This window comes from Choloepus didactylus, chromosome 21 (genome assembly GCF_015220235.1).
Source record: "Choloepus didactylus isolate mChoDid1 chromosome 21, mChoDid1.pri, whole genome shotgun sequence".
NCBI lineage: Eukaryota > Metazoa > Chordata > Mammalia > Pilosa > Megalonychidae > Choloepus > Choloepus didactylus.
This window is the reverse complement of record NC_051327.1, coordinates 11,568,866-12,722,298: the sequence shown is the minus strand read 5'-3', so window position 1 is coordinate 12,722,298 and position 1,153,433 is coordinate 11,568,866. Positions and strand designations below refer to the sequence as shown.

The 1,153,433-nt window shown below is 42.5% G+C and overlaps 3 protein-coding genes, 1 non-coding gene and 4 pseudogenes across 10 annotated transcripts in view; 6 read left to right on the top strand and 2 right to left on the bottom strand.

Moving 5' to 3' along the window:
- AUTS2 (activator of transcription and developmental regulator AUTS2) overlaps positions 1-10,836 on the top strand; it is a 1,176,422-nt gene extending 1,165,586 nt beyond the window's left edge. For both annotated transcript variants that reach the window (XM_037814365.1, XM_037814366.1), the window contains exons 16-19: positions 2,902-2,979; positions 3,836-3,919; positions 5,078-5,300; positions 7,629-10,836. In XM_037814365.1, coding sequence (XP_037670293.1) covers positions 2,902-2,979; positions 3,836-3,919; positions 5,078-5,300; positions 7,629-8,877 — 1,634 coding nt within the window. In that variant the 3' untranslated portion in view covers positions 8,878-10,836. The remainder of the gene's footprint in view (positions 1-2,901; positions 2,980-3,835; positions 3,920-5,077; positions 5,301-7,628) is intronic.
- Positions 10,837-16,792: 5,956 nt separating this feature from the next.
- Positions 16,793-35,734, top strand: LOC119518139 (annotated as a pseudogene).
- A 25,834-nt stretch (positions 35,735-61,568) lies between these two features.
- LOC119518138 lies at positions 61,569-202,419 on the bottom strand (annotated as a pseudogene).
- Positions 202,420-213,863: 11,444 nt separating this feature from the next.
- On the top strand, positions 213,864-656,631 carry GALNT17 (polypeptide N-acetylgalactosaminyltransferase 17). Of its 2 annotated transcripts, none has more exons than XM_037814336.1 (11): positions 213,864-215,646; positions 367,168-367,351; positions 412,067-412,233; positions 436,127-436,301; positions 441,976-442,173; positions 547,702-547,819; positions 619,509-619,694; positions 622,689-622,749; positions 628,729-628,824; positions 654,221-654,388; positions 655,003-655,139. In XM_037814336.1, the coding sequence occupies exons 1-10, from the start codon at positions 215,409-215,411 to the stop codon at positions 654,343-654,345; spliced, it is 1,548 nt and encodes a 515-aa protein (XP_037670264.1). In that variant the 5' UTR covers positions 213,864-215,408; the 3' UTR covers positions 654,346-654,388; positions 655,003-655,139. The 2 variants fall into 2 exon arrangements, with proteins under 2 accessions (XP_037670264.1, XP_037670263.1); XM_037814335.1 differs by having other exon boundaries at positions 213,870-215,646; positions 622,689-622,826; positions 655,003-656,631.
- CALN1 (calneuron 1) lies at positions 621,971-1,116,501 on the bottom strand. Of its 5 annotated transcripts, none has more exons than XM_037814338.1 (7): positions 1,116,122-1,116,501; positions 1,074,436-1,074,560; positions 930,214-930,357; positions 870,207-870,319; positions 723,528-723,684; positions 629,947-630,057; positions 621,971-622,188 (listed from the first exon to the last, which is right to left on the bottom strand). In XM_037814338.1, the coding sequence occupies exons 1-7, from the start codon at positions 1,116,313-1,116,315 to the stop codon at positions 622,175-622,177; spliced, it is 858 nt and encodes a 285-aa protein (XP_037670266.1). In that variant the 5' UTR covers positions 1,116,316-1,116,501; the 3' UTR covers positions 621,971-622,174. The 5 variants fall into 5 exon arrangements, with proteins under 5 accessions (XP_037670266.1, XP_037670268.1, XP_037670267.1 ...); XM_037814340.1 differs by lacking the exons at positions 621,971-622,188; positions 629,947-630,057 and adding exons at positions 700,039-700,476; positions 703,468-703,615; XM_037814339.1 differs by lacking the exons at positions 621,971-622,188; positions 629,947-630,057 and adding an exon at positions 702,948-703,615.
- On the top strand, positions 640,360-640,464 carry LOC119518333. The gene has a single exon (XR_005213723.1). It is a non-coding gene; the product is annotated as a U6 spliceosomal RNA (small nuclear RNA).
- Positions 958,920-979,283, top strand: LOC119517999 (annotated as a pseudogene).
- LOC119517998 lies at positions 1,059,683-1,060,189 on the top strand (annotated as a pseudogene).
- Positions 1,116,502-1,153,433: the final 36,932 nt, after the last annotated feature.

Below are 1,153,433 nucleotides of genomic sequence, written 5' to 3'. Positions count from 1 at the left end.
CCTTCTTCGCTGATATGCCCTCTTTTAATTAAAGAAGGCAGGAAAGATCATATTTCCCTTTTGGGGGCTCGTTGATTCAGCTCACGATCTTTTTCTGTATGAAACCAGTATAGCACACAAGCGTGTCAGATGCTGTTGAGAAAGATCCGAAAGCTTACTGCTGGTGCCCACACAGCACTCAGGAATTGTGCAGGAGAATACTCAGTCATGCTGTGTGTGAGAGTCCGAGGATAAGGAAACAGAATTAGGATAGTTGTGGCATGGTCTGTGATAAGGAGGGCAAACGAGTCAGTTGCTGATTTTCTCTGTTGCAGAACTTAATATTATTGCATGGTTGGTTATAGTGACACAGGAAACAGGGGACAGGGTTTTAAACCACCCAAAAGGCCTGTTAACTAGATGAGTGATTCTTAAGCTTTGAGAACAAACACTTCAAATTTCTTGGACATGCCAAAGTGGGGAGTCGGGGGAGAACTGCCACATCAGATAACAGGGTCCATTTCGGCTCTGGGTGCATGTAAAGCAAGATTGGCGTAAAGAGTATTTGGTAGAAGAGAACCACTATCCTGGTAGCAAGTTCCTTGGCATGCCGTCTTTTCTAAAGCTGTTTTTGGTGCACGGTTCCTGGCACAGAGCTCCCTCGGTGACCACTTGTGAACGGTGGCATTGAGCTCGTTCACGTTTCCAAAGGAACGAGTCCCATAATTTCACACCCTCTGGGTTAAGTAGAATTTATTCTTTTAGACAGAAATCCTCAAGGGGCTTGCTGTTTCTAGTCCTCAGGGAATAAATTTCACATCCATTTTTCCTACTGCCTTTCCAGGCTTTTATTATCCAAGACTCATTTTTGGTGGAACTAAGGTTCCTCCATTCAGGAAGAAAAAACACCACATTGCAAGAAATAATCATTATAATGGGCCTTGTTGCCAAAGCCAGTGAATCACCCTTGAGGTTAGATGAAATTTAATAAGGTCTCGGGTTTTTCTGTGACAGTTCTGTCCAGGGACATATTTGAAGGCTCTGTTACCATGGCATCTGGGCTCTGAGACAGGGCTAACACATTAAGAGCAATTTTTGGAGAGAAATAGAGAGATTTCTCCCTGGCTTCCATTTGAGCCAAGCGGATGAATTGGCTTCGTTTGCTTCAATAATTCTGGAACTGCAAGGCACCCCTCGGGGCCCTGGGCTGAAGCAAAACTCCAGTCTTCATTGAAGCATTAATTAGCTTGTACTACACAGATGGTATGCAGCCAACATTTTTATTTATGTAGCAACACTACTGATGCCTAATGAATTTGCTTTGTGGAGATGGGGTGTCATTTTTGCACTTCCCGTGTGGAAGGGTAAGTCTCCATCTAGTGCTGAGTGGTAGATAACCTCTCAGGTGCCTTCCAGTTCTGAGATGCCGTGACTCTGTAACAGATGATCCTGTGCTGAGTTCCCCCGCAAACCCAGGCACAGAAAGCCCTTGCGTTCCAGAGAACTGCAATCTAAAAGATAAATTGAGTTTTAATAGGATGTAGAGAAGGGCAGCACACCCTCCTACATCTGATCTGTTTTCTTGAGGGAATTTATATTTGTTTATAGGACCTTTGCCAAAATGCAAGGGATTATAGAACAGTTATTAGTAAATTCATTAATTCAGGCTCTGTTCATACATCTATTCAGGAATGTAATCTTTTTTAGCATAAGCAATGTTGGATTTTGCCCCCAAATGGTTATTTGGTGAAACTTTTAACTGGTATGTATAATTTGCACATACTTGTTAAATTGTACCACTTTCCTCTTGCTATTGGGTACTAATGCCTGAAATAGACTAGAGAGGTTTCTTCAGATGACCTCCACAGATCTCTTGACCAGAGCAAAGCCTGCCTCCTGGAGAGCTGCCCCTCATCTGTTAGCCACGTGTTAGCAGACCAGCTTGATGCCCTAAGCTTTTCGAAATGTTGCCCCTCCCTTAGTCACATACACATATGCACAAGCTTCTTGCTTGCTTTTCCTCTTTCCTTCCTTTCCCAACTTCCTGCAAGAAAAGGATTCGAGGCATTTTAAAGAATTAGTTATTTAAGGCAAAACATAAAGCAGAGGAGGAAATGCAGGCATAACGGGAAAAACAAGGGGAAAATGACCACTAAATTAGACCTGAGTTCCCTGGCCAGGAGAATAAAAATTAATACAGTCAATGACAAGATTTTGGTGTCCAAGCAAATATGAATCAACTTTTCCTGGCAGGGAAAATTGAGAGAAATCAAAGGACTTCATCTCCCACAACTTAAAAGTAACTCACCTTTGATGGGTTTCATAGGGCTATGGTTTATAATATCCTCCAAAGTGGGTCCAAAAGAGCTGACACGTTCTTCAGGAAAAGGGATTCTGCAGGGGCCCAAGCATGCAGCTTCCTGACAGCCACTCCTGTGTTTCTCCAAGTAAAGATTTGTCCCATGAGATGCTCTATCAAGAAAGTATTCCATGGTCAGTTTTTCTGGAACGTCCCAGAGAATGAGTGGGTATGCTAGCATATTAATGGCTCCAAGAAGTCCTTCAGTAGAGAACCTTACTTGACACCTTTTAACCCAGTATTTCCCCAAACTTACTTGGTTATAGAAACTTCCGTCCCCTCTCCCGACAATTATCTCGATGTCCTGGCTTCTTAAAAAAATAGCAAGTCTTTTTGATGATGGCCAGCCCAGCTTGGAAAGGGGAAAGGGGGTGATTTGTTTTCTGCTTCCTAACAAGAACATTTTTTATTACCCTGTGTGTTGCCTGCAGGGGCCTGGATGGACTTTAGCCATGTCCTTCCTTTACCGTGTTTTCTCGGGGGGGCTTAAATAGCTAGGAGCTGGCTGCATTACAGAAGTTGGCTTCTTGTGAGCTCTGACTTGGTTCTGTTTGACTTAATAGGTGCTGCACACCCGACTGGGACCCCTTTTGGGCCCCCTCCTCACCACAGCAACTTTCTAAACCCTGCTGCTCACCTAGGTGAGTTGCCCGTTGATGACAGTCATGGACATGGGTATTTTAGAAAACTGTTGTTTACTGTGTGTGCTTCAGCTGTGTACTTCCTGGCAAGCTGGCGAAGGTCCAAACCACCTCACCTACCACTTGGGGACGTGAGCATCTCCTGTGCCACGTTCTTTCAGTAGTGGCTCTGTCCACAGTAATGGTTTGGTGTGAAGTTACTGATGGTGCGTGGGTGACAGCTATGCCTCAGTTCTTCTGGGAATCCAGGTTTACGACAGCCTGTCCCTGGCCCCATATCCAAGGTCACCTCTAGGAGGTAGAATGCCAAGACGATGTTATGAAGACACATTATCCATGTTTTTTATTACTTCACATTTTACTGCCCTGTCAATTTATCTCTTCTTCAGAAAGTTGCCTACTTTTTGCAGCCTTTGTCTATTTGATTTCTGCTAAGTGTACAAGCAGATAGATACAGGCAATGCTGTGCTCAATGACAGCATATAGAACACGTGCGCATTCAGAATTTCCTCGTGGAAAGCTTTGTTTTAAGAGACAGACCACATTCCTCGAGAGGGGAGACTGGGCAGGGAGGTAGCTTAGGACAGTGTGGCTTGATCAGTGTTTCCCACTGGTCAAAGGAAGGAAGGTGCAAAATGCACAGTTCTGGAAAAATAGCCCTCATAAATATTTTCGTAACCCTGTGCCTAAATCCAAATGCAATAAAAGCCTTGTATAAAAACTGCACTGGGAGAAGTGGGAAAGTTCAAGCCTGGATATAGAGAGGCTTGACTTGCCCAGCAACGAGGAAGCTCTTCTCTGTGCCTTACTCTGTAGACTCTGGTAACCCTCTCCCCCTTCCCAATCTTGTGCACAGAGCCTTTTAATCGGCCGTCTACATTCACGGGCCTAGCAGCAGTTGGTGGCAATGCCTTCGGTGGACTTGGAAATCCTTCAGTTAGTGAGTACCTCTAGCTTTTTAAAATCTGCCTTGGACTGTCTGTCCCCTCTGATCTGTATATGGCTCAGACCTTTCTAGACTGTGAGCATAGAAAACTATGCTCTTGGCAAACAAATTTAGATTACACTGTTGCAGAAGCAGGCCTAAACAACAGAGCTAAGTGTAAGGGTGCATTTACAACTAAACGATGATTTTAATTAAGTACAGCCCACCGTTAATTTATGTGGTTGATTGACCGCCAGAAAGTTTATTTCAGTTCCTAGTTTCATCCATATTCCATCTCTACTCTCCCAGTACAGCACCCATTTAGAAGTGAAGACAGTTTTTAAATTTCAGCTTGACTTTGGCATTACTGGGATTGAAAACAAAAAATCAGTGAGGAATAGCAGGAAAAATTTACCAGGCTCGGGATAGTCAAGAGTTGACAACACTTTGTAATTTTATTGTATACTTAGGGGGGATGGGAGTGGTTTTTTCTGTAATCTGTGAGGATGATATGGTGTTCTACCATTAAAATTTTAGCTAAAAGAGGAAGAGACTTACAGCAACTGTTTGTGTTCTAAACATTGTTTTGGTCACTGACTGTTAAACTTACCTTCTTTCATGCTATATATCATATTGTGGTACAAGAGACATAAAATACAGCTCTAAGCATACCATCATGATGCATAATTTATTTAAAATATAAAGGGAAAACCTTATGCAACTGTCTACATCATCGGACCTGTCAGATCTCTGGCGTGTGTTTTACTTTGCTAAAGTTGTGAAAGAGTAGCCCTCTTAGTAACAGAGTTGTCTGGGGAGAAGATAACCGTGAATTACACTCTGAATTAATCCAAGTCACACCATCAAAATACACCCTTCTGCATGCTTGGAACTTCTGCATGTCCAGATGTGTTTGAGTAGGCTTTACTTGTCATTCCCCTCCCCCCTTTGCCTTGGATAAGGGGGGAGAAAAAAAGCTGTGTGAGCTGCCTTGCCAGAGTAGGACAAGAGTTCCTCTAATGAATTTGTTAATCTCCTTTCCTTTTCCAGCTCCCAATAATATGTATTCATTTTAACTCTGAATGCTGTTAAAAGTTTTTTGGTAAGTACCTTCATTACAGCAGATTATATAATTTCTCTTAAACCTTTTTGTTCTCCACTTCACCATTTCAGCACCCAACTCAATGTTCGGCCACAAGGATGGCCCCAGTGTGCAGAACTTTAGCAACCCTCACGAGCCCTGGAACCGGCTGCACCGAACGCCTCCGTCGTTCCCGACCCCTCCGCCCTGGCTGAAGCCAGGGGAGCTGGAGCGCAGCGCGTCCGCTGCAGCTCCTGACAGAGATAGAGATGTAGATAAACGAGACTCATCCGTTAGTAAAGATGACAAAGAAAGGTACGCAAAGACCCCGCTCTCGAGTCCCAATGGGGGAGCCCGCTCTGTGCCAAGTACCAGTGTGACCGGCCGTCCACCCTCCCTGTCCCAGCCTTGCACTCCCAGGGAGCCCGGAGCCCTCGCTCCTGCACCTGTAGGGCTAGCAGGTCCCCGCAGTTCTCGAATGGCCACCCTAGGGCCCTGTACTCTATAGTGACCACAGATGACAGTTAGAGTCCTCACCTAGAAGCAGCTCTACATTAAGAGCACCCAGAGTTCCTTTGCGCAGTAGCATATCCAGATAGAAATCTTTCTCCAAAAGATAGTGAGTTGGAGCTTCGGACGAAACACAACACAGCATGACTCAGTGCCATATTTGCTTTCAAGTTTGTGCAGTCCATTCAATCATCCATAGGTTTTTCTCTCTCTCTCTCGCTTTCTTTTTGTTTTCTTTTAGAAAGTCATGTTTGCATTGCCTCATCATATTTTTTCTCAAGTTTTGTTCAAACTGAAATCCTGGTGCTCACAGATGACTAATATAATCTTGCTAACCTAGATTTAGAAAAATATCAACATGCAGTTGTTTTGGGTTTCGTTGTTGGTTGTTTGGTTGTTGTTTTTGCTGTTTTAAACCAGTGGATAATTATTACTAACAATTTTTTATCTCCGTACACCCCTGCCTGAAAAAGAAGTAGCCTTAAAGATTAAAAACGTGTTATAGAATTTTTTCTGAAGAATGTCATAAGCATTCTTGACAAAGGTACTTTTTTTTTTCTTTCTTTAGGCTATTTTCATTTTGAATGAATTGATAATCAAGAAATGCACAAGATATGCTTAACAGAAAAATACCAAATAACAATTTCTCTTGGTACTTACTTTTGGTACTTACAACTCAAACTTGATGCAAATTTTCTTTAATTTTTCTTCTGTACATCATGTGTGTGTGTCTCCTAGTAATTTAAAGAAATTCAACTCTGCAGGCTGTATACGTGGCAGGTTAGTAGATACTCATCATAGTGCATCATGCTAACTGATTTCTTATAAAAGAAAAAGACCAGATTTTCCTTGAAGGCATTACAATACAAAACCTCTTAACCAATGGGAGGATCATTTCCAAAATTGGGCTTTTAGGTTCTATTTGCCAAAACGAGGCTTGCCTCGGGCAGACAAACCCTAGACCATGTGCTCTCTTGAGACGTTCTCTCACTAAAGGGAGAACAGCAAAACCTTTCACCTTTTTCTTGAGGGGGTCAAAATGGCCTCTTAGATAAAAGTCAGGAAACTTAAATAAAATGCACTCCCCTTCTATTCTTATCTTTTGAACAGCTGTTTCTTCTCAGCCTTTGCATGTTGCCTGGAAACAAAATCTGAGGGGGTGGGGGGTCCTGCTGTCTCACCACAGCCATCCTTGTCATCCGGCGCTGGCCGTTACTGACACGACACCCTCTTCTCCTCACCCTCACCAGCTCTCTCAGGCTGTCCCCAAGGCTTGCCTGACTCTTATTCCAAACTCTCCAAGTTGCACCTTATTTCTGTTCTGCTGCTTTGCATTTTCTGTCCCCATCCAAGACAGGTCTCCCAAATTCTCGTTTCGCATTTTCGTTCATAGATGCACTTTGACATTGTCCTCGATTTCCCCCGTGAGGTTTTCTGTTTAGGGACCTGCTTTTCCTACTGGCTTTTCCCCATCTTGTCATCAGATTTTGACTTTCTTTCCCTTCCTAATGCAAAAGTAGCTGTTGCAACTCCGAAGTCCTGAAACTGCACTTTCCTTTCAAACCTCCCTCCTGGACTGTGTCTTGGAGATGGCTCTTTATTCTGAAACAAGTCATCTGGCATGAATGTCAAGTGCAAGAGGTGCTTGTAATATTTACTTGAAACTCTTTCTTCCACTGGCCGTGTGTTGCCACAGTTGGAAAAAAAGTCATATTTGCGTTGGGGCTTGCCAACGAAATAATGCTGAGAGTCTAGACAGACAGACAGCATCGCTCCATCCTTCGCTTAGTGACTAGCATGGGTCCATCTCCAGTCTGGCTCTCTGCCAGCCCTTCCTCTGTGATCTTGATCGAGGCATATGACTCTTAAATACAGAGAGAACTCTTTCCCCGCCTCGGACACTCCACCCACCCTCTTCCCTAGTACTTCACCCTCATAAAACTTCCTCTAAAATACAGGTAAGTCAGGCCAGGGTGGCTGGTTTTGCCCTAGAAAGGGCATGTCTGGAGGCCTTGGTGGCAGTGGGAACTAGACCCGAGCCAGTCCTCTTCACACCACCATTTCATTGGCATCCCCTTGCCAGGCCAACAAGCCCATTTCACGTGCTTTCTTGTCTGCCTCTTTCTTCCTTAGGGAAAGCGTTGAGAAAAGACACTCCAGCCATCCTTCACCAGCACCTCTCCTCCCGGTGAATGCCCTGGGACACACCCGCAGCTCCACTGAACAGATCAGGGGTCATCTGAACACTGAGGCTCGCGAGAAAGACAAATCCAAAGAGAGGGAGCGAGACCACTCGGAATCCCGAAAGGACCTGACTGCCGATGAGCACAAGGCAAAGGAGGCCCACCTGCCTGAGAAGGATGGGCACGGCCACGAGGGGCGGGCCGTGGGCGAAGAGGCCAAGCAGCTGGCCCGTGGGCCATCCCCCTACGTCCGGACCCCTGTCGTGGAGAGTACCAGGCCCAATAGCACCTCGAGCCGGGAGGCTGAGCAGCGCAAGAGCGAGCCAGCCTACGAGAACCCCAAGAAGAGCTCCGAGGTCAAGGTGAAGGAGGAACGCAAGGAAGACCACGACCTGCCCCTGGAGGCCCCGCAGACCCACCGGTCCTCAGAGCCGCCGCCCCCGAGCTCCTCGTCCGGCGTGCACCCAGGGCCCCTGGCCTCGATGCCCATGACGGTGGGGGTCGCGGGCCTCCATCCCATGAACAGCATCAGCGGCCTGGACCGGACGCGCATGATGACGCCGTTCATGGGCATCAGCCCCATCCCGGGCGGAGAGCGGTTCCCGTACCCTTCTTTCCACTGGGACCCCATACGGGACCCCCTGCGGGACCCGTACCGGGAACTGGACATCCACCGGAGAGACCCGCTGGGCAGGGACTTTCTGCTAAGGAACGACCCCCTCCACCGGCTCTCAACCCCCCGGCTGTACGAGGCTGAGCGCTCCTTCCGGGACAGGGAGCCGCACGACTACAACCACCACCACCACCACCACCACCACCCCCTGGCCGTGGACCCTCGGCGGGAGCATGAGCGCACCGGCCACCTGGACGAGCGGGAGCGCCTGCACATGCTGCGGGAAGACTACGAGCACGGCCGCCTCCACTCTGTGCACCCCGCCTCGCTCGAGGGACATCTCCCCCACCCCGGCCTCCTCACCCCGGGGCTCCCCAGCATGCACTACCCCCGAATCAGCCCCACCTCGGGACACCAGAACGGGCTTCTCAACAAGACCCCTCCCGCGGCGGCACTGAGTGCGCCCCCCCCTCTCATTTCCACCCTGGGGGGCCGCCCGGTCTCTCCCAGAAGGACGACTCCGCTGTCGGCAGAGATCAGGGAGAGACCCCCTTCCCACACGCTGAAGGATATTGAGGCGCGATAAGGAGAGAGGCACGCGGAAGAGGGAGAGGGGACGCCCACAAACACAAGGCAGGACTTGACGCAGAAGAGACCGAGAGTACTCCTGCATCAGTGACACAGACTGTGGGGGTGGAAAGCCCCCAACTCTCCCCCTTGTAAAAAATGTACAGACTCAAGTGCAGATTTTGAAATGTTTTTGTATATTATATGTTGAAATTTTTCAGATCTTTTAGCCAAGTCACCTTGTTCTCATGTCTCCTACTCTTTTTTTGTTTCCCGTATGAAACTTTTTGATTTGAACCAAAACAGCGAAGACGACAACACACACCAATTTGATGAGGATTGGGGGAAAAAAAAACAAAAAACGAGTCCACACGCTCCCGTCTTGCAAAGCTCTTTCAGACGAGAAGGGAAGGCCGTGTACATAGTTATGTAAAAAAAAAAAAAAAGAAAAAAAAAGATTGCTTCATGAGCTAATGGTTCATATATGCAAAAGGGTAAGATGAAAGCTTTACTTTGTACAAATGTAAATAGATAAAGATTAAGTAACATAATACATTAATACTTCTTAAAATGTGCTATTTGCAGACTTAATATCAGTGAACACAGTCCACGAAGGCTGTGTTCCCATATATTGTTATAGTCAGCTAAACCCTTCAACTATGCAACGAATGTTAGGGCTTTTCAGAAAAGCCCGCCTAACTCAAAGGAGCCTTTTCAAATCCATTTACAACCTACTTAAGGTCATATTTTCCCTGAACAAGCGCTTACGTCATATGACTCTGTTTTCCTTGCTTGTTTTTTCAAGTGGAGACGCATCCTCTTGCAGATTGGCCCCCAGGCTGGAACTTTGCATGTGAAGTTGCTGCTTGTGGGCTTTGGTGGGGGGTGGGGGGTGGGGGGCAGGCAGCCCCAGAAAGCTAACTGAGGGCATGAGCAGCCAGTGCCGGGGAGGATGGGATTTGTCAGACGCCAAAATCAGGGGACGGGTGGTGGCGTCCGTCAGAGATAAACAAGCCGCCAGAATCTCATCACCACCAGTCAAGTGATTCCGTACACACCTCGTGGTCGCCATGCCTTTTTTTAGTGTGTCCTGTTTCATACCTGTACACACTTCTTTGTTCTGTATTACGATTTAATTACACCCAAACAGATCCTGAAAGAAAGCATCACGTTTTCTCAGATGATGGATATGTTTTCACGGTTTTCAATAACTGATGAATTTAAGGTACAGATTTCCTGATGTGACTCATTGTGTTCCAGTTGGTAATAAAGCCCAAGAAAAGGGATAACAGGTCAGCCTTGTGGGAGCCATCGAGAGTTACAGAGGGCAAAAAGTGGCAGAGAAAAGTCTAGTGTGTGCGTGTGTTTTTAAGTTTGCATCAATCTTAATGTCTCTTCATAATACTTTTATAATACATTAAACCTCTTGTCTACATATTTGGAGAGAATATGACTTTACTAGCAGAGAAATACAATATATCTTGTCTACTGGACTGTAAAATATATGTATGAAATAAAATTAGTTCCATTTGGTCTTCTAGTATATTAAAGTGCTATCTGACGTTGTTATCCTGTTTTTGCAAAAAAAAAAAAAAAGTTAACTACAGACCATTGTTTCTAATAAGCAGAGAGATCTATTTTAGTAGTAAATGGAAGGTTTAGTTGTGAGCTTCAGATTTTGTGAACTCCAGATGTTGTGCGGTGTTTTTTTTTTTTTTTGGTTTTTTTTTTTTTTCTTAAGACAACAACTAAAAAAATCCAAGGAATATGTACACTGGAACAGTAGTGGTAGCTTTCAGTATTGTAAAGAGATTGTTCTATACAGACCTTTTTGCTGTTTATCCTGTATGTAATAAAGTCCTTTCTAGATCCTATGTGAAAAGAAAAGTGAAGCGACTGAATCTTCAGCATGTTCTCATCGGCGGAGACTTCTTGTGTCATGTAAACTGTGCCATGTTATTAAAAAATGTGAACAAAGCTTCCAGCTGCTTGTTTCTGTGAGATGGCCCATCCTTACAAGTAGGGAAGAAGCTGTGCTTGTACCAGGCTCTTGAAAACAAACACCCAGAACCCAGCCTGGGTGAGGACAGAAGGTCGACACAGTGGCTGGCTCCTGCCTAACTCATTTACCCGCCTACCAGTTAGTTTCTGTAAATGTCTGCACCCCACATGGCCAGTCGTGGGGGGTTTTGGTGGGGTTTTTTTGTTTTGTTTTGTTTTGGGTTTTTGTTGTTTTTATGTTCTAAAAACACTGTAAACATCATGGGAAACTACTTTTGGATTTTGGAGATGAATGTACATGTTATCCCAGTTAGCAAGTGCTGTTGGTGTCTCGAGCCTACTTCAAAACCCAGCATTTGCTTTATTTGCATTGATGAGAAATCTGATTCAGGGCCTCTGACAAGTCTTAGCTTGGTTTGTTCTTTTGCATTTCAACTGTGGAATTTGTTAGCTGTATGTTATTTCAGACCTCTATTTTTTTTTCCTGTCTCTGCTTTTTCTGTGTCTTGTGGAAATTCCGTGGCAAATCCTTGTCAGTTTGCAGACTTCTCTCTGTCTTCTCAAATCTGTTTTGTTTTTTCAAGATGTAAACAATTGTTAAATTTTCTTGTGTCAGCCTGATGAAACTGCTGTTTGTATGAGATGGAATAGGTGTGCGTATATTACTGAAAAAAAAAAAAAAAAAAACCTTCCTTTGTTCTCAGAAGTCCAGGTCAGCAGGACGTGGCTACCTGCTGAGTGGAAACTAGAAGTGGAAGTGAACAGAAAGCGGGGGGGGGGGCTCAGGGTCGCTGATGGGAGATTGCTGTGGGGCTCCCGTTGCACCGCAGGGCTGTTTGGAAAGTCCTGGCACCCTTGAAAAAGATTGTTCTGGCTGGGGAAATGGGCTTGCAGGTTTAAAAAGCTAATAGAGGGGCAGTGACTCCTCGAGCAAAGGCTCATGTTCATTCTGCACTATGTTTATATGTTAATAAGTGACTCCCAGACTGGAGGAAAATGACTTGAAGAAAAACTAGCGGATTGGAAAACATGGTAAACATGGTGTTGTTCCCAATCCGAGCAATTTTGCCTTCTTGGGACCTTACAGACACCAACTATCAGTGGTGTCTGGATTTGCTGTTTTGTCAGATCTCACTGCTTTCTGTTGTACACCTATTTTCTTGTCGCCATCTGCAATGTCAGAAACGTAGAAGAGTCAAACTCAAATCAGCCACGGTATTTAATCCCTGGGGCTCTATTCATCTCAACCTTTGCATATTTTCTAATTATATTCAGCTCCTTGGCATTGATGGGTACCAGCGCCAATTCGATTTCCTGCTAACCTATAGATGCGCTAATTATCTCCACTATCTTTGACTGACAATGATCTTGTTACCTGCTAATGGTACACGACAAGTAAAATAGCGAAAATAATGATGCAATAATTACCATTTCGGATGGGTATTTGCAGCAGCATTTGCTGTTTATCCTTTTTCTGCCTCAATCAAGGTGGATAAGAGGAAATAAGATGTTATTGTAGGTGTTCTAAATATATATATATATATATATAAATGTAGCATAAAAAGCATTTGGCAGAGCAATTAGCCGTCCCATTCTGGGACACTTAAGACCCTCTTGCGTATTTATATCCATCCTGATAAACAAGTCAGTTGAAGGAAAGGACAGGAAAAGTGACATGGGCCTTTTCATATGTATGTACTTGGACTTTTAATGTGTGCAGTCCCAGGGTCTATGGAAATTGTAGACTGGGTAAAGGCGATCCCAATTGCCAAACTCAATCCCAATTACAGGGTTATGAAGGTTCTTGCCAAAGGTTTGTTGAAATATTTGGCAGGACCGAAGGCCATGGGTTGGTGGTCCCAGGATTTCTAACTCGCAATCCTGGTTCCAGACCTCAGCGTTTTCTCACATGGTTGGGGGAGCACGGTACAATGAGAGCAGGGTCTAGTTAGAGCACCCGGGCTGGTGTCACTATCCGGTATCCGGGTCTCCACCTACTCTCCTACCTGTAACCTCCAGTGGCTCCCCGACACACACAAAGTGACATTTCACCATCCAAGACAGTATCTGAGGCTCTCCCCAGTGTGGCCTGGAAAGAGCACTGGACCAGAGCTGTCACCAGCCTGTGTTAGTGTCTTAGCGAAGGCATGCAGGAAATGAGCCTCAGCTTCCTTTTCTATAACTTGAATTTATTGGCCAATGTTTAAGGCATCTTGCAACTCTGTTTTTGTAGCTCTGTTGGGCCTCAGATTACTTTTTAACCTTACTTACTTTCTCACAGCCTCCAGCAAGGCAGGTTGAACCACCCCTGAAGGCCTCATTTCCCCAGGTAATTCCTCCCTCTGGAACCTTCCTAGGGCTTCATCATTCAGTTACTCCTTCCTGCTCTAGGGTCCTGCTCCATTGCCAGATGTTCAGCCCCTCGGCGTGTGCCCCAGGCATGGCCCTTGCAGATGATCCAGGAGGTAGAGGCCACACCGAGACTGGTTAAGTGACCTGGAAGACTGCACAGTGCCCTGGATTTCAAACCTTTCTGACTAACCTACAGTAGCAAATATATCACTATCCAATACACACACACGCACACACCTGCAAACCTGAAACAACTGATGAAACTACACTTAACCCTTGTAACATGCAGTGGACTCTGATTTGTTATTCAATCGACTAATTCCATTTTTTAAATGCTGATTGCAACCCACTGCTTAACTTCCGGACCTTTGCAAATCACGTGTCTCAAGCCCCAGTATCTTGGAAGAAATCCTCCAGGTTTTAAAAGAGGGCAAGACCTGCCCAGGCTGAGGATGAAGACCTCATCCCACAGCTGCTCCCCCATTTTACTCACCAGCTAACCCAGCAGATCTCACCTTGTCTCTTTCCTTAACAGCACTTTATGCTGCTGCCAGTTCTCTTCACTTTTCTCCCAGTTTCCAGAACCATCCTCATCTTCAGGAGGTCCCCAGACTTGAGCCAAGACTGCTCATCTGGCCTTCGAGGCCCTGCATCTTTGTCATCCTCATGCCATTTCCCATACCTACCAGCCACCCACACACCTCTGTGTCTTTGCTCCCTCTGCTACCCATTCTCCACCTGGCAAACTCTTACTCGTGCTTTGAGGCTCACCTCTAAATACTCCACCTCCATGAAGCCTCCCTGACTGTCCCTCATCCCAGACAGTTAATTGCTTAAATCAAGTTATCGGCTGCTGGGAACTTGCTAGAAAGGTAAATTCTCAGGCCCCACGCCAGGCCTACTGAACCAGAAACTCTGAAGTTGGAGCCCAGCAGTCTGTGTCTTAAGCCCTCCAGCTGGTTCTGAGGCACCATCAAGTTAGAGAACCACTATTTAAACCACACATAAAGGTCGAGGGAAAGTTCTGGCCAAAAAGTGCAAAAAGGATCTTCAGGTAACAGAAAATGCCCCCTGGAAGAGAAGTTTTCTCTTTGGCTTTCCAGCCTGCTCCTTCACCTGCTGGATCGTAAAGAGGTTATAACCTTGTTTGAGTCAGAATGGTATTTTCTGCTCCAGGTCTATCCTAATTCCTTCCTAGCATATCCTTGCTAAATCCGTGCATCATCGACAGTATAAAATGGGCAGAAGTCTGGATAATGAGAGTTGTCAATGTTAAATGAGAGCTTTTTGCATGCCAGATGCGGTTCTAAGGGCTTAACGTGGATTATCTCCCTTAATGCTCTCAAAGACCATACAAAGTAGGTACAAGTGTAACCTTTATTCGACAAGTGTGAAAAATGCCCAGAACGGTGAAGTTGCCCATGTTCACATGCATAACCTGGATCCAAACCTGGGCAGTCTCCCTCTGGAGCCTGCACCATAACCCTGGCCCTGTACTACCACAGAGAAGAGGCTTGCTGAGCAAACCATATAGACAGCTATTCCAGGGGTATGACTTGCCCACTTAACACACACTTGTAATTAGCACCATATAAGGAGGCTGCAAATTGGTGGCCTGGAATGAATGAATGAATGAATGAATGAATGAAATAAGAGGGTTGTGCATGGCCAATGATGAGAGCTGTGAACCAAGGATTATGACTAATCCAAGTGTATACATCTAAGGTTTATTTTTTTTAAAATTAGTAGCCCACACATGAGGTCCAAAAAAACCCATAAACATGTTTGGTTTGGCCCCGAGTATTTTTAGACTCTTCTGTAGGAAAACCAGGAGCCCCGAGTGCAGGTTCCTATGGATTGGCCACATGCCCTGAGTTGCCCGCAGTCCCCACCACTCCCAGCTGGCCCACACTAGCCCCTTCCAAGCAGTTTCCTTACATGTGAGGCATCTGTAAGCAGCTGAGTCTGTGACCGTGGAGATGAGCAAATGGTTAATATGAAACTTCTTGAAAAACGTGTATTCTCGAAACTAATTATTAAAGTAGAACTAAAGAAATCCCAGGTGAGAAAGTGACAGTCCTTGGAGGTAAAAAACCAGCATTCCTCCATACCTTGAAATTTTCATCCATTCAGGCGGATCGTCACCCTGCTGGGCCTGTAATAATGCGACCAAGATGACGCTACAAGCCCTAACGGCAGCAAAATTTCATCAGGATGTTAGTGGGTGTGGAATAAACGGATATTCATCTATTTGACAAGCATTGAGGTTTCCTGTTGGGCTATAGGCCCTCCCTCCCTAGTGGGCTAACATACCAAGGGGAAAGACAGACAATAAAGTAACGTATTAACCGGGGCAATTACAGGTAGGGATAAATGTTACATAAAACAAAGAGGGTGGGGTGAGAGAGCCTCTGAGAGAGGCCACCTCTCAGAAGCCGTAATCAGCAAGGCATTTGCAAAGAAGTTGTTAAATTAATGAAACCCGTGGTGCAAAGGCACGTTTTGCAGCATCCTCTATTTCCTGCACTCCTGGGCTTCCAGAAACTTCCCTTCAGCCTCAGGAGGCCCATGAGATATGGTGTCTGCCCCTGGGAGCTTCTAATTGGTAGGGGATGAGTTGTGATCTTCTTCCTGTTTCTATCACCTTACAGTCCTGCTAAAGGCTGAAATCCCTTCTCACCTGTGCTGAGGGCAGAGGAGAAAACAGGAGCCCGTGATGGATTCCACCTGGACAGTCACTGCTGCTCTACAGACCTCGGTTTCCCCATATAGAGGAAGATGGCACGAGACCGGACTTTGACAGCTGACTTCTAACTTCTCTTTCCATCAGTTCAAACCAGTTTTGTTTATGTGGATGGGTTAGATTTTACTTGTCAATGTCCAATGGAGAAAAGAAATGCCAAGATTTAAAAAAAAACGATAGTGCGAGCAATGTTTGAGAGATGGAGAGGAGCCCCTGAGGGATTCTGAGAGCCCAGTGCAGCAAAGTCTTTTGGGGCCAGGTAATGGGCAGCCTGCCTGCAAGGACTTCAAGCTTCATCCTGTGAGCAAGTGGAAACTACCAAGGGATCTGGAAGTAAGGTTGCAGGGAGAGTCATCTGGTGCCAGAGGGTGGATTCCCCTCAGGGTGAAGGCAGGCTCTGACAGAGCCAGGGGTTCCCTGAGGCTGACCCGAATCCCTCTTGTTTCCTGGTCAGCAGTGACCCCAGCTTCAGCCCGACGTGGCCTCCCTGCACCGCGGAGCAGAGCAGCTCTCAGCCTGCCGCCTCCATGCAACTCTCCAAGGGTCAGCGGAGCGCCCCCATGTGAGCAAAGCCCCTCGCTGCACCTGGGGACGCCCCCTCTGCAGGCTCCCGTCATCAGGGGAGCCCTGTGTTTGGATCCAGTCTCCACCTGCGGGGGTCAAGAGGAAACACCAAAAGTCTCCGGGCTGGGCTCCATGGAGGGGCCGCAGGAGGGCTCCGGCGGCCCAGGCCAGCGGCCGCGCTCACCGGGGCTAGGAGGCCCGGGCGGGGGTCGCAGGCCCTCGGAGTGCAGGAGGCCCCGCCGCCGGCCGCTCAACGACAGCGCCCTGGTGGAGGATGGAGGAGCGGAAGGAGGAGGGCGAGGCCGAGATCCAGGAGCACGACCCCGAGCACTGGTTCTCCAAGGGGGAGCGGCAGGGACGGGCCCAGGCAGAGCAGCTGCCCCCCGGGCTGCAGGGAGACGCGATGGCTGCAAGCAGCAGGAGCTGTGGCCCCTTTTCCAGAACACGGCCACCTCCAGGGTCCAGCTCTGCAAAGACCGAGTGTGTCAGCAGCCGGGACTTTCTGTGGGTCCCTTTCCAAAATGCAGCCACCCCCCCCCCCCCCCCGTCACCAATGTCTACAAAGAAAGCATTGGATATTCGTCAGTGAGGTTTTGATATTGGAATTCAGATTGGCTATCAGCAAGGCAATGAGGATGTGTTGGCTTGAATTAGAAAAAGCAGAAGAACTGTAGGAAAAGACTTGATCTGCTTCCTGTGTGGAAAAGTCCCTTCACCTCGAAACTCTCGAGCTCCCCCAAGACTGACTTTAGGGTCCCCTAACCCAGCTACTTCAATGGAAACTAGCTCATCTGTAGAGACTGGTTTGCAACCCTTCCGGAAAGCCATAGCTCTGCATGGTAAAGCCGTTTAAACATATTTCTTTGGAAGAAAGGTTAAGAGTGTGCCTGTAGACCCATTTTCACGTTTAGAGTTAGGTACAGATATATTCCCTGGTTTTTGTCCATTATAGGTGAACACACTTGCTCTAGAAATATTTAAATAGATTGTAAACAAGCACTTAAATGGGCAATTTTGGAACTGTCAGCTAGCCCATCCTAAATTTTATGTTTTTAAGAAAGTTAGTTTGAGCTTATTGATGTTACACTTAACAGAATCCTTCTGCAACATTGTTTAGAGTTTGTTGCTTTGCATTTATATATTGTACGTGTTTCTTTAGTCATTCTGAGTTAAATAGGATGCTCTTGTGTCTTAGGAATTCTGTTACATTTATAATTATTTGGAGCGCCTGGCTGGTGACCAGCAAGTCAGAATTGGGTTCGTTCTCCTGGGAGCTCCCTTGAGGCCCTTAAGGATCTAAAGTGCCTGTCAAGGGTGAGCATCAATGACCTCAGAAGGTGAGCATGGAGGTAAGAAGACTCTTTATGTCTGCTGCTTTATGCCTGTTGTCCCTTAGGTGTGGCTTGCATTGGTAATGACTGTCAGAGATGCAGTCAGGGACAGGGTCCCTCATCACTTTCCCAGGTGAGACCTGTCCTCAACAGGCAGTACCACCAAGGGATTTGAGTGTGAGCTGGAGAAGCCAGTTCGCTGGAGTCAGTGATAAGTCTGTCGTCGCTTGTTGCTCTCCAATGTAGACTTCCAAAGCGGACGGGGAGCATTACCTTCTGTGTGACAACTTTCAAACTGACGGAAACATAATAAAACAACCGTGAAATAAGACTTGGTTGAAACCAAGGTGAAAACATGGATCAAGCAAGGGACCAACCAGATAGAAGCAATCAGTGAGTTAGTTCTGAGTACTGTTCAAAGTTGACATTTGTGGGGCTCAGTGTAGGGTCTGTAAGTCTTCTAAAACAAAATAACCTGGTTATCAAAGTGGTGGGGCATATATAAAGGGCTTCTAGATCATTGAAGCTTTACTGCTTCAAAGGTTCTTACTCTCCTTGGCAAACCTTGATTCCTAAAACCACAATCAGAACATGGGGTTGGAAACAGTGATTTTCTTTTTTCTGACTTGCGACAAATTAAAACAAACAAAAACCTTTTGTTGCAAGAAAATCCCCGATGTGTGGATGTAGTATTCAAGACTGCACACTGTTTATACAGTGGAAAAAATTACGCCATCACAACTTTTGAAACTCCTGCAAAAAAGAGCTTGACCTGCTACTATTGGATTACAATTGCATGATATTGTTCTCCCATAAGCTTGGAAAAACTATTATCGGAAATGTATATAGTTGTCAGATCACTTTTTTTTAATAATTCAATTTTTTTGAGATATATTCACATACCATGCGGTCATACAAAGCATATAATCAATTGTTCACGGTACCACCATGTAGTTGTGCATCCATCACCAAAATTAATTTTTGAACGTTTTCATTACCACACACACAAAAGTAATAAGAATAAAAATTGAAGTGAAAAAGAACAATTACAGTAAAAAAGTACACTGGGTGCCCCCATTTTTCTACTCATCCATCCATATACTGGGCAAAGGGGAGTGTGATCCACATGGCTTTCTGAATCATATTGTCACCCCTCATAAACTACATTTTTATACAATCGTCTTCAAGATGCACGGGTTCTGGGTTGTAGTTTGCTGATTTCAGGTATTTACTGCTAGCTATTACAATTCATTAGAACCTAAAAAGGGTTGTCTATATTGTGTGTAAGAGTGCCCATCAGAGTGACCTCTCGGCTCCTTTTGGAATCTCTCAGCCACTGAAACTTATTTCATTTCATTTCACTTCCCCCTTTTGGTCAAGAAGATATTCTCCATCCCATGATGCCGGGTCCAGATTTCTCCCCAGGAGTCATATTCCATGTTGCCAGGGGTATTTCCACCCCTGGGTGTCAGATCCCATGTAAGGGAAGGGCAGTGATTTCATCTGCCAAGTTGGCTTAGCTAGAGAGAGAGGGCCACATCTGAGCAACAAAGAGGCATTCAGGAGGAGGCTCTTAGGCATAATTACAGGCAGGACTAGCCTCTCCTTTGCAGTAAAAGTCTTCCCAAGGCAAATCCCATAATTGAGGGCTCAACCCATCAAACCACCAGTCCCCAATGTCTGTGAGCACATCAGCAACCATCCAGATGGGGAAACCCAACAACCCTGCATTCTCCCCCAGCAATGTCCACATTAACGGTAGCATATAATATTTCTCTTTTTCTGCCTGGCACATTAAGACTACAACGAGATATCATCTCACACCAATTAGAATGGCTGCCATTGAACAAACAGGAAACTACAAATGCTGGAGAGGATGTGGAGAAATTGGAACTCTTATTCATTGTTGGTGGGACTGTATAATGGTTCAGCCACTCTGGAAGTCAGTCTGGCAGTTCCTTAGAAAACTATATATAGAGTTACCCTTCGATCCAGCAATTACACTTCTCAGTATATACCTGGAAGATCTGACAGCAGTGACGCGAACAGATATCTGCACACTAATGTTCATAGCAGCGTTATTCACAATTGCCAAGAGATGGAAACAACCCAAATGTCCTTTAACAGATGAGTGGATAAATAAAATGTACTATATACACACAATAGAATACTATGCAGCAGTAAGAAGGAACAATGTTGTGAAATACATCACAACTTGGATGAACCTTGAAGACATAATGCTGAGCGAAATGTCAGATTACTTTTAGTGCATGGTAGAATTTTTTTTTTTTTTTTTTTTTTGGAGGGACAATCCGCAACATTTTATTCAAGTTAATCCATTTCATTCAATAACCTGCCATGTAGTTCATGACACTATGAATATTACTACCATTATGGTTTCTCCTTGGAAAGAACCATGGTTTTAAAAAGTCTGGGCTGCGTTTCTATGTATAACCTTTACCAAAAAACAACCCCTTCATCACAAGAGAAGCAGAGGGAACACTGAGATTTATTTGTAGAAATTTATCTCTACTCAAATTTCATAGCTCATAATCTTTCAGGGTTGTATTTTTACTTGGGGGCCTTTTTGGGGGGGAAGGTGGTGATTGCTTCTCACAAATCTTTACTACAAACATCTTGCCCCACTGTACTATGGAAGAGAAATGAGGACTAGTTCCTGGAGAACAAGCAGGTGGTCCTTCGGGAAAGGAGCCCCACTGGCTCCTATGGGTGACAGTCATCCTACCAGGTGAGAGGACAGAATCAGTAACCCCTTCCCTTGTCAGTAGTAGTAACTACTACCAGTCGGTAGTAAAAAGGTACAACCAGGTGAACAGCAGAGGTAGTAACTAGCTGGACAACCTGTGGGTTAGAATCTCTAAAACAGGGATGTGTGAGTGTTTGAGGAAGCCAGAGCTGGGGGCAGACACCTACAGAGTCAGGAGAATGTGAAAGAGGAGAGAAATGTGTGAATAAGAAATACAGGTTTCCCAACAGGGGACCCACAGAAAGGTGGGATTACCAGTCAAGGGTAATCTTGGACTTTTCTTTGAAATGAGTGTGCTTGGATAGGTTCTGTGGTTTTCACATGAAAATTGGAATGGTAGAGAACAAATGGAAAGGGAGCTCAGCTGCACCTGATTGCTCAGGAAGCACAGATAGAGCCCCTGTGTGCAAGCCCGTGGGACAGGTGCTGAGGAGAGCAAATAAAGCCGTCTGGGCCGTGGGCCTGGAAGGCAGGACCAAGCTGGCCGTGGGCATCAGATCCCAGGGACACCACAGAGCATCATGTCCAGGGCCTGGGGAGGGAAGGACCAACAGAAGCAGCCCCCGGTCCTCCCCATGACTCAGGTTGCCCCATTCCAGGCACTTGCCTGTCTTACCTTTCTCTGTAATTTGAGAGACAGACGTGTGAGAAGGTGAGATCTTTTCTTTCAGGGGCCTAATAAATGTGTGTGTGGAATTGATGTTTGTGAAAGGGCTGCTCTGTTTTGTTCCAGAAAGGTGGGGAAATTGGGGGGCAAGGAGAGCTAAGAAGGTGTGTGTAAGGTATTCCAATCAGAAGGCAGGAGCAAGCTAGGCCAGCAGGCAAATTCAGTTTGCCTGGGGACCAGCAGGGAGTCTAGATGCACTAGAAAGCAGAGCTTTGCTTGGATATAGCGGGGCGGATAAAGTTGAAAAATTAAGGTCGTGTCACTGGAGTATCAGGTTAAAGTGTCTGAATTTTATTTTATAAGCAAGAAGGAAATCTGAGGGCAAGGAAATGACCTGCTTTAAGCATGACTTCGGAAAGATTAATTTTGTGACACAGCAAAGGGCAGAAATTAGAGGGCAGCTGCCATGTTCCGGGGAGTGAGAAGGGCCTCGGACAAGAGTGGCTGCAGTGGGAGAGGGAAGGGTGTCCTGCAGCGCCAAAGAACTTGGTCACTGATGGACAGAAGAGTCAGCCCCAGACAACGGCTGGGTTTCTAATCCAGATGACGGAGAGAGCCCCAACACAGTCAAGGCCTTGAAAAGGTAGTTGGAGGCCCTCTGCCAAGTAGATTAGTCTGATGAATTAAAAAGCTAAATTCATTTCCTATTTCTCTCTTTAGAAGCAATTGGTCTGCTCAGGCTCACCCAGAGCATATGAAAGAATAATGAAAAACAGAGGGTATTAAGTAGCATTGAGGGACAGAAGATGATAAGTAAACAGAGCACCCACCACAAAAGGTGGGGTTGAATGTCAAGGTGTAGAGAAAGCTTTTGGATATTTTCTTTAAGTTTGATTTTGGTGTTCTGATCAGTAAGCAATCAAAAGGGAGAGAGATGCTGTTCCAAAGAAGAAAGTCTGTAAGAGCCAGCGTGGCTGAGCCCAGCTGTTCAGGAAACTCCTAGACTTGCACAATCCTATGATAGATGAGGAGCCCCCCCCCAGAGTGAGTCAGCCAAGCAAGCCAAAACCGACTGCAGGGGATGGTGTGGTGGTCCACCAGGCATGACTGAAGGGGCCCAGGGGTCCAAGGCTCTTATGGGGGGAACTCTGAGGCCAGAACACAGCCGACATGTAGCAGCCCATGGAGAGGGTGATGGCTGTGAGCCACAACAGACTGGCGCTCTGGATGGGCCACTTTGCTTGCTGCTGTCCCCGTCGTGTGACTCCTTCTGCCCTGTGCCACGTGGCAGAACTTTATATAGTTGTCTCTCCTTAAGCATCCTGATTTTCTTCCTTTATCAAGTGGATTTATGATTCATTCCATATTTAAAGCAGCATTTTCTTACTATATTATTATACTTTAGAAGATAGTTTCAAGAAATTAAAAAGTCATGCTTGTTTTAAATCTTAAAAAAAAAAAAAAAAGAGGTAACCCCAAACTCTGCATCTCCATGACGTTCTCCTGCCCTCTCTCTCAGGACCTCAGGATCAATTTTATCATGTCCCTTTTCCCTGGTCTTAAGTCCTTAGGTTTCTCTTATGCTTCTCTGCATCCCCTTTGCTTGGCTCCATTTTCCACCCTCCTGTGTCCCTGAAACCGGGCTCTCTTCAATCTGCTCTTCTTTCCATGTTCCCTTGGCCTTCCCGCCCTTCCCCTCCATGCTCTGGAATAGGGGCCGTCTCCTCTCCCACATCCTTGTCATTGCAGCTGGGAAGCAGGCAGACGTCCCCTTGCTCTCTCTGCTGCTCCAGAGCCTTCTCCCTGCCTAGCTGCATCATCCACGGACCGCTCCCCGCTTCATCACTGCCGCTCTCTCCAACCTCACTCCTGCCAGTTCCCGGTGATTCTCATGCCCACCCTGAGCCTCTCGGTTCCTTGATCTCAGTTTCAAATGCTGCACCTTCTGACCCCATGTGTTTCCATTCACTCCATCTAGAACCCCCAACACCCCAAAAATCCTTTGATGCCTCTGTCCCCAAAAGAATTCCACCCCCTTTGCCCTGCTCCCCATTTCCCTTTTCTCACTTCCCTTCTCCCCACAGTTTCAGTTCCACGGTGGATTATTATCATCACCCCCCTGAAACTACCTTCAACTTCTTCACTCCTCTCTTGCCTAGTTGAACCACATACCACATGCACTAAACCCCAGTTCTGTCTGTCCCATGCCTGGGCTGCCACAGTTAGAGGTGGCAAGAGAATAACACAAAAAGAGGCTGCCTGTTGCACTGTGCTTACAACAATTAACTTCAAGGGGGTCCTCAGTGCATCCTGGAAATCAGACCTCTCCCCCTCACCCCCTGGATGGCTGTCAGACCCTAGACGCAGCTCCAGAAAATGAATTGGCCTCCTGTGAAGCTCCAAAAAAACCAGCTGTGATCCAGTGCTTAAAGCCATCGATCTGGAAAACTGCAAGAGATGGACTTCTGCCCCATCTCACCCAGTGAGGACTGAGGCTCCCCATCTCAAATCAGGAATGCTCAGCAGGAAAAGGCTGGAGCCCAGACTGCCACATCATATTGCTATTATATCCTGGCCCCGGATGGCACCACAGAAGGAGCTGGTGCTCTCCAAATTATGCAACTCAAAAGCCCCATTGCCCAAGGATTGGGGTCTCTCCCTAGAGGCTGACCCAGCACCACTGTTAGACTTGGGCAAGGAGGAACTTTCTCCAGGACCCCAGGCTTTGGAAGACCCCACATAACACAGACACACACACACCCAATGACCAAAGAACTTGGTCACCTCGGCCACACGGGCTATCTCTTCCCTAAACTTCCTCTCTTAGGACTGACCCCTTCCAGGCTCCAGGGAACCACGCCTCCATCTCTTGCCCTATGTGCTCCAGACAAAAGGCATCTGCAGACAGGCACCATAAAGGTTGGTGGGTTGTGTCAGAGTCAGCATTGGAGATGGATTCAGCTTCAGACTGCTGGGAGGATTTGAGTAGTGGGAGCATTAGATAAAAGGAAAAACTGTTTAATTAACTTGTCAAATCCTTCCTCTCCACATTGCAGTAATACAATAGATTCTTGCATAATGCAGTATTGTTTCCCAGTGTTAAACTTCCCATTTATCTCTTCTCTTCCTATTCTAATTCCTTGTTCCTGATGTACTCATGAATTAGCACAGTATTCTCAACATTTGCATGTGGCAACAGAGGAACATTTTACAGTGATAAACAATTGTTATTACTCTTAAATTGCTATATCTGTAGGACCAGGTGTAACAAGTGTGAAGCATGATATGGATTCTTTTCACTGATACCAAACACTAGGATTGCTAATAGTTACATTTTATAAAAAATATTCAATAATATTTAAATTTTCAAAAAAATAAATAGAAAAAAAATTCCATTCACAATAGTAACTAAAAAAATCAAGTACCTAGGAATAAACTTAACCAAGGATGTAAAAGATCTCTACAGAAAATTACAAAACTTTACAAAAGAAATAAAAAGGAACTAAATAGGTGGGAAAATATTCTGTGCTAAACATCATTAAGATGTCAATTTTACCCAAACTGATGAACAGATTCAATGCAATTCCAATCAAAGTTCCAACAACCCACTTTGCAGACTTGGAAAAGCTAGTTATCAAATTTATTTGGAAGGGAAAAGGGCCTCAAATTGACAAAAACATCCTAAAAAAGGAGAACAAAGTGGGAGGACTTATACTTTGAAGACTATTATAAAGCCACAGTGGTCAAAACAGCATGGTATTGGCACAAAGATAGACATACTGATCAATGGAATAGAATTGAGAATTTGGAAATTGATCCCCAGATAAATGGTTGGCTGATTTTTGATAAGACCCCCAAATCCACTGAACTGGGACAGAACAGTCTCTTCAACAAACAGGGCTGGGAGAACTGGATAGCCATAACCAAAAGAATGAAAGAGGACCCCTACCTCATGCCCTATACAAAAATTAACTCAAAGTGGGTCAAAGACCTCAATATAAGAGACAACTCAATATAAGAGACAGTATATCTCAATATAAGAGATAGAAAGAGATGGAAAGACACAGTCATAAGGTATAGATCATGCCACCTGTAAGATGACAGCTATTGGATCCCCAAATTGGCCACTCATTGGTGACCCCATTATGGCCCCATGTATGCTCCTGAAATGCAGCCAAAAGCCTATGTCAGCAGGTTAACTGATGAGCTACAGCATTAATGCCCCTGCACCCATCTGTTAGATTAAGAGTGCATTTTGGTCCCGGCCCCTCCTGTTTCTTGGGCCCTGTGGTGGTTTGAAGGTGTAATGTACCCCAGAAAAGTCCATGTTCTTTTAATCCATTCCTGTGGTGCAGACTTATTGTTGGTTGTACCTTTTGATTAGGTTATTTCAATTGAGATGCAACCCACCTCATTCAAGGTGGGTCTTGATCCCCTTACTGGAGTCCTTTATAAGAGGATAAAACACATATGGAAGCTAAGAGATGAAGTTAAGAGAAGCTCACAGAGAAAAGCCCCAGAGAAGCTAAGAGAGGATCCACAGAAGCTTCAGAGAGGAAGCCACTGGAACCAGAAGCTGAAAGCAACTAAAGCTGGGAGAGAAGGACCAGCAGATGTCAGCCATGTGCCTCCCCAGGTGATAGAGGTATCCCAGATGCCAGCAACCTGTCTTGAGTTGGACATTTTCACAGCCTATGAATGTAAATTGTAAGTTAATAAATCCTCATTTTAAAAGCCATCTCATTTCTGGTATATTGCATTTTGTCAGCTTTAGCAAACCAAAATAGGCCCCTTTGCTGAAACCATGACTCTGGTCCTTGTAGGCACCTCACCAGTGGGGAAGCCTGATGCAGGAGAAAGAGAGAAAAGAGGAGAGAGAGAGAGACAGAGAGAGAGAGAGAGACTGAGAAAGATAGATAAAGAGAGAGGACATACGACCTACGAGTATTGCATAACCCCAGGATTCAGGTGTGTGGACTTTCTACATGGTTTGTACCTTATCCTAAGTGTGTTACCCCATCTTCTTCCCCTTGCTTTTTGCTGTGAATTTTAAATTTATTTGATACATCAAGTGATCTGAGCATTGTATTTCGGTCTGTGAACATTTCTGTTCCATGGCCCCTGGGAGAGCTATCCAAGTAGTGAATGTGAAGGTTATCATTGCATCAAGGTAATTTCTCACAACACATGATCAAAAATAAAGGTGGTGTAGAAGACCTAAATAACAAGGTCAATAAGGTAGATTCCAGATAATGGAGAAAATGCCTTCTCAAGTGCATAGGGAGCAGTCACAAAATGGACCATTTATCAGGTCACGAAACAAGCATCAATAGTTTCTGCAAGGTAGAAATAATGTGAATAACACTCTTTGATCACAATACAATAAAACCAGAAATTAGTAATAAAAACAAATCTTTAAACTCTCTATGAAGAGACCTTGGGTTGTAGGGAAAATACAAACTCAAATATATAATTCTAATAATAATAATTAGAATCAGAATTTATGGGATATATTTAAAGGAATAATCAAAGAAAAATTTATAATCTTTAGTGTTTATATCAATATAAATGAAAGAATGAAAATAAGTGAATTGAATTTCCAATTCAAAGGACAGAAAAAGAATACAAAGCAAGCAAAGAGCATAAGGAAATAATGATGAAGAAAAAACAGGAGAAAAACTGAAAATAAATAAATAAAAATGCTAATTATTTCCCAAAACTAACAAAATAGTTTAACTCATCAAGAAAGAAAAGGGGAAGTGTAGATATACAAAATAATAAATGAAAAGGGGAATAGACAATGAAACGAAGGAAATTTAAAAAAATCATGGACTATTTTGCACAACTCTATAAAAATAAATTGAAAGCCTTGATAAAATAGAGACCCCCAATAGAAACAGAAAGCTTAAATAGAGAAAGAGAGAATGTTATCAAGGAAATACCTCACAAAAAAAGCCCCAGGCCCAGAAGGTTTTACAGGGGAGTTTTACTAAACCTTTAAGGACCATAGTAACATTGCTATAACAATTGGAAATGAAGAAAAAGTTTCAAATATTTTTTTGAACAAGTGCAACATTGATATCTAAAAAGCTATAAAGGACATTATTGAAACCATTGAGGAAACGTGAATATGGGTGCATGTTCCATATTGGTATCTTATCATTGTTACCGTTCTTGAAGATAATAACTGTGTTGTATAGCAGAATGTCCCTACTCTTAAGAGAATCATGCTGAAGTTTTAAGGGGCAAAGTGTCATAATATCTGCTGCCAATTCTCAAATAATAAAGCAAAATATATGTATATGTGCACACACATATATGCACAAACACAGAACTAAGGAAAGCTGAAGTGACAAAATCTTCACAATTGGTGTATCTAAGTGAACAAGGTGATGGGTACTCATTGTGCTATTCATTCAAATTTATTGCAAGTGATTTCTGCATTAAAATTCTAAAAGAATGCAAGTGTACAATGGAAAAAATCAACAAAGCCAGCAATTCATTCTTTGAGGACACTAATAAGATCAACATATTCTTGCCTCAGGGCCCTCACACTTGCTGCTCCCTCCATCTTAACCTCCCTCAGGTATGTGCACGACTCTCCCTGCCTCACCTCCTGCACATCTTTACTAAAATGTCTCCTTCTTAGTGGGATTTCCCTGGGCACCCTAACTAAAAGAGTCCTTCTGCTTTCCCCTTCCCTGTTTTCCTCTTCCCCTTAGCACTTACAACCATTTAACATCCCGCATGTTTTGTGTATTGATCTCATTCATTGTCTGATTTCCCTCTCTAAATTTGAGCTCCTCAAGAGCAGAGTTTCCCCCAACCCCCATGCTCATGTCCCCAATATCTATCATAGCACCTGGCACAAAGTAAGTGCTCAAAAACTTTTGTCAAATTAATCATCTTAAACCAGATTGTGAAATGCTTGAAAACTTTGAACTTATACATAAAACTCCTTCTTAATATTGATGCCATGAATCCTTACCAACTCTTTTTTTGTTTTTAATTCAATTTTATTGAGATGTATTTACATACCATACAATCATCCAAAGTGTACAATCAGTTGTTCACAGTACCATCATATACTTGTGCATTCATCACCACAATTTCTGAACATTTTCATCACTCCAAAAAATAAAAATAAGAATAAAAATAAAAAAAGAACATCCAAAACATCCCATTCCTCCATCCTCCCTTATTATTCATTTAATTTTTGTTCCCATTTTTCTACTCATTTTTCTATACACTGGATAAAGGGAGTGTGAGCCACAAAGTTTTCACAATCACATGGTCACACTGTATAAGCTATTTGGTTATACAATCCTCTTCAAGAATCAAGAATTGGGTTGCAGTTCAACAGTTCCAGGCATTTCCTTCTAGTTATTCCAATATACTAAAAACTAAATAAGGATATTTATATAATGCATAAGAATAACCTCCAGAATGACCTCTCAACTCCATTTGAAATCCCTCAACCACTGAAACTTTATTTTGTTTCATTTCTCTTCCCCCTTTTAGTCAAGAAGATTTTCTCAACCCCATGATGCTGGGTCCTGGCTCATCCCTGGGAGCCATGACAGATGTTGCCAGGAAGATTTACACCCCTAGGAGACATGTCCCCTGTAGTGCGGAGGGCAGTGAGTTTACCTGCCAAGTGGGCTTAGAGAGAGAGGGGCCACATCTGAGCAACAAAAGAGGTTCTCTTGTTGGGTTTGGTTTTTCATTTCAGCCTGTCAAACCCTTTGGAGAGTGATCAGGTTATTAATATTACTATAGGTAATATTACTATAGGTAGGTTTAGCCTCTCCTGCAGTAACAAGCTTCATAAGGGCAAGTCCCAAATTCAAGTGTTCAGCCTTCTAAATTGGTAGTCCCCAATGCTTGTAAGAATATCTAAAATTTAATAATTCCACATTTTTCTCCAATCCCTCAAGGGGGCTTTGCAAATACATTTTTATTCTCTGCCCAAATTACTCTTGGATGTATCGGGGCTTCACACTAACCTGTACAAACCAACAAATCTCACTCTCTAATCAAAGTTCCATTAATTATGGCCTTACCAACTCTTTTGCAAACATTTTATTAGGACTTAGCCTTACATGGTGGAAGACATTAGGATCAGGCTCAAATTCCAGTTCCACCATTTATGACCTGCTCCCTGGGCTCAACTTTCTGATCTGTGCAATGGGCAAACCTTACAAAAACTGTAGGGATTAAGGTTAATGCGTGTAAACCCCTGGCATTTGATAATCAGGTATTATCTTACTGGATTCCTGATTCTGAGACTATGGTCTGAAGGGTAATGATCTAATAAAACTAGCCCAGCTAAGAGCTTCCTCCCGAATGCCTCTTTGTTGCTCAGATGTGGCCCTCTCTCTCTAGCTAAGCCAACCTGAAAGGTGAAATCACTGCCCTCCCCTCTAAGTGGGATCAGACACCCAGGGGAGTGAATCTACCTGGCAACGTGGAATATGACTCCCGGGGAGGAATGTAGACCTGGCATTGTGGGACAGAGAACATCTTCTTGACCAAAAGGGGGATGTGAAAGGAAATGAAATAAGCTTCAGTGGCAGAGAGATTCCAAAAGGAGTCAAGAGGTCACTCTGGTGGGCACTCCTACGCACAATTTAGACAACCCTTTTTAGGTTCTAAAGAATTGGGGTAGCTGGTGGTGGATACCTGAAACTATCAAACTACAACCCAGAACCCATGAATCTCGAAGACAATTGTATAAAAATGTAGCTTATGAGGGGTGACAATGGGATTGGGAAAGCCGTAAGGACCACACTCCACTTTGTCTAGTTTATGGATGGATGAGTAGAAAAATAGGGGAAGGAAACAAACAAACAGACAGACAAAGGTACCCAGTGTTCTTTTTTACTTCAATTGCTTCTTTTCACTTTAATTATTATTATTGTTATTTTTGTGTGTGTGCTAATGAAGGTGTCAGGGATTGATTTAGGTGATGAATGTACAACTATGTAATGGTACTGTGAACAATCGAATGTATGATTTGTTATGTATGACTGCGTGGTATGTGAATATATCTCAATAAAATGAAGATTAAAAAAAAAAAAAAAAAAAAAAAAAACTAGCCCGGGACCTGGCCTTTACTCCCAGCACACGGGGGCCAAGGTGCTGTTTATTCCTGCTGGGTTCTCCAGAGACCAAGCTCCTAGTTTCAGAGGAACTGCAGGGCTTTCTGTTATTGCATGGTCTGGGCACCAGAGGGCGCAGTAAGAACACAGATTTCAGTAGGGTTTGTGGGCCAACCGTGGCCCTGTTAGGATGGGATGTGGTCTGAGGAAACTGCTGGCCAAAATCCTGCTTCTGTTCGAGGTGAACAGCAGTGCTCTGAAGATAATGATGCATCTGGGGATAGCTGGCAAATAATCAGGCCACCTTGGTATAAATGCCCCCACTCAAGTCTGGGTTAGAAACCCCTCCCTCCCTTCTTAGTGTGAATAAGTGCTGCTCTAATTTGGCTGTTTCTCTAAGTTTGAATAGTTGACTACACTTTTTTCTTAAAGTAGGGTTGTTGTGAAATGCACCTTAAAACACCTGAGTTAATTTCCCCTTAATAGCCACATAAAAACCAAATTGCTGCATCTGTTTGCACTCGGATGAAGTAGTGTGGGCTCTTGTTAAAAGTAACCCTGGGCTTAGCGTGCTCATTTGCAAAATGGGAGTGAGCTTGTCCAGAATGCATGGGCTGCACACCCCTTCTCTTCAAGGGTGGGAAACTGATCAACCCATTTTCCGTCTAGCTGTGGGTGCCAGGTCAACGGTTGGCTATTCATCTGAGGATCTATGCCTGACCCCAACTCTAACATTTTGGGATTCTGTGTTGGGAATGGGACAGAGCAGTGCCAATCTCTCTGGCCTCAGCTGGGCACTATTAGCCCCTTGTCAATTTGCCTGCTCTGCTCTGGCTAATCCCCTCCCTAGCCAGTCCCCGCAGCAGCTGTTTCCCACGTCGGATTTCCCCAATTCTGCCCAATTCCTTTCCCGTCTACTTTGCAGGAGGGTCAAGGCCATGGAAACGTTATCATCTCCTATCACCTCTGTGTAGGATTTCCCATCTCCCTGGACTTTGGGAAGGAGCAGGATAAACTGTGGCCAGACATTATTTTGCCCAGGTTATACGGAAGATGAATTTTAGGGAAACACCCAAGAGATTCAAGATGGGCCGCAAAACCAAACTGTGTTTCAAGTCAACCAGCAGGTGGAGCCAGAGCAGAATCTAGGTCCCTTTCAGAAAAGTTTGCCCCGGAGCCCGTGGGAGCAGAAGGTTGCAGTGGAATTTGACCTTAGGGTTTATTAATTCCGTATTTCTAGAATATTGTTGCTAGTGGTTTATTAGGTCCAAATCCCCAAATTTTCTAGATGAGAAAATGGGGGCTCAGGAGAGGGGCTGTGACTTGGCCTTGAAACATCCTTAGGAGGTGCTGGATCTGGGCTGGACCCCGAAACCAGTGACGGAGCCCGAGGAGTCAAGGTCCCCAGCCCTTCCCCGACGCTCCGATGTCCGGCCTCCTGTTGGGGTGAGCTGGTTATATGTGTGACTGCAGGCAGAGGTGTGGAGGAGGGGCCTGGGGACGAGACTGGGCTGGAATCGGGCCCACCATGGCCAGACCCCTTAGGAGGCTCCCCGAGGATGCCCCAGAAGCAAAATGGGCACTTGATGTTCCTGCAAACGACAGTTCAGTAAAGAAATTTGGAATGAAAGGTGCATAACAGGATGTTAAAAGGTGCATAACAGGACGTTAAATAGGACTTTCTGTCTCAGTTTTGGTTGAGGGTGTAAGACAAGAACTGGCAGGTTCCACCATATTCCAAAGTGAGGAGCAGCTCTCCTATGGGGACTTGCCAGGAAGGGCCAGGAAGGGTTTGCAGGCCCCACGTGACCCCCACCTGCAGCAGTAAAAGAGGCCATGAGTAGCTGGTAATTGAAGATGCTGTCTTTTGAGACAGTTGTTGGCATGTTTTGAGAAGTTCCCTCTGCTCCCCTGTGGCAGGAAGAGGAGCACCCCCTCTTCCGTAAGCCCTAGCTGTGGGGGGGGGGGGGCACCTCGAGGAGACCATGTGAAGAATTTGACATGTGTCCCTGCAGCCAGGGACCTCCTGTTCCTGGGCCAGTGGGCTGGGGTCTGTCTTTTTGTGTTGTTGTTCTTCACTATTTGATATAATTTTATTGTTTTTGTAATGATTTCATTTTAAGTACTAGCTACATTATCCTGTTTTAAAAATTGAGATATAATTCATATATCATAAAATCCACCATTTTAGTATATTTCACAAAGTTGTGCAACCGTCACCCACTATCTAGTTCCAGAACATTTTCTTCAACTCAGAAGGAAATCCTGTTCCCACTCCCCTCTCCCCCTCCCCCAGCCTCTGGCGATCACTAATCTACTTTCTGTTTATGGATTTTCCTAGGCTAGACATTTTATATAAAATGAATCATATAATATGTGGTCTTTGGGGACTGGCTTCTCTCACTTAGCCTCATGTTTCCAAGGTTCATCCGTATTGTAGCATGTATCATAATGTCACCCTTTTCATGGCTGAGTAATATTCCACCTCTAATTTACTCATTCATCAGTTGATGGACATTTGATTTGCTTTCGCTTTTCAGCTATTACGAATAATGCTGCTATGAACATTCATGTACAGAGTTTTTGTGGACTTACGTTTTCAATTCTCTTGGGTATATACATTTAGGAGTGGAATCGCTGAGTCAGATAGTAACTCTATGTTTAACTTTTTGAGGAACTGCCAAACTATTTTCCACCAGTGATGGATGAGGGTTCTGATTGCTCCACATTTTTGCTAACACTTATTATTGTCTGTTTTTAAATTAAAGCCATTCCAGTGGCTGTGAAGTGGTATCTCATTGTGACTTTGATTTGCATTTCCAGATGACGAGTGATGTTGAGCTCTTTTTGTGTGTGCATTGGCCATTTGTAAATCTTTGGAGAAACATCTATTCAAGTCCCTTGTCCATTTTTAAATTGGGTTGTGCTTTTATTGCTGAGTTGTAAGAGTGCTTTATATGTTCTGGATACTAGGCCCCTATCCAATTTACAACTTTTTCCCCATTCTCTGGGTTATCTTTCCACTTACTTGACTGAATCCTTTGAAGCATAAAAGTTTTAAATTTTGAAGAAGTCCAGTTATTTCTTTTTTCTTTCGTTGCTTGTGTCTTTGGTGCCATACCTAAGAAACCATGACCAAATCCAAGGTTATGAAGATTTACCCCTATGTTTTCTTCTAAAGAGTTTTATGGCTTTAGCTGTTACACTTGGAGCGTTCCTCCATTTTGCATTAATTTTTGCATATGGTGTGAGGTAGGGGTCCATCTGCATTCTTTAGCATGTGGAGCTCCAGCTGAGAAGGTGGTGTCCGACTTTACCTCACACAGTGGAAGAGCAGGAGGCTGCTGGCACACCTCATGGCCAAAGCATGGAAGGCAGCAGAGTGAGAAGCATGAGGCTGGGCCTGAGTGTCCAGGTGTGGCTCAGGTATGAGGGAGAGCTGGCTTGGAGCCATCTTAAAGGGACTTTGCCAGGACTTCCCTGAGGGTCCATGGGCCCCCACAGAGAGTGGGGGGCAGCCCCCGAGAACCAAGGGCTGAAGGGGTGCCAGTGCCAGTCTCCAGGTGCATCACCCAGGGTGGGACTGCACAGAGGGAGACCCCAGACATGGAGAGGGAGGAGGAGGGGTGTGAGGACCCTCAAAATGTCACCCAAACAGATTCAAGAGAGGCGCCTGAACACCTGTAGGCCCAAAGCACCCCAGAAGCAGCAAGGAAGGCTTTCCTGCCCCTTCCCTCTCCCAGGAGCCTGGTGAGCCCAAGGGGCAGGAAGCGGGGGTGCAGGCAGGTGAGAAGGAAGAGACCCCCCCACCCCAGGTCCTGCTGGGAGAAGCTCTGCCTTGGCACAAAGCAGGGAGCTTCCTTCCTTATGTTGGATGGCTTCAAACTGAAATCCTTTGAGGGGCTGCACCCCAGGGCTGCCTGGGGTTCATCCAGGAGCACCGGAGCAGAAGCTCAGGGCTTTTGTGAGACAAACGCAGGGCCTCTTGGCTGGCTGCTGCGGGCCCCAGCTCGGCCGGTGGGGGCTGCCTCACGGACCGCGGCTCCCCTAGGCACCGCCAGCCCGACCCCCGCTGCGGCCACCAGGGACCCCTGAGCTGTACGCCGGGACCAGGTGGGCAGGGAAACACACCGGCCAGAAACAAACGGATTTTGAGCCACTGTGTGCACGATATTCTTTCATTTATTGAGCAAATATGAATTGGGAGCCGTTTCTTCCCTGTGCCGGACCCAGGATTCAAAGGTAAGTCAGCTGTGCCCCTGCGCAGCTCCCGGGCAGATGGAGACCCTTGTCAGCCACGCCGGAGCCCTGGGCAGAGGGTGGGGACAGCAGAGGAGGCCTCCGATGCAGTCCCACCCAGCCCTGGGAGTGTGGTTCTCAAAGTGGGGTGCAGGGGCCCAGCACCACAGCACACCCTGGGAAAACCATTAGAAATGCAGATTCTCAGGCCACCCGCCCCTGCTGGATCAGAAATATTATGGGCATCCGGTGATCTGCTTATTTTTAAATTGAGGTAAAATTCACAGAACACAAAACGAACCATTTTAAAGTGTACAATTCAGTGGCACAATTTGTGCAGCCATCACCACTGTCTTGATTCAGAACATTTTCATCTCCCAGAAGGAAACCTGTCAAGCAGCCACTCCCCATCCCCTCCTTCCCCCAGCTCCTGGCAACCTCTAAGCTGCTTTCTCTCTCTGTGGATTTGCCTATTCTGGAGATCTCATATAAATGGAATCACACACATTTTTGCAACTGGTTTGTTTTTAGCACGTTTTCACGTTTCAACCATGTTATGGCGAGTACTAGGATTTCACTCCTTGTTATGGCTGAATAATATTGCATTGGATGGATAGACCACACTTTATTGTTCATCTGATGGGCATTTGGCTTTTTTCTGCCTCTTGGCAGTTGTGAATTATGCTGCTGTGAGCATTCATGTACAGGTCTTTGTTTGAACACCTGTTTTCAATTTGGGGGGGGGTGGCGGCTGAGGTATCTACCTAAGAGTAAAATTGGTTTGCCACATTCTATGTTCAACTTTTTGGGAACTGCGAAGCCCACTGATCTGTTTTAAAAAGTCCCCCAAGAGATGTTGATGCATAATCAAATTTGAGAACCACTGTCTTCTAGCCACTCTAAGTCCCATTTTATAGATGAGGCACAGCTGAGCCTTAGGATCTTTCCTAAGGTCCAATAGCTCCTAAAGGTTCAGCCAAGACAACCCAGGTCTGCCTTAGGCCCCAGCCTACGCTCACCACCCTGCCCTCTATCCTGAGCCATTGGGAGGTTCTTCCTCTAGGGTTGGTAGGAGCTCGATCCCAAGCCTCACCCGGCGCTGTGATGTCTGAACTCCAGCGATAGCTCGATGGTGAATCTCTCCTGACCCTGGCCCTCTCCCTCCAGATGACCCTTCTCTGAAGGAGAAGGCAGAGACCTTAGCTCTGGCCCATCCCTTCTCCATGCTGGAGCTTGGAGGAGCCCAGGAAGGTCCCACAGCAACCTGGGTCCTGCTGACCCATGGCTGGCTGCCAGCATCCTCCCTTCTGCTTCTGCCTCCTGGGGCCTTGGTTGGTGTCTCACCAACTGAGCTGCTCTCATCTGGAAAAAATGAGCCCACCCAGAGCCCACCCAGAGCCCACCATGCACAGCCACGGCCTTCCCACCTCATTGCTGGGTGGAAAGGGGCACACCCACTAGGCTCTTCAAGCTCAATGGACCCACAGGCCCAAGGCCTGGAGCTGCTGATAGCCCTGTGAAAATGAGCTGAGAAGAAACTTGCAAAGCTGAAACGTAATCAGATGCCTATAATGTCAACCTCATTAGCTAAGTATTCTATTCACATATATCTCACTGCTGTTGGAAAACAATTTTTAGGTTAAATTTTTCTCACTTTACAAAAATTCCTGCCTGTACCTGGTGGAACTGTGGAGAAATTCTGGTTTTCAAAAATGCACAACAAAACCTACGTTTAAGGTTAGATGCACGTGCTTTCGATTATGTTCGGATGTTGGATGATGGGACCTCCAGAAGTCTGAGTGGCCAGAACCTTGGAATTTCTAAACACACCTGCCCAAGTGGGGACAGCTGCGGCAGGCCCAGGATGGAGCTGCAGGGGGTGGTGCAGGCAAGAACTCAGGGCTCAGCAGGTTGCATTTTTCAGAAGGACGGAAGTGCTGCCTAAGGGAGGGAGCCCTGTGAGCTCCAGTTGCTGTCTCCAGAGCCTGCAGCTATTGACAGAGGGCCACTTTGAGGAGACCCAAGTCTTATTTTTAGCATCTCTGGTTGCCTCAGGCTCATGCTTTATATGTTTCAAATTTCTAGTTCAGGTCCACAAGCTTTTACAAAGTGCCTAATTGGTACTTGGTTTTATGGCAGGCTCCGGGGATTCAGAGCCCATGGTTTGAGGGGTCCCTGTAAGTTCATGGCAAGTGGTAAGTGGTGGGATGGAGGGGTTTCTCCAAGAGATCTGAGGGAGCACCCTGACAGGTTTACATGGCGGGTACCTGGGATGGAAGTGCCTATTTTAGTTTCCCAGCTATGAAAACAAATACCATGCAATGGGTTGGCTTAACAGGAATTTGTTGACTCATGGTTTCAGAAGCTACAAGTCTTGCTTCCTCTGGGGTTGGTGTCTTCCTGCTGGCTGGTGATCTTCGGAATTCCTTGGCTTTTCCATCACACAACAATGCACATGGTGGCAACTTTTTTGTATTCTGAGTTCCAATTACTTCCAGCTCTGTCTATACCCCATGGCCTCTTCTTCCATGTCCAATTTCCTTGGCTTATAAAGGACTTCATTTTGGGTGCACCTTAACTAATAACATTTTCAAAGATCCTATTTACAAATGGGTTCACAGCACCAGGGGTTGGGAACGGAACATGCATTTTCTTTTGGGTGGGAGGGGAGGGAATGATTCAACAGTGGCCAAGAGAAGGAGTAGAGGACTCTGCAGGCTGGACAGCATCTTGAGCAAATGTCTGGAGGTGTCCCAGGCATTATTGGCCCTTATAGCATCAGGGACAAGACTGGGCAGTAGGCAGGGTCAGGGCACATTTGCACTTTGGAGGGATCACTCCGTCCCTGGTGCTGAAGATGAATCAACCAGCCTGGAGTCAGGTAGTGAGTCAGAAATCTGGTATGACAGTCCATGTGGATATAGAAAGGGTAGCAAGGAAAGGGGGAGGGGCAAGAGTTCACTGGGTGGTGGGGATGGCGGTTGCCAGCCACTGAGATGGGCATACACAAGGGAAGATGAGGATGGATTCCATTTTGGATGTGTTGGCGTCTCAGTGACCCCTGGAGCATCAGGGGAAGAAGTCTTGGAGGCAATTAGGTATATGGCCCAGAGTTTAGAGGATGGGGTCAGGCTGGAAATGAACATTCTGGACTCATGTGCATCTCGGTAGGTGGTGGTTGAAACCATGTGAGGTTTCAATTCACATAAAGCAGCAGAAGTGAGAAAAGCAGAACAAGGGCAGTGCAGTGGGAGCACAGAACTTTAAGGGTGAGCAGAAAAGAAGATAACGTATAAAAGACAGAGAAGCAAGGGCTAGAGAGGTAGGAAGACAGTCTGGAGGGTGGCGTGGTCCTGGAAGCAAAGGGAGGGGAATTTTCAAGCACGAGAGGGCCAAATGCAACCGCAGAAATGCTCGCTATGGTAAGGACTGAATGGTGTCGGGGAATTCCAGACTGTGGAGTCCACCGGCTGCTTTTTTTCTGAGCAATTTCAGTGCAATGGGGGTGGGAGAAACCAGAAGACTGACCTTGAGGAAATGAGTGGGGGGAGTGTCTGCAGGCAGCCTGAAGGACCTGTGCTGTTATAAAGCTCACCTGGGGCATGGAGAGAACACCATAGCCGGAGGAATGCAAGAGGTTCACAGGAAGGAAAGAAAAGATTCCCTAAAACCATCCTGGAGTGATTGGCAAGAACCCAGAGAGAGAGGAGCTGGTCTCCTGCCACCAGGGGGTGCCCTGCACCAGTCCATCTGAAAAATTTCTGGAGGGAGATGGAGAAACTTGATCCACACACTGAAGTTTTCTCCGTGTACCTTTCCTATAACGAGAGAGAGGTGTGTGTACAATAAACAAAACTGGGGAGTTGGGTTATTAACTCAGATGTGTTATACGGAGGATTTATTATAGAAAAACTGCTCAAATCTCATCTCTTTTAGGAGATCCAGTGATCTCTAGATGATAAGATAAGTTGGTGATGGGGAGGGGTAGAGCAGAGAATTTTAGGCTAGTCTGGGAAGAAATTCTTAGAGGGGCAGGCATGCAGGCAAAATGCTGCTTCCCTTTGGTAAAATGTAAGGATGTTTTGAATCCTAACAAGATGGTGAACTAACATAGACAACTGGCTTCCTCCAATCCTTGGAGATGTCACAGAAGCAAGAAGGAGGACGACAGATCCCAGAATCTAACATAAAAGCAGCAAGAAACCCTTTGGGAGCCAGAGTGGAGGCAAGGGCAGCCAGAGATTATCTTGGAGGGAGGCATTTTACTTGTGCCTTTCCTCTCTCCCAAATAGCTTTAGGCATATCACTCAGGGTAGAAAAACAGCAGAGCCCACATCCCCCGTGACGACTGGAATGGCAACGGCAGGGATGAAGATGGCAGAGTCACCATCAGCCTGTGTCTCCGAATGACTCTTTTAGCAGAGACACCCAACCTTAACCCCCGTTGCTGACATGGAGCTATCCTGGACTGTGATGTGAAAAAGAAATAAACTTCCCTTGTGTTGAGTCATTTGTTACATGTTTGAATCTCTTTGACACGCAGGCAAGTCTACCCTAACTAATATAAGTCTCCAAGTCGTAAGTCAAAATTAAGAATTTCTATTTAACAAAGGACCCATAGACAGAGTTAAAAGATGGGAGACAAATTGGGAAGAGATATCTGTAACATCTAAAACCTACAAGGGATTGGTAGGTATTCTAGATAAGAAATTCCTAACAAGTAACAACAACAACAACAGCAACTTAGAAATCCACTTGAGAAGTGGGCAAAGGATCAGAATTCGTTGAGGTAGCAATTCAAACGGCTAATGTGGTCGGCTGAATCATGTACCCCAGGAGGACATGTTCTTAATATTAATCCATGTTCCTGTGGGTGTGAAACCATTTGTAAATATTACATTTGAATATGTTAAGGTGAGTCAGAGTGTGGATTCATTTGTGAATAGGGTCTTCAAAGATCCTACTTAGGTATGTCTCAATGGAATCAGGGTGGGTCTTAATCCATATGACTGGAAGTTTTATAAAGAGAAGAAATTGGAAACCAGACATTGGAGAAGTCCATACAGGAAGAAGGCAGAAGTCAGTAGAAACCAGAAGAGCAGACTCAAGCAGAGAGAGTTTGTCATGTGATGGGAGGCAGAGCTGCAAGCCAAGGAACCCCAAGGATCATAGTGAGCCAGCACCAGAACGCCACAGATGTCAGGGAGGAAGCATCGCCTTGCTGATGCCTGGATTTTGGACTTCCAGCCTCCAAAACCATAAACCAATAAATTCCTGTTGCTTAAGCCAACCAGTGGTGGTATTTGTCATAGCACTCTGGCAAACTAAGACAGCCAACATGAACAGGAAGATACTCAATGTCATAGGCAACCAGAGAAATTAAAATTGTAACATGAATGAGACACCACTAATGCCAATCAAATTTGGCAAATTTAGGAAAGTGGAAAGGCAAAGAGTTGGTGAGGATGGAGGAAATGGCACCTGCCACGCCCCTACCCCGAAACCCCCTGCTAGGACATGGTGGAATTACTGGTGTGCAGATGTCGCAGCCTGCAGCCATCTCATGGTGACCCTCACATGGATGGGGAAGGGGCCATCACAGCCTCATTAGTTGGAGCAGGGAGCTGGAGAGGGCCACCTGCCTCAGCCAGGTTAACATGCAGCATGGAAACAATAAAACTGGAGTCCATAACGCAACAAGGAAAGATCCCAAAAGCAGTGTTGTGCGAATTGTAACAAGAAACAAAACATGACACATAGCACAGCACCGTTGACATGAGCTGAAGACGAATAAGCAAAACAGCACTATTTAGGATAAGTACATATCTGAGCAAATATTAAACCCCTAAGAATGGTGCCTCTGGGGTGGAGGCTGAGGGTGGGGTGGGGAGAGGAGAGGAAGAGATCCTTCCATGGGCATCAGAACGATTGGACACTATGAGCTGTAGGTTAAGATGCACTGTTTTCTGCACCCAAGTTCCCAAGACAAGGGGGATCTCTCTAAGGGGGGTGTTATCTGCTGTGCCTGGTCCTTGCCTGCTGACTCTTTGCCCAATGCTACTGAGTGGGTAGAGAGTTTACTTCATCCTTCCGACTTAGTGATTCAGTAGAGATTCGACAATCAAAGCTCAATTAACTCCCTTTTAATTGAAGTCACCTTTGCCGTCATGGTGTTTGTGCACGGGACAATTCTGCTTGGCCTCCGTTGCTTCGTTACAAGCCCCAATTTCCAATTTGGCCATTAAGCACCCCGAAGTCTGAGTAATCAGACAAGGCTCCAGACTCTAGGGGTTTTATGGCTTGAATCAGGGTATTCTGATCTCAAGAACAGTGGTCGGCTGAAGACAGACCCCTGGGGAGTGTGGGTGTTTAAAGATTGCACAGATCAGGGGCTCCTACAGAGGAGTATTTGGGGAGGTCATTAGGACTCATTTTGGGGATGAGGGTGACAAGCACAGTGACCAACTAACCTCATAGTAGCAGTCTACCTTCCCTGGGTGGGGAATTGTCATTTGATGAGGTTAGGAGGTCATTCTTTTCTTCTTCTTGTCTTCCAAATGTAAGATGGGCCTCTTGGTTAAGTTTGCCTTCAGAACAGCACTGATCTCAAAAGGAGAACATATTCTTGGCGGAGAGATCAGCCTGGGGAGAGGTAAAGAAGCACTCATATTTCAGGACAAGTTCAAGGGCTGAAGTGTGTCCCCCCCAAAAGATATATTCCAGTCCTAACTCCTGGCACCTGGGAATGTGACCTTATTTAGAAATAGGGACTTTGCAGATGAGGTTAGGTAAGAATGAGGTCATACTGGATTACGGTGGGCCCTAATCTGGTAGGACTGGGAAGAAGGAGACAGAAGAAGGGGGAAGATGGTTGTGTGACAATGGAGGCAGAGATTGGATTTATGCTGTCACAAGCCAAGGAAAACCAGGGACCACCAGCAACCTCCAGAAGTTAGGAAGAGGCAAGGAAGGATCCCCTCTTAGACTCTTCAGAAGGAGCATGGCCCCACTGGCAACTTGATTTCATACTTCTAGCCTCCAGAACTGTGAGAGAATACACTTCCATTGTTTTAAGCCCCCAGTTTGTGCTACTTTGTTAGGGTAGCCCTGGGGAATGCAGCAAATCATTCTATAAGAATATAACACAGGGAAGTAGTTGGAGACGAGTTGGCAAATAAGATAATGGTTACGCCAATCCTTTGTTCACTCTGCTGTCAGAGACCATGAGCAGGAATTCCAGTTAGCAGTTATGGCAGACGTCATTCTCCAAAAGTTGCTGCAACAGGTTTCCCATCCCATGTGCTCTTTTAACAATGTGGCTTTGACACTTCTCCCATCAAGAGTTGGGGTCTAGGTTCCCTCCCCTGAGATGTTGGGTATTCCAATGACTCAGGTGGGAGTGACTCTGTGACTTCCGAGTCTAGGTCATCAGAGGTGTCACAGTTTCTGCCCTGCTCATCTGGGATGCTCATGCCCAGAAACCAACAGCCATGTTGTAAGGAAGCTCAAGCAGATACATGGGGAGGCAACATTCAGGTGCCCTGGAGGCCCTGCCAAGGCCCCAGCCGCCAGCCAGCATCGCTGGCCATCCCGGGAGTGAACAGGCCCTGGGATGAGGCTGGTCCCCCACCACTGGCCAGTCCAGCTGAAGACACAGACATGGTGGAGCAGAGACAAGCCAGGCCTGCTGTGCCCTGTCCAAGGTCCTGACCCACAGAGTCGGGAGCACAGTAAAAGATGGGTTTCATATCACCAAGTTTGGAGATGATTGTTATGTGGTGATGGATAACAGAACAGGAGGTTATTGGAATAGTATATGAGAGGCATACAGAGGGCAGAGGCAGTCTTGATGAAGGACTGCAGGGGCAGAGCCAACTAGTTGATGTGAGGAGGTGGGGGGTTAAGATGACCGAATGGCAGGGAAGATGGCATGTCCTTAATGGAAGTAAGAAACCCGTGACGGGGGGCAGGAAAGATAGAAATGCATATGCCAGTTGTTAGGTGGTGGCTAGATGTGTTCACTGGCAGACCGGCGGGTTTTGGAAATGATGTAGTTTGGAGGGTCTTCAGCAGAGTGATGTATTTAGGGCCCTGGGAGGGAGTAGAAACATCAGTGATTGGAAGAGGAGAGGATTCAGCATAAGCTTTGTGGAGCACTCACACCAAAGAGGCAGGGAGAGGAGAAGGGAGAGCCAACAAAACAGTCAGAGAAGGTCGGTGGGAAGCAAGAGAGGGGCTGACAGGGTCTTAGGTGGCAAGAGGAGCAGAGAGGACCAGGGAGAAACTGGCTTGATTTTGACAACAGGGAGCATCAACTGGACTTTAAGTTCTTTAACATCATCTCAGGTTTGAATCATAAAGCTGCAATTCTCTTAATTACCATTGTTTTCCTCCAGATGAACATCAGGAACTGCTCTAGGAGCCCTACCTGTGATATTTTATTTTATTTTATTTTTAATGCAATTTTATTGAAATATATTCACATGCCATACAAGCCATCCAAAGTATATAATCACTGGCTCACAATCTCATCACATAGTTGTGCATATATCCCCATGACCAACTGCAGTATTTTATTTTATTCTCACAACAGTCCTATGACATTGGACATCGCACAAATCAGTGGTGGAGTGAGGATTCGAACCCAGCTCCTCCTGGTGTCACAGCTCTCCTAATTCTCCCTCCTCCCTGCTTCTCCTCCCTCTCCTTTCCTATACTTGGAATCTCTAGCACACACATATTATCCAGCATGCTGGGTATAAGTGGGAGTGGATGGATTTTGTTGTGAAATTCAAGGAAAGAGAAGTTTCTGCTTCTCAAGGCCAGTGCGAACGATGATGGCCTTTCAATTTTGGAGGCTGGGTCTTGTGACCTGGCTCGATGGAGGGAGCATTGCTTTGAGTGGTTTATCTCACTGTTGTGCTGGGAATGAGAAGCCGATGGTGCATCCTGGACTGTAACATCCCAAAGCCCTGGGGAGTGAGAACCCAAAGGAAAGTCTCAGCCAGCATCTCCTGGAGGGTTGGCAGATGGAAGGCTGAGTAGTAAGCACCAGACTGAGAGTCCCTTTGATTTTCATTGCTGATACAGGAGGGGGCCTGCAAAAAGGCCAGTGAAATGCCTGTAGAGAGCCCAGAATAACTAGCATGTCCTCTGGAATGACTATGTGCCCAGGCACTGCTCTGTGCTTTACATAGATTAACACTAAAAAATAGCTTTACTGAGATATAATTCATGTATCATTCAATGCCCCCATTTAAAGCATGCGATTCAACAGTTTTTAGTATATTCACAATGGTACGACCATCACCACAATCAATTTTAAAACACCCCTTATTTCTTCCTCTCTGCAGTGCTAGGGAACTGCGAATTTACTTTCTGTCTATGGATTTGCCTATTCTGGATGTTTCTATTAATACCATTTATATTTGTCCTTTTGTGTCTTTTTGTGTCTGGCTTCTTTCACTTAGCATGTCTTCAAGGTTCAACCATGTTGCGGCATGTATCAGCACTCCATTCCTTTTTATGGCTGAATAATTTTCCATTGTATGGATGTGCCACATTTTGTTTAACCATTGGTTGATGGACACTTGGGTTGTTTCCACCTTTTGGCTACTGTGAATAATGTGTTGTGAACATTCATTTACAGGTTTTTGTTTGAACACATGTTTTCATTTCTCCTGGGTATATACTTAGCAGTGTCATTGCTGGGTTAACCATTTGAGGAATTGCCAGCTGTTTTCCAAAGCGCTGCACCATTTTACATTCCCATCAGCAGTGTATGAGTGTTCCAATTTTTCCATATCCTTGCCAACACTTGTTATTATCTATCTTTTGGACCACAGCCATCCTAGTGGATGCGAAGTGATATCATATTGCGGTTTTAACTTGCATAATGATGTGGAACTTCTTTTCATGTGCTTATTGGCCATTTCTCTATCTTCTTTTCTTTAGAAACTTTGCCCATTTTTAAAATAGGTCACTTGTCTTTTTACTGTTGAGTTGTAAAACAAAAAGTAAAAACTCTCTTTTTACTGTTGAGTTGTAAAACAAAAAGTAAAAACTCTCTACATGACCCTAATCAGATACATGACCCTAATCAGATATATGATTCACAAATATCTCCCATCCTGTGGGTTGTTTTTTCACTTTCTTAATGGTATCCTCTGAAGTACAAACATTTTAAATTTTTGATGAAGTACTATTTAATTAGCTTATTGTTTTGTTGTTGGTGCTTTTGGTGTATATCTAAGAAGGCTTCGCCTAACCCAAGGACACAAAGACTTGCTCCTGTATTTTCTTCTAAGAGTTTTATACTTTTAGCTCTTAAATTTAGGTCTGTGATCTATTCTGAATTACTTTTTTTGTGTATGATGTGAGGTAGAGATCTGTCTTCATTCTTCTGCATGTGGATATCCAGTTGTCTCAGTACCATTTGTATTAACAATTTTAGTTCTCACATCCACCCTTAGGATGTAGGTACTATTATTATCCCCATTGAGCAGATGGGTAAACTGAGGTGTAGAGAGGTGAAATAAATGGCCCAAGGTCTCTCTCTTCAGCCAGTGAGTGGCAGAAACTGGATTTGAGTCAGGGGTCTGGAGTTGAGTCAGCGGGTCTGGATTTGAGTTGGGGGTCCGGATCCAGAGCCATGCTTATGGCCTCTCAATGCCTCTTTAGCTGTGGGGGCCAGTGGGGGGCAGTGAAGGGAGCCATCTTGTGACATCCTGGCTTATAGCAGGAACTCGGAAGCAACAGCTGCAGCCCCATCCCATGAGGCTTGGGGGGCCAGGAAGCCAGGGTGGGCAGCTGGCCGCAGCCTGACTGACCCAGGTGTTGCTGAGGGGATGCACATCCTCTAGGAAGGTGACTGCGTGGATTCTATGGCCTGAGGGAATGAGGGACGGGGTGGCTCTATCTTTGAATTCACCCATACACTAAAACTTGTTTGTAACCCCAAAATCAGTACTGGAGTTGGGGTTGCTGAGGAGGCCCAGAGCTCTACAGGGTGAACCCAAACATGGGGTCTTCTGAAAGGGAGGCTCTTTCCCTGTGACAAGCTGTCCAGACAGCAAAGGGACACTACGAGGAGCAAAGCCCAATTTGAGCCAGAGGAGAAATTGAACAAATGGGCCCTGTGAGTCAGGAGACAGAGCCCTGGTCTCAGGCTCAGGCAAGGGTGCTTGGCTTGTGTCTCCCTGGCTTTGCTGTCCTGATCAGGCTGTTGTGAAACTGTCCAGGAAGCAGGGAAAAGGATTAATTATCCAGAGTCAATCCTGTGTGTGCCTGCCTCGGAGATGTCCGGCTTGCTCCGTTGGTCATCAGTGGCCAGCTAAGCGGCCCTGGCCCATGGGCTGGAAGCTACCAGAAGGCCCAGCCCCCAGGGACCAGGCTCCTGGTGTGGCTTGTACCCAGGGTGGCCAGAGGCCAGTGCATGTCATCCCCAAATCTCCCCGAGAGACCTGCCAGGTTTCCTTCCTGTTGGAAACTTCCATGCACGAAGTGGGCGGCAGGGGTCTCGGGGGCCTCAACGAGGGTCCCGTGCTGTGGTGTCCCTACAACATACGATCTGCCCTCGTGCTCCTTTGTCCCAGCCCCACCCTTTACTGGCTTTGTGACCCTCATCTGCAAAATGGGAAAGATAATCATATGGACCTCACAGGGTGGTCATTTGGATAAAATTAGGAGATGCGTGTAAAGCCCTCAACCCAGTCCCCGACATGGGGCATGTGTTCAATACATGTTAGCTGTTGCTACTGCAGTTATGATTTCTAACAACAGCCTCCTCTCTCTGGGCTGGGGGTGCCAGGAGAGAACTGGCTCAGTGTTCACTCCTGCAGTTAACCTCGGGTCTCTCTGCAGGCTCCGTGCAATCTTTCCTTTTGCAGCAAATGGTTTTGCTCTTTTCCAGATTTGTCTATGGGGTTCTTTCATAAATGGATTCCTGGGCCCATTTGGCCTCATTCATGAGGCACTTGACTCTGGCTGCCCAGGAAAATCCACCTGCTTGAGGTGCGAGCCACGGCGGCTGCAAGGAACTCTGAGGTGTCACAGCTGGGCTTGGTGAGTGGTTTGCTCCTTGTTCCATCTGTGGCTTTGACACGACAAGAGAAATTTTTATGAAAACGCCTCCCCCATTGCCCAGCACTGTGTAGGAGGTAGCCTGTCATCTCCTTGGAGAAGTCCCACTGGCCCTCTCCACCCCTCCCAGCCCCCCTGGGGCTCCCTCAAAGACCATTACTGGTTCCTATTATACTTTACTCTTCCTCATAACCATCCTGAATAGATTACAGCATTTAAAAATTTCCACCTTGTTTCTGGTTGATTTCACTAAACATGTTATTAGTTTCTAGTTTTCTTGCATTGTTATCAGAGAAAAGAATATGCACCACTGTTTTTTTGTTTTTTTTTTTTCATACTAAGGATCTCAGCTTTATTTGGTAAGAATTAAATGTTTTTGTAAAACCATTTTTACAAAGTACAAATACTTTTGTCAGGATTGGGAAATTGTTTTTTTTTTTAAAGAAGTAGTTTTACAGAAAGATCATGCAGAAAATACAGAGTTCCCATATACCCACACCCATTTTATATTTTTAAACCCCATTTTATATTTTTAACATTTTGTATTAGTGTAACATTTGCATTTGTTGCAATTGATGAGAGGATGTTATTGTAATTGCACTATTAACTATAGTCCATAGATTACATAAGGGTTCACTGTGTTGTACATCCTACGTTGTTTTGTTTTGTTTTTAAACTTTATAAAAAAAATATAAAAAAATTTCAAACAAAACAAAGCAAAGGAATAAGAAAAACAAATATCCTAAAATAACTACATTGTTTCTAATATGGTAGGAGCATATTGGAAGCAATGTTTTGTTTTTAAATTTTTTGTTCTAGCAACATATATTCTACCTAAAATTTCTTTTAACCACATTCCGCTGTATAATTCAGTGGTGTTAATTACATTCATGGTGTTATGTTACCATCACCGCTATACATTACCAAAACTTTTAGGATTGGGAAGGTTTAAGAGACATTTTGGAGTGTCTTCTCTCTTTCCTAAATTTAGATTCATTCCAAAGAATGGGGGGATGCTGATATTTGAGTGCCACCCTCCTGTGTTGCAAAGAGCAACCCTCATACCTTTTTTTTCTAGTTTGCATTGATTGTTTTCCTCCCATCCCGCCCTATTTTTAACACGTTGCAATGTTGACATTCATTTGTTCTATCTCATGTAAAAACATATTTGTAACTTTTATTACAATCGTTGAGTACCCTAGGTTTCACTGAGTTATACAGTCCCAGTCTTTATCCTTCATCTTTTGTTCTGGTGTCCCACATGGTCCCAACCTTCCTCTTTCAACCGTACTCACAGTCATCTTTGTTCAGTGTACTTACATTGCTGTGCCACCATCACCCAAAATTGTTTTCCAAACCTCTCACTCCTGTCTTTTCCTTTCTGTCTGCAGTGCTTCCTTTAATGTTTCCTGTAGAGTAGGTATCTTGTTCACAAACTCTGTTATTGTCTGTTTGTCAGAGACTATTTTAAGCTCTCCCTCATATTTGGAGGATAGTTTTGCTAGATATAGGATTCTTGGTTGGTGGTTTTTTCTTTCAGTATCTTAAATATATCACCCCACTTCCTTCTTGCCTCCATGGTTTCTATTGAGAAATCTGCACATAGTCTTATCAAGCTTCCTTTGTATGTGACGGATTGCTTTTCTCTTGCTGCTTTCTGGATTCTCTATCTTTGATGTTTGATAATCTGATTATTAAGTGTCTAGGTGTAGGCCTGTTCAGATCTATTCTGTTTGGGGTATGCTGGGCTTCTTGGATCCATAATTTTATGTCTTCCATAAGAGATGGGACATTTTCATTGATTATTTCCTCTATTATTACTTCTGCCCCTTTTCTCTTCTCTTCTCCTTCTGGGACACCAATGACACATACATTCTTGCTTTTCATTTTGTCCTTAAGCTCCCGGAGACGTTGCTCATATTTTTCCATTCTTGTCTCTATCTGTTCTTTTGTGTGTAGGCTTTCAGGTGCCTTGTTTTCCAGTTCCTGAGTGTTTTCTTCTGCCTCTTGAGATCTGCTGTTATATGCTTCCATTGTGTCTTTCATCTCTTGTGTTGTGCCTTTCATTTCCATAGATTCTGCCAGTTGGTTTTTCGAACTTTCAATTTCAACCTTATGTACGCCCAGTGTTTTCATTATACGGTTCATCTCTTTTGCCATATCTTCCCTAAACTTTTTGAATTGACTTATTATTAGTTGTTTCAGTTCCTGTATCTCACTTGAGGTGTAAGTCTGTTCCTTTGACTGGACCATAACTTCATTTTTCTTAGTGTAGGTTGTAGTTTTCTGTTGCCTAGGCATCTGGTTTCCTTGTTTACCCCAATCAGTTTTTCCCAGACCAGAACAGGCTCCAGTCCCAGAAGGGGGCAATATTCAGTATCAGGTTTCCCTGAGGTTGTGTCTTAGAAAATTGGTACACCCTCTGATGCCTCTGGTCACTGTGCTTTTCTGCCCAGCAGGTGGTGCCTGTCAGCTTGTAATTCCAGACTGTTGTAAAGAGGTGTGGCCCATGACTGTTTTCCCCCAGGCTCTGGGGTCTGGTTCTGAATGGAAGGTGGGTAGTAGAGCTGGGCCCCACCCCTTTCCTCTTAGGGAAGATACACCCCCTAGGGAGAGGACATTAGCATTTCAATGGTCTCTCTCTACCTGTGCTCTCTCCATGCTTGTCTGGGTCAGAGTGCTGGGAACTGAAAATGGCTGAAGCTTTCTCCACTGAGATGAAAAAGGTACAGAAAGTCCCCTTCAGGGCCAGTCTGCTTCCACACTCCAGCTTTCCAAGGTCAGTTGTCACCCAAAGCCTCTGTCTGCTTGTTGGGGATTTGTATTGAGCTGTCCACACTTGTTAATTAAAATCCCAGTTGGAGCTCAGCTGAGCTATATTCACTTGCTGGGAGAGAGCTTCTCTCTAGCACCACAAAGCTTTGCATCTCGGGCTATTAGGGGAGGGCTCTCCTGGCTTGGATCTGCAGTTTTTACTTACAGATTTTATGCTGTGATCTTGGGCATTCTGCCCAATTCAGGTTCTTATAAGATGAGTCGATGGTCACGTTTGTCCCCCTGCAGTTATTCCGGATTATTTACTAGTTGTTCCTGGTTGTTTATTAGTTGTTCCAGGGGGACTAACTAGCCTCCACTCATCTCTATGCCACCATCTTAGATCCCCTCTCCCCCATACCTTTTTAATCTTCAACACAAAACCCCTCAGTTGAATGGTAGTAGTCCCTTTTTACAGGTGAAAAAAAAAGTGAGACTCAAGGCATTAATTTGAAAGTTAAGTATCTGACCACAAAGTATGATTTCTTCTCCATGAAGTGACTTTCTTGCATAAGAAGGCCTTTTGCCTACCTTACCTCCTCTAGCAAAGTCCTTCCTTCCTTCTTTTCTTCCAACAGATATTGGAAAATTTAGGAGGGTCCCTTAAAAGTTGTTAGGGATAAGACGGCGTTTATGCTGGTGAGACTCTGGCAAGGAGTGGCCAGGTGACTTAAAGGTCACTTTCATCCTTGGGCAGCTGCACCACTGTTTTTTTAAATTGAGATGTGTTTCAATTGTTTTTAAAAGGTTTTAAACCTACATTGAGATTATCATTGAAAAACCATGATTTAATCTTTGTCAACTCCCATAAATTCTTCCCAAGTGCTACAGCCACCCACCACCCTTCTATTTCTCCAACCCCTCAGTCCCATCAGGAAGTTACCTGGAAGTTGGGAGGTAGAGTGGGAATGAAGGTTGGTAACTGGAGAGGCAGGACTGTAGAGTGGTTAAGAGCTTTCTAGTTGGAAAAATCTGAGTTTGATTCCTGGATCTGCCATCACTAGTTATGTGACTCTGCACAGTTTTCTCCAATCTCTGAGTCTGTTTCTCTATCTGTGTAATGAGGGTAATAATATAATTGATTCTTGTTATTTGCAGTAGTCGTGCTCTATAAAGTCACTGCAAACACTGCAGTAGTGAATTCTGAACCCTTGCTCCTGGGGAAATACAGGGTTGGGTGCCTGTGAGCCTCTAGTCATAACATTTTCATCAACCAATCAATGCATAACCTTGTTTTATGTGTGTTTCTGTTTAAAGATGCCTTATTTAATATATATTGTTGATTCATTAACATCGAACTCATGGCCAACAGCACAATGACTCAGGACTGAATGAAGCTTAACTGACACACATATTTTCTCTGTAAGGCACATCATAGCTTTCTTGTGCTCAGGACCACTAGATAGCACTTCAGCACTACACTTTGGGGCCATCTGAAACAGCAAAATCACTAAGAAAAAGCAGAAAAATGTGGCATGAAACATATTGTGAAAAGGACACTTGTTTACAGTATGAAAGCTGAAACCAGAGGTAAGACCCTGCCTTGTTCAACCTCAGCTGGGAACGTGCTGTTCTGCACATGTCCACAAATGACCGCAAAAGCACCGTGAGTATTGATTTTTGGGTTACAAACAAAGTTTAGTGAATAGGTGAATTTGCAAATAGAGAACCCATGAATAATGAGGATTAACTGTACTTGTGTTAGAGGTTCATGTATATATGCAATGAGCCAGTGTCTAAAACAGTGTCTGGCATAGACCAAGTGCTCAATAAATGGTAGCTGCCAGACAACTGGGCCTGGCTGTCAGTTTTTAAAAAGAAGTGAAAATCTTTTATTTTCTTTAGCATGTTGCATAATTGAACTTGTATGGTCAGTTTATTCAAACACCGTAATTATGTGGAACCTTGAATAGGGGGTGAGATTTGGTTTGTTTGTACAGGTTAGTGTGAAGCCCTGATACATCCAAGAGTAATTTGGGCAGAGGATAAAGAAGAACTTGAAAAGCCCCCTTGAGAGACTGGGGAAAATGTGGAAATATTAAATTTACCCACCTGGGGAATTCCTTATATTCACGCAAATGTTGGGGACTACCAATTTAGTAGGTCAAGCCCTCGATCTTGGGGCTTGCCCTCAGGAAGCCTATTACTGTAAAGAGAGGCTAAGCTACTTATAATTGTGCCTAATAGTCACCCCCTGAGGACCTCTTTTGTTTCTCAGATGTGACCTCTCTCTCTAAGCCAACAGGCAGGTAGATTCGCTGCCCTCCCCTCTATGTGGGACATGACTCCCAGAGGTGTAAATCTCCCTGGCAATGTGCGACATGACTCTTGGGGATGAGTCTGGACCTGGCATCACGGGATTGAGAAAGCCTTCTTGACTAAAAGGGGAAAGAGAAATGAAACAAAATAAAGTTTCAGTGGCTGAGAGATCTCAAATAGAGTCTAGAGGTCTTTCTGGAGGTTATTCTTATGCATTGTATAGATATCCCCTTTTAGTTTTTAGTGTATTGAAACGGCCAAAAGGAAATACCTGAAACTGTTGAACTGCAACCCAGTAGCCTTGTTTCTTGAAGATGAGTGTGTAAGTATATAGCTTATATGGTGTGACAGGGTGATTGTAGAAAACCTGGTGGCTCACACTCCATTTATCCAGTGTATGGACAGATGAGTAGAAAAATGGGGACAAAAAAGTAAATGAATAATAGGGGGAATGGGGGAAAGGGGTTTTTTGGGGTGTTCCTTTTTACTTTTATTTTTATTTTTATTTTTTTGGAGTAATGAAAATGTTCAAAAATTGAATGTGGTGATGAATGCACAACTATATGATGATACTGGGAACAACTGATTGTGCACTTTGGGTGATTGTAGGATATGTGACTATATCCCAATAAAATTGCAAGAAAAAAAAAAAGAAGTGAAGACATGTAAAGTGGTGCAGCTGCTGTGGAAAAGTTGGGCAATTCCTCAGAAAGTTAAACATAGAATTACCATATGACCTGGCAATTCCACTTCTAAATATATACCCCAAAGAACTGAAAGCAGGGACTCAAACAGATACTTGTAAACCAATGTTTGCAGCAGCATGATTCACAATAGCCAAAAGGTGGAAGCAATCCAAATCTCTAGATCTAGAAGAATGGATCAGCAAAATGTGGTCTATCTATACAATGCAATATTATTCAGCTGTAAAAAGGAGTGAAGTTCTGATACGTACTACAACATGGATGAAACTTGAAGACGTCAGGGTGACTGAAAGGACAAATATTGTGTGATTACACTTATATGAAATATCTAAAATATGCAAAGTCATAGAGACAGAAAGTAGACTACAGGTTACCAGGGACACAGGAGGGGAAATGAGGAGTGAAGGCTTAAAGGGTGCAGGGTTTCTGCTTGGGATGATGGAACAGTTTTGGTAATGGATGGTGGTGACGGTGGTACAACATTGTGAATGGAATCAATGCCACTGAACTGTATACTTGAAAGTGGGTAAAATGGGAAAGTTATGTGGTGTATACATCACCACAATTAAAAAAACCGTAGAGCAGAGGCACAGACGGATGCTGCCCTCTTTCACGCGGCTGTCTGCTCTTTGTGTTGCTGCACCTGCACCTGTGCCCACACACTGTGGACCCACCTCGGAGCTGACGGAAAGGCAAGAGACAAATCCGGAAGAAAAGCCAAAGGAGGGGTCAGAATGGGTCCCTTCAGAGCCCCGTTCACCCAGGGAGCCACCCTGCCCTGCTGTTCCAATCTGAGTGGGTCTCAGGGAGGGGCAGAGGACACCTATTTGGCTGACCCTTGGCTAACTGTCCTAGCAGTGTCCTCCGCTGTTGTCACCCCACAAGAGCTCCTCTTTCTTTCCATTTTTAGTGCCTGGCCTCTGAACCGCCACAGGCTCTCTGACAGACACTGGAAGAGACCAGAAGTGTGAGCTCCACAGAACAGTGTTGAGTCCGGTCTATTAGGCCAAAAGTAAGGACTAGAACTGGGGGGCATCTGGAAGACCCTGGAAGGCTTGCCGAACCCTGGGTGCTGCTCAGATCTGCATTTACTCAACAGGAAGCCAAATCGAGCCCTGGCTTCAGGTTGGGTCAAGCCCTCAATTAAAGTTCTCAAATTTTGAAAAGTAGCTCAGTCCTTCTAACATGACTACCTCCCTCCCCACTCCAAATCATGTCTCACGGGTCTTGAGTCTTTTGTAGAAAGACCCAGAAGGGGGAGGCAATGGGGAAGGAAAGAGACTTGGTCCAGTGGGCACACCCTTGACCAAGGTGACAAGTTGCGTCATCCCTGTGGCTCTTGGCTTCATCAGGACAATGTTATCTTTGAAGTGACTGCCAACCAGGTTGGTTTTTATCTTCTGAAAAGTTATATCAGGGCCCCAAGGACCACAAGAAAAGGAACTCCTGGCAACAGTAACATAATTCAATTCACAGGCATTCCTTGAACTTCTATACAGTAACACTTGCAAGGGTATGGGGGTGCCACCAAAGCGAAGAGATGGTGCAGGCATCCTAGTCCTTCCTGGTGCACGTGGGGAGTGGGAAACTTCCCCCGGTCAGCCAGGTATGCAGCCTTGAAGACTGCTCCTTGGCCAGGCATCCAGGTGCTTCCAGAACTGACTGCATATATTTTCCCAAAGATGCCTCCTGCCTGAGACCTACAGGACCCTTCAGGCCAGGAAAACTGCACAGATTCAGGGATTGCAGAACCCACTGCAATCTCACTCTTCCGTCCTCTGCCCCATTAACTTCTGGTTCCACTCCCAGTAGCCACAAGAGATGTCCCTTTGAATATACCCCTGGCCCTTTCTCCTTGTGCTGGTTTGGATGTATTATGTCCCCCAAAATGCCATGTTCTTTAATGCAGTCTTGTGGGGGCAGACATATTAGTGTTGATTAGGTTGGAATCTTTAGATTAGGTAGTTTCCATGGAGATGTGACCCACCCAACTGTGGGTAATACCTTTGATTAGATTATTTCCATGGAGATGTGGCCCCACCCATTCAGCCTGAGTCTTGATTAGTTTACTGGAGTACTTTAAAAAGAGACACACAGGCTCAGACTCTTGCTGCAGCTTAGAGAGACATTTTGGAAATGGCCATTGAAAGCAGACTTTTGCTGATGCTTTGGAGATACTAGCCTAGAGTTTGCCCTGAGAAGCTAAGCCTAGAGACATTTTGGAGAATGCCGTTTTGAAACACAGCTTGGGAGCAAGCGGATGCCAGCCACGTGCCTTCCCAGGTAACAGAGGTTTTCCAGATGCCATCAGTGTTCATCAGTGAAGGTACCCTACTGTTGGATTCCTTTGTTTGGACATTTTCATGGCCATAAGACTGTAGCTTTGTAACCAAATAAACCACCTTTATAAAAGCCAATCCATTTTTGGTATTTTGCAAATGGCAGCATTAGCAAACTGGAACACTCCTCATCTTACATTTGGATTTGTAGATTAATTTTCTAAACCTTTCCTTGAAGCTTTCTGCATTAATGGATAAATTTTATTTTTAAGGTGGTTTCCTCTAGTTTCCCTTTTGCTTATTGTCATCTTCTCCATCCATGTGTTTAGAAGACTACTGTGTCAGTTTGGATGTATTATGTCCCCCAAAATTCCATTATCTTTGAAGCAATCTTGTGTCGGCAGATGTATTAGTGTTGTTAGATTGTAATTCTTTGATTGAGTGTTTCCATGGAGTGTGACCCACCCAACTGTAGGTAATAACTCTGATTGGATAATTTCCATGGAGTTGGTTCTGCCCATTCAGCATGGGCCTTGATTAGTTTACTAGAGCACTATATAAGATCAGACAGAAGGAGCAAGCTTGCTACAGCCAAGAGGGACACTCTGAAGAATGCACAGGAGCTGAGAGAGTAGCTGCAGATGAGAGACAGTTTGAAGACAGATGTTGAAAGCAGACTGTTGCTCCAGAGAAGCTAAGAGAGGACAAACATCCTAAGAGCAGCTGAGAGTGACATTTTGAAGAGGAGCTGTGGTCTAGAAAGGAGTGTCCTGGGAGAAAGCCATTTTGAAACCAGAACTTGGAGCAGATGCCAGCCACGTGCCTTCCCAGCTAACAGAGGTTTTCCGGATGCCATTGGCCATCCTCCAGTGAAGGCACCCGATTGTTGATGTGTTACCTTGGACGTTTTATGGCCTTAAGACTGTAACTGCGTAACCAAATAAACCCCCTTTATAAAAGCCAATCCATTTCTGGTTTGCATTCTAGCAGCATTAGCAAACCAGAACAGATTTTGGTACCAGAGAAGTGGGGTGCTGCTGAGTTTGCAAATACCAAACATGTTGGCACGGCTTTTTAAATGGTTAAGGGGAAGATTGTGGAAGAACTGTGAGGAGCTTGTTAGAAAAGGCCTAAACTGCTATGAAGAGACTGTTTGTGGAAATATGGACTCTAAAGATACTTTTGATGAGGCCTTGAACAGAAATGATGAAAGTGTTGCAAACTGGAAGAAAGGTGATCCTTGTTTTAAAGTGGCAGAGAATTTGGCAAAATTGAGTCCTGGTGTCGGATGGGAGACAGAATTTGAGAGCGACAAGCTGGAATACTTGGCTGATGAGATTTTTTTTTTTTTTTCATTTTTATTGAGATTGTTCAGATACCATACAATTATCCAAAGATCCAAAGTGTACAATCACTTGCCCCTGGGTACCCTCATACAGCTGTGCATCCATCACACTTAATTTTTGTTCAATTTTTAGAAACTTTTCATTACTCCAGACAAGAAATAAAGTGAAAGATGAAAAAAGAAAAAAAGAAAAGGAAACTCTAATCCTCCCCTATCCCTAACCAACCCCCCTCAATTGTTGACTCCTAGTATTGATATAGTACATTTGTTACTGTTTATGAAAATATGTTGAAATACTACTAACTGTAGTATATAGTTTGTAATAGGTATATAGTTCTTCCCTATATGCCCCTCTATTATTAACTTCTAATTGTATTGTCATACATTTGTTCTGGTTCATGAAGTGATTTCTAGTATTTGTACAGTTGATCATGGACATTACCCACCATAGGATTCAGTTTTATACATTTCCATCTTTTGACCTCCAACTTTCCTTCTGGTGACATATATGACTCTGAGCTTCCCCTTTCCACCTCATTCACACACCATTCGGCACTGTTAGTTATTCTCACATCTTGCTACCAACACCCCTGTTCATTTCCAAACATTTAAGTTCATCCTAATTGAACATTCTGCTCATACTAAGCAACCACTCCCCATTCTTAAGCCTCGTCCTATATTTTGGTACCTTATATTTCATGTCTATGAGTTTACATATTGTAATTAGTTCCTATCAGTGAGACCCTGCAATAATTGTCCTAATGTGTCTGGCTTATTTCACTCAGTATATTGCCCTCGAGGTTTTGTCATCAACCCATTTTTTTTTAATATGGTTTTGTTCACTCACCATACATTCCATCCCAAGTAAATAATCGATGGTTCTCTGCATGGTCATACATTTATGTGTTCACCACCTTCACCACTATCTATATAAGAGCATCTACATTTCTTCCACAAGGCAGGAGGGAGAGTCAAAGAAGGTAGAGAGGCAAAAGAAAGAGGAAAAAAAAATGACAGCTAGGAAGCAGCAAAAGGAAAAATAAACTTAAATCAAAGTAGAATAAAGAATCAGACAATACCACCAACGTCAAGTGTCTAACATGCCTCCCCTATCCCCCCTCTTATCTGCATTCACCTTGGTATATCACCTTTGTTACATTAAAGGAAGCATAATACAATGATTCTATTAGTTACAGTCTCTAGTTTATGCTGATTGCATCCCTCCCCCAATGCCTCCCCATTTTTAACACCTTGCAAGGTTGACATTTGCTTGTTCTCCCTCGTAAAAGAACATATTTGTACATTTTATCACAATTGTTGAATACTCTAGATTTCACCAAGTTACACAGTCCCAGTCGTTATCTTTCCTCCTTTCTTGTGGTGTCTCACATGCTCCCCATCTTCCTCTCTCAACCGTATTCATAGCTACGTTTGTTCAGTGTACTTACATTGTTGTGCTACCATCTCCCAAAATTGTGTTCCAAACCACACACTCCTGTCTTCTATCACCCTGTAGTGCTCCCTTTAGTATTTCCTGTAGGGCAGGTGTCTTGTTCACAAAGTCTCTCATTGTCTGTTTGTCAGAAAATATTTTGAGCTCTCCCTCATATTTGAAGGACAGCTTTGCTGGATACAGGATTCTTGGTTGGTGGTTTTTCTCTTTCAGTATCTTAAATATATCACACCACTTCCTTCTTGCCTCCATGGTTTCTGCTGAGAGATCCACACATAGTCTTATTAAGCTTCCTTTGTATGTAATGGATTGCTTTTCTCTTGCTGCTTTCAGGATTCTCTCTTTGTCTTTGACATTTGATAATCTGATTATTAAGTGTCTTGGCGTAGGCCTATTCATATCTCTTCTGTTTGGAGTACGCTGCACTTCTTGGATCTGTAATTTTATGTCTTTCCTAAGAGATGGGAAATTTTCATTGATTATTTCCTCTATTATTGCTTCTGCCCCCTTTCCCTTCTCTTCTCCTTCTGGGACACCAATGTACGTACATTATTGTACTTTGTTTCATCCTTGAGTTCCCGGAGACGTTGCTCATATTTTTTCATTCTTTTCTCCATCTGCTCCTTTGCATGTAGGCTTTCAGGTGTTTTGTTCTCCAGTTCCTGAGTGTTTTCTTCTGCGTCTTGAGATCTGCTGTTGTATGTTTCCATTGTGTCTTTCATCTCTTGTGTTGTGCCTTTCATTTCCATAGAATCTACTAGTAGTTTTTTTGAACTTTTGATTTCTGCCGTATACATGCCCAGTGCTTCCTTTACAGCCTCTATCTCTTTTGCAATATCTTCTCTAAACTTTTTGAATTGATTTAGCATTAGTTGTTTAAATTCCTGTATCTCAGTTGAAGTGTCCGTTTGTTCCTTTGACTGGGCCATAACTTTGTTTTTCTTAGTGTAGGTTATAATTTTCTGTTGTCTAGGCATGGTTTCCTTGGTTATCCAAATCAGGTTTTCCCAGACCAGAACAGGCTCAGGTCCCAGAGGGAAGAAGTATTCAGTATCTGGTTTCCCTGCGGGTGTGTCTTAGAAAATTGCTCCACCCTTTGATGCCTCAGGTCACTGTGCTTTTCTGCCCAGCAGGTGACGCCTGTTAGCCTATAATTCTTGACTGGTGTGAGGAGGTATGGCCGTGTTCCCCCAGGCTCTGGGGTCTGGTTCTGAATGGAAAGGGCCCCACCCCTTTCCTCCTAGAGAAGACAGACCCCTCAGGTGGAGGTCATTAGCATTTCAATGGTCTCACTCTCTGCTTGTGGTGTCTCCACCCTTCCCAGAGTCACAGCCCTGGAAACGGAAAATGACTGGGGCTATCTCCACTGAGCCAAAAAAGAAACAGATAGTCCCCTTCAGACCCAGTCCAAGGCGACCCTCCGGCTCTCCCAGGTCAGTCGTCACCCAAAGCCTCTGTTTTTTGGGGCTGCGTACCTGTAGTGAGCAGTTCACACTCGCTACTTAAAACCCCAGTTGGAGCTCAGCTGAGCTGTATTTGCTTGCTGGGAGAGAGCTTCTCTGTGGCACCACGCGGCTCCGCAGCTCGGGCTATGGGGGAGGGGGTCTCCCGACCTGGTTCCGCAGGTTTTACTTACAGATATTATGCTGTGTTCTTGGGCGTTCCTCCCAATTCAGGTTGGTGTATGATGAGTGGATGGTCTCGTTTGTCCCCCCGCAGTTGTTCTGGATTATTTACTAGTTGTTTCTGGTTTTTTGTAGTTGTTCCAGGGGGACTACTTAGCTTCCACTCCTCTCTATGCCGCCATCTTGCCCGAGTCGGCTGATGAGATTTTGAAACTAAAAATTGTGGATATAGAATGGCCTCTCCTTGCAGCTTATAGTAAAATGCAGGTGGAGAGAGATAAACTTAGAACTGAGCTCTTGGGTTCAAAGAAACCAGAAACTAATGGTTTGAAAAATTCCGGGCTTCCAGGGGGTGGAACCCCAGAAGCTACAGGCCCACGTGAGGATTTAACCAAACATGGAACCCGACTGCCATTTCAGTATAAGCCAAGATTGGAGATGGAGTTATCTAGGAATGATTTATGGAAAGTCCTATTGTCTGATGGCTTTGACCCCTGTGTGCTTCATGCGAAGCCAACAGAATTTTTGCAAGCTCTTTATAGATGGAGCTACTGCTGGTTTGGAGTGGAGGAGACAGACAAGGAACAAATTGAAGGAAAAACTTCTTCAAAGATGGAGCCATGGAGATTGAGGTCTGGAGTCAAGAGGTCTTGGGCTGGGAGAGCAGAGTGGCCCACACACATGGTAAGAGTGAGTTTGCCCCAGAGGTCAAGTGGGCTTTCCGCCTTGATGTTCAGGAATAGTGCTCTCACCCCAGGCTTCAGAGAGAGTGGAGCACATTCCCAGGGAATTGGGGAGAGCCTGGTCGCCACCCCACCGTTCTGAAGGGGTGAGCATGTGCCCCAGAGATGGAAGAAAATCCAGATACTGCCCCAATGTTTGAGGAGGGTGGGGCTGAGAAGGTGGTCTCCCCAATATGTGGATATGTTGGAGCACTCACCCCAGAATTTGGAGAGAAAAGGGCTGCCACGTAGGCCCTTGGAAAGTGTGGGAAAGCCGCTCTCTCAAGCCCCAAGGATACATCTTTCTGTTAATTACTCTTAGACTTTGAAATCTAATGGAGTTTGCCCTGTGGGTTTTAGGAACTGTTTTGGTCCTGTTCACCCTGTTTTCCTTTCAGTTTTTCATTATAGCAATGGGAATGTTTATCCTGTGAATGTCCCTCCTTTGTACTTTGGAAGCAGATAACTTGTTCTAAGTTTCACAGGTACAGAGCCAGAGGGGAATTTTGCATTAGGACAGATCTTACCTGTAACTTATTTAATGGGATCTTGTATTTAACTATTGTTACTGAAATGATTTAAGTTTTTGTGATACTGTGATGGGATGAATGTATTTTGTATAAGGAAAGATCATGTCATTTTGGGGTCCAGGGGCTGGAATGTGTTGTTTGAATGTGTTATGTCCCCCAAAACACCATTATCTTTGATGCTGTCTTGTGTGCACAGGACACATATTGGTATTGATTGGGTTGGAGACTTTTGATTGGATGTTTCTGAGGAGATGTAATGACACTGTGGGTGAAATCTTTCATTGGATAGTTTCCATGGAGGTGTGGCCCTGCCCATTCAGCATGGGCCTTGATTAGTTTACTAGAGCACTATATAAGCTCAGACAGAAGGATCGGGCTTGCTACAGCCAAGAGGGACACTTTGAAGAATGCACAGGAGCTAACAGAGTAGCTACAGGTGAGAGACAGTTTGAAGACAGCCATTGAAAGCAGACTCTTGCTCCGGAGAAGCTAAGAGAGGACAAACACCCCAAGAGCAACTAAGAGTGACATGTTGAAGAGGAGCTGCAGCTTAGAGAGGAACGTCCTGGGAGAAAGCCATTTTGAAACCAGAACTTGGAGCAGACGCCAGCCACATGCCTTCCCAGCTAACAGAGGTTTTCCGGACGCCATTGGCCATCCTCCCGTGAAGGTACCCAATTGCTGATGTGTTACCTTGGACACTTTATGACCTTAAGACTGAAACTGTGTAACCAAATAAACCCCCTGTATAAAAGCCAATCCATTTCTGGTGTTTTGCATTCTGGCTGCATTAGCAAACTAGAACAGCTATCAAGCATTTGGGCAATCACAACCAGAGTAACCCACTGGGCATGTGTCCTTGGTTTGAGGACAACATTCTTCCTTCATTTATTCACTCCTCAAATGACTGCCATGTGCTAGGTTCTAGGGCTGCACGGACAAAGGACAAGGATGGATTGGCCCCTACTACCAAGGCTTGTAGTCTAGTAAACTTCTTAGAGAAATTCTAGTAATGATAGCATTGATTGATGACTTCTAGGTGCCTATATTGGGCAGAGCCCTTTATATTCATTAATTTAATCCTTTAACATCCCTCTGAGATACATACTATGTTAGCCCCCATTTTTTTCTAGTAAAATTATTTAGTGCTAATACCCATATCCAATAGCTTAAAATAAAAATTGATAGGGTCTTCAATTGAATTGTATGTCACTTTCTTTTAGAATGTCCCTCTTTTCATTGAAATAATTTCTAAACCACTCCATGTGTTCAAGCTTCTGTTTAATACCCAGATATGGGTTTTTGGAAAAGCTCCATGAAGTGGCAAACTGGAACTTGTTTTGGAAAATCCTCTAAATAATTATCCAGAAATATGTGTTTGTGAAACTCTGAACCATCATGACTAAAACCTGCGTCATTGTTAATTGGGGACTCCCACAGTTTCCCCTCTTTTGTCCACTGGATCATCTCTTCAAAACCATTCTGAAAGGGCTGTTGATTTATTCTAGCTAACTGCGTAGCAAATTCCACATCCCAAAGTGAAGGTGATGCCTCTGTTTCCAGTGCCTCCTTAGTAACTGCCTTAATAAAAAAAAATTAAGTCTCTTCCTCTTGAATATATTTTTCTTAAAGCTTTTTCTTTTTTTATCTTCATTTTATTGAGATATATTCACATACCACGCAGTCATACAAAAAGCAAATCGTACATTCGATTGTTCACAGTACCATTACATAGTTGTACATTCATCACCTAAATCAATCCCTGACACCTTCATTAGCACACACACAAAAATAACAAGAATAATAATTAAAGTGAAAAGGAGCAATTGAAGTAAAAAAGAACACTGGGTACCTTTGTCTGTTTGTTTCCTTCCCCTATTTTTCTACTCATCCATCCATAAACTAGACAAAGTGGAGTGTGGTCCTTATGGTTTTCCCAATCCCATTGTCACCCCTCATAAGCTACATTTTTATACAATTGTCTTCGAGATTCATGGGTTCTGGGTTGTAGTTTGATAGTTTCAGGTATCCACCACCAGCTACCCCAATCCTTTAGAACCTAAAAAGGGTTGTCTAAAGTGTGCGTAAGAGTGCCCACCAGAGTGACCTCTCGGCTCCTTTTGGAATCTCTCTGCCACTGAAGCTTATTTCATTTCCTTTCACATCCCCCTTTTGGTCAAGAAGATGTTCTCCGTCCCACGATGCCAGGTCTACACTACTCCCCGGGAGTCATATTCCATGTTGCCAGGGAAATTCACTCCCCTGGGTGTCTGATCGCACGTAGTGGGGAGGGCAGTGATTTCACCTTTCAGGTTGGCTTAGCTAGAGAGAGAGGGCCATATCTGAGCAACAAAGAGGCATTCGGGAGGAGGCTCTTAGGCACAATTATAGGGAGGCCTAGCCTCTCCTTTGCAGCAACCGTCTTCCCAAGGGTAAAACCTATGGTAGAGGGCTCAACCCATCAAACCACCAGTCCCCTATGTCTGTGGTCATGTTATTAAAGCTTTTTTCTAAGATCAGCAGTCTTTTCCTCATCAACATAATTTTCTGATCCTTTGTCAAATTGAACCTGATGCTCTAGTCTTGTCCTAACTCTAGCTGTAGCAGATCTTGCAACTGTTATATCTGATATTACGTTACTGAAACTAACTTTCCATCTTTCTGTGCCTCGTGCTGCTGTAGCTGCCTGGGCAGCTCTGACTTGGTCACCTGCTTGTCAAAAGGGAGGACTCTACAACAGCAGGTGCAGCTGCCACTCACGCAGGACTCAGAGACTCATTTCTCTTCTTTGCAGTATCTTCTGTGGCTTTCTGAAGACTTCTAATCATAGCCTCCAAACTTTTACGTGGTCTTCTATTGGGTAGCTTGGTTGGTTGTACGTTTAGCGTGCTTAGTTCAACTTTCATGCCCTTAATATTTAACAAGTCTTTTTTTCATGTCCTCTTTTGCATTGTCTTGGCTCTTTCATGATTCCTTGGAAATCTCATTGGTTGCAACAGACTGTTCATCATTCTTACTATAGATCATGCTGTCAGTGCCAAAATATCTTTGGATATTATTTTTTGTCCCGGCTGTTCCCTGATGAGCAGCGAGTACTTAACCCCCATTCTTCAGATGAGGAAACTGAGGCACAGAGAGTTGTAGTAACTCTCCCGGAGTCACACAGGTCGTAAGTGGTGGAGCCAGAATTCACATGTGTTATGGGTTGAATTGTGTCCCCCAAAAAGTAAGTTCAAGTCCTCATCCCTGTTCCCATGCATGCAACCTTATTTGACCACAGGGTGTTTGAAGATGTGATCAGTTAAGATGAGACCAAAGTGTCTGAGATTGGCCCTGATCCAATATGACAGTGTCCTTATAAGAAGAGGAGATTTGGACACAGAGACAGACAAGGGAGAATGCCACATGATGATGGCGGCAGAGGTTCAGGTTCTGCAGCTGCAAGCCAAGGGACGCCAAGGTTTGCCAGCAACCGCCCAAAAATAGGAAGAGGCAAGGAAGGACTTTCCCCTGCAGATTTCAGAGGAAGCACAGCCCTGTCTACTCCTTGATTTGAGACTTCTGGCATCCAGTACTGTGTGACAATAAATTTCTGTTGTTTTAAGCCACCCAGTGGGTGGTAATTTGTTACAGCAGCTCTGGGAAACTAAGCCACCACACATGCAGCCTGCTCTAGAGTCTTCACCATCCCTCAAAAGGGACACGTCCGGCTTTCTCCAGTGGGCACTTGGCCAAATGGAACGTCATGGGCTCAGCCTCACAGCCCTTGTTTCTTCTGGTGATGTTCAGGGACATCTGCTAATGTTCCTTCAAGTAACAGCAAGAACACCTTAGTCGTTTATTCTCTGGTTTCCACCAGCTGGTTCCTGGGAGGCTTTCTGACTCCCTTCATGGGAGGAGGACACGTAGAAGGATTTCTAAGACGAAACCAAATGACAACTGCACACTCGAACACCCTTCAGAGACCTCAGCTTTCTTTTCTTGTAATCTTGTAATCTTGGAAGTGTATTGATTTGATAACCTTGGCAAAGGACTCTGAAAAAAATCTGTGCAAAGGTATCTTTGTGGGCCACAGAGTCACCTCATCTTAATCACCTTGTGCTTCCAACAGTGGGGGTGACCCTTGTACCTTCTATGTCATTCTAGACACCTTGAGGTCTGTATTTGGATGCTGTGACCTACACTTTTGAGAACTGAAGCCATGAAATATGTTTTGTCTAACTAGGAGTTCGACTGTGCTAGGCTCCAGTCTAGCTTTGACACTTGCCAGGTTTGTGTCCTTTATATAATCTCTCTGAAAACTGAAACCGTCTGAAACTCTTATCTGTGACAATGCATATGGTAATCACTGCTCCTTTGAGTCCCAGGGTTTTATGCATAGAAGTGCTTTGAAAACTAGACCCTTCAATGGCTGAGGGAGATTTTGGGAGTCATTATTCACATCACACACTGCATGTGCTCTTTGTTAACCACGGTTTTCACCTTTGAAACCCCTAAACTAGCTTCAGGCTGTGAGAGCACTGGGGGGAAATGAGGGAATACAAACTAAAAGCAAAAAATCATTTTGGGTGGAATTAGCATTGTTCTGGGCAACATTCTTTGTTGTGTCATCTCCAGGCACGCGTCATGTCTGGGCTACAACTTTTTTCCACTTTAAAGTGGTTGGTTTAGATGATGTCTAAACTTGTTGTCTAAAAGATCTAGAAATGGCTGTATCATTTCTGAGGTTTATATTAGGAGAGGAGCATAAGCTCCAAGGACCCCGGGTCAACCCTGAAGAGTAACGGTGGGCTTCCAAGATACTCACTAGTGGAAACTGCATTTGGGGAGCTTTCCATGGAGATTGCTCCAGGCTAATGTGCCTCAACCTTTAAGGTGTCTTATTTTGCCAAGTCTGCTATTTACCAATGATACAAATTGGTTGGCTTAAACAATAGGAATTTATTGGCTCAGTTTTGGAGGCCAGGAGCCCCAAATGAAGGTGTTGGTAAGGCTATGCTTTCTCTGTATTCTGTAGTGTCCTGATGGTGGCTTGTGGCTATCAATCTCTTCCACTGTCACACGGTGATCTGTTTCCTCTCTTCCTCTGGCTTCTACTCCTCCTCCTCAGTTACCTGATTTACATATACAAATTTCTTTTGCTTATAAAGACTCCAGCCACCGTGATTCAATTTGGCCTCATCTTAATAGAATCTTTGAAGGCTCTGTTTACAAATGAATTCACGCCCACAGGACTTGGGGTATGGACTTGAACATATCTTGTGGGGGACATGGTTCAATCCCCAACTATATATATATATATATATTTATTTATTTATATTTATATCTAGCCTGGAGATCTTGTTAAAATGCAGATCCTAATTCTGTAGTTCTGGGTGGGGCTTGGAATTCTAGATTTCTAATAAACTTTCAGGCAAGGCTGCTACTACTACTTCTTAGGCCACACTTTGAAAAGCAAGATTATAGAATGCTGACACTAGAAAATTAAAAGTATTGGTTGCTGTTGTTAAAAGTGTATTATGTGTGTGCTGGGGTTAGGGTTGGACAAAATAGGAAAGAATGCAATTACTCTGATTGGATTTTATTCAAGAGACACAGTCAGGAAGGAGCCAAAATAAAAGTGGAAAGCCCAGCTGAAAAGAAGAAAGGCCCTGGGACATGCTTACCAGCTGAAGTCTGTCTGTCTGTCCAGGAGTGCACACACAGCTGAAAAATCTAACCCTGCCTCGGAATTGGACAAACAAGGGACACACCAAGACCACACAGGATGCATGGACTTGTTAGGAAGGACAGACAACTAGTGGGGCCTGTACATCTCAACAGCAAATTCACATCTCCCCGTCACATATATTTACCTGGCTGTGCACACTGCAACTGTTGTGTAATTCTCTTCCTCCCACCACCCTGGAAACTGGGACAGTTCTTGGATGTTTTGCCTTCAACATCAAATTATGGAAACATTGATTCTGCGTTCTCTGTCCTCTCTCTCAATCCGTTCATCACTTAGGCATCTGTCAGGACAGATGATGGGGCTGGTTGGAAGTTGGACCAGCTGAAGTTACTAGAAAACTATCTTTGCAGATTGTTTCAAAGAACGTCTGTTTGTGATTCTTAATTACAAATCTTGCCAAGATGGATTCTTTGGCCTGTGTTAACTAATAAGTAAGCATTAATGAATGAAGTAATTCCCCAAGTATTTGTTATCTACCATTTGCTAGTCGCTCTGCCAGGTTCTAGAAGCACAGCAGGGAGCAAAACAGATGTGACCCCTGAAGTTTGTCATCTAAAGCGAGAGGCAGGCGTTCAGTGAACATTTGCACAAATAAATATGTAGTTAGAATTGTGCTAAGTGCTATGAAGGAAAAAGACAGGCTCTCATGGAGTGGGGAGTGGGGCTTGGTTAGCAAAAGTCCCCACGATCAGGGGTCATTATAGGGCCTACAGAGTGAGATGGGGGTTTAGCCGGGGAAGTAGAAACCCTGCCTTTATCATTTCAGCCACTCACAAACTTGGGCAAAGATAACACACTGCAAGTTTCATGGTGCAAAATGTGTTTAATCGAAGTGGTTATTCTGTTAGCAGCTCCCCCCACCCTGACCCAGATTTACACATCCACTGTGTTTACATGTTAGGAAAAAGGGCTTTTTGTTTTTAAAAAATTTTATTATTTTTATTTCTCCTAAGCACACGGCTTCGTGGTGTGGTGGAGGGGGTACTAGAACTCCCAGGTCCCTCAGAAGCAACGCTGTGGCTTGTGACCTTAAACAAGTCACTTAAGCCCCTGGGGTTCTGCTCCCCCTCCCCCTCAACATGAATTTAAAGCCAAATCAGTGTTAGTTTGCTTTAGCAATCCAACGTTACTTTTTTTTTTAATTTTATTTTTCTAATAACATGGTGTATGTGGTGGTTTGAAGCTGTATGTACCCCAGAAAAAAAACCTGTTCTTAAATGGGGGTGTGAACCCATGGTCAGTAGGACCTTTTGATGAGGCCACTTCAGTTAAGGTGTGGCCCACCTCAGTCAGGGTGGGTCTTCATCCTTTTACTAGAGTCCTTTGTAAGAGAATGAAATTCAGAAAGGAGAGAGAAAGCCAAGGAAGCAAGAAGCTGAAAGCAAGGAAACCCAAAAGAGAAGGGAGAGACCAGCAAATGCCGTCATGTGCCTTGTCATGTGACAGAAGAGCCAAGGATTTCCAGCCGCCAGTCCCAGAACGCCACAGTCTTTGGGGAGAAAGCATCGCTTCCATGATGCCTTAATTTGGACTTGTTTTAGCCTTAAAACCATAAGCTAATACATTCCCATTGTTTAAGCCATCCCATTTCATTTGAGTAGCCTAGGAAACAGAAACAGTCTACATCTGATGATCTTGCCTCTCCAGCATTGTTCCCCCTTCGTTGGGAAAGAGCCCCCTGCTTTTTCCTCCAGGGAGCCACTCTCACGCTAGGATGCCCAGGTGGTGCTTGCAGTTCACTGCACAGCCAGGAGGGGCAGCAGACCCAGAACTGGCCAATTCTTCTCCTCCTGGCGATTGGTTCAAAGATGGACACATGACCCATGTCAGCCAATCAGAGCTTAGCCTGGGGCTGTTGCTGCAGAGCTTGGGAAAGAGGACCGGGAACTGTGAGCCTGGACCCCGGCGGCCATTTTGCCACCTGTGGCTGAGCTGAGAGGTGGAGCCACAAGATTAGGGCTGGGAAGTTGCAGCCCCTGGATCCCGTAGGCTGCTTCATTTTCATGGAATGATGACTATCCGCCCCAGCCTACCCCCAACCCACATTTTTTCTTCCTTTTTTTCCAAAATCAGTTTGAGTTGGAGTTCTGCATTTGTGACCAGAAGAATCCTTATCCATCACAAAAGTTAGTGCAAAGAAACCTGGACCAAAATTCAGGAAGGCCTCAACAGATAAAAGCAATGTGAAGACAGTCATGCAGCTCAAAAGCTCAGTTATGCAAATATAGGATGGAGTGATTAATCTTGGCAATGATTAATATGAAAAAAAAAAAGCAGGGGCTCGGGCTGACCCTCACCTGCTTGATGAGCACCAAGTAGCATGATCTGAGCTGTTGCACTTTGCACCGTGCTGATAGTCCTGCTAAATATCACTGATTTTAGCGTTGGAGTCAATGGTTCTAATCTCGACACTGCCACTAAGCAGCTGTCTGAACTGAGCAAAGTCACTTAAACTACTTAGGAACTGAGATCTAAAGAAGAATGGAGGGGCTCAGCGCATGGTTGCAGAAAATAAGGGGATATATTTTGCAGCCTAAAGCAGTCGTTCTAAGTGCATGAGGGCACATCAGCATTACCTGGAAGGCTTGTGAAAATACAGATGGTGGGCTCCACCCCTGAGTTTTTTATTCAGCAGGTTGAAGGTGAGGCCTGAAAATGGGCATTTCTAACATGTTCCTAGGTGATGCTGATGCCACTGGTCCTGGGACCACACTTGAGAGCCACTGTGTTGACCTTGGTCCACAGACTTCTTTAATCTCCTGTGAGATGGCCCCAGGCCTGGGATGAGGGAGGAAGTGGTAGAGAGCTCTTCCTTCCCAGAGTGATATGGTGACGGAGAGTCTGGGCACCACTGAGGAAGAAATGACTTAATTATCCGGGGCAAGGTCAGAGAAGGCTGAGTGGGGCTGGGGTTGGGGAACCTCCCCTTCCACCCAGGATGAGAAAGCTCAAACTGGTTTGGCCGCCTTTACTCAGGAGAGAAAAGGAGCAGTGGACTGGAAGGAAGTCACTTTGGGGGAGGGTCGCTCAGGGTTTGTGGCACAGCCACCATACCCTTCTCTTGCCCCTCCCTCCTTATTCTGTGGAGGATGGGGATTCATCTTGGGATCTCTTGTACGATTGGGGGAAGCTGAATCTGTCCCTGCCTGCTCCATGGTGGTGTCTGTGTGAAAGCTCTTTGCTGCTGGGGCAGAGAGAAAGGAACTGGATAGAGAGGGGGAGGAGCTGAGTAAGGGAGGGGTCCAGGTGGGCCTGTATTCCCACCATTTGGCATGGCGCGGAGATAGAAGGGAATTGGCGGAAGGTTTTGCAGGTGATCGCTCTCCCCAACACTCCGCAGTCACCCAAAATGTCAGCACCTGGGAAAGGGAACTTGGGAGTGAGAAGCTGTGAGGTGGCTCCTGGATGACAGGCAGAGGCTGAGAGTGGAGCCTGAGTCAGATGCAGACGTGGGGGAGCCAGTGGGGAAGCAGCGACCACCGTGTCAGAGGATGGCGTCTGTAGTCCTGCCATGCCTCCCCTCCCCAGCAAGCAGCAGGCAAGAGCAATGGAGGGATTGGGTAAGGGGGCACAGGGCCACCCCATCCCCATAGCTGGCACCTGTGCTGGGGACAGTGAGGGGTGCGGAGAACACATGGTTAAGGTTTTTTAATAGAATATGAAATTGCAGTCTGAAGTCTTATAAAGCAAAATGAACCTCTTCCAATAACTCAAATAACATAGAGAACCAAACTGTCATTAAGAGAATCTGGCAGATAAGGGGGAGCTCCAGGGCATAGATCTGGGGAAAATGAAACCTTTACTTCTTAGTAATTACTGTCACTCATCTGGGCCATGTTACCTGGGGTCTTGTTTTTGTTGAACCATCCAAAAGTGATACTGGGCTAGCTCTGTGCTGAAGCAAATGTGTTGTTCCAAGTTAGAAGAGTGCCCCATTTTTAGCCATAGTTGGTTCAAAATACCCTTTGTCTTGCAGGCTGCCCTCTTAATCCTCTAATATTCCTCTCCTTCTGGACTCTTCCTGGAGACTTTGGTTGTCCTAAGTAAGTTGTCCTGACCTTGGGGTCGCTTCCTTCTAGAGCCTTGTCCACTTTTTTTTTTTCAATTCAGTTTTATTGAGATACATTCACATACCCTACAATCATCCACAGTGTACAATCAGCTGTTCACCGTTCCATCATTTAATTGTACATTCATCACCACAATCAATTTTTGAACCTTTTCATTACTCCAAAAAAAATTAAATTAAGAATAAAAATACAGGAATGCCCATTATTCATTTAATTTTTGTCCCCATTTTTCTACTCATCTGTCCATACACTGGATAAAGGGAGTGTGAGCCACAAGGTTTTCACAATCACACAGTCCTTGTCCACTTTTTACCTCAAATTCCTTAGCATTAAAGTCAGTTACACAGTAAATATAGTATTAAAATGCAAGAACTTATATTTTCATAGGAAAATGAAATTTGCAGTATCCATGGGAACAATTATCATCAAATACTTAATGGCTTTATAAAAAGAAAATGTACCAATGCATATATAGAAGAAGGTGCAGTATTAAATTAGCTACCAGGATGGCTACAGGTTCAAGCACATAAGGCAAGACCTTCACTGAGCAGCAATTCTAACTGGGATGTCTTTATTAATTGGGAGTTATATTTCAGTCCTCAACTTTTGGGAGAAAAGATAAATAATATGAAATCAAGTTCAAATAAAAATTTATTCCAGAAAGCAATTTCCAGGAGCTATCTTGAGGTGCAACCAAATTTTTTCTTTGTTTTGCAAGTAAGGATTAGTGAGGGATCTTACTACTGTACAGTGGAAAGAGCAGTCGCTTGAAGAACTGAGGGCTAACTTCTGGTGCTTTGTCACATGATCTGTGGCAAATGTCTACCTGATCTGCTCCCCTCCAGCCTCAGTTTATCCCATCTGTAAAATGGGGGGTGGGGTGGGTGGAGCAGGTGGTGTCTAAGGAATCTTCCCATATAATATTCTACAATTTCAAGGTGACAGCTACAAGGTTGAAAAATGCTAACCCCTTGGAGAAATGGTTCATTCTAGGACTGGGGCATGAAACATACAAGATGAGCCTGGAGCATCTTGTAGTGCCAGAAAACCACAAGGTGCAAAAACAAACAAAACAAAACTCATGACAGTGGAGTATTGTTTTGGGTTGCTAAAGCTTCTGGAATGCAGTATACCAGAAATGGACTGGCTTTTACAATGGGAGTTTAATAGTTCACAAACATACAGTTCTAAGGCCATGAAAATGCCCAAATTAAGGCATCAAGAGGTAGATACCTTCTCTGAGGAAAGGCCAATGGCATCTGGGCTTCCTCTGTCACATGGGAAGGCACATGGCTGGCTCTGCTAAAACTTCTTTCCTGGGTTTAGCTTCTGGTTTTAGTGGCTTTCTCCAAAATGTCTCTGGGCTTCTATCTCAGCTCCTCTGGGTCCTTGTTTGCTTCTCCTGGGGCATTTAAGTCTCTCTTGAAGGACTCCAGTAAAAGATTAAGACCCATCTTGAATGGGTTGGGTCACATCTCCATGGAAACAACCTAATCAAAAGGTCCCACCCACAATAGGTCTGCCCACCACAAGACTGGACTAAAAGAACATAGTCTTTTCTTGGATATATAACAGATCCAAACCAGCTCAAGTATATCAAAGGGACACAGGAGCCAAATGAAAGAGCTCCCCGTGACCAAAGCTGAATTAACTTGAATAACAAAGTTGAATCCAATTATAGTCCAAAGCATAAAATAAATATCTGAGTCTATAAATAAATGATTGAATAAATAAATATATGGGATGAAAGAGACAAATCCCCCATGTGGAAGAATTCCAAGTGTTTTATGTAGATACTCTACCCTTAAGGAGAGTGTAACTCCCTACTCCTTGGGTGTGGGCTGCACCTATCCCTTCCTTCCAAGGAGGACAGTGTGGAAAGGGGTGGGGTGGGAGAGTAATTTTGCGGTGGAGAAACCTGACAAGCACGACCTCAGCCAGGAGATCAAGGTCAACATCAATAGTGATGTGTCACGTTGATAGTATGTACCCTGATATGATGTGATGAGAATGACACTTTTCCTCTGTGATCCTTCTGAAAACCATAACCCTAGTTTAATAGTGAGATAAAGCATCAGACAAATGTTCCAAATTGAGGGACATTCTACAAAATACCTGACTGCTCAAGGTCATCAAAAGCAAGGAGGTGAGAAATGTCACAGCCACAGACAGCCTAAGGAGACTTGATGACTAAAGGTGATGTGGTATTCTAGATGCGATCCTGGGGCAGATAAAAGGGCATTAGGTAGTGCCCCCTTGAGGAGCCTGTGGAGAATGCAGGGGTATTCGCCTACCCCACCTCCATGGTTGCTAACATGACCACAGACATAGGGGACTGGTGGTTTGATGGGTTGAGCCCTCTACCATAAGTTTTACCCTTGGGAAGACGGTTGCTGCAAAGGAGAGGCTAGGCCTCCCTGTATTTGTGCCTAAGAGTCTCCTCCTGAATGCCTCTTTGTTGCTCAGATGTGGCCCTCTCTCTCTGGCTAAGCCAACTTGAAAGGTGAAATCACTGCCCTCCCCGCTACGTGGGATCAGACACCCAGGGAAGTGAATCTCCCTGGCAACGTGGAATATGACTCCCCGGGAGGAATGTAGACCCGGCATCGTGGGATGGAGAACATCTTCTTCACCAAAAGGGGGATGTGAAAGGAAATGAAATAAGCTTCAGTGGCAGAGAGATTCCAAAACGAGCCGAGAGATCACTCTGGTGGGCACTCTTACGCACACTTTAGACAACCTTTTTTAGGTTCTAAAGAATTGGGGTAGCTGGTGGTGGATACCTGAAACTATTAAACTACAACCCAGAACCCATGAATCTCGAAGACAGTTGTATAAAAATGTAGCTTATGAGGGGTGACAGTGGGATTGGGAATGCCATAAGGACCAAACTCCACTTTGTCTAGTTTATGGATGGATGTGTAGAAAAGTAGGGGAAGCAAACAAACAGACAAAGGTACCCAGTGTTCTTTTTTACTTCAATTGCTCTTTTTCACTCTAATTATTATTCTTGTTATTTTTGTGTGTGTGCTAATGAAGGTGTCAGGGATTGATTTAGGTGATGAATGTACAACTATGTAATGGTACTGTAAACAATCGAAAGTACAATTTGTTTTGTATGACTGCGTGGTATGTGAATATATCTCAATAAAATGATGATTAAAAAAAAAAAAGGGCATTAGGTAAAAACTAAGACAATCTGAATAAACCATGGATTTTAGTTAATAATAACATATCAATATTGATTCTTTAATTGTAACAAATGAACCATACTGATGTAAGATGTTAATAAGGGTTGTTACTGGGAGTGAGGTATATGGGACTCTGTAGTATCTTCACAATTTTTCTGTAAATCTAAAATATTTTCAAAATAAAATTTTATTAAAAAAAAAAAGATAGTCCTGAGAGCTGGCAAGGCTTGCAGAAAAGATAGAATTATGGTTCACTGACTGGATTGAGGAGGCAGAATTGACAGAGAATTTCCAATAAAGGGTAAAAATAATGGAGTTTAATTCATCAGAAATCCTCTTTCCCCTGGGTTTACCAGTAGATGATAAAGGTCAACTCAGCAGACCTGGGTTGCCCAAACTCTCCACATTCCACACATCTTCAGCAGTGCCCCTGTCCAGTTCCTGGGGGATTACCTCTAAGCTCTTAGAATGTCCTGCCTGATACGAATGTCTTGTAGACTTGGAGCCCTGGGTGGAGGCTGAGTAGCTAAGGTCAGTCAAGTGGGCACTTCATGTAAAAAGCCTGGACACCAATGCCTGGGTGACTTCCCTGGCTGGAAACACTTTATACATGTTGTCACATATGGTTGCTGGGAGAATTAAGCCCTGTCCCCAATCAGGATAGGACATCTGGAAACTTGATCTGGTTTCTCTTAGACGCCACCGTATGCTCCTTTCACCTTTGCTGATTTTAATCTGTATCCTGTCATGTAATAAACTGTAACAATGAGTCCAACAGCTTTTCTGGGTCCTATGAGCTCTTTTAGTGAATCATCACACTTGAGGGTGGTGTTGAGGACCCCTGACATACCGGGTACACAGGCTGGGATCTCTAGCCCCCCACATCTCGGCTTAACCAGGGGACACGACCATGTTCAGCTGGGAGCCTTCTTAACCTGGTTTGAGATTAAAAATTACCTGATCAATTAGCCAATTATCCATTTCCTTCCATTAGTCCCCAGTCAATACCTCAGAATTTAGAAAAGCGCATATTTGATTTCCTCTCCCTTCCAGCTCCCAACAGCCATCATAATTTGGAGGTGATTTTGCCCCGTTTTAAAAAACACACATGTACACACACCCCAACTCCACTGCATTTCTGCCTGATGAGCCTCCACTCTACCGGGGGACACAGTCACTCACTGCTCTCATTCCAGCACCCCCTGTGCATGGCACTGCCCTGAAAATGGCGCCTGGCTCAGTGGGAGGCAGGTCATGAAGAGCCCTCTTCTGGTACCAAAACTTCAAAAAGGGGAGAGAAAATCTGCTGAGATTGAGAGGAAGGAGCTGTTGCAGGACCACAAAGCCATGTTCAAGTCCTCACCCCTGTTCCTATGGATGTGAACCCATCTGAAAATAGGATCCTTGAAAGTGTAATCAGGTAAGGTGAGGCCACGCGGAATCAGGGTGGGCCCTAATCCAATATAACTGGAGTCCTCATAAGCAGAGGAAATTGGGACATGGCAAGGGGAGACAGAAGGGAGAGAGACAGCCATGGGATGGAGACAGATTGAGTTACGCATGGCCGGCAAGCCACCACCAGGACGCTGCAGGTATGGGAGACAGCATAGTCCTGCTGACACCTTGGTTTTGGACTTCTAGTCTCCAAAACTATGAGACAATAAGTTTCTGTTGTTTAAGCCAACCCATCTGTGGTATTTGTTATAGAAGCCCTGGCAGACTAAGGCAGGAGCTGAGTGAGGGACTCCTGTACTTGAGGTGTTCACTGGAAATCACTGGAAAATGCTTTGGTCAGCTCCTCCAGCACTTGGTAACAAGGAAACTGCTCTGGAGGCAGCTTCAGCTTCACCTGAGGAAGCCGCGTGGTGTGAGCTTGTCTTATGATGGTCTGATCTTAGGTATGGTTGCAAGTTCTCTGGATGGTGGGATGCAACACAAAGGCACTCTCATAGATGAAAAACAGACATCTTTGTAAATTACAGCTCCGAACAAGAGAAGTTTACCAAACTATGGAAGGCAGCTTAAGGATGGCACATAAGGATGGATTAGCTGTATTTCTCAGGCTCCCTGTAGATTGGCTAATTGAAATAATTTCCAGGGCTCAGGGCATAGGACCTGCCCCTAATTGTTTGGTACCTGGCCCTGGGTTAATTAGGGCAGGTGTAGAATGTGGGAGCCTGATAAGGGTGGTGTTTGGGGTGTGAACTTAGGGGAACTGACAGGCCTCAAAACTGTGTCAAGATAGCATTTCAAAGAAAACTCTACTATAGGACCTAAGAGGCTGGGAAAGCTGGGGTCCTGCAAGGAAACTGAGTCTGGGCAGTGGGTAGAGTATCTGAGCCACATCCTTTCCTTTGGGCTGGGGCAGCCACTCCACTGCTGACCTGACATGGCCCCTTCTTGGCCAGCTGGAGGACGTGGCAGGTGCACAAGTTGGTTGGCCTGGGGTGGCCCAGGCTGCTAGTCTTAGGGGGAAAGGGGCAGCCCCTGGCTCCCAACAGCCAACGAGCCTTCAGTTGAAAAGTACCCAAGTCCAAAGGCCTGTAACTTGACTTAGAGATGAAAACATGGTACCAGCAGCTGTGGTGTCCACTTGCCCATGGGGAGGGAGAATGTGGTTGCTCTATACTCAGCTGCCTGTACAACCCTGTCATGTAAACATGAGGATTACAAATGTGCCTTCTTCTTGGTTTGGCCCATTGGTCCATTAGGCCACCTGCAGAGAAAGCTCCCCAGCAGGGAGACCTTTGGAGCAGGGCTGTCCAGTTGGCCTGGGGGGGCATCTGGCTCTGCTGAGACATACCTTGGTGTCTTCCTGCTTCTCTTTGGCCCCCCAGCCCACCAAGGCTGGGGCCAGTTGGAGATTTCCAATTCCAGTTTCTGCCTTGGTAGTGAAGAGCCACACTTACAGTGAAATTTAAACACATTACTTCCCAAGTTGACTTTGGCTCTCCTGCTATTTAAAAACCCTATTTGGTAAAAGCACTCCATCAAGCAATAACTCTGAAAGAGAAAGATTACTTTTCCATTAGCTGGGCTTAGCAGAATGCATTGTTACCCAAAGGCCGCCAAAGGGAATTTAAGTGGATGTGGATTTCAGAGTCTAGGTGGGAACCCAGTCTACCGGAAGTACCAGACTATACCCCCTTCCCAGGGAAGTGAGGACCTGGTGGGTTCCCTGTCAACTGTGCTGCTTAAACCCATCTCACCCTCAGGGCTTGTTGGGCAGTGGAGTAAGCAGGAAATTGACATCACCAGGAAGCCACGTGCGTGCTGCCCACCCGGCCTTGGGACCAGAATGAGGGCAGTGAGGCAAGAAAGGAGACCAAGCTTCTGCCCACTGAGGGATGGGGCTGGAGCCAGGCAACAGTGACCCACCTAAGGGTCTCGGTTGTGGTTGAGCTACAGCCCTTGGAGCCCTCTGTGGGGTGACCCAGGCAATGCCCAGCCTCCTTCTGCCTGGGTCTTGCTCTGTTCCCTGGTCCATGGGGCCAGCTCGTCCCCATCCCTCTCTTCTAGGGCCATGTAAGATTTTTCTGGATGATTCGGCTCTGCCTGAAACTGCCCATTGCTGCAGCTTCTGGAGAATTACCTCAGAATGCACCCTCCCTGGCATTAATGTCGAATGGGGGGTTTTTGTTTTGTTTTTGTGGGGGGATGGTAATAGGTGGCAGGGAAGGGGTACTTAAACATGCTAGTGACAAGTTTTAATATTCTATCTTTGGAAAAAGTTTTTTTTTTTTTTTTTACACTGTCATAGAGCAAACAGAACTGTGATATGTTTCGTAATTTATGTGGAGGATATGTCATGTACTTTTGACAGTTCCAGCATTTTTACTAATTACAGGGTTTTCTTTCTGAGTAGAAACCTCCTCTCTCACCACCTCCCCAGCTCTGGGTGGTTTTTGACCATCAGCTCCCACCCATGTTTGCCGTGTCCCAGGTGGTTCAGCTTGGCCATCCACCTCCTTCTTTCCCTTGCCTCCCTCTGCTCCAGGAGGTGGCTCAGCATGGAGTCTGATAATCCCTTTCTGGGAAAGATGACCTTGACTGGCCAGTGGCCCCTACCTGTCTTCCTCTTCCCTCTCCTTTTAACAAACTACTGAGCCTCTGCTGTGTTGCACTGGGGCCAGGGCAGGGTTAGCACTGACATAAGGCAGGGTTTCTGCTTTCAGGACTAGCAGCCAGTAGCCAACTGATATACCCAACGCTATGGAAACACACATGGGAAATGAATCAAACCCAGCCTGTGGGAGGATGGGCCGGGGAAGACTGTCTTGAGGACATGGCGTCTCTGCATCCTGAAGCATGTGGAGAATTTGGCTGGGTTAAGGGAGGGTAAGGAGTGGGGGGTAGTAAGGGGAAGAGAGAAAAAGGGCAGGTATGGTGGACATTGGCCACTGTTCAAGAGCACACAGCATCAGAAGCCCCCTTCCCATCCCTGGGGAGCTCTCTATCTTGTGACTCTTGGTCAGTAGCAAGACCACCATGTGAAAGACAAAAATGCCAGATATTCTTGTTCTCAGCCTCCCTTTCAGCTCAAATAGACCCACGGCCCTGGCTTCTCCAGTCTGTGCATCTGTACCAACTTTGACTTGGGAGCTGGTGATGCAAAGAAGCAGGACTGAGTAAGGTTGAGTCTGCAAGTGGGCAGATGCTTCAGTGTCCAGGACTCAGTCTCAGTGGTCAGCAGTGCAAGCTGAGGGCCCTGGGCCCAGCCTTCACAAGGGTTCTGTAGCTTGACTTTAGACCTGATCCTTACTTTGGAACCTCCAAGTCTGGTTTTCCAATACTGGACAGTGTGCAAGTTCCCCACTGTCTTTTTAAAAAAAAAATTAATTAAAATTTTTATTTTGTGATAATTGTAGAGTCACATGCAGTTGTAAAAAAAAAATAGTACCAACAGATCTTGTTTACCCTTTACCCAGTTTCCCCCAATGGTAATACCTCGTAAAAGCATAGTACAACATCACAACCGGATGTTGACGTTGATACAATCAAGACACAGACACAAGGATCCCTCCAGTTGCCCTTTTATAGCCACATTCACTTTGGTCTCACCCCCTTCTTAACCACAGGCAACTTCTAATTATTCAACATTTCTACAATTTTGTCATTTCAAGAATGTTACATAAATGGAAGCATATAATATGTAACTTTTGGGATTTTTTTCCCCCACTCAGCTTAATTCTCTAGAGATTCATTTAGATTGTTGTGTGTATCAGTAGTTCACTCCCTTTTATTGCTGAGTAGAATTCCTTGGGAAATATGTACCACAGTTTGTTTAACCATTCACCAATTGAAGTAAATCTGTATTGTTTCCAGTTTTGGGGTATTATGAATAAAACTGCTGTAAATATTTGTGCACAAGTTTGTGTTGAATATAAGTCTCATTTCCCTGGAATGCATGTCCATAAGTACAAATGCTGGGTTATATGGTAGCTGCATATATAGTTTTTTAAGAAACTGACAAACTGTTTTTGAGAGTGGTTGTACCATTTAACATTTCCACTGGCAATGTATTATATATCTAATTTCTCTGCATCTTTTCCAGAATTTGATGTCACTTTTTAATTTTAGCTATTCTGATAGGTGATTAGTGATATTTTCTGTGATTTTAATTTGCATTTCCCTAATGGCTAATGATAGTGCACATCTTTTTATGTGCTTATTTGACATCTGTATATCCTCTTCGGTGAAATGTCTCTTGACATCTTTTGCCTATTTTCTAATTGGATTGTTTGATTTTTTACTTTTGAGTTTTCAGAGTTCTTAATATATTCTGGATACAAGTCCATTGTTAGGAATGTGGTTTGAAAATATTTTCTCCCAATCTGTAGCTTCCCTTTTCATCCTCTTACCAGGGTCTTTTGCAGAGTAAATTTTTTAGTTTTGATGTAGTTCAATTTATCAGTTTTTCCTTTTATAGATTGTGCTTCTGGTATCAAGTCTCAGATATTTTGTTTAACCCTAGATCATGAAGTTTTTCTCCTCTGCTTTTCTTTTTCCTAAAGGTTTTTAGTTTTATACTTCATGGTTAAGTCTGTGATCCATTTTGAAATAATTTGTATACAAGGTGTGAGATTAGGTTGAGGGCCTTTTTTTTTCCCTCTACAGATAAAGAATTCCTCCAGCACCATTTGTTGAAAGGTGGTCTTTTCTCCATTGAAATTGCTTTTGCAACTTTTAAAAAAGTCGGATGGGCATGTTTGTGTGGATCTGTTTCTGGCTTCTTTTTTCCTTCCATTGATCTATCTATCTATCCCTCCATCAATATCACACAGACTTGAATCCTATAGTTATATAATAAGTCTTGGAACCATATAGTGATTTGTCACAAATTATTCTTATTTTTCAAAATTATTTTAGTTATTCTAGTTTCTGACCCTTTCCATGTAAATTTTAGAATAATCTTGTCTATATCCATAAATAATCTTTCTGAGTTTGATAGGAATTTTGTTAAACCTGTATATCAGAATGGGAAGAATTGATTATCTTTACTATGTGTAGTCTTCCAATCCATAAGCATGGTATGTCCCTCCATTTATTTAGCTTTTTAAAAATTTCTTTTATCATCATATTCTGATTTCAGCTAACAAGTCCCAAGCATATTTTGTTAGATTTATGCATAAGCATTTCCTTGTTTTTGACTGATTGTAAGCAGTATTGAATTCTTCATTTTGGTTTCCACACATTCATTGCTAGTATATAGAAATATAATGTTTTTTTGTATGTTTATCTTGTATCTTGCGACCTTGCTTTTGCAGCTCTGTTGTTTGACACATATATATTCACGATTGCTGTATCTTCTTGAATTGACTCTTTTTTCCCTTATACAGTGTCACTTTCTGCCTGTCTCTGGTAATTTTCTTTGCTTTGAAGCCTACTTTTTCTGATATTAATATAGCCAATTACTTTCCTTAGATTAATATTTGCATGTCTTTTTCCACTCTTTTACTTTCAGCTTGCCTGTATCTTTATATTTGGAATGAATTTCCTCTAGACAGTATATAGTTGGGTCATGTTTTTAAAATCTACTCTGCCAATCTCTGTATTTTAACTGGTGTATATCTTAGTTTCCTAGGTCTACCATAACAAAGTGCCACATATTAGATTGTTTAACACAACAGGAATTTGTGTCTCCAAGTTCTGTAGGCTAGAAGTCTGAAATCTGAAGGGGAGAATCCTTCCTTGTCTTTTTCTAGCTTCTATGGTTTGCTGGATATCCTTGGGCTTCAGTCTCTTCCACCATAATTGCATGACATTATCCTCTGTGTCCATCTTTCAGTGTCCAATTCTATCCTTCTTGTAAGGATGCCAGCTATTTTGTATTAGGGCCCATCATAGTCTAGTTTGGCCTCATCTTTAATAACATCTTCAAGGATCCTATTTCCAAAAAAGGTCACATTTGCAGGAGTGGGAGTTAGAATTTGAACATGTCTTTTTGGGGGACCCAATTCAACTAATAACAGTATTTTTAGACCATTTACATTTACTCTAATTATTCATATGTTAGGGCTTAAGTCTGCTATTTTACTTTTTGTTCTCTGTTTTTTCTGTTTTTCATTTCTCTTTTTTCTTTTTCCTGCCTTAATGTGGGTGACATGACTTAAGCATTTCCTTGAGTTCCATTTTGACCTGTCTGTAGTGTTTTTCTGTGTATATCTTTGTATACCTTTTTAATTCGTGCTCTAAGTATTACATTATATAACATAATTTCTTATAGTCAACTGGTGGTGCCATTTTAACAGTGTGAGTGAAGTATGGAAATACTTTATGTCCCTTTATCCTCCCATTTATAATATAATGGTCTTAAATATTTCCTTTACATATATATTTAGAATCACATCAAACTGTTATAATTCTTGTTCAACCGTCAAGCATAATTCAGAAAACTCAAGAGGAAAAGGAAATTTATTATATTTACCCATATTTGCTTCCTATATTTTTTCTTACCTGTTGATGTTCTAAGGTTCCTTCTTTGATTGTTTATTTCTGTTTACAGAAATTTCTTTAGATGTGTATATATATGTAAGGATAGAACTGCTGATGATAAATTGTTTTAGTTTTCCTTCATCTGAGAACATCTTGATTTTCCCATCATTTATGAAGAATATTTTTACTGGGTATAGGATTCTGGGTTAATAGTTCTTTTCTCTCTGCAGTTGAAAAATATTGTACTACTACTTTCTGATCTCATGGTTTCTGATGAGACATCCCTGTCATTTTAATGGTTATATGGGATACCCTATAGGCAAGGTGCCATTTTTCTCTGACTGCTTTCAAGATTTTCTTTTAGTTTTTAGAAATTTAATTATGATGTATCTTGTCATGGATTTCTATGGACTTATCCTGTTTGAGATTCACTCAGCTTCCTGAATCTACAGGTTTATACCTTTAACCAAATCTAGGAAGTTTTCAGTCATTAGTTCTTTGAGTACTTTTTTAGTCCCACTTTTTTTCTCTTCTCCTTTCAGGACGCCATTGACACAAATGTTAGATCTCTTTAATAGACCCAGAAGTCCCTTCATCTTTTTTCAGTCTATTATCTCTGTTTTTCAAATTGCATAATTTCTATTGTTCTATCTTTCAGTTCATTGATTCTTTCCTTTGTCACCTCCACGCTGCTGTTGAACGCATCCACTGAGCTTTTTATTTCATTTATTGTATTTTTCAATTCTAAACTTTTCAATTGGTCCTCCTTTATATCTTGTTTTTTTTCCTCTTCTCTCTCTCTCTCTCTCTCCCTCTCCCCCCCCCCCTTGCCAAGACTTTCCATTTCTTTTCTGAGGCTTTCTACTTTTCATTTGTTTCAAGCTTGTTGTAGTATTTTTTTTATCATGGCTACTTTAAAAACATTGTCACATAATTCTAACATCTTTGTCATACTGGTATTGGCATCTGTTGATTGTGTTTTCCCATTCAGTTTGAGATCTTGCTGGTTCTTGGGATGATGAGTGATTTTGTCCTTTTCATACTATTGGACATTTTCATATTATGTTATAATATTCTGGATCATATTTAAATCCTCTGTGTTAATCCACCTCATTACTGCTAGGTGGAGTTATAAGTCCAGGTTCTCCACTCAGCCTTCACTGGCACCCAAGTTGGGGAGGGGATGCTCATTCCTGATGGGTGGGAGTAGGAGATCTGATTCTCCATGTGATCTTCCCTGACACTGCAGTGGGGTGGCCTCATTACCACTGGGTGATGGCGAAAGTCTTGACTCTCCAGCAGACCTCCTCTGATACTACTTTAGTGAAAAGGTAAGAGGATGCCTTTTAACTGCTGGTTAGTGGTGGAAGTCTGGGCTCTCAACAAAGCCTCCACTTTTACTGGAGGGGTAGGTAAGGTGGGTGGAAGCTCATTACCACCCATAGGAGATGAATGTTCCTGCTCTCTGCTTGGTCTTCTCTGGCCCCACCCTGGCAGGGGTGTTGGGATGTTTTAATTCAGTCTTGCAAGGGTAGAAGTCTAAGCTCCCCACTTGACCTTTGCTGATGTGAATCTGGATGGGGTTATAGTTTTTTTTTCTACAGTGTTTCAATGTAGTTCAATGTTCTTTTGTCTAAAAGCTTTTTATTTTGTAGATTGCCCTTTTTCTCATCCCTTATGGGCCTTTTGTCTGTACCTTTTGGTATTTTTGGGTTGCTGGCTTCTTCAACTCCCAATGTAGGATACATGAGGCAAAAAGAAACTGAGGGAACCCCCCACCATTTTGTTCCTTAGGCTTTGAGTTGTCTAGCTGGTCTGCCTTCTTCTCTCCTCCTTTCAGAGACTTCTTATGCTTGTTTTACAGAGGGACAGGGAGAAGTATGTGTACTCCATCTTCTCGGAAGAGGAAGTCTCCCCATTCATTATTATTAAATATATTAGTTTTCTCCTTAAATCAGCCAGAGTTGGTTCCTGTGGCTGGATCTCAGAATCTTGGTCTTGCTCAGGGCCAGGGCATTCTGGGCAGAGGGGACCATGCAGGTGAAGGCCCACAGATGAGAAAGGCTATGGCTGGTTTGGGAATGGTGAGTAGTTACTGAGTAACCTGCAATGCTCAGGTAACCCTGGCCAAAAGAGACTCTTAGGTTGGTTCTCTGCCCCCAGAGAATGTTCCTGGAAGTTCCAGTAACAGACTGGCTGCCAAGCAAGGTCTGACATTAGTGTGCTATAGATCTCTGCCACTCAAAGTGTAGTCCATCACTTAGGAGCTAGTTAGAAATGCAGAATCTCAGGTTCCTCCCTAGATTTGCAGCATTGGAATCTGCATTTTAACAAGATCTCAAGGTGATTCCTAATACTAAATCCAAGAAAGACCTTACAGAGATGCCCCAAGGCCCAAGGAGCTCTGGAGTTGGCAGAGCAGTGCAAGGCGAGCTGAGTGTCACCTGAAACCTGGGCTGGTGACCCATCTACCATTTATTTGTTCCACAAAGTGCTCAGTTTGCATTTTTCTCCAACCCAAATCCTCAATTAATTAGTAAAGCCTCTCCAGAGCTCCCAAATTAAAAGGTTCTCTTCTTGGGAAAGGTTCAATATTTGTCCATTCAAATTAACACAGCTACAGTCTTCCATTGAAACATCTGTCCAAAGTTAACTCCATCATCACTTTTCTTAAACAAGTTTTAAAATTCGCTACAAAAGGATCCCTTTTCTCCTGGACAACCAATTGGGAGAATTTATTCTTCCTCACCTGAGAAAGTTTGAATTACTTGCATTTGGGATTCCAAGGCTGTCTCAGCAATACAATTAATTTCAATCAGGGGGTCTGAGTTTGTCATTCAATCCAGTTATTCTCAGTTAAATGATTGTGTATTTCACTTCATTATCATTGATTGTGATTACTTATTATCAAGTAAACTCAATATGTTTATGATGATTTCATTAATTAGACAATGCCTGCTGTTCAAAAGCCAAGGTTTTCTTCAGCGGCCCATAATCATGGCATCTTGAAATGTGGAGCAGCAATGAACCCACAGATATTTATCAAACTCCTGCCTGACCTGCACTGTACCTGGAGCAGTGGGGTAAAGGAAGATATACAAGTGCTGTTTTCAGGGTCCTTACATGTAGCTGAGGTGGGAGGTGTGTGTGACTGAGTGTCATGGCTTGTCAGAGGGGTGGTACAGACAAAAGGTGCTGGAGGGTGGACAAGGACTTGGGAAAGCTTCGTGGCAGAAGCAGAACTTGGGGCTTTGAGAGGCCGTGAAGCACCTAGCACGTTAGGTGAGGCTTGATGACCACTGACATTAAGCGTATCTGGGGAGCTTGTTTGGTGTACACATCTCCAGGTCCCACTCCAGACTTACTGAGTTGAGCTCTCTGAGGCATGGGCCCAGTAATCTGATTTTTAATAAGATGTCTAGGGGATTTGTATGCACAGGAATGAATGAGAACGACAGGTACAGTGGCTTAAGGAAAGGTGTCCCACTATGAAACCTGGTATGACACTCCTGGCTCTCCACTCACAGGCTTGAGGACCTCAGGGAAGTTACCAGTCTCTCGGAATCTCAGTTTTCTCATCTTTAAAACAAGAGTAAAATGCTTACTTCACAAGCCTGTTGTAAGAACCGAATTAGGCAGCTTAGCAGGGTGCCTGGACATAGCAGGTCGTTAAAAATGGAGGCTCAAGGAATGCAAAGAAAGGAATGGAGCAAAGAGAACATGCCACATGGGTGTAGAGTGAACTAGGAAGCAGGGGAGGTTTCAGAGGGCCAGGAACTAACTCATGTGATGCCCAAGACTGAGGGGTTTCCTGGGGTATGGGACTTCCAGAGCTGAAACCAGGAGAGCCCCTGGGAAACCAGGACAGTTGGTCATGTAGCAAGGGAGCAGAACTCACACCGGGGAGAAGTGTGAAGTGGAGGACATTGGGGCCAGTTGTGTAGGGCTTTAAGCCAGCCCAGCAAGTCTGTCCTGGTTATGTGTGAAGTCTGACTTCATATTTCGTAGGCAACCACATGCATGTTCTATTGCAAGCTGATGAGAAGGCCCTGTCATTCACTTGGAGTTTCCAGTTGTTTCTCAGCCCTGTTCCAGGTGGGGCTTAGCTCAAGTCGAAGCCACATTGTCCCCTCAACCCAGAACACTGGAGGAAAGGGCAGGAAAATGCTCCTTTTAATGGTAGCAGACACAACTGGTGCCTATCCAAAGCCATCTCCAACTCTTCTGTCTTGCCTACTCCCAATTCCCAACTACCAAGTCCCTTTTGCAGTTGAGGTGACCACATGTACCAGTTCTGTCCAATGCAATGTAAGATGATATCTGTTGGTGGGCTTCTGGGCAGAACTTTTCTCTGATGAAAGAATTATTGAGTCATGTGAGCAGAGTTCTTCTTCCTACCTCCGTGGCTTCTCCCTGCTTCCTGCCTTTGGAAATGGTCATGTGAGGATATGATGCCTGGAGCTGTGGCAGCTATGTTGCAGCCATAAGGAGAAGGTCAATAGGGTGGCAGATGCTGACCGAGTACCCTGACATCATGAAGTTATTCAACCAAATGAAAGTGCCTCCTTGCAGGCTTTTTGTGAAGTTAAACAACTGCAACTATGGTTTAATTCTCTGTTAATCATGGATTCTGTTATTTGCAGCCCAATGCATTCCTAAATGGTTCATTAACTCATGCATATGAAGTCCTGCACTACCACAGATTGCTCCAGTTTGCTTGCTGTGGTCTGCCCTGAGCATTCGAAGCCTGATCACTGGACTCTGCAGCCTCCATCTGCCTAAACCTGGATCAGGGGAGGTCCAGGCAGAGGAGCTAGACCTCCTGTCTGCTCATGGAGGGAAGGGTCTGAAAGGCAAGCTGTCTCTGGACACAGGTAGCATGCAGTCTCCTCATCCAACCCCACTGGGCTGGGCTGGCTGGTTCCCACTCTCCTCTCAGGCAAGTGGAACTTAACCATGGGCTGGAGGTCAGCCCTTCTCCAAGGCTGGCCTAATTCTGGTTCTTCCTCATGGGGCCTTGCTCAGACATCCTGAATTGAGAACCACTACTGTACAGAATTCTTGCTATTGCACCTTGCCCACCCCTACAGACCTAATGATTCCCACATTCACTCTCACCAACTTGCTTTTTCCTGTTCTGCATACTCCCCCCATCCCAACACTATCCCCCACAGGGACAAACATGCCTGACACATACGTCTTCTTCAAGACTCAGTATAACTGTCACCTCCTCCCTAAATCTTCCGGGTTTCTGAGGACTGGGGAGGATAGCTTTGTTTGGGGATACCCAGCCCTCCTTAGCCTTCTTCTGTTCTGAGCCTCACCCCTTCTTCTGGGAAAGTGTGCTGCCCATCCCTATCCAGTCATGTGATTCTCCAAGACCAATCACAGGTATAGACCTCTGCCCATCCTGGCCAATCAGAGCCTTCCCTGGTAGTTTTATACTGATGTGAGGAGGGATAGTGAAGGCATGTTGTCTGTGGGAACAAAGCTCACCTGCAGCAGAGGCCAATGGGGCAGACACCCATGGACAGGCAGAAATAGATACGGAGTGAGAGAATCTAAAGGTTCCATCAGCATCTTCGGATCTGGTCCTGCCCAATGTGGGCATCATCCCTGCTCTTCTAAGCTATGTGAGTCAGTAAATGCCCCTTTCTGCCTAAACTCAGTTGAACTGTGTTTTGGCAATTTGCAATAGAAAAAGTTCTGACCAATACATTTCTGTCATAGTGTGTATCCCTCATTTCCTTGTCTGTCCTTTCAAATGTACTAAATTCCCACAGATCAGAGGCTGGTACACATGGATGCTCAGTAAATGTCTGTTGAATGAATGGATGGATGGATGGATGAGTGGATGAATGAAGAAGTGACCTAGAATTGAATTTGCCTCCTGCACCTTGGACTTGTGCTATTAGAAGTAATTGATCAGCATTCCTTCTGGGACCAGCCCAGCCCCCTTGTCTGTCTTTTCTCCAGCCCCTGACTTTGACCCCAATTCACCCACAGGAGTTCCCAGCATGCTTTACAGTCAAGGCTGAATTATTTAAAACAATGTATCATCCTATACTGTTTATGCCTCTAAGCTCTGAGGAAAGGCCTTAAAAATCAAAATTAAAAAAACTCAACCACTTGACAAATGGTCTTGGCTTTTCCACAATATCCTGGGATTGCACATCTTTAGTGACAGGAGGTTCACCACCTTCTGAGGCAGTTTTTCCCATCTTAGGAAGATTTCTTGCTATTGAAACATTCTTCCTGATATTGAGCTGAAAACTGCCTCCTAGCGACTAATTTCCCACTTTGGTCCCACTTCTCTCATTGGGTCACAGAGAACAGCTTTTTCATATTTGAAAAACAATGCCCTTCCCTTGCTCTTCTAGGCTAAATACCCTCAGGCTTTCACCAGGTGTGCTGGTTTGAATGTATTATGTCCCCTACAAAAGCCCTGTTCTTTAATGCAATCTTGTGGGGGCAGACTTATTAGTCTTTTGATTAGTGTGGAACCTTTGATTATTTCCATGGAGATGTGACTCACTCAACTGTAGGTGAAACCTTTTGCTTAGATAATGTCCATGGAGGTGTGACCCTGCCCATTCTGGGTGGGTCTTAATTAGATCACTGGAGTCCTTTAAGAAGGCTCATAGAGAGAAGCAGCTCAGAGAAGCCAAGAGAGACATGTTGGAGAGAAGCTAAGATATGTAATCCAGAGTTTGCCCCTGGGAGAAGCTAAGAGCTGACACTGATGCTTGGAGACTCTGGGAGATGCAGATGGAAGGACGTTTGGAGATGCTAAACTAAGAGATGAAGCCCAGAGTTTGCCTTGGAGAAGCTAAGAGAGGACCCCCAGACCACTTAGAGAGAAACTCCCTGGAAGAAAGAAGCGAGGATGCACAGGAGCTGAGAGAGAGAAGCTAAGAGAGACGGAAGCCCAGAGACATTTTAGAGAAAGGCATTTTGACATGCAACTCGGGAACAAAGGACCAGCAGATACCAGCCACGTGCCTTCCCAGCTGACAGAGGTGTTCCCGACGCCATAAGCCTTCTTTTAGTGAAGCTATACTCTTGCTGATGCTTTAGTTTGGACATTTTCATGGCCTTAGAACTATAACTTTGTAATCTAATAAATACCCTTTATAAAAGCCAGTGCATTTCTGGTATTTTGCATAATGGCAGCTTTAGCAAACCAGAACACCAGGCCTCAGGGGATTTGAAGTCTGCCTTACCCTGAATGTGCTTTTCTTTGCTACATCCTTCTTTAAATGAGGCACACATTTGCCATGACTCCTGTCTTAGCCCAAGCTTCCACCATTTATGGTGGGATATAATTTTGCTGTAGGATTTCTTTTTAGTTGGTATTTTCCATAATCCTGTGACTGTTTTCCATGAAGGCAGCCAGATAAGAAGCCACTTTTACCTCAAGTGAAGATTGTCACAGAGAACAGATACAATACAATACTCTGTGAGAGGAATCAAAAGTGCAGACTTTAAGTATAGGATTTACCTCCCTCATTCTGGAATCTATGTTTCTGCTAATACAATCTCAGATCAGTTCAGTTTTTGCCTTAGTTTCTCCATTTTGCAGACGTCCTTCAATGTGAAGGAATGCATGGAGGACAAGAAGGAGATGGAGGAGGAAGAGGAAGAGAAGGCTGTGCTACAGAAGAAGAGGAGGGGTGGAGGAGGGGAGCATGACAGGGATGCATCCTTTAAAATGAGCATGACACGTAGCCCTCCACGGGCAATGTTTGTGAATGCTTTCTTCATTTCTGAACCCGGATTTTCTAACACGGACTGACAGGCTTCTTAATGGCAGCTCATGGCAATAACTTGAGTAACGGGAATTTGACAGCAAGCAGATAGCCCAGAGTAAGACTTGATTTCTAGTGACAGACTTAGAGTTACTGGAGAGAACCTTCAGGAGGGGAAAAAAATTCAGGAAAAAGCCATTCATCTGCCTTCCAATGAGTCTCAGTCTCATCGTAGGAGGTCTCCTTGGCATCTCTCTCACCCGTCTCCAAGCTATGCCTCTCTGCCTCTTTTAGACCTTTATCCCATATTGCCCCCTCCGCAGGCCAAGCCACATCATCTTGCCATCATTTCCTACTATCCTGTGACCTGCACCAACATGACCTCCACTGTCTCGACAGAAGATTTTCACGATGGAAATCAGAGAACGAAAGAGTGAAGATCTTGGTGTTGGAGCTGGTGTGAGACACACAGAATTAGAAGAATGCATGTGACAGTTTTCCTCCAGAACAGAAGGAAGAGAAAGAATGAGGGAAGGGGAAGGGGTCCTCGAGCAAGGGAGGGTGGATGGGTTCAGGATGACGGGACAGGTCACGGTCCGCATCCAGAGACAGCCCTGTCTTGGCAGGGGCGTGGGAGCCATCTTTCCCCGGAGCCCAGGAGCCATGCTGGCCACTCTGCCTATTTGGGCCACAGACAATTAGCATGTCATTTGTAGACGGTTAGAACAGCTTCTTCCAACTGATGAGCCATCTCCATCTGCCACCCATGAGTTTGAAGTGCAGGGTGAGCCCATCACATTTAGAGGAGGGCGTCTGGAAAGCCATTCATCTGAATGGAACCAACTCGAGATCATCTCCCTAGCTGGACTCTTCAAACACAACCTCATTACTATTTCTTACCTAGAGGACTGCTGGTTGTCTATTTACAGTTCTGGCTATTTATACTCATCCACCGGTTTTATCTCTTGTTCATCCTTTCACCAGGCTGCAACCTGAGAGGTCTTTAAAAAGCACAACTCATATCATGTCACTCCTATGCTTAAAACTTTTCCATTGCTCCCCATTTCCTGGAGGCAACAGTCCTAACTCCTGTACTGGGAGAAGGATGGCCGATCTCTGTGGCCCATGCTCTTACCACTCTCTTGCCAATAATTGGGTTTTTCATCCAGGCTGAACTGGAGCTAGCCACCCTGGCCCTGTTCTCTAGACATTTGCTTATGCTTGTTCTGAAGCCTGCCCTAGTTGTCTATCACTGCATAACAACCACCCAAAATGTAGCTGCTTAAAACAACAGCAATCACTTATTTTGCTCAAGAACCTGCAATTTGAGAATTCAGCAGGAATGGTTCATCTCTGCTTCATGGGCATCCACTGGGGCAGCTCAACTGGGGACTGGAGGCTCACTTTCAAGATGGCGCACTCACATGGCTGACTGTTGGCTGGGAGCTCAGCCACGGCTAAGGGCTGGGGGTCTCCCCTTCACCGGGGGCTGTTCAGGCTCCCTCACAACATGGTGGCTGAATTCCAAGAGTAATGGTCCCAGAAGAACCAGGCAAAAGCTGTATCATGCTTTGTGGTCTAGCCTGAGAAGTCACATTGCATCACTTTAACCACAGTTCGAGGCCAGCCAGATTCCTGGGGCGTGAACACAGACCAATCTCTCAAAGGGAACAGTGTCAAAGACACATGGTAAGAAGCGAATGTGGGATGGGAGATGATGTTGGAGCCACCTTGGAAAATAAAATCTATTTCTCTCTCTATTCCTCTAGCTACGCTCACCCTCAGGTTTCAGCATGAACACATCTTTCTCAGGAAGGCCTGTGATTGCCTAAACAGAGTGGGGTTGACCTTGTTATCTGACATCTTGATATCCTGTACTTCACCTATTATGATAATCTTCATGCTCTTGGAATATCATTTAATGTCTGTCTTCCCCACTAGAATGCCCATCCAGTCTGGTTCTCACTTCCCCTCATGGTTTACAAAAGGAAATCCATTTATTAGACATTTCCATGTACCAAACATTGTGCTAAATAATTAGTTATTCCCATTATTTTATACACCAGCAGAGACTCAGAAGTTTGAGACTTGTCAAAGGATACACAGTTGGGAAATTGGCAGAGCTCAATTCAAACCCAGGTTCATCTAGATGTGAAAGCCTGTGTTAATTCCACTATAAATTCTTGCCTCTTTTGTGGGGGATAAATTTTGGAGGGGTTACTAATTGAGGTTGCATATTTTCCCAGATTTTTGAAACAGTTATATTTCCTTTGATAGGAATTCTTTGCTCATGTCTTTTGCCCATTTACCTTTTCCTTATTTATTGGTAAGAGTTCCATATGGCGCAAATTGTTTTCACTGTTGTATTTGCAATTATTATTTGTTCTATTTTGATACTTACCTTTTGGTTTTATTCATTTTTAGACACATGAAAATTTTATATTTTCATGTGGTCAAATGCAAATCTTCCCTTTTGTGAGTTCTTTCACCAATTTTCAAAGGCTTTTTTTTTTCTTTTCCGATGACAAAGATGATACATGCTCATTAAAGGAAACTCAAAAAAGTATAATGATGAAAAAACAACCACCCACAAGTTTACCCTGAGACCACTTTCATTAACAACATGCTGTATTTCCATCCCTTTTTAAAAAGGTACCATATCTTTAAAAAGTATGTATGCAATGTATGCATCCATTTTAAAGAATATCAATAAAATGAGCTCTCATGCATTATAAACGATGCGGCTGTGAACTTTCTTACACCCCTCTCCTGATGTACATATCCAAAAGTATCCCCAAAGTATGTATTGCTACCACCCAGATTAAGAAATAGAACGTTCCCAGCACATTAGGAGCCCCCGATTGCTTTCTCAATGACATTGCCCACCCCCAACCCTGTTTCCTGGAAGCAATTGTGATCCTAAATTTGTGTTCATCATTCCTTTGGTTTAACTACCTAATAGTTTAACCTTCCAGCCGTCTTTCTCTATTAAACAATATATTGCTTAGCTTTGGCTATTTTTGAGCTTTATTTCTGATATTTGCCTCTTTCACTTGAAATTATGTTTTTGAGGTTGTCTCATGTAGCTGAGAAGGAGAGGGATAGTTCATGCATTTTGTTATTGTGTAGTATTCCAGCACATAAATATGCCATGGTTTAGCTATTCTGCTGATGGGCATTTGTGGGCTAGTCCCAGCTTTTGGCTATTATGAAAAATGCTGCTATGAACTTCCTAATAGACATCTCCTGGTGCTGACGTATGAAAGTATCCCTAAAGCATGTATTCTGGGAGTGGGTAGCTGTGTCATCAGGGTAGGCATGTGTTTACCTTTCTAACTAAGGCCAAATTCTTTTCCAAAGCGATTGCAGCAATTTACACTCCTGCTAATAGCAAATCTTCTGCCATCACTGCACTTCCTTACCAATACTTGGTATTGTCTACTTAAAACTTATTTGCAGTCTGGTTGGTGTGAAAAAAATGTTATTTTGTTACTATGTGAAAATTGTATAAATTTTTCTACATATTACTGATGTTTTATGAATTACTGAAAAAATTGTGTTAAAGTATTCCTCTATAATGGTGAATTTGTTCATTTCTCCTTCTAGGGCTTTTTGTGTTTTTTTCTTTGAGTATTTTGAGACTCTTAGGTGCATAAAAGTTTGGGATTTGTTTCACATGGGTGAATTAAGCCTTTTGTTATTATACAGTGATCCCTTTGTGTCTATTAATGATTTAGCCTAAAAACCTGTTTTAAATGATATTAGTGAAGCTACTTTTGCTTCCCTTTGGTTACTATTTGCCTGATATGTCCTTAAAAAAAATCTTTTGAGTGTCATCCTTTCTATGTCCTTACATTTTAAGCATGTTTCTTATAAACAGTATTTTCATGGTCAGCATCCAGTCTCCAGTTCACACCCTGTATGGTACCCTCCCACGGTGCATAAGGGATGTCTGTGTGATGATAACATATGATAGTAATACCTTCACCTCTGTGTATCTTGTACCTGACACGTGGTCAGGGGCTGGAAGTGTTTGATGAATGAATGAGTGAGCATACAGTGCGCACGAAGCAGCACAGATAAATGCAAGATGGAAAAGGATCCCCTTCTTGATAAAGATGTTCAGTTGTCACAGAAGTTTTATTTCCCCAAAGCAAATTGATGTACAGGGTTTCCTTTAAAATAAACATTGTTATTTACCATACATCTATAGTCAAAGACATGCCATAGGGCATCTGTTTTCCTGGCAGAGCCAACCAGACCCACCCCTCACCCCTCTTCCCGTGACAGTCAGTGATCATTCTTGCAAGTCCTCAGGCTCTTTTGTTTGTGTTTGAGTGTGGGGAGTTGGGGACATTTGTCAGGCACATCTGAGGTAAGGCAAGGAAACCAGGGTTCCTGGAGGGTTCTGGCTGCCTGCTGGCAATCCACCAAGTGTGAGGAACTTACTCACCCCAGGGCTTATCCGTTGGCTCTGAGAATTGACCTGGGTGACCCGGTGAGGACCCAGGCCTCCAGGCCCTGACATCCACTCTGGGATGAACTTTCACCTTTCTGGATGCCCTTGGGAAAGTCACTCACCTTCTCTGAGTCTCTGGACAACAAGACGGTTGGACTTGGAGCTTTGTGCTCTCTGTCCCTGAAATACCTGCCTTCTAAACACTCAGTTTCAGAAGACAGTGGGCTGAAGGAGGAGTGAAGGCGCTTTGGTGGTGCCAGCTGTGGCAGGTTTAACCATAGCCTTAATCTTTTCCCGCATCCCTAGGGGTGAAAACTCATTGTAAATAGGACCTCCTGAGAGGTTATTTTAGTTAGGGTGTGGCCCAGCTGAATGAGGGTGGATCTTCATCCACATGACTGGGGGCCCTATAAGGAGAAGAAGCCGGAAGCCAGAGATAAGCCGGAAGTCGGAAGTTGTGGAAACCAGAAGAGCGGGTGAAAGGAGAGGACATTGCCAGGTGATAGGAGGCAGAGCTGCAAACCAAGGAACCCCAAATGTTTCTGGCAGGCGGCTCGAGAACATACAGACTCCAGGGGAGAAGGCCAGCCTTGCTGAGAGCCTTGAACCCGTGAGTTGATAAATTCCTATTCCAAAACCAGTTTGTGGTATTTGTGATGGTCGCTCTGGCAAATTAACGTAGCCCATTCTTGGCTGAAAGTTTATGTAGCAGGATCTAGAAAGCCCTTGGGGAGGAAAGTGGCTGCCATAGCATATGAATTACCTCTTCCCAAGGCCACCAGCTCCTCCCTGCCCTCCGGAGTTCGAGTTCAGCTGCTACACACCATAAACCTCTTCTTGGTTTCTCTTATGGTCTCAATTTCCTGTTACACCCCAGAGGCACTCCTGGAGCCAAAGAGCCTCTGGACCTTTCCCCTTTGTTGCTTCACAGCCCCAAGCCTGGGTGTCTCATGCACATGCTCTGTGGAGTAAGGAGGCCGGGCTGTGCTGTTGAATCTGTATCTTGAGTTTTGATGAAAGACAGGTCCCCGAGTAGGGATATTGCAGAATCAGCTCAACAGTCTAGCCTTTCTGGGTTGTTAAAAACTGGTAAAGAACCCTTAAAGCCAAGGCGATAGGGCAGGAAGGAGCCGATCAAGGAGGTCCTCTCTTCAGTGGCCGGCCTCCCCGCTGAGGTCGGAACCCCAGGGCCTCCTGAAATCACCGCAGAAGTGGCATAATTGAAGCTTCCCTTCTTTTCTGGCTTCTGGGACCCCCACTTTGGTTTCTTCTCACCTCCCTGGCTGCTCCTCCTCACTGCCTGCTGATGGCTTCTGCAGGAAAGGCCTTCCGAGGTTGGTGCCTTCAGGGCTCAGATCTGGGCACTCTCCTCTGCTCTTGTGCTTTCTTCTCTCCCAGTGATTACATCCTTTCCTGGGGTTAAATGCCATTTAGAGGTCCGTGACTCCCAAATATATGCTTCCAGGCTCAACCTGGAGCTCTGGGCTTCCCACTTGACCTCTCCACTGGGGCAATATCTCAAATCTAGTAAGTCTGAAGAGGAATTCTTAGCATCCACCCACACCTGCCTTCTCTATCCCTTGCTTTCCCTGTTTCTGTGGGTAGCACCATTATCCACCCAGGTGCTCAAGCCAGAACTCCACTTCCTTCTCTCCCTCACCCCTGACCATTTACCAGAATTCAAAGTCACCCTCTCTTCTCCATACTCACCCCACTCCTCCCTCCTGTGAGCCTGTGTCAGCCTCTCAGCTGGTCTCCCAGCTCCCACTCAACCTTCTGTTCATTCTCTGCACAGAAGCCAGAGTGACTTGAAAGTCTAGATTGGAATGTGAGGTTCCCTACTTAAAACCCTTCAGTGGTTTTCCCATTGCAGGCCCAGCTGATGACAACCATGTGTTGTCTCTACTTAGAGCAGGATGGGATGTGGGGACAAGGTCCCGCCCTTTAGGTTCAGGTTCTGACAAGGGCTAAGGAGGATTTCACACCCCAGTCAAGTAGACTGAGATTCACAGCAGGACCATTTTAAGAAGAGCCACAGTGCTGCTGGGGCCATTGCTTCTCTTTGCCCATCATCTCTTCCTCTTTGCTCTCTTGGAGGCAGACCCCGCTTCCTGATGCACTGTGGTCCATCCCTGAATGTAACAGTGGACACCAACTGGGGCTTTACTTCCAAATCCTCTCTGCAGCAGCCATATGGAATTTTCCAAGGGGAGATCTCTACCAGTCCAATTCTCTCTCCTAGGAATTTGAACTTGAGCAGAGACACATATTGATGGAAAGATGTGTCAGGAGTCATTTTATGGGAGTGTCTGAGAGAGAGTCTGTGAATTCCTGCTGCTGAGGTTCCCAGAGTTGTTCTACTTTCTGTGATTGACAAGAATTTGTTTTTCTGCACTTCTTTCAATGGGATGTGCCACCCTGCCATCCTCCCCAAGGAACCCCATTTCTGCTCCATTTAGTCAGGGTTGAATTCTGCTGCTTATGGGGGTTGCAAATGGCGACCTGCAGTCTGCAGTGTGCTGTACCCCAGCTTCGCAGCACATGCCACAGAACCCAGGGGTACAGAAAGGCTGGGCTTGAACCCTATCACCCCCACCTATCCCTGGAGCACCCAACAAAAGAGACGCTTGTTCTCCCAGGCACCCTGGATTCCCTGCCTGGTGCCAAAGACCAAAGAAAGGAGTAGCTTTGTTTCTGACACCCTTACCCACAAGTAACAGAAGATTGGATTAATGTTGGTTAAATGACAAGGGCATTTAACACGACTTCACACAACGCAATAAAAGTCAGTAAGTTGTCTGGATCAGTATCTCAAAAATGTCAGGCTGCTGAGCCTGAATCTCTGTGATTCTCATAGCTTTTCATGATTGTTACATGGAGGTAGCAGTTCTGGGCATCTTTTACAAAGAATGGAAGAAAAGGGTGGTAGCCAAGATGCTAAAAGAAAGAGCTATTCTCATGAGGTTTCCCAGAAGTCTCCTGGCTTATTTCCCCTTCTATCTCATTGGCTGCAGGTACGTTACGTGGCCTCTTTTAGCTCCCTGGGCAGCTGGGAATACAGGTAGCTGGACCCGATTGAGTCTTAGAGACGTCAGGATTCATCCCCTGAGGTTGGCACGCTGCAGCTGCTGCCTGAACCAATGTGTGGTCAGCCAAGGAGGGAGGGGAGCTTGTTGGGTGGGTCACAACTATGTCCCCCAGTGACCACGTCAGATTCTCAACTCTATTGCCAGGAAATAGATGAATAACTATTGCCTCCCTCAAAAACTTAATCCAAGGCCAGTGGGTGGAGATCTTTCCAAAGCTGCCAGTGTGGATGACCAAATATTCTAAGAAGGAGAGGCACATCCTTCCCATGGCTGATCCAAGGTCTGATGAACTTTCTCAAGTCTCTTGGCTTCCAGGATCAGCATCAGGGAGGAATTGCAAAAAACAGCTACACCGTGTTGTATCTAGGAACATGGCTTAGTTTATACCAACACCATTGCTGGGGATTTCTAGCAAAGAAATTAGTGTAGAACTCATCCTGACTAGTGAAAGCCCTGGGGACCAGATGGGAGGAAATATAAAAATGCTTTTTACAGACTTACCCACAGTCCAAAGTGCATAGAACGTTATAGAAAAGATAGCCCTCCTTCCCCACCAAAGATGAAATAATAACAAAATGACAACTCAAAAAGGAAGAGTCATGGAAATGAATGCATTGACTTTCCAAGAACTAGAAATGGAAGAACAATCTAGGAAATACTATTTATTAGATACATTTCAAATTGTTAGATTGAATGGAGATAAAAGGAGGACTGGGAAACACAGTGAAATCATGTATGTTTATTAAGGGATCCAATAGAACTTCTGGGAGAAATATTCACTCAAATTAAAAGTTACTTTTGTGTGCTCAGATCCATCAGATATGAATGATATCAGGGTGAGGCTGGCCAAATGATGTCATCTCAGGGCCCCTTGTAAGGAATGGAATATGTCTGTGAGCTGGGTGGTGGGGAAAAGAGGTCTAACCTGAGCATGGGAACAGAATGATTTCCTGTGCAGGAATCAGACTCTCAAACTTGGCCTCAAGAACTTTGGGTTATGGTTATATAATGGGTTTAGGAATTATTAATATTTAAATTTTTCCCTTGTTTGTGCTGTTCCCCCACCCTGCCCTATAAGGAGAATATAGTCTTTGACCCATTCAATGTCCAAACCCCCTAGGTGATTCAAGGTTAATCAGATGACTTCCTGCAATTTAAAAAAAATGCAGAGTGTAGGGTGAGCAAGAGAGGGGCCAACTGGGGAGATGAGATGAGGAGGGCAAGGGCTTGGTGAGAGGCCAGGCTGTACCACTGATAAGGAGTTGATGAGATTGGGGACCGAGAAAGGAAGAAAAAGCCACTGAGGTAGGGAATAATACTTGGAGAGGGGGGAGAGACGTTTCTCTGAATGTGGGGAGGGAGGTATGTTGGTGATGAGGATCTGAGGCTCTGTAGAACACAAGAGAACTAGCAAGGAGAGAAAAAGAGCAGAGGACATGCAATAGTGTGGTTAGGGTTTGGAGCCTCTTCAATGTTTCTCGAGAGATGCTGGCTGAAGATGGGAATTGCTGTCTATTCATTTATTATTTGGGGGCTGTCTTGCTTTGTTAGAATTCTGGGGCTATTTGCACAATTCCCTGAATGCAATTCTATATACGGACTGGTGTCGTGAGGTTTCCAGGTCTAACCTTTGCACAGCTCTCTCAGTCTGAAGCATTGAGTGATCAACATTTCACAGATTTGGAAAGAATTTGTACAAACCCAGGTGCACCCCTGCTGCTCCTTTGCCTTCATCCAGGTTACTCAGTTTCTCTTTAGGAGACAGAGCCCTTCCTGTGTGATAGAAAAAGTGGGGGTGACTGCTGATTGTGGATTTTTTTTTTTTTTTTTGTATTTCAAGTTTTCAGATCAACACATTGTAAAATTGAACCAACCCCCCCACCCCCACCCCAACCCCAGTGTAAGTTATTTGAGTACATATGCAACTATCATTACAATTAGGATATGGAACAATTCTATCACTCCAAGAAACTCCCTCCTGCTACTTGTTCGTCATCACACCTTCCCCCCATCCCCTGGCAATCTTCACTATAGCTTTGTCTTTTCAAGAATACCCTATAAATGGAACCATATGGTATATACTCTTTTGAGACTGGCTCCTTTTATTCAGCCTTTGAGATTTATCCATGTTGTTGGGTATATTAGCTAGGGTTCTCTAGGGAAACAGACTCAACAAGAGATATCTGTAAATATAAGATTTTATAAAAGTGTCTCATGCAACTGTGGGAATGTATGAGTCCAAATTCCATAGGGCAGGCAGCGAACCGGCAACTCCGATAAAGGTGTTCAATGAACTCCTCAGGAAATGCTTTGCTGGCTAGCCGAAGAAGTAGTGTCTCTGTCTCTCTTCCTTAAAAGTCTTCAACTGATTGGATTAAATCCAGCTGATTGAATTCTCTCATTGTGTTTGACACGCTCTTCACTGATGTAATCAGTCACAGTTGCAGCCAATTGACTGATGATTTAATAAACTAGCCTTCTGGTTTATTAACCAGCCAAAATGTCCTTGCAGTAATGGTTACACTAGTGCTTACTTAACCAGACACCTGGACACCATCACCTGGCACATGACTGGTGTCCGCTTGCTCCCAGCTTGTGTTTCAAAATGGCGTTCTCCAAAATGTTGCTCTTGGGGCGTTCTGTCCTCTCTTAGCTGCAGCTCTCTGTTCTTTCTGTTTGTCAGCTCTTTTATATGGCTCCAGGGATTTAATTCAGACCCACCCTGAATGGGTGGGGTAACACCTCCATGGAAATTATCCAATCAAAGGTCTTGCCCACATTTGATTGAGTCACATCTTCATGGAAACACTCAATGAATAGGTTCCAACCCAATCAACACTAATACATTTGCCCCACAAGATTGCATCAAAGAACATGACATTTTCGGGGATCTAATACATCTAAACTGGCACATTGGGTGTATTAATAGTTCATTCCTTTTGATTGCTAAATAATATTCCAGTGCATGGATACACCACAGTATATTTATCCACTCAACTTTAATTCACCTTGGGAATTTGGGATCCTTCCAGTTTTGGGTGGTAATGAATAGAGCTGCCATAGACACTCATGTTCAGGTTTTTGTGTGATCTTAAGTTTTCGTTGGTGAGAGTAAATACCCAGAAGTAGGATTTATAAGAAACTGCCAAATTTTCAAGAGTGGCTGCATCATATGCATGAGAGGTTGTACCAACAATGCATGTGAGTTCCAGTTCCAGTTGCTCTGAATCCCCATCAACACGTGTTTATTTGTTTATTTTTTTTCTCTTTTTTAGCCATTCTAGGAGGTAGGCAATGGTATTTTCTCATGGTTTTAATTTGTATTCCTCTAATGACAAATGATATTGCACATAGTTTCAGATGCTTATTTTGCCTTCTCCATATCCTCTTTGATAATGGTCTCTTCAAGTCCTTTGTCCATTTTTATATTGGATTGTTGGTTTCTCACTGTTGAGAATTAAGAGTTCTTCATATGTTTTATAGATGTCATCTGATGGTTATGTGATTTGCAATTATTTTATCCTCATCTATAGTTTGTCATTTTATTTTCTTAATAATGTCTTTTGTGGAGCAAAGTTTTTAAATTTTGATGAAGTCCATTTATCAGTTTTTCTTATCTGCATCATGCTTTCGGTATTGTGTCAAAGAACTTCCTGTCTTTCATATTTTCTTCAAATAGTTCAATGGTTTTATGTTTTACAGTTAGACTTGTGATCCATTTTGGGTTTATTTTGTATAAGATGTGAGGTTAGGTTGAGGTTTATTTCTTTCATATGAATGTCTAACCAGTCAATACCATTTATTGAAAAATCTATCCTTTCTCCATTGATTTCCTTTTCATTTTGGTCAAAAATCAAGTGGCTATATTTGCATGGGGCTAGTTTTAGATTCTCTATTCAGTTCTATTGATCTGCATGTCTATCACTTTACCAATACCACACTATCTTGATTATTGTAGTATATAGTAAATCTTAACATTGGGTAGTGAGATTCCTCCAACATTACTCTTCTTTTTCAAAATTGATATGGCTAGTCTAATTCTTTTGCATTAATTTACATATATGTATATATCTGTATATATTTATAAAATAAATGAAATTATATATAATTATATATATTTATGTGTGTGTGTATACTCTTGAGGCAGTTTTGATTTATTGGAATTGCACTGAATACATGATCAATGTGGGGGATAAATGACATGTTTACTATGCTGAGTCTTCCAATCCATGAACACAGTATATCTCTCCATTTATTTAAGTCTTCTTTGATTTCTCTCATCAGCATTTTATAGTTTTTGACTAGCAGATTCTGTAGGTGTTTTGTTAGATTTATACCTAAGCATTTAATTTCTTGGAGCTGTTGTAAATGGTATTGATTTTTAAGTTTTTGATATCTGTTCATTGCTGTTGTATACAGCTGATGCTTGTGGTTGATCTTGTATCCTGAGACACTGCAAAATGTATTTATTAGTTCTAGGGGTTCCTTTTGTGGATTCCTTAGGACATTTCATGTCATCTGTGAATAAAAATAGTTTTATTTTTTCCTTTCTAATCTGTATGCCTTTTGTTCCTTTTTCTTGCCTTCTTTCACTGGCTAGGATTTTCATTGTGATGTGGCCTAAGACTGGTATGACTTGTTACTGATTTTAGGGGGAAAGCATTCAGTCTTCCACCATTAAGTGTGATGCTAGCAGTGGGTTTTCTGTAGACAGTCTTTATCAGCTTGAGGAATTTGAATTCCTAGTTTGCAGACAATTTTACAACAAAATCATGCATGGATGTTAAATTTTGCCAAACGCCTTTTTGCATCAGTTGATATGATCATGTAGTTTTTCTTCTTTAGACTGTACTCTGACCCATGTTTGGGTGGATGTAGTGAAGGGCAAGGGACATGAGGAATGACAAGAAGGAAAGAAAGAATTCAGAAGAAGTAGGAATTTGGAGCAGGAAATAGCTAAGAGAAATGTAAGATCACCCCCTCCACTGAAGAATTCTGATATATTGGGAAGATCCTGGGCTTTTCACTATACATGGGATGAGACACAACTGTTTTTATGAGAGCCTATTGAATAAGATGACCCCAGCAGTTTGGGGCTACTGACCTCTGGGGAAATATGTCTCTCTATCTTTGCTGGGGCCTCTTGCATGCAAGCCCATCCATGCATTTGATAAGGGTTCCAAGTTGTCATCCAGTGCAGTGCCTGGCTAGGGAAGGTGCTTTATACAAACTTGCTGAATGAATGAATGAATGAATGAATGAATAAAATGGCATCGACCAGACAGTGTGATGTTGTGAAGGGCATGAGGTGTGGAGCCAGCTGCCTGGGTTGGAACCCTGGCTCTCCCACTGTAGAGGCTGAACTGTAGCAGGCTCCTAAAGCATTTTGTGCCTTAGTTTCCTCATCTCTAATATGGCCATAATAAAGTTACCTCCTACATAGTCTTACTGTGAAAATTGAGTTAGTCTATTTAAAGGGCTTAGAAAAGTGCCTGGCCCATAGTGAATGTTGAGTATTTCTATTGTTCTTTTTTTTTTATTATTATTATTCTTTATACTTTATCTTGGGATTGGACCCTTGCTTTTACTTTTTCATTACATCGCCACCATTTCCTTAAAAAAAAAAAAAAAAAAAAAGATAAAACTTAAGGTAGCTTCTGCTAACTTCATAGACTTGGAAACAGCTTTAAGGATGACCTAATTCAAACTCCTCATTTTCTGTGTGAGGAAGCAGAGGCTTGGAGAAACCACGTGACCCACCCAAAGTCAAACCGGGTGTCTTTGCAGAACCAGGGTTGAGTTCATTTCTCCCCTGGTCACAGATTGGCTGCAGTTCAAGACCCTCAGAACAGCCCCTATATCTGCTCTGTTGGAAACTGCAGGACGGGAGGCCAGTCAGGACGAGGTGTGGGTCTCCTGGGCCCTTTTCGGTGTATGAGAAGGTGGGAGGGCAGATAAAGGGCAGGGGGCCCTGCCAGCCCCCAAACCTGCCCAGGCCCCGCAGGAGAGGGAGCCTGTTGTGGGATCTCCGGGAAGCCGGATCACACGCACCCGGGGCTGCCTTAGGTGCTGCCGTCCCTTCTCTCCACCAAACCCATCTAGTTGCCTCTCCTGCAAAGGACAGAGGCAGCGGCCTTGCAAATCGCTGCCGCCCGCCTTGCCCTGCCCAGAATGCGCTCTGCGATCGTGCCCATAAATATTTCAGCCCGTGCTGCTTAGTTATTAATGGAGCGAAATGAAAGAGAATTATTTAGCCTCCCTTTCCCCTTCTCCACAGATTGAAAATGAGAGCTGGGGTTTAAGGCGCTGGAGTGACAGGCGACGGGGGGCTTTGGACGCTGGCGGGGAGCTGAGGATGCGCTTGCTCCAAGAAGCTCCTGGAACAAGATCGTTCCCTGTTCCTCTCGGACTGGGAAGACTGGGGAGACTGGGGATGGGGGATTGTCTTGTGCCCTCTGCCCTGCACGGAGCAGACGCTCCACGTGAGCGAGTGGAATGGAGGCGCCCGCTATGGCCGCCTGCTGGGGAGAGAGCGCCCCCTGGCGAGTCCCCCGTCGGCCCCGGAAAGGCTGGTTGCCGCGTGGGTGGGCGTCTGGCTTCCCGCCCTGCCCTGCTTCCTCCTTCAGAGTGAAAGAAGCATTTCCCGGATGATCCTGGGTGCCCGCTTCTCCATCGTTCACACCCCCTGTGGGCTGGCGGGAGCGAGGAAGACTCGGCTTTTTCTGGGAGAGGAAATGGAGGCAATGGTTTGTCTTGCTGTTCCTTTTCATTTGGAACACAACACACCCCGGAATGCTTAGACCCCACGCTGTAGAAACCAATTACATTTCACAGCACTTTTAATGCTCCGAGTTTCCCAGCAGAGGAAATAGGTGAGACATTGTCGTCATGGTAGCTGATCGTCTCTTAAAATAGTACCCTCGTTTCGTAAGAAGGGGCTCGAAGCTTCATGGCTGGCGGTAAAGACGTCCATGCGCCAGGCACGCCTTCATGGAACCGCCCCCTCTCCTGGCTCTGGGAGGCCTTTCCTTTGGGGCTCAACTCCCCAGGGGGAGGGCCAGAAGGCCCCCAGCCCCAGCCACAAGTAAAGGGATTTAGGCCCAGAGATTCCTGCTCTTCTCTCTTAAATTCTTTCAAAAATCCTTGTGGAGCAGGTAGGGAGGTGGGGGTGGGGTGGGGGGTGGAGGGCAGGCGTAGTGGCCAAGATGTCAGCCAGACTAGCAACCTCATGGGGTTTAGGTTCTAGTGCTGATGACGGATACTCCACAGGATGCAAAGAGATGATTTCAGATCACAAAGATGAACTAGAGATGAGTGTGGGGGTGTGGTTTATGGGTCAGCAGTGGCCTCTCTGAGACCTGAAACATGAGAATAAGCTGGGCAGTTGGGGAATAAGCTGGGCACCACCCTCCTGGCGTCTCTTTGCTCTTTCCTCACTCCATCCAGGGCAGGTGGAGGGACTGATCTGGTAGGTAGAGCTTGGAAGAGTCAACCAGATGCCTCACACTTCCCCCAGGGTCCCTGCCTCTTCCCTGTTGGGGACAGGCTGCCCAGAGGTAGGTGTTCCCCTCTGCTTCTCCAAGTTCTGTCTTGTCTTGGTGGGGCCTGCCTGTGTGGGGAGGTTTGGGTCTAGGTGGAAAGGTTGCCCCAGTTTTGGGGTGCGGTTTGCCGGTCATTTGGCTTTCACATTAAGCTACACCCCCAACGTGACCTTTATTAGTAATAAATGGGTGACGTGTATTTGGTGGGGGGATGACAGGGCGGCCTCAGCCCAGGCATAAGGGCTGGGGGAGCTTCCTGGGGAAGTGCTGAGCTGTCTCCCCCATGTTTGGTGACCCTTTTACTGTTTCCCCCTTCCCGGAGGGACCCTGGGACTGGATCTTGCCCAACTGGAGCTGCCCCTTCCAGCTTCTTTTCACCTCTTGGGAGGGTGATTAGTGAAGCAACCTCCTTCAGCGTCCATTGGGGAAGAAATAATTAATGTCAAGCATAAAAGGCTATGTTTCACAGACATTGTAGAGCCATTCATGGCATCTGGATAATGAGTTTGCTTTTGCACACATTTTTAGGCAGCATGTCTTCAGAAAAGGGCAGCAAAAGAATTCCCTGGTCTTTGAGCACAGGTAGCTCTACATGCTTCCAGCAGTGTGGCCCTGAGACTGAATGTCTGATTTGTAAAGTGGTATAACTATCCATGCCTGCTCACCTGAGGTTATCAAACAAAATAATGGACATGAAACTGCTTTATAAACTGCCCCTTTCTGCTCTATCCTTGATTGGGCCTCACTTGGCTAATCCCCTTTTGCAGTGTGAAGAGCTTGTCTTGTCTCTCTTTTGCCTGAAGCCAGGGCTCCCTTATAACCATCATGTGGTTTATAATTGTGACCTGCTCAGTAACTCCAAAGGAGGCCTTAGACAGTGAGGCCAAGGCTATCAGAAGGGCTCACTTAGGTCTTGGACTTGGAATTGATGTTCAAAAGGAATGTCAGGAAGACTCTGTGACCTTCTCCAGTGCTCCTGGACCCCTTCTCTTCCCTCCTTTCCTTTTGAATCTGCAGGACAGAGGGAGATTGTTGGGTCCTGCTTTGTCCAAGTGAGTAGATGGGGCAGGGGAAACAGGGACAACTGACGGCTCAAAGACAGGTTTGGGAGGGCATGAAGGCAGGCAGAGGAGAACCTGGCACCTCGTGGATGTACTTAGGTACATCCAAGTGACAGCCAACTGCTCGGGGGCCACAGTATCCCCACTCCCCAAGATTCCTATCCTGGAGGGACCACTTTCGTTCTACAGAGACTTGGCCCAGAGAGCCTCTCTTGGGGCCCTGGCCTGTTCCTGGATGGGGTGGGGGAGGGAAAGTCTTGCACTGAGAATGTGAACAACAAGGTAGGAGACAAGGGTTTGTTCAGTCTTGTACCCTGAAGGGGTGGGCTGTGTGTGTTTGGGCCACAATGAATGTCTCCTCAAGTCATTCAGTCATTTGTTCAATAAACTCGTAGTGCTTGTCTTCCACACTTGCTACCTTGCTGACTTTTGACCACCTAGGATTAGGCCACCCACTCCATTTACTACTAATGACACTGAGGCTCAGGGAGGCTCAGAACTTTCCCAGGAAAGCTTTAGGATTGGGACAAGAACCTAGCTCTTCTGACTCAAAGTTGACTGTACTAACATAAAAATTGCCATTCTCCTGTGTCCCTGCTTTGTGTCAGAGCTTGGGCTAGGTTTTATACATATCTCATTTAATCCCCACCTTTTGAGGTGTGCAGGTGGACAATATTTGCCTGGATTTACAGATGAGGCGATTGAGGCCCAGAGGGGTTAAGTGACTAGCCCAAGGTCACTCAGCAGGTAAGTGGTCAAACTGGCATTTGGCTCTCATCCTTCTGAAGGGAAGTCCATCTCTGGGCTGCCAGCGTATGCTGCCACTCCTGCTCATGATGAACTTTAAAAGTATTCAGCTTTATTGAGTTGTAATTCACATACCCTATCATGAGTGTAATTCACTCATTTAAAGTATACGAGTCAGTGTTTTTCAGTATATTCATAGAGTTGAGCATTTATCTCCACAGTCAACTTTAGAACATTTTCATCACCCCCAAAAGAAATTTGGCTCCCCTTAGCTGTCACCCCCAGCCCTTCTATCCCTCCCACCCACCTCCCAGCCCCTGGCAGTTACTGATCTCCTTTCTGTCTCTGAATTTGCCTATTCTGGACATTTCCTGTAATGGCCTTTTGTCTCTGTGTTTTAGTTTTCCAGCTGCTAAAACAAATACCATACAATAGGTTGGCTTAAACAATGGGGAATTTTTGGCTCATGGTTTTGAGAGGAGGAGAATTCTGTGGCATTCTGGGGCTGGCTGCCAGGCAACCCTTGATCCTTGCTTGGCTTTCCCCTCACATGGCAGTGCACATGGCCGCGTCTTTTCCTTTCTCTTCTGGGTTGCAGCTCCTGGCTGCTCCCTATGGCTTCTCTTTTCGTATCCAATTTCCTTTGCTTATAATGACTTCAGCCCTATTAGATTAAGGCCCACCGTCTTTCAGTTTGGTCACGCCTTCACGAATAACTTCTTCAAAGGTTCTGTTTACAAATGGTTTCATACCCACAGGACTAGGTGTTGGGACCTGAACGTACCTTTTGTGGGGAACTTGATTCAATTCCCAATAGTTTGATTGTTTTCCCACTTAGTAATGCTTTCAAGGTTGCTGTGTGTTATAGCATGCATCAGTGCCTCAGTCCTTTTGATGACTAATATTCCATTGTGTAGTTATAGCACATTTTGTTTATCCGTTTATCTGTTGATAAACTTTGGGTTGTTTCCATTTTTTTGGCTATTGTGGATAATGCTCACAACACAGTTTTAGAAGAGAAGAGAGAAAATCCAGAAGATAGCAAACACCCAAGGCCCAGGCTGCCCACACTGTCTGCCTTGAAAGTTACCCCAACGCTGGGCTGCCCTGAGGGCGGCCATGGCAGGGACACAGGACAGGCGAAGCTTTTATTTGCTCCGAGTCTTCACCCCAGGCTTACAGGACCTCCTCTAGGGGAGGTGTCTTTGAAGTACCCACGCCTCTGGTCACTGGTCAGCTCTGGTTGGAAGGACCTCTGAGGGCCTGAGGAAACTGCCATTCTCTCTTGCTCTCCCTCCCTCCCCAGCGAGCTGCAGGCTGTGCGGAGGCTGTAGGTTCCTGCCTGCATTACCTGGAAGCTATTGCTCCCACTGTTTGGGGCAAAGCCAGCTGCGGGGCATTTTCTCAGCCCTCAGCCCCCAGCCTCCTGCCCTTCCTGACTCAGACGCACACCTCAACTTCAACTCAATTTGACTCTGGCCAGGGAGCAATTTAGCAGGTTCATGAGGTCTCTGGTGCTCGACTGGAAAGGAAACTCATTTGCAGGGTAATTTTAAAAGCCTTTTACATAAATGAACACTTTGTGTCCTCAAAGAAGAAAAGGTAAAATTTGAAAGGCATTGATTACTTTTCCTATGAAATGGGCAAAATGTAAATTCTGGCTTGGGGGCCAGGGGGAGATGTTCTGGCTCTCCAATGCTGCCGCCCTGGAAAACACCAGAAATGGACTGGCTTCCAGAAAGGGGCCTACCTGGTCACAAAGTCACAGTCTCAAGGCCATAAAAGTGTCCAAGCCAAGGCGTCAACAGTAGGGCACCTTCAAAGAAGAATGGCCAGTGGCACCCAGAACACCTCTGTTGTCTGGGAAGGCACGTGGCTGGCGTCTTCTTCCTTTGCTCCCAGGTTATGTTTCAAAATAGTGTTCTCCAAAATGTCTCCTTTAGCCGCAGCTATCTCCAAAATGTCACTCTCAGCCGCTCCGAGTTCCCTCTGTTTGCCAGCTCCCATACATGGCTCCAGTGATCCAATTCATACCCACCCTGAATGGGTAGGTGTTGTAGCCCAGGGGGGCCATGCCAGTCCAGAGGCCAGAGAAGACAACAAGCATTTTCCGATACATGAACTTTTATTCAGGGCTTACTTACAGGGTGAGAAGTCATGGAGAGATCATGAGGGCTCTCTCAGGCCAGGCAGGAATCGCATTCACAGGGAAGTTGACAGTGCAATGCAAAAAGGACAGCAAGCCATTTATAAGCGTTTAAGACAAAGGCCTTCCTAAGGGTGGGGGGAGCATAGATGCAGGAACAGGTCACTCTGACCTGAGGGGTGGGGCAGGAAGGACTAGAATAACTCTTGAACAATTACATTTTGCTCTTTTTGTGAGACTAAGAGCCTCTCACCTCCTGCCTGCTTCCCATAAAGTTACATTTTAAGGTCAATTTATCCTTTTTCTCTTTACTGGCTTACAAAGACAATAGGTTAAACCTTAGCTGCCTAGGTCACGCAGACTGCTGTGCACCAAAGATGTGCAGACCTGTTTTGCTCAGGCCCCGGGTTGCCACAGTGGGGCAACATCTCCATGGGAATTATCCAATCAAAGGTCCCACCCACAGTTGTTTGAGTCATATCTCCATGGAAACAATCAATAGGTTCCAACCTAACTAACACTAATACGTCTGCCCCCACAAGATTGCATCAGAGAACATGGTGTTTTGAGGAACAGAATACATCCAAACCAGCACAGGGGAAATAGGAGGACAGATTGTTGGCACATCAAAGACCCAACCTTCTCCCCTCACCCTTTCCATGGCTGAGAGGAGTCAAGTTTTTGTAGGAAGGTGTGTGTGAACACAGACTCCAAGTGGACACATTGCTCATGAATAGCTGGTTCTCACATTTGTTTTCTAAGCCCAGACACCTCCCAGTCCAACAGTCGCACAGTCCCCTGGCCATGCCAGCAACAGAGGACACTGGAGTGGTGTACTTAGACTCTTCTCTGACCTTTTGGGCAGGGCAGACCAGGTGGGAGGAAGAGGTGAGAAACCACATGCTTGTCCGTAGATGTTTGGACTGCAGGTAGGAAACCAGGGATTGATAGCAGTGGCATCTGGGGAGGTGCTATTCCAGGTGGCCAGGTGGGATGCCAATAGCTTGGAGAGAGGGAATCCCCTGAGCTTATTGTCTACTGATGGCCTGTTGGTGTCAGCCACGAAATGGGGTTAGGTGGTATGGAGCTGAGACAGGTACTGACAGGTGCTAGGGTAGTGATATCTGTGGGAGAAAGTGCCAGGAGCAGGAGCTACTATGGAATGGGATATTCTGGACTGAATCATGGGCCCCATGTCTACAGAATGATTTAGAAGGTGTTAAGGTGGCCCAGCTATCCTGCTGACTGGGTCATAGGACATTAACTGTGAAGGGACTATGTGTGGAGGAGGGCAAGCTCTGAATTTGTCTTAATTTCCAGGTTGCTATGAAAAATACCACACAATAGGTTGGTTTAACAACAGGAATTTATTGGCTCATGGTTGCAGAGGCTAGAAGACATGCTTCTTCTTGGGGCTGCTAAAATTTGGGCTGAATGGCCATCCTTGGGTTCCTTGGCTTTCCTGTCACATGGCGATGTTTCTCTCCTTTCTCTTCTAGGTTCTGTTGACTTTCAGCTTTTGCTTCCTCCCATGGATTTCTCTTGATAAGGCCTCCAGTAATAGAATTAAGGCCCATCTTGATTCAGTTGGCCGTACCTTAACAGAAAATGACATCCTCAAAAGGTTCTGTTTCCAATGGGTCCATACCCACAGACATGGGGTTAAGATTAAGAAAGTGCTTTTTTTTTTCTCTCCTGAGGTACGTTATTCAATCTGCTACAGAATTGGAGGGTGCCAAAGCTCAATCCGAAGTGGGAAATGGACTGGAAATCAGGAACTGAGAATTTCTGGGCCAGAAGGTTGCAGAATCTGTTTACTTGGAAGAAGTGGGTCACCAAACTAAGTGGTCATGGAAGCATGGGGCAAGTCAGAACATGAGATAACAGAGGTTGCCCTGGTACCACCTTTAGGAGGGCAGAGATGACTCGGAGTCTTTGAGATGGGGTAAATGAGGAGTGACTTCTGTTTGCAGCATGCAGAGCAGGACTGGACTGGCAAAGGGCATAGACATCCTCAGAACTTCCTGGACCGCCCCTTCATTCTGACACAGGCACCTAGAGGGTCAAAAAGCCTGGGTTACTCCAGTATGCATGCTTTGGTCCACAGGGTGGAGACCCCAGGGAGAGACTGAGTGTGATGAAGGGGGTCTGTCCTCTCCTGGAGCCATTCCTGGGACTCCTGGGGACCTCTACTTGCCTCAGGCAGGACATGGGTGGGTTGCTAAATAGAGGGAGTTGTGATGGAGTCTTGGGTCAGCAATGGGGTAAATGAATGATGAGTGCTGAGAGGTTGGCTTGGAGAAATCCAGAAGCTGGGGGATTGAGGAAAGAATCAAGAGTCATGGGAATCTTCAGGTAGAATTTTGGGGAATGAGTCCTGGGAGCTCCCCATTGAGGTAGGACTGGGATTCCTCTCAGGGGCTCCCTTTGCTTCTGGGTCACAACTAACTGAGAAGGAGAGCTGCTCTCCAGGTGACCTGGGTCCATTGAGGTGTGGAATCAGAGCATGGCACTCAGAGCTGGGAGCCACCTCGACAGTGAGGTCTTTGGGTTTTAAACTGATTCTAGAACATTAGGAGTATTCAAAAGGAGTTTCTGGGGACACTAGGGTGGGAAGGAGGCTGACCACCAGCTGGTTTACATGGAGCCTCTGTGCAAATGAGAAACAGCAGCCCCCTTTGGGCAGATGTATCCCTGTGGGCACATTCTTTCCATCAGAGAGGGTCTTTTTATGAAGGAAAAGGTAAGAGATTTGGCAATTGGACTTCAGGTTAGATTTTCAGTGCCTTTGTACAGTGTATAGCCTGCACAACTGAATGTGACTTGTGGTTGGCTGAATAACAATGCCCCCACCCCATCCACACTTAATCCTCTGAGCTTGTGAATGTTACCTTATATGGCAAATGGGGGCTTACAGAGGTGATTCACTTAAGGATCTTGAGATAGGGAGATTATCCTGGATTATCTGAGTGAGCCTAAATGTAATCACAAGGGTCCTTGTAAGAGGAAGGCAAGAAGCTCAAAGGATGAAGAGATGTGACGACAGAAGAAGGGGTTGGAGCCCTGTGAGGAAGGGGTCATGAGCCAAGGAATGTGAACAGCTTCCAGAAGCTAGAAAGGCAAGAAAATGGATCTCCCCTGGAGCCTTCAGAAGGAACCTGCCATGCCAATACCTCGACTTTAGCCCAGAAAGACAGATTTAGGACATATGACTTCCAGATATGCAGGGTAATAAATTTGTGCTTTTTAAAGCCAAGAAATTTGTGGTAATTAGTTACAGCAGCAATAGGAAATGAATATGTAGCTCTTCCATCACCTCCTTCTTTTATTTTCATCTTTGATATACATTGGGATTCCAGTGTATAAGATTTTATTTAAAGGAGGGTTACTGCTGCTGAAAATGTTTTAAAAACACAGCTCTGGATGGTGATGAGTTAAAAGCATTATTTCAATGTTGAATGTACTGAAGTTGATAACTGCACTGTAGGTATATAAGAGAATATCTTTATTCTTAGGAAATACAAATAGAAGCATTTAATATGATGTATGCAACTTACTCTCAAATGCTTCAGAAAAAATGTGTATATATATGGGAAAAGGGCAACTGGGGAAATTTTTTCGTAATAGATAAATCAAGCAAGGTAAAGAATGATATGTGGCAGACTGAATTATGTACTCCAAAAAAAAAAAAAAAACCATGTTCTTAATTTTAATCTGCTTCCATGGGTGTCACCCCATCATAAATAGGACCTTTTGATGAAGTTATTTTTAGTTAGGTTGTGCCCAACTGAATCAGGATGGTTCTGAATCCTGTTTTTGGAGGCCTGAGAGAGAAGCCACAGGAAGAGACCAGAAGTCCATGAACACCACAGTCTTTGGGGAGAAAAGATCGCCTTACTGATGCCTCACGTTTCGACTTCTCCTAGTCTCAAAACCATGAACCCCAAATTCCCATCTTTTAAGTCAACTGTATTAGTCAGGGTTCTCTAGGAAACAGAACCAACAGGAAATATCTGTAAATATGAGATTTTATAAAAGTGTACCCCACAAATATGGGGATGCACAAGTCCAATTCCATAGGGCAAGCTGCAAGTTGGCAACTCTGATGAAGGTTTTCGATGAATTCCCCAGTACAGGCTGGTTGGTTGAAGTAGAGATAAAAATTCTCTCTTCTGGCTGCTGAAGTCATCACCTCTCTTTTTAAAGACTTCAACTGATTGGATTAAATGTCTCTCATTGTGGAAGACACTCCCCTTAGTTGATTGTAGATGTAATCAGCCATAGATGCAATCAACTTACTGATGATTTAAGTCCATGAAATGTCCTTGCAGTAAGTTAGGCCAGTGCTTGCTTGTCCAGACAACTGGGCACCAACACCTGGCCAAGTTGACATATGAACCTAACCATCGCATCAACCAACTGTGTGGTATTTGTTTTTAGCAGCTGGGAAACTAAGACAAAATATCTGTGGGTATTCTATATATTCTTCTTGCAACTTTTTTTTATATGTTTGAAATTAGTTCCAAATAACAAGGTAAAAAGTACTGCTCTGAGCCAATACCTCTCAGGGTGTGGATTGGAACATAGAGATAGTGAGGTGCTTGGACGGGGCTGCAAAAATAGTTCATTGCCAAGCCAACACAAGCTGGCTTCCTATCTTAATGATGCTCTTTGAGGCAAATACTACTGAGGAGTCATATTGCATTAAACTAGTTCATGTTCATGTATTGACGACTTCCTTGGACTTTCTCCTGATCTTGGGACCTTCTTTGCCTGAAAACTTAGTGACTCTCTAGGTGGAGGCAGTGGAGTGATATGGAAAGGCGGAAAAAGACCCAGAAAGTTGACAGTTTTTCCAGGACCAGTCATCTTGGAATCCCATTATTACATTATTTGCCCCTATCCTGAATGTGGGAAAGTATTGGAATTAGCTGGATATACTTCAACTAGGTCTTAGGGAAGGCTCTTTTCATTTACTCAATCATTCATTCCATCTGTCAACAAATATTTATTGAAAACATGCTGTGTGGTCAAATTCTGTTATTAGTGCTGATCATACAGATAGCACAACATGAACAAGAGAGGCATATCTTGCATGGAGTTTACTTCTAGTAGAAAGAAAGTTGATAAACAAAAGAAAAATGTTGTCTAGTGGTAAGTGATAAGATAATCAAATAGGATATTTTAGTAGAACACCAGTTTCCAGCTTTTTTGATTGCATACCTCTATCAAAAATGTTTGAGCACATGCCATATGCACGTACCCACACATTTAGGCATACACATTTTTATATATACACACACACACACACACATATATATAAATATAATTATTTATAAATTATGTGCATGTACCACTCTATTAAAGTATTATAAAACATAAGCAAAATAGGAATGTGATAAAAATGGAGTGAAAATTAATAGAAATGAAAATTCTAATTTTTTTTTCTGGTACTTCATTGTAACATCTTTGGCACCCTAGGGTGTGTGCCCCACTCTGGGGACCACTGAGGGAGAGAGAGAGCAGGGCAAGGGGCTACTCTAGACAGCATGTTCAGGGAAGGTCTCTCTAAGAAGGTGTCTTTTATGCTGAGGCCCAGTCTTAGTTTGCTAGAGCTGCTATGACGTATACCACACAACATGTTGCCTTAAACAAGAATTTATTTGCTTCCAGTTTTAGAGGCCAGAAGTCCCAAATCAAGGCATTGGCAAAGCTGTGCTTTCTCTTGGAGACTTCAGTGTTCTGGTGATGGCTTGCTGTAATTTGGGGGCGGGGGCATGACTTGCATCTCTGCCTCCGTCACATGACAATGGCCTTAGTTTCCTCCTGTGGCTTTCTCTGACTTCTGGCTTCTCTTTATAAATCCTTCAGTAATACAGATTAAGACCTACCCTGATTCAGTTGCTCACATGTAAATAGGATCTTGGAAGATCCTATTCACAAATGAGTCCACATCCTGACTCACCTGAACATATTCGAAGATACTATTTCCAACTGGGTTCTCACCCACAGGAGTTTGGGTTAAGATTAAGAACCTGATTTTTGTGAGGTACATGATTCAATCCCCAACAGACCTAATGGTGAGGAGCCGCTGAGAGATCTGGGGCTGGGGTGGGGTGGGGGTGCGGAGAGCCTTCTAGATAGATGCTACCAGGCCCTGAGGAGGGAGTGGGTTTGACATTTCTGAAGAAGACACAGAGGGTCAGGGTGTCTGGAGGGGGAGTGGAGGGCAGAACGTTTGGAGAGCGGTCCAAGAGGAAGGTGGAGGATAGATCCAGAAGACCTGCTCCTGGGAGTGTGCATTTTATCTTAATATCATGAGAAGCCAGTGGGGGGTTTTCAGCAGGAATCACGTGTGCATTTTAATTGCATGTACATTTTAAAAATCACACTGGCTGCTCTGCAAGATCAGAAGTAGGAGGTAAGAGATCAGGTTGGAGATTCTTGCAATTGTCCAGGTGAGCGATGACAATGATTTGGGTTGGGGTGGTGACCAAGGAGTGAGCAGAAAGTGGATGGATTGGGATGTATTTTGGAGGAAGAGTTGGCCAGATTGGGTCAGGCATAGGGAGCAGAGAGGTGAGGGGAAGAGGCAAGGCTGAGCCCTGGGTTTTTGGCCTGAATACCTGGCTGAAGAGGGGTGCTGTTTACTGACATGGTGAAGTCAGGGTGGGGACAGTCCTGCTCCGGATGGTAGGTGCGAGTCTGTTTAATATAGAAGTCTATATATGCACATGGAAGGTTAGGAATGAGGTTGTAAATTTGGGAGTCCTTGGGGAAATGGGGGAGGCATTCTCGGAAGGCTGGCCTGCGGGTGGTATCAGAGGGCAGCAAGGGGCAGCACCCAAGCCCACGCTGGGAAAAGGCTGCAGAAATGAAGCAGAAAATCATTAAAGAGAAACTGCACCCTCATCTGAGTTTTGCCCAGGAAGGCAGTTTCTTACCCTGATTCAGCCTAAATTGCTGTCACACTGTGAAGTGAGGCAGTTTTGTTGCAGCAGCAGCAGCAGAAGCAGGAACAGGCCTGGAAGACTGGCAGCTTGGAGGCTCTGAGCCCCTTTGCAATAGAAGGATGCCAAGTTCTGACCCCTGGCACCAAGCAGATGGGTTGGAAGATTTTGTACACAAGAGCCCTCACTCACACCTGAGGAGGGCCCAAGAAGACTTGTGCACCCAGCCTTGAGGCCTTCCCAACACCCCACTTCCTCTGCATTGCAGCTGGTATCCCAGAGCCTGGAGCTTATGACATTTTGACAAATGATGCAACTTGGCAAAACAAATCACTATTCTCACCAGAGAGCTACGGCTTCCCTAGGAGGGTCCAATGGGTTTCTGTGAATTTGCCCATGTAGCAGGTTTGAATCTCAGCAGCAAATTCGTACTGTGAGAAATAGCATTTTACTTTCTTACAACTGAATTTAATTTCTCTTTGAAGTTCCCACTCCATCAAATGGCAGAAAATTTTGTTGCTTGTGTTCCCTGGCATCCTTGGGGTGTGTCCAGGTGCCACAACCAAAAGCTCCTACAGGTTGGAGGTGTCAGGAGGTTGGGGTCGGGGAGGACTGCTGGGTCCTGGCATTATTGTCTGTCAGCCTGTGTGTGCTGAGACATACGTGTGTCCCTTCTGTCTTCCATCATCTTTCCTCTCGGGCCTCTGCTGCATCCTCCTCTATAGTGGCAAGGCCCCAAGGGGCCTCCAACTCTCGCCGCCATCCTTGGGTTTGTGGGAGACGTTTGGTTGCACCCCACTCTCCGGGCTCAGGGAAACTGCCTCCGTTTCCTCTCAGTCCTGTGGATTCACTGTAACATGGCACCTGGAACTTACCACCTTGTCATGGCCCATCTGCCCCGTTATGTCCTGGCCCCTCACCACACTGGGGTGGGTTGAATTATGTACCCCAACAAATGCACATTCTTAATCTTAATCTGCATCATTGTGGGTGTGAACCCAGTGAAAATATGACCTTTTGAAGATGTTATTTTTAGTTAAGATCCAGGGTGGGTCTTAACCCCAATTGCTGGAGGCCTTATAAAGGGAAGCTGGAAGTCACAGAAGCAAGAAAGGAGAGGACATCACCACATGATGGGAGGCAGAGATAAGCCAAGGGAACCCAAGGATTGCCTGCTGCCAGCTCCAGAACATACACACTCAGGGAGAAAGCAAATCTTGTTGATATCTCAATTTTGGACATCTTCTGGCCTTAAGACCCTAATCCAATAAATTCCCTTTGTTTCAGCCAAAACCACTTTGTGGTATTGTGATAGCACCTCCGGCAAATAAGGCAGGCTGCCTCCTTAGGTTCTGCCCAGGGAGGGGGGCAGAGGCCTCTTCTTCTATTTGAGGCTGACACTTATCTAGAAGTTTTATTACAACCCAAGGAACAGGATGGAAGGGCTCCTTCACTCTTTGCTTCCTCTTGATTCATCTTCCCCAACCACCGCCCCCTCAGCTGGGGAATATTCATCCAGACTCATGGATGGGCAGATTTTCTCTGCCTTTCTATTCCTGTGTTCTTTAGTTTTGGTCTTAGGCCCAGCCCTAGCTTCTTGAAATAGAAAATCCAAAATTTGCCTCACTTTTTCTGATTTCTGCTGTATCTTCCTTCCGTGGGATAATGAAGGCAGGATGCTTAAGTGCCTAGGAATGTGGAAGGTGAGATAATAGGAAACACTAGAGGGGAAACATATATTATTAGTTCAAAATGGTATCTAAAATAGTACCTGAGCATCTAAAGACCCAACACAGAGGGTGCCCTGTTCCCAGAAGCAGCCTAAAGACAACTTTCATTTTCCTTTTGAATAGAAACAGGCCACCCAGAGGGTTTGCAGAGCTGGACTCTGGGATAGGAGCAGAGCAAGGGAATGGATTAGGAAGGAGCGAGTGGAGAAATGCCTGGCATCTTTCCAAATCATGTGACCTTCAGAAAATGGCATTCAGAGGAGCAGCCTGGGAGTTATGGTCCCACTGGGCCCATCTAGCCATGAGTTGATTTTCAGTCTGGAAGCCATGTCTGATGGGACATCCTCCATCTTAAGCTGGAGACCTGTGTCCTCTGGGCAGTCATAGCTGAGCACTAATGGAGGGTAGTTGTCTGCCTCTTTTCAGCCCCTATGCTGGTTTGGATGTATTATGTCCCCCAAAATGTCATGTTCTTTGATGCAATCTTGTGGGGGCAGATGTATTAGTGTTGATTAGATTGGAACCTATTGGTTCAGTGTTTCCATGGAGATGTGACTCAATCAACAAAGGTCTCTGTGGGTGAGACCTTTCATTGTATTACTTCTATGGAGGTGTTTCTCCACTCATTCAGGGTGGGTCTTTATTGGATCACTGGAGTACTTTAAAAAGAGCCACACAGGCCTAGATGCAGTTGCAGCCATGAGGGACACTTTGAAGAATGCACAGGAGCTGAGAGAGGAGCTGAAATGCAACCTAGGAGCATGCAGATGCCAGCCACATGCCTTCCCAGCTAACAGAGGTTTTCAGGATTCCAGTAGCCTTTCTCTGGTGAAGGTACCTGATTGTTGATGCCTTACCTTGGATACTTTATGGCCTTAAGACTGTAACTGTGTAACCAAATAAACCCCCTTTATAAAAGCCAATCCATTTCTGGTGTTTTGCAAAATGGCAGCATTAGCAGACTGAAACAGCCCCCAAGGAGACTCCTATTCTGTTTGTAAAGGAAACTGATTGGGGCAATCTGACTGGACCATGATTGCTTTATGAAATTCTGAGAGGAAATCCTGGTATAACCTATTAGCCCCACTCCAGGGAGCCTGGGCATTCACAGAGCCGTGCCTGAGTGGCTGATAGGAATATACTGACTCCTTCACTCAATAAATACTTATTGATAAATGGAAGGCTGCCTTATATTGGGCATAGACCTCTGAACCTCTCGTTCAATGCATCCTCTGAGGGTCACAGCAGAAGGCTGTTTCATGGGTGGCTCCAAGAAAACTGTTCCTCTTTAGGGCATCCAAAACATGTTGTGGAACGAACCATGCTGGTGGACTGTCCATGGGAGCAGCTCTTTGGGAAAATCAGTCTTGCAGATGGAGCATGGTATTCCCCCTGGGAAGGAGCTGGTTGATCTTCAAGTGACCTGTGTATGCCTGCTTGTCTAAGAGGAGCCTCAGCTGCCAGAGTCCATTCCAGTTACCAAGACTTGTCCCCTACAACCTCAAGTGGCCCAGCAATTTGGCATCATATTCTGCAGGGAGGAGAGATTGGCCATGCATGCAGGGGGCTGTTGGATCAGTTCCCACCCCCATTGTCCCTTGGGAAAAGCCTCTGTAGAATTCAAGTCTGTCTTTGCATCCTGGAGCTTCCACCTCTACCCTATGGACATGCTGCCTGGGATGGTCCCTGTCACCCGGGGCTCAGGACCATCGTTGACCCCAGTCACTGCATCCACGTGGATGTGCACTATTCCCTGGCTCTCCAGCCTGCCCAGTGCCCATTACTCCCCTTTCAGTAACCTCTTGAAGCCTCATCTTGACATCAGGGACTGCTTGATCTTTCTCTTCCTGCCCTCCAGCATGAGGCTGAGAATGTAATAAATAATTCATGTTTACTGAGAGTATTACTCTCCCCATTTACGGCCAAAGAAGCAAGTCTGTCCTGAGCTGAAAGGTTGCCACTCCTGCTAAGACAGCGCCTGGGAGAAGCGGGGGCGTTCTGTGTATAACCTGGCAGCTCCTTCATATTCATCCTTCTTGCCCCATTCCCACCACCGCCCATGCCCAGCACCTGCCTAGGAATGGTGGTGGTTTTGGCTGGACCTGTCTGGGGTGAGGTGCCATGAGGTTGTCACAAGTACCCTGAGGAAATTGCTGGGTCCCTAAGGACACCATCTTTGTTTTCACATCAGTCAATATACCAGATGTCTCCTGAGAAGTGTGTTCTCCAGGTGTCCAGGGGCATTTGTAGCCAAATGATGAAAATAGGCTGGTCAGTTTCTTTAGATTTTCCTTAAATTTTACAGGTATTGAGATAGTAGGAGCATGGAGTTTCAAAAAAAAACTGAAGCTTCACACCCGTTAGGATGGCTGTTGTTAAAAGAATGGAAAATAACGAATGTTGGTGAGGATATGGAGAAATTGGAACCCTCTTGCATTATTGGTAGAAAAATACAACGGTGTAGCTGCTGTGGAAAACAGTGACCAAAGACCAAGTCCAGGGGGCCAGGCTGCAAGCATGAGTAACCAAACTGTAATGGATTTAAAATCAGGCAAAGTGCTGTACAGGACCATTGTAGGGTCTGGGGCCAAGGTGTCGTTTGCTGTTTCACAGTCAGGTGGGTCAGAGCTGGGTCAGGCTGAGCTAAGGCCCTAAGGTTGGGGCAGGGTCATTATCATGTACCCCCCTTAAGCTCAAGAAAGAAGGCAGAAGGTGGTTCTGCGGGTTGCCAAAGACGGAGTCCCATCTCCCATCAATTGGGGTGAGGACCAGCTTGGGCCCTGTGGTTTCTGGCCTCTATGGAGTAATGGCTTTTGTCCTGCTGACCCTGCCCTGGGTTCTGACCTTTTGTATCCCATCCCCTACCCTGCCCTGGTTGCTGATGAACTCTTAGAGGCTCAGCACTGCCAGCCTGCTCTTCTCTGGCTCAACCTCTTTGCCTGTCCACCTCCCCCCACCCCCCACTCAGCTCTTGACAGAGGTAAATATGTAAGATGGATGAGATGGAGACTTGCTGTTCAAGGGAATATCACTAGAGAACCTGTTCAGCCACCAACTGTTACCTAACTGCTTTTTGGGTTCAAGTTGGGCTCTGTTAAGGCAGAAATCTCACCTTCTTTCAATGTTGGCTGCTTGGACTTAGTTTAAACAACTCCACTGGTGTGCTTCACTTTTCAGGGGTTGGGTTGGAGTAATTTAAGTGTGTCAGTGAGCTGGGTCAGATGATGCCTACCTACCCAGTTTCTGAGTGAACTTTAGTCTAACAAGAGGAATATTCTTGTTTGTTGTTGCTTTTTTTTTTTAATGTATTTTATGTCCGTAAAACCAGCAGAGCAGTGACAACTTTAATCCAACATAATTCATTGCTGTACAAAGCCTTAGAAGATGCAACATGCTTTATTATTTGCATCTTCATTTGGGGGTCATAAACACCCCAAGAGACAGGCAGGATGCATATTAGGCAGGATCCCATCTTACCAAGGACAGAAAGTACTGGGTCAAGGACTTGGATCTCCTGCCTCTGCTCCAGCACACTTTCAATTTCTCACTGTTTGATTTCCATGAATAATACCTTCCTACTGAAATGCCTGGTTTTACAATAGCTACTCTCATGAGAAATAGCCATCCTGACCCACTCTTTGGCCAGCTGTAGACACAGCCTGGGATGCACGGTTACCCTCCCATGTTCTGCAGCTGGGGGACAATTCTGTCATGCTGCTGCCTCCATTCAGGGAGATGAGAAAAGGATTCGTGCACTCAATGGCTTAGTCAGTGATTGTCATCTTCACGTGCATCAGAATCACCTGGGAGCTTAAAAAAACACCGTATTATGTCTGGGCCCCACCCCAGAGATTTGGTTTTGATTGGTCTGGGATGATTTCCAGGAGTTATTCATGTCATTTTAAAGCATTCCAGGTGATTCTTACATGCAGCTAGGGTTTAGTACCAATGGGTTGAGTCATGACCCATTTGACATTTGGTCACTAGTTAAGGAAGCATCCCCTCTCCAAGCATCATTTCTCTGCAGTGACAGCATTGGCTGCTTCTGGTCTGTAACCTTCTCCTCTGTGGGTCTCCTGCAGTGCACCTGGTTTCCCCATGGGTGAAAGGATGTCATTTGCTCTCATTTAAGGAGAGCTGAGCATCACTCTATAGGCAAGACTGGGCTGTAGTTTGAGAGGACACAGTCTATCTGCGTCAGAGGAACAAAGAGGACTTGGTTGATGACTGCACAAAGATTGCCTATAAAACCATCCCTGCAGGGTCCCACCTGAAGTCTCAGGACTTGGCCTTGTATGGAAGAGCCAGAAGAGGCAAGTTCAGCTGCTGACCTTTGCCCGAGAGGATAATCCACTCTCCAGCCCCATGACTGCTTTCAGGCATGGTGGCTTTTCTTAGTTGGTCAGGTTGCGTTGACACAATGGCTTGGCTTAAACAACACGGATTTATTGGCTCAAGGTTTTGGAGGTTAGGAAGCTTTGCTATCTCCTGGTAGCATTCTGGATGGCTGGCAATCCTTAAGTTCCTTGACTTTCCCTGCCACATGGCTATATGGTCTCCTTTCTCTTCCTGGTTCCTGCTGACTTCCAACTTCTAGCTCCTTCCCAGAACTTTTTTCTCTGTCTGGATTTCATCTTCTTATAAAGGAGTCCTGTAATTCAGGTTAAGGTTCAGCCTCATTCAGTTGAGCCACATCTTAACTAAAATAACGGAATATGGATTAAGATGGAGAACATGTCTAAACTGAGGTACAGAATTCATTCTACCACTTGGCCACTCCCTGAGGCCCTGGCCTGGTGTCAGGTGACACAGGAAGAAGTCAAGCACTGAGCCTGATACCGGCTTGGAAGTCTTCTCAGAGGAAGTAACATTTGAGCTGGGCCTTAGAGGATGGGCAGGAGATTGCAGAGGTTAAGGAGGGTGTAAACAAGGCCAAAGGCAAGCAATTTCTTTTTCCACACTTATGTGTCATTGGGTCAGTTGAGTGATTCGGAGGCGTGTAAAAGGGTTGGGAGGAGGTTTTGTTTCCTCGAGGCCCTGTGCAGCTGTGGCCATGGACACCTGGGGGCTCTAGCAGTTGCAGATACTATAGGTAGGGCCTGGGGCACCCATGGGGACTCAAGAGCTCACTCCTGGCCCTGTGGGGACCTTGGTGGCACATCATCTTCCATATCACATAAGAAGAACTTGGTGCTTTAGGGCGTTCAAGGGTGCACATCGTCTCAGTCCTGGAACGAGAACAGAGCAGGGTCATGGTTTCCATTTGAGAGATGCAGAAGCTGAGGCTCACAGGGGTAAAATGACATGCTAATGAATAACCGAACAGGGCCTGGAACCTGATTCGGGGCTCCGCTGTATGACATCAAGGGCTTGCAGGGTTCTTCTTAGGCCTCAGGCAAATTTGCAAACTGGGCTAAATGGCTTTCTGTGACATTCTCACCCACATAATTATACCTGGCCCTGTGGCTCACTGACAATAGCATTTTGTCTTTTTAAAATTGTTATTGTGGTAATATATGTACATCACAAAATTTCCCTTTTTAACTACTTCCATGTGTACAGTTCAGTGGCCCAAATTGTATCCACAATTTTGTGTGCCTATCACTACTGTCCATTATCAAAACTTTTTCATCACTCCAAACAGAAACTCTGTACCCGTTAAGCAATAATTTCCAGTCCCCCTATCCCCCATCCCAACCCCTGGTAACTTGTAATTTACTTTCTGTCTCTATGAAATAATTTGCTTATTCTAGGCATTTTATATGAGTGGAATCAGACAATATGTGTTCTCTTATGTCTGGCTTATTTCACTCAACATGATGTCTTCAAGGTTCATCCATGTAGCTGTGTGTATCAGAACTTCATTTCTTTTTATGACTGAATAATATTTAATTGTATGGATAGATCACATTTTGTTTATCCATTCATTGGTTGATGGGCACTTGGGTTGTTTCTGCCTCTTGGCAATTGTGAATAATGCTGCTATGAACGTTGGTGTACAAATGTCTTTCAGTTCTTTTGGGTATATACCTACAAGTGGGATTACCGGGTCATATGGTAGTTCTATGTTTCATTTTTTTTTTTTTTGAGAATCCACCAAACTGTTTTCCATAGTGGCTGCACCATTTTACCTTCCAACCAAAAAATGTATGAGGGTACCTACTTCTCTGCATCCTTGCCAACAGGCAAGGACATTTTAATTGAACATTTCCTTTATGCTGCTCTAAACATCTTGCTCTATTAACTCATTAATCTTCACATCAATAGCTACATTTTACAGAAGAGGAAACTTAGGGGTTAAGTAACTAGCCGAAGGCCCAGCCCCTGCTCTTAACCAGGAGGCCCCGCTGTCCTCACAAAGACAGGAGTGAGCAGGGGCTTGGAGTCGGACGCGTGTGGATATGGATCCGGTGCAGCATCTTGTTCACCGCGGGTCCACAGGCAGTGACTTACCCCTTCTGAGCCTTCATGCCCATACCTGTAGGCCAGGTGACACTCACCCTGCTGGGTTGTTGTAAAGGCAAAATGAAGTCACCTTTGCAAAGTGCCCAGCATGGCACTGGGTCCCTGGTACTGCCCACCTGCATTAGGGGAATTTGACTCTGCAAGTAATGTCAGGCTTAGGGGGCAGCTGGGAAGGGACGGGAGTGTGCGGGAGTGGTCAATTGGGACTCAGATGATCACACCCCACTTTCGGGTGTGCAGTGCCCACTCAGAGTGCTGCAAAAGCTGCCCCTCTGCCAAAGCAGAACATCAAAACTGGAACTGGAAATGTGGCATTAAAAAATGGCCACAGTGAACAAGCAGCAGCTGGGGAATCCAGGCTGCAATAAATTAAACCATGCTCCCAGCTTATGTGGCTTGCCTGTGGCCTTCCAGGAACACATTTCAATATAAATAATTTACCTGGTAAAGGGATATTGAGCCTGCCATCAGGAGCTGCAGGGATAATAAAAAAACTCCTTTTTTTTTTTTTTGTGAATCAAAGAGAGGCATCCCATGGTAGACTGGGAGTCCGCAGGCCTGGCCTGACCACTGAGCGGCAAGTCTGCTGCACTGGGAGGCCTTGGGCAAGTCTCCTCCCTTCCTTGGGCCTCCCCGTCATCCCCGCAGGGTGGCCTGCTCAGAACAGAAGACCCCAGGAGTATTTTCCTCGTCCTTCTCTGGCCTCTGTCTAGCTTTTCCATATACGTTGAGCACATTGGCAGGTCAGACCCACTGCAGGTGGTTGGAGGGGCATTTTACACGTATACACAAACAATATCTCAAAGAAAAAGCCCTTCTCCCAAGTGTTACTTTGAAGAGATGAAAAGTAATTCAAGTGATTTTTCAAGTCAGTGGAGGCCAGGAAGCAAGTGGGCAAGAAGGCAAAGTAGAAATTATAATTGCTAGAGACCTCGTGTTGGAAATGTTAACTCTCGTGTTGTAAAGTCTCAGGGAGAGAAGGCAGCTACTTGATGATGACAGGAGTTGGGATTCCTCCTTGCTGGTGCCTCTCCAAACCTCCCTCCTTTTGTTTCAGGCCAGGTTTGCTTCCTGGGGTTTCCCAGGCCTGGAGATTGTCTTCTCCTCTTTGATTAGGACAGCTCTGCTAGCTGTGAACAGAAATCTTGCTGTCAAATCACGTCGCCAGACCCAGCGACGTCTGTCCCTGGCTCTCCTCTTTGGATTCCAGGCCCAGCCCACTGCTCCCAGCACTGGCTCAGTGTTGGGGTTATCTTTTGCTCTTCAGAAGCTGTTTTCATTATCATCACTTGATGGAGCTGAGCCTTGGTCAGGAGCTGAGTGCTGGAGCCAAGTAGAGCTATCCAGTCCAGCCCAGCTCCACCAGGAGACCAACAGCCAAAGAAGTAAAAACTAGTCCGCTCCAGATTAGAACCAAAAAATACTTCAAAATCTAGCCATACCTCTATTTCAGAAGAGAATATGTTCCATAACACACTTTTTGGTCAGAAACAGGTAGGGGTGGCATAGAAAATCATTTCAGGCAATAAGATAAGAGTTTCTCTCTCTCTCTCTCCCTTCTGGGGTAAAAAAAATATATATATATATATATATATATATATATATATATATATATATATGTATGTATGTATGTATATATATATAACATTTTTTTTTAATTGAAACTCCTTAGGGATACAGTGTGCCAAAATAGGAACAGAGGATCCAAATGAAGAGGCCACAGTGGGAGAGTAAATCCTTTGTTTAAAGGGAAAACTTTTCCTGGAAGACATTTAGAATTTGTGTTAATTTTTTTTGGTTCTCCCCACTTAGCCAAATGTAGAAGGTGTAATGGTGTTGAGTTGTTCACTCTGAATTTGCAGATTTTTTTTTCAATAATGGTAGTTGTATTGCTGTATGAAGTTGACTTTCATATGCCATTTACTATAATTCAAATAATCCCAGAAATGGAGACTCAAACATAAACCTACACTTATGTCGTGTATTATGTCAATATTTCATAGTATTTCTGTTTTTAGTTGCTTTTTCATGAAATCATTCTTGAGAATGTTTGGGTCTGTTACCATTTCTCTTGGAAGCCTTGGTCTAAGCCAGTGGTGGGCTCCACTTTGATGTGTGGGAGGGTTCCAAAGGCAGTTGGAATGGAAATATCTTTTGAGCATCTGCTACAAGGAAGAAACTCGTAGGGAAACAAAGAGGGTGGGACAGAAACACAGCCTATGCTTCCCAGGGGAGACACAAGAATGTTAGACCATTTCAAAGCAGTGCATTGTGCTATAATAGAGGAAAACACAGGATGCCAGGAGGCACAAAGAAGGGGGACGTTGTTCAACTGTGAAATGGACAAAGGAGCACAGTCAGCAGAGCTTTCTACAGGAAGAGACACTTGAACTGAGCTACAAGAACAAGGTAGGGCATAGAAAGCGTCCCAGACAGACAATGCACAAAGCAGTGAGCCAGAGAGAACAGTGCCTGCAGCCAAATACAGCAAGATCAGCAAGGCGAGGGCTCACCCTGCAACCTGCTGTGCATCTGAAATGAGATTGGCGGCGTCATGGGCCATAGGACCCTGCTCAGATTGGAACTTTATCCGAAGTCTCTTTGTAGTGGCATCTATCAGGGACCAGTCAGGAAAACAACAGAATCCCAGTAGGTATTTCAAAGGAGAGGATTTGATAGAGGAGATTAGTTGTGCTGGAGAGCTGTTGATGTATAAAAGAATGGAGGAAACCCAAAGATAGCTTCAGAAAAGGGTAACCACATCTGGGACTGTTGGGGAATGAAGGGAAGAGGTTGGTTCATGAGGCTCAGAGGAGGGGCACGCAGAGTGGGTGCTCAGACCTTTGGGAGGGACGTGCTGCCCAGCTGGGGCTGGTCTGGAGTGTCAAGAAGCTGGAGGCTGCACCCATCTGCTGCTGCTGGGATGCAGTGGCTTTGCTTGGGTGAAGCTGATAGAAACCACAGGCACACAGGAAGGGGCAAGGCCTTTTCCTCATGCAGAAGATAACAGAAGCCACCTGGCGAAGCAGAAATGTGGTGCTCAGGGTCCCAGCCCTAGCATTACAAAGCAGAGTCTAGAAAGATGGGTTGGGAGCTGAGAAATAACAGTGAAGGGTCGACACAAGAAGGATCTGAAATGGATCTGTGTTTTGGAAAAGCCGTTTTGGCTGCAGTATGGGGAATGAGTTGGATGGAGAGGGAAGCCAGTGAAGAGACAGTTTCCTTACTCTAGGGAGGAGATGATGAGAACCTGGAGCAGGCTGGGGAGGAAGAGATGGAGATGAGGTGACTGAACTGTGAGATCAAACCACCCAATGGGTGCTTCATAGGAGAGATGAGAATCAAGGATGAGCCCCCGGCTCCTACTGAGGCAGGAGGGGTGGTGGTGGCATTGCACCCAGCATAAGGCACATAGAAGGAGGAGGAAGAAGAGGAAAAAGGGAAGGAGAAAGAAAGGAGAGAGGAAAACAAAGCCATTCTATCTCTACTTGTTGACTTTTAAGAACAGGAAGCCCTCTGCTTAGCAAGACATCATTCCATTGTTAGCTATAATGGTTAGCAACTTTCTTTTTTCATGGAAAAAAGAATTGCTTTCCCATAATTACAACACTCAGGTCTTAAAGCTGCTCTCTAGAGCTACACAGAAAGTTTAATTTATCTTCTACCAGACAAATATTTGAAGACAATAGTTAGCCAAAAGAATGAATAAGAGATGCAAAAGGGGTTGTAATTCCACATAAGATGCCCAGGATGTTTGTTTTTTGCCCCAAAGCAGCACTAGTTACACATGTGTTAATAGCAGGCTGGTGGCTTGAGGTCAAGGGAGGACCTGACAGATGTCTCAGATTCTAGAAGGAGCTTTTCAGGGAGGAGAGTGAGCCTCTGGACAGAATGGAGGAAATGCTTCAGGAAGAAAAGTGGAGTGTCTTAGTTTACCATGTCTGCTATGACAAATATCACAAAATGGGTTGACTCAAACAACAGGAATTTATTGTCTCCCATTTTGGGAGGCTAGAAGGCCAACATCAGGGTATCCCCAGGCCATGCTTTCTTCTCGAGTCTGTAGTGTTCTGGTGCTGGATTGCTGCTAATTCTTGGCATTCCTTGGCTCACATCTCTGCCTCCATCACATGGTGGTCTGTCTCATTATGTGGTTTCTCCTAATTGACTTCTGGCTTCTATGGAGACTGATTGCATCTGACTTTCCTCCATTTATAAGGACTCCAGTCATATGGATAAAGGCTAAACCTGATTCAGTTGGGCATCATCTACACAGGGTCTTTGGAGATCCTATTCATGAGTGAGTCACACATTAATAACACCTTCAAAGAACCTATTTACAAAAGGGCTCCCACCCATAGAGTGGGGGTTAGGACTTGAGCATGTCTTTTGTGGGGAACATGGTTTAGTCCCCAACATGGAGCCGTGTGACCCAGGAGGAAAAACCGGAGACCATGGAGTAAGACACCAGTCCCTAAGATGCTCAATGATCAGGAGGATTCCCAAGCAGCATCAGTCAAAAGGCACTTGTTGAGAGACTGAAGGACATGGATTAGCACAGGGAATAACACTGGTGACTCTTTGTTAAACAACAGAGGAAAGAACAGAGGCCTGGTATGGTCTCCAGGGAAACCCACCTTCTCACGGAAAGGGACAGAGACCAGAAGGAGACATAACTCCCACCCACTGCCACCACGCATGGACAGGTGAGAGGCCCAGAGCAGACCTGGGAAACATCTCTGGAAGCTGGTTGGCTTGGAAAAATATCTACCCATTTACCCGTGGCCACAGATGATGCAACTCTAGAGAATTCAGAAGGCTATGGGGAATGACAGTGATAAAAAACAAATAAGATTTCTGATAACCCCCTTGAAGGCAGGGACCATGTCCTATATATTTTTTAATTTCTTTTTTATAGCTTATTCTTGGGTTTCAGACATATATACTCATGTTAACTGACTAGAGAAAAGGTCAAAAGCATTCTTTACTTGTTCTTGATCTGATGACTCATGGTCACTCTTTCAGGACCCACACATCCTACCAGTCTCCACCTAAAAATACAACTTAAGTTAACAATGCTTTCTACAAAATATTTATGAATGAAATATATCAAAACCCTGAAATTAATTAATGTCATTTCCATATTTAGAATGGTAATTTTTTTTCCTGGAAGCATAGTTAGATTTTTATTTTTGGTCTAATGGGAGGTAGATTTTAAGATTCTTTAGGAGGAAAAGTTAATAATTCAATATGATGTATCATGGGCCCATCCATACTAATGTATACTCATCAATATTTGAAGAGTTTGAGTGAAGGAAGTGAGGTGTATCACTTTAGCTATTGAGCCCTCCAGAGAAGGCAAAGGGAACTGTTGGAGTTTCCTCTAAACTTTTCAGAAGCATGAATACTCAAGATAGATATCTTTATATGTTCCCTCTTGGATGTTTTCATCTTAAATAGGCAAGAATGCTAGTTTGTTATTTTGGTGGACATATAAAATATACCTTGAAGCTTGCTGTTGTATCCAAATATAAAATATGAATTTTAAATCTCACATGGCTTTACAAACCAAATTCATCAGAAACTTATTAATTCAGACTTGCCTTACAGCTTTGGATTGCCAGTTTTTAGATGATTAGAGTTTTGTTCTACATGCCCACTGAAGAGCCCTCAGATTATTAAAATAATGGCTAATGTTTATAAAGTTCTACTCTGAGACAAGAATTCTGCTATGTGCTCTACCTTGCATCACCTCATTTAATTGTCACAGTCAATCTATGAGGGAAGGATGATTATTATCAACATATTCCCAAAGCTTAGAGAGCTCACATAACCTGTCCAAGTTCTCTTAGCTAGAAAGTGTTGGAGCTGAGATTCCAAACCTCATCAGTCAGCCGCCAGAGCCTGCCTACACCACCAGGTGGATGGGGAGTGGAGGGGTTCATAATGGCGGTTAGGAATCCCTATTCCATCAACAGATATTTACTGCATATATTAAGGGTAGACACTGTGCTAGATACTATTTTTACAAAAATGGAAAAGAAATGGCCTCTGCCTTACAGAAGCCCTGAGCCTACAATGGGAAGGCAGATGCGGACAGGGTAGATTAGTCCACAAAATGGTAAGTGCTGTAGCAAGAGGGGCACGAAGAGGTGTGTGAGCACAGACAACCACACAACTAACTCTGCCAGGAAAGTGGGTGGAGGCATCCAAGAAGAGGTTGGTGACATTGGCCTAGGTTTAGAGGTAGGAACAGGTCCTTGCTAGGTAAAAGAGGGTGGTAGAAGACATGAAAGATGGAGGGGCCGGAGTTGTGAAAGGGCCTGGTTGGTTTGTGGAACAGTGAGAATTTCTGTGTGAGTGGCGGAGAATGGCTCTGAGATTACCAGCTCGGGGGGCTTGGTGGAGGATGATGTTAACTGGAACCAGGGAGGAGGGGAAATATGCTGAGTCTAGCCATGGAGCGGAGAGTTTCTGGGGCCTGGGGTACTTACCAGGGAGAGATCAGGAATAAGGATGGGATGGAGGCATGGATTTGGGCATAATTAGTATCAAGAGAGGGGTTGAAGTCAAAGAAGTTGATAAGCTCATCCAGGGAAGCATCTAGAGCAAGAAGAGAAGGGAAGCAACGGTGGAGCCCTGGGGAAGAGCAAAATCCAGAGGAAGGTAAAATGGGTGGAACTGCAATTGAAAGACCATTGTCAAAGTGTAAGAGGAAAACCAGGGAAGGGTTTGAGACAGGAACGGTCAGCAGTGTTAAATGCTTCATAGAAGCCATTGAGAGAGATTCGCAATAGTCCATTGACCGTTGACTCAGCAAAATGATCAGATTGAAGAAGGAAGAGAGTAACTGTGGGGAGACTTGAATAGGTTGGTGAGTTGGGGGGATGGAGCCAAAGAGGTGGAGTTGAGGGGGGTTAATGAGTGGAACAAAGTGCAGGAAGAGGTGGGCAGGGCTGAGACCCTGTGTGGTCTAGAGGACTGTGCCTTGGGTGGAGGTGACCAATGTGTTTCTTGGAGGCTAGAGAGGATGGGTACCTCCACAGAGATGGAAAGGAGAGAAGCAAGTGAAGTCAAAGGAATTCCTGGAAATTCTGTTTGCCCTGGGAAGATGGGAGAAGCTCACCGGTGAAGAGTTGGGTGAGGGTGGGGGCAGGTAGGGATGTAATGGCCTGATCATGGAGAATGGTGAAGATGAGTAAAAGCTAATAGGGACAGAGGGTCAGGGCTGCATTAGGGACAGACACTTGGGTTCGGAAACCAACTATACACGTGTCGTCTTATGATCCAGATATTTATGTAATTTTCCTCTGCAGCACTTGGGCCATTTTGAAGGAAGATAAAAGAAAATGGACAGTTGCACTGACCCTGACCTGGAGATTTACAAACAGGGTGATGGGACGACAAGGGGCTGAGGGACGTGCAAGTCTAGACAGCAGAATCACCGAGAGTGTCCACCCAAGGTCAGGCTGGATGGGATAGCCTGTGGAGCCAGAGGAGGGCTGAAAGCCTGAAAGAATGGAGGCTAGAACTCTAGATGAGATTTAAAAAAAAAAAAAAAAAAAAAAAAAAGTCCAGTGGGAAAATAAGTGGGTTGGAGCATTACAACTTCTGAGAAAGAACAGCTGGGTAATGGCAGGGCCGAGGAGGGGAAGGGACGATCAGGTGTGGAGCAGACACCTCGCTGAGCTACTTCCTTTCCCCAGTAACAGACATTTTGTCTGTACTGTGCCTGGCTCAGCTTCTGGGTTTCTCTCCCAGTAGGAGTTGGAGGTGCTGATCAAGGGGGGGACAAGCAACGTCTGTGTGGCCCTCCTGACCCTGCAGGGGTGCGGGTTGTCATGCCCAGTGCAGGCCTCTACCCCACCCCTCTGGGCCCAGCTCAACACACGGACTCTACCCAGATGGATGGCAGCGGCTGCTGAACTGCCCTTCTCCCATCTCTGGATTTTTCTGGGGTTACCTAGTTAGATCTAGTTAGATGTAAGATAGGTAGTTTTTTTTTTTTTTTTAAACTAAACGTGACCAGACTAGATGACTCCATGGAAAGAGATTTAGCGCTATGTTATGATGAGATCACTGTGTTGGAAATCAGGTGCCTAACCAGGTTGTAACCCCAGGCTGTGCCTCTCTGGGTTCCCCGGGATGTCCATGCCCAAGTTTCCCTCAGTGTCTGGGGAGGCCAGCACCCCTGGGCTGCCTTTTGACCCTGATGGAAGGGAGGCAGGCACATGAGGACCAGCCTCTGACAGGATGCCACAGCTCCCTCACCCCATCCGGCTGCCACATCGATTAGTCCACCCCAGCCCCACACCTGCCAATAGCCCGAGCCACTCTCTGCAGGCTGCAAATGCCAGATGAGCTGGTCACGGGGCTCCTGGATGTCAGGGATGTCTTCCCAGCAGTCCCAGCCCTGAATCAATGAGTTCCACTGCAGAATATGGAATGTGCCGGAGGACAGAGGGTCAGGGGACAGGAAGTTGTTGCTTGTGGCTGGTCAAAGGCCTCTGGCTGGGAGCATTAGGGGATTTTCTTTTTCTCCAAAGACTCTCTGTGAATGATACAGAAAGCTGACCATGGAGAAGCATTCAGCACTCCTTTGCTTGATAAGGCTGGAATGCATTTGCTTTCTCCCGGTGGACTGTGGCCAGGACTGAAAACAGATCTGCGCCCACTTTTCCCGCCCCTAAATTTGGATCATGGTTTACATCTGCACTGAGGCATCCGGGCAACTGGACCAGAGTTTTCTGGTTTCTTCCTGCTCTGTGATTCTTTGTCTAAAAGGTAACATCCTAGAAACAATTGAACATGCAGTATTGGATTTTTCCTTCTCTGAGCAAGTGAAAGTGCAATGGATGTAGAAAGTGCTATTAGCTCTCTCAATTACAACCTTCACTCCAAAAATGACTGCAGCTTGGCAAGAGATTCCAAATATAAAGCCTAAAGTGATGCCTTCCTGTACTTTCATGATGGCAGAGTGTCTGCGCACTGTGACTGTTGTAAACGCCATTGTTCTTAAAAAAATTCACTTACCTCCCAAAAAGCAAAGTTTCTCTGCTTGTTGTCATTTGGTAGACAGCCAATGGTAGAGAGTGGTAATGTGGCAAGCCAACAGTGAACTTCTGTGTCAAAGACACATGGCCTGTTGCTTTGGGGATTCCAGACCCTGTTGGTTCGTTGGACTCAGTTAGTTAAGCTGGGATTGTGCCTGGAGATTTTCCAGGCTTCCCTGACGTGGGTGCTTACAGGACAGGGTGACTCTCCTACTGGAGATTAAGATCTATCACTTACAAAGCTCCATTGAAAACTAATCGCCAACAACCGAGTTAACCAGTTATCACAAATACGGACACAACTAAACTGTCACTTTTCCGGCACTCAGAAGACAAATAAACCTTTCCCCAGATCTGCAGCTACAATGAAACAGTAAGGTGTTTTGCTGAGTGCCCAAGAAGCAGCAATTATCAGTTAAAAGCAATTTGATGCTCTCTCGGTGACATTCTGTATTAATTTAAAAGCATTCTTATTTTGCAATACGTTTATTGTTAAAGCAATACTATAACAACACTAAGGTATGAAAAACAGAAAGTCGATCTGAAATATCATCTGAACAACTGTTATAAATAAGACACATCCATCTTAGTTATAAATCTTTGTCCACTTTTCTGATTATTTCCTGAGAACATATCCCTAGAGGAAGGATTATTGGATCTAAGAGCATGGGCATTTTTTTAGGACTATTGATACATTTTGCTGGGTAGCTTTCCAGAATTAGTATTTACTACTTCATTGTTCTTTATTTTTGCTAAACCCTCAGTCCTAGACCCCTCCTGGCACACAGGCAAGTTCATCACGTATCTGCGGAATGAGTGAATAAAAGCCTTTCCATGGTCTCTGATGCATAAAGAGCTCCACAAATGTTATACATATTATCATCATAATTATGAACATCCTCGTTATTATTAACGTATGTAAAGCTGTTTTGTCTAGAAAAATAAGTAGGAAAATGTAGAGAGCCGCCTTTACTATCAACATGTACTGTTCAATTTCATCGCACAGCACAGAGAAGATTGGCAACTGAGGAGGCATCTGAATAAAACAATGGTTTGATGGCAAGAGAGGGTATATGGGTTCTTTCCTGAATGCTGTTTCCCCATGGGTTATTGCACGGCCTCCTTGCGTTGTTATCTCATTTACATTTATTTAAATATTAATGATGTGAACATCTCTTTAAATATTTATTAGACATTTATTTATCTTCCTACAAGTTATCTGTTTATTTCCTTTAACACTATCCACTGGGGTCTTTATATTGCTTCAGTCAATTTGTTTGAGCTCTTTATTTATTAAGGCTATCACATTTGTTGCAAAAATTTTCCTATTTGTCTTTTAATTGTGTCAGTGTTTTGATATATCAAAATTTAACATTTTTTGTATTCATATTATTCAACTAGCCCTTATTTTTTCCTGAATAATGTTTATCATTTTTTCAGCATCTCTTCTGGTTTGCTAGTGCTGACAGAATGCGAAACACCTGAAATGGATTGGCTTTTATAAAGAGGGTTTTTTTGGTTACACAGTTACAGTCTTAAGGACATGTGTCCAAGGTAATGCATCAACAATAGGGTACCTTCACTGGAGGCTGGCCAATGGCATCCGGAAAACCTCTCTTAGCTGGGAAGGCACGTGGCTGGCATCTGCTCCCGAGTTCTGGTTTCAAAATGGCGTTCTCCCAGCACGTTCCTCCCTAGACTTCAGCTCCTCAAAAAAAAATGTCACTCTTAGTTGCTCTTGGGGTGTTTGTCCTCTCTTAGCTTCGCCGGATCCAAAGTCTGCTTTCAAAGGCCATCTCCAAAATGTCTCTGTAAGCTGAAACTCCTCTCTCAGCTCCTGTGTGTTCTTCAAAGTGTCCCTTTTGGCTGTAGCAAGCTCGCTCCTTCTGTCTGAGCTTATATAGAGCTCCAGTAAACTAATCAAGGCCCACCCTGAATGGGCGGGGCCACATCTCTATGGAAATTATCTAATCAGATTTATCACCTACAGTGGGGTGGGTCACATCACCATGGAAACACTCAAAGAATTACAGTCTATTTCAACACTAGTACCTCTGCCCACACAAGATTGCATCAAAGATAATTGTGTTTTGGGGGACATAATACATTCAAACTGACACAGCATCTATTATGCGCTTTATAATTGTGATCGTTATGTCATCGCAGGATAAGGGTGATTGTATGCTCATTATATCAATGAGAATAGAACAATAATGAAATAACGTAGTAATAACAATAAGATAACTAACATTGAGCAATTACCCTACTCCAGGTATTGTTATACACTATTTAAATGTATTATTAGCTCATTTAATCCTTAAAACAACCCCTCAAGTTCAATATTATTATCATTCTCATTTTATGGATGAGAAAACTGAGGACAAAGGAGTTAAGCCCAGGGAAACAGCTGAAAGTGGCAGAGGTAGGCAGACTAGAAGAGGTGAAGGAACTTGCTGTTTGTCTTTTTTTGATTAGAGAAGTTGTAGGTTTACAGAAAAAAACGTGCATAACATACAGAGTTCCCATATATCACCCTGTTTTTAACACCTTGCATTAGTGGGTTACATTTGTTACAATTCATGGAAGAACATTTTTATAATTGTACTGTTAACTATAGTCCATCCTTTACAATAGGGTTCAACTGTCTTGTATGGCCCTGTTGTTTTAAAAAAAAATTATTCTAGTAACATATATACAACCTAAAATTTTCCCTGTTAACCACATTCACATATATGATTCAGAGCTGTTAGTTATGTTCACAATGTTGTGCTGTCACTGCTATTTACTACCAAAACGTTACCGTCAACCCAAATAGGAACTATGTACAATTTAAGCATGTAATAGCTGTTTTAAAATTTTTTTTAATTTTAAATATTTATTAGAGAAGTTGCAGGTTTACAGAAAAATGCAGAACATACAGAGTTCCCAAATATACAGTTTTCCTTATTATTAAGAGTTTCATTAGTGTGGTACCTTTGTCACAATTGATTAAACAATATTGTTATAATAATTATACTATAAACTGTAGTCCATTGTTTGCATTAAGGTTCACTGTTTGTGCTGGACCTTCCTATGGTTGTATTGATTTTTTTATTCCAGTAACATACATACAACCTAAAATTTCCCGTTTTAATGACATTCAAATATGTAATTCAGTGGTGTTAATTACATTCACAATCTGTTACCAAACCACCATCCATTACCAAACCAACACAATCATCCATTACCAAAACTTTTCCATCACCCCAAATAGAAACTCTGTTGTCAATTAGGCATTAACTCCCAGTTCCCACCCCCCTCTCCCAACTCCCGCCCCTGGTAACCTGTATTCAAGCAAACTCTATATATTTGCTTGTTCTAATTTTTTCATATCAGTGTCTTCATACAATATTTGTCCTTTTGTGTCTGGCTTATTTCACACAACATGATGTCTTCAAGGTTCTTCCATGTTGTTGCATCCTTTTAACAGCTGAATTGTGTGTGTGTGTGTATGTATGTGTATGTGTGTGTGTGTGTATATATATATATCACCACATTTGGTTTATCCATTTGTTGGTTCATTGGTTCATTGGTTAATGGACACTTGGGTTGCTTCCATCTTTTGGCCATTGTGAATAGTAGTGCTATGAACATTGATGGGCAAATATCTGTTTGAGTCCCTGCTTTCAATTCTTTTGGGTGTGTACCTAGAAATGAGATTGCCAGGTCATATAGTAATTCTGTAGCTTTCTGAGGAACAAACAAACTGTTTTCCACAAAGGCTTCATTGTTTCACATTCTCACCAACAATGAAAAAGTGTTCCTATTTCTCCATATTCTTCCCCAAACTTGTTGTTTTCCATTTTCTTAATAGTAGCCATTCTACTGGGTGTGAGATGGTATCTCATTGTGGTTTTTATTTACATTTCCTTAATGGCTAATGATGTTGAGCATCTTTTCATGCTCTTTTTTGACAGCTGTATATCTCCTTTGGAGAAAGGTCTATTCAAGTCTTTTGTCCATTTTCTAATACACACACACACACACACACACACACACACACACATATATTGAGATTGTTCACATACCATACAACTATCCAAAGATCCAAAGTGTACAATCAATTGCCCATGGTACCATTGTACAGCTGTGCATCCATCAACACAATTAATTTTTTTTTTCAATTTTTAGAACATTTTCATTGCTTCAGAAAAGAAATAAAGACAAAAAAAAAAAAAAAAGGAATCTCATATCCTCCCATACTCATAAACATGCCCCACTCCATTACTGATTCATAGTTTTGGTATAGTACAGTTGTTACTGTTGATGAAAGAATGTTAAAATGCTACTAACTGTAGTATATAGTTTGCAATAGGTGTGTATTTTTTCCCTATATGCCTCTCTATTATTAACTTCTAGTTATAGTGTCATACATTTGTTCTAGTTTATGAGAGAGATTTCTAATATTTGTGTAGTTAATCATGGACATTGTCCACCACAAGAGTCACTGTTTCATACAATCCCATCTTTTAACCTCCAGCTTTCCTTCTGGTGGCATGCATGACTCTGAGCTTACCCTTTCCACCACCTTCACACACCTTTCAGCACTGTTCGTTATTCTCACAACATGCTGCCATCACCGCTGTCCATTTCCAAACATTTAAGTTCACCCTAGTTGAACATTCTGCTCATAATAAGCAACCGCTGCCCATTCTTTAGCGTCATTCTATATCCTGGTAACTTATATTTCATGTCTCTGAGTTTACATATTATAATTAGTTCATATCAGTGAGACCCCGCAATATTTGCCTTTATGTCTGTCTTATTTCACTCAATATAGTGCGCTCAAGTTTTCTTCATCAACCCATTTCTTTTAAGATGGTTTTGTTCACACACCATACATTCCGTCCTAAGTAAACAATCATTAGTTCCCTGTACAGTCATGTATTTATGTATTGAGCACCATCGCCACTCTCTATATAAGAACATCTTCACTTCTTCCACAAAGATGGAGGAAGAGTCAAAGAAGGCAGAGAGACAAAAGAAAAAGAAAAACAAGCAAACAAGCAAACAAACAAACAAAAACAAAATTTGATAGGTAGAAAGCGATGAAAGGAAAGATAGCATTAACCCAAAGTAGAATAAAGAGGCAGACAACATCACCGATGCCAGGAGTCCCATACCCTTCCCCTATGTCCCCCACCACATGTGCATTTAGCTTTGGTATATTGCCTTTGTTATATTAAAGGAAGCATAATACAATGTTTCTGTTAATTATAGTCTCTAGTTTGCATTTATTGTATTTTCCCCCCAATACCACCCTATTTTTAACACCTTGCTTGACTTGTTTTATTCCTTTAAAGAGCATTGGGTTTGGGGAAGGCATTTAAGTTACTTATGGGTCACTTTAGTCCCTTTCAGCTTTGCTATGGTGAGTCTAGGATAGCCATCATTCCAAGGATACTTGAGTACTGTCACTAAAGTGAGGGTCTCTGTAGTCTCTACTTGTGACCCAGTGATCAGTGAGGACTCATCACTCTGACTTGTTGGTTCTTAAATGTCACCCCATCTTTTATCAGCCCTGGGAATTGTTCAGCTGACAACTCTCAAGTCATTCTTTGTATGGCCTAGTGTAGTTTTATTCTTTGCATGCACAACCTAATGCACAGAAAAGAAACAAGGGGACCCATATGCAATTAATGCAAGTATTTTCTTGTACAGAGTCCTCCTTCCAAAACTCCACCCTGAAATTCCAGCTGCCTCAGCCTCCTCCAGCTTCGAGCTAAAATCTTTTTAACTAAAACAAGTTCTGTTAGGTTTCTCTTCCTGTTTCTGCAGTCTGGATAGAAAGCTGGGCAATTGTAGGGCTCACCTCATTTGTTTCTCTTCTCTCAAACTTCTCAGTTCTTTGCTAGCTATAGTCCAAAGTCTGAAAACACGTGTTTCATAGCCCAATGTCTGAACATAGTTTGTCAAGCTTTCTAGTTTTTATAGAGGGGGTGAAGTCCAATTCTTACTACTTCAAAAGAGGTGGACAAGAGTGAGAACAATTCAAGTATTAAGGGCCATTCCCCTGATGAGTGTCAGGTTGCTGTGTGTAAAGGTAGGTGTGAATCTCCCACTCCTCAATTATTCTTGGGCCCCTCAGGCTACTTAGAATATGGGCATCTTTTTGGGCTGAGTGTTCATCTTGGGTTTAGAAATATGTACTTTTCATACAATATGGACCCCAATTGCAAGTCAATTATTTCATCTGGTGCTTGTTCCAAAAACAAAGATCTTTCTAACAGGAGGAAAGCTACCTAGTTGAACTTACTAAGATAGAGTATTTTAGTTTCCAACCCAGAAGAATTTTCAAGGGCTTTTTTTTTTTTTACACTACTGTTCCAGTTTGCTAATGTTGCCATTAAGCAAAATACTAGAAATGGATTGGCTTTTTATAAAGGGGGTTTATTTGGTTACACAGTTACAGCCTTAATGCCATAAAGTGTCCAAGGTAAGGCATTAACAATTGGGTACCGTTATTAGAAGATGGCCAATGTCATCTAGAAAACTTCTGTTATCTGGGAAGGCATGTGGCTGGTGTCTGCTCCGGAGTTCTGGTTTCAAAATGGCTTTCTCCCAGGACGTTCCTCTCTAGGCTGCAGCTTCTCTCCAAAATGTCACTCTCAGTTGCTCTTGGGGCATTTGTCCTCTCTTAGCTTCTCTGGAGCAAAAGTCTGCTTTCAAAGGCTGTCTCCAAAATGTCTCTGTAAACTGCAGCTCCTCTCTCAGCTCCTGTGCATTCTTCAAAGAGTCCCTTTTGGCTGTAGCAAGCTTGCTCCTTTGTCTGCGCTTGTATAGTGCTCTAGTAAACTAATCAAGGCCCAGGCTGAATAGGCAGGGCCACACCTCCATGGAAATTATCTAATCAGAGTTATCACTTACAGTTGGGTGGGTTGCATCTTCATGGAAACAATCAAAGAATTACAGTCTAATCAATACTGGTAAGTCTGTCCACACAAGATTGCATCAAAGATAATGGCATTTTAGGGGACATAATACATTCAAAGTGGCACACAACTACATAATTCTTACCTTATGGGCTGACTTAGAACCCATCCCCTCCTAACACACAACTTCGCAGTACTTAGGTAAACTCACAGAGGTTGGGTGAACTTGCTTTTTCTCATAGGAGATCTGAGTGAGGTGTTTATTCTTGACATGGTACCAATTTCTTCTCTTCTCTTTATTTGGAGTTCTCAGAATGCTCTGCCACCAACAATGTGCCATTTATGAACACTTTGTTCCTATTTTAACCCAGACCCTTCTTCTACTTAACTAATACTTACTAACTGCCTTTAATAGAAGAATCAGGGTATTATAAATCCAGGAAGGCTTGGCATTAAATTTTCACTTTTCCTTTTGCAGTCATAACTTCCTTACCATTCTGAGCCTTGATTTCCTGATTTGTAAGATTGTTAATGATTTCCCACCTTGAAGGGTGGTTGGGGAAATTAAATGAGTTCATGACCATTTATTTTTCAGTTCTCTGATATGACTTCCATACTCACTTCTCTATGGAAACTGTTCCTGTCAAAGTCACCAACATCTGCCATGTTGCCCCAAATCCCAAAGACGCTTCTGTGTCCTCATTTTACTATATTACTCAGCAGTATTTGTTATTGTAATCACAACCCTTTCCTTGAAACACTTTTTAAAAACTGCATGACATCCCATTCTACTAGCTTTTCCCCTGCCTCTCTGGTCACCCTTGGCTAGTTCTAATCTTCCACCCCAACCACAAAATCAGTGATCTACCAATTTATATTCATTTTTTATTTCAGTCACTTTTAATTAAAAAAATCTTTCTCTGAAAATTTTGTTTGCATATGGCTGTGTAAGTTTTATAGTAAACAAAATAGTTGAACACAATAGCACATATGCATAATTATAAATAAATATTTCAGAAACTTTTTGAAGGATAACTACTCTAAATGTTGGAATTCCTCGGTACTTGATGTTGGAACTTCTCTTCTCTTACACTTCTCCTTAGGTTATTACATCCATTTCAATTTATGTCAATAACTCCTAAATTTATATGTCCATCCAGACCTGTCTTTCAAACCCCAACTCATGTATTCAATTGTTTACTTAACAATTGCTGTTTTTCACAGACTTCCAAAACCAAGATCCCCCAAACTAAACTCTTAATCTCATCTAAATATGCTCGGCTTCCATGCTTTTCTCTCTCAGTTAATATCATATTCATCTGTGAATTCCTTAATATGTGAAGTTGTTTCTGATGGCCTTGACCTCATCCCCATTGTCCCCTCATTCTCTGAAGTTTGCCTGCATATTTCCTAAACATCCTTCGAGGGTCAATTGAAAGATCATTTCCCCAAAGTGTCACTTCATCTGTTGTTCTCACCTGTCCAGCATCTCTTCCTTTTTCTTTTGGTACCAGTAGTTGTATTTCCTTGGGGAGGCAGTAGTCTTCAGGGCAGACTGTCAAGGTGTCCAAGTCTCCCAGTCCATTCCCACCAGCCCCCTAAGGAGTTGGCACATGTCCCAAGCTAAGCCAACTAGACTCCCTCTCCCAGAAATTTGAATCTTGGGGAAGATGGATCCAAGGGTGTAAATTAGTGAGGACGTATTTCTTCTGATGGAGTTGCCCTGAAAAGTTTGTCTATTGGTTCCTGCTCCCAGATCCCAGAACTTCCCTGGTTTCTGAACTTCCCAAGGCTTAGTTGTTCAGGATTTACTTCGATTGTCTGGGCTATGCCATTTGCCTCTTTTTTTGATTTTTAACATATGTAAGTCAGTGTATCTTTCTGTTGCTGACCCTCAAAGGAGCCTGACTGAAACACATCCCAATCTAAATCAGACCCCACCTGCTATTCTAGCTTATATAGCACTTTATTTTCTCTTTCGTAGCACTTTCACTATTTGTGTTTATATTTTTATTTGTGAATTTGTTTAAAGTTCGTCTCCCCTACTAGTCTATGAGAAAAAACAAACAAACAAACAAAAAAACAACAAAAGCTTTTAGCATCACCACTTTCTACCCCATATCTAGCACAGTCCCTGACATAATTATGATGTCATATAGAGCACCTAGCTAATACCTGTCACATTAAAAGCCCCAACAAATGATAACTCATTTTTATTCTTTAGAGAATTGTTGGAATGTTTTACATTGTAAGTATCTTGTGATAATCTATTATATTCTGTACATATTCAAGGGACAAGGTAAGACGGTGGGGCTGAAGTGCCCAAGGGGCATGTGTATTGTTCTTTAAATATTGGGTCATGTTTGGCTAAGGAACAGAATGGCCCTGCCTGGTTCTTGTCATGTGTCTCTCAGGAGATCCCATTGTGATGCTGTCGTGCACAGGCAGCCACCGGGCTGTCTGGATGAGTGTCTGCATCCCTGCCAGTGTCCATCCTTTACCGCTGTCATCCATTTCCCACTGGCAGGGTTTGCTTTCTCTGGCCCAGGGATGGAATATGAATCAGGCAGTCCCTGGTATCCAGAATTAATCATTTCTCCTTCAAATTGATTGTGTACACTCAGAGCCATTGTGTTGGGCCAAAAGCTCTGGAATCTGTTTTCCTAAAACATTTTTCCAACTTGGCAAAAATGTTTCTGCTGGTGAGGGGGGAATAAGTGAGTTAGGGAGGAGATTGTTAATGCTTTGAAATAAGGGAAATTGGATCTATTATATAATAGGAAGATGGCCAGGCAGTATCAGGAGGATGCATGTCCCTGGCGGTCCCATCAACCTCCCTGTATCAACACTCCCCACCTCCTACCCCCCACCTCCAGGGGTAGGTTTTTGCCAAATGAGATGTCATGGGCTATAGGACAGGGGATGTTAGTCTTGAAATGGAAGGAGCTGAAGAAAGGCAGAGGATTAGAGGGAGAAATGAAAGGGTCAAAGGAAAAGAAGTCTCAAGATAGCCAAGGAAAGGGTATAGGGGTTCTACTGGACAAAAATAGACTTCCTTAAGTCTCACCTGGATTAATAGAAAATCCAGGAACTGAACCCCCAGTCTGATGTCAGCTTGTGCACATATCATATAAAGTATTTAATCATAGATTTAGAGGTAAGTTAAAAATCAGAGTGGTAAATTTCCCCCTGAAGGGAGAGAGGTTATAGTATAGAGTAAAAGAGTTTAAGAAGTGCAGTTGTCCAGGGTGAAAAGGACAGAAGACTGTTGGCATGAGTGGCTGAAATGGATTGGAGGTAGAAATCACTGGAATTGAGGTGATTAAGAACCATGAGATGAACGTAGCAGTGAATGAGACTCTTCCCTCAATATCAATCTCTCAACCATCCCTAGTGTGATTTCAGCCCATTACCCCACTGAAACAGTTCTCTTCAAGGTCAACAAGGGTCTCCTGTTGCCAAATCTAATGGTCAAGTCTCATCACACTTCACCTGTCGGCAGCACAAGACAAGTTGACCACTTCCTCTTCCTTGAAACGCTTTCTTTACATGGATACCACAATCTCGTGGTGTCCATCTCTCCTGGACCTTCTGTCCACTCCACCAGCCCCGCTTTGTCTCCTTTGCTGGCTCCTCTTTCAGACTTCCTAATGTTGAAGGGCCCAGACTTCATCTTTACCCTTCTTCTCTACACTCTTGCCCTAGACAATCCCATGCAGTACTATGAATTTAAATGCTATCCATACCTTGATGGGTCCCAACTTAAACTTCCTAGACCCTCCTTCTCCGATGGACTCCAAGCACTTCCATTTGAGTGTCTAATTGGCACCTCAAATTTAACATGTCAAAAAAAGAAGACACAACTCCTCATCTTAGGAAATGACAACTCCATCCTTCCAGTTCCTCAAATTTGAGGCAGGATAGTTAGCTTGTTTGTGTTTCTATTTTCTTATGTAGAAAACAGAATGAATGAATGATGGTACTTACCTATATAAGGCTGTTGTAAGGACATTAAATTGCATCGAAAGCTCTTAGCTCTGTGTCCCAGCTCAGAGAAAATGTTTCATAGTTGTTAGCTATATTATTACTATTAATATATATGTAAAATCCTGACTCTGCATTGCCTGCAGCTAACTGATAATGAGCTCCCAATAATGTAACTGCCTTAAAATGGAATTGTTCTTGCTTAAAACCTATAAAGTCTGGCTAAAGAAGAAAGAGTTCAAGATCAGTGCAAGCATGTGGGATTGGAGGAGCCAAAGAATTCCCCACTGCTTACTTTAATTTTGTTTTGGTATCTGAAACATCTGGCTAAAAATGAACATTTCTACCTCCAGACATTCTGAGCATATGAAGCCAAATTCCTGCTCTTTGGCAACCTTGGGAAAACCCACTCCCCAGGCAGGCCATGCATTGCTGGGGCCCCAGCAGGGTTGCGTGGGCAGAGGCCCAGGCTGCAGTGGGCGATGGTGAGAGCTCCCTGGAAAACCTTTGTTCCAGGGTCTATAATTTCAATTATCCAAATGTTTCCTAGCAAACATATGTTTAACATCACATAACATGACAATAATCAGCTAAATTTTCCATGCAGCCAATAGAAAAGTGAAAAACAATCATCTGTCTCTCCTGGAGTGTGGCTACAAAGGTTTTTCGGCTGGGAAAACTGCACCTTCTGCTGACCCTTCTCTAAACCCTTTTGCATGTTCTGCTGCTGTGAGAGGAGATGATATAAGAGGGCCTCTGACAGTTGCCCTTCCACTTAGCCATCTTGGTCACGCCAGTCCTCTTGTGAATGGATCTGGAATTGAGGGAAGTATCCTTCTTATTTCCTTGATTGTAGAATGCCCTTATTTATGTGGGAAGACCGTTCTCCTCCAGCAAGTTCTAGCATTGGAAGGATGTCAATGAAGAGGTGAAGAGAACTGGGAGCCACCCTCCTGGGCAATCTGATAGGCGGCCTCATCCCAATGGAATAATGGGTGTCTTTACCATGTCCCTACACCTCCATGATGGAATTTATAGCAACTCTGAAGAGCAGGATTTAAATTTGGGGGAAAAAATCAATAAACAAAGATCTGCTAAATTTAAACTGTTAAGAAGAAAGGAAATATAGAATCTTGAAAGAGAAAAAAAGAAATAAATGAAGAGATGTATACCTCCATAGAGACTCTATGGACAGCTTCTCTGAGTGCCTGAAGTGAGTGTTTAGAGTCATGAATATTCTTGCCCAGAAATGTTGTCATCGAAATAGAGAAGAATAGAGAAGCCTGGAGAAGGTGGAGGAGATGGAGGTTGTCTCTGCGCATGTGCCTACAAATGGCCCATCAAGAAAGAAACTATTTGGTGAAGCATACTGGTATTTTAAGTGCATTACATGCAAAAATTACCAATTTAATTTTCAACTTACCTCTAAGTTATGATTAAATCTTGATATGATATGTGCATAACTTGACATCCGACTGGGGTTTCAGTTCCTGGATTTTCCATTAATCCAGTCAAGACTTCAGAGAAGTGGGTTTTTCTCCAGTAGAACCTGTGACAAATCCTTTCACTGGATTCTACTGGCCAGCAAAAGATGTAGGAAGATTCTGTTTGTTTTACAGCTCCCTGGGCGATTTTTGTTTGTTTTTTAAAATGTGATTTTATTGAGATATGTTCACACACCATACAATCCCTCCAAAGTATATCATCAGTGGCTCCCAGTGTCATCACATAGTTGTGCAATCATCACCACAATCAATTTTAGAACATTTTCATTACTCCAAGAAAAATAATAATCCTAAGATAAAATAAAAATATCAAAGAAAACCCAAAATGTCCCATATTCTTTATTCCCCCTATTATTGACCCCTCGTATTGATGTGGTACATTTGTTACTGTTGATGAGAGAATATTAAGATATTACTGTTAATTATAGTTAATAGTTTGCAATAGGTACATTTTCTCCCAAACACCCCTCTATTGTTAACTCTTTGTAATAGTGTTGTAGGTTTGATCTAGTTCATAAGAGAACTTTTTAATATTTTTACTGTTAATCACAGTCATCGTTCACCAAAAGAAGCTTCACTGTGATATACATTCTCATGTTTTCACCTGTAGCTTTCCTTCTGGGGACATACATGACTCTAAACTACCCCTTTCAACCACATTCACTCACAATTCAGCACTATTAATTATATTCAGAATAATGTGCTACTGTCATCTCAATCCATTTCCAAACTGTTGAAGAACAACCTAGTTCCTAGGTGATTTTGATGCACAGATTAGAGAATCGTGGATTGAGATCTTTGCATCAGTGAAACCTTCACACGATTCAGGACAGATTTAAATTTCACTCCCATCAAAAGACCTCCTTGACCATCTACCCAATGAGTCCCCAGCCCATACTCCACAGATAATCTTGATTTTTCTGTTTTATTTTCTTTAAGGTTCACCATGTCACTCTTTCTCCCTGTCTTCCTTTTCTTATTATTCCCTCTCTGGTCTTTAGTTCTGAGGACCCCTGATTATTGTAGTGTGTGTGTGTGTGTAATTAATTGTGTTTATTACAATTCCAGCCTGGAGAGACCAAATGGGAAAGTTCTGGTACCTTCTCTGGCCTCTCCTATTTGATGCAGCAGTAGACAGGGACCCCACTCTCCAGGCCTGCAGTGTTTCCATGATCACCCCTCCCCAAGGCAGCCTGCTCAGCACCTTGGACCAATTCTCACCGATTTGGGGGATGTTATAAGAATTCCCAAGGGTTCGTTGACTGACGACTCGCATTCTTTCCCTGTCACCTCTCTGGGTGATGGCTGCCAGGTTAGAACGCACTGAGCCATCTTCACCAGAATCGACCCTGGTCACCAGCTTGCAAAGTGTAAGCCAGGAAACTGTGCCCTGGTTTGTTCCTGGGGCATTTGGGGGCTGTTTTCCCCTTTTGATTATTTTTATTGTCACTGGTTCATTTTGTTAGCCTTAGGAAGGTGAAGAATCACTGAGCCCACTTCATTCCACCATCTTTATCAGTAAGTCAGCAAAGAGTTTTTAATAATGTAGTAAAATGCTAACATTACTGTGTTCATTTAAAAAAAAAAACAGGCACCAATATGTGTATGATGTGTATGTAGTAGTATATAGACTATTTCTAATATTATTAGGGAGGCAGAAATACACCAAAATTATAATAATAATGCTGTTTTTCTGTAGGGCTTATAAAAGAGGTTGATTTTAAACTCTTGATTAATTCTTAAGTTTTCCACAATATTCTTGTTTCAATTTTATACTGATAAAAAGCACCTTAAAAAACTAAAGTCCCCGAAGCGGTCCTCTTTGGAGACTGTACGCTTTATCAAATAGTTCTGTCATTGTTGATCTCCTCTCTCAGAATTGTCTCAGATTCTGTGGTCTACTCTTATGACTATCCTAATGGAAGCTCATCTTCATTCAAAGTCTTGGTCCAAGTTTGGTCAATAGATGAGTGATCAGCTGGGAAATCAAATTTGATTGTTTAAAAAATGGTGACTTAGCGTTTGGCTTTGAGGTCTTTTCCCAAGGAAGATTCCAGAGATGCTTTGCACCCCAAAAACAGCTAAAATTTCTCAAGTGTAGACCATGAGCACTTTATAGATTTAAACACGCTTATATACAGGATGACCCTATATGTTCAGTACTATTTCTATCCCAATTTTGTAGATGAGACAATCGAGGTTAAGTAACTTGATCAAGATTATTCAGCAAGTGGCAGAACTTGAATCTGAACTCCTGAGCCCACATTTTCAACCACTCTTTTGTCCTTATAGCAAGAAGGCAACATTGTTGGAAAGATTTGAAGCAATAACCCAGGGAATAGCTTGAAAAGGGCAACAGAAAACTCATATGAGTGTGAAAGACCTGATATTATTGTTCTAAGTTGATTGGTTAACTGTGGAGTGATAGTGTATGGGTGTGGGGTGGGGGCAATGGAGAAGTTGAGTGTTATCCATTGTGGGTACCAATTTGTCCCCAAGCACAAGAACCATGACTCATATCAGGGCCCTGCAAGGCTAATCCCTACAGCTGAAAGCTCTACAAGACTCAGGCAGCTCTCTTGCTGGGGGTGCCAAGATTGAGCACCAAGCATTGATCCTCTTGTCCCCTCAGATTCAACAGCATCTTCATAAAGACCCTCCCCTGCCATTCTGTCTCAAGAGGGGAAATTGGGCAAGTGGGGCAGTGTTTAGGTCATGGTCTCATCTGTGCCCTCAGGACGTGTCATCTCCTTGCAAGATGCACTTGCACACACTCCCCTTTTCCATGGTGAGCACAGATTGATGGGCACTGGATACTTGGCATGCTTGGAAGATAAGGAAAGGGCTCCGTTGCTTCCCCTGAGGTATGTGGAGCATGTGACGTGAAAAGATTCTTGTTTCTCTTGCATTCCCATCTTCTTCTTTCTGATTATTTTCCCTCTTCCCCTTATCCTCTCTGGCATGCCTTCCCTTCCCCTTTCTTTACTCACCCCCCTTTGAACTGTGTTTTAAACATTTTGAGAGATCACAGATACCTTTGAGAATCTTTGGAAAAGAAAGAATAATAAACAATGCACAGACACACACACACACACAAATTCACGTGTGTGTGTGAGTGAGACTGAACAGGTAAAGCCCATCCATGAACCCAGGGGAGGGTCTCTCTGTAGGAAGAAGTTTTTCTTTATCCATTCTACATGGACTTTATGGCTAATGTCTTCTCTGCAGATTCGAGTGTGGACGTGGATGTAGCAGATCCCATCTCTCCTCTCCTCTCAGGCCCTTCCCACAGAAAAGCCCTTGATAAACTTTTTATCCTGAACCATGTAAGCAAGAAGACAATGGAATAACACATTTAAAGTGTTAAGAGAAAAAAAAAAAAACCCTGTCAATATAGAATTCTATATTCAGTGAAAATATCCTTCAAAAGTAAAGAGGAAATAAAGACTTTTCTCAAACAAAAACTGATGTAATTTGTTGCCAGCAGACCACTTTATAGGATATGTTAAAGGAAGGTCTTTAGACAGATGGAATATTGTTAGAGTAAGACACTTAAATCTATACAAAGAAACAAAGAGCATTGGACTGGAATAAATAAAGATACAATATAATTTTTATTATTTTCAAGTGCTCTAAAAATAACTGACTTATGAAGTGAAAACAGTAACAATGTGTTTTAGTAATGGAAGGTGGTGATGGCAGCATTCATCTCAAGTGAAAATGGAATATTAAGTTAGACCATATTTTAAGTCATAAACAAAATGTATGGCCACAATGATACAAGGAATAGGAGGAGGGAACTGGCAGTATTCTGTTAAAAGTTCCTTTTACTACATGTGAAGGGGTATAATGGGATAAAATATTGTTATGATGAAAGATGGACTCAGATTATTTAAAAACGTATATTGTAACCCCAGGGAAACCAGTAACAAAGTTAAAAAGAAGTACAAACAATAAGTTAATAGAAACGATAAAATAGAGTCATAAAAATGCTCAATTAAAGCAGAGGAGGCAGAATAAGGGAAAACAAGAAACAAAGAACAAATACAATGAATAGAAAACAGTTAGCAAGATGACATATATTTAATCCAAATATATCAGTAATCACTTTAAATGTGAATGGTCTAAACACACCAATTAGAGGACAAGGATTGTCAGAGTGAATAAAAAAATCGAGATAACTATATTCTGTCAACAATAAACCAATTTTTTTGTTTCAATATGCATATTTATTACAAGTATTCTGAATAAACCTAATTTTAATATAAAGACTTAGACTAAAAGAAAAGGGATGGAGAAAAATATGGTCTGCAACCATTAACTGAAAGAAAGCTGGATGTTTTAGTAATGCAAGGTGGTGTTGGTAGCATTCATCTCTAGCGTAAATGGAATATTGTTAGACCATATTTTGAGTCATAAAACAAACTTTAAATTTAAAAGCATAGAAATCATACAATGTGCATTCTAGGACTATATTGTAATTAAACTAGAAATCAATAACAGAAAGGTATCTGGAAAAAGCCCAACTATTTGGAAATTAAGCAATGTATTTCTGAATAACTCATGTATCAAAGAGGAAGCCTCAAGGGGATTTAAAAATCATTTTGAACTAGATGAAACTATGACATATCAAAATTTGTGGGATGCAGCTAACACAATGATTAGAGGGAAATTTATAGCACTGAATGCCTGTATTAAAAAGGAAGAAAGATCTCAAATACATGACCTAAGTTTCCACTTTAGGGACCTAATGAAAGAAGAGGAAATTAAACCTAAAGCAAGTAGAAGGAAGGGAAAAATAAAAATTCAAGTATAAATCTATGAAATTGAAAACAGAAAGACAATAAAGAAAATCAAAGAACCCCAAGCTGTTTCTTTGAAAGTGTATCTCTGGAATAAAGCCCTAGGAGTGAATGTGATGTTTCAAAAGGCATGTGCATTTTAAATCCAGAACAGTAGCACCAAATTGTTCTCTACAAAGTCAGCCTCAATTTACACTTCCACCACAGTGTGTGAGAGCCCCATTTTCCACATTTCCCTATTGCCTACAGTCTATATGGTTTATATACTGTATAAGAATAAACATTTTTCTTCTTTGCCAAACTGATAGGTAGAAAACGGTTTCATTACAAATTGTTTTTTGCATTTCTTTTCATGTGTTCCTAAGTTATTTGTGGTATTTTCTTCATTTTCTTTGCCCACCCATCTTTCTGTTGATTTGTTGATATTTTTCTTATTGATTTAAAAGAGCAGTTTATAGGTTAACGAAATTAACCATTTCCCACACATGAATAACTTCCCCCAGTTTGTCCTCTGTATTTTGAGTTCGTTTATTGCATTTGCTGCCATCAAATTTATTAGCCTTCTTTTTTATGGCTTCTGGTTTTTGTGAGTTGCTCAGATCACTTACCCACTCTAAGATTATAGGAGAAATTTTTCCATGTTTTCTTCTCTTTCTTTTATTATGTCATTTTTTCCCGTCTAAATTTTTGATCCATCTGCAGTTCATTTAGGTATAAAGAATGATGCAAGCCATCGCATTTTAAGGTTCTTGTAGAATATTTGAAAAGCAGTTTTTGCCTTTTTTCCCTAAAGCTTGTATTTTTTTTCACAAGTAATTTGTGTTCATTGAGAAAAATCTGAAAATAGAGATAAAAAATAAAAATCATTTGCAATCTTAACCACACAGAGATGTCTGTTTTTATATAACATTTTGTTACGAAAGTATTTTTGAATATATCACTTAAAAAAAGAAATGGAATTGCAATATGCATCCTGTTTTACCGTCTGTGTTTTCAATTCACAATATATTGTGACTCCCTTTCTAAGTGCATAGTTTGGTTGAGTCCTGGGTTGAAACCAGGATTTTGAGGGCCTAGGAGTAAGAAGAAGGTGAGGGAGAGTTGGCACTTGCACTGTCTCCTCTTCTGCTGAGTTCGATGATGACAGGAAGGAGAAATTCAGGGCAGCATCTTAAGGACCAGCTGGGTTGAAGAGTCATGGTTTCAGGAAAACCTCCTGTGGACCAAGGATCAGAAACAACTGGGAAAATGAGAGGGGAGTAATGGGAGGAGGTAGGATGGAGGTGGGAGGGTGGAGAAAAATGGGTGAGGAGACAGAAAAACTCTGATGCAGAAGGGATGGAATTTAAAGGAGTTTACTCTGTGAGCTTCCAGGCTCCCTGAAGCCAATGAGGTCATTGGCCAAAAGCAGTTCGGGGGCCTGGGGGAAGTGGGAACATTTGGACCAGAGGCTCTGGGAAATTCAGCAGGAAGCCAACAAGAGGAGCAGTGAGAGGCCACTTAGGGGAACGGTCAGAGAAGCCCCACGGCTCTCAAAGTGTGGGAAGGAGAGGAAGGAGGGTGGGGCATGGCCAGTTGGAGATGGTGACAGCAGAGCCCCTGGACAAATGCAAGAAAAGGTCGACTTTTGTAAGCACTGTGCCCTGCCCTCTGCTCAGGGTTCTTTGCATCCTTGGTTAACTTTTTTCCTGCATATTTGATTCTTTTAGTTGCTATTGCAAATGGAAATTTTTTTTCTTGATTTCTTTTTCAGACTGTTCGTTACTAGTGTACAGAAACGCTGCTGATTTTTGTGTGTTGATCTTGTACCCTGTCACTTTGCTGAATTTCTTTTTTTAGCTCTAGTGGCTTTGTTTGGAAGTTTTAGGATTTTCTACATATAGCATCATGTTATCTGCAAAGAAGTTAAGTTTTATTTCTTCCTTTCCAGTTTGGATGCCTTTTATTATTTTTTCTTGCCTGATTGCTCTGGGTAGAAGTCCCAGTAAAATGTTGAATAAAGTGGTGACAGTGGGCATCCTTGTATTGTTCCTGATCTTAGAGGGAAAGCTTTGAGTTTTTCACCATTAAGGAAGATGTTAGCTGTGGCTTTTTCACATATTCTGTTTATCATGTTGGGGAAACTTCCTTCTAGTCCTAGTTTTCTAAGTGTTTTTATCAAGAAGAAGTGCTGAATTTTGTCAAATGCCTTTTTTTTTTTTTGCATCAGTTGAGATGAGCATGTGTTTTTTTTCCTTTTGTTCTACTGATGTGATGTAGTATATTATTTTTTTCATTTTCTCATGCTGAACCACCCTTGCATATTTGGGATAAATCCCACTTGATCATGATGTATATGTCTTTTAATGTGCTGTTGGATTCAGTTTGCTAGAATTTTGTTGAGGATTTTTTCATCTACATTCAGAAGAGATATTGGTCCATAGTTTTCTTTTCTTGTGGTGACTTCTCTGGCTTTGGTATTAGGGTGATGTTGGCCTCATAGAATGAGTTTAGGTAGTGTTCCCTCCTATACAATTTTTTGGAAGTGTTTGAGCAGGATTCTTGTTAATTCTCCTTGGAATGTTTGGTAGAATTCATCAGTGAAGTCATGTAGTCCTGGGCCTTTCTTTGTTGGGAAGTTTTTGACGACTGATTCAATCTCCTTACTTGTTATTGATCTGTTGAGATCTTTTGTTTCTTCTTGAGTCAGTGTAGGTAGTTTGTGTGTTTCTAGGAATCCGTCCATTTCATCCAGGTTATCTCATTTGTTGGCAGACAGCTTGCCTTTGCCCAAGAATGTTCACATGGCCTTCCTTTGCCCCTGGATCTTGCCCTCATGACCGTTTGAATCAACGTTTCTTGAGCATCTTGTTGGCATCAGGCTCTGTGCTGTGCATGAGGGGTTCAGAGATGGATCAAATGAAGCCACTTCTCGAAGGAAGCTCAGGTAGGTAACAAACAGGCGTGACCTATACCTCATCCAGGCAAATAATCCCAATAGGGTGGGGCATGCCTCACCGCAGAGTCTGCATGATGCCCTCAACCCTGACCTAGGGGAGCCCTAAAGGACTAGCAGGAGGAGGTGGGGGAAGGGCATGCCCGGCAGAAGGAACCACATATGCCAAAGCTCAGAGTCAAGAAGAGCCTGGAATGTGGGGTCATGTGCTGGATGTGCTGGGTCCCCCGTTGGTATTGTAGGGCCCTGAGACTAGAAGAGCAGCCTCTTGTGTGCCTGGTCAGGAGGAGGGGTTTAGTTCCATGGTTGCTAAGCTGTGACCAAGCCTGGGCTCCATGTGGCCTCAGATACAGGCCTTGTTCCTGGGGCTGTCCAGCCATGCAGGCCCTGAGCCTCCAGTGTGGGCATTTTCTGCTACTGTCTGTCTCTGAGCTGTACCTCTACATGCAAAAAATGACTCCTCTTTTTTGACACTGCAATTCCTGCCAAGGTCTAGGAAGTGTGGAGTGACACTGGTAACGCTTGATTCCGTGAGTTTCAAGCCAAGTCACCTCCTGCCTCTTGGTCTCAGTTTCTTCATCCATGATGGGCAGGGGAAGCCTGGAGAAGGTCTAAAATCTCTTTAGGTGCCCAGTTGATGGGTCTGCGAGCACGGCTTGCCCTCTCTCACCTTTTCTCTTTTCCTTTATGGTGCACAATACCTCCAACCCTGCTGAAGCTGCGATTTATTCTAATCCTCTCCAACAGGATACACTGTGTACCATAGTTCATTATATGCTAATAACGTAATTATGCGGTTATAGGATCAGGTCAGTAGAAAGCCGGCCAGGATGGGAAATAAATCAAAGCCAGCATTTCAGGGAGAAGGTCCAAATGTCTCTTCAGCAAGGCCTCTCTGGGCTCCCGGCCCGGGGTTCCTGGCCTCCTAGCGTGCCCGGGAACAGAACATGATGCAGCTGCAGGGCTGGGCGATGGTGGAGGGTCCAGCAGGGGGAGGGACAGAGCTCCCGGGACCAGCAGCCCCGCAGCCCAGCCGCCTCCCACTCGGAAAAATGCAGTCGGCCTCCAAATGCCACTTAACAGGTTTCTGGAACTTTCTCCTTTCCAAAGGCAGCCCATGTTCTTTGTCTAGTGTGATCCTCACAGCTGTATTGAAAGAGAGCAGAGCTGCTGCGAGAGGCACATTAACTTGCTAGTCGAGCAGATAACTAGCTCCTTAGGGCTTGGTGAGGCTAGAACCTCATTCTTCTGACCTCAGAGAGAAGTGGTTTCCATTGAACTCAGTGCCTCCCCAAGTGCTTGTCCGTTACTCTGCTTCCCTGAGGGTAGGGGAGGCCTGGGTGTACACACTGCGACAATTGCAGGTTGCTCCCTTTGGGTACACATGTGTCCCTCTCTATCACGTGTGTTATAGAGACAGCACTTTAATTCTCACAACAGCACTTTTAAGCAGATACTGTTCTTCCAATTTTAATCGTGAGGAAAGTGAAGTTTGGAGAGGTTGAATAAGTAGTGACACTGGCTACCTGCAAAAGGGGTGGATGCTGGGCTCTCACCTGGGAGGGGCCATTTAGGACCAAGTTGCGGGGGCCCCAGCAGTGGGGAGGGAGGGCTTTGTGGCACTGGGCTCGTCATTATTGGAGCAGGGTGGCTGAACCCCTTCCCTTCGCGTCCTGCCCCTGGCTTGTGTGGGCACACGGGGAAGCTCTCCGTCTTCACTGCAGGAAGGATTTGTTTGTGGAAAGCAATAGTAGCACAGTGTTTGAAGCTTCCCAAAGTGAGAAGTAGGGCTTCAAAGAAATAGTTCTTATGGGGCTGTCTAAAAAAAGTGAAGGTTGGCTATAAGAAAAAGAAGAAGGAAAAGAATTCTAAGTGCTAAGGAGGAGCAAGGGGGGCAGTTTCCATGGAGAGTTAACGAGGCTGGCTGCAAGTCCCTTGCCATCTATTTCTGGACACTCTTCCCACTCCCAGGAGCCCCTTCTACAAGCCTCCCAGGCCCTGAATTTCATTAAATGCCAGTGAGATGAAACATGTTTTAATTGTTTACGAGACATGAACTCTTTTTTTAAAAATTCAATTTTATTGAAATATATTCATATACCATACAGTCATCCACAGTGTACAATCAATTGTTCACAGTACCATTATATAGCTGTGCATTCATCACCACAATTTTTGAACATTTTCATTACCCCACATGAAAAAGAATAAAAATAAACGTTAAAGTGAAAAAGAACACCCAAAACATCCCATCCCCCATCCCACCCTACCATTAATTTACTTTTTGTCCTCATTTTTCTATTCCTCTGTCCATACACTTTATAAAGGGAGTGGGAGCCACAAAGTCTTCACAATCACATGGTTGCACAGTGAAAGCTGCAAAGTTATACAGTCGTCTCCAAGAATCAAGGATACTGGGTCGCAGTTCAACAGTTTCAGGTATTTCCTTTTGGTTATTTCAATACACAAAAACTAAAAAGGGATATCTATATAATGCATAAGAATAACCTCCAGAATGACCTCTTTACTCTATTTGAGATCTCCCAGCCACTGAAAGTTTATTTTGTTTCATTTCACTTCCCCCTTTTGGTCCAAGGCGGCTTTCTCAATCCCACAAGACGTGAACCCTTGAAGGCCTACATTAATGGTTCTCAAAGTTGCACCCCTGGTCTAGCAGCGTCAGGGTCACCTGACAGGTTGTTGGAAATGCAAACGTAGATAAATGCAACATCAGTAGCTGGGGTTGGAAAGCATCTCTCCTCCCCAGCAGTTATCCTCAGTCTGCCAATGCCCAGATAAGGTGCCCTTATCCTCGAGAAGCTGGGACAGAACCAACACTCACCGAGCAGCTCACAAGGACCAGGCATGGCAGTCAACACCTCACACAACACCTGCCATTACACAGGAAGAAACGGAAGTTCAGAGAAGTTCAATGATTGACACAAGATTGCACAGCTAGGAGGTAGCAGGGCTGGGGTTTGAACACACGTGCACACACACGCAAACTCTCCCCCACCCCCTAAGCCCTAAGGTTCTCATTGAGTCTCAGGACCTCAAAAAGCCTTTGTTTTATGTGGGTTAAACCTAGTGACAATTAATATATGAGAAATTAAAACTGAGAACTTGTTAAAATGTTTACTAATTCATTTCAAACAACAGTAAACTCACTACACATGAACATAGGCTCTTTAGGGAAATAATCATTTTTCACAACAACAAAAAAATAGTGAGAAGAATGGCATTGTTTCACATTTTTGCAAATGTCTTTAATGCCTGGCTTAATAAAAGACATCTGGATTCTCATATCTGCATTTAATCTGTTGCAGTAGCCCATGACATGTAGCCTCTGGGAAACTCCACTGTACACTTGTGAGAGAATGAGAATGGAAAAGGCCACAAACATCTTGGATTGTAGTTTTGACCTTGCAAATCACCTGAACGGTTCTTGGGGAGCCCTGAGGTCACTGGATCACACTTTGAGAACTGTTGGGGTGTAGCGGGGCTGAGGAATCATCTCCTTCACTCAAGTGCTTTTAGGTGCCCGTTTTTATACGGGGTCTAGGCTGGCTCCTGCCAGGTTTTCATTCGGAGACTGCTAGGTGGGCTGGGGGCAAGGGACAGGGGAGGCAGTGGTGGGATCAAAATGGGCTCCTGGAATTCTGAGCTATGTCCCTCTGATCCCCGCTCACATAGAGCAGCTTGCTGGTGGCTTGCTTAGGATTGTCCTGGGCCTTTGTCAGGGGCGCCGTAGGAGACAGCAGGACACCCAGCCCAGCCCTGCTGCCTGCAAGCTGCCCTGGGCTAGCACAGCCCACACTCAGCACTGGCCTAATACCTACCATGGGGTGTGCATGTGAGAGTGGAATCACAACCTCTAGAGTATCTGAGCTGGGTGAGACCTGCTCATGGGGAAACTGAGGCCCAGAGAGAGTGACCTACCCAAGGTCACGTGGTGCTGCTCTGGGGAGAGCTGAGCTGAGAATATGGCTCTGCTCCACCTGCTGACCTCCTGGACTTGGTGTCCCAGCTTGGCGCGCCCCCCCAGGGGAAAACTGCTTCTCTAGGGGAAACTATGTTCAGAGGAGAGGGCAGTGCTAGCCAGGGACTATACTGAATATGTATATGCTGTGAATTGAGGCAACCTGTTGTGTAATGCTGTTTTCCTTTCCTTGATTTATATTTTCATGGAGCCTCTGGGAACAGAATGTCACTTCTATACCCAACCATGCCAGCATATCATAGGGACTGTGGCGTTTGGGCTGGATGTTGTCAGGGTAAAAGGAGAAAGAAACTTTCCGGCCCTCACACCCTCCCCTGCTCACCCACCCTGGCTCTCCTTCCTCCCTGCTCCTTCCACCCACACAGTCTCCAAACCATGTGCAGATCAGGGGCCCTTCCTTCCTGCTTCCACCAAACATTTGCAATGTCCCTTCCACCAGGGGTGGGGCTTACTACTGAGGACAGTGATAAGCAACTCACAATCCCTGCCCTTGAAAAGCCCTTGAACCACTGGAGAGATGAGAGGCAGGGGCCCACGGCACAGGGGGATGAATACTACCCAGGGATGGGCAAAGAGTGTAAGGGGAGGAACCGATGTCAGCTACGTAACCTGGGAGTGGGGTCAGGGAGGCCAGGAATGGCTTCCTGGGGGTCACATCCCATGTCCGACCACCACGGAGCATTGGAGCCAGCCAGGTTGGGGTGAAGGCTGATGGGGACAGAAGAGGTCCAGGCAGAGAGAAGGGTTTGTACCAAGACCTGGCTCAAAGAAAGAGCTCAGGGCATTGGGAATCTGCACAGTCCAGGATGTGGAGACAAAAATGCTGGTGGTGGTGGTGGTTGTGGTGTATGGGAAGGTTCTGGCCTGGGGGCTGGAACAATAAGTCGTATGCAGTCGCCCTCATGGCTGCTGGGGTTGCTATGCTGGTTTGGAAGTATTGTGTCCCCCCAAATGCCATGTTCTTTGATGCAATCTTGTGGGGGCAGGTGTTGATTAGGTTGGAATCCTTTGATTGAGTGTTTCCATGGAGATGTGACTCAATCAACTGTGACTGAAATGTATGAGTGGATACTTTCTACAGAGAGATGGACCCTGCCCACTCAGGGTGGGTCTTGATTTAATCACTGGAGTCCTTTAAAAGAACTCACAGACAGAAGGACCTCAGAGCAGCTCAGAGAGACATTTTTGGAGAGCAACTCAGAGAGGCATTTTGGAGACGGCCGCTGAAAGCAGACTTTTGCTGACACTTTGGGGATGCTAGCCCAGTGTTTGCTCCGAAGAAGCTAAGAGAGGACAAAACGCCCCAAGAGCAACATTTTAAAGAATGCACAGGAGCTGAGAGAGGAGCTGGAACATTACCCGGGATCAGCGGATGCCAGCCACGTGTCTTCCCAGCTAAGAGGTTTCCCGGATGCCATTGGCCTTCCTTCGGTGAAGGTATACTCGTGTTGATGCCTTAATTTGGACATTTTTATGGCCTTCAGACTGTAAATTTGTAACCAGATAAACTCCCTTTATAAAAGCCAATCCATTTCTGGTATTTTGCATGATGGCAGCATTAGCAAACCAGAACACCTGCCTGGGGTTGTAGGAGTATAAAATCTGGAGCAGAAGAATTATATGTGGCTGGCTTGGATTTTGAGCAGCCCCAGAGTTCTGCCTCTCATTCCTGGTGATATAGAGCTGCTCCTGGGACTGCACAGGGCTCAGTGGGGAGTCCAGTTTCAGGCAAGAGGAGAGAAGGGGAGAGATGAGCTCCAGAGGGAGGCAGCCCACATCCTGGAGGAGACCAAGCCCAGCCGGGCTGTGCAACTGTCTCCCAGTTAATTAGCAACTTGGGACTTGTTATTGTGTCTGGGTGGCATCCCCTCCTCCCTGGGGACCTGAATTGAGGCCTCCCTCGGGGAGTTCAGAGCCAGGGTAGGACGGTGGACCCCCACCTGGGTGTCCCTCAGCTCTTCCTTGCAGCGGAGACACCTCCCATCTCCCTCCCTTCAGGCAGGTGGCAGAAGCCCCTGGCCACTTGGGACTGAGCCTTCTCTGTCAGAGGGCTTTGGCTCAGCTGTTTTTAGATGTTAGCCTCTTAGCCTCTAGGAACTTTTGATTAAACAACAACAACAATGTGTAAAGCTGCAAGTTAAACATACTTAGGTTTACCCTGTTTTGAAAATCCTCCTCGTGTTAAGATGATCACAGATTAAATGTGTTGGAGAATAAATGCCCTCCTGCAATCCCACTGCACCAGAACTGAAATTCAAGGGTAGGCTGAGGCTGCAGGTGAATGTGCTGGGAGGATCTGAGCATGGCTCACAGATCAGGAATGAGCAGAGCTAGGAGGTGAGTTAGAGTCTGTGTCCATCAGTTGCCCCATCTTATTGATAAAAAAATGAGATCCAGGGGGGTTAAGAAGTGGTCCGAGAGCTGCTTGAGAGTTTATGGCAGGACTCAAAGTGGGCTGAGAGCAGAGTGATATCCGAAGGCCTTTTGCCTTTCAAATTTGCTGGGGTTGGGAGTGAGAGGGGAGCTGATGGCTGGATGCTCTAGGCAAGGAGATACATTTGGGCTTCAGTGCAGCTCTGATTCTAGAAGAGGCAGCTCCAGCCTGAGGACTGTGTCCACCAGCCTCTTACTAGAAAGAGAACATCATCTCATCACCCCAACAGCACCTGTCTGCAGTATTAATAATGACAAGTGTTGTCCACTGATGTCCACTGTGCTCACGACGCCATTATAAACCATCTCTAAACACTTTACACACACTGTCACATTTAATTCTTACAGCAACCCCATTTTGCTGCTTTGGAAACTGAGGCATGAAGTGGCTACAAGACTCACCAAAGATGGCACATCTATCAAGGGCAGAGTTGGAGTTTGAGTCCAGGTTTCACCCAAAGCTCTGCTTCTAAAACCTGCTGGAACCCCTCTCCTGGAGACTAGGCAGACTCTCCAGGGTGCCCAGGCCCTCCCTACCTGGTATTGGAGCTGTGGGGCCCTTACAGGCTTTCATACCATAGCAGCCTCATCGGACGGGTGCTTCCAAGAAGCAGACACCAAAACAGGGTTAGACATGCAGGAGACTGATTGGGGAAAATGCATGTGAAGGAAAATGAGGGGTGGGAATTGCAACAGGCTGAGGGATGCGTTAGACCAGGATGTGAGTCTGGTGCCCCATGAAGCAAGGAGGGAAGGAAGGGAAGAAGGGAGGAAAGGAGGATGGAAGGACGGATTGAAATTGCAGTGCAGTCCTCAAACTGTTTCTGCAAGGCTGGTGGGAAGTCCTTGAGCCAAAGTCACCTGTGAGAGGAGCCACATGTTTTGCAGGAATGGGCCCGCCTCAGTGTCCCTGCGGCGCTCACTCAGCTGGGAAACGTGGCTTCCATGCGAAGGAGTGATGGATATCGGAGGCGAAGATCCGCAGCAGATCTGGGAGGTGTGCTATTGTGGCTGCCACAAAGCCCCCCACAGGGCACCACCTGAACTGGTCAAGACCACAGACCTTCAGAACTTGTCTTGCTAAGACCATGGCCCTGAGCTGGGCTGGGAAACCACCACCACAGCTGCTCCTGAAACCCAAAGCAGACGTTCCGCTGAGCACACACCCGTGTGCACATGCGTACACACCCCTTTCCCTGCATCGAATCTCACCTTCAAGACCTCTGTTTCCCTTTTACTTTAAACATTTTTCTTGTGTTTAAACATGTACACAGTGGAGAACTTACGAGTGAAATGATGCAACACCTGAAATTGGCTTTCAAATGACTCATGCTCCCCCAAACTTGGAGGCACGCATATGTGAAACAAGAAGTGCAAAATACGTGTAACTGTTGCAGCTGGGGTTTATTATACTATCATCTCTATTTTGAAAATTCCCCTAATAAAAAGTCAAATAATAAAAATAAATAAATAAAGCATATGTATACAGGTAAACAAATAATTATGAAGCAGATACCTCCATCACTACCACCCAGATCAAAAAATAGAAAACTGCCAGTTCCCCAAAGCCACTCTATCTCCATCCTGATTAGAATCTTCCCACACTCTCACTCCGACATGCCCGTTAGCCTAGCTTTCACAATCATTTCTTTATAGTCTCCTTACCTGTGTAAACATTCCTAAACAATGTAGCTTAGTTTTGCCTGTTTCTGAGCTATGTAAATGGAAGCATATGGGTTGTATTCTTTTGTGACGAGAGGGAGAAAGATATGGAATTTGCCAGGAGACTATGGCTGAGCTGGGGAGAGTTTTGGTCGCCATTCTTGCGTGAATGGGGAAGGCGAGGCCTACAGAGATGGAGCACCTGCCCAAGGCCCCAGGGAAGCAGCCAGACACGTTCTCAACCATCAGGGCAGGGCTATTCTGTTTATGCAACAGTTTTGTTCAAGGTCATCCAATCAGCAGCAGAACCACCCCAAAGAGCTCACGTGAACTTCACCAGGACTGCAGTGGATTTACACATGACATGGGTTGCTCCAAGGTAGATCCAGCTCAAGGTGGCTTAGTTTGTGGAGGATCAAAATAATTTCCCTGCTAGATGGAGTCCTACACACAGCCCTGTGGGAGCAACGTCAAGGCAGAGTCAAAAGAAGGAAGCCTAGTGTTTTACTTTGTGGACATTCATGTGGTACGTTACCCATGACGCTGTGACAGACTGAATAATGGACCCCAAGACGTCCACATCCTAATCCCTGGAGCCTGAGAATGTTACCTTGTGTGGCAAAGTCCTCCCCGATGTGTTTAGGGACCAGAAGATTATCTGGATTGTCCAGGTGGGCCCTAAATGCAGTCACAAGTGTCCTTATAAGCAAGGCGCAGAGGAAGATTACACACAGAAGACAAGTCCATGTGAAGACAGACACAAGATTCAGTGATGCAGCCACAAGCCAAAGAATGCTGGCAGCCACTGGAAGCTGGAAGGGGCAAGGAACGGATTCTCCCATCCAGCCCCCAGGAGGAGGGGTCCCTGCCTTGATCTCACCTTGATTTGAGTCCAGCAAGACTGACTTGGGACTTTTAATCTGCAGACTAGCAAGAATATAAATTTCTGTTGTTTGAAGCCACCAAGGTTGTGGCAATTTGTTACAAAGGAAACTAAGACAGATGCATTTACAGAGAAACTACAGTTCTGAGCACCTGTGATAAAAGAATAGGTAAGAACTAGTTCCTGAGGGAGTCTAAATAGTCTAATGGAGGGAGGGGTTATGTCAAAGAAGGCTTTTTGGAGGAGTAATGCTTAAGCCCCATCTAAAAGAATGAGTAAGAGTTAGATGGCAAAGAGACAGATGTACATGCCCAAAAGAGGAGGAACTGTGATACAAAGCGGGGAGCGCGTAGAAGCTCTGGAAGGGCCTGAGAACCATGCTCAGGGGGTATGGGGGCAGGAATGACAGCCAAGCTTATGCTGTCCAGCTGGCTTCCTGGACACACACTGCCACCGTGTGATGCCTTCCCTACCCTGCCATCCTGGGAACTGCTGGGATAATTCCCACCCGTGACTCAGGAACCCAGACTCTGGTGCCACTGCCACTGGCTGCAGAATGACCCTACGTGAGCCCCACTTCTTTACATCTCCTACTTCTGATGTGAAGTCCAGGGAAGGGGCACCTGATCAGCCAAGTCAGGGCATGTGTCCATGCCTCGTGGCAAGGGAGGCTGGAAAAAATGGGCTTCTGTATTAGAGTGGGTTTTCTCTCAGACAATATTAAGAGGGTTTGGATGCTAGGCAGCCGGAAAGAATGGAAATGAGGGGATGGATTCAAATGACTTTATAGACTTCCTCAGAGAGAAAGCGCCTCAACCACTAAAGGAAATTGTGAAACCCTGATGCCTGACAATTAGGATTTTATTGACTCCCAAGGAGAGCTCTTCGCTGCTTCAATGACGCTTTGGTGCCACCGACTGAAAGCAGCGCCTCTGCAGTTGCATATTGTTTTATGATCAGTTGCATATTGCTAAGGACACGGATGCCGTCTATTACAGAAACAGCAGGTGTTTCGATTGCTGTATCTCTGATCAGCCCAGTTTGACATTGCAAGTACTTTGTTTCAACCCAGAAGGTGATTGTGGATGTCTTTATCCTAAGCATTGCAGGAGGCTGAAGAAATGATTCTGGGCATGACTTCATGCCTTACAGCGCCAGGCTCAGGAGCCTCCTGGGTCTTGGGTTACTCAGCCTTTCTCAGAGGTCTAGTCCTCTCAGAGAATATATCTCCACCTGGGGCAGAATCTCCTCTTGTTTCTCCCTCTGTGGGGATTTCCTCAAATCCAGGTACTGGAGAAAGAGTCCCATTTCTCTGGAAAACTTGAACTTGCTCATCATCCTCTTTGTTCTTATAGTAAATATCCTTTGCTTGCTAGGCATGGATCATAGATTTCCTTCACTACATGCCACAGCAGCCTTTTGAAGGCATACCTTATAATTCATTTTTTCCAAGCAAGGAAACTGAGATGCTGGGCAACTGAGTAATTCATCCCTGTTTAGGTAGTGATGGAGCCAGAACTCGAACCAGCTAGAGTGTGTTCCTGTCTCTTGAGAGATGGATCCCATATTTAACCTCAGCTTTGGTCACTCTCAGGAGAGGTATGAGGGCTTCACGGTGATGTAAAGAAAAGCTCTGGGGAGTGGTGAAGAAATGTAAGGATTTGCAGCAATGGAAGATTCTGGTTTGGCCCTGAGCCAAATTCACCAAGAAATAAGAGCATCTAGTGGGTTATGGAGTGTTTTGGTTTGCTAAAGCTGCTTAAATGCAATATACCAGAAATCAGTTGGCTTTTACAGTGAGGTTTATTAACTTACAATTTACAGCTCTTATGCCACGAAAATGTCCAACTCAAGGCATCGACAGGATGATACCTGGACTCTGAAGATGGGCTTCTGGCATCTGGGGCTCCTTTGTCACATGGGAAGGCACATGGCCAGTGTCTGCTGGTCCTTCTCTCCTGGGTTTCATTGCTTCCAGCTTCTGGCTTCTGTGGCTTCTTCTCAGCTTCTCTGGGGCTTTATCTGTGAGCTTCTTTTTCTCTATTTATTTGCTTCTGCATGTGTTTTATGCTCTTTTAAAGGAATTCAGTAAGAGGATTAAGACCCACCTTGAAGGAGGTGGGTCACATTTCAATTGAAATAACCTAACGAAATGGTCCTACTCACAATAGGTCTACACCCACAGGAATGGATTAAAGGACCATGACCTTTTTTGGGGTACATAACAGCTTCAAACTACCACATGGAGAAATAAGCAAAGTTCTATGCCCTGCTTGAGACTTGGGACACAACAGCATCCCCTAGGGCCTGAGTGGCAGTAGCAGCCATGGCCGGAGAAGCTGACCCCTGGAGAGCAGGCTATGGTCAGCAGAGGTGCAGCCAGGGGCAGGGGCAGTAGCCCCAACAGTGACAGGAGGGCATGTGAGGTGCCCTCAGCCCCGAGGACTTTCACAGTCAAGCTGGAGGGGGCCCAGCACCATTGCCCTTGAGCAGGAACATGTTCGGAGGTGACTGGGGGGCATTCAGGTTACATCTGTTCTCCTCTCCCAGCTCTGCCTCTACCAACTTGGGCTACATTTCCGCCGTGTCACCTGCATTTATCTTGGCATCTCTCCCTCCATGCTGATCACACTTGACCCCTCTCAGACATAAACACTAATGCTGTGGGGAGTGGTTATTAATAGCTCAGAATTGTCACATGTCTAATTTAGGGGAGATAAATGGCTTTGCAGTTTTCCTCTTCCCCACATGAGAAAGAAAGGGGAAAAATTACTGGTACCAAAATAGATATTTCTGGATAGCAGCTTCTAGAACATGCGAATGATGCTGAGATTTCCCATTTATTTTATGTGTGCTACAAAGTCAAATCATTTACAGGCAAAAATAAACACATTACCAATTTTTTTTTAGTAAGTGTATTTTAAAATGCTAACTCTTGGTATGTATCTGGCAAAAGTAATTGGAATGAAAGAATGTGGGGGGAAGCACAGTGATTGCTGCATTTCAGAAGATGCTGGTCTTGAAGTCGGGGGTGGGTGTGTGTGTGGGCTCCATTGGTTCTGGAATGAGGCCCATATCACTGCGTCATTCCCAATTCTTAGTGTGCTCCAGCCAGTCACCTGCCACAAGCTGGGCATGAAGGAATATGTCAGGATTTAAGAGTTTAACATGTGGGAGGGACCCCTGATCCAGTACCTGCTCTTGCATGACTCTAGGCTTGTCATTTGACCTCTGTGTGCTTGCGTTGCCAATGGGAAGAATATTATTTCCTTTACAGAGATACGTCCCTGTGCAGGTGCTGTGCAAACTGGTAAGTCCCCCCACAGAATTGGTTATTTCCATTTGGAGTAGTAGCCTTCCTGTTCTTTCTGTTCACAGCTTGCTTCATAGACACCGAGGACCACTGAATCTACCTGCTCCCATTTGCTTCCTAGGAAAAGAAATTCATTCATCAAAACTTTCTGTGATGAAAGTAAAGATGGACATGCTCAAATTCTAAACCCAAGCAGTGTCGCTGGGTCAGGAGATGGAAAAAACAATGGTTTCATTACTTTGTGCTCTTCCTGGATGAATGTGATGTGTTTCAGGGGACTCAATTTAAAGAGGAGCCTTTGAAGGACTTTTGTGGACACATAGGTTTTGTGGGCACCCTGTGATCTGTGCCATGTGCAAAACCCATGCACAGACTGCATGGCTGCCGCTCAGTAATCACTTCTCTAGGGTCTTAGCTGAAAGTCTAGACATGCCCAGTTCCATGAGCCAATCCCACCAGAATGGATTAAAGGCATGAATGATAGAACAAATCTCTTCCCCTATTAAAGCAATCTTATCCTTGGCCTTTTGAAGATGACACTGCTAAGCCGCAGCCACCAGTGTGGAAACTCGAAGTTGTTTCCCCAGGAGTAGAGAGGGATTTGTCCTCTTCCGTCCCCACGTTCTGGCCTGCTGCTTTTGCAGGGATTGTCAGGCACCTGGCCAAGGTTGGGAGAAGTGCCTGGGCCCCAGACACTGGGATTCAGCAAACTGGCAGGAGAAGGAAGCGATGAGCCAGGCAGTTTCATCAAACGACAGAGGTGGAGGCAAAGGTGTGGAAGAGGATGGAAATGCCACCTAGGTTTGCTTCATTATGGACCTCTCGTTACCATGCATTTAATCACAGCACTTTCCATGTAGTTTTAAACCAGTGGCCCCAACGTTCCATTTAATAACATCCTCAGCACCTTCTTTAGTGAGAACCATTGTACTACTTAATATGTGTATTTCTCAAGAAATGTAAGTAGGTAGGTAAATAAATAAACAAACACACTTGCCTATACACATGCACAGACATATCATGCCTCATTCTACAAAGGCTCAGAGATGGCTTCCAAGAATATAAACAACATGACAAATAAAAGAAGAACTTTTAAATTGTGGCATTGGGAAAATATAGATATGATAGAGGGATGTGTCTGGTGGAAACCCAAGAGTTATACATGGTTCAACAAGGCAAAAAGATAGCTACTAATACTAAAATTGGGGTGTATGTGTGTCCTGGCCACCTAAATAAAATCAGAAATATGATTGATTATGAGAATTCATTGTTTTTGCCCTCCCTCCCCAAAGTATACCAGTTCTTGAGGAGAAACCAAAATTTTCTGGATCATTGGGTCTAAAAGTTTTTGTCACATGGGGCTTCATATAGGGGACAGAGCAACAGCTTCAACATCATCTCTGCAATAATGCAGAAATGGGTTTGCACAGCAGTTTCTTACAGCATTCCTTGGTGTGGTAGGTTGAATTATGTATTTTTAATCTTAATCCACTACCCTGTGGGTGTGAACCCATTTTAAACAGGGCCTTTTAAAAATGAAATTTTTAGTTAAGGTGTGGCCAACTGAACCAGGATTAATGGGTGATTTATAAAGAGAATCAGGAAGTCACAGAAGCAAGAAAGGAGAGGACATTTGCCATGTGACAGGAAGCAGAGATAAGCCAAGAAGCCCCAAGGACCGCCTGCAGCCAGCAACAGAATGCCGGTCTTTGGGGACAAAGCAAGCCTTGCTGATATCTTGATTTTGGATTTCTTCCAGTCTCAAAACCGTGAAATAAATTCCCATAGTTTAAGCCAGCTCACTATGTGTATTTGTCTTTGCAGCTCTGGCCAACTAAGACATTCAGGGTGAGCATAGGAGCCTTTAGGAAAGGCTCTTCTGCTGCAGAGCCCAACCATGTCGTACAAACATGGAGCCCTCCAATGTTTAAGTCAAATGGTGTTCAAGCTTTGGTGAGGATCAGAATTATCCAGGGAACTTGTCATCTAAAAATATAGATGCTTAGGCCCCTCACAATAGAATCAGATTCAGTGAATTGGGGTGGGTACCTGAATTTTTAATAATTCCCCTAAGTGATCCTGCCAAAATTGGAAACTATTGTTGGGTTCTGGTGCAGGAACACCATAAGCCTTGCCTCTTAGCCTTACTGCTGTGCCTACTTCCTACCCCTGCCATGCCCCTGGTTCCACCACCAGGGTCCTTCTCTAGGTCTTTCTTTTAGATTTGCTTAACATCTTAAGATACTTTAGGTAATTGCTTGCAGTGACACCCTACTGGTCTGCCCCAAGTCAATAATCTCCAGACATTTAAAGTTTTACTTTTATATACCAGATCAGCAAGTGCAAATAGACCTGCCCTATGTCTTGGGTTTTAGCAGATTTAAACTATATCGCATGAATTAAAGTTGTATTCATTAAACACCAGGAAGGTAATTATGTTTGGGAAGATGTAAGTGCTTTCCCCTGTGGATAGGAAGAAAGACAGATTAGAATCTCTACTGGATTCATTTCCCTTTCTCATTAAAACTTTGCCCTTTCCAGGATGCTTTGTTTGTATCTACATGGGGCTCCCAGTTCAGCAATTTGGCTGAAATGGCCAGTTGAAAATTGGTCAATTTGGTTAATAAAAAGTTAATTAAATTAAGTTGCTTATTGAATAAATAAGTAGCACTTCTGTTTAACAAAAATTGGCTTCAAAATCCTACAAAATTATTTGCACCAAAACTATTAAATTCATGTATTAGCAAAAATACATTTAAATGTCGAATGGGAGGTGGTTAAATTATGTTACATCCACATGATGAACTACTATGCAGTCATTAAAAACACTATTCTTTATAAAAAGGAATGAAGTACTGATATATGCTAGGTACTTCAAAGATAGGTGAAAGGAACAGAAACAAAAGGTCACGCAGCATTTGAGTCCATTTATATGAAATGTCTAGAATAGGCAAATCCGTAGAGACAGAAAGTAGATTAGTGGTTGCCCAGGGCTGGGGGAAGAGGAGGATGGGGAATGGCTGCTTAATGGGTATGGGGTTTCTTTTTGGGGTGGTGAAAATGTCTTAAAATCATGTGGAGGTGATGGTTGAACAATATCATGAATGTACTGAATGCCACTGAATTGTATACTTTAAAATTGTTAATTTTATGTTGTATAAATTTTACCTCAACAAAAAAGAAGTAATCCATTCATTTCATTTAACAAATATTAACTGAGGATCTATTAGGTACTAAGCACTGGGCTTGCTATGAGAGTTTGCGAAAAAGACAGAGATGGCCCTATCCCAAATGAACTGACATGGAAACACCTTTAAGTTATGAGCGAACCAAAGCAGATCAGTTGAGGTCCCTCTGGGACCTGCCTTCTGCTGGGAGAAAGACCTGCTGACATAAAATATAATCTTGAGCAGAGTAGCTCGAGACACAAGTTTCTCTTCTTTGTGCTCTGTATCCCTGTGCTTCTCTTAGGACACATAACATTTGCTTATTGTTTGAATAACTGTCTTTCTTTTTCCCTTACTGTGGGCCCTGAGAGGGAAGAGGCTGGTTTATCTGATTTCTTATTCTAGCCCCAGCATATTTCATGGCACATAATAGATGCGTAATACATATTTCTTGAATAAATGAATGAGTGATCTCCTTCAATACTTCTCCAGGTTTGGCTTTGGGTTTGGAGCCCCAAAATTCATGACTTTGACTATTCCTCCTCCCACCCAAATAATAATAAACAAATGACTAAACCCATTTTTTGAGTTGAGTATTTTGCCAGGCACTGTGTTGGGTCACTGTAAGGGTGAGAGATAGTGTCTTTCAACCAGGTCTCAAGAACCTGATTTTACAACATAAGATACCAAGACCCAAATTTGAAGAGTAACTCCAACACTTAATTTTTGTGGAGAGGTTGGGTGGCAAAGTATCTGGCTGAGTCAAACACAAGGCATTCCAGGGAAACCGTGTCTCTGTGACATCCAACAGCTGGCTCTTCCCACAGATTCCAGGACAAACCCACAATGGCATTATTCATGACCAGCAATGGGAAACCAGCTAAGTAGTTGCCTCCTATTTGTCTTTTTTTGGTGTCATCTAGACACAGACTTAAATTCCTCTGGGACATAGATTCCATAGCTTCTCCCCTAGCATCCTTCAGCATACTGAAATACCATCATCACCTGTCAAGCTCTTCTCCCCAGTTTCTGTTCCAAAGCCTGGGAAGATCATCTTAAAGGCAGGATCTTCACAATTGCTCTCAAAGCAGAGAAGAGCCTCAAAAATACTTCCCTCATTTTCTTTTAAATTTTATGAACATATGTTCCATATCCACCAAACGTACAGTCCCCCTTCTCCATCCCCCATTCTCTAATAACTTCTAATCCACTTTCTGTCTCTGCAAATTTGCTATTTCTAGACATATCTTATAAGTGATAGTATATATTTGTCCTCGTGTGTCTTGCTTATTTTACTGAGCGTAATGTTTTCAAGCTTCTTCCATGTTGCAACATGTCTCAGAACTTCTTTCTTATGGCCGAATAATATTCCATTGTGTGTATGTACCAAACTTTGTTTATCCATTCCTTTGTTGGTGGACACTTGGGTTGTTTCCACCTTTTGGCTATTGTGAATAATGCGGCTATGAACATTCATGTACAAGTATCTGTCTGAGAACCAGTTTTCACTCTCTTGGGAATATACCTAGAAGTAGACTTGCCAGATCTTATGGTCAATCTATATTTAACTGTTTGAGAAATTGCCGTGTTGCTTTCCTTAGCATCTGTGCCATTTTATATCCCTATAACCAATATAGCAGAGTTCCAATTTTTCTGTGTCTTCTCCAACACTTGTTATTTTCTGTTTTTTTTTTTTTGTTTGTTTGTTTTTTAAGAAAATAATAGTCATCTTTGTGGTTGGGAAGTGGTATCCCATTGTAGTTTTGATTTTTGTTTCCCTAATGGCTGATGATATTGAGCTTTCTTTCATGTGCCTATTGGCCATTTGCATATCTTTGGAAAAATGATATTCAAGTCCTTTGCCCATTTTTTAATTGGGTTGTTTGCCTTTTTGTTGTATTGTAAAATTTTTTAAATATATTTTCTGTCTTTATTCTTAAAGATAATCTAGACTTGAAAAAGATATAAAGAGCTGAGCTCACTGTACAGGAAAGAGCACTGGTTGGAGAGTCAGGGAGCCTGGGGACTGGATCTGTGAGTTGACCTTGGAAAATCAATAAGCCACTCCAGGCCTTAGTTTCCTTTTTTTAAAATTTTGTAAAATGATAAGGTTGAGATAAATGATCTGTAAAATTTGCTCTTCCCAGAGCCATCATTCTGTGATTCTGCTTCTAACTCCAGTGTCCGGAGCATCTTGCTGACCTTGACCCTGACTCTGTCCCCTTGCCCCTTTCCTACATCCTGTGTCGTTTGGTGGGTGGACACCTGTAACAACTGGGCTATGCTGCATCTGCTTGTTCTCCTGGGCAAGCTGGCCTTTGTTCTTTAAGTGTATCTGTGAGAGGAGACCAGTCCGTTATTTCATCAGACAGCATTTGCTCTGCCAACTCAAAACCTGCTGCTCGGAAAATCACAGGTAAAGCCTCTGACAGCATTAGCGTGAGTCAGCAGAGGGTTGTTCAGACCCAGCTTTAATTCAGGGAGTGAAGGGTGCAGTTTGCTGGAAAAAAATACACTCTCCTGTGGAATAATTACTTTGCAACCCACACACTTTTGGGGGTCCAGAATTCATATTGAACCAAGCACAGCCTTTGTTGTCATCTTCTGTCTGAAGAAAGCTGCTCCGCAGCCAGGAGTGGAAGGATGAAAAAGTAGTGGAAAAACAGATGATGCCAGCAGGCAGGGTGTTTTTGCATCATTTGCTGCTCAAAGGCTTCTTTTCCCTTTGGGATGAGTCGACATCCACATGCCTCATTGTTTCAGACTTTGATGCAAGACAAAGAGGACACCTTAGCTTCCAAGCAAGTCAGTTTAGAAAGGACTGTGCCAAAGGTTCCTGTCACCACCTGGTGTGTTACCACCTCTGCTCTATATATTTTCTGGAAGAAATACATAAGGAGCTGAATTCATCACAGAGCAATGAGCACTGGATGGAGAGTCAGAGGGTCTGGGGTCTGGATTTGAGAGTTGACCTTGGAAAATCAATTAGCGACTCCAGGCTCCTTGGTATCCTTTTTTTCTTCTTTTTTTGGTAAAATTATAAGGTTGGAATAAATGATCTGTAAAATTTGCTCTTCCCAGAGCCAACATTCTGTGATTCTGCTTCTAACTCCACTTCCCAGAGTGTCTTGCTGACCCTGACCCTAACTCTGTCTTCTTGTCTCTTTCCTACACCCAATATGGTTGAGAGGACTGGACATTTGAAGGCATGAGAACATACCACTATTGAAGACATACTGCTGTGGGTTCATTGATTCCGGACAATCAACATACAAATACAAAAAAATACCAGCCAAGTTAAATCATGATCATTATGCTTTCTTTACTAATTATATAGTAATGAATATTGAGCTTCTACCTTGGGCCTCTTGGCATTAGGCACTGTGGGATGCATTGAAGAAGACGGTGACGTGGCCCCTGCCCACACGGAGTTAGTTGAAGGTTCACTTGAAGATATTCAACCTTTATAAAATAAGGAGGGCATAATTGTGCATTCGTATGTGGGATGACACATGGGAATAAAAGAACTTCAACGAAGGGGAATATGCATGTGGGCAGAAGTGGTGAGAAGGATTTGGGAGAAGGTGGGGCTGAGGCTGGGGCTTAAAGGATGGGTGGGATATGGATAGACAGAAAGAATTGTAGGAAGAGAGAGGGGAGAAGAAAACCCTGGTGTTGAGGGGGAAGCGAACATTCTATGTTACCTGGAGCAGAGAGAACGTGTTGGAAACAAGGAAAAGTAATATGGGATGATTATAACCATTCAAATATAGCACTTTGCTAATTAAAGAACTCTTATCTGAGTTATTGTATTTAATTCTTGTAACATCCCTTTGAGTAGATTGCGTCATTCTATTTTCTAATGTAGAAACCATGACTCAGAAAACTTGCGTGACTTGCCAATAGTCACAGAGCTCCTGAAAGTGGTAGGAGAAGCTGATGGCTTCTGAATTGAAGCCCTTTTACTCTGCAGGATTTGAGAGCCAGGTTACAGTGGGCTTTAAATGCCAGGCCAGCCATCAGGGAGAAGGGTCCCAGACTCTAGATCACCAAGGTTATCAGCATAAATTCCATTTTCTTAAGTGTCCCAGAAATTCTTACCCAATTCCCTGACAACGTAGATTCATTGGATTCTGAATGGAGCTTTGTGGAGGGGAATACAGGGCAGAACACACCTGAAAAATGATGCATCAATCTAGCAAAGACTTTTGAGGTATGTTGGAGCAATAGGGGAGGGGGAGAACTCAGCTAGAGGAAGTTAATTCACGGAGAACTTACTTCCTTGAGGCTCTTTCCACATAGCAGATATTTTTTGGGGTGCTTGATATGTGTTAAACCCTGTGCCAGGTGGAAATTGTTCTTCTGCAGTGTCATGGTCAGCCATGCCAGCAGTGACCTCACCAGCATCCTACTGCATTTTCCCTCTTTGCCCTACACTGTGCTAACCTTCAGTTGGAGATTCATCCCGATAATATATTTTGAGCATCTATAATATAATAGGCCCAGTGCTAGGATTAGAGGAAAGACACACACAAAAGATATTCTTCCAGCTTCTGGTGCAGGAATTAAAAAATTAAATAATGGAATAGAGTCGAAATCAAAGACCCTGAAATAGACACAAAGTAGATATTGCAACTTGATATGTAATTGGAATGGCTTTTAAAATCAATGGATGGTGCTGAGACAATTAGTAAACAATTTGGATGGCGTTAGACTTGGATACCTACTTGACCAATAAATAGATAGATTCTAGAATGATCGAACAGTTAAGTATAAAAAAGGAAACTGTAAGAAAAAATTTTAATTTAATGTTTCTGTTCTTTTAAGATGAAAGAGACTTTTCTAAGCATAAAAGCAAGGGAAGAAATCATATAAAAATATCAATAGATCTAACTTCACAGTTTTTAAAAAAAAAATGTCCACACAAAGAAAACTATCACAAATAATATTGATGGAGGCCTTCCAGGGCAATTGGATGCTGTGAGCTCACACTTGAATGATGTTCTTTGTTTGAAACTCAGCAATGATGGATAAAACATAAAAGGAGAAGCTAAAAGATAGATGGAGGCTCCAAACAAGAAAAACGTCTTAATGGATTGGATACAGTGGAGACACAAGCTGAAGTCATGGGTTTGCTGGACAAGGGTCTAGACTATGGCTGGGGGTGGGAAGTAAGCTAGACTCACTGCTTGCAGGTAGGGACTGAAGAGATACTCACTGAACATACTTGTGAAGGAGGCTGAAAATAATGTTTCAAAATGCTGCCTAAGGAAAATATTTTCCGGCCATTTATCTGATAAGTGACTTGTATCCTGAATATATAAAGGACTCTTACAACTCAAGAACAGAAAGACAAATAACCCAATCAAAAAATGGGCAAAAGATTTGAATAGACATTTCTCCAAAGAAGCCCTACCAACAGTCTATAAGCATATGATAAGATGCTCAACATAATTAGTCATTAAAGGAATGCAAATAAAAGCCACAAGGAGACACTATTTCACACCCACTAGGATGGCTATTATAAAAAAGATGAACAATAATAAGTGTTGGTGAGGATGTGGAGAAAACGGAACCCTCATACACGACTGGTGGGATTGTAAAATGGTGCAGCACTTTAGAAAACAGTTTGGCAATTCCCTGAAAAGTTAAACCTGGAGTTACCATATGACCCAGCACTTCCACTCCTAAGTATGTACCCCAAAGAACTGAAAATGTATGCCCATGCAAAAACTTGTACATAAAATATTCATAGCAGCATTGTTCATAATGGTCAAAAAATTGGGAAACATCCTAAATGTCTGTAAATTGATGAATGGATAAATAAAATGTGGCATGTCCATACAATGAAATATTATTCAACTATAAAAAGGAATAGAGTTCTGTTACCTGCTACAACATGGGTGAACCGTGAAAGCATTATGCTATGAAAGAAGCCAAACACAAAAGGCCACATATTGTATGATTCCACTTGCATGAAACATCCAGAATAGGCAAATCTGTAGAGACGGAAAGTAGTTTCATGGTTTCCAGGTACTGAATGTAGGGGAAAATGCAAAGTGACTGCTAATGGGTATGGATGGGTTTTTTTGGAATTTAATTTTGATAAAAATGTTCTGGAATTAGACAGTAGTGATGCTTGCACAACTTTGTAGTATACCAAAAACTACTGAACTGTACACCTTAACAGTGTGAGTTTTATGGTCATTATTGAAAAAGTGCTCAATAAAGCTATTATTTAAAATGTGCTGCCGAGGGCCGCAGTTCCTGGAAAGCTGCAGGCCTGGGGAGGAAGGTCGACACAGACCTGGCCTCCAGGGCAGGAGCCCTTCCAGGCCTTTCACCAGCTTGGTGACCAGCCATGTGGTGGCCCCAATATCAGCAGCAGGCATGGCCCTGGATTGCCATCCTGTGGGACCAGGTGGAGCAACTGCAGATCACGATGCAGAGAAGGACGAATCAATGAAAGTAAACAAAATGAAAATGAAACAAAAGCAAAGCCTACAGAAAATTAGACTATAAATCAAAATTTCAAAATATAAGAAAAAAGTATTTTATGGAAGATAATGATATCAGCATTCAGAACAGAACATAAATTTTACTCGTGAAATCAAATTTAAAGAACAGTCTGACAAAACTTTAAAAAATATATGATTAGGGTGCTCAAATAGAAAAATGAAGATGTGATTTCCATTTAAAAAAAATAAATTACTAATTAAAATAAGAAGAGCTTAAAAAGAACAAGCAGATATGAAAAGAATCAATTGAAACAATACAATACCAGAAAAGAAAAATCATGTCATTGGAATTTTGCAAAATGGAAACAAAAGGAGGATTAATTAATTGGAAGATAGAATTTAGACATTCACAGAGTCTGCATCATGGAAAGACACAGAGGCAAAACATGAAAGAGCAGTTAGGAGACATAGCGGATAAGTTGAAGCATTCCAACATTCAACTGGTAGGAATTCTAGGAGTCCCAGGATAAAAGAATGGCAAGAGTGATGGAGAATATGTTTTATAGAGGTGATTCATGAGACTATTCTAGAATTGGAAACAAATAGTCTTCATTTTGGAAATGCACTCCAAGTATTGAACAGAATTGAACTGCCTAGAAAAACTCAGGAACTTATCCTTGCTTATATGGAAATTTCTCATATGACAGAGGTGGCATCATAAATTAATGCAGAAAGAACTATTGCTGTAGAAGTTGTTTACCTATATGGAAAATAATATGTTCATACTGCATACTGTAAACAAAAATAAATTTTGTGGACTAAAAACCTAAATTTCAAAGGCAAAACTTCAAAACATTTTAGAAGAAAATATAGAAGAATATTTTTTTGATCTCAATAGGGAGGAAATTCTTTAAAACAAAGTCCAAAATATAAAGGAAAAGATTGATAAATTGTATTACATTAAAATATAAAACTTCTGCACCATAAAGATAGAAAACATAAAAGTAAAAGACAAACCACACACTGAGAGGAGCTATGTACAACGTACAAAACAAATAATTATTTACAGAACATTTAAATAACTTCTATGACCAATAATAAAAAGAGAACCCAAAAGAAATATAGGCAAATAATATGAACAGGCAATTTACAGAAGAGGAAACCTGAATGATTATACCAAATATATGAAAGGATTCACAACCTCACAAGTAATAGTGGGAATGCAAATTAAAACAACAATGCATGCCAATTCACATCCAACCTTTTGGCAAAAATTATCCCAGGGTAGGTGAAAATAAGGAGAAATGGAAATTCTCTTTCACAGTGGGAGTGCAAATTGATGTAGCACTTTTGGGGATCAATTTGGTTATAACTGGAGAAACTGGAATAACCTACCACTTAGAAAGGAAAATCTCAAATAAGGGCTAAAGGAGACATATTTAGGAATACCATTGCAAAATTGTTTGTAAGGACAAAAAAATGGAAACAATATGAGTTCTCATTCACAGAAGAATGGATAAGTAATCTGTGGCATGTTAATATGTGTGCCAGTTTGAATGTGTTATGTCCCCCCAAATGCCGTTATCTTTGATGTAATCTTGTGTGGGCAGACCTATCAGTGTTAATTAGATTGTAATTCTTTGGGCCCCACCCAACTGTGGGTGATGACTCTGATTGGATAATTTCCATGGAAGTGTTGGCCTGCCCATTCAGGGTGGGTCTGAATTAAATTACTGGAGCACTATATAAGATCAGACAGAAGGAGCAAGCTGCTACTGCCAAGAGGGACACTTTGAAGAAAGCACAGGAGCTGCAGATGAGAGACATTTTGAAGATGGCCATTAAAAGCAGACTCTTGCTCCAGAGAAGCTAAGAGAGGACAAACACCCCAAGAGCAACTAAGAGTGACATTTAAGAAGAACTGTGGCCTAGAGGGGGACGTCCTGGGAGAAAGTCCTTTTGAAACCAGAACTTGGAGCAGACGCCAGCCACGTGCCTTCCCAGCTAACAGAGGTTTTTCCGGACACCACTGGCCATCCTCCAGTGAAGGTACCTGATTGTTGATGTGTTACCTTGGACACTTAACGGCCTTAAGATTGTAACTGTGTAACCAAATAAACCCCCTTTATAAAAGCCAATCCATTTCTGGTGTTTTGCATTCCGGCAGCAGCAGCAAACTAGAACAATATCGTACAGTGTGTCACAGCTAAAATGAATGAATTACAGCTACATGTATCGACACTGAAAAATGTTGGAAGCAACGTTGAATGAAAAGAGAAAGGTGCAGAGGGTTTTACACCAAATTTGCACTATATGTGCATTATAGCATTTAAAAACCATAGATAACAGTATTATTGGAAGCCTGTGGATACCTTAATTTGTAGCAAATATATGGAATGAAATAATCAAATTCACGACAGTGGTTAACTAAATGGGGAAGTAGGGAAGGATTTGGGATTAGGGAGGGGATATGGAGACCTCAAGTTCATCTGCAAAATTTTATTTCCTTAAAACAATTCTGATCTAAATATGGAATACTGTTAAAATTTGTAAAGCAAAGTAGTGGGTACATGGATGTTTATTGTTCTCTATTTTTGCTATATGTTTTAAATGTTTAATGATAAAAATATAAAAAATCCAAACCCACCAGTTTTAACAGACAAAATATAAATTGGGAAAGAATGACTGCAACATATGTCAGACAAATGATTAAGGTTCGTGTGATATAAACCCTTCTTATTAGGCAATGAGAATGAATGAGCACATTTCAGGAAGGTCATCAACAGAGAATAAACAAAAGAAGAAATCAAAATGACCCATGAATTCATGAAAGGAAGTTTGATATCACTGCAACAAGAAGTATTGAAGCAGCAACAAAATGCAATTTTTTTAATCTACCAAATTCTAGGAATTTACCCTTAGGAAAGGTCCAGGAATTCTTAAAAAACTTTATTTTCAGGATGTTCTTCAGGGCTAATTGTAGTGGTGAAAAAAATATCCTATAATAGAGTATGCACATCTGTCCAGGGCCACAGTCTAGGTGAAATCCTTGGTTCATTCCCTCCTTTTATTTTCTGTCATCAAAAACTGACAGTTCTGCTTCCTAAATTCGATGCCACAAATTTTTTTCTTCGTGTTTTAGCCTCTCTGAAATTGGTATGTGTCTTATAGTCACTGCTAGCCAGATGGCAGTCATGATGTAGTTGTCACTGGCTACACAAGCTCCTCAGAATTTGCAGAAAAGGTGGCACATCTTCTCAAAAGCATCATAAATACTATATAAACCTCATATGTGCACACAAGCTCTGAAATGCACATTCATCTCAAAAGTCCCATCTCAGTGCAAGTTCGTGCAAATTAACCTGAATCTAAGCAGCTCTAGTGAAAACAAGGTCAAAATCATGCATTCATGTCTCAGGTGACTTCCTAAGGTGACATAGAGCAAATCCAAATGAATCTAAGAATATTTGAAAACAAGCAGAAAACAATACTTTTCACCTAAATTAAACATCTTATTGTGTCTTAGAGTAAGTTTAGATGAATGTAAGAAGTTTATGTCAAAGAAGCTCAGAATTTGTCATTCTTCCTCAAACTAATTTCTTAGAGGTACTAGAGCAAGTCCAGTTGTTACTAGGCAGTTTATATGAAATTAAGCTTAAAATCACTCATTCACCTCAAACTTCTTATTGTTCATTAGAGTGGTGAATATGTAACTAAACAGTTAATATTTTAAAAAGTGCAGACTCAAACATTCTTCTCAAAAATGAGTTATGACATATCTAGTTGAAACTAAGCAGTATCTATAAAATAAGCTCGAAATTACTAATTATTTTCAAACAAAACCTATGAACTTCATAGATTTCATGTGTGCGAAGAAGACAGAAGAAATATTCCTTGCCTTAGTTGTCAAGGGGTCACTGGATTTTTACAGGCCATTTCTTGTCCATACCTCTTAGGGTCAAGTTTGGGGTGCTTTGAGTGGAAAGGGTAATCTTAGCAGTTTCTTTGGGAAAGCATTTTAGGGACACACTGAGGAGGATTTGTAGCTGTTCTGCAGGAGTGTGAAAACAATGATGAGGGACAAAGAGTTAATATTCTCATTGTGTAAAGAGCCTATAAAAATCTATATAAAAAACCTTGAGACTCCAATAGATCCATGAACAGGGAGTTTCACAAAGGAGGAAATATAGTCAAGAAACATTTGAAACATCTGTAACCTCAGTGACAATCAGAGAAATGCAGACTAAGACAGGGTAGTTATATTTTGCTATCAAATTACCAAAGATTTAGAAGAGAAAGTATCCATTGACGGGTGTGTACAGTAAAACAGGAACTATCTGGTGGGAGTGTTAATTGAAGCAACCTTTCTGGAAAATAATTTGTCAAGATATAAAAAGAGTCTTCAAAATATCCATACCTTGCTCATTTGTGGTAAAGAAATATAGGAAGAATAAACCAAAATCAGTCTTCTATGTGAGGGGAGGTTTGTAAAGAAGGGGGAATGGGATATGGTAATTGGGATGAGGAGGAAGTGACGCTTCTCTGGGTATACCTTTTAGATGGCCATGACTTTTGGAAGCATAACAATGTTTCACATACTCCCCAAGAATAAATGAACAATTAAAATCCACTAGGATGTCGGGGAAATCCCAAATGGAGTGCAGACAGTAACATATGAACCTAATTGTATTACAAGTGATTAACTACACTGAAGGTAGAGGGGAAGAAAGAACTAACCCAAGTAATTTTGGAAAAGGGCATTTTGACTGGCTAGGACAAGACTAACTACATAAAGATCTGTACACAAATACTGTTCTCAAATTAGTAGATGTGTTTCTTACAGAGGTTTGGGTTAACACTTCTGAAACTACTTCCTGTGTATACTGGGATTGAGTCAATAAATAAATGCATGATGGACAATTTCTGCAGGTTGGAGTTACAAATGAGGAAAGGGAAGGCTCAAATGAACCTACAGTGTTGGATTGCCATCAGTGGTATCAGTATGAGCTCATAGGTCTAAATATATTTGCAAATAGAAAAATCAAGAAATAAATGTAACGGTGTTTGCATGTGTGGGTTAGTCTATGTACATATATTGTCTAGCTCTGTCTGCTTAGAGGATCCAGTAACAATGAGGATAAACCTTCTGTTGGTTTCTAGATTCCATTTCCAATAGAAGGAACAGGTACTCCTTGGGGAGGTGATTGGTTCCAAAGCTGGGAGCAGAGGAAATACAAGGCGAGCCAGGAGCATCTTGTGATGCCAGAAATTAAGGAAGTGTTAAAAAAAAAAAATGATGTGGGCATGTGAAAGGACTCAGGACCCAACACAGAAGGAGCTCCCAATAGCCAAAGCTAGAACAATCTGAGTAGTGAAATAACTATAGATTGGATTACAACCCATAGATTAAAAGAGCAATCCATTAGCTCATCTTACTACAAATGTGCAGTTGAATAAATCAGTAAATGGGGGCAAAGGGATAGTTCTTTACAGAAGCATTCCAATTAATTAATTAATTAATTAGTTAGTTAACAAACCACCACTACACAAACACCATAGTAATAATTGTTGTAAGCAAATTCCATGCACGGATGCTAAAATTAGTTGTCAAAACGTTGAGAAAAACAAGATATTTTCATAGTATCAACGTATCCCTCTCCCAGTGTTTATTAATTACAAAGAAAAAAATAGTAACTTTACAGAGGAGAAATCTGGCAGGCACCAGATACCACCTTAACCAAGTGATCAAAATCAACATTACCAAAATAAGACCTCTCAACATTATGTACTGCCTCAAAAAATGCACTAAAGGCATGTCACCACTGTGATTTAAAAGAGAAACACCACCTCAATCCAATCATAAGAAACCATCAGCCAAACCCACATTTAGGGACGTGCTACACAATACCTGATCAGTACTCTTCAAAAGCCTCAAAGACAAAGAAAGACAGATTGTCACAGATTGGAGGAGACTAAGGAGATGTGACAACTAAATACAATGTGTGATCCTGGGATTGGATTCTGAGCCAGAAAAAGGATGTTAGTGGGGGAAAAAAAAACTGTTGAAATTTGAATAAAGCTTGTAGTTAGTTAATGGCATTCTAGCAATTTTTTAATTTTGATAATTGTACTATGGTTATGAAAAATGTAAATATTGGATGGAAGATTTATAAGAATTCTGTACTATTTTTGCAACTTTTCTGTAACCGTAAAATTATTTCAAAAATACAAAGTTGAAAAATATCCATGTATTTTTTCTCCTCAGGAGTTCCATTTCCAACAATCTTTCCTAAGGAAATAATCTGACACACCAAAGTGTTTATATAAAAAATGTTTATCACATCACTATTTGTAATAATAAAACAACCAGAAACAACCTATAAGTTCATGAACAGGATGATGCTTAAATTAAGTAGGACCTCTTCTGGGTGCTTGGCTTTAAGTACAATGTGCAGGCTGACATAAGTCTGCATCTGACCTCCTTCCTGGGCTCCTGACTTACATGGTTGACTGCTGGCTTCACTTACTGACTCAGAGGTAACCCAGGCACGTTAGTGTCTGAATTATTATGGCTAAAAGAGAGTTCTTGACTCCATCCTTCCTGTCGCTCAGGGGGACATCTAGAAGTCATCTTGACTCCTCTCATTTCCTTGTCTTCCACACTTGCTCTATAAGCCAGTCCCTTCAGCTCTCCCTCCAAAACGTAACCTTGGTGCACTTACTTCTGTCCAGCACCACAGCTTCCCCCCATCCAAGCCACTGTTGTCTCTCCTGGACCACTGGGCAGCCTCCCAATTGGTCTCCTTGTTTTCTCCATTGTCTTCTATATCATTCTCCACCCAGAGTGATTTTTTAAAAGAACATACATCAGTCCATGCTTCCTTTGTCCAACATCCCCCAGGAGTTCCCCATTGCACTTAAAGTCCAACTTGCTCATCACGTCTGTCTGAGAGCTGCCTGAGCTGGTCTGGCCTTCCTCTCAACCATATTCCCTCCTCTTCTCCCCTCTTCCGTCCTGTGCCCTGGCCACAGTGGCCTGCTCTGATTCTTGACCAGGGGAGCTCCTTTTGTCCTCAGGGCTTTGATGTTCCCTCTGCCCAGAAAGTTCTGAGCCCAGATTTTCCTATGGCCGTTTCCTTCCTGTCATTCAACTGGAATCAGTGGTCCCCTCCTCAGAAGAGCCTGAAGTGAGTCCGAAGCATAAAGCATCCTCCGCTCCACCCCGCCGTCACTTTCTACACCAACCACGTCTTGTCCTGCCTTCTGAGCACCTGTAATAAAAATCAGAAATTATTTTGTTCATGCATTTGTTTGATAGTTAACATCTCTCCCCTCTCTAAAATGTAATCTCCATGTGAATATTTTTTGTTAATTTTGTTTTGAAAGTGTCAAACCTACAGAAAGTTGTAAGAATCGTACCATGAATGGTACAATGAACTTCACTTAATTTCATCAGATTAACAACATTTTCTTTATCTTTATCACATAATTAAATCACATTTTCTTTCTCTCTCTTTATACACGCATACCTTTTTTCTTAACCATTTGAAATAAATTGCAGACACCTAAATACTTCCTCGTGCATTTCCCAAGAGTAACATTTCCCTACATAGCATCAGTACCATCATCACATTTCAGAAAATTAACAATTCCATAATGACACCTAATATATGGTCCAAATCCCCCCAACTGTCCTGCAAATGTCTTTTATGTCAGTTCTATTTTTTTTCCCCTGATTTAGGATCCACTCAAGTTTCAAGCCTTATGTTTGGTGGTTATGTATCTTTGGTCTCTTCTACTCTTCTTGCCTTTTAAAATTTTTCACAACATTGACTCTTCTGAGGAGTCCAGGCCATCTGTGTCATAGAATGTACTGCATTCTGGATTTGTCTGACGGTTTCCATATGGTGTCACTTGACTGTATCTTCTGTATCTTTCTGCCAGAAATCAGTTCCAGAACTGCCATGTCCAACATGGTAACCACTTGTCATTGTGCAGCCATTGAGTACTTGAAATATGGCTCGTGTGAAAGAAGAACTGGACTTTTTCTTTTATTTAATTTAAATTAATATATATTTAAAATTTTAAAAACTGATACTCTTCATTTATTGGAAACCTCTTAAGTATGTTTGAAATAACTTGTGTACGTGAATCTACTTTATTAGCCATATGTTTTAGGAAATCTGTCAGGTTTGAGATCTGCATGTGTAAAGTACAAATTGTATTTTGAAAACAGAATAAAAAAAGGTTCATCCATCCATCCAACCATCGTCAGAATCTGAATTTAAGCCATGGTTCAAAAAATGTAACAACACATACATACACACACACACACAGACACACACACAACTGAGAAAGTCAGAGAGGAGCCACAAGCCAGGGCATGCTGAAAAGGATTCACCAGGCTATAAGTTTTACAAGGTGGGAACCATGTGTCTCTTGCTCGCTAATGTATCCCCATTGCCTACATAATACTTGACACATAGTCGATGTCTAATAGATACTTCAGGGATGGCTAAATGGATGAACATGTGAGTGACCAAACGGCCAAGCCTTTGAGAAAGGAAGAATAGCTTTGGTCCAGTTGCTGAGGGAACCCTTTCCTGCAGTCCAGCAAGCACTAATAGGCAAACAGTGGTACCTGATATTAAAGAAAAAAATGACTAGAGAGAGCCAGGGGCAGGACAGCTTGTGAAGACCTGGCTAAAAGCCAGCTCAGCATTCAGAGTTCCTGCAACTGACTCTGCAGGTGCAGCGGGGGCTGCTGAGACTAGCAAAACTGAATGAAAACTGGATGAAACAGAGCCTGGATCTTGCCCCTTTTTGGGCATTCTTTGCATGGGCCTGTTTTGGCTAAAGCGCCCCCTGTGGGTCTGACTTGAGCTTCCCTCTTGCACACGGCTCCTGGCAAGCAGGAATTTCAATGGTGATCCCTGCTTTGCTTAGTGGCATGGCGGTGTGACAAGCCCCAGGCAGCTGCATCTGGCCTCTCTGGGCCCTGAACAAGCAAATGCACAGTTCTGCAGCAGGCACTGGTCCTTCTATCTTTCCAGGGCACGACATTTGTCTTTCCTTTGTAACAGAGGAATTGGTTCATTTCCTGAATGGAGTCCATTCGGTCTCTATAGTTTACTGTGCCAAGTACTTTCCAAATACTATTTTAATCTTGCTGACAACTTTACAAGATTTCCTCAGTTTAGCCATGAAGGAACTTGGTTTCAGATAGGATGGATAACTTACCTAAGGTGACGTCATAACTCAGGGTCTGGGATGAGATCTGAAGAACAGCAGGGTTGCAAGCTTATACTACTCAATGCTCTTCCTTTCTTCATATTAAGCAGCTCAGGATTACTTTTATACAGCTGTGGAATTTGCAATCTGTACTCTTTTACAATAACTGTACCTTTTTAAATTCAATTTTATTGAGATATATTCACATACCATGCAGTCGTACAAAGCGTACATTCAATTGTTCACAGTACCATTATATAGTTATGCATCCATCACCAAAATTAATTTTTGAACATTTTGATTACCACACACACAAAAATAATAAGAATAAAAATTAAAGTGAAAAAGAACAATTTAAAGTAAAAAAGAACACTGTGTACCTTTTTTTTTTTTTTTCCCCCATTTTTCTACTCATCCATCCATACACTGGACAAAGAAAGGGAGTGTGGTCCATATGGCTTTCCCAATCACATTGTCACCCCTCATAAGCTACATTTTTATACAATCGTCTTCAAGATTCAAGGGTTCTGAGTTGTAATTTGATAGTTTCAGGTATTTACTGCTAGCTATTCCAATTCATTAGAACCTAAAAAGGGTTACTTGTATTATGCTTAAGAGTGCCCACCAGAGTGACCTCTTGGCTCCTTTTGGCTAAAGCACCAAAGCTTCTCTGTCACTGAAGCTCATTTCATTTCATTTCATATCCCCCTTTTGGTCAAGAAGATGTTTTCCATCCCATGATGCCGGGTCTAGATTCCTCCTCCGGAGTCATATTCCATGAATAACTGTATCTTATTCAGTTGTGTTGTCCTAGAGGTGTACATGCCACTTTGTGCATTTACATAGAGATATCACTATTACACGCACACACACACATATATATAATAAATAATGGTAACATTTTCCTAATTATTTTATAGGAATAAAGTCTCACCACCCAAATTTCTGATGCTTATGATCAAAAGCTTGAGGGGAAAGCTATTAAATTATAATTCAATCAGCACAAATTTATTACTCATAAAAACAGTTTTTCATATTTGGATCAGAACTGACCCCTGAAACAGCACAAAATCTGTCTCCTTGCAAGACCAGCATTCCCAAGCAGTGTCAGAGCTTATTGTTTGCTCTAAAATTGTAGCCTCAGCTAAAACCAAACCCAGGTTAGGGGAAACACAATGCCTGTCTAAAGTGCTTTCATCTGAGCATTTTTGTTTTCATCAGAAAGGGCTCCAATTTTATAAAGACCAGAAAGGAGGAGTTCAAGACTTTGGTTCCCCAACTGGAGAGTGTTATGCTATGGAGAGCATTTGAAAAATACTGAACAACCAAACCCACTTTAGAACTACAAATAAACTGTATGCAATGGGGCCTGGGAAAACTGTATTTCTCGAAAGCTCTTCAGGGCTCCTGGGTTAAAATGTGGATTGAACGTAAGCATTTATTTTTACTTCCTTCCTAAATCCCACTATGACTACAGTAAAGAGATTTTTAAAAAGATATAAACACAAAAGTGTGAGAAGAAGAGAGAAGAGAGCAACACAATTTTGGAGTATAGAAGCAGTTGGATGTGTGGTAACTGACATAGGAGACCCAATAAAGCTAAATAAATCCTAAGCCACCAGTGGGTAGAGCTGAGAACTATTCTGCTATACCCTGCAGAATCCTGAAATGGTTCAGGAATTGGTATCTCTGGAACTAGGGTGGAGGAAGGGGCTAGAATGCGGAAAACAGGGTCAAACAGTGAATTTAGTTCCCTGCATCTCCCCTTCCCCAGTTCCAGGGTCCGAGCTGTCTGCATCTCCGTTATCCTGGCAGAAGACTTGCAATTTATTCCTGGGGAGGGTTTTGGACTGGGCAGTGACCAGGGCCAGTAAAGTGAGAGTCAATAATAATATATTGAGATGGTAGCACAATATGTGAGTGTAATGAATGGCATTGAATTATGTGTGTGATTGTGGTTAGAAGGGGAGGTTTATCATAGAGTATGCCACTAGAAGGAGAGCTAGAGGATAAAACTGGGGACTGTATAACACAGTCAACCCTGTGGTGGACGATAACTGTGATTAATAGTACAAATATAAAAATATTCTTTGGTGAACTAGGACAAATGTAGGGGTATATGGGGGAAAACTATGAATTATAGTTAACAGTAATATTTTACTATTCTTTTATCGACAGTAACAAATATACCACACCAATGGAGGGTATAAGGGGTATGAGATGTGTTTGGTTTTTTTTTGTTTGTTTGTTTGTTTTTTGTTTTTTGAGTAATGAAAATGTTTTAAAATTGATTATGGTGATGAATGCACAACTATGTGATGATACTATGAACCATTGATTGTATATTTTGGATGGATTGTATGATATGTGAATATATTTCAGTAAAATCACTTAATAATTACATGTTGAATACTGAATTCTGACAGTCCCAGAGCTCCACATCCCCACCTCAGAATGCTGGGAGCAAGATTTTATCCCCCTAGCAGGATTATTTTAACTCCATTTGATGGAAAATCTGACCAGCTTAAGAAAAATCAATAGATACTGATACCAGATACTTCACCAGCAAATAACCCACCCAGGCATGCTTGAATTAAAGTCAACAAAAGCCACCCACATGCTGAGAACTTCCAATGATATTCTCATTTCCCAACTCTTAATCATCATCAGACAACCAAAGATGACCATATATCTCAGGAAAGTTTCTAACATGGAATATAGAGACCAAAACAGAAAACAAATGAACAAAAGCATTTTTTTTTGAAGCAGTAGAAACCATACAAGGAGAAGAAAACATTTAACAAATCAAATTGTCATCAATGTTTTTAGAAATGTAGGAGAAAATATAGCATCCATGAAGCAGAAACAGAAAATATAAAAAATACATTCAAAGAACAAAAAATAGAACTCTTGGAAATTAAGAACATGACAGGAGATATGAAAAATTAAATAGAAGGTTTGGAAGATAAATATGAAGAAACGACCCAGAAAGTAGAGCAAAAAGACACATAGTTGGAAGGAAGCCAAAGAGAAAAGTTAAAAAATAAAATAAAGGGCAAATGCAGAAGATCCAACATCCAAATAATAGGAGTTTCAGAAGAAGCGGGCAGAAGAAATCAGAAAGAATATAATTCAAGAACGTTTCTAAGACCTAAAGGACATATGTTCCTAGCTTAGAAGAGTCCTCATGTATCTTAAGAGGAATTAAATAGATAATATCTAGAATTGATGGATCAATTAGAATCACAGGGATGTGTGAATGCCAGAAGAAACTATCTTTGGGGAAAGAGAATGAGGGACGGGGGATGTTGTGGAGCAGGTAACCGCTTTATTTACTATCATTTCACACTTTATTGTAACAAAATAAAAATTGATTCTAAAATAGAATAACTTAAAAAGGCTCCCCATGTGATTCTGATGATTTGTAACCTTCAGGAGCCATTTAACTTGCCAAAGACCAATTTAAATATCAGCACTGTGCTAGGTAAGGAGAAAGGGAGCTGGATATAAAAAGCATAGGTTTGATTTTGTTTTCTAGGAGTTCACAGGTTAGGAGAAGAGACCAATAACTTATTCAGACAATAATCATATGAGTTGATAGGTAAAATGATAGAGATGCTCAGAGTCTTATAGAAGCAGAAAAGAGGGGTAGGGTAGGGTGGAGCTGGTTTGGGAACACTTGCTGATTGGTATGTCAACCAAGCTGAGTCTCAAAGAACTTGCGGGTTTAGAAGTCAAAGGAGGGGAAGTGGGGTTTTTCCAGGGGGAGATAATGCCTGATCAAGGGGCAAAGGCAAGAGGCAGCATGCAGAGTTTGAAAGAAATAAGCAGTTCGTTGTTTCTAGAGTGTACTGTGGGAGGTGAGAAATGAGGCTAGAGAATTATGAGCTTCTGAGCATAAAGTACCTGGAGGGTCTAGTTCAGAAGCTTGGACTGCATCCTAATGGAATGGCAAACCAAATATGGCTGTTAAGCAGGGGCATGATGGGTTCAACTTTGTCTTTTAAAAAGATCACTAATATGAAAAATGGTTTGGTACAGCATGAGGTGGAAGGCAGGAAGACAGTGGCTGTGATTATCTAGGTCAGGGATGATGGTGGTGGTAGGGATGGAGAGGAAGCAACCCCTTTTATAAATTTGAGAGGTAAAATTGGCAGGACCTTTGGTGGATTTGATGATGGGGATGCAGGAAATAGGGTGGGTGACAAAAAAGGAGGAGTCTAGGGAGACTCTTGAGATTTTGGGCAATTAAATGGATGGAAATAGGGAAAATTGGAGATGGAAGAGCTCTGGAGGGAGGGAGGTAGAAAAGACGTAACCTGTGACCTACTTCCACGTGTATGTGGGGTCCAAGCCCCTGAAAGGGAGGGACCAAGAGAAGCTTTCTGGGTGCTTCTCCCAGTAGCTCTCTGTTCCAGTTTGCTAATGCTGCCATTATGCAAAATACCAGAAATGGATTGGCTTTTATGAAGGGTGTTTATTTGGTTACAAATTTACAGGCTGAAGGCCATGAAAATGTCCAAATTAAGGCATCAACTCCAGTATACCTTCACTGAAGAACAGCCAATGGTGTCCGGAAAATCGCTGTTACCTAGGAAGGCATGTGGCTGGCGTCTGATAATTCTTTGCTCTAATGTTCTGGCTTCAAGATGGCTTTCTCCAAAGTGTCTCTGGGTTTCTCTTGGCTTAGCATCTCCAAACATCCTTCTGTCTGCATCTCAAAGAATCTCTAAGCATCAGCAAGCATCACTTGGGGCATTTTTTCCTCTCTTAGCTTTTCCAGAGCACACTTGGGGCTAGAATCTCAAAGCATCAGCAAGCAACTATCAGCTTCCAAGTGTCTAACGTCTGTATGTCCTAGCTTAGAATATCCTGGGGCATTTTCCTCCTGTTCTCTGTGTGAGCTCCCTTTAAAGGACTCCAGTAAACTAATCAAAACCTAGCCTGAATGGGTGGGGTCAAATCTCCATGGAAACATTCAATCAAGAGGTCACACCCTAATCAGAAAGATTAATAAGTCTACCTCCACAAGACTGAATTAAAAGATCATGGCTTTGTGGGGGACATAATATATCCAAACCAGCACACTCTCTAAAATCAAACACACCAAGTTAAAATTAATGTCGAAAAGCAACTTTGAATTAAAAACAACCGCTTGAAGGTTAAATATAATGGGAATTTGTAGATTAATTATATGTGTACAAAAATTAGGACTTTTTTTTTACTCCATTGAACTGAATCTTCTTTTGCTCATTTGTGCACCACCTGATGGTAGGAGGTGGCAGGTTTCTAACAATAGTGCCTCTCGGTACTGAGCTCCTAATTTCCTAGAGAGCTAAAAGACGGCTCCTTCCAAGGGCTCACACAGCCTCTAACATAAATACCATCAGCTCCCTAGGATTTTCTACCTACCACCAACTGCTACAAACACTTTTGAGTCATACATTTCTGAAACTCATCAAGAATTATTTTTTACAAATACACTGAAATGTCTTTGTCTTGGCTTGGAGGCTTCATTTTCGGATATCTGAATTCAATTACTGGGCAGATAGAGTCAACTGCCTTTGTGCCAGTACCAAAGTTATTTTAAAACTGCATTGAAATAATTTTTGTGACAGGCGTGAGTAGCAAATAGACAGCTTAGTGTAGCACAGAATTTTTCAAGTTTAAGTATAAAATCTCCTTTGAAGGAAAAAAAGAATCTCTCATATATCTCTGGCCTTGACTCCAATTATTTATTTATTACTTAGACAATGTTTAATGCAAACATTAAACAAAACATACATTCCTTACGCTATGGCTCTTAAACTCTAAAACTAAAACAGATTGCAATTAAACGGAATTAAATGGAATTTAACAAAGGATTATGGGTACTGAATCTCTATATAATTTGTTTAAATTTAAACAAAACACAGCAAAGAACAATAACTTTTGAATTGATTAAACTGAGCTCCTCTATATTATTAGTTATTAAAAACCTATAGTTTAATGACTAGAAAATAACTGGATAAAGTGAAATTTCGTATACTTTTAAAGACATCAGAGAGAGATGGCTGCAAATAAATTTAAAGGAATAAATTCCAGGGGCATTTGCAGAGATTCAGGCTTGTCTGAACTGAAGCCTGTGAGAGAAAGAGAAATCATTGTGATTTTTAATGGCCTTGTAGGCTGGTATGAAGAATTGGAAGTTGCTTTTACCTAGCTGACAGTTTTCTGTCACAAGACTTTTTTTTTTCACTGTAGAATATAACATATGTACATAAAAGTGATAACTTTGCAAGTGTAATTTAACAAGTAGTTAGAGAGCAAATTTCAAAGAATGTTATGGGTTACAGTTCCACAATCTCAGTTATTTCTTTATTGTGAAATATAACATATATGCAAAAAGGTAATATCTTTCAAAGTATGACTTAACAAGTAAATATGTAGGTAATTTCCAAAAACGTTATGAGTTACAGTACCATATTTTCAGTTATTTCCTTATTGTGAAATAGAACGGATATACGACGAGGTGATAACTTTCAAATTACAATTTAACAAGTAGCTATAGAACAAATTTCAAAGGATGCTATGGGTTACTGTTCCACCATTTCAATTCATTCCTTCTAGCTATTCTAGTACCCTAGCCACTAAGAAAAAGAAAATTATATAGAGATTCAGTACTCATAATCCTTTGTTAAATTCCATCTTGTCTGTTGCTACCCTTCCTCTAGTTTAATCACTTGCCCAATCTTCAGGGATGTCTAGGCAGTGACCACCCTAACCTGTTCCTGTTGAAAAGGGGTTTCAACTTTATGAGCAAAGGGGACATATCTAGTTGATGTTCTTGAAGAGGCTATTGCTTCTGAGTTTGAGGACTTAGCTGTCATAGGAGCTCTCTGGAGGATTTAAGTTTCTGAAGAACAAACTGAGTGAGTGAAACTCCTATAGAGCCTCAGATAGGGATCCGTGTATTCTTTAGGGTTTCTGGGACTGCTGTTGACTTGGGCTTATCATACTGCGGTCATTTGGCATATCTAGCTGAAGCTTGCTTAGGAGTAACCTCTAGGACAGCCTCTTGATCTGCCACAAGACTTTTACTGCTTGTTGGGGTAGTGATAAAGACAAAAGCTACTCTGGAAAGGCAGAGAGCAAGCCCTGGCCGTCTTGCAGCACTTGGGGAGCATAGCCACTGGAGGGGGGCTCTGCAATAGATACAAAGCCAGAAAACCCCCCTTGACATGCTTGAAATGAGAGAGAGAGAGAGAGAGAGTGAGAGAAAGAAGAGAGAGGGAGAGAGAGATTTTAGAATAAGCCGAGAATGGTTTTTAAATGACCATTATGGATATTTTTTTAAAAAAAATCAATTAAATGGATGAAAATATTAAAAATTTCAACAAAAAATAGAATCTATATAAAGAACCATTCTGGAACTTAAAACAAAAATGTGAAAGGAAGAATGCATGGTGGGAGCCAGACTTCCAAATTGGTAGAATGAGAAAATCAGCAAATCCTCTCCCTACCAACAACTCTAAAACCAAGGAAAATTATAATATATAATCTAGGACTCTGGAAATTGACCAAAGGCATACAAAAACATGAGTGGCATTTATTGAGAAAAACTCCTGGACCTCAGATAAGAAAAGTGAGTGCCTTGGTATTTTGGCCTGAGGCTGAAATTAATTTCTCTGCTCCCCTCTCCAGCTCTGTTGGGGCAAGCCATGAAAACTAGAAACCTTGCTGCCAGAGGGGACTGCTTGGTTTGTTGCTGAGCACAGGAAAACTCATGTCCAGGGTGTTGAAAATTGTAGTGTTCTTGGTAGCAAACAATCAGAGCAGGCCAACATCCCAGCTAGCTCATTGTTGGAGCAAGCAGAAGACTGGCAGATTAGTCAGAAATTTAACAGGAGATCCAGGGACTGAAATAGCCAATGGCCTTGAGAAGCTCCTGTATATCCCTGGTGACTTGGAAGGCTGTTTGTACACTCAAGGCCACTCATATCATTCCTGACACCTTCTTATACAGGATAAACAGCTTCTCCCTCTCCTCCCTGCATCCTATCTAGGTTTGCACCTCTGCAAAAGTCAAATGCAAACTTCCCAGTCGTCACCCTTGCTTGACCAAGTGCTGGAATCCCCACGCCCCATAACACTCTGAAGTCCCCAGGTCTACCAGGCACCTCTTGCTCCCTGACTCCTTGCCTGATTGATGGTTAAGTTCATGTGTCAACTTGGGCAGGTTATGGAGTCCAGTTATTTGGTCAAGCAAGTGCTGGCCTAATTGCTACTGTGAAGATATTTCATGGATTTAAATCCTCAGTAAGTTGATTGCATCTACGGCCAATGACATCTACAATCGATGAGGAGATTGCCTTCAACAGTGAGACAAGTCCAATCCAATCAGTTGAAGGCCTTAAAAGGAAAAGGGATGATTTCAGCAGTCAGAAAAGAGAATTTCCATCCCTACTTCAGCCAGCCAGCTTCACCTGGGGAATTCATCAAAAACCATTGGAGTTCCCAGCTTGTGGCCTGCCCTATGGAACTTGGACTTGCGCATGCCCATAGTTGCATGAGCCAATTCCTATAAAAAATTTACATACATAACATATAATATTTACATACATAAACATATACATATATATATACACCTCTCCTATTTATTCTGTTTCCCTAGAGAACCCTGACTAATACAGTTGAGCCAATGCTCCTGACGTGTTCCCCCATGTGACTCTGTGAGGCGTGCCATTCCTCTCTGTTTTAGGACCTGAAGGACTAATAAACTTTTCTCTCAAGCCTCTCTGGTGTCACCTGTCCTTGCTGCACTTGACTATCTAAAGAAACTTTCAATATATTTGAGAATAGTCAGTTGTGCTCTAGATGAAAGAAAACAAATAGGAAGGATGAAAATTGTAAGATGTGTTAAATATACATAATGAGGATTCTATTAGCTTGTGAGATATAAGCAGAATTCTTAACATTGTTAACTTTTGATAGTAATTAAGTGGGTCATCTGAAAGACATTTTATATGATGAAAAAGATGGAACAAACAAGAGTGTTGCCTTTAGATAGAAAGTGATGGAAAGACTTCAGGTCCAGATCACGTCCCCACTAGGATGCGAGCAATGTCACACCTAAGTGAGCCACTCATGGCGACTTCCATTCAGATCTCATTCGGGCCACACATGTGCTCTGCCCTGGAAATGCAGGTAAAATCTGTTGCTGTTCTCCGGACTCATTGGTGCCTTGGCTGTAGATGGGCATACTTGCCCCTGAGTCTTTCTCATATAGCAGATGTGTTTTACTGGCCTTAGGCTCCTTGCATCCCCTTGGTCATCTTGACAACCTTTTCATTCTCTTAATGGTGTTTTTCCTTGAATAGGAGTTCTTCTTAATGCAATTTCATCTCTTCTGTGTTATCAACAAGGAAGACAAAGAAGACTGATGCAGGGGAGAGGGATGGGGAGGGAGAGGGAGAAAGAGAGAGGGCGAGGGACACACATGGATACGATGGAATTCAAGTTGAGTTGTGTAGCTCTTCCATCTGCTCACACCATCTCTTTTTCCTGGTTTCTTTCTGCATGTTTTAAGTGGATATAATAAGCCTTGCAATCCAACATCTTATTTTCTTCTGTGAGCCTTTCTGTTCTGCGACCCCTGGATGAGCATGACAGATTGTGTAGTTGGAGGTTATCATTGCATCAAGTTCATTTTCTGCATGAAACAATTGTTGTCTACCTCAAACTAGAAAAAGATCTAGAGTTCTTTAGAATCACTTATTTTAGCAACTCAAGATAATATTGAGGAAGTTAAGAAATGACTGGGTTTCCCAGAACATTTGAAACTCAAAGAAGCCAATTTATTCCTAGTTCCCAAAAGTAAAATAATGAATGGCCTCTGCTGAAAAATGGTCTCATTCATTTGTTTATGGTTTTCATGCATTTTACTGCTCTTAGTCTCATTCGTGGTTATATTTTTAAAACCAAGCAATGTACTATGGTTGGAATTAGTTTAAATGGTACAATGTAGCCACCACATTATGTTTCAAATATCATATTAGACCCATATTGCGAGTACTAAGAAGATTAATTTAAAATTCAAGACTTTTTGTCTTCTTCGCTTCCCCTCCTCTTCCCTCCCCTCCCTTCCACTCCCCAACAACTGGCCTTGAGTCATGAGGTGGGAGCAGAACAAGAGTTCAGTGCACGGTGGGACCCACAGCGGCTCAGAGGGGGTCATCAGAACCATGACAGGATGGTCACTTCAAATGAAAAGTCCGATTCCAGGCTGACTAAAGCTAAATGTAAGAGACAAAACAAAGCTTTTAGAAAATAATGCAGGAGAGTATGTTGTGACCCTGGGGTAGGAAAATATTTCTTAAACAAGACCATGAAAAACACTAACACAAAAGAGATGAAATTGCATTAAGAAGAACTTTTGTTCAAGGAAAAACACCATTAAGAGAATGAAAAGGCAATCTGTAGAGTGGAGGAAGATATTTGCAATACATACTACCAACAAAAGGGTTTGTGAAAGAACAAATAACTTGTACAAATCAGTAAGAAAAAAATGGAGAACAGAAAATAAAAATGGACAAGAGACTTGAACAAAGACTTCAAAAAAGTACATATTCAAAAGCCCATAATCATATGATACGATATTTGTGATAGTTAAGTTCATGTGTCAACTTGGCCAGGTGTTGGTGTCCAGGTGTCCGGTCAAGCAAGCCCTGGCCTAACCATTACTGCAAGGACATTTGTGGATGGTTAATAAACCAGAAGGCTGGTTTATTAAATTATCAGCTAACTGATTATACCTGTAGCTGATTACATCAATGAAGGGTGTGCCTTCTGCAATGAGAGAATTCAATCAGCTGGATGTAATCCAATCAGTTGAAGACTTTTAAGGGAGAATAGAGAGAACTTTCATTTCTTCTTCAACCAGCCAGCCTCTCCTGGGGGAGTTCATTGAAGACCTTCATTGGAGTTGACTGACCTATGGAATTTGGACCTGTGCATCCCTACAGTTGCATGAGACAATTTTGTACAGTCTCATCAGATATCTCCTATTGGTTCTGTTTCCCTAGAGAACCTTAACTAATACAATATTAAACTTCATTAGTAATCATGAACATGCAAATTAAAAAACAAAGTTATACTATGCACCCACCAGCAAGACTAAAATGTGAAAGTCTGGTGATAATAAGTGCGGACAAAGACATGGAGCAAGGGAAAATCTCCTATACTACCTATGGGAGTGTAAATTGTTAAAACTACTTTGGAAAATAGTTTATTTTTATATACTAAATTTAAAGATATAAATAACCAAAAAATTTCACTTCTCAAAATTCTGCTCTATATAAATGCATCCTTATGTGTGCTGAAACACACAGATAAAAATGTTAACAGCATTAGTCAATATATTTCACTAATAAAGGATTATGATTATGAAAACAAACTATATATGAACAACAAAACTCCTACAAACTACTAAGAAATTAATCAACAGAAATATGGGCTTAAAATATAAACAATCATTTTACAAAAGAAGATACCTAAGTGAGCAATCAAAATATGAAAAGGAGCTAACCTCATTAGTCATCAGGGAAATGCACACTAAACCACTATTCAAGATCACTCTTTTTCTGCCTGAATAGTTAAAAACAAACAAATACACTGGACAATTTTAATGGTTTGCAAAGGTGTAGATTAATTAGAACTCCTAGACATTGCTAGTGGGAGGGTAAAATTTAGGAGCACGGTTTGGCTGTTTCGCCTAAAGTTAAACACACCTGACAGAAATTACAGACACATGCTCCAATGTATGTTCATGATAACATCACTAATTGTCCCTAAATGAGCCGACCCAAGTCCATAGATAAACTGATTGTGAAATATTTATTCAGGGGAATAATCTACACAGTTCAGGGATGTGGTTACACAAGCGGTAGCTTTGTGTTGATTTGGTTTTTATCTGAAATCATTCCTGTAGCTGTATGACAGTTCACAATTGTTTAAAAGGGTTAAAAATAAAAGTAACTGGCTCTCCTGCTCACCTGGGGCCTGCGCTCTACCTGCTGACTGTGAACATGGACACAGGTGCTGCTCAGCATTAGCTTCAGGATAAAAGCTGTGTGGGCTTGGGTATTGGTGATGGGATTCATTGTAGGAGGAGCACATATTTTTACATATTAGTAGTGGTTTGAGAAGTCACTCATATTAGATTTTAAACTTTGATATTAAAAGTTTCTGCATGTTTATGATTCTATCCCATGTTGAATTGAGTGTATTATAGCATAGGAAACTCATAGAGAGGAATCAGGGTAAATCTTGGGATTTTGAAGGCTCTTATGTCTTGTGGTTGCTTTTTGTTAGGGTGATTGTTGAATTTGTAATAATGTGCCAGGCCTAAGTGATTTACATATATATTATTAATTCAATCCTCAAAATAAATCTATTATAGGTTATTATAGACAATGAAACTGAGGGTGAGAGACAGACACTAATAGCCTGCGGTTGGACAGCCAGTAAGAGGTAAAGCTGGGCCTTGAACCTGTGGCCTGACCTCAAAGTCCACGTTCTTAACCACCATGCTACATCACCTTGTAAATGGTAAATGAATGATTTGGCTGCACATGACAATGGCAATAATATTGTGTTCGGCCATTTGAAACATACATAGAATCAAAATGAATTTCAAAAACGGCATGACAACTGAGAAGGAGTGTTGTGTAAATGTTGTAAAATTGTCATAAAGTGACTTGAGAAATGATTGCAAACCGAAAGCAGATTTCACACAACTCCAGTTTGGATGCTCAGCGTAATGTCTTTGCTTGCTTAATCGCAAGCTGCTAGTACAACCAGTGTGCAATAACCAGGTCAAGGTGGAGAACACCAGGGTCTCTCAAGTCCATTGGCCTGAGAGCTGACACAGGGCAGGTGGGTCCTTTCAACGAGGGGTCTCAGGAGTTAGCCTGGTGCGGGGTCAGTGGAGGGGCTGAAGCTGTTTGTGGGAGGTGCTGGTTGTGGTGAGGTGGTGAGGGCGGCTGCAAGCTTTGCAGCACAGCACGGGCCCTGGAGCTGGGAATCAGAGTGGCCAGGTGCCAACCAGCCTCTACATGATGCCCACTGGGGTGGCATCTGCACTGGGTTTTTATGATTCAGAGGTCTGGTAGCCAGTGTCCTTATAGAGAGATAGTGTCCCTCCAGCAGCCATCAAGCCAGTCCATATCATATCCTGGCACGAAAGCCTGGTTATCACTTGTTACAAAAACATGTTTTCCTCAATCCGTTTACATTCTAATAGTTGTCAACATGTTGACAATGTTTTAGGGATTCAAGACCATTAATATTATTTCAATATACAACCAGAAGTGGTTCTATCATTTAAAGGGAAAATCACCATCAGCATAAGCAAAATAGGTTTTTGAATCAATAACTTTATTGATTATACCTTTACCCATGTGAGCACATGATCACAGCCATTACTTAACTATTTCCACCAGTCTGCCCTCAAGTTTAACTAGTATTGTCAATTGAACCCACTGTAAGAATTCTTGGGCATCACATCCAAGTTTTCCCCTCTGCTGGGAGTTAGCCTGCTTATTTCTTTCTCTCTGCACCCCAACTCTTTCCAAACTTCTTGCCAGCATTCATCCCCCCTCCCCATTTTCTTCCAAGGCCAGTCCTGTCCTCGGCCCCAAACAATGAACAAACTTTGGAAGAAATTTCCAAGAACAGGCTTGGAATTTACTTCTGGGATATGGAAGGCCTCGGGGCCTTTAGAGATGAGGCCTTGCTAGGTTTGGTTCTGCAAAGAAGACCTATTCTGACTTTCAAAAGCCCTGTTGTAACTGTGAGATTCTGCAGTTTCCTGATGAGACAGAATGAAAGATGTGGCCCTGGCACTTACCCATTAAAGCAATGAGGAGTAGGTCTAATTTGTGGTCTTTCTAACTGATAGTTTGCAGTTTAAGGTTAAGATATTTTATTGCTTCCAGATGGTCAGCTAACTTCCAGCCAGAGAAGCATTACTGCAGAGTTTAAGAATAGCTATGATGCAAAGAGAGATTTTAATTATCATGTAGAGGATCTAATTAAAAAGACATACAGTAGTCGGCGTTTCACATGCTCAAGCCTATAAAAATCAGTAGTTAAAAAAATTACCTTAAGGAGGAAATTGCAAAATTATTCAATTTGTAGCAGAGACACTTGAGGAATTTCTCAAATTAGAGAACCAGAATTAGGTTAACTGCTTGTTCTTAGGTGCCTTGATTTCCACATCCTTCCATCCTATTTACAGATTCATGAAGTTTCCTCAAACCTTTTTGTGTCTTTGTTATTTTCTTTCTGGAATAAGGTAGATTCTCTTCAATCAAGCAAGCAAGCAATTGATTTCTTGGCTTCTGAACTTTGACTCCCCATGTTTGGATCACAATTCCTCTACTTAGAGGGGGGCCTACGGCAAAGTACATAATCTCTCGAAGCTTCTGCTTCCTGAACTATTAAAAGCTAAGCTTTCTCCAGAGGATCTCTGGAATATGTCATGAGACACTGGAAAGGTAGCTACTGGCATCTGCAGAGTTTTAGAATGTGTGCTTATTCATAGATGAAGCTAGGACTTTGTGGGAGCTGGTGAATTCTGCAGCACAGACACACACAAGTGTGCCTTCTCTGTAACTTCCTCTCGTCCCTGAGCTCTGCAGCACAGAGGAACATTTCACAAGGGGACCACAGTTGTTTGTAGGACAGATAGGACAAAGAGTGCTGCTGGAGGCAAACTGGGCTCTTCAGACTTAATGATTTGGAACCAGGACCTGCTGATGTGTGGTACAGCAGCCTTGAATAGAGATGCCATCTTCCCATTTCGGTGCATGATATCATCCAGAGCTCCAACCTCCCCTCCCCATTTTCTCTGTTTGGCACCTTGGGATAGTTTTAGTACAAAAGGCTGAAAATAACCAGCACGACTCGATTTAAAGTATGTCTCAATCCCACTCTTTCCCTCTGTGGCCCCCATCTTCTTTGAAGCGTCCCTTCCTTTCCCTTTCTCATCTGAATTTGCTCCAGGGGATTAATTTAATTTTGAGTAAACCTGAAGTCTCCAGATGTGCTGATCCACTCATGGAGGCTGATGTTTCTAGAGCCCAGTCTCCTTTACAGCTTTGCTGAGTGCAATGAGGCATGGCCAGATGATATGAAAGAGGAAAAACGTCCTTCCTCTCGCTGTTGCTTCAGGTTGGGAATCCAAATTTATTTGGCATCAAGGCTGTTCCCCTTGGTAAGCATTCGCCAACCCTACAGTTGACCCAATACTTGTGGGATCTTTAAACTTCTGTTTTATACTTTCAGTTGTTGCACACGCTATTTGATTAAGGTGAGGCAGATGAAACCTGGGGCTTCCTTATGAATGAAGCCGTCTCCTTTCCTGCAGATCAGTTGGTGACAGCAAAGACACTTCATTATGTGGACTCAGTAGGATCAAAGGCAAGAAGTGGGCCCAGGTCAAGGGTAATTTGTTATCTGCGTGGCTGTAATAGACTTGCCTGGGTCCTGATGGGAGTTATAGGGGCTAATAACTCCCTGGAATAGTCTTTTCTTTCTTCCTCCCTTCCTCCCACTCTTCCTTCCTTCCTGCCATTTTCAGAGCTTGTCCAGATTTAAGGAGTAGGAAGGAGATTTCCATACCACACCTCTCTTTCCCCAGAAACAAAGCACCAAATGCTCCCTAGTACAGCTGATGTCAGCCACACCCAGAAGCCCAGGCTATTTGACATAACTATCATGGACAATAAGCTTCTGATCATTAGGTTAACTCGTTCTGACAACTAGGTTCAGAAAACTAGGATAGGCCAAGTCACTCCCTTCTGCCAGGCTAATAGCAGGGTGGGATGTGTGTACAGAATATACACAGAACTCTCACAAATCAGTAAAATAGTAAACAATATATTAAAAAATGAGGAAAATATTTGGACAAACATTTCAAGATATGTGAGTGACCTATAAGCATAAAAAAACTTGTTTATTATCATTCATCACCCAGGAAATGCAAATTAAAACTACAATGCATTTGATACCCACTAAAATGGTTAAAATAAAAAGACTGGTCATACCAAGTGTTGGCGAGGTTGTAGAGGAACTGATCTCTCATGCCGTGCTGGTGGGAATGGAAGATGGTTGAGCCACTCTAGAAACCAATTTGCAGTTTCTTACGAAGTTAAACATACATTAAACATATCTTCCAGTAATCTGACTCCTACCTATTTACCCAAGAGAAATGGAAACATTTGTTCAAATGAAAACCTCTATATTAATGTTCATAGTAGTTGTCTTCATAATAGCCCCAAACTAGAAACAACCCAAGTGTCCATCAACAGGTGAATGGATAAACAAATTGCAATATATCCATACATTGGAATATTATGCAGTTAGAAAAAAAGAATGAGCTATTCTATGTGCTACAACATTGATGAATCTCAAAATATCTATGCCAGATGAGAGAAGCCAGACAAAAGGAGTACATATTGTGTAATTGAATTTATACAGAAAGTAAATCAGGATTGGCCAGGAGTCGAGTTGGAAAGGATTGACCACAGAGTCATGAGAGAATTTTTGGGGTGTGATATTCTCTATCTTGAAAGTGGTGGTTTTATATAAGTGAATATGTTTGTTAAAAACTCATTGAAATAAGCGCTTAAAACAGTTACATTTTATTATATGATAATTTCACCTAGATAAAATTGATGAAAAAAAGAATGGGAAAACAGTAAACCAAAACATACAACCAAAAATCTTCCAAAAGACTTCTGAATGGGCTGAGGAGTTATTGTTGGGGAGAAGTAACCAAAACTCATAGCAAGAAGACAAATCAGCCACGCAAAACCAGAAATTGTTGTATTTCTCAGTAAGAAATTTTTTTTTTCAGGGTAAACCCCTGCTATAGTAGTTTGCATACAACTGTGTTTCTCCTGCTAAAACAGTGGTTTGGCTGATGAAAGTTGAAGGACTGATAATGGTTAGGTGGTTTTATATAAAATCATGTTTATCGTGCTGAGAGTAAATCCAAGTTTACTTGTAAGTGGCAGATATTGGGAAATCAGGGGTTTCTGAACTCAGAAAATGTCAGTTAACATGCTTTTATAGGTCTGCATTGAAACACGAATATTCTAAGCTTAGTGGAGCTATTGTGAATCTGGAAGGCAGAGGGCAGATGTTTTGATGTTGGCTTTATGGACACTCATAAAGAAATTCTCCTGTGCATTGGACGCAAATAGGCTTTTACCTCCTATCAGATTCAAAAGTCTCCTTTATTCACATTTGTAGGAATAAAAGCCTATACGTACAATGGCAAACACAAATCAAATTCCAGGGTAAATAATCCATCATCCAGGCTGAAGAACACAAATGAGGGTCTTTGTGGGTCAAACATATGATCCATCCAGGCCAGAGGTTGTTCATTCATTTCTTCAACTCATTCATTCACTCACTTATTCAGGCAATGTTCAGTGTGAAGCTAATATATGTTCAGTGGTGAAGATTTAACACATGGTCTCTGACTTCAGGGCTCTCACAGTCTACTTGGTGACAGAAATGTGAGCAAATAATTACAATGTAATAACATGATTGAGGGAGGTGTTTGCAAAGCTATGGGAATACACATGAGGGAGGACCTACCTCAGTTTAGGGAATTAGGGAATATTTTGCACACACACACTCTCATACATAAATTTGCACATTTGCACACTCACACAGATCTGTGTACTCATCTGTATACCCATCTGATACAGAGATGCCATGAGCCAGTTGGTGAGAGATCCCTGATCTTCAACATTTTCCCCAAAAATCTACGCTGAGTATGTCACCTATGGATTTCTTTAAACCCACATAAATAACAGAAAAATGAGTAAAAGAGGAAAGTTGCTTCCAGTGTCCCTAGTTCTGGGATGGAGAGGATGGACAATCTTCCTTCCTTCCTTCTACTAAAGTGTAAACCATCTTCTGAGTGTAAAGAATAAAATAGTACTTTGGTATAATTTATTGATTCATCTTATTTATTAATGTGTGTGGATGTATTGGTTGATTGCCATTTTCAATTGCACATGTACATTTTACCCTAATCCATAAGATACTTGGATTTGGGTAAATCATTCTGGATTTCCATTCTTTGTTCTGGCTCTTCTTCCTCCTTTTTAAAATTTGAGATACTCACAACCTACTTGTCCTCCTAGGCAAAAAGATCAATACAAAAAAAAAATGTCACTTGCAAATTTTGTAATGACATTCTGAAAATGCAGTTTATTAATAGAGCACTGTGGGGTTGACTGTGTAATGGGAGAAGGAGGCTATATTTCTGCTCACTGATTTGAATCCAAACCAGGTTGATGTCTGAAAGTCATTGCCATCTTAGGACTTGTGGGGTCAGGTTCTGCCTGCTGCTTGCCCCTACAGAGATCCTCTCTTCCTGGTTGAGATCCTGGCTGTCTGCCTGCAGGCTCAGCCCCATTTGGTCTGGGAGCCAGCCTGGCCTTGAGCTTAGTCATGAGATCGCAGTGCTCAAGAACTCAGCATCTGGTGGATCAAGCTGCTGACCCATTGTTGACTGCATGACCCAAGGTCAAGGCCTCTCCTTGCACCTTCCCTGTGTCTGAGCCCGTGGCCATTAGTTCAGATGCCTATCTTTTTCCAGGGCAGTCACTTCTCCCACAGAGGTAGTCCTGCCTGAGCCCCCAACTTGTGGCCAGGGCTCTATGACCTGATGACAGATCCATCTGGGTGGACCAGATCTCTGGATGTTTCCTGCCCACAAGTGATCTGAAACTCAGTTCTCTATTGCAGGACATCTCACCTGTTCTTTTTCATTGGCTACCATGTTCTACCTGCCCGTCTGGGCCTCCTCTATCACCTGCTATTGGTTCTCTCTCCAGGGCCTGTTGTTCCACTTTGTCTCCTTCACCGCCCCGTGAATGCCACCCAGCCCCCATCAACCAACTAAGCTGCCCTCAGTCTATCTCATCTCTCTCTGAGTGGTTCCTCTGTGTATAGTGACAATGACAAATAGTTGTTTGCAAGACTTTCTTCAGTTTGTGGTAGTTGCTCAGGGAAGTGTTTGCTGAAGTGTGGTATCCATATCTCTGGTAGAATCTGAGATAAATCACGTGGTCTGTGAATGGACACGTTTTTTTGTGAAAACAATTGCTTAATGAGAAAATTACATTACATGGAAATATAGCTTTCAAAATAAACTCATGAGGAAAGCCTACAGCATGTAGTGGTTCAGAGCATAAATTTTAGAGCCAGACCTACCTGGTTCAAACCCTGGGTCTTCCACTTACCAGCTCTGTGACCTTGGCAAAGTTACTAAATGTGTCTGTGCCTCAGTTTCCTCACTTGTTAAATGGGCATGATAATTACAGCATCTACCTTATAGGATGCTTATAAATATTAAAATGAGTTAAAGCATGTAAAACATTAACTAAGTTAAAACATGCATGCATGTTAAATGCACAGCACAATGTAAGTACCCAATAAATTTTGCTTTATTATTTTGTGGCTATTATCGCCTAAAGTCTAGCTAATTGCAAAAAGAACTGAATTGGTTTAAATAAAAAATTACTTAAATAATAATAAAATTGGTGTTTCTGGTAGACTAAATAATGCCTCTGATGATATTCATGTCCTAATTCCTGGAACCCAGAAATGCTACTTTATATGGCAAAAGGGACTTTGCGGATGTGACTACGTTAGGGATTCTGAGATGAAGTTATCCTGAATCATCCTGGTGGGCTCTGAAAGCATCACAAGTGTCCTTATAAGAGGTTGATGGAGGGAGATTTGTCACAGAAGAGGTGAAATATAAGATGTGACAATGGAAGCAAAAGGTTGGAGTGATGTGAGGAAGGGGCCCTGAGCCAAGGAATGCAGACAGCCTCTGGAAGCTCCAAAAGGTAAGGAAGGAGATTCTTCCCTATAGCCTTGTGATGGCTAATGTCTTATGTTAGCTTGGCTAGGTTGTGGTATCCAGTTGTTTGTGCAAGCAAGTGCTGGCATGATTGTTACTATGAGGGTATTTTGTAGATGGATTTAAATCATTGGTCAGCTAATTGCATCTACTGCTGATAGCATCTACAATTAACAAGGGAGATTGCCTTCGGCAATGCGAGGAGTCTCCTCATCCAATCAGCTGGAGGCCTTAAAGTGAAAACTGAGAATTTCAGCAGTCACAAAGAGGATTTTTTATTCTACTCCAGACAATCTGCTTCTCCTGGGGAATTCAACACCACCTTGGTTGGCGTTTCCAACTTGTGGCTTGCTCTACGGAATATGGACTTGCCATTCCTAATGATTGCATGAGTCAAACCTTATATTAAATTCCTTAATACTCATGTATAGATCCTGTTGATTCTGTTTCTTTGGAGAATGGTGGCTAATTCAAGTCCAGAAAGAAACAGCCCTGCTGATATGTTGTCCTTAGCCCATTGAAACTGATTTTGGCTTTTTGGCCTCCAGAACTGTTGAAGAATAAATGTGTGATGTTTTAAGCCACTAGGTCTGTGACAATTTGTTACAGCAACAACAGGAAACTAATACAGAGCTTAAACATTAAGAGAAAAGTAAATATGTCAGTTAGGGTAGACTAAGGTACTGTAACAAAGAGATCCCACAGATTTAGTAGCTTAATATAGAAGATTATTCTTTTTCTTACTTAATATAGGATCAGTGTTTCAGGTTATCAGGTGGTTTTACTCCCTATGCTATTTCAGGGCCCCAGGACCCTTTCATCTTGAGGCTCTTCTTACCCCTAGAGTCTCAGCGTCATGTGCACAGTCAAGGCTGGTTGCTGCCTTTAGGTTTTAACCCAAAGATGAAGGTGAAAACCAGAGCATGAAAGAGGCACACAGCTGTCTCAAAGTCTTATATCACTTCATCTCACATTCCATTGGCTAGTCTCATGTTCACATCTGATACAAGGAGACTGGGAAAAGGAGCCTGACTGTGTCCCTAGGGTAAAGGGAGAACGGGTTTTGATGGATAAGTAGCTGTCTCTGCCACCAAATGTAAATGACTGAAGTTTGGGAAATTCTGCCCTTGGGGTTGGTGGCAAAATTCCTCTTAGGGGCAGGTCCAAGGAGCAAGATGGCTGTGACAGGGAAGGGGGCCAATGAACTTTAGGTTAAACATGGTTAGGTAACTTTAGGTTAACTTTAAGTTAAAGATGGCCACTGAAAATTAACACTGAGTTTACTTTTCCTGGTTCTCTGTTGTCATCCCCACCATATAGCCTGCTCTCGTGTACAATTTGTTGCATGAAACTGCCTCCTGTTGGAGGTGCCTGGGGCATGAAGGAAGGGACTTTGTAGGAAGCATAGCTATTCCAAAGATTTCCTTTCTCTAATGCCCAGAGCCTGTGATCATGTTACCTTATGTGGCAAAAGGAAATTTGCAGATGTGATTAAGGTTAAAGATCTCAAAATGGGGAGATTATGGAAGATTATCTGGATGGATGCAGTGTAATCATATGAGGCCTCATAAATGAAGAGAGCCTTTCCCAGATGTGTCAGCAAACCACAGAGATGACAGCCCAACATTGATGGCTTTGAAGATGGAAGAAGGCACAAGCCAAGGAAAGTGGGTGACCTCTAGAAGTCAGAAAAGGAAAGGAAGCGGATTCCCCAGAGCCCCTAGAAAAGAATGTACCCTGCTGACACCTTGTTCTTAGCCTGGGGAGACCCATGTCAGACTTCTGATCTACAGAACTGTAGGATAATAAATATGTGCTGTTTTAAGCCACTAAGCTTGTGGTAATTTTTCACTGCAGCAACAGAAACCTAATACAGGAACCTAAGTCCATGGTTGAGAACTGATGCAGAGGGAGGATAGTGACATGGAAGACTATTGACCAGGCAACTGAGGGTTATGGAGCACAAGGTGACAAGGACAATCAGGTGAAAGTAAGCAATCCCAGAGATTCTTATCCTCAGAGGTAGTTGGGGAGGGCATTGGACTTCCTGCAGCAACTGAGATGGGGGATATTAAAGGAAAGAGTAGCAAAGGAGTCTGGGGAACTTGGGAGCGTTCAGGTTACAAGTCCTTGGTGTGAAGTAAGTTCAAGATGCCCAAGGCAAAATCCTGTAAACTTCTATTCATCCCAGAAATTCTTTCTGCACAATGGAAGTCTGGTAGCCTTGTTCTTTTCCAAAGTACTTGTAGAGTGTTTTGGGCTCTTCAAGAGAACTATCAAGAGGATGCTTTCCTGGGTGCTATCCCCAAATGGGTCCTTGAAATCAGCGAAACAACCCAGGAAGCTGTCGTTTTGAAGGTCCCCGCCAGAGGCTTTGTGAAATCACCAGCATAGCTAGTCTGGAGCCCAAGCCACCACTCACAATAGCGAGGTGGTTTTTCCTTATAGACTGGCACAAATACAATGGGAGAGACATGTGGGGTATATGAACAAATGTTCAGTATGCCTCTGGTGCCAAGGTTATTGGATATCAGTTTGTAGACAAAGCAAATTGTGTCTAAAACATGCAGAAGCAAAGTTCTAGTTCTTCAAAAAGGGAATGGGATCATCAGCACAAGCAAATGGTTCCGGCTTGCCCGTCTCTGATGCTGAGCACCCATGTTTGCTTTAGTTAGCTGGGAGCAGGAGTTGCCAGGTATGAAGCTGGTGTGGGGACGGAGCAGAGCCAGCGAACAGAGCTGAGGCATCGTGGGGTAGAGGGCCTTCGGTTAGCGTCCCTCTGGTGAACAGTGTTCCTTCCTGGTTCAAGCCCCTGGTCCACCCCTTTCCTGGCTGCCTCATCCACTCAGGCCACAGTCCTGTTGACCAGTGTCAGCACCACACAGCATCTGTGCAGCCTGTGATAGAGAAAGCCCAGTCTCTTGGCTTCTCCTCAACACGCATCCCCAAGCAAGCACTGATTTTGTAAGGGAGTTTGTGCATGGTACAACAGGCAATGAACAGTGTTCTGAACAGACAGCTGCTTCCTATGCACCTTCTCCCAGTTTCTGATTTTTTTTTTTTCCTCACTTAGAATCTGTAAGGATTCTTTTGGTCACTACAAACATTTCTTAAATCAAGAAAAGATGAATACATAAATAAAATATTGGATTATACATTGAAAGGGCCACAGTGATTTTCATCTGTATTTCAGAAGAATGTTTCCATACCCAGACATTTCCAGGCGTGTGATCCTTGGAAGGAGTGTGGTGGATGCTGAGGTGAAAAATGGGATAAGAGTTCATGGGAAGAGAAGTAGAGGAGATGGCCTCAGGCAATGAGGAGATTAGAGGCATTCCCCATAGTAGCTGATCCCCCCGAGGTGCTGTGACTTTCAAATAACAGGGCAAGGCAGAATAGGACCAGACAACCCACTCCCCCAAATTTAGCCACACTGTTGGTCATAACTACAATTTAGTAATAATGTTGGTATTATTATTTGTTTACTGTCTACCTCTCCTGCTAAACAGCAAGTCTCACTAGGCCACGGAACAAGTTTCTGTTGTTCCCTGTATCTGCAATGACTTGCACAAAATTGCCCATTGCAAGCACTCTATAAATGTTTAATTAATGAATAAGTGAATGAAATAATTGAAGGCAGTCAAATAATTTGTAGATAATAAGCTACACACAAAACCAATGGTCAAAGAAGGAAAAACAAGGGAAATTAGAAAATACATTGAGTTGTATGAAATAGAACATATTAAATTTGTGGAATGCAGCAAAGGCAGTGCTTAGAGGAAAATTTATAGCTGTAATGCCTATGTTAAAAAGAAAAAGATCTCAAATCAATAACCTAACTCTACACCTTAAGAAACTAGAAAAAGAACAAACTAAACCCAAAGCTATGAGAAAGAAATAATAACGATTAGAAAGAAACAAAATAGGGACTAGAAAAACAATGGAGAAAAATCACTTAAATAAAAAGTTGGTTTTCTGAAAAGATTAATAAAATTGACAAACTTTTAGCTAGAACAACTAAGAAGGAAAAGGAAGAAAACTGATATTACTAAAATCAGAAATGAAAGTGGAGACATTAATTTTAACCTTAAACAAAAAAGGATTATAAGTAAATATTATGAGAAATTGTATGGCAAAAAATTAGATAACCTAGAAGAAATGGCCAAATTTCTATAAACCAACTATCAAAACTGACTCAAGAAGAAATAGGAAATCTGAATAGACATAAAGAAATTGAATCAGTCATCAAAAACCTCCCAATAAAGGAAAGCCTAGAACCAGATGGCTACACTGGTGAATTCTACGAAGCATTTAAAGAAGAATGACCACCGCTCTTTCTCAAGCTTTCCCAGAAAAATAGAAGAGGAGGAGACACTTCCTAATTTATTCTACGATACCAGCATAACCCTGATACCAAATAAAGACAGCACATAAAAAGAAAACTTCAGACCAATATCTTTTATGATAATATTTGTAAAAATATTCAACAAAACACTAGCAAACCAAATCCAACAGCATATTAAAAGATTTAAACACCATGACCAACTGGGATTTATCCCAGGAATGCAAGGGTGGTTCAATATAGGAAAATCAAATGATGTAATACACTGTATTAATAGAATGAAGGGAAAATAATACATGGTCATCTCAATTGATGCAGAAAAAGCATGTGACAAAATCCCACACCGTTTCTTGATAAAAATTCTCAGAAAACTAGGAATATAAGGGAACATTCTCAACATGGTAAAGGACATGTATGAAAAACCCATAGCTAGTATCATACTCATTGATAAACGATTGAAAGATTTCCCCATAATATCAGGAACAAGACAAGGACACCTACATTTATCACTGCTATTTAACATTGCACTAGAAGTTCTAATCAGAGAAAATAGGCAAGACAAAGAAATAAAAGGCATCCGTATTGGAAAGGAAGAAATAAAACTGTCTATATTTGTACAAAGTTGACCCCTTACCGTATACAATAGTTCAATCATAATGGATGAAGACCTAAATATAAGAGCCATTGCATTGTTAATAATTAATGATGTTGAGCATCTTTTCATGTACTTGTTGGTTATTGGTATATCTTCTTTAGAAGAAAAACGGGTAAATCTTCATGAACTTCAATTTGGCAATGGTTTCTTAGATATGACAACCAAAGCACAAGCAATGAAAGAAGAAAAGATAGACTGCACTTCATAAAAAGTAAAAAAATTTTGTGCACTGAAGTACACAATCAGCAGAGTGAAAAGACAACTCACAGAATGGGAGAAAATTTCCATTTCCAAAGGGTCTGGTATCCAGAATATATGAAGTAGCCTTATACCTTTGATAATAAAAAGACAAAAATACAGCAAAAGACTTGACTAGACATTTCTCTAAAGAAGATATACCAATAGCCAACAAGTACATGAAAAGATGCTCAACATCATTAATTATTAACAATGCAAATCAAAATTACAATCTGATATCACTTCACACTCACTAGGAACATCAAAATTAAAAAAAAATTGGAAAATAACTAGTGTTGGGGAGGATATGGAGAAATTGGTGGGAATGTAAAATGATGCAGCCACTGTGGAAAAGTTTCTCAAAATGCTAAACATAGAATTAACATATAACCCAGCAAGCCCACTCCCAGTTATACACTCCCAAAGAATTAAAAACAGGAATTCGAACACTTGTACATGAATGTTCACAGCTACACTATTCACAACAGTCAAAAAGTGGAAACAACTGAAATGCCCAACTGATGAATGGATAAACAAAATGTGGCTTATCTATTAAAAATTAATTCATTATTCAGCCATTAAAAGGAATGTTCTGATACATTCAACATGTATGAACTTTGAAAACATTATGCTAAATTAAAGAAGCCAGACACAAGAGGCCATATATTGTATATGAAATGTCCAGAACAGGCAGAGCTATGGATTTGAAAAGAGGTTAGTGGTTGCCTAGGGGCTGGGAAAGGGAGAATGGGGAGTGACTGCTGAGTGGATATGGGGTTCCTGATTGGGGGTGATGACAAAATTCTGGAACTAAATAATAGTGATGGTTGTACATCATTGTGAATGTACTTAATGCTACTGAATTGTATACTTTAAAATGGTTAAAATAGTAAATTTTACGTTGTATATTTTACCACACTCATGCACACGCGCACACACACACACACACACACACAGCTGTACACATTGGAAGCTCTCTGATAGGGCTTCATGGATGGCATGCTAAGCTAGGCGTTAATATTTGAGTTTCAGAGGGAATCCAATAGTAGACAGGAAGCATTTTAGTGCAAATGCAACCCCACAACTGCCATGCAACTTGGTTGGTAGGTTCCAATTGGCTTTTCATCACAGATCCTGTCAGGATAACATATGAACCATGCATACCTGATACATGTATATTTATTTGGAAACTTTATGCATGTGTGACCATCATTCCATATATTAAATGTCAGTAAAATTTAATTTTTTGGATGACAGTTAATAGAAGTTCTAATTTGTCCTTCTGTACTCCAGTGAGTTGCCTTGTGCCCCACTAGCCCTTGCTGCTGGCTGCGGATCATGAGTGAGGAGGTCGGTAGGGAGCCAGAGGCTTAAGCCTGAAGACAGGTGGATCTGGTTTTGATTCTTGTTTCCACCACTTACTATCCTTTCTCAGTTCTAGTGATTTTTAATGGTAACAGTAATGACCACTATACTCACTATATGCCTAGCACTGTGCTAAATGATTTATACATATTAACTTATTTACCCTTGCTACAACTTCATGAGGTAGCATTATGGATGTTATTCTTGTTTAATCCCTGGGAAACAGCTGATGCCCAGAGAAGTTAAGACACTTGCCCAAAGTGACACAGCTAATAAGTGGCAAGGCTAGGCTAATGCACGTAAAATCCTTGGCAGACACTCAGCACACTCAGCAAGCTTGGGCTCTCACTGCTTCCTCATCTCCTCCTCCCCTAAAAGTTCTTACAGGGGGAGGGGTGGAGTTCTATGTCTTTTTTTTTTTTTTCTGTTTTAAAATCTCCAGAATCTGACACAATGCTCAGAAAGAGAAGGCTCTACATGGGTATATGGATTGGAGAAGCTTCCGTAGAGCCATAAACTATATTGTGGCTCATTGAACCCCCACTTTTTTTGTTGTGATAAAATTATATATAGCATAAAGTTTGCCATTTAAAATCATTTCAAATGTACAATTCCATGGTATTAATTACATTCACAATGTTGTGCAATCATCACCACTGCCTATTTCCCAAATTTTTCTTCACCCCAAAAGAAACTCTATACCCATTAAGCAATAACTCCCCCTTTCTTTCTCCATCTTCCTCCACATGCCCCAGTTCCTGGGAACCTATACTCTACTTTGTCTATTCTGGATAACTCATATAATGGAATAAATCACACAATATCTGTTCATTTGTATTGGGCTTCTTTCACCTAGCATAATGTTTTCACATTTCATCAATGTTGGGTATGTATCAGAACTCTGTTCCTTTTCATGGCTGAGTAATATTCCATCAAATGGAAACTCCATGTTTTATTTATCCATTCATCAGTTGATGGACATTTGGATTGTTTCCACTTTGAGGCTATTATGAATAATGCTGATTTGAACATTACTTGCAAGTCTTTGTGTGGACATGTTTTCTTTTATCTTGGATATATACCTTGGAGTGAATTGCTGGGTCATATGATATCTCTATATTTAATTGTCTCAGAAATTGCCAGATCAGGTTCCAAAGTGGCTGCACCATTTTATATTCCCACCATCAATGTATGGGTGGACTTATATTAAATAAGTTGATATGTATAAGTCATTTAGCAAGAATTTCCAACTTTTGGCCTGGATCAGGGTGAGATGCGAGAGAGTAACAGGAAAGCAAAGATCAGAGTCAAGTCTTAGCTACGTGTCATATGTACCATGTTGATGAGTGAAAAATGTCACTTGAAATCAAACTCCTTCATGCCCTATACAGAAATACATCAGTCTCCTTCCTTTCAATTTGCTTAACTAGCCTCCATTAAAATGCTTCTGTAGTTTTACTGAATTTTATGACTGGGAAAGATTTTTGGAGCCATCCAAGATAAAATTCTTTTCTTCCTTTAAGGTCAAGAACTGATCTGTTCCTTGCTGACAGAAACGGGATTAAGATCTAGATCCCCTGGTGACTAGGCCACATGGCCACCAAGGTGTGGTTTTGTTGGTTTTATTAGCTGGATTGGGGCAAATGGTGTGGAGACAGATGGGAGACATCGGCTGAGGGAAGTCGCTCATCTCTCAGGGTCCTCTGGGTACATGGCAATGGATGACTCTAGCAGGGTTTTTAATCTCTGTGTATGTGGCTGCAGTGGTTAGATGTGTTCCTTCTGGGCCTGAGCATTTACTCAGAAGGCAGAATCTATTCAATTCTGATCCCTCATATCAGTTCCTCCTTCAGTCACATAAGCATGCTGGCCTGAATCCAAAACTGAGTTCTCCTACCAAGACTTGGCAGCAAGCTGAGGGATGCAAGTGGGGTGCCTCAGTCACCCTGATTCATAGGCAGCTAGCATACAATAAAATTTTGGCTGCTTATGTTTTTGCATATCTAATATGTGCCAGGCAAGTCCTTAAATCTTCAGGGTCATTGACCACTTTGAGAATCTGATGATGGTTATGGGTCCTTTCCTTAGAAAAAATGCCCATAGGGACATATCCATACATTTTTGTATCTGTTGGAGGGATGTTTGTGGACTCCTGAAGGCATTCCTAGGCATCTCTGGGGAAAGGAGCTGATTAGGAACACAGGAAGAGTGTTTTTGAGCAGAGTGGAGTACCTTGCTAAAGCCGGACCCCAGGGGTGGTTAATATTGCCATGGCGCTGGGATGATGTGGTTTACCCTGGAAAGCACTCCCCAGCCTCAGCACATGGGTGGAGAAAGTAGATGGCAGGATTGATTCAGAGTTGGGAAATGGCAGGCTGGGGGCATGCGGGAACATTTATCTGAGTGTGTGTGAATTGTGGATGCTATCAGGAACTCCAGGCGGTGTAGAGAAGGAACTCAAGGGGAGATACAAAGATTTGGACAGTTGGGAGGGAGAGAAGGGCTGGCTGGCTATGGGCTGTAGGTGGTTGGAGAATATATTGGTTGGGAGTTGAGAGTGGGAGGGTTAAAAAGCTAGGGAGCACTATTCACAGATAGGATTTTGGTGCAGCATTGCAGGAGTGGAGCAGTTCTATGTGATGATAAGGTTCAGGGTCTGATTACGACAGTGGTCACTCATTGAGCCTAGAGGGTTGAATAGGTCACTTAAGACTGCAGAAGCTGCCCCGGATGCAGGTGGAAGCTGAAGGAGAGGAGCCTTTAAGACACATGATGAAGTATAAAGTCATCAGTTAATTTGGGCAAGGAACCTCTTGGGCTTTAGAAGGAGAAAAGAAAACTCTGTGGAGTTGAATCTTGCCTGGAAACATCTTCCCATGACTCCGAAGCCCTTTCCTCTACTTTGCATCCTGACTCTAACTCCCAAATATGCACATACATGGGAGTCAGGCCCACCTGGGTTCACAGCCAGTTACTGGCTGGCTCTCCAACTTCAGCTTCTGGGGCTGAGCGCACCTTCCAAAATGATTTTTGCAAAAGCTTTCATTGACTGCTGGCTTCTGTCTGTTTCATGGTTATGATACATAACTCAACTGAGTATTCTTTGAGATAATATGGGCACCACACTTGGCTCAGTAACCCAGGTTTCTTCCCTTCAAATCCCTTTTGCCCAACAGATGTGGTTAAAAATGGTCTCTTGTGGCTTTTGATGTGGAGTTTTATTTAACTGTTTTGCATTCACTTTCTTGTAGATTATACAAAATAAACACCGCAAGGATTCCATTGAACACAGGACCAGAGTTCTAGGGGAATGAAATCAAAAGATTATTTTTCATGTACTTTTCCATATTAAAAATCGATACGTATAATAAGTAAGCAACCCCCCTCCCACAAAATGCAAAAAAAACCCCACAAAAACCCAACAGTAAAAAGAAAAAAAATACTTTAATGAGATTGAAATGGCGAGGTGGAGACTATCAGACTCATTTGGTTTTACCGTCTAATTTTTAATAGATAACAGTCTGGTTTCTTTTTTAGGCCCAAGGAACTCTATAGAACAAAGGGGGAGTTTGAATTCCAGTATTTCGAGCTCCTGGTTTTTGGGGAGAGGAAGAGGTTGTGGAAATCCAGTTGCCAAATATGCCTTCTTATAATAAAAATGCGTGTAGAGATGTGGGCGGACACATGAACAGTGACTTGCAAGGTCAGTCTTTTCACGCGGAGAGAACCTACTCAGCTCTTCAACGCTCAACATTGCTCCCAAAGTAACCGAATCCGAGTCTCCAGGCCAGATTTTCCCTCCAGCCATTCGCGGCCACGCAAAGCGGAGCTGGGAGCACACAGAAAGGGATGTCTTCATCGCCAGCCAGGATGGAACAAACACGCCCGCTTGGGGAGTGCTGAGAACCAAAGGGTCGCCCCAACCCCAGCCACGGCCAACATGACTTGACTCCCCCATCCCTCCGGGTCCCTACTCTCCAGCCGCCCCCATCGGTTCCGGGTGCGCGCGCGCGAGCCGGCGAGGCGAGCAGGGGAGGTGTGAGCCCGGCAGCTTGCGGGTGGTGGCGGCGGCCGACTGGCTCGCGGGGAGAAGGGTCACCAGGGGCGGCGGAGGGAGAAGCTGGCGCTACAGCCGGTTCCCTCCGGCCGCACCCCGCCTACCGCCGCTACCAGAGCGTCCCCTCCGGGCTCGTTAGCCCCGGGACTGTGCGGGCTTTTGGTGCCGCAGCGGTCGTATCACTCGGCGTTTGGCTCCTTGGGGCGCGGGATGAGCCGCGCGGCCGGTTCTGGCGAGCTGAGGGTGCGCCGGCGCGCGTCCCTCCCTGCCACGCTCCCCGCGACGTTTTTGGAGGAGGGTAGAGAACTGCTTTGACTTTTGAGGTCCGACTCCTCCTTCCGGCCAGCCTCCTGACGCGCGAGCTTGGAGAGAGGCCACTGTGACCGGCAGGCCCCGAAGACTCGCTGCGTGGTGTTGGGACTTGGAACGTGTCCGGGTGCCGGCGGCGCTGTGCGCGCTGGTGAGTTTGGAGGCGGGGTGGGGTGTCCCCTGGCGCGAGGGGCGGAGAGGACGTCGCGATCTGCCCCTTCGTCCGCCCCTTAGTGCTGCTCCCACTTTGGAGAGTAATTGAGACTTGAGCGTGACTGAGGAGACGCGAGGATGCGGGCGCCGGGCGCGGGCTTTCCCTCTGCCCAGCGTTATGGAGCGGGTCTGTGAGCGGAACAAAGGCGCTCGCCCGGGGGAGCTGGTCCTCGGCTGAAGAGCGCGGGCTGCACGCCGCGACGGCCGCCTGCGGGCCAGGTTGGTGGCTGTGCGGCCCGAGGCGCGGCGCGGTCCGCCGCGGGCGGACGGCGAGCCCTGAGCCGGGCACCTGCGCGCCGCTCCCGCCGCGGCTCCCGGGCAGCCCCGCCCGCCGGCCCCGGGGTTCCGCTGCGCTCTCAGCCCGGCTCCCGGCGGCCAGAGGTCTAGAGGCGAGCCGCTAGCGGCGGCAGAGGCGAGACCCGGCCTTTCGCCGAGAAGCCGAGGCTGCTGGAACGGAGCGCGCGCTGGGGACTGAACAGGCATCTCGGGGAGCACTTCTGAAAACGGAGATTTCCATGTGAGAGATTTCGCTCTTCCCCCAACCAATCCATCTTCCTGACCGTCTCCGCTGCCTGGGCGAGCCCGCTCGGTGGGGCCGGGAGTGGCCAAGTCTCCTCGCCGGCCGGCCGGAGTGTGAGGTTCGCACAGCCCCCCGCTGCCCCGCGCCTCGCAGGAGCCCGAGGGGGCGCGGGTCCGGGGCGAGGGCCGGCCGGGCGTGTTTGATGGCTTCACTGAGAAGAGTTAAAGTGCTGCTGGTGTTGAACTTGATTGCCGTGGCCGGCTTCGTGCTCTTCCTGGCCAAGTGCCGGCCCATCGCCGTGCGCAGCGGAGACGCCTTCCACGAGATCCGGCCGCGCGCCGAGGCGGCCAACCTCAGCGCGCACAGCGCCAGCCCCATCCAGGATGCGGTCCTGAAGCGCCTTTCGCTGCTCGAGGACATCGTTTACCGGCAGCTGAATGGTAAGGACGCGCGGGTCGGCGCCCATTGGGCTCGGCGGGGCGGGCCGGGCACCCGGTAAGCCCCAGAGCCCTGCGCGCGGGGCCCGGGAGCCGGCCGGGCGCTGGAGGGGCTGCGCCGCGCCGGCACCTCGGGCTCCGGTGCGCTCACTCTGCCGCTCCCTGTGGGCTCTCGGGCAGGAGGCTGCTCAAAAGACCTACCTGTTTCTTTTACGTACCCCAGCCCTAAGTTTGGTTTTATGGTGGAAACCTGTCAGGACTGTTGGTTCCCTGTCCCAGTGTGCCGCGCACGAAATAATTTCCGTGCCACTCCAGTTCCAGCGGCCAAATGGGACTGGAGCACAGGCCGGGTCGAGGTCGCAAATAGCTTTGCCGCTTAGCGTTTGGTGGGGGTTGTGGGGATGTGGGGGTGTAGGGGTTGGGGGGGGTAGGGCGGACGCGGAGCGGGGATTGACGGACTTAAATGCAGACAAATTCAAGATTCAGGGCCCCCAGGTCGTGGAGCTAATGCGCTTCTGTAGTAAGTTGAATGATTATGTTATCTGTTTATGAGGCGGGCTGCTCAGCTAATAATTAGGATTCCTCCCTTCTCGCTACCTTGGCGGAGCAGCTGTTAAAAACACTCTCGGTTGCTCCCTGGAGCTGCAGCCGGGCGATTGTTAAAGTTCGCGGTGGGCTGGGCTAGCAGGTTTTTACTGAGTGTAGCAAAGTGAGATGTGACATTCAATTAGTGACGGTGGTGAGCACCTGTCCCATCTGAAATACTTTCCTCAGTTGCTCGTTGCTGCAGAAGGATACTTACTGTGCCCTGGTCACAGGGGGTCTAGAAACAGATGGGTCATAGGACACTCGCTGTCCCCAAGGTCAGGGTGGGGGTTCCCTCCTGGAGTACAGTCAGCTCTGCAGGGTCCACATGGCGTTTCTCCAAGACGGATACAGTCCTTAGGTACAGAATGCCTCCCTGCTTCCTGAGCTGCCGATGCACATTCTCACACAGCAGCTCCAGAACTGCAGATAATCAGCCTAGAGCTAATGCTAATAAGTAATGGAATTCTCAGCATATGCCAGTTACTGTACAGGAAGTCACAAGTACAGTATCTCGTTCACATTAATCCGGGGAGGTTCTATGCCATCCCCACATTAAAAATGAGGAAAGGAGACTTGGAGAGGTTAACCAAGTTGCCCAGTGTCCTGCCAATAAGTAAGTGCTAGAGTCTGGAGTCAGGAACCCCTTGTCAGCTTGTGCTCTGTTCTGTTAGGCACAAACATCTATATGTGGCCTTCTCCTAATTCTAAGGAGTATTAAGTTTGGTGAAGAAATTAATATGTGGCGCTATAGACCCATGTCATGATTCTGTATTAGGAGGAATGGACTCTCCTGCCCTCACTGCAGTTAAGAGTGTAGACCAGCCTGGTGGCAGGGAGAAGAACAACAGCCAGACTCTTCCTGCTCTCTGGTGATCCCTTCTGGGTAATTCCTGGTGGGATGAGGTCAGATTTCCGAGTACCTTCGGAAAGGAACCCTGATCTTCCTGACAGCATTGGACAAGCGTCTGTGGGATGCCTTGAACGACTACATCTGCAGGGGAAAGCTGCAGTCCTTGTGACCCTTGCAGACCATGTAGCCTGGCTGCAGCTGTCACCCTGAGTGCTGAAAAACCAAGGTACAACATGAAACAAAGACCCATAGTTCATTTCTGCAGGGATAAAAAGCTTATGGGGGTGGACTTTATTATTCTGCAAGTTTCCTGCCTTAGACATAGCCGTGGCACCCAAAAGAGAGCGAGCCAGGAAAGCCTGGGTTACCCCACTGTTAGATGGCACTCAGGGACACAAGGTCACTTTAATATTAGTTTCAAATAGGACAATCAAATGTGATACATCCACATCCTAATTCACTCAAATAGTAATAATAAAAATATATATGGTGTTTACTAAGTGCCAGGCATGTTATTAATATCTTTAGTCTTTACAGCAGCCCTTTGAGATCAGTAACTCGTCCATGGTCCCTTGGCTAGTGTGTGTTAGAAATGAACTTGGACAATCTGGCTCCAGAGTCGACTGCACCACCTTTTCTCAGTCTTAGCGTGCATCGTAATCACCTGGAGGGCTTGTTGAAACACAGATTTCAGGGACCCACCCCTAGAATCTCTGATTCAATAGGTCTGGGGTGGGTCTCTAGGATTTGCTTCTCTAACAAGCTTGTGGCTGGGGATCTGCTGCCCTGTGCTATATTGCTTACACCAAGCAAAGCAAAAGCAGAAAACCCACTTGACGTCCAAAGCCAGTTGCATGGAAGGGTGTGAGAAACTTCTGAGAAGCAGGGAGATTGCTTCAGATGGGTTCGGGGGTCTAGCTGTGTTCCGTATGTCCTTCTGCCATGCAAGTGATTCCCTGGGGGTTGTACTGTGGGGTGGGAAGGCTGAGTTTTCCCAACTTGCAGCCTCTGTGGAGGAGCTGGCAGGAAGACCCACTTGAAAACTTTTCCCAGATGAGCCAGGAATTCAAGCTGCAGCCAGGCAGATGTTATCTCCCTGGCTGCCGAGTATAATTTGTAGTGACATGAAGCCTGGAGGAAGAGAGCAGAAGAAAGTCCTGATGTGGAAAGACCCCTCCCTTCTCTTCTCCCCCCACCTCCAAGCCCTCCATCCTTTGCCTGCGCTCGTTTCAGGCAATGAGTCTCTCATCTATTGATGACCTGCTGGGGTTAGGGGGAGAGAGGTCTTCCAGGGCCTGGGGAGATGGGATATGGACTCCCTGGGACTTCTTGCTCTTTCAGTCTTTCTATTAGGTACCACCGGCAACTCCACGATGCCGGTCCTGATTTCCTCCACCTGGACTCTGTAGCTGTCCCTTTTAACCGAGTTCCCTGACCCTGTCCTCATCCTGCCATTCCACAAAGCAAGAATGGCTTGAGTTATCTGAGTGGAAAGCACTGCTTCCAAAGGGCTCAGAATTCTCCAGTGGCTTTCTGTTATCTAAGGAATGATGGTCAAGCATGGATGGAGGCTGGCTGCCAGGGCCTGCCGCAGCCGACTTGCTGGCGTTTCCAAGTCCTCACTCTTGCCCAGTGAGGTCCACCTCCTCCAGCTGCTGGAGTCTACTTGCTGAAAGATCCCACATGTGCCTTAGGAATTTTGGCCCCCATGTCCAGCCTGTCTATGAGAAGTGCTAGTTGTCCTGGTCTGCTCTCCCTTCTGTCTGCATTTTGTCCATCCTTCAAGGCATGGCCCAAGGTCACCTCCTGTGGACTGGAAGCTTGTGTCAGGCCATGGGGTCTGAGCTCTTTCTGCTTTGAGGTGCTTGAGGCTTTGTACTCATTCTTTGCACTCTTGAGCCTCCATGGGTCTATTTTTTGAGTCCAGAATTGGACTGTAGGCTTCTTAAGGGTTAGAATCTTATTTTGGACTCTTAAATAACACCTCCAGGCCTCAGCATCTGCACTGAGCCTGGTACACAATGAGGGCACTTATTGGTTATTGATTAATTGGATGGGAGCTAGTTTTAGGAGGTAGATGATAGCCAGAGGTGAAATAACCCTGAGAAAGCATGACTCTAAAGCTGGGTTTGGAGGGTGTGTGAGGGGGTAGGGGCTAGAAAAACTTAGCTGGGGAGATCTAGCGTGAGGAACCCATCTTGCCTGCGCCATCTTGAAACTGCTCTGGTTCTTCACCCTCTTAATTGAAGTAGTGGCCCAAGTTAGGGATCAGCAAATTTTAGTTTGTTTCTCTTTGAATGTGTGATTTTATAAAAATATTATATTCTTTTTTTGTTGAATAAAATTAATTCATATTTATTGTAGAAAATTTGGAAAGTTTTGAAAAAATTATAAAGAAGAAAATAATAGTGTGTTTAAAATATATATATATTTATTTAAAAAAATGGTGGCATAGTGGTTTTGTGCCAGCACCAGGAAAATGGACCTAGAAACAGATGGATTTTTTGGTTAGAATTCAGGGCTTTCTATCGCCTTCTGAGGGAGTTATTTATTTCTCCCATTTTAGAGATGAGAAAGGTGAGAAACAGATGGTGACATGACTTAGCCAGATGACACAGCCGATGAGGGTCAGAGCCAAAAATAACAAACACCCTGTTCTCTCCCCGAGTCCAGCACCCTCCTGGGAAGAAGGGCTGAGACAGTGGGGTGCTGTGGGGTTTCACTTGCCCATGCAAACTCCGAGCCCGGCTGGTGTCCGTGCCCCCCGTGAGAACCCCTTTACAATGAATCAGGGAATGGAAAGGGCACATGCTGGACCCCATCCAGGAAGCCCAGGGCAGCTCTGTCATAAGAGGAAATGCAATCGATTCAGGTTAGGTTCCAACTTTAGATTTCAGAAGGATATCGAATAGAGGCAGAGTTGCTTGAAGAAATTGAAAATCTTTGCGGGAACAGAGAGAAGCCAGAACTGTCTCTCCCAGTCCTGCCTCCCAAGCAAAGCTGCTGGATGACACTGGAGCTGGAGCTGCAGGAATCCAAAACGTTCCTAAATAATCCAAGTGCAGACCCCCAGCTTGTCTTCAGCCTGGCCCATAAGTCAGACTCGATATACAGGAAAAAAGTGAGTTGGCACCAAAGGACAGAGGCAGAGTTCTGCTCTCCCAGGCCTCCAGGGCGGAGTCAGAAAATGGGGCACCCCCTGGGCTTTGAAAGCATCTTCATGGATGCCCAGAACTGTCCAGTGTGCCTTCCCCTCCATTGCTGGGATACAGGTGAGCTTGGATAGACCATGGATGCTGGGTGGTACCAGCATGTCCTGTGGAAAGGAGGTAGGGGGTGGGAGGAGAAGGCAGAATTTCCATATGCAAATCAGTCACAGTGAGGGTCAGAAGGAAACCCCGGGCTGTACGTGTTGTCACCTGCTGCCTGTGGAAGTTCCCTGGGGCTCCGGGCAGGCAGGGCCTGGGGTGTGAGGATGGCTTGGTCAGTGCGGCCAGGGCCCGGCTGCTGGAGGGAGGCTCTTTTCCTTCACCTCCCATGACTGCTATGGCATCTGGTTGCTGTGAGCCCCTCCTGGAGAAGTGGGGAGCCCCGTTCTTGGATGGCCCTCGGAGGCAGGCCCATCTGTGTTTGGCCAGCGCGTGTGGCAGGCCGCCTGCCAGCGGGGGCAGCTGCTGTCCGCCCAGCCTGGAGGAAGAGGCTGAGAGGCAGCCAGTGCCATTTCTTGGGCAAGAAATCAACCCCCCTGACCTTTGCTTTTGCCAAATCAGAGGCGTCCTTTGTGGACAGGAAGACGATTCGATAATGAGAGCGAAGAAAGTGACACCAGGAAGAAGGAGTGTGGGTACCCCGAGGCTTGAGTAGATGAAGACGCAAACTAAGATAGACAAGCTACAAATGTTTATGAATGTAGTCTTACAGGAAAGATTGTGCATTTGGGAGATAGACTGGGCTTGATTCACAGTTCTGTCCCTCACTAGCTTGACCTTGGGCAAGTCACTTTGCCTCTCAACTGGAAAATGGGGTTGTCCTAAATAAGGATGATCTCAGATTCAAAATGTACAGCCCTGGCACGGTGCCAACACATGGTGGACCCTTAAAAATGGCAGCTAATGTTATTGTGAATGCAATTAATATCACTGGAGCGTGTGCATGAACGTCGTCTACAATGGGAAACTTTGTGTTGTGTATATGTCAACACAATTTTTAAAAATGCAACTGTAAGAATATTGTAAACTCCTTGAAGGAAGGGGCCTTGATTGCCTGCTCACCACCATATGTTTAGAATGCACAGGCTTGTCCTGACCCATAGTAGGTGCTTAGCAAATATTTCCTGAGTGAATTTGTGCACAATTAGTGATGCTGTATAGGAGAGGGTGGTCGTTGTTACCTGTAAATCTCAAAAGAGGAGGTTCTTTCCACTCTAATGTATTTGGACTCTTTGGACTAATGTGTGAGCCTTCTGCCTTCCGTGTGTTTATCTTTCATGCTTTGTGTCCTCCTTCCTTCCTCTCCCCTCCCCCTTACTTATAATAAGCGTGCCTTTGGGTTGTCACTTTCGAGGCCCAGGAGAATTGGCAACACACGTCTAATCCCATTATGGAACATGTTGGTTGGTTCTAGCTCTCTGTCGGCTATATGTCACCCTCGCTGCTGGGCGGGGATTTAAAGAGGTACAGACATGGTCCCTACCTGGGTGTTTGCGGTCTAGTTGGAAAGAGCTGTCTATAGCTTTATCAGAATTATGCCAGGTCCCAAAAGAATACTGAGATGAGTATGGAAGTGGGGACGCTTGAACCAGCACATAGTAGGTGCTTCATCAATGAGTGTTGCATTTAAACCTCAGAACTGAGATGTTTTGACCCATGGTCCCCTGGACACCTGTAGCGAGAAGACCTGGGAATCTGATGTGGGGGCAAATCACAGAGAAAGGAGGCTTCTGAGAGAGGGTTGGGACCCCCAGTGGGGAACTGTGCTCCTGTAGGGATCTGCAGCAGGGCCACCAGCTAGGGGGAAAAGGCATCAAGGTGGGAAGGTGGGAGGGGGTGGGGAGGGGATGTGGCAGAGTGGAGACAGTGCGCTGGCAGAGTGGAGCTTGTTTGAAGGACCAGGTGGAGGCTGGACTGGGCACGGCTTTGATCCCCAGGCTGAGTGTATTCAATTCCATAGACAGTGGGGAGTCGCCAGGTGCCAGGTGACTATGGCGACTTAAGGGGATGGGTAGAGTGTGCTGGGGTTTAGTGGATGTGGGATTGGACAGGAAGTGGGTCAGAATACATCAGGGCTCACGATGTGCTGGCCCTCCGAGGACGGGACACGACCAACCCTCTCAACCCAGGAGTCTTTCCACCAGCTGATTCCAGGTGCAGCACCTGGGATGGTTCCGTTTGGCAACTCCTACTCAGCTCTCGGGCATTCTGGCCTGGCTGCCCACCCTCGGCTGCTCTCGCCCTCACTCCTGCTGCTCCTTAACGCCACTGAGGCCAGCCCCCAACCCCTTCCCTTGCCTCCGTTCCTCTCCATCCTGTCTCCGCAGCCCCTGCCGTGGGACCCTTTATGAATTCTCCAGGGTCCTCACCACTGCATCCTCTGCTGCACCCACCCGGTAACCCCCCAATCCCCAGTCACTTTATTCCCGAGGAAAGCTGCAGTCTGACTGGCCTTGGTGCTGTTAGGATTTGTGCTGGGCCCTCAGGCTGCCTGGCACCCGATGATAATTCTCCTTTTCTGCTCTGCGCTCCCTCCCGAGCCATAGAGCAAGTGGAGGGGTGCTGAGTGAGGCTGTGTGAGGGGCTGGGGAGGATTTGCCTGGCTCCAAACCAGACGCAGTCTCGTGCCATCCCGGTCCCCACTGCTGCTGCCGCATGATCTCAGCGGCCGCTGCCCCACCAGCTTCCGGCCGGCTTTGTCCCTCCTGTGGCTGCTGTGTCCCACCTGTGGCTGCTGCAGCACCTCAGTGGACACACTGCCCGGGCCACCTCCTGGCATCTGGGTCCTCCTTCCCTTCCCGGAGTCAGACAGAGGGCTGTGCTGCAGGGGCTGGAGCTGGCTTCCTCGGCCGCCGCCGAGAGGACCAGAAGATGCAGCCCAGAAGCGCAGGGAGCCAACTCCCCAGGGGGTGGCCTAGGGCCTGGGGGTGGGGTGGGGCTCAGGAGAAAGGAGTGAACCAGCAGGTACATTGCTTCCCCTCGGCTGGGCAGTCTGGAGATGCAGCACCCCATCTAGCCTCAGGGAAGAAGTCCGGGGAGACCCAGCACCCAGCACCCAGCTGCCACTTGGGTGGGACCAGCCCCGGATGCATTCTCTTGTGTTGGCTTCTCCTCCTGGCTCACCTCACTCCTCTTCCTCTGTTTCTCTGTGGGGCTCCCCCAGTAAAGTGCTAGCCTGCACACTCTGCCCCAAGCTCTGTGCTCCTGGGAACCTGGGTGGCAGCACTACTCATTTCATGTTTTGGTTCTGCGGCCTCATGGAGTCGCAATGATTAGAGGAGAAGGCGGCGAAGCACTCTCAGTGCTTGGTCTGTGGGAGGGGTCTCCATCGAGGAGGCTGATAGGTAAAAAATGGGAGGGGGCTGTAAGAGCACCCAGAGCCTGATGTGGAAGGAAGGGGGCCCAGGAAAAGGATGCCAATCTGGCATCATCCCGAAATTTAACCAGCATCAACCAGCTGCCTGGGTCCTTTGGCTTATGGAGTTTGTCTATTTTCTAAATACAAAACTTTTGCCAGCAATCCATGAAATACTCAAAAAGTGTAGATAAAGCCGAGGTGCTTTTGGTCTCCCTGTCCCACGTCTACCTCGTCAGCACTGCCATCAATTTTGGGTGTATCCTTTCTACAGCTTTTATACTTTTGCTGCCTTCGTTCCCTTCCTCCCTCTCTTTTCCCTGCCTCCCTTCTTTTCTCGGAATGCCTGTAGCACTTAAAATAAATTCAGGACTCACATGGTTGAAAGGCCTGCCACTGCCTGAGTGATTTTTGTTCACAGGTTTTTAGACTGTTCTGACATGTGGATGACAATCGGCTTAGCCACTGATAGAGAAATTTTCCTTTTTAATAATGTCCCTGTCACTGCTAACTGCAGAGCCTCAGCCCCGCCATGCATGAGTAATAAACTGCTGCTGTAATTACAGGTGGTGACGTTCACACACCAACATGCTAGCGTGCTGACAGGTAATAGGGAGCAGGGTTCCACGAGAGCTTCCTTCCATCCGAGCCTCAGACACAATGGCTCATTGTGTGATTAGTGTCTACTGAGGGGTGTCTTTTGGTTATGCATGGCTCGTTAAGTGCTGTACCTTCGTGGTAGAAAGACAGCTTAACTAAGGGTCAGAGATCAGGGTTCTAGTTCTACTTGGTTTCTAGGGACCAAGTTTATGTACTTGTAAAATGAGAACTACTTGACTCTAGGGTCACGAATAGTATGCTTCCCCATCCACCTTCTTATTAAAATCTCCTGCGTTCTCCAGGGGCTTTATTCTCTGAAGCTTTCCCTGACTGTCTGCTTCTACCTTGTGTTATAATGAATCGTTTACAGGGCCAATTCCAATAGTTTGCAAGAGAATAGGTTTTATTCATTTAAAACATCCCTCTTTGTGTCATTTGGCAATTAATTTATCAACAAGAAATGGAGAGCCCAATGAACGGTTGTTTTAAACTTGCTCATTTAACATCATGATGTCATAACTCATGTCATTTTATTTCTCAGTCTTTTCTTCATTGTTGCAAGATGGCTGCTGTAGTTCCTGCCATTGCATCTTTGTACAGGTAGGAAGTACTGTACCATTTGGCCACATCTACCCCTGTTGTTTAATCAGGAAAGCAAAAGCTTTTCCAGAAGTCTCCCTGGCAGAAATGGTCGCCTTGATTCAGGGGAATAGTTGCTTTCTAGAGAAAGTAAGTATGGTGGTGGCAAGAGAGGAGAGCAGTAATGGCATTTGTATCATGAATCCACAATGTTTACCACCTCTCCTCTACTCCCTTCACATTGTTGTTGAATAGTAAAATGAAGAGAGACTCTGTTAACTAGAAATTCAATTAACTAGAATACTCAAGTCCTCGGGCATTCCGATCAACTTAGATTTGACTTGAAGAGATCTCATAGATTAAAATTGCCATATACATTGATGTTTCATCAATCCTAAGATGTACCTTATTACATTCTGAAATTGGGACTCATCTTACAATCAATGGTGTATCAATTTAATTGGCAGCATCTTTTTTTTAAGTATTGTTCATCTTATAGTTGATGCATCTTAGATTTGTTGAAATACAATATGTTATTTGTATATATTTGTGTTAATGCCATGGTTTACCATACACAGCTATTTTTATTGCATATCTAATATGTATCAAGTGTTTTGTGTTACTTAATTCTACTTCAAACCTCCTTGTACTATGATACCCATTTTACTTTTGAGTAAGTGAAACACAGTAATAAGTTGTCCAAAGACACCCTCAGCTGCCCCCATGTCTTCCTTTGTGCAGTTGGCAGATGCTCTCTCATAGGTTATGGGGCAGATGACCTCAGCGTCAGGGACTCAGAGAGGAGCATGCTGGGAATAAGTACAGGGGCACATGCCACTGATGACAGGGTGGTGGCAGGGAACCTTACTTCATTCAAACTTAGTAGCTACTAGTGTGTAAAGTTGTAAACCTCTTAATCCTGGAGCTCTAAATTTATGCTGCATGAGCTTTAAATCCAGCCCATGATTAGGACAAAACATGAGGAAAGTGAAACTGATACACCAAGTTAATTAAAATGCCTTGCTTATACTTGCAATGAAATTAGCACCACAAAACAAGGGTGCTTTCATTGATAATCCCGTCTTCATTTGGGCAACTCTGAGCAGGCCTCAGGCAAGCCTTGTTCCTTGGCTTCTGCCCCATTCCCTCCCTGCAGTTGCATATCCGTCTTAGTGGTCCCATGGAGGTTTTAACTGGGCAAGATCCAATGGATACCAAGCCTCAAAGAGAGGTCACACTGTCCACCTGAGGGCCCAAACCCCAGAGGTGATTGTGGGGGTCTTCAGAGGTTGTGCATCATCGTGTGGGCACCTGCTTCTCGGAAGCTGATGTGGGTGGCTGATGCAGTACCCTAGAACGTAAGCTCTTTGGTGCCAGTGAGCCTTCATCCTACTTCTGGTTTGTGGTTCCTAGAAGTCAGGGAGCTGTTTTTTATTTTTTTTTTTATGGTAGTCTTCCTAAGAGAGCAGGTCTGGATTAGGGAGGCTGACGTCAGGCAGCCTAGAACATACCTAGGGGTTGTGGCAGAGGAGCTGCCATGTTTACTAAGCCACTTTTCTCTTCCTCCTGGCCACCAAGCTAATCTCCACCCTCACCTGCAGTTAGGAGAGTGACCCATGACCAGTGGAAGATGGGTGGAAGTGATGTTTGCTGCTGCTAGGCCTGGCCCACAGAGACCCCTGTGGAGACCTTCATATCTTTTCTCTTTACCTTTCAGTGGTGACCTTGGAGTCTATTTCCTGACAGCATGCAAGATGGAAGGCCCCCAGTCCCCAAATGACTGTGGAGCAGAGCACTGTCATCCTCAACTCTCTCTTTCTATGTATTGGACCCTTGGGTTAAGCCGCTGAGATTTTGGGGCTTATTTGTTACAGCAGCTAGTATTGCTTATCCTGACTTACTCAGTTAGGTAGGGCAGGAACACTCATATCCCTAAGTGACAGGCCAGTGTATTCACTCTTTGTCTCTGTCCTTGATTAATTTGACCAGCAAATACCAACTGAGCTGAAACAAGTAGGATGGGTTAAGGAGGTGGCATTGAAAGTCACCTACTTCTAAGCCAGGGTCTGCGTCTGATCTGCTGTTGGCTTTAAGAAAATTATCTATTTCTCAGTATCCCCGTGTTCTATTTACAGAATGATGGAATGATTATAATCAAGTCCTAGTTATGCTCCACGCTGGAGCTGAGGGAGAAGTATTGAAATATAGCTAAGTTGTTTGCAATTATAAACAACTAAATAATATATGCATTGTCTGTATTACAGCTTCTGCTGATAGGAGCTGGCATTTTTCAAGATGTGACAAACTGAAAAGGTTAGTTTAAGAATTAGCAATTAAAAAAATCATGATCTTTGCTGCCACTGCATTTTAAATCATGCAAACATTTATGTTTGTGCCAAAGTTCCACAATTTCCTTTAGAGCAATTACTGAATGCATTCACAAGATAAAAATGGAGTTCAGGGAAGAATATTTAAGAGCTCTTTAATGATGTTAAAACCTTCACTAATTTGCCAAGTTGTTCTAAAATCCACTTTGATTTTTTTTTCTGCCTACCCTTCTTCCTGCAATTGAACTGACTCCAGAGAGATTTCAAAAACAGGGCTGAAACTAATATTAAGATACACAAATCTCATGAAATATCTTTTCAGCGGCTTCTTCTCTTCCCTCATTAGCTGAAGGTGAACACTCAGGAAGATATAAGAACCCTTGGGCTGTGTTTACTTGTACAAAGCAGTTAGGGGAGAAAACAAAAGCTAAACAGTGATTAGTAATGGGTGAATTGAGTTAAACTCTTTGCTTTCGTGGCTCCTGAGGAGCTTGCGTAAGTAGACCTTTGGGGAAGGGGGAGACTGTTATTAGTTTCTTTGTCCCCATCCTTACTCAGATCTTGGCTTGGCAAAACTGTGCAGCCTGGAAAGGATCTGGGACCTTCCAGCACCCAGTAACTGTGCACATTGCCTTTCTGTCTGCACGTGGCTAGCTCGGGCTTCCTCCCAGCATGGTGGCCTTGGGTAGCTGGTCCTTCCAAAACCATTACTGGGCGCTCCAGCTCCTGCTTCGGGACTCCTGCTTTGGGCCCGAGGCACCCCTGGGTACCCTGACCTGTCCTTCTTCTTCCCCTCAAGAAAGGATCTGGTGTTAACGGTTCATATGTTCATTGGTGTGCAAGTTCACGGACACCTGCCAGGGAGGATGCTGTTGAAAACCCAGTCTTCAGTAGAGAAGGTTATGTGGCATCGCGTTCCAGACAAGAGCCAGAGATGTGACCCTGCCCCACCAGCTCCTTCCCTAACCAGTATCCTCGAGGAAGTGTCCTACAGTAGACTAAGGACAGGTTGAGAGTTAGCCGGATGTAATGTGTGTGTGTGTGTGTGTGTGTGTGTTTATTAAAGAAGTTGTGGGTTTACAGAACAATCATGCATAAAATTCAAGATTCCCATAAACCGCCCTAGTATTATTAATGTGTTGCATTGGCATGATAACATTAGTACAATTGATGAAAGCACATTTTAATAATTGTGCTATTAACTGTAGTCCATGGTTTAACTTACGGTTCACTGTGTTGTGCAGCTCCATGGATTTTTAAAAAATTTTATTCTAGTACCATGTTTGCCTAATATTTTTCCCTTTAACCATGTTCTCACACACACACACACACACACACACACACACACACACATCAGTGCTGTTAATTGTGTTCCTGATGTCGTGCTATCATCACCACCATCCGTTACCAAAATATTTCCATTGTGTCAAATAGAAACTCTATGCATTTTAAGCCTCAACTTTCTATTCTGTAACCTCACCCTGTTCCCTGGTAATAAAAATCATATCTAATTATAAATTACATTGTTTGGCTACTTAAATCCAAGTCAAAGTTTGGGCTTTGGGCAGATCGTGTAACAGCAATTGCTGAGTCCTGGTTTGCCCATCTGAATAACCACATTCGCCCCTATAAGTATGATAAAGACAGTAAAATGCCTTGAAGAGCACCGTACTATAGGAGAATGCTGATGAATGATATTATTACAATTGCAGCAGTGGACGTTACTTCCATCCCTGCTCTTGGGAACAAGACATGTAGCTCCTTTGGGACTCACTTTTCTGTCCTGTAAAATGATCTCAAGTATGTTCAGGTTCTGGAATTTTATGGATCGGTAAGGTAGAGTGGATTTTCATGTAAACAGCAGATGGTAGGATTGGTCAGATTCACATCTTTTGACAGCAGTAAAGAGTTCAATCCAAGGAAGGAGAAATGATTTTCCTAAGTGTGGTACAAATTCTTTGATGCTCTTCCCATGGAAAGGTGGTGTTTAATTCCCATCTTGCTGAATATGGACTGGCCTCTGTGACTTGTTTGTAGTGAATGGAATTCAATGGAAGTGATATTGTACACCTTCTGAGGCTGGGTCCTGAAGGGTGATTCAGCTTCTGCCTGGCTCTCTCTCTGGGGACGTGGGTCTTTGAATTCTTGAGCCACCATGGGAGAAGTTTGAGAGAGCTGCCCAAAGGAGCTCCAGCTGTTACAGCCCCCAGCTGTTTGTGTCTTCCCAGCACCCGTGCCAGACAAGTACATGGGAGAGCCTTCAGTTGATTCTGGCTTCTGACCTCCAAGACTCCCCAGCTGATGCCAAGTGGAGTGGAGAAAAGCTGTGTCCACTTCCAAACCCTGCCCAAATGGAAGATTCTTGAGCCAACCAAATATAGTTGGTTTAAAGCTATTGAGTTTTGTGGCGGGAGTGGGGTGTGTGTTGTTATGCAGCGATAAATAACTGAAACACTAGGCTGGTATCTTTGTGCTAAATAAGTTGTTTCTGTGTCCTCACCATAAGACACAGGATACTCTTGATGGTGTTGATGATAACAGTGCTCACAGTGAGAAATTCAACAGTAGTTAACATTTATTGAGCACTTACTTAAAGTACCAGCCACCGTGCTAAAGACTTTACATGGATATGAAAATGGGTAATGAATTTTTTTTGGAGGTGGGGTGTAAATCTTGGATTCACATGACACCAATTGACCAGACAACAGCCCAGCTGCTGCGGAGGGGGTTAGGAAGGCCAAGTTTCAGGCATCTTTCAGCCAAGTGTCTGATAGTTGATCTAGACCACTTGCTCTTGCTAGTGTTTGGGATTAGATGCGAGAAGGCAGAGTAGCTGGTCTCTGATGGCTGTCATTTAGCTAACATAGTCTTCTGGACTCCACAGCCTTTCCTGTCTCACCCTGTTTCAGATCTGCTAGCAGAGGCAAGAACACATTTTATAGATTTTTGTACTTTCTGTACAACCTGGAGAATTTGGTGCTTCTACAAATATTACACACTGCAAACTTACAGAGCGCTTTATTTTCAGAAGTTTAAATGAATCCTGCCAACTTTTTGTTCTAATTAAGTAGAGTGGGAAATATGGGGCTTGTCTGAATTATGGTGTTATGACAGAGCAAACAAATTTATAGTCCTCAATTGTCCTAGAGTGCCGCCGATTTATTTCACTCTTAACTTGGACACACACGATGCCAATAACTTTGACACATTAAGGATTTGGGAGTGCGGTAGGACAGTGCTTTCCGTGCCTGACTGAGTGTTACATTTACTTGGGGAACATTGGAGAAAAATATCAGTGTCCAGATCGCTCAACCTGGAGATTTACGTTCTGTAGGTATGAGGTAGGAATTGACTTGGGAATCCTTATTTTTCAGAAGCTGCGTGGGTGATTCTGATGCGAAGCTGGGTTGAGAACTACTGAGTTGGGTGGGTTGACTTCTGTGTTGTGAAGTACTTTCCACTTCTTTTCTCACGGCGGAAGCTTCAAAGTCTTCACATCGGTGAACTACTTGTTGGCGGGAAGATACTTTGTTTAGCTCCCTTGAGAATCCCCAGTGTCCAGGGCAGGGCTGGACACACCTGGTGGACTGAATAGTGCCCAAGAGAGAACAACCCCATGCAGCTTTAGAAAAAGGTTGAATGTCTCCCAGCCTGGACTTGATGAGTTGGAATAGCTAGCAGTAAATACCTGAAACTATCAAACTACAACCCAGAACCCATGAATCTTGAAGACGATTGTAGAAAAATGTAGCTTATGAGGGGTGACAATGTGATTGGGAAAGCCATATGGACCACACTCCCCTTTGTCTAGTTTATGGATGGACGAGTAGAAAAATGGGGGAAGGAAAAAAAAGGCACCCAGTGTTCTTTTTTACTTTAATTGTTCTTTTTCACTTTAACTTTTCTTCTTATTTTTGTGTGTGTGGTAATGAAAATGTCAAAAATTAATTTTGGTGATGAATGCACAACTATATAATGGTACTGTAAACAATTGAATGTATGCTTTTGTTTTGTATGACTGCATGGTATGTGGATATATCTCAATAAAATGTAAAAAAACAAAAAACAAAAATACCCACCAAGGGACAAAAACCCAAACAAATCAACATCGGCTTCCAAGACGGTGTCTTTGGGGAAACTCTCCATGTTGCAGGATTGGAGTCTAAAGCAAGAAACAGCTAGAGAGGTGGAGATTCTCTTCAGCGTGAGGCAGTTGGTTTGTATTGGCTCAAGGAGCCCACAGTGCTTTGTGGAATTATTATTTAATCAATAATGCCTCATGGAAGACTGTGAGGTTTAAGTTCAGGGTAAAGAGCTTCATCCGTAGCTGGTGGGGCACATTGCCGTATGTGGGTGTGGTGGGCCACCTCCGTCAGTAAGGGCTGTTGAACCTTGAATTCTCCTAATTCAGACATAAAAGAAACAAACCTTCACAACAGTCCTGTGAGGGCAAATCCTATTATTACTCCCATTTTACAGGTGAGGAAACTGAGGCTTAGAGAGGTTAGGTAAGTTGCCGAGAGATGGATCAGGGCTCGAACTCGGGGCTGTGTTTGCCACAGTCTGTGTCGTCCGCCACAGGGCTCTCCCATCTCCCTTGGTCAGTGGCTTGATGGGTTCCTTCCGGATTCCTTCTATCCAGACTCCTAAGAAGGTGGTTGCTAAGGAAAGATATTATGTTTAAAGCTATAATTGCCAGACTGAGTGGACGGCGGTGCCTTTGCTCCTCTTCTGAAACTCTACTTGAGAAACCAAATGTTTTTCAAGATAGAGTCAAAGCAAGGGGAGTTGGAGCTGGTCTCGGTGGTGGTTGTCCCTGGGCTGGGGTGTCCTTTTGCCTCCATCTTCCCTAGCTTAGGGTTTTCAGCCCTGTCAGACCCAATGCTCCAACCCCACCCCTCTGCGGCTTTATTGGGGTATAATTGACATAAAATAAACTGCACATATTTAAAGATACACCTTGACGAGTTTTGACATTTGTATATGCCCATGAAACCATTCCCACAGTCAAGACAATCTCCTCGTGCCCCTTGGTAATCCATTCCCCCCACCCCTCTCTGACCCACGCCCCCTGTCCCCAGGCAACCACCGATGTACTCTCTGCCACTATATATTCATTTTCATTTTCTAGAATTTTATATAAATCCAGTGCCCTTTAAAAAAACCGAACATTTGTAACACTCTCTTTACTCTCCTGAAATAAGAAGAAATTCGTTGACAACCGGAAGTGCCCCAGTGAATTTCCACAGTGTCCTTTAGGGGGCAGATCTGCCCCCATTTGAGAGCCCCTGAGGTGGTCCTGGGGCCAGAGGTTGGGCCTCTTTCCTGGGGACAATGGTGGGAAACCACTGACAAAATTCTTTATTTTCCAACTTTTTTTTTTTAATTCTGCTTTTCAGTCTTAAAGCTTCTCCCCTTCCAGTATTACCTCAAGCTGAATATCCCCACCCCCCCCCAAATAGTTACATTATAGGTTTAATATAGCTCCCTAAAATCTAAGAGAGGCATCTCAATATCAGAAACTGTCAGGTTTATACTCCTTCTTTTAGGATGGGTCACTCTGGAGACTGTTATCCACCATGGGGTTTGAGTTTTTTAATCCTAATTATGGGGTTTGAGTTTTTTAATCCTAATTCAGAGTGACTTTTTTTTTTTTAATCTTGGCTTGTTATTCATGGATTTGGCATCTTGCCCTCTGATTTACTCATGCTGTTGGCTTCCTTTGTGGCCATGCTCATGGGCTCATTGACATAATACAGTAAAGGGAACCACGTCCACATCCAGAAATCCCCTCACCTGCCCGGCATGTACTGAGCGCGCTCTGTGTATCCAGGTCTTCATCAGGGAGGCGGCCTTTGAAGAGCTCATAGGCTGGTCAGGGAGACATGTGCAAACCACTTGGGAGGTAAATGCTTCTGTGGGAGGGAAGAGGACGCCCCAGGAACTGTGGAGGAAGGGATGACTTCTGGGCTGGAGGCAGTGAAGTCTCCTTCCCACAGGAGGTGGTATTTGAGGTGGCCTTGTTGGAGGATGAGTGGGACTTTGAAGGAAGGGGCATTTGAGTTGAGGAAATGGTAGCCTTCCTTTTCCCGAGAGGTTCCTGCTACCCCTAAAATTTCCTCTGATCCAGATGCGCGTTGTGTGTGTGTGTGTGTGTGTGTGTGTGTGTGTGTGTGTGTGTTTGTGTTGTTCCAGTTTGCTAATGCTGCCATTCTGAAAAACACCAGAAATGGATTGGCTTTTATAAAGGGGGTTTATTTGGTTACAAAGTTACAGACTTAAGCCGTAAAGTGTCCAAGGTAAGGCATTAACAAAGGGTACCTTCACTGGAGAAAGGCTGTTGGCATCCGGAAAACCTCTGTTAGCTGGGAAGGCATGTGGCTGGCGTTCAAAATGGCATTCTATAAAATGTCAGCTTCCAACGGCTTCAAAATGTGTCTCTCAGCTGCAGCTCCTCCTTCTGTCTGTGAACACTTTTATAGTGTTCAATAGATTCAATTAAGACCCACCCTGAATGGGTGGGGTAATACCATCATGGAAATTATCCAATCAAAAGTCTCTCCCACATTTGATTGGGTCACATCTCCATAGAAACACTCAATCAATAGGTTCTAACCTAATCAACACTAATATGTCTGTCCCCACAATATTGAATCAACGAATGTGGCATTTTGGGGGACATAAATCCAAACCAGCACATGTGTTCACAGGTGTGTTCATGTGAGTTGTCTCTGCACCTGCGTGCACACAGATACTGATAAAGCTCTGAGCCTGTGCTGGGTCTGCTCTGGGCTGAGCCTCTCCTCACACTGAATTGTCACAAAGCCCTCTGAGGGTAGAGCTTATTTTTATCCCCATTTGACAGAGGAGAAACTCTGGCTTAGAGAGGTTAAATAAGTTGCCCAAAGCTATGGGTAGACTATGGCCAAGGACTTGAACTCAAGCCAGTTTTGCCATGCTCCACCATGGGGGTTCCTCCTCCCGGGATACAGGACATCTAGACCTGGGCGTGGCTCTGTTCCTTGGTAATGTCGTGCATTCGTACCAGTTCTAAAAATGCATGTCCCGTTTAAAGGAACCCTGCAAAGACTCCTCTAAAGTTAAAGACTCACCTCCCAACTCAGCCATCTTGTGTGTTTGGGTCTTATTTTGAAGGGGAGCACATCTGCCTCATCAAAGAAAAGGTGCTTTTTGGAGAAAAGAATCTGTTCATTTGACACTGCAGAGCAGCCAGTGGTAACAGGGTCTCTACATTCTTCATTTCGGTGCTGCCCTATAGGAAGGAACTTTTGGCGGTCCAACTTGGGGGGAACCACACAACTTCTCTATGCTCTGAATGGGTTGATTGCTACTGCATCTTAGGCTCCTGCTCATTCTTTGATGCAGTTCCTCATTAATTTCTCTTCCATGGCTCCCACCTCCCCATGGTTGCTTAAATCAGTGGTTTTCAAAGTGAGGTCCCCAGATGCCAGCATTGGCATCACCTGGGAACTTGTTAGAAGCTCTGGGGGTGCGTCCAGGAAGCTGGGTTTTAGCAAACCAGATGGTCCTACTGCACCATCAAGGTGGAGAGCCACTCTCTTAAACTAGCTCCTCTTGCATTCCTCATTCTGCATGCATCTGTGTGGGGGCCGCCCCTGGCTGTTTGCGGAGGCAAGTCTGGCCAGAGTGTGAGAACCAGCTGAGAAAACAGATGCAGAAGCTCAGACTCCAAGGATCTTTGTTCCTAGTCCAGGGTCCTTAACCCACTGAGGCAGGAAGTGACATGTCTCAGATCATGGTTTATTGTTTACTCTTGTTTGTTCTTTTCTTTATCCCTTTATTACTGGTGCTATATATTGTTTTTTGGTAGGATTCCTATAATGGATTTGAAAATCAGTTGACCGAATTGGCAGGACAATGTGGTGCAGTGCGAGGAACTTGGGCTTTGGAATCTAACTGCCTTGGGTTAGAAACAGAACCTGGCCATTTACTAGATTTGTGATTGATAAGTCAGCCAATCGCCCTGAGTTTCCATATTTGCATCTATAAAACAGTCATATTCCTATTTCATAAGGCTGTTGGGGGAACTGAATGGATTTACTTATATGGGATGTCTGACACATTGCTACTAGCTTTTAGTAGATTTTTAAATTTAAGTTTTCTTTTTTAATTTTTAATTTTGGAATACTTTCACACTTACAGGACAGTTGCAGGAATACTAAAAGCCCCATATAGAGAACTCCAACATACTACCCCCCAAACTAGATGTCCCAATCCACCAACATTTTTAATTTGCTGTATCATTCATTCTTTCTCCCTCTATCATCTATTTTCTGAATATTTGAGAGTAGGTTGTATTCATCCTGGTCCTTGAACTCTTAATATTTCCATGTAGATTTACTAAGAACAGGGACATTCACTTATGTATCCACTTTGAGTGTAGCTATCAAGTTCAAGAAATTTAACATTGATATAAAGCTTATAGTCTATATTTTTTATAAGTCCCAATAATGTCCTTCTGGGCATTTTCTCTTCTGTTATTCGATCTAGTCCGGGATCATGTGTTTCATTTTGTTGTTATTACCTCTTTAGTTGCTCTTTCTTTTTTTGGAATTGTGGAAACATACACAACATCAACTTTCCCCATCTCCACCACTCCCAGGCATGCCATTCGGGGGGATTCATCACACTCATGATGTGTACCACCCTCACCACCTTCTGTTGCCAGAGCTTTTCCATCACCCCAAATCTGGTAGGTTCTGGATCAGCGGGAGGTGGGTGACGTTGCCCTTTGGGGCTACCTGAGTGTCCCTGAGCGTCGTCACTGTCTGGCTGCACCTGGCCTTCATGCCATCAGGACTGCCTCTTTGTTTGGAAAGCTGAATCTGTGGGCATATATTTCATTCTGTTTGCTGTGAGTACAGATTTTACATTTTTATGTACAACCTGCTCCTCCTGTGGTGTTTCCTAAAACAGTTTATTTCTCTACTGATCTCCTGGTTTTAGAAGTGAATATCCTCAGTGGCTCTTCTCAGACCTAGCTGAGTCTGAGGAACCCCCGTCTCCTCTATTCTGTTGCTGTGTTCCACTGTCCTAGGCACAGCCCCTCATGTCTTACCTGGGACTTGGGGACTGACTCAGCCCTGGTGTCCGCCTCCAGCCTCTCTCTTTCCCACCAGTGTTCTCTTCTGAACACCCAGTTTGGATCCTGCCACTCACTCCCCCATGCATGCTGTCCCCTTCATCTGGATTCCGCTTCTCCTCTCCTTCATCTCTTGAAATGTTTCCCATCCTTGAGCTCATCCTTTCGTGCCTTCCCTTGAGCAAGTGACGTGGCATTATCAGCGTTCCTAGCAGTGACGGAGAGCTTGGCTGGACATGGTCTCCTGGACTTCTGGAAGGCAGATTTGCTGCGCAGCATGCGGAAACCATCTAGAGTTTCTGATTTTTCCCCAGTTTTTAATGGATGTCTTGCCCGTCTGGTAGTATCCTGTTTTTTTTCCTCTCTAGCTTTCCAAAGCTTTCACCATGGTTTTCACTGAAACAGTAACCTTCTTTCTTTTCTCACTCTGAATGTCATCAATTTATGTAATTTAATAGAATTATGTAATTATAATAACAAGCACAGCTGGCATGAACAGGTTTGGGGAGGAAACGAGGAACTGTTGGCAGGTATTCAGCTCAACTGTAGAGCAGAACTGGGAAGGCAGGCTAGAAGTGGCCCAGCCATGGACGACAGCTGTCACTATTGCAGAGAAGTGGAGGGTGGCCGCTAATCTGGCAAGTTAGTCAAGAGAGGATCTGTTATTATTAGCATGCCCCTTGTGATAAATCGGAAAAACAGAGAAAAAAATAGAAATAAGAAAATAAAACTATTTTAATTCTACACAAAAAATGACAACACTTTGCTTTTTCCTCTGTAAACATTTTTCTTTGTTTAGGGTCATATTCATATGTAAACGTGTGCATTTCTGCTCTTTCATTTACATTTTTATATCATTGTTTCCCCAGATTGTTAAATGCCTTATAATGCCTTAGAAACATTAATTTTGATCATTGATATTATTTTCATGTAAAGGCTTTGTCATAAGTTATTTTACCACTTCCCGGATACGTGGGTGACTTTCAAATTTTAATTATAAAATATGATGTGGTAAATGTCTTTGTATATAGAGCTTTCTATCTAACTTCAGATATGAATTGTCTCGTGTGGAATTACTGGGCCAAAAGGTATGGGCATTTTTAAGCCATTTGATGCATTTTGTCAAACTGCTTTCCATTATTCTTCTATTAGTTTATACTTTGACCAGCAATGGACAAAAGTCCTTGTGTTACCTTATTCTCTTCCACAATGAATAGATATTATAATTATTAAAACCTTGCTAAGTTGATAGATTAAAAAAATCACATCCAATTCTACTCCTAGGTGTATACCCTAAAGAATTGAAAACAGGCATTAAAGCACACATACTTACACACGTGTTCCTAGCAGCACCATTCACAATAGCCAAATCGAAAACAGCCTAAATGTCCGTCAGTGGATGAATGGATGAACCAATTGTGATATATACATACCATGAAATATTATTCAGCCATTAAAATAATTGAGTACTGATACATGCTACATCATGAATGGACCTTGAAAACATTGTGGTAAGTGAAATAAGCCAGACACAAAAGGACTAATATTGTATGATTCCACTTATATGAAATATCCAGAATAGGCAAATTATTAGAGACAGTAAGCAGGTTGGTGGTTGCCAGAGGCTGAGGGCAAGGCAGACTGGGGAGAAGCGGCTCAATGGGTGCAGGATTTTACTTAAGAGAGATGGGAAAATTTGGAACTAGATAGAGTGGTGGTTGACCAACGCTGCGAGTACACTAAATGGCACTGAGTTGTGTACTTCAAATTGGTTAATTCTATGTTCTGTGAACTTCACCTCAATAAATTTTAAAAAACCACATCTTGTTTTAGCTGGTATTCTCTTATTGATAGTGAGATTGGATATTTTTCCAAGTGTTAATTATTTGTATTTACATTTTTATAAATGTTTAGGTCCTGATTTACCTGTTAAAAGCAGGATTTCCTGTTGATAAATCCTGTCATTGATTTGCATGCATTTTTTTTTTTTTAGTGAATGCATTATATTTCCCTTCATTGTTTATTATGAATATGCTTTCCAAACTCATTGTTTCCCATTTAATTTTGATAATCTTTTTGGGTGGGATGTAAAGGTTTTATAATTTTGTAGAGCATTTAAGCTTACAGAGTTCTCTTTCATTCAGTGTTTGAAAAGATGTTCACTTTTTAAAATGGTTTTTTACTAAAAGATTTTAACAGCTCAATTTTTAACATGTAACTTTTTTAATACTTGGGAATTGAGGCTATAAATTGGTCTTTTCCACTTAATTTTAGAGATTTCAGTCCCATTTGGTGAGTAATGCTGCCCTTCCCTGCTGATTTGTGAGCTTCCTTTATCAGGCTCTCAATTTTATATACACAAAGAGGAATAATTTTCTGAGATATCTATTGTGTTCCAATGTTTTATCTATACTTGAGTCATTACCATGCTGTATTAGTCATGTAATCCTATTTGTCCCCATCATTTCTCTTCTCTTCTCCCCCCTCCTACCTTTTTTGAGTTTTTGGTTGACAACTTCCACATTCTGGAATTCTTCATTTTGTTCGTCTTTCAGAGATCATCAACATTCCCAAAGGAAAGTACGTGGGTGATGTATTTTTAGAAATCTTGTTTTACGTTTCTCCTTTGCTTTTGAATATGTGTACCTTGGCTAACTATAGAATTCCTTTGTCAGACTTTTTCCCCTGAAGCTCTGACATTATATTCTGACATTTAGTATTCTTATGCAGAAGCCGAAGTATTCTAATCCATCTGTCTGTCCATCCATCTGTCTAGGACCATCTACATGATTTGTGGGGCCCAGTGTAAAATGAAAACATGGGGCCCCTTTTTTCAACCATTATTAACAATTTCAAGATGATGACAGCAGAGCATTAAACAAAGATCAGGACCCTGTGTGACTGCACAGGTCACATGCCCAGGAAATCAGCCCTGGGCATGTGACCCGTGCACATCAGCCATCCATTGCATGCACACTTCTGGAGCACCCACTATGTGTTGTGTGCTTTGAGGGAGGGAGCCCTCCAAATGCACACAGTCCAGTGGAAGGCACAGGCAAGACAGCTGCAGCACTGTAAGTACCTGATAGAAGTCTGCACAGGACACTGTGGTCACGCAGACGAGAGAGACCTCCGCTGGACCCAGCTGCCAAAGAATGTCTTCTGAAAGAGACAGGGCTTGTGCTGACATTCAAAAGACTTGGGCTTTTGCTCTGAGTGATGCAGAGAGCCTTTGGAGGGTTTTGAGCTCGAAGGAGTCACATGCTTCAATTTAAACATTTTCAAAGGATCATTTTTGCTGTGTGGAAAACATACCATAGAGGACAAGGGTGGAAGCAAGGAGACCAGTTAGGAGGCTATTGCAACAGTATGTGCAAGAGAAGATGGTGACTTGGACCCATTTGGTAGCAGTGGAGGTGTTGAGATGTGGTCAGATCCTGGATGTACCTTAACATATATATCTTACCAAATGTTAAGATTCATTGATGAAATAGAGATGAAGTGTGAGAGAGGGTGACTCCAAGGTTGTTTATCTGCTCAATTGAAGGGATGCCGTTGTCATTCACTGAGATGGGCAAGACTTGCAGGGGAGCAAGTATGGGGGGAGATGAAACATTCAGCTTTGGGCACATTGAGTTTGAGATGCCTGTGAAATATCCAGGAGGAGATATCGAGTATAGGCAACTGGATGTACAATTCTGGATTTGGCCTTGGTCTAAGAGGGCAAAGAAGAAGGAGGGAAGAGGCTTTGCCAGTGAGGTTGCTGGATAAGAGTCGGTAAGAAAGATACTGCTAATAAAGTTTAAAACATTCTTGGTGACTGATTGGATATGGAGAATGAGAAGACAGGTTTGGAAAATGAAACTGATCAGCCTTTAGGGCTCTTTTTCTCATCATTAGTCAAATGGGTTTTGGACTTTGGTATCATATTTCTTGATTTTGGGAAAGGGCTAGTCTTGCAAGTATTTCTTATAGTTCAAATTCCTGTGGGAGATGGTGAAGGTAATTTCTTGGTATTTATTTATTATGAAGAGAGAATGTGATGGCACTTAAATGTTGAATTATTAATGACTTAGGAGGAAATGACTTCTTTCAGAAGCACCAATTCTGAAGGCCCATTAGAGAGAGGCCAGGTAATAAATTATCTCTGAGTGTCAGGCCTAAAGAGTTGATGCAGCTCAAAAGGGGATGTGGTGATTGCCTCTTGTGGGTAGGGTTCAGGTGGTCGTGATTTTGGAAGCAAGTCTAGTATCAATTTGTTGATGACATTCAGCACTTTTTAGAAACTCATATTTGCTCACAGAATTAATTACTTCCATCCCTTTTTAGTAGCAGGAATTGGTAGGCACTATGGAGACCATCTGACATTTATGGTGGGGAGAAAGTTGGGTGCTCTAGAACCGGCAGATTTGGTACTGGAACGAAACATTGCCAGGACTGGGGAAGCACTGGATAGGTCCCCGGTCATTCTGATCTGACCTTGTGCAACAATTCTGCAAGTGTCTGGCTGTCCATTCCCAGGAATGGTGGTAAATTATGCAGGGAAAAGTGCACATGATTGCCTCCTTTCAAAATTCAGAGGATACCTGGTGTGTGTGTATGTGTGTGTGTGTGTGTGTGTGTGTGAAGGTATTTATTTTATCATCATCTCAGTCATTCATTCACTTTTAAAGAAGAGGTTGCATTAGCTAAGGACATTTGTATGCTCTGAAATGGATTAAAACCCATCCTTATTTCCAGTGAGTGATTTAAATATTGTATAGCTCATTTATAATTGAATAAAAATGTGGTGGCTCTTTACAGATTTTGAAGGCATTCTCTTCAAAAGGGCTGTTTTGTTTTCTCTTTTAAAAATAAACATGCATTTGCATAAGAAATAAGGAGCCTGTGAAAGAAATCAATAAAATTAACTAGAATTGGATTCCGCACTTAGAATGCGTTGCATGTTCCTATCAGGGGAGATGTGGAGAAATACGGAATCAGTTCAAAGAGAAGCAGACTCATAAAAGAGTGACCTGCTTCAAGAAGATGAATATTTAAAATAAGAAAAGCTTTAAAAATATAATTTGCTTTACACCGATGGACCAGTGCTGCAAATAACAGAGAAGCCTAAAAAAAGGAGACAGGTTTTTCGGAATTGGAAAGGGCTGGGCTGGCACTGTGCTGAGGGTAGCACTAGATGTCCTGGACAGAGTGCTAGACTTGGAGTCCAAAGAGCTGGCTTCTAGGTCTGGCACCACTACTTAGTTTATATGAAATGTATGTTTTAGTTTTGACCCTAAAATAAGAAAAATACCTTCCTTTGTTTTGCAAATGATATATGCTTCGCTTGACTTTATTGTTGAAATTAAACCTGTAATATCTTTAGGTACACAAACAAAATAAGAATTTAGGAGTTGAGCAGCTGAGCATGTGGAGTACATGACTCTATGTGGAAGTTGACCTCAAAAGCTTCTTGGCTAGGTGTGACAGTCCCCTCTCTGGAGTCAGTGTACAGGTCATCAACGAAAGGTGTTAGTCTTCCCCACCTAAAACTCTCCTTACCTCTTGTAAGTGGGGGTCATGTACCGCACAATAAATATTCAGGGAGGGGCTTGCTGCATGTCCTTCTGAAGAGTTGGCATTTTGCAGAATACCAGATCAATATACCAAAAAAAAAAAAAATGTGTTTCTGCATACTAGCAATGAACAATCATAAATTTGAACTTGTTAAATTACTTATTTTAGTAGCTTTTTTGGGTACATGAAATCAGAATCAGATTTTCCCCACCCAGTGAATCAAGTCACCTGTGAATAAAAACAGTTTTATATCTTCCCTTTCAATCTTTCTTGTCTTATTGCATGGGCTGGAACCGCCAATGCAATGTTGAATGGATGTGGTGAGAGCAGACACCCTTGTCTTATTCCTGATTTTAGGGGTTAAGCATTGAGTCTTTCACCCTAAGAATGATGTTATCACTAGGTTTTTTATAGTTGCCCTTTAGCAGATTGAGGAAATTTCCTTCTATTCTTAGTTTGCTGAGGGTTTGTTTTTTTTTTTTAAATCAGAAATGGATATTAGATCTTTGTACATCTATTGGGTTTATGATGTGTTTTTTCACTTTTAGCTTGTTAGTATGGTGAGTTTAATTGATTGATTTTTGAATTTTAACCAATTTGGAATTCCTGGGATAAACTCCCCTTGTCACAATGCTTTATCTTTTAGATTTATTATTGAATTTGACTTGCTAAAATTCTGTTTAGAATTTCTGCATCCATGTCTTTGGTGCTATAGACACTATTCCTGGCCTGTGTACCTCTCTCCTCTCTGCAACTCTGTCCTGCAAATTCTAGCTGCCTTGGTCTCCTGGGAGTCTGCTGGGCTTTGTCTGGGTTTTTTTTCCCTGCACTGTGATTGGAAACTCTCCCATGGTTGGTGGCTCACCTCGTTTGTGTCCTTTCTCTCAGGGATCACGGTGCTTTGTTGCCTGATATCCTGAGTTTTGAAAACTGTTGTTTTATATAATTTGTTATTGTGGTTGTTTCGGTTGGGACAGTAAATGAGGTCCCTGTTACTCCATCTTGGTTGGAAGAGGAAGTCCCTTACTTGGATTTTACAAAATGGTTTCTTATCGAGTTTGGGATACTTTTTAGGTGAATATTGCCTTAGCCAGGCCATCTAACCTTTTGTATGTGAGTGCAAGTCCTGTCCATTCCAGAATCCCCTTCCTTTGGCTTAACTCCTGTTGTATGTATAATTATATTTTAAATTGTCTCTTCCACTTCAGTGTTGTCTCCTTGAGGATTATGGTGAGATCTTTCTTACATTCTTGCCCTGATAGGAAGTGTTTGTGGAATGAATGAATGAATGAGTGAGTGAAGGTGAATGGAATTTTCTATTTCCTTAAGAATATATAGGATGCTACTCCCACCCCCCCACAAGAAGCATATCCAAAAGGGATCTGTTCTGTTGAAGGAAGAGGCGTTATTTAAAAATACAGCTTATTGTGAATTTTGAGCATGTGTTCATGTACATGGATTTGTGTAATAGTGATGGGGTTCTTGGTGTTTTAATATTGGTAAAGGAATGGCTAATTGGGAATTAAATTGTCCCCCAAATAATTCCACTACATGGTATGTCTCTGGGACCATATGGTCCTGGGTTTTGCCTTTTGATGACAGTTTATTAGACGAATGCCGTTATGCTTTGTAACTATTTTAAATAGTTTGTGCTGTTTAGCTCTTGTTTCCTTTTTCATTTTCTTTGCTAGTTGGGGCAGAGGCAAAGTTGCCCAAATATGCAATTAATAGAAAGCCTCTGTGAGAATTTTCTGCCTTTAAGGTGCTTATGAGTTTGAAGGAGGGACAGCCCTAGAGAAAAAAATGGGGAGGGGAGAAGGGTTCTCTCTGTGAATAATTACCTTAGGAAGAGAATTTAACTCTCATTAAAAATATTCTCACTAGAAATTTTTGAATTCCAATTACTTGCAAGTTACTCATTTGGGGAGGTGAATTTGCAGTGTACTTTGCTCAGTTCTCTGTGATTTGTGCTTGTAGCTGTCACAGAATGTGAAGTGTAAAATGAATGCAGGCTGAGTTTTAAATCTGTTTGAACAATTTGGAAACTTGCATCCCCCTGTAATGGAATTTACTGCATAGTGCCAAAGGATTTTTTGATTCTGAAGTTTTTGTGCTATCTATTCTATTTTTGTTGTATTTGAAAAAGATTCTGGGTTGTCGCCAAAGACAACTGGGAATTGCTTGTAACTATTAGAAATAAATGTGATGTAGTTGAATAAGGAAGTGCAGCTGCATGTGTTATAAATCAGTTCTCGAGTTGTTGCTGGGTGTGGTAATGGTTTTTCTTTAATTTTTGTGATCACATTCCTAAAGAGGCAGGCAGTGTTGTGATGAATGTGGGATTAGAGGAATTTTTCAGCTAGAACAACTTGAGAGAACGGTGCCTCACCACAGCTCGTAGAATATTTTCCTCGATTCGTTTTGATTTTCCATTTGGTTTAGCTTTACTTTCAGGAAAGGATCACTCCACCCCCACCCTCACCCCCTTACATCTTTCTGATCATCTTCTGTGACTCTTGTCAGCTATTGGATATGCAAATATGGGAAAGAGGTTATGGAAGAGAATTAAGGAATAGATGGGAGAAAACCACACCGGACAGAAGGAAACAAGATACAGGAAATATATGGTTAGAGGGCAAAGAAGAAAAAAGACGTGAAAGGTGTCTTTGTACATCAGAACTATTGATGAAGTTAGCCAGGTTTAGGAATGGATTCTAAGAACTGTGAAGTCATCCTTTTCTGTCTCTGGTCTGATCTAAGCTGTTTGGTTGTCCCCCTGCCAAGCAATGACTAGACACCATCTTGGGCTACCTGTCAGTACTGAAGACCCCATAAGGACCTCACCTCTAGAGTGAAATCTACTAGAGGACAAGACTGTGTCACCATCTCCTCAGTTCCCACCATGCTTAATGCATAATAGTAACTTAATAAATATTTCCTGAGTAAGTAAAAGTTGCCTAGCCTTGGAATTGCACTCAAATGCAGGACTTCTTAATGAACGGAGTAAGTTGATTACTGAGATAATCAGTCTGAGGTGGCTTTGCAATGGCCTGGCACTTCCTGTTTGGTTTGACTTGGGGGATTGAGATAAGGTTGTTCTGTCCTAAAGGTGAGGAGAGGAGGGATGATGGAGGAATTGACAGCAGAGCAAGGAAAACGGGGGGAAGAAGATGAGGCCAGGAAAAAGTATAGATTCTAGAATAGGATTTGGGTTTTGTGGCCCTGCAAAGTTACTGTTTATTTCTTGTTGTGGTGATTATAATTGCTCTGTGCAAAGAGGCTAGAAGTCTTTTGTTTCTGTCTGTCTGTCACAACACCGTGCATTGTATTGCTGCTGGACAAGGATCAGACTGACATTCTCAGGCCCAATTCTGGAGAGCCTGAAGGCTGTGCTGTCATTTGGCTGTTTCTACAAGCCTCAGATTTGGTGGTGCATGTGGGGCCCTCAGTGGCCCTCGGGACTGGACAGAAAGGTTCTCAGTGCGGGTCCCGGTGTCCTCAGCCATATCCGTGGAAAGCAAGATAGTGGGCCTGGGTTCCAGGATTGCGCAGTGGCTGCAGGCTTCAGCTCCTGGCCAGTGTGTTTTGATAAGGTGATGGGTTTTATTGCTTCTTGCAGGGAGGGAGTGTTTAATCTAAAGACATAACTCCTAATACTATCTTTCTTACTCAACGCAAGCTACAAGAGGTCAGGGATTTTTGTCTGTTTTATTCACATTATATCCTCAACACCTAGAACAGGTGTTGGTTGAATGACTGAATTTGTAAGAATGCATAACTGCAACGAATGGGGGCTCAGGAGAGGGAAGGAGAAGGAGAGGAGGACTGAATGCATGTCTGTCTGGTAGCAGTCTTTTGTCTGAGACAACCTGAAAGACTTCCCAGTGCTTGCTGAGTCCCAGTGTGGTGCTGGGTGCTGACCTGTAGATGGGTGAGGCTGAGCCCTGCCTTCGCGGTGCTGACTCAGGTAGGAGAGGAAGGTGGTAAGTGATCGGAGTGCTACTGTGAGGGCTGCCTCATATGGTTCCGGAATCCTGGTGGGATCTCCAGGGTCGGGGTGGGGGTCTCCCAGAGGAGGTGACATCTGAGCTGAGCTGACACCTTCCTAGGAGGTTGGCAGAGAAAGAAACTGGGTGGCAAGTGGGGGAGGTTCTTCTAAGCAGAGGCAGTGACAGCCCTGGTGTGGAGCTGTGTGACTTCGGACCCATCAGGGGTCTGCACGTGCTTGGGTATGTCCGGAGCTCTAGGGGCTTGGGTGGTGGTGGTGGTCCAGGCGTGGGACCAGGGCATCGGCAGAAGCTAGATTGAGAAAGGGCTGCTGTGCTGTGCTTAGGAATTTGAATATCCATCTGTGGGAAACCACTGGAGGTTTTTTTTTCATTAAATTTGTTTTAAATGAAAAATTCCAAACACAAATAAAATTAGAAATGATAGTACGTGGTACCCATATACTGAACACCTAGGTTCTACAGTTGCTAATATTTTACCATGTTTGCTTCATCCATCTTTCTATAGCTTTTTATCTCTATCTGTCTGTCATCTATCAACTCTGTCTCTATCATCTATCTGTCTGTCTCTCTTTTCTGTCTACTGTCTGTCTATAGGACGTTAAGCAGGAAAGTGATTTGTATTCTAGAACTTTCCCCTGTGAGCGGAGTAGAGGATGAGTTAGAGATGGAAGAGAATGGAGTTCTGGAAGACTCACTGAGCGTCTGTTAGAACTGTCGGGGTGATAGGTGATGGTGGCTTAAGCTAAGTTGGAGAGGGCAGAGCTCCGAGTTATTTACGGCCCTATTCCAGGGATGATGGCTCTGTAACAAATTATCCCAAAACTTGGTGGCTTAAGATAGTGCCAATATTTATTTTGCTTACAAATCTGCCATTTGGGCAGAGTTTGGCAGGGATAGTTTGTCTCTGCTTGACTAAGTGTCATCTGGAGTGGCTCAAAGGCTGGGGGCTGGAGACTTCTGAGGTTTTAGTCACTTACATAGCATCGTTTGGTGGTGGCTGTCAGCCAAGATCTTAGTAGGGCACCTGTGTGTGGCCTGCCCGTGTGGCCTGCATGTCTCGCAGCATGGTGCCTGGATTAGAACAGTGAGGACTGAAAGAGCGGGAATGAGGGGTGAGAGAGCAAGAGCACCAAGTGGAACGAGAGAGAATTTCATGATGTTTCCCACAAAGTTGCGTACTATCACTTTTGTCGCTTTCTGTTCATCGAGGCAGTCACAAAGTCCTGCCCAAGTTCAAGAGGAGGGAAATGATCTTCACCTCTTGATGAAGAGTGGCAAGATTCTGGAAGAAGTAATTCTATTTTTGGAAAATACAGTCTGCTGAGGGGCTAGAAGTCAACAATGAGATTTTTTTTTACAGCTTTATTGAGGTGTAATTGACATCTAATAAACTGCACATATTTAAAGTGTACGTTTTGATATGTTTGATTTGGGTTTATACCCTTGAAACCATCATTACAATCATGATAACAGTGACTTTTTGAGTTTTATCAAGAAGTCATATGAGTTTGAGTTGTGAGAATAAGTCTCTTCCATGTGTATGCACTGCTTTATTTCTTACAGATTGCTTTCAAATGCATTCTCTCATTTTGATCTTCTCAATATCTCAGCCGCTAGGAAATAGGTAGAGTGGCTCTTAATATTGTCCTTTTGCAGGTGAAAAACTGAGGGGATCCTGCTAGGTGGCTTGCCCTTTGTATGGCCCCCATCTTGTTTCCTTGGGCCACTAAAATCCTGGGAGATGCACACGTTATGGTTTTTGCCTTCAGGAATTGCATTTTATTTCCACTAGGGAGAGGAACGGGCAGGTGGGATCAGATGCAGGTGCAGTGGGGAGCTGCTGTCCGGCTTGAGCAGAGGAGAGCTGTGACAAGTGGGGCAGCGGCGTGTGCTGGAAGGAAGGGCTCTGGGAGGAGCAGCGGCAAGGAGCCAAGTTTGGGAAGCAGGGGCATCAGCCAGGTGTGATGCGATGAGCATGGTTTTTGCGGGGATGGAAAGGGAAAGAGAGGTCGGTGCCTTCTCAAAGGAAGAACAGAGAAGAAACAGGAGACTGGGTGCAAGAGACAAAAGGACAGGCAGGTTCCAGGGTGGCTCCTTTGTGAATTCTTGACACGATGCTTAGCAGGTGCTCAGTGAATGTTAGGTGAGTTGAATTGAATGGCGATGGGGAGAAGGGTGAGGAGGCAAGCTTGCTCATCCCCCAATCAATAATTAGTGCTTCTCCAACTTGAGGGTCCACCAGAATCACTCAGAGGGCGATTGCTGGTCTCCCCCTCTGTTCTAGTTTGCTAATGCTGCCAGAATGCAAAACACCAGAAATGGATCGGCTTCTTATAAAGGGGGTTTATTTGGTTACAAAGTTACGGTCTTAAGGCCATAGAGTGTCCAAGGTAACACATCAACAATTGGGTACCTTCACTGGAGGATGGCCCATGGCATCTGGTAAACCTCTGTTAGCAGGGAAGGCACATGGCTTGTGTCTGCTCCAAAGTTCTGGTTTCAAAATGGCTTTCTCCCAGGCACTCCTCTCTAGGCTTCAGTTTCTCAAAAATGTCACTCTTAGTTGCTCTTGGGGTGTTTGTCCTCTCTTAGCTTCTCTGGAGCAAGTGTCTGCTTTCAATAGCCATCTTCAAACTGTCTCTCATCTGCAGCTACTCTCTCAGCTTCTGTGCATTCTTCAAAGTGTCCCTCTTTGCTATAGCTCCTCTTCGCGATGTCACTCTCAGCTGCACTGAGTTCCTTCTGTTTGTCAGCAACTTTATATGGCTCGAGTGATTTAATTTAGACCTACCCTGAATGGGTATGGTAACACCTCCATGGAAATTATCCAGAGTTATCACCTACAGTTGGGTGGGGCGCATTTCCATGCAAACAACCTAATCCAGACGTTCCAACTTAATCCCCACTAATACATCTGCCCCACAAGATTGCATCAAAGAATATGACTTTTTCTGGGGGACATAATACATTCAAACCAACATACCCTCCCCCAGAGTTGCTGAATCAGAAGGTCGGGGTGGGTCCAAAAAGGTACATTTCTAACAAGTACTACTGATGTGACTGGCCCGGGGCCATACTTTGAAAACCTTTATGAATTCCTTTAGGAATTGTCTGCCCTTGAGGCTTCAGAGCTGACTGTATAGGAACGTTTTTCTCCCTCTTGTCTACTGGAATCAGCAGCCAGAGAGGTATCTTTTGGGATCATTAATCATCATTTTACATTTGTAAGAAATGAACTTCATTACTTCCCTTAAACTCAGGATCCCAGAGACTTGTTTCTTGGGCCTCTTGGGTAACATTTTGATGAAACTGCATGATCTGATGCAAATTCTCCATCAACAAACGTGACAGCAAATGCTTTCCAAATGTTACAGAGGGTCCTGTGTCCTGGGGAGGGCAGAGCCGAACGGCTCCAGTGCAGACAGATTGAGGAGGTGCTCATGTGATTATGTTATGCTCATTAGCTAACTTACGGACTTGTGACGTCACGTGTCATCACGTAAGGCCTCCTGGACACCTTGCCAATTTGTCGGGGATCTTCTTGGGATGCTGTTTGGATAGCAAAGAAAAAACTATCTCTGTGTTAATGAACCACTTAATGTTTTTGGGCTTTTCAAACCGGACCTTTGGATGTGGAGGGTAATTGTTTCTTAGAACAAACCACGTGGATTTCATGCCGGTGGACCTCAGGGCTGTTGAGGCATCGTGCGCCTTGCAGAACATTCTGATTCTTTTATGATTTTGTCAGCCAGATGTGCAGAGTGAGAGGGGTAAGCTTTTTCCCATTTAATGTCCTTTCAAGGCAGGCACTGCCCCTGAGAGGGTGGCCGTGACCTTGACCGCCTTTGTCTTTTCTCCAGGAGCTGACCTGAGCATTTGGCACATTCACCCTCTAGCAGGAAATTCAACCATTTCACCCATCCCATACTATGCAGCTGATGTCTTTGATAGCCTCATAAAATTCTTCCCGATGTAGGTCTCAAAGAAAGGAGTAAATACCCCACTGGCCTGGAACAGTGGTGTTTCCCACCCATTCTTGCCTCTCCACTCTGACAGCATGGGGGGTTTCCCAGAGGCCCCCACTCCCACATTTTTGAGGTCTGAAGGATCTCCTGAGGATATTGCATTCCTCCCAAGGAGTTTTCCCTTCCAGGTGGTTGCCGCCAGGTGAGAGTTGATTCTGAGTATCGCTTGCCAAGTGGTCTGATCCTTTCAGGAATAAGCCTCACCTCCTCCCCACCACCACCCTAGAGTCCAGTATTTGCTGCTTATCTGTAAAAACAAAGCATTAGCCACAGCAACCTTAGACCGTCGCTGAGAATGATCATATGGTGCCCTGGTGATGAAGGGACCTGGAGACTTTAATCGCAGGATGATTTGCTCTCCTCTGGTAGCTTGGGTGCTGGGGTCAGATTATATTGGCTCCCCCAGCTCTGTTCCTCAAACCTATGTACAAAGCTTATACTCTGTGCAGCCCATGTGCTGCATGTTGTCTTCTCCAACCCACATCTCAGCCCAAATATCCAGGAGACTCACCCTCTTCAGATAAATTCTGCTGCACTAGACTATCGTCTGTAACTAAGATTGCCACCTCTCTTGCCCAGCTGTCAGACTCCCCTTCCCTCTCGCAGGACAGGAAAAGAGAGGCAGTTACTTTAAAAGGACCATGTGTTTATTTCCCTTCTTGGTTTCCCTGTATGACAGGTATTATTACAGATCCATTTTCCATTATACTGTGATGAACAAACAAAGCATGTGTAGCCACATCTGCAAGTGCTGAGTCAGTTTGCCATTAGCTGGAATCCTCAATTAACTGTTAGAGCAGCCCTAAAAGCAGTGCGGGCATGCAGAACTGGAGTCAGCCTGCCACACAAGCTGTGGGACCTGGGGTGTATCTAATCTTCCACCTCAGTTTCCTTATCTGCAAAATGAGAGTAATAACTGAAATCATCATACGGTGGTTGTGAAGTTCAGAGATACTCTAGATGAAGCACAGGTGAACAGTCAGCAAAGATGAATTAATTATTAGGATTATTGCTTGCATTATAAAGACCCCAGGATAAGTCACGGTTCCCATGTGCCCTCTGAATCAACAGAGAGATGTTAAATAATGGTGGTCATAATCTTGCCATTGGGTGTAATTTACTGCAGGTTCTCAGAAAATGGTAATCTAAGTAAAGAAGCTGTGTGCTCAACCCCAGTTTTTAAACAAATAGAAATATACTTTTCTGTGGGCTGTAAGTCCTTAAATATACATTTTCTGGCTAATTTCCTTTTGCTATTCAGAACCACCAGTTAAAATGGCATCCCACCTCTTCCCCCTTGCTCATTGCCAGGAGGAAGGAATTCTGATCTATTTAGAATGTCAGCATGTAGGACACAGATGGCCTTACTTTGTGGAAACGTCACGCACACAAGTAGGGGCCTCTTCTGCGTCCTCTCCCCCAGGCTGCAGCCCTAACGTGAGCTAGGCCCAGCCTCCTTGGTCGGGCCCAACCCTCTCCCTCTCTCTGCCCTTCTCTTGTGGACACTCCTTGGCCATATGGGTGCTGGAAGAGTTTTGGGTTTGGGCTTCCTAGGCGTGAGAGGCCCTTAAAAGTTGATCCTAAACCACGTGTTCCAAAGCAGATTGCGTTCCCCCTTGCCATTTCTCTTTGGGTGCTGATCACTTGGGGCCGTGATGGAGAGCAGGGGTGTTTGGCACGATGGGAGTATTTGGCCTAATGCCACCAAAGCTCCAAACTCAACTCCCTAACAGAAGTTTGCATAGGTGTTATCTCCCTAGTCAGTCCCAAAATGAAAGTGGAATTTGGGCCTGTACAAACAAGCTCAGTAACCTGGTTGGGTATGTCAGGACTGATGCTTTAATGGGAAAATAAATATTTTCCCTAAGGCAAGGATGATGGGTCTTACTGTACCTTGGCAACTCCTTCCCTTGGGACAGAGCTTGTGTTTCTCTCATTTTCTCTTTATATCCCCAAAGGTAAACACACACAGGCAGAGAGCCTCCCCACTTGCACCATTGTTGTCTCTGGATTTTGTATTTGAAAGCAAAGCTTAAACTCTGACATATGGACCCAGCTGATGTGAGAAGGAGCTAACTGCCAAAAAAAAAAAAAAAAAAAAAAAGGAAGATATCTCCAAGCCTTTGTAGATACCTTAAATTATTACCTCAATAAGAAGGTCTGGGATAAAGACATGGAGAAACCCAAGAGGGACAGGCAGAAATCTCTCCTGAGTTCACACCCACTTCTGTCTGCTTTATTTATGTCATCGTTGTTCGCTCTGCTCAGTAGTTTTGTTTTCACAGAAGCCATCAAATAAATTGTTTCCTACTATTTGTTTTGTTTTTCCTCCCTGTCCATTTTTCCATTGTGGAATCCTTTGTTTTTTTGAGAGCACAGTTTGTGCTTAAAAATGAGTAGGTGCTGAAAATGTGCATTTAGGGGACAGTCATTGCCATCTGCCTTTGGAAATGGCTGGAGACAGTGCTTCCCAGTGACAATCAAGCCACTTTCTATCTTAAAACATCTGCAGCAAAGGCTTTGGCCACATCCCTGGGTCACTGGGTGCAGATGTACCTCACAAGCAGTGGGGCCGGGGGAGAGGGAGAGGATTGGAAAGGGCCTTTCTGCAAGGACTTCAGCTGTGTCAATGTAAAATATACCTTAGTATATCAAGTATGTGTGTTTTGATTCATGCTCTACAGCCGTTGGAGAAGAAGAAAAGCAGGTTTTGAACCAATAGGGAAAGACTGCACAAAAAGTGTTTGTTGCTCCTTGGAAGTCAGGCTTCCTTCAGTGACTCCTTTGTGCAGAAGTCGTTTCTTCCCATCTAGGCCGTGGCATGCTGAGATGTAGGTACCAGGGGGCCTGAGGAGACCCGGGGACTGGCTGGCCAGAGGGATAAAGGCAGGGCGGCCTTGGCCGTGAGGGCGGACTAGCAGGGTGGTGCAGTGGTTAGTGCAGGCAGCCGGCAGCCCTGTGCGGTCTCTGATGCTGTGTGCACGCTCAGAGGTGGCCTACAAAGGCTGTCCTTGGGGGAGAGGGGTCTGGAGAAGGGGTGGCCAGGATCACACCTCTGCCTCAACCAGGGCATCTTTGCTTTGAGCTTTTTGTACGTTGGGCATGTCCGGTAAGACTGTTTTGAAATAAGGTTAAAAACCACATCTTCTGAGGAGTCCCAGGGGGCCTAAAGCTTGGTGGTTAGGAGCAGCTCGTCATTAAGAAAAATCAGCTGCCCGAGATGGGCTTGAACTTGCATTTCAGATGTGAAGCTAAGAGTGCACAGGGTTCAAGGAAGGAGATGGAGGGGATAGAGGGCCCAGTTCAGTGCTAAGATCCAGCCCTTGTGTATCTTGAAAATTTTCTTCTAGTATTTTTAAATTGAGGTATAATTTATATCTAGAATGAAATGCACAAATCTATGGTGTGCACATACATTGATATAACCCACATCCCACCAATATATAGAACAGTATATAGAACAATTCCATCACCCCAGAAAATTCTCTTTTATCCCTTCCCACTCAGTCTTCCACAACCACCAGAAGCAACTGCTATGCTGACTTTTTTCACCATAGATTAGTTTTGCATGTTCTAGAATTTCATAGCAATGAAATTGTGCAGTAAATGCTCTTTGTTTCTAATTTTTTTTTTCCCACTTAGCATAATGTTTTTGAGCTTTTCTATATTAGGGACTGCAAACATTTTTCTAAAGAATCCAATAGTAAACATTTTAGGCTTGTCTGCCACAATGTCCCTAAAGCAACTACTCAACTCTGCTATTTTAGGGGGATAAACAGCTATACCAATATATAAACATTGTAATGAGTATGGCTGTGTTTGAATAAAATTTTATTTATAAAAGCAGATGACTGGTATGTGGGAGTAATTTACTGACCTGTGATTATTGTGTTTATCAGTAGTTGTGTTTCTTTGTGCTGATGAGTAGTATTCCATGTATGGCTGTATAATGATCTATTTATTCATTCACCTGTTGATGGGTACCCAGTCCATTTGCAGTTTTGGGCTATTATGAATAAAGCTGCCATGAACATTTCTGTACAAGAGTTTTGTGCACATGCATTTTCATTTTTCTTGGATAAATACCTAGGAATGGAATGACTGTGTCGTAAGATAGGCATATGTTTAACTTTTAAAGAAACTGTCAAACTGTTTTATAAGGTCATTTTACCATTTTATGCCTCTGCCAACAGTGTTTTAAAGTTCTGGTTGCTTTACATCCTTGTCACCATTTGGTGCTGTCAGTGTCTTTCACGTTAGCCATTCTGGTGTGTGTGTGGTAGTATCTCAGTGTGCTCTGAATTCTTCTGGATTCATTCCAGCACTGTTTTTATTTCTGAGCTGTTGACATATTAGCCAGAAAGACTAAGACCCTTATCATTCCCAGCCATTTGGTGGCCTCTCTTTACACAGAGCCTGGATAAGTAAGTGGTGTGTGTAGATGCAGAGACTTTGACAGAATGTACTTTGCTCTTTAGACACCATCTACTTTGATTATTGACCTGAATCCTATTTTATGCCACTACCCCATTTGCCAACTTTCTTCTCTCCAGTTGAGGAGTCTGGCTTGATTGGTGGAATCAGGTTGGAAGAAGGATGTCAACAGGGACATCATTTCTGGTTTTGCCAGGGCTGGGGTTCTTTCTCCTTCAGAGCTCTGAGACCTGGCTGGCCCCCATTTATTGCAAAACCCAGTCAGCTCCTTCCTGCCATATGGTTGATTTTCCCTCCGGGGGTGGGGGGTGGGGTGGGGGGTGGGGTAGACTGAGAAAATAGACCCATATGTTGTCAGTTATTCTGTTTGTGTTTGGATGTGGAGTTTAATTTGTGTTAGAAAATAGGCTATTCTTATTTCATTGATTTTGTTTTTGCTTCTTTTATAAAAGGAAGTAATGAAAGCTGGGAAATTAGTTACAGAAATAGCAAGTAAATAGAAAAATAATGTGCTGCTGGTCCATGTGTGATTGAAAAAGGGAATAATATTTTACCATCTTTTTGTCTGTATTGACAAAAACCATACTGCTATCTTGTATCAATGTGGTGTTTTAGATATGTGAGGCATTCTTATATCCGCTCTCTTATTCAGTAGTAAAAATAACCCTGTGAAGTAGTTTTAATCAGGTATTGTGCCCATTTCACAAATGGACAATCTGAAGGTCACAGGGGTTTAGTAACTTGCCCAAGGTCATTTAGCTTGGACTGTGATCCTAGACATTGAGCATCTCTTGGTTTGTCCCAAGATACTTCAGTGAAGGCTTTTTTCCCACCTAGGAAAAGGAGATATTAGATCTTTAACAAAAAAAGTATTTGGAATCTCATGGTCAAATGATACTACTTCCAAGAAGGTACGATATTGGAATTAGGAGAGGGAAGATAGGCTTTTGGAAGAAGAACTCTCCGTAGTGATTCACTTATATAGTGAAACAGAGCCTGTCCCCAGTGTTGGCACTTACTCATGGGACAGGAGGTGAGAGAGGTGACAGCCTGGGCTTTGTGGAGGAGTTCTGACTGACTGGGAGTCCCTGGCTAAGTCATTTAATCCCTCTGCACCTCTGCTTTCCCATTTGTAAAACTGAGTTCTGGGATGCGATCTTCTCTCTCCCTTCTGGCTCTTAACTTAACTCATTGCCTAAAGCAACTTCAGCATCCTGCACTGCACTTACGTCCTTGGTTAAAGAGTGTTACCTTGGTAGCATTAGGCAGCTGCTGGTCTTGCCAGATTTCTTTGGCTCATGGGATCAAGGTCCTTAAGGAATTAAATGGATCAAGAGATGGGTAATAGCTGTCTGTCCCTGTATGTGGAGGCATTGTGATGGCCTCCAAACACAGCTTCTGAGTGTTACATCTGTCTGTCTTTAGGTCCCAGGGATATGAGTTGATGTAGAAATGTGTGTGCCTGGTTCTGCTGAGGTTGAAGGGTAAACGGAGAGGCAGTCACAGCTAACATTTATTGAGCATGTATTCTGTGCCTGACACCTGCTCTGAACTGTACATATATCACCTTATTATATCCTCATAACAACTCCTTGGGGTGGGTAACACAATTAACACCATTTTACAGATGAAAGCTCCCTAACACGTTTAAATAACACATCAAAAGGCTACAGAGTTGGGATTTTAACCTAAGTTGTCTAACTTGAGAGCCTGGGATCTTAACCATTATTTCATGAGTGGCTACAAATAATAATAAGTGGCGTTTCTTGCCACTTACTTTTGGACAGGCCCAGTGTTGAGCACTGGGCACGTATCAAGATGTCGTGTGTATAAGTGGCATGAAGGAAGGCTGTTGGACAGGCAGACCAGGATAAGGTCAGGGGCACCTGATGGGCTGGACAAATTTTGCCGACCAAAGGCTGATTCTGAAAGGAAATCTGGAAATGGGGGTATGGAATCATTGACTCTGGGGCAGGTGTAAATTGAAAAGTTGCCCAAGAGAACCATAGGATTTGAGAGAGTTGTCCAAGGAACGAGTTTATGTCCAGCATGGCAGTGGGAAGAGAAGATGGGACTCTGGAATTTTGATACGTGGTGGGCAGAAGATGCCTCTGTGAGCAGCCCCAATGCAAACCCCAGGCTCGGAGCTTCTAATGAGCTTCCCTGATAGACACCATTTCTCAGGTGTTCAGAGCATCCTGTGTTACTCCGCTGGGAGAGGACTTGTGACAGTTTGAAGCTGTATGGACCCCAGAAAAGATCTTCTTCTTAAATTTAACTCATTCCTGTGGGTGTGGACTCATTGTAAGTAGGATCTTTTGGTGAGGAGGTTCTCAAGTCGAGATGTGACTCACTTCATTCAGGGTGGGTCTTAATCCTCTTACCGGAGTCCTTTATAAGAGGATAAAAAATAGAGAGAAAACACAGAAAAAAGCCACAGAGAAACTCAGAGAGAAAAAGCCAGAGAAGCTGAGAGAGGACGCACAGGAAACGGAGAGGAAGCCACTAAAGCCTGAAGCTGGAAGCAATGAAACTGGGAGAGAAGGGAGAGACCAGCAGATGCACCCTGTGCCTTCCCAAGTGACAGAGAAGCTGAGGATGCTGGCAGTCCGTCTTCAGAGTCCAGGTGTCATCCTGTGCATGCCTCGATTTGGATATTTTCACATCCTCAGGATTGTAAACTTGTAAGTTAATAAATGCCCGTTGGAAAAGCCAACCCATTTCTGGTACATTGCATTTCATCAGCTTTAGCAAACTAAAATAGGACTCGTGGAAGCTTGAGCCTGGTTTCCTCCTTTCTTTGCCCCACATGCCTTTTCCCTTTGCTAATTTTGCTTTCTACCCATTCCTTGTAATAAATGAAAGCCGTGCGTATTTCTGTGTGCTGAGTCCTATGAGTCCTCCTAGCAAATCGCTGAACCGGGGCATGGTCTTGGGGACCCTCAACCCACATGCGTTTAAAGCCTGGCTGTGCTACTTCCTAGTCATGTGGCCTTGAGACTATGGTGTGACTTATTTGAACCTTATTTCTCATCTGTAAAAGGGGATGAAAATACCAACTTCAAATAGATATGGTCCGGAGTAAATGAGAAATAATGCACATAGTGTAACCCTCAGCAAATGTTAGCTCTTTTCTGCTCTCCCGTCCAAAAGCAGCAACTAACAAAAATGAGTGTGGGAGTCCATGTGTATTGCTGCAAGAAAGGAAAGACCCTCAGAGTCCTGTTATCATTTCCTTAATCCACTGAAGTATAATCTGTGCTGGAGGTGCTCTCTGTCGATCTTGAACATACCTGCTAAACTTGGCCCCTGTACCGGAGAGATTGCGAGGAAGCCAAGGGACGTGGAACATCCAGAATTCTTTCTGGGGTTCTGGACTAGCAGAAAGTGGCAGAGGCCACCCTGATGCCAACACAGGACTCTCTGATAACTAAGAACCTCTCGATTAGCTGTAGTCTAGTTTATGTATCTTGGGAAGACGTTTACCTAAGATTGGCAAACAAACCACTTTGGTCCTAGTGGCTGCAGGTGGAGGGGCTGAAAATTGCAGTCTCAAAGGAATTTTAATGCCTGGCTTTCATCCAGAAGGTCTCTGTGTTTTCCTTCAAAGAAACTTCATTTTTGCTCTCCCCACAAAAAGAAAAAAAAAAAAAAGAAAAAAAAAAGGGGTTAAAAACAAAACAGAGAGTTTCCTTAATTTGTGTGCTGGTGAAGTAGTTTTCAAACTTGAGCTGGTTCGGAATCACCTGGAGAGGTTGTTAAAACCCAGCTTCCTGGGCCCCTGCTCTAGAGTTTCTGATTTATTAGGTCTGGGCGGGATCTGAGAGTTTGCATTTTCGTGAGTTCCCTGTTGATACTGCTGGCCCAGGGACCACACTTTGGGAACCACCGTGCTAGCCTGCAGGCCCTAGTTCGATGATGTACCTGGCTCTGGCTGAGATAGTCTTTCTTCTTTGTCCAGAGCGACTCATTAAGTACTTTTCTATGCTGCTCAGACCCGGGCTAGATGCCAAGGGGTTTAGGTTTAACTTACAAGGAAAGAAGTCCTAGATTTTTTTCATTGAAATATCTCGCAAATAACCTATTTTATTTTCTATTGGATGACTCTTCAGATCTTTTGTTTGCCCTCTTTTCTGACTTGTGTTCAGACCGCCACTGACTGGTTCTACCAGTTCCTACCTTTGTAACCCTGGTAACCCACTGGTGTATTTAGTGGTTTGAGCAGACCGTGTGGAGTAGGATTGCTAATCAACCATCCATCCATCCATCCATCCATCCAATATAATGTGCTGGTAGGCAGTAGAAATATAAAGAAACATAAGAGTATGTCCCTGTTCTCAAGGGGTTATGATACTATAATACAAGCACCTCATCTTTGTCTTCCTTAAATAAAATGTGCACTTCTTACTTTCTAGTATGGAGACAATAGATGGATCCATTGGATTAATGTTGACCCTTCTCATGTAAATGCTCATTTCCTGAGAAAATGTTTTGGGAAAGCTATCGGCTTCTTAAAGTAAAGGAATGAATGAATGTCTTTAACCCAATACCTTGAAAAGCAATTCCTTGCAAAGAAGCTTCCCATAGCCTCTGTGTGGTGAGGACAGGAAGGTTTTCTCTGAATAAACATGCCAATCTTTAGCATCCTCTGCCATGTTATCAAGTTACCTTGAAAGACCCTTATGGATTTCTGTATGCCTGTTTGGTGACTCTGAGCAAGATGTTTGTGGAAGGCATCTTTGCAATGATGGATCTTCCCAGCTGAGTCTGTCTATAATGTGTATTCACAACCATTGGTGACAAATCCTGTGAATAATTCAAAAGCACCTTCCTCGTAACCCTTTGACCAGGCACCATTTTGGCCTTCACTGCTAGGTGAGGTAATGGTTTGGGTTCCCTCATGTCCAGTTGTGTGTGCTGCTTTAATGGTTCCTAGAGGCTGGCTCTGAAGGATTTTAAATAGTTTAATTTCTCGGAGTGTTCCTTTATCCTGTATGTGTTTAAAATTCGTGTTACAAACTTTTATTAAAATACCCAAATTATTTCCATCTCTCCTTATCCTTGTCCCATCTTTATTTAAACACATGCAGCTTTTTACATGGTTGTAGCTGTTATGGATACTCAATTTTTTTTCTACTTTTCTTGCTTAACATTATTTGGTAAATGTTCTTTCTGGCTTGTACATAGTTGTAATGACTCTGTAATAGTCCAGGGATTTAATATACCATTATTTCTTTTCCATTTCTCCATTGCTGAATATTAGGTCATTTCTATTTTAAAAAAATAACTAATGTTCTATACCTAGCTTCTATACACAGAACAAAACAAAACAAAGCAACCATCCAAACCTTTTTTCTTATTTTAAATTATTTACATTCCTTTATATGATTGGGGTTGTTATTCTTGCTATATTTTATATTCTTCATACAACTGGTCAGGCTTTCTTCCTGAAGAATTGAGCCAGTTTGTATCTCCCTGTTCTCCAGCCTGCCAAAATTGGGCTTAGTAATTTTTTCTTAGTTTTTCCAATTTAAGAAGTTTTAAAGAGTTTCCTACTGTGTTTTTTTATTTCCTGTACCACCACTTTTATTTTTATTTTTTACAGGGCTCATTTTTAAATTACATTTTGTAGGTCACATATGTTACATATATCATTCTATATGTATTATGAATCTTATATAGATACATTTTCACTGTTTCACTGTGCAGTTCTTTAATTATTTGCACTATTAAGCTCATCCTCAGCTATTGGTTTGCTCACAGCGTATCCTGTGTGAATGACCTGCTCACAGATTCACCTGCCTGTTAGAGAAGAGTGGAATGTTATTCCTTGGTATGAAATCTTTCTATACTATTTGTATGTGTATTAATGATATTTATGTCTGGAATTCTCTAATGCTATTATTTTCCTTTTCATTTGCTTTTACTGGGCTTCATAGAGGTTGATAATTTAAAAAAAAATTACATCCAGCACATATTGTCTTCCACCTGGTAGGAACTTAGTATTTATTGAATGAATGTGTACCTTTTCTTTGAAATCTTTTCTATTGCAATAGTTAAAAAAAAAAAAACAACTATTTGGGAGGAGAATATAATTTTGTTTCTTTATAGTTTTTCCTGTGGTTTGATTTATATAGGATTTTTTAATCACTAAATTTAGATCAGGTGTGAATTCAATCTATTTTTTTCTGTTTTGTTTTCTGGTTTCTGTTATAATTTAGGAAATGTTATTTGTTTTACTTTGGTACTTGTTGAATTCTTATAAAATTGGGATATACTGCCAGATAGACTCAGTGATCTGTGACTTAGTTTTTAAGCCATTATTATTGATTAAGATATGTTTGTTTTAAACATATTCTAATATTTGATTGAGAAAAATCCTCTTTTGTTCATCCTTTCCCCCCAACTATTAATATTCTTGCTTAGTTTTATAATTGTTTTTAAATTACATTTTACATAGAGCAGTATAAATGAGTAATGAAAAGTTTTATAGAGCAAAAGGAAATGTAAAGAGCAGCCCTCAATCCCTCATTTCCAGTAAAATATAGAGAAGTTTTAATTATTTTTTTAAAATATTAATCATACAGACCACTTTACAACAATAGCAAAGAAAATAGTGAAAAATTCACCCATAGGCATGTATAATATTTTTGTTCAATGTATACATAATTCAGTTTAAATGTATATGAAGTTCTACACAGTTTTAATTCTAGCTTAACTTTAATTCCATATTTTTAATTTTTCCATTTTACTTCATAGTATAAAGATTTCTCTACATTAACTATGTTTTCAATAATTGTTGTTTTGCATGACTATTCCATTAAGTGAGTGTTTAATAATTTACCTGACCAGTTCCTTTTGTTAAATAAATTGGTTGTTTCTAACATTCTGCTACTACAGATAATACAGTGGCAGATTTTGCAATCAAGTATAGTATGTATGGCTTTTTCATGTTAAAAATGATTTTTTAGGACATGCCATTGCAATAGGGCCTCTGGGCCAAAAATATATAGACATATGGGTGTTTATACAAATCGTAAAGTTGCTTTCCCAACTTGAGAATTTGTATAAATTGTATAATGTAAACTTATATAAATACAAATGTCTGAATTTTACCACAGCCTTGCTCTTTCATCAATTTTACACACACACACACACAGACACACCTTATTTCCCTAATTCATGAATAACTCTAATTTCAGTAATACAAGGTCACCATATAATTTCAATATGTATTTCTTTAATTACTGGCAAGGTTGAGCCCTCCTCCATTCGTTCATTTGTTTTAGTACTCCTTGCATGAGTTTTGTTCCCTGTTCAATTGATCCTTTCAATAGAGCTTTATTGAGCACCCCCTGAGGGCTGGGCCCCGTGCCAGAGACTGCTCAAAGCAACAGTGGGCATCCCTGCCCATCTTGGGGGAGGGAAGGTGGACAATTCAACAAGTGCAGTGAGGACCACGTTGGGAATTGAAGGTTGATTGGCAGCACGTGGGAGGGCACCTAACGCCATGTAGATTTCCTGGAGGGAGACAGTGATGTTTGAACTGAGAAGCAAGGATAGGCGGGATGTAACCAGGCAAGGAGGAAGGGTGTTACAGCCAGAGAAACAGCCAACGCAGCTAATGCTCCAGAGATAAGAGAGCAGCCTGGGAGTTTGGGAGCACCAAAAACCAAAAACCAAAAAACAAAAACTTGGCATGCATCAGAGTCACGTGGGGTGTGCTGAGAGATGGGCTAGAACAGTGTTCTCTGGAGAATATCTAGAACTCAAACTAACAGTATTAATGAATTCTACAATATTATTTTGTTAAAACGAATTTGCTAATGTTAGATTTAATATGGAAAGGTGTATTTTTGTTTGTTGTCTTTTTATTTCTCATCTGTGAAAGTGATTCTTTCGGTTTGAGCATATTGAACCATTATTTGCACTGTTATCGTCACTGCTTATCTTTTCCTTTATTACGATGAACTTATTTTTAATCATCAGACTTATAAACATTGACTGTATTTACCTATGTTGACCTATGTTTATAGGTCAATCATCTAATGTAATAATATACCCTCCCAAGTATACTACTGACTGCGATGCTTATCAATAGTAAAATGGTTCACATCTCTTAGGTTTTGAGGACACAGTTCACATGGGACAGACACACCCAACTTTGACAATGACACATTCTGTTGTCTGAATCCCCAGTTCTTTGGCTCCACTGTTCTTATGTGCCACGTAAAGTAAGAGCCCAATTTTCCCACTTATGTTCTCTATTTGAACTTTTATTGAAACCTTCGTATGGTATGATCAAAATCATAAACACAAGTACGAGGAGGCACTGTGGAGAGAAAGCTTAGCCATCTAAAATAGGCTTATATTAAATTTTCAAGATTACCATTGAGGTGAAAAAATAAAATTAAAGAAAAAAAAGCACTGGCTGCAGACTCTGAGGGGCTCCTGTTTGAGGAACTGGTAAATGCCAAGTCATAAAGGGCTTGGTAAGCCTCTGTAAGAAAGTCATACAGGATTTTTTTAAAATTCAGTTTTATTGAGATATATTTACATATCATGCAGTCATCCGTGGTGTACAATCAACTGTTAACAGTGCCATCATATTGTGCATTCATCACCCCAATCTATTTTTTGAACATTTTCCTTATACCAGAAAAAGTAAAAATAAGAATAAAAAAATAAAAGTAAAAAAGAACACCCAAATCATGCCCCCCCACCCTATTTTTCATTTAGTTTTTGTCCCATTTTTCTACTCATCCGTCCATATACTGGATAAAGGGAGTGCGATCCACAAGGTTTTCACAATCACATTGTCACCCCTTGTAATCTACATTGTTATACATCGTCTTCAAAAGTTAAGGCTACTGGGTTGCAGTTTGACAGTTTCAGGTATTTACTTCTAGCTATTCCAATACATTAAAACCTAAAAATTGTTATCTATATAGTGCATAAGAATGTCCACCAGAGTGACCTCTTGATTCCGTTTGAAATCTCTCAGCCACTGATGCTTTATTTTGTTTCATTTAGCATCCCCCTTTTGGTCAAGAAGATGTTCTCAATCCCATGATGTCAGGTTCAGATTCATCCTCATGAGTCATGTTCTGCATTGCCAGGGAGATTTACACCCCTGGGAGTCAGGTCCTACGTAGCGGGGAGGGCAGTGAGTTCACCTGCTAAGTTGGCTTAGCTAGAGAGAGAGAGAGGGCCACATCTGAGCAACAAAGAGGTACTGGGGGTGGGGGTGGGGGGTGCAGATCTCTTTTTAAGGGCAATGATAAGTGGTTTGAAGGGTTATGAGAAGTGTGCATATGTTGAGGGTGGTGACATGGTCAGATTTATGCTTCCTTATTCTTGTTATTGTTGTCTAGAGATTTAATTTGTTCTTTTTTAGATAAAAATTTCTTCTTCTGATGATATTTTACTATCATTGGTTAATTATTACATTGATCACCTTTGATTAATTTTCACTCTCCCCAGTATTTCTTCATTCTGTTACTTCCTTTAGGTTCACTTTTATTCTAAAAGATGAATATCCTTAGAAGTCCTTTCAAGTCAAGTTGGATGGTTAATAAAAAGTCTTAGTCTTTGAATATGAGAAAGTATGTTTATTTCAAATTCTCTCTCTGGTAGTTTTAAGATTTTCTTTTTATCTTTGATTTTTCCCAGATGCCCGCTGCAGACTTAATCTTAGTTTTCTTGCTCTGTGCTTAATGTTCTGTACTTCTGAGCTGAGCACACATCTCTTTCCTCTACTGTTTCCCTGTAGAATGTGGCTTCTATAGCTCTCCCTTGGCCCTTCTTTTCTGGATCTATAACGAGAGCTTCACAATCTACCCCTTATATGTTGTGACAGCTCTGTATTTAAAAAAAAAAATCTTTTTGTCCCTCTCTGCTGTGGGCTGGGTGGAATTTTGCAGCATTACGTTTACTTCCTCTGATTCTCACACTCAGGGAAAGTTTATCTTATCTGTTCCATTTTAAATTTCCAGGACTATATATTTTACTTCCAAAATTCTCATCTATTCTTTTTCGTTTCCACCTGTTCTTGTTTCACTTATGCTTGATCATAATTTATCCTTTTTCTAATGGTTGCTCTTCTTCTGTTTATTTGAGTATTCTATAAATATTCATTTGAAAGTCTTTGTAATCAAGTTCTATTATTTTTCTGTTGCCCGGAGTGAATGGATGTTCTGACTATTGATTTTGTTGTCTGCCTTTTGTGGTTTCTTTATCCAGCAGCTGCAGGTCCTTCCAGAAATGCCGTCTGAGGTGAACTTGCTGGTCACTGCTCCAGGACCACTGACCTCTGCAGCGTGGGTCTATTGAGCTGTTACCAGGGGCCTTTTTGAAACAGAAGAGCAAACTGAAGAAGTGTTTTTAGGCTCCGTTCTTGCTTGACGTTTGTCATAGACATACTTCTGATCCACAGCTGTACTTCCTGCCAAAGAGATGGACATGTGGCTGTGGTTTTGGTGTAGATGTGATGGCCCCTAGAAGAACATTAGATGTCTGTTCCTACAGGGAGGAGGAGCCCCCCATCCACAGATCACAATAGGCCAGGCCTGTTGGTGCAGAAAAATTCCCCCAAAGAAATGCTTATGAATCTGCTTGCATGTCGGGTTTGTTTTAATGTAATAAGTGCGTATAAAAACATTTATATTTGCATTTCTTTTTTTTCTCATGTAAGCAGTTTTGGGATTTTTATGGTGTAATGTGGGGTTACCAGGAATGGAATCTCCATTTATAACGTTGAACTCACAGGAAACAGATAATTGATTTATAATTTCTTGACTTGCTGCCTTTGTCCAGTAATCGATTAGTTCAGGGGCTGGCAAACTTCTGTAAAGGACCAGATAGTAAATATTTTCGGCTTTCCAGGCCATCTGGCGTCTGTCACAGCTACTCAACTGTGCCCCTGTAGTGTGAATGCAGTCCCAGACTTTACATAAACAAATGAGCAGGGCCATGTTCCAATAAAACTTTATTTTTGGACACCCAGATTTGAATTTCATGTCATTTTCATGTGTCATGAAATATCCTTTTTTGAAATTGTTTTCAACCTTTTAAAAATGTAAAACCACTCCTAGCCTGCAGGTTGCATAGAAACAGGCAGCAGGCTGGATTTAGCTGGTAGGCCATAGTTTGCCAACTTAGCTTCCCCTGGCTTACGTTCTAATTGAGAGTTGTCTGTATAGCTATGATTTATTTTGCACCTTCTGTGTGGAAGGCGCTGTGTTATGTGCCTTTCATATATCAGTTTATGTCATTCTCATGAAAACTCTGGATTTTTTTTTTTACAGTTGGGGAAACCGAGGCTTACTGAAATGAAGTCACTTGCCCAATGGCAGGTAGTGGTGAACCAAGGTCTGCCTGATTGCTGAGTTTTGTTTTTACAATAAATTCCCTGTTCTTGAGGAGTTTAAGAGTTACGGGAAGACAGTGGGGTAATTAAAAAATTTTGTCATTGTAATAGAATGCAATTGTAATTCAGTGGCTAAGTAAGTTCCCTAGATACAACATGTTAATAAAGCCTAGGATGTGATTAACTCTTGGGTGCTTCGTCACTGGTAATGACAGTGCAATGCTGAGGAGAGAAAGCAGACCTGGGTTTGGTTCTAGCTCTTTCACTTGCAAATTACTTAGCCTTTCTCTGCCTCAGTTTCCCCGTGATGGTTAGGTTCATGTGTCAGTTGCTCATGGAATTCTCCGGTCTTACCATGTTCCCCATCATCCAGAGGTAGCTGGGTTGATAGAACGGTGGAATGGCTTTTTGAAGACTCAATTATGGCGCTAGTTAGGTGGCAATACCTTGCAGGGCTGGGGCAGTGTTCTCCAGGAGGCTGTGTGTGCTCTGAAGCAGCGTCCACTCTATGGTGCTGTTTCTCCCATAGCCAGGTATTCCAGTTTGCTAATGCTGCCATTAAACAAAATACCAGAAATGGATTGGCTTTTATAAAGGGGTTTATTTGGTTAGAAAGTTACAGACCTAAGGCCATAAAAGTGTCCAAACTACAGCATAAACAATAGGTAACCTTTACTGAACAGTGGCTGTTGGCATCCAGAACACCTCTGTCAGCTGGGAGGGCACGTTGCTGGCATCTGCTTGCTCCCAGGTTGCATTTCAAAATGGCATCCTCCAAAATGTCTAAGTGTCAGCGTCAGGGGTCCGCAACTCCAAGCGTCTCTGAGCTAAGCTGGCAAACATCTGGGTCTGTGCCAGTGTTTTTAAAGGACTCCAGTAAACTATCTTATCAAGACCCAAGCAGAATGGGCGGGGCCACGCCTCCATGGAAATAATCTAATCAAAAATTTCACTACAGTTGGGTGAGTCACAGCACCATGGAAACAGCCTAATCCCAATATCCCACAAGATTGGATTAATGATCATGGCTTTTATGGGGGACATAATATATCCAAACTGGCACACCAGGATTTACGGGTCCAGGAATCAAGGTGTGGAAATGGGAGTGGCACAACTCACTGTCACTCCTAGTGATCCACTAGGAAAATTTTTGCTTCCTGTCCCTGCAATCTTAAGCTCGGCTGGTCTACAAGTCTTAGTTCTGAAAGGAGGAGTGCTCCCACCAGGAGACACAATAATAATTCCATTGAACTGAAAGTTGAGACTGCCACGTGGCCATTTTGGGCTTCTCTTGCCTCTGAATCAACAGGCAAGGAAGGAGATTATTGTACTAGCTGGGGTGATTGATCCTATCAAGGGGAAATAGCACTGCAACTACACAATGGAGTTAAAGCAGAGTTTTCCTGGAATACAGGAGATCCCCTAGGGCATCTCTTACTACTACCATGCCCTGTGATTAAAGTCAATGGAAAACTGCAACAACCCAATCCAGGCAGGACTACCAAGGGCCAAGAAACTTCAGGAATGAAGGTTTGGGTCACCCCACCAGGCAAAGAACCACGGCCAGCCGAAGTGCTTGCTGAGGGTAAAGGGAACATGGAATGGGTAGTGGAAGAAGGTCGTGATAAATATGAACAACAACCATGTGACCAGTTACAGAAACAAGGATTATGATGTCATGAATATTTCCTCCTTGATTTGTTATGAGTATGTTTGTATTTGTCCATAAAGCTAATATCTGTTTTCTTCTCTATCTTATCCCCTTATCATATGAGACAAGTTGTATTGTTCACTTCATAGTAATTAAGTTATGGGATATCTAGTTTAAGAGTGAATGTTACCCAAGGACTTGCACTCTATTCTGGAGAGATTTAGTTATGTAGGACAGCTGAGTATTGTTAGGCGAAACTTATGTCTGATATTGTGTTCTATTTAGAGATTAAGTATGGTTTAAGGAGATGTGTATAGCTGCTATAGCTGCAGGTTGACAAGGGTGGACTTTTATGGTTAGATTCATGTGTCAACTTGGTCAGGTGATGGTGTCCAAGTGTCTGGTCAAGCAAGCACTGGCCTGACCATTACTGCAAGGACATTTGTCGCTGGTTAATAAGCCAGAAGGCTGGTTTATTAAATTATCAGTCAATTGATTGCATCTGTGGCTGATTACATCAATTGAAGGCTTTTAAGGGAGAAGAGAGAGCTTTGACTTCTTCAACCAGCCAGCCAGCCTCTCCTGGGAAGTTCATCGAAGACCTTCATTGGAGTTGCCAGCTTGCTGCCTATCCTATGGAATTTGGACTCATGCATCTTGCCCTACAAAATTTGGACTTGTGCATCCTGCCCTATAGAATTTGGACTCATGCATCCCCACAGTTGCATGAGACACTTGTATAAAATTTCATATTTACAGATATCTCCTGTTGGTTCTGTTTCCCTAGAGAACCCTAACTAATACATTCCCCATTTGTAAAAAGGAAGTACAGTGGTGTTTACCTTATAGGGTTGTTGGGAGGATTATGTGGGACAGGTGGCCCATCTCATATAATAGTGTCCCATAGAGCATGTGCTTAGTTAACACGAACTGTTGTTACTTTTTTGAACTTGGAGTCAAACCGAACCCTTAATTAAGGCTATGTTTGAACCTCAGGCTGTGGCTGTATCTCCACTCCCCCTTCTGTATTTGTGAATGTGCTTTTGGAAAAAAAGTTTCTATTTCGTGGACTAGTATAGTGTTCAGTATATTTTCTCTATGTTGAAAGATGAAATTGCAGAACAATTTCTTTTTTTTTCAAATAACTTACTAACCTTTTTTGGCTACAGAATGATGTCTTTCAGGATGAAGTATAAAACATCCCTTCTTTTCCTATGTGTGGGATTACTTTGCAGTGCTTAGCAAAATCCTTAAATTGATTAAAATTCATTGTTGATCTTTTTATATCCAGGAGGGATTTGTGAATATATAAATATATGTCTAAATGGGTGTAGTTTTTTTCCTATTGATAATTGCTTGTTTTTCCCCATTATTGATTTTATCAAATTTTATATTTTTCATTGGCTTGATACTTTAAACTTTTATAGAAAATCATAAATTAACCTCAGATTAACCAGTGTAGCAGTATGTAACTGTGTATAGCATTCTCAATTGACTTTTTCTCTGTTTTGTACAACTGTTTTCCTCATATCTAATGTGCTTTTGTGTTTTCTCTGTTTCTCAAGTACAGTTTATCTCAGGATTTTCTTTTTTGTTAGGTTTTTGGAAGGAATAGATCTTAATTTTATTTATTACTCCCCGGAGGTTTTTATCTTCTAATGTTTTAAATTTTGCCTTTACTTTTATTATCTTCTTTTCACTGTTTTCCATTTTGATATTACTTTTGGTGTTTTCTATTGATGTATTGTATATTTGTTGTTTGCAGGATTTCTTGTTTTCTTTCTTAATTAGAATGCCATTTAAGCTAATGGGATTTTTTGACGCACATTATTTGAAACATTTTTTTCTAGTAACATAATATACAACCTAAAATTTCCCCTTTTAACCACATTCAAAGCTATAATTCAGTGCTGCTAATTAACATTCACAGTGTTGTGCTGCTGTCACTACCATCCATTACCAAAACTTTTCAATAGTTCCAAATATTAATGTATGTTTTTTTCAGAGAACTTGACTTCTGTAATAATTATTTTTCTATACTTAATGGCACCTAGTATATTATAAATTATTATTCTAGTCCGTTTCTTTTAAAAAGGAAAACATTATGTTTTCATTTAATGTGTTCTAATTCTTCATTAATTCAGTCTTCTTAATTATATTCTGCAAATCATTGTCTTAGCTTTTTAATGTTCTGGATTATAAATTCTAACAGCCTAGTTTTATGGAATCCAACAGCAATTCTAGCAAGTTCTCTTTATATTGGTTATCAGTTTTTATTTATGTGTTTTATTGACGCTTATTATTTGAGAAGTATATATTCAATGTTTTTGGTTTTCAGTTCTTATATTCTTTTTATCACTTTATAATGACCATATATATTTGTTAAGTGAATTTTGACTTAAACATTCACTAACCTAAACATTTTTTTTTAAAAAACAAACAAATCCCTGTCTATATCCTTTCATATTCACTTTTCATTCATGAGTAACAGATTTTGTTTACGAATTCAGTTGGGAACTCGTTTTCTCTTATGGGATAGTAATTAAGTTCTTTTATATTGGGGTGTTACATTTGGATCATCTTCTGTCATCCTAATTTTATTTTCATTTTTATATTTCTTCTGACATTTATTGCCAATTATGACTACCAAATCCTGGCCATCATTTATTTTACCATCAGAATAAATGCATCCTACTGTAGGATTACCTAAGCAAATTGATCAGCAAGTTCTCTCTGCTTGCATATGTTTATATTTTTAACCACGTAAGCGAGCAGCATTGGATCCTCTCCGTGGTGCCCTCTCCTGGTCCCCAGCCCCTCACTTTCCTCACAGCTGAAACTTTAAGAGACACAGGTACAGTTTTTCTTTCCTTAGTAGCTGTTTGTCTTTGATGGCACACACACAGTTTTCATTGATCTGTGATCATAACGATTTTTGCTCTTCACAAACAGCAGTCCTTCTCGTTAGTGCCCTTTATTTATCTTTTGGAGTTGGCATTTAAACTCAGTTGCTTCTCTGAAATGATTTCAGAAGTGAAATTTGTCATTAAGGGATGTGAGCAATAAATAGTTCCTTCAGGCATTGGCCACATTTGGGTTCTTCTGTTGCAGATGCTCTTAAGTAGCAGCTTCGTGGTCAGAGAACACCTGACACATTCTCTGCTTTTATTTCTTAGGGTTTATGCATATTGCTAAGAGACATCTAAGGTGAAGATTCTGAGAAAATGCTCCGTTTCTTTAAATGCAACCTGTTCTTTCCTGTTTTGATGCATTAAGATGGCATTTCACGCATATAGGAATGGGCATCTTCCCTTTTGTTTCTGGAATCTGGAAGGGACCCTACGGGTCTTTTTCATTTTCAGGCTGTGTTTAAGCGATCTAGGAAAATTGTTTCCTTCCAGTCTGCTTTTTCTTCTATATCTTGATTCAGCTTTTACAGGAGACCTTTTTATTTATCTTGAAGGTTAGATTCCCTGTTGGATATCTAGTTTTCCTCCCCTGCATTTGTTTAGCTCTTGTCTGTTCTCCATAATATTGTTTCATAGATGTGATGTTTTGCAGAATCAATTCTGCATTTGACTGCTTTCTGGGATTTCTTAATTGTGCATTATCATTGTGTGGTAGTCTTTTAAATTCCAGTTTAATCTTGATATATTTTTGTAACCACACCTGTTATCTTTTTGAGAATAGTTGTCAACTGTTTTCTGAATTCTGTTTTTGATTCTGGTAGTTGCTCCATTTTGGTGGTTACCAAAGTGCAGTTCCCGTCCCACTCCCCATACCCAACTTCCTAGTGAGCTACTGACACACAATATATTTTCATCCAACCTTGGGTTATTATTTTAATTTTTATCTTGATGATTTCTTTTCTGTTTTGATAAAATTATTCCCCTGGCTATTTTATTGATATTTTTAATGGAGGAGCCTGTTTTGCCATCTTTAATTTTTGGACAGTGTTTTCATTATCATTATTTTTCAAAATGATCTATTAATTGTATTTTACATTTCTCCCTGAGATAACTATTACTCTAAACAATTGAGACTTTTATTGCATTTGTTTTTATCTTTGTTTTATTTTGACGATAAAATTAAAAATTGTACTCAAAAGTAGAGACGACTGTGGAACGCATCCCCAGGTACCCATTGCTGGGCTCCACGAATGATCATTATTTTCACTCTTGTTTTGTTCTCACCCCAGAGACCCCCTTATTTGTCCTGGAGTATGTTAACTCAAATCTTAGATGTGATGTCATTTCACCTATAAATGTCAGCTTTAGTTTCCTGAGCTTGGCTGATGCTTTCTTGTGGTGTCTATCATTTAACTTGCTCCTCTAGACCCCGCATTTCCTGTAAACTGATAGCTTGAATAAGGTAGGGGTTATCAAACTCCTCAGCTTCTTGACCTCTTTACCACCTTACAAATTATGGAGGGCCACAAAATGCTTTCATTTATGTGGGTTATATCTACTGATTTTTTTTTAGCATATTAGAAATTAAAACTGGGAAATTTGTTAAACGCAAGAATACACAAGCTCACATTCCATTATCAGAGAGATAATACATCACGTGTCGCATCACCTCTGGAAAACTCCTTTACGCTTGGGAGAGAATGAAACTGAGAAAGGCAAATAATTCAGATATATTAAGAAAATAGTTTTGATCTTGTGGATTCTATAAAATGGTCCCAGGGGACCCCCAGAGGTCCCAGATCACACTTTGAGAACTGCGGATCTGGAGGCTTCAATAGATTCAGATTCTTCTTTTTTTTGGGAGTGGGTGGGGGACAAGAATACTCTCTAGGTGATGCTGTTTGCTTTTTATTATATCGCCTCGGGGGCATATGATGTGGCTGGATGTCTCTCTGGTAGTGATGCTGAGGGTTGGTCCATGGTTGCAGGTGAGACAATAGAATTGGGCCAGTTTTTATGAGTCTCAGGTGCATTTGAAAGAGAAATGTATTGTTTTTCCAGTTGTTTGTTTATAATTAGCTCTACAGTATTAATTACTTGATTTAGATTATCTTAATTTTTCACTTGATTGTCATATTACGATATTGGGCATTACAACCTGGCACTGTTTCTGTCAAATTTTTTTTTCAAATTTATAATTGTTTTACTTTTTATGCATTTTAACTATGTTGTTTGTAGATGCAACTTAAGTATTTTTTCATTTATTCATTATATGATGTACTTGTGATTTTTTTCTTAGTTTTTAGTTTGTGTTTTTGTTTTTACTTAGTATTTTTTTGCTTAAATTTTCATTTGTGGGTATAATGTTGCACTTGCATTTGATTAACCCAGTTTGGTATTTTAATCTTAGATGTGTTTAGTTTTCATGTGCCTTCTGTAATCAGTGTATTGTTGCATTTGGAATCTCAGATGGAGAATTTCCTTTTTCTTTTTTAATCAGACAAATTAGGTTGTTTATATCTAAGGCTGTGATTGTTACATTTGAAATGCTTTAGGTTTTCCTTGGTTTAGTCCTGCCTTCCTTTTTCCTTATGGTTTTTTTCTGAATTATGAGTCATACATATATACATTGGTATTGAAAAAAATTCAGTAATAGAGACGTAAATAGAGAAAAGCAAAAGCCTCTCTTGCACTGCCAACATATGTTGGCACACATAGAAATAAAAGTAAATGCTTGCTTTAAAAATGTTTTTTTTTTTTTTTTTAAAAAATGGGTATGTACACTTTATGAGGCAAATGTGATTTTCTTTTTTTTTTTTACGTAGGCTGTATGTCTTGGAGATCTTTTCGTGTGGGTAAAATAGCTCTGACTGCCACATAGCATTGGGTAGATACACCATGGTCTATGGTGAGTTTTTTTAACCAGCCTCTTATCAGTGGACATTAAGATGTTTCCATTGTTTTTCCTACTGTGACCAGTACTGCAATTAACACATTTGGTGCAGTCCTTTGTGATATTTATAGTGTCTCTCTATAGTAGAAACCTGGAAATAGGATTACTCAATCAGAAGTTATGCACATTTGAAATTGTCGTAGGTGCTAGCAAGTTGTTCTCCAAACAAAGCTGCACCAAGCAGTGACTTCCCTGCTCCTGTATCTTGTCCAGTTTTCAATCGAGTTGTTTGTAGGCACTATTTAAACATGCTGAATAGTGATCCTTTGTTTTATATATATTTTAATGGTAAATATTTGCTTCCAGTGTTTGACTTGGCTTTCTACTTTGTTGCTGGTTTTTATTTTTTAATCTTCTAGATATTGTTAATTTTTTCTGCAGTAAAATTCCCCAGTCTTTTAAAAATGCTCTCTCCGCGGTTCTGTGCTTTTGCCACATTTTAAATATTTTAATGTCTGGAATGTAACCTTTTAGCTGGCTTCTTTGTAATTTAATTCTACCATTATCAACAGTTACAACAAATATTCTTATTACAGTAGCTTTCTGGAGAGGTCTAAAGGAAAGGTGAGCTGCAGGGTGGTGACGAAGTTCCTTTCCTTGGCGTGCAGCACTTTGCATCTGGCCCTTATCTTCCCTCCAGCCACGTTTCTTGCACTCAGCTGCCAATATCTCATATGTCTGGATCTCTCCACGATGTGCCATGCCTCTGTGCCTTCATCCTTGGTATTTCCCTATGGGAATGTGTCCGTCTTTTCTTTGGCTCCTGTTTGTTGGGTGCTTAGAGGGTACGGAGCACTGTGCCAGGTTCTTCCGATACACTGTCCTACCCAGGTTGGTGTGGCCGTCCTCTCAGAGGTGACTGTCCTTGACCCTACCTTTATGGCCCCTCCCACATTGAGTCTGTAGTGGCCCTTGACTCGCTCTGACCAATACAATGTGGCAAAAGTGAGGCCGCGCCGGTTCTAGGGATGAGCCTGAAGAAGGCCTGGCAGCTCTGCTTTTGTGCTCTTGGAAGCCCTGGTTCGCTGGATACCAGAGAGGCCTCATGTGGAGGGAGAGGCTCTACGCCTACACGGACACAGAGAAAGAGAGAAAGGCCGGGTATCCTGGGCCCAGCTGAGCCCAGCCTTCTTGCCATCCAAGTGAAGGTGCCAGGCTGTGAGTGAAGCTATCTTGAAAACCTGCGCATCGTCTGTCATCTGACTGCAGGTGTGAAACTAGCAGAAGAGCCGATCAGCTGAGTCCCAGTCAACTCACAGAGTTGTGAGAAAGAATGAAATGGTTATTGTTTGAAGACATGAAGTTTTGCGGTGATCTCATATGCTACAATACATAACCGATTCAGGTAGGTGCGAACGGTCGCTCTGAATATATAAGGGCTAGGGATTATAGAAAGATTATTATTAATAATATTATCAATAGCTACCTTTTAATTAAGTGTCTGCAAGGGCCAAGGAATGGCACAGATAAATGTACATACATTTTGCATGACAGACTCCTTATTCTCCATGGAGCAGTAATAATTTTGTAAGAGCATGAGTAATAACTATTATTTATTGAGTAAATACATGTAAGGCATTCTCTCTAGGTACTTTGTGTGAGTTGTCTTTGGTAGACTCTTAAAAATCGGTGCTGGTTTGAAACTATCATGTACCCCAGGAAAAGCCATGGTGCGTTTTTTTTAAAAAAAATTAAATTCAGTTTTATTGAAATATATTCACATACCATACAATCATCCATGGTGTACAATCAACTGTTCACAGTACGATCATATAGTTATACATTCATCACCACAATCTATTTCTGAACATTTTCCTTACATCAGAAAGAATCAGAATAAGAATGAAAAATAAAAGTAAAAAAGAACACCCGAATCATCCCCCCCATCCCACCCCACCCCTCGTCCAGTCTTTGTCCCCACTCTTCCACTCATCCATCCATAACTAGATAAAGGGAGTGTGATCCACAAGGTTTTCACAATCACACTGTTACCCCTTGTAATCTACATTGTTATACAATTGTCTTCAGGAGTCCAGACTGCTGGGTTGGAGTTTGACAGTTTCAGATATTTACTTCTAGCTATTCCAATGCATGATGCTCTTTTAATCCAATTTTGTGGGTGCAGACTTACTGTACGTGGGATCTTTTGATTAGGTTATTTCCGTGGAGACATGACCCTGCCATTCGAGGTAGGTCTTAATTAGTTTACTGGAGTCCTTAAGAGAGCTCAGGGAGAGAGAAAGAGCTCAGAACCAATACAGACCCAGACTCTTGGAGAAGCTGAGGGACAGTTTTGGAGAGAAGCTGAGATATATAATCCAGAGTTTGCCCCCAGCAGAAGCAAGGAGGACCACAGGAGCTGAGAGAAGCTAAGAGAGATGCTTAGACAGAAAGCAGAGAGCTGAGAGAAGCCAAGAGAAACAGAAACCCAGAGACATTTTGGAGAAAGCCATTTTGGAATCAGAACAAGCAGACATCACCAGGGGCTTTCCCATGTGACAGAGGAACCCCAGATACCATCGGCCTTTCTTCAGAGTCAAGGTATCTTTCTCTGGATGCCTTACTTTGGACATTTTCATGGTTATAGAACTGTAAATTTGTAACCTAATAAATTTCCATTGAAAAAGCCAGCCCATTTCTGGTATATTGCATTTCGGCAGCTTTAGCAAACCAAAACAGCATCCTTCAAAACAGTGTCTCTAGAGAAGAGAGTGCTCTCTATAAGCGTTAGCCCAATGGTTGGGTTGCACTCTTGTTCCCTGTGATGGTTAAATTCATGTGTCAGCTTGGCTAAGTTTTGTTGTCCAGATGTTTGGTCAAGTCAGCACTGGCCCAATTGTTACTGTGAAGGTATTTCATGGATTTAAATCATCAGTCAGTTGATTGCACCTATGGCTGATTGCATCTGCAATCAACAAAGGAGATTACCTTCAGCAAGGAAAGGAATCTCTGCAGTCATAAAAACAGAGTTTCTCTACTTCAGCTAGCCCACTTCTCCTGAAGAAATCAGTGTCATCTTCATTGGAGTTTTCAGCTTGTGGTTTCTCCTTGGGAAGTCAACTTGAACTTCAGTGAGTTTCCAAATTGCAGCCTCCCCTACAGAATTTGGGCTGACCAATCCCCATGGTCCCATGAGCCAATTCTATAATAAATAAATAGATAGATAGAGATAGATAGATAGATAGGTAGATAGATAAAGAGATATATCCTTCCAGTTATGTTTCTCTGGAGAGATATAAATCTCCGTTGCTCACAGCACACTTGTACAGAGCTAATGACACCTTGTTCTTGGCTCACTTCTCTCTTTCTTCCACCAAATTATATTTTCTCTGCCCCAATTTTCCCTTCCTTCCTCCGAATCCCTGCATATCACAGATTTTGGTTGACACCGTATTTAGCGTTTACCTTATTATGACAATGTATGCATTGTTCCCTGATAACCCAGGCAGTGCACTGTGATTACACTGTTTATCTTGTACATTTTCCTGGAATTAATAATTGCCTTGCTTTTTTCTTTTATTTGCTTGGATTTTTTGTTTGTTTGTCTTTGGAGTATCATACGCTCCAACAAAATGGTCAACCCCTCTGAAAACTTTTCCACATGATCAAGCCCATCGGTTGTGTTTTCTTTTACAGTTTTGTTTTCTCCTGGGATCTGTTTGGCCCGGCACCCCATCCTGTGGCTCTCCTCTGCAGGGGAGGCCCAGGGGATCTGTGCACAGCCACCATCCTGGGAATTACCTGCAGCTCTCTCCTGTGCTCAGTGCCCTGCTTCCTTGAGACTTCTTCCTTTTTTGTTTTCTCCCTCAGGATCCTCAATTCTAGCAAATGCTCCTGTGTTAAATATTTTCCCCTCTGTTTTCTCTGTTTTCACTTTCTGGAATGCTTATAAGACAGATGCTAGACTTCCTGGATTGATCTTCTGATTTTTCTTATTTCTCTCCTACTTTTTGTCTTTTTAACCAATTTCCTGGAAGATTTCTTTAAGTTGATCTTCCAACTCTTCAATTACATTAAAAAAATTCTGCTATCATACTTAATTTTTAAAAGCTTTTTAAATTCTCTGGTCCTTTTTAAGCACTTTGTTTAGTTTCACGTGTGTAGTATCTTTCTCTTGACTCTCTGAGGATTAGAGGGTTTTTCTCCCTCCATTTCTCCAGTTCTCTGCAGCACATCTGCCTACCTCACGTTTCAAGTTTATTTTTATCTGTTAGCTGTTTTGCCACCCATCCTCATGTATTAATTCTCCTCAATTGGTCGGCGATGCTTTCTTCTTTTGTTTTAGGAGGAAGGCACTAGGAAGATTGGAAGCTGTCTGCTCATTGTGGGGGTCTGGTCTTCGCTGGTGGATGCTCAGGCAGGGGTAACTGTTAGTATCTGTAGATCTTTCCTTTGGGCCTATCGGTTTTTCTTGAAAAGAGTCTTCTAGTCTTCTGCTTGGAGTTCTAGGGCATCCTGGGAGCTGAGTGGCCTGAGGGAACTCTTGGCTCTCTATCTAGGATCTGGACTTCCATGTCACCCTCCCCTGTTCCCTTTGACCCTTGCCCTGCTCTGGGTTTGGGGATCCAGGGCTGGAGCCTCTGTTGCAATTTCTCCATAGATTGAACCTCAGCTGTGGCCACGGAGGAGAGACATCACCTGTCTGGGCTTGGGGTGGGGTGGGGGGTCTAGGGGCTTATCTACCTTATACAGAATTTCAACCAGGCTTCTCTTCCAGCCGTACAACTTGCCCCTACCTTCTAAGCCTCCTTTCTGGAGTGTCTCCTTTTGTAATCAATTGATACTCCACTCTGCTAACTCCTCCCTCATTTCCTCTTCCAAATTGTTGTTGATTGTCTCCTGTCTGTGGTGTCCTATTCTACTTTCATTGTCTCTGTGGGTGCAGAATTTCCCCTCTGTGGACCATAAGGGAATTTATTGATTCAAGTCATTGGTCAAGTGGGTTTAGCAAGTTCCTGTGGCAGAAGGATGTGACGCAGTCAGAGCCCAGTTGCTTTATGTCTCTCCATGCAGCTGCCCTTGGTGTACACTTCCTTTTATTTAAAAACTTTGTATTTTGAAATATTTTTTGGATTTACAGAAGAGTGGAAAGATAGTACAGAAAGTTCCCCTAATGGTAACATCTTGCATAACCATGGTGTGATTATCAGAGCTAAGAGAATAACACTGGTCCAGTGCTGCTAACTAAACTACAGACTTTATTTGGATTTCACCGTTTTCCCAGTAATGTCCTTTTTCTGTCCAGAATCCAGTCCATAATACGATGGTCCTCCGTTGTATCATGTTGTTAAGTTTTCTCAGTCTCCATCAGAGTTCTTCAGTCTTTTCCTTATTGTTCATGACCTTGACACTTTTGAGTACGCTGTTGAAGATTATTGTGTGGAATCTCTCTCGCTTTGGGTTCCTCTGGTGTTTTCTCATGATTTGATTGAGGTTTTGGATTTTTGGGAAGGACATCACAGAGGTAATGCATCCTTCCCAGGGCATTTTCTGGGGCTCTGTGATGTTGAAATATCTTATTACTGAAGACATGAACCTTGATCAATTGGCTAAGTGTGTGACTGTCAGATTTCTCCTTTGTTCAGTTACAATGGAGTGTATGGTTTTCTTCTTTGTAGTTAATAAATATTTGGGGGGTACTTCGAGGCTATGCAAATATTGTGTTTTCCCTCAACTTCTCACTCATGATTTTTAGCATTTATCAGTGGCCATTGCTTGCTGCAGTGATTACTGTAATGATCTAGTGGAGATTTTTTATTACTCATTCCTTCTACATTTATTAATTAGAATTCTTCCATAAAGAAGAGTTTCCTACCAGCACCTCACTTATTTATGTATTCAAATATTTATTTATATCAGTATGTACTTATGAATATTTATTTATTCTTGGGGCTACATCCAATGCTATTTTATTTATTTTGATTCTCAAATTGTCCCATCTTTGGCCTGTCTTTCTCTTTGGCTCCTGTGTCCTTTTGACATGCTCCCATCTTTTGTTTTGTTTTGTTTTCTGAGCACTTTCTAACTTTCTGGCACTATAAGATGCTTCAGGCTCGTCTTGTGTAGTTGATAGATTTAAAAACATCCTTTGCTTCTACTTTGTTGAGGTTTCAGAAGGAAGCAAAGAAGCATGTGTTCAACCCAACATTTCCCCAGACTTTTCTGATCATAAAGATTTTCCTTGTTGCTTATGATGCTGTTGTTATTTTACTTTATATTCGATGCCATCTAAACAGATAATTCCTGTAGAGGATATCTGTCTGAAGGACTGCATCCAGGCCCTGTCCTTCTGGAAACAGCACCTGAATTCCCTCCCCATCCTTAGCCTAGTAGTATGTCTGGGGCAGACACACCCCGAACTCCAGGGTTGGGCCCTAATTGATGTCTTAGTTTGCCAGAGCTGCTATGACAGACACCAGACACTGGTTAGCTGGAACAACAGGGATTTATTTTCTCCATTTTGGAGGCTAGAAGTTCAAAGTCAAGATACCGGCAGGCCCTGCCTTCTCCGGAGTCCATAGTGTTCCTGGGGTGGCTAACAGGCCCTGCCTGTGTCTCTTGGCTGTCTCCTTCTGTCTCCTTTAGCTTCTTCTACTTCTGTGCCCAAGTTTTTCCTCTTATAAGGTCTCTAGTCTAGTTGGATTAAGACCCACCCTGATTCGGTTTGGCCTTAATATCTTTGAGGAGCCTATTTACAAATGAGTTCACCCCAACAGGGCCAGGGGTTAGGGCTTGAACATGTCTCTGTGGGAGATGGGATTCAGTCTACCATTTTGGTTTAATGCATTCCATCCTGGTCAGAGCCAACAAACTATCAGGTAACTTTTTCTGGGGCTTCTGGAAGGAGAAACTTTCTCTTTCTTCCATGGAAGCAGCCCAAAGAGATTTTCTCTTTCCTTGAGGGGTGAGGTACTCTGAAACATCAGGCACGGAACTGCTGCAGCCATTTTGCCACCATGAGTTGAGAGCCAGGCGCTGCTCTGAGGGTGAAGCCAATGCCGGAAGGAGGAGGAGAGCAGAGGCAGTCAGCACTTCTGGGCCATGTTTGAGTTGCTGCTGTGTGAAGCCTGACCTCACCTACTTCTGGATGTTTCACTTACACGATCCAAAATACTCCCTTTATTGTTGAAGCCAATTTGTGTCTCTGTTTCTGGCACCTTCAATCCTAATGAATACAGTCTCATTCTTAGAGAAATTGTGCTTTACTACCTTAAATGTGCAAGCAGAGAATGCAATAGAGATTAATGTATCGGTGTTGATCTGCAGATATTTTGAAGCAAGCACATCTTATTTTCAGCTTCCAGGTGGGTAAGAGCTTTCTGTCTGCCTAATGACAATGCAGCAATTACACTGGAAACTGCTGCTTTGACATTTGAGGTGGTTGAGGCTGTAAACTCACTGCCCCAGGCTTTTTCTCAGATAGAGATGCCAGTTAAGTCCTGTCAATAAATAAGGCTGCATGCTAGTTTTCACACAGAAAGCAGTCCTGTTCCGTGTTGTCTAAGAAACTTCCCAAATTATATTGTTGCAGTGGATGGTACAGCCTACCTTCTGACCAAGCAGGTCCATCTTAGGAAATTATCTCAAGGAAATAAGCAGTCAAGTGTGTGTACACAAGGAAGGAATGTGCCGGAGGGTTATTGCAGTGTTGTTATTTTACAGGAAAATTGAGTATCGCATAAATGGCCAATAATGGGCACTTAGTTAAGTAAATTGACACATTCATGCAATGGCATATTATGTAGCTATTAAAAAATGGTGTATATGTGTAGTGTATTTTTGACATGAAATGATGTTCATGATTCATTAGTCAGTTCAAAACAAACCAAGTCACATCCCAGTAAGTATAATATGACCACTTAAAAAAAATGTGTTGTACATGTGTGTATATATATATGTATGTATATTAAAAGTAGAAAGATATATTCTAAAATATTAATAGTGGGTTTTTTCCCTGATGGGATTATAGGTTGTCTTTTTGATGATCTGTGATTTCTAAGTTTCCAAGTCAAGTTTGTATCACTTTTGTATAATATATTAATTAAATTAATTAAAACAAAAATTAGATCTATGAAACCAGTGCCCTCCTTCAGGAACTTACATTCCTGAATGGGCATGAAATGGGTGTGAGGTGCTTCTTTAGTAAGAGATCATTTTAGGACGCGTTAAGGTCTCAGGTGCCTGTGTTTTGGGCATGTTTCCTACCACCTGCCTTGTCCTTCCTGGCACTTGGCTCACCAGCCCTGGTGTGGAGACTCACAGCAGAGCCAAGTGCAGTGCAAAAAGCATCGGCCTTGGATTCTAATTTGGGAGTTGCCATTTACTATCTTTGTGGCTTGGGCCAAATCGCAACTCTGCTAAACCGGGGCAGACTAAAGCTGGGCTTTTCTACTAAAATAGCAGTAGAATAACAAATGAGATAATATATCCAAAAGAGCCTTATGAACTAAAGGACAACATATTGGAAAAGCTATGTGGTCCTTGCAGGTCTTTTGGAAAAGAGCTGCAATGTTTGCTCTGCCCTTATCTTCCTTAGATAGACAGTCCGTTTCCATGTCTGCTGCATCCCATGAACCACACGCACAGCTTTGGAGTAGAAGGATGTTGGGGTGTCATCCATGGCCCCTCTAGCCTTGGAGCCCTATTTTAATGCAGCCGCTTCTTGGGATGTGTATTTAAAGCATTCAGAAGAGAGAACCTTTTTTGTAGAGGTTGAGAAAGCAGTTTACTGGGAGAGCTCATGGAAGAATCCGATTTTCTCAAGGCCAACCCATCCACTTCCCTTGGCGCCATCTGACTACATTTGTCGTCCCGTGCTACTGCTTTTCATGGACACGCAATTTGGATGCTTTGGGTTCTTTTCATTGGCCATGATTATGCTTCTTTGGCAAGAGACCTCTGCTATCCCGCCTTCCCCCCTTGCTTGATGGTTTAATTTCGTTTGCTCCCACCATTTGATTTGATTTGATGGTGTGCAGCATGATGTCCCCAAATCATTTCTGCCTGTTAAGCAAACATATATTTCTGGGATGGATGTTTTAATTTAATGAAACACATTCTAATGAGGGTCAGCTGCAGCCATGAATTTTTTATGAGTGATTTGCTGACAAGCACATCAAATGGCAGCCTTCTGTGCTTGGTGGAGTGAGTCTGAGAGAGTCCTTGTTTTCCCACCTGTGGGTTGAGGCAGATATGGCGCTGGATTCTGCTGCTTTGCTCTCAGGGCTCCCTTTCATTGCTATAAATAAGGAGCATTTGGAATCGTCCAACCCCAAAGGAGAGGACACAGGGGCCCCAGAAGCACCTGACTTGGTCTTTGCTCCAGGGACTCATCTTTGGGATATTTCTGGGCAAAGAATTAGGAGGGCCCTGTCTGTGTGTGAGTGTTGGGGGCTGAGGTGGGAGGGAAGGTCAGAGTCTTAGTGAAGGAACCTGGGGCACACCCAGCTGGTGTCCTCTCCAGCAGTCCTGCCCTCTTGCATTAATTTCCCATGGCTGCTGTGACAAACTACTTCAAACTTGGTGGCTTAAGACAGCAGACATTTATTCTCACAGTTCTGGAGGCCAGGAGTCTAAAGTTGGAGTGTGGGCAGGGCCAGGCTCTCTCCCGAGTCTCCAGGGAGATTCCAACCCTTGCCTCTTCCAGCTGTTGGCAGCTGCCGACATTCCCTGGCTTGTGGCCACATCTCTCCAAGCATCAAATCTCTCTCTGCTTGGTCTTCCCGTCGCCGTCTTCTCTTCTTATTGTGTCTGTTTAATCGCCTTCTGTCCCTCTCTCTTAGAAGGACATGTGTGATAGTATTTAGGGCTGACCCGGATATTGCAGGATGATCGTCCCATCTCAATTTAATCACATCATTAACTTAGTCACATCTGCAGAGACCCCTTTTTCCAAATAAGGTAACATTTACAGATTCCAAAGATTAGTGCCTGGTATCTTTTGGGGGCTGTTATTCAGCCTACTGTACTCCCTCTTTCTTGCCCACAAAGCCCTGATTTGATTGTTTGGCCAACTCCTGTGTTGGCAATCCTTTCCACTTAGCCAGGGCTCTTCTAGGGCCTGGTTCAGTTCCGTCCCATGAGGCGAAGGGTGTGTCAGCAGTGGGCATCTGGGGTATACTTCCCTGTCATGAGGAAGAAGTCCTTTTGATCCTTCCCCTTCTTTTCTGCTCTGGATACTATTTTGTGAGGACTTGGTTCTTGGAGGTGATGAGGCCCTTTTACGGTTGTGGGCAGAAGGTCAAGGGAAATGTGAAGACTTTGACCCAGAGCTCAGACAGGGCTGCCTGCTTCCATGCCTTTCTGGCTTAAGCCCCTCCGACTGGAGGATTGTCGCCGGAAGGCTGCTGACTGACCCGGGGTCACTCGGGAGGCCTCTCCTGCCCTGACTGACAGACTTGCCCGGAGCTGAGGCACCTGGGGGTGAGGGCAGGACAGGCCCAGCATGGATTCCGGAGTCCACTCTGGGAGAATTTTCTGGCTTTTTGAGCAGTCACAGTACACTTGAGCTGGCAACACGGTTTGGCCACAGGCCATGCTGTTTCTGAGCATTCGCTCTCTGCTAGCCAGCGGATCTGAAGGATAAGGTCAAACCAAGAAACCCATCTATGTGAGACAAATACGTTTTTGATATTTGTGATCCGTTCCTATTCTTGCCGTGGAGGAGTCTCCCAGCCAGCGCCCCAGCTGTCCCTGATAGCCCGCTCGCTCCTCCAAGCATGAAGGTTATGCTGGTGGCTGGCATAGCCCTATCTGGGGCCCGTGAGAAGTTGTGGAGTCGACCCTCCACCTTCGTTGAGTTCCATGCTTGTGACAAGCCTGGCCAAAGGCAGGGGAGATTCCTCCCTGGGTCACTCCACGCCTGCAAGGAGAAAACAGGAGACAGCCAAAAGTGTCAGCCTGCATCTATGATGGACTGAGACCGACCCAGCAAGCTCGGGCCTATTTCCTTGGAGAGACTGTAGGAGTAAAACCTCAGGAATTTCCCAGCATAGGTCCTGGACATGGGTCAAGAGACTGAAGTTGCCAGAAGAAGGGCCAAGGGAAGTAGGCCCAGTGGGTATAAGGGCAAGAGGATGGAATGGGTTTGCACTGGAGAAGAGAAAGCAGAGGATGTTTCTTGTATGATTATTACTGTTTTCTGCTCTGTGTCCCATGAGACAGATGCTGAATGTCCCGATAAGAGGTAATTGATTAAAATTAAAGTGGAGTAGTAGTATGTCAGTTAAGAACGCTTTCAATCTCAAGAAACTGAAAAACCAACAGCAAATTAAATAGGAGTTTGTTTTATTCACAGCTGAGAATTTGGGAGGGGGCTCCCTTTGCATGGGGTCAGAAGCTGATTGTCAGGACTTTCCTTGGGTACAAGGAGGCTGCCGCAGCTCCAGACATCTCACACACGTTCAAGGAGAAGTAAAGGAAGAAGAGTTGGTGCCAGAATCAGAGTAACAACAGCTTTCTCAGGAAGCCCACCTACCAGCAGACGTTCTCTTTGTACTTCTGGTCAGAACTCTGTCACCTGGGTACCCTTGGCTGCAGAGGAGGCTGGGGTAGCGGGTATTTGGGGGGTGGGGATGAGGCTGAATTAGGCAGCCAATGGTGCTTGCACAGTGTGGCCTCTGGAACTTTGGTGTATGGGCACCTGCAGGAAGAGAACAGACAACCATCTTCATTCCGAACGGTAGACTCTGTCGAGGAGGAAGGAAGGGCATCCAGACCCAGCTCTTGGAGACTTTCTGGTACTATGAACTTCAGCTTCTGCAGATTCCCTGCACCTGCATGCTGCGAGTTACCCTTGGTTGCTCAAAGGTAGATCACCCAGGACAGTGATCTTACAGTGTGATCCAGAACCAGGAGCATCAGCATCCCCTGGGAACGCGTTAGAAGTGCAAATTCCCAGGCCCCACCCGGACCTACTGAGTCACAAACTCTGGGGGTGGGGATTGGCAACCTGTGGCCTAACAAGCCCTCCACGTGATTCCGATGGCATGCTCAAATTTAGGAACCATTGACTTACGACATCAGAAATGGGACAGTCTACTGGGGGGGGGGAAGGAAAAAAAGGGGGTTGTCTGAAATTCATTCACATTTATAAATGATTCATCTTTTCCTTAAGCCAGTCATGGTTTCTAAATTTACTTTCCCCCTTGGGAATGATTAGCAGGATGTGTGAGGGGGAGATTGGAATTTCATCTGTCTGTGGCTCACATTTGGCTGAATTATTTCTTTGCATTTTTTTCCAGTAGACTTTGGTACCATTGATCTCAAATGTGAATATTCATAGGATTCTCCTGGGAGCTTGTTTATATTGCAGGTTTCTGGTCAGGGCTCTCTGGACATCCCACAGAAATGCGGATTCAGTAGGTCCCGGGTGGGCTCAGGAATCTGCATTTATCAGAAACATGGCAGGTGAGTAGGAGGCAGAGAATCTGTGAACCGCACGGGGAGAAGCGCAAGAGTAAAGCTTGCTAGGAGGGAGAGGCTGGAGGGAGCTGGGTGGGGAGCTGGGGCAAGGATCTGGGTGCCTGATCCACCTCGGGGTCCTAATGTGTCTTCAGTAGTCCCAGCAATTCCCGAGTAATGCTAAAATTCACCATTTGCGTTGGATAATGCTGGGATTGCCACATGGGCAAGCGAGCATGGGGAGGCTAAGTAGTTGACTGTCTCGGGTCTTGGGTGTGTCAGAAAGTGAGCGTGCATGGAAGCCTGAGTCTCTTCTCGGGGAGTGTCTGCTAAATCCCCTCTGTTCTCAGACTTGAACATGTTCTTAGGGAGTAGAGCCTTCTACTCTGATAAACCACGGTGTTGGACCAGATTGCTTTATTTCCATCGTGGAAGCACATTCCAAAGTCGTGGCTGCTGATTCCCAATCTGGGAACCAGTAAATTCTGTATATGGTGTGTAGGATGGGTTATTTTGACACCTTTTTGTACCTTGCTTTCTCTGCATTTCTCCTGCCTGCTTATGGGATGTTGGGAGTTTATTTTTGATGTTAATAATGTAAATCAGTCAGTTCCTCTAGGGCTTTGCTTCCAATTGAGAATAAAACCCTCTGTGCAGGTTTTGGGGCTTTACTACACAGAAGCCTCCAAGATCCAGTATCTCTAATCCTCATACTGCAACAGAATTTCATTTTGCTGTTTTTGTTTGCTAAGGACCTGAAGTGACTTGGATGGAATTACTGCCAGAATAAATGATGTATGAAATGAGAAATCTTTGTCCAGTCCCTTAAGGGGGAGGGAGAGAAGAAAAAAAGGCCTTTGATAGAACCACTGTTGTAACAGAATTGGTTTCAAGATGGCCAGAAAACAAAGAAGAATAAGACCAAGAATCATCAGATATTTTTCTTCCTATTTACTGAGAAGTCAGGCTTTCGTCAGTCTTCCCACCACTGCATTCAGGCTTCCAGGAATGGGAGGCAGATCTTAACACCAAATGACAGTAAACTTCCGTCTAGTCTGTGGCCTGTATTCACCCAGGGCCAGCACAGGGGAGCTTTGTGAAGGGAGGCCCCCCTTCTCCAAGCCCCTCTTCCCCCTTTGGGAGGCCCCTTCCTTTCACCATCCCAGTTCCCAGTGCCCTCACCCTGTCATCTGCTTTTTAAAAAAATTTTATTGTGGTTGTATCTATAAAATATGTATATAAATATATAATATATAAAAATAAAATGTGAGATTTGACTTTATAACCATTTTTAAGTGTACAATTCAATGGCATTATTTACATTTATGATATTGCCCTACCATCACTACCATCCACACCAAAAGCTTTTCATCACCCGGAACAGAAACTCAGTACCCATTAAGCAATAACTCCCCATTCCACCCTCCCAGCCCCTGGTTGTCTCTAACCTACCTTCTGTCTCTTAATTTGCTGATTCTAGATATTTCATGTAAGTGGAATCATACAATATTTGTCCTTTTGCGTCTGACATTTCACTCAGCACCATGTTTTCAAGTTTTATCCATGTTTTAGTATGTTTCAGAACTTTGTTCCTTTTCATGGCTGAATAATATTCCATTGTATGGAGAGACACATTGTGTTTATCTGTTCATGTGTTGATGACTCTCATCTGTTTTGCCCTTTTTAAAAAAACTACCTTCTCAGGAAAAGAGCCAACAAACTCATTTACAGTGAAGTTTAACTGGTTGTGCCAGTTTGGATGTATTATGTCCCCCAAAATGACATTATCTTTGGTGCAGTTTTGTTGGGGCAGAAGTATTAGTGTTGATTAGGTTGGAACCTGTTGATTGAGTGTTTCCATGGAGATGTGACTCAATCACCTGGGCAGGACCTTTGATTGGATAATTTCCATGGAGGTGTTACCCTACTCATTCAGGGTGGGTCTTAATTAAATCACTGGAGCCATATAACAGAGCAACTGAGAGTGACATTTTGAAGAGGAGCTGCAGCTAAGAGAGGACAAACTGCCCCAAGGGCAACGTTTGGGAGAACACCATTTTGAAACGCAACCTGGGAGCAAGTGGACACCAGCCATGTGCCTTCCCAGGTAACAGATTTTCTGGATGCTAATGGCCTTTCTCCAGTGAAGGTACCTGACTGCTGATGCATTACCTTGGACACTTTGTGACCTTGAGACTGTAACTTTGTAGCCAAATAAACCCCCTTTCTAAAAGCCAATCCGTCTCTGGTGTTTTGTGTTCTGGCAGCATTAGCAAACTGGAACACTGGTGGGTAAGGTTTCACATGCTACCTTCCCTTGGGGGATTTTTATTTTGGGTGGTCTAACACTGATCTCCCAAGGGCTGAACTGCGAAGTCTGGGGCTCTGTGCAGCAGAGAGCTGGCCGTGCCCTCTCAGGGGTGGTGGCCATGGGTCTCAGCGGGGTGACCGCACTTCTCAGGGCCTCACTGCTGGGTGGGCCTAGTCTTCACAGTGGGGGCTTTTCTCAGAGCTCCACCCTTGGGGGCTGCCTCTGGCGCCTGTTTGCTTTCTGTAAGGCTGTCTTGTTTCCTTTCTCCAAGGCGTGGGCGATTGCACGATGGCTCTCCAGCTCCTGCCGTCCCCCTTGGGCAGGGGTTGGATTGGGGGCAGCAGGCTGGCCCTCCCTCTGCCGCTGGGCACTCCTGGGTCTCAGGATTGAAACCTCCCTCGATCAGTGACCATAGCGACAATAACAAGAGACCCGGAATCCAGGCCAGCCCCTGGTGGAGGCCTCGCCCTTGCCCCCCTCACTGCACTTCTGTGTGGTGTTTACAAAAATGCACCTGCTGCAATAGCCGATGGCTGTGCTGTGAAGAAATCATCATCTCCGCCGTTAGAAAGAGAAGAGAAGAGAAAGCACGCCCAGGGAAGGAAATGAACCGTACTCCACTCTATTTTTGTCTCTGCTGCCTGCTCACCGAGTCTCCTTGAGGGAGTTGCCTAAGTTCTTTGTCTCGGTTTGTTACTGCCCTAGCAAAATTTCATGTGTGGCTTGCCAGAGCTCCCAGGGAATCTAGTGCCTCCCTGACGATGCACAAACATTCTGGCACATTCCGTGTGGAGGCCAGAGAGTGGGAGTTAGGGTCGTAAGTCACTGGAGTGGAACAGAAATGCCGCGATTCATCAGCTCATGGGCAAATTGTATCCTTCTTTATTCTGCCCCAGTAAAGATCTCCTTGTTGTCCTTATTTGTAACCTAATTGGGCTTTCCCTGAACATACTGCAAGGTGAGAGGAGTAACTAACATTTGCTGCCTGTTTACTATATACTACACGTATGTCTATATTCTATACATGTACATGCATCATTGAGCTTGGTCCCCATTATAAAGGTGAGAAAATTGAGGCTTGGAGAGGTCAAAGTAATTTGGGAGAATGAAAATCTTTGGAGTCAGCACCCAGCATAGAGCCTTGCACATAGTAGGTGCTCAGTAAAGACTTGCTGGTGCATATGGCATTTGAGGGCCTTTTCGGGTGTTTATGCTATGCCACTATCTCTTAGTGCTTCCTTTCATTCACCTGCAAATTGGGGGTGTGGACTAGATGACTGGATCTTTGGGTGATGTGATGGGGGAGGGGTTAGAGGGACAATTGGTAGCACCCCTTTCTCTCTTTCTACTCCTGCTGTGTGTGAAATCACTTGGGAAATAGGCACAGGAATCAGGCCAGTGGAACATAAATACTCTATCTTCTGTATTGCTGATAGAAGCTGGCTCGGCAAGGGTACGGATTAGATTTGCGACTACAGTGGGTTTCCTAATATGTTGCCCCGCAGTTAAACTTGCCCACCAAATGCAGGCAGAGCTGGACAGATCCCCTGGGGGACAGACCTTGATCAGCGTGGCAGAAGATGTATCACTCACACCCCCTCTGTGGGGAGGCAGATCCACAAGAGAGAGAGAGCCCCACAGGGGCTGAGCCAAGAGCAGTTAATGTCTTCTCTGAGATTTCTAATCAGTAGACCACTCTGGTTCTCTGAGGAGGGTGTGTGGTGGTGGAGGGGATTGAGAAATAGGAGGAGTTAGAGAGAGGTTGGGAGTTGACTCTCTCAGAAGACTCACGTCTGCATCTCATACCCTCAGTATTTAGTAAATGGATGGCTCAAATGGAAAACGTTGGAGACAAGCTCTCCCCAGCCCTGTGAATGTCTTGTCCCAAGAGAGTCAGTGAGATGTTGCTTCTCTTTGTACGATTAAAGCTCCACCCCTACCCACAACAAAGCTGAGGAAAGAGCCTCCACCATGGTGCCCAGTGGTCTCCACCTTTGAAGCTCATTCTTTTGTGGAATCTTCTCTCCGGGAGTGTGGGTGGAACGTGTTGACTGGTTCTAACAAGGAGAAAATAGCAGACGTGATGCATGACCTTTCCTAGATTAGGTTATCCAAAGACTGTGGCTTCCATTTTGGGCTCCTCTTCCCTCATGCTCCCTTGGATCGCTCACCTGGGAGAATCCAGCTGCCATGTGCTGAGGCAGCGCTGTGGAAGGGCCCAGGAGGTGAGAGGTGGAGGCCTGCCCACAGCCGCACACATGAGCCTGGTGGGGGAGGCCCCCCACCCCGAAGCTGAGCCTTCAGATGAGACTGCGGCCCCGGCTGACTGTGTGCTTGCAACAGAGTGGATGGCCTTGAACCAGAACACCAAGCTAAGCCATGGCCAGATCTCTGACCCATAGAAACTGTGAGATGATGAATGTTTGCTGTTTTAAGCCACTATGTCTCAGTTTGTTGTGATGCAATAGATAATTAATACAGAAGTCCTTTCCCTTCTACACATGAGCATTACTAGAGTGGAACAGAAATGCCCCAATTCAGCAGAAATTCCAGGCATATCTTAAACCCATGGCCTTTTAAAAAAATTGTGATATATATATAAGCAAAATTTCCCATTTTAACCATTTTTAAGTGTACAATTCAGTGGCATTTATGACGTTTACAATGCTGTGCTACCATCATCACCATTCATTATCAAACTTTTTCATCACCCAAAACAGAAACTCTACCCATGAGTCCATAACTCCCTCTTTCTGCCCCCCCCAACCTCTCATAACCTCTAATCTACTTTCTGTCTCTGTGAGTTTGCTTATTAACATACTTGTCCTTTGGTGACTTATTTCACTTAGCATGTTTTCAAGGTTCATCTGCTCATAGTGTTTTCAATGTTCATCCATGTTGTAGTCTGTATTAGAACTTTACTCCTTTTTATGGCTGAATGATATCCATTGGATGGATAGACCACATTTTGTATCCATTTATCTGTAATGAACACTGGGTTGTTTCCATCTTTTGGCTATTGTGAATTACACTGTGATGAACATTGGTGAAGAAGTATCTGTTTGAGCTCCTGTTTTCAATTCTTTGGTGTATGTACCTAAAAGTGGAATTGCAGGGTCATATGATAATTATATGTTTAATTTATTCTAACTATGCTATTAACTGTAGTCTGTGGTTTACTTTAGGGTTCACTGTTTGTGTTGTACAGTCCTATGTTTTTTTTTAATGATTATTTTAGTAAAAAATATACAACCTAAAATTTCCCCTTTTAACCACATTCAAATATATAATTCAGTGCTATTAATTATATCCACAGTGTTGTGTTTCCATGATCACCATCCATTACCAAAACTTTTTCATCACCCCAAACAGAAACTCTGTATCAATTAAGCATCAACTCCCCATTCCCTCACCCCAGTCTATCCTCTAGATTATATTCTAGATTCTAAATCTATGAGTTTCCTTATTATAATTAGTTTATATCAGTGAGACCATACAGTATTTGTCCTTTTGTGTCTGACTTATTTCACTCAACATGATGTGTTCAGGGTTCATCCATGTTGTCACCTGTATCAGAACTTCATTCCTTTTTATTGCTAAATAATATTCCATTGTAAGTATAGACCACGTTTTGTTTATCCATTCATCGGTTGATGGACACTTTGAGTTGCTTCCATCTTTTGGCTATGGTGAATAATGCCACTATAAACATCATCTGCAAATATTTGTTCGAATTCCTGCTCTCAGTTCTTTTGGGTGTGTACCCAGAAGTGGGATTGCAGGGTCATATATCAATTCTATCCTTAACTTTCCGAGGAACCACCAAACTGTCTTCCTCAACAGTGGCACTATTCTACATTTCCACCAGCAATGCACACCATGGCCTTTTATTCCAAAGGAGCAGTGGCTGCCTGTTTGAAGTTGCAGTCAAACATAGCCTAGGATTGTTTTTCATGAGCTGGAGCACATGATGAGGCTCTAGAAACAGGTTTAAAAATAACTGTACTAGCTCACACTTTTAAATTTAAGCCATCCATTTAGTGAATACTGAATGTAGCTGGAGAAATGATTTTTACATTATTACTCTTCAAGAACAAAGTGATAAGTGATTTTGGAGTAAGAAAGAGTGGTTGTTTGCAAAGTGTATGAGAAATAAGCTGTCATCTTTGTCCTTTATTACCTTACAGTCACTGGGAGTTAGAACTCAGTTTTCTTAAATTCGGGTGTTTTAAGGGCCCTAGGACATACTGCAATAAAAGAACGACTCACAGTTACACAAAAGTGACATTTCTCACTTTTTTCCCTTAGAGGAGGGAATATTAAACCTTTTCGGATCCTTCCCAAGTAGCTACTGCTCAGTTCCCAGGGAAGAACCTGAAATAGATAGAGATAATGTGCTGCCTGGCTGATACTGGAGGAATTATCAATTATGTTCAGATAAGACAGAGTCTCAGATATCAAATATACTTTCTAGTAGCATTTGGGCATCAAGTTGTCCTGTTTCACTGGCTCTGAGCTGGCTGTGTTTATGCTGATGCTCTCCATAAGATCTTTGAAGGTGGCGTGTTTTGCCAACATGCTTAGCTTATTTAGAAGGTAATAATTTCCAAGGAGAGTAACACCCTTGGGTGACTCTTCACCTTCTCATCCTCTCTCTCCTCCTTGGTTTGGCTAATCTGGTAAGGGCGGTGATGGCAGAGTTGTTTTGGTAAGTGAGCTTCCCAAACAGGTATCATGCTGCCTTTGTATCCTGCACCCTTTGCGACTGTGATTGTTAGTTGTCCCCCCCTGCCCCCGCCTTTTCTGAGCTCCCCATCTTCCCTAGAAATAAACTTATCTGGTTCCATGGCACTCAGGAAAGGACTACATTTCCCAGCATCCCTTGCAGTTAGGTTTGGCCAGATGACTAGTGAATAGGGCCATCTGCAGAATGGGATACAAACAGAAGCAACATGTGCCATTTCCAGTTTTGTCTTTAAGGGACAGAGTGTGCCCTCTCCTTCCTTCCTCCCTTCCCACTGGCTGGAAGATGGAGGTCATTTGGAGCCAATGTGGGCCATGGGGAAGAGGGTCATGATGTAGGGATGGTGGGGAATAGCCTGGGCCCCTGAGGACTTTGCCAAGCAGCTGCCACCTGCCTTGTTTGAGCCCATGTTATTTTAGGTCTCAGTCATATGCAGTCCACTTGCATCCTAACTCAAACCCGTTATGTCTCCCAGGGTGTCCGTTGCTAGGCCTAATCTACAGAAGGTACCCAGTGTTCACTGAATTATTTGATTGAACGAGTCACCACTTTAGGTAAAGACACTGTACCTTCTTTCTTCAGTTTGTGGCCTCCAACCACTTGGGCTATTAGAATCTTACAATTGGAAAGAAGCTTCCAGATCATCTGTCTAACCCACCCTTCGCTGATGTCACTTTCTGCACGCGATTCTTGGCCAGTCTAGCTCCCTGCGTTGTGATGTAGCACGTGGTCAGACGGCCTTCATTGTCTTCCTCCTAGCAAGCAGAAATCCGCTAACCTTTAACTGCTATTCTTTGAGCTTATCTTTATTTTCCCCTTTGGGACATCTCAAAACAATGCATTTGGAGGCAAGTTTTTCAGGGAGGGTGTGATCAGCAGTGTCCAAACTCAGTACAAATGTCCATTAATGGAGGAATGAAATATTCCTATTGAACTGGATAATTCAGATGTCCTTGGTTTCCTTAGCAGGAATAAGAGGTGAGAGCCAGACTGAAGTGTGTTGTCACTTGAGGTGCGAAAATGAGGAAACAGAGCTGGTGTGGGTGGATATTTCTAGACATTGACTTGAGAAATGGAGAGGTGGGGTTTCAGGGTTACAGAAAGTGTCTCCTATGCCTTTCTTTAAGATGGAGGTGGGGGGGGGGCTTTGAATAGACTTAAAGTCTAAGAAGAGTCGGTGCAGAAGGGAAAGTTAAAGACAGGGCAGAGAAGGCTTGGCTGATGGAGCCAAGTCCATGCGGAGTGGGGAGGGGTCAAGAATACAGTTTGGTTGCTGTCTAACAAATGGACAAGCATTTCATCATTTGAGACCAGGGAGAGGCAGCAAGAGAAGAAGGTGTGCTGGAGGGAATTTGATTTTAGGTGGTATCCAGAGCCGAGAGAGATAAACTTGATGGAATTTAATGAGGTAGGGGGTAAGGTTGTTAGCTGGGTACAGTGCTGAGCTTTAAATGGGAAGCGTGAGTAACATGGTAAAGATTTGCATAGCTCTGACAGGTGCGGGGAGGGAACTTAAAGACCTGGAAAAGGGCTGACCAAGGTGCCCAGCTGGGGTTCTAGAACTCTTCAACTCCACATTCTACATGATGGTGCAGTTCTCTCTGGAAGTGCTTTCCTGCTCTGATGTGGGCATGGAGGAAGTGGTGGATTTTAACATTGATCCAGGAAGGGAGTGAGATGACTGGTGCCCTGGAAGGACAGGGGCATGGAGTTGAAGGTGAGAGAACAGTTCTGGAACCAACCTTGGGCTCCAAGTTGCAGGAGTTGCTGGCTTGTTTCCGTTAAGCTGGGGGAGGGGAGGAGGGGAGGAACAGATGTGGAAAACTGACCTCAGGTTTCCTCCAGGTGTGGGAGAGGAGCAACCCTCCCCCATGTGCTTCTGGCTCCCGAGGATGCTGTTTCCATCTCCTTAGGGTGGTCCTGTGTGTTTTCCTGACCATCCACGTTTGGTCTTCAATCTGATCTTCTCCTTCTTGAGTCTCCTGTTGCTGAACCTGATATAGGGTCCAGCCGCCCCCTGCTTCCGCCCCGCTCCACGCCCATCCCTGCTCAGTAGAGATCTTGCCCACAGTGCAGACGTCCTCTGAACTGTTCTAGTTCAATACACGTCCTTGGCTCCCACTTTTTCCACACTCACCTGGATCTGACTTTCCATGTTTGATTCAGCACTGAAGCACTGTCCGTGATTTCCAATCTTAAGAGTTCTAACACTAGCATTTGGTTTTTTGGTTCTTCTGTTCTCCTGGGAACATTCTTCTAAGAGAGATGAAGGGCTTGGAGGTCAGGAGCTGCACATTTGGGTCATGCAGACGTAAGTTTGAATCTTGACTCTGCCTCTCATTACCAGTGTGACCTTGAGCAAGTTATCCACCCCTTCATACCCATCTGTAAAATGGGGATCATAGAGGTGCAACCTCTTAGACATGCGGTGGGGACTAAAAGAGAAGTGAGCTTGTGGGAATGGAGGTCTTAGAATGCAGACGGAGCTTGGGAGCCCTAATGATGCTGAGCCTTTGATTAGGAGCCAATAAAAAACCATCTGTGTTTTGGGAAGGATCGCCACGAAGAAATGGTTAGTTCCCGGAAAAGCAATTAATGTGTATCACAAAGCCCCACCCTAGACACTCCCAGGTGCCCAAGGCTGTTTTGTTCTTTACTGGCTTATGGATTACAAACAGTTCATAATTATGATCTCATTCTTTGGCACTCGCCTGCCCACATCTTCCGTACACCTCCTCCGTGAAACCTTTGTCATCACCGACAAATAATGTGACAAATTTTTTTGTTGTTTTTTCTCTAACTGAATACATGATATTTAGAAAGTGGAAGGGTTCGTGGGGGCCATGCAAGGATGGCGTACTAAAAAGAATCTATTTTTAAAAAACATCTAGGTTTTTGTGAGGCAGGCTGTTGCCAGTTTTCCTTTGCACGGCCTGTCACCCCTGGCTGACAAGGAGGGTGCAGAGATGAAGGAGTGCACAGTCCTTGTGACACTCCCAGCAAGTGCTATTGTCCTTGGGCTGCTGGTGAAGGAGGAGGCAGGCAGGAGACTAAGTAGCACCAGGCTGGGACCCAGTTGGAGGACGCTACTTTGCCATATAGTAGTTTGGACCCTTGAGAGGCCCCAGCCTCCGCAACTTCTAGTTCAGTTTCTGAAGGTTAATAGCTCTCTGTTCTCTGGGGACTGACCTGGTTGGGTGCTTAGATTTTCTGGCTCTCTGATGGGCAAAGGCTAGAGATAATTTAAATGAGGTCTATGTGCAAATTAGTATCTCAAATTAGTTTTCTGGAGATGGAAAATTTGAAAAAAAAAAAAAAAGTGCAGAAATCATGCAGGAAAAACAGGGCAAAGCAATAAGGGAAGGTTAGTGTGAATGAATGAGAAGTCTGGAGAGAATGGGATTGTTTTGTAAAGAACTGTTTGCTACTCCTGCCCGATATGGTTGAGATTTTGTCTGGATCCAGAGGCTTCCAGCTAGCTGGTGGTCTTGCAAAATCAGAATCACGCTTTTGGAAAGCCGTTTGGAAGTACATATCGTGAGCCATAAAATATCTTCTGAACTAGTAATCTCCCTTCTGGGAATTTATCCTAGGGAAATCAATTTGAAAGGAGGAAAAGTGCCACATGCATGAAAATGCTTATTGCCTCATTGCTTTTAATACCAAGAATTTGGAAGCAAACTAAATGGCCACAGGGATGGAATGGTTATTTAAATTATGGTTTCTTGAGTCAGTAGGCTATTTTGCATTCATTAAGAGTATAGTTATGAATACCATATAGAAAAATATAACTATTTAAAATAAATGCTGTTCCGGTTTGCTAATACTGCCGGGATACAAAATACCAGAAATGGATTGGCTTTTATAAAGAGGGTTTATTTGCTTACAAAGTTACAGTCTTAAGGCCATAAAGTGTCCAAGGTAAGTCATCAACAATCAGGTACCTTCACTGGAAGATGGCCAATGGCTTCTGGAAAATCTCTGTTAGCTGGGAAGTCATGTGGCTGGCATCTGTTCCAGAGTTCTGGTTTCAAAATGGCTTTCTCCCAGGACGTTCCTTTCTCAGCTCCTGTGTGTTTTTCAAAGTGTCCCTCTTGGCTGTAGCAAGCTCGCTCCTTCTGTCTGAGCTTATATAGTGCTCCAGCAAACTAATCAAGGCCCATGCTGAATGGGCGGGGCCACACCTCCATGGAAATTATCCAACCACAGTTATCACCTACAGTTGGGTGGGGCGCATCTCCATGGAAACACTCAATCTATGACTTACAATCTAATCAACACTAGTATGTCTGCCCACGCAAGATGGCATCAAAGATAATAGTGTTTTGGGTGACATAATACATTCAAACCAGCACAAATGCCTTTTATGATATAAATAACTGAAAATAAACATAGTGTTAAATTTTGTCTGTTCTATGATTTATATATAAAATAAAGATGTTTACATGTGGATATAGACATGTAGACAGGACCTGGGAGGAAAATGCAAACAATGAGAATGGTTGATAGGTTCATGTAGTGAATCCAAGGGTGCTCTTTTTTCCTTTTTTAGATGTTGCCGTTATTGTCATAAGGTTTCTAAAATTTGAATTCTAGCTTGGGCACTGAATTACTTCAGTTCGGTCATCTGTAAAATGAATGCAGTCATATTTCCTAATATTAACTGCTCATTTTACCCCCCAAGGCTCTGTTCTTAGTCCTCTTCGTAGATCAGCTTGTTTAGTCTCCACATCTCTATGGGAAAGGTTCTTAAGGATGTGGCACAGAGAGCTGTGACGTCCTGTCATAGGTGGGTCACTCAGCAGGGTTGGGCTTTGAGATGCAGGTGACCTGGTGCCAGAGGCTACACCCCAACCAACCTTCCCCGATGAAGGGCTTTATCAGCTCTTACTCGATGTGTTGTAAGAAGTAGAAGTAATGTGTGCCCCCAATGGGACTGGCATTTAGTAGGAATTTAGTAAACAGTCACTGCTAATCACCATCATCATTATAACATTTGTATAAATAAAGTAATAAGAACAACATAGAAGTGGAATCAGTACCTTGAGGTTCATGTATATGGTAAGTAAATCTTACTGCTAATGTTTTCAAGTACTTGTTTTACTCTAGTGATTCTTAAGGTCCATCTTTAAGTAACAGTATCCTTGTATTTATTACATAGTTTCTTAGGTGGATTAAATGTGCTTCCTGAAATGATGTTTAAACTATTGCCTGTGCTTAACAGAGCCACATTGCAGAGAACAGTGGGTACTTTCAGCTTGGATGAGGCTGGAGAATCATAGATTTTTGACCAGTATAGTCAGAAATGATAAGTTCACTCTTGTTTAGACCTTTCCCTTTGTTTCTAAGTCCTTACCTCATTATAATTATTTAAAAAATTTTTTTCCAAACAAACACTCCCTCTTCTTCTCTTCCCCCACAACTGGTAATCTCTAATCTAGTTTGTATCTCTGCAAATTTGCTCTTCTGGTCATCTCTTATAAGTGACATCATACAATCTTTGTCTTTTTGTGCCTTGTGTATTTCATTCAGTGTAATGTTTTCAAGGTTCTTCCACATTGCAGCATGTCTCAGAATTTTATTCTTTTTTATGGCTGAATAGTATTCCATTGTATATATGCACCACATTTTGTTTATTCATTCCTTTTTTGGGGGGGGGGTTGTTTCTACCTTTTGGCTATTGTGAGTAATGCTGCTATAAATATTGGTGTTCAAATATCTGTGTGAGATCCTGTTTGCACTTTTTTTTGGGTATATACCTAGAAGTAAAATTGCCAGATAATATGGTAAATCTATATTTAACTTGTTGAGAAACCACCATATTACTTTGCACAGTGACTGCACCATTTTACATTCCCACCAACAATGCCAAACTGCCTTCTCACTCCTTTTTTTTTTTAAAGCTCCTTTGTATTGAGTTTGTCTCCCATTAATTTTGTGAGCTACATGAATGGTTTCCCCATTTCATCGATTCATGATCTCTCACCTTTTTTTGACCACATAACCTATTGGTGAAAAATTTTGACCACATATGTGCAATACCTGTATATTTGTTTATTTGTAAATTATACATGCAAATTACAGTACTGAATGAGCATGTTTAAAAGCATGGTATGAAAAAGATGACATAAATTCTGCTTTAAGAATGGTTTTCATTATATTTCATTTAATAGCACAGAAAATCTTTATGTTCTCATTAAAATATCATTACTAGTCATATTTTCAATGAGAGTAGTGTTAGTGAACATGTTTGACTATTTTCAGAATCTTGATTTAATACTTTGTGATATTCAAATGTCTGGTTTTAATCCATCTATTCCTGGTTTCAAGAGCTGAAAAGGTACCTCAAAAAAATATGTAGATCCAAGTGGAAGAAGTTCATAGCTGGTGATGCTTACTAAATTATAATGCTTGTTTTTCAGTCCCATCCGTGTATTATGCAAAACTCTTTGTTGAAATTCAGCCAGTAAATTTCCATTTCTCACGATGTCAGCCAGTTCTTGCAAACTGCTGAAAGGTGCTGCTTTTTAATATTTTTAACAAATGGGTTCAAAACCTGCTGAAACTCTTCATTTGAAAGAGATTTAAAAGGCTAGAAAAATTCACTTCCAAGTTTTTAAAGTGTGTATATATGAGTTTTATAAATCAAATAGCAGTGTTTTCAGCCACAAATCATTAATCACGGAAATGTTTCCAAACATCTATTTTTTTGAAATGCCTCGCCGATAGTACAAGATTTTTTTTTTTTTTTTTTTGGAAAGAATTATTTTCACATTCACTGTTAAAATGTCAGCTTTACCTTGAGGGAACAAATTAAGTGTTTTTATTTTTTCTGAAAATACTTGCTGGATGTCATACTCTTGTAGCCACTTGTCATCTAAAAATAGGTCATCAAATTTTGATCTTACTAAAATAATGCCTACTTTATTTTTAAATTTGGGACTCTTCTAAAGTTCTTTGAAACAAGACAACCAGCAAACTTCTGGATGTTTCAAAAGATTTAGATCACTGCCTGTTTTATTAAAGGAGTATTGTAATGATGAAACTACATTTTAAATATCTTGTGTTTTTACAATTGATGTCCTGGAGTCTTTTGTGCCCTTTGCTACAGTAGCTTGCCAGGAATGATGGATGGAATGAATTTCATTTGTACTGCTATCTCCGCAAACCTTGCTCCCAAACCCTATTTTTTTTTTTTTTTTTTTTAATTCCAAGCAAAGCGGCCGTTTTATCAGGAGTTACACTTAGACACGTTTCCTCTAGAATCAAGTTTTCATTTAAGAAGTCATTTAGTTAAGAATATAAATTTTTGCTAATTGTCTCCCCCCAAAATAAAGATTTTGGTGTTTCGTTATGGAGACCGAATCTAATAAGTACCCTGAGCTGAAACATGTGAGCTTTCACCCCAAACACAACAGACCTCCCACACGGCAAGTATGTTGTTCTTGCATTTCTCTCTTAAATTGTCAGTATGTTTTCTAAAAGTATTTGCTGACGAAGAAATGCATTTAATTTGTTGCTAGATTGTTTTCTGTGTTACAGTTTTGCTACTTTTTGCTGCAGTGGAAAGCACACGTGTTTCTCCAGTGTAGCTGCTTATCTTTTGCTATTAAGAAATCTTAAAAGAGAATCCAGGTGCTTATCATTTAGTTTGTGAAAATTTGTAAGGTACTTGGATTGGTCTAGTATGATGTTAGGTAGCACTGAAAACTTACAGGGATCCTCTCTTCCATTTCTGTATGTTTTATTTTTAAACAACATCCTAAGTGTCATAGCCTCCTATTGTCTTTAGCTAATAGCTCAAGGCACAATATATTTTTAGGGTGAGGGCCACTGTTAACAACAGTGAATCTGCACGCATATTTCAATAACTCCTTGATAATTCCTTTCTTATTTTTTCCCTCAAAGATCTGGATCAGATTGTCGCTGTTTTTAGCTCATGTAGTGGCTGAAGATAAGCTCATATCAGAAAGGCAAGTGTCAGCAGCTCTGCCTTGTTCTGATGTTAGCTTGTTCTTGCCTTGCCATGCTCATCCTCAGTGCGTGTTTTCTTTGCAGAAATCTGTAAGCCTTTTACCCATTTTATGAGGGCTAGTTTTGTTAAGCCTGTGTCGTAATCTGTGCAGTCACTGCCTGGGCACGTGGAAACTGCATGTTTAGCAATGAGCTACAGTGAAGGCCAAGTGGAGGGCAGGTGCCTCTGGAGGTGCTTGGCTCACTCAGGGCACCTCATTTGCCTCCAACTCGTGACATCACCTCCAAGGGAGGATGCTTTTCCTAGTGCATATGTTGCATGTAGTTAGACCAAATATACTTGTTTTTAGATCAATAAGCATTGCTAGAATAGAGGGTCTCATAGAGATCTGTAATCTGCAAGTCTGAAGCTTAAAAAAAAAAAAAAAAAAAAGATGGGTAAACCCAAACCCTAATCCTAACTGGATATAAGGTTATTTTATGGTATCTGTCAGTTTGAATGTACTTTGTCCCCCAAAATGCCATTATCTTTGATGAAATCTTGTGTGGGCAGACATATCAGTGTTGATTAGATAGTAATTCTTTGAGTGTTTCCATGGAGATGTGACCCACCCAACTGTGGGTGATAACTCTGATTGGATAATTTCCATGGAGGTGTGGCCCTGCCCACGCAGCATGGGCCTTGATTAATTTACTGGAGTACTATATAAGCCCAGAAAGAAGGAGCATGCTTGCTGCAGCCAAGAGGGACACTCTGAAGAATGCACAGTAGCTGAGAGAGGAGCTACAGTTGAGAGACATTTTGGAGACGGCCGTTGAAAGCAGACTCGTGTTCTTGAGAAGCTAAGAGAGGACAAACACTTCAAGAGCAACCGAGAGTGACATTTTGAAGAAGAGCTGCGGTCTAGAGAGGAACATCCTGGGAGAAAGCCATTTTGAAACCACAACTTGGAGCTGATGCCAGCCATGTGCCTTCCCAGCTAACAGAGGTTTTCCGGACGCCATTGGCCAAACTCCAGTGAAGGCACCTGATTGTTGATGTGTTACCTTGGACACTTTATGGCTTTAAGACTGTAACTGTGTAACCAAATAACCCCCCTTTAAAAAAGCCAATCCATTTCTGGTGTTTTGCAAAAAGGCAGCATTAGCTAACTGGAACATGGTATTTATTAGTCCCATTTAGAGTGAATATTTATACATTTCACTGCAGAAATAGTCACGTGTTGATTTAGGATGCTGTTCTAGATTCCTGCGATCTGAGATCATAGATGTAAAGGTAGCATATTATCTTCCTAAAACCCCCAAAATTCAGATTCAGAAACCCAGCAATGTCCAAGGTTTTAGATACAGGTCTGCAAACCTGTATGCTCTTCCCACAGCCCTGTGGATTGTTCTGGCACTCCCCAGTGTGCACACACCTACCTTTGAGCATATAGATAGAGGGCAAAGCTAAATCGCAGGGAAGTTGTTGCTTGTTCAGTCATCCTGTGAGTTGGAGGCAGGAATCAGAACCGAGACTCGCCCACTGCTGCTTTCACTGAACCACATCCCTTTGCCCCTCCGAGGAGAAGATCCTGGGTCCGATTAAAAAACAGAGCTTCCCTAAGGGAACACATACATCGATGGCCTTCTGCCAAGAGAAGATCTCATTACCTGCCAGCATCAGCTGTGAGATGCAATGTCAGGAAGTGGGGGTGAATCTAGAATCACCGAATGTTCAAGTTAGAAAATGTCGTTAGTGGTTTTTTATCCATTCATCAAAATATTTTTTGATCATTTACTAAGGCCAGGGTGCTAAGATGACACATCTGTTAGTATCTGCCTGGCGTGTCAAGGGGTTTACAGTTGACCATGGGACAGACCTGCAAATTCTAAACATACAGTTCGAGTTCAACATTGTAACTGCTATGGGCACAGGGGAGAGAGAGTTGTGTGGTCTGCAGAGGATGTTGGGGGGGCTCACAGGGAAAGTGATACTTGAAACTTGAAGGTTGATTAGGTGAACTAAAATGAGGAAGGCATTCAAATGGAGGGAACAGCCTGGGTTAAGGCAGAGTGGCTGGCTGGGAGATGCCAGATGTGTGAAATTTGATAGTGGTAGCTCAGTATTACTGGAGGTTAAAATGAGAGGTAAGCGTGATGGGACAGGAAAGTAGCCAGATTGGCAGGGAGCTCATCATCTCAGGCCTGTGGCCTGGGCTCAGGGCTTTAGATTTCCAGGGTGAAGAGAGTGAAATCATTTGGGCAGGGGAGGGGTGGATTTGTCTAACAGTGCTCCCCCCACTCCTGGAATTCCTTCTGCAAATTCCCTGTTGGATGATTGAGCTGCCTCTGTGTGACCACTTCTGATGACATTAGCTGATTAACCTAGAAATTAATTTTGCTTATGTAACTCCTAATATGTAATCTCCACCAGTTTTAAAACCTGGTATTTTAAGGCTCTGTGCTCAATGTTGATCTGTTCTTTTTTGGAAACAGGTACAGGATACTTCAGTTTAATTCTTCTGCATTCTCATTTTTCACATCAATTGTCTTATTATTCTTAACTGTTATTAAAAGGAATGATCAAAAATAATTAACCATCTGGAACAGATTCATGCTTCCCATTAGTCAGGGTATCCATTACAAAACCTCCCTAAAGTTCAGCCTTGGAAATAAATTCTCCAAGTGAAATGGATTAGCTAATGAATTTTTTCTTCTCCAAAGGCGAGCATGTTTTCCCAACACATTCAGAATTTCCACTGCCCATTTATCAAAGGGGGAAAAGGTAGAAGTGAAAAATAGAAATGACTTGTCAATATAATTTACTGTGTAAAAGCTGCAGATTGGATATGCTTTCTTTGTAGGGCTTTTGCACCATACTTCTCCACTAATATTTATGGATTTAGCGTGAGCCATAACATTGGCTTAAGGAAATTCACTCTGCTTTCACAGTCAAGGTATTTGCCATGTCAAAAATCAAGATTTCTATTGGTGTTGTGAAGTCAGCAATTAAATTAAAAGTTGAAAAGATAAGACAACTCTCTCATTCGTCCTAGTCACTCGATGTCCCTAATTTCTGGAGACTCATGCTCTCTCCTCAAGACAGCTAACGGACTCTTTAGCAAGGGGTGTATGTTCTAGCACAGTCTGCTAACACTTTCTAATTCTGCAACCTTTCTCTATAGAGTCCTTCATGTGCCCCAGACACAAATGCCAGTCCTGGGGCCACCAAGCTCGAGGTTCTGCATTGGGGACGTAGGAGGAGGTTTGGGTGGGAGAGAGAGATGGAGACAGACTTTGCCCTTCAAGAGCTTAACAGTCTGTTCAACAGGTTTAAACTCAAAGTTACCATTGAGGCTACAGACGAGAAAAAGTCAATTGCATTGTGCACTTCTGGAATGGTGAGCTTGTGGGCGGTTTTGGGGAGAGGCCTAGAACAGCCGTTCATCTTTGAGTGCACTCTTGGCCATAGGGTGGGCAGAAGAGCCTGTCCAGGCCCCACAGCTCATCAGGCAGGGGCTCTGAACCTCCTTTTTGGCATCTGTTTTGGGACAGTGCAATCACCTTGCAAGATGTAAAGCTCCTGGCACAGTTCACATGCACCCAGATAATGATGGCTGAAGAAGTGGCACGTGCTGACCATGCAACAACCCTATTAGGTACTTACGGGTCTTACCCACCCTTACACATTATTTATTGATGAGGAGGATGACAATGATAATTACAGCTTATGTGTTTTGAAAAATTTGAAACTTAACAAAAAATTGGAAGGAATAGCACCCTTCATCTAGACTCATTGCCGTTTTGTAACATTTATTTCTCTTTTTTTTGTACAACCACACACACAGCATTTGAAAGTGAGTTGCAGAAATCTTTAGCTAAGGTGTTCAAGAAGCACAAACTACAAGGCAGATAGTGTTCCAGGCACTTTGCAAGTGTAATTCATTTGGTCCCCACAGTGGCTCTGGGGTTTTGCTAATTATCCAGCCCATTTTCAAGGCAAGGAAACAGAAGCATAAGTCAGGTGACTTACTCGGGATCACGTGACCACTAACTGGCGAGCTGGGAGAAGAGCCTGGGTTTGGCTGCAGAGCCTGCGTTCTTTACTGCTGCCTTACACTGTCGTTTTGAAGAAACCAAGGCACAGAGAGTGCATGCTGTTTGCCCAAGATTAGATAGTTAGTAGGTGGCAGAACCAGGGTTCAAATGGAGGTGATGGGCCTCCAGACCTTGCATGTTTCCCCGGGCCTAGACGGCCTCCTCACCTCCGGAGGTTACTGCCCTGCTCTCCGGCTCACATCTCATCCAGCGAATGTGTTTAGCTGACACTTGAAAAGGGTCATTAACAAATTGAAGTGCATGTGGAGGATGGAGACTGCTGTCCTCTGTCCTGTCCTGTGGGGAAAAAAAATGTGAAGGGGGCAAAGAAGACACCAGAGAATCTGGGAGAGGGGATAGTCACTGTTGTTGGACATTTGCAGGAATTTCATGCAAAAGATACATCCTGTCCCTCAGAATTTACAGTGAGGCGGATTTTCCCCCTGACCCCTGGGGCTGCCTAGAATGGAGATGGGCAGTCTAGGAAGAGTACAGTTCCCTTGGGGAAAATGAGGCATTAAGGATTTTGGCCAGGAGTTTCCTTCTTTGGGTAGGAGACCCCAGCAGATGGCTTGCGATGCCCCTTCCCATTGGGAGCTCCTGCCATTCTCCCTTGAGTCTCTCAGGAGAGGCCTGGATCCCTGAAGACGTTAGAAGTAGAGAGAGTGGGTGACTGACACCCAGCCCTTTGCCTTAATTGTTTAAGAGTGTAGGATCCATTTGCCAAGGGAAATTGGAGAAAGTATTTTTTAGCCAAGACTGTTTGCTTTAAGGGAACCCAATTACCTAAAATGCTTTATTCCTCCTGTTTTAAAGCAGGCATTATCATTCCCCAAGATTTTTATCCTTGGGGGGGCTTTCGTGATTATTTGTTTAATCCAGTTTGATTCCAAAAGGCTTTTAAAGATTCAAACCCATGTTAGATTTCAACGGATGGAGATAGCAGCCTATCAGTTGTCACAGAAAACACCCAATCCCCGGCAGGCGACCGACTTTGGAGTGGGGGTTCTCTGCCTTGGCTACTCATTGGAATCACTTGGGGACTTTGAAAAATCCTGATGCCCCAGCTGCACCTGGACTAAATCAGAATCTCTTGGGGTCCCCCCCCCACACACACACCTGCAAGGTCCCTGGGTGATTCCAGTGGGCATTTGAAGCTGAGAATCACACTTAAGACATTCCAAGTTTCCACTGGAAGGCCTCTGTGGCAGCCATTCCATTTGGGACCTTAAAGGGGATTGAGCAAAGCAGCTTTCAGTCCACCCCACTAAGCTGAGTACCTTCAAGAAGTTATTTAACTTCTCAGAGCCTCTGTTTCCTCTATGGAATGGAGACTCGAAAAGAACTCAAGCACATTGAATTATTGACATGGTCTTTGGCAAAGGTTTACCCTGATGCCTTTTAGCTGTGATGATGATGATGATGAAGATGATAATGATGTTGATGACAATAACAAACAAGGTCTGCGCTGAGCTGAATGTTCAAAGGTAGCCAATTAAGACAGTCAAAGCCAAAATGGAAGTGAACAATGAAACCTTTTATCACTTACCGTGATGGCACAAGCAAGAGGCTAACCTAGAGAAAAAGTGCCACCCCCACCCTGTTTTGTTTTCCTCCATGGAGTGACACCACTGGGCCAGGGTCAATGGATCAGTGTAGATGTGGGGATACATCTTGCTGCCGAAGGAGCCCCAAACAGAATGCCTCTGCAGATTTTTGGACCCAGGGTGAGCTAGAAAAAGTACTGAGCCAGAGTGGATAAAGTGTCTTCCAAGTGTCTTCCAGCCGTCACCCCGCCCGCCTGGCTGAGGAGGTCTCTGCAGAGGTGCCTGGGAAGGCCTCGGTTGGGATGTGCGGGTGTGGGTGAGAGCATGGATGGCCAGAGGTCCCCGTGCCCTTGACTGCAACTCCCTTCGGAGACTGCAGTGATGGGCTGTGCATCAAGGACCGCCTTCCCTGGGAGCCCTGCCAGGTGAAAGTCTTTGTAATTGCCTGTGATCAGGACCGAAAACTCACATATAGGATTTTGGCCAGGACCAGACTTCTTGGTGGGGTGTTATGCTATGGGAGTGTGGATGGGCTCTGGGCCAGGTATTGGTCCAAGCATTTTGCACATGAACTTCATTTATTCCTTTCAGTAACCATAGGTGATGGTTACTATTATTATGTCAACCTTTTCCACGTCCCCATATCCATGGAAAATGATGCTATTTGTACAGCACCCATTGGAGTCAAAGAGTGACAGCTGCAAGGGCTGTAGGTGATGAGCCTGGCCCCGTTCCAGGAGCCCTGAGGACCGAGGGGATCACTGTCTTGGGCATACCTGTCACCCCAACACATGGCTAAATCACCTTTTACCATGATGATGGTGGTGGTGAAGAAGGATAAGAATGTATCAGAAACTGGGGACAAACTGCTCTTGGATCACTTATGTCCATATTTCTTTTCATTGGCAGGCAAATGGCAGTTGTTCACATGACATGATTTTAATTCTTGGGGACAGAGACTTCCTCTTACTTTCTGGAATTCTGCCAGTTGTGCTTCCTTGGGTTTCCCATGCCTCTAACAGAAAGGTTCTCAAACTTCACTGGGCATGAGAATCTCCCAGAGGTCTTGTTAAAACAGATTTCTGGGCTTCACCCCCAGAGTCTCTGATTCAGTAGGTGTGGGGTGGGGCTCAGAAATTTGCATTTCTAACAGGTTCCCAGGTGATGCACTTTGAGAACCGCTGCTCTCAGCTACAAACTAGTATGTGGCTTTCAGCAGGCCTTCCCGGCAGCCCTCCGGACCTTTTGAACCCTTTGACGTTCAGACTGATGGAAGCCCATCTTGGTTAGCCTGTCTGAGGTAGCTGGTTGTTCAAATCCGGTCTTCCCCTCCTCCTTGACGCACTCTTAGGGGCTGACCGCTTCCTTTCTCATAGGCCCCCTTCATTTTACAAGCAGAAGGGCATAACCCTTTATCTAGTCATGTATTCATCTTCCCAGGGTTTTGGGCCCCTTTGGGTTCTTGTCTTACATAGGCAGGGACATTCCTGGAGCTACAGAGATGATGAAGACGAATGGTCATGTCAGTAGAGTTGCTGTAAAAATGTAGTAAACTCTAAAGAAGAGCTTTGCGTGGAATATCATGTAATGGTGAAGTACAGAGGGGCTAATTTTGCATAAGGAGGATGAAGATAGTTCAGCAGAGATGATGCCATCACATCTGGGGTGTGATTGCTGAGCAGGGATTTTTCTGGCAGAGGGGAAGGAGGGAAAAGGCTAGTCTCGTCTGAGGAGGCAGCATGTGCAAGAAGCCCAGAGCCTGGAAAGAATCTGGCTTCTTTGGGGAAGGGAGGCGGAGTTTAAGTCTCTGGGTGGAAGTGTGGTGGGAGCTGAAGTGGGAGAGCTAGGCTGGTGCCATATCCTTCCACTGGAAAAGGGGCATTTATCCTTGAAGGGGTGGGGGACGTGTATTAGTTTCCTGTGGCTGCTGTAACAAATTATCACACACATGGTGGCTTAAAACAACACACATTTGTTCTCTTATAGTGCTGGAGGTCAGAGCTCTGAAATGAATCTTACTGGGCTGAAATCAAGTTGTTGGCAGGGTTCTGTTCCTTTCAGAGGCTCTATAGGAAAATCTGCCTCTTGCCTTTTCCGGCTTCTAGAGGCTGCCAGTGTCCCTTGGCTTGTGGCTGCATCATCCTGCTTCTGAGGTCACATCTTCTCTAACTCTGATGGCCCCCCTCCTTTTTAAAAGGACCGTTGTGATTACATCATGCCCACCTGGATAATCGCTCCCTCATCTCAAGATCCTTAACTCAGTAACATCTGCAAAGTCCCTTTTATCTTATAAAGAAACATTCAAAGGTTCCAGGGGTTAGGATGTGGATATGTTTGGGAAGAGGCATTAACCAGCCTCCCAGAGGGAAACTGAGGAATTTTAACTCAGCACAATAAGGTGAAAGAAATCTAATGTGGGAAAACCAGCTTGGCTTGTGCATAAGACCATGTGAGGGACGAGGAGGGCCTGGACCCAGATGATGTCACTGGAGGTGGAGAGTTGATGGCAGCTTGAATCGAGAGGGAAAAAATGGAGAGAATTTAGTAGTGGGGGAAGCAGTAATAGGAAGAATGGAGGAGGGCTCTGAGATTTGCAGTGGTGTCATTTGTAATCCTGTCTTTAATCAAGGAAAGGAGGACAGGTCCTGCCCTCTCTTGTTGCCTTGGCTCACTTCTTTTAGTCCTTAGAATCCTTCTCTGACTTGCCTAATGCCCGTCCTTGCGTTGCCAAAGCACCATGCTTCCCGATAACATAGAAGGCACTGCACGGTGCAGGAGTCGGGTACTGCTTGTCTCACTAGTGAGGCTACAAGCTTCTTGAGGTGGGGCGGGGGGGAACGGGACCATGAGCCCCCAGCCCCATGCAGGTTGTCTGTCATTTGTAGTAGGTCCTTGTCCTTGTCTGTAGGAGCCATGGATTTGCATGTAAAGATCTGAGTCTCTGTGCTTGGCAGCTGAAGCCAGGAAACATGAGCTTGGCTGTTGCCAAGGCACCTCTCTCCCTTTCCATGTCTTCCTGGAATGATTTGGAGGGTAAGCTGTTAACCTCTGTAGTCCCCAGCTATGAATTTTTTAGTTTTTCCCCCTCAGGAAGTCATATATCTTCTAGGATGTCATGTGGTTTTTAAAATGGATGTAAATAAACCTAATAGCTGAAAATGACTTTGAAATAATTTATCAAGGAGGGATAATTCAGCTAGAAATATCAGAAAGCAATTTTCCAGGCTCCTTGCCTGTGTATTTCCAGAAATGTGCTCTCCCCTGAGATAATGTTTCTTGCATCTGTTTCAGTAAATATCTGCACTGTTCATTTGTTGATGGAATTTGAACCTCTCCTCCTGTGTCTTCTGGCTCTTTATTAACCCTCCAACCCACCATTATCCTCTTCTTTCTTTAAAGTCGTGGAGAGAAGTAAGTTTGTTTATTTGGAAAAAAAAAAAAAAATGAATGGGATATTGAAGGGGACTTTTCCTTTTGCCTGGGAATTCAGATTTCTATCCCCAAACAGAATTTCCTGTTCTTCAGAGAGATGATGGACACATCTGTGCAGGATCTGCCAAAGATGCCAAGACTTGCCCAGCAACTTCAACTGCACTTGCCCTACATAAGGAAAAAAAGTGAATTCCTGGAGGAAAGAGTTGTGGGACAGCCGGGGTATTTCCTTTTTCCTCCCGTCAAGAGTGACTCCTTCCAGATCAAACAGGGAGAACTAAGCAAACCATGTCCATACACTGGGGGTGGCCGGCAGAAGAGGAGGGTGGCTCCCCTCCCCGGCTGGATGCCTGCTGAGCTGTCACTCTCATGGGTCCCTCCTGGGACCCGTGAACAGAGACTGATGAGGGAGTCTTTGGGAACACTTGAAATATGAAGAAATGGACATGAGTTGTCTGAATTTGGGGGGACCTACTTTGACACAGGGGTGATGCCTGCCCCCTGCTTGTGGGATTCTGCAAGGAAGAGTGAGCAGAGTGGGCAGGAGGAGTGAGCAGAGTGGGCTTGCATTGTCTCTGAGAGTCTCCTGTGGACCCATGGAGGCCGGGGAGGGTAGTTTGGCTGGAATAAGAACCAGCTGGGAAGGGAACCTGCACCTGGAGAAGCCAAGGTCTGACCCAATGAAACACAAGTCCCAACCAGCCAGCCAGAGAGACCATCGCTGTATTGGGGAGCTCTACAGCTTCCAATGGCCCTGCTGACATTTGATTGCTTGCGAAGACAGCAAGGAACACCACCATCCAGGCCTTTTAAAAAAAGGCTTTTGCTTTAGCCAGATGGACAGACAGACAGACGGATGGATGGATGGATGGATGGATGGTAGATAGATAGACAGGTAGGTAAGTAAATAGGTAGATAGATAGTTAGATAGAATGGTAAGGCAAATGTGGCAAAATATTAAAAGTTGGTCTATCTGGGTATTTGGGTGGGGGGAGTATGTTGGAGTTCTTGGTATACATTTTGTATTATTTTTGCACCTGTCCTATAAATTTGAAATGATTCCAATGTAAAAAGTTTAAAAAAATAAATTTTAAAAATGTGACATACTCAGTCAGACAAAGGGGAAAAAAAAAGACTTCTGCTTCTCTTGCTCTAATCCATTCTCCATCTAACTTGATCTTGGAGGAGCCAAGAGATGGGGCTGGGGGGAGAGGAGAGGACTGTGGCCCTGGGCCCTGGCCCACTCCCTCAGGAGCCCTTGACCCATGTGTCAGACCTAAGCTAAAGTGGGGGTGGGGGGCTGTGGGTGGGTACGAAACTGACTTGGATGTGAACTGCAGTTTTCATCCTAGGCTGCAATGGGCCTTTTAAATCCTAAACTTGAGTGGTAATTACCTCACGTATTTTGTTCTTTTAACTGAAAGTGACTGGAAAGCTAAGGCATCTGCCTGAGATTATCATAGGGCAGGGCAGGGAGATTGGCAAAGAGCGGCTGCAGACAGTGACAGGAGAGAAATGAAGTCATTTCCATTTCACCCGACGGAGTTCAGCCCATTCAATAAATTTGTCACAGAACCTAACAGGAATACCACCTAGGGTATCAATTCAGGATCAGAGATTTAACATGCTATATGAACTGCTTTTACTGATTGTTCTAGTTTGCTAATGCTGCCAGAATGCAAAATACCAGAAATGGATTGGCTTTTATAAAAGGGGGTTTATTTGGTTACACAGTTACAGTCTTAAGGCCATAAGGTGTCCAAGGTAACACATCAACAATCAGGTACCTTCACTGGTATCTGGAAAATCTCTGTTAGCTGGGAAGGCACGTGGCTGGTGTCCTCTCTGAAGTTCTGGTTTCAAAATGACTTTCTCCCAGGACATTCCTCACTAGGCTGCAACTCCTCTTCAAAATGTCACTCTTGGTTGCTCTTGGGGCATTTGTCCTTTCTTAGCTTCTCTGGAGCAAGAGTCTGCTTTCAATGGTCATCAAACTGTCCCTCATCTGCAGCTACTCTCTCAGCTTCCGTACATTCTTCAAAGTGTCCCTCTTGGCTATAGCTCCTCTTCAAAATGTCACTCTCAGTTGCTCTTCCAAATGTCACTCACAGCTGCACTGAGTTCCTTCTGTTTGTCAGCTCATTTATATGGCTCCAGTGATTTAATTTAGACCCACCCTGAGTCCACAGTTGGGTGGGGCTCATCTCCATGGAAACAGTCAAAGAATTACAATCTAATCAACACTGATACATCTGCCCACACAAGATTACATCAGAGATAATGGCATTTTGGGGGAGATAATACATTCAAACTAGCACACTGATTTAGAGGCTTAGGAAATATTTATATACACAAATAAAATTATATAAAATATATAATTATGTGTACACCCATATCTGTGTGTATATGTATTTAAACCCATTTGATCCTCACAATGACCTTGTGAGTAGGTACTATATTAGCCTCATGTTAGAAAGAGGAAACTAAAGAACAGAGAGGTTGAGAAATTCAGGTGAGGTCACACAGCAAGTGTTGATGCAGGGATCTGAACCAAGGCCTTCTGGCTTCTTGGGCCATTTTCTCTCTCTCTCAACTTTTTATTATAGAATTTACAAAAGATATATAAAGTAGACAATTATATAATGGGCTTGATAGATGCATCACCCAACTTCAGGAGTTCTCAATGTATAAGCTGCTTGCGAATTCCTACACTCTTCTGCCTATTTTTGTGAATTTGATCGGTTTGAGGTGGCGAATGTTTGCCAAGGGGACAGATTTAAAAAAAAAAAAGTCAAAGTGTAATTGCCATTTGAATCAGAACAGAAGAATTCAGCTTTGGTTTAAGCTGTTCATTCCCCCTCCCACGTTCTGAAGTTAAGCAGCAGCTAAAGAAAAAGGTAATTTGAATTCTGCATGCTGACTTAGTTTTGTCCTCATCTTATCTGACCTCACTTAGTCAGATACACGCACACACACAGACTGGGAAGGCATTTCCCGGGGATTTCATCCCGACCCTTTAAATGAATCTTCCATTTACACTTATATAATTGTTTCCTGCTGGATAGTCTGAATAATACCAAATTTCATTTCTGAAGCAAACTGACAAAAGCTTTTAAAGACTCACTCATTCAGATGTGTTAGAGCAGCTGAGAATAACAATCTGGTGCCAATTCATTTCCTTTCAATATTTTCTCCCTAAGGGTGCTGCACTTTTCTTTTTAGAAAGCCACAGTTCTAGCAAAATCCATGTACCCTGATCCAAGCTATGTGTCACAGGTCCTGTAATCTAAGAAATGGTCACCCCGAAAATCTCTTCTGGCACCGTCTGCATCTTCTTTCCTTTCTACATGAGGATGCTGATCCTCAGAGAAGGAAGGGGGCTCCCACTTGTGGAGAGGGGCTCCCAGGCCCTGTTCGTCCCACATCCCCCATCTGCCCTCAGACAGCTCTGAGACAACCGTGAAGCTTGGAAAGAGGCTTTGCAGAAGTGCCCAGAAGCAGTTTATGTAAGACTCTCATCTTTCGGGAATGAATGTTAATGGCCCTCAATCAAGTTCTTTTTTTTAAAGTAAGGTTTATTGAGGTATAATTTACATAGAGTAAAACTCACCCTTTTTTGGATGTACATTCTGATAAGTTTTGCTAAGATCTACAGTTGTTAATCCACCACCACAGTCAAGAAACAGAACAGTTCTATCACCCCCAAAGGTTTCCTTGGGCCACTTTGCAGCCAGTCCCCTTCCCCAACCTCACTGCCTCTATGGTTTTGCTTTTTCCAGAATGTCTTATAAATGGAATCATACAGCATGTGGCCTTTTGGAGCTGGCTTCACTCACTTAGCATAATGCTTCTGAGAGTCATCCATGCCGTGCATCAGTACTTCATTCCTTTTTATGGCTGAGTAGTATTCCAGTGGGTGCGTGTACAGTTGTACATTTGGGTTGATGGACATTTGGGTTGTTTTCAGCTTTGGGCAATCATGAATAAAGCCGCTATATACATTCTTCTACTGTCTTTGTACAGTCCTAAGTTTTTATTTTGTGGGTAGATACCTAGGAGTGGGATGTCTCGGTTGTATGGTGAGTGTATGTTTAACTTTATCAGAAATTGCCAAACTTTTCCAAAGTGATTGTCACTTTGCATTCCCACCAGCAGTGTGTCAGAGTTCTAGTTGTTCCGTATCCTCATTTACACTTTGTATTGTTGCTGTTTTTTTTTTTTTCCCAGCCACTCTAGTATGTAGGTAGATACTGTGCAAGGGCAGGAAAGAAGGTGTTAAAAACCCAGCCTCAATTACTGCCTCCACAAGTCTTTCTCCTGCAAGTCTTCAGCTGCACCCCAGGAGGCTGGCTGCAGGATTCCCTGAATATGATCTTCTTTGTGCTTTCAACCCATGAAACTGGGATGAGTGACTTTGCAGCCTGATGCCAGTGTGCCCACTGGTAAGGTGGGCACAGTAACAACTGACAAAAGCTGACATGCCACAGTAGGAAGAGCAAGCTGTAGGAAGCCAGGGAACAAATTCTATCTCTGTCACTTATCAATCCGGTAACCTCCAGCAAATCAGTTACAGCCTGTGCCTGCCTCCCCTCTTGTTAAATGGAGAGAATAACTGCCCCTTGCCTGGCCTGCTGGGAAGTCAGGAAGAACCCTGAAAATAGAAAAGTGCAATCCCAGGAAGAAAGGGAGCATGATCTTTTTCATTGCTCTTGAATTGCTGCTTTACTGAAGTAAAGCATTATCGCTATTAACAGTGAAGGCTGATGAGACTGTTTTTCATGCACTTTGTTATTTTTAAGTATTTTATCTATCATTCCATGACAATGCCATGAAAAGTGCTTGGAGTAGGAGCTGCATATTCTGTTGTGATTTTTAATACAGAATTCTCTTTAGGTGTAGGTGACCCCTCGTAATCACTCAACTCACTTCTCAGATACCAGTTCTCTGTAGTGTTATCGTAGACCTTACTCCAATTCCGAACACTGTCAACTCTTGCTCATAAAAGGAGCTGTTTATATAGTTTGTGGATTATTCCTTTTCCCTCTTGGGCCATTTGTTTTACTGCTCAGTGCCACACCCAGTTGGTTTCAACAGGAGAAATGGAAGACAATGAAATGTGGGTTAGATTATCTTCTCCCTGGTTATAGATGTAGTGGAAGTTTGCCTAAAATATATATTTTTTGGCTGTCTGGGGATTTGAATTATTCATGCTATCCCCCTTACCTCTGTTAGCAAAGTTAGCAGAGAGTTGAGGGCAGGTAGACGGGGAGACGTGCTGGTTTGTGGTCTGTGGTGTCTGTCTAGATACATCAGGATATTATGTTGAGAGTTTATATGGAGCAAGATTTCTAAGGAGCTTAGTTCTCATTTGTACTTTGGAACTAAGAAATATTTTCTTTAGGGGGATGTAGAAAAAGGGAACCAAAATCAAGAGCCTTAGTCTAAGCATTGTTTTGATCAGCTATGAAAAGTTTGATTGTTACTGATGGTCAAATACAGTACTGAAATTTCTAAAGTTTTCTCTAAAGAGGTAATACATGTGTGTGTGTGTGTGAGAGAGAGAGAGAGAGAGAGAGAGAGAGAATCCATTTTAATTTTGGAGATTCATTTCAGAGATGGGCATGCACTGAAAAATGCCTGATTCTTAAACATAGCAAATGCTACCGTTCAAGAATACTCATATTCGATTTAAGCAGTGGCCTGTGGGTACCTGGTGAGGATGCAGCTGCCATGCTTGGTTTCAAGCTTCCAGTGGTTTCACAACTGCTTGCAAAGTGCTGGATATTTCACAGCGGCTCCGGCAGAGCTGGCTCCAGCACCTCACTCACTTTAAGGGACATTCTGCTACTGCCAGTGATCCACTTTAAATGTTTAATTTCCCCACAGACTCCCTTGTAAGACATTAGTCAAGCGCATGGCAGCCCACATCAGTGCACACAATAATAAGTTAAAAGACACTGAATGATGCCACCTGGCCGATTTCGGTTTCTTTGGAAACCCCTCACCTGGGTGTGTGTTGCACAGGTGTGCTGGCCTCCCCAGGCTCCAGGTACCCAGCAGGTAAAGGGTGCCTTCCTTCCAATTGGCCTTTCAAAGTGAAAGTGATCGCTCCTTGAGAAAAGTTAGTTATCCACCCACCATCCTGGGAGGTGGGGATGTGCAGAGGCCGGGCCTGGGCCTGGGGGTCCAGGGGTGAGCCTGCCAGAGCCCTGCCCATTGCTCCCAGGCCACCCCGAGAGGGGCTGGGAGGGCCTCTTGGGGGAGGTGGACCATCGAGCAAAACTGCTGCTGGAGGGCCTGGTGCAAAGAGCACCGAGTCACAGGAGGACTTGACTTTCCTTCTTTGTAGAGTAGGTAGAGTCATCCCTGCCTCATAACGGGGGTGTTTGTGGGGGTCCCCGAATCAGCAGCATCGCATCACCTGTGAACTTGTTAGAAATGCAGATTCCCTGCCCCACCCAGACCAATCCACCCAGCCCACAAATCTAAAGCTCAGGAGATGCTGGTGCCAGTGCAGTGTGCACTCACCGGGCCGTTTCAGGATTAACCTTGTGTGAAGTTAGTTCTGCGCCTGGCACGCAGAGGGGCTCTGCAAATGGGCACCTCCATCGAGGACGGGCAGAATATTTCAGGCAGCCTGCAGGTGGAGGACGAGAGGCGGATACCTGCCAGCTTCATCTTGGTGACTGGGTGGGAGGCTGGGGGTGGGGAAGGAGGCGGGGCCGCTCTTGCAGGGTCAGTGGACAGCACCCCCTCCTTCTCTGGCGTGGTGATTGCCCACCTTACACAGCTCCCAACTCATGGAGCCCTGGGGGAACGTGGGTCTTACTGAACAGAGGTAGAAATGAAGGCGAGATGGGCTAGTCTATCTACAACCCAAACCCCACCGGTTCCTTATCCTCTTGCATGCTTTATTTTCTTTATAGCACGCTCTGCAATTCATTTTATTAATTATTTAGTATACTATTTATTTGCCTATTATCTGATAATATTTAATATACTAAATTTTGTTTGCTGCTGTCCCCCCAGCACCTTAGAACAGTGCCTGGTACATAGGCATTCGTGTAAGCGTCTGCAGAATGGACGGACAGGTGGGTGGATGGACGGGTGGGGCATTAAGAGCGAGTGTTTGGAAAGAGAGCAAATGTGCAGACCCAGGTACTTTCAGGCATGTCAAGAGATGGAGTTTACATCATAGTTTGCCTGAAACTTCTTCCCTGATCTGGAAGCGCTGAAAAAGGCCATTAGGAAGTAGACAGCTGTCCTGAGGAGGAGAGAGAGCTGTCTCCGTGTTGGAATAATGACTGTTGCAGTCTTTTTCTTCCTGGTTCCCATCTGTAGTCTTCTTTTTCTTCTGTTTGCATGCTGCTGCCATGCTGGGAGTGGTCACCCTCGGAGGAAAGTATTTCAGTTACAAAAAGGGAAAGGAAACTTGAAATCCATTGTTTCTTTGTGATTTCAAAATTTAATTTGAGAGCAGAGCTTGTGTTTGGAGCCCAACATAATTGAACATTCCCCCTCCCCCTGACTTCTCTCTGATGATTCTTAAGAGAACCTTCAGCTCGTCAGTGTTGTTTCAAGCTCATCTTAGCTTTTGAGGTGTGCCCAGGGGAGGGAGGTTTGAAGGATACAACAGTAAGTACCAGTAAGATAATCCCAACAGTAGTATTACCACTGTGTGCTCATTACTCACTATGTACGAGATCCAGTGCGTCTGTGTCATTCTCATAACAACACAATGAATAGGTCCTCTTTTCAGATGAAGAAACTGAGGCTCAGAGAGGTCACCTGCATCCTGTTTGGTCTGGCTTCATGGCCGTGCTTTTCACTGCTGCCTGACACAACCTGGAGTGGAAAGGGGCTTTGATGGACTTGTGCCCAAGCCTCGAGGAAGGGAAGAAGAGGGAGTCAGTGGGGTGTGGGAGTGGGTAGAAAATGCCACCAAACAGGTGACTTCTGGTTTTGTTAATGTTCTTCCTGTTATCGGACAGGTAAACTTTCTTGACTGTTGTGTCTTTATCGGGCATTATGCCTTTTGTCGAAATGAAATAATCCTCTGGCCCATTTAATGGTTTTCATTTCTCAGTCCTCTTTGATAGTGACCTGGCCTTCTTATTTTCTGTTTGTGTGTGGCCACTGTATCTTGGGGCATCCTTTTAATTTGTTGGGGTTATTTTGTGTATTTTCTACCTCATTGTGAGCTTCTTGCATTTGGATGGGGAGAGAAGGGGTGATGGAGGGAGGACCCTGAGATTATGGGAGGGAATGGGATCCAAAACCCAGGAAAGCGAGATGGAGTACCAGGGGCATTTTCCTCATGGCAGGCTCAGAGGGGATCCTTTACGGGTGATCTCTCATCTCCATGGTTACCCATGAGGTAGGTTGTGGCTATACCCATTTTACTGAGTTAGAAGCTGAAGCTTAGAGAGGGCTTAAGTACCCTTGCCATGGTCACTGTGTCATCCTGCCTCTACTTACCACTTCCATCAAGAGAGAAAGGAAGCAGATGAGGGAGGATATGCCAAGGGTCAGGGCGAGGTCATTGATTTAGGAGTATATTTATCTATCAAGTTTTGGTTGCTAATGACAGAAAATCAACAGCTTCAGCATTAAAAGGAAGAGGCAGACTTTATTAGCTCTTGTAACTTTGATGTCCAAGCTTGTATGTGGTTCAGATAAGGCCAGATCTTGGGGTGTAAGCAATGCTGTCAAGACTCTGCCCCACCTCGTTTCAGTTTTTCAGAAGGTCTTGCTCCATGTGATGGCTAAGGTGGCAGCTGGTGGCCCAGAGTTGCAGCTTACCAGCTTAGCAAATCGCATCTGAAAGAGGGTCTTTCTGGAAAGTTCCATCAGAGATGTCTTAGGAGAGTGTCTGGCCTGATCTGCATCATGGGCCCACCTGGGCCTTGGAGGAGAGGGTCACTCTGGTCCACGTGGGGTGGGGTTCACACAGAGAAGGAGGTTCTGTTCCTAGGAGAAGAGGGGACAAGATGCTGCACAGATTAGAACCACAGATGCCCACTCTGGGTATTACCTGCATGGAGATGGTGAGGTTCTTGCCAGGAGAGTAGATGGTTTTGGCCCATGAATCCATAAGGAGACAGAAGAGCAGGGACCTCAGGACCAGCTGTTGGGAATGTCCAAGGTTACTAGGTTTGAGGAGCAGCTGGAGGTAGAAGAAACCAAAAGGAGGCCCACGTTGACATAAACACGGTGTTATTCCAGTGTTCAATACCAGCAGAAAGTCAAGGGACTGGACTAGTAGGACATTTCAGATTTGATACATACACACAATGATGAGTTTATTTTGAAGACCACCCCAGCCATCCTCAAGAGTGAGCTTTCATGGTGGGCAGGAGAACACCCTCCCCCCTCCCCAACCACACACACAGACACACACACACACACACACACACACACACACACACACACACACACACAAATACACACACACTCTAGACTACATGGCAACTTTCTGGGACTCTGGCTGGTTCCTTGCCTTGCCCTAGGTCGTAAGAGAGTGCACTCAGTAGATGCACAGGTAGAGAACATCCTGATGGGTTTAGGTTGCCCTTTCATCAGAGGCAGTAACCTCAGATCCCCAGCATGCAACTTCCTCGCTGGGGAAGGAGTGACAAAGAGAATATCATTTTGCTCTAAGGAACTGACTCAAGTGCACACAAGAAAATATCCCATTTCCTGGAATCTGCAAATGTCCAGGAGCAAGGGCTAGAGAAAGGAATTTTGGACCAGCTGATGCAGTTTTGATCAGATTTGGCTCCAGAGTGCTGTGATGGTCCAGAAAATGAGAGGGCCCATGAGGCAGCTTCTCAGTGGCTGAGCATCACTTAGAAATTCATTGTCCCTTTTTATTTACAGTCTTCCAACATCTCTCACCCTTTCCTTTGTGATCATAGCACTGAATTGAGGCCTTTCTGAGATCTGTACTGTCTACATGCCACCATTTCCTTATGCTAGAAATTGTGTCGGCAGTTTTGAATTTGGGAGAAAATTGTGTATATTTTCTGATTTCAGAAAAATCCATTTTGACCTAATCACCTCCCAGTGGGGGAACATTTTTATGATTTTCTGCTTGATATTTTGAAAATTCATTTGGGATTAACAACAACAAAAAAGTGGCCCATCGCTTTCAGGTTTAGCCTTCCATGATGAAGAAGAGCTTCCTGCTGGAGCTGATTCTGTTCTGGAATGACCTGATTCCTTCTCGTCTTTATTAGGTCCAGGGCACAGCTTGTCCCCTGATGTGTTAACTGTTTCTTCTTCAAGGTTCTGCAAACTTCCCCTGGGTGATAAATGAGAAGGTCACCCCTCTAGGGCTGTCTGTACTTTCCCTGAAGCATGTTTTCATCAGGGGCAAATCCAAGAAGCTGCTACGTGGTTAAGGCTGCTACATAAAATCCCAAATCCACAGAGTGTGATACTCTCTTTTATGAGCTAAAGCTCAGGCAAAAGCCTGTTCATCCTGTTGACACCTGGCTGGCTTGCTACTCCTGACTGCGAGAGTGAGCCCGACAGCCCCATGCAGTTTAGCAAACATTTAGGGTTTGAGATCCAGCCACGTGGGGACCTTATATCCTGGTGGGAGAGACAGGCATCAAACCAGGGGATTACAGCAGAATGGGGGACCAGTGGGGCTAGAGAGAAGGGAAAAGGAAACGACCATGCATTTCTTTGTTCCCTTTTATAGCCCTAGCTTTAGCCCTCTGCTGGGCACACAGGAGGGGCTCAGTCCACATTTGTTGAGTGAATTCAATTGATATTGTTCTGCATTTTGGGGGAAGGTCAGTGTTCTAGTTTGCTATTGCTGCTGGAATGCAAAACACCAGAAATGGATTGGCTTTTATAAAAGGGGTTTATCTGGTTACACAGTTACAGTCTTAAGGCCATAAAGTGTCCAAGGTAATGCATCAACAATCGGGTACCTTCACTGGAGGATGGCCAATGGTGTCCAGAAAACCCCTGTTAGCTGGGAAGGCACGTGGCTGGCATCTGCTCCAGAGTTCTGGTTTCAAAATGGCTTTCTCCCAGGACGTTCCTCTCTAGGCTTCAGCTTGTCTCCAAAATGTCACTCTTAGTTGCTTTTGAGGCATTTTTCCTCTCTTAGCTTCTCTGGAGCAAAAGTCTGCTTTCAACGGCCGTCTTCGAACTGTCTCTCATCTGCAGTTCCTTTCTCAGGTCCTGTGCATTCTTCAAAGTGTCCCTCTTGGCTGTAGCTCCTCTTCAAAATGTCACTCCCAGTTGCTCTTCCAAATGTCATTCACAGCTGCACTGAGTTCCTTCTGTTTGTCAGCTCATTTATATGGCTCCAGTGATTTAATTTACACCCACCCTGAATGGGTGGAGTAACACCTCCATGGAAATTATCCAATCAGAGGTGTCGCCCACAGTTGATTGAGTCACATCTCCATGGAAACACTCAAAGAATTACAATCTAATCAACACTGATACCTCTGCCCACACAAGAGTACATCAAAGATAATGGTGTTTTGGGGGACATAATACATTCAAACCAGCACAGTCAGGTTTCAGGTAAAGCAGATAAGGTGGGTAGGGGGGGAAGGGAGACTGAGGCTACAGAGCAGTTACCTGCTGTGGGACAGGGTCTTTGAGGCCCCTGGAAAGGGTTTGCCAGGAGGAGAGAGGTTAGAGGATTGGCTAGGAGGGAGAGGGCACTGGGCAACGAGGGCGTGAGGGTTCAAAAAAGGATCTAATGGCAGGAGGGGCTCAGAGTGACCATAACTAAGGGGAAGGGGGGTGGCATTAGCCAGGGGACTCAGCTCTGAGCTGAGTTGACATCTGTGGCCCCGATATTCCTCAGACATTTGTTTCCTCCTCCTTTCTCTTTATAATTTTTGTCTGGATTAATTTTATTGGTTTTATTGCACCATATGTCACCTTCAAATTATCCTCGTATATAAGCATGTATATAAAAAGCATTTAGTTCAAAAAATAGTAGGCACTTAGTGGAGCTTAAAAAGCCAGGCTTTCTTCTCTCTCTGGGAGTCTGCCTTGCTTTGCAGTCAGGTGAGATTTTTCTTTCATCTATTGCAGACAAATTATTTTCTTAAGAGTTCAAGAGAAAGTGTTCTCTATGAGGTACATAATTAGAAGATTCTTTCTTCTATTTCACTGTATTTTACCTGCTGTTATTCAGATCCATTTTTCTCTTGGTTCTTGGTGGAGATGCTTTAAAATCAGTGTACTTGTTTTTGTGGAAGGAGATTGTGAACTTTTCATAAGTGAATATACTGATGGAAATGAAAAAAAAAATTATAGCATTCAATTAGGAAGATATCCAGGGTTTAGTGAGGCCTGAAGCTTGTATACTTCCTGTCCCCTCTTTAAGAAAAATAATGCAAAATTAATAATGCAGAAATAGGCATAACAGTAAATATTTATTAAGAATGAGAAAAGAAATCATAACAAATCTCTGAGTTAAAAAAGCTGACAGATACCACGAACATCACCAAATCCAGGAAAATAATGCAGTATTTTTATTAACTAGCTGGCACACTTTTCTAATCCCCTTTTCCTACAGTTTTTTGGCTGCATATTATCTGAGTGCCTCTCTGTATAACAATTGGTAATATCCTTTTCTGTTGAGAGAATAGAGAGGTGGTTCAGTCTGTCTTTCACTATGGTTGACTTTTTTTTTTAATAGCTGATAATTCAGAAAATTAGTTTAGCTTCACAACTCTAATATTGGTAATGTCATGTGCATTTTAAAAATTGTTGTCAAATTTGGGACAGCTTCTATCAATTTGCAATGTAAACTATGAGATTACAAGGCATTTCAAGTTTTCTTGGGGTCACTTGGACTAAATATTCTTTGAATTAATAACATTAGGTGCATTCTTAGAAGCCATTCCTGTGCTAGGGCAGCTAGTAATTCCTCAGCAATAAATGGGAGACTGGGGACCATTGTAAATATGTTCCACTAAAACCAAACTACTTGTGTTCCTCTGCTTTGATAAATGTATCCATTTGGAAGTCCGGGGTCCCCAGAGTTTCAGAACTGAGTTAGGGCAACAAAAATTGCTGTAGGGAATTAGTGGGTTTGGGAGAGGGTTAATGACTGACCGTGTGGAACCTTTTGGTTCTGGATATATTTTTTTGGATGAGGCTAGCCTTTTATCAGATTTTTCTTTAAGAGATATTTTAAAAATAACACTAAAGCGTGTTTTGGTTCCTATAGTTGGAAAAGACCATAAGCTTTATAATTCTATGTGCCCATTTTACATATGGGGAAATTGAGGTCCAGGATCAAACAAGTAAGTGGGAAACTGGAGCATGTGCTTTGTCTCCTCCTCCCTGTGAGTCCACCATTACACCACACATCTTTTTCTTTGTGACCTTGTTGTATACCTTATCAGAATCATTATTGGTTATCCTTAATAAGGAAATTATCAAATTTGAATATTCCAAGGTTTTTTTTTGCCGTTACTTTTACATATTGTAAATGTATATGTATAATGTATATGTATATGTATAAAGATACATTTGTGAGTAGTTCAATAGTTAAATGTTTTTCCACTTTTTTCCTTTTTTAAATTTTATTTTTTTATTGAGATAAAATTCATAAAGCATAACATTCACCGTTTTAACATGTGCAGTTCAGTGGCTTTTAGTGTACTCATAATGTTGTGCAACCATCACCATGAGCTCATTCCAGAACATTTTCAGCATCCCAAAAAGAAACCCTGTACCTATTAGCAGTTAAATATTCTGATTTTGAACATTTGCCTAATCATGACCCTGAGGGTGTGCTTGTATGTGTGTGCAAATGTGTGTGCACATGTCCTTCTCCAATGGGTGTGCATTTTCCCCTTTTTCACTAGAGTTGTGGAAAGGTTTTTGTCCAGTAGGATATGTCCGGGAATATGCTTATATTTTGAAGCTGCCCTGGATTGTAAAGCCTCCTTCAGATGCTGACACAGTAAAGAGAAAGTTGGAAAAGGCACTATGGCGGGCGAGGCCCTTACTAGAGGCTGCCGGTGAATGGATGGCTCATTGGAGGCTCCCCACTTTTCGAGCCCGTGGTGAGACCAGGCCCAGCGCAGCACAAAAGAGAGTTAGGGTGCCAAGGGGCTGTGTTCAGAGAGAGGCAGTGAGCCCAGGTCCTGGGTAGCTGGGCTACTCGAAGCTCCCTGGACGATTTTGACAAAAGCATTGGTAACAGCCTGATTTGGATCCTTATCTTCTGTTTCTGAAAACACTCCTTGATCTTCCAATTGCATGTGTGATTGAATTCTCTCTGGGTCCCTCTAGCTGTGAGTTACTGTTATTCTACAAACTCGGGTGTGCAGATTCCAGAAAGCCTTGTTCCTTTATAAAAGGTGATAATTGCAAACAACACGGTTAGATGGATGTAACACTGGATACAGGGCTTATTTTGGCTCTGCCTCTGCCTGGCTGTGTGACCCTAGCCAAGTTACTTAACTTCTCTGGGCCTTGGTTTCCATGTGTATGAGTGATTTAGTTGGAATAGAGGATCTAGAAGTTATAACACCTACTTCAGAGGGGTCAATGTCAGAATGAAATGAGGTACTGCATGGAAATTCTTTGGCCCAGTGCCAGGCACAGAGCTTAAAGGCCCAATGAATAGTTACTTTTATTAATAGAAACATACTTCTGACTAATATATTAACACCAATATACTAGTTTATCCACCCAGAGTTAACTCCCAAATGTCAATTTTCCCAATACTGTTTGATAAATAACATAGTCCTCCTTAATCTGACAGTTTCTTTTTCATATATTAAGTTCTGATGTATCCTTTGGGTTGCCACTGGACTCAGTTTTGTTTGTTTGAGTATTCCAATGTAATAATATATTATTAATTATTAATTATTATGCCTTTATTAATGTTTTTAATGTCCTGGGGCAACTCTTCTCCTGATTCTAACTGAAATAATTTTAACTATCCTTACCTGCCAATTATTCTACATACTCTTAAGAATGATTCTGTTGGGTTTCCCTAAAATCCCACTGGGATTTTTATTAGATTCCAACTCTATTATATTTAAATCTTAAGAGTACTGACTGCTTAACAATAGTTAGTTGTCCCATCCAGAAAGATAGTATACCTCTTCATTGGTTGAAATATTTTATATCTTTTCAAACATTTATTGCCAGGGGTGTTCCTAGAGAGTTAACTCAGTTTTTTTGTTGATATTTTAACTGGTATTTTCTCCAGTTAAAATGTATCCTAATTGAATTTACTTAATGAAAAGGGATGATTTTTAATTTTTATAATATTTACCTAATGTCCAATAATGTCATTGACCTACATAGCAATTTTCAAAATTTTAATTTTGATTGTCATGATTTCTAGACAGTCATTAAAAATGCAAATAGTGTTAATCTTATCTCCTTTATAAATTTGATTTTCTAGAATATTGTCTCTTTGATTATTTTAAACTGAGTTTTGTATTTATGTATCAACCAAGCAATTTTCTTTTTCTGTTTTCTGATCCATTAGCTTCTGCTTTTATCTCTGTTTTTCACTTACCATTTCCTCCTTTGTTTGTTTTTAAAAATTCTTTAGTAGAATCTTGGTTAATTTATTTTAATTTTAATTTAATTTTAAATTTAATTTTTTAATTTAACTTTTAAAAATAATAATAATAATTATTATTATTATTCAGGCTGTGAATTTTACTCTGAGTACACCTTTGGCTGCATTCTTAACCCTGATACAAATTATTTCCATTTTAGGCTTTTTCAAATTAGTCTGTCATAATAGGTTTTATTTTCTTTTTGAATTAATAATTTTTCCAATTTCCCTTTTGTATTGGAGTTCAGAGAGAAAGAGGTCGATAGTGAAATGAGCGGTCTAAGGTGGGGCAGTGGGGCAGACTGGGAAACAGGAATTGACTTATAGGAAAGGGGTTTACCACAGGTAGCCTAGTATACTTCGGTGAGGTTCTCTAGATACTCTGTTGTAAAAAAAAAGTCTTAACATCGTCAAGTCTGTATAGACTATAGTTAATTAAAAATTGTTTTCATATCTTTGTGTAGTTTGGAGTCTTTTGTTTGAAGTACTTTTTCTTTTTTTAATGTATTAGGGACTGAATGTGGACTGGGCATATTTTGTTTTTTTGAAATTTTCAAGGTAAGTTTTGTGGCCTGATATTCAATTAGTTATTATAAATGTTCCATGGACCTTGGAATAAAAGCATAGTTTTTCTGCTTGTAGGATCAGAACATTTATATATACATCTATGAATTCAGTTTTATGTATTCAAATGCTTTGTTATCATTTATATGTTTTAAGATGTGCTCTCTCAAAGATTTAAAAATAGAGGGTCATTGAAAAGGGTGGTTCGGTCATTTTCTCCCTTTTCTCCAAGCATTTCCTTTTTCCATTTTCCTTTTTCATAATATGTTCATGTTATATGATTTGACTCCTCACCCCTCCCCCAATGCTGTGATAGTCTAATTTATGAATTTCACCATTTATCACTATATAGTAGCTCTCTTTTCCTAATGTAAGCTTATTATCTTTAATGATGCCTTGGGTCCCACTTCTACGATCTTTACTCTTTTAGTGTCCTTAACCCCTGCCCTGTGGGCAAGACTAGGGGCATTCTTTCTGAAGGGCCTCCCTCCTAAGTTCTAGGGGACATAGGAACTCTGCTGTTTCCATTTCCCATCAACCATCCCAGTCCCATTTTCCTCCACAAGATGTTTGTCTCATCCGTGCCCTAGACTTGCTTCTTGATTAGCACCTTCACCTCTAGCTTAATCCTCTGTATGTGTCTGACTGGTCTCCCAGGCACCCCAGCCTGCCTTCAACCCAACAGTTATCTAAAAGTGTGTTCCGGTTTGCTAATGCTGCCATTATGCAAAGTACCAGAAATGGATTGGCTTTTATAAAGGGGGTTTATTTGGTTACAGATTCACAGTTCTGAGGCCATAAAAGTGCCCAAACTAAGGCATTAACAAGAGGATACCTTCGCTGAAGAATGGGTGATGGCATCTGGAACACCTCTGTCAGCTGGGAAGGCACATGGCTGGCATCTGCTGGTCCTTTGCTCCTGGGTTCTGGTTTCAAAATGGCTTTCTCCAAAATGTCTCTAGGCTTTTGTCTTAGCTCCTCTCTCTCAGCTCTTGTGTGTCCTTGCTTCTTTCTCCCAAGGCGTTTCTCTCTAAGCGTCTGGGTGTCCTCTCTAAGCTTCTCCAGGGCAAACTCTGGGCTTCATCTTTTAGCTTAGCATTTCCAAATGTCCTTCTGTCTGTGTCTCCAAGCATCTCCAAGAATCAGTGTCTGTGTCAGCTCTTAGCTTCTCCCCAAATGTGTCTTTCATCTTCTCTTGGGGTGTTTTGTCCTCCCTGCTCTCTGTGTGAACTCTCTTTAAAGGACTCCAGCTATCTATTTAAGACCCACCCTGAATGGGTGGGGTCCACACTTCCATTGAAATAATTCAATCAGAGGTTCCACTCTAATAACAGACTAATCAATCTGCCCCCATAAGATTGCATTAAAGAACGTGGCTTTTCTGGGGGACATAATATATCCAAACCAGCACCGAGGGTAAGGCAGAGTTTGGACTCTTTTCTTTTTGTGTGTTTTACATATCCTTTAATCTGCTTCCTATATGTTTCTTGATCACATCGTAGAATTTTATTTTTGAATCCTCAGGGTCTTTGTCTTTTATTAAAGATGTTTCGATATATATGTTTGTTGTCTCATGTAATGTGAGGGTCTTCTGACAGCTTGTGTTTGCTCTCTTCCTCATACTTTGTATTCTCCCCTTTGTTTTCAATCTTTTACTTTATGGGCAATGTTTTGTTTGCCTTGTGGTCTCCGTTAGTGATTATCTTTTACATTTAAAGCAATTCCTGAAGTATTAAAGGAACAAAGGAGCATGATGTATGTAATCTACTCTCAAATATTTAGAAGATGATAGGTAGAAAGGTAGGTAGGTAAGTAGATAGATAGATAGATAGATAGATAGATAGATAGATAGATAGAATTATACAGCAAAAGGTGGCAAAAATGTTAAAAGGTGGTATATCTGGGTATTTGGTTAGGGAGTATCTTGGAGTTCTATGTATTGTTTTTGTCATATTTTTGCAAATTTCCTGTAAGTTTGAAAAGCAATTCTTGATCTCATATAGCTCCATTTAGCAGAGGCAAGAATGGAGTAGTTTTAATTCCTCATCGTGCAGGAGATATTTTAGTATTTCTTACCTCCGTCCCCTCACAGACACACAGGCATACTCCTGACTAATGTACTGTGTCCTTGGGTGTTAGGATCCAGGGTGTGTATTTTTATGTGTCTGTGTCTGGATGTGTATTATAGTAACTCTTGCTGTGGTGTGGGTTGACTTTGGCCCCCATCATGGTGCATGAGTGTGCCGATGGCTTCTTCCTCCCGTGGCTGCAGCTGTCAGGAAGAATTGGAGCCCCGTTGTTAGCCCAATTCCAGTCTGCCTCCTGGACACTCATCTAACATGGCTCCTGCAGACTGGGAGAAATCTTTCCTACCCCATTGCCTGCTTTCCCATCACTTTCGCTAGTTGGAATCAGTGAAAGCACTCTCGGGGCTCTGCTTTCCTGTACAGGAGCATTCACTGCTATGTCCTCTGCTCAGCCATGCTCTTTCCTGAGAGTTGCAATCTCAAAACTCATATTATAAAGCAGGAGGGACTGGCATTGAATGCTCATAGCAGCCTTCCTCATAATAGCCCTCTACTGGAAACAGCCCAAGTGTCAGTCAACAGGGTGAATGAATAAATAGACTGGAATATTCACACTATGGAGTACTAGGTGCCAATAAAAAGGAATGAACTGATTCCTGTGGCAAAATGGTTGAAACTAAAAATCAGTAAGTTAGGCAGAAAGAGTGCCTACTGGATGATTACATTTATATGAAGTTCCAGGACAAACAAAAATAGTCTCTGGCGATGAAGTGACAGTGTGTTTGCCTCTAGGGATGGGAGAGAATTGACTGGAAAGGGGTGCTAGGCCAATTTCTCCAGTGATGGAAATGCTCTAGATCTTTTTTGGGTGGTGGTGATTACAACAGGTGTTTACAATTGTCAAAACGCATCCAACTCAAGATCTGTGTTCTAGTTTGCTAATGCTGGAGAATGCAAAACACCAGAGATGGATAGGCTTTTATAAAACGGGGGTTTATTTCGCTACACAGTTACAGTCTTAAGGCCACAAAGCGTCCAAGGTAACACCTCAGCAATCGGGTACCTTCACCGGAGGATGGCCAATGACGTCCGGAAAACCTCTGCTAGGTAGGAAGGCAGCTGGCGTCTGCTCCAAAGCTCTGGCCTCAAAACGGCTTTCTCCCAGGACGTTCCTCTCTAGCAAGCTTGCTCCTCTTCAAAACATCACTCCCAGCTGCACTCGTTTCCCTCTCTTTGAGTCAGCTCATTTATATAGCTCCACTGATCAGGGCCCACCCTGAATGGGCAGGGCCACACCTCCATGGGAACATCTCATCAGAATCATCTCCCACAGCTGGGTGGGGCACATTCCAAGCAAATCCAACCAGCACCAAAAACTTCTGCCCCACAAGACTACAAAGATAATGGCATTTGGGGGACACAATACACTCAAACTGGCACATTCCACCCCCTAGATCCCAAAATGACATTATCTTTCCATATACAAAATACATTCATCCCATAACAATATCACAGGAACAAATCATTTCAGTAACAATAGTTAAGCACAAAATCCCATTAAAATCAATTTAGGCGTGGTCAGTACCAAGGCACAATCTTTCCTTAGCTGTGGATCTGTGAACTTAGAACAAGTCATGTGCTCCCAATATACAAAGGAGAGACATTCATAGGATAAACATTTCCATTGCCATAAGGAGAAAGAGTAAGGAAAACAGGGTTAACAGGAGCAAAACTGTTCCTAAAACCCGCAGGACAAACTCCATTAGATTTCAAAGTCTGAGAGTCATTAACAGAACAACGTTGCATCCTTGGGGCTTGAGAGAGCGGGAGCCTAACCCTTCCCAAGGGCCTTTTTGGCAGCTGTTTCCTCTCCAAATGCTTGGGTGAGTGCTCCAACATATCCACACATTGGGGAGACCACCTTCTCGGTCCCACCCTCCTCAAACATCGGGGCAGCTCCCGGATTCCCTTCCATCTCCGGGGCACACGCTCAACCCCTTCAGAACAGTGTGGTGGCAGCCAGGCTCTCCCCAATTCCCTGGAAATGTGCTCCACCCTCTTTGGGACCTGAGGTGGCAAAACTCTTCCAGAGCATCGAGGCGGAAAGCCCGCCCTCGACCTCCAGGGCAAACTCACCCTTTCCATGCATGTGGGCTGCTCCGCTCTCCCAGCCCCAGACCTCTTGACTCCAGACCTCAACCTCCATGGCTCTGTCTTTGAAGAAATTTTTCCTTCAATTTGTTCCTTGTCTGTCTCCTCCAGTCCAGACCGGCAATGGCTCTGTCTATAAAGATCTCGCAAAAGTTCTGTTGGCTTTGCATGAAGCACGCAGGGATCAAAGCCATTAGACAACAGGACTTTCCACAAATCCTTTCTGGATAATTCCATCTCCAATCTTGGCTTGTACTGAAATGGCTGCTGGGTTCCGTGTTTGGTTACATCCTCACGTGGAGCTGTAGCTTCTGAGATTCCACCCCTTCTGAGCTCGTAATTTTCCAAGCAATCAGCTTCTGGTCTCTTTGAACCCAAGAGTTCAGTTCTAAGTTTATCTTATCAATACACTCAAACTGGCACAATCTGTATATTTAATTATTCTGGTTTGCTAAAGCTGCCCAAAGGCAAAGTACCAGAAATGGATTGGCTTTTATAAAGGGGGTTATTAGGTTACAGATGTACAGTTCTAAGGCCATAAAAGTGTCCAAACTAAGGCATCAACAAGAACATACCTTCACTGAAGAATGACCAGTGGCATCCTGAACACCTCTGTCAGCTGGGAAGGCACGTGGCTGGCATCTGCTAGTCCTTTGCTCCCAGGTTCTGGTTTCAAAATGGCTTTCTCCAAAACATCTCTGGGCTTCCATCTCTCTTAGTTTCCCTCTCTCAGCTCCCGTACATCCTTGCTTGTTCTCCCAGAGTGTTTCTCTATAAGCGTCTGGGGTGGGGGGTCCTCTCTTAGCTTCTCCAGGGCAAACTCTGAGCTTCATCTCTTAGCTTAGCAGCTCTAAATATCTTTCTGTCCACATCTCCAAGTGTCTGTTTTTTTGATGGACACTGAGCTTTCTTAAGGATTCCAGTAAACTAATCAAGACCCACCTTGAATGGGCGGGGTCACACTTCCATGGAAGTAATCTAATCAACAGTTCTCACCCACAATTGGGTGGGTCACATCTCCATGGAAACAACCTAATCAAAAGATCCCGCCTGTAATAGTCTGCCCCCACAAGATTGCGTTAAAGAACATGGCTTTTGCGGGGGACATAATAGATTCAAACCAGCACATAAGTTGTATATAAATTATATATCAAAAAACTAAATGGTCATGTTTTGTGTAAAAAGAAATGGGGGAACAGAGAAATATATGTTAACCTAAATGAGCGTGCTTTATATAAAAAGAAATGGGTGGAAAATATATATTAACCTAAATAAAACATGAATAAGTTAAAAAAGAGAAAAATAGAGCTGCTGATATTGAGGGCCTGGCTTAGGAAGCACAAACACGAACCTTATCAACTCCTTGGATTGTGTCCACGTTAAGGCTACTCCTTTTTCTTTCTGGGTCAGACCCTGTGTTGCCCTGTGAGCTGATTGAGAGGACAGCTAGAGCCAGACTTTCCTGCCTTTTTTTTTTCCCCAGGTGGCTGGGTTTTTCTATTTCCAGGGTGTACAGGGCATCATTTGTATGTTTCAATCTAGCTCCATCAGATTTGTACATCATTTTTATTTCCAGTTATTGCAGTGTGTGTGTGTGTGCGTGTGTATTCTGTCCACGCATCTGTGCACAGGCATGTACCTTCTATGTGATATAGATAGAAATTTATTTGGGGAGTGAAGAGCCTAATTCAGAGGTTGGCAGATTTGTTGCCATTTTAACCCCAAAATATGTAACATGATTTTTTTAAACAAAGAGTAGCTGCTTAAGGGAACTAACAGGGAAGCAGTGCTGATGGTGTGATCTTGGATTTCTTACACCTGCTGGTGATTCAAGGCCCCGTCTCTCCTGGTGGGCAAGTGAGGGTTTTCACACCCAGCAGCCCCACCCTGGTAACTGAGTGGCAGAGTTAGGAAGGGGAGAGGGCGGAGCCTTTTAGCCAGGCACAGGCAAAGAAAGGCGGGGCCTTGGCTCACCTGGGCTACCCTCATATTGCAGGTGAGAAAACCTGAGCCCCAGGGAGAAGTGACTGGTGAGAAACCCCTGGCAAGCTGGGGTCTCGCTAGACCCTGGGGCAGTCGGTTTTAAGGCCGATATTCTTCTCTTAGCATATCATCAACTTTTCTTTTGGACAGTGTTGTTGTGATTTGTCTGGACTAAATTTATTCCATTGTAAGTCCTTGGGTACAAGACAGTATGGGGGCTACTGTTTGTGATGTAGCCTCCAGTATGCGAAGTGCTCCACCTGCATCATCTCATGAATCCCTCATGGCAGAATTACAAAGTGGGAATTATCTTCCCCATTGTATAGATAAGGAAACTGAGGCTTACAACAGTTAAGCAATTTTCAAAAGGTGTTGGGGATTGAATCATGTCCCCCACGAAAGGCATGTTCAGGTTACAATTCCTGGTCCTGTGGATGTGAACCCCTCTTTGACGATTGTATTAGTGAAGGTGTGCCCATACTGAATGGGGGTGACCCATAGTCCAATATGGCTAAAGTCCTTATAAGCAGAGGAAATTGGATGCAGAACAGGAAGCCATGGGAGAAGCAAGAAGCTGGAAGTCAACAGAACCTGGCAGAGAAAGGAGCCGCCATGTGCATCGCCATGTGATGGAAAAGGCAAGGAACCCCAAAGATCGCCAGCCAGCCAGAAGATGCCAATCCAGCCTCTGAATCCATGAGCCAATAGATTCCCATTGTAAGCCAACCGGCCACATGGTATTGGTTTTATAGCAGCCGGGAAACTAAAACAAAAGGTCATAGAGCTGGCGTGTAGCAGTAGGATTTGCTACCCTGCGATGTTTTCCCTGCCCCGTGCATTCTGCAATATTGGGTTTTTAGTTTTCATTCTGCAGGCATTGGCTAAGTGTCCTCTGTGTCCCAGGCAACCAGGGACCCAGTCCTTGCCCCTGCGGAGTCTGCAGTCCACCCAGGGTCAGGCCAGTGCTTGCTGCCTCCACGGCAGTGGAATCAACGGGGTTTGGTGCAGAGACTTGGATGCGGTGAAGCCAATGGGCTTTTCCTTCCTGGTTGGATGCCAGGGGTTCAGCCCAAGCCGCTGTCCTTCATGTATCTGTGCTTCCAGTCCCTGGAGGGAATGAGTCAACCTTGTAATCACAGCATCACAACTCCTGCCCTTCCTTCGTGCCTCACACTGATGGAAGCAAAATGACTGCTCTGTTCAATAAAACTTTGAGGGAGATGATTGAAATTACTCTGATAACACCCTCAGGAGTTGGGGCTCCTGTTAATAATTTAGGGTGAAGGCGTGTGAGCTCTCATTAAAGAGACTAGATGCATTTGAGCTCCAGGCTTGAAGTTTTCCCTGCCACAAGGATGCTTGCTGAGTTTAAAAATCAAGATGCCACCGAACCTCGGTGTGCTAGCAAACACACGTAGACGTCTGTCTGTCTGCTCTGTGTGCCTCTCTGCTAGAGCTGGAACTCCCCCAGCTTTTTCTGAGTCACTGACTCTTGGACGTTCATGGGGTTGGACAGGATAACAAATGGAAGTGGGTTATTTTCTGATTCTAATAAGTGAAAAGCAGCTGTTTTTCGTAGCTTGGAAGGCAAGTCATTTGTTTTACACACACATGTACCCACAGTTATCAGCATGCTGCTAGGCAAAAATAAAAATCGTGCACAGCGTTTCTAAAAGGGGAAGCGGAGCAAATTGATGTCCTCACAAGGCAGACTTTAAGTTTACCCTTTCCTGGGTGTGGGAAGGGTAGGTTCCCGAGGTGGACCTGGGACTGGGTCTTGGGTTCTGGGCCTGCCCTCTCTTTGCTGGCTGCAGGTGTGGATCTGTCATCTCCTATGGCTTCTTTGTCTGAGAACCTTGCAAACTGGACTCAGCCTTTCCCATAATTTTTCATTAACCAACTATTTCACACTAAAGGAGCTTATTTTAGGAATGAATAATGTAAATTGTAGATAAAAAGTGCACATAGGTGAAAGAAGAATTGAATTATCGTATGAATTAACTTCTTAATTGGGAAAGGGAAGAACTTACCATTTATAATAACTGAAAATGTTGAAAAATAGTCCAAGTCAGTACAATATGTGATCACAAATAATGAGATCGTTTCTTAATGCATATACAAATATTTGTATTTTGAAATGAGAGTTCTCTAACTTTAAATGGTCACCTGAGAATACTGAAATTTTAGGGCCTGAAAGAATGAAATGTACATGTTCAAGTACCTGTGTATACACACAGCCTCTCTTGGTTTTCCTTGGGATATGTGTCATTGTCTTTGATTTCCAAGCTCAAATACTGTAACCTCATAGAATGTTACCTCACTGCAGGGAGAAAAGCCAGCCTGAGTTGGTAAAAAGTCAGAAAAACTATTTTGCTGCCTTTTATTAGCTTTAATAAATTTATTATTTTCAGGAACATGGCCTAACTCTGATGTTAAAAAAAATGCTTAAATTGAGATTGTATTGAAGTTGCCTCATTCGACACAGGACACTCATTTATTATCAAAAGCTATTTTCATGCAGGTAATTAATATATCTAGAACCTTAAAAATATATTATCTTCAGTAGGCTAGGCATGCCAGTCTCAGATATACCATTTAATGGTTTTTGTTACATTTTCTTCATGTAATTATGCCCGAGTGAAATTAGCCAGTCTGCTTGTAATGAATGAGCCCTCATTCTGAATTGGGGGGTCTGTGTTAACAAGAGCTGCTTCAGTATACATGGGGACAGTAGATGGTAAAGAATGCATGGCATTCACAACCAGGCAACAAAATAAAGGTTCAGCGGCTAAGAGTTTTCATATGGCGTCAAGAGGCTGTCCTGGAGGTAATTCCTATGCATGTGTCAGCTAGATATGCCAAATGTCTACACTATGATAAACAAACAAACAAACAAAAACAAGATCCAGTGCTCTTCTGGCTTGTGACAGAAAGATATCTGATTCTTGTCTTTCTTGTTTATACAGTAATTACCGATACTTAGCATGTTGGTCTGTTACTTGGAAGCAGTTCCTGTATTCTCATGTATGTGGGGAATTACCATCTTTGTTTCTCTATGATTCAGAAAAGGTTGCTTCCCCACACCCCACCCCACCCCCAAAAAAGGAGAAGCCATTAAATTTGATGAAGAACCACATTCCTTGAGAGAACTGACCCCAAACATTTGAGATTAGCTTCTTGGAATCTCTCTCTCTAGAAGCCTGACAACAAAACCTGGTGCATTTTTCTCTCCAGGATCCAAATAATAGCTTAACTCCTCAGGGGACCACTGTGAGGCAAGTATTTTAACAACCACCACATTAAAGTTATTTGGAGACTGCAAACAAGAGTCTACTTTTATTTTTCCACATGTTTCTCAGGGTGCACATGTGTGTATTTGAGCCCAAGAAAATGCTAACTGAGCTTGTCCCTCAAGAATGTAGACAAAGTTTCCTACTCATTTCTCTGGCTGACTGCTTGAGCACGCCTTCCTGATTTGAACAAAAACACACATAGTTTCTGCTGTTTGGGTAGTCACACTTGATTTTTACCAGCTTTCCTACAGCAGAGAATCAGCGCTATTCATTCATTCAGTGAGTCATTGGTTGTTTTAGCCAACAAATAATCTGGGAGCATTTATAAAGTGCCTGGTTTAGGCTCTGGGAGCACAGCAGAGAGGAACATAGGCAAAGTTTTTGTCCTCTTGGAGCTTATTATCTGGTGAGGGAAGACTGACAATAAATACATAAATATATACAATGTAAGGAGATGTTAAGAGCTAAAAAAAATAATGAAGCAGCATAGGAAAATGGAGATTGATCTGGAAGCCATTAAGGTATCTGGGGAAGGGGAGTTTTAAGTAGCAAAGAGCACTTGCAAAGGCCCTGAGGTAGAGTGTCCTTGGCATAGCTGAGGATCTGCGGGATGGCCCGTGTGGCTTGGGGGTGGACATGGGAAGAGGTAGGAGGTGAGCCAGGGAGATGGCGGAGGGCTTTGCAGGCCTTTGCCACACTTCCCAGAGCTGAACTGGGCTGTGGTAAAGACTTGGGCCTTTACTCAGAGTGAGTGGGAAGCCATTAGAGGGATGTGAGTCAAGGTGTGATGTGATCTCATTTATATGTTTACGATATCACTCTGAATTCTGTGTTGGAAATAGATGGGCAAGGGAGCAGGGTTGAAGCAGGGAGGACAAGTAGAGGGCTGTCAGGAGAGATGGTGGTGACTTGGTAAGAGGTGGTGATGGGATCTGGGTGTGTTTCCAAGGCGGGGCTGACAAGGTTTTCTGAGGACTGGATTGAGGGTGAGGGAAGGAGTGGAGGCGAGGTGGGGGGGGGGTAACTGCAAGAATGGAGCTGCCACGTGATGAGGTGGGGAAGCATGTGAGGGGAGCAAGTGTGGGAGGAAACACGGGAGCTGGGCTTTGGACATGTTGAGTTTGGGATGCCTGTGGGACACCCAGGAAGAGAAGTTGAGTGTGCAATTGGATATGCTAGTTTAGGGCGTGGGGGAGAAGTCTGGGATGGATGTATCATCTGAGTAAGTTTGATGTTTAAAGCCATGGGGTGGGCTTCAGGGACTTAGTGGAAAAATAGCCCGAGAAGAAAGGAGGGTTGGGGACTGAGCCCTGGGGCAATCTTTTGAAGTCAGAAAATGAGAAGGGAACCACCAAAGAAGACCTAAAGGAAGCCACTGGTAAGATGGGAGGAAAATCAGGAGAGGTTGGTGTCCTGGATGGCCACAGAAAATAAATGTTTCAGGGAGGGAATGATCAATGATGACTATTCCAATTTAATTTAGTTGAAAAAGGAACAGAAGGAAGGAAGGGAGGGAGGGAGGAACATATCCTTCACCCCTGTCTACCTGAGATGTATTGCTTCCTTTACTCCTTCTCTTTGGTGGTGAGAAGGAAGGGGGCAAGTAATTTTTCCCCAATAAAATATTATTTTATCAATAACTGTTTGCTTATAAATGAGTGTGAAAGGGAATTGAAAACTGAGTAGCAAGTGCAAATAGAACTGGGTAGGAGAGGACAAGATTGACTCTGGGATGAAGACTCCCAGAAGGAAATAGCTGAACGGAGTCTCTGGGTCTTAGCCTGGTTTTGGGGAGTGTTTGAGTGTAGGAAACAGAGGACTTAGGATGTGAAGCTTCAGCAGGGCTGTTGTATAGGCAAAGTCCTGGGCTTCCAGGAGGACTATGGTCTGGTGATTTGGCAGCTCTTGAATGTTCAGCTTGTAAGGTCAAGCTTACTCACCTCCAGCTCTCAGGAGTAGGTCAAAGCAGATAAATTCTGTGGGCTCAAATGAGTGTCCTCTGCTGATGCAGGAAGCAAGGCATGGGTCTGATGGTTAGGTTCATGTGTCAGCTTGGCCAGGTGATGGTGTCCAGGTGTCTGGTCAAGCAAGCACTGGCCTAACCGTTACTGCAAGGACATTTGTGGCTGGTTAATAAACCAGGAGGCTGGTTTGTTAAATCATCAGTCAATTGACTGCAGCTGTGACTGATTACATCAAGGAAGGGCATATCTTCCTCAATGGGAGAATTCAATCAGCTGGATTTAATCCGAATAGTTAAGACTTTTAAGGGGGAAAGAGAAAGAACCTTCACTTCTTCTTCGGCTAGCCAGCATCTCTTGAGGAGTTCACCGAACACCTTTATCGGAGTTGCCAGTTCACTGCCTGCCCTATGGAATTCGGACTCGTGAATTGCGTGAGACACTTTTATAAAATCTTGTATTTACAGATATCTCTTGTTGATTCTGTTTCCCTAGAGAACCCTAACTAATACAGAGGGGATAGCAGAAGGGTCATTAGCACACTGTCAAGCCAAAGACAAATAAGAATCTGGACCAAGTGTCCCTGGGCATTTCATCTTCAAGTTAAAACTACAGTAGTGTGTCAGTGGGCATCTTGGTAATGACAGCTGACCATGTCTGCTCTTGTATCATGTAGCTCGTGCAAGCTGCAAAGGGATCTCCCTTCACCGTCATTCTCACAACTCCCTACACTTCTCACACACTCACTTGTTTACTGCATCCCACATCTCTCTCTTTCTTGACTTACACTCTCATTTTGTTGGGGCATGACTGCCAATAGCATCTTGAGAAAGAGAGCACAGGGGAGATACATTTTAAACCTTCTTGTCTGGAACTTTATTTGTTCTACTCTCTTCTACACATTTGGTTGATGATTTAGCAGGGTATGTTTCTAGGTTGAAAATAATTTTCCTGCCTCATGTTCTGGACTTCAGTGTTGCTTTTGAGAAGTAGGAAGCCATTTGGATTTGTGGTCCTTTGTATGTGACATTTAATTCTCTTTGAAAGCATGATGATTTTGTTTTGTAATCCATGGCATTCCCAAATTTCACAGTGGCATACCTTGGTCTCAATTTATTTCATCCAAGGACTGGGCATTTAGTGAGTTTTTCCATTCAGAGACTCATGTCCCTCAGTTCTGAGAATTTTTTTGGAATTATTAGAGTAAGGAATTTCTTTCTTCCTTTTTCTGTTTTCTCCATTTCTGAACAACTGTTTATTGGACATTGGATCTCCTGGTCTTGCCCTCTAATTTCCTTGTTATGTCCTCCTATTTTCCATCTTTTTGTGTTTCTGACCTATTTTGGGGGAGATTTCTCCAAGTTGATCTTTCTATCCCTTCTATTGGGTTTTTCATTTCTGCCACCAGGGTTTTAATTCTCTAAGAACTCTTTTTTTTTTTCCTCAATGATTCTTTCAAAAGCATTCTTTTCCTTACTTTTCTTTCTCATATACTTTTCATATACATTTCTTTTGCATCTAAAGAAACTGAGGATATTTATAATAATTTTTGAGTTTCTTTTCTGTACATACTCTGTTTTTTCCAACTTGTGTTTCTTCATTATATTGTGGTCACTGGATTTCCTGAGGGTTTCTTCAGATGTCTGGTACTCCTTACTTCTCTCCTCATGTTTAAGAGTCAAAAGCTGATTGGAAGCTGTGTGCTTATGTGGATGGAACTTAGCAATGGAGAGCTTCATTCTTGACGGTGATCTGGCTAAATTGTTAGTTGGAGGATCGTGATCTTCTTGAGCTGGTCAGTTCTCCAGAAAGTACTTCTCCGATCTTTTGCCTAGAAGAAGGCTGAGATCTCAGTATTCTCAGTCTCTCTCTCTCTTCTCTCTGTGTATGTGTGTGTATAGATGTAGATACACACCTGTATCAGTGTATGTATGTCCACTCTTTCTGATGTGATACCCCACACTCATTGTGCTGAGTTTCTCCAGACTCCCCTCTGTTTTGCCCTCTCCACAGAATAAACCTCTAGACTTCCTCCTGGTGCAGGAAAGTGGTGGAGTAGTGGTGTGAAATGCAGGAGAACGTCTAGGAATCCAGCCACTTCTCCGGTATCCTTGTCACAGTCCTCCTTATTCCAGCTATTTCTCCACCCCCATTTCCAGGGATACTTGGTGTGTCAATAGTGTCTTCCAGGAAACAGATGTAGAGACGGGGACAGATGCACAAGAGGCTTGTTGTGGGGTAATCCTTGTGAAAGATAAGAGAGGAGGAGATAGGATTGGATAGAGAGAGCCTTCATTTGGCAGTGTAAATCTGACAACTGTGAGGAAGGGGGGGAGGAAGTGGGATTGGGCAGGGAGAGCCACAGACCACGATGCAAATCAGACAGTATTGGCCAACCTAACAAGGAGTTCAGAGCAAAACTTCCATTAGAGGAATTGTGCACTGGGAAAAAATGATTGACCTTGAGCTCCTCCACCACACTCAGTCTTTGGCACATGACCACAGCTCCAAAGATGAGGAAGATCCGAAAGCTGGAGGCTGTCAGCTCATCTGCACGTTCCTTCTTGAAGGGCTGGTGATAGAAGTTCCTGTGTACTTCCAGAATTCCGTGGAAGAAATCAGGCTGGTGTTCACCTTTCCTTACTGTTGACATAAGATGCAACTTTCTCATGTTGGCCAGGTTTGCTACTGCTCATTCATGTGCTTTCCAGCTTCCACAGTTCAGTTTCTGTTATTGTCTCTCCTGCACTTCCCATCCTTGAGAATTTATCCCTTAAAAATGAGATCACTTTTCTTAAGTATTAGTGAGGTTTGTGGAAAGAATGAAATTATAGTTGTGTGTTCAGTCTGCTGTCTTTACCAAGGAGTCCAGTACTTCTTTCCCAATGGTAAAACACTAAGAACAGAGGAGGAGGAGGGGTATTTCTAGGTAAAAAAAATGATGATTTCCATTTTGAACCAGTTAAGTGGATGAAGAGTCGGTAGCTCTATGTTTGGCTCTAAAGATCAGGTAAATAAAAAGGGATGGAGAGAAGGAGTGAGATTCATCAGTGTACAGATGGAAACGGGGGTGAGAGGTGACACAGTGGGTTCAATCCTCGCTCTCCCACTTTGCAGCTTAAAGGCTTTGGGAAAATTGCCTTATGGCCCTGAATAGGTGTTCTATGTTAGTTTACATCAGTTATTAGGTAAACCACTGAAAACAGGAAGGGTTTTGATTACGAAGGCTTGTACGCATGTTCTGTAAGGAAATGCACGAAGGGCATCATTTTGGGGCTATACCAAGGTCTGATCAAGTGGGGGACACTGAGATTGCAGGGCTCCCAAGCAGCAGATTGCCTCCACTTGCCTATTTGTGCCAAAGGAATACCTGTAGTTTAGAATGCTTAGGATTGCATTTCTCACTCAGTGTTTCTGTTGTAAAATGATGTGCTAAATCAGGCTCCGTTGCCTTTTCACGTAGAAATCCAGTATATTTTCTTCTACGGGGAAACAAAAAGAGCAGGTTGGGGATCGGTGTCGATAAAGATAGATACAGATACAGAGATATAAAATTAAACACTTTAACAGCTAAACTTCATTATTTTTCTTCTATCAAAGATGATCAGATTTGAGGCCAAAAGACTTTGAGCACATTTTAATTTTGCTCATTCCTTGGGAGGATATTTTTGGTTTGTTTTTTGTTTTTCTGCCACACCCTTGCTTGCTGGAATAAATGCTAATGTAAGATTACTTATTTTGGCTGTTTTTACCTTATTTCTTTCTTTTTGCTTTTGAGGTGACTATCTTCAAGTTGTAAATCAAAGCTGGCCCTGCAGAAAAAAAGTTTTCTACCCTTCAGGATGGCAGATTCTGCCCTGAAAATTCAGGGAAGGAAATGAAATTGTTAGCAGTTGTTCTTAAAATCTAGTCCTCGCATTCCATGAAGATTGTGTTTCTGACATTCATCTTTATTTAATGCAGGAAATCTGTCTGTCCTGCTCCTCCAAGGGTCAGTTTGTTTGGTAGAGGGCAGGAAAGCAGCAAGGGGAAGGGTGAGGGGAGTGAGGGGATAAGGGGGGAGGGGGTTAGAGGAGGGGGAGGGGGCTCTTTCTGATGATGTCTTCACAGTTCCACAAGGATTAGTGGAAAAAGACTCATCAGTCTAGTTATCTGGCATCATGGGCTCCCACTGACCCAAAGAGGTTTCCGTATTTCTGCTAATATTTTGAACGCCACTAGAGATCATAGTTTTTAACTGGCTGGACACAGAAACTGCTTCCCTAAAGTATGACTACATTCAGCTACATTTTTGAATGCCTGCTACGTACACCTTGCTGCATCAGGGGCTAGTGTAGAGACAATAAGACCCAGTTCCCACCATGAAAAAGGAATTTCCCTGTTGGGCAACTAAACAGAAATTTGTAATACAGTGTGTTAAGTGCCATAATAGAGGTCTTAAAGAGCACAGAGTAGAGGCAATCAAGGGGGACTTCCTGGAGGTGGGAACACTTTTGAAAGTACTCTCTTAAGCCTATTTGGTAGAAGGGAACCAGCAAAGAGAAGCTAAACCTAAACTCCAGGTGGTTGGTGGGCTATGGATAGAGCAGTATTTTTGGATTGGAGTTGAAGCTCAAGTTTTCCTTTCTGTCTGTGTGACTCTGTCTCTGGGAGATTGTAAAGGATCCTTAATTAGGATTCTTAGTTCACAGTTTCTCTTCATCCGTTTAGGAGGAAATGGGCACAGTAGGCAGGAGCTGGGAAGTGCTGGGCTTTGCTGCTTCCTCCAGTCCTGGGAAGTCTGAAGGCTCCGGGTCAGAGGGGAGTTTGCCACGCGGAGAAGGGTGTTTGGATGGTAGCAAATATGGAAAGAGAAACAGTATATAAAGGTCTGCTATTTAGGAATGGTGCTATTCTTGTCCTGGTGACTCACGTTTGTCAAGCCTTTGAGGATATAAGCAGAGGAAGAAAGAAGGTTCGAATTGCAGCTTGGAGGTGGGGACAGTGGCTTCTCATCCTGGGATGGCGGCGACTTGTAATCTCATCTGTTTCAGGGGTCATCCTGACACGCAGACGGCATGGCGTCCATTCTCATCTGTCTGCAGTGCCTTTTATAGAACGGCTTTCAGAGGAGGCCGACAGCTCTGTGACTTCCTGGGGCAGGGGAGGAGGGGGGTGAAAAGAATTTGCTGAAATCCTGTATCAAATTCTTCTCCCTACAATTTGATTTAATAGTTACATATCTTCAGCATCCTCTCCTCTTGGGGATCCCTGGAAACTTGCCTATCTCCCAGATGAGACTGAAAGCCCTCTGTATCCTTAGAATTTTGCAGAGTGTCAGGTACTTCGCAGAGATTAATAAGCAGTGGTTGAATGGATGGATGGATGGTGGGTGTTGGGGAATGTGAATTGGCGAATCCTCTTGGTTCTACTTCTGAAGTGTCTCTCCTTTCTGTTTGCTCTTTATACTCACCTCTTCAGACCCTTTTTAATCTGACTTGGACAACTGGCATCCCTTTCTAACTGTTTTTTCTCCCTTTCATGTCATTTTTCTCTATGTTTGTCAGAGTCATTTTTATATTAACATAGACCCGATTTTTCCTGTCTCCTCCCTGCTCAAAACATTGCATAGTTTACTATGACCTAGAGATGAACATCCAAGACGCTTTGCAATCTGATTTCTGTCTGTTTGTCCAGCCCAGCACCTTACATACCCCGTTGTCCTCATCTCGTTTTTCCCTAAATGTGCCTCTTCCTTCTGTGATTTGAAGTGTGGACCTTTCCTTCTGCTGAGAATATACTTCTACTCCTCTTTGGCCATCCTGGGTATCCTTCAGGAAGCAGTTCAGGTGTCATCTCCTTGGGAAGTTGTCCATGTTTCCCTCCAGGAAGAGAAAGCCAGGCCTTCAGCAGGTTCCCATAAACTTTGTATGGACTGCCATTTTGTCACCTTTCTCACAATAGGTGCCCCCAAATATATTTATATATAGGTATTCACTTATTAACTCCAAAAAGGATTTGAGACAACATAAATATTACATACTACAGAATTATCCTTACAGTACAGAATATTGTATTATAATGATAATCATAATTATGCTAAGGAATTTGTGATAAAGGGCAAAGGGAGAGTGAAGATGCAGCTAGGCGTCACTGGAATATAAATTGCGTGTGCTGTAAAGCTCAGTACGTTTGCTAGAAATGGGTCCATCTTTGGACCTGTGCTTTCTAACTGGCCGACACCAAGCGAGAAATATCACCCAGATGGTTCACACTGCCTTCAAGACAAGGCCAACCCAGAGCAGCACAACCATGCCTGGTGCTGAGAACCTAAAGAAATTTCCTCCAAGTCATCCTAAGGGACACCCTGCATCATACAGTAGACCATGTCTTCAACAGAATTCTTTTAGTAAGTATAACCTCACATTTTCTATGCCTGCTTGCATTTGGTTGCAGATAACAGAATTCCTAATTGTGTCTGAAAGCATAAAGACATTTAGTATTCATTCAGCAAGAATTCTGGAGGTCAGAGGCACAGGCTTGTTTAGCAGCTTGACAGTGTCAGGTCTGCTCTTTCCACCATGGTAGCTCCAAACACCACCTTCTAACATCAGCATCCCAAGCAGGGTGGGTAGAGAAGGGCATGCCTTTGGTCAGAGAGGGACAGCCTTTCCAGAAGCTCTTTAGAAGACTTCGCCTTACATCTCATCGGCCAGAAGAAGGTTACATGGCCACACCTGGCAGCTGAGAAAGTGCAAAAGGGAGTGATTGGTTTAGGGCAGCCAGGATTCCTCCTGGGGCTGAGCAAAATGCCACTCCTAACACAGGCCAGCTTCTGTGTTTAGAAGGTTCTGGGCATTCTGGGTATAGAAGGAAGAAGATGGGAAAAGTAGAGGGCTTGGAAACAGCTCGTGGGAAGACAGCTGAGAGTGACTGCCACAGTAGGCCTCTAACACAACACCAGCCTGGTAAAAACAGTTTTGCAGGAGGTAAAGCAGTATGCAGCTCATTTGTTGATCTGATTTATTCCCCAAATAACATTAGAGGAAGGGTTGCCCTGTATGTCACCTCAGCGAGCCTCTGTGGATATTACTTTTCTTTTACCTGACCTTCCATATAACCTGAGCTGCAGGGAGGTGGAAGGGAAAGCTCTCTGACCATATCTGCGTTGAGGGTTTGCTATTTGCCTAGTTTGCCACAGGTTTTGTCCCTTGGTGAGGTTGGGGATAAGGGACCATATCTTCTCAGGAAAGCCAATGACCAAATAAGAAGTGTGGATGGTTCTAAAGGGGTGCTGCATTATCATGGAAGAGTGGCATGCCATAGGCTTGGCCGTCGACTCATTTGATGCATGCCTTACTGGGGAGCCAACCAGGAAAGGAAGCTTCTTATGGTTAAGAGGCAGTCTGAGAGTCAGGCCCCTCAGTGGGGAGCAGAAGCTAATGGGAGGCACAATCAGAATGGCTGGGCAGCAGAAAAGAGGGCCCTTTGTGGGGGGAGAGGGTGCCCTTTCATTGATTCCTACATGCAAACCAATGGGAACATATATTGGAGGAAAACCAAACAGCAGCACTTTTCCTGAAATTGCAGATAATGCAGTTTTGACCTAAGCTCTGGAAATAGATTTAATCACCCATCAGGGACCAAATCCCATAGAAAAGCATTATGTGTTCACTTGGGAATTGAGGAATAGACAGGAGGTTGTAGAAGCCCAATTTCAGCCTCGGCCAGATAAAGTGGCCTCCACTTCTTGCCCAGCGTTCCACATCCTTGGTGGACACCAGCTGCCATGACAGTCAAGAAAGCTACGCAGCGGGACACAACCGACCCTGCTTTGGAAAGCTTAGTAGGGATGAGCTCCACCCTGGGCAGCCACTCTGTGACCTTCATGAGCTGGGAGAAGTTGCCCCCCAATTACCACCATCATCAAGGATACCTTCCCAGACTCCAGACAAGAAGGGAGGGGCCACCTTCGAAATCAGCATTTCAGAGGCCACCATGTTGGGTGAAAGCAAGACCAGTGGTCCCCTGGTTTCTTCTCTCTCTGGGAGTGACCTCCCATTTACTGTTTCTTCTGCGTTGTGGTGGATTTTTGGCTTAGTTTGCCCCAAATCCTATATCTAACAGGATAGATTTTAAAACAATCAATTCCTAATGGAAGGGAAGGTGCGGCATTTCTTGGAAACTCTCCTTCAGTTTTCTCAGATGTGCTGTCAGCACTGTTGCCCTGGGGTCTTCAGAAACATCTGCTGAGGTTTGTTTTTTGAGAGCTGATTTAGGAGGTCTGGGAGAGCCCCGGGGGTGGGGGTGGGGGTCTTGCTGGGCTGTTTAGGGGTATGTAGGAACTAGAAGGCCTCCAGTTTCCCCGTGTAGGTGTAGAAGAACAGCTTCTTTCCCTATAGTCAAGCTTTTTGCTGGCCTGTATAGAAACAGATCCTCAAGTACAATATAGAAAAGGAAGACTAAAAAAGGGGCTATCCTAAAAGAAGGGTGGAAGATTAGATTATTTGTAGAAGCAAGAAACTAAAGAGAAAGAATGTAAAATCAGGGAAATAAAATGTTTATAGGAAATGAAGGAAGACAAAATAATTGGGATATTGGATAAAGGAGACAAAAAGCTGAAACTTACAGCCTTAAAATTTAAAATTATTCAAAATAAAAGGAATGAAATTTAAGGGAAGTGGTATAAGTACATTGGTAAGAGAAGACTAATTTTTGAAAGAATAAAGAATTTTTAAAAATCAATAGTTAAGGTCATGAAAAACAAAAGTTGAAACAGGAAGGATTTTTTTAAAAAAACTAAGGAACAAATTACATTAAAAATTGAAAAAGCTAAGGGGAATCCCATTTCCTGCTTCTCTTTTCTTCAGAGCACAATTTGAAAACCTGTAGTTAAGATAATATCTGCCCTTTATGAATGAGGAAACTGACATCCAGGGTGGCACAGTTTTTAGTGTTGTTATCCCTTGACTCGTTATAACTTTTTGAGATAGGTTAGGAAGGAACGTGCATGTTCCAGTGTTACGGTTGTGGATGCGCATCCCGTGTTGTTGCTTGCTCACCAATGCCTGTTGGACAATCGTAAGGCACTAAAGCTTAAGAAGGACCCTGGGGGGTCACCATGGTGGAAGGGAGCATTTCTAGAATATAATTCACCTTCCCACACCAGCTGTTGCTCTGTCTGCTGCTTCTGCTTCCTTTAATCATTACCTGAATACCTGGATGGAAACCTTGACATTAACTCCTGCCTGGATGCTAAAAGAACTAAAAGAACCCTTTAAAATTTAGCAAAATTGTCTATGATTGTAAATGTTACTGTGAAGAGGCAGGAGGGACTCCCTTTCCCCCAGCACCCATAGTTACTTGCTTACCATATCCTATCAGTTCTGCCTTCTAAGATCTCAGCTTGTACTTCATTTTTCACAAAGTCTCCTTTGATCTCTTCTTTCTCCCAGACAAGGGGAGGTAGCCCCGTAATATGCCCTCTTGGGACTCCGTTCACCTCTTTTGTTGTACTTCACGTAATTAAAACGAATTACTGTCCGTCTTTTCCTTTTGGCCACAAGGGACATAAGGCCAGAAATCCTGTCTGTTTTGTTTGTGGCTAAATCTCTAGATCTAGCCCATAGTAAGTGCCTGATAGATACATATTGGTGGGAGCCCCAGATGAAGCTCTTCCCCTTCGTTCTGTTTGTTGCACCCTTGTTTCCTGGACTGTTGAAACAGCTCACTTCCTAGTTATACTCACTACTGCTGTAGTATTAGCTGCCCTGGATGGACTTGGCAGGTGACAACTTCTCCACAGAGAGAGCTTTGAAAGCCTGGCTCATAGTCCACGCAGTGCAGAACCATAGACAAGCACTTTTCCACTTGTTGAACTAGGACCATCATTTGTCACCATCCTTGGATATTATGAGCATGAATATTTCATTTTTTTCTAAGCCCACATTGATCTCATTTTAATCATATTTACTCATCATAAAAATTATTCTCAGAAGTCTGTATCTTTATCACTATGCAGTGTGGGTAGATCTCGGCTCCTGGGCTGTCTGGACTTTAAGATATGAGTGGGCAGGGCTGCATCTTCATGACTCTTTTTCTCCACCATGTGTTTATCTGAATGCGTGGAATGACACTTCTTCCATAAATTGAAATTTGAAAGAGCAAATGAAAAAGGATAGTAATTGAGGGGCGAAAGTTCCCCTGCGGTGTGGCCGACAGACTAATGCAACAAAGGCACATTAGCAAACCAAGAGTGCTATTTTTTCTCTCTAGGAAAGAATAATTATCGAGAATGAAAGCAACACCAGAAAAAAAAAAGTGCTAAATGTTATCAGGTGAATATCCTGTAAAGGAGACTTTTGACTTAAAAAAAAAAAAAAATATGATGAACATAACCCAGTAAAAGGTAATTAGGGGAGAGCCAGCTAGTCTCGGGAGAAAATGTATATTGACTCAGAGTTTCTCAATATGAAGGCAATTTGCATAACAATCATTACATATTGGGTTGGAGGCAGTTATTGCTCGGTGGAGTCCTTCCAGAGTAACTATTGTGCTGGATGCTGAGCCCCCTCAGAAACCTGGTTTTAAAAGGAAATTAAATGTGGGGGGTTCAGTTGCTGCAGTTGTTGGCCTTGGGAAGGGCTTAAAGGGGACATTTTTGTCATGTGAGATGTCAGGAAAATTCATGAGATGCTCACTTGGTTGTCTACTTGGAAAAGAAATTCTTCCCCCTAATGGATTCTGATAAAGATCATTTCATTTTTGCTCCCCATTAGCGATTATAGATGGGGGAGGACAGGGCAGATGCTACACTTCATCCTTAGAGAGAAACTGAGTTCTTCTACCTTTTCAAAATAAAAACACAACTGAAATGGATTTTTTTTGTCTGTAATTTATTGCATTGCAGACAATGAATTGCTGAAATGGGATGGAAAAGTTATAGTAGTTAATTATTCCTGAAAAATGGAGAATTGTTTGTGTGCATTTTCGTAACCAGAACACAAGACTGCTCCTAGTTTATTTGGCAGTAGTAACTGCATTAGGCAAGATAAATATGGTGGTTAGTTAGAGTGATAGATTGAATTGTGTGCCCCAGTTTGGACATGTTCTTGGTCTTGATCCACATCTGGTGGGTGTGGACCAGCTCTAAGTCAGATCTCTTCAAGATGTTACAGTTAAGGTGGGGCCCCACTGCATCAGGTTGGGCTTTTGTCTGGATTACTCGAGTCCTTCATAAGCAGAGTGAATCAGAAGGAGAGAAGCCACAGGCAGCTGCCAGAAGCTGAAAGTCAACAGAACCCTGAAGAGAAAGAAGCCAGGAGAGGCCTCCATGTGCATTACCAAGTGACAGAAAAGCCAAGGACCAATGGTTCCTAGCAGCCAGCCCCGGAATGCCACAGTCTTCAGGGAGAAAACGTTGCCTTGCCAATACCTTGGCTTTGAACATCTCCTAGCCTCAAAACCATTTGTCCATAATTGTTTAAGCCAACCCATTGTGTGGTATTTGTTTTAACAACTAGAAAACTGCAAACATTAGAGAACTGTGCAGAAGGAAGGAAGAGAATTAAGTGGAATGAAATCGTAGACAGACAGATGGAGGCTGGGCAGGTGGATGGGTGGATGGATGGACGGATGGATAGATGGATGGATAGATAGATGGACAGCCTTACTGATAGACTGACCAACCAACTGACCTAGATGTATGTCCAAACATAACATATATCAGAGAAAGAGGGAAAGGTCTTTTCTATACCAGTCCAGGCAGCGGCATTAGGGCCCACATTAGCTGCTCTGAGATTGATGGTCATATGATTTTGAACAAGAAGGTTTAGAAAGATGATCAAGGAGTCTTCTTATTGTACCTTTACTCTTAGCCAAACACTTGCTTGGTGTGTATTTATCATGTGAGCCCATGGTTATTATTCCTTCTTTACAGGATAAGAGACTGAAGCTCTGAGATTAAGTCCAAGGTCCTACACGGTAAATGACCAAGCACAGTCCGTGGACCCCAAGCCTTATTCTCGATACCACACTGCTTGTCAGAATGTCTGCAAGGGCAGTTGTGAGGCCTGCTGGGGGCACTGGGAGGAGTGGGCAGGGGGCAGCTGGAGTGGGGCCAGGTAAAGCAGAGACTGTCTGCTCTTGGAGAGGCTGGCCAGCCTTCCGTTCTCAACTCCTGAGGGCTTTGGGGAAGAAAGGCCCCTCCAGGGCAGGGGTAGGATTCCAAGGAAGCCATGTAGAGCAGCCAGAGCAGTGGAAGGACAGCCAGCAAGCCACACCCAAGGATAGGGCCTGAAATTGGGGCATGTGTTCTAGACCCGCCAGAAGGAAACTGGCAGCCCCAGCAGGCTGGGACTCCAGACCCTGTAAGAAACAGCTTTCAGTGGGAGCAGCCTGGGCCAGGAAAGCTGGTATCAGTTGAGGCTGTGACTAGGGAGTGCAATGGGCCTAGGCTTCTCCCAGACAGATCAGAGGAGAGCTGACTGCAGCGGAACTGTCACAGCCCTTGGGTCAGGGGGGCTTGTCTTTTTTACATAAGTTATCTTATAGAGGACAATTTGTTAAACACATACAAGTGATGCTGCCCCAGATAAAATGTCCAGGTCTTGGTTCCCCACTGGTTTGGTACCTCTCATTATAGTTCCCATGCAGGGGACTTGGAACCCCAGGGATTCCTTGGAGGATAGTTTATGAACTGCTGTACTAGATTGTGAATTGGCCCTTCCCGGCACATAGCTTAGGAATGGAGAGTGTTGGGAAGACCTAGAACCTTAAGATGGGCTTAGGACCCAAAGCTGAGATGCCTACAGCTCAGGGCTGGTTGGCACAGCATCTGACACCAGCGCAACTCAGCTTCTCAGCAGCATTTGTTAAAGAAGTGATTCCCTGACAGGATACATCACAGCTCAGAGAAAGAGATGGTACATGACAGGGAAGGGGTGGGGAGGGAGAGCAAGACAGGGTGGTTGTCGGGCAAAGTGTACGTGTAGCCTCGAGGGCAGAACTTGGGGGAGACCGGACCAGTGTTAAGTAATGTGACAAACAAGCACTGGGCAGCGAATCTGTGCCCCCGGTGGGAGGTGAGAACTGTGCAGGTAACCAGCCTTTCCACGTGTCTGCAATTGAAAGCCCAGCAGAAGCTGGAGGGAAGTCTCTCTGCCTGCCTGAGGCCCAGGAAGATGCCGTAGATCAGAACCAGAGGAAGGACAGAATGGGCCTGGCTGGGACCCTGAGCCGTGCCAGGTGGCGCTGGAATGGGCAGTTCCCTAAGACCCACTGTACACCCTGTCTTCTGTCTGCCCATAACCACCACACCTACTCCAGATCATAAACCAGAATAGTCTTGACCCATGGTTTGTTACTTCTCAGTTATTGTTCTCTCAAGTTCTGATTTTTTTTGCTTTGACTATTATTGTTATTTTTGCAACAAGGAGGATATATCTTAAGGTAAAGAGCTCCCCCAGGCCTTCTAAATGAGCACCAGGTAAGCTGGGTGGCACCTGCTGATCATCTGAAGGGGGGAAAGGCTGGTGGAGCCACCTGCATGGCCACACCTGCTTGGCTCACACCTCCCCAGTGGATATGCCTTGGCTGGGGTCGACAAGCACATGTTGGGGAGAGTGGTCTTGATGCCAAATAAAGAGCAGTGGAGACGCTCTTTCCATGTGCGTTCTCTGCAGCTCTCTTGAAATGGAAACTGACCTTTTACTATTGGGGCCTCTTAGGACACACATGCTCTGTAGGTTGTTAATCCTCCAAAGGCTTCTGGCTCTTCTCACACCAAGAACAAGATATTTAGAATGCTTTTCATAGAATATTTCTACAATTTCTGGCTGTAAAGGACATTTTCCAAGAGGTAGAGGCTAACTGGGGTTTGGGCTTGAATATGTTTTCTTTTGGTCTATTGTCTCTACTTCCATCTCTCTCTTTTTGAAATGTATACCCCAAATGTTCCAGTTGTTCACCTGGTAAGCCTGCAGCCTTGAGATTGACTGGGCAGGTCTGTTAATCAGGTGAGAGGCAGGGCTCAGTGTTTCTCCACGGAGTATTTAGCTCTAGTATGCCTGCTATTTGCTTTTTCCATCTGGGAGCTGTAACAAGGGAATAAACTAAAGTCACGTCACATGGTTAGAAGTAGGTCAAATGAATTGGAGAAGAGTGAAGATTGAGAAATCTGTTCTGGATAGATGACGCTCTGTGCTTCGGGAATCTTGGAGATACCAATAGCTCAGGAGATCTGAGGAAACAGCTTTTTGCATGTGTCCACAGACCAAATTAGGATTGATGTGCAGGAGATATAAGTGATGAGACAGGCTTTGGCTCTATTTAGAGAACATTTGAAAATGAGTCCAATGGAGTGGTTTGCTTTGGGAGATGGCGAGTGAGTTGGATTTTACCACTTGCAAATCTGGTGGATAAATCCTAAGCTGGTGTCTATGTTGCTATATCTGGGCCCACCCAGGTAAAGAATTATTTTGCCTCTTGCTTCCTTTCTTCTGGTTTTATAAGACGCCACAGTGCTCTGAGGTTTTAATCAGAGCTTGGAACCTCACAATTTCCCATTTGTAAAGGTTATGTGGAATCATAGGATCTAGGTAACAAAAGCCTTTGGAAATCTATCGATTGCGGAGATGCAGTTGTGTGATTGCACATTCTTCATTTACTGATGGATATACTTTCTTATGTCCTCATTCTGTCACATGTATTTTCAACCCTGGAGCTTCAGAGAGCGGGGCATGGAATTTGGGAGCTGGAAGGGATGTCAGACATTTATTCACACGTTTTCTCTATTTTATGACACACAAGACTGTGGAAGGGACTTGTTTAAGGCATCCCGCTGATGTGGGGCGGAGCAGACCCTAGAATCTGGGTTTCTGCACTTGTTGGCTTTATGCCGATGTTAGAACCACATCCTGAGCATGCTAAGCTTTATTTTTTTTTCTGTCAGGGTGATTTTTTTCCCCTTAATGATCCCTGTAATAAAAGCAATCCCACATTTCTCTGCTTTCCTTTATAGCACATTCCTTGGGAAAATTGCCTTTACCTGCCGTCTTTAGTTCTTTTCCTCCTTGCTCTCTTGACCCTACTTGAGATTTTGGTTTCCTGAACTTGATCCTGCAAAAGTCACCAATGCTTCAACATTACCAAATTCAATGGTCGGTTCTTGGATTCTACCATTTCCAGGTTTTCCATCTATATTTCTGGTCTTCCCTCTTAGTTTACTTCACTTGACTCTTCTCTCTGATCTTTAACTGTGGGAGTGCCCAGGGTTCAGTATCTAGATCACCTTTTCCCTCTGATTATCTGTACTCTCTTGGTGATTTCATCTAGGAACTTGTCTTTAAATCCGTTTAGGCATTGCTGACTCCCAATTTTATATCTCTCACCTTAATCTTTTCCCTCAACACCGTACCCATATGCTTGACATCTCCATTTAGATGTCTCATAGGCATCTCTAATTCAATAAGTCCCATCCAAACTCTTGATCCTGTGTCACATCCCCTTGTACCCTAAATCTTCTCTTCCTCAGCGTCTCCATCTTAGTAAGTGGCACCAACATCTAACATTCTTCGTTGCTGAGCGCAAAGAATGTAAATGTGAGTTATCGGTGAAGGCTCTTTCTCACATATCTTTGGATAAGCTGAGATTTGGCCAATCTGGGCTGGGTTCTGGTGGGCTTGGTTCTCAGCCATGGGTTCAGTCCAGCTCTTCCATGTCCCTCTTATCCTCCTTGGTCCAGTGGGTCTCCCAAAGCGTGTTCTCGTGGTGACAGCAGGATCAAGGGGCCAAAACCAACCATGCAAGCACTTTTCAAGCCTGTTCATGACCTCCACTGACATCCTGTTGCCCAAAGCAATTGTCATGGCCAAGCCAAAAGTCAAGAAGTGGGGGAGTACACTCTTCCCAGCAAAATGGTCAGGCCCAACATTCATGGAGAGTGGAACTGTACTCTTCCAAGGGATATAGATGGCGGAGATTTGCTGAACACAAATCCAATCTACCACATAGGAAAAGTGCCTAAGGGAGGAAATTTACTTACAAGTAAATGGCATCTTGTCAACAGGGTCTTTTTATGGGGAGCTTGGTGGGTGTTTTTTTAAACTGATGGTGCTTCTGAATAGCTCTTTGGGAGAAGATAGTTTATTATTTTCCAGGTTCTAATAATTGATCAGGGGTGGTGGTGGTGGTGTATGTGTGTGTGTGTGTGTGTGTGTGTGTGTGTGATGCATGTTGAAGGGAGGTGTGTGTGTGAGAGAAGTACCAGAATTTTCCAAGGGTGGTTCATTTTTAATTTGTCTTCGTCATCCCTCCCTTGATTTCTTAATTTATCCTTTATGGTAGGGAAGTGGTCACTCAAAATCTGTGCATCTGTACACATGATATTAAAAAACAATCTTCTTTTTGCAGAATTGGTGCAGGTTAGTGTCCTCCTTGCATCTTCCATTTTAACCTTTATTAGGAATAAAATCCTAGAAGCTGGGGTTTGTGCATGGGAACAGGAGAAATAGGAATTTCTTCCAAATGCTGTTGGGACTGGCAGGTGCTGAGTGAATGCTGCGGTGGCCTGGGTTGCAGTGTCAGAGCATGCATTTGATGTCAGCAAATTTCTTACGTCGTGGCAAGGGGCTTTCTTCAATTCATCATATTTCCCACCCATCCCTCGGTCAGCTTTTTTTCCCCTTGTACAGTTTTATAAGTGATGTGAGGCTAAGTGACACAATTAACCTGTGCAGTGAGCGTCTTCCATCTGTCTGCTCCAAGCAAGTCCTGCCGACTGCCGAACTCTTCTTTGTTTTATTAGAAATATTTTTTTTCACTTACCCACCCTGGTATATGCATCAGCCCAGGCTGGGGCCAAGCCAGGACGTGTGTTTATCATCTCCACTCACAGGGGGATGTTTGTGCCAATGTTTATTTGGCCCCCATAGCAAGAGTCAGGCCTTTAAATCCTCTTCATCAAAGTGGCATGAAAACTTAGTGTGTTTCCTTAAGGTCTGCCTGGAGGTGGGATAAAAGAGGACTGAAATATGGAGACTTGGGTTCTCAATCCAGCTCTGACCACCTTCAGTGATCTTAGAAATCTTGCCTGTCCTTGTTGGGCCTCATTTTTCTTACCTGCCAAATGGGAACGGGGCTGTTCTGAGGATCAAATTAAATAATCTTTTTTGAAAGACTCCAGGAAGTATGAAGGTCCTAATACCTATAAGATGTGTCATTTTGAAAAAATATGCAGTTTGAATACTTAGGGATATTTTGTTCCAAAGACACGTCAGGCACATAACAATGACTCATCTCTTCCAACTACAAATGCTGCGTGAACAGTTTGGTTAATGGACAAAAATGCATCGCCAGGGTTCAGGCTCTAGGGGATATTGCGTCTGCAGAGACCTAGTAGTTACTTTGTGTTCTAGGACAAAATCCAGCTGGGGATGAGTGGATGACCATGGATAGGTTGAAAACATTTTCTTATTAAGACGGTTGAAGGAGCAGATATGTTTAACCTGGAAAAAAAGATGATATGAGGATAGGTCATGTTACGTCTCTGAACGTTTGAAAATTGCATGAACGTGTTATTATATGCAAGACAAATGTGGGAAATCAAAGGAGGACCATGGAGTGGAAGAAACTGAGTGACAGTTTGTTGAAATTTTATCAGTTTGAGCTGTAAGCCAGAATATACCACCCTGCAAGGTGGTGAGCTCTTTATTCCTGGAGGAATACAACATAAACTGGGTGGCCATCTCTCACGAATTCCTGCACTGACAGGAGCTGGGGCCAGTTCATCTCTCATTCCTCCCGATTTAAGATTCTAAGTTGACCTCAGGTGTACTGTTGTCCTTATGCATAGAAGACATTTTAGTAAGTTCTCTTTCACCAAGTAGCAACTGATGACTTCATTTAAGATATTAAAACTAACATAACCTTTAGACATAACGTCCGGGAAGTGCTGAAGACACAGGGCAGAAAAATGTCAAAATCATCATAATAATTCAAATGTCAACAAATGTCAAGATCATCATCATAATATATTAACTGGGAAATCAATAATGATTTGACATGAGTTCATGAAGCTATTCGTACCAATTTCTGACATGTCATCAGGATATTTCTGAATCAACACTAGAGTATGGTACTGCATTTGGCCAGCTCAGCTTATTGTGCACTCATTCACTTATTCAGTCATTTATTTTGTTCCTTCGTTTGTTCATTCATTCATTCATTCATGTGTACAGCATTTATGAGATGTCAGACCAGTGTGCTAAGCACTGGGGAGACAAAGATGTCCTCCTGCTCTCAAAGGCAAGTGTTCTGCTGAGTCAAATGGTTGAGGGTGCATAGGATGATATGAGCAAGGCTGTGGCTGGGATTTCCACTGAGGAGCAGCATTTGATTTTCTGGGTTTGGTGAGGTTCAGAAAAGGTTTGCAGGGTCTTATTGCATAGCAAAGATGAATGACAAAGGCACTAAGGGGCAGCTGCCTTTTAGAAGAATTGGAAGAGCTTTGGCATAGCCCAGACAAAGGATGCAGCCGAGAGGGTGAAGTGGTAGGTGAGGCTGGGCAGGGAGTTAGTGTAGGAGCAGCTTTGTCTATTAAATGAAATTAAAAAAAATTTTTTTCTGTGGATGGTAGGGAGGCACTAATGAATTCTAAGTAATGATTAGATTTGTGTTTCAGAAAGCTCTGTCTGGAGACAGTGTTAGGAGTTCACTGCGATAACCCAAGGAAGAAATCACTTGAACTTGAATCTGGGTGGTGGCAGAAGTGATGCAGAGGAGGAAACAGAGTCAAGAATATGTAAGGGTTAGCACCAAGAGCATTTAATTAATGAATTTAAAAACGTATGTGTAAATATATGTGATATATACAAATATATAAGAATTAAACGAATTAAAATATATATTTCATACATACACATGTATGTGTATCTGTGTGTGTGTATATATATATGATTAAAATAAATTTTATAATAAAGTGCTTAGTGTAGTGCTTTGTATCTAGCAAACATTTTTCAATTGAACTAATTAGCATCCTTGTCCAAAATGGAGATGTTCTCTTTTTAGGGCAATATTTTCTGACTAGTTTTTCTGTTCCATTGATCTTCCTATCAGTTTTTGTCCCATTAATTATTAGAGTTTTTCTGTGTGCTTTAATAGCTGATAGGATACATCCCCTTCACTGCTTTGCCTCACAGTTTTCTCAGGTGTGTTCCCTAATTACCTTTACTCTCTTGCTGACTCCCTGAGTGGTGGCACCTCACTTTCCCAGAAATAGATGGAAGTTTCTCAGGAATAAATCTGAAGTGATTGTGCATTATTAAATTTATGGCTGTGACTTCCCGACTTTAAGTTTTCTCCAACTTCAAAATATTTTAGCCTCATCTTGGGACCTCCCTGGGACCCTGTGACCTTCAGGAAGAAAAGGCCTCCTCTGCAGGGTCCCCTAACACATCCTGCCAGCTGAGGGCAGGTGTTGTGACACGCCTGGCTCTTCTTTGGCTAGGGGAGTTCATGCGTGTGTGTGCACGCGCACGTGAGTTTTTTTCTCGAAGCTGAAGGGATGATGAGATGCCACATTGCCTTTTGCTTCAGTCTCTAGCTATTCTGGAGTTTGTGTGTCTGCTGGGAGTACTCTCCCTATTTCTGAAAGAATAATGTTGGGTATCTGTACAATCATAAGTTTAAACTGTAATCCTGGAGAAAATTATGTCCTTCCTTGAACGGAGGCAGCTCGGAGTTGATTTACGACCTCGGTTCTTTACTTTTCCCAGCATTAAAGAGCCTTTGTAGCTTGGACTGAGCCTAAGACAGACATGGGCAGTGATTTACTCTTGCTGAGCAGTTACTGAGCATGTAAATCCCAGAGGATTCCTGGACTCCATGTGAGATAGAAGGAACTTCTCCATTATCCACGTGAAATGTCGTGCAAAAATTAGTTGTTGACTTGGCCGTATTAATAGGGAATTACTAAAATTTCAAAAGTGGACATTATTTTTTATTACTTAATGCTTGGGAAACTGCATGAATATTTGAGAAGAAAATAGTCTAGAGTCTCACCTTCCAGCATTTATGTACAATTTCCTCTCAATCATCATGCCACGTTAATTATTACCACTTTATTCTCTCATTTAATATTGGATAGGGCATGCACACCTCCCCTTTTTCTTATTTTAGAAAAATTTCTAAGTTTTCTTTGCCTTTATGTTCTTCCTGGTTAATTTTAGAGCCTTTTGCCTTGTTCCAGGAAAAAAAAAAATCCCATTTGGAATTTTTAAAAACTATAATAAGGAGAAGTTGTAAATTCATAACATTTCCAACTTCCAATTCACAAACCTGTCTCCCTCTGTGAATTTATGTATGTTTTAAAATTCCTTTTATAGGATAAATTTTATAATTTTAGAGTTTTATATTTTCCTTCATATTGTTTAATGTTATTTCTAGATATACTAAAATGTTTGTTGCTTTTCTAAAATTGTTTCACATTACTCTAATTTGTTTTTGCCAAAATACAAAACACGATTAACGCAAGTCCTTTACCTTGCTCCAGCCCAGACATCGTGACCTGAAGATGGCCTTACCTCCTTCCCTATTTCTTTACCACACTGAAAACACTTACTTCACTGACATGGCTGTCCCAAGGGTCACCAGAGCCCTTTTCACTGCCAAATAAAATGCCAAAACAAGCTTTTTCAGGCTTGATTTCTCTTTGTGACATTCGTCAGCTCAGACTGTCTTCTTTGTGAATATAAATATACTCCAGTATTTAGTCTTAATCCCTCTTCTCCTATTAGCTGTTTTTTTTCATGGAGATTTGATTTTTTTTCTCAGTTATCAACCATGCCTTTTATAATAGATGACTCAGAGTTGAATCTCCAGATCTGCTCTCCATTCATCTGTACACTCAACAAGCTTAAAGAGTTGTCTGTGTGTCCGGCCCTGCGAGTGACCACATCCCTGCCTTTCAGGAGAGAATCTAGACATTTAACTTAGGATAAATTTCTAACAATGACGGGAACCGAGCAGGAAAGAGATGGCACTCTCAAGGGGGTGACCAAAGAGAGTTTAACAAAATCACTTTTTACAAAGTTTTGCGCTGAGGTAAGGGACACCCGTCAAGGAATGATAAAGGATGGTGAAATTCCCAGGGGTTAGCAACGGGGGAGAAGCGGCTGCCTTCCCAGGGCCCGAAGTGGCCAGAGGACGGATCAGTTAACTGATGGCAGAGGTAAATGAAACCCTAGGGGAGGCTTCTGGGTCCCCACTGTAGCCTTCAGGAGAACACGTGTGCTGCCACCACACCACAGTCCAATGGGACGGGCCCCTGGGGAATGAATAGCACATCTCTCACTTCCCATTGATCAGTCTCCTCAAGGTGCCCCCTATTAGTTGAACCCGACCTAAAGCCAGAAGACAAAGAAACCCTCGATGCAGCCCAGACAAGTCAGTCTCCCAGGACACACCGCGAGTTGAAAAAGGACAGAGAGTAGCCTGGAGAGAAAACGAAGAATATTCAGTGTAGGTGCTATGGGATGACTGACCTCCGGAGATCTGATTTCCCTCCCTTTGTCTTCCATTTCTTGCCTGATAGCACCACTTGGCTATGCTGTCTTCAGCTCACACAACTCAGGAGGCAGCAACTGAAGGAGGAGAAAGGGATAATTAGGCCCCCCAGGCCTACTGCCAAGCAGCCACCCCATTCTCTTCCCTCTCTCCCTCTTTGCTGCTTCTTTCTTTTACCAGTTTGTGACTTTCATGCCTACAGCTTCGTATTGGTCTGCAGAGGATACCAAAAGCAAGGGGCACTTTCAGAAAAGAAGGTTCCCTGGTGCATGGGGTCATCCCATCTTGCTCCAGTGGCAACTTTTCCCCACTAAGCTAAGTCCAACTTGAGCCTTGCTGGGGACCTGAATGCTTATGTGTCTTTGCCAACAGTTTCTGAGGCCCGCTAAGTAAGCACATTAAAATGCCAGTGAAAATTTTTGCTGTTTTGCTAAACCTTTCTGGCAGATTAAATTGGGGGGAAAATGGGAGCACATGGACCACAAAATGTATAATTCATAGTTGTCACATAGTGCTGAGAGGAACAATCTTTCCTGAGACTCCTAAGTGGGTGCCTTTCATAATGGAATAAATAATACTGTGGAGAAGAAACATCTCCTTGGGAACTGTCTTTCCCTGTGAGTCCTTGGTAATATTACCATGCATTCCTATTCTAATTTCTGGGTTCTTTTAAAATTGGTTCCCTCCCTGACTGCTTTGGCTGCACTAGAAAGGCCGCCATGGGGCTGGGTGCTGGACAAACACAGCTGAAGTATATTTTATCTCTGAGGTGGAATTTAATGACTTGGGATTAGAAGCTATTTAGACTGGACAAAAGAAATGCTGTATCATGAAGGGGGATGTGCCCATTTCGGTGTATGATGTCTCCCAAAACTCCATGTTCTTTGATGCACTCTTGAGTGGGCAGACATATTAGTGTTGATTAAATTGGAACCTTTGGATTAGGTTGTTTCCATGGAGATGTGACCCACCCAACTGTAGGTGATGACTCTGATTGGATAATTTCCATGGAAGTGTGGCCCCGCCCATTCAGCATGGGCCTTGAAAAGTTCACTGGTGCCCTATATAAGCTCAGAGAGAAGGAGCTTACTGCTAGCTGCAGTTGAGAGACACATTTTGAAGATGGCCGTTGGAAGCTGACACTGACGTTTTGGGGAACACCATTTTGAAATGCAACCTGGGAGCAAGGAGACACCAGCCATGTGCCTTCCCAGCTAACAGAGGTTTTCCAGGTGCCAGTCGCCTTTCTCCAGTGAAGGTACCCGATTGTTGATGACTTACCTTGGACACTTTGTGGCCTTAAGACCGTAACTGTGTAACCAAATGAACCCCCTTTATAAAAGTCAATCCATTTTTGTTGTTTTGCAAAACGGCAGCATTAGCAAACCAGAACAGGGGAAAACAAAGACTTGCTAAGCAAACCTCATGGTTGAAATAAGAGGAAGAATCAGATGTGTTCCACGGAAGCTGCTGAGTTAAGTTGAAAGCCATTCTGCCCCATTCCAGGGGAGTCTCCTTCCCTGATCCTTAGGCTCCATGCTGGACAGAAAACCACAGAGGCCAAGTTTGTGGAAAAGACAGCATGTGCAGGGAAAGAAAAAGGGAAGATCCAGGGTGACAAAAAGGTGTATATTGGGTTGCGGGGGACACTGTTCGTAGTCTGTCTTCTTTTAAAAATTATGAAATATTTCATATATTGTATATATCACATGTAAGTCAGATATAAGGAATAATTATATAACAGATACTGGGTGTCTCTACCCCTAACTTTACAGTAGAGCAGTACAGATTCCTTTGAGGTCCTTATATCTCTGCACTATACATTGTTTGGTTTTTTGAAACTTTGTATAGATGGTATTATGCTTATATGCAATTCTATGTTTGCTTTTTAATTTACATTAAGTCTATGAGATTCATCAATTTGGCATATGTGGCTGCAGTTGATTCATTTTCATTGCTCTCTAGTATTTCTTCTTATGAATCAATACTGGGTTCTTCCTACCTACAAAATTTTCTGGACAGTGATTTAAAACAGGAGTAGTGGAAAGGGTGTGTGTGTGTGTGTGTGTGTGTGTGTGTGTGTGTGTGTGTATGTGTGTGAGTTGGGGAATGTCTTATTCTTTCTCCATTACTTTTAGAAGGGCATATAATTAATCCCTCTGAGCCTCTGTTTCTTCATCTCTAAAGTGAGAATGGTAATATCTACCCTACCTGTCTAATGGAAAATGAATACAAAACATTTTAAAAAATTTACATGATTAATGATATCAATAGGTAGAGAGGGGACAAGTAGATTTATGAAGACAAAGAGGAGGCTTAACCACTTTGTTCTTGAAATGTTGTCTCCTTTCCTTAAGTCTCATCTCCTTGAGGTCTTGAGCTCCAAATATAGCTTATGTGAGAGGAATGCGTATAGATCAGAGAAGAAATTTTCGAGTATGTAGTTCCGGCTCTAGATACAAGAGTAAGTGTTATCAGAGGACACTTTCTGAGCATCGTTTGTTTGTCTTCTTCTTACCCATCGACATACTCTCCCTGGACAATCTGTCATGGCTACAGCTCCCTCTGTGCTGAGAGCCAACAGTTTCATATCTCGGACCTCCTCTGCCATCTGAACTTCCATTCTCCTGGGTTTCAGCTCCGCACTGGATGTCTGATTATATCTGAATGCTCCATGGGTGCCTCATATGCCACATGTATAAAATAAAACTCTTCTTCATCTCCTCGGACTCTTCTGGATGCCCTTTCCAGTCCTCACACTGGAAACCTCAGCCTCACTCAATTCTTCTGTTTCTCTCTGTTCCAGTTTGCTAAAGCTGCCAGAATGCAATATACCAGAAATGGGTCGGCTTTCAACAATGGGGATTTATTAGGTTACAAGTTACAATTCTAAGGCTGTGAAAATGTCCAAATTAAGGCATCAACAAGCGGATACCTTCTCAGAAGAGAGGCTGCTAACATCTGGGGCCCCTTCGTCAGATAGCAAGGCACATGGCTGGTGTCTGCTGGTCCTTCTCTCCTGGGTTTCATTGCTTTTAGCTTCTTATTTCAGTGGCCTCCTCACTGAGTGTCTGTGGTTTCTCTCTTAGCATCTGTGGGGCATATCTCTGTCTGAGCTCTCCCATTTTGTCTGTCTTGTATCCTTTCATAAAGGACTCCAGTAAAGGATTAAGACCCTCCTTGAATTGGGTGGGTCACACCTCAATTGAAACAACCGAATCAAAAAGTCCCACCCACAATAGGTCTCCACCCACAGGGTTGGGTTAAAAGAACAGGGCCTTTTCTGGGGTACTTAACAGCTCCAAACTACCACTCTCCCTCAATATTTGTCTGTCTCCCACACTTTGCCTCTGAGATGCCAAATATTTCTCAGATCCTTCCCCTACCTTATCTTGCTTGGCCTGCTGCCTGGGGCCCTGTAACTGCTCTTATATTTGTCACAGAACCCAGCATCTACCCTCCTTTACCAGATGCACAATCTTAGAAAAGAGACTACATTCTCAGACTCAGTTTCCTCATTTGTACAGTAGAGACTGCAATACTTTCCTCATGGGATTGTCAGGGGGTTAGATGAAACAATTATAGAATATATGTGAAGCACTCAGCAAATGCTCTAAACGGTGGCTGTCACTATCGTGAGTGCCTGGAGTCCTTGTGCTCGCCAGCCTCTAGGTGAAATTTATGAGTCGTGCCTCAGATCTCCTTACTTTCCCTCTCCACACCTTAGGCACCTTGTCACTTGGGGTTAAAAAGCCAAACTCAAGGGAACCAGGACCACAATCTAATTTTTGTGGGCCCTGGGCATTTTTATCTTCATGGACTCCTTCCTTCAAAGAATGTAATATTTAAATTCAAGAAAATAAATTTTATGACTGTGCTGTTCTGATTTTAAGAGAAATGTAAACCTTTTTCTGAGCTCCTACAAGTATCATGGGCCCAGGTATTGTGCCTACTGGGGTGAATGGACAAGTCCTTCCTGAAGAGAACATGTGCCTGCTCCTTCTTTGTTTTGGTCCAAGCTTGATGGAAGTTGCCCCCTCCCCTCTTGCCCTTCCCCTCCCCTTCCCTGCCCTCTCCTTTCTCCTCCCTTTTCCTTTCCTTCCTTTCATGGTATTTTCTAGAACTTTAGTTTTACTTTGTTTTTATCTCATTCAAATTATCATGGTTATTTGTTATGCATGTTATACTTGGACATACTGACCTTTTTTCCATTGTTCCTTGGCTCTCACTTCTTTCTTCTGGCTTTGGTTTCCTTTGTTCAGCAATATAATCTTCACTTACTTTCTCTGTGAGTGATAAATAATCTTAGTGTTTTTTGCTTCATCTTGTTTTCGTCTGAGATATTTTTTATTGCACCTTCACCCTTGAATAATAGTTTAGCTTTGTGTAAAATTCTAGGTATATGGTTATTTCACCTCAGCAGTTTTGAAGATAAAGTGCCGTTTTATTGAGCTTGTATTGTTGAGGTTGAGAAGTCTGCTTTATTCTGTTTGTCCCTCTTTTGTACTTAAAACTTTTCTCTGTGGTTGCTTTTTAGGATTTTATGTTTGTCTTTGGTATTCTGCCATTTGACTACCATTGTATCTACTTGTAATTTTATTTTTATTTATTCTTGGGACTTATACTTTGTTAATCTGAGAGTTCTTATCTTTCACCTGAAATAGTACTAGCCATTATCTTTTAAATATTTCTGCTCTCCCATTCACCTAATTGTTTGCTGGAATTCTTTTTATATGTATGTTGGACCATTTCATTCTCTCCCAGCCTCTTTTTCATGTTTTCATTTTAAAATTATTTTTATGTTACATATTCATTTCTGTTCTAATTTATTAATTCTCTATTCAGCTGTTTAATATTCTTTTTAATGTGTTAAGTTTTTCATTCAATGACAACATTTTTCTTTCATAGAAATTTTTATTTTCTTAATGGTATTCAGATCTGCTTGTTTTTACTTCATAATGCCTTATTCTAATTTGGGCTTTGAGTCCTTTTAAGCCATTATTATTTTATTATCTTATTTATTATTTTATTATCTTGAATTGTTAGGGTGTGCAAAGTTCCGTTTATGATGTCTGCTGGTTTTGTTTGTGGTGGATTGTTTGAACACGGCTTTTGTAATTTTTTTCCAAGTAAATTCTTCGGCAGGGCTTTATCTTTTGTAATCCTGTGTGACTGGGTTGGGAGTGCTGTCCAGAACAATTTTAAGTTTGAGTTCTGCAGCTGCTCTAGGAGTATCACCAGTTCCAAACAAATTTTTATATTTTTTACTGCCTGGAATATTTCTTGAAGAGCTTACAGTTTAAAATGACAAAACTTTGACCTCTGAGGGTAGTATAAATTTAGATTACCAAGCACTGTGTAGGTGCAGCTTTTGGGTGAGAATTTCTCAGTGAACTTTCTTCTCTACTCCAAGCTCATTCAAAGATGATAGTCCTTATTCTCTCATTATTTAAAAAAGATAACCCAAACTTTCTTTTTTTAATGCAATTTTATGAAATATATTCACATACCATACAGTCATCCAAAGTGTACAACAGTTGTTCACAGTATCATCATATAGTTGTACATTCATCACCGCAATCAATTTTTGAACATTTTCATTACTCCAAAAATATAAAAATAAAAATGAGAATAAAAATAAAAGTAAAAAGAATACCCAAAATATCCCATACTCTTTCCCCCCCTCCCTATTATTTATTTACTTTTTCTCCCCATTTTTCTACTAAGTTGTCCATACACTGGGTAAAGGGAGTGTGGGCTATAAGGTTTTCACCATAATACATTCATACCATATAAGCTATGTACTCTTCAGGCATCAGAAATACTGGATTGCAGTTCAACAGTTTTAGATATTTCCTTCTAGCTATTCTAATAAACTAAAAACTGAAAAGGGATATCTATATAATGCATAAGAGTTACCTTCAGAATGACCTCTCAACTCCATTTGGAATCTCTCAGCCAGTGAAACTTTATTTTGTTTCATTTCTCTTCCCCCTTTTGGTCAAGAAGGCTTTCTCAATCCCATGATGCCAGGTCCAGGCTCATCCCCGGGAGTCATGTTCCATGTTGCCAGGGAGATTTACACCCCTGGGAGTCATGTCCCACATATGAGGGAGGACAGTGAGTTAACCTGCAAAATTGGCTTAGAGAGAGAGGCCATGTCGGAGAAATCAAAGAGGTTCTCTGGGGGTGACTCAGGCACAATTATAAGTAGGCTTAGCCTCTCCTTTGCAGTAACAAGCTTCATAAGGGCAAGCTCCAAGATTGAAGTCTTGGCCTACTAAACTGGTAGTCTCTAGTGCTTGCGAGAAATTAGGAATTCCCCAGGTGGGGAAATTTAATATTTCTACATTTTCCCCCAGTCACTCAAGGGGGCATTGGATATACTTTGTATTCTCTGTCCAGATTGCTCAGGAATATATTGGGGCTTCACACTAACCTGTACAAACCAACCGATCTCATTCCCTATTCAAATTTCCACGTAATTACGATGTTGAGTAAACTGACCATACTGACATGTATCGGTCTGTCATTTTTTATATTACCAAATAATATTCTGTTCTGTGGATATACCACATTTTGTTTATTCATTCATCATTTGAAGGACATTTAGCTAATATGAATAATGGCTGCTATGAACATCTGTGTACAAAGTTTTTGGGTGGACATATGTTTTCACTTCTCTTGGGTATTATACCTAGGAGTGGGATTGCTGGGCTGTGTGTTGACCGTGTTTAGAATTTTGAAGAATTGGCAAAATATTTTCTAAAGTGACTGTACCATTTTACATTCCTACTAGGAATATTCTATCACCAGGGGTTTTAAAAGCAAGCAGAAGTGTTTGGAAAACCGACACAGGGAAGATTCCTTGTGGATCTTTCAGTGTGGTAAAGGTGATGCTTTTGGAATAGTCATTACACGTTAATGTGAAATGAGAGATTAAAGACAAGGAATCAGGCAGGAAGTGATGGTGGAATCTAATTTTGTCAGTTGACGGGGGCCTCTGTGGGGTTAGTGGCAGGGAGGAAATGATGCCAGGGCTCCTGAGGGGCGTATTGGACACGAAATGATTCTCAGGCAGAAAAATGATGTTCACCTGAGACCGACTCTGAGCTGCTCGCTCAACCTTTACTTTTTTTGATCTTCATATTACAGAGAGTAATTCTGTTTTCAGAGAAGGAGGAAAGGGAACGAGTCTTGCCACTATTTGATGGAGAACGAGCTTGTGACCAGAGCAGATGTGTTGACCTTTGACTCTCCTAAAGATGCATTGACCTTTGACTCTCCTAGATACGCGTTGACCTTTGACCCTCCTAGAAATGCCTTGCTGGGAGGTTTGGTTGCTCCTATGCCTGTAGGCTGCCCCACTAGGAAAACGGAGGGAGCTTGTTTACCTCTCTGGGCCACGCTTTTCCTATCAGAAATGAGACTTTTGTAGGTAAGGTGTCACACTCGTGTGTGTGTGTGTTTGTGTGCATGCCACAAACAGAGTGTGTGCATGTATGCACGACTGAGTGTCTGTACAGTAAGCAGCTCAAGCATTTGAAATAGCATAAGGGAATGAGAGTCTTAACAAAAGTTTTCTAGCCAAGCAGTAAAACCTCCCATAACTCTAGGATTTAAAAATTGCCCATGTAGGTGTTTATCGCATAATGGAGCAATAGGTATAAAGCTGCCACCATCCTGGGAACTTGCAATTGCTCAATGAAGCTTGTTACAGAGGCATCCTACTCTACTTGGCATGTTTATCATCCTTATGAGCCTTGTCCTCTGTGATTTATGCTCAAACATTTTGTATTTTCTTTTGCCGTTTAGGTGAAATTTAAATAAAACCATTAAGTAAAGAGCTGTGTCAGACTGTTGTGCACTATAAACTCATGATAAATCAGTATGTAGTTCTCTTTTCAAATGAAGCAAAAACACCTTTAGTTGGGCTTGTCCCTGTTACTTGCTGTTTTTATTCTGCCTTGAACCGGGGCTCCTCTTGGCATGTATAATCTTGCTGTAAGTGGCCCTTGGGGAAAGGAAAACAGGTATGAAACATAGCCCCAGTTCTGTCCCATTTTGTGTATCCTCCTTGGTCCACATTTCTCTCAGTTTAGGCAGTCTCTCGCTTTTATAGAGCCTGTCCTGCCCCAGTTCCCAAAAAGAGGGAGAGGATCCTCACTGGTAATCACACTTAAACTCCAGAACTCACAGTTGCCTTGACCTAACTCTCAAAGTAAATGTTTTCAGGGCATAGATCTGGAATTGATAAATGGAGAACATAATTTTTTTTCTGGTACAGATAACGCTGACATTTCCATGGAAGCTGTGTCTGAGATTGAAGTGACATAAGTGACATGACATGAAGTGACATCAAGTTTCAAATCATTCTTCTTTCCTCTCATTTTCTAGGTTTATCCAAATCCCTCGGGCTCATTGAAGGTTATGGTGGGCGGGGCAAAGGGGGCCTCCCGGCTACCCTTTCCCCAGCTGAAGAGGAAAAAGCCAAGGGACCCCATGAGAAGTATGGCTACAATTCCTACCTCAGTGAAAAAATTTCACTGGATCGTTCCATTCCGGATTATCGTCCCACCAAGTAAGTTCTGATTAAATCATTCAGAGGATCTTGCTCAGTCATTCCATGTCATAGATCCCAAGCCAGTGACATTCTCTCATGCTTCTCATAACTAGCAGGGGAGCCTTGTGTCTCACTCAATCTCTTCCATGCAATAGACTATATGATAGATGGCTGTTGATTATGAAATATAGCTAAATGAAAACTTTTAATTTTTTATAAAAGCAATTTGGAAACATTTAGAAAAGTCCTCAATACAAAAGTCTTTTAAATTAAAAAAAAAAAACATCCATGAACTCATTACCTAGCGATGACTGTAGAAGTTTCGGTGTATTGTCATCTATTTTTTATATGAATTATGAGCATATGATATATTGTTTATCCCTTCTACATTTATCATGATATCAAGATGTTTTCTGATGTTATTAATAATGATAATTTCCATTGTTGGAAATTTAGGTTATTTCCAATTTTTAATTATTATAAGTAATACTTTGAAAAATATCTTGCCACTCAAATCTTCACGTGTATGCCTTTGACTTTTATTTTCTGAATGTATACTTCTAAAGGTATAATTCTTAGAACAGAGAGTAGGAATATTTTTGGAGGCTCTTGATACATATTGTAGTATTTTCTCTTTTCCTCCAGGAAGTTTGTCTGATTTCTACTCTTAGTAGAATTTTGCTAGACCTTTGCCAATATTAGGTACCAGCATTTAAATTATCTTTGCCACATTGATAGGTGACAAAGAACATCACATTATGGTTTCAATTTATATTTTCTCAGTTGAGGTCCTTCCCTTTTCAAAGGTTTGGTGATATCTTGGTTGGCTTGTGAAGGGTCCTTGTTCTATGCTCTCAGATTTAAGAATGGTTTATTTTTTCCTTGTGAAATAGAGGTTGATCAAAGATTTAAGATGCTGGAGGACAAACCACTATTTTCTAGGCAGGACTAGAAAGAAGCCTTGGCTCAAAAAGATTCCTCATTTTCTGTTAGATTTGTAGGATCTCTCTTTTTCCATTTAGAGTGTGTCTTTGCTTGGGGTAGATTATTTGTTTTTCAAATGGATTTTGTAGCAATCATTTAAGTATCCTGGTTACTGAGAAAAATAGATTCACAATAAAGAAAATTATCTTAAATGGATTTAAAATTGCAGCATTCGCTGAAAAACCTGTTAAGTCTCTCTTGTTGCCTAATAAGCATATATTCATTTTGAATCACTAGGAAAATATACATCACCCCTGTTGGAAGCTATTTTGTGTTCTTGGACTTTCACTCTCAAAAACATCTGGCTGTTTTCATTGCCTGGTGTTCTCTGATTAGCCTTTCTTATTTGGACTCTGGCAAGTAACTAGAGTCATTTTCTTTGTACTCCTATAAGAGTAAACATGCTCCCAATATGGAGCTTATTGGAAATGGGTCAGTTGAACAAATATTAATGAGCACCTATTATGTGCCAGATGGTTTTCCCCACACTAAAGATAGAACATTGGATAAGACATGGATAAGAACAAGGTTAAGGTACAATCCTTGCCTTCTAACTCTCCAGGCAGGGAGAAAGGCTTGAAGCCGATGAATTCAGCACAATGTCATCTGTGTGGTGTGTGTCAAGCTAGAGATATTCACAAATGTGCAGGGAGCATCTGCGGAAAGTTCCTGCTTGAGATGATGTTTGAGCTAAAGCCAAAGGACCATTACGAGTTAGGACGCTGAAGTGGGAAGACAGAGAAGAGGGGTCCAGGCAGGGGAATAGCACGTGCAGAGTTGGGGGTACATGTAAAAGTATGGTGTGCTCAAGGAGGAGCACACAGTTTGGTATTGCTCTGTAGTGTAACATGGCAATTTGAACACACCATTTGTATCTTCTCTCTCCTGAAAGTCTACAACAATTAAAGGAAAAAAATAGAGGGTAAGGAAACCCACAAGGGAAAATTAAAGAAGTTAGGTGATGGCAGCAGGGGAGAGATGAGTATAAAATTGGGAGGACAGAAGGAAGATGCATAAGTGGTGACTCAGCAAACTGGAGGAAGGTGAGACCTAACTTCCCGTGTGAGATGGGCAGTGGCGGCAGGAGCAGGTGAATGAAGCCCAGTGCAGCTCAGAACCCCAGAGAGAGTCGGGAATTTGCACCAGATACTTCTGATGGCTGGCAGGTAGATCTGAACGGGAGGATTGGATAAAAGTCGGTGTAGGAGCAATTAGTTTCCCAGGTCCCTTCTCCCACTCTGCACAGCCAGACTGCCCGTCCCTCCTTGGCTGAACAGGGGCAGCTTATTCCCTGCAGTGGGTGGAACAGAGAGGCTCTGGGCCTTAGTGCGGAAGGTACACCTAGGGTGGTAGGACTGGGTGAAGGGGTGAGGTGGGGAGCTGTTCAGGCTGCATGTGAAATGAGGAGACCTTCAGCCTCCTGGCCTCTCCAGGCTCTCCTATCCCCCTGGGCAGGAGCTTGAAGCATGCACCCCGAGGCCATGCAGCCTGAGGGAAGGGCCCATTGACCTGACAGTGGGGATGCCAACAAAATGGCTGAGATCCACTCATCAACTATTAGTAAGGCGAGACCATTGTAAAGCTCCACCCATCTACACAAAACCCTCTCACCATCAAATGAGAAAGGACAGCCAGTATCCCTAGATGTCTCTTTTATAAAAGATCTCACCATCAACAATAGCAGCAGCAGCAGCAACAAAAAAAGGCATTTGAAGGAAACTTTCAAACTATGATTAAGGACTTAGAGAGATAGTGGAAGATGTGGCATCCACAAAGCAAGAACAAAGTGCTTTGTTAAAGTAATGATGGGAGAAAAAAAATCTTCCAAATTAAAAACTGGATGGCAGAAACAAGTGATTCAATAAAGGGCTGGAATATATAATTGAGATCTTCTAGAAAATAGGAAAAAAAAAAAGGAAATGAAAAATAGGAGAGAAAGGATTGAGAAAGAAGTAGAACGAGCCAGCAGGTTCAATTTCAACCAAAAAGAATGTCAGAAAGAGAGAAGAGAGAAAACAGAGAGGAAATCATCAAACAATACAAGAAAATTTCCCAGAACTGTGGGGCATGAGCTTTCAGATTAAAAGTTCCCACTCAATGCCTACATAATAAATAGAAAGAAAAAAAAGATACATCAAGACATGTAAATATGAAATTTCAGAATATCCTAGGTAAAGAGAAAGTCCTAAAAGTTTCCAGAGGGAAAATACAGATCAAATACTGTTGACACTGGATTTCTCAGCAACATCATCAGAAAGTAGAAGACAATGATTTGTCTCAAAATAATTTTGGAGAAAAAATTATCCCCAAGTTAGAATTCAATAGTATGTCATCTTATTTATCAAGAGAACGAATGAAGGAAGGACATTATCAGGTATGTAGGATCTCAATAATTTTACCTTCCTTGCATCTGCTTTTCGGAAGCTCCGCAGGGATATGCTCCAGTAAAACAAGGGAGGGAAGTACAAATAAGGATGTTAAAGGATCCTGGAAATGGGATTCAAACCGGAAACTTCTGAACACAGTTCCCAGAAAGATGCTGAAGGGATGTTCTGGGGTGACATTCCAGGGTGAGTATTCCTTATTGGACCAGGAAGACGGAGGGCTCCAAGAAGGATAGCTGCACAGGAGGGGGAGGGGATGAGTTGTTTGATTACTTAGTGTTTTTTATTGCATTGAGTAGATGTTTTTGCCTTTCTTTCGGAAAGTGGGGCTGAATTAGTGACAGACACAGAAAAGTGAACTTATGAAGAGGCAAAGCAATTATTAACTACAGAAAAACAACTGCTCTTCAAGAAAGGAGTAGCAATTCCATTACTCTGTGGCTCAGCTGTGTGTAAGAGAGTCCTACAAAGGTAACTACCAAATATTGATTTAACCACAAATTATGGCCTAACGATATTGGAAACCAGAGGTGAAATGTTTGCATAAGGTGTGGGTAGTAGAAGAAAATCAGATCTTCATCATTGATAACAGGGAATCAATTGAAATGTCTAAAATTTAAAAATCAAGAATCAGTAGAGTAATTATTGCTATTTAGAAGCATGTAACATTATAAGAAGGGAGTGAGACCATTCCTGTTCTGGTAAAATAAAAATTCAGTTAAGCAATAATGTAAATCTAAATACAAAACAAAGTGCACGATGGGTGGGTCGAAGTGTCGGGGAAGAAAAGTTGGGAGAACTAGGTTGAATGACATCATCACATTTGCATTTTTAGATTATTCTGGCAGTTATATGGGTGACTGATTTAAAGATGGACTTTGAGGTGACTTGGAGAGCTGGTCCATAGCCCATTCATGGTGACCAGAGGCACCAATGTAAATTCTGAGCTCTGCAGCAAAAGTTAGCAAATTAACCTTTGTTAATTGCAAATTAATCCTTGCCATCAAAGAGTGGGAAGGGCCTTGTCTGTAGAAGCTGCTACTCTGGTATTTGAGCCCTGGAGGGATGTGAAGAGAGGCAGCTGCCTGGGGTCAGAGAGGTTTTCCTCCTCCCATGCAGATCAAAACCCAGAAGAGATGATCTCTCAAGGGGCAAGGATGCTCCTTGATAAGCTGTAAAACAGCTCTCATAAATTCGGAGGCTTTAAATTGGCTAATTTTAAATGGAAGCTTAAGTTGCTTTAATTCTTGTTTCATTACTATAATATTACTCTTGAGAAAATGGATTCTCTTTTAAATATGAATGAATTTTTAGGTAGTAGTGAGATTAACCATTTGTTTGTCACATTTCATGCAAACGGATTCCAAAATGTTGTTTTCCATGTTATTTTAATTCTGTGATTTTTTTTTATCTTTCACTGGATGGATACTTGAAATCTGTATGAAGCCCACACCTGTCAGTCTTTCTATTTTCATTTTTTTCCACTGCTTTAAAGCTGAGGAAGACACCACTCTTCAGAATACTTATAAATATTCTATTCTGTTTTGTGTTGCTTTTCTATGACTCTTTTATGTTTTGCTCCTCCATCGAGAGTTTGTTCTGGAATGTGGTTGCAATGTCTTTTGCTCCAAATTTCTGTCCTTTCTTTAATAAACACTTTTTTTTCCAAAACAATTTGTTAAATAATCATTCTCTTTCTCTTATTTAGAGGTGCTAAGTGTATTATATTTCATGTTTTTTTAATATATAATTGGGCTTGTTTTCTAGCCTTGATGTTAGTCCTTTCATTTATATTTATTTGTTCCCTTTCCTTTCCTTTTTAAAAAAAATATTAAAAATGGCTGTGTGGAGCAAGTTGCTCCAGTGGTATATTATGGGAACACAGGCTCAGAACACAGCAGAAAGGTTCAGCAAATGATTCCTTCATTTCTTGCACAGAATAAAGAGTTCAGAAAGGGCAAATAATCTCTCTGTCGCACAGCAGATAGAGTACAAGAAACCAGAAGAAGTCACTGCTGGTCTCCCAGGCTGGCTGAAAACTTCCTCTGGGACTGGGGTGGGAGATGGCAGCTCCACAGGCCCCACTTTGTCCTGGAGAAGAGAAACCAATCTGTACCAATTGAGTGTGGTATTTTTGCCCTTGGGGAAAGGGTCCTGCCACCAAAAATTCCTGTCTGATAATTATGCATTGGGGCTGTTTGTTCCCAGTTTCCAGGTTTAAGTTCTGAACAGGCGTTTCATTAGACTTAACATCTCCCCCAAGTTGTGGAATGGCACCCAATAGAAGAGGGTGTGCGGGTGGCAGAAGATGGGAGGATTGAGGTCTGGCTCCCACCCCTTCACAGGTGTATGTGACTTCCCCAACTGGTTGTTTAACTGAAGTCTCCCACGGGCCAGACACTGTGCTGGGATGGGAAAGAAGAAGGCAGGTCTTGGTCCCCTGGAAAATCAGGTAGTGGGGGAGGCAGGTGACTATTTACCAATTCCAGAGAACCTCAGGAAGTAAGATCAGTGAATGAGCATTTCTCCACCAGTCCCAGGGGCTGCACCGAGGTGATTTAGAGCCGGAGCTTAAGAGTGAGCAGGGGTTTTCTTCTAAGGAGAAGGCAGAGCAGTTGAGAGAAGAATAGCAGATGCACAATAGCACAGAGACTGGAAAACTTCTTAGAATTTGGGGTTAGAGGATTAGCAGAAAAGTTTTGGCCTAAGTGTAGATTTTCTGGAGTGAATTGTGGACTAAAATGGTGGGGGCACAGGAGGAGGCTGCATCGGGAAGTGCCTCACGGAAAGAACATTGTCAGCGGACACCAGTGAAGGATTTTAAGCAAGGTGGTTTTCATGTTCTAATTCCTTTTAAAAAATAATTACAAGTGGAGAGGATGGGTTGGAGGAGATAGAGGCTGGTAGCAGGATGGCCAAGTATAAGTTTCTTGTCATTCACCCAGAATTTATCAAGACCCAGCTGTGTGCTAGGCATTGCCCAATGGAAAGAAGAGGGTGAGGCTTTAATGTTCATTTTATTATTATAATGTTGCTTTTTAAAATTGTTTCTCTGTGACAAACCAAGGACTAAGCAGAGATGGAGTAGAAGAGCTAGATACAAGAAAAAAATTCTGAGAATCAGAAAGCTGGGGCGATCAGCTCCGGATGAAGTGGGTGCGATCAGAAGTTTCTAGCCTGGGAGACTGAGTGGAAGTGAAATCATTAATTGGGAGAGAGAATCCTGCAGAGGATTTTATGGACAAGATAGCAGTACTGCTTCCCCAGAGTTCCTCTCCCCATGGCTACAGTTTCCTTGGGGTAAACCATGAGGTGACTCTGTCTGGCTTTATTCCAGCTTTATTTGGCTGTGTGTGTGCAAGTGAGAAGGCAGGACTTGGGGGGGTGGGGAGGTGGTAAGCCTGTTTATCTGTGCAGAAGCTGGACGAAGCTTTATGAGCCCCTACTCTGTCCCTTGCCAAGATACACCCTTCTATATCGTATCACGCCATATTAGTTATCTGCTTGTCCAATTATCGTGTAATATGGGGGAGGCCCACCTAGGAGCACAGAAAATCCGTATGTGCTTATTAAAGCCACTGCTCTGATCCTCATACAAATTTTCTGGCATGCCTCGTCCTCTCAGAACCACCACATCGGTAATTTATAGGCAGTTTCTACTGCTGTTATCTTCAATTTCTCCTTCGGCCTCCTCCTTATAAATTCAGATGTCACCTTTCTCTGGAGTTCATTTTGCCTCACTCAGAAAGTCTGTTTCCTTTGGCTGCCTCAAATCCTAACCCCTCGTATTCCAACAACGTCTGCCTCGGACATGGGCGGCAGGAGGTGTGTGTGGACAAGCCTTTTGAGCAGCGGACAGGTGCATCTTTGGGGCTGCAGGTCAGGTATGAGATCTGGGCTGATGATGGAGATCTGTGAGTCATTTTGGGTTGAGTGTGTGTTTGTTTGTGTGTGTGTGTGTGTGTGTTGATGGGGGATAGGGGTGGTAGTCGCTGAGGCCGCCCAGCATGTCTGTGAGTTATGGTGTTATAGTTTAGGGGTATGAATTTATCCAACTCAAGTTTTCTGCCCCCTGTGAAAAGAACACCTCTGATTATTGTAGCTCTGGTGAGCCTTTTTTAATTCTGACAATGGGCACCTGAACTTTGACAGGTAATTGCTGTCCACGTGTCTCATAGGGGTTTTCAAGTAGAGTGAAAGAACCTCAAGGAGGGTCAAGAATCCTACATTAAACTTTCTCTTTCACAGACTTGGGTACGAGAGGAGCCATCCAATAAATTCTTGCAGGTAGAAATAATAAATAGGTGCATGTTTAGGAGTGTCTCTGAATCACCAACCACCATAATTATTCTCTTTTATTGACTGCCTTCTATGCTATTGTCACTCTGCTGCATGCTTTATTGATCTCATTTGAATTTAACCACTCTCCGAAAGTAGCCCCTATGTTCTCTGTTTTATAAAGGAGGAAAGGGAGGCTGACAGAGTTAAGCAGCTGCCTCAGGTCACACAGTTACTAAGTGCAGGGGCCTGGATTCAGACCCAGATTTGTGCCTTCAAGGCCTGTGTTCTCCACCCTCCTGCCCCTGAAAGCTGCCTCTTCAGGTCCTGCCTTACCTTTCATGTCTGTGTAATGGAGCCTTCTGCCCCATGCTGATAGTGCTAGAAGGAAAAGAAATTCTGAGTCACAGAGAAAAAGGATCATTTCTTTGGGGGAATTGTGTGTGTGTGTGTGTGTGTGTACTGCTTTAGTTTTTCTTCTCTCGGTCCTTTCATTTCACCCTCCCAACTATAACTATCAAATGAGCTGTATCTCGAATTCAATTAACTGGCAGCTGTTTTGGCCTCCAGAACATAGCAGAATATAGTTGAAATCCTCCTTAAGGGATACAGTATTTTTTGTGTATGTGTGTGAAACTCAGGAAAAATCGTGTAGTGTTATTAAGTTTAAGAAATGCCATACCCTATAGTTTAACCTAAGGGTATATATAGGGGGATTTCTTTCTTTCTTTCTTTTTTTTTTTTTTTTGCTGGAGTGCGTCCTCATACAGCCTGGGGTGGGGGTGGCAAACTGATGCAGAGGGGAATATGCAAGTTGGGGGTATCCAGTTATAAGGGTGATATTTAATGATGTTGATCCCTCGTTCGTGTGTTCCCTAGGTCTGAAGAGGATGTCTAGGTCACTAAAAAGACTTTGAGAGTTTTGCCTAGGATTAAGAGCATGGACTTTTAAGCCCAGAGTTCTAATCACAGCTTCGTCTCTGACTAGCTTTGTAACTTTGGGCAAGTTACTTAACCTCTCTGTATTTCAGTTTCCCCATATGTAAAGTGGCAATGATAATGGTATCTTCTTCCTAGAACTGTTGTGGGGATTAAATCAGTGATTCCACGTGAACTGTGTAGACAAACATTCCAGGCATTAGTCTCAGCACTTTTCATGCATGCACTGATATGTGCTCAATCATGCTAGCTGCGATTATTTTTTAAAGAAACTTTCTCTTAACATACGTTTATCCTTAAAACACCTCATATGCTGTTCTGGTTTGCTAATGCTGCCGTTATGCAAAATACCAGAAACGGATTGGCTTTTATAAAGGGGGTTTATTTGGTTACACAGTTACAGTCTTAAGGCCATAAAGTGTCCAAGGTAAGTCATCAACAATCAGGTACTTTCAATGGAGGATGGCCAATGGTGTCCAGAAAGCCTCTGTTATCTGGGAAGCCACGTGGCTGGCATCTGCTCCAAGTTCTGGTTTCAAAATGATTTTCTCCCCGGACGTTCCTCTCTAGGCTGCAGTTCCTCAAAAATGTGACTTTTAGTTGCTCTTGGGGTGTTTGTTCTCTCTTAGCTTCTCTGGAGCAAGAGTCTGCTTTCAACAGCCATCTTCAAACTGTCTCTCATCTGCAGCTATTCTCTCGGCTTCTGTGCATTCTTTAAAGTGTCCCTCTTGGCTATAGCAAGCTCGCTTCTTCTGTCTGAGCTTATATAGTGCTCTAGTAAACTAATCAAGGCCCAAGCTGAATGGGCAGGGCCACACCTCCATGAAAATTATCTAATCAGAGTGATAACCTACAGGGGGTGGGTTGCATCTCCATGGAAACACTCAAAGAATTACTATCTAATCAACACTAATATGTCTGCCCACACAAGATTGCATCAAAGAACATGGCATTTTGGGGAACATAATACATTCAAACTGGCCCATATGCAATGATAGAATCTTCAAGAAAATATCTTCCGAGGAAAAGTGAGGTTTAACCAAATGTTCTTCCTCTAATATGGATTACTCAAATCAGTAGTCACAGCCATTTCCTGGTCTCTGTGGTAGCACAGAAATCCAGAGGGACCCAGCCTGAGATGGACACTGAGGCTGTGGTTTGTTCCTGGGAAGGGCATTTTTGCCCAGTGATTGTCTTTCTTGGGCCAGAATCAGAAGGCAGGGCTTTGGAATTCGCCACGGTTTCCATGTTAATGAAAATTCATACTGGATGTTCTGAGGGCACGGGAACATTTGTGAAGCTGGAAAGACGGGATTCGCTACCTTTTGCTTCTGGTTTACCATCAGCAATAGTAGTCAGACTACAGAAAACAAAGTAGCATATTATGTGTTTTTACTTTTTTTCACAAATTGAAATGATTTTTCCCCACATATTAAAGGGATTTTTTTTCCATGAAAAGGACTGAATATTACAAAGTGTATTTTAGAATAGTGTTTCTCAAAATGAGATCTTTGGGGTAACTAAAAATGTAGAATGCCAGGGCCTTGGAGTTCCTGGTGACAAGTCTGGGGTGGTTTCTATGAATTAATTCCTTGTGTTGAACCTCCAAAATAAGGGGAGAGATTTGAAAGAGCAGTTGTTGTTCAGTTGTGGCCTTGTCTGCAGAGGTGGTGGTGGGGGATGGGGACTTATTGCTTAATAAAGTTAATAAAGTTTAATAAACTTTAACAAAGTTTTGGTTTGGGGTGGTGAAAGAGTTTTGGTAATGGATAGTGGTGCTGTAGCACAGTATGACAAATGCAGTTAATATCACTGAGTTGTACATATGATAGTGGTTAAAATGGGACATTTTGTGGTGTGTGTGATACCGCAACAAAAAATTTAAAAAAAGAAAAGAAGGGAAGCTTGGAATGAATATGATTACTCAAACAGTGATCTGGAATATTCTCTGGATTAAAGTGTCAGAAGTTGCAAAAATGAAGTGTAGGAGCTCCTGTGGGGCCCACAGCTCCGCCTGCTTAACAGTATCTAGTCTCCCACATCTCAGAAAAACATTCAGCAGTTGAGAACCAACCCTGACTGCACATTGAAATCACCTGGAGAGGTGGACCCCAGAGCACTTCAATCAGAATCATCTCTGAGGATGGGGCCCAAGCACCAGTATCAGAACATTTTAACCAGCTCTCCAGGGGACTGCAGAGCTCATGGGGTTGAGAACCAGCTGTGTCTACCGTGTTTCTCCAAGTGCTGTCCTTGGATGGCTGTCATCCGAATCATGGGGTTGCTGGTTAGAAAAGCCAAGGCTTGGGTCCTTCTACAGAGTTACTGGATCAGAATGGGAGCTGTAAACCTGCATTTTAAACAAGCCCAGTAAATGATTCTTGTTTATATGCTTTGAGAATCCCTGGAGCCCTACTATTTTCTGAGAAATTTCCTTATATGGGAGCAGGTGGAAGAGAAAATAATGGTCAGGACAGGGTGGGGTTTCCCACGCTTTTGGCATTTTATGTATTTTGTTGTTGGTTTACCTTGTTCACTTCCCGCCCTCCCCCACTTTTCTCTTCCTGCATTCTAGAGTGCATCCATTTATTTAATAAATGGAAATGAATTGAAATCAACCTCACTTTGAATTATTTTCCTTTTAGAATTTCATGATATCCCATGAAATGTTTGTCAGTTCTCTGGGGTGTTTCAAACTTAAGATGTAAGGTAGAGTAGAAATGAATGAATGAATGAATGAATGGTACTGTTTGCACTATTTGGGGTCTCAAAAACATGAAAGACTTGAAAGAATTAGCTAATTTTAAAGAAAGGATTCCCATTGCTTCTAGAGGCAGTGCCAGCCTGGCTGCCCAGAAGTTTATGGATTGGCAAAGTTAATTCAGTCTTTTGTTGGGATCTGAAAGGATTTCCATCTAAATGCATTAAGGCAAGGCTGCCGTAAAGAATCCCCTCTATTTCTGTTCTAGGGAGCTTCCTGGCCAGGTTTCAATTTCTTGCATGGAAAACTTGAAACCAGTGGATAGAAACTGATGTCAGCCTTGCCCTGTCTATGCAAATGGACCGGTCTGTGGCCTGCTTATAGCCTCTAGTGTCACTGAGTTCCAAATTCATGTTTCCTTGAAGTGGATGCGACAATAGGAAATGGAATTCTTGATTTCTTAGCTTAAATCAAACCAGTGATGGGATTTGCAGCAGTGGTTGTTCCTGCTTCTGTAGCCCTTTGATACTTTATGTAAGGATTGTGGGTACTTGGGAACTGTAGGAGAGAAATGACTCACCTCATTTAATACTAAGACATCCCCGTGATGCTTGTAATTGAGGACTCAACTTAGAATCTGCAGCCAGTGTGTTTCTAGTGGCTTATTCTGTCTGCCCAGTCCCACTGCCCCTCCCTCCAGCAGTGCACTCTGAGTTAAAACAAACCCACCCCAGACTGGCAGGCAGACACACACACACACACACACACACACCTGCACACACACACACCCTGCAATAAAGCCCAAGCTAGCCTTCATGGACCCAGTTAGGCAGCCTAATACCTCTCTCATTTGTTCAGTGGATGGTTATGGGAAATACTTCCCTGCAAACATTTGTTTCTCAGCCCTGGGAATAATCAATAGAGCAAACATCTCTGCAATCACAATGCTCTTTTTGTGTGTAGACTTCTTAGTTGTTTTTGGATTGTGAGTAAAGTAAACATCCCCCAAAGTGGCAGCAGGAGAATGCCACAATGCTTTGTAATAAGGTGAGGTTTACAGCTTTGAATGAGCTTGGGGGATAAATAAGGCTTCTGGTGGAAGAGGGGAGATGGACCAAATTTGGGTCTTTAAGGGGAATGCCATATATGCATTGCACAGGGAGGCAGGCTATTCAGTATTACTGATGATATGTCCTTTTAGTAGAGTTAGAAGAAATTCTAATCTGCCAACGGAGTTCTGAGGCTAGATGCAGGAAAAAGAAGAGTGTGGCATATGGAAAGAGCATATTTGTTCTTGGAAAATCAGTAGAAAATGTTTAATGTCATCCAAACCTCATTTGCATAAAAATGGGTGTATGTAGCAAACCAAATGAAAGCAAAGGAAGACGTGATGAAAGCAATGCTGTTTGAGTTCCATTTCATTATGAATAGCATAAATAATTCAATTGAATAAATAAATACAAAATTGCTTCAAGTAGATGTACTGCAAATTATTATTCCTTGAAAATTCCTTTAATGGAACATGTCTCGATGAAGTAATGTGATTATGCCTCTGTGTGTAGCACCTTGCTGTACGCTTGACCCTTTAGAATAATATTGAGCTTTCTGTAGCTCTCGAATGTTTTATGAACACAAATGAGTTTTTTGGTTGTACAGTCCTGTTTGTAACATGACCTCCAAGTAGTAAAACGAGCCTTGGTTTTTCTTTATTGTGCTGAATGCAATGCCACTTTGCTCCAGCGTCTCAAATGTCTGCAAATCAGAAGTTTGATGAGTCTTGGAGTGCGCTGTGCTAGATACTTAATTCTTAATAAATATTTGGGACCCTTGTGGCAAGATTAATGCCATTGTTTTTGTTGTGCAAAGTCTGATCAGGGGTATTTTCATGTTTGTATAAATTGTGGCTCAGAAAGTTGATGGAAAATTAATTAATTGATTCAGCAAGCATTTCTGAGGGCTACGGAGATAGCACTGACCAGGTACTACAGGAGCTATGAAGATACGTATGTACTGTCCCTGTACACTTTTGAATTTATTCATTCATCCAGTAAATACTCACTGAGCAGCACTATGCACTGTTGAATGCTGAGATTATAATGGGAGACAGATCACAAACTGGGAAGAGCTAAAAATAAGATCATTATAGATAGTGATAAGTGCTTTGAAATGAATAAATGAGGTGCTAAGACAGTCACTGGAAATGAAGGTGTACTTTTGATTGGGTAATTAGAGAAGGTCCACTGAGAAAATAGAGGAAATGAAGGGGAACCAGCAACTCAGAGACCTGGCAGAAACCCTCTGACAGGAGGAACTGTAAGTAGAAAGGCTCTTGAGTTTGGAATGGGCTTGGCTTTATTTAGGAACTGATGGCAGGTACTGGCAGATGGTTTGAGGGAGATGGAAAGTTAGACAGAACAATGGAAAAGAGTATGGGTTTTATTCTGATGGCAATGGGAAGCCACTAGAGATTTGAAATAGTGGTGTGTCACGACTGGTTTGTCTCTAAATTCTGAATGCTATGTGGGGAATAGATTAGAAGGAGCAAGTGTGAAGTAGGGAGTCCAATTTGGACAATAGACCAAGTAGGAGGCTCCAGCTAGGTTGTGCATAGTGAGATGGAGAAAAGAAGGCAGATGGAGATTTATGTTGTTGGTAATGAAGAAAAACTTTCCACTCTAAGCAAATGAGTGGAAACGCGGAAGACTGGGAGGGCAGTATTTAAGAATTCTACTTTGGTATGTTAAGTTTGATCTAGCTTTTGATTATATGGTTGATGGTGTCAAATAGGTGAGTGAATGATTTATGAATCTGGAGCTCAGTTGGGTGGTTGGGGCTGGAGATGGCCACTGAAGCTGAGATCATTAAGGAGAGAGAAAGGGAGATGAGGCAAGGAGAAGTTCAGTGCTATGGCATCTCAGCATTTGAAGCATAGAATAAGGAGGAAAATTCAGCCAAGGATGTGGAGAAGGAATAGCTAGTGAGGATGGAGGAAACCCAGGGCAATGTGATGATCTGGACACCAGAAGAGGAGAGTGTTTCCAGAAGAAGGGGGTGATGCATGATACTGAGATGCCAGCAGAAGTGTACAGTGGATTTTCAGCATGAAGTTCATTGATGATCTCCGCCAGGGTAGTCAGTGGGGTATTCAGCCCCATTAGGGTTGGTTAAAGAGTTAATGGGAGGGAGGAAATGGAGACAGTGGGTTGACAACTCTTAAAGGATTTTATTGGGAAGGGAAGAAGAGACATGGCACTATAGCTGAGGGCTTTGGGGATCAAATGAGGTTGTCAGTGTTATTGTTTCTTTTTAAATTTTTATTTTGACATAACTTCAGACTTATGGAAAAGTTGGAAGAATAGCACCCAAAAGTTCTGTATACTTTTCACCTAGACTCCAGATATTAGTATTTTACCATATCTGTATCTCTCTGTGTATACATATTTTTTTTTCCTGAACTACTTAAGAGTATGTTGCAGATGTGATACCCCATTACCTCTAAATACTTTAATGTATATATCCCAAGAACAGGGACACTCTTTTACATAACCATAGTACAAAACGATGATTTATCTATCTACAGAACTTATTCTGATTTCACCAATTGTCTAAAAATTGTCCTTTATAGAAAACAAAGCCCTAGATCATGTATTACATTCAGTTGTTAGGACGTTTTGTTTTGAAACAGTCTCTTGGTCTTGTCTTTCAAGACGTTGACATATTTGAAGACTACAGCTCAGTTATTTTGTAAAATGTCCCTTAATTCAGATCTGTCTGATGTTTCCTGAGAATTAGATTCAGAGTATGCTTTTGTAGCAGAAATGCTAAAAGAGTGGTGCTTTGTTCATCTCAGTGCTTTTTATCAGGATGCACATGGTGTCTATTTGTGTCATTACTGGTGTGGTAATGTTGATCACCTGTTTAAGGTGAAGCTGGCCTGGTAGTCAATTACTTTTCCTAATACTTGCAGTACAATGTCACGTTAGTGGAGAAAGTGTACCTCTTTGCTTGCCTTGTTCTTGACCTTAATAGCAATTCTTCTAGTGAATTTCCCTATTAAGTAAAATGCTGGCTTTATAATTATGTTTTATAATTATGTTTTAACAGGTTTGAAAGCATCCATCAATTCCTGTTTCCTTGAGTATTTAAATTAGGATGTGTGTTGACTTTTATTCAATAACTTTACAATCAGAAATTTTCTTCCTATATATTAATATTATGTATTTTATTATTGGATTTTTAATATTGAACCAAATTTGCATTCCTGGAATAAGTTATAGTCAGTCATGGTGTATTATTTTTTAATGTGATGTTGGATTCTGTTTGCTAATATTTTGTTTAGAACTTTGTACCAATATTTATAATTTCTCTCTCTCCCTTTCTCCTTCTCTCCCTCTCCCCTTCTCTCTCCATCTCTTTGTACTGTCATTAAGAGGTCTAGATATCAATATTTCATAAAAAGAATTGGGAAGGTTTCCTTCCTTTTCAATGCTGTGGGATAATATATTGAGCATTGGGACTGTTCGGTTTTTGATAGTTGGGTAGAATTCCCCTGTGAGATCATCTGAGCCTGATGCTTCCTTTTAGAATCATTTATCTTTTCACTGTTTCTCCTGGGGAAATATGGTCAATTTAAGGTTTTTGTCCTTAATGAGGCAAACATTGGTAAACTGCCTTTCCCTAGGAAATTGCCCATTTTGTCTCGATTTTCAAATTTATTTGCATAGAGATCTGTGAAGTAGTCTTTTACAATTTTTAAAAAGAACATTTTGTTTCAGTGGTTACTTCTCCCTTTTGATTTGTTATTTTATATATTTGTGCTTTCTCCTATTTTTCCTGGTTAAGTTGGCTAGAGGTAGTCTATTCTGTTATTTTTTAAAAACTAAGGTTTTGATTTATTGATTAGATCTTACGGTTTCCTATTCTCTACCTTATTGATTTGTGCATTTACATTTATTATGGCCTTCCTTGTGCTTTCTTTGGTTTGCTTTGTTGTTTTTCTTCTAGCTCTTTGAGCTGGTAATGTGATTTGAGCATTTTTATTTCTATTTGTATTGCTATAAGTTTTTAAGGCTTTGAATATTCTGCCCACTGCTTAAAAGTTGCCCACACATTCTTATATGTGGTGTTTTCATTATCACTATTTCAGTGACATTCTCTTATTTTAGTTTGTATTTACCCTGTCACTCAAGAGTTATTTAGTACAAAGTGTTTTTCTAAATGCAATTTTATTGCGATATATTCACATGCCATACAGTCCTCCAAAGTGTACAATCAGTTGTTCACAGTATCATCATATAGTTGTGCATGCATCACCACAATCAATTTTTTGAACATTTTCATTATTCCAAGACATAAAAATGAAAATAGGAATAAAAATAAAAATAAAAGTATGAAAGAATACCCAAAACATCTCATACTCCTCCCCCCATTGTTCATTTACTTTTTGTCCCCCTTTTTTCCATTCATCTGTCTATACATTGGATAAAGGGACTGTGAGCCACAATTTTTTCACAATCACACACTCACACTGTATAAGCTATATAGTTATGCAATCATCTTCAAGAATCAAGGATACTGCATTGCAGTTCAAGAATTTCAAATATTTCCTTCTAGCTATTTGAATACACTAACTAAAAATGGATAACTATAAAATGCATAGAAATAACCTCCAGAATGACCTCTCAACTCCATTTGAAATCTCTCAGCTACTGAAACTTTGTTTCATTTCTCTTCCACCTTTTGGCCAAGAAGGCTTTCTCATTCCCACAGTGCTGGGTCCAGGCTCATACCTGGGAGTCGTGTCCCACATTGCCAAGGAGAATTACACCTCTTGGAGCTATGTTGCACATAGGGGAGAGGGCAGTGAGTTTACCTGCACTGTTGGCTTAGAGAGAGAGGCCACATCTGAGCAACAAAAGAGATTCTCTGGAGGTAAATCTTAGGCAAAATTTTAAGTAGGCTTAGCCTCTCCTTTGCAGTAACAAGCTTCATAAGGGTGTTCTAGTTTGCTAATGCTGCCGGAATGCAAAACACCAGAGATGGATTGGCTTTTATAAAAGGGGGTTTATTTAGTTACACAGTTACAGTCTTAAAGTCCATAAAGTGTCCAAGGTAACACATCAGCAATTGGATACCTTCACTGGAGGATGGCCAGTGGCATCCGGAAAACCTCTGTTAGCTGGGAAGGCATGTGGCTGGTGTCTGTTCCAAAGTTCTGGTTTCAAAATGGCTCTCTCCCAGGATGTTCCTCTCTAGGCTGCAGTTCCTCAAAAATGTCACTCTTAGTTGCACTTGGGATATTTGTCCTCTCTCAGCTTCTCCAGAGCAAGAGTCTGCTTTCAATGGCCGTCTTCAAACTGTCTCTCATCTGCAGCTCCTGTGCTTTCTTCAAAGTGTCCCTCTTGGCTGTAGCTCCTCTTCATAATGTCACTCACAGCTGCACTGAGTTCCTTCTCTTTGAGTCAGCTCATTTATATGGCTCCACTGATCAAGGCCCACCCTGAATGGGTGCGGCCATGCCTCCATGGAAATATCTCATCAGAGTTATCACCTACAGTTGGGTGGGGCACATTTCCATGCAGACAACCTAATCCAGATGTTCCTACTTAATCCCCACTAATATGTCTGCCCCACAAGTTTTCATTAAAGAATATGGCTTTTTCTGGGGGACATAATACATTCAAACCAGCACAAAGGGCAAGCCCCAAGATAGAGGGTTTGGCCTACTACAAGAATATCAGGAATTCCCCAGGTGGGGAAGTTTAATATTTCCAATTTCCCCCCAGTCCCTCAAGGGGGCTTTGCAAATACATTTTTATTCTCTGCCCAAATTACTCTGGAATGTATTGGGGATTCATGCTAACCTGTGAAAACCAACCAGATCTCACTCCCTATTCAAGTTTCCTTTTAATTATGGTGTTTGAATAAACTGACCATGCAAGTTAAATTATATAGTGTGCTACAGAAAATATAGATTTTGCACCAAATAAACATCTTTCCTTTGGTCTCACGTAGAAGTTGAAATTTTAAAACATAGGTAATTTCATCTTTTTCCCTTTAGTCTGGTTTATCTTAGTCCTAACCAAGTCCTTTTTGTTCATATCTCTAATTGAAGTCTGATCTCTTTAGTATCTTTAACATTTACTGTATGGGTAATGCTGACATTCATAGCTGCCAGACTCTGGCTCTGAGTCTTAGGTGTCACACAGATACCCAAGGTTCCAGGGCTGACCAGGTTATACACAAACAGCTCATCGTCTCAGAATTTAGAAATAACCATTACAACTCATGAATAAATGTGACTGCTATAAGAGCTTTCACACTAGGAACCTTTACCATAAGTCTTCCTTTGATAACCTGTGCTCTCAGATTCAGTTCTCAGAGTTTGCACATTATCTTTAGTCCATATTAGTGAGGCATTATAATATTTATCTTTCTGATTCTGGCTTATTCACTCAACATACTGTCCTCAATGTCCATTCACCTAGTTGCATACCTCACAATTTCATTTCTTCTTGCCGCTGCTCAAAATTCCATTGAATGTATACACCACAGTTCACCATTCCATTTATCAGTCGATGTAGCCTTAGGTCACCTCCATCCATTGCAAATCGTGAATACTGCCCCCATAAACAACAGTGTGCAATATCCACTCATGTCCCTGCTCTTAGTTCTTCCAAGTATATATCCAGTACTGGGATTGCAGGACCGTGTGGCAACCCCAAACTTAGCTTCCTATGGAACCACCACACTGCCCTCCAGATGGGCTGCACCATTCTACTTCCCTTTCAACAGTGAATGGGTACATCCCTCTCTCCACATTTTCTCCAGCACTTGTATCTCTCTGTTTCTTTTTTAAACAGTTTTATCCACACACCATACAGTACATTCTATGTAAACAATCAGTGATTCCTGGTATAGTCATATAGGTATGCATTTACTTCCACAGCCTATAAGAGGACATTTCCATTTCTTCTGCAAAGAAAGATGAAAAGGAGAAAAAAGAGAAGAGTAAAACTATAGAGGATAGAAGAAAAATAAAAATAAAGTAAAATACAATGAAAAGGTTAGACAACACCATTACCACCAAGAATCTCATATCACTTATAGTTCCCTATTATAGACATTTATTATAGACATTTAGCTTTGGTATATTGCCTTTGTTACAATTAATAGAAGCATCTTACAATGTTACTGTTATCTATAGACCCTAGTTTGCATTGATTGTATTTTTTCCCTTGTACCGTCCAATTTTCAACACCTTGCAATATTGACATTCATTTGTTCTCCCTCTTTGAAAAACATTCTTGTATTTGCGTATTTATTCGCCATCATTGACCGCTCTAGGTTTCACTAAGTTATATAATCCCAGTCTTTACCTTCTATCTTTCCTTCTGGTGTCATACATGCCTGTAGCCTTCCTCTTTCAACTGTACTCACACTCATCTTTGTTCAGAGGACTTACAGTATTGTGCTAGCATCACACAATATTATGCTATCTATTTCTGGATCTATACAATCAATCCTGTTTACTCTTATGTACTCCTTCAGCATAAAATGCCCAATTTCTAACCTCTTTCTATCTCCTAATAATCTGTGTTCTCAACTTTAACTCTCAAATTTCACTTTTCAATGTTAATTCATATTAGTGAGACCATAGAATATCCGTCCTTTTGTTTCTGGCTAATTTCACTCAATGTAATGTCTACTGTCTACCATTTTGACTTTTTGAATTTTTATGTCATATCTTTTCATTTCATTTATTTCATTTTTTTCCTCTCTCTCTCTTTACTCTCACTGGTACTCTTCATTTCTACCCTCTTCTCCAAACCTCTCTTTCCTGTCTTTTCCTATTTGCCTGTAGTGCTCCCTTTACTATTTCTTGTAGAGCAGATCTCTTGTTCACAAACTCTCTCATTGTCTGTTTGTCTGAGGATCTTTTAAACTCTCCCTCATTTCTGAAGGACAGTTTTGCCAGATACAGAATTATTGGTTGGCACTTTTTCTCTTTCAGTATCTTAATCATGCCACTGCCTTCTTGCCTCCATGGTTTCTACTGAAAAATTCACACATAATCTTATTGAGCTTCTTTTGTATGTGATGGATCACTTTCCTCTTGCTGCTTTCAGAATTCTCTCTTCATCTTTGACATTTCATAGTCTTCTTATAAAGTGTCTGGGAGTAGGTCTATTTGGATTTATTCTGTACTTCTTGAATCTGCAATTGTATGTCTTTCATAAGAGATGAGAATTTATCAGTGATTAATTCCTCCATTATTCTTTCTGCCCCCTTTCCCTTCTCTTCTCCTTCTGGGACACACGTGACATATATATTCATGTGTTTCATGTTGTCATTCAATTCCCTGAGACCCTGCTCATATTTTTCCTATCTGTTCTTTTTTTGTGTAGGATTTCAGATGTCCTGTCCTCTAGTTCCTGAATCCTTTCTTCTGCCTCTTCAAATCTGCTGTTGTATGTCTCCACTGTTTCTCATCTCTTCTCTTGTGCCTCTCATTCCCTTAAGTTCTGCCAATTATTTTTTCAAACTTTCAAGTTCTTCCTTATGTTTGCCCAATGTCTTCTTTATGTCATTCATCTCTTTTGCTGTATCATCCCTCAAATCATTGATTTGATTTTTGAATTGATTTAGCATATTTGTCTGAAGATCTTTGATTAGATGTTTCAACTCCAATATCTCGTTTGAAGTGTAAGTTTGTTCCTTTGACTGGGCCATGTCTTTGTTTTTCTACTGTGATGCATAACTTTTTGTTTTCTTGGCTTCTGGTTTCCTTGATTACCCCAATCAGATTTTCCGAGACCAGATGGGTCCTTGTCTCAGGAGGGTGTACTCTGTATTAGGTTTCCCTGAGGATGAGACCCAGCAGGTTGTCAAACTTGCCTGTGAGGCATCTAGACTCTATGCTTTTCCTATCCTGCCCAGCGGGTGGTGCCTATCAGCCCGCATTTCCCCACCAGTGTAAAGAAGTGCAGTGCCTTTAATTCTCAGTGGACTCTGTCCTGGTCAGGGGCTGAGAGTGTCAAGCCAAGCTTAAACCTTTTCTGTTTTAGTTTTTCCCCAGGTCCTAGGGTCTGAGTTCTTTAAGGGAGTGCAGCCAGTTGAGCTGGGCCCCGCCTCCCCCTTTTCTTAGGGAGGATAAGCCCTTTAGGGATTTATCTCCTACATTTGGGTTCTTCCTTTGTCTCTCTGACTCTCTTAAATGCCACCCTTGCCTGTGTCAGCACTGACAATTGAAAATGCCCGAGGCTTTCTCTAATGAGCTACTTAGAATGAGAGAAAAAAAAAAGGAAAAGAGGAAGAAATCCCCTTTTCAGAGCCAGTCCCCAACCCCCCAGTTACCAGTCAAGAACCAGAGTTGGTGCCCAGTTCTATGTGCCCCTTTTATTGGTACACAGCTTTTTTTTTCCAGTATTCTGAGCTAATCTGACTCCAAAAGCCTCTGCTTTATTTATTTATGTTTTTTTTTTTTTTTTTTTTTTCCTGTTAGCCTGCCTCTTCTCTGCCAGAAGAAACCTCAGGCGGGTTCCTTTCCTGCTTGCTCTGGGTTTATCTGTGCTTGTACCTTGTATTCATAGTACAAATTCATTAACTAAAACTGCAGTTGGAGCTTGGTTGAGCTACCTTCCCTTCCTCCTAGTAGATGACTTCTTTTTCCCACAGGGAAGTGTTTCAGCTCAGCCTGCCATGCTGGGGGGAGAGGGGCACCAGCTCCACAGGTTGCGGAGCTTTAGTTACAGTTCTATGTTGCAATCTCAGTTGTTCCACCCATTCCAGACTGGTGTACAATGTGTTTCCGGTTGCAGATGTCCCCCAACAATTGTTCCAGACTATTTACTAGTTGTCCCTGGCTATATGCTAGTTGTTCCAGAGGACTAACTAAATTCCACACCTCCCTATGCCGCCATCTTGCCCTGTCTCCTAGAAGGGGTTCTTAATTTCCAGATGGAAAACCCTTTTTATTTTTTGATTTTTTAGTAATTTATAATTTTATTATATTGTGAGCAAAGAGTGTTGTTTGTAGTATCTCTACTTTATGTAAGTTTGTGATTCTTTTTTTATTAGAGAAGTTGCAGTTTTATAGCACAATCATGTATAAAATACAGGATTTGGGATACTCCCCTAATAACGCCTTGCATTGTGTTACATTTGTTACAATTGATGAAAGCATGTTTTTATAATTGTACTATTAACTATAATCCACGGTTTAACTTTGGATTCCCTGTTTGTGTTGTGCAGTTCCATAGGTTTTTAAAAATATTTATTTTAGTACCAAATATGCAACCTAATATTTTCCCTTTTAACCACATTCATATATAAATTTCATTTGCTGTTAATTATATTCACAGTGTTGTCTACCATCATCATCATCCATTATGAAGACATTTCCATTGTTCTAAATAGAAACTCTCTACATTTTGAGCCTTAACTCCCCATTCCCTATCCTCACTCTACCCTCTGGTAACATATATTCTAGATTCTGATTCTATGAGTCTGCTTTTTATTATTATTATTATTATTATTATTATTATTATTATTTCATATCAGTGTGATCTTTTTTTGTGAGTTTTCTATTTGAGGTTGAAAAGGAAGCACATTCTCTGTTTTCAGGGCGTATAGTTTCAGGGAATATGCACATATATGCAAAAGTTCTGTCTTATTTATTATGTTTTTTAATTTTTCTACTTCTTACTAATTTGTTTGTCTCTTTGGTTTCCTTGCACATTTGTTAATGTCCCCTGCAATTGTTCTCTCTGTCTCCTTGCATTTCCTGTATTGCTTTATAAAGGTAGTTGCTATATTGTTCAGTGCATAGATATGAAAAACCATTATATCTTCTTTTTGAATTGTGGCTTTTGGTAATAAAAAATGCCCTTCTTTGTGATAGTTATGTTATTTTGGCTGGAATTCTACTTTTTATGATATCAGGATCACCGTTCCTGCTTTCTTACTGTTTTCATTTACCTGGTATTCTTTTGTCATTCCTTTATTAATCTTTCTGAAACCCTTTTTTTTTAATTAGAGAAGAAATCATGCATAAAATACAGAGTTCCCATATCTCACCCTATTATTAACACCTTGCCTTTGGTACATTTCTTACAGTTCATGTCCTGTTGTATTATTATCTGTAGTCCATCTCTTACAGTAGGGTTCACTGTCTTGTATGGTCCTGTGTATTTTTTTAAAATTTTTATTCTAGCAATATATATACAACCTAAAATTTCCCCTTTTAAGCACATTCATATACATAATCCAGTGCTGTTAATTACATGTGAAACACTTTTCTTAAGTGTGTTATTTGTATGTAACACATGGTTTGGTCTTATTTATGAGCCAAATTGAATTTTTTAATAGATGTGTTAAGCCCTTTCACAATTATTAATATATGTTTGATCCCAATTTTGTCATTTTATTTATGTTATAAAAATAAGGTGTGTTATATTTTCTTTTTCTACATGATATTTTGCTCTGTTAATTTTAAAAATTCTTTTGGATGGATTTTGATGTTGTTTGTTGTTATAAGGTTGCCTTTGTACTTATTCCCTTTTGTTTTTTAAGTTGTTTCTTTTTCAATACCTTTATTCCTCTAATATGCTACTTAATATTGTACAATATTATCTGTCAGTTCAAATGGTATTCTTTAACCTCCATCTATTGTGTAAATAACAACAAATGAGTTATTCTGTTTTTTCCCCCTCCCTTCTCCTATTTTTACTTGTATAATTTCTACTTTATATAAATTTCTATTCTTCTATCCTTATTCCCATCTTTTTTATAGTCTACAAAAAATTTCCCCAGTCATGTATTGTTTGGCTGAAGCTCATCCTCTAGTTGACTACTCTAGTAGGGTTCAGTGATACAAAATTTCCTGAGTTAGTGCATGTCTAAAGCATTTTTTAAAAATGGCCTTGACACTTAAAACACAGTTTAGCTGGGTATCAAATCCTTGGTTCACATTTTCTTTCCTTGAGTTTTTAAAAAATGCTGTTCCATGTTGCCTTGCGTCATATTGCTGTTTTTGAGAACTTGGATGCCAGTATAATTCTCTTGTCCTTGCTACTTGATTTTTGGGGATAGGGAGAGGTTTGGGGTTCCTGAAGATTTTTTTTTTTTAATCTTTAAAGTCTAATAATTTTCTAGGATATTTCTTAGATCTGATCGTTCTGGGTCAAATTGCTAAGGTAGATGCTTTCAATATGTAGATTCAGGTCTTCTTTTAATTCTTCATAGTTTCCTTTGATTATAGCTTTAAATATCAGTTCTATTCTACTTTTTTCTTTTTTGTGGACTCAGTAATACATAGCTGTTTCTTCTTTACCTGTCTTAGATTTCAACTCATTTTTCTTACTGATCTCTTTTCTTTTATATCTCATTTTCATTGTCTTAGTTGACTCCCTGCCTTTCTTTAATGCCCCTTATTGAATTTTCTTCTATTTCTATTCTCCATGGGCACTTTCCAATTTAGTCTTTATTTCTGAGATGATTTTTGTCTTTTTCTTCCACAATTTCTTTCCAGAGTTAAATCAACACTAACATTTGCTTTATTTCTTCCTGTTTGTTTGTTTGTTTGTTTGTTTTGGTCCATTTTACATTTTTGTTCTGTTTTTATTCAGTCTAATTTCTGATCTATGTTTTTAATTTTTGAATGTTTAACTTAAGGCAGTTTTTATATCTCTAAATATTTGTTTGAGGATATTTAATTAAGTTTTCTTTTTACTTTGGGGTTGATATTCTTGGGAGGGTGTCTTCATCAGCTGAGGTTTTCTCATTTTCTGACTTGTTTTTTACTTTTTTAATAAAGTGACTCTGTACAGAGTCTGCTTTCATTTTTTATTTTGTAGATTTGAACTGGCTTTAAGGTTCCTAGTTTAAGGAGGGCATCGTCTGTCAGTGTTGCAAATATGGTTTCTTCAGTGGATGTATTGTGTGTGTGTGTGTGTGTGTGTGTGTGTGTGCGCATATGTGTGTGTGTGTCTGATGGTAGAGGAGTTGTGCCATCTGGCTTTTGGGTTCTCTTTTCTCTTGTAGAACTCTAGCTGTCCTCCCCACCCTGCCTTGCTTATTTTTCCATTTAACGCTCAATCTCCAAAGGTCTCTGCTCTTATCCTTTTAATCATCCTCTCTCCCAGAAGCAATGCCTTGAGTCATGTACATTTTTAGTTCCCATACTTGTAGTAAATGCTCTGATCTACCAGGGTTCTTTTACCATATTTTCACCCTCAGGGTGGACTTTCTCTTTCTAGTGATTATTTTAGATCAATTATAGGCTTGCTGCTAGCTTACCTCTTTTTTCTTCCATATGGTTTTCCCCAGATTGTCCTTGCTTTCCCTGAGTGTTTGTTGTAGGAATGTGAGACACAGCTCTCCGGGACTTTATTTTTCTACTTAAAGGTAATTTGAAGTTTTGGTGTTTCTGTCTTACAGCATTGCTGTAGTTTTATTTGTTCCTTTAGCTATTATTTATTTGGTTTTTGTTTGGAGAATGTGTTGAGCCTTTGGATTTACGGGGCCCAGAATTTTCATTGTTGTTTTTAAGTTGGGAGATTGGATTCAAGTTTTACAGTGATGCAAATATTTACATATATCGGTAGAGCATCAAAATTCCTTGAGACTCTTGTTGAACCACTCTATAGTGAATTAGAATGGTGCCCAAGAATTTGTATTTTAAGTAACAACTTAGATGGTTCTTATATGCTCTACAGTTTGCAAATCACTGATATGGATGGCAAAAATTATAAAATCAAAGATAAGAATGGCCACTATTGGCCAGAGCACTGCAAACCAGGAATTCAGAGGTTAAACTTGGTAAATATTCATGGGCCCCATTTATGTCATTCATTCATTCATGTATTCACTCAACCAGAACTGATTGGTCACCACTAAGCAGTTATATAGCTTTGAACAAGTCATATAAATTCTGTCTGGATTAGATCAGTTTCTTGATGTCAATTATAGCCAACTGAAAGTTTAAAAAAACTTTCTGTATGTTTTATAACTGTCTTTTAGGAGATAGGGACAAATGACAGTCTGATATCTGAGATTTAGTAAAAGCAAAGCATTTCCAGCATCTGTCCTTGGACAGATTCAGGCCAATTTTCTATGCCTTGTACATCTGTACTGAGAGTAAAATTCAGTGTTCTACAGCTGTGTTCCTGAGAACTTGAACATAATTTTTCAATCACCATAAACTGTTCTTCTTTCTGTGTTCCTTGCTTCAGTGACTCTTGTGGACTGGCAACCACATTTCTTCCTTTTACTTAGAGGTCCTGATGGTAGAGATCACATCTTACATGAATTGATGGCCTTAATATCTGGAATGTCAGATGAACTAATTTTAAACACATGTGTTCATGAAACATCTAAGATGTCAAATTGTGTTTTGTAGCTTTTCTTTTTAGTACTATGTGTCTTTTCATTGTGTTTTTTTGTGTGTGTGTGTGTGCCATATGAAGTTGCTGATATTTGACCAGAAATGGCAATTTCATATGGTGCAACTTAATACCTCAATTCTTTGAAACTTGGCCCTGTATGTGTAGTTTAGCGAGTGGCTTCCCATTAATCAGGATAGTCAGGTAAGCACACTACGTCATTCTTTTCATTATGGGTAAATTATTTCTTTAGCTACAATTTGTCAGAATTCAACAAAAGTTCTTCTTATGCACCAACTGCTAAATAAATTGTTTCACACTTGACTGAAAGACCTTGAAAGGTTTCAATGAGGTTTTAGCAATACAAATGGAAATCAACCCAGGATTGTGTTATCACCAAAAAAAAAAAAAAAAAAAAAGTCTTGAATTTTATCTGTGACTTGGGAGTCAGCCAACTTTATCCGTGTGTGTCTCATAATAAATTTTAGCACTTGAAACCCACTAAGACCATTTTCAGTTATCTAAGATGATCTCAAAGGTCCCTTCCACTTTTGATGTTCCTTTCTGAGATGATCTCAAAGGTCCCTTCCACTTTTGATGTTCCTTTCTGCTCCTCCTTGTTCCAATTCTTGGGAAGTAGTCTTCAATTCAATTGAAGAAGCATTGACTGTACATATAACATGTGGTAGACAGAGCTAAGAGCTTGAGGCATGCAAAAACAAATAAGACATGCTACTTGACTGCAAGGAGTTTGTAATCTAGTAGGAGAGGCAGTTTATGTCTGGCGGTAAATACTTGGGAGCAGAAATAGCTGTGACTTGGAGTTCCTATTGGGCTTTATTCTTGTTGGATAGATTGAATGTCTTCTACATCCAACTGCAAATCCTGGTAATTGCATGTAATAAAGGTTATAAATAGCATTGCATTTTGACTACAGATGAACCCAGAGAGGGAGAGAGGGAGGGAGGGAGGGAGAGGGAGAGAGGGAGAGGACAGGGGCAAAGAAGAACATAAAAGGTTGGGCACAATTTGTCTGGGCATTTGTTTATGAGATTGAACCACGGCTGGGCCCAGGTGCTGTTTACGTCTGGAAGAAACAAGCTCTTTTCCTGTAGGAGATTTTGTCTTCATGGCTAAGCCACTTGCGGTGAGTGTGTCTGTGTACAAACTTACATTCTGCCCCTGAGCATGTGTGCTGATGCTTAACTGATTCAACGACTACGTTTCCCCCAACATATTACACCAAATGTACTTAACGGCAATTAGAATGTTTGCCGCCTGCTGTGTGCAAATCTCCCCAGAAAACAAAACTCTCCTAAATGGCAGTATAAGTAATTCTGAAGATTAAAGCCAGTGATTTGAAGAGTGCTTGGTTCGTTTGCTTCCTGCAAATATCAAGATTAACAAAGAAATTCATTGATCCCATTTTGCCTTGCTGGAGCTTGTGCATCAGCCTGAGGGGAGAATATCACACTTGGCTCCGTGATTCAGAGGCAGACTGGCTGTTGCTTTCTTTTAGGGCCAACATGCTGATTTAGTTGCATTTCTCTTGGCAAGAATGTTTCAAGAAAACAAATCAGTTCAAGTATATTTTTGCGGGAAATGTTCCACCCAACTCTTTCCAAGGAACAGGCTTCTCAGTGAATTGGGAAGGAAACTTAGCCAATTAATTGGCAACTGTTGGAAAGGGCAACTCAGGTCTTGACTCAAGAGACCGTATCCTGGTTGTTTGATACCAGATCAGTCTCAGCCACTCTGGGCCCTCTTTTCTCCAACCGTGAAAAGAGGGCCTTGAACAAGTTGTTCTCCACGTCTCCTTCCACTTCTAACATGTTAATTTACTGGATAACCAGTTTTTTTTGAAGTCTGCATGCTGTATCTCAGATTGCACGGGGTGCCGGGAAATAGTGGTGAGTGAGAAGCAGAGTCTTAGTCCTCGTAGCAGAGAAATTTTTCCCAAACATGCATTATGCCTTGGTCACTTTTTAGTGACTGGCAGCCAATGCCAGCTGCTGTATTAGACACTTTCTCTGGACAGCTCTACCCACCCCCATCCCCATCCCCAGCCCTTAATTTCCCATAGGTCCGGATCTTTGGTGCCTCCTCTCATCCCCATCTCTACCCCAGCTTAGAATTCTCCTCTTTGCACTGTTCTCTCACTTTAATACTAACCTCTTTTGTTCCCCCTTCCAGTCCTTCGCATTCCTCCCTTCCCACCCAGAGCAGTTAATTAACTTGCCTGCAGCTCCAAGTGGGAGGTCAGGGATGTAGTGTCAGGCTTGCCTGGCCCCAAAGCCTGTGCTCTAACCCTTTATGACGCAAAGCATGGTCCGTGTGCTGGAGGACTCTATCACCTGGGAGCTTGTCAGAAACACAAAATCTCTGAAATCCAAACTACTGACTCAGAATCTGCATTTGCACATGGATCTCTGGTGATTCATAAGCACATCCAAGGCTGAGAAGCTGTATCTTAGATCAGGACACTGTCTAGCTTCTCATTTTTTTAAATTTTATTCTTCTCACATCCTGGAGCAAGCAGCTGAGGAATTCTGAAGCTGAGTCCCCACTGGCTGGGTGAGCTGGGTGATGGTCTTCAAATGGCTTGACTTGAGCATTTACTGAGTTCCTGGTGACCAGACCTACTGTGCAGATATCCTACCACGGGCTGTGATACCCAGGACAGAGAGGCCGTCCTGCCCCAATCTTGCCCCAGCCCGAGAACTTCGCCACCCTCCAACTTCTTTATAGCTAACCAAGGTGGTGTGGTGAGGGCTGCAGGGAGAACTGTACACACGGTGGCATGCACAGGCTGGTATCCAGGCAAGGTGCACTGACTTCTCCCATCTTTAAGACTGATAGCTCAGTACCTTCTTCTACCTGCAACACATGTAAATATTTTCCACCCTGCTGCTTCTCTGCACACCACTCATCCCGCTATCCCCCTAGCGCTGGCTCGGAACTGCACAACCCCACCTGCCAAAAGTTTCCGGGCATCAGTAGAAGCAATCCCAGTTGGACCTGACCTACACTTCTCCCAATATACATACAGATTTCCTTGTTGGCACTTGAGCTGATTACTTGGGGATGTCTGTGTCTCCAGAAACCCTCTGATGCTCTTCCCCCTGTAACCCCCATTCTTGCTGATATCTCACATCTTAAGTGACTTCCTGCTGTACCTGCCACATCCATTTGAATGCAGTACCTGTCTGAGAGAGTAGATGTTGGAAAATTCAGGAATTCTGCAGCATCACCTGCAGCTCCTGGACCTGGGGCCGTAGGTAAGGTGAGAAAGAAGAATCTTTGGAACCAGCCTCCTACTTCAGGAAGGCTCCACATCCATCAAGACAGATGGAGCACCTGAGGGTGCCTTACCTGGGCCGGAGTCTACGTTACCCCAGCCTTGTACGCCAGGCTGTCTTCCCCACTCTCATATGCTGGCTGGCGCAACTACTGAGCTTGAGATTGTGAAAACTGGACACAAACCTTTGATTCCAAGTACTGATTTCTAGCTCCTCAAACAGAGATTTGGTGATCTGCGTCCCTCTTTTTGTGGCCTTCTGGATCTTGGTGCTCCTACGTAGTTTTTTCCCTCCAACTCTGAGTGTGTTGGATGAAGCCCCATGGAACTTGGAGCCCTCCACCAATATCCTAGCCCTGGCTGTCTTCTGCAAGGTGTTTGGGTGGGGGCGGGAGAATTCCAAGAATAACATACAATTTTGCCAAATAATGGCATCTCTATAAATACTCCTTTGGTTCAGTATAGAAAAGAAAACATTTTATGGAGTTTCGCAGATATGTTTCTAAATATTTTTCTTTAAAACTAATTTGCAGTTACTCATAAAGCAGTTTTACAGACACAGACGAGTCAGGGAGTAAAATGTCATAGGAGGAAGAGTTAGATGCCAGGACACTCATTTTTAAAAAGTCATTACTTTGTCTACTAGACCTTAGCGTGCTTCCTGCCAGTAGTCGGGCCTGCTGGCTGAACAGGGAACGAGATTCCTCAAGGATGTAGGAGCAGAGCACGAGAGGGACTCATTTCCTGGGGCTGAATGCCCAGTGAAGATTCTTCCTTTTTTAAACCTACTTCCCTACTCCTTTCTTTTCCTCCACTTCCACTCCCAGATGTCTGGAAGGAATAGTCTTCATTCACGACATCTATTCTCTGCCTGCCATTCCCTCTGATACTTGCCATTGTCCGTCCATTGTAAACACTGTATTGAAACGTATAGATGTCTCCTGTGATTTTCTAACCGTCAAATCACATAGCTTTTTAAAATCTTTTTTTAATTTAAAGAAAGTGCATGAATGATAGGTAAATGTATGGCTTACGAATTGTGTAGAAGCATTTAGAGTGAAAAACCCCTCTTCACATCCTAGCCCAACACTCTCGCCTTAGTTACTCTCTCAAACACCTGTATCTTTTCTTGGCAGTACAACATACTTTTTCTCGTCTGTTTTTGCACATGCTATTAATTTTGTCTAAAGAGATTTTCCCCTCGTCTTCTCTTTCCCTTTGCAGGCCCTTTCTAGGAAATTACCTGCCCATGTTTCATGGCCCAGATAAGATTTTATCTCCTCTCTGAAACCTTCTCTCATCCCACATTGATCTCCTTGCAGGCAGAAATAGGCCCCCAGAGCAGCCGAAAAACCCTCCCTTGTGACATTTATCCTGTGTATCATAATTATGATTTCATATGTATCTTTTCCTCCTCTGGAGCTGTGAGCTTTCCATGAGTGATAGTGAGTTTTGAAAATGTTTATATCTTCAATACTTTGCTAGATCTATAACTGATGCCCCGTGTTTGTAAAGGCCACAGTTAAGCTCTTGTTGCCAGATGACAAGATACACTTGTCCATTGGTGCATTAAAAAAATGAAGAAACATGGGACTGTACAACATAGTGAACCCCCTTGAAGGTGAAAATGTTCTAGAATTCATTGTGGCGATGAATGCACAACTGTGTGAATATACTAGAAGACATTGATTGTACACTTGGGATGGATTGTATGGTATGTGAATTTATCTCAATTAAATTGCTTTTTTTTTTAAAAAAATGAAGAAACAGGTTTTTAAAATGGGTACAAGATCCACGTTACAAATAAAGGAAGAAAATGTTTAAGAAAAAAAGTTAAAAAAATCAACAACAAAGACAAATTCACTCCATGTGAAGTCAGTTAATACAATTATTTGACAAAATTTTTTAAAAAGTCAAGGAAAAGGCATCATGTTCCATCCCTGATAAGCATTGAGGCATATTTATACTTCTCAGTTTCCTGGGAGTTTTCTCCTGGATCTTGCTAGCAGGATGAAAAACATTTGAAGTAAATAAAGTCATTATCCCCCAGCAAGGTGAGTGTCTTCCCCTGTGATCTGATGAGGCAGCTTCAGCAGCCATGAGAGATACCTCTGGAGGGGCTCTCTCCTCGTGTGATCATAGGCCCTTTGTTAAATTATTATTAACATTTCAGAAAATGTGCTCCACACAGCTCCCTGAAGCCATAGGTGGGCTAGAATGTTCTCTATTTTATTTATCTATGCATTTAACAAAACTTTATTGATGGGCCAGGCCTATGTGCTGGAGATTTATCAGCAAAAGAGCTATGCTCCCTGTCCTCATGGAACCCACAGACTAGCAATAAGAAGAGTAAGTGTTGGGGCCAGAGGCTGCACGGAGAGATTGTCATTGCCACCTTGGGTTCTCGCCTCGTATATTCATTCCCATTTCTGTATCTCACTCGCCAGCCCCACATGTGAGAAACTGAGTCAATATGGCCATCTCCAGATTAGCATCAGCTCTCACCTGGGGAATTTTAGAAAGGAAGTCACTAGCTGGAGGAAAGCTGGAAAGAATGGAAACTCGTGGATTCTTAACATATGTCTGCAGATGGCACACATGACAGGGAGAATTCTACAGGACATTGAAAGACCAATGGAAATGGTATTTAAAGATGATTGAAAATGTTCTCTTCATGCCATTCTCCTGTAGAGCCAGAAGTATGCCGTTGAGTTAGGAAATAGTTGCAAAAGCTGTTGGGTTGCTTGTTCCATGGGTATTAATGGGTGAAACGCGATGTCAGGCAAGCCCAGGTGGATGGGGCAGATACTTTATAAAATGTTCAGCCCTGGGCACGCAACCTGTGGAGTACTTACCTTCACTGAAACAGGAAGTTCTGTAGCTTTAAGGAATTGATACATAGCTGAAGCTAACTTGCTTTTTAAACAAGATTAGTCATTTTATGTTTTTTAAAACCCTTTCAAAGCTTCATGTTGACTAACCAGAAGGTCTGCAAGCAGAGAGATTGATTTTATTTTTATCATACAAGCCCATCATTTAATAGCTTCTGGATAGAGAAACAGTTGGAGGTGCATTTTCTGGCAATTATGTTGGTTGTATGGAATGAATCATGTAAGGCTCATCCGTGTCATCTTTCACCATGTCTTGCCTTAAAGGTAAAACAATGTGATCATAGTTTTGACTCAACATCTATTTCCAGTGGGCATCAGAGGACATGTGAGAGGATATGGTGTGTCTCTTATTCATGCCAATTGATGTCATGCCCATGTGAAAATCTAAGGGCTTTAGTGAAGTGTGGCAGTGTCCTCTAATTTTGCAATATAGTGCTGTCATCCATGAATTACTCAGTAAACTGATATGTTTTCGTCTATTTGCTCATTATAAAAAGTTAGAATAGAAAAAGGATAAAGAAGCAGAGAAAAATTGTTTGTAATTTCACAACCTAGAGGCAAAATGACATTCCATTGTTGTTTTAATTTGAATTTCTTGTATTACTAGTGAGACTTTACCTATTTTCATTTGTCAGTCATTCTGTGATTCTTGTTCTCTGAAGTTTTTTTTTTTTAATCTAATTTTGTTCTTTGGGTTTTTATTATTGAATGCTAAAAGATTTTAAAACCTTTTATAGTTGTAAATGTTTTTTTTGCAATTTGCTGTTGTCTTAATTTTATTATTTTTGATGATCAGAAGTTTGCAGTTAAAGTATTCCTTTTAAACTTGTGAATTATTCAGCATCCAAAGTTTGTATGAATACTTGGATATATTTTAATTTTACTTTTCTTATGTTTGTAGTTCTAAATGTAGCTGTTTTATCTATCTAAAATTTATTTTGAAGTATGTTTTGAGTGGAAGCTCTCACTTTTATCCCCTATGGAGATTGTAACCCTAACCCCATTTATGGAATAATTCCTTCCTTTACCCTTTGGTTTGTGGTACCTTCTTGGCATATACTAAATTCTCTAAGGTCAAGACTGTTCCTGGTTTCTTGGTTCTATTTCACTAGGCAGTCTGCTTATTATAGGATGGTGCTGATTGAATTATAGTAGCTTTATATTGGATTTTAGCATAAAAATGTCTCTAGCTTTCCTTAATAATCTTTTCCCCTTGAAGGTGTTGTTGCTTATTCTTCCCTATTTATTCTGTCAGGTCAATGTTGAAATTATTTGTCAAGTGCTAAAGCCAGCTCCATAGAAAAAATAGCATTTACAGTGTTTTTGAAATTATGATAGTCATTCATATGTAATGTAGAAAACTGCAGACCACAGTGAAGTATAAGGGAGTAAATAGAAGCCCCTGCAAATCACTGCACTCAGACCCTCCTCAAAAACTACTTATTTCATTTGAGAGGCCAAGACAACACGCTTTGGACTCAGGTAGATCTGGGTTTAAAGTCTAGCTCTGCTTATCACTCATTTGACTTTGGGCAGCTTACTCTGAGCCTCAGTTTTCTTGTCTGCAGAATGGGGGTACCTAGGTAATTAGTCCCTTATGAGAAGTAACGAGATAGGTATACACTGTAAACTTCTTAGCATAGCACCTGTCACACGGCGGGTCTCACTCTTGAATGTGTGTCCTGCAGGAGATCGGCTTTCTACCTTCATCTTCCATGTTCCCCTGGGACTGGTGGGCTAGTCCAGTGCTTCTCAGGGTCATAGCCAAGGACACCAGAGCCCCTCAGGGGGTCAGGCTCGCAGGTAGCATATAGCATTTTGCTTTTTCTGCCGTTCAAAGCATGTCATGTGACTGAGCCAGCTCTAAGAGGTGGGCAATGGAGTCTCCCTCCTTAGTGGGAAAACCTTCAAAATTACATGACCAGGGACATGGATACAAGAAGGGGTGAGGATTAGGGCCACGCCATATGGATGGGGTCTGCTAAGTTGCTCCAGCAGTGCAGAGAGGCACAAGCCACTTCAGGGCTGAGTAAGGGCCAACCTGGTTCCGGGAGGGCTGGTATGTTGGCTTTGACTCAGAGTAAGGAGAACCTGTCCTGAGGGAAGACATTAGGGGTGTAGGTAATAGGAATAAAAACAACAACAATAACCGTGAGGACAGAGCTGTAGCCTAGATGTGGGAATAAACAGAAGTGTTTTCACAGCTGGTGTCAGTGAAAAGATACATTTGACTGGCATTTTTGGCTGGAACATTAAAAGGAAAAATAGCTAGTTTGGTTGTATGTTCCTTGTTGCTGTGCTGAAGTTGCAGGATAACAGCCTTTAGAACCAGTTCGGAGCTCTGTGAAGGGCTGGGGGAGTGAGATTTTGGCTGTGAGCGGAGGGTTTTATGGCCTTCAATTTCTGTAAAGAATCCTATTGGCCAAACTTTGGATCTGCTGAGCCTGCGATGAATGCTATTTATTATTTCCAATTTGCATCTCTTCCTAATGTATTCTTGTACCTCCTGCAGTAGTTGGGGCCGTCCCCTGTCATTCCACTCACTTTAGAAAGGTTATGGGATAAGTTCTGTGTGTGAATAATTTAGGCTGAATTTCCTTATGCAGTAAGGAGGTTTTCTTAGTTCTGTCCTGAAACCATCTGCATTCATTTATCCTTAATTGTTCTTAGAAATTTTGTTCCTGAGCCATTGCTTAATAAAACTCCAGGGTTTCTTTTTTCTTTTTATGTTTCTTTCTTTTTTACTTCTTCGGTTGAGTAGAGTAGGAAAAACTGTAACTTACCAAGACAGATTCATCTACCCAGCTGAGAATCTGAAGGATGTCTCCCCAACCCATACATGTGTGTGTCTTCTCCCTTCCCTTTTAGAAGAAAGCAGTGCTGCCCAAAGCAGGGAACCGTGGTTAGAACTGAAGGTTAAAGAGGTTGGATCAATCCCTTGTGCTTGAGAAAACGCTTCTGAAGAGAGAGAGAGGCAAGGTGGGTTTTTGCGCATGTCAGGATCTATTATTATACCTTGAGACTAGTGTGTCTGCCATCCAACCAGAGGAGAGCTGAGCCTCATGGATTTTCTGCCTAAAGACACCTCCCTTGATGTTGCAAAGGTGACTCTTCATGACTCATAGAAAATGACTCCCTAAGTAAGCCCATATCCAGTGGGTAGTCAGTCCAAGAATCAAAACATTGCTTGGGGAATATTCCAAAATAAATATTCATAGGAACCATGCTATCAAAAAAAGCATAGAGGCTTTGCTGACCCTAGAGTGTTTTAAAACAAGGGCTGGGCCAGTTGCTGGTCTGTGACCCAGGTGTAGGGTTGCACACTGAGAATGGTGACCACTAGCGCTGTTTGGCCCGGTGGCAGGGGTTCATTCCTCCAGCCGTGCTCACATGGAAAGCAGGTAAAAGGTATAGGTTCTTTGCCCAGAAAAATGACAAATGCTCCTATACCCACAATATCTTGTATTCCACTTCTGGGGGTTTTCCTGAGGCCCCTTGAACCCCCCAAATAAGAGCCCATGCCATGGAACAGGCTATGTCTTGATTCATTAAAGTTGCCCCAATCTCACTGATACACAGGACACACATGGACTCAAATGCTAAGTAGGCAGTTTGTCCAGGCAAGCACTCTGAGCTAATGAGGTGTGTTGCTACTTCCTGGATGAACTGCAGAGCTCGACCTGGCGAAGTTAAACCACTCAGCAAAGTGTGCATTTTCCCTAATGATGAGAGCTCCAAAAGAGGGCCTCGTACATCTCAGCTATTAAGTTCCTGCATGTCGTTTTGCAAGGCTTGCTGTTGCTAAAAATGACAACCACTCCTTCTTAGGACTATAGGAGAGGCTTGATGAGGAAGGAAGAGAAAAGGGAGTGTTGGGCTGGTTAATGAGAAAGGATGGTATCTTTTAAGTTTTGAGGGACCATCACCAGTGTTATAATTGCTGGAGGAAATCAGCGATGACTTTGATCATAAGAACAGAAGGAATCAGTAGGGAAGGTAGGAGGTTTTCATTTGCTCCTTTAGTAACCATTTATCTGCCAAGCATTGTGCTAGGCTCTGGGGAAACAAAAAGAAATAAGACCCACTTGCTGTCTTTAAATGGGAGAGAACAGAGTGGCAAGTGCCATGATCGCAGCTTTCAGAGGGAAATAAAGTCACAAAGGAGAAGGGTCTTAACCTCAGACTGCCGGGTCTGGGGCTTAACATAGGAGGAGTACTATCAAGAGGAAGGACATTTTAGGCAGTGTGGTAGGTTAAATTCTGTGTCCCAGGAAATCACATGTTCTTAATCTTAATCTTAATCCCAGTTCTATACAATGGTGTGAACCCATTGTAAATAGGACCTTATGAAGAGGTTATTTTTAGGTAAAGTGTGGCCAACTGAATCAGGATGTATCTTAATCCTATTACTGGGGGTCTTATGAAGAGAAAGCCACGGGGAGAACCTGGAAGTCAATGGAACCCAGAAGAGAAGGAAAGGACATCGCCATCTGTGCTGGTTTGGATGTATTATGTCCCCACAAATGCCACGTTCTTTAATGCAGTCTTGTGGGGGCAGATGTATTAGTGTTGATTAGGTTGGAATCTGTGGATTAGGTTGTTTCCATGGAGATGTGACCTATCCGACTGTGGGTTATATACCTTTGATTAGATTATTTCCATGGAAGTGTGGCCCCGCCCAATCAGTGTGGGTCTTGATGAGTTTACTGGAGCCCTATAGAAGCTCAGACAGAAGGAGCTCAGTGCTGCAGCTGAGAGACATTTTGGAGATGGCCGTTGAAAGCAGACTTTTGCTAACCCAGAGTTTGCCCTGGGATAGGTTAAGACAGGACCCCCAGGTGCTTAGAGACAAACATCCTGGGAGAAAGAACAGAGAACACACAGGAGCTGAGAGTGGAGCTGGAACACAACCCAGAATCAGCAGACGCCAGCCACGTGCCTTCCCAGCTAACAGAGGTTTTCCGGACGCCAATGGCCTTTCTCCAGCAAAGGTACCCAATTGTTGATGCCTTACCTTGGGCACTTTATAGCTTTAAGATTGTAACTCTGTAACCCAATAAATCCCCTTTTATAAGGATGGCCTCCAGCCTGGGCACTGCTGACTCTGGGAGGAAGCAGTCTTCTAGCCTCTGCAATCATGAACCAGTAAATTCCTGTTGTTAAACCAGCCCATTGTGCGGTATTTGTCCTCGCAGCTGGGAGACTATGACAAAGAGCAGTTTGTATGAAGAGAGAGACAGAAGTCTCAGTTCCAGAAAATATGAATAGTTTAGAATGGCTGGGAGAAAGGGGGAGCAGGGAAGAGGCACTTGGGGAAATGAGATGGGGCTAAACTTGTGTGGTAAGCAAAGGAGTTTGAACTTAATTCTGAAAGCAACTGAGAGACAAAAAAAGATTTTAAGTGGGGAAGTGACATGATCACATTTGCAGTTTAGAAGGACCATTTTAGCAGCAACGGATGGATGGAATGGGGTTGGGCTGTGGAGGGGCTCACGGGGGGCAGGACCAGTTAGGAGGCTTTTGTTGTCATCCAGCAGGGAAGTGATTAGGATTGAACCTAAGACCATAGCAGTGGAAATGGGGGGAAGAGGCACATGTCGTAAAGAGATCCAGGACTTGTGACCGATCAAAGTGTAGCTTGATTCCTAAGAGACAGGGGGGTGCCCTTCAGTGAAGAAAAGAGGCATGAAGGGAACATATTTCAGTTTTAGGAATGCTCACTTTGAGGTGCTTTTGTGATGTCCAAGTGGAGATGCCCCTTGGGAAGCTGAAGCTTGAACGTCTGGGTTAGGGGCATGGGTGTGGAAGTTGCCAGCATTTGGGTAAGAGTTGGCGCTGTAGACTTGGGTAAACTCTGAAAGAGTTTATGAAGTGAGAAGAGTAGAGGGCATAAGAAGGAGCTTAGGGGAATTTCAGAATTTAGAAGAGTAGCAGAGAAAGGACACCTGAAAAACAGACAGAAAGTTTGGTCAGAGCAGATCATGTGGGTGGAAAAGTGGAGGTAGGGATGGGGCAAACGGTGAGTGTCCCAGGATCCAAGAGTAGAGAGTGTTGATATAAGGAAAGGGGCAGCAGCATCAGATACTACAGAAATGAGGTCAACTAGGGTGAGGTTGGGAAGTTTCCATTGATTCTGGCCACATCTTTGTCACTGGAAACTTGAACAAGAGCAGTTTAAGCAGAACAGGGTAAATGAAAGCCGGTGACAGGGGAGTAAAGAATGAATGAGAGGTAAAGAAAAGAAACAGGAGGGCAGGCAGAGAAAAGAGAAGATGGTAATTAGGGCCGTGGGGAAGGGAATTTTTTTTTTTAATGGGAGGGATCTGAGTTTGAGTTTCTTTTCCTTGAGTGGAAAAAAATCAGTGAGGGAGAGTGAAGGTACAGGAGAGAGTGAGAGATGGAGCCAGGCCCTGAAGTAAGAGGAGGCTGGGGAATCTGTAGATGGAGGGCTTAGCTTTGACCTCCTGGACTCTGCTTCCCTTAAGAGAGGAGTAGAGGATGGAATTTCAGACATAGATGAGTTTACAGGTGGTGAGGAGTCTAGGGAAGTGCTTCTCAAATTTCCATAAGCAAAAGACTACCTGGGGAAGGCGATAAAACATGGATTACTGGGCCCCACCCCCAGAGATGCTGACTCAGCACGTTTGGGGTGGGGCCTGAGAATTTGCGTTTCCATCAGGCTCCCAGATGACGCTGAGGCTGATTTTATGGACCTGTGACCCACACTTGGCTGTTCTTGCCAGTGGTCCTGACTTCTTCTGTGAAGCAGGAGATGTGGCTTCCTGCCCTGAGTGAGGGTGGTCCGAGGAAAGTGGGGGGAGGTTGGAGAGCAGTGGAGGAGACTGGAATTGAGGATGCTGGTATGTCACACAGAAGGACTTCAGGGCAGCTTCATGGTCTCCATGGAGATTGGAGACCTTGACTTTGCATTGTCACCAGCTGCACATGGTTTTAAGACATTTTCCTGCAGGGCACAGTGGTGAAGCCGAGTGAAAGGAAGAAAAGTCTGATGAATGGACCGTTCCAGAGCTAGGTTTTTCAGAGCTGGTGGGATAGAATGACAAAGGGATAAGGGAACCAGGTGGGGTAAGGGCAGAGCCTGCCTGAGGGGAGGTACCAGAGAACTCAGCTGGATGTAGAAGGGCATGAAGCTGGAGGAGGGCTAATCTGCTGAGAGAAAATGGAGTGGTCTAGAACCTGGAGGACCTGTTGGGGTCTAAGAGCAGGTGTTTTGGGGAGAATGAAGATGAGAGAACTGGAATGAAAGGAGATTACAGGGGTCGAAGTTAAGATTGTTGAGGTGATGTCCAGGAAAGGTCATGGGAGCTTTTGAGATGATTACTTGGCAGTAACCCCAAGCCAGGCTGTCCTTCGGGGCATCTCTGGTTGTGGGTCAGAGGCTCTTTGGCTGTGCAGGGGTCAGTGGATTTGGATGACAGGCTTCTGATGAGGTGCAACACCTCAATCTGTTATAATCTTCTCTTCCAACCCAAAGGGCAGCTGGATTAGCTTGGTGACCTGACTTCACATTTCAGTCCGTATCTACAAGTGAGCTAGAGAGAGGAAGGAAGAATTTGTCTCCTTGTTGGAAAAAAAGTCGGGCTGGTGACAGTGTGTGGCCCCAGGTTCATAGAAAGTGTAGGGGGTATTCCAATGTTTTGTGTCTGTCGGCATGCATGGTGTCAGTGATCTGGGCCATTTCCAGGCTCGGGAGCCTTTTTGTAATAGCGCTTCCAAGAAAGAGGCTCTCTTTCTCTTCTTGGTTGGTCGTAACCCGTGGCTTGATTGGCGTAGCGTGGATGGATGTGCACCAGCCACACTTCTGGTTGTGCCTGTGCCTTCAGTGCTCGTGATTTCATGGAATTCAGGCAGCAGCCAGATGGGGATAGGTTCATTCACTTGCCTTTCTTTCCACATTATTTCTGCCTGGCAAGGGGATGCCACTATTTGGAAAATGAATCCCCTTTACTAAGCTGCTGGACCACAATGAATGCTTTCTTGGATGGAGCCCTTTTCTGCCTCCGTTTGAGGAGGTGGGCTGGGGAGTGTATTTGGTGTGTGTCTAATGCCAGATTCGCCTGCCCCGGTCTGCTTAGCCATTGCCGTTGCCCAGCCACCGTGAGAGCTCCATGCACACAGCAGTGGGATCTGAACAGCTTCCAACCCCTCAGCTCTGAGGACCTTGGGGTATGAGGGAGAAGAGGGTCATTCAGATCAACCCCAGTGTGCGGGGGGTGAGGCTCTCCAGATGGCGCATGGTTTGCCTGCACGGTCTGAGGGTCATTTGAGCACAGTGGGAACTGGTTCGGCATCAACTCTTAAGGCCAGAGGCCATCGTAATTCTCTTTCCTGTGCCGTGGCTAATGCTTCTCCATGGTCTGTGAGGCTTCTCTTTCTTCCCACCCATCCACCCTGCAGCTCCCTTCCCACACTCATCTTCTGCCCTGTTGTTGGGCATTGGCATCTGGCAGGAGGTGACATATGTATCCATGGGTGTCCTAGCGCACTCTTTAAAGAAGGTGCTGAAATCTTTAGTTGTCCATCTGTCCATCCATCCAGCAGATCTCCAGCATCTTCTACATCAGGCAGTGAGCTGGCCTTAGAGATGTGTGTTGTAAAAAAGACACAATCTACCTCCCTAGAGCTTAAAGACCAGCAATAATGCTGATTTTAATAGTAATAATTGTATCCATATTGTCTGCCATCAGGAGAGCAGTGGATTTGTAAAACTCAAAGAAAGTCAGGCACAGGAGAGGTGAATTGTTGAGTCAAGACACATTTAGAGACCTGGACCCTGTCTGAGAGGGGAGTCCTGGATGGGGCCCTGTGGGAAGGGACTGGGTTGAGTAAAAGCTCTGGAAGCTTGGCTAGTGGTAGTCGGGAAAATACAAAAGGGAATGGAGGCACTTCACACCCACTGGGATGGTTATGGTTAAAAAAAAAAAAAAGGAAAATAACAAATGTTGGCGAGGATGCAGAGGAAAAGGAGCCCTTGTACATTGTTGGTGGGATTGTAAAATGGTGCAGCCACTGTGGAAAACAATGTGGTGGTTCCTCAGAAAGATAAACATAGATTTACCACATGGCCTGACAATTCCACTTCTAGGTATATACTCAAAAGAATTGAAAGCAGGGACTCTGAAAGATATTTGTTCACCGGTGCTCATTGTAGCATTATTCACAATAGCCAAAAGGGGGAAGCAACTCAGTGTCCATGATGGTAGAATGGATGAACGAAGTGTGGTTTATACATCCAATGGGACGTTATTCAGCCATAAAAAGGAATGAAGTTCTGATACATGCGATAACATGGATGAACCTCAAAGACCTCATGTTGAGTGAAATAAGTCAGACACAAAAGGATGCCTACTGTATGGCTTCATTTATATGAAATAACTAAAGTATCAAGTTCATAGAAATAGAAAGTAGATTTCAGGTTATCAGGGCAGAGTGGGGTGGGGGATGGAGCATCAATGCTAATGGGGTACAGGGTTTCTGGGGGGAGTTCAAAAAGTTTTGATAAAGGATGGTGGTGATGGTAGCACAGCACTGTGAATATAATTCATAACCTCTGAATTGTGCACTTGGAAGAGGTTAAAATGGGGAAGAATAACAATTTTTTAAAAAGACAATGCACACAGGTACTAAAATCATTGTCCAAAAAGTACAGGTTGAAGATATAGCAATATATAAGCAGAATTGTGTAGTGGAAGAAAAGGGGTAAAGGATGGAGGACCCAAAAGGGAGGACGGAGGGGCCAAGCAGGCAGAGTGGATCTTTTCATTTTCTGGTACTTTCCAGTTTTCTTGGAGCTCTCAAATGCTCTTGCCCTTTGACCCTTACAAGCCTGTATCTAGGCCAGGGTTGGGTTATCTTGACAGTTTCACACATGAAGAATGGAGGTGTAGAGGGGCATTGAGTGTGCCGTGGTGGAGCGCTTCTGTCTTCTGAGATGCCCAGATGATCTATGGCATGGCTGCCCCATCCCATGCTGGGACAGGATCCGGGGGCCTGTTGCCTGAAGGCCCCATGTTTCCCCCTTCACCAGAGGGCATTGCCTGCTCCGGCCAAGATGCTTTCCTTACAACTCAATCCTTGATTGTCCATGGGTAGAGAAGACGGTGCTGCCACAGTGCAACTTGGCCTCTTTGCTTTTTAATTTCCAAGCCCAGAAGCTTTTAAAAACAAAGGACCAAAGAAAGCCAACTCGGCAAATAAGCGTCCAGGGTGGGTGGTGGGTACCGTGCTTGTGCCCGTCCGTACCTGAGAAGGAGCACCTGCCGGGAGCAGCGTGGCAGCTGGCCTCTGGGCAAGGGGGTGCCCAGGGACCTGCTGGGGTGCCCCATCCGTCGGGTCACCAGGCAGTCAATGAGATGATTCCCACCGGCTGCCCGGGAGCCCATCGATAACCATTCTAATCTCCCTGGCAGCCCCTAGAAGTGGATTTATGGCGACACGGTAAAAATGAGGCTGCATGAGTGATGGATCCCTGGATAGACTCCACCAGGAGACACAAATGTATATTGTAGCAAAACTTTATTTTCTTTCCCAAATTGCCTGCATGATTAATATGACCCAACATAGCCCAAGCTGTTCAGCATAAAAAACAGCCACTTCCTTGCTTCCCTCTTCGACACTGTTTCCCTTACCTCGTTCCTTCATCTCGTTTCCCTTGTTTGATTCTCGAACGCGTCGTGCTGGACATTGTGCAGTCTCACACGAGAAGAATGTATTAAAATTCATATCTCGGTATTCTGTTCTACATTATTTCTGCTTGGTGTTTCCTATGTAGCTTAGACTGAGCATCAAATCAAATTCCCCAGTGCTGCCTGGACAGAGAACCGGTGACTGAGCAATGCAGAGCTCATTCCCTGGGTTTTAAATCGTCTCTTACATCACTGGGAGCCCCTGACACCCGGGAGGGCCAAAGCTCTGTGGCCTGAGTCCATCCTGGGTGAAAAGGATCCTTCCTACTCAGTCCTGTCTTCATGGGTGCGGGGGTTGCTGGAGAAGAGGGAGGGACCACTCAGGCTGATAGTTCTGTCTCCAGCCCCCAGGGAGATGGTAGAAACCTTTGCAAGAAGAGTTATTGTGCATCGGCTGGGAACCCGCCTCCTCTCTTCTGGTTATTTTCATGTGTGTTTTTTGTCATTTCCTAGAATGTAAGATCCTGAGAACAGGCATCTCCAGTACAATGCTGGGGACTTGGTAGGTTCAGAAGGTATCTTAGTTGGGTTCCTCCCGAAACTGCCCCTGAAGCAAAGATTTGTGCGAAGTGGTTTATTTGGGAGGTGAAGAGAGCACCAGTAGGGGAGTGGAGAAGACAGACAGGGAAGGGAGTCACCCCCAAAAGGGTGTGTCATGCAGACTGCTACTGTGGACAACCGGAGCTTAATCCCATAGAAGGAAACTCTGGGAGCCAGTGTGAACCTGCCCAGAGTGGACGTCAGTTCCCAGCAGTCTTTAGCGGAGCACTGCTGGGGTGGGTTGATCACCTGCTCAGCTGGCAGCAAAGCAGGCCTCAGGCAAGGGGACACCAGGGCTGGGGCCAGAAGTCCAGCAGGTGTGCCCCCCAGGAGAGGGCCAGGAGATACATGGGGGACACCAGCGGCTTGCGAGAGAGGCGATGAGCACAAGACTGGTGCTTTCCCATTCCTTTGGGGTTGCGCATTTAGGGGAACTGGACTGGATCCCTTCATGCTCTCCTCCTTAGGGTTTAGTCTAAGTTCTTCACCAAAGAGAGGCCAAGAGGGGACCAAGGATTGATCCCTTGGGGACACCTGTGTGAGGACATGGCTGAAATTGTTAGTGTGTCCAGTCGCACGTACCTTCTTTCTTCCTCTGACTCTGCTTTCCCTTTGCTCTCTGTTCCCAGGTGCAAGGAGCTGAAATACTCCAAGGACCTGCCCCAGATATCCATTATATTTATCTTTGTGAATGAGGCCCTGTCCGTGATCCTGCGGTCCGTCCACAGTGCTGTCAACCACACCCCCACACACCTGCTGAAGGAGATCATTCTGGTGGACGACAATAGTGACGAAGGTAAGGGGGCAACCGGCCTGCACGGAGTTTTCTGGAAGGAATATCAGCAGGGAGGGAATGCCACTTTCATCCCTTCGTGCCCCAAAGTTTCTTTGCCTCCTGGTACCTGGTGAAGGGTTATGGGGAATGGAAGGTGTTTTAGAGGAAAAAATCTGGGCACACAGTGGCTCATTATTCCTGAAGTCATCTAAGGCTTGTAAGCATAAATTCCTAGTTATGTATTTAGATTAATTTCCAATTTTCATGTTACCTAAAGTAGGGGACATTGAAGGGCTGAATTTCTTCCCCACCTTATCCTTTTCTAAGAGGCAAAATTAAAAAAAGTAAAATTCTGTCCTATGGTGAGGCCTGGTTGTCTTACATCACTGTGGGCCCCTGTAGATAAAAACGAGCAGAGTTTGCAGATCTTTTGGAGTGAGTCTCTGTTGGGAATAATGGATTGATGTAAAAATGTAAACCATGCGCATACTGGGCAGCAACAACAAAACTCCTTTGCGGGCCTTGGAGACAGATGACAGTATTGAGGTGGCGATGGGGGTTTGGAGTTGCTCATTGGGACTTTGTGTTGGCTCATAGCCTGCAGGGTGGAGACCCCCACAGGCTCAGGACATCAGAGAAAGCCAGGGAGCTTCGGGGTGCTCCCAGGCCAGGGGGGATCATCTTCCCAGCAGCTAAAGGATCAGGAACCAGCTCAGCCCCTTGCTTTCAGTGTGCAGAGTAGCAGAAAGATTGCACTGAGAGCTGCTCTGGGACCAGGAGTAGGTGAGCAAGATGCCCGGGACATGCCAGGGGGGCTGTTTGAAGCCTGATTATCTGCAGGAGCAGCAGGATGGGCATTTCACATTGAATCGGCCCAAGAGCGGAAGCCCCCTCCCTCCCCCTGCCCCTTCGGAACTGAATGCTTGAGTGGCCCCTGTTATATGTCATCAGGGCACTGCCACCCCCTGGGCCCCCAGTTTTCAGGACTGATGGCTCAAGGGTGGATTTTTCATATCCTCTGTTTTTATCTCCTTACCTTTGGCCATTCATTGTCAATAGATTCTCTTAAAACTGACATTGTTGGTCTGCTTGTAGGAGAAGTTTCCTAAGTCATCCAGCAAAGTCTTTCTCCTCGGTGCAGCTCACAGTGCCCTTCTCTCCCGCCTGAGTGAGTGCCCACCGCAGACCCCTAGGCCTCTGCAGTCCTTCCAGTGCCTGAGGACCTGGGCCCCTCTGTAGGGAATCCCTGCCCTGATGGCCCCCTCCAGTTGCTGGCCGATTCCCCCGCGTTCCCCAGGTACCTCTTAAATGTCACTTCCTTGGAGAAGTCTTTGCTGACACCCTAAGGCCCTTGTGGGCAGCCTCAGCCCCCCGACCACCTGCTGAAGCACTTTGCACACAGTAGTCTCCACGACGGGCCTCCAAGTGTAGGACCTTGTTTCACAGGCCTGGCTGGAGTCGACCCTTGATGGGTAGCGGCCCAGCGAATGAGTGTGGGGTGAAGTGGACAGGGCTGGGAAGGTTTCTGGAGGTGTCACAGAGAAGAGATAGAAAATCTGGAGAGGAGAGGGAAGGGCAGATCCTGGACTGGGTTGGCATCTGGACTTGTTGCTGGTTCCTTGGCGGAGCTCTGCAGGCTGGGAAGGCATGGAAGGCTGAACCAGTGTTCTCAAGCTTTAGTATCAGTGTCTAAACAGACTGCTGTGACTCCTTCCCCTGCTCCTCCAGAAGGTTCTGCTTTGCAGGTCTGGGGTGGGACTGAGAATTTGCATTGCTCCCAGGTGACCCTGACGTTACTGGGCAGGGGACCCCACTTTGGGAACCACTGGGCTAAGTAATCAAGCCTTGAGCTGGGTCTGTAGGTGCCGTTTCAGTGGTTCACACTTTGGGTCTAAATGAAGCTGTTTAGAGGGTGGAAAAAAAGGCGGAAGGGTTATTTGGTGCATTCAGACCAAAAGTTAACTCCCATTCAACCCCCCTGACCCCAAATACCTGAGGGACCAGGAGTTGACTAAATTAACACTGTCTTCTCCCTTTTCATTCCCTGGCTAGAGCCTCTAACATTTGCTCCAAACAGAGTCATCTTTGCCTGGAAGAGGCATTTAGTATTTTTTTTATTGAGATTTTCTTTGTGACTAATATTATCAAGTCCTGTAAATGTTCTGAATACACTTGAAAGGATCCCCTTCCCCCACTGTAATCACAGAATTGAATTCCTGCCAGACTTCTATTTTGTGTACTTAGATGGACTGAGTTTATTTTCTTAAATCTTTTAGATAATGGTGTGTTAAGTCTCCTCCTTTCCATATTCCTAATAATGTTTGATTTCTGAATTGTGTTGATAGTTTCTTTGGCAGCTATAGATTTGTATCTGCATGCCATCATTATTAGCTGTGGTAGTTAGCGTTACGTTATGCTCTGTTTATCTTAAAAGCATTACGTTTTTTTCTTTTGCCCTGAATTCTAGTTCTTCTAATTTAATATTGTTATTCCTGCTTACCTTCTGTTTAAGTGTGATTAAAACATTTTTTCCAGCCTTACAATTTTGTTTCCCGGTCTTAAAAATAAGGCATGTTCTTTGTAGGAAATTTTGAATGTATCAAAAAAGCACAGGCAATTGGAAAAAACAAATACTGAAGAAACTAACCACAGGCAACTTCCCATTCGCTCATGTCCTTATGTCTTCTTAAATGCACGTTTTACATGGTTTGGTCACATGGTCTAAACAAGTTAATGTCCTGATTCCCCACCCCACCCTTGAACTGCAAAGAATAATCATTACACTTCTTATTTTAAAAAAATCTCTACAAACAGTATTTTGTTTAGGGGTGGATGGTCCATCTGTAGACTGTATCACAGCCTCATCAAAACTGGCTCAGGGGATGGGTGAACAAAGACTCTGGATTAGTGCAGATGGCCAAGGCAGGGATTATGGGCTTGCTCTTGTTAGTTTTTTCTTTTAAGTAATTTATTTCATTCAGCTTGGATATCGACATTGGTCTAAACTAAGCCCCAAAACGGGGTGATTCTTTGTTCTCTGTACATCAAACTGAAATCACTCAGGCAGAGTTTGCCAGTAACCACAAACTCACCAAATCCAGAGGCTCTTTTCCTGCCTGGAAAAGACCATCTGGCTACATCTGACATTGTTGACACACTTCCTTGCTTGTGTTTTTCTCCCTCTGATGCCCCTGACAGCACTTTCTTCTAATTTTGTTTTAATGTCCCCTTGGTAGCTGCCCCTAATCTCCCTCGGCTTCCTGCTTAAATTGGGATCATTTGAGACTGTCACCATCAGGGACCCGGGGCAGTCTCACCCGCTGTGAATGTTCTGATGATTCCCAAATCCATCATTCCAGCCCCAAACAACTCACCCCCTCTCCTGAGCAACAAACCCGGGTGTCCACCTGGCTCCCAGGTTTCTCAGGGTCCATCAGAAAACATGAGCTCAGTCCGTCCAATGGTTGACATGCCATTTTCCCCTCTCCTTCAGAAACCTGCTTCTCTTTCCTTATTTTGTGTCTCCGCGAAGGCTTTCCATCTACTCGGTTTTCTCATCAAAACCTGTAAATCTTTTTTCACCCTTTCCCACCATCATCCATTAAGCTTTGCAGCCCTGCTCACTGCACCCTCCAGATACCTTTTCAGTGGGATCCTACCTGCCCATATCCTCAGCCAATAGGTTTTTATTCAGGCGCTCAGCATTTTTTTTTTTTTTTTTTTTTTTGCCTTGATCTGTTTTTGGTGGTTCCCAGGTGGGGGAACTCAGGTGCACAGAATTGGACCAGTCATAATTCTTGACACATCTCATCATGGGCCCATATATGGCCATCCTTTATTTATTCATTTTTTTCCTTTTTAACAATTGAAATATAATTCACATAACAAAATTCATCCTTATAAAGGATACAATTTGGTGGCTTTTAGTATAGTCACAATGTTGTGCAACCATCACCACTATCAATTTTTAGAACATTTCCATTACTTCCAAAAGAAACCCTGCACATGTTGACAGTCCTTCCCATTTCCTCCTACCCTCTGGCAACCACTAATCTTTTTGTCTCAATTTATGTGCCTATGCTAAATATGTATTTCATATAAATAGAAGCATACAATACTTGCCCTTTTATGTCCGACTTTGTTCATTCAACATGAAGTCGTCAAGGTTCATCCATGTTAAGGGGTGTATTCCATGTTAAAGTTTATTCCATCTTATGACTGAATAATCTATTTGACAGCTATACCACATTTTGTTTATCCATTCATCAGTTGATGGATATTTGGGTTGCTTCCACTTTGGGGCTATTATGAAAAATGCTGCTATAAGCATTTGTATACAAGTTTTTGAGTGGACATATGTTTTTGATTTTCTTGAATATGTATGTGTGGGAGTGGAATTGTTGGGTCATGTGGTAATTCTGTGTCTACATTTTTGAGCACCTGCCTAGCTGTTTTCCAAAGCAATTGTGCCATTTTATATTCCTACCGGTAATATATGAGGGTCCAGTTTCTCTATATCTTTACCAACACTTATTTTCCATTTTTTTCTTTTTTTTTTAAATTTTCACAATCCTGGTGAGTGTGAAATTGTATCTCATTCTTCATTTCCCTAACGGCTAATGATGCTGAACATCTTTTCATGTGTTTATTGGCCATTTGTTTATCTTCTTCGGAGAAATGTCCATTGAAATCCTTTTCTCATTTTAAAATTTTGTTGTCTTTTTGTTGTTGAGACATAATAGGTCTTTATATATTTTGGATACTAGACATTTATTAGATATATTATTTGCAAATATTTTCTCCCATTCTGTGGGTTGTCTTTTTACTTCCTTGATAGTGTCTTCAGAAGCACACATGTTTTTAATTTTGGGAAGTCCAATTCATCTATTTTTTCTTTGGTTGCTTGTGCTTTTGGTGTCACATCTAAGAAACTATTACCTAATCCAAAGTCACAAAGATTTATAACTATGTTTTTCCTAAGATTTTTATAGTATTTGCTCTTACACTCAAGTCTTTTATCTATTTTGGCTTAATTTTTATACATGGTTTGAAGTAGGGGTCCAACTTCATTCTTTTGCATGCAGATATCCAGTTGTCCCAGACCATTTTTTGAAAAGTCTCTTTCCATTGAATAGCACCCTTTTTGAAAAGTAATTGATTATAAACATGAGGGTTTATTCTGGATTCTCAATTCTATTTCATTGATCTATGTCTATCCTTATGTCATTTATCACACTGTTTTGATTACTGTGGCATTGTAATAAGCTCTGATTCCTGGAAATGTGAGTCTTCCAATTTTGTTCTTCTTTTCCATGATTGTTTTTGCTATTCTGGATCCATTGCATTTCCATTTAAATATCAGGATAAGCTGTCCATTCTGCAATAAAGGCAGTTGGAACTTTTATAGGGACTGCATTAAGAGTCTGTATGTCAATTTGGGGAATATTGCCATCTTAATATTAAGTCATCTGATTCATGAACACAGATATCTTGCATTTATTTAGGTCTTCTTTAATTTCTTTCAACAGTGTTTTGTAGTTTTCAGTGTACATTTCTTTGGTTAAATTTATTCCCAATTATTTTATTCTTTTGATGCTATTGTAAATGAAATTTCTTTGTTAATTTCATTCTTGGATTATTCATTGCTAACAATATAGAAATGCAAGTGTTTTTGCATGTTGATCTTGTGTCCTACAACTTTGATGAACCTGTTTATTAGCTTTAGTAATTATTTTTTTGTATAAATTCTTTAGGGTTTTCTGTATATAGGATTATGTCATCTGCAAATAGAGATAATTTTTACTTCACCTCCAATCTGAATGCCTGTTCTCTCATTTTCTTGCCTAATTCTCCTGGCTTTTTTTTTTTTTTTTTTTTTCTTTTTGAAGTGTATCCTACCATCTTGAGAACAAGAACATTGACTTACGTGCTTTCCTAAAAATTTACAAAAGCTTCTCAACAGGCATCAATAAGCAAACTCATGAGTAAGTCTGGGGAAACGTGGAGCTCCTGGAGTATCTGGAAAGCTATTGTGTGGACCAGATACTGGATGTTGTAAGGCAACATGTGGACATAGGGAATGGACTGCTGTATCTTCTGCTTCTGATCTCACTGCAGTCTGCTGCCTGCTGGCAGGTGTAGGTCAAAGCAGAACACATCTGACGGATGAAATGAATGTCCTCTGCTCATCTAGCAGGCATGGAGAGGGTATGAACTTAATCAGCATGTAGCCAGAACATGCAATTACAGATGAGACCAGGCCCATCCTGGCAGTTTATCCTGTTTCAAAGGGGGTATGTTGGCAGGAGAGAGCTTGGTAATGGAAACCCTCAACATGCCTGCCTCCAGTCACAGTTGTCCTCTATGTGTAGTTGTCATCCTGGCTCCCCTTTTACCATCCTCCTATGCCAGATCCCATGGCTTTCTCTTTCTTGTATTACTTGCTTATTTTGGTGGTACACAACCACTAGAAGCATCTTAAGAAAGACTGCATGATGGGTAAAATTTTTGAGACTCTCCATGTCTGAAGAAGGCTTTATTCTCATCTTCTGTGTGAATGATGGCTGGGTTCAGTTAGGTATCACCTTCTTTCAGAGTTTTTGATGATTTTACTCCTTTATTAATGTTTTCAGAAGAACCAAAGGCATCCTGATTCTTGATCCTTTGTGTGTTTTCTTCCTTTCTGGAAGCTTGTGGAAACTTATTATTGCCAAAGTTTTGAAATTCCACAATGATGAAACTTGGTGTGGGTTGATTTTCATCCATTGGGCTGGACATTTGGTGGCGTCAATCTGGAATCTAACATCTATCAATTTGGGGAAATTTTCTTGGAATGTTTCATTGTTAATTCCTCTCTGAGTTTCCTTTATTCTAGTGTTGGATCTGGGAGATTGTTCCTCTCAATTTCTTATCTACTCTCTGCTATCTTACCTTTCATTACCTTATTATTTTGCTCTGATTTCTAAGCTATTTCTTCAACTTTATCTTCCTTCTGTTAGGGATTTTTATCTCTGCTATCATGGTTTTAATTTCAAGTGCTCATTTTTATTCCCTGCAAGTTCCTTTTTATAGCATATTGTTCTTATTTAATGGAAGCAATATGTTTTGTTTTGTTTTTTATCCCTTGGAGGATATAAATAATGTTTTGTTTGTTTTTTAGCTTTTCTCCCTACATATTGTGTTTCCTTGGGGTTTTTTTTTTTTCTCTTTTCATTGTTTTGGTTGCTAATACCCACATTGGAGACTTTCCTCAGATGCCCACGGATGTCTGTTGATGATTAGCTCTTAAAGACTGATTAGACACCCTGGGCACCTGGGTTGGGCCTATTGGTTTTGACATTGGGTGATCTGCATAGGCTGCATGGTCTTTTCTTTTGTGCTGGTCAGAATTCCCCAAGGGAAATCTTCTACCCTCTTCCTTGGAGGCTGAGGGTCTAGCTGTCAGCATCTGGGAGCTCAGTGGGGCAAAAGGGTTGGAGGTCCCCATAGTCAGCGTAGTCAACATCGAGCCCTACATGCCTACAACTCTACCCAGTGTTCCCCCAGTCTAGAAACACTCTCTTTTACCCTCTTCTAAAAATTAGTCTTTAGGAGTCTGCAGTGGTGGGAGTGGGCAAGGAGTAGTGGGAGCTTGAAGGGAGGGTGGGGATCTAATGAGCTAATTTCTTTTTAAACAGCTTTCACTCTAGTCGTCCTTATCTTGGTCTCTTCATTTTACCCCCATTCAAGAGGTACCTGGTGCTGCCAGTTCCATTGCCCTTTGAGGATTCTCTGGCATAAATTGACTTTGTTCTCGGTTTTTCCCATTACTGGTTTGGAATTCACTTGTCAGGCATATGCCAATTTGGTTACCTCTATGAATCTGCTTTTCAGATTCCCCAACTTGGGGGCTGTTGTCTCTTCTTGTGTTTTCTCTGACCTTGGGAGGTTACAGTTTTGTTTAAAAAGAAAATCCCCTTATTGTAATTTCATTGTCTTTTGAGTAGGGGGCAATATCAGGTGCATGAGTTAAGTCCAGTATCTTGTCCAGAAAGTTTTGTGTTCATATTTAAGAGCTTCTCATATGAATTACTAAATTGGCCTCCAGATATGTGGTCCTGTCCCATGAAGAGTATAAGCAAGTATCTTTTTCTCTGTATCTCACCAACACTGAAAATTATTAATCTTTGTCATCTCTGCTGTTCTAATGAGTAGAAAGTGGCATCTCATTTTAAAATCTGCATATCTTTGAATACTAATGATAATGAGCACTTTTTCATATGTTTGGCTATTTATACTTCTTCTTTAGCAATCTGTCTACTGATGACCTCTTATTCCTTTTTCTATCGAGATATTTGTGTTTGTCTTATTGATTATAAGAACTTTTTTTTATATTTAATAAACTGTTCATTTGCATTCATTTGCAGGAATTCCTCCCAAATTGTTGTTTGCACTTTATTTACAGTATTTTTTTTTTTGATGAGCATAAGTTTTACATTTTCTTATCACTCAATTAGTCCTTCCCTTTTGGTGGCATCCGTTAATAAAGTTATTTGTTAATCCTAAACTGTACAAATGTTCACCTGATTTTCTTACAGGTGAATATTTCTTCTCAAAATAAATTCCCAAATGGATGAAATATTTTTGTATAAGGTTTGAGAGTTTTTTCCCCAAGTGGTTACATGGTTATCTCGATGTATTTAATAATGAATCCTTTAACCACCAGTTTGAAATTTACTGTTTTCATATGCTAATTTTTTTAAAATTTGAAAAAACTGGGGGTTGAATTGCATGAGACTGGTTATGAAGGAGGGGAAGAGGAAGGACTAGTGAAAGAAGACTCCCAGGGTCCCAGCCTGGGAGAGGGGAGGGGTGTTGGGTGAGTTCATTAAGAAAGGGATCATGGTAGGAGGGCAGATTGGGGGAAAGGACTTTCTGAATATCTCAAGCTCTGAATACCCATGGAAATTTACTTGTGCCTTCAAAACTCAGGTCACGAGTAACTTCAGTCATCCAGTTTTCCTTAAAAAGTGTTAGAAGCTTATTTCTACTATTATGGACCTTAATACACCTTATAGGCCTTAGCAATAGCTTTTAACTATTTTTTAAATTTTTAATTACCTGCATTACCTTCTTTGTTCTTAAGCAATAGTGTGGGTGGGGGGTGGGGGTGCAATGGAATCAAATCCTAGTTCAAATTCTAGATCTGTGGTCTTGTCCAAGTCACTTAACTTTTCTGACCTTGAGTAAGTTGGGATAATAGTAGCTTTTGTTCAAGGTTTAAATGGTGAGGTTTAGAAGTTAATAGTTGTCAAGTGCATACTACAAATCCTGGCAGTATTATAAAGGAATCTGGAGCCCTTTGCATGCTATTATTTACTTGTCCATCTCTTGAACTAAACTGTAAGACCCTTGAGGGAACGAGAACTGTAGCTCCTTCCAGGCTGCATTCCCAGGGGCTGGCACTAATGCTAAGCTATAGTAATTGCTCAGTAAATATGTGTTGAATAAGTTAATTTAAACTGCATGTGTGCATAGTTTTTTTTGTTTGTTTGTTTGATTGTTTTTTTGTACTTCCTCTGGCATCATCCTGGAAGCTTTTCCATTTGGCATTGTTGCACATATTTTGGCTTCAACGCTATAGTTATTTCAGTTTAGGTCTCAAAAAGTGCGTGTCTACAATGATCATCATTGGAGTTTCTTGGCGATCTGCACAGTTGTATAACTTGCTGCTACTATTTCCCCATTTAACGAACCCACCCGATCAACCTCTTCTCTTGGTTGGTTGTGTTCAAAGGTTGTAAGCGGATGGCTCGTGTTAGAAAACTTTTTTGAGTGGAAGGTCATACCCTCCGGACTGCCAAAAGTGTTTTGGCAAAGAAGCCCACGCTGGCCTTGTTTGCTTTTCTTCTTGGTTTATAATTGCAGAGATATGAGGAGTCTTGTGTTCCTGGGAGATAACATTCTTCCTGTGTCATTGAGCCTCTGGGTAAAATAGGCAAGGAACACCTTGTTATCACACAGTTACATGCTTGGCCGGGCTCTTTTTATTTGAACGTCACCTGTCGTCCCCCCTGCCTGTAAAGAGCCTTCCTAATCAGAAATAATGCTTGTTTTTGCCCCCAACCAGATCACTGCAGTTTGACAACATTTGCTCTGTGCTTCTGCAATCACAACTAGATTGTGCATTTGCATGTCTCCTTGTGTATTTTTAGGCCATGGGGGAAGAGAGGATGAGAAGGAGAATGTGTATCTTTACGTAAGAGATAATGTGAGATTCCTAGCTGAAGTTTCATATGCTAACTGGCTGTACTAGTTAGGGTTCTCTAGGGAAACAGAACCAACAAGAGATATTTGTAAATATAAGATTTTATAAAAGTATCTCACGCAACTGTGGGGATGCACGAGTCCATATTCCATAGGGCAGGCAGTGAACTGGCAACTCTGATGAAGGTGTTTGATGAACTCCTCAGGAGATGCTTTGCTGATTAGCCGAAGAAGTGAAGGTCCTCTCTTTTTCTCCCTTAAAAGTCTTCAACAGATTGGATTAAATCCAGCTGATTGAATTCCCTCATTGTGGAAGACACACCCTTCATTGTTATAATCAGTCACAGATGCAGTGGATTGACTGATGATTTAACAAACCAGCCTTCTGGTTTACTAACCAGCCACAGATGGCCTTGTAGTAAGGGTAGGCCAGTGCTTGCTTGACTGGACACCTGGACACCACCACCTGGCCAAGTTGACACATGAACCTAACCATCACACTGGCTTAAAAAAAAGAAAAGCTTTTCATTTTTAAATAATTATAAAATCACAAGAAGTTACAAAAAAATATACAGGGAGGTATCCTTCACCCAGTTTCCCCCAATGCTATTATTTTATGTAACTGTAGTGCAATATCAAAACTAAGAAACTGACTTGTACAATCCACTGAGCTTATTTAGAGTTCACCAGTTTTATGTGCACTCGTGTGTATGTGTGTGTGCATATGTGTTTGTGGTGCATTTGTAGTGCTAGGCAGTTTTATCATGTGTTGATACATGCAACGATCACTGCAATCAAGATGCAGAACTGTTGCATCCATCACCACCAAGCTCCCTCGTGTTATCCTTTATGACCATGCCCCACCCTCCCCTCCCCTTTCACCCTGAACCCGTGGTAACCACGAATCTGTTCTCCATCTCTGTAATTTTGGTATTTCAAAATGTTATTGAAACAGAATCATAGAGTATGCAGCCTTTTGTGACTGGCTTTTCACACTCAGCATAATTCCCATTAGATAGGAGCCCAACGAAACAGGAACACCAGGGGGTCTGACAGAACTCAGGACTGCAGTGGGGCTGAGCCGAGGGAAAACCAGAACTGAGCTCTCCAGTACTGTCAGGGGTCTCTCTCCTGTGCCTCTGCTTGTCTCAGGACCCTCCTTCCTCCTGTCAGCTGGTGAAGACTGGCTGTGCATTGCCGGGGAGAATGGCTGCCGCTAAGGCCCAGAGTTTATTTCTTCCAGTTTCAACCATTGGGGAGGAACTGGCTTATCTCCCCAGGAGAACCCCAGGGAAGGGAATCAGGGCTCTAACTTGGATGAGGGGCCCTTCCTTGGGCCTGTTGACAGAGGCCAGGAGGAAAGCAGGGTCACGAACAGAATCACTGTCCCCAGCAGCCATGGAGAGGGGTCTCCAGGAGAGGAGGGGGCTGGGTGGGCAAGCTTACAAGGATTCTAATGCAAAGGAGGAGAAAATGGGTTGCAGGAGTTGAGGTGCATGGAGCTGGGGAAAATAAATGAGGTCTTTGTGAAGGGTATGTCATTTAAGTCGGCCTGGGAAGAGTAGTTAGAATTTGTGGACATGTGGAAATTCGGGAAACTGCACAGATAAAGGTCTAGGGGCAGAAGAACTTGGGGTATATGCTGAGAATTATGCAAATGTGATTTGGTGCATGGGAGTTGATGGGTAGATTGAAATTCTGGTGGGTCTGATTCAGACTGAGAGTCTTGCTGGGGTGCAGGATTGAGGGGGGCAGCACAAGGAGGCAAGCTGGACTCTCTGACAACGCTCAGCAGCCTTAGAGCAGGAGGGATGGAACAGATTTGTCAAAGAGCCCAGCCAGGGATGGGGAGCAGCAAGGCCTATAGAACAGAGGGGCAGGTGGATCCCAGTGTTGGTGGAAATAGTTGTCCGAGGGCCAGACCTGGCCATTTTCACCTTTGCTCCTTGAAAAGCAGTTTCCAAGCTTTAATTTCATTTTATTAGGAAAAGTAAGATGGAGACCTGAGTTGATGGAGACCTGAGTGTCCTCAGATCTGTGTGGCACTCAGCCCAGGGCAAACCCTTTCCTGGCCTCTTGCCCTTAGGGCCAGTTGGTCCCCTTCAGAGTCCTGAGGGACCAGTTCCAGCTGGGCCACTAAGCGCCTTCTTCCCTTGCACATGTGGGAAGACGGCTATCTGGGTTCAAGGGGACATGCCCGTTGGTTACTCCTGCAGGACATTCAGAAACACTGGAGGGATTGGGGCAAATGCCGAGTAGGCATGACAAGCAAAGGTGACAAGTGAGCACAGCAAGCTGGTGTGACCAGCCGGTCCCCTTTCCTGGGTGTGCCATGCAGTGGCCTTGTGAGCACACGTCTTATTGGGTCTTGACAACACCCTCTGATGCTGGCGAGGGTGCTTTATATCCATTTACCCGTGGCGCACAGCCAGAATTACAAGGCTGAGGTCAGAACCCCCTGTTTCTAGTCCAGGGAGGTGGGACCTTGGGGTCCTGCTCCTGAAACCTCCATCGCCCTTTCTGTGCTTTCCCCATCCTTCCAGTTTCCTGCTCCCTTCCCGCCCCCCACCTACACCCTTACCATATTCATCTGTTTGTCTCCCAAGACCCCTCTGCTCTCCCTTTCCCTATATAAAGCTATGCAAGATGTCAGAGCAATAACAAGAATTGACTAATTATTGCTAACAGTTACTGAGTGCTTGCTTTGTGCCAGGCACTTAGGGCTTTGCATGCATTATCTTATTTATTTAATGCCCAAAATAGCCCTGTCAGGTGGAGTCCATTATTATCCCTGTTCAGTATTCACCCTGGTGCTATGCGGCAGCTCCGCCTGGCTCCAGGATGAACGCTCCGGCCCAGCCTTCCACAGGTACCCCCAGACTTCAGGTAGACTCCCACAAATGCATGTCCCCCGGGACACCCTCCTGTCCTTGAGGCCTTCCCAGTTGCATTCAAAACCTTCCTGTCCTAACATGGAAGAATGGTTTAATCACCAAGGCATAGTAAAATTTCTGGTGTATGAAAAAGCCATGGGGCGTTTGTGATGGGTTTAGACCAGGATCAATATCTTAGTCGTATGCTGTGTCAAGTGAAGCCATGGGATAAGCAGGTATTTGGTGTCACGGGGGTTTGGGGACTTGACCACCAGATGTAGTGAAAAGGTCAAAAGACATGATTTTCATCTTAGAATGCATATGTTGAAATGAATAACTGGGGTCTAAACTGGGTAGTAAAATTGAGAAGTGTGGATTGATATATAGAAAGTCAGTACACTAGAGATTCCTGTGTGTTAGGAGACCCTGTACATATGGAGTAAATTTTCAATATGTTTCAAAGAGGGGAGGTTCGATAGGGGGCTCAGATGATTGATCTGATCTATGAGCATGTTTAGGAATTTGAGTTTGAAGACAGGCAGAGAGCCAGGTTCAAATTCTAGCCAGGATAATTTTCTAGCTATGAAAATTTGTCATATTACTAAAGCTTTCTGAATCTCCTTTCACCTGACATGTTAAATGGGTAAATGAAGAATAAATAGCAAAATGATGATGAGGAATAAATAAGCATATATGTAAAAAACAAACAAACAAACCCAAAAACCTTCCTGTCCTGTGTTTCCTGATCTGTGCCCGCACCCAACATCATTAGTACTTTTGCAGGTTTTCAGTCCAACTGAGTGAGAAGAGTGGAAAGGTCAGGGATGGCGGAGGTTTGTATTAGCAGAGCTGCTGTTCAGCCGGAATGTTCTGATGTGGCGCGGCCCCCACTTCTGGTCTCAGTGTCGGTGCCTGTGCTTCTGCCTGTTTAAATAGCTGGATTGTTTCTCCTGGCTAGGAGAGGCATGGTAACATTCTGTAGCTTTTTGGGTCCCAATAAAAGCCTCCAATTTATAGAACACTTTTGTGCTACACAGTACTTTGACATGCACCGTTCCCTGTGAGCATGCATGATTATTTTATCCGTGCGGTCATTCTCCCTGCCTTTACCCTTGGAGAGATCAGGGCTCTGAATGCAGAAGTCCCCAAAATGCTGGGAGGCAGGTGAACTGGCCAGATGTCTTGCTTCAGTTTTTCCATGCTTGGCTGCCAAAGGGGTTCAAAGAAAACTCTAGGAGGGAGTGACCAGGAGCCAAGATGTGGCCCTGTTCTCTTCAAGGTTTCGTGCTTCTTTATGTTGTGTTTTCCTCTCTCCTTGTTAATGATTGTGACTTGTGCTGTTTCAAGGAAAAGATTTGCCAGCTTCAGAGCTTTCAGAATCAATACCACAGTAAATAAGAAACATAATGAAAGAAAAGCACACTCCAGCCTGTAGACAAATTTTATCACTTAAATTCTCATGTTATTATTAGAATCAGCTGCAAGTTCCAGACTTTCAGCTGCCTTTTGATGGGGGGAAAATAGGGGAATGCTCTTTTAATTTGGGGTAACAACTTGAAGTACCACCTATAGGCATTATGATGTCTCCCTGTTGGTTCAGGCTACTTGTGTTTGTTTTTTAAAAGGTGAAATTTCAATGGAAGAAGTAGCAGAGAGGAATTTGTTAACAAAGGAATTGAAAGCAGAGATGGCTTTTCCTTTCAAAGTTCCTTTCGTGAATGCACAACTCGGTGTGATATATTTAGTTTAGCACTTTGGTATTTTGCACCTCACATCTCTTTTCTTTCTTCTTTTCATATTTTGCTTTCTTTTGTCCTTGCTTTGATCTCGCTATGGAATCACGTTTCAAATGCTTTCATATATGGCAAAAACATCCCTTTTTAATCTCCCCCATTCTTCCCGAAGTTTCTCACTCTCGCCTCCTTTGCACATCGGCCCTCCTCCCCACAGTCAACTAGCGCCTCTCCACAAAGCTGAGGGATGCTCAGAGGATAAAATATGCATTAGAACCGTCTTCCATTTCATTTCATCTTGCACTTTTACGTGTTGGCTTCTTTTTCGCTCTTAAAGCCCAGAAGTTCAGAGACTACCAGGCCCGTGCACTGGGGTCTGGACGTCGCTGCTGTTTCGTGTGGTTCTGCCCAGAGTTCAAAGCCCAGCAGCAGGCTGCCTGGATTCCCCATCCCTTAGCCAGTGAACTTCTTCCCCGGAGAGGTTTCACTGCAGTCAATGGAGGACGCCCATGAAAGTGGATGTACCGGCCAACCCCCCACCACCACCCTGTGCCCTGTGCCAACCTCCTGCCAACCATCTCAGCCCCCGCTCCCTCCTCCTCCCCACCAGAACTTGGTGCTGATGGTGATAGATTCACAGCAACACAGGATTTATTGTGGTGGGTCATTTGCACACAGCATCACTCAATTTGCACTCCTTGCACAGCCCAGTGTAGTGGAATAACTTGTGATCCTGATTGTCCACACTGGTAATTAGTCTGTAAGCAAATGTGTGGGTGCTCCAGAGCCAACCAGAGAGAGACAGTTGCCGGACAAGCCCAGGACAGGCCTTGGCCTCTGCTGTGCAAAATGCAGTTTTACATGCGCAGGCAAACCCCTTCAGATTTCACAGCTTCGCAGCCACGGGGACTGGAGGCAGAACGATGACAGAGCAGGCACGCCACTTAAAGCTGGGTGACCTTGGGCAAGTTGCTTGCCCTCTCTGCACCTCAGTTTCCTCATCTGTAAAATGGGGATAACAATACTCCTTACCTCGCTAACATGTATAAAGCACAGCATGTTGCACTTCAGAAGAAATTGTGGAATGTTCTGGGAGACCATTATCTAGTCCAATTAAAAAAGGAGAATTAATCTGGCCAAATAGTTTTCTGGAGCATTTTGTGATTAGCTGGCTAACATCTTTAGTCTGCTTGGTAAGCAATTTTGTGTTATAAATACTTCATTATAAATATAGGCAAGCATAGTATTCTAAGTGTTTGCCAAAATAATGATTGTCAACAAAAGACTAACTTTACATCAGTGAGGTGAGCCTCACCGGTGGTGTACTTACCGTGGAACTAGCCAAGTTCAAGCCTTGGGCCCCTTGCTTACACGGCTGCCCTTCCTGGTGCTCTGAGAGCCCCCAGCAGCGTGTTCATATGTGCATATGTTTTTGTAAAATTTATAAAAATAAGGATTTTTTTTCTTTTTCTTAAAGAGAGTCCCCAAGTTGTATAAACTTCAGGTCTCACAAAACCTCAATTCATTCTGGAACTTACTATCTCCATTTTGTAGATAAGAAAACTATATTTTGCACATCCAAGTTATGGAACCAGGCTTCTGCCCCTCCCTTTTGTTTAATTTTTGAGAGATAATTTTAGGAAAATCCACCATAGTTCTTTGTAGGGCCACTTTGATACATTTAGTCACTTATTCCATGCATCAAGCTATTCTCGTGTGTACCTGAAAATCTGGTGTTTTCAGCCTATTTTTTGGGGATTCCATCCAGGGTAGCATAACTGATTCTCACATACATAAAACATCGAAGTGTCTCAGGAAGAAATACACTGCAGAAATCTAGGGCATGGTGAATACTGTCTGTCCTGAAAATCTGAGTTGGAGACCAGGTTTTTCCATGCTGGTTGTCGAAAGGCCCCTCCAGTCAAGGCATGCTGGGAGTTCCCATGGGGGATGGAGAGAAAGACTGGCTTCCGGAGAGACTGTGGGTGTGGACACGGGTCCAAGGGGAACTCAAGTCTGATTTCAATGGGCAGTTTTATCTGAGTGTCTCATCTGGGCACTTCCAGATTAGAGTAAGCGTGGCGACCTGCAGGTATGTTAAAGAATAAGCCAGAAGCACGACTCTGCTGTGGGAGAACATGGTTGGCAGGAATCCAGGTTGGGGGGGAGGGGGACATCAGGGATAAAGACCCAGACTACACCTTTGAAACGAGCTTCTAGTCAACCAGGTAACCAGAATGGGGGCCAGAAGAACCAGCGGGCCAGAGAGTAGAGAGTCAGATCTTCAGAGAGGCCTAGGGTTCGAATTCACAAAAACACAATACCTCTCCCTTCCAACTTTCAAAAGTCGCCACGGCTTTTGAGAAGCTTTGGGTTGACCTGAGAATCATCTGGGGGTACTGGTCGGATGAGGCCCCCACTAGGCCTGCTAAGTCAGAAACTCTTAGAGGAGAGCCTGGGAGCATGCATTTTCACAAACTCCCCAGGTGATCCCCAGGTGGAGAGTAACACTGGTTTAGAGGCAGGATTCCTCCCCGCGACCTGAACTGGAATATGCCATATGCGCTGTTTTCTTGTCCCCAGCGGTCACAACCCATCCATTCCCAGCTCGGATTACACCGAACCTCGGCAGCTGCTGGTGGGGAGAGAGGTTAGTGCTAAGTGGTGATAGTGGTGCTGAATCAGACATGGGCAGTGACAACGCTGGCATCTTAGGAGATCTGCCCGGTTAGGATGAGTCCCGTTCACCACCCAGGGGTATAAAGAATGAAGCTTCCTCATCACCAGTGGGGTCAAACCACAAATCAGTTCTGCTCTCGGTGCTGGCTGCAGTCCCTGGGAGCTTGTCAGAAATGCAAGTTCTCAGGCCACCCCCTAGACCTGCTAGGGATTCTGATGCAGGTTCAAGTTTGAGAAACACTTGTCTAAGCTAATCAGACTAATCACTTTAGACTGGTTCTCCGGAGGCTCCATGCCTCACAAGAGAATTTAAACATCGACAGTTGCATCAGCAAGACCTGGTAATGGATGAGGGTTGAGACGTGGGGTGCCCACAGGATGCGCCCCAACCCTGGGCAGCCTGGCCGTTTCCCAAGCCCACATAAATGTGGCTCCAAGTTTCTAGCACTGGTCTCGGGAGCAGATGGAGATGGCCCTGCTAGTTCAACTGAGCAGGGCTTAGGGAAAAGGGACTGTGCTGAGGATTTATTCCACAATATCAGGTAAAGTGTGGGATCTCTATGTAATTCTCCAATAATGCTTTTTGCTTGAGTTCTCATTGTATGTAACTTTCTTGTTGCTAATTTAAACTCCTTAGGCCCAGATGACAAATGTTTCTTTTATTGCTAAGGAGCAGATATATCTCCCTTTTTTCCGGTCTCTTCAAGGGCAGTGTTTGTTTCTCTCCTCTTGACTGCTCCAAATGCTATTTATTAAAATGTTCAGAAACGCAAGGATTCCCAAATGGCACTAGACCAATTTAGTATTGGATTTTATAACACTGGAAGATAAACCATTTTTTCTTGTGGAAATAAGTTTTCTTTTTCTTCTCTGAGTGTGTTGGGGAGAAAAAAAAAACTTACATAAAATATTTTTCTTACTGGTATTATAATGTCAAAGAGGACTTTCATCTGTTAAGTATGATAAAGGATCTTAGGGTGATGGTGTGACATTTCTTGCCCCTTCCAGGTTGGGGGATTGTTTCCTTCCAGGGTGAGCCTGGGGGCCTTGTTTTTACTTCATCAACTTGTGGTCTCACTTCAAGGCAAATTTGGTCTTTTCCATTCCCATTAGCCCCCACCCCAATTTTTCTCTTCTTTTCCAAATATCAATACCCAAATGCCCTCAGGAACATGCACAACGATGTTCCGCCAGGACCAGCCTTTCTGGAACTCTTTCCTGAACTATCCTACTTGCCCAATTCTCTCTTTGCTGACCTTGTCCCTGTAGGGCAAGTTCCTTTTCCTTACTGATCCCATCAGTAACATACTAAATGCCTAGATTCAATGGTCAGTACTCAACTCTCAATCTGTCTAATGGCTTTGACTTCCCTGATAGTGGATGTTGAGTAGCTATTTGAAGACAGGGATTGAGTCATTTTCATCCCTATAAGCTCTCAATAAATATTTGTAAAATTACTATTTTATAATATGATACGATATGACATGATACGATACAATACGATAATATATTGTACATATAATAACATTTCCTCCTTCCAGAATGTCTGCCCTTGGGATCATTGTGCTCCTCCGAGGCCGCTTCTACCCAGTCTCGTTCTCTAGCCTTTCTTCTCGTCTCCTGCATGCAGGTGGTTCCCAAAGTGTGGTTCCCAGTCTTCACCCCGTCTGCTGGAACTGTCCCGCTCTCATCTGCCATCACCTCTCACCCTCTGTCCTTGACACCCTGTGCCCTTCTCACCTCCAGAGCATTATCTTGGTTCGGCTGTCAGCCTCTGAATGTCTGCTGGCATCTCAGCCTGTCCACACAGGAGCTCATCAACTGCATCTTCCTCTCCTCTTCTTTCCCTCTGTATTAATTATGGACGTCGCCCAGTTGCCCAGACTTAAACTTGGACACTAGTGGTTATATCACCTATTCCCCGAGTGAATACTATTTTCCCTTTCTGTATTTTGCCTTGTGCTTATGTATTCTGGAATAGTGAGGGCCTGTGTCTAAAACCTGCTTAACTCAAATGCTGCCTTCTCCATGGATACTCCCAGTCAAAATAATTCCTCCTTTCTATGCCTGCCCATGGCACTTTTTCTTTACTTTTCTTTGGCAACCAGTTCAGTTTGTCTTGAAATATTGTCATTTTTGGACAGGTCTCCTCTACTTGATGAGATTTGTAAGCATCTGGAGGGAGTACTTGTGTCTGAAATGTTTTTTAATCCAGGCAGGTGCACAGTTCAATACCTTGTGAAGTTGAGAACCACACTGCAGGGGCCAGGATGAGAAGCCTGCTCAGTGTCACTTATTCTTGAAGCCTGCTGGTTGAATCGTGGGATATCCCTCAGTGCTCCCATAAAAGCCCATAGGCCATCACTCCAATTGTTTGGGATAATATGTCCCTGAACCTTGTAAGGAGAATGGCATCTACCCTTATACAGTGTGGCCCCAGACTTTAAAGTGAATCTGACTAGATAGAGAGGCAAGCTATTGTTCATGGGATATTATTAATAAGAAATTCTGTATGAGTAGTAGTGATAGACTGATTCATATTAGAAATAACTTATTGAAGGCATATCAAGGGCCTTACATATAGCATCTCATTTACTCTTAACAGCCCAGAGGTTAGTACAGAATGATTAGGCATTATCTTTTTATCCCTTTATACTTTTCAAAGCCCTTGAAAATCACAGTAGCCTTGAGATGTAGGAAGGGCGGTGGTAATAAACCGCACTCTCTTTTCCAACCTCCCAAACCCCTTCCCTTTTCTCTCCCTGCAGCCTCAATCAGAGCCTCTTGACAAATGAGGAGACCACTTGATAGTGAGACACAGTGACGGATGTGGCCAGCAGCTGATACTTGGTTACTGGGTAGAGCCAGAACTAGGCCCCAGTCTCCTGGCAGCTAAGAGTTAGCAGGTCCTCTGGTGTAACATCAAGCACTCAGCACATAGAACGTTCTCCCTGAACTTACAGAGATTTCTTCTATCAAGGGCCAACCTTGGGCAGGTTACCCATCAGGCTGTTCCGTGGATAGAGTGCTGCCAATTCCAGGGGCCGTGCTTTCAGTGCAGGTCTCTCCCACCCTTCCCATCTCCGGCACACATGGGGTTAATGAAAAAAACAAGCGAGCATGTCCCCTCCCCCCTAACCTTCATGCTGCTCCAAGAAATTTACTGGACAGGAAAGCTCAGTAAGCATTAAGGCAGTAGATGGCTTCTGGAAGCTGCGAGTCCTTGGGGCCACTCCAGTCCCAATTGTTTGGTTATCCTTCCCTCACTTGGGAGAGCAGAGAAGGAGAGGGTCTCCCCAGTCTGGCTTCTCCACTGGTCCCCTCACCAACTTTGGGATGATGTTAAAGATGATGGCAAAAACACCAACAATAGATAACTTCTATCAAAGGTGACTATGTGCCAAAAATGTGCTAAGACTGTCCTATGCATTTGGGAGCTCAGGGGTTCCCCAGGTGTGAGTCCCTATCCTAGAGCACTGGGTCTTGTTAGAGATGCAACTACTCAGGCCCCATCCAAGACTTACTGGACTAACTGAAAATGAACCCCTGGGGATGGGGCTTGGCAATCTGTTTCAGTAAACCTCTAGGTGATTCCAATGTACGCTCAAGTTTGAGAGCCACAGTTCTAGCCTTGCAGGTATTTTAGATCTATTATGATCATCTCAGGGGTGGCTTTCATCTCCCTGGGTTGCTGTGAAATCTTCTGTTCAAGTGCCTCAAACCTACGAAAATAATTATTCAGACCAGCTACTCAATGTTGAGCACTTATGTTGTGCTAGGGATAATTCTAGACATTCCGTAGGCATCAGTCCTTGCAATAACTCTATGAGGTAGATACAATTATTGTCTTCTGTCTTAGTTTGCCAGGGGCGCTTTGAGAAATATCACACACCAGTTAGCGTAAACCATAGGAATTATTAGCTCACAGTTTTGGAGGCTAAAAGTCCAAAATCAAGGTGTTGGCAGGGCCACGCTTTCTCCAGTCGGTAGCCTTCTGGTGGTAGCAGTCTCTATCACCTGGTGCTTTCTCTTTCTGGCTTCTCCAACTTCTGGCTTCTGCTGATGTCCAGTTTCCTTTGCTCAGAGGACCTTCAGCCATATTGGATTAAGGCCCCCTTCAGTTTGGCCACACCTTAACTAATAATAGTAACTTCCAAGGTCCTATTTACATATGGGTTCACACCTACAGGACATGTTAAGTCACACCGGGTTAAGACTTGGACATGTTTTCTGTCGGGGATTCAATCCCCAGTGTCATCCTTCTTCTGTAGATGAGGACACTGGGGTACAAATTGATTGGCTGACCTGCTCAGGGTCACTCGGTTTACGAATGGCAGCACGAGGCTCTGAAATCTAGGGGCTCTCAGGACCCTGCAGTGTGCTCATGAAGGGCTAGAATTTGGAAGGTAGACACTTTGGCCTGATTCCTCTGGGGCCTTTGAAGGAATGGAGAAGAAAGGCTTAATTTGAGGAAGTCTGACTACAGCCTGCACTTGCAACCACACACTCTACCTCCTGGGGTTCAAAGTTTCTTTTCCCCCAGTTCCATTTCTCCTCCTCCGAGATGATAGTATCTTGCCACCAATTTCTCATTCCCCACCACCCATGCCTTTTGACTGATGGAAATTATTTCCTGTCTCCATGCCCTTGGAGACTCTCTTTCCCTCATCCATCTAAACACCCTGTCCTAGTTTGCTAATGCTGCAGAATGCAAAACACCAGAGATGGATAGGCTTTTATAAAACGGGGGTTTATTTCACTACACAGTTACAGTCTTAAGGCCACAAAGCGTCCAAGGTAACACCTCAGCAATCGGGTACCTTCACCGGAGGATGGCCAATGGCGTCTGCTAAACCTCTGCTAGCTAGGAAGGCAGCTGGCGTCCGCTCCAAAACTCTGGCCTCAAAACAGCTTTCTCCCAGGACGTTCCTCTCCAGCAAGCTTGCGCCTCTTCAAAACATCACTCCCAGCTGCACTCAGTTTCTTCTGAGTCAGCTCATTTATATAGCTCCACTGATCAAGGCCCACCCTGAATGGGCAGGGCCACACCTCCATGGGAACAGTGCATCAAAATCATCACCCACAGCTGGGTGGGGCACACTCCAAGCAAATCCAACCAGCACCAAAACTTCTGCCCCACACAAGACCAGAAAGATAATGGCATTTGGGGGACACAATACACTCAAACTGGCACACACCCCATCCTCTGAATTTCTTCCTGGGTCACATAGCCACATCCATTCCCAGGAACAATGGCTATGACCCAGAGAAGTCAGCCTGTACCCATGTTGCACATGTATGGATTTAACTTGGCAAAAGCCTTCATGTACAAATTGGAAGTGAGGGACCTGCACAACTTCTGGTGACACAGCCCTTTTAGGTCTCTCTAGAGCAAAGTTGGAGGTGACAGTGTTCTTCAAGGATTGTTTGTGGACTGCTTGATCAGATTCACCTGGGCAGCTCCTTGACCACTAGTGACCTGTAGAATGAGAATCTCCAAGGGTGGATCCTTGGGGTTTGCATATCTAAAAATCCCTTGTCTGTCAGCTGTCCTCTGTCCTCCCTGCTCATGGTCATTGTTGTGTACACACAGGTATCAACCTTTCTGTCTGTGCAGTTAGACACATTAAGACTGGGTTTCAGCTCTGCCATCACTAGGCCTGTGACCTTGTGACAGATTAGCTTCTCTGCATTTGTTTCTTAATTTGCAAAATTAAATTAATATATGTACATAATGGAATTAATCTAGCAACCTCCTAGGGTTGCTGAGGATTAAATGAGATCGTATAAATTAAGCACTTTACGACCTGCTTGTCACGGAAGGGAGAGTGTTCATTCCTTGGTGGCATTCCTTCTGCCACCATGGTAACACTTCTTCTACTGGGCGAAGTCTTCCCTTTTGCATCCTAAGACCAGCATGAGCCCTGATAATGTCGCATCTGATGCAGGACTATGAGTCTGGACCACCCAAGACTCATACTGTAAGAATTAGTCAATGTGAAGGTGGGAAAGCCCATGTAGAAGTTGACAAACCAGACCAGGGTGGGTGGTGGGAGGACAGGGATGCTGGGCTAGGAGGGAGGAAAGGCTGCAAAGAAAAGTGATGTCAGAGGGCACCTGCCAGCCTACAGCAGTTGGGATATGAAAGCCAGGCCTGGATTCTCCCCGACTACGTATGTCATATGTTGTAACAGCATCAATGCCCTAGGTAGGTGGGTGTGTGTCAGAGAAGACTTGTGATCCTCAAACTGGGTTTATCGTTTCTTTTGGAATTACTAGCATGCAAACTCTTCTGCAATCTCTGAGCTTCCCGAAGATCTTCAGGCATCATGGTGAATTGGACGCACGTGTTTATGGTACATTCTTGTGTCTTGTCTTTTGTAGAGGAGCTGAAGACCCCCTTGGAGGAGTATGTCCACAAACGCTACCCCGGACTGGTGAAGGTAGTGCGCAACCAAAAGAGAGAGGGCCTGATCCGGGCTCGCATCGAGGGCTGGAAGGTGGCCACGGGCCAGGTCACTGGCTTCTTTGATGCCCACGTGGAATTCACTGCTGGCTGGTAGGTCGTGAGCTGAAACCTAGGGGTCCTCAGGCCCTGCAGTGGGGTCAGGAGGGTCCAGGATCTGGGGGGTGGGACCTGGCCGGGGGCCAGTCATTCCTCTGGTGCCTTTGGAAAAATGGAGAAGAAAGAGTTAGTTGGAAGAGGAAGGTGGGACCTTAGTCTGGGATACTACTGGGAAGCAAAGAGAAAATTGTCTGCTGTCCACTCAATCTGTCATGAATGTCATCGTCATTGTGATCGACATCACCGTCATCGAAATTCCCTATGAAAATGATGTATTAATTGGACAGAACTTGCTAAGGAGACAAGACAGTCATTTTGTATTATTCTTTTTTTTCCTGCTTTGTTTGTCCCCTTTCCTGGGGATGATGGTTGACTGTTCCTGGAGAAAAGAGACCTATTTAGAATTCTACTTACTCAGGCAAAGCTTCCCAGACCCTGTGTGGGATTGTGGGATTATCTTTTTTTTTTTTTAATTTTAAGAATATACTTTATTTAACATAATATATCTATGCATTTGTCATTTCCGTAGGTAATCAGTTTAAAAATTATTGAGATGCTTTACATTTTTTTCTCATAAGTCTTCTAAGTCCAATGTGTATTTTTTACTTACAGCACCTCAATATAGATGTTAAGATTTTATTAGCAATACTTGTTCTGTATTTAGATTTAGTAAAATTACAGTTGAAAATGTACATCCACATACCATGGTTGTTCCAATCCTCCTTAAAAATGTTTTCCAGAAACTGAATTGAGTATCAGTTTTAAATTAATTAAAATTGAATAAAAAATTCAGTTCAGTTCACACTAGCAATGCTTTAAGTGCTCAATAGCCAGAGATGCCTCATGGTGCCAAATTGGGTAGTGCATGTAGACAATTTACCAGCATGTAAATTGTGGTAAATATCCCCTGGGCAGAGGGTAGAAGGTTTTTCTCATCTGTGCAATGGAGCAATAAGTAGCAGCTGCCTTATAGAGTTACCATGAGGGGAAAACATCTTGGTGATGACTGGAAACTGTTTCTGGCACACGTAAGTGTTCAATATATAGCTGCTGGGATTATCCGCTTTGAACTTAAACCCATTAAGTCAGCACACTGGCATGAGGGCAGGGAGCTCCTGAAACCCCTGAGCCTTCATGGACTGGTGGTGCTTGGTGGTCCTTACTGTGGCATCCTAAAGAAAGAGGATTTTGAATTGCTTAAATGGGAAGAGCCCTGGTTGGGGAGTCCAGGGACCTGGGGCCTGGCCCTAGCTATCACTGATCTTGCGGGGTTTGGTGCCTTTAATAGGACCAGTTCTCGTATTTGTGAGGTGGGAAGTTGAACACAGTGATCTCACAGAGGAACCTCTGCCTTGACTTCTTTTTCTCCATGGTTGTTTTGTTTTGTTTTGTTTTTAATACAGTTTTATTGAGATATATTCACATACCCTACAATCATCCACAGTGTACAACCAGCTATTCACAGTACCATCAGATAGTTGTTCATTCGTCACCAGAATCGATTTTTGAACATTTTCCTTACTTCAAAAAAATAAAAATAAAAATAAAAGTAAAAAAGAACACCTAAAACATTCCACCACCACCCCGCCCCGCCATCCCACCCTATTTTTCATTTAGTTTTTGTCCCCTTTTTTCTACTCATCCATCCATACACTGGATAAAGGGAGTGCGATCTGCAAGGTTTTCACAATCACACTGTCACCCCAAGTAAGCTACATAGTTATACAATTGTCTTCAAGAGTTAAGACTACTGGGTTGCAGTTTGATAGTTGCAGGTATTTACTTCTAGCTATTCCAGTACACTAAAAACTCAAAAAGGATATCTGTATAGTGCATAAGAATGCCCTCCAGAGTGACCTCAGCCATTGAAATTTTGTTTTGTTTCATTTCCCTTTCCCCTTTTGGTCAAGAAGATGTTCTCAATCCCACAATGCCAGGTCCTGGCTCATGTGGGATTATCTTTAACATCGTTTAGAGGAAGGAAAGGATTTTTCTCTGCAGATATGGCCTGTGATGTTTTTCCAGGTGAAAAGAACCATGTGTGAGAAATTAGTGAGCATATATAGAGTAGATTTTGGATGCATCAAAAATGTCCAAACAATTTAATTAGCATGTTAAAAATTGAAATAGGGTTTTAGAGTTTAAAAGCATAGTGACATGAATACTGCTAACTAGCCAGTGATAAATCAGAGGTTAAATAACCTGTGCCCGGAGTTATGTAATTAATAAGAGGCAGAGTCATTTAATTTGCAAATAATATTTATGTACATTCAATGATACCATCTTGAGTAAGTGCTGTTCATAACACCAGATTTGAAGAACTGATCTTCCATTGCTAATTAAACATTAAAAAGTCTGTTCTTCATTTTAACAAACTTTAGAATCCTTTTACTAGATGGATAAAAGACAAAGTTGTGTACATGGCCACACAAAGATTTGGAACTTGGGGGTCACTGTTTAACACTGGCCCTTTCAAATGCACACCAGTATCTGTTACCATCCTAGACACCTTTTTCTCTTCCAGGTTTTGCTACCATCAAACTCTGATGACTCACAACTGTGTGGCTTCAGCTCTGACCTCTTGCTTGAGTGTCATCGTTCTTTATCTCTAATAATAATCGTTCTCAAACTGTGGTTCTGAGGCCAGTATCAGCGTCACTTGAAAACTTGTTAGAAATGCAAATTCTTGGATTTCACCCCAGACCTACAAAGCCAGAAGCTTTGGGGGTGGGACCAGTGTCCAGTTTTGACAAACCTTCCCGATGACTCAGAACATGCTTAAGTTTGAGCACCATTGAGCTAGAAGCCTTCTGAACAGATGCCCTTGAATGTTCCATTGGAGCATCAGGCTTGGCATATTCCAGACAGAAATGATTGCCTTCTCCTCTTCATCCTTACCTCATTTACTTCATATCAAAACTGGTGGCACCAACCGTGTCCCTGTCACTTGGTCTTTCCCTCCCCATCACATTCCTCATCCAATCAAACTCTACCTCTAGTCAGTTACACCTTCTAAGTATTTCTCACATCAGCCCCCTCCTCTCTGTCCGACTACCCTCTCTCAGCTCAGACCTCCATTGTCTTTTATCTAAAGGAAGGCAGTAGCTGCCCAAGTTCCCTCTTTTGACAAACATTTGTTGGATGCCTATCTTGTCCCAGATACTGTTCTAGCTTGGGGTTTGGGTGACCAACTGTCCCAGTTTGCCCAGAACTGAGAGGTGGCCTAGAAGGCAGGACTTCACTGGCAAAACTGGAGCAGTCCTGGGCAAACTGGGACAGTTGGTCACCCACACTGGGGTTCAAACTCTGACAAGATGTGGTATCTGCCTTCCAGAAGCCTGTACTCTAATTCTAAGCAATCTTTCTGACTAGGCTTTGCCATTTAGACTCATCTTCCACATTGCTCCCAGAGTGGCATGTGGCCCCCTCTGGATTAAAACCTTTTTGTGGTTCTGCATTGCGAGGTAGACATTGTGTCTCAACTCTTACTTGGTTCTACTGTCGTGAAAAAGACGAGCCCCAATCTCAGTGACTTATGACAACCAAGTTTATCTCTTGTCCAAGTGGCATGCCAGCTTTGGATTGTCTGTCTGTGGCTCTGCTTGATATGTCCTCTTCCCTTTGGGATCCAAGGTGCACTCCTGGCTGGGACATACCCTTTTCTGCAGCCCAGGGAAAAGGGCAATGGCTGAACCTTGCAATGGCTATTAAATACCCTGCCCAGATGTGACTGAAGGAATGTGTCACTTCTGCTCACGTTCCATCAGCTGAAGCAAGTCATATGTCCAAGCCAATCATAAATTGAAAAGTGGTGGGGGTCCTATACCCACGGTATTAGGCTCCATGGGATGTCCCCAGCGAGGAGAGCAACAGTTATGGATTCTAGCATGGGCAGTTAAGATCAAACTCCTTAGCTTCAGAAGCAGTCCTCTGTCTCCATGTTCTATAACTCTTCTGCCACATTGTGATGGGCCAAACCGAGTGCCTTCTATAGACATGGCATCGGGCCTGGCCTGGGGAGAAGTTGAAGCCCTTCCTAGAGGCCTCGGAGCCCCAGGTTTAGTCCTGGTTCTGTTGCCAGCTGGCAGGGGCCTGAGGTAGGTTACTTAACCTCCCTGGGCCTCAGTTTCCTCATTTGTAAAACAGTGATAATAGTATCTAAAATGGTGAATTACAGTATCTACCTCAGAGGATTGCGTAAGGGTTATATTAGTCAGTGCATATAAAAGTGCAGACTGGTGCCTAGCACGTAGGAAGCATTCAATCTTTAGCAGCTATTATGGGCTCCTAAGGAAAAAGAATGTACAGTCAAAGATTAGCAAGGCAGCATTTGTCAGTGTGACTTGGAGATGGAGAAAATAGCCTGAGAGTTTAGGGAGGGAGAGAGTCTTCCTATTGGGGGAAAGTAGGGAAGACTTCTTGGGAGAGCTAGTGTTCCTTCCAAGCCTCAAGAGGTGGCTAGGCTTTCTGCAAATGACAAAAGGACAACCCTAGAGGAGAGCAGCACCAGTGAATGCTCGGAGGTGGGGGCGAAGCTCAAAGGCACGTTTAGGAAGCCGTGACGAGTCAGTCCCATTTGGCTGCAGCCTACGTGGTATGTGCAAAAGTATTGAAGGTGGTAAATGGCCCAGGATATATTTTATTGCTCGTTTTAAATAGAAGGATGAGATGCGCCAACAGGTAATTCAATAGCTGCAAATGAAAAGAGACGGTTTGTAGGCCAAACGTTCTCATTATTCTTCCAAATAATGCAGAGGAACGATATTTTCACTCGACTCTATTCCAAAGCCTTGCACTCTGTCTCAAGCAGAGAGATTAATAACCTGGCTTATGAGAGCCATCTTTTCCTTCTAGAACAGGGGAAATGAGCCCGTCCTCTGTCTGACCATCTGCTTTCTCTGAAGCGATTGGAGCTGCACCAAACCCCCGGGTCAGAGCCCCCCCATCCCCACCCCAAGTCCTGCAGGGGGGCGGGAGGCTCGCTGGGAGGCAGGATTCTGCCTTCTTTTGTGTTTAATTGGCTCCCCAGCCTTCCATTGCTAACCAATTCAATTAGATCCCTTTTAAGAAATCAATTAAATAATCAGTTAAAACAACTGAAACATTCACACAGACACACAAAGAAGCAAGCAAAATGCTTATTAAAACCAGGCGATCAAGGGCAGAAGTGACCTATTTTGGGAATGGTAATTCGCAGCCAGCAGGGAAAAAAAAATGACAGTCATCGCCCCAAGGGGAAACTTAAGGCACAAGATAAAAAATGTAGTGCAGTGCAAATCTTGCTGAGAACCCCAGCCTTGCTTTGGCTTCTGCATTGACCTGGGGCTTTCTGTGGGAGGGGACCCCCTGCTGGGAATTCTGGCTCTAGGCTTCTTGTGTGGAAGCAGGCATCACTATAGGGTTCCCAGTAGGCGAAGGTGTGAGCTCTCTGGGCTCTCTGCATGTTGCTGCATTTCCCAGTGTACTCTTTACACTCTATGGTCCAACTTGGGTGTGTCACTCAGCTTCACCGAGCCTCAGTTTCCATCAAGTTCCAGCCTGCTCCAAGCCCGACCTGCAACTAAGTCGCTTCTTCTATTCTTTCCCTATGTTCTTGGGCTCCGTGCATGCTGAGATATGGACGACCTCAGGAGAGAGAGATTTGATTTTGACCTCTGTGTGTTTTCAGGGCTGAGCCAGTTCTGTCCCGAATCCAGGAAAACCGGAAGCGCGTGATCCTGCCTTCCATCGACAATATCAAACAGGACAACTTCGAGGTGCAGCGCTACGAGAACTCAGCCCACGGGTACAGCTGGGAGCTGTGGTGCATGTACATCAGCCCCCCGAAAGACTGGTGGGATGCCGGAGACCCTTCTCTCCCTATCAGGTCTGTGGCAAGCAATTCTGGAAGTTTTACCCATCGATCCCCCGTATCCATGGGTACGAAGGAGCAGCTTGTGGGGGTGCATGGGACAGACTGCTCTGGTGGGGGGAGCAGCAGCGTGAAGTAGCAATTTTAGGAATGCAGATATCATATCTTATGATAATAATTTTCTTGTTGAGAAATGATACTGCATTTTTCTCCTTTGGCTAAACTTTTCAAGTGCAGCTTCTCAAACAGCAATACTAGAAGTTTAATAAGCATGTTCACACTTTTTAATTCTTCCTTATTTATAAGAAACTATGTTCAGGAGGTTTTAAATATGTGGTTTAGAAGGCATCAATTCCTGGGGCGATTGAACCTTGGATTATTGCAGCTTTCCACCCTTTCTCATGATGGAGGAATAAATAGAAAAGGACAATATTTGCACAGCAGCTTGGGGATAAGCCGGGGGCCTTCTGGAAACTTCACGTGGCAGCTCCCCCCAGGTCCCACCTAGCTGCCCCTGGAGTAAGAAGAATGATATCTCTGGCATAGCAGTTGGGAAGTTCAAATATTAGGGATGTTGGAGGGAAATAGGTTGATTTGATACTGTTTAGTTTCCTGTGGCTGCTGTAACAAAATCTTACAAAGTCAGTGGCTTAAAACAACACGGATTTTTTATTCTGCTGTTCCGGAGGTCAGATCTGAAATGAGCCTTCTGGTTCTAAAACCAAGGTCTCACAGGGCTGGTTCCTCCTGGATGCTCGAGGGGAGCATCCCTTTCCTTGGCCTTTCCAGCTTCTAGATGCCTCCTACATTCCTTGGCTTGTGACCACATCATAGCATCCTTCCTCTCCCTGCTTCCACTGTCACGTGGCTAGCTTCCTCCTTAGACTTCCTTGCCTTCCTATGTAAGACCCTTGTGATTATTTTAGGGTCCACGTGGATAATCCAGGATAATCTCCCCATGTCAAGGCCCTTAATTTAATCACATCTGCAAAGTCCCTTTTCCAATATTTCCAATATGAGGTAACGTTCGCTGGTTCCAGAGATTAGGTTGTAGACATCTTGCTCCAGGGGGAGGGGCCATTACTCAACAGATGCTTTCAGTTTCAACCCAGATGACTGATACCTGAGTTCTAGATCACCTGAGTTTTGTGTGAGTCCTTCCTGAGGGCCAAATTGCTCTTCTTCTTCTTTTTTTTTTTTTTTTGAGATTAACAAATGCTATTTATTTTCTTCTTAGATTTCCCACTTTATTTTCTCACAATGAACATACTTTACTTTTTTTAAATTGTGGAATACAACATATTTACATAGAAGTAATAACTTTTCAAGTGCAATTTAACAAATAGAGGGCAAATTTGAAAGAATGTTATGGGTTACAGTTCTGCAGTTTCAGTTATTTCCTTCTAGCTAGTCTAATACCCTAGCAACTAAGAAAAAGAAAATTATATAGAGTTTCAGTATTCATAATCCTTTGTTAAATTCCGTCTTGTCTGTTGCTACCCCTTCCTCTAGCTTAATCACTTTCCCAATCTTCAGGGATGCCTAGGCAGTGACCACTCTAACTTGTTCGTGTTGAAAAGGGGTGTTGACATTATGGGAAAAGGGGATGCAACTGGTTGATGTTCTTGAAGAGGCTGTTGCCTCTGGGTTTTGGGACTTAGCTGGCACAGGAGCACTCTGAAGTGTTTAAGTTTCTGATGAATAAACTTAAGAGAGTAAAACTTTTATAGAGTCCCACGTAGGGACCTGGGTATTCCTTAGGGTTTTCAAGACTACTGTTCACTTGGGCTTGTCATACTGTGGCTGTTTTTCATATCTAGCTGAAACTTGCATAGGAGTAACCTCCAGGACAGCCTCTCAACTCTATTTGAAATCTTTTAGCCACTGAAACCCTATTTTGTTACCTTTCTTTTCTCACTTTTGGTCAAAAAGACATTCTCAACCCCTCAATGCCAGGGTCAGGCTCGTTTCCAGAATCTGTGTCCCACTTCGCCAGGGAGCCTCATCACCTAGGGGGTCCTGTCACATGTCAAGGGGAAGGTGATGAATTTATTTGCAGGGTTGGGCTTAGAGAGAGATAATCCACATTTGAGCAACAAAAGAGGTTCTCTGGAGGTAACTCCTAGGCATAATTATAGGTGGGCTTAGCCTCCCCTTTATAATCATAAATTTCAGGAAAGTAAGCCTGAAGATCGAGGGCTTGACTTAAAAGTAGAGGGTTCCTAATTTTACGTAGCATATGTTCTGTCCACGATAATCCATCCATATCTCACATTATCATCACTTAGTTGTACAATCTTCATCCCTTTCCATTTTAAACAATTCTCATGATGCAGAACACCCCATACCGCTTTTAAGTCCTTGTTTATTTGTTCTTAGTATTTGTGTGGTACTAGTAAGGTATTCCTATTAATTATAGTCCCTGCTATGCAATAGGTAAATTTTTCCCATATGCACTCTGTTGTGAATTCTCTGTACCAGTCTCATACCTTAGAAGTATATCATGCAAGCACCTAGCTCTGTTTTTAGTGCTCATCTATGGGATAACAATCCCTTTCAATCCTGTTCACCTTCAATGCAGCTCTGATACTTATAATCCCATTAACAAGCAATCATGAGCCCTATCCATTCCCATACCTTTGAATTCACCATTATTAATGTATCTGAACACATTAGGGTATCATTCCCCCTTCACTACCTTCTGTCTATCTCTGGGTCCCCAATATTCTACATTATAAGACATTGATTTTACATTGTTCAGGGAGTTCATAGTAGTGGTAACATACAACATGCCTCCTTTTGTGTGTGATTTATTTCACTCAGCTTTGTATCTTCAGGGTTCATCCATGTTGCCATTTGTTTCAGGACCTTGTTCCTTCCTACTGCTGCACAGTATTTCATCGTATGTATATACCACATTTTGTTTAGCCACTCGTTTGTTGAAGGACATTTGGATTGTTTCCATCCCTTGGCAATTGTGAACAGTGCTGCTATGAGCATCGGTGTACAAATGTCTGCTCATGTCACTGCTTTCAGTTCTCCTGTGTCTATACCTAGAAGGGGGATTGCTGGATTGTAGGGTAATTTGATATCTAGTTTTCTGAGAAACTGTCAAAACTGTCTTCCACAACAGCTGTACCATCATACATTACCACTAGCAAAGAATAAGAGTTCAAATTGCTCCACATCCTCTCCAGCATTTGTAGTTTCCTGTTTATTTAATTGCAGGCATTCATATTGGTGTGAGATGATATCTCATTGTGGTTTTGATTTGCATTTTCCTGTTAGCTAGTGAAGGTGAACATTTTTTAATGTGTTTTTTAGCCATCTGTATTTCCTCTTCAGAAAAATGCCTTTTCGTATCTTTTGCCTATTTTATAATTGGGCTGTTTGTACTATTGTTGAGTTGTAGGGTTTCTTTATATGTGCAGGATATCAGTCTCTTATCAGATATTTGGTTTCCAAATATTTTCTCTCATGGGGTTGGTTGCCTCTTCACCTTTTTGACAAAGCCTTTTCAAACTTGGAAGCTTTTGATTTTGAAGAGTTCCCATGGAACCAGTATATCCTGGTACTTTGGGATGTAATGATGGATATGTGTCTGTTAAGTCTAATTCATATATCATATTGTTTAGGTTCTGAATTTCCTTATTGGTCCTCTGTCTAGTTGTTCTTTTCTTTTATTCTCTCTATTTATTCTCTCTATTGTTTGTTTGTTTTACAGCTCATTTATTTCTGCTTTAATCTTTGCTATTTCTTTTTGTCTACTTGCTTTAGGGTTAGTTTGCTGGTCATTCTTTAGCCTTTTCAGTTGTTCAGTTTGGTCTTTGGTTTTAGCTCTTTCTTGCTTTTTGATATAAGCATTTAAAGCTGTAAATGTGCTTCTCAGCACCACCTTCCCTGCATCCCATAGGTTTTTGATATGTTGTGTTCTCATTTTCGTTCATCTCTAGATAGTTCCCTGTTTCTCTAGCAATTTCTTCTTTGACCTAGTGGTTGCTTAGGAGTGTGTTGTTTAACCATATATTTGTGGTTCTTTGGTGGTTGTTGATTTCTAGTTGCATTCCATTATGATCAGAGGATGTGCTTTGAATAATTTCAATCTTTTTAACTTATTAAGACTGTTTTGTGACCAAACATATGATCTATTCTGGAGAACATTCCATGAGCACTAGAGAAGAATGTATATCCTGGTACTTTGGGATGTAATGATGGATATGTGTCTGTTAAGTCTAATTGATATATCATACTGTTTAGGTTCTGAATTTCCTTATTGGTCCTCTGTCTAGTTGTTTTATCTATAGAAGAGAGTGTGTATTTTTTTTTAATCTTCATTTTATTGAGATATATTCACATACCACGCAGTCATACAAAACAAATCGTACATTTGATTGTTCACAGTACCATTACATAGTTGTACATTCATCACCTAAATCAATCCCTGACACCTTCATTAGCACACACACAAAAATAACAAGAATAATAATTAAAGTGAAAAAGAGCAATTGAAGTAAAAAAGAACACTGGGTACCTTTGTCTGTTTCTTTGTTTGTTTCCTTCCCCTATTTTTCTACTCATCCATCCATAAACTAGACAAAGTGGAGTGTGGTCCTTATGGCTTTCCCAATCCCATTGTCACCCCTCATAAGCTACATTTTTATACAATTGTCTTCGAGATTCATGGGTTCTGGGTTGTAGTTTGATAGTTTCAGGTATCCACCACCAGCTACCCCAATTCTTTAGAACCTAAAAAGGGTTGTCTAAAGTGTGCGTAAGAGTGCCCACCAGAGTGACCTCTCGGCTCCTTTTGGAATCTCTCTGCCACTGAAGCTTATTTTATTTCCTTTCACATCCCGCTTTTGGTCAAGAAGATGTTCTCCGTCCCACGATGCCAGGTCTACATTCCTCCCCAGGAGTCATATTCCACGTTGCCAGGGAGATTCACTCCCCTGGGTGTTGGATCCCACGTAGCGGGGAGGGCAGTGATTTCACCTTTCAAGTTGGCTTAGCTAGAGAGAGAGGGCCACATCTGAGCAACAAAGAGGCATTCGGGAGGAGGCTCTTAGGCACAATTATAGGGAGGCCTAGCCTCTCCTTTGCAGCAACCGTCTTCCCAAGGGTAAAACCTATGGTAGAGGGCTCAGCCCATCAAACCACCAGTCCCCTATGTCTGTGGTCATGTTAGCAACCATCTAGGTGGGGTAGGCCAATACCCTTGCATTCTCCACAGGCTCCTCAGGGGGGCACTACGTATTTTTTTCCTTGTTTTTCTTTTTTTTTTTTTTTTAACTTTCCTTTCTTTTTTAAATCAACTGTATGAAAAAAAAATTAAAAAAACAAAACAAAACATACAATAAAAGAACATTTCAAAGAGACCATAACAAGGGAGTAAGAAAAAGACAACTAACCTAAGATAACTGCTTTACTTCCAACCTGTTCCTACTTTACCCCAAGAAAGTTACCTAATATAGCAACATTTCTGTGAACTTGTTCCTACTATATCCATCAGAAATTAACAGACCATAGTCATTCCTGGGCATCCCCAGAACGTTAAATAGCTTATCTGTTCTTCTCGGATTATTGTTCCCCCTTCCTTAATTGCTCTCTATTGCTAGTTCCCCTACATTCTACATTATAAACCATTTGTTTTACATTTTTCAAAGTTCACATTAGTGGTAGCATATAATATTTCTCTTTTTGTGCCTGGCTTATTTCGCTCAGCATTATGTCTTCAAGGTTCATCCATGTTGTCATACGTTTCACGAGATCGTTCCTTCTTACTGCCGTGTAGTATTCCATCGTGTGTATATACCACATTTTATTTATCCACTCATCTGTTGAAGGACATTTGGGTTGTTTCCATCTCTTGGCAATTGTGAATAATGCTGCTATGAACATTGGCGTGCAGATATCTGTTCGTGTCACTGCTTTCCGATCTTCCGGGTATATACCGGGAAGTGCAATCGTTGAATCGAACGGTAACTCTATATCTAGTTTTCTAAGGAACTGCCAGACTGACTTCCAGAGTGGCTGAACAGTCCCACCAACAATGAATAAGAGTTCCAATTTCTCCACATCCCCTCCAGCATTTGTAGTTTCCTGTTTGTTTAATGGCAGCCATTCTAACCGGTGTTAGATGGTATCTCATTGTGGTCTTAATTTGCATCTCTCTAATAGCTAGTGAAGCTGAACATTTTTTCATGTGTTTCTTGGCCATTTGTATTTCCTCTTCAGAGAACTGTCTTTTCATATCTTTTGCCCATTTTATAATTGGGCTGTCTGTACTATTGTCATTGAGTTTTAGGATTTCTTTATATATGCAAGATATCAGTCTTTTGTCAGATGCATGGTTTCCAAAACTTTTTTCCCATTGAGTTGGCTGCCTCTTTACCTTTTTGAGAAATTCCTTTGAGGTGCAGAAACTTCTAAGCTTGACGAGTTCCCATTTATCTATGTTTTCTTTTGTTGCTTGTGCTTTGGGTGTAAAGTCTAGGAAATGGCCGCCTAATACAAGGTCTTGAAGATGTTTTCCTACATTATCTTCTAGGAGTTTTATGGTACTTTCTTTTATATTGAGATCTTTCGTCCATTTTGAGTTAATTTTTGTGTAGGGGGTGAGGTAGAGGTCCTCTTTCATTCTTTTGGATATGGATATCCAACTCTCCCAGCCCCATTTGTTGAAAAGACCATTATGACTCAGTTCAGTGACTTTGGGGGCCTTATCAAAGATCAGTCGGCCATAGATCTGAGGGTCTATCTCTGAATTCTCAATTCAATTCCATTGATCTATATGTCTATCTTTGTGCCAGTACCATGCTGTTTTGACAACTGTGGCTTTATAATAAGCTTCAAAGTCAGGGAGTGTAAGTCCTCCCACTTCGTTTTTCTTTTTTAGAGTGTCTTTAGCAATTCGAGGCATCTTCCCTTTCCAAATAAATTTGATAACTAGCTTTTCCAAGTCTGCAAAGTAGGTTGTTGGAATTTTGATTGGGATTGCATTGAATCTGTAGATGAGTTTGGGTAGAATTGACATCTTAATGACATTTAGTCTTCCTATCCATGAACATGGAATATTTTTCCATCTTTTAAGGTCCCCTTCTATTTCTTTTAGTAGAGTTATGTAGTTTTCTTTGTATAGGTCTTTCACATCTTTGGTTAAGTTTATTCCTAGGTACTTGATTTTTTTAGTTGCTATTGAAAATGGTATCTTTTTCTTGAGTGTCTCTTCAGTTTGTTCATTTCTAGCATATAGAAACATTACTGACTTATGTGCATTAATCTTGTATCCGGCTACTTTGCTAAATTTGTTTATTAGCTCTAGTAACTGTATCGTCGATTTCTCAGGGTTTTCTAGATATAACATCATATCATCTGCAAACAATGACAGTTTTACTTCTTCTTTTCCAATTTGGATGCCTTTTATTTCTTTGTCTTGCCGGATTGCCCTGTCTAGCACTTCCAGCACAATGTTGAATAACAGTGGTGACAGCAGGCATCCTTGTCTTGTTTCTGATCTTAGAGGGAAGGCTTTCAGTCTCTCACCATTGAGTACTATGCTGGCTGTGGGTTTTTCATATATGCTCTTTATCATGTTGAGGAAGTTTCCTTCAATTCCTACCTTTTGAAGTGTTTTTATCAAAAAGGGATGTTGGATTTTGTCAAATGCTTTTTCAGCATCTATTGAGATAATCAATTGATTTTTCCCTTTTGATTTGTTAATGTGTTGTAATACATTGATTGATTTTCTTATGTTGAACCATCCTTGCATGCCTGGAATGAACCCCACTTGGTCATGGTGTCTGATTTTTTTAATGTGTCTTTGGATTCGATTTGCAAGTATTTTGTTGAAGATTTTTGCATCTATATTCATTAGGGAGATTGGCCGGTAGTTTTCCTTTTTTGTAGCATGTTTGCCTGGTTTCGGTATTAGATTGATGTTAGCTTCATAAAATGAGTTAGGTAGTGTTCCATTTTCTTCAATGTTTTGAAAGAGTTTGAGTAAGATTGGTGTCAGTTCTTTCTGGAAAGTTTGGTAGAATTCCCCTGTGAAGCCATCTGGCCCTGGGCTTTTATTTGTGGGAAGATTTTTGATGACTGATTGGATCTCTTTGCTTGTGATGGGTTGGTTGAGGTCTTCTATTTCTTCTCTGGTCAGTCTAGGTTGTTCATATGTTTCCAGGAAATTGTCCATTTCTTCTACATTATCCAGTTTGTTGCCATACAGTTGTTCATAATATCCTCTTATAATTTTTTTAATTTCTTCAGGATCTGCAGTTATGTCACCTTTTTCATTGATTATTTTGTTTATATGGGTCTTCTCTCTTTTTGATTTTGTCAGTCTAGCTAGGGGCTTGTCAATCTTGTTGATCTTCTCAAAGAACCAACTTTTGGTGATATTTATCCTCTCTATTGTTTTTTTGTTCTCTATGTCATTTATTTCTGCTTTAATCCTTGTTATTTCTTTTCTTGTACTTGGTTTAGGATTGGTTTGCTGTTCATTTTCTAGCTTCTTCAGTTGATCCATTAGTTCTTTGATTTTGGCTCTTTCTTCCTTTTTAATATATGCGTTTAGTGCTATAAATTTCCCCCTTAGCACTGCTTTTGCTGCATCCCATAGGTTTTGGTATGTTGTGTTCTCATTTTCATTCGTCTCTATATATTTAGCAGTTTCTCTTGCTATTTCTTCGTTAACCCACTGATTGTTTAGGAGTGTGTTGTTTAACCTCCAGGTATTTGTGAATTTTCTAAGTCTCTGATGGTTATTGACTTCTAATTGTATTGCATTGTGTTATGTAGTTTCCTCTCTGCTGGGCTGGCTGCTCTCAGATTCTCTGGTGTCTGTTCTCAGTCTATCTGTGGTTGGAGTTTGGATCAGTAGAATGAGTTTCTGATAAGGGCTGCCACTGCAGTTCCCCCTTCTCCTTCCCGGAGCTGACAGCGCCTCCTCCCACGGGACTGAGCCTGGCAGGGAGGGGTGTGGGTCCCCTGGCCACAAAAACTTACAGATTTCGCTGATCTCAGCAGTTCGACGTTTTCATGAGTGTTGTATGAAGTATGCCCAAAGTCAGATTGCTCTGTGGTGTCCAGTCCACGCAGTTCCTGGCTTTCTACCTACTTTCCTGGAGGAGTAACTAAAACATACAGCTCACCAGTCCGCCATCTTGCCCCGCCTCCCGAGAGTGTGTATTGAAGTCTCCCACTATGATTGTAGAAATGTCTATTGCTCCCTTCAGTTTAGCCAATGTTTTTCTCATGTACTTTGGAGCTCCTTGATTGGGTGCATAAACATTTATGATTATTATTTCTTCTTGGTGAATTGTCCCTTTTATTAATATATGGTGTCCTTCTTTGTCTCTTATGACATCTTTGCATTTAAAATCTATTTTGTTTGATATTAGTATAGCTACCCTTACTTTCTTTTGGTTGAAGCTTACACAGACTATTTTTTTCCCATCGTTTCACTTTCAGTCTCTTTATGTCTAAGATGAGTGTCTTGTAAACAGCATATCTATGGATTATACTTTTTAATCCATTCTGCAATTCTGTATCTTTTAATTGGAGAGTTTAATCCATTCACATTCAAAGTTATTACTGTGAAGGGAGTTCTTGAACCAGCCATCATATCCTTTGGTTTTTAGTTGTCAGATCAATTTTTTACCTCTTCCTCATTTTACCTTTAACTTACCCTTACTAATACTCATGAGTTCTGTGGTCTTCTCCAGACCTCCCTCTCCTTTCTTTTTTTCTTAGCCATAGAGCTCCCTTTAGTATTTCTTTCAGGGCAGGTCTCTTGTTAACAAGTTCTCTCAGCATTTGTTTGTCTGTGAAGATTTTCAACTCCCCCTCAGTTTTGAAGGAAAGTTGTGCTGGATAAAGAATTCTTGGTAGCCAGTTTTTCTCTTTCAGAATCTTAAATATGTCATACCTTTGCCTTCTCCCCTCCATGGTGCCCTCTGAGTCATCAGTACTTAGTCTTACATTGTTTTCCCTGTATGTGGTGAATCACTCCTCCCTTGCTGCTTTCATGACTTTCTCCTTCTCATCAGCATTTGACAACCTGGTCAGCGTATGTATCGGAGTGGGTTTATTTGGATTTATTCTATTTGGAGTTTGTTGAGCATCTTTGATTTGCATATTTATATCATTTAGAAGGGTTGGGAAGGTATCCCCAACTATGTCTCAAAATACTCTTAGCCCTTTATTCTTCTCTCCCCCTTCTGGGATACCAGTGATTCTTATATTTGTAAGTGCTTCATTTTGTCCATCATTTCCCTGAGATCCATTTCAAATTTTTCGATATTTTTCACCATTTGTTATTTTGGGTGTTCACATTCAATTGTCTGTCCTCTAGTTCACTTACCTTTGTTCTGCCTCTTCAAATCTGCTGTTGTATTTCTGTAGTATATTTTTAATTTGCTCAACAGTATCTTTTATTTCCATAAGATGTGCTGTTTTTAATTTACTCTTTAATTCTTCTTTATGATCTTCTAAAGTCTTCTTGATGTCCTTTATGTCTTTAACCATCTCGTTGAAGTTGTTTTGGAGATTTGTGTGTACTTCTTTCATTGCTCCAAAGTTTGTGTCTCTTCTTTTTAATTTGTTCATTTGGCTTGTCCATATTGTCTTGTTTCTTCAGATGCTTTATGATTTTCTGTTGGACCCAGGGCATTTGCTTATCTTGGTAAGATTATTTTGGAAAATGCAGGATTATTTGAGCATTTATATATAATTTGGCAGAGCTACAGCTTGCTGGATTGCACTTTCCATGTGCGGCCAGCAGACAGCGCTCTTGAACCACCTTTTTTTTCTCAATCCAGGTTTCCCTCAACTTCACCTGTATGCTGGGTGGGATCCAAACAGGTGGGAATCCAGTGCACAGTTCTCCTTGTGCACTGGGTACTGCCTGCTCTGGGTGAGTAATGTGGGCCCAGTGCAGTTCAGCAGGGAATCTACTCAAGGGCACCCTCCAGCTCAAATGTGCTCTGCTCCCTGCCTGCCATGTGCCTGCGAGCCTCTGGGGTGTGGGAGGGGCTCCTGGTGCTTCTGTGTGGCACCCTTTCCTATCCCCACTTCTTGCCTGTGCACCCCTCAGACTTCCATGGGAGGAGAGTAAATGCGGTGAATACTTTGCTGCCTCCTGGGTTCCCTCGTGGGAGCTCCTGGCTGTGTGATTATCTCCAGCTGATTGTTAAGGGGGTGCACAGGAGTGGAGAGCACTGCTCAGTCCCTTGCCCAGAGGTCATCTCACTGCTGCCGGTCCAGGGATGGTCCCAGTTGAACAAACTCACCCCTTCCCTTGAGGTGCCATCTCTCATGTTTTTGTCCATGACCCAACCGCATACTGGGGGGGACCTTCTATGGCTTCTCACACCCCGAAACTGTGGTCCCGGGTGTCCTCTGGCCTCTCTCTAGGTTTCTTCATGGAGGAGAAGCTCGTTCCACTCACCCACTCCACCATCTTCCTGGAAGTGACCCAAATTGCTCTTAAAATTTTCATGGTTCTGCCTTAAGACAGAAGACTGGGGGAAGCCTCCCTACCTTTGCAAGTTTTAGGGGGATGTTTGTTGGGTGCAAGGAAGGAATTGTGGAAGAGGAATGAGGAATTTTACTGGTGGCCATGAAGTTCTTTCTCAGTTTACAAATTGTTCATAAGGATATGAATCAGAGGAGAACAGACCCCTACCCCAAGGTCTCTTTATTTTCCTGCTCAAATTGAAAGCCAAACTTGTGAAGCAGGGAAGGTTATCTTTGGGCCCATTGACTCCCTCAGCCAGAGCCTTCTCTGCCTGGGGTCAGTTCCCCATCCCATCCTGGATGCCCTTCGGTTGTGCAATGCTGCACGCTCGTGCCATTGGCTTTTCGTAAATAGTAACGTAGACCCATCACTAAGGCATTGTCTTAATTTTCTAAGGTTGTCATAACAAAGTACCACAAATTGGGTGGGTTAAACCAACAAAGCTTTATTGTCTCACAGTTCTCAAGGCTCGAAGTATGAATCTAGCTAGAATCAGACTTCCTCTGAAGTCTGTTGGGTTCTGGCTGTGGCTTGCTGGCAGTCCATGGCGTTCCATGGCTTGGGACATAGCTCCATCTCTGCCTTTGTGACGTGCTTGTCTTCTCTCTCTCTCTGTCTGTGTCCAGATTTCCTCTGCTTATAACCACAGCAGTCATATTGGATTAGGGCCCACTCTAATCCAGTTTAGCCTCATCTTGACTAATAATATCTTTAAAGATCCTATTCCCAAATAAGATCAGATTCATGAGACCAGAAGTTAGGACTTGAACATATCTTTTGGGAAAGGGGTAGCAATTCAATCTACAACAGGTGTTGTCTGATAAATAAGCTATAATCTCCAGGGATGTTTAAACTTTAATAGGGAGGGTCTGAAGACCCCTTGACCTTCTGAACTTGAGGGAATGAAGCTCAAGAGATGGACTGACAGTGATTTCATATTTTTGGCCACATCATGCTTCCTCCAAAGCATGCCCATAATCCCTGACACACCGGGAAGCTGACATAATGAAATGAGGGTGTGAAGGTAGGTGTCAGCAGCAGAGGATAAGAGGCAGTTACAGTGCAGTGCTTTGGGATGCCCAGAAAACATCTGCAATGGCTATCTCTGTATATATGCAAGGCATCAAGTGAAAGTAAGCTTGTATTTAATGAGTTATGGTAACATTAACAGATGATTAATATGCACTTTTAAAAGACAGAAGAAAATAGAGTTGTGATCATGAGTCATCAATATTACATGCACCTCTGACGTAAAAAATAGAATCAAATGCCAATGTTCTCTTTTTAATGTATCATAACTTATGAAATGTTTAATTTGTTAATAGTTGATGGGGATATGTAATTGCTGGTGGGAATTTTTATGGACACTCTGATATTATCAAGCAGATACATATGGTTTCTTAAACCATTAGGACACAGTGGTTGCTCCACCCCCCACTGCGATGCCAATGTTTTAATAGCCGTGATGTTATTTGAGTAAAGGATGGGATGAGGAGGACTTTTTCATAATCCAACTAGCATTAGATTAGATGAGACTTTTTTTGCTGAGACTTCCTGTGGCCAAATAATACAGGAGGTGTTGCATCAGGAGAATGTGTATGCCTTCTGTTTTGGTTCTGCTCCTGTCTCTTTCTGTGTATCCTTTTTCTTCTGCCTGGTATGACTGTTTTCAAGGTCTTCTGTTTGTCTCCTGCTCTTCTTTGTCTAAACCAGAGGTTGGGGTGTAGAAAGTGGGCAGGTGCCTCTTAAAAGGGCAGGGGCCAAGAGTCAGGTGCCCAAGGGGAGGTCACTGCTATCTTCCCCAAGAGATGGGCCCTGGAGGGTCACAGGCCCAGCCTTGTCAGGTGCTCAGGTTTTAAGAGAAGCCACAAATCCAGATCCTTTGGTGAAATCTCCTGACTTTTAGATACCAGCAGTAAATCCCTCTTCTTTAGAACTGTGAAGGCCAAACAACATGTTTCTAGACTGGATTAGACCACCTGGACCCTCCAGAATGTGGCTGCTGTTCTCCACTCACTCCCCTGGAAACCTCTGTTCTCCCTAAGATAGCTTTAGTCCATGCCTGGAATTGTGGGCTCCTGGGGTGTGTGGCATTATTGTGGGGCTGGTACACTGGGGAAAGTGACACTCCAAGCCAGAGGATAAACATAGCCAGACTTCTTGGAGCTGGAAATAAGCCTCTAGAGATCCCCTACCCTCTGTGTGTCCACAGCCCCCTGCTGCTGGGATTCTACAGTGGAAGAGTTTGGGTAGCATTGACCCAACACTTACCTCTACACGAAAAGGTTCCAAATCTATGTCATCAAGCCTGATCTTTTTACAAATTGCGGTATCTCTGGTGTGATGTCAGCAAACTATCATTCGACTAGTGGCTTTAAACCTTTGGGGAGTCAAGGACCTCTTCAATTATCAGGTGAAAGTTGTAGGTCCTATTTCCCCCTGTATATGTGTCTGCAGGCAGAACTTGGCATGTAATTTCATGAGGTTTATGGATGCCCTGAAGCCAATCTCCTAAGGATCCATAGATCTTATATTAAGAGCCACTGTTAGATATTTCTATTTGGCTCAGAAACTAGCTGACAGTGGGTTGAGGAAAGAATGGGGCACAAAGAAGTGGGGAAAGTGAGTGTAGATTACAATTCTGAGATGTTTGGGAGAGTCTTAGAAAAGGGAGGGGTCAGAAACTGGGGACAGGAGATATAAGATCAAGTGACGTTTTCTTTAGAATGGAAAGCATTGAGCATATACCTCTAGCACAGTGAACAAATAGAACTCATGGGGTGTATTCACCAAATCCATGATATGTTGGCTTCCTAGTGTCCCATTTAACTGTTCAGGGCAGTGAGTCGAGTCCTTCCCTCAGCACTGCATGAAAACTCCAGCAGGCCCCGTGACGTTTCCTATCACTCTTAGGTAACAAAAATCCTAGGGTCACTTAAAGTCACAACCCTGCCCCGACTCCCTTATTAAAATTGCCCAGTCTCATGTAATAATAAAAAGTTGAACTTTCCTGGAATTAAAATCTCCTCCTCTCCCTCAGCTGTGGCCTGCTGCTTGCTGACCATTGGCAGTAGGAGAGGGGATGCCATCCCTATTCTTTCTTGCCCTCACTCACCTTTTCCTCAGCAGGTGCACGTTAAGAATGAGGAGTATCATCTGCGTGGCCTGCAGGCAGTGCTAGGCTAGGTTAGCTACCCCTGTGGGTTCATGAAACCCTGGCTTAAATCAGCGGTCCTCAAATGTTCATGGCTCACAGCTTGGGAAATGCTGATCTGTAGACTTCTTCCCAACTCTAAAATCCCCTGAGTTTTACCATGAGAGGGCAGGTCTAAGGGGTCAGAGATGAGACATTTTACAGCACAGTGCTTTCAGGGCACCGGCGGAAAGCTGAGTCAGACATTTCCTGGGAGACACTGGCAGTGCCGCCTCCCTGCTCTGCATTAGATGGCCCTGTAATTAGTGACATTGCTCATTAATAACTAATTTGAGATGATTATTAACAATTAGCCATCTTTAATCCAACATATAATTTGGTAATAAATTATAAGGTGCAGGAGCCATTAGAGTCTATTGTCCTCATTCAGTTGAAAGGCGTGCTCTGGGTATGCGCCGTTGCTGGGATCCCAAATTCTGTGCATGGCTATAAAGAGAGAAGGTTATTTTTTCCTTCCTGGAGGACTTTGACTGGCTTTCAAAGGAGGGAGGCTTTAAGTGAAGAATCCGAGTTTTTTAGATTTTGTAGTAGAGATGTCTTCCCTGTTACCCGAAAGAATTGTGGGTTCAGTCTATTGGTAGGCACTTTCATGGACGGTGTTGGTGAGTTACACGATCCACCTGTGCTGAAGGACTCCATGGGCTGTGTGTTTGGAGACACACAAACTTTGGAGGCCCACGGGCGCGTGATAGCACTTCAGCACAGGTAAGTGCGATTTCCCAGGAGGGGGTGAGAGTTCTGTGAGTAGAGTAGATGGGAAAGCTTGCAACAACCTTAACGGACATTGGAATTTTCTGTGTGCCAGGCAGGCATTGTTCTTTGCTTTGCCAAGAATGACCCATTTACTCCTCATAATTGTCTTTGAGATAAACCTTACTGTTATCATCCCCTTTCACCGAGGGACAGTGAGATCAAGTACCTTACCCAGGGTCAAACCTAATAGATGGTGGAGCTGGGATTCAGACTCAGTCCAGGTCCAGAGTCTGTGCCCTTTCCCGTCAGCCCAAGCTGCTTCCCTGGAAACCGTGTGACTTGCAGGCCCTTGCAAGGTGAAGGGGATTTGCACTGGCAGAGTATGTGAGGGGCGACATGCTTAGCGGTAGTCGTGAAATGAGTGTGTCAGGGATCCCCAAGACCACCATCAGGTTCAGTTGGCTGGAATGACTCACAGAATGCAGAAAAGGTGTTATACACATGGTTATGGTTTATTACAGCGAAAGGATGCAGATGAAAAATCAACAAAGGAAAAGTGCGCATGGAGTGGAAACCAGAAAAGATCAGGGGTGAGCTTCCAGTCATCCTCTCCCAGTGGAGTTGTACAGGCGGAGTTTCATTCTCCCACCAACAATATGTAGCAACATGTACAAAGTATTGCTACCTGGGAAAGCTTCCCCAAGCCTGGCTGTCCAGGACTTTTATTGGGGTCAGTCACGTAGGTGTGGATTACCAGCCTGACTAGCTTTAACTACTGTCTCCGGCACCACCTCCATCACTCCCCTCAACCACAAAGGTCAAACTGATACAGCATGGTTCAGGGTCCCAGGTGAACAAAAACAGGTGTTCGCCACAAATCATGTTTTAGCATAAATTGTCTGCCATGGCCCAAAGCCCTAGGTATAAACAGACACTCTGATCAGGAGGATATTCTAAGGGCCCAGAGGTGATCTCCCAGGAGCTGGTCAAGAGCTGGTCCTTTCTTTGTTATGTACAGGAGTTGAGCACCCCAAGTCTGCTGAGCTAACCCTTTACTACACAGTGCTAGTGTGGTGTTTAGGGTCTGGTGAGGAGACAGGGGGTGGGAAGTGTGCATTGAAAAGTAGAGGAAAGATGGAAGACTGCGTAGTTCAAAATTGGAGAGCCACTTTACAGAGGGCCTGAGAAGCCATACAGAGAAGCCCCGACTCAATCCACTGGTCCAGTGGGGAGATTGAAGATGAATAAAAAACTTCTTGGGAGAGATTGAAAGTCAAGTAGTGGTCGCCTAGACCTGGGGGAGGGGTGGCGAAGGAAAGTGACTATTAATGAGTACAGGGTTTTGTTGGATGATAATGCAAATATTCTAAAATTTATTGTTGTAAAGGTTGCACAGCTCTGCGAATATACACTTTAAATAGGTAGGTTTATGGTATGTGAATGATATCTCAAGAAAGCTGCTATTAAAAACAAAAAAAGCTTATTGGGATGATGACAGAGGTGATAGCCATCAGTAGATGGCGGGTGGCCAAGCTTGCAACAAGATGAAGACAGTTGGGTATGAGTTCTTGCTTTGGAAAGGTCTGGAACGTCTATTCCAACCCAACCTTAGTGTGTTGCATGGACCCTTTTTGTGAGAAATGGCAGGGCAGCACAGAGTACACCAGGCAGTTGAGCTGGGGTCCAATCCCAGAACTTGTCATGGTAGAGTTGTGAGCAGGAATTCCTGAAACCAAGGAGCAACCTGGAATTGTTGACCATCACACAGAGCCAGACGGACAGACGGTGGAGACCCCCCTGCTTTTGTAAATGGTACTAGGCAATTGCAGCATGTTGTGGGTGAGGATGGACCAAAGGCTGCTGTGGTTAGGACATTTCCTTGGGTCTGGGAAGGAGAGTCGGGAAAGGAATTTAACTCAGGTGTCCAGTAAAACCTGTCACAGTTCAGGAAGAGAAAAATCATAATGGAAAAGTCCAACATTCTCCACCTTCTTTTGCTGCCCTCCCAGTCTTCCAGTAACGGAGGAATGACCTGTTCGACTTTGCGGTCACCAGGGTTTGTGTCACTAAGTGGTTGGCTCACCCTCTGTGTAAATGGGCTTTCAATTTTCTTATCCATAAAACTTGCCCGGCATTTAAAATTGTGTTGTTCCTGTAGTAGATAACTTCCATAACAAAACTTTTGGTCTCAGAAGAAAAGCACTAACTGTAAACTTGGAAGGTATGGCATGAGCTGTTATAGTCAAATATTTCAGTTATCAGAGTTCTACTACAGAAGTAAGACTTGGGGTAATTGACAGTTAAACTTCAAAACAAAACAAAACAAGACAAAAAAAAACTCCCTCAAACTCTACTTGCTTTCTTCAGGGGACAAGCTTGGAGGAGGAGTCCCATTGATGAGGGTGTGGCTTGAATCAATACTAGTGGAGTTCTCTGCTACGCTGGGAGAAGCATCGTCATAACCTATTACCCAGGAATGGGGGTTGGCTCTCTGATACTGTGTTCATTCACCCGTTTGTGTTATGGTTATTTATCAATTCCTCTCATTTATAAACCTCTCCTTTAAGCAGTTTGGAGGATACTTTCATTTTTTTTTTTTTTTTTTGGTCCTCTTCACATTTACCCATGCTTACTCATTTTTGAGCCCCCAAATGGGAACTCAGTGAACGAAAAATGGTTGTTGGAAAAGCAAAGAATGAGAGCTTGCCCTTTTGGAAGACTGGCTAATGGAAGACCTGTTTGTTTCTTTAGAGCGTTTGCTATTTGATCAGACAGCTGAAAAGACTTACCTAGGAGCAATCACAGTTCATCAGGACTGTCGAGGAGCATCATTTTCAACTTTTCACTTCCTGGGAGAAGGGCAGGTATGGTCCACAGGGAAATACAGGACATCACTGCCCAGTCTGTCTGCTGTGCATAGCGGTTCAGAGCTGACTGTTACCTTCTCATGTGCTCAAAGAGTGAATGATGCACAGCTGAGAGCCTGCACGTCTTAAATGACCCTGAGAGTTGGCAGCATGCTGTGATGGAGAGAACACTGACTTGGTTCCCAAGACCTGTTTTCCAGGCCAGATCTGATCACTCGCTTTGAGCCTCAGTTTACTTCTCTGTGAAATGAAGACTTGGACTAGATGTGCTCCAGAGACCCATTCAATGAGACCTTGGGCTAGTTACTTAACCCCTCTGTGCCTCAGTTCTTGATAGTATCTATTTGTTATGAGGATTAAATGAAATAATATATGTAAAGTCCTTAAAATAGTGTATGGCACATACTGAGTACTCTAAAAATGCTAGCAGTGATCATGGTGATGATGATGATGATGATGATGGTGATGATGATGATTGCTCCTCTATGTGCTGCAATCAAGGTTTGCTCTTCACTATGGGGATCCTGCAACCCTTCTCTTCTTATCTGGTCTGGTTCAAACAACTGAATGATTATGACAACCTCATCATCAGACTATCCCTGGCTTAGTACCCTACACACGGTACAGGATCATGGGTGCTAACAAAGGAGAGACTTTTTTTTTTTAATGCTTTTTTCCATTGTGAACGTCAACACGTACACACAACAGTGATAACCTCCAAAGCATGATTCAACAAACAGCCAGAGATCAAACGTCAAACAATATCATGGGCCACAGTTCCACAACATGAGCCACCCCCATCGCTGCAAAATATAACATGCCTACAGGAAGGTGTTAACTTTCAATGTACAGCTCAATAAGCAGTTTATAAAGGTAATTTCACAAATTGTTATGGGTTACAGTTCCACAGTTTCAGTCTCTTCTTATTAGGTGATATAGGGTAAATACAGGAAGGTGAAGAGTTTCTAAGCACAATTCAATGAGTAGCTATAGAACAAATTTCAGAGGATGTTATAGGATACAGCTCCACCGTGTCATTTACCTCCCTCCAGCTATTCCAACACTCCATCATCTAAAAATATATACATATTTATATAAAGTTTCACTATTCATCGATCTTTGTTAAATCTTATCTTGTTTATGGCTACCTCTTCCTGTCACTTAATCTCTTTCTCCATCTTCAGGGGTGTCTAGGCAGTGAGCACCCTAACTTGTTCATATTAAAAGGGGGTGTCGACAGTATGGGGAAGGGGGCTGCATTTGATTGTTGTTCTTAAAGAGGCTGTTGACTCTGGGTTTTAGGACTTGTCTGGCATAGGAACACTCTGGTGGATTTAAGTTTCTGGGAGATAAAACTTAGTGAGTGAATCTTTTATAGAATCTCAGGTAGGGACCTAGGTATTTGGGGATTACTTTTGCTAAGGGCATGGCATACTGTGGCTATTTGGGATGTCTAGCTGGAGCTTGCTTAAGAGAAACCTCCAGGATAGCCTCTCGACTCTATTTGGGATCTCTCAGCCACTGTGACCTCAGCTTGTTATCTTTCCCCACACTCCCACACCCCCAACCCCACACGTACTTTGGTCAATTAGGCATTTTCAATCCCTCATTGCCAGGATGCCATGCCCCACATCACCAGGGAGATTCATTCCCCTGGGAGTCATGTCTCTTGTGGGGGTGGGGTGGGGTGGGGTGGTAGTTAATGAATTTATTTGCCAAGTTGGGCTTAGAGAGAGAAAGGCCACATCTGAGCAGCAAAAGAGGTAGGTGCCTCTTAGACATAATTATAGGAGGGCTCAGCCTCCCATTTACAACCCTAAGGAGAGACATTTTTAATGCCAGAGAATTTGCACAAGGAAATAAGAGTCCCCCATACTCCAAGTCAGTTCCTTTGGGGAAGCTGTTCTAAAATGAAAGTAGACATACACAGTGGTGAACATGCTGCTTTTGGGTAAAATAAATGATATTTCTTAACTTCACTTATGTACCTTCAATACCAGTCTGGGTAGATCAATATTTCTTTTTGCATGACACACAGATATTACTGCTAGATACCTTTCCTTTGGAAGCAGAATTCCCGGGCCATACCCTGGAGTGAAAGCAACGTTTGCAGGGTGAGTTCTCCACGCTGGCAAGCAGAGAGAGCTGCCTCCATCAGCTGACATAGATTGTGACAGCTCACAGCAGCAAGTAGAGTTTAGCGGAATAATGGAAAGGCTTTCCTCCTCCCCCACAAAGAGCTTCAATGTTGGGGGTTGCCAAAAAGCAGACAAGTTCCATTTTAAATTTAAGAATTTTAAAGAATGAAATAAGCCTTACCTTGAGTTAAATACCCAGTCCCTGAGTTATTGCTAGACATAAATAGGGAAACAGCAGTTCCATTAATTTTATCAAATGGATCTGACAGGAGGACAGCAGTGGATCTCAGATCTCTCTTCCGTTAGAGCTAGAAATGGACCTTGGGGGGTGGGGGGTAGAGGGTCAGGCTCCAGCCGTTATCATAGTAGCTTTAACCACCACTGCCCTACCAGAATGTTCCATCTTCTGGGCCCTCCCATATTCTTTCTGTTTTCTTCTTCCTCTCTCCTTTCTTCGTATTTTTATTTTTCCACTCCACTCTCAAAGCCCCCACAGGAAAACTCGTAGATTGAGTTCTGAGCAGAAAACTTCCTTTTTTCATTTCTTCCCCTCTGCCTCTGATAAATTTCTATACAGTGAAGTTTAGAGCTCTCTCCTTGTCTCTTGGTCCATCTGATCCTCAGTTAATTATTATTTCTTGGTTATTTTTAGGGAGTCCTTTGGATGAGATGGCTAAGATACAGATTATAACTTGTCCTCAAACCTAAGGAATCTTTTCTGTTTCCCTGACTCTCCTTTAGCACTTGCCAGAGTTTTCATCCTCCAAGACAGTTTAGTTCTTATCAGGGTTTACCAGTTACACAGCATTTATTTTGTTTGAGGGCAGGTTTGGATTCTAGCACTGTCCATTTTCTCCTTTCACTTATGAAAGTACAGGAACATAGGACTATTTCACTCTTCTTATATTGGAGAGAAAAGAAATGGAGTTTTACTTCAGTGCCTGGGAATTTAATTATAAGCAGTGACAGCCAAACTGGTATGTGCCCTCTCTACCAAATAATGAATTCTCAATAGTCCAGCATACACAAATGAACGTTACTGTTAACTTATAGGATATTGAGGCATTTTTCATCCTTTTGACACAGCAGTTTTAAGTTGCAGGAGTTTTACCCAGACTTTCCCAAAGTAGGGAAATCTGAGCTAGCAAGTTGCAATATCTATTTGGAGTTTTAGGTCAGTCTTCTGTTTTTTTGCTGCTAACATGACTCTAAAAACAGCTTCTGCAACCACGCACACAAGCGGTCAGGGGCAATGGATTTCATTTTCTCCTGGAAGTCTAAGCTCTTGTGTCATTAGATCATTCTAGTAGCACATCCTCTTAGCAGCAAAGGGGTTGTGACAAGCTTACCTAACTGTTATGAACAACATAACTACCAGTAGTGCTTGACAGAGCGGTGGTGCCTTCAAAAGCCTTTTGAGAATGGGCAGCAAGCGAGTGTTGCTGAAGCTAACCTCTGTGGAAAGCCCTTTATGGACTTAGTAGGATACCCAAGTCAGTATTTTGGAGTTTGACTTCTGTGCATGAAATTCAATGGAGCCCCAGGCTCCTAAGAAGTGTAACTTAAAGGAAAAAGGAGAGAATTTCCTTGAGTGTCTTTTATTAACACTGAATTTCCTACTGTGGTTTAAGTGGTGACTGCAGCAGGTTTCATAAACTGAGCCTGCTTGCCGCGTGAGCCGTTTGAGTCTTATAACCAAATCTGAAGTGTCTGAAGTTGGGTGGCTGGGCTCTGAGACTCAGGGCAACTTACTAATTAAACTCTGTCCAGTTTGTGAATTTAAAACATTGCTTTGGAACTACTCCATCTCTCAGTTTTCTTAGTTTTTTGCCTCCTGTCTCTTCCCAGCTGCTCTGTGATGGCTTCTGGGTATGTGGGGATGGATGGAGTTTATACCAACTTGTGGCTAAGGGGAAGCCTAAGGGTGTTTGTGTGGACTGTCTTCTCTCTCTGCTGCTGCTTGCCCAGCTGGCACTCCTGGGAAATGTCTGCAGTTGGCCTCACTTCTCAGTCTGGTCAAGTCCCATCTACTTAGGTTCCCTTTGGTTCTTGCTGGCTGCAGATGCTGGAGCCTTTGCCATGTTCCCCCACCCACCCCAGCCTCAGCTGCAGGCTCATCTTGCCCCTCCATGAAAGAGCCCTCAGCTGCCCCTCTGGCTTGCAGCTCAGTCTCCCCCCACCATTGAACTGGGCACAAGGGCTAAAGCAAGTGTCCTTCTGCCATACAGCCCCATGTTGCCATCACATTGGGTACAGATGGGTGGGCTCCAGGTGGATATAAGGCCACCTGTGAGGCAGGCTCCTTCCTCTTCCCTCTGTACCAACCTCTATAACCTAACCCATCTCCCCTTCTCTGAGCTGAAGCTGGACACATGTCATCTTCCACCATCTTTCTCACTCTATTCTTTCCCATAGAATCTTAGGCTGGTTTTTAGAACTGTGTAGAGCGCTTCTTCATTCTTCCCAACACCTACCTCCGTGCTCAGCTTTAATGGTGAACCAGAATGTTTTCTCAGCATTTTAGAAGAGCCCTGATTTGACTTCTCCAAGCTTAGCTCACCATTTCTTAAAGGAGTAAAGAAATTTCAAAAACTCACAATTGCCTGGCTTGCAACTTTGAGCAAGCCCCAAAGAGAAAAGCACATTAACACTTTTCAAACTGTCACCCCTCTTTTGCATGGGCTTTGCTTTCTTGGGTGAAGAGAGGGGGATTTCTGAAGGATATTGGAGCCTCCCCTGACCCCCAGCTCTTCTTCAATTCCAGGTTTTATATACAAGTGGGCAAAGCAGTGAGGATGTTCTGTCTTTTGTCAGGCCTGCCCTCAAGTCCCCAGCTTGTTCTTTCCCTAAGTGCTATGAGCCCACCACCACCTACTCATCTACAGATTCAGTCCCTCTCCAGGTCCTGGGCCAAGACATCTAACAAGGATGGCCCAGAAGCAGTCCAGCTCCCCTCATTCTGAGCTAAGAAGCAGTGCCCAGCCTTGAATCTTGAGTCCCCCAGAGCTTTCCTCTTCGGATCTGACCCCAGGACTCCTCTGTCTTTGCCAGATCTCCTTCCTTTCACTTGTCCCATGCCACTCCCACAAGTCTTTGTTCTGATATTGAGGACTTCCCAAGCCCAAACCTTCCACGGCACACGTGTGCCCAGCCAGGTCTAAGACTCCTGGTTTCCTTGTGGCCAGGGGCCGCTTACTTTTGCCAACCTGAGTCCAGCTGCCTGGAGATTTATTGTTTTGCCTGCCTTCCCTGAAATCAGCATTTCTGAATCCTGCATCTTCATTGGCCTGGTGGAGTCCCTGGCCCCAGCTCACTTTGGCTTTGTAGCGCCCAGATCATTTGAGTTGTGGTTGCCACTCGCTGGAACCTTAAATGTCTTGTGCCTGATGACACTTCTTCAGACAGCCCCTGAGCCTAGGACATGCCTTGCCTTCCCTTCTAATGGCCACTTGACCTTTCCAGCCCCAGGCCTCCATGGATCTCCTCGAATTTATTCCCAACCCTCAAAGTGGCAAGGGAAGGGGGTCTGATTGATGGTCAATGTCTTTCTGACTTGGACATCACACCCTCCCCCACCAAACCCTCCCATATTCTCTTAGCAGTAACTATGCATGGAAAAAAAAAAATTCCCTAAATCTTGTAGTCATCTCTGGGCAACTGTAATATTTGCTTGAAGGAACTTGAAATTGCAGAGACTTCACAGCCTGAAGAATATGAGGATGGAGGAGTGGAGGCTGACAGCCATGAAATTAGAGCGCTATAATTTGTCTATAGGCATTCAGGAGGGGAAGAAATAAGAATGATTTTCTGCCTTGCTTCTAATCCAGATATTGTCTTCCAGCCCAGCAGAGAAGAACAAGGGCAGTGGCCAGGAGACCAGACACTTTTACAATCACATCGTAAAAATACATTTTTATTAGGAAAATATTAAAATTCATTGTAAAAGTTTAAAAATGCAAAGCGGTATTAGATAATCGCTCATAGTCGCGCTGCTTAGTAATAACCACCGTTAATATTTCATGAGTAACTTATGTATTTAAAATTATTTTTTAATTTTATAAAAATCATATATGCACTTGTTTAAAAAGTCAAATACATATTCCATAAGTCTCCACCAACTCTCCAAAGATGCCACTCTCCGTTCTTGTAAATGATCCTTTTGTTTACCTCTGTATCTCTGAAGAATGTTTCTATCTTCCTACTTGGTTTTTGAGATTTAGGCATTATTTCTTGACTTCCTACTATGGGGTACAAGAAATTAATTCTTTTAATACTCACCCTCGCCCACCCATGCCAGATATACACATATTTCTCATTCCTTCCCCATCCTTCATTATCGTTCTACTGTAATTTTTTTAGATCCTTTAAAAATGTTGCATTGTTGTAACTACAGCTGAGCGCCATGAATATACTTTGATTATTTTCCCTTTCCTGCACAACTTTTTGTTTTCCCTGAACTTAGTCATTGTCTTTTAGTTTGTTTCCTTTGTTTGCTTATGTACTTTTCACTAATGCAACCCTAGACCTTCTGCCACTTGTCTGAACTGCCTCTCCATCCTGTCAGCCACGTTAGGTACTCCCATCTGTTCCTCTTTGTGAAGAAAACTCTCCCACAGTGCTCTGGACCACTGCCATTGGGACTGAGTGCCCCCCACATCAGCCCTCTTGGGGTTCCCTCCGCCTTGCTCCGTGCTGAGCCCTGTGTGTCCTGGATCCTATGTCTTTCTCTTTCTTGGTTTCCTTCCTCGTTTTATTGATGCATATCCTCAAGTAAATTCTTTAATACTTGCATCTCTAAAAATACCTGGACTCTTCTCTCACATTTGACCTCAATTCCCTCAGAATTTGAAGGCTGTGTTCCATTGTATTCTAACTTACAACACAGCTCTTGGGAAGGCCAAGCCATTTTGATTCCTGATCCTTTGAGTGTGACTTATCTTTCTCTCTCTAGAAATCTCTTTATCTCAGAGGGTCATCTGAAATTTCACAGTGATGTGCTTTGGGATGGATTAACTTTTATCCATTGTGCAGAGTTCTTGATAGAACTTCCTATTGAAGATGCATGTTCATTGTCAGTTTCTTCTTTCGTGTGTGTGTGTGTGTGTGTGTGTGTGTGTGTGTGTGTGTGTGTGTGTGTATACACTGTCCATTTTGGAATGCCTCTTATTTCATGTTGAATCTCCTGGACTAGTTCTCTAATTTTTTTACCCTTATTCTCTTGTTTTTCATCTTTTGTCATTTGGTTATGTTTTGGGGGAGATTTTCTTAACTCTATTATCTAATGAAAACTTTTTTTTGTGTTTTTAACTTTCAAGGGTTCTTTCTGGTTCTCTAGCTGATCTCACCTCGTTCTTGTTTTATAAACCCAATGTCTTCCCCAGTTTCTCTGAAGATATCATGCTGTTTTTTGAGTTTTCTCTCCCTACATAGAATCTCTTACCTCTCAAATTTTTGTTTGTTTATTAGTTTTTGTCTTTATATTCCATTAAGCCAGTGATACTTGACTGTTTGCTTCTGTTTCAGAAAGGAACACTTACGTGGCTGATCTCGTGCTCTGAGCCAATGGACTTCACGGTATCTGGCTGCCAATTCCTTGGGACTCCCAGTGTCAAATCTATTTAGTTGGCCTTTTCAAAGAACTGACTCCTTATTTTTCAATTCCCTTCCTCTGTGTTTGATTTCTGTGATTTTTGTCTCTTCCTCATTTTCCCCTTGTGTCCTTGCTCTTGTTCTCCCAGTTTGAGTTGAAATCTCAGTTCATTTATTTTCCTTTTGCCTTAATAGGGAAAGCACTTGAAGCTTTATGTATTTCCCCCCAGTACATATCTTGCCATAGCTCATAAGTTTTTATATATAGTGTTAGAGTTGTCATTTTCTAAATAGTGCATAATTCCAGTTTTTATTTCCTTTTTGATCTAAGTTACTTAAAGGATTTTAAAAAATAACCAACCAGATAGGATTTAAAAACATAAACCTTTATTCTTAATTTCTTGCTTCAACTGCATTGTTGTGGGCTTTTAAAATTTTTTTAGTATTAAGATTTCGTCTGAGACCTAATATGGGATTAATTTTTATAATGGTTATTAGAAACGATGATGTGTTAGCCACTGGGGAGAAGAGCTGGCATGCATTTTAAAAATAGTTTGTATTTTGCGTCATTGATTTGTCTGTGAGGAGGAGAGACACGAGCTGAGCAGGGGGGTGGATAGGGGACAGCACTGTGGTCGCTTTGCACAGCGATGGGTTGGGAGCCTGGCTTCGTCACTGGTGGGTACAGACCCAGCATCTCTGGAGCAAGCTTAAAGCATTGCCTACTTTTATTTCTGGCACCTTCTCTCTCCTGAAGTATAGCCAGCATATTTTCTGTGCTGAGTCCTGGGCAGCTTTTTCTCAGTTTTGCTCCATCTGCCTTAAAACTACTGCCAATTCTGCCCAGATCCTGGTCCTACATTCTCTGCCGCTTGCGGCTCTGACTCATGCTTTCCGTCATTTTCTCTGTTCTTACTGGTGTTTCAATTCACACCAAGGAACTGGGGTGAATAAGAAGTAGGGAAAATTGGGGAGACGTAGTCATAGAGCCCCAGACTGTGAGCTCCAGGAGGGGAAGAGGCTTGCTTCTCTTGTTCATTATTAAAAATCTAGGGCTATTAGTGCTCTGCCTGGGGAACAGTAAAGAAGCATTTGTTGCATGGATTCCAGTTGAGAGGGGCTGCATGCGTGGGTGTGGGGTGCTAGATTTCATTTTGAACCAGATTGCATATACATTCATAATTATATTCCAGATTTTTTTTTCCAGCATATTAACCTGCCTAACTGGCAAACTTGACTCCAAACTGTTCATGACTAACCTTCTTTAATAGCCATCCTCTAGATGTAAGTTGGCGTGGCAGGGGTGATGGGAACCAGGCTGTGAAGTAAGTAGCGTGTTCTGGATGCTCTCTCCATCCTCCTCCTTCTGTCGGTTCTATCTCTTTCAGCAGCACCTTCTCCCTGTCCCAACACTGGCCTCACTGGGTGTTGAGCGTCCCCCTTGGCCCCTTCACCAGTGGCAGCACGTGGCTTGGTTTCTCCGCGTGTGGTCATTCCCACTCCCAACTGGGACGTCCACATCTCTCTAGGAAGAGCTCTCCTTGTTGCAGCTGGGTCCTGCTCGGTCACTGACTTGCCAACCTCTTATAAGCCCATCCACACTATAATTTTGCTAGTTCATATAATAACTTACTATGTCCCAAGGGTATTAATATTTTTCAGGGTATTTTTTTTTGCATTTTAAAACAATTTTTAAAATTTAATTTATTTTTTTATTGTAGTAACATAATTATAACAGAAAATTTGCCTTTTAACCATCTTAAATGTATGTTTCAGTGGCATTAATGACATTGCCAATGTTGTGCCAGTGCCATCACCATCCATTACCAAATCCTTTTTGTCACCCCAAACAGAAATTCTATACCCGTTAAGCAATAGCTCGCCATTCCTCCTTCCTCCCAGCCTGCGGTAACCTCTGATCTACTTTCTGTCTCTATGACTTGGTATATTTATAGACGCGGAATCATACATGATTTGTCCTGTGTCTCACTTATTTCACTTAGCATAATGTTTTCAAGGTTCTTCCATGTTGTAGCCTGTGTCAGAACTTCATTCCTTTTTATGACTGACTAATATTCCACTGTACAGATAGACCACATTTTGTTTATCCATTCATCTGTCAGAGGACACTTGGGTTGTTTTCACCTTCTTGCGATTATTGAGACTAATTCTGCTGTGAACATTGATTCCCTGCTCCTCCCCATTTTAATAAGAGCCTTCATACCTCTTCTTACATATTCATTCAGTGAACATTCCTTGGCCATTACTATGAAATGAGTAAGGCACTGAACCAGAGCCTGTGGGGCAAATAACCGTTCACAGTCCCTGAGCAGACAGCTGCCTCTAATGTCTGAAATCCCATACCCTCCAGCTGGGGGTTAGAAGAGAGTAAGGGAGGACAGGGCTTTTCATCTGGAACCTCAAATTTCACCAGGCAAAAACTCCACAGTGAGCAGGAGATGGCTTGCTTTTAAGATCTAGTTCCGTTGGAGTAAGAGAAGAAGTCGGATGTTTAAAAACCAATAGACCTGAGCTCAAATCCTGGTCCCACCACTTGCTGTTTCACCTGGTTAATTTCGTGTGAACATTGGATTCCACATGAAAACAGGAAAGTTTGCCTCCCTCTCTGGGCTCCTGTAAAGATTCAGTAAGATAATACATGTGATACCATTTACCAGAGTCCCCTGCATATCGTAGGAGTCAGCGAACTGTTAGTTCTTTCCTCCACTTCTGAAAATCAAGTGTGAGGCCTGGGAGGGAAAGGAAAGGATGTTTCTGTTGTTGCATTTACATTTTAAAATGAGCTTCTTGGAAGAAAGGAGCTAATGACATTTTCTCCTGAACAGCAGGCGCTAACAGAAGGCCGGGAACACAACCACACTCACGCTCTGTGAAACCACACTGGGTTCCTCGGTAGGGCCATCTGTCCCCTCCTGCCCCCAGCCCCGTGGATGCCACATGCAAAGCTCAGTGGGTGCGGTCAGGCCAGACCTGCTGCCGAGGCTGAGCGACCATCCCGTCGTTTTCCAGCATTCAGCCCCAGGAGGCTGTGGGACAGTCCCGGGCAACACAGAATAACATCTGATTGATCTTTAGGTTGCTCTGAGGACCAAAGAACCAAGAAAGTTGAGCTTTCCTGTTGCCTTAAAAGCTTCGTGGAGCAATAGATGAACACAACAGGTACTCAACTGGAGTTAGATGGTTCTGTCTAATGGACAAGGGTGGCAGTATGGTGCAGGGGATTGATGGGAAAATAAATTACCAGGAGATTCGTATTTCTGAAGTAGGAAGTTTAGTCACCGAAGATAAATAAAAATAAATAGAAACTAAATCGCCACCTAATGCCACCAGGGCAGCTGTTTGTGGGACCACCTGTGGATGATAGAGATGGTCAGACTTTTTGAAAGGCTAACTAGGTCTCGCGTCAAGGAATGGGGTTTGGAACTAAAATAAGAAGTAGGGGAAATGAGAGAGACATAAAACTTCACATCCCCGAAAACTTTCTCATGCTTCTGATTGAAACCTAGAGATTTAAGAATATATCAGCCAGAATATCACCAGCCAGACCTGCTGGGTTTTATGGATGACACTGTAGCCTGGCCAAGAGAAAGCCAATTCAAAACTTCACTGCAAACATTGAAAATCTTATCTTGCGGATGTTAGCCAAACAATTTTTAAAACTCTTCAGGGGAAAAATGATGGGAGTAGGTAGGAAAGGAACTTCCATTTTTCTTAAGCGAGAGGCATCAAATAAACTGTTGACTTAATGCACCCTCCTCTCATTAAGAAACAAATATTTAAAGATTTCGGTGGGAAGTTTTCAAAATAGCAAAGTGATAATAGAAGGATTTCTTGGAAACAGAATGTACCCATCAACCCTTCAACTAAAAGGACTTAAAAGAGTATTTTGAGAGTGATTGCTGACGGCTATGATTTTCTTTTATGTGCACATTAATTCAATGTTCTTTTTACTCAGTGGGGCATAAACATACATCATTTAAATTAACATGAAAAATCAGAAATGGGACCCCTGTTAACATCCACAGGGGAGGAATGAGTGTGTCCCCCACGGCTTGATGCAGCCCCCGGGGAGGAGCCTCTCCTGACCCCCCACTTGGCTGCCTTTCCAGATCCTGCTCCCGATGTCATTCCCAGCGGTTCTCATCCTAGCTCTCTCGGCCGCAGATGCCCCAACAGGTCTGAGTTGTTTATTCTGTTATTATGTAACTGCCGTGAACTTGCAGGGTGATGTCTGGGACAAGAAATGATGCGTGGCTCTTGGATTAATCGAAGACTGGCCTAACTGGTTAGATATTCAGGGATGCTGTTGCTGGGGTCCCCTGCTATTCACCTACATCGAGGACACCAAGGTTCTGGGAAAGCAGAGCGGACCCCCACACTCGGCCCTGGCAGTGAAGATGCCTCACCTCTGCTTCTTCTGCTCTGGGTTGCTCCCAAAGGCCACGGGTCCATCTCTGGCCATGGACGTGCGTCCCTGAGGGTTGCAGACACGTCCCTCGTATCGATCCCGAGGGTCCTCGCTGCAAGTCTCAGGGATGCTCATTCGCCCACCCCAGCCATTCACCTCCCACGCACCTTCCTTCTGTGCTCTAGATGGACCTAACCTCTGAACCAGGGCAAGGTGGGACTTTCTTTCCAGAAAGATTTGCTGAGAAAATGTTATTTTCATTCTTTTGGTCTCCTTTGCAAAAGAAAAGGACTGAGGTTAGAATGCCAGTGACGATCCTTTCGTATCGCTAATCCCTTACTCCCACCCATTCTAGGATGGCGTCAGGACCAGTAGAAGCCTGGGGCTGGGGAGAACAGGGACACAGGGAGAGGAAAGGAGGTTATTGTTTGTTTGTTTTTTTCCCTCCCTTAGTATCATTGTCTCTAGTCTCCTAAACACACTTTAGTTCCAGAGTTGCAACATAATTTGAAGAAGAAAAGCTTTAAGGAAACAATTTAATACTCAGCTCTGCTCTCTTGAGAGGGAACCACCAAATCTTCTCTGTAAGCTGGGTGTTACAACCTTCACCCTCCCCAAGATGAGACCACATAAGAACGTGTCCAAGCTTGCAGACCCAGCTCCATCTCCTCTCCCTGCATTTAGGCCACCAGCCACCAACACTGATAGAAAAGAAGATCCAAGATAGCTTCCTTTTTCTCTTCAATTCTGCTTAGTCAAAGCATTGACTACTGCTTTGCTGAGAAACTGGCTTTTCTCTTCCCTAATTCCAGCCTCCCTTTCAAATTATGCCTCTATTCTTGGAACTTCAGTAGTAGTGATTCCAGAATATCTTTAAAGGAGGGATCTTGGGACAGCTGTGTTGTTGGAAAAGGGTGGAGTGGGGCTACACAACATGTCCTGATACCATTTGCGTGTCAAGTCCATATGTTTTAGATCAATAGAATCACCTATGTTTTCTAAATATGCTGTTAGTCACGTAAGATGCACAGGAGATTAAATGAATGTCGATTGTCTATATTACAAAAGTATTACTATTTAAAAATAGCTGGATTAATTTGGGGGGATGGGAAGCAAAGTCATGCCTGGAAGATAGTGGTAATGAATGGAGAAATAATGCCAAAGCAAGTAAGATTAAAACTAGTGAATGGGCAGTGTTGGAATTGTAGTTCTATTTTTCATCCAAAGTACAGAAACATCACATTTTACATCAGAGATGTGCTCTTGAAAAAATAGACTTTAAAGTTACTTTGCATTTGATTCCTACTTATATGGCCCCCTCCTCATGGCAAAAGCAGGACTGGTGAGCTACCAGCTTAGTGATGGAAGGAAGGTTTGGGGTTCTGGGGTCTTGAGGCTCATGCAGGGGGTTCCCACTCCATACAAGGAACCACAGAAAGTCAAAGGGAAGAGCTTAAAGTCTTTAAGGGAAATCTGAAGTCCAAATACTGGGAAAGTCATACATGGATGAGAGCTATGATTAGGGCTGAGGGATCTTAGAACCAAGAAAGTATTGTCCAGTGAGCAAGGAATAGGATTAGACACGGACTGGCAAGACATCATGAAGGTCCTGGGTGAGAGCTTCTACCCTGGTCAGGACTTGTATCTGGATTTTATGAATTGGCATGCAGGGGAGAATATGGTGGGTTGCCATGTTGAGACATCTTGATATGTTCTGGGGCATTCTTGGTATAATAGATGGGCTCCCCTTAACTCTTTCTGACCCAAGCTCCTCTTATCTTGAACTGGCTGCTTGCAGGGTCTGTCCCTGCACAGGGTTCTTTGGGTTTTCCACCTGCTTTCATTCTTTTGTTCAGCCATTTTGTGGTTTGTGATCCATTCAGTCTTGTATTGGTCCAACAAAAGTGATTGAGCTCTTGTTATTTGCTGGGTTCAGGGTCATCATCAGAAGCTGAAACACAAGTTCCTGCCTCGTAAGGAGCTCAGAGATTGGTGGGAGAGTCAGACAGCTTTCAAGTCATCACACAAATAAACCTATAATTACAGACTGAGATAACTGCTGTGATGGAAAAGAATACAGTGCTGTGGGAAGGGGATCAGGTCAGGCTTCCCCAAACGTGAACTGTGGAGTGGAGATATGAGCGTTAACAGGAGGCCAGAAGGCAAAGGGGACGGGAGAAGGGGGAGGATGTTCTAGGCTCAGGGAATGGTTTTGGGGATTGAACCATGACCCCACAAAAGACTTGTTCAGGTCTTGATCCACATTCTTGTGGCTGTGAGCGCTTTTGTAAATAGAAGCTTTTGAAAGTGGTATTGTTAGCAAAGGTGTGGCCAAATTGAATGGGGTGAGCCTCAATCCATTTGACTGGAAGCCTTATAAAGAGAGGAAATTCAGATGACTGAGGAGGAGAAACCAGAAGTCAGAAGAAGCCGGAGAGGCAAGAAAAAGCACCATGTGACAGAGGACGACCCTGTGAGAAAGTATCACCTTGCCAACATCTTGATTTTGGATCTCTAGACTTCAAGACTGCGAGACAATAAATGCTTATTGTTTAAGCCAGCCCACTGTGTGGGATATGTCAGAGCAGCTCTGGCAAACTAGGACAAATGGTAAAGAAGGATCTTGGGGTGGAGGAGAGTCTCTCAGGTTCCAGGAATTTAAAGGAGTTGGGTGGGGGAAGGGAAGATAAAAGAAGTCTCTGGTGTCAGAACGGTCTGGGCTCCCAGGTTGGCTCAGCTGTGTCACTTTGGGCAAGTTAATTCAACTTTATAGAGCTCGGATTCCTTAGTTGTAAATTGTTCAACAGTCATACCTACCACCCAGGGCAATTGCCAGCTGTACCAGCTGGTGTTTGCTTGTGGCCTTTGAAAACCAGTGTGACTTTATCATGCAGTTTAGAGAGATTGTCCATATATGGTCCATATATGGTACCCTTCTGTTTAAGATTTTAGACTAGTTAGAAAATTAATAGCAATGATACATTACCAAAATTAAGAGATGAGATATGAATACCAAGTTAAGTTTCGAGAGATGGTTGTTTGGTTGGTTTCTGGCCTCCTCTTTGCCCTGGAGGAGAAACACTAATGGAAGCTGAGTTAAATGGAGCACTTGGAATTGAAATCCTTCAGCTTTGGTCAGTGGCCTTCCCAGAGTTTTCTATCTGGAATGTACATACATCTCCCTCTGGTTGTTAGACCCAGTTTCAGGAAGGAAAAACTGCTTTTAAACTGCTGACTTTTAGAAATGAAAAGTTTGATCCAAGCAGAAGGAGACAGATGATGTAAAAACCACAACTTTGGCAGAGATGGAAAATGAACCAGAGAATGAACAGGCTGGAGCACTTACTTAGCTGAAAGACTCCCCAGGGAACCCAGAGTTCCGAAAACAAGTTACTGGGAGTCATCAACGAAGTCAGCTGTCTGATTATTATATTTTAGAGGGCGGGAGTGGGTGATTTGCATATTGAATAATATTTGGATTGGCATCATAATTTTTTTATGCAGTGGGATCAGTGATTCTCCCCGTTTCTTTTATATTTGGATATTTTTCATGCAAATTCGTTAAGTTCAAGATGCAGTAATGTGCTAAAATCCTGCCAATCTGATTCCCCAAACCACAGTTAATCCTTTGGACATTTTGAAAAGAATACATGTAGTTTTAAAATATAATTACGTGTGGCCCAGACGTGACCGGGCCCCTGTGGGAGCCTGTGTTCTTATCCCTGCATCCTCTTGAAGTCAAGCTCAGCACTGCGCCCTCCTAAAACAGATTTGGCTCCACAAAGCATGTTTTGTATAAAATAGATTTCACAGGCATTTAATGCAGGAAGTAGTAAAAAAAAAAAAAAAGAAGCTACATCATACACCACAGTAAAACTTATGGAAATTGCTATTAAACACTGATTCTACCCTCAAATGTCCCCATTAGCTCCCAGTAACCTCCTTCTCCTCCTCGTATCTTCCTATACTTCTCCATTTCTTTTTTATGCTAAGCAAGTTAATTCTTAGCTTTTCCAAGCTGATTTTCTCAAGCCCATGCTTCCTTTCAGCAAAGGACATGTCTAGTGATCCTTCCTCTGCAGTTGGAGATTATAAACAACGAATCGTTTTTCACATCACAGGTATTTATTTTTTCGGTTTGGGTGTGTGTGTGTGCTCAAACCTAATATTTGCATTTTATGTTCGTGTTCAGAAGCAGAAGAAAATAACCCAAATCTCCTCAACCTGCACCCTCCAAGCCTCAACTGTGCATTATTTTCAGTGTGGGTTGCTGTGGAAGGCATTCACTGACCTTCTGAAGCAAATGACAAACTTTGATGGACTCATGGCAAAGCCAGTTTAATGGGTCATTAAAGGTCATTTAGCCCAGCCAGCACGTTGGGGTGGGATAGCACAGTGGACCCTGGAGCCAGACTGTATTCAATTAATGATCCACCCTTCCTAGCTGTGTGACTTTGGCCAAGTGTCCTAACCTATCTGGCACTCAATTTTGTAATCTCTAAAATGGGGATGAATAACAGCATCTATCTCACAGGCTGCTTCTGAGGATTAACGAGTTAATATTGCTAAAGTATAATTTTCATAAAGGTGAAACCATGTCTCTCATGCAAACATAAAATGAAAACATGAACATATTTTATTCAACTTATTATTTCATGGGAGAATCAATAAAATGTTATGTCCAATTCGACTGAGAATTTGACTTAGAGATTTATATTCTCTACCAGAAAAAATCCATCACAGAATCACTTGCTCGCTCTCATTCCACAACTTGGCAGCTACTCCTGTTAACCAGAGGTGTGGGCTGAATAATGAGCTCCCAAAAGTTACCATAATCTAATCCCTGGAATCTGGAAATATTACCTTATATGGCAAAGAGAAAAAAGGTCTTTGCAGATGTGAAAATTAAGACTCTTGAGGTGGGAAGCTTATCCTGGATTATCCAGGTGGGCCTGAAATGGAATCACATGTATCCTTATAAGAGAAGCAGCGTTATACTTGTCACGCACACATATACACATAAACGCACAGGAGAAGGCAATGTGGCCATGGAAGCAGCAGTTGGAATGATGCAGCCACAAACCAAGGAATGCTGGCAGCCAGTGTTGCTGGAGATGGCAAGGAATGGGTTCTCCCTTGGAGCCTCTGGAGGGAGCACCGCCCCATGGACACCTTGATTTTAACCCAGTGAAACTAATTTTTAACTTCGGGGTTCCAGAACTGTGAGGCAATACATGTCTGTTATTTTAAGCCATGAGCTTGTGGTCATTTGTTACAGCAGCCACTGGAAACCAGTGTGCCTATGGAGTTGTTAAGTAGCCGGGTCAGCAGCAAGTCAATCAAAGACGCACTTCCTGTAGACCTATTGGCCTCCTGGACCCCACCCAGCACTCTACTGAAAGACACCCAAGAATCTTGGTTACCCATTTCCAAGTCAGGGCAATTTTCCTCCCAGTCTATGTGAAGTGTGTGTGTGTGTAAATAAATATATATATATTTACACACACACACATATGCATATATATATATATACACACACACCATCTGATTCATAGTAAGCACCATGCAAAGGTTAGCTATAATGATGAAGGTGATGATGATGATATATTACCAGACCATATATATGATTCAATATAATTATCATCATTGTCATCGTAGCCATTACCATCATCATTTTCTTTAGTGTTCCTGCTTGGTTCCTTTTCACTTGGTGGAGTGTGTTGGCAGGGAGGGGATTCACTTAACTGAGATCCATGTCTCGCTAATGGGAGGGAATAATGGGATTATGAGTTCAAGAGGTGTCAGAGCAGGTTGGAGATGAGTGTTTTAGCCCTTAGGTGCAGGAGTTCACAGATGCACGGTGTTGGCAGTAGAAGACTGAGGTGTCAGTGATAGGCTTTGGGTTCTACTCGTGCCTCCCAGCTGAGTATCTTGAGCTGCTGGGGAAATACAAGCAGCAACAAGGAGAATGAATGGAAAGATGTGTGTTTTTCAGTAACGAGATCCATGGAGGAGGTGAATGGGGTGTAAAAGTGGCTGTCGAATAGCGGAAGCCAGGTACTTTATTGCCACCTTAAAAGGAGATTGTATTAAAACTAAACAACGAGCCGGGGAGTGCCGAAGGAAAGAGGTGCGGCATTCAATAGAATTTTAAATGAAGTGATGCTCAGGGTGGGGAGAGGGGAGGATTCTGCCCTCTGGAGACATTTGGCCATGCCTGAAGTCACATCTGATCTTCATAACTGGGGGGTGTGGGGTGCTACTCGCATCTTGTGGGTAGAGGCCAGGGGTGCTGCTCAACATCCTGGAAAGTACAGGACAGCACAACGAAGAATCATCCAGCCCAGAAGGTCAGTAGTGCCAAAGTTGAGAAACTCTGCTCTAGTGTGAGAATTTGAGGGCACCCTAGAGCCCATCATTCAAATGATGTCCATCAAATTCCACAGCGTTTTGGAGCTACAGTGGGACCAGGAGGGAGGTGGACAGTGGATCTCCAGAAGCCACCATAGCAGATCACAGGGACAGCTAGCAGGATGCTTGTCCTGGAAGTTGGAGCTTTAAATAAGTCCACAGCTGTTGTGTTTGCTGCTTCTCACCATAGAGTGGGAAGGGCCAGGACCAGAGTGATGGTACCGGGAGAGAAAAGTAAGGAAACTCTGGGCGTTGGAGACATTTCAGGGGCTTTGTAAGAGGGGCCGTGCCCACTCATGATGACAATATGGAGACTGACCCAGTTTCTTCACTTGAGTTCCAGAAAAAATGTTTTCATAAAAAAACAAAAAAGTTATTTTTCCCCACCTAGTTTTTTACTGTGTTGCTCCACCCATACGATTTCAGATAGGCTCTTCTTAACAGATTTTTAGAAGAGGCCTTGGCAGGCTGAGAAGGCTTTCTTGATTACAGCTCAGCATGGCTTCAAATGACACTCAGGTATTTAATTGATTCAGGCAAGAGAATTTGTGGCTGATAAACAGCATAGATCTTTTATTTTCAGTTGGTCAGTGAGAAAGACTTTTTTCTCATGCTGGTACTCATTTATTTGCACATAGAAAGATGTTTAAATCTCTTTAGAAATGTCCAGAGATTACAGAATCCAAGATTACATTTGCAGGGACAGCAGCAAGCTCTTGCTCAAATGCATAACCAAATCTCATCCAAACGGGTCAGGGCTTGAAGACCTTGCTGATGACGTTGGGCTCAGGGCTCTTCTGATGTTCTCAGATGACAAAGTCCACTTTGTGGTCACTCCAGCCATTTTTTTTTTTTCTTTTTGGTAAGTGTTCAAACAGAAACATGGCACCAGGGCCACTTTTACAGAGATGGTGTCGCATCTTCTTCAATGATCCTGACGGAGGTCTCTATTCTTTTCTCCTTTGGAATCATTTCAAAGGATTTTGCTTAGTCTCTGAAGTAAACCACTTTGCAATCGAGCAGACTTTTCCTTTCTGGGGGTGTCTTTGTCATCTGGTGTGCACTTCAGTCATTTAACAGCATTTCCTCATGTTTTCTAAGCCACCCAAGTTAGGCAGATGGTTAAGACACAGACTTTAGTGACAGTCACAGGGCCCAGACTCCTGGGGACCCTCCATCCCCACCGCAGAGCTCTTAAGGGCTCCTGGCAGTGCCTGTCCCTGGCAGGCCTGCTGCAGTTGGTCCCGTCGCCTGCCAACCCGGTACCCTCCATTTCCCCCTCCTGCTCCTGTGTGTGATGCTGCTGCCCAAACAGCCAAAGCAGAAGCAGCCCCACCTCTGGTGGTGACACCTGTCACCTCCAGGGAAGTTACTGATGTCTGATGTCAAGGACTTTGCCTCTCATCATTGCAGAAGTGGCCAGTGCCACCCGGCTGAGACCTTGTGCTTTCAAATCCCAGTAGCGAGTTTCCTGAATGGGCCCTTTCACTGCAGCCCCCGTCAGCACAGACACTCTGAGCCTGCCTGGGAGGATAAGCAGATCAGCGGACCCCTTCCTGTGCTCGCTGTCACCTCCCTGCTTTGAGTCTGGTCCTCCTGGCTTTGTACCAAACCTGTGTTCTTTCTCAGTAGGTAACTTGGTATCCCTTCTGAAAGCCCACTCGATGAGTATTTCCAACAAATTCAGCTTAGATAAAGCTCAAGAGCTCAACATGGAGGCTAGGCAATGTGTCAGCTTGGCGATGCTGAACTACACCTCCCAGAATTCCCTTCCCTGTAGGTTCCTCGGCAGGGTGGGCCCCAAGAGAGAGTCTGTGGGAGATGTGGGGGTAGGGGTGAAGCGGCAGCCATTTGCGGCTCACACAGGTTGTCTCTCATCTGCTGTCTCCTCTCGTTGGCCAGGCCTGCAACTGCCTCACCTTCCTCTGGAGCCTCTTCAGCTTCTCCAACTCCCGGGCCTGGTATATGATTTAGCAACAAGATGAAGGGCCGTGGTTTCAGCAGGATACCCGTTCCACCAAGGGCAGAAGCACCAAAAACTTACACAGGTTTTACTCATCCTCCCGGGCTCCGCCATCTTGTTCTCACACTGACACACACCCCCCCAACACACACACACATTTTACATCCATCGTCTTCCTTTCCTGACTCCCTGCCCTGTGGACTTGAAGCTCCAGCCCAGACATGGAGACAACACCTTCCAGAGATGGCTTAGCCAGCTCCCACAACTGAGTGAGGTCAAATCCCCACAACAAAGCCCCGACATAGCCCTCCCCATGGTGGTTCTACTTCCCTGATTGAACCCTGACTGATATGCTGGGTGCCCTGTTTCAGATATTTTTATTCCTCTAGTCACCAATCTTATATCTTATCTTGACCTCTGTCTAGGTGTAACAGTCCTAGTGTCTGCTTATTCTGGCTGAGACTTTGTTCTTTAGCATTTGCCTTCTAGAAGGGGTTTGTTTTTTGTGTGGTACCATCACTCAGAGATGTCTCGGCTACCTTTGACCCAGCCATTCTCCTGGCTTAGTGAAGATAATCCTTGAGAACCTCCACTGTATCTATTCTAATTTTATGCCCAATAAACCTTCCTGTTCTACAGTGAGGAAACAGAGGGCTGGTGTGGCCAGTCTTGGCTGAGACATGGTACAGGGCCTTGCCACCTGCTGTCATTGTAGCTCTCTCCTCATGCTCTGGGGGTCTATTTTTTGGATTCAGTTGTGACTCATACTCTGGCCTGAAAAGGCTGGGGAGTATTTTCTTTGCCCCCAGAAATTACGTGGGCTCTGGAATCAGCTATGATGAGGCATTATCCCTCTGAAAGAATTCATAATTGAGTTGTCATCTTTTCCTGGTTGGAGCACCGTGTGTTTCGCTGACTTCTTACAATTTCTTCCCCAGATTTTATGGTACTAGAGCAAATACAGCACCCAGCTACCCATTTTCAATAGATTGGATGGCCTTGAGGTGCATTTAACATATTTCCCCCCAGTCTTGACTTCATTTATAGTGATAGATTTTCATGATTTCCAGACTGTTGAGACCGTTCCATGTGGACCATAGCCCATTGTTTCTCACGTGGCAGGCTCCTCTCCTTGCTCACCAGTATGGTGTGGACCCTATGATGCCTCATCCAGATCCCCCCTTGGAGACTGAGGCCCTCATTCCCCCTGCTGGGAGGAGCCTGGCCTGCTGACAACTCACAGCTGGGACCCTCTGCAGGAATTGCTGTGCTGCCCTTCCCCAAGTAGAGCCCCCATCCACCTCCAATGTGGGACACAAAGGCCCAACCCTCTTGCCTGAATTGGGGCCATTTCTGAAGGGCAGCTCTGCTGCAGAGCCCCGCAAGGGATCGGCTGATGCCTTTAAAACTGCAGCTGCATCCTTTGTTGGACATCATTTGCTCAACTGCCCCTCTGCCCGATTCTGCTTCCCTCGCTCCCCAGTGAACTGCCTGCATGCAAAGCCACGTTTCAGGGCCTGCTTCCCTGGGGATCTGACCTACACCAGGAGCCTCCATTAGGGCAGTGGAGTTTCTTCTCCTTCAGCATTTCCCAGCCTGTTACTAAGCTTGCTGGAGCACAAACACCGAGAGTCTGTGAATCTATATTTCCGTGGCCATGCTAAATCGATAGAGAATGGGATAAACTAGAAGGAACTAGAATCTGAAAACTAGAGCAGGTGGGTCAAAAGTGTGGTGGCAGTTGCAGACAACACATCTAGGGTCCAGGGAATAATTGGGGATTAAGCAAGCAGCAAGCCTGAGGCAGTTAGAACAGAGACAGGGAGGTGAAGAAAGAGCAAAGGGTGGAGGATAGAAGATATCTGGGCAGGCAAGCTAATGAGGTCTCGTAGCAGAGAGCAAGGCCCAGCGTCCCAGATGGCTGGGATTCAGGGGAGGCCAATACAGCCTTAGCTGTGGGGAATATAAAGGAACTTTCTGGAGAAAGGCAAGTCCCGCCCAGGGAGCAGATCAGGACTGGCTTCCTCATTTGGACCCAACCTTCATCCCAGGTTCTCAAACTTGAGTGCACAACAGAATCACCGGGAAGGCTCATTCAAACATGGATTCCTGGGTCCTACCCCCAGATTTTCTGATTTAGCAGGTCAGGGATGGTTGGGGCCAGGGATTGCCATTTTTAACAAGTTCCCAGGTGAAGCTGATGCTGCTGATGGGGGGCGGGGACACACTCTGAGAACCTTGACTTAGAAAAAGTCCAGCTGAATACTGAATACTGCCCTAAAATGCCTGTCACGCTCCCACCCCCCAACTCCTCTAGGCAAGGTCAGAGTTAAGCTTAGAAACTCGAAGTACAATCAAGAGATTCAGAAGAAACAGACAAATTGATGTAATAATCAGGCTTTGGAGTCAGAGATGGTAAGTGACTTAACTGCTCTCAGCCTCTTTCTTCATCTGTAACAAGAGGATGACAGCAGCTTTCACGGAGGATTATTGTAAGAATTGGAAGAGATCAAGTGTATAAGGTGTTAGCATGGTGTGTGGCCAGAGCAAGCACTCACTAGGGGGTAGGGGCATGATGGCAGGTGTCCCTTAATTATTTGTGGGACACATCGAGGACAGGGTGAATGGCTCTAGCATCATGTATTGATGTTTGCTGAGCAAGGGAAAGCCAGACCCTTCCGGATTTGGGCCTTCTGGTGCCCCTGGGCTCTTTATCATAGTGGTCTTCATGGTAACATTGAGTGGCTTGTTGGGGAAGGGGCAGGAGGGGGTACAGGGGCTGGAGGGGTACAGATGGTCTTTGTCTTTTCTTAGGCAGACAATGTAAGGAGCTGGCAAGAAGACTTCTTTCCCCCAGTTGCATTTTACAGCGCATGATTTGCAGTGATGTCCATCATGGCAGTGAGGCACACGCCATTATTTATATGTTTGTACCTGCCTAGTTCCCTGAAGATTTAAAGCAGCCACACACCACAGTAAATTAATCCACTCTCTGTGTCCAGAGGAACAGGCACAGTTCTGTGTTCAGCCTAGGCAGGTCAGCTTGGCTATGTGGCCTTAGGCAGCCAACCGTACCACCATCTTGATGCAATTAGAAGACACACCCAGACCAGCTGTTCTCAAACTTGAGTGGGCGTTGGAATCACCTGGAAAGCACGGGAAAGCAGATTCCCATGTGTGGGATTGTGTGATTGTCCACTCTCCAGGGATATCCCCACCCATGTTGAGGCCAGGAGCCTCTCACGTGTACCAACCTTCCTGGGATGCATTCTGTGCTAGAACTTTCCAACCCAGCACCCATGGAACCCCTGAGTCCTTTGGCTCTTCCTTTCAGGGCCTTGCAAGGAGCTGGCACTCTAATTGACAATGTTTTTGCTAAGGCATCAGGTAAAAATTTTGTAGGTGGCTCTTCCCCTAGCAGAGCGGGGAGGCAGCTCTGGCACAAGAAGAGAGAGGGTTGGGCAGCAGGTGGACCTGGTTCAGAAACTAATTTGGCCAAATCCTTGGGTGGTGAAACTAGGCAAATTACTTAAATTCCTCAGTTTATTGATCTGTAAAATGGAGATAACAATACAATTTCATGGATCTGTTGTCAGAATGAAGTTTGATAATACAAAGCACTTGGGACACAGCCGTCATCTGCCTTTCTTCCTTTTTCCTTCCAGAATACGTTCTAATGGGAGCCTTATCTTGAGGGAGTGACCCAGATGGAGAGATCTGGGGGATTAAGAGCAGCCAAAGGAGTGATTATGGGGGATTTGGGGCAGAAGGCCCCTCTTTAGGTCATGTTACGGATGAGTCCTGGTTTCTACCTTGTATCCAGATAAATTGCGTGAATAAAGTCATTAAATATTTTAGTTGAAGTTAGTTTCAGAGTAAATAGATTTGATTTCTGCAACTGCTCCTGCTTGAATCCAGACAGGTAGAGATGCCTGGGCTGGCCCCACAGAGATGAAGGCCACTGGACTGGCCTCTGGGAGCCCAACGTCTAATCTTAAATCCAGCCAGTGCCTTTCCAGGCTCTCTGGGTGTTTTCCTCCAGGCAGTGAGTGCAGAAGGGTCCCCGCCACCCTCCGTGGATCTGCTGGTCCCCTGTGTCACTGCCCAATTCCTTGGGACTGTTCTTGGCTAGGCCCCATTTTTTTTTTTTTAATGTCCGTATTCACTGAATATTCTTATTTAAGTATATTCCTCTTTCCCTCCCCCACTTTACAATACATTTTGTCTCCGAGCTGATGTATCTCTGCTTCAAACTTGGCAGTCTCTATATTCCAATACTTCTGTCAGGAGAATAGCAGTTTCTTTAATCCTAAAGCATGAGGGCAGATCTGGAGCTTTAATCCCTTTTTGTATGAACTCTCTTATTGTCCAAGTACTTAATATTTTCTCTCTTTTGTACCTTCTTTTCTTCATCTCTTTTTCTTTGAGGGCATAAAATTTTTTCACCATCATTGAATTAAGCTTACAGTTTTAAGGCTGTGAAAATACCCAAATCAAGGCATGATCACTGCAGTGCTTTCTATTGAAGACTGGCTGCTGGTGATCTGGAATCATCTGTCACATGGCAGGCTACCAGGTGGCATCTGCTGGTATCTCCCTTCTCTCCTGGGTTTCTTGATTTCAACTTCTTGCTTCCATAACTTACATTCCCCAGTTTTTTTAAATGCAATTTTATTGAGATATTCTCACACACCATATAATCCTTCCACAGTAGGCTCACAGTATCATCATGTAGTCGTGCATTCATCACCACAATCAATTTTCAAACATTTTCATTACTCCAAAATAAAGAAAAATTAATTTAAAAAAAGAAATAAAAAAGAACACCCAAACCATCCCATACCTCTTATACCCCTCTATTATTTATATATTTTTTCTATTTTATTGCTTATCTGCTGGGCCCCAGTTTTGCCTTCATGTTGAAGAACTGTGCTCACCTGATAAGAAGCTCAGCCACTTCCTTTCCTTCCCTTCTCCATCTCTCCTTCCCTTCACCTCCACCCCCTTGCCTTGCTTCTCTGAATAATGCATGTATTTTCTGTTTAAATCTGTCAGGTGTTCTCCCTCTCTCTCCCTCCCTGCCTCCTTTCCTCCCTCCCACCCCTCCCATGTGCTCCTGGTAACTAGAAATACCTTCACCATTGGTGTGTGCCTGAGGTCACCTGGCGAGCAAGTGGCAGAGCCGGGCTGAATGCAGTGCCAGGGTCTGGCCCCAGAGCCTGCGCCCCTAACCCCAGTGCTTCTGAGCAGCCTGGAAACAGACCGCCGTGTCTTGGCACAGCTCCAGTAACTGGAGGGTGTTTGATGGTCATGTATGAAGGCTGGTAATTTCTCTGCTTGAATTGGAAATAATAATGCCTCTCATGCAAATTAGATCCTACTCCTCACCTCTCTCCTAGTGTGTAGGGGTGGAGAGGAGAACATTCTAGGAGTCTACTTTTGGTCTAGAGACTGGTACAAATGGGAAGTCCCCTGTCCTGCAAGTGTCAGGACTGAAGGGACCCTGCATGGCGTGCCTGGGGAGCAAGCAATAGTGAAAACCCTGTCCTGGCTCCCGTGTTCTTTGCAGCCCATGGAAGAGGACTTCAGTGGCTCCTGTGACTTGAGCTTGAGGGACCTTGAGGAAGGGAGGATCAGGGCTTACAGGAATGCCCAGTGGCTGTGAGATGAAGCAGCAGTGACCCTTACCCAAAGCATGGAGCACTAGAGGGGCTGACTGGAGGCCTGGCTGTCCTTCTTTGGGGTGTCTTAGCATGAAAGAGGAGTATCTGTCCAGAAAGATCTCATGGCACGTGAGCTATTTGGTAGCCACCACATTGAACCAAAGGGAGCCAAAATGAGCTCCCCCCCCAGCACTGGCATCATGCAGTGACATCAAACCATCTCTGCCTCCCCTCCACCCTCCACCCCACCCGCCCCTGAGGTCCAACCAGAGGAGCTAAGCCGTGAAAGAGGGCAAAAAGGAGGTATTTCAGAGCCAGGTGATGCCTTCTTTCCTAATCCACGCTCTGTTAACTGCCCCGAATAAAGGCAAGGACACAGAATCAGAATGAGATCTGAGTTCTCATCTGGGCTGGTCTTAAGTTTCCCTAATTGAAAATGACCTTAAAGTTAGGAAACTTGTCCGAGGAGGGAAATTTAGATCCATGTAATCTAACAAGGAGCAGGGACTGGATAAATAAAACCACGGAATGCTTATATCTGCAACATGCTGGCCCTGCTCTGTAATACATGGGTCCACCATGGCCCGTTGGGAAGTGTATCATTTTCCTGGAGCACGTGTTCGAAAAGCCATGGAGAGCCTGCCGAGGTTAGTGGCCTCCACTGCTGCTCCACACACATGCTTACATTTCTGAGGGTGAATGGGAAAGGCAAGGCCAGAAGGGACTGGAGCCCCACCTGGAACATCCCCAAAAGTTATGGGAAGCTTTGGGAACACAGCTGTGCTTGGCAGTGATTCTTTCTCCAGCTGACTGGGACTTTGGGAAAGAGAAGAATATCCACAACATAATATTCAGTAAAAAAGACAGTTTGCAAAACAAAGTACAGTATGATCCTATCTGAAAAGAACGTGTATGCACACACCTTGTGTCTGCGTGTCTCAGTTTGCCAGAGCTGCTATAACAAATGCCACACGGAGTGGCTCAAATGACAAGAGTTTATTGGCTCACAGTTTTGGAGGCTGGAAGTCCAACATCGCGGCTTTGGCAAGGCCAGGCTTTCTCCCGAGAGTTGTGGCATTTTTTGGTGCTGGCTTGCCGCAATACTTGGGGTTCCTTGGCTTGGAACTCTGCTCACCCTCATCCCCACCCCCCGTCACATGGCCATCTTTTTCTCCTTGTGTCTGCTCTTTGGATTCCCATGACTTCCAGCTTCTGTGACCATCTCTGACTTCTGGCTTCTGGTTTCTTCTCTTTATAAGGCCTCTGGTCATATGGAATAAGACCTGATTCAGTGGGGCCATACCTTAACTAAAAATATCGTTGAAAGGTCCTATTTACAAGTGCTTTCACACCCACAGGAATGTGGATTAAGGTTAAGAACGTGCCTTCCCTTGGGGTCCATAAATCAACCTACCACTCCAGGCAAGCCAAGAACTCCGCCACGACATCCAACAGTGTAGTAACAGAGATTATCTCTGAGAGTGGGGATGTGGGTGATAGCCATTTAAAAAATCTTTTTGCTGTGTTTCCTAAATTTCCTGCAATGAATTTATATTACTTTTGTAATATAAAACAGAAAGAGGGCTGTGTAACAAAGAAAAACAAAAATATGTAGGAGGAGCATGTTTAACCTCAGAGTGAAAAACAAGGAATAGAATTTGGATTTCTGAGCCAGGACTTAAAACGTCAGCATTATGGGTTTGGGGCATAAATATAGACAGTAGAATGTACAAGGAGGAGATGGACGTTGGTCCAGAAGTTAAGATGGCCAGAAGCAGAGGATCCAAATATGGCTGTGGGGATTGTGGGGGGGCTGTCAAGAACCCTTGGGGTTCAGCTGTGAAGTCAGCGCAGCATGAACGAGCGAGCTGCTTCAGAAAACCCTGGAGATGGATGTTCGAGCAGGAGCCAGATAACTGTGTCAAAGAGATGAATAGGGTTGAAATAGATGACATTTAAAGTCCTTTCTAACCCTGAGATTCTGTGGCTCTGTGAAAATGCAAAACCCCCGTGTTAAGCTGACTTTGAGCACACTGAGACATTTGGTGCTAAGAGCATCTGTTGATATTTTCTTTGAAATCTACTCTGTGCCGACTACCTGTAAGGATGACCTGCAAGATGGTGAAATACTTTATAGATCTCCATAGCAACTCTTTTGGCGGAAGTATATTCTTAGGAGGATCTGAAGGCAGAAAGACACTGTATCGTTATTTTTTCATCTCTGAAGCTGATGTCCAAGCGAACTACCATTTAATGAAATGGCATTTCTTTTTCAGATCTTGCCTTTTCCTGCATCTTAATACCATTGTGTGCAAGTTTGAGCAGAATATGGGGGTGAGGTCATCATTTACTGGTATTTTGCATGAACCAATAACATTTCCAATGTCAGATGATATTAATTTATAAGCAGTACTGTAAGTGGGGGAGACTCCATGTAAATCTAACCGATGGAGCAGTGTGAGCTCAGATTGCAGAGAAGATACCATGTAGATCAGTGTTTCCATTCATGACATAATCATTTCATAATGAGGCTTTGATGTTTTTGGTGTGGTCATATTTTGGGCACTTCAAACATCTCAAGGAAGAGCATCTTAAACTCGGAACATGTAATAAATAAGACCATTTGCTCTGGCCTCCATCTGCCTGAAACGTGCTCCCAATTTTTCTTCACCTATACGGATTTTGTGTGCTCTTCCAGAGCCATTTCAGATCCCTGCTTTTGCTCTATCTTGATTGAGCCATCCCAACTGATTGCTTTCTCCTGTAAATTTCCTAGAGCAATCACTGACAATTCGTTGCACTACTCTGCACCGTCTCTCTTTTTTCAGTCTTGAATGCCAGTTAAAATATTTTTCTATGTTTCTGTCTCCTCATAGTGTTTAGAAAAGTGCTCAGAAAACAGTAGGCACTCAATAAAGACTCTGATTTGTTTGGAAGGCCACTGTCATTCTCAGCAGTAAGTGTGTGCAGTGATTTTGGACTCAGCCCCAAGGCAGATCCCAGCCAGGCTCCTCCCTGTCCCCTCGAGCCGGCCAGCATGTCCAGCCTCCACAGGGGTGCCCCTTCTAACACCCGGCCTCCCAGATTCTCCACTTCCTCCTCTCCATCCGCCTCCTGCACTTCCCCTCGCCACCTGCTTCTGTGGCCACACCCATGGAGCATGTCATTACTGACTGCTCCGGTTTGCTAATGCTGCCGGTTTGCAAAACACCGGAAATGGGTTGGCTTTTATAAAGGGGGTTACTTTGGTTTCAAAGTTACAGTCTTAAGGCCATAAAGTGTCAAGATAAGACATCAACAATAGGGTCCCTTCACTGGAGAAAGGCCATTGGCGTCTGGGAAACCTCTGTTAGCTGCGAAGGCACGTGGCTGGCATCTGTTGATTCCAGATTGTGTTCCAGCTCCTTTCTCAGCTCCTGTGCATTCTTCCAAATGTTGTCCTTGGGGTGTTTTGTCCTCTTTTAGCTTCTCCGGAGCAAAGTGTCAGCAAAAGTCTGCTTTCAACGGCCATCTTCAAGATGTCTCTAAGCTGCTCTGAGTTCCTTCTGTTTGTCAGCTCTTTTATGTGTCTCCAGTGATTTAATTCAGACCCACCCTGAATTGGTGGGGTAACACCTCCTTCGAAATTATCTAATCAAAGGTCTTGCCCTCAGTTGATTGAGTCACATCTCCATGGAAACAATCAAAAAGTTCCAACCTAATCAACACTAATACGTCTGCCCCTACAAGATTGCGTTAAAGAACGTGGCTTTTTCTGAGGGACATAATATATCCAAACTGGCACACTGACAAAGCAGGAATTCAGACATTCACCCCCCGGCCCATCTTTGCTTGTTTCACTGGATTTCCTGTGCTGAATGTCCTTCCATGGCGTCAGAACCTTCTCCCGTTGTCCCTTTTTCCTTCTTCCAAGGCTTTCTCCTTTCCTTCTCACTTCCTTCTTATCTGGTTTAGATGCTCAGACTCGTCATTTCAGTCATACTGTTGCTGTGCACAAAATGCTTCTGGCTCTCTGTCTTTTTGTTGCACACATATGGCAAAACCTTAAGCCTGGGTAGGTCTCTGCCTGCTGGAACTCATGCCCTGAACGTTGCCAGGGAGCCATACCCCAGGCAGACGGGGTTCATGATCGCCAACCCCGAGTGATCCTCCACCTGGTGGCAGCATTTTGAGGTAATTCCTAGTCCCCATTGTGAGTGTTTCACAGCTCAGCCACCCCTCACACTCCTCACACTTCTCACCTCCCTTCTCTCTTGCTCTCAGCAAATGACCTCATCTTCTATCGTGCAGAGAAAACAGAAGCCATGTCCCAGGAACTTGTCCAACAAAGACTTACAGGAAAATCTAGCCATCCTCTTTTCTTCCCTTTTGTTATAGAGAAGGGGCCCTGCCTCCTTCTGAGTCATTTCCTTCACACGCACTTGGGAGTCCATCCCCTCCTCTCTACACGGAAACTTCTCATTGGTTATCCCTGATCCCTTTGCTGTCTTGTTTAGTCAACCTTTTTCTCTCATCTGAGTCTTTCCCACTAGCCTTTCAACATGCTCAAACTCTTGCATTAAATAACAAAACAGCCACATTTGCCCACATCTACTCCCTCTTGCCCCTCACAGCCAATCCTTTCAGCTTTTCTGCGTCCATTTCCTCACCTCCCATTCAACGCCTGGGACAGAAGGTAGTTTCTAATGATAACTTCATCAGTTTAATGCTTTTCTTACCATTTGATGTTGACACTCCTCTTCTGAGCTGTGAGATCTGAGTTCCATCCCTGAACCTTGGAGGACCTTTTTAACTACCTCAACCAATAGAACAGGGTGGAAGTGTTACAGCATGACTTTCTAGGTTAAGTCATAACAGGTAACATGACTTCTTTTCTCTCTCCCCACTTGGGTCAGCAGCCTTGAGCCAACATGTAAGAAGTCTGGCTTCCCTCGATCACCATATTGGGAAGACTAGGTGGAGACACAGAAAGGACCCAAAGAGCCCCTGCCCCTTGAGTCTTTCTATTATAAACCACCAGCCAGCCAAGGGAGTGAGTAAGAATTTAAATAATTCCAGCCCTCAGCCTTTGGACACTAATTAGAGCAGAGACAAACTCTCTCCACTGTGTCTTGTCCAAATTGTAGATTGTGAGCAAAATAACATTGTTGTTGTTCAAAGCCACTACATTTTGGGGGTGGTTTGTTACCTAGCATTAGATAGCTGAGACAAGTCCTAAACCTGCCCCAGGCCACCTTTTCTTTCTTCCTTTCTTCCTTTCTTCCTTTCTTCCTTCCTTCCTTCCTTTCTTTCTTTCTTTCTCTCTCTCTCTCTTTCTTTCTTTCTTTTTTCTTTCTTTCCTTCCTTCCTTCCTTCCTTTCTTTCTCTTTCCTTCCTTCCTTCCTTTCTTTCTTTCTTTTCTTTCTCTTTCTTTTCTTTCTCTCTCTCTCTCTTTCTCTCTCCCTCCCTCCCTCCCTCCCTTCCTTCCTTCCTTTCTTTCCCTTTTCTAACTTTATTAAATATAGTCTTCTTCCTATTTATGAAGAAGTGAGGTAGGTTAGAATTAGGGCACTGGCCTGCTGACGAGTGGAGAACACAATTCCAGAAAGTGGTCAAACTGCAAGGATGATCAGCCTCTAAGAGCCAGAGGAGTCAATTCCAAGAATATGCACAGATCTGTTTTACAAGAAGGGGCCCAATGAAGCAGAGAAAAGAGGGGCTAGGGGGAGAATGGAAAAATACCAGTTAAGCAATAAGTTACCTTGGGTGGCAACATGCACCCAGTCGATAAGGAAGGCAGGGTGGATACAGCAGGGCTGTAATAACACACTGTCTCCAGGCCTCCTTTTGCCCCATCGTGTTCTCAAAACAGCTCTTGCTAGGCTCACTGTGTTGCTAAATCTAACTTATGTTTTAGACCTCCTCTTTCTTGGCCATTCACCCTCTGCACTGGTCACTGCTTCCTCCTTGAAATGCTCAGTTCCTTGGTATCCATTGTATAACCCTCTCCTGCACACTTGAGGTTTTCTTCATCCCTCCTGGGCCACTCCTTCTGAATTTTCTTTCACAATTCCCTCCCTGTTAAATGTTGAATTTCTTCAGGACTCAGACCTCGATTTTCTTCTCACTTTGTGCTCTCTCCCTAGGCAATTCCTCCTCATTCTCATTTCAATTACCGCCTCTATGCATTTGAATCATGGATTTATATCTCATCTCTGAGCTCTTGACCCATATATCCAGTCCCCTAATGGACATTCCCCCTTGGGAATTCCAAAGCTACCTCAAGTTCAACATGGCCAAGGTTTCCAAACTTCACACATGATCTGGTCTTTTCCCCACCTGCTCTGACTTCAGGCTTCCTGACAGTTACTCTGCAGGCATTATTCTAGCAAGTGTTTCAGTAAGACAGACAAAGTTTCTGCTTCCATGGGGCTTTTTTTTTATTCTAAATAGTGGGAGCAGACCATGAAACAGATGCATAAGTAGGTAAATAAACAAGAAACTATAAGATGGTGACAAATATCAGGAAGGGATTTTTAAAAAGATAATGTGATGGAGAGGGTCCAGTGGTCGTGGGGAGAGGACATGAAAGCTGAGATGTGAATGTCAGAAAATGCTGCATGCAATAAAAGTGGATGACATGCTGACACCTGCTACAGCCCGGACAAGCCTTGAAAACGTTATGCTGAGTGAAAGAAGCCAGACTCAAAAGGTCGCACCTTCTGTGATCCCATTTATGTGAAATGTCCAGAACAGGCAAGTCTATAGAGATGGAAGGTGGATTAGTGGTTGCCCAGGACTAGGAATCGAGGGGAGATGAGGAGGGACTGACTGCTAATGGGTCTGGGGTTTCTCTTCAGAGTGAAGAAAATGTTTTCAAATCGATTGTGGTGATGGTTGCAGTAGATAACTGAGACACGTATATTTAGTAGATAATATACTAAACATAGAAGTACACTTTAAATGGGTGAATTGTATGGCATGTGAACGAACTATTTCTCAATATAGCTGTTATAACAGAAAGTTATCACATATGGAGTAGGGACAAGAACATTCGTGGCAGAGAGAAGAGGGACAAAAAGACCCTGAGGTGGGGAAAGAAAACCTTGGAGTTTCCAAGTTGCTTAGTGAAGTGCATGTTGTATCACAGGGGGTGAGGGGAATGAGGGTCTGAGATGGAAAAGAAGAGGCAATCGTGAGCCGGCTCATACAGGAAGGCCGGGGATGTGGTGGGAAACCAGGCTAGGTGCTCAGCAGGGACGGGTCGTGATCTGGTTCAAAAAGATCCCCCCAACCTCTGGGTGGAGAAAGGACCATATGAGTAGGGGTAGGAGGCTGCTGCGGGGACCCGGACCAGAGAGGATGGTGGTTGGACCAGCGTGGGCTGATGGCGATGGAGAGAATCAGGGTACTGGGTACGTTTTTTGGAGCTACAGGCAGCAGGATTTGTGGATCCCTTGGATGTGGGGATGAGGAAAGAGAGGGATCGAGGACAACCCCCAGACTCCTGGCTGGAGCAACAGCTTGGAGGGAGGTGGTGCTGTTGACTGAGACAGCAAAACTTGGGACGAAGGGACGGTGAATTGAATTTTATTTTGATTGCCTGTGTTCAATCCGAGATACCTATTGGGCATTCCCGAGGAAATGCTGTGTAGACATTTGGCTATGTGAGTCTGGAGAAAACCAGACTGGAATTAGCATTTTGGGAGCAGAGTGATGTGATTTATATCCATGGAATGGAAGGGGTCACTTGGGGAGAGTGTGTGGTTAGAGAGAAAAAGAGACCGAGCACAGAGCCCCGGGGAACTCAGGCGTGTGGGGAAGAAAGTTCTGGCAGTGGAGTCTGAGAAGGAGCACCACGAGGGAGAAGGGAACCCGGGAGTGGGAGGCAAACTGTTAGCCAAAAAAGGGCAGTGTTTCTACCACCTGTCCAGTTACCCAGCTGGAAGCATTTTCCCTGACACCTGCACGTCCCCTGAGCTGGCAGTGCTTTGTGCTGAACAGCTCTCACATCTGTCCTCTTCCCTGCCACTCGGCCACAACCTAACCCCAGCTGTGGTTGTCTCACTTTGGCCTTTGCGGTAGCCTTCTGATGGGTTTACCTCCATCCCCTCTGGACAGGCTCTAATTTCTCTCCCAAACTGCAATCCCAGTCAAAATGCCCGATGGAAATCGAATCACACCCACCCCGGCATCCTGGAGCGCTTACCCTAAATAACACAGCGGCCCTCCTTGGCTTTAGGATTAGGAGTCTGTTGTTTTCCTTGACCCACAAAGCCCCACACACTCTGGTCTTAGCCACCTCCCCAGCCCCTGCTTGAACAGTCCACCCCTCGCTTTATTTCTCTCCCCACACCAGGCTGCTTCCCCTTCTTACGGCCACATCCCCCCTCCACCCCCACCCCCACCACAGGGCCTTTGCACAGACTGGTCCTTTTGCCTGGGGTGTCTTGTTCCTTCTCACTCGCAAGCCAGCTTTTTGGGGGAACCTCCAGGGCATTCCCGCCAGGTGAGACCCCCCATCGCATGCTCCTAGAGTACCAGGGCCCCTGCCTTCGGAGCACCCAGCTCCCTTGAGTCTGCAGTGAATTATCTGATTATTTGGTTACATTCTCCTCCGGAAAGCAGGCCCCTTCACGGCTCTCTCTGGGTGCCAGTCCTCAGGGAACCTAGTAAAGAAACTGAGGACAGAGAGAGAAAAGTGATTAATTCCACTTCTGTGGCAAATGTCAAAGGAGAGCACTGGACAGTTGTTAAAGTGGCAGCACAGACGTCATTCCAACTGTCGCCACAGGGGAGAAGGGAGCCCAGCCCAGCTGGTCTCGACTCCGATTAGTGCAAGGTTGCCAGATTTTTTAAAGGGCCCAGGAAAGAAGGGAAACGGGGAACAGTAGAGCTAACAAGAGGGTGTGGGGGAGCTCCGAGGGGCAAGGGGAACAGTTGCTGAGATGGGGGCTGGCGGTGGGCTTACGGAGAGGGGTCAGGGACCGTGCCGTCTTACCGGAGGAATCGATTCTGGGGCTGGGCAGCTCCCAGCATCCTAGATAAGAGCTCAGGATGGGGCCAGGCACCTGCCCAGGGATGTGGCCTCACTTTAGGGAAAGTCCACACTGAAGTTGGGACAAGTCTCTGGTGCAAAGGTTGGACAACTCTGTGGGGCCAAGCAGAGTGTGTTGCGAGGATTCCCACACGGAGAGCACTTACGTCCATGGTTGTCCGACCCGCCCGGCGTCTCTCTGAGCCCCTCCTTGGGCGTTGGGCACACCTGACGGGCAGGTGCTTCCGGGTCTGCCTCGTGGCAAAAACCAAAAGCAAAACCAACACTCAGAACCAAACAGGAGGTCCCGGCTCGGGCGGTGGAAAGAAGGAAGGCTTTAAAAGGAGCCCAGAGGGTCTAAGGTTACGTCTCCACCCTTCTCTCCTCTTTTCCTCCCTCCTCTGCCAAGACACACAGAGAGTTCTCATCTGGATTGGTTTGGTAATTTATTCTTATATACAATGAAAATCAAATTCAGCCAAAACGATGAAAGCACTTGGTGTTTATGAGTACAACCTAGGTGATTTCTGGAGAGAACTCTGCTATGGGTCTGGAATATTTTGGGGTGTTTCCGCTGGGACTGCTGTCTGGAAGTAAACACTCACTCACTTGCCCCCTAAGTCTGAATTTCGTGTGTGTGGGGGCCGGCCTTGGTGTACCCAGACAATTAAACTGGCTTGTGTCTGTGGACACAACTGGGCTCCGAGCCAAATGTGTTGCTTAATCTCTGGTTCGAGCTGTGTCCCTTTTATGAGGCAGTAATTCGCATCTTCTGATTGCCTATTTATTACCTGTCAGATAAAATAGTGCTCTAGAACAACACCCATTTACCCACGGGAGGAAGGAGCCGCCGTGCCAGTCTGCACGGCTGGGATCGTTTGAAGGAGATGACAGAGGAAAGGGGCGATTCTCCCTGCGCGATGAGCCCAATTGTTTTAAGCAGGTGGATTTCAAGTTCCACACACCTTAAATCCATATTCAGCTCACAGGCTTTAGTAAGCCTTTGTAACAGGATAATCTTCCTTTGTTCATTGCCCGAGGAGGATGTTTTCTGCATTATTAGACAAGTCGATGAAGATAAAACAAAATATTAACTATTTTAAGCTGCACTAGTCCACCTCGAAGAAATTAAGCCAGCTTCTTCTAATTGTGCTGCGCTTTCTTGTTGTAATGAGATGGAGGGTGAGCTTCCTGAAAAGGAGGTGTCGGGTTTGCTGAGGGTCTGTGGCCCCCCAGTATGTGAAGGCTCCCCGCTTCCTTGGCTTTGCTTCTTTCCCTAGGGAGATTTGTAGAGCTGGAGACCTTGATTCCGGGCCAGGAAAGAACAACATGAAACCTAAATGAAGACCATAGGGGTGTGATATCCATCAGCATATTTTTAGGATGTGTCTTATGTCTCTTTCGTAATTATGTTAAACCAGCTAATCCTGGGTCTAGGCTTTGGCAACTGGGAAATACGGGAGCAGTTCAGCGTCGGGATTTTATTGTGCAAAAATGTCTGTTCCTAAATGTGTATCTCTGACACTGTGTGATTTCCAATCAGCTCTTCAGGACAGAAACCTGAGCGTCATCACCTAAACAGTGATGGCATGTGGGCCACTTTTCCAGCTCCTTGGTAGCTGGAGCAGTGAAACCAGAGACGTGAAGGCGTGTGGCCCTCTCGTTGCTGGTTTGCTGGGCTCTGGGTGTTTTGTGAGAGCTGCCAGCACCGTTGGTTTAGATGGTTATTCCGGGTGCCTGCTTGCCCCAGACCTGCTGAGCTGTAGGTCCTCTAGGCCCCCGGCTGCAGGGCTCATCCTGGCCGGCTAGAGCCCTTGCTCTGCAGATTAGGAACCTGCAGGAGGTCTCACAGTCTCCCTCTTTACTTCTACCCAGAACCTGAAGGACTGTCCTCCCTTCCCTGAGATAAAACTCTCACCCAGGAGCTGCCATGTGACGGGATAGCTGGCTTTCAAGAATGTTTATAAAGTGGGTATTCTTGTCTCCATTTTGAAGCTAAAGGAAACACTTGGCTTTGCTGAATCTTAAACTTGCCCACAGTCACCCTGCCAATCCCTTTGTGGCCGAGCCTGGATTCAAACCAGCCACTGTGAGTCGTAGCTTTGGATGCCCCCAAAGAGCCTGAGGTTAGGAGTTTTCTCAGAGATGATACCAGAAAGCACTGTGAGGGTGTGTGGGGAGGGAGGCAGAAAAGGGGAGCAAATCAAGGAAGGGTGGGTTACCAGGGTGGGGAGCCAGGGCTCAGTCCTGCCCAGGACCCTGAGAAACTGTGTGGGGCACACTTCAGCATGTCCCCAGGAGAGGAAAGGATTCTGGGCTCTTAGTATTTTTTAAGAGATTCGAAGAGCTTTACTGAGATATAATTCACATGCCGTATAATTCACCCTTTTAAAGCATGGATTTGTGTGTCCTTCACCAGTCAATTTTAGAACATTTTCCTCACACACCCCCCGGCAAAGAAACCCTGTACCCCTTAATGTCATCCCCAACTTCCATCCCCTCCCCGCTATGCCCCCTCGCAGCCCTAGACAAGCACCCATCTATTTTCTGTCCCTCTAGATTTGCCTGATCCGGGGACTTTGTCCACTAAAATCCTGTCCCCCACCAGTTGGGTCACCTGTGGGTCCCATCCTCTAGCACTTGCAGCCCACCCAGGGTGCAGGCCCATGGGTGGACCCCCTCCACCCTGAGAGCCCAGCACCCCCTCAGACAGAGATGCAGGGAGCTGAAGGCCCCAGCGGGTTTGGGGGCCTCGGGGATGAGAGCCAGGTCCTGACGGCATCTTCTCCCCAGGCTTCTTCCTTGCACTGCACCTTGTCCCCCTGCCGTCCAAGCATCTCCTTTGCCTTCCTCTGTTCAGTTGTTCATCTTTCCTTCCGAGATCCAGGAAGGCGGCTGGGAAAAACCGCCCTTCGTCGTGTTCCTTCTATATAGTGCAGCCTCTTCCCAGGTGGGAGAGCATTGTCAATGCAGAGAGAAGGGTCAGCGCTGGGCACGCCTCTCTGAGCAGGTGACCGGAAACACGCAGGATGAGATGAAGGCAGCTGTGCCGAGTTCTGGGGAAGAACCCAAGCAGTGGGTTCAAGTGCAAAGGCTGGGAAGCAGGCATGCGCTTGGAGTTTGCAGGGAACAGATTGCAAGCCAGGAGTCCTGGAGTGAGGGTAGTGAGGGGGTGACAGGCATGAAGTGAGGGGGTTGGGGCAGGAGCAGCGAGATCCTGCCAGCAGGGCCTTGTCCGGCTTGGGAGGGAGTTTGGATTTTATTCCAAAAGCGGTGGGAAGCCTTGAAGAGTTTTAAGCAGGGCACATGGCCTGATCTGATTTCCTGTTGCAACCCAATCCATTTGCCTAGGACTGCTTTTCTTTAGGAATGGATTCCTGTTAGCCTTCCCCAACCCCAGCTGGGCCTCACCCAACCATTAAACCCCAGTCCCGTGATGCAGCCCCTGTCCCTAACACTCTCAGTAGCCCAAATAGTACTTTGTGCAAATGAGGAAAAGTCACCCTTCTTCAAAACGCTTTACTGCTGTCTGCTAGAAAACCCTCGTAATTAATATGCAAGTCTATGATAGTGTGCCCCAGAGTTGGGCAGTGTACAGCCTGCACAACCGTATGTGGCAGCCCTGCCTGCTACTCACAGCAGACTTCTCGGATGCTGTTGCTTGGAGTAGCCAAGGCTCCCTTCTCAGACAACCCAGCATCTTGCTCCAGCTAGACATTTCTGGTGGTAACTGCCACATGTCTCTGTATTTCTAGGATACCATGTCCCATCTTCCTGGGTGGAATTCTTCCTTTCATCTGCAGTAGAGTCCATCCCTGCAACACTGAATATGTGTTGCTGTACCGTTAACTGAGAATCTGTTCCCTTAAGCATCACTGAAGGTACCCTTGGTTGCCCAGCTATGTTGTGAGAAGTGATGATGGGAGGCTGCTTAGGGTGATGGTTTTCCAAGGCTCCCTTCCAGTCTCCCCGATATGCACCTGGCCCTGCCCTCCAGCCCCTTAGGGGAGCCCAGCTGCCTGGACTTCAAAAGCAGGGCTGTGGGCTCTCCAGCCGCCTTGCGGGGCAGTGCCCTGGGGGAAGAGGGCTGCTTGGGTCATCTGTCCTTCAGCCCCTTCTGAGACTGGGGTGAGAGACCTTTGCGGTTGGGGGTGTCTTCAAGGGCCCTCAGCTCTACCACTTGGAAAGTGAGCCATTTGGCTGTGCCCTGTTTATTCTGGTACAAAACACAGCTGAAAGCACCCTGGGCTTTGTTCTTTCCTCTATTCTGACAACCAAACACTGTCGTGGTTGTGTTTGTGTGTGTGCCTGTTTTTAAGGCAGGAGCAGGGGGAGGCCTGAGGCTGGGGTCTGCTCTCAAGGGAAATGTTTCATTGTTGTCAAATGGGCCAAGATTCCTTTAGCTACAACCTGGCCTCCTCTTTTTAAGCACTGAGATTTCCCAAAATGGCAAATGGAAACTGAAACACTGCATTAAATAGCATTTCTATGCAATTAAAACACATTAAAATGGCAATTCAGTTTTGCAAACAGCCTTCTCTATGTTCCCGGGCTGATTAAGCTGTTTGTGTTGTTTTTCAAGGATGATTGTTGTAACTAAAGGCTGAGTTTTCTTTTTAGAGATTGAGCCATTCCGTGGGAGGCAAGGAACCCTGAATTCCAAATCTTTTATTCTTCCCTGGGCAGTTTCATCTTTAACTTTCTATCATGGAAAATTGCAAACATACACAAAAGCAGAGAGAATAGTCTAACAAACCTGCACGCACCCATCACCTGCCCCCAACAATCGTCAACTCGAGGCCAATCTCTCCTCAGTTACTTTTTTTTTTTTTTTTTAAATATCTTAATTTTTTTCCTAAGTATTAGTTAACTTTTTCTGAGGAAAAAACATGAAGGAAAATTCTAAGAGAACTTGACACAACTAAGAGCTTTCTATATCCCAGAACTGCAAATACAGTGATGACTAATGGAGATGGAGCCCTAACCCTCCAGGAGCTCCCAGTCTGGTTGGGAAAATATAAGAACTGCATAATGTGCATAATGCGATAGATTCTGTTGTCCCTAAAAGGCATTATGGCATTATGGGGATGTGGGGGAATGGCCCTAACCCAGCTGGGGGGTGATCTGCGAAGGCTTCCTGATGTAACCTTCATCAGGAATCTTCATCAGAGAGAATCTTGGATGGTGCCACAGCCCTGCTTTTGAAGTCCAGGCCAAAGGAAAGAGCAGGTCAAGCTGAAGAATGGCCAGCCTCCCCTTTTGGAAACCCGAGGTCTTGTCAGCAATGCCATCCTTGGGAAAGGAGGCACCAGGCCCTATTGAATCGGCCGTTGTAAATCTCTAACTTCTGATGCTCATCTCATCTCCTCTTATCTCTCTTGGTAAAATCTCCTAAGTTGTCCCACTGCCTTTAGGCTCACATCTCTCCAATGTCCCTCTCTGGATGTCTGGGTTAATCTTCCGGAAACACGCTCGAATCCTGCCATTGCCTTCCTCCGCCTGGCTTTGCCTCCAGTGACTTCCCTTTGTCTTCAGATCTAAACCCAGGCTCCTTGGTTTGCCAGTGCCAAGATTACTTTCTTGCTTTGATTTGTTTCGGTTGGTTAGATGGTGAGACTTCTCCTTGATCCCCACCTGGTCTGTTTGCAAAGGATTTATCGAATGAGAAGGGCCTTGGCAGCAGGTGGGAGGTTGGGGTCTGCACCCTCTCCTGGGAGTCCACACTGTCCTCACCCTGCCCCAAGTGGGGCCCCCTGAGCCCCCGCTGGCAGAGTGTGGCCAGGTGGGGTGGGGAAACTGTCCTGTGTCAAAGTCCTCCCTCCCCAGCTTGCTCTGTGTATAACAAGCAGCAGCATCCAAGTTTCTCTCTGTTTTTAATTTTCAACGTTGTGATCTTCACGGCCAAGAAAGGGCAACCTTGGGACCGGCTGTAGGGCCCTTTGCAGTTCGGCTCTTAGGGACCCTCCTTGAGGATCCGCTAGGGTCACTGCCCTCCCCATCTCTCCTCATTCACGGATACAGGCCCTCTGTAAATTGGCTCATCTTTTCTTTGTTTCTCCTTGCTTTTCCCATGGGGAGAGGAGAGCTATTACCTGCCTCCTTCTGCTAATTGAAGAATTTGGTAATTGCTCAGAATCTGCAGTAATTAGTAGCAGACAAAGATTAGGGCTTGGAGCTTAAGATGTCAGAGGAGCAAGGAACAGTCCTTGGGATGCATTCCCTTTGCCCTGCAGTAGGGGTTGTAGGGCAAAGTAAACTATAACCCACAGCTCTGGAACTGGACCTTGGGAAGTGATTACAGTGTCCCTACCATCTTGGTTCTGTGTTTAAAATTGAGAAGTATGAGTCCTCCAACTCTATTCTTTTTTAATGTTGTTTTGGCTATTCAGGATCCCTCTCAAGTCTATATCAATTGTAGGATCAGCTTGCCTGTGTCCAAACGATAAGGACATTGGGGGTTTGATAGAAGTAGCATTGAATCTCCAGATTGCAACAGCCCTTTGTTTATACCTCCTTCCCTGGCTGCCTCCTGGGTATCTTGCTCCAGCTCCTAGGACTAACTTTAGAGAACAGAAGGGATGCAGGTGTAAGTCTCCTGCAATTCAAGTGCATAGGGTTTCTTGGGGGAAATGGAAAGCTACAGGAGCTATTTGAGGTCAGCCCCACAGGCTTGACTGCTCGTTTCTTCCAGAGCCGCCCCCTTCAGGCCGGGGCCCCGGTTGGCACCCACTTCTTCCCATTTTGCCCATCTACTCTCACCTACAATAGAGGCCATGTCCCACCCCAAAACCCCTGCCCCCAGAGAACTGCCTGTGTCCTTCGGGGCTGAGCTTGCTGGGTTTATCCTGGCAAGAAAGCATTTGCTGCCTCCCCAGTCTGAGGCCAGCCTTCTCCTCTCTCAGTGTGTGGTGTCCCCAAGGGATTTCCTCCCCCCTGGGATGAGCTGGTCTCAGCCAGCATTGATATTCTCTCTTGTCCCCATTCTTTACAGCCTGAAGTCATGCCAGAGGCTGCTTTGCAGTAATGCCGGGTTGTCAGAGACCTCGGGAGGAGAGCAGTGTTCCCTCTGCTTTTGACCTACCTTTTCTTGCTTTTCATGTATACCTTTTTCTTTGCAGAGTAGTTGTAGGTTTACAGAAAAGTCATGCAGAAAGTACAGTTCCCATATTGCACCCCCCATTTTCCCTATTATTAACACATTGCATTGGTTAAAATCGATGAAACAATATTATAATACTATTATACTTTTAACTGTAGTCCGTAGTTTACATTAGGGTTCACTCTGTGCTGTATAGTTCTATGGGTATTTTTTTTTTTAATTCTGGTGCATATATACAACCTAAACAGTCCCATTTTAACCACTTTCAAATATATAATTCAGCAGTGTTAATTGTATTCACAATATTGTGCTACCATCACCACCAGCCATTACCAAAACTTTCACATCACCAAAAGGAAAGTCTGTACCCATTAAACATTAACTCCCCACCCTACCCCCTCACCCTCCCCACTCCTGGTAACCTGTATTCTATTTTCTGACTCTGTGAATTGGCATGTTCTAATAATTTTATGTAAGTAAGATCATACAATATTTGTCCCTTTGTGCCTGGCTTATTTCACTTAACGTGATGTCTTCAGGGTTCATCCATGCTGCCACATGTATCAGAACTTCATTTTTGTTTATGGCTGAATAACATTGCATTGTATGGATAGACCACATTTTGTTTATCCATTCTTCCATGGATGGACATTTGCATTGTTTCCACCTTTTGGCTAATATTGCAAATAATGACCCAAGAGCATCGGTGTGCAAACCTCTCTTCAAGTCCTCGCTTTCAATTCTTTTGGGTATATACCTAGAAACCCAGAAGAGGGATTGTGAGGTCATATAGCATTTCTATATTTAACTTTATAAGGGACCTCCAAACTGTTTTCCACAATGGCTGCACTATTTTATATTCTCACTCACAGTGTTTGAGGGTTCCTATTTCTCCACATCCTCTCCAACACTTGCTATTTTCTGCTCTTTTAATAGTCATTCTGGTGATTGTGAAGTGGCATCTCATTGTGGTTTTGATTAGCATTTCCCTAATAGCTAATTATATTGAGCATCTTTTCATGTGTTCATTGGCCTTTGCATATCTTTTTTTTTTTTTTTTTTGGAGAAATGTCTATTCAAGTCCTTTGCACATTTTTTAATTGTGTTGCTTGTCTTTTAGGAATGACAGAACCTCTAAGTGTCGTCGCTGACAGTTCATTTATTTTTATTTGCTTCTTAGTTTTGTTGTCATCATTTTTCCTATTGCATTAGATATCACTATTATCCAAGACTTCAAGGTAGATATAGGATAATGAAGGATTCTTTCATTCTAAAATGTTCATTGATCACCAGTTACATGTCAGGACCCATTTTAGTGCAGGGAGTTCAACGATGAACAATAAGAGAAGACCCCTCTTTTCACAGCACTTACAAACTACAGTGGAGAGACAGATGTGAAATCAAGCAGCCCTTGAGTAAATAACTATAAATAAAATCAGCCTGTGATAAGTATCTTGCAGGAAATTCAATAGGGAGCATGGGTGAGAGTGACATGGGGGCTACTGCGGGTGGGAATGAATAGAATAAATAGAAGGACCAGCCATGGAGAAAGGACTGGAGCTCGGAGAAGTTCTCATGTCTGAGGGACCAGAGGGTGGGGAGCCGATGCTAGGCACCTTCATGGAGTTAGATGAAAGCCAGGGAGGCTCGAGAGAGAGTGAGGAGAAATGAGATCAGAGGGAAAGACAGGGGCCAGATCATGCCAGTCTTCTGTGTCGGTGCAAGGAAGTAGCATTTTATTCTGTGAAGGAAGACACCTTCAGAGGGTTTCTGCAGGGGCGAGAGATGATCTGGTTTAGTTTATAAAAATAGAAATGATGTGTGAAGGTGCTCTCCAGTAGTTCCTACCTCATGTATCTTTAGATTTCCTGTTTCCCTTGATTTCTTAAGAAGATAAATGTTCCACATCCTGTCCGACATCTTTTTGGGTCTTTTCCTTTGGGATCCAAGTTTTAATCTGGAAATTACTTTCCCCAGGGAACTTGGGTTGGGCAATTTGCCACTTCTCAAAGCCATTGGAACCTGCTATGCTTTGAATATGGTGCTTCTGAAAGTCCTGGGTAAACTGTGAGATTTAACCAGGACACCATTAATCACCCAAGAGACGCCAGCCCAGCATGTGTTACTAAAATCAGTACGGCTTGAAATTGTTATTTCCAGAATGTCTCCCCACTTAGTAAGATACAAGGAAGCTTCAGAATAACTGTATAGTTAAAAAAAAAAAAAATGCAGCTTCCTCAGAACAGGACTTGAATATACTCTTGTACTTCCCCTTGGACACAGAGAGAAAAGATGGGTGTTCTGAGCAACACATATTTTTAAAAACCCACTGCCAGACAAGATTAAAATCTTTGCCTGGAATGAAACTGGAAGATTCTCCGGGTTTCAGTAAATGGTCCCGTGCCTGTTTTTTCCTGTCTCCTTCTTGGATTTGGTAAGTGGTTGAAAGAGTGAGGGTTGGCCAATTCATTCATTCATTCATTCTTTCATTCTTTCATTCTCATATTTATTCATTCTGTAACCATACACTCCACTGTGGAAGATGTTCAGAGGAGAACAACACTGTTTCCTCCCTTCAGGAAATCACAAGAATGCCTCAAAGTAGTAGTTAAGAATCATTTAGGCATATGTATTAGTTAGGGTTCTCTAGGGAAACAGAATCAGTGAAAAGTGTCTCTGACTATCAGATTTGTAAAAGTGACTCACGTAACTGTGGGTATGCACGAGTCCAGATTCTGTAGAGCAGGCAGCAAACTGTCAACTCCAAGGAAGATGTCCGATGAACTCCTCAGGAAACGAACCAGCAACTTCAACGAACTCCCCAGGAAACGCTTCACTGGGCAGCTGAAGGAGAACTGAAGGTCCTCTATCTGTCTGCTTATAAGTCTTCAACTGATTAATTGGATTAAATCCAGCCAATTGCATTCTCTCATTGTGGAAGACACGCCCTTTGGTGAGTCATCAGTCACAGCAGTAGTCAATTGACTGATGATTTAATAAACCAGCCTGTTGGTTTATTAACCAGCCACAAATGTCCTCACAGCAATTGTTAGGCCAGTGTTTGCTTGACCAGACAGCTGGGTACTATCACCTGGCCAAGTTGAGACATGAACCTAACCATCACAGCGTATTTCTCTTTTCCAAGTTGGAGTGGTTGCATCTAGTTGAAGGTGGGTTCACAGCAGAAAAGGCCAGAAGGAACCAGGTCTGTGTAAAGTTGGCCCATGGGGTATGACAAATAGAGTAGTGTGACCTAGAAGTGGATTCAGCGTTTATTCTAAGGAGGAGTATGTGGCTACCATAAAAATGCAGGATGCATGGAAGGGTAGGACAGACAGGCAGATATGAAGTGAGGCCATTATCTGGCCAGACGGCGGCAGTATCCATCCATCCATCCATCCATCTATCCATCCATGCATCCATTCATCCTCCATGCATCCATCTATCCATCCATGCATGCATCCATCCATCCATCCATCCATGCATCCATTCATCCATCCACCCACCCATTCATCCATCCATCCATTCATCCATCCATGCGTCCATTCATCCATCCACCATCCATCCATCCAACCAACCATTCATCCATCCATCCATCCATCCATACATTCATGCATCCATTATCCATCCGCAATCCATCCATCCATCCATTCATCCATTCATCAAACAGTTATTGAGCATTTTACTATGTGCTAGGCTTCATATGAGGTTCTGAGGATACAGAAATCAGTAAGGCATAATCCCAGCCCTCAAAGAATTCACAGTGTTTGGGGGAGACAGAAATGTAGATAGGTAATTGTAATACACTGGGATTAGGCAATGACCAATTTGTGCACAGGTCCCCATGGGATCTAGAGGGGACGTCCAATGATATATGGCCTCTCCAGGGACTCCACTTGACAAAGGAGGTGCTAGAATCCCATCCTAAAGAAGGAGGAATGGGACATCCAGCAGGGAACACAGCATGGGCAAGTAAAAGTAGGTAAGAAGTAGGATGGTGTCTTAGTTTGCTAATGCTGCAGAATGCAAAACACCAGAGATGGATAGGCTTTTATAAAATGGGGGTTTATTTCACTACACAGTTACAGTCTTAAGGCCACAAAGCGTCCAAGGTAACACATCAGCAATCGGGTACCCTCACCGGAGGATGGCCAATGGCCTCCGGAAAACCTCTGTTAGCTAGGAAGGCAGCTGGCGTCTGCTCCAAAGCTCCGGCCTCAAAACGGCTTTCTCCCAGGGCATTCCTCTCCAGCAAGCTTGCTCCTCCTCAAAACGCCACTCACAGCTGCACTCAGTTTCCTCTCTTTGAGTCAGCTCATTTATATAGCTCCACTGATCAAGGCCCACCCCAAATGGGTGGGGCCACGCCTCCATGGGAACATCTCATCAAAATGATCATTACCCACAGCTGAGTGGGGCACAGTCCAAGCAAATCTAACCAGCACCAAAAACGTCTGCCCCACACAAGACCACAAAGATAATGGCATTTGGGGGACACAATACATTCAAACCGGCACAGATGGTGTGTGTGTGTGTGTGTGTGTGTGTGTGTGTGTGTGTGTGTGTGTGTGTAAGCCCCAAAAAGGAACCTCTAGGGGCATTGCAGGAGATGTGTCAGGGAAGTGCCTTCCATGCCTTGCCCTGGAATCCAGATGCCAGCACATTGACCATTTATTCTCAGACAGTGTGATTCCCAGAAAGACCACCAGGCAATGGCTCTGGAGGTAGGGGGCTGGAGGAAACATGGTGAGGGAGGATGGGCACAGGAGATGCGGGGATGCAGCGAAAGGACTGTCAGGAAGAAAGACAAGGAGAGAAGGAACAGAATGAACAGTTATCCAAAACCAATGAATACCTTGGACTAGGTTTTGCTGAGTAGCGAATGATATAATTCTCCTCTGTTTCGCCACAATACCTATAGCAAAATTTGCTAAGGAGTTGGTTTGACCTTTTGGCACACGATGTACAAATCTGATCTCCGGGAGGGGTATGGGGTGAGAGCCTGAGCTGCCCGCGAAAGATTCTGGAGAGCCACAGGGAGCCGTTGAAGATATGCTGGATGTGTGTGGCTGGGATTCCAACTGGTCACACACACAAAACTCTTTGTGACACAACAGGACTGTGACTAGATGCCCAGACAGAGGCCAGCTTTGTCTTTCTGAAGGGTGGGTTCTAGGGCTGACATGCATGTATGTGAGCTGGAGAATCAGGCAAAGGCCAGGCTTGGCACACCTGTCCCAAGGAGCCCAGGGCAGCCAGGCCTGCCTTACACGAAGGCCACCTTCCCTCCTTCTCCAGTAGGAATACGCCTTTCTCTTTTCCCACCATTCTTTTTCTTTTTTAGTTTTAATGTTAATTTTTTATCTAATTTTTTTTAATTTTTAAAATTTTTTAGAAAAATTTTAATTTATTTCGGTTTTAATTTTTTAAAGTTAATTTATTGTGGTTATATATATATATATAAATATGTATATATATAAACACAAAATTTGTCATTTTAACCATTTGTAAGCATACGCTTCAGTGGCAAGATTTACATTATATTGTGCTCCTCTCGCCACCATCTGTCACCAAAACTTCTACCTTCTTGCTCACCCACCTGCCCAGCGCATCCCCTCCAGCTCCTGCCTTTCCCCAGGATCTGGGCCACTGACGATCCTAGGGCTAGCCTGGGAACCTGTCTCTGTGCCAACTGCTGCTGCCCACACCCCTGCATGGAAGCCTGGAATCCAGGGGCCACCACAACAGCCTTGCTGCCCCAGCAGGTGAGGACCCTGCAGTCAATCAGATCACCGCAGCTGAAGCCAGCTCTGGGCCAACCGCCAGTTTAGCGCTGCTTGCTTCATTTGTTCTTCCTGGACCCAGGCTGAGAGCCCAACCTGTTTCGCCACACCAGCTTGCTCTGAAAATTGTTTCTTCCTGATACCTTTGGAGGCAGGTTTAATATCATCAGTCTTGCAGCAAGGAAAGCACGCAGATTACCAACCGATAACGTAGTCGTGTTTATGACAGATCTGAAAACAGTAACAGATGGTCTGTATTGAAAGTGCTACTGTTGAATGAGTACTTCCAGAGTCATAGAGACTTTTTTCCCTAAAGTTTTGATCTAGAAGGGGTCCTAGAACAATAGACCATGAGGGCCTCTGGAGAGCTTCTTGTCCAAAGTCTCATTTTAAAGACCAGAAACCAAAGTGCAGTGAGTGTCAGTGACTTGCCTAAGGTCATTGAAGTAGTTAATAGTCAAGCTGAGACCATCCCCAAGGCCCTGCCTTTTGGCATTTGACCCATTAATGTTCTTTGCACAGTACCGTGGAAACTGCTGATCCAGGCTTGTGTTTGAGTGGGCAAAGTCTAGGAAAAGAGAACAGATCCTACCAGAAGCCCATGGCATGAATACGTTCATTGGCACGTTGTCAATTCTGGGCTGCAAACAGCCCTCAAAGGTGCCCAAGGCCGGGAGCATGGGGGGCCCTTTCTGAGGCCGTGGAGGATGACTCTGGGCAAGTACTGCTCTGCAAGCTGGTGACGTGGTGACAGAGCCTGTGCCTCGTACTTGCTGGGATCTGGTTGGTCTGAGGTTGTTTCCTGATTCATTGAGTATCTTTGGATCACTAGGAGGATAAATCCTCTAAGCCAGTGGTTCCCAAAGTGTGCCCTCTGGGCCAGCATCTCTAGCATCCCCTGGGAACTTGTTAGAAATGCAGATTCTCAGGCTCCCCACCAGAACTGCTGAATCAGAAACTCTGGGGGCAGGACCAAGCAATTTCTGTTCTCACAAGTCCTCCAGGTGATCCTGATATCACCTACATTTGAGAACCACTGATCCAGGCTGTTCCCAGGATATAGGATTCTTACAGCACTCTACGCAAAGTCCGGGAATGACTTCAGTCTCCAACTGGCTTAGCAGATGGTCATGGGTGTACCAGATGCATTTCCTAAAACATTCAGTAAAGATTGTTTGGGGAAAGAATTAAAGAAAGTGAAGTCATCGTGTCCCCAAGAATATAACTTCTCTGTTTTAATCTTGTGAAGAATGGTGAGAGAGACTTATTAATGAAGATCTCTGATTTATATGTAGGTAGAAAGCATTGGTTTTCCTCTTCTTGAAATTAATACTGTGACTTTGGTTTCTTTTTCTTTGCTTTTGGTCGATAAACTTTTGCCCTTCTTTTTAAATGGAGCTTTTCTGTGTTTTGTTTTGAACATGTTGCTTATAAGAAGTACATGGCTAGATTTAAAAAAAAAACAAAAAACAAAAAACCTTTTATTTTGAAATTATTTCAAGCTTACAGGACAGTTGTAAAAATAATATAAGATTCATACAGAGAACTGCAACATACTTTCCTTCCACATACCCAATCCCACCAACTTTTAATATTTGGCCACATTTTCGGTATCATTTTATCTACCCATCTATCCCACTATCTATCTGCCTGTCCTAGTTATTTATCTACCTATTCTCTAAACATTTGAGAGCAGGTTGGATACTCCATGCTCCTTGAACACTTAATACTTCCGTGTATATTTGCTAAGAGCACTTATGTAACCACCTTAAGTGCAGTTATCAAGTTCAAGAAATTTAAAATTAATATAAAGCTCAGCCTATAATTCAAAGTTTTTGTATGTCTCAATAATGTCCTTTTAGGCCTTTTCTTTTCCATTAGTAGATCCAGTCTGGGATTAGGTATTGCATTTAACTTTCATTGTCTCTTTACTCTCTCTCTCTCTCTCTTTTTTAATTGTAAAAACATATATACAACATGAACTTTCCCATTTCAACCACTCTCAAACATACCATTCAGTTGGATTACTTAGATTCACAATGTTGTATTACCCCTGCCGCCCTTAATTAAGTATATGGTTAGGTTTTGTGTTTGCACTGAATATTTGAAGGCATTTTAATTCAGGAGTCTGAACTATTCGTGTTTATTGTCTGAACTATTTGTGTTCTAGTTTTATACCTTTTATTTGAATGCTTCCTTGTCTGTTGTTTTCTATCTTTTCTCTGATGCATGTTTTCTTTGCTTTAATCTTCTCCGGTGATTTGCAAATCACATATTTTACTTTTAGTTCTTTCACTTCATATTTTCCAAAACGCTTCCAAACCATCCAACCTGTCTCAAAGCTGAACTGTTCCCACGTCTACAAGCATCTCCATTCTGAATGGCGGGACTACTGACCCTCGTCACTGGCTCATCCTGGCCACCTGGAGCCGGGGAGGAGAGCCACGCTACTAATTGTTTTTTTAATTCAATTTTATTGAGATATATTCACATACCATACAATCATCCAAAGTGTACAATCAATTGTTTACAGTACAATCATATAGTTGTGCATTTGTCACCCCAATCTATTTTTTGAACATTTTCCTTGTACCAGAAAAAGTGAAAATAAGAATAAGAAATAAAAGTAAAAAAGAACACCCACATCATTCCCCCACCCTATTTTTCATTTAGTTTTTTGCCCCATTTTTCTATTCATCTATCCATACACTGGATAAAGGGAGTGTGATCCACAAGATTTTCACAATCACATTGTCACCCCTTGTAATTTACATTGTTATACAATCGTCTTCAAGAGTCAAGGCTACTGGGTTGGAGTTTGGTAGTTTCAGGTATTTACTCCTAGCTATTCCAATACATTGAAACCTAAAAAGGGTTATCTATATAGTGCATAAGAATGTCCACCAGAGTGACCTCTCGACTCCATTTGGAATCTCTCAGCCACTGAAACACGCCTCTCATTTTGACCCAGGATGCTCCACCCCTGGAGATTTTAACCTGGGGAGCTAAGCAAAAACCTAACATGTTTCCCTGTGGGCTGAAGAAGGCCAAAAAGTTTGTGAAATGAAACAGTGCTAACCACACATGAAATCATATCTGGTCACCGTTCTCAGCTCTGAAGTAGTTAGAGGTTTTCTGTCCAGAAGATGCCAGATGGCAGCAAGCAGGCCTGGAGCAGGGGGCTTCGAATCTGGCCCAGGCGAGTGCAGCACTTTACCTCCCTTCAAATACTTTGGTGGACCTGGCACTGCAGGTCCAAGGGCTGGAAAGAAAAAGAGCTTCACGTCACCTGATGCTGATTCTAGACTCACTGTGTGGTTCCTAAAGCAGTCTTTGGGCAATACTAGAGGAAAAAACTTTGCAAAACTTAATTTTGCTGTAGGCCAAGACAGGGAGAAACTAGAGAATCTTCCCTGGCACATTTCCATCTTTACTTTCTGTCCAAGTTGTCCTATCAGCCACGGATGCCGTGCAGCACCCCTAAAAGTTCTTTTTTTTTTTTTTTTTTTTAACATGATGTTCAGCTTGAAGTTGGCTAACCTTAATTTTTTTCCCTAGAAGAACTAATACTTAGTTAAAGCAAGGTGAAGTCTCTTTCCGTGAATATGTCTGTTTACCTCATTATGGCTGATGCTTCTCTAGGTTTTTTAAAAACTTTTCCCTTGCCTGTCTGAGCTATTTCACTGTCTTGGATTGGTTAAAATATTGTATAAAATTAGCTGGGTGTTTTAGGTAACTTGAAGACAATTTTTACTCTTTAGGGCAGCCTTCGAGCCTTCCATCCCCTCCCCGCCCTTAAATATATACAGCCTTACAAATTCTGTAACAACCACATTAAATTCTAGCAATAAATTGGAAAAAGACCTCCTGAAGCCTATACTCCATTTGTTAACTTCTCTGTAAATAAGACAAGGCATTTAACTCATTTAAATTTGTTCTGGCCCCTTCTCCTTTTCCCTCCTGTCCTTCTCTCTATTAACATAATCTGAGATTTTAAGCCTACTTTGCTATCAGTTAATTATTAATTTTTACATTAGTTATCTTCTCTTTGAAGAATAATATTTGGCATTCACCATACTTCTTTGACCACACTTATAATAATTCATAGACTTAACTCTTTAAATATTTTCAGCATAAGGCACAAGTTCTTTTAGCCCTTATGGCTCCCACGTTTCCATCTTAATTTTAATTCTTCTCTTAGGAGAATGTTATACTTTTTTCCTAGAAGAGAGTTGATATCCCTGCTGATTACATGCAGTGCCAGGAATAGAAAGAAAGCCTAGGTTATTCAATTTCCTTCTCTCTCTCAAATACCGACTTCTTTTCCAGAATCTGTAGCCAATTCCTCTCATAGTGGTTGAACGTAGTTAGAGGAACAAGGCAAGACTTTTCTCTCATTGAAATTCTAAGTATATTCTTTTGCAAAATGGAATCACACCATTCTTTCAACATTTTCTGACACCACCATCATCCTTCTTCCGTGGCTTTACCAACATGGTTTCAACTGACTAAAATTGCCTTCCCCATCTACTGATGCCCAGATGCAGCTTAGCTCTCTCCATGCAGCCTCCTCCAAGAAGTCTGCCTTCATTTCTAAACTCAGCGTAATTTCTCCACTATCCCTGCATCTGTACCTCACTTAGGGCAGTTATCTTTTTTTTTTTTTTTTTTATTACTTATTCAGGTTCATATCCCTGTCTCTTCCATCAGTCTCTGCGCTCTAGTTTATTCTTTTAGTAGACTTTTAGGTTAGGGAGCTATCCTATTATTTTTGTGCCCAATCTTATAACTAGCAAATTGTCTTGTACCTAAAAGGCATTCAATCCACCATTGTTTTGATTATTATCACTGTTATATATAATTAAATCACCTAATAAACTCTGAATGAAAGAAGTTCATTCAGCCTATGTGAAAACATCTCTTCAGTGAAAGAGAGTATAAGGGAAAGTCAAAAGATAGTGAGGCATGATATGTAAAAATCATAGGGAAAAACCATTATGCTGATCATTAGATAATACAAATCACAGGTGAGAAAAATCAGGACAAGTCACTGGGTAGCACCAGCATTTAAATGTGAAGAACTACTGTTTTACTCCTGATTATATGAGATCAGTCCTCTGAGAATGTCATTAGATTTCTTGGTGTATAATTGAAAGCAGCCCTTAGCCTGGAGATTGTTCAGTCTGAACCACGTGGAAATCCGTTTTTCCTCCTTTCTGGCCTGATTGTTATCCTCTCATCATGGGCTGACACTGAAAGCTCACTTTATTCTCCCCTTCGAGGCTTGTGTAAACTTTTAACTGCTTTTCCTCACTGTGCTCATTTTATACTTGGTTTGTTAATAAATATTTGCCATCTGTAGCAAATCTTAAAATGTACCAAATCTTAAAATGTCTACAGTCAAAAGCGAAACAGGGAACCTGGCATTTTGTAAGATATTTTATTTTATCCTTAAAATCTCTCTCTCTCTCTCTTGCTCTCTCACTCTCTTGCTCTTTCTCTCTCTTCTTCTCCCTCCCCCTCACCCCCCATCATCCTATTGCCCTTCTGTTTTTATCCGTCTTTTCATTGCTTTTGAAGTATGTCTTGCTGAACCAAATTCTATACCAAAATCACCTTTGTCTTCTGGGGTCAGGTCATCAAGACTAGTGTGCCAAACCTCAAGGGTCTCTGTAGGGAGACTGAAAATAGGCAGAGAACTTGAAAATGATCCATGTAAGGGCTCTCCTCTCCCCTTGCCATCTAGGGTGCAGGATTATGAAGCAAACAACTGGTTGTAGGATTGCTGCCACTTTTTTTTTTTTCCATTTTTATTGAGCTTGTTCAGATAGCATACAATTATCCAAAGATCCAAAGTGTACAATCACTTGCCCCTGGGTACCCTCATACAGCTGTGCATCCATCACACTTAATTTTTGTTCAATTTTTAGAAACTTTTCATTACTCCAGACAAGAAATAAAGTGAAAGATGAGAAAACAAAAAAAGAAAAGGAAACTCGAATCCTCCCCTATCCCTAACCAACCCCCCTCAATTGTTGACTCGTAGTATTGGTATAGTACATTTGTTACTGTTTATGAAAAAATGTTGAAATACTACTAACTGTAGTATATAGTTTGAAATAGGTATATCTTTCTTCCCTATATGCCCCTCTATTATTAACTTCTAATTGTATTGTCATGCATTTGTTCTGGTTCATGGAAGCGATTTCTAGTATTTGTATAGTTGATCATGGACATTGCCCACCATAGGATTCAGTTTTATACATTCCCATCTTTTGACCTCCAACTTTCCTTCTGGTGACATATATGACTCTGAGCTTCCCCTTTCCACCTCATTCACACACCATTCGGCACTGTTAGTTATTCTCACATCTTGCCTCCGACACCCCTGTTCATTTCCAAACATTTAAGTTCATCCTAGTTGAACATTCTGCTCATACTAAGCAACCGCTCCCCATTCTTAAGCCTCGTCCTATATGTTGGTACCTTATATTTCATGTCTATGAGTTTACATATTATAATTAGTTCCTATCAGTGAGACACTGCAATAATTGTCCTTATGTGTCTGGTTTATTTCACTCAGTATATTGCCCATGAGGTTTTGTCATCAACCCATTTTTTTTTTTAATATGGTTTTGTTCACTCACCATACATTCCATCCGAAGTAAATAATCGATGGTTCTCTGCATGGTCATATATTTATGTGTTCACCACCTTCACCACTATCTGTATAAGGGCATCTACATTTCTTCCACAAGGCAGGAGGAAGAGTCAAAGAAGGTAGAGAGGCAAAAGAAAAAGGAAAAAAAAAATGACATCTAAGAAGCAGCAAAAGGAAAAATAACCTTAAATCAAAGTAGAGTAAAGAATCAGACAATACCACCAATGTCAAGTGTCTAACATGCCTCCCCTATCCCCCCCTCTTATCTGCATTTACCTTGGTATATCACCTTTGTTACATTAAAGGAAGCATAATACAGTGATTCTATTAGTTACAGTCTCTGGTTTATGCTGATTGCATCCCTCCCCCAATGCCTCCCCATTTTTAACACCTTGCAAGGTTGACATTTGCTTGTTCTCCCTCGTTAAAGAACATATTTGTACATTTTATCACAATTGTTGAATACTCTAGATTTCACCAAGTTACACAGTCCCAGTCTTTCTTTCCTCCTTTCTTGTGGTGTCTCACATGCTCCCCACCTTCCTCTCTCAACCATATTCATAGTTATCTTTGTTCAGTGTACTTACATTGTTGTGCTACCATCTCCCAATATTGTGTTCCAAACCACGCACTCCTGTCTTCTATTACTCTGTAGTGCTCCCTTTAGTATTTCCTGTAGGGCAGGTGTCTTGTTCACAAAGTCTCTCGTCTGTTTGTCAGAAAATATTTTGAGCTCTCCCTCATATTTGAAGGACAGCTTTGCTGGATATAGGATTCTTGGTTGGTGGTTTTTCTCTTTCAGTAACTTAAATATATCACACCACTTCGTTCTTGCCTCCATGGTTTCTGCTGAGAGATCCGCACATAGTCTTATTAAGCTTCCTTTGTATGTAATGGATTGCTTTTCTCTTGCTGCTTTCAGGATTCTCTCTTTGTCTTTGACATTTGATAATCTGATTATTAAATGTCTTGGCATAGGCCTATTCAGATCTCTTCTGTTTGGAGTACGCTGAGCTTCTTGGATCTGTAATTTTATGTCTTTCATAAGAGATGGGAAATTTTCATGAATTATTTCCTCTATTACTGCTTCTTCCCCTTTTCCCTTCTCTTCTCCTGCTGGGACACCAATGATACATACATTATTGTACTTTGTTTCATCCTTGAGTTCCCGGAGACGTTGCTCATATTTTTTCATTCTTTTCTCCATCTGCTCCTTTGCATGTAGGCTTTCAGGTATTTTGTTCTCCAGTTCCTGAGTGTTTTCTTCTGCCTCTTGAGATCTGCTGTTGTATGTTTCCATTGTGTCTTTCATCTCTTGTGTTGTGCCTTTCATTTCCATAGATTCTACTAGTTGTTTTTTTGAACTTTTGATTTCTGCCTTATGTATGCCCAGTGTTTCCTTTACAGCCTCTATCTCTTTTGCAATATCTTCTTTAAATGTTTTGAATTGATTTAGCATTAGTTGTTTAAATTCCTGTGTCTCAGTTGAAGTGTCCATTTGTTCCTTTGACTGGGCCATAACTTTGTTTTTCTTAGTGTAGGTTGTAATTTTCTGTTGTCTAGGCATGGTTTCCTTGGTTATCCGAATCAGGTTTTCCCAGACCAGAACAGGCTCAGGTCTCAGAGGGAAGAAATATTCAGTATCTGGTTTCCCTGAGGGTGTGTCTTAGAAAATTGCTCCACCCTGTGATGCCTCAGGTCACTGTGCTTTTCTGCCCAGCAGGTGATGCCTGTTAGCCTATAATTCTTGACTGGTGTGAGGAGGTATGGCTGTGTTTCCCCAGGCTCTGGGGTCTGGTTCTGAATGGAAAGGGCCCAACCCCTTTCCTCCTAGAGAAGACAGATCCCCCAGGTGGAGGTCATTAGTATTTCAGTGGTCTCTCTCTCTGCTTGTGCTGTCTCCACCCTTCCCTGAGTCACAGCCCTGGAAACTGAAAATGACTGGGGCTTTCTCCACTGAGCCAAAAAAGAAACAGATAGCCCCCTTCAGACCCAGTCCAAGGCTCTCCAAGGTCAGTCGTCACCCAAAGTCTCTGTCTGTTTTTTGGGGATGCGTACCTGTAGTGAGCAGTTCACACTTGCTACTTAAAACCCCAGTTGGAGCTCAGCTGAGCTATATTCGCTTGCTGGGAGAGAGCTTCTCTCTGGCACCACGAGGCTTTGCAGCTCAGGCTATGGGGGAGAGAGTCTCGTGACTTGGATCCGCAGGTTTTACTTACAGATTTTATGCTGTATTCTCAGGCATTCCTCCCAATTCAGGTTGGTGTATGATGAGTGGATGGTCTCATTTGTCCCCCCGCAGTTATTTTGGATTATTTACTAGTTGTTTCTGGTTTTTTGTAGTTGTTCCAGGGGGACTACTTAGCTTCCACTTCTCTCTATGCTGCCATCTTGCCCAACTCCAACAGGAGTAGTTCTGCTGCCACTTTTTATATTGCCTGACGTCGTCATGATCTGAAAAGCAGATGAAATGGTCTGGGAATTCTTTGTCTTTTCACATGCTTCAGTTTTCTTTGCTGGAGGGTTGAAATCAGCATAACACACGTATGTATCTGCCCTTGTTCAGCTGATCTCACCTGTGCAGTCCCATCAGCTGTGGCCCGTGCTCCACCTTTGTTCCTTTGCATCAGCAATAGCAAAATTAAGAAGAGTGTTTTGCTTTGTTAGGTTGCATAACCAGTGACCCCCACTCTTGGGGTTTATCAGCCAAGGTCATTGTCGCTCATGCTACATCCCCTCTGCAGGTTGGTGGCAATTTAGCAGTTCTTTTCTAGCTTAGGGGTTGACTGGGCACCTGCTCCATGTATCTGGGACCCAGGCTGAAGACATGTGGTACATGATCTTCTCAGGGAGGGGCAGGAGCAATTAACCACACATGTGTCTTTGAAGATCTTATGTGAGCATGGCCTTTGTCACATCCATTCATATCCCCTTGGTCCAAGCAAATCGCAGGCCCATGTCAAAAGTCAGCGGGACAGGGAAGTACCCTGGGAAGCCTGGTCAGAGCAGCAAAAGAATGAATAATTGTGTTCAGCTAATACATCTGCCTCCATGTGTAACTCCAGTATGTTCAAGGGTAGGGAAGAATTAGAAGTTTGTGTAAAACCAGTTACCGAATGCTAGCTCTCAGCCACAGCAGGAAAGGAGAGTTTGGTTGAATGGACGGATGGATGGGTGAATTCCTAATCACCTATTTGCAGAAAGAAATTGAGGAGATTTACAGTAAAAGCACAGACATATAAGACTAACAGTATGTGTTATAAGATAAATGTGGAATAAAATATAATAGTATATATAAAATGGCAATATAAAGCATCAGGGATTCAAATGGGTTTCCTAGCAGTCCGAGCAAAGATGGAATACCTCGCTCTCACTTGGTGATGGTGAGATGCATGCAAATACATTAGGAGAACCAACTTTTCCAGCTCTTAGCTTCAAGAAGCATTTTTTATTTGGCTCCTTAGATAAAGGTATTGAGCAGTAGAGTGAATGATGCCCTCAGTAGCAGATATCCATCCGTATTACATCTTCTGTAAGCTCGTGGAGAAGGGTGTGTACATGGTGTTGCACAGCCCGGTTAGGTAATTAATAAATCCATTAATTTTAATTATGTTTACTTTAGTATTTGCAAAGTTAATTACTTAATCAGGCATTCCCTGTTACAAAAGTGTTGAGTAAGCTTGACTCCTGAGCTTTTCAATGGAAAGCTTTTGAAGGGTAAATACCTATAAAATGTAAACCTGCTTTTGTTTAAAAATAAACATGACTTGTAATCATCAAGGTAGAAGCATTTATTTAACCAATGATCTTTGTGATTATAAAGGTAAACAGAGGCACATAATTAGTTAATTGCTCCTCCACTTTGGCCCAGCCCAGTGTTTGCCTTGTCACCATTTCTCCTGGTTACTTGGCCTGCTACTGGCTGGTGATGGAGATCTGCTGAGGGTGGTAAGCTGGGGGTCCCTGCTTTTCCTTCAGTTCATCTGCCTCTAAACGTTCGAGTTGACTTAGGTTTTGTTCCGAGTTAGGATCGTCTCGAACCTTTCTGATTTCTATTATGCTGGTTAACTGAGGGTTAATAGTATTCATATATGTCTATACAGTACACACACACACACACACACACACACATACTTTTTCTCTACTTCTATTTTTAGGAGAAATGTTAGGAAATAATGTTATTCTATATTTCAGGGATTCTTAAAGTGTGGTCTGGGAGCACCCATGTCAGCAGCACTTGAAGGACTAGTTACCAACACAGATTGCACAAACCTACTAAACCAGCATCTTAGGAAGGAGCCCAGAATTTTTTTTTTTTTTTACAAGCTCTCTAGTTGATTCTTAGGCACACTAAAGTTTGAAAACCAATGATTTAGGTCAGCATTGTCCAAGAAAACTTTCTGCAATGTCGGACATATTCTATATCTGCACTTCCCAATATGATAGCTAGCTATATGTGGCTACTGAGCACTTAAAATATGGATGGTGCACTTGTGGAACTGAATTATTATTTAATTATATGTTAATGAATTGATATTTACATTTAAATCACTATATGTGGTGAGTGTCTACTACATGGAATAGTGCAGAGCTAGATGATAATTCAGCAGAAGCAGTAGCAGCAGAAGTTGTAGAAGTAACAATAATCAATATTTATATGCAGATTGACTCCTTGGCTTCTCCAACTTAATATGTGTCAGACACTATTCTAAGCATGTTTCATAAATTAACTCATTTAAATTTTTAAAATGAGTTCAAAACACCCTAGTTAATTTCCTAAAGAGAGTGGATTAGTCAGGGTTCAGTCAGGAAAACAGAAGCCAAGATAGACATTTCTAACAGAGGGGATTTAATATAGGGTATTGGTTACCCAGGTGTAGGATGGCTGAAAGAGGAAAAAAGAGCATGCTGAGGTAACCCAGAGATCAATACATAGGAAGCAGCCACCATCCCTAGCACTGTGGAACCAAAGAGAACTAACTGAGGGAATGTGAGCACAGCAGGGGCTCCAGCCACCAAGAGGGAGTGAATGCTAAGTGCTCAGTTCACCTGGGAATCCAGGAGGGTTGATACCAGGAACTCAGAGTCCACATGGCACTGGGAGCACCAAAAGAAGCAGGAGGTTAGAGCCCTTGTCTTCCTTCACTTCTCCAGAGATACAGACCCATGCTAGAAACAGGAAACGAGTCCTGTTTCCTTTCCCTGACTTCAGGTCTCCTGCCAGTACCCTCATCGGTGGAATCTAATCATATAACATGTATACTCTGTATAATCTAATCTAATCAAAAGCTCATCAGACATATAATCAGAATCTAATCAGGGTCTGGAAAATGTCCTTTGGGTACTTGCTGCTGCACCGTGTAGAGGGGCTTGGGACTGAGGGACAGTAGACAGATCGTCTGCATGCAGTTTTGTAATGAGCATGTCTCCTAAAATTAAATATGTTAAAATATATATTAGTGATGTCATCAGTTTTCAAGCTAAATAGTAGACATCAGGCAATGTCTCCTGAGATGGCTTGCATCTCAAGGACCATATCTTGAGTAACTATCAATTGCCACATTCACCCTGGCTAGGATCTCAGGATATGTGTGCACAAAATACCTGCCAGCCTCATTCACACTCCTTTTTACAGCCAGGACTTCAACCCTAATTTGCTAACAGGTCAGTTTTCTGATGAGCCTTGAAGACAGTCTTGTACAGTTGGCTCAAGGCACCAGAGGCAAACCCAAGGGACCTGCTTCTAGCTTTTTCCCTGGGGTCCACTCCTATCCATAGCTCTCTAAAGCTGACCACATAGAAAGAATAAAACAGAGATCTTAAACAGGAAAGCCTGGAAATCTGAGACACCCTATGAAAAGCCACATATGCATAACAGAATTCACAGGAAAAACATATATAATACCCATGTGAGAAGAAATTGAAATAACAGTGAAGAATAAGAACTTTATAATATGCTACAAACAGATATTTGGACAAACACAAGCAAACATCTGGGGAGGGGAAGGAGAAATGAAAAATACATGGAAGGAAGTTGTCCCTTGCTACACGCTTCATAATTTCTTTGCTTCTCCTGGTGAAACCCCATATGTTAGTAGGGCTTCTGTGTCTTCTCCACTGTGGGGTGGGTGATTCGAAGCTCTCCATGTTTGGAGATGGTCGGGGGAGAGTGTGGGCCCCATCCCCACCCACAAACCCGTGTGAGAGGGAAGGGAGTGGTAATTGCTGCAGTCTCTCTTTTACCCAATGCTCAGACCAAGATATTTGGAAATACAGCTCTCAATAAAAATTTCGATTATCTAAGAGAATTTATCTTTTTCATATGGCCTAAAAGTCCTCACACTGAAGAGATGCTAAGGAATAGAGGCAGGAACCAACAGAAGTTAGTAATAAGAGTGACTAGCTGATCAATTTGTGAAACCATAGGGTAACAAAAATGTGTTCTTTTTCATGCCAGAATCCAAAAAACAAAATATGACTTAGAATGTCTTAGAAAATATGTTACAGAAGATCATGAGACTGTGTATCCTTGCATCTTACAGTTGATGATGCCAGACTTCTTTTTCTTTTTTTAATTTCTGGTTTCTGTAGCAAATAATTTCAGAACTATACTCTTGTTTTTTTTTTTTTGAGACTTCAGGAAGATATTCTCTTTCCTTTGCATTGCAGTATTTTTCCACAGATTCTCAACCTCAGGAGAGAAGCTGGGCAAGATAGGTTATTACTTTAGGTTTGAGTTACTGGTCAGGGCCCATTTTCAGCTCTTAGGGCTGCGTGGCAGGACAGTGTACATGGTTCACAGATGGGATCTCCAGATGTTCTGGATGCTTCATGGTCTCTCTTAAGCTGAGCTGACGTCTCTTTACCCCATCTCTGGGGTCTGTGAGGCTCTGTAGGTTAGCTTTTGTTTGCTTGCTTTATTTTGTTTGCATCTATTTTGCATATTTGGTCTTGCACTCTCAAATATATACTTACTGCTACTTCTTCCCTTCCCTGCTATTTGTGAGACCTGTAGTTCTGTGATGCAACAGGCCATTTTCCCTCCTGCCATATTTCCAGCCCCGTTATTTCCTGAGAGTTTCTGGCTCCTATTTTTTGTACAAAGGAGGGAGAAGATATAACCCAGTATCTTGTTGCCAAAAGCAGCAGAAGCCAAGCTACTCAGTCCCTGAGCCCGTGGGCCAGCCGGCAGATGGCAAGGAAGGGCCACGTAACCTTCTTGTCATCCTTCAGGAGGGCAAGGATGCTGTGTTTCAGGATGGAGGACATATGTGTTCTTCTCCATTCAGCCTCATTGACCGTTGGTTGGTAAATATTTCTGCCAGATTCTGACAAGAGGTTGCCTGAATCCAAGCTTTTAGAGTGATTAGAAATTTTGTATTCTCTTCTGCATTTTCATCCATTTTACCACTTAATGGGAAGTGGCACAAGGGTGTCAGCTAGATGGTACGTAACGTCCAAATGTAGCTTGTGCCATTCTTATTCTGCTGTCTCTTTGTTCTGAAATGTTATACAGATTCCTGCTCCCTACAGATGCAGACCCAGCACCCAGATTAGATCTTTACAGAAAAGGACAGTTGAGTAAAATCAGATACATTTCCCTTCATTTCTCAATTCCTCACCTGTGGATTAACAGTCTATACAAATTATGTTTGACAACCATTAAGTCTGCTATCAACGTGACAGTTCCACAAAGTCAACCCATTTTGTGATGCTTCCTTCTAACATATGGTTTGGTAATGACTACTCTGTCTTTGTCTCTGGAATTTGCATCAAACATCTGTGTTAGGAAGAGTGTTAAGTGTGAAATCCTTGGGTATGTGGTCATGATTTCATTTTATCTGGTGATTAAGAAGACAGATGTTATTCCTGGGCCAAGTGTCAAGACCCAACAGGGTTATTTAGCAACTTGAATATTAGTTGGTAAACATGCAGTATTTCTTGCACCTGATGCTGCTTTCCCCAAGGCAATTTAATTTGTAGAAATAAATGCATGTAATTTCTAACTGTTGGAATTTTTTGACTCTATGTATGGAAACACGGAGGCTGTGTCTATATAACACCCCAGCCAGGCCATTAGAGGAGCTTGTTTAGTAATAAAAATCAATGAATTCAGTCTAGCAAGTCATTTTATGACTCAACTGACTGTCTTAACAATCAACCTATTTGGGCATTTAGCTATTGAAGATTAAAAACCAGACATCAATGACTGTTCGTAGCACAAGAGATTGTTTATCAACTTTAATTACTGCTCTTTTTCCAAAAATAACTAAGAGGACTAACCATCCTTGTTTGCCGCGTTTACCCAGGTTTCTGATTACATGCCAGCCTTTGGGACGCTCCTCCTTTCCCCAGGCACAGCTGGGGCAGCCCAGTACAGAGACCCAGCCCATGGACACAGTCCTGGGCAGCGAATATGGGCCTTGAGTTTCTCCTTGTATAATGGGAAGAACACGGATATAGATAAACAGGAAGAGACTTAAAATTTCAGGCTTTTGAGTGGTTGGCAAGACTATTTTTGTATCATCAGCGCCTAGTTAGTGTCACCGGTTGATTGAGAGTTCCCAGAAAAGACAGGTCCGCATCCCAACTCCCAGAACCTGAGAATGACCTGGCTTGGAAGAGGAGTCTGCAGCTGAGCTTGTCTTGAGGCTCTCCAGCTGAGGTCATCCTGGAGTATCTGGGTGGGCCCTAAATCCCATGAAAAGTGTCCTTAGAAGAGGAGAAGGCTCAGATGCAGAGGAGGGGGCCCTGTGAGGATGGAGACAGGGATTGAGTGATGCAACCACAAGCTGAGGAGCATCTGCAGCTGGGGGAGGCAGGGAAGGACTCTCTTCTAGAGCCTTCCATTGGAGCACGGCCCTGCTGACACCTGGATATCCGACTTCTGGCCTCCAGAACTCAGAGAGAACACATTTTTGTTGCTGTAGACCATCCAGTTTGTTGTAACTTGTTACAGCAGCCCAGGGAAACTAATATAGAGAGCCACTGGCAGATAGTAAGGGCTCAGCCTTTAAATGGATAAGCGTTGATAATTTTGCATCTAGGTCATTTTGGTTGGCTAAAGACATTTAAAAGGAAAGAGAATATTCGAAACGTCTCTTTGGCCCCAGTCATAATTTTATGAGTCCACTTGAAACCCTGGAGAGCAGAGCTTATCAGTGCTGTTTCAAGCACTGCACTCTTCTGTGAAGGATGAAATGGGCTCTTATTCTCCAAGGCAGCCCCATAAGCCAGTGGCAGGTAGATGGCAATATCCTCCCCTCTGCTTCCAATCTTCGGCGGGGATGAGGGGAATGAGAACTCCACTTTGAGCTTTTCTATCAGCCCAATAGGACATGGCAGATTGCAGAGCACAAGTGCACAGAAGATATCATCAATTAACCTAATAAAATTGATTTAAAAGCCTTTAAACTTGAGAGTGAGTTCAGTGCCTATGAAAGATCTTTCTAGTCCCTTGAAGTGATGAAATAAAATGATCAATCGCCCTCATCAACCTCCCTTTTTTGGTAATGCGGTGGCGCAATAGCTTCTCTGCTTTCAAATTAACCCTCATTTAAAAGCGGTTTTCTACAGTCTCTTCTCTACTATCTGTGAAGCTTAGGAGCTGAGTCTACGGATTGCATTTCTTGTTTCTCGTACAGCCTTCACCTCATGTTCTATAGGAGGTGTGGGAGAGAATAGGGCAGTTATTAGTGTCCTTTTATCAAGTTATTGTTCTGGTCCCTTTACATGGGAGGTTTCCTTGGAGGCTAGGTTTTCAAAAATGTCTTTGAATTGTAAAAATTGACAAATGCTTACTGTAAAAAAATCTCAATCCATTGAAAATGATATAAGCCTCAAAGTCCCTTTTCCTACTCCCTTCCTTTGAAAAGTTTGCACATAGGTTTCCACACAATTTTCTTTATACATTTACAAATATGTGTGTTCATGTGTGCCCGTGTGTGCATAAATTCAACAAATGCTTTTTCCGCTAATACTTTGAGCACTTATGATGTGTGCTAGACTCTGAGTACATCGTTCATGTTTTTCTGCCACTTGCTTTTTTCACTTAAAAGATCAAGGATACATCATCATATCTGGTGCTTAATCCCACCTCTTCCTTTTTAACCGGAACCATTCCATTTCTTTAGTATACAAATATTTATTGAGCACCTACTATGTGCATCGACAGTTGGAAAGTCCATCTGTCCTTGTGGGGCATTTTAATTAGGACCTATTAATGAACACCAGTTCTCTATTTTTTTTTTTTTCCTATTCCAACAAATGCAACAGTTAATACCCTTCCATTTATATTTCTTTATACAAGTCTATTTCTGGGCTAGTTTCATGAAAGTAGAAGGACTCGGTACAATCATAAGAGCGTGGCAGTGTTATAGTTCATAGTTGTTTAGAAAGCAGGTTTGAAATGCCCATAAAGAGAGTGTTCACCAATGCCCTACTTTCTTGGTCGATGCAAGGCAAGTTACTGCCAAAAGCTGCTTTCAGTCTGCTCCTCTTTGCTTCAGATCAGCTCTCTGTACTTGCTCGCCCTGGATTCTTTAAGCCACAGAAGAGCTGAGCTAAAAGAACAGTGGCCACTTGCCAGCAGATGGTGTAGCAATTCTTCCTAGCCCATCCCCGACCAGTTCCCCTCGCAATGAATGCTCCTTCTGCTTACGTGATCTGGGCAGTACCCCGCTCTCTTCTAACCTGATGGTATGAGAATACAGAAGCATGGAGCTGAATCTGCAGCACCTTCCTGTGAATGGCTCTGGGAAACCAAATATGATCAAGCTTCAAATGCGAAATGAGAAAGGAAAGGCCAGCCTAACTGTAAAGATGGCCATCTCGTTTCTTGCCCCTTGTTCCTATCTGAACTCCCACTGCTATCTTGTGAATGCACGTGGAGAATCTTCCCAGAGGAGATGCCCTCCTTCATCAGAAGAGTTGCTGTAGAGTGTCCCAAGAAGGAACCTTCACTCAGTCACTGCGCAACAAATATTTATAGAGCACTTCCTAAGTAAAAGGCATTGCATTAAATGCGGTTGATAATACACAAAAGGGAGTAAGATGTGAGCACTTTTTTAGAGCAGAAAAGCTAGAATACGTAGGTGAAAAACTGTACTGTAAAGTGGAAAGGGATCAGTGTGTAAGACAGGTGAGGAAGGAAGTGTGCATGGAGTCCAGAGGAAGGTGAAATCTTTTCCTTTCCCTGTTGATTGCTCTGTAACTCTAGGACAAATCACTCTTCTTTAATAAAAGACAATGATAATCTTGAGAAGGTTATTGAAATTGTCAAGGTAGCAGGAGCAGGATACATAGATCTGGATTTTACTTTCTTGGCCCGTTTGGGAATTAAAATATACAGCAGATATTTTGCAAGCAAATTTACCCAGACACCTTCTGCCAAGGTTAATGAATCCAGAGCCTCATCAGATTTAAGATCCCACCTGGCAGATGTGTTGAATCCCAATAACTTAAAAATTTGAGTTATATGAATGTAGAAATCAAGCCTGTTTGGTGTGGGAAGGTTTCTCAGGAAAAAAGAAACCTGATCAGTTTGTTTCCATTTCTAGAGGAGGGGAAAAAACTTGACCTTTTTAAAGAAAGTCCACACGCCAAAAGAATTTTATTTTTCTTTGCCCTTTGGTCAAAGAGTTTTAGTTCCCCACGTTTGAGAATATTTTTTTTCATCTTTGACAATTTGCCTGGTCTTTGAAATTGATCCTACCATAGTTCCCAGGCAGTTTATTTTTCTCTAAAATAAGGGGGAAATGAATGATGCATTGAATAAGGGGGAAATGAATGATGCATTGTCTTTCTTGCCACCCAAAATAATAGTCCAGAGAAGTAGGAGTAGGAGTTAGTCCTGAGAATGGGTTGCAGTCCACAGTTCATTTTTTGGAAATCAGACCTACCTTGTCTTTCATCCACAGCTGCAAGCTCACTCTACCTAAAGGCCTGGGGAACTCTCCAAAGCCAAGGTGGTTCTAGCCTCGGGCTGCTGTTGTCTTCACCTGGTGGAAACTCGGTGAACTAGGCAAAGCTTCCTTAATTAGCATCCCAGTTGCCTTCTCCCTTTCATCAGGATGACTATCCATCAAGACGGGATGGGAATATAGTAGAGACAGATGGATACTGCTCTCAGATTCTGAACATCTTCTGATTTTCAGCTTCATCATTGATGAGTGGTGTGATTTTGTGCAAATCCCTTAAATCTTTCTGCACTTCAATTTCTTCATCTGTAAGAAAAGAGTGATTTAATACCTGCACTCCATCATGTGGGCTTTTTTGAAGATCAAATGAATTTTTCGAATTAACCTTGAAAGCTCGACTTATAAATTATAAAGCTTTATTTGAATGTAGAGCATTTAGTAATTTCTACCACTGTTGGCAAAACGAAAAACTTGGCCAGGTTCCATGGCTGGCTGGGTAGCGTTTGTGATGTGGGATCCAACCTTCGAATCTCTTAATCTCTTTTTCATATTTTCCATCTCTTTACGTGCAGTATGGGTAATTTCATCAAATTTATTCCTTTGCTGTATTTTTCTCTTCAGCTGTCTAATCTGCTATTTGACTGGCCTGCTATGTTTTAAATTTCAAAGACTGTGCTTTTTCATTTCTAGAAATTTTGTTTGGTTATTTTTTAAATCTACCTGTGTTTTTCAGAGGGTCATAACATAGTTATGTTTTTGATCATTTTGAACATTTTTATTTTGTAGTTTCTACCTGATAGTTCTATTATTAGCAGAAGTCCTTGGGGTGTTCAATCCTACTGCATTTGCTGACTCTTACTCATTGGATTATTTCTTCATGTGTTTTGTAATTTTTAGATTAGGCTCTCACCTTCCACAGAGCTTTGGCTATAGAAGTGTGGATTTGTCTGGCTCTGGGTTTGGGTCTCTCTGGTGAGGTTTACATTTGCTTTTACCAGTGCAAGTCATTATGAATTCTCAGGGAAGACGTCTTCCCCGCACCCCCAACCAGGGCTCAAGGGAGACAGAAATGCAGAAATGTTTCCTTGTCACTGTTTTATGTTTAGACTAGTTTTTATTGTTGTTGCTTTATTTTTTAATGCAGGCAACCTATGTAATCACCATTCTGTGAATCAGGGAGATCCAGGTTTGTATATTTTTAGCTTGTATATTTTCAGGCACTCAAATTCCCTGAACACCAGTGTTCTCAACTCCTGAAATCAGGTAGTGTTAACTCGCTTAAAAGCATCGCTCTGAGAATCGGATGGAATCACAGATACATGTGAAGCTCTTGACCCTGGACTTGCCATAGAGCAACAAACGGTCCCTAAGTCATGGCTTCAGAGATGAGGTGACGCAGACCCAAAAAGATTTCTGAGCCACACACCTTTCTAACTTCAGAGTCAGGCTTTCTAACTCCCCCTCACAAACCCTGTTACGGGTCCAGTTTTCCCCAGCTTGGTAAAATTACCTGCCTGTAAACAGTGGAAGAGCTGAGGGTTTTATTTTTATCTTTGTCTTGTTTTGTTTTTTCTAAAATTCTACCCAAACCTAGAGCTCCCTGGCTTCAGCCTGCAGTGAGAGAGAAACCTAAGCTGAGGGGCTTGAGGGACTGTCACTGTTTTCATTGATAATGAAAATCATTTTCTAGCGATAAGGAAAGCACAGTAAAAGCTATCTCACATAATAGCTTTCATTATTCCTTCCCTAGTCTCTTCTAAACAATAGGTTATTAGCCATATGCAGTGGGGGCTGAAGCTAATTGTGTTTCCTCATTTTTCAGGTAAAGCAATGGGTTGTACACAGTGATTTTTTAAGGACCCTTCTGGCACCAATATTCTATGAATCGATTTAGCTGAGAGCAGCCTGGAAGAGTTAAAAGTTCATGGCGACTGGGCGTTCCGTTCATCTCTTTTGTGTTCTTGAGTGGCTGAGGCAGTCCTGTCTCACTGTGGCCATCCCCTACTCCTCAACAACCTCTTCTTCTGCCTTTTTGCACGTGGGTTAGCTAGATTCAGCCCCGTTGTTATGGATTCAGGCCACCCTTCCTTGTGAGGAGTTAGGAAGCTGGCTGGCGTTAAGGTTCAGCTTTTCCAATCGTTTGCTTGGTGACTTAGAACCAAGCATCTTTGAGCCTTTTTCTTACTCATCTGTGAAGGGAATTATCCCTGCCTGCCTTTTATCCAAGGTTATCCTGAGGCTTTACTAAAATAGTCGAGCTCGGGATGTGTGGAATCCGGCAAAATGGAAAGGAAAAGATGACTCTCTTGGAGAATTATACTGTCTGTGTTGGATTCACATTAGATCTGAGGCTGGAATAATGCATTGCCACTGGGAACCCCCCCACCAAGTGCTCACACCTCCTGGTTCCCTGATTGCAAAGGGCTCGGAGTGTAGACCCTGCCTCTCAGGAGGCTGAGGGCCCGGTGGAAACAGGGTGGTGCAGGCTAGAAAAGCTGGGACAAGTGGCTTAGATTCTGGGAGAACAGGGAGGTGCTGACACTGGGATGGGGCAGGAAGAATCTGCCTAAAGGAGCCCCTGGTTCGAGGGAGGCTGATCCCTTCTAGGCTGTGCAGAACCTTCAGTTGCATTTTTCTGTCTAAGGTAAGGACCAAATCCCTTCTACAGGTGGAAGTTCAGGTGGGGAGAGAGCTCCACTGGCTTGGTGTGCTGGTTTGGATATATGCTGTCCCCCAGAAAAAGCCACATCCTTTAATGCAATCTTGTGGGGGCAGGTTGATTAATCTTTTTGATTAGGGTGTGACCTCTTGATTGAATGTTTCCATGGAGATGTGACTCACCCTACTGTGAGTAATACCTTTGGTTAGATTATCTCCATGGAGGTGTGGACCCCGCCCATTCAATGTGCATCTTAATTAAATCACTGGAGTCCCATAAGAGCTGACAGACAGAAGGAGCTCAGTGCTGCAGCTGAGAGAGACTTTTGGAGAGATGCTGACTGCTTTGGAGATGCTAGCCTGGAGTTTGCTCCGGAGAAGCTAAGAGAGGACGAAACGCCCCGAGAGCTGCAGCTGAGAGAAACATTTTGGAGATGGCCGTTGGAAGCAGACTTTTGCTAGCTCAGAGTTTGCCTGGGAGAAACTTAAGAGAACACCTCCAGATGCTTAGAGAGAAATGTCCTGGGAGAAAGCCATTTTGAAATCAGGACCCAAGAGCAGACACCAGCCACATACGTGCCTTCCCAGCTGACAGAGGTTTTCCTTCAGTGACGGTACCATTGTTGATGTCTTAGTTTGGACACTTCTATGGCCTTAGAACTGTACCTTGTAACCAAACAAACCCCCTTTATAAAAGCCAATCCATTTCTGGTATTTTACAATTTAACGGCAGCATTAGCAAACCGGAACACCTTGTTTGAGAGAGCATGGGTCTAAGCCCTGGCTTCACCCCTGAGTAGTGGTTTGTCCCTTAGAAAATCATATACTTCCTTTGTGCCTCAGTTTCCCCATCCATACTTTGGGGATAGTAATAGTACCTACTTCCTGGGGTTGCTTGAGGATTGAGTGAAATCACGTATATAAATTCTTAGAATAGCACTTAGTACTCACTAAGCACTCAGTACATGTTAGCTATGATGGTGTTGGTGTCCAAGTGGCAAATCAGTGGCCCAGAGACTACCACCCTCCAGCAGTACACAGCAGAGGCTGTGTACAGTGGACCAGGTGAGGAGAAGCACCTTCCTCCCCTGGTCCATAAAAACTGGCCAAATAGCAGCAGCCCAGTTCTTCACAAGTATACGTCCACTCTGGTTTCCATTCTGGGACTCCTCCCTCCGAGTCTGGACTCGACTCTGAGCCTGGGCTTGGATTTTCTGACCTCCTCACTAGCCCATGTTTGGAGCCTCATCTTCTAAACTCAGCACCTGGCACGGCTGCCAGGCGGAACCCCAGCCCTGTAGGAACAGCCAGCCTCAGGCCTCCTCTCCCCGGCTCCCTCTTTTTCGAGAGCTCCCTCTCCCACCCAGCTGCTCCCGATGCAGCATGAGTCGAAGCTGTTCTTGGTTTCACGTTCCCTCCTGTTCTCTTCTCAACCCCAGGCACAGAATTGCCCTGCTCTTTTGGATCCAGTGTGCTGAGTCAGAAGGGCAGGGATGCATGCAACTGCCAGCAATGAAAGGCTGACAAGAGTTTGGCTGCTGACACATGGTACCCACCTGGTGCACCCCCATCACCAAGGGCTGTGAGCCTGTTGGCCATTTCCCCAGTCCTGGGGCCTGGAGGTGGAAGTGGGGTGGGAGACATGGGAAAAATGAAAAAAAGATTGCACTTGCCAAAGGAACACTGCAGACCATAGGTGCAGTAGCAGTCACAAGCCACTGGGTGCTGAGGTGCTCAGAGGAAGATTTGTGGAGCAGTGGGGCTTGAACTAGGCCACAAAATGTGAGGACAGGAATAGAATATGGCAGGGGATGGCCTAAGCACAGGGGAAGAGGCTCCAGTGCTCTTGGCACTTGGGTGAGGAGCAGAGGAGTCACAGAGGGAATTGTAGAAAAGAAATTTGGAAAAGTAGGAAGGGGCCAGATCACAGTGAGCTTTGAACGTTGCTCCATGATGCAGGGGTTGGGGACACGTTGGCAGTGTTTGGACATGGGAGTGGCCATTGAAGGGCTGCTGTTGTTTCAGCACTTGGAGGTGGCTGAGAAAAAGCAGTTTGGGCGTCAGATGGAGTTTTGAGGCAGATCTCACTGTGCTTTGAATCAGTATCCTGTCTCTTTTTATCTCGGAACAATCAGGCACCTTTAGCAAGGAGTGATTTCATTAAGGAACAAGGCTGTAGAAGTTCTGTTCCTGTGGAGTACTGCTAATTACATATGTTACATTTCAGTATAATTATCAACTAATCAGCCTTCTAATAAAATAACTGGCTTCACTTGTGGTTTATTTCATTGAGCCAGGAAGTAAGCGACTGTGTATGAGAAACAGCTTTGGAGGTGTGTATAACCTCTTCATCATGTTTGTCTTAGGGAGAACAGGGATGTTACCGTCCACACTTGGAAATGTTCTTGTTCCATTAAAGTCACCTGTACCACCCTCTACTTGACCAACATCTTCAGCCCTTTTAGATATGTTCCCCTTCACTAATTTGTTTCCTGAGTGGAATCTAAGAGTACTTTAGGCCCATGTTGGTTGAGGAGGTGATGAAAGAAAGTTGTCCTCCATGAGCGCTTGGTCAAATATCTGAAAGACTCTTAGTTTCCTGGCTGCTGTCACAAACAGCACATGATGAGTTGAGCTAGCAATAGGAATTTATTGACTCATGGTTTCAGAGGCCAGAAGGTTTGCTTTCCTTCTGGGGTCAGTAGCACTCTGGCTGGCTGGCAGTCCTTGGGTTGCGTTCCCATCACGTTGCGATGTCCTCTCCTTTCTCTTCCAGATTCTTTTAACTTCCAGCTTCTGGCCCCTCCCTGTAGCTTTCTCTATTTCTGAATTTCTTCTACTTATAATTCAGATTAAGACCCAACCTCATTCAGTTGGACCACTTCTTAATTAAAAATAACATCTTCAAGAGGTCCTATTTACAAGGGTCCATACCCATAGGAATGTGGATTAAGATTAAGAACATGTCTAAATTTGCAGTGCAGAACTCAAACTACCACAGAGACTATTAGAAACGATTATAATGCCAATCATCTTATTACACCAAAAGAGTCTTCATTTCCTTTTTCTCTTTGAGCTGTGTCATAAAAAGCCCTCTTCTGTTATCCCACTTTGATATGTGCCAGGTCCAGGTGTATGTAGGAACCTACCAAGGCCCTGGAAGAAATTTAGAGGGATAAGCATCACATCCTTGTGCCAGTTTGAATGTTTTATGTCCCCCAGAAAAACTCATATTCTTTGATGCAATCTTGTGGGGCAGACATATTAGTGGGGATTAAGTTGGAATGTTTGGATTAGGTTGTTTGCATGGAAATGTGCCTCACCCAACTGTGGGTGATGACTCTGATGAGATAATTTCCATGGAGGCATGGCCCCACCCACTCAGCATGGGCCTTGATTATTGGAGCACTATATAAGCTCAGACAGAAGGAGCGAGCTTGCTACAGCCAAGAGGGACACTTGGAAGAATGCACAGGAGCTGAGAGAGTAGCTGCAGGTGAGAGACAGTTTGAAGACGGCCATTGAAAGCAGACTTGCTCCAGAGAAGCTAAGAGAGGACAAACACCCCAAGAGCAACTCAGAGTGACATTTTTGAGGAACTGCAGCCTGGAGAGGAACATCCTGGGAGAAAGCCATTTGGAAACCAGAAGTCTGGAGCAGTTGCCAGCCATGTGCCTTCCCAGCTAACAGAGGTTTTCCGGACACCATTGGCCATCCTCCAGTGAAGGTACCTGATTGCTGATGTGTTACCTTGGACACTTTATGGCCTTAAGACTGTAATTTTATAACAAAATAAACCTCCTGTATAAAAGCCGATCCATTTCTGGTGTTTTGCATTCTGTCAGCATTAGCAGACTGGAACAATCCTATTACATGGGTCTCTAGAGACAAGAAGTAGAGGTTTAGAGGGAAGTCTTGGTGTACTTTTTCCTTGGAAGCATCCAGAAAAGAGTATGTGACCTTCTCAGCTATAAACTGAGCTTGCTCAGGTAATACCATGTTTAACATAAAACCATCTCCTGCCTCTCTCGGTGCACAAAACCCAGCATACTGTAAAAACAGAATAATTAGAATGTGATATGTATAAAATAACTCCCAGCTCAGAGAGGTCCTCCTCCAATATGAAATGGATAACAACAATGATTGCTAGTTTTGTATTTTTAAATGAAACTAAAGAAAAAAATTTCTGATTATAAAAGTCAACAGGATCAATGGTATGAAAATGAAAAAAGTTTAAAGAAGAAAATTAAAACAGCCCACAATCTCGCAACCTAGAAATAACAATTGGCAACATTTTAAGCATATTACCTTTCATTGTTTCACAGATATATAAATAAAGGTATCATACCTAGATATAATCATATTTCGACTTTTTTTCACTTAACATTATAACATGAACACTGTTCTTTAGTATTTTTTAAACATGATGATTTAATAGCTGCTTACATTTTATCATGGGGATATGCCAAAATATTTAACTAAACCTCTAATGATGGATAAATTTCCATAGGGATATGCCAAAACCTGAATTGAAGGTTTTTAGTTTTTCACTATGATAAAATAATGTTTTGATTATAATCCTTATACAAAAAGAATTGCTTAAAAATCTCTGATTATTCCTTATCAGATTTTATCATTTTTTTAGATTTCAGTATCTAGATGTGGATTTCTTTTAATTTTTTCTGCTTGGGATTTATTAGGCTTCTTAACTCTGAGTTCATGTCTTGCCTCAATTCTGAGAAATTCTCAGATATTATCTCTACAAATATTGCCTCTTCCCTGTCTTTTCATCCTCTCCTCCAGGATTTCACAAACTTGTGTCAGACCTTTTCATTGCAATCTCTGTATCACCTAGCTTCTTTTATGAATTATCCATCTTTTTGTCTCTCTGAATAGTTTCTTCTGACCTATCTCCTAGTTCAGTAATTCTCTCTTCAGCATTGTCTAATTTCCTATTTAACTACCCATTGAGTTCTTAATTTTAGTTACTGAATCTTTCAATTGTAGGTTTTTCCATTTTTCCCCCTAACCTGCTGTGGCACTGTTTATAGTTTCCGGTTTCCTGCAAAAAAGAGTTTAAGCTTGTTTTTTAATCTCCTTGAACATAGTAAACATAGATATTTTGCAATTGGGTTCTTATAGTTCCGATATCTGGAGGTCCTATGCATCTCTTTCTATTGTGTTTTGTTTCCACACATCTGGCTTTTGATGTCTTAATGATTATTTTTGATTATGTGTTAGATGTTTTATTTGGAAAACATTTTATTGAATTAATTTGAAGCTTAAGATGATGTTGTCTGCCTGTATGAGAATTTTTGTTTACCTCTGCCAGGAGCACAGGAGTGCTAACAGACTCAGAACCCTCAACAGAAATTCAGGGTTTGAGGTTCTCTGAGCCACCCTCGTGAAATGAAGCAGGTTTGCATTTTGTGGGAGGGCAGGTTTACTTTCACTTTACAGTTACTTTTAGGATACAGCCCTTCAGTATCCTAGCCAAAATCAGAGGGTGGTTTCCCAGGTTGCCTGTTATTGGAGAGCACTGAATTCCAACTTTTGACTCCCTGGTCTTCTGAATTTTCCCAAAATAGGGCTCAGTCTCTCTTCTGCCCCTTTCTGGACTGGTTCACACATCAGACCAGAAGTAAACCCAGTGCTGGGCTTTATCTCTCTGTTCTCAGCCAGATCTCAGCCCAGCAATTTACATCTTGTAAGTTCGTTAATAGTTTTAAGATATTTTTAAAAATTTTACCCAACTTCATTAGTTATTTTCAGCTGCAGTGCTGGTTCCAATTATATAACCCAACATTCTCAGAGGCAGAGGTCATTATTATTCTTTAGGATAAATTCCTAGGAGTGGAATCTCTAGGTCCAGAGACATGTGTCTTTTTAACACTTATGAAACATATTGCCCAATTACTTTCCAGAAAAGTTGTTTTTCATATGTGAATCCTTTCTTCCTTTTTTCTCCTAGTTTTTCCTTTGGTATCTTAAGAGCCTATTCACTCCTCTAAGTACTCTAAAATCTGTAGCAGGTTTTAAATTTAGTTGCAAGACTGATTTTTTTTTAAATGTTACACTTTATTTTTCCATATTTGAATTCAACTTGCTCTCAAGCCCCCATTTTCACTGATGATAGAAAAGAAAACTAATCTTGCCCTTTCAAAGTAACTCAGTTTCTTCCAATTCAAAACTCCATCCTTTTCAGACCAATTGCTCAGTGAAATCAGGATTTACATAGGCTCTTCTTTTCTTTGTAAGGGCTGCTCTTTCCCCTCAAAGTTTCTCCCTCGACCGACTCCTCCGTAGAAGAGCACCATGGTGCAAGGGGGAGCTGGGCACTGCTTCATGAGGCTGGAGGGACATCTGGGCTGCAGAATGGCCTCTGGACCCTTCTTGGTCTCTGCTGACTCATCTCACACCTACTTGTTTTCAGAGTTTTGTCCCTTCTCTATTTACTTCTCTATTTACTCTATTCCCTTCTCTATTTACTTCTCTATCAGTTCAGTGCTACCCCTTCCTCTGGGGCACACAGAGACTTCAGGATTTCTTGGTGCCTGGAGCTGGCTGGGGGCAATGGGAACACTATTTTCGCTTCTCTCTGCATCTAGACATCACACCACCATGTCTGCTCTACTACCTGGGGCCCTCTGCCAGGCAGTCTCCCTCCCCTCATAGTTCTAGGCAGGAAGCAAAGCACCCATCTCTTTTGCCTCCATATCCTCAAATCCCGTTTGCAGGACTTCTCTCCCCACACCCAAAATTCCAACCTGAAGCAGAGAGCTGGACTAAAATTCCCTCAACCAAAAATTTAACTCCCTTCTCCTAGATTTTTCTCCTTTTCTCCCTTTTCATTTCAGCCCTCACCCACCTCCCACCCCCACCCCCTATCCTGGGAAGAATTAGCCCCCCTTAGGGGTTGGAAACCTCACATACATCAGTGGTTCTCAACCCTTTAGAATCACAATTTAATCAGTGTCCAAGCACAGTGCCTTAGTTTGCAGGGCTGCTATCACCAATATCATATAATGGGTTGACTTAGCAACAGAAATGTTTCAACTCACAGCTTGGGGGCTAGAAGTCCAAAATCAAGATAGCAACAAGGCCATGTCTTCTCCCTGAAGTCTGTAGCATTCTGGTGATCGTGGACCTCTGTCACATGGCAATCCATCTCTATCTACCTATCTATCTATCTATCTATCTATCTATCTATCTATCTATCTTTCTATCTCTCTCTCTATCTCTATCTCTATCATCTCTCTCTCTCTATCTCTCTCTCTATATATATATATATCTATCTCTATCATCTATCTGTATCTGTATCTGTATCTGTTTCTCTCTATCTCTAATCTCTCTCTCTCTCCCCCTCTCCTCTGACTCCCTCCTGTAACTTTCTCTGACTTCTGGCTTCTCTTTATAAGGCCTCCAGTAATACAGATTAAGGCCCACCCCAATTCAGTTTGGCCACACCTAAATAGGATTTTAGAAGATCTGATTCACAAATGAGTTCCTACCTTAATTGATGATACATCTTCAAAGGGTCCTATTGACAAATGTATTCATACCCACAAGAACATGGATTAAGAACATATCCTTAGTGGCGTATATGACTCAATCCCCCTGGCACAGGTAATTTTTAGTAGCTCCCAGGTGATTCTAGGCAAGTCAACATGGAGACCCGTGGCCAGGTCACAGCTGTCATCCCTCTGGGTCTGTCTGACTGCAGAGCTTGAGATTTAAAAGGAAGCTTCTGAATTTAGAAAACACTTTTCTCTCTCTGGTGCACGGCTCACACGTTTGAAATCCTGGCTTCCAACCTGTTGTTTCAGAAGTTGGCTTCAAGAGTCTGTTTTATAGTCACAACTGAAGAATTAACATCTTTACTTTTTCTTCCAGCTCTAACAGTCTTAACCCATCTCAACTCTCATCACTGCCTCTGGATGCAGTAGTAAATCCAGAAGAGAAAATCACATTCCTGTATTTCAAAATATATTATCATATTATTTTATTTTACGACTGTTCTTTGTAACTATTTGACTACTAATCTAGCCCTGAAATAAGTGAGGCCACCAGAAAGCTGTGCTTTTACTTGGGTGTCATTTTGGCCCTGAAAACAGTAGCTTTCATCTTATTGTGCTTTGGTAACCACTAGCGGCCAACATTGAAGGGTGTTTTAGGAAACAGATTTGTCGAGCTCGTTGAATTTGTGAAGAGACTGTTCACCAGCTTACTCAGTAGAGAAATTCCTCTTGGGTCTTAGTGCTTGAGTAGCTGTACCTGTCTTAAATCTTTTAGATACCACAGGTCATTCTATTGACCCTGTTTGTACTGGTTGTGAGAGAGCTTAGAGCTCAATTTGTGACCCACCTTTATTAAAGTACTGTATTTTGTCCACTAAACTCACCCTTGGCTTCATCTTTTTTAAAAAATTGCTGTGATAACTTATATAACACAAGATTTCCCATTTTAACCATTTTAAGTGTACATTTCCATGGTATTAATTACATTCACAATGTTGTGCCACCATCTATTACCATAACTTTTTCCATTACTCCAGACAGAAACAATAACTCCGCATCAATTCCTGTCCCCTAACTCTTACCCCTGCTACCCCGGTAGCCTCTTATCTCTTCTCTGTCTCTGGGAATTTGCATATTCTAGACATTTCATATAAGTGGAATCATACAACATTTGTCCTTTTGTGCCTGGCTTATTTCACTCAACATGATGTCTGCGAGACTCATCCATGGTGTAGCATGTATCAGAATGTCATTTCTTTTAATGGCTGAAAGATGTTCCCTTGTGTGACTATACCACATTTTGTTTATCTATTCATGTGTTGATGGACCCTTGGCTTTGCCTTATCTTTGTCACTGCCTCTCTGTCCTCTTGTTCTCATTTCCTTACTTTTAATTTTATTTTATCTTTTAGTGCCTGCGAATCTAGAGGATGTCCTAAAACCTTTTCAGAAAAATTCTCCACCATGCACAAATCTCAACAATCCTCCATTTTTTTGATAGAACACTGTTTGCATTGCTAGCCTGAGGCCATTTTCAAATGTCTGTCCCAAAGCCTTTGTTGAATTTTTTGTCCCATCAGTTCTGGAAGTTGGAGAGGGATAATTATTTTCCATTTACAGGTGAAAAGGAGGCTAATTTATCTTTCAAATCTTATCAATAGATAAGCAGCGTCCCTTATCTATCCCTTTTCAAAGTTCCCTACCTGCCTGTCACCCAGAATCATGTAGTTCCATATTCTGAGTCTGTGCTCCCTTCCAGGGCTTCATGTTCTAGAGCAGAATGTTCTAGAATGTTCAGAATGTTCTAGAATGTTTCTGTACAGGGCCAAGCAGTAAATGTTTTTGGCAAAATCAAGAATATTATATAGTTATTTATAAACAAAAGGGAAAACCAATGTCCACATATATTCTTATACATTCAAAAATGTAATAATAATAATGAAATACCTTTTTTTGTAATACAATACAGATTACCTAATGAGAATAAGTGAATTTTTTCGGGGGGAGTAACATTTTGTTTAATGGGAGTTCAAAGTTAGTGATCCTATCATCAGATTGATTACATATGTTCACCTGTAAAAAAATTTCTTAGCACTTTGTCCAGACGAAAATAGGCAGCATAGTTTGCAGACTCCTATTCTAGATCTTTCCTTTTTTTTTCTGTTTCCAAACCATTCACCCAACCCATGTCTCACCTCACAAGATCACTAACTCAGCACTTTTTCTAAAAAATGTAGTGTCGATGACTGATAATGGCTTAATGTGATACCACATGTCCTAAGAAACTTTATACTTTTACAAAATACTCCTTATGGGATTACTTGCAAGTCAGTTTTTCAAAACCTAAGGAAAATATGATTAGCAAAGAGCCAAAGTGTTATGCTGAAAAAATTACTTATGAGAAACATCTTACTAGAGAGTTTCAAGATGGTCTTTGTTTTAATAAAGCAAGCCCAGGCAAAATCACCCAGCTCAGGAAATGTATTTGTGACTGGCGACTTAAATCCCCACTGGCATTTTCTGCATCTGCTAAAAAATCACACTCCACAGAGATGAGCATCTCCTTTATCTTCCAGAAGGAAAGGCTCTTAGTACCCAGACAGTTCACTTCCCAATCCAGAGGCAGTCGTTTCAGCGTGAATTATTTTTTCAGCAACAAAGTGAAAGTGCTACTTCCATTTAGCAGGTGAGGCACCGGCCTTTGGGTCCTGTTTTCCTATTTCTTTGTGAGATATGCATGTGTCGGATACGGCATTTGATTTTTAAAAAGGCAGCTGTACTTAGCCTTTTGGTATTTATATGTATAGCGGAGGCAAATGGAACTCTGAGTATTAAATTACTGCACTGTGCCAGTTGAGAATTCTACGTGAGCCAGCCAACTCCTTCTTCAAATTGTATTTTTAGTGTTTAGCAGCTGCAAGTTCCCAGAAATCTTCAATGAGGGACCACTTATCCCACCCAGGGAGAGAGCCTTTTATTGCTGCCGGTTTTAGATGCTCTGATTTGATACCCAGGAAGGGTATGGGGGCAAACACTGCTGAGTAAGTCCTCCCTGCAGGCTTACTTTCCTGTGTCTGCCCTTGGGCAATTCATTTAACCCCTCTGAGCCTCAGTTTACTCAGCTGGAAAGTGGGGCTAATGCTATCTACCAGGTAGAGCTGCTGTGAGCATTAGAAATAATTTTTGACTGTCCTGAGGCAATGCCTGATGCATCGAGATGCTTGGTGGAGGGAATGTGTTCTCTTCCCTCCTGCCTCCTGCCACGCTAGCAAACCAGCACCTGTGCCGGGGGGTGGCTGCAGGGGGGGCAGTCATCCAAATCAGGTACTTTTCTATAATGTAAAAGAATTCATGGGCAATGATATTGCAACAAATTCCTGAATGAAGTGCATTCTGTTTAACCAGAATTCTGTGTAAGGAGTTGACAGTACTGCCAGAAAACCCAGTGCTCATTGTACCCTGGGAACAAAATGTATAGCCATCCTTACAAAGCTCCAGGGTTGAGGTTGAGTTATATCCTTTTCCTGCAGACCTGGCCTTGGAATTGGAAGATGCTTGGCAAAAGGGCCTGGGCGTCTGCAGAGCAAGGACCAAAGGAAATGGTGGGTGTTTGAGGTCAAGGTCAGAGAAAGACATCCAGTCACAACTAGGCATGTCAGTGAGAATCATGAAAAGAGACATGGGCTTAGCTTCTGATCCCTGGGTCATGGAACCATCAGCCTGACAGCAGATATGGAGACGTGTCTACCGGAGACGAGAGGCCAGTGGGTACCCAGGACCTAGGTTCGCGACAGGAGGTGGAAGTGGCAGACTGGGTGGGAGACATCAGCTCCGAGAGCCCCTCCCTGGTAACCGGGCAGCCCAGTGTCTCTCCCCATTGTAGGAGCTCCTCGAGAAGAGGGGAGGAAGAAGGCAAAGGAAAGACACTTCCTGACAGACTTTCTGTAGGCAATCAGGCACCTTCCGGAAGGTCCTTGAGCCCCTCCACTGGAGCCTGCCTTTTGCGCACTAATAACCCTGCCCACCGATGTGTTACAGGTAGAACCATGGCTCAAATCAGAAATCGTTTTTGCTAAGGTTCCTGGATTTAAAGTGAAATCAGCCAGCATGGTTGTGTGTCTCTAACTCTGTGGCCCCAGGTGTGGTGTAGACAGAGTTGCCTTGACCAGCGCTGGGTTTTACTAACTGAGAACAAAGTTGAGAGAGGGGGGCTTCCAGGGCACTGTTACAGTAACTCACCATGGCTTGAAGTTGGGTAGAGGGGGAAGAGAAAGCAGAAGGGGGTGAGGCTGGTGTTGGGTTGGTAGGGCCAATGGATTGGAGGTCCCAGTGGGGTTGAAGCACGGCTGGATTGAAGGGACTTGGGGAAGTGAGTGGAAAGGGTAAGAGATGGCACTCAGAGTTGAGTATTCAAGGTTCAAGACGACATAGGCTTTTTTGTTTTCTTATTTTTGTTGAAGTGTGTCTCCTGTGAGAGATAGGTATTAGCTTCTGTAAGACAAAAAAGTAAGTTTACCAAAAGAAAAAAAAAATGTGTTGAAGGGTGGATAGGATTTGAATAGGTGGAGTGGTCTATTGGAGGACATCTCAGGAGAAGGAAGTACAAGGCATATTTCACGAACAGAGAACAGTCCAGTCTAGCCAGGCAATAGAGGCTATAGCATTTAAGGTTGGAAAGCGATTGACAAGAGCAGGGAATAGCAAAGAAGTATTGTACTTAATTCCAAAGAGAGTAGAGAGCCATTGAAGAGTTTTGAGGAGAAGCAGTATCTACAACATAGATGGACATTGGTCACCTATGAAAGGCGGAGACACTGAAATTGAGAAAGCTTTACATATCCTGGTGTAAGCTCCTGGGGCTGCCACTCCCTTCTCCTCCAATCTCTCTCTTCCTTCGCTTACTTCTCTCCCAGCTGGAACTGCTGTGTGTGTCAAATATATTTTGTGTAACCACTATAATAAAAGTGCGATTATTTTTAATTTCCCTTCTTCTCTTCTGTAATGGAGCTATTAGAGTTTGGCAGATCCCTTAATATGATTATCATTTTGGAATGACTGAATTGAAATGTTTGCACTAATGGTGGTAATCACAGTTGAGTTTGAAGAATGAGGCTGGAGGCCCATGTTGCCGCCTCGCGTGAGCACGCGGTGCCGTTTCTGCGGCTTGGAGGCCTCTCGGGGGAAAGGGAGCTGATGCTTTGCTCTTGGTTTACTGATTGTAATGTCAAGTCCAGCTAACCGCTCCCACCGGATGCAGGCCACAGGTGTGTACAGCTCCTGACACAGGGCTGGGGGGCAGTGGTGCAGGTTGGAGAACTTTGGGTGCATCTCCCCGTGCAGATTGGACAGCAGCTCAAGTGTCAGTCCAGTCAGGGAGTTCAAGAATTCAGAGTACTCATCCTGTAGAACTCACCGGCACCGCTGGCTAGCCGTGGGTGGGGATATAAGTTTTAATTAGTTTCTGAGACTTCTGCCCATTATTTATTATCTATTAGCCACCTGCCAAGAGCCCCTTTCGTTTGCACGGGATGGTCTTCGGGGTGAATGCAGCCCCTCCCTGCTGGGCTTGGTCTCACTGGGGTGCTGGGACATGAAGACACAGCCACACGCTCCTCCTGGTACAGCCGCGGATTTTTAACTGTGGCCTTCGGGAAACCTGTTCCCGTGATACCAACTGCAGTACTCACCTCCCTTTCCACGGCTCTGCTGCCTTAGGGCAGCCTCCTGCCCTTGGTCTTCGGTTCTGAGGTCCCAGGCCTGCCTTGGCCTTGACCGGATGAGGAGGCACTTAGGGCACCTCTCCATTCTGTTGCCAAAAATCCCAGGGTTAACACAGAACCTGCTCAAATATGCTGGACAGAACCGTTCCCAGGCACGGAGGAGACCAAAGGCAAGGCACACTGGGAATTCTTCTGTCCTCACCACCCGCATCCAAAAAAACACATCATCCAGATAATAATCAAGTTATATTAAAATATCAGGCTGCTTGACAGGGAAACGTGTTACCCAAAGGGCACTGGGAGAGGCAGCTGGAAGGAAGAGGACGCTGTCTGCTGTCCGTGATGGTGAAAGTTACATGTGTGTGCGCCTGGGGCCCTGCTCTCCCTCCCTCCTTTCTTTTCCTCCTTTTCCCTCCTTCCCATCCCCCCGCTCCCCCTCCCTCTGTAATCTTTCCCCTCTCCTTACCGCCTCTCTCTCTTCGCCCTTCCTCCTCCCCTCTCCCTCCCTCTTTCTTTCTCTCCGTCTCCCGTCCTCTCTCCTTCCCCTGCCCTGCCTTCCTCCATTCCATCACTAAAGTAGAGCCCACTCCCCGGCTGTCCTTGGGCTCTGGTTCATTTCAGCCAGTTTGTTCCGGAGGCATCGAGAAGCCCTTTTCCACCAGGAGTAGGTGCCCAGATCTGTTATACTCATTCTTTTCTCCCAAAGTGTTTGGTGAGTGCCTGCTCTGTTCAGGCAATGTTCTACCCCTGGGCACACCACAGGAAACTAGATGGGCAGCTTCTCTGCGCTCAAGGTTGGACAGGCCAGAGAGGGGGATGACTCTGCAGGAAGGTTCTGTTGATACAAATGCAAAGTCCTGAGTCCCTGCTCTGTAAATCTGATTCAGTGACATTGGGCCAGACCCAGAAATCTGCATTTTTCTGAGGCATCCCCAGTGATGCTGAGGCAGGTGGGCCCTGGGCCAGTCTCTGAGAAACACTGTTTTGCCCATGGGGCTGTACTCAAAGCCAGCCCTTCAAGAGTGTTTGCTGATTGTCTATTCCCTGTGATAGTAAATGTCCTGGTTGCCTTTGAGCAGTGAGAAGCTAGTCTTGGAGGAGGATCTTAATTATATATGCACGCTAATGTTGGAAATTTCCAGCTTATAAGCATAGGCTTTGGGGGAAATTGTTCTAATTCATCAGAATCTCTCCATGTGCTCAGCAATTGCTCTCTAGAAAACTGAGTTACATCTAGGGCTGCCCCTGTGTCCCTCTGTGTCCCTCTGTGTCCCTGCCTTCTGCAGACTCCAATCCCTCACCCCCAGGATTGCTCTGCACATCTCCAAGCACATGTCACTAGCATTTCTACATAAATCAGGTGGGCCCTGGCTTTTAGCTCTCCCAAAATGAATCTTCCCTGCATTGTGCCTTTTCTGGCTATGCAATGAAGCACTTTTGTGTTTTTTGTTTTTTCTTTGCTCTGAATCAGAAGGAGGAGGGGATGGTATGTGTCAGAGTCACCATTTTGGTTGCCAAGAACAGAAACTTATCTAACAGTGTTTAAGTGAAGGAGGACAGGCTGCAAAGATGAGGGGACTCTCGTGTAACTCAGGGGCAGAGACTAGAGCCAGTCCTCCCAGTGAATGGAAAGGTCACCAGACGTCTACTTCCCCCATATCGTCTCAGGTCTCCACGGTGCATCTGCCTCCACGTCCTGCACACTGGCTTCTCTGCTCAATCAATCATCCATATGCCTGTGACCCATCTTAGCTACTCCCTAATGGCAGCCTGAGCCCTACAGATCCAGGAGACTCTCTACTTCTAGCTCCCAACATGGCCTCAATTCCAGGTTTGATCTGTTGGGATTGATGCTCATTCCTGGTGTGGTTAACTGAGGCTGGGGAATAGGCTCACATAGTACTCTCCATAAAATGATTGACATTTTGGAGGTCACTGCTCTTTCTGGTCAGGGGTGACACAGCTGTACCCATAGAAGGCAGGTGTCCTATCTTACATGGACATGAGTAATGTGAGATTTCTTTCCATTGAAAGAAAATTATGGGTGGGCCTCATGGTAAGAGAATAAAGGAACATCATTACTGAGCTCCCACCCTCTGAACCAGACGCATTGCATATCTTCTCTTATTTCATTCACACAATACACTGTAGAGATTTAATTGAGATCCAGAGAGTTTCATTAACTCGAATAAAATTACACACTTGTCAATGACAGAATTAGGATTCAAGCTAGTTCCATCCAACTCTGCAGACTGCTTTTTCCAGTATACCTCACTGCTGCCGACCCCATGGGATGTCTGTGGAGTCAGAAATCTGGACATTAAGGGCAAAGTCAAGTAAAAACTCAGAGGGAGCAGAGGAGGATCTGGGACTGGGATCTGCAGTTCAGCTCGAAAGGATTCCCACTAATGTCTTTCTGGTGGCCCTGGTGGAGTTTTTTGAGCTTCTTGTATGAATTGCCTCTTCTGGCCCAAGAAAACATCTCAGAGGCATTTTTGGCCTTTGACACAATGTGGACCTTGCCAGCAACTCCATGAAGGCTTTTCTGAAGAGCACAGCATAAGGGCTAAAATCCAGGGCTACGAAGTTAGGCAGGTCCCGAGCTCCAGTCTATGATCCAGGACAAGTCACTTAATCTCCATGTGCTTCAGGTGTTAAATGGGGATGGTTTTACCTGCTTTATGATGTTGTGGAGGTGGTGAAACGAGACAGTGCATGAAAAGCGTTTTACACTTGAACTTCAGACATAATAATTGTTCAGTAAGTGGTTGCAATTACAACAACGATAATAATTAGTCTCAATTGCTTAATTCAGGAAGTGTGTCTTATGTTTCTCTGTCTCCTATAGCACCCTTATGATCCCTTACACATGGTAGATGCTGTGAAATTATTTGCTGAATGAATTTATGACATAAGGGTAAACATAAAGTCTGGCAGAGAAGGTGAAAGCGATAATGCTTAGTTTATTGATCTTCCATTACAATGCACAATGGGTCGGTGTGGTGTCCCTCGCTCACAACACATGGTTCCATGCGTCACGCAAAATTGTGGTGAACAAGATACATTAACACACCCTTTTCCACCAACCTCTGCCCCATGCAGCTGTGATGAGTTGCTTCAAAGGATCTTTGTCTCTAATTTTCAGAGTGAACTTGTGCCTTAACTACCCCAGAAGGAATAATCAAAGGGATCAACATATATAAAATTATAATAACGATCTAGATTTCCAGACTTTGTGGCACTTTCTAGATACTTTTTCTCTCCGCTGCTCAGCACCCAATCTCTATGGGCTGAGGTAGTCTCTCTGCCATTTATTACTGATACCGTTTGGGTTTCCTAGGGCTGTCATATCAGATTACCATGAACTCGGTGGTTTAAAAGAACTGAAATATGTTCTGACACAGTCTGGAGGCTAGGAGTCTGAAATCCAGATGTCATCAGGGCCACACTTTCTATGAACTCTCTAGGGAAAAATCTGTTCCATGCCTCCCTCCTCGCTTCCTGTGGTTGTAAGCACTGCTTGGCTTTCCTTGGCTTGTGGATCCATCATTCCAGTCTCTGCCTCCATCTCTGCCTCCAGTCTCTGCCTCCGGGCCATTTGTCCAAATTTTCCTCTTTTTGTAAGGACACCAGTGATAACGGATTAGGGGACCACCAACCCTACTCCAGTGTGATCTCATCTTAATTAATTCTATCTGCAGTGACCCTGTTTCCAAATATGATCACATGCTGAGATACTAGGCACTAGGACTTCAACATATCTTTTTGGGGGACACAATTCAACCCATAGTAGATATCTTTGGACACATATATCTGTGGTTTCATCTCTGAATCGTCTCTCTTCTCTAAAGACCAATGCCCTGATTCACTTTCTCCTGCTATAGCATGGGTTCCAGACCCCTTCCTTTTGACCCAGCCCCTCTCCAGTATCCCTTCACCCTCCTGGCTTGCTGAAGCTCTTCTCCTCCCCGGGGGAAGGAGTGGACACATCTTATTCCTCCCCTCTGAGCTTCTTTGAGACTAGTCCATGGAACCTCATCTTGTCACCAGAAGTTTGGTGAGAACCCTGGAGCAATTGGCCTCATGTCTGCAGACATCTGTGGTGTGTGAGACCTGTCCTTGTCCAATCTATTAAAAAGCTGCTTTATCCCTTAGATACTTCCAGAGCCCCTACTTTGTCTGAAGCTAAAGGGTAGCTTTATGGGTTTGATTTCACCAGTTTATCCCCAACTGCTCAATACCTTTAAGATACTCCGTTGGCCCCTCATCAACTCTTGATCTGCCTTGGTGGAATGAAGGGCTCTGTGCCCCTTGAGAAGGAGGGATGTTCAGCCCACAGGATGAAGGGAATGGTGGGGAAGGAGCCAGACCTTCCTGGATCCAAGATCACTCCCCTCTTCTTCCTGCACTTTCAATTCCAGGCTGGGTTCTTTCCTCAGTGGAATTTGCACAGGATTTCTTCGTAAAGCCTTGCAATCAAAAAGTCCTGTAATATTTTATCATGCTAATATATTTGTCATTCATCCTTTTTGAATTTAATCAAAGGGGTGTAGGAACTGAGGACCTTCAGGGAAATTATTTGATTCGTCTGAACAGAACCCAGCATCCTGTTTTTGCTGACCTACTGACCCGCGAAAGGGCTTCTAGTGCGGACGCCTTAATGAGTTTAGCTTCTTTCTCTCTCCTGCAGGACGCCCGCCATGATCGGCTGCTCATTTGTGGTCAACAGGAAGTTCTTTGGTGAAATCGGTCTTCTGGACCCTGGGATGGATGTGTATGGAGGAGAAAATATAGAACTTGGAATCAAGGTTTGTGACGTGGCATCTTTCTCTTGGTTTGTTCGTGTTTGTGAGCGAGCTACTCAGTCACCCATGGTGTACAATTAAAGCTTCTCCTAACTGATGAATTGGCAGATTTATTTACCCCACTCCTGTTCCCAAGAGAATATCCGAGCAGGGTTGCTTCTCCTCTTTTAGAGAGGGTGAATCTTGGGCTCAGAGAGGGTAAACCATTTGTTCCGTGACTTGGTGACCACACTGGATAATTTGGTTTCCAGCCCATCCAATTTAGTTCTCTCCTTAAAGTTTTCTTAATAATAAGTTATCCCCTTAAGTTAGGCTTTCCATCATTATTTGATGGTTCATGTATGGCATGGAATCATAAGATGCCAGTGGAGGGAAGAGCCATGTCCTGCAGGAACCTGTCTTGCCTCAGAAACACGTCTTAGGGAGGGACAGGAAGGCAACTAGGGGGAAGCAAAATGGGCCTGTTCCTGGGCCCCCACCCCAGATCAGCTCCACTTCTATATATTTTATATCCTTGGCTTTGCTGAAGATTTTGTTTGAGAAAAAGGATTCCACTGTAAAAAAATAAAAAGAAGAGGAGGAAGAAGTAAAAATTAGCAACTGTTGATGTATTCCAACCTCTTCCTTTTGGAATTAAGATAAATGAATCCTAGCGAGGGGACTGGGGAGACTCACTTAGTACCCGGTAACCAGTTGAGAGCAGGCTTACCACTCCTGCCTGGTGCCTCTTGTCCCGTGCTGTTATCCGCATGTGCTGGAGGGCGGCCAGGCTACCTCAGAAACTCCCAGGTGGGGCCCAGTAACCTGTGTTCTAACAAGCCCCCCACGTGGGTGATTCTGATCCACACCCTTGTTTGAGGATCACTGTTCTAGCACCAACCTCACCACCTTCCAGAACAATACCTGCCTTTTATCAGAACAGGGCCCACGTCTTGCAAGACCGTCCTCAGGTGGTCCTCCAGGACCACCAGCCCAGTGAGTCCTTCTTTGTCACTTTGTCCGTCCACTCAGCCTAGGTCCCCTTGAGCCCCAGAATCTTCTTCCTCGGCCTCTTACCTCTTCCTGTGCAGGTGTCTGGACGAGGTGACTGTGAGGTCCCTGATGGCAGGCTCCCTTTGAAATGAAGGGATCTGTAAGGGGCTTTGTTTTACAAACGATGTCCCTTCTCCTTCAAATCTTATGCTCTTTTATACTGCCCAGGGCCCAAATTACTTGCATAACAAATGTATTATTAAGACGTTCATCCCCACAGTTTGGAAAAAATCAGCTTTATGTCATATTTACACATACACACATGCACACACATTCATGTATACATATTAACCTGTAAGAATTGACACAAAATCTTATGCTTTAGTTAAATGGGAAAATTTTACTATGAGAATATTGTCTTTTCTCAATGGCTTTCCCCCATCAGAAATAGGTCTATTTGTGATCTTTTGAAGTGTCTGCTGAAATGTTTTTGTTACTTTTTAATCCCGTTCTCAGTAAGGAAAGATGTGTCACAAGAATAGAGAGAAGAAAAAGTCTTTCTATAGTTCAGGAAAAAAAATATATATCAGGGTTGACTCTAAGGCTGTTCCTTGGATGAAAGGCGGCTTGCCTGTGACCAAAACGATCGATACACTGAAGGAAAACAAAAGCTTTCCAGGATGGGGAAAATAAATGAGATTAGAAATTGGAGGGTCTCATCTTGTTCTGAGTAACATTAATCAGACATTATTAATGAGACATGTTATAGTAGCATATCTAAATGTTAAGAGAGAAAAAAATTCTGCAAGGAAAGAACAGATAACTTTTAAATGATCTAAAATCGGATGGCTTCAGATTTCTCCAATGTATCAGTCAATTTGGGAAGAAAAGGGACTACCTTGTTCTGAACCCTTTTATAAAAGGGGATCCAGGAGACTGCAGAATCCTTTGTGCAGCCATTCTTATGAGAAGACCATAGAAAGACCCTCTCTGATGCACAAACTATCAGAAAAATTTTAAGCTTTAATCCTTAAGAACTGAATAAAAAGCAGAATTCCTGAAGGTGCATGTTGTTGTTAAAAATATTTCTGAGACCAACACCCTGCTTGGAGGTGAGTAAATAAGGTTTGGGAAGGCCCAGGTGGGATTGCCATCTTGACTGGTCCAACCCAATCCCTAGGACGTTGGCCTTGGTGCACCTTCTGCAGGCCTTCCAGGGTCCCCTCATCTCCACAGTGGTCCCAAGTACAGGATGCAGACTCTTAAGTCCTCTTTGCCCTGGCCATGTCACTGTAAACGATGGGCAAGGGACGGTTTTGACAAAGCAATGTTTTTCAAAAGCAGAGGTCAACCTGGGTGCCATGATTGCTGGTTGCATAATTCATGAGGCCACTGAGCCACATCATTTCCCTGAGGATGTAGGGGTGATACTTCTAAGACCCTGGTGGGCCCAAGGCTGGCATCCCTGGCATTTTGCCCAGCCCAGTCCATTCGCACTCAAGGCACTGAAGACCTGCAGGGCCACCCAGGGGTTCAAGCCCTTACAGTCGCTGAGACTATTAGGCTCTTCTTAGTAGTAGATTTGAAGACTTGTCTCCTTCAAAGAGGTCATTTAGAAATCATGGGCTATCTGGGGTGGTCACAGTCCCAGGCCCTCTAACGTACATGGCATCTCCCACTCACGTTGGTCTCTTGACCCTGTCTCTTATTCTTTTTTTGCTCCACACCTTGTTTGGAACCTGTTCCAACATGCCCAGTTTTGACATGCCCTGTGGACTGGTACCCTGATGTCTATCCCAGCTACTCCTCTATCCATGGAGGATATGGGACTCATCATCCAGCATCCAAATTAATGAGGATAAACACCCCCTTCCCAGTCTGAGATTCTTGACTTCAAGAATGCTGAAGTGCAGAAGCATCTTTGACCTTCACGTTCCGTTAGGAACACTTGGGCTCAAGTTTGCTGTGTCCACTGAGCTTAGTAACTGGAACAATGGCCACTCCTGGAGGTGACCAGACCACCAGACCATCAGTTCTGTTTCATTGCACTAGTCTTTGGTTCTCCCTCCTTTGTTAGCAGTGGTCATGGTTGGACCTGAGGCATCGTCTGAAGTAGGTCACCTTTGGCTATGGAAGTGTCTTCATAGCCCAGAGTTAGAGTATATTTGTGTTAAAATTCAGAACAAAGTTCCTAGTCTAGTCTTTGATCTAGGGGCCTATGTGTAGGAGGCCAGCAGTTTATTGGAATGTTTTTGAACTTAATGGAGACTTATCAAGTACCTTCTCTACTCCAGCAGGCCCTTAGCCCTAGGCATCCTAGAGTAAATCAGCATGGTCTCTATCTCCATGAAATTGATGGTCAGGGAGAAAATCCTTCATTAAACAAATAACTACCAATGTGAAGGGTGTGAAAGGACAAGAAGGACAGGATGCTATGGGAGAATATAGTAAGGGGATGTAACCTATTGTAAGGAGCTGGGAAGAGCCTTTCTCAGGAAATGATGTTGAAACCAAGGGTTTAAAAATGAGTTGACTTTTCATAGGCAAAGAAGGAGGTATGGGAGTAAGAATATTCCAGACAGAGATAAAAGCATGTGTGATGGTTTGGAATTTTGAGAGGGAAATGTGTTCTAGGAACTGGGGGAGTTCAGGATGGCTGAAACAGAAAGTGAGAGAAGAATGTGGCTGCTACAGCTGCGGCCATGGGCAGGAACAGTTTCTAGAGGACTTTGCAAGCCAGAATTTGATCTTTTTCTTAAGGACCATGGTGAACATTTTTGTACATATGTATAAACTTATCCCATGTATCCATCATTCAGCTCCTTTGAAGGGAGGAATGAGGTGATCAGATTCCTTTTTTTCCTTCCTAGTAAAAAGATGATTATGATTGGATGGATTATCAAGCTGAGTACATGCAGAAGGCAGAGCCGGTGAGTTGTGGACCATGGTTGTGGCAGGAGGAGAGAAGTGGAAGAATTCAAAAAGCAGGAGAGACCTGGAGATTGGGTGTATGGAGGGGATTAGGGAAGGTAGAGGTCAAGGCTGACTCCCGGGTCACCAGCTGCAGCAGTTGGGAGATGCTATTGCTGTTCTCTGAGATATGGAATACCGTTGGAGGAGAAAGTTTGGGGAAAAGGTGGAAAGATGATGTTTTCTGTTTTAGATATGTTGAGTCTCAAGTTTCCAACCCACTCAAGCCTAGATGTCCAGTAGGCATTTGGATATGTGGACATTAAGTTAAGGACTAAGCCTGAGATAGACTTGGACATCTTTGGCATAGAGATCATGTTTGAAGTCATGAGAGGGAAAGAAATTGCCTAGAGAGAAGAGGGCATAGGAAAGCAGTATTTAAGGAATAGGGAGAGCAGTTGGCAAAGGATACTGAGAAGGAGTGACTCAAAGTCAGAGAGAAACTAAGAGAGAATGGGTTTGTTGCAACAGAGGAGAGCGCACATCAATACCCAAAGTTGATCTTAGAAGCAAAAGGCATAGAGAAGAACGGGTGTGCCATTCAGGAGGTTTATTGACAGGGCATGGCGGTTGATTGAATGTGAGGAATGAATGAGAGGGGAGTGTTCTGGATACTCCCGGGTTTCTGAGCAACGGGGTGGATTCACCTAGATAGAGAGTGTTGGTGGACAATGTCTGTAGGTGGGGGTGTGAGAAGTTCCGTTTTATAAATGTTGAGTTAGAGAAGGAGCAGTCCTCCGTGACTGCAGTAGGATGTCAGGGGAATGTCGGAGTAGGATGGGATCCTAGCCAAGAGTAAGACTTGGTAGATGGGCTCCAGGACAAGAGGAGGTTGTTCACCACTCCACTTTGGGGGCTGCCAGACATGGAGCTTGGGGTTTGGGCTGACTTACAGGGCTGGGACAGGGTGATTCCTTTTATGGGTTGGAGTCAGGGGATAACAGCTGGTAGCTGTCATGTGTGCTACACCTAAAGAATTGAGGAATTGGGGAAAGTATTTTTTTTATCAAGGATTCTTCATTTTTTTTCTGTAATGCTTTGAGGGAAGGAGCTTAGTTTTCAAAATATTTACAGCTTTCACATCTCTGCTCCATGTGCCACCTGCCTGCAAGTCCATGGGTTTCCCAACTCCTCATCCAGTACCACAGTGGTCCCGTTTGCCTCTCTGGCATCTGCCAAGAAGTGATAATGTCCCCACAAGAGCCCCAGCTGCTGAACCACCTACCTTTAATGCTTCATCTGCAGCCCATTTTGCTAGCCCAGCTTTCACTGCTACATAACATACTCAACCTCAGTCCAGAAACTTGGCACAGAGTAAAGTTATAGGACATGGACAAAGCAGGAGAAAGTTAATTTAAACAGAGTTTCTGGCATTTAGCTAGCAGGGCCATTTTGCTGTCTTTATGAAATGGTTTTGCCATTCTTTTAAAGAAGAGAAACAGACTAATATGTGTAGAAAGTTAAAAAAGCACACACATGCATGGGTATATGCATACACGTGTGCACACACACACACACACAAACACACATCAGACACATCCTTCCCCCAGAGACATTCCAAAGGACAGCAAGAGATGTGACGGCAGCTATACAATAAAATAGCTTCCTTGGTGTCTTTAATTCTGTAATGTTGGATCCTCTAAGAGGTTGGAATTCTGCCCTAAGTGGATGAGAGATTTAGATTATTTTTTTCTCTTACTGTTTTTTTCCTCTTCAAAACAGATCAGAAAATGAAGAATTCAGTCAGGACATTTTATGTTAATTTCTTTTGTTTTAATCCAGCATTTTATTATGGAAAATTTCAAACATACACAAAAGTAGAACACTATAACGAATCCACGCATACTAACCATTCAGCTTCAACAAATATCAACATTTTACTCTGCTTTTTTTTGTTTTTGGCTTTTTAAAAGCAAATCCCAGGCATCATATCATTCCATCTATAAATACATTAGTGTGTATTTCTAGCATATAAAGGCTTTTTAAAAACATAAGCTCAACATAACATTATGCCTATCAAAACCGAATAACTTGTTCATGTTTTCTCAAAAATGTATATTTTTTACAGTTGGTTTGTTCAAACAAGAATCCAAACAAGGTCCACGTATTGCATTTGGTTGATGTGCCCCTTAAATCTCCTTTAATCTACAACATTTCCCCTTAATATCATGTCATTCAATTGTTGAAGAAATTAGGTTATTTGTCCTGTAAAATTGTGCATAATCTGGATTGGGTTAATTGATTCCTCTTGATGTCTTTAACACCTTGATGAGAGTCAGTTTTCCCCCTTCTCTTCCTCTCTCCCTCCATCCCTCCTTCCCTCCCCTCCCCTCCCCTCCCATACCCCTTTCCCCCTCTCCTTCCCTTCCCTCCCCTTCCTCCCCTTCCCTTCCCTTTCCTTTTGTTTGGGTTTGCTAATGCTGCCGGAATGCAAGACACCAGAGATGGATTAGCTTTTATAAAAGGGGGTTTATTTGGTTACACAGTCACAGTCTTAAGGCCATAAAGTATCCAAGGTAACACATCAGCAATCGGGTACCTTCACTGGAGGATGGCCAATGGCGTCTGGAAAATCTGTTAGCTGGGAAAGCATGTGGCTGGCATCTGCTCCAAAGTTCTGGGTTCAAAATGGCTTTCTCTCAGGACATTCCTCTCTAGGCTGCTATTCCTCAGAAATGTCACTCTCAGTTGCTCTTGCGGTATTTTTCCTCTCTTAGCTTCTCCGGAGCAAAAGTCTGCTTTCAACAGCCGTCTTCATACTGTCTCTCACCTGCAGCTCCTCTCTCAGGTTCTGTGCATTCTTCAAAGTGTCCCTCTTGGCTGTAGCAAGCTTGCTCCTTCTGTCTGAGCTCATATAGTGCTCCAGTAAACTAATCAAGGCCCATGCTGAATGGATGGCGCCATATCTCCATGGAAATTATCCGATCAGAATTTCACCTACAGTTGGGTGGGTCACATCTCCGTGGAAACAATCAAGGAATTACAACCTAATCAACACTAATGCGGCTGCCCACACAAGATTGCATCAGAGATAATGGCGTTTTGGGGGACATAATACATTCAAACTGGCACAACTTCCCTCTCTTCCTCTCCCCTCCCCTCCCCTTCCTCCCTGCTTCTTTCTTTTTGACAAGAATATTTTAGGTTTGCTCTGAATTTCCTATCACATCACATCAGGAGATAAATAATGTCTTACTATCTGACTTTTAGTTAAGATTCAACAGTGGGTTCAGGTGTTGTCAGCCTGACTCATCCATTATAAAATTTCCCATCAACCTTTCACCTAATGGTTTTAGCAGCCACTGATGATCATTGCCTAGATCCATCATTTCATTAGGGCCTACAAAATGGTGATTTTTAAATTCTGTGTCCATTCTGCATTTACAAGCCGTAATTCTTCTATTAAAAAAGAACTTTCCCTCATCAATTGTTTGAATACTCTGAAATGTGGTTCAAGCAAGAAAGGCAGGATAAATGCTTGATTCTTTCCATTTATATAAACATTATTAGACTAAGGAGTTGGTGCCATAGCAACCTCCAAAGATGATCAAGGAGGTGTTTTTTTTTTTAGTAACATTATAGACTCAAACGTTTTTAAAAATATATTCTATATATTTGAAAATCCATTATTCATTTTCCCCCATTCTATATGTGTTTTAATTGATGTATCATTTAAAACAATAAAATGCATACATATTCAGTTGATAAGTTTTTAAAGTTATTTACACCCCTATAGAACATTTCCATCATCACAGAAAATTCTGTTTTGTCCCTTCTCAGTCAGTTCTTCCCAAGCCGCTTTCCTGCAGGCAACCATTTCTGATTTCTATCACTATAGATTAATTTTATCTGTTCAAGAACTTCACATAAATGAAATCATACATTATATACTCTATTGTTATCTGACTTCTTTCAATCAAAGTAATGCTTTTGAGATGCCTCCATGTTCTTGTGTCTATCAGTTGCTCATTCTTTATTACTGAGAAGCATTCCATTGCATGAAAAACAACAATTCACTTTTTCATTTTCTTGCTCATAGGTAGCCAGGTTGTTTTCAATTTGGCATTTTTATGAGCATCATGTAAAAATTATTTTCAGACATACATTTTGGTTTCTCTTGGGTAAATGCCTAGGAAATGAATTTCTGGGGCATAGGGAAGATGTATGTTGAAAATTTAAAAATTTTCAAGAAGCAGTCCAATTCTCCAAAGAGTTTGGACCATTTTACACCCACCAGCAATATATGAGAATTCCAGGGACTCCACATCTCCGTCAATATTTGGTATGGTCAATAATTTTTTAAACAATTCTAGTAGATATGAAATGGTACTTAGTATTTTATTTATTTACTTTTATAGTGTTAGCATACATACAACACAGAGTTGCCTACGGTAGCCACTTTCATGTGTACAAGTCAGTGACATCAATCACATTCACAATTCCCTGTTCCCATCACCACCATCCTTTACCAAAACCCTTTTGTCACCCAAACAGAAACTCTGTACCCATTGGGCACTAACTCCCCATTACCTCCTCTTCCCCCAGGTCCTGATACAACCTGTAATCTGCTTCCTATCTCTATGAATTTGCTTATTCCAGATATTTCATATAAATCAATTCATATAATGTGTCCTTTTGTTGCTGGCTTATTTCACTCAACATGTTGTCTTCAAGATTTATCTATGTTGTAGCATGTATCAGCACTTAATTACTTTTTATGGCGGCATAATATTCTATTAAATCTATGTACCACATTTTGTTTATCCATTCATCCGTTGGGTTGTTTTTGCCTTCTGGCTGTTGTGAATAGTGCTGCTACGAATGTTTGTGTTCAAATATCTGTTCGAGTCCCTGTTTTCAATTCTTTGGGGTATATACCTAGAAGTGGAATTGCTGGGTCATGTAGTAATTTATGTTTAACTTTCTGAGGAGTGGCCACACTGTTTCCCACAGAAGCTGCACCATTTTACATTCCCACCAACAATGTACAAGGGTTCCTGTTTCTCCACATCCTTACCAACACCTATTATTTTTGTTGTTGTTATTGTTTTCGCCATATCTTCCCTAAACTTTTTGAACTGACTTATTATTAGTTGTTTCAATTCCTGTATCTCAGTTGAAGTATAATTGTGTTCCTTTGGGCCATAAGTTCATTTTTCTTAGTGTCATTTGTATTTTTCTGTTGTCTAGGCATGGTTTCCTTGATTACCCCACTCAGGTTTTCCCAGACCAAAACGGGCTCCAGTCCCAGAAGGAAGAACTATTCAGTAGCAGGTTTCCCTGAGGTTGTGTCTTAGAAAATTGGTACACCCTGTGAGGCCTCGGATCACTGTGCTTTTCTGCCCAGCAGGTGGCGCCTATCAGCTTGTAACTCCAGACTGGTGTAAGGTGTGGCTGGTGGCTGTTTTCCCCCAGGCTCTGGGGTCTGGTTCTGCATGGAGGCGGGTAGTAGAGCTGGGCCCCATGCCTTTCCTCTTAGGAAGATAAGCCCCTAGGGAGAGGTCATTAACATTTGAATAGACTCCGCCTGTGCTGTCTCCACCCTTGTCTGGGTCAGAGCACTGGGAACTGAAAATGGCTGAGGCTTTCTCCACGGAGCCAAAACAGGGAAAGAAAGCCCTCTTCAGGGCAAGTCCACGGCCACCCTCTGGCTCTCCAAGGTCAGTTGTCACCCAAAGCCTCTGTGTGCTTGTTGGGGGTTCATAGCTCATAGCGAGTCGTCCACGCTTGTTAATTAAAACTCCAGTTGGAGCTCAGCTGAGCTATATTCGCTTGCTGGGAGAGAGCTTCTATATGGCACCACGAGGCTTTGCTATGGGGGAGGGGGTCTCGCGACTTGGATCCGCAGGTTTTACTTACAGATTTTATGCTGCAATCTCGGGCATTCCTCCCAATTCAGATTGGTGTATGATGAGTGGACAGTCACGTTTGTCCCCCTGCAGCTATTCCGGATAATTTGCTAGTCGTTCCTGGTTGTTTATTAGTTGTTCCAGGGAGACTAACTAGCTTCCACTCCTCTCTATGCTGCCATCTTAGATCCTCTCCTGTTATTGTTTTAATGATAGCCATCCTACTGCATGTGAAGTGGTATCTCAATGTGGTTTTGATTTGCATTTCCCTAATGGCTAATGATGTTGAGCATCTTTTCAGGTGCTTATTGGCCATTTGAATAGCTTCTTGGAGGGTCATGTGATTTTAATTTACATTTCCTTGATGGCTGATGATATTGAGCACCTTATGGATGATTTCTGTATCTTCTTTTGACCATTAAAAATTGTGTTGTTTTCTTTTTATTATTGATTTGTTGGAGTTCATCATATATATTCTAGATGCAATTCCTTTTTCAGAGATTTATATATATATATATATATATATATACATAGTGATCATTTTTTCCCTGTCTGTGGCTTACCTATTCATTTTTTTAATGCTATGTTTGGATAAGCAGAAATTTTTGATTTTGATTAAGTTAGTTCATCACCTATTTCTTTAACTGCTAATACTTGGTATATTCTGTCCAAAAAAGTACTGCCTCTGTCAAGACATTCTCTTTTCTTCAGGACCTTTATGGATCATAGACCTAAATGTAAAAGCTAGTAGAACCGTAAGCTTCTAAAAGAAAGCATAAAAAAATTAATAGACAAGCCTCAGATATATATCATAAAGGAATCATTTCTGATTATATATAACAAATCCAACAATTCAAGAGTAAAAAAACAGAAGGCGAAAGACTCAAAAGAGAAGCTTCATAGAGCTCCCGTATTTTCTTACACAACAAGGCATTCCAGTCTCATCTTCCATATTTCCTGTCCCAGATCTGGAATCAGCTATTTCCCCAAGGAACCCTGATTCCTTCTATTAGGAAGTGGTATTTAGAGACAAAAGTCTTGTCAGTGGGGGTGCTCATTGCTACTGGATTGTCATTGTGTCTAAGCCTTTTCAGTGAACAAAGCTAGAAAATACTAATTTTCTAAGAAAGAGAAATGCAAGTCATGATTTATTACTGTTATTTCCAATTCAATTTGTGATTACAGGATTTTTACGTCTTTGACTTTATACCTATCTGACCCTGAAAGTCTTGGTCCCTATTAGCATAAAGTATTTGCTTTATCCTACTATATGTAAATAATAATTTCAAAATAAGAATACCAGCATTGTTACTAACAAGTTGACTGAATTCAGTTTCATGTTTCCTTGTGCTTTGTTTTGTCCTGTATTCCACTAGTGATATATGGTCAAAACTCTATGTTTTAAAGTATTTCTGATTTTTTTTTCTATGTGTGGTTATGCCACCTACTTGGTACAGGGTGTTAGAGCTATATGACAGTGAAGAATCAGGTTGACTTTTTTTTTTTCCTGAGTTTACAAATCAGTTGACTAAGCTCAGTTGACCTAAAGTTTTGGCAGATTTTAGACAGAGCTTTAAACTTGTAGTAAAGTGTACCAAGAACTCTCTTTGTTTTTTGGATGAATTCTCTTTGGCACCCTCTCAGGCTTTTGGTTCTATAATTCCCAGCAACTTATAGTGCAGAAAAGCTGAATATCTCTTTGCTGCTTAACATGGATTTGTAAGAGTGTGTGTGTGTGTGCTCACGCGTGTGTAAATCTATCCCAGTCCACCTTTACTGTGGCTGAGTTCATGTATCTGATTAGCTGGGGAATCTGTAATCATTATTTATTGCTAGAGTATTTGACAAAAATTCTAAGACTTCCAGACACAAGGAAAAAAGCACTTTTCCCTTTCAAAAAAAGTGTCTTATTGATTGTCAAACCTAAAGTAAATCCTCTAGTACCAAAGCTGAGTAGGAAGGGAGAAATAGCTCATGTAGATGTAAAGACTGGGATGAGAATGTCAAGACATATCCACATTTTCAACAGCGAGTGGAGACAGCAAAGGGCAGGATGGACACCAGGGAGCACAGAGGAGAGACAGCCTGGAGGGGCCATATATGTTGAGTAGCACTTTTTCTGCACAGTTTAGGGTTTGTCTGTATTCAGTGTACTTAGCTTAAGAACGCACGCAAAACAACAGATAACGTTTTCGTTGAGTGAAATAAGCCAGACACAAAAGGGCAGATATTGTCTGATTTCACTTATATGCAATACCTAGACTATGGAAATTCACAGAGACAGAAAGTAGATTACCAGTTACCAGGGTCGGAGGGGGTGGGTGCAGATTGGATGGAGAGTTCATTCTTAGTGGGTGCACCGTTTCTGTTTCCGGTGATGAAAAAGTTTTGGTAATGGATGGTGGTAATGGTGGCACAACGTTGTGAATGCAATTAATACTACCACTGATTGTATATTTGAACATGGTTAAAGTGGGAAATTTTGTGCTGCATATATGTTATCACAATAAAAATTTTAAAAAAGAAAAAGTAATGTAGAGAAAAAAAAAGAATGCAAGCAAGTGGGTACTAAGTTTTGGAACGAGTTTTCACTAATGCCATTACATTGAACTATGAGAGAAAAGCACTTAAAAATAACATCTGCCATTGATGGGCACTCATGTTGTGTGGGACACTGTGCTAGGCACTTTTCAAACATTGTGTTACTCAGTTCTCATAAAAATCCTGTGACTTAGTACTGATCCCATTTTATAGATGACTTTTCTGAGATTAACAGAGACAAGGTAATTTGTCTGAGATCTTGCAGCTAATAAATAGAGGATGTAGAACTCAATCCACATCCACTCGACTCTTTGAGGTTCTTTCCCACTTATTGCTTGGAATATTTATTCATCCAGAGTACCATGTCCGGTCGCCATCTGGATAACTATAACAATACTGTGGATTACACAATGGTATAGTCAGATGCTTGGGATATTGCTTGTCTATAATGCATATCATAAAATAATTCCATTTGTCATAGACACAGTATCCACAATTCCTTTATATAGACATAGAGAGATACCATACCTATATTTGTTTCATGCAATCCACTATGTCATATATGGAGAGCTATCATTATTTAATAAATAGAAATGTGTTTGAAACAGCATGAAATTGGATTTCCTCATCTATAAATTGTGCTTATATTTATGGTGACATTAGAGTTCAAGAAACAGAACTGCAATGTTGATATTTTTATAAACGGCACCTAATGTATTTCTATTAAGGAGAGATATATTTGCTGTGCTGAAATGCATTATCATAATGGCCAAACCATTTACTCCACCACTGGAAAGTAATGTGGTGTTTGGTTTGGAAAGTCCGTTGCCGACGCTCAGCCTGCCAGATCTACTGTAAATTATTGTAGGCATCTGTGAGTTATTTCATAGGAAGCAGCATCTATTTTTACAACTCCAAAAAGTCTGTCACTCTCATTCATCTCCCTGGGAATAAAGCAATAATTTAATTCTCTATAAATGTGAACCTGAATTTACACCATCCTCTCCAGTTGGAACTTTTGTGATTTGAGGGATTTATGGCTGTTTCCAGGCATGGGGATGGGAAGATGGCATCCTCTGTGTTTGTCATCATTTTCCACTATTTCCAAAAAATCAACCTGTCCCTATTCTATTTAGGATGTAATATTCTGTTTCCGGGTACCATGTAATCCTGTTGAACGCTGGACCACAAAGAATAGCTAGGAGGTTGCTGAGCCCTCTTTGCAGCTCTGTCTCCAGGGTTGGATGTATGTCTGTGAACAAGCCATGGACACTGTGGCTTTCTTCCTTCAAACAGCCAAGCAGTCACATGTCTGGAGCTCTCACGGGTGTTAGCTGCCATGTGGATAACCAGTTGGAAAGGCCCAGGAAATTCATCTTTGGTTCCCCATCCTCTGGCCTGTTGGAGGCAGGCTTGGCTGGCAAACATCAGGTTGTATCCCCTCTTCAGTTGCCAAGATTCTACATGGGGTGATGTCATTTAATCAGCTGCTTAAGGTCCTGCAGGACCAAGACTGTTTGTACCTGGGCCTGTGGATGCCTCCAGGGTCAGGGGCTTGGGCCGTGGGAAGACAGGCTGAACTATCACCAAAATGAGGAAGTGGGTGAGCAGGAGTAGGAATCAGGGCTGGAGTATACAGCAAGGGAATTGGAAAGCCATCAAGCCAGAGGGAGAACTAATGAACTGAGTCAAGTAATGTGGAGAGCAATCTTGAAAGAGCACGGGACAAGCAGGAGACTGGCACCCGGGACAGGCTTTCCCACACATTCTGAAATGTGCTTGGCTGGCTGGCTCATTTAAAGGACCTCTGAATAGGGCAGATGACACTGTTGCCCAACCCGTCACTCAGCTGCAGTCCCCACTGAGAATTCTGGATTCAAGCAGGAAAGCATCTCTGATATTTATTCTCCACGTTCTAAAGCTGGGGCTCTTGTTGATTACAGCCATTTGTCCTTGGAAGTCATTTTCCTAAGTGTTAAGTACTGGCCTCGCTCAGCAAGAAAACACTTTATTTATGCCAATGCCCTTCATTGTAGTGGAAGCACTTATTTAAAAATAGCAGTTCGTTTTGGGAAAAGAAGGCTAAGTGGAAATGTGGCGGACGGATGGGCCAACTGTGATTTTTTTGAAGTCACTGTTCATGCATTCAGAATGTCATGTATGGGAACTTCTTCCAGCTTGGAGCCACATGTTGCCACTTCCTGATTTGCAGAAAATGAAATGGCACCACATTAGACTTTAAAAAATTAATTCCCTACATTGTGCATTTGACAGCTCCATCCATTTTAAAGTACTGTAGCTGAAAAGCATATTTATGTATTTCCTCTATGTGGCAGAAATGGAAAAAATTAAAACTTCAGATACTTTTCAGAGCCCACATTGATGCTTTTTTGACCTTTTTGAGACACATTCAAATTCCATTCCTCCTACAAGAACCACCCGGCAGGAAATTACAAAGGTCCATTCTCTTGATGGCCAAAGGAATGGACACATCTCAGCGAAAAGCTGTCATTTTCTTTTTTGTGATTTTGTTCCCATTGACACCCACATCAAGTTCTCCTTTTTTATTCACCCAGAATATCAGCCATTTCCTTTGAACTTAATATGATTATGGGAAATTGGGGACTTTTGTTTTCCAAGTTATCAAAGGAAAATTAGAGTAGCTGAGTATGAGAACTCCAGGGCAGGTTTGGGGCTTGCTTTTTTGGGGCTGAGGGTTGTGATCTGAAGATGGGTCAGGCCACTTAACAAAACCAGGCAACTATGACAGACTTCAGAAAGGCAGGAAGAGATCTGAGCTCAGGCAGGAAAGTGTGAGGCAGATTTTCTTGAGCAATGGAAGAGTCTGGTGAGCTTGAGGAAGTTGGTTGATGTTACAATCACTGCATAACGAATCACCCAAAACTCAGTGGCTTAAACTAACAGTATTCGATTTATCATCTCTGCTGTGGGTCAGGAATCCAGACGGGCATGGTGGGGAGAGCTTGGCTCTGGTCCACGATACCTGGGGCCTTGGCTGGGAAGACATAAAGGCTGGGGGTGGTATCCCGGAGGCCTGTTCCCTCACACGTCTGCGGGTCGATGCTGGCTGCCGACTGGAACCTTAGCGTGACCATCGGCTGGAACACTTCCACGTGGCCTCTCTTGGTGGCCCCTCCAGGTGGGCATTTGTTTGGACTTCCTCACAGCATGGAGGCTGCGTTCCAAGAGCAAGTCTCACAAAGGAGCCAGGTAGAAGTTGGGTCACCTTTTACAACCTAGATTCAGAAGTCACATTGGGCCACTTTTACCCTAGTCACAATTCAGGGGAGTCCCAGGTTCAAGAGGGAGTAACATGGACCCCCCACTTCTTAATGTGGAGAAGGTCAAAGTCACATTATAGAAGAGCACGTGGGATGGGAGATACTGTTGCAACCAATTCTGGAAAATGCAACCTGCTCAGTGGAGAAAGCACCGCGAGCCAGCTTGGGTGGATTAGACAGGGTGTCCTTGTCTCTTCTCCTCTCAACTGCCCCATCGTCTTCATGGAGTGTCTGTTGCCATATGCAGTCCCCCAAGCTTGGTTTGATCTCCTCCTACCCATATCCAGTGGGATCTTCGGAAAGGCCCTTCTCCTCAGTTCAGTAAACATTTTCTGAGTCCTGCATGCGAGACGTTGAGTTAAGCATCGTGGCATCTTCAGATCACCACCCTCAGCCTCAAAGACCAGCAGAGAGGACAAGTTGCTGGCCGAGAGAAGTTACACCGATGGCGGACATAGGATGGACGTGCCACTAACTGTAACGCAAGGCCAAATTGATGCGTGCCGAACGTCACCTGGGAGCAAAGTGTGATGGGATAAAGAGACTAGGAGAGGTTCCCTGGCTGAGGTGGTGGGGGTTGCCTCCATTTCAGGGTCCCCTGCTGCCAATGCTGCATGACCACCTTGCCTGGCAATTTGGGGCCTGTGTGTTTTCTGTCCCAGTCTGTCTCTGTGCCCCTCGAATCTCTCCTCTTACTGATCTTGGCCTTCGTCTTTTCTCCATGATTCCCTACACTCTGTTGCAATGACATGACAGTTCTGTTTCTTACTATGAATGACATATAGTTTTCTAATTCAGAAGGCAGGGAAAACCCACATTCTCAATGGGACCAATATGGCCCCCAATTGGGGAAAACATTGGTTCTTGGAGAGTGAAAAATCTTAAATATTGTGATGGTTTTGTGGGTCTCTAAAGAGCCACAGTGCATAAACAGATTCAAAATGTATCTACAGTATTAAAATTTCATGGGAGAGGGAAGTGATCAGGAAAAAAAATGTCTAAAAAGACCCCTTGGGGGTGGTGATAATGAAAACAGGTTGAAAAACACTGATTTAGGCCAAGGGAGACCAGGTTTCCCTGAAGGCTCTCGTACAGGAACCTGGAAATTGAAATGTGGTAGCAGTAGGCGCAGTGGGAAGTGTTAGGCAGGGCAGTAGCAGAGCAAAGAAAGACCAGGGCACGATAACCATGCTGCCAGCTAACTCCGCCTGCTTTCTGTGTCCCAGGCACCGGGGCAGGTGGGTGTAGGGCTCACAGCAACCCTATGGTGTAGATGCTCTTATTTATTCCCACTTCACAGATGAGAAACTGAGGCACACGTAGGTTAGGTAATAGGCTGAGCCACAAGGGCTCAGACGGACTTGTACCTCGATGGGGGGTACATAAAAGACCAGATCAGAAAAGCCAGGGCCTGGGGTGGTAATTTTGGATTCTGGATAAGTAGAAAGGGAACCTGTGAGACAAGGAGAGCAGGAGAAAGGCAAGAAATGAGGGAGTAAGAGGAAGCAAGCTGAAAATTGAGAGGTTAGATTAGAAGGAGGCAGTGAGCCAAGAGTCTGACAAGCTTGGAACTAATCAACCTCAAAGTTTCAGTGAAATACTTAATAGGACTTTCTCCTGGTGCCACTTGCACGTCCCCTTCCTCCCCAAAGGCTGCCGAGTGTGACTGGAATGGGCTTGGCTGGGCAGCTGCAAATAGATTCTTTCCAACTGACCCGTGCAAGGCCAGGCCTCTGCGTTAGCACTTCACACTTGCTTAGTAAATCACTGTCCCTCCTGCCTTTCTTCCAGGCCTGCCTCCGCTGAGTTCTCTCATGTCCTGAGCTTACGATCTTGTAGGAAAGAATTTTTCTAAGCATCCCTATTTAAAAAAAACACAAAAAACAAAAACAAAAAAACAAAAAACGAGCTGTGTATCTATAAAGGGAAATAATGTGATTTCATGCCATGTATTTTTATTTTTTTATTTTTAGGCCTGAAATATTAACTATTTTTATCCTCGATCAGTGCTGAGGAAGGGCTTTAGATTCTAGGTTGCAGGCCTGTTGCTGGGGAGGCAGCCCCCAGGTTGTAACTTGCACCCCAAAAACAAATGGACCTTCCTTTGCTTGCCAGTGCTGGCCTGGCGAGGCAGTAAAAACTGCATCTTTGATGTTTGGACTGAGAAAGTTGCTCTAATGTAGAGTAATTGGAGCATTTCCAATTAGGAATGGAATTATGATAATTGACTGTACGTGTGCTTCCTCGGAGCTGGCTCTGCACACAGATGAGGTATCTGCCTCTCTCCACAGCTGTTGAGGGATGGAGTGGCCGTGGCCAGGGGAGGGAGATGCCCCACCAGATCATCAACAGGCTCCCAAATAATTGTAGGGTTCTGTTGGGAGGGCCCTAAAAGCTCATGTAGAATAAACAGTGATGTACCTGTGCCATCAGTTGGCCTGTGCTTGCATCTCTCCAGTGACAGGGACCTCACTACCTTTCCCACCACCCTTCTCCCCTGCTCTGCTCAGGTCATTGGGAGCAATCATTTTAGGGTGCTGACCATAACCCAGGGGCAATGCTAGGTGCTCATGCCTTATTTGATTCTTAGAACTACCCAGTGAACTATTATCATCATCACTGTGCAGATGAGGAAACTGAGTCACAGAGATAGCAAAGGGAGGAGCCAGGTTTTCCACACTAGGAGTCTGACTCCAGAGGCACAGTAAACTCTATGCTACTCTGTCTTGGACTGGGCCTCACGGTGGCAATGTCTGGGATTCTCATGCTGGGCTCCTCGTGCTACCCTCTTGAGCTTCTCGGCACACGCTCAATTCCTCTTCTGCACAAATTTCCTTCGGAGAGTTGACCTCACGGCACGTCCCCGCTGCCTCTCACCCTTCAGGCTTCTCTTCTATAGGATGAACATACCTCATTCCTCCAGGGTTCCCATCATCTCAGGATTCAAGTCTCCGCTGTCGGGCCTTCTCTTCTTGTGTCGCCCAAAAAAGAGCATGACCCTTCATATGTGGCAAAGAGACTTTGGTGGGGGACAAGGGGCATGTCCTATTCTTTATTCCAGGTGCTGTGCTTAAGCCTTGGATCACAGTGGTCCCTGTGTTGGTACGGAGTGATAATCTGTAGATGGTACGCCCACTTGTTTTCCCACAAAGACACGTTTTGGGAATTCCCGATAGAAACAATCACTGAAGCTACGTTGAGAAGATCTGATTCAAGGTCATGTAGAAAGATGTCCACGTTCTTCACCCCAAACGTGGGCCATCCTGCAAGGCAATATATTTAAATGTTTGTATTTAAACATGTGACCATGATGCCAACATTCCATTTATTTTCTCTTGCTCATTCATTTAGTCGATATTAACAGAGACTAAGCACCGACTAGGTTCCAAGCAGAGCTCTGGGTGCTGGGGATATAGACGTGAAGAAGCCATAATTCTTGTTCTCAAGGAAGAAAAAGAAATGGATAGTTTTAATGTAGCATAATGAGGACAGTAATACTGATGTGCATGGTGTAATCTGGGATGATGGAAGAGGATTCCAGGGACTGGGGAGTCCAGAATCACTTCTGAGGGTCCAGAGTCATCTCTGACTACACCTTCAAAGAAGCCAACTGTTCCAGGGGAAGAAAGGAGCATGAGTAGAGGAAAGAGATTCATTCAGCCTAAAGGAAACATTCCCAGATTAAGGAAGATGAGTTAATGGAAATCATATTGGGCGAATCTTGCCAATTTAATTGTTTACGGACTACAGTTAATTATGCATACTTATTCAGATGTGACTCTTCCATTCCAAATCTGTCACCCCTTTGTGGCCCATGCACTTAGATGCCCAGCCCTTAACGTGAGGAGAATAAAGGAGGCTTGACCGTTCTTGGCAGCTAATTTTTTGTGAAATTATCCTGTCTTTCTCCTGCCTCCTTCTACCTATGGGATGTTCCATTTTTATTGATCTTTTGTAGCATCTGATCTTATCTCATGATGGTGACATTTACCTCTCTATCTTCACAGAGTATGTAAAGGGTCCTACTTGTGGTCTGGCTATACTCTCTCACCTCTTAGTTGGCCTGATACCCTCATGTTCCTCTTCTCTCTCAGCACAAAGACGGTCATGTGATTGGTGAATCTTCCTTGGGAGATCCTTGGTTTTGCTGAGTTCACCTCTGTCAGCTTCAGCCATCATTGTTAACGCTCATCAATGCCAATTCCATTTTCCTGATGTGGCTCACACCTACAAAACATGCTCCCGTGTATGTACATACACACGCACACACAAACACACACACGAATCTTATAGTGCCTTTGATTCACAAGCTTACATCACCAGTGTCTACAACAGGGTGAGAAACACTGATCTACCAAGATGACACACACACACACAAGTGTATGGTGAATCTGAAAGAGGTGGGCAGTGGGGTGGAAGACAAAGCTGCGAAACTATTTCATGGTGAAAAAAAGCAGTCCATTCCCACAGAGCCCTGTCCTCAGCTGGCTGTCTCGTTAAAATGCAAGTTGATGTCATCCAGAATGGTGCTATGGTGAGAAGCACATTAAAAATACTTCTGGGATTGCCTGTGAAACTAAAAGAGTTTCATCACCAACTCATGAAACTCAAGAAAGTATTATGAAAAAAAAAAAAGAAAAAAGATCTAAGGCCTATGAAAACATTTTGTAATGGTAAGAATAAAGTCATAAGAGCTTAAATGTGCACCTAAATTATTTCTTACTTGAAACCCAAGAATGATTCAAGAAACTATTGTTACAGATACCCAATAACACATAGGAGGACCTAACTAAAAATCAAAATCAACACTGGGGAAGGTAAAGTTAAGAAATGTTTCCAGTGAAACATAAGTAAAGATGATGGATATGGTAATAAAACATAAAGATATAATCTCTGAAGAATAGGAGTTCCCAAAGAAAAAGAAAATATGTATATATATCTCGAGATTAAAAGAGGTAGAAAAGAATCTCCAGCTCTTGATTTTCACTCTTCCTTTGGTGCTTTCTCAAAAGAGAAGAACAAATGTGAACCAAACTGCCTATTGATGATGAGTATTGATGGCAGACAGTCTGATATATCCTAAAGAACTGTATCAGTCAGGATAGAAGAAGCTATGCTGCAGTAACAAATTTACCCTGACATTTCAGTTGCTTAACACAGCAAAGTTATGTCTCAACTCACATAAAGACCAGTGAGAGTTGGGTGACTCCCTAGGGCAGTTCCCTTCCAAATGGCAAATCAGGGACCCAGTCTGCCTCCAACTTATATAATGTTGGGGTGTCCATATGTGCCAGTTTGAATGTATTGTGTCCCCCAAATGCCATTATCTTTGATGTAGTCTTGTGGGGCAGACGTTTTGGTGCTGATTAGATTTGCTTGAAATGTGCCCCACCCAGCTGTGGGTGATGACTCTGATGAGATGTTCCCATGGAGACATGGCCCCACGCATTTAGGGTGGGCCTTGATCAGTGGAGCCATATAAATGAGCTGATTCAAAGAGAAGGAACTCAGTGCAGCTGTGAGTGATGCTTTGAAGAGGCGCAAGCTTGCTAGAGAGGAACGTCCTGGGAAAAAGCCATTTTGAAACTAGAACTTTGGAGCAGACGCCAGCCACGTGCCTTCCCAGCTAACAGAGGTTTTCCGGATGCCATTGGCCATCCTCCAGTGAAGGTACCTGATTACTGATGTGTTTCCTTGGACACTTTATGGCCTTAAGACAGTAACTGTGTAGCCAAATAAACCCCCTTTTTATAAAAGCCAATCCGTCTCTGGTGTTTTGCACTCTGCAGCATTAGCAAACTAGAACAGATTTTGGTACCAGGAGTGGGGTGCTTTTGCTGCTGAGTCTGCAAATACCAAACATGTTGGAACGGCTTTTCAAATGGATAAGGGGAAGATTCTGGAAGAATTGTGAGGAGCTTGATAGAAAAGGCCAAAACTGCTTTAAAGAGACTGTTTATGGAAATATGAACCCTAAAGATACTTCTGATGAGGACTTGAGCAGAAATGATGAATGTGTTGTTGCAAACTGGAAGAAAGGTGATCCTTGTTTTAAAGTGGCAGAGAATTTGGCAAAATTGAGTCCTGGTGTCAGATGGAAGGAAGAATTTAAAAGTGATAACCTGGAATACTTAGCTGAGGAGATCTCCAGACTACATGTGGAGGATGTACCCTGGCTTCTTCTTGCAGCTTATAGTAAAATGTGAGCAGAGAGAGATAAACTTAGAACTGAACTCTTGGGTTCAAAGAAACCAGAAGCCGATGGCTTGGAAAATTACGAGCTTCTAGGGGGTGGAATCCCAGAAGCTACAGCCCAACATGAGGATGTAACCAAACATGGGACCCAGTCGCCATTTCAGTACAAGCCAAGATTGGAGATGGAATTATCCAGAAAGGATTTGTGGAAAGTCCTATTGTCTGATGGCTTTGACCCCTGCATGCTTCATGCGAAGCCAACAGAATTTTTGCAAGATCTTTACAGACAGAGCCATTGCCAGTCTGGACTGGAGAAGACAGATAAGAAACAAACTGAAGGAAAAATTTCTTCAAAGACAGAGCCATGGAAGTTGAGGTCTGGAGTCAAGAGGTCTTGGGCTGGGAGAGCAGAGTGGCCCACATGCATGGAAAGGGTGAGTTTGCCCTGGAAGTCAAGGGCAAGCCTTCTGCCTCGATGCTCAGGAAATGTCTTGCCACCCCAAGCCCCAAAGAGGGTGGAGCACATTCCCAGGGAATTGGGGAGAGCCTGGCTGCCACCTCACTGTTCTGAAGGGGTTGAGCATGTGCCCCGGAGATGGAAGGGAATCCGGGAGCTGCCCCAATGTTTGAGGAGGGTGGGGCCAAGAAGGTGGTCTCCCCAGTGTGTGGATATGTTGGAGCACTCGCCTAAGCATTTGGAGAGGAAAGGGCTGCCAGAAAGGCCCTTAGGAAGGGTTAGACTCCCGCTCTCTCAAGCCCCAAGGATGCAACATCGTTCTGTAAATGACTCTCAGACTTTGAAATCTAATGGAGTTTGTCCTGCAGGTTTTAGGAACTGTTTTGGTCCTGTGAACCCTGTTTTCTTTACAGTTTTTCCTTATGGCAGTGGGAATGTTTATCCTATGAATATCCCTCCTTTGTATATTTGAAGCACATAACTTGTTCTAAGTTCACAGATCCACAGCTAGAGGGGAATTATGCCTTAGGACTGACCACACCTAAATTGATTTTGATGGGATTTTGTACTTAACTATTGTTACTGAAATGATGTAAGTTTCTGTGATATTATTGTGGGATGAATGTATTTGGTATATGAAAAGATAATGTCATTTTGGGGTCCAGGGGGTGGAATGTGCCGGTTTGAATGTATTGTGTCCACCAAACACCGTTATCTTTGATGTAGTCTTGTGGGGCAGATGTTTTGGTGCTGATTAGATTTGCTTGGAATGTGCCCCACCCAGCTGTGGGTGATGACTCTGATGAGATATTCCCAGGGAGGCATGGCCCCACCCATTTAGGGTGGGCCTTGATCAGTGGAGCCATATAAATGAGCTGACTCAAAGAGAAGGAACTCAGTGCAGCTGTGAGTGACGTTTTGAAGAGGAGAAAGCTTGCTAGAGAGGAACATCCTGGGAGAAAGCCATTTGGAAACCAGAACTTTGGAGCAGACACCAGCCACGTGCCTTCCCAGCTAACAGAGGTTTTCTGGACGCCATTGGCCATCCTCCAGTGAAGGCACCTGATTACTGATGTATTACCTTGTATGCTTTATGGCCTTAAGACTGTAACTGTGTAGCCAAATAAACCCCCTTTTTATAAAAGCCAATCCATCTCTGGTGTTTTGCATTCTGCAGCATTAGCAAACTAGAACACCATAGTTCTGTTTTCTCTAGAACAATCCTGGTTTATTCTTGTCCTGGAATAATTATTACAAGTGCCTCTTTCATTCTCAAAACTGTCCATGTGTGTGCATATATTATGTAGTCATCTTTTAGTTGCACCATCTGGAACTTCCTTCCAGATTCTTGCATCAGGGAAGGGAAAAACTGGAGACTCATTCTTTAGCTTTGTTCTTAAATGCTGTAGCCCAGAAGTGATACACATTATTTCCACTCAACACTCATTGGAGACACAGTCCATTTAACTAGAAGGGGGTCAGGACATATAGGGGAGCCCGTGGATTGTCAGTGAGCCAGCAGTAAATGTCACTGTCACAAGAACCTCGGGAAACCCTAACATAAAAGAAAAATAGTTGCACAAATGTGATCAGTATCAAAATAATGCAGTTTCCAAGTACAGTCACATAATTTGTAGCTATTCTGCTTTAACCACAGAAGGGAACCTGAACCTTGCGCCATTTCCTTCCTTTTCTCCCTGGCTGGATCCATAGCAAACACCATGTCATTTTTTGACCCAGCCATGCAGTCACTTGGACATCCTTTATTCTTCCTGATCAAAGCCCATAGATCGTGCTCCACCTGTCCAACTCTTGTCACCTCATCACAGTGTTGATGTCAAGGCCAATACGATTGGGTCTTATTCCATTGTCCTGATATTGGTTCATTTGTTCTGAATCTTTTGTCTGAGCTTACCTGTAACCATTATGGGTCAGAACAAATAAGCATTTGAGTGGGCGTCAGGTACCAGTAGGCCTGAAAAAGGAGGACTGAGGTCATAAATTTTCCTTTCTGAATAGTGAGAGTTTGAAGAGAGGGCAAAGGGCCAACCACTGTGGAGATGAAGAAGGAACCTGAATACAAACCATCAGAGGAATCACAGTGGCTGCATGAAGGTGGAAATTGTTAGTCCATCATTCTTAACTTATGGAAAACTGAGAAGACACAGACAAGTAAAGGGCAGGGAGGGGATTGTATACCTCATACAAAAAGTATAATTAATTAGACTTAATCATATTCAACAACCATGTATTCATCAATCATATGATGAATGAATGACTACACATAATTAACAAAGGTATATATTTTTACAATTTTAATACCTCCCAAATGGAGAATATAACTTCTTTGCAACTAACCATGGCCAAGTAAAAATATTCAATTATATCCTAAGCTGCAAAATGTTCCTAGATCTTAAAAAGCAGAAATTTTACATATCATAGTCTCTGATCACAATATCATAAAACCAGAAGTTGATAATGCTGGATTAAATAAAAAGACCCCTGGAAGAAAGAATTCTAATGCTCTTAAACATAGTTGGACAAAGGAGAAAAACCAAGAGAATCCCAACAATTAAAAATAATAAAATTGACAACAGTACTTCTCATAATCCAAAGAAAATACTTCAAGGTAAATTGACAGCTTTCAGGGTTGTTATTATAATTATGTGCATCTCGGGGAATCAGGAATATTTGATCTCAGTCAAAAAATTCCTTGGCCAGTGGCTGCCCAGCCTTTGACCCTTTGTTTAATCTCCGCCTCTATCCTCATCCATCTAGTTCTTTCATAGGTTCTCTCTGAGCACCCTCAGATTATCTGTCGCTAACCCCACTCTCTACTCCCATTGCCTACCATCACTTGGGCCATCATTTCCACTCTTGGAATTTTTCAGGAGTCTCTTTTTTCTAACGAGGATGTAGGCCTGTTGGTCCCTCATGAGAAACTTGCTGTCAGACTGAGGACTGACCTCCATAGGTGGGCACTCAAGGTCCATTCCACAATGGACCCTGTCTGACTCACTTGACTTCAAGATCCAGCTCAAGTGCCAGGTGACCAATAGTTAGACGTACTCATTTGCTCCATGCCCACCCTCTCCCCTTGCTCATATTCAATTTGACAGTTATTTCATAGACGAGAACAAATCTGGTTTGTCTTTTTCCCCAGTAGCAAATAAGTGTCTTTAACATGGATCTCTTTGCCCATCCTCATGGTGACCCCAGCAGTGTCTGGAGCACTGAGACACCAGGTAAACACTTACCAGATGACAAAGAATCCTTCTTAGGGGATAGAGCAGTGGTAGGCACTCAAAATGCACTTGAGCGCTTGACAGCATAAATACATTAAACTCTTGGGAAAAAGGGGGAAACTGTATTGTCAAGGGTCAAAGGACAATTCTGGAGTTCTAAAAGAATTCAGCAAATGAAGATCATGATGCAGAAATAACCCAGGATGCTCTGATGTTCCTGGCTTTGCAGAATGGGAAACAAAGACAGAAAGGGAAGTCATGGTCTGGAATTTCTGGTTGGAAGAAAGGGACCAAAAGCAGAGAGAGAGGGTGAGTATGGTGAATGAGTTGGGGATAGTGGAGGCCACGTAAGCTGGAGGGGAAAATCCCCAATGATGAGTACGATTGAAGCCACACACACCCACCAGCCAGCCACCATTTGGGGGTGAGTTGGCCATATATCATATCTCTCAAGCACATTCAGGCCACTGCAGATTTCTTTTCTTCTTGGAAACCCTACTCAGCTTGGATTATCAGTATCTACTGTTAAAATGGAATTTCTTGGCGGGGCAAGATGGCAGACTGGTGAGCTGTATGTTTTAGTTACTCCTCCAGGAAAGTAGGTAAAAAGCCAGGAACTGCGTGGACTGGACACCACAGAGCAATCTGTCTTTGGGCATACTTCATACAACACTCATGAAAACGTGGAACTGCTGAGATCAGCGAAATCTGTAAGTTTTTGCGGCCAGGGGACCCGCGCCCCTCCCTGCCAGGCTCAGTCCCGGGGGAGGAGGGGCTGTCAGCTCCAGGAAGGAGAAGGGAGAATTGCAGTGGCTGCTCTTACCGGAAACTCATTCTACTGATTCAAACTCCAACCATAGATAGACTGAGGCCAGACACCAGAGACTCTGAGAGCAGCCAACCCAGCAGAGAGGAGACAGGCATAGAAAAAAAACAACACGAAAAACTCCAAAATAAAAGCAGAGGATTTTTGGAGTTCTGGTGAACACAGAAAGGGGAAGGGCGGAGATCAGGCCTTGAGGCGCATATGCAAATCCCAAAGCAAGGCTGATCTCTCTGCCCTGGGCACTTTTCCTTAATGGCCCTGGTTGCTTTGTCTATTAGCATTTCAATAACCCATTAGATCTCTGAGGAGGGCCGTTTTTTTTTTTTTTTTTTTTTTTTTTTTTTTTTTAAATCCTTTTTGCTTTTTCTAAAACAATTACTCTAAGAAGCTCAATACAGAAAGCTTCAAAGAATTGAAATTTGGGCACGTCAAGTCAAGAGCAGAACTAAGAGAGCTCTGAGACAAAAGGCAATAATCCAGTGGCTGAGAAAATTCACTAAACAACACAACTTCCCAAGAAAAGGGGGGTGTCCGCTCACAGCCACCATCCTGGTGGACAGGAAACACTCCTGCCCATCGCCAGCCCCATAGCCCAGAGCTGCCCCAGACAACCCAGTGTGACGGAAGTGCTTCAAATAACAGGCACACACCACAAAACTGGGCGTGGACATTAGCCTTCCCTGCAACCTCAGCTGAATGTCCCAGAGCTGGGAAGGGGGAGCAGTGTGAATTAACAGAGCCCCATTCAGCCATCATTTGAGCAGACTGGGAGCCTCCCAACACAGCCCAGCAGCCCAGAACTGCCCTGGGGGGACGGCACTCACCTGCGACATAGCACAGTCATCCCTCAACAGAGGACCCGGGGTGCACAGCCTGGAAGAGGGGCCCACTTGCAAGTCTCAGGAGCCATACGCCAATACCAAAGACTTGTGGGTCAGTGGCAGAGACAAACTGTGGCAGGACTGAACTGAAGGATTAGACTATTGCAGTAGCGTTAAAACTCTAGGATCATCAGGGAGATTTGACTGTTAGGGCCACCCCCCCCTCCCCGACTGCCCAGAAACACGCCCCACATACAAGGCAGGCAACACCAACTACACACGCAAGCTTGGGACACCAATTGGGCCCCACAAGACTCACTCCCCCACTCACCAAAAAGGCTAAGCAGGGGAGATCTGGCTTGTGGAGAACAGGTGGCTCGTGGACGCCACCTGCTGGTTAGTTAGAGAAAGTGTACTCCACGAAGCTGTAGATCTGATAAATTAGAGATAAGGACTTCAACTGGTCTACAAACCCTAAAAGAACCCTATCAAGGTCAGCAAATGCCACGAGGCCAAAAACAACAGAAAATTATAAAGCATATGAAAAAACCAGACGATATGGATAACCCAAGCCCAAGCACCCAAATCAAAAGACCAGAAGAGACACACCTAGAGCAGCTACTCAAAGAACTAAAGATGAACAATGAGACCCTAGTACGGGATATGAAGGAAATCAAGAAGACCCTAGAAGAGCATAAAGAAGACATTGCAAGACTAAATAAAAAAATGGATGATCTTATGGAAATTAAAGAAACTGTTGACCAAATTAAAAAGATTCTGGACACTCATAGTACAAGACTAGAGGAAGTTGAACAACGAATCAGTGACCTGGAAGATGACAGAATGGAAAATGAAAACATAAAAGAAAGAATGGGGAAAAAAATTGAAAAACTCGAAATGGACCTCAGGGATATGATAGATAATATGAAACGTCCGAATATAAGACTCATTGGTGTCCCAGAAGGGGAAGAAAAGGGTAAAGGTCTAGGAAGAGTATTCAAAGAAATTGTTGGGGAAAACTTCCCAAATCTTCTAAACAACATAAATACACAAATCATAAATGCTCAGCGAACTCCAAATAGAATAAATCCAAAAAAACCCACTCCGAGACATATACTGATCACACTGTCAAACATAGAAGAGAAGGAGCAAGTTCTGAAAGCAGCAAGAGAAAAGCAATTTACCACATACAAAGGAAACAGCATAAGACTAAGTAGTGACTACTCAGCAGCCACCATGGAGGCGAGAAGGCAGTGGCACGATATATTTAAAATTCTGAGTGAGAGGAATTTCCAGCCAAGAATACTTTATCCAGCAAAGCTCTCCTTCAAATTTGAGGGAGAGCTTAAATTTTTCACAGACAAAGAAATGCTGAGAGAATTTGCTAACAAGAGACCTGCCCTACTGGAGATACTAAAGGGAGCCCTACAGACAGACAAACAAAGACAGGACAGAGAGACTTGGAGAAAGGTTCAGTACTAAAGAGATTCGGTATGGGTACAATAAAGGATATTAATAGAGAGAGGGAAAAATATGGCAAACATAATCCAAAGGATAAGATGGCCGATTCAAGAAATGCCTTCACGGTTTTAACGTTGAATGTAAATGGATTAAACTCCCCAATTAAAAGATATAGATTCGCAGAATGGATCAAAAAAAATGAACCATCAATATGTTGCATACAAGAGACTCATCTTAGACACAGGGACACAAAGAAACTGAAAGTGAAAGGATGGAAAAAAATATTTCATGCAAGCTACAGCCAAAAGAAAGCAGGTGTAGCAATATTAATCTCAGATAAAATAGACTTCAAATGCAGGGATGTTTGAGAGACAAAGAAGGCCACTACATACTAATAAAAGGGGCAATTCAGCAAGAAGAAATAACAATCGTAAATGTCTATGCACCCAATCAAGGTGCCACAAAATACATGAGAGAAACTTTGGCAAAACTAAAGGAAGCAATTGATGTTTCCACAATAATTGTGGGAGACTTCAACACATCACTCTCTCCTATAGATAGATCAACCAGACAGAAGACCAATAAGGAAATTGAAAACCTAAACAATCTGATAAATGAATTAGATTTAACAGACATCTACAGGACATTACATCCCAAATCAACAGGATACACATACTTTTCTAGTGCTCACGGAACTTTCTCCAGAATAGATCATATGCTGGGACATAAAACAAGCCTCAATAAATTTAAAAAGATTGAAATTATTCAAAGCACATTCTCTGACCACAATGGAATACAATTAGAAGTCAATAACCATCAGAGACTTAGAAAATTCACAAATACCTGGAGGTTAAACAACACACTCCTAAACAATCAGTGGGTTAAAGAAGAAATAGCAAGAGAAATTGCTAAATATATAGAAACGAATGAAAATGAGAACACAACATACCAAAACCTATGGGATGCAGCAAAAGCAGTGCTAAGGGGGAAATTTATAGCACTAAACGCATACATTAAAAAGGAAGAAAGAGCCAAAATCAAAGAACTAATGGATCAACTGAAGAAGCTAGAAAATGAACAGCAAACCAATCCTAAACCAAGTACAAGAAAAGAAATAACAAGGATTAAAGCAGAAATAAATGACATAGAGAACAAAAAAACAATAGAAAGGATAAATATCACCAAAAGTTGGTTCTTTGAGAAGATCAACAAGATTGACAAGCCCCTAGCTAGACTGACAAAATCAAAAAGAGAGAAGACCCATATAAACAAAATAATGAATGAAAAAGGTGACATAACTGCAGATCCTGAAGAAATTAAAAAAATTATAAGAGGATATTATGAACAACTGTATGGCAACAAACTGGATAATGTAGAAGAAATGGACAATTTCCTGGAAACATATGAACAACCTAGACTGACCAGAGAAGAAATAGAAGACCTCAACCAACCCATCACAAGCAAAGAGATCCAATCAGTCATCAAAAATCTTCCCACAAATAAATGCCCAGGGCCAGATGGCTTCACAGGGGAATTCTACCAAACTTTCCAGAAAGAACTGACACCAATCTTACTCAAACTCTTTCAAAACATTGAAAAAAATGGAACACTACCTAATTCATTTAATGAAGCTAACATCAATCTAATACCAAAACCAGGCAAAGATGCTACAAAAAAGGAAAACTACCGGCCAATCTCCCTAATGAATATAGATGCAAAAATCCTCAACAAAATACTTGCAAATCGAATCCAAAGACACATTAAAAAAATCATACACCATGACCAAGTGGGGTTCATTCCAGGCATGCAAGGATGGTTCAACATAAGAAAAACAATCAATGTATTACAACACATTAAAAACTCGAAAGGGAAAAATCAATTGATCATCTCAATAGATGCTGAAAAAGCATTTGACAAAATCCAACATCCGTTTTTGATAAAAACACTTCAAAAGGTAGGAATTGAAGGAAACTTCCTCAACATGATAAAGAGCATATATGAAAAACCCACAGCCAGCATAGTACTCAATGGTGAGAGACTGAAAGCCTTCCCTCTAAGATCAGGAACAAGACAAGGATGCCCGCTGTCACCACTGTTATTCAACATTGAGCTGGAAGTGCTAGCCAGGGCAATCCGGCAAGACAAAGAAATAAAAGGCATCCAAATTGGAAAAGAAGAAGTAAAACTGTCATTGTTTGCAGATGATATGATCTTATATCTAGAAAACCCTGAGAAATCAACGATACACCTACTAGAGCTAATAAACAAATTTAGCAAAGTAGCGGGATACAAGATTAATGCACATAAGTCAGTAATGTTTCTATATGCTAGAAATGAACAAACTGAAGAGACACTCAAGAAAAAGATACCATTTTCAATAGCAACTAAAAAAATCAAGTACCTAGGAATAAACTTAACCAAAGATGTAAAAGACCTATACAAAGAAAACTACATAACTCTACTAAAAGAAATAGAAGGGGACCTTAAAAGATGGAAAAATATTCCATGTTCATGGATAGGAAGGCTAAATGTCATTAAGATGTCAATTCTACCCAAACTCATCTACAGATTCAATGCAATCCCAATCAAAATTCCAACAACCTACTTTGCAGACTTGGAAAAGCTAGTTATCAAATTTATTTGGAAAGGGAAGATGCCTCGAATTGCTAAAGACACTCTAAAAAAGAAAAACGAAGTGGGAGGACTTACACTCCCTGACTTTGAAGCTTATTATAAAGCCACAGTTGCCAAAACAGCATGGTACTGGCACAAAGATAGACATATAGATCAATGGAATCGAATTGAGAATTCAGAGATAGACCCTCAGATCTATGGCCGACTGATCTTTGATAAGGCCCCCAAAGTCACCGAACTGAGCCATAATGGTCTTTTCAACAAATGGGGCTGGGAGAGTTGGATATCCATATCCAAAAGAATGAAAGAGGACCCCTACCTCACCCGCTACACAAAAATTAACTCAAAATGGACCAAAGATCTCAATATAAAAGAAAGTACCATTAAACTCCTAGAAGATAATGTAGGAAAACATCTTCAAGACCTTGTATTAGGAGGCCACTTCCTAGACTTTACACCCAAAGCACAAGCAACAAAAGAGAAAATAGATAAATGGGAACTCCTCAAGCTTAGAAGTTTCTGCACCTCAAAGGAATTTCTCAAAAAGGTAAAGAGGCAGCCAACTCAATGGGAAAAAATTTTTGGAAACCATGTATCTGACAAAAGACTGATATCTTGCATATACAAAGAAATCCTACAACTCAATGACAATAGTACAGACAGCCCAATTATAAAATGGGCAAAAGATATGAAAAGACAGTTCTCTGAAGAGGAAATACAAATGGCCAAGAAACACATGAAAAAATGTTCAGCTTCACTAGCTATTAGAGAGATGCAAATTAAGACCACAATGAGATACCATCTAACACCGGTTAGAATGGCTGCCATTAAACAAACAGGAAACTACAAATGCTGGAGGGGATGTGGAGAAATTGGAACTCTTATTCATTGTTGGTGGGACTGTATAATGGTTCAGCCACTCTGGAAGTCAGTCTGGCAGTTCCTTAGAAAACTAGAGATAGAGCTACCATTCGATCCAGCGATTGCACTTCTCGGGATATACCCGGAAGATCGGAAAGCAGTGACACGAACAGATATCTGCACGCCAATGTTCATAGCAGCATTATTCACAATTGCCAAGAGATGGAAACAACCCAAATGTCCATCAACAGATGAGTGGATAAATAAAATGTGGTATATACACACGATGGAATACTACGCGGCAGTAAGAAGGAACGATCTGGTGAAACATATGACAACATGGATGAACCTTGAAGACATAATGCTGAGCGAAATAAGCCAGGCACAAAAAGAGAAATATTATATGCTACCACTAATGTGAAGTTTGAAAAATGTAAAACAAATGGTTTATAATGTAGAATGTAGGGGATCTAGCAGTAGAGAGCAATTAAGGAAGGGGGAACAATAATCCAAGAAGAACAGATAAGCTATTTAACGTTCTGGGGATGCCCAGAAATGACTGTGGTCTGTTAATTTCTGATGGATGTAGTAGGAACAAGTTCACTGAAATGTTGCTATAGTATGTAACTTTCTTGGGGTAAAGTAGGAACATGTTGGAAGTTAAGCAGTTATCTTAGGTTAGTTGTCTTTTTCTTACTCCCTTGCTATGGTCTCTTTGAAGTGTTCTTTTATTGTATGTTTGTTTTCTTTTTAACTTTTTTTTTCATACAGTTGATTTGAAAAAAGAAGGGAAAGTTAAAAAAAAAAAAAAAAGAAAAAAGACAAACAAGGAAAAAAAAAAAAAAAAAAAAAAAAAAACGATGTAGTGCCCCCTTGAGGAGCCTGTGGAGAATGCAGGGGTATTCGCCTACCCCACCTCCATGGTTGCTAACATGACCACAGACATAGGGGACTGGTGGTTTGATGGGTTGAGCCCTCTACCATAAGTTTCACCCTTGGGAAGACGGTTGCTGCAAAGGAGAGGCTAGGCCCCCCTGTATTTGTGCCTAAGAGTCTCCTCCTGAATGCCTCTTTGTTGCTCAGATGTGGCCCTCTCTCTCTGGCTAAGCCAACTTGAAAGGTGAAATCACTGCCCTCCCCCCTACGTGGGATCAGACACCCAGGGAAGTGAATCTCCCTGGCAACGTGGAATATGACTCCCGGGGAGGAATGTAGACCCGGCATCGTGGGATGGAGAACATCTTCTTGACCAAAAGGGGGATGTGAAAGGAAATGAAATAAGCTTCAGTGGCAGAGAGATTCCAAAACGAGCCGAGAGATCACTCTGGTGGGCACTCTTACGCACACTTTAGACAACCTTTTTTAGGTTCTAAAGAATTGGGGTAGCTGGTGGTGGATACCTGAAACTATTAAACTACAACCCAGAACCCATGAATCTCGAAGACAGTTGTATAAAAAAGTAGCTTATGAGGGGTGACAGTGGGATTGGGAATGCCATAAGGACCAAACTCCACTTTGTCTAGTTTATGGATCGATGTGTAGAAAAGTAGGGGAAGCAAACAAACAGACAAAGGTACCTAGTGTTCTTTTTTACTTCAATTGCTCTTTTTCACTCTAATTATTATTCTTGTTATTTTTGTGTGTGTGCTAATGAAGGTGTCAGGGATTGATTTAGGTGATGAATGTACAACTATGTAATGGTACTGTAAACAATCGAAAGTACAATTTGTTTTGTATGACTGCGTGGTATGTGAATATATCTCAATAAAATGATGATTAAAAAAAAAAAAAAAAAAATGGAATTTCTTTCCAATGCAAAAGACTTAAGCCTCTGTATCCAAACTTAGACTAAGAGATAAAGAGATCGGAAGTAGATCTGAGTTAGTGGGGTTGAGAGGCAGGGAAATTTACTGCATTGTTTGGATTTTTCCCAATGTTAAATTTTCTCCCACATGGCATAGCAGCTAAGTCTGGTACAACCACATACACCACCTGATGTAGTGTGCATATGAACACAGCTCCTTACACACTTAGACTTAGTCTCTTTCTATTGTGCATAGTTACTCTGCCTGCATTTCAGGGTGGACTGCTGACTTCCAGCTCTATGCCCTTTTTATGTTCACTTAAAATTAGTTAAATCAAAGGAATGCATGGAGAAGATATTGTGCTTAGCCAGCCATTGTGCTGATATTCTGATTAAGTGTAAGCTGTTTAGCATACAGCGTAGATGAGATGTGCTGTTGTATTAATAAGCTGTAGATTCTAAATAATTGCCTGATAGAATGAGAACCTGAAATGTGATTCCCTTCCAGAATGCTGATTATTCCCCTCAGTTCCAGAAGACAAGGAAAAAAAGAAATGTTCCAGCAATTGTTTCTCTTTGGAAAGGATGTTTTGGCCTAGCATATTGATGGAAGACATGAAAAATTTCCTTAGTGACTCCCTTGTTTCCTTCAATCTGAGCTTCTGGTTTATTTACACTTGCAGACATAAACCGGGCAAGTGAAGACTTTCAGCATGAACCATGCAGTTTTCTCTCTGGTTGTCAGTTCCCGTGAATGATAAGTATTTCTTTTTCTGGCCAGAGAATGGAATTGCTGCTTTCTGAGCCAGCAGAGACCTCAGGTTACAAACAGAGTTTCCCCGGGGAGTCGTACCCCGAACATGGATGACTTGGCCATCCTCTCCCCAATCTCCAGGCTGCAGCAGACATTTCTGATTCTGGGGGCTAGCTCTGAATCCAAGCCAGCACTGGCTGATCGTTCCAATTAAAAAGCAGTTGCATTCCCAGCAGTTCAAGGCCCCAGCCAAAAATACAGCATGTTCAGAAAAGCACGATCTTTTTTGAGAGGCAGTTTATTCCATAAAGGGCGAGTGGCTGCCCAGGAGAACTAATGACGGTCCATTTGTATGTGATGAAAATTGTGAAGTTCAGAGAAGAAACTAAAAAGTGGATGGTTTCCTTTGGAGCTATTTATAGATGGCAGTGAAGGTTTTCTGTTTGTTGTCTTTTTTTTTCCCCGCCAGCATTAGGCAGCCCATTTATTAGAGGAGAAATAGGAATTGACCTTTTGTCAGACAGCAAGGAAACAGAGCAATCACATTAAGGAAATCAAAGGAGAGAATGCCAAAGGGTCAGCATTAGCCAGCCCTGGGAAGCAGTGTCATTTTGCAGGGGCTTCGACTAAATCAGCATCTGTCTTTGCATGAGTAGCCTCTTTTTTTTTTTGAGAGGACCAATAAGTACATAGAGCTTGAAGGAATGTTCCAGATCATTGCATTCAGTCTCCTCTTCTGGTCACATGGTTATGTCTGGATATTTTTAGTAACTCCCTTCTATCCTGTTTGGGTTGAGGACACATAATTTCAGAAAAATAATGAGTATTAAAACCTTTTATCACTGAGAGTCCAGAACCCTGAACTATTCTAGATTTAGCTCACTCACTGCCAGACCTGGAGCAAGCAGTTGAACATCTCTGGGCATTTTTTGAGATTTGCAACTAGATAACTTTATTTCATTTCCAGTAGTCCAGGATTTTGTGATTAAACCATTCAACTTTGTCATCAACAAAGTTAGTAATTAAAAACAAACAAAAAGTCCCCTGAAACCACAGTTTTTGGGGAGCCTATGAAGTTCAACCATTGCCAATTTTTCTTGTGGACCCGGCCAAGAGTACACTGGCAGGGTCATTTCTAACATAACATTTGTAGCTTTCCTTAGGAGGAAATGGATTACTGTTAATGGCTAAGAGGGGAAAACCAATGTTTCAACACCAAGGTGACTAGCAAGAATCTTCTGGAATCATTATGGTAGCTTTTGACAGGGAGGAACATTGACCTGAAAGGAAGATACAGGGGAAATGGTGAGGCAAGGGCTTTAGCAGGTAGCTACTGAGGCTCATCATCAGTGCCTTACGTAGCTGAACGGGAAACTGCCTGTTGTCATTTTTAATTTTAGATGTAAGTGTTCAATCGTGTCCTTATCTAGACTGGCCGCCAACTCCCTAGCCTATTCTGGTTCCCTTGTCCCAGGTTCTGACTCTTTATTACTTCCTCAGCCCTCCATGCACTGGCCAGCCTCCCAGGTCACCTAGGCTGGAGGCCCAGCCATGGCTTCTCCAGCCTGTGAACTAATTGAAAGCAGCCTTGCTTCCTTTTCTTGCAACTCTTTAGAAGCAAAGCGCTTTCTCTTTTGTGACTCCCTTACTCTCCATCAACTTCTTTTTTCACCCAAGGACTCTGAAAGAATTGAGGCCACGAGAAGAGACTTGGCTCCCATTTGACTTGAGGGGAAGAAAGCAAGGTTTCCATTGATGATTCCAGGTAGAGGAGACTTTAGCCATCATCTGACCCAGGGCAGGTGCAGAATGAGGCAGAGGGAGCACTCTGGGCTTGGGCTCCAGAACCTAGATTCCATTTTGGAATCAGATACTTTGATGGGCAAGACTGTGTCTCTGTAAAATGGGGCTGGTTCTTGTCCTGCCAACTTCACGGATGGATGGGATGGGAGGGCCACTTGAGATAATGCATATGGCGGTGCCTTGTAAATTGTAAAAGTCTGAATGCGTGTGCCTAGCAAGTGGTATCCTAGGTTCCACCTGAACCTTACTGAATGGGCTCTTACTAGTCACTGGGTCTGTACATGGAGCCTGAGATGGGCGATTCACAGTGGTGCCTTAAGCTGAGCTTGAAGTCAGATCAACCCAAGATTCCTGTCCCTCCCATCTCCTCAGGGACTTTATTACTTCCCTTGACCACCTCCTTCCTCAACCTTTTGCTCCCATTGGTCCCTTTTCTCGGACCAGCTGGCTGGTTGCCTCCCCTTCTAGCTCTGATTTTCTCTCCTCTTCTCATCCAGGCTCCTGGAAATAAAATGTGGCCCCTGCACACTGCCATTTTACTTCAATGTTCCTCTATCTGCCCCCTTCTAGATTATTTCTATAGAACTGCTTTCCCTACTGTCACCAGAGACTTTCTGTGGACACTTTTTAAATTCTTAACTTACTGAGCTACGCTGGCCCTCTGTCTCTTCCTCCCACCTCCACAGCTATGCTGTTGTCCTCCTCCTTCTCCCAAGGGATTTTGCTCCTTTGTTCAAGAATCAGCCAAAAAAGTAGCTTGGCTTAGTTTAGTAACAACTGGCTTTCTCCTTCTCTATTAATTGAATGATGACCTATTCTTAAACTTTTGTCATAGATGAGTAGAAGATAAAAAGACCTCAATTTCTTCTGGAAGATGTGACAGCAGGCTCCTTTAAGAATGGGGACTCACCATGATGTGTAGCAGATCAGCTGTTGGTCACCTAAGTTGAATCCTTCATCCACAGCAGTCTATTGGCCACCTCCATCAGTGGGATGGAAGCAGGGGCACTTTGTGTGCCGAGTGGGCAAGCTGAGCTCCTAGATTCAAGAGCAACCTTGGAGACTCTCTTCACAAACATCTATAGCCAAGAGAGGAATAGTCTGTCCACCTGCCACAGCAGAGAGGAGTGCTGACTTCCTGTCCAGCAGACTTTCTCCATAGACAGAAATTGACCCATGGGTCCGGTACTTGGGACATGTGTTTGGCCAATGTAGTCCCTCTCTGGAGAGTGGCTTGGGAAGGTGATCTCTGTCAACCAAGAGCTCCATCAACTCTTGAGTCACCTCTGCCCAGAGCCTCATTCCCTTCCCACAGGGGCCTTAGCCATGCTCTTTCTCACTCATAATTGCAAATGAGATTCCGAAGGAGGAAGTGATGTTTCATCCCTTCCCCCACCCCCCAAATTTTTTTCAAAGTACAAAATAACATGGATCCATTTACTTTGCTTTTTTTAGTACTTTGGGGGAAATGAGAGCCTTTCAGCTTTCCTCTTTTGTCAATAAATTGCTCACTTTTCACAATTTCTGAAAGTTTTCTGAAACCATTCTTCTCACCCGGAGAGTTATTTCAAAATAGGGTGGAGAGAATTAAGAGGAAAAGGAACTAAACCAGGGAATAATTGACAGAAGCATAATGCCTTCTTGATGTCAAGCTTCTGCTGACCTCTTCTGCTATTCTGTCTGTCACTTTTTCTGGGATCAGCAACAATTTTTCTCCCCTCTGGAAAAGTATCAGGTTTATTCTGTGATTTTCAATTCACATAGACTTGCAGATTCAGATCAAACTGAAGAGCAAATTACTGCCTTTGGGACAATGGCCTTTGTCTGACTGCTCATGGGGGATTTAGCAAATAGCCCAAGAAAAAGGATTTGAGTCCAAGATTTCACTAGTTTGCATTTTTTAAAAACTCAGTTAATTATAGGCTTTGTCATATATTCAAATGCAGATATGAGAGATACAACATTCCCACATTTTAATTGGATTCTTAGGTAAAGAAAGTTTCAGCCTGGTATTAATTCAGTGTGAACAACTCTTTTGTGAACATTCTTCCTTTTTTTATGAACATTTTTTTCCTGCTGCTCCCTTGCCTTACATCCTTGCTCCCATGCACACTGACCATCTCCTTTTCTGCTCAGTATACTTGAAATGCTTGTAATAACTTCATCATCTCCCTTCTCTGTTATTGCAGGCTTCCTAAGAAGTGGTCTGTGTCTGTTTTATTCATTAATGTATTCTCTGACCAACCCAGCTTGGTACCTGGCATGTAATTGGCCTTCAAGAAACATTTGTAGGATGGATGTATGGAGAGATGGATGGATGGTTGGATGGATGGATGGATGGATGGATGGACGGATGGATGGATGGAGAGATGGATGGATGGATGGCTGGATGGAGGATGGATAAATGGATGGATGAAAATAATTATTTCTCTTGTCTTTTATTTTTGACAATCATAATAAGATCATAAGGGTTGAAATCAAGCCTTAATTGAGCGTTAAAATTTTCCCATGGCCTCCCTTCCAGATTGGCCACATACCTTCCCTGGGAAAGGGCCGTCGTTCTTTCTTTAGAAGCTTAGTAAAACATCTTTCCTTTGATCATAATCTCTGGGGCCCAATTGTTTTCATCTGTCAAGAAGGAAAAGCAAATCTCCTTCCTGGATGGATGTCCAGGGACCTCTTACTCCTTGGAGATCAGGGGATGGTAATCTGCAAATTCTGGTCTCTCTCCTTGGTTGAGAGAGATTTTTTTTTTTTGCATGTTTGATACTTTGATGGAGAAATGGCCCTGCAGAGAAAGGGGCTGGTGGGCAGGACAGCAGGCTATGCAACTTTTAAGCACGCCATAGCAGGAGCACACCACTGGAGCCCTTGGAGTGTGCAACATCGTGTTCCTGCTAACAGGCCAGTAGAAGGCTAACACTAGGAGGTTGTCCACTTGTATTCATGTAACTATTCAAGGCATTCTATTCCTGGGGCCTCCCTGGCACAGAATGATGCTCTCACTATATATTGAAATAGAAAGTGAGAACATCCTTTCGCAGGCAGTAGGAGCATCAGTTCAAATCTCTCTTTCAAGCACTGGACACAGAAAACGGCTAGAGCCCTGGGTCTTCAGAAGAAGTCCTGTTGCCCCTAGGACGTGTGGCCTTTGTCTGTGAGCCCTCTGTGGGCCTCACTCCCACCCTTGTGGCTGTTGCCGGCTTTAATCTTGAATGCCATCACTCGCTCTGCCTCCTGCCTTACCTTTCAGTTTACAATGTGAAGTTACTCTGCATTGCCCTTCATGACACTTTGTCGATGTTCCAACTCTCATTGGTTGACCTTACTCTATCTAGTTTGGGCTTCATCACTCCTGTTCTTGGCTGAGGCCACCCTTCTGGTCTGGTCTGAGGGGGAAGGTAGATATGCCAGGGAGATTGCAAGCTCTTCAGACAATCTTCCGTAAATACTGGTTCTCCCAGCCAAGTTCTAAGATACTTTAGGCAGCAGGGAGTTGAGGATGATGCATGTGGTCAGCTGAATAATGGCCCCCAAAGATATCAGGTCCTAATCCCTGGAAACTGCATGTTACATATACGGCAAAAGGGACTTTGCAGATGTGATTTAATTAAGGGTTGTGAGATGAGAGATTATCCTGAATTATCAGGGTGGGCCCCAAATTCAATGAAGAGCATGCTTATCAAAGTTAAAGCAGAGGAAGATTTGACACAGACAAGAGAGGAGGAGGATGTATGATGAGGAAATAGAGATTGGAGTGATGTGGCCAGAAGCCCAGGAATGCTGGCAGCCCCTAATGCTGGAAGAGACAAGGAACAGTCTCCCCAGGAGCCTTCACGAGGAACCACTTTAACCCCACAAGGCTCATTTCAGAATTCTGACCTCTAGAACTAAGGAAATACATTGGTGGTGTTGTAAGCCCCTGAGTTTGTGATAATGTGCTTCAGTGGCAATAAGAAACAGGGTCTTCATGCCCAATCTTTCCTTGATGGTCCATCTGATTATAACACTCTGTCTCTTCCCCTCCCTCCATCTCTTCCTGCCTGCATTTTATTCCTATCCAAGGCCAAGTCCTCTCCTCTGAGGGAGTGTGGGATTTGATCGATCTGCCTCATAAGTCACCTGCACCTCCCCATCTTCCTGAGCCTGGGCCTTAGCCTCCCTTTCAGACAGTGAGTTCCCTGAGAAAGGAGACCCATCTTGTTCCCCTCTGTATAGCATAAGGGTAAAGAGCACAGACTCTTGTCACCAGGCTTCCAGAATGCAAGTTCACTTGCTGGGTTGGTTGGGCAAATTACTGAACCTCCCTGTGCCTCCTTTTCCTCAACTGAAAAGTAAGGATGACAGCAGTACCCTCTTCAGAGGGTTGTCGTGAGGATTAAATAAATACCTGCAAACAAATGGCACAGAGGAAGCCCTCACTAAGTGTCAACTCAAGTTACTGCCATCAGTACCTCCTGGCCCAGGTGTACTTTGAGAATGTATGGTCAGTGAACCTTCGTGTGTACAAAGCTGGGCAGGAGAGGGCCGGTCACAGAGTGGACGGAGAACGTGGTCACCTGGGCCACTTCTTTATGGTTGTGTGGTGTCGGCTGCTGTCCCACCCTGTGGTTAATTATCTAGGTCAGCAGTGAAGTGCTGCTTTCCCACATCTGTCACCACCACAGGGCATGGGGCTCATCATTTAGCTGGACAACAGCTCATCAGGCATGAGTGAAGTGACACTGGGAAGTTAGGGAGCTGACCCAGCGGCCACCATCACTGAGCCTCCTCTCTCCAGGGTGGGGACGTGGTTCCCACGGAGGATGGGGAGGACGGCATGGGGAAGAGCCGCAATTAGGGCCACGTTCTCACCGGGTTCCACGTAATCCATTCCTGTCTCTCTTTTCTATTAGACCCTGAGGGAAATTAAATCAGGTCTTAAAAGAAATCAAGAAAAAATGACTGGTTGTTTCATCGCTAAGCATCATCCATTGCTCTAGAGCCTGCAATTCTCAAACCCTTTTTCAATCTTAAAAATGATGCAGGACCCCAGAGAGCTTCTGTGTTGGTGTGTGGTGCCTATTGATATTTACCATATTAGATATTAAAACTGAGAATTTTTAAAAAATAGTTTATTGTCCTTCAACCCATTCATGTCTACCCATTTTGTGTTAACATAAATAAGTAATAAACCCATATCACATTAACATAAATATTGCATTTTATGAAAAATAACTGTATTTGTCAAAACAAAAAATGTTAAGAAGAGTGGCATCATTTTATATTTTTGCAAATCTCTTAATGTCTGGCTTAATAGAAGACAGCTGGATTTTCATATCTGCCTCACGCATTCCATTAGTTATAACAGTGGTGACTTTGCATGTCATGTAGCCTCTGGAAAACTCCATTGTAACATGAGAGATTGAGAGGGAACAGTGCGAGTGACTGCTTAAAATAATTATGAAAATAGTTTTGACTATGTGGACCCATGGAAAGGTCTTGGGGACCCCCAGGGGTCCTGTGGATCATACTTCGAAAACCATGCTCCAGAGTAGAACCGAGTCAGTGTTGCTTCTTTGGTTTTTAGCCTTTACTAAACTAAGCATCACCCTTAGAGAATTATTTTTTCTTTCCTTTTTAAATTTTTTGTAGTCATTTGGTGTTTTGGGGTTTGGCTTTTCGTTTGGCAGGGGAGGAAATATTTCAGCAGATGCCTGTAGGTTATTGGATTGATGGGTCCTTGGGATTTGAGTCCAGGGCCTATGAATCATGTTATTGTGGGCAGGTGACTTTGCCTCCCTGAGTCTCGTTTTCCCAGTGTATGAAATGAATGACTTCATCAGTCTCCAGAGCCTCAGACTAGAGAGGCTAGAAGATTTTTCCATCCATTAGTGTTCTGTTGGTCTGTGTCCAGGTGTCTTCAACAGATCATCATTTTGAACTCAGGTCATCATTTTGAACTCTTTGTTTTCCAGATAATTCCTCTGGGAAAGGACAAATGTCCACTATTTAAGGACATAAGCTAAAGATTCTTCTGAGAAAAATCCACCATCTGGGCAGCTCCAGGGAGAACTCAAGGGGACTGAGCATTAACGTGGCTGTAATGCTTGTAAGCTTTGGCTGTTGCCCAAGGGGAGAGAAAGTGAGAAACTGTAGGAATCTTCCAAGTAGCACTAATCCACCTCTGGTTAAAGAGAAATTAAGAAATGGCTTTGAGTCTCTAGTGTGCTAAGCCTTAGAGAGAGTGAATGCCCACAGCCTAAGCATGGTTTTCAGGAGCAGGGATCATCCTCAGATTTGCTCTGGAAGAAGTCACAGGCTGAACATCTGTAACTGGACAATGTGTGGGCCCCAGGCACCGGATCCCCAGGAACTGCAGGTCTTTTGGCATCAGCAGAGACAAGGAGTAGATTCTGACTTTTACCACTTGACTTCCAATTCCCTGTGGCCTTAGGACAAAGGAACAGGAATCAATAAAACCTGGGGCTGATTTCTTCCCAAAGGGTTTTCCTCGGAATGCTAGTTCCAAGGATTGTCATAGGTCTCCTGCAAACAGCAAAGGGGTCCTGGCAGCAAACATACTCAGAAGACCTTGCCTTAAATAGAGATAAATGGACTTCTCCGCAGAGGAGGCTGTTGGGATCTTTACAATGTTCATTACAAGTATTCAGGAGGGGGGTTTTCCCCAAGCTTGGGTTTTCTGCAGAGTGTCCTGCTGGACTTGGTGACCCACATTCCAGGAACAGCCACTCCAGATGGCCCCTGTGGCTCCCCGTGGCTCCGCTTGCTGTGGCCGCCTTGAGAAGTGCCCATGATGAGCAGTGGGGTGGTCACAGGGATGGTGGCCAGAGGAGCAAGAGCAGAGAGAACCGCCACCCGTAGGCATGCACACAGCCACCTCCTCCTTCTCATCTGCCAATGAGTCACAAATAACAGGTGATAAAACCTACTATGTCATAATTAAAAAAAATCCTTGTAATGCACTAACTATAAGGTACAAATGAAATAAAAGTAATTTACAATAAATGTATGTATTGACACACAGGCACAACTACTAGCGACAAAAACACCCCTGCGGATGTCCCGGGCCCTCCTTAGGGACAGTGCCAGCCTCGTGAGGGCCACCGCAGGGCTTCTCAGACCACCTGAGCCTTGAGTTTTCTTTGGGGTCAATATCGTCCCTAATGGGGTGAAAATTGGTTCTTGGAGCAGGGTGCACAAAAGTATTACTCTTTTATATGTAAGACACAAATACACATACAGCACATAAAAAATATGCAGTATATAGGTTGTACGAAAATTTCATGCCAGGAGTGGGGGGCTGTTGGGGGAAAAATGTGTAAAAAGTCTCCATAAGGGGCAATAATGGAAAAAAAAAAAAGGTTGAGAAACAGTGATCAATAATGAAGGACCAGATCTTTTTTTTAAATTTTCAATCTATTACAGACTGCTACTTTATAAATACAATAAAAATGAATTATTAGAAAAATAAAATAGGAAAAAAAGATGATTCAAGCATAGATCCAGTGTTTTTATTACTAGATTCAACTGACATAAAATTGCTCAGTCAAGTTGGGTAAACGCTTCCAGGGCTTACTGACAGTTTCCATCTGCATCTTTATGCAGGCTGTTTGCGCACGGGCAGTAGCCTGTGGGCCACCCCTGGGGTAGCCCTGCTCTGGGGGACCCTGGGGTGGGAGAGCAGCGGAGATGCTCAGGAGAGTTGAGGCGGGCATCCTCCAGCCGGGATCCAGAAGGACTCCCGGGGGTTGACTGGGAGTGAGGCAAGAGCGTGGCCGACAGAAGGCACAGTTGGGTGATGGCACCAAGCGGGAAGCAGATGGCTATGGCAGAGGGTGAGTGGGCCAGAGAAGGAAGTGAGGCTGGGGAGGAAGGCAAAACCAACCCCCCTAGGCTGGAACGGAACCCACTGCCTGCAGGCTTCCTTCACACCATGTTCTTTCCAAATGGCTCTTCATCTGTTGGGATCAGCGGCCACTTTGAGAATGTGATGACAGATCTGGACCTTCTTCCCCAAGACTGTACATGCTCAGGACATGGGAGGAAAAATCTGGAGGGGACATGGCTTAGGACGTGGTTTAGGGATCTCCTAAACCTCCAGGTCAAGAACCCTGTGGGAACAATTGAGCTGATCCTTCTGAAAAGTCCTCCTCACTGCTCCTCTTCACTCAGGCAGCCCAGGTTTACTGCATCCTGGCTGCTCTGACTCCAGCTAACTCTGACTGAGGCCAGTCACCACCCAGAGGTCATTAGCCTAGGCTCCAAGAGCAAGGGGCCAAGCTGAGATGAAAGCCAAACCCTTCCCTGGGCAGGGCCTCCCAGAGACATCCTGCAAGGTCAGGGGTCTTGGCATTCTCAAACACGCTGATAAGGCTTCTGGATGCACATGGATCCCTGCTTGTGTTCCTTCTTTTCTTTTTTCTGCCTCTCTGTGTGTGGCAGACTCTGCATTTTTTCATTCCTTTCATGGACTTCTTGTGAGCCTCTGCTAGATGAGCTCAATGCCTGAGGCTCACCACCGGGACTGGGTTTGTTAGGATTGGTACATATTTAGTGGACAATTTCATCAGTTTTTGTATGGAAGAAATGCACCCAATGAGGCAGCTGGGATAATTGGGCCTCAGAAACACACACAAACGGCTCTGCTAAAAATACTGGGGCAGCTCAAACTGAAAAGACAGGCCAGAAGCTCAATTCAGCAAAATTTGAAAATGCAAAGACAAGATGTTTGGATCTTCCCATGCAGTTTAGACATAATAGAGCTTAGGGTGCAGGAGGCAAAGGAGGGGTGCCATTTTGGATTTAAAGAAAAGAAGCTGGTCTGATGTGGCCTACATGGAGGGGCACATACCCAAGGGTATTAGGTGTTGGTGCTGAGAAGGTTTCACTGGGGTGCAAGTTCTTCAGTTCATGTATCCACACAACAGTTATTCATTGGACACTTATGGGATACCAGGTCCTGTTCTGTCACTGGGAGTGTAGCGATGAACAAAACACAGTCCCTGCCCTCATGAATCAGACAATAAGCAAATAAATATACAAGGAGACGGGCTGGGAGGGACTGGTTTGAATAGTGTGGACAGGGGAATGTTGCGAAAGGGCAGCATCTGAGTGGTAGAACCAAATGAAGCAAAGGAGTGAGTCATGTGGATTTCTGGGGAAGATGATTACCTGCAGAAGGAGCAGTAAGTGCCAAGGCAGGAATAAGCTTGGGGGCATGTTGGGGAACAGCAAAAAGGTCCATGTGGCTGGAGTGACAGGAGCGAAGGGGAGAGCAAGAGGAGGTGGAGGGAGGAAGGGGCAGGGGCAAAGATGAGCCATAATATGGATTTTGGTGCTTACTCTCAGTAATGTGGGAAGCCACGGGAGGGATTTGCATGGAGCAGTGACATGATTTGGTTGACATTTTCAAGGGATCCCGCATTGCTGAGGGGAATTAGACTGCAGTGGGGTAGGAACAGAAATGGGGGGCCAGTAGGGCAGCTGGGGTAGTAATAATCCAGGTGAGAGAGGATGTTGGCTTGGGCAGAGCCAGTCACGGGGAGGTGCTGGAAGCTGACGATCAGCCTTGAAGAAGAGAAGAATTAGCCAGCAGCCCCTCCAAGACTTCCTGAGGGGCCCAGGAACCACGTCAAGCAGGGATCCTTTAAAGGATCCAGAGGTGTTTCGCCTGAAGCAGAAAAGGAGGAAGAGGCTGGGGGGCTTGATGCCTGAAGAGCAGCCCTTCCAGGGAGGATCCTTATGGCTCAAGACGAGGAAGACCCTTTGGTCCAGCCAGGCCACCCCACAGTAGAACAGGCTGCTTCGGGTGGTGGGGAGCCCCCATCACTGCAAGTGAGGCCCCACAGACCACCAGTAGGGGTTCTGTGAGTGCTGGGAAGCTTCCCAATTCATGATCATCCATCCATTCATTTACTCTTGTAATGTTTGTAATACCCACCCAAAGATCCAGTACCCATTCCATGTCCTAGTACCCACCCCAACTCCCAGTACCCACCCCAACTTCCAGTACCCACCCCAATCCCAGTACCCATCTCAAGTTCTAGTAACTACCCCAAGGACAAGTCCTAGTACCCACCTCAGTCCCAGTACCCACCCCAACTCCTCAAAGTTGGGGAGACAGTGTTGGGTGGTCTAATAGGGTGAGAGAGTTCGTAAGAGGGACGAGAAGAGTGATAGCTATGATTAGGCTTGGAAAGACAAGCACTGTTAGACAAGCAGAATCTATCTGTGAGTCTGGGTGTGTTGGGGTGTGTGTGGGGGAGACGAAGCCAGGAAAAGGCAAAACAGTTAGGCAGAGAGAGAGTATGGAAGTGCAGAAGCCTGGAGGGGAGAGAGCCTGGCACCTTTCTACACACTGGAAATCTGGCCGGAGCGTCATGAAGAAAAGGGGTGATGGGGATGCAGAAGGTGCCGCCACCTCCAGATAGACCTGTTCTCTCAGGGGGCTCAGTGGTGGTAGTAGGGTGGGGTGTGACTTGTGTGCATGCAGGGTGGGAATCTGTCTCTATTTCAAATGTCACCATTTTGTTCATCATGGATTTTTTTTTTTTTTGCACTGTTTTTGGTTTTTTAAAATATTGCATTAACATATTATCTCGAGGTCCGGGTTTTTTGGTGCTCCGCTTGCGTGCTGCTCACGAGAAGAGCCCCTCATTCACCCCACCCTAGTCCCAGCCCTGCTCAGGATTGGGGGGTGTCCCAGAGGGGAGCATTGTGATGCAACCTGGGAAGTTCTCATCCAAATCTCAAGGAGGGGCCTTGGCAATGGCCTCCCTACCCTGACACATTACAAAAGGGGGATTGAGGCTAGATGATTTGTCCTGAGGACCAAGAAAGCCCTCCGGTCTGCTGATGCCTTTGGAGAGAGCTTCCCCAGAATCTCTCTAAATCAGGAGCAAAATTCTTTTGCCTGGCAGTGAGTGTCAGAGGGGGCAGTGGCCAAGGAAATGAAGGCGCTGCCCATCTTTACTAGCTCATTATTTATTTATTTAGGGGGACTGGTTGTTCTCTGTGCTAATATTCAAATGACATGCCTCATTGCCCCCTGAAGGCCCCAGGAGGCTTCTTGTCAGCATTTGTTTGGTTGAATTTGTTCTTGAAGTCCTGTTTCTGGTTGCTCATTACTCACCTGGAGATGTCAGAGAGGCAGTGAGTCTTTCAGAACCAAGGACTCAAACTCTTTCTTACTTGCTGATGGCAACTCCAGGATAAGATTGGCATTTGCAGGTGGGATCCAAAGGAAAAATCCCATTTTTACTTTAAATTTGAAGCAGTGTCCTTAGCGACATCAAGTTTGGGAGCATGGCCAGACCTGGGCAAGGAAGAGACAAAAGAGAGACAGTCCCTGGTCAGAGGGGTACATTGCATCTTAAAGAGCCCCTTCACCTTTGGGGTCTGGGGCTGAGCCTGCTGTGCCTGCCACCCCAAGTCCCAGTGCCCACCCCAACTTCCAGTACCCACCCCAAGTCCCAGTACCCACCCCAAGTCTAAGTCCCAGTACCCACCCAGTCTAGTACCCTCCCCAAGTCCTTGTACCCTCCACAAGTTTCAATACCCACACGAAGCCCTGGCCCCCACCCCAGATCCTGGTTTCCCCTGGAATTGTGCCCCAGGAGTAGCCCACCACATACCAGTCCCCACCCCTTTAGGGGTGTGCGTTTTAGATGAGCCTCAGAGCAGGGCCACCAGCTCCACCCAGGGATGAGGGCAGACTCCAGGCATCCATGAAGGCAGATGTTGGAGCAGTGCGACCTCCCCGGGGCCCAGGTGAGCACTGGCCCTGCATGTGCTGGTTCTGGTTGTCACCTGTCACCTCCCCTCTGACCGCTCGCCTGGGTCCCCCACCCACACAACTTTGGCTGCTTTTTCAGCATTTGTGCCTCATCACATTTTACAGGCCACGGGATTGTTTGCAGATGGCCGAGCACTAGGACAATTTGTCTTTGATCCTGGGGGACTGCCCTGGCTGCCACTGTCACCAAGGGATAGGCGGAGGCAGCCGGACTCGTTTGTCTGTAGCCTTCCAGTGCTCGGTGGCTGTTTGTAAACATGGCTTCGTTTAATTCAGCTTTCTCCCCTAAACGCTTTTTACAACAAAAGCCACTTCCTGCCCTGTGTGGTAGCCCAGCTGCCGTCCCTGGGGTTGGGAAGGGTGGGGGCAGAGGGAGGGCACAGCTGCTCTCTGCCTTGAGGGCTGAGCTCTGGGACCCAGAATCCTGCTTCTAATAGGGCCCATGGAAGATGATCTGGTACAGAGGAGAGCCGCAGAATGAGCCGCTGATAGAGACCTCTGTCCTCGGTTAGGACCCTCCCTCAAAAGCTCAAGGCTAGAAGGTCTGGCGTGGACCCCACACCTTGTGTCCATCCTCCTGGATTTGAGGCCCTGCCTGAGAGTACAGAGCAGCTCACAGACAAATCCAAGCACATGTTTCTTTACACTGGGGACTGTGTACCATAGAACGTAAAGCTGTGTAAGCCAGAAATCCACTGTATTCAAGAGGAGCTTGAGAAATTGGAGGGAAAGGAGGATAACAGATAGTATTGGAAAAATCAGGATTAATTTCATGTGTTTAGGGAATTAAATCATGGAGGGTCGTCATGCAGATTAATCTCTAGCTTCAATCCAGATTCAGCCACGTGTTACCTATGCATCAAAAGTTATTTGAAAACGGTAAAACTAGTTCCATAGAATCAATGGGAGAATTAAATGAAATGGCATATACTGTCCCTACCTAGTTCAGGGCTGTGCACATTGTAGATGCCCAAAAATAGTAGCTGTCAATGTTGTGGTAATTTTCAAGATGATTATGATGATCATGGTAATGAAGGGTGGCCCCTGATGTCATCCATTGTTAGTAGAGAACGTGGTTATCACAGGGTTGTCTCTGGAGTCATTTTATATTGAGAGATGGGGCTCCCCGGTGATCCCTGAGTCCACCCACTAATATTTTGTTATTCATCAGATGCTTGCTATGCCTGGGACATCATTCTGGGCTGGAATTCTGATGATGATGTAGGGAGGGGCACCAGCCCTCTCAGATGTGACAACATGCTGGGGACAGAGACAAATCAGCAGGCAGACCGAATGGAGAGGCTGTGGCCATAGAAGCTTGGGCTATATCTGTGGGCACGCAGCAGCCATCACAGGGCTAGGAGCTTTCCAGAGGAAGTAGTGCTGGGCTGGGACCTGAGGATAAATGGGGGTGAAGGGGGTGAAGGGGGTGGGGAGGAGGGAGGATGTGTGAGTGGGAGGAGAGTGAAGAGAATGTGGCCTCAGATGTAAATGCAGGTGGCAGGGCCCGTGGGCCAGAGAGCATGGGCCTGGGGAGACTGAGAGACCTGCCCTGTGGCTGCAGCAGGGTCGATCAGAGGGAGCAGATGAGGTGCAGTAAGCCTCAAAGATCGGGTCTCCGGGGCCTCACGGGGAGAATTCAGACCTTCTCCTAACAGTGATGCAGAGCCATGGAAGAGACAGAGATGGGGAGGGACGTGGTCGGGTTTGCATTTTCGAAAGCGCACTCCAGCACAGGTGTGGAGGGTGGGTTGCAGAGGGACATGACTGAGAAGAAGCAAGACCAATTCAGAGGTTGCTGCTGTGCTTCCAGGAAGATGAATTGGGGATAGAAGGAAGAAGATGCTTTCAAAAGCTGTTTTGGAGGGAGGAAGCATCAGATACTGGTGAGGGGTTGGATTTGATATTAAAGAAGGATGAAGTTCTCAGGTTTCTTATTTAGGCAGCAGGGAGAGCTCCTGGGTGCCATTCATCGAGACGGGATGAGCAAATTGAGGGTGAGTTTGGTTAAGTGTGGGGGATGTGTGCCCCATCCTTGCAGAGTGGAGAGTGGACCGTTGGGTTTACAGATCTGAAGCTCGGCAGAGAAATACAAGCTGGGGACTTAGGAGTCACCAGCATACAGATGGCAGTTGAACCAGAGAGAGTACGTGAGAGGAGACGGCAGCCTAGGACAGATCCGACACAAGCAGAGGTGTCCTCAGGGGAGGCGAAGAGGGGAAGCCAGCATGGCAGAAAGGAAACCGAGGGAGAGTGGTCTCAGAGCACCAGGGAAGAGGGGACTTCCAAGAATGCACCTGCTTCCTCCCACCTGCTTGCTTCCTTCTTGGCCGAATCGCCGTCAGCTCCTGCCTGGATTTCTGCAGCAGCCTCCTCGGGGGACCCCCTGCTCCCCCCTGCCCCGCCATGGTCCATTCTCAACACAATAGCCAGAGCAACGTTCTTGGAACTTAAGTCATCATGTGGCACTTCTCTGCTCAAAGCCCTTCAGTGGCTCCCCATTCCACTGGAAATGAAAGCTCAAGGTCTTTCAATCCCCTACACCTCTGTGAACTGACTTCATCTCCTGCTCCTGCCGCCACCCCACCCCACCCCACCCCACCCCCGTCTCCGCCTCAGTCCCTCCTTTGCCCTTCCTTGAACCCACCAGGCCGGCTCCCACCATAGGGCCTTCACTGTAGCACTCTCCAATGTCTGGAATGTTCTTTTCACTGATATCCCTCAACTCTTGTACCTACTGCACCCTCTTCCTCCCCCTGCCCAGTCTCCCAGCACTGCTCTACTTCTTTTCTCCATAGAACTTGCCATCTTCCAATGTGCTTTATCGCTTACTTATTTATTACCTGTATTGTTTATTATTGAGCTCTCCTTGTTGATGTAGTCAAGTACCCGGAACAGTGCTTGCTGCACAGGGGCTGCTCAATAGGCACCTGTTGTACAAACTTGCGGAGAGGGCTGAGGATCTCAGGAAGGTGAGCGGTGAAAGTGCCCCCCATTTGGTGTCGGGTCCAGCCAGCAGGCACAGTGGGGAGAGTGGCTCCCGGAGGAGGGCAGCGAGAAAAGCCAGATTGCAGGGCATTGAGAAGCGTGAGGGTGGGGAAGGAGTAAAGACGGGGAGTTTAGCCAGCTCCCTCGGGGGTCTGACGGTATGGTTTTGGCACAGCAGTTGTTTGGGGTTGGTTTTTGAGATGGGTGCAACTCGGGCACATTTCCCTCTTCTGCGAAGGATGCAGCGGGGAAGGAGAGATTGAAGATACAGGAGAAAGAATTGGCAGAGTAAAACCCTTGAAGAAGAGGGTGGAGGGACAGGTGAAAGGCTACATCTTCCCTGGTTATAGGAAGTCACATGGGGCCAGCGTGCAGTCTGGTTGATGGAGGGCTGAGTAGGTTCCCTCCTCATCGCTTCTGATTCCCCCCCGTAAATAGTGACGATGTCATCAGCTGTGTGTGGGGGGTGGTTGGAGATTCGAGGAGAACGGGGAAGGCTGGAGCAGCTGCAGTGAGGACAGAAGAGGGGGTTTTCCAGGGAGTCTTAGCAGGCTCCTTCCAGCAGTATTAAGGACCCCATGGAAGTTCGAAGTTAAACATTTAGTGACAACTCTGTGTTCCGATCAACTCTTTTCCTCTAATACAACTTGGTGGTGTGGGGATTGGTCAGAAAAGGCAGATGGTTGGTCCAAATCCTAGGCTGTTGCTTTGCCAAGAGAGGGCAGTGGAGGAGCAGTGGCACAAGTGTGAACAATAAGCAATAGAGCATTTGAAGTGATGCAGGTAGACTGTGAGCCGAGGACAAAAGAAGGGAAAGGCAGGACAAAAGTGGAGGGGCAGTGTATGCAGAGGGCCAGCGTGCACCTCTCTCTGCCTTGATTTCTTCATCTGCAAAATGGGGAGCATAAGAGCACACACCTCATCGTGTTATGATGTGATTAAATGAGTTAGTAAATGTAAAGTGCTTAAAACGCAGTGAAGTGTTAGCCCCATTACTTTGTTGTTGCTGTGTTATTATCACAGGCATCAGGTGGCGTCCCTCTTAATAGGTTTGCTGGGGATAGATGAATGAGAGCACCAAGTAAGAAACTGGAAGTCACCCTGGGTGGGTTCTACATGTGGCCAGGGTGTGACCATGAGCAAGGGGATTGCCAGGAGGTGGGGGGCAGGGGAGTTGGGGAGGGAGGTCTGGCCATCTGTCAGTGCTGTTGGTACTGCACATGCATTGGAAACTTGCATCTTGACTCCATCCACAGCCAGCATTTTAAACACCTGTTCCATCTGGTGAATGAGTGGTACAAAAAGTTAAGTGCTGTAGTAGATCCAGAAATGGGGGCTCTCCTTCCCCTGGAGAATTAGGAAAGGCTTCCTGGGGAGGGTCCCTGGGCCTTGAAAGGTGGGTGGCATTTGGGTGGGCAGTCCCCGAAGCCAGGCTGGACACGAGAGCATGTGGTCTTCTGGGGAATGGGGGAGGTGAGGAGGGAGGGTAAATCCAAGAATGCATGGTTGAGTCCGAGTAACGGATGGAAATAATAAAATGGGTCTTTTGATGACCTGGTTTTTGTGCCTGCCCTTGATATATAAGTGAGGCTTCTAAGTTTGGGTTCTGGGTACTGGGATCCATGATACCATGCAGGGAAGGAGTGTTCTTTTAAAAGGAGTCAACAGCAGAAAGGGTTGAGGAGCTGTGGAATGGTGCTGGGTGATTTGACAGGCCCCTCCGGAGGCTGAAGCTGGGTCGAGTTTAGCCATGTGCATAGCAAGGAGAGGATAACCTCAGCCTGCTGGGACGTCACCTTCTCCAGGATGCACCGGGCTGGGCCCACCAGGGCCAGGGAAACAGCTCCCGGTCGTCCTCTTCAGGCTAGGGTCTCTATTCCACCAACGGTGTCTCTAACCCAGAGTAACTGCACCAGGAGGGCCGCAGGGACAGCTGGGCTCTGGCAGGTGAAGCTCAGCTGTCCTGGAGGTGCATTAAACCCACCTGGAAACACTAAAACCCACCTCAACTGCAGCCCACAACTGAAAGCAGCAAGCAAGAGATGTTTTAAGCTATTTGTGAGCATGCACGACATCCTGTTATCCTCAGGATAAATTGAGGAGCTCCAAACAGCAAACCTTTTGGTGCCCATAAGGCATTGTTCCTAGTTGCAGCTTGCGGCTTCTCTTGCTGGCTTCACTCAGTTGAACCTCCAGGTAACCTCATCAAGGGGGGTGATCTCTGAGAAGGGGAAGAGCTGATGGTTGATTACAGGAAGAACGCAGCCTTTTTCATGAATATATCTCTGGCACCATTTGCTCCAAATAAGGATAATCATTTCTTGCAATCTGGAAACCGTGTTATTTAGGAAATTACGATAAGTGCAAAACAAAGCAAGAGTGGGGGAAAAAAAACTTTCATCATAGAATGCTAGAATGCTGACAAGAAGATAAATCGTGCAATATTTTCCCTCATAAGATTTGCTCTCTTGTGATTTTTTGTGCTTACTATTCCACTGGCAACTGTTAATTTTGAAATCAATCACTTAATATAGTCGTTTTACAAGGAAATAATAGCAAAATATCCATGGAGACTTCTCACTGCCAATGAAGATCAAACGTCTTCTCGGCTCAGCAAAAATCTGTGTTTGCCAAGAGATGGAAAAAAAATCTCTTGAAATCTGTAAGTTATTAAAAATGATATATGGTTAAAACCCCATTTTAGGGGTCCTAACCCAGGATCTATGCATCTTCAAGAGGTCTGTGATAAAATCCAGGGACCTGTAAATTTAGTTGGGGAAACAAAACACGTTTATTATTGTCACTAATCTCTGATATTTAGCATCTGCTTCAATTATGAATATAGTCCAGAAATCTCTGTACTACTTGTGCTCACTCCAGTAGTAATCACAGACATGTGCTTGGTTCTTGTTTATATATCTTGGAATACTTAGTTAGCCTCCTTACTACTTAGAAATGGATGATATTTAATTAAACCCCACTTTACATGGGATTATTTAGTGTGCTGATAGAGAAGCATATGTACTACTATATCACAATTTAAAAATGCTTCAACACCTGTATTTCAACATAGTTCATTTCTTTTGTAATTCTGTGCTCTTTTGATGCACTTAAAATGTTTTTCTGGGAAGGGATCCATAGGATTCACCAGACTTCCAACGGTGTCCGCGGCACAAATGGTTAAAAATCTCTCTCTGGCTTTGGGCCAGTAGATTCCCTAAGCCTGTCAAAATGCAGATGCCAAGGCCTCTCCCACAACTTGCTAAACCACAGTCTCAGGGAGCGGGACTTGGACATGTGTGTTTTTCATAAGGGCCCCAGTTGACTGGGCTGCAGCCAGTTCAGGTCAGAGGTTTGTTATGGGGGAGCCTCTGACACAGATCCTCTGTTTTCCGCTAACCAGGACCTCAGAAGTTGGGGGTTGGTGGCACTGCTGGGAGACTCCATCACAGAGACATGCTCTTCCTAGGCTTCCGGAAGTAGGTGGGCTGGTAAAGAGGATGGGAGTGAAATGGACCCAAGTTTAAATTTGGGCATGTGTCTCGGGCATGCTCCTTAACCTCTCAGAGCTTCAGTTTCCTCATCTCTAATTTGGAAATAATAGAAGGACCTACGTCATGGGTTTGTGAACATGAAATAAAATAACAAACATAAAGCAGTTTGCAGAGTATCTGACACAGAGTATGCATTAAACCCACCAAGTATTGCCAAGTATTGGCTGGCATGTTGATGACGAGGATGTCCTTGCTCTTGTTAATGAGTTGGCAGTGGTTATAAAGTGACAGCAAGTTCTAGCTTCCAAAGTGGGCAGAGCTTTTTTTCTGGAGGTTCCAGGGCAGCTGAGCAACCCCAATACATTAAAGGAGCTGATTCACATGTTCCCAGCGTCAACTGCCCCCCTCTCCTATGGGCCGGGGTTGGCAAGTCCCCAGGGTCTGGGGGCTGTCTGCCGAGGCCCCTTCCATGATCCTCACTCCTGGCTGCCCCCACTCCTTGCACAAAACATAGCGTCTCATGTTGCCAAAGAATTCCCTTCCCATCGGTAGCCCAGGAGCTTTCTTCCCTCCAAATGGAAGCACTTTTAACAATCTCCTCCTGTATCTGAGAGGGGGTTTTGAATGGTTCCCCTGCTATATAACAGAAGGTGTTGCTGTTTCATGGGTGACATTTTTGGAAGGAAGATTCTCCTTTATACGACAGTCTTCTAGATTCTCAAGCACCTCCTATTGGCCGGTCCTATCCAGGTTCCCCTGGCCTGTCGTTAAATCCGGAGCAAATGTAAGGAGCACGTGATTTCTTCCCGGCTCTTGAGTGCTCCTCGTGGGACTGAGAGGTGGAAGAAAATGCAGGAGCACATGGCGTCTGTTGGGGAAGCCAGACACAATCAACTTCAATCAAAACAACAGATTGTGTTTCAGATACTCCAGGACAAAGGCCTGGAGGGGCCTCTGAAGAAACTCTAAGCTGATGGTTCTTTAAGGTTTTAAAATCAGTGCTCTTAAGTGGTACTCCAAGAACTATCAAAACCCAACCGCACCCCAGCATTTTTACAAAAGGAAAAAAGAGATGCATTCAAGATAATGCAATGCCATTCCTAAGTTTTTTTCTGAACCAGAAAGCAGATAGATATGTTTTGGTCCAGGTAGCTGCCTTTTAGAGTGAGCTTTCTGTGAATGGGTAATGCACAAAAACACGTTGTGTCTAACAGGCTTTGTGGGAGCCAGGCTGCAAGCTGTCTGCAGCAGCAGAAGTCAGCAGGTAGGAGATGACATTTTAGAATTGTTCAAATAGACCCCAGGCCTAGAAGATATGTTGGACACAGTATTAGAAGAGCAAGAACAAAGCAGCTCCAGACAGAACTGTTTAAAATTTTAAAAGACCATTTCCCTTTATCAGCTCAGCTTCTGGCTGTCATTCTGGCAATTTCCAAAACGTGAAACTCGTCCCGAGCAGGGCAATGAAATGAATGGGATGGGGCAGATCCGTAACATTTTCAATATCCTGGTACAGTACCAGCCTCTGTGGAAGCTGAGAGATGGATTGTTTCTGGGAGAGAAACAGAAATAAAATTACCTGATTGGAAGGAACCTGAGAGAGGCCTCTTACTTCTAAATTCCTAATCCATTCAAAGCACAGGGTTCCTGTATAACATTTTGAACATACTATATTTTAAACACAGCACTGTGCACTTACAAGTCAAAATAAGGATACAGGGTGTGTAGGGGAATTAACTCTAATTACTGGAACAAGCAAACCTCCAAATCTCAGTGGCTTAACACCACGAAAAATGCCCATTGTGGATGATTCTCGTTCAGTCCACTGTAGATGTTTGGGCTTAGCAGGTGGCCTTCGTGTGGTCATCCAGGGACCCAAGTCCTTCCACACTGTGGCTCCTCTACTTTCAAAAGGTGGCTGCCAAGGACTCTGTGCAGGGGGAAGGAGAGGGCGGAGAAAGCACTGCGGCTTTTCAGCCATATCAGGCCTCAGACAACTTGCGTCACTTCTGCTCACCTTCCCAGGTGAGAAGGATTCTTACGGCCACGCCCAGCTGCCAGGCAGTCTGGACGTGTAGGGCACTCAGGAGTCCATGGCGCCTGTGTCCCGGTCTTTGCCTCCAAGAATCAGCAGGCACGGGAGCTGACCCCAGAAGAAGTTTGCCTGGATCCTGTCCACTGGCTGCTGCGTATCTGTGTTAACTTTGACAGTGGGTGGTTGGGGCCCAATGAGAGCATCATGCTATTCTCTGGTCTGCTGTGCACCAAAATAGAAGTTCAAAACCAACAAATGGGACTGAGGTTGGTCATTTCCTCAGTGTACAAGCGTCCCCTGCAGTTGTTAAGTTGACATCATTTCCTGATCATTCCTGATGTTTACATTAAAAAAACCAAAAAGCTTGTGAAGTCAACTGGTATTGTAAGTTTTCAACTTGCAAGTAGCAATCCATCAGCTGCAAGCCAGGATTCACTTAGGAGGGTCATATAATGGTGCTGAGTTTCATTTTGTGCCTAGACCCAAGTATACTGCGATATGAGTGTGTCTTTCCCCTGCTTTAAATTATTCATATCACCAAGAGCACTGAATGGCACAATATCTTGAATTTCTGGTCCTCAGACTTGCCTGTGGGGATGGCTTCCCAGCCCCACGGGCCTTGCCCCCAGATCCCTTTTGACCATCAATAATGACTGGGTCAGCATTTTGCCCCAAGTCCCTGGGCTCTGATGCTCCATTCTAGAATATGGGACAAAACCTTCATGCTTAACTTTACTTAGATCTCCTGATCAGTTTCAGAAACTCCATATTTCCCTGAAGATCCATGGCTGCTAACTCAAATATGACTGCCAATTTTAAACAGTTAGTTGATATTCTTTTGGTTATAGTTTGTATAAAAATAAAGGGGAGAACCAAATTATTACAAAGGTTCTGGGGGAAATTCCAGCCTTGGAGGAGGCGGGGACTAAGCCAGCTCAGGGAAGCAGGACTCCAGCTGCTCCCACCATCTCCGCAGCCTCCGCTCACGGACCTTCTCTCTGGACTTAACAGCTGCCTGCTGGGGACTCAGTCTTCACCCCTCATGAGTGGAATGGGAGTTGCAACCACCTTCTGTTTAAATTTGATTTATTGCTATTTTTCTGATGCTCTTTGTCCTCGAGAACTTGAGCATACATAAGTTTATCGACTGTGACTCCCCGTACGTTCCAGATCACAGAGTAGTTAGGTAAGGCCCACTCCTCATCTCAGGGCTGCCAGAGAAGCAGGGTGAGGGGTTGAGACTCTTCTCCCCCTGGAAAACACTTCTTTATGAGTCCCCTGCCACAAAGACTGGTGTATTTGGTGATTCGGTCCCTAAAGAGGTGTCAGATCTGCTCTTTATAGACCACGACAGGGATGGAAGGCAGGTCAGAGGCAGGATACACTGCCCAAGTCCTCCTGCTCCTAATGGAACTAGAGAGAAAAAGCATGGATGACACCTCCTCATGTCCCCAGTGGATGTCCTCCCACCCCACCTCCCAGTGGACCCGACCACTGACATGGGCACCCCATTAGGGTTGATGAACAGGTTGGCTTCTAGACAGAAGCCCTGCCAAGCCCCAGAAACCCACAGCTCTGCTTTCCGCGAGTGTCTTGCCCCCAGCATTGCCTCTGCTCTATGTGGTCCCTGATCTATCTGTTCATCCCAGGAGGTGTCTGTGGTCCTGGGCTTGGAAGAACCTTCCCTGGGCCATGTGGAATTGAGTGGTGCTCATAGTTGGTCTGAGTTTCTCCTAAGTGATCATAGTCTCTGAGTCTCCAGGTACACTGCTTTTACAGTAGTTGCACCCTAGGAAATCCTTTGGCCTGACAGCCTCCTGGTCACCTGGGCCAGGCTGTAGTTCAGAGTGTCTGAGGGGTGTGGGCAGACCCAGAGGAGAGCAGAGGGCCAAGGTGGGCTGCCAAGCCCACAGGGCAGAGGGTGGTCTGGCCCAGAAGAGAGCCCACACCCAATCACCAGCCTGTGCATTGGGTACAAGTCAAACATGGACAGAGGAACTTTCTGCAGCCTCTACCAGTGAGAACTGCGGCTTCTGCACCAGCATCAGAGTGCTTTACTCAAAATCATCATCTCCAACCTGCCACCCCCTGGCCCCATAGAAACCACACAGAGGTCATGGTAGTATCACTGCTCATGAAGCACTCATTGCCTCGGCTGCCCCCTATAGCTAGTCTCAAGGTCAACAAATAATAATTCACTTTGTTCAGCATTTATTATGAGCCACTATTCCAATTTGCTAATGCTGCTGTTTTGCAAAACACCAGAAATGGACTGGCTTTTGTAAAGGGAGTTTATTTGGCTACAAAGTTACAGTCTTAAGGCCATAAAGTGTCCAAGGTAAGATATCAATAGGGTACCTTCACTGGAGAAAGGCCATTGGCATCTGGAAAACCTCTGTTAGCTGGAAGGCACGTGGCTGGCATCTGCCCTGGAGTTCTGATTTCAAAATGGCTTTCCCCCAGGATATTTCTCTCTGAGCATCTGGGGGTGTTCTCTTAGTTTCTCCCAGGCAAACTCTTGACTAGCAAAAGTCTACTTTCAATGGCCATCTTCAAAATGTCTCTGTAAGTTGCAGCAGCAAGCTCCTTATGTCTGAGCTTTTATAGGGCTCCAGTGAACTAATCAAGGCCCATGCTGAATGGGTGGGGCCACGCCTCCATGGAAATTATCTAATCAGTGTTATCACCTACAGCTGGGATGGGTCACATCTCCATGGAAACAACCTAATCCAAAGGTTCCAACCTAATCAACCTAATATGTCTGTCCCCACAAGATGGCATTGAAGAACATGGAGTTTTGAGGGATATAATACATCCAAATCAGCACAGCCGCCATTATGCCAAAGAGTTTATATGTATTATCCCATTTACTCCTCCCCACCATCTAAGATCAGATGCTGCTATTATCTCCATTTTATGGTAGAGAAAACCCAAATTCAGAGATGAGAATTGTGAGGCTGCCATGTGGCGGAGACAGGATTTGAACCCAGATGCTTAGCTTCCAGAATCTGCATGGTCATAATATTGTGTCATACAATGGCCACAGAAGTAGCCTCTGGCACATGTCTAGCCATGTGGTCCCCAAATTGTAGCCCAGTTCTGGACAAAGTCTTTTAGAGTCCTCCATGCCCACTTCTTCCCATCTGCAGAGTGGGTTCAGACCATCTCCTCACCAGCTATCCCTGCTGAGCCTCCCTCTCAATTTCCCAGCTCTCTCAACTCTTTGGCTCCATTTTGGCCTTGGATCCTTTTCTCAGGGGGCTGGTCTTGATGGCTTGTTGTTGAATGGTGCTTTATAAGCTCTGCCACAACTTGGGAGGTTTCCTGGGGTCCGGGCCTTGGTGTCCACACTCTGGGTCCAAGCTTTGTGATGTTAAGGGAGGGTTTCTCATCTCTCCAGACCCCGTGGGGAGGTGGAGGGTAAGCCTCCCTCTGGCCTCTCCTGGGACAGGGAGGAGAATTATATAAGTATTCAGCCAAAGATCTCTCTCCAAGGCACGTCTCAGTCAAACCTGGCTGGCTAGATTACGAAGAACAGGAGACCCTTTTTAGATGGCAGCCAGTGGGCAGACGGGCTGTTTAATCTGGTGGCAACATGGGGGTCAGTGGGGGGAGGATAAGCAGTCCTGGCCTCTCCCTAGTCCTGGTCCCAAGCCACAGACACCCCAACACCCCACTGTCCCCTTCTGCCAGTTTCCAGAGCAGCAATTGGCAATGCTTTTATTCAGCCTCATCCAAATGGGCTTCAGCTAGGGACCTCAGACACCAGACAGAGAGACCACAACCTTTGAGGGCCTTTTGAGATGAGGTAGCGTCACGGCCTTCGAGGCGTCTGACATGCCAGGCCCCTTGGAGATTACTGTCCACAGTGCTGAAAACACAGAATTAAATCTACTTCACTTCCCCCTGTGGTTAAACATAGTTTTGTCTATACAGAAACTGCACCCTACCGGCTCCACTTTAATTCGAGGCAAAATGCAAACTAAATGAGAGCGAAATGGACGGTCTGCATGAACGTGGGAATGAACACAGGGCCTGCACCTGCTGCACAAGGTTCTCAGGCTGTTTTAAGCACTTTCCTGGGATTCTAATTGGAAGCTCTGAGGAAACAGTGAAGACTGTGAGCTGTGGGATCCAGGCCTAAATGATCTCGATATCCCTGGCGTCCTTTAGCGCTCAGCTCTAGTCTTAGGAGAAATCGCTGAAATGTGTATGGGGCTGGATTGAATGACTAAAGAAGGTAAATTATTAGAAGTTAAAGGCATCAAGCTGGTGCTAGAAATACAAAGAGCAATAAAAGGCTTAATATCTACTTAGCTGAAGCTGCTTGTAGGAAGGGGGAGGCACCAACAGAAAGCTGGTGGACGGGCCGACACTGGGGCAAGGAGAAGCAGCTGGGGGTGGGGAGAGTCCTGGGTGATTGAGAAATGGGGAGAGGTTAAGGTAGGAAAATGAGGGAACTGTAGGGAAGGAGTGAGGAAGGCAAAGGAGCAAAGGAAAGAAGGAAAAGATGAAGAGAGGATGAGAGAAACAGGTAAACATATTTTAAAGTACTTGCTGAGGCTACTTTTGGCTCTTTTTATAACAGAAGCCCCCAAACCTGTGTGACAATAACACGGTCTCAGCCTGAAATAAACTTGAAAGTGGCGACCGTAGACCAGATATTAATTCTTTTTTTCCTCCAATATTATTCTTTTAAATGCACAAACAGCAACAAAAATCAAATGAAAAGCAAAAACCCTCCAACTTGCGTTTCACGCTCCATAAATCAAGCTGCTTTCAATATGCATTTCTTTTCCTCTTCTGAATTGCATGCCATTTACCAAGCTTCATTTTAATTCCTCATCTTGTATTAAGAGAAATGACTTGCATCGGCTGGCAGTATAATCCAGGTGTTTAGGGGTTCTCACCGCAGTGGGACTTAAATTGACATATGTCTCGAGGTCCATATGTGTAAATCCTATTTCTGAGAAACAGAAATAAAGATTGAAGATTGAAATTGAATTTTTGTAAGAGGACTTTTGGAGGAAAACCATTACGTATCTGTCCAATTTAGTGGGTGAGAACGTGCTTTTCAACTGGGAAAAGCCAGTTTACCTTCTCCAGGAGGGAAGAGATGAGCTCTAGCGGAAAAGCTCATCTCAGGGAGTCTTTCCTTTTTAGGAAGAGAGACTCTGCCCCTCTGGGAAGTGGGTTGCCAGATAGCCCCCCCAAAAAGATTGATAGAGTAAAAATAATAAATTAGACTGTTCTCTTAGGAAAAAATCGGTGTTCTTTTGGATCAGATTTTACCACTAGACAAAAGGCTAAGATTTCTCTGTACTTGGATTACTAAATAGGGGTTCTGACAATTTCTGTGTTGACACTTCCTCCAATGCTGCTTTTTAACAATGCAAATGGATCTAAATGGCTTCTAAAGTGATTTCCATCTGACCCAAATAAAGGAAGAATTTCTTCTCTGTAAGTAGGAAAGCATTTGAGGACATCCAGGAAGTGAAAAAAGAAAAAAAGGAGAAGGGGACAGAAACCTCCAGTGCCAGTTTCCAGGTTTTGTGGGGTCCGATGCTTCTACAACTTGGGGGACCCTCACTGGAAATATAACATAAGCTACAAAAGAAGGCCAGGCCTTGAAAGCAGAAAATCCACCTCTACTCAAGTGAGTGCTCTAGTGGCTACCTAAGCCTGTGTGCCCCAGAACTGCTTATCATCCAGAATTTCAGGAAGCACTGGTCACAGAACCACAGAAACCCATGCGCATGGTGACCTAATTCAGGGCTCTTTGACTCCGCTGCCTTTTTTAAGAGATGCATTTCTTTTCCCTCATATCTTCCAAATTCTCCATAAAGTTATTATGTACTCTATATGACATCTTTTTTTCTCTTGAGAGATACCAGTGAAGTTAAGCAGGAAATCTCTTGTTACTCAAGGTATTTGGGCATATTGGCTTGGGAAGAAGGAAGCTTCCTGGAAATAGATCAGCAAGCCTTTACAGAGAAGGTTTAATTTCCTGCACCCCTTTCTGGCTGGCTGAGGCTGTTAGCTCCTTTGGAATTCTCCCATTGAAGTCCCCGTATTTGTCACTCTCATATGGAGAAAAGCCAAACAGAACTTGAGAAGGTGACAGCGATGTCTATCAGACGTCACAGCTAGGAAGGCCCCGCCCAAGCCAAGTAGGAAGTTGCATCTCTACTCGGTCAACTGGGGGCTGCAGAGGTGACCACCTGGGTTTGGCTGAGAGACCCAACTTGACAGCAGGAGATGAGGGGCATCCATGGCTGCAGCTGAAGCCCTTACATACCCTGTGGGTGGGACAGGCCATGCCGAGGGCCTGAGCAGGCAGGGGGAGGATAAGGGAGCACAGAGGAGTTTATCTGAGAAACCAGCCACACACACACACACTTCCCACGTGGCCTGGCAATTTGGGAGTGGGGGTGGGGGGCTGAACAGGTCTGTCCCACCAAGTTCTCCAGCACTGGATTGGGGAGAGGATGCCTGCCAGAAACTGAATCCAGTCCATCCTCTCCTCAGACGGTGCTGGGAGCATAGGAGAATGTGGGGTCAGAAATCCAGCCCTGGGTCTTTGGAGTAACGATGATAACAATAACACAGCTAGCAAGCACAAGTGCTGCCTCAGTGCCCAGTGCCATTCTACGCACTTGACATTGACTATATCTCACGTAAAGCTCCCCACAGCCCTGAGAGGTGAGGTCTGTTCTCCACTGAACAAATGAGGAGCCAGGACTGGAAGCAAGCAGCCTGGAACCCGAGGTCCTGCCAGGGACCACGCCACTGGCTGGAGGATTTTGTGGCATTCCAACATTCTTGCATCTGCAATTTCAAGCTCTGGGATGTAGGCAGGGTGGGCAATTGGGAAATTGGGACCCTGAACAGGGAGGGGGGAAGTGACATGGTCAAGTCACACAGCTTGTCTTTGGAGCAGATAGGACAGAAATACAGGCCTCCTGCTGCACGAGCCACTCCTCTGCACCTCACAGACATCTCCACGCCAGCTCTGCACGGAGCCAAGGGAAGGATTGCTCTAAGGAATGACTTGAGAGTCATCATGAAGGCCTTGAACACCATAGCCAAAATGAGAGTGAGAAGAGGCAAAGAGATAACACCAGAAGTCAGCCTCAGAGTCTCCCTGTGGCCTCAGCCAGATGATAGAAGGACAAACAAACCTACTAAATAATGGGCAAAGGATCTGAATAGATACTTCTCCAAAGAAGATATACGAATGGCCAATAAGACATGAAAAGATGCTTAACCTCATTAGCCATCAGGGAAATGCAAATCAGGTCACAATTAGATACTACTTCACATCCATAGGATGGCTTTAAGAACAAAAAACAAACAGAAAATAACAAGTGTTGGTGAGGATGTGGAGAAATTAGAACCCTCATATGCTGCTGATATGGATGCAAAATGATGTAACCACTTTGGAAAACAATCTGGCCATTCCTCAAAAAGTTAAAAGAGGCACTGTATGACCCATCATTGCCACTTCTAGGTATATACCCAGGAGAAATGAAAGCATATGTTCACACAAAAACTTGTACACAAATGTTCATAGCAGTTTTATTCATAATAGCCAAAATGGAAATAACCCAAATATCCATCAAGTGATAAATGGATATGCAAAATGTAGTGGATCCGTACAGTGGAATATTATTTGGCCATAAAAAGGAATGAAGTGCTGATACATGCTACAACATGGATAAACCTTGAACACATTACGCTAAGTAAAAGAAGCCAGACACAGAAGGCCACATATTTTAAGATTCATTGATATGAAATGTCCAGAACAGGCAAATTCATAAGAGACAGAAAGTAGATTTAGTGAATACCTAGGACAGGGGAAGATGGGGAGATTTAGCGGAGGGTAGCAGAGGGTGAATGCCTCTAGGTACAGGGTTTTCTAGTTGAGGTGATGAAATGTTCTAACTGTGAATATACTAAAAACCATTGAATTGTACACTTTTAATTGTCTAGAATGTGAATTACAACTCAATAAAGCTGTTACACATATTACAAACTGCCTCAGCCCACCAGGCCACACCTGATACAACACCCTGGCCTGTGGCCCTATGAATTAACACGCTCCGCAGTTTGCCCCTCCTCCATGCTCTGCTTAAAGCTTTGCACCAAATGCTCTGCAGTGTCTCCTCTTCTGTCTTTCAGGCTTGAAAGTTGCTAGTGACCACCCAGTTGTGATTCTTACTCCATTCTGCTCTTGGCAGTACCTCCCTGAGAACTTGCCCTGCCCCTGGGCACTCCTACTCTGATTTTAACCCCCCAAGGCCAACAGGCAGCCCCCAGCTTGCTTGGTCTCCTGGGCAGGGTTTGGAGAAGACACTTGCATCGGGCTGGACTTGGTGGGGATTCAGGACAATATTAAACTTTTGCCGATCAGGAAAAGCCCACACCTCCCCAGGAAAAGAGCCTGGCACCCTACAGCTTCACATGCAGGGTTCTGACTCTTTGTGGGTCGTGCTGAAGACTCGGAGACCGTCGCTGGTCCTGGTGGCTGAGCTGAACTCACAGCAGTGGAAGACGGGCATGTGTCCATGTCACGCAGAGCCTGATCCAGCATCTGCAGTCAAAGAAGCTGTCTTCTTTTCTACTCATCTTAACATCCTGGGAAGTGATAATTCTTGCTTTGTGGTACATTGAAAATGGCCTCCAAGATAATAAAATAAAAGAAAGTGAGGAGATCTAAGAAAGTGATGGTTGTTAGCCAGAAAGAAGAATTTTGAGACAAATTAAAGGAAGGATTGATGGATACAGCAGTGGTTTAGATCTGTGATCTGGTGGCAGCTATCTTACAGCCTTTGTGGAAACCAAAAAATGTCAAGAGAGGTGTTCAGTAAGAAGCCCAGGGAGTGTCAGAATTACTCATCAGGTGAAACACAGCTTCAGTAGACACCAAAAGGCTGCCTTATGGTTGAGGGCACACACAGGAAGCCCAGGGCTCCGTGGCGATCTGATTGGGAAGTAAACAAGAGGTCTACACACCAGTTCTGAATTCGTTGGTTCGGGAATTCCTGGCAGTCTCAAGATTATTCTTCAGGAATGTCAGCACCCAGGCAGCAGCCTCTGTAAATGGGGTTCTCCGCTGGTGAAGCCCCCCAGCCTTGTGGTTGTGATGTAGAGAACCACAGACTCCAAGTGCCAGAGTTGAATGGAGCCTTAGAGATAGCCCCACACCCCCACCCCTGTTTATAGATGAGAAAAGTGGGGTCTGGCTGGGGGGGGGGGGGATGGTGAGCATGCCCCAAGTTCTGGGGGAAATGGAGCCCTTTCCTCACTAGAGAGTAAAATGCTTGGTTCTTCTCTCCGTATCTCTCAGCTAGTGCTAGAGGACACCTTACCCCTGAGCCCAGGGTGGGCTGGGCTGGGAGGTGATGACATGCTACAGGGTGGTCTTCCCTCCCAAGAAGGGGTGCCAAGGAGCAGAGTTGTCAGAAGCACCAGGGTGGTCTGGGTTGGTGGGGGGTGGGGGTGGGGGTGTTGGAGAGACACTCAGATACGGGTGGGGTCTGATCTACAAGGGGGCCCCTTGGGCAGTCTGCTTTTCCCTTTCCCTGCCTATCATGTTGTGTCTTGCCTCTTTCCATTTTGTTCTTTATTTGGTTCTTCCTTGCTTCTCTCCTAAGTCCTCTTTCCAGACAATTCCTTACAAACTCCCTCCAGCTTCCCTCCATTCATGAATGCACTCACTCACTCATTCATTGATTCATTCATGTACTCATTCAGTGAGAATTTATCAGGCACGTATTTATATGGCAGGCATAGTCCTGGGCAGTGGGAGACTGGATGACAGTTCCTGCTTTCTAGAGTCAGAAGCCCGTGGAGGAGAGAGAAATTAATACACACACACACACACACACACACACACACGTGTCTGCACACTCACAAAACTACACCCATGATAAGTGTTCTACGAACATGTAATAGAGGAATCTGACTTCTTCTGGGGCTTCCCTGAGGAAGTGATGACCGCATTACAGATTGACGTAGAAGTAGGAGTTAGCTCAGCGGATAGGGGAGGAGTGCTCCAAGCAGGGGGACAGTGCCACATGGGTTCTGAGACTAGAAGAGCCATGAGAAAAGTGGGGTCTGGCTGGGTAGGGGGCGGGCGGTGAGCATGCCCCAAGTTCTGGGGGAAATGGAGCCCTTTCCTCACTAGAGAGTAGAATGCTTGGTTCTTCTCTCCGTATCTCTCAGCTAGTGCTAGAGGACACCTTACCCCTGGGCCCAGGGTGGGCTAGGCTGGGAGGTGATGACATGCTACAGGGTGGTCTTGCCTCCGAAGAAGGGGTGCCAAGGAGCAGAGTTGTCAGAAGGACCATGGCAAGAATTAAAAGAAGGGCTGCATGGGGGAGCTGCAGAGATGATGCTGGTGGGATGAGGCCAGGCAAGGCCTGGTAGGTCATGTTGAAAATTGGCCTTAATTCTCAGAGCAGTAGGAGCCACGGAAGTATTCGGGGAACGGCATGCTGGCATGCTCAGGCACACGCTGGCAGCACTACCCTGGCTGCCGAGTGGAGGTCAGACTGGAGGGGTGTGCGGCTGGGAGCTGATTGCCGTGGTCCAGGTGAGAGATGATGAAACCTCGGACCAGAGAGATGGTGGAGGAAGAAGTGGTCTGGTGGTCACTGTGGATGTGGAAGGAAATAGATGGAGTTGAGAGATAGTTAGGAGGTATCCCTTGGAGGACGTGGTGATAAAGAGAGAGTAAGGTGCAAAGCATGGCAGCGGGCTTTCCTTCCGGTTGTGCAGCTTCCTGCCTTAGTCAGTTACTGGGTTCCTGGGGGAGGTTGTACCCAAAGCCTTTCTGCTCTGGGGCCTTCTCCTGCAAGAGCACCCAGAGACCGCGTCCCCCAGGCGGTGCCTCAAGCACCTCGAGAAAAGTGAATTTTGCAGTATCGTGGTGCTCCCTGTTCACAGTCTAATGACTCTCCCCAGATCATTTTGGCTCCAAACCTACTTATTCCTGAATGATGTTTCCTGCTGATTTTGAGAAATAGCTGGCCTCTAAAAATTTTGGGATAAAACTAGAGCTTGAATATTTCAATTCCTTGAAATTAGGTGAAAAAGTCCCTGACTCTTAGGACAGTGATTTGCAAACCGGGGGACACAGATGATACATTGGAGTACAAGAGGGAAATATTAGCACCCACTTTTATATCATTTTAAAGTTTCTTGTGTAAAAGATGTTAGAACAGTAGCATGTGCATATACTTTTAAAATAAATAAATATATTGAACGGTATGCTTTAAATTTTTTTTCGGGTAAGGATGCATTAATCAAAAATGTTTGGAGGCCACTGCCTAAGAGAACAGTAAAATATAAATGAACTATCATGTTGCCACTGCCTTCTTGGTGTACTCCACCTCTCCCCAACCCTGCTAAGGCAGCAGCTGCAGGCTGCCCTCATTCTCCTCCCTTGCAGGGGGCAGGGGGTGGGGGGAACGTGATCTGCTTCTTCCTGACTCCTCTGGAACCACTACCCAGTTTTCTGGGCTTTGGCAGGACAAATCCCTACACTTAGCTCCTTTCAGTTATATAAAATTGAGCCATAAAGATCACAGCTTCTTGGGAAAGAGATTAGAGGTCATCTGGTCTAGTGATGCTACACATCACAGTCACATTGGAGGACTTTTTAAAAACCCACTGGTGCCTCTGTTTCCCCCCTGGAGAATGTAAGTCATGGGCCCGGGGTGGGATCCAGGCATTTTCACTCTTAAAGATTCTAGCCAGACCTGTGTGACTGGGAGGCAAGCCAGGCCATGATATAAGCGAGCCTCTCATCCTGTCCTTCAAGGAAAGACCTTGGAGACTTCCAACGGGAAAATATGGAGAACATTCAGGGAGACCATCAGCCAGGCTGTGGTCCAGGGGTAATTCTGGAAACATTGTTTGATGACACTAATGAGTTAGTGAAATGTTTTTAAACAATATGAATTGAATGAAGGAGTGAATGAATGAATGAATGAACAAAATGCACATCAAAAGATTGGCTGAAACCAACATGCCCTTGAACATTCCCCTCTAGGGTGATGCTGGAGAAATTCAATCCCACCCATTGATGTTCTTCTCCCAAAGTGTGCCCACTTCTTTGTGGGGTCAACTTTCAGGAAGCAGATGAGGTGTGGCCTGCCTAAGACTTCCCGTCACCTGGAATCTGTGACAGTCTCTTTGTTTCGTCTCTCCCACACCCAGGGCCTGGGTAGGTTTGAGCAGACTTTCTGGACCAGTTGCACCAGCAAGAAACCTAGGAGTCTTTCTTGACCCCTCCTCCTCTCTCCCGGCCTTATCCAATCTATTACCAACTCCAGATGACTTTGCCTATTAAAAATTCCTCAAATCTGTCCATGTTTTGGTCTGTATTCTGCCACCCTTACTGTTCTAGTTTGCTAATGCTGCCAGAATGCAAAACACCAGAGACGGATTGGCTTTTATAAAAGGGGGTTTATTTGGTTACACAGTTATAGTCTTAAGGCCATAAAGTGTCCAAGGTAACACATCAGCAATCGGGTACCTTCACTAGAGGATGGCCAATGGTGTCCGGAAAACCTCTGTTAGCTGGGAAGGCACGTGGCTGGCGTCTGCTTCAAAGTTCTGGTTTCAAAATGGCTTTCTCCCAGGACATTCCTCTCTAGGCTGCAGTTCCTCAAAAATGTCACTCTCAGTTGCACTTGGGGTATTTGTCCTCTCTTAGCTTCTCTGGAGCAAGAGTCTGCTTTTAATGGCCATCTTCAAAATGTCTCTCATCTTCATCTCCTGTACTTTCTTCAAAGTGTCCCTCTTGGCTGTAGCTCCTCTACAAAATGTCACTCTCAGCTGCACTGAGTTCCCTCTGCCTGTCAGCTCATTTATATGGCTCCACTGATCAAGGCCCACCCTGAATGGGTGGGGCCACACCTCCATGGAAATAATCTCATCAGAGTTATCACCTACAGTTGGGTGGGGCACATTTCCATGCAAACAACCTAATCCAAAGTTCCAACTTAATCCCCACTAATATGTCTGCCCCACAAGATTGCAACAAAGAATATGGCTTTTCTGGGGGACATAATACATTCAAACCAGCACACTTACCAACACTACCACTTCAGCCAGAGTGAACTTTTCAAACCAATATCCTTAATTGCTTCCCATTTAAGGCAAAGACTGATTTTCTTTACCATGGCTAATAAGGGCCCTGCCTGATCTGGACCCTTGCTACCCCTCCAGCTTCATTTCACTCCCCTATTTCCTGAGTCCACTTGGTGTGTCCCAGCCACAGGGCTTTTCCTTCAGTTCCTTGACTCTCCCATGTGTACAGTTCAGTATTGCTGTATAAGTGCAAATTTGATGGCTTAAATAACACCAGCTGATTCAGCCATGACTCTGAAGTTTGGCAGCTTAGGCTCAGATCAGCTGGGTGGTTCTCCTCCATATGGTGTTGACTGGTTTCACTCAAGCATTGGCAGAAGTCGGGTTGCCTGGGGGGGTGCCTCGTCCCACGTGGCCTCACTCACACGTCTTGGTCCTCAGCCTCTCTCACTTCATGGTCTTCATCCTCAGCTTCTTCACTGCTTGGTGATCTAGGGGTTCCAAGAGAGAGAAAGTGGAAGTTTCTAAGTCGTCTAAAGCCTAGCCTTGGACAATGCAAACCATCACTTCTCCTGCATCCTGTTAATCAGTGCAAATCATTAAGCACTGAAATAGGTCTCACCTCCTGATGGGCAGAGCAGAAAAGCCACACTGCTAAGGAGTATGGGAGGAATGATTGCAATCATCTTAGCTGTCTGCTAAGATGCTCCCTCTGACACAAGGTCATCACGTTGTGCTGGTTGCCCCCCTATGCTTGGGACTCTTGTCTGCTCTCTCCAGTTAGTTCCTTCTGCTTTCTAATTTCACCCTAATTGTCCCTCTCTTAGGGATGCTTTCTTTGAGCCCACTGGCCACATCCCTTTGCTGAATGCTTTTCTAGCACTGTGTCACTTTTCTTCATGGAAGTTGCCTCCATTTGTAATAGTGCACTTAGCCCTATGATTATTTGGTGCAGTATCCTCACTGGTCCCTGAAACTTCTCTGTACCTTCTTCTATTTCTCCCCACCAGTGCCAGGAAGACCATTTCCACAAATCAGTTCCTTTTGACAATCAGAAATGCTTAGTTTTCCCACCTGGGACTGATGGAAGTTGGATGGCCTGCTTTCCCCTCGCAATGGGGCCTTTTGTGTTTGGATACCTGCCACACTTGTGCAGAAAATGGCAAGTCCCACTTCCTTGGACTTCTGCATGCTTCCAAGGCGACCATCATCTCAGCCTTCCTCCTGAACAGTCCACCAGCACAAGCGATGGCTGCACATGACGCCACTCTGGGGTGGATGCTACCAGAAAGCTGGACATGTGTCCTTACATCTCCAAATTAGATCATATTATCAATGCATAAATAGACCATGGTGCACCTCCTGCAGATATGAATAAAGATGGACTGTTATTCTTAGTTTGGTTTTTCCATTCTCGGTCTGCAGGGCACACTCACAAGGTGTCAAAGTTTCATGGATGCCAGTTGTTCCCTATTTCAAACTTAAGGAAGCATGGGTGTCTCCAGGGACACCTTAGGTTTGCGGGCATTCCTCTCCCAGAGCTGAATTCCATAATCTAAGCTATTGTATCGGTAATAATTCCCCCAAACCTTCTCTTCTACCTGTTTTAGTCAGGTCAGGTCAGGTTATGCTGCAGTAACAAACCAATCTCAGTGGCTTTCCACGTTCCAATTTATTTTTCACTCAGGTCAGGTCTGCTGAACCATTGTTTTTCAGGCCTGGGGGAGGGGGCAGTGGCCCCCAGGAGTTTCTTTCGGGCTGACGAAGGCCTTGTGTCCCCAGGTCTGGCTCTGCGGGGGCAGCATGGAGGTCTTGCCTTGCTCGCGGGTGGCCCACATCGAGCGGAAGAAGAAGCCGTACAACAGCAACATCGGCTTCTACACCAAGAGGAACGCTCTCCGGGTTGCCGAGGTTTGGATGGACGATTACAAGTCCCACGTGTACATAGCATGGAACCTGCCGCTTGAGGTAGGCCTGGCACCCTTTGTCCAGTGTCCTAGAATGGTGAGCCTGACTGTTTGACAGGTCACCTATCCCCTTAGTAAGCTAATGACTTCTCCCCAGAGAGATGCTCATACTTACAAAATTATGAATGAGTTTTGAGAGGGGCCACACACCCCCATGTTTTAGAATACTGCTTTGCACACGGACTGGCACAACTGGAATCTCTAGATCAATTTACAAATATTAGAAGAGTCTCATTATGTTAATCCTGGTCTTATTGTATTAACCCTCCTGCACCTACCCCTGTACATACGTCGTGCCTGGAAGATTCTTGCCCACTGTTTTGGGCACCAGAACCCGTCACATGCTCTCACCATGTGCCCTCCCCTGGAGCTCCATCTGCCCCTGCCTGTGTATGCCAAATCCCTGGATTACACGGCTCTTCTGCTCTCCTCCGTGGTCTGCTTGGAATATGGCCTAGGAAAATTCCTGTGTCACTACAGCTGGTTTGCATCCCAGCTCTGCCACTTGCTAGTTACAAGATCTTAAACAAATCCACTTATCTTCTCTGTACCTTGACTTCTTGGCTATAAAGTGGGGATAATAAGAGGTCTCCTTCCTAGGGCAATTGTGAGAACTAAATGATCTAATGTGTGTGATGTGCTCAGAGCTGCCCCTGGCCCAGGATGTGGGCTGCTGGGTGATGCTAACAAGTGTCATGAGTCCCCACAGCACACCAGGGTGAGCCACACCCTCAGCCAGAGCTCCCAAAGGTGTCTGAGCTGTGCCCTGAGTGAGCCTCGTGCAAGGGTTCCCACTGAGAAACAGCAGCTGAGCAAACATTAAGTGCTTGATAAATTATAGCCTGAGATAAGCCTATTATGACATCCATTTTACAGATGAGGAAACCAAAGTACTGAGAGCCGAGCCTGGCACAGGAAGCTCACTCCTTGTAGGGGCAGTCTGTTCCGGGGGTTAAGAACCTGGAAAGACTCTGGAGCCAGCCTGCTGGATTCAAGTCCAAGTGGGCTATTATGGCTGTATAGCCCCTCTCCACTTCTGTTCCCTCATCTATAAAATGGGAATAAAAGTACCTACTTCATGGGGTTGGGGGAATTATGAGTTACAGCATGCAGTTCTTAGAGCACTACCTGGCTTGCTTAAGGTCCTCCAGCTAGCACATGCGAGGGCAGGGAAGTGAACTCGGATCTTAATTTGCCCTTCCCTTAATTGGCCACTGACATCACAGAGCTCACTCTGGGTGCTGATCCTGACTTCCAGGTCTTACTAGTTTTGTTTTGCAGGTAAAGAGTAGTGACCCAAAATGGTGATAGGACTTACTCAAAGTCCTAAGAACATAAGCCTCCCACCTCTAGCCAGTGCTTTCTTCATCACTGCAGACGACCTTTTTGTCCCAGATGCTGGTGGTACCCTACCACACTTTTTTTTTTTAATTCAGTTTTATTGAGAAATATTCACATAGCATATAATCATCCATGGTGAACAATCAACTGTTCACAGTACCATCTTATAGTTGTGCATTCATCACCCCAATCTATTTTTGAACAGTTTCCTTACACCAGAAAGAATCAGAATCAGAATAAAAAATAAAAAATAAATAAAATAAAAAGAACCCCACCCAGATCACCCCCCCCCCATCCTACCCTATTTTTCATTTAGGTTTTGTCCCCATTTTTCTACTCATCATCCATGCACTGGATAAAGGGAGTGTGATCCACAAGGTTTTCACAATCACACTTACTGTCACCCATTGTAAGCCACATTGTTATACCATTGTCTTCAAGAGTCAAGGCTAGTGGGTTGGAGTTTGGTAGTTTTAGGTATTTACTTCTAGCTATTCCAATATATTAAAACCTGAAAAGTGTTATCTGTATAGAGCGTAAGAATGTCCACCAGAGTGACCTCTCGACTCCATTTGAAATCTCTCAGCCACTGAAGCTTTATTTCGTTGCATTTCACATCCCCTTTTTGGTCAAGAAGATGTTCTCAATCCCACGATGCTGGGTCCAGGATCATCCCCGGGAGTCACATCCTGTGTTGCCAGGGAGATTTACGCCCATGGGAGTCAGGTCCCACTTAGAGGGGCGGACAGTGAGGTCACCCGCCAAGGTGGCTTAGTTAGAGAGAGAGAGGGCCTACCATGCGTTTTTAAACAAATGACCATTTTCATTAATCCTGCTAAGCATATTAAAAACAAACAGTTCAATATTGCTACTTAGGTTTGCCTTTGAATTTTTAATAAGTTTGACATTTAAAGGGATTTTCCTTTAAAAGCACTATTTGGCTGCCAGAACCTTAATGAGCAAATTTGAACGAAACAATCTGAACGTTTCTCCTCGGCCCCCAAAATGCTGCCTGGTTGCCTGGCATTCTAGAAAGAGCATCCTGTCTGTCTCCACTAATTTCACGACCATCTTGTGGATCAGTCTGTGGAGTCGTATTTCAGATACTTTTTTTTTCCCTTGTCAGCACACAGCAGCCCATTACAGGTTCATTTCTGTAAAAGCAGAGTGAATTATTCATTAGAACATCATTACAAGCTTTGCAATGGAAAATTATTTTCACTTCTGCATATAATGAACTTCACCAAGAGCCAACAGAAGGGGGAAATTATACATGTATAGAAAGGAAAGACAGGAGGGGGTTATAGGCATTTATTTTCTTGTCTTAATCGAATAATACTCTAGTAATTGAATGATAAGGAAAGGTGGGATATATGGAAGTAGGAACGTGTGTTTAGGAAACCCTTTCACATGGCAATAATAAGGACAGCCAGCTGCTGTCTCAACGCTTTGTGTTGCCTGCCCATGACTGCACTCAGGCAGAAGGATTCTCTAGCCAGGTTCTAGATGATTCCAGTATGTCTCCTTAACCTGACCTCTTGAGTCAGTTTGAGATCTTTTCTCCATGAGGGTTTTCCTGAGGGCCCCTCCACCTGTCCCCTCTCTGGCCATCGCTCCATGGCACTAATGCCCCTTCCCTTCTCTCTACTTGCAGAATCCGGGGATTGACATAGGTGATGTCTCCGAAAGAAGAGCCTTAAGGAAAAGTTTAAAGTGTAAGAATTTTCAGTGGTACCTGGACCACGTATACCCAGAAATGAGAAGATACAATAATACTGTTGCATATGGGGAGGTAATTAAGACCACGCATGCTCTTGGCTTGGAGTGCTGTTCAGTGTGCTTGCTGTGAATTGCGATGCTGGAGGAAAGCAGGGGACAGAGTTATTCATTCGTTCATTCATTCATTCATTCATTCAATGAGCATGTTTTTTGCAGGTGCAAACCCTGACAGCAAGGTTCTCTTAGGTTGGTAGGGGAGACAAATGTAATAGAGCATGGGGCATGGACAGAAGGCAGAGAGAGCAGCCTTCTCTGCCTAGGGAATGGAGAGGAGATGAGCTCTGTTTGGGGCATTTGGATTTTGAGGTGCTCTGGGACATGTAAGTGGAGACGTTGAGCCTTGAGTTGGGTGTAGAGTTTGGCGTTCAAGAGAGGTGAGAATTGGAGCTCCCCGTTGCTCAGTGCACAAGACTGACATTGTTACCATGTAAGAAAGGACAGAGGTTCTCCTCTCCAGTTTCCTATAATGAGCTAATATTACCTTTTAAAAAACAAAAATGAATTGATTTTTTCTTTTTACAAATGCCATAAATATTCATTTCAGAAAATTTTGAAAATAATAGCAAGAAACATTTATTGGGTGATTTCTATGTGATGGACCTATTCTAAGTGCTTTACATATATTGATTCATTCCACATTCACCTTCTGAGGTGTCAGTAGTAGTATTATCTCTATTTTATTAATAAGAAAGCTGAGACCCAGAGAAATGAAATAACTTGCCTACCACACAACTTATAAGTCATGAAGCCAGGATTAGGCATAGGCATTCTGACTCTGCAAATAAGAGGTACATTTAGATACATGACCCTTTGTACTGCGTGTGTAGGCATGTAGGGGTGTGTGTGTGTGTATATATACATACATACTTACTGTTTTTTACTAAAACCATGCTGCCCACATGCCTTATAATTTAAAATTTCACCTAATAATATGCAGAGAGTATTTTCCAGTGTCATTAAGTATTTTTCTGTAACATTATTAATGGCTGCATAAAATGCCATCTTTTGTGTATGCTGTGCTTTGCTTGAAAACTTAAGAGATTTAGATTGTTTCCATTTTTAAAACATCATAAATGCCATTGCTGAGAACATCCTTATATATAAGTTTCTGTCTGTCTACCTCGTTACTTCCTCATGGTGCTATTTTGGACGTGGCATTGGTGGCCCCCTGAGGAGGCCTGGGACCCCGCAGCGGCAGCAGCTGATGATACCTGCTGGCTCCAGATTTAGTTTCCTTCTCCTGGCAGCCTGGGACCCCCCGTGACAACTGGGCTGCAGCTAGCAAGTGTTTGAGGGTTTACTTTTTTTTCTACAACTCTGAATTTTCCTCTTTTATCCCTGATGCTTGTATAGTTTTATAGAAGGTCAGCCAAGGCCAGGCTAAATAATCTGACTGTGGGTGCAGTATCTTCAGGAGCTGAACCTGGCATGGGAAGCTCACTCCTTTGCAGGGGCAGTCTGTTCTGGGGGTTAAGAACCTGGCGGGGAAGACTCTGGAACCAGCCTGCTGGATTCAAATCCAAGTGGGCTTTTATGGCTGTGTAGCCCCTCTCCACTCCTGTTCCCTCATCTATAAAATGGGGGAAATAAAAGTACCAACATCATAGGATTGTTGGGAGTTATAAGCTACAGGATGCAGTTCTTAGAGCCCTGCCTGGTACAAGGCATTAGCTATTAATGGTTCCTAACTGCCTTGTCTTTTCTTATTCAAAATAAAAGCACGTCTTCCTTTCCTGGCTATCAAAGTAAGATCACTTATGAAGGAGGCTTCACAAAACGATGGAGAGTAAATGGATTATTCATAAGACAATTGGGAAAATTGCCGAGCTCAATGGACAAGAAATCAATTTAGATTCTTCCAGCTCACCATATACCAAAATATATTTCAGACGGACTGTAGCATTAACTGAAAAAAAAAAATGAAACCATAAAACACCATGAGGAAATAGATATGGATCTGATTTCTGAACAGGGAAGGGCTCTCTCAGAATGAAAGCCATGGAAGGAAATGCAAAGGAAAAGTATGAGACTTCTAAGCACATAAATATTAAAGTAACCCATACATCAACTGAATAGAGAAATAATATGCCAACCTGGAAATTTGTATGCCACAAATACAACAGGTAAATGGATAACACCGTTAATGTATGATGAGCTCTTCAAATTGGTTTAAATTAAAAAAAAAAAGTCAACAACACCAAAATCTGAAAAGAAAAATAGGCAAAATACAAGGAAGACAGTTACACAAGAAAAATACAAATGGTTGAGAAACCCATGAAAATTTTGCTATGAATAAATTAGATGCAATTTATATAAACAAGATATTTCTTCACCTATCAAAAATTTAAAATATATCAAAGTGCCTTGTTTTCTCCCTACCAAATGAACAAATTCATGTTTGGAATATATGTTGGTTCTTGGATGCCAAGGTCTTTGTAATACGAAAAACCGCACATCCTCTGGTGAGAGTGCAAATTGAAAACAGCTCTTTAAAAAGCAATTTGAACACATGTATTAAAAGGCTTAATGATAGTCATACTTTCATCTCAACTCTTATCCTAAGCAAATATTCTAAAATGGAGAAAAGATTTAAGAGTTAAATAGTTCATCTCAGTGATTTTGGGGGGTGAAGAGAGCAAATTACTTTTTAAAAAACTAACTCAAAGAGAAATGCTTAGATAACTACAATATAATATATTCATGGTTTGAAATATTTTGCAACCATTACAAAAGGGGTTTATATAAATGTTAAATGACATAGAAAAATACTGACAATGCAATGCTTAAGAGAAAGAGGTCAGGATTATAAAACTGCATTAGCTACTATTTTAGACTGGGTGCAAGTGAGAGAAAAACATGGGGAAATGGAGAGCAAAGCTGTAGTTAGCTCTGGTAGTGGGAGGACAGGCAGTTTTGTGGGGGCTCTTGTTCCTGTCTTCCTAACTTTCACTGACATTTGTGTCATCATTTTATAATTAGAAAAAAAGATGGGTAAAGTTAGAAAATGGCCAGGGCTGCTGCATACAGTCCCACAGGCTGTGCACTGCACAACTCCAGTGGCTGCCATGCACATAAACCAGTGTAAATTGTAACCCTGGGGCTGTGCAGTGGGTGGCCTTGGAGGTAATATAAAGATCATAGTCTTATTTTTGGAGGGGGGATCTTTTGTGTTTGTAAATTTCCCTATCTTTTTAAACCAATAAATTCAATACATATACTTTATAAAAGCATATAAAAAAGGGAATGAAACGTTCTCTAAATCCCAGTTCTAAGATTTAAACAACGTTAACATTTTAGGGCATTCACTTGTCTTACTCCTTCTCTGCCTGCTTGTGGGTATCACACTACACAGATATACACACACATGCACGCACACACTCACACACAGAGTCTGTATCCTTTGTTCTTCACTTACAATTCTGTTTGACAGCTTTTTCCTGTGCCAATGAATATTCCTGGTTTTTATGCTCCTTACTTTTCTCTAATTTTTGCTTAGCTTGGCTTTTAAAAAGCTCTCCAGTCATATGAATTGTATTTGTAATTACATTATTGTTACCCCTAATTTTTTAAAAATATTAACCTCTGAGCCTCCAATTATTAAAATTAATCAAGTAGTGTATAATACAAAAACTTCTAACACGCTGTTTTCCTGACCCCTTCATCAGCTTTCCAGTCTTTGTCAATGTTATCTGGAATTTCAGTCACAACTATTATTATATTTTATTTATACTTTGGTTACATTTTATATCTTACTTAAAAAATAACTTTTTAATCAAATTCAGTTTGGTAACAAAATTCACCATTATTCAGACAGCTCAATGTTTAATGCTCACTGCTACTGGCACCACCACAACTTCCTTTTCCTTTCATTTTTAATTTGCATTCATTTCTGTTAGCTGGAATATGTCTTCATATAATTTTTAAAGAAAGATATGTGAATGCTATATATCCTGACACCTAACTTACATGAAATATTGTCTTGCCATATGAAAAAAATCTTTCTTGTACACAAAAGCATTGGACCACTGACTCTTGCTCAAATTCTGTGATCTGCTCATAGTGCTTGTGTAACCTGAACTGCCCTCTGCACTAGTTCACTCTTATCTTTTTTTTAAGATCTTTATCTACTGTGAAACAGAACGCACATACGGTGTACATCCAGCACCACACCAGGCACGTCCAAGGCCCTCAGTATAGTTATTAAATTTTGAATGATAGATTTGATTACATAAACATTAGAAACAAAATGCGGAAGCCTGGCATTCTGAAATCATTATTTGGAAAAAAGATGCCATAATATATAAAGAGCTCTCACAAATCTATAATAAAACCACTTAAGATCCCAGTGGGGAAAAGGGAAATGAGCATAGACAGATAATTCCCAAAAAGGAAGATAAATGCTAAAAAATAAAACGTTCAAATGTACTATGAATAAATTAAATGCAATTTATAAAAACAAGATATTTCTTCATCTATCAAAATGACAATACTTTTAAATGGTGAAACTCAGGACTGACAAGCATTTATACACCTTGTGGATGGGAATTTGAATTAGTTTGAAGAATCCAGGAAGCAGCTTGGCAGCATGTTTTAAGAATAATGAAGTGTTTGTTCCCCTTGCTATGGTAATCACAGTTCTGGGATTCTATTTCTAAGAAAACACTCTGAAATGTGAGCAAAAGCTTTATGCAGAAAGCCAAAATTGGATAAGCTGAAATTGTCAAAGATTGAGGGGAAAAAAATTAATTGCATGGAAGGATTGGAACAATTTTTATTTTCTTCTGTGTTTTCTAAAATGTCTCAATGACATGGTGTTACTTTTATAATCTTAAAAAAAAGTCATTAAAAAATACACTGCTATCACTCTTGTTGCATGTTAATTAAATGATTATCTTTTTTTGTCTCTGAACCTGCATAAAAACCAATTGAAGAAACATTTTGGGGAGGCAGATTTGGGAAAGCTTCCCCTATCTCCCGCCAGCATAAATAAACCCTCTTTTCCTTCTTAAAAAAAAAAAAAAAAAGAGTGCACTGACTTGTCTGAGCCTAGATCCAGTTTTGGTTGCCTGGTCAGGAAAACCACATAGCCGTGCCCTTTGCCTCTCTTCTGGATTTATCACAAGTTAGTTTGGTTTCCAGGGAGAATATACATCCAGAGGGGGCAGAGTATATGCGGGGAAGGCCACGTGGCCGTTTTCCATATTCACTGAGATTGCAGGTGGTGGGTGGGGTGGACATCTACACAGGGTCCCAGTGTGCCTGAGGTCCAAATTAGATTGAGTAGCTACCCACAAAGACACCTGCCTCCATTGCAGGGTTTTGTTTGGGGGACCTTTGTCTGCTTCCTTCACAAATGCATTCCACGTACCCACAATGGTGCCCAGCACGGTGTAGGCATCCAGCCAGTATTCTCTGAATATATGAATAAGTGTGGCAAGAGCTTTTCACAATGGCAGGACATTATTGGCTTTTTGGACTATTGTTTTCCATGCCTCTATGCCAGGAATGTCCTGCAAAGCTGCCTATGATTCCCGGGGTTATTAAACCCAGCGTTGTGCCAAGGCCAGCTGAAGATTCGTCTGCACCTCTCAGTCCCCACTCTGACCCCTCCCTGAGGTGTCAAACCTAACATCTGGGTAACCAGTCCTGGGTCCAAAAGTTCCTCATGACCCTCTTTTGTGCTGGGGTGGGGATCAGGTCACCCAGGACCTGGGAGGAGGGCTAGAGCCCAACCATTCAGGGAAGGACTTTGATTTTCCTGCTAAAGTGGTCACCCCACAGACATTCCTTAGCCTTAGTCCTTACTTGGGAGGTTCCTATCGTGAAGTCAGAACCAGGGCATGGTGCAACTGCGGTTGGGAAATGGCTCTCCAATGGATAGGCTCTGATAAGTGACGTTTTATCTATTCCTGCAGCTTCGAAACAACAAGGCAAAAGATGTCTGCTTGGACCAGGGGCCGCTGGAGAACCACACAGCCATATTGTACCCGTGCCATGGCTGGGGACCGCAGGTAGGAGCCCATCCGAACAGGAAGGGAGTAAAATCACTGGCCCACAGGGACCTTAGAGGACTTCTGGTAACTTCCATTGCCCCCTACTTGGTAGTTGTTACCTGTTCTGTTTGCAGGAGAAGGTAGGGGGGATTTCTGCTTGTTTCTCTAAAGAAGCTGTGGAAAAGTTTCCTGAGTGGTTGCATCAACACAAAAATTAATGGGACCAAGGAAAACGTGAATGAATTTCAGAGTCATTGGCAATACACAGGCACATATCACACGTGCACGTGTTATGTTATAGCCTACAACTCCAAAGAAATAATTAGCAGTTTCTTTCATGAGAACCTGATTGCTGCATCCATCCTGCAAGATCTTTGCTAGTTTGGTGGGAAGTGTGACCTTGACTAAGTGCTGGTACAAGAGCAAAGTGCTGAGCGGGAAGGGGGAAAGTGCTTGCAGTAACATTTCAAAGAACACACATGTTCTCTGGTCTCTCAGGAGAACACACAAGAAAACCCGACAAGGGCAAAATGGTTATCCAAGAAAGACAAAACCAGAGCCATGATAAAGGAATTGCCTTTGACAACTTTGTGCTAGCCAAAGCACGTGGGCATGTGTGTGTGTGTATGTATGTGTGTGTTTACATACAAAGGGTTTCGCAGAAAGTCTCTAAGATTGGGAGAAAACACATCAAAAAATGCCATTAGGCTTGACATTCATAAAAATTTAAAAGATCATTATGTCAACCAATAGTAACCAAAGGCAAGCTCTAAACTAGGAAAACATTTAAATTCAATTCCAGCAGAGCATTGGACAGCTGGTTCTAAGCCAGATTCACAGATGGTCAGATAACCTTCTCTGAATCTCAGTTTGTTCATTTGTAAAAGGAAGACCCGGACAAGATGCCTTTAGGCTCCCTCCAGTTTCTTTCATCTTCTGTGAACACACTCACCCACATCTAAATTCACAGTCATCGGTCACATGCACATACACGTGCGCTCATAAAGGCCCGTGGGTTTGCTTTGCACATTGCAGCTCTGCTTTTCCATCTGGCCAATACTGGGAAGGAGAGAGTCAAATTCCCACTGTCTTCACCGCAGGTAATTCGCATAGCCCAGACCTCCCTCCAGTGTGCCTCACCTGACAGTTCCTCCAAGGGCGGATGATCAGTGGCAGGCAGGTGGCTGCTCACATCCTGAGCCTTTTCATCCTTGCCGCAACTCTGGGAGGTAGGCTGGCAGCACAAGGAAACTGAGACATAGAAAGGCAAGTGCCTGTGAATGAAGCAAAATAAAATCCAGACCTGCCAGCAAAACCAAAGCACTATAAATTCATACCCAAACCATGTAATTCGGTAGGTATCTAGCTGGCTCTACCATGTGCCTAGAATTGACTAAACGTGCTTAGAGGATGTGAACGAAGGACAGGGAGGCCCTGGACCTTCTCCTTTTCCAGAAGGCTCTAAATTGGGAAGCAATTAGTTTTAAAGACAATATTTTGTAAAGATTCTGAGTATTTTCATCCACTCCTTTATTCATTCACTTAACACCTACTTCTTGATCACCTATGGTAGATGCTGGTTACAATTGTATACACTGGAGTGGTAATGACAAAGAGGCAGGCATCCTCCAGCAGGGAATTGTGGGAAGAACGGTGCAGCCCAGGGTGCTAGGCGAGGGAAGGTGGCTGAGTTTGGTGGGGGCTTAGAATGCAAGAAGGAAGAAAGTGCTGAGAGATAAGGCTGAAGAGAGAGACAAGAAGCAGTTCTTGGGGGGCCTCTTAAAGCCTTTGTCCAAGACCACGGTTCTCACACTTCGGGTGCAAGAGCATCACCTGGAGGGAAACAGATCTCTGTGCACCACTCCTAGAGTCTGTGACTCAGTAGATCGGGGGTGAGGCCTGAGAATTTGCCTCCCTAACAAGTTCCCAGGTGATGCTGAGGCTGCTGGTGCAAGGGGTTGGGGACCCCTTATCCTGAGGTCACCGGGGAGGCCCTGAGGGAGTCACGGGAAGGAGGATGTGTTTAGCAGAGACCTGGACAGCCAGTCCCGGAGGGATACTGTGAAGGCTTCCTGGCCTTTGACCCTGAACGATGTCCAATTTCCCCCTCCCAGGGACTGAAGTATTCTAGAAGCTTTGGTCACACAGGAAGAAGGAGGGTGGAGGGCTTGCCTGGGGCCTGATGGGGATGGACAGGTCAGCCATGTAAGAGGCTGCATCTTGGGATGGGCCAAATGAAGAGCGGCCCATCCCAGCTAGTCTTCAGGCTGTGATGACTGGGCAAGGGAGGGGGAGCCGCCGTGCACGGGGCCAGGAGGACTGGAAGAGAAAGGACTCAGAAGGTGGAAGGGTCAGCACACACCCTGTACAGCGAGGGGCTCATCATCCTGGGGAACCCTCAGCAGGGCCTGGACACTGAACCTGGGGGCAGGGGGTCCCCTTTTGAGTCCAGTTGCTGAATGTGACCATCATTTTGGGAAATGCCAAGATTACCTTTTTTTATTATTATTATTGATTGTAGAATATAATATATATATATATAGAAGTGATAACTTTCCAAGTGCAATTTAACAAGTAGTTAGAGAGCAAATTTCCAAGAATATTATAGGTACAAGAGTAGCTTTTAGAAGGAAACTTAACTCCCAGTCTTCTTTTTCCAATCTCCAGCATAAGTAACATTTGAACTGAGTATTTATTACTCTAAAATAATAGAGACAAATCCATTTTGATATTTCCATAATCAAAAATGGGCACAGGAAAGCCAACTTCTCCCATGAATGAGAAAGAGATATATGGATAATGATAAAGCCCCCCAAAATCTGGGGCTTCCCCAGGTGGCTCGTAACATCCTGTTTTCGCTCAGGGGAGTGTTTTCTAAGTCACTTAGCAAGCCCCTGGCAGAACCTGAGGATGAGGAAGTTAGGGCAGCTGTGTTGTCTTCTGTGTCCCTGTGGCCACCTCCTCCCAGTGCCTCCTTCCTCCCCATCTGTTTGGCTATGCGGGACACCCCTCCAATGCCCTTGTAGTGGCCACACCTCCAAACCTAGCCTGGTGCAGAACCTTGTGAACTTGACCTTCCTCACCCCTTCTATCCAGAGCCTTTATTTCTTGCATCCCCTCCACCCACCCAAGGTCCCTCCCAGACACCTGCTAAACAGACCCAGCAAAAATGACCTAATGGAGTCCACCTCTGAAATTTTATGAGAACCTTCACCCTGAAGATGATCACCTGTTTACACCCTCTCCAGGCAGAGCCAGCACAGATTTTCTTTCTCACTGGAAGTTTAATGAGCATCTGCAGCAGGATGCCATGGCCTTGTTGGGAAATTTCTGGAATTCACCTTTCAACTTTTCCCCAGTTCTACCTGCAGGCAGCACTCTTCCAAATGAATGCTCCTGCTATTAAGTTGATGATGGAGTGAAAACTGAATTGGGCTGCTCATCCCCTCCCCACTCCCACCCCACCTCTAAAAAGAACACCTGTATGTGGGCCAGAGTTGCTTTCCATCAGCTGGGTTTTTTAAAAAGCAAATCTAACATTATTTTCCTTTCTACCCAATGTTCTGAATCAAAGCCTTGGCATTGTCCTCCAGCTGCTAGGCTGCGCCTCCCCTCCTTCGTCAAGGTTCCCACCTCTGCTTTCCAAATCCCGCCTCCTATTCGCGGAGAGTCCTGTTCCCCATCTGTCACCTGCCTCGGTGTCTCTCTAAACTGCTCATAAAGTGCTGGGGACAAACAGAGCAACTCTGAATCAAAGCTCCTCTAACGAGGCGACTCCCAGAAGAAGGAATTGGTGTTCCACAGACATTATTAGCTTAATTAATGGACTCTGTGTTGTAATTTATGCTCAAGCAGCAATTAAGCAGAGATAAAAGTGGGTACCGAGGAGGGTAATTTCCTGTCTTGCAACATGTGTTTGTCAACAAGATGGAAATAGTTCCCAGCCACTCCAAGAGCCGCTTGCTCTGAAGTGCCCATTGGTGTTCTCGTTCCAAGCATTGTTTTTGTCTGGCCACTGATTGGGACTAGACAAACATCCGCCTCTTTCCTTAGCCTGAATTTTTTTTTTTTTTTTTTTTTTTTTTTTGATAGTAGTGACAGCAGCTAACATTCACTGAGTGCTGTCCCCAGTGGCCTTGCGGGTGATGGGTCCTCCTCTGTCATGGACTCCTCCAAGGCTGAGCTCCCCCAAGCCCCTGGCAGCTGAGCTTTGCCCAAGGTCCTGAAGGTGCAGCGTATGGTGGCCTGTGGTCCAGAGCTGCATTTTCTGGCCCCTGAGGACGGTTCTGAGCCCGTTGGACAGGGCCAGTATCTGGGTTAAGACGAGGAACAAAAATGCTAACCACAAGACCTACTTCTCTTTTATCATCCTTATTATTTTTTATTAGAGAAGTTGTGGGTTTGCAGAACAATCATGCAGACAATACAGGCTTCCCATATACCATCCCTATTATTAACTCCTTGCATTGGGGTGGTATGTTTGTTACAGTTGATGAAAGTACATTTTTATATCTGTAGTAATAACTAGAGCTCATGGATTAACTTAGGGTTCACCCTTTGTGTTGTGCAGTTACATGGATTTTAAAAAATTTTTTTGTTATAGTGTCATTTCTCTTTTTAGTAATAGCATGTTTAATCCTCCCAACTCCCCTGTCAGGTTGGTAGTAACCCCCACCCCAACCCCCAAAACACACACTCTCCCTGTGCCAGTTTGAATGTATTGTGTCCCCCAAACGCCATTATCTTTGATGTAATCTTGTGTGGGCAGATGTTATCAGTTTTGATTAGATTTCCTTGAGTGTTTCTTTGAAAATGTGCCCCACCCAGCTGTGGGTGATGACCCTGATTGGATATTTCCGTGGAGGCCTGGCCCTGCCCATTTAGGATGGGCCTTGATCAGTGGAGCCATAGAAATGAGCTGACAGGCAGAGGGAACTCAGTGCAGCTGTGAGTGATGTTTGAAGAGGAGCTACAGCCAAGAGGGACACTTTGAAGAATGCACTGGAACTGAGAGAGGAGCTTCAGCTTACAGAGACATTTTGGAGACAGCCTTTGAAAGCCAACTTTTGCTCTGGAGAAGCTAAGAGAGGACAAACACCCCAAGAGCAACTGAGAGTGACATTCTGGAGAGAAGCTGAAGCCTAGGGAGGAACGTCCTGGGAGAAAGCCATTTTGAAATGAGAACTCTGGAGCAGATGCCAGCCATGTGCCTTCCCAGCTAAGAGAGGTTTTCTGGACGCCGTTGGCCATCCTCCAGTGAAAGTACCCGATTGTTGATGCGTTACCTTGGACACTTTATGGCCTTAAGACTGTAACTGTGTAACCAAATAAACCCCCTTTTATAAAAGCCAGTCCATTTCTGGTGTTTTGCATTCTGGCAGCATTAGCAAACTAGGACACTCCCCCACCGCACCTCCACCCCCACCTTTTACCTGAGATCCTTGCGATTCAGGTAGAAAGCGTGAAGTTCACACGGAGAGGACACGCAATGCCAGTTTTCAAAGTGAAGTCTGTTGTCTCCTAGTCTTGGATTCTCTGCTGTGCCATCTTGTGGATTCCGGGAAGCGCCCCCCACTCCTTAGGGGGCTGGAAGCCAGTGTGAGGAAGTGCCGGGCAGGTGGAATGGAAGTGCGAGGGTGCAGAGGCCGGAGAGCAGCAGGCTTGTCCTGGGGAAATGAAGCGCCCCTGAGGCGGTGGGTCAGGGGCCACCAGGGAAGGAGTAGGGACAGCTGAGCGGCCGGGGCTTCCCATTCTCCAGCGTGGCCGCAGGCACTGGGGACCATCCGGGGCTTGTTGCAAATGCTGTTTCCGAGTCCCCCCCAGACTCAAATCTGAGTCACAAATCACAGAAGGCGAGGGCTGGGGATCAGCCCGTCACACGCACTTCCAGTGCTTCTTATTTTCTCTCCATCAACAAGCACTTCTTGAACACCTGTTAGGGACGAGCTCTCTGTTAGATCCAATACCCAGTTTGCACAGGACAGGCCTGGTGGGCACTTATTTTCCAAGGCTCAGTTATTTTTAATTTATAGCACTCGGTTTTATGTAATTGGGTTCTGTTTTTCATTTTTAAGATATCGTTCACTCTTTGTAATGTCTAGTTTTACACGCTTTGACAAACACATACTGTCAAGTAACCACAATCAAGAAAGTGAGCCCCCTCCCAATTCCCCCAAGTTCCTCTGTAGTTAAGCCCTAGCTCCACCCACAAGTACTTCTTTGCCCATCGAGGCTGAGGAACAGCCCAGGTGGGAGACACATGGGCCGCACTTAGGCACCTGGACATGTCCAAATGTGTCCTTAAGGGTGCGGCAGAGGGAGAGCCTCCCAGAGGGCAGAACCGCGAGCAGGGCACCCGGTTGTTCCTTTTGCTTGGAAGGAGAAATGGCCAGACATGCGATTATACACCAATTTGGGGGCTGTGGCTGATAGTGTGTGTCCATCAGAAGAGAGACACCTGTCCCCTCGTCCCACATTGAGGGGAGGGGTCCTGACGCATGGAGGGTGACACACCTGTCACCAGGAACACAGTCCCAGCCCACTGCATGCTTTGAAGGCATCAAGTTCGTCAACAAAAGCACAACTCGCGGGGGCAGTGGTCGGAACAGTGTTTACTCGCACAGAGAAGGACAGAATAAGGTCAGCTTCCCTCATACCTGTCGGTCCTCATGGCCAGCGGCTCTCGTCTGTGGTCATCCATGGCTGATGCAGGGAGCTGGCCCACACGCACCCTCCCGGGCTGCGCCACAGTGGAGTGACCCCGCTCCCTACCCACCAGCAGTGGAGAGAGCGTCTGGGATGGGCCAAGTGCCAGAAAACCTGGAGACTTCAGCCAGGCTGTCTCCTGTGGCTGTTCCCCTATGCTGGGGCCAGAGGAGAAGGAGTGGTCCCAAGGCCGCCATCTGCTAAGGGACATGTTTTACCCCAAGGCAGAACTCCCGTGACGGGAGTCAGCCCTTATTCATCACCTGTCCTGGGAGCCAGGCTAGCACAGCTAGTCCTGAGCCTGGGGTTTATTTGTGGGTCTCAGGGAAAGGCAGCAGGCTACACCAGGACTGTCCCCTACTTTCTTCAACTGGATGGTCAGGAACTTGGGAGAAGGAGATTGGGAAATTGGTGACAAGGAGGTGTGGGGGAGAGAGATGTGCATAGACCTTTCTGTATGGGTGTGAAGACATCTGTGCCTGGAGGATGAGCTCAGTGGAGGAGGATTTTACTGATCAAGACCCATTCTGTGGACACCAGTTGGCGAAGACCCCTGCGATTCCGGTGCAGGCTCCCTCACCGAGCTGAGGACCACAGCTCCTCCCCGGCGGGCAGTGCCAGGGTGGGCTCTGGTCAGCCAGGGGTTTCAGATTGCGTGGCCCTGGGGACGTCAACAAGCACTCTGAAACACTCTTACGGCGATCGCTCTGCCGTGGAGAGAAATGGGGGTGACGTCGGTCACTGAGGGGTGTCCGGCACTCTTCCAAGGGCCTCTCTAATTCAGTGGGTTCAGGGTTGGGTATCAAGTCCCCCCTCTGTTTTGCCCTCCTGTCGCGACGTTTGACTCTTCCTCTGCCTTCCTTTTTGAGCAGCTCACATCCCTCCATCAGTTAATTCATCACCAGAGTGACAGATAAGAATTCTTTTATCTCATAATTAAATTTAATCTGATCTTGGACTCATTCTTTGATGGCTTCATCTTTTAAGCGATACATCATACAAATACCTTGTCATTATGATGCATTGTGCCAATAAGGCACCCGTGCCCCTCTGGAATGACAGGGCTCTGGTGAGACATTAGCATGTGGAAGGCATCCGAAGCCTCGGAAAGCACAGAAATTAATGACTTTCAGGAACCCTTTGGCTTGTGGACAAAGTCACGTAGGTGTTGGGGCTTGGGGGACAGGATCATTGGGAACAAATTCGGGCTCACACCCAAAGAAAGATGGCCTTGTTCCCGAAGGCTGGCCCCTGTTCTGGGAAAGTGTGTCCCACCTCTGGTAAGAAGCAAACCCAGGAACCCCTTTCCCCCAGCAGGGATCAGATTCCTGCAGAGCATCCAGGAGAGACGTCAAAGCAGGGAAGCTTTTGACCGTGGGGGAAGCAGCGATGGGGACTGAACCTAAGTACTTTTCTTCTGCTAAGGAAAACCAAAGATGCACATGAAAAAGAGAGGAGACAGAAGGCAGGAGAGAAAATACCATTGCCATTTTACACATCTGAAATTCGATACCATGGAGTTCTGAGCTGTTCATTTCCATTTCCCATCTCTTATGGGAAAACCGCTCCTCCTGCATCTCAGCGCAACACTTAAAAATTCATTTTGCCTCGTTACAGTGGGAATATTGAGAGCCTTGTTCTGTTCCTCTGACTCATCTTCTCTCAAAACATTCAAAGTGGTTCTGGTTTTATTCCTTAGGGTTATTAGGCTCAGACCTCCCGGGCTGATCCACGCAGCCCCTGAGTCCCCCTCGTCCCCTTTTCAGACCTCTTTGGAGGCCAGCCTTACTCTGTTTCCATTTCCCTAGATTTTTCGAGGCTTGCAGAGACCCAAACCTCTTTCACTGCCATCTGCTTTGCATCCTTTTTCTATTTCCAATCTCCAGTTCCCTCTTCCTAATTATTTCTGACAAGTGAGTCTCACGGTCCACATCCAGGGAACTGGGGTGTTTGATTTCCTGAACTGAGGACAGAAGTAAATTCACTCGCCTTTGATTCAACCTTAAGGAGGACTCGAGGTTAAGAAAGACTTACTGTGCAATTTCTTTCTTGCCAGAATGGGTGGAAGAGCTATTCAGAAAATCAGAATTGCAATCATAAATTGTTTTCCGAAGCAGATTCTTAGTTTAAAGTTTTCTATCTCCTTAGAAGTTTTCTCCAGCCACAGAAAGGGATCTGGGACAGTTTTGCGTTTATGTTAGGCTTAGAGTGAGGAAGTGCCACGATATCCACCAAACCTTCCTACTTACCCACAGCTGTTACTTTCAACTGCCCAAGTCCATGACAGTCACTGCTAACTTTTTCTTCCTTTTTGCTAAAGAAGCAACAGCATTACCGAGAGTTTGGAAAATACAAATTTAAATGACCCACTATCCCACCACAAGGATTATCATTTCTGAGGCTTTCAGCTTTATTTATTTATTTATTTATTTTTGCATAAAAATATGTTGGTTTCTTAGGTTGTTTTCATATCACTAAATTTATAAAGAAACAGCATAGCTGCTTCTGAGGGACGAGAAAGGGGAAGGTGACACCTCTTGGTGAAAAGGAACCCAGCGTCTCAGCACTATGAGGTTCAGCAGAGCGAGTGCAGAACATTGGAATAATCTCATCCCATCACTATTTAGTTCAGTCAAAGAGTTCTGATTTCTTTTTGGAACAGCAGTGAGTGTCCGTTGAATGATTATTTTCAAAGGTGTTGTTTGTTTGAAATTGGAAGTATCTGAGAACATGGCCAATCAGTATTAAAAGTGGATCCTGAAGAGATGGGCTGGAGGAGTTTAAGCTATTGGTACACGATGTCGGGGCCTCAAGAGTCTGGGTCCCCATCAGAGGAGGCCAGAAGAAGACTGGATGTGAGCTGGAGATGTCTTAGACTACCCTCGTTATACAACCTCAGGAGCTAAGGGGTTGTGCAAAATACCATGAAGGAGGCTTCTGTGAGAGAACCTGGTGGGATTCCACCTATGTGGAGACCACTGTGGGTGCCATGTACACACAGCATTGGTGGTAGAAGGGTGTGAAGGCCTTCTTCAGGTCGCTCTGTGAGATGGTGTTGTCTATCCTTGCTGGAAGTGCACGGTGCTGCAGCACACGTTCTCTTCATGCCTTCCTTTATGTGACAGCAGAGGCTCTGTATCACAGACGGTGGGTCCTGCTTGGTACTGCTCCCAAAGACTAGGTTCATGTCTTTGAAATTTCCAGAGGCCCTGAGTGTGTGGACCTTCCATGGAGATTTATATGTCAACCAGCCAAATACTGAAGGTGAGTCACAAGAAAGAGTTGTCAGGAGGCTTCATGAGCAAGGACATGGGTTCTAGTCAGCTCAGTCTCAGTATCCAGCCCATGCTCTAGATACTTTGTCATGCCATCCTGCCAAGCTGAATCAGGAACTGGCCAGAGCCATGCATCTTAGCAAGAGTAGAGATCAGGAAATGACACTTCATGCTCATCTTGTGCCAGTGTTAATTCTTTCGTGGTGATACTAAGAGATGTTAAATTTCTATGTGTTGTGCCCAACAGGAGTCCCAAATCATATCATATGCCTCCCTTAACCCATAAATCTCATTATATATTGCCAAAAGGTCATTCCAGAATTCAGCTAGACCTTCCAGCATGGTTCAGTTCTTTAAGCAAATGTTTGAACAAGTTACTTGGAAAGATGGAAGAGACATGGAGGCTCCTACATCAAGAAAGTCACAGTTAATTAAGATGCTACTGTATAAAATAGGCAGGTGATGGGCTAAGTTCAACCAATGTCTTTTTCCTGTTATCAAATCAACTTGGGTATCCTTCGACATAATTATGAACATCACTATGCAATTGGTGACACAAATTTTCCCCTAAATGGCCAGGTGATATTTACTGACTGTCATTAAATGCCAGACCTGTTCTAATCACTCTAAGTGCAGTAGTTCATCTAACTTTCATACCAACCCTATGAATTAGATACTGATCTGGTTTTCCTGGTGGGACAATCTCTGCAATGTTTCAAAGTATACAATATCCTGAAGTCTTGTGCTATTGTGTCTTTCTTATCTTTCTTCGTTAATTGCATTGTTTATAAGAAACCAAAATATCCAAATCTCATACACAATTGGGTGGTTAATAATTTTCTTCTCCCGGGAGTTTTGTAATACCCCACTGATAAAATTTCATTCTTTCTTGCCTTGTTTCTGAGAAGCTCCCATTAGTCCTATTTTAATGATGGAAAAACTAATCTCCCAAGGCCGTAAAGGTTGGAAAGTAGAGTGTGAGGAGGGAAATGACCAAACTTGAGGCTGGATAAATCAGCAGGAGACAGATAATTCAGAGCCCTATCTGGATTATTGAGGAGTTTGAACTTTTATGCCAGCCTCAACAGGGAGCCATGGAAAGGATTTAACAAGGGGCTTGGGACATATTTTGGAAAGATCGCTTGGGCTGCAGTTTGGAGAATGAATTGAAAGCGTCTTGAATGAGAGACAAGAATTCAGTTAAGAGACTGGTGCAATAATCTTGGCAAATGTCAATGGTTGGTTGAACTCAAGTAATGACATAGTGAGACAGGGAGAGGAAGACAAATGCCAAAGCTGATTAGGGATAAAATAGATCCATACTTTGTACTCTACCCAAGGATAAATTCCAAATGAATCAAGGATCTAAATGTAAAATGTGAAACTATATAAACACTAGGAAAAAACACAAGTAAATTCCTCTTTAACTTCGATGTAAGGAAAAACTTTCTAACTGTAACCCCCAATCCAGAGGCAATAAAGGAAAAGATTGATATATTTGACTGTATTCAACCACAATACAAATTTTTGCATGGCAAAAACACCATAAACAGAGTCAAAAGCCAACTGGTATGCTCACTTCAGCAGGGCATACACTAAAATAGGAACAATACAGAGAAGATTAGCATGGCCCCTGCACAAGAAGGACATGCAAATTTGTGAAGCATCCCATACTTTTAATATCTTCAGGACCTTGTGTTAGGCAGTGATTTCTTAGACTTTGCATCAAAGCAACAAAAGAAAAACTAGATAAATGGAGCTCCATCAAAGTTAAAAACTTTTGTGTATCAAAGGACTTCATCAAGAAAGTAAAAAGACAACCCACAGAATGGGAGAAAATATTTGGAAACCATATAGGTGATAAGGGTTTAATAACCAGTGTGTATCAAGAAGTCCTACAGCTCTACAATGAATGGACAAACAGCCCAATTTAAAAAATGGGCAAAAGATTTGAATAGATGTCTCTCCAAAGAAGATGTGCAAATGGCCGAAAAGCCCATGAAAAGATGCTTAACGTCATTGGCCATTAGGGAAATGCAAATCAAAATCCCAGTGAGATACCATCCACAACCACTAGAAGGGCTGCTATTAAAAAGGCAGAGGATAAGTGTTGGAGAGGATGTAAAGAAATAAGAACACTCGTTCATTGCTGATGGGAATGCAAAATGGCACAGCCTCTGTGGAAAACAGTTTCCTGTTTTAATTCCTCAAATACACAGAATTAAATACTATATGACCTGTCAATCCCTCTTCTAGATATATACCCAAAAGAATTGGAAGCAGGGACTCAAACAGATATTTGCACACAGATGTTCATAGTGGCATTATTCACAATTGCCAAAATATGGACGTAACGCAAGTGTCCATCCAGGGAAGAGTGGATAAACGAAATGTGGTAAATACATATAGTGGAATATTATTCAGCCATAAAAAGGAATGACTTTCTGATGCATGTGACAACATGGAGGAGCCTTGAAGAAATCATGCCATCATTTTGGGTGAAATAAGCCAACACCAAAGGACAAACTGTATGATCTTACTGACGTGAAATAATTAGAATTAGCAAACTCAAAGAGTCAGAAACTAAAATGCAGGTTACCAGGGGCCAGGGTGGAGGTGGGGAATGGGGAGTTGATACTTGATTGGTGCAGAATTTCTGGTTGGAGTGATGGAAGAGCTTGGGTAAAGGACGGTGGTGATGGTAGGAACACCTCTGAATTCTATATTCAAATGTGGTTAAGGGGAAATTTTAGGTTGTATAGCTATTACTAGAATAAAAATTTTTTAAAAGTAGGACTATGCAACCCAAACAGTGAACCCTATTGTAAACTATTAGACTATAGTAATAGTACAATTACAATAATATTGTCTCATCAATTGCAACAAAGTTACCACACTAATGCAAGGTGTTAATAGTAGGGGTGGGATTGGTGGTATAGAGAACTCTGTATTTTCTGCATGATTTTTCTATAAACCTACAACTTTTCTAATAAGAAAATTATTTTAAAAATGCCAGCTGACAAACTGGGAGAAAATATTTGTAGCATATACCACATACAAGGGCTAATATCTCTATTATATAAAGGCCTTAAAACTTGAGGGTGAAAGGACAAAAAACATGATAGAAAAATGGGAAAAAATCATGAGCACTCAAGTCACCAGAAAGATATAAAAGGGCCCCCAAATATATAAAAAAATGTTCAAATCCATTCATAATTAGGAAAATCCAAATTAAAACAACCCTGAGATACCATTTTTCACCTGTCAGATTGGCAAAATTGAAAATGTTGACAGCACATTCTGTTGGCAAGACTGTGGAGAAACCAAGGCCCTCTCAGACAGTGTTGGGGCGAGTGCAAATTGGTACCACCTTTCTGGAAGGGAATTTGGTAATACCCAAAAAACTACCTATGCACTTACTTTTTGACCCAGCAATGCCACTTCTAGGAAGCTACCCTGAAGATACATCTCCAAAACATGAACATGAAAGTACATATGCATAATTAGTCATTGCAGCTTTGTTTGCTATTGCAAAATATTGGAAACTACCTAAATGCTTGTACATAGGAGAGTGGTTGAATACACTGTGTTACAGCCACACGATGAAGTACTATGCAGCTATGAAAAATAACAAGGATGTGCTCTGTGATTTCCAGGACATTTTGTTAATTGAAAAGAGCAAAGTACAAAAGGATTATGTATAGTGTGCTAACCTTCAGGTAAGATAAATGACATGAAAATAAATACCCGTATCTTCTCATATCTGCAAAAGAGATACATGAAGGATAACCAGAAACTAATGCGATCGGTTAGCTAACTACAGGGGGTGGGTAGGAATGGGGTGGAAAGAGTGGGAGCAGGGCAGAAGAGATGAGAGGAAGTGTAACTTCTCTCTAGCATACCTTTTTGTAAATCAAGCTCCTGGAACCGAACAGTCAGAAAATAATAAAATAATTAAATTTAACTAGGGTGATGGGAGGGAGACCCACGTGAAAGACAAACAGTAACAACTTAACCTAATTGTGTATTATTATAAATGAATGCATGTAACCACACTGAAGTGGATGGGAAAGAAAAGCACTAACCTAACTAATTTCAGAAAACCATTTGAAAAATGTTGACAGAATACTGTAAAGTTAAAGAAAAAAACAACAAATTCTATATTCTGGTTAGTAAGTTTGTCTGTGACAGAGTATGAGTTAGCAGTTCTGACTCAGTTAGCAATTCCGTAGACTGTAGTCGAGTTCACTGCCATCTGCTCGGCCACGACCCAGAAGTCCCCTCTGGAACTCTTTTGATGCATATGTTGGTGTGTTTAATGGAGTCCCTCAGGTTCCTAAAGCTATGTTCATTTTTCTCCATTCTTTTTCCTTCTGTTCCTCAGGTTGGTTAATTTCAATTGTCTCAACTTTAAGTTCATTGACTCTTCTTTCTGCTCAAATCTTCTGTCGTACAGCACTAATGAATTTTTTTCTAACGAATTTTTCATTTCAGCTATTGTACTGTTTAGCTCCAGAATTTGTTTGCTTCCTTTTTATAACTTTTATCACTTTACTGATATTCTCATTTTGTTCATACATCATTTTCCTAATTTCTTGTAGTTCTTTGTCTATGGTTTCCTTTAGCTCATCGATCATGTTACAAACTATTGATTTAAAAAAAAAAAAAAAAAGCACACAGCTACCCTAGGACTGAACAAGTAAGTAAATAAATTGTGGATAATGAGAACCAAGTTTCTCACTGTTGGGGAAAGGAGGAGGGTGAAATGAACTCAGTGATGTTGAAATAGAATGAGTGAGATCAGTAGAAATGCATGATTTTAGACAACTGTTTAGGAGGTAGAGTTGGCAGGAGTTGATGATTGAGAGGTCTGGGGGACGAGAAGAAGAAGTCAAAGGTGGCCTCTAAGTTCCCATTCACTGAGACTGGGGACACAGATTTTGGGGGGAGGAAGATGAGTTCTCTTTGGGGCAGAGTTTGTGGGCCTTTGGGAACACTAATAGTGATATCCCCTAGGCAGCTGGACATGACAACTGGGGCCGAGGGCAGTGCTGCAGAAGCAGATGGAGGTTGGGGATTTAGAGATGGCAGATAAGGCACTGGGGAGGATGCGAGGGAGAGCAGGCCAGTGGTCTTAGGACAAGCCTCAATGCAGCTCCACAGTTAGTGGGCAACAGAGGCAGGGGGTTTGACATCAGAAAAGGGGGTGTCCCTCAAACCAGAGGCAATAGAGTCAAGTCCTACTGTGCAGAGGTCAAGAAAGCTAAAGACGGCACAGTGTGCATTAAATGTAGGAACAAAGCGTAGACGAGAATACTTTCCATAGGGCATGGTGAAGAAGCCAGGCTGCCCTGGGTGCTGGAGACAAGGGTAATGGAGGCGGTCAAGACACGGTGGGAGAAAACTCTCCCAGGAAGTGGACTGTGAAGGTAAGAAGGGAGGTGGATAACAGTGAGGGGCTGTGGACCCCAGGGAGGGTCTTGTTTAGATAGGGGCACTAGGTATATATATGTACCCCCAAAAATTGAAACAGGCACTCAACAGATGTTTTTACACCATGATCATAGTAGCATTATTTCCAGCAGCTGAAAAATAGAAACAACTCACTATACATCAACAGATGAAAGGACAGACAAAATGTGCTGTACACATACAATGGAATATTATTCAGCCGTTAAAAGGAATGAAATCCTGATACGTTGTTACAAATGGATGAACCTTAAAAATACTATGCTAAGCCAGACACAGAAGGAAAAACATTGTATGATTCCACTTATATGAAGTATTTAGAATAAGAAAATATAGAGAGCTCAAAGTAGTTCGGAGGTGAGCAGAAACAGGGGAGGGGAGTGGGAAGACTTTGCCTAATGGATACAGAGTTTCTATTTGGGGTGATGATGAATGGTGGCGATGGTAGCACAACATTGTGAATATGATTAATATCACTGACTTGTACGCTCAAATATGGTTAAAATGGCTGATTTAATGTTCTGTGTATAAGTTATCACATTAATAATAATAATAATAAAAAGATCAGGACAGAGGAGAATTTGAGAGCATCTTTAGGGGCAGGGTGAAGTGGATGTGCCAGGAAAAGCAGAAAGAACCAAACATAAAGGAAATGTTTACATTTCTAAAACATTAGTGGAAAATCCAGAGAACACTGAGGATTAATGATCGGAAAGTGGATGCTCTGTCATTTTAATTTGAACAAAAATGGCGCCAAACGCTGAATTTCCCCTGGGTCGTATTATGGGATATAGCAGAAATTGAGGCTATTTTTGTTTTCCAGAGAGAAATTGATGGGCTCACTTCAAAGGAAAAGATGGAAATCACCTGACCTGCTAGCTGGGTTTACCCTTCCAGGAGCTACATCTTCTTAGCTTACCCTTTCTAGTTTACAGTGCTAAAAGCTCCAATTTCCAGGGGAAGATATTCTTCCAGGGAATTCTAAGGAAGTAGTTTTTCTGATTGAGGTGTATGGCACATGGTGGGTGGTCTACAAATGTTTAATGTTGAATGAAGAGTGAACAAGAAATGAATGAATTGAAGAGTGAACAAGACATGAATGAATAAATGAGGTGGGGAAGGGACCCTGATGCTTCAGCCAGAGCAGGGTGGGTGTCGGGGCGAGGGCGGCCTGGCACAGCGCCCTGGGTCCACCGGTGAGCTCAGTGGGAGGGTGGAGATGGTCAACACAAGGGCACCCAACCTAGTTGGAGAGGCCCACAAAATGGGGAGGGAGAAGCCACTTGTGCCAATGGGGGGCTGGGCTTCTAGAATCGAGAGAGAGAATATAGTCCCTTCTGAAGAAGAAAACAGGGGAAGTGCACCCACTTTTCTTTTGCGAGTTCATTTGTCATTTTGTTTGCATGTCTCATAATGGCTTATCCCAAATACTGAATTCAAAAGGAAAACTGCAATTCCTCAGTATTAGCATTAATTTATGGTAATAGTCATTTCATTTAGTGCACCCACTTTTGCAAGGTCATTATCCTTGGTTACATAACATCATGCAAATTAATAAACCCAGAACTAGACCTAGCATACAGTGGATGCTCAGGTGATGTTGGGAACCTGAACCCAAATCTCAGAGCATCTACAAATACACTTTTATGCGTGAATGTCCTAACTCCTCTGCAAGGATGCTGGCTCTACTTTCCAGGGTGATGGAAGCTGATCAAGGCTGTCTTAGCAGATGGTTTGCCTGGGGTTAGTGGGGAACATGCTGGGAGCAGAAGGCAAGGGAGCTCATCTCTCTTGCCTGCAGAGGTGTGAAGGAGGGGCAGTGAGTCCAAGATGAGAGGCTAAGAGAGCTAAGGACCAGTGTTGTCAGCGGAGCACAGGGGTGGCTTTGGGGGATGCCAAGCAGAGACACCAATAGTCCAGTCCAAGGCCCAATACTTCCAAGATTCCATTCCAGCCCAGGGAAGGGCACATAGGATATGGGCCAAACCAGGGTAACAAAGAGGGTAGGAGACTGGCAGGAGCAAAGCAGGGGACAGACCCCAGCCTTCTTGGGGTCAGGGGTCCAACACAAGTAATCAACAGAGCCAGCCCTAGAGAGCCCAATGAGCTGGGTAGTCAGCTGCTCTCCAGTATTGGAGAAGTGCTTGGGGCATCAAACTATGGACAAATTGCTGGCCTAGCTCTGGGAGAGAAGAGGCCTGGAGTTACGGAGATCTAGGAAGGAGCTAGAGACGGGAAGGGCTGATCGTGCAAGGCCATACTGGAGCCTGTTTAATGGAGAAGAAAACAGGACTTTGCTGAAGCAGAAACAAGACCCCAATTCTCCACAAATGGGTGTGGTCAGGAGAATAGTAGTGAAAAATATAAAGGGCTCACTATGTGCTACATAGTCCTTCCCCTTAATTTTTTAATCTCCCCCAAATCCTATAATTATTCCCAACCCAAAGAAGAGGAAACAGAGTCCCATGCGGGTAAAGTAACTGGCCCAGGGCCATGGAACTATTATGTTACAGACTCTTAGGCAGTCTCCAGGGTCCTAGTCCTTAACCATTGTGCTCTCCTGCCACTTCGATGATACAGAACAAAGGTTACACATTCTGCTGTAATTGGCAAAATTAAAAGGTGAGACAGTTGAGCAGTGGTACAGATTTAATTCATTATGCTAAAAAGGGAGCAAAGTATTTTCCAGCATTCCTATTCTGTATCAGGATGCAATCCTGCCTTCCAGCTTCACGTACAGAGTGGCCCCATAGCCAAGAAAGTAAGGCAGTTGTCACCAGTGCACTATCTTATTAAAAACAGAGTCCTTGCTCCTTTACCCCTTTTAGCCATCTCAGGCCCGCTTAAGCAATTTCCCCTGGGAAGTCAGGGCCCTGTTGCCTATCATCCCCTCTCTCGAAGGCTCTTCTGGCTCATCGTGCTGCTCCCCACATTCAGGGTCCCTCTCCAAGAGGCCCCAGCTCTCTCCACAAGGCTGTGTGGGACAGACCCTGCCACTCCCAACCCCCATGGACCCTGCCCCTGATCTGTCCACTCCCGGGACCTGCCCTCTGCAAGAATTCCAACCCAGGGTTTTGCAACACAATTATGTCTCCCCATCCCAAGTAGCAAGTGCAGCTTCTAGAAACATCATGCTTCAGCCAGGTGTGATGAGTCCTAATGGTGAAAGGGAGAAGGACTGGGGAGGGGGGCCCTTGGGATAATGAATAACCCCAGGAGCCAGCCCACCCTGCAGAGAACGTACCTGGTGCTTAAGCATGTCTTCTAAGAACCCAGACTCACTTTATTTTATGTATTTATTTTTAATAATTCAATTTTATTGAGATATATTCACATACCATGCAGTCATACAAAGCACACAATCAATTGTTCACAGTACCACCATATAGTTGTGTGTCCATTACCAAAATTAATTCTTGAACATTTTCATTACCACACACACAAAAGTAATAAGAATAAAAATTAAAGTGAAAAAGAACAATTAAAGTAAAAAAAGAGCACTTGGGTGTTTTTTGTTTTTTTCCCCCCCTGTTTTTCTACTCATCCATCCATACACTGGACAAAGGGGAGTGTGGTCCAAATGTCTTCCCAATCACATTGTCACCCCTCATAAGCTACATTGTTATACAATCATCTTCAAGATTCAAGGGTTCTGGGTTGTAGTTTGATCATTTCAGGTGTTTACTGTTGGCTATTCCAATTCATTAGAACCTAAAAAGGGTTGTCTATATCGTGCGTAAGAGTGCCCACCAGAGTGAACTCGGCTCCTTTCGGAATCTCTCAGCCACTGAAACTTATTTCATTTCATTTCACATCCCTATTTTGGTCAAGAAGATGTTCTGCATCCCACAATGCCAGGTCCAGATTCCTCCCCGGGAGTCATATTCCACATTGCCAGGGAGATTCACTCCCCTGGGTGTCTGATCCCACGTAGCGGGGAGGGCAGTGATTTCACCTGTCAAGTCGGCTTAGCTGGAGAGAGGAGGGCCAGATTCATTTTAAAAATCAGCCTTGTTGAGGTTAGTACAATAAATTGCATCCATTTAAGTGTATCTTTGATGAGTTTTGACAAGTGTACACACCTGTGAAACATCGCCACAATCAAGATGTATTACATTTCTGTCACCCCCAAAAGATTCCTCGTGCCCCTTTGCAGTCATTCTTTTTCTCTGTCCCCAGCTCTCAGGCAGCTACCACTTATCCTCTTTGAGATACATTTTTGAGACATTTGTTTTCCTATATTCACTTTGGGATCTGGCATTGGAGTGCCCCAAAGGCAGAGTCCTCTGTAAATGTCAAAAGGCCCATGGATAATGGTAGATACATGATATTTTGCATTTGTCAAAACCCATAGATCTTACAACACATAGCATGAACCTTCATGTAAACTAGAGGCTTTAGTTACTAATTTTGTATCTGTATTGGTTCATCAGCTGTAACAAATGCATCAAACTAATGCAGGATGTTAACAGTAGGGGAAAGGATCTGTTTGCTTGGGGCTTCCAGGGAACTCTGTACATTCTAGATAATGGAGAGCAGTTACTTAAGATGTGCAGAATTTTTAACTCGGTTGAATTTGAATGAGTAGAAATGGATAGAGGTGATGGTAGCACATTATTGTGAGTATAATAAGCTGTGCTGAACTGTGTGTGAGTGTGGTTGATGGGGAAGTTTAGAGTCATATATGTCAACAGAAGGAAAGCCAGAGGTTGAAACATGAACAACTCAGTGAATCTTGTGGTGGACAATGACTGTGGTTAACAGTACAAATATAAAAAATTCCCTCCATGAACCAGAACAAATGTATAAAACTATTATAAGGAGTTAATAATAAAGTGGTTTATGGGGGAAAATGCAAAAAAATATAAATTAATTAAGTTGATTGTTAAAAAAAAGAAAGGCCACTGGGGACAAAGCATCTTCCCAGACCTATGGCCTCTACTGGATCAAATTTGGGACTAGGTCTTGGCTCTCTGGGGCCCTAGAAGGGCTCTTGTTCATTGTTGGGTTGCCTCATCCTTTGTCCTTCACACATGTCCAGGACGGTGAAGGAGACGTTCTATTTCTTTTTAAGAATATACATGTACGTGTAGACATGTAGTCACGAGAAACCATTCTTAGGGACTTCAACCAAATAATAAACAAATAAATTCACCCCAAAGCAGGTTTGGATCAGTGGAACTCATCTCTGTTTCCTATGTGGAAGCTGGTAAACTGCATTTTTCATTGAGCCCCGGTTTTCAACATGACGATGACTGATTTTAAAGTAATGAGAAAGACCCTTAATGTGAAAGCAATCATAAGCCATGATTTTATTGACAAGTCAATGGATTTTGCTGTGTTCCAGCATCATTTCACAATTAGTTGGCTGCATTTTGTTTATCTGGCTATAGCCTGCATATTGTAGTTTTCCCTCAAGGCTGTTAAATTTGGGTTAATAGTTGTGTGTGTCTCTTACATCATCTCAACTAGAAAGTTCCTTTTTCCCTTAAATGAGAATTAATTTGAGTTCAGAGGTGTTTGTTTTTTTTTTTTTTTTTTTCCTCATGCATTAAGGTTGTAGATAATAACATTCTCCTCTTGGGCCCCTCAGTCAAACCTAGAATAATCTCATCCCATTCAAAAGATATTTGTAGAGCATTTGCTTTTTTCAAGGTATTCATCTTGATTATTCTTGGTCCTCGTGCTATATAAAGGTGGGTAGGAGGTTACTATCCACACACACACCCATAGAACAAGAAATGACACATACATAAAATACAAAGTGATTTAAGTTGAAAGAGATCAATCATGTGGGGTGGAGGTTTTGTGGAACCAGTGGAAATAAGAGTTAGGATTGGGGCAAGAGTGGGGGATCTCCCACTCAGAGAAGATAGGCCTGTTGGCTGCTTTTGAGAAATCTCAAGCTGTCTGTCTGACTAAGCTAAGAAATTAAGAATTAATCCTGAAAATGTAAGATCATGGTAAAAAAGTTTATTAAGTTGGTGGGCAGTGGGAGCAATGGAAGGTTTAGAGACAGGAAGTAACATTCTTTGAACCTGTAGGCCTGGGTAGGATAGATTGGAACTTGGAAAGGCCTGGAAGCAGGAGGACCAGTTACAGAGCTACTGTTCAGGCCTTCGGAATATTCACATCTGGAATTTTAGGAGGAAACATATGAGAGGGACATTCGTGGAGGCAGAATTTGTAGGACTGGCAACCGTGTGGATGGAGGGAGAGGGAGAGGATATGGGTAAAAGTTTTCATGTCTAGAACCCGGAGGCGAATCATGATATGGGTGTACCGCAGGGAGTGATGGCCTCTTGGCCGTAACTTGACAAGTGAATGCTGACAAGTTTCAGGCAGTCGGGAGCTCCGAGGAAGAGTCTTTGCCCATTGGCTCCTCAGTGGAGTACATGATCTGTGAACATATGCTTCTCCTCCTATTAGCAACAGTGAGCATCATATTAGAGTGATAAATTCCCATGGATGGTGGCTCGGTCATAGTTTTGTGAGTGAGTATATACAGAGAAGATGATGATATTGTTTCCAGCAGTACAATGGGTTACATACTCTGAAGGGCCATTCCACTAAGCTATAACATGATTCTAGATAAACAATAACAAACACAATTTTAAAACCTTGTTAGGCTCACGAAAAAGTCATTGTATCAATTAGTGTTGGCCAAGTAACAAATCACTCCCAGGAAATTTGCAAGCAAATGAAATGGGAGCATTTACCATGATAGTCACCAAAGGAATGTCTGAAGAATGTACTCCAAGAAGGAGGAAAATGACCCCAGTAGACTGTCTTAAGGCAAGAATGAATTATAAGCAAAGAAATCATAAATATATAAGTAAACCTAACCAAACATTTCTTCATATTTTAATATGAATAATGTCCTAATTTGGGGAAAAAAAGACATAATCGTAATACTGAACAGTTAGGAGGAGGTGATATGATTTAGTGATCTGAGTTCCTTGAATTTTTTGAGGGTCGGGTAAATATCTTAATATTGAATAAAATTAGATTTTGCTAAGTGTTTCAGTATCCATAGTTAAATTTCAAGAGTAAAAAGTAAAATAATAGAAATAGAGTATAATTTCCAAACCTGTAGAGAAGAACAATGAAATAAGATAATATTTCAAGAAATAAACCAAACCTCAACAATCCAAGTTAATGCAAGAAAAGAAGAAAAAGGAAACAGAGAAAGATGGGCAAACAGAAAGTACAAAGAGAGATGGTAGAAATAAGTCCAAATATATTTTTAATCACAATAAATATAAATGGACAGAACTCTCCAGTGAAAAGACAGAGATTGTCATGTGAATTTTTTTAAAAAATCCAGAGTATTTTGTTTTCAAGAGACCCATATAAAACATAAGGGTAGGAAAATGTTGAAAGTAAAAAGATGGCTATATGACAGGCAAATTCTGAAGAGCAGAAAGCTAGAGTAACTACATTATTATCAAACAAAATAGCCTTTCAAACATAATGTATTATTTAAGATGAACAGTGCCATTTTATGATGATGAAAGATTCAATTCATCAGGAAGATAGAATAGTTCTTAATTTGTATGCACCTATCAAATCTTTAAACTTAAGAGTTATCATATGACCTGGGAATTCTTCTCCTAGATATTTACCCAAGAAAATTGAAAGCATATGTCCACTGAAAAAAACATGTATATATGATACTTTTGAAGGCATCATTCATAATAGCCAAAAAGTGGAAACAACTCAAACATCCATCAGCTGCTCTCACTTAATAGACAGTGGTCAAGACAAGGAGATGAGACAGACCCCATAACTTGAAAGAAGTAAAGCATATGAATCCAAGTTGCTCTAAAGACTTGAGACGGGGTCTGAAAGAGTTAGAGAAGACGTTGTGGAAGAGAGAGTTGCACCAACTCCCAGGAAGGTTGAACCCAGAATGTTCTAGAAGAAGGCAGATAAATAGCATCTCCATGCTGGGAAACAGCTGAAGCAAAGTCCTGGAGGCGGGAAAGCCTGTGGAACAGGGATAGGGCAGGGAGCAGAAGTCCTTAAGGAGGTAGCACGGGGTCTCAATGTCAGAGTCGGGGAGCAGTGGCTCAGAAGGGTACCATGAAATCTTCCTGATCTGGGACTGGGACAAAAAGGGGGTTGGTTTGATGTCAGGGCCCAGCACACACCAGCCTCCTGCCTTGCTATGGGGAAGTAGGTGTGAGATCTATTGAACTTGTTTCCTCTACCAACTACCCTAGACCACAGTTCCCTCCCCCTCCCTCCCTCATAAAGGAATCCAGGAGGAGGTCCCCTGCTACTTCCCTACTTGGCTAGGCCAGCTTAGCCTATGCAAATGGTCAAGCCTTTTCAGAGTCTGAGAAACCACATTGCACCTGAAAGAAAATCCCACCCAGGGCCCTTGTCATCTGCCCCTGCCCACCCTGGCGCCCACTGGTCCTGGGGCTGACATTTAGTCTTCGCAGCTTCTAGCAACCCAAGATGCATTGTCTTCACGCCCTGCCAGACCTCAGAAAGGAGAACCTCTAACTCCCAGTGGCATTTAGCTCCACTTTAAACATCTGGGTCACAGATATGCTCAGTTAATTAATGTTCTTAGAGCTGCTCATTTGCCTGCTGGATAATAGATTGATTCATGATTTCAGTAAGCAGCTGTGTATATCTTTCCCCCAAACATAAAGGCAGCTCGCTGTCATTCATCACTTTGCATTTGATGCATTTAAATATATTCAGGCAAACGTTGTTGAAGGAGGGCGAGGGAGGGTTTTGGATTTTCTTACCATTTTGCCTCTGACAATTACTCTGATTCGGAACTAATTTGGGTTTAAAGCACATGTTAACCGCATCTCTCTCAAGGACACTTAATAAACTCCCTGTCACTTGTTTCAAAAGGGAGCAGGCAGCTGCCTCTTTGGGGATCAAAGCAGAGGGGCTTTCCCCAAGGAGATGAGAACCCAACGCACGCAGAGGATCTCATCACCCAGAGAAGAGCCATTTGTGTGCCATGCAGAGCTGTCTTCTTGCTTCATTCCTGAGCAGAAGCACTCAGGCTCTCTGGAGGAAGCCAGGATCACCCACAAAAGCCGGGAGGAGGCCCCTTTGTCAGTGGGCCAGGGCAGCCAGCTCATCGGGTGTCCGGGGACCCAAGGAGGGAGGCCAGGAACCCAGGTGTCTCCAGTCTCAGTTTCCTCATCTGTGGAATGGGGAATGTAATAGACCCTGTGCCGGTTTGAATGTATTGTGTCCCCCAATCTAGTGTGGGCAGAATTAGTGTTGATTAGATTGTAATTCTTTGAGTGTTTCCATGGAGATGTGACCCACCCAACTGTAGGTGATAACTCCGATTGGATAATTTCCATGGAGGTGTGGCCCTGCCCATTCAGGGTGGGCCTTGATTAGTTTACTGGAGTACTATATAAGCTCAGATAGGAGGACTGAGCTTGCTACAGCCAAGAGGGACACTTTGAAGAATGCACAGGAGCTGAGAGAGGAGCTGCAGATGAGAGACAGTTTGAAGACGGCCGTTGAAAGCAGATTCTTGCTCCGGAGAAACAAAGAGAGGAACATCCTGGGAGAAAGCCATTTTGAAACCAGAATTTGGAGCAGACACCAGCCACATGCCTTCCCAGCTAACAGAGGTTTTCCAGACGCCAATGGCCAGCCTCCATTGAAGGTACCCGATTGTTGATGCGTTACCTTGGACACTTTAGGCCTTAAGACTGTAACTGGGTAACCAAATAAACCCCCTTTTATAAAAGCCAATCCGTTTCTGGTATTTTGCCTTCCGGCAGCATTACCAAACTAGAACAGACCCCATCCCAGAGGGGTGTTGTGAAAACTACATTATTTACTATCAGCTCAGTGCATAGAAAGGATGCACAATGTGCCTTCTATACATCAGCAGGTTTTATTTTTATTTTTTAATGACTCACGCCCCTACCTCCTGCCCCCTCTCCCCTGCTGCTCTGCTCCCCCCGCAGCTCGCCCGCTTCACCAAGGAAGGCTTCCTGCACCTGGGAGCCCTGGGCACCACCACCCTCCTCCCCGACACCCGCTGCCTGGTGGACAACGCGAAGAGCCGGCTCCCCCAGCTTCTCGACTGTGACAAGGTCAAGAGCAGCCTGTACAAACGCTGGAACTTCATCCAGGTGGGTGTTTCACGGGACAGGGCCAGCTCCCCAGAGTCAGGGGTGGGGGGCGCTGCAGGCCATGAAGGCGACTCTGGCTTCCCCCTGGGTCTCCAGCAGGGAGCAGCACAAGCCTGGGTCCTCCCAGCCCTGGGTCTGGCTCTTGGACCTACAGTGGTTCTGGGGGGATTTCGGAGGGACACAGCCTTCCTGAGGCCTACCCTCGCGTGGGGGGCTGGGTTGGGGTCTGGTAAGTCTTGAGAGGGCAGTGAGGGGGTAATTCCTTAAGTCCACAGCTGGCAGAGCTGAAAAAGTCAGACCTCAAGTAGCCCAGAAAGTTCCCCCATCTGCCTGCTTCCCACCGCCAACCCTGCCAACGCACCCCCTCTGGTTCAGCCCCCCAGAGTTGATGAAGCTTATTTATTTTCTGACTTCAGGGGCTCCAAAGGAGGCCCCCATGATCTTCCTTCCTGTTCAAAGAATTTTGGTGGGATCGGTTCCCCATGAGAAGCCATGTGCCTGGAACCGTTAAGCCTGCTTCCTTTCCACCCTCCCTCCCTTACGCCCACCTTGGCTCCCTCATTCCCTCTCTCCCTCGCCTCCCTCCCTTTCTCATTTTACCCCTCTCCTTGCAGAATGGAGCCATCATGAACAAGGGCACGGGGCGCTGCCTGGAGGTGGAGAACCGCGGCCTGGCTGGCATCGACCTCATCCTCCGCAGCTGCACGGGACAGAGGTGGACGATTAAGAACTCCATCAAGTAGTAGGAAGGAACTGGGGGCCCAGAGCCTGGCCCCCAGGACGGGGTCTGTCTGTCCTCCGGAGCAGCCACACGATGGGGGGACAGCAAGGGGCAACCAGGTGCTGGCTCGGTGGGCCTTGGGGGCTTCTCCAGGGCAGCTCGGGGCCCCAGATGGAGACTTGATGTCCCCATCAGGCTCCAAGTGGCCCTCGAGGTGCCTGCACCCGGGAAAAGCCCCCCGAGCCCTTCTCTGGGAAACCAGGAGCTGGGTGTTCTGCAGCCCGGCTGTGGACCTGGCACAAAGGAGTGAAATCGTCCACATCTCCTCCTTGTCATCTTCCCACCCCAGTGTCAGAATCTGGGACTGGAAGGGCCCCCTCCTCTTTCCCATCTTTTGTAACAGCAACAGCTTCTGCACCCAACCCCAGCCCTAAACAAATGGGAAGGGAGGACTCCAGCTACTTCCTCAACCCCCTACCCCTTCACCCCTGCTCAGAGGAGGCAACGAGGCCCTGGTCCTCAGTTTCCTCCGAGAGGCTGCTTTTGCCCGGACGCCCATCCACAACCCCAAGGCAGCCACCGCCCCCAAACCTTTCCATCAGGGCAGCTTTGGTGGCTACAGCTCTGGGTTTTTCTAGATCCTTCCTCTTCTGGTCACCTGGGCACTAGGCTCCTTGTGCCTGGGTTGGCTCTCCTGCCTGTGTCAAGAAGGAGCCAGAGACGGAGAGGCTGAGCAAGTGGTCTAAGCTGGGAGGTGCCCAGGGTTGGGTCCGGGCTGGTGCTAGCCCTGCCTGCCCGGGCACCAGGGAGCCTTGACTTGCCGTGACTGTGATGGGAGAGCAGCGAGAGGCCTCTGCCTGGAGCCCCGGGGCCGACGCCAGCACAGCAAACGGGACGGGGAACCCAGAAGATGCTCCGTGTCCATCTCATTTTGCACCAACTCTGCTGGCTGACGGGAGAAGGCAGTCGTTTCCTCTCTTAAGAGTAATAATTTTTTTCCGATTGCCCTCTGGTTAGGGTGCACTTATAAATCAGAGTTAATATATGGCCGTGTGTGCATGCACTGGCGTGTGTGTGCCTGCGTGACGTGTGTGGCAGGGTGTGTGTGGCTGTGTGTGTGTGTGTGTGCATGCACGTGTGTGTGAGTCTGAGCGTGTGCATCCGAGTGTGTGTAGAGCAGACCTAGATGCGTTGCCTTGGGCTTGCCGCTTCATTGCTCGCCTCGATCCGGTCAAGGCTGCTGAGAAGCCCGGTGGGGCTGGCAACGTGTCACAAGCATCACAGGCCAACCCGCAGGCCTGGAGGCCTTGGGTCAGCCTTGCCCCGTGCGGTACCCCAGACGGGAAGGCTGTCTCTTCTGCCAGTGACCATCTATCTCCCTTCCTCATGCCGTCCCTGGAACCCAGCCCTGTAGTTGTCCAGTTTGGGGTACACAGTGTCTCATCCGGTGGCCTCTGATTGATGATCATCCTCCTTCCCCATCACCCACCTTGTGAAATAAACACATGTTAGCACTTCCCAAGGCAGCCGTGTGTGCTTCTTGATTCTTCCAGAACCCAGGGCTGGGGAGGGGAGTTCCAGCCACCTGGCAAGTGGCTTCTGTGGTTTGGGGAGGTTTAGTCTTATGTTAAAGACAAGAAGCCCAAACAGTGTGGGGCTGAGACACAGCCAGCCTGCCCGGGCTCATGCCTTTGACATTTAGTGCTCGTGACTGACCCTTTCATTCACCCAGGTTGGAAAGGTCAGGCTGGTGCAGAAAGCTGGAAGGACAATAAGTATGGAGGGGTGGCCTCGTCCGGGTGTACTGGCCCACACCCCACGACCTCCCTGTGGAGACATCTGCCTCCTGGATGTTCATTTCCAAGTGAAATCCTAAAAGGCCCCCCCAGCCTTTTGTGATGAGAACGGGCATGGAGAGAATCAGCAGGAAGTACCCTGGGCTATGACAGCCCCGTTTTCTAGGGTAAAGAAATTGGAATACCTTTGAGTAAGCCAAGAAGGCCCATCTCCTTGGGCCTCACACAACACCTAGATGTACATATCATTTGCCATTTTCCCTTTGGGTTACATGGCACATCAGGGGAAAGTGCCGCTGTTTGTAGTGAGGCGTTTGTCCCACTGAAACATCAGAGACTTAGGAAAACTGTGCAGTGAAAGGAGCTAAAATCTGCAGGTTACCACCCGGGGTGGAGTGAGAGACCGCGATGGCATTACAGGATGGCACTTCGGCAGGTGTCCGGCCTTGATTGAGCCCTTCTGCCTCCTTGTGTGGGTCTTAAAGTCAAGGTTTGAGGAAGGCAAACTCCCACTTTACTGTTGGTGGAGACTTGGGCCCCAAATCCCGATGAGGAGCTCCACTGGGCCTAGGTGTAGCTCCTTTATCTTCCAGGATAAAGGCTAAACAGCCTCAAACCAAAGCAGCCATAAGCCCAGCCCTGTTCCTCCACACCCACGCCCACATCCACGTCCACCCAGAGGGGGGGAGAGCCCACCCTCCAGGGCTGCAGGAGAGAGAGAGCGTGCTCACTGCACTTCTCCCAAAGCCCCCTTCTTCGCCTCCTGGACATCAGGATGTGCCACACCAGAGTGGGATGTGATGTCTGGGTTTGCTGGTGTATGCTGTGTGGTGGCAGGTGCTGGTTGAAGGTCTGGGAGGCTCTTTCTCTGCAAGCACCAGTGCACAAGCCCTAAGTCCCTGCTCCAGCCCTTGGTTCCAGTGTCCCGGAAACCTGGGGGCTGGGGGGGGGGGGTCCCTTCGTGTCAGCCCTCACCTGGGTTGGGATCCCTGGGGAGACAGCAGAGCTGGCGGTCAGCATCCTCTTAGCCCCACTGGGTCCCACGTGGGCCTGATGGAGGTGGGAATGGCAAGACAAAGGACAAGAGTTAATGGAGCCAGAGAGAGGAAGAAAAAAAAGAAAAGAGGAGCAGCGGCCTGGGGGAGCCTTTGGTCCCAGGCCCTTTAGGGGAATTTGAAACTTCACAATAGCTCCCATCTCTGCAGGAGGACAAGTTAAATGAGGTTTCCAGCTAGAAGCAACAAGTACGAGGAAAAGTTCAGGCTCCATAAACCAAATGCTGGAAGTTGACACCATCTACAGTGTGATAAGTGACAGATGGTTTCCCAGGTCTCACCCTCAGCTTTGTCCCAGAGGTGGGGACCACACAGCAGAGGTGGCTGCCTTCTGACCACCTGTGTCACCGTCCCCCCTACCCAGTCCTCTCCTCTCACACTGACCTCCCACCATCCCATCTTGTGAGCACTTCTTTCTCTTTTCTCTAATAATTTTTTTTCTCAATTTCTATGACAAAAAAAAAAAAAAAAATACATCACAGATGGTGTTCCTGTTAACCGTCCAAGCCATCAAAACCGGTGCTCTGAATTTATGTCTCTTATTTCTCAAATGTTTCCTTTATAGTTTCACTTATTCTGGTGACTTGGAATTTCATCACGGGGTGGCAGGAGAAGGAGGAGGCTGAGAAAGCACAATTTGGGCCAGGAGCCACCATCTTTAGCCATGCCAAGCATTCTTCTTGGATAGAAGCCTTTCTTTTTATGCCATCTGATTTTTTCCCACTAATCTTAAAAAAATACCCCGATTTCATAAATGCTGAAAGTGAGGCGCAGGCAGAGGAGGCGGCTCTCCCAGGGCCGTCCACTGAGCTAGCTGCCCCAGCTCTGCACACCTTTTCCCCCTCATTACACTTTGCTGGAGAGTGCTGGTTTGAGAAGGGCTGGGCCACAGCCGGCAGGCACAGGGGCTCCGAGGGGCTGGTCGAGCCGGCGCAGGAAACCAGGTGGCCCACGTGTGCCCGGAAGCCTGGGAACAGGCCAGGTGGCCGGGCGGAGGCTCCTGTCCCCACTCACAGCCCATGTGTCAGCCTCCTGTTCCCATGTGAGCTCCTGATCAGCTGTTGGGCTGGCAGCCTCAGCAACTAACCAGCTGCCCCTTCCATTTCCCAAACCCCTGATCTCTTGGCTGCTCAGCTCTCTCACAGGTTTTCTGGAGCTGAGTTTGGGAGATCACTGATGGACCTCAAACTCCAGAGATGCATTTCAGGTCAGTTCTACAAATAAATACAACACCTCTCCTGTAGTTTGCTCTTTAAGGCTTCTTAAGGGAGGGAGGGAGGGAGGGAAGGAGGCAAAGGAAAGAAGGAAGCAGATAGAGCTAAAATACACCAAGCCAGTGCAAGGCTCCAGGGTGACCAGATGGCTGTTGTGGTCTTTGCCCTTTAGAAGCTCATATTTGAGAAAAGAAAATAGATACAATGTATTGGGCGTTCCCACCCCTAGAATCTGGGAAGTCATGGAATGGGGACGACACCAACTGGCATGAGTGGGTGTCTAGGCAGAGTTCACTTAGTGTTCTGTCCCCAAAGAGGCTCCTGCTGATGGATGGACCTGGCAAGCCTGGTTGTCAGCTTAACTTTGTCCTCTCTCCACTGGCATGGGCCCCCCATCCCACCTGCCTAAACACAGAGAGCCAAAAAGGGGAACAAAGAACACCAAACAGGAATCACTGATGCCATGGGTCAGCCCAAAGCACAGGAGGCAATTATTATCACCATTCTTAATAGTCATAGGAATCCTATTACTCCAGGATCAAAATATCAGCTAACCCACCCTCCCATAGACTGTCCACCCACCTGTCCAGGCAGCCATCTGGTATGTTTGATGCCCAAGATGTTCTAGGGACAGAAAAGCTCTTTCTGACTGTAAGTCAAGCAAAGTCTGAATCCAGTGACCTCTGAGCATCTCCAGCCCTCTAGTGCTTTGAAAACAAGACTAAGCCCTTTTACTGTTTGACACGATTAACTGCCCATGAAAATCTACAGCCTGCTTTAGAGTCGGGGCACTTCCTTTAAGCTTGTAAGTTAGAGAGGTTGTAACCAGTAGAGAAAACAACCTATAGTCCACTGGTAACAACACTATTTCATCCAGTGGGCAGAGTTCATTTCTGACCCCTGCAGAAATGGTTAACTTTTCTGGCCAGGAAAGCCATTTCCCTCTTGTCAGAAGATTAGGCATATATTGTTGAACATTTTTATCTAGCGTTTCTTAAGTAATATATGGAATCCTTTTAAAGGAAAAAAATACTCACAGACCCTCAGGGTTGATCTGATTTATTTTTTAAGATAATGTTTCTCAAAGATGTATAAACATTAAATGGTTTTGTCACAGGTCTACTACAACTATAAAATAAAAGAAATTTACAAGTAAATAAAATAAATTGGCAAAGCCAATAAAATGGAAATGAACAGCATTAATTTAACCTGGTGGCAATGTTGTTTGCTGACACAAAATTGCTGCTTCTGATGTGAACATGGCATCCACTGGTCTAGCACAATTTTTCTGTGCCTCATGATACCTCAATTCTCCCACTTTTCTGTACTCAGAGTATTTTGGAACACTTATTCACCGTTCCTTCATTCAAGGCGTTTATTGAGTATCTACCATCAGTCGTCCAAGGTGTGGCTAAGAATACAATAGAGAGCAAAGAAGAAAGGGACCCTGTTCCCCGGGAATTTATAGGGAATTTATAATTCGTGGCTTCCCCGAGAGTCAAACTCATCTAAATGGAATTCTCCACTCTCTTCTTCTCTTTAACCTGATTGTAGAAGAACCTTGCTATTATAAGCATAAATGCAAACACATGTCCGGAAATCACATTCAGTACTAAAGTGCCCATCCCGATAATCTAGAATATGCTAGATTTTTTAAGACAATGATCCAAATGAGGACTCAAAATTTTCAAATCTTGTAGACATCTCATGAGTGTAGGAGTCAGAGGACCCCCGGGTGCCCTGAAGCTCCAGTTGGAGAAGCACAACTTCACATTTACCCGTCCTTCACCTTGTTCAACAAGGAGGTAGTGCCGACACACCAGCAACAGTTTTCATTTCCATGGGATAAAAAAGTTACTCCCACTGGGGGTTGTTTCAACTCTTCTTTGTCTTCCTTTAGCTCAGCTTTTTGTCAAGCCTGGCTTGAGAAAATATGTGGAAAGGAACAAAACCTCATAACTGAAGACCACTGCATTTTTCCTTTCAATGTGCACAGCTCTGGAGCAAAAGTTTGTTGGACAGGCCATTGGAGAGCGTTGGTACAAGTGAGGTTTAGAGATTCTTATTGTATTTTCCCATCACTGACCGTGCTAATCCTTTCATGGAATACGTAGTTCATAGTGGCAAGCGCTCTGCCCGCTCCCTCTGTCCTGAGAAGCTGGATTCTCATCCAATGTGCAGCTAATTACCCACACGTGCAAAAGCAGGAAAGAAGAGGCTTCCAGCACAAACGTTGCAATAGGCAATGGGCAAATTTTGCTCATCAGCTGAACCTCGGATATTGAGATTTCCACAGACACAGGGTGCTTATAATCCAACCATGCAGAGAGCAAAAACAAGAAGGTCCAGGCTGCTCAGTTTTAAAAATGTTCCCCAAACTTTTTGCCCTGGAAACCACATAAAGAAGAAAGACACTTCTCAATCCTAAACCAAAGCACCAAGCCAAGTTTCTGGACCAAAGTTCACATCTCTGAATTTCTCTGGATTACAAACCACAACCTTTGCAATTCCAAACTCATGATACATGAGTTAAAGTTTGCCTATACACCTTACTCTTATGAGAAAGGCTTAGAGAACAAAGAGTTTAAACAAAAAGCTATTTAATTGCACAACTTCCTTTTAAGTGCATCACACCCCCTCCCTTCACATGCATCCCACCACTCTGCCATTTATCCCCACTTCTTAGATGCTCTTTGGAGAGTGTCCCCCACCTGGGGCTGACGTTGAAACAAGCAGAAAGTTCTGGTGCAGGTGTGACTTGCATTTCCTTGCCACTTATCTATAATTCAGATTCCCTTTTTCCCTTTGCCCTGCAATGCTCAACTCTAGCCTACCAGGAATAGGCCTCAATTAATGAGGTTCCAAGTGTTTCTCAGTGCTGTTTCCAGAATTCCTTTGGAGGATGGAATTGCAGCTCTGGGTCCTGGAGGGAACCTGCATTTCTTTCTGGCAAGTTCGAATGAAGTTCTAATCAGCAGCCAGTTTAGGGCACCGTGTTTGGCACAAAGGAGGCTCCAGTCAGAGGAAACGGGCTCTCTGCAGGAGACTGAGGACAGAGAAAGCCTCATTCCCTGTCAGCTCAGTGCTCCAGCCTTCCACAGCCATCTTCTCCACTTTCCCAGCTCTCCCAGCACAAGCAACAATATCCCAGAGGTGTCATGTTCAACAGAGCCTAACTCATAACTGGGGGAAAGAAATGTGAGTTGTGACAGCTCAGTGAAAGAAAGCTGCATCTCTGACGAGGAAATAGTGCTTTGGATTGTTGTGGTGGGAGTTGTTTTTGTTTTTTGTAAGTTCTCTGCTTTTAAAAATCTTTCTCACCTCCAAAGAATTATCCAGAGGGGCAAGGAGGTGAGTGCTTCAATCAAGTACAAGGAGGGTTTTGGTTTTCTTCTTCTTGTGTTTTTGTTGTCGCTTTCCCTGGATTTCTGGAGGTGGTGACTGGCTTCTTGTTCAGGCTGGCACTAGCCGCTGATGCTTGGTGAGCCATAGCTCGTGGGCCACAGCCAAGCCCTATGCCTGGGAGTGGCAAAGAAGAACGCAGTCATCACCTTTATCAACTACCAGCTCTTGGTATCTGAGCACTTACTATGTGCTAAGCACATCCGCTCTTTTAATTCTTCCAGTGACCTCATGGGCAGGTGCTGTTGATTTCCCAGCTCAGAGAGATTAATAACCTGTCCTCACAGCTCATGTCTGTAAGGGGCATGTTTGCATTTCAGAGCCCAGTCTCAGTCAAAATCTTTTCTCCATACCACCATGCTACACTGCATCCCCAGCTGGCCTTGTCCTGCAACCTCTGCTCTAGTATGAAAACCTTAGACACAAGAGGTGGCAAAAGTCTGGAGCTTCCGGACACAAACCGCTACGAGAATGTGTCTAGCAGCTATCATGACCCTAAGACAATAAAGGAACAGTGATTCACTGAGTTGATTTATCAAGCCCGTAGGACCTGGGAGATCCTTCATCCCAAGGAAACCATTGCTGATTTAGAACAGCCAAGGGCTGCCTGCAAACCCCAGGTTCCCACCTCAACCTTTTGCTTCCCCCTTTTCAGCTTGAACAAATGCATAAATTGAGAACCCGTAAGAAAGAGTGAGGGAAATAGTACAAGGATTCCCCAGCTGGCTAGGAAAAGAGCAGTCTATTTTCCTGCATAGGAGAGTCATCTTTTATTTTGGTAAATTACAAATGAACTGATGGTTCATTAAAGAAAAGTGAGATAATACAGGTGAGTAATAACAGGAGGACAGTGTTGCTAGTCCCACCCTCCAGTGAGGCCCAAACCATTGCTCATGCCAGTATGAACATCCTTCCTACTTCTTCCTTGCATGTAGATACATGTGAATTCATACAGGTAATACATGACAGGGTCATGACACAACTACATGTAATGGAATAATCAACTTCCTAGCATTTCTGATGTGTGCTAGGGGAGACATGGCTTAGCTGGCATGTCTAAGTGGGATAGGCCTTATTTAATAGCGAGCTGAATATGGGTCATTGGTCTCCAAAAGAAGCTAGTGGAATCTGGAAGAGGACCTGACAGGATAGAGGTAGCCCCGCCACCCTGGAGTCCATTCAAAGGAGAGCTGCTGGTGGGTAATGACTCTGGAAATCATATTGTCTTATTGGAGAATGCAAGTGTGCTGAGCTTGGAGGAGACCCAGGAGGGGCATGGACATCTCCTTGAAGAGCCAGTGGGCCATGGGGAGCTGGAGGTGGAGAACATTGGGTGGGAGACTATTCTGGTTTGAAACTGTTATGGACCCCAGAAGAGCCATGATCTTTTAATCCAGTCTTGTTGGGTGGAACCTTTGATTGAATGTTTCCGTGGAGATGTGACCCACCCAACTGTGGGTGAGTCCTTTTTGATTAAATTATTTCCATGGAGGTGTGACCCTGCTCATTCAGGGTGGGTCTTGATTAGATCACTGGAGTCCTTTAAGAGATCTCAAGGATTGAAGGAGCTCAGAGAAGCTGTGAGAGATATTTGGAGAGAAGCTAAAATATGTAATCGAGAGTTTGCCCCCAGGAGAAGCTAAAAGCTGACACAGACCAGATGCTTGGAGATGCTTGGGGACACTTGTAGATGCTGACAGAAAGGTGTTTGGAGATGCTACCCTAAGAGATACAGCCCAGAGTTTGCCCCAGAGAAGCTAAGAGAGGATCCCCAGATGCTTAGAGAGAAATGTCTCAAGAGAACCAAGCAGAGAGCTGAGAGAAGCTAAGTGAGACAGAAGTCCAGAGACATTTTGGAGACAGCCATTTTGATGCCAGAACCTGGAAGCAAAGGACCAGCAGACACCAGCCACGTGCCTTCCTAGATGACAGAGGTGTTCCAGACGCCATCGGCCTTTCTTCAGTGATGGTATCCTCCTGCTGATGCCTTGGTTTGGATGCTTTTATGGCCTTAGAACTGTAAATTTGTAACTGAATAAATCCCCTTTTAAAAGCCAATACATTTCTGGCATTTTGCATAATGACAGCTTTAGCAAACCAGAACGGAGATGCTCTGGATTTGTTCTCTATGACCCAGAGAGTCAGAATGGAGCCAAATGGGTGGAAGCAGACTATGGACTCGGGTTCATTGTAAGAACTGCTTTCTGAAAGAGCTGTCCATCCAAAGCTGGGAAGGAACATCCCAGCAGGGAGGGAGTTCTTTTCCCTGGAAAGATTCAAGGGGAGGTAGGTGCATTTAATGTTAACTGCCAGCCCTAGGCTTATCTGACTTCCCTGTTCCTAGATAAACCCTTTTGCTGGCTCCCTGTCCCAGCCTCCAGGTGCTGGGAGAATGGGAGCTGTGTGCTCAGGTGACAGAACTGGATGTCAAAAGAGCTTCTTTTCATGAAGATGCTCATGACAGCCGGGGGATGAAAGTTATATTTGTTATATGTCACTTTTGAAGATGGAGACTGGACTTGACAGTTCATAGTTTATTTAACTGGATGACTCACAAAGTGAAAAATAAAGCATACCATTTTCTCTCAACATGATTTAATATTTAATCATAGGCAAAGTCAAGATGTGCATTCCCAAGACTTTTGTTTCAAGAAAATGTAATAGGCATATTTTAGGTCTAGCAATGAGAGAAAAAGAAACTGTTACAGACTCATGTACTTTAAAAAACTGGCTTCTGGGAAAAGACAAATCTCAGGCAAAAGAATTCCAAATAAATTATGTAGATACCTGTGCTGGTTTGGATGTATTATGTCCCCCAAATCTCCATGTTCTTTGATGCAGTCTTGTGTGGGTAGGCATATTAGTGTTGATTAGGTTGGAACCTATTGATACAGAGTTTCCATGGAGATGTGACTCAATCAACTGTGCAAACTGAGCAAGACTTTTGATTGAATAATTTCCATGGAGGAGTTGTCCCACCCATACAGGGTGGGTCTGAATTAAATCACTGGAGCCATATAAAAAGCTGACAAACAGAAGGAACTCAGAGCAGCTGTGAGTGACATTTTGAAGAGCAACTGAGACAGGCATTTTGAAGAAAGCACAGGAGCTGAGAGAGGATCTGGAACACAACTCGGGATCAGCAGATGCCAGCCACGTGCCTTCCCAGCTAACAGAGGTTTTCTGGACATCATCGGCCATCCTCCAGTGAAGGTACCCTATTGTTGATGCCTTAGCTTGGACACTTCTATGGCCTTAAGATTGTAACTTTGTAACCAAATAAACACCCTTTATAAAAACCAATCCATTTCTGGTGTTTCGCAAAGGGGCAGCATTAGCAAACTGGAACAATATCCCCATCCTGCAGGAGGTGGATTGTAACTCTCCACTCCTTAGATGGACTTCCAACGAGTACATATGGGGTGGGGGAAGTAGCTTTGTAGTGGAGAAACCTGACAAACACTACCTCAGCTGGGTGATCAGCATCAATATCAGCAGTGATAAGTCATGTTGATAGGATGTATCCTTGATACGATGTGATGAAAATGACACTTTACCTCTGTGGTCTTCCTCCCCAAAAACTATGGCCCCAGTCTAATCATGAGAAAAACATCAGACAAATTCCAACAGTGGGCAACCTACAATACCCTTGTCCAATATAAGTCAAAAACCGTCAAGGTCATCAAAACAAGGAAAGTCTGAGAAAATGGCACGGCCAAGGGAAGCCTGAGGAGACATGAAGAATAAATGTAATGTGGTGTCCTTGATGGGATCTTGGAACAGAAAAATTCACATTAGGTAAAAATTAAAAAAATAAAGTATGGACTTTGTTAGTAATAATATATTAATATTGGCTCATTAATTGAAACAAATGTATCATCCTGATAATCCTTGCAATAAGAGGAGAAATGTGTGGGTACGTGGGTGGGTGTAATATGGAAACTCTCTTTCCTGTCTTCTCAAACTTTCTATAAGGATTTTAGATTCTACACATCTAAAAATACTCCAAAAAATAAGATCTACAAAATGAAAGAAAAAAGAAAAATAAAGTGTTCTGAAGGCATTAACTCCCCCAATCTTTTGAGGCAGCCCTGACCGGTTCCAGATGCCTAGGTCTGGAGTGGCCATCCATCTGCCCAGGAGATGTCATGGCCACTCTTACCTGCAGCCATTATTGGCTATAACAAAGGAGCCAGTGGCCTGGGGGCATTCTTTTCAGCAGACCCATAAAAGTGCAATGGTACTGACAGTTTAGTCAATACCATTAATCGCTATTATGGAAAAGCCCAATTGGGATTGGATCTGCGGGAATCCATCTTTTGCTCCCTTAGGGAGTAAAAGGCCTGTGCCAGGAACTTGCTGTCCTGCCTACCCAATTTCCCCTTCTTTGGTAAAAGTCTCTGAATTACTATGTGCAGCAATGTGCCCAGCTAGGAAACTACATTTCCCAGCATCACTTGCAGTAGGGTTGGCCAATGAGAGGTCAGTGAGATCATCTGGGGTCAGTGAGATCATCTGGGAATGCTGGATTTAGCTGGAAGCTATTCCCTTTGGGCCTTGCCCCCTCCTTTTCATGCTTCCTGGAACACGGATGTGATGGCTGGAACTGCAGCAACTATCTTGCAAACTCTAAGGTGACTTTGAAAAAAGGTGCAACAGAAATATAAAAGTAACTGGGGCTCCTGAAGAAGCTGCCATACTAACCTCTGGGTTGCATCTTTAAGGATTTCTTTACACTGGAGAAAAATAAAGAGAAAAATAAACCTTTCGTTAATGCCACAGTTATTTGGGTATCTTGATATCTGCCATCAAACCTAAGTTTTATTGATCCAGAAAGAAAATTTTGGCTGATTCGGGAAACACTGTGGCCTGACATGTCTGGTGCAGTGGTTTAACACTGAAGGTGAAGGTATGGTATGATGTGGGAACCCTCTGGAGCTCATGAATTTGCAGGTGAGTTAGGAAGAAATTAACCACTGCAACATCAGCCAGGCAGAGGCCTCCTCCTGAAGTAGACCCCAAACTGTAGAATCCATGACCTGAACAGAATCAGAAATAAGAGAAAAGAAACTACCAGCCTTGTTTAGGCCACCTTGGGCCACTCAGACCCAGGACAGGATGAGAGAGGGAGGATCTGCTCATCTTGACAGGTCCTTGTGGCAATTTCAGGGTCAAGAAAGGTGACCTAGAGGAGAGGAGTCCAAGACAAGACAGAGTTCTTGGTCTCTCTGGAAAATAGGGGTGTCCATGTGACTACATTTTCCCCAATAGGATGTGAATATATGGATGAGTGTCTCTTTGAGGGGGCATTGAAGGGGTGGTTTTGCCTTGACCATTCCTGTCTCCCCTTCTGGGCCAGATGCAGAATCCACAAGGCCTTGGGAGATGGTGGGAATATACAGTGGAAGGAGACTCAGTGCCTGAAGGAATTCCTGGAGGAGACCCAAATACCAAACCAGGGTAGCTTTGTTGAACAATTACCTATTTGAGTCTATTTGTTACTGCACTTTAGTCTAAGATAGCTAAAACAAAGTCTTTTATACATTGTGTTAACTATCGATTTCTGCATAACAAATTACCCCCAAATAAAATGCCTTAAAACAACAATTTATTTCGCAGTTTCCGTGGGTCAGTTTTTGAGGGTAACTTAGCTGTGTCCCCCGCTTCAGGGTCTCTTACAGCCGGCAGTGAAGGTGTTGGCCTGGGCTGCAGGCATCTCGAGGCTCCACTGGGCTAAGATGTGCTTCTAAGCTCATGACACGGCAACCTGCTTCATCAGAGCAAGCAAGTGAGAAGCACCAGAGAGAGAAAGAAAGCCACAATACAGAAATCACAGTCATTTTTAACAATCTCAAACGTGACATTCCATTGACTTTGCCATACCCTGTTGTTAGAAGCTAATCACCAGGTCCGGAGCCCACTCAAGAGGGCAGGTTCATCTGCCAGTAGAAAGGGGTCATGAGGAGCCATTTCCAAAGCTGCCTCCCACACGTGGAACCCTCATAAGAAACCTACTTGAATAAAATGTGTAATCTAATTTGGTGAGGCCGATTTAAAGAAGGAATCTGAGACCCAGAGAGGCAAAGGATCCTGTCCAAGGTCATCAGTGGCAGGCTGAGCGCGGTCTGCGCTTGCTTCCCCGCCACCACTGAGCTGCAGGCTGTCTGATGATGTGGCAAGGGTCTGCTCACGTGGGGGCCGAAGCCAAAGAGGCTGCCGGCCTCCTGCAATCTCTGCAGATCCCCCACTTTCAGGAGCTGAGTGGGGCGGGCTCCAGCCCCAGGGAAACCCGGAAGGGAATCATGGAGGGGTGTGTGTGCGTGTGTGTGTGAGAGAGAGAGAGAGACAGAGAGACAGAGAGAAAGAGAGAGGGAGGGAGGGAGGGAAGAGGGGAGAATGGAGACAGAGAAGGAGACAGCTAGACAAGGAGAGACAGAGACACACACAAAGAAGGAATAAAAGAGAGAAAAAAAGACACGGAGAAAGACAGAGAGCAAAATAAACAGAGAACTAGAAACGGAGGCAGACAGACATTCGGAGAAAAAGGTAAAGACAGAGACAAACAGAGGCAGAAAGAGAAAGGAAGAACCCGAGCAGAAGGACAGAAGGCTGAGAGCGGGTGGAGACAGGGAAAGCGAGACCCGCAGGCGGGAGGAGAGCGGCCTGGGCCAGGGGCTCCCTGCGGCGCCCCCGTCTTTCCGGAAGGGAGGACCCGGCCGGCTGCTCTCCCCGCGGCGCGCGCCCGGCGCCCTCTGGTGGAAACCGGGGTCACGTTCCCCACCCGCGTCGGAGGGAGCCCGCACGTGCGAGGGTTGACCGGCGGCCGCCGAGGACGGAGCACAGCGGGCATGGAGGGAGAGGGGCCCGGCCGGCAGCACCCAGCCCGAGAGCTCCAACTAGCGTCCCCCAGCGGAGGCTGCTGAGGGGCCGGGTGAGGGGAAGGACGAGGTCCGGCTCTGGGGCTCCCGAGGGAGGCACCTCGGGGCAGAGCTCGGACAGGAGGGCTCCAGGGGGCGGCCGAGGGGCGGCGGCAGCGCCCCCTGCTGGCGCCCGGCGTCGCTCCCCGCGGCTTCCTTCCCTGCCGAGCGAGGGAAAGCAGAACACCCGGCGCGCGTGGCCCCCGGGAGACCCCTGGGTGAGGTCTCAGGGTTGAGGCGGAGAGCAGGTAAGAGCACACCTGAACTTCCTCCATCTCCGATCTGGCCCCCTGTCTGCTGGCGGCTGAGACCAGCTCCCCCGCAGGCTTGGAGGGACTGCGAGGTTTTTAACCCCTTCCGTGCCGCAGACCTTTGGGCAGACCCCTTTAGAATGACGTTTTAGAAACGTGCAAAATAAAATACAGAGGAAAGCAAACCACCTGTCTTGAAATACACACATACATGATATAGAAATAGGTGCCTTTTATTCACGCATTAAATATGAGATAAGCAGTGGATCTAACGACTATAACTGCAAAGCTGCACGCGTCTAAATGATACTACAAATGTCTGCAACAATAATCTGATATGAAAAGTATCTGTGATGTCTGTTTGTGAGAAAGTTGCAGGTACTTTTTTCTCTTTTCTTTTTTTATAATAGCTTTATTGAGATGCACTTTAAATACATAAAAGTCACCCTTTTAAAGTGTGCAATTTGGTGTTTTTTTATATACCCGAAGAGTTCACCATCACCACTATCTAATATTAGAACATTTTCATCACCCTATATGTGACCCCATAACCAATAGCTAACCCTTCTTTAGTGCCCCCCCCCCCTTTTTTTGTCCCGAGGAACCCAGACACTCCCTCTTCTACCCCAGAAAAACTCAGAGGCCGTGGGCACATCTCTCTTCTTCCACAAAAACCACCCTCAGCTCAGTCAGCTGCCCCCTCATGTGTGTTGGGAGAAAGCAACCTTATTTTGGAATATGGAATAATTTAAAACTTACAGGAAAGTTGCAAAATAATACAAAAATAATATAGAGAATTCCAATGTACCCCTTATCCAGATACCCAGATTTACCAACTTTTATCATTTTGCCACATTTGTCCTCATTTTGCCATTTATTAGCTATCTATCTATCTATTATTTATCCATCTATTCTCTAAACATTTGAGAGTTGGATGCACACATCATGCTCCTTCAACACTTAATTCTTCCATGCGTATTTCCTAAGAACAAGGATGTTCACTTATGATTATAGGTATTTTTATTCTACATGGTTTGGTGCATATGCTTATAATTGAAGGAAGGGCTAAATTTCATTTAGAGATGAAAGAAACTTTCTCATCCAAGTTCACAGACTCTCTGGATTCTATACACAAAGCTCTTAGGGGTCCGTGCACCTGCAGAGACAGAGTTCCTACCCAGATTTTACCTTACCCTGTCCTGGCATGATGCTGGACAGGACCTGCTGTTCTTGCAGCAGAAATGCATGAGACCACAAGTAAAAGACATGCAACAATTTAAGGGATAGACCCCCTGGTCACTAATAATAATAGTAACAGTAATACATTTTTAAAAAGAGAAGGAGGGACAAAATATCTTACGTGCCAGACACCATGCAAAGTGCTTCATCTTATCAATCTGTCCACCCCTCACCTTATAAACAGCCCAGATGACCTGAGACTATCTCACACTAGTGCTGAATTTCCTGTGTCATCTTAGCCAGTTCCCATGCCCTGGTCCCTGGAGGGGGGACAGGACACAAAGGGTTCTGGAAAAACCCAGGACCAAGTATGACACTCAGTCTGGACTTGGTCCTGAGAGCTTACTCTCCCCCATTGCTCCTTGCTCCCAGCTTCCTGGTCCTTAAGTCTTTTTCCCCACACACGGGGCCAAAGATGCTTGCTCATGTCACCTACTTTGATGACATGACTTGGCCTCAGATTGAACATTTGCCTCTCTCTTTAATTATAGTTGGGAAACACTTTATCTTCCTCTTGAATCTATGAGACTTGGCATAGCCTTTGTTCTCAGGCCTTCTTGCGGGCAGATCAGCTATGGCAGACTAGCAGGCCCTGTTGGTGCCCTACCATACCCTCCAGCCTTTCCACCTGCATGTGCTCTTCACCTGGGGGCTTGCCAAGGAAGGTCACTCTTTTCCAGCACTTCAGTCTGGAAGTACTGGGAAATGAACATCCTGCCCCAAAAGCACCCCAGCTTCCTTACCACTCAAGTGGTAAAATTCTGGGCCAGGCCATCTGTGATGGTTAGGTTCATGTGTCAACTTGGCCAGGTGATGGTACCCAGGTGTCTGGTCAAGCAAGCACTGACCTAACTGTTACTGCAAGGACATTTGTGGCTGGTTAATAAACCAGAAGGCTGCTTTATTAAATCATCAGTCAACTGGCTGCAGCTGTCACCGATTACATCAGTGAAGGGCATGTCTTCCACAATGAGAGAATTCAATCAGCTTTTAATCCAATCAGTTGAAGACTTTTAAGGGAGACAGATAGAAGACCTTCACTTTTTCTTCAGCTGACCAGCAAAGTGTTTCCTGAGGAGTTCGTCGAAGTTGCCAGTTCATTTCCTGAGGAGTTCATTGAACATCTTCATTGGAGTTGCCAGTTTGCTGCCTGCCCTACAGAATTTGGACTCGTGCATACCCACAATTGTGTGAGACACTTTTATAAATCTTATATTTATAGATATCTCTTGTTGATTCTGTTTCCCTAGAGAATTCTAACTGATACACTGGGTAGAGGCGTGGTTAAAGCCGGTCTCCCTGTTCTGGTCCTGACGGGATCTGTGAGACTGGCTCCTTCCCAGGTTTCAGAAGCAAACACTTCGGCAGTGCCATCTAGTGGGCAAAAGACAGTGTCACAACCGAGCAGATCTGCCAGCTGGAAGCTGGACACGGGCACAGTTCTTCTGAAGCCCTGGTGTTGTTGTTGGCCCCATGCAGCCCCAGGATGCCTCATGAGAGGCAGAAAACCCCACCTCACCCTATCCATCTGAGTAGACATCCTGCCTGCCCCAGCCCCCCCCCCCCAGGTGCCTCCTGCCCCATCACCCACCTCATTGCCCCAAAAGAGACCACAAGCCAGGCAGCCCCTCTGTCCATGGTGCAGGAGAAGTCAGGAATGAAGCCTCTGGACCACTCTGGGTGAAGGTTCCATTGACTAGGTTCTCGTTTGAGGGTGTTCTTTCTCTCTCAAGACTATCTGCTCTGTTAATTCATGGGATTCTGAGAGGAAGAGGGAGAGTCAGGTGTTGAGGCCGCCATCTTGGTGCAGTTCCCATGGCAGCCCAGCCCGGTGGTTTCTCACTGTACTCCGAGGATGCTGAGGATGCGCTCTTGAAGCCCAGATGCTCTCACCAGCATCCGTCCTCTCTGGGACATCATCCTTTGACACCATCCACCAGTTCATTTAAAAAATATCAGTCCCTCACAGGCTTCAGCTCCAGCCTTCATGGTCCCCAGAAGAATTTCAATCCACAAGTAGAAATTCTGAAGATTTAGTGGGTGATAGTCATATAAAGAGCCATCTCTAATTTCTTCCAATATTTTAGAGCATTACTTAAACCCTGGTGGTCAATTTGTGGTGTTGTGACCACCGAGAACCGAGAAGGAGAAGGACTTGTCTTAACCCTCTTTCCAAACAGAACAGAGAAATGCTGTCCTGGGTGGGAGAGAGCTTAGTGCTGGATGAGCCAAAGGTGACTCGGGTATACATGGGGTCACCTTGTCCTGTGCCCAGACTTCTTCTGTACCATTGGTGCCTTCACTGTCTCCATGGCCCTACAGTGGTGCCAGCGGAAACTTCTGGATTTCTGATAGGCCCCGTGTACCTCAGACTGGACACCTCATGGGTCTCCCCAGTCTGGTCTCACAGGTTGATGTAGGACCCCCTGTTGAGGGTCTGGAGGTATCTGTTCTCCCACTAAATGCCAAAGCCCTGTCTGCTTTGTCTTCCAACTCTATCTTTCCATCTTTTCCCCTCCCCATTCTCTCCTTATCTCTCCCTCACACCCCGTAACTGAAAGTGGAAAGGGGTGTTCTCCCTCCTGTGGGATGAGACCCTCCCTGATGTCCAATCCTGAGCCATCTCTGCACTTGCAGCTACAGCGAAAGTCTATATTCAGACCACCGGGCTGCACTCCTGCTATGTAAAGGGAGTTCGTTGGAATTTTGAAAAATGTTTTCTCTGTCAACAAAGCCTACAGCTGTGGTCTCCCTGTGGGCTCAGAAATAATGTGATTTTTAATAGAGAATTACACAAGGACACTTTGTTCCAGCTTCTACTCACCTTCCCTAGGTGAAGGAGATCCGGGGAACCAAGAATTAGGAATTACTGGGAATGGAAACACATTGGTTTTTTATCTAAGAAAATGTCATGCGATCCCTGGTTACACAAAATTTTGCATGTATGTCCATTTGGGGGTAAAAAGAGTTCATAGCTTTCATCAAGTTCTCAAAATAACAAATTACCAAAAGGTAAGAAAGCTGTTTTAAGGTCTCTATTTGCCTATCTCTCCTCCCCCTTTCTTTCTTTCTCTCATGCGTGCTTCCTTTTAAAAAAATTATTGTGGTAACTTATATGTAACATAAAATTTGCCATTTTAACCATTTTAATTGTACAATTCAGTGGCATTAATTACATTCACAATATTGTGCAACCATCACCACTATCCCTTACCCAGACGTTTTCATCACCCAAAACAGAAACTCTGAACTTATTAAGTAACAACTCCCTTCCTGCCCCCCGACCCCCCAGCCCCTGAAAATCTTGACTCTACTTTCTGTCTCTATAAACTTGCCTATTCTAGATATTTCATGTAAGTGGGATCATACACCATTTCTCTTTTTGTGCCTGACTTATTACACTTGACGTTAATGTTTTCAAAGTTAATCCATGCTGTAACATGTGTCAGAACCTCATTCCTTTTAATGGCCGAATAATTATTGTATGCATATACCGTATTTTCTTTATCCATTAATCTGCTGATGGACTCTTTGGTTGTTTCACCTTTTGGCTATTGTGAACAGTGCTGCTATGAGCACTGGTGTACAAGTGTCTGAGTCCATAGTTCTGTTCTTTTGGTCTGTCTTGATGGTATGCATTACCCTACACATTTGTAAAGCACATTATACTTTCCGTTTATAAAAATAAATCATAGTGCCCTTCTTGCTCTTTGAAATCTCCCAGCATCTCTCCGTGGCAGACAGGGAAATATTATTAGCCTGAATTTACAGATGAGAAAGCCAAGGCACTAATTTTCTCATTTGGCCCAGGGGCTAGTGATGTTGGCCAACTTGAGAAATGCCCACAGACCCTAGAACATCAGAACTGCAAGAGGCTTTAGGGATTACATAGGCCAACTCTCTTGATTTCCAGGAGAGGAAATAAAGCTAAGAAAGGGAGAAGGGCTCATTTCCCCCTACCCCTCTTACCATCAGCACAGAAATAAGACGAGATGGACTTGCCGGCTAGTAAATGGAACAAGGTCAGTCCTGGAAACCGGGAAAGGAGAAATCAATTATCTGCCTTCCGAGAAGCAGGATAGCCTCTTGCCAATTCGTGCACCTGAAAAATTGTGGTTGGCAAAACCACAATTGGCAAGATCAAGCTTTAACAGAAAACGGAAGATGGTGGGGGTGTTAAGATAACATTAAATATATATTTTAAAAGACAGATAATAAAAAATTCTATAAGAATCTCTTCTCAAAACAAATCAAATTCCTTGGCATTAAAAAAAAACCCTTCTTTTGTAGATAATTCTTTTTCCTGGATCCCCATCTTAAATTTTTCAGAAAATGCCAATAGCATCATGATCTGCTGAGGCAAATTTTCCTACAAATTATATGGAAGTATGGAAAGCAGAGCAAACTTTTTTTAAGTATTTGTAATAGCCCCTCCTGACTTAAAAGTTTCTGTCTTTCCTTTGTTCTCCTTCACCCGCCTCCTTTCTCTTCTTTTTATCTTATACCAACTTTTTAATATATATATATAAGCCTCTGCTAAAACCTTGTGAACCCATATATTTCCTTTTCCTCTATTATTATTGCCGTGTTTAAGGTCACATCTCTGGGCTTGGTCTTGTAATTGTAGCTCAAGAGATGGAAATATAATGCAGCTCTCCTGACACTAAACCACAGTCCTTCTAACAAGTTCTATAGGATGGAGCAGACTTGCTCTTGAGTGGTTTTGTTTACAGAGAGTAAACTGGGTAGTCTATATGTTTTTTTTCATTTAAACTTTTTTATTTTGAAATAATTTCAAACCTACAAAATAGTGGCAAAAATAACACAAAACCCAAACAGAGAACACCAACATAACCATTCCCACCAGATGCTCACATTTACTAACTTTGAATATTGTGTCACATTTGCTGCATCGTTCTATCTATCTAGCTATCCATCTATCAACCCATCATCCACCCATCTGTCTATCCATATTTGTTTATCTATTTTCTGAACATTTGAGAGTAGATTGCACACATCATGCTCCTTGATCATGTAATACTTCCACGTACCTTTCCTAAGACATGTATTTCCTAAGATTTTAAATAATTGGCTTAAGCATAAAACTGAGTTATTTCAAAATTTCCATTAGACAAGGTTTGTCTGTACCTGCTGCTTGGCTCAACTGGTTCACCAATAGATCCCATGGTTGTCCCAAGGATGCCATTAAAAATGCAGATTCCCAGGACCTCACCCCAGTCCCACTAAATCAGAATGTTCTGGACTTCTCTTTTCTCAGAGTCTTTGTTTTCATCAAGTTCTCCAGTGTTTCCAGTTACAGTGAACTTAGCACTCTCTAGTAAGAACCCATGGTCCACGACAAGCTTTGGTGATGGTGGCTCTGGTAGTGTATGGATGTGTGTCATGTGGGTGTGAGGTGGGGATGTAGTATGAGTTAGGGGTGCAGCAAGAGCCAGTGTTTTTCTCCAGGCCCCCGCATGGCTCCTCTGGCAATCTGCCTCCTTACAGGAAGTTTAGCATCTCTCTTCCCCACGCCTGCTCCTTGTTCTGGCTTGGGTGGCGTCACAGGCTGTGTCCTGGCCTCTCGGGGCCTCACCCGCCGTCAGTGTGAGGATCAGAGTCCTGACAGCAGGTACACAGTTATACATTTGTAGGTTCATGGCTTGTTGGAAGCCAATTGTCTCCAGTGTTTTTCTCACAACCCGCATCTCATCCTTTTTCAGTGACGATGAGAAAGCTCTTCTCCTTTCAAGTGCTTTGTAAGACTATCAAGCACAGTACAGAGTGATCGTGATCAATATTATTAACCCTGTAAGGAGTCTGAGGTCCCCAAGACCACCCTCAGGTTCCATGGTCTGCTAGATGTTCTCACAGGACCCCAAAACTATTATACTCACAATTACAGTTTATTACAGCTTAAGGATACAGAGTAAAATCAGCAAAGGAAAAAGATGCATAGGGTGGAGTCCAGGGGAAACCAGCTCAACCTTCTAGCTGTCCCCTCCCAGTGGAGTCGGACAGACAGTATTTAATTCTCCCAGCAGCGATGTGTGACAATACTGCGGAGTACTGCCAACCAGGGTCACTCACCCAAGCCATGGTGTCCAGGGATTTTATTGGGGGTCAGCCATGAAGGCATGGAGCACCCCTATGACTGATCTTAGCTACTCAGTCTCCAGCCCCCACCCCTCCCAGAGGTCAACTGATGCAGCACGGCCCAGGGCCCCTGGTGAACCAAAACAGGAGTTTGTCACAAACCACATTGTTAGCATAAGCTATCAGGCAGGGCCCAAGGCCCCAGGTATACAAAGACTCTGATCAGGTTGGAAATTCCAAGGGCTCAGAGATGACCTCCTGGGAGCAAGTTCAGGAGGGACACATCTGGAATTTGCAGGGTTTGGGCAACCCAGGCTGGAAGAGTTAACCCTTTACTGCACAGTCATCAGGGCTGTCACTGTAAACACACAGGGACGCTGAGATTAGAATGTGCAGTGTCACAAAGGAAGGCTGTTGCAGAAAGGAGACGAGAAGTAGAGTTTCCTACCAACAGATCAGGGCTCCTTCATCTCAGAAGGGTGTGATTTAAGATGAGATGAGTAGTGCCCAGCACTTGGGCCCAGGAGTAGCATGGGAGTGTTGCAGATAGAAGAATCTGGCATGGCAGCAGCCCGGCTGCTAGAAAGGTCCCTGGATGGTTGTGTACAGGGCCAGGGTGGCTAAGAGTCCCAACCTGCAGCCTCGGGAGAGAGAACTGTTTCTATGGATAATGAGACTTTGGCCTGTAAGCTTGGGAAGCTCACAGGCATTAGTTTCAGCATTTAGGTACAGATCAAATGGCCTTAGGTTCCGGTTTCTAAAACCTGGAAAATCAGGCACAGGGAGGTCCCAGCTAAGGCTGAGAGGAAGGAGGGATGGGAGGATGTGAGGGTGCACTTTATAGAATACAGGGGTCCAGAGTTTGGCAAAGTTCCTACAGTCCCCTTGCACTATTGGCCGAGGTGCCCATGCGGTGCTTCTGAGAGGGTGGGCATGGCCCTGGCATTGCATGCACTGAAGGAGCAAATGAGTGCTGAGAGCCTCTGGGTGGCAGGGCAAAAGGCACCCCCTGTTTGAAGGTGGCATGCCTGGCACCCTGACCCTTGATGTTCCATCCTCCGTGCCTCCAGAGTCTCTGGAGCTGTGCCCAGAAACGAGCCTGGTGCCCCGAGGCCTGGTCCCCATCCCCTCCTTGGTGACAAAGACCCAGAGGAGTCTTCTTGAGTTCTGTCTCCCACAACCAGCCTCCCAGGGCACCTGGCATCGCACAACTTGTGTGTTCACTTCTGTATCTGCTTTGTTCACTTGTACCTTGTCCTTCAGGGATCCCAGGGCCTGAGGGCTTCGATTGCACCTTGGTGGGAGTTGAGAGAGGGTTATGTGGAAAGGGCTTGAGGGAGCTCGGCACTCTCCAGTGTTTGGAGGAGTCTGGGGTCGGGCGGTTGATGAGACTCTCATTTGATTGCCGGTGTGGCCAGTTGAGAAGTTTCAGGAAGGCTATTCTGAGTTTCCTCATTTAGGTCCTGCTGGAACTCACATGCCTGTGGTTTACTCAGTGGTTCTCCAAGTGTGGCCCCAGGAGCAGCAGCCTTAGAATCACCTGGAAACTTGTTAGAAAGGCAAATTCTTGGACTCCTCACTAGATCTACAGAATCACTCTCTGCAGGGTGGGTTTTAACAAGCTCTCCAGGCAGTTCTAATGGGGGCTAAAGTTTGAGAACCGAGGAGTTAAGCTTTCAGCCTTAGAGGTTAAGCATAACTTTTGATCTTCTTTGAGTTTGTAGATCCCCCTTGATGAGGGGTCCGGCCAGAGGGGGCTCAGCAGGGGATACCCTGGAGGGCAAGGGGTGCAGCAACCACACTCTTACAGCTCACAAAATGCTAAGGATGCCCCCCTTCCCCCATGGGACATGACACCCAGGGGTGTAAATCTCCTTTGCAACATATGACATGGCTCCTGGGGATGAGCCTGGACACAACATCTTGGGTCTGAGAAAGCCTTGACCAAAAGGGGAAAGAGAAATGAAACAAAATAAACTTTCAGTGACTGAGAGATTTCAAATGGAGTCGAGAGGTCATTCTGGAGGTTATTCTTGTGCATTGTGTAGATATCCCTTTTTAGTCTTTAGTGTATTGGAATAGCTAGAAGGAAATACCTGAAGCTGTCGAACTGCAGTGCAGTAGCCTTGAATCTTGAAGATGATTGCATAACCACGTAGCTTACATGGTGTGACTGTGTGATTGTGAAAACCTGGTGGCTCACACTCCCTTTATCTGGGGTATGGACAGATGAATAGAAAAACGAGGACAAAAAGTAAATGAATAATGCAGAGGGATAGGGGTATGGGATGTCTTGGGTGTTCTTATTTATTGTAATTTTTATTCTTTTTCTTTTTGTGTGTGGTAATAAAAATGTTCAAAAATTGGCTGTGGTGATGAATGCACAACTATACAATGGTACTGTGAGCAACTGATCATATACCGCGGATGATTGTATGGTTTGTGAATATATCGCAATAAAATCAAATTTTAAAAAATGCTAAGCACACTCACCACGTGATCTCATTGATTCTTCATGATACCTAGTAATGGAAATGAAGCAGGCAGTGTGAGCTCCACGTGGGGGGGCGGCCAAGGCCGGCGGTGGGGGGAGCAGACAGTTCCTGGGCTCCTCCCGGCCACAGAAGCTGGCTTGAGGCTAAAGTTGGCAGGGGCCGTGTATGTCTAGGGTGGTCACCGCTAGCTGGCAGGCGGGGGTGCCGCGTCCCAGGGCACCCAGCTTGCACCCGGCCTGGTATAAGCCCTGGGTCTGAGGGCAGAGGCGTGATCCTGGCCCTGGTACACATATAGGGGAGGGGAGGCGAGGAGTGGGAGCAGAGGCTTAGCCAAAGATTGCATGTCTTTTCTTTTGGCTGCAAAATAGAGCAACTCAGTGTAGTCAAATTTGCTGCCTCAACTGATCTCGCTTCACGTGGAAGCCTGATTTTTTTTTTTTTTAAGGAAAACCATTAAGCGTTATTTAGTAAATGCAGAAGACAAAATTCTTTCACAGCACAGGGTGATCGATACAACAGCCACGCCTCGGTGGGGCTGCGGCTCGTGGTGAAGAGGCTGGAAGCCACAGCGCGGCCCCAGTGCCGAGGGTGGGAGGCCGTGGGGGCCCCACGCTCGCGCGCGCCTCTCTTCTCCCCGGGGCGGCCTGGGGCGCCCTCACTGGGTCCCCGGCGGGTTCGGGGTGTGAGGACACCGCGCGCCACCAGAGGGCGCCGGGCGCCCGTGCAGGATCCGGCGCGGGAGTGAGCTGCTGAGGACGCCCTGCCCCTGCAGAGTGGGGGTCTCAGCTCCCCGCTGCCCTAGCCTGTCCTCCCCGACAGCCCTGCGCTCTGGGCCACGGTGGCAAAGTCGGGGTTCTGTCCCGTTCTGTGGACTCTGGAGGAGGGACACCGGGGCCTGCCCGGCTGCCCGAGGGCTCTGCCCCAAGCTGGGCTGCGCTGCTTTCAGCGCCTCCTCCACGCTGCCCTCCTTGCTACACCCAGGAGATTTAAAAGGCCCTGGTCGTCTCCATGCTGGGGCTGTCCTGTCTTCTGCCTGCCTCTCTGCCCACCCATCAATTTGCCGCTTTCAGGATAACACCAGGGAAAATTGGGGACCCGTGATGCTCAGGGTGACCCAGAGAAGTGCCACCTGGGGGATCCTGATGTGTCAAGGCTGTCGGCGTGGGCAGGTCTGCACCCTTAACACAGGGCAGCCATGAGCTCCAAGTCTGCCCTTGGCCCTCCAGACCAGGAGCAAAGCAGGGGGCAAGCAAGGAAGAGGCGCTCCATCAGCCCAGGGTCCTCCCTAACGCTCAGGTAGGGAGATGATGCTGGCAGAGAACCCCTCCTGCCGCAGGAGCTCCGTGACCTCAGCCAGGGCCCCTGACAAGGGCCTGCAGCCGTGCCTGGGTCCCAGGGTGGGTCGTGGGCGGGGATTACCCCTGCGAGAGGGCGCTGGGCGGGCATCCGTCCTTCCACTTGATCCTCCCAGGCAGGAAGGGTCATTCCATCTTTCCAGACTTCAGACTCCATCTGTAAAATCTTCAATCTAGGATATGATTTTCTAGGTCGCTGTGAAACCTACAATGAAAAGCTTTGACTAAAGACCATCTAGAAGGAAAAAGAAGGAGAAAGAAGGGAAGCAAGGGATGAGGGAGGGGGCAGGCACAAGGTACAGATTGAAGAAGCCTTCTGCCAAAAGTCTATCCTTCTGAAAGATTGTTACGCCAGAATCATGTGGGCAAAATGGTAAATCTGGCAGCTGTTCCTTGCTGCCGTCTACTGGCACTTAAGACCCTGTTCCCAACCTGGACCGCAGGAACCTCGCCTTGGTCATCTTGTCTACCTAATACCACTCCCTTCTCTCAATACCATGTTCTTAGAGCTTCCAGAGAGAGCTGAGGGACCCCACAGGCTTCCAGCCTTCCCTCCTCCACTGATTCCCTAAATCTGCTCCTCTCTGGGCCTCAGTTTCCCCATCTGCCAAAAGTGGCTTCAATGATCTCTAAAGTCTCTTTCTGCTCTTGTATTCAGAGAGTCAAATAGCCCATGTTCTCAACCTTCCCGGATTCAGTCATCAAAGTTGCAGTGGGGAGCTCTAAGTCTATTAAGGCGATGCTGCCCCAGAGATTCTGGATTAATCGGTTGGTGGTGGAATGCTGCATCAGTGTTTTTTAGAAGCTCCCCAGATGATTCTAATGTGCAGCCAGGTTGGGAACCTCTGGAATTTAATTCCTGTTAAGAAATATCTGCAATCTCACAGGAGACTCCTAAAAACTGAAACGTCCCCAGTGAATTTATCCCCAATGGTGGAATGACAGGCAAGCAGAGGGCATGGGGCAGTATTGAGGGGCAGCCCCCCCCCCCCAATGGTGGCAGCTCCCACTGCTGCTCGTGGGCTCTTTGCAGGTTGTGGGTAGCTAACGGGCATCTTAAGGAGACTGGCTTCTTTCTCTCCCTTTCTGCCTGCGTGCCCCTCTCCCTCACTGCCCCCCTGCCTCATTCACCCCTCCTCGCTTCACCTGTCCCCCAATCTGATGGTCCCTGGGTTGACTGTGTGGTAGCAGCTTCTGCTTCTGGAATGGCTTTCCTCTCCCCAGCTTCCTTGTTTTCTTGAGAAACGTTCTTCTCCAGGACAAGATGTCTCTTCTCCCTCTCAGTCCATGGCCTGGGTTGGCAACCTGAATCTGCTGCCAAGACCTGGGTGGGTGGGAGCCCTGAGGAATGGATTCCTGGGAGGGGTGGTCCTTATCAGGGACATTCCTTGGGCTGCACACCAAGCATACTTCATCAGCTCCCCTTACAGCCTGTGCTGAAGTCAGGCTGGGACCCATCCTGGGACTTCTGCAGCAGGGGCAGGGCCAGGACTTGGTACATGACCTTGGGCCCTGTGCTTCCTTCTGGGCCCCAGGTTTCTTACCTACAAAACAAGGGGCGACAAAGAGTGACTGGACTGATGGGAGCCCCGATGGCAGGGCGTTGGGTGCCGTGGGGATTTGTCTGTGGGCTCTGGCAGGGGTTTCTGCAAACAGTGGATTCTTCTACCCAGGCAGACAGGTTGGAGACATTGGGTGACACAGTGAGTGCCAAGACTTTACTGTGAGCAGGCAAGGGCAGCTGGGTCTACTGCAAACTCCTTGAGGGCAGGGGCTGGGGCTTGCTGCTATTGATTATCTCCGGAAGGGCTTAGGGGAGTACTGAATTCAAGTTCTGACTACTTTTCACTGGCTTGCTGACTTTGGGCAAGTTACATAACCTCTCTTTGCCACTTTTCTTATTAGTAAAATAGTGCTATTAAAAATACTTGCATCAGGTGAAATCACTGCCCTCCCCCCTACGTGGGATCAGACACCAAGGGGAGCGAATCTCCCTGGCAACGTGGAATATGACTCCCGTGGAGGAATGTAGACCCAGCATCGTGGGATGGAGAACATCTTCTTGACCAACAAGGGGGAAATGAAAGGAAATGAAATAAGCTTCAGTGGCAGAGAGATTCCAAAAGGAGCTGAGAGGTCACTCTGGTGGGCACTCTTATGCACACTTTAGACAACCCTTTTTAGGTTCTAAAGAATTGGGGTAGCTGGTGGTGGATACCTGAAACTATTAAACTACAACCGAGAACCCATGAATCTCGAAGACAATTGTATAAAAATGTAGCTTATGAGGGGTGACAATGGGATTGGGAAAGCCATAAGGACCACACTCCCCTTTGTCTAGTTTATGGATGGATGAGTAGAAAAATGGAGGAAGGAAACAAACAAACAAACAAATAAACAAAGGTACCCAGTGTTCTTTTTTACTTCAATTGCTCTTTTTCACTTTAATTATTATTCTTGTTATTTTTGTGTGTGTGGTAATGAAGGTGTCAGGGATTGATTTTGGTGATGAATGCACAACTATGTAATGGTACTGTAAACAATCGAAAGTATGATTTGTTTTGTATGACTGCGTGGTATGTGAATATATCTCAATAAAATGAATATTAAAAAAAAAAAAAAAAACAAGGGGCGACAGGTTTTCCTCTCGATTCTGATGCTCAGTGACTTCTACGCCACCCCCAGCCCCACATTACCCAGGAAGGACTAATTACAAGGAGCCACCGAGCCAACAGGCTGATCTGATGGAAGACCTGCCCGGGACACATTCCCATCACCTTCCTAACCAGAACCTTTGTTCTCCCAATCACAGCCAGTATCCTTCCACCTGCTGCCTTCTTCTAGGCTCCGGTCTCCGTCCAGGGGTGTCGGAACAGAGACCAACATGTGTTAGCCTGTGTCCCAGCCTCCCCGTTCCTACGCTTGGTCGTTCTGGGAGGTTCCCAGTCTGGTTGTTTTTAGAGAGTCCCAGGCAGAGGGCAAGACTGACTGGTGGCATTCGGGTGCCCAGGAATGGCCACGAGGAGACAGTTCTCTCTCCCCCAGCCTTAGGCTCAAAGGCCTTAATTCCAGAGACCCCAAAGCAGAGCCCTGAGGCCAAGCTTCAATGTCCCTTCTTCTCCTCACCCCTTTTGCCTCCTTCCTCAGAATCTACCTTCAATGTCAGAGAGATGGTGGTGGCCAGCACCTTTTGGATAACCCCTGCTAAAACTTTGGGGCATCCTGGGTCCAGACAGGAGCATGATGTCCTCATAATACAGGAGCTGAAACGGTGAGATTTATTACATAATTATTTGAGCCTGTCCCAGGTGTAAGGCACAGCTGTAGGTGCTGGGGATAAAGCACTGACCTAAAGAGAGCCCCTCCCCGCACGGAGCTCATGGTGTGGAAGGGGGCTTGGCCCTGGGCTTGGGGCCTCCTGTCTCATCCTCTAAGTCATGGCAGGCAGAGGTGCTGAGGGGTCCTGGACTGGAGCTCTGCCAAGCCCACCGAGCAGTCAGAGAGGTGTCCTGTCATAGGCTGAGGTCTGGGGAGGCTGAGGTAAGTACTGGCAGGAGCTCCGAGCTGCAGGGACAAAGAAAAAAGCGGCTCTGGGCAGAGAAGCTGGCACCAAGCACACTCATCATCTCCCTCACAGCCTGTGCTGAAGTCATCCTGGGAAAGGCATCAGGAAAGCTGTTGCCACGAAGCTGGGAGAAGGAGCACCAGGTCTGGGGGAGGCAAGACTGAGCTGGGGTTAGGACAGTGAAAGATGAGGAGAGGGGAGATGGGAGGTGAGGTGAGGTGGGGCCAAGACATAGGTAGCTTGGCCAGCAGAGTTTGTGCCCAAGTTTCTGGGCTTGTTGGTTATGTGGTTTGGGTTGGTTTGGTTTCATTAAGAACCCATTTATTTACAAGTAGTGGTTGGCTTTTATTTACTGTATTCATACCTTAGATGCAAGTACTAGTTTTAAAAACTTCATCGAGGTATAATTGACATACAATAAACTGCACTATTTCAAGTGTACAATTTGATAAATTTTGATACATGTATAGACCTGTGAAAACATCATCATCCTCAAGATGATGAACATTTCCGTCACCCCCAAAAGTTTCTTCAAGTCTCCTTGGAAGCCCCTCTCTTCCTTCCCCTCCCTGTCTCTAGGCAACCACTAATATGTGTTTAGCTTGCATTTCCTAGAATTTATGTAATTGGAATCATATAGTGTACCCTTATTTGTCTTTTCTTTCACTCAGCATGATTATTGTGAGATTCATGCATGTTGTTATCTATGTCCATAGTTCATTTCTTTTTATTGTTGGATAGTATTCCATTTTATGGATATACATGGTTTGCTTATCCAGTTACCCGTTGACGGCTGTTTTGGATGGTTTCTGGTTTGGGGATATTACAAATAAAGCTGATATGAACATCTGTATACAAGTTTTTGTAGGGCTCTCTCCTTTCATTTCTCTTTGGGTATGAAGCAGTGGAATAGCTGGATTACAAGATAAGTGTGCTTTAGCTTTTTACGAAATTAACAAATTATTTTCCAAAGTAGTTATGTCATTTTGCATCCCCATCACCAGTATGCTAATATTTTGAATTTCAGTTGTTCTGATAGATGAGTAACAGTAGTAATTTGAATTTCCCTAACGACTTCTGGGATGTTCATCTCTCTTCTTTGGTGAAGTGTCTGTTCACATCTGCGGGACACTGTTATCGAGTTCTGACTTGGCGGGCCTGGGCCAGGGGAACTGATCAGCCCCTAGGAAAGGTAGTGGGGCACGGGTGGTTGCGCCCTCCACGGCCCCCCGGGCCTGAGAAAGTGGAGCCGAATGCAGGCCCCATTTCCTCACCCCAAAGTAAAAACCATTGGGGAGGGCTTGCCGGAGAAAACCGCCCCCTTTACCTTGCCCACCCACTCCCCGTTACCGGAGCAACTCCCGCCCCCTTTTCAATCAACCTCCGCGCCCTCTCAGAACCAATCCAAGCCTTTAACCCTTATAGCTACCCCGCCCTCTAAACCGCCCAATATAAGCTTGTACTCTCCCCTAATAAACTCTCTCTTGGTTTCATCACCCTAAAAGAACCGTGTCCCGCCTGTTCCTTTCTCGCCGCCCTCCATACTTGCACGCCTCCCGCCGGGGACCTGGCCAAGTCCCCCGCCTCGCCCTCGCCTCCGGGAAAGAGCCCCCGCCGCCGGTACCCTCGGAGCAATCCTGGGAGCCTAGGATTTAGCAACCGGCCGCCACCCTCCCCCAAACGAATCAACTGCGACCGCAACATCTTTTGCCTATTTTTAAACTCGGTTTTTTGTTTTCTTATTGTTGAAGTTTGAGTGTTCTTTATATAATCTGGACACAAGTCTTTTATCAGATTCATGTTTGCAAATACGTTGTCCTGGTTTCTGGCTTGCATTTTGAGTCTCTAGACAGTGACTTTCACAGAGCAAAAATTTTCAATTTTGATGGAGTACCCTGTAATCATTTCTTTCATCCATGCATCATACTTTTGGTGCCAGGCTTTTGGTGCTGACCTGAGGTAGTAAATGTTCTCTTCTAAAAATTGTATGATTTCAAGTTTTGCATTTAAGTCTATGGTACATTTTTTAATTTTTAATTTTGAAACAATTTCAAATTTACAGAACAATTAGAAAAATAATACAAACCCCATACAAAGAACTGCAATATACCCCTTCTCCCCACCCCAGATGCCCAGTTCCACCAATTTTAACATTTTGCGAACTTTGCTATCTATCTATCTATCTATCTATCTATCTATCTGTCTATCTATCTATCTAATATTCTATCAACTATTTTCTGAGCATTTGAGAGCAGGCTGCACACATCATACTCCTTGAACACATAATACTTCCATGTACATTTCCTATGAACAAGGATATTCACTTATGTAATCATCTTAAGTGCAGTTGTCAAATTCAAGAAATTAAATATTGATATAAAGCTTACATTCTATATTCCAATTTTTTCTTACGTCCCAATAATGTCCTTTTGAGCCTTTCATCCTCTATTTATTCTTAGATCCCACCAAATATCATGTATTGCATTGAATTGTCATGATCTCTTTCATTTATCTTTCTTTCTTATTTTTAATTGTGGAAACACACATCTAACAGAAATCTTCCCATCCCAATCCCTCTGTGCCAGTTTGAATGTATTATGTCCCCCAAAACACCATTAACTTTGATGCAATCTTGGGTGGGCAGATGTTTTAGTGTTAATTAGATTGTAATTCTTTGAGTGTTTCCATGGAGATGCGACCCACCCAAGTGTAGGTGATGACTCTGATTGGATAATTTCCATGGAGGTGTGGCCCCGCCCATTCATCTTGGGCCTTGATTAGTTCACTGATGCCCTATAAACACTCAGACAGAAGGAGCTCATAGCTAGCTGCAGCTGAGAGACATGTTTTGAAGACGGCCATTGGAAGCTGATACTGACATTTTGGAGAAAGCCATTTTGAAACCAGAACTCCGGAGCAGACGCCAGCCATGTGCCTTCGGAGCTAACAGAGGTTTTCCAGACACCAATGGCCATTCTCCACTGAAGGTACCCTTTGTTGATGCCTTACCTTGGACACCTTGTGGCCTTCAGACTGTAACTTTGTAACCAAATAAACCTGAACACCCTCCCAAGCATACCATTCAGTGGGATTAATCACATCACAGTGTTGCAGTACCCTCACCCTCACACCATCCATTATTAGAACTTTCCCTTCACTCCAAACAGAAACCCTGCTCTCATTTTGCATTAATTCCCCATTGCCCCTTCCCCCCACCCCCACCCCTGGTAACTTGTACTCTATTTTCTGTCTTTATGTGTTTGCATATTCTCTAACGTTTTCTTTGCGGTTACCATGGGGCTTAAATTTAACATGCTAAATCCTTAACAATCTTGTTTGCCTTGATACAAACTTAACTTCAATATGTAATGTTCATATAACCCCTGTCCTCCCAGATTTACACTGTTCTTGTCACAAATTACATGTTTATATGTTATGAGTCCCAAAGCACTGATTTATCATTACATTTTGTACATTTGCCTTTTAGATCCTGTAGGAAGTACAAAGTGGAGTTACAAACCAAAAAACACAATAGTACCGGTATTTACATTTACTCATGTCATTATCTTTACCAGAGATCTTTATTTCTTCATGTGGCTTCAGTCAATTGTCTAGTGTCATTTTCTTTCAACCTGCTAAACTCCCTTTAGCATTTCTTGTAGGGCCAGTCTAATGGTGATGAAGTTCCTCAGCTTTTGTTTGTATTGAATGTTTTAATTCCTTACTCATTTATGAAAGACGGTTTTGTCAGATATGGACTTCTTGGTTGGCATATTTTTTGCTTTCAGCACTTTTGGAATGTGTCTTCCCACTGCCTTCTTGTGTCCCTGGTTTCCAATGAGAAATTTGCATTTAATCTTATTGGGATTCCTTTGCATGTGACACACTGCTTCTTTCTTGTGGCTTTCAAAATTCTCTTTGTCCTTGGCATTCAACAGTTTGATTATAACATGGCATCTTGTGGGTCTATTTGGATTTATCCTGTTTGGATTCATTGAGCATCTTGGATTTGTACATTCATGTCTTTCATTACATTTGGAAACTTTACAACCATTATTTCTTTGAGTATTCTCCCAGCCCTTTGCCCATTGCCTATATTGGTCCACTTGATGGTGACCCACAGGTTCCTCAGGCTCTGTTCAGTTTTCTTCATTCTTTCTTCCTTCTGCTCCTCAGTCTGATGACTTCAATTGCTTGTCTTCTTCTGCCAGCTCCAGTCTGCTGTTGAATCTCTCTAGGGAATTTTTAATTTCTGTTACTGTGATCTTTGGCTCTGTTTGGTTCCTTTTCATAATTTCATCTCTATATTGCTATTTCTTTGTGTTTGACTTTCATTTTCCTGATTTCCTTCAGTTCATTGTCCATGTTTTCCTTTAGCTTTTTAAGCATATTTAGGTTCATTTAAAAAATTTCTCTGTCTGGAATGTCCAAGATCTGAGCCTCTTCACTGATGGTTTTTATGCTTTGATCTTCTCCTTTGTCTGGGTCATCATTTCCTGCTTCTTTGCATGTTTAGTAATCTTGTTGAAATCAGGACATTTACATATTTTAGTGTGTTATTGGCTAGAATTTAGACTCCAAGGCATCTATTCCTTACACTTGCATCCGTCTAGTATTATGAATACCAGGAACTAACAAAAAAAAAAACAAAAGGAGTAAAAGAAAATACCTTTCCCTGTCTTTGCAGATTGACTTGTGTGTGTGTGCCTTCCTGCAGAGCTTATCTAGACAATGAGTTTAGAGAGTAGCTCCAGACCAAAGCATGAGATCTCCCTGGTTTATGTGGATACAAATCTCCCTTATTTCCTAAGAAATAGTTTCCTTATGGTCCCAGGCACTGCACTGTATCTCCTACAGCCAGCAATCCCTAGCCCCAGGCAGCCACTTGACTGCTCTCTCACAGCTTTCTGTAGGAGAGCTCTGTGAGCCCCCTTCTACATGCAGGGCAAATTCTGGTAGAGTCCTTCAGGCCACCAGACAGGTTGGGCCAGATATACATGTTTCCAGGATGTGCATGAGGGTTAATCTGCTCCTTCTAGAACCAGGACCAGGGATCCACACTGGGAGCAAGGGCTGGCTCTGTGCTGTGCCATTGTAAGGTGGGGGAGGAGCCGGCCAGGGCACCACGAGATCCTATCACTTTTAAGTAGCCTGTTTTTTTGACGTGGCACTTGCCTTGTTACTGGAGGCCTTTAACTGTTTTCTGGTGCTTTGAGAAAGACGTTTCTGAACGTTCTTACTGGTTGGTCAAAGCTTTTGTAGGAAGAACTGAGCCCTGAAGTTTCTCACTCCACCATCTTAAATAGGGGTGGACCTAGGATACATTTTGAAATAATTTTTTCTTATTGTGTGAGGTATGGATCAAATTTTTTTGCTTGTTTGTTTTTGTTTTGTTTTGTTTCTGCATATTGTCCCAGCACCATTTGTTGCAAAGCATATCCTTTCACAATGAATTGTCTTTGCAACTTTGTTGAAAGTGGGCTGTCCATATATGTATGCATCTTTTTAGACTTTATTATCTTCTATTGGTCTGTCTGTCTTTGTGCCAATAACACATTGTGTTGATTGCTGTACATTTTAATGAGTTCTGAAATCAGATAGTATTAATCCTTCAGTTATTTTGCAAAAATTTTTTGGCTGCTCCAGGTTCTTGGTATTTCTTTTAAAAAAAAGCCTGGTGATATTTTGATAGGTATTGCATTGATTCTATAGATCAATTTAGGGACAATTGACATTTTAGCAATATTGATTCTTCCAACATGAACACATATAAGCTAATTGTTTAGTTCTTTAATTTCTCTCCACATGTTTTGGGTGCATATTTTCAGGATACAAGTCTTTCCAATTGTTTGTAAGATTTATTTCTGAGTTTTTCATAATTTTTGATGCGATTGTAAATGATACTGTCTTTTATTTCAATATCCAATTGTTCATTGCTAATATGTAGAAATAAAATTGATTTTTGCCTATTGATTTTGTATACAACAAACTTTCTAAGCTCATTTATTATTTCTAGTAGATTTTTTTGTAAATGTTATCAGATATTTTTCACTGACAATCATTTCTGTGAATAGAGACAGTTTTACATCTTCCTTTCCCACCTGGATGCATTTTATTTCTTTTTCTTGCCTGATAGAACTTACAAGGCTGAATAGAGTTGTGAAAGTGAACTTACCTGTCTTGTTCCTGATCTTAGTGGGGAAGCATTCTGTTTTTTGCTATTGAATATGATTTTAGCTCTAAGTTTTTATAGATGTCTTTTATTAGTTCTCTTCTATTCCTGCATCTCCAAATGTCTTTATCAGGAATGGACATTGGCTTTTGTCCCATGCTTACCCTGCATCTATTGAAATGATTATATGTTTTTCTTTCTTAGTTTGTTATTAAGGTGAAATACATTGATGGTTTTTGAATGATGAACCAAATTTGCATTCCCAGGATATGCCCTCATTGGTTATGATATATAGAAAGACAGAGATAGAGATATCTTATTGGATTTAGTTTCCTAAACTTTTGTTAACATTTTCACCTATATGTTAATGAAGGATATTGGTCCATAGTTTTTTTTTTTTTTGTTTTTGTTTTTTCTTGTAATGTCATTTTCTTGTTTTGTTATTGGGATAATACTCAGATAATAACAGGGGAAATGTTCTCTCCTTTTTAATTTTCTGGAAGAGTGTGTGTATATTTTGTATTAATATTTTATTAAATGTTTGATACAATTTGCTAGTGTAGCCATTTGAGGATGGAATTTTTTTTGTGGGAAGATTTTTAACTAAAAATTCATTCTTTTAATACCTGGAAAATGTATACTGATGTCACCTAACTCATTCCTGATTCTGGTAATTTGGATCTCCCCTCCTTTTTTTTTCAGTATCAGTCTGACTATGGCTTATTCATTTTATTAATCCTTCTTCAATAATCCTTCCTCAAGAACTAGCTTTGGATTGTTTGGTTTTCTCTATTTTTTTTTTTTTTCTATTTTCTTTTCCATTCATTTTCCTTCTGCTCTTTATTCATTATTTTCTTCTGCCTGAGGATAAAATAAGGTAATTAAAATACTTTGCAAAGTGCTCCTCAGCAAGTAGTAAACAATAGCTGTTGTTACCATTATTAAATATCAGCACAGTTTCCCCATTTTTAGGTATTGAGTTTAAGTTATCTCCCAGGTTGTTGATATAATTCTTGAATAAGCTTCTAATGTATACATATGTTATTTCTGGTGAAATGTTTTGTCATTGCTTCTCTCTTTAAATTCTAGACCTGTGGTGTCAATACCATGGTCACCAGCCACATGTGGCTACGTAAATGTCAACTTAGATTAATGAAGATTAAATAAACTGAAACATGCAGTTCTTCATTCGTACGAGCCACATGTCAAGTGCCCAGCAGCCAGGTGTGCTCAGTGGCTTCTGTACTGGAGAGCACAGATAGAGAACATTTCCATTGTCTCAGAAAGTTCTATCAGAAAGCTCTGATAGAAGCAATACTATATGTTTTCTGAAGATTAGAGGTTTTGAGATCAGCCCAATTTTTTTTCCCTTTGGGGGTAAATCACATTCTTCCTTCTTCTTGGAGTCATATACCAACCTTTCTCTTTATTCTTGAAATTCAAACTATGCACTCTCTTACACAGGAAAATTTTCTTTCTCTGAAAAATTTAATAAAAGGACACAGAGATATATTTTACATTGGTAAAGTGCACAGAGCACTGGGACATTTTTACAAAATTTTGAACAAAAAAGTAAAAAAAAATTTAATGAAAAATATCGTGAAATACATAAGTGTATAGATTTAAAAGTTAAATCCCCTTTATCATTCCAACTCCTCTCCCTAGGGGTAACTACTGTTAATTTAGTGTACATACTTAGGTTTGTTTAAATAAATAGTCATAAACAGAAATGTAAAATTGAGACTTTTTCTATTAATTGGTTAATACTGAACTTATCATTCTGCAGCATCCTTTTTTTTACTTAATATTTCTTAGAGATTTTTCCATATCTGCACATAGATGATTCTTTTTAAAGGTCATAAAGAATGCCATAGACTGTTTATATCATAATTTATTTAACAATTCCCCTATCAATGGACACTTGAACTTTTTAAAAATTGCTTTTCTAAACAATGCAGTGATGCACATCTTTTAACATATATCTTTATATACACCAAGTAAGGCAGCTGTCCCAAAGTCAGAAGTAGAATTCCTGGGTCAAAGGATATCTATTTTAAAAATTTTGGTGAGTACTGACTAATTGCCTTCTCAAGAGTCTTCTCCAATTGATAGCTCTACCAACGATATATGAAAATATCAGCTATCCATTTTTCCACACTGTCACTAACACTGGATAGTGTTATTTAAATTTTTGTAAATTTTATGGGAAAAAAAAAAAAAAAAAACTTTCCATATTTTTGTAATTGGATGGGGCCAACAGCTGCAGTCATTCTGTAAATAGCCCTTTAAATTCCCCAAGTATTGACCCAGTACCCATTCCTGTTCTCTGTACGTGTAAACTCTGAGCTCAGTCTCTGCACGTTTGCCCAGCAGAATGCATTCTCTTTCCTTGCAGCCTGCTTCCAAATCTGTTCTTGCTAGGCCTTTCTCTGGGTCCATTTACCCACCAATGCAGTCTCCCTTCTATCCTCCACTCCAGACGTTTGTCAAAATCACAGGTTCCCCAAAGGCCTTCTTCCTATTGAAACATGACTTTTTACATTGTTTTATGGGCATTGTTAATGCATTAAATAATATACATCTTTCAAAGCCGCATTGTAATGTATTGTATGGCTATTCCATAATTTATTTAATACACTCACTATTGTGACATATAATCTGCTTCCAAATTTTTTTATATTAGGAATAGCACTGTGATAAATATCTTTGTAACAAGAAGTGAAATGGCTGGGTTAAAGGGTATGCACAAATTTTAGGCCAAATTGACAGAACGCTCTCTCTAAATGTGCTACACCAATTTATGCTCTTCTTGGCAATGTTGCATGTTTCCTAAACCTTTGCTGTGTATTTTTTCCTTTTATTTTGAATTTTGAAAATTGATGTACAAGCTAAATAATAGGAAAGTGCATGAGCTTCAGTGTAGAACTTGAATTTTTATATATATTTACACCAATATAACCAAGAACAAATCAAGATGTAGAACATTTTCAACACCCTAGAAGGCTCCTTCTTGCCTCTTCTCCATGAATACAAAGGTAATAACCACTATTTTGAGTTTGCTTGTTCTTGAACTTCAAATGAATGGAATAATGCAGTAGATGCTCTTTTGTATGTTTTTTTCATCCTTATTATGATTTCTGTGAGATTACTCCCTGTGGCAGTGGTTTTTTTTTAATTCTTTAATCTGTATAGCACTCTGTTTTATTAATATATCTCTGTTATCTTATTCATTCTCATGTTGATGGACATTTGGATTATTTTCAGTGTTTGACTACTATGAATAAAGGTTCTATGAACAATCTTTTAGTCTTTTGTTGGATATGCATATTCATTTCTCTTGGGCATAGATATATGTATATATATACACACACACACATATATGTGTGTGTGTGTGTGTGCATGTATGCAAATTGAATTCCTGGGTCATGGGGTAGGTGTATGTTCAGATTTAATAGATAGTAGATATCCAAATAGTTTCCTAAAGTTGTGCAAATTTGCACCCCACCAGCAGTTGTATGAGTGTTCCAATTTCTCCACATCTTTGCCGATGCTCAGTCAGTCTTTTTAATTTTAGCCATTCCACTGGTGAAGCATAAAATCACATGGAGGTTTTAATATGCATTTCCATGAAGAGGAATGCTATTGAGTTCTATCTCATATGTATATTGGCCAGTTGGATATTTCATTTATAAAGTACCTGTTCATGTCTTTTACTGCTGTGTTATTTATCTTCTTTTGATTGATTTGTAGAAGTTTCTAAAAATATATTATGGTACTATACAGACATATGCATTGCAAATACATTCTCCCAGTCTCTGACACATCTTTTTGTTATCTTAATGATGCTTTTTGATGAGCAGACATTAACATTTTGACCCATTCTGATTTATCACTTTTTCTTCTTACAGTTAGCACTTTGTGTGTCCCATTTATGAAATATTGCTTAGTCCAAGTTCCTGAAAATATTCTCTATGCTTTCTTCCTGAAGCTTTATTTATTTTACCTTCCACAATTAAGACTATGCTTCAACTCAAATTAGTCATTTTGATGAGGTGAAGTGGTAATTCTTTTACTTTTTTACCTTTCAATTTTTTAAATAGTGAATTTTAACAAACATACAAAAAATTTATAAAGCATAAACATGTAGATTAACATGTTATTGTCAAATAAATAATGTATGGGTTCCCACCTGAAGACAAAGCACCTCAGGCACTGCCTAAAACAAGAGTGCGAAGATTTATTCCTATGTTTTCTTCTGAGAGTTTTATTGTTTTTGCCCTTGTATTTAGATCTCTGATCCATCATGAGTTAATTTTTGTGTATGGTGTGATGTAAGGGTCCAAATTAATTATTTTGCATGTGATTCTTCTTTAACCCATGATTATTTAAGAACGTATTATTTAATTTCCACGTTTGTGATTTTTCCAGTGTTCGTTGTCATTTATTTCTCTCTTCATTCCATTGTGTTTGGAGAAGATACTTCATATTATTGCAATCTTTTTAAAATAAAGACTTGTTTGTGACCTAACATATGGTCTATCCTGGAGAATTTTCCATGTGCACTTGAGAAGAATTTGTATTCTAATGTTCTTGGGGAGAGAGCTCTAGAGATTCCTGCTAAATCTATTTGGTTTATGCTGTTGTTCAAGTCTTTCGTTTCCTTGCTGATCTTCTGTCTAGCTGTTCTTGCCATTATTGATAGTGAAATTTCCAGCTATTATTGTCAAACTGTCTGTTTCTCCCCTCAATTACATTTTTGCTTCATATTTTTGGGACTGTTATTAGGTGCATACGTTTAAATTGTTACATATTGTTTTGATTGACCTTTTTAATCAATATAAATGTCTCTTTGTCTCTAGTAACAATTTTTTTCCCAACACCTATTTGGTCTGATATTAGTACAGCCAGTCTAGTTCTTTTTTGTTTACTGTTTGCATGGAATATGTTTTTGCATCCTTTTAGCCTATTTGTATCTTTGAATCTAAAGTTTGTTTCTTGTAGACAGCACATAGTTGGATCATGTTGTCTTTTTTCATCCAGTCTGCCAATCTCTGCCTTTTAATTAACGTATTTAATCCCTTTACATTTACTGTAATTACTGATAAGGAGGAAGTTACTTGTGCCATTTTGCTACTTGTTTTCTATATGTCTTAGGTCCTCTTTGTTCCCCAATTCCTCCATTACTACCTTCTTTTGTATAAAAAGATATTTTCAGGTTAACTATTTAAATTCCATAGCCATTTGTTTTGCTTTTATTTTTTTAAAGTTATTTTCTTAGAGAATTCCCTGGGAATTACACTTAACATTTTAGTTTATAACAGTCTAATTCTTATTAATACTGACTTAATTTCAATAGTAAACAGAAATTTTGCTCCTATATAGCTCTGCCCTTTTTATGCTATTACTTTTCCAAATTACATCTTTATATACTGTGTGTCCAGCAACATAGATCTATAATGATTGCTTTATGCAGTTTCTTTTAAATAAGAGATTTTGTTGCTGATGTAAAGTGTCTTCTTATTGTTACATTTTCTAATTTTTTTACTATTACATAGAAATATATTTTCGTTTTGCATTTTGATCTTATAGCCAGCAACTTGCTAAACTCTCCTATTGTTCAAAATTTTGTTAATTTGTTTTAGGGTTTAATACATAAGCAATATCTCCTGCCAATAATTGCAGCTTTATTTACCTCTTGGTTTATTATTTTTGTTTGCCTCTTGTGCTAATTGGGACCCTCAGTTTTGGATAAAAGTGATAATGTTTGGCATTCTTATATTGTTCCTGATTTTAAAGGCATTACCTTCAACGTCTCCCTATTAGGATGGTGTGTGCTCTAGTTTCAGAGTGGGCTATCTACAATAAAATTTTTTTATCAGATTTTGGAATATCCTTTCTATTCCTAATTTAATGTGAGTTATTACCATGAATTTATTTTGAATTTTAACCAATGTCTTTTTCTGCCTCCTTTAAGATAGCACCTCTCTTTAATTTATTAATGTGGTAACCAATGTTTTAAAATTTCCTAACATTAAGCCATCCTTACATTCCTAGGAAAAACCTAACTTCTTCATGTTATTTTGCTTTTCAAAATGTATTGGATTTGTTTTGATATTTTATTTAGGAATTTTTCCATCTGTATTCAAGAGGGAAATGCACTTGTAACAGTTCTTTCTTGTATTGTCCATATCTGATTTTGAAATCAGAGCTATCTGTCATCACAGAATGAGTTTGGAGAGCTCCCTCTTTTTCTATTTTCTGGAAGAAGTGTTTAAAGCATAAAATTTTGCATTTCTTAATACTGGCAGAATTTTCCAGAGTTAAATTTTTTAACTATTGTTTCATCTTCTTTAATACTTAAAACTTATTTAGCCCTTCTCTTTCTTCTTGGATCAGTTTTGGCTAGTTCTTTTTCTCCAGGAATTTGTCTATTTTGCCTAAGTAAAAATTTTAAGCATAAAGTTGCCAATGGTATTTTATATCTCTGTCTCATCTGTAGTTATGTTAAGTCTCCTTGTAAACTCGTATTATTATTTACATATTATTTCCTTTCTCCTTGAAAAATTTAGCTAAAAGTTTTTCTATTTGATTAGGAGTTTCAAAGAGTCAAATTTTAGATTTGTTAATTTTTTCTATAGTATATAGTTTTAAAAACTTTATTGTTATATATACAACTCAAATTTTCCTGTTTTAATCATTTTAGAGTGTACAATTCAGTGGTATTAATTACATGCACAATATTGTACTACTATCACTGTATCTATTACTCAGATCTTTTTCACACCACAAAAAGAAACTCTGTACCCATTAAGCAATAACTCCCCATTCCAACTCATTTCCTAGCTTCTGGTGACCTGAAGTCTACTAACAGTCTCTATAAATTTGCCTACTCTAGGTAATTCATATAAGTGAAATCAAACAATATTTGTCTTTTTGTGTCTGGATTATTTAAAGCAACATGATGTCTTCAAGATCCATCCATGTTGTAGCAGGTATCAGAATTTCATTCCTTTTTATGACTGAATAATATTTCTTTGTGTGAATATACCACATTTTGTTTATCTATTTATCTGTTGATGAACATGTGGGTTGCTTCCACTTTCTGGTTTGTATGCAAATATCTGCTTGAGTGCCTGCTTTCAGTTATTTGGGGTGTACACCAAGAAGAAGGAATGCCAGGTCATATAGAACTATGTTCAATTTTCTGAGGAGCAGCCAAACTGATTTCCATAGTGGCTATACCATTTTACAGTCCCATCAGCAATGCTCCCATTTCTTTGCCACTTCACCAACACATGTTTTTCCCTGTTTTTTAATAATAGCCATCTAGTAGATGTGAAGTGTTATCCCTGATGACCTATGGTATCAAGCATCTTTTCATGTGCTATTGACCATTTGTGTGTCTTCCTTGGAGAAATGTCTATTTAAGTCCTTTGCTCATTTTTTAGAGCTTTTTTCCTAATGTAATTTTATTGAGATATGTTCACACACCAGATAATCATCCAAAGTGTACAATCAGTGGTTCGCAGTATCATCATACAGTTGTGCATTCATCACCACAATTTTTGAACATTTTCATTACTCAAAAAAAGAATAAAAATAAAAGAGAACCCCCAAAACATCCCATACCCTTATCCCCCCTATTATTTATTTATTTATTTACTTACTTTGTTTTCTTACTCATCTGTCCATACACTGGATAAAGGGAGTGTCAATCACAGGGTTTTTGCAATTACACAGTCACACTGTAAGAGCTATATGTTTATTTGTACACTCATCTTCAAGAATCAAGGCTACTAGATTGCAGTTCAACAGTTTCAGGTATTTCCTTCTAGCTATTCCAATACACTAAAAACTAAAAAGGAATATCTATATAATGCATAAGAATATGCATTATATCTATATAATGCATAAGAATGCAAAAGAATATATATAATGCATAAGAATAACTCCAGAATGACCTCTCAATTCTATTTGAAATCTCTCTTTGTTTCATTTCTCTTCCCCCTTTTGGTCCAAGAAGGCTTTCTTAATCCCATGATGCCAGGTACAGACTCATTCCTGGGAGTCATGTCCCATGTTGCCAGGGAGACTTACACCCCTGGGAGTCATGTCCAATATAGGGCCTTTGCCCATTTTTTAATTGGATTATTTGTGGTTTTTGTTCATTGCTGTTGTTGAGTTGTAGCAATTCTTTATATATTTTGGATATCAAACCCTTTATATATTTTGGATATATGGTTAGCAGTTGTTTTCTCCCATTCTGTAAGGTGTCTTTTCACTTTCATCATATCCTTTGATGTACAAAGCTTTTAATTTTGATGAAGGACATTTTATCTTTATCTTTTGTTCCTTGTACTTTTGGTGCTGTGTCTAAGAAATCACTACCAAAATCTGAGATTATTAAAATTCTTCTAAGAGTTTTATATTGAGGTACTTGATCCATTTAGAGTTAATTTATGTATATGATGTGAGGTAGGGGTCCAACTTGGTTCTTTTGCATATGGATGTCCAGTTGTCTCAGCCTCATTTATTGAAGAGACCATTCTTTCCCCAAGTAATATGTACTTATCACCTTTGTCAAAAATCAGTAGGCCTTAGATGTGTGTGTTTATTTCTGGACTCTCAATTCTATTCCACTGGTCTATACGTTTATATTTCTATAAGTCTATCTTTATGCCAGTGCCACATTCTCTTGAAGTAAAACAACAAAAGCTTTGTATATTTGCTTTTACTTCAGTTTCCATTTCACTTATTTTTATTGTTTACTTTCTTCTATTTGGGGGGTTTATTCTGTTGTATTTTTCTCAAGAAAATAATGCATTAAATTTCAGCCTTTTTATTCTTCTAATATAAGTATGTAATGATATACAATTTCCACAGTCACTATTTTTTGCTGCGTCACATAAATTTAAATATGTGAGATTTTTATTTATTATCATTCTTTTCTAAGTATTTTAAAATTTTTATTCTAATTCATTTTTTAAGCCATGAGCTATTTAGAAGAGTGTTTTCAAATTCACAAATATATGATAACTAACTATTCAGATTTTTTCTTAACTTTAAATTAGTTGCATTATGGTCAGAGAATGTCCTTAGTATTGAAGATTAACTTATGGTCACTGATTGCGTGTCTTCATTCAGTCTCACTGTTTGGTTATTGGAAATTTCCCTCTAAACCCTATCCTTGGTTTTCAGTGTTGTATTTTTCCCTCTGTTTATATCTCTTCATGATTATTTAATGGAAACTTGAGAATGGGAAAATGAAGTATTATCTCTCAGCATTGTTTGTAACTTTTTGTGTGGCTTTACACCACAACCAAGAAATGAAATAAAGAAAAGCATGGAGAAAATTGTCACCCATAAGAAAACTGAAGATGGCTCCCCAGAATAGCTGTCCATCTTTGCTTTATGGATTAACAGATGTGAGGCTTGTCAGGAAGGGCCAGGTACTGATCACCATCCATATATAGATCTCTGGTGGTTGAGATAAAATACGTTTGGAAACTAAGGAACATCCAAAATATGTTTGGAAACTAAGGAACATCCAAATAAATCCAGAAGACATTCCAATAGTGGTTGTGAGAGTCTCTCATATTTGAAAACTAAAGGTTCTGTCCTGACAAGTAGATATAAACTGATTCTCAGGTCCTTCAACATGGCGGCATGTGCTGATGTGTCGTTGCAGAAAGCTGAGTTGCTCATTGCTCAGACAAAAAAAAAATGTGAAGCCTCCAAACTTGGCAGAGAGAGACGGCAGAGTAACGTCTTGCCAAAGTGATTCAACCAAGCAAATTCAATTTTTTTTCCCTGTGGGGAGGAAGTTCAAAGCATATTTTATTCTGAAAGCCAAGCAAAGAAAATTCCCTCCAATGATATGGACATTTGATCGTATACTTATCAGGCAAGATAAACTATTCTTTTGTGTGGGCTGATGCAGAGACCTTCACTTGCCAAAATTCTATTTGGGTTTAATAGGATAGATTACCTCGGAGTTTCCTGAGTCAAAACAAGCAACCGGCAGAGGCTGCTGAAGTCAGAGCTGCAAAGTCTTCCAGAAATCACAGAGAAAATTCAAGTTAAAGAGGAAAACCGCATGAGGTCAACTCGATTTCAACGCTCACATTTCCTGGAAACCAGTTATAAAAATCCAGGCTTGGCAACAGATCTGTTGAATAATTGAACCAAGGTCAAGATTAGCCATGTGGGTGGTGGTAGTGGGGTGGGGGTGGTGGCTGAGAGTATGTCTGGCTGCATTGCTTAGGTGTGCACATTTTTAAAGGACTGGAAATGAATTCATACCAGGCCACCGTTCATGCTGAGCAGAGCAGAGCAGGTTCTTAGAACAGTGTTCTGATCCCACATCTGCCTCTGTCTATCTGGGCCTTAGGAAATCTTCAGAGAGTTTCTCCTTAAGTTCTTTTGGGAAAGTGTGTCAAAGGCAACAATGACACGGTTGGCAGCAGATTTCTTTCAGTACAGGAGACTGAGACCCTGTGCTCTGTCTGAGGCATCAGCCTGTTTACTCGCTGAGAAATGACTGATTGTTTTCTCACTGTCCAACCTGCCACTGCCACGAAACTCCCTCACTTGCCTGGTTCCCAAGAGCCAGGCTGAGGCTGGGGCTACAGGACACTGAAGGACTAGAAGGAAAGAGAACAATTTATCCGACACTGAGCAAGTCCTACCTAAGGGGCTGCAGTTTTCTCTCTTGCCACAAGGCGGCGAAGGAAGGAAGACGGAAAGAGAAGGGGCTGGAAGACAGCCTTCTCTGATGGGGAGTCTTGCTCTAGCTTACTCCAGTGGTAGACAGACCACCCTGCTATTTAATTTTCTGCAGTAAAATCTATGCAGCCGTGGTCTCTCTCGCCTGTCTGCTGCAACTTTTGGATGCCCTGAAGGCATCGTAGAGGAAACATGCCTTGAATAAAATTCAGCATCTCCCCAGCCCCTTCTCAGTCAAACAGGAGGTGTGAATGTTATTCTTGAGTTATCCCTCTCCGTCAAACCACATACCAAATCAATCACCAAGCCCTACTGACCCTCCTTTCTCTATATCCCTTGGTTCTGTCCTCTCCTCTCTACCTGCACTCTCACTTTCTGAGTTTAGATCATCAATCGTTTTCTCCCTGTACTAACGCAAAGTCGTCCAAACTGGTCTCTCAGCCCAGTGCACCGTGTCCTCTTGCTTCTGGACCTTTGCACATTCTGATCCCTCAGCCTGAAATGCACTGGCCCCACTTCCTTTTCCAGGAAGCTTTTTTCCCCCTAGAATTCCCTGCAGAAACATGGGTGAGAGTGATCAACTTCAGGAAGGTCGATCATCAGGAGAGGGAGGAGAAGAGAGAAGGATAGGAGTGGGCTGGGGTATTTGCTATATCTATAAGGTTTTATTTCTTAAAAGATGGGGGGATGAAGGAGAGAGAGAGAAATAGGGAAAGATCGCAGAAAAAAGGTCAAAAGATTGACATTTGTTGAACCAGGATGATGAGTATCTGTTATATTTCATATATTTGAACTTTTTAAAAATGAGCGATGCTCCCCTCCTTTAGCTTGCCGTAAATCTTCTGTATTGACTCCTTCCAAAGGGCTTCTTGCCTTGGGCCCTCACTGCACGTTTCCTGTCTGTCCCTTCTGCTAGACTGTAAACTCCCTGCGGGCAGATACAGTGTTTTGGTTCTCTCTCTACCCTCATCCTTTGGTGGTGCCTGGGCACACGGTAGCCACTTGCTAGGGCCTTGGTGATTGAGTCTCTAAAACATCTGCTTGCGGTATGTGGCAGCTGGTGCTAATCGGTGGTGTTGGCAGTGGGCAGGGTTGGAGGGGACCTCAGAGGGGAGAGGAGGGGGCAGTGTGAGCAGCCATTGGCAGGCCCCTTCCATCACAGCCCACGGGGGCCCCGTGCGGAGGCCGTGAAGACCTTGAGATCCCAGTTCAGCCCCAGCTGAGCTTCCACAAAGCTGTGGCTTTCAGGGAGAGCCCTGGCCCCATGGCCCGTGGACAAGCTGGTTAACACCCTCTAGGAGAAAGTGACCATCCTGAAGAGTGCTCCTTCCCTCCCAAGGCCCCAGCTGGCTTACCAGAGAGGATACCCCAGCTGGCTTACCAGAGAGGATAAAGAATCCTGGACAGACAGCCATAATAAAATCAATTTTAAAACTCAGAACAGAGAGGATAAAATCGAAGTCATTATCTCACTGGAATTTGCCAGAGGCACCCTTTAATGGTGAGACAAACGTGCTTTATAGCTAGAACACTGTATTTTTAGAATTTTTAGATGATAAATGATCAGTGATTTTACCTCATGTTACCTCTGAGAAGATGGATAAGATGAAACATTTAAAACAGGGTACCAAATCAGAGACCCCAGAGGATCCCATCCAACCGGAAACTCAAGATTTTTGGCGTAAGCACAATCATTCAAAAGAACGTGAGATAACAGTTTTGTGGAGTGAAGAAAATCTGTGACATCTCATAGTGCTTGGAGACAGGAGGCCAAAGCTGTGGGCCAAATTTGGCCAGGATCTAAGCTAGTTCCTTTAGTCAAGTCACTGAACTTTCTGGTGCCTTCTGTTGACTTAGCTACATAAGGAAATGGGTGCCTCTTTCCACACCCAAGAAGCACAAATCACATAAAAATTCTAAAACTCAAATGAAAAGCTAGGAAATGACTGAATGTTAATGTTGGAAAGAAGTTGGCAAATGGAAACCCAAAAGGATGACACCATTGGCTTGGTGTCTGCAGAGTTTTCTTAATCATCCTGTCTGCTCCCCAGCCAGAAGACGGTTTATATTTCTCACCATATGCTCCATTGTCAGCTTGTTTCCCCTTATGTCAATCATTTCCCTCCAAAGTCCCACCACACAAGCAGACCCTCTGGCTGCCTTCTCATCTGCTGCTTCTCAGAAGGGAGCGCTGCTGGAGTTTCATCTGAACAGAGCTGGTGTTCTGTCAGGGATACAGAAATGAATTTAACGACCCATTTACAAATCAAACCACAGATGAACTGGAGCTCTCCTCAAAAGAAAAAAAAAGAACTTTTATTTTTTTTCTATTGCATAAATAATGGTAAATTAGACTCTTTTTTTTATACAGATTATATATTTACAGACAAGTTTGGTTAGAGAAAACATCTGGTAAATATGGCAGTCAGTTTTCCTTTATACACTAAGATAACATATTGATAATATATACTTCGTTTTACCAGGAGGTTGCATGCCAGGTTCATTTATATTAATATTTACATTTTATATAAAGGTTTTCTTTTGACAGTCTGCTGACTCTCCCATCTCTTAATAGCAGAAATCACTGATGAAGACTGAATGAAAACAACGGAAAGTGAGTGAGGTAAATGGGAAGATTGGGATCCACGATTTTGGTCCTAGTGGCCATTGTGGATGTGGGAGTGCCAAGCGCCCATCATCCTGCTCATTAAAGTTCTCAGCTGTGCTCCTGTTGACCGACACCAACACGATGGTGGCAAGGATGCCAGGCATTAACCACTGTGCTTTGAGAAACCACTGGTGTCTCAAGTATAACGGCCCCTAATTCCACCACGACTGGCCCCAGCCCCACCTGCTACCTCACCAAACTTTCTGTGTCTGCTTGCTCTCCAAGGGCGTTGCCTTTGGCTAGTCCTTGGAGAAACAGCTTCTTCTTGGATTTAGAACCAGGGAAGAAACTCAACCCCCCACTAAGAAACTATTCAGGGCACCCTGGAACCTGATTTTCAGGTAAGAAGGCAAGAATATTCTAATCTAATTCCCCTGGAGAGAGCTGAGAGATGCTGGCTTGTGCAAATTTCCACCAGGAGCTGAGAGGGCTCTTTCCTGGCCAATGTGGAGCTGTCCAAGGGAGAACCTCAGGACTTGCTAGAAAAACATTGACTGGGACCCCAGTCTACTTCAGGAAGAAGGAAATAGGGCAAATACCTGGGATTTTATACTGGCAGGGGACAGAGGGTAGGAGACTTTTGTGGGTCCTACAGGGGCTTTCTTCCTGCCCTCCACCCCAGTCATGTTATAACTGCCCTAGAAAGCAGGCACTTGTGTTCACTGTCACTCGTCAGCCTTCTGAAGGATGGTCGCAGGTGGCTCGGCTCTCTAGACTGTTAATCTAATTCCTGACGGTCACTAGAGATTGTGACTCTTCTCCTGCAGTGTTACAAATAATTACAAACCACTGTCACATACACAGGAACTGCTGTTCCAGTGGCAAAAAAAGGGGGAAGAAATGACCGGAAATTGTGCTCTTTATTCAATGGCTTCCAGTTAAGCCTTCTCAGATGGAGAAACAAGCATCTTTTCCTGGAATTGGGCTTTGTCTCCCTACTTATCCATTTATTCTGATGCATGTGATCTGTAGGGAGGTGAGCGGATCCCCTTAATTTTCCCGCTGGCTAGGACAAGGACACAAAGCCCATCTTTGATGCTTCCTTTAATCAGTAAGAACTTAAGGAGTAAATAAAACCTCTCTGCAGGACGTGACACACTTGACATAAACCAATTTGCATCTTTTAATTCACAGACAATGGACACCAAAAGAGATGCTTTTTCACAACTGCCTCCTAGGACTTGTGTTAAAAAAGAAACTGCCAGCCCCTAAAGCAATTTCATCGGGGAAATAGGGACCTTTTCAATAGTGGGCATTTATTCTGATTTATTTCAAACAAACAATATCATAATGGGAAGGCTTTTCCTGATATCTGGTCTACCTGCCCTCTCACTTTAGAGATGAGAAACCTGAGGCCAGGGAGGGCAGCTACTCAAAGAACTCAGCTAATGGGTGGCCGAGGCATCTAAGGTCCTACCCCCGTGCCCTTCCCAGCTGATACTACTGACCACACTGCCAGTTCTCTGCTCTGCTTTCCCTGCCTCAGTTCGGTAGGTCTGAGCCCAGACACAGAGCCCTCAGAGAGGTATTTTGGGCTTGGCAGATGTCAGCATCCTCAAAGGAAAGGAGAGCTAGCAGTCTTCTCTTGCAATTCACAGAGCACATCATTTGGATCAGGCTGATGGGCAGCCTTGTGACACTCAATCCCCAGTATGTTCCCAAAGTAGGCCAGATACATAGGGAAAACATTCAGAGGCCAATATCTGGAGCCCTTTACAAACTTTCTTCTTCTCTCTCAGGTCCAGGGATGTAGCAACATCACAGTTGAGTTTTTGTATTCCATGGACTATTCCTTCTCATTAATCTGCTCTTCTACCCTACTGGAAAATTCCAGCCTCTGTATCCTTTTCACTTGGACTAAAACTTCTAACAAAGTGAGGAGCAGTGGTTTGAAAAGCCAACCCATGAAGCCCTGGGAAAAGTGCTGGGATCAAGGCAATGTCCAGCATGAGGGGTGTACTCAACTGATACGCTACCCAAGGAGGGGGCAGTGGGCAGGGGGTTGGGCAAGTCCCTTCACTGCCTTGGCAAGGCTGGCAAAACCTGGTTTGTGGCCAAACCAACAGAATTAAATATCTTGCCTTGAAAAATTTTTGAGCATTTTTATCATGACCTTTGAGACCATATGAACAATGCCCTAAACCAATATTCAGTAGAAACCACAGCTCATAAAATGACCATGCGTATCGGTGGCGAGCTTGAGAGACTAAGAGAAATGCTTGGCTAGTCTGTGTACTTGACCTTATTCCTCCAAACAAACCGTCTAGGGTGAGGCTACATAACTGAGGGCAGTTCCTCTGAGCAGCTTAGTCAAAGGCAGAACGAAGCGAAGCTGAACAGTTCTGACATTTAAATCGTCATGGAGACGGGTCCATAAGACACAGCCTAAATCCTCATCTGTTTTGCCATCATTTTAAATAATTCAAATTGAAAAACCTAGCTGCTGAAAAATGCTTCTTTTCTATTTCTGATAGATTTTTCCTTTCTGGGCTGGGGGGGGGGGTTGGGCAAAGGGGTGGTGTGAGAGGATGGCTATGGCAGGGCCTTTTGGTTACTGACTCTTTGTCTCATGAGGATCACCAAAGAGGCCAACGAGAAAGTTCTGACCGGGGTCATTTCAGACAGATATTCTTCAGGCACTGCTCTGCAGTCTTCCTGGTAACGCAACCAAAAGGGATGTGCCAAAGTCTAGAGGCTTTATCTCCATTTGTCAGGTATCATCATGGCACTATGGAAAAATGGGGCCCCTCCTTGTGGTGGGCTTCTAGATCCTCCCTATATCATAGAGGAACGGGGTGAACAGCATGACACTATGGGCCTTTGAAGAAATAGTCAGTGCAGGAACTGAACCCATGTAGCGTAAGACCTCCAGCTGGGAGGTGTAGAGCTCAGCAGCGTCCACAGGGACGGGGAGAAAGGGCACACTGGAAACAGGATTTTACGGCATGCAGCCACCCAAGGCCAGCCCAGCCCAGCCCGGGGAGCTACCCTTGAGGGTCCCACCCCTAATCTGCTGGCCAAACTTATAGGGTCCCAGGGAGGCGGCTAGCTACAGGTTAAGAGCAAGGTGCAAAACTCTGACTTGTGACCTGAGTCTGGACTTAAGCCTAGTAAGAGGCATTTGGAATAAAGATCAATTTTTCTTTACCCAGTGCTTAGATTTATGATACCATGGATGGGAGGTTGCAGGGGGCAGTGCATTAATGTCAAAACCAGCTTCCAATGTCTCATTAGGTTCTAACCATAGGATAGTAGACCAGTTGTCATGTGAAGGTAGGGATGGGAGCAGTTATCAAGAAAGAAAATGTGTAGTGCACATATTGTTCCCTGCAAATAAAACACCTAGAAACTTTTGAAACCACTAATGTGGCAGCTACCTAAGGCCGCAGGTAAACCTCAATTCATTTAAGTTCACATTTCTGGCTTCTGCGGGAGCTTCTGAAGAGAGAACCAGATGCTTTTAGAGATTAGAACCTTAAAATCTCTTTTGCTTTCCAGATATTTCTGCCTTTTCACCAGATTAAGGAGGCCTAGCTCTGGGCCCTGGGAGCTGGGGATAGGGGCAGGAGTAAGGAGGATGCCGCAGAGCTTACAGGTAGCTCCTGCTCTCCTGAGTAAATGGGCGGACAAACTCACACAGGAGGAAAAGGCAGAGAAACTACCTCGATTCTCTGAGGGTAATTTTTCCTACCAGCAGGATATGGACGCAGGGAGTGAGGTTGCAATCCAGCAGGCGGAACCAGAGTGTTCTTTAAGAAAATGTTCCCCCTATTTTTGTGTGCCTTGGCAAACGCAGGGTGGAATGTTAGGGTTGCCATGGTGACATCCTTGTATTTACAGATTGCTCACGTGGGACCCGCACATACTCTGGGAGTCACTGCTAATCGTTCCGATGCTGGGTCCTTTTGGGGGGCTCTATCTGCATCTGGAGTGAAGGGAGACAGCTTCTTTGGGGGCCAAGGGATCAGGGTCTACTTACTATTCTCTCCCCAAGTCAACTGCCTTTCTGAGCATCACTGATGGCCCTAAGGACACCTGTTCTTAAAGCAAGAATGAGCCAATTTGGGTTTGCCAAATGCACTCAGCCACCCCCTGGCTGGCAGCACAGGGCACTGATTCCTGAGTTCATTAGCTGGGAGGACAGAGTGGGATTGGGCTGGGTTCCTGCAGAGGGCACCTCTGGCTGGAGCTACATGGCACCCCTTGGGCATGGGGCATAAGGAACTGACCCAATGTAGCCTTTTGGAGCCCTCATCCATGAGTATCAAATTCACCAACGACAAGGATGCTGAACTCTTAGGCATGGGGTTGTGGGTCCAGGGATTCTGGAAAGTCACTGTCTTCCATTGCCTGACAATGGACAGACCAACAAAGCAAAGGAGCCAGGAGGCAAGTCCTATGGACAAGGACTGCCGGCAAGTCACGGTTGTCTTCACACACTGGGTCCTTCAGTCCCTGGGTGCCACTGTCAAGGCAGGAAGTTCACTTTTAGGCTATCAAAGAGAATTCTGTGGCTTTCTTCTTGCCTTTTATCCCAGCAACACTCACATGGGATGTCTCCTCCTAGATTTTCTCCTGGGTAGGACAGACTTGCTTCCAGGACACTGAGAGAGGGGAAAGGGTCCTCTTTAGGGAAGGGATGCTGGACCCTTTCTCAGAAATACACTGTTGGTGCCTCTCTGGAACTCCTTTTAATTCCCACCCTTGCCCAGTGGCTAATCTCTCTTCCATCCTTTGGGGTCCCTGTTCCTCAGTGGGAGACAGAAAAATATTGCAAAGAAGCTTTTGGAGAAGTGCTCATTTCACACCAATCCCCTCACCTGGGGCAGAGATCCTTTAAGAATCATCCCTGGGGGTCTCTACCCAGTCTAGCTGGGGTCCTGCATCCCCTCTCCAGGAAGACACGGTCTGTGGTTCAGGGCCGGTGGGAGATGGAGAAGCAGGTCCCTGTAGATTTGTTGTACCCTCTCACCAAAGTCCAGTCAGGAGAGGGCAAACTGCTGGGGGAAGAAGCTAATGACAAAATCACCTGATGCAGTAGTAACTCTGCCTTTGGACCTCTTCCAGTTTAGGTTCCAATCCTGAGGGGACTGTGGTGAGTCAGGCCAGGGGAGGGAGGCAGGGCTGGTGAGGGAGAAAAGCAGGCTGCTGCCTCTTGGATCCGATGTCGCTGGGTGCCGGGCATTTTCACAAGAGGGATTCTCAACGCCGTGCACCCTCAGTGGCTCACACGTGCTCCCTCCTCCACATTATGGCTCAAACCCTAGTATTACTTGTGCTCATCATGGATATTTGCACTCTCCCACAGTGGGAAAGTCCTACAGCTGCCCTACGCTGGGAGTGGTTGTCGGGTAATGCTTGCAGAGGTGACAAGGATGAAGAGACTCTGGGTGTTCCATGTCTAAGAAGGTAGCAGGGAGAAAGCTGAGAGGGACGGTAGGCTGGAAGGTTCGGGAATGCAAACTGCAGCAACAAACCTACCCAAGCTGCATTGAGAGAGAAAGATTCTGGCGCCTCCATACTGGGAGAAGGGGTAACCTGGAGAGGGGAAAAGCTGGCAGCTTTAGGATGCAATCAAAAGAAACAGGAGCAAGACGATTCCATTACAGAAATAAAGACCTGAGCTTGAGAAAGTACAAAGGGAAATATTACATTTAGAGATGACTGGCATATCAGATGATGCAAGTTTGAATGGATTTTGGTGACTGATACGGCATCCAGGAAAAGTCAGGGAATTACATGGTTGAAATGGTGTTGAAAATGGACCACTGGACCCAGTTCCCTTCCCCAGCTGAAGTATTCTGCAGGCAGGAGTAAATTACCTGTCGTGTTGCCTACACTTATTAACATGTCGTTTTTCTCTTGCGAAAGTGAGTCAGTTGCAGAATCTGAATGTCAGAAGATGTTATGTAAAGTGCAGGAGTTGGAGCGTTCCATCTTCCCGCTTTGGTTTGCAGTTCTCTTTTTAGCTGGGGAAGGCTAACTAACAAAGCATTCTGATATGAGGAAAAGATAAGCTGCCTGAGCCCCTTAACTTACAGAGGTCTTCTGGCCTGGAGATATGTCACGCTCCACACTCAAGACAATGGGGGTACGGGCTGCCAACACCTCCTTACCCACTCCCAGCCCCTCCCCCAACCTCCCTCCCCCCTCCCCAAAGAAGCTGGGATGAGTGTTGGAGGACAAGCTTGTATCAGGAGCAAGCGATTGGGAAAAGATAATGTCACACACGAAGAAGCCAAATAGATACGTCTCTCTATATGTCTATGTTATAGATATGCCTGTGCATAATGCTGCTTTTTTTCTTCTCTCTCTAATGGCAGCCCAGGTGGCAAAGCTAGGAGGAAGGCTCTCTGCAGATTCCAAAATGCTGGTGCGAGAAGGGCTCAAGGAACAGAAAGCCAAGTGCCAACGGAAACCGAGAGCTCCCCAACTCTGCCCACAAGAGTCCTGTTATAAAAGGCAGTAAAAAACGGAAGCAACAGGGGTGCAGCTGCAGGCCGCCAGACGCTGCATCCCGTTCAATGGCTTTCCCCTCACACCTCGGGGAAGGGTCTCCACAGAGTGGCCAAAGGAATCCAGGATGAGAAGGAAAGCCCCATCTTCTGAAGCCACCCAGAAGTCAGCCTCTTAGGGTGAGGGTTGGCTGCAGGCGGGAGTCTACTGCTAACCCCTGGGTTGAAACAATGGTGGGTGGAGATGGTTGCATGTACACGCCTCTGTCTTGCTCTCTTACACCACCAACTCGGATCGCCGCTGTCATTCCAAGATGAAGATGAAGGGTCTCTCCAGAGTTAACTACCAGTGACTGAAGCCACAAGTCCTGGTTATTTATTGCATTAGGAAACGAAACCATTAAAGCCTTGAAGACAGCCCTTGTGTGTCCCTGCCAAGGAGATGAAGTTGGTTTGCAGTTCCGGTTGCACTGCCACCTTGCGTTCCCTGCTGAAGGTCACCATCGTCCGCCTCCGTCCATACCTGCTTGCGTGGAGGAACGAGGTTTGCCCGCGGGGCATGCACATGCGCGGTGAGCTGGGAACACAGCGGCTGGTGCGGCTACTCCATGCCGCTCCGCAGGATCTGATTGGCCGCGATCAGCATGACGCTGATGATGAACGCCATGGCGAAGGCGCATATGAGGCTCTTCCTGACGCAGGTCTGTCGGTTCTGTTTCTGGGAGTGCACTGGCGGTGGAGGGGACAGGGCAGGGCAAGGTCGTGCGGAGGGGAGGAGACGTGGAGGGAGGGGTTGGGAAGAGAGAGAAGAGAGAAACGACACAGTGAGATGGTTGCAGCTCTTCCTAAACGAGCCAAGAGTGAATCAAAAAGGATGGAGACAAGCATTTATTGGACCACTGTCGATGATCCATCAACCCATCTTCTGGTAGAAGGGAAGAAACGACAAAAATTCTATAATAAAAACCATGTTCGGAGTAAGTTATGAACTTCCAGATATAATAGAGATAGAGTGAATTTCTGAGCAAGAAAATAAGTAACATTTCAGAGGGAGTTTCATAAAAGGCATGATCCAGTCACTGCTGTGTCCACTTCCACGGGACTTCTGGCTCTCATTTCTGAGGCTGTCCATGTGGAAAGAGGGAGGGTCGATCTTTCCCTTAAATCACTGCCAGGCTGGAAGCAACTTACCTTTCTCAGTACTGCTCTTGGATGGCTGCTAGTCAAAATGACTCCAAGCAACTTCTGGCAGTATTCCAGATACACAGTGGTTCTTGGGACAGGGTCGCATCCACTGAATTGGAGACACTGGGAGCTATGTGTAACTGTCCCTCCAGGTGACTGTGGTGCTGGCTGAAATTTGAAGCGCGAGGGCTACATTCTGGAGAGGACCCACGGGCCCTGTGTGAAGACAGGGAGGTGCAAACTCTCTCAGACTTCCCAGAGGCAGGTTGTCCCTGTCGCCAGATCCTGTGGTCCCCCAGGGGTCTGACCTCCCATCCTGGGGTTATGTTCTTTTGATCCTTCTTGTTGGACCAGGTCTTGCTCCATTGGTTTTATAAGACCCATGAGAAGCCGTGCCTTGGATCTCACTCAGAAGGCATTGGTTAGTGGGTTGCTAATATGGGCCAGAAGCAGAGAAATGTAAATAATAAGAAAGAAAAGCTTTGATGAAGTGGGGTGAGAAGGAATAGGTTTCTTTTCTAGGCAAGGGAACCTGAGCTCTACTCCCATGTCAGAAGTTCTTTTCCTTCTCCTTTCTCCTTCTCCTCTATCTTCTTTCCCTCCACACCTCGCAGTGATCTCTGTACACGGCTTACCACTCAGGTTGTGGAAGATACCTGAGGCCTGGATGCAGGAATCACCTACACCTGCAGCAGTGGCACCACCTGGGAGTTTGTTACAAATGCACATTCTCAGGCCCCACTGCAGAATTACTGAATCAGAATCTCTGGGGGTGGAGGCCAGGAATTTGTGTTTTAATAAGCTATCCAGGAGATTAGGGAATTGCTGAGTCACATCTCAACAGAGTTTCTGATTCAGTAGGTCCTACGGCTCAAGAATCTTCTAGAGTCTGAGTTGCTGGAGAGCTGATGTATGTGTGTTTGCTGAGGATATCAGGGGTGGGGGGCACTGGGGAAGATGGTTCTTTGGAGTCAGATGTGAAGAAACTCAATGACAGGAAAGTAGTATATTTTCAGATAAGCTTCCTTTGAAAAGGAGTCCTTCTACTGACATTACACTCTACCTTTGCAAATAGCTACCAGCCCAGGGAAAGTGCTTCTCCTTTAGGCTGGTTTAAGGCCAGGGATAAATGAAATGCATTTTCCTTTCAAATGCCCCTCAGTCTCTTTCTCCAGAGAAGAATATTAGTAAGAAGAAAAAGGTCAAGGCAGGGTCCACATGCCTTTAAGGAACTTGAGAAATGTCCAATCTCAAATATCTCTCCTCCTTGACATTCAGTGGCTCCTCCAAAGCCCAGGAAATGTTTTCCCTGGAAAAACAGGGAAGAAGCAGAAAGCTGGTGATGTTTCCAAAGACAAACAGAGCTTTTTCTGAGAGAAGCAGCCCCATGGGCTTGCCAAGGGATTTCTAAAAATGAGATCAATCAGGGAGGTTTCTCCAGCAAACTATACTTCACGGAGAGCCAGTCCCCCCAGAGCAGGTCTTGGCTCCGTCACCAATACTTAACTGGTTATTTCTTCCATCATCTCTTAGGTCTTGTCTTGTTATCTTTTAATTCTGAATACACTGGGCTTCTATTTCCTGTAGGCAATTTAAGGTATTTTGGGTTCAGGGCTCTGCTTGCTGATTGTGTTTGGGTCTCAAGAGTCTTATAAGAACTCCAGGAGGAAGAAAATTTCCTTGGTGCAGAGATGGGTCTCCTCCCATGACTGGGTAAACATAAAAAAGATGCCAACCCTCAGGAAGGAAAAAGGAGGTAGTTTAGGAAGGAAAGGACCAAAGCACAAAATAAGATCAGGATGTGGAGGTTCCATCTCATCACACTTCCCGAGTTCTGGCTAATTTATTCTGTAGAGTTCTTCAGCATAAAATTGCTTCTGAAAGCAGTCATACACCTTTCCATCCTGAGGGCTTATGAAGGTTTAAGGAAAAGAAAAAATTTGTAATTGGACCGAGGGAGAAAGTTTTTGCTGAAGCCCTTCTCTGTGAAGGACACTCAGGAAACAAGGTTACAGGCAGCAGGATTATCCCCCAGGAGAGTGGCTGCAACTTTGATCTAAAAATCCTTCAAAGCAGTAGGAGGAGAGAGATAAGGAAGTGAGGAAAGTCCGGAAGAGCTAATAGCTGTGCAAATCTGAATCCAGACCAAAGTCCTGTAAGCGGAGAGGAGCTTCTAGCTCATTAATTGGTCGTGGTAGCTCTGAAACAGATCATAATTTGAGTCCATAATTCTGACTCTGTGCCTTCAATGAGAACCATTTTACATGCAATTCTGAGGCCATCAGAAGTTGTGCGGCAGAGTGAAAGAAGTAATGTCTTTGGAATAATGATCATCCTACAAATTAGGTGTGTCATCTCAGGCAAGCTTAATTGGGCCTAAATTTCCTCATCCATAAAATGGGAGTGATAAAGTCCTACCTCCTTGGGTGGATTAGATGAAATGTGAAGATTCTGGACTATTGTTTATGCTTGACAAATGCTAATTCCCTTTCGTCGGGCTTTTTAAAACTTCTGTTTACATGTTGAAGACCTACCTCAGAGGGTTAAGTACTGTGTTAAGTGCTGTTAGGTACTGTGTTAAGTGCTGCCAAGTACTGTGTTAAGTGCTATTAGGTACTGTGTTAAGTGCTGTATGTATAGTGTCTCAGTCTGCACAGTGGTCTCCCTCAACAGCAACCCTGGGAGCTGGGCGTGATCATCCTCATTTGATAGGTGAAGAGTCTGTGGCACCAAGAAGTAGAGTTTAAGCTCTTTTGAAAAATGGTGGAGGTGGGATTTGAGCCCAGGTCTGACTCTAATACTGAGATTCAAAATTCTGCAAACACTCTTCTGGATCTTCTGCTTAGCAACAGAAAGTTCACTGACCTGAAGAAAATGCACTTCAAACACTTGGTATGGTTGACAGCAGAAGTCAAACCTGGCCCTAACTAATGTGCTTGTTGATAATAATTTCAGATCTGTCTTTGGCTGTGATTTATTTGAACTATATTTTTGCACAATTCTTTATTTTCAGTGTCAGTGATTCCCCCAAAACACTACAGGTCGGCCTGGGGTGAAGCATGAGTACAGACATCTGATATTTTCTCCTAACTGCCACATTCGGAGCCCTGAATAAGTGGCACATCTCTGAGCCTCAGTTTCTCTCTGTAGAAGGAGCAGATGATACTGCTATACATCTCACAGGATCATTTCAAAGCATGAATGAGCAAATACAAGTGAAAGCCAGGTGGAACTGCAAGTAACTAGAGAAATGCAAGATTTCATTCTTGTATCCCCCGAGGGCAGGCGGAAATGCCTGCTGGCTTTTCTCATATTCCCTGCAGCCTCCAGCACAGGGCCGAGCATATAGCCATGCTCCCAGACCTCCGCTTTGGTTCTTTGCCTCATTAATTCATCCCGAGCTGCAGCCACACTCACCTTTCTAAAGCAATGCCTTTTGTGCTTTAGCATCCCAGAGATAAACCTACAAAGGGCCCTATTGCCATGCTGCCCCTGCTGGGATGCCTTCTTCCCTTCCCTCTATTTCTCCAGGACCAGCCCACACTGGCCTGCTTTCAAGGGGGCTGCTCCTTTTATTTATTTATTTTAATGGATTGGTGTTAATTTTTTTAAAAAATGAAGATCTAATTCACCTACCATAAAATTCACACTTTTGAATTGTGCAGTTTTTAGTATATTCACAAGGCTTTGCAACCATCATCACTATCTAATATCAGAACATTTCATCACCCCCAAAAGAGCTCCCATTCCCATTAGCAATCACATCTACCCCCACCTCCCAACTGCTAGCCCCTGGCAACCACTAATCTATTTACTGTCTCTATGGATTTACCTATTCTGGACATTGCATGTAAAAAAATGTAATCGTACAATATGTGGCCTCTCGTGTCTGGCTTCTTTTCACTTAGCATAATGATTTCAAGGTTCAGCCATGCTGTAGCATGAATCAGTGCTTCATTCCTCTTTACAGCCAAATACTCTTCCATTATGTGGACAGAACACATCTTCTTTATCCGTCCATCCATTGATGGGCTTCTGGATTGTTCCACTTTGGGGCCATTATGAACCCTGCTGCTGTGAGCACTTGTGCACACGTTTTTGTGTGAACATATGTTTTCCTTTCTCTTGGGTATCTGCCTGGGAGTGGAACTGCCAGGTCACATGGTAACACTATGTTTAACTTTTTGAGGAATGTGCTGCTTTTTGGATCTTATCGAACATTGAAAATGGCTAGACTGTGTCATGCTCTTGCTGATCTTTTTTATTTCCCCAGTAGGTCTTGAGATTTCTTGCCAGCACAGAACTTGCCACCCAGTAGGAGCCCACCAAGTGTCTGGAGATAAAATGTGGGGTGGGGGAGGTTGACTCAGGATGGCACAGAAGTGGGGCTTCCTGTTTTCTTGAAAGCTTGTTAGCAAGCCCCGTGCACTGATAGACTTGTGCCTGCCTTAGCGGGACTTGGGTTTGTAAGTTCTAGTGACAGACCGTTTCTCTCCCCTTCTTATTTCAGCTGTGATTCATGCAGCAGCACTTGGCAAATGATAGGCAGCAGCTCCTGGGTTTTTTCCTGGATTCAGAGTTTACTCTGACTTTGCTCTGACCAGCTGGATAACCCTGGACAGAATGGGTTCATGATCCCTCTGGCTTCAATTTTGATGTTTGGCAACTTGTGAGACACAGTTCCCAAAGGAAACTAACTAGAATTCTCACAACTTTGATTCATGGGCCCCAATCCCAGATGTACATAATGGAAATTTCTGGCAGGGGGTTGGGGCACAGAAATGTGATAAAATGAAACAATGCAAAACTCAGCTCAGGTGATTCTTATATAAACCATGTCTGCCATGTTTGGGAGCTACTGCTCTGCGTTTCTTCCAAGTCTAAGATTTTATGAGTCTGTGAAATTGGATATTTCTATAGCTTAAAATGGAACTAATTACAAGCTTCTGAAAGAAGCTTTTCTATACATTGATGATATCAGAAAACTTGGGCACCCAAGAAGGATCTGAGGGTAGAGATGGAGGCTGTGGCCGCAAAGGAGTGACAGAACAGGAGTGAAGTTTGCATGCTTTCTGACACTTTTGGCAAGAGGAAGAGGGTGTACCTCTGTGTGTGGGTGTGGGGGCTGGTCCCTTCGCTACAAAATCTCATGTTCATCATCTTGGGTTTGCTAGATGTTGGACAAATGTGTGTTATTTGAGGGTCCTACCATGGGCCCTTGGCAACTGGCCAGGCATTTTTTTGGCCATTCTAGCAGCCTTCTCCTTCTTCTGGTAACTACAGTCATTTCTTTGGGGGATCTTCACCTTCTCATCCAGTGTAATTCTCAATTCAGGGCTTCACCTCTCCCACCAGACTGGCCCAGGGGTGGGCACATGAGCTAAGCAGGTTGATCTGAGACCTTTCTTGGGATGGAGATGGGCCCTGAGAAAGAAAATCAGTCTCCTGAGATGCCAGCACCACATGACACCCCAGGGAAAGAGAAAGCCTGTTCAGGAATGAAGCCAACAGGAGGAAAGAGAGGAAAGAAGAGGGGAGAGAGGGCAGTGGGGGAGAGAGAGGGGGAGAAGGAGGGAGAGAGGAGAAGGGAAAGAGAGAGAGAGGGAGAGAGAGAGGAAAAGGGAGAGAAAGAGAGTGGTAGAGAGGGAAGGAGAGAGAGACACAGATATCTATATCTGTATCTATCTATATATATATATGGAGAGAGAGAGAGAGAGAGAGAGAATGAGAGGAGAGAGGGAAGGGGGAGGGAAAGAGGGAAAGAGAGAGGAGATATGTTGCTTTAGCTCTGTAAGTCCAGGTTGCCCAAAGCTCATCCTTTTCAATCCCCTTATTATTTAATCTTTCTAGTTTAAAGAGCTCTGGATTGGATTTCTGTTACTTGTAACCCATAGAGTCTTGACCAAGACCCTTGGTAACTCCAGTGTTGTCAGTGACTTGATATTAGGAATGAATGTGTCATGAGGAAGGCCCAAATGCTGTCAATCTGGTCCCTGCCCCATTCTTCAAAAATGAGACGTTCTGTGGAGGTGTTGGGCTTCCTCACCTGGATGGTTGCTGATGTTCTCACAAGCATTGAGGACTGGCGGTTTGGTGTGCTGAGCCCTCTATTTCAGAACTTGCTTGTTGTAGAAGCTTGTTGCTGCAAAGGAGAGGCTAAACCTGCTTGTAATTGTGCCTAAGAGTCTCCTCCTAAATGCCTCTTTGTTGCTCAGATGTGGCCCTCTCTCTCTCTAGCTAAGCCAACTCAGCAGGTGAACTCATTGCCCTCCCGCCTACGTGGGACCTGACTCCCCGGGGTGTAAATCTCCCTGGCAATGCAGGATATGACTCCCGGGGATGAATCTGGACCTGACATCATGGGATTGAGAATGGCTTGACCAAAAGGGGGATGAGAAATGAAACAAAATAAAGTTTCAGTGGCTGAGAGATTCCAAATGGAGTTGAGAGGTCACTCTGGTGGCCACTCTTATGCACTATATAGATAACCCTTTCTGGGTTTTAATGTATTGGAATAGCTAGAAATAAATACCTGAAACTATCAAACTGCCACCCAGGAGCCTTGACTCTTGAAGACAATTGTATAACAATGTAGCTTACAAGGGGTGACAGTGTGATCGTGAAAACCCTGTGGATCGCACTCCCTTTATCTAGTGTATGGATGGTTGAGTAGAAAAATGGGGACAAAAACTAAATGAAAAATAGGGTGTGTATGGGGGGGATGATTTGGGTGTTCTTTTTTACTTTTATTTTTTATTCTTATTATTCATTTTTCTGGCACAAGGAAAATGTTCAAAAAATAGATTGGGGTGATGAATGCACAACTATATGATGGTACTGTGTACAACTGTGCACTTTGGATGATTGTATGGTATATGAATATATCTCAATAAAATTGAATAAAAAAAATAAAAAGAAAATGAGACATTCCAACCATACATACTCAGCCATGTCTCCAGGAAATAAATAACAAGAATAGAACTGGGGTAAGGGACTGGCTAATTTTGTTTTGCTTTCTGTAGGTTTTCTTGTTTTGCATTCCCACTGGTATGTTAGGCATTTCAGGATTCCTGTTTTCCTGATGAAGAAAATGAAGCTCTTAATATTTATTTAGGTGAGTTATTCAAGTGAGCTGATACATGGTGAGGCGGGATTGTAAACCAGGCCTGTCCTAACCCAGAGCAGCTCTTAACTGTTACCCATACTTATCAAAAACAACTCTCCAAGTCTCTATCTTATGTCTCAGAAGCTCCCCACTCCTTACTATGGCACCAGAAAACTTTCCTATACGTTTCCTGTGAAGGCCCCAAAGAGAAGAAAAATTCTCTTTTGTCCAAAGCCTCAAATCTCTTTGAAAACTGTTCTCCTCTCTCACCACCTGCCACCAACCTCAGTTCTATGTTAACCTCGTGCATCTACCCAAGGAGGGCAGGTTTATTTCAGGAAAGTCACAAAGCCCCAGGTGAGCTGGGAGCAGATGGTGCAGATGACATACACTGCCCTTTTCGTTTGGATGGGCATGAAATACCCAACGGGCATGTCTGGGTGGCGGGCGCATCTCACCCTCCAGGTGAGCGTTTGACAGCCTGACAGGGACGTTGTGACTTCAGCGGGGATGGAGACCTTGGATTTGGCCACAAAATTCTTTCTGACCTTGCATGAACCCAGGAATTTTTGAATATAGAGATGACCATCCTTGTCCAATCTTTGCATTGGACAGATGAGGGAACTGAGGCCCAGAGAGATGAAATAACATTCCCAAGGTCAGCACCTCCACTTGGCGCAGAGATGGGAACAGAACCCACATGTCTTTCAGGGCTACCTGGCCTACGTCGTGCACCCTCGTACCTCCCCTCCCCACCCTTCGCTTGGCATTCATTTCTCTCATCCATCACACCAAAGTACTGAATGGCACCGAAAGGCTCTGCTGTGTCTTTCACAGAAACTATTTATTCCCCACTTGATGATTTCACTTTACTTCCCTCTCCTGTGCTTGTTGTCAGAATGTCTAGAAAAATCTGACAGCTGGTATTCCATTTACGGACAACATTTGGGGGATGTGTCTTGAAAGGGCTCACGTGCAGATCTTGCTTCACTTCTACTCAACTTTCAAATATAATATGATTTCACTGGTGATGAGATGGAAAATGAGGAAGGATGACGAGCTGCCGTCCGGTAAGGGCCCTTACGATGTGCCTCAGCCCAGGTAAATGGCTCAGGGCAGAGCAGGGCTTTGTCGGGGCACCTGGGTTCAAATTCTTACTCTCTAGTTGACCTTGGACAAATTACTTCCCCTTGCTGGGACTCAGTTTTCTCACCTGTAACTGGGGGGTGGGGCAGGGGTGGGGTGTGTGTGACAAAAGTCATCTCTCAGGCCTGTGCCAAAGAGTCAAAATGACGTGTTAGCAAATGAAAACAAAACAAAACAAAACAAAACAAAAAACACACATTACACAGTAACCAGCTTCAGTGGATTTGATGGACAGTTTTCTTTTGTCCCTTTCCTCCTGGATTGAATCAGCATGGGTTAAGCTATAAAAATATTAGAAGCAAGCACTGTCAAACTTAATATATAGTATAATTTATCATAAGAATTCTTAATGAGGATCAGGGGACAGGCAGATAGATGATTTAACCACAAGACTATTCAATTCCATATATGTCAGCAACTGGAACCAAATAATAAAAGTACAAATTTGTCTCTCAGTGTCACTGAGCTTGCAGTCTCCACAATAAAATGTCTTATGATGAAAAGTGGAAAAACTGAGGAAAAAAATCTTGAAACCCTCTTGTTAAGTCTGGATGGTGACCGGGGGACTGTGGGTAATGTAGAACCAGTTATGGTAGATTCTGCCCTGTTTATTTCTCCCAATAATCAGGACACAAATACTGATAACTGGCACCTGGGCCCATCGAGCTCCTGCAGAACCTGCCTCTGAATTTTTAAAATTTTTTCTTCTTCATCAATTCCTTCCTCTCAAACCAAAAAGGACAGGATTTCCCACCCCCCATGGATCACCCAGATGAAGTTAGAGAACCAGAGTTATGGGTGAGTTGATCAGCCTGGTGACATATTTGCTGGAGCAAAGCTCACGTAGAGGCAAGAGGGAAGAGCTCCCCGGGTGGAGAGAAGCAAGGGCATGGAAGGCTTGATTGGGGTGCTATGACCCACGGGAAAATGCCTCCTTTCTTTGCTCTTCTCCCTTCCCTCTTTGGAGTTATGAGAAAGACCTGATATGAAAAGAAAGGTGTTCCATGGCTTGAAAAAGATCAAGAAAACCACCTTGGTCTTTCAAAATTAAACGCTGGGATTTCCCAAGATTTGGAGAAGCTGATAGGGTGGGTGAGGTTGTTCTAAGATGTGGTGGGAACGTGGCCGAAATGGCAAGACAAGGCCTGTAGCCAGGCTAGGGGTGGGTGGAGAGAGGAAGGAGGTGACAGTCTGGGAGCACAGGGACAGCCCAAAGGGCTCATGGCTGAGAGGAGGCTGAGGGGTTTAGGAGACAGAGGAGTGCAACGGTGCAATCAGACTGTGAAAAAAAGGGAGAGGTTCAAAATGCTCAACCAGTCCCTGTTTGTGGGGAGCCACAGGGGAGCCACAGGCCTCAGGTGACCACAGGCCTCGCAAGGAGGACAAGATCAGCCACAGGGTCTCGCTGGGACTCTTTCAGGGCCTGCGTATTAATCTCTTTCTAGAAACCTCTGCCCAAAATACAACCGGGGATGTCCTTTCTGGAACCATGGAGCAGACAGTGGGCATTGAATACGTTAGTAATGCACCAGCGACTTCGATCCCAGCCAAGACTGGAAAAAGCTTAAACCTAAACACAAAGCAGTGGGCTTGTGTTTGGGGCCAAACTGTGCTGGCATGATATTTAAAAAAAATTTCTCTGATGTGAAAATATGCAAAAGGGTTATGCATTCAAAGTCATGGAGGTCATACAAGCAAGCAATGTGCTGATTATCAAATACTGTTTCTTTCATGAAATAAGATGAATTTTAAAGCCTTTAGCACAGTGCCTGGCACTTGTTAATTACCTCCCTGTCCAAATGGTAGCTATGGCCAATGTTATATCTACTAATCACTAAAGCTGATTCTGGTGAGATGTCTATTTGGAAACTCCTTTGGAAGTTACTCATTTTATTCATATATGAGCTTTTGAGTAATAAAAAGGTATTTCTTAGAGTTCAGCTGGCTTCCCAGTGCAGTCTGACCTTCTTCCAAATTACTAAGACTTCTGGCATTTCTCTGAATAAAACACTGATTCACAAAGGTTCTTGTGGAAAATGAGATCCCAGAAATACATTGAGTCTCCCATCCATCTCAAGAGTGTTGGCTGCCATGGGGGGCTAAAGGCCCAAGGCTTTCATTGTTTGGGCACTTGGTCTGGCAGCTAAGAATGAGACAGAACGGGGCAGCCAATCCCTGCCTGCCTCATCCCTGGTCACACCCCAGCCCTCCTGCATGTCCTGCTGGAAAATGACATTGGCTGCAACGAACCTGCCCTGGCATGCTCTGTGTGGCCCTAACTCCAAATCAGGTGACTGATGGAATGGCTCGGCTGTCACAAACAAGGAGAAGGCAGCATCTGGGCCACAACCGTGTTTTGCTTGATGAACACAGCTTAGTTGAAAATGTTAAATTTGAATGTCTTTCTTAAATCTAGGCTGTCATTAGAAGGAATGTGTTTTGAAACTCGCCAGTTTACCCCAGTCTCCACTGCTCCCTCTCTACATAAGCCATCTCCTGTTTCCTCTTGCCATGATTTTATTCCTTGCATGGTGACGTGGTCCAAACAGGGCAGGGCTGATGAGAGAGCCCAGATATGAATTAACGGTTGTGGTCATATGGCTAGCACGATACCCAGTAGCCCGGCTGCCAGTCCTAATGCCGCAGCTCCAAGATCAGGCAAACAAGGTCCTTCTGGGATTGATGTGATAGCTTACTAACTGTGTATATCGATTTGCCTACATGTCCAAAAGAAAAAATAGTTTGGCTTCTTTAAGAAATCTTAGCTGTGAACAGATTAAAAATTGCTGGTAGCCTGATACGATGGTTTAATATAATTTTAAAAATAATTTTCTGTACATTAGTACTGTTAGAGCAGCTCAGATTTTCAAAATTTGAAGGAGGGATGAAATTATTCAGCTTTCCAGGAACTCTCTACTGATTAGGGGAAAAGATGGACCTTTTTTAAAAAATTTTAATTTTCTTTCACGAACCCAAGAAAAATGGCCTCTCCTGGGTCTCTTTTCATCCCAAGAGAACCTTATTTCTTCTGTAACTACTTGGTTAGGTTCATGAAGGCCTGTGTTCCTACGTGCTTTGAGCCAGTGCCTTCAGGGAACCTTGAGGTTATCCAGTTCCCAAGAATCCCATGAAGTGAGATAATTATCCTGGTGTTTATAGATGAGGAAACAGACTCAGAGATGGTTCACCCCTCACCCAAGGTTGCACAGCAGCCAGTGCACTGGAGCCGAGTTTGCTGACAGCCTGCACAGACGCTTTCCACAACCCCAGGCAACCCCCACAAATTAAAGACAACATCACAAAGCCACACATCCAATGCCGACTTTAGAAACTCATCGGAGGAACAACAGAGGCTACGGAGAACCTGCAAAAAATGCAGAGTTTGGAAGAGAAAGAAACAGAAAAACAAAAAACCATTGCCTGTTTGCTGCAAATGCTCTTCCAACCTCAGTCCTGGGCTTTTGGCATCAGTACAAGGCCACTGCAGCCCAGGAGGCTGGAAACACATTTTTCATACAGAGTGTGGAGGCACTGGCCTCTTCAAGATGAGAAAGAAAGAAAAGCAGTGCTACTCTACCTCCTTCAAACTCTGTTTGACAGTTCCCCGAGGTCTCGTTCAGGCTCTCCTCCTCATTGATGATGATGTTCTCGATATCCTTCATCGTTAAGTGGTCTCGGAAGGCGTGATAGAGGATGTGCTTCAGTTCTTCCAGAGTTATCCTTTGCATGTCGAACTGTGGAGATAAGGAGGAGTGAGCGTGCGCGGTAAAGAGCTCAGCTTGGGGCAATGACTGGCAGGCCCTAGAGTGCCTTAATGCAAACTTGCCTTAGCTTTTCAGGATATTAGATGAGCAGTTTTCCATCGTGTTGAGCTCTGAGCATACTTGTGAACTTGCAGGGACTTAGAGGAAATACAGTGAGTGGAACAAATCCCCCTCAATTTAGACTCTTCAAGAAAAGATGCCACCTGCTAGCTTGATTTCCTACTCATCCAGCCATCTGCTGTCAACCCTGCACATCCCGTGTACTTTGGAGTTGTGTCACACTTTATACAATGCATATGTTTCTAAACTTTTTATAAATCTACCAAGGAGCCAACAATTCCCGTCTTGCTTTAAGTCTGTATACTGTTCTAACGAGATAAGGCGCAAGTTCAAAGCTATTTTGGGGAGAAAGAGCAGCTGTAGGATGTAGAAGCCCCAACCCTGCCCCTCTGGGTGAGGTCCTTCCCCCTCCATGTATATTAGTTTGGTCATGTGGCCGGACTAATATAATGAAATGTGAGAAGAAATCACATATGCCAATTTCAAATGAAAGCTTCAAGAGCCACCGTGGTTCTATCATTTGTTCTTTTCCCTTGGCCATGAGCAGGGCATGTCCCACGCAGGGGCTGTTCCTTCTGCCTTGATCCCAGAAGGAAAGACAAGGTGGAGAAGACTTTATCCATATAGGACAAGTGATGTGAGTGAGAAATAGCCTTCGTTGTTGGTAGCACAGAGATTTGGGGATGTGTGCTATTACGGCATCACTTGCCCTAAGCCAACATACAGAAATTAGCACCTGGAAGGCGAGGCTACCATAACAAAAGTTCTAAAAAAATGATGTATTAGTTCTAGGCCTGGCAGGGGGAAATGAGAAAACTGTTATTGAAGGCTGGAAAAATAGCAATGCATGTTATACAACAGCAAAAACATTTGGTAGAACTGTTGTCTGCCATTACTATGGAGGACAGGTACATCTTGAATGAGCTTGTGTCTTTAGGTAAAAAGTTTTGGAGACACCATGCTATGGGCTACAACTTGTTGTATCTGACAGGGTACAACAAGAAAAGGATGAGCTCCAGAAAGTATTAGTTGGTTTGCAAGCTGAGAATAAAGACAATCTAGACATTCCAGGTGTCACAGGGTTGAAAGTTACAACTGTTTCTCATCTCCAACTAGTAAAAGATCAAATTGAAAAATGCTTTAAATAACACTACAGGCCTATTAAAATGAATCAAAATATCCCTTGCTATATATTAAGTGGCCTTCTCTGGAAGTCTATTATTAAGGAGAGGCATATCTCAAAAACAATTGTAGGTTTTGCTATTAGCATAAACAGACTAGAATCAAATAGTTAAAATTATGACTAAGTTTTTGAGAGAGCTGTATTGACCAAGAGCCAACAGCCTTGGATTAAAAGAGATGCTATGTTTGTTCAAAATTTAAAATGATCTTTGGGTTCCCAACCTTTGATGGGCAGAAGCAAACCTCATAAGCTACACAGGTCCCAAGAAGGGTGTATTATCCAATGCCCTCATCGGACAAGTCCAAGGAGAATAAAGGAGCTCCCAGGAGATGAAACAGAATCATGAAGAATAATGCAATCTAGAGCAATTGCCAGGGAGTGAATGAGGATCTAATCAAGGAATATTCTTCACCCCAACATCTGTCCAACACAACAAGATTTCAAAATTGCTATGAGCCCTTGACTGTTATGTGTCTCCCAGATTTTGCTTTCTGGGTGGGAATGGTTTGGGTGTTGCCCTAACCCTCTTCCACCACTATATGTTCAGTATGTGTGTTTGGGGTGTGGAGGGGGGGCATTTGCCTTTATAGTTTGTATGTCTCCAGGTCAAGAGAAGCCACACCCAAAATTTATGCATATTGTGAGATTCTGGATCTTGAGCCTGATGTTGTAATTGGATGGGATGTTTGGGGAGTCCCCTAGGTAGGGGATGAATATATTTTGGGGCTTAAGGGAGGAAAGAGAATATTTATGGACAAAAGCATGGGCTGCAGATGGTAGTATTATTTCCAATTATTTGTTTCTCTTTCCTGTGAAAGAATGCATGCCATTGAAATTAGAATTTGCCCAAAGAAATGAGAGTGAAAGTGATGTATGTTGAGTCCAGTGAGAAGCTTTGAAAGCTGTTGTGTATTTTGCCATTTCTCTTTTTCTTCTGTCACAGAAACACTAACACCATGTAAGGGCTGCTTCTCTGTGTGGGATCCTGGAATGAATGCAAGGGCAGATCCACAGGCAGTCTACAAAGGACACGCATTTGGAGTGAGAATCTTGCTGTTAGTCACTAAGATTTTGGGGTTTCTGCAGTATAGCTAAGCCAAGGATGAATACAGAAATCAGTGTTATAGGACCATTTTCTTTGTAAAGCAATTCCTACCTTGCTTTAAGTATGCCCCTTATTAACAAATGAAACTGGGTTACAGAAACTTGCTAGAACATCTAAATGACTCAAGTTCAAAGCCATTTTTATGAGTAAGAGCAACTGAAGAGGAGGTGGAAAGTGGATTTGTTTTTCTGCATTACATTTTATTGACAAGGAAAAGTGAATTTTGAGATACTGGCAGGGCTGAGCCATGGTATAATCTCCCTTTGGATTTCATGAGGGTTTGGAATTCATAGGGGTTTAGATTTCAGTGGCTGTTAGCTTGGGTGCAGGGAGGTGGCTGGCAAAATGCATGGTGAAGGTAATGGACCTAATAGATGAGAAAACTGGGACCCCCTGCCATGGGCAGAGATGAAGAGTGAAAAGATCAAAGAGACTCACTGGCAAAATGAGTAACCATTTCTTAGAAGGCCAATTGAAGGGATGGAGTGCCTGGAAAAATCCAGACCAGTTGAGAGGTTGCTTTTGTTTAGCAGTGAGGCAAAAAGAACTGGCTTGTGGCTGTGAGAAGGAAAGGAAGGATGTAGATTTGAGAAATCCACAGTTTTCCTTTTATTTTGTTATCTGGGCCATGTTTAAATATTAAAATACTAATATTTAAACACAATCAGTTGAGTAACATTCCCTATGTTTTCTCTATTATCAGAATAGATCTGTCTCTTGAAAGTTTGAAAGAAACCACCACAAAACAATATGGATACAATGTCAACAAAGTATTCCTTCTATTAATTATCAGTTCATTTAGCTTTTTCATTTTTCTTGAGTCAGTTTTGGAATTTCATATTTTTCCAGAAAACCAACTACAAGATTTTCATTATTATTAGCATGTAACTTTTATGCATAGTAGTTGTACAGTTTTACATTACTCTTAATATTTGTTATATCCCATTTCTCATTTATAATTTTAGCTCTGTTTTTTTTCCCCTAGGTTTGATTTTGTCATTTTACTCTGTTTTAGCAGATCACGGTAGAGAATGCAAACCGTACAGCTTCTAATTTTTAATAAGCAAAGGATTTTCCATTATGGTGTAATCACTGTAAGGTCAGTTACACAAACATTTATCTTTTTAACTGCATTGCATAACATTATAATTGTAATCTGTATCTTCTATTACCTGACTTTTTTTTGGACTGCTTGACTTGTCAACAACCATGAGTAACATTTTTAAGTCCCTGCAGAGAATTGTATCTCCATAAATTGTTCTTCTAGTCCTAATATTTTTTAATGAGGCATTTATTTTTTGCAAAAAATACTTATATACTAATTTGGCAAATAGTTGTTGAGGAAGGCTGCGTGCCAAACACTGTGATGGAGACATACATCCTGCCCTCAGAGGACAAGCAAACGAGCAGTTTTAATTTGGCGTGATGTGTGCTGTGACAAGGAAGGCACAGGATGCCCGGCCAACACTGGGAAGAGGGGCTGGGTCATGCAAGGCTTTCTGGAGCACAGCGTGCAATCTAAGACCTAAAGGCCAAAGAGGCAGAGTTTGCCAGGTGAGCAGGGGGTGGGTTTCATGGTTGGAGGGCAACAAGGAGGGAGAAGAACATGTAAGCCAGAGGGGACAGTCATCCAGTCATCCCAAAGCCTAGAGTTATGAAAGCTTCACATGTGCCTTGAAATGCCAGTATGCTGAGTTCTTCTGAATACTGCGGGTAGGAGATGATGTGAGAGCTGTGGGTGGGGAGCTCATCGATAAAGGCCTTGTATGCCATGGTGAGGAGCTTGGGTGTATATTTTGGGTATAATGGGGTACCTCTAAAGGATTTTCATCAGAGAAATTACTCTGTCCAGTTTGAGACTGAGAAAAATTACCTTTGCTGGTACAAGGGGCAGGGCCATCAGAGGGGAGGCTAGGGCAATATACAGGTCTAGAGACTGCCCATGGTGGGCTGTGGGGACAGAGAGAATTCAAGAGCCATGTAGGAGACAGGTTGACAAGACCAGATGGTTCATTGAATGTGGAGTGTGAAGGAGAGTGAGCCACTGGGAGGACATCTGGGCTTTACCTGGGGTGAATGGGAAGGGGGGAGGAGCACGGGTAGAGAGAAGGATGACATGTGCATTTGAGGTTCCTGAGGGACAGCCCCAAAGAGCCATGCAGTAGGCAGTAGGATGGACGGCTAGGGGCTAGCGACTCCGATCTGGAAGTCATTTGCGTATAGATGATAATAGAAGTCACCAGAAATGATGATGCCCCCGGGAAGTGTGGGCAGCGTGTAAAAGCCCCAAGCAAGGCATGCGGAGGCCATCAAGATGAGAGAGTAAGCAGCTTGCTTTACAGAAAGGGCAGGGTGTGCCTTTTAGCAAAATTTACCATCATTCCTTCAGAAATATTTAAGTGCCTTGTTGATGCTTTGGGAAAAAAATCGAATTTTTTATCAGCATGACTATGCTTGTTTCTTCCTGTGTGGGTTTATTGGCTAAATGTTTGTCTCTCCTTTGGTTTTTAAACTTTCTGTGTGGTTTTTCAAATTGTGTCCCTTGCAAGGAGAATAGAGTTTAGGACAAAAATCTAATTTGAGTCTTTGCCTTTCAATGATGGCCTCTAATTCCATTTTCATATATTATTATAAACTTGTTTGGCTGCAATTTTATTTCATCTTATGTCTTCTGGGTTCCTTATGCTTCCCTTTGTCATTTGTCTTTTGTAAAAAGAACAGTCATACATCCTAGTTTTCATTATACTAGTTATCTTTCCATTTATCAAATGTATTTCTTAAACCACCATTTCAAAAATGATCAAATCAAAAAGCTAAATTGCATCTTCTCATCCTTCCTTGTATGTGATGAGAAAATGTATACACCTTTACTTTCCCTACCTCTTGCTCAAAACTTTTCAGTCTTTGTACATTTGATTTGAGATCTATTATGACACATCTTCTACTATTTGCATCTTCTTCTAGAACAGTTCTTGGCTCCTGCATTTAATTTTGTACCAGAATTTATAACAACTACTGCTACTTTTCGTTATAGTTAATTGATTTCAATACTCACTTCCATTTTTTTATTACTGTTTCAACACTGAGTGCCTGATTTTCATCCAAATATCTGCTAAAGAAGTTTTAAAAATAGTTTGATAATGAAGCATTTATGAGCATTTTCTGAATTCTTATAATCTGATAATGCATTTTTTTTTTGCCTTCTCATACGACAAACAATTTAGTTTGGTACCAACTTCTTGAATGGCACAAACTTCCCCCTCAAAGCCCAGCTGAGACTCTTCCAGTATCTTCTGTTGTTTAATGTGGTGGAGAAACAAAGAAGTTTTTTATTGTTGAAGATGACTTCTTTTTTTTCCTGGATACAAGTAGAAATATTTTGTTACCTTGAAATTAAAAAATAAAATGTTTTTCCATGCTATGTTAAGGTATACATTTTTACGTTAATCTTGGCTGGAGTTTCATGGGGGCTTTTTTTAAATGCCAATATTACTTTCTGCCTCGTGACTGTTTCTTGAAGACCATTTTGATTAGAGTTTTTCTTTCTCCTGTTCTATCTAGCTCCTCACTCAGGAACGCGATTTATTCTTAAAATAGATTTCTATTCTTTGTGTTCATCTCTCATCTAATAATTCTCATCTCTTTGTTTTGTATTTCACATTGCTAATTTCTTTTTGCCCTGCTCCTAACTATCTCTAGCGAAGATTTTAATTCTCTCTTTCAGTTTTGGTTCCCTGCATATACTTATTATTTTCATCCACTCCCTCTGTGCCCCAGACTGTTAAGGTTGCTGCTTTTATTTCATAGATCCAAAGTCTCTGTCATCTCTTTTGAAGATTAAAGCACTAAAGGACATCAGGAAGGCATCATCCACAAATTTCACCTGACTCAGTTTTCACAGGTAACTCCTCCTCCATGTTCCTTTTCCTTTGGCTGTGCTAAATTTTAATTAGTCCAATGTTACAGTTGATGCATTTCTGTTGACTTACATGTGAATGAGAAATGCATAACCCAAAGAGGGAATTTGCCCAAAGGGAGGATGGGTGGAGCTTTCGTAGGTCCTTCATTGTCCAGCGGGTGGTGAGTAATTTTTGCACGCCCATTCGCTCAGTTTCCAGCATGTGCAAGCATCCTTCAGGCGCTGGTTTGTTATCACCTCCAGCTCAGGCAGCGCGGCTCTCTAAAGGCAGAGAGCCTGCTGCTCATTCTTGATCAGTCTAGCACCGTGGTTCTCCAAAGTGTGTCCCCAGACCCACAGCCTCAGCATTAGCCTGGAGCTTGTTAGAGATGCACATTCTTGGCTCTCCCCCAGACCTGCTGACTCAGAGACCGGGTAGGGACCAGCACCCTGTGCCTTAACCAGCCCTCCAGGGGATCCTGATGCTCATTCAAGTTTGAGAACCACCTGTCCATCCCAGCAGGAGGACCTTTCTCCCAGCACCTGCTGTCCCTTGTGGAGCTTTCCACCGTGGTGACTCAGCACCCCAGGCCTGCCGGCTCCACCCTCTGCCTCGTCATAGGTTGGGAGTTACAGTCTCTGAAACAGGTGCAGAAACAGAGGCATTGATGGGACATGGGGGTCAGGCGGGAAATGGGGGACAGGTGACACTTGTGGCAGAGAAGATTATTCTCTCAGGATCCCCTTTGTGTTTCTGTTCTGGCTAATTTCTGTGTCCAGGAAGTAGGTGAAACTAGTAGAGGTGAGTCAAAAGATTTTCCCTGCCTTTTTGGGGGGATGTTCCTCCTATTCTGACTCAGGGGAGGAGCATGTGCTTTTGATTGCAGATTCATGCCTCTCAGTCCACCTCCCTCCACCAGTTCAGGGGTGGCCTTTCTCGGGGGACCATCAGTGCCTGAGGCTTCCTATGCCCTTTACCAGAACTCTTTATTACAGCTCTTTCCATGGTGAGTTAGAAATAACTGTTTATGTGGTGGCTGTGCCAACAGAGGATGAACCCTTTGAGAGCATGTGTTGTGCCCATTGCAATGCTGGACAAATGTTTGTTGAGTGAATAAATGTGAATCCTCCATTTTTTCTCAAACAGTCCTTCCTTCCTGCTTTCTCTCCCCACTCAGAGTACCCTGCAAATCCATGAGAAGGCCAGGAAGAAAACCCATCTGTGCAGTGGGGACTTTCCACGTTCAGATTCCCTACCATTTAGGAGGGAGAGAGGAGAGTAATTGAATTTGTTTTCCTGCTGTGTTAGGAACCTCAGGGGTGCCTAAGTCTCCAGCCAAGCCCTGAATCCTTGATAAGATGAAATGCCCAGCTGCCGAAAAGATAGCACGCTGCTCTAAGCTGGTGCTTGGAGGGGCCTCTGTAGCCATTCTTGGTCCCTGGCTCCTGCGGAGACCTGTGCATTGGGGCCATATCCTCCCTGATCAGATTTTAGGTGAATCCAAACCCATTTGAGCCTTCGCAGAATTAATTAATACAATGACACAGTTCTTTCTTCTCTGGAGAGAAGGATGGATTGAATCAGTTCCGGAATACTGCATGCCTCTATTCTTTTCTTTGTCCATCAACAGAAGGCATTATCCTACCAAGGGAGAGAGCTGACCTGCAGATCACTGGGACAGAGCTTCCCAGCCAGGAAGAGGGATTGGTTCCAGGTGGGCCACGACAGTAACCCACTCGCCTGGGGCAGCTGCACACGATGCTCCATGGGGTGGAGCAATCTCTCACATTTATCTCCACGTGGCATAAATAGACAGTCATTTTCTAAGTCAGCCCTGAACCCCACCGAGATTAGGCCAAGCAAGGTCACTAGATTTGTATAATTTCCTGCCAGAGCCTTCTCCTTCATGTTTGCCCCACAAGGGCAATGCCCTCCCCCTCTCCCCATTGAAAAAGCGGACCCCCAAACGCTGTGTCCACCATCAGCCTTTGCTGAGTTTGCTGAGTGAATAAATGTGAATCCTCCATTTTTTCTCAAACAGTCCTTCCTACCCAATTTTTCTCCCCACTCAAACTCCCCCTCCAAATCCACGGGAAGTCCAGGAAGAAAGCTCATCTGTGCAGTGGGGACTTTCCACGTTCAGATTCCCTACCATTTAGGAGGGAGAGAGGAGAGTAATGCAGGAGACACCAGCACAACCAGGGAGACTTCCAGATGGACCCATTTGGACTCGGGTATGCCTTTCCTTCACTTGGTGTAGGGAGAGGTGAAGATGGAGAAAGAAGGAGTAGTATGTAATTGAGCTCTGAAAGGAATCAATTCCAGGCTAGGGTGGCGAATGGATCATAGCACGTGGCTCAGCCTCTGCAGACTCCCCCTGGAGGGTAATCATGACTCGGAAAAAGATGAAAACCCACAGTCGCACTAGCACCAAGATTGAGCATCTGTTGACTGCCACAGACTGGAAGAAATTTTCCACTAGCTGCAAGATCTATGGAGCGGACATGGGACTCAGAGCCTGTGCCTGGCACTGAAAAAAGCGTTGTTCTCTGAATGAGCAGAAACACCACTTAGAATGAAAGGAAGGAGGTGCTTTCACCCCCTGTCCCCCAATCCCAACCCAACACCCTGGATGAGCACCCCTCCTATTTTCTGCTCTGGCAGCAGCTCCAGATCCCACCCAACCCCCTCCCAGCCAGCAATCCTCCTTCTGCTCCTCTTCAAAGATGAGGAAAAGGATGGTGGGAGCAACTCGCAGAGGCCCATTTCTTCCCCATTACCCACCTTGCGCTTGATGTAGTGAGATGTGATGCTGCTGGCCCCTCCTTTGCTCTCATTCCCACAGTCCTCTCAAAGTGTGCATGGTCCCCCATGCCGAGCATGACTGTAATGCCTCAAGGTACCTGTTTTATATATAGAATGGCCTTGAACACAAGCCAACATCATCAATGAGTGTCCCAATGAGGAAACTGTCCTTCCGCAACTCTGGAGTTGATGTTGGCCACGATGGAAAGCCTGGAGATGGTGCAGCATCTCCAGTGGGTGCCATCTCTAAGGAGCAGAGTCCAGGGTCACTTTGACTATATGTGGTTTCTGCCTTGTCACATAACGTAGGCTCCATGAAAGCCGGGATTTCCCTATAGTATGGGGAAGAGAGGCTTGCATTTCAATTTGGCTATGCCTTTCTAGGGGAAGAGGTGTAAATCAAGAGAACTCATCTGGGAACTGTGCCCATGAATGGTCCTCCAGTTGCAGATCTGTGAAGGGACGTCCACGAGGACCTGCCTTTAGGGTGACCAGATGCCCTGTTTGCAACCAGTCTGGAAGCAGGTGGATGAAAGGAAAGCTTCCTTTTTGCCAGGTGCACTGGAAACATGGCTTCATTTAAGCCACAGAGTGGGTAGAGGCTCCTGTTAGCCCCATTTTACGGATGAAGACATTGGACCTCAGAGAGGTGAAGAGCGAGCGAGCAAATGAAACGTAAGGCTCCTGTTTGCAAAACAAGGATTTAGCATGGAATCATCTGTGCCCATGTAGCCTAGTTCCCTCTCCAGCTGGTGTCCCCATCGTGCTGCTTGAATCTGAAGCTTGGGTTTGGGGCATGCGCCTTGCTCTCCTCAGTGCTTCGTTGAAACTTGGACACATTCCTCAGTGACAGGAGAGAGCCAAGGGCCAACCTCAGACTCTGACTATGATATTTATTTTCTCTTCATGCCTTCCTTTCATTTATTCTGTAACTATATATTCAGTACCTCCTAAGTGCCAGGCATCAGAGATGCATGAGTGAATGAGATGGACAAAAGTTTCCTGCTTTCATGGAGCTTTCACTGCAGTAGGGGGAGACAGAAAATACAGAGAGAAATGAATAAAATAGTCTGCCAGTTTAAAACTGTTATGGACCCCAGAAAAGCCATGATTGTTTAATGCAGTCTTGTGGGGGTAGACTTATACGTCTTTTGATTAGGGTGGAACCTTTGGATTAGGTTGTTTCCATGGAGGTATGACCCACCCAACTATAGGTGAGACCTTTTGATTTGATTATTTTCATGGAGGTGTGACCCCACCCATCCAGTGATTAGTTCACTGGAGTCCTTTAAGAGAGCTCACAGAGAGAAGGAGCTCAGAGAAGCTGAGAGAGACATTTTGGAGAGAAGCTAAGATATGTAATCCAGAGTTTGCCCCCAGGAGAAGCTAAGAGCTGACACAGAGCCAGATGCCTGGAGATGCTGGGAGATGCAGACAGAAGGACGTTTGGAGATGCTAAGAGATGAAACCCAGAGTTTGCCCTGGAGAAGCTAAGAGACAACCCCCAAATGCTTAGAGAGAAACACCCTGGAATAACAAGCAAGGATGCACAGAGGCTGAGAGAGAGAAGCTAGGAGAGACAGAAGCCCAGAGACATTTTGGAGAAAGCCATTTTGAAACCAGAACCCAGGAGCAAAGGACCAGCAGACACCAGCCACGTGCCTTCCCAGCTAACAGAAGTGTTCTGGACACCACTGGCCTTTCTTCAGTGAAGGTATCCTCTTGTTGATGCCTTAGTTTGGACACTTAGGGTCTTAGAACTGTACATCTGTAACCTAATAAACCCCTTTTATAAAAGCCAATCCATTTCTGGTATTTTGCATAACAGCAGCATTAGCAAACCTGAACAAATCGTGTGTCAGATGCTGAGACGGGCTTAGGAGCAAAGAGAAGCAGGAAACTGGAAGCTACAGAGATCTTGGGGTGTGTGTGACGATTTTAAATAGGGACGTTAGGTTGGGTCTTGCTAAGAAGGTGACATTTGAGCAGAGACACACAGGAGGTAAGAGTGGATCCCTGCAGATATTTGGAGGATGAACATCCAGGTGGAGGGAATAGCCACAGATAATGGCAAAGGCCACTGGGCAGGAGTCTGCATCGTGTCCCATGTGCTTCAGGCTGGCTGGTGAGGCTAGAGCTCAGCATGTGAGGGGTGAGCTCAGAAGGAGGCAGAGGGCACGGTTTTCCACAATGAATGTGTATCACTGTAAGAATCAGGAAAAGTGTGACTGCTTTTTAAATGGAGATAATCACTGTGCAGAAGTGTGTTTCCTAGGGCAAAATGAAAGTCTGGCTTCTGAGTCCAGGTCAAAGGGGCACCCATCAGCAGCATGCTGCTCCCAGTTTCAACTGCCATTCAACCCAAATAATAATTCACTCGGGGCTCAGCTCTTACACCGGCCCGATCTGCACCACTGGAGTGGAGAACCTGTGAGCCCTCCAGAGAACAGAGTTCTTCCTGCACCCCCACCCCACCCCAAAGTGGGTTTTGGGGGTGGGATGAGTCATGGCCTCCCCCCCAGAGATTTCCACCCTAAACCCCAGAACCTGTGAATGTCACTTTATATAACTAAAGGGGCTTTGCAGATGTGACTGAGTTATGGATTTCAGGATGGGAGGGTCCTGCGTGTAATCACGTGTCCTTATAAGAGGGAGGCAGAGGGGGTTGGGGACAGAGGACGAGAAGGCCACGTGGTGATAGACGCAAAGGCTTGAGTAAGGCTCTTGTAGATGCAGGAAGGGGGCATGTGCCAAAGAGGCGGGCGGCTCAGCTGGACGCCGAGAAAGGCAAGGAGACAGATCCGCCCCTGAGAGTCCCCGGAGAGCCAGCCCTGCCGACACCCTGTCCCATGCCCGACACCCCTGTCCCATGCCCGTGAGGCTGGCTCGGGACGTCTCACCTCCAGAGCTGTAAGACAATACATTTGTGTTGGTTGACACCACTGAGTCTGCAGCAATAGGAAATGAACACATGTTGATTTGGGGGTTTCCTTTATAAAATCAAGTCACTTTTCTCAGAAGCTCACCAGGCTCTTGAGGAGCCTGTCTCACCTTCAGGATCTGGACGTGGGCTTTGCTGTGGTTGGCTGGGCATCTGGGGGACTGGATTGCCCAGTTGGGGGCAGAGGGTAAACTGTGAAGGCCTCCTAGATAGCTGACTGCTGGGAGATGCAGAGGGGGCTGGCGGGGAGCCTGCTATATCTCCAACACCTGGGGGATGTTCACAGCATCTGCAATGTCTGAAGGTGATGAAATGGGAAAACGGGAAAACAAGAAGCAAGCAGGAAGGGCACAGGAATAATAGTCACGCCCTCACTTCAACTCTTGAGTATAAAAACTTGCAAAATTCCCTTTTGCCCATCCAGTGGCTGTGTGACACAGGGAGAGTTACTTAACTTCTCTGTTCCTTAGCTTTCCCTTATGAAAACTGAGGATAATGATATTTATATCATAGGGCTGCTATGGGCATAACGCTCTTTTCGAAAATGCTCAGTTCCTTATACTTCATAGATTTTGGTTCTCTGAATCTTTGGTTGTGGCCCACACATGGAAAGTTAAGTGGAACCAAAGTTGTTCAGTAGTTATCACAGAGGTAAGATTCAACCCCACACCCTCATTCCAAGTCCAGAGTTCTTTCACGGCACCTGTGCCAATAGTGGTAGTTCCAGAAATTGAGATTAATTGGCTGAGGTCTCTGCCTCCCCATGCAAAGAAAGGCAGAAAGAATATTTGAGCAGGAGCTTGACTGAAATGTGCTGTGTGTAGAGGAGCTAATAGACTTACAATTTAGGCTAACCTCTGCCACTACCTAGCAGGTGTTATTAGGCAGGTCACTGAATAGCTCAGAATCTGTTTCCTCATCCATTTAATAGATAATAGTAACAGAGAACAGTAATAATACGATAATAGTGACAATAATAGTAACATTAATAATAGGAATATCTGCCTTTTCCACCTCATAGAGGTGTTGTGAGACATTTAAATCACTGTAATAAACAATGTAAGTTAACAGGAATGTAAGACATAATTTTGATAGGCCTGCGAATACGTGATCTCCATTTCATCTCTGTATTTAGGCTCATTGTATCCATCTCTGCTCCAAGCTGGAGGCTGAAGTTGGTCAACACATAATTCTGTCTGAGAACAGGGAGAGATTTAAGCTCACGTGGCTAAAGCATCCCTGCTTTTTTTCTCATTTAAAGAATGTCATTTAGCTTTCAGGCTTCTCTCGACAGCTTCCATCTGGCATTAAGAAAAGCAATAAGAAGAGACAACATTCCATTACTGATTCTGGTGAGTTCCTTGTACTCCACCCATGACCCCTGAATATCTTCAGATAGAGGGAGGAAAGTCAGATCTGATGTGGGTGGGTGGGTGGGTGGCGTGGAAAGGAGCCAAACAGCGATCAATGGTGATCTAAATAAAGAAATGCAGATTTTCTCTGGGGGAGCAAATGGGTGATGCTTGGAGTTACCTTGATTCTGTCTGTAGGAACAGTGACCTTTCCAGAAAGGGGCACTTGTTCTAAAACAAGGTCCCAAAAGCTAAGATGACCTGCTGAAAACCTTTACCCTCGTTCCCCAGCGTAGAGTCTGGGTTCCTAAACACAGTTTCCCAAGGGCATCTATCATGGGCCTTGCCGTCTTGTCCTGCTTATTCCACCCCTGACAGCCGAGTGCTCCACGTGCCCAGTGTCCTAAGCTACTAAGAGGTCACCATACACATGGTGGATTGAATCATGTACCCAAACAAAACATATGCTCTTAATCTTAATCTGCATTTATGATGAACTGCTTTGTAAATAGTACCCTTTGTAGATGTATTATCATTTAAGGTGTGGACCCATTTGTGAATAGAAACTTCTAAGATCCTGTTTAGGTGTGGCCAAATGGAAAGAGGGCAGGATGTAATCCATATGACTGAAGGCATTATTAAGAAGAAATTTGGACACAGCTAGAGGAGCCAGAAGTCAGTGGAAACCAGAAGAGCAGGCACAAGAAAAGAGGACATTACCATGTGATGGGAGGCAGAGATGCAACCCAGGTGACCCCAAGGATGGCAGCAAGCCAGCGCCAGAATGCTGGATGTCGGGAAAGCATGGCCTTGCAGACAGTGGACATCCAGCCTCCCAACTGTGAGCCAATTGATTCACGTTGTTAAGCCAACACGTTGTGTGATACTCATTATAACGGCCTTGGCAAACTAAGACAACAGGCATCAGGTTTTCTTTCATCACTGGCTTTTACCTAGTCCCTCTCCTGGAACACCACCCTCTACTCCACATGTCCTCCTCCAAACCAATTCCTCCTTCATGCTCAACTTCTCTGACATGCTTCTGTCAAGCCTTCTTGAATTCCCCGAGGTTGAATTTGCTTCGTGTATGATTCCTGTTATCCCATGCCTAGCTTGATCATAGCACCTGCAACAGGGCATAAAAAGTTCCTGTTGACATTTCTGCTTTGTCCATCAGACAACAAGATCCCAGAGGATAGAGGCCATGTCTTGTCTGCAGTTAGCACAGTACCAAGCCAAAAGTTAGCACTAGATCAATATTGCCGACTAAAAGAATGAATCCATATTGTTTTGAGAATGGGTAAAACAACCTGTGCATTCAGGAAAATCCCCACTCACAAAGAGGAACCTTCTACAAATGGTGACAGTCAACAAAGTGGGCCATGCGTAGATATAAATTTTAAGCAAGAAGAGGAGCTGAATAAGATCCAGTGACAATTATGAGACTTAAAGAGTGGAAAAGATAAAATGGATAAAGAAAAGAATACATGGTGATCAAAGAAAGGATAAAGAATCAGAAGACCAGAAGCACATGGGTCCCAGCTGAGTGGGGGGTAGAGAAGAAATGAATATATGGAAATGATAGAAAAGAAGAGCCATGTGGGGCTGGATGTCCCTTCCATGTTAGAAAAATATTAGCATCAATTGTTAAAAATTGGGAAAATTAAGGTACTTTGTTCTGAGTTTAGAACCCAGAATTAGAATATCTTTGACCCAATTTGGGTTCCCATAGGACACACCACACAGTTCCGGGACCTCCTTCGTCTTCCAGGAAACAACCAGACAGGAATCAAAATTAAGGCCCCCATGATCCTATGTCCCTTAACTAGATGCCATCACAGACAATATTTCAGCCGCGTGCCCTCTGTTTTAGTAATTGGAACACAAATATGGTGTGTGGGAATGTGGTAGAGCACTGTTTTGTAACCAGATCACAAGCACAACATGTGGTGGAGCTGTCTGGTCCTCTGTTTAGTAACCAGATCACTAAAATGGCACTGGGATAGGTCACACTTCCTTCTGTTTGCCTTACCGAATCACAAATAATGCATGTGGTTAGGAATTACAACCCTCTGTTTTAGTAACCAGATCACAAAATGGCCCATGGGGAAGTGGGAGAGCTTTCCATTTTAGGAATCAGACTGCAAACTCAGCCTGTGGTTAAAGCCTGGTCTCTCCCTTTTAATAAACAGATCACAGTTATGGCAGGTGGTATTGGCTCTCAGATCACAAACTGAGCACATGGCTGAGCTGTGCAATGCTGCATTTATTGGATTCAATTATAGATCCTGGCCTCATCTCTTTAAGTTTTATTTCTTGCCTGTGAAGCTTTAATTAGCTAAAGAAAAACAAACACTTGATAGAAACAAGATAACGGAGGTTGTTATATCACTAGCTCCCTATAACCTCTCAAAAGGGCCAGGCGAGATCACAGTCTAAGTTAGATGACGGAAATTCTGGATGAATCACACCAATCCCATCGGATTTGATGATGTGAGGGCATCAGAGCATCAAAGGGATAGAACCAGAACTTTCCATTTGAAGCCTTTGGCCACTGCAGATCATCACATTTGAGAAGAGCTGGGTGTTACAATTCGGATTATTGCTAAGCAATTATGTACTTCCCTCACCCTTCCTCTGTAAGCGGCATATGTTCTTGGCCCACTGGTGTTGGAGTTGACTGTGTGACTTGTTTTGGGCAATGGGACGTTAGTGATGTGACATGAGCAGAGGCAGTTGGGCATGCCCGATGACCGTCTCAACGAGAAAAGCTTTCTCTGAGTCTCTGCAGCCTATTCAGACTGGGCCCAGGATGAACACATGTGGAGCAGATCTGCACTTGAACTTGCAGCTGGAAGCAGAGCCTCCCAGCTGAACCCAGCCTAGATCAGCTGAACCTTGGCTGACAGGCAGACCCCACTCATGAACATAAATGCTCCTGGTTTGATGGCATTGAGCTTTGGGGTGGTTTGTTGTGTAGCATCACTGTGCAACATTAATTGATAGGCTTGGGAGTTCCATTGTGTAATTGATACATGGTGGGAGCAGGAAGCAGCACGAGGGAAAAGGCCACACAACTGGATCTGGACCTGGAGTGGGGAAAACCAGGGAAGAAAAGCTTACCCCAGGTTTGCTGGCTTTACCCTTTGTGGAGAAGATGCCATGCAGGGAACGAGCTTCACATATGACTTGCCCGTGTTCCTGGCTCTCTCTGCACTCAAGAAATGCTACCAGCTCCTAGAACTTATCCTATATTATGGCATATTCTATTCCATATGCAAAGGATGGGTGTACTGGAAGAGATAAACACACAAAATTTGAAACCTGTGAAAGGAGTTCAAGTCATAAAAATTGCAGGAGACTGAAGAAGACGTACTTTTGAAAAATATCTATAGGAAATAAAAGTAAACTTTCAATAGCATTTGCTTTGTGCTCTCTATGGTATTTGTATATACAAGTATTTGTTGATTAGAAGACAGTTAATTAATAAATAAGAAAGAATGAGTTTAAAATACTGAGAATTCCATAGCAGAAATTTCAGGAGACATTTCATGTTTTGTAGAACAAAAGACATGAGAAGAACTTTTAGTAGAAAAAATAACTCAATGATGCACACAGTAAAACGACCATCATTAGCTCTGTCATGTTGAAAGAAGGATTCAGGGATAAAAGGGATATGAGAAGAGAGATAAATGGTGAATAAAGTAGAATAGATATATACAAAAAAATATTTCTGAAGAAGATCCCAAACCAAGTGGAACAGAAATAATAACCAAAAATATAATAGATAAAAAATTTCCTGAAAATTTTGGTCCCCAGAAAATTATAGGGCTTACTGTTAATCAGGTAACATAATTAAAAGTGTCAACACTTTGACATATCTTCATGATGTCTGAAGTGCAAGGATAAAGAAAAAATTCTGCAGAGATCGTGATATAAAAAGAGGGTAAGAAAAATCAGGTTCCTTTACATACCCTCTGGAACTCCAAACTCCAGAAACAATGCAGAAATATCATTAAATTTTTAGGGAAAAGAGGTTTTACTTAAGAATTTGAAACCTGGATGGTTTACGACTCATCTATGGAGGCAATAGAATATAAATCAGCTATGCAACAGTTCAACTATGCAAAACAAAAAACCCACTACCCTTTCTAAATAATTTATCTAAAATGCACACCAGCCAATGAGAGATGAATCAAAATAAAGAGTTCAAGAATGGGCAAATGCAGGATATAAAGAAGCTATTTCTGAGAATGGAAACTACCCACATCTCAAGTTTAATTTACAATAAATGTTGTACACACTATTATAGAACAAAAGAAATAATATGAGAAGCAAATAATTTAACAAGAACTAACTGGATCAAAATCGCATATTACATAGACAAATATCAGAAAGTAGGAACAGGAAGGATAAGAAGAAAAACAGTGTACTAATTTCCTCATTTAAATGGAGGGCTCATTCTTATTTAATTGCATTGTTCAGTAGATTAATGTTAAATGATAGTAGTAGTACAGGTGTATTTACCATGTTACTGATACCTTTAGAGGCGGTATATAATTGCATTCTCTTTTCCAAATTTTGTTCTATGGAAAATAATTCCAGGAGGCAAAGTGATCTTTGAAAAACCCTTTCATGGTAAATATGAATGAGAAATATAGCATATGATTTCTCAAACTGAAAATTAAAAATGGATATTAGTATAAATGTAGTCTTGTAGTTAGGAGATCAGTTTCAGTTTTTCTTATTTTTGGTCTAATGTTTGCCAATAATCAAAGCACGGAAATCTTTTCTTTTTTTTTTTTTCATGATATACGGTGGTAGATGTTGATGATGTCCCCTAACATCCATCCTGCCTAGATTCGACTAAAGACATGCTAAGATGCCTACTGAGGGTCCTTGGGAAGCATTTCATCATTCTTAAGAGAGCTGCAGAAAGACATGACCTCTCTTGAAACTCTGGGTATTGTCCCATGTAGAGATGCTCTGTGGCACCGCTAACTGCTACAGCTACCTTGCTGCCAGCATGAAAATGACCTTGTACTGGTTATTACTGCTCTGTAACAACCTTGCCATTTTATCATGGATATGGGTTCTGTAGGTCAGGAAATTGGACAGGACATGGTGGGAACAGCTTGTCTGTGCTCTGCAATGCCTGGTGCCTATTTGGAAAACTCAAAGGCTGGGGAGTGGTTCAGCAGCTGGGAATGGAATCATCTGAAGGCTCCAGTTACTCACACGTCTGGAGCCTGGCTGGGAGGATCTGAGGCCAGGTTACACCTGAAGCCCCTTCTTGGGGCCTCTCCATGTGGTTTACCTTCTGCACAGTGGGGTGGCCTCAGGGTGGGTGGGCTTGTTACATGGCAACTCGGGGCTCTGAGTGGGAGTGTCCAGCAAAGAAGACAGGTGCTGCACCCATTGCCTTTTCTGATCTCAGGAAGTCATGCAGCATCATTCCCACTCCATGCTCATGGTCACAGAAAAGCCACAAGCCCACCGGACTCAAGGGATGGGAAGGCGGACCCCACCTCTCCCCGGGAGGTTGGCCAAGGTCCCCTTAGAGAACACAATCTGCTGCAGATGTCAACACAAAGGATGGCAGAGAAGGACCAAAGGAATTCTGGGTTATGGTTAAGCAACTGAATCAGCCAACCTGAAGCTTGCCCTAACTTTGGACTTCCGCTTTGTGAGATAAAATTTATCTTTTAAGCCGGTAAGAATTGGTGTTTTTGCTACTTGCAGCAAAAGCATTCTAATGGAAGCAAACACCTATTAATATTCCGCAGAGCCAGGTGTGTGCAGAAAATCATCCAGACAGTGTTTGTGTCCTGGTAAAGAATGTGACATTCAAGTCAGAGAGATGTGGGATGCGATTGCTGAGTCTGCCTGGGCAATTCTGAACCTCTCGGAATCAAGCCTCACTTCCCTTATCTGTAAAATGAGGATAATAATAGTAAGAGGGTTGTTATGAGGATGAAATGAATTAATGTTTGTGTAGTGTTTATTTCTGTGCCTGGCACTAACCAAAAATAAATGGTTTTGTTCATTTTTACCATTTTTTGAAAATAATTTTTACCGTATTTTATTATTACATATATGGCAGCATGTTGGAGAAAAAATCACATTAATGATGTATCCTTTCACATTTTTCTAAGATTTGTGTTTGTGTGTGTGTGTCTGGGTGTGTGTGTGTTTTAGTAATTTAGTGAAATAATCTTCCCTCCTTCTCTAAAGGAATGTACTTTTAAAAGTAAAATATCAGGAACCCATCTGTCACAAAATTATAGTCCAGGGACCTTCACTGTCTTTTTGAAAAGAACATAAATCCATCCAAACTGAACTAAACAACCAACAAGGCTGCTTTGGAAGGACACGATGGAACACCTCCAAATCCTAGGAGAGGAAAGGAAGGACACGGAGGTCAGTTCAGGATCCAGGGTCAGCCGTGCTCCAAAGGGCAACGGAACCAGGACATGGAACCCCCAGGAAGAGAAGCTGCTGCTTTCCCTCCCTTCCTCTCTCTGGGACCCTAAGAACCTCAGCTCTCTCTGCTTCTCCATGCACAAGGTGGAGAGGAGCCCTGCAGGCTCCTTCTCATGTGCCAACAAAGACTGAATGGAATTGCCAAGGGCCAATTCCAACTAGATCAACAACTCTCCCAGCCCATCTTGGTCAGTCGTCCACACTAGGTTCTCATTGTGACCAGGAGGGAAAGACACGTGGCTTGTACCTTAGGGAGGCTAGGAGCAGAGTGGGAATGTCAAATCATGCATCTGCTTTTGTCCTAATGACAAAGTCTAGCTCCTGGGCAAACTATTTGAAGGACAGGACTCACTTGGTGTGACATTTGGAGAATTGCAGCTTGAACAGGAGATGATTCAAGGAAGAAATGCTTGTAGCTACCCTGTGGGAGCCTACAGAGAGGGGGCTATGGGCCGCCGAATGAGCTGACTCCCATTCCTCAGATTCACTGGGTGTTCTGGCACATTTTTCATCTGATGTTGAGAGCTGCCATTTTGTGTGGGTTTCCAGAGACTCAGAATGCTCAATCTCATGGGGACTTAACACTTGTTTCAGAAGAGCAGGGGATGAGTCAGAGCTCTTGGTATTTTGCCCCCGTGGCTTAGCTGATTTCTTCCTGGGAGGCTGGCAGGATGGTTGGTGGCACAAGAGCAAGACATCCAAGTTTACAGTTAATTCTAAATTAAGAAAACCTCGACGCAGCCTGGAATCCAGCCAGAGAAATGCGCGAGTGCATTAGCTTCTCTGCTTCCATTCGCAGTGTTTATGGATGCCTGCAAGCTGTGCTTGCTACGGGAGAGCTTTGGAAATACACTAATACACGTAGGCAAGAAAAAATAAATAATAGGGCCTCTTGGAGTTTTCCTGGCTTTGAACACCATAATTATTAAAACTTCTGGAAGTAATTGCCACGAAGAGTCTACAGGTCCTTCCTTATTCCCTAGCATTGCCTAACTTTGGAGTTATATCTCCTTGTAATTATATTTAGACTGTAATCTACAGCACATTGCATTTTATTCTGCTTTGCAATGCTTCTTGGAAAATCAATGGAAAATCCTGAACACCCAGAATTCTAGGGTGGTCAGAGGTTGTTGCTTAATTTCTTCTCTGCTAGGCATTAACTAATAAAGACAGAGATGTGAAGATGAGAATTGGTAACCCCCCAAATAAGAAATGTGGGTAGGGAAAAACCATGATTTCTAGTAATTTGATCCATCATGATTTCTGCAGGTTATTCTTATTCGCCTTCCCCTTTGATTAATAAGGAGATGGTTCATCTTCCCCTCTTTATATTTTTCTTTTCTATGGTTCTCTAAGACCTCTTAGAAACTGGGGCAACTCGTAGATGTATTGGAGCATCATATTGGACTCACAGATGCAGAAAAAATGGTAGCCAGCTACACCAGGATTCCCATCACAAATAAGAGTAGAGAAATGAAAAACACTTAGTCTTTTTGCCATTTAAAAATGAATGTTCTGGAAAGATGGATTGCTGCATTTTGGTCTTTCACAATCTGAGCTGAATGAGGCTCTCCAAGTCCTAGAGATATTGGTCCAAACCAGCTAGGAATTCAAATAGCCCAATATCCCCAGAGACTCAGCAGTACTGAGATGCTGGAGCTGGGGACAACCCAGTCCTGAGACAATTTGGAAACTTGTAGTGGAGATTGTTTATTGTCTAACCAATCAATATTCACTCTCTTCTTTGTCCTATACTGCTGGGGGGGACGGAGGGGTTATGTGCCCAATCTCCCTTATAGACATATGCAAAAGTAGTAGGTGGAGCTTTGGGAAAACTTGAAAATGAGTTTCCTTAGTTGGTGGGCACCCTTTTTCCTCACTCTTCCTCTCCCTTCCCACCTAGAATGCAGCCCTGATGGCTGGAGCTATAGCAGCCATCATGAGACAATGAAGAAAAGACCAAGTGAATTGCAGCGACTTCTGCCCTGATGATCTTGAGCTGCTGAAACAGCACCAGCAGTGCCTCCTCTGATTATCTCGTTAGGTAAGGAAATTAGATTCTTCTATGTTTATGTCATTGTGGTTAGTCTTTATAGGCAGTCAGATGCAATTCCCATCTTATGCATTTTCTGTCTTCTGCAAGAGGCCAAAAAAATTGGGGTGGATGAGTCCAGCCCTGGTTGCCATTTTCAAGTTGGCTTTATTGTCCCTCTTCCAGGATCACAGTCATGGTGTGGGAATAAAACAAAACCCTCTCATTCCCTATCTCTTTTTCCTCTGGTGTCAGTTAGTGGTGATGACAGATGTAGCTCCAGAAAAGTTTGGGGAGAAAAGAAAACAAAATTTCAAACAGATTCCTGATAAGGGTCTTCTGGGTGAGCCAAGAATTATCTCACTCTAGGCATCACTAGGGAATCCAGCATCTCTAGATCCAAAGAGTCCTGATTAACTGACCCCTGAAAAGATTCAGAGAGAATTGGGATGGTGACAAACACCGTTAACTAAAACCTGATGACAAGCCTGGTGATGGGGGTGGGAGGTAAAACATTTTAATCCATCTTTATAAAGCCCACTTCTCTTAGTGACCAAGGCTTTCTGAATTTTCACTTTTGCCAGGCTCTTAATTATTTGGTACAGTAGGAAGACATAACTGAAAATAATTTCTGGCTCTACCACTAACTACCTTGTGAACATTTGGACAAGGTACCAGCATAGTTGAGTACCTAGAAGCATGGAGTTGTCATTAAGCGGTTAAGAGTACAGACTCTGTAGCCAGAATTCCTGGGTTCAGATCTCGGCTCTACGTCTTAACTAGCCCCACGATTTAGGGAAAGCTCCTTAAGATACCTGTTCCTTGGTTTTCTCAGCAGTAAAAGGGGGATAATAATAATAATAATGCCTTAAGATTGTTGTGAGGATTAAGTAAGTATGATATCATTTTTATTTATGACAGAGAGCTACACTAAGTTGCTTGCAGTGAAGCTAAGCTCTAGTTTGCTCATTTGTAAAACGGAGCCTGGATGGAGCGAGTACAGTTCCACTTAGCTTGTGGGCTGCTGAGACATGAGGTGTGTTAAATGCTTGATGCAGCGTCTTGTACCAAGAGGCCTTTGATACATGTGAATTTCCTCTCTGCCTCCCGTTTCTTCTCTTGCAGTGACTGAAGTGTGCACAGCAGATGGCTTGAGTGATCTCGCATGGCATGCTTTATTTTCTGGATTGGCATTTAAGAGAGAGGAAGTGGGGTGGGGACAGTAGAGAAGCTAACATGAAGGTTACTCGGGAAGGGATCTCAGCAATGATTTATTCAACATGATGCAATGGACAACGTGGCACTCATAGACACAGACCCCGAAGGCAGGAAAGTTATGTCACTTTCACAGAAGGAGCACAACTGTGACAGGTCTTTTTCTTTCTTTGTAGGGCTGGCTACAAAAAGAAGAGGCCTGATTTTCCTCACTGAAAAAGCTGTATTTCTGAAGCCCCATTACTGGGGAGGATTCCTTTTAGAGTGGGATCTACTTCCTTCCATGTCAGATGTCACTGCTGTCATCACACCTGATATTTGCCCTTCCCAGGGAAATGGTTTCTGGAAAGGCCCTTTCTTCTGCTTTATTCTTACCTGTCCTCTTTATAAGATTCCAAAACAGGTTGCTACAGGATACAACCCAGGTTCTAAGTGTGTGCTACACTCATTCTGGAGAAGTCTGGCTTATGGATGGCCGGATTCTTGAGTATAAATTTGGTACAAGCAGTAGAATATCCATAAGAAGATAAATAACAAATGGGAAAATAATTTAGTCATTTAAATTGGAACAAATTCCCAAAATATCTTCCTGTTATCACTTTGATGAATCAGACTCCAGAGTTCTTAGGGAACATATCAAAACAGCTAATTAAAGTTTTTAAGATGATGGAAAGGGATTCATATTAAAGGGGCTGAAATGATAGAAGGAATTATCTATCTGGTTGGAAGGGGAGAAGGAGAGAAAAGGAAGGAAACCAGGGGTAAACCAAGAAATGATTATGAAATGGACTCAAGGTTCCAAAACAGGGAAGAAATAGCATCTTATAGAAAATTCTGCCTTAACTTAAGGAGCTATGACATTTTGGAAATATTACAAGTTATAAACAGGAAACAGCATAATTCCTCCATCACAGCTCTGTTGTGTTTTCAGCTTCATGCTGCTTCTGTCTCCCAATAATGCAAGATAAGGCCAAAAACAATGTCATTTGAATGTTTTATATTGGGCATCCATCTATATTAACAGAATCCATTGTTCTTTCCAATTTGGCTCACACTCTACCTGCCGGGGGAAAAAAAAAAAAAAAAAAGGAACTGAGGAGGAGGCTTAGGTGAGGCTTCCTTCATGTTGTGTATTTTTGTTTGGACTTGTGTGTTTAAATAACTCACCCCATCTCTACTTCTGTTTGCATCCAAGGCAGATGAACTCTAGGCATCTTGGCTTTGCTCATGACCCAAGTTCTGATTACCCTGTCCACTTTGCCTGACAGTCTGCTGCCTGATCTACTTGTGAGGCATCTGACGTCATAAAGGATGCATCATTACTTTCAGTACCATGGACAGGTCCAGGGCCTGGCTGTACTATGACCTCAGCCTGGCAACTCCCAAGGCTCTGGCTCTTTTCCCTAAGCAATGAACCTAAATACAAAGATTCATCGGCTTCATGGGGGGACTTGCTAGATATAGATATTCTCGGATGCCACCAAGACCTAGAGAATAAGAGAGTATGTGGTGGGGCACCCAGAATCTGGTGATTTTGACCCTTCATGCTGGTCCTGCCCAGGTTTCCCTGTGGGTTTAAGATTGGCAATCTTCTCCTGTATCCTATCTGCTTCTGACCACATTAACAATACCACACAATTAAGAGTGGCCACTGGGCTCTCACTCTGGCATTAGCCTACACAGTGGGTTTCTGGGGGGCTATTCCTGTCCAAGGTGAGGAGGGTTGGATGTCCACCACAAGACTGGGACATTTAAGATACACCAAGAAAGAATCCCCCTATACGGTTAAATGCAGCTCCCACTGGGTATATTTTTATGGCAGAGGCTAAGGGAAGAAGAAATCCCTCCAATGGATTAAGTTTTGCAATTGTGACTTCTTTCACAGAGATCAGCAGATTCTGCAGGCCTTGGGAGTTGACAGGCTGAGGTTATAGTACAGCCAGGCCCAGGACCTGTCCATGGTTCTGAAAGTAATGATGCCTCCTTCACGAGGAAGGAAGGAGCTTTCATTGCTCTGTTGTAGAGGAAAGGCACCAAGTAGCTGTACAGGAAAGGCACCAAGTAACACTCCTTGGGAAGTATAGTGGATTGAATAGAGTACTTCCAAATTCATGTCTACCTGGAACCTCAGAATATGACTTAATTTAAATACATCTTTGTAGATGTAATTAGGTTAAGAGGAAGTCATACTGGATTAGGATGGGTCCTAAATCCAACAAATGGTGTCTTTATAAAAGAAAGGAGAGGAATATTCAGATACACATAGAGAAGTATCCCATGTGAAGATGGAGGCAGAGATCGAAGTGAAACGTCTACAAGGCATGGAATGCCAAAGATGACTGGCAACTACTAGAAACCAGGAGAGAGGTATGGAGCAGATTTTTCTCTCAGAGCTTCCATAAGGAAACAAACTTACTGTGGTAGAATGAATTATGTATGCCCCAACGTAGACATGGTCTTAATCTTAATCCATATCCCTCTGTGCGTTCACCCATTGTAAGTAGGACCTTTTGATGGTATTATTATTATTTAAGATATTATTTAAGATATTATTATTTAAGATGTGGTCAAACTAAATGAGGGTGGGTGTTAATCCATATTACTGGAGGCCTTATAAAGAGATGAAACCAGAAACCAGGAGTTGGAAGAAAGCTTCAGAGAGGAGTCAGAAGCCAGATATCCACAGAAACTGGAAGAAGAGACTCAGGTGAGAGAACATTGCCATATGACCGGAGGCAGAGATACAAGCCAAGGAACCCAAGGATTGCCTACAGCCAGCACCAGCATGTGTGGTATTTGTCATAGCAGCCTGGCAAACTGAGACATCTACCAACTCCTTGACTTTGGACTTCTATCCTCCTACAGTGAGAGAATAAACTTCTGTTGTTTTAAGCCACTCCACTTTGCTTGTGCTGATTTGTTATGACAGCCCTGGGAAGCTAATACAGGAAGGGAAATCTGTTTCTAGGGCAACAATTAGAGGAGGCCTGGGAGAGGTGCACTCCAAGAATTCTAGTTTCTCTGTATTGTTCTAGTCAAGAAAGGGCTCTGTGTCGGATTCACCAGAAATCAACCAGACTCAAATAATCAAAGACAGGATGATGAAGTTCAAGGGAACCACACCAAATTTATGCTTGTGAACCAGAAATTTGATACCAGGAGCCATATTCAAGCTGAATGACCCTTCAGTTTAAGAACTGAGTTTGGAATTCTGTTGATACCTGTTCCGGTTTGCTAATGCTACAGTTATGCAAAATACCAGAAATGTATTGGCTTTTATAAAGGGGGTTTATTTGGTTACAAAGTTACAGTCTTATGGCCATGCAAATGTCCAAACAAAGGCATCAACAGGAGGTACCGTCACTGAAGAACACTGATGGCCCTTGGAAAACCTCTGTTAGCTGGGAAGGCACATGGCTGGCGTCTGCTTGCTCCTAGGTTGCGTTTCAGCTCCCTCAGCTCCTATGCGTTCTTCAAAGTGTCCCTCTTGGCTGCAGCAGTGAGCTCCTTCTGTCTGAGCCTATATAGGGCTCTAGTAAACCATTCAAGGCCCATGCTGAATGGGCAGGGCCACATCTCCATGGAAATTATCTAATCAGAGTTATCACCTACAGTTGGGTGGGTCACATCTCCATGGAAACAACCTAATCCAAAGGTTCCAACTAATAATCAACACTAATACATCTGCCCCCACAAGATTGCATTAAAGAACTTGGCATTTTGGGGGACATAATACATCCAAACTGGCACAACACCCAAAGGCCAATAAGGAAGACGAAGAAGGTTCCATCCACTCTGTGTGCTGGAATCACTAAACTAGGATAGATCTTTTCCCTTTGAAGGAGAAACAAACAAACAAAAAACCCATAGAATACGGCAAAGAAAAATTCTGCACAGGAAAAGGAGAGGTGCCCTCTATAAGTAGAGAAAAGTTGCAGTACTGAAAAGCAATTATTACAAGTAAAAAAACTTAAAACTTATTTTTTTATGTCCTCAATGAAATGCACTCACACACACAAAATACTATCTATGAAGTGAGTGTTGTGATAATTGAAGAATGGTAGAAGATTTTTTGAAATTTGAGTTTAAGAGGGAATTCACCAAGAGAAGAAAAATTTCAAAGATACTAAAAACAATAATAATAATAATAAAGCATTAGAAGTGATAGAGTAGGGTCAATGATGCTGAAAATCTAAGTCGTGTTATAAAAAACTAATGTGGAAAGCTCATCTGAAATGCAGAGGTTTAAGAACAGGGATGAAACCGTGAGATAGAAGGTGCCGACCTTGGATTATTTATGAATGAATAAACAATCAGCTGAAGAAGAAACCAGAAGAGAAGTACTAATCAGAGAAACAGAAGAAAACACAGCCTAGCAGATTGACAGAGCTCACCATGTTTCATAGAAATTTAGTGAATGAGAAAGTACAGCAAGGTGGCTGGATACAGTGTCAACAGACAGAAATCAGTCCTTTCCTATCATCAATGACAACTCCTTAGCAAATGTAATAGGAAAACAGATTCCATTTATTATAGAAACACAATTACAAGGTGCCTAGGAATAAATCTAAGAAGAAACCATCAACTAGTTATTATGTTCATAAAAAGAAGTCTTACATAAAGGGAGAGAAACAGTGCATTCATGGATGAAAAGACTAATATTTTAAATAGATCCATTATGAAATTAATCAGCAAATTCAGTTCAATCCTAATCAAGATCCTAACAGGATTGGTTGATGGAATTGTTTAATTGATCCTAAAATGTATATGGGAAAGAAAATAAGCAGGGTGAGCCAAGTTAATATTGAATAGAAGAAGGAGCAGAGACTTTGCTACTAGAAATCGATACATACCATAAACCTAGGAGCAAGCAGACGCCAGCCATGTACATAAACAGAATAAAGTCTAGATCAATGGAATGGACTATGAAGTTCAGAAACACACCCAAGTTTATTTGGAAATTTAGCATGAAGGTGTCATTTCAAATCACTTGTGTTAAGGATGGGATATTCAACAGAGAGCACAATTGCTTATCCCTTTGGGATATAAAAATGTTACATGCTTACCTTACAGTATTTATGATAATAAATTCCAGATAGATTAAAAACAAATGAAAGCTCTACAATAAGGATAAACGAGTAATATAGAATATATTAACGCTGTTGAGGTAAAGACCTTAAACAAGACAGAAACAATAGCCAGAAAGCAAAAGACAAATGGTTTTGACTAAATGAAATTCTGAAATCTCTGCATGGTGAAAACCACCATAAAACATGAAAAATATTAGCTATATGCCAGGAGAACATGTTTGCAGCATTCAAAATAAGCAAAGGATTGGCATCCAGAATATGTTATAAAAGAATTACAGATTAAAAAATGAAAAGATGGGCAATCCAAGAGGAGCCAATAATTGACTGATGAGAACATATAAATGGCTAATAAAATGTGAAAAGCTGTTTTACCTTACTAGTAATCAAGGACATGCAAGTAAAATATATAAGATGCTATTCTTCTATGAAGTCTGCAAAAAAATTGTTTGATAGTGTCAAGGGTTCTAGAGGATGTAGTGAGGAAAGATCTATTATTGAAGCAACTTTTGAAGGTGATTTGAGAATATCTGTTAAAATTGAAAAGGTACGTACGTGCTCTACAACTTGGCAGTTCTACTTCCATGCATTTCTCTAGAGAAGTCCTCAACATGTGTGCACAAAGAAGCAAGAACAGTCATGCTCCTTGCAGGAGTTTTGAAAAAAGAAAAACAGAAAAACCCTAGACCCAAGTGTCCACCATCAGGAAAATGATGAAATAAAATATATTATATCCTTGACATGGAGTCTATGCAAGCTGCAGAATGCTAAATGAGTATGGTATTATTTATGCATCAAGAAAAAACACTCCACAGGGTAATATTTTATTTTCTGGGATCTTGCACATAAAATATTATGGAAGGATCTATACTAAAATGATCACAGTGGTCAGCTCTGGAGAGACCCAGGGTTCGGAGGCAGGCAGTGGTAGTGAGGTGGATACAAGCATAAAAACGTAGACAATTCTTAAAAACAAAGATTAGTGAAAAAAGTAAGGAACAGAATAAAATATATATTGTCAACTTTGTTTATGGCTGTATCCCTGTTCCTGGCACATAGAGGGTGCTCAACAAATATTTGAAAAATTAATGAACAAATGGAATACCATTTATGTATATTAAAATACATGCACTCAAAAGAAAAATATAAACTGCACCAAAGGGGGCAATTAAAATCCTTTGAACAGTTGATTATAGGAATGGAGGTATAACGGGAGTGGGGAATAAGGAGAAAAGGTTTTGAAGTAATTAAATAAGAGGGGCTTTACATGGATCTATGATGATGTGGCAAGAACTAAGAAATGTGATTAATTCAACTCTGCAGCAGAAGCACAAAAATGAACAAACAAAGGTATTTCTGAACTGACAGGAAAGTAAGGGACTCTTCAGAGAGCAAACAGTTAGTCCAAGCAGGAATTCAGAAAATTAGGAAGTCTAAGCTGGCTTTATTCCTGAGAGCTGGTGCCCAAGCCTGTGATTGTAAGCTGTGGTTTTGGTGATGGGGGTCCTAAAGAGATTCTGCATAAAGAAGAGTTTTGAGATGATTTATCCATGTTGTTAGTCCACTCCATTGTGCTGTTGAAAAGAATTTCATTGTATAGAATTACTGCAATTTTGTTTATCTGTTCTTTTGTTGATGGGCATTTGGGTTGTTTCCAGTTTGTGGCTTTTATGATTAAAGCTGCCACGAACAATCTTGTACCTAGCATTTTATGGACATACATTTTTACTTCTCGGGGGAAAACACCAAGGAGTGGGATGGGCTGGGTCATAAGGCAGGTGTACATTTATATAAGAAACTACCAAATAGGCTTCCAAAGCGGTTCTAACATTTTTACATCCCCACGGGTAATGTATGAGCATCCTATTTACTCCACATCCTTGCTAACACCTGGTATTATCAGTCTTCTAAATTTTAGCCTCTTTAGTGGGTGAGAAGTGGGTAACTCATGGCTGTTTTCATTTGCAATTTCTCTGAGACAAATGATCTTGCACGTGTTTCCACATTGGCCATTTGTACATTTTCTTTTGTGAAATAGCTACATATCGGGCACATTCCTTATTGGGTTGTTGTCTTTATGTTAGAGTTATAAGAGTTCTTTATATATTCTGCAAACACGTCTTTTTTTCAGATATATGTATTGAAGATGTTTTTCCTAATCCGGGCTTGCCTTTTCATATCCTTTATGGTTTATTTTAAGGAACCCAAGTTTTGAATTTTGATGAAGTCTAATGTATCATTTTTTTTAATGGTTAATGTTTTTTTGTGTTCTGTCCAAGAAACCTTTGCCTTCTTCAAGATTGTGAAGACATTCTTCTGTTTTATTAAGATGATTTCTAGTTTGAGGCGTTTGAGTCTACAAATCATTGAAAATTGATTTTTTTTGTTTGTTTGTTTGTATATGTGGGGCATGAGGTAGGGATCAGACAGACAGTAGAATTTCAACTTAAATTTGGATCCTTGATTTTGGCTTAAAACGTATCTCCACCACACATGGACTAGAAGAATAGACATCGAATGCATGGCAGCGGTTTCCTCTGAAGAGGCCAAGAGGAGAGAGTGATTGAAAAAGCAGATAAAATGGGTAGCAACTAAATCTGTAATATTTTATTTATTTTAAGAGGTCCAAAGTGATTAAAGCAAAATGTTGTTTATTAGTTCTGCATGGTGGCTACATTGTATTTGTTATAAAGGCCCTGTTCTTTTTCCTATTTAAAAAAAAATCATAATTAGAAACAAGAAACGGTACACTAGGATATAGCAATGAAAGAGTTACTTTGAACAATGAAGATTGGCTGTTTCATGCAACACAATGCAATCAAATGTGGTAGCAATTGCCAAATCGCTCTCAAATCTTCACAACTGGAGAGACGAGGTGGCTGATTCATTCGCTGTGAATATCGATCACTCGGGGAGATACCTGTCATATGCTTCAGATTCATTTAGCAAGAGAAACATTTTAATGTGAAGCTAAACATAATTCAATTAAGCAAAGGAAAAAAAAAACACTATGGTTTCTCCTAAATATAAAAAGCACAAAACTTCAGAATTGTTTGATACATGTCAAAATTATACTGTAATTCAAAGCAATGCTAAAGAAGTCAAGATGAGCAGTATATATTGTAATAAGCCACGTGTTGCTGGGAGGCTCCGTATAAGGAACTGCAGATAGCCGACAGTGGTTTCGAACTTTCTACAAACTAAATGTGAACACGGCCATAACGCAAACTTTATGATAATAAAGAAGAAAGTGGGATATAATTGTTTGCATCATTGTATGCTGTTCTAAATTAAAGGTACATATGCACTTTAGTGTAATGCAGCTCTTCAAAGTGCGGCCTGTGAGCTGGCAGCTTCTCATCACCTGAGAGCTATTAAAGATGCAAATCTTTAGGATTCTCACTGGACCTAGCGAATCTGAGTGCTGGGTGGGATGTAACCCAGGAATCCATGTTGTAGACTCTCTCCAAGTGTCTCCAGATGATTCTTTTGCTAACGGAGAATTACTGCTCTAGTGAAACTTGCTGATTTCTTCTTAGATACACAGCACTGACACTTCCTTCTAATATTTGGGGGATTCTCTACCTTATGAGTCTTGCTGGCCTCACCTTGAAGCCCCAAAGGCTATAAATTTTCCCAGCCTCCCAGCAACTAAGATTTGAGCATGTGACCCAGGCTTGGCCAGTCCGAGCCATCCAACTTTCAATCTGGAGCTGGTGTCCCCTCCTGACTCTGGGGCAGCCCTCTCCTGGCACCTCTGATTGTGTTTGTTTGTTTGTTTGTTTTTTCCTCCAAAGGGCTCTTTTTAAATTGATGGGGATTTTAGGATCAAAGGCATTTTAGAATGAAAAAAGAGCTTGATAGATGAACATGTACACATCTGTCTGTGTGGCTAAAAAGTCTGGAAAAAGAGACCAGACTGTTAATCTGTTTCTTCTTTTCTATATTTTTATGTTTGTATCCCCAAGAATATACACTAACATTCAAATAAAAATTTAGAAAAATTATGAAAGCATTCTAACCTTTTGACAGAATCATGGTGTGTGTGCATGTGTGTGTGGTATAAATGTAAACCTGTCAAAGCCTAAGCATAGAAACCATGTGTTATTCAAATAGACCAACTTTCTTTTTAAAAAAAAAATCAGAACTCAAACAAAGATTTATGTCAAAGATATCTCTTAGCTTCGAGTTGTTTATAATTAGCACAGATGGATATGCATTAAATAATCTCATAAATGGCGAATAGCTAAGTAAATTTCAGTGCGTCCATACCCTGAAAACTTAAATAGCAATGAAATATCAGAGTCTTAAAGAAATGTTCCTTATACGTGTTCATGCCTCTGGCACCATCAAAGCAAATAAATGCCATATTGCTTAGAGTTAAGAATTCAAGAACCCATAAGACACTTCTGAAATGGGCATTTGGTCTGTGAATCAAAGAAATTTAAATAGAGGGGGCTAGAAGTGCTGACTGGGACGGCTGTTCCTGCATTCTGGCTGAGAGCTCCTGCCACGGGCATTTCAAAGGATTGCTCCTTTTGAAAATCATCAGGGGAAAGTGTATCCATCCATTCCTTCCATTCTCCTCTCCTGCCAACTGGCTGCCTCACTGACTTCTCCCCTCTCCCCCTGCCTGCTCTTTCCACCAAGTTCCTTCCCTTTGTGCTCACTTCATCAGGCCAGGTGGCTGGAGCTGCCGAGTGGCAGCGGCTCGTTGCCCCAGGCAAGGGCTCTGCACACCTTCATTAATTTTAATGTAAAGTGAATTTTAATTTACTCCTTCCATTGGAGAAAGGCCCAAGGTCCAAGGTGTCTTTATCCAAGATGTCTGGTGGAAATAAAACATCTGGAAAAGTAAAGGGCGTCTTAAGCAGTAGCTGAATTCCTCTTGGTTCAGAGGTGCTGTGAGAGCATTTATAGAACACCAGCATTCTATATTTCTACCACCAAGGAAGCAGGCCAAATTGTTGCAGGGGTCTGGCAGAGAAGAAATCAGGCACCGGTCAACGTGTTAACAAAAGATTGAAACGAAATAAGCTTTCTTGCAGCTCAGAATGGTAAGGATCCTCTAACCAGGGAACTTACTTTTCATCTTGACTGCTTACTTAAGACACCAAATCAGCTTCACCCCACTCTCCATGCTGATGTATTCATATACTCAATGCTGCCCTTGAAAGGAAGCTTTGTGGGCTGTTCCTCTCAGAATGCCCCCATGAACTTTGATTTCTGCTTCAATCCCTGACTTCCAATTTACATAATGACCCTTGGCGATATTAATCTGAGACTCCAACCATCGACTTCTATATCCAGGTGTACTCTAAATTCATCTGATCTCCTGGTTCCTTCTCTCACACCTAATTTGAACAATTCTGCATCAGTGCAATATGTCAAACCAGAAACCAAATCGAATATTGCCCATCCTGGCAGCTGGGCACTGCCACATCAGTGCATTTGGAGGAGTGAAAGACACAATACCCATCATCGCTAGTTCACCCTAACTGAGCCTATGCACAGTACCAGTGGCTACTACATAACCTACATACAATGAAACAGCAACATGTCACCAAGTTGACATTTTGTTGCAAGCTTTTAAGGCCACCTACTGCTGCCTGGAGATGTAGTTCAGAGTGTAAGATAGGAAACAGGCAGTGAGGAAGCCTCTTCAGAGCAGGTGCAGAGAGCACTCAGCTAAGAGCGCTTCAGGCTGGAGCTGTGGGTGGCACCGTCTCCCCAAAGCTACAGAGGAGCTTAGTGATGGGAGTGGTGTCTGGAGGGCTTCCGGAGTGTTTAAGATTCCATTTCTTGGTCTGGCTGCTGATTGATCAGGTTTGTTTAGTTTACGGGATATTCATTAGGCTTTTGTGCACTTACTATGTATTTGTATTCAATAAGAAGCTTACTTAACACTGTTTTATAGAATAGTATTTAATGACATGGCAAAATGCTCATAGTTTAATGTTCATGCAAAAACGGTCCCAATCAAAATTACCAATTTTGGAAAGATTAGTAAATAAAACATAAAAGTATATTAATAGCAGTTTTCTGAGGATGCAATTTGTTTAATATTAGGCAAATTGTTACCTTCAATATGCTATAGGGAAAACAGGGTGGATAACTGGTAGATGCTTGAAAGTGATTTAATAAGATGTGATATTCAGTCCTGAGTTTTCAACCCTTTAATAAACTAATAATAGAATAAATAGAGGCTTTATCATGATCAAGACCATGTAACTCAAACCACTAGTCAGCATCTTATGTGATGCTGAAGCCTAGAGATGATCCAGTTAAAGTCAGGGACAATTAGGATGGTCCATCAACTTCAAAATAAATTAACATTGCTCTGGAATTTCAGATCAGCACAAGATAGATATAAAATTTATATATATATATATATATAGTACTATTTGAAAAAAAGAGAAAAACCTACATTATTTGCAGATAATTTAATTGCCTACTAGAAAATATAGGATCACTGATAGTAATACTACTTGAATTAATAAAATATGATCTGGAACAAAAATTAACATACAAAAATCTATACCTAGTTTACACATCAGAAGTAAGTCTGTTAGAAAATGTGAGGAAAAAAGAACTCATTTACGATGTCACAAAAACCTACCAAACAACCTCAAAATATCCTGAGAGGTGTAAAAGCACTCTGGCCCCTAGATCAGACCACATGTGGATTTGAATCCATTTGCTGGTGGCTTGTGAGAACGATGAAGGCCACTTTGCTGATACTTCCTTTTTTTGGGGGGGGCGGGGTGCCCTTGTTTTTATACATATATTACAGACATTTTCCTATTTTTTTTGTCATTTAATTTATGTATTTTGGTATATTGAAATTAAAAATTTTTCTGTTTTCAAATCTATTACCATTTTTTGCTTTATTTATGTTTTCAAATTATTAATGCTTACAAAGTCTAATCCCATCCTACAGTCAGGATATTTCGGAGGAAGGGTTGGGAATGGTTTGCCTCATCAGTATTAAAAGAGGATATAAAGTGATGTTATTTCAACCAGTGTGTTTACAGTCTAAGAACTGATACACTTATTGATAAATAAAAGCTGATGCTAGAAAGTAAATGGCCAAAGAATACAAATAGAAAATTAAAGAAGATATGTCCATAACTTTTAAGCAGTAGGAAAAAAAGTTTCAAGCTAATAATGAAATAGCTAACAGTGAGATAGTTTTTAATCAATCAATTAATAGTAACAGTTTCCTTGTTTTAATATGAAAGTACCTAAGGAATATATACATATATGCATAAACATTTTTTTTTAATTGGTGAAGAAAGCTGGATTTTTTTTTTTTTTTTTTTGGATATTCCTTATTACTTGTTCTTCACCCAGACCACTTCTTTCTCTTGCTCTGCCAACAGGGGTGTGCAGTCTTTTTTTTTTTTTCTTTTGGAGGAGAGAGGGGCCCTGAGCTGGGCTCCCGGTTCTGCCGCTATCTCACCCCTCCGGGCCTAAATCACACTGTGTCTCTCCTGAGGCTGGCAGAGTGGTATCTGGGCTGTTCTTTGAGCCTACACTCAGTTGATCACCAAGTAGCAAGATTCTGTCTTAAAAGTCAGTGACATCTTCTTAGTTCCAATACCTGTCTACTGATTATATACAACAGCCCTGACTAGTTTTCATGCATCCATACAACTGTTTGTTTTTGTGTTTTTATCTAAAATGTCCCTCCATGCCATTTTATCAAATTTCCAACAGCATCCATATACCCAGTCCAGCATTCATTCCTTCCCTCCTTCCTTCCTTCTTTCCTTCCTTTCTCTTTTCCTCCCTCCCCCCTTCCAATCATTTTCTTTAATTCATCCTTTTTTGGTTTGAATTTGAGAACATATTTTATTTTTTTAACAGCTTTACCAAAGAATAATTGACATATACTAAGTAGCACATATTTAAAGTGCACAATTCATTAAGTTTAACATACATATTCTCAAGAAAACACCATCATGATCAATATGGTGAATATATCAATCACCCCCCACAGTTTTCTCGTGCTCCTTGGTAATCCCTCCACACCACCCCTCCCTGCTCTGTCTCTATCCCCAGGCAGTACCTGATCTGCTTTCTGTCACTATGGATGAGTCTGCATTTTCTAGAATTGAATATAAACGGGATCATATAGTATGTGCTCTTTAGGTCTGGCTTCTTTTACTGAGCACATTTTGAGATTCATCCATGTCGTTGCACGTACCAATAGTCCTTTCTATTGTGAAGTATTCTATTGTATGGATATACCACTATTTGCTCATCCATTCACCTTGATGGACATTTGGGTGGTTTCCAGGTTTTGGCCATTACAGTTAAAGCTGTGATGAACATTTATGTAATGGACATGTGCTTTCATTCTCTTGGGCAACTACCTAGGAATGGCATGGCCGAATCATATGATAGGTATATATTTCACACCTTAAGAAACTGCCAAACTATTTTTCAAAGTGGTTGTACCATTTTACATTCCTACTTGCAGTGTGGGAATGAGAGTTTCAGCTCCTGCACATCCTGCCCACTCTTGTTCTTTTCTCTCTTTTTGATGATAGCATTCGAACAGGTGCATTGTGGTATCTGTTTGTGGTTTTAATTTGTATTTTAATAATGACGAATAATGTAGAACATCTTTCTGGGTGTTTGTTTGACATCCATATCTCTTCTTTGCTGAAGTGTCTGTTCAAACTTTTTGCTCATTTTAAAAATTGAGTTGTTCATTTCTGAAAGTTCTTTATGTGTTTTATATGTAAGTCCTTGCCAAATATATGACTTGCTAATATCTTTTCCCATGTTGCATATATTTGAAAATTCATATCAGGTAGACCATTCTTTACCTCCTTTGGGTTGTAAGTTATTTGAGGGAGAAAACAGAATCTTGGAATACAGTTAGGAGATAATGAAGCTGATGGGTGCTCTAGGAGACTGTTTTTATTGGTGGGAAGAGGGAGTCATGGTATCCATGGGCTGCCTCAGCTTTGTGGCCCTAAACCTTGACCTGGGGGATCCAGCCACCCAGAGCTGACCAGACTCCTGAGGTTTCCTCATATGGCCCATGGCAAGAGCCCAAACCTAGGCGGCTATTCATTAGTGCCCTGTAGGCAATTCCCAAGGGCAATCATTACCTCAGGGGAGAGAAGGCGAGATGAGGAAGGGAATGGGCTTTACCTGGACCTGGAATGTCTTATTTCTTAAAATATTGAAGTAAGTATTGCACAAGGTTAAAATCTTTTCTTCCAGGTTGTGGCTACATGGGTGTTTGTTAATTATTTTTTATACTTGTCTGTATATTTGAAATGATTCATAATTAAAGATTAATTTTTAAGAAAAAAGCCTAAAAAGAAAGACAAAATATTATTAGTGGCTATCTTTGAATAGTAGGATTACTTGTTTTTTTTCCCCCAACTTCCTAATTTTCTATATTTTACAAAATTTTTATATTGAGTTTTTGTTACTTTTCTCATTAGGAAAAAAACTTAATGCCATTTGAAAAAGTCATGGAACTAATCAATAAAGATAAGTTGGAATGCACTGAGAAGGAAAAAGGGTTGAGGACAATGCTGATAAAATGGCAAATGGAAAAGACATATGAGAAAGCCTAACATGGTCAAATCTCATTAAGTTGCCCTTTACTTACACTGAATTAATTAGTTAATCAATTGGGTTAGACTCTGCACAATGGGTGAAGAAAGACTTTCCTTACAATCATGTCATATTCTATTTTTAGTTATACCCTATCATCAAACTATACATTTCTTATAGATAGGGTAAATATTTCTACCTATTCTTCAAATTTTTCCATTTCCAGTTATTTCTAGGCCCTCAACTGGTTGACAAGACATACTTGTTGAAGGAATGATTAAGCAAAGAAAGTGATAAAATTGCCAGGAGATTCTCAATCTACTTAAGAGAACAAACTCTTTTAATAGCTGTTAGCTCATTAAGTACTGAAATGTAAATATTGTAGCTAATTAAATACAGTTTTATTTATTCATTTCAGCAAGATCCAGCCAAACATCAAATACAGAATAAATTTTTAATGAATAAAAGAGCTTAAAAAAAAAAAAACATCTATGTATTTGCTAACAGTGACCAGCCTCTTTTTCAATTAGTGGAATTGTCATAAAGCCTCTTTTTCTAGCCCAAACATCTGTCCCAAACAGAAATTGGACAAATCCAGTTTTCCCCTGTCAGGCCTGCACCCGCATAGCTGAATATAGCTGGAGAAAAACACCCACCAGGTTGCATGGTCTCACTTTAAATTCATGACCACCACCCTCAAGAGGACCCTTGCTGCCGCCTGACCTTCATATCACCTTCCCTGGCCACGAGTTCTCCGCTGCCCTAGACAGTGAATCCACACCTCCCCTGTGGTCATCCCCCACCCCGACTTCTCCATTCTTCCTCTCAACTGATGGCTGTGCTTCCTACTTCACTGAAAAACATTAAAGCAGACAGAAGCGCACTTTGCAGGACCCCAGCACAGCCTTTCCCACTCACCTGTCCTCGTGCCAGTTCACTTGTCCTTACCTTCAGGCCCCTGCTAGGCCACCCCTATTTGTGTCAGATCTCAGCCCCATCCACTTGCACCACAAGTCTCCTTTCTTCCCCGCATCATCAAATTTCCTCTCTACTGGATCCTTCCCATCCATATTCAATTAACCCATTAGTTTTCTTGTGTTACAAAAAAAAACCCACTAAAACAGAAACTTCTCTTGAATCCATTATCTTCAAAATGCTACCTGATTTCTTGTCTCCTTTTACAGCAAAACTCCTCCAAAGAGCTGGTTACAGTCTCCAAAATCTCTTTCCTGTTCTCTCATAATCCCATTCCACCACACCCCCAAATGACTCTTGTCAAGGTCACCAGTGACCTCCAGGGTGCTAAATCCAACGGTCAGTTTTCTCACTGGACCCATCACTAGGGTGACAATATATTATAATTTATTATAATGTAAATGTTGAGAATAAAAAGGAACACTATTAATAATTGTGCCAGGACAACCCTGGGTATAGTTATCCGACACCTTGAAACCCTTGCTTCTCTTGGCTTCCAGGACACCAGCCGCTCTTGAATACCCTCCTTCTCTGTCTCCTTTGCTGGTTCCTCACTACTCAGACCTCACAATGTCCAAGAACTCTGGTCGGTGCTTGGATTTCTCATCTTCTCAACCTACCTCTACCTTCAGGTGACCTCGTCCAGTCTCCATGGCCTAAATACAGATCATTATCAGAGTGTACCACTGGTCTGGACCTTTCCTCTAAACTCCAGACTCACGTAGCCCATTGTCTCCTCAACATCTCCTTTTGGTGGCTAATGGGCACCCCAATCTTAACATGCCCCTCTACCGAGCTTCCGATTTTTCTAACCAAATCTGCTTGTTTCACAGTCCCCCTCATCTTGGTGAATGGAAAGCCCATCCTTTCAGTTACCCATGCCCAAAACCTCAACTCAGGTTGGCTCAGCCCCGACTCTTCTCTTTCCCACCACATGTCCAGAAAATCCTCTCATTCCTGCTTCCAAAATATATCCAGAATCTGACTGTTTCTTCCTGCTTCATTACTAAGGTGCTAGTCCAAGTCACTATCATCTCTTATTTAGATTATTATTAAAATCTCCTTACTGGTCCCTGCGTCAGCCCTTGCCCTTTCTTTCAGTCTATTTCCAACACAATGGTTAGAGTGGTCCAGTTAAATGTAAGTCAAATCATGTCACTCCTCTGCTCAAAACCCTCTAGTGCTTTACATCCTTTTCAAGAAGAACTGAAGTCTTTGTCATGGAAGGCAAAGGCTTACATGGTATACCAACCAACGCCCCCGCCCCAGGCCTCCTCTCCCACCTTTCCCCCCAGGCCTCCCCTCCCACCTCTCCCCCCAGGCCTCCCCTCCCACCTTCCCCACCCCATGCCTCCCCTCCACCCCACCCAATGGGACTTTGAGTTGTTCCTGAAGACATCAGACTTGGCTCCTCTTCAGGGCATGGGATTTCCCCTCTGATTTCCCAAGGTTTTCTCTTCCTTCTTTTCTCTTTTCTCAAATATTGCTGTTTTGGTTTGCTAATGCTGCCATTATGTAAAATACCAGAAATGGATTGGCTTTCATAAAGGGGGTTTATTTGGTTACAAAGTTATAGTCATAAGGCCATAAAATTGTCCAAGCTAAGGTGTCAAAAACGGGGTACCTTCACAGAAGAATGACCAATGGTGTCTGGAACATCTCTGCTAGCTGGGAAGGCACGTGGCTGGTGTCTTCTTCCTTTGCTCCCAGGTTGTGTTTCAAAATGGCTTTCTCCAAGAACGTTTCTCTCTAGGCATCTGTGGGTATTCTCTTAGTTTCTTTCAGGCAAACTCTGGAGTAGCAAAAGTCTACTTTCAATGGCTGTCTTCAAAATGTCTCTCTTGGCTGCAGCCAACATCAGGGGTCTGCAACTCCAAGCATGTCTAAGCATCAGTGTCAGCAAATGTCTGGGCCTGTGTGGCTCTCTCTTAAAGCACTCCAGTGATTAAATTAAGACCCAGATTGGATGGGCAGGACCATACCTCCTTGGAAATAATCTAATCAAAGGTATTATCCACATTGGAGTGGTCACATCTCCATGGAAACAACCTAATCCAAAGATTCCAGCTTAATCAACACTAATACGTCTGCCCCCACAAGACTGCATGACAGAACATGGCATTTTGGGGGACATAATGCAGCCAAACCAGCACAGTTGCCTTCTCAGAGATATTCTGAGGTCTACTGAAATGACAGCTCCCTCTGTTCCTGCTATATCCTATCATTCTGCTCTGCTTTATATTTCACCATACTATATTTCATCTTCTTCCATAGCCCACATCAGTGCTGTCTAAAAGAACTTTCTGCAATGATGGAAACATCGGTTCTGCACTGTCCAGTATGGTAGCCACTAGCTGCGTGTGGCTATTGAGCACTTGAAAGTGGCTAGTGCAGCTGAAGAACCAAATCTTTAATGTTATTCAATTTTAATTAATTTAAGTTGAAGTTCAGTCAAGTGTGGCTTGCAGCTATGGTGCTGGACCAAGTCTACAATTTACTTGTACTTTATCCTACTCTCCACTAGTTCAGAAGTTGTTTGCCCATAAATATGCTCTTCATGAAAATAATACCTAGCATTTACTTATCCCCCCACTAGAAGGTAAGCTGGTGGGTAGATTTTTTTCCTTTGTGCTTGACACATAATAGGTGCTCAATAAACATTTGCTAAATGAATGCTTTTTCCCTCAAATTTATCATTTTAAGTGCCAAAGTTTGGTTTTATTTTAAACATTTTTAGAAAGTGTTTCAAGCACCATATAATAAGTTCTTATTTTAACGTACTAATGGAACATATTAAGAGTTTCCTTGCAATTTCAGTTTCACTTTTACGTACATAAATTGTTATATCATCATAAAGTGTGTCCTTGGAGACCATTAATGTCATCCCCTTGTAAACTGTACCAGATTGCTGGGTTTTTATAATCTATCTCCAAGCTGACTGTTTATTATCACATTTTTCTTGCTGCTTGTTATGGATTGAATTCTGCTCCCCATAAAAGATATGTTCAAGTCCTAACCCTGGTACCTGCGAATGTGACCTGACTTGGAAATAGGGCCCTTGCAGTTGCGGTTCCGATGTAAGTAATGACGAGGTCGTGCTGGGTCCAGTCACTGGGGTCCTTATAAGATACAAGACACAGAGACACCGGGGAGAAGGTGTGACAGACAGATGCATCCACAAGTCAAGGAGCATCAGGGATTGTTGACGACCACCAGAAGCTAGAGAAGGCAAGAAAGGATCCCTCCCTAGAGCCTTTGGAGAGAGTATGGCCCTGCTGACACCTTGATTTTGGACTTCTAGCCTCCAGAATTAATCTCCCTTGTTTTAAACCACCCAGTTTGTGGGAATCTGTCATAACAGCCCTAGGAAACAAATACACCACTGTCTAATATGTGCAAGCCTCAGGAGTCCTTCTAGTGTCACACAGAGTTTAATGCATAAGATTTGTGACAGCCTTTGTTGTGACCACATTCGTAGTCCATTCAGAGCTCAGCTACCTGGAAATTACAACCTCCGTGAAAACAATATTTGTAATAACAAAGAGGGCAGTTATTGCTGTTTCCGTTTTAAAGATTGGAAAATGAGAACTAAAGGTTTGAAACCTAAAGCCACTGAATGGGGATTAAAACCTAAGTGTTTTCCCCTGAATCTGATATTTAGATAACCAGTTCTTCTAAAAAGTGTGATCCAAAATCAATCTACTAAAAATCACTTGTGGCACTTTTTGAAAATGAGTATCCTGGGTTTCCCACTCATGGGGAGACGGGGAGGAGCAGGGTCCAGAAATATATAGTTAAGATGCATAGTCGAGTTTGAGACCCACTGTGCTAAATAGAAGTATAATTTACTACCTCGAGCTTTTATTCTATAGGGGAGAGAATGAGACCATTTTTATCTGCACCCAAGTCAGAAACTCTCAGGGTGACAACTACACTGTTGCAAACCAAATGAGGATTTTTAACACTGATATATATGTATATGTTCAACTAATCTGACTATACTGTAAGTAAAGATGTGATCAATAAAAAATGTGTTTCAATAACAAATTATAGGTCGAGTAATACATCTAGCGTCTTTCCCTGCCTTCTGGGGGACAGAGAGAGCCATCCATCAGGCACTGGGATGGAAGGGGGTAGCACTGCCACCAAGACTAATAACAGGAAATCTGAAAGGAAGATTATTCTCTGAGATAAACAAGGTCATCTGCACAAAAGCAGATGCATTTTCAATACTGTAGTGCTCACATTCTCTGGCTTGAGTTCCAGAGCATGCAATGACTTTGTGATTTAAAGCCACCGTTGACTTGTAGACTGGGACTGCCGTGAGCATCAGTGTTTGTGTTCAGTCACGAGTCACAGCAGGAACCAGGTGTGGAGTACAACGAGAACAGCTCTGTTTTTCTGTGACTCCCCTGGGCCATTACTAGAAAGAAGAGATCCAAGTAAAGCTTCTGGATTCTGCTGTGAGCTCTCGGATGTCGGAGGTTGAAAGGAAGGTCTAGAAGAGACGGGTAGGATGGGAAGTCCAAACAGATAAAGGATCAGAGCAGGGACTCAGGACTCAAGCAAGGCCAGGTATGGAGACAGGAGAGCTGTGTGTGTGTTTGGAGAGAGGGGGTTGGTAATATTAGCTCCCTGGGGGCTGAAAGCACCAGCTGGGCTAGAAGATGGGCAAATGCAAGGAGGACAATGCAAGGTGTCTCCTCTACCAGAACTGGGACAAACCAGGAGGGATCCAAAAGTGTGGACCACACCAAGCTTTGGCAATGGGTACCAGGAATTCCCAGGCAGGAAGTGCCTTCAATGAAGCTGAAGAATGCAGAGCAGTAAATCATTTAGAGGCCACGGGAGACATGATAGAAGGCCAACGTAGGGAGTCCTGGACTATTTTATGATGAAGCCAGTTGTTGAGGGTCTACGATACAGGTCCTCAAATACAGGTTAATGGTGGGAGGTCATTGCAAGAAGCCAAACACTGGCATTCTGACATTGGGAACAGAGGTGAAATAGCACGCCCCGAATTCTCTGCTCAGCCACTGAGTGAGGGACTGCCATCAGCAGCCATGTGTCTGGAGTCTGGGTCAGCAAGAAGTCACCTGTCTTACCTTCTAAGGTGAGATAGAGGTTGGCTAAGGGAGCCCAGGTAGGTTCTGACACCATACACTGGATGGGCTCACGTTCCAGGAACTCCATCCATCTCTGTCCCTGGGAGAGTCCGTGGGAGAATGGGATCCGTTGGCACTTTCTTCTCTCCTGCTCATCCACTGCGGGGAGGAACAGGTAGTGCCAAAGAAAACCTCCACCCAACTTCCAGTGGAACCTATTTATCAAATGAGAGGTTTGGGGCATTTGGCCAAAAAACCACCCAGGTGACTCCCTCTGCTTAATAGTAGGTTAATTTTTGGCAGTTGAAAAAGAAAAGAGGTTTTTTTTATGAAAAAAACATAACTTAGAGTGTGTGTGTGTGTGTGTGTGTGTGTGTATTTGGAATACCTTATAAAATATATTTAATAATGTGAGGTAGCTATAATGATCTTTGTTTTGTAAAAGGGAAGAATGATTTAGAGGGATGAAATAACTAACCTAAGTGAATACATATCAAGTGTTTAGAAAACTCCCTGATATGCAAAAGAAGTTCAATAAATAGCCCTATTGAGTTGCAGTTTGCAAATGGCAAAACCAAGATTAAGACCCAGATATTTCTGACATGGAAACTCAGGCTCTTACACGGAGTACACCACTACAATCCCCAAATTTCATTTTTCTTTGTAATTTTGTTTAGTTGAGCTGGCCAAAGGTAAAAATAGCTCCAAGGGTTAGGTGTGTCTGCAGTTTGGGTTTTAGCTTATTACACTTAGGCTGCGTCACACCCTAGCTTCTTAGCTTCAGCTAGCCTAATCCCAGGAAGGAACTAGAATCCTTGGTTAAAAAAAAAAAAAAGAGGTAAAATTAATGAAACAGTAATTTATGTTTTATTCTTGCTAAAAAAGGAGACTAAAAAGAATGAGAATGCATTAAAGGAAAAAATTATATGAGCATATCACTAGGTGCTGAAAAGACATTTGATAAAAATCAACAGCCATTCTTAACAAAAATTCTAATCAAAATAGGATTAGAAGGAAACCACTTAAAAGTAATAAAGATCACCTAAGCCCAATTGTTCTAACTGTTGAAACAGTAAAGCTATTTCAAGTTAAATCAGGAACGAGACAAGTACATTTGATCCTGCTGTTATTTTTCACCATTGTCTTGTAGGTTTTACTGAATGCAGCACAATGAGGTAAATAAGAGTATAAAACCAAGAAAAAAGAAATGACTATCTTTTGCTGAAAATATCGCTGTTGAAAATTACAAACTACTGGAATCAATAATAGAATAATAAAGTGACTAGATATAAGATAAATACTTATTTTTTTATCTTGTAACTTTCCTCTATTCTTAGCAATAAGAAACTAAAAAATGGAAAAGAGAAAAGTATTTAATTCAAAATAGTGACTCCAAATTGTAAACTACTTATGAATAAATTTGACAAAAAATTCAGAAGACCTTTATGGAAAGAACAACAATACAAACAACTGTAAAATCTAACTGAACAAATGAAAAACATTTCATATTCTCTGATGTAAACAATATCACAAAAATGCCAATGATCTCAACACTAATATATAATGTATTAGAATTTCCCATTGGAACTATAAGTTTTTTTCTTAATTGGATGAAATTGTCTTAATTTTATTTGAAAGAATAAAAGACCAGGAATAGCCAAAGAGTACAAATTAAAAGACTATTTAGGGGGAATTTGTTTTATAAGATAGAGCAACATAAAGACTGCACACCGGAAAGCCATTTTAATGCAGTAGTTCTCAAACTTGAGCCTGCATTAAAACCTTCTGGAGAACTGCTGAGCCTCACTTCCAGAATTCCCGGTTCAGTAAGTCTGGGGCAGGGCCTAAGAATTTGCATTTTAACAAGTAACCAGGTGACGCTGAGGCTGCTGGTTGGGGAGCTGGCTTTAAGGACCACTGCTGTAACAAATCAACATAATATTGGCAAGAGAACAGTCAAAGAGAGCAGTAGAATAGATTAAAGAAGCCAGACATGGGGCTCCCGTATATATGAGTATTTAATATATGACAGAGGATATCCATGGGATGTGATTGAGAAATGTAAGATGCTTAATTTTTTTTTATAATATAGTTCCAAAGAAAATGCAATACTGTGTGTGTGTGTGTGTGTGTGAATATATATGTATGCATGTTTGTATATTCTGGTTACCATGGGTTGGGTGAAATGAAGACGAGGAGGAGAGGAAGATAAGGAGAATCCCTCCTACAAAGCAGCACTGAAAAATTACCAGTATATATATTATCACATTTATACATTTATATAAAATGATGCATAGCTGTGATCAATGGTCTCTTAAAATGCAGTTTGATGAACTAGAACAATGTATGAAACTATTAAAAAGGAGTTAATAACAGAGTGGCATATGGGAAAAATGCACCTACTGCAATCTATGGGCTATAGTTAACAGTAATATCTTAATATTCTTTCATTGACAGTAACAAAGGTACAACACCAATGCTAGGGATCATTGAATGGGGCGGGGGAACAGGGTACACCATGTTTTGGGTTTTTTTTTTTATTATTACTTTTTTTTTCTTCCTGGAGTACTGAAAGTGTCCAAAAACTGATTGCGGTGATGAATGCACAACTATGTGATGATACTGTGAGCCATTGATTGTATACTTTGGATGGATTGTATGATGTACGAATATACCTCAATAAAATTGGATTTTTAAAAACTGGAGTTTGAGCTTTGGTCCAACATAATGAGAAACGACATTCCAAAGTGAAATGCCAGCTACCCCATTCATCATACATGAAATGTCTACTGTGTGTAGGGCACTGTTCTAGAAAGAAATCAAGATTTCCTCTCTCATGTAGCTGACACTCTAGTGGCTTTGCATCATGAAGTATTTATCAAGAAGAATGTGAAGGAAGCTTGTCTCTGTGCTCTTAAAGTTCACCCACCTCCCAGGTATCAAATAGTCAGGGGCTGGCAGTCTGGGAGAGGATGTTGAGCGAGTGTCAGCAGGCTGTGAGTCTCCTCCCTTCCCAGTGGGGAGGAGCCGGGGGGCAGCTGTGCCTCCTCCCAATCCCAGAGAAGGGTCTCCAGTGGGATCCCTGCAGCTCAGGGGCACAGGGTCTGTGTCTGACTTCTCCCTGGGAAATCTAAAAGGCTTGCTGAGTGCTAGCATGGGAGAAGGAAGAGGTGACTGTGTTGGGTACTCTCCTCTCTCAGAAGTTGCAGAATGTAGGTAGAGTGAACACATAATTTTTTAACCAAAATGGGACCACTTGAGCATGAGAATATTAGGCTGGGACTAGAGGCATAAACCAGCACCATTCCGGGCAAAACGGATCAGATGCCCATCTGAGACCAAGCTGGCATGGGCTTGTCCAGAGGGCCACACAGAGGGGACAACAGACCTCAGTGGAGAGAAGCTGGAGACACCGCTGCATTCCTAGGGACTGAGGAAGAGGTCAGTGACCTGCTGGGATGGAGATGGATTGGATCTATCATGGAACTGTAAGTGTGATCCTGAGCTATGGAGGGTAGGGGGTGGCCCTGAGAAAACACAAAAATGCCCACATGAGAAAGAGCCCGTCTGAACCATGTTTAATCCTGAGAGCAGAGGCCAAATCACCACAACAGTGCCAGTCCATAGAATGGTTCACTTCTCCTCTCCTCCATCCCCAAACCCAATCCCTGATGTCTTAGAAACCAGTTAAGCTGGAGGAGGAGCAGAAACACTGTGTGGGAAAAGAGACTTGTTGACCAAACCTCTTCCCTAACTGCTTGTTTCCCACCCACAACCTCGGTTGAGGGGTGGGGTGGGGAGAGATTCTGTCTTTAAATGGAATTTGCAGTTTGGGTCACCACTTAGGCACTAGTCATGTTAATGACAGAATGTAGACTTCACTGGGTAACATGACCATAGCACAGAATATTTCTATTGTCTAAGAGTGACCAGAAAACCTGTGCATACTTTCATTGGATGGCAGGGGAAGAATAAAATTAAGGGAGTCAAAAGCAGAGTTGCTTTACCCAAGAGTGTATTTGCTCAATTTAAGAGTTACATAAAATCATGACGTATTTAAATGAATTGCAATGGAAAACATTGAGCTGTATTTTCCTCTCCCCATTAGAAGAATGTAATCTCTGTGCTCTGAATAAGGAACACCATGTCTTGGGGGCCATCATAGCTACAGGGTTTCAGAACCAAAAATCAAATGGCTAAGCACGCCATAGATAACCTCACCAATCTTGTCCCTCTTGCAGCTAGTTCCTCAGATGCAGTGAGTGCAGGATAGCTCTTGGGGTTGGCTTAGAGTGTGAAGACAAGATGGAAAGGATATTCTTTGGGTTGGCTTAGAATGTGAAGACAAGATGGAAAGGATATTCTTTGGGTTGGCTTAGAATGTGAAGACAAGATGGAAAGGATACTCTGAGGAGCACCAGGGCCCAAGAAATGGCAGAGGAGAAGCTTGCCAGCATCATCATATAGCAAGGACAAGAGGGTAACTAGAGCAACCTCCACGAAAGGACCAGAGGACCCTCCCCATTCCCCACTGTGATTCTTACATGACTCCAGGGATGAGGAAGCGCTCCGAAAATGACTGAGATGGAAATTCTTGCCTCCCCTGGTGAGGGTGGCTTATAGCCAGATTAAATTTGATTTAGAGTAATCAAGATAATGTGAAGCGACTGTGTCCAGAACACACCATATTTTGGCTACATCCATCTATGCTCTGAACATGTACTGTAAGTGGAAGCCAAGGAAAGCAGAGGTTAGAGATTTTTGCATTTTTCACCAATTGTTCAAGGTTGATTAGTTTGATCCTTAAATTGAGCTCGTCACCCCAAGGTGAGGCTGGGAAAGAAATTAACCTGACACAGTGCTAATTCTACACTCTGTAGCATTCTCCTAGGGTTGATTCTATTTCCTCCACTAGCTTGTATTCTAGCTCAGAAGGAATATAATTATTTCATCATTACTTTCAAGTGCACTTTGCTCTGCCTATCTGTAGCTGTAAGTTTCAGGTAATCCTCTAAATTCTGGAACGCCCCAAGGCTCAGTCTACATCTCCTCACCTCTTCTCTTGTCTTCTTTCTTGTCTTGTTTTGTCTTGTCTGTAATGCCACGCCATGCCTACCACCTCATACTACGCCACGCTACTCCGGCGCACCCCATACCACTCCATTCCATTCCCTCCTCTTTTATTTTTCTATGCTTAGGGGAGCCTATCTGGTTCTATGTTTATGATTCTTGATTTCTTTTTTTTTTCTGGTCCAATCTCTCCTATGAGTTGTAGACTTGTATATAAAACTGCCCAGTAAACTTTTCCATTTGAGCATCTACTGATCATCTCAAACTTAAGGCCAAAACATAATTCATGAACTCTCCCACCCTAAAAATAGAAAAAAAAAAAAAAAAGATTAAATAACCAACAATAACCCCCCCAATCCTTCCTTCCCAGTCTTTTGTATTTCGGTAATGGCAGTTCTACTCCACTAGTTGCTTGAACTATTTGCTAGGAGTTATCCTTGCTACTTTGTTTCCTCACATTCTTTCAGTCTAGTTCATCATCACGTCCTGCTAACTCTCCCGTTACAATATTCCAGACCTGATTCCTCACTGCCTTCCACCACTATCCCATCATCTCTATTCACTAACTGGTCTCCATACTTTATCTTCTCCCTCTCTGAGTCTGTTTTCCATTCAGGAATGAAACTGACTTTTTACACACACAAATTGGATCACAGCTCTTCTCTGTTTGAAGTGTTCCAATGGCTTTGATTCACTCTCAGATTGGAGCCCCATATCCTTACCTACCAGGATACAGGGCTCTCCTGGGCACCAAATGATTTGACCCCTGCATATTAGTTTCCTGTTGCTAATCATAAACGTAGTGGCTTAAAACAACACAAATGTATTTTCTTAAACGGAGGCTGGAAGTCTAAAATGAAGGTGTCGGTAGGGTTGCTGTACAGTCTGGAGGCTCTAGGTGAAGAATCTGTTTCCTTGCCTTTTGCAGGTTCTAGAGGCTGCCTACACTCCTTGGCTCCAGGCCCCTTCCCCCTCTTCAAAGTTAACAGTATAGAGACATAGCTGATCTTCCTCTTAACAAGGACCTGTGTGATTACATCTGACCCACCAGATAATCCAGGATAATCTCCCCATGTCAAGATCCTTAATTTATTCAAAAGTCCCTTTTGCCACATAAGGTGACATATTCACAGGTTTTGAGAACTGGGGTATGGACATCTTTGAGGGGCCATTCTTCAGCCTACCACATCTGCTTATCTCTCTGACTTAGTGTCCTTCTAATTCCTACCTCACCACTTTGGCTTTAGCCCCATTGGCCAACTTTCCAATCCTTGATGCATTAAGGTTGCTTTTGCTTGCTGTGAACCTCTCAGAGAGGACTTCCCCTTTCTGTCTGACTTAGGATAGTGCTCTCCTAATACCTTATTCCATCACCCTACTTTATTTTTTATTGCACTTATCATTGACATATATTTCTTTGTTCATTTGTTTTATGTTTCCTCCACAAAAATTCTGTGAGAATAGGAAGCTTGATAAATATTTTTGTTTATTTGTTTACTATCATATCCCCAGTGTCTAGAAAAGTTTGTGGCATGAGATAGGGTCTCAGAAATATTTGATGCTGTATGAGTGAGTGAATGAATGAATGAATGAATGAATCCCCATTTATCTAACAATGTAAGATATGACAACAGAAATTAGATGCTACCTTTGGGTCGGGGGGGGGGGGGGGAGGGGATGGTGGCTTCCTCAGAGCCCAGGAGCATTTTAGGTCTTTAAATTATAAATCTTGCCTTTTCCCTTCCTCCTATTTCTTCTGAGATGTATGATGAGCAAAAGGTAATGTGACCTGGGGGATATCCGAGATTCCCGGGGGCTCAGAGCTCCCTGTTTCCTTTCCCTCCATCAAGGCACTGGGCAGGGCTGGACCCTTACTCTACCAAGCCAGAGAATGACATAAAAATCAATGAAATGGAAAGCTGGGCGAAGGCCACGGGCCCTGGAGTTAGAGTTGGAGGTGAGAAGTCACCATTCTCCTAGCTTGGGGAGGTCAGCCTCCTGGTGGTGGTGGTATATGTAGGTGACAGTCACTTTTTTAAAATAACAGTGACTTTCTCTTAGAAAGTGAGTTCTGTGGGGGCAGTGTAAGCAAGCTTGGGGAAGTGCTGAGCTTAGCACATAAATTATGAACAAAACAAATAAACAAGACTGAGATCTGCTGATTTGGAACAAACAGATTTATCAAATGGTTTTGACTATTACACATGTCTGGCTCTCCATTCTTATGAGTCTATTTTCATTTTTTTCCCCCTTTTGGGGGAAAAATCACAGGAGCATTGCAAATGTTGCCAAGGAGCCTGAAAATCAGGAAGGAACCACAAAAGTTACAAATGCATTTCCATAGTAACAGGCTCAGGACCCTTCCAGCTGCCAGTAAAATGAGCCAATTTGCTTCATTTTGGCAAATATACCCACAGGAAAGAATCAAACTTTGAAAATGTGAATGACACAAAGTCAATAAGAGGGTCTGGAGAAGTTGCTACCTCTGGCCCCCCCCAACCCAGAAATTCAGAGTGGGACCCATCTAACACAATTTTAACACAAATCTAAAAGAAAGTATCAAGTTTTCTCCGCTTTGAAGGGAGTGATTCATCATCCCAACAGTGACCTACAAAGCCCTTGCCCCCTGAGGCATACGTCCCCTTTGAAAGCTTCATTATTAAATCCAGATGGGTCTACATGACAACTCAAAGTCATGGCAGTCAATTGCACTATGCTGGCTTGAATGCCCCAGAAGGGATTTTGGTAGAAATGCCCTTTGTATCTGACATAGCCAGTCCTGCTTCACGAAGGCTTAGCGAGTCATGTCCCTGCGTTGAAAGGAATCAAGATAAAAGTTAATTTGTTCATTCATTTATTCATTCCTTTGTACAATTAATCAACAAACAGTTATTGCATGCCTTCTATTTAATGAGTGTGGTATTAGGCACCAAGGATCCAAAATGACCGAGAAAGGGTGCATGCTCTTGAACAATTCATATTCTGGGGGCATAGGGACACTTACCAAATCCACAGAAGTGTGGAAATGCCAAAATAGGATTATGTACAAAGTGCTGTGGGAACTTAGGGTAGACAATGTCATTCTCAATCTGAGGTAACTTTGAGTTGCATCTCATAGGATGGGTGAGATTTTGTTAGAGGAAACCACAGTTTTAAAGATAGGAAGATACAAAAAGGGCACTCTGGGGGAACATAAAGGGATTTTGTGTGGTGGGGGTGGGTGGTGGGAGAAAGGCTGGATGAGGATGGCAGGGGAGATAAGGTCCCACCCACACAGGATCTTGATACTCTACTAAGTTGTTTGGCAAAGCACATTAGGCAAAGTGCACTGGACACCATCACTGAGGGTTCTTTGGCCAGCAAGTCAGTGATTATGTCTGTACTTTAGCAAGATGGTCAAAGGAGCACTGTGTAGGAAGACCAGAAAAGGGGTTTCGGCAAGAGTCAAAGCAGCAGTGCTGGTGGGAGAGGGGTGCAGGAGAGACAGGCTTGGGAATTTAGACTCATCAGAGCTTAGATGGGCTGGGTTTGGAGGAGGAAGCAGAAGTACAGGTTGATGAGGTTTGTACTTTGAGTGACAGAATGGATGATGTCACTAATAATGTGAGAGAGAGAGAGGAGAGAGATGGGTTTCTCTGGAGGGAGAGCATATGTGATGGCAGAACAGGTTGGTGGGCTTAAAGGGCATGGCCAGTTTAATTTGAGACCTCTCTAGTTTGAACTGTCTGTAGGACATTAGGCGGATATGTACATTAGGATAGTGCAACCAGAGGACTGAAGCATAGGAGAGAGATCTAGGGTTAGAGATAGAGCTGTGAGGGCACAGAAAATGCAAGGTTGAAACCCTGGGCTTGAATAAGATCTCCTTGAGTCTAGGTGCAATATAACATAAGAAGATGGCTGAGGAATGGAGCATGGGAAACAGAAAGGTTTAAGGTACTGGAAGAAGATGAATATTGAGAAAGAAAGGCCAAACAATTTAAGACTACCGGGAGAGAAAATCACTTTAAAAACCAAAGGAGGGGTGGCTGCTAAAGGGTACGGGTTTATTTTGGGGATGATGAAAATGTTCTAAAATTGATTGCAGTGATCATTACACAATTCTGTGAATTTACTGAAACCCACTGAATTGCACACTTTAAGTAAGTGAATTGTATGGTATGTGAATTATATCCTTATAAAGCCATTATAAAAAATACACGAAAAGAAGAAGAGGTTTCAAAAAGAAGCGAGTACCTGTGTCAAATGTAGCCAAAAGTCAACAAAGAAAAGGACTGAAAAATAGTCTTTGCATTTTCCAATTAAGAGGGTAGAGAGGCCAAAAGCCATATGGCAATGGGTTGGAAGAGAAGGGACTGGTAAGTCATCAGCAAGTTTATATGCAAAGACTCAGCAGTCAGTAGGTGAGAAAGTGAAGAGAGAGCAGCAGAGAGAGGAGTGGGCTGATAGGGCATGGTCCGAGAGAAGAAAGTAGAGGGGATGGGGTTCAGGGCCCAGGTGGGTGGAATGCCCTGGGAAGCTGTGGGTGTAGTGACACAACAGGGTTTGGAAGTAGAGGCAATGGAAGCTGACAATATTCATCTCCAGTGGCTTCCATTTTGTTTATGAAGTAGGAAGCCAGGCCACTGAGGTGGAGGAAAGCAGAGGCATGGCTGGGAGATGGGGAGGAGACAGAAGGTACAGGCAGTGGACAAAAAGGATGTGCACCACAGAGCCTAGGACCCAGGTGGGATTTGAGATCAGGGCTTTGTGCTTAACTTGGAAACAATGTGGATCCCTTTATGGCCTGAACTCTGGGAGAGACACAACAGCGACTGATTTAGAGGGTATTTGAGTGGAATCTTCCTCCCTTCACCCGGATGAGGGGAACGAGAGTGAGAACAGAATCCAGAGATGGGCACTGTCACCACGCAAGATGGTGCCTTGGACATGGTCAGTTACTCTCTAATGAGGCTGGACTTTGTCTGTGCACATTGGCTCCCCTGACCGGGACTGGGATATGCTCCATCTTCCTTTACCTCTTTCTCCATAGTTCCAGGATGGCAGATTCTTCCCCTCTTCATGCTGTGTTTCACCTTTATTCTATTAATACTTTGTTAAAATCTTTAAATATTTTTTTATTATAATAGCAACCCAGGCTTATTATATAAACTAGAGAAAATTATTAAGAAGAAAAGCAATCATCCATAATATTTTATCCAAACATAACTATTGCTAATACTTAGCATCTTTCTTTTGGGGATTTTTCTATGCACCTATACATTTTAACATGGTTAAAATGAAATGAGCAATTTTTTTTTCCTGACATTTAACCTAAATTTCTATCCTAAATGCCTTCTCCTGTTATTAAAATCTGATTGAAAACATAACTTTAATGACTGCTTAGTAGTCTACTGCATGGATATAACACAGGAACATTCTTCCATTCTTAGGTTGGTTCAATTTTTATTTTATTAAAAATGTCTGCAGCTCTAATTTCCTAGAAGTAGAAAGACTACTTCAAGACACCATGTGTATTTTAAAGATTTTTAATACATGCTGTCAAATTGCTTCCCAGAAGGCTCTTCCAATTCTCCCTTCCATGAGTAATGTCAGAGAGCCCCTGGTCCCCCTCCATCACACTTTCCCTGGAGGCAGCCTAGCAAAGTGGCTGAGGACGTGGACTCTGGAGCAAAACTAGTTGGTCTGGGCTCCGAGCTCTGCCACAGCTGTGTGATTTGGGGCAGGTTACTGAGCCTCTCAGTGCCTCAGTTTTCTCATCCGTAACATAGGAAGATAATAATATTACCTATTTCAGAGGGTTATTCGGACAACTAAAAGTATCAATATTGTAAAATGCCATCCTGGCATGTAATAAGTGCTATATATTTGTTTGTTCAAGAAAATGACTAAATAGACAAGAAGCTTGGGGGCACAGACTATTTTTCAGACCTTGGTATCCAGTGTTTCCTGTTTAGTGCCTGACACTTATCAATAAATACTTAACTGAAATGTGCAGGACCTCAGCCACATCGGGCATTTTCATTTTTATTCCATCTTTGCTGATTTGATAGCCAGACAATGTATCTTGTTTGAATTACTACTCTTTGATCATCAGTGTAGTTGATAGATTTTTTTTTTCAAATTATTATTAGCCACCTATTTTTCTGCTTTCATGTATCTTCTGCCCCTGCTTTTTGTTCCTTTATCTATTGAGATCCTAGTATGATTCTCATAAAATAAAGATCCAAATTCCTTGTCATAATTGTTGCAAATACTTTTTCTGGTTTGTTGTTTGACTTTGAATTTCATTTATACTAGTCTTTGATGACAGAGGGTTGATACATGGAGGCTTAGAAAGCCCTCCTCAAGTAAAGGTTTGAATAACATTCATTTCTATTTTCTTTTACTTTCTGTATGGTTTGAGTTTTACAAAATGGTTAATTCCCTAATCCATCTGGAACTTCTTTTGGTATATGGTGTGAGATGGTGATAACAATTATGTTTTGTTCCCGAATACCTAGTTTTGAGGATGCTTAATGATAATGGGGGTATGATGTGTTGAGGTGAATTCCAATCTGAGGGGCTCTGACGTTGTCCCCAAAAAGCCAATTGGCTCTGTCTAAATAATGGCTTCCTCCTCCTCTTCTTTTTTTCTTTTTTTGCCTTGGCTCATTACTTCAGCATAACACAGTTACAGCCTACATTTTCCCCAAGAATGGTTTTAAGCCAGTGGTTCTTAATCAGGGAGATTTTATTCCCCACAAGGGACATTTGGCAATGTCTGGAGAAATTTTTGGTTGTCACAACTTGGAGGGGGAGGGTGTGCTCCTGGCACTGGTGGGTAGAGACCAGGGATACTGCTGAACGTCCTATGATGTGCACAGGACGGCCCCCAGAAAAAGAATCATCCAGCCCATAATATTAATAGTGTGGGAGCTGAGAAACCTCCACACAATCTAGTTAAAATTTCTCTGGGAAGTCCGAGGCTCTGCCTAGAGTGTCAAAAAGAAAAGATAGTGGGGAGCCTTGAAGGCTCCTTCTGAGCCTCTTTCATTCTTTTAATTTCGGGATTTGGGACGAAGTGAGGATCAGCTGAGGACTGAATATTAGGCTGAAGGTGATATCTGAGGTAAATGTGGATGTTTCTCCCACAAGTCAGGCTTGACCTGCCTTCCATGATGCTGACTGGCTGGACATCATGCAGTTGATCAAATCTCTCAAGACTTATCCAACTTTGTAAAATTGGTCTCTTATATTTTGTCATGTTCTCCAGGATTCAAAATCCCATAGCTACTTAAACTGTGTCTTGGTACCTGAAATACTAACTAATTCCCCAAACCCTCCACTGCAGTTGCCTTTACTTATTTACAGAACCTCTTTGGTTATATCCTAAGCTCTGGGCTAACCTATTGGTCTGTTGATTTCACTGATTCAAATGTTGTGGCTCTATAATGTTTAAATATCTGCTTTACCAAGTCTTAATTATTGTTTCCAACATCTTTCAATGGAATTTTTCCCTTTTCATATTCTCTAGTTTTTATTCTTCCAGATGGAGTTAGAACACATCTGTCATTTCAATAAGATCCCCACTGGAATTTTGATTCATATTGCATTAACTTATTCATTGATTTGGAAAAATCTGTTATCTTTTACTATATTCATGTAGCTTTCTGAGAACATGATACGCTTCTTCATTTACCCAAGTCTTACTTTTAGTTCTCAGTTTAGTTTAGTTTATATCAATCTTGCATAATTTTTATTAATTTTATTCTGCATGCTTTCTATTTTCGTTGTTATTAGGAATGAAATCTTTTTCCATTTGCTTTCTGACTGGTTATTGCTATACAAGAAAAAAACAACTTTGTAATATTTACATTGTATTTGGCTACCTTGCTGAATTCTATTTTTAATTCTAGTGTTATTTTGAGAGTGACTCTCTGGATAATTGTATATCATTTTAATTGTTCCTCTTTGTTTTGATTTCATTAAACGGTCTAGAGCTTAAAGAAAAGTGCCAAATAATTATGATGATTATGATTTTTCATTCATTCAACAAATTATTTGTTTTGTTTCTGGTTTTAGTGGGAACACCTCCAGGGCATCAGTTTGGCTGTGTTGATTTTCCCCCACCCCCTAGTGAAATTCATGATTCTCTATCATGGGGACTAAATTCTGATATAAATATTACACCTATGCCATGTGGTCAACCAAAATTCCCTCTAAGAACTATGATAGAATAACAAAATAATATGAAGGGGAACAAAATGACATTTAAAGGAAGACACCTGAGAAGAATTAGACCTTCCAGAGATGCCCCCACTGAGGCCTGGGTTCAGTTGAGGCAAACAACAAGTATACCTTATGCTTGATTCCATCCAAGTATGAATTAATACGCAAATAGTTCTACAACATCGTTCATTTAGGTTCTAAAATAGTTGGAGGGATGTTACACATTTCAATTGCTAATAAACCTGGAATCACAGTGGCCATAAAAATATCTTAATAAGGCTTATTTCCTGAAAATAATGATCTCAGTAAAGTATCTAAAATAGGAGTAGGATGGCCTATATAATATCCGGCTGTGTGTCAGAAGTCAACTGAATTCTACAAAGGGCACTGATTATTCTGAAAATGGCGCATACAATGTCTTTCGATTTCAATAATATATGCCCTCTTTTTTAACAGTCTATTCATTTGGAGCCATTGCACACATAAGAGGAAGGATGTGACTTGATTGGTAATGTCCCATTCCTTTGCAGGACACCGAGCCTCACAGACAATATGAGTATCTGAAAATCTGTGAGTATATACATTTGACAGTTGAGGGCACAAGCTATAATCTCTCTTTGTTATTCAGCACGTCCCTAGAGAACTTCTTTCTCTTTTGCTAGCCCAGCACTTCCTAATATTTAATAAAAGATTAGGTTTCCAAAAAATAGCTGAGCAGGTTAAAATGGAAACATGCTTGCAAGTCCTAACACAACAGTTCCCATATTCACACTAAAACACTTATGAAAGGACAAAAAGAAATAAAAACTGAATTAGATCAGAATTTTGAAGGAAATCACAACTGAAGGCCTGTGGTGTTGGATTGACAAACATAATAGGTGGTCTAGTGAGGGTCCATTATGTCTTCTCTTCTAGAGAATACAAAAGCAAAAGACAAAACGGTATTGGAAAAACTCTCAGCATCTCTCTCAGTCTCTGAGAGCCACAGTCTGCATGAATAATGAAGCTGGTAGCTTCTTAAAGCATATACAATAAAATGGTTTTGCTTGAACAAGGGTTATTTATTCACTCATGTTTAGAGTTCCGGAAAATGTCCAAATCAAGGCATCACCTAGGTGGCTCTTTCTTCCTGAAGACTGGCTGTCGGCGATCCTTGGCTCCTCTGCCACCTGGCAAGGCACATGGCGCCATCTGCTGGTCTCTCCCTTCCCTTCTGGGTTTCGTTGCTTTCAGCTTCTTGCTTCACGGCTTTCTCTCTGTGTCTGAATTTCATTCTCTTATAAAGGACTCTAGTACAAGGATTAAGATGCATTCAGACTGAGGTAGGTCATGTCTTAACTGAAGTAGCCTCATCAAAAGGTCCCACCTACAATAAGTCCACACCTACAGGAATGGACTAAATCCAAGAACGTGTTTTTCTGGGGTACACACAGCTTCAGATCACAACAGCTGGGAAGGCACCTTTCTTTTGAGGAAGCAGGAGAACAAGGTCCCTCCCCACTGTCACTCCCATCTTAGCCTTTTTCTATGGCTACACAGACCCTGAAGTCCCCAAGTAACACCCTGCTCCCAATAAAATGCTATGCTGGACAGTGTTCAAATACAATGTCCAGCACACCATCAAAAATAGTGTGGTACATGAAGAGACAACAAAATAGAGGACTGGAAACTTCCTGGGCAGGAGAGGCTCCACTTGCCAAACACTGTATGCATGCCAAGGAGGAGAAAGGAACATGTTGGGGCATGGGTTTTCCCTGTATTCTATCTTTTCCATGTTTCAGGGAACTAGAAGATAAAGCTGTGAGAAGCCTCTATCTTAGTCCAGCAAAATTTTATTAAACATTTGCTAAAATTAAAAAAAAAAAAAAAACCTGGAAATTTGCAAGTAGCCCTGGAAATTAATCCATCCTCCAGATATGGGACTATTGAGATGGTTCTAGTGATACCCAAAGAGACAGTGAGCAAGAAGACCAAGGACTTGCCACATGTACTGTCTGTTGGTAAACACTAGATCTGGATACATTTCCTTCCATTCAAGGATGAAAAAATCCTTGGCAAGAGGGCTAGGGGACCAGGATGGGACTGTTGCAGCCCTCGCGGGGGTGGGTGAGCCATGCACCCTCCAGGAAACCCCGTGTCCTACTCAGCACCTGGGCAGCACCCGGGGCTGCAGGGGGAAAGCATGGGGTTCCAGCCTGCACTCACCCCATGGCTTCAAAGCCAGTAGAAGCTCAACTTCTAAACGTGCTTCCTGGGGAAGGTGATTTTCCAAAATGCTGTGTGCGTGTGTGTGTGTGTGTGTGTGTGTGTGTGTGGTGGTGGTGGTGGTGATGGGGGGAATGTGCGGGCAAGTGCATTTTTTGAAACACTTTTTATTTAAAAAAATACACACAGCATGTACAGAAATGGGGGGAGTTGGAGTTAAGGTAGGGAAAGCAATGGAGTTCTGCACAAGGCAGTAACTGCTCTAAAAGAATGATGTTTATGGGTGTTGGTGAGTTTCCTGAGGAGGCTGTGAGCCGTGGCTTCTAGCAAGAGGGGGATGTTTGCTGGCTCTCGTGGCCCAGAACGTATGGGTTTGAACATGAGTGTGCCTGGGAGAGAGGCACGGCATGGTAGACACAGAGAAGTTGAGAAGGGCTGTGTGATTAATTGGTTCAGGTACTTTTTTTTCTGGAGGAAAAAAGGCTTCGTTTCTTTTTTGTAAAAATGACAAACCTCTGGAAATGGCAACGTGCAGCCTGCTCCTGTGTAGCCACACACACACAACTCGTAGCCTGAGTTTGGGAAACGTGGGTGATTTATAAATATACTTCCTCCTTGAGGACAGCTGAGACCCTCCTTGAGAAGGAAGTGATGGTGCGTGCAAGCAGACAGGCAAGATGGGGAAGAGGGGAGAGGAGGAGGTGATAACTGCTGGAATTTGTTTCCTGCTTATGAAATAAAATTATTTTTCAAAATTAAATATGAAAACTTGCACTACAGAATTGTGGGTGGAGTTGTTCCTCTTACAGCCTATTTTGTGCCAGAGTTTAAACTCCCATTTGGCAATTTTTTATTTCTTGAGATGTCAACATTTGCTAGATTTTGGATATATCTTTGATTACACCAAAGAAAAATGTATGGCTATTTTTCCTTTGACTGCCTGTGATATTACATCCTAATTTAGAAGGGTTTATCAAAATCTATTATATATTATCTTACTTTGAAGAAAATGCTGAATAGCTGTTGTTAGTCAAATAAACTGATATTAATTGGCAGGGCTTGGCTATTAATTAGTCCTGGGAAATGAGTTTCTAGATTAAAATGACTTTTTGCTTCAAAAACAAAATAGAAAACAAAAACCAACATTGTACTTATGGAAAATTACACTAACATAAAGTGAGGGGAACGTAACTGTGAGTACTCACAGTAAGTATATATCTTTGAAATTTATTTCATAAGTGAAACAGAAGGAAAGAAACTGAACATTTGCTTTTCATCAAGCGGCTGCAAGAAGACTCTGCCCTGGGAAACAAGAGGAGGGGCTGGAGAGGTAGGAGATTTGTCATAATTATTGATTATGTAATATGGAACAACCTTCTTGCTGAAGTCAACTATAAGAGATGCATTTAAGGATGAAAAAACAACCAATGAACAAGAGCAACAAAAGCAGGTTCTTTAAAGCATTATAAAGACCACAGAGCTCAGGAGGATTTTAAAGCTCAGAGAAATGAGCTGAAGAAGGATGTGTTCTCAGTGGGAGCTGAGAAGATGCATTTTTTGTGGTCTGGAGAAACAAGGGTCAGTGTCTGTGCCCTTCCAAAGCCTGAGGATCACCCAGATGGTTCACAAAACCTCAGCCTTGATGCTGGACTGTGAGTGCCCTCAGGCACCTGGTAGAAAGAAATTAAAACTCCTCTGGTAGAAGATAATGTCAGCTCAGGCTTCAAACGTGATCTCCAGCACACCATCAAAAATAGAGTGGCACAAGGGGAGACAACACAATATGAGCCTGAGCTGGTAAAAACACAGAGAATAGAAACAGATCCCTGGGACTTCCTAATTTGGAGTTATTAGATATGGACTGAAAAACAATGAGACTTAGAATGTTTATGCAAAAACAAAAAACAAAAAACAAATAAACAAAAATTCAAGCTTGAAAAATTTAGCAATGAAGTGTAAACTATAAAAAGTAATACAGACATTGCAGATTTTTAAGAAATACCAAATGGTAAAAGAAAATAACCAAAAATGAAGAACTCAATGGATAGAGTTAACAGCAGATTAGATACAGCTGATGAGAGGCTTTGTGAACTGAAATATAGGTCAAAGAAATACTCCATAATGAAACAGATAGAGAAATGAGAGCATAAGAGACCTAAAGGATACAGTGAGAAGATTTAACATGAGGCTAATTCCAGAGTTCCAGAAGGAGGTGAGAGATAGAAAGGGGCAGAGGCAATATGTGAGTACTTAAAGGCTGAGACATTCAACCCGTGGTTTGAAGAAGCCCAATACAGCCCAAGGGAGATGCAAAAAAATAAAATAAATCCACAGCTAGACACATCATAGTAAAACAGATAAAAGCAAAGACAAAGCAAAAATTCCAAAAGCAGCCAGAGAAAAATGAAAGATTATCCTCAAAGAAGTAATATATTGACTGAAGGCTGGTATATTATCCTCAAAGAAATAATATTCAAAATATTCATATAGAGAGTAGTCTTCTCCTCAGCAACAACAGAAGCCAGAAAATAATGGAGTAATATTGTCACACTCTGGAGGAGAAAGTGACTATTTACCTAGAATTTTATTCCAGAAACATGGAGCACAACTATCTGAAATTAGAAGGCTAAATTATAACTATTGACACTGTATATAATCAATTGTCTATAAAACTTAAAAAACTAATATTAAACAGAATTAATAAAATTCAGCAAAACCCAGTGACTTCTCTATAGCCTATATTAAAATACAAAGGAAACAATTCCATTCACAATAAACATCCAACTTCCCTCTCTCACTCTATCTCCTATGTGCCTTTTATAAAATGTCAAGAAGCAATGCTAACAAGAAATGCGTGGGACTTTTATGGAAAACAGTGAAAATCTTTGTTGAGAGATATAAAGGAAAATAAATATTTGCAGAACCTTCCCTGTTCCTGAATGGAAAGAGCCTACATATCTTAAAGGTGACAGTCCTTAAAGTAATTTAATATATATCCCAATGATATTTTTTTTGGAATTAGGAAAAAAGCATTCTAAAGTTCATATGAATAAATAAACAAGGAAGAATAATATGGGAAGACTGTATGCCCAGATATAAAAGCACATATTATAGTTCAGAATAATTGCTGCTTCATGGTAATGGCACAACACTCAACATATGGAAACATAGTACAGAATAAATGCTGTTGAAATATGCCCGGACATATATAAGGTGCTTTAGGATATTTGATTCTTTCGGGGAAAGAAATCAAGTAAAATCTTCATCGTGTAAATGAAGGTAGGTTGCAGGAGGATTGAAGAATATAATGTTACTAAACCAAACCATACACCACAAAAATTAGGGTATGGAACTATTTAACTGATCGCTGAAGGGAAAACACTTTTTAATTATAAAAGCAATGGAGCAAATAAAAAATAAAAAATTGCTAGACTTGCCTACTTTAAATTTTTGAGACTTTACCATGTCAAAAATATGAGAAACACAACTAAAATACAAAACAAACAAACAAACAAACAAAAAACCCCAAACTTGCAAAATATTTCTACAATTGTGACAGACAAAAGCTTAAAATACTGAGCATGGTAACTTTAATAGATCATTAAGAAAAACAGTTACAGTCACAGAAAAGAAAATGCAAAATCCATGGTTTTTTTTTTTTTTTAATTGCAAGTTTAAATGAGATGCTATTTTTAAAAATTAGCTAATTGGCAAATGTGAAATGGGCACTCTAGCCGCTGCTGGAGGAAGTGTACTTGGTACACCCTTTCTGACATGCATTATCAGTTGTTAACATAAACACTTCATGCTGTGGAATTTGGCCTCGGCTAAGCATATCCTTCCACTTCCCAGGCTTTGGAAAGTGCGATTCAGTTGCAGACGATGTATTTCTGGGACCATGAGCCAGCAGGCAGTGAGGGAGAGCTCAGACACTGTAGCCAGAGACTTGCAATAAATGGAGAGATGTTTATGGGATTCAGAATCAGGGAGGAATATAGGAGGCCACTAGGGTTCCAAAGCCCAAGACAACAGGCAAATGGAAAGGTCGAGTTACCAAGCTCGCCAGGAGCAGGAAGCCAGCACGCACTGCCATGTCAAAGCCGGGACAGTCTGAAGAGCCCATTCATTGACTCAACAAAGTATTTGGAGATCAGGCACCGTGCAAGTGCCAGGAGCACAATGTGACAAGACTGATGTCGACCAGCACAAAGGAGCTTAGGAGATAGTGAGCGAGACTGGGAAACAAGATAAATTAAAAAGAATGCATGAAATTCTCATGAGAGCATGGAAGGAAATAAACACAGCATTGAGAGGAGAGCTGTGGTTGGGGCTCTGATTTACAGAGCGGAACAGAAAGCAAGGACGGGAGGCGGGAAGCTAGTCCAGGTGACACACTGGTGCACAGTGTCTCTGTTTGTGGAAAGAAATGGCTGCATGTGCCTTTGAAGCCACCAGCTCTGCTCCACTTGCTGCCTCGGTGCATCTGGATGGGGGAGGCCCAGCCTGGTGCAGATGACCGAGGTGGAGAGGCAGGGCCTGGTGCCATCCTGCCTGATTGCAATGTGCTTCCACCCTGGGCCGGGTCTGGGCCCCGGGCTGTCTGTGGAGGGTGTGCCATGTGCTGGGTGGGGCTGTGTGCCTGCTTCCTCCGCTCTGGGTAATTGAACATTTAAGCGATTGTTCCACTTCATGAAGTATGGTCCAGGGACGCCCCGCTGCAAATTGCTAAATCAATTTATTTTTAAACAGAAATTAAGCTTTTTTTTTTTTTTTTTTTTTTTACTTTTTAAAATAACTTAATGAAGGCTTGATGTGTTCCAGCTCAAGAGTCCTCGGAGCACTGCACTCCTCTCCCTGTGATTCCATCGTCACACAAGAAATGACAAACTGGGGGAATTTGAAAGGCAGAGTTATTTTTCTAGTTTACAAAGGTCAGCGATTCTCCATGATTAAAGACAAAGAACACCAGCAGGGCCTCCAAATACCAGCAGTATAACGTGGTGGGTTAAGAATCTGGTTTGGAGTCAAAAAGACCTGGACTCCAATTTCAGTTCCTCCACTGTGTGATTTTGGGGCAAGTTACTTAACTTCTGGGCCTCGGTCTCCTCATGGATTAAGAGTAGTAATGCCTACTTAGCCAGGTCCTGCTGAGAATTAAATGACTTTATAATAACAGTAGTAGTGAACACATATGAAGGACTTACTATACGTCAGGCTTAGCACTGTATTTTTGAATTCTCCAATGTAAATATCCCCAGAAGACAAGAACAATTCAATCCCCATTTTGAACCTGGTATATGTAATGCATACAGCATACATGGCTCCTTTTCCTACCAGTCTAAAGATGGCACTTCATCCTTATATTTTGCGTTCAAAGCTGTTAGATTTGATAATATCTTTTCCCTGGAGATAAAGAGTAACAAAAAATTTGTGTGTGTGTGTGTGTGTGCACGTGTGTGTGTCTGGACAGTGGGAAATAATTGCTCTTTTAGAATTGGAAAATGTTTCATATACCAGACCATTTTGGGTTTTAGGTCTAGGCATTATTGCATTTTTATTTGGTTCTGTTACATTTTCAATGCAGGATTTTTCTTGGTTCTCACTTCACATGTGTGGTTAACTCAGATCAAATCCTGTCTTCTCTCTCTGACTTATTGACCCCCAAAACAATATCCTTTGTCCCCAACCTCCACCCAAAGTTATCTCACTTTTGGCCCTAGTCTCCCACATATCTGAGTTTCGAGTGTTGCAATCCTTGACTTTTCTCCTATATTTATACATTCTTTTTTTTTTTTTAAATCATGTTGTTTTATTTTGGAATTATCTTTCTTTCAATTTAGACCCAATCACGGAGCCTAGAGCTTAGTCAAGGATAGCTACTTTCAGTGCCAGATAGAGACAGAACATAAATCAAAAAGTTAACATCGAAAAAGTTCTGAGGGTCCTGGAGAAAGACCAGATCTAAAGGTGACCTGGAAAGTTTGGTCAGGACTGGAAAACAAAATTGCTTTGTTTAATTTTTGAAGTTCACTGATAAAGGAGATAAGCAGACATTTTAAGGAGGACTGCAAAATGCACTGAAAATTAAATATAATGATGCATAACTATGCTGCTTTTTATTTAAAACCCTCTCTCCTATGCCTGGCTTGTTATCATTAGCACCTCCTCAAGAAGTAGGGAGGGCAATTACAGTACATGCCCCCCTTATTCTGAAAGGACTCAGAGACAGGGCCTCCAACAGTGGTCAACCCACTGACTCGTGAGCTGGACAGTTCCCACTGAAGTTTGCCCTGCTCCCAGTAGCAATGAATTAACTGTCTTTTGAATCAGGGACCATCAAGGTGTTCTTAATCTTATATCCAAGGATGTCCTCTAGGAGACCCAGCAACTTCTAGTGGCTTGCTCATGATTCATTTCTGGAAATACAATCTTAGGACCTTTCTATGATATTTAAATTTTGAGTCTTATTTCCCATTGCATTAAAACAGCTTTACTTCTCATACATAACTTCTTTGAAATACAATCACGTGTGCAGGGATAGGCATGTGGCATGTGTTTCTTATACAAATACACCATTGATTTCTCCTTTATACCAACAGTCATTGATTAAAAAAAGCAAGCTTGTTGCTGGTGGAGGCATTTTGTGCCTGACGGCTTAGGCATAGGGGCTTCCTATCCAATAACAATCCTCTAAGTCTGGGTGTCTCAGATCGATGGGATGAAATTAGGCAAATCTCATCCAAACAGTGCTGGGATAAAATGGCAGGCTACGCCATCTTCTGATCACACTTGGGGTGTTTCAACTTGCAAATTAGATGTCTCCACAAGCTAAGTAGAGGAACATCTGACATCACTCGGTTCCCTTTCGTTGAACACTTCTGCAGGGCACTGTTTAAAGTGGGTGGATCACTTAGGATCATCGAGGTTGTGTGGTTGTGTTGGCCCCAAAGAGTCTGTTGATGACAGTCACTCAGAGACCCAGGCTGGTAGAGGTTCCACCATCTTCTGATGCCACCATATCAGCATGAGGCTGGAGGGCTTGCTGTGGTGGGGAACAGATGGGGAGAACTGCATACCAGCTCTTAAACGCTTCCATCCCACAGCACTTCTGCTCAACTATCATTCACCTCATCAAGCCACAGGGCCATGCCTAACTTCCAGGGGATGGAAGTGTGCTAGTTAAGGATATCAGGCAATACTGGCAAGTCTTAGTAATGTCTACACGGGGGACATTTGTTGATTTTGGCTGTTCAGCATCCACACCTAATGGGCACATGAGCCAACCTGAGCCAATGGACCCCCTCTCCAGGATGTACAATCCACTGAGTGCTTGAGCTACACAATCCCCCCAAAAGTTTATTTAGCCTCTGGAGGCCAAAGTTTCTCCAGAGACTTGGGTCTTGAGTGGGGTGGTGGAAGAGAAAAAAAAGGGGGGGGGATAATTCATTCTCACTACCTCACTCTGCATAATACTGTCAGTTCTTTTCTGCCATGCAGTCCCCCTGTAGCTACCCTTGTTTGCAACCCTTTTCCTCCAGTCTGGTTCTTTATTTTTCCTATCAGTTTTGAGGGCTACTAATACCCTCCGAGTATATTCCTTTTCTGCTTAGTAGAAATCATTTTCTGTTACTTGTGTCAATTTTGTTTTCTAAAACAGGAAACAAAACCCCAAACAAAATGCCTCACCGATGAGATTTGCTAGGTGCTATGAGGAACACAGCTGGGTATGGACTGACTGGTGGGGTTGGGGCGCTCAAGTGGTAGGGGAAGAGCATCAAGCTTTAAGCCAGGAAAATTGGATTCCAGTTTCAGCTTGATCATTCGTCTTGTTGGGTGAACTTGAACAAACCCCAAAAGTCCCCTGTAAAATGAAGGTCTGGGACGAGTTGATCTTCAAAGTCCTTTCTGGCTCCAGCGGACCATGACCCTGTTATTTTGTGGTTGCTGAAACAAGCACAAACCCTGTATTTTGGTACCTGATTGAAACCAAAACCAGACCCCTCACTTTGATAAATAACCTGTCAATGCTACAGGTTGCTGGGAGTCACATTTAGCCTAGGAAATCATGGGTTGCTTCTATTTTACATTTCAGATGTCCAGAGATCCTGGCATCTCTCTGAGGACAGGCATTTGTCTTGGAATTCTCGGCAGCAGGGGCAGCCTCCAGTGTAAGTGCTTGTGCTTGCTACTCATCTGATTTCCTATTTATCATCTAGTGTGTCCCTTAGTTTTTCAGGATTAGTTAGGGCCCCATCTTTATAGGTCAGCTCAATTCTCAAGATGCAGAGGAACATGACGTTTCCAGGGCATTGTGATCTATTAATATCAATAAAATATAATGATTACAAAACCCTCCACTCTCCATCTCTGATTAGAAAAAAAATCCAGGAGCTGGGCAGAGAGAAAATCCTAAGTATTTCTCAGCAGGTGGGTGCAGTGTTGAAAAATGAGATGACTTCCCAGCGAATAAGTTTCACCTCTGATTAAAATTCTACCTAGAATAAAGGGATGATGTTCTGAGATCTGAATGACTCACTAAATCACAAGTGCCTCTTGGTACACATAATTCTTCCTGCCTTTAGCTGCAGAACTCTCTCTTGCTCTTATATTTATGAAAAGGAATTTTTCAGGATAACCTGCCCTGGAGAGGTAAGGCTGAAGACTGGGCTCTACTCGGAACAAAAGCGACATCTTGTCTTTCACACACACAAATGAGCGTCCCCAGATCAGTCAGGGAACTTCAGGGGTCATCAGACCCACAGGCTGTGGTCAGAGAGCAGCCTCTGGTTGGGAAATTATTTTTCCCTCTCTACAAACTGGCTGGAAAGGGCTCAATCCTAAGATGTTGCCCTCTTCACTCCAGGACTGAACAAGCAGGCCCACATTTTAAAATCAATTTCAGGGCACGTCAGTCCTCTCCTCTGGGTGAGGTGAGAAGGAAAAGCTTGAGAGGCACAACAGAAGGGAGATCTAGTCTCCCAGAGATTTCAGATGCATGGATTTTCAGAAGATCCTGACAGGTCAGGATCCCCAGTGGGGAATCTGTGACTTTCTGCTGTGCACAAAGTCTGTATGAAATGCCTCAGCAAATGCTGGCTGTTAACCGGACTCAGTTGAGGAGAGCAGACATAGTGCCCTGTCAACCAAACTGCTTGGCAATCTGAGGGTGTAGTTGCTTTAGTACTCTCGGTTCTGAAGTGTTTCAAAGGCAATTTTCCCTTTTGATACAGCTGCAACTTTTATATGTGCAGCAACCTAAAAACAGAGAGGCCACCGACGCAAACTAAGTCTGTGTTTGTCATTAGTATTGGAAATGTGGGTTAACACGTTTCTTTCTTTAATCCAAGGTAGGGGATTCGTAAAACAATCTACTTGTCCCCGGTGTTGGCTGTTTCTCAGCTAGGACACATCCCGCAGATGAACGGAGTTCCTGCTGACTTTGCCAGTAAAGAGAGAACTCAGGAATCTGGCAGAAAGGAAGTTATGGCTGTGCAGCTGGAGAAGCAACATGTCTGACTCAGGAGGCAGTGGGCTTGGGGTGGGATTATCCACTGGGTCCCGGGAATTTGGCGTCCAGGGATCCCATTATGGTCTCTTAACTAGTGATCTGGCAACCCTGAGGTTTGCTTTTCCCAGGACCTCACCTTATGAGAACAATCCACACACGAGATTCTCAGACTCAGCAGTTTCAGCTGAGATGGGCTTGCCAAGCCAAACCAATGCCATGATGGAGCCAGAATTCCTAAGACTGAGGGCTGGTCTGGGGGGCTAGTGACAAGCCAGCATCTCTGAAGTGAAAGCTGGGAAGGAGCATCCAGTACAACCATGGGCAGATGATAAACTAAAGAATATTTCCCACCAAAGGTTGATGCTGAGACTGGGATGTGCACATCCCAGGGCTAACTCGTCACGTTTGGTTGCTGGTGACAGCTTCCCACCATGGAAAAGCTGTCCCTGGTTTGCAGATGATACAATGGAGGTGCCAGAACATTAGCTAGGAAGGGGCAGAATTGGAATTCTTTAATTTGCCACAATGCTTCTCAAAACACAAAGCTTATAAAATGGCTGGAATTCCTACTGAAGGATATATACTCTGTGCCTAGGGTGTTAGTTGGAACGGAACACGGGTACCCAATTACTGCTATGTCTTATTTAATGTAAAATCATAAAGAGATTAGGATCTCCACTGCCCTGGTTGTCTGTTTTCTTTGAAGAAGGTCTAAGTTTTCTCCTCTTTGAACTCTCCACTATAGGTCTAAATCTCACCCTCTCATAGGTTCAAGTTCCTCAGTGCAGCGAGACACTGAGCAAGAATGTACTCTCAGCCACGGCTTGTACTTAACTTCCGCTGAAATGAGAAAACAAGTGAGGCCATCTCAATGGCACTTCTTTTTGAAGAGAGGTGAATCAATTAGGCTTTTGATAGCCGCTTTCTCCCTTTTTGCTTCTTCCTCTCAAAATAATCACATAAGCCTCCAATATTAAATGTCTAGGAATACAGACACGGTTAGACTGGTGGATGCTGAACAACACACAAAAAATGTACAGATAAGAGAAACCAGTCTGACCAAGAGGGAGAGCAGGGTCCTGAGGCTAAGAAACTAGCTCCTAGGGGACACTGCTTGAAATTCCCAGGGATGGAGGCCTTTCCAGACACATCCTCCCAGCACCGGAAGGAGGGGCACCATCATCACTGCAAATTGCAGCAACACATCTCCAGAGAGAGCATTAAAAAAAAAACAAACACGTACCAAGTCCTACTATTTCCGGGGATGCATTAAAGTGATAGAGCAATAGCATTCTTCCTCCTTGCCCTGTCCTCTCACCCCCACAGCCCAGCAGACCTCAAGACACTGCCCACTAGGGCATATCTCTGGAAATCAATGTCAAGGGAGGGTTAATATTTTTTTTTTAACATAGGATCTGCCACCTGAGCCAAGATTTAAATTGAGTCTCAGGAACCTAAAGGGGTTGTGAGAGTGGAGATTGCCTGGGACAACAGTGTAAGAAAAAAGATCTTGAGTGTGTTCTAGAGACACAAACATATCCAGTAGTCCATCAAGCACTCTGTTAAGGAAAGGAGAGATGAATTGGGAAATAAAATGTAGATCCCTTCTCCAGAGGCTAGGGTTGAAGCAATGTGCTTTTTTGCTTTTTTTAAGAGTCAAGGGAAAGGTAAGACACAGAGGAGGCAGAGGAGAAGAGGGCTCAGAGGAATAGTTGCATGGGCCCTAAACAACCCCTGAGTTTCTTTCCCTGGGCCCCAGGTAAAGCGGTAGTTTCCCCATAATCTGAGGACAGCTGGAGTTGGAGTCTTTATCAGACCGTGAGGGCCTTACCCAGTGAGTCAGGGACTAAAGATTCCCGTTTTCAACCTTATACTGAGCAGCAAAGAGAAAAACCAAAACATTTCCTCTAAAGATGAAGGAAATTGCAGCCTATGAGAAAGTAGTAGTTATGCTCCGAAGGCCCTTCCCTGGGATTTGGAAACCTCGAGGCCAGAGAAGTTGGGTGCACAGTGCTTGTCTTCAGGGGGTTCACTGGAATTGTCTCATGACCCAGTGATGAAGGCGAGACTGTGACAGAGAAAGATGCAGAATTTTAGGAAACCCAGGAGCTGAAAATCCAGACCTAGCTGCAAATGTGTTTGCGGTTGATGGCACACGTTACAAAGCGATTTTCCTCAGTTCTTTATTTTGTTTCAGTTTCCTCACCTATAAAATGTGGAGGATAATCTCTGATTTATCTAGAAGACGGGTCTAGCCTAAGAATCAAATTAAATCATGCAGGAATAAGTGTTTTGTAAAGTATACAGATGTGTGATTATCAACATCCTCATCAATATTAAAACACCAAAGGTGGTGAAGTGTTGTGCCTGAGGGTGAATTTTTTTTGTCAAGACCAGAGAACACAATGTCTCTTGCCATCTTTGCCCAGCTGAAAACTCCCAGAATTGTGAGGTGGGTTACTGAAGAACCAGTTCTCTCTGAAACGATGCATCTGTGTGAATCAGGATTTCTCAGTATTGAACTGATCAAAGACTAAAATTGAACAAACACTTTAAAATCTCTCAGCCCCAGTTTCTTTCCTTCATCTGTAAAATGGAAACAATAACTTAGCCTATGTTGAATTTCTGAGAATTAAAGGATGTGGTGTATGTCAACTGCTTTATCACCAGGAGAACTGAGGCATGGCAAGGTTTTTATTTGTTTTGCATGCAAGCACTAGAAGAGACAATAATGGGAAAAACTGGAGGGGACAGCTGGCCCTAGGTTTGAATTCTGGAAGAAGATCTGGAGGACAAAGATCCCCTCACCCCTTCAGCTTCTCAGTGAGAGAATGCATGCCCCCAGCAGGGAAAGTATGGTGGTTTGAAGCTGTATATATCCCAGAAAAAAACACTTCTTAAATTTAAACCATTCCTGTGGGTGTGAACTCATTGTAAGGAGGACCTTTTGATGAGGTTACTTCAGTTAAGAAGATGTGGCCCACTTCAATCAGGATGGGTCTTGATCCTATTCCTAGAGTCCTTTATAAGTTGAGTGAAATTTTAACAGAAAGAGAGAAAGCCACAGGGAGCAGCCAGAAGCTGAAATCCAATGGAAACTGGAAGAAGATGGAGAGGCCAGGAGAGGCCGCCATATGCAATGCCATGTGACAGGGGAGCCAAGGACTAAGGATAAATAACAGGTGGCCCCGGAACACAGTCTTTGGGAAGAAAGCATCATCATGATGATGCTCTATTTACCATTGTTTAACCTGACCCATTTCATGGTGTTTGCTTGAGAAGTTCAGGAAACTAAAACAGAGAGGGTCAACCTGAACCAACACGGGTAGACCAAGGACATTAGCAGAGAGTCTCCAAGAGCGGATGTGTCTTGGGGTTCACAGAATGCTCAATCCAGCCTCCAACCCCCTGGAATTTTACCCATCTTTTAAGGCCATGCTCAAGTCTTCTCTCCTCTGTGAGACATTCTCAGACTTCCTCATTTGGAATTTTCTGTTTCCCTAGTTCTTCATTTTCTTTGGCTTCACTATGTAAGGTAGTTTATAGTTTGCCATATTTTATTACTTGTGTTCATCTTGAATCAATCCTCTCTATGAGACTCTGGAGAGCAAGGACTAGGTATTTTTCATTTTTGTATACTTCACACTGCTCCATAATGCTGTCTTCTTTTTGAATTAAATATATTTCAAACTCTCCATCCCACCATCTATCTGAAACCAATCCTATGAATAATGAATGGGAGCTATCTTTACCGTCCCCACCTAATGCCTGGATGCTGCAACACTTCTTAACAGGCTTCTCATCTTCAGACTGGCCTCCTAGATTCATCTTCTTTAAATCCTATTTTAAAAATACTTATTCAAATATCCCACTCAAAATCCTTTAATGACTTCATGCTGCCTACATTATAAGGTATACACTTCAAAGCCTTGACTGTAAGGCTCTCCACCAGCTGGCTCCAATCCAGCTATTGGAACTCACCTCCCATTCATTCCCAAATCAGCCAGACTGGTCAACTCATTCATCCATTCGTTCATCCATTTATCATTAATTCAACAAGCATGGTTGAGTGCCTGCTATGTATCAGTCATTGTGCTAGGTGGTAGCAATCTCTTTATACAAAGACATAGACTCTGATCTGAATGCAGTTACTGTTCAGTGAGTTGGCAGAAATGTAAAGAGTATATTACAATTCTAAGTGATAAAAGCTCTAACAGAACCATGCAGAAGAGACACTGGGAGTGCAGAAGAGTGAGTGCTCAAGTTAGACTGGGGGAGTAAGGGAGGGTGAGCAGAAGAGCTGACTGACCAAGGAAGAGTGGTTTTCTAAGAAGACTTAGTGCAGTGGGGTAAATGGAGTGCATCTGCGACACACAGAAAAGAACATGTAAAAGAACAGAGATATTATGAGGACATGGTGTAATGCTACAAGCAGTTTGGGAGAGCCTAGCTGAAGCTGAACACTAACTAAAAAGGCTCCCTTTGGTCTTGTGAAATAGTATTTTTATCCATGTCAGTGTTTCCCACCTTGTATCCCCAAACCCTGTTCTGAGAGGCATTAATCAGATTTCCATAATTGAAAAAATAAATTCTGTGATCAAAAGGTTAGCAAAATAAAACACACTCTCTTCTACCTTGGAAAGTTACAATGCTGATAGGTTCCAGTAAGCCTTACAGTAAAACAAGCTGTTTAAATGTCCCAAGCTTATTTGCCCAATATAAGTATAAGCTTCTTGCAGAATTAGATCCAAGGAAGACAGTTTTAGAAACATTTGCCTATACTTCTAGGCTGAATTATGTACCCCAACATAGACATGGTCTTAATCTTAATCCACATTCCTGTGGGTGAACCCATTATAAACAAGACCTCCTGAAGATGCTATTTTTAGTTAAGTTGTGGCCCAATTGAATGAGGGTGGGTCTTAATCCATATACCTGAAGACTTATAAAGCAAAGAAACTAGAAGCCAGGAATTGGAGAAGGCAACGGGGAGAAGCTGGAAGTCAACAAAAACCAGAAGAGCTGACAAAAGGAGAGAGAGAGAGCACCATGTGATGGGGGCAGAGATTCAAGCCAAGGAACCCAAGGACTGCAGCAAACCAGTGCCAGAATTCTACTGATATTGGGGAGAAAGCATTTCCTTGCCAACACCTTAATTTTGCACTTCTAGCCTTCCAAACAGTGAGCCAATAAATTCTTGTTGTTTAAACACAAACCAGTTTTAGGTATTTGTCATAGCAGCTCAGACAAACTAAGAAGACATCTCTCCCACTCACTAGGCACACATACACTGCCTTCTAAATGGTTCTTGAAAGCATGGGCCTCGGGGAAAAACACATGTGGTTTAAAATCTTGTCTCCATCACTTACTTACTGCTTGAACTTGGACAAATTACTTAAAATCTTTGATAGATAATTTCCTCGTCTGTAAAATGGGCATAAAAATATACTTTTTCCATAGGATCGTTTCATCGATCACATATGCCCGACACATAGTATGTACTTAAACAATCTCCTTTCATTATTATTGGTTAACAGTCATGAATATAACATATCAGCTGAACTAGGTGTAAGAACCTCGTAAGTTTTATATAGCTTTGTTCCTTCTTCAGCATCTAGCACAGTTCCTATACAATAGCTCTAAAAAGATTCCGGTTTACTGATATCAAAACCTCCTCACAAAAGGATTCCCCAAAATACATTGCAATTATAAAAATGGGAAAAGAAAGAAAGAAAGAACATCCTCTATACACAAATTATCAGAAACAGACTCATTTTGTTACATGAAGTATTATCATATTCGGAGTAATTCAATGTCCTTTAGTGATTAATAAATAAGGCAGCTTTGAAAATAGGCATATCTACCAGGTTAAAATTATGGTAAATTAGAGTTGGAAGGCCCCTTAATCTGAAGATTTTAAAAAGTAGGTGAGGAAAGTGCTCTCTTCCATGTTTGCCCTTGGACACATGCTCTGTTCTTGGCCTTGAATATTTGCCCTCACTTAGCCCACCCCATAAACTCCCATAATCCTTGAAGACTCAGCCCAAACATGGTTTCTTTTGTGAAGTAGCCCTTAACCCTCTGGATTGAGTTAGGTAATACCCTTCGGCTGTTAGAGCATCCTGCACACTTCCATTTGGCAACATTTAACCCAGTGTTACCAAGTGGCTCCAGGTCGCTGAAGATACAACTGTTGACCCAACAGCTATGGTTCTGCCCTCAGGGAGCTTGTAGTTGTTGGGGAAAGCAGATACCAGAGAGGTAAACAGATGAGTAAAGATATCCTTACAAATTGAGAAAGATGCGATGAGGGAAAAACTGACATGCTTTAATAGGAGATTAAAGAGGTTATGCTTTAATTATTTCCTTTGTTTCTCTTCAGCAGGCTAAGCTTTTCAGTGCAATAGCTGGTTCACATTTGTATAACCAGAACTGTTAGCATAGGACTGTGTCTCTGTATACTGAACACACATTAGCTACCTCCTGAATGAATAATGATAATGAATTCAATGGGTTAAAACTGAGACCCATAAGATTTGCCTAAAGTGACAATTAATTAATGAGAGTTTCAGAGATTATCTTTGTTTAAAGTGGTAGCACACTTATATATAATCCAAACAATTTTTACCACTTCATTTCTGGGCTTAAGAAATGGGTAATTGTTAGTAGACCTTTCTTCATTCCCGGCCCAGCACTCCCTGCTATTCTCTGTGACTACATGAGTGAGTCAACTCACAGGTACAGAAGACGCTCTGTGTTCATCAGTTCTCTCTGACACAAAAAGCCTACAGCCAGACAACTGAGAATCAATTACTTCTGTGTTCTGTTGATACTTGGTTTTATTTGGCTGTGAGTTTCTCACAGGCCCTGTAAAAACACAAACATAATCAGTGGCTTCAAACTAGAGCTAGCTCGAAGGAAGAATGCATTTTATTTGGGAAATGGTGGCTTCTCATGCACTTGTGATTAAAGGGGGAAGAAAACATTTGAGATTCATCCAATTAACCTTAATGGTGTGTCACTCAAGCAAGGTCCAGACAGAAGACTCACCCTATTATTCCAAATCCTTCATTAAACCAATTCCATCTGCAGCTGACACGTCCCCACCTTCTTTTGCATTCTGAGGGGCAGGCAGTTTGATTACCTAATTTAAATAAAGAGCTATCTCATTGTTTTTCCTGGGTGCCAAGAAGAATTAGAGCGATGGCCTGTATCAGGGATACATTCTCATATAAATTTCAGAATCTATGAAAAGATAGAAAATGCACGTAAGGACTTTCACATCGTTCCTGGAAAGAACAAGACAGGGATGAACACATTCTTTTAGAGTGTGGCAAAAGATGATATTGCCTGATTCCCTGGTTCCCGACTGCCACTTGATTTTTAAAAAGTCTCCAATGTCAGCACTGCCTTTGACGGGTCTGTAACCAACCCGAAGCCTGCAGTCGAAAGCTGGGATTTCAGGTCTTTTTTCAGTCCCTAATAGAACAACATCCCACACCCCAAATCTGCTTTTCTAGATGCAGAATAAATTTGCTTGGCAGGTGTGTGTGTGTGTGTGTGTGTGTGTGTGTGTGTGTGTTATGAAATTAAATAATTTTAAATTTTTAATGTAATATTAATGCATACATAAGAATGTATCTATGTGTATCTCTATTTATTATCATTCGTCAAGTTATGAAGCATAATAAAACATTATGAACTCATTATCCATTTTAAGTACCAGAATATGACCAATAGTCTTGAATTATCTATGAGGTGTTACCCATCTCATTCATCTCATACTATCTCAGATAAAATATTTGAGGGAGGGGGAAATGGGGAGTTATTGCTTAATGGATACAGAGTTTCTGTTTGGAGTGATGAATAAGGTTTGGTAATAGATGGTGGTGATGGTAGCACAATATTGTAAATGTAATTAATGCTACTGAACTGTACACTTAAAAATGGTTAAAATGTTCATTTTATGTTATCTATCTATCTAATACCACAATAAAAATTTTTAAATATTTGAAACTTGTGTTTCTCATTCCTTGCTTTTAAGTAGCTCTATCTTATTTTGTGTATCTCTATATAATGTTTCTTTTTGCTCTGTCTGCCTTAATTTTCTCTCTTTATTTTGGTATTTCAGAAGTTCCACTATGATGTACTTACCTTCAAATAATACCATACTATCTCAAACATAGTATAACAACCCCAAAGGAGAACTTCTTGATCTTTCCCTCTCATCTTTTGTTTGGTTCTTGACATACATTTTACTTTTACATCTATTACAAACACATGTATCTTACGACTATTTTTGCTTAAGTCAATTATTTTTAGGGTAATTAAAAATAAAAATTAAACTGCATAGTAACAATTTCCAGAAATCCTCATTTCTTTCTGCAGATCCAAGTTTCTCTATCATATTCATTCTGCTATAAGAATGTCCTTTACCATTTCTTAAAACATAGGTCTGCTGGTAATGAATTCTCAAATCCCTTTTTGCCTGAAAAAGTCATTACTTTGCCTTTAACTTCAAAAATTATTTTCATTGGGCACAGAATTCTAGGTTGACAGTTTTTGTTTCTTTGAGCATTTAAAATATGTCATTCCATTGTTTTTAGATTGGCATAGTTTCTGAAGAGAAGTCTGCCATAATTCTTACCATTTTCCTCTGTATATAAAGTGTCTTTTCTGTATGCCTTCAGGGTTTCTCTTTATCTTGGGTTTTCAGCACTTTGAATGGGGTATCTAGGTGTGTATGTGTGGTAAACAATGGAATCCCTTCAAGCATTTCTCCTTTAGAGTGTGCACAATATTAAGCTTTCTTGGAAGAGGGTGCTGAAAAGGCATTGCAGGAGGAAGAGGCTTCCTGCCATCTCTGGTGTCACCAGAAGTGCTGGCAGTGTGGTTATGAGGACATCTGGTAAGAAAAGCCCTTGCCATGGGCCCAAAACATGGTCTTTCTGTGACCTTGCAGCCCGGCCTGGTGATAACCCTTCTGCAGCCCTTTCAACTCAGAAGCCAAGCACCCACTCGGTCAGCATGCAGCTGCCCGGGAGGTCACATGCCAAAAAGTCACTCCTGCAATGCTTCCTCCCACCCCTTTCCCTGTAACAGAAAAGGGATCTTAAGGTCTTTTGCCCTTGACAACACCCAGACTCCTACAACATGCCCACACCACCAGTTGCTCGCCCTCTACCTCCAGACCAACTCTTGTCTGACCAAACAAATGTCCTTTTCTGATATTCAGTGGTTGAATTGACCACACCTTCTCCAATGAAGTCTAAACCCTTTCCAAGTTTGGACCTTTTGGTACCCAGCCTTGGGTTTCCTTATAACTTACAGTTACTCTTTTACTGTAGTTAATAATTCTTTATATTACATTTCCCTTGTTTAATCTGTGTGTGGTTTCTGTCCCCTGATTAGAGATAGAAATCCCTAACTGTTACAGGGAACTCTGAGCCTCTTGGATATTGGTTTGATGTCTTACATTACTTTCAGAGAATGCTTGGTTATTATCTTTTCAAAGAGTTCTTTTGTCTCTATCTCTCTTTCGAATACTTCTGGCATTTCAGTTGCATGTATTTAGACTTTCTGTTATGGACTGTATAGCACTTGGATGCTCGGTTCTGGTTTTTAAATTTTTCCACTATGTTTTCTCTTTGAGTAATTTCTATTGATCTTTCTTCAAGTTCACAAACTCTTTTCTTGACTGTGTTCATTCTGGTGATAAACCTATCAAAGGTATTCTTCATTTCTGTTATCATGATTTTTATTTTTAGCACTCCCATTTGGCCCTTTCTTATAACTTCCATCTCTTTGCTGAAATTCTTGGTAATACTTGGGAAGGCTTCCTTCCATCTCTTGCTCTGTCCCCAAACTTTCTTGTGAGTCTTTAGATGAAGTCCATGGTGAAGAGCCTGTTAGTGGGTACACACTCTCCTTGTACTTGTGGTTCCCAGGGTTTCTATATTCTCGTGTTAGTCCAGATTCAGACTTTAGAGACTTGTTAAATTTTTTTGCGGAATTATTCTTTCCCACTTGTGTGGCACCTGACATCTCTTCCTCCCACACTCTCCCACAGGTGACCCAGTGCTCATGTCCCACATCTTCTTGGAGGTGCCTGTCTTTCCATAGATTTCTACTTCATTACCTTGTGACCTCAGCTCTCTGATGGGTTCAAGAAAAATTTTGATTTTGTAGTTGATCCAGATTTTTCTTGTTATTAGGGTGGGAGCAAAGCTTTTTCCTGCCTTCCACATCCTAGGCAGAAGGGGAACTTCAAAAATAATACAAATATGTCATTCTAACACTTTAATAACTTCCAGGTCTGTGGGTAAGTCCTCTGAATACTTAACAAGTTTTTGTCTTAAACTAATAACAATTTAGAGAGGCATATTAAAATTTCTTGCTATAATGGTTACTTGGTCACTTATTCCTCGTATTTTATCATTTTGCTTTGAAACTATGTTAATGAGTGCATAGAATTTCAAAATATTTTATCTTGCTGGTTAATTAAATATTTTATGACCAGTGTCTGCCTACTTTTGTCTTAATGTACGATTTATCTGGCAATAAAATATATAGTCACACCAGCTTTCTTTTGGTTAGTCTTTGCCTGTTATCTTTTTATATTCTCTTAATTTCAATCTCTCTATATTTGTGTACATTAGATATCTTTTAAATAGCATTTAACTGATTTATTTAAGAAAAAACCAATCTGATTTGCTCTTTTTCCACAATTATTAAAAATTTTAGCACTAGTTAATTGTAATTTCATTAGAACTTCTTTCACTGAATACATTTCAGAAATTCACACTCAGAGACCCCCACTGCATAGTCATTATAACTATGCTCATTACAACTTCTCCACCTCTGAAATCATTAATTAAAATAGCCCTCTCTATGGCTTATCTCCTAATATTCTTAGTCTTTTCTCCTTACTTCAAATATATGGTCTTTCTGAACACATCAAACCTCTATTCTCTTATTCTGCTATTTTCTCTTAATTTTTTAGGCTCCCTTCTGGCTTAATCACTCATAGAAAGGATGTGTAGAATAATCTCCTCCTTCACCTCCAATTTCTCCTTCTCTAGTGCATCCTCCATACTGTAGCTAGAGTGATCTAAGATGCAAATCTTTTCTGGTCATTCTTTTGTTTAAAATTGTTTCAATAAAATTCAGATCACATTGATGAGCATGCATACAGTGCCATGAGTTATCCAGACACCACCTGTATCTCTACTCAGACTGCTTCTCCATTGCACCCTTTTCCCCCATTACTCTTTTTTTGGTAACAGCTTTATTGAGATATAATTAACATACCATATAATTCACCCATTTAAAGAGTACAATTTAATGGTTTTTAGCATGTTCACACAGTTGGACATCTATCACCACAATCAATTTTAGAACATTTTCATTAACCCCAAAGAAACCCTATATCTTTTAGTGGTCACACACCAAACCTATCCTCTCCAACCCTAAGCAACCACTTCTCTGTGTTCTGTCTCTATGGATTTGCCTATTCTCGACATTTCACTTGCATGAGATCATATCCTATGCATTGTTTTGTGACTGGCTTACTTCATTGAACATCATGTTTTCAAGGTACATCCATGTTGTAGCATGTAACAGCACTTCATTCCTTTTTGTTGCTAAATAGTATTTCATTGTAAGGATATACCATATTTTATTTATCCATTCAGTCGATTGGACATTTGTATTATTTCTTCTTTTTGGCTACTGTCAATAAGGCTTATGTGGACATTTATGTGGATGTAAATTTGCATTTCTCTTGTGAGTGCTAACTCTATGCTTAACCTTTTGAGGAACGGCCAGTGTGTTTTCCAAAGCAGATACATCATTTTGAATTCTCACCAGCAATGTATGAGGGTTCCAATTTCTCCATATCCTCTTCAACACTTGTTATTATTTGTCTTTTTGATTCAACCATCCTAGTGGGTGTGAAGTGGTATCTCATTGTGGTTTTGATTTCATTTCCCTAATGGCTACTGATGTGAAGTGGTATCTCATTGTGGTTTTGATTTCATTTCCCTAATGGCTACTGATGTTGAAAATATTTTCATGTTTTCAGTGGCCCTTTGTATATCTTCTTTGGAGAAATGGTTACTCAGATTCTTTGCCCAATTTCAAATTGGATTATTTGTGTTTTCATTACTGAGTTGTAAAGGTTCTTTATATACTCAAGATACAAGTCATTAATCAAATATATGATTTGCAAATATCATTCTGGAGTTGTCTTCACTTTATAATGTTGTCCTTTGAAGCACAATAGTTTTAATGTTGATGAATTCCAATTTATCTATTTTATCTTTTGTTGCTTGTCTTTTACGTGTCATAACTAAGAAGGCTTTGCCAAACCCAAGGTCATGAAAATTTACTCCCATATTTTCCTCCGAGAGTTTTACAGTTTCGGCTCTTACATTTAGGTCTATGATCCCCCTTGAGTTAATTGTGTATGGTGTAAACTAGGGTCCAACTTCATTCTTTTGCATGTGGCTAACCAGTTGTCCCAGCACCAGGACCTCTTTTATGCTTTTTGCATGCTGTTTTCTATGTCCCTAAACTCCTTCCCTTCCCTTCTCTTCTTTTAAATTCTTACTTGCTTTTCAAGACTCATGTTAGGCATTGTGGTCTCATTTAGATGCTCTTTTTTGGGTGTTTCTATAATATTCTGTCTGCTCTTCTAGTTTAGGAATTGGAAAACTTTTTCTCTAAAGGGCCAAGTAGTAAATATTTTAAGTTCTGTGGGCTAACAGGCAAAATTGTGGAAATTATATAGGTACTCAAATAACAAGAGAAAAAACAAATTTCCAAAACCTTATTTGTTGATGAAATTAAAAACATAATAATTACAGACTATAATTTTTTGCAATACAGGTACATGAATGAGAAGAATGTAATTCTTTTTCTGGAGAAGACTACATTTTGCTTAATTGGAGTTCAAAGTTAGTGCTCCCTATCATCAAATCGATGGCACACATTCATTTGTGAAAACAATTCTTACCTTGTGGGCCATATGAAAACAGGTGGTGGTGATGGGATCTTGTACTTCCTTATTGATACTGAAATGACTTATGTTTTATGATATTGTAATGGGATGTTTGTATTTTGTATATGGAAAGAACATGTTTTTCTTGGGTTCGGGGAGTGGAATGTACTGGTTTGTATATATTATGTCCCCCTGAAAAAGCCATGTTGTTTGATGGTCTTGTGGGGGCAGACATATTAGTGTAGATCAGGTTGGAATCCATTGGTTCAGTGTTTCCATGGAGATGTGACTCAGTCAGCTGTGGGTGAGAACTTTCACTGGATCATTTCTATGGAGGTGCTGCCCCACCCATTCAGGTTGGGTCTTTATTGGATCACTGGAGTACCTTAAAAAGAGCAACACAGGCTCAGATGCAGAGCAACTGAGAGTGACATTTTAGAAGAGCTTCAGCTGAGACAGACATTTTGAAGACGGCCGTTGGAAGCTGATGCAGATATTTTGGAGAACACCGTTTTGAAATGAAACCTGGGAGCAAGAAGACACCAGCCACGTGCCTTCCCAGCTAATAGAGGTTTTTCTGGATGCTGATGGCCCTTTCTCCAGTGAAGGCACCCAATTGTTGAAGCCTTACCTTGAACACTTTACGGCCTTGAGACTGTGGCTGTGTAACCAAATAAATCCTATTTTAAAACCCAAAAAAAAAAATAAAAAAAAAAAAACAAAAAAAAACCAACAAAAAAAAAAACAGGTGGTGGGCCTGATTTGGCCATGGGCCATACTTTTCTGACCCTTGACTCTTGTTCTAGAATTGGTCTTTGAAGGCCCAGGTCTGCTCCGTGATTTTGGGAGCTGAACTTTTCCAACAATTCTGGGAGCTCTTCAAGTCCCATAATAAGAAGTCTTAAAGTTAAACTAGATAAAGTGGAATCTTTTTTCTACAACCTAGAATCCTGACCATAACAGGTGTATATTAGAATCTAGGGAGGTATGGGAAGCTACTCCTAAATGTCTCCACATGTATAATCACTATGTTGGATAATTCCAGATAATGCACATATCAAGTTAGAAAGAATTGTTGGTTTTTTGGTCTATTTTCTCCATTAGAGAGCAAACTTCTTATGGACAGAACTTTGTCTTATTCAACTGAATCACCAGTGCCTAGAAGTCAGTAAAATCTCAAAGAAATGTGTTAAATTAATGTATACATTGGCAATATAAGTATTTATAAGTTTCATGTTGCCTAATTAATTCCTCTATATAGATCTTAACTTATTTCCAGTTGGAATGTAAGTTCCTTTGTGCTGAGAGACTTTTAAAAATAAAACATTCTAAATCACAATGCTCTAGACTCACGGTAGTATGGATAATTATTTGCCTTGGTGGAATTATCAACCCGAGTGTCAAGCAGGGAACATAAATTAGTGAAATGGGGTGTGTGTAGAACAGAAGGGGAGGTAGGGACTAAGGAAGACTGGAAATGTACGCTTTGCCAAAAGTAGCAGCTACTGTTCAGCTTCATCCAGTGGGCCTGCATTCCTCAGGAACTCATCTGAGTTTTTATATTGAGTCTCCCTATTTTAAAATGTCAACCCATTACAATTTTTTAATTCATATTTGGCAGACAAAATAGGGGTGCAGACTGGATTTGGTCCATGGGCCAGTAGTTTGCAACGTCTGTCTTAAATAGTCCTCATAACACCCCATAAGAACGATGGGATGTGTGACGCCAAGATCACTCGTGACAATGTTCTTGTCTCTGGGTCGGGGCTATGTGGAAAGGCTTGTGCAATACAAGACAAGGCAATAATGGGAGCTTTACTGGAGAACAACAAGACAGAAGGCTGGTAAAACTTACTGATACAGCAAAGGAATTGTTTCAGCTATCCTAGACTAGGGAGGGTTGCAATGAAGATACGAGAGCATACCTCCCTAGATTCTAATATACACCTGTTATGGTCAGGATTCTAGGTTGTAGAAAAAAGATTCCACTTTATCTAGTTTAACATTAAGACATTTTATTAGGGGACTTGAAGAGCTCCCAGAATTGTTGGAAAAGTTCAGCTCCCCAAATCACAGTGCAGACCTGGGCCTTCAAAGACCAATTCTAGAACAAGAGTCAAGGGTCAGAAAATTACAACCCGTGGCCAAATCAGGCCCACCACCTGTTTTTACATGGCCCACAAGGTAAGAATTGTTTTCACAAATGAATATGTGCCATCGATTTGATCATAGTGAAAGAAGAAGGAATCAGTAGCCACAGAGCAATTAATTAAGAAGTACCCCACCAAAAAAAAAAGAAAGAAAGAAAGAAAAGGAAAGAAATAGAAGTTCCCTGCTTACCTCAGCACAGACACTGCTTTGCTCTTCTCCCTCTGTTAGCTGTGAGTGAAATGAAGATCCTCATTTTCCTGGTGGTAATTGAGATTTTGGGATACACAGCCACAAAAGACAATCTACAGGTTAAATGTGCATTCTGCACCTTCTGCTCTTGACTAAGCCTTTCCCTGTAGCCTCAATTGGACAACACAGACGAGTGGGGAATGTTGACTCGACAGTGTGGTGGCAGCTCCCAGGTGTGCCTGGTGAAGTTATGCAGAGGACAGGGATGTTCTTAAAATAATACCCTGGAAGTTCTTCTCTGCAGGACCAGAAACCATGTCAGGCCTCTAATGGCATAGCCTGCTGGGTTAGAAAAAGGCTTCCAGAAACCACAGGTTTTAATCTAACAATAAACAGGTTCCCAGGGTCTCTTAGGCACAGCTGCATAAATGTGCTTAAAAATAGATATGCATAGAGCCTTGCTTTTCTCCTCTGGCATTGTACACTGAGCTGGAAGGGCCACTGACAACATTCACACCCTCCTCGGGGTCTCCAGGAAGTTCTGGTGGAGTCCAAAGGGTCACTGGGCTTCAGGACACGAGGACTTCCCTTGGGTGTGGGGCTGTGTCAAAAGGCTCCAAGTGGGTGCTTGTCTGTCCTCTGCTGATCTCTTTCTTCAAGGTACAGTGGCCCAACCAGCTGCCCTCCTGAAATTCTTTCCCTGTTTTCTTCTGTGTGTCCCCAACCCTGAACTCACTAGGCAGCTCTTTAAATATTTGAAGTCTGGATCATTGTCTTCTTTTTGTCTGATCTTCTTCAAGAAAAAAAAAAAAAATCCAGGTTCCTTCAAACACTACTCAAGTGAAACAGCCCCTGCTTTCACCAGTCTGGTTGCCCTTTTTAGAACCACATTTATTTTATCCATGTGTATGGTCTCTATGTGTTTAACACAGATTTACAGAGCACTCAGAGAGGTTCCTTTGGGGAGACGGGAAAGGGTTGACATTAAAGGTACATCAGAGTTGGGTCTTGCAGAATAAGAGGGATCACAGAGAACAGACGATGTTCAAAAGAGATCAGATCAGAGAGTGTCCCAGGGATGGGAATTGCTTTCTTTCTTGGTTGCTATGGGGCCAAGTGGGCTGCCTTGCCATCCCCTGCCAAGAACACTGGGCTTGCCTTCTATGCCCACAATTTCCAGGTGCAGGGAAGTAGTTCAAGCTCCCCTTCCTGGAAAGACAGTGAGAAAGATCTAGTACAATGAGGACAAGGATACTTGTTGCTTATTCAGTGCTACATCCCCAGTGCCAGGAACAGTGCCTGGAACGCAAGAAATGCTCAACCAACATGTGATAAATGAATGAACAAATGAATGACAGGAACAGGGCAGGGTCAAGGCAGGCTCATTGACTGGGGTTCCAAGAGCTTCCCATGGTGGGCATGGAGCCAGCAGGTGCCTGTGCTGGGGGGAGGTGCGCAGACAAGAAGCAGAACTGAGACTGCGAGGGAAATGAGAGGAGCACATGAAGGGTGGAGCCTGGTGTGGCAAGAGCCACGGAGAACAGAGAGAGCAATCTCACGGGGCAGTGGCAGCAGGATGGGCAAGGCTGGCAGGAGTAAGCAACAGGCAAAATTTGGCACATACTCATTGCTTTTAGTATGAACACATACAAGAATGAATGAATCGAACTGGAAAGTTGGAAGGAAACAATATTACAGAAGGAAAGCCAAGATTTTCAGCGAAGTTCTAATAAAGGAATATGAGGACAGAATAAAGACAGGTTTAAATTTTAAGTTTCTTGCTATATAAATGATAGACTGGGTCAAGTCAGGTCAGGAATGAATAATATTAGGAAATATCTTTTATAATGCTAAATACTATTTATTCCATACTACCATGTGGATACAGCAATGAACACGGTATTGGAACCTAGAAGGTTGTTATAGTAATTTCCCCTATTTTATAAAGAAAATGAGGCAAGAGAAAGTAACTTCATCAAGTCAACGGCTTGGAAGTGGTGGAGGTGGGATTGTGTTCACCTACCAGTGTGGCTCCATAGCTGTGATCTTACCTAGTGTGCAATATACCTCTAGACAACAACAGACACGATAGATGGGGTTCTGGCCACTGCTAAGACAGAACTCCAACACGGGCTGCTGGCTTCCTCCCCGATCTCATCCCGGAAATTTCCAAGGAGCAAGAAGAATATTAGCATCAAACATACTTCTTAATAGCAACACTGGATTTAAATTATAAATATACATACCCTTTGACTGAGCAAATCTACCTCTATAAATTTACCACTCAGTTATACTCACATATGTATAGAGACAAAAGTCCAAGGTTAATTGTTGCAGAAGAGCTTGTAATAGCAAGCTCTTTTATGCCCTTCAGTAAAGGAACATTATTACTTTAATAGGGAAGTGAGCCAGGAAAAAATATTGAATCCACATGCATACCATATACTAGCATAAATTCCAAATGGATACATATTTAAATGTAAAAAAATAAAACATAAAAGTACTAGGAAAAAACATGAAGTGGGGGATGACTATTCTAACTATAACACAAAATCCTGAAGCCTTAAATAAAGGTTTTTGAATGTAATTACATATAATTTCTTAATAAAAATCCTTCTGTAGGGCTTTAAAGAGTCAAAATCCAAATGACATACATACCAGAAAAAAAATATTTTGCAACTTGCATCACATAAGAAGCACCAATTTAACATATAAAACACTCCTACAAATTCATAAGCCCAATAACCAATAGAAGATGTGCAAAGAATATGAACCCACAGTTCACAGAAAAGGAAATACAAATGGCTTTTAAATATATGCCTTCCACATGTTTTCATGTGTCATATTTCCATGTTCAATCCATTCAAAGTATTTTTAATTCTATTGTGACTTCTTTTTCATCTCATTGCTTATATAGGAGTGTATTGGGGATTTTTAATTTATCTTTTAGTTATTGTTTTCTAGCTTATTCCCCTGTATTCAGAAACCACACTCAATTATTTCAATATGAAACTTGTTTCATAGTTCAAAATATGCCCTATATAGGGAAATGTTCCATGTGTACTTGAAAACAATGCATATTCTGCAGCTGTTGGATGTACTGTACTACAAGTGTCAGCTTATATTTGTTATTCATGATGCCCCAAATACCTATATCCTCAATCATTATTTGCCTGCTTGTTCTACCAGTGTTACAGTTTGTTAATGCTGCCTTTTTGCAAAACACCAGAAATGGATTGGCTTTTATAAAGGGGGTTTATTTGGTTATACAGTTACAGTCTTAAGGCCATACAGTGTCCAAGGTAATGCATTGACAATGGGGTACCTTTACTGGAGGATGGCCAATGGTGTCCAGAAAAATGTTTGTTAGCTGGGAAGGCACGTGGCTGGTGTCTGCTTGCTACCAGGTTACATTTCAAAATGGCATTCTCCAAAATGTCTGCATCAGCTTCCAACAGCTGTCTTCAAAATGTCTCCGTAAGCTGCAGCATCTCTCAGCTCTTGTGCGTTCTTCAAAGTGTCCCTCTTGGCTGTAGCAAGCTCGCTCCTTCTGTCTGAGCTTATATAGTGCTCCAGTGAACTAATCATGGCCCATGCTGAATGGGTGGGGCCACGCCTCCATGGAAATTATCTAATCAGAGTTATCACCTACAGTTGGGTGGGTCACATCTCCATGGAAACACTCAATCAAAGAATTACAACCCAGTCAACACTAATACGTTTACCCACACAAGACTGCATCAAAGATAACGGCATTTTGGGGGACATAATACATTCAAACTGGCACAACCAGTTACTGAAAGCTGTGATAAAATTTTGAAATATAACTGTGGGTTTCTCTACTTCTGCTTTTAGTTGAGTTTGTCTTGATTTTATGTATTTCAAAGTTATGCCATTAGCTGCTGCCCATAAATTTAGGATTGCTACATCTTCCTATAGAATTGACCCTTTTGTCTCTAGGAATGCCTCTTGTCTAAAAGCCCATTTTGATATTGACATAGCTACACCATTTTTCTTTTGGTGCCTATTTGCTTGGCATATATTTATTTGTTCATCTTTTTTAGATACTGCATTTCTGTGTCTTTATATTTATGTGTGCCTCCTGTAAGCTGCACACTGTTGGATCTTGTTTACCCAGCCTAAGAGTCCTTACCTTTTAATTAGAACATTTAGTTCATTTACATCTATATCATTACCGATAGATTTGGGCTTAAATATACCTTGTATATTACAACCTTAAGTGACTCATATATTTATCATTCCTGAGAAAATGCTAGGACCTTACAACACTTTAAACAAATTTAACTCCTTTCCTTTTTTAATATTGTCGCCATGTTTTAAATTATTCATATTTTAGACCCTACAATGCATTATTATCAGAGGTGAATTTAGCAAACGAAGAGATCTTAATACAGAATGCAAAGTTAGTAAGATATAGAGGGAGATCTATAGCATCATGATGCTATTCAATACATTTTTAAAAACATATATACACAAAACATTTTAAAATATATAGATCAGTACTACAGGGTGGGTGAAAGCTCGGTCTCTCTCTGTAGGTTGCCTGGGTTTGAGTCCTTATTCTGTTACTCTGCCATTCACTGGATGGATTAGTTACTTGGGGAAGTTACTTAACCTATTTGTATCTCAATTTCCCTGTCTATTAAATGGGGACAATAACATAACTTATCTCATAGAGCTGTTGAGACAGTTAAATGAGATAAGGTTTATAAAAGTGCTTAAAACAGGGTGCTGGTATATTCTACTAGAATTAACAACAATTATTAATTTCATGGACACATATTAAAACTTTCCTAGTGGGTAAATAGGTTTAGAAGAAACATGGGGGAGTGAGGATGGAGACAAAGGAAAAAAATAATAAAATAAATCAACTCAGGGACAGGGTTTTTCATGGGCTTAAGATAATAGTGTGCTCTGAACTGATAAGATTAACTCAACTTTCTGAATTTGGGATCTCCCAAACCTGAAAGAGTTAAACTGAAAACAAAGAAACAGATCAAAATTCTGGGTCATAGAACTAGTCACTCGACTATGACCACTTTCCTTTATGAGGAGGAGCTCAGTGGTGAAAAAAATTTTTTTTCGTTCTTTGGTGTTAAATTAATTAGTTACCTAATAATTCCCAAGTCACGAATCTGTTACGCACACACTTGGCACCCTCTGACCTCTGAACTGGTCTTAATGAAGCAATTGGGAACCAGTTGGGTACCTGCCTCCTACATCCTTGGGAAAGAGGGAGGAAAAGCGCATTAATGGCTTCCCTTAGAGGTGAGGACACTGACATCTAGCTAAGTAAACAGGATATATAAATGACTGTTAAGTATCTACACAGCGTAGAACACTGTTGAGTATAAAAACAAACAGTACAGACCAGAAGTGGGCTAAGAATTCAAGAAGGGGAGGGCACGAAGCCCTGGGCAGGCTTTGAAACGACTTATTCATAAAATGAAATTCTGCTGAGGAGACGCACAGGTTTAAGGTCACTTTGGGGATTGCCCGTGGAGGACGCCTGAATGCTGGCTTTGTAAGATCAGTTAAGGCAGTTCAGGCACTCAAGGCATTTTGGGAAACAGTAGATGCTGGAGAAATTATAGACGCTGGCTCTCTTTCCTTTTAATTAGCTGAATAACATAAGAAAAAACTTCCATCCAAAAGAGGGAAATCAGGGTATCTTCATACATCTCTATTTCTGTCTGTTCCCAAAGATCTTCAGTGACAACAATTTATATAAAAATAGTAATGATAAAGGTAGCCTGGATTTATACCTTACCTCTGGAGGATTCTAATGACTTTTTATAGAAAGATATGATTTTAACACACCTGCCTGAGTGAGGCAAGGCCCGTTAGTTCCTGAAGGGGAAAATAAAGTCCAGGAATGGAAGGTTATTTAAGAGAGATCAGAACAAGACCTCCTGATTTTGAATCCACTATAGTGTGTTAGCAAGGAAAATGTCTGAGTTTCAGTAATCGGGACGCTGAGGTGAATGGCTCCAGTTATAAATGGTAACTGTCACTTTGACAGTGTCTGCTATGCACTAGCTCTTTGCTATAAGTTTTATGTACATTATCTCAATTAATGTGACACCACCACGAACTAAAGCAATTTTACAGAAAAGGACTGAGACTCAGAAAGGATAAGCAACTCGTTTAATTTATCTAGCTTACCACAAGAATTAGAAGAACAATTTAAGCCCAAGTCTCTCTCACCACACTCTTTCCCTTTGCCATGATTTGTTTTGGAATCTCTGAAAAGATTACTGGACTTAAAAATGAAGAAAACTGTCCTGGAGATATCTTTTTCTCCTGACAATCTCCACTTAATTCCAATTGCCTTATAAAATGGCAGCTATGATCAGAAGAATCACCAGGTGTAAATGACCCCTACCCTTTTGGTGACTTACTTTTGGTGAGCTTCTTACTTTTGAAACATTCCTTGTTCTAAGGATCACTATTGAGATAGACCAAGCGAGCATTTTCCAAAGGTTCTTGGCACTTCCCAGAACCCACTATAGTAGCCAGATGGGCCTTGTGCCCTAGATTTCCAGTTGCATGCGCCCTCCCTATCTCCCTATCTCCACAATACATGACATCTGAATCAGTCCTTCCTTCAAGTTTGGGCTAAAGTAACCCCAAGGAAACTTGCCTGGCCACCCATTAGGTTCTTGCCTGTCTCTCTATTTAGAACTGGTTTACAGGAAGTGAGAAAAGGGGTGGGTGTATGGACGGGTTCAACATATCTGCTTCCAAAGCAAAAGACTTCAGGACTGGTGAGAAGGAGGCCAAAGGAGTCGAGCACAATAAAAACAGGAGGCACTTCATAAAATGACCACCTCTTACAGAAACCGCGATGTGCGTTCCCTTTCTTTTTTCCGGGGAGGTAGTGAGGCAGGGAGATCTGATGAGAGCTAACACATCCATTGGAGGGCGACTGCCAGATTTTGTTCAGATGATAATAAGCCTGCTTTGCCAGACTCCCAAGTGGTATGTAGTGGAACCTGCCAGGAAGAGTAAGCCCATCGCAGAGGATGGCTGGTCTCTTGGTGACCTGGCAGTGCGTCCCGGGAAGGTGTGAATGTCACCTGGAGAAGGGGCTGTTGAGCTGCATGGGCTCTGCTTCTAGGTGGGGGAAGGGGTGACGTGTAGCCTCTGCCTTGGGCACATAGCATACGAGAGACTGCTCCTTGGGGCAAGTGGAGAATGACGGCTGACTTGATGAATCTTCAAAATGCTCAATCTCTATGTTATTCCTGCAACCCAAGAAAGCCACGGCAATCTGAGACGGGTCATCATACACACGATACTCTGAACTCCTTTAGAATTTATTCTCTATGCTCCCTGTTTGTCATTATCACTGTGTGGCCAGAACTGAAGGCCTGGCCATAAATCTGGTGGACATTCAGAGGAAGGAAGCTGTCCCCTATCTGGAGAGTAAGTTCCTTTAGGATACTTTCTCTTACTCACTTATATCCCACAGCACAGGGCTGGGCAGAACGGGAAGGGATAATGGATGTGACCAAATGTGACTCCATCACTTTGTAGAAGAGGAAACTGAGGCACAGGGACTTATCCAGGGTCACACAAGGAGAGGTAGAAGGGTTGAGAATAAGATCTGGGTCTCTGACCCCCACTACAGTGCTCTGTCTGATTTTCCAGATTATTTCTTACTAAAGCACACACAGACAGACACACACACAACCTAGGAGTCATCCTTGATTCCTCTGTTTCCTTCGATGCCCTTTCCCACGTCCAGTCCACAACCATGGTCTTTCTATCTTGGCTTGCAACATACCCTGAAGTGGTCCTCTCCTCCCCTATCCACCACTCCCACTCAGGGCCAACCCAGCAGCTTCTCATCCTGGGACTACTCTCTGATCTCCCTGCTCTGTTTCCTGCACCTTAGAACTCCTACCTAGACACCCACCATGTCAGCCTTTGAAACCGTAAATCCAATCAGGAGATGCCCCTACTTGGCCTCAGAGTGGCTTTCCACCACACAAAGAATAAAATCCACACTCTTGCCTCTAGCTCCTACCCTATTCTGCCCATGCCCGGCACTACTCACTCTCCATTGCTGTGCTCTCGTTCTACCACCTTTCTTGCTAGTCTGGGAACATGCCAAGTTGTTTCCACCTTAGGACTTCATACCTGCTGTTCCTTTTGCATAAAATGCCATTCCCACAGCTCTTCACAAAGCCGGCTTCGCCTTGCCATTCCTTCCCAGCCCTTTTAGCTCTTTTAAGAAGCCTGCCCTAACCAGCTTTCCCTAATAAGCCAGCAGGTTTCTATCCCATCATCCTGTCTTATTTTCACCATAGCACTTAGTAAACGTCTCTTTGTTTATTTATTATCTGTCTGCTCCTCTGTCTCTCTCATTCACTGTAAGTGCCTGAAGCCTGTCTAGCTCCTGGTAGACTCTGAGAAGTACCTGTTCACCCAGGTAAAGGCTGAAGAGCATGGCTGCCTCTACGGCACCACACAACTTTTTGGATTGCATAACTGAATTTGATTAAGGATCTCTAGCATGATTTAGTCTCATGGAAAATACTTCACTTGCCATATAAGAAGTGAATAACAGAAAGCAAACCTTTTCAACTTCTAAAAGAACTCAGTATGGTGTTTGATTTGTTAGAGCATCTCAAGAGGTGTCACATACCATACGAAGACCAAACAGATTATAACCAGAAAAGCCAGCAGCCTTGGCCCACTGGCTCATTCTGTCTGAACCATCATTTAAAATCAAAGCCCTTGACCTTGAAATGCAGTCAAGTGACCTGTACAAATTATGGACCGTCTGCCTTCTTAGGCTTTTTCCGAGCCCTACTTTGTCAAACTGCTGTGGCTTTTTTTCCCCCCTCTCAGAGGCAGATTCAACCCATCCATCACTTGCCCAAACTTACAGATGCAGCTGCTGACTGCAAATTAAGACCCAGGGTGGGACCACCCCAGAACGTGAGTTGGCTTTCCGGGGCATCTTGAAGGGGAAGAGTTACCTGCTGAAGCATGCAAAATAAACAGCCCAGCAAACCCCAGCAGCTTCCTCCTTGTATGTCAATCAAGTCACTGATCTGTTGATTTAGATATGCTCACTGCTACGGCTAAATGGAAGACATCAGAGGCAACTTGGCAGGACCCTGCTGAGCCGTGAAAACCCCACGCTCAGGGGCCTCACATTCTTGGCTCCGCCCCCTGATGCCTGAATATCCTCCCGGTGGCCCTCTCTATAAAAGAGTTGCTAATACCAGTCATTTCTTCCTCTCTGTCGTCTGTCTCTTCCATCCCTTCTCTGCCATCCACACTGTCACATCCACTCCACAACCCTCACCTGGATCAACACAGCAGTGATCACTGATGCCCCAGGCTCCAGAAGCGTCCACCTTGCAATCTGCTAGATCATTCTTCTGAAGTCAAGTTCCCACCCTGCTCTCCTGAGCTCAGCCACTGGGGGTTCCCTGCATCCTTCTCTCCCCCATATTCAAAGCCCATCAGGACCCACCTCGACTTCTATTCATCCTTCAAATCATCTCCTCCATAAGTCTTCTTCGATTCCTCCAACAGTAGAAGTGTTTCCCACTTTCAACTGTCATCAATGGCTTCTGCAATTCTTTGGTGTCTCCATTGTCAGTAGTTCTTACCTTGGCACTCGGCGCCTGTGGCTCACCTTTCCCACTGGAGTACAAGGTCTCAGGTAGAGGCCCTTTCTCGTTAGCCTCTCATTTCTCCATGTAGTCTTGTGCCCTGCACTGTTTATAATACAAGCTGTGTTAAGAGAATGGGTTTACTGCTTAAAAGGGCTTGAAAGATCCCTCTAGGCCAATAAAATGGCTGTGTTGTTGGCAGAAGAAAGACACGGCTACCTTTTCTTTCTGCTTTATGTATTGAAGCTTTTTTGGAAGGTCAGTCAGGACAGGGACTCTATTTCCTCTTTTCATCTGTACTCCTTTCATAGTGTGCTTTTAGCTTTCTAAGGTACTTTCACATCTATTACATCATTTTATCTTCACAATAACTCCTCAAAAGCAATGTAAGGAAATGTGAGTAAAAGTGTTTTCAATTAACTGTAAATAAAACTTCCTGAGGAATAACTGTTTAGCGAGTGTTGTTTATGTGCCAGGCATCGTGCAGGGTGCTTGGGGTCCAGTGGTTAGTGGAGTTGCAGGCTTACGACAGAAACAGACAAATACAGGAGTGATTTCTGTGTCATGTGCCAAGTGCTCCAATGGGGTGGGCATATGCTTCTATAGGGGCATATTGGAGGAACTCATCTCCTGGAAGGGCTGAGAGTTAGGGAAAGTCTTGAAAGACAAAGAGGAGCTAACCAGGCAAGAGAAGGCTAGGAGTTGGGCAGTGCAAGCAAAAGACACAACACAGATGACAGAGAGCTTGGCTTATTGGAAGAGCTGCGATCAATTTATTATTGCTAGGGCATTAAGTGTGAGATAGGAATGATGAGTGATTGCTGGTATTTTAGGGCAGTTATTATGACTCTCAAATTTGCAATGTGAATACTGAGACTCAAGAAAGGAAGTGGCTTATGAAAGTGACTTTGAAGAACTTGCTGCACACACCAAGTCCTTCTGAGAAGGATCCCCATGAAACCCACAGTTCTAACAACATTTTAGCATCATCACTCTGGTGCTGGGTTGGTAAGGGAGAGCAGATAAGGGCAGAAGCAGGAAGATCAGTGAGGAGCCTATTGCAATAATCCAGGCAAGAAACCACATTGGCTTAGACCAAGAGGAGGTGGTGAGAAGTGGCCAGCTTCTGGGCGAGACTGCTGATGGACTGGATGAGATGCGTGAGAGAAAATATGGAGCTATCCAAGTGAGTGAGGATGTCATAGGAGTCTGGAATCCAGGAGAAAGATCTGGACACATAACTATGGAGGCTTCAGCATGGATGAGGTCTCCAGTGAATGGTGTGAAGGCAGAAGAACCCAGAGGCTCTCCAAGATTCCACAGCGAGGGGTGAGGAGGAGTCAGTGAAGAAGATGGAGAAGGAGCAGACAGAGCAAACAGGAGCATGTCCTGTTCTGGAAGCCAAATGAAGAAGGTGTTTCAAGAAGGAGAGTGTGACTAATTGTGCCAAGTTCTGTGGAGTGGTCAAGAAATATGGCTTGAGAACTGGCCCTTGGATTGAACAAAATGGAGTCCATTAGAGACCTCAACTATAGTTATTTTATGCAGTGGTAGGGGAAAAAAAATCTGATGAATCAAAGTGGATTTAGGAGACAATGAAAGGAGAAAATCGGGGACAGTGAGTATAGACTACTCTTTGGGGGAAGGGGGCTCAATAAATGGGAGAAGAGAAGTGGATTATAAATTGGAGTGTTGGGGGGTGAACAAAGTTTATGTTTGTTTTTCATGATGAGGGATCTCAGCATGTCTGTTTACTAATGGGAATGGAATAGCAGAGAGGGATAAGCAGACAAACATTTTACAAATGTTCTTTTACCTACATCTCAAAATAGTCAATGAGGTGGATGTGATTTCTATGTTATAAGTGAGGATGGTAAGGGTCAGTGAATTCAAAGGTTACATAGCTAGTAAATGGCACAATTGGGGGTCTAGCCCAGGTTGTCATACTTCAAAAATGAACACTTTTCCCACTGTTCTGTGTGAGGAACAGGACATGCCACATTGCTTCTCCTGGCTCAGAAAAGAAGTCATAAATGTATGTCAGTGTATAGGACAGCCCCGAGGGCTTATGAAAGAAGCACTGATATTCTGGAACTCAGAAGAGCCTCCCAGGCTAGAGACAGAGTTTCCAACAGGGTCTGACTATGAGGTACTCAAGGCCGAGTGGGTGGATGACCTCCCCTGGAGAGAGAGTCAGAAAGGAACATTCTAGAAAGGGCTCAAGATGGAAAAGCAACTCTTCACACTGGCACCTGTGTGATCAGTGGTGCTCCTAGAGCAGGCAGCTTCACCCAAAGCCCCCCAAACTGAGACTGGATAGACAGTAGTCCGTGGTTCTGGAATTTTAACGGTAGGAAAGAAACCTGTTTGTGATGGCGGGATTGGACCATGTATGTATGCGGAAAGGAAGGACCTGGAAGCAAAGAAAAGACTACAGATACCCTTGCCTGAAAATTTTATGATTCTGGGCTATTCCAATTTAAAATCTTGATTGTTCTTTAGCAATGCAAGGCAAGGCATGCCAGGAGCATTCATATTTTATTTTTTGATAGTTGGTCCCTTCGTCTCCCTTCACAGGAGCTTTATGAGTTGGCAGAGAGTAGGGAAAGCTAAATGAGACACTGAGGGAGACTTTGAAATTAATCATCTTGTGTTTTATCTCAGTGAAAGTCGTGGTCCGGGCACCAGCATTCTCTAGCAGCCACTTTCAGCTTTGATTGACAATTCTCTTTCCTTTCCAGTGAAAGAATTTTGATTTACTTTTCTTGATAAGGTTGAGAGGAGGTAGGTGGGACTATAACTCTTTGATTCATGGCTATAACTAGTATTTTTTCTTGACTGTAAGAATTCATCATTATTGATCCTGGAAACATGAAAACATGAAGAAATCTGATACAAAAGCTTACAAAGTAAAACAAAATGATGTAGTTTTTTTTAAAAAAAGACAACTTTTGTAGCAGGGACTCAAGGATGAATTATTTCATCTTCCTAAAAATCAAACCCTAAAAGGACACTGCTGCTAAACCCTGACACTCTCTCTCCACCCCATTCCAAGCTCTCAGCCTACTGTGGCTTGTACTGTCATTACAAACCTAAGATGCCTTCCTCAGCCTACCAATTTCAAGCCTCTGATTAAGTAAGTTTAGCTCTCAGACATATGAGTTTGATTTCCAGCAGGAGAGTTAGACAGAAATGAAGCTAGTTGATCCTCTGAATCATTTGTTTTGAACAAGGGAAAAAGTAGGGAGGACTTTCACTTTAAGACTGGGAATTTTTCATTGACTCTAATAGGGTATGTTTGGTGTTTGCCTGGGAAGTTTGCTGAGGTCATGGTACCCCACAGTCACCCATCATAGTTTCTCTTTTTCATTGCTATGCAATATTCTAGTGTATGAACACATCACAATTTATTCCTTCATTCTGGTTTTGATGGATATCTGGTTTTTTTTTTCCAAATCCGAACATTGCTACCCATAGTTCTTGGTGCTGTCCCTGGGCTCTTCTCTCTAAGGTATACAGTGAAAAGTGGTCTCAGATATGGGTGTGTACAGCATTAGAACACAGTGCTGAAGAGTTCTCCAAAACACTCACACTACCACTTGCAGGAATTGAGAGTTCTGATTGCTCCATGTTCTTGCCAACACTTGGTATTGTCATCCTTTTTTATTTTAACCATGTAGTAAATGCATAGTAATACTTCATTGTGACTTTTAAAAACTCATCAATATTTTTGTATTCAATTTTGTTGGGGTATAATTCACACACAACAAAATTCACCCATTTTAAGAGTTCAATAAGTTATGATGAATTTATATACCTGTCTAACTACCACCATAATCAAGGTACACACACACACATATGATAATAATTTTTTCCCTCAGGTACAATTCCATGAATTTTAAGAACTGTATAGACTCATGAAGCCAACACTACAATCAGGATACAGAACAGTTCCTTCATCCTAAAAAATAGCCCTGTGTACTCCTTTGTAATTAAAGATGCCCCTCACCTCTAAACCCTAACAACCACTCCTCTGTCCTCCATCTCTATATTCTTAACTTTTTCACATAAATGGAATCATGCAGTATGTATCCTTTTGAGGTAGGCGTTTTTCATTCAGCATAACTCCTTTGAGATTCATTCATGTTGTTGCATGTATCAATCAATAGTTCATTCATTTTTATTATTGCATAATAGTTCATCGCATGAAAGCTCCACAGTTTGTTTATCCCTCACCAGCTGGTAGACATTTGGGTTGTTTCCAGTTTGGGGCAATTATGAATAGATGAATAGAGCTGCTATAAACATATATGCACAGATCACAACTTAAGTGTGAACACTGGTTTCTGTTTGACTAGTTAAATACTTAGGAGATTGTTGGGTTTTATGGTAATCATATGTTTAACTTTGTAAGAAACTGCCAAACTGTTTTCCAGAGTGGCTGGACTAACTTGCATTCTCATCAGCAATGTATGAAAAGTTCCATTTGCTCCATATCCTCCCAAATGTTTGTGTTTACCAGTTTTTTTTTTTATCCATTTTATTGAGATATATTCACATACCACGCAGTCATACAAAACAAATCGTACATTTGATTGTTCACAGTACCATTACATAGTTGTACATTCATTACCAAAATCAATCCCCGACACCCACATTACCACACACAAAAATAACCAGGATAATAATTAAAGTGAGAAGGAGCAACTAAAGTAAAAAAGAACACTGGGCGACCTTGTCTGTTTGTTTCTTTGTTTGTTTCCTTCCCCCATCTGTCCACTCATCCATCCACAAACTAGACAAATGGGAGTGTGATCCCTATGGCACCCCCAATCCCACTGTCCCCCCCTCATAAGCCACATTTTTATACAATTGTCTTCAAGATTCATGGGTTCTGGGTTGTAGTTTGATAGTTTCAGGTATCCACCACCAGCTACCCCAATTCATTAGAACCTAAAAAGGGTTGTCTATATTGTGCATAGGAGTGTCCACCAGACTGACCTCTCGGCTCCTTCTGGAATCTCTCTGTCACTGAAGCTTACTTATTTCCTTTCACATCCCCCTTTTGGTCAAGAATATGTTTTCCATCCCACGATGCCAGGTCTACATTCCTCCCTGGGAGTCATATTCTATGTTGCCAGGGAGATTCACTCCTCTGGGTGTCTGATCCCACAGAGTGGGGAGGGCAGTGATTTCACCTGTCAAGGTGGGTTAGCTACAGAGAGAGGGCCACATCTGAGCAACAAAGAGGCATTCAGGAGGAGGGTCTTAGGCACAATTATAGGGAGGCCTAGCCTCTCCTTTGCAGCAACTGTCTTCCCAAGGGCAAATCCTGTGGTAGAGGGCTCAACCCATCAAACCATCAGTCCCCTATGTCTGTGGGCATGTTAGCAACCATTGAGGTAGGGCAGGCCAATACCCCTACATTCTCCACCAGCTCCTCAAGGGGGCTCCACATATTTTTTGACTTGTTTTATTTTTTTTTTAAACTTTTTTTTTTCCTAAATCAACTGTATGAAAAATTAAAAAAAATTAAAAAAAAATTTAAAAAAACATACAATAAAAGAACATTTCAAAGAGATCATAACAAGGGAGTAAGAAAAAGACAACTAACCTAAGATAACTACTTTACTTCCAACGTTTTCTTATTCTACCCCAAGAAAGTAACCTAATATAGCAACATTTCTGTGAACTTGGTCCTACTACACCCATCAGAAATTAACAGACGATAGTCATTCCTGGGCATTCCCAGAATATTAAATTTACCCATGATAGCTTATCTGTTCTTCTTGGATTATTGTTCCCCCTTCCTTAATTGCTCTCTATCGCTAGTTCCCCTACATTCTACATTATAAACCATTTGTTTTACATTTTTCAAAGTTCACATTACTGGTAGCATACAATATTTCTCTTTTTGTGCCTGGCTTATTTCGCTCAGCATTATGTCTTCAAGGTTCATCCGTGTTGTCATATGTTTCATGAGATCGTTCCTTCTTCCTGCCATGTAGTATTCCATCGCGTGTATATACCACATTTTATTTATCCACTCATCTGTTGAAGGACATTTGGGTTGCTTCCATCTCTTGGCAATTGTGAATAATGCTGCTATGAACATTGGCGTGCAGATACCTGTTCGTGTCACTGCTCTCCAATCTTCCGGGTATATACCGAGAAGTGCGATCGCTGGATTGAAGGGTATCTCTATATCTAGTTTTCTAAGGAACTGCCAGACGGACTTCCAGAGTGGCTGAACCATTATACAGTACCACCAACAATGAATAAGAGTTCCAATTTCTCCATGTCCCCTCCAGCATTTGTAGTTTCCTGTTTGTTTAATGGCAGCCATTCTAACCGGTGTGAGATGGTATCTCATTGTGGTCTTAATTTGCATCTCTCTAATAGCTAGTGAAGCTGAACATTTTTTCATGTGTTTCTTGGCCATTTGTATTTCCTCTTCAGAGAACTGTCTTTTCATATCTTTTGCCCATTTTATAATTGGCCTGTCTGTACTATCGTCATTGAGTTGTAGGATTTCTTTATATATGCAAGATATCAGTCTTTTGTCAGATACATGGTTTCCAAAAATTTTTTCCCATTGAGTTGGCTGCCTCTTTACCTTTTTGAGAAATTCCTTTCAGGTACAGGAACTTCTAAGCTTGAGGAGTTCCCATTTATCTATTTTTTCTTTTGTTGCTTGTGCTTTGGGTGTAAAGTCTAGGAAGTGGCCGCCTAATACAAGGTCTTGAAGATGTTTTCCTACATTATCTTCTAGGAGTTTTATGGTACTTTCTTTTATATTGAGATCTTTGGTCCATTTTGAGTTAATTTTTGTGTAGGGGGTGAGGTAGGGGTCCTCTTTCATTCTTTTGGATATGGATATCCAACTCTCCCAGCCCTATTTCTTGAAAAGACCATTATGACTCAGTTCAGTGACTTTGGGGGCCTTATCAAAGATCAGTCGGCCATAGATCTGAGGGTCTATCTCTGAATTCTCAGTTCAATTCCATTAATCTATATGTCTATCTTTGTGCCAGTACCATGCTGTTTTGACAACAGTGGCTTTATAATAAGCTTCAAAGTCAGGGAGTGTAAGTCCTCCCACTTGGTTTCTCTTTTTTAGAGTGTCTTTAGCAATTCGAGGCATCTTCCATTTCCAAATAAATTTGATAACTAGCTTTTCCAAGTCTGCAAAGTAGGTTGTTGGAATTTTTATTGGGATTGCATTGAATCTGTAGATGAGTTTGGGTAGAATTGATATCTTAATGACATTTAGCCTTCCTATCCATGAACATGGAATATTTTTCCATCTTTTAAGGTCTCCTTCTATTTCTTTTAATAGAGTTATGTAGTTTTCTTTGTATAGGTCTTTTACATCTTTGGTTAAGTTTATTCCTAGGTACTTGGTTTTTTTAGTTGCTATTGAAAATGGTATCTTTTTCTTGAGTGTCTCTTCAGTTTGTTCATTTCTAGCATATAGAAACATCACTGACTTATGTGCATTAATCTTGTATCCTGCTACTTTGCTAAATTTGTTTATTACCTCTAGTAGCTGTATTGTCAATTTCTCAGGGTTTTCCAGATATAAGATCATATCATTTACAAACAATGACAGTTTTACTTCTTCGTTTCTAATTTGGATGCCTTTTATTTCTTTGTCTTGCTGGATTGCCCTGGCTAGCACTTCTAGCACATTGTTGAATAACAGTGGTGACAGCAGGCATCCTTGTCTTGTTCCTGATCTTAGGGGGAAGGCTTTCAGTCTCTCACCATTGAGTACTATGCTGGCTGTGGGTTTTTCATACATGCTCTTTATCATGTTGAGGAAGTTTCCTTCAATTCCTACCTTTTGAAGTGTTTTTATCAAAAAGGGATGTTGGATTTTGTCGAATGCTTTTTCAGCATCTATTAAGATGTTCATTTGATTTTTCCCTTTTCATTTGTTAATGTGTTGTAATACATTGATTGATTTTCTTATGTTGAACCATCCTTGCATGCCTGGAATGAACCCCACTTGGTCATGGTGTATGATTTTTTAATGTGTCTTTGGATTCGATTTGTAAGTATTTTGTTGAGGATTTTTGCATCTATATTCTTTAGGGAGATTGGCCAGTAGTTCTCCTTTTTTTGTACCATCTTTGCCTGGTTTTGGTATTAGATTGATGTTAGCTTCATAAAATGAGTTAGGTAGTGTTCCATTTTCTTCAATGTTTTGAAAGAGTTTAAGTAAGATTGGTGTCAATTCTTTTTGGAAAGTTTGGTAGAATTCTCCTGTGAAGCCATCTGGCCCTGGGCATTTATTTGTGGGAAGCTTTTTGATGACTGATTGGATCTCTTTGATTGTGATGGGTTGGTTGAGATCTTCTGTTTCTTCTCTGGTCAGTCTAGGTTGTTCATATGTTTCCAGGAAATTGTCCATTTCCTCTACATTATCCAGTTTGTTGCCATACAGTTGTTCATAGTACCCTCTTATAATTTTTTTAATTTCCTCGGGATCTGCAGTAACGTCACCTTTCTCATTCATTATTTTGTTTATATGGGTCTTCTCTTTGATTTTTTCAGTCTAGCTAGGGGCTTGTCAATCTTGTTGATCTTCTCAAAGAACCAACTTTTGGTGTTATTTATCCTCTCTATTGTTTTTTTGTTCTCTATGTCATTTATTTCTGCTTTAATCCTTGTTATTTCTTTTCTTCTACTTGGTTTAGGATTGGTTTGCTGTTCATTTTCTAGCTTCTTCAGTTGATCCATTAGTTCTTTGATTTTGGCTCTTTCTTCCTTTTTAATATATGCGTTTAGTGCTATAAATTTCCCCCTCTGTACCACTTTTGCTGCATCCCATAGGTTTTGGTATGTTGTGTTCTCATTTTCATTCGTCTCTATATATTTAGCAATTTCTCTTGCAATTTCTTCTTTAAACCACTGATTGTTTTGAGTGTGTTGTTTAACCTCCAGGTATTTGTGAATTTTCTAAGTCTCTTAGGGTTATTGACTTCTAATTGTATTCCATTGTGGTCAGAGAATGTGCTTTGAATAATTTCAATCTTTTTAAATTTATTGAGCCTTGTTTTATGTCCCAGCATATGATCTATTCTGGAGAAAGTCCTGTGAGCACTAGAGAAGTATGTGTATCCTGGTGATTTGGGATGTAATGTTCTATATATGTCTGTTAAATCGAATTCATTTATCAGATTGTTTAGGTTTTCAATTTCCTTATTGGTCTTCTGTCTGGTTGATCTATCTATAGGAGAGAGTGATGTGTTGAAGTCTCCCACAATTATTGTGGAAACCTCAATTACTTCCTTTAGTTTTTCCAGTGTTTGTCTCATGTATTTTGTGGCACCTTGATTGGGTGCATAAACATTTATGATTGTTATTTCTTCTTGCTGAATTGCCCCTTTTATTAGTATGTAGTGACCTTCTTTGTCTCTCAAAACATCCCTGCATTAAAGTCTATTTTATCTGAGATTAATATTGCTACACCTGCTTTCTTTTGGCTGTAGCTGGCATGAAATATTTTTTTCCATCCTTTCACTTTCAATTTCTTTGTGTTCCTGTGTCTAAGATGAGTCTCTTGTATGCAGCATATTGATGGTTCTTTTTTTTGATCCATTCTGCAAATCTATACCTTTTAATTGGTGAGTTTAATCCATTTACATTCAACGTTATAACCGTGAAGGCATTTCTTGAATCAGCCATCTTATCCTTTGGTTTATGTTTGTCGTATATATTTTTCCCTCTCTCTATTAATATCCTTTAATGTACCTATACCGAATCTCTTTAGTACTGAACCTTTCTCCATGTCTCTCTCTCCTTTCTTTGTTTCTCTGTCTGTAGGGCTCCCTTGAGTATCTCCAGTAGGGCAGGTCTCTTGTTAGCAAATTCTCTCAGCATTTGTTTGTCTGTAAAAAATTTAAGCTCTCCCTCGAATTTGAAGGAGAGCTTTGCTGGATAAAGTATTCTTGGCTGGAAATTTTTCTCACTCAGAATTTTAAATATGTCGTGCCACTACCTTCTCGCCTCCATGGTGGCTGCTGAGTAGTCACTACTTAGTCTTATGCGGTTTCCTTTGTATGTGGTGAATTGCTTTTCTCTTGCTGCTTTCAGAACTTGCTCCTTCTCTTCTGTGTTTGACAGTGTGATCAGAATATGTCTTGGAGTGGGTTTATTTGGATTTATTCTATTTGGAGTTCGCTGGGCATTTATGATTTGTGTATTTATGGTGTTTAGAAGATTTGGGAAGTTTTCCCCAAAAATTTCTTTGAATAGTCTTCCTAGACCTTTACCCTTTTCTTCTCTTTCTGGAACACCAATGAGTCTTATATTTGGACGTTTTATATTATCTATCATATCCCTGAGGCCCATTTCGATTTTTTTGATTTTTTTTCCCCATTCTTTCTTTTGCGCTTTCATTTTCCATTCTGTCATCTTCCAGGTCACTGATTCATTGTTCAACTTCTTCTAGTCTTGTACTATGAGTATCCAGAATCTTTTTAATTTGGTCAACAGTTTCTTTAATTTCCATAAGATCATCTATTTTTTTATTTAGTCTTGCAACGTCTTCTTTATGCTCTTCTAGGGTCTTCTTGATGTCCTTTATATCCCATGCTATGGTTTTATCATTCATCTTTAGTTCTTTAATTAGTTGCTCACCAGTTTTGTCTTTAGTTTAGGTAATCTATTAGGTGTGTGATGATATTCCACTGTGGTTTAAATTTGTATTTTCCTGATGTAATGATGAACATCTTTTCATGTGCTTATTTGCCATCTATTTATCATTTTGGAAGTGTATATTCAAATCTATTGCCCATTTCTGTATTGGGTTGTTTGTGTAATTGATGTCGAGTTTTGAGTTCTTTATACATTCTAAATAAAAGTCCTTATTTGGATATGGGATTTACAAATATTTTCTCCCATTTGTGGTTTCTTCTTTCATTATTTTAACAGTTTTTGTTTTTGTTTTTGTTTTGCAGAAAAAAAATGTTTATTTTTGATGAGGTCCACTTTCTCGTTTTTTTTTCTTCTATGGATCATGGTTTTGGTGTCATATCTAAGAACTCTTTGCCTAACCCAAGGTCATGAAGATGTTCAGGCCACAGGTCTGACCCACCCTCTGTGGGCTGTGGTTCCAGTGTCAGTTCAGTTGACAAAGCTTTTGCAGTGCCGTTCAGATCCATTCTCTATGTGCACCATCCAATGGCCAGTCTAGGACCTGGGTGATGGTCTGCTGTGTGGGGTCAGATCCATGTGTATGCAACTTGGGAGTGAATCCAAAGTTCATACAACATTATGGCGATGCTTTTCCTCTGTGCAATTTCAGGCGCCCCCTCCCTGGTCTTCTGCCTAGAAAATTGGAGTTTTATCTTCTGGGTCCTGCAACATACTTTCTGCAACTCTTCTTTCTTCCAGCCAGAGAGGGTAGAGAAGACCCATGAAGGGGAGGGGAGGGGCAGGGGGGAGCAATGGGTAAGAGTATAGGGAGAGGAAAACAGGAAAAATAGATGGTTTCCCCCTATTCTCTTGGCTCAAATGGTTAGGCACAGCTATCGCTGCTTCCTCTGCTGCCACAGGATTGTTTGGGTGCTGGGGCAGGGGAATGGGAAGGAATCACACAGAAAAAGGGACATTTTCCTGTTCTCTCTTTCCTGCAGGGGCCTTGTTTTGAATTCCTCAAAGGACTTTTCCAGGAGGTCTTAACTTTCTGCACCTAGAATGCACTTTGGGGTTTGGGACTGTCCTTGAGCCCAGGCCAGGAGATATCAAAGAGAAAAAAAATACAACCAGAAAACTCAACCACCAGCTGAGTGGTATTTTAAGTTCCCGGATCCACTTGCTAGTATTTACATCTCAGAGTCCTCAGAAAGCTGCTCCACGCAAATTGTTCAGGAATTTTATTTACATTCTCTGGGATCTCACTCCATCTTACCCAGAACCAGAACTCAACTGTGATTTTTAACTTGCATTTGCCTAACGATGAATGACCTTTCTATAGTTTATTGGTTATTTGAATATCCTCTTCTGTGCAGTGCCTATTCAAGTCATTTGCCTATTATTCAATTGGTTTGCCTGTATTTTTCTTACTGATTTCTTGGTGTTCTTTATATATTTTGTATATAGGTACCTTTTTTTGTATATCTATATTTTGAAATTATGGTCTCCTACTGTGTGGCTTGTCTTTACACTTATCTTAATGATGTCTTTTGATGAACTGACTATGATGGTTAATTTTTCAACCGGGCTAGGGTATGGGTTATGATACAATTGCTTAGTGAAACCCTGGCCTGCTTGTTACTGTGGAAGTATTCTGTAGATGAGATTAGTCGGTCTTAAGTAAAGGAGATTACCCTCGATAATGTGAGTGGGCCCCAGCCAATCACTCAGAGGCTTAAGAGGAAGAACTGAGGATTTCAGGAATCAGAAGGAATTCTACCTCAACACTTCTCCCTGGCCTCCCCTATAGACTTGGACTCGGTCTTCAACATTACGCCTCTCGGAATTTCCAGCCTCTGACCTATCCTATGTAATTCAGACTTGCCAGCCCCTGCAATCTCGTGAGCCAATTCCTTATAATAAATCTCTTTATCTCTATCTCTCAATCATCCATCTATCATCTATAATGCATTCTGTTGGTTCTGTTTCTCTGGAGAACCCTAATACACTGACCTTTATAATGTCAATGCAGTCTCAGTTGTTAATATTTTCCTTTATGATCAGGGCTTTTTGTATCGTGTTGAAAAAAAATCATTTTTCCCCCAAGGTCATAAGATATTCTCCAATATTTTTTCCTAGAAAATTTATCATATTATTTTTTACATTAAGGGCAATAATTGACCTGGAATTTATATTTGTGTATAATATAAGAGAGGGGTCAAGATTCATACTTTTCTATAGGAATAGCCGATTGACCCAGTATCATTTATTGAAAAGGCTGTTCTTTCTCCATTGTGATGTAGTGTCACCATTGCCATAAACAAGATAGCAGTATACATGTGTGGATCTGTTTCTGCACCTTCCATTCTACCATACGATTTGTTTTTGTAATGTCCCCAGCAAAGCAATCCTGGCCATGAGGGTGGACATGGTGGAAAAGTCCCACCACACACAGGGGATGTTGGAAGCATCTTACACTCTGCTCCACTGCTGTTACATCCAAGTTTGTTCCTTTTGATGGATCCACTATCCCTATCACCGACACTAATTAAAAATACTTACTCTTTGTGACTTGGGAAGCCAATGGTTAACTCTACCCAGGGTAATAACCATCCTTTGTGAGCAGATAATACTTTTGATCCAGCAGAACAGTGCAGCTAACCAAATCCAGCGCTCCTTTCATGGAGAAGTGCTTATTTTATAACCTGTGGTCTCTGATGTATGCATTATTGGATTTGGGACAAACTGTTCTCAGGGGACACTGGCCAGGGGAGGATGGTGGGATGCCATCAATCCAAGGACTGAGCTCTACATCTCCTGATGCACATTGGTGGGCTGAGGGTCAGCTACTCTGCTTGCTCACACACTGACCTCTTGGAAATGAGCTTACTGTCAGCTGGACTCCGTCCCCTTCTGAAAAGCACCTTGGGCCTTGGCTTCTTCTAGTTCCCTTTTCTCATTACAGAGACACAGCAAACCACTCAGTGAGGTCCCTGTTGATAGTCTTCCTGTTTGTCCGGTACCTTATTGGGATCCAGGGGCACTGGTAATCTCCTGGGGGGAGAAGGGGAGTGTCCATTTACCTCTTCCCAGAAGGACTCTCCTACCCATTTTAGCAAAGTTCTACGAATATATGAAAAGAGAGTCTGGATGCTCCTATCCTTCATCTCTGGCCCCAAGAAACGGCAGGACAACTTGCTTAGTCTTCAAAACTGAACACAATGGCAACATCCACATTATTTGGTTCCTTCCATTAGACTTCAAATTGACTTGTCCTATAAGACCCAGCAGAAGTGAAGCTCTTTCTCCTCTACGTGACCTGACCCATCATCAACTGTCTTGACAGGTTGCATCTCCCTATACAATGCCTGAGTTCTCAGATTGGCTTTCCCTATGGTAGGTGATCTGGAGTAGCAAGTCTTCAGATGCTTCTACTTTGAGGTAATTGTTATTCTTGCTCCAAGATGAGCATGGATTGCTGAATCTGAAGCAAGCCACTCTACTGGAAACTACAACATTATCAGAAGTTAGGAAAGATAGAAACATGAATGGTTTGTCCCCCTCTTGGGGAGTCAGATTTAATAGCATCCTTGGAATGTCCACCACAATGAAGAAACTTTTCCCAGATCATGGAGAGTAGGGGCGTGCTGGCTATTCTGATGAGTTTTAATTTTATATAGTATGTGGAAGAGATCTGGAGTTTAGAACATCTCTGCATATTCCAGGGTTTTGACTTTTTACCTTTCATCTGTTGGGGACAGAGGGAGGATGGTGAATACTTTTAGCAAAAGTATGAGTGGATTGCACCTTCCTCCCCATCCGTTTCATCACAAGAGGAATGCAGCCAGCACCAGAATCTACTTCTGGTTCTTATTTCTATTTCTTTCCATTCTTTGGTAAACTGGATGTAATTTGCTTTAACAGGTATTATCCCTCCACTCTATCCCCAACAAGGTGCAAATACCTTCGTCTCTTTCTAATCATGGTACTAAGATCTTTTATTTTTAAATTAAGTTTTACATAACCACCAAAGTCACCATAATTATCTCTGGGAACCCAAATTCCAGAATTGGATGTGGGTCTAATGAGTCCATATCTAGAATATTTACAGTATATGAAGATTGCTTCCCATTCATACATTCATGACACCAGGCACTGTGCAAGATGCTGGGCAAACAATAGTAGAGAAGACAAGGAATCAGAAATCGACCCTTACATTCCCTATGGACGGTTCTTCTAAAGACAGATATTTGAAGCTAAATAGAAATTTGCCTACCAAATGTATCTGTAAATAGAACCTAGTTGTGCTCAAGGACAGCATGTGACATAAATCTGAGAATCTGTTACCTATATTTCTACCTTGGGAGTCAGCCTCATAGCTAGTAGTTCTCAATTGCTTTTTGACCATAAAACACGCAATAGATTATGTGCACATTTGTACCGCATTCCCATGAGTGCTGTTACGTGGAATTCTCAAACTTCTTTCTCTTCTTAAAAATTAAGCAATATGGAAATGTGTACTGGCTTCTCCATTTTCCACACCACCCTCCCCCCATCCATTCTCTATACGTACCGTGGACTTAGGAAGTAGATCTCTGAGCATTGCATATTCTGAAGAATTTTGCTGCTGGTTTCTGGTTGGGTTTGGCCAATGGGAGACAATGTCAGGACATCTGTGGGAACTGGAAGAGAGAGGCTGGAGTATTTCTCTCCTGGGGCTTCCTGATAGGGTTCGGCTGCTCTGCTGGTGGCTGTGTTCCTCCAAGACCACAGCTCCCACTGGGCAGTGCCTCTTCCAGCATTAACTGGTTCCAGTAACCCTTTCCCCTTCTGCCCTAGAGGCAGAAACATCTTTCAGCTATTTCTAGTCTCAGGGAAGCTCAGCATCTCCTGTTTGTTCTTTTAATCTGCCCACACTGATGTAAATAGTAACTTCATTGATCCTTCCTCATCTGTATCTGGGTAATTGTTTCCCCCTGAAACTCCAATAGAAAATGTAAGTGAGCAAGAGGGAAATTGTTAAAGAAATGACCTTGAATCCACTAAAATATAAATGAAAAATTAATGCTAGTAGAAGCAAATTACTTGTGACAAACCTCTCTACCAGAACTGACCTCATGTTGCAGAACTGCTGACAAGGACCATGTCATATTTTGTCCCTCTGTGCTTGCTACCAGTCTTTGCATAGCTATTCTGGACCACATAAAGAGTTAATATTTCCCTTCATTTTAACCCTTCACTCTGGTGAGACCAGAGAGCTCTAAAGAGTGAGAATGGCTAGAAAACTTTCAAATTCCATTAGAAACCTTTCATTATCCAATGACCTTTGCAAATTCCATTGGGTGCCTTGAGGAAAGGATTTCTCTTCCACATCTTATCTACAAACTGCTGAAAATTTAAAATCAGTTTTATCTATAGCACGTCACAGCAAATGTGAATCTCTTCCTTCGAGTGCCTGGTCTGTCAAGGATTGTTGGGCAATAAAAAGACAAGCCTTCAAGAGATTAACAAAGTGACAAGGGAGAGTGAAAGCAGAAGAGATCAGCAGCATCTCATCAAGTCAACACTTACTACTCTAATTTCTAATAACCTTGAAGGATTCAGTTGGAATAAATTCTCAAGGAAGGATCTGAGTTTGGCTTTCAAATATGATGAAGACAGGTCTAGACATCGGTATCCAAGATTTGAAACTGTACTGAGGTTGTGGAATTTCAGATCCCAGAGGACACCCGGAGAGTCTGCTCCACCACTGCAATTGCCGTTTCATTGTTCTCTGAGCATATGTGACCTTCTCAAATTCAAGTCACTTGCTCCAAACAGTAAGCCCTAAACAATTTTCTTTTTCCCTTTTTCCTTTTTCTTTCCCTTCAAATCCCACTGTTTTTCCATTACCTTCTTGGTCACGCATCCTAACACATTTGGTATATGTCTTAAAATATGCATATGCCTTTGTAATAATAATAATAATAATGATAATAATAATAGCTAATATTTATGGGGGACTTACTATATGTTCTAAGAGCTTCACATATATCAACTTGTCTAATCTGCGTAAAACACGAGGTTGATTTCACTATTACTGCCACTTTGCAGATGAGAAAACTGAGTCTCAGAGAAATTAAGTAACTTCCCAGTGATAAGTGGTAAGTGGTGGAGCTGGGATGTGAACCCATGTAGTCTGAATCCGCACTCTATTCTCTCTGCTACAATGTCAAAACATGTATTGTTTCTAATGTCCACGTGCATTCAACTATAGAAGGATATCATGCTATAAATCTCATTCTGTTTCTTACTTCTTTGACTGAAAACTCCATTTTTTTAAGATTTATCCACATTGCCATATGTACATCTGGCTTGTTGAAACTATTTCCTACTATACACATTTGCATACCCATGAATGGATGGACATCGAGGCTACCTCCAACTCCTCCTCCTACAAACAGCACCACAATCAGTATCCTCCTACAGGTCCTTTTACAAACCCATGTGAAAATGTCTTTAGGAAGAAATACCTCGACTATAACTGCTGGGTCAAAGGGCACATGCATGTTTAATGTCATTAAGTACTCACAAATGACCCAAGCAACTTTCTAACTGCGCCCAGGAAATATTCGTCCATTCAACCATCCAAACAGCCATTCGTTCATCCGTCCATCCATCCGTCCATCCATCCATTACCTACTATGTTATGGGTAATGAACTAGAACTGAGGGTACAGCACGAGCAAGAGATATGTGGAGCCTAGTTGCACCAAATTTAAGATTTAGCTCCCTATCTTTTTAAGTGAGTACCACCTTTATGAGAATGGGCCTGTCTAGTTTTACCTTGTGATTGTTAATGTTATTTTCAAAAGGACAACCCTTTATTCCCTCCAAAAGTATAGATATATTTAACTTATTGAACACTTAATTAAAAATGTATGCCTTTTTGGCTGTATAAAAATCGCAAGTCTGAGCTTCTCAGGCAATATTCTGAATGAGGTGGGCTTTATGCATGACTCTTCCAGTACTGAGCAATATAATATTCTATTACCTGATGTAGAAATATGTAAGGAATAAGATGGTTTTGTTGACCTGGGTTGAACTCAGAATCTTCACCTTAAAAACGCTGCTAGAAACAACAGAAAGATAAACAACCCAATTTAAAAATGGGCAAAGGACTTGAATAAACATTTTCCAAAAGAGGATATGCACATGGCCAATAAGCATATGAAAAGATGCTTAAAGTCGTTAATCATTAAGGAAATGCAGATCAAAACCACAATGAGATACTTTATACCCACTAGGATGGTTATTATCAAACAACAGAAAATAATTACTGGCCAGGATGTAGTGAAATTGTAACTCATGCATTGCTGGTGGGAATTTAAAAAGGTTTCACCCTCTATGGAAAACAATATGGTGGTTCCCTAGAAAATTAAACATAGAATTACCATACAACCCAGCAAGTCCACTACTAGGTATCTATCCAAAAGATTTGAAAGCAGAGTCTCAAACAGATATATGTATGTCAATGTTCATAGCAGCAGTATCTGCGATAGTCAAAAGGTGGTGTGCCGGTTTGAATGTATTGTGTCCCCCAAATGCCATTAGCTTTGTGGTCTTGTGGGACAGATGTTTTGGTGCTGGTTAGATTTGCTTGGAATGTGCCCCACCCAGCTGTGGGTGGTGACTTTGGTGGGATGCTCCCATGAAGGCATGACCCCACCCATTCAGGGTGGGCCTTGATCAGTGGAGCCATATACATGAGCTGACTCAAAGAGAAGGAACTCAGTGCAGCTGTGAGTGACGTTTTGAAGAGGAGCAAGCTTGCTAGAGAGGAACGTCCTGGGAGAAAGCCATTTTGAAACCAGAACTTTGGAGCAGACGCCAGCCACGTGCCTTCCCAGCTAACAGAGGTTTTCTGGACACCATTGGCCATCCTCCGGTGAAGGTACCCGATTACTGATGTGTTACCTTGGGCACTTTATGGCCTTAAGACTGTAACTGTGTAGCCAAATAAACCCCCTTTTTATAAAAGCCAATCCATCTCTGGTGTTTTGCATTCTGCAGCATTAGCAAACTAGGACAGGTGGTAACAGTCAAGTGCTCAACAACAAATGAACGGATGAACAAAATTTGCTGCATACACACAATGGAATAGTATTACTTCATAAGAAGAACAAAGTTCTGAGACATGCTGCAACATAGAAGAACCTTGAAAACATTATGCCAAAAGAAATAAGCAAGGCATATAAGCCCTAATATTGTATGAGGTCACTTATATGAGGTATCTAGAAATAGCAAATCTATAGAGAGGGAAAGTAGATCATAGGTTATCAGGAGATGGAAGAAGTGGGGAAGGGGTGTTTTTGCTCGGTGGGTGTGAAGTGTTTATTAATAAAAATAAAAAGACAAAAAATTTAAGTTTAAAAAAAAAACCCAGAAAACTGCTAGAGTCTGAATTGGTGGAAGTGGTTTTTGAGGATTGAGGAAAAACAGAGATGTTTTCTGGCTCGTAGTTTTTAAACTAAGCCTTTATTACTTGCATACTACTTTTAGAAAATCTCAATCTTTTGCATATGCTCTTTTCTCCAAACTTCAATAAAGAAATCTAAAAACTCCCTTCCATTTGCAGACAATATGATTTTGCTGTCATGAACAGAAGCAGCATTAAAGTAGCTTTAATTCATGCTAAGAAGAAAGGCTTCAGAGTTGCTATTAAAGAACAGCAACAACAAACAGACATACATTAAATGCATTTAAATGCTTATAGCTAGCCTCCTATTTAATGAGTCACTTCATCCATTTCCTGGAGGTCAATTTTTCAAGCAGTATATCCACAACCAAAAGCTGCATTGCTCAAAGTTCTATGGCTGCTTTACTGAGACAGCTATGGGCAAGCTGGGTGTATGGCAGTGATCACTTAAAATGTTTTCCAAAATAAAATGATTGCAACCATGCTCTGTGGCATAAAAAGGAGGGGCCAGGGTCAGCCAACTGAGTGATCTCTAAATAATTTTGCAAAGTAACTTGATCTTTACAAGCCTGGAGCTTCTTTCTGATCTTCTTCCCTTGGAAAAGAGCCTTCCATCCAAGATCTTAGACCTGACAACTGTTAAAACATGGAGTTTTGCACATATCCATCAGCAACGTACAACTACTCTCCAGGTAGTATCAGGGAGTGTGACTTTGAATTCAGTGTACACAATACTCAATAGAAACTCGGCTGAGAGAATTTCTGTTTTTGCAGGTTAACCTGAAAGATACATAGCCCATTTATTCTTCTAGATAGGGGTCAACCAACTTTTTTTGTAAAGGCCCATATATTTTGGGTTTTGTAGGCCATATGGTTTCTGTCCCAGCTACTCAATTCTGCTGTTATAGTGTGTATTGGTTTGTATATATTATGTCCCCCAGAAAAAGCCATGTTCTTTGATGCAATCTTGGGGGAGGGGGGCAGACATATTAGTGGGAATTAAGTTGGAATGTTTGGATTAGGTTGTTTCCATGGAAATGCGTCCTACGGAACCGTGGGTGGTAACTTTGATTGAAACATTTCCATGGAGGTGTGGCCCCACCCATTCAGCATGGGCCTTGATTAGTTTACTGGAGCACTGTATAAGCTCAGACAGAAGGAGCAGTCTTGCTACAGCCAAGAGGGACACTTTGAAGAAAGCACAGGAGCTGAGAGAGGAGCTGCAGATGAGAGACAGTTTGAAGATGGACGTTGAAAGCAGACTCTAGTTCTGGAGAAGCTAAGAGAGGACAAACACCCCCAAGAGCAACTAAGAGTGACAGTGTGAAGAGGAGCAAGCTTGCTAGAGAGGAACGTCCTGGGAGAAAGCCATTTTGAAACCAGAACTCTGGAGCAGACGCCAGCCACGTGCCTTCCCAGCTAACAGAGGTTTTCCAGACACCACTGGCCATCCTCCAGTGAAGGTACCTGATTGCTGATGTGTACCTTGGATACTTACGGCCTTAAGACTGTAACTGTGTAACCAAATAAACCCCCTTTATAAAAGCCAATCCATGTCTGGTGTTTTGCATTCCAGCAGCATTAGCAAACTAGAACATAGTGTAAAAGCAGCCATGAACAATACAAATAAGTGTGGCTAATTTGCAATAAAATGTTATTTCCAAAAGCAGGTGGCTGCCTGGATTTGGCCTGTAGGCCATAGGTTCCTACCTCTGCTATAGGTCAGTGGTTCTTAATACTTTGGAGAGATGCATGATGTCATTATTTCCTTTGAAAGTCTGAAGAAAATTATGGTTTCTGTCTTCATAAAAATTTAAAGCTAGATTAATTTTTCATGTAAACCTCAGAAGTTTGAAAACACCCAAGTCAAGAAGTTTTCTCTAGATACTCTGAAATCTACCCTGGAATTATATCAGAACTGCAGAGAGATGTGTTTGTGCTTCAGCTTCTCCATTAGAAGCTAGTTTTTGGAATATGCTTTGACATGATATCATGGACTTATATCAAGAACTATTTAAGAGACATCTCTTTGAAACTCATTCACATGTTTATTACAATAATATAGTGGATAACCTGCTCAAAACTTGACACAATCCAAACATTAAACCTAAAACTACCCAACTTACAGAAGAAAACATAGGAGTCCTTGGGTTAGCCAACGATTTCTTAGACACATAAAACATGAATCACAAAAGAGAAAAGAAAAGAAATTGGATTTCATCAAAAGATATCATTAAGACAATGAAACACATGCCACAGACTTGGAGAAAAAATATGCAAAATACATATCTGTTAAAGAACTTGTGCCCAGAATATATAAAGAACTTTCAAACTCAATAATAAGAAAACAATCAATACAACAAAATATGAGCAAAATATTTTAAGACGTACAATAAAAAAGATATACAGATGGCATTTAAGCACAGAAAAAGAGAGTAAATGAAAACCACAAGGAGATACCACTGTATACTTATCAGAGTGGCTAAGTTTTAAAAGAAAAGAAAAAAAAAGCTGACAAGTGCTTGTGAGGGTGTGCTGCAACTGAAACCCTAGTATATTGCTGGTGGGGATGAAAAATGATGCAGCAACTTTGGAAAACATTTTGTCAGTTTCTTATACCATACAACTCAGCTTTCATACACCTAGGTATTTACTCAAGAGAAATGAAAACATACATCCACACAAAGAACTGCACATGAATGCGTACAGCAGCTTTATTCATCAACACTAAAACCTGGAAAGACCCCAAATGATCATTAACTGGTAAATGGATAAAAATCTGGATGCAAGCTTTGGCAGGACATTGGATTAGTCAGCAATAAAAAAGACTAGACTACTAATACACACAACAACAAAGACGAATTTCAAAAGCATTTTGCTGAATGAAAGAAGCCAGACCAAAAAGGTTGGATACTGTGTGATTCTATGTATATGATATTAGGGAAAAAGGCAAAACTATGGGAAAAGAGATCAGATCAGTGGTTGTTAGGAGCTAGGGGTATTGACTACAAAGGGGCATAAGGAATTTTTGGGGTGATGGAAACATTCTATATCTTCACTGTGAAGGTAGCTACACAAATGTGTAGGTTTATTGTGATTCATAGAAATGTACACCTAAAAGGGTGAATTTTGGAAATTGTACCTCAATGTACTTGGTACAGTGTCCCCTTCATGCAGAGACACAGTTGAAGGGAAGGTCAGGTCACACTATCTGAAACGGTTATTATTTGTCTTGAGTACTGAGGTTGTTTTTGTCTTTCAGAGACTGACTCATTTTAGAGTTACCTCTTTGCTTGGTCTGTTGGAAAGCTGGGAGCTGCTGTCTGACCTGCATTTTGGGTAGTAATCTTAACCCTGGCTTCATCTTATTTTCCTACTTTCATTTGCATTTTGACCTGATATATCCCTGATGATTTTTTTATCTTAATCTATGTATTTTTAAAGTCTCATTAAATATTTTTTATCAAGGTACAGTATAAAAAGCCACATAAATAAGTAAAAAAATAAATCATGGACATGTATCCTCCTGATACACATTAATAAAAGTGCATGCCATAAAATCCTAATCCATTAAAGCACACTATCAAGCAGTGCCTGAAATGTTTTATTTATATCTGGATGTTTCCCTTTATGAGGAATGAGGATTGAACATGGCATTATCAGAAAAAAAGTAAAAGGATGGTATGTGGGAAACAGAGGACTTGGGGAAGAGAAAAAGGACAAACCTCATAGCTGTCTTCAAATATCTGATAAGTTGTTGGGTGGAAGAGAGGTAAATTAATTTTGACTTGTCCCATTGGATTAGGAGTGGGGCCAGTGGATGTGGGCTATTGCAGAACCAAACGGGGCTTAAAATAAGGAATGCATTTCTAATGGTGCACTGCACAGAAGTAATTTATTGTCTGAAGAAAGAGTGAATTTCTTGGCAGTTGAGATAATCAAGCGTAGGTTGGAGAATCACTTGACAAAGATCTCATTTAGATAAATGGTTGCTTCCTTCCAATCTCAAGATTCAGTAGTTATTTAATCCTGTATGAAAACAGTATCCTTCCATTATGAAGCACATGCATTTTGATGAAACACCATTATTTCCCTATTTAGCAATTCATTTTATTATACTAAGTTATGTCATAATCCCAATACATTAGAACAAGTAAAAAGGGTGTAGCAAGAAGACATTCTTACAACTATAATAGGAACAGACCCTTAAAATATGAAATTCAAAATTGCAACTAGAGTTTTACGGACTCGTATTTGCAAAATACACTCTTTCCTTGAGCTTCTGGCTGCCCTTTATTGCTCTCCGGGAAGAGGCAAGCAATACAGCACTCTCCGAATGAAGTTAATGTGATTTCCCACTTTGTCCTTGTGCTTTAGCACTTAGGCAGTCAAGCTCATGGCATTATCAATAAAAAGGAGAGAAGGAGAAGTGTTCCATATTCATGGACGAGCTCAAGCCATCACTACCCCAGCATTTTCCTATTCGGCAAAGTGCAGTCATAGAGCAGAGAGACCTACGATTTTCAAATCACTTCCATCAGCACGCGTGACCTGAGGGTGACTGGTTCTGCAAAACTGAGGCCAATTTCAGGTTAGCTCCAATGCCTTGATTCCAAGGCTGGTTAGGTTCACCTGGCATTCCCAATGGACGTAAGTTATAGTGAGAAAGATGCTGAAAGCCTTTGAGGTATGATAACCAAACTAGCAACCGAGCAAAGGAGTGAGTCAAGGAAATGCTGTGATATGACTGTATTACAGGCACATAGGTACAAAAGAAGACTGTTAAATGGGGAATAAAGACTGTGTTTGCTGGAAGGTGCAAATAAAAGGAGGCCAGACAGAAGAGATTATGGAGGACATCAGGATGCACCTTCTTATTGTGCCAGATATTTACAACCTCCTCAAATCCAAAGAAAAATCCTCCATAGCAAAAGATATTTCATGTCAGTAACTTTATAGAACTTAAGATGAGAAATTCCATTGCAGAGTTTGTATTTTAGGAGGAGAGTGGAAAAGGAATCAAAACAACAAAGAAAGCTTTATTGAGCACCTACTATGTGCCAGGCATCTGAAACCAGGCATTTTATATACATTATCTCATCTCATTCTCAAAAACACAAGAAGCAGCATCATCTTATTATCCCCATTTTACAGGTAAGGAAACAGAGACTCTGAGAGAATAAGCCATTTGCTCAAGGTCAACCTAACGAAAAATTGGCAAATCAGTATTAAGACCCACGAATGGATCAAACAAATGGACACACAGTGGCTTCCAGATATCTCGAGCCTAATGTGTTTGAATTTTCACATCCCTGTGAAACCATCAGCATCTCATGGGTACACAGACCTGGAGCTCGATGTCGTTCAGCCAGCTCTGAACTTCCCATAGGAAGTTGCAGTAGCTGGTGTCTGTATTTTATCACATGCTGGGGAGGAGAAAATAACGTGTATCCGACTTCAAAGTTGTTTGAACCAAAAGGCTAAAAGTTATCATGTGGTCTTTGCAGGGAAACATTTGGTGGAACCCTGACCCATTTTTATATTATTTTAATTTATATCTGAAAGGAAAATATTTTTGCCCTTTCTTTTATTTTCATCTGCTAGGAGAGATCTCAATCAGCTTCCACATGTGCAGAAAAACAGAGGCGCAGTGTGATGCTCTGGCCAAGGGTATGTCCACTTTTTTGTCAGTATTTTGTCACAAGTGATAAATGATGTCAGACAAAGCTGTCAGACAAGATTTAGAAGGTGTGGAGGCAGAGAGCAATCAATTTCCAACTCAGGGAATTTAATGGATTTTAACAAGCCACTCTCCGTTGATTATCATAAAGCTTTTGACTTCGTGCTTCACTCGCACGTGTGCTTGGCAATGATGGATAGGAGTTTTTAATTCTCCTAACTTGATTCCTGGGTAGCAATCAAGCATCAGCTGTCTCTGCTGCAATCAGGGGGTGGCTGTTTTGGAGACCTGCAAGGCATGTGGCTGGAGCATAATCTCTTGTGAGCTTTTGTCGGTTTCCCAGATTTTGCAACTCAGAACAGTCTGGGGCTAGCTCATGGAAAGAAGGACAGGCTGTCAGCACCGAGGCCCAGGAGAGGCCCAGCAGGTCACAAGGAAGTTTCCCCTTTGAAACCTTCATGCTATCCCCAGACGGGATGGTGGATTCTTTGAGGGCAGAAGTTGATACGTCCCTGTTGGTGGTGCCGTGGTGTCTGGCACAAGCACATACTCAATACATTTTTGAAAAAAATAATCCCATCCTCTTTAACAGGCACTTTTCTTGAAAAGCGAATTCTGCTTGTGGCGATCCCTGTTTCTGACGTTTGCACCAAGACAAATGGTGACGCTGGTAGATGTGGGTCTGTGAATCAACAGATAGCAGAAAAGTATCTTCTCCTGGCTCAAGATGTAGACTTTTAAACCCAAAGTTACATTTATAAATTGTAAACCCTCTTTCTGAATCTGGACTTGGCAAAATTGGGATTTAAGATAATTTGATGAGAGTGGGGCCTAAGTCTTCTCCTATATTATCATTGAAAAAGAGCTGCCTGGGCCAACCAACAGGGTAAATAAAATTACAGAGCTATGTTTAAGTAACTTAAGAAAAAAGAAAACTGCTAGGGACTTTGGCACTTTAATTGAGGGTATAAAATGGATGCTAATTATCAATGTGTTTCAGAGCTTCCATTGAAAAACACTTTTTAAAAATAGCGGTTAGTTCCTATTACCTCAGATAAGCAAAAACTTGGGAAAATACTGTGACAAAACTCTACCTCTTGCAAATGCCAGAATAATGAGATATCTCCAGCTAACTCGGGCTGGCCTTCCCTGTGCAGTGTGAATTGCTGCAGTTCAACCAAAGACACAGCCAACAACATGATAATCTTTATCAATTTGGGTGAGCCCAGCAGTGAAGATATGGCTACCATCACTGTCTCCACTTCTGGGAAAAAAACAAAGTGACCAGCTTCTCCCTGGCTTGTGAGCACTTCCTCTGCTGATCCTTTGGGGCATTTCTTCTGCTACTAAATATCTTAAAGGCTCTAGGACAGACATGGTGGACAAGAGGGACAACTGTGACCAGAGGAATTGGCAAGAATAAGTGGGCAGGTACAGGTGAGTTCTGAAGACGAGGCCATCAACAGAGACAGGTGTGACTAAGAAAATGGGAGGGCAGATGTTGTCTCTCCCCAGTGCTGCTGTCAGCTGGCAGGAACTTTCCCGGAGCTTGGGAGGGGACCAGGTTGTGACCTGGTCCATGGCTCTGCTCGACTGAGGCACTTGTGCTCAGAATAGCAATTAGGTTGAAAGATGGCACAGGCTCCATTGGGAGGCAGTTCTGGGAGCTGGGTCCAAGGCACCCATAGATTTTGCTCTCTGTTCTCATTAACCTTCTGTCTGGGGGAAGGAAGAAGGTCCCGTCCTAAAGCCAGAAACACAGCACAGCTGCACATCAGTCGCCAAAACCCACCCAGCCAGCTGGGGCTTCTACCAAATCCAATTAGTCACTGGCTCAATTTCCTCTCATCAGAGAGAAGGGTGTTGTGAAGATAGAGATGCTTTTCTCTGGGCAAACCCATCCCAAACCACCAGGCCCAGAGAGACAGGCTGCAGCAGACGCACAGATATTCAGGAAGAAATCTGAGCCACATCCTAGACTCTCTCCCTCTTGGACCACCCATTTGACACGGGCCCCTCCCAATGTCAGCAGGCATATTTATAATCCCTCTCCATCACCCCTTGTTAACTGCCCCACAGTATTTACCACGTGCTTCATGGGAAACACAATCTTATACTCTGAAGACTCCAGGCCCCCAGGCCCCTCTCCTCTGCCTGTAACTTTCTCACCCTCTTGCTCTTTCATCCCCTTATTGTGGTATCAGTTCCAGTTCAAAACATAATATTAGCAGCTATTTTGAGGTTTTTCCATTCGCAATCTCAGGTACACTCTAATTATGCCAGAGGTAGGGCTCTATGAGAGACAATTTCCAACTATGCAAAACTGATTTAGAGGATTCTCAAGATAAACATTTTTTTCCTCGCTATTTGGGTTTAGGTCAACCATCAGCATTGTTTGGACAATGATTTCAGTCGAGGAAAAAAAAGAGCTTTATGGGATAAATTGATGTGAAACCTATGAGAGTAAAGAACAAGGCTGCCCGTTTGCTCACAGCAACAACTAAAAGGTCATGGACAATATGGTGTCCTTGAGCTGGGTTGACTGGGGAACGAGAAGAAAAGGCAAATTTGCCAGCTGGAGATCACATCCTATCGGAAGCCCTTCTTTCAAAGGACCCAAGAGATGGGGATAGCCTTGGACCACGTGCTCCCAGTGATGAGCTTGGCTCTTTCTCCCAGAGCTGCCCCCTCCCCAAATGCAGAAATGGATGCTATCAGGGGACTCTGTCCTGGAGCAATGGTTACCTCTGCAGACTCCTACATGGGACCGTGGCCCAGGTTCTGCCCAGGGAAAGGAGAGCCCAGGTGAGTGAAGGGCTGAGGTGTTTCCAGAGATGGGAGGTGAACTACGTCCTGCGTTTCACGCTTATCCTATTGGAAAACATGTGAGCTTGGTGAGGACTTCCAACTGCTTCCTCCCACCAGATTTTATAGTCAGAGGGGCTGCTACATGGCATTCAGCAGCCTGTCAGGCCTGCCCTGTGGGAGACGGACACCCGCCAGGGGCTTCCTGTTAGGCTATAATGCCACCATGCTCGCAATAAGCAATGCAAAGAAAAACAACATAATCTGTCTTCACGTCTACTAGCACCTGATTCAAAAAGAAGAGGACTACCATGAATATTAGCTGCTACCGAATGCACGTGCTAAAGCCAAGTACAGGGTTTTCGCTGCTTGGGATCTGAATTCCCTTCAACTTCTCCACCATGAGAGTCTTGGTGAGAGTCTGAGGTCACTTAAAATTCACCCAGAATCTTGACTCTTGAGCCAGTAATGCTAAAAAGAAAAGGGACTCTAGAGAGTTCTTTATGGTGCAGGCAGAGGAGCAGCAGTGGCCCCAGTTCTCCTGTCTATCCCCCCTGTGCATGTAAAAAGAGGCCAAATTCCCCCTGCACGTATTGCAATTTATTCCCGGAGACATAGGCACTACTAAAGACCCATTCTCCATTTCTAGTGACTTTTATGCTTTTAGTATACCATTATCATTATATAATATATATATATGAACATGATAGAACTGCAGAAAAGAATTTATTGAGTATCTACTTGTTGGGAAATAATTCTCTATGGGTATTGTATTTTTGCATGTCTTACATGACTGCCTTTGTTTAGACATCCTATCTTTGCAAGGATGTTTGTATTGAGAAGAACCTTTGAGGAAAGACATAGCATCTCCCTCCAGAGCAAATGGCAAGTTTGATGAGTGTCTGGGATGATAAAGATGACGTGTGCCAATAGGGCAAAGTCCAGGCAGGCTTGCTGCCCATTACAAAAGATTCAGATTCCCTAAGATCAAGAGTCCTTTCCTGTAACACCCGGCCCTCCCATCATCACCCAGTGGGAACTGGGGCTTAGAGAAGAAGCACAAAATGATGTTACTCCAGCTATAGCTATTGCTGGGAGCAATAAGTTCCTTCCCTCTGACCCAAGACTCTCGTGTCTTCTGCCAGCATCCATGAAACTGTAGCAGGCTCACTTGTCGGCTTGCAAGGAGTGTAAACTGTGACACATCACAATTCTTGATACTACTTTTTAAACCAGGCATAGTGCTCTTAATGGGGACACACAAATGAAAGAAATAGTTCTCACCCTCAAGAGACTCAAGGTTTAGAAGTCCACCAGTCATGTTGGCACTAGCAGGACATGTTTGAGCATCACTGTCCACCCCTACTCCAACATAAATAAGGAAAAGTAAAGTCCAGTAAAAGAACAAAGTAATCATTCCTATGGGCCAAAAGCTGAACCTAAAGGTAATGCAGAAAATTGCGCTGAAACTGGGGTCCTGCTGACTTAGGGTATAGAAGCAGATGGAGGCAGCGGGGAGCCCCTGTCCCACTGGGAAAAGAGGACTAAAATTGCCCCACATGAACTCAGGAGCCTGGGCCAAGCTTTCAAGCAGGCACTAAGGTAGAGCTCCCCTACTCCCAAAAATGAGGCGTTAATCCTGGGGCCGATGTCAAGCTGCATCCTAGGAAGATTGAATGAAGCAGATGAACCTTATAGCTAGGACATGGGCTAAGCTTCCCCTGGCAGTCACTGCATCTGTAATATTATCAGGGTCACCAAAATTCTTGTAAATGATAATAAAGAACACAGAGACAGTAGTGGCCATTGTCTCACTTATGAGGATAATATGAAGACAATAGTGATGCTGACTAGCTTTGAACTTGGTAAAGAAATGTTAAGCATATATTTTTAAAATGTAAGGTTAATCTCTAAAATAACAAAAAATTGCAATTTATAGCTTCCAAACCAAAAAAAGAAAAAATAGAAAGAATCAAAACAGGATGCAATCTATCTAAGGTAAACAGAACACACAGCATAAGGGAACAAATAAGTCCAAAAGTATCAGCTATCATTCACACACACACACACACACACACACACACACACACACACACCCCACACACACACACAAAGTTAATTCAACTCATCTTTTTAAAGACAGAGACTATCCGGTTGGATTTTTATAAATCTAACTAAATGCTGCTTACAAAAACAAACCCAAGTAAAACTACACAGCAATGTTGAAAAAAAATAGAACTATGTTAAAGAGCAGACATTAATAAATTACCATCTAAAAATAGAGGAGATAAGCCAAACCAAAGGATATTGGTTTGAAAATGTTAACAAAATAGATGGACCTCTAGCTAATCTTCTCAAGAAATTTCTAGAAATTATTAAGTATAAATAACTAACCAAAGTAACAATCTCTTGCAAAGAAGGGAAGAAAAGCATCATGACAACCTAGCTAATGAAGTTAGTAGATTCAGGTGAAACAGAATAAGTTAGTCAGACACTAGAGAGAGAGGGAGATCTTATTGGGGGGTTGGGAAGACGAAGAAAGAGTGAGCAGGAGAGAGAGAGAGAGAGCAAGAAAAAACAGACAGAATATGGAATGGTCGGGAGTCTTTTGTCTGTATAAATGAGAGGGCCAAGAAAATAATCGGAATCCAACCAAGTAGAGTGAGATACTTGATTGAAACTGTAAGGTGTGTAATTCACACAGGACCCCCTGTTATTGGACCAACTCACCCCATTAAATAAACAGTAACTGGAAGAAGGATTTAGTGAGTCCCCTTACAAGTCACAATAGCAAAAATAGAAAAATGATGTTAGGAAAGGGATGCATTTGAGACATATATGAAAGTGCTAACCTGCCTTCAAGCACTCAAGAGAGTTCTGGGTAACGGTGACTGGTTCCAGTGTCACGTTCCTGGGACCTGGTGAACTGACTTGAGTTTGTAATAATCTAGACAGGCTGCAGCTTGAATTACTCTCTCTGTCCTTACTGTGGTCCGGAAACACCGAGTCACCCAGAGGCAGGAGGAGAATAAGGAGTCAAAACTAATCAACAAGAAAATGACACAGCACCAGATTGAAAATTGGGCAAAGAATATGGACAGCCAAATGACTAAAGAGAAAACCCAAATGGCCAGTAAACATAGGGGAGAAACAGTCACACTCTCCAGTAAAGGTGAACAAGTTGAAACAGCTATGAAATACCATTTCACACTCCATATCCTGGCAAAGATTAAGCTGCCAAGGCTGCAGGTAAATGGGAGTTCTCATAAGGGACAGGTGGGATTGTAAATTGGTACAAGCTCCTTAGAAAGCAATTTGGTGATTCTTAATAGAGCTGAAGATGTGCATCCCTCACTACACAGCAATTCCACTTCCAGGTATATACTCTAGGAAAACTCAGACACACGTCCTGAAGACAATTTTAATAAGCAGCTCTACTCATAAGAAAAAAATTTGGAAACCATCCAAATGATCAATGGTATGAGATCAATATATCAATGATGGCACATTGGATACTTTATAGCACTGAAAATAGTTTAACTGGTTCTACACATAGCAACAAGGACAAATCTTAAAATGTTGAGTAAAAATAAAAACCCAGCTAGCTGCAGCAATATATCACTTAGGTAAAGTTTTTAAATGAGATCTTCTAGAAATACCCAGTGCGGCAGGAATCTGGCCTCATCAAGATGAAGGTTCTGATCTTAAGGCTGCTTCTGCAGGCACCACCCCCAGTTGATACTTTTTTGTAAAGTCCTAAAAGAAATTACTGTTTATAATCCATACATACCCAGTAAAAGTAAAAAAAGGGGGAAAAGGTAGATATAAAAGATAAAAACCAACTTCAGCTTGAGACCAGGGAAGGAAACAAAGGGGATACAAATCTTTAATATTAAGTTTCTTAAGAAATTCTGAAGCAAATATTGTGTCACGTTAACATTTGTTCACATGGGTGATTTGTTACATAACACAGAGCTTGTTACAGTTGCTCCATACTTTTCCGTATGAGTAAAATAAAAGTCACAGGCTTCCCAGGGTTCTTGTCTAGGGGCAGGGTGACATTACTCTGATGAAATACATTTTAAAGGGGCAACAGAGGACACAAATAAAGTTGTCTTTTGATCATGTCAGAAGTTGTGCTTAGTCAGCGTCCTGTTAACATAAGAAACCACTGGTTGCAGGATGCGGTGCACGGGCGATTGCATAAGCGTATCCGGGATGCTGTGAGAATACAGAAAAAGGGCGCCCGGGATGGGTTGGACAGCCAGTTTCCCCAGTGAGCCTCGAATAATAAGCAGGCTTTAATCGCATGGGGCGGAGCCTGCAGCTTTCACCAGGTTTGGGGAGCAGAGAGGGGCGTGGCCACTCAGGCACAGGTGACAGCCAGGGGGAAAGCGTGGAGGTGCAGGGACACCTGAGAGATTCTGAAGCTTGCAGGGCAGGCTTGTGAGGGCATCGCCGGTGGGGGGACAGCGCCAAAGCAGTAAGCAGAGCCAGATCACACAGGGTTTCGGAATTTGGACTCTGTCCTGGGGGAGAAGTGGAGTCTTTGAAAGATTTAAGCAAAGGCATGACCTTGAAGGAGCATCTGGTTCTGTTTCTTGCCTTTAGGCAGATAAATGTTTAAATCTTCCCCGGGTGGCAGGCTTCTCTCTTTTTCACTGTCTCCAAGGACGGCGACTCTACATCTCTGTCCTTCATCTTTTACAGTGTTGGGCAAATACAGTGTGGAGTGGGAAAGGTGACTGCAGCAGGGCAAGACAGATGGGGACAGGAATCAGACCTAACTCCCAGGGTAGAGAGTGGGCGAGTGGGGGATGAAGTGGGGAGGTGGGCTCAGCTGCAGCTTGGAAGGGTCCCTCATCTGACAGGCAAAACTCCGTGTGCTCAGATGTGACAAAAGACACTAGCAAATGGTCTGCAAAGGAGGGTCTAATGATGATGATGACAATTACTTTCATCGGCACAGTGGTTCTCATGCTATATCATTATATCCATTTTAAGGATGAAGAAAATGTTGCAAAGAAAAGGAAAAGGAGTCCGACCATGGTCCCAACACTAGTAAGAGGCAGACACAGAATTTAGAAGCAGCCAGTAGCTGGCTCCAGTCAATGAGCCTAACCATTATAGTATATTGCCTCCCAAAATGGAACATTGGTGTGTCCTGCTGGGCAGAGGGAATGTGTCAGAAGAGTGTCCCAGACAGGCATATTCAGCTCCCAAGGCACATACATGACATGTGAAGTGCGTTTCTAAGGACAAAGGAGGGCCCTAGTCAGGAGAATGGGGCAAAAACCAAGGAGCCTTCAACCCTTAAAAAGACAAGGGGTAATGTTACATTTCAAAGAAAGACCTCTTGGACAGAGGTGATCAAGACAAATTTCAATGGCTAGAACTTGGGCACTTGGCAAAGCCTGGCTCTTAAGACCAAGGCTGGGTTATACTTGGCAGAATTGGGCCATGAGGGCAGACATGGTGGACAAGAAGCTTGATTCAAGGCTTGCTGTTTCCATGGGGAGCATCGGGCACAGGAAGGAGGGAAGGACATGAAAGCAGAGTGAACATGGCCATGAGCCAGGCTCCTCAGTTGTGCCCCCCAGACCCCCAACCCAGTGCTAGAGAGGGGAGGAAGCAGGGGTTCAGAGGGGCTCAGGAACTGGCATGCAGTCACAGAGCAAGCAAGAGGCAGAGCTGGGAGGAAGGCTGCTTGCTCACAAAACTCTGCTCTTTTCTATCATGCTGGGCTGCCTCACTGGGATTTTGCAAGTATCCACCAAATACATGTGAGAGTTGGCCCAGAGTCAAACTAGATTTACTTGCTAATTTCCCAGAAGAATGCATCTAGAAACAAATAAAAAGAAAAAAAAAAACAACAACAACAAATAAACCAGTCAATACCAATTGTGAACTGAAGATAAGAGAAGACTACAGTCCAAAATCTGGGAGAAATTTCCATAATGGCCATGCTTCTGGGGTTGGCCATGTTCCAACTCTACCCTCTGAGCCGCAAGAGGGAAAACAGCCCCAAGGAAGCCGGAAAGCCATTCTCAGCAACCTTTGCACTCGGTGACAAAACCCAGGGCTCTGGAACCACAGGGATTAGAAAAAGAAGTTGACATAGAGCTTTCAAAAGAGCAATGGAAAACAAGAGAAAATAAATACTACCCTGATTAGAGTGGGAAAATAACCCTGAAAATCACTTTTCACACATGCAAAAAAGATGCTGCTTTGTGACAATACTGTGTTTTAAAACTTCAACTTCCGTTTGAGACCAAGGGAAGAGATGTTTATTTGGTGCAGGATCTATATTTTCTAAACAATTTAACTTGTACAGTCAGTTTGTTCAAACACCATAATTACATGGAACTTTGAAAAGGAAGTGAGATCTGGTAATTATGTACAGGTTAGTGTGAAATAGCAATAAATCCCAAAGTAATTTGGGCAGAAAATAAAAATATATATGCAGAGCCTCCCTGAGGAGCTGGGGGAAATGTGGAAGTGTTGGACTTCCTCACTGGATTGTTGCTGATGTTTTCACAAACATTGAGGACTGACAGCTTGGTGTGCCGAACCCTCTATCCTGGGGCTTGCCCTTATGAAGCTCGTTACTGCAAAGGAGAAGCTAAGCCTGCTTATAAACATGCCTAAGAGTCTCCCCCTGAGTACCTCTTTGTTACTCAGATGTGGCCCTCTCTCTCTCTAGCTAAGCCAACTCCCACATGTGAACTCACGGCCCTCCCCCCTACATGGGATCTGACACCCTGGGGTGTAAATCTCCCTGGCAATGCAGGATATGACTCCCAGGGATGAACCTGGACCTGGCATCATGGGATTGAGAACATCTTCTTGACCAAAAGGGGGAAGCAAAATGAAACAAAATAAAGTTTCAGTGGCTGAGAGATTTCAAATGGAGTTGAGAGGTCACTCTGGTGGGCATTCTTCTGTACTATACAGATATCCATTTTTAGATTTTAGGGTATTGGAATAGCTAGAAGTAAATACCTGAAACTATCAAAGTCTAGCCCAGTAGCCTTGACTCTTGATGACAATTATGTAACGATGTAGCTTACAAGGGGTGATGGGGTGACAGTGTGACTGTGAAAACCTTGTGGATCACACTATCCAGTGTATGGATAGATGAGTAGAAAAATGGGGACAAAAACTAAATGAAAAATAGGGTGGGATGGTGGGATGATTTGGGTGTTCTTTTTTACTTTTATTTTTTATTCTTATTCTGATTCTTTCTGGTATAAGCAAAATGTTCAAAAATAGATTGTGGTAATGAATGCACAACTATAAGATGGTACTGTGAACAGTTGATTGTACGCCATGGATGACTGTAAGGTATGTGAATATATCTCAATGAAACTAAATTAAAAGAAAAAGATGCTGCTTTAAAACTTCATAGTTTGGAGTCTTCAAAACAATCCAAGAGGATGAAGCCACTTTGAAACAGAAGCAGAAGGTTATAGGAAGAAGAAACAGAAAGGGATTAAAATAAGAAAGAGAATGTTAAGAAACTCAAAAGCCAGGAGCAGAACATGTACTCCAGAATTTGGAATGGATTAATAATGCAGAAGACTGACATTATAATTTCTGAGACATTAAAATTTCTCGGAATGCAGATGGAAAAGGAATGAAACAAGGAGAGAGAAGTTGGTTAAATATAAAGGAAGAGAATGGAAGCCCAACTTGAGAACTTTATCTGCTGCACAGGAGAAAAACACAACAAGGGCAGAAGCAATAATTAAAAATAGAATAATAGAAAACCATACTGGGTGGGAGGAAGGCCTGAGTACACACCAGAAGGGCTCTCTGAGTTTCAGGTAAAATAATTAAAAAAACCACACTCATTCTTTTCAATATATGATTTTGAAATAAAAAAGAAAAAAATTATAAATACCAGGAAGAACACAGCACATTATCTATAAGGAATAAAATCAAACTGGCTGCAAACTTTTTCTCCACAAAGTACAAGAAAACAGTGGACAGGTACGTAACTTAATTTCCAGTGATGTGCTCTGCCTACCATTTTACATAGAGGAAGGTTTTGGCAGGTGCCATTTGTGGCTTATCCAGTAACCACTTGACTCACATCTTCCTTTCTAAAAGAAAACTGATTTGATTTGGGATAACAATGAGTCTAGCTTCAAGGGTGGCTTAAAACAGATCTAAGCTGGGCAACCTATCACGTATCCATCTTCTCAGCCTCCCTTGCCCCTAGAAGTAGGGTGATTCTGTTCTGGCTGATGAAACTTTAAAGGGAAAACCTGCTGGAGGTTTCTGAGAATGTTTTCCCTTCACTTCCAAGAAATAGAGCCATTAGCAGAAAAAGAGACTTTTCTCTGCCACCTTCACCCCTTTTCCAAATACAATTCTGGTGTCTGGAGCTGTGGCAGCCGACTTTCAGGCAGGAGGCAAACTGCATGCAGAGAAGCTTCTAGAAAATGGAATGGAGGTGGAGGTGCACAGGCCGGGATGACATCACCAAGCCTCCGCTCCAGCAGACACCCCCTCCAGATTTCTCGCTAAGTTAGACATAAGTTTTTACTATTTAAGCCCCTCTTAGGTTCTCTTTTACTTATAACTGAAAGCTTTGGGGAAATAAATATTAATAGGAACAGCACAAGAAGGGATTCCATCACCAACATTCCGTCAATTGAGAACAAATAGGCTGTAACAAAATCAGACAAGTTTTCCAAATGAAGGCTATATCAGAGCTTTCATTAAACTAATGTACATTATGAATCTCCAAGAGATGAATTAGTCTGAAGCATTTTTACAATTTATTTGGCCAAGGAGCTTTAGGTTTTCCCCCAGGAGGCATCTGGAAAAATAGTTTTCTGTGCAAACTACTTTGAAAAAAAATGTTGGATTATAGGATTTCAAAGTTAAAATTTTGTGAGCTAAGAACTGATATCCAACCATACTTTTATGTCATGAGCAAAGTTAAGTTTACAAGAAACTCACGTCAAATTCAAGAACACAGCCAGGTGGAAAGTAAAAGGATGAAAAAAGATATACCATGAAAATATTGATTTTGAAAAGCAGGAGTGGCTATATTAATATCCCATAATGTAGACTTCAGGGCAAAGAGAATTACTAAAGCCAAAGACGGACATTACATAATGACTAAAGGATCAATCCACCAAGAAGATATAACAATCTTAATTGTGTAAACAACAGAAAACAAAGCCTTCAAATACATGAAGCACAAACTGATGGAGATGAAAGAAGAAATAGACAAATCCACAATTATAGTTGGGGACTTCAACACCCCCTCTCAAGAAATGATAGAACTATTAGACAAAAAACCAGCAAGAATATAGAAGATCTGAACAGCACAATCAACCAACATATATAGAACACTTCACCCAACAACAGCAGAAAACACATTTTTCAAAATACCCGTGGGTTGTTCACCAAGAAATCATATACTAGATATAAAATAAGGCTCAACATAGTTACATGATTGAAATATACAAATTGGGTTCTCTGACCACAATGGGCTCAATCTTGAAACCATTAATAGAAAGGCAACAAGAAAATCCCTACACACATGGAAGCTAGACAACACACCTCTAAATAACCCAAGACTCAAAAAGGAAGTCTCAAAGAAAACAAAAATAGAACTGACTGAAAATGAAAATATTTCAAAATATGTGGGATGCAGCTAAAGCAGTGCTGAGAGGGAAGTTTACAGAAATAAATTCTTACATCAGAAATGACCAAAGGTCTCAAACCAACAAGCTGGGCTTTTATCTTCAAGAAATTAGAAAAAGAATTGCAAAATAAACGAAAGCAAGCATAATGAAGAAAATAATAAAGGTAAGAGAATATAGAAAACAACAAAGAAAATCAATGAAACAAAAAGAAGGTTCTTTGAAAAAATGATTAAAACTGATAAACCTCTAGCAAGAGTGACAAAATTAAAAAGAGAGAAGACACAAATCACCAAAATCAGGAATGAAGTAGGGGATATCACCATTGATATGCAACCATTAAAAAGATAGTAAGTAATGTCATTAACAACTTTATACTCATAGATTCAACAATTTAGAAGAAATGGACCAATTCTACAAAAACCACAAACTACCAAAACTCAACCAAGATAAAACAATCTGAATAGCCTTACGACAATTAAAGAAATTGCATTTGTAATTTAAAAGCTCCTGAAAAAGAAATCTTCAGGTCAGATTGTTTCACTGAAGAATTCTACCAAATACTGAAGTAAGAATTAGCACTCATTTTACAATCTCCTCCATAAAACAGAAGAGGAGGGAACACTGCTCAACTCATTTATGAGCGCTGATACCAAAACCAGACAAAGAGAGTTCAAAAATAAAAGAAACTACAGACCTATAGACCAATATCTCTCATGATATTAGGTGCAAAAATCCTCACAAAATACTTTCAAACTGAATCCAATAAAGCAAAAAAAGTATTATACATATTAACCAAGTCAGATTTATTTCAGGCATGTAAGACTGGTTCAACATTCAAAAAGCAATCAATGTAATCCACCACTTCAACAAACTGAAGAAGAAAAACCATCTCATCACATCAATTGACACAGAAACAACATTTCATATTCATGATAAAACTTTCAGCAGGTGAAGAATAGAGGGGGAATTAAATGAACTTGGTAAAGAGCATATAGAAAAATCCTCAGTTAACATTATACGTAATGTGAAAGACTGTTTTCCCTTCTAAGACTGAGAGCAAGGTAAGGATGTCTACTCTTATCACTGCTGTTCAACATAGTACTGGACATTCTAGTCAGCTGTTTAAGGTAAGGAAAGGAAATAAAAACCATAGAAATTGGAAAGGAAGAAATAAATTTCTCTCTGTTTGCAGGTGACATAAGTTTTAGGCAGAAAATCCCACGAAGTTTACAGGAAAAAAACTTCCTACAATTAATAAGTGAGATCACTGAGGTTGTGGGGTACATAATCAACACACAAAAATAAATCACCTTTCTACAATGAAAATATGGAAACCAAAATTTAAAGCATATATCATTTACATTTGCTCCCAAATTGGTCTATAGATTTAATACAGTTCTTATCAAATCCAAGAAAGGTTATTGTAAACATGGACAAGCTTATTCTAAAATTTATATGGAAGGTCACAGGCCCTAGAAGAGCTAAAACACTGTTGACAGGGGAGAACAGACGGGGAGGAATCACTCTAGCAAATATTAAGGCTTACTAAATAGTTACAGTAATGAAGACAGTGGGGTACTGGTAGGGGGATAGACATATATATCAATGGACTAGAACACAGATATCAGAAATAAACACACATAAATATGCTCAACTGATTTTTGACAAAATAGCAAAAGCAATTCAACAGAGTGGAGAGTCATTTCGAAAAATGGCAATGGAGCAAGTGTATATCCATAACAAAACAACAAAACTAACCTCAACCTCGCACCTTATACAAAAATTAACTCCAAATGGATCATGCATTTAATTGTAAAACATAAAACTTATACATTTTAGAAAAAAACAGAGGAGAGAACCTTAGGGTTTGAGGGCTAGGCAGAGAGTTCTTAGACTTGACACCAAAAAACATGAGCCATAATGAGAAAAGTTGATATACTGGACCTCATTGAAATTGAAAACTTTTGCTTTGCAAAAGCCCATATGAATAGGATGAAAAGACAAGCTACAGACCAGGAAAATATATTTGCAAGCCACATCTCTGAAAAAGGATTATTATCTGGAATATATAAAGCATTCTCAAAGGTCAGCACTGAAAGAAAACAAAAATAACAATCCAATTAGAAAATGGGCAAAAGACATGATGGTACTCTTCACAGAAAGCATATGCAGATGGCAAATATCAATATCATTAGCCATTCACACAAATGCAAATTTAAACCACAATGAGAAATCGCTACACAACTATCACAAGGGATAAAATAAAAAATAGTGAAAACACCAAACATTGGTGAGGATATAGAGAAACTGGAACACTCATGCATTGCTGGTAGGAACTTAAAATGGTTTGGTCACTCTGGAAAAAAACTTGACAGTTTCTTATAAAACTAAACATGTTATTTCTATATGATACAGAAATTGTACTCAAAGACATTTATCCCAGACAATTAAAAACTTACGCCCTCCTGGAAACCTTTACACAAATGTCCATATCTTTATGCAAAATAGCTCCAAACTTGAAACTACTTAAGATGTCCTTCAATGGGTTACTGGTTAAATAAATATGGTACATCCATAGCATGACAGAATTCTTTCCCAGTATCAATTTGCCCTTTCTTCGTAGCACTAAAACCCCCAAATTAAAAAAAAACAAAAAAAAAAATCTGGCAACATGGTCATCCAGAATAAAGACTACATTTCCCAACTCCCTTTGCTGTGCGGCTGGGTATAGCCATGTGACCACCTTCTGGCCAATCATGTGACCACCTTCCGGCCAAAGGAACATTCCTAGAAGTCATGTGTGCAATTTCTTGAAGGACTTGCATTCCCTTTTCCCATCTCCCTTTCTGATGCTGGAAGGCCGATGTGGAGGTTAACCACACAGATTAGGGCAACACCCAGGACTTACGAGCAATGAGCTAAACACAGTCTCAGGCTCACACTGCTGTATCTTCACCCCAATACATGTCCTAAGAGGTCCTACAAGAGCTGTTCTCTACTGGTATCTTCAACCTCATCTCCTATCACACTTACCCTTCCCTTGCCCACCAAGATGATCCTCCTTAGGGCCTTAGAACTTGCAGCTCCCCCGTCTGGTGAGCACTTCCCTGGATTTTGCCCAGATATGTCTTTCTCATTATTTAGGGGTCAGTTCAAATGTCACCTCCTCAGGGAAGCTTTGAAGACCCTCTATATTACTCTCTGGTTTTATGTATTTCATAGCACTTAATATTATCTAAAATTATCTTACTATTTGTTTATTTAATGTCTATTTCTCCCTATCCCCTACACTAGAATATAAATTCCATGAGAGCAAGAAACTTGTTCACTGCTAAATCCATACTACCATGCAAGAAGCTTTCAACACATATTTGTTGAATGAATGAATAAATCAAAGACAATATCAAATGCACACATGCACACACACATGCACACACGCACACAAGAGAAAATGAAGGAAACAGAATGGAAAAAGGCTTTCAATAACACCATCAGTCTATGACAGATTGAGTAGATACAAAATAAACAAGAATATTCAAGATTTTAATGTAATTATTAGTGGGAACAGGGCATAAATAAATAGCTCTATTTCCTACACTGTGAAAACAGTCTTTAGTCAATCACTGTGTTACATTTGCAGAAATCGAGCACATAAGGATGCAGTAGATGGAGACATAAATAGTATAAGCTACATTCTATGACTATGATGCAATAAAATGAGAAAATAATAAAAAGTATTTAAACAAAGTGTTCATTAGTACTCTCCCAAAAAAACTACTGAATAAAGAAAGATATTAAAAAGTCAATTATAGATTATATAGTAAATGATAACACTAGATGTCAGAATTTCTTGGATGGCAATAAAGCTATCTTAAGAGGAAAATTCATATCTGAATACTTTCATTAATAAAAAAACTAAATGAAATAATCATTTAACACAAGAAGTTAATAAATCATAACAATAAGAACAGAATACTGAAGGAAGTGAAGATAAAAGCTGAAAATACCAGAATATACAACCGAAAAAAGAATTGTTAATTAAATAGAAGAGTAGATTCTCTTCGAAGATTAATAAGACAATTCTCTGTCACATAAGACTAATTCAAAAAAGAGAACAAAAACTAGAATTAAGAGAGGCTATTAGAATGGTAAGAGAATGCTTGCAAAGAAAATTTTAAACAATACTATAGACAACTATATGCTAATAAATTAATTTTGAGGAATTAGTTATTGCCTGATGATAATACAAACTTTCAAAATAGACTGAAGAACAGTTAAACATTATTACCAAAGAATTACCTCAAAAAATTAAAAAGAAAACAAAGCAGCACCCCCAGATCAAGGCTGGTTTGAAAGCTAGCCTGCTCAAATTTAAAATATAAGCAAATTCCATATCGTATACGACATATTGTAGATCATAGAAAACAACAGTTAACAAATAAGTTTCATCATTCTACAATAACTATGTTTCAAAACCTAACAAATTTTTAACTACAGACCACTTTATGAATAAAGATGAAAAAATATAAATTAATGCTAAATCAAATTTAAAAAGTTATTTTAAAAATGACCTACCATGGGGAAAATGCAGAGTTGGACATCCTCACCTGGACTGATGCTGATGTTGTCACAGACATTGAGGACTGGCGGTTTGATGTGCCGAGCCCTCTACCATGGGACTTGCCCTTATGAAGCTCGTCACTGCAAGGGAGGGGCTAGACTTGCCTCTTTGTTGCTCAGATGTGGCCTCTCTCTCTAGCCAAGCCACCTCGGCAGGTAAACTCATTGCCCTCCCCCCTAGGTGGGACCTGACTCCCCGGGGTGTAAATCTCCCTAGCAATGCAGGATAGGACTCCAGGGATGAATCTGGACCTGACGTCATGGGATTGAGAATATCTTCTTGACCAAAAGGGGGATATGAAATGAAACGAAATAAAGCTTCAGTGGCTCAGAGATTTCAAATGGAGTTGAGAGGTCACTCTGGTGGACATTCTTATGCACTATATAGATAACACCTCTTAGGTTTTAATGCATTGGAATAGCTAGAAGTAAATACCTGAAACTATCAAACTCCAACCCAGTAGTCCGGATTCTTGAAGACGACTGTATAACAGTGTAGCTTACAAGGGGTGACTGTGATTGTGAAAACCTTGTGGATTGCACTCCCTTTACCTAGTGTATGGATGAATGAGTAGAAAAATGGGGATGAAAACTGAATGAAAAATAGGGTGGGATGAGGGGGATGATTTGGGTGTCCTTTTTTCCTTTTATTTTTTATTCTCATTCTGATTCTTTCTGGTGTAAGGAAAATGTTCAAAAATAGATTGGGGTACTCTGAGATGTTGATCCCTTAATGTATAACCTGATTGGTCTCTGGAACACTGGGTATCTTTGTTACACCTGAAACTCAGAGATAGAGCTCAGCAGATATGAATATCAGTAATAGCACATAAAGCAACTGTTTAAAAAAAAAAGCTGAAATAGAGCCTAGACTTCCATTAGAGATATGAGTAAAGCAGATCTGGTTAAGACTAGAGCAAATGGGGCCAAAGGGTAAAGGTTGAAACGTACTGTATGTTCAAACTTCAACTTCCATGTGAGACCAAGGAAGAGATGTTTATTTGGTGTAGGATCTACATTTTCTGAACAGTATAACTTCTATAGTCAGTGTGTTCAAACACTACAATTACATGAAACTTTGAATAGGACGTGAGCTATGGTAGGTCTGTTTAGATTAGAATGAAAGAGCAACATATCCTAAAGTAATTTGGGTGGAGAATAAAAATATATATTTGGGGCCCCCCTGAAGAGCTGGGGGAGAATGCAGAGGTGTTGGACTTCCTCGCCTGGATTGTTGCTGATGTTCTCACAAACATTAGGGACTGATGGTTTGATGTGCTGAGCCCTCTATCATGGGACTTGCCCTTATGAAGCTCGTTACTGCAAGGGAGGGGCTAGACTTGCCTCTTTGTTGCTCAGATGTGGCCCTCTCTCTCTCTCTAACTAAGCCACCTTGGCAAGTGATCTCACTGCCCTCCCCCCTATGTGGGACCCGACTCCCAGGGGTGTAAATCTCCCTGGAAATGCAGGATAGGACTCCCGGGGATGAATCTAGACCCAGCATCGTGGGATTCAGAACATCTTCTTGACCAAAAGGGGGATGCGAGATGAAACGAAGTGAAGCTTCAGTGGCTGAGAGATTTCAAATAGAGTCAAGAGGTCACTCTGGTGAACATTCTTATGCATTATATAGATAACACTTTTTAGGGTTTAATATATTGGAATAGCTAGAAGTAAATACCTGAAACTACCAAACTCCAACCCAGTAGCCTTGACTCTTGAAGACGATTGTATAACAATGTAGATTACAAGGGTTGACAGTGTGATCGTGAAAACCCTGTGGATCGCACTCCTTTTATCCAGTGTATAGATGGATGAGTAGAAAAATGGGGACAAAACCTAAATGAAAAATAGGGTGGGATGGGGGGCTTGTTTGGGTGTTCCTTTTTTATTTTTATTTTTTATTCTAATTCTGATTCTTTCTGGTGTAAGGAAAATGTTCAAAAATAGATTGGGGTGATGAATGCACAACTATAAGATGGTACTGTAAACAGTTGATTGTACACCATGGATGACTGTATGATATGTGGATATATCTCAATAAAACTAAATTAAAAAAATAGATTGGGGTGATGAATGCATGACTATATGCTGGTACTGTGAACAGGTGATTTTATACTATGGATGATTTTATGGTATGTGACTATATTTCAATAACACTGAATTTAATTTAAAAAAAAATGACCTACCATGACAAGTAATATTTATCTTAGGAATGTAAAAATTGTTTAATATTAGGACATTTATAATCCTATATCACATCAATAAATCAAAACAAGAATAATCATATGATCCCATTATTAGAGACTCAAAGGGCATTTGATAAAAGCTACCATGCATTCACGATTGAGAAAAAATGAACACTATTGGTAAATGAGGAATAGATACTTATTTTCTAATATCAAATCTTCTCCTTATAGCTTATTATTAATAAGGAGGTTTCGATCAATCCAAATGGAACTAAGATATATACTGCTGGAAAGGAGAAAGTAAAGTCATTGCTATATGTAGACAAAACTCATTGAAGAGCTAAGAAAATCTACAGAAAATTCCGTGACTGCTAATGAGTCAGTTGGGTGGCTGCATAAAAGTCAACAGTCCAACACTGCTTTCCACTCTATTGCTAGGAAGCAGTTAGGCAAATGCAACAGAAACATTAAAATCCTAATCATGACAGCAAAAACCAAAAAACATAAACAGTGATACCTCAACAAGAAATGAAGGGGGGCTGCAGTCCCATGCCCGGCTGAGGGAGGGGCTGGCTGCCCAGATGTGAGGGTGCAGTGTCAATTCCCCGACCCCTGGCTGTCCCTGAGCCTTGCAGACTCAGTCTTGGGGCATCAAAGACCCCGCAGCTGTGATTCGAAGGTGTCTGTGGGACACTGTCCTTGGACCACAGGAGACCCACATCCCCTCTTCAGAAGCCTGCATTTGGTGGCTTCTCTTTCAGGGTTTTAGGTATTTGTCTTGTCCGGATCAGCTTTCATGCCTGCCTTTCTGTTTTCCTGCAACCTCTGAACATCAATGCAAAAACCTACCCTTATGGTGGGAAGGTGATAGCATTGCAACATTCTAAATGTGATTAATCTCTCTAATGGAACGTTAGGGAGGGGTTGGAATGGGAAGATTTAGGCTGTATATATGTTTCCACAATTGGAAAAAAAAAAAAAAAAAGACAGTCTAAATAGATGACAATTGAATGCCAAGGATTATCCTGGATGGGATCTGAGGATGGAGGAGAGGAGGCTCAAAGGGAAACAGATGGGACATAAGACAAAAAAAACAAAGGAAGTATAGAATGTAAGCTTTGTATCAATGTTGAATTTCTTGAACTTCTTAGCTGCACTTAATGGGGTTGCATAAAAGAATGTTCTTGTTCATGGGAATTGTATATGTGAATTATAGTGTTTGTTCAAGGATGTGTGCAGCTTGCTCTCGTATGTTCAAAAGACAGAGCAATAGATGATGGATGATAGGGAGGGAGGGAAAGAAAGAAAGAAATGGTGGTGTGACAGGATGTTAAAGTTGGTGGATCGTGGTATCAGGGGAGGGGGATCGGGGTATGCTGGAGTTCTGTGTATGGGGTTTGTATTGTTTTTGCAACTGTTCCTGTAAGTTTGAATTTATTTCAAAATAAAATTAAAACAAAAAACAAAAAACAAAACAAACCTACCCGTGATGGAAGCCTCCTCTTTACTTAGAAAACTTTCAGTGGAAGTTCGTGCTTTCCAGAGAGTCTACAGGGTGCACATTACACCCCGGTGTTAGACGCTAAGGATAACCAGACTGAATAAAAGAAAACAACCTCAATGGAAACTTGGAAAAACTCCAACTGGACATAAGAATTAAGCCAGGACCTTCCTGATCATGTGACTTGTGACTTTCCTTGGAGCTGAGGGCACCTGTCAGCGCATCCCAGTCACAGCCTCAAGAACCAGGCATGGATTTATTTAGAAGGGATTTTTAAAATTAAAATAAATTAAAAATTTTAAAAATTAAAATAAAATAAATTCGGACATTCTCCTCAAGTGTGTTTTCAGCATAGCAGTTGGATGTAAGCTGGCTGATGGGGAGCAGTGTCCCCTGCATGGAGAGGAAGCTGTTGGCTCAGTCTGGCCTCGGGCCTCCTGCAGCAATGGGTGGGTGCCCCCCACCACCACTCCCCCCACCCCCCCTCCCCCCATCTCAGGTGACTTCATTTCCTCCTGGCCCTGCCGGTTGCAATTAATTTTCATTTTACGCTTTTTCACTCTATTGACTTTGTGCTTTATTTATCACAACAATGAGTGATAAGAACACGTGTAAGAAACTCCAATCTCTCTTTTTTTCCATTGAAACCCAGTGTTTTATAAAGTGAGTCTGTTAATTGGAGATTACATTAACTTTATTGAATAATAGCAGAATAGACCATACATCCTCATTGGAGATATTTCAGAAAATAAAAACAAAATGTAAAGAAAAAATTACTACTCATCTTTACTCCAATCTACAATAACAAATATAAATGGACATAAAATACACAGAATAGCAACGTAATCATACTGTAAATTCAATGTGTATTTGCCCCTGGTGAGGTGAAAATATCATTTTAATGACAGTACAATATTCCATTTCTGTAACTGTATTTCTCTGCATCTTTGACTACTTTCTTATGATAGACTCCTAATTAGAATTATTTTGAATTACAGGGTTTAAACACTTAAAAAATGACTAATAAGCATTGCAAAATATTTTTCAGAAAAGTTGCACAATTAACATTTCTACCAGTAGTATATGAGCTTTCCCATTTTATCTCACTCTTGATGGCTCTGAGTATATTATATTTTATTATTTTCCAACCTGATAGGAGAAAAGTGATGTCTAATTACTATTTTAATTTACATTTCTTGGATAACTGACGAGGTTGAAGTGTTTTAAAATATTTATTGAAAGTATTAATAGTCTACCATTCCTAATCTCATTTTGCTGTTGTCATTCTTAAGAGTTTCACGTATTGCTTTAAGATATGCTCTTCACATATGCTTTAGGGTATCAATTGCCATTTTTACCAATTTGTTAGTTTTGTAAATCTTCCTTTAATTTAATAGTTCTAAATTTTTGTATGAAACTATCTTTTTATTTATGATTCTTCCAGTGTTTCAATGTGTAGAAAGTCTTTTTATATTTAGAAATTAGTTACATACAGACATGTAACTTTAAACAGTTAAAAACTTAGTGTTATATAAACTACATACCAATTATACTTATGAATACGGATAAATAAAAGAAAAACCCAAATTGCCAGACCTAGATGCCAAGGTCAAAGTCAGACCAGTAAACCCAACTTGATGCCATCCTCCAAAATGTCAGGTTCATTAAGAATCGTGTAGCTCAGTGGTTCTCAGCCTCCAGCAATCATCAGACTCCCCTGGAGGGAGGGCTTGTTGAAACAGACTGCAGGGCCCAGCCCCAGAGTCTCCAATTCAGTAGGTCTGGGGCAGAGCCTGAGAATCTGCATTCTAAGGAGTTCGCAGGTGAGCCTGCTTCTGCTGGTCCTGGGACCACACTTGGAGAACCACTGCTATAACTAACCATATTTCACACTCAGTAAAATCACTTTGGGGATTCGAAAGTGCTCACTATCAAACAGGCCTTGTGATGGGCCTAGATGCTGAAAGCTGTTCAAGGTCCATTAGATTATTAAGAACAGAAGAGCCGCCGCTCTTAATTCCAAAACTCGGATAGAGTGGCACGTTGACAAAACATGGGGGGAAGGAGACAATCTTGTTGGTGTCAGATATGATGTGAGGATAGGTTCTGCCTAGTGGGATGCAAGTTATCCTTGAAATTAAAAAAGTGAAAGTCCTGGTGTCATCTAGCTCTTTGCCTCTTTCTGAGACTCCACGTAACAGAGGCAGCCACCCACAAGGCCCCTCACGTTTGCCATGAATGAATGATTTCTTGTTTCATTTCCTTTCCCTGCAAGTCTGCTCAATAGTCAACCCTAGGGGACAGACCCCAGGGGACAGGTAATCTTTAGTTTTACAGATCAAAGAAACTGTCGATCTTCAATAGATATACATTTTCTTTCCTTCAAAATTTTTTTTCTAATTATAAAAATAGCACATGCCCATTGTCAAGAGTTTGAAAAATACAGAAAGGTATGATCACCCATCATCCTAAGACACATAAAATCACTGTCAACATTTTGATGTATTTCCTTTTAGTCCTTTTATGCATGACAGAATTTGTATCATGCTGTACTGGTAGCTTTGTTTGGTGTTTTTGTTTTTTTTTTTTTGTTTGTTTTTTTCACATGTCATGAAAAAAGTGCCCCTGGCTGCCCATGAGTCAAACTGTTTAAGCCAAACTCCTTACCCAGCTCAGCCATGGCCCTGGAGCCAGCACATAAAATGTCCCAGTTCCTTTTAGATCATCAGAAGCCTGGGCCATGGGCTGGAGAGGAATGGTCTTAGGATCAGAGTGTGGGACAGAGATCACGAGTCCCAGGCCAAAGGAGAAATTGAAAGACAGGCAAGACAGGGGATCGGAGCAGGAATTTGGAACAGAGGGACAGATGTCAAACCTGGAAAGATTCCTGGGGAGCAGTTGCAGGTATTTCACTACAGCTGCTGCATGTTCTCCCACCAGTTGGAGGGGACGGGAAAGGACAGCTATTAGGGTGCTGTTATGGATTAAGTTGCGTCTCCCAAAAAGGTATGCTCAAATCCTAAACCCCAGTTTTGTGAATATGATCCATTTGGAAATAGGATCTTTGGAGATTTTATCAATTGAGATGAGGTTAAACTAGATTACGGTGTCCTTATCAGAAGGGGAGAATTGGGAACAGACAGACTGACAGAGAAGACAGTCATGTGATGGAGGCAGATATTGGAGGCCCCTGTGGATTGCCAGCAAGCCACCGCCAGACACCTACCAGATTAAGCATGGCCCTGCCAATAACTTGATTTGGACTTTTAGCCTCCAGAACCATGAGACAGTAAAGCCCTATTGCTTTAAGCCAGGCAGTTTGTGGTACTTTGTTACAGCAGCCCTAGGAAACTAAGGCAGGTGCTGAGCAGGTCCGTGGTTGGAGAATCAGGGAGGGAGGAAGCAAGTTAGTGCAAAGGATGGGCCCTGATCTGGACCAAGCACGGGGATGGGTGCTGTGGTGGACTGAACTGTGTGCTCCAGTCAGAGCATGTTCTTGGTCTTGGTCCACACTGTGGTGGGTGTGGACCCATTGCGAATAAGATCTCAAGATGTTACTTCAGTTGAGGTCTGGCTCCACCAAATCAGGTTGGGCTTGAATCTGGATTACTGGAGTTCTTGATAGGCTGGGTGAAGGTCAGACAGAGCGAGAAGCCAAGAGAGGCCACCATATGCATTGCCATGTGATAGAAAAGTCAAGGACCCAGGATCACCAGCATCCAGTCCCAGAATGGGGCAGTCTTTGGGAAGAAAGCATCGCCTTGCTGATGCCTCGATTATGGACTTTTCCTAGCCTCAAAACCGTGAGCCAATAAATTGCCCTTGTTTAAGCCAACCCACCATGGTATTTGTTTCAGCAGATGGGAAACTGAAACAGGTGCATTTTACACTTTTAAGTTAGAATAAACTACAGTGGCTTCGACACTGCAGGCAGCTGTGAGATAAAGTAGCTACTATAATGACCAGCTTTCCTAGGAGCAAGCGAAGGCTTAGCAATGCATTCACGGTCATGCAAAGACCAGGGAGCCCCAGTGAGCTTCTACGTTTCCTGACTTCTAGCCCCAAACTTGTCCCCTCATATCTAGTGCCATCTAATGAACAGATTCCTTTACTTACAAAATAGTAATGTATTTAATTTATTAAAACAAAAACCCTTAATCAGTGATGGCTTGATAAATGAGGCTTAATTGTGAATAAAACAAAACTTTGCACAAAGGTGTCCCATTCTATGGCTCCGATTAGAGTTTTTCAGCACAAGGTTGGCTGCACTATTATACTTGTACCACATGGTTGGACTTAAAGCAGGACACATAAACTGCTCGGCTTTCCTAGGTGAGCGTGGAACTCATTTCTCTCTCTCCTCAGAGAGAAAAGAGTCTAACAGAAGTCTTGGCTGGACCTTGGGATCAACAGAGTTGTTTAATCTCCCATCAACCTTGTGATGACCTTTGCCATCATTTGCTGTCTGCAAACTCACTGCAGAATGCAGTTTTGCATAATGCTAGAGGTCAAGGAGAAGAACATTTGAAAGGCTGTGGTGGAGAGCTCATGAAAACATTGTGATACAGTAGCAGGGCACTCTTCTCTGCCACTTGGGGGAATATGCTGTATTATAAGACTCTCATTCTTGGATACAAGTGGGCTCATGGTGTGGGGTGTGAATGACTGGGGAATGACAGTGATGTTGAGGATCACTCTTCTCAGGAACTGCAATCAACCTGAAGCACTGAGCAATACAGCATCCTTCTATCCTGAATCCCAGCCTCTTCTGGCTCCTTCCTTCCCTCCCTCCTCACCACCATTAACTCACACCAAGTCCTTAGGCTGACTTCAAACACAATTTCACCTCTCCTCTCCCAGAATATCACCACAGTAACAGCAAACACCGAGAACCCTGATGAATGAAGGGTAAGAACACAACAGAAATTTCACAGGTTATAATTTACTACACAACTGAGGCTCTGAACTGGCTGCCAAGAAATCTGTGAGCCTCATGCCCAGAGGGCTGAGCACGCTGGGAGAACAGCAGTGTGTCTGGGGCCATCCTCCTTGGGAAGGAAGTTGCATTAGTAGCCCATTGCATTCTACCTTCACAGATACCAACTTCCTGCAAAGAACCGGATCTCATTACTTTTGGGACTAGCACCGAATGAAAAATAGCTGTCATTGCAGAATCCCATTTGATTCGATTTTAGTCTTGGCAGAGTGGGCTGGGATGCCAGTATGGAGAGAGCACTGGAAAACAGATTTAAATACTAAGATGAGCCTAGTATCCGGGAAGGTCACTTCTTGGTAACACAGAAAAAAGTTATGGCCACAGGTTTCCTCTAAGGTAGGCAAACACCAAAGCCTGGGGGAAATGAAAGGCTGTGTGGTAGCCAGTCTCCAAGACGGCCCACCACGATCCCTGCCTTCTGGTGTGCCTTGGCAGTGTGGAGTTCAGGGGGAAGCGGGGAAGGAGGAGACCCCTGTCTCACTCTCCCCAGCCTCTGGATGTCCTCCAAGACTATGTCCCAGTCTCTTTGCTCATCTTCATTTATGCAATTTCCCTCAATGAGCTCATCCTTGCCTATGATTTCATTCATGGGCTCCAGTGAATCCAAATCTGGATTTCCAGGCTTGGCATCTCTCCCATAGTCCAGCCCTGATTTATGCTATGTTCTCACTTTCCCCCTTTTCTTGGGTATTTGACCCCTACCTTATATTCAATATATTCAATTTAGAATTCAACTCCACAAAGATTGCTCTGTTTTTCCATGATCGAGAACTTTGGAGTCAGCTTCAACTCTTCTGTTTCTCAGGCTCTAAATTGAATCTCCAGTGGGTTCTGAGATCTCCCGTTTACCTGGTACAATTGCTAGGGCCAATAATTTTCCTGTGCTCATTGCCTCTACCCCTTTTCAAACGTTCATCCAGACAACCCTTTCTTGCTCACTTAATCCCACCCATATTTCAAAATCCAAGGCAGGTGCACCCTTTTCCTGAAGTCTTGGCTGTCCCCTCAAGACCATATTCTTTCTCTCGTCTTGAATTCCTATTTATTCTATTCAAGAAATACTTATTGAGGGGATTACAACAACAACAAAGTCTCATATTTCAAGAAGATGATGGTCCAGTGACCATCATACGGAGTAATCATTTCTTTGTTTGCTCCCTTTTAATTGGGTTTCCCCAGTGAAATTCTTAAATAACCAGGAATTGTGTCTTAAACGTCTTTTGATAAACCGGCAGTGACTGATAGACCACAGGACACATAATAAGTTCTGACTAAATATTTTTTGGTTATATGCCAGATGGCTTCCTGAATAAGACCAGAGGTACATGTCAACTGCAATCCTTATCTAGGTTAGAGAAACATTCTTAGTGACGGAGAAAAACACATCAAGAAATCAGGGAAACCCCACTGTGTTTGAATAATGTTTTACATGTAAATTGAATTACAATTCAATTTCACCTAACAACTTATTTGACTCAAAATTTAAAAACAATCATTGAAAACATAATCCCCATATCTCGTAATCAAGAAATAGTGGTTGAGCTGTAAGATTAGAGAACTAATACTAAAAACGATTTAGCAGCATTTTATTAATTCAGATAGATATTTGGAATTTTGTAAGAGATTTTACAAGATCAAATTAGGAACAGAGTTGAGACATGCTGAATATAAATTCTTAGTTAAAAAAACTCATTCTGTCCTATTAAAGGCAAGATTATTGATGAGATCCAAACCGGTGAGGCAACCATGCCCATCCGCTTAACTGGGATTTCCTAAACCTGGGGTCAAAGGCAAAACTGGGCTTAGATAATACTAATGTGCTCCTTTAAAGTGCCCTTTTGTGAATCAGAATTGGAGGAATCTCATTTCTCCAAAATGCAAAAACATTTTTGACATAAGGAAAAAGTGGAGAGATATTTCTTCCTTCCATACCTTAAATGAGTATAGTTTTGATTCCTTGTTCACAGGATCCAGAATAAACCTCAATTTAGACATCCAGTTCAAAGAACATATGTCACCCCAGCCCAGGAGAGATCTTCATATGGTGAACAGAAGCTCAAAATTAAAAGCCGGACCCAGACATACATGTACTGTCAAATTGAATTTTGAAAAAATTCTTACCTGCCAGAATATGCTATCTATCGTGTTTCCCAGAAAACCATCGCGACCTTCTGAAGACACTAGTTTGGGGCCCAGAATTGTCATGAATTCATCAAAATCCACCTGGCCATCCCCTGGAAGGAGAAGATATGCATATGAGTCCAAAAGTAGCTATACTTGACCCACTGTACCCAATGCAATCAATATCCTTCCTTCTTGGCATGATCTCAGTAAAAGAATTGGTGCATTCCCGAAAATTATGCAACTTAACCATGTAGTTCCACAAGAAATTGGCAATTATCAGCATATCAATGCCAAATGTTCCTAACCATTTGCCAGCATTTCTATCTGAATGCCCAGCCAGCACCTCCCATGGCCACACCTCACAGCTGCTCCTCTTACTGGACCTCAAATTGCCCAGGTGTGCGTGATAGATATCTCAGCTTCATCCTTACTTCACCCCTCATCCTTGTCACCTACCCATAAATTTGGCCATCGTCTTATTGATTTTACCTCTTAAACACCTATGGAAACAATAGCTTCTTGCAATTCTCAGTGTCAGTGCCCTTTCCAGTGATTATGGTGGCAAAATGCTTCCATGAATTAATATTACTTAGACCAGTAGAATGGCTTTCTGCCCAGGCTCCCTAACTGCCCTCACACTCCCATCTCCAATCTATCTTCCATGTTGTTCTCAGAGTTTAATTCCCAGAACAGCAAATAGTTTATAACCTTCCATGGCATCTTATCTTTGACAGAAAATAAGGAAAACACCTCAGTATAGCATTCAAGTCCCACTCTCTCTTGCCCCGTGTTGCCCCATACCTCTGCACAGCTCTTTAACAGCTTTCCCCTCTGCCCAGGATGCCTTCCCCTAGTCTACCTGGTGAATTCCAACTCATTCTCTAAGGCCAAGCTGAAATATCATGTTCTTTTCAATTTTTTTCTGACCCTTTCTCCTTTTACTAGGCAGAGTTGGTCAAACCTTCTTCTGTATCTCATACTATTTTTGGTGCATCTGTTACGGAAGGTATCACCCTGTATTTCAGTCACTGATTTATATGTTTATCTCCCACCTATTGTGAGCTCTGCAAGGACAGGAACCCAGTTTGAAACTACTTTGCATATTCAGCATCTAACTCGGGGCTGGTTAGTACTCAGTAAATACTTGTGGAGTGGACAAATGACATCGCTTGCTTGTTTTTTTTTTTTTTTTTTTTTAATTTGTTTGGTCCAGCATTGGTTGGATCTTTCATGCTAGACCTGACCCTTACCAGAAAATGGACTTAAGCAGATGTAGCAGACCAAAGCAAACCTTCAAGGCATTTCCAAAGTCTACACAAATCACCAGTCTTAGAACTGCTTAAGAACTCACCACATCGTAATTATCTTGACCCCAACCAGGAAGATAACCCAGGTATCTCCCACACAAGAGTTTGTCAAATTGCAGGCACATGAATCAATCCATTGCCAGAGTGCAACTAACTTTCAAAGAGCATTCATTGAAAACCTATTTCAAAACATCAAGCAGATGTAGTCATCATGATGTCAATAATTTGGAATAGAGAGCTCAGTAGCAGATCCTCGTATAGATAAACACTGCAGAGAGGATAAGGGAAGCTTCAAGGACAAAGAGATGGAAGATTTGGTCACCAAACAGAGTCGGGCAGTTAGTGGACTATTGAGAGGAAACTGGTTTCTCTTTCACCATTCAACAAGATCAAGGTATGTGAAATTTCACCCTCACTGGTAATCATAAGAATGTTAACTCAAGCAACAACAAATTACCATCTTGTCTTTCAAATTATCAAATTCTTCTTTTAAAAAAATTGTATTCAGTGCTGGCAGAGGTATGGGAAGATAGAATTTCTCATGCATTTCTGGTAGGAATATAAATTGGCAATACTGGTCCTGAATATCAACTGGCAATGTCTATCAAGATGCTCTAAAATGGTGATTCTTTTCCACCTAACAATGTCACATTTTAAGGGAAAAAAAAACCCACAAGGATATTATCTTAAATGTAGGCCAAGATGTTTGCCCAAAGATTATCATCCAATATCTGTAAAAGTGAAAAACTGGAGGCTTGGGGAAGAGGGGAATGGCCCAGTCTTCCTGGCATTCAGCACTTCTGAAGCTGGCTCCACGTGGTTCCAAGTCCCAGGCAGGTAGACTTGTTTCACACATCTGCTAACCCTCCGTCCACCCAAACTACCTCCGCCAGTCAGAGGTGGGGCTATGTGGGCAAAAAAGTCTCAGGCTAGAATATTCTCAACAGCAACAGTATCACCCCTAAGGAGGTGAAGATTGAATCTAAGGAGACAAAAATCTTAGGTATTACAATGATTTGTAGCAACAGATATATACTGTATCTGTAGCATTAAAATTTAATGTGTGTGGGGGGAGTGGGGAGCAGCAACAAGGAAAAATGTCCTAAAATCTCCCAAGGGGTATCTGTTAGGAAAGAAAAAAGTCGAGAAACCCTGGACTAGAAAATGTCCCAAGTACTATGCCACTTCTCCCCTGGGCACTCTGGAAATTGTATATTTGAAAGCAACAGGCCTCATCCCAACTGTTACCTATGCTGAGGTGTACAGTTCATGAAGGCTTAGAGGTTGAAGAACATGGATTGCTTTCCATGAAGACCTCATGGGGCCTTACCTAAAATTCGTCCCCCAGGCTGAGTCACTCAAGCTCCTGGCCATGGTGCAGTGAAGCCTAAAAGGGGGGTGGCCATAGGACCCAGCAAATCATGTGATGTATCAGTGCCAGGAGAACTGAGCTGTCTCTGGACAGCCTACCATCTGGGCCCAGGAAGAGAGAACACCCACCTTTCCAAAACCTGCACCCAGGGGGAAGGGACACTAAGAGTGTGAAATTGGTGCATTTCAAGAGTCCGCATGGAACTCTGGTCAAAGTCATCAAAGCACCAGGGAAGGTTCACAGATGGCGCACTTGGCTGAGAACCCAAACTTGAAAGCCGACAGGCAGTAACGATGCTTCTGAAATATATCCTGGCCTCAGTGAACAGAGCAGCTCATTTACTATTCAAAATCCTTGGCAGGGATGGGGGAGCATTGGGGCAGGGATGCTCGGGTTTCTGTGGATAGCATGTGAATCAACAACATCGTGCCTCCTGTTTTTGGAAAAGGTCTACCTCATGGGAGAATTTGTTTCTGGTTACTTAGGAAAGGAAATTTGGGACCCTAGAGTTTTTCTATTGGTCAAACTATTAGTTTCACTCTTTTTTTTTTTAAACTATCCTTGAGCAAGGGAAGATTCTTCAAGGCCCAAGTTGGAGAAATAACCAGGCTGGGGCTCCAAGATCTCTCTCTTTCTCTCGCAGAGAGAAACTCTGGTTTCTGGTTTCTCAACTCTGGTTCTTGAGTATGTGTGCACATAGCACATTTTCTGCAGACCCTCAGTAAATGAAGCCTCCTCCTTCTGATACACAGCTCCACACCAAATCTATACGCAGCATAAAAGTTCCATTCAGATTTAAACTAAGGAAAAGGCCTCTTCAATGGATCCCAGTTTAACAGACAAAAGGGGCTGGGAAAACCCACAAGTTATCAACACTGTTTGCAGAATTCCAGCCTCCATGTCCCCAGTCCCACTATCTACCCCTGGGGAAGCTGAGACAAACAGAACATGCAAGAGAGCATTTTACACCAAGCCCCTTGTGCTGGTTTGGATGTATTACGTTCCCCAAAATGCCATTATCTTTAATGCAGTCTTGCATCGGCAGACATATTAGTGTTGATTACATTGTAATTCTTTGAGTGTTTCCATGGAGATGCGACCCACCCAGCTGTAGGTGATAATTTCCATGGAGGTGTGGCCCACCCATTCAGCGTGGGCCTTGATTAGTTTACTAGAGCACTATATAAGCTCAGACAGAAGGAGGGAGCTTGCTATAGTCAAGAGGGACACTTCGAAGAACGCAGAGCAGCTGAGAAGCAGAGCTGCAGATGAGAGACACTTTGAAGATGGCTGTTGAAAGCAGACTTCTGCTTCGGAGAAGCTAAGAGAGGACAAATGCCCCAAGAGCAACTAAGAGTGACATTTTTGAGGAACTGCAGCCTAGAGAGGAATGTCCTGGGAGAAAGTCATTTTGAAACCAGAACTCTGGAGCAGATGCCAGCCACATGCCTTCCCAGCTAGCAGAGGTTTTTCGGATGCCATTGGCCATCCTCCAGTGAAGGTACCTGACTGTTGATGTTACCTTGGGCACTTTATGGCCTTCAGACTGTAACTTTGTAACCAAATAAACCCGTTTTATAAAAGCCAATCCATTTCTGGTATTTTGCTTAACAGCAGCATTAGAAAACTAGGACAGTCCTCATGCTTAAAGCATTCCCAGGCTGAGATGGGGTCTGGCAGGTCTGATGATAATAATAATATCTAACATTTATTGAGCACTTTCAGTGTGGCGGCCAGGGCTAAAAGCTATTTCCATATGCTAATTCATTCATGTCTTCCAACAGCCTGTCCTGCAGATGAGAAAACTGAAGCACAGAAAGATTAAGTCTCTTGCAAAAGCTTACCCAGGAGCCCAGCCAGAATTCAAACCCCAGCAGTCTGCCTGTGTTTTTACTGCCCCTCAAGAGGCTGCACCCTCCTTCCTGGCTCCGGCTGGGGTCAGTAATGGGCTCTGTCTGGAACACTCTTTCCGCTCATCCCATCCATCATACCATGGTAGGGAAGTGCTATTCCTGAATTTTTAAGGCTGCTTGGTACACACAGAGAGGCAAACTGAAATATAATTTTCTCTTGGTGGTATAGCTGTTAGGTCTCAGGTCAGCCATTAGAGACTTTTCCTAATCTTTAAAAGAGTGATAATAAGTAATGGGATGTACTTATTTGACATTTGCTATGTGCCAGGCATTGAGCTCAGGGCTTTACATGTGTTATCTTGTTTAATTCAACCCCTATGTGTAAGTGCCCACCCACCACATTTTACAGATGAGGAAACTGAGGCAAGATGAGGTTAAAAGTAGCTTGTATATGGCAGAGCAGGGACTCAGACCATGTGGTCTGACCCCACACAGCCCCGCCTCCCCTCGGCACCAGTGAACCCAGCAGTAAGTCCTGGCAAGTGCTCATATCTTTTTTCAAAATTTGAGAGTTATGGTGTGTTTCCCTATCTGGGCCTTTTAGGAGGGAATCTAGTGGGAAGTTGGGAAGACAAATTTCAGGAGCTTTACTACAAACCACCCTTGCCTGAAAGCCAGGAAGCCCTCCCCAGATCAGCTCCATGCTCACGGACTTGGGCAGTCAATTCCCAGTGGATTCCAGTCCTCAATGCCGGACCCTCAGGAGTATGAAACCACTCCCACTGTGTCGGTTGAGGAGTATTATGTCCCCCAAAATACCATGTTCTTTGAAGCAGTCTTGTGGGGCTGACATATTAGTATTGATTAGGCTGGAATCTTGGATGGGGTTGTTTCCATGGAGATGTGACCCACCCGACTGTGGCTAATACCTTTGATTAGATTGTATGGAGGTGTGGTCCCGTCCATTCAGGGTGGGTCTTGATTTAACCACTGGAGTCCTATAAAAGAGCTCACAAACAGAAGGACCTCAGAGCCGCTGAGAGGGACATTTTGGAGACGGCCATTGAAAGCAGACCTTTGCTAGCCCAGAGTTTGCTCCAGAGAAGCAAAGAGACATTAAGCCCAGAAAACTCTGAGCCCCAGGATATACCAAGACAAGGATCCTCAGGTGCCTAGAGAGGAACATCCTGGAAGAAAGAACCAAGAATGCACAGGAGCTGAGAGAGGAGCTGGAACACTACATGGGATCAGCAGACGCCAGCCACATGTCTTCCCAGCAAACAGAGGTTTCCTGGATGCCATCAACCTTCCTTCAGTGATGGTACCCTATTGTCAACACAATACCTCAGACTCTTTATGGCCTTAAGACTGTAACTGTGTAACCAAATAAACCCCCTTTATAAAAGCCAATCCATTTCTGGTATGTTGCATAATGGCAGCATTAGCAAACCAGAACACCCACCAAAATGGATGGAGGTCTGATAACCCAGGCCTGTCCAGTCTGTAGGGTGACATCAAACTACTCTTACAGCTCCACACATCCCCAGTGCAGAGGTGGGCATCTTCCTAGACCCAGCGGGCTTTGCAGAACAGACCTGCCACCTTTCACGGAATGCATCCAGATTCTAAATGCAAACATTTTATTTGGCTAAAATTTTTGTTATGAATCTTGAATGAGCAAATAACCACAGAGTGAAAGAATGAAATTACTTCCTACCAGGCCTGATTCTCCCTTCTCGAGCTCCCGGATATCATGATCCACTTAGCAAGACGCACTGGAAGCTAACCTGTCAAGGGCTGCTTCTTGTTGCTTCCCACTGCTCTGTTAGTCAAAGTAATGAACTTGAACTAGGGCAGGAAGCTGCGGGAGGCCGCGACTGCACAACATCCATTAAGACCAACCAGCTAAATTCGCACAAAGAGGTAAAATAATAATAGAATGCACTGCCAGATTAAATGGAAGCTAAGAAAAATATGCAGAGTAAAAGAATGGAAATCTAAAGGGTATCGAGGAGACAATTTAGGAGGAAGGAAAATAATGTCTGCCTGAGAGTTTATTCAAATCAATTAATGAAACCCCAAAAGTATACCCCAAAAGGACCAGATGAGTGGGCCAAGACTGAGGGGCAATAAAGAGATGAGTAAGACACAGGCCTAGGCCCCAGGAGCTGGAAATCCAATACCCCAAGCAGAATTCAGTGAGGGCTGCAATGGACCCCAGAGCCCAATGCTACAGCAGGACAAAGGTGGGGGTGCTGGCATGCAACTGGGTCATTCTCAAAGGTGCTGCAGTGAGCCTTGATGGAGGGAGGGATCCCATCAACTGGAAAACGGAGGTCCAGGGGAGCAGTCTGAGCGATGGTGACATCGTGGGGAAGGATGCAGGATGCTCGGGAGCAACGGCTGCCCTCCCTCCCTTCATTCTGGAATAAGGACTGGACAGGCCCAGAAAGACAGGTTGTCCTTGATGCAGAACCAGAGCAAAGTATCCAAGCCTGGAAGTGAGAGCATCGGGGCTTCCCTCACCAGGGATCGATCTGGCAACAGTGTGCAGGCTGTGTTGGAGGGGGCAGTGCTGGCACTTATGTAGGTGAGAAAATAGGAAAGAAGGAGGTGAGTGGAGAAGACGGGATCACGGGGAAGGATGTCTCAAAGGGAACTGGCAACTTGGCAACCAACTGGATGTGAAGAAAGAGGGAAGAGGTGACCACTGGGACTCTGAGGTTTCAGGTTTTGGATATGGAAAGGGTCATGGAGCTAGTTAGGAACAATGGGCGAGTCAGGAGGAGGACATATGTAGGAAATGCTGGATTTTAGGTGTTGGCAGAATGAAGGGTGGGGAAATGCCTAGCAGCTAAAATGGTTGGGATCTATAGAAAAGTCTCTAAGATCTTCAAGATATGTTAACAATGGGAAAAATTAGCAAGGTCAGAACTGCATTACAGTATGCTTATTATTTGGTTAAAAGGGGGCTGAAGAGAATACACACACACACACATGCACACGCACATGCATACATATATAAATATCTATACATATACTCATACATTCCTATTTACTTGAATAGATACAAAAATATCTATAATGTACTTCTCTCCCCAAAAAACAAATGATAGTTAGTGCTCATCCATGGAGAAGTCTGGACAGGTAGGGCACAAGGGATGTGGGAGAGTCCTCCCACTATATATTCTTTCATACGTTTTGATTTTTGAGCCATGTCATGAATTAGCTGTCCAAAAAATAAAGAAGTAAATTTTAAAAACTGAAGCATCATCCTAATACCAAAGGCAGTTAAAGATACCACAAGAAAAGAATACATAAAGAAATACAATATATATATGTGAAGAAATCCTACAACTCAACAACAAAAAGATAAACAACCCAATTAAAAAATGGACAAAAGACTTGAACAGATACTTTTTCAAAGAAGATATACAAATGGCCAAAAAGCACATGAAAAATATGCTCAACATTCTTAGCCATTAGGGAAATGTAAATCAAAACCACAATGAGATTCCATTGCATACCCACTAAAATAGCTACTATTAAAAAATGTAAAATAAGCACTGGACAACAACATCTTGTTCATTGTTGTTGGGGTTGTAAAACGGTGCAGCCACTATCAAAAACAGTTTGGTGGTTCCTAAGAAAGTTAAACATAAAATTACCATATAACCTGGCAATTTCACTCCTAAGAATATATATATACCCCAAAGAATTTAAAGCAGGGACTCAAGCAGATATTTACACACCAATGTTTATAGAATCATTATTCACAATTGCCAAAAGACCCAAGCAACAGATCAATGGATAAACTAAATGGAGTATATACATGGAATGGAATATTATTCAGCCATAAAAAGGAAGTGCTGATTCATGCTACCACATGGATGAACTTTGAAGGCATCATGTTGAGTGAAATAAACCAGACACAAAAGAATAAGTATCATATAATCTCACTATAATGAAATAATTAGAATATGCAAATGAACAGAGTTTGAGACTAGAATACAGGTTACTGGGGGTTGGGTTGGGGTTAGGGAATGAGGAGTTGGTGCTTAGTACAGATTTCTGTTTGGGGTAATGGATGGTGGTGATGGTCACACAACACTGTAAACGTAATTAATACCCCTCAATTGTATATTTGAAAGTGGTTAAAATGGGAAATTTTAGGTTGCATATAATGTTACCAGAATAAAAAAATTTAAAAACCGTAGAAATGTACAACACAAAGAGAGAACCCTAATGTAAACTCTGGACTACAGTTACTAGCATAACAATAATATTGTTTCATCAATTGTAACAAAAGTACAATTGCAAAATGTTAATAATAGGGAAAACTGTGTGTGAGGGGAGGATATGGGGACTCTGTACATGATCTTCCTGTAAACCTACAACTTCTCTAATAAAAAAAAAATTAGAAAAAAATTTAATTAAAAAATAAATTTAATCTTTAGTATCCCTCTGGATGAACTCATAAAAGAGCAGAAGGTGAAGAAGGGAAGAGAGAAGGAAGAGGGAGGGAGAGAAGAAAGAGAAGTGGACCAAGCAAAGGCTTTGGAGGGCACCTGTGTGGCTGATTTCTTGGATGAGCTGGACTCAGGAGGGTGCAAGTGGAAACAGCTTTCCTATTTCTCATAAGCCCTGTTCACTGTCCTCTGACTTAACAGGTCTTTATCTGGCTCTGGCTGAAGCATTGGGCTTGTCCCATAGCTCTGTTGTTCACTCTAACGGAATAAAAAATATCACCCAATCACTTTTAAATAATATATAGTCCAGTCTGGGCTAATGAGCACACAACTCCAAACTTCCCTTAATTGGAAATACTTTCTGGCCATTGGCTTGGGCTCAACCCTGACTAGGAAACCTGGGCTGAGGAAGAGGGACGAGGTAAGTGTCTTCACTCTTTCCTAGTTCCACCTCCTCCCCCGTTCTCCAGCTGTGATTTCTGGCCATGCCAGGGCTGGAGGAGGCTTGGGAGGACAGGAGAGGCCACAGGTCTCTCCAAAATGGCTTAGCTTCTCTTTTCCCTGGTTGCTTAAAATCCTCTTCCCCCAGACCCCTGGGCTTCTGGTGGCTTCTTCCTCCACTGCGGTGACATCATCCCTCTGGGTGGCCCTCAAGATCCCTTTGGAAATGCACACCTTGGCCCTATATGTCATTGACATCACAGCTTTTCCCAGTCAGCCTTCCCTCTCTGCTTGGCTACCTAAACAGCCAGAATCCATGCCTTTAAAATTTTCACCTATGCTTTCAACTCCAGCAAACACAAGTCAATCTCTAGAAATGGTTCTTGGGCAACTCCTCTAGCTCAAACTAAATGAGAAATCTCCCTTCCCCATCCCAAGAGGGGTAGGGGAAACTCAAAGTCCACCACCAACTCTCCCCAAAGAAATCCCTTTGCCTAAGGCTTCAACTGCCACCTCTTCTAGAGGTAGGGGAGGGTGATGGGCCGGTGCTATGGGTGGTCCAACATATAGTCCTAGGGTTTGGGAGGGAAACTTCACACCTATTGTATTGTCCTTAGACTTTAGTGCCTCAAATTGAGACAAAAGAGTGCCATTTTAATATCCTGTTGCACTCTATTTAAGAGGCAGGAGATAAAGAGCACTGAAAAGGAATAGTCAGAGATCTAGGCAAAGAAGCAAGAGAAAGGGATGCCCTAGATATCAGAGGAGACCTTCAGTAAAGGGGAGGTAGTTAGTCATTAGTAATGTTAAATACCATAGAGGGACAAGTATGACGAAGTCTGAGAGAGGGCCACTGTATTGGTGATTACCAGAGTCAGGACAGGGACAAAAACATGCCACTGTCCTGACAGCAGCACCAGAATTTTTATATAGAAGAGGCTCAGGAGCAGCAACCTTTTGGAAGATGCTACAGCATTTCAGGTGGGCTATGCATTGGAGGGATCACACCCTGGGTTGGGGGGTCCCCGAGACCACCCCCCAGGTTTGATGGTTCATTAGAAGGACTCACAGGACTCAGAAGATAGTCATACCCAAGGATATGATTTATAAAAGTGAAAAAATATAGAGGATTATCAGCAAAGGGAAAAGGTATGTGGCACAAAATCTGGGGGAAACCAGGCACAAGCTTCAGTAGTCCTCTCTCAGAGGAATCACACAGGATGTGCTTAATTCCCCCAGTGACAAGTTGTGACACACATATGAAATGCTATCTACCAGGGACTTCATAGAGACTCAGTGCCAAGGGTTTTTACTGGGGTCTGGTCACGTAGTCTCTGCCTACCACATGCCAAAATTCCAGACTCCCAGAAGGAAAGCAGGAGCTCAGCAAAACCATTTTGTTTGCACAAAGAGTTTTGGCATAGGGAGTAACTCATATCATTGCTGGGAATGGTGTGACTCCTCCTGAAATCCAGGTTCCCAGACACCAGCCAAAGATTAAACCTGCAAGGAGGTCTTTACAGGCTTAGCCTTCTATGTTAACTCTTCTCTGCACACACCCTCGCCCTCATTCTAATGTGTGTGCCACAGAGGGTGAATGCCACAGAAATTTATGAAGATCAACCTTTCCACCTAGAGCAGGAGCAGACGCACAGCTTCTCTTGGTTCAGAGTCTCTAATATAGATCTCACAGCTGCTGGTGAGACCAGGTGGGGGTCTTCCTAAGTCAGAGATGCTTAACTCTGTAGCACCATACTTTGTCACATGCAGGGGTTCCCATCTCTGTTTTGGAACAACAAGCACAGCCTCATCTTCTACTTCCAGCATGGAATTTCTATACATCAGGCTCTCCTAGATCCTGAACCATCCTACCATCACCCTGTGGATAAAAGCAAAAATAAAATCCAGAGCAGTATACCTGCCTCCCTCCAGCAGCCTTTTTCCATGGGCGCTTAACAGCAAGTTTTTACTTACATTACATAATACAGAACAATAAAAATAGAAAAGGTGCTTTTATTCACACTTGACATTAGAAGGACAAGTATCAATTGGCTATATCCAATTAAGAAAATCAAAGAAGGGAGTAGGGTGAGGTTCTGGGTTGGTGGAGACTGGTGGCACCTCTTAGGGTTGCCACTGCCCTCGCACTGTGCCGGTTTGGATATATTATGTCCCACTAAAAGCCATGTTCTTTAATGCAATCTTATTGGGACAGATTTATTAGTCTTTTGATTAGGATGGAACCTTTCAGTTGAGTGTTTTCATGGAGATATGACTCACCCAACTGTGGGTGATACTTTTGATTATATTATTTCCATGGAGGTGTGGCCCTGCCCATTCAGGGTGGGTCTTGATTAGTTCACCAGAGTATTTAAGAGAGAAACTAAGAGTCCACACAGATCCAGATGCTTGGAGAGATGCTTGGAGATGTTTGGAGATGCTAGCCCAGAGTTTGCCCCAGAGAAGCTAAGAGAGGACTCCTACATGCTTAGAGAGAAAGCCACTGGAATCAGAAGCTCAAAGCAATGCAACCCAGGAGCAAAGGACCAGCAGACACCAACCACATGCCTTCCCAGCTAACAGAGGCATTCCAGACGCCACCAGTTATTCTTCAGTGAAGATGTCCTCTTGTTGATGTCTTAGTTTGGACACCTTTATGGCCTTAGAGCTGTAAATTCGTAATCAGATAAACCCCCTTTAAAAAAGCCAATCCATTTCTGGTATTTTGCATAACAGCAACATTAGGAAACCAGAGCACTCACCTCTCTCTTCTCTAAAAAAAAAGAGAAGCTCATCAGATAGGCTTGGATCTCAGAATGCATTAATAGTTTGTGCTCAGAGCTGAGGCTCATTCCCTGGCAGTGTTTCTCATCTGTGTGATAAGTTCATCTGGGCTGGTCTCCTTAGAACAGACCCTGCCACCCTCTTGCCTCCCTTCTATTCTGCATGGGATATGGAGCACGAGCAAGGCAGAATACAATGGGGCACGCTAATGCTCATTCCTGCTGCTCTCATAACACTCCCAGAGATGCCATATGGAAGAGAAATTGTCAAAGCAAGACAGAATCCAGACATCTTAGTAACCCCAAAGCCCTTCTTCCACTCCAGTAGTTGCAAGGTCATTCCTAACATTCAAAGAATAGTTTGTGCTTAAAAGTTATGACCTGAAATGTGTTAGGGGGTGAGTATGTTTTGAGGAAATGGATGCAACGATTGTGAATAATCTTGAATTCATGACTAAGAAGAATGAAGACTAACAATTTCTAATGTTTGGTCTCTCAACTTTCCATTAAAGAATCCATGAAGCTATAGAAAAAGACAACAATTCAGAGCAGTTCTAGAAGCTGAGGATAGCATTCATCCACTTGAAAGGGTCTGGGGGAATGTTTACCAGCCATGGATCTAGCGAAGTGAAGGGAGAAATAAAAATGGTGGTCTATGCAGGCTGTACTCTCAGAAAGGGAACTGCAGCATCTTCCAGGAAGTGGCAGGGAGAAACTTGTGCATCATACACTGTCAGTCTCAAGCTTAGACACCATGCAAAACCCAGAAACCTCAGCAACCAGCAGTAGGAATGTTTGTGTGTTCTGGTGGCTGAGTTGTTTAGCATCCATGTTCCCTTCCCTCCTGCCTCCCTTTCAACCTTCATTTGCAGGCGCTGCCCCAGCATATCACATGGCAGAACCTCCAGCATCCGTGGGCAACGCACTAAGAGTGGGAGCTGCAGACTCTAGTCTCCTTCTGTGGAGTGCCCTAGGCAGAAGGCAGACAGTAGGAACCCAGGGCACAATATGGTATTGCTTAAATATTGCTTCTTTCAAAAAAAATTAATTGTAATAAAATGTACATTAAGTATTACCATTTTAGCATTTTTATACATGTACAATTCAGTGGCTTTACATTTGTTCATAGTGTTGTATAACTGTTACCACTATCTATTTCCAGAAAATGTTCATCACCTCAAACAGAAACTGTATCCATTAAGCAATAACTTCTCATTGTCCCCTCTCCCTGGCCCCAGATAACCATCATTCTACTTCCAGTCTCTGAACTTGTTTATTCTAGATAACTCATGTAAGTGGAACCATACAATACATGTCCTGTTGTGTCTGGCTTCTTTTGCTTAGTGTTATGTTTTCAAGGTTTATCCATGTTGTATCATGTATCGGAACTCCATTCCTTTTCTGGCTGAGTAGTATTTCATTGTATGTATATACCACATTTTGCTTATCCATTCATCTGTTGATGGCCACTTCCACCTTTTGGCTATTGTGAATAATGTTGCTTTGAACATTGGCATACAAGTATCTGAGACTCTGCTTTCAATTCTTTTGGGTATAGACCTTATAGTGAAATTGCTGGGTAATATTGTAATTCTATGTTAAACTTTCTAGGGAATCACCACACTAATTTTCACAGTGGCTGTGCCATTTTATATTCTCACCAGCAGTGCAGGAGGGTTCCAATTTTCTCCACATCCTGCCTCGCCAATACTTGTTATTTTCTGTTTTCTTCTTGTTGACAATAGTCATCCTAGTGGATGTGAAGTATCTTGTGGTTTTGATTTGCATTTCCTTAATGGCTAATGATGTTGAGCAACTTTCATGAACTTATTGGCCATTTGTATATCTTCATTGGAGAAATGTCTATTCAAGTACTTTGCCTACTTTTTTAATTGGGTTGTTTGCTTTTTTGGTGTTGAGTTGTATGAGTTTCTGTTTTTATTCATCCCTTTTAATCTCTCTGTTTGGGATTTGTTTAGTAAGGTACAAAATATATTAGTAGACTAGTGCCTGCATATAGTATGATAAGTAAATATCCTTTTATTGGAAAAGACTGTTCTGATGGAATCAGAAAAGACTTCCTTCCTTCCTTCTGCAGGTCAGGAAAGACTTGCAGGAGTTAAGATGAATGAACTGGGAAGGGCAGGAGTGCTACAGCTTGAGAGAGCAGTGCAGGTGCGGGAAAAGGAAGGTCACCGTACACTGGGAGAGCTGAAGTCCACATACTATGAACTTTCTATGTATAGTCTTCTACTTTGTATCTCCTCTGCTGTGTGACTTAAAAATTAGTACACTACCATATTAATTTTGTGTAGACAAACATCAGTGATACGCGGAAAATACATTCTGTGGAAAAGAAGCAATGCAGAGGTGGTAATAAAGAGCAGTAGCGGAGAAAATCATGTCAATAACCTACAGGTCCAACTTACTCTAAATAAAGACAGAGAAAAATAAGAACAAAGTCAAATGATGACAGGGAAGATGACAGAGAAGCAAGAAACTGGAGACTTGAATTTTACAAGGAAAAAAACCACAAGTGACAGAGAAGTAATACTCAAAGGTACAATCACAAGGCATTATCCTGAGCTGAAAGATAAGAATTTGATTTACTATCAGTCAATAGCAGACCAGGTGGGCATAAGATGATATTAGTTACTATTTATTGTGACGAACATTATTAAGTTACTTTCCTTAAGGTATCTCATCTGCTTGGTACAACAACACCGGAAAGACAGATATTGATGCCCCATTTTATTAAGGCATAAAGGAGGTCAGAGATATTAGCTAACTTGTACGATCTGAACCCTGGTTGAGCTTCTTTCCAAACCTTTGCACTTGCCATTAGCTATCTTGTCCAGATGGTGAATGAAACAATATAGTTGCAATTACTAAATTATCAGTCATCCACTGAATGTTGTGACAGAAAGAGACTACACCTCTGAAAACATTCATGCAACATTTATAAAAATAGGATTATGTGCTAGATCACTAAGGAAACATCACCGAATTCCCCAAAGCTGAAACTACCAGGCCACATTCTCTGATTCAAAGACAAAGAGATTAGGACTTAACAAAACACTGAAACAAAGATATCTAAACTGCTTTGAAACTGAAAAACACTCTGCTGATCAATGAAGGACATACATTTGAAACAAAAATTCTAAAGAAAATAATGAGCATACTACAATATCTCAAATGTGTAGATAATAATCAAAATTACCCTCAGAGTAATTACAAAGAATTAAAAATAATTTCATTATTTTAAAAGATTTAAAAAAAAAGAAAACATTCAAAGAAAAATTGAGAGAAAAAGTCAAACATAAAATTAATAGAAGTAAGGATGTACTTAGGGTAAGGACAGAAATTAATTAATTGGAAAACACACAAATAGAAATGGTAAAAATCATTTTAAAAAGCAATGAATTTTTTGAGAAAACTATAAATATACCAAATTTATATGTAAGATATATAAGTTCCTGGCAAATCTAATGCACAGAGATTCAAATAAAATTGCAATTGAGAAAAGGGAGGTAGGTAGCAACAAACATAGAAAATATTAAAATTATGAAATGCCCCATATAACTGAAAGCTAATATATTTTTTAAGTTGAAACTTGTTACCTTATTGAAAAAGAGAATTTATCAGTATTGATTTAGGAAAAGATAGAAAAGCAATGGGATAAGACTTAAGAATTTGGAAAAGTAATTTAAAAAATACTTGAAAAGCTTCTCAAATTAAGAAAGATTTCATCTGAGTTTTTCCAGGCTATTAAAAACAGACACTCCATGTTATATAAACTATTCCATGATGAAGAAAAAGGAAGTGTCAACTTAACTCTGATAACAAATACCCAAAAATACACAAAAGGAAACAAGAGACAAATTTCACTTATGGATATATGCACAAATCCTAAATGCTGAACTAGAAAATCTATTTTAATAGCTGTTTAAAAAGCAGAGCCAATCATGGCTAAGTGCAGGTCAACCCAGGCATCAAGAACAATTTAACATTACAAAAATCAATTAGTATGATTAATCTAATCCAAAGACAGTATGGAAAAAATGTGGCAATCTCCAGGGACGTTACAAAGGAGCTGAGTAATATAATATTCTCTTAAGATTTTTTTTTTTAACCAGGAAAAAAGTCTTCCTTGACAAATTAAGACCAATCCACCTCAAGGGAGCACTGTACACCCTAATACATGGGAAGACTCTCCATTAAAATCAGCGATACCCCAAAGATGCTTATCCCTATCATCTTCATTCAATATTGTTCTGAATGTTTTGAGCAATGTTATGACTAGAAATAAAAGTAACAAATAAGATGGTAGGGCTGGAGAAGACAAGATTATCATTATGTGTGATTGCCTTAAACACACACACACACACACACACACACACACAGGACTCCACCGTAATTCTGGAGAATTTAGTTACAGTGGCTAGATACCAGAAAAACATTTTAAAAAATCAACAGTTTTCTTGTAAGCACCAAAACCCACTTAGAAAACTGAAAAGAAAAAAAAGACCTCAGGACCTTCTGAGAATGTGGCAGCTAGAGCTCCGGGCTCCTCTCCCTCCAGCCTCTTCTCGAGTCCCCTCTGGAAGAGGCAGCAGACTGGGCAGGTGGGCCTTGGGAGAGGAGGAAGAGAGGGTCTGTCTTGCCCACCAGGCTGGCAAAAGTGGGGCTGCCTCATCCGTGAGCCCCCCGGGCAGGGGTCTGAGGGGGCTTTGGGACTTCTGGAATAAGGCTGCCCGCCGGGAGAGGGATTTCTGGTTCCTTGCCCAGTCACAGGATCAAAACTGCAGTGCTTCTCTGGAGCTGTTGGCCTTAGACAGGAGGAGGCTACCAGATCGCAGGGCAGTCACAGAGATGAGCCCCTCACCTCAGGGCTGCGGGAGCGAGAGGGAAGACGAACAAACTCTTTTGGAGCACTTGGATCCCACTGAGCTACAACTGATGGAAGAACTTAGGAGGGAAAACGACCTGTGAGCTCTCAAAGAGTGGAATCAGAGTACACAAAAGACTCCCTGGAACTAAAAAAAGCATGTTTGTCAGATTTGAAAATGTCATACTCACTGAAATAGTGGATGATAACTGTGGAGAATGGAAATAGTTGTAAGGAGGAAAAGTGCAAAGAGATGGAAAGCAAGGGGCAAAAACTGGTGGACCTGGAGGTGCCACCCTGAGGTCTAACATGTGAAGGACAGGACTTCCAAAGACAGAGAAAAAGAACATTTGGAGGAGAAATAATATCAGTAATAATGGATGTTGATTGCACCTTTTCTATCTGCCAGAAATTGTGCTTAGAATTACATGAATCAACTCAATTAATCCTCACAACACACCCTTGAGGTAGGTCTGTTTATTATCATCATCTCATGTCCTAAATCAGGAAGGAAAGCTGGGCTGGGGGCTGAACCCAGGTATCTACCTCCCGGGACCATGCTTTGAACCACAAATGATTAATGATTAGCCAATCAATGAGTCAACAAGAATGGAGAAAATGATCCCCCTCTAAAGAAAAGAAATCTCTGATTTATAATTGCAAAAAAAGGGACAAAATTGTTCCAAAAGCCCTGCCTTAGACAGAGGAGGCAGAAACTTTAAAATGATGTATAAAACCTGTATGAAGGAAACTATACCACATAAGTGAGATGTTAAAAAAGCATTTAAAGAAGGAAAAAAACACCATGCTTCTTGATGGAAAAAATTATTGTAAAGATGTTGACTCTTCCCAAGTTAATTAATTCTTAAGGTCATTTGAAAGAAGAAGTAGGCAAGAAAGCCTTTAAAAATAATTAAGAACAGTAATGCTATACCTAATAATAAGATGTATTACATTACAATAATGAAAAAGGCACTGAAGTAAGAATAGATAGGAAGATAAATAACACAGGACAATTCAGAAATACGACCTAGTAAATACAGATAATAAATAGAAATAATTGAATGAAAGAAGACGTACTTGACAAATGTTGCTGGGAAGATACTTTAAGAATTTAGAAAGCAAAATCTATTTTACTCTGCACCTCATATTTTATTTATGACATAAATTAGAGGACTATATAGGTAAAATGATGAAAAACTTTTCTAGGCTTATCATCAGTACAAGAAAAACAGCAAAGTAAGATTTCTAGAATTGACAACAGACTTCTGCATGTTAAAAACCTTAGAGACAAAATTAAATATTTAGCAACAAACTAGTGACAATGTATATAATGAATATGGCAAAAAAATAATAGTCTCCAAATACAAAGAAATTCATTAAAAGACGTAAATTACAAAAAGATGTGGATAGATAATTCACAAAGGAAAAATACGAATGTTAAACAGGTGGAAGATGTTCAACTTTAATAGTATGAAAATGAATGCAAATTAAAGCAATAGGGAGATAGCATTTTCCACATCCCCAGTGTGCAAAGGTTTTGTTTTTAAGTGAGAATACAGAATGTGTGCAGTGAGCCGAACCTTCTCACTCACACTGATCAGAAGGGGCATTGGCACAGCCTTCCTAGGTGCTCACTTATAAATAGTGTCTACATAAAAAGTTCCTTTTTGATTTTCCTTTTTTCTTTGGTTCAGTAATTCCTTTTCTGGAACATGTCCTAAATAATTAATCATAATTTTGGACAAATATCTCTGCACCATGTTGCTTATCACAACATTATTAATAATAATGAAAAATTTAAAGGATGAAGGTGTAAATAAGAAATGAAGGTATCAACCCACCATCCTGAGATAATATTTGAGCATTTCCTTCCCATGTTTATCTAAACAAATAAACAAAATAATTGAAATCGTATTTTCTGTCCTTCTTACTTGCCATTCTGCTGTGAACATTCCCCATGTTATTAAAAACATAATGGGTGACATAATACACCTTACAAAAGAGCTCAAGTTTTCTCAATCGGTCCCCTGTTTGTGGATGGCCTGGGTTATTTCCATACAGCCTATAATATTTTTATAATGAAACAGTAAGTTATTTCTCTTTTTAATGACTTCAAGTATGTATGAGAAATAGCTCTTAAGGAATAATGGTTCTGCCAAGCCAAGAGCACAGCTGAAACATCAGAGCTTCCTCTGTAGAACACGCACCATAGTTTCTCTAGTTGTAAAGAAGTAAGATGTCGCTTAGTGTCAACCCATCTTATAATGATGTTATACAACCACCATCAAGATCATTTCACACAAAATAAAATTTATAGAAAACTGCTCTTCTGGGACTCCACTGCTGTACCACACAGAAAAAAATATCATAGCACATTATATATTGTAGTGGCCCATGGTCAGGGCCCCCTCTTAAATGAAAATAAGACCCAGGCATATTACAACTGCTTAACCAGGACAAAGTTCAGGAGAGTAAACAACTTCCCAGGAGGGAAAAGAATGTAAACATGGATGTAAGTGGCATTGATTGTATCTTAGTCTTAAACATTCATCTTAGTAAATCATCAGGTCTTAAGCCCCTTTAATGATTATACTAGAGACCTGATGTTCTCATACTATATGGACTGTTTGTTCCAAAATGATATACATAATGCCCCTTGCACTCCTACCCCTTTGCAGAGTGTTATCCCTCCAGACTGGCCCCCACCAGAGAATCTCTCCTATTTGTAAGTCCTAATAAATCTATGTCTATCTCCATGCCTGGTGTGTTTTTCAGTCTTGCAGAAGCACCAGCCAGTGCTTTGCATGTACTCAGCCTGGGTCTGAACAGATATCTATATAGAATGCAACTCTCTTCCAAAGGAGATCCTAGGTGATAATAAATTAAACCTCCAGAAATTCTTAGCTTACTTGAGTAAAAACTACATATAAATATTGTGCAGTGTCTGCTGAGGGCTATTGGAGGCTGAAGCAACTCAGAATCCTTAGAGCACATCTGTGATGTCTTTGAACATGGTGTACGCACTCAGGGCAGAGAGCCAACAGTTCAGGACTTTGGAAGACAGTGATTTTTGAACTGAAATAGTTCACTGAAAAACTAAACTGAATTCCCTATGGAAAATATACCTCTGCTTCATATGGAATGCAGGCATGGAGCACACTGAGATTCTCTGCAAAGGGGTGGTGATGTGCAAAAGAAGCTATGACATTCTGCATTTTAAAAAAAAGTAAAAAATAAACAACTCCTGGAACTGTCTGGCTTTAAAACCTGGCTGTCAACAGGGAGAAGTGTAATCATTTTGACATGTTTCCATTTCATTGAAGATTCAAGGTTTCAAATTTGGACTTACACTTAAATGTCATGCTTCCTGGCTTGTGAAGATCTAATATCATTTATATTTTTAAACTAAAACTTTAGAAGTAGATTAAACAGTTCAAACAATTCTAGAGGACACAACATTGCAGAATTTGTTTCTTTTAGGTGGTCTCTAAAAATAACTTTATTGAGGAAAATGAACAAGCCACTCTTAGGAATGTCTTTAGAGTCTTTATTTAGCTATCTTTATCCAACAACACCTAACCTAGGTCAAGAGGGATTACTTCCTCCTGATACAAAAGTGACTCAAACAAAGCTGTTGCAAGATGGCTCATAAGGGAAGTGCTCAAGTCAGAACATTAGGGATGGAGATTTCTTCAATAATACATGCCAAGGAAACACGCTAGCATCCCTAATACTTAGGGAGCTCCCACCTTTATTCTAGTCTTGGCAAAACCTTCATGAAAGGAAAAGTACATTAAGCTAATTTTAAAGGAAACAATTTGGAAGCACAATATTTCTAAAAATAAATTGAACTGTAATAGAATTCAGCACTTAGCTATCAAGGTTGAGATAGATTGTCAAACATGGACCTAGATGTTCACAATGTAGTGACAGTGAAAGAATCATGGCAGCCAATCTCCTTCTGGTGAGTCCTTGTGACACACATTCAGTATTTCATAGACCCGATTCCCCATAGCTCAGATATAGTAGCCTCATTTACGATAGAACATTGACTTAACCACTTAGGCTAAAGAAAACTTCTGTGAAAAGTGAATAGTAGCAGGTGGATTGGTGAAGAAGATCAGAATCTGAAGTACCAACAAACTAGCAATAAGTTTGCTTTTTTTTTCTTTTTTTTTTGCCTCTAGTATGGCCAGGTTGGATGAAATACAGTATGAAACCTGGAAGTGGGCACTGGTATGGACTACGAGAGCTCTAGGAGAAGCCCTCTGGTTCTGGCTTGAGGAATGTGAAAGGGATCTTCTAATGCTCAAAGAGTGGGGGAAACAATGTTTTTAAAATTTCTCCATTCCCTCATGCACCAACCCATGGTAACCCATAGGCACCTAAAGCTCCGGGGGAGGAGGACATCCCTCTCTGAACAGAGGAACTATTATCTCAAGAAGGAAAGGTAAATCTCTGATCCTTTTTCGTCTTTCTGTTGTCTTGCAGCTTGGACCCAGAATCTAGCACAGCCATGGAGAGTGCTCAACAGAGTGGGACAAATAAACCCCACCTTTCTGTCTGTAGAAATGAAAGGGAGAGCTCTAAGGAATGGGAAAGTACCAGCAAAATCTCGGAGAAGGAAAAACTTGGAAAAGCTACTCCATAAAATTGTTTATGAAATTTATGAAATCCTGGGCTCACCTGCAAGCTATATATGCATGAGTATGACCTACATAGCCTGCCATAGACTGTAAAAACTGGAAAACAGGACAGACTGCTGCCAAGATCCCAGAAGGGCCACTGGGTGGTACACAAGAAGAACAGATCCATCTAGGAATGCAAAGGCTCTGAAAACCGAACAGACTTTGGAACCCAAGGAAGGCTGGTCAAGATGTGCAGCCTAAACTCAATCAAGTAGATTTCCTGCTTGAACAAAAATATTAACATTTTCCATAGGATTTAAAAAATACCCAGAGTCTCATAACCTAATATTCAAAATGTCTGAAATATGATCCAAAATTACTCAGCATATGAAGAACCAGGAAAATTCCAACCTGTATGAGAAAAGACAACAGACACCAAGGACATATGTGTTGGAATTATCTGGGAAAAAAAAATTAAACAAATCTAACATAAAAATCCTGCAACAAGAGAGAGCAAATGCTCTTGAAAGGAATGGAAAGGAAGTCTCACAAAGAAGTAGACAACATAAAAAAAAGAATGTAATGGAAATTGTAAAACTGAAAAAAAAAACCAGTGGCCAAAATTTTTAAAAACTATAGAAGGACTCATCTACAAAATGAGAATGGCAGAGGAAAGTGTCAGTGAATGTCAAGACAGGTCAATAGATATGATCAGTTTTTCTCCTCTCCTTCTGTGACTTACATGTATGCCATTGGAATCAGAAGACAGGAAGAGAAAGACTGCAGAAAAAAATGTTTAAAGCAATAATGGCTGAAAACTTTTCACATTTGTTAACAGGAATAGAGCTACCACTTCAAGAAGCTCAGTGAACTCCAAACAGGATTAACCTGAAGAATACATTCCCAGATACATCATAATAAAATCACTGAAGAGTGAAAACAAAGAAAAAATCTACAAAACAATGAGAGAAAAACAGCAAATTACCTATAGGGAGGCAATGACTTGAATGACCACACATTTCAAATTAGAAAATATTGAGGCTAGAAAGAAGTGGAATAACAAGTTTTAAGTGCCAAAAGAAAAGAACTACCAATGCAGAATTCTCTACTTAGTTAAAATATCCTTTAGGAAAGACAGCAAAATAAATACATTTTCACATGAAGAAATACTAAGAAACACAATGCCTGCAGATCCCTTTTAAAATAATTTTTAAAGAAAGTTCTTCAGAGAGAAAGATGATGATACCAGAAGGGAACTTAGAACACCAGGAATGAAGAAACAGTAAATATCTGGGTAAATATGATAGACTATTCTTATCCCCTTTTGTTTTTTAAAATATATATGATGGTTGGAGACAAAAATTATAATTTTGTCTGATGAGTTTTTCAGTGTGGGTAGATGTAATATATAAACCATTAAGAAGACAAAGGAAATAAAGGAATAACACAAATTTTATCAAAGATGAAAGAGACAACCTGTGTAGTTCTATTTTTAAAAGTGCATTCATACTTAAATATCTTCAGAAAAAGAAATCTTGAGGCCCAGATGATTTCTGACAAATTCTACCAAACATTTAAAGAAGAAATAATGTCAATTCTACACAATCTCTCCCAGAAAATAGATGACGAAATACTTCCCAATTCATTTTATGAGGTTAGAATTACCCAGATACCAAAATCAGATGAAGACATAATGAGAAAACTAGAGACCAATAAATGTCATGAACTTAGACTCAAAACTATCCAACATAATGTCAATAAATTCAATCTAGGAATATATAAATAGAACAATACACTATAGTCAAGTTTATCCCTGGAATGCAAGGCTGGTTCAATATTTTTAAATCACGAAGGTAATCACCACAACAATAGTATAAGAAAGAAAACCATGTGATTACATCAATTGATGCAGAAAAAGCATTTCACAAAATTCAACATCTATTTATGATTTTTAAAAAATGCTTAGCAAAGTAGGAATAGAAGAGGACTTCCTTGACCTGATAAAGGAGATAACATAAAACCTAAAGATAACATACTCAATGGCAGAAGACTGAAATCTTTCCCCCTAAAATAGGAAACAAGGCAAAGATATCCAATCTACCAGCCCTACTCAACTTCATACTAGAAATCCTGACCAATGGTATAAGGTAGGCAAAAGAAATAAAAGACATCCATATTGGATGAAGTATGAATGAAGGAAGAAGTAAAACTCCCCCTATTCTCTGATGATATGATTGTATACATGGAAAATCCCAAGAAAACTACAAAAAATCTCTTAGAACTAATAAGCAAGCTTGGCAATGTTAGAGGATACAGAGTCAATTCATGCAAAAATCAATTGTCATTTTATCTTCTAGCAATGAACAACTGTAAACCTAAATTTAAAAAAATCCCATTTAAGACAGCACCAAGAAAATGAAATTACTTAGGTATAAATCTACCAAAACATGTATGAAATCTATATGCTGAAAACTAAAAGAGGCTGATTAAAGAAATCAAGGAAGACTGACATAAATAGAGAGACCTACCATGTTCATGGATCAGAATACTCGACAGAGTAAAAATGACAATTCTTCCAACTTGATCTATAGATTTAATTCAATTCCAATCAATAACACAGGTAGATATTTTGTAGATATGACAAGCTGTTTCTAAAATTTTTTATGGAAGTGCACAAGAACTAGAATAGACAAAACAATTTTGAAAAAGATTAAATACTCACAATACCTAATTTTAAGACTTACTAAATAGCTAAAGTAATGAAAACAGTGTGACATTGGTGAAGGATAGAGACATAGATCAGTGGAATGAATAGAGTCCAGTAACACCTGACACAAACATGGCCAATTAGTTTTTATTTTACCTTCATTTACTCCTTCTTGAACTCTCTCCATTTCTTCATATGTATCTTGGTTTCTGATCTATTTCATTTCCTTCTTTCTTAAGAACTTAAAACATTTTTTGCAAGGGAGATCTACTGACAAAAAATTACCTCAATTTTTGTCTGTCTGAGAAAGTCTTTATTTCTCCTTAACTCTTGAAGCATAATTTCACTGGATACAGAATTCTACATTTTTTTTTTTTTAATATTTCACTCCACTCTCTTCTTGCATGCATGGATTCTGAAGACAAATCCAATGTAATCCTTAACAATGCTACTCTTTGGGAAGGTGTTTTTCCCCCGTGGCTTCTCAATATTTTCTCTTTGTCTTTGATTTTCTGCAGTTTTAAAATTGTGCCTAGGTGTATTTTTTTTTTATTTTTATTTTTTTTGGGCATTTATTACCCTTGTTCTGTGAGCTTCCTGGATCTGTGGTTTAGTGTCTGTCAATGATTTTGGAAAATTCTCAGCCATTACTACTTCAAATACTTCTTCTGTTCTTTTCTTTCTTCTCCTTCTGCTATTACCAGTATGCATATGTTGCATATGTTGTAATTGTCTCACAGTTCTTGGATATTCTCTTCTGTGTGTTTTGTTTTTTTCCTTTGCATTTCAGCTTTGGAAATTTCTACTGATAAAACTTCAACTTCACTGTTCTTTCCTTGGTCATGTCCAGCCTACTGAGGAGAACATCAAAAGTGTTCTTCATTTCTGTTACAGTGCTTTTGAGTTCTAGCATTTCCTTTTGATTCTTTCTTAGAGTTTCCAAATCTCTGCTTGCATTACCCACCTGTCCTTGCACATTGTTCACTTTTTCCCTTGGAGCCCTTAGTGTATTAATCACATTTGTTATGCTGGTCTGATCATTTCAACATCTCTGCCATATCTGAGTCTGTTTCTGATGCTTGCTTTATCTCTTAGAATGTGGATTTTTCTTTTGCCTTTTAGAATGCCTTGTCATTGTTTACTGAAAGCTGGGCATATTGAAAGCCGTTTGCTATAGCTGTAAGTGACATAGTCTAAAATTTCCTTTGGTGTCCTTGTCTTCGTCTCCCCTGTTGACTTTAAGTATCCACAGAGACTTCACCTTAAGTGAAATCTGAGTCTTGCCACCCCTTCTTTGCTGTGGTGGTAAGGTGTACGGGGAAGGGGAGGCATTCTGTAATCCTAAAATTTGATCTCAGCCTTTCTTGAACCTATGCTCCTGGGCTGTGACCATTACAAGTGTATCTCGTTTTCCACCCCCTCTCCCTCATATTAGGTGAGAGAGGAAGGTTAGAACGGGCTTGAGTTGGGTATTTCCCTTCCCCCACATTGATTAGGCTCTGGTAAAGCCCAAGTGAGTCAGGTTCAGGTAAACTAGTTTCTTGTGAGGGCAGTTCTTTGTCAAGGACAACAGAATGCTCTGGTCTTGTTTCAAAATGGTGGCTGTAGCCCTCCTCGTGCTGGAAGCATGAAGGGATTTTCCTCCAGTCTTTACAGTGAGAACCGGGTGGGTCTCCTAGAGACAAAACTCATGAAAGCATAAGGTTAGGGTCCCCAAAGATTGGGCCTTCCAGAGTTTTAACTCTCCAGCTGGCTCACCCTCAGTCTCTAGCAATTCATCAGTTCTGCTCTTGGGCTTCTGCCCAAGGTAAGGTGTGTGATTCTCCGTATCTGCTTCTCTTTGGTTTTTGGTTCAGTGGCTTGAACTGTGACCTCAATTCTCTGATGGATCTAAGACGAGTTGTTATATTTTAGAGTATTTGGTGTTTCTTTTCTTGTTGTTAGGATGGGAGTGATGACTCCAAAACTCTTTACTTTTTGGAGCAGAAACTGGAAGTGCCATTGATTTTTTACAAAGGTGCAAAGATAATCCAATGGAGAATTGAATTTGTCTTTTCAATAAATGGTGTGTGAACAATTGAACAACCATAGGCAGAAAAAGGAACCTCAACCTAAACAGCATATCTTATACAAAAATTAACTCAAAATTAATATTAGATCCACATAAAACTATAAGTCTTTTAGGAAAAAAAAAACATAGGAGAAAAACCTCTGTATCTTGGGGATAGGCAAGAATTCTTATACATGACCGTATGAGAATGAGCCACATAGGAAAATACCAATAAATCGGATTTCAGCACATTTAAAACTTTCGCTCTCTGAAAGACACTGTTAAGAGAATGAAAACAGCAGCTATAGGCTGGGAGAAAATACTTGAAAATAATATATCTGATAAAAAAACTTTATATAGAATTCATAAATAACTGTCAAAACTCAATAATCCAATTTTTTAAAATGGGCAACAGATTGAACAGACTGTTCCTTAAAGAAGATACACAGAAGGCAAACAAGCACATGAAGGGATTAAACATCATTAGGCATTAGAGAAATGCAAATTAAAACCAAAGTGAGATACATATTATAATGACTGAAAAGAATAAAAAATACTGACAACATCAAGTTCTGACAAGGCTGCAAAGCAACTGGAACTCTCATAACTTGTTAATGGGAGTGCAAAATGGTACAGTCACTCTGGGAAAGAGTTTGACATTTTCTTAAAATGTAAAGTATATGCTTACCATATGACCCAGCAGTCCCACTCCTAGGTTTACCCTAGAGAAATGCAAACTTACATTCACATTAAAATATGTATCTGAGTGTTTATGGCAGCTCTACTTATAATTGCTTCAAACTGGAAACATCCAGATGTCCTTCAACAGGTGAATAAACAATCTATGGCACATCCAAAATGGAATGCTACTCAGCAATTGTGCCAGTTTGAATGTATTATGTCCCGCTGAAATGCCATTATCTTTGATGTAATCTTGTGTGGGCAGACCTATCAGTATTAATTAGATTGTAATTCTTTGAGTGTTTCCATGGAGATGCGCCCCATCCAACTGTGGGTGATGACTTGATTGGATAATTTCCATGGAGGTGTTGGCCAGCCCATTGGGTGGGTCTGAATTAAATTACTGGGGCACTGTATAAGATCAGAGAGAAGGAGCAAGCTGCTACAGCCAAGAGGGACACTTTGAAGAAAGCACAGGAGCTGCAGATGAGAGACAGTTTGAAGACGGCCATTGAAAACAGACTCTTGTTCTGGAGAAGCTAACAGAGGACAAACACCCCAAGAGCAACTAAGAGTGACAGTTTTGAGGAACTGCAGCCTGGAGAGGAATGTCCTGGGAGAAAGTCATTTTGAAACCAGAACTCTGGAGCAGATGCCAGTCACGTGCCTTCCCAGCTAACAGAGGTTTTCCGGACACCATTGGCCATCCTCCAATGAAGGTACTCGATTGTTGATGAACTTACCTAGGATACTTTATGGCCTTCAGACTGTAACTTTGTAACCAAATAAACCCCCTTTATAAAAGCCGATCCATTTCTGGTGTTTTGCGTTCAGGCAGCATTAGCAAACTAGAACAGCAATTAAAAGGAAAAGACTATAATACATGCAAGAACTCAGATGAATCACAAAGGCATTATGCTGAGTGAAAGAAGCCAGTCTTCAAAGGGTACATACTATATGATTCCTTTCATATGATGTTCTTGAAAAGACAAAACTACAGTAGATCATTGGTTTCCAGGGGTTAGGAGGTTGTGATTACAAAAGGATAGATAATGGAATTGTGTGTGTGTGGAGGGTGGAGGGGTGGGGGGGGGGGGGTGTGATCAAACTGCTCTGTATGTTGATTGTATTAGTGGTTACATGAATCTACACATGTGATAAAATCCATACAGCTGAACACTCAAAATACGTCACTTTTCCTTTATGTTAATTAAAAAATAAAGTAAAGGAAATATCTTAGGGCCTTAATTCTCAGCCTATGCTAAGTGACAGGCTTTGATATCTTCAAAATCATGTAATCATGTCTAGAGAGTCAGAATATGGTCTCTAGGCCCAGATACCAAAAAGACAATCCTTTAAATCTCCCAAATTAGGGCATCTACAATTCAGGGGTCCAGGAGATTCTACCTCACACAACACAGTGTTTATGGCATAAATTACTGTGCAACATGGCAGTTCTGCCTAAATGATGGGATCTTTGATCTGTGATAGCACCTCAAAATTCTGTTTCAACTTCCTTTTTAATAAATTCCATGTGTAAATCACTAAATCTAAACCTTCGGTGTTTCAACATTAGCACGTGGCAGATATCTTGATCACCTCCACCAATAGTCATTCATCTCCATACCACCCTCTTTTTTCTTGGTGACATAATCTTGACTTTGTTCAATACTGGAAAGCGTCTGTAGACTCAATGAATACTGATTGGGCTAAGGCCAATTCTGGGAATTTCATTCCCCTTGCCAGTGATTAGGTCAGGTATAGGCATGCAATAGCAACGTAGGGCTGAGGAAGTTGGAGGCTCTTTGGAAAGCTTTCCTTTCTTCTTAAAAAAGGACTCATCTTGCCCTGGATTTTGTCCTACGAAGATGTGATATGTGGCAGTCATCTGGCATCCATGAGGGAGAGCCTAGAGAATTGAAAATATGGTGACCTAAAGTCCTGACCTCTTGAGTGGCTGAAATAGCCAGCCTGGGAACTCACCCTACCTCCAGACTTATCATGAGAATTAGTACAGCCTTATCATTTCTTGTACTGGCAGCTGAAAAAGCTGAACTTGGATAGTACATCTGAATGTATACTTGAACCACACTTTATATAGCTTTTACAGATAACTTAGACACATGCATTCTTGTAACAGCAAATAAGAAAATTGTTTTTCTTCAGGAGGATTTGATAAACTTATTATCAATTCCTAGGAGCTGCCTCAAGGAACAATTGAACCTTTTGAGGAGAAAATGGCTCAAAATCAATTAAGGCAATACAAAAATAATCACTTTTGGCAGGCACTTTTTGTTAGCCAGATGGACAATTCTAAACAACTCTATTAAACTGGGTAATTCATCCAGTTAGATGGGGAAGGGTTTTGCAATCAACTCATCCAGACAAACTGTGAGGATGCAATCCCATTAAAAATTATACATTCTGCAATAACTGTATTATTTTATTGTAGGAATGGATGCTTGTTAAATCCTGACATCAAATCTTTTAAGTCAAGGTCATTTCTTTAATGCTCCATGATGTGGAACTCCTTGACTTCCACTGAGTACCTGCTCAGGCCTTTAGGATGACCCCAAACTAATCTTTGAAAAAAAGAAAAGTCTGGTCCTGCTTTTATGTGGTTCAGGAGCCATTTCTCTGCAGAAGTATGGCTGCTTTATATTTGGGCACAAATGTAGAGACATCAGGTTATTAAATTTGAATGATCTTTGTCACCAATGTACAAGCCACCTTTAAATCAACAACACAACATTTTTTCAAGTCTTTACCAGCAATCTCCACTCTTAACCACTGGTTCTATGGCCTAGTCCTGGAAAAGGTGGTTATCTCTCATTACAGTCCAATCCATCTGTGGACTGCTGGAAAGGTTAGTAGCAATGGAACTCCATACTCTACATCCAACTTTGCCTTCACAGGAGTGGTTTTCACCTGGTGGCCCTCGTTCCAGTCCTGGGGCCACCCACAACAAGTCCAATTCTTCATCAGCATGACAGCCCTTCAAGTATCAAGTTGCAACCTCAAATATTTGAAGGCAACCACTGTTCTTCACAGAATCTTCTCTCTGAAGTAAGCATTCCTAATTCCATTTAGGATTCATAATAGTACACGACCTGGGGTTCTCCTGTGATCCTGGATCCTCTCCTCCAAATTTGCTCCACGGAATCTCAAGGTCAACAAGCCCAAACCAAACCCCATACTTTCCCTGTCGTGTAAACAATAAGAAGCAGAAGGGATCATTGCTTCTCTTGTTATGATATAAAACCTCTAATAGTGCAGCTGAAAAATCAAGTTCACTTTATTGACAGACCCATCATGCTATGGCTCCACATCAACCTTGGTGCCAGTCATTTGTACCTGTGCTGAGAGCCAACCCTCTGGTCATGCTTTTCTCCTCCTCCTCCTGTGTAGCTGATTGTTTGGCTGTGAGTGCAGGGCCTTACAGTTGTTCTCAGTCTCACCCTGTTGGGTTCAGCCTAATTGTTCCTGTCTGTCAAGACCTTTTAGGATCCTAATTCCAGCATGCACTGGCTTCAGCAGATGACTACTAAAATTCTTGAACAAAACAAAGATGAGGGCAAAGCCCTGTGGCGTGCAACTGGAGCCTTCCCTTGGGCACAGTGATTCATGCATTATACACCTACCAAATTGTAGCAGCAGCCAGCCCACATTATTTTCAACTTGTCCACACACATACTGAAATTAACCTTGCCAAGTGTCTTGGTGGAATCCAGATACACCTGGCTAGGGCATCTGTTTTCCTTACAGGATTTTTTTTTCAATAAAAGCAAAGGTTTCCAGGGACAAACTGTCCTTTGGGGCTTAATGCCATATAATCAAGTACAACCAAACATGACTTGATCTGTTTTTATGGGCAATCACTGTGTCTATGATTATTAAAAAGAATGCAAATCTTCAATGAAAAAGATACTAAAATTATTATGGAATTCTGTGAGATTTACCTCCTAGAAAGGCATTAAAGGCACTAGAAGGTCAACAGGGACCAGCCTTTGAGAACTCTCTGTGTTAGGACTCTGGTTGTCTTGGGGGGCTGGTGCCCCATATAGAAGCTCATCTTAAGGATTTCTGGGGGCCATCATGGCTATTACACACCTGGATGGAACACAATCTCCTTTTGAGAAGGAATGAAGGGAATTTATATTTTTGGTATATACAAGGACTTCTTTTACTTGCTTCTTTCTCGTAGACCTTCAGAGGGCATGCAGATAAGCTTTCAGGCTGATCCATGGCTGGGATTAATTCTTCATGATATGACCAACTTCGTTTGGATTTTCCTTGTTCTTTCATTCCAGCTACTTTTTTTAAAAAAATGAGGAGTTAGCTCCAATGACAGAATATCATTTTGTTCTCTATTTCGTATAACAGTGTAAACTGAAGATGCCAAAGCTGATGGATATATGGGAGAAGATTGCCAGAATACGAACTCAGAACTAGCCTGGCCTTAGAAAATCTTGAGCAGTGGAAAGGAGTCTCCGTGTCTTAGGAACTCAGGTTCAGTGCTCTCCAGGTGTCTATCTCAGAAGAGGTCTGCCCACCAGAGGCAACGAGTTAGGAAAGATGACAGCATAAGATCAACACTTTTTACAATCACATTGATGAGCAATAATATTAACTTGTACCTTTGGACTATGTAATAAACAGCAGGTGCTCTCCTAAGAAATTTGAACGTACCATTCATGTTTCATTCATTTAATTCTCACAACAACCCTATGAGGTTGCCACTATTTTTGTCCTCTGTTTTACAGAAAAGTGAGGCCTAAGTGACGTTGCCTAAGGTTATACTATCACACAGCTAGGAAGAGGCAGAGCCAGGAACTGAACTCAGGCCATCGAGCTCCAGAGTCAAGACTCTTAACCACAATCATGACAATCTGGATAATGTGTGGGACCCAGCGAGAAATGAAAATGCAAGTCTCCTTGTTCAAAAATTAAAAATTCTTAAGAATTTCAAGATGGAGACAGCGGAGCATTAAATGAAGCACGGGGCTTTTCTGAGCATGGGGGCTGTGGAGCCACCCACCCCACCATATTCTATTTCCTCCTGCTGAAGTACCTGGGACTAAACCCCGAGGAGGGAACTACTAAAGACCTCTCTTGCTGTGATGGGTGAGTTCATGTGTCAACATGGCTAGGTTATGGTGTCCAGTAAATATATATATTTATATTAAGATATATATATAAATAAATATATACACATATGTATATCCTATCAATTCTGTTTCCCTAGAGAACCCTACACTCCCCCAAATAGGACTGGTCTGAGACAGAAGAGAAGCTGTGGGACAGTTTGGAGGTTTTATGGACACCAGAAAAAATCATATTCTTAAAGCTAATTCATTCCTGTGGGTGTAGACCTATTGTGGGTGGGACCTTTCGATTAGGTTATTTTAGTTGAGGCATGTAAGAAAGGGTTAAGTTTAGCTTTCACATAAAGGCAACATGGAATAGGGAAAACAGAGACTCGGTGGCAGAACTGGCTTAAACTCGCTCCGTGGTAAAGGGAAGGAAAGAGAGAGAGCCATGACGTAAGCCTAGAATCAGCACCAGCTCCTTATATGTGAAAAATAACCAGGGCTACTGGAATATAAAGGAATATGGGGTATAATCAAAGGTAGGAACTCTCAGCAGGAAATTTAAACTATTTAGCTCTCTCTGATAGGCTGTACAATTCAAAATCCCAAAGGCGGGCTAGTTAGCTCTCTCGGATAGGCTGTAACCTCTGGAGTACCCAGCCAATGGGGAAGCAGGGGAGGACCTGCATATTATGGATAGGGTATAACTACCGCCATGTTCTTTTTTGCAGCGCGCCTACCAGGTTTCTGGCTGTGCATCTGTTCTTGCAAGATCATGAATAAATTCTTTCCTTCTCCACAATCAGGTAAGTGTTTATTCCTTTTTGCTTGTTTCTCACAAGGCATGCCCCAGGTGGATCTTAATTCTCTTCCTGGAGTCCTTTATAAGGGATGAAACTCAGAGACACACAGAGAAGCTAAGCGAGAAGGGCTCACACAGAAGCTGAGAAAGAAAGCCACAGAGAAGCTCCAGAGGCTGAAAGCAAAGCAACCTGGGAGAGAAGGGAGAGACCAGCAGATGCACCATGTGCCTTGCACTTGACAGAGGAGTCCAAGATTGCCAGTAGCCAGTCTTCAGGGAGAAAGCATCACCTGTTGATGCCTTGATTTGGACATTTCATGGCCTAAGAACTGTAAGCTTGTAAGTTAATAGATTCCCATTGTAAAAGTCAACCGATTTCTGATATATTGCATTCAACAACTTGAGCAAAGTAAAACAGGCTGTTTCCATGTTTCGGGCCAGTGATGGGGAGTCAGGGAAGTTGAGGAAGAATATCAAGCAGAGCTTGACATCTACAGAGCCAAAATGGGTCCCATGCACCCTTTCCATGGCTCTCCCCATCCTCTAGAGCACTCAGGAGAGAGAGATTTTGTACAGGGGGAAAAAGTATCTGGCATTTTTCAAACAAAACAAAACAAAACACGTAGGAAATATGGTCAAGAAATTACTTAGGTAGGGAGGGGTCAATGCAGGCTTCCTGGTAACCTGCCTGGCAGTCCTGCCTCTATCGTTGAGCCCCTGATAGCATGCTGTATGCATGGGCCTCACGCTGTATGCATGGGCCTCACGCTGTATGTATGGGCCTCAGGCTGCATGCATGGGCCTCATGCTGCATGCATGGGCCTCACGCTGCATGTATGGGCCTCACACTGCATGCAGCATAGGCCTCAGTTTGTATGCATGGGCCTCAGGCTGTATGCATGGGCTTCATGCCCTATGCATGGGTCTGGCCCAGTGGTGGGTCAACCTCAGTCTCCTTCTGCTGCTTCCCTCATCCATAGAAAGTGGCAGATACGAACCAGGAGCTGAGGGCAAGAAAAGTCAGCTGATCTTCACCAACTATGAGGAATATTTTAATTTTTCAAAAGTTAATCCCTCCTTCTCTCTCTGCTTCTATGTACATCGTATATTAGTCACTGCTTACATGTCTGGCTCCCTGACTAGACAATGAGTTAAACTAGACTAATTCAGTAATCTCATTATCACCGACCAATTTGTGTCCACATGTTCGCACATAAATATCCTGAATTAAACCTAAAATCATCAGTCTCAGTTAAAAAAAGACAATGGTGGTGGAGAACAGTGATCTCCCTACTTTTAAAAAACCATACACCCCCATCAGTAAGAGATTTTTAAGCATACATGACATTCCTTTATTCCTAATTTGCATACATATACTAATTGTCAAATATAAGCAAAGTTCAATTTTTTCTTAATTTTAGATTAAAAGATAGATATGAAGAAATTCTAGTATGATCTTCCTACACTCCAGTGGATTTCTCCAGACAAGCACGGCTGCATCAGCACCACTTTGCATCCCAGTGGTATGGGCCATGAAGACATCGAAGGAATCCTGGATTAAAATTGCAACTTTAATGACTTGAGCCTAGTGATTTCTCCTCTTTTTCCCAGACTTTCTTTATTTTTTATATTGGGTTGATATAACTCATCTAGCTATCTCATAAGAGAAACTGTAAAAAACAATCAAACAAACAAACAAAAAACAAAAAATCTCCAAAAGGTTAAACTATAAGGTAGATACAAAACAATGCTATTTGTATTTTCATGATTTTCATTATTGATCATTGTGGAAAAGCTAGAGGGACTAGACACATTGAAAACTCTCAGAAGTAGTAGACTATTTCTAATTAGCAGAAGAGGCCAGACCAGTTTCATATACGATGAGGATCACTTCTCCATCAAACACAACTTGGTCGATCAGCCAGAGCAGCAGATGTCAAGGCACACGGAGAGGGCAGGTGTGGCTGAGAAGTGGTGGAGGACCAATATGTTGAAACACTGACTTCATGAGAACCCCTCCAACCAGCAGACTCTCTCACAGTGCAGTGGATTACCACCGGAAATAATGAGTTCCAGCAAAGGCAGCTCAGGTGGACATCTGCCAGGGACCACTCTAGTGGGACATTTGCCTGGGCTGGTGGCTGTAGTAAGTGACACCCTGTTTTAGTTTCCTGTGGCTGCTATGACAACGTACCACAAACTGGAGGCTTAAAGCAATAGAAATTTATTCTCTCACAGTATCTGGAGGCTGGAAGTCCAAAATCAGTATCACTGGGTCCAAATCAAGGTATGGTCTGAGTCACACTCCCTCTGGAGGCTCTGGGGGAGAATCCATTCCTCGTGGTGCCCAGCTTCTGGTGGCTGCTACCATTCCTTGGCTTGTGGCTGCAGGACTCCAGTCTCCACCTCTGGGTGCACACAGCCTTCTCCTCTGTGGGAGTCTCATCTCCCTCCACCTCCTCTTAAAAGGATACATGTGATTGCATGTAGGGCCCACCTGGATAATCCAGGATCATCTCTCCATCATCTCCAGATCCTTAACTCAATCATGTCTGCAAAGATCCTTTGTCCAAACAGGGAACATTCACAAGTTCCAGTGATTAGGACCTAATGTCTTTTGGGGAGGTTGACATTCAGGGAAGACAACCTGGTAGTTTTCTGACTATCACCCTCCCCAGTTTCCCTGGAACCCTGAGATCCTATGATTCTATGGTTTATGCATATGCGTTCAATATAAATGAAATAAGGTACTATTTAAATGGCATAAGGAGTGCAAGAGCAGGGAGAGAAGTGGCAAAGAGCCCAACTATGGCCTCCTGCAGATGAGCAAAGCACCCAGAGGGAGTGCCCCTTCCATAAACACGGTGTCTGTACCTAAACCTGTGGGGCCCAGAGGAGAAACCCAGGGGCCTGGCCATCTCCAAGCAACCCCACCCAGCCCTTGCCCATCCTATTCTCTTCTCCGTTCCACCAGATATATTTTTAAAATTGCTTTAAGAATAACTATGTCACTACCAAGTAAACAGCCTCTCAAGTCAAGACCAGTTTGATCGGCCAACCATGGCAATACATATCAACGGAGAGGGCAGATGAAGGTGAACTGCCATTGGGAGTGCGGAAGAGTTATTACAGGTTCAGCTCTTCCCTTCAAAAAATTTGGGAGAAAGGGTGGACTAGGCTATCCCTTTTACTTTGCCTCCTCAGGAGCCCAGGGCAGGTTACGTGTGGTATGTTCTGGTTCAGAGAATGTGTCCTACTCCATCAGGCCTGGGGAACACTACCTGGCCCAGTGTTCTGCTGCTAATGGAGGCCTCGGCAACTTGGCCAGGTTGTCCTCCCTGAATGTCAACCTCAAGTATTAAATCCATTCCAGCTTCTATTTGTGATTCATGAATCTGCTCGGATTCCTTGGGAATCCATTTATGTCTCCTGCTTCTATTCTCTACAAGGAGTAAAGGGTTCCCTGAGATTTTGTGGCTCGGTAGGACTTACTTTTTCCTATCCAAAACTTCTCATTCAAGATCAAGGGGACTCCAAGGCATCAATTTCCAAATTTGATGTAAAATCCTGGGTTAATTTTCTACAACTGTAATATTATAGATTCTAATCTTGTTGCCTCTTAGCCTTTGCATCTTCAGACTGAGGGGACTCAGGTTTGTAGACCAAGCTTTGCAACAGCCTTCTTCACTGAACCACGACCCCAGGAAGTCCTTTTATGCTCTCCTCTGTCACAGATGAAAGCTCCTAACGGGTGTTCCAAAGATGTTTGGTTCATTAACCTTTTTGTGAAATAAAACAGAAGAGTTTCCAATCCTATATCCAGCACCTGCTAATTGTCACTTACAGACTATTAGAAACCTCTACGCTTCTGCCCCCTAAAATTTTCCCCATCCATCAAGTGCAGGGCGAGTGGCACAGGTTTCTAGAAGAGTTTCCAAAATGAAGGTGTGCTGGGCCTACAGGCCTGTGTCTGGAAGGCACCGTTGCCATGGCAACCCCAGCTAATGAATAGGTATGCAAATGAGGGAAGAATCTATTCATCTTTTGCCATTTGTTCTAAGTGCTTGCCCTTTCCGAGACTTGGAGGAGTCAAGGTGGGGTGTTAGAAAAGCATGTTTAGTGAGATTTTGGGTAAATGTTCATTTTCAAAGCTCACCATGAGAAATGATTATTTTTGGCATCATCCTCTTAAAATGGTCTATTGGCAGCTACCCGGGGGAAAAGAACTGGGATTAAACAAAACACATGGAACTGGCTACCTGTACTTGGGGTCCCTCACAGAAAAAACTGTAGCAAACATTTATATCACAAGTAATGAGCCCAAATTTTGGTACACTTGGGTAGCTTCCATAGTAAGCAAGGCTTAGGAGACCCTCAAGCTTTCCTGGCAGCCAACTAGCAATGGCGATTTACCCTCCCCTGACTCCTAATTAAAACATCCATAAGCAGACAAAAACTGGCAACAGCAGTTTATACTGAGGGCACAAGAAAGCCACAGCCCAGATTCACGGACTATCAAACAACTGCTGTCCTGCAGATGAGCTGAGAGGCTCACCTCTGCTCTCTGAGTAAGACTAGACCAGGTCATGGGGAGCATTGGCCGCCATGACTAGACAGGAAACAGCCACGCCTTCTTGCACTGAAAGTGACTTCCTTGCCCACAGGAATCATTGTACACACAAATTGGGGGAGATTTTGCGTAATTCACCTAATTTCTCTGTGCTTCCATTTTCTCATCTAAAAAAATGAGAACAACAACAAGGCTTGGAAAAGATTAAATGAATAAGTATAGAGAAAATGAATATTTTTCCCACAAATACGTAAACTCCCTATGCACAGAGATGTGTTTGCTTTGTTTATGAATCTATGTCAAGTGCCTCAATGTCTGGGCAATGCATGAATTGGCTATAAATTCTGCATGTGAGGTGTAGAGGGTGAGAGGAGGTTAAGAGAGGGACTTATTGGTGCACTGTGCCCTGGTGTATTTGGTGCACAAGGGAAGACGTCAGTGAAGGTGTGAGGAAGTATCTGCTGAACAAGGCATGCTGGGAGGTGTAGATTTCCACACCTGTGCTGCAGCAGGGAAGAAACATGTGTTGTTTACTCTGATTTTGACAGAGAAGTGGGCAGGAGTACCTGGAATGGGTGAGAAACCCAGCAGGAATCAAACCAGCAAAATCACTCGGGATGAGTGCTGGCAAGTTCAGAGTTGGACGAGGGCTCTGCTCGGTAGATTTGACACAGTATGAGCCTGGGCTGAGGGTACTGCCCATGCCCTTTCTTTTGGCAAATGATCAGGTCTGGTCATTTGTTCCCCATTATAGGACCAATTATGGCAGGAGGAGCAGTGGTGGGCTATACGTATATAGTTTATGGAAATATTTTGTTATATAGGAAACCAAATCCTGAGGAATAGCAACTCTTGAAACAAATTTCACTACCAAAACCAGAAAAACATGCTTAGAGAGGGCCTGTTTTATATTCTCAGAAACTCCTAGAAAACATGGGCCCTGAAAGACAAGCCAAAATGAAACTGGGATAAATTCACTTCCAGTTGGAATATAGAAATTCACAGGAGACTGTCTTCATCCTAAAAAGGAGGGATAAGTGGGATAAACAAGTGGAATAAGCTACAAAATCATAGTTTTGTGTGTGTGTGTGTGAGGTTTGTTTTGTTGTTGTTGTTGTTGTTGTTTTAAATCTACCAGAGCGCTAAGGAATCAAAGAAACCTAAAAGAACTAAATTCCAGAAAGTGATGAGCTGTTTTTGGAGGGAAAAGACTCACAGCTGCTTTCAACCCTGGTGGATGTGGGGTTAACAAGGAATCAGCCTGGCATTTTACACACTTCTAGCTGCTGCTGTAACAGATTTGAATCCTGAGGCGCCGTAGCCACAGAACACTCCCTAGCTACCACGATTCTCCCCCATGGGCCTTTCCCAAGTAGAAGGGGATTCATAGGGTGAAGCGTGGAGACAGGACAGGATAATGAGACATCCCTCTGAGGCCCTGCAGGCTTCGTCAAATGACTCCACCTGCCCTCCAAAGACTAGAAGGAGGTGGTAGGAGGGAGAACCCTCTCCTGAGGCCCAGATACCAGGGTGGGACTGGAGAGCGAAGGCACCCTCCCATGACCTGAGAAGCTGACACAGTTCAGAAAGCTGGCAGCACAGCTGTAAAGCAAAGGAGATCTGCAGAGTCTTGACACGCTCAGACCACAGGCCCTGGTGATGGCAGATCCTACCTCTACCCTCGGAACCTTTGAAGCCATGGTAAATGGAATCTAATTAAAGCAGTAAAAAGGCTCAGCTCCAGCTCACTACAGATAAAATTGACAAAGACCCTGATACCAGTGGCCTGAGAGAAGGAGGGGCATGACATTCTCTGGCAGTAAATATTGTTTATTTCAGTTTTTTTTAAAAACATACTGTGTGGCAATTAATCAAAAAATTATAAGAAGATGCAAGAAAGTGTGACTAATAGTCAAGAGAGGAAAAGTTAATATAAGCAGACTTAAGAGGTGACCCAGATGTTGAGATTATGAGACTTTAAAATATGTATGATAAATGTGTGAAAAGATCTACTGGTAAAGACAGAAACCATGCGTGACTAAATGGGGACTTCAGCAGAGATATGGAAATCATAAAAAAAGAAATAAATGAAAATGCTAGTCCTTTGAAATTTGTTATATAGCTTTTATAGCTCCTACTTAAATTATAATTTGAAAGCTATACCTTTTGGAATATATGTTAGATTTCACAAAAAGAAAATGACTGAAACTATAATACTGTAACTCATAATAACTTTGGAAATTTCCTGTATATCTACTAGTTAAATCATACTTTGAAAGATATTACCTTTCTGTATATATGTTATATGTCATAATAAGGAAATAACTGAAACTGTGCAATTATAACCTATAATATTCTTTGAAATTTGTTCTCTAATTTCTTGTTAAATTGCAATTGGAAAGTTATCATTTTTATGTATATATGTTATATTCTAAAAAAAAATATGATAAATTAAAAAAATGAAAATGCTAGAAAAGAAAAATTACAATATAAGCCATGGAGAATTCATTATATGACGTTAAAAGCAGACTGGAGTCAGCAAATATAGGGATCCATCAACAGAATTATCCAAATTGAAGCACAAAAAGAAAAATGAAGTGTGGGTGTGTGTGTGGGGGGGCAGATCTAATACCTGTGGGGCAATATCAAATAATCTAACAATTGTATAATTGGAGTGCCAGAAGAAAAGGAGAGAGGAAACAGGAAGAAGAGTATTTGAAGGGAGAATGGTTAAGGATTTACTAAAATTAACAAAAGATATCAACCCACAGATCCAAGAAGCTTGAGTAACATTATGCACAATGAAGGCAAAGCAAGCCATTCTCCATGACTTTAAACTGCCAAAAACTTGCCAAAAATCTTATAAGCAGCCAAAAATCTTAAAAAGCAGCAACATTAAGAATAATTGTGGATTTCTCACAGAATAATGGAGGCCAGAAGACAATAAAATGATATTTTTAAAGTGCCAAAAGGAAAAACTGTTAACCCAGAACTTTCCATCTTTTACATATCCTTCAGAAATGAAGGCAAAATAAAGACTTCTTCTGTCAGTCAAAAGTTGAAAGTATTTCTTTCCAGTAGACCTGCAGTAAACGAAATGATAAAAGAAGTCTTTCAGGTTAAAGGGAAATGAAACCAGACAAAAACCACATATGCAAGAAGGAATAAAGAGCACCAGAAAGGATAAAATTGTGTTAAAAATTGAAGCCCTACTTTTGTCATATACTACACGATAAATATAAACTTGCATTTCTAAATTATTTTAAAGGACTATCCTGTCTAAAGCAAAAATTAAAAAAAATAATGCATGGGGCTTATAGTAAACAAATAACTAAAATATATGACAATATGTATTTACATATTTACATTTATATGTTGTAAAGTTCTTACATTGTTCATGAAGTGGTAAAAAATTATTTGGAGACAGACTTAATAAGTTAAAAATATATGTTGTAATCTCTAAAGCAACCACTACAGACACATATACAAAGAGATATAGCTACTAAGGCAATAGGAGAGATTAAATGGAATACAGAAATAGACTCATTTCATCCAAAACATGGCAGGAAAGGAGGAAGAGAGGAATATGTAACAGATCGTTCTAATAGAAAATGTACATCAACTTGAGAGGCACAAATATGAACACATCAATAATTATGTAAATGATGAACAGAATTTAATTTAAAAAGAAAGACTGGCAGACTGGATAAAAAATAAAGACCTGCCTATGTGCTACCTACGTGAAACATACTTTAAATATAAAGACACCAACAATTTGAAAGAAAAATCATCGAAAAAGATAAACCATGCACACACTTAGCAATATAGATGGTGCAGTTATATTTATATCATACAAAGTAGACTTTAAGGTAGAGTACTATCATCGCCTACTATCAAAAAGAGACCGATCACAGTGATAGAAGTCTCACTTTATGAAGAAGACATACCAATTTCAAATGTGCATGCACCTAATAACACAGCATCAAAATACATGAAACAGAAAGTTACAAAACTATAGAGAAAAATAGACAAACTCACATGGTTGGAGAATTTAAAATAACTCCTAAAAAAATAACTCCTGTCAGTAACTGAGAGAAGAGGAAAAAGATTCAGTAAAAATATAGAAGATTTGAATAATACCATCCACCAGCTTGACTTAACTGACATTTATAGAACACCCAATAATGCAGAATACACATTCTTTTCAAGTGCATAAGGAACATTCATCAAGACAGATCATATGCCAGGCCATATAACAAGATGCAGTAAATTTCAAAGGATCAAATTGATACAGAGTATATGGCAACCATAACCAAATGACAATAATAAGATATTTTGATGACATTTAGTGTAAGATATCTAGAAACATCTCTTATTATTTCAGAAACTAAATATAATATTTCTAATGAACCCATGGGTCAAAGGGGAAAAAATAGAAGGAATTAGAAAACAGTTAAAACTGATTATTAATTTTAAAAATTGTTGGAATGGGGCTAAAGCTTTAAATACTTATATTAAAATAGAAAACACAATGCTGTAAGCTTACACTTTAAGAAAACCAGAAAAGGAAAAGCAAGTTTGAAGCCAAGTAACTTGAAGAAAAGAAATAATTAAAAAATAAAAGCCAAAATCAATGAAATAAAAACAAACAACAGAGAAAATTATCAGTCAAAATTTGATTTGGTTTTTTGCAATTATTAAGAAAAGTGAAAATCCTCTAACAAGGCTAATGAAGCAGAAGGCACAGTAAAACCAAATTAAACAATACCAGGAAAGAAAGGTTCCATGGGCATTAAAAGGATAATTATGGAGTAATATGAAAAATTTATGCAATAAATTTGACAACCTACTGAAAGGAACAAACTCTATGAAATACAAAACTGACAAAAGCTAATGCATGAAGAACTAGAAAATCTAAATAGCTCTCTGATTATTAAGGAAAGTATTATGTAAATTAAAAAAATCTCCCCATAGAGAGGGAGATATATGATAAAGCCAATATAGCAAAATATTTATTATAAAATCAATGTGATGAACATATTGTTTCACTCCATTATTTGCTCAACATTTCTGCATGTTTGAAAATTTTTGTAATAAAATGCTAGGGAAAAAACCTTCTAACAAAGAAAATTCCAGGTCCAGATGGATTCAATTGAATTCTATCAACACTTAAGGAAGAAATAAAGCCAATCTCACATAAACTCTTACAACATAGAGGAGGGGAAAAAAAAAAACAACACTTTCCAATTCATTTTATGATCCCAGCATACACCTGACACTAAAACTCACAAAGACAGTACAAGCAAAGGAAATTACAGACCAATATGCATCATAAACATATATACAAAAATCCTTAACAAAATATTAGCAAATCAAATCCAGCAATATCTAAAAAGTAAAATACATGAAGGCTAAATATGGTTTATTCTAGAATACAAGGTTAGTTTTACATGTGAAAATCTATGAGTATAATTCACCATATTCACAGAATATAAGAAAAATCATATCATTTTGATAGATGCTGAAAAAGCATTTCACAAAATTCAACACCTGTTCAAGATAAAAACTCTCAGCAATTAGGAAAAGAGGAAACTTAATCTGATAAAGAGCATCAACAAAAAGCCTACAGCTAACTTCATACTTGATGGTGAAACATTTTCCCTAAGATTGAGAAAGAAATAAAAATTTCTCTTCTTATCATTTAAGTCATCCCTAGTTGGTGCAATAAGGCAAGAAAAAATTAGAAAAGACATAAAAATTGGAAGGGAAGAATTAAAACTTCTATTCACAGGTAACATGATTATATAGAAAACCCTGGAGAAGCTATTAAAAACTACTTGAATTAGCAAGATTTCTGAATACAAGATCAATTTATAAGTTCATTGTATTTCTACATACTGGCAGCAAACAATTCAAACGTGAAATTTGAAAACAGCATCTCTATTTGCCACTGAAACTTCCAGGATCATTGGAGCCAGTGGATCATATGGCCCAAGTGGCAGAGCAGCTTGCATGGCAGCCTGGACCTGTCACAGAGCCTCCTCTCATTCCAGTCCCCACTCAAAACTAGCAGCATTTTGGGTCACTTGATAAATGGGTTGGAGTAGCACATTCAAATGAGGAATATGTTGCCTCCAAAATCCAAAGAAGCCAGTTAGGCATTGTGCCTCTTTTCTGGTTCTCGGAGGGGCCCAATGCAATGGCTTATCATTTACCTTAGAAAATATCTCCACAAGCCCCACAACACTGGACACCTAGAAATTTCACTGAGGTGGAAGGCCCTGAATTTTTGTTGGATTTGTCTCCCACCCTCTGACATGCAAATGCCTTACCCATAAGTCTAGAGTAGTTGCTACTTTTTTGCTCACTAGGTCCAAATAGCATAAGATTCTCAATCTAATGGCACAGTATGATATCTTGTGGAAAGGAAAGACAATCAAGTCGCTGCAGACTAGATTATGACATAGGGCTGGAAAGTTGATGTATCCCTGAAGTAGGGATAGTGAAGGTATACTGTTGGCCTTGACAGCTGAAAGCAAACTGTTTATGGTAGTCTTTAGTAATAGGTATTAACAAAAAAGCATTTTCCAGATCATTAGCTGCATACCAGTACCAGGGGATGTGTTGATGGTTGATGTTGATTTGCCCAAGTAATGATACCACATCTGGAATAGCAGCTGCAATTAGAGTCACCATCTGGTTACATTTATGATAATCCACCATCACCCTCCAAGACCCATCTGTTTTCTGCATAGGGCATATAGGAGAGTTGGATGGGGATATGGTGGGAATCACCACGCCAGCATCCTTCAAGTCCTTGCTGGTGGCACTAATCTCTGCAATCCCTTCTGAAATGCAGTTTTGCTTTTGGTTTACCTTTTTGTTAGGTAGAGGCAATTCTAGTGACCTCCACTTGGCTTTTCCTACCATAATAGCTCTCACTACACAAGTCAGGGAACCAAGGTGGGACATCTTATAGTTGCTGAGTATGTCTATTCCTCTAATGCATTCTGGAACTGGAGCAATGATCACAGAATGGGTTTGGGGATGGACCTGAGCTATAACACCATTAGTCATCTAACCTCCATAAGCCTGTACTTTGACTGGTGGACCACAGTGATGTTTCGGGTCTCCTGGAATTAATGTCAGTTCAGCCAGTTTCTCATAATCTCCAAAATGTCTGACCATTTCCTTTTCCCCGATGCACAGTCACCCTGATAAAGGTTGTAGGTACCTTTGGGGAAGGCTGAGAGGAAGATTAACAGTATAAATTTTTGGCAGTGTAGCAGGGTCCTTCCCCAAGGGGACATGCCTTTCCTTCATTCAAGGGGTACTGGGTCTGTGAAATGTCTCAAATCTGGGAATTGATTAAGGGGCCATTAGTCTCTGTTTTTGTGATTCAAGTTAGACTTTGGTTCACTTGACCTAGAACTCTTCTGCTTATGCAGAGCAAGTAATAATTTAGTGGACTGACCATCTATTTCATTTCTAGGTACCCTGTGATCAACCAGCCAACACCATAGGCCTCTGTGAGTCAGACTATTCTGATTACTGCTTTGACTGCTGGCCATTAAGGTAACCACACCTTCCTTGTCTTTGGCAATTAAGTGCCACCACATGGCTCCTGCCAACCCATGATCCAATTATCCCCATTGGGTTTAAGGATCCAAGTTCAGTGGCAGCATCTCCCATAGTAATATCTGACCTACAGAGAAGAGTGATCACAGAGCTCTTCAGGGATGATGGAGTAGTCTCCCAAATTTATCCCTCATAGTCATGGTAAAGGGGTGTCCTCTGGACATTCCTGGGGTGGGCAAGCTGATCTTACATGATAAATACACCCTAACGTTCCAATCTCTCTCTGGAGACATTCATACACATTTTACCAGGGCAGTTCTGGCATTTCAACTTCAGCTAACATAGACCATCTATTGGTCCATGTTTCAACCACCAGAATAAAGCCCTTTCTAGCCCCTCAAGCTACAACATTGAATCAGAATCTCTGTTTAGTGGGCCCATATCAATAAATTCAGCCAGATCCAACAATATGTTCTTTCTACCATTATCCCATACCCTTAATATCCATTCCCACACATATTCCCCTGATTTCTGTCCATATAAACTGAAAACATCATGCAGTTCTTTTGAAGTGTTGTACACCTATGGGTCACACTTTGTACCCCACCTTTCAGGGCCTGTTGGGATTTCAGCCTAGTTATAGGTTTGGAGGAAATGAGAGGTGATGGGAGTGGGTCAAGAGAGGAATTAGCCTTGTCTTGCAAGCCTGCTACCTCAGGGCATTACATTACAGTTTCATCTGCTAAAACAGGATTAATCTCTTTAGACAGGGGTGAGGGTATTTCTTCAGGGGAGGCAGTTACAGGTTTATCAGGTACAGGAGGGTTCATTTCTTCAGATGGAAGCAGGATGGCTGATTCCTCAGGGCAGACTGGAGGTTGGGTAGTTGATTCCTCAGGTTAGAGTGGAGGTTGGGTGGCTGATTCCTCAGGGCAGACTGTTACAGTTTTATCTGGCAAAGAAGACTCAGCAAAATCAAAGTTGTCAATGACCCCAGCATCATCATTATCAGCCCATATGTCCCACTTCCAATTTTCAGGATTGCATTCCTTCCCCAAAAGGCCCCCACTTTAACAGCAGACACATTGCAAGGTTGGGAATTCAATTTATATTTTAGTTCAGCCACTTACACTATGAGACTCTAGGTCTGGATTCCAGAAACATCAAGTCTGTGGCTACAAGAAAAAACATTTTCTTTCAGGACACATACAGAAACTCTCACGCAGCACTTGAGCTGGGAATTTGAAGTCCTGAGCTCATCTTTTTCTTTAACAACTGTATCCAGCATATGTAGGAGCTGGCCAATATCATTATACTTTTTAACTCCACAAACCTCTGTTAAAGTACCAAATACACCGTCACCCAGAGCCTTGCTTCATATAAGCCTGTGAGCTGCGGTGTCCAATGGTGGTATTTTGCATACCTCTATTGCCAGTTCATGCCATGGACTATCACTGCCCTCCTGATCATTGGAAATAGAGTCATTAGTGCCTCTTAATCTATTTTTATTAGATAATCAATTGCAACCCCCCCCCAGAACAAACTCAGGAATCTTATTCTTAAGATTCTGTTTCTGAAAAACTACTCTTGGTACCAGAATCTGTATTAGTCAGAGTTCTCCAGAGAAACAGAATTGATGGTGTACATATATTAAGAAATTAATTATATATATAGGAATTGGCTTGTGTTACCATGGGGATTGACAAGTGCAAATTCTGTAAGGCAAGCCACAAGTTGGGAACTTGCTGGTGGTGCTGAATTACACAGGAGAATAACTGACTGAAATAGAGTTACAAATTCTTCTTTCTGACTGCTGAACTCGTCAGTTCTTCCTTTAAGGCCATCAGTTGATTGGATAAGACTGTTATTATTACTAAAGGCAGTCTCCTTTTTGACTGTAGGTGTAATCAGCCATAGATACAATCAACTGACTAATGATTTAAATCCATGAAATACCCCCACAATAATAATCAGGCCAGGGCTTGCTTGGCCAAACAAATGAACACCATAACCTAGCCACATTGATACATTAAATTAACATTCACAGATGCTGAAAGTCACTCAATACCCATTATTGATCTAAAAGAAATAAGGTATAGCAAAAATAGGATTTTACCTTACCATCATAAATAATATCCACTGCAAGCAGCAGGCAGCGCCATCTGTATGTGTAAACACTTATCCCCTCAGTGCATTTCCATTAAAATCAGAAACAAGGAAAGAATGTCTGAAATTACTGATATATACATCAAAGATGTATATATACACACAAATATGTATATGTATGTGTATATATATCTGTACGTGTGTGTATGTATGTGTGGTTGTATACATCTTTGTGTGTGTACATACATCTTTGATCTTTTTATTGATCTTTGATCTAAAAGTTCTACTCCCTGAAATAAGGCAGAAATAAAAAATGAGAGAGACCCCCACATAGCGTAGACCCCAAAACTACAGGAAGCATTTTTTTACAGGGACTCCATATACACTGAGACTACAAGAAACACCTATTCAGTCTCCTCTCCAATTTTTCTAGGTTGCTGAATAATTACCTGCATGTAATTACCCATGTCCTACCCCAGTCTCTGCTTGGATCTGGAAGGGGATTTGAGCAGCATCCTGCATCCATCTCTATTAGAGCCTGGTCGTACTTGACCCCAAGCCAACACTGGACGAGCTGGATCTACTAGGAAAATGGAGAGGTCTGTGAAAGAAGGTTGCAGTTCAAAGCACCACCACTAATGGTCTGAGGACTCAGCAAACTGCCCAGCTATAAAATAGATTCACCAAAGAATACTGGGATAGCATCTAGTTTATGCCCTCAACAACACTGAGAACATGTCACATTAACCAAATTAGAAAAGTGACAAGAAAGAATTGGGCAGAGATGATAAAACATTGTTACAGAAATAAAATCCAGTGATCAGTAGACTGGTCACTGATGAATTTCAAAGTAGTGAAGTGGAAAATATATATGAGAAATAGAAAAGACTAAGTAAGAAGATGCAGAAAGGATGGCTAGGAAGGGAAAGTGTATGGGAGGCCATAGCCCAGGAACTAACCTGAACACAAGGCTAGAATCAGCAAAAAAGGCTGGAAAGAGAGACGGAAATAAATGGAACAAAAAGAGGATCGAAGAGACCTGTTCTAGGGGGAAAAAGTTCAATCTGAAAACTGAGAGTGTGAGTCATATTCCAAGGAATGATAACAACAATCCAAACATCAACCGCCATAACCATTCCAACAACACAGCCAGATACAGGCTGGTGAAATTTTCAAGTTCATAGATAATGATTACATTCCAAAAAAAAGTTAGGCCATTCATAGAGGACTAAAGAACAAGTTAGTCATGAAATTCTTAACAATACTAAAACCCAAAAATAATGGAGATACAATCATAGAACTTTGAAAGAGAAAGGGTGTAACCCAAGAATTCTACTCCTATTCAAGTTGGCATTTATGTGTGTCTTGAGAGAAAGATATTCTCAGATTTACAACTCAGAAAATTCATGGTTGAGATATACTTCCAAAAAGAAAAACAACAACAACAACAAAAGCTTGGAAAGTTTATATCAGAACAACTTCATATTCATCAAAAACAAAAAGTGGAAAATGAGTTAAATATGGCTGCAAAGGAACTGGTGTAAGTACTGAAGTCAGTTAGGTATACAGAGAGGTGTCAAAATAAGTGCTTCAAATATGGTTACAAAACCAATACAGTTATTTAAAGTCAAAAGTTACTAGAATGAAATTTAAAAAAACAACAACAACACAGGATTGTGCAACACAAACTGTGAACCCTAATGTAAACTATGGACTACACAGCACAATTATAATAATATTCTTTCACCAATTGTTAACAAATGTACTACACTAATGCTAGGTATTAATAATAGCGAGGGAGTATATGGGAACTCTGAATTTGATGCATGATTTTTCTGTAAATGTACAACTTCTCTCATGTTAAAAAAAAGTGAAAAATATAAAATTTAAAAACAATAAAAATATTTCCAAAATTTTTCACTAAATTTTCTTAGAAGCATAGTTATAACAATTATGTACTTATTAACCAAGAATAGAAAATATGAATGGGGAAACAGTCCATCATCTTCCATAGAAAAAGAATCACTGATTTATAACTAATGTTGGGAGGTAGAAAGTAAGTTCGCAAACACTTTATGGTCATTACTAGAAAAATCAAAAGCAAGATATTACATTCCAAATGACTAAGAGGACAATATTACATAAATCATTGCAGTAAATGAAGAACAGAAATAAAATAGTAAGTATGCATGAAAACCACCATAAAACAAGATGAAACAAGTAAGACCCAAGTGTTCTGAAATAAATGTAAATAAGTTAAGCTTACAAAAAAAAAGTCTCAGAAGAATTAAAAACTAACATATGTGACATATATTGTGTAACAGTTTCACACCACCTAACAAAAGAAATGGAAAGGTTAGGAGTGTAGTCCCACCATGTTCCTGGAAGGAGACAAACGTGAATAATTATAAAAGTATAAAAGACCCCAATGCCTTCCCCATATAAAAATAAATATCATGCAAACACAAGCAAAAAAGTTAAGTGCCAAAAGTCAACATAAATCAAAAGTGTAACTCAAAACAAAGAGCATTTAAAGAACATTTTATTGATAAAAAGTAAAATTCATTATGAGGGCAGAGAGAGCATCAAAACTTAAAACTGTTGGAAATAAACAAAGGAAGCAATATAGTAAGGGGAGACTGCAACACACCATTTATCTTGGATAAAATAGCCAAAAAATAGGGTCATGGGGACATAGGCAATGTGAAGACAACTTCTATGCGTAGATAAAAGCTACCACAGAGACTATCTTAATAAGAGCTCATCTTATTCTTGGTTACAAAGAAAAATCCTCACAATAGCACACCATGTTTATCTTTCACGATGCAATGAAAATAGAAAATGGAAATGTAAACTAAAAATTTAAAAATCCTAGTAACTTGGAAGTTAAATACTTTCCTAACTATTTGTAGAGTAGCAGAGGGAATAAAAAACACCATGAGATATTGTAATGAAAACAATGAAACAATTAAAACTACCTATCAAAATACAGGAGATTACTAAAGCTCTTTTCAGTGGCAAATTTCTAGCCCTAATTGCCTTAATTATTAAATAATGAAGAATTAAAACAAATGAAATAAGTAATCAAAGTAGCTAGAACAACAGATAAGCATAAACAAAACCAGAAACAGAAAAGCAAAACAAAAAACACCCTAGAATTGAAACTGAGGGAATGAAAAAACACAGTTGCTGATTCCAGTATCAGTGGTCCATTTCAGACAAGTCACAAACTCAAAAGCCTAATAAACACCAAGCCAGTTCATCAAAAGGGAAGCAGGAGGGCAAGTGTAAGACAATAACAAATGATGGAAACTGTAGCATATGCCCTGCTTTGAGAGGGTTTAGCTACTCAACTCCACCAAATTATTGCTATGAAGGAAAGCAGGTCTAGTTTTGCCAAAATCTCCAATATTTTAAGAGGAGAGAGAAACGTAGATTTTTAATGTGAAATTTTTCTGCTATATAAAATGTCTTGTGGGCCAAATAAAATATGTCTCTGTGCTGTATTTGGCTGGCAGACTGCAAGTATGCAACTTCTGATTTAGGCTACTTACTTCAGCTTGAATCTGTTTCAGTAACATATTTTTTTCCAGAATATTCTCCATTTCATGTACATAGCATACAATTGTATCAAATATTACTTTAAAAAATCTTCCCATAATTCATTGGTCATTTCTAAGGTTATTTTAGTGTTAGTTCTCTTTAATTCTTAATTAAATATGCTATGTTGGTCAGTTTATTGCATTTTTGTTGATATAATCAACTCTTGAATCTTTTCATCAAAATTAAAGGGTATTTTTTTTTTTTTTTGGTTTTTAATTTTTAAATTTCCAAGTGGGTACGATTCTTATTCAAACTTTTGTTATTAATCCCTGGTTTGTTGCACTGTAATCATAGAAAGTGCCTGTAAATATTGGTACTTTGGAATCTAATTAGGTTGTTTTTGTTGCTTGATATCTAACAGAGTTTTTGTTAATGTTCCAGAATCACTTAAAGGGAAGGACATTCTTTTCAAAGCATATAAATTACTTAGTTTTGCTTACTTGATAAGCCTGAGAGAAATATATAAAATATCTCATAATAATTTGGGTTTTGCCCCTATTCATAGTATTTCTAAGAGTTGTTCCTGAAATGAAAATTTTGCAATAAATAGGAAATTCTAATGAAAAAGCAAAAGCCTAAAATCCTGAAGTCATCTTTAGTGTTCACCAAATATTAACAATTCATTCCCTTCCAGGCATTTGATCAGATTGTACATACACAAACCTTTTGACATTAGGCATAGTCATGTCACTTACTTTAGCCAATGAAAAACACTTTAAGAATCAGTGTGTGATGCACCCATTCACTTTCCCCTGTCATAGCAACCAAGGAAGCACTGACATGGATCCTCTCTCTTCCAGTACTACCAAGTGAGGGTGACACTGAGGAAAGAAACAGCCAACCCACAAAAGACATGCATCATGAGCGAGAACTTCATTTGTGATCTTAAGCCACTGATATTTGGAGGAATCATTTATTACTGCAGCTTAACTTAGCCTATACTGACTTAAACAGATCCGAAAAGAAAAATGGGCCATCCACCAACAGAAACACTGGCTAACCAATCAAGGTATGAAAAATACTTCATCTCATTTATAAATTAAAACAAAATGAGCCTCCACTTTTCACCAATCATATTAGTACTGATTTTTAAATGATGATACTCAATACTGGTCAAGGTGTTCTGAGATGGGTCCTCTTATATATTCCTTTTGGTAAGCCTTTCCTGAGAAAAATGTTATTTACATAACAAGAATTTTAGCAGGCTTTTCTTTGACTTGGTAATCTCACTTGCAAGAATGGTGTCTGTTTGCAAGATAATACACTACTTGGTTCCAGGGAGGAAACAAACTTTACAAGTACTTCTGCATGCCTTTTGAAGTTCTGATGTTGGTTTGCTTATCTCTGACAATAAATGCAGGGATAACTTCCTTGCCAAAGGAAAATGGGATACTGGTCATCGATGGCATGGATTGGCATCTTGATTCATTAGTGTCCTCTATGGTTTCTTGGGATAAAATGCTTACTGAAAGCAAGGCTTGGAAGACCTAAGCGGCTTTTATATTTGACCTCTGTGGTATCAAGGATGACTTCAAGGACTTTGGGGTTGGATAGACACTTCTAAATGCCCTTCTAAGTACAATAAGCTCAAGGCTTTGAACTTTCAGCTTGAGTCACAGTCAAAGACCTACCCAGAGTACTTCTATGGTGGCCCTAAAATTACCAATTATTTCTTATAGCCATAGAAAGAGCCCAAATTTAATTGTATGGCTTGTAAAATTATAATATAAGTTGAAATCACAAACTCATCAAGTCTCATGAAGTCTCTTATGTGAAATTTAGGGCACTTACTGGGAAGAAGTGTAACCCTGACATCTGGAATAAGATCATCTGGGTGGATTCAGAAGAAGCTGAGAAAATTGAATCCCCTAGGCTCCCTAATGTCCTCTCTGATATCTCCCTGAGGTCAGACAAGATCAGCTTGAAGATCTTGAAGACCTATAATAAACATACCTGAGGCAGTTGCCTTGCATAGAGATATCTATTTCTTCAAGATCTACTCCCACCAAGTCTCACTGCCTCTAAATCCATAACCAAAATAGACCATTGTATCCCAGTAGGAAGAGGTTCCAAGTCTAATATGGGAGAAAACAGCTTATTCACCAACAGATTTGCAAGATATTGCTAATTTTTATTGATATAAACTTGGGCAATAGGTACAAACAATGGATTCTAGGATGTTAGACCAAGGCAGACAATATAATATTGGTGGCTGCTTTTACTGAAATAGAAGCACATACCATGAATTCTGTTTTAGTATTTTGGCTTGAGTATCTGGGAGTGGCTCCACCCAGTGTATTTGGTCATTGGTTGAAACTCGGATTCAATGTGTCCAAATGTCAATAAGACTGAGATGGCGTAACTTTCCTGGCACAGCGTAGATGAAGGAATTGCTTAGGGAGATAGGAATGTTGGAGAGGATTTATCACAAACATCCAGCACTACTACATATCTCAAGAGGGCATAAAGGACTCTCCCTTCACTAAATCAGAAACCCAGAGGCACCACTTCAATTCATATACTGTGCACCACGGTCAGGCTGGATAAAGAAATCCTGGGGAGATCTGGTGGTTGGAGTCATTGGCCCAAATACTCTTATATATGTTTGGAAAACCTAGATCTTATCTCTGGGGTGTGTGTGTGTGTGTGTGTGTGTGTGTGTGTTCTGTTCAGTCATTGTTACAATGTCCTTTTGCCACCCTAATTTATCTGTATCCCCTAAAATCACACATAAAAAATATACCTACAAGATATGTGGTTAAAATCTTGGATTCATATGGCTTGGGTTCCATTCCTGGCTACACCTCTTACCAGTACTATAATGTGGGAAAGTTACTTGAAACATCTGGACTTCATTTTTCTTACCTCTAAGATGGGAATCATAATTAGTACCTATGGCGGTTGTGGAGATTGTTAATAAATATTTAAAGTATCTAGTATTATACCCAGTGTTATTAATGGGGGCATGGTGAGTGTTAAACAAGTGTTAGTTATCATTACCAAGTCAAGGCTTAATAAGATCAAGGAACATCCAGCAATAATGCACTAACACAAAATGAGAAACAAACATGCTCATTCACAAATGCAAACATGTGGAGAGACGCTTTCTTTTCCTTGATCGTCACCAAAACTTGCAACTTTGTAAATTACTTCAAGTTTTCAAAGTAACAAATCCCCATCATTGAGCTACGGAGAGGAGACTGGGGAAGCCTCCTACTCTACTGGAGGGATCGTCAAAGAAGGCACAAAGTTGGATGTGTTTTCCATTTCTCAAAGTGTGCCCGAGACCGGCGCCTCTCAAACTTTAATGCATACAGGAATCACCTGGGAATCTAGTTAAAATGCAGATTCTGATTCAGCAGGTCTGGAGTGGGGCCAGAGAATCAGCATTTTGAACCAGCTTCCACGTGATGTCAAAGCGGATGGTTCCTAAATCACAGTTGGGGCTCACCTGCTTTCGGGAGGAGGGGATGTGACTAAGCCACTAAGAATAGACTGTCTGCTTCCTTCCACAAGTTACCGGGGGGAAAACTCCCCTTCTGATTTTCAGGCATCTACCTTGCTCTCAGTCCTTCACAGGCATGGAAAACTGATTCACTTCTTGCTCATGAAAACATTCCACAGGCTTGACGATCTCTCCTGAGGCCAGAGATTTTTCTCTTTAATCAAAGGTCCCCAAATCATGTCAGTGGATAGAGTTTGCTGCTCAATAACCTGATGAGCTTGTTAAACAATACAGGTTCCTGGGCTCCACCCTTGGAGATTCTGATTCTATAGTTCTGTTGTTGTAACAAGATCCCATGTGCTTCTCATGTGCAGTCAGGTTAGGGGACCACTGCTTTCGGGTTAAAAAAAAAAATCCAACTGCTTTCGCCTCTCACCAAGTGGCTGTGTTTCATACGGTCTGTGTGTGGGCAGCCTCCCTCACATACAGGAAAGAATTGTCGATTCTGTCTCACAAAATGGAGCTAATGCAAGTTCCAGAATAACCAAATCACATTTGGATACACATTTGAATGTGAAGTGGAAGTGAGCCCAGTTCAAATTAAGCACATGCCTTTCCTGTCTCCCAGGAGATCACAAATGAAAACAGAAAAGTCATATTAATATGACTAAATAAGCAGTGGATTAGTACTTTTAATGAATGAGTACTTGGAAGAGGGATTATGTGGCTACATGGACTAACAATGGGGTTTTGCTAACTATCTTTCCAGTGACTCTGGCCATAATTTTTTTCTTAGCCAGCTGAGTGTTTTTGTCTCAAAATGAACCATAAGTGAATCTGGCAAAGCATAAAAATAAGCAAGTGCACATAATGGATACCAGATAAATCCTTTTTGGATTGAACCAGGCTGAATCAAATTCACCAATCAGGAAGTGGTGAATCTGAAAAAAAAAGAAAAATGAAAAAACAAAAACAACAACAACAAAAAAACTACAAAATTGTTAAGGGAAAATAAATCATTTCGTAAGTCAAAATTTGTTGGAATTTCATGAGATTCTGCATCTTTGAGGAGTAGAAGGAAAATCAAGGAGGAAGAGGACAAGATCTGCATTTGTTCCAAGGGGGACTTTTGTTCTTCAAGCTCTGGAGACGGGAGGCAGCACAGAGGAGTTGCGGGTTGGATTAGGAAATATGAGTGGAGCCACTGCAAGGGCCACGGGCTACTGAGAACATCTCCTGGTTTGATTGTTTCAGAAACTATTTGCCAAGCTTGCTGGTCCACTCCAGATGACCAGTGGTTGTTAGAACCAACTGAAAACGCAGAAAGCAGTGGAAAATATCCCTTGGGTCTTGAAGACACCAGACCTTTTCCCCAGTGAATGGTGCAGAAAGCTCTGAGGGACTCCAGCAGCTGTCGTAGGGCCCGCAGAACTGAGGGGAGCAGATGGGGATGGCAGAGGCTTGTCGCTTTCGAGCATCCTTTCCCAACCCAGTTCTAGAAGAGAATTCTGCCCTGGAGATAACTATGTAAGTGACTATTTTACCAATTCTTCCAAAGTTGGTACATAAATAAAATCGTGATGCAAAGGAGACAAGTTGATTCATGGCATGCAACAGATGCCTTAAGGTACTGGGGCTGAAATGTCTAGAGGAGCCTGGATGAGATGGGCTGCAAACTTCCAGAGTCAGGGCTGAAGGAGAGACCCTGTGGAAAAACATCCAGGAAAGGTGAATCCTGGTCCCAACTGATGCCAGGGTAACAGTTCACCCTAGCCACAGAGGATGATGAAAAAGGAATGGGGAACAGTGAGCACAACGGGGCATGGATTTGAGTGAAAGTTCCAAGAAGGTACCTTTGCAGTAATGGGTTAAACAGAAGTCCCAACATATTGGGCACAAGTCTTGTTTTTATTGCTTAACTCTGAATAGTTCAACACATGTGTGAGTGCACACACACACACATACACACACATGCACATAGTGTCAGTTCCAACACTGAGGGGAAACTGGTCCCAGCCCAGTGATGCCATCCCTGGCTCTGCTGCTTGTCTTCCATTCTGCCCTCTGGAAACAAACAAGGACCACAGACAAACTGGAATTGTCTGGCTCCTGCAGGGTCTGTGTCCAGGAAATCCAGGCAAGCACCTGAATGCAGGGAAGGTATAGTCACATGTGTGACTGACAGGGCAACCCATCCCCAAGGAGCCTCCTAATAAAAGCCTCATACATGGATGTAGGTTACACAGATACACTGAGGCTAATTCTAGCTGGGCCTCGTGCCCAAGGAATGACCTCACCATCAGGCAAACCGGCGAGGGACCCCAGAAAGAGAAGGGCAGTGTGGGGTCCAGGCCTATCCCAATCGCAGCCAGCTGGGGTGGATGGGGTGCCCCCGCCTCTCCTGCTGCCCCTCAGTACAGTGGCCTGTGGGCTGCAGCCCATGGTCATCCTACAACTAAGATTCAACTAAGAATCCCAAGGCCTACCCCAAACCCATAAGTGCCTCCTTTCTTTTTTCCCCCAGAATCTCTGCCTCTCTACGTGTTTTCATGCCAAAGAGAAATTTAATTAGGTAGGACCAAATCTCTGTGGAGGATCCTCAGTTACTAAAGCTTGGAGGGAATGATACCATTAGAACCTGATTTTTATTTTTTTAGTAGAACAGCTCAAAAAGCCCCATTAAGAAAAGAACCCAGGAGCTAAGAAAAAAAAACAGCCCAACCCACCCAGATTCAGAACCTGATACCCCGGAAATTTCATTTTCCAGCCTCATTGATGAAACACTTGCAGACATGCATTTCCACCTCAGAGTGAGCATTTTTCGCTAAGGTCTTTTCATACCTGGGCATGTAATAAATTAGGCAGGCAATTTTTTTTGCCTATACTGCCGCATTATTTTAGTACATTCTGCTCTCAGTCCTTTGTAGGCAACAAAACAAATCTTCAAGGAAGCTGCACTTCACAGCTAAGTAAATGTTCATCACCTGATGGGGCCCCATGAAAATAGCTGATTACTCTGGCTCCTGTTAAAGGAACACAAATAGAAATTCCTTACAAGATTTGCTGGAATCTGCTGCCTTCGGCATTGAGAAATGACTATGGTAAGTTGCAAATGAGTGGATGAAACCTAAAGTCTCTTAAACTGCATTCCCAGGTGAGGCTTTTACCTGAGTCCTGGTTAAGTCCCTGCAGCAATGTCATCATGCAAAGCCCCATGGGACTCCAAGCCCTCCTGGAATCAGGGAGAATTTGTAGTATGTAAAAATTCCCATATGCTAGAATTCAATGAGACAGGATCCAAAAATGAGGATGGACCTTAAAGAAGACCCTAAGTCTTATAGGATTCCCCGCTATAGCCCCAGATTTGGGGGGTTGTATTTTTTCTAATTCCATTTGCTTTTAGTCCACTTACTAGGTTTTGCTATAGGGATTGTGGGAGGAGACTCAAAAGCACACAAACTTCTTAGTTCCAAAAACAGAAGTCTGTGTTAGGAGTTTTATTATTTTCAAGGAGGAAACTTTTTTTCTGGAAACGTACCTCTGAAATGGTGATGGGAGTGAATGGAAGAGAGGTTTTGCTATGAAATATGTGCTTTGCTCCAGCTTTTCAGAAATACCTCCAAAGTACAAAGCAAGGTCAACCCAGGCCTGCAAAGCATTGGTGAGTCACTATCAATCAGAGTTGTAAGGACAAGGCTGGGACTGCTCAGACAACTGAATACCATGATAAAACATTTCTCTCTTAAACAAGAAAATAAATGTCTCTGGCTGTACCTGGTGGTTGGCATTGGGACTCATTCACCATATGGTCACCCCTATTGTCATTCTTCCAACAGGCCCAGCAAGGTAACAGAAGAGAGCCATGTTCTTAAAATTAGCCTGTGGGCCAAGCAAACTTCTCCCCGCATTACCTTGTCTGTCCTCCAAAAAGACTTGCTGTCTACCCCCTCTGGTTCCTTTTGCTTGGTCTACACACCACACTCTTACCTGAGATACAAAAATCCCTCCACTCTGGACCCTTTCTACCTGGAATCAAGAGCTCAGAGGAGGAGGGGGCATGTGTAGAAAATATAAAACAAATATAACCAAGGCAGGATCTAATATCGGGAGGGTCACTTCTGGTTTGGGATAGACTCTTAGGGTTATATTGCTAGAAAGAGCCTTAAAATGTATCACTGCAGTAGTTTTTCAGGACTTTTTTAAAAGCATTGAAGTGCTTTTCCCCAATGAGGTTGTATGTAGAAACCCAGTGTATGAAACACAAGAAAAGGAGCTTCTATATCCATATAATGGAATATTATTCAGCCATAAAAAGAAATGAAGTTCTCATACATCCTACAAAATGGACAAACCTTGAAAACATTTTGCTACATGAAAGAAGGCAGACACAAAAGACAACATATTGTATGATGCCATTTATATGAAATGTCCAGAACAGGCAAATCCATAGAGACAAAAAGGAGATTAGTGGTTACCAGGGGTAGAGGTAGGGGGAATTGGGACAGACTGCTAATGGGTATTGGGTTTCTTTATGGGGTGATGAGAACATTCTAAAATTGATTGTGGTTGTGGTTGCACAAATCTATGAATATACTAAAAGACATTGAATTGTACACTCCAAATGGGTGAATTTTATGGCATGCGAATATCTCAATAAATTTGTTAAGAAGGAGGAGAAGGAAGAAGAGGAGAAGGAGGATCAGGAATTAAAAATAAAGGAGCTGCTCACTCTGTGGCATGATGGAGGGCCAGAGCTCCACTAGCTGGGCCTCCTTCCTAACCTGATCCCTTCAATGGTTCCAGAAACACCTATGCAGATTCCTCGAACTCCAGGGAATGCTGTTTGAAAACCCCTGATCTAGTCCAAGTCTCCACCCCTCAAGTGTAAATCAAGACTTGAACCCACGTCTTCTGACTCAAAAGGCCAAGCCCTTTACAACCTGTGCTGGTTTGGATATATTATGTCCCCCACAAAAAGCCATAAACTTTAATCCAATCTTGTGGGATACTGGGATTAGGTTGTTTCCATGGAGATGTGACTCATCCAACTGGAGGTGAAACTTTTGATTAGATTATTGCCATGGAGGCATGGCCCTGCCCATTCATCCACGGGTCTTTATTAGTTTACTGGAGTCCTTTAAAAACACTGACACAGGCCCAGACGCTTGCTGACACTGATGCTTAGACATGCTTGGAGATGCAGACAGAAGGACCTTTAGCTAAGAGATGAAGCCCAGAGCTTGCCCCAGGATATACTAAGACAGGACCTCCAGGCACTTAGAGAGAAACATCCTGGGAGAAAGAACCAAGAACACACAGGAGCTGAGAGAGGAGCTGGAACACAACCCAGGATCAGCAGATGCCAGCCATGTGTCTTCCCAGCTAACAGAGGCTTTCTGGACACCATTGGCCATTCTTCAGTGAAGGTACCTTATTGTTCATGCCTTAGTTGGACACTTTTATGGCCTTAGGACTGTAACTTTGTAACCAAATAAAACCCCCTTTGTAAAAGCCAAGCCATTTCTGGTATTTTGCAAACGACAGCATTAGTAAACAGGAACACAACCCATGGTCTTGGTGATGAGTCGGAGGCTCATGTCAGGGAGAAGCCACTTGCCCTGGTCTTACCGTCCATATCCAGGCGCTGCATGATGATGGCCAGCTCCACCTCACTGGGCATGTACCCCAAAGAGCGCATGGCCATGCCCAGCTCCTGCTTGGAGATGAAGCCATTCCCGTCTCGGTCCAGAACCCGAAAGGCCTCACGGATTTCTACAAGGGAGAAAGAAAAGAAAGTCCATTGGACACAAGGCTTGGTTTATTGCACTGAAATTATTGGTGATTGTCTACTCACAATAACTAAGTGTGTTACAGATAGTGATATGTCAAAACCCTTTTATCAAATAAAAGATAGGCAGAAAGAGGAACTAAAGAAAAGAGGAAAAAGAAGAGAAAGGAAAGGGAAGGAGAGGAGAGTAAAGGAGAAAGAAAAAAAAGAAAAACAGTTTTGGAAAGAGGAACTAACTGGCTGTGAGCATTCTATAACACTGTGGTAGGCTCACAATCAGACGTTGGTCCCACCAGAGAGTCATGTCAACAAAGTCATGAGCAAGGATGAGGGTCAAGTTTCAGCTGTGAGAAGAAACCATTTGGAGGAAAAGAGCATGAGATTCCCCTTTGCAGACTTATGTTTCAACCCCCTGCTGCTGCAAGAGCTGTACAGGAAGCTTTTTCAACCTCATAGGAGGATGGGAGTGAAGTATCCTGCTGTTTTTATTTCATTTCTCTAATTTGCAGTTGTTTTATGGCTATAAACAACCTCAGATCAATAAGAGTGTCATAAAAGCCAAAAGGCAGCTTTAATCACTTTCTCTTAGAGCTGGCGGAGAACTTGACTTTGCTATCAGTAAGGCTCATTTTACTCAGCAGGTGTTCTCCCATCTTTTTACCCCAGACCAGAGTTGCCCTGAATTCCACCCAGAGTCACCAGAGTCATGCAGCAAGGTCCTGCATTGGCTGTGCATTTCCTAACAAGTCACAATCCCATGAGGCAAAATATGGGGATTTGAGATTATGGTCTGAAAAGGAGAGGCTCATCAGTGAGACCTGAGCATCAGATCTTGCTCAACTTTGACTTTTCATCAATAAACCCAGCTCAGCACAAGCCCAGGTATGGCAGCCACCAACATCCATCTTGCCATTCAATGAGCATTCACCCTATTATATGAGGAGCATGGTATTAAGTAGCACAGAGAAACAAAAATGGTTTACCAAGCACGATGGCTCACCCAAAACACTACACTCTAATGCAGAAAACGTTCATTAGCTCTTCAAACTAATTACACAAGAAAACTTGGCCTCAAACCATTGTCTAGTCTTCTTACTTACTTCTCTAAATATCTGAATATGTTCCCAGCAAATACCCTGAGCTACCAACAAGTTCTCAAACAAGCTTTGCACTTTCATATCAGCATTAGTTTCCTATGGCTGCTATAACAAATTACTACAAACTGTTTGGAGGAAAACAGCAGAAATTTTATTTCCTCACAGTTCTGGAGACCATAAATCAGGAATTGGTTTCACCAGGATGAAACCAAGGATGTGTTCTTTGCCTCTTCCAGCTTTTGGTGGCTGCTGGCATTCCGTGGCTGGTGGCCCCATCACTCTGTTCTCTGCCTCCATCTCCACACAGCCTTCAGCTCTGTGTATATCAAATCTCCCCTGCTGGTCTCTTATAAGGACACTCGTAATGGCATTTTGAGCCCACCCAGATTATCTCAGCATCCCTAACTTAATCACATCCGTAAAGACTCTGTTTCCAAGTGCCAGATATGAGGACCTGACACCTTCGGGGGTCTTTATTCAGCCTCCGACACTATCCCATGCTAGTGCTACCAACTGGAACACCTTCCTGTCCTCTTAACCTGCTGAAATCACATCAGACCTTCAAGGGCCAAACCAGGGACCATGGATTCCACAAAGATGCCTTTGCCCACCACAGCCAAAGTCATCTCCATCTCTGCTGACCATTCAGCCGTTCATTCATTCCTCTCACGTGGACCTAGTACATTCCAACTTGGAATGCCATGAATGGGGTCTCAATCTTGGCTTCTCCACTGAGCTGTAAGCTCCTCATACATTTCATTCATCTTCATGTGTTCCCCACCCGCACCCCAAAGGAGACGCTAGACAGATAGTTGTTGAATGGATGCTGGGTCTGAATAGATAAGGATCCTATATTACTAGCAAATTCATTACCAATACTAGCTCAGCCCACGGAATGCTTTTGTTGAATAAATGTGGGCTCCAGCAGCGAAGAGACCAGCTTCTGAGTTGGGACCCTTGGCTTCTGGCCAGGGGTAACAGCTAATTAGGTCTCTGGCCAAACCCGGGGGCCTCAGTTTGTTCGTGTGTAAGATGAGCCGGGTTGGCTGCAGCGGTCCCTAAGGTACTTTCCTGCTCCCTGGCTGTGGCTCCAATGGCATCGTTAAAGTGTTTCAGAGAACAGGAAGCCTGGGTTCTCTTGCATACCCTATTTAATTTGCTGTTCAAACTTTTTCCCATTGATGGTACAGAAACAAATTTCGGTCCAGTCCAAATTTGGAATCAAGGGGTTTGTCTGCAGTTTGAAGTTTTTCCCGTCAACGAAACATACCCAAGCTTAACTAAAACTGCCATTTGTTTTCCTAGCAAGTGTCAGGTGGTCCGAAAAGTGCTGGGAGCCTCTGCTCAATTCATAGTCGTGGCACATGGTGCTCCAGGGCACTGGAGCGGAGGCCCCTGCCTCACTCAGCCCGAGTCAAGATCCCCAGATGCCAACACTGGGAGGAGGCAGAGGCAGGGATCCTGAAGTGGGGGTCAGCCCACGGGGCGTCCCATCCTGGCTCTGCCCTGTGAACCTGAGCAGGCTTCTCTCGCAGCCTCAATTCCTCTATCTGAAGAACGGGTTCTGGGTGGGACCTCCTCGAGCCTCTATAGTAGGGTTTTATGTTGTGGCTGGCACATTCCATGCAACAGAGGGAAATGTCAGATGAGGCCTGGGTCTGCACCGGGGGTCTCTGGGCAGCCAGCAGCAGCCTGGGCCCCTCTCATTCCCTGGACCACACCATTCCCAAGGCAGTGTCTCCACTTCCCATGCCTTCTGAGTCAATCCTGAAGTCTCTTGGCTGTTGATGTAACCCTGACGGGGTGGGCCTCTTCTGTTGACAGGTCTACCCTAGATGTTACTGATGGACTTCAGCTGTTTCCTTCAGCTGGACATTCCTGAGGGGCCTTGTTGAGGGGTTTGCTGAGAAATGAAGACCTTAGCAGCTCTGCTATTCTTCTCCCACCCCAGCCCCAGCCCCACCCAGCCCAGCTGGCTGCCGGGGTCTCTACTACAGCAGCCTCACCACTGGGCTACTGGATATGGCAAGTCGGACCTTAGATGGGGGGCACCCCCAGACTGCCCCACTGTGAAGGGATTCATAGGGTGTGTCCCCAATCTGCAGGACAGAGCCACCCAGCCCTGCCCCAGCTCAGCACAGAGCAGAGCAGGCACACACCAGCTCAGGGCTCTGTTGCCACATTTCTGATTTCTGTGGCCCCTGGATTAAATAGGACAAACCCATCTGTTTCTTTTTTGCATAGACTATCTGGTTTCCGGCTCCCAGGTAGGGAATTTTGTGTGTATCTGCAGAGGCAGAAAAAGCATACTAACTTCGTTTTCTTTCAAAACAGCAGAGAGGAAAATAAATGTATGAAACTAGAAATCCATAATGGGAGTCTCTGGAGATTTAATCTCTCTGGGGTAGGGAAAGCCCGGGCAAACCAGTGGCTCATTAGAAGGAAATGGGTCTTGCAGGCTGAGAGACGTGTGATGTGAGCCTCGGTTTATTTTTATTAGCAGAACAGGGTGTGAGAAATATGCCCATAAAAGCAGCAGAGCCACTGGAACAGGCAGGCTTCCTCTGCCTTGGGCTCCAGCCGCAGCCACTGGCCGGTGTCCCGTCCTTGGGAAGCGGGGGCTACAGATCAAGTTTTCAGGAACAACCCAGTAAGGATGTGTGCTTTTCACTGGAATTTATTCCCTCTTTTGGCCGAAGTCCCCTGTGCTTCAGAGTTCCTTGAGCATGCTGCACTTTTGGTTTTCACATCAATTTTACCCTTCAGTCTCACCCAACATGTAGACATGAGGCACCGGTATGGAAGTTCTCTCACATCCAAGATTTCTTTGGAAGGCCCCAGAAGGGGCCTCTGTACTGGGGACAGGAGTCAGTGCAATTGTCATAATGCGAAGTATGAAATAAAACATGGTTAAGATGCGTCTGCAGAAAGGAAGAATTCATCTGCTGCATATGGAATCTTCCGGAATCAAAGGCTACATTCCCACAGGGATCCGTGCCTCTCCTTCCAAAGTGCCACCGATGGTCTTGAGCCAAACGGGGCTTTGGCTCAAAATGATTCCTATCCTGCAGCCCAAGAGATTTACTTCTTGTTGTGCCAGTAACTCTTTTTCTTAAAAATATCTGCAGCCACCACTGAGGACCACCTGCTTGCACACCCAGTGCCCTTGAGAACAAGACCTGAGCTCTGTAATGGTTCCTTAAGGACCAGTCCAGGCAGAAGCCACGGTGGAGACACGGCTACCACAAGGAGCAGACTCACGTCCCAGGCCACTCGAATAAAATGTGCTTCAGATGAAGCCCAGACACCAGCCAAAGTCAATATCCGTTGGCTGATGTTCTGGCTTCGAAGAATCAGCTGTAATTTACAGCACTAATTTGCAGCCTCAAATTGGTAATGAAGAACAGCTTTTCCTTTCTCAATCCCTGTGAGATGCGAAATCTGTTTAGTCTCCAGAAATGTATCTTTAGAAAGAAAGTGGACTTGCAACTGCATAAAGTGGAGCCTCTATTAATGAAGAAGATGCATGCTGTTGACACACCTCATTGAGAAATTGCAGAACTGGTGACAGATGCAGGCAATTTTTAAATACCAGTGCAAATGCACCAGAAAATATCAGATTCAAGCCTGCAGGTCTTTATTTAGAGGAAACAATAGGGCAGGGACTGAACCAAGGGCAAAAGAGAGTCAGAAGGGAGTTCCACCTTCTCTCAGGCAAAAGGTGAATATTTAGAGACCATTAACATTGCTATTCACACTTCAAAGAGTCGCAGCCCTCCACCTCTTTGTGTAAATAAAGTTTTACTGGAGTGCAACCATGCTCATTTGTTTACATTTTGCCTGTGGCTGCTTCTATGCTACCACAGTAGAATTAAGTAATTGCAACAGAGACCGTGTGGCCCACAAAGCCTGAAATATATATTTTCTGTCCCTTTATGTTTTGAGTTTGCCAACCTGCTATGGGTCACAGGGAGCCTCTGGAGGCTTTGGATTTAAAAACTTTTTTTAAGTTCAAATATTTTTAATGTTAAATTAAAAATTAAAATTTATGAGATTTAAATTTTAAAAATGAGCAGGGTGGCTACGAATGGAGTGGCAAGAGATAAGAGGCAGGGCCTCCATCAGGGGCTGTCACAAACGTTTAAGTTCATGGGTCTGGAGCTGAGCCTGATTCAGCTCAGGACATGGAAGGAAGGAGATGGGTCCAAGAGGCTTTCTGAGCTTGAGTGGATGGGACTTAGGGAGAGTTTAGGTGTTGGGGCAGACGGGCTGAGAGTTCTAGTTTGTGTGATGGGGTAAGTAGTGATGACACTAACTGGGAGAGAGTTCAGGAAGAAGCGCAGGCTTTGGAGGAGGTGAAGGGAAGTGGGATTTTGGCCGCACTGAGTACAGAGCACCTGAGTGATCCCAGGTTAGCAGGTGGAAACACAGCTTGTGTTTGGAGAAAGGTGATTTGGAAAGTACTATTAGGAAAAGAAGGATAGAATGACAATTTCAAAGAAAATGCTGGTTCAATCCCGGTGAGGGTTTTAGTGTGAATGAGTTCCAATTCAATTATAATCAATCAGTCTGCAAATACAACTAATTGGTTTCAGTACTTAGAGAACACCGAGTGAAAACTCAGACAGCAACGGGGACAGGGCCCTCAAGGATGAGAGAAATGTGCTAGGAAGAGGAGTCTGAGGACACAAGAGGAACTCAGAAGCTTTCCCACATTTAATAACGTTGCAGGGGACCGGCCACATTGTTGGGAAAAATGGAGATGGGGTGGGGAGAATGCACCACTACTTTGCATAATTCCTGTATTTAAACTGGCTTTCTTCCTTGGTGTGCTTTTAAAAGGGTTAAGAGATCCTCACTCCTAGGTTATTTGTTGTGGTGTGACTAGGTACAAGATGAGTACACAAAAATCAATGGTGTGTAAATCGGAGGCTGAGCCCTCCTATAATTAAGCTTAAGAGGAGCCTCCAGGCAACCTCTCTGTTACTCGGATGCAACCTTTCTCTCTCCAAGCGCAACTCCGCAAATAAATTTATTAACTTCCCCCCACAAGGGACATGACTTCCAGGGGAATGAATCTCCCTGGTGAGGTGGGACATGACTCCCAGGAATGAGCCTGGCCCTGGCAGTGAGGGATTGAAAATGCCTACTTGACCAAAAGGGGAAAAAAAGTAAGGTAACAAGCTGAGGTCACAGTAGCTTAGAGATCCCAAATAGAGTCAAGAGGCTATCCTGGAGGTTTCTCTTAAGCAAGCTCCAGCCAGACATCCTAACTGGCCACAGCATGCCATGCCCTTACCAAAAGCAGTCCCCAATATCTAGGTCCCTATCTGAGATTCTATAAAAGATGCACTCATTAAGTTTTATCTTTAAGAAACTTAAATCCACCAGAGTGTTCCTATACCAGACAAGTCCTAAAACCCAGAGGCAACAGCCTCTTTAAGATCAACAATCAGATATAGCCCCCTTCCCCATACTGTCGACATCCCCTTTCAATATGAAGAAGTTAGGGTGTTCACTGCCTAGACACCCCTGAAGATGGAGAAAGAAATTAAGTGAGAGGAAGGAGGAGCAACAAACAAGGTAAGATTGAACAAAGGTCTATGAATACTGGAACTTTATATAATAATATATATATATTTGGGGATGCTGGAGTGTTGGAATGGCTGGAAGGAGGTTGTGCCGGTTTGAATGTATTATGTCCCCCAGAAAAAGCCATGTTCTTTGATGCAATCTTGTGGGGCAGATGTTTTAGTGCTGATTAGACTGGAATCCTTTGAGTGTTTCCATGGAGATGTGATCCACCCAACTGTAGGTGATAACTCTGATGAGATAATTTCCATGGAGGCGTGGCCCCACCCATTCAGCGTGCGCCTTGATTACTGGAGCACTCTATAAGCTCAGACAGAAGGAACAAGCTTGCTACAGCCAAGAAGGACACTTTGAAGAATGCGCAGAAGCTGAGAGAGTAGCTGCAGATGAGAGACAGTTTGAAGACGGCCATTGAAAGCAGACTTTTGCTCCGGAGAAGCTAAGAGAGGACAAATGCCCCAAGAGCAACTGAGAGTGACATTTTTGAGGAACTGCAGCCTAGAGAGGAACATCCTGGGAGAAGGCCATTTTGAACCCAGAACTTTGGAGCAGATGCCAGCCATGTGCCTTCCCAGCTAACAGAGGTTTTCCAGATACCACTGGCCATCCTCCAGTGAAGGTACCTGATTGCTGATGTGTTACCTTGGACACTTTATGGCCTTAAGACTGTAACTGTGTAACCAAACAAACCCCTTTATAAAAGCCAATCCATTTCTGGTGTTTTGCATTCTGGCAGCATTAGCAAACTAGAACAGAGGTAAATGACAGGAATGGAACTGTAGCGTATAACATCCCTTGGGATTTGCTCTATAGCTGCTCATTGAATGGTGCCTTGAAAGCAAAGGTATATACCTTGTATTGCAAAATAAGGAAAGAACTGAAATTGTGGAACTGTAACCCACAACAATTTTTGAAATTACCTATATGACTGCTTGTTGAGCTGTACATCAAGAGATGACACCTTTCTGTATGTATACTACATTTTACAATAATGGAAATGGCTGAAGTTGTGAATCTATGACCCATGATATTCTTTGAGATTTGCTCTCTAACTACGTGTGAATCGTACATTGAAAGTTATTACTGTTATGTATATATGTTAAAGTTCACAATTTAAAAAAAATGGAAAAAAATCAATGGTGTTTCTATACACCAGCAAGGAGCAATCCAAAAAGGAAATCAAGAAAACAAGTCCATTTACAATAGCAACTTAAAGAGCAAACGCTAGGAATAAATTTAACCAAATATGCAGAGGATTTATATGCAGAGAACTATAAATCATTGCTGAAATAAAGGAAAGAAACCCAAATAAATAAAAATATATTCCATGCTTATGGATTAGAAGAATTGAATCACAAAGCAGTTTACAGATTTAACACAATCCCAATCAAAATTCCAATAGCCTTCTTCATAGAAATGGAAAAGTTAATCATCAAATTCTTATGCAAGGGCAAGGGATCCCAAATAGCCAAAAACATCTTGAAAAAGAAGGAAGCTGGAGGGCTCATACTTCCCAATTTAAAAATTTATTACAAAGCTACAGTAATCAAATCAACATGGTACTGGCACAAGGACAGATGAACCAATGGAACAGAACTGATTTTTGACACGGGTGCCAAGTCCATTAGATGGAGAAAGAACAGTCTCTTCAAAATAAATGGTGTGGGGAAAAGTGGATATCCACATGCAAAAGAATGAAAGTGGAGCCTTACCTCACACCAAATAGAAAAATTAATTGTACATGGATCAATGACCTAAATAGAGGAGCTAAAACTATAAAACTCTTAGAAGAAAACATAGGGAAATATCTTCAGGACTTTCTATTAGGCAAAGGATTTTTAGACATTACACCAAAAGTGCAAGCAACAAAAGAAAAAATACATAAATTGGACGTCATCAATATTAAAAACTTCTGCACATCAGACATTACCAAGAAAGTGGAAGGACAATGCAACAGAATGGGAGAAAATATTTGGAAACCATATATCTGAAAAGGATTTATTATCCAGAATATATAAGAACTCCTATAACTCAACAACAAAAAGACAAAAAAAAAAAAAAAAAAAAAAACTCAATTAACAAATGGGCAAGGACTTGAATAGATATTTCTCCAAAGAAAATATACAAATGACCAATAAGCACATAAAAAGATGTTCAGTATCATTAGCCATTAGGGAGATGCAAATCAAAACCATAATGAGATACTACTTCACGCCCACTAGAAAGCCTAGAAAATAACAAATGCTGGTGAGGATGTGGAGAAATTGGAACCTTACTACATTGTTGGTAGGAATATAAAATAGTCCAGCCACTGTGAAAAAGTTAGGAGGTTCTTCAAAAAGTTAGACATAAAAATGCCAAATGATATGGCAATCCCACTTCTAGGTGTATACCCAAAAGAACTGAAAGCAGGGACTCAAGCATATACCTGTACACTAATGTTCATGGCACCCTTACCTCACAAGAGCCAAACGGTGGAAGCCACTCAAATGTCCATCAGCAGAAGAATGGATAAACATTGTATATACTTACAATGGAGTATTATTCAGCCATAAAAATGAATGAAGCTCTGATACATGTTACCACCTAGATGAAATTTGAAGACATCATGCTGAGTGTAATGTCAGACACAAAGGGACAGCTATAGTGTGATTCCATTTATATGAAATAGACTATGTAAATACATAGAGACAGGAAGTAGACTACAGGTTACCGGAGGGAAGGGAAGGGAGAATGGGGAGATAATGCATAATGAATACAGGATTTCTGTTTGGGTTGATGGGAAAGTTCTGGTAATGAGGGTAGTAGCACAACACTGTGAATGTGATTTAATCCCACTGAATGGTATGCTTGGGAGAGGGTGAGATGGGAAAGTTCATGTTGTATATATATGTTTCCACAATTTAAAAAATAGAGAAAAAGACTAAAGAAACATTGATGACTAAATGCAAAACATGCAAAACATGATACTGGACTGAATTTAATAATGGAAGAGAAAATGCTCTAAAGGACATTTTAGGACATATGACAAAATTAGGATATATACTGTAAGTTATATATCAATGTTAAATGTCCTGAACTTGATAACTGTACTTGTGGTGGCTACATAAGTGAATATCCTTGTTCTTAGTGAAACTGCACAGAAGTATTAAGTGTTCAAGGAGAATGATGTATACAACCTACTCTCAAATGTTTAGAAAAGAGATAGACTGGTAGATATATGGATGGATGGATGGATGGATGGATGGATGGATGGAGGATGGATGGATGGATAGATGGATGGATGGATGGATAGATGGCAAATGTGGCACAATGTTAAAAGTTGGTGGGTCTGGGTATCTGGGTGTGGGGTATGTTGGAGTTCTCTATGAGTTTGTTTTATTTTTGCAACTGTCCCGTAGGTTTGAAATTATTTTAAAATACAAAGTGTATGAGAAGATTGAGCTGTGACTGCATTCATTTCAAGGGATGCTCATTTATTGTGCTTCTACCACAGGTTCAGACTTGACTACTCTGATCACTAGAATGGGAACAAAAAGAGCCACCCCATGAGCAGATCCCAGTCTTGGGGACATTTCTCGTATTTATGTGTTTATTTATCTAAGGTATTTATTAGTGTGTTTGTTTAAAAGGAGTCTTGTTTCCCAGGGGACTTTAGGGGGCTTAAAATTTAGCTGAGGAGGAAAAAGGCGATACGTATAGGAGTTTGAGGAGAGGAAAAGTGAAACAGAAAATACTGGGAAAACATACAGGGAGGAGGTGAGATTTAAGAGAGCTGGAGAGGGTTAGAATTGGCAGCAGTGCAGAAGAGAGGGTGCTCCAGCGGAGGGCACGGCCTGGGCATGGCCTGGGCAAGGGAGGGGGAAGGGGACTGAGCCTGGGGACTCTGGGGCCCTTGGCTGGAGGACAGGGCCCTTATTGGAAGGTGCCCTGAGAAAGGACACAGCTGGCAATGGTGACCATCCTTCCATGAGAACATAACTATGGGTATCACTCATGACTAGTCACTGCATCTGTGACCTGTGATTAGAAACGAGTGTTCCATGCGGTTCTTGTAAATGATAAGCTGCTCTTTGTTCCCCATCCACAGACTCACCTTGGCCAATCTGCCATCTTGCCAAAGCATGAGCCACCATTAACCCCCAGGGACAGGCAGGAGACAGCATTGGAAAAACGGTTCTAAGGCCTAGAGCTCAAGGCTGGGAGGTAAATGCATCTCAGGTACCCTCATGTTCCCATTTTTTCATTACCTCATGGCCTAAATCACACCTTTAATTAGAAAATAAAGCTGACTCCTTCCCTAGCTGGAGTCTAGCCTCCTGAAAGAGGAATGTTTCCGTAACTTATCAGGTGGGGAAATTATACGGACAAAGACCAAAATATCCAGACTCATGAAAAATAAAATTAATTAATACTATTAATAATAAAAATAAATAAAGTAATAATTTCTTCTCTGAGCTAAGGTTAGCACAAGGCAATCAGAAAGCTGGGGGCATTTCTAAGAATTTAGGAACTAGAACAGAGTTCATCTGTCCCCAAATTTTACATCCACATTAAGCCGAATTGATTTTAACATGCCGGATGGATTAAAGCTAATGGAAAATTCCCCAATAGTAAAAAATCAAAGCAAATTAAAACAGAAAGTAACGATGAAAGCCCATCCTGGCCAAAGGCTCTGTGGGGCTGACTGAAGGCTGAAGGAGGATCTTCAAATCAGATTTGAATATGTGTGAAAGTGAAGATCACTGGAGCAGCTCTCTATAAAAGAAGCCAACATTCTGTGTGCTGACCCTTCTGGGCAGATGATGAGTGAAGAGGGAAGGAGGGCACCCAGCTGCAGGCAGTTCCTCTTCATCTTGAGGAGCTCTGGAACCAACTGGGCAAAGGGACGGGGGTCAGCCTCATGTGGGGAGGGTCAAGAAGGAGCCTGCCCCTAAAAAGACCAGAGCTTGCCAGGACTTGTGGCACTCTTCAGGTTACAAATTAATCTATGCTTATTATGAAAAGTACCCCAAAATGTACAAAGAAAAATTATCTATAATCCAATAATGTTACCCTGTTAAAATATTAGGGCATTTTATTCTGAACTTTTTTCTTCAGTATGAATATTTTTAATGGAGTTGAAACCATGCTCTCTAAATAGCTCTGTATCCTTTTCTTTTTTCATTCAACACACAATCATTTTCAATTTTCCCTATTGTTATCTATCCTTTTGTGCCAGTTTGAAACTGTTATGTACACCAGGAAAGACTATGTTCTTTAATGTAATCTTGCAGGGGCAGACTTATTATGGGTGGGATCTTTTGATTAGGTTGTTTCCAGGGAGATGTGACCCATCCAACCATGGGAGAGACCTTTTGATTAGATTATTTCCATGGAGGTGTGACCCAGCCCATTCAGGGTGGGTTTTGACTAGTTTACTGGTGTAATTATGGGAGCTCAGGAGCCAACACAGACCCAGACGCTTGGAGGTGCAGACAGAAGGATGTTTGGAGATGCTAAGCTAAGAGATGAAGCCTAGAGTTTGCCCCAGAGAAACTAAAAGAGAACCCTCAGATGCTGCGCTAGTTTGAATGTCTTATGTCCCCCCCAAATGCCATTATCTTTGATGTAATCTTGTGTGGGCAGACCTATCAGTGTTAATTAGTTTGTAATTCTCTGAGTGTTTCCATGGAGATGTGCCCCACACAACGGTGAGTGATGACTCTGATTGGATATTTTCCATGGAGATGTTGGCCCACCCATTCAGGGTGCCTCTAAATTAAATCACTGGAGCCATATAAATGAGCTGACAAACAGAAGGAACTCAGTGCAGCTGTGAGTGACATTTTGAAGAGGAGCTACAGCCAAGAGGGACACTTTGAAGAAAGCACAGGAGCTGCAGATGAACAACAGTTTAAAGACAGCTGTTGAAAGCAGACTCTTGCCCTGAAGAAGCTGAGAGAGGACAAATATCCCAAGTGCAACTAAGAGTGACATTTTTGAGGAACTGCAGCCTACAGAGGAACGTCCTGGGAGAAAGCCATTTTGGAACCAGAACTTTGGAGCAGACTCCAGCCACATGCCTTCCCAGCTAACAGAGGTTTTCCGGACACCATTGGCCATCCTCCAGTGAAGGTACCCGATTGCTGATGTGTTACCTTGGAAACTTTATGGCCTTAAGACTGTAACTGTGTAACCAAATAAACCCCCTTTTATAAAAACCAATCCATCTCTGGTGTTTTGCATTTCAGCAGCATTAGCAAACTAGAACAGATGCTTAGAGAGAAACACCCTGGACAAACAAGCAAGGATGCACAGGAGCTGAGAGAGAGAAGCTAAGAGAGACAGAAGCCCAGAGACATTTTGGAGAAAGCCATTTTGAAACCAGAACCTGTGAGCAAAGGACAAGCAGACACCAGCCACGTGCCTTCCCAGCTGACAGAGGTTTTCCGGATGCCATTAGCCTTTCTTCAGTGAAGGTACCTGTTGTTGATGCCTTAGTTTGGACACTTTTATGGCCTTAGAACATAAATTTGTAACCTAATAAATCCCCTTTATAAAAGCCAATCTATTTCTGATAACTTGCATAATGGCAGTTTCACCAAACCAGAACACCTTTAAAACATCATTTTTTTTTAAATTCAGTTTTATTGAGAAATATTCACATAGCATATAATCATTCATGGTGTACAATCAACTGTTCACAGTACCATCTTACAGTTGTGCATTCATCACCCCAATCTATTTTTGAACATTTTCCTTACACCAGAAAGAATCAGAATCAGAATAAAAAATGAAAAATTATAAAAAAAAGATCCCTTCCCCCATCCCACCCTATTTTTCATTTAGGTTTTGTCCCCATTATTCTACTCATCCATCCATACACCAGATAAAGGGAGTGCCATCCACAGGGCTTTCACAATCACACTGTCACCCATTGTAAGCTTCATTGTTATACAACTGTCTTCAAGAGTCAAGGCTACTGGGTTGGAGTTTGGTAGTTTCAGGTATTTACTTCTAGCTATTCCAATATATTAAAACCTAAAAAGTGTTATCAATATTGTGCATAAGAAAGTCCACCAGAGTGACCTCTAGACTCCATTTGAAATCTCTCAGCCACTGAAGCTTTATTCGTTTCATTTGTATCCCCCTTTTGGTCAAGAATATTAAAGCATCATTTTTGATGATTACATAGTATTCTGTCATAGGATTACAGCAAAATTGCTTTCAGCAGACTCCTGGTGGGGATATTTAATTTCTAATGTTAAATAATACCCATGATGGAAAATCTTGGTGTGTACATCTTCATCATTTTGATGATCATTTTCTTAAAATAACTTCCTAGAAGTTGAATTACTGGGTCAAAAGACATGAACATTTTTAAGGCCCTTAATATGCATTGCCAAGTTGCCCCCCAAAAAGGCAGCATGGATTACTACTGTCTTCCAATTCCCATCAGTTTTATACAAAGAATCCCAGTCTCTTCTGAGATATACCTTTCATCCGACTATCACTTAGGGTCTAGAAGTTCAAGATACAGATTGAGAACAAAAGGGAGGCTTCAATGGAGGCAGACGATTCCAATGCTGTCTGAAAAAGACCAGCAGGTGCCCCCCACACAACATGGGGCCTGCTCAAAGGAGCTGCCAAGAAACATCCATGCACATGGACCGGCCAAGTGCATTAATAGACAAAGGTCAGAGAACAAAGGCCCAGTGAAGGCCCAACATGGGACAAGGAGGGGCTAGAGTGGGCAGAAAGCTTTTTTGCCAACTTCTGGGCCAGGACTGTTTCCAGGGCAGAACACTGCACAGGTGGTCTGATGAGGAGACGGACCATTTCCCACCATCCAGCAAACTCAAAGGCTCATGGCGAGAAACCCAACGCTCCTCCACAAAAGAAGCCATTTCTCCCACAGTAACAAGCCCCATCTCACAGAAAACCAGGCAAATTGCCAAGGAAAGAAAGTAGGAGTCATATCCTTTGGCACATGAAGCAATATTGGATATATCTGCAAGCAGCAAATTGGGTGCAATTTATCCACGAACAGCATGGTTACTGATCAGTACGATTATTTTCTTCATTGAGGTACACTGTTCCTAAGCTGTTAAATGTTAATATCTCACGATCAGAGAATAATCAGAATCTGAGGAAACAAAATCATTTTGTGGATTTAGCACAGTTACGGAAGCCAGAAGCACAAAATCCAAGATCCGGAAATAAACCAGGAACAAATGAAAGGACAGAAAGGAGAGGGACTCTCAGGCATGCTCCCAGCTCTCATCTTCCCTGGGAGTCTTGGAAATCCTCTCTAGAAGTTAAATTTATCTTTGGATTATTCGACATAACTCAATTCAACAAATATTTCCTGGATATTGCCTATGTGTCAATGATCGGGTGCCAGAAGTTAATAGCAAACAGGACATCTGAGCCTGCAGTGGGAATGGAGTCAAAGAATCCCTTCAGCCCTCTACTGCAGCTTTGAAATGTTGAGGAAAGCTTAGTGGCTGGGACAGAGATTTCTCTCTGGCCCTCATGGAGGATTATTCTGGAACCCAAGTCATTTTCCCTGACTTCCAGAATCTCTCCTGGGTAGGAAGAAGGAAAGTCCTTACCACAGAAGAGTAATGATTAAATCCAGAAAACATGAAGGATTTTTTTCTTTTATTTTTTAGTGAGGAGAAAATTATTTTTAAAGCAATGCAGTCTTGCTGTAATACGACATGTCCATGCTAAGAGAAGACTCAATACAGCCCAGCACACAGAGAAAAGCCAGGAAGGAGGCCTGGGGACGTGGGACTTATAGCAAGGAATTTGACCTCTACAAAGTGAACTAGCTTTTGTCCTGGCTCCTGATGGAGGGAGGGTAACCTCTAAACACTCATCATTTCCAGAGTGATAGTGTTTTTTGTTATTCCTGGTGGGCCCAAGACCACACCTGTTAGTTTATGCTAATGAGATGACTCAGGTAGGGGCAGCTGCACTAGTAATCTTGGAGGTGGGGATGGCCAACCAAGTTATGTGACAGTTGGGTCTTTGCATCTCTTCATATCACCCTGACCTCCTGGGATGGGAGGGTGCCTGGAGAAGGTGTTCAATCACATGGGCATTGAAGTAATCAGCCATTCCTATGCAAGGAAAACACAATAAAAACTCAGGACACCAAAGCTCGGGGGAGCTTCCCTGGTTGGTAATGCACATCAATGTGCCAGGAGGGAATCACATCCTGATGCCATGCTGAGAGGACACCAGTATCTTCCCGTTTGAGACCCTCCCAGACCTCACCCTACATGTCTCTTCTTTGGGCTGGTCCTGATTCATATGCTTTTTGCTACATTAAAACTGTAATCTTAAGCAGAGTGCTTTTCTGAGTCCTGTGAGTCATGCTAGTGAAGTGGCAAAATGAGAGAGTAGCCAGAACCCTTGAATTTTTAGCCAGTTGGACAGGAAGTGTGGGTGGCCTGGGAACTCCTGAGCTTTGCAGCTGTTGACTGAAGTGGGGACTGAGCCCTTCACCTGTGGAGTCTGACCTAACTCCTGGTAGTTAAGAGTCAGAATTGCATTGCATTAGGTGTCAGAAGTTACTGCAGTGGCTCAGATGCTTCTGTTCACCACTAGGTGCAAAGGGTCAATTAGAATGACCACCATTCCCAACCTTAGATGACATTTGGGAGAAGGGGTGGACAAAAGACAGCAGAAAAAGCATGTGAGAGGGCCTTTCAGAGCAAGAGCCTTCTAGAAACATCACATTTGGTTATAACAATTGATGCCTCATTATCCACTCCCTCACCAGGAAAACCACTATAGCACACAGCCTTTATTATTCCACCCCACAGTAGGAAATACATTGTATATCATGTCAGGTGCATAATGCAGATATAATATAGATATGTGTCCATGTATAATAGGTTGAACGACATAAAATTGCTATTTGTCTAGGTAAAAAATGGCCAAATATCAACAATTTCTTATGGTTCCAACTAACGTACAATAGCTACCATTTGTTGGGCTTACTATGTGCCAGGCACTGTTCTGAGCTCTATTGTATATGAACTCATTTGCCTACAAGATAGGTTCTACCCTTACCCTTTTTTTTTTTAATCTTCATTTTATTGAGATATATTCACATACCACGCAGTCATACAAAACAAATCGTACTTTCAATTGTTTACAGTACCATTACATAGTTGTACATTCATCACCTAAATCAATCCCTGACACCTTCATTAGCACACACACAAAAATAACAAGAATAATAATTAGAGTGAAAAAGAGCAATTGAAGTAAAAAAGAACACTGGGTACCTTTGTCTGTTTGTTTCCTTCCCCTATTTTTCTACTCATCCATCCATAAACTAGACAAAGTGGAGTGTGGTCCTTATGGCTTTCCCAATCCCATTGTCACCCCTCATAAGCTACATTTATATACAACTGTCTTCGAGATTCATGGGTTCTGGGTTGTAGTTTGATAGTTTCAGGTATCCACCATCAGCTACCCCAATTCTTTAGAACCTAAAAAGGGTTGTCTAAAGTGTGCGCAGAACCCATGAATCTCGAAGACAGTTGTATATAAATGATAGTTTCAGGTATCCACCACCAGCTACCCCAATTCTTTAGAACCTAAAAAGGGTTGTCTAAAGTGTGTGTAAGAGTGCCCACCAGAGTGACCTCTCGGCTCCTTTTGGAATCTCTCTGCCACTGAAGCTTGTTTCATTTCCTTTCACATCCCCCTTTTGGTCAAGAAGATGTTCTCCGTCCCACGATGCCAGGTCTGCATTCCTCCCCGGGAGTCATATTCCATGTTGCCAGGGAGATTCAGTCCCCTGGGTGTCTGATCCCACGTAGGGGGGAGGGCAGTGATTTCACCTTTCAAGTTGGCTTAGCCAGAGAGAGAGGGCCACATCTGAGCAACAAAGAGGCATTCAGGAGGAGGCTCTTAGGCACAACCATAGGGAGGCCTAGCCTCTCCTTTGCAGCAACCGTCTTCCCAAGGGTAAAACTTATGGTAGAGGGCTCAACCCATCAAACTACCCTTACCCTTTTACCCGAAGTCACGTGGGTAGTGAGTATCGGGGCCATGATTTGAACCCAGGCCATCTGACCCCAGAGTTTGCACTCCTAAACATTATGCTCTACAGCTTCCAACAAACAATTCCTGAAACAGTAAACATCTTTTCTACATGTGATGTACTCCGGTCCTTTCTATCCTATTTCTTTCTTTTCTTCTTCTTTTCAGTTTGCCTAATTGATTTTCCTACCCACCGATGATTCAAGATCCAACATTTTGAAAAACCCTGGCCTCGCCCCATTCCTTGGCTTCCCCAAGGACATACTTTCCAACTCACGGTTGCATTCTGTTCTACACCCTTCCCTACCACTTCAGACTGTCCTCTAGCAGCCTCGTAAACCTGTCCTAAGATGCCCCAGGTGTTTCTCTATCTCCCCTGAATCAATGTCCTCCTGACATCACTGCTTCTGTAATGGGGCCATCTCCTTCCCTACCTCCCACACTGAACAAGGAGCTCTCTTTCACCGTAATCCAAGCAGTACATGCTACCCAGCTCTGGAGCCACTGCTCACTGAACAGCCATCTTTCTTGGGTCCCCAGAGGCACGTTACATCCTGTAAGGGCAGCAAACGTTCTTTGTTTCTGTTTCTCCCAATGGGCCTACCAGTCTTAAATTATAACACTTGCTCAGTGATAGATTTATTCCTGACCAAGTCTAAATGCTCCCAGCTGCACCTCCAGCCAATGCCACTGCCCGCCCCACCCCCTTCCCAGTCTGTTAATGACCTTCAGCCACAGATGAGGTCATTTCTTTCTGCTTCAGGTATTGACCAGTGTTACAGACTGACCCCTAATAAACAAGAGGACAGCGGTAATGTTTCCACTGCTAACACAGCCATTTTGCAGCGCCTTAAACCAAGTCAGCTCTGGTGCCTAAAGCAGGGCCCAGAAGATGTCCAGCTGCCCATGGCAGGTGAAACACCTGTCCCTGGGCAGCACAGCCCCAGAAACAATCAATTCTCATAAAGCCCCCACCGAATAATTCATGGTCCTGAGACTCAGGGCAAAATGACAAATGGCGGGAGTTAGACGAATAGGTTCTAATCCTGAAAAGAATTCCCCTTCAGTAGGGTAATTTTTCAATTTTAACTCGTATCAGCCTTGTCCTTCCTTCGCTCACATGCAACAGCATGTGTAAATGTGGCTCAAAGTCTTGCTTCTAGCATTCTCACAAATGGATTTGATGTCTCTAGAAAGACAGCCAGTTGACATATAAGACCACTTGACCCCCAAGCATCCTGGGGAAGTGTGGGAAGGAAAACCCACAGGGTGAGATGGGCTTACAGCAGCTCAGGGCAAATAACTCCTCTCCTTTATTCACCAAATTCCTGCGTATCAACCCTCTCATTTGTTCCCCGCTGGGTTTCTTCATAGTCCATTTTGCCTGCCCGATAATTGATAAAGGACCTGGATATGAAAGAAATTGTTCTTCACTGCAGGCTGCATAAATCTCCCATTAACAATAGGAAGCAATTTGTTTGCTTAAAATCTCCGGCTCTCTCATTTTGTTTTAACATGCTGGTTCTCTATCAAAATACATCTGCACCTTTGAAAAGACTGTTTGCAAAGCCTCTCACTGGTCCCAGCTTGAGAAATAAAACTGAAATCAACGGAGGCAGACTGACCTCAGCCCAGCCCTCCAGTATTAAAAGGGCAGCTTGGAAAAGGGAGGAAATTGCTTTAAGAATTCTACCCAGAAACTCAATCCTAAGGGAGTCACAGGAGAGTAAGCCACCTATTTCAGAACACGAACACACACACACACACACAATTCCAGATTTCTCCTAAAAGAAAGGGCTACCTGGCTGAGAGTTGAGAAGGAAGCCAAGAGTGCCATGCTTGTTACGTGGGATTTTCTAATCATGGAGTAGAACAGTGTGATAAAGACAACATTTTAATCCATGGTGAAAAGACACATGGGGCTAGAATAATCAGTTAAGAACTTGGAAAAATGAAGCTAAAACTGTATATCATCTATTTTTGAGAACTTAAGAAGTAGAGGAAATTGAGACAATAATAATAAGACAAGAACAGAGGAAGGTCTTGCTAAATCAGAATAGCAGACTAACAAAAGGGATAAAAGATTTTACCTGAATACTCCAACAGAAAAATGGTAAAAGGACTGAAACAGACTTTCTTCAAAAGGAAAAGTACAGATAGCTAAAAATCACAAAAAAGATAATTCCACCTCACGATTAGTTTTTTCACTCCTCATATTTTTTTACTAGTAATTTTGTAGAGCAAGTGAATATAACTGCAACATACCATGTTTTGTCTGTCAGATTCATATTCAGTCAACAAATATTTATTGAGTGCCTATTATGTGTCAGACGCTGTTCCAGGAGCTAGGACATGACAGTGAACAAAAAGAGTGGGAAAAATAGACAATAAGCAATGGGCTTTTTATAAAGTAAATGACATGATGTGAAAGGAGGTGACAAGGAAAAGGAAAAATAGAAGCATAGATGCGACAGCCATCCAGAATTGGCAGGAGGTGCAGAGGGGCACATGACAACTTTAAATGCAGAAATCTGGTTAGGTTGCACTGCAAAGACCCCTGAGCTATGACTTGAAAGTAAGGGAGCTAGTCACGTGACTAGGGGAAGAGTGTTCCAAGCAGAGGGAACAGTCAGTGCCAAATCCCCAGGTTGGCCTGTACCTGGCGAGCTTCCAAAGGGATCTAGATTAGAACAAATCATAAAAGGACAGTTTTGAGACAATCAGAAAAAATTAAGCGCAGCCCAGTTATTGAATATTTAGTTAATTTTGTTGGTGCGATAAAGGTTTCGTGATTATATGAGAAGAAATAGCTCTTATTTGTTAGAGATATAAACTGATGCGGTTATGGGCCTTGCTTTAAAACACTACAGAAAAAAAGTGTTGCAGGCAGTGCTGATAGATAAGATTGGTGAAATACTGAAAATCGTTGCAGCTCAGTGATGGATACTCAGGGTTTCTACTATCCTATCTGCTTTTGCATGTTTGATAATTTCCATAATAAAAACATTTTTAGGTGTGCATACCCTTTGACCCAGCAATTCCATTTGTAGGAATTTATCCTAGAAAAGAAGAGATGTACACAAAGGCTTATTAGCAAGGATATTTTATTTTTAATAATAAAAATGGGAAACCACAAATAATAGGTGAATAGCTAAATAAGTGACAATATAGCCGTTCAATGGAAAACAGTAGAAAGATCAAAAATAAGCCTGAATACATGCAGAAGTTTAGTGTATGTCAGGAGTGACATTTCAAATAACGGAGAAAAATGGGTTCAATAAAGGATGTTGGGACAAGTGAGCAGCTATCTGGAAAAAAATATTAAAATGAAACTATATTTCAGACTCTATATGCCAAAATAAATTTCAGGAGAACAAAAGATTAAATATTTTTTTAAAATGAACTCATGAATGCAATAGAAAGAAAAGAAAACAAGAAATTTTTTTTATAATTTCAGAATGGATAAGCCTTACTAGGTATGTAACAACAAAACCCAAAACCATAAAATAAAACCCTGATAGATTCTATATAAAATTTTAATGGCAGAAATCACAGTAAATTAAGTCAAAAGGGAGGAACAGAGTAAAAATATTTGCAATTTATATTACAAATGAGGAGTTAAATTCCCTAATATTTAAACAGCTCTTGTAAATCGATAAGGAAAAGACCAACAAGCCAAGAGAAACATGTTCAAAGAATATGAACACACAGTTTCTACAAAAGGACCCACAAATGGTGATTAAACATATAAACATAAAACAATGCTCAACCCCACTCTAAACAAGAGAAATGGAAATTAAAAGTACCTTTGCATAATATGTAATTCAATTACAAGACAGGTAAAAATCAAGAAGCTTGATAACACACTGTGAATAAAGCCCAGCAGAAAGAGGCCTTCTCAAACTCTAGTGGTGGTAGTATAAATTAGTGTAATCTCTCTGGAGTACAATTTGGCAATTTCCATTCAGGTTCTAAATGCACACTTTACCTCAACAAGCCCACCTCTAGAAAGGTATCCTACAGGTAAATTCAAACACGTGTGAAATGAAGTATGAGTCAGGCTATTTGTTGCAGAATTGTTTATTTTTTTAAAATGATCAGATTTAATAATATTAAGAAATTATTGTGAATGTTGTAAGGTGTGATACTGATATCGTGGTTCTGTTTGTTTCTTTAAGTCCTTATATTTTGAAGATATGTTAAAAAATTACAGATGAAATGATATAACGTCTGGAGTTTGCTTTAAAATAATACAGAGGAAGGGAGGGATAGTGGATGGGCATATAAATAAAACAAGCCTGACCATGAGTTAAAGCTGGGTAATGGGCCCAATGAGGGTTCATTATGCTTGAATCTTCCATGAAAAAAAAAAGTAAAAGTTAAAAAGATCAGAATCAACTCAAATGTCCCTTTAACAGAAAACTAATTAAATAAATGATGGTGCATCCAAACAATGGAATGCTATGCAGCTATAAAAAGAATAAGAAAGTCCTTTAAATTCTGATGTAGAATGACCTACAAGATGGTTTGTTGAATGAAAAGGCAAGATACAGAACAGTGTGGATAGAGTTACCATTTGTGTAAAAAGAGAAGAAAGGCTACACAAAACACAAACTTGATGTGCAGGTTTGTATATATTATGCCCCCCCAGAAAAAGCCATATACTTTGATGCAATCTTGTATGGGCAGACGTAATTAGTATTGATTAGATTGTAATTCTTTGACTGAGTGTTTCCATGGGGATGCGACCCACCCAACTGTAGGTGATAGCTCTGATTAGAAAATTTCCATGGAGGTGTGGCCCCACCCATTCAGCATGGGCCTTGATTAGTTTACTAGAGCACTATAAAAGCTCAGACAGGATGAGCTTGCTACAGCCAAGAGGGACACTTTGAGGAACGCACAGGAGCTGAGAGAGAAGCTGCAACTTACAGAGACTTTTGGAGATGGTCTTTGAAAGCAGACTTTTGCTCCGGAGAAGCTAAGAGAGGACAAACGCCCCAAGAGCAACTGAGAGTGACATTTTGAAGAGAAGCTGCAGCCTAGAAAGGAATGTCCTGGAAGAAAGCCATTTTGAAACCAGAACTTTGGAGCCGACCCCAGCCACGTGCCTTCCCAGCTAACAGAGGTTTTCCGGACACCATTGGCCATCCTCCAGTGAAGGTACCCGATTGTTGATGCATTACCTTGGACACTTTAGGGCCTTAAGACTAACTGTGTAACCAAATAAACCCCCTTTATAAAAGCCAATCCATTTCTGGCATTTTGCTTAATGGCAACATTAGCAAACTGGAATACGTGCTCATAAATGTATAGAATAACTCTGGATGAATACACAAGAAACTGGCTGTCCCTGGGGAAGGGGAGAGGGTTGGAGGAGGGGGGAATACAGAATAGGAGGGACACTTTTAACTAAATAAACTTTTCTACTTTTTGAAATGTGTACTGTTAATGTATTATCTATTCAAATAAATAAAATTTATGAATGTCAAAAAATACACCAAACTATTAATAGTGGTTATTGCTGAAGGATGGGATTATGTGTGATTTTTATTATTTTCTAAATTTTCTCCAAGGAAATTGCATTACTTAAGTAATTGAGGGGAGCAGTATTTTGAAAAGGCAAAACCAAGAAATGACAATCAAAGAGCTTGTCTCAACCATCACGCAGAAGGTGACACTGTGACTACCCTATTCCGTTGAGTACCACACCTTCCAGCACACTGAGAACCTACAAGTCATCAAGGATCAAGGGCTGGTGAAAATGTGAGCCCGAGTGAGATCTGGCCCTGCCCTTCAAGCACTCACGATGGGGCAGAGTCAGGAGAGAGGCAGAGCTGCATTCAGGCAACTACAGCACTGTGTGATAAGTGTGATGATATCCACAACTGAAGAAAGCTACGGGTCATGGGAGGAAACATTTTTCCGTAAGAATGTATGAGATCATTAATGATGGATGATAATTGGAGTCAAGATCATATGGGGATGATTAAGTTTCGTGTCAACGATGAAATGGCTGACCCCATTTGTTAAATGGCATCCCTTGGTGATTCAACACTAAAGCAGTTCCTAATAATTTGCATTGGTCCTCCAGTGCAGAGCAGAGCTAAATTTACTCATCACTCTTCTTTATGCTTTTTTACTTTTACCATTTATCAGAACAAAGGTCTTTTTCATTACCAGATTCCTGCTACTATTCTAAGTGAATTCAATATTCTTAAATACTACTTCTCCACTCTGTTCAAGAAATTCCACACATGGCCACTTTCTGGTCCTTGTCATCACTCAACATTGCTCCAATTCTGAAATCTCAAGCTCTAAATTTTACTCTAGTACCACAACCTCATATTTTCCAATTCTGTCCCTTCTACCATTCATTCCTCAACCTTCCAATACCTTGGCTCCCACTGTTTCTCCAGACTGTCAGCCCTCCAATGTCTTCCTTTCCTGTTCAACCCAACTAGATAAGCCACCTGGTACACCGATTCAACTCACCACTCTATTCCCAACACACTTACTCCTTCACCTCCTAGCCCTCAGCTAGACCTCCTCTATGGTTCCAAGGAACTTTGCCACTTCTATAGCGGAACCTAATTCGTTCCTCAGTCCCCATGGTTGCTATTCAAGATCTTTGATATCCTTCTCAAACCCCCAATCCCATTTCCCAAATCCATCCCAACACTCTCAGTGAATAATGTAGCTCTCCACTCATTCTTCAGGAAAAAAAGAGGTTATTAATCCAGAATATCTTTAATTTTTTCTCTCTCCTCTCCTGCAAGCTTACCTACTGCAAAATTCCTTCTTATTTCCTCTCTTATCTCAGAAAAAAGAGACACCCCATTCCATTTGTATCAGACTCAATTAATGGGACTCCTAAGACTGACTCTCTTGGCCACTTGCTTTGCAGTAGCCGCTACCAACACAGGGACTCAAATCAGACCCCTTTGGGACCATGTGACCCCAAGGCCTGAGGCCAATACTGGGGATCTCTGGCTCATACCCTCCCCCACAAGGTTTCTAAACTTGCCTAAAGCACCACACTATGGAAACATCTGGCATCCCAGTGGCCGCCAAATGGGCCAGATGACACACCAGAAGCACAGTGGTATTCACTCCCTGAAAATTCAACTTTGACAAATCAGAAAGAGAAGTGAGAAAGTCAGGAAATAAATTCCCTTTCCATTTCTCTCTCCAATGGACTATCCCAAAACGTATTTCTGTACAGCCTATCTGTAGCTATCCTGCATATCCCTTTGAGCTGATCAGTTTGCCACTCATGAAACAAGGGCCAACTTAGCAAGGCATCACTTGGTATTTGCTTTCGATTCTTCCCTCTCACTTTTCTTTGCTCTCATTCTTGCTGCCCTGGGTTTGCACCCTCTCAAAGGCATTAGCACTTAAGCCTTGCCTCTGGCTCTTTTTTCTAGAGAGCAGGAGCTAAGCTGCTATGTGGACTATGAATTCATCTGTTCCTTCCTGTGCAGAGACTTTGAACCTTAGGTATTCTCTCTCACTTTTATATCATACCTTTTCGTAAATAGAGAAAGGCGTAGAGAATGGCATCAAATATTCCCATGACCAAGCTGTATTGAATCTTCACATGGTGCCATTTTGATTTAATTTTGTAAAAGGAAAAGAAAGTAGACATCACAAACACAAGTGAAGCCCCACTTTGTATCTCTCCCTGATCCCCGTCTTCTTATTCTCCAAGCACAATCACTGTCCTGCATTTGGTATTTATCATTTCCATTTAGGTTTTTAACATCTGTATTTATTACCATGAAATATTAAACATAGCAATTCAAAAAGAAAATAATATAATTAACGTGTTTACCTAACACAGGTTTTTCGAATCTTTTTATGACCTATTTCCTTCTGAGTTTTTTAAACAGCTTTACAGAAACCCTGTTTACAGACCGTAGCTTAAGGCTCTTTATGGATCACTTTCTTCTTTCATGGAAAGTCCATTTTACTTTAAAAAATCGGCATATAAAAAATTATTTATGTGGTATGATTTCAACTATGAAAACGTGCCTAGGGAGAAAAAGACAAGAAGGAAATATGATGGAAGGTAAAGGTGAATTATCATGGAAAAAGGTGATATTTGAGATGATTGTGGGTAGTTGGTGGTGGTTGTTATACTTTTCTTAATTTACCCAAGTATCTGAGTGTATAACTCTTATAAGAAAAACAAAACATTATTCTAACAAAATGAAAGCAAAGTAATGAATGAACTGAAGACTTGACTACAACCGTTATCTCCATTCTGGGGTCTGTTTTCCTGAGATCACATGAGCAGAAACCTTGGTTCATAAAATTTGAGACTTCTGTTCATATACCCAGTTACTCTGGAAACTCTGTTTTCCCCAACTCATATTAATTAGTTCAGCTACGAGGAGCAAACTGGTCATAGACCGTGCCCATAGATGGGCTTACAAGGTACATATTTTAGCATAGGCTAAGAAGTGAGTTAGCTAATCTTCAAAGAGGATGCCTGCCATCCCATTCAGCAATAGAAAAAGCAATTTGTTTGGGGGGAGAAAAGCCATTTCAACATGAAAATTGGTTTCATGACAATACGCTTGATAAAAACAGCACATAAAGAAACTGTTGGCAGACCCAGCTCACTCCCCTGTGCCCTTCCCTCTCTCACTCATTACCCTCTTTCACTGATGTGTCATTGTAATGGAAAATGAGTCTCTCTCAATGGAAAAACAAGTTGGGACATTTTTTCACTCAGCAATGAACCAAGACTGTGCACACATTCTGTAACAGCAAACATTTAGCCATTCTACTCTTTCTACCTGAACCTATTACAAAGCTTCCCTTGACATCATCATAGTCCAATCTTGAAAATTCCTCCTCAACTCTTCCCCTTCTTGTTGGTTTTACCTCCAAAATCCAGAGCTATGTGCCTAAAACAACAAATTGAATCACATTTTTGCATCAACATCGAATTCTTCACTGGCTCCCATGCAGTTACTACAACAAGCATTTATGGGCTCCTTTTCAATGCCAGAGCAGAGGCCATTGCTATGGGGCAAGTTCAGTAACCTCCAGGGCTGACACCCAGATGAGAAAAAGGAACCAGTCACATGGAAATCTGGTGCAAAAGCAACCCAGGCAGGGGAACGACCAATGAGGGGCAAGCTCAACATGGAAGGAACAGAGAGAATGTGCGTGGACACAGGCACAGTGACTGAGGCTGAGGGTGGCTGCATTCAGGCTTCTCACCCTACCGCTGTATGATCTTGGGCAAGTTACTTCACATCTCTGTGCTCAGTTCCTTTGTTTGCCAAATGGAAATAATAATAACATCGATGACCTTGTAGTTGTAAGGATTTGGTGATAGGAAATATAAAGTATATGTGTGAAGCACATAGAAAAAACTCAGTAAATATTAGCTATGACAGTGAGGATGATGACAATGATGTAGATGAGAATACTGGGCCTGAATTGTGAAGCTGGCTTCCTAGTGAAAACATAAGGGACTCTCTATCAAGCAGACCATGATTTCTCCCTTGGTCCTCGCTGCATTTTGGCCCTTGGAATCTTCCTTGAGGGAGTCTTACAAGCTCATCGTTGCCTGTGAGACCCACACCTTGCACTTCAGGGTCTTGCCATCAGCCTTGCCTCACACCTGCAGGGCCCCTGTCCAATGCCATACCCACTCCCACATCATGTTCTCAGGCACACGTCTCATAACAGTCAGAGAACACTCTAAGTGTGACTGTGAAACCAACCAGGTACCCTGGACCTACGTTGCTGCCCAGCAGATAGATGTTTTTTCCAAACCAAACCTATGATGGAAATTCTTTCAACTCTCTGCCTCATCTCTTGGGAGCTCAGAGTTCTTTGTGAAGGAAACCAGAATGCTCTGCTTACACCAGGATAACTACAACTCCAAGGCAGTTACCATTCAACATTTTTTGACCATTTCTGTAGATGTATGATTTCTGATGAGGAATCCATTGGGTCCAAGTCTTCATGAAACTGGTGCTTGCATGGTCCAGGAGAGCAACAAATGGAAGACAGTTATTTCTGGGGGCACTTCAGTCATTTTGTCATACATTCAATACCCCTTCAATGTCCAGAGGCTGATGACAGTGTTTGTCACAACTAATCTACCTGCCAGGAATCTCTCAGGAGCCACAGGTCTCAGCAGGCCCAGGCATACTTGGTCAGAAGCCCAGCTACAGGAACAACTCTGAGAAAACCATGTTAATGATCCTGATCCTAGAAGCAGAAATTAGAGGCGCTGCCCAGCCAAGATAGCTGCATTGCTGCCTTCAAGGAAGCAAGAGGTCCAGGAAAATCCTGGTCCTTAAGACTCAATTCCCAGTCACCAGCCAAGAGGGAGGGACAGGACCTGTGCCTTTGCCAGTTCTAAATGTAATGAGAAACATTTCTTCAGCAATGGACAAATTCTCCCAGGCTCAACACATAAGCTGACTCAGGTCTTCTCAAGCTGGGGAAGGTTATCTGAGGTCACCCCATGGGAAAGATGTATAGAAAGAATAAACAACACCAAATAAGGCATTGCTTGGTAACTTGGACAAATAAACCCAAAGGTGCAGTGGTTTTCTCAGTGGATGATGCTATACCCTTCAAAGCTGAGAATAAATCAAGATACTCAGCCAGAGCAAGACAAAAACTCAATGCTCACATTGGCCTCCCCAGTCTAGCAAAATCAAGGCACTTTCCTTATAAATCAGTCTCAAATGGTGAATCCTGTTTGCAGATCCAAATTCTGTTCCAAGAAGTCCCACCCACCAGTGTGACATTATTGCAGGGCCACCACACTAAGTATGGACAACCTCACCAGGAAATATGCCCGCTGTCCCAACAGGGGAGATCCTGTCTGCACTCTGTCCTTTGGGCACCTCTTGGATGCTCATGACAGTGGATCTTGGCCAAGAATTGTCCACCTGCTGCCACTGCTGGATTTCTATAACATCGTCAGAAAAGAGACTCTCTCAGGGTAAGGAGATCTCTGCAGTCCCCTGTCCCTGTGACTTTCATTATAGGGCATCCACTCAGCAGTTTTCGCTGCCAGGTATGAGTATGTTAAAGCATTTGAAGGACAGGCCCATTCTGCCTGTATAAGTTCAGGAGTTGAACCTGGCTAACCCAGGTTTGGGTGTTTGGAATGCACTTTCATGGAGTATCTGGCTCTCTGCAGAAGAGGCTTATCCTGTTTCCAGGCAGCCTGAACCATCAACAATTCACTTTCTAGCACAGTGTAGTGGACTTGGGCCAGAAGTAACTTCTTTGTGAATTAGACACAAGGATGTAGGTCTCTAGGACTGGATCTCATGACAAGGAGCCCCCTCGTCTTGATGCTGGAAGCAACCCTCAAATGGTGTAGCATCAGGCTGGACCATAGTAGGCTGAGGGTAGGAAGATATAAAATGGTTTTAACTCCTAGAAAGAATGAAATCATGGCTAGGGACCAGACAAATATCTTCTTTTCCTAGAGGTAACAGTGAAAAATATCAGTCATACTGCAAGATTACTGATACCTTGTCCAACACCATGTGGATATATTGGCTAAACAGAACTTTGCCCAAGAACTCCGTATCTTACTCTTAACACTCTCTACATACATTTCTGATGATTGATCCAGAGGGGTTCCATGTGCCATCAGTGAAGGATTGCCCCATCAAGCTTTATGGAAAATTCTCAAATGTCCCAAGTGAATCTAGAAAGCCCTTGATTCAAGAAGCAAGAGGTAACCTCACATGGTCATTGGCCGAAGGACACTGACATTCTAGTTCTGATACCACACACTGTGCTCATTGGCAAAGAGCACTAGGGTCCCCAGGGTATAAATGACCTGATGGACCTTTGCCACCAGCTGCACTGATATAACTTCAGAGGGCCTTGCATCGGGTTAAAAAGTGAATGAACCCATTTGACCTGGACATAGACCATTTGCACAAGAACCAGCAACAATGCAATGTAGGGTCAATGTATTAGTTTCCTATTGCTGCTGTAACAAATTACCACAAACTTCATGGCTGAAAATAACATAAATGCATTCTCTTACAGTTCTGGAGGTCAGAGGTCTGAAATGAATCTTATGGGGCTAAAATCAAGGTGTTGGCAGGGATGGTTCTCTTCTGAGGGCTCCAGAAGAGAATCTGTTCCTTGTTTCTTCCCAGCTTCTAGAGGCTGCCCATGGCCCCTTTCTCCACTTTCAAAGGCAGCCATGTAGCATCTTCCCTTCTCTCTGATCTCCTGCCTTTCTCTTATAAGGAATCTTGTGATTACACTGAGCTCATCTGGACAGTCCAGGAGAACCTCTTAATTGCATCTGCAAAGTCCCTTTTGCTGTGTAAGGTAATATATACACAGTTTCTGACGTTAGGACATGCATACCTTTGAGAGGCCATTATTCACCTTGCCATAGGCAACCAGTGGTCTAGAAGCTCTTTCTGGTATGCTTCAGAAGAGGTCAAAGCCGAGGGAAGCAGAGGCCTGTAAAGCCATCAGGGGCCAACCACATGCCACTGTGTTTAAGCACAGGGCAGGGCCTGAGTTTACTGGGCAACAGCAGATCATTTTCCCAGGGAAATGAAAGATCAGGGAGACTGTAGGAAAAGCAGCTTGGATCGGACAGGACTGCCCGCTCAGAGAAGACCCCCATGTGAATTAGGTGGGGAAGAGCCCCCTGTATTCTCAGGCCACACTGCAGGAGGTGCCCTTCAGTAGCTTCTGCCCACACATTAGTCAAATGAGGGACACCAGGCAGCTGGGCCCCTGGCACCAGGATCGAGGCCGCAATGCTTGGCCAGTGCTCCATGCTAACAGGCCTGGGGACAATATCCATCGCCCTCTGTACTGGAAGCCAGAAGAGGGCCAGCCTGCAGGGACGGAACCAGCTGGTTCCTATTTGCTATAGAGGTGGCTTTCTAGCAAAGGGTTTGGTATAGCTCAATCCAAGCATCCAAACACATCAGGACATGCTCACTGCCAACCACACACAGCTGCCCACCTGGGGGAAAGGGCTCTCAATGTGTCTGCAATCTCCTTGCTCCTTTGACAGGGGTCCTTTTGGGTGGTAGAAGCTCAAAAGCCATCGATTCCTCCCAAAGCTGCCTCAGGGTGATAGAGTGAAACATCATGATCCCTGTGTGCCACTCTGGCCCTGGCCCTGATGGCCAGTTTACTAAACTAAAAATGTGTGATGTGCTGTGCTGGGCACTGAGTGGACCTCAGGATGTGGGCACAGCCTGTGCCCACAGAGAGCTGTGATCATCGTGGACGAGACAGACATTCACGGAACGCAATAAAATACCAGTCCAACTGTGAACAGATGGAAGCATAAAGTAAAGCATTAACTTTTTATTAAATGCTGGTTGAATGAACAAAGCAATGAACCCAGCCTGCTTGTCCTGGTGGCAGAGCTTGATTGATGATGATATGGGAACCAGTGGTCAAAAATGACTTGTTCATTCATTTACCAAATGAACAGCAAATATCTGTTGGACACATTGTATGGCAAGTAGTGCACTCGATAGAGATATATAAAGAAGGCTCAGACACGCCCTCGTCCTCAAGAAACTCCTGATCTAGGAAGACAAACAAGTACATCAAAGGTGCCAATGCAGGGTGATAAAAACACCAACAATATGTGTAAAATTTATGGTGGACTGAAAGGGGAGTGATCAGCTCTGGGGTGTCTAAATTTGCATTTATTCCATCAACCTGTCCTTCAGTGAATATTTTTTGAGCCCCAAAAATATGCCAGGCTCTCTGCCAGGCCCTCTGCTGGAATTTAACCACACAGAGTTAAATTCCATTTACTGTATATGCAATGCCCAGAATAGGCAAATCCATAGTGACAGAAAATAGTTTCCTGGTTGCCAGGGGGTGGGGGTGGTAGGAATGGGAATTACTGCTAATGGGTAAAGTGGTTTTGTGGGAGTGGGATGGGGGGTGCATTGATGAAAATGTTCTAAAACTGTGATAATGGTTGCACAACTCTGATTATACTAAACGCTACTGAATTGTATACTGTAAATTGGTGAATTGTGCGTTATGTGAAATTCTATATTAATTATATATAATATTAATTGTGCTAGAGAAACACAGTTAAGCAGTCACAATGGCAGGTGATGACATCTAAGACAGAGAAACTGTGGGTGCTATGGGGGGTGGTGATCAGGGGCTTCCAACAATGCCTAGTAGGAGAAACGTCTGGAAGAATTCCCACAGGAGGTGACATTTAAACTGAAATTTGTTTCCAGCAAAGGAGTTAGCCAAGCAAAGTGAGAAGCTAAAACAGTTCTAGGCAGACCGAGGGAAGCGTGTAGAAGGAAGAGAACACATGGCATGACTGACAAACTGAAGAAAGTTCAGGAAAGCAGGAGAAGAGGGGAGGAGTGGGGAGAGATGAAATGTAGGCACCAACCATTTCATAAAGGGCTTCACAAACAATTTCCAGAAGACGAGCGCTCATCTCAGGGCAAAGCGAAACCACTTAAAGGTTTTAAGAGGGAAGTTATAAAATCTGATTTCCGGTGCATTCCTTCAGTCAGCCAACAAGTATTTAATGAGGACCTTCAAAATGCCAGGCCCTGTTAGGGGACAAAGCTGTGAACAGAGTAGACAAGGTCTCTTTCCTCATGCAGTTTTCATGATTCTGAGAGATTCAGACGTTAAACAAGTAAGCAAACATATTAACAAGATAATTGCACACTTTGGAAAGAGCCCCCTGGGGCACAGTAATGTGGGGAGGATGGATTGAAAGGAGCAAGAGCAGAAACAGAGAAAGAGTACGAGGCTCTGGCCCTAGTCCAGGTAAAAGATGAGACTGTTGAATCCCTCCCCCAAAAGAGTTCCTCTCCACTATACCACCACTACCACCCCCAATCCAACCTTCCCCCTGGCCAACACAGCCTGACTTCCACTATATCAACTGAAAATGCCAGAAATTTGCTTTCCCAGCCTTCTTTAGCTAGAGCATGACAAGTGACCTGATTGTGGCCAGTAGGACCTGAGAGTAAGGTTTCAGAGGCTCATCTTAGGAAGGTCTTCCTCTCTCCCAAAAATGAGATGTGCAGCATGTCCCTCTCCTTTGCTTGAGGTGATGGCTCTGCAGTGATGTCTAGAACTTTTGCAACAATCTTGTGACCAAAAGGGGTGACATCACTGACATGCTAGGGGCAGCAGATTGCAAAGTGTGAAAGCCCCTGAGTCCTTGGTGACATTTTCAACTCACTAAATTAGCCGTTGAACAGACCTAACTCTTACTCCTTTTATGTGAGATTAAAAAAAAAAACAGTATTATAGATGAAGCCATTTTTTGTTTATAAATAATAAATTCTACTTATTGCCATCAAAACAGCTTAAGTGATTTGATGTGCAAGCTTAGGATGCTGGCAGTGGCAATTTAAAGAAGTGGGCAGATGCAAAAAGATATTTAGGAGGAAGAAATGGCAGGGTTTGGTGATTAATTGTCAGTGGGGGTAAGAGACAAATGTCTCTAAAGTTTGTAGCTTTAACGCTTGATAGGTGGACTGTTATTCACCGTGTCAGGAAGAGGAGTTGATATGGGCAATTGGGAAGTTTCTTTGAAATCTCCAAGGGAAGACTGGGAGAGAATGACCTGACCTGTCCAACTGGCATTCCCCTACCCCGACAGTCTGCACTACAAATTACTCCAGACCATATTTCTTCTATTGAGGGTACCAATATGGCAGCAACAAGTAAGTCCAAAACAAAATTATCAGCTCACCTCTGAGTTCCCATGACAGATTAACTTTCAATACCTCTTGAAAAATACAGGAAGAGGAGGCATTGGTCAGAATCACCATCATAAAGGAGCACTTTATTTTTACACAACACTACAATAAACCTCAAATGCTTAGGAATTGTACAATATGAACATTTTTGGATCCATTCCAATCCTGAAAACTAGTAAATTCATGAATCCAAAGCATTGTTGTCGCAAAGGGCCACTTCTCACTTTCCTAAAGTCTTAGATCACTAGACCCGGGGAGGGTTGTGATGCTGGCATAAGACCCTGAAAGGATAAAGGAAGTAGGACCACTTCTGAGGCAGCACTGTGGGTAGGCTGATCCTGACCCCCGTAACCAACATCCTTCTCCCATACCCCCTTTGCTATAGAGACAGGAAAAGTAAAATATACACTTTCCCAGTGTCCTCTGCATTTAGGGGTAACCATGAACCTCCTGTGGCCCAGCGAAATGTAAGCAGAAGCTGGCAAGGGGTCTCTGGGATAGCTTTTGCTTTTCTGACCAAAAGGACAGACAAAGCTGGCCCTCTCCATTTCCCTTCACCCTGACCTCTATCTAGCCAGGTCATCATGCCTGGAGCTCCAGTAGCCATCCTGTGATCATGATGAAGGATGGGAAGAGGCTGGATCCTTAGTGATGTGATGGCTCAGCTGAACCCCAGCTAATGGCTTTCTGCTTTGAAATTTCTCATACAAAGAAATTAAACCCTATTTGTTTAAGGCACTGGTCGTTGGTTACTTATAGTTGAACATATCCTAAATGTGCTGGTTTGAAGCTGTTATGTATCCCAGAAAACACCATGTTCCTTTAATCTATCCCTGTGGATGGAGACCTATTGTGGGTGGGACCTTTTGATTATGTTGTTTCAACTGAGATGTGACCCAGCCCACTCAAGGTGGGTCTTAATACTTTTATTGGAATCTTTTATGAGAGGATGAAAGGCAGGGACATTTGGAGAGAGCTTTAGAGAGAGAAATGTCCCAGAGATGCTAAGAGAGAACCCACAGATGCTCAGAGAGAAAGCCAATGGAATCAGAAGCTGAAAGCAATGAAACATGGGAGTGAAGGACCAGCAGACACCAGCCATGTGCCTTGTTATCTGACAGAGGAACCGCAGATGCCAGCAGCCTCTCTTCAGAAAAGGTATCCTCTTTTTGATGCCTTAATTTGGACATTTTCACAGCCTTAGAATTTATATTGCATTCCAGCAGCTTTAGCAAATGGAAACACTGAAATATCTAGAATTTGGTACTTGAAATGGTGACTACAAGTAACAGACACTAAAATGTGAAAATGACCGAATGAAGGCAGTAGACTGCCAGGCAGAGGGGACCCATTGTACTTTGGGCTTAAATGGTGGAGACCCTTGTAATGTGGTGGAGAAATAGCTAGGATTCAAATCCACATGGACTTAGGGGAAACTGTAGAAAAAAATCAAGAGGACAATATATGCTCGTTCCTTCTTGAAGTTTTCATCAAAGTATAAGAGAGGAACAAACTTAGACTAGAGGCAGCCAATCTTAAGGCAGAGAAAGAATAAAATAGAGCTTTGCTGCTACAAGGCTCTCTGTCTTCAGCTTGGAATCAAAGTCCACCAAGAGTCATATATCATCCATTACTTTGGTTTAAAAAGCCAGCTTCCATGCCATAAACTAAATATATAAAATAATAGGCAGGGACTACTATTCCAGTAATGGCAGAGCTTTAATCAGACTAACTCTTCCACAGGTAACAAAGATGAATTCTAAACAAAATATAGAAAACAAATATTTGAAGCCATTGGGGAGTGGCCAAAAACAGGCAGAAAGTAGAGGGATTTGACCCTTGGGGATAAAGGCAAAGGAGAGATTCATATTTATATAGCTTTTCCTTTGAAGATAATCCTGAGACTGTGAGAGTCTTGAGGTGGCTAGAACTTAAGCAGAAACCAAAGATTTATTGGCTTGAGGTATGTTCCGGTTTGCTAATACTGCCATTATGCAAAATATCAGAAATGGATTGGCTTTTATAAAAGGGGGCTTATTTGGTTACACAGTATTCTAGTTTGCTAATGCTGCCAGAATGCAAAACACCAGAGATGGATCAGCTTTTATAAAAAGGGGATTTATTTGATTACACAGTTACAGTCTTAAGGCCATAAAGTGTCCAAGGTAACACATCAGCAATCAGGTACCTTCACTGGAGGATGGCCAATGGCGTCCGGAAAACCTCTGTTAGCTGGGAAGGCACGTGGCTGGCAGTTCCTCAAAAACGTCACTCTTAGTTGCACTTGGGGTATTTGTCCTCTCAGCTTCTCCAGAGCAAGAGTCTGCTTTCAACAGCCATCTTCAAACTGTCTCTCATCTGCAGCTCCTGTATTTTCTTCAAAGTGTCCCTCTTGTCTGTAGCTCCTCTGTAAAACATCACTCACAGCTGCACTGAGTTCCCTCTGCCCGTCAGCTCATTTATATGGCTCCACTGATCAAGGCCCACCCTGAATGGGTGGGGCCATGCCTCCATGGAAATATCTCATCAGAGTTATCACCTACAGTTGTGTGGGGCGCATTTCCATGCAAATCTAATCAGCACCAAAAGGTCCACCCCACAAGACTGCATCAAAGAATATGGCTTTTTCTGGGGGACATAATAATTCAAACCGGCACATTCCACCCCCTAGACCCCAGAAAAACATATTCTTTCCAAAGACAAAATACATTCATCACACAACAATATCACAGAAACTTAAATCATTTCAGTAACAATAGTTAAGTACAAAATTCTATCAAAATCAATTATACGAGGCGGGGCAAGATGGCAGCATAGAGAGGAGTGGAAGCTAAGTAGTCCCCCTGGAACAACTACAAAAACCAGAAACAACTAGTAAATAATCCAGAATAACTGTGGGGGGACAAACAAGACCATCCACTCATCATACACCAACCTGAATTGGGTGAAATGCCCGAGAACACAGCATAAAATCTGTAAGTAAAACCTGTGGATCCAAGTCGTGAGACCCCCTCCCCCATAGCCCAAACTGCAAAGCCTCGTGGTGCCAGAGAGAAGCTCTCTCCCAGCAAGCAAATATTGCTCAGCTGAGCTCCAACTGGGGCTTTAAGTAGCCAGGGTGAACTGCTCACTACAGGTACACAGCCCCAAAAAACAGAGGCTTTGGGTGACGACTGACCTTGGAGAGCCAGAGGGTCACCTTAGACTGGGTCTGAAGGGGACTATCTGTTTTTTTTTCGGCTCAGTGGAGAAAGCCCCAGTCATTTTCAGTTTCCAGGACTGTGACTCGGGGAAGGGTGGAGACAGCACAAGCAGAGAGAGAGACCATTGCAATGCTAATGACCTCCACCTGGGGGGTCTTTCTTCTCTAGGAGGAAAGGGGTGGGGCCCTTTCCATTCAGAACCAGACCCCAGAGCCTGGGGGAACACGGCCATACCTCCTCACACCAGTCAAGAATTATAGGCTAACAGGCATCACCTGCTGGGCAGAAAAGCACAGTGACCCGAGGCATCAAAGGGTGGAGCAATTTTCTAAGACACACCCACAGGGAAACCAGATACTGAATATTTCTTCCCTCTGGGACCTGAGCCTGTTCTGGTCTGGGAAAACCTGATTTGGATAACCAAGGAAACCATGCCTAGACAACAGAAAATTAAAACCTACACTAAGAAAAACAAAGTTATGGCCCAGTCAAAGGAACAAACATACACTTCAACTGAGATACAGGAATTTAAACAACTAATGCTAAATCAAATAAAAAAGTTGAGAGAAGATGTTGCAAAAGAGACAGAGGCTGTAAAGGAAACACTGGGCATATATACGGCAGAAATCAAAAGTTCAAAAAAACAACTAGTAGAATCTATGGAAATGAAAGGCACAACACAAGAGATGAAAGACACAATGGAAACATACAACAGCAGATCTCAAGAGGCAGAAGAAAACATTCAGGAACTGGAGAACAAAACACCTGAAAGCCTACACGCAAAGGAGCAGATGGAGAAAAGAATGAAAAAATATGAGCAACATCTCCGGGAACTCAAGGATGAAACAAAGTACAATAATGTACGTATCATTGGTGTCCCAGAAGGAGAAGAGAAGGGAAAAGGGAAATAATTAATAATAGAAGCAATAATAGAGGAAATAACTAATGAAAATTTCCCATCTCTTATGAAAGACATAAAATTACAGATCCAAGAAGCACAGCGTACTCCAAACAGAAGAGATATGAATAGGCCTATGCCAAGACACTTAATAATCAGATTATCAAATGTCAAAGACAAAGAGAGAATCCTGAAAGCAGCAAGAGAAAAGCGATCCATTACATACAAAGGAAGCTTAATAAGACTATGTGCGGATCTCTCAGCAGAAATCATGGAGGCAAGAAGGAAGTGGTGTGATATATTTAAGATACTGAAAGAGAAAAACCGCCAACCAAGAATCCTATATCCAGCAAAGCTGTCCTTCAAATATGAGGGAGAGCTCAAAATATTTTCTGACAAACAGACAATGAAAGACTTTGTGGACAAGACACCTGCCCTACAGGAAATACTAAAGGGAGCACTACAGGGTGATAGAAGACAGGAGTGCGTGGTTTGGAACACAATTTTGGGAGATGGTAGCACAACAATGTAAGTACACTAAACAAAGGTAACTATGAATACGGTTGAGAGAGGAAGGTGGGGAGCATGTGAGACACCACAAGAAAGGAGGAAAGATAAAGACTGGGACTGTGTAACTTGGTGATATCTAGAGTATTCAACAATTGTGATAAAATGCACAAATATGTTCTTTTACGAGGCAGAGCAAGCAAATGTCAACCTTGCAAGGTGTTAAAAATGGGGAGGCATTGGGGGAGAGATGCAATCAGCATAAACTAGAGACTGTAACTAATAGAATCATTGTATTATGCTTCCTTTAATGTAACAAAGGTGATATACCAAGGTAAATGCAGATAAGAGGGGGGGATAGGGAAGGCATGTTAGACACTTGACATTGGTGGTATTGTCTGATTCTTTATTCTACTTTGATTTAAGGTTATTTTTCCTTTTGCTGCTTCCTAGCTGTCATTTTTTTTTCCTCTTTCTTTTGCCTCTCTACCTTCTTTGACCCTCCCTCCTGCCTTGTGGAAGAAATGTAGATGCCCTTATATAGATAGTGGTGAAGGTGGTGAACACATAAATGTATGACCATGCAGAGAACCATTGATTATTTACTTAGGATGGAATGTATGGTGAGTGAACAAAACCATATTAAACAAAAAATGGGTTGATGACAAAACCTCGAGGGCAATATACCAAGTGAAATAAGCCAGACACATAAGGACAATTATTGCAGGGTCTCACTGATAGGAATTAATTATAATATGTAAACTCATAGACATGAAATATAAGGTACCAAGATATAGGACAAGGCTTAAGAATTGGGAGTGGTTGCTCAGTACAAGCAGAATGTTCAATTAGGGTGAACTTAAATGTTTGGAAATGAACAGGGGTGTGGGTAGCAAGATGTGAGAATAACTAACAGCACTGAATGGTGTGTGAATGAGGTGGAAAGGGGAAGCTCAGAGTCATATATGTCACCAGAAGGAAAGCTGGAGGTCAAAAGATGGGAATGTATAAAACTGAATCCTATGATGGGCAATGTCCATGATCATCTGTACAAATACTAGAAATCACTTCATGAACCAGAACAAATGTATGACAATACAATCAGAAGTTAATAATAGAGGGGCATATAGGGAAGAACTATATACCTATTACAAACTATATACTACAGTTAGTAGTATTTCAACATTTTTTCATAAACAGTAACAAATGTACTATACCAATACTATGAGTCGACAATTGAAGGGGGTTGGTTAGGGATAGGGGAGGATTAGAGTTTCCTTTTCTTTTTTTCTTTTTTTCATCTTTCACTTTATTTCCTGTCTGGAGTAATGAAAAGTTTCTAAAAATTGAACAAAAATTAAGTGTGATGGATGCACAGCTGTATGAGGGTACCCAGGGGCAAGTGATTGTACACTTTGGATCTTTGGATAATTGTATGGTATCTGAACAATCTCAATAAAAAGGAAAAAAAAAAAAGGAAAAAAAAAATCAATTATAGACATGGTCAGTCCTAAGGCATAATTCTCCTTTAGCTGTGGATTTGTAAACTTAGAACAAGCTATGTGCTTCCAATATACACAGGAGGGACATTCATAGGATAAACATTCCCATTGCCATAAGAAGAAAGAGTAAGGAAAACAGGGTTAACAGGACCAAAACAGTTCCTAAAACCTGCAGGACAAACTCCATTAGATTTCAAAGTCTGAGAGTCATTAACAGAATGACATTGCATCCTTGGGGCTTAAGAGAGCAGGAGTCTAACCCTTCCTAAGGGCCTTTGTAGTAGCCCTTTCTTCTCCAAACACTTGGGTGAGTACTCCAACATATCCACACACTGGGGAGACCACCTTCTTGGCCCCACCGTCCTCAAACATCAGGGAAGCACCCGGATTCCCTTCCATCTGCAGGGCACACGTTCAACCCCTTCAGAACAGTGGGGTGGCAGCCAGGCTCTCCCCAATTCCCTGAGAATGTGCTCCACTCTCTTTGGGACCTGGGGTGGCAAAGCTCTTTGGGAGCATTGAGGCGGAAAGCCCACCCTTGACCTCCAGGGCAAACTCACCCTTTCCATGCATGTCAGATGCTCCGCTCTCCCAGCCCAAGGCCTCTTGACTCCAGGCCTCAACCTCCATGGCACTGTCTTTGAAGAAATTTTTCCTTCAATTTGTTTCTTGTCTGTCCCCTCCAGTTCAGACTGGCAGTGGCTCTATATATAAAGATCTCACAAAAATTCTGTTGGCTTCGCATGAAGCACACTGGGGTCAAAGCCGTCAGACAATAGGACTTTCCACAAATCCTTTCTGGATAACTCCTTTTCCAATCTTGGCTTGTACTGAAATGGCAGCTGGGTTCCATGTTTGGTTACATCCTCATGTTGGGCTGTAGTTTCTGGGGTTCCAACCCCTGGAAGCCTGTAATTTTCCAAGCCATCAGCTTCTGGTTTCTTTGAACCCAAGAGTTCAGTTCTAAGTTTATCTCTCTCGGCTTGCAGTGTACTATAAGCTGCAAGGAGAAGCCAGGGTACATCCTCCACACGTAGTTTGGAGATCTCCTCAGTTAAGTATTCCGGGTTGTTACTTTCAAATTCTTCCTTCCATCTGACACCAGGACTCAATTTTCCCAAATTTTCTGCCACTTTAAAACAAGGATTGCCTCTCTTCCAGTTCACAATAACACATTCATTATTTCTGTTCAAGACCTTGTCAGAAGTATCTTTAGAGTCCATATTTCCACAAACAGTCTCTTCAACGCAGTTTAGACCTTTTCTATCAAGCTCCTCACAATTCTTCCAGAATCTTCCCCTTATTCATTTAAAAAGCCGCTCCAACATGTTTGGTATTTGCAAACTCAGCAGCAAAAGCACCCCACTTCTCTGGTACCAAAATCTGTTGTAGTTTGCTAATGCTGCCAGAATGCAAAACACCAGAGATGGATCACCTTTAATAAAAAGGGGGTTTATTTGGTTACACAGTTATAGTCTTAAGGCCATAAAGTGTCCAAGGTAACACATCAGCAATACTCTAACTGTGTAACCAAATAAACCCCCTTTTATAAAAGCCAATCCATCTCTGGTGTTTTGCATTCCAGCAGCATTAGCAAACTAGAACATACAGTTACACTCTTAAGGCCCTAGAGTGTCCAAGGTAACACATCAACAACCGGGTACCTTCACTGGAGGACGGTCAATGGCATCCAGAAAACATCTATTAGCTGTGAAGGCACGTGGCTGGCGTCTGCTCTGGAATTCTGGTTTCAAAATGGCTTTCTCCCAGGACATTCCTCCCTAGGCTGTAGATCCTCTAAAATGTCACTCTTAGTTTCTCTTGGAGCATTTGTCCTCTCTTAGCTTCTCTGGAGCAAAAGTCTGCTTTCAAAGGCTGTTTCCAAAACGTATCTGTAAGCTGTAGCTCCTCTCTCAGCTCCTGTGCATTCTTCAAAGTGTCCCTCTTGGCTGTAGCAAGCTCACTCCTGTCTGAGCTTATATAATGCTCTACAAAACTAATCAAGGCCCAAGCTGAATGGGCGGGGCCACACCTCTAGGGAAATTATCTAATCAGGGTGATCACCTACAGTGGGTGGATTGCATCTCCATGGAAACACTCAATCAAAGAATTACAGTCTAATGAACACTAATATGTCTGCCCACACAAGCTTGCATCAAAGATAATGGCATTTGGGGGGACATAATACATTCAAACACACAAGGCATCAGAAGACAATGTTTGTACTGACAGAAGAACTGAAAATGGAAAGAGACTATTCCAGAAAGGAAGGAACTACAGACAGTTTGGGTTGGCTGACCTAGAAACTATTCCTAGCTTGCTTCTCCTTTATCATCTTTTACTGTAGAAGCAAAAAAGCCAAACATGTACTTTTCCAGTTCCACTTGCAATTAGGGGTGGTCATGTGTTAATGTTTTGGCCAATAAGAACACTAGGAGAAGGCTTCTATTCTCAAACAATGGGAGTTTCAGGAGGTGAAGGTGTTTTCCCCCTGCCTTTTCCTCGATGTTACAGATGCTTGTGGGATGCCTAGACCCAGGACAGCCATTTGAGACCATGAAACCACAGACACTAGGACAAGGAGCCAACAGCTCTTGACGATGGAAGGTGGGAAAGATCCTGGACACTTGAAGCATCAGTGTATTACTGCACCCGGCATGAACTGTCCATCTTCCGACTTCTTATTAAGGAAACAATAATTGTCTTTGTGATTTAAGACACTGTTCATCAAGATTCCTGTAACTTGTCAAATGCATTCCTAACTGATAAAACTAACAGCTCTATTCCTACTACCTGAGAATTTAGCAAATGAGAGAAAAAGATGGGAAAGAGAAGGGGTGGCAAATGAATTATAATTATACCAAGTATTTTTCAAAGGCTATGAGTAGATCCAAGTCTACCTGTTGGCAAACTCTAGCATGAAAATACCAAACGGGGGGGAAAAAAACTAAAGCAGCTAATGATAAAAGAAGGAGAAGAATGGATGATTAACATCTATTGAGTGCTTACCAAGTTCTAAGTGATTTACATGCATTGCTTTATTAACTCAGATGGGAATTCTTGTGTCACGATGATGTCAATAAAGAGTACCAATAAGCACATTAGGTTCCACCAAGTTATTTGAGGCTGCTCCCTAAATTGAGAAATAGAGAAAACATTACTAACCTGATAATCAGTACACTAGAATTCTAGTTTTGATACTGCTATTCATGTACTATATGAATTTGGGGAATCACTAAATATCTCAGGGTTGATGTTTCTTCTTTAAAAGGAAGATATTGAAGGAAAATATCCATAGGGTTCATTTGAGGGCCAACATTCTAATTTTAAATTATTTACTCTGGCTCAAATAATGTGCCAGGTTTACGAAACATTATGATCATGTCAAGGGAGATAAAGCAATTGATTTTCCAGGGCTCTAAATACTGGGCACAAATGACCAGAGAAGGCCATGGAAGATAGGATACCTTATAAAGATAATGCTCACAATGTGTTAATACAGTATCTGTCAAGTTAAGAAAGGGATTAATGTCCTGGTAAGACACAAGCTCACTGTCACATTTATACAATCTATATTAATGGCCAGAAACAGTTTTCTTTTGATTTGGGGGTGCAGTAATAGTTTTGTTTAACAGCAAATTTTCCTTCAAAATTAGTTTAGCATTAAAATTAGTTTACATTTTATGAACACATACTTTTTGGGAAAAAAAAACAAAAAACAAAGAATGAGTTGGATAGTAAATTGGGAAGAGGGCTGAGATGAAATATTCACATAGACAATCCACAACCTCGATAATCTTCCAGGCAGAGAAGCAAAAGTTGATTATTTGTGAAGTCAACTATGAATGATTTGAAAAAAATGTTATTTAAGCTCTAGAAAATTACATGGATATGTATTTATGTTCAGCATCAGTAGTAAAAATTACATTTTCAAGGGAATCTACAGCTCAGGGCTTTAAAACATAGATTTTTTTTTTTAAATGCACCAAGCAGAATCCCAAAGACTGCAAGAAATGTTTTATTTATGATGTTTGCATGAAGCTAGACATTGTGCCCGTCTGTCTCCTCCAATATATTTTCAAAACCAGATTCATAGACTGTAACTAGAAAAATAAAAGGGAGAATGTTCTGACTCCTTCCCAGTCTAATTCAGTCTATTATATCTTTTTTTTTGTTATAAACTGCCAATACAATTTACCATGCAACCCTTCATTTCCAGTTTTACAGTGGTAAATTCTGCATCCCTTTTCTGACAAATTTTTTAAGGAGGCAGACAGCAATGTCTACCACTTCTTTATCATCCTCCCATCCCCTACAATGCACACATACTTGACATGGTGGGAGATAAATAAGTAATTATTGAACGAAGGACCGAAACTCTCAATACGTTGCATCTCCTTCTATGAAAAGGACTTGAAGGAGACCAAGGCTCCAAAGAAGTGAAATTTCACATCCACTCTCTACAGCCCTCAATTGCCTCTTGTTTATATCATCATCATTCTCCCTCTTTCTTTTGCTGCCATTTGGTTCCACCCTCTTGTCTAGTTATGGCCTTAATGACTCCAATACGGTAAGAAAACAGTCCATGTTTCTTTTAGCAATCACCATTCAGTCTCTAATCACAAAGCAGTCCACTCTAAACCAGATGAGCAACAGCTGCAACTCCTTGCCAAAAAGTCTTAAAAGGGATTAAAAAAAAAAAAATGGTAATAACCATTTTTTAAGTAACTCAGTCAAAGCCTCAGGAACGGCTGGCTGTCCACTGGATGTCAGGCCCACCTGCATCATCCTATCATTCCCCCCTAGAACAGAAAATTAATGCTCACAGATAACAGTAACAAGCATGAGAAAGAGTCCCAGATTTTAAACTCCAAGACAAGGTTATTGAGTACTTCTCTGCCGAATATGTGATCTGTCCGCCATGTCTTTATCAATGAATCAAAGAAAAACTAAGAACTCTAGATATACCTGGATTCTTTGAGGCAGATCATTCAAAGGGAAGAGCTATTTGGTATATTCCACCACAGGTTGGCCTGTGGGAACTTTTAGGTAGAATGATAAACATGAATAGAATTTCACAGTCAAGATTAGGAATTGGCTGGTTGTAACTTGTTACCTCAATCCCCAAAAGACAAGCTTGCTTCTGAACAAATCCAGCTCAAGATTCAAAGACACAGGCATTAACTAGAGCCAAGAGCTGTAGACTTCCAAACAACTGAAAATCTCCTAAAATATCCTCTTAAAACGCTTGGTGACTGTCACAGAGGCAGCTTGTAATAAATAGCTGATGGACAAATGAATAAATGAAAAATCGTATTATTTCGCCTGGTATGTTTTTAGTACAAATTTATTGACCTATAAAAACAATGTCAACAACCAGCCCTAAAAATGTCAGATAGGAGATGAGAAAAGAGAAAGAGTTTTTTGAGTATCTGCTGTGCACTAGGCACTGTTATTTCATTTTAGTTTTAAAATAATACCAGGGGACAAGGGTAGGAGAAGGAAATGGGGAGTTAAGGCTTAAAATGTACAGTCTCTATTTGGGATGATGAAAAAGTTTTGTTAATAGATGGTAATGATGGTAGCACAATGTAATTAACTGCACTGAACTATATATTTGAATGTGCTTAAAGGGGGATATTTTAGGTTACGTATATCTTACTAGAATAAACATTTTTTAAAATACATGGAACAGCACAACACAAACAGTGAACCAAAAGTTAAATAATGAACTATAATTTATAGTACAATAATAAAAATGTGCTTTCATCAATTTAACAAAGGTATCACACCAATGCAAGGTGTTAATTACAGGGCAGTATATGGGAAACCTGTATTTTATGCACGATTTTTCTATTAACCCACAACTTTTCTAACAAAATAAATTTGTTTAAAAATAACACTATGTTTGGATGTTCTTTTTTCACTTTTATTTTTTATTCTTGTTCTGGTTCTTTCTGATGTAAGGAAAATGTTCAGAGATAGATTGTGGTGATGAACGCATAACTATGTTACCATACTGTGGACAGTGGATTGTATACCATGGATGATTGTATGGTGTGTGAATGTATTTCAGTAAAACTGAATTTAATAAAAAAAATAAATAACACTATGAGATCATCCTCATTTTACACATTATTATATTTACCCTACACATGAGAATGCTAAGGTTCAGAGAGTTGAAGTAATGAAGTAGTAGTAATTATCATTTATGCACAAGCATACACACACACATATGCACACATATACCTTCATTCTTACAACATTGCAAGGAATGCACCATTATCTCATTTTTAGGGCAAGGAAAACTGAGGTCCAGAAAGATTAAGACATTTGCCCCAGATCACAGAGCTGTGACATAGCAAACCCAGAGCCATGGCAGCCAACTTAGCAGTGCCCCTGTCTGCTGGCCCTTCACCACTCTCTCAGCAGCAAAAAGGCAATCTTTGTAAGGGAGCAGACACTCAGCATTCAGCCGACTGTGATCAGGAAGGAGGCAGGGAACCTGTGGAAAAACTAAACCAGGGAGTCTGAGTTCTTAATGATCACTGTTCAAAGACTCACTGCTTATCTCTTAGATTTTCAAGGCTTTTCCTGAGTAAACAGCTGCTCATCCTTGACCCAGAAGGATGTCATAAAGACCGAGGAGATGGCTGCCAGGAAAGCACTTTGGTACCTTTTTAGTCAGCCCATTTGTGCCTTCTTCCTAGAAACCATGGATGGAGAAGACGCAGAGGCAGCACGTGCCCACCAGCCAGATTGGCACAGTTGGGTGCCTGGTGTTCAAGAATTAACCGGAGCAAAAGCAGACCACACAAGGACAAGAAAACTACAGATCAATAACTCTCACAAACATGGATGCAAAACTCGTTACCACAATATTAGTAAACCAAACCCAGCAAGAAATATCTCAAAAGGATAATATAACAAAGAAGGGTTTACTCCAGGAATGCAATGTTGGTTTAACATTTAAAAATCAAGGTAATTCACCATTTCAGGAGAAAACAGTGGAAAACTATATGTTCATTTCAATAGAGCAAAAAAAAAGCACACAACAAAATACAACCACCTTTTATGCTAAACCTCTCAGCAAACTAGCAATAGTAAGTAACTTCCTCAATCTGGTTAAAAAAAAAAAAACAAAACTACCATCTATGAAAACCCTACAGCTAACAGCATACTTGGTGGTGAAAGACTGAAGGCTTTCACCCTAAAATTGGGAGGACAGCAAGAATGCCGGCTCTCTTCTCTCTTCACCATTGTACTGCAGGTCTTAGACTTGCAATAAGGCAAGAAACAAAGGCATAAAGTTTTGAAAGGAAGAAGTAAAACTGTCCCTTTTTGCAGAAACAATCATTTATGCAGAACATTTCAAGATATCTACAAAACAACTTCCATAACTGTGCTGGTTTGGGTATATTATGTCCCAGGAAAAGCCATATTCTTTAATGCAATCTTGTGGGGCAGACTGATTAATTTTTCTGATTAGGGTGTAACCTCTTGATTGTTTCCATGGAGATGTGACTTACCCAACTGTAGGTGATAACGCTGACTGAATTATTTCCATGGAGGTGTGACCCCACCCATTCAGCATGGGTGTTGATTAGCTCAGACAGAAGGAGCTCAGTGCTGCAGCTGAGAGAGATATTTTGGAGATGGTTGTTGAAAGTAGATTTTGCTGGCACTGATGCTTACACATGCTTGGAGATGTGGACAGAAGGACATTTAGCTAAGAGATGAAGCCCAGAGTCTGCCCAGGGATATGCTAAGACAGAACCTCCAAGCGCTTAGAGAGAAACATCCTGGGAGAAAGAACCAAGAACATGCAGGAGCTGAGAGAGGAGCTGGAACACAACCCAGGATCAGCAGATGCCAGCCACATGCCTTCCCAGCTAACAGAGGTTTTCTGGACACCATTGCCCATTCTCCAGTGAAGGTACCCTGTTGTTCATGACTTCATTGGACACTTTTATGGCCTTAGGACCATAACTTTGTAACTAAATAAAACCCCCTTTGTAAAAGCCAATCCATTTCTGGTATTTTGCATAATGGCAGCATTAGCAAACTGGAAAAATAACTAATAAGTGAATTTAGGAAGGTCACAGGATACAAGGTTCATATAAAAAATCAATTACACATGTGCAGTAAATAATTGGAAAACAAAATCATAAAGACCAATTCCATTTATAGTAGTGCAAAAAACAGAGTAAAATAAATAGGAATAAATCTAACCAAAAGATACGCAAATCCTCCCCATGTGAACATTACAAAAGTCTGCTGAGGAAAATTAAAGAACTAAATAAGTGGAGATATATGTCATATTTATGGATTGGAATACTCAATAGTGTTAAAAGATTAGCTATCTCCAAATTGATCTGTAGATCCAATGCAATTTTTATCAAAATCTCAGAAGCCTGCTTCCCCTCTGCCCCCACCCCACCACCACCCCAGTAAGCAGATTTAGCCTGCAGATCTGTGGCAAGCCTTGGATGTGGGCCTCTGCTCTGCAGGATAGAGTTTATTAGTTGTCAGGAATAAGGCCTATTTCATGACACACTGAGTGAAATTTAGAAGAAGGTGAGAAAGTAAAACTGATTACTGTTTCCAGAAACATGTGGTAATTCAGGAGAAAAAGAAGTTCAATGCACCCAAATACAGGACAATAGTCTGCATAGCTTATGCTCATGAGCTCCCAGAGTAAGGTATGGAGGTTGGCCTGACAAATTACGCTGTGGCATATTGTACTGGACTGTTGCTATCCTGCAGGCTTCTCAATAGGTTTGGCATGGATAAGATCCATGAAGACCAAGTGCAGGTCACAGGAGATGAGTACAATGTGGAAAGTTATTGATAGTCAAAACCTGGGGTACTCACCTGCTATCTGGATGCAGGCCTGGCCAGAACTACCACTGGAAATACCGAAGGGAGCTGTGGATGGAGGTTTGTCTACCTCTCTCAGTACCAAATGATTCCCAGGTTATGATTCAGAAAGCAAGAAATTCAACACAGAAGCACATCATGAGTCAGAACATTAGGGATTATATGCATTACCTAATAGAAGAAGATAAAGGTGCTTACAAGAAACAATTTTCTTAATACATAAAGAGCAACAAAACTCCAAACATGATGGAAGAGACATACAAGAAAGCTCCTGCTACTATACTGGAGAATCCAGTCTATGAGAAGAAGCCTAAGAAAGAAGTTAAAAAGAAGAGGTGATGCCTTCCCAAAATGTCTCTTGCCCAAAAGGAAGACTGGGTAGTTCAGAATGAAGCAAGCCTCCTCAGCTCAGGAGTGGGTTGCTGACAGCTAAACCAAACCACAATTTTCTACAAAGATTTTTTTAGATAAAGACAACAAACTTATCAAACAAGCATCTATCTCTGCTTTAAGCTCTTGTTTTGAAACTGTAGGAAATACCTTGAATTATAGAAACAAAGTTTGGCAGTTAAAAAAAAAAAACTCCAGCTGTCTTTTATACAGAAATTGACATGTAGATTCTAGAATGTATATGAAAAGAAGAAGAAGAGGAGGAGGAGGAGGAAGAAGTTCAAATTGGAAGACTTACCTTAATTGATTTCAGGACTTATTTTAAAGCCACAATAACTAAGATATTTTGGTTCTAGCAGAAAGATAAAATTAAAGATAAATAGAAAAGAACAGAGACTCAAGAAACAGACTCACATTTATGTAGTCAATTGATATTTTACAAAGGTGCCAAAGTAATTCAATGGGTAAAGAAAATTAAAAAAAAAAAAAAACGGTACTGGAACAACTGGTGTCCACATGGAAAAAAATGAACACCAACCATTACCTCCATCATATATAAAAATTAACTTGAAAGGTATCATAAACATAAGTGCAAAAGCTAAAAACTGTAGAGTATTTAGAAAAAAATAAGAGAAAATCTTTATGACTTTGGATAGACAAAGATCTCCTAAGGCCCAGAAAACATGAAGCATGAAAGAACATAAAGATAGATTTGATTTAATAAAAAGTTAAAACTTTTGCTCTTGGAAAGCCACTGTTTAGAAAATGAAAAAGCAAGCCACAGCCTGGGAGGAAATATTTGCAACGTAATGTGAGACAAAAGACTTTTATCTAGAATATATTAAGAACTCTCACAGCTAACTAATAAGACAAACCTAATAAAAAATTTGAACAGAAGCTTCACAAAGGAAGGTATACAAATGGCCAATAAATTTGAACAGAAGCTTCACAAAGGAAGATACACAAATGGCCAACGAAAAGATGTAGAACGTCATTAGTCATTATGGAAATACAATTCAAAAAGCAATTAAATCCCACTACACCCCAAGTAGAATGGAAAAATTAAAGAGACTGAGAATCCCAAATAGAGCAACTGGAACTATCATATACTGATGGCTTGGGACTGCAAAATGCCGCAATCACTTTGGAAGTGTCACAATTTCTTAAAATGTGAACCACGCACCTACCATACAACCCATCGATTCCACTCTTAGGTATCTACCCCCCAAAATGAAAACTTATGTCCGCACAAAGATTAGACAAGAATGTTCAGAGAAGCTTTACTTATAATAGCCAAAAACTGGCAAATAAAATGTCCATCAACAGGTGAATAGATCAAAAAATTGTGATATAGCCATAGGATGGAAACTACTCAGCAATAAAAAGAAATGAACTGATACATAACAACATGGATGAATATCAAAATAATTATGCTAAGAGAAAGAAGCCAAACAGATTGCAAGGGGCACAAGCAAACTTATGGATGTGATGGGAATATCTGATATCATGATTTTGTAGGTGTAAACTTTTGTCAAAACTCATCATATTGCACACTTTAATTATGTGAAGTTTATTTTAGGTAAACTATACCTCAATACAGTTCTTTTAAAAAATAAGAATAAACTAGAGAAAATTCAGAATGGAGGGAGGGGAAAAGAAAGCATGCTATCAGAGAATCCAGTGTTAATCATCGCTATCAGGTATCTGCTGAGTCATCATATACAAAAGTATGTTCTGCACAGTCTCAATTGCAAGGATCGGGATAAATTGGTGGAACTTGAAGTCAGCAGACTTCAGTGAGAATGAAGAACTTCCTAACCAAGAAGAATAATCCACAGATAAAACAAGCCACCATGCTGGAGAGGAAGTTTCTCACTACTGGAGAAGCAGGGCAGACCACGGCTTTGTAGGAACATAGTTAGAAAGGTGGAGACCAACCCCTAAGATCTCTTCCAACCTGAAAATTCTAGAATTCTGGAGATGAGAAGTTCCCTGCAGTTTGTCATTGGCAGGGGAAACCCTATGGTTATGTCATCTTGCTGTACCACAGAATGTTCCCTAAAGAAAATCAAAATTTTAAGATGAGAATGAAAAGGAATTTTCCTCTCTATTTGGTTTCTGATCCCTTTCTAGCTCTTTGGCTCGGTAACACTAACACTGAAGACATAATTTTGCTCTTGCTCGTTTCCAAAAGGTCATAGTGTAATCAATAACCACTCTGAGGTTTGCACAGATGGTGGTAGCTGAAGAGAGGAAAAACCTATTGAAGTTTGTGGTGTGCTGACTCCCAAACCTCATATCACATCTAACCATATCCTTTGTATCCTGTTCAAACCATGCTGAGGAGGATGCATACGTGTCAGCCTTAAGCATTATGACAAACCAGCAAAACTATAAGAACTCATTCATTCATTCATTCTTGTCTGTTCATTCATTCATTCATTCAATAAATTTATGAGCACCTTTGAGGTGCCAGGAAGCCCTCCTACCTGCTTTGACTGTGTGAGCTCTTCTCAGTGTTATTTCAAATGCTTAACCTGACCTAGGGAGGAAGATTCTCATAGCAGACACGTTTAAGGATGATAAACAGAAATAAGACCTCCCAAGCTGTCTATGACTTTCACACAGGCCTGGCCAGATGGTCAACATCAGAATGATAAGCAGCTCAGGAAATCTTGATTCTGTTTTGAAATTCTAATGATGTTCGAAGGACTCAGGGATTTTATCCCCTAAGTCAAACTTTATATTAAAATCGGGAATTTTTTGCAGATTTCACCCTATGGAAAGGAGAAGAGTCATTCTCTGGGACGCCACTGACCACAGAAGCCAAGATATTTGTTCCTTCTTATCCCCACTCTGGCCTTTTCCCTCTTTGTGGACAGGTCAGTTTTCAAAAGCACCTCCACCTGGCACTGCACCAGGACAAAAAAAGAAATTTACTCTGATCCAACTACCTGTTTTCCAGCCAACTACTCACTGGGAGAACGAAGGCAGCAACTGATTTGGTCAGGAGCTTTAGCTCTGGATTTTTAGTATCCTTGATCTCACCAGTGCCAATTTGAAATGATAAACAGAGAGGTGTGTTTGCATTTAGCGCTTCCAAATAACATCCTGAGAGTGCAATGGAAAACTACATGAGCTATGCAGAGGGAAATTAAGGTCCAGTGTGTATCGGGCAAAGGAATGCGGATCCTTAAAGAATAGTGCAGAACCAGCACAGGAAGAACCCTTTCCAACAAATCCGATCAAACCCAGGTCGACACTTGAACTGTGTGTTAAAGAGAGACTCTGAGAAGGAAAGGGAGATGGGAAGTGTGACCATTTTAAAAGGCTGCATTTAAACTGTGTGCAAGGGATCGATTCTGAGTAATATCCAACACATATTCACTGTGATTTGTAATTTGAAAATGGGTTCTTTGAAATACTCTGTTTATGTGTCACTTGGTTAGTATTTTTTTAAGCACATTATAGGTGTCTATTTCAGTTAGGACTGTAGAAGTCATTTTGTCAAAATTAGAGCTCACTGAAAAATATAGTAAACCTTGAAATGTTTTTGTATTGAATTTGTTTGATAAAATCGGAAGTCTGAATTTTTCCATGTTTTATTTTCCTTTTTTGTCTTTCAATATCATGGTTTACTTTCAAAGACTAACCCAAAACAACATATAGTTTCCTTTGCAATACACAAGATACTAAATTAAAATTGACTTTTTTAGGCTAAAATTAGTAAAGAGTAAAATTTAGATATTTTCTCAAATGCAAGTATGTTCTTGTATTGGGCTCATACCTCAATTAGACTAGTTGAGTGAAAAGTTGATCTGAATCCTAGATCTTTTAAAATAAACTCAGCATTATGTCTTTCAAGGGCATTCAATAACAAATTGAAATAGATAACAAAAATGTTCTGTCTATATATCTAACCGGAACAGCTCTGAAGATCAAACAAGTTTCATGGGTAATTATTATCATTTGCCTGAAGACTAATATGCCTGAGATTAAAAGTTCTGTTTTAAATGTCATACAATCATACAATTTCTTTTAAAAGTACGAGAAGTTTTACAATGACATTACTCTGATTCAGAGGAATGGGTTGGCCCTAACAAACGCATCTGCCTCAGAAAACTAAACAGGTTAAGGCAAGTACTATTAAACACTCTAACACAGACCTGAGTTGCCATCACTAGAAACTGGCAATTTTTCTCAAACAGAGAGTCTTGTCTCATTGTACAGTTACTGATTATTGAACCATGGAAAAATTTTATGTGAATATATAACTTTATATGCATATATAATTTTCAAGCATGGTCAAAATTACAGAGAATAATAAAATGAATCCCCTCATACCCATCATCCAAATTCAACAATTATCAAGATTTTGCTTTACTTCATGTTCTTTTCTCTTTTTCAATGAAATATTTTAAAGCACATCTCAGACATTGCGTCATTTCACTCCTACATTCTTCAGTGCACATCTTTTTATTAAAAAAAAAAAAACATTTTCCTATATAACCACATGCTGTTGTCACACTAACAAAATACCCACCAACTCCTCAGTATCATCTGAGACACATCCAAATCATACCTCCCTGACTAGCTCATTGTACATCGTCTCTGTTCACATCTGGACACAAACCAAGCTAGAGCAGTCTGCCCTCCCCATCAGCCTTTTCAAGTCATTGACTTGTTGCAGAAACCAGGACAGCCGTGGTGTAGACCATCCCACATTCTGGAAGCCTTTTTAGTGTTACTTAGCTTTTTCCTCTGTTCCTCATATTGCCTGTAAATGGAAGCTGGTTCTAGACTTGATTAGATTCATATTTGACTTTTTTTTTCTTTGGAAGACAACTGCACATTTAGTGCTGTGAGTTTCATGTTGCTTCAATCAAAATCCCCACAATACCCAGATGCCCCAATTGTGTTATGCTGAAGTTGATCAGCAGGTTCAGATGGTGTGAACCTGAAATATCCACTGTCAAGTTCCCCAACACCCTTTCATCAAATAGCTTATTCCATCAATGGCCTTTGCTTGATGCAAGTATTTCATCAATCATTTGGTGATTTCCAAATTCAATAATTTCTTCCACAATTAGGACAGACTCTGTGTAAAGAATTCTCCCTTATCAACTTGGACTACTTGGTTAACCAGAAACACTTTCTATGCTCTTTAAGTGCCAATCTTTAGAACATTTTCCCCCTACCACATTATGATATCCTTACGAAAATAAGTGTGTGTGTGTGTGTGTGTGTGTGTGTGTGTGTGTGTGTGTGTTTGAGGTGTTTATACCAATTGCATTTATTATGCTTTTTGATGCTCAATTGTCCCATTTTGGGCAATGGAGCCCATTTATGTGGCCCCTGGTCCTTATGATAACCCAGTAGTCTTTGGACTTAGCAACCACTTAGTTCATAGTAAAGACCCTTTAATTTTTGTCTATGGCTATAGGAAAACTAAATTTATTCCCAAATAAAAATGATCAATAAGAACACAAGTATTCTTGATACCTACATCATGAGAATCTATTGAGGGTCTACTATATAGCAGGCATTGTGTAAGATAGTTGGGATTAGAAAGGCAGATAAAGCACATCCCCTGTTCTTAAAGGCCTTATAGATTAGCACATCTGTTCTTAAAGACAGCACCGAGGCACACCAGCATTTCAGGGTCAGGGGGAAGTTTATCACAAATCATCTACTATTTGCCATAGATTAGCAAAGGGGTGCTTGCAAGTGACTTGCCTTTTAAAGAAATAAATGAGAACAGGTTCAAGGTTAGCCCCACAAGGCTACCAGTGTCCATGCACCCCAATGTGTGGAGGCCCAGGGAGTGGACCCAGCTGGAGCGCTTGGCATGGCCTGTGGTGGTGGGTCCCATGTGCACATCATTGGTCAAATGTCTCACGGTCTGAAAACAAAATGCTGGGCTAGGAAGAGAAACGTGCCATCAAATAACTGTAATACAGTGTGATGTGTTCTCATGATGCTGTAAGAACCCACAGGAGATGGAGAGCATCTTCTTGACCAAAAGAGGGATGTGAAATGAAATGAAACAAAGTTTCAGTAGCTGAGAGATTTCAAATGGAGTCAAGAGGTCACTCTGGTGGGCACTCTTACACACTATATAGATGACGCTTTTTTAAGTTTTAATGAATTGGAATAGCTAGAAGTAAATACCTGAAACTATCAATCTACAACCCAGTAGCCTTGAATCTTGAAGACAATTGTGTAACAATGCAGCTTACAAGGAGTGACAATGTGATTGTGAAAGCCTTGTGGATCACACCCCCTTTATCCAGTGTATGGATGGATGAGTAGAAAAAAGGGGGCAAAAAACTAAAGGAAAAATAGGGCAGGAGCAGGGGGATGATTTGGGTGTTTTTTTTTTTACTCTTTTTTTTTTAGTCTTATTTTCTGGTACAAGGAAAATGTTTAAAAATAGACTGGGGTGGTGAATGAACAACTACATGGTGGTAATGTGAACAATTGATTGTGTGCTTTGGATGATTGTACGGTGTGTGAATAAATCTTAAAAAAAAAAAAAAGAAGAACCCACAGGAGCAGGCAATTAAAACAATTGCAGTGAGCAGGTGCATGGGGGTTGGGCTTTGAACAATGACTGAAACTTCACCAATGTGGATGGAAAGAAGGAAAACGAAGACGTGAAAATTGCCCAGACAACAGCTGTAAGTTTTGTGTGGCCAGAGGAAGGGTGTGCTGGAGGAGGAGCAGAGAAAGTATGGACGGTGCCAGGTGGTAAGAGGATTGAATGCTGTAAAAAAGGAGTCTGGACTCTATCGTAAGCTGCAGGGAACTGTGAAGGTTTTGAAGCAAGAGTAATATGGTCAGATGTGTGTTTTAAAAGGACAGCTCAAGGGAGGCACTGTAGGGAAGGGGAAAGAGGGATCCAAAGCAAGAGAAAGTAAGGGCAGAAAGATAAATGAGAAGTCCACTGAAATAGCAAAATGACAAAACATCTTCCAAATGAAAAATGATGAGGACTAGAAGTATCCCTCGAATCTGTCAGGTCAAGAAAAAGAAGCAGAAGTTGATTCAGGAAGCTTTCCAAAGGTGGAATTTACAAGACTTGGTAACTAAGGAAATGCAGGAAGTCAGAAAGGAGAGGAAGGGATGACTCTGAGGTATCTGACGGTAAACAGGAAGTAGTTGAAATGCAATTCCATTTGCCAATTAGCCAAATTAGCGTGTGAAATGATTAAGAATTGATATTGAATACATTTGTAAGTAGGTGAGTTGCAAAAAACATCTCAGTAAAATAAACTCATCAGGATTTCCATTTTTAAAAATATGTGCAGGAAGACTAAAATTTATAGCCTCTCCATGTTTAAATTTTAATATTCCAATTCACAGTGAATTATGAATGTCCAGTATGCTGGAAAGTCATCCCTAGAGTAAAAGAAGATTCCCAAATTTAATGTATAGGTTGCTTAGCAACCAGAGTCCCCTTGAGCTGAGAAAAACTGACTTTTTTTTTCCCCCAGTAAAGTCTTTCATGGACCTAAAGCAAGAGCAGGGGATATGCTCATTAAAAACTGACCCTCTGACTCGGTTCAGTTTGAGCAAATTGAATTTGCTCAACCAGCAGGGGGCATCTCACCTTCTCCAAGAACCTTTTCTAAAATGCTCAATATGCATTAGTGCCCATTTCTCAACCTTGGCTAATCCCAGCACATATCCTCTCTCCTTCCTCTAAACTCTAACATCATTGGGATAATGCAAGAGATACTGCCTTGCAAGATCAACTGCTCACTTGTCTTCCCCAACCAGATTGACATATCTTGAACTACGTCTTAAATGTCACACATTTATTAAAGAGACATGATCTAGAGCCAGACTTCCCGGGTTTAAATCCCAGCTCTGGCTCTTCCTAGCTGTGTGGCCTTGAGCAATTCTGTACTATCCCTGTGCTTCAGTTTTCTCATCTATAAAATGGAGATACACCCTGAGTGTCGTACGCATTAAATAATTTAATATATTTAAAATACTCGACACAGTTCTGGCACCATACTGTTGGCCATTTTTAGTGTCACATTGTTGAATTCTTGGCCACAGCCGGAGAGTTAAACACATGATGTCTGATTAAAAAAATAATGGATGATTCTCTGGTTCTTTCCCCACTGCTTTCTACCTTTCTGTTTCACTTTGCTATAAAATATTCTAATGCACTTCAGGACTCCCAAGGGACCTCAGGAATTTGCTCAGAATTCTGCAGGTAATTAGAGGGATAGAGCAGTCAGGAGGAAACTGGTAAGCCACCCGCAGCCTCTCTTCAGGGTCTGAGGAATTGGTGGCCCAGGACTCCAGAGGCTGAAGGTCCATTCTCTGGGTGAGTCAGGTCACTCCGAGAGTCTAAGCATATGGTCACCTCTCTGGTAAAATTTACACTGAAAGAGATTTCATTAAGACACATAAAATGCAAGCACCTCTTCTGGAAGATATTCGAGACTGCCTTAAGGAGAAAGGAAAAGAAAAGGGATGAGCCTGAGTCTTTGACAAATGGGCAGGTGGGGAGAAATCAGCAAAAGGCCTGAAAAAAATACAGGATTGTTCAGGAAGCGTTGCTGGAAAGGCCCCAGGAGGAGAAAGGAGGATATAGAACTCACCCTCTCAAGGCCTGCAGGCTGGGTCTTTAGGGGCAGAATAATGGCCCTTCATCCAGAGATATGCATGTCCTATAAGATGTTACCTTCTGTGACAAAGGGGACTCTGCAGGTGTGATTAAGTTAAGGATCTTGAGATGGGGAGATGTTCCTGATTAGCTGGATGGAAACACTGTTATGACAAAGGTCTTTATAGGAGGCAGGAGGGTCCAAGTCAGAGAAGATGTGAGGATGGAAGCAGAGTGAAGAGGGGACATGAGCCAAGGAATATTAGCAGCTTCTAGAAGATTCTCTCCTAGGGCCTCCAGAAGGAATGCAGCCCTGCTGACTCATTTCAGATATCTGATCTCCAGAACTGTAAGATATTAAATTGGAGTTGTTTTAAGTCACTAAATTTGTGATAATTCATTCCTGCAGCAATAGGAAACTAATGCACGGGGGAAAGGGAGAGGAGAGTAGGAGCAAAATCCACATACACTCCCTAGATATGCAAGAAGAAGACACTAAGAGCAGATGATGCAAAGCAAGCCAATTAGAGTACTACCAGCAAGGGAGTCAAGGAGCTGGTAGGGGTGTTCTGAAGAAGATTTGAGCCTGATGGGAATTTGATAAGAGAACGTGGATGCTTTACCCAGTTAGCAGTTGCAAAGAGGGTATTAGCATCATGTTCATTATTAATATTGCTTTTCTGCATTTTGTAGGGGAAATCAAGAGACTGAATTAGATGAAAAAGGTTCCTGGATGTCTTGTCTAACACACTCTTCCAGGTTATCTCAGCCTATCTTCACCTTTGAGCTTTTATGCAACTCCGTAAGTTATAGAAAACTGATAATAATGCAAATGATTCTGGACTACAGAAATGCAAATTAGTTATGTCCAGTAGAATGCGATCATTGCCCAGTAGATGGACCTATTTTGCATCCATTTGAATATCCATTTTCAGCACTCCTTATTTGCCTATATATGTGTAGTTCTTGGATTTTTTCCTTTGAGCAGGTTGTATCATCTTACAGCCTCCTTCAACTGATGACTTAAATAAAATCTTTGACATGTGCTCATTTTATATTTGTATGAGAGTCATGATTTCATGTTTCAAAAATTTCTCCTGCAATATTTTATTAGGGTACAACTGTAGCATGGCTAATAAACCCAAAATTTTGTGTGTCTGTTTCCATTTCCCCTTCCCAGGAGCTGACTTCATGTCGCCAAACAGTGGTGCCTCAGGACTAGATGCCACCAGGACCAAAACTGTGGCACTTGCCAAAGAACAAGACTAACACTGGGCTCTCCCCAGGCAGAGAGACTTTGTATGGTGGGGTAATCACTGCTTTCTGGACTACAGCTGACCAAAGGCTTGCTATAGGAACCGGGTCAGCTAGCAGCAGGCCCTCCGTAGGAAGTGTCACTTCACTGAAACCCTTCATCCTCACTCCACACACACACAATCAAGATTCTCCCCTGTCCTGGTGTAGGAGGGACAACTAAGAACTCTTCTCACTGGGCCTTTCCCAGCCTTCAGGAATGTGGATCCTGAAGTGAGAAAAAAAGAAACCAAATAAAGAAGCCCAAATGAATGAATGAGTAGCCCACAGATGCTACTTTATATGACCAGGACTAAAATTAAGGAATTTGTAATTCCAAAAATTGTTCAGGCTAACGACATAAGTTAGCTTCAGAAATGGTGTGAACATAGTCAAGGCTGAGATTCATTGTGGATTATCATTACAGGAAATTAAAGTGTTTATCAGTGTCCCGACCTTTAGAGTTGAGTGAAGGAGCCAAGTAGTTATACCTATTTCTTCTCAAATTTCCAAAATATGGTCATTTATGAAAAACCCACAGTGAACATCATACTCAGTGGTTAAAGGCAAACACTTTCCCCCAAAAATTAGGAACAAGACAAGGATACCAGCTTTCAACACTGTACAGGAGCTTTTGGCCAGTGCAATTTGGAAAGAAAAAGAAATAAAAGGCACCCAAATGAAAAAGAAGTAAAGCTATCTCTATTTGCAGATGACATGATCCTTCACACACACACACACACACACATATATATATATATAATTCCAAAGAATCCACAACAAAGCTATTAGAGCTAGTAAGTGACTTCAGCAAAGTTGTGGGGTACCAGATCAACATGCAAAAATCAACTGCATTTCTATATACTAGCAATGAACAATATGAAGAGGAAATTAAGAAAATTACTCCGTTTATAATAGCATCTAACAATAAAATATCTAGGAATAAAATTTGACCAAGGAGATGAAAGACTTGTACACAGAAAACCACAATACATTGTTGAAAGGCATTAAAGAAGACCTAACTAAGTGGAAAGACATTCTGTGTTCATGGATTGGAAGACTTAATATTGTTAAGATGTCAGTCCTAACCAAAGCAATTTACAGATTCAATGCAATTCCTATAAAAATTCCAGCAGTTTTTTTTTGCAGAAATGGAAAATGGAAATTCATAAGGAATCACAATGAATCTTGAATAGCCAAAACAATTGTGAAAAAGAAAAGCCAAGTTGAAGGACCCACACTTCCTGAACTCAAAACTTACTACAGAACTATAGCCATCAAAACAGTGTGGTACTGGCATAAGGACAGACATATAGACCAATGGAATAGAATCAAAAGTCCAGAGGTAGGCCCATATATTTATGATCGATGGCATTTTGACAATGGCACCAAGTACATGCAATGGAAAAAGAAAAGTCTCTTCAATGAATGGTACTGGGAAAACTGGATAAAAATATGCAAAAGAATGAAGTTGGACCCCCAGTTCCCACCATATATAAAAATTAACTCAAACTGGATCAATGACCTAAATATAAGAGTTAGAACCATCAATTTCTTAAAAGGTAATTCAGGGGCAGATCTTCATGACCTTGGATTTGGCAATGGATTCTTAGATATGATACCAAATGCATGAGCAACAAAAGAAACAATAGATAAATTGCACTTCATCAAAATTGAAAACTTCTGTACATCAAAAAACATTAACAAGAAATGTTAATGGAAATTTCCATTAGGAAACAACTTACAAAATGGGATAAAATAGTTACAAATCATATATCTGAAAAGGGCTTAATATCTGGAATGTACAAAGAACACTTTCAATCAACTAAAAGACAAACAACCCAATTTAAAAATGGGCAAATGACTTGAACAGACATTTTTCCAAAGAGGATATACAAATGGCCATTGAGCACATGAAAAGATGCTCAACATCATTAGCTAACAGGGAAATGCAATTCAAAACCACAGTGAGATACCACTTCACACCTACCAAGATGGCTATTATTTCAAAAACAGAAAGTTACAAGTGTTAGAGAGGATGTGGAGAAATTGGAAACCTCATGCACTGTTGGTAGAAATGTAAAATGGTGAAGGCATTGCGGAAAGCCATCTGGTGGTTCCTCAAAAAATTAAATACAGAATTACCATACAATCCAGCAATTCTACTCCCCAGTATACAACCTTACCCAAAGAATTTGAAACAGGGACTCAAACAGATATTTGTATGCTAAGGCTCATGGCAGCATTATTTGCAACAGCCACAAGATAGTAACAACCCAAATATCCAATAATAGATGAGCAGATAAACAAAATCAGGTACAAAAACACATGGAATAATATCATTCAGCCTTAAGAAAGAATGAGGTTCTCAGACATGCTGCAACATGGATGAACCTTGACAACATTATGCTGAGTGAAACAAGCAAGGCACAAAAGGATAATGTGGTATGAAATACCTAGAAAGAGCAAATTCATAGACAGATAGTAGTTTGAACGTAACAAAGGGGTAAGAGGAGGGGGGAGAGAGGAGTTTTTTAGTGGGTACAGGGTGTTCATAAATTTTGGAAATCTTAAAATATAATTATTTTTTAATTCCAAAATGACATTTATAATATCATGGGGATGGTGAACATTCTTGCTTCATTACAAGTTTTAAAGAAAATGATTCTGTTTCTTATTCAGCTGAATAGTCTGGCCCTGCTTTCAAAGAGGACTTTATTACATTAAAATGATTAAACTTTACTTAGGAATAAAGGTTGGAATTTATTAAACAATTTCAATATCTAGTGAGACTATTTTTCTTCTCTTTTTAAGGTATTAATGAGCTATACTATGTCAATGAATTATTTCACGCTGAATTATTTTCACATTCTTGAACAAGTCTTTCGATCTGGGCAGGCAATGCAGATAGCTGAATTCAGTCCACTAGTAAATCCTTTTAGACTTTTGTGCCTATATCAGCATTTCCCAAAGTGTTCAACAAGATGGTATTAAGTGTGCAATGTTCTTTAAAGAGTGTTCCATTCTCCAGCTTGAGACATGATGGATTAAAAAAAAACTTAGCTGGCCTTTCCCACCAAAACACTCAGAAGCTTTAACATGCTTTGGTGCAGTGTGAATCTCAAGGAGATGGAGAGAGCGTGCAGCATTTCTCAAACTTATTTGACTACTGAACTTCTATTCCAGCACATCTATTTATATTTCCCAGTACAATGTTCTGCAGAACACCAGTTTTCAAAATTTTGGTTAATCAAGGCATGAGACATGCGTATGCTGTTTTGTTTCTGAAATACCTTCATTGAGGTTTGGATTCAGGATCACGTTTGCCTGGTGGAACAAATTTAATACACTGATTTATCCATGTTTCAGAGCAGCTTCTTATAGAAGAGTCATCTACACTTTGAAACTGTGAAAGAATTCAGCATGATTCCATCAGATGCCTCAAGGGAAAGGACAGAGCTTTGATAAATTTTGTAAATTCTTATTTGGTCCCTACTTCCCCTGCCCTATTCAGGCATCCCACTTTCTGTGAATTTAAATTTTTTCAGTTAAAAAATTTGTTTCTTTGTCTAAATATTCAAACCTTATTAGCATTCAATTTGTGTGTTCTCATATTTAAATAGCTGTTGTCATATGCACCATCTCATTGCTAATTTTGTTATATCTTTTGTATTCATTCATGGAACAAAGGACTTCAAGTGCCTATTGTATAGCAGGAACCAGACATGAAAAATAGCTAAGATGTAGCTATTGCTTTCAAGAACCTCAAGGTCTAGTGTAAGAGACAGACACATAAACAAATGATTACAATCCACTGTAATAATGGATATAATGAAGGCGTACAAACAGGCTGTGAGGACAACGATAAAGTGATCAGCTGCGTGGAGGAGTTGAAATCTTCAAAGACTTCAGGTCTCAAAAGATGAACAGACAGGCAAACGACAATTCAGGAAGAGCCTTCAGATTGTACAGGAAAAGGGAGAAGTGAAAGATCCCATGAGAATAAAGAAAGAAAGGATTGAGTACAGAGGACGTGGGCCAGCGGGAAGCAGGAGATGAGAGTGATAATGAGCCACTAGTTTCATGTCTTGTGGCTACTGTAATAAATTGTCACAAATGTAGAGGCTTAAAACAACAAAAATGTATTATCTTACAGTTCTAGAGGTCAAATATCTGAGATGGGTTTCACTGGGCTGAAATCTAAGTTTCAAAGCCTTCAGAATTTGTTTTCTTGCCTTTTCTAGCTTCTAGAGGCTGCCTGCATTGATTGCTTGGCTCTATCTTTAAAACTAGCAGTGCAGCATCTTCCAGTCTCTCTCTGACTCTGACCTCCTGCTTCTGTCATCACATCCCCTTCTCTGACTTTAACTTTATCCACCCAGATAATCCAGGATAAATTCCCCACCTCACCTTAATCACATCAGCAAGGTTCCTTTTGCCAGGTAAGGCAACATATTCACGTGTTCCAGGGATTGGGAGATTGGACTCTTTGGAGGCTCATTATTTATTCTGTTGACCACAAGGCCCTCATATGCCCTGCCTAATGTCTGGGTTTTATACTGCAGGCAGTGAGTGGCCGTGGGAAATTTTTAAGCAGGAATGAATGACACAATCAGATCATGGTATAGAACTCTGGTGATTAGCTGAAGGAAGGTATGGAGCAGGAGCAGACTGGAGGTATTAAGACCTGATAAGATATAATGACATATAAAGCAACAACAGTGAGGATAGTGAAGGAGTGTCTAACTGCAGAAATAGGACTGACTACTTGATGACTGATTGGAAGAGGAGGGTGTGGGAAAAGGAGAAGGAAGGGTGGAAGAAGTCCTTGACATTGCTTTCAGTAGTTAAGCCATTATCGAAGATAGAAAATTCCCTAAAGGATTCACCAGGGAACCCATCGGGTCCAGAAGCCATTGTGGAAGAATACCTCTTTGAAGGGGTAGATGGCTACACCATTAACCAAAATTGGAACTGTCCAAGGAGGGGAAGATTTGGGCAAGGGGAATTCTCCTAACCGCTCCTAACTAGTCTCCTGCCTTCTTCCACAATTCTCCTTTACTCTTCCATAGCTCCCCATGGTCTAGGCTAAAATCCAACCCTATAGTCTAACACACAAGGCACTTCATGGTCTGACCCTACCATGTCTCTAGCCATATGTCTTGCTACTCACTCCATTCCAACCATCAACTTCAGTCAGGTCAAAGTACCTTACAGTTCTTATTATTGAGCGCAGCACATTGTTGTACTTTCATGCCTCAGCTCATACTGCCACCACTGCTTAGTGTCTGTCCCAACCATAACTGCACACACACAGTCCTTTTTTGAAACTTTGCAACTCTGGACATAGATTTCTGGTCCTTGCAGATAGAGTGACCATTGCCTTCTCCACGCCACCGAACTAGATATGCGGTCCCATTTTTAAAAACACAGGCACATCTTTAAGTCCATGCCATTCTCCAACCACTGGAAAACTCTCCCACTGCTGGAAAATAAGCATTCTGAAATCAAGAACAATATCTTACTCATCATGCTATTCTTGGTGGGTAACAACTGAACCTAACATTTTATAGTCACTAAAAATAAATGTTGGATGAATGAATAAATTAAACAATGAAGAAGGATGAAAAGAAGTCATTGTAAGTTGTGAGATGTCATATTTAGTCCATGAACCAATGGATAAACAAAATATGGTATATTCATATGACAGAATATTATTCAGCAATAAAAGGGGATGAAGTACTGACAAATGCTAAAACATGGAAGAACCTTGAAAACATACTGAGAGAAGCCAGTCACAAAAGACCACATATTGTATGATTCCATTTATATGAAATGTGCAGAATAGACAAGTCTATAAAGATAGAAAGCAGATTAGTGGTTGCCAAGGGCTGGGGAAAAGGTGAAAGGCATCTGCTTAATGGGTATGGGGTTTTTGTGGGGCACAATGAAAACGTTTGGAAACTAGACTGCAGTGACGATTGCACAACTCTATGGGTATATTAAAAGCCATCGAATTGTGCACTTTAAATTGGTGAACTATATGTTATGGGAATCATATCTCAATAAAGCTGTTCCCCGCCCCCCACCCCCACCCCCAATGTTGTCATATTCAGAGTCAAATATTACTCAATGAGTCAAGACAAGAAAGGGCCAAAACCACCCTGGGGGATAGACCTAATTTACGGGAGGAAAAGGACAGTAAGAGTTAACATATATTAGACACTTACATGGTCATTCACTACACTAACCTGATCTGCATCTTCAGTTAATGTCTATAAGTTAGAAATTTTCATTCCTATTTAACAGATGAGAAAACTGAAGCACAGACAATTTCATTACTTGCCTAATGACGCAGAGTTAACAAGGGATGAAGATAGGATTTGAGCCTGAGTAGTTTAGCGCCAAAGTCCCCTCTCTTGACAAACACTTTGCTATGTGTATAGATTTGGTGGATAAGTAGGGGGCTTCTCTTCATTTGGGGGGAAAGGGGAGAATGTTTTAGAAGTTCTTCAGTGGAATGACTTGCTTATTTTCTTTTATAGTGAAAGCATTTAAGCCTATGAAATTATCTCTGGGTAATTTTTCAGTGAACTTTTATCAAATGGCATTTGAATTGACCTCATTTTTTATTATCTAAATGATTTGTTATCCTATATTTGATTTCCTTTGGTTTGTTTTTCATTATCAAATCATAGGTTTTCTTCTTTAGACTTGTGTTATGTTATGGCCAGAGAATGTGGCTGCATAGTTTCTGCATTTAGGGATTTAATAAACTTTGTGGTCCAATGTATAATCAAATTTTGCAAAAGGCACATGAATTATTGAAAAGAAGTTTCATTCTCTATTTGTAGAGGAAACGCCTAGTGCTCCCCTGATGTATTAAGTACATTTTGTTGTTTAAAGACATTCAAAAGGGAAATGTAATTTCTTCTTGAACAATTTTTAAAATAGCAATGGTCTTCTCAATAATTCATTCTTAATGGAAGCAACACACTTAGAAGTTAAAAGAGGAAACTATGTCTGAGTAAATCAAAGGCCAGGACAAACCCAGCCATTTGTAATCAGATATTTCAATACTTGCAAAGCTTTTTACTTCAGCATGATGAATGGCCATAAAAAGATACAAACCTTCATGTGAAAGATTTGGCTTCCTCTGCTTTTTACATAATCAATTTGACATTTGAATTTTGGCAAAGGATCGCAGGTACCTTGCTTTATTTATTACCTGAGATTAGATAAAAACATCACTGTTATCAAACCACACTAGGCTTTTTCCTAAAATAATGTGCAATTTTTCAAGCAAGGATCACTTTGCCCTGACATCAAAGTCTCCAGAATAGGAATTCCAAGTATATTCTACATAGAAACCAATCTCCTCCCACCCCTTCCATCACTGCTTGCTACTTCCATCCCTTAAAATAACCCACTCCCACCAATTCTGCCTTCCACTAACTGCTATATTTATAGCATGGGAACAACCTAAAAAAATGAATCACAAAATAAGCCACCATCAAAATTGGGCCAGAGAAGAAAAGAAAAGTCCTCATGTACCAACTTCATTGTACTACTCACTCGATAGAGCCAATACAGAACGCAGTTAGTTGCCTATGACCTCATCCTTGCTTAAAAAATTTGCTAGATCTTGAGCAAAAATCAAGCTAGACGATCAGGCTAGGTAGTTTTGTTTGTTTGTTTGTTTTATCATCTGGGGAACCTTGAGAGATGCTGCAACCAGAAAAGGCACTGGGCCATCAAGCTCCTACTAGTCCCTACAGTGACCCTGCTGCCTGCCCTTAAAGACACCCCAAGAAAGTTCTTTCCAGAACCATCAGAAGAGTAAGAGAGTAGAGGCTTAAAACGGTAGCTTCTTATGCCCACTGTCCTCCAACTTCCCATGAAAGGCTAAAAGTCATGAAGATGGAAACTCACCTCACCCTTAAAAACTAAACCAACGGTCACACCAGGCCCAATCTAGATGCAATCTCGTCACCCCACCCCAGACTCGAAGGCTTGTTTGACAAAAACCTGCCCAGGCCGGGCTTCGAGGCATCCACTGGCTCTGCCCCATGAGACAGAGACGGCCAGCGGGGAAGGTTAGTCAGACACTCCAGCTGACCTCTCCTATCCAAACTCAGTCTTCAGATAGCAGGAAAATGGGCTGCCAAGATGGGCTTTGAGTCATCCAGGGCACTCTTCTCTCCCAATTTTCCCCTTCCTGCTCTCTTCCCCACCATACCTCACTGTCTTTCTTCTTGCCTTCTGATATTCAGATAAACCAACTCAAAAAGAGCCAAGTGAACAGGAAATGGAGAGAGTGAGAGAGAGTGACAGTCACCAATGATACCTTTGAGGCAGTATACCTGGTGACAAGGTGGTTAGGAGCCCAGGCTCTGAAGCCAGATTGCCTGGAGTGAATCCTGGCATCACCACCTACTAGCTGTGCAACCATGGGCAAGTACTTGCCCTCTCTGTGCCTCATTCCTATCTATGAAATGGAAATCATAATGGTGCCTACCTCATGTTTTAAAACATGCAAAGTCCTCGGAGCTGTGCTTGGCCAGAGTAGGCACTCAGTGGGTATATCATTTCCAGGTTTCAAGCACTTAACAAACAGTATCTCATATTATCTCATTTAATCATCGCAAAAAATGCTTTGCGTTCCATTGCACAGATGAACAAACTGAGGCTCAGAGAAGCTATGTCACTATGCCCCAGTGGAGTGACTAGCCCAATGGAGCTAGTAAGAGTTGGCATATATTAGACACTTACATGTGTCATTCACATGTAATATTTATAACATGCTATATTCCCATGCTATAAATATAGCAGTTAGTAGGGGTGGGGTTGGGGCTTGAATTGAAGTCTGATATCAAAGCCTGGGCTCTTTACCAATCAATGCACCGTGCTCCTTCCTAAGAGGTGTGGTCTACATGGGTAAAGGACCACACACGAGGACAAAGAAAACACCAACCTAGCTAGCAGCATACAAGGCTGATGGTAGGTTTTCAACTACTCCATTATTTTAAACAGGAGAGAACCAGCCAGTAGGGACAGAATAAGATGTCACCACATCAAAGCAATAGCTGTATACGGTGAATGCCAGATACGACCGGGGACCTAAATTAGGAGAATCGCACATCAAATTCCCCTCCAGCCTCAGAAGGAGAGCCGACTGCCATCCAGGTGGACAGAAGGCACAGCCCAGAGCAAGCCACATGCCTTGTCTGTTGGCAAGATCTACAACTGCACAGGCCTTACTTTGAAATAGAGTAAAACCTGACCTAGAGGTCTGCAAAAATATTTCAGAACAACCTCCTAAAGTTCCAGTGGAAGATCACGCCTCAAGAGAATTTTGAGGACAACTGGACTTCACAAATCAGGAGCAAAACTATGGTGAGAGATCAGTCTTAGAGAAAAAGAAAATAGAAGGACATGAAAAGGGACACAGGTAATGCAGGAATACCAAAGGCATTTAAATATTCACACAGAAGTGAGACAAAACTGGTACAGTAAAACCAAATCAGTGGTTAGGTACCCTTGAGAAGTTCCCCAAGAAGGATAAAGAAGTGAAAGTAATGAGAATGACAGACATGTGAAATCAATTTAAAATCTCCAAATAAAGATCACTGATTTTTCTGAAGAATCAAACAGAACGAAAACAACAAACAAATGAAAAAAGAAACAGAAATCTTTTTTTTGTGACCTTTAGAAAAATCATTTTTATGAAAAGAGACCCTCACATATACATATCATGGCAAAATATCTGCTGAACCCTTTTGTTTGTACCCTTTAGGTACAAAAATTTAAACTCTCTGTACCTAAGAGAGGAATGAAAACCAGATACCCTGGCATCTCCTCTGCAATAGAAACTTCTGGAAGACACTGGAACACCATCTGCACAATTGAAGGGATGGAATAAAGGCCCAAGGACTTTAGATTATAAAAATGCAATTGTGTGGTCTGACATCTGTGAAGACAACTGAAAGGAATTTTGGGGGTAATTCCTGGTCTGAGAATACCTATCACCTATTGCCATTTAAAAAGTAACTTTAAATTTATGCCAAACAGAAAGTAGGCCATGCTATAGATGGAGTGTTTCATCTTTCCTTAATTGGTTTAGTCCCCAGACTTCAGCATCCAGGTGGACTGGATCGTCAGGATGCTTCATGGGGGGCGGGACGGGCCTGGGTCAAGTTCACTCATTCTGAGATTCTTCTCTTCTCAGCAGCTCCCCTTCTCTGCTCACTTGCCAGGACCAGAAACGATGCTTCTTGGATCACATCCTGCAGATCACAGTTCACACCAAGTTCTCCCACCACCTAAAACAATAACTGGTGCTTCTCTCTTTCACTCTAATTAGCAAGGGCTAAATTATTTACACAGCTAGGCACTCTATGAGAATTAATATACAAAGAGCTTTACTCCTGTGTCCCCAAGGCAGAGCAACATAAAACAATTTAAAAGGTGTTTTCATTGCCAAGCAACTTGAGGACTGATTTTCTGTTGCTCTGTTATTTAATGACATTTTTTCTAAACTACTTTAGTAATACAGAAAATACAGAAAAGCACGAATGGAAAGGAAAACAATCACCTTTTATCCCAATGTCCAAAGAGAAACACTGTTAACAGATTTATGTTGTTCATGCAGCAATTTTCCATGCATAATCTTCATATAAGAGTACTGCTTTCCACATTAACAGTACTTAACAATATACAATTTGTTGTTTGCTTTGTTCACAAAGGCTCATATGATTTAAAAAAATTCCCATATCAAAAAAATCTTCAACAATATCATTTTGAATGTTGTGCAGCTTTCCAACCCATGAGTATACCATACCTGACACACCCAACCCCTGATCATGGGACATTTACTTTCGATAGCACAGGAATTGTACTCCACATTATACATTATACTATACAATGTGGTAATTAGAACTCGGGATTCTGAAGCCAAATTTCCTGAGATCAAATCCCTATTCCACCATTTATTAGCCATGCAATGTTGGGCAAATTATTTATTGACAATCTGTGCCTGTTTCCTCATAAGCACAGACATGATTATAGTACTACTTAACTCACAGAGTTGAGTGGATTAAATGAATTGATGTATGTAAGGGCTTTAGAACACTCCCTGCAACATGGAAAACACAGTGTATTTAGGTTGTCTCCAATTCTTTGCTGTGAGCAGTGAGGATCCTTCTATGTGTAACTTTTTTTTTCTGAACTTGTGCAATTATTTTTTTATTCATTTTATTGAGATATATTCTAATAAATATATACATATGACATACCATATATATATATAAATAGATAAATGACATACAATGCAGTCATACAAAACAAAGCATACATTCAGTTGTTTACAGTACCATTATATAGTTGTGCATTCATCACCAAAATTTTTGACATTTTCATTACCACACACACAAAAATAATAAGAATAAAAATTAAAGTAAAAAAGAGCAATTAAAGTAAAAAAGAACACTGGGTGCCTTTTTTTGTTTTTGTTTTTGTTTTGTTTTTGTTTTTGTTTGTTTTGTTTTGTTTTCCTTCCCCCATTTTTCTAACTCATCCATCCATAAACTAGACAAAGGGGAGTGTGGTCCATATGGCTTTCCCAATCACATGTGCAATTATTTTTAAGATAAAATTCTCAGAAATGGAATTGCTGCATCCAGAGACAATTCTCATTTTTTAAGCTTTTGTGCATATTATCTAATCTCACACCAAAAAGTTGTATAATTTTATAATCCCACCAACAAGAATGAAAATGCCTCTTTTCACTCAGCCTTCCCAACATTAAGTAGCTAATTTTTTTCCCCAATACCACCAAGATTATGGATGAAAAGTGACATTTCCTTGGTTTATTTTGCATTTCTGTTTATGACTTTGGGGTTAAAGTTGGAAAAGCAATCCCAAACCCAAATTTATATGTATTTCACCTACATTTGCCATCATTAATAATTCTGTGTGAATTCATATTTTACATTTAACTCTTTAATCCAAGTTGAATTTATTTTATGCTTTAGCATGAGAAAAGAAACTAACTAGTTTTCCTAGCAAATATTAACAAATTTTCCCAGCCACACTCACTGAATCCTTTCCTCACTAATTTGGGACCTTGCTATTTACTAAACTATATAAACTCAAGTATATCTATGGTGTTTTATCCTGTTGCATTGTTCTCCTTATTCGGACACTAGCCATAATCATTATGGCTTTAAGATAAATTCTAATATCTGGAAGACCAAATTCCCACACACCACTTTGTTTTGGTTTTGTTGTTTTTTTTTTTTTAAAGACTTAATTGGCTCTTCTCAGTTATTTATTCTTCAGATGAACTTGAGAATAATTCTGTAACATTCCCCAAAAAGGCCTGGTGGGGAATTTTACTGTTGTTGTTATATTTGAAACCCAGCAGCTGTTGTTCTATTTGTTTTGGACTTTTCTTCAAAAATATAAATTATCCATATGTTGGATCTTCACTGTCTGCCCTCTGTATTTAGAACATTTCAAATAACTTTCAAACGTCCTCTACATTCTAGGTTTTTCTCAAATTCATCCTTCACATCACTGAATAGATTCACTACGGTATTAATTCTTCTTATTGCTTCTAATACTACATATAGCTTTACCATTTCATGACTTCCTTATATTCTCTTCTCAATTTTGACAAATTAATTTTCATCCTGGTCTTCTGCATTATCAGATAAGCTTATCTTTATTATATTTTGTCTCTTGTTCTATGGTCTATGGTTTCTTAAATTTCCTTAAAATTAGAGCAGCTGCTGACTAAACTTTGTTTCTGATTTTGAAGAAAAATCTTTTTTAAAAAATATGCCCTTTCTCTAATTCTTACAGGATGTGTTTCTCTCCTTTCATGCTACCGATTTGTTTATATGCCCCGTTTCATCATTTTTGCTTATTCAGCCTTCCATGAGAGTGAGACTAGATTTAGCCCTTGGTGGTATATTTCTCTCCAGGTCATCTGGAAGTTGGAAAGTCCACATCACTGGAATTCATATTGAATGACGTAGGCCCAGGGATTTTTATAAGAAATAAAGACTAGTAACCCATCCAAATACAAACATTCTCTGCTATGGAGTTGTTGAAAAGCCATTGAAACAGTTCCTACATCATCTCTATCCAATATCAGTAGATATGCTATAAAAGCACATTTAAAAATATGCCCCAAATAAAAAAGACTCCAATGTTCATAAAATCTGAACTTTGACCATGGCTATGGAGTACTTAACATGAGCTGGCCCTCCAATTTTTTTCTCCTCCCACTTTGTGCCCCATTCACTCTGCTCCAACCACTCTGGCTTTCTGTCTTTTTCAGGCACACCAACCTTATTTCTGCCTTGGGTTCAAAGGAATGCTCTGCCCTTGGATATTCCCATGGCAAGCAACTTCTTGTTTTTCAGGTCTTCCTCTGAGCATCCCTTCTCTGAACACCCGAAGTGCCTCCTGTCCCATATCATCCCTACTCACCAGCCTATTTTCTTCATTTTACCAGTAGCTAAAATCAGCTTGCTTACTGGTTATTTTAACTTGATATAAGCCTTGTAAGCGCAGGGACTTTTTCTGTCTTCTTATCACTGTATCCTCAGAATTTAGAACAGTCTCACATCATAGCAGACATGCAAAAAATGTTTGTTGAGTGAATGGTAGTTGTGCCAGTTTGAAACTGTTGTGTATCCCAGGAAAGGCTGTGTTCTTTTAATCCAGTCTTGTGGATGTGGACTTATTGTGGGTGGAACCTTTTGATGAGGTTGTTTCCATGGAGATGTGACCCCACCTATTCAGGGTGGGTCTTATTAGATCACTGGATTCCTTAACATAACTGAAAGCCCACACAGACACAGATGCTTGGAGATGCTGGGAGATGCACACAAAAGTATATTTGGAGATGCTAACTAAGAGGTGAAGCCCAGAGTTTGCCCTGGAGAAACTAAGGGAGGACCCCCAGATGCTGAGAGAGAAATGCCCTGGGAGAACGAGCACAGATGCACAGAGACTGAGAGAGAGATGCTAAGAGAGACAGAAGCCCAGAGACATTTTGGAGAAAGCCATTCGAAACCAGAACCCAGGAGCAAAGGACCAGCAGACACCAGCCACGTGCCTTCCCAGCAGACAGAGGTGTTCTGGACACCATTGGCCTTTCCTCTTGTTGATGCCTTAGTTTGGACACTTTTATGGCCTTAGAACTGTAAATTTGTAACCTAATAAATCCCCTTTATTGAGGCAAATCCATTTCTGGTATTTTGCATAATGGCAGCTTTAGAAAACCAGAATAGTAGTTACATAGGAAAGGTGGGATTCTGGGTAATTTTTATTTTTCATATTTCATCATGATTATTACTTTTATAATAAAATAATAGATTTTAAAAGAAAAAAATCACCTACACTATTTTGAGTGTAATACTCAAAGTTTTTAGCTGCAAATCCTTTTTACAAAATCTTTGTAGAACTCCAATATATAAAAAAGATGAAAGCAATATATTTATTTATTTATTATTTAAAGTTGAAATTACAACACTTGTTTCTTATAAAACCAACCAAGAAAACAATGAGGCTATTTTAATGAAAATCTAAATGTTAAATTGAGGAGTATGAATGAAAGTTTCCATCTAGCAACAGTCTCAGATGATGTTTACTTATTTTAATATAGCTATTTAGTGTCGAGAAAATTTCTGATTCACATAAATGGGGAGTTACAATGGCAACAGTTTTTTAATGTCATCTCTTCTTCTGACATTCTTAAATTAAACAGAGTTTATAGGAGAAAAGTTATTTTTAGGCTCATACAAGCACATGTTAACCAAGCTACACAAATTTTCACACTGGTGATGTTTAATAAATTTGGTTTATAATGCATTTGACAGTATGTTGTTTTTATTATGGTTCCAAATGGATTGGAAATATATATAATATATATAACACTACATTTGAATAAAACACACAACCAATGAAGCATAGCCAGGGAAGACTACAGTTTCACAAGACATAGTTTGAAAACCACAGCAATATACCTTCCTGCTGGCAATTGTGCAAAAGGCGATATGCAGAGTAAAAAAAGTTGAATAAAATACACCAATATGCTAACAGTGGTTTTAACTGGGTGGTGCAGTATTTGGAGACCTTCATTGCTTCTGTTTGCGTTTCCGTATTTTCGGTGACTTTTTGATGGATATATATTAATTTGTAATGATATTAATTTGTCATGATAAAAAATGTCATTTTATTTGATAAGTAATTAAAAAAAAAAACTTGTAATGAGAAATTATTCTTAAAAAGTCAATATGGGCAAATCTCACAAACACAATGTGGACCTAAAGAAGCCAGACCTAATAGGCCACCCGGTTCCTTTTACATAAAATGCCAACTAGGAGAAGCGAATGCACAGTGTCAGAAGTAAAAGCGGTGGGTTCCCTGGGCCTAGGGTCCCTGGAAGCCAGCACAACCCAGACTCTGGAATCCTGGGCATGTTCTGTTTCTGTTTTCCTTTTTACAATTCAGTGGGAATTTAGTACATCCACAGATCTGTGCATCCATCACCACGGTTGATTTCAGAAGCTTTTCATCACCTCAGAAAGTAACCCCATACCCATTAGCTAGTGCCCTCCTCCCCCACACTGCCCTGTCCCCAGCCCTAAGCAGCCACTGGTCTCCTTTCCATCACTGTGGATTTGCCTATATGGAACATGCCATATAAATGGGGATATGGTCTCTTGCGACTGGCTTCCTCCACTTAGCACAGTGTTTCCCAAGGTAACATTCTGTGTCCTGACCTCAGGGTTGGTTACCCCACCTTATGAAAATTCACTGAGCTATACCTTATGCTTTATGTACTTTTCCATAAGGATGGTGTGACCTTTTGCTAATGCTGCCATTATGCAAAATACCAGAAATGGATTGGCTTTTAAAATAAAGCAAGTTTATTTGGTTACAAATTTACAGACCTAAGGCCATAAAAGTGTCCAAACTAAGGCATCAATAAGAAGATACCTTCACTGAAGAAAGGCTGATGGCATCTGGAACAGCTTTGTCAGCTGGGAAGGCACATGGCTGGTGTCTGCCGTTCCCAGGTTGTGTTTCAAAATGGCATTCTCCAAAATGCCTCTTCAGCTCCTGTGCATCTAACTGGTTGTCTGGGGGTCCTCTCTTAGTTTCTCCGGGGCAAACTCTGGGCTTCATCTCTTAGCTTACCATCTCCAAACATCCTTCCATCGACATCTCCAAGCATCAGCTTTCAACAGCCTTCGGCAAAATGTCTCTCTCTCTAAAAATGTTGGAGAAAACATGGTGAGAGGGATGATGCCTCACCAATATGGACTAACTACAATGTGTAAACTCAGAATTGAATCTTAGAACATAGCCTAACATGGACATAATAATTGTAATAGTCCCTAGATTGTAAGCTCTTACAGCAGTTAACTCTATCCCTGAATTGTAATGCCTATCTCTAAACTTTGAGATGCTGATCCCCTAGCGTATAACCTGATTGGTCTCTGGAACAATGCATATCTCTGAGACACCTGAAACTCAGAGCTAGAGCTCGGCAGATATGAATGTCAGTATTAGTGCATACAGCCACTGTCAAAAAAAAAAAAAAAAAAAAAGCTGAAAAAGAGCCCAGACTTCAATTAGTGATATGAATGAAGCAGGTTTGGTTAAGACCAGGGCAAGCCAGGCCAAAGGGTAAAGGTTGAAACTGATTGTGTTTTAAAACTTCAACTTCCATATGAGACCAAGGGAATAGATATCTATTTGGTACAGGATCTAAATTTTCTAAATGGTACAACTCTACAGTCAATTTGTTCAAACACCACAATTGCATGGAGCTTTGAATAGTTAGTATAGGCTGGAGTGAAACAGTGATACATCCCAGAGTAATTTGGGCAGATAATAAAAAATATATTTACAGCCTCCCCCTCCGCAGCCCCAAGGATCTGGGGGAAGGTGCGGATGTGTTGGACATCCTCACCTGGACTGGTGTTGATGTTGTCACAAACACTGGGACTGGCGGTTTGATGTGCTGAGCCCTCGAGCATGGGACTTGCCCTTATGAAGCTCATTACCACAAAGGAGAGTCTAAACTTGCATGTAATGGTGCCTAAGAGTTTCCCCCTGAGTACCTCTTTGTTGCTCAGATGTGGCCCTCTCTCTCTCTAACTGAGCCATCTCGACAGGTGAACTCGCTGCCCTCCCCGCTACGTGGGACCCGACTCCCAGGGGTGTAAATCTCCCTGGCAACGCAGGATATGACTCCCGAGGATGAATGTGGACCCGGCACTGTGGGACTGAGAGTATCTTCTTTACCAAAAGGGGGATGCAAAATGAGACGAAATAGTTTCAGTGACTGAGAGATTTCAAATGGAGTCGAGAGGTCACTCTGGTGGACATTCTTATGCACTATATAGATAACATCTCTTAGGTTTTAATGTATTGGAGTAGCTAGAAGTAAATACCTGAAACTACCAAACTCCAACCCAGCAGTCTGAACTCCTGAAGACAATTATATAATAATGTAGATTACAAGGGGTGACAGTGTGATTGTGAAGACCTTGTGGATCACACCCCCTTTATCTAGTGTATGGATGAGTAGAAAAATGGAGATAAAAACTAAAGGCCAAATGGGGTGGGATGGGGGGATGATTTGGGTGTTCTTTTTTCACTTTTATTTTTTATTCTTGTTCTGGTTCTTTCTGATGTAAGGAAAATGTTCAGAGATAGATTGTGGTGATGAACGCATAACTATGTTATCATATTGTGGACAGTGGATTGTATACCATGGATGATTGTATGGTGTGTGAATGTATTTCAATAAAACTGAATTTAATAAAAAAAAAAAAAAAGTCTCTCTTGTAGGACCCCAATGATTTAATTAAGTCCCATCATGAATGGGTGGGAGCCACATCTCCATGGAGATAATTTAATCAAAGGTCTGGCCCACAGTTGATAGAGTCACATTGTCCAAGGAAACAATCAAAAGATTAATGTCTGCCCTCACAAGACTGCAGTAAAGAATGTGCTTTTTAAAGACTCCATTAAAGAATGGACATAATATATCCAAACTGGCACAGATGGGATACTTCAGTAAAAAGTTCAAAGCAAGAAAAATTTAAAATGAAGTCAAAGGAAGATGTTCCGGCCCCCGGCTGTTCTAGGGCTCCCGTTTCTGCAGAGGCATCCTCTCCTCCATGTCAACCTTCCTGCACCCTGACCCAGCACCCTCACCGCTCTATCCCCCTCGCCCCTGCCCACCGGAGGGACAGCTGTGAGCACCCAAAGGTGGCCGTCCGCATCACATCCCTCTTCCCTTTTGGCCCGTCCACCCCCCACCTCTCACATGCCTTTCAGAGAGTCTCCACACAACAAAGTCCTCTCACAAGGCCAGAGCTGCCTGCTGGCAGACTGTTTCTCCTGGTCTCCCCTACCCCTATAAAACTTCTGTCCCCTGAGAGTATTGCTGACCATAAAATATAAATCATTTTGTATTAAGATATTTATGCTGTCAGAGTAATCTTACTGAAATGACAATTGGACTGTTGTACCCCTAATTAAATCCTCCCAAAGGCTCCCTATCACCAGCCAAGTAAATTCAGATTCCCCATAGCCTAACTGTCTCTCCCCTGACCCTCTTCCACCTCTCTGGGCCTCAGTCTTTGCACCTCTTTTCCCACCCTATCCATACTCCAGACAAGCTGAGCCACATAGAGTTCTGCAAATCCCTTCCACAGTTTTGCACATGCTTGCTTTTGCTGAACCTGTTCCACCTGCCCGAAATGCTGTTCCCTGTTTGCCTGGTAAACAAACACCTACTAATCTTTTGCAGCTCAGCTAAAATATTTCTACTCTTCGGAGCAGGCAGCACTTGCCAGCTCATGTATGCCCCGCCATGCCCTATTTGGCCTTTTATGATGGCACCTTTTATTATTTCCGTGTGGAACAGGGTTCCTTCTCCCGACCTTGGGCAGGTTTACTTAAACCCTGTACTTCCTTTTTCCCATCAGTAAAATGATGACAATAATACAAATGACTCAATAAGTCTATAGTAAGAATTAAATTATGTAACATAACTAAGGCAGATAAACAGTACCCGGAATGTCACAAATGTTCAATAAATGCTATAAATTATAGAATTTCCTCAAACGTGCTTTTGTTTGTTTTTGTGCCGCCTGTTTCTAAACTATGAGCCCCTCCGAGTGCCGTCTCATTCACCTAAGCTGCTAGACGATGATGTGATGTCTTGCAGTGGTACCAGGTCTCACCTTGGGGACTGGCCTGGGTTTGAATTAATATTCTGCCCCTTATCGGGGAATAACAGGTCCCACATATCTAAAATGGAAGAGGATTGAAGAAGGAATGATAGAAAGCAGTGACACATCTTCTGGTCCACAGGAAAAGCACAATGTATTGCTTTAAATATAATCTAATGGCTGATCCATAATAGATGCTTGATAATCTATTTTATGGTCCCCAGACATCTGATTGTTTTACGCTTCAGAACTCTCCTTTCATAAATACCATGGTGGGGGTGGGGAGTGGGGAGGGAAGGCTGAACCCACCCGATTCAAAAGGGAACACGGGAAGGCCTTGGGGTGAGAAGTGAGGAGTGTCCCCCACCACATCCCTCACCCCAACTATTTCAAAATGCCTTCCTCATCTTCAGTCAAGCACTGGGATAAAGCTGTTGAAGGCCTATCTTAATAGGACAATATCATTTCTAAAGGGGGTAGCACATTAATCAACAGTGAGCAAAACACATTAACACAAAACTGTTTGTGGATTGGCGTTAGCCTATAGAAAATCCCCAAGGGAAGCTTTTGGTTGGGGAGCCAGAAAAGTAAAAGATTCGACAGGATCCCATGAGAAAGCCTTGTGCTTTCTCCAAGTCCTGCCCTTTTCACAGAGACTATGTGATAAACCAGTGGATTAATTTCCGAAGGGAACGAAAGCCACACTTAGGAAATGGGGCTGTTTCAGCAGACACCTTTGGACCACTAGGACATGTTCTATCATGCTCGGTTATTACAATTTTTAAGACATGGCATGTCCTAATTAAAAATAACTAAAATTTAACACTTCCTTCTTCTCCACTCCTAGCAAGTTGGCCTGGACAATCGCTTCTGCCTCAGACTCGGAGGAGGCCATGTGGCAATCCTTTGCGATCAAGGAATTTTCTGGATCATTTGCTCCGCCTCTTAGTGTCTTAGCCTGAGTCCTCCAAACAACAAAGCCTGAGGCAAAAGCTTATGGGCCAGAAAAGGCAAATCTCTAGAGACAGAAAGTAGATTAGCAGCTGCCTGGGGCTGGGGGTGGGAGCAGGGGATGACTGCGGGCGGGCGGCCGGAGGGGTTTGGGGAGATGATGGAAAAGTTCTCAAGTTGGATTCTGGTGATGGTTGCACAATGCTGTGAATTCACTAAAGTTGACTATTGCATACTTAAAAATGGTGTATGCAAACTTTAAAAATAAATGAATATTGAATACATAAAGAAAAGGTATGTAAATTATACATTAATAAAGTTATGCAAAAAAAATAAAGCTTAGATGCTAACACTTTATTGAGGAACACAACCCCAGGGAGGTCAAAGTGAGGGTGAAGGGGAGTGAGGCAGAAAAGAGGGCATAGCAGCTACAAGAGACTGCACCCCATGCTGGCCTCACTGCATCATCACCTGACATCTTCTTGAAGGAACTTGGTCTCAGAACTGTGTGTTCCAGGCAGGGAGGGAGAAGAAGGTACCCACCAGTTCCAGGACCCCACAGGCCAAAGTTTGCCCCCTCCCACAGGTATTAACTTCCAGCCCTTTTGGGCTCCACAGATGCACAGAGGAGTCCAGCACGTCTTGCCCCTCAGGCAAGACTGAAGCGAGGTGGATCTCAGCTCAGCAAGCTGAGGCTCTAGAAACATCTCCCGCAGCAAGCCCTTGGTCTAGAGCAGCAGTGGAGGCAGCCACGAACTGATGCCGCAACCATGGGAGTAGCACCCGGCATTGCTGGAGCTGCCAGGCCTCCAGGAGCAAGGTAAGAGGTGAGTGCATGGAGCTGGGTGATGCCCACATGGAACCTGTACACTCTGCAAAGCTGCAGAGCAATGTCACATTTACAGATGCCTGGCCCCAACGGAAACGACACCTTTTGCTTACCAACGTCTCTCAAACATTAAAGTTGGGGGGTAGGAAAAGGCACTGAAGCCCCAACGTAAGTCTTTTTGTCCCATAATCCTCAGAGAGACCTCAAGCCAAGGGACAGCTCCAAAAGTAGCTACTGCCTTGGTGTGGCAGCAGGGGAGGCTGACCGTTAGGATGTCCTTCAAGAAAGAGCCTCCCACTGCAGCAGTGTCTTCAGGATTTGCCTCAGCTTTGGAGCTCTCCTCAGGAAGCTTCCAGCCCCTGGCTGAGCACAGCATGGGACTGGTCTGGCCATTTCCATCCAAAGTGGGACTCCTCTTATGGGCAATCTTTGCCCCAGAATACCCCATTGCTTTGGCCAAGACTTTTGTCAGTTCTGCATCACAGTATGAAGCTCTCCCTACCCAAGCCTGCTCCCAGCTCCTTATGTTTCACAGCCGTTCTTATCTGCCATCCAACTCTCCATAAACCTTGCACATTCCACCTCAGCATCTGCTTCCAGGAAGACCCAACCTGTCAAGCTTGGGGTCCTTAAGGGTCTTTCTATGCACACCCCAAACCCAAACCAGCAATTGGTCACCCACTAACCTGTGAGGCAAGGGTTTTCTTCTGGGGTTTATGAACCCCAAGGAGGCATGTTTCATGGAGAACACAGTGTAAGAGGCTGGGGCTACTTTTAGTGGCTGGAGAGAAATAATTCTTTGAGGCCAAATCTTTGAGAGGGCCCAGAAGTACGTATTAGTTTCCTGTTGCTGCTATAATACATTACTATGAACTCTGTGGCTTTAGACGACACAGATTATCTCACAGTTCTGGAGGTTAGAAGTACAAAATACTGGACTAAAATCAAGACATCAGCAAGACTGTGTTCCTTCCAGAGGTTCTAGGGAAAAATCTGTTTTCTTGCCTTTTCCAGATTCTGGAGGCTGCCTTGAATTCCTCGACCCTCCCACCTTCAAAGTCAGCAATGGTCAGTTGAGTCTGTCGCACACTGCATCATGCTGATGCTAACCCTCCTGCCTCCCTCTTTCGCTTATAGAGACCCTTGTAATTACTTTCGGTCCACCTGGGTATTCCAGGACCATCTGCTTATCTTCAAGTCAGTGATTAGCAACCTTAATTCCATCTGCAACCTTAATTCCCCCATGCCATGTAGCACAGCATCTTCTCAGATCTGGGGAGAAGGGCCAAGTCATCTTTGGGGGATATTACTCTGCCTGCTGCAGGGCACATCCCAAGCGGAAAGTGTCTTAACCCTTGGGAGGTGGGGCAGGACCAGCAGAGCCCAGGGGGACTAAGCACGGAGGGAAGTACCCTCTAACCTTCCCTTCCCTTTCCTTCCCCCTCAGCTGTCTTCTCTCTTCTGAGGTCTGACACAAGGTGGAGCTGGGGAACTCTTCCACTGATGGGCACTGAGCACAAAACTCAGGCCAGGGGGACCTCTGATCCCAGGGAAAAGCTGGGAAAGTGCAGCCAAGGGGTTGCTCCCTCTGAGCTCTTTTCTCCAAAAAAGAGGCATCTTTTCAGCATTTTTAAAGCAATGTGTGAATGTGAGAGGAAACAGTGAAGAAGCAAGAAAGGACCCAGAGAAGTGGCAGAAAATGCCTTTTGGAGGTGTTTGCTTCCCAACTGACAAAGACTCAAGCCTTGTCCCATCTCAGACTCTCCCTAGGGCCATACTCCACTCTACTGTTTGATGTGGCTAAAGGGACAAGGCACTTCCATGAAATCAAACATGGCACAGTCAGTTTCGCAGGCGAGAGAGCAGGGAGTCCCAGTGAGTAACAGAACCTACAAAGCCACGGGGTGGCAGTAGGTCTGTGCCCGGGCACCCTGCTGCTTGTAGTATGACTAATACCAGCCCCAATTCTTATTATAGAAAACAACTCTATAAAGCACTTGTCCATGCCAATAAAGCTCTCTCCCCGGCCCGATATCACCACTTCTATGGCAACCAGCGCACTTCAGAGAGGCAAAATGTGGGAGACTGAAAGACAGATCAAAACTGAAGGCACTAAGCTGTGCCAAATGAGTGATGCTGCCAGAAAGCCACATAGAAGTTCAGAGTTCAACCCCAGGGAAAGTCCAGGAGAAGGAGGAGAGAATTAGCAGATGCATTTAGGGTCCAAACCCCAAGTATCCTTAAGTAGCAGCGACGTGTCCAGCACAGAAGTCTGTCATTGATGTTTTTTGCTGGTTTTTCTGTTCTGTTGGGTGGGTGGGTTGGTGGGAAGCTCTACCTTTCCCATAGAGAGAACAAAATGTTTCCATGAAGAAGTTTCAAAAACAACAGACTTCCTTTTTGCTTCAAAGAAGAGAAAAGCATTAACCCACTTGAGGAGAACACCAGGAAAAAAGAGGTGTCACCTGGTCACTGAGTCCTTCTTTCAGACATTAATGGATGTAGCTCTATGAAATGATGACATAAGGCCTTATGTACACCATGTTATTTTCTCTTTGGGAGTAAAAGGAGGATAATGAGTGTGTCTCATTATCCATTTGGTTAGCACTTTGGCTAAATTCCCCTTATCTGTTGTAACCCTCAGGTGAAAGGTAATGGAGAGAAGGAGAGCTGGAGACTGTGCCCCTCCACAAGCAACTGGAACCAGGGAATCACAGATGCTGTAGGTAGCACACGACGGAAATAGGAAAATACATCCTACCTGGATGTACCCACCCTGACTCCAAGTCGAATGACAGGTAATTTTATTAAAAATGCATCATCAAGTAAGCTCTCAGCTATTTCCTTTGTACCTTTAGTCACTCCAAGATCTGCCCATGAGGACAAAATATGGGAAACTCCAAAATGTGGGCATTCGTTTAGCCACGTGTAATTGAGTCAAATAACAAATACCCCTCTTTTTAAAAATCAAATGAACTTCTGAGTAAACATGGAAATCAAAAGAGTAATATGTAGCAAACCTTGAACCAAGTTTCCATTAAAATCCCCCCCACACATATGTACATATACACAGGCAATAGAACAGGAAACACACATACGTATCATACCCAAATGGGAGAAATTTCTACTGAACTGTCAGTGGGGATGGCTTGAGAACAAAATCCTGGAACAGTCAACATCTGCCTTCTAAACCCAAAGAGTATAGATGATACCCAAGAATGTAGGAAAATGCTTTGACTAAACCCAGATAGCAAAAAAAAATTCAACCATACTTGTAATCAAAGGATGCAAACTAAAACAGAAATACAATGCCATTTAAAACCACCAAACTGGCAACCTTTTCCAAAATTATGACCACAATGTTGGTGAGAGTGCAGTGAAATGGGAATTTTCATGCCCTGTTGCTGGGAGTGGAAACTGAGACGACTTTTCTGGGAAGTAATTTGGCAGTATATAACAAAAGCCCTAAAAACGTGTTTATGCATTGACCTGGTATTTTGACTTGTACAAGTCTGAATTAAAAAATAATCACAAATACAGACAAAGATTTCTCCTCCAATAGCTCATCACAGCATTATTATAAGAAGGAAAGAAAAATTCCTAGAAATAAGCCTAGTTGGCTAACACTAGGAAAAGGACTAAATAAATGAAGGTAAAGGTGTGTCTCAATTAGCTCATGTTTTTCCGGAGAATTCTACCCATTCAGACCTGCCATTAACTGGCTCCTGCCCCACTGGGCAGAATCTGACCCGAATCAGCTTGCGCCTCCTGCTCACTGCTACAGTGGGTCTAAACAAGGCAGGGAGTTTATTGTCTGCATGTGATATGAGTTATGTAACCTGGAGCAAAATATCCAAGGGGAAATAAATACAGGAAGGAATCTATTGAGGATGTAAGATATTGAACTGGCCAATAAATTGTATTTATTTGGGATTTCCATCCATACATTCTTCCCAAAGGCTAAAAAAATCTTGATTTTCCCTATAAAACTAAACCCACAAAAAAACGAGAACAATTAAAAATAAGAATGGGGCAGAAAAAATAGTTGCAGCCAGACAGTAGGGAGAGATTTAATTATTACAATTGGATACTGAATTTAGCACTGATTCCTGACAGTTTCAGCAGAGCAGGAAACACTTTGAGTAATAGAGTTCTTATTGTCTGATTACAAAAACAAGACAGAATAGCTCCATTGGAGAGATTAATTACTATCAGGTAGTGAAATAAAATAATGATTTGGACTGAAAAGTGGAATGGGTGGAGCCTTCTCCGATGGGAGCACTGACCACCTCACCTTCTCAGGGTCCAGGCAGCTCCCTTGGACGGTAAGCCGTCTGTGGGCAGGAACTGTCTCCATTCACTCCCTTGCCCGAATGCCAGGCATGGACTGGGCACCCAATAAGCCATAGCTGGTTCCAGGTCAAAAGGGCATCTGGCTGCCAGCCTCTGCAACAGCAGCTCTCCACATCCCACTAGATGCCAGTGGAGAAACAAACTGCAAATAAAGACCAAAACTGCAAACCCAGAGGAATTTCTACTCCCTGCAAGTCAGGTGGCCGTAGGTTGGAAAGCACAGCCGGCAGCACATGATGCCAACCACCATGCAACAGAGCCAGCCCCGCTAAGGTCACCCCCACTACTCACCCAGTCCCATCCCCTTCCCCACTCACACCTGCCACAGGAAAGAACTGTTAGCTCCGTCCATGCCCACCAAAATGCCGGGCAGACCTCTCTGAAAAGCAGTGGTTTGTTACCAAGGTGCAAAACAGAATCAAGCATGGAATTACTTTCTGGGTTTTTTTGTTGTTTTTTGTTTGCCAGTATGTGGGCTTCATGCCAATTCCTAGGCACACACCTTATTAGAGACCCTCTGACCCAGAATCTCAAGAGGTGCAGCCCCAGCCTGTGTAGTAGGAAATGTGCCCCAGATAATTCTGGGGTGCTCCTCCCTTAGGAAGCTCTGCTCTACCACATGGGTCCCTAATTTGGAGGCAGTTAGTGCTGTTCCCTTAACCACCTTTCTTTACACAACCACTCAGGACACGTGGCCAGAAAGCATTAAGGTGTAAAGAGGGCCGGCGTGGCCACCCCGAGACAGCCCAGTAGAGCAGCTGGCCCTGGGCCAGAGCCAAAAGAGATGCTGGCAGCAAAGCATAATGAGAACAGCAGTTTTTCCTCGATGCCCTTTAGTTGGTGTGCTGTGGTTAAGCAGAGGGGAAAACAGACGACCTCATTCTCAGGGCTGCAGAGCTGAACTTAACAAAATCCTGCCCAACTCTGAAAACGAGCAGAATTAAAAACCAAAACATAACTTCACATCACCGGAGAATGCAAAACACAAGTGAAACATCATCCATATATCAGAAACAAGGGAAAGCAAGCCAGTGTTTGAAAAAAAAAAAAGTTCTCCTCCAGCTCATAAGCAACAGAGGTGCTGACTGATTTTTTGATAGACATTCTAGCGTAAAACAGGAAACAACTGGTTTTTCCCACTGCTGCTTCTCATGCTTGGGAATAAAACCCAGTTGACTGAAGAAGACTCAGTTCTGGTTCTCAGGAAGAGCAGGAAATGGACAGCACTTTCCCTGAACTTGGCTTTTTATAGACCCTATGTGGTAGCACTCAGGTCTCCATCAATTGAACTCATTATCAAAAGCTGCCTGGAGAGAAGACCTTGAGGTCTATCGCCTCTCACTGTGGGAAGGTCCCTTCAACTGGTCCTGAGGCTTCATCCTAAACAAGCAGGTAGTCTGGGGTGGAGGCCGTCCACACCGCAAGGCCACACTCTCGCCACCCTCTGCCTCGGTCATTGAATCTGTAAGGACCAATTACCCAGTCATCAGGATGGGGGTGGGAAAACAACACCCCACAGGGGCCATTTAAAAATAAGTGAGCAGGTGATCTCAGCCATGTTTTTCGATCTTCAAAGGAACAGTCATTCATGGAAAGAGGTCATTTTCAGTTTTCTGTGTCAAAAACAAGAGGCTCCACAGGAAGATAACACAAAGCTCAGTCTCTGGAGGCAGATAATTCCGTCTGTGTTCTATTTTAAAGCAAAGCCCTCAGTGCTACCTTGATGATTTTGTAGAATTTACACTAAAAGGGCAGAAAATGTCACGCCATCTTGTGTATTCCCCACTTCCACCAGCTCTTTGCAAGAAAACCAAACTCGTCAGTTTCTGAACTCTCAGCGAGCACCCACCACGTCTAAGGCATAAAATTTAAACTGTGCATATTCTCTGGGAGACTATAGTGTATGGCGGAAAGAATTAGCAGTGGAAAACTATTCATAAAGCTGGGATTCTTCTCTGAACCACATATCCTCATCTGAAAAATGAGGATATTTCCCACCTACATCTCAGGGGTGTTTTATGGATTCAATGACATAACACATAGAAACCCCTGGAAGGGTGTCCAGCATATTTGTGGGTCCTTTTCCTTCCCTTTTTTGGGCCTGTTTCCTCACCTGTAAAGTTGAAAGGAAGGTTCCAGAAGGGAGACAGGTGCACTAGATGACCCAGCTTCAACAGACCACATTTTTAAGATTTCTCCTTGGACATGTCATCAAAGGTCAAACTCCATCATCCAAGTGTTTTCAAGGCTTACACAGACAGGATGAAAGTTGTCATCACCAACCACCCCACAGAGGCCAGTAAGAGAGCAGAAAGTCTCTGTACCGTCATCAAGATAAGAAGTGAGGCACCAGACAGCTCTGGTTGGAGCAGCTGTCCCAAGGCATGGTAGGTCTTCAGCCTGCCTGGCAAGCACCTGGTCCCAGGACCCAGGCCCACTCCAGAGAGGCTTTGCTCTCCATGAACCCTGGTCTCATTTCTGATGAGCCTCTCCAATGTCAGAGAGGAGATTTCAGGTTCACAGCAAACCGGGATGGTTTAGAACTTGCTTTGGAATATTGAACCCCTGCAGTAAATGCCCATCCATGGCACATGTTGTGGGGCCCTCCATCAACACAGCAGCTTCATCAGGGCTGGGCCCGCAGCATGGGTCCCCAGTGACTACTTCTCTCATCTAATAAGATTGGCCCAAGAGGTAAAATGGTGTTTCTAGGGGCTGGAAAGCTCTCCTTAAACCTAACTTTCCTGTCCTAACTTTCCTGTCCTCTGTACTGTTATAATATCCCCTAAGTAATTCATGCCAGAGCTTAACACATGGTATATAATGAGAAATTTAAGTGTTTGGCTTCTCCACTGGACTGAGATCTCCTCTAGGGATCATTTGGGGGTCATGGAAATGTTTAAAATTGGATTGTGGTAATGTTGACACAACTCTGTAAATTTATGAAAAAGCATTGAATCTTACACTTAAAACAGGTGAGTTTATGGTATTTATGGTACGTAAATTATACCTCAATGGAGCTGTTTCAAAAAGAAACTCTCCCATTCATTAGTGTATGACCTTGAGCTAATTATTTAACTTCTTTGGGAATTGGTTACCTAAACTATAAGCTGGAAATTAAGAACTGATGTGATACAATAGTTGCAAGGTTTAAAGAAAGTTATGCTTGGAAGATGCTTAGCAAAGAGACAGGGACATAGCAAGCACTCTACAAATGTTGGTTGCAGTTTTTATTATTTTTTATTGTATCCTTTTATCTAGCAAAAGGGACACAATTAGGGAAAAGTGAAAAATAATTTGGAGGAGAGGTTAGTCGCTGTGGTAGGCAGAAAAAATGGTTTCCTAAAAATGTCCACGTCTGAATCCCCAGAACCTATGACTACGTTGCCTTACATGTCAGAACAGACCTTGTGAGTGTGATTCATTTAAGGACCTTGAGATGGGGCTATTTTTCTGGATTACTGGGTGGGCCCGATGTAATTATAAGGGTCCTTATAAAAGAGGGAAGAGGAAGACAGATGGTCATCATCAGAGAAAATTTGAAGATGCTACACGTTGGCTTTGAAGATGGAAGAAGGGGCCATAAGCCAAGGAATGTGGGTAGTTTCTTGAAGCCGAAAAAGGCAAGGAAACAGATTCTCCACTAGAGCCTCCAGAAGGAACACAGTCCTGCCGACATCTTGATTTTTAGTCCAGTGAGACCTTTTTCAGACTTCTGACATCCAAAACTGGAAGAAAATACATTTATGTGATTTTAAACCACTAAGGTAGTAGTAATTTGTTACAGCAGAAAAAGCAAACTAATATAGGTATCATATTGAACGGTAAAAGTAGATTTTAAGAAGAGTACGAAACCGGAGCTACATATTTGTAAAATTAATTTGTTGGCAGTGTGCAAGATACAATCGAGTAGCAGATGAGAGGAAGCAGGGTGACTAGATAGGACACTAGTTTTGTGGAAAGGGGTGGTGAACTGGTAAGGAACTGGGCTGGGGTAGTGGTGGTGAAGGGCATATAAAGGGGCAGTTGTACACTGGAGATGCTGAATGGATAAAGCATATGTGATTTGGCCATAATCTGCATTTTGGGGCCAAGGGAGAAGAGTTAGTGAGAGAACTTCAAAAGCTGGGTCATTGGAAGCATGGTGGGACCTGAAGGGGAGGAGTTAGGAAGTTAGGAGAAGCTGGTTGCAGCAGGAGGGGCAGGGATTCTGGCGGGGCAGGGGGGCAGTGCTGGGAACAATGATAAGCTCAGTGGAAGCATCAAGCAAGGAGTTTATAAAATTTGGGTCAAAAGCTCAGGAGTGCAGTTGGGGACAGAGATACCATTTGGGGATACTCGAGCATGGAAGAGGAAGCCAAAGATGACTGAGGTCCAGGAAGAAGGAGCTGATAGAGCAATAGAGAGCACTGAGGAGATGACTTGAGTTAGGGACACATTTAGGGGTATGGAGAAGGAAAAGAAGCAAGCCAGAAGACAATTAAAAAAAAAAAAAAAAACACAAAGGAGAAGGGAGTTTTGAAGAGCTCACCTGTGACCCTCAAGGAGCTAATTCTAAACCATGGTAATGGAAGCAGTCAGACTGCAAAGGGTGAGTTGGAATAAGGGAGTGGAGGGAGAATAAACGTATTTCTAAGAAGTGTGATGGTGAAGGCAAGGAGGGGGATTAAATGGTAGCTTGATAGTGGAGGAAAACCTTTTGCATCTTCATGAACACACCTGCATACCTGGGGAAGAGCAGATGAGGTAGTGGATAGAGGAAAAAAGGAATGAATGATAGATTGAGATTGAGGAGATGAGGAGGTAAGAGCCCAGGCATGGGAGTTTGAGGGGGAGAAGGAGGTAGTGGTAGGACAGAGAAGACACATTTCCTTTCCCGAGATAAAAGTGAACAGAGAGAGCATGATGGGAAAAAGGGATCTAGCAATATTTACAGGGAAAAAGGAAAGTTGGGAGAGTTCACCTTAAAGGACCTCTATCTTTTAAGGCAAATAGCGAGGGAGACCATTTGCTGGGATTGACAAGGTAAAGGCAGGGTTAGAGTCTTACAAAAGAACAGAGAAGCTGAAAGCTCTGCTTTGGATGTCAAAAAGAGAAGAAAAGAAACTTCCCTGAGAGCTCAGCTGAGAATAGACTCCGCTAAGCTGCCTCCAACCAGCAATGTATCTCCGTGGCGTCTAAAATACATAGGGCCAATCCACCAGGGTGGCCTGGTGAGACCTCTTAACTTCTCAACTTCTAGAAGATGAAGACAAAAAAAAAACCTTGCATATATCCTGCATCTCAGTAGATGCTCAATAAATATTTATTGAAGGGTGGAGAGGAAAGAAGGACAAGCTATAGCATAACTTCAGGGTCTTCCAACTTGGTCAAATTTTACTTTAATGAAACACAATGGACAAAAACCTTATAAAACAAAAATCAGACCATGACCATCCCTTCTAGAATACCTTTAACACTGAGCTCCTTTAGTGCATTTTAAAATGAATTTGCTTTATAGAAATCCATTTTGAAGGCAACTTTTCAAGAAATAGCTCCACAGTGTCAAAATTATTTAATACCAATACAGAGAGGCTTGCAAATGAAACCCTTCACAGTCCCTACAGAAAGAGCCCCACACACTGTGCTGAGAAGCTGAGAAGGATTTTAAAACAACCTTCATTGGCTAGACTGTAAAAGTGTTCAGGACCCCCCTCAGGGGACATGGCACATCTCTAAAAGCATGGGGAAGTTCTCCAGCTCCCCATTGACCCAGACTTCCCCGTCACATCTCTTGTCCTCTTGTCTTATATTGTTATTAAATCAGTCAATCAAATCTCTGCCTTATCTCCTCAACTTGGCTTTACAGCCTGGAGGGCCAAGTTTTGACTAACTCCCCCTTTGAGCTTTGCTCTCCACCCCATACTCATACACACCTGTACCTGCCCCACATGCATGGCAAATAACAAACACCAAGGAAGTACAGTGTCCTGATTAAGACCAAGCACTGGAGTCTAAAACACCTGATTTCTTACCCTGACTCTACCCCTTACTAGCTGCAAAACCTTGGAAAAATCATCTCTTTTAAAAGAGGGTAGTAACCATACTGACCTTGAAGAGCTGTTATGAATGGGATGCCTGTCACATAGTAAATGTTAAAATAAGATTATCTGTTATTGTTAAGTGCTTAGGGAATAACTGATTGACTTATAAGGCCTAAAGAGAGCACACAAAATGCCCAAATTCAAGCTATTCAAATAGCGTTCATATTTTTCCATCTAACTCATCCATCATCCAAATCAACTAGAGAAGAAACCAAAAAAATGGGATGGCCTCTCACCAAAGAAGAATGGGGTGGCCTCTCACCTACTTAGAACACAATACAGAGGTTCAAATTAAAAAAAAACAAAAAGCAAAAAACAAAACCCTATTGGTGTTCCAGAAAAGTAGTAAGAAAACCTGTCCATAAAGATAGTAGCAAAGACATAATGAGAATCCCAAATCATATCCTATCATTCAATGGGTTTCCTACTGGTTTCCATTGGGAATGGAATAACTGGAAAAATCCCAGGCTATTCCACACTATACAGCTGATTATCTAAACCCAGTGTCCCAGAGATAACTGCACTATGATGGTGGTGAGGGGAGGGGGTGTCATCGGTTTTCACCTTAAATGACATGCAATATGCATAAAGCACTTATGAGTAGCTGTCACATAGGAAAAGCTCAATAAATGTTAGTTATTACTATTTCATAAGCAACAAAAACAGCCTTTCTCCAAGGGCAAGTTTATGTCTAAAGACCCCTCCTAATATCTGGAATCTGTACAATTTAGTTAACATGCAGAGGGAGCCTGCAACAGAAGTTTTACCAAGTTCGAAAATTAATACCATGCTGATAAAAGGAAATATAATGGATTTGAGGCATCACTAAAATGCAGTTTCATGAACATCTTGCAAACACCTGTTGGTCTGAATCCTAACCCTCCTGGCCAGGAGCTAAAATTGGGATGAGAGAAGCAGAAGGGAAGAAGATGGGGCCAAAGCAGCTGCGCTGGGCAGAGGTCTAGAAAGAGCACTGGACCAGGAGAGGCAGAGACAGGAACTGAAATCACAGTGAAGACCAGGAGATAGAACCAGGGAAACCAGACAGCAGAACCAGGCCAGAAGCATCCAAACAGGAAGAGCATTAAGGAACTGTGTGTAGAGGCAGCAGGGCATCCAAGCCTGGCTTTTTCCAGCGCCTGGGGCTCATCCATGGGTGGCTTGGCTTTACTCAAGGGTCATCAGGCCCTGTGCTGTAACTGCCATCTCCTAGTAGTTCACCCAAATGACTAACACAAAGGCAAGAAGAGGGACTCTTTGCAAACCTGGAGTTCCTTTGGCCACTCACCTGCCACTCACATGAAAATCTGCAAGAAAGATGAGACTGCAGACATCAAGGGTATGGGGAATGTTACCACAAAAAAATGCAAGAACCTGCAACGTCATGCAGCTCACATCCAGGCACTGTTGGCAACAAATGTGGAAAGGGCAAGACTTTGACCAAGACAAGGAATGGATATCTAGAAGCAATCCAAGAGGAGAGGTATCTGCTGGAAGTTTATGAAGGAGCATCACCCACAGAAGAAGGAAGCTCAAGGAAAGACAGGTGGATTCACCAAAGCTCCAGGTGAGGGCTGACTGTTTAGACTCTGTGTGTGTTGGCTTTAAGAAACATGAAAATTGTTGCTCAGGAAAAATATTCTACAATGAGAATATCATGAAAGGAAATGAGTATTTATGATGGTAATGAACACACGTTGAAACTGAGTTACAGTACTTCAATTTTTTTCTTCGCTTTCTTTTTCTTTTTAAATTTCAGCTAGAGCCTGCTACACGCAGATAAACAAATTTCTATGAAAACGAACAGCATGGAGCTTGAGCTGCTGGCTCCTGTTCCCTAAGAATTCTTGGTACAATGGGTGTTAAAGAAGAAAAGATTGTAAAATGATGGAGACCCTTTGGGGTCAGATACACTCCACAGAAGTGGACAAGGCTATGGGCCTGCGTGAGGGCCTCAGATTCCCAGCCCCCTTTGACAGTGAACAGTCATGGGTACGTCTCTTTGTCCATCTGTGCTTGACTTCCTTATCCATGAAGTAAAATGCTGCACCACATGATTTCTAAAGTACCTTCTGGTGCTTTCCATTCTAATATTTTCTGATGCTCTACTATTCTTAGCTCTGAAGCACACTCCTAGTACAGGATTAATATTTTTTACTTCTGTTGGATCCTGCATGTCTGGTACCATAGTAATATCAACATGAAATAAAAAATTTGGTGTAATATTCTATTTTATATGAAAAGAGTAAAATCTTTCTAAAATCTCCAAGGATTACTTTTCTAAGGTGTTAATGTTTTAAATCCCCAAGGTAAGTGGGCTTGTCAGTTTGCTCAGTAGGTCAATGTATGATTGCACAGAAAAGCTAGAAATGTGGCTTTCCTAATGGCTCACCGTTTCTAGCTTCTGACACCTGCTCCTAAATGGGCCCTCTATGTCAATGGAATTCAGAGGAGAATGTGCACACCTTAGAACCAACACCATCACCTTTCCTAAAACGAACAGAACAACCCCCCAAGCACCTCTCCTACTGGCAATAGTCTAACCTTTAAATTGCAGACCAGGAGAAGAAGGGAAATGCAAATTCAAGGCAAGGTTGAGAACTTGATGGTGGTTTCTTTCCAAAGTCTGTGTTCTGCCTGAGTATAGCCCTGATATCAAGTTTTAAGTTTAAATATGAGTGGCATTCTCCTACAACTAGAACATTCTGTTGCATAAATAACTAAACAATCTTGGAGAGAGTCCTCTCCTGAAGCCCTAACTGTAAAGACATAAAGACATCACCCTGCGAACATGAGTGTCCCTTTGCAAAGCCTCAAAGGATCTAGTGCTGCTATCATTGCCCAAAATACTTATCGAACCTTCTTCTGAATGTCCCCCAAAGCCAGTGTCTGAGGAATACAAATCAATCTCTTTATGGCATAATCACACAAACAGTATTGTCAGCCAGATCTAACAACTGGCCTATAGATTTGCTTGGAAACAACCATTACCTGCCTCTAAAACTACACTCACTCTGGTCAATCAAAAATGTCAGCAGACGATGCTCCAGGGTGCCACTCCTTCCCAGAATCTTTAAACAACTACCAAATAGTGGCAGAGCCGTCTTCTCAAAACTCTAAAATCAGTTAAAGGGTTCCAGTAACTGGGTAAGTGCTGAATCAGGAAAACAAAGCTTTAAAATGGTAGAAGAAAGTCATAGTGCCCCTGCTGATCCTTCTCCCACTTCCTCCCTAGCATGGAGGAGAGCCATCCTGTGCTCACATTGTGGGCCCCTGGACCTGTTCCAGAGGGAGCAGAGAACACCTATGCACATAACAGGGTGCCTGCATATCCATGTCAATCTATCCCATGGCAGCCTGAAAGACTGAATCAGTAAACTGGTCTCTGGCTCACCCTCCCAGAACTTGCCATGCAGGCTGAAGCAGCTTGCAGACAACAAAAGCAACGTAAGAAACAATTAAGTCTAAGCAGCCTGGGGCAAAGGGTTACAGCTTTAAGACTTACAATAGAACACCCTGGAGGGGTGGGGAGAGTCTATTTCATGGAGAGTAGAGGTGACATTCAGATTCCTGTAAGTGGGGGAATTCCTAAGGCCAAGAACAAGCACAAGCCCAGGACAAGATTCAGTTTCAGACAAGAAGGAATGGATCCTGTACTTACTTCACTTTTGTCTCAAGCTAATCTTCTTGATAGGAGGGCTAAACTCTGAAGGAGAGCCCCAGCCAACACAGAGCCAATTTGCAAAGATTAAGAAATGTGTTTGCTGCATTGTTTTTACTTTTTTTCTTTTTATTAGCTCCTGACACTCAAGGAAATCTCTGTCATATCCCTAGCTGGATACAAAACTAAATCCCAGATGTAGCACATTAAAATATAAAAATGTACAGATTGCAACAAAAGATTATAAGACAAACAAAGGAACAGGAAGTGATGACCCATCCAAAGGAACAAAATAAAAATCTGGAAACCATCAAAAAGAATACCAGACTTTGGATTTACTGGACAAAGACTTTATAAAAAATTATCAATTTGATCAAAGAGATAAAGGAAAACACAGAGAAAGAACTAAAGGACATCAGGAAAATTAAGATTGAACAATATGAGAATATCAAGAAAAAGATAGAAATTTTAAAAAGGAACAAAACAGAAATACTGGAGTTGAAGACCCCACAAAATGAAGTGCAAAATTCCCTAGAGGGTTTCAATAGCAGATCGGAGTTTGCAGAAGAAAGAATCAGTGAACTCAAAGACAAGACAATTGAAATGATTCAGGCTGCCGAGCAGAGAGAAAAAAGAATTTAATAAAGTGAACAAAGTCTAAGAGACCTGTGGAACACAATCACCCATACCAGTATATACATTATGGGAGTCCCAGAAGGAGAAAAAAGAGAAAAAGGAGCATAAGGAATATTCAAAGAAATAATGGCAGAAAACATCCCAAATTTAATGGCAGGTGTGAATTTAGTATTCTCTTTTTTCACTAGATCCTCCCCTTGTGAGGTTAGGACTCTGATTTGAGAGCTTTTGTCTTTTAATTAAGTATTCAGAGCTATAAATTTCCCTCTCAGCACTGCCTTTGCTACATTCCATAAGTTTTGGTCTATTGTGATTTTGTTTTCATTTGCCTGAAGATATTTCCTAATTTCCTTGTGACTTCTTTTTTGACCCTTTGGTTATTTAAGAGTGTGTTGTTTAATTTCCACATATTTGTGAAATTAATATTTGTGAAATTTAATGGCAGGCGCATGTTCAAGAATCCCAACTAACTCTAAACAGGAAAAATTCAGAGAACCTCATTCAGAAACAAAGTATGCAAACTGTCAAAAGCCAAGGACAAGAAGAGAGTTCTGAAAGTTGCAAGAGAAAAGCCATGTGTTATATACAAGAGAACCCCAATAACATTGTGACAATTTCTCAGCAGAAGCCATGGGGTTGAAGAAGGCAGTGAGATGAAATATTTAAAGCACTGAAAGAAAACAATAGTACACCAAGAATTTTACATCCAGTGAGACTGTCTTACAAAACCGAGAGAGAGATTAAGACATTCACAGATAAACAAAGGCTAAGGGACTTTATCACCTCTGCATCTGCCCTACAAGCATTGCTAAAGGGAGTTCTTAAGGCTGAAAGGAAAGGTCACTAGACAGTGGATTCAAGCAGTATAAAGAAATAGACCTCTGATAAAGGTAACCATGCAGGTAATTATAAATGCCAGTCTTATTATATTATATTTTTGGTATGTAAATCCACTGTTTACTTATTACAGATTCTAAAATACAAAACATAAAAAGTAATGATAAATTTATGATTTTATGCATACAGTTTATAAAGATATACTTTGAAACAAGTACAGCAAAAGGGGGCGGGGACAGAGTAGTATAGGAAAAGTGTTTGTGTATGCTACTGAAGTTAAGTCAGTATCAAAACAAATGTGATTGTTAAATATTTAGGATGTTAAATTTAAGTCCCATGGTAACCAAAGAAAATATCTGAAAAGTACACACATAAGAAAATGAGAAGGGACGCAAAGGGTTCACTACAGAAAATTAAATAAATATGAAAGTAGGCAGTAAAGAAAGAATTCGGGAACAAAAAGGCACAAAACAAAGACCAAATTTCAAAATGGCAGAATGATCGGCATTATCAGTAGTTACTTTAAATGTAAATATATTAAACTCTCCAGTCAAAAGGCAGAGATTGGCAGAATGAATTTAAAAAAAAAAGAAAACATAATACAACTACATACTGTTTAAAAGAGACTCACCTTAAATTCAAAGACACAAGAAGGATGAAAATGAAAGGATGGAAAAAATACACCATGCAAATGGTAGCCAAAAGAAAGCTGGGAGAGCTATACTAATACCAGATAAAATAGACTGTAAGTCAAAAGCTATTACATGGAACAAAGAAGGTAACTATATACTGATAAGGGGATCAATCCAACAGGAGCACATAGCAATTATAAATATATGTGCACCTAATGGCAGAGTCCCTAAATATTTGAAGCAAATGCTGACAGATTTGAAGGGAGAAATGTTAATATTTGAAGGTTTCAATATACCATTCAATATATCAAATGTGTTTTGGAAACAGTGTGGTATATTTGGAGAAAAGATCAATAGGACATAAGATGTATGAACAATACTATAAACCAACTAGACCTAACATATATAAAGAATATTTTACCCAATGGCAGAGAATACACATTCTTCTTTGATGCACATGGATCATTCTCCAGGGTAGACAAATGTTAGGTCACCAAACAAGTCTCAATAAATTGAAAAATATTGAAATAATACTATGTATCTTCACTAAACCAAAATGGAATGAAGCTAGCAATCATTAACAGAGGGAAAAATAGGAAATTCACAGATATGTGGAAATTAAACAACACACTCTTAAATAACCAAAGGGTGCCAGTTTGAATGTATTGTGTCCCCCAAATGCCATTATCTTTGTGGTCTTGTGTGGGGCAGACATTTTTGGTGCTGGCTAGATTTGCTTGGAATGTGCCCCACCCAGCTATGGGCAATGATTCTGATGAGATGTTCTCATGGAGGTGTGGCCCCACCCATTCAGGGTGGGCCTTGATCGGTGGAGCTATATAAATGAGCTGAGTCAAAGAGAGGGAAGAGAGTGCAGCTGGGAGTGATGTTTTGAAGAGAAGCAAGCTTGCTAGAAAGGAACGTCCTGGGAGAAAGCCGTTTTGAGGCCGGAGCTTTGGAGCAGATGCCAGCTGCCTTCCTGGCTAACAGAGGTTTTCCGGAGGCCATTGGCCATCCTCCGGTGAAGGTGCCCAGTTGCTGATGTGTTGCCTTGGACGCTTTGTGGCCTTAAGACTGTAACTGTGTAGCGAAATAAACCCCCATTTTATAAAAGCCTATCCATCTCTGGTGTTTTGCATTCTGCAGCATTAGCAAACTAGGACACAAAGGGTCAAAAAAGAAGTCACAAGGAAATTAGGAAATATCTTGAGACAAATGAAAACAAAATCACAATAGACCAAAACTTATGGAGTGTAGCAAAGGCAGTGCTGAGAGGGAAATTTATAGCTCTGAATACTTAATTAAAAGACGAAAGCTCTCAAATCAGAGTCCTAACCTCACAAGGGGAGGATCTAGTGAAAAAAGAGAATACTAAACCCAAAGCAAGAAGAAGGTAGAAAACAGCAAAAATTAGAATGGAGAGAAATGAAATAGGGGGAAAAAACAATATAGAGAATCGATGAAACTGAAAGTTGGTTCTTTGAAAAGATCACACACAAAAAAATCAGCAAACCATTAGGTAGACTGTCCAAGAAAAAAAAGAGAAAGGATGCAAATAACTAAAGTAAGAAGTGAAAGGGGTAACCTTACTACTGACCCCACAGAAATTAAAAGGATTAAAAGAGGATATTATGAACTGTGTGCCAACAAATGAGATAACCTAGACTCAATGGACAAATTCCTAGAAACACACAAATTACCCACCCTAACTTAAGAAGAAATAGAATATCTCAACAGACCAATAAAAGTAAAGAGATTGAATAAGTAATCAAAAATCTTCAAAGAAAACTCAGGACCAGATGACTCCACTGTTGAATTTTACCACACATGACAAGAAGAATTAACACCAGTCCTTCTCAAACTCCTCAAAAAACTGCAGAGAAGGGGAGACTACCTAAACCATTCTATGAGGCCAACATCACTCTCATACCAAAGCCAGATAAAGATACCATAAGAAAGGAAAATTACAGACCAATATCTCTTATGAATACAGATGCAGTAATACTCAACAAAAATACCAGCAAACCAAACCCAACAGCACATTAAAATAAAAGAATTATACACCACGGTCAACTGGAATTTATCCCAGATATGCAAGGGTGGGTCAACATAAAAAACCAATTAATGTAATACATCACATTAACAGAATGAGGAGAAATAAATCATACATGATGATTTCATTTGATGCAGAAAAGGCATTTGACAAAATCCGGCAACCTTCTTTACGAAAACACTGACAAAACTAGGAATAGAAGGAAATGTCTTCAACATGAAAAAGGGATCTATCAAAACCCCCAACTAACATCATACTCAGTAGTGACAGACTGAAAGCTTTACCACTAAGATTGGAAACAAAACAAGGATGCCCACTGTCACCACTGTTATTCAGCATTGTTCCGGTTTACTAATGCTGCCATTTTGCAAAACACCAGAAATGGATTGGCTTTTATAAAGGGGATTTATTTGGTTACAAAGTTACAGTCTTAAGCCCATAAAGTGTCCAAGGTAAGGCATCAACAATCCGGTAACTTCACTGGAGAAAGGCCACTGGCCTCTGGAAACCCTCTCTTAGCTGGGAAGACACATGGTTGGCGTTCTCCAAAATGTCTGCATCAGCTTCCGACGGCCATCTTCAAAATGTCTGTCTCAGCTGCAGCTCTGAGGTTCTTCTGTTTGTGAGCCCCTTCATAAGACTCCAGTGAACCAATCAAGGCCCACGCTGAATGGGAGGGGCCACATCTCCATGGAAACATTCAATCAGAGGTCACACCCTAACCAAAGGTGTCACTCTCCATGGAAACACTCAATCAGAAGGTTCCAACCAAATCAACACTAATACCTCTTCCCCTACAAGACTGCATCAAAGATAATGGTGTTTTGGGGGACATAATACATCCAAACCAGCATGAACATTTTACTGGAAGTTCTAGCCAGAGCAATCAGACACGAAAAATAAACAAAAGGTGTCCAAATTGGAAAAGGAGGAAGTAAAATAATCCTTAGTTGCAGATGACGTGATACTATATATAGAAAATTCTGAAAAATCCACAATAAGGCTCCTAGAGCAAATAAACAAATTCAGCAAATTGGCAGAGTACAAGATCAACACCCCCAAATCAGCAGTGTTTCCAAACACTACTAATGAACAATCTGAAGAAGAAATCAGGGAGAAAAATCTATTTGTATTTGTAATAGCAATTTTAAAAATCAAATATCTAAGAATAAATTTAAACCAAGGATATAAAGAACTTGTACAAAGAAAATTGCAAAATATTGCTACAAGAAATCAAAGAAGGCTTAGATAAATGGGAGAACATTCCATGTTCATGGACTGGAAGACTAAATATTGTTAAGATGTAAATTCTACCCAAAGGTATTTATAGACTTAATGCAATTCTAATCAAAATTCCAACAGCCTTCTTTGCATAAACAGAAAGGCTGGTCATTAGAGGCCCTGGATAGTCAAAGACATCTTGAAAAAGAAGTTGAAGGACTCACACTTCCTAGTCTTAAAACTATTCCAATGCTACAGTAATAAACATAGCTTGGTATTGGCAAAGGACAGACTACATAGACCAATGGAATTAAATTGAGAGTTCAGAAATAAACCCTCACACCTACAGCCAATTAATCTTTCATAAGGGTGCCAATTCCATTCAAGGTGAAAGAATAGTCTCTAAATGAATGGCACTGGGAAAACCAAATATCCATATACAAAAGAAAAGAGGTAGACCCCTACCCCACACCATATACAAAAATTAACTCAAATTATATCAAAGACATAAATATAAGAACCAAAACTATAAAACTCCTAGAAGAATACATAGGGAAGCCTCTTCAGGACTTGTGTTAGGTAATGCTTTTTTAGACTTTACACCAAAGCCACAAGCAACATTAAAAAAAATAGATACATGGGACTTCATCATGAAACTTAAAGGACAACCTCTTCTCTCCTAACCTACAGAATGGGAGAAAATATTTGGAAACTACATATCTGATAAGGGTTTAATATCCAGAATATATTAAAAAATCCTCCAACTCAACAACAAAAAGACAAACGACCCAATGAAAAAAATGGGTAAAAGACTTGAATAGACATTTCCCCAAAGAAGATATACAAATGGTCAAAAAGCACATGAAAAGATGCTCAACATCATTAGCATTAAGGGAATGCATGTCAAAACCACAATAAGACATCATTTCACACCCACTAGAATGACTACTATTTAAAAAAAAATGTAAAATAACAAGTGTTGGAGAGGATGTGGAGAAATTGGAACACTCATTCATCTTGGTGGGAATGCAAAATGGTGCAGCCAAGGTTTAACTCAAAAAGTTAAACATAAAATAACCATATGACCCAGCAATCCCACTTCTAGGTTTATATCCAAAAGAACTGAAAGCAGGGACTTGAATAGACATTGCACACTGATGTTTATAGTGGCATTATTCATAATTGCCAAAAGATGGAAGCAACCCAAATGTGCATCAACCAATGAATGGATAAACAAAATGTGGTATATCCATACAATGGAATATTATTTGATTGTTAAAAGAATGGAGTTCTGATACATATGACAACATGGATAAACCTTGAAGACATCATGTGAGTGAAGTAAGCCATACAAAATGATCTTACTGATATGAAATAATTAGAATAAACAAATTCATTGAGCCAGAAACTAGAATACAGATTACCAGGGACCAGACTGTGCTAGAGAATGGGGAATCAATATTTAATTGGTATAGTGTCTCTCTTTAGGATGATGTAAAAGTTTTGGTGATGGATGGTGGTGATGGTAGCACAATATTGTGAATATAATTAATACCATTGAATTAAATTTTTGAATGTGGCTGAAAGGGGAAGTTTTAGGTTTCATATATGTTACTAGAATAAACTTTAAAAAAAAAACAGGACTATACAGCACTAACAAGGAACCCTTAATATAAACTATGGACTATAGTTAAAAGTATACTTACAATAATATTGTTTCAACAATTGTAACAAATGCAAAGTCTTAATAAAAGGAAAACTGTGTGCATGAGGTGGGGTATAGAGGAACTCTATTTTCTGTACGATTTTTCCGTAAACCTACAACTTCTCTAATACATAAGTAGGAAAAGAAGAAGAAAGTTGCTTAAACAAGAAGAAGAAGAAAAAAAAAACACTACACTCACTCTCCGAAGACAGAGATTTGTCACTAGCAAGTTCATTCCTGGGTGTGTCTCAAGGGCCTGTGGTCAGCTCCCATGGAAGCTGTCCAGACGTTCCCAGAATGAAGACAGCTTTCTTGGATAAAGAATAACAAATCTGTAGGATCCATCACTCCCATTGGCCTGACCTATGTCTCAGAGTGAGCTGTACAGATTAGACTGTACCTTGCCTTCCAGACGGCTGTCCCAGTCTGCCCCTTTGCCCAGAATGCACTTTTCTTTTACCTACTTACATTTGACAATCACCTCGTCGCTTCAAAGCCAGCTCAGTCATCACACTCTCCAGGAAATCTTTACTGAGCACTCCCCACCAGCCCCCACTAAAAGAATTAATTACTCCCTGCTCCGGCCCTTGTACATATCTCTACCGCTGCACTTACAATGCTCTCTAATCTATTACCACATACTGTCATCAGTTTCCACATTGGCTTCTCTCAGTTGATTGGCATGGAATTAAACTATTCTTTTAACCCCTCTCTTTCCAATGCCCTAGCATTTTCCACAGTCCCTGGACACAGTAGATTCTTAGTTAATATTTGCCAAATTTGAATATTCCAGTACAAGTAGGTTTGCTTGTGAATCATACACCTGACATTACAGTCAGCCTTGCACAATGAATAGTACTCACCCGTTCAACAGGCATTTACTGGGCACCAAATTTGTGCCAGGCACAGAGTTAGGGAAAGAGACTTCTGGGACTCATCCATTGTATTTTTTGGAGCTGTTGTTTTGTTTATAATCATTTTTAAAAGCCAAGAAACCTAAGAACATCATTCTGTTTTTCCCTCTGTACTCATATGACTCAGACAATCAGGGTACAAATACATCTGACAAACCATACTTTCCTATCTAAAAAGACACTCTTATGCAGCTAGACCTCTGTCTCCAAAGGCAGTACATGTTATCTGAAAAGTACAGGCCACTAGATTGGAAATTTATGGATTTAAAACTTTAATTTACTTTTAACCTTTGGGGGTAAGAGGGTAAAACTCATAATTTTCTACACACTGTTGAAAAAAATAAAATCCACTCTAGTGATGGTTCTGGAAATACCAGGCTTCATTATTCATAAACAAGTCAAAGAAATTAAATGATCTTATCATCACAGACTCTAGAAAGATTGGCTGTACATGCTTAAATTAAAAAAAAAATTAACTGGCTCTCAATTATTGCTAGAAAAAATGATAACAAGGCTAGCAAAGACATTTAAAATCCATAGATATTCCAAACACCCAATTCCATTCAACTGCTTGAACCTAACAAGTAATCCAGATAAAGAGAAATGAATGTGATATTTTTTTTTTCCTACTTATTTGTTTTTTCAATCACTGCTCCTTCTACACTCAGCTCTGACCCAGCAGATCTCCGCTGTACCCTGGGAGGCACAAGGCACAGAGAAGATGCAGCAATGAAGAAGGTTTGGGGGCGGAAATGGGCAAATGACCTCCACCACCACCACCCCCCATCACATCAGGTCTCTGGGGTCCCCTGGGGTAAGTGACCTTGGACAGAGACCCAGCCCCTGTCAGCCCACAGAACTCCTGATCTAAAGAGATTCTCTATGTAGACAGCATGGGGGGTACCAGAGCTGTGGGTCCTCGCTGGCCGACTGGGAAAGCACTCCTTCAACGTAAGTGGATTTTCTACTGGATTTCTTCAATGAATTTGAATGGAAATATTTTTAGACTATGTTGCATGTTCCTATTTTTTCTCTTTAGCTTTTATTTGCTGGTCTGAGGTCACCATGAATGTCAATTTTTCTACCTCACTACTTCAGTCTTGTCAGGAGCTAATTAAAAGTCTGCGTCTTCACTCCTTTTATCCAGTGTATGGACAGATGAGTAGAAAAATGGGGACAAAAACTAAACGAAAAATAGGGTGGGATGGGGAGGGATGGAACGCTTTAGGTGTTCCTTTTTACTTTTATTTTTGTTCTTATTTTTTTTTGGAGTAAGGAAAATGTTCAAAAATGGATTGTAGTGATGAACGCATAACTATATGATGGTACTGTGATTGTACACTGTGGATGATTGTAAGGTATGCGAATATATCTCAATAAAACTGAATGTAGAAAAAAAAAGAGTCTGTGTCTTGAGCTCTTCTGTCTTATTGAATTGAACCGTGCCATTCTGAAGGCTCAGGGATATTCAACAAAGAAGGGGCAAGAGATGGGCTGAACCTCTGTGGAACATTAGAAAAGAACCTGAAATTACTTTTTTGAAAAAAATCTCTGATTTTAGTCCTGGAGACCTTGACTTTTTTAATCACTGAATACTCATAGTAATATAGTCAATAAATCTTGACTAGATTCTAATAAAATAATAAAGATTCCTCAAAGTCTTATTATTTCTGAATTTGGGAATTTGATTTTAAGTATTTAAATGCAAAGCTATTCAACAAATCCACAAATATTTATTAAGCCCCTATAATATGCAAGGCTCTTTTATAAACACTAAAGGGGATTCAAAAATAATTATGTTCCTGCTCTCAAAGGTATAATCTAGTAGAGGAACTAAACTATACAGAACAATAGCAACAACTCTACAATTTATCATTTTGATATAAATGAGGAATAAGCAAAGTTAGAGCACAGAAAATGACTTGCATCCAGCTGGCTATGGGTTTCACAGGGTTTCATAGATAAGGTGGCAATTGAAAAGAGGGTTGAGTAGAATCTCAGCAGGTAAAGATGGGCAGAGAGGGCTTCTCAGACCAAGAAAACATATTTGTAAGAGATTAGAGATGGAAAAATATGTTCCTTCTGCCTTTCACTCCAATTCCAACACCCCCTGGCTTTATCCCTGTCAGTGGTGTGGAGTGACAGAAAAGGAACTTCACTAGTCCCCTGGTTCTCACATGGGGGAATTGAAACATGACTTTATTCACTATCATCATCACCCTTCTCCATCCCAAAACAACATCTGCGATGAGTTCCTTTGGAAGAAAGTGCTGGAGTGAGGTGAGGCAGATGAGCGGCTCCCACCAGAGGTGCTGGTGGGGCAGCAGGGGTTGGGGATTGATTGTTTTCCTCACTCCTTCCAATCTGTGCAAGTTGTCAGTGTACTCTCCCTGTTGGGAAGCCTGCTCCGATCACAGTGTGCCAGTTTGGATATATTATGTCCCCCACAAAAAGCCATGATCTTTAATCCACTCTTGTGGGATATTGGGATTAGGTTGTTTCCATGGATATGTAACCCACCCAACTGCGGGCAATACCTTTTGATTGGATTATTTCCATGGAAATATTACCGCACCCATTCATTGTGGGTGTTAATTAAATCACTGGAGTCCTATAAAAGCAGCTGAGAGAGACATTTTGGAGACAGCCGTTGAAAGTAGACTTTTGCTAACGCTTCAGAGATGCCAGCCCAGAGTTTGCTCCAGAGAAGCTAAGAGAGGACAAAACACCCCAAGAGCAACATTTTGAAGAACACACAGGAGCTGAGAGAGGAGCTGGAACACAATCCGGGATCAGTGGATGCCAGCCATGTGCCTTCCCAGTTGACAGAGGATTTCTGGACGCCATTGGCCTTCCTTCAGTGAAGGTATACTCGTGCTGATGCATTAATGTGGACATTTTCATGGCCTTCAGACTGTAAATTTGTAACCAAATAAATGCCCTTTATAAAAGCCAATCCATTGCTAGTATTTTGCCTAATGGCAGTATTAGCAAACCAGAACAAATGATAAGGACAATTATCGTGGAAGACACCCATTACAAGGCACCAGTTGCGTGTTGGGCTTCACAGACAGCCCCACGTGGTGGTGTACTGTTGTGAGACCCATTTACAGTTGAGCAAACCAAGATGGGAAAGCTGAAGCAGCTTACTGCACAGCACACCATTAGCTAGAGGCAAGCTGGGAATCCCATCCAGATATATATGATCCCAGAGCCCATGGTCTTTGCCAGGCTGGCACTTGGGTCAACCCAAAGGATTAATTCCTCTCTCAGCAGGAATTGTGCATAGGTTCCTACTAGGGATTCAGGCCTGAGAGGACATCTGCTAGTCACCATCTGCTAGAATTTTTTCTGTTTCACCAGCAACAAATTGCAAAGAAATGTAGTTGCCCCAAAAGTCTCATATTCCCTATTGCAATGCTTATATTTTTATGCCTCCTCCACATTCTTTAACTGAAAAAAAAATGTCACTATGAAACAAAACTCATACATGGAAGTATCTAGACTCTCCTCATTTCTTTTCTCCCCACAGGTCCCATCTTCCTTCTCAATCTCACAGTTTCCTGTTATCTGTCAAAGGTAATGCCCAGTTATTTTCCTGTTACCATGAGATCCTCCTGGGTCCATGTCTTCTCTGGGTCTTAGAATAAAGTGAGCAACTCCTTATGCAACGGGATCTCGGACTGTAGGAAACCTACCTTGACAAAGCCATTCTCCCTCCCTCAGATCTAACTAAAGTTCCTTTCTTTAGCAGAGAGTAAAAGCTTTCCTTTCAAAACTAGGGACTGAGCGCAAAATGCTGACACTGCTGAGAGGGGTGAGGTCTCCTGGACTTGACCCCAGGTCTGAAGATTTGGACTTGGTGGTGGAACTAACAACTTGGGGCCGTGGAGAAGTTGGGTCCCACGGTGAGTGATGTACCCACTTTAAAGACAGAGGAGCTGGCCTTGAGTGATCCCAGGCTAACATTCAGTGACTGTAATTCCAAGACCTGAGTTCACGCAAGGCGTAAATTACTATTATCAGATTCTCTTCTGAAGGGATGTTTGATAATCAAGTGATGGAAAAAAGTAGAATAGTAAGTGCCTCAAAGTGGGCAGAAGACACAGAATAGGGACATGGCCCTCTGGTTACTCTCTACTATCAGGCCAATGGTCCCCATTCCAAACAAAAAAGAAATTCTATTTAATCACAGACCATCCAGCGTATGCCCCAACCCCCAACCCAGGCAGCCAGGGCTGAGGCCAGGGGGTGCTTTGTGAACATATGAGTATGAATCATGAATCCTAGAGCTGGCAGAGGTTTACTGAGAAAGATAATTATGATGATCGTGCCCCTTTCACAGATATGGCAATTGAGCACCCCAGTAGACATCGGTATTAGTTTCCTAACAAATTACCACAAACTTGGCACTTAACACAAATTTTTTTATCTTACAGTTCTGGATGTCAGAAGTCCTAAAGTCAAGGAGTCAGCTGAGCTGCATTCCTTCTGGAGGCTCCAGGGGAGAATCCGTTTCTTTGCCTTTTCCAGCTTCTAGAGCTGCCGGCATCCCTGGGTTCACGGCCCCTTCCTCTATTTTCAATGCCATCAGCGTAGCATCTTCCAACCTCTTTCGCTCTGCTTCCACTGTTGCATCACCTTTTCTGACTCTGATTCTCCTGCTTCTCTCTTTGTAAGGACCCTTGTGATTACATTGGGCCTATCTGGAAAATCCAGGTTATTCTCCCCATCTTAAGGTCCTTCACTTAATCACATCCGCAAAGTTCCTTTGGTCATGCAAGTAGCATATTGGCAGGTTCTGGGAATTAGGACACAGACATCTTTTTGGTGGGGGTGGGGTGGGGGGGTGTCCTTACCATAACATTCATTAAATTTTAATCTGAAAAATTTATTCCAAAAATATAATTTCAACCCCATTTCAAAAATCAAGAGAGTTGACAATAGATTGCATTTTGGTTATAGTAGGAAACATTTTCAAAAGGATGTTTTAAGTTTTGGGATGTTTCACGATTGAAGTAGGAAAGGTAAAAAAAAAAAAAATCTTTAATCACAAAGATAAATGATAAGTTAGGCAAAAATAATGAAAAAAAAATCACATGAGCAGTGGTGGATCACAGATTTCTTCATTAAAGAAATATTGAGAACCACATGAGTTGTGCTAAAAAGCCCCTAGAAATCCTAGTTCCAACCAACCCTATTAGCCACACACATGCAATCTCATCACTGCCTGGTGCTTCCTCCTGAGGAATGACAGACCCAGGTCACCAGCCACCCATCGACGTACCTGCTGCTGGAAACCAGACGGACTCGCCAGCCCCTGGACTCCAGCTGGGAGCACAGAGCTGCCACCTTTCTGTGCAAGCACTAGATACTGCCCTGTGTGCAGCTCACGAAATCACAATCAAGATACAGTGGAGAGACCAAGCCAGCTCATCCACCCTCCCTTGTCAGGTCAAGAAATCAGGGCTCAAGGAAGCCAAGAGATTGGCTCAAGGAAGTCAAGAGTAATGCACTTAATTACTGGCAGAGACAGAACTAGCCCAGAGGGTACCCTTTTCCCTCCAGTAGCCATCAAATTCACCCATAGGATCTACACAGTAATAGGGGAAAAAAATCTTCTGTGAGCCCTGTGGATCCTGCAGAGATATTTTCGTTAACTCAAAGGGACTCTGACAATTCCCCACACTCCTTATTCCTCCAGCCCCACCCCACACTCTCTCAGACAATCCCTCCTCAAACATAACTGAAAATTTCGATCTGAATGCACACGCTTTTCCTGGACTCTACCCACTGGCTCCTGCCCTTAAAAAAAATAAGCCTATGATCTAAATAAGTAGATTCTGAGAGGCTGAACAATTGGGTGGTTAAAACTGGGGGCTCAGGAGTCAGACAGCCTGGGTTAGCTGTGTGACCTTGGGATGGTGACTTAACACCTCTGTGCCTCAGTTTCCTTGTCTGGTAAATGAGGATATTAACAGCAAGAACAGAGCGGCCAGGAGAACTGAAGGAGAGCAGAGCCGGGGCACATAGCAAATGGCACCCCTAACCACACACGCCCTGGGCAGTCGTCCTTGGGGAGGCCCATTTCCTTCCCCTCTGACCACGAGGGCCTCCCTTCCCTTTAGCCTTAGCTGTTGGGCAGCCTCTCCTGGTCCCCCATTCCCAATCTCCCCCTGTTCCAGCCCACTCTAGATGTGGGAGCAGAACAACCTTCCTGGAGTTTCAGCTGCACCACGACCTCCAAGCTCAGCTGCCCCAACTAACTGCCAGCTGAAATCCCACTTCCTGGCCTGCACCCTGGGTCCTCTGGTCTAACCAAACCCTCAGCCCTGCTTTCTGGAGCGTCCACCCTTCAGACTCTCCACTGGTCAAGCCGAAGAGCTCCATGGCCCAGCACCCACCAAACTTCCACACCTCAGGGTTTTTTCCCAGTCTATCCTTTCCATCATAAATCCTAATCTTTCCCATCCTTCAAGTCTCAACTCAAATACCTCCTTCTCCTGGGAGCCTTCTCTAACCAACCACAGCCTCTCACACCCAGGATATTCTCTCTCCTCCCTCTGAATTGCTCCAAGTTATTTTGTGTAGTGTACATGACAGTTGATATGGATTAATAAACTCATACGGATTCAGAACTTACTCAGCACCCACCTCTGCCACACACCACACAAGATATTTTACAGACCCCAATCCTTCTCCTGAACTCCAGTCTTGATTATCCAGTGGCCCATTCAGAATCCCCACCTGGGTATCTACTAAGCATCTCAAATGAACACATCCATACTGAGCTCCTGGACCTTCCCCCCTTTGGGTTAACCTCATCTCCATTCTTTTAGTTATCAGACCAAAAATCTCGAAATCATCCCTGACTCCTCTCAATCTCTTGTTCTCTACACCCTACCCTGATGGCAAATCTTGATAAATCCACCCCCATACAGATTCAGAATCTGACCCCTCTTCCCCACCTCCATAGTGGTTTGGAGCTACATACCACAGAAAAACATGTTCTTAAACTCAATCCATTTCTGTGGGTGTGAACCTATTGTAAGTAGGAACTTTTGATGAGGTTACTTCAGTTAAGTGTGGCCCAACTCAATTGGGATGGATCCTAATTCTATTACTGGGGTCCTTTATAAGCAGAATGAAATTCAGAGAGAGAGAAAGAAACAGGAAGCAAGAAGCTGCGACGATCAGTGGAACCTGGAGGAGAAGGGAGAAGCCAGGGAAGGCCGCCATGTGCATTGCCATGTGACAGAGGAGCCCAGGACCAAGGATCACCAGACGCCAGCACCAGAGCACCAGTCTTCAGGAAGAAAGCATCGCCTTGATGACACTGTGATTTGGACTTTTTCCTAGCCTCAAAACCATGAGCTAATAAATTCCCATTGTGTAAGCCAAACCATAGCATGGTATTTGATTAAGTAACCAAGGAAACTAAAACAACCCCCAAGATCATCACCATGGTCTGAGCCACCACTATCTCTCATCCAGTTTACTACAACAGCATTCGGTCACCCCAACACTCCCTATCCCCTTTTCCTGCTTATCACTTTTTTCTACAGCACTTTCATCACATAACATACTATGTCTCCTGCCAAGTGAGCAAAAGCTCCATGAGGACAGAGATTTCTTCTGCTTCGCTAATCGCTGCAACACTGGAGCTTAGAACAGTGCCTGATAGATGGATCATAAACACTCAATAAATATTTGTTGAATGAATGAACAAATGGATGAATGATATTATGTCTTTAGCATTAACCAAAAACAAAACAAAACAAAACAAAACAAAACCTCTGTAAGAGGTAGATATTATTATCTCATATTTGCAAGCAGAGAAATTACAGTTCAGAAAAGTTAAAGAAGCTTTGGAAAGCACAAGGGCCAGGCTCCTGTATTCCAGAACACAATTCATCCATCCTGTTCTACCTGGAATTAGTCCATCTCCTCAGGTGAACCCTTAAGGGCATATCTGCATCTGAATGATCATTTTGACTTTCAGCATAGTGCTTGAAGACTCTAGGGATGCAATGGATACCTGCAGAATGAATGTGACTTATTATCTACTTATTAAAATTTAATTTACAAAGTCACTTTTTAATTTAACATGTCTTTATTGTCTCTATGTAACTGGTACCATAGTTCTCACAACTTTCTTACATGACCCAAGGTGTAATTCTGATTTAATGATCCCCATTTTACTGGAAGACACACTGAGGCTCATTTTCCATTACTCTGTGTGGTGCCTAACAGCAGACTAGACCAAACAGTGTACAGAACACACAGAAGTCTCCTCGGCCTTCTCAGTACATGCTATCTTTCTTACCCAGTGCACTGCAGTCATCTTTATGAGCTTTTTTCTGATAGGGTTTCCTTAGCCTGGCAGTGGACAATTTCACAGCAGCCTTCTCTACAAATTGGCTGTTTTTGCTTAGAATTTACTCAGAACTGAATCAAATGTGGGAAGAATGCAAAGAGCATGGTCTTGAAAGTATACTTGATATTTCTATGCCTGGTAATTTGTTAAGGCCAAGAGGGTACAACGTGATATATGCGCTACCTGCCCGGGATCTATTGTCTGCTTTCTCAACTCATCAGCCTCTTAAGTGACTAGTAGTGATCCCGAATACACACGCTGTGTCACATTCTCAATGAAGACAAATGTGTTTTACTGTGAATGGCAATGCTTTAGAAACAAAAAAAACATATCACGATCAAAAAATATTATCAGAGGCTCAGAGGAAAACACTTTCATTCTACAGATGGTTTGCTGATGCTTGTAGCACTGAAAAGTGCCCCACCAGGTCAACCTGAAACAGTTAGCACTTACCTTGATGTGTTACCTCACCTAAATAAATATTCTTTACAGAGAGATACACAGAGAAGTTGAGTAAATTTCAAGATTTAACTACTTGGGGAGATTATTGGTAATGTATTAGATGCCAAGCTTTATCGCCTCTATATTTCAAGAAAGATATTCTCTCTTAAAGAATTCTAGATTTTATCCTCATCTGCATTATCCTTCCCATGTGACCTCTCTCCTACAAGCAGAATCAGCCTGTTTCTGAGGTTAAAAGAAAGGGAAGGAGGGATGGAGAGTGAAATAAGGGAAGAAAGCAACTCTGTGGAGTAACCATAATAAAAATAATAATCCTTGTGATAATAATGAAGCAGAAAGAGCAGGAGGTGGAGGAGAAGGAGAAGAAGGAGGAGAAGGAGAACTACCATGCCTAAAGTGAATAAACTATATGCAGTACACAAAACACTCAATAAATGTGGATTCCTCTCTCTTGACATCCCTGCATGCCCAGCCCATTAACATCAGCAAAATTTTGCTGAAGTGCAAGTTCATATAATCATGACATTTCAGGGGTAGAAAGTCCTCTGCAGTATGAGGTTCTATGGAGAAGGCTCAGGGATAAGCCCTTCCCCCTACACACACACACACACACACACACACACACACACACACACACACACAAACCCTGAAAAAGATGACCAATTCCAGGAGTTTCAGATAAGACTTAGCTTTTTGCTCTTTCACCTTAAACATCCTTCACTCGTTCCAGTTCAGGTCATCCAACTCCATTTTAATTGAACAAACAGGAGAAAGATAAAAGAAATTCAGTATTTTCCCAATACTCCTACTCCTCCCTGCCACTCTGCCAAGCAAAAAAAAAAAAGCTAGTACTTGGCCATTCTGGAGCACTCTGCCAAGTGGTACACATCATGCTATACGTTATCTATGAGGTAGATACGTTACTCCGTTTTATAGATGAGGTCACTGAGACGTGTGAATTTTTAAAACTTGCCCAAGGGCACAAAGATAATAAGTTACAGATCCAGGATTTGAACCAAGTTCAGGCTGAACCCAGAATCGCTGGATCTCACCACTGCAGGCCTGATGATTGTTGGGCACTAATGGCAAGCAAATGACCTTTGGTTTTACACAGTGTCATTGTAGGTCTATTTAGCAGAGAATACTGCCATGTATTTCTATGATACCCTAAAAAGAGATTAGGGTGGTCAGGAGCCAGAGCGAATTCTTTAAAAATCAAAGATAGCTAATGGGTTTAGGAGAGCTTCTGACTCAAACAAACAATTTGAAAGAGAGGGGCACTGTGTCAATCAATAAACCACATTAACTGAACATAAGTAAGTGACTTATTTTAAAGCAAAAGACTTCTTCCCTTTGATACAGGATTTTGGCTTTTGAGAATACTAAGGACCACCTGGGGACTCCAAATAAGGCATATAAAGCACACTTAAAGGAAATGACCAAGCTTAGCAGGGGAAGTGGTGATTCACAGTCCCCAGTTCACCAGTGATCCCTCATGATCAAAGGTGCTGATTGGCCTCAGGATTAGCTCTTTGGCCCCCTTTCCTTTATCCATCCTTTTACTATAATGAAGACACCAAAATTTCTATCTCCAGCCTAAATGCTTTGAGTCTTAGAATTCACTCTTGGGAACGCTCTGGTCACTTCCATTCAGATGACCCTCAAGTCTCGTCATCTTTTTCCTACACTTGTTCAAATACCTACATCCCTTGTCTCAATGTGTGACCCCCTCTGTACGCTGTTTCCCAAGGTGTGACCCTAATTTCTCTCTGTCCTCACCCAGCCCCAATCCAATACATCTTCAAGACTTGTTGACAGTGGAGACAGTGCAACATGGTAGTTAATTGAGAGCACGGACCTTGGAGTCAGATAAGCTGAGAAGTGTCCTGGCCCGCGGGACGATCAACCGAGGCTCTGACTCCTGCGAGGGAAGAATGGTATGGGACAAGAGACACGAGGAATGACAGCAAGACAGGTTTCTGATCAAGCTGCAAAATTTTATTGAAGAGGCAGGGTATATATACTCTAAGGGTGGAGGGAGTGGCTAGTAAGGACGGGTGGCGACCTAGGATTGGCTGCTGCTGTTGCTAGGGTGGAAGGCAGATGTAGGGGGATTGGCGGTTGCTGTTGCTGGGGGTCTGGGATTGGTGGTAGCTGTTGCTGGGGTGGATGGCCAATGGGCGGCTACTGTTTAGGCGCGAACTAGCTACTGCTTAGGTGGGAACTACTGTTACTTCCTTGAAGAAGCTAATTATAGCTTAGGCTGTTCTTGCATCAGCCCTGGCGGCCATGTTGCATGTCACCGGTATCACTGAAGGTGAATATTATATATGCTACCTTAATTGTCCCCAGCAGAGAAGGAATATGAGTGTGAATCCCAGTTCCACCGATTATTAGCTGTGTGACCTTGGGCAAGTAACCGAATCACTTAAACACCAATTTCTCTGATCTATAACATGGGTACAATAAACAATATCTCACAAAGTTATTGTGATGGCAGAAACGCAGCCAAGTGTCTGTATTTTTAATTTCCCAAGTTCACTTCTCTCCAACTCGCTGCTACTTCCTAAGTTTAGGCTCTCACCATTTCTCCCCTGACTATGCAAATAGGCTCCTGTTTGTGCTCCAGCCCCCAGACCCACTCTTCTCAAATGCATTCTCTACCCCTCAACCAAGGCAATATTTTAAATACAAATAGGGCCTCACTAGCAAGCATCAATACACCTTACCTAAAGCAAAACAAAAACCTTGGGCAGGTGTTGGGTATAAGAGAGGTTCAGGTCACAGGGCATAGCCATTAACAGCTGTTGTTATCCTTGTGCTGAACCCCTTTAATAATATGATAAAACATATGGATGTTCTCCCCAGGGGCAGGCGGGAAAGGCACTACTCATAAACTTGCAAAACATTCAGAAGTCCCAGGAGATACAGACACCGAGGTTGGGGGCCCCTGACTTAAAAATCTTTCTCCAGCTTGCCCTCTAGTAACTTCATATCTCTTCATAAGTCTGTTCTGGAATTTGAGTAACATCAGCCTATAAGGATTCAAAATTTGAAACAGGAGGACTGTGAGAAGATGGCAGAGTAGGAAACTCGAAGAATCAGTTAAACTATTAAACAGGCAGGAAGTGCCTGAATCAACTATTCCAAAACTCTGGAGTCCAGTAGAAGACTGTACAGCATTCAGGGAAGAGTGGAAGGAAGAGGCTGGTAAATTAGGGTAAATACCAGCAGACTGCTCTGTCCACATGGTGTTTACCGTCACCCAGTCCAACTCTCATGGCGGGCAGCAGTGAGGTCCAGCCCTGGCATAGCTTCCTGGTGCCAGAAAGGGACATAAAAGTCCACTTTCCCAAGATGTGGGGTGGGCATGGGCTGATTACTGATCACGGCTTTTGATTAGTTAAGTTACTTTGGATAGCTGGGGTCCCAGCTCTGATGGCAGCCATTGTCCCAACCTGCCCCACAAAGGTGGCAGAGATGTTAAGACTGTACACCTCTGCAGAGCTGCAGAGGACAGTTGAAGGGCTGCATCGCCTGGGCAGGGGCTAAGTCAAGAAAGCTCAGCTTTGGGGAGCTGAGGAAGAAGCTCCAGGAGTCCTTCATGGGGCCTTCCTCATCCCCTCTCCAGGGCAGTTTGGAGCTAGAGCTCGCTTTGTGGGTGCCTGGCCTTGCTCTGGCTGGGAAACAGTGACTTGGGAAACTCCTCTCTGGAGTGCCCCACTCCCACCCCAGAATTTGCCCTCCAGACAAAAGCAGCTTGAGACAACAAGAGTAGTGTAAGAAACAATTTTGCAGTGGACAGCTTGGAGCAAAGGCTTACCTGCTGTAAGTCTTGCAGTGGAACACCCAGGAGAGGGAGAAGGTCTGTTTCCTGGGAAGTAGAAGGGGCATTCAAATTCGTGTAAACAGGGAATTCGTACGGTCATTAGCAAGTACGTGCCCAGGAGAAGACATAGGCTCAGGAACGACAGTGAGGACCCTGCACTTTGCACTCACCTTGGGCAGACCTTCCCAAAAGGTGGGATGACACCCAAGAAAATCTCTGTCTTGTCACCAGCTGTTCACAAATGCAAGCAAATCTGGATGTAAATCCCAGAGTTAACATTTTAAAATATTAAAATGTACAGTGTGCAAAAAAAAGATTACAAGACAAAGAAATAGGAAAAGATTGCTCATCCAAAGGAAGAGGATAAAAATCCAGAAAACATCAACAAAGAAGACTAGACTGTGGATTTGCCAAAGACGTTTTACAAAAAAGATCTTCAATATGCTAAAGGAGTTGAAGGGAAATACAGAGAAAGAATTAAAGGACATCATGAAAAACAGTGAATGAACAATATGAGACTCTCAATAAAGAGTCAGAAATTTTTAAAAGGAACCAAACAGAACTACTGGAGCTGAAGGCTGCAATAACTGAAATGAAAAATTCCCCGGAGAGTTTCAAAGCAGATTAGAGCTGACAGAAGAAAGAATCAGCAAACTCAGAGACAAGACCATTGAAATGAGTCAAGCTGAGGAGCAGAAAGAAGAGCGAATTACAAAAAGCAAAAATAGTCTAAGACACCTGGGACACCATCAAATGTATCAATATACACATAACTGGGTCCCAGAAGGAGAAGAAAGAAAGAAAAGGGCAGAGGAAGAGTCATATAAATAATGACAAAAAGACTTCCCAAACATAGCAAAAGACATGAATATGCACATCCAAGAAGCCCAGAGAACACCAAACAGGATAAACTTGAAAAAAAATATGCCCCATTATATACTGATGAAACTGTTGAACTCAAAGGACAAGGGGGGAGTTCAGAAAGCTGCAAGAAAAAAGCAATGTGTTATGTACAAAGGAATCCCAATTAGATCAAGAGTCAATTTCTCATGAGAAACTATGGAGACAAGAACGCAGTGGCTTGAAATACTAAAAGAGCTGAAAGAAAACAATTGCCAACAAAGAATTTTACATTCAGTGAGACTGTTTTTCAAAAATGAGGAGGGATTAAGACACTCCCAAATAGACAAAAGTCAAGGGAGCTCATCATCCCTTAGACCTGCCCTACAAGCAATGCTAAAAGGTGTTCTTCAAACTGAAAGAAAAGGACAATAGACAGTATTTCAAAGTGGCAAAAAGAAATAAAGTCCCCCAGTAAAGGTAACCATCTGGGTAATTATAAATGCCAATTTATCATGTTATATTTTTTGGTATATAATTCCACTTCTTAATTCCTACAAGTGCTAAAATGCAAACACATTAAAAGTAATGATAAATCCATGGCTTTAAAAATACAACATATAAAGACATAATTTGTAACAAGTATGAAAAAGTTGGGGTACAGAAGAGTATAGGAACAATGTATGTGTATGCTATTGAAGTCAAGTTGGTTATCAAATCACATATGATTGTTAGGTATTTAGGATGCTAAATTTTAACCCCATGGTAGCCACAAGGGAATTATATGAAAAATATATTCAGATCGAAATGAGAAGGGACTCAATATGGTACAATTCAAAAATAGAAAATAAATATAAAAGTAGGCATTAATGGAAGAATTGAAAGACAGAAAAGATACAAGACTTACAAACACTAAATGGCAAAATGGCAGTAAAAAGTCCTGCATTATCAGTAATGACTTCAAACATAAATGGATTAAATTCTCCAGTCAAAAGGCAGAGATCAGCAGAATGGACTGAAAAAAAAAAAAAAAGATCCAACTATATTATGTCTACAAGAAACTCACCTTAAATTCAAAGACATAGTAGACTGAAAGTGAAAAGATGGAAAAATATATAACATGCAAGTAGTAACCAAAAGAAAGCTAGAGTAGCTATACTAATACCAGATAAAATAGACTTCAAATCAAAAACAGTTACAAGGGACAAAGACAGTCACTATATACTGATAAAGGGGTCAATTCAACAAGAAGACGTAACAGTAATAAATTTATGTGTACCTAACAGCAGAGCCCCAAAATATATGAAGCAAATACTGACAGATTTGAAGGAAGAAATTTATGGTTCCACATTAATAATAGGCGACTTTAATACACCAATTTCAATAAGGGATAGAAAATCTAGACAGAAGATCAATAAAGAAATAGAAGACTAGAACAATACCATAAAGCAACTAGACCTAACAGACATATCCAGAACCCTTCACCCAACAATGACAGAACACACATTCTTCTTGAGTGCACATGGATTGTTCTTCAGGAGACACCATATCTTAGGTCATAAAACAAGTATCAATAAATTTAAAAAATTGGAATCATATAATGTATCTTCTCCAACCACAATGTAATGAAGCTAGAGGTCAATAACAGAGGAAGAAATGGAAAATTCACAAATTTGTGGAAAATAAACAACATACTCTTAAACAACAAATGGGTTAAAGAGGAATTCACAGAGGAAATTAGGAGTTATCTTGAGGTGAATGAAAAATAAAATACACTATACCAAAACTTATGAAATGGAGCAAAAGCTGTGCTGGGAGAGAAATTTATAGCTCTAAATGCTTACATTAAAAAAAGAAAAAAGATTTCAAATCAGAACCTAACCTCAAAACTGGAAGAACTAGAAAAAGAAGTGCCAACTAAAACAAAGTAAGCAGAAGGAAAGAAATAACAAGGATTAGAAGGGATAAATGAAAGAGAATAAAAAACAATAGAATCAACAAAACCAAAAGTTGGTTCTTTAAAAGTTCAATAAAATTGACAAACCTTTAGTTAGACTGACAAAGAAAAAAGAGAGAGGAAACAAAGGACTAAAATCATAAATGAAAAGGGGACATTATTATCAACCACACAAAAATAAAAAGAACCATAACAGGATACTATGAACACTGTGCACCAACAAATTAGATAACCTAATGAAATGGAAAAATTTCTAGAAACACACAAGCTATCTACACGGACTCAAGAAGAAATAGGTCTCAACAAGCCAATAACTAGTAAAGACATTGAATTAGTCATCAAAAACCTCCCAAAAGAGAAAAGCCCATGAACAGATGGCTTCAAAGGGGAATTTTATCAAACATTCCAAGAATAATTAACACTAATCCCCCTCAAAGTCTTACAAAAAACTGAGGAAGAGGGAACATATCCTAATTCATTCTATGAGGCCAACATCACCCTCATACCAAAGCCAAATATAGATACCACAAGAAAAGAAAATTACAGACCAATATCTATTATGAATACAGACGCAAAAATGCTCAACAAAATACTAGTGAACTGAATCCAACAACACATTAAAAGAATTATACCCCATGATTATGCTAGTTTGGATATATTACGTCCCGCCAAAAGCCATATTCTTTAATGCAATCTTGTGTGGGCAGACATATTAGTGTTGATTAGGTTGGAATCTTTGGATTAAGCTGTTTCTGTGGAGATATGACCCACTCAACTGTAGATGACAATTCTGACTGAATTATTTTCATGGAGGTGTAGCCCCGCCCATTCAATGTGGTCTTGATTTAATCACTGGAGTCCTTTAAAAATGCTGGCACAAACCCAGACGCTAGCTGGCTTAGGTCAGAAATGCTTGGAGTTGTGGACCTCTGACATTGGCTGCAGCTTAGAGATACATTTTGAAGATAGTCATTGACAGCTGATGCTGATATTTTGGAGAACGCCATTTTGAAATGCAACTTGGTGGGAGCAAGTAGGTGCCAGCCACATGCCTTCCCAGCTAACAGAGGTTTTCCAGACACCAATGGCCTTTCTCCAGTGAAGGTACCCTATTGTTGACGCCTTAGCTGGGACACTTTTATGGCCTTAAGACTGTAATTTTGTAACCAAATAAACCCCCTTTATAAAAGCTGATCCATTTCTGGTGTTCTGCAAAAGAGCAGCATTAGCAAATCAGAACAATGATCAAGTGAGATTCTTCCTAGATATGCAAGGGTGGTTCAACATAAGAAAATCAACTAACGCAATACACCACAGAAAAGGCATTTGACAAAACTCTGCACCCTTCTTGATATAAACACTTAGAAAACTATGACTAGAAGGAGACTTACTCAACACGATAAAGGGCATATGTTAAAAACCGACCTCTAACATTACACTTCATTGTGAAAGACTGAATGCTTTCCTTTTAAGATCAGGAATAAGACAAGGATGCCCACAGTCCACTGTCACCACTGTTATTCAACATTGTACTGAAGTTCTATCCCAAGGAATTAGATAATAAAAAGAAATAAAAGACATCCAAATTGGAAAAGAAGAAGTAAAACTTTCCCTATTTGCAGATGACATGATCTTACATACAGAAAACTCCTAAAAAATCCACAACAAATTTCCTAGGGCTAATAAAAATGAATTCACCAAGTGGTGGGGTAGAAGATCAACACCAAAACACCAGTAGTGTTTCTATAAGCTAGTAATGAACAATCAGAAGAATAATTCAAGAAAACATTATAGTTATAATTGCAAATGTAAGAAAAATCTAACCAAGGATGTAAAGGACTTGTACATAGAAAACTACAAAACATTGATGAAAGAAATCAAAGAAGGCCTAAATAAATGAAAAGACATTCAAGTTTATGGATTGGAAGACTTAATACAGTTAAGGTATCAGTTCTACTCAAAGTGATTTACAGATTCCAATCTGTAATCCCAACCAAAATTCCGCCAACCTTATTTGCAGAAATGGAAAATCCAGTCATCAAATTTATACAGAAGAGTAAGAGGTCCCCAATAGCCAGAGCAATCTTGAAAAAAGAATGAAGTGGGAGGACTCATATATCCGGTTTTCAAAACTTACTACAGAGAGGCGGGGCAAGATGGCAGACTGGTGAGCTGTATGTTTTAGTTACTCCTCCAGGAAAGTAGGTAAAAAGCCAGGAACTGCGTGGACTGGACACCACAGAGCAATCTGTCTTTGGGCATACTTCATACAACACTCATGAAAACGTGGAACTGCTGAGATCAGCGAAATCTGTAAGTTTTTGCGGCCAGGGGACCCGCGCCCCTCCCTGCCAGGCTCAGTCCCGGGGGAGGAGGGGCTGTCAGCTCCAGGAAGGAGAAGGGAGAATTGCAGTGGCTGCTCTTATCGGAAACTCATTCTACTGATTCAAACTCCAACCATAGATAGACTGAGACCAGACACCAGAGACTCTGAGAGCAGCCAGCCCAGCAGAGAGGAGACAGGCATAGAAAAAAAACAACACGAAAAACTCCAAAATAAAAGCAGAGGATTTTTAGAGTTCTGGTGAACACAGAAAGGGGAAGGGCGGAGATCAGGCCTTGAGGCGCATATGCAAATCCCGAAGCAAGGCTGATCTCTCTACCCTGTGCACCTTTCCTTAATGGCCCTGGTTGCTTTGTCTATTAGCATTTCAATAACCCATTAGATCTCTGAGGAGGGCCGTTTTTTTTTTTTTTTTTTTTTTTTTAAATCCTTTTTGCTTTTTCTAAAACAATTACTCTAAGAAGCTCAATACAGAAAGCTTCAAAGAATTGCAATTTGGGCACGTCAAGTCAAGAGCAGAACTAAGAGAGCTCTGAGACAAAAGGCAATAATCCAGTGGCTGAGAAAATTCACTAAACAACACAACTTCCCAAGAAAAGGGGGGGTGTCCGCTCACAGCCACCATCCTGGTGGACAGGAAACACTCCTGCCCATCGCCAGCCCCATAGCCCAGAGCTGCCCCAGACAACCCAGTGTGACGGAAGTGCTTCAAATAACAGGCACACACCACAAAACTGGGTGTGGACATTAGCCTTCCCTGCAACCTCAGCTGAATGTCCCAGAGCTGGGAAGGGGGAGCAGTGTGAATTAACAGAGCCCCATTCAGCCATCATTTGAGCAGACTGGGAGCCTCCCAACACAGCCCAGCAGCCCAGAACTGCCCTGGGGGGACGGCACTCACCTGTGACATAGCACAGTCATCCCTCAACAGAGGACCCGGGGTGCACAGCCTGGAAGAGGGGCCCACTTGCAAGTCTCAGGAGCCATACGCCAATACCAAAGACTTGTGGGTCAGTGGCAGAGACAAACTGTGGCAGGACTGAACTGAAGGATTAGACTATTGCAGTAGCTTTAAAACTCTAGGATCATCAGGGAGATTTGATTGTTAGGGCCACCCCCCCTCCCCGACTGCCCAGAAACACGCCCCACATACAGGGCAGGCAACACCAACTACACACGCAAGCTTGGTACACCAATTGGACCCCACAAGACTCACTGCCCCACTCACCAAAAAGGCTAAGCAGGGGAGATCTGGCTTGTGGAGAACAGGTGGCTCGTGGACGCCACCTGCTGGTTAGTTAGAGAAAGTGTACTCCACGAAGCTGTAGATCTGATAAATTAGAGATAAGGACTTCAACTGGTCTACAAACCCTAAAAGAACCCTATCAAGTTCAGCAAATGCCACGAGGCCAAAAACAACAGAAAATTATAAAGCATATGAAAAAACCAGACGATATGGATAACCCAAGCCCAAGCACCCAAATCAAAAGACCAGAAGAGACACACCTAGAGCAGCTACTCAAAGAACTAAAGATGAACAATGAGACCATAGTACGGGATATGAAGGAAATCAAGAAGACCCTAGAAGAGCATAAAGAAGACATTGCAAGACTAAATAAAAAAATGGATGATCTTATGGAAATTAAAGAAACTGTTCACCAAATTAAAAATATTCTGGACACTCATAGTACAAGACTACAGGAAGTTGAACAACGAATCAGTGACCTGGAAGATGACAGAATGGAAAATGAAAGCATAAAAGAAAGAATGGGGAAAAAAATTGAAAAACTCGAAATGGACCTCAGGGATATGATAGATAATATGAAACGTCCGAATATAAGACTCATTGGTGTCCCAGAAGGGGAAGAAAAGGGTAAAGGTCTAGGAAGAGTATTCAAAGAAATTGTTGGGGAAAACTTCCCAAATCTTCTAAACAACATAAATACACAAATCATAAATGCTCAGCGAACTCCAAATAGAATAAATCCAAAAAAACCCACTCCGAGACATATACTGATCACACTGTCAAACATAGAAGAGAAGGAGCAAGTTCTGAAAGCAGCAAGAGAAAAGCAATTCACCACATACAAAGGAAACAGCATAAGGCTAAGTAGTGACTACTCAGCAGCCACCATGGAGGCGAGAAGGCAGTGGCACGATATATTTAAAATTCTGAGTGAGAGGAATTTCCAGCCAAGAATACTTTATCCAGCAAAGCTCTCCTTCAAATTTGAGGGAGAGCTTAAATTTTTCACAGACAAAGAAATGCTGAGAGAATTTGCTAACAAGAGACCTGCCCTACTGGAGATACTAAAGGGAGCCCTACAGACAGAGAAACAAAGACAGGACAGAGAGACTTGGAGAAAGGTTCAGTACTAAAGAGATTCGGTATGGGTACAATAAAGGATATTAATAGAGAGAGGGAAAAATATGGCAAACATAATCCAAAGGATAAGATGGCCGATTCAAGAAATGCCTTCACGGTTTTAACGTTGAATGTAAATGGATTAAACTCCCCAATTAAAAGATATAGATTCGCAGAGTGGATCAAAAAAAATGAACCATCAATATGTTGCATACAAGAGACTCATCTTAGACACAGGGACACAAAGAAACTGAAAGTGAAAGGATGGAAAAAAATATTTCATGCAAGCTACAGCCAAAAGAAAGCAGGTGTAGCAATATTAATCTCAGATAAAATAGACTTCAAATGCAGGGATGTTTTGAGAGACAAAGAAGGCCACTACATACTAATAAAAGGGGCAATTCAGCAAGAAGAAATAACAATCGTAAATGTCTATGCACCCAATCAAGGTGCCACAAAATACATGAGAGAAACACTGGCAAAACTAAAGGAAGCAATTGATGTTTCCACAATAATTGTGGGAGACTTCAACACATCACTCTCTCCTATAGATAGATCAACCAGACAGAAGACCAACAAGGAAATTGAAAACCTAAACAATCTGATAAATGAATTAGATTTAACAGACATCTACAGGACATTACATCCCAAATCACCAGGATACACATACTTTTCTAGTGCTCACGGAACTTTCTCCAGAATAGATCATATGCTGGGACATAAAACAAGCCTCAATAAATTTAAAAAGATTGAAATTATTCAAAGCACATTCTCTGACCACAATGGAATACAATTAGAAGTCAATAACCATCAGAGACTTAGAAAATTCACAAATACCTGGAGGTTAAACAACACACTCCTAAACAATCAGTGGGTTAAAGAAGAAATAGCAAGAGAAATTGCTAAATATATAGAGACGAATGAAAATGAGAACACAACATACCAAAACCTATGGGATGCAGCAAAAGCAATACTAAGGGGGAAATTTATAGCACTAAACGCATATATTAAAAAGGAAGAAAGAGCCAAAATCAAAGAACTAATGGATCAACTGAAGAAGCTAGAAAATGAACAGCAAACCAATCCTAAACCAAGTACAAGAAAAGAAATAACAAGGATTAAAGCAGAAATAAATGACATAGAGAACAAAAAAACAATAGAAAGGATAAATATCACCAAAAGTTGGTTCTTTGAGAAGATCAACAAGATTGACAAGCCCCTAGCTAGACTGACAAAATCAAAAAGAGAGAAGACCCATATAAACAAAATAATGAATGAAAAAGGTGACATAACTGCAGATCCTGAAGAAATTAAAAAAATTATAAGAGGATATTATGAACAACTGTATGGCAACAAACTGGATAATGTAGAAGAAATGGACAATTTCCTGGAAACATATGAACAACCTAGACTGACCAGAGAAGAAATAGAAGACCGCAACCAACCCATCACAAGCAAAGAGATCCAATCAGTCATCAAAAATCTTCCCACAAATAAATGCCAAGGGCCAGATGGCTTCACAGGGGAATTCTACCAAACTTTCCAGAAAGAACTGACACCAATCTTACTCAAACTCTTTCAAAACATTGAAAAAAATGGAACACTACCTAACTCATTTTATGAAGCTAACATCAATCTAATACCAAAACCAGGCAAAGATGCTACAAAAAAGGAAAACTACCGGCCAATCTCCCTAATGAATATAGATGCAAAAATCCTCAACAAAATACTTGCAAATCGAATCCAAAGACACATTAAAAAAATCATACAACATGACCAAGTGGGGTTCATTCCAGGCATGCAAGGATGGTTCAACATCAGAAAAACAATCAATGTATTACAACACATTAAAAACTCAAAAGGGAAAAATCAATTGATCATCTCAATAGATGCTGAAAAAGCATTTGACAAAATCCAACATCCCTTTTTGATAAAAACACTTCAAAAGGTAGGAATTGAAGGAAACTTCCTCAACATGATAAAGAGCATATATGAAAAACCCACAGCCAGCATAGTACTCAATGGTGAGAGACTGAAAGCCTTCCCTCTAAGATCAGGAACAAGACAAGGATGCCCGCTGTCACCACTGTTATTCAACATTGTGCTGGAAGTGCTAGCCAGGGCAATCCGGCAAGACAAAGAAATAAAAGGCATCCAAATTGGAAAAGAAGAAGTAAAACTGTCATTGTTTGCAGATGATATGATCTTATATCTAGAAAACCCTGAGAAATCAACGATACACCTACTAGAGCTAATAAACAAATTTAGCAAAGTAGCGGGATACAAGATTAATGCACATAAGTCAGTAATGTTTCTATATGCTAGAAATGAACAAACTGAAGAGACACTCAAGAAAAAGATACCATTTTCAATAGCAACTAAAAAAATCAAGTACCTAGGAATAAACTTAACCAAAGATGTAAAAGACCTATACAAAGAAAACTACATAACTCTACTAAAAGAAATAGAAGGGGACCTTAAAAGATGGAAAAATATTCCATGTTCATGGATAGGAAGGCTAAATGTCATTAAGATGTCAATTCTACCCAAACTCATCTACAGATTCAATGCAATCCCAATCAAAATTCCAACAACCTACTTTGCAGACTTGGAAAAGCTAGTTATCAAATTTATTTGGAAAGGAAAGATGCCTCGAATTGCTAAAGACACTCTAAAAAAGAAAAACGAAGTGGGAGGACTTACACTCCCTGACTTTGAAGCTTATTATAAAGCCACAGTTGCCAAAACAGCATGGTACTGGCACAAAGATAGACATATAGATCAATGGAATCGAATTGAGAATTCAGAGATAGACCCTCAGATCTATGGCCGACTGATCTTTGATAAGGCCCCCAAAGTCACCGAACTGAGCCATAATGGTCTTTTCAACAAATGGGGCTGGGAGAGTTGGATATCCATATCCAAAAGAATGAAAGAGGACCCCTACCTCACCCCCTACACAAAAATTAACTCAAAATGGACCAAAGATCTCAATATAAAAGAAAGTACCATAAAACTCCTAGAAGATAATGTAGGAAAACATCTTCAAGACCTTGTATTAGGAGGCCACTTCCTAGACTTTACACCGAAAGCACAAGCAACAAAAGAGAAAATAGATAAATGGGAACTCCTCAAGCTTAGAAGCTTCTGCACCTCAAAGGAATTTCTCAAAAAGGTAAAGAGGCAGCCAACTCAATGGGAAAAAATTTTTGGAAACCATGTATCTGACAAAAGACTGATATCTTGCATATACAAAGAAATCCTACAACTCAATGACAATAGTACAGACAGCCCAATTATAAAATGGGCAAAAGATATGAAAAGACAGTTCTCTGAAGAGGAAATACAAATGGCCAAGAAACACATGAAAAAATGTTCAGCTTCACTAGCTATTAGAGAGATGCAAATTAAGACCACAATGAGATACCATCTAACACCGGTTAGAATGGCTGCCATTAAACAAACAGGAAACTACAAATGCTGGAGGGGATGTGGAGAAATTGGAACTCTTATTCATTGTTGGTGGGACTGTATAATGGTTCAGCCACTCTGGAAGTCAGTCTGGCAGTTCCTTAGAAAACTAGATATAGAGCTACCATTCGATCCAGCGATTGCACTTCTCGGTATATACCCGGAAGATCGGAAAGCAGTGACACGAACAGATATCTGCACGCCAATGTTCATAGCAGCATTATTCACAATTGCCAAGAGATGGAAACAACCCAAATGTCCTTCAACAGATGAGTGGATAAATAAAATGTGGTATATACACACGATGGAATACTACGCGGCAGTAAGAAGGAACGATCTGGTGAAACATATGACAACATGGATGAACCTTGAAGACATAATGCTGAGCGAAATAAGCCAGGCACAAAAAGAGAAATATTATATGCTACCACTAATGTGAACTTTGAAAAATGTAAAACAAATGGTTTATAATGTAGAATGTAGGGGAACTAGCAGTAGAGAGCAATTAAGGAAGGGGGAACAATAATCCAAGAAGAACAGATAAGCTATTTAACGTTCTGGGGATGCCCAGAAATGACTATGGTCTGTTAATTTCTGATGGATGTAGTAGGAACAAGTTCACTGAAATGTTGCTATATTATGTAACTTTCTTGGGGTAAAGTAGGAACATGTTGGAAGTTAAGCAGTTATCTTAGGTTAGTTGTCTTTTTCTTACTCCCTTGCTATGGTCTCTTTGAAATGTTCTTTTATTGTATGTTTGTTTTCTTTTTAACTTTTTTTTTCATACAGTTGATTTGAAAAAAGAAGGGAAAGTTAAAAAAAAGAAAAAAGACAAACAAGGAGAAAAAAAAAAAAAAGATGTAGTGCCCCCTTGAGGAGCCTGTGGAGAATGCAGGGGTATTCGCCTACCCCACCTCCATGGTTGCTAACATGACCACAGACATAGGGGACTGGTGGTTTGATGGGTTGAGCCCTCTACCATAAGTTTTACCCTTGGGAAGACGGTTGCTGCAAAGGAGAGGCTAGGCCTCCCTGTATTTGTGCCTAAGAGTCTCCTCCTGAATGCCTCTTTGTTGCTCAGATGTGGCCCTCTCTCTCTGGCTAAGCCAACTTGAAAGGTGAAATCACTGCCCTCCCCCCTACGTGGGATCAGACACCCACGGAAGTGAATCTCCCTGGCAACGTGGAATATGACTCCCGGGGAGGAATGTAGACCCGGCATCGTGGGATGGAGAACATCTTCTTGACCAAAAGGGGGATGTGAAAGGAAATGAAATAAGCTTCAGTGGCAGAGAGATTCCAAAACGAGCCGAGAGATCACTCTGGTGGGCACTCTTACGCACACTTTAAACAACCTTTTTTAGGTTCTAAAGAATTGGGGTAGCTCGTGGTGGATACCTGAAACTATTAAACTACAACCCAGAACCCATGAATCTCGAAGACAGTTGTATAAAAATGTAGCTTATGAGGGGTGACAGTGGGATTGGGAATGCCATAAGGACCAAACTCCACTTTGTCTAGTTTATGGATGGATGTGTAGAAAAGTAGGGGAAGCAGACAAACAGACAAAGGTACCTAGTGTTCTTTTTTACTTCAATTGCTCTTTTTCACTCTAATTATTATTCTTGTTATTTTTGTGTGTGTGCTAATGAAGGTGTCAGGGATTGATTTAGGTGATGAATGTACAACTATGTAATGGTACTGTAAACAATCGAAAGTACAATTTGTTTTGTATGACTGTGTGGTATGTGAATAAATCTCAATAAAATGATGATTAAAAAAAAAAAAAAAAAAAAAAAAAAAAAGATAATATCTGTCCTAGTGGGTGTATGATGACATCTCAAAAAAAAAAAAAAAAAAAAAAAAAAATTACTACAAAGCCACAGTAATTAAAACACCATGGTATTGGCACAAGGACAGATGCATGGATCAATGGAATCAAATTGAGAGCTCAGAAATCAATATTCACATTTATGGCCAACTGCTTCTGACAAAGAGGAAAAGACTACTCAATTGGGAAAAAATAGCCTATAGTCTTCAACAAATGGTATTGGGAAACTGGATGCCCATTTGCAAAAGAATGAAAGTGGATACCTATCTCACTCCATCTACAATAATCAACACAAATTGATCAAAGACCTAAACATAAATACAAAAGCCAGAACTATAAAACTCCTGGAAGAAAATGTAGGGAAGCAAAGCATCTTCAGGACATTGTGTTAGGCATTGGTTTCTTAAAACTTATACCCAAAGCACAAGCAACAGAAGACAAGATAGATGAATGAGACCTCATAAAAATTAGAAACCTTTGTACCTTCAAAGGACTTTATCATGAATGTAAAATGACAACCTATGCAATGGGAGAAAATATTTGGAAACCACATATCCCAAAGGGATCCAGAATACAAGTATCCAGAATACAAGAAGAAATCCTACAACTCAACAACAAGAAGACAAACAGCCCAATGAAAAATGGCAAAATACTTGAATAGACATTTCTCCAAAGATATACAAATGGCCAAAAAGCACATGAAAAGATGCTCAACATCATTAGCCATTAGGGAAATACAAGTCAAAGCCACAATGACATACCATTTCATACCCATGCGAATAGCTACTATTAAACAAAATGTAATACTACAAGTGTTCAAGGGGATGTGGAGAACAGGAGCACTCTGTTGTCAGTGGGAATATAACATGGTGCAGCTGCTGTTAAAGAGAGTTTGGCAGTTCCTCAGAAAGTTAAGTATAGAATTACCATTTGACCTGGCTATCTCACTTCTGGGTATATATCCCAAAGAACTGAAAACAGGGATTCAAACAGATATTTGCACACCGATGTTCATAGCAGCATTATTCATAATTGCTAAAAGATGGTAGCAACCCAAGTGTCCATCAACTGATGAATGGATAAACAAATCGTAGTATATACACACAATGGGACATTATTCAGCCCTGAAAAGGACTGACGTCCCAATACATGTGACAACATGGATGAACCCTGAAGACAGTGTTGAGTGAAATAAGCCTGACACCAAAGGACAAATATATGATCTCACTGATAGGAAATAATAAGAATAAGCAAACTCATAGAGTCAGAATCTAGAACATAGATTACCAGGGGACAAGATGGGTATAGGGAATAGAGAGTTAAGCCTTAAAATGCAGAGTTTCTATTTAGGACAACGGGAAAGTTTTGGTAATGGATGCTGGTGATGGAAGCACAGCATTGTGAACATAATAACAATTAAACATTTGAATGTGGTTAAAATGGAAAATTTTAGGTTGTATTATATATGTTACTAGAACAAAAAATTTTTTAAAAATACATGGACTATGTTAACAATAAAATAACTAAAATGTGATTCTTCCATTGTAACAAATGTACCACACCAAAGCAAAGTATTAATAATAGGGTGGTGTATGGGAATCCTGTATCTTATGCATGATTCTTCGGTAAAACCACAAATTCTTCTGCAGATATAAGATGTTATTTAATTCAAGTAAGTTGCAGATATATCATTGCATTAGAGTCTTAAACAACCCTCCCCCCTACTGCCTGGATTTATCCATTTGGCAAGTGGGAAAAGTAAGCCTCAGAGAATGAACTTAAGTTACCTGGGGTAATACAGCTCATAGACGACAGAGCAAGGATTCAAATCCAATTCATTCAAAATTAACCCAGGCACAAAAGAGCAAAAACTGCCAAGAGGGCAACACATCGCGTGTGCAGCCGTGATGGAAGGAGGTGTGCACGGAGCCAGCAAAACTGGGGGAACGGTCGACCTGGTCAGGCAGCTGCACACCATCCTACCCGTCGTGTCTTGAGTGTTCTCCATCGTGGTGTTCAGTCCCAGTGTGAATGAGGACCTCAACAGCCCCTTGGAGGGCGAGGAGTTCAGCATCTACAACCACCACCCCAATGCCTACAGCTCCAGTGTGGCCGTGGGTCTGCTCTACCTGGCCCTGGATGTGAACTTCCCCCAGTTCAGTGTCCTGCTTGACATCTGCATCTTAGCTTTCCAGAGCCTTCCTTTGGTTTGTGGGTTTCTGCTACCTGGTCAAGCAGAGGCAGCTTGACCAAGCTCAAGAATAACCCACTGAACAAAGAGAGATGCAACCTGGGCCGCCATTGCCTTCTCTTTCTCCATCTTCACTTGGAGCTTGAGAATAGCCCTAGCCATGCAAAGACTCAAGGACTTTACCTTCCAAGAGTGTGCTGGTCCTGCCTTGGCACAGCAGTAGCCATCCTGATTTTCATTTCAGGGAGCCCTGAATCTTGCCTGATGGCGAGGCTGTGGGGCAGCCTAATGCCTAAATGCATCTACCGTGAGGGGGCCGGATGGCTGGTTTGAGGAGCCAGTCAAGACTCACCACTTAGCCATTCATTCATTGCCTCTTTTGTTTATTCTGCATGTATTCATTCATTCAGAAAACATTTATTGAGAGGAAAAAAAAGTAAGCCCAAAATTAAGGGATTCTCAGTAAGTCCTATATTTATAGTAAAAGGTATTATCCTCATATATATACTGATCATCTATTTTGCGTAGGAAAAGAGGCGGGAAGACTTATTCTAGGTAACTGTCATGTTTTATTGGACATCTCCAGCAGACAGAACATGGGCAAACCTCTGAGTTCAAAGATGCATTCAAGCAGACAGAATGGTGATGTGGGAGGACCTGCGGGTCCAGAAACCAAAGTGCCCCCTGCTCTGCCATACTGTGACACTTTACTGGGTCTCTGTCTTCATAAATCTCATTTAAGGTCTCCCCTAAAGTCCAATTTCTTCATTTTACAGGTGAGAGGAGCAACTAACCCACAGGATCTTTTCAACATGGGCATTTTTAATGCACAAAGAGGTTGTTATGTTCTTATGATAACTTGGGTTTTTACTTAAAATTCAATTTATTAAAGTTACAAATTAAAAAAAGGAAACATCACATTTCTTAATCTGCCTATCAGAGTCCCCAAAATCTGGCAAGGGAAGTCAGCAGCCAGCTCAAGGCAGTTTTCCCAGAAACAGATGGCACCTCTGAAGGGTTCTCAAAGAAAGTAACATAAAACTGGGTCCAATCAGGCACCTGAAACTCTCGGAAGTTTTCTGTCTCCATAGGTGCTGGCTAGGAAATCGCACATGACTTTCTGAAGAAAGACACCATGGAGATGTGGGAAACACTGAGTTCTCTGGTTTGGGCCCGTGGCTTGGGTCTCCCCACCTCCCCTCACCTGAGCACCAGATGGCAGAGATGCTAAGCTCTCTGAAATCTCCTACAAATTGTTTGGGGGCATCAGACCAAGAATTTTATGGCCTGCCCTCCCTAAAATGCTTCTAGGCTGGCAGAGATGTTAAAACGCCGCTCAAATGCTTTTGAGCTATGCACATGTCATTAGACCCATTTTACTGGATACCAGTGAGTAATAAAACAGCAGAGTACTCGCCAACTGGCACCTGCCTGGGAAGCATTCCTGCATCTTAGCATGCCAAGGGTAGCACACACCCTAAGCCAGCATGATCTTACAACCTGGGTCCATTCCTTTTACCAGCTTTACAGAAACAAAGTATACTTTTCTCACTTGCGCCATAAACCTTACTGTAACAAATAATCCCTTAATACTGGAGTTGCTATTCGGAGTTTGGAAGGAACATTTAAACAACAATGGCCTTGAATTTTAACCAGATGAGGTTACTGGAACTCTAAGGGGAGTGAGAAAAAACCAGAAAGGGAAAATTACAGAAAACTAGGGATGCTAATATATACAGAAGCTGCACCCAGCAAAACTGACGGTTGGCTCTCACATTTCCAAATACCATCGATATTCAAACACAACCCCACATTTCAGATATGAAAGAATGGAAATCTTCTTTCCAATACATTTAACTCAAAGAGCTGCCAATGTCCTCTTATAAAGGAGAGTGCGTTCTGGCCATCAGCTGTAATTTCAGTCTCCCCATCTTCCCATCACTTCTTCTACGCCAACCCAAGTAGTAAGTCTAGTGGGATATGTCTGCTTATTGTGAAAGATGAGATTTATGGATATGTTCACTCCTGATCCTCAGAAGCATCACAGTAAGGATGTGGAAGGTCTGGATTTTCAGACATCCACAGACGTTTCCCTCACCAAAGCCCAGGCCATAGAAGATCCTGGTCCAATCTCTTAGGAGAACTCAAGGTCTGGGTTCCTTTTCTTCTCTTGTCTTGGACAACTTAAACTTTTGCCTCCAAACCAGTGAGGACAGGATCTTTGAGGCAGGGTGAGTAGGAAAGGTGTCATTGTGGGCTTAGAGCTAAAACACAGAGAATTGTGATAGGGCATCCAGATCTTTCTTGACATTGACAGGCCTCTCCAACTATCCTCCTAATCTCACTCTCATTGAAGAATGAATAATCCAGAAGAGGTAGCTAACTTTTCCACATACTTCTCTCCTCAGAAAAGCTGCCATTCATTTATTCAACAAGTTTTCCCGAGCAGTCACTATGTGCTTGTACTTTCACCGGGCTTGCTCATAGGGATGGACATGATGTGTATGGGTCTTGCCTCAAAGACAAGACCAATTCAACAAAGATGAGTGTCCTCCTGGGGCCTCTGGGGTCTGTGCCATCCAGACTTCCCTGTCGGCTCTTCCCTTTTGGCCGTGCTGAGTCTCTTCCTTTCAAATTTCAAGCAGTGAATTCAATATGTAGTCTACTTACATTAGAAAAAGGACAAATCTCCAATGATTCCAAATTACAGTTCCATCATTCCTAATTGTCTACAGCAAACTTGATCCTCACAAACAGTAAGCACCAAGCTTCTCAAAAGCAGGGTTATGTGTAAGACACAAATTAGAAAATTGGAAAATAGGTTTAGAGGTTGAATAACTTGTCTGAGGTCACATGGCTGTTGCATCAGTTGGGTTTAGGTTCAACTATGAGTAACAAAAACAAGACAGACGTTGTGTTCTCTCTGTGCCACTCTCCTAAGGTACCCAGACTCCTACCAGATCACTGCTGTCATCCAGGGGTTAGGCTCATTTTTATGGTGTCAGATGTGACATCACCATTCCAGATATAGAAAGGAGGAAGGATAAAGAGGCAAAACACACAGAAGTTGCCTAATGTCACTTCTACTGATATCTCATTGTCCAGAACTTACTAATACGGTCACCGCTAGCTCTTAAGGAGACCGGGAAATGTAGTCTTAGGCAGCCAGTTTTCCAACTAAGATTTCTACCATTAAGGAAGAAAGGATACTAGAGAAATGGCTGTCCCTGTGCAACTGCTAAATGTTACACCTGGAATAAGAACCCAGATCTGAGGGATGCCAAGGTCCCAACTCCATAAAGATCATGCAGGCTTTAATTTTAATTTTTATAGCAATGACCATTGGTGCTCTCTTCACTTCATAAAGAAACTGCTAAGTAGGATTTTAGAAATTTCTTTTTCATTTCTTGACTTATCATCCACCTTTAATTCAATAACTAGAAACCATCTCCAAGCTCATTTGTAAGGTACTTTGGTGGTTTGAAAATATGTCCAGTATTTCTTTGATAGTCCTCCCTTCAAAAGTCGGAGCCTAAGTCTGCTTGCCTTAAGTGTGGGCTGTACTTAGAGGCTTGATTTTAATGAATAGATGTTGTAGAAGTGACGAGGTGTGACATTTAAGACATGGTCATGAAGACACTTAAGCAGTCTGAGGGGGAGGCCCTCAAGGAGAGGACCTGAAGGCCCCACCAACAGCCAAGCGAGTGAGCTTGGAAGCAGGCTGTCCAGCCCCAGTCAAGCCTTCAGATGACTGCCGTCCCAGCCGACATCCTAACTGAAACCTCTCAAGAGACCCTGAGCCAGAACCACCAATCTAAGCTGCTCCCCAATTCCTGACCCACAAAAACTGTGACACAATAAATGTTTGTTGTTTTAAACCAGTAAGTTTTGGGATAACTTGTTACACAGCAATACAGCTACACAAATCTCAACGTAAGTTCAAGGCTCTTTCTGCAACAGCTTGTGAATTAGAGAAAGCTGAAATGACAATCCTGATAGAGCAAATCTGTGTTTTAAATGGTTTTAAATGGCTGTGTCCTACCTCCTCACTTGATTTTAAATGATTTGGAGCAGTGTTTAGATGACCTGGATGCCACCATGGAGAGGGGAGACCAGTGAGCCATCCCTGCTAGAACATGGTGCTGATATCACACACCTAAATAGTCCCAGGAAACAGCTGAATGTTGGCCAATTACTATCAGGAGAAACAGCTCAGTGTCAATGAAGCCAATGTGAAAATGAAGGGTTCTGGCAAACACTACTCAGCATCCAGATGGATAATACTAAACAATTCAACTCAACTCAACAGATGAACTCATTTCATTATCTGGAGAAGCTCTGTGGGGCTTAATCACCTTAGAAGATCTATTAAGATGGAATTCTTTGTGAGGTTAAAGGTTCCACAGGAACCATATGAAGGTTTTCTTATGATAGAGATGAGTGCAATTGTAACTCCTGTTTCTCAAATATCCCAAGTCAAGGTCATGCTTTATGGTCCAGGATCTCGAACCTTCATACCAAGATACCACCACTGCTTGCTATCATCTAAAGCAGGGTTCTTAGCAGTAAGAACCAGAGAAACATGTTCTAAAGGGGGCACTTAGAATTATCTGGTAGAAATGCTTTCTAAACTAAAATATATCTTTGTTTCTCTACACCCAGAGGGTCATTAATATCAGCACCTCTTTCTTCATTGAGAACCACCATATCATAAGCCATTATTACTGGTCAATATATGAAAAAAAAAAAAAATCTCAGGAATTTTGGGGAAAGAAAAGTTTGAAACCCACTGTCTCTGAAATAAAAACACAAACTACTTGTTGTGCTAGCTTGTATATAGTATGTCCTGCCCAAAGCCATATTTTTCAATGCAATCTTGTGGGGCAGACATATTAGTGTTGATTAGGTTGGAATCTTTTGATTAGTGTTTCCATGGAGATATGACTCAATCAACTGTGAGTGAAATGTCTGATTAGATAATTTCCATGGAGGTGTGGACCCCACCCATTCAGGGTGGGTCTTGATTAGTTCACTGGAGTCCTATAAAGAATGCTCACAACAGATGGACCTCTGAGCAAGTGAGAGTGACATTTTGTAGAGAAGCAGCAGCTTACAGAGACATTCTGAAGGCAGCCATTGGAAGCTGACACTGACATTTTGGAGAACACCATTTTGAAACACAACCTGTGAGCAAGCAGATGCCAGCTAACAGAGGTTTTCTGGATGCAATGGCCTTTCTCCAGTGAAGGTACCCTATTGTTAATGCCTTAGCTGGGACACTTTTATGGCCTTAAAACTGTAACTTTGTAACCAAATAAACCCCCTTTATAAAAGCCAATCCATTTCTGGTGTTTCGCAAAACAGCAGCATTAGCAAACCAGAACACTTATATATACTATATATTTTGATTATGGGCTAAAGAGCTCCTATTTAAAATTCAGTTGACAAAACTCTTCTTCCAATGGGACACTATACCCTGTCACTGGAAGAAGGTAACTCATTTTTTTTCCTTTTTGCTTCAACCAGTTGGAAGCTCAGAGGCAAACTGAAGGCTCATTCACAGTAAATGTATTTGCTTAAGGGGTTGTCATATTTTCTTTCTCTCCTTCGTATGTAGATTTTTATTTTTCATTTCTATTCTGATAGTCTTTTCAGTTTATGCTTCTTTTAACATATGATATCTTGATCACTTTGGAAAACAGGCAGCATATAAATTACAAATGAATAAGGGAAGGTGCCCAGGTTTCCTTCTTAGCCACAGTTAACAAAACATATTGTCAGAATAAGATGCAGGAAACCACTGGAAAAGTTAGGCAAGTACCTCTTTAAGGAGAGGGCCCTTGGAAGTGGCTACCATCAGAGAAATCCCTCCCTCGCCCTGCTAACAAAGCTTGGCAACTCTCCACAAAAGACTTCCTTCTCAAGGCTCAAAGGCAGGCCAAGCCTCCAGGAGGGAGGTATCCAGGCAGATAAAAGACACAGGCTCTAAAGCTCATTCCAAGCTAGGGAGCAGAGCTGCATATCTGGCACTCCCACTGTTGTTGGGTGATGTGGCTTATTGTGTAGGTCCTATCACCTCTGGAGAAGAAAGCTTTGTGTCATCAGCCTTCCCCTTGGATAGGAGTTGTGCTTGTCACTTACTAGAACAGTAATGCTTCTGCCTCCCTAAAGCCCCCTCTTCAAAAGCCTGTCAAGGGAAGTGTCTCAAAAAAGGCAAGATGGATGTGTCTCTGAGATCTTTAAATCAACCATCAAAAGTAGAGGAGGAACAAAAAGGAGAAGGGGGCGGATATATTCTTTACAAGGTAATAGATGATGGACCAGATAGGTCGGGAAGGGGAAGGGCCCTTCAGAGCTCCCCACGCAGGAGCCCAGTTGCTCAGCCCCCTTCTGCAACCACTCATCCCTCTGCTCTTAGTGGGGAGCACACTGGTCTCACACAGAGCTTTAAAAATATCTATCCACCCACTGGAAGTTTGATTCATCAGCCAAGTTCTCACCCATGTGTCACAGGGTGGCAGTGACATATATGATAGTGATGTGATGGGTACAAGCGAGTCACAAAGGGCCTTACCTTGCAGGGAGAAGAATTCGGAGCCTAAAAGTTAGTAAGCATGGGCTCTGAAGCCAGGTGGCTAATTATGTAACCTTGGACAAGGTTACTTAACGTCTCCATTTCCCACATGTGCAAAAATGTGGCTAACAATAGTACCTACAATGTAGGATTGTGGGAAGGATTAAATGAGTGCTTTCAACAGTTCCTAGCACATAGTAAGCGCTCAATAAACTTTACCTGTGCTGATGATTATGATGATGATGGCGACAATGACAGTGTTTAAACTTAAAAGATGAATAGTTGTTTCCTGGGAAGACGAAGGAGTAAAAGAACATTTCAGGCAGAAGTAGCACAAACAAAGGCAGAAAAGCAGGAAAGATCTTAATGTAGCAAGAAACCCTTTGGGAGGAAAACAGGGAGATCAAGTTGATGAAAAAGCAAAGGTTCAGGCCACACAGGGCCTGAAATGCCAGGGCATGAGGCTGTAGCTAACACGGCTATAGGCTGTGGAGAGCCATTTTAGAATTATAAGCAGAAGTAGATTGTTAGAGGGTGAAGTGTTATATTTTCTGCCAATTACTTTAACTGTTTCAGCTTAAAATTTTTTTTTAAATAATTAACAATAGATGTCTGACTACATAAAGATACAAGAATAGCCCTTCCACCCTATTCAACCATAACACTGGACAAAATGTATGAGGCAACTGTCTTCAGACCATAGTTAACAGGCAGCAAGAGATTGCGTTTGCGGGGAGATGGGAAATTCACTGTAAGCCCCATGTTCGCCATGGCTGGAAACATACCTGGGGACAACTTCCCAGCCATAGCACAGTGACCTTGAGTTCAAGCAGAGCATGGTGGTCCCACTGAGCTGAAGGAGGCAGAGATAAGACTTTGGGGTAGCTGAATGGGGTAGAAACTGTGGAAAAGGGCAGCAGAGAGGAGGAAACTATGAAACAGGTCTTAGAAACTTGTATGTGGGTTCCCCATGAATACCTGGCTGAGGCCTGGGAGGCCCATGTGCAAGCTAAGGTTAAGCCAGGCTTGCCAGAGAGCAGCCATTATGAGTTTGAGAACAGAGCAGAAATATCAGAACTCAAGCAGCACTGGGAGATGTCCAAAAAATCTCAACACCCCAGGCATCCAGCTGAGGTACCAGAAAGACCACACTTTAGGAGTAAGAAGCCACACCAACTAAACCCAAAGCTAAGCCCTGACAAGATCCACATGAATGACAGAGATTGGAAGTTGAGTCTCTGCCAAGTTAGAGGGGCTTGGGCAACACCTTGGGATTTTGACAGATCTGCCGTAACAAAGCATAAAGCAACGCCTACACGAGTAGAAGGTAGTCAGCTGGTGATTGAAGTGCCTACTAAAGCAAACATAAACACTCTTCAGAGGAAAATAATAGAACCCAGAGGCTCAGCAACATAGCAGTCCCAATGTTCAGTGTCCGTTCAAATACGAACAGACATGCAAATAAACAGGAAAATTGGATGATAGTCTAAAAGGACTCAATAGAAACCTAGAGCCTAGATGGCCTAGAGCCTAGATGCTGGATTTAGCTCTTAAAGTCTTTAAAGTAGGTATTATAAATATAAGAAAGGATGTACAAAGACTATACAAAATATGGTCTTAATGAGTAAATAGATAAGGTATCTCAGCAGAGAAACAGAAAATACAAAAAAGAACCAGATGTGGGATTACTGAGTGCAGATCACAAAGATGGGGAGTGAGAAGTTTCAGGGTTCTGTCCCCCAAGAGAATCTTTGAAAAACCAGAGAAAACTGGCAGAACCATCTTTCTCAAAGCTCCAGAAAACAGTTAAAGGCTTGCAGAAACAGAGCAAGCACCGGATCAAGAAAGAAGCTACTTAAAAGCTGTAGGATCTCATGGTGCCCTGGGCGCCCCTTCCTTTACCCCCCTCAGTGTGGGCCCCTTGCTCTGGCCCCAGAGGGAGCACTATAACCCTCGTGCACATACTGGGAGCACGTATGTCTGGCACAGTGTGACTGGAGGCAGCCTGAGGGTACAAGTTACATACCTTTCTAGGAAACAAAAATTTTGAAGATATAAACAAGATGACATAAAGAAGAATCCACAGGTATGAATCTGAGTACAAAAAAGCTATATTTTTAAAAAGGCTGGTCATGTGCACCAAATCTTCTCAATAATGTATTATTTGGAATAATTGCTGAAATATGATTTAAACATTGAATGCAAAAGCCCAAAACAAATTTTTTAAATATGTAGAAAATATGTAGAAAAATAATGATAATTAATATAGTCAGAAAACAATCTGGACCTATAATCTGACAGGAAAAATAGAAGTGCAATAGAGCACGGAAAATAAGTCCTCTAAATTTCTTGTTGTTTATGGAGTAATCAATAGTGTTGTTTTGATAATTAGAGAGGGATTGGTACATTTATAATTATAGAAACAAATTCCATATTTATTGTATTTGACCAGTTTAAAAGTAATGAATCGCTTTCAGAAGAATTCAAAACGAGATATTTGCATTCAAAATCACCATACATGAAAAAAGGAAGTTTTATGTCTACCTTAAAACTCTTCTGGGATGAAGAACAAGCAGCAAGGAAACACATGAAATAGAAATCATAAAACAAAAGACAACCTAAAAAGTACCCTACAGTTATGCTGAAGAATTTAACATCAAAAACTATTAGAAATTCAGAAAATTTAACAGGAAAGATACAGTTTTAAAAGCACTCTACCATCATATCATTGTTTAACAAAATAAGATATTTTTTAAAAGATGAATACTTAAAGGATTTGAAAAATATAAATCAAAAAGTAAAATATATATGTATTTGTGCATGGAGAAAGAGAAGTAATGTATCTTCTTTTCGATGCTTTGTGGAATGTTTACCAAAACTGGGAATGTATTAGGTTAGAATAAAAGTCTCAATAACTCCAAAAACTAAAAATTTTACAGTAAACATAATCTGACTAAAATGCAATTTTTAAAAAATGAACAAGGAATAGAAATGCAAGATAAAAAGTCTCCAACCACCTGGAGATTATAAAATATTCTCCTAAATAACTAATGAGTCAAAAAAAAATTTTTAATATGATTATTGACACTTTAAGAATTAACAAAAATGAGAACACAACATACCAAAGCTTACAGAACTCTGCCAACATTCTATTTTTCATTATGAAAAATCAAATAAATGATGTAAGAATTTGTCCAGTCAATAAATTTTAAAAGAATATAATACCCAAATTAAGTAAAGACCTAAAAGTTTTTAAAAACAACAATAGAATAATAAGGTTAAAGAACAAATTAGAAACAGAAAAATAGTATAATCGATACACAAATCTGAAGCTCATTTTTTGATAGAAGAAATCACTAATAATCCATAAAGAAACCACAAATATACAAAACTGAAAATGGAAAAACAACTAGAACAATAGATATTTTTAAAATACGTGGTTCTATTATATGCAATTTGATATACCTTTGAAAATCTAAATAAAATTGATAATTTTTCCAGAAAATAGTTGTCACCAGAATTTACTGAAGAATTAAAAAATCTAAATAGAGCCCAGTGAGACTTTCGTTTTAAACTTTGACAGAATGACTCCAAAATCCATCTGTAAAGAAGATCAATAAGCTGGGAGGAAAGCAAATTATAGAGCTTCACTGATTAAAACAGTATGGTATTCATTCAAGAATAAACTTCTAAATCCTGATATAGAATACACAACCCACTAAAAAACAGGAAGATAGAAATAAAACTAAAGATAGGGCTAAAGAGAGAGATAGAGGTGAATTCAATTTACAATTATATCTTCTTTTCAATGCTTTGTGGAATGCATTGAAACTTGGCATATATTCGGTTACACATAAAGTCTCAACTCTAAAATCTAAACATTTTACAATAAACATATCACAAGTTTGTTCAATAAATTGCATTGAGAAAACTTTATCTTAAAAAAATGTATAATCCATGTCTACTGAAATTCCACGTGAACCACTTCAAAAGTGTAAAATGCTACTAACAAGTTTTGCATAACCTCCCTGGCTAGACTGTAAGTTCTTTGGAGACAGGCAATGAACAGTACACTTATTTGATTCTCCTCTTACACCCAGAAAGCATCCAGATAAACAGCCCTTAGATGAATGAATCAATGAGTCAATGAATGAATAAGAATGAATGAAGGACTATCTCAAGCAATCCACTGTTGCTGAATTTTTTTTTTTAAACACAATTTGGTGGGTTGGGTGATTTGCAACTCCATTCTGTCCAACATGATGCAGCTTTACATTATTCCCTCCTGAGTTTCATTTAAAAAGGAGAAATAGGAACTGTTTTGGTCCCGCAGCCCCTATTTTCCTTCCAATTTCTCCCTATGGCAATGGGAATTTTTATCCTATGACTGTTCCTCCTTTGTATATTGGAAGCAGATAACTTTCCTAAGTTGCACAGAGGAGAATATTGCCTTAGGACAAACCATGCCTGTAACCGATTTTGATAAGACTTTGCACTTGTCTATATTGTGATGGAATGAATGTATTTTTGCATTTAGAGAGACCATGCGGTCCAGGGGGTGGAATATGTTAGTTTATACATAATGTGTCCCCCAGAAAAGCCATGTTCTTTGATGCAATCTTGTGGGGGCAGACTTATTAGTCTTTTGATTAGGGTGGAACCTTTTGATTGAGGGTTTACATGGAGATGTGACTCACTCAACTGTAGGTGAGACCTTTGATTGGGTTATTTCCATGGAAGTGTGGACCCCACCCATTCAGGGTGGGTCTTGATTAGATCACTGAACTACTTAAGAGAGCTCAGAAGCCAACGCAGGCGCTGATGCTTGGAAATGCTGGGAGATGCAAACAGAAAGAGTTGAGAGATGCTAGGCTAAGAGATGAAGCACAGCGTTTGCCCCAGAGAAACTAAGAGAGGTCTCCCAGATGCTTAGAGAGAAATAACCCAGAAGAACCAAGCAGAGAGCTGAAAGAAGCTAAGAGAGACAGAAACCCAGAGACATTTTGGAGAAAGCCATTTTGAAACCAGAACCCAGGATCAAAGGACCAGCAGATGCCAGCCACGTGCCTTCCCAGCTGACAGAGGTATTTCAGACACCATCAGCCTTTCATCAGTGAAGGTATCCTCTTGTTGATGCCTTAGATTGGACACTTTTCTGGCATTAGAATTGTAATTTGCAATCTAATAAATCCCCTTTATAAAAGCCAATCCGTCTCTGGTATTTTGCATAATGGCAGCTGTAGCAAACTGGAACAGTAACCACACCTGGGCTGGGCACCGTGACACTTACACTGAAGGGAAGGCACATTCAGTCACTGGTGATAAACGCTAACTACATGGGGGAAGCCGTCCATGTGGCATCTGCAAGCAGGGGGCTGCAGCTGTGATGGGGCTGGGAAGAGGGGTGCAGATGAGGATCTGCAGTGTCCATCAGTGTACACACATCAACTCCCTGTGCAGCCTACCTTCCCTCTGAGGATAATGGTGTGGCCTCAAGTAGCAGGACTTTAGACCCAGCTAGACCTGAGACAGCCTCTAGCGAACACCAAGCAGCCAACACCTCTGAATCTTTGTCTTGCTCGAGAACCAATCCTCAATCATCCGAAATGATTCTGGTCAGCGTGTTTTCAGACCCTGCCTGCCTGATGCCTTCTCTTTGCCATCTCTAAACCAGAACACATCTGTGCAGTCTTGCCCTGAGCCCCAAGATGCTGGTGATAAAGTACGATCAGTCATAACTCAGTGTTCACCTTGGCAAAAAGGAAATAAATAGAATGACTCTCTCCTCAGAAAACAAATGGCCCTTCTCCAAGCTGAGAGTCTGGATCACCCTCCCGAAGGACAAATGTGGCACCTTAACCAGCCAGCCAACCTCCAGGCCATAAAGTACAGGCTTCTTTCAATCCAGTGATCCCAAGGCTTCCAGTACGGGGTGTGGAGGGCAGTTAGAATTGCTCTCTGCTTCTCTTGCCTACTGAAAAGATAAGTTCCGGCCCTGCTCGAGCAGCCCTGTGCATTGCTTAAATAACAAGCTTGTATGCTTGGCTGCTTGCCCAAGAATGTGGAGGGCACTCTTACCTACATCTGAAGGTGAGAAGAGCCAAAATGGAGCTAGTGGGACTGTTGATAAGCTGGGGCATCCTGGCCATGGCCCAGACAAGCTATCCTAGCAGAGCCCGGATTTAACAGCCTGTTGCACAAAGAAGTCTCAGAGAAACCATCTCCTGATTATTCATAGCAAAGTTGGGAGGAGGGAGTGAAGGAAATGGAAAGCAAGATGTGTGAAAGCCACAGATGGTTTCCAAACTGCATTGGGTTGGTAACATCAGCCTCTTTAAGTGTTGCCCGAAATGCACAGGTGGTCCAGTCCTGGTGATCAGGGCTGCTCAGCAGAGGCCCCCGCCAAAAAAAACGCCCAGCCCCTGATGACCGAGCCTGGGGAACTTGTTCTTTCCATCCTACCCAAATAAACAAAAGTGAAAATCTACCCCTGGTCAATGCACAACCTGCCCTAATCTCAATTCAAAGCAAAGACCCGAGAGTGCAGGAAAGCCTGCCAAACACACCCAAGCACGGTCTCGTCCTTCCTGTAGCCACCAGGATGGGCTCACTGTGCAGGAGGTCAGGTCCTTCCAGGCCCTGTCTCCCACTTCCGTACCCTGCATCCACACATCCTTTGGCCAACTGAAGGCCTGGAGATCCCAGGGTCCTGCTGTCCTCTCAGGTCTCCAGGCTCTGCATGGAGAAGCTGCTGTCCCTAAGAAACCTGGGTTCTTCCAAATCACTCCCTGGTTCTCCCAGCCTCTCTCCTAGCCTGTCCTCTAGACTCAGCCCACGAAGGCCTGCAGCCTCTGCAGCTTCATGTGCTCATTCATTTCCATGAGCAAACAAGACGGACAAGAGAAGGGCATGCTATCCAAGGACCCGGGCTCTTGGCTTCCCCCACCTCCTCCTAATAAAATGGATGGGCCTGCAGATTGTAAAGCAAGTTTGGCTTCACTGGCCCAGAGCGAAAGGCTCATGACGATGCACATACAAACCACACTGGTTTGGACCATAACCCTTTAATAGCAAACACGCCATCTGGGGTAATTTTGACTTCTCTGCTTTAGAAAGTAAATTTAAACTTCATGTTTTGAAATGGTGTCACAAGGAGCACAGCATTCAGTACCAATAAGAAAGGCTGAATCTGGTTGGCTTTAGCAGATGTGGCACCTAGGCAAAACATCTGGTCAAATCAAACTAATTCCCTATTCTAGAAAAAAGAATCCTTCCTTCCTCTTTTTATTTTTCTGTTATTTAATCAGGGGATTGGTTTACCCAGAATGCAATGGGGCCCTGTCCCACGCTCCTTAGGATGAATTTAGTCATTGTGTTCCCAGGTTTATTCCCATTTCTGGCCCCCGTCTGGAACACCGAGGGCTGTACTGTGTAACAAAGGAACAGAAGCAATTAAAATAATTGCTGTCCACCCCACCCCCGGACATGGCCTCCAGTTGATTCAGATCTGGGCAGGATTCAAAACACATGGCCCCAAGTCAAGAGCCAGGGGAGCCTAAACCTCCCCGGCAGCTGAGCCCCATGGTAAAGGACAATATGGAAACAAGACAACACCATTGGTAACAAAGACTCCACAAACTGGAAAATGTCTTGTGAGAAAGTTGAAGACTATCCTCCCCAAGTCTGTATCCAAGGAAACCAAAATGCTCACCGATTGTCAGGCTACAAGATTGATGGCACACAAAGAAATCATTTAGGCAAAATTTTGTCTCTGAACTCTTTCCCATCGCCCCCTGGTTGGACTCAGCCAGAGCCCAGCGTTCCACCTTAGATTCACAATAGCCACAAACACCTCCCTTGGCAGGCTAACCTCCCAAATAGGGCAGGCTCCTTACCATCGAGCTCCTCCACGGAGATATTAGCAAGCTGCTCGCTGTCGCTGCCAGCAGAGAGAGAACGGTTGAGGTAATTCCCCTTGTACAACAAGCCAGCGGTCACATGGTGGAATGGCATCTTCTCCCTGCTCACAAGAGAGTGGGGGAGAGAGGGGAGAGAAAGACATCACCATTCGCTCCTCTCCTTCCCTAAAAGATCAACCCGACTTTCAGGTGCCCAGCATTATTTCTAAAGCAACAATAATGATTCTAGAGGGAACGTCAGAAAATGTCCAGGGTCCCAATGGCCCAAACAATTCCCCAATGATCTCAAGATCTGGCCCATGCTTCACTCACGTCATCCTTCATTTTTCCCCCATTAATTAGGAATTTAAACCATATTGTCCTTGTAAACTGTGGCACATAATGTCGTCATCAGACTGTCTCTTTGTACAAACAAGAATATCTCTGCTCCTTTCCTTGGCCCGAAAGAAAATTAGTTCTCAATCCTTAAAAGGAAGGACTGAGCACCTCAGAAATGGTGGGCTGGCCAGGAGCTGGACGTCTTGGCTGCAATCACACAGAGAGCTGAGTGTTTCACTCTTCCCAAGTAAAGCAGGTGCTTCACTCACACAGCACCCAAAACAGGCAGGAAATGCCCAGGCTCTAAGTAAATTGCATTCAACACTCTGCATCTCTGTAAAACACCCCCTCCCCAAGCCCAACTTATGTGCAGACATCTGTTTGTATGATGGCATGTGAGCCCGTCTCTTTCCCACAAGGACACACTCTGGGACACTGAGGTTCTATAAAACAATCACACCCACCCAGCTGTAAAAATGAGTGATGTCTCAAGGTGACCCAGACAGGAGGAGCCGGCACCCTCACAGGCAATTGGAGCATCCCCTTAGATGAGCCTAACAAACCCTCCAGGAGAAGCTCCTTAGACCAGAGCTAAGACATTCCCACCAGTGCCAAAGGCAAGCCAGAGGCTCCAGGCTAAGGTAAAGGGAGGGAAGCAGGTGGTAAAGAGAATGAAAGAACAAGCAAGGGAGAGAAAGAGGAAAGACATTAGGAAAGATGGTCTTCTCCACAGTAGAAAGAGTCTAGCTCCTGTCCCAACTCTCCCCATAGCACTCTCTGTTACACTGAGCAAATCCTGAACACTCCCAGTTCTGTTCCCTTATCTGGAAAAAGCGGCTAAAAGGATTGATAAACCTCTGAGCAGAATTAGGACTAAGAGGCAGGAATTACAGGGAGGCAAATTTCAGCTCCAGGAATTATAGGAGCTGAAAATCTTGACTCCTGATACTTTCTAGTGGGCAAAGGACAACTTTCCAAGAGAGCTCTTGGAAGGTGAAGTGGGCAGCACCATAAGGGGTAATCTCCCCACCACTGGAGGCATTCAAGCAGAGGCTGAAAGCCTCCCTGCTTGGGATTCTGTGGGAGAGACGTGAGTCCCTGAGCGCTCCCCCAACACATCTGTCATTCTCCACATGAAACACTTGCACAGACCCTGATAAATAGCATGACCACCATCTACTAGAACTAACCCTCATATGAAGATACCTGCACCCTTAAACTGAGCTCTTTTAAAAAATGCACTCATGTTTTAGAGAATCAAACACTAAAGTTTGAGTCTGTGTGGTAACCGTATGGTAAGCTGGAGCAGCTCCTCTGTGACCCAGGTGAGTGACAAGGTGTAAGTCTGTAGGAAAAGGAAGTCAACAGAATGCCAGTGGCTGAGGAAAACTGCTGAAGGCCCCCAAATCTCAGCCCATACTCCTCAGGAAGATGCAAATGAAAGCCACCTTTCCTGACCACGTCCTGTTGGAGCCCACAGGCTCCATGGAACGGGGCACTCACCTTGTTTTCCCAGCCACACCACTGAGGGACAGACCCAGCAGGATGTCACCTCCTCTCTCTCCCTAGAGAAAAGATTAGAACACACAGGCAGGTCCCCCTTTTAGCTGAGAGCTGCTGACTTGGAGGTCAACCAGATAAGAGTCCTAACAGTTAAGGAGCTTCAAAAGAATTGAAAGCAGGGAATCAAATAGATATTTGTTACCCCAGTGTTCATAGCAGTACTGTTCACAATTGCCAAAAGGTGGAAGCAACCCATGTGTCCATCAACAGATGAATGGAAAAACAAAATGTGGCATATCTATACAATGGAAGATTATTCAGCCATAAAAAGTAATGAAGTACTAACACATGTGACAACACGGATGAACCGTGAAGATATTACACTGAGTGAAAGAAGCCAGACAACGGACAAATACTGTGTGATTTAGTTTATATGAAATATCTAGAATAAGAAAATTCACAGAAACAGAAAGTAGATTAGAGGTTACCAGGGGTTGAGGGCTTGAAAATGGAAAGTTATGGCTTAATGGGTACAGGGTTTCTGTTCAGGGTGATGAACAAGTTTTGGTAATAGATAGCGGTGATGGTGGCACACTATTGTGAATGTAAATGATTATCACTGAAGTGTATATATAAAAGTGGCTAAAATGGGAAATCCTGTGTTGCATGTATGTTCCCACAACACAAATTTTAAAAACAAAACAAAAAGTTCAGGGGCTTGGCTAAGAGCACAAAGCTGGTTAGTGAAAGAACCAGTTCTAGAACTCAAGACTCCAAATTGCTATTTCAACTACAAGAGCCTCAGCTAAGCACCAGGTATTTCCACCCAAATGTCAAACTCTCATACCAAACTCAAGACGTCTAAAAATGAATTCATTATCTTCTATAAAAATAGGCCTCACTTCCTGATTTCCCCATTTCTATCGAAGGCACTTTTCATTCAGCATAACAACTAGACAACTCTCACAAATACCCTGGGCCCCCAAAAGTAAAACAGGCACATGGCCAAGTCAAGAGTCAACTGTCAACCACAAAATCATCCTTAACTCTTTCCACAGCTAACAAAACGTGCATCCACAGACCAAACACAAACGGCACAATGCTCATTGTACAGTATGATGCATTTGCCATGGTCGGGGGTACATTTTCTGCTCATTGTAAGTGTCTTCTCTTTCCCAGTCAAATCTATCCTTTCACATAAACAGAATATAAGACTCTTTCTCTGGAATAGCACTTCAATAACCATCTCCTCTCTTCTCCGAGCCATTTTTCAGACCAAATAGGCTTTAGAGTGAAAATCCGACATAGTAATTAGGACCACTCTCTCCTTTCCTAAGGCCACTCCTGATTTCTTGGGGCAGCACAAACATGGTCATTTCAGCATGAAGATTCACCTGGTCCAGGGAATGAACATCAAACTCTGGCTAAAGCTTCATGAATCATTTCAGCTTCTGCCTCAGATCTCATCCCAGTACCCAAGTCAGCCTCTCAAGCTCTTATTTGAACCATTGCTTAAGTCTCCACACATGGAAAGACACCTGCACTGACCTTCTATAATTTGCATAATCTCTACCTGGAGACAGACCCACTGAAGTCAGTTCCGGAGCTAAAAGCATCGTGGTAGTCCTTCCCATTTCACCCAGAAAATAAGCTCATCTCTCTGGTTTCTCAGCATTTTATAAGTATCTTCCCATAACCACCTTTCGCTTGGTTGTCTGAAGCTTGGGATCCACCATGCAAGTTTTTACAGCCCTAGTAACAAGACTATTCAAGTGAACGTGTCCAACCCACAGAAAACAAGGCATATGCTCCCCACTCCCCAGCTCCGCCACAGATTAAATGTTGAGTACTTTGCAGAGAAAACTGGTTACAACTGAATCCCACTTGTTATACCAATATAATTAGCATCCAAAAAGGCAGCTTACAAAATTAGGTACACATTCAATTCATTCAGTCTCTGCACCCAAAAAGCTCAGTCTAACGAGAGAGAAAACATGTGCAATTGAACCATCCATATAGATAAATAAAGTCATGCTCAAGAAAGGGAAGAACATTCTCCCAAGTAAAGCTAAAAACAGCTGCTCCAATTAAGAACTAAATTTCACTCTAGAGCCGCCTGGGGAAACCCAAGCTTTAAGATTCTCTCCTTGGCTAAGAAAGGGAAATACACAAGTTCATCAGCAAAGACAAATGTTGTGAATCTAAAATTAAAGAGCATTTTCATATGGATCTTTATAAGGAGGGCAATGAACAAAAAAAAATGAAGTATTTTCAACAGTGATTTTACTCGATTTTATTCAAGTGACTCTTTATCATGTGAATAAATATTCTGTACTTATGTAAGGCAATGAGGACTTTCTGGCCAACAAGTATTAAATTTGTATCCTTTCTCTGCCCTTATTAACCATGTAGGTTAAGTTAGTTGACCTCTCTGTACCTCAAGTTCCTTCCTTTGCAAAACTGGGTTTTAGAAACATACTGAATAGTATTGTTGTAAATATTAACTGTGATAAGGTATGGAAAACCCTAGACTTAGCACCAGGCAAATTCTAAATTCTCAATAAATGCCATCAGTTATTATTTGCTAAGGGTTATATGAACAGAGATGCAAAGGCCAAAGGAAGTCACAGGTGTATTAGATTGAAGATAAAGCATGCTGGGTTAGGAAGGAGGGTGATAAGGACCCAGGCAGAGAGCCAGCTTTGGAAAGAAGTGGGTGTTTAATTCTAAGAATGGCTATGTTTAATAACTGGTTGAAAAAAAATTCCTGAAAATTTAACAATCATCTCTTACAAAACAGTATGAGCAGGCTCCAGCATGCCACTGCATAAGGGCCATTTTTCTGCCCCCTTTTGGTTATTTCTAAAGGTCACAGAAGCATGATGTTTTCTTGCAGTGACATTCCGGTGTCCACTCTCCAGCGGTCCAGCAGCAATGGCTTGTGAGCCCTGGATCACAGCTTCAGAGTTCATTCTCCAGCTTTTGGGGGGTGGAAAGAAAGTTGCAGAAGCTTTGGGGGGTGGAAAGAAAGTTGCAGAAGCAGCCTATACCCTTTGGCAGCCCCACTGGGAGTAAGCCCCCTGGAGGGTGGATTCTGAATTATTCTAGGACTCATTCTGGAGTCCCACCTAAAATCCACTCCTTCACCCTCAACAATTTCATAAGCAGCAAATTCCCTGAATTAAATCCCTTACTGCATAAAATATCTAGAGTGGTTACAGTTTCTTAAACTGACCTTGACTGATACATCATTGTATCTTCCATGTTTCTTCAACTCTTTTTAATTTCTTTGCATATTTTTATTTTTTTATTTTAAAATTACTTTATTTATCAAATAAAAAAAAATTTCCAAACAAAACAAAGCAAAGCAATGGGAAAAACAAATAACCTGAAATAACTTCATTCCTTCCAATTCCTTCATATTTTTATCTCTCTGTGTATCTGCTAGGTAATTTCCTCAAAATTCCTCTCAAATTCACCAATTCTCTTTTCAGTTGTTATTTAACTCATTGTTTCCCTGTCTACTGAATTCTTCTCTAAGTGACTATGTTTTCCATTTTTAGCAGCCCAATTAGATCCTTTCATAAATCCATCACTTTTTTTACACTGTGTATAAATCTTTCATTATATTCTTTATTCCTTCTTTTCATCTTTCAATCATTTTAATGGATATTTCATATCTGCTTTCAGAATGTTATTCTGTTATCTCAAGAAATTGAGGCATTAAATTGTTTTTTTAGTTCTTTTGAACTTTTCCTAGTAGTAAATTTCTTCCAGGCATGGTTTTTAATTTTGGGTGGGATGCAGGGAGAACTTCATCAGTATTTTCAGCGGGCATTGCTTTTCCTTTTGGAGTTCCAAATGCACAGAGACAGATGTCCATGGTACAGGTGGCACAGGAATTTCATCAGTTGAGGACCAGTTTTTACATGAATTACTTGGCCTGGGACACCTGCATCGCATGGGTAGTGTAGATTTGAACTCTACATCTACCTGTGGCACAGGTTTGGAGTTTTGATTTGCCCCTGGTGCCCTTTTCTTTTGCAGCTGCTGCTCTGGGCAGAAATAAGCATCTCTGCCACTTTGTGGGGTCGGTGGACAACCTGAATGTAGTCTCTTTTATAGGAGGGGCAGCCAGCAAGATCGCAGTTCCTGCTTCCAGCCCGTTGTGGGTCCAAGACCACATCTTTCATCCCTGCATGGACTTTAGAACCACCAACTGCCAGGGCCTTTGAGGGGTTTCCTGGGCTGCAGCAGCATCTGCTGCTAGGTTTACCAATCTGGGCTCTCAGCTCCTCTTTCTTTCTTTCAAATGAAGTTATTTTAACCGTCCCAGTCTAATCAAGGAAATAGTGCCCATGTGAGGTAGTCCAATAGAAGGATTTAAAACCAAGCTACTATGTTGTTGGAAGGGTTGAAAAGCCAAAAAGAGAATGGTTAGCAGAGATTAGCAGCAGCAGAAAGTTATTCCACCACCACCACCACCACCCCAGGCTAGAGGGATTTAGGGAGAAGGTGGTATTTGCTGAACCTCAAAGCTGAGGAGCCAAGAAGGAGCTAGAACCATGAATGGGCTGCCCAGTGGGAATTGGCACCGTCGAACAATGGGCTTTGCTTCTGCAAGATCCAGAGCAGAAACTACTGAACAGAGAGAGCCACTACTGTAGATAGTCATTAAAAGCAGATAGAGACGGGAAGAAATACCCAAGCCTGTCTTTTTTGCCAACCTTCTCATTTCCTGCAGGAGCCTCCCTTTGGCCATATCAGCCAGAAACCTGTGGCATGGGAACCTGAATATAGAGTTTGCAGGGATCATCTCTCAACATTTAAATTTTTATGTTCTTTTTCCAGCATTTCTGTTTATAGTAGGGAAAGAATCCATATTAGATTAGTGGCCATGCTGACAGAACTAGATCTCCCAGTGACAATTTTGAATTTCAAAGATGAGGGAGAGTCCTCTGAGCATCCAGGTAGAAAACACAGGCTTCCCACAAAGGGACAAAATTAGGCTGAGCTTTCTTCAGAACAACAAGCAGCCACAATAACACAATCTCCACTTATTGTTGCTCTTAAAGGGGTACTTCAAATGACAAGAGAAGTGCACAAAAAAGCATGGGCAAGAGTTCAGGGCAAACATAAAATGAAAAAAGTAGTAACTTCAAAATGAAATTAAAAGCACTGAAAGTATCAAGATCATTTTATGTTTAAAAAAGTGTAAAATCCAGAATATCTGTCACAAACCTCTATGTGTCATATATCATAGCTTTATAAAAGGAAAAAATCATTTACATACAAAGATAAACTAATAAAACAAATGTTGAAGACTTTAAAGTCACCCTCTAAGCCTCTGACAAATTATCTGGACAAAAAATAAAAACAAAAAGGATATAAATAATGTAGCTCTTAAAGCTGATTTAATGTGTCTCTATGTATGGGCATGTATATATATTTAGATGTAGTGTGTGTGTATGCAGGTATGTTTCTGCGCTCCCCAGAAATTACTTTTCAGATATTTGTGGAATAAACAAAAGTTTAAAAAAACTTATCACACAGAAGACTACCAAAAACAAAAAACAAACAAACAAAATAAAACCTCAGTAAAGGTATCTGAGAACAGGTCTGTCTTAGTTAAATAAAAGCAGAAACAATAATAAAAAGCACTATTTAAAGAGCTAAAATTGAAAACAAAATTTTAAATACTCTTTTAAATACTTCCTAGATCAAAGTTAAAATGAAATTAAAATTATAAACTATCTGTAAAATAACAAAAATAAGATCAATTCTTACTGAAAAAAAAAACCAGTTTGGGGTGTAGCAAAGTAGTTTTCAGATTAAATGTGAGAGATGTAAATGATCACATTATTTAAAGCAGAAAATAAAAACTAAATAAGTTCTTAACTCAAAAAAGTTAGATAAATAAAAACAATAAATGAAGAAAAGAGAAAATAAGGAAATAATGGAAAGAATGCATTAGAACACAGAAAACCAATAGTACTGATCAATTAAAGAGCTGGTTTTCTCACAAGTGTTGGAGAGGATGTGGAGAAATAGAAACACTCATTCACTGCTGGTGGGAATGTAAAATGGTGCAGCCGCTGTGGAAAACGGTTTGGTGGTTCCTCAGAATTGCCCTATGATTCGGCCATCTCACTATTCAGTATTTGCCCGGAAGATCTGAAAGCAGGGACATGAACAGATGCTTGTATGCTGACATTCATAGTGGCATTATTCGCCATTGCTAAAAGATGGAAACAACCTCAGTATGATGAATGGATAAACAGAATACCCATACAATGGAATACTATTCAGCAGTAAGAAGGAATGAAGTACAACATGGATAAACCTTGAGGACATTATGTTGAGTGAAACAAGTCAGACAAAAAAGGACAAATATTGTATGATCTCACTAATATGAACTAATTATAATATGTAAAATCATAGACATAAAATATAGAATATAGGTTACCAGGGATAGAATGAGGCTAGAGGATGGGGAGTGGTTGATTAATATATGCAGAATGTTTAACTGGGTTGAACATAAAACATTTGGAAATGGATAGGGGTGATGGTAGCATGTTATTTTGAGTATAATTAATAGTGCTGAACTGTGAGTGAATGTGGTGGAATGGGGAAGTTTAGAGCCATGTATATCACCAGAAGGAAAGCTAGAGGCGAAAACATGGAAACATGTGACATACTGAATCTTCTGGTGGACAATGAATGTGATTAACAGTGCAAATATAAAATAAAAAAAAGTTCTTTCATGAACTAGAATAAATGTATGACATGATTATAAGGAGTTAATGTTAGAGGAGTATATAGGAGAAAATATAAACTATGGACTATGGTTAATACTAATATCTTAATATTCTTTCATCAACAGTTACAGATGTACCACACCAATACCAGGGGTCAACAATAAGGGGGTGGGGATAAGAGGTATGGGATGTTTGGGGTTTTCTTTTATATTTTTATTTTATATTATTTATTTTTTGGAGTAATGAAAATGTTCTAAAATTGATTGTGGTGATGATTGCACTACTATGTGACGATACTGGGAGCCACTGATTGTATTCTTTGGATGGATTGTATGGTGTATGAATATATCTCAATAAAATTTCATTTTAAAAAAAGAGCTGGTTTCCTGAAACAAAAGGAATAAACTAGGCAAATGTCTAGCAAGATTTTTAAACAAATAGAAAAACACAAATAGATGACATTCTGAAATATAAGAATTCTATGTACAACTCTAGACTAACAAATTTTAAAATACTGGTTACATGAATGGTTTATTTCTCTAAATATAGAGAAATTGAATTTTTCATTGAAACAATGCAATTTAATGTGATTCGTACTGATTGAAAATCTTAACACTTTTCTACACAATGATTTAGAGGTCTGGTTTTAGGTTGGGTTTATTTCTATGCTTGATTTTAATATTTACCATAACCAAAAATACACTTCAGAAAGAGTCATACATCTAAATGCAAGAAAAACGTCATTGGCAGCATTTACGTAATATCAATTCTTCAATTCCATCCAATAAGCCTGCCAAGGTTGTGCTGACATTTGAGTAGTAAAGTTTCATGCTCCCTGATGTCAACTGATGATTCTGCAAGCTAACTGAAAGCAGTTGCACCTTCATATTTTAACAAATGGGTCTAAAGATCCACTTGAACTCTTCATCTGAACAATTCTTAAACACTTGGCAAAATTCTGTTTCCAAATGTTTCAACTTCAGATTTGAGAGTGTGAAGATCACACACTCTTGTCATTTTTTTTAGCAACAAAATCACATCACAGTTGAAACATTTCCAAAAACATCCATCTTCAAAAATTCTCTTTCCATACCATGGGTTTCCTTTGAAAAGCAGTTATTTCCTCACTCATTGTTAATATGTCACCTTTAAGCACGTGTAGCAGACAGCGTCCTGCCATTTCAGGAAATATCGGCAAATGTGGATCATTTGCCTCTTTGTGAAAGAAAAGTGGAAGACTCTTCTTTGTGTTTGACAACTCACTTAAGAACTTTGCCCTGAAATAACCAACACACCTACTTGTGGTACAAAAGCTATCCACAGTCATTTTCCCTCTCATTACAAAGCATGAGGCCAGATTCCATTATTCACGAGAGTGGACACAGACCTGTGTTTTAAACAGTCTTGTTGATGTATTTAAATTGTGTTGGCCAACTTTTGCCCAATCTGCTGGGATGGTCAATGTTTTAACATCATAAAGTGGCTGGTGCAAGGCTCATCAGGGAGCACTTGGCCATTGTAAGGAGCCACTTGCATTTGCATCATCGGCATGACCCATGAGCTGGGGTTTCTTGGTGGACATCTTTTTAAGACTATTGCCCATTTTCCAAGTGCTACTTTGGTTAAAACTAATTAATATAATCTGTAAATCCCCCTACCCAGGCACTTGCAAATACAGGAGGAAGGGTTCAAGGTCAAGGCCCCCACATGTTGGACACCTGCCCCCCCCGCCCCCGAACACTTGACATCCATGTGTCTCACCGGACTGCCAGGCAATTGAGGGTGTCCATGCCCCTCTGCATGAAAAATTATATAGTTTCATTTCTTTCTTCTTAACACTTTTTTTTTCCTACACTCTAGTGGATTGCCCTACACACCCTACTTTGCAAATCCTTTTACAGACATTTCCATTAAAACGAGGAAAAAGACAAAGTGCCCATTACTTCCACCATTAAATAACACTACTAAATTCTACTTAATGCAGTAAGGCATGAACAGAAATAAGAGACTAACTGTTTAAAATAATTTAATGATTATAATAAGGATAATAATAAATCTAGAGTGAAAAGTAAATATTTAACTCATCTTTCACAGTGAAGGAACATCATGCAAAGTTGAAGTGTAACAAAGGAAATTATAAAGGAAAAGATTGATAGCCTTGCCAGTATAAAACTGCAAACTTCGGAACATTGTAAACAGCATAAATAAAAGTAATAGGCAAATGCAGAACAGAAAAACAACATGAACAGACAATTCACAAAACACGAAGGACAAACTAATAAATATATGAAAACAAAGCTGACCTCGTGGGTAACTAAAGAAATACAAATTTTTTAAAAATACTGTTTTCTGCTTTTTCAATGTGGGAGGCATTTTTGTTTTATTTATTTATTATTTTTTTTTTTAATGTGGTGGTTAGAATATAATGAGACTGGTCCTCTGGCAAAAACAACAGATTAGAGAAGGCATTTTGGAAATTATGTATCAAGAGTCTAAAAACAATGGTTCTCACTCTTTGACCCATACTTCTATTTTTTTTTTTTTTTTCAACTCTATCATGAGAGTCTCAGCAGGGGGGCTTAGAAAGTTGACCATCCATAGTCACTACCTAAAAGAATCATTTGATGATATTTTTTTTCAGCAAAATGCAAAAGGAATCCAAAAAAGTGGAGAGCGTGGGATCTAACTCAGGAGGTGAAATCTGATGGTGAGATCTGATGCCACAAAGAGCTCTGTGTTGGAAGTCAAGGGAGCAAGTGCCCCAAATCAGACCCAGATCTCAGAGGGCTCCGCGAAGAAGAGCTACAGGGAGAAAACAAACTTCCAGCAGCAAGCACTGTGCTAAAGAAGCTGGATAATCCTAGTGAGAAAGAGAAGCCAAATATCAATGTCAAATAGCAAATAAAAACAATGAGATGGAGAGGCGGGGCAAGATGGCAGACTGGTGAGCTGTATGTTTTAGTTACTCCTCCAGGAAAGTAGGTAAAAAGCCAGGAACTGCGTGGACTGGACACCACAGAGCAATCTGTCTTTGGGCATACTTCATACAACACTCATGAAAACGTGGAACTGCTGAGATCAGCGAAATCTGTAAGTTTTTGCGGCCAGGGGACCCGCGCCCCTCCCTGCCAGGCTCAGTCCCGGGGGAGGAGGGGCTGTCAGCTCCAGGAAGGAGAAGGGAGAATTGCAGTGGCTGCTCTTATGGGAAACTCATTCTACTGATTCAAACTCCAACCATAGATAGACTGAGACCAGACACCAGAGACTCTGAGAGCAGCCAGCCCAGCAGAGAGGAGACAGGCATAGAAAAAAAACAACACGAAAAACTCCAAAATAAAAGCAGAGGATTTTTGGAGTTCTGGTGAACACAGAAAGGGGAAGGGCGGAGATCAGGCCTTGAGGCGCATATGCAAATCCCGAAGCAAGGCTGATCTCTCTGCCCTGTGCACCTTTCCTTAATGGCCCTGGTTGCTTTGTCTATTAGCATTTCAATAACCCATTAGATCTCTGAGGAGGGCCGTTTTTTTTTTTTTTTTTTTTTTTTTTTTTAAATCCTTTTTGCTTTTTCTAAAACAATTACTCTAAGAAGCTCAATACAGAAAGCTTCAAAGAATTGAAATTTGGGCACGTCAAGTCAAGAGCAGAACTAAGAGAGCTCTGAGACAAAAGGCAATAATCCAGTGGCTGAGAAAATTCACTAAACAACACAACTTCCCAAGAAAAGGGGGGTGTCCGCTCACAGCCACCATCCTGGTGGACAGGAAACACTCCTGCCCATCGCCAGCCCCATAGCCCAGAGCTGCCCCAGACAACCCAGTGTGACGGAAGTGCTTCAAATAACAGGCACACACCACAAAACTGGGCGTGGACATTAGCCTTCCTTGCAACCTCAGCTGAATGTCCCAGAGCTGGGAAGGGGGAGCAGTGTGAATTAACAGAGCCCCATTCAGCCATCATTTGAGCAGACTGGGAGCCTCCCAACACAGCCCAGCAGCCCAGAACTGCCCTGGGGGGACGGCACTCACCTGTGACATAGCACAGTCATCCCTCAACAGAGGACCCGGGGTGCACAGCCTGGAAGAGGGGCCCACTTGCAAGTCTCAGGAGCCATACGCCAATACCAAAGACTTGTGGGTCAGTGGCAGAGACAAACTGTGGCAGGACTGAACTGAAGGATTAGACTATTGCAGTAGCTTTAAAACTCTAGGATCATCAGGGAGATTTGACTGTTAGGGCCACCCCCCCTCCCCGACTGCCCAGAAACACGCCCCACATACAGGGCAGGCAACACCAACTACACACGCAAGCTTGGTACACCAATTGGGCCCCACAAGACTCACTCCCCCACTCACCAAAAAGGCTAAGCAGGGGAGATCTGGCTTGTGGAGAACAGGTGGCTCGTGGACGCCACCTGCTGGTTAGTTAGAGAAAGTGTACTCCACGAAGCTGTAGATCTGATAAATTAGAGATAAGGACTTCAACTGGTCTACAAACCCTAAAAGAACCCTATCAAGTTCAGCAAATGCCACGAGGCCAAAAACAACAGAAAATTATAAAGCATATGAAAAAACCAGACAATATGGATAACCCAAGCCCAAGCACCCAAATCAAAAGACCAGAAGAGACACACCTAGAGCAGCTACTCAAAGAACTAAAGATGAACAATGAGACCATAGTACGGGATATGAAGGAAATCAAGAAGACCCTAGAAGAGCATAAAGAAGACATTGCAAGACTAAATAAAAAAATGGATGATCTTATGGAAATTAAAGAAACTGTTGACCAAATTAAAAAGATTCTGGACACTCATAGTACAAGACTAGAGGAAGTTGAACAACGAATCAGTGACCTGGAAGATGACAGAATGGAAAATGAAAGCATAAAAGAAAGAATGGGGAAAAAAATTGAAAAAATCAAAATGGACCTCAGGGATATGATAGATAATATGAAACGTCCGAATATAAGACTCATTGGTGTCCCAGAAGGGGAAGAAAAGGGTAAAGGTCTAGGAAGAGTATTCAAAGAAATTGTTGGGGAAAACTTCCCAAATCTTCTAAACAACATAAATACACAAATCATAAATGCTCAGCGAACTCCAAATAGAATAAATCCAAAAAAACCCACTCCGAGACATATACTGATCACACTGTCAAACATAGAAGAGAAGGAGCAAGTTCTGAAAGCAGCAAGAGAAAAGCAATTCACCACATACAAAGGAAACAGCATAAGACTAAGTAGTGACTACTCAGCAGCCACCATGGAGGCGAGAAGGCAGTGGCACAATATATTTAAAATTCTGAGTGAGAGGAATTTCCAGCCAAGAATACTTTATCCAGCAAAGCTCTCCTTCAAATTTGAGGGAGAGCTTAAATTTTTCACAGACAAAGAAATGCTGAGAGAATTTGCTAACAAGAGACCTGCCCTACTGGAGATACTAAAGGGAGCCCTACAGACAGAGAAACAAAGACAGGACAGAGAGACTTGGAGAAAGGTTCAGTACTAAAGAGATTCGGTATGGGTACAATAAAGGATATTAATAGAGAGAGGGAAAAATATGGCAAACATAATCCAAAGGATAAGATGGCCGATTCAAGAAATGCCTTCACGGTTTTAACGTTGAATGTAAATGGATTAAACTCCCCAATTAAAAGATATAGATTCGCAGAATGGATCAAAAAAAAATGAACCATCAATATGTTGCATACAAGAGACTCATCTTAGACACAGGGACACAAAGAAACTGAAAGTGAAAGGATGGAAAAAAATATTTCATGCAAGCTACAGCCAAAAGAAAGCAGGTGTAGCAATATTAATCTCAGATAAAATAGACTTCAAATGCAGGGATGTTTTGAGAGACAAAGAAGGCCACTACATACTAATAAAAGGGGCAATTCAGCAAGAAGAAATAACAATCGTAAATGTCTATGCACCCAATCAAGGTGCCACAAAATACATGAGAGAAACATTGGCAAAACTAAAGGAAGCAATTGATGTTTCCACAATAATTGTGGGAGACTTCAACACATCACTCTCTCCTATAGATAGATCAACCAGACAGAAGACCAATAAGGAAATTGAAAACCTAAACAATCTGATAAATGAATTAGATTTAACAGACATCTACAGGACATTACATCCCAAATCACCAGGATACACATACTTTTCTAGTGCTCATGGAACTTTCTCCAGAATAGATCATATGCTGGGACATAAAACAAGCCTCAATAAATTTAAAAAGATTGAAATTATTCAAAGCACATTCTCTGACCACAATGGAATACAATTAGAAGTCAATAACCATCAGAGACTTAGAAAATTCACAAATACCTGGAGGTTAAACAACACACTCCTAAACAATCAGTGGGTTAAAGAAGAAATAGCAAGAGAAATTGCTAAATATATAGAGACGAATGAAAATGAGAACACAACATACCAAAACCTATGGGATGCAGCAAAAGCAGTGCTAAGGGGGAAATTTAAAGCACTAAACGCATATATTAAAAAGGAAGAAAGAGCCAAAATCAAAGAACTAATGGATCAACTGAAGAAGCTAGAAAATGAACAGCAAACCAATCCTAAACCAAGTACAAGAAAAGAAATAACAAGGATTAAAGCAGAAATAAATGACATAGAGAACAAAAAAACAATAGAGAGGATAAATATCACCAAAAGTTGGTTCTTTGAGAAGATCAACAAGATTGACAAGCCCCTAGCTAGACTGACAAAATCAAAAAGAGAGAAGACCCATATAAACAAAATAATGAATGAAAAAGGTGACATAACTGCAGATCCTGAAGAAATTAAAAAAATTATAAGAGGATATTATGAACAACTGTATGGCAACAAACTGGAAAATGTAGAAGAAATGGACAATTTCCTGGAAACATATGAACAACCTAGACTGACCAGAGAAGAAATAGAAGACCTCAACCAACCCATCACAAGCAAAGAGATCCAATCAGTCATCAAAAATCTTCCCACAAATAAATGCCCAGGGCCAGATGGCTTCACAGGGGAATTCTACCAAACTTTCCAGAAAGAACTGACACCAATCTTACTCAAACTCTTTCAAAACATTGAAAAAAATGGAACACTACCTAACTCATTTTATGAAGCTAACATCAATCTAATATCAAAACCAGGCAAAGATGCTACAAAAAAGGAAAACTACCGGCCAATCTCCCTAATGAATATAGATGCAAAAATCCTCAACAAAATACTTGCAAATCGAATCCAAAGACACATTAAAAAAATCATACACCATGACCAAGTGGGGTTCATTCCAGGCATGCAAGGATGGTTCAACATAAGAAAAACAATCAATGTATTACAACACATTAACAAGTCAAAAGGGAAAAATCAATTGATCATCTCAATAGATGCTGAAAAAGCATTTGACAAAATCCAACATCCCTTTTTGATAAAAACACTTCAAAAGGTAGGAATTGAAGGAAACTTCCTCAACATGATAAAGAGCATATATGAAAAACCCACAGCCAGCATAGTACTCAATGGTGAGAGACTGAAAGCCTTCCCTCTAAGATCAGGAACAAGACAAGGATGCCCGCTGTCACCACTGTTATTCAACATTGTGCTGGAAGTGCTAGCCAGGGCAATCCGGCAAGACAAAGAAATAAAAGGCATCCAAATTGGAAAAGAAGAAGTAAAACTGTCATTGTTTGCAGATGATATGATCTTATATCTAGAAAACCCTGAGAAATCAACGATACACCTACTAGAGCTAATAAACAAATTTAGCAAAGTAGCGGGATACAAGATTAATGCACATAAGTCAGTAATGTTTCTATATGCTAGAAATGAACAAACTGAAGAGACACTCAAGAAAAAGATACCATTTTCAATAGCAACTAAAAAAATCAAGTACCTAGGAATAAACTTAACCAAAGATGTAAAAGACCTATACAAAGAAAACTACATAACTCTACTAAAAGAAATAGAAGGGGACCTTAAAAGATGGAAAAATATTCCATGTTCATGGATAGGAAGGCTAAATGTCATTAAGATGTCAATTCTACCCAAACTCATCTACAGATTCAATGCAATCCCAATCAAAATTCCAACAACCTACTTTGCAGACTTGGAAAAGCTAGTTATCAAATTTATTTGGAAAGGGAAGATGCCTCGAATTGCTAAAGACACTCTAAAAAAGAAAAACGAAGTGGGAGGACTTACACTCCCTGACTTTGAAGCTTATTATAAAGCCACAGTTGCCAAAACAGCATGGTACTGGCACAAAGATAGACATATAGATCAATGGAATCGAATTGAGAATTCAGAGATAGACCCTCAGATCTATGGCCGACTGATCTTTGATAAGGCCCCCAAAGTCACCGAACTGAGCCATAATGGTCTTTTCAACAAATGGGGCTGGGAGAGTTGGATATCCATATCCAAAAGAATGAAAGAGGACCCCTACCTCACCCCCTACACAAAAATTAACTCAAAATGGACCAAAGATCTCAATATAAAAGAAAGTACCATAAAACTCCTAGAAGATAATGTAGGAAAACATCTTCAAGACCTTGTATTAGGAGGCCACTTCCTAGACTTTACACCCAAAGCACAAGCAACAAAAGAGAAAATAGATAAATGGGAACTCCTCAAGCTTAGAAGTTTCTGCACCTCAAAGGAATTTCTCAAAAAGGTAAAGAGGCAGCCAACTCAATGGGAAAAAATTTTTGGAAACCATGTATCTGACAAAAGACTGATATCTTGCATATACAAAGAAATCCTACAACTCAATGACAATAGTACAGACAGCCCAATTATAAAATGGGCAAAAGATATGAAAAGACAGTTCTCTGAAGAGGAAATACAAATGGCCAAGAAACACATGAAAAAATGTTCAGCTTCACTAGCTATTAGAGAGATGCAAATTAAGACCACAATGAGATACCATCTAACACCGGTTAGAATGGCTGCCATTAAACAAACAGGAAACTACAAATGCTGGAGGGGATGTGGAGAAATTGGAACTCTTATTCATTGTTGGTGGGACTGTATAATGGTTCAGCCACTCTGGAAGTCAGTCTGGCAGTTCCTTAGAAAACTAGATATAGAGCTACCATTCGATCCAGCGATTGCACTTCTCGGTATATACCCGGAAGATCGGAAAGCAGTGACACGAACAGATATCTGCACGCCAATGTTCATAGCAGCATTATTCACAATTGCCAAGAGATGGAAACAACCCAAATGTCCTTCAACAGATGAGTGGATAAATAAAATGTGGTATATACACACGATGGAATACTACGCGGCAGTAAGAAGGAACGATCTGGTGAAACATATGACAACATGGATGAACCTTGAAGACATAATGCTGAGCGAAATAAGCCAGGCACAAAAAGAGAAATATTATATGCTACCACTAATGTGAACTTTGAAAAATGTAAAACAAATGGTTTATAATGTAGAATGTAGGGGAACTAGCAGTAGAGAGCAATTAAGGAAGGGGGAACAATAATCCAAGAAGAACAGATAAGCTATTTAACGTTCTGGGGATGCCCAGAAATGACTATGGTCTGTTAATTTCTGATGGATGTAGTAGGAACAAGTTCACTGAAATGTTGCTATATTATGTAACTTTCTTGGGGTAAAGTAGGAACATGTTGGAAGTTAAGCAGTTATCTTAGGTTAGTTGTCTTTTTCTTACTCCCTTGCTATGGTCTCTTTGAAATGTTTTTTTATTGTATGTTTGTTTTCTTTTTAACTTTTTTTTTCATACAGTTGATTTGAAAAAAGAAGGGAAAGTTAAAAAAAAAAAAAAAGAAAAGAAGACAAACAAGGAAAAAAAAAAAAAGATGTAGTGCCCCCTTGAGGAGCCTGTGGAGAATGCAGGGGTATTCGCCTACCCCACCTCCATGGTTGCTAACATGACCACAGACATAGGGGACTGGTGGTTTGATGGGTTGAGCCCTCTACCATAAGTTTTACCCTTGGGAAGACGGCTGCTGCAAAGGAGAGGCTAGGCCTCCCTGTATTTGTGCCTAAGAGTCTCCTCCTGAATGCCTCTTTGTTGCTCAGATGTGGCCCTCTCTCTCTGGCTAAGCCAACTTGAAAGGTGAAATCACTGCCCTCCCCCCTACGTGGGATCAGACACCCAGGGAAGTGAATCTCCCTGGCAACGTGGAGTGTGACTCCCGGGGAGGAATGTAGACCCGGCATCGTGGGATGGAGAACATCTTCTTGACCAAAAGGGGGATGTGAAAGGAAATGAAATAAGCTTCAGTGGCAGAGAGATTCCAAAACGAGCCGAGAGATCACTCTGGTGGGCACTCTTACGCACACTTTAGACAACCTTTTTTAGGTTCTAAAGAATTGGGGTAGCTGGTGGTGGATACCTGAAACTATTAAACTACAACCCAGAACCCATGAATCTCGAAGACAGTTGTATAAAAATGTAGCTTATGAGGGGTGACAGTGGGATTGGGAATGCCATAAGGACCAAACTCCACTTTGTCTAGTTTATAGATGGATGTGTAGAAAAGTAGGGGAAGCAAACAAACAAAGGTACCCAGTGTTCTTTTTTACTTCAATTTCTCTTTTTCACTCTAATTATTATTCTTGTTGTTTTTGTGTGTGTGCTAATGAAGGTGTCAGGGATTGATTTGGGTGATGAATGTACAACTATGTAATGGTACTGTAAACAATCGAAAGTACAATTTGTTTTGTATGACTGCGTGGTATGTGAATATATCTCAATAAAATGATGATTAAAAAAATAATAATAAAAAAAAAAAAAAAAAACAATGAGATGGAGCTCCCTCCTTCTTACTGCACTCTACCACTCGACTGATGGTCTTTTAAAAATATTTCTCCTACAAATGGCACAAGAAAAGTGGCATAATATTTCATCATTTCTGCAGTGAATGATATTTACATAATCATAGTATTATTAACACTGATTATTTGTTTTCAAATTTGAGAATGAATATATAGGCAAATCACAGAAACTTCAATTTCAGGTAGAGAACAGAGTTTAAGTGCTTGAAGATAGGATAATAAAATGATAAAACTGGCCCGGGGACAAAATGCAGAGTGCCACATCCCTCACCTTTCACAGTGGGGGACAAAGAGGTACTGCCTAAAATAATAAAGAAATGAAGGTTTAAATGCATTAGTGAAAGCAACGAAGCTATTCAGTTCAAAGATTTCAAAATAAAAATGTGATTAGCAGAGTCTGGGGTGAAAAGGAAGGAGGACCACAAGGCAGCTAAGACACCCTTGTCTTTTGTAGGAGAGGATGAAGAGATCTAAGGCTGATAATCAAAAAAGTCTAAGCCCTTCATTTGGAGCTATTTTATCTACCAAAGGAAATAAAAATTACAAATGGTTAAAAGTGGCTGCCTCTGACAAGTGGGGTTTGGCTGGCAGGAGACTCTTACTTTTTCTTTGTACCCTTCTATACTGTTTCTTATTATCCTATTCCTGGATTTCTTGTATAGTAATAGGAAACAAATATAAACATTATAAGGTCGGACCATGAAATTATATGTGGAGCATAACCACAACTATATAATATAATTACCTGGTTTTACATACATAAAACTATATATATAACTACATATATGTATAACTATATATATAGTTTTGGGAAGGAAGTAAATCAAGATGTAAGCATTAGTTATTGCTGAGTGATGAATTTATCGTAACCGTATTCTTATTTGAATTTTCCAACCTTACATCCACAGCCTGTTTTATTTTTATAGTTAGAAAGAAATTCACATGGTTGTAAAAATTAAAGCCTGACTGGATTTTCCTCCCCCTTTGGGGAGTTCCCCAGAGACCCTGCAGGCCCAAAGCTGCTTACAGCCCAGGGCTTGAAGGACGGTCAAGTTCTCAGGTGAGAGGCCCGAGGCCAACCACCCGGGCCTGGGGAGAGAAAGCCTTAGCTGGAGAATGAACGCAAAGGGCCAGTGTTGGCGACTGGCTCTCTCAACCTACAGAAGTGTCTCCTACAGCAATTCTGACTGTGTGTGCAGCTGATTCCTTAAGAATCGCTGGGGATTGCAGACCCACATGGGATGAGACGTCTACACCTGCTGGAAGAAATTCTACACCAGGGACAGGCATGCAGAAGCTTGTCTGCTAACAGTCATGCTTTGGGCAGTTGCCTTTGAGTTGTTCTTTCTTAAACTAATGAGATGAAAAGTTCAGCTGCTTCATAAGATCCTCCTTAAGGCTGTTGTAAAATTTTTAATGAACAAGTTGACAAGGAAAGGATTTAACTTTAATAATTGTCTGTGTAACTTTCTGGGAGGTCCTCATGGAAGGCTACCATTTTCTGCCTGCCCAGGGGCCCCCATCACCTTTCCGTAAGAACTCTAGACCTCCCTGCAAAAGTGGGGGTCCCATCGACTGAGTTGGCAGACAAGCAATTATTGGATCTGTGCGAATGCCTGCACACCATACCCAAAACTGACTGAGGGGGAGTTCTCCACAATGACACTTCCAATTCTTTACGAGTCAAATTGAGAGCGAATGTGGCTGAGGATGAGCAAAATTAAGGAAAGACGTAACTAAACTTTTACTGTTGTTGGCTCTTTGCATTTTTTAAAAATTCAGATTAGCCCTATCACACCCAGAAGAGGCTATAAGAGAATCATTGAGAAAGTACAGGACCCCTGGAGATTTAGCTTCACTGTGGCCAATTTACATAAAATGAATAGCATGCAAATTAGATTCATTCAATCCATCTTTTGGATGGAGAGTGGTTTGAAATTTACCCATTATTTTTGAGCTGAAAGCATATAAACGTTTTGGAAATAAGACTGACTCTAGCACTGAGAATAAGGACTTAATTTTCTTTTTTCCTGAGGTTTCTTCTCATTCTGCCATAAAACTGAGGGAGTAACCAGGGAAAGGCTGACATCAATCTCAAGCCATAAGAGAAGTGGCTAGAAATTCATTCATTCTGGCCAAAGTTCGGTCAGTAGGCCCTTCAAGCATCCAATATGCTGCGGCCCACGGACGGTTTTAATTCAGCACAAGCTGCAGCCCATGTCCTCAAAAAGCTTACAGAACAGCCGGGATATGAGTCCCAGAGAATAAATAATATCTGGGCCACGCTACTGCCTGAGATATATCTGAGATATATGCACGCTCAGAATGAGAGGCGTGGAAGCCAGAAGCAACCAGCTTTGCCGAGCCTCTAGGACAGGCACAGTGGGGGCCGGCTGCTGCTGGGTGCAGGGCAGTGGCTAGTGTCAGAGTGTCTCCAACAGGACCCAAGGTCTTCCCAACAGTCGAGCAGAGGACAGTGAATGCAGGAAGGTGGTCACCTCAAGGACATATGCTGGCAAAGAGGAGGGTCCCCGCTGACAGGAGCAGCAAAAGACAGAGATGAAAAATGAGCACAACCTAAAATGGTAAGCTCACCAGGAGGACATGCACATAGCCTCCAACTCACTATCTAACCTCCATGGAATCTCCAGATAGGAATGGGGGCTTTTCTATGACCAAGATGCATTAAAAAAGAAAAAAAAACAACAAATAAAACATAAAGTACAACCAAACCATGAGCTTCTTGGACACAATGTTTTCCCAGCAACAAGCCCAGAAGAAATACTCAAAAATGTTTTGTGAAAGCATGAAAGAATGAATGAATGAATGATATAAAGGAGTGTTTCCTCCTGAGAACCTCTAGCCAGAGAGGAAATAAAATGATCAATTACTTGGAGCTACTATCCTTGCACATTAAACCTGGAGCAAAACACATCCCCAGGGTCAATGGGGGCAGCAAAGTAAAAACTCTAGGAGCATGAGTTTTCATGAAGTCATAATAATGCTGGAAGTTTCTCCAGACCACACCCATCTGGCATGAAAATACCAAAGGAAAATTCCTGAGACTAGGTCATGTGTGAAATTAGCTAACAATTTAGAGTACTTACTATGTGCTAGATAAAGAATTCTAGGCAATGTCAAGTAACACCTCAGCTGTACCTTGGGAAGTAGGATTGACATTATTCCCATTTTACAGATGAGGAAAAGGGAGCACAGGCAAATTAAATAACTTGTCCCAAACTACAGAGTTAGCAGGTGGCAGGGTGGGAAGTCAAATCCAAGTGGTTGGCTTTAGAGGCAATGCCAAAAACATTTGCAACCTGCCTTTTCCACCTTCTTCTCTCCTGAGATAGGAACCTAGAGGGAGGCTTGAGCAAAAGAGAATGTTGAGAACTCATCTGGAAGTAGACAGAGGAGCAACAACTAAAGGTATCCATATAACCTAGAAATATGCATTGACTTTGCACCAGTTCATCTTTCAGAAGCCACGCTATGAGGCACATATTTGTATTATCTGCATTTCCTTGCAGACAGACACTGTAGACTGTCTGCAAATAAAAGCAATGGAGCCAGCGTGAGGCTCAAAGGGTTCACAATCCAGAGGAATTCAAGAGTGGATGCACTCTCCTCTTCCTGAGCATAAGGTCTCAGGCCAAGAGCTTTCCTGGGCAAGGTAATGTGGAGGGGAAACACCCCATCAGGTGCAAAAGGCACCACACAATAGAATGAGGGGGGGTCATTCACGTGGGTTCTGGAAAAAGAAAAGGAGTCAAGAAATGCAGGGGTAGCTGAAGAAATGAAGCCACCTTCCAGAGCCCTTCGCTGAGGACATTGGCAGAAATTTGATGAATCAGAAGTGGCAGGCAGGGAAGAGCACCATCAGGCAAAGGAAAACAATAAGCAAACAAAAACCATGAGCACAAGGTCCCCCACTGTTTGCTGTCTTCTTCAGTCCCACAGCCAGCCAGGCAAAAACAACCCTGGATCGTTTTCCACACTATGCTCCAAGCCAAAGAGCTGCAAAAGCCAACATAATTTAGTCATCTTCTCTCAACTCTCTCCCAAAATGACCTTAATTACCAGGCTCAGAGATATGCTCCGATTTTGAATGAGGAGCTTCTTGGGCACCAGTAGAAAATCAATTTGCCAGTGCTTCCTGCTAGGGCTGCCCAGGTGAAGGATGTTTTCAGACAGAGTGGGAGAAAAGCAGCAGACTCTTATCAAGGTGCTCCATAATTTGACAACCACTGCTGTCTCCAATGGGGTCCCCTACCTGAGTGCTCTGCCCATCACTCCGGTTGGCCCAGTGTCTCTGACATGCCCCACGCATCACTCCTCCACATCGTCATTCCGTGACTGATGTGGACGGTGGGCTCTTCCTCCAACATCCAGCTCAGAGACTTAATCCGGAGGATCCCAGCTGATCCAACCCTCAGAACTCCAACCATACAAAGAGAAGCAGCAAGAGCCCCCAACCCAGACCTAGCTCTGCCACGTTCTTTCCATTAAACCCTAGATGACATAGCCCTTCCATGACTTAGTTCCTTTACTGGCAAAATGAGGGTGGCAGTGCTAACTAATCCTGGTGGATGCGGATGGTCCAGGTGGCAAAGGGAGGGCACAGCTAAAAGAATGTGACCTTGGTGGTTGTGATACTGATACCACCCTGGTGCCACCTTAGCCAATACGATGGGTAGTCCCAGCCCTTCACCGTGAGTAGGGACAGCAGAGGGCAGCTCAGGGCATCTGATGACATCAGCATCAACACACATCAGCAAGAGTGTGAAGTTTTAGACGAGGCCAACCAAGGAAAATGACGGTGACCTCTGAAATGATTAAAAAATGTGGAATATATATTTTAAGAGGAGTTAGGCCATCTCTAAAGGGGTTGGATGCCATAGCAAGGCCCTCACTTTGAAGAGAAATAGGGAGGACAATGGAGCAGAGTCACTCATGAGAACGTGGTGGGAAACAGGGAAGGGGCAAACCAAGAGCACTTCCAAGATGAAATGACAGAAGTAACTTGCCAGAAGACAGCCACTTCTGGCCATATAAGATCCCCGCACACCTGAGAGATGCAGTTGACTTCTCTGAGCATTGCTGATGGCCACCTGCCCAGACTGCAAAGGTGCATTCCAGTTCCACTAAGACCTTTCTAATGTTCTGTTTCTGTGTGTTTGCCCCAGATTGCATTCACAAGCTGTGTTCTCTACGGCAGGCACCACTGGGCTGCTTTGTGGTTGAAGGGGCAGAAGAGGGGGTGACAGGTAAGCCACACAAAAAGAGATCCCGATTCCCCATGATTTCTTTTTGACAAGTTCAAAATATAACTTTGGAAGGGATGCCTCAAGTTTAGAAAATTCAAATTGTATGAGTAAGTCAAAGAAAGAATGACTACTGTATTATTAAACAACAACAACAAAAAAACCTGTGACAAGTTGAAAGCTGTATGACCATAAAAGGTCATAATTATTTTTCCATTGAAAAAAATAGGTAATTTAAAAATACAAGACAGCATAAGGGGAAATCGCCCTATCATAAATTTTAGAAGTTACTATAATTAAACCAGGGTGGCACTGGAAAAAGAATGGATGGAATGCTGGAGAAGAACCAAATGATTTTGAAATCAGTCCAAATGCATATAATAATTTGTTCTGTAACAAAAGTGGCATTCCTAAATCAGTGGATGGATTATTCAATAAATAATATTGGAAAAAATTGAAAAAAAAAGGGAAAAAAATAATAAAGTTAGATCCCTATATCACACACCCTCGACAAAATTAATACTAGATGGAATTTTAAAATTAATGATAAAAATATATATTAGATTTCTGGTACAAAATTGGGAAACCGATTTTACCCTTTCTCTCTGCTCCTTCCCTAAACACTGCTTAAACAAGAATAAAGGAAGGGAGGCAGGAAAGCTATTCTCCTGTAAGCCACAAGGACAAAGAGGAAGGGAAAGGAGAGGTTTCAAAGGAATGTGGAAGTCAGAAAACAGAAGGAGAAGTGAAGGCTGCAACACTTGGCAGATACAGCAGACTGACAGGTAGGACAAATTCTGTGGGTATTCACAGCGAGAAGCCAGCCAGTGGGCTCCAGACCCTGAGTGGTACACACAGAGCCCTGCCCCTCGCCCGCCCAGCCAGCACCCTGCCCCGTGTCCCTGGAGCCTGCAGGTCAGCTTCTGCAGAAAAGAAAGTGAGAACACACCAGGTCCAGGGCAGCACTGGACAAAGTACAGGCTGAACACAGGGAATCAGGAGCCAGCCTGTGCACAGAACCCCGGAGCCCTCGGGCACCCTTTCCAGCCTGGTCACAGCCTTCCAGCAGCCATGTTCATTTATACCCATCCCACCTGCCCACACCACATCCTCACCCATCCCCACCCCAGCACAGCAAGGGGCTGCTACTCCATTTTAATGCTATTTGATTTTTAAGCTATATGTAATGTCTTATACAGTAAAAAAATTAAAAACTAAAATGTTAATTTTATTAGAAAACAGAAGTAAATAATTATATCATCTTGAGGGTGAGAATTTTCCAAGCATGATACCAATATTTAAATACTTAAAAGGAAAGGATACAATAGTTGATGGAATCTATTTTTAAGAAACACTAAGTTAAAAAATAATATCAAAGAAATGAAAAGACAAAGAGTAAAGTTGGAAAATTGTGCCACATGTCATAAACAAAGGCACAATTCTTTCCATAAGAAGCTTTACAAATCATTAAAAAAAAAAGAATAGATCAATAGAAAAAGCAACATAAAATGTCAAGACACAATTTGCAAAGAAAAGAATCAAAGTCCATAAATACATTTTTTAAAAAGTATGTGCTTGCTTGAAATCCCAGAAATCCAGTAAAACAACAATGCAAAACCGTTTCTGGCTATCAAATTTCAAGAAACAACTAATGCTAATACCAAATAGTGGTGAGGATATATGGAAATGAGTCCTCTGATACACTGATGTTGGAGGTGGGGATGATGAAAATCTTGAGGAAAGGTACCTGAGCTGATCATTCAACTTCTAAGAATTTATCCTTAGAAAAGTGCTTACAGATGTGCAATATTTTTCAATAGCAAAGTAGGAAATAACACATGGTACATCCGTTTGATGAATACAGTGCAATCATTAAAAATGAAAAGGTAGAAGACTATTAAACAACCTAGAGACAGTCACAAAATATTAAGTAAAAAAGAGTATTCACAGTATGACACCCTCCGTTTCTAATAAATAGAGGAAATATATAGTAAATGCAATACACACATTTACACACACATGAATACCAAGCTTGGAAGATTTTATACCCAAACTATTATCAGTGGCTGTCTCTGCGTTAGTGGGATTAAGAGTGAATTTTACTTACTCTTATGTGTTTATTTTTAAATCTATTCTTTATGTGACTCAAAATAATAATAAAAGCTATTTTTAAAATATGAGAAAGCAAAGACCAGATGGTGGCCCTTTTTTTTTCCCTTCTGGGTGCATCTTAGAGTCCTTCATCCCACAGGGGAGTTTGTTTCCAAACATTTCCAAATTGAAGGCTGAATGGATCTCATCTCAGCAATCTGATGCTACAACTGTTCTCTGCAACCCTGTGGCTCTGCCTGGCTGGCTCTACTGCGGGACCGAGGACAGCCAGCATCTGGAAGGAGGGGACGGACGGCAACTTAATGCTCCATCCAAGAGGCACCAGCTGTGACAACAACAGAGCGGGAGATGCCAGCCCTGGAAGACCTAGGGACCCAAAGTAGGATTCTTGAGTAGGATGAAATTAGTAAAGACCGATACAAGCATCGGGAAGAGAGAAAAAAAGATTAAGCCACCACACCCTTTCAGAAAAATATTTTACTCTGTGCCATAGATCAGATTCTATTTTCCTAGTGATTTGCATTATAATTTCTGTTATTTCTGATTGAGCTTCAAAGGCAGCTCACAGAGAAGCTTTTCTCTGCCCTCATCTCCCTCCATCAGTTACTTAACAGTCCGCAAACTTCACTCAGATCCATGAGGGGCGTTCCTATCTAACGGAACCCTACAGTGAGTTATTTCATTTCCATGCACATAATTACTCCCTTCAGAATTTCTTTAAGGTAAACCTTAATTTTATTTTATTTTCTCCGATGAATTCACAGTACTGAAAGAAGTAGTTCATTTAACACACTTCCACCCCTCCCCTGCCACCCACCTCCCCAGTGAGAGAATGGTCTGAATTAGTGTCTCCATTTTACACTAGAGAAAGGAAATCACAGATCAAGTGCTGGAAGACGAAGATTACTTGCAATGAGATCCACATTGCTAAATAATACAGGCTTGTTCTTCCCATGTTGATGTCTGAGTCTTCAGATCACAGAAGGCCAAACATACAGCTAGATCCTCCAAGAAAACTTAAGAAACATCTCCGAACATTTACTGCAGGCAAGGCACTGTGCCAAGAACTCTGGAGGACACACATATACACACACCTACAATGCCAAGTCCCTTCCCTCAAAGAACTTACAACTTAGAAGAGTAAGAGACGTAGACAAACAACTACAGTTTAGCTCTTAGAGGGTCTATTTCCTCATTGGAAGAGACACCTTCTAAAATCCCTTTAATTTTAAATTCCCAGGAATTTGTGATTCTAAATTTAATACCTAGCACAGGCCAATAAGTGCTAGAGTAAATGTACCTGCAAGCATCGCACAAGCACAGAGGAAGCAGAAATTAAATTCAATTGTGGGGATCCATGAACACCTCACAGGGAAGGTGAGATTTAATGTCTTTGAACGACAAGGGGTTTCCAGGTTGAAGAAGAAGTACAAACAAAGGCACAGAGGTCTGTAAGCTGATGGGACTTGAAGATGACAGAAGTGGCAGGACACAATATCCAGTGAGGCCAAATGAAAGTTACTTAAGGAGTCTAAATTGTATTCCCATTGAGATGCAACTGGGGGCTTCTGGAAGATCAGAGTGGCATTTTCAGTGGATTAATCTGGCAGCAAGGTGAGGGTGGGTTTAGAAAAGTGAGAGACAAAAGGAAGAGAAAGCAATTTGGAGATGGCTCAAGTCCAGGTCACAACATCAGCAGCACACAGGGATCAGAACGTTGGTGCCAGACAATAGACTTACACGCTGATCATGCATGGGAGAGATGAGAGAGCCAGAGACAATCAACCAGAGATGATATCTGTGGGGCTCCGGGCTGGGGCAGGGCAGGAGAATGCACAGTTTACTTGGGAGGAAATGATTCATTCTAGTGGAGCCATGTGGACTTGGAAGTCCCAGTGGGACAACTTACAACTTAAGTCTGGTAAGATCCAATGATACAAGAGACTGTTAAAGCTTGGTGGGAAGGAAGATTGTTCAAAGAGAGAAACTGGGGAGCGCATGAAAAGTATGTGGCTGAGTGCACCCTGGGGACCATCCGAGGGGTAGCGTAGGGAGACATCCAGGTAGAAAAGCTAAGAGGTGGGGATAAAGTCAGGAGAATTCATTCAGAGGAGAGTCACATGAGGAAAGGCTGGTCGGCTGTGCCAAATGCTGCCAAGCATGACAAACGAGTCCACACCTTCCATTTTAAAATAAGGGTGTCAGTGACATCCTTAATGAGAGCAAGTTCAGAGAAGGGTGGATACCAACCGTAGGGCTGGCCAACAACAAAGGGTTTAGGGACAAGACAAGAATAAGTTGACAAAGTGAGAGTAGCGGGGAAGACCCTCCTTTCCTGAAGTTTTGCACTAAAGGCAGGGAGAGGGAGTGAAATAAGATGGCAGCTCAGGGATGCAGCAAGGCCAGGCCAAGTTTTAGGGAAATGTGTTTGTGAGCCCAAAGGAAAGAGAATTTGAGATGAGGACAAAGGGAAATTGAAGTTTGCCTTGTAAAAGGGGAAGGACACTTCCTTTGAGATGGGAAGAAAAGACAAAACTTGGAGGGTGAGAGGATGGAATACATTAAGATAGAGAACAGGTGATGGAGTTCACACCCTCCATCTCTCCAAGTAAGAGGCAAGGTCATCTGCTGAGAGTGAAATGGGGGAGTCAGAAATCCAGGAGAGAAGCAGGGATTCAGAAATACAGCCACAGTGAGTAGGACAAATCAACAAGTGTTCAATAAAAGAATTAGTGAGAAGTATCTAAGACCCAACTGTTGTCGAACAATATAAATTTTTAATGCAGCCAATTTAGCTGAGAACTAGAAAAAGAGAACAGTTGATTTTATCCAAGCTCGAGGTAGGCAATGTGAAAACAGCAAGATCAGAAAGGTAAATAAGTGCAGGGTTCTAGGGACTTCAGAGGAGAACGGTGGTCCCTGTTCCTAGATAGACAAGCTAATGACTTCTAACGAGACAGACTCTTTGGAGATTGGAGGTCAGAAAGAGGTGGTACATAGTTATCCTAAAGCAGGGGTCAGCAAACTACAGTCAGTGAGCCAAGTCTGGTCCACCTGCTGTTTTCATAAGTAGTTTTACTGGAACACAGCCACCCTCATTCATTTACCTATTGTCTGTGGTTGCTTTCATGCTACAACAGCAGAACTGAGTAATTTCAGCAGGGCCTGCAATGCCTAAATATTGGCCATCTGGTCCTTTACAAAAGAAGCTGCCCATCCATGTAGGAAAGGAACAGAATGCAGTGTGAAGATCAGGCAGAAATAGCAGGACAGTGTGAACAGAGGGAGAACCAAGAACAGGCCCAGCTGATGACCAAGGTGGGGGAGATTTTCTGCAGCCCCTTGTATATCCCGGACCTTCAGAATTACAGTCAGAACAGCCAGGTGACTTAAGGGTATTGCTTTTAGAGTCACAAGCCAGGCTTCACTTGCTGTGTGACTTTCAGCAAGGTAATTAACCTCTCTGTGCTTTGGTGTCCTCCTCTATAAAAATAGTCTCTACTTCATAAGGTTGTTGAAAAGATTAAATGAGTTAACATATGTGAAGTACTTAGAAAGGAATACTTATATAACCATTAGCTATAATTATACAACCTCCATCTTTATGTTGACTTCTATGTGCCCCCTACGTCTTTTCCTACTGGTCTATTAAAAGACTTGATCTTCTAGAATAAAATACACACACCTTGACAAAACAAGTTCCATTTCAGTCCCTTAGTTTCATACCCATTGTCTTCATCTCAGGTCGATGTACAAAGCAAAAAGAGATGGGCAAGGAGCAGTTCCTGTCAACCCTGACATGCTGAAACAGGTACCTCGGGTTGAAAAGGCAGAGAAAAGGATCCAACAAAACACAATTTATTAGTCATCACATGCTGAACATGTCACGACTGGGTGATAAATGCCAAGAACATCAATTGCAAGCTATTCTTCCAACAGATTTAACATATTCACCACGACACCGAGGAAACCTATATGTGGCGAACGGTCTTTGTTTCTGAAGACAGGAGAAAATATTTTGGAAGAAAACAGTAAATGTAATTATTTTGCATGAAGTAGGGCAGGCTTCATCAGTGTCCCACCTGGAAACAGGCTGCTCAACATCTGTCAAGGTGTCAACTCCAACCGCAGAAGCAAAGAAACTTCGTCAAGCTTCTGCGTAGTTAGCTAAAGTTGGTGGGGTGGCTGGAGGGAGGGGATGGAAAATCACAGGCATAATTAACGTCAACTCTTCTCAATTCACAGGTGCCTTTAACGTGACTATACCCACAGTCTTACTGGATGACACTGTCTCCATTCCCCTGTAAGCATCTGGTGTCTCCTCTCCAGGCTCCATCCTGTGGCACCCATTGGCCCTGCTTGTCCTGCTGGCACTGCAGCCCTGTCCCTAGGTGACTCCATACCAGTCACTCTGGGCCCCAATTTCCTCCTCTGCAAAACTGAGTGGATTAAACTAGATAATTCCAGCTCTCCAAGCCTCTGATTCTGACTCTATAATCCTGACCAGGGGCAGGAGAATGTGCTGGATCCTGGATGGCAAATAAGCTTTATCCTGATGGCTGGTTTTGAGAGTGATGTCCTGAAGAGGACCTAGAGGCCGTGTTGGCCACAGGGATGGGAGTGGCAAATCCCTCCCTTTTTTTCTCTAACTCTGCCCTGAATGAACCAAAGATGTTATAGCTTTAGGAAAAGGTGCTGGGGGCTGGGAGCCATGGTTCCAGAAGTTCTTGTCCAGAAGCTGAGTCAGGAAAGTAATTCTTAACTAGTGCCTTGCAACTCCAAGAGTGGTCCACCATCCAGCAAGCAGCAGCACTTGAAGCCTGTTAGAAATGCAGAATCCCTGCTGCCTAAGATCCAGTGAATCAGAATTTGCATTTTGACAGGATCCCCAGGTGATCTGCAGGTACACTTGTTTGAGAAATGCTGCTTACAGTTACCTGTGAACTGCAATCACCTGAGGGGCTGGGTCCCAACTCTTTCCCCCACCTAGATGCCCATATCACTGGCCTGGAATATGGCCAGGGCATTGGGACTTTTTAAGGCTCCTCGAGGGATTATAATGTGCAGCAAAGTTTGAGAACCACTGAAGTAATTTCTCTCATTCAGGTCCTAAAATACAAATCCGAGCACGGCCAACCTCCCTCTGGAATTGTCTGTGTGACCTGTATCCTAAGCGCCACTTGCCTTCTACCCTTTCCCAAGGCCGGAGCAAAGTCAACCACTGTCTGAAGTACTAATTTAATGATGGAGTCACTACCCAAATCAGTACCTGTCTCTTCAATTACCTGCCTGAGATTAATCCCTGCTAGCCTTCAACCTGAAAGAAGCACAGGCATTATTTATCTATCTATCTATCTTTCTGTCTTTATCTGTCTCTCAATAAGCACACAACTCCAAATCACAGCAGAACTTGTTTGTTAATGGGATTATAAGTATCAGAGCTGTACTGAAAGCAAATAGGACTGAAAGGGGTTGTTTAAAGGCATGTTTCCCAAAGATCAGCACCACAAATATAGATAGGTGCTTGCATGACATACTTCTAAGGTATGACACTAGCGCAGAGACTTGCCCTATCTGAGACTCTATAAAAGTATCACTCCCTAAGTTTATTCTTCAGAAACATAAATCCTTCAAAGAACTCTATGCCAGCTAAGTCCCAAAACCCAGAGGCCATAGCCTCTTCAAGAACATCAAGCAGATGTGTCCCCTTTCCTTATATAGTCAACACTGCTTTCAACATGAACAAGTTAGGGTGGTCGCTGCCTAGACATCCCTGAAGATCAGGAAAATAATTAAACTAGAGGAAGGGGTAGCAACAGACAAGATGGAATTTGACAAAGGATTATGAATACTGAATCTCTATATAATTTTCTTTTTCTTAGCTGCTAGGATATTAGAATAGCTAGAAAGAAAGAACTGAAATGGTGGAACTCTAACCTTTAGCATCCTTTGAAATTTGTTCTATAGCTACTTATTAAATTGTAATTTGAAAGCTATCACCTTTATATATATATATTTCACAATATGGAAATAACTGAACTATAGTATTCTAACTCATAACAACTTTGGAAATTTCCTATATAACTACTTGTTAAATCATACTTTGAAAGAGATCATCTTTTTGTATATATGTTATATTTCACACTAAGGAAATAACTGAAACTGTGGAACTGTAACCCACAATATTTCTTTGAAATTTGCTCTCTAACTGCTTGCTAAATTGCAGTTGGAAAGTTATTACTTCTATGTATATATGTTATATTCTACAATAAAAAATAAGCTTAAAAAAAAGAACATTTATTGAGGATCTCCTCCATGCCAGGTACTTTTCTCAGAGTTTCTGGTCTAGTAGGGAACACAAGCAAGCAACAGGCCCCAAAGCACAGGATGGATGGGCTCTGCCAGGGGAACCCAGAGGCTGCGCTAAGAAACCAGAGGAGGCTACTCTCTGCACCCACAGGCCAAATCTAGGGCAATAAAAAAAGACTAATAATTTGAGGTGAACAATAAGATCTCTGGGTGAAGATCTACTGACTGTATTATCCCTCCTTTTTAATTATGTGGTTCCTCCCTGCTCCCCACTGCCCTTTGAGGGCTCTGTCAGATTCTGTGCTGGATTTCTAAAAGCAGAATCAAAGCATTTATCTCTTTGGGCATCAAGAATTAGAGTACTTTTACTTTTACTTTGGAACTTACTTAAAGATAACTTAGAAGCCAAGCCAGAACCAGTGGCACTTGATTCAACCAGAGCTCCCCAAGAAGGAAAGTTAGTGTCTGTGAGTATGCCCACCGAGAACCCTTTGCAGCTCTACTTCCATGAGTTTGCCCAAACAAAAAGTGATTTAACAAACTCAGATCATGATCTTTCTTACAGAAGGTCTGCTTGTCTTTAGAGAGGCACAGGGAAGATGGGGATTTTAGCCAGTGGGTCACATGGTGCCTTAGTTTGCCTGAGCTGCTATCACAAAAACCACAGGATGGGTTGGCTTAATCAATGGGAATTTATTGGCTATTTTATGGCTATAGGAAGTCCAAAATCAAATTTCAGCAAGACTTGCTTTCTTCTAGAATCTGGCATTTTGATGCTGGCTGTGGCCATCCTTGGGGTTCCTTGGCTTGTATTTCTGCCTCTTATCACACAACAATATCCTCTACTTTTTCATGGCTGTGACTCCTGGGTCCTCTTGCAAAGCCTCCAGTAATCCAAATTAAGACCCACTCTCATTCAGTTGGGCCACATCCTGTCAAAAATGAAATCTCCAGAAGCTCTTATGTGCAATGTGTTCACACCCACAGGGATGTGGATTAAGATTAAGAACATGTATTTGTGGGTTAAAATTAAGGACACACATTTGTTGGGGTGCATAACTCAACCTACCACACCTGGTATCTGCAACCAGACTGTCTGGGATGCTGGTTACCTCTTACTGATCAACTTACTGGGTGAGTTACTGAGTCTAGCTGCATTTTAGTTTCTTTGTCTGCAAAATGAGGGCAGGCGGGATACTATTACTTAACTCGGAGAACTGACGGCACATAGCAAGTACTACACAAGTTTGCTATTATTATTTTTCACTTCCTTCTGGGTATGGAGTGTGTGTGTATATATAATGAATCATCAACCATACATCAGACTAAATTAAAAAGCAACTGCTTTTGAGAACAAGCAGTAGGAATGCTGAAGGCTGAAATGCTAAATCAATGTGCAATACAGATGTTTGGGGTTTTCTTACCAGGCTCCAAAAATGTTTATGCAGTAATTAGGCCTGTTATCAGTAAACAAACAGATTACACTTTATCAAGTGAATGAAAGAGCTCAGAAACCCACCCATTTTTCATTAGGTTCAAGTACTTTCCTAATTCCTGGGTTTACTAAAATAAATTCATTTTTCAATAATCAGAGAGACACTGCTCAGTGTAGGGAAAGAGCACTGGGATGCGAAAATGGACTCTCTGACAAAGTGTGTGTCATTTAATCTCGCAGGACCTCATTTTTCCCCATCTGTAAAGTGCGATAACCAAGGTCTTCAATTCCGTGGCTCTATTACTTACATTCTCCTCTAAGCACGCATTCACTCTTCTCATCACCAAGAAAGGATGTGTTTAATTAAAGTAATGATGGGTGAGGTAGTACTTCTGCTGAATCACATAATGAGACTTCAGTTACATTAACAACGAGTTGGTGGCAATTAATTGCTGGCACTTAAGCCCCAACCCCAGTCTGCATGGTGAAACCACAAAGTTGACTTTGCTCCATGCAAATACCCAGCTCTTTCTAAACTCATCAGTGGCTCTAAATAACACTTCATCTAATGTTTCTTTTTTTCCTGTTTTCAAAAGATAATATTGCTGTAGTAACTATGTCACCAAAATAATTAGCTGAGTTGCCTAATTTGCACTTCTAAGTTTTCATATTGGCTAACTTTTGTTAATGAAAATGTGCAAGTGACTTGCAATCAAGATATAAACTTTTGGGATCCAATACACAAGCAATATCATTTAAATGTTCCAAGATGAGCTTTTTATGAATATTTAATTGTTCTATTCTTCATAAGTATAAATTACGCTTTCAGTGAACACTCTGAATACTAAAAAAGGCAAGATTCTGTTTCCCCTAGCTAAGTTATGTCTTCACGTTTCCCAGTAATTTTTTTCAAGGAGGGAAAAAGGTCATCTAGGTTTCAAGACTAAAAAAGGATTTTCAGAGAAAATCATTTTATAATTTTGCTGTAACTAGGGTAACTAGTTACAGCAAAATTATAAAATTCAAGAATATATAGACAGCTGTATTTAAAATGCATAAGAAAAATCACTACATATATCTATACTGAAATGGGGAATGAGAGTGGAGAAGGGCACCTTCACTTTTTATGTAACACATTTCTGTACTCCTAGCATTTATTAAAAAAAAAAGGAATGTTTATTTTCATAATTAAAAAATATATATTTAAGCCTAAAATAAAGAGCTATCCATTGGACACTGAACAGCTTTTGCAAAATGAGTATCCTATCTTCTGTCCCCACAGGACCATAGGTTTCTGACATTAAAATTTCCAGAAATAAACAGTAGGAAAAAGGTTTTAGAAAATATAGAGTCTCAAAACATCCCATTCACGACACTTGTGGTCATTGGTGTTTATATTTTAAAGCATGTTTTTCCTGATAAAAGAAATGTGTGCTCATTTTCAAAAGTATAAAAATCATTCATAAAGGCCAACACCTTCAGACAAGCATTGTTAACATTTTTTGGTCCATTTCTTTTCACTGTATCATGTTTTTTAAACACAACAGAAATCACACTATAAATGCAGTTTTGTCAGTACCCACATTTAATTGGTACATTAGAAATCACTAAATTAAGGTCACCAAAGCATTTTCTCTCCATCTGTTACTCTTAAACACTACATTTCATTTTACACTCTAATGGATAAAGACTCCCTTTACTCTACCAAGGTAGTACATACAAATTGCCTAGCTGCCAGGGTGATCTTTTGAAAACATAAATTAAATCACGTTACTCTCCTGCTGAAAACCCTCTGGGGCTCCCATCAAACTCACTACGAAACCCAAACTCCACACAGTGACCAACGAGGCCCCACAAGTACAAGCCCCTGCCTCTCTCAACTCATCCGCCATCCTCACCTCCCGACACTCCCACTACCCCAGCCCCCTTCCAGTTCCTCTACCCAAGGCCCCTTCCGGTTCCTCTGCCCCGCCCCTTCCGGTTCCTCTACCCCAGGCTGCTTCCGGATCCCTGAACACGCCCAGCCCCGTTGCTGCCTCAGGATCTTTGCACTAGCAGTTTGCATCGCCTGGAAGCTCTTCCCCAACGCTTCGCCATCTGACCCCCTCACATCCTCTGGTTTCAGCTGGAATACAGCCTCCTTAGTGAGACCTTTCTTGACCTACCCCCTCCCCAATCTGAAGCAGCCCCTAAATGTCTCAATTATATCACATAGTTTTATCTTCTATATTTTATTTTTGTTTTGTTGATTGTTTCTGTCCCCACTAAATAGAAGAGTACACCCTTTGTCTGATTTACCATTTTCCCCGGTACCCAAACCAGAGATTCTCAATAGACAGGGGTTGAATGAATGAAAGTGTTTTCAAAGTAGCCCGATTTGTGGGGCAGGAGATGAGTAACCTACTTAAACAGGCTTTATGTGCACCCGCACAGCCCCTAATGAGATTCTTAAATGGGTCGACACCTTCTGCAGCCGGGTCTGGGGAGATGCCTAAGTCCTCCCAGTGGGAAAACAAACCAGTTATTTAGTTATTTAGTTTTGGCCAGACCTTCGTTTTACTTACCCACCCTGTTACCTAAAATGGTTACTGGGGGTCTCACTATACTCCTCCTTGTCTCTGCCTCCCATGTCAATTCATCAGTAAGTCCTGCCAATTCCCCCACCCCTACCCCCATGAAGGACACACCCAACATCTATGGCACTGTCTTTTAGCAGGATCATTCCAATTTCCTTTCAGGAAACTACCTCTCCCCTTCCTAATGTCCTTTCGGAGAACTACCGGGAGGAGTGGAGACCCACAGCTATGCCAATTGGACATAACTGTGAGCATTCTGAATGCAGCAGAATGGTGCAATAATAATCATAATGATAATGGAAAAGGTCAGCTATCACTTGGTTCCATGGCATCACCCAGTAGGGCAGTTTCTGCTACCAAGGTCCCCTGCACTGGCTGGTTGTCTGCTCCAAGCCTGGATCTTCCGATATGCCCTCAATTTTGTGAGTTCTCAACAACAGTTAGAGTAAATTCCTCTTTTGTTGTTGTTTTTGCTTTCATTGTTAGCCAGAGTCGGTTCCTGTTGTTTAACACCCAAGAATCCTAACTGACAATTCTCCTTAAATCTTTGTCAAATCCATCTCTTCTCCATCCTCCCCTCCACGGCCTCCTCACCCCTTGCCTGGCTTTTGGAACCAGCCTCCTCTTTGACATCCCTGCCTCAGCTCTTCTCACTGCCAAATCCATTCCCCACGCAGTCCCCAGCCAGATTTCCCTAAAGCTCAAACCTGACCACACCCATTTTCCCCTGCAGTGGCTCCCCGTTCCCAAACAGAAAAATGCTAAGCCCCAGTCCTGACCAGAGCCTGCCATCTGTCATTCCAGCCTTTTCTCTTGTCACCCCTTGCCTCACCATTTAAGCTCCAGGAACTCCAAACTGCCTGCTGCTTCCCCACACTCTCCATGTGTTTTCTTAGCTCCCAGCTTTTGCCCAAACTGTTTCCTCTGCACTGGGATTCCCAGTTGAGACTGACCACTTCCTAAGCATCCTTTAAACTCAGTGCAGAGATCACCTGCATCCTAGGCTGGTTTTCTTCCCACTCTGCACATCCCTAACACAGGCTTCCCCTCTCATGTATGGATTTGAGGATGACAAGGGCTATGTCACATCCATCTCTCTATCCACAGCACATAATAAGCACTGAATAAATTTTTTTAGATGTTAAATGATTTAAAACCAAATTCACTTTGAAAACCCCAGGCTGGATGCAAAAATTGTGTTTCTGTTTTCCTCCTTTCTAACTATATTCAGAATTACCTTCAAATCTAGCATTCTGAGGAATCAGATGATGCTCTGCCAATCTTGAAGGATGTTTTCATTGCTTAAGAGTCAGGACTCACACTGTTTTAAAAGCATCAGAGGCTATTGCAAGTTGCACTGCCTAATGGTTCTCAATCATGAAAGGACTTTTCAGACACTCTAACAATATCAGCATAAGCAGATGCCACCCACCCGTAGCAATATGGACACAGATAGGGAATATAAGAAAACGAAAATTAAAAAAGAAGAAGAAAAACCCTACAATAGAACCAGCTGGGCTCAAACCTACAGGTACTTGTGGGGAAGAGGCAGGGGCTATGACTTCAAGTTCTGCCTCTTCTCCTGACCAACTGGGCACGTCTCAGCTCCTCCCGGGCCTGAGGAAGGAGGTGCTGACCTAGATTCATTCAACAAACGTAAACAGGGCTCCCACTGTGTGTCAGAGTTTAAACAAGGTACCAGAGCTCAGCAGTTCACAGGTTACGCAAACACTTTTCACATCATCATCATCATCAGAGAGCAGTGGGGAAAGAGGCCTCAGAATCAGAAGTCCCAGCCCCTTCAAATCAAACCCTAACTCTGCCTCTTACCAACAAGCTTTGCAGCCTCAGGACAGTTACTTAACCTCCCTCGGCATCAGTTTCCAAATGTGAAAAATGAGGATTGTGTGAGAGAAAATATGCCCAAGAGTCTGGCACAAAAGTAGGGTCTCAGAAATCTAAATCAGGAGGGTCACTAAAGGCCTTAAATCTCCAAAGTTCTGTGAGACCCAGAATTTCTCATAATAAGAAATAGCACCCCCTTCTGACACCCATGAGTACTCCACAAGTGTACTCCATAATACTGGAATGCTACAGAGACGCCGACAATGCAAATGCCACGTCAAGCTCCAGGGCCAAGGCAGAGAATCCCTCCTCGCAGGTGACCGGGGAGCACACTGGCCCTCCCAAGTCCACTTGCCAGGGCAAAGAAATTTCCAGAGTGGAGCCCAACCCTGCACAATATTGAAGCACTGATCAGAGGCCTCCCACTGGGGAGATAAGCAGCTGTCACCTTCCCAGTCCCAATCCCCAGCCCCACCCCTTCAAGAGGAAAGGGACTCGTATCTCCAAGACTTGCCCAGCAGCCTCTCAACTGAACCAGCTGTATTAAATTACTGTCTTTCTAAAAAGCCCTTATCCTGTACCCTCACACAAAGCCTGATTACTGGAAATAGTTACTTTCAGAGTTCAGAGAAAGGTGACATCTTGGTGAACAATCCTAAGCGGATTTAGCTCTCCACCAATAAAATATCCCAGGGATTGGGTTTCCAGAGAAGTTTGTTTTCATTGTTCCACTTGGCTACACCCAGTAACCAACTTCAGTTTTGCAGACCACCTTCCCAGTAGACCCAGCCGTTCCGCAGGAAGCTAATGCCACGAAAAACCCACATGTCTGCCATGAACTCAGAAAGCAGAGCTATCCTACACCCCCTTTCCACCGGAGCAGGCGACTGAGGCATTCATTGGGGCCCCACTTAAGGCATCCACCCTCTTTGCCTACAATTGCCTAAGGAACTAGGAAAGCACTGCTGATCCTGGAGTCCTGGAACCGATTCCAAACTGGGGCATACACCAGAGCTGCAAGCACAGGGGAAATCTAAGTTGCACTCTCAACTTCAGTCAAGGCCCCATACAACCAGGTAGCAAATAAAAATTGGGATTCCACCCTCTCCATCCCCTAACACTTCCTCCCACCCCACAAAAATTAAATAACAACCGCCAACAGGAGAAAAAAAAAAAATGTCCTGCTCTAGCCTCCTCCAAAAAGCTTGAAAACCCTTTCCAAAGCTCTGATGCCTGAACTGAAAAATAGTTGATCTTCTTGACTGAAAGTCAGCGGTGAAAGAAGCAGAACATGGAAAGCCAAAGAGAACGTGAGTTTTTATATTTGCCAGACATTGTGTGTGTGTGTGCACACGTGCATGCGTGTGCACGTATGGACATAAACAGAACAAAAATCTGCCCATTCTCCCTGGGGGCGGTCATCGCAACTCTATTGTCACGGATATTCTCAGTCTGGGATGGAATTGTCATCGCCACTAATTAGACTTCCATGGGCACGACCCAACACAGGCGCGAGCAGTCAGCACTGTGCTGCTAGTCTCTGAGCCCAGGAAAATCTCCTTTCCTGCGAAAAAACAGGCTCCGGGCCTGGGGATGACGCCCCAGTCTTGGCACCCAGGGAACTGCGGGCACCACCTCACCAGGAGAGCTAGGGGCTTCGCACAAATGGCAAGGAAGACACAGTCCTCACCCTCCTCCTGGGTGTGGGGGGGAAGCAGTGGGGAAATGCTGTGGGTGGGGGGAGAGCGGCGCACGTGGCTCGGAGCCAGGGGGCAAGACATTGCCCTCTATCCACGCTCAGCACCACCATCGCCGTCGGAGTGAGGCGTCCTCCGCTTGCCCTGGCCGCCCAGGCCGGCTCCAGAACTACCTGCTGCTGCCCGGGCGCCCTCAGGCCAACTCGGAGGAAGTTCACTCCGCGGAGCGCCAGTCCGAGCAGGCAGGGGCACCCGTGCCCACCGAGACGCCCCGGAGGGCCACCGCCCACCCCCGCCCAGGCGTGGACCCGTCAGACTGCTTAGAGCCTCGGGGGGAAGTAAGCACCCGCCAGGTCCCAGGCTGGGGCGCCGCCGCAGGTCTCCCAGGTTATTCCGCGCGTCCGGGGCACGGTGGACCCAGGCCGGGTGGCCGCGAGCAGCGTGCTCCCCAAAGGGCGAGCAGCCCGCGCGAGGGGCCTGAGGTGGAGAGAATTCTGCCTCCTGCCTCTCGCAATCCCCACGACTCCCGGCTTCCCCGGTTCCTAACAGCTTCCCTGCTCTCCCACCTGGGCTGCGGCGCGGCTCCCAGTCCCATCCCATCCCACCGACCCGGCGCCCGCAGCCGGGGACGCGCAGCCCGGCGGCCATCGGCTGCTGGGGTCTCAGTGACCGGCTCCCAGCCTCCAGCCAGCACAGTCCCGGGACACCCGGGTGCAACGCGGCCCTTCCCCAGCCCCACGCCCCGGAGCGGGCGGGCGGCCGGCCGGGAGCCATCCCAAGGGAGGGCAAGGTCCCCCACTCTGCCCGGTGCTCGCTCGCTCTCTGACAGTGCCAACAGGTATGGGAGGCGTTGTCGGCCGCTCGCCAGCCCACTCCAGGGGTCCACGGAGAGGAGGCCGTGGGGTTCGCGGCCGGAGGCAGGGGCCCGCGACAGTCCTGGGGTTTGGGAACGGTGGCGAGAGGTAAGGGAGGAGGGAAGGGGCGAGGGCAGGAGGCGAGGCAAGGGAGCGAGCGCGGGCTAGCGGGCGGCGGCACTCACCTCTCGCTGGGCCGGGGCCAGCCGCACGGGCCCCGCCGCCCGAAGCCTGGGTTCCGAGGCGCCTCCGCGCTCCGCGGGGGCTTCCTCCGAGGCCGCGCAGGGGAGGGGCGGCACGGAATGGAGGCGCGGAGCCGGCACCGTTCGGCCGCAAGCTCACACCCCCCAGCCGGCAGCCGCGGTCCCTGCGCCGGCATCCTCGCTGCCACTGGCTCCCACGGCGCCCCGGGGCCGCTTCCCAAGAGCGCGCCGGGGCCGGAGGGAGCCCCTCGTCGGCCCGGAGAGCGGTCTGGGCGCGTTCGCTCCCTGTCCTTGTCCTCTCCTCCCGTCTGGGGACGCGTGCCCCGCACCCCCTGCCCACCGCGCTTTCCTCTACCCCTCCCGCTCCCGATGGCCGTGCAATGCCCCGGCGCGCGGGCTCAGCCCATGTGCGCTGCTGCCTCGCTGCGCCCCGGAGCCCAGTGGCCGAGGCCCCGCCGGAGTTGCGCGCCCTAGAAACTCCATGCAGCTCCGGCGTCCTTCCCAGCTCCTCCCCGGCGGGCCCCCCCTCCGGGCCTTGCCGCCTCCCGGAGCGCCGTCCCCGCTCTGCCTCCCGCCGGCGTCAGTAGCCGGGGTTCATGGCTCGTCTCGGCCGCCGGCTCCCCGGCTTCTGCGAGGGTCGGGGCGCCCCCCCCCCCCCCCCCTTTGCCTCTCCAATGGCTCCCTTGGTTTCCAGGCAGCGCAACCTGAGGAACGCCTCGGCGCGCGCGCACTCACTCACACACACACACACTCGCACTCACACGCGCACTGCACACACAGGCAGACACGCGGGAGGCGAGCTGGAGCTTGGCAGGCTGTCCTCCTTCCTTTCCTCCCCAAAGAAGCTGCCCACGTTAACTCCGGCAAACTGCTGTTCCTCGGTATTGGACAACTCACCCAAGCGCCCCCCACCTTAACTACTTCATCCCCGGGGCCCACACCTTGGGCCACAGTCACACCTGGGTCCGCGCGCAGGGGGAGGACGGAGCGCCGAGGTGGACCCGCCGGTGGCGGAAACTGGGGAAAGGCGTTGGATTCCCAGTGCCCACCCCTAGCAGAATCTAAAGGGGCGCGTCTGCCGCGGGCCATCGCCTGCCAACCGCCACTCCCGCTCCAGGGGGGCCTGGGAACATGCCGTGTGGCCCCACTTCTCCTGCCGACCTCCTAGAGTGCTCTCGATGAGGGCTCTCGGACGCAGGCATGAGCTAGAAATCTCCCAGGCCGCTCAGCCACCTGCCCGGGGATGACCTCTGCCAGCTCCACACTCAGGTGGAGCCTTTTCCTGCCCTCCCCCACCCTCCCATGCCTCAAGGGCAACACGTTAGCCCAGTGTCTCCAGGCACCTTGCCTGATCCTCACCCACCTGCCATCCCCTGTGCCCAGGAGCTGAGAGAACACGCAGCACTACCAAGATTGGTGTTGACAAGACAAAACCCAAAAACTGAGATGGAGGGCCTCAGACAATCCCCGAGAAGAAGGCAGACTCCTGCCAGTGGCTATCTGCTCCTTCCACGAGTTTATCAAGAGAAAGGGAATAAAACCCACCAGCAGAGGGTCTCCCTGGCTGGAGCAGGCCATTCTTCTCTTGCAATGCCCTCCCTTCCAGAGTCCTCAGTTTCTTGCCCCACTCAAGGTGGCCAAACACTTGCTCACCAGCTCAGATGCCTCCAGTTCCCAAAATCAAAGACAAAATACATGTATTCCCATGCTAATCAGGAACAAAGCAGGCAATACTGCCATCAGCAATTGTCCGAGCAGCTCAGCCATCACTGCTCCACTGGCAGGTTCAGCTGCCAAGGGGAGTGGTGGGCATTGGGGAGTGGTGGGCTTTGGAGAGTGTGGGCATTGGCAGCTGCCAACCAGCGGCGTAGGTTCATCAGTCCCCTCCTTGCCTGAGCCGCCTGGTTCATAGCCCTGGTGTGGTTCCTCTGAGTCCCTGTAGCACAACATGTGTACCACCCCTTTGGCATTTAGCATTTTGCTACCCTTTATTATTACCATCTTTTCTTGCATGGGCCCTACTTCCCAAATTCTCTTATAACCTTCCTGAGTCACCGTCTGAGATTTATGTACCTAATTCAGAGACAGGCAAAGAAGGCATGATTTCTGGGGCTTTCCGAAGGTCATGGGCAAATGAACTGAAAGAGCAGATGCGGCCTCTGTAAGAAGTTTCCCTTTGATCCCTTAGTTTAGAGAATATCATCATCTTCTAATAATCTGTAAGCAATTGTTTTGTCAGGTTCTGGATGACAACCAGGTTAACAGACGCCCTTTGCAAGTCTATTTACTCACACGGAGCTCCAGGTAGCATGTAGGGGTCACCACAAAATAGAGGGGGACGCACCTGGTGGCAAGCTCTCCCTCTGCCCACATACAGCCTGCGTAGATTTGGGCAAGTTATTTGTCTCTCTCAGTCTCACTGTCCTTGTCTGTAAATGGGGATCCTTAAAATTTCTACCTCATAAGGTTGTTGTAAAGATTAAATGTAAGATTAAATGTGATCCTGTGAAATAGCAGTTAGCTCAGTTAACTGGGTTCCTGGCATGAAGTATGCTTTCAATAAATGTGATTATCATGATTAACGTGCAGTTAACACAAATCAAAAATATTACCTTGGGGGAAAATTCAGGGATCTTTTTGTCCCAGAATACTAAGCTCAACCAACCTCAAGAACTAGAAAAACAGAGCAGCTTACTTTGGGAAGCATGCCAAATGCAGTTTCCTGGGCCTCATCAACTGTGACCAATTTGAAACTTCCATTTTAAGAGGGTTACAGGTTCACAGGCTCTGATACCCTGGCTCCAACTTTTATTCATTTATTTAACTCATTTTTATGAAGGATCAATATGTGTCAGGCCCTTCCCATTAAAATGCCAATGATAATCTTGTACTAATTATCAAAATGTAGGCTAAAATCAACATAGAACAAAATTCGGGTGGGGGAGGGGTAGTTGCCTCTATCACACATTTGTAGCTGGATTTAGCAAAGGCATGCTCTCCAGCCCAGAATAACACAGACAACCAGGAAACAGCTAGGAGTAGACATTAACTTTTCTCTACCACTGCCTCTATCTTTGGGACAGAGAGTTACAGAAACCAGACAACCACTGTCTTACCACAGGGTCATCATTTTCTGAAGTGGCCTAAGCCATTCGCACCTCTGCCCCTTTCCTTTCCCTGTCTTTCCTTCTTTTGTCTTGCATTCAATAAACACATCCACTCCAAGAGCCCAAGAAAGCCAAAGGTAGGGGGTGATGAGGGGGAACATTGCATTCTGAATAGAAATAGGCAGAAACAGAGAAAAATCATTTGGGTAATTACCTGCTGGAGGGTTAAGAGTTTCATGCATTCCATCAAAACATGGAATAGAAAATGCATTAGATTCCTTACAACACACTTTCTCCACTTTGTGGCTAGAGGTTTTAGGGTAATCTGTTATGCAGCAACAGATAACCGGGACAAAATTTGGTATTTGGAAATAGAATGCTTCTGTAACAAAAATATAAAACATTGGCTTTAGGACTGGGAAATGTGAAGAAGTTAAGAGTGCCTTGAAAGACTGTAAATGAAAGCTGCAAGGACCTCGGAGGACTGCTGGGAAAGGCTTGAAAGACACTGAGAAAACTATTATGAGAAGCTGAGGAAAAGAGCACCTGAATCACATACCAGTAGACCAGTAAGCAAAACCGTTGCCTACCAGAATAAGAAAAATGGAAAGGGCACCTAATGAACTCACAGATTTGACTGGGGAGATTTCCAAGTAGCATGTAAAAAGTGTCAACCAAATTTTTCTAGATGCCTATGATAAAACCCAAAAAGAGAGATGAATTAAAGACAAAACTCTTCAGTGTTCTGAGTAGAATTTAAAGGAAACAGAAAGAAACCAGGACTTGCTGGGTTAGAAAGGATATTTCTCATTCTGGTTCCTCCAGACAAAGACTCTCAAACCCAGGCCAATAAAATGTGGTCTCCAAATAAAGATGGAGGCAAGGACGGGGCTGTAAGATTGTTTGTTGAGATCCCAGACATATTTAAGGGCAGGTCTGTAAGAGCTTCCAGGAATCCTAAAGACATTGTCCCTCAGCAGCCTCACAGGACACCCAAGAAAGACAAAGAAAGAACTATTCTTAAGGTGGTTTGCGGGGGGAGGGGGTGCTTTTGGATGGATTATCATTTGAATCACAGGAAGCCCCCAATGTTTTTAAAGAAAGTACACTGTCTTAGGACTGAAAGAAACAGAGACAGTATAAAATAAAGGAGGCCTTGGGGTCACCAACTCCCAATAAGAAAGAAGCAGACTGCAAACATGGACCATTTCTTATGGGAAGGGAAAGATGAGTCAGAGAGTAGAACCAAGAATCCAAAAGGTGGAGCCAAGAGCCATGGAGAATCATTCCCAAGAAGCAAGAATGGATCCCTTAATAAGGAACTGGTGACATGTTCCCAGCTGGATTTCAGAATTGCTACAGACCAGTGACCACTATAAGAAATAACGTCTCATTTCCTCTCTCATTGAATGAAGCATCTGTAGCAGTTATTATATCTCTGCCTTCATCAGTGTATACGGAGTGTTTGTGGAAGCAGAGAGAGGAGATAACTTGTCTCTTTAGTTTGTAGATCTTCATATCCAGAACTTCACTCAAGGAGCTTCACCATTACGTGAACCTACATTAGATGATGAACTCCAGAACCTCAAACCTCAGCCTGAAGCCACAATTAGATGAGTTTTTTTGTTTTTTTTTTTTTTAGTTTCTGGGATGTTCTGAATGTTTTTTGACACTGGAATAATATAAATGATTTTTTTGGCTCTTTTGTGGTGAATTAAAGATGGCTGCAAATTCTTTGACAGTCCTCCCATCCAGAGGTGAGATCTGTGTCCCTACCCTTGAATTGGACAGGCTCTGTGACTCCCTTCACTAATAGAACTAATAGAATATAGAAGTTATTTTGTGCCAGCTGCCAGGCCTGGGACTTAAGAGACTAGAAGCTCATTTCCTGTGCCTTGGAACACTCTCTTGGAGTCCTGAATCACCATGTAAAAAGTCCAATTATCCTGAGGCCAATGTGCCATGAGCAGCTGTGTGGAGAAGCTGTGTAGAGAGAAACAAGAAGAGAGGGAGGCAGAAAGGAAGAGAATGAGAGAAAATCAAAGAGAGTGATGCCTGGCCAGCCCACAGCCCCTGCTGTAAGAGGCTTCCAGTTGAAGCCCCAGACATTGTAGGGCATGGACAAGTCATCCTCACTGTGCCATCCTGACCCACAGAACTATAAGAGGTAGCAATGAATTGAGGCTTTAAGCCACTTAATTTTGGGGTGATCTGTTATACAGCAATGGATAACAAGAATAATTTACTAACTTGGAAAGATGTCCAAAATATACTATAAAATGAGAAACCAAATAGCAAAGTAGCATGAATGATACCACTTTTGAAAAAGAGAACTTTGTATGTGTATCCATATACACAGAAAATAATTGGAATGCTATCTGTTGACTAACTCTAGAAAATCAGTATTGGGAGAACTTCTGCTTTTAATATATACAATATATTTTATGCAAGTTTTGCAATAAGCGCTTTTCACATTTGCTTAACTTTTTAAATTTTGAGAAAAACTTCCTACATTTGTTTTCTTTCAAAGCAATAAATACTTATTATATACAAAAAACAGTTTCTTCCTTTAAAAAAACTTAAGAATTTAATCCTTTCCAGGAATATTAATATAAAAAGATTATACTGACACATATTTTGATGATTCTTTTAAAAAGAATATGATTCATTTTTTAAAAATTCAGACTAAAAAAAAAAAGGTTGTGAACAAAGGAAAAATCTAGGTTGGTTTCAGTTTATGTAACACTAGATCACAGAAGAAAATTAACCAATAAACTTAGAGGGTAAAATAGTGTCATCTAGGATTTATATATTCAATTAGGTTGTTATGTATGAAAGTAAGAGAAAAATATTTTCCTAATGAAATGGCACAGGAAATGGATGACGGCTTTTCACTTTTTCTGAAAAAAAAAAAAAACCAATGAACACATATTAGAACTAGAGGATTGGACTTCCGAAATCTTACATACGGGAGAACAGATAAGGAAAATAATTGAAACATTTGAGCAGGATCTCAGGGAACTGAATGACAGCATGAATCACACAAATATACACATCGTGGAATGTGTCCAGAAGGAGAAGAGAGGGGAAAGGGGGCAGAAAAAATATTTGAGGAAATAATGATCAAAAATCTCCCAACTCTTATGAAAGACATCAATATTAAGGTTCAAGAAGTGCAACATATTCAGAATAAGTCTAAATAGACCTACTGCAAGACACTAAAACAGACTGTCAAATGCCAAAGACAAGAGAGAATTCTGAAATCAGAATGCGAAAAGCAATTTATCACATACGAAGAAAGCTCAATAAGAGTAAGTGCTGATTTCTCATCGGTGGTATGATATATTTAAGATACTGAAAAAGAAAAACTGCCAGCCAAGATTCTATATCCAGCAATACTATCCTTCAAAAATGAGGGAAAATTTAAAAATATTCACAGATAAACAGAAACTGAGAGAGTTTGTTAAAAAGAGATCTGCCCTACAAGAAATACTAAAAGAAGTGCTACAGGTCAATAGGGAAAGACAGGCGAGAGAGATTTAGAGGAGAGTGTAGAAATGAAGAATATCAGTAAGGGTAACTAAAAGGGTAAAAGGAGAGAAAAAATAAGACATGACATATAAAAGCCAAAGCATGAAATGGTTGAAGAAAGTACTGCCTTTATAGCAATAATACAGAATGTTAATGGATTAAAATCCCCAATCAAAAGATATAGACTGGTGGAATGGATTTTAAAAAATGTGATCCATCTATGTGCTGTATACAAGAGACTCACTTTAGATCAAGGACACAAATAGGATGAAAGTGAAAGGTTGGAAAAAGATATTCCATGCAAACAGTAACCATAAAAGAGCGGAGGTATTTATACTATTGGAGAAAATAGACTTTAAATGCAAAACTGTTAAAAGATACAAAGGAGGACACTCTATATTAATAAAAGTGGCTATCCACCAAGAAAGAATTACAATCATAAATATTTATGCACCTAGCCAAGGTGCCCCAAAATACATGAGGCAAACACTGGCAACACTGAAGGGAGAAATAGATTGTCTCTACAATAATAGTTTAATAGTTGGAGACTTCAGTACACCATTCTCATCAATACACCTAGATAGAAATCAATAAGGAAACAGAGACTTGAAAAATATGATAAATAAACTAGACCTAACAGACATATACAGAACATTGCACCACAAATAGCAGAATATGCATCCTTTTCAAGTGACATGGATCATTCTCCATGATAGACCACATGTTGGGTCACAAAACAAGTCTCAATAAATTTAAAACTATTGAAATTATAAAAAATCACTTTTTCTGATCATAATGGAATGAAGCTGGAAATCACTAACGGAGGACTGGAAAATTCACAAATATATGGAGGTTAAACAACATACTCAAACAATCAGTGGGTCAAAGAAGAAATTACAAGAGAAATCAGTAAATATCTCGAGACAAATAAAAATGAAAATACAACATATCAAAACTTATGGGATGTAGTGACAGCAGTGCTGAGAGGGAAATTATTGACCTAAGTGCCTATATCATAAAAGAAGAAAGAGCTAAAGTCGAAGACCTAAGTGCACACCTGGAGGAACTAGAAAAAGAACAGCAACTGACCCCAAAGCAAACAGAAGGAGAGAAATAACAGAGATTAGAGCATAAATAAATGAAATTGAGAATAAAATAAAATAGAGAATCAACAAAAGCAGAAGTTAGTTCTTTGAGAAAATTAATAAAATTAACAGTTAGCTAGGCTGACCAAAAAAAGAGAGAAGATGCAAACAAATAAAATCAGAAATGAGAGGAGTGACATTACTACTGATTCCATTGAAATAAAAAATATCTAAGAGGATACTATGAGCAACTATATGTCAACAAACTGGACAATTTGGATGAAATGAACAACATCCTAGAAACACATGAACAACCTACACTCACTCTAGAAGAAACAGAAGGCCTTGACAAACCAATCACAAGTGAAGAGATTGAATTGGTCAGCAAAACCCTCCCGAGAAATAAAAGCCCAGGACCAGCAGGGGGTGGAACAATATGGTGGAGTAGCGAGGTGTGGGTTTTAGTTACCCCTCTGGGGCAGCTGGTAGATAGCCAGGAACTGTGTGGACCAGACACCTCAGGAATCTGAGTTTGGACACATGTCATACAATAGTCTCCAGCACGTGGAGCAGCTGAGATCAGCGAAATCTCTAAGTTCTCACAGCCAGGGGGCCTGTACCCCTCCCTGCCAGGCACAACAGACTGTTTTGCAGCTCATTTCTTAAGGGGGGAGGAGCTGTTGGTGCCAAGAACCAGGAGGGACAGCTGCAGTTGCAGAACTCAGACTGCTGAACAGAAACTACAACCATAGATAAACTGAAACCAGACAGTGGAGAATCTGGGAGCAGTCAGCCCAGGGGAGAGGAGATAGGGCTAGCAAAAACAGCAAATAAAAAACAAAAACAGAGACTTTGGGAGTTGGGGGTGAACATAATATGGAGAAGGGCTGGGCTCAAACAAAATCAGGCATATATGCAAACCCAGGGGGCCAGGGCCCTTCTCTGAAAAGCCAGTTTTACTGATATCTTGTTTGCTTCTCAATTGGTTTCCAACTACTTGTCATTTTGCATTTCAATAACGCATCAGAACTGCAAGGACGGAATTAAAGTGCTTTTCTTTAAATAGTCTATACTGGGCCTTTCTTTTTCTTTTTCCTATTTTCTATCTTTTTCTCTTTTTTAAAAAAGAGAAGCCTCAAAGGCATGCAATTTGGGCCCAGTCAAGAGCAGAACTAAGATAGCTCTGAGAGAGAAAGTAATAAGTCTAGTGGGGGAGACAATTCCCTGTAGGGCATAACTTCCCCAAGAAAAGTGGGGCATGGTCCAGCTTTAGTGGCAAACCTCTTGAGAAACTGAGACACCAGGGGCTGGAATTCAGAAACCAACTTCAGTCAGTCAGCCCCTGACAGGGTCAGGGTCACCCGGAGAATTAAAGGCTCCACACCTCCTTACAGTGGTCGGGGAGCTGCGAGCTGGCAAGCACCACCTGCTGGACAGCATAGGAGAAGCACAGAGTCTAAAGGCCTCACAGGAAGGTCTGATTCTCATGGGAACTCCATATCCTCATCCTGAGACCTGGGCATCTCTGGACTGGGAAAACCTGACTGGGGTTGACCATATCTTAGGAGACCCTACATAGAGGCAGGGCAAGAAACAGAAAAACAAGAAGTGAAAAACTCTGATCAACTAAACAGAACTTAAGTTAGAGGTCTAGAATATGTTGAACTGAGTACCAAAGGTTAGAGAACAAAGCTAACCAACAAGAAAACCCTAGGTAAAAGAGTGAAAACAAGCTCCACAATAAAGTAATCGAGAAAGTCAGTTGCCTAGACAGCTTACAATAACAAGCTAGTTGAGGAAACACAAAAATATGGACCATCCAAAGGAACAAACTGATAGTTCAACCGAGAAACTGCTAAAAGAAACCAAACAATACCTAAGAAAATGGAAGAACATACCGTGTTTATGGATTGGAAGACTAAATATAATTAAGATGTCAATTCTACCTAAATTGATCTGTAGATTCAATGCAATACCAGTTAAAATCCCAACACCTTACTTTGCAGAAATAGAAAAACGAATAACCAAATTTATTTGGAAGGGCAGGGTGCCCTGAATAGCCAAAAATATCTTGAGAAAGAGGAACAAAGTGGGAGGTCTCACACTACCTGGCATTGAAGCATATTACAAAGCTACAGTGCCCAAAACAGCATGGTACTGGCATAAGGACAGAGATACTGAACAGTGGAATCTTTGATAAAGCTGTCGAGCCAAGGCAACTGGGACAGAGCAGCCTCTTCAATAAATGGTGTTTGGAGAACTGGATATCCGTTTCCAAAAGAATGAAGAAGGACCCCTATCTCACACCTTATACAAAAATTAACTCAAAATGGATCAAAGACCTAAACATTAGCGCTAAGAACATAAGATTCTTAGAAGAAAATGTAGGGCAATTTCTTAAAGATCTTGTGATAGGAGGTGGTTTCCTAGACCTTACACTCAAAGCAAGAGCAACCAAAGAACAAATAGACAAATGGGATCTCCTCAAAATTAAACACTTTTGTACATCAAAGGACTTTGTCAGAAAGGTGAAAAGGCAGCCTACACAATGGGAGACAATATTTGGAAACCACATATCAGATAAGGGTTTAACATCCCAAATATATAAAGCAATCCCACAACTCAACAACAGAAAGACAGCGTTCTAGTTTGTAATGCTGCTGGAATGCATAACACCAGAAATGGATTGGCTTTTATAAAAGGGGGTTTATTTGGTTATACAGTTACAGTCTTAAAACCATAAAGTGTCCAAGGTAATGCATCAGCAATCTGGTGCCTTCACTGGAGGATGGCCAACAGTGTCTGGAAAACCTCTGTTAGCTAGAAAGGCACATGGCTGGCATTTGCTCCAGAGTTATGGTTTCAAAATGGCTTTCTCCCAGGACATTCCTCTCTAGGCTTCAGCTTCTCTCCAAAATGTCACTCTCAGCTGCTCTTGGGGCATTTGTCCTTTCTTAGTTTCTTTGGAGCAATAGTCTGCTTTCAAAGGCTGTCTCCAAAATGTCTCTGTAAACTGCAATTCCTCTCTCAGCTCCTGTGCATTCTTCAAAGTGTCCCTCTTGGCTGTAGCAAGCTCACTCCTTCTGTCTGAGCTTATATAGTGCTCCAGTAAACTTACCAAGGCCCACACTGAATGGGCGGGGACACACCTCCATGGAAATTATCCAATTAGAGTCATCACCCACAGTTGGGTGGGTCGCAACTCCATGGAAACACTCAAAGAATTACAATCTAATTAACACTGATACATCTGCCCACACAAGATTACATCAAGGATAATGGCATTTGGGGGGACATAATACATTCAAACTGGCACAAACAACCCAATTCAAAAATGGGCAAAAGACATGGACAGACACTTTCCTGAAGAGGAAATGCAAATGGCTCAAAAACATATGAAAAATTGCTCAACTTCACTGGCTATTAGGGAAATGCAAATCAAAACCACAATGAGATATCATCTCACACCTACCAGAATGGCCATTATCCAAAAAACAGAAAATTACAAGTGCTGGAGAGGATGTGGGGAAAGAGGCACACTTATTCATTGCTGGTGGGAATGTAGAATGGTGCAACCACTCTGGAAGACAGTGTGGTGGTTCCTCAGGAAGCTAAGTATAGATCTGCCATATGACCCAGCTATTCCTTTGCTAGGTATATACTCAGAGGAACTGAAAGTTAAGACACGAACAGACATTTGTAAACCGATGTTTATCATGGCATTATTCATAATAGCCAAGAGATGGAAGTATCCCAAATGTCCCTCAACAGATGAGTGGATAAACAAACTGTGTTACATACACACAATGGAATATTATGCAGTTGTAAGACAGAACAAAGACACAGAACATATAATAACGTGGATGAAACTTGAGGACATTATGCTGAGCGAAGTTAGCCAGAAACAAAAGGACAAATACTGTATGGTCTCACTAGTATGAACTAACATTAATGAGCAAACTTTGAGAGTTAAACGCTAATAATACAAACTACCAGGAGATAGATAGAGGGTAGAGATCAGGCATTTAATGCTGAAGGACAACAGAATGTTCAGCAGGATTGATTGTATAGATCCAGAAGTAGATAGCATAACACTGTGTGATGGTAGCACAATATTGTAACTACACTGAACAAAGATGCCCATGAGTAAAGCTGAAGGAGATGGGTTAGGGGCATGAATGACACCTGAGGTAAAGATATAAGATAAAGACTGGCAGTGTTTAACTCAGCAAAAACTGGAGTGGTCAATGATTGTGACTAAATGTACAAATATAAAACTGTTCTTGCATATGGGAGAACAGATGAATGTCAACCATGCAGTGTTGGAAAAGGGATGGTATTGGGGAAAAAATATAATCAAAGCAACCTGGAATCTATGGTCAACAGTAACATCGTAATATGCTTCCATTAAATTTAACAAAGGCAATATACCAAAGCTAAATGTGTTTGAGAGGGTGATATAAGGGAGGGATATGGGATTCTAGGTAGTGGTGGTGTTGTCTGAGCCTACTATTGTATTGTATGATATTTTATTTTTCTTTTTATTATCCTTTTTAATTCATTTAAAAAAAACTTTTTTTCCATGGTAATCAATTTGTTCAAGTGCTGACTGTTGTGATAGATGCACAACTGTAAGATGAAACTGTGAACAATTGATTGTACAATGTGGAAAATTATATGGTATGTGAATATAGCTCTATAAAATTGTTTGGAAAAATATAAACAGGGATAAAAGTGCTGGAGAAAACTTGGAGAGAGGGATATGCATATTTACTGTTGGTTAGGAGGTAGAATGGTGTAGCCTTTCTGAAGGACAGTGGGATGGTTCCACACGAAGCTAAGTATGTGGGTGCCATAAGGTCCTGGAACCTCATTAGGGGACATTTACTTGGAGAATCTGAGAGCAGGGACATGAATAGACATTTGCACACTGGTGTTTATGGGGGCAGTAATGGGTGGAGGTGGCCTAAGTGTACATTGACTGAGGAACAGAACGGTGAACTGTTGTGTGTGCATACAATGGAATACTGAGAAACTGTGAGAAGGAGTGAAGCTGAGAGACACGCAAGGAGGTGAATGGAAACTGTAGACAGCATTTTGAGTGAACTATGCCAGAAACAAAGGCAAACAATATAATGCTTCACCAATATGGACTAACTACAATGTGCAAACTCAGAATTGAATCTTAGAGCACAGTTTATCAGGGGAACCCTTATTGTAACAGTCCCTAGATTGTAAGCTTTTACAGCAGTCACATCTGTTCCTGAATTGTAATGGCTGTCTCCAGATTCTGAGATGCTGATCCCTTTGTGTATAACCTGATCAATCCCTGGAACTTTGGGTATCTGTGTGACACCTGAAACTCAGAGCTAGAGCTTGGCAGATATGAATGTCAGTATTAGCACATATAGCAACTGCTAAAAAAGCTAAAAAAGAGTCCAGACTTCAACTAGAGATATGAATGGAGCAGATGTGGTTAGGACTATGGCAAATCGGGCCAAAGAGTAAAGGACAATACTGACTGCATTTTAAAACTTCAAATTCCATGTGAGACCAAGGGAAGATATGTTTAGTTGGTGCAAGATCTATATTTCCTAAACAACTTAACTCATACAGTTTGTTCAAATACCACAATTACATGGAACTTTTAATAGGAAGTGAGATCTGGTAGGTTTGCATAAGTTAGTGGGAAATAGTGACACTTCCCAAAGTAATTTGGACAGAGAATAAAAATATATATGCAGGGTCCCCCTGAGGTGCTGGGGGAAAATGCAGAGGTGTTGGGCTTCCTCACCTGGATTGTTGCTGATGTTCTCACAAACATTGAGGACTGGCGGTTTGATGTGCCAAGCCCTCTCTCATGCAACTTGCCCTTATGAAGCTCATTACTGCAAAGGAAAGGCTAAACCTGCTTATCAGAGTCTCCCCGTAAGTACCTCTTTGTTGCTCAGATGTGGCCCTCTCTCTCTAGCAAAGCCAACTCAGCAGGTGAAATCACTGCCCTCCCCCTTACATGGGATCTGACTCCCAGGGACGTAAATCTCCCTGGCAACATGGGATATGACTCCTGGGGATGAATCTGGACCCCACATCATGGGATTGAGAAAATCTTCTTGACCAAAAGGGGGATGTGAAATGAAACAAAACAAACTTTCAGTGGCTGAGAGATTCCAAATGGAGTCGAGAGGTCACTCTGGTGGGCCTTCTTATGCACTATATAGATAACCCTTTTTAGGTTGTAATGCACTGGAATAGCTAGAGATAAATACCTGAAACTTTCAAACTGCAACCCAGTAGCCTTGACTCGTGAAGATGATTGTGTAACAATGTAGCTTCCAAGGAGTGACAGTGTGATTATGAAAGTCTTGTGGGTCTCACTCCCTTTATTCAGTGTATGGATGGATAAGTAGAAAAATGGGGACAAAAAATTAAATGAAAAATAGGGTGGGGTGGATGATTTGGGTGTTCTTTTTTACTTTTATTTTTTTATTCTTTCACTTTTTCTGATACATGGAAAATATGCAAAAAAATAGATTGGGGTGATGAATACACAATTATATTGATTGTACAGTTTGGATGATTGTATGGTATGTGAATATATCTCAATAATATTGAATTTTTTAAAAAAATAGCCCAGGACCAGATGGCTTCACAAGTGAATTCTACCAAGCATCCCAGGAAGAAATAGTAGTGATCCTGTGCAAACTCTTCCAAAAAAAAAAAAAAAGTGGTAGAGTTTATGCTTTACCTGTAAAGAGTGTTTAATAAGGTTGATTGTCAATGTTCAGAAATGGATAGCACAATACTATGTGATGGTAGCACAATACTGTATGTGTAACTAACAATGCTGAGTGTGAGTATGGTTGAAAGGGGAAGGCTGGGGTCATGTATGCCACTATAAGGAAAGCTAGAGGATAAAACATGGGATTGTATAATATAGAAAAACCTATAGTGGACAATGACAGTGGTTAATTTTGCAAATATAAGAAAGTTCTTACATGAACTAGAAAATTTGTACATCACTTTTACAAGGTATTAATAATAGGGTGGTATATGGAAAAAATACAATTAATGCAAACTAAGGACTACAGTTAACAGTGACATTGTAATATTCTCTCCTCAATTGTAACAAAGGTATTATCCCAAAGCTAAGCATCAATAATAGTGGGATATAAGGGATATGGTATTTTTTTATTGAGAAATGAGAATGTTCTCATATTGATTGTGATCGTGAATGCATAACTATGTGATTATACCAAGAGCCATTGATTGTACACTTTGGATGGATTGTATGGTGTGTAAATAAATCTTATTATAAAAAAGAACATATATTAACCAACCAAAACTTGCCATTACATTTAGGAACTCAATAATTATAAAAGTTATGGTGTTAAGGAATTGACAGTAAGCATCTTAATCTAGGTCATAGAGATTCAAAAGCTACTGATAGGCACAGTTTTGTTAAAATGATAAGAATGTTAATTTATAAACTCGATTTCAGTTATTAAAGAACTGAAAGGAGTAAGTGCAGTATGAAATAATTCAATTGTAATCAAAAGCATTGTCTTGAGTAAGAAAAATCAAAATTCATGTTTTATTCTTGACAATTAGAATAATAAAGCTTGCATTTTGTTTCAGAAAAATTTTAAATGCAAATATCAGCTTTTCCTTCTGGCTATGATGGAATAGACCAATGTTATTGCTGAGAAAAAGAAAAAAGAAAGCTGAATAAAATACAAAACAAAAGAATAATAAAAAGAAACAGCTGTTTGAAGACATCAAAGTAAAACTAAGGCAGCCAAGAGTTGGGCCAAGCACTTAAGAGAGAAGGAACAAGGCATTGGTGTGAACTTGATGTTGCCTCTGAAACATTAGCTGATTTCCAAGTAGCTTTGGGCAAGAAGGCCAAAAAGAAAGTAATATCACGGAGATTTTGAAAGCATCATAGGCTTAGAGAGAAAATAATCAGATTTCAGAGGTACCAAGAAAATCAGGACCTGAGGGACCAAAATCCAAGGGGAAGAGAAACCTCAGAGCTATGGAAACATCCTTCTCTTTCATTTCCCCCCTAAAGGCATGTGCCTAATTTGAAGCTGCACAAGTAAAAGGCAAAGAAAAGAAACCAAGAAGCAGCAGCAACCAAAAGGCTCAAAGGTGAGGAAAAGCATTCAGGAATGTCACAATGCCCGAAGGACAAAACCTGGCATTCAGGATCTGCCAAGGAGGAGGGGCCCTTAAACACCCTACGGTTTCACTCACGCTCCTCAGATGTTCTGCAGTACAACTAAGGGCAAATCAAACCCTGTGGGAAATTAAATTCAGCCTCAAGTTATCTCAATCTTTGATTAGCAAAAGGTGATCTATACCTACCCTAACTGCCTGCTGGAAGAAAATTAAAATCTCTCTGATGGGAGTGAACATCTAGAGTCTCTACAAATTACCAAGTATGCCAGAAGACAGGGCCAAATTAAGGAAAAATCAAGAGAAAGAACAGATAATAAAAACTTAGGTATCACAGATATTGAAGTTACATAAAACAGACAAAACAATTCTATGTTCAAGAAAATAAGAGACAAGATAAAGAAATCACCTCAGAAGAACTGGAAATTATTTTTTAAAGCAAAATGAAAAGTGATTCTGGAAACAAACAAAAAATAAAATGTACTCAAAAGATGGGTTTAAAGCAGATTAGACACAGAAGAGATATTGGACTAAAGTATGAAGAGAAGAAAGAATGGAAAATAGAGAAAAAAAATTAAGGGATTCATAGAACATGGTTAATCATCAAACACGTGACTGAAGTCTGAAAAGGAAAGGAGAGGAAGGATAGGGGAAATGCAATGTTGGCTGAGAATTTTCCAAAACAGATGGAAAGACTTAAAGCTACCGATTCAGGAAGTTCTATGAATTCCAAACAAGATATATACAAATAAAGCCACATCTAGGCAAACATAATTACATTTCTAAAAACCAAAGACAAAATATTAAAAGCAGCCATAGTTTTTCTCCCTCACACACACACATGCACACATTACTTTCAAAGAAACAATTAGGCTGACAGATGATTTCTCAATAGAAATTATTAAAGTTAGCATAACTTTATAATCTTTTGGGTAATCTTTGGTGTGCTAAAAAATAACTATCTAAAATTCTGTATGCAGTGAAAATATCCATTAAAAAGGAAACTTAGGGACTTGAGCTTCTGAGCTAGATTTGCTCTCCTATTGTTAACAACTAATTAGAAAACTAGACAAATATAACAAATTGATTGTTTTCAGTAATTGGGTAACAGGCAGTACAGAACTATAATCCATGTGATATGAGAAATAAAGATAAATCACCTGATTTTCTTCCTGGACGTATTTTCTGTACCACTTTAAAGGGAAAGGAAACTAAAGAAGAGCACAGTGGTCTCATGAGTTGAGGGCAGAGATCAGAGTTTGTGGAGGCATAGGTAGCTGGGATTTGTCAGGTAGAGAACTGGAAAATAGAAAATTATGCAGATAAAGAACTGGAAAAATCTTCACTGGGATTGTGAAGGGACTGAGTTTTTGGTTGATAACTAAGATTGTGAATACATAGGATAAAATTCCACACAGTCAGGCAAGGATCAGTTGCTGGAGAGCTGTAAATTGAACAATTCCTAGAAATAAGAAAAAAACTGAAAGATATTTAAGTTCTGTTGAGCTTGAGAGAAGAGAACTAATTGAACAACTAGGGGGATCAATAGAGATCCCAAAAGAATTGCATGTAAGTAGCAGGATTGAACCAGATCTAGGGTAGAGGCTATTCTAAGCCTTTAAGCTCTAACAAAGCTAAAAAGCAAATATCAGATGGATCAAACTAATTCTCAATTTATCGGCGTAACAGAATAACATGAAAACAACAACAAAATCCAGAAATTCAACAATGTGACATTCCCAGTGTCCATAGAAACAGAAGCAGACATAAAATGAGTGATGGTATTAGCAGACAGGGGGCTTCCAAACAGCTATTATAAATATGCTCCAAGATTTAAAGGAAAATATGAACACAATAAAGAAAGGAATAAAAACTATGAAAAAGAAGCAAATGGAATTCCAGAGTTGAAAAATACAATATTTAAAGTGAAAATTTTACTTGATGGGCTTAGCATAAGATTTGAAGCTATAGAAAACAAGGTAAGTGAAGTTGAAATCATAGCACTAGAAACTATACAAACTGAAGCACAGGAAGAAAAACGGCTGGAAAAAAATAGAGAGATTTAGTGACCTGTGGGACAATATAAAAAAATCTAACATATGTGCAATTTAAACACCAGACAAGAGGGTAGGGGTGGGAGGGAGGGAGATTAGACAGAAAAACGTATTTGAATAAGTAATGGTTACAATTTTCCAAATTTGATAAAAGCTATAAATACACAGAGCCAAGTGGCTCAATGAAATCAAAGCAGGATAAATACAAGGAAAACCACACCAAGGTACATCATAATCAAATTGCTAAAAAATAGTGATAAAGAGAAAAGCTTAAAGCGTCCAGAAGAAAAGGACATGTTATACCAGGAGAACAAAGATAAGACAATCCACTGACTTCTTTTTCAGATATAATGCAAGCCAGGGACAATAGGACAGCATCTTTAATGTGCTGAAAAAGAAAAATCACCCCCCCACCCTGCAAAGAAAAAAAAAATTTAGAATTTTCTAACCTGCAAAAATATGCTGCAAATTTAAAGGTGAAATTAGGAACTTTTCAGATAAACATAAAGTGAAAGAATTCAGTCATCAGGCTAAAGTAAAATGATAGCAGTTAGAAACTCAGAAATGATGAGTGCTGGAGACAGTAAATATGTGAGTAAATATTGTTTTCTTATTTTTAAGTTTCTGTTAAAACTACTAACTTTTTAAAGCAAAAATAATACTAATGAATTATGGTGTTCATTGTAAAATACATATTAAAATGTATATGAAAACAACACAAGAATGGGAGGGAAGAAACAGAAATATACTGTAGTAAGGTACTTATATTACCCATGAAGTTGTATAATATTATTTGAAGTTAGACTGTGATATGTTAAAAGTATCTATTATAAACCCTTGAGCACAAAGAGATATAGCAAATAAATAAATAAATAAGATGAAATGGAGTATTTTACAAATAATTAATACCAAAGAAGGAATGAAAAGAGGAAAAAATGAACAAGAACAAATGGGACAAATAGAGAAGAAATAATAAAATAAGTAGCTTTAAATCTAAACCTATCATTAATACATTTAATTTAAAGGATGTAATGCTACAATTAAAAGGCAGAGATTTTTCAGCCAGATAAAAATACATTACGATCCAGCCATATGCTGACTACAAGAAACACTCTTGACATATATTAACACATGTAGGAACTAACACAAGCCTTATCAAAACCCTTATATAAAATAGAGGGTGGAACACATCGCAACTCATTTTACAAGGCCAGTGTTATCCTCTTACCAAAGTCAGATCAAGACATTAGAAGGAAAGAAAATAACAGAAAATATTCCCAAAGACAAAAAGGCAAAAAGCCTTAAAAATATATTAGCAAATTGAAACCAGCACTATATAAAAAGGGTAATATATCTTGACAAAATGGAATACAAATTTGGTTTAAATTTTTAAAAATGAATAAATATAATTTATTTTATTCACAGAAGAAAAAAATCATATGATCATCTAATGCATGCAAAAAGAGCATTTGAAATAATTCAATACCAAGTCATGATAAAAACTCTCAAAAAACTAGGAATCAAAGGGAACTTCTTTAGCTTCACAAAAGACATTGTGCCAGTTTGATGTATTATGTCCCCCAAAACGCCATATACTTTAATGCAATCTTGTGGGGGCAGACATATTAGTGTCAATTAGGTTGGAAACTTTGGATTAGGTTGTTTCCATGGAGATGTGACCACCCAACTGGGGGTAATACTTTTGATTAGATTATTTCCATGGAGGTGTGGCCCTGCCCTTTCAGTGTGGATCTTGATTAGTTTAATGGAGCCCTATAAAAGCTCAGACAGAAGGAGCTCAGCGCTGCAGCTTAGAGAGACATTTTGGAGATGGCCATTGAAAACTGACTTCTGCTGATGCTTTGGAGATACTAGCCCAGAGTTTACCCTGAGAAGCTAAGCCTAGAGACATTTTGGAGAACGCCATTTTGAAATGCAACCTGGGAGCAAGCAGATGGCAGCCACGTGCCTTCCAAGCTAACAGAGGTTTTCCAGATGCCTACGGCCTTTCTTCAGTGCAGGTATACTCGTGTTTATGCCTTGGTTTGGATGCTTTTATGGCTATAGAATTCTAACTTTGTAACAAAATAAACCCCCTTTATAAAAGCCAAGCCTTTTCTGGTATTTTGCATAATGGCAGCATTAGCAAACCGGAACAGGCATCTATCTACAAAATACTTACAGCTAACATCATACTAAATGGTTGTATGCTTTCTGTGTAAAATTAGGAATGAGGCAATATGTATTTTATCATCACTTCTAATCAATATTCATTGGAAGGTTCAGTCAGTGTCACATCAATGAAAAGAAATAAAATGCATGCTCACCAATAAGAAAAGAGTTTAAAACTGTTTTTATTGAAAGTCAACATGATTGTGTATGTAGAAAATCTTAAGGAATCTACAAAGAAAAGCTATTTGGTAGTCATTACCCAGATATCCCTGAAGATTGAGAGAATGATTAAGTGAGAGAGAGGAGGTATAACTGAGAAATCAGGATTTAACAAATGATTATGACTACTGACTCATTATATAGATATTTCTTTTTAGTTTCTAGTGTATTAGAATAGCTAGAAGGAAATACTGGAAATTGTTGAGCTCATTACATGGATATTTCTTTTTAGTTTCCAGTGGAATACTGGAAATTGTTGCGCTGTAATCCAGTAGCCCTGATCTTTGATAATGATTATATAGCTATACAGAAAAAAAATGTCAGTTGTCCGTGTTTGTATGGGTCTGCTTCTAGATGTTTTATTCTGTTCCACTGATCTATATACCTATCTCTGACAATACTACACTGTCTTAGTTAATTTTTCTTTACGATAAGTCTTAAAATCGGGTAGAGAGCAATACTTGGGGTCAATAAGTGGGGGGTAAAGGGGTATAGGGTATTTGGGATTTTCTTTTTTCTTTGTATTTCTTTTTCTGGAGTAATGCACATATTATAAAATTGATCATGGTGATGAATGCACAACTATGTGATGACACAGTGAACCACTGATTGCATACTTTGGATGGATTGTATGGTGTGTGACAGTATCTCAGTAAACTTACATTTAAAAAAGCTATTTGGACTAATAAATGACTTTAACAAGGTTACAACAAGACCAATTCAAACAATAAGCAACTGGGAAATGAAATTTTTTAAGTACCATTCATTATAGTTTCAAAAACATGAAATAATAGGGATAACTTTAACAAAATGAGAGCAAGATTTGTATACTGAAAACTATGAAACACTGCTGAGAAAAATTAGAGAAGACCAAAATAAATGGAGAGATACAACATTCATGGATTGTGGTTTTGATATTTTTAAGATGTTACTTCTCCCCAAATTGATCTATTATTTCAACATAATCCCAATCAAAATCCCAGCAAGGTTTTTTGTAGAATTTGACAAGCTGGTTCTAAATTTATATATAAATGCCAAAACAATTTTTAAAAAGAACAATGTTGAAAGGACTTTTACACTACCTGATTTCAAGACTTCCTATAAAGGTAATCAAGAGAGTATGGTTTGGGCAAAAGGATAGCTAAATAGACCAAAGGAACAGATCAGGAATAGACCTACATGTATATGATCAATTGATTTTTTAATTCAGTTTTATTGAGATACATTCACATACCATACAATCATCCATGATGTACAATCAGCTGTTCACAGCACCATCATATAGTTGTGCATTCATCACCACAATCAATTTTTGAACATTTTCCTTACACCAGAAAGAATCAGAATCAGAATAAAAATAAAAATAAAAACAGAACACCCAAATCACCCCCCCCCATCCCACCCTATGTTTCATTTAGGTTTTGTCCCCATGTTTCTACTCATCCATCCATACACTGGATAAAGGGAGTGCGAGCCACAAGGTTTTCACAATCACACCATCACACAATATAAGCTACATAGTTCTACAACCATCTTTAAGAATCAAGGCTACTGGGTTGCAGTTCAACAGTATTTCCTTCTAGCTATTCCAATACACTAAAACCTAAAAAGGAATATCTATATAGTGCATAAGAATGCCCACCAGAGTGACCTCTCAACCCCATTTGAGATCTCTTGGCCACTGAAACTTTATTTTGTTTCATTTCACTTACCCTTTTTGGTCAAGAAGATTTTCTCAATCCCCTGATGCTGGGTCCCGGCTCATCTCTGGGAATCATGTCTGCATTGCCAGGAAGATTTACACCCCTGGGAGTCATAGGAGGAGCAGGGAGGGTAGTGAGTTCACCTGCTGAATAGGCTTAGAAAAAGAGAGGCCACATCTCAGCAGCAAAGAGGTTCTCTGGGGGAGACTCTTGGGTACAATTATAAGTAGGCTTAGCCTCTCCTTTGCAGCAACAAGCTTCATAAGGGCAAGCCCCAAGATCGAGGGCTTATCCTGCTAAATTGTTAGCCCCCAGTGTTTGTGAGAATATCAGTAATAACCCAGGTGGGGATGTCCAACATTTCTGCATTTTTCTCCAGTTCTTCAGGGAGGTTCTGCAAATATGTTTTTATTCTCTGCCCAAATTATTTTGGGATGTATCAGTATTTCACACTAACCTGTACAAATTTACCAGATCTCACTTCCTATTCAAAGTTCCATGTAATTATGGTGTTTGAATAAAGTGACCATACAAGTTAAATTATTTAGTGTGCAGCAGAAAATATATATCCTGCACCAAATAAACATCTTTTCCCTTGGTCTCACACAGAAATTGAAGTTTTAAAACACAGTCAATATTGTCCTTTACCCTTTTGCCTGTTTTGACTTAGTTCTAACCAGATCTGTTTCATTCATATCTCTAATTGAAGTCTGCACTCTTTTTCAGCTTTTTATCCATTGCTGTATGCAGTCATACTGACATTCATAGCTGCCAAGCTCTAGCTCTGAGTTTCAGGTGTCACACAGATACCCAAAGTTCCAGAGATCAACCAGGTTATACACAAAGAGCTCAGCATCTCATAATTTGGAGACAGCCATTATAACTCAGGAATAGATGTGACTGCTGTAAGAGCTTACAATCTAGGGACCATTACAATAAGTGCTCCTCTGAGAAGCTGTGCTCTAAGATTCAATTCTCAGAGTTTACACATTGTAGTTAGTCCATATTGGTGAGGCATTATAATGTTTGTCTTTTTGTTTCTGGTATACTTCACTCAAAATGCTGTCCACAAGGTCCACTCACCTCTTTGCATGTTTCACAGCTTCACTCCTTCTCACAGTTGCTCAACATTTCATGGTATGCATACACCACAGTTCACCATTCTGTTCCTCAGTCGACGTACCCTTAGGCCACCTCCATCCATTGCAAATCATGAATACTGCCTCCATAAACACCAGTGTGCAAATGTCCATTCATGTCTCTGCTCTCAGATCTTCCAAGTATATACCCCATAACGAGGTTGCAGGACCTTATGGCACCTGCATAATACTTGGCTTCCTGTGGAACCACCACACTGTCCTCCAGATAGGCTACACCATTCTACTTCCCCACCAACCGTAAATAGGTACATTCCTCTCTCCATCACTTGTTATCCCTGTTTATATTTTTCCCTGAAATTTCATAGAGATATATTCATATACCATACAATCATCCACAGTGTATAATCAATTGCTCATAGTACCATCATATAGTTGTGCATTCATCACCACAATCAGCACTTGAACATGATCAATTGATTTTTGACAAAGGCACCAAGTTAATTCAATGGGTGAAAGGATAGTCTTTTCATCAAATTGTGCTGGAACAACTGGATATTCATGTGGATATAAATGAACTCTGATGCTTCCCTCACCCCATACCAAAAGCTAACTCGGAGAACCTAAGATGGCAGCTAGGAGAGACAGGGCAAAAAAACACCCCCGTGAAAAATACTAGACAAAGCCAGAAAGTGACCCAGAACACCAGTTCCAGTGATGCACCAGCTGGAAAAGTTCTGCTAAATCCACAGGGACCATGCACTTGGTGAAACCGGGAGTCTGCGTTCCAAAACAAGTGAGTAAGCTTGCTGAATATCCAGCAGCCATGCTGCGATGAAGGGAAACCATGGGTTGGCATTTGGAGGTGGACTAGTTCTCTTTTTAAAAACCCAAAAACGGCTGCAGATACAGCAGCAAGAACCGCACAGCAAAGCATGGAAGGAACGGGCTGTGCAAACGCCTCAATATCTGGTGTGGAAGATAGCCTTTCGTGCACCTGCTGCTACTTGTCTTGGAGCAAGGAAGGCAGAGGTGAGCCAAAAGGGGAAAATAACCACGCCCCTTGCAGCCATCTTCCCAGTGGGCCGGGAACGCTCCTGCCCGGCACTGGAGCCACAGCCCAAAGCTGTGCCAAAAAACCCAGTGCGATGGGAAGTATTTCCAGCAACACAGTATCAGGCATGGATAATAGCCTTTTGCACACCCACAGCTAATCGTCCCGGAGCTGGGAAGTGGAGCTGTGTGAAAAGGGGGAAATTAACATGCCCCATACAGCCATCCTTATAGTAGGCTGGGAGTGTACGTACATGGCCCGGTAGCCCAGAACTTCCCTTGAGGGACAGCATGCACTTGTAACGTAGCACAACCTTCCCTCAGCAGAGGCCCTAGAAGGGCACGGCTTGGAAGAGGGACCCACTCGGAAATCCCAGGGACCATATGCCAATACCAAGGACTTGTGGGTCAGTGGCAGATACAATCTGTGGCAAGACTGAAATGAAGGTTTAGACTCTTGCAACAGCCTTAAATATCCAGGAACACCTGGGAGGCTTGATTATTAAAGCTGCCCTCCCTCCCTAACTGCTCAGACACACGCCCCACATTCACAGCTGACAGCAAAAACAACACACCCAAACTTGGTGCACCAATTGGACGCCACAAGAATCAGACCCCCACACACCACAAAGACAAAGTTGGGGAAAACTGACATGAAGGGAATAGCTGACTCACGGATGCCATCTGCTGGTTAGTTAGAGAAAGTGTACTCCACCAAGCTGTAGATCTGACAAATCAGAGATTAGTCTTTGAATAATCCTACATATCCAAAAAGAACCCTATCAAGTAAAGCAAATGCCAAGAGGTCAAAAACAACAGAAAATTTTAAAGCATATGAAAACACCAGACGATATGGGTAACCCAAACCCAAATACCCAAATCAAAAGATCAGAGGAGACACAGTACTTTGAGCAATTAATCAAAGAACTAAAGACAAGCAATGAGAGCATGGCACAGGATATAAAGGACATAAAGAAGACCCTAGAAGAGCATAAAGAAGAAATTGCAAGAGTAAATAAACAAACAGAAGATCTTATGGAAATAAAAGAAACTGTTGACCAAATTAAAAAGATTCTGGATACTCATAGTACAAGACTAGAGGAAGCTGAACAACGAATCAGTGACCTCGAGGACCACAGAATGGAAAATGAAAGAACAAAAGAAAGAATGGAGAAAAAAATCAAAAAACTCAAAATGGACCTCAGGGATATGATAGATAAAATAAAATGCCCAAATATAAGACTCATTGGTATCCCAGAAGGGGAAGAGAAGGGTAAAGGTCTAGAAAGAGTATTCAAACAAATTGTTGGGGAAAACTTCCCAAACTTTCAACACAATATAAATACACAAAGCATAAATGCCCAGCGAACTCCAAATAGAATAAATCCAAATAAAACCACTCCAAGACATATTCTGATCAGACTCTCAAATACTGAAGAGAAGGAGCAAGTTCTGAAAGCAGCAAGAGAAAAGCAATTCACCACATACAAAGAAAACAACATAAGGCTAAGTAGTGACTACTCAGAGGCCACCATGGAGGCGAGAAGGCAGTGGCATGACATATTTTAAATTCTAAGAGAGAAAAATTTCAGCCAAGAATACTTTATCCAGCAAAGCTGTCCTTCAAATTTGAGGGAGAGCTTAAATTTTTCACAGACAAACAAATGCTGAAAGATTTTGCTAATAAAAGACCTGCCCTACTTCAGATACTAAAGGGAGCCCTATTGACAGAGAAACAAAGAAAGGAGAGAGAGAGATAGAGAAAGTTCAGTATTAAAGAGAGTCAATGTTGGTTCGTTAAAGGATGATAAGAGAGAGAGTGAAAAAATATATCTGACAAACATAAACCAAAGGATAGTATGGCTGATTCAAGAAATGCCTTCACAGTAATAATGTTGAATGTAAATGGATTAAACTCCCCAAATAAAAGATATAGATTGGCAGAATGGATCAAAAAATATGAACCATCAATATGTTGCATGCAAGAGACTCATCTTAGACACAGGGACACAAAGAAATTGAAAGTGAAAGGATGGAAAAAATATTTCATGCAAGCTACAGCCAAAAGAAAGCAAAGTAGCAATATTAATCTCAGATAAAATAGACTTCAAATGCAAGGATGTTATGAAAGACAAAGAAGGCCACTACATACTAATAAAGCAGGCAATTCAACAAGAAGAAATAACAACCATAAATGTTTATGCACCCAGTCATGGTGCCACAAAATACATGAGACAAACACTGGCAAAACTAAAGAAAACAATGGATGTTTCCACAATAATCGTGGGAGACTTCAACACATCACTCTCTCCTATAGATAGATCAACCAGACAGAAGACCAATAAGGAAATTGATAACCTAAACAATCTGATAAATGAATTTGATTTAACAGACATATATAGAACATTACATCCCAAATCACCAGGATACACATACTTCTCTAGTGCTCATGGAACTTTCTCCAGAACAGACCATATGCTGGGACATAAAACAAGCCTCAATAAATTAAAAAAAAAAAATTGAAATTATTCAAAGCACATTCTCTGACCACAATGGAATACAATTAGAAGTCAATAACCATCAGAGACAGAAAATTCACAAACACCTGGAGGTTAAACAACACACTCCTAAGGTAAATGGTTGGTGGTGTGGAGTGTAGGGGAGCTGGCAATGGAGAGCAGTTGGTGGATTGGGAAGAATAATCCAGTGAGAACAGACGGGCTATTGTGGGTAGATTTGTCATTCTGGGAATGCCCAGGAATGTCTATGGTTTGTTGATTTCTGATGGGTGTGGTGGGGGCAGGTTCACAGAAATGTTGCTATATTAGGTTATTTCCTTGGGGTAGAGTGGGAGCATGATGGAGGTAGAGTGGTTGTTTTGGGTTGGTTGTCTTTTTCTTGCTCCCTTATTGTGGTTTGTTTGAAATGTTTTTTATGGTATATCTTTTTAAAAAAAAAATTTTTTTGATATAGTTAATTTAAAAAAAAAAAGTTAATTTAAAAAAAATGAAAAAAATATGCAGGGCCCCCTTGAGAAGCCGGTGGAGAATGCAGGGGTGTTGGGCTTCCCACCTCAGTGGTTGCTGATGTGCTCACAGACATAGGGGACTGGTGGTTTGATGGGCTGAGCCCTCTACCACAGGACTTGCCCTTGGGAAGACTGTTGCTGCAGGGGAGAGGCTAAGCCTGCCTATAATTGTGCCTAAGAGCCTCCTCCCGAATGCCTCTTTGTTGCTCAGATGTGGCCCTCTCTCTCTAGCTAAGCCAACTTGGCAGGTGAAGTCGCTGCCTTCCCCCCTGCGTGGGGTCTGGCATCCAGGGGAGTCCATCTCCCTGGCAGCATGGAGTGTGGCTCCCAGGAAGGAATCTAGACCCAACATCGTGGGATGGAGAACATCTTCTTGACCAAAAGGGGGATGTGAAGGGAAATGAGATGAGCTTCAGTGGCACAGAGATTCTAAAGGGAGCTGAGAGGTCACTCTGGTGGGCACTCTTACGCACAATATAGACAACCCTTTTTGGGTTCTGATGAGTTGGAATGGCTGGCAGTGGTTGCCTGGAACTGTTGGGCTGTGGCCCGGAGCCCATGGGTCTTGTGGACGATTGTGTAGGGATGTGGTATATGGGGGGGTGATGGTGTGGTTGGGGGGGCCGTGTGGACCACACTCCCTTTTGTCCAGTTTGTGGATGGAGGAGTGGAGGGATTGGGGAGGAAGAAATAGGAAAAGAGGCAAAGGGGAAGGCTCCCAGTGTTCTTTTTTGCTTTGGTTGTTCTTTTTCACTTTGGTTTTTGTTCTTGTCGCTTTTATGTGTGTGGTAGTGAAAGTGTCGAGGGTTGACTTTGGTGATGGGTGCATGGCTGTGTTGTGGTGTTGTGGTGATGTGGACAATTGAGTGTACACTTTGTTTTGTGTGGCTGCATGGTGTATGAATGTATCTCGGTGGAAATGATTTAAAAAAAAAAGCTAACTCAAAATGGCACATATACCTAAATGTAAATGCTAAAGCCAAAAAACTTTCAAAAGAAAGTGAAGAGGAAATCTCTGTAATCTTGAGTAAGCAAAAATTTCTTAAATGGGACACAAAACCATGAATCATAAAGGAAAATATTGATAAATTTGACTTCATCAAAATTAAAATTGTTGCTCTTCAAAAGACAACTTTGTGAAAATCAAAAGACATACCATTGAGAAAAAAATATTCACAATACATATATTTGCTAAAGCACTGGTATCAAGAATATATCAAGAACTCTTGCAACTCAATGATATGAAAATAAACAACTCTGCTTTTCAATGACCAAATGATTAGAATAGATACTTCACAGGGTCTACAAATGACCAATAGCATGTGAAAAATGCTCAGCCTCATTAGGCATCAGGGAATGCAAATTAAAACCACAATGGAATACTACTACTACAACCAGTAGAATGGACAAAATTTAAGTCTGACAGCACAAGTGCTGACAAAAATGTGGAGCATCTGGAATTTTCTCACAGTACTGTTGGGAATATAAAATAGCTCAGTAACTTTTAAAACTCTTTGGCAGTTTCTTATCAAGTTAAACACACAACTAGCCTATGATTCAGCAGTTTCAGTCCTAGGTATTTTTCTTAAAGAAATAAAAACATATGTCCACAATATTACTTTTACATGAATGTTCATAGCAGCTTTAGTCCTAATAGCCAAAAATTGGAAGCAACCCAAATGTCTATCGGTAAGTGAATGAATAAACAAACTGTAGCAGGCACACACAATGAAATACTGCCCAACAATTAGATATCCACAATGGCATGGTTCAATCTCAAAAACGTTATGCTCGGTGGAAGAAGCCAGACACAAAAGAATACCTACTCCATTACTTCATTCTTAGGAAATTCTAGAACACTTGCAAATGGATTCATGTAACCCAACGAAAGACTGTTCTAAAACTTAATCTGCCTTCTTGTAGGTGTGAACTATTTGTGAATAGGATCTTTGGAAGACAGTGTTCATTTAGGTGTGGCCAAACTGATCAGAGTGGGTCTTATCCACACGACTGGAGGCTTTATAAAGAGAGATTTATGCATGGAAGTCAGAGAGAGCCACAGGAAGAAATAAGAGATCAGAGGAAACCAGTAGAGCAGACACAAGGAGAGAGAGGTGCCCATGTGATGACGGGCAGAGGTGCAAGTCAAGGAACCCCAAGGATGGTGGCGAGCCAGTACCAGAACGCTACAGACTTCAGGGAGGACGCATGGCCTCATCCACGCCTTGACATTGGACTACCAGCCTCCAAAAACGTGAGCCAGTAAATGCTTGTTGTTTAAGCCAACCCACTGTATGGAATTTGTCACTGCAGCCCTGGCAATCAAAGGCCAACAGTCAAAACAAATCTATGACAGAAAGTAAATCAGCAGCTGCCCAAGGCCAAGAGTGGGAAAGGGGCTGAATGCAAAGCGGCAGGAGAGAATTCGGGGAGTTGATGGAAATGTTTGTCTTGATTATGGTAGTGGTTAGAAAGGTTTAGACACTTGTCAAAACTCATTGAACTATATGCTTAAAATGGATGCATTTTATTGTATGTAAATTATCCTCAATAAAGTTGATTTAAAAAGAAAAAAGTGAATTCCTAAAAAAAAGGGGACAAAAAAATTTTTTAATGTAAAGTAAATATAGTTTAGAATATATGAGGCTTTTTCACCAACACCCATTTTAAAAGAAATACTAGACTGAGTTGTTCAGGCAGAAGGAATATGATTCCAAATGAAGTAATGGAGACAGATGAATAAAGAACACTGGGGATGGTAAATATGTGTATAAATCCAAAGAACAATTATAATACATTTTAATATGCAATAATAATAAACTTTAATAATAATGTTTTATAGGTTTTTAAATAGATGAAGAAATAAAATGCATGACAACACCAGCACAAAATGTAGGCATAGAATAAATGGAGTTCAAGTGCTCTCAAGTCCACGCATTGTATCAAAAATGTAAATGTACTGATTTAGAGTATATGAATCTACTCTAGTAGGTCAAGGATACACATTGCAATATCTAGGATGATCATTAAAAGAATAATAAAAGGACAAATAACTAATAAGCCAATAAAGGTAGAAATGGAATAATAAAAACATTTGATTAATTTCACAAAAAGGAGGAAAGGGGGAACCTAAAACACGAGAGCCATAGAAAATAAATAGTAAGATTATAGATCGAAATCCAAATAAATCACTCATTGTATTCCATGTTACCAGACTAAATATATTCCAACCTCCAGATAAAGATTGTGAGATTGGGTACAAAAATAAAATATTCCAATTAGATTTTGCTTACAATAGACACACCTTAAATATGAGGATGTGGGATTGTCGAAGATGAAAAGACAGTGTATGTAAACATCAACTGACAGAAAGCTGGTATACTAATGTCAAACAAAGCAGACTTTAAGGTAAAGAGGTCTTACTAAAGATAAAGAAAGATTTCACGATGATAAAGTTGTCAATCTCCCAAGGAAGATGTAACAATCTAAAATTGGATATACCAAATAATGTACATTCAAAATAAAGCAAAAAACTGAGACAGAATTAAAAGGATAGCATAGCCTGATCTCACTGATACAATAAGTAACCAAAGAACTAAAAATAGAATATAAATTGAAGTATAAGAAGAGAGAATCAATGTATATTACCTAAAATCTATAAATTAAGGAATAAGTCTGGGCATATTACTTAGTCTTTGGCATGTAGAAATAAATCTGGTTAAATATATTGCCTTGGGGAGGGAGGTGAGAAAATCTTGGGCAAGACATTAACGTTTTTCAACATAAACACTACTAATTTTTTTTTAGTTCTGGGAAGGAAGGAGAGATTTCCAGGAAAGTAGATATTTTTAAAACCTCCTCCCCAAATCTACAAAAATCCAAAAAAGAACTAACAATTAAGATGAAAACTAAGCTGAAGCTTTGGAGCAACCTTAACCTTGTTCAACAAATGCAAAATAATGGTTGCCAGACACAGCACAACTTGAACCAGAGCGAAATAGGATGCTGGGGGTTGACCACAATTCCTGAACTTGAGAACTCAGTGCCATGTTGTAGACCAAAGAACCTTCCTAATATAGCACCCTCCACCCCAAACTGGAGCAGAGGTCTGGAGCTTTGTGTAGCTCTCAGATTAGCCATGGTGGAGAGGCTCGTGTGACCAGGCAGGGCCAGTTTTAATTATGTCCCAACTCTCTGATTGAGAAAGGGAAGGATTAGATTAGAAATGAAGCAAATTTCTAATAAAAGCAGAAAAGCATTTGCTGACACCATCCCACCCCCCAATATAACGCCAGGGCTTTCTCTGTCTTAGTTGCATAACGTGATTATCAGGCTTGAGGTTTTTATGTTTTTCAATGCACAAATGAGACCTTACTCAGAAACTCATGCCAAACCAACTGAATCAGAATCTACAACAGTAGGACCCAGACAAATGTAGTCCAAAAATTGTCCATGATGAGATTACATTTGTAGCTCGATCAAATAGGCAACAATTAAAAACATTCACAATACTGAATGTTGGCAGAAGTGTAGTGAAATAAACACATTTGCAGGAATACTGAGGGAAAAGGTACTTGTGAAAAACTTTTTCTTGCATTTCATATTGCCACATGGAGAGTAATCCATTAGTGTAACATTCTTGATCTCTCTCTACTTCCTCGCTCACTTTTACAGTTGGTAAATTTGAAAGAAGGAGATGGCCGGGTAGCCCAAAGCCTCTTGTTCTTTCTCTTGAGCTATCTCTCCCAGCAGAGAGCACTGTTTGGCCTTGACCTTGCATTTGTGCACTGCCACCGGTGACTGGCCAGATGCTAAATTACCTAATTCTCAGTGCAGAAGGAAATTGACATTTTGAGCCCCATTTGCCTGACCTCAACTTTTTAAAAATACTCAACTGGGTCAAAACACAGACATAGAAAAAAATTAGTAATCCCTTCAAATCCAATAGTAGCAAAATAAAAAAAGATATTTTGTAAAACTCATGTTTACAGCTACTGTGATGGTTAAGTTCATGTGTCCACTTGGCTAAATTATGGTGTCCAGTACTGGTCTGATTATTGCCATGAGGGTATTTTGTAGATGGATTTGTATCTATAATCAATAGTTGCAACTACAGTTGATTGCATCTACAATCAAAACAGGAGATTACTCTCAGTGAAGTGGGGAAGTCTCCCCATCCCATCAGTTGGAGGTCTTAAAAGCCATAACTGAGGGTTTCAGAAGTCAGAAAGAAAAAATTTCTGCCTCAACTGCAGCCAGCCAGCTTCTCCTGGGGAATTCAACTTCACCTTCATGAAAGTTTCCAGCTTACGGCCTGCCCTATGGAATTCAGATTTGCCAATCCCCAAGGTTGCATGAGCCAGTATCTTAAACCTGTTGGTTCTGTTTCTCTGGAAAACCCTACACAACCCCCAAACATGCAAACCTGCCACTTCCATCCCCCAGGCATCCCATGCTCCTTCTTCCCTATTGTAGAGCCTCTTCCTGCCTCTACAAGCCTTGGGCCAATCCCTCCACTGTGCCTGGAATCACGTTTGTCCCCATTGCTCAGGAACCTGCACTAGGGTGAAGACCTTTTTATTCTTGTGTGTTCAGACATAAAACTCTCACCTCTCTGCTTCTCCAAACCCAGCCCTCATATACCTTTTAGTTCAATTATTGACATAAACCCTCTTATTTTGGAAGCCAGGCCACTTCAGGGTCATTTCTGGCACCTTTCTCTCTCCTTGACCTTGCTCCCAACCAATCTCTAAGTCTTATCACTAAATTCAAAAGTGAAAAATGATGTTCAGTAAAACTTCTCCTTCCCACCACTGTTTTCCAGACGCTGAGTTCTCTTCCCATCAGGCAACCACTATAATGATTGTCTTGTGTGTATTTTACACATAAATGCTGCTTCTTTACACAAATAGTAGCATATTATACACATTGTTCTACATGTTTCTTTTTCACTTGACAAGATTTTATTTTGAGGTAAAATTTATTGCATTCAATGAGGTGCCTGGATCTTATCTGTGGCAATTTGATGAATTTTATAAATAACAAACCTCTGTGACCAACTCCCAATTAAGATATAGGATATCTCCATAACCTCTGAGTCAAATTAGTTTTATATTCTGCACGTTTCTCAAGTCTGTCGACTCTTCTCCATAGCCAGGAGAGTCTCGCCAGTATCCACGTGGCCATCCCCTCTCTACCAGGCTTTTGTGGTAACCCACTGACAGATGGCCCTGCATCACACTCCAGCAGAGTAGTTCTCTCAAAGACTCATCTGGTCTAGGTGTCACTCCATCTACAAAATACACTTGCTTGCCTTCCCTTTGCTTTCCAGGTAAAGATCCAAATTTGAACATGGATGATGGCCCCTCAGTGGCCTGGTTCCAGTGACCTCTCCAGACTCATCAGAAGTCTTCTAAAAAACGTTATTGTGGTAACATATACATATAAAATTAAAAGTACCATTTTAACTATTTTAAGTCTGCAATTCAGTGGCATTAATTGCATTCACAATGTTGTATATCCACCACCATCATCCATTACCAAAACTTCTCTCATGCCAAACAGAAACTCTGCACCTATTAAGCAAAAATAATTCCCCATAACCCCTCCCCTTGGGTAATCTCCTTTCTGTCTCTGTGAATTTGCCTATTCTAGATATCTCATATAAGTGGAATCATGCAATGTCTGTCCTTTTGTGTCTGGCTTCTTTCACTTAACATAATGCTCATCCATGTTGTGGCATGGATTAGAATTTCACTCCTTTTAGTGGCTGAATGATATTCCATTGCATGTATATACATTTTGTCTATCCATTCATCTGTTGATGGACCCTTGAGTTGTTTACACATTTTTTTTGACTATTATGAAAAATGCTGCTATGAAATTGGCAAAAAAGTATTTGTTTAAGTCCCTATTTTCAGTTATCTGGGGCATATACCAAGGAGTGAAACTGTTGAGTTATATGATAATCCTCTGTTTAACTTTTTTAAGAACCACCAAATGTTTTCCACAGTGGCTGAACCATTTTACATTCCCACCAACTATACTTGAGGATTCCAATTTCTCTATATCCTTCAAACACTTGTTATTTTCTGGAATTTTTTTTTTTTAATAATAGATGTCCTAGTGGGTGTGAAGCTGTATCTCCTTGTGCTTTCGATTTGCTTTTCCCTGATGACTAGTGATGGTGGGCTTCTTTTCATACACTTTTAGGCCATTTGTATATCTTCTTTAGAGAAATGTCTATTCAAGTCCTTTGCTCATTTTTAAATTGGGCTGTTTATCTTTTTGTTGTTGAGCTGTAAGTGTTCTATTTATATCCTAGATATTAAGCCCTTATCAGATATGTTTTCAACTATTTTCTCCCATTTCATTGGCTGTATTTTCATGTTCTTGATAATGTCCCTTGATGCACAAAAGTTTTTAATTTTGATGAAGTCCAATTTATCTAATTTTTCCTTTATTACTTGTACTTTTGGTATCGTATCTAAGAATCTATTGCCAATCCCAGTTTATTAAGATTTTCCCCTGAGATTTTTCCTAAGTTTTCTGGTTTTAGACTTTATATTTAGGTCCTTAATCAGACACTTTTTGCTGTGTGCTCCCTCTGCCCTTCCACATAGCTGACCATCATTTAGTTCTGTCTGTGTGTTCAGCTCCCACCCATCACCAGGATGTTTGTGTCACTTTGTTCTCAGGACTCTCTCCTCACAGCCACTTCTTCAGGGAGGTAATGGGGCACATGTCCTTCAGATCTCAACCCTGTCATCGCCTCCGTGATGCAGCATCCATTGCCTGACTGCCTTAACCAGCTCCTATCTGCCTTAAATGTTCCCCTTTATAGAACTAATTATAGCTAAAAGTTTATAATTATTTATGTGACCATTTGATTAATGCTTTTTTCACCCCTAGAATGGAAGTGCTAATGGGACCAGCAGCCATATCTACTTAGGTTCAGCATTGCTTCCCCAGGGACTAGCACTAACAGCACTCTAAAAATTCTTGTCGAATGATGAATTAACACATTCAGCACTTGTTTTGCAGTAACTAAAAAATGGAAACAGGATCCATAACTCAATAATTATTTCAAAAACATTTTTCAAAAGGAGGAAAGGAGGAGCAGTCCTTTTGTATATACAGAGGAATGGCAACTAATGTAAAAGAATAAAAAAAATTTACAAGTCACCATTTTGCAACCACTAAAGTAATCACTGATTTAGGCAAGATTTATCAATGGACGCTAAAACCACAAGGTCAGGGGTGGCCCACAGCAATCTGTTTATGTACAGCTCCTGAGCTATGAATGGTTTTTACATTTTTTTAATGGGTGTGTGTGTGTGTGTGTGTGTGTGTGTGTGACAGAGACCTTACATAGCTCACCACTTATGTAGCCTTTTATGGAAGAAGCTTGCCAAGCTGTGCATTAGGTGAAAGATGGTTGAATAACAGTATATGGAGAAACCTGTCAGTCATCACATTAACCAAATGATAAACTTAGTAGGACATGTCAACATCATGTGCTCCTGATGTGATGCACCGAGAAGGACCCACACCACAAACAGTATTTCTGACAAAAATGCATGATCAGATTCCAAGCACAAGGAAACATCCTACAAACTTAAATGGAAGTACATTCTGCAAAACAGCTGACTTAGATTCTTCAACAATGTCAAGGACATGAAACACATAAAAAGAGGCTTAGAAACTGTTCTGGATTAAAAGAGCCTGACAGCTAAAGGTAATGTGCAATTCATGATTGGATCATGGATTTAAAGAACAAACAAGCAAACAAACAATGATAAAAGACTTTATTGCCACACTCAGGAAAATTTGATTTTGGACTGTATTTTCTTTACTGTATCAGTGTTAAATTTCTCAAGTACGATAATCATATTGTGATCATACTGAACGTCCTCACTCTTAGAAGATTACAAGAGACAAAGAAGGATATTATATATTGATAAAAGGTTCAATCTAGCAAGAATATATAATATTCCAGCCAGAAGCTGGAAGTCAATGAATTCCAGAAGAGAAAAGGATAGCTGTCACCATGTACATTGCCATGTAGTGAGAAACCCAAGGAAACCCAAGGTCAGCCAGAAAATATGGGTCTCGGGGGAAGCCAGCCTTCTAGCCTCTCAAGCCATGAGCCAAAACATTCCTGTTGTTAAACAAACCCATTGTATGGTATTTGTTTTAGCAGCCAGGAAAATAAACAATGAGGGTGAGTTTTGGTTTGGGATGATGATAATAGTCTGAAAATAGGTAGTGGTGAATGTTACACAGTAATTTCAATGTACTTAATGTCCAAGAATTGACCAGTTAAAATGGTTAAAATGATTTTATGTTATGTATTTATTTATTTTTAATTTACTTATTAAAAATAAGTTATAATAAAAAGTACATAAAATGCATGACAATATTTTTAAAAGATGCACAATAAAACTCACTTTTTAAAAGAAAAAATCTTGGGCTGGGTATTCAATTAATAGACATAAAAAGTTGAAAGTAAAAGAAGTGATAACATGCATTCATATACAATGTTTTTGGAGTTCGCATTAGTTAAATATTTTGAAGGGCTCTACAAAATGTTAAAAATTAAAATGCCTGTCTTTTCATCCATTTATTTCATTTATAGAAATTAATTATATGTGAATTTGAGCAAGTGCACAAGGCTTGTTCTATTTACCAAAGAAAAAAAAATCCTAGAAATAACCCTACTTCCCACTAAAGAAGGTTTTTAAAAATAAGCAGGGGTAATATTAAAGCAGAAGTTTAAAATATTGGGTTTGAGGTTGGTTTACAGGTAGTGATATGGTGAGAGGTCCAAAATAAATTATTAATTGAAAAAAGCAAATTGCAAAGCAGTATGTTAAGTGGGGTCTCATTTTCAACAAAGCAATTTTATTTACATGTGATATGTTCACAGAAAACAACTCTGGACGTCCACTGACTCAGCTTTACTTGCACCTATCTCTGGGTAGGGAGATTATGGGTAACTTTTGTTTTCTAAACAAACATTTCATGCATTCTTACGTTTTTTATACAAGCACAGGTTTCTCTTG

Bases quoted from the DNA above. Each gene is read 5' to 3' on its own strand.
- GALNT17 (XM_037814335.1), top strand. From the start codon at position 215,409: ATGGCTTCACTGAGAAGAGTTAAAGTGCTGCTGGTGTTGAACTTGATT. The intron at 619,695-622,688 runs GTAGGCCTGGCA...CTCTACTTGCAG, and splicing joins CATGGAACCTGCCGCTTGAG to AATCCGGGGATTGACATAGG. The intron at 654,389-655,002 runs GTGGGTGTTTCA...CTCTCCTTGCAG, and splicing joins AACGCTGGAACTTCATCCAG to AATGGAGCCATCATGAACAA.
- CALN1 (XM_037814337.1), bottom strand. From the start codon at position 1,116,315: ATGCCGGCGCAGGGACCGCGGCTGCCGGCTGGGGGGTGTGAGCTTGCG. The intron at 930,358-1,074,435 runs GTAAGGAGCCTG...TCTCCCTTGTAG, and splicing joins CTCCGTGGAGGAGCTCGATG to AAATCCGTGAGGCCTTTCGG. The intron at 870,320-930,213 runs GTAAGACCAGGG...TTCTCCTTCCAG, and splicing joins GCAGCGCCTGGATATGGACG to GGGATGGCCAGGTGGATTTT.